Source organism: Dendrobates tinctorius, unplaced genomic scaffold (assembly GCF_039654945.1).
Source record: "Dendrobates tinctorius isolate UK_male_01 unplaced genomic scaffold, ASM3965494v1 ptg000104l, whole genome shotgun sequence".
Taxonomy (NCBI): Eukaryota; Metazoa; Chordata; class Amphibia; order Anura; family Dendrobatidae; genus Dendrobates; species Dendrobates tinctorius.
This window is the reverse complement of record NW_027361772.1, coordinates 10,732,998-11,867,694: the sequence shown is the minus strand read 5'-3', so window position 1 is coordinate 11,867,694 and position 1,134,697 is coordinate 10,732,998. Positions and strand designations below refer to the sequence as shown.

The 1,134,697-nt window shown below is 45.0% G+C and overlaps 6 protein-coding genes and 1 long non-coding RNA gene across 21 annotated transcripts; 2 read left to right on the top strand and 5 right to left on the bottom strand.

The window, feature by feature from the left end:
* Positions 1–21,903: 21,903 nt before the first annotated feature.
* On the bottom strand, positions 21,904–36,260 carry LOC141100339 (volume-regulated anion channel subunit LRRC8D-like). 3 transcript variants are annotated; one of them, XM_073588749.1, is made up of 2 exons: positions 35,953–36,260; positions 21,904–24,269 (listed from the first exon to the last, which is right to left on the bottom strand). In XM_073588749.1, exon 2 carries the CDS (start codon positions 24,265–24,267, stop codon positions 21,931–21,933), a length of 2,337 nt encoding a protein of 778 aa, XP_073444850.1. In that variant the 5' UTR covers positions 24,268–24,269; positions 35,953–36,260; the 3' UTR covers positions 21,904–21,930. The 3 variants fall into 3 exon arrangements, with proteins under 3 accessions (XP_073444850.1, XP_073444849.1, XP_073444851.1); XM_073588748.1 differs by having other exon boundaries at positions 35,987–36,260; XM_073588750.1 differs by lacking the exon at positions 35,953–36,260 and adding an exon at positions 35,837–35,946.
* Positions 36,261–48,411: 12,151 nt separating this feature from the next.
* Positions 48,412–93,270, bottom strand: LOC141100338 (volume-regulated anion channel subunit LRRC8E-like). 3 transcript variants are annotated; one of them, XM_073588745.1, is made up of 3 exons: positions 93,066–93,270; positions 55,167–55,321; positions 48,412–52,755 (listed from the first exon to the last, which is right to left on the bottom strand). In XM_073588745.1, the coding sequence occupies exons 2-3, from the start codon at positions 55,302–55,304 to the stop codon at positions 50,482–50,484; spliced, it is 2,412 nt and encodes an 803-aa protein (XP_073444846.1). In that variant the 5' UTR covers positions 55,305–55,321; positions 93,066–93,270; the 3' UTR covers positions 48,412–50,481. The 3 variants fall into 3 exon arrangements, with proteins under 3 accessions (XP_073444846.1, XP_073444847.1, XP_073444848.1); XM_073588746.1 differs by having other exon boundaries at positions 92,929–93,066; XM_073588747.1 differs by lacking the exon at positions 93,066–93,270 and adding an exon at positions 80,047–80,193.
* Positions 93,271–319,180: 225,910 nt separating this feature from the next.
* Positions 319,181–417,466, top strand: LOC141100335 (uncharacterized). 5 transcript variants are annotated; one of them, XM_073588735.1, is made up of 6 exons: positions 319,181–319,320; positions 355,523–355,690; positions 396,168–396,231; positions 398,228–398,274; positions 400,788–405,410; positions 414,305–417,466. In XM_073588735.1, exons 2-6 carry the CDS (start codon positions 355,534–355,536, stop codon positions 414,622–414,624), a joined length of 5,211 nt encoding a protein of 1,736 aa, XP_073444836.1. In that variant the 5' UTR covers positions 319,181–319,320; positions 355,523–355,533; the 3' UTR covers positions 414,625–417,466. The 5 variants fall into 5 exon arrangements, with proteins under 5 accessions (XP_073444836.1, XP_073444838.1, XP_073444835.1 ...); XM_073588737.1 differs by lacking the exon at positions 319,181–319,320 and adding an exon at positions 354,356–354,447; XM_073588734.1 differs by lacking the exon at positions 319,181–319,320 and adding an exon at positions 354,645–354,774.
* Positions 417,467–434,249: 16,783 nt separating this feature from the next.
* Positions 434,250–478,477, bottom strand: LOC141100336 (cAMP-dependent protein kinase catalytic subunit alpha). 6 transcript variants are annotated; one of them, XM_073588742.1, is made up of 11 exons: positions 478,326–478,477; positions 471,297–471,404; positions 448,308–448,369; positions 446,896–447,024; positions 446,118–446,216; positions 444,451–444,533; positions 444,226–444,352; positions 443,583–443,678; positions 440,234–440,356; positions 436,916–437,080; positions 434,250–436,676 (listed from the first exon to the last, which is right to left on the bottom strand). In XM_073588742.1, exons 2-11 carry the CDS (start codon positions 471,340–471,342, stop codon positions 436,551–436,553), a joined length of 1,056 nt encoding a protein of 351 aa, XP_073444843.1. In that variant the 5' UTR covers positions 471,343–471,404; positions 478,326–478,477; the 3' UTR covers positions 434,250–436,550. The 6 variants fall into 6 exon arrangements, with proteins under 6 accessions (XP_073444843.1, XP_073444844.1, XP_073444842.1 ...); XM_073588743.1 differs by having other exon boundaries at positions 478,199–478,331; XM_073588741.1 differs by lacking the exon at positions 478,326–478,477 and adding an exon at positions 478,180–478,319.
* On the top strand, positions 455,664–458,706 carry LOC141100337 (uncharacterized). The gene is made up of 2 exons (XR_012234676.1): positions 455,664–457,072; positions 458,450–458,706. It is a non-coding gene; the product is annotated as an uncharacterized lncRNA (long non-coding RNA).
* A 43,344-nt stretch (positions 478,478–521,821) lies between the features above and the next one.
* Positions 521,822–544,025, bottom strand: LOC141100334 (histone chaperone asf1b). 2 transcript variants are annotated; one of them, XM_073588733.1, is made up of 5 exons: positions 544,004–544,025; positions 541,883–542,023; positions 528,758–528,873; positions 526,647–526,823; positions 521,822–523,036 (listed from the first exon to the last, which is right to left on the bottom strand). In XM_073588733.1, exons 2-5 carry the CDS (start codon positions 541,989–541,991, stop codon positions 522,836–522,838), a joined length of 603 nt encoding a protein of 200 aa, XP_073444834.1. In that variant the 5' UTR covers positions 541,992–542,023; positions 544,004–544,025; the 3' UTR covers positions 521,822–522,835. The 2 variants fall into 2 exon arrangements, with proteins under 2 accessions (XP_073444834.1, XP_073444833.1); XM_073588732.1 differs by having other exon boundaries at positions 543,867–544,005.
* Positions 544,026–596,703: 52,678 nt separating this feature from the next.
* Positions 596,704–1,108,031, bottom strand: ADGRL1 (adhesion G protein-coupled receptor L1). Its single transcript, XM_073588731.1, has 22 exons — positions 1,106,226–1,108,031; positions 866,799–866,932; positions 741,696–741,909; positions 695,466–695,575; positions 664,279–665,097; positions 649,733–650,032; positions 648,159–648,262; positions 647,808–647,993; positions 645,054–645,092; positions 644,698–644,881; positions 638,515–638,637; positions 636,952–637,157; positions 635,990–636,160; positions 635,426–635,632; positions 635,054–635,274; positions 634,469–634,535; positions 626,302–626,393; positions 626,004–626,172; positions 622,685–622,892; positions 622,449–622,574; positions 602,670–602,687; positions 596,704–600,382 (listed from the first exon to the last, which is right to left on the bottom strand). Exons 2-22 carry the CDS (start codon positions 866,866–866,868, stop codon positions 599,688–599,690), a joined length of 4,329 nt encoding a protein of 1,442 aa, XP_073444832.1. The 5' UTR covers positions 866,869–866,932; positions 1,106,226–1,108,031; the 3' UTR covers positions 596,704–599,687.
* Between the last annotated feature and the right edge of the window lie 26,666 nt (positions 1,108,032–1,134,697).

The following is a 1,134,697-nucleotide window of genomic DNA, read 5'->3' as shown; positions in this document are numbered from 1 at the left end:
CTGTTTCCTATACCGTGGGCTAGGCAGCACTGTCCCACCACCGCTGTCCCCTGTGGACCCTGCATCCACCACATTAACCTAGTGCGCAGTGATGGACACGTAACGGCCCTGGCCATGCCGACTGGACCATGCATCAGTTGTGAGGTACACCTTTCCGCTCACTGACTGCTTGAGTGCATGGACAATGCGGTCTTTCACATGATGGTGGAGGGCTGGGATGGCTTTGCGAGAGAAGAAGTGGCGACTGGGTAGGTCATAGCGTGGTACTCTGCATAGGCCATGAGTTCGCGGAAAGCTGTGCTTTCCACCAACCGAAAGGGCATCATCTCAAACGAGATTAGTTTGGCAATGTGGGCGTTCAAACCCAGTGTACGCGGATGAGAGACTTTCTTGACCTACTCATAGTGTCTGGGAGGGTGAGCTGGACTTGAGAGCTGCATATGGTGGAAGTAGCGGTGGACAGGGCGGACTGAGAGAGGGTTGATGATGGTGATGGAGTTGGTGTTCTTTCTGATGGCCTAGAATCAGTCTTTCGTTGATATAACAGTGGGATTCCCTGACTGCTGTGGTCTTGCAACGACACCTCAACATTTGCTGCTGTGCTAACCGGTGGGCTTACAGTGGGGGAAACAATGTAGCGTTGCTGACTACCTTCGTTGTGATCAGTTGCACATGTGGCACTTGAGGTTTGGTGTTGTGTCCACGCTTGCAAGTGCATGCTGGTTAAATGTCTAAGCATGCAACTGGTATTCAAATTTTTCGGATTTTTCCCTCGGCTAAAGGTCTTTGCGCACTTCTTACAGATAACCTTGGCCTGATCATGAGGATTTTGTTCAAAAAAGTGCCACACTGCACTCTGGGTCAACAACTGGGTCATCCATCACCTCCTCTTCTATGTCATGTGCACCTTCCTCTGTGTCACCGTGTATGGTGGTATAGTGTGCGGGAAGGGGCACCTGAGTCTCATCAGGGTCAGAATCTGGCTCTGTACACTGCGAGGACAATGTAGTGCTCTGAGTGAATGTACCAGCAGAATCATCCATCAGCGGCTGTGCATCAGTGCACTCCGTGTCAGATTCATCTTGGCCTGGGTAATTCACCATTTCACTTGATAATCCAGGCATGGTATGTGAAAACAGCTCCATGGAGTAATCAGTAGTATGGCCTGCGTCATCCTTCAATCTTGGTTGGGGTGAAGGACACAAGGAAAGGTGTGGTTCATGAACATGAGCCTCCAATGACGACTCAGTGCTTTTACTTTTTACAACTGAAGAAGAGGAGGCGATAGAGCTGGAGGCTGAGTCAGCAATGTAAGACAAAACTTTTTCCTGATGCTCTGGCTTTAAAAGCGGTTTGCCAACTCCTAGAAAACTAAGCGTTCAAGGCCTTATGTAGCCAGACGATGACGCAGGGTCAGCACCTCCTGCATTCGGTCCTATTTTGCTCTTGCCACTACCATCAGATCCACCACCAACACCATCATTACCAGCTGCCAACCCCCGCCCAATTCCACGGCCTCTTCCACCAGCCTTCCTCATTTTTGGTAGAAATGTAGACAAAATCCAACAAACTATATAGTAATGTAAAACAAGGTACAAGGTGTCTATAGGACAGGGGAGATTTTGAATTTCTGCAGACACTTGTGGACACTGGACACTTTTGGATTGTGTGAGGCCCACTGATATCTGAGCGCTATGTGACAGGCTCGATGGCACAGCTGTGACCAAAGTGACTAGAGGATAAGGGAGATTTTGAATCTCTGCACACACTTTTGGACACTGGATGGACACTTTTGGATTGTGTGAGGCCCACTGATATCTGAGCGCTTTGTGACAGGCTCGATGGCACAGCTGTGACCAAAGTGACTAGAGGATAAGGGAGATTTTGAATCTCTGCACACACTTTTGGACACTGGACACTTTTGGATTGTGTGAGGCCCACTGATATCTGAGCGCTATGTGACAGGCTCGATGGCACAGCTGTGACCAAAGTGACTAGAGGATAAGGGAGATTTTGAATCTCTACACACACTTTTGGACACTGGACACTTTTGGATTGTGTGAGGCCCACTGATATCTGAGCGCTATGTCACAGGCTCGATGGCACAGCTGTGACCAAAGTGACTAGAGGATAAGGGAGATTTTGAATCTCTGCACACACTTTTAGACACTGGACACTGAAAGAGTGCTTACAGATCAAGGTCCAGCTTTCGAGGCAGAAGTGTTCCAAGAATTCTGTAACCTGTATGGTTGTAAGAAGATCCGGACAACGCCGTATCACCCACAGACCAATGGCATGTGCAAGAAGATGAACCAGGTAGTGATTGGCCTCCTGAAGACTTTGCCCTTGGAGGAGAGGAATCTGTGGCTAGAGAAGTTGTCCAATCTGGTGGACCTCTACAACCATATCACAGTGAACTCAACCAACTGTACCCCAGCCTGTTTAATGAGAGCCAGACCTGGTAAACTGCCTATTGACTTGGACATGGGAGTCCTGACCCCTGAAGTAGCGTCACCAGATGCTGACTGGGACACGGAGAGGCAGCAACAGTACAGGAGAGTTCAAGAATGTGTGGAGAAGTGTCTGGCCCAGGCAAGGCAAAAGCAGGAGAAGCTTTACAATCAAAATGCACCTGCCGTCCCTTTGTTGCCGGGGGAGCAAGTCTTGAAAAGAAAGAGAAGATTGCACAAGTTGGATGATCAGTGGGAAGCTGAACCTCATACCATTCTGCCCTCGAACTTTGATAATACTAAGGTAAGCCTTGTGAGTAAAGATGGAGGAGAGACCTCAGCAGCGGTATCAAGAGATCATTTGAAGTTGTGTCCTGACCAGTTGAAGGAAAGGAAAGAAGAACCAGATAACATCCAGCCCATAGTTGAAGAAGAGAAGGTCAGCACAGTGCTTGGAGAATTCCCTGCGAATTGGACTAGAGTGAACGATGCTATAGTGGTGCCAGTGTTACTGTTTCCACAATCGGTAGCACAGGAAGATGTGACTCAAGAGATTCAGGAAAATCGGGTAGCAGATACCACACCAGCAGTGGAGCCAGAGAACCCTCGCCCTGCCAGTGGTGAACCTGTTGTACCCTTGGTGAGTCTAAGAGGTCACAGTCAGTCCAGTATCCCTGTGTTACAAAGAACCCCCAGTAGTGTATCCAGTACATTACCCACTACAACGGTAGTACGCAGGTCTACCCGCACCACACAAGGCATACTACCAGTTAGATACCGTATATAAAGTAATGTAATTGTTGAAATTTTGTAAATATGTAACTGTTTTTCAAGCTTTTGTGCCTACAGGTAACCTGTAAGAGTTTCCTATGGAGTTTTGTTTTATGGACACTGAACCACAGGACTTGTGTGTGGTCAAAAACTTTTACCATTTGCCCAGGAATGGACCATGGACATTGATGCTGGACTTATCATCATAGGACCATTTTTGAGCTCTTGGTTTTTGTACATTTTTCCCTTTTTTCAAATCTTGTACAAATTATTATTGTTCAATTGTTTATATGTTATTCATGTTTTCTTTTGTTCAGCCCAGGAGTGCTGACTTGCACTAGGGGGGAATGTGGCGCCCCCAGGAGTATGGTCGCCAAAGTAGCTTTGCCTTCCTCCAGGGGAGGGTAATGCCAGGCTTGGAGGCAATGATGGGTCTCTCTCGCAGTCAATCCATACATGCAACACAGTTCCACTCCAGGCCAGCAGAGGGAACTCTGAACCAGGATTAAGGGGAGGGGTGCCCTCTGAGGGCCAAGAGGAAGGAATGGTCAGATAGTCTGCGGAGGGTGAAGTGTGCAGACGTGTGGAAAGAAGCTGGAGGTTGTGCTAGGAAGGAGAGCTCCCTCAGCTTTGAGCGTACGAACTGGAGCCTGGTCTCCACGGCTGTACGGATACTAAAGGTCCTACAGCCGATGCCAGAGGAGTAGGAGGCTGTAAATGCCCTACTCCCATCTAAGACTTGAGGCACAACAGCAGCTTGGATAGAGAGCCAGGACTAGAGAGGAGTCCCCGAGAGAGGCTACAGCTGTCTGCCTTGCAAGTGAGGTTCTTGGGAACATCTCACAGGAGTAACTATGTACTGGAGTGCTTCACACCACAAGGCGCTAGGAAGGAGACTGCACAGCCCGTCTGTGAGAGAGAATCCCTGAGTTGCTTCCAGGCTAGCCTGCTCAATTACCATCTGTAATCAGGACCCTGGACTGCAGTTATCAAGTAAAGGTACAGAAATTGCACCCCGCTGTGTCTTGTCTGCTTCCTACCCTTACGGTACTGCTACATCACCGTGCCAACCATCTCTACACTGCCCTGGGACACTAGCCCTGCCTGTGGAGGGCTATACCATCACTGCTGCACCATACCATCTGTCCCAGCGGAGCTGTCTGCAGCGTCGGCTTAACATCTCCCTTGCCGAACACCACAGGTGGCGTCACAAACTTTTCCATTCCATTAACTACATCCCCCATTACTTGGACGCCCAGGGCCACGGACCGGGTCACTGCTGCTGTGACACATCCCTCTGACACCGGCCCGGTACCGAGTACCCCACAGCCCTGGGAGGGCGACCCACATGCTCCTCATGTGCGCGGGAAAGTCTTCCCAGACGGAGTGTGGCGACGGCCGTCGATACACGGCGGCGTTCGCTTGAAACTCCCGCTCCCATTATCTCCCGGGTGTCCCTTCTTAAACCTGGCAACCTGGCCTCCACTGGTGCCGTCCGTGTGTCTCGGTTTTCCGTTTCACCTACCAGGACATCAGGCTCATCCTTGGACGAGTCTGGGCCCCGTGCCACTGTCGGGCACAGGCTGGTGGATCAGAGGGTTCAGGGAGGGGGGGCCCTAAAAGGGGGGGTAATGTTAGGAGTCAGATTTCTGCCCTGACTATGCAGGAATCTAGACCCTCACATTCTGCAGTCTCCTGCTCTTTGTCCACTGCAGAAGAGATTGCAGAGGAGATTGCTTTGCAGCAACTCTCTCCGGAGGCTAAGTCCTTCATTCCGTTCTCTGAGCATGCTCCTGGGACGACCTCCCATTGGAGTTCAGGAGTCAGGTGCTCAGATCCTGCTCCTGATTCCATTGGCTCTGCTCAGGGTTCTGGAGACTTCCGGAAGGTCCCGTTCGCTATAAAAAGTGCGCATGGCTGTACCGCCATGTGCTAGTATAGTCTTAAGGCCCCGTCACACATAGCAATCTCGCAAGCGAGATCGCTGCTGAGTCACAAGTTTTGTGACACAACAGCGATCTCACCAGCGAGATCGCTGTGTGTGACAGCGATCAGCGACCGGCCCCCCTGCCGGTATCGCTGATCGCTGCAAGAAACCTCTGGACATTTTTTTCGTCGCTGATCTCCCGCTGGCCAGCACGCATCGCTGCGTGTGACAGGCGGGAGACCAGCGATCAGCTGTAAAATAATTAAAAAAATAAAAAATATTGTTATTCTCACCTTCCGGCGTTCCGCGCAGTCTTCCCGCCTCTCTCCACGCTCCCGGTCCCAGTAATCCTTTGCAAGAATGACCACGAGACTTCGCGATCCCGCGAGAACGGACGTCATCGCGGTCATTCTCGCAAAGGATTACTGGGACCGGAGCGTGGAGAGAGACGGGAATGCTGCGCGGGACTTCGGAAGGTGAGAATAACAATATTTTTTATTTTAATTCTATTTTTTACATGGATCCATGGCATCAGCGCTAACGAACACAGCGATGCCGCACGCTCGGCATCGCTGGTGCTGATCGCTGGTGAAGCTGTCTGTTTGACAGCTCACCAGCGATCACATAGCGATTCACCAGCTATCCTGACACGTTGATATCGTTGTCGGGATCGCTGGTAAGTTGCTATGTGTGACTCCAGCCTTACTTGCTGCTGTGTGTTTGTTGATGGATGCATGATCTGGTGAATGAGTCATTGGAAACCCCTAACCTCTGATAATACGCATATGTGAGGGAGTGTTTTAGCCAGTAATTGCGCCAGCGCGCCTTGCTCCTCAGCAACACTTGCTAGCGCCTGTCACCGTGCCTGTGTTTTTAGCGGTGCCTCTCTGCGGCATCTTCCTCGCCATGCTGCAGTTGCAGCCTATTAGTGCGTCCGCGGTTGCGACGCTTCGCACACAAGTACTACGGTAGATCCTTCGGAGATAGTGCCTGTATATTTAACTACTCCGGTGACCAACTATCATGTGTGTGCCGCTCAGGCTCAGCGTTACGTTATTCATTATTGGTTATAGCAGCTCTGTGCCTACAACAGAGACTGCTTGTTGCACCTGGGTGATATTGAACCCTGTGCACATTACCGCCATAGTGCTCTGCTACCCTCTAGCAGCGGTTCTTCACCTACCGCACGGTGGACCCCGAGTGGCGAAGGCACTTTATTTATATTTTTTATTTAGTGCCTTCCGCCACTCCTAACACCCCCTAGCTGTCACAGGGGTCACTGCATCACAATGCATACTGCAGTCATCGCTGACATATAGTATCAGATGCATACAGCGCCCACCTCACATATGTACACAGCACACACATCGCTTGCATATTAGATACACGCTGTATACACATCACTCACATATTAGAAGCATGCAGTGCATGCACACAGTTTACATATTAGATACCTATTGTACAGCGCACATCCACCACTTACCATACATATTAGACACATACAGTGCCCACCCACCATTTACATATTAGACCCATACAGCACACTCTACTGAATAATAATATTTTTTATTTCTATAGTGCCAACATATTCAGCAGCACTTTACAATTAAGTGGGGACATGTACAAACAATAAAGACATTACAAAATAAACACATAGTTCAACAATTACTGGAGGAGTAAGAGTCCTGCTTGCAATCTTACAATCTATAATGAAATAGGTGGGGGACACAATAGGCAAAAAGTGCTTGTTATGTATGGATTAGCTATGATTATAATAAATAGGGCATTTCAAAAAAGCTGCATGATCCTGACATCAGCCAGTATATGTCCAAGAACAGTACCAAGTGGTGCTGAGTGCATGGAGGATGTGGAGACCGATGATTAGGAGAGACCAGATTCTGAGGAAAATTGAAAAAGGGAGAACAGTTAAGAGTTAGATTAAAGAAGTGAGGTGATAGGCCCGTCTAAAGAGTTTTGTTTTTAAATCATGATTAAAAATGTGGGAGCTTGGTATTAACCGCATGGGCCAGGGAAGTAAATTCCAGAAAACTGGCGCAGCACAAGAGAAGTCTTGGAGACAGAGGTTGGCGGTTCGGATTATGGAGACTGTTAGCCTTAGATCAGTTGCAGAATGGAGAGCATGGCTAGTGTGACATGTAAAGACGAGGGAGGAGATGAAGGGTGGTGCAGAACTGTGGAGAGCTTTGTGGATGAAAGATATAAGTTTGGATTGTATTCTGTAGTGAATGGGCAACCAGTGCAATGACTGGCATAAGGTGGAGGCATTGGTGAAGCGGCTGTACTGTACAGAACTATGACCTTGACTGCCACATTCAGGATTTTAAAATATTTATGGTTTTGTTTTCGGTACTGTGCAACCAGTGGAAATAAGACAGTTTGGTTACAGGGAGACTGATCAGTAAACAGGTGCAGTAGTTAAGATGACAATGAATAAGAGTGACAGTAAGAGTTTTTGCCATTTTAAAGGTGAGAAAATGTTGGATTCTGGAGATGTTTTTAAGATGCAGGTAACATAAGCGAGTAATTGGATATACGCAATTAAAGGAAAGTCCTGTGTCAAATATGACCACGAAACAGCGAGCTTGCTGTTTTCGAGTTATGTTTGAACCACCCAGGGCAATTGCAATATCAGGTTAGTAGAGGGAGGTAACAGGATAAGTTTAGTTTTGGAGAGATTCAGTTTCAGATAGAGAGAGGATATGATGTTAGAGACAGCAGACAATCACTGGTATTTTGTAATAATAGAGGTAATGTCAGGAGATGATGAGTGTAATTGGGTGTTATCAGCATGGAGATGGTACTAGAAACTAAACGTGGTAAAATGGTTTGTCCAATAGAGCAGTATATAAAAATTAAAGATGTGTCTGACAGGATATCAGGACTCTTCAGACCTACAGATGACTACCCATTCCTGCTTATTCATGTGGGGTCAAATGACACCACGAGAAACGACCTGGAAACCATCTGCAGAGACTTTGAAAACTTAGGTAAGAAAGTGAAAGAACTGGGAGCGCAGGTGGTCTTCTCTTCCATCCTCCCAGTGGATGGCCATGGAACATGGAGGTGGAATAAGATTCTGCAGGTGAACAACTGGCTACGTCGATGGTGCCGTCAGCAAGGATTTGGATTTCTGGATCACGGAGTGAATTACCTATACGATGGACTACTTGCTAGAGATGGGGTGCACCTTACGAAGACTGGAAAACAACTATTTGGAAGTCGCCTTGCTGCACTCATCAGGAGAGCTTTAAACTAGAACAATGTAGGAAGGGAAGCGAAAGGCCAGAAAAAGCCATACACCTGACAAATACTATTGAGAACTCTGCTATTAGAAGTGGAAAGGAAGAGCAAAGACAAAATAATCTAAATAATATAAATAGTGGAGAAAGAGAAACCAATCACAAACTAAAATGTTTCTATACTAATGCATAAAGCATGGGCAGCAAACAAGGAGAATTGGAACTACTAACACAGGAAAAGAAATATGATGTCATTGGAATCACTGAAACTTGGTGGGACAATACACATGATTGGAATACAAGGATAGAAGGATACAACTTATTTGCTAGAAACAGACTTGATAAACGAGGAGGAGGTGTTGCATTGTATGTTAGAAACGCGTATATCTGCATAGAGATTGAAGCTTCAGAGACTGGGACTTCTGTGGAAACTGTTTGGGTAAGAATAAAAGGACAGAACAATGGAAAGGACACCATTGTAGGCATTTACTACAGGCCGCCTGTGCAAGCTGAAGATATGGATGAACTCTTTATGCATCAAATGGCCAAGTTATCCATAAAATATGACATAGTTGTCATGGGAGATTTCAATTATCCAGACATTTGTTGGGAATCTCTCTCAGGTAAAACTAACAGGTCAAGGAAATTCTTATCCTCTCTTGCTGACAACTTTATCTTCCGAAAGGTAGGGGAGAAAAAAAGGGGATCTGCTACCTTGGATCTAATCCTTATAAACAGGGACTAAATGGCTGAGGAGGTAACAGTGGCTGGGACCCTAGGAGGTAGCGACCATGCTATTTTAAAATTTTGGATAATTAGAGGAGGAAGACCTGTGAAGACTCAGAAGTCAAGGTTAGATTTCAGAAAGGCAGATTTTAAGGTACTCAGAAAGAGAATTGGAGGATGCCCTGTCCTTCAAACCGGACATCCAAGCTCTTTCTACCTCCTGTCGCCTCCAGCTCAAAAATATTTCCAGAATCCGTCCTTTCCTCAACCCTCAATCTACTAAAATGCTTGTGCATGCCCTCATCCTCCCCTACCTCGACTACTGCAGCATCCTTTTCTGTGGTCTCCCTGCTAACACCCTCGCACCTCTCCAGTACATCCTTAACTCTGCTGCCCGACTAATTCATCTCTCTCCTCACTACTCCTCCGCTTCTCCCCTCTGCAAAGCTCTTCACTGGCTCCCATTGCCTCAGCGTATCCAGTTCAAATTACTAATACTGACCTACAAGGCCATCTATAACCTGTCTCCCCCATATGTCTCTGAACTAATCTCCCGATATCTTCCCTCACGTAATCTCTGGTTCTTCCAAGACCTCCTTCTCTCCTCCACACTTATTCGCTCCTCATCCAACCGCCTCCAAGACTTCTCCTGAATTGCCCCTATCCTCTGGAATTCTTTGCCTCAACAAGTCCGACTATCAACCATATTTGGATCCTTCAGACGGAACCTGAAAACCCACCTCTTCAAGAAAGCCTACAGCCTGCAATGACCCCGCTACCTCCTTCTCTCTCACCACTACCGGAGATATCACCTCAACCAACACCGGAACTGCTGCAACCCACCAACCTACTCTCCTTCACCACCATCCTGTAGCATGTAAGCCCGAAAGGGCAGGGTCCTTTCCCCTCTGTATCAGTCTGTCATTGTTAGTTTGTTTACTGTAAGTGATATCTGTAATTTGTATGTTACCCCTTCTCATGTACAGCACCATGGAATCAATGGCGCTATATAAATAAATAATAATAATTATGCAATGGCTGGATATCCTTAAGGACAAAAATGTCCAGGAAGGATGGGAAATCTTGAAAAATTAGATTCTCAAAGAGCATTCGTTAACAATTCAGAAAAGAGGGAAGAATATGAAGCATTTAAGGAAACCAGGATGGATGAACACAGAACTTAAGCACATGCTAAAAAGGAAGAAAAAATGTTTATCAAATGGAAAGAGGGAGGCATATTTAAAGAAGAATATAATGCTGTCTGCAGAACCTGCAGGGCACAAATCAGATTACTAAAGCTGACAATGAATTAAGACTTGCAAGAGACATCAAAAGCAATAGAAAAGGATTTGGAGGATATGTCAAAAGTAAAAGAAAAGTCATAGATGCTATAGGGTTTTTACAGGATAAAAATGATGAAATGGTAAGACAGGATGTTGAGAAGACCGAACTTTTAAATTCCTATTTTGCATCTGTTTTCTCTCAGAAAGGAAATGTAACATCAACTGATCTTCACTGTCCTATTAAGGGAACAGAAGAATGCAGGATATTTATAAACAGAAAGATAGTGAGGAAACACTTAGCTAACCTAAATGAATTCAAGTCTCCAGGTCCAGATGAATTACACCCCAGAGTACTGAAGGAGATAGCAGAAGAAATTTTTGAACCACTCTCCATAATCTTTGAAAATTCTTGGAGAACAGGAGAAGTCCCAGAAGACTGGAGAAGAGCAAATGTAGTTCCTATCTTCAAAAAAGGGAAGAAGGTGGACCCAGGGAACTATAGGCCGGTGAGTCTGACTTCTACACCAGGAAAGATCTTTGAACAAATTATTAAACAACATATATGTAAGTACCAGGATAAGAATGAAGTGATTAAACAGAGTCAGCATGGGTTTGTAACTAATAAGTCATGTCAGACTAACTTAATTTCCTTCTATGACAGAATCACTGATTGGGTGGATCAGGGAAATGCTGTAGATATAGTATATCTTGACTTCAGCAAAGCATTTGACAAAGTATCTCACCCAATCCTTATTGAAAAAATTACTGAGTATGGAATGGACAAGGTAACTGTTAGGTGGATTCATAACTGGCTTAGTGATCGGACCCAAAGAGTGGTCGTAAATGGCTGCACATCCAGTTGGAAGACTGTCTCAAGTGGGGTAACACAGGGTTCTGTCCTGGGCCCTGTATTGTTCAACATCTTTATCAATGATTTAGATGAAGGAATTGAGGGTAAACTGATTACATTAACTGATGACACAAAGCTAGGAGGGATAGCTAATACTAGAGAAGAGAGAGAGAGGATTCAAAAAGATATAAATAAACTGGAGCAGTGGGCAGCAACTAACAGAATGGTTTTTAACAGGGAAAAATGCAAAGTACTATATCTGGGCAATAAAAATGAAAAAAGCATATACAGAATGGGAGGAATAGGGCTAAGTGATAGCACATGTGAAAAAGACTTGGGTATACTAATAGATCACAAACTGAACATGTGTTCAAATTACTTACATGTGTGACAGGCATCCTATGCTAGCCTTTTCTATGTGCATTTTTTCTACTAGGCAGCCAACCCCTCCATGGTTTGGTAGGTGTGGGGTGGTTGTTTTTATCAGTAGTTTGCACCTGACTGCCCCTTGCCTTTATTAGTGGAGGCCTGCTGCATCCTGCTATATGTGCATTTGTCATCAGACAGGGTTTTGGGAAGGCCATATCTTGTGGTATGAGTTTTTTTGAATTTTTTCTTTGTTAGCTGTTTTGATATTAGTGTTAGGGACCTGCAAATTATGAGGAGCCTTGACGTGGCTTGCAGGCTCTATCTATTTTGGCCAAAATATTAACCAATACCTCATTTAATGTACTCATTGTATGCATTAATTTTTGCACTTATCATATCATTCTTTGCAGGATGCAGCCGGGCCTCTTTTTGTTGGTTTGGTCTATTGGGGCGTCTGTCACTGTGTGTGTTTCATATTATAGTGCTGGAGCAGCCCGCCTGAGAATACTATGGGCATCACTAATAGGTTGCAAGCCAGACACTTTGCATCACACTTACATGTGTGACTGGCATCCTATGCAAGCCTTACCTATGTTCATTTTTTCTACTAGGCAGCCAACCCCACCATGGTTTGTTAGGTGTGGGGTGGTTGTTTTTATCAGTAGTTTGCACCTGAGCTGCCCCTTGCCTTTATTAGTGGAGGCCTGCTGCATCCTGCTATATGTGCATTTGTCATCAGACAGGGTTTTGGGAAGGCCATATCTTGTGGTAGGAGTTTTTTTTCTCAGTAGGGAGTGGAAAGTTTCGAAGAGTCATTTTGCATTGTCAGCTAGTGATGTGATGAGGGTGGTGAAGTAGGCTTGTTTGGCTAGATGGGAAGCAGAATTACAAGTTTTCAGCAGGAACTTATAGTGAATGAAGTCTTCTGTTGAAAGTGATTTTCTCCACTGACACTTGGCACATCTAAAACACCACTGGAGAAAACGTGTTTGCAGTGTGTGCTAGGGTTGCCATAGTCTGTGTTGTGCTGTTCTCCATGTAAGATGCTGCTTCATCCAGGGCACTTTCCATTGACTTATAATGTGACAATACTAAATCGGGACAGGAGCGGGAGCAGATCAATAGACTTTTTCATAAGCTGCTGGTTATTAATGTCATGTAGAATTCTGTATGTGTGGTAAGTGGGGGTGTCCTGAGTGGGGCGATACTCTGGACAAATAAAGAAAGAAGAATGTGGTAAGACGTGGGACAGGGGAGTTAGCAAAGTAATATACTGAGTAGGTTCAGGAGAAGAACAGATCATGTAGATTTTAGTCTTCATGCATAAAAGAGTTAGTAAATAGTGAAAGGCTGAGAGAGGAGGTTAGAGAAAGAAGATGAATAGCAAATGGGTAGAGATGATTATAAACAAGTGTGTTAAAGTTCCCCATGATGAGAGTGGGAATGTTACAGGCTAGAGAGTGTGGAAGCCAGGTGGTAAAGTGATCCAGGAACTGGTTAGTTTTTACTTGGAGGGTAATACACAACCACCACTCTCAGCGAGTAGGGTTTCAAGAGTCTAACAGTATGGACCTATAGGAAGCAAACATAACAGAGGGTACCAGGAGAATAACCTGGAAAGCACATTGTGTTAAAGGAGCAGACCAACACCTCCACATTGACTGCTCTCAGGTCTGGCCGTATGTGAAAATTGTAGCCCATCAAATGAGAAAGCAGCTGCGACCGTGATGTCGTACCGGTGAATCAAGGTTTCAGTCAGAGCCAGAAGGTTAAAGGAATTAGAACGGAAGAAGTAATTGATGTAGGGAGTTTGTTACACACTGACCAAGAGTTTCAGAGGGCACGATTAAAAAAGACAGGAGAAGGCATCCAATGAATGTTAATAAGATTTGCAGGGTTTCTGTGTGCAGCAGGAAGAGAGTTATATTTACTAGTCAAAGGAGGGCCAGGGTTAGAGGAGATGTCGCCAGTGACTGAGAAGGAGCAAAAAAGAGAAACAGGAGGTGGTTCAGTGATTTGCTTGAGCTTTTTGTGTGTTGTATGGTGGTAGTGGATGGTTTAGAGTGTTTGAGAATTATGAGAAGGGCCTGATAGCTGTAAATGGGAGACATTAGGAGAGAGGGACTGATGGAGAGAGAGAGTGCATAGAATATGTAAAAGGGTGGTAGATGTGAAAAAAGGAGCAGCTTCGACATAGATGAAAAGATATAGAAAATAAATAATGTATGACTGAACAAAAAGCATGTTTGAATGTCTTACATAGCTTACCTGTCTCCTGCCTTGTCAATCTGCCATGTTTAACTGCTTGCATTTTGACGATGTTGCAGAATCATATTGCACACATGCCCCCAAGCACACATGCGCTCCGCAAGCAAGATATAAATATATAGGAAGTATGTAGGCCAACTTGACCTCGTTAAACCATTAATCAACAAACTACAGATCAGAGCAGGCTATACCATGCAAGATAAACACCCATGCTGGGCAGAAAAGACCATAAAACATCACTCTATGGAATCACAGACTTCAGCAAAGCAATTGATAAAGAATCTCATACCATCCTTATTGAAAAAATGACCAAGTATCAAGGCTACGGTTAGGTGGAGTCATAACTGATTCAGTGATTGTACTCAAAGAGAGGTAATAAATGGCTACACATCCAATTGGAAGAGTGTTTCAAGTGGGGTACCACAAGGCTCTGTCCTAGCCCCAGTGCTGTTCAACATTTTTATAAATGATATAAAAAGGAAACTGAAGGTAAACTAATCAAATTTGCAGATGTTGTAAAGCTAGGAGGGATAGCTAACACTTGAGAAGACAGAGAAAGGATTCAGAAGGATCTAGATGAGCTTGAACAATGGGCAGCAACTAATATGATGTATTTAACAGGGAGAAATGCAAAATTCTACATCTGTGGAAAAAGAAAATATCTACAGAATGGGAGGAATAGAACTAAGCAACAGCATGTGTGAAAAAGACTTTGGTATATTAATAGATCAGAGACTGCACATGAGTTAACCGTGTGATCCAGCAGCAAAAAAGCAAAACACAGTTCTATGATGTATTAAGAGAAGCATAGAGCCTAGATCATGTGAAGTAATTATCCCCCTCTATTCCTCCTTGGTCAGGCCTCGTCTGGAATACTGTGTCCAGTTCTGTGCACCACATTTAAAAGAAGACGTAAAAAATTGGAGCAAATTCAGAGAAGAGCTACCAGGATGGTGAGCAGACTTTAAAGTATGTCCTACGAGGAAAGGTTAAAGGATCTGGAAATGTTTATCTTGCAAAAAAGAAGACTGAGAGAAGACTTAATAGCTGTCTACGGATATCTTAAGGGATGTTACAGTGTAGAAGAATCATCATTATTTTCATTTGCACATGGAAAGACGAAGAAATGGAATGAAACTGAAAGGGAGAAGATACAGATTAGATATTAGAAAAACTTTTTGACAGTGATGGTGATCAATGAGTGGAACAGGCTGCCATGAGAGGTGGTGAGTTCTCCTTCAATGGAAGTCTTCAAACAGAGGCTGGACAGAAATCTGAACGAGATGGTTAAGTGAATCCTGCATTGAGTCGGGGGTTGGACACGATGACCCTGGAGGTCCCATCCCAATCTAACATTCTAGGATTCTATGATTTTATGATCAAGTGAATGCGAAAAATTTGAAAATTTTCAAACAGACACAAGGACAATTAGTATAATCATTTACATATTGGACACATACAGGGCATGCAAACCGTTTACAAATGAGTCACCTGCAGAGCACAAACACCGCTTACATATTACACAGCGCATACGTAGTACTTCCATATCAGTTACCTGCAGCACACATTTCATACTTCGCATGTTAGTTGACTCATCACTAAATCACACTGTAATACCTGCATAGATCTTCACTTCTGGAGCAGCAACAGAAATTTCCCCAATAGAAATGTATTGAATGCGGTAAATCCACACGGTTCAGTGAACACATGCGGATTTACCTGTGTTCAATAGAACGCAGCACTTTGGATCCAGTGGCAAAAATATGCTGCATCCAAAGCGCTGCTACTTCCTGATCGTGGGAACATAGCCTTAGCAGGAGCTGAGCTGCTGTACCCAGGAAAGCTGCTGCATAGTGTATGGTGCTGTGGTGTGGATCTACCTGAGCTTTTATAGTGGCTCCCTCATGATTGCCTGTGCTATAGAGTGTGGTAATGGTAATGCATTATGGGGAAGCCCGTCAGGCAGCTCCCAGGGTCATGTTATCCTTCTTGTCTATTTTATGAGGTGTTAAAAAAAAAAACAATAACACACTAAAAAATACACAGAAAAAAAGTGCACTTAGGGTGTGCACACAAATTATTTAAATATAGAGTCGAACATATTTTAACAGAAAGTAATTTTGTCTTTAATAAAGTAAAACTATAAAAAGGTACAAAACCTATACTTGCCATTGAAAACATAGTATATGTGTAGTATATGTGTAGAAAAAGTCTAAAAAATAAGTTAAGTAACTTTTCAATCCTTATCTTGAACTGAACCTGAGTAACAACTTCTACTATAGTCCATAGTGGCATTTAGAGTTATATTTTTTTAGCGGTAATCTCACATCATTTCTTAGCACCTTCTAACTGACAACTGTGTTAAAGGAGTTTTCCAGTTTTGAAAAAACCCTGTCCAACGGCAGTTTTAAAAAAAAAATAAACTTATCTCTATTCACCCTCCCCAGGTCCAGACCTGAATCTCTGCCGCTGCTCCTGATTTCTTTTATTGTCTGCAATGCTGACGTCACGTTGACCGCCCTGTAACCAGTAAGTGATCTCCATGCGGCATGTGCCACCATCAAGCGCTAAGCTTAGCTATTGGCTGCAGTACTATCAACGTGACGTCACCGCTGCAGACAATAACAGGCTCCCCTCTATATAAGATAAGTAGCACAATACATTTGCAAACTTATTTCCATTCTACTCTCCTTTATAGGGTATACAGTAGTGTGTAAAAAATTACGCAGGTGTATGTTTCATGATATATGTTTCAGCTGCTGCACTTTTTCCTTGAAAACGTCAACAATGGCCATTTCTTGATGTCCTTGGTGCTGACAAACATAACCAAACACTTATCCTTCACGTAATACCATCACGGAGGTGTCTGATTGGCCTCAAATTTATTCAGCAGCTGGACAACAGCAAACATACGGCCAATGTCATTAAGAACTATCTTCAGAGTATAGAAGAACAAGAAATCCTGGAAGTGATGATTTGGACCCCAGAGCCCTGATCTCAACATCGTAGCAACAGAAAAATGATCCCTAAAACTTCACTTTAAATCAATGTTTAAAATCTGGACAATCCCAGTGCATAAGGACTAGGGTAATATTTAAACAGACACCAGACAAAAAATAGTAATAGATACTCCAGGTCACTAAACTCGCCCTAGTGGGCCCTGGCAATCCCTGCCTAGCCGCGGAGGTTGGCACCCTAGTTGTAGACGATAGTGGCGCCCCCGCTCAACGTCGGTGACCCTAATACACCCTACAAGACCCTAGTCCACGACGAGTATACACAAAAAAACACAAACACACAGTAACCACCCGAAAAAAAAACAAAAACCCTGGTGGAGAGACTGTATAACGTCTCAGAAGATGTTTAACTTATCTCGTACTAGAATCATGGGTAAATAAACCCATCCCAGATATTATCTCGTAGTAAAAAATACTGATATATAGCAGCTTATATTGACTTATCTCGTAATAAAAGGCTTATGCTGCAAAATGACAGACCTGATATAGCCCCCCCCCCAAAAAAAAAGGGAAAAAGAAAAAACGTATACAGTAAGAGGTGCAGCCACAGGGATGCACAATCCAAGCACCTCAGGTTACATAACAGCCAAAATTATCCACCAGATAAAGATTAGTGGCATAAAAATAATATACACAACGCTTAAATAATGGACATAATAGTCCTACATATAAACAGTGATGGCAGCAAAAAGCAATCCCTGATTGCCAGGTTGCCCTAATACAGAAACATTTTGCCAACCATCAAACAATAGGTCTGTCAGCGCTATGAAAATACTTATCAGCCATCAGAAGATATGAGGCCCAGCCCGACGCGTTTCCCCCTCCTAGGGGGCGCCGCACACTGCACTGATCTTTCGGCCAGAGGGGATGGAATCCCCTTTCCTTCTTTGCCCCTGATGAACCCTCAATATCTAGGAGGGGGAAACGCGTCGGGCTGGGCCTCATATCTTCTGATGGCTGATAAGTATTTTCATAGCGCTGACAGACCTATTGTTTGATGGTTGGCAAAATGTTTCTGTATTAGGGCAACCTGGCAATCAGGGATTGTTTTTTGCTGCCATCACTGTTTATATGTAGGACTATTATGTCCATTATTTAAGCGTTGTGTATATTATTTTTATGCCACTAATCTTTATCTGGTGGATAATTTTGGCTGTTATGTAACCTGAGGTGCTTGGATTGTGCATCCCTGTGGCTGCACCTCTTACTGTATACGTTTTTTCTTTTTCCCTTTTTTTGGGGGGGGCTATATCAGGTCTGTCATTTTGCAGCATAAGCCTTTTATTACGAGATAAGTCAATATAAGCTGCTATATATCAGTATTTTTTACTACGAGATAATATCTGGGATGGGTTTATTTACCCATGATTTTAGTACGAGATAAGTTAAACATCTTCTGAGACGTTATACAGTCTCTCCACCAGGGTTTTTTTTTTTTTTCGGGTGGTTACTGTGTGTTTGTGTTTTTTTTGTGTATCCTCGTCGTGGACTAGGGTCTTGTAGGGTGTATTAGGGTCACCGACGTTGAGCGGGGGCGCCACTATCATCTACAACTAGGGTGCCAACCTCCGCGGCTAGGCAGGGATTGCCAGGGCCCACTAGGGCGAGTTTAGTGACCTGGAGTATCTATTACTATTTTTTGTCTGGTGTCTGTTTAAATATTACCCTAGTCCTTATGCACTGGGATTGTCCAGATTTTAAACATTGATTTAAAGTGAAGTTTTAGGGATCATTTTTCTGTTGCTACCTTGGTTTCTTTTCTTGTCTTTGATCCCAAAATATTTTTTGGAGGTTTTTTTTTTGCCCTGATCTCAACATCATCAAGTCTGTCTGGGATTACAAGACGAGCCAGAAGGATTTGTGTAATCCTGCAGCAGCAGACGATCTGTGGTTAGTTCTCCAAGATGTTTGACACAACCTCCCTGCTGAGTTTCTTCAAAACCATTTAGAAGTGACAAGTGTACCTAGAAGAATTGATGCTTTCATGTAATTTTAAAGTCAAAAGGTGAAGATACCAAATATTGATTTACATTAGATTTCTCCTTTACTCATTCTCGTTACATTTTCTCATTTGATAAAATAAACTATTAACATCAGTAAAAGACTAAAGAGAGCCATTCGAGCAGACAAAGAACTTTATTACCAAAAGATATGTGTTAGGCGTCAGGTTCCTGCAGCTGCACAGCAGGAATCCGGAGCCATATATCCAGCGGTTTCCCATTCCTTTCCGACCGCTCAGGGACCTGCACAGCAATCTCAGCGATCCAGGCGCCCTGCTCAGACCAGCTCTCGGGGTCTGGCTGTTGCTGCCACCTCTGGACCAGCAATGGTAGCGCAACCTGCTTTGCAGGAAACCACACCAGAGGCTAAGTCCTCTCGCCGCACTACTGGGCATGCCCATGAGACCATCTCCCAGTGGAGTTCGGGGGTCACGTGCTCAGGTCCTTCTCCTGATCTGATTGGCCCATCTCAGAGGTCTGGAAGGTCCCAGTAGCGCATGGCTATAAAAGGCCCGCATGGCCGCTCGGCCATGCGCTAGTATAGACTATACTTGCTATGTGTGAATGGTGACGGATGTATGATTCTGGTGACTGACTCATTTGAAACCCCTTCCTCTGATATTACGCATGTGGTTAGGGAATAAGAGTTATAGTCAGCGCCAGTCAGTGGCAAGTCATACGCCACAGTGCATACCGCACCGCTACTCTAGCGTCCGATAGTGTTATGCCTCACGGCACTGTCGTACAGCGGCAGTAGTTACCGCCGTGCTGCAGTTAGCAGCACTTAGGCCTCTTTCACACTTCAGTTTTTTCCAATCAGTCACAATCCGCCAGGTTTTGAAAAAAACGGATCCTCAATTTTTTTTTGAGGATCCGTTTTTTTTCCCCATTGACTTGCATTAATGGCGGATTGTGACGGATTGCTGTCCGTTGCATCCGTTTTTTTTGAGGATCCGCCAAAAGTTGCTGTCCGTCACCATCCTCAAAGATTTCAAAACGGAGCTTGTAACGTTTTTTTCTCTGGCGGATCCTCCAGACACTGATTTAACCCGAAATTCTTTCTGGGTGCCGGACAAAATAATCTCTCTCTCTCTCTCTCTCTCTCTCTCTCTCTCCCCGGCCAGCGGTTCCTTTAAATTTCCTCATTTTCAGGATCCGTCTGAAAACGGATCCTGTGCCATCCGTTCACATCAGTTGAGAACGGATCCGCTTGTCTGACTTTTTGGCGGATTTGAACTGATGCAAAAAACTGAAGTGTGAAAGAGGCCTTACCGGCATCCGTGGTAGTGACACCGCACGCACGGTAGGTCAAGACGGACACCGACCTCTGCCTTGGGCCGTGTCCTGTGACCATATACCGTGTGTGCAAGCCAGCTGAGACCTGTGAAGCTAACAGGCTCGGCGTTTATGCTTTATTTATACTAAAGCGCCTCTGTGAGTCTAACAGAGTCTGCTCTGCGCTCCTCGGGTGACGTTTAACCCGAGCGCAGTATACCGCCTATAGTGAGTCTGCCATTACTCAGCAGCGGTTGTTACACCTACTGTACGGTGGATCCCGGGCAGTGAACTCACTTCCTATTATTTATATTTAGTGCGTTCCGCCGTCCCTAACAATATGTACAGAGATAGTAAGCAAATATCTGAAGGGCAAGACCAAGAAGGCATACTGAAAGGTCAATGGGATAGGACAAAAGTTTCAACCAAGAGTGGGAATATTGAAAGATACCAACAGGAACGAGCAAACTGAGTCAGAAAAGATCAAGGAAAGATGGAAATAATATACAAAGCACCTCTACAAGAACAACTTATCAATACAAGAATGTTATCAATACCATGGATGGCAAGAAGAACAATCAAATCAGTTTTGGAACAAATCAAGCCAGACATAACACTCGAAGAAAGGATTACCAAGCTGCAACTTGTCTACTTTGGACACATCATACGAAGAGAGAGCAATCACTGGAGAAGGACGTAATGGAGGACCAGCAACTCAATGACTTGATACAATCAAGATAACAGTGGAGAAGACCCTAGTGGACCAATCTAGTTTTTTACAAGATTGAACTTCCTACAGAGCATTCATCCATCAAGTCGCCATGGCTCGAGATTGAGCTAGTAAAACACATAATTTTTAAAGCATTCTAACTTTGCAGCATTTTTTCTACAGCTGCCTAAAACTTTTGCACACTACTGTATTTATCTAGACTAGTCAAAGCTGACTAAAAGACTACGTCTTTGAGGTATATAAATTGCAAATGATGCACAACAATAATAATAATATTCTATATATTATTTATATAGCACCAACACATTCAGCAGCGCCTGACAATTTAGTCATTGTGTTAGGATTTTAATATCATATGACTGCAATGTCAATTAGGTTTGGTGCTTTTGCTGTTACCATGAAATAAAATAAACAAGCAGGTTGGCTGCTGTTGACTGATTACAGTATTATAATCTTATTATTCTGTGTAATTTTCCTCATAAAAATGGTTCCTAAGAAAACCACACCCATATGACGGCATGACCACCTCCACTTCACTGCAGTCAGGGATTGAATTTAGCAGCAAGGTCATGCATGATCACTGCTATTCTATTCAGAATCTATGGGGCGGCAACAATGATGCCCATACACATTAAATAAAAGTCGACTGCAATGGCTAATGTCGACCATAGCGAAAACCACCTGCTAATTTGGTGAAATGAACAAGTGATCGCTTGTTTTGACCAATGGGAATCAATGAACATCCATGATTGTTCAAACCACCAGTATGGCATTTTGGATCTTTTCAGCCAATGATAAGCACTGACTGCTTCATCAGTTGAAAATTTTTTAATACCGGCCTGGTAGTCTGAGATGTTTTTGTGCCGTCGACAAAAGATCATTTGTCAGGCCATTTTTATCTGTTGTGTATGGAGGCCTTAATTCACAAAGTTTGAAGGAACAGTCAATTTCTATTTTCCACTTACGCAAATATAAAATAAAGTTTGTACATTTTTATTATTAATTTACATGAACTTTTTCCTCAGTTCTGGAGCTAATCTTCCTAAAACGTGTTCCTCTACGTCAATCCCCCCTTTCTTCAGCTGTAAGCAATTTGAAATCTCTTCTGGCAATTCAGTCAAGTTGTTGCCCATAAGGTCCAAGCTGGTCAGAAGAGGTAGCTGTCCAATCTCAGGTGGTAGAGTTGTAAGTTTGTTAGAACTAACATGGAGGGACCGGAGTCTAGTGCAGCGGAACAACTCACGGGGTAACAAAGAGATTTGGTTACAGTTGATTGTCAAGGATTCCAGACGTGTTAAGTGACCAACTTCATGAGGGATAAGTTTGATATGATTATAGCTTACATCTAAGTGTCTTAACCGAACAAGATTAAAAAGAGATACTGGTAAATTCTCGAGTTTGTTATTGGAAATTGAGAGTTCTTCTAAATTACGTAGAAGCTCAATAGATGGCGGGAGATGAGTAATAGCATTGTGGGATAGTCTTAAGATGGTGAGGTTTCGTAGACGGTGAAGTGTTCCTAGTTCTTCAACGTACTGAATACGGTTGGATGTTAAGTCGATGCATTGCAAACTTGTCAACCCAAAAACTGCACCAGGGATTTTAGCGATCTTGCAGTGACAAAGTTTAAGCAACAATAATTGGTTCATCCTTTTCAGTTGACCAAGTGACCCAAGTTCAGTGTCTCCATTCTGTAGGCTCAACTCTGACAGATGCCCAGCCACATCGAGCACTGCGGAAGGAAAATGAGACAAGTTCGTTGTCAAAGAAAGACTCTTAAGTCTAGACAGTCCACGTAAAGACTGTAGACGGATGGACCGATTGTTGGAGCAATTGAGGTTGCCAGAAAGATGTAGTTGACTTAAATTCTTCAAGGAGTACATCCAGGATGGAAGTTCTTCCATGTCTGTGAATCTAACATGAAGCACTTTTAATCTCTCCTTGATGAAAGAAAAAGCATCAGGGTCCATCTTGACTGAGCAGTGACTGATGTGTAGCTCCAACAGAGACTTAAGTTGAGACACCGCTCCTACAAACTTCGCAGATGAGATCAATTCAAGCTTGAGAATCTCAATCTCTCTCAATTCATAGACATCTCTTGGTATTACAGGTATCATGGACAGTTGCAGCTCAAAGCGCCCATTTGAGTCCTTGTAAATCATCTGTCTCAGTTTCTCCGTAGGCCACTCTGAATTAAGTGCCATCTCCCTGAGCCTTCCTTCACTTACAGCAGAGAGAAACACAGAGAATCTCCTTGAGTATAACGTGTCGTAGAGGTCTACCATGTGCAACATGAAGGCAAAATCATTTTTAACATCGGGGATATCACTAAAACCAGCACCTTCACTATTTTTTTCAAAGGAGTACACCTTCAGGGAATTACTCAATAACCAAAATAATGCATAGGCAGCTAGGAAAGCGTAGACACACACAAGTATAATATAGGTCACAAGAAGCTTTTCTAGTATGAAGGCCAAGTTGTGTGTGCAAGTGAACACAGAATATCCCATTAGATTTTGTATTCCTGGTTTACAAGGATGGTGGAAGCTAAATGAACCTACCAAACTGAGTGAGTACCCAAGGATTATTGCTACTTTAACCACTTTGAAAACAGTTTGACCAACATAAACTCTATATACAACATCTGAGTCCTCAACATGAGCTCGGAAATGTCTGATCTTCTCAAACAAAGCCTTTGCTTGCTCTCCCTCCTTTTTGTCCAAGATTCCAGACACTGAGACTGGCACAAATGACAATGGCATTTCATGTATTAATGGTGTCCTGGGGGAGTAGTCAATGGAACGTGAGCTGCTGGACTTTTGTCGGCTATGTTCTGGAGGTGGCTGGTCACTCGTTTCCTCAAGTGCTTTAGTAGTCCATGGAGATTCAAAGCATTTAGCCAAGATAGACAAGAAATGTTCAACCTTCGAAGATGTTTTTGGATACTTAAACCAAAAATTACTGCTCACCAGTAGCATTATAGTGTTAATAAGAGCCAGGTAAGGAAAATATTTGGACTGCCAAGGCACGACTTTGTGGTAACAGACAACACTCACGTACATATACTGCTGGTAGTCCAAATTGGTCAAGTGGCCGATACCTTTCGGAAAACTCGGAGTAGGTTTGGTGGCCTCATTAAAGTCATTTGACATGTTCTCGTCAAGCTTCGACTTTGGCATACAGACAACTTTATCCATTATAATAAGAAGTGTTGCAGAGAAGAAACATGTCATAAGCATTATTATAAGGAGATAATCCATGAGAACGTCCCACCAAGGTTTCACGGCCTTGAAATGGGCCTGGGTGTCTCCAAGCGATGCAGCCTCGCTTACTGTGATCATACCTAAGAGTGGGGAGAAAAAGCAGGAAAATATTAAAAACATTTAAAAAAAAATCACTTTTTGAGGTAGATTTTGAAAGTTAACAGTGGTTTTCAATTTTATTTTATTAGAATGCCTAATGTAATGTCTACGTTGTGGGTGCAATGTCTGTCTATGTAATTTAGAACCTGTGAGTGCAATATTTCTTGTCAAGCCTTGCTAGCCACTGACTAGATGAGGAACATGGACACTGTTCCCTTTCGAACCCTAATGCTGTTGGACAACTTAAAAGGTTTTTCCTTACTTAGCATTTTTGTGAAAAATGGAACGTTTTTTCATGACGATTTTAACAGAATTTCTGCTTTGCCAAAAAAGCTGAGGCAATGTTTTACTGTGAAGCCTTTATTGAACTATAAATGCTACCTATAATTTGTGAGATTTATAACAAAAATGTCTAAAACGAAAAACTTTTTTTTTTGCCCATAGCAATCAATCACGGTGTAGCTTTAAAGGGATTGTCTAGAGAAAACAAGTTATCACCTATCTACAGGATAGGTAATAACTTGCTGATCAGTAGGAGTTCCACTGTTGGGACCCGCAACAATAGGCAGAAGGGTGATTTTTTTCCATGACGGAGAACTTTAATACTTGTTACAAAATGGAGCAGCAGGTCAAAAGTCGATTCATTGTCTAGTGGGCTGCCGGAAAATGTGGAGCTCAGTGCTCACCTGCCCCATAAGGAATGAATGGCACAGCGGTTGAGCACGCATACTGCCACTTCATTCTAATTGGGATGAAGTGCCCTATCCCAGCCAGACCCCTGACAATTCACAAGTTATAACCTATTTTGTGGATAGGTAATATTTTATTTTTCACTAGCAAACCCCTTTATTTTACCGGAGCTGTGTAAAAAAAGAAAATTCTAAAAATCTGGGCTCTGATTGTTCAAGGGCAACAAAAACAGTTTTCCTTTAAAACAGTTTTGATAAATGGCGATCCTTGTGTTTTTTGTGTTTGTTTTATAGATCAGTGGCTTTAAAGAGAAAAAAGCAGAATGCTGTCGATATAACATTAACTATTAGAAGTGGAAAGGAAGAACAAAGACGAAAGAATCTAAATAATAAAAATATTGGAGAAAGAGAAACCAATCACAAACTAAAATGTTTCTATACTAATGCACAAAGCATGGGCAACAAACAAGGAGAATTGGAACTACTAACACAGGAAAAGAAATATGTCATTGGAATCACTGAAACTTGGTGGGACGCTACACATGATTGGAATACAAGACTAGAAGGATACAAATTATTTGCAAGAAACAGACTTGATAAAAGAGGAGGAGGTGTCGCATTGTATGTTAGAAACGCGTATATCTGCACAGAGATTGAAGCTTCAGAGACTGGGAGTTCTGTGGAAACTGTTTGGGTAAGAATACAAGGACAGAATAATGGAAAGGACACCATTGTAGGCATTTACTACAGGCCGCCTGTGCAAGCTGAAGATATGGATGAACACTTTATGCATCAAATGGCCAAGTTCTCCAAAAAATATGACATAGTTGTCATGGGAGATTTCAACTATCCAGACATTTGTTGGGAATCTCTCTCAGGCAAAACTAACAGGTCAAGGAAATTCTTATCCTCTCTTGCTGACAACTTTATCTTCCAAAAGGTAAGGGAGAAAACAATGGGAACTGCTACCTTGGATCTAATCCTTATAAACAGGGAGGAAATGGTTGAGGAGGTAAAAGTGGCTGGGACCCTAGGAGGTAGCGACCATGCTATTTTAGAATTTTGGATAACTAGAGGAGGAAGACCTGTGAAGACTCAGACGTCAAGGTTAGATTTCAAAAAGGCAGATTTTAAGGGATTCAGAAAGAGAATTGGAGGGATCCAATGGCTGGATATCCTTAAGAACAAAAATGTCCTGGAAGGATGGGAAATCTTGAAAAATGAAATTCTCAAAGCACAATTGTTAACACTTCCGAAAAGAGGGAAGAATAGGAAGCATATAAGCAAACCAGGATAGATAAACACAGAACTTAAGCACATGCTAAAAAGGAAGAAAGAAATGTTTATAAAATGGAAAGAGGGAGGCATATCTAAAGAAGAATATAATGCTGTCTGCAGAACCTGCAGGGCACAAATCAGATTATTAAAGCTGACAATGAATTGAGGCTTGCAAGAGACATCAAAAGCAATAATAAAGGATTTTGGGGATATGTCAAAAGTAAAAGAAAAGTCAAAGATGCTATAGGATTTTTACAGGATGAAAATGATGAAATGGTAAGACAGGATGTTGAGAAGACCGAACTTTTAAATTCCTATTTTGCATCTGTTTTTTCTCAGAAAGGAAATGTAACATCAACTGTTCTACACTGTGCTATTAAGGGAACAGAAGAATTCAGGATATCTATAAACAGAAAAATTGTGAGGAAACACTTAGCTAACCTAAATGAATTCAAGTCTCCAGGTCCAAATGAATACTGAATACCCCAGAGTACTGAAGGAGATAGCAGAAGAAATTTTTGAACCCCTCTCCATAATCTTTGAAAATTCTTGGAGAACAGGAGAAGTCCCAGAAGACTGGAGAAGAGCAAATGTAGTTCCTATCTTCAAAAAGGGGAAGAAGATGGACCCAGGCATCTATAGGCTGGTGAGTCTGACTTCTATACCAGGAAAGATCTTTGAACAAATTATTAAACAACATGTATGCAAGTACCTGGATAAGAATGAAGTGATTAAACAGAGTCAGCATGGGTTTGTAACTAATAAGTCATGTCAGACTAACTTAATTTCCTTCTATGACAGAATCACTGATTGGGTGGATCAGGGAAATGCTGTAGATATAGTATATCTTGACTTCAGCAAAGCATTTGACAAAGTATCTCACACAATCCTTATTGAAAAAATGACTAGGTACGGAATGGACAAGGCAACTGTTAGGTGGATTCATAACTGGCTTAGTGATCGGACCCAAAGAGTGGTCGTAAATGGCTGCACATCCAGTTGGAAGAATGTCTCAAGTGGGGTACCACAGGGCTCTGTCCTGGGCCCTGTATTGTTCAACATCTTTATCAATGATTTAGATGAAGGAATTGAGGGTAAACTGATTAAATTTGCTGATGACACAAAGCTAGGAGGGATAGCTAATACTAGAGAAGAGAGAGAGAGGATTCAAAAAGATATAAATAAACTGGAGCAGTGGGCAGCAACTAACAGAATAGTTTTTAACAGGGAAAAATACAAAGTACTACATCTGGGCAATAAAAAAAAAGCATATACAAAATGGGAGGAATAGGGCTAAGCAACAGCACATGTGAAAAAGACTTGGGTATACTAATAGATCACAGACTGAATGTGAGTCAACAGTGTGATGCAGCAGCAAAAAAGGCAAATGCGATTCTAGGATGTATTAACAGAAACATACAGTCTAGATCACGTGAAGTCATTATTGCCCTCTACTCCTCTTTGGTCAGACCTCATCTGGAATACTGTGTCCACTTTTGGGCGCCACATTTTAAAAAAGACATCAACAAACTGGAGCAAGTTCAGAAAAGAGCGACCAGAATGGTGACCGGTCTGCAAACCCTGTCTTATGGGGAAAGGTTGCATGATTTGGGAATGTTTAGCTTGCAAAAGAGAAGACTGAGAGTAGACTTAATAGCTGTCTACAAATATCTCAAGGGCTGTCACATTGTAGAAGGATAATCTTTGTTATGAACGGGTAGCCGAGGAGAAAATAAAAAACAACACAAACTAAGTCTCAGAAAACCAAAGAGGTTGGTAACTATGCAGACTGCAGATCCCTAATTCTAACCACACAACTAGTAGCAGTCGTGGAGCGTTTCTACGTTGGTCCTAGACACCTCGTCACAACCAGAGAGCTGCATAAGTTTAAAGCAGGAAAAGAGGAAAACTAACTGCCCCAGAGCAGACCCCAAAGGAAAGACAGCCCCCCACATGTATTGACGGTGAAACAAGATGAAAACACACACAAAGGCAGGAAAATAGGCTGAGCGAACGATGGGGCCCGACTAACTAGAAAGGGCAGGAAAGGAAAGACACTGTTTACAGTCTGCCAAAAAACCCTACAAAATGTCCAACACAACTGATAGCAAAATTAACCCTGAAGTCACTAGACTTCTCCCACTAAATCAGCACTCTGAAGTATTCTGAGACAGTGCAAAAAGAGGCCAATCTAACAAGGGACAAAAAAAAGGCAATTTGGCAAATAAGAGAGGAAATTCAGCACAGCCCAGCCGGGCTGGCTGACCACACAAAAAACTGAAAAGACCAACAAGAGCAAGTGTGAACATTAGCAAAAAAACAAACTTATCTTGAAAGACTGGAATAGAGCTGAGTCCTAGAGCTGAGAAGCAGACTGAATCACCAGCAACAGGATAGGGCGTCGGCTGTCTTATATCCAGTCTGATACTCCAGAGATCCAATCATTATCTTCCTCACCAGGTGGCAGATCACTACCACTTAAACCAACCTCACTACCTCCCGTCACCACCAGAGGGAGAGCGGAAGGGGAACTCTCAACTGGTGGAGCACAAAATGAGCTCATAACACATCTTATTCTCATTTGCACAAGGAAAGACTAGAAGCAATGGGATGAAACTGAATGGGAGGAGACACAGATTAGATATTAGAAAAAACTTTTTGACAAAGTGATCAATGAGTGGAACAGGCTGCCACGAGAAGTGGTGAGTTCTCCTTCAATGGAAGTCTTCAAACAGAGGCTGGACAGATATCTGTCTGTGATGATTTAGTGAATCCTGCTTTGAGCAAGGGGTTGGACCAGATGGCCCAGGAGGTCCCGTCCAACTCTACGATTCTATGATTCTATGATTCTAACCCTTCATTTTAATTGTCCCATTCTATGTGCGAAAGATCACCGAGCGATCTGATGGACGTTAGTGATCGCCCCCTCCGCCTCTAATTGATGTGGACGACATATCCTCCTTATAAAAGACATTTTTTTAAGTACGTGAGGAAAAGCCGGGTTTATATAAATCTGTTGTATGGAGGGGAGTACAGAGGGCTAAAAGGTGAACGATGAATTACCTAAGGAAAACCTTTAAAGTAGTTGTTTGCTACGCTATCACTTATCCTATCTTTCCCAACTTATTATGGGAAGTATCTCTGAGATTTCAGCTCTGAAGCCTGCCGAATTGTGAATGCAGCTCTTGGCTATAAAAAGTGCTAGAATTTTTAATTAATTAATATAAGAAACATATTTACAAAAACTCAAAATAATAGGTAAGTAATATATTGTTCTTGTTAATTAATCACTTTCGCCTATTGCAGTCAGTTTGCGACATTTTAATATGGACTATTTTTCGTTGGCTTAGGTCATCAGTATTAGACTTCTGGAGGTCTGACTTTCAACCTCCCCCCACGACCAGGTGCGTGAACGAGCGTGTTGGGCATTCATCAGGGGATCGGCTGTTAGGAACGGAGGAACGCACTAAATAAAAATAATAATAAACGCAGTTCGGGGTCCACCGTGCAGTAGGTGTTACAACCGCTGCTGGGTGATGGCAGGCGCAATATGGCGGTATAATGCGCACCGGTTCAACTTCACCCGTAGTGCGCAGTGCGGGCTCCGTTCACATACAGAGATGCCGCAACACTAAAACACAAAGAACACTGAACCTGTTAGTGTCACAGGGTTCAGTAAAATGCACATACGGTATCTGGTCACAGGAGCAGGCCCTAAGACCGAGGATCTGCATCCTTCTAGACCTACCGTGTGTGCGGCGTCGCTACTGCGAGTGCCAAGAGGGGCTGCAACTGCAGCGCGGCGTAGGACACTGTCGCTCGACGACAAGGCTGGAAGGCAAGCGCAATGTTGGACGCTAGCGTAGAGGTGCGGAGAGTACAGTGGCTTAAGGCTTGCCACTGACTGGCGCTGACTACTAAACTAAATCCCTAACCACATGCGGAATATCAGCGGGAAGGGGTTTCAAATGAGTCAGTCACCAGAATCATACATCCGTCACCATTCACACATAGCAAGTATAATCTATACTAGCGCATGGCGGAACGGCCATGCGCGCTTTTTATAGCTGTGCGGGACCTTCCAGATCTCCGAGAAGGACCAATGAAATCTGGAACAGGACCTGGGCACATGACTCCCGATCTCCAATGGGAGATCGTCTCGTGAGCATGCCCAGTAGGAGCACAGAGGGACAGTCTCTGGAGCGGTCTGCTGCAAAGTAATCTCCTCTGCAGTAGAAAGACAGCAGGAGACCACAGAATGTGAGGCTCTAGATTCCTGCAGAGCAGACGCAGAAACCTGACGCCTAACATTACCCCCCCTCCTAGGGCCCCCTCCTCTCTGAGCCTTCCAATCCACCACCCTGTGCCCATCAGAGATACAGGCCTCAGACTCGTCCGAAGGCAAGTCTGATGTTCCGGTAGGTGACACGAAAACCGGGACACGTGGAAGGTATCAGAGGCAGCAAGATCGCCAGGTTTAAGAAGGGACACTTGGGAGACAACGGGCGTGGCAAAACCGCCCGGAGCATAAGTTGAAATGGAACGCCGCGGTGTGTCAGCGGACGTCTCCACTCTCTGTTTAAGGAGGCTTACCTGAGCCCCCGAGGCGCATGCCTGAATATATTTCTTAATGTCCCGAGCCCTGTGCGGCCACCAATACGACCCCGCCAGGAGTTTTGTGGTCTGCATGTAGCCACAGTGACCACCCGTCCTGGACGAGTATGCCCACGCGAGGACCTTCGGCCGATGGTGGGGAGGGACAAAGGTCTTGCCCGGCGGCACAGAGTTTGGCCATTGCGGGACACTGTTGTCCTGAGAAACAGCATGTTGACAATGGTAACCGCAAATGGAGTTTTGCGCCGGACGCGCCTCGAGAACGGCACGAGACACCTCCATGGACTCTGGGAGTGGAGTCTCTGGCTCGGGTGGTTCCAGAGGCTCAAAAAAGTTGGGAGCCGAGGTAACCTTCCGTTTGGATTGAGCACGCTCCAGACCGCGCTCCGGAAAAAGGGAGATCAGTGTGGGTAGAAATGGCAATCAGCTCTTCCAAACTTGCAGGAACCTCTCTGGTAGAGAGCATCCTTAAAATGCTCCGCCAAACCTCTCCAAAACACAGGGATGAGGGCTTTATCAGACCACTCCAGCTCGGAAGCCAGTGTCTGAAAACGAAGCGCATACTGACTAACCGAGAGGGATCCCTGAGTCAAAGCAAGTAGCTGTAGAGAGGTGTCGTGCGTGACCCATGGTCCCAGGAAGACCTGCTTAATAGCTGTTAGAAACTGAGCAGCGGTCCGAACCTCTGGGTCGCCACGCTCCCATAGTGGCGTAGCCCACTCCAACGCCTTGCCCGACAGAAGGAAAACAATAAACCCCACCTTGGCCCGCTCTGTAGGAAATCGCGCAGCCAGTAACTTCAGCTGGATAGAGCACTGGCAGACGAAACCCCTACAGGAGGTGCCATCGCCAGAAAATTTATCGGGCAACGGGAGGCGGGTAACTGTCGGCACATGGGAGGACGTGGACATACGAGAAACCGCCTCTGCGATCGCCTGTACAGCAGCCTCCGAAGACTTCGCCGCTGTGATGACATTCTCAAGAGTAGCCAACCGGCCCTCTAGCTGGCGAATGCACTGAAGGAGATGCTGCTGATCTGCCATCACTAGCCAGACCCTAGCGCTAGTATAATGTTAGGAACGGCGGAACGCACTTAATAAAAATAATAATAAAGTGCGTTCGCCGCTCGGGGTCCACCGTGCAGTAGGTGTTACAACCGATGCTGTGTGATGGCAGGCGTAATAAGGCGGTATAATGCGCACGGGTTAAACTTCACCCGTAGTGCGCAGAGCGGGCTCTGTTCACACACAGAGACGCCGCAACACAAAAAACACTGAACCTGTTAGTGTCACAGGGTTCAGTAAAATGCACACACGGTATCTGGTCACAGGAGCAGGCCCTAAGACCGAGGATCTGCGTCCTTCTAGACCTACCGTGTGTGCGGCGTCGCTACTGCGAGTGCCAAGAGGGGCTGCAACTGCAGCGCGGCGTAGGACACTGCCGCTCGACGACAAGGCTGGAAGGCAAGCGCAATGTCGGACACTAGCGTAGAGGTGCGGAGAGTACAGTGGCTTAAGGCTTGCCACTGACTGGCGCTGACTGCTAAACTAAATCCCTAACCACATGCGTAATATCAGAGGGAAGGGGTTTCAAATGAGTCAGTCACCAGAATCATACATCCATCACCATTCACACATAGCAAGTATAATCTATACTAGCGCATGGCGGAACGGCCATGCGCGCTTTTTATAGCTGTGCGGGACCTTCCAGATCTCCGAGATGGACCAATAAAATCTGGAACAGGACCTGGGCACATGACTCCCGATCTCCAATGGGAGATTATCTCGTGAGCATGCCCAGTAGGAGCACAGAGGGACTTAGTCTCTGGAGCGGTCTGCTGCAAAGTAATCTCCTCTGCAGTAGAAAGACAGCAGGAGACCGCAGAATGTGAGGCTCTGGATTCCTGCAGAGCAGATGCAGAAACCTGACGCCTAACACCAGCAACCTGTTTACATGGCACGATAATCAACAAGCGTTTTTAACAACTCTCGCTCGTGATAATCTTGATGTGTAAATGTAGCATTAGGAAGGGTTCACATGAGCGCATTTCATGGTCAATATACAGACTATAATGTTCAGTCTGATTGCAGGTTTCCCGGGTCCAAACCGGCATCCTTATATATACCGATCGAGATCCGCAGTCCGTATATTGACTGTGAAATATGCTCATTTGAACCCAGCCTTATTCTGTAGCATTTTATATGTTACTTCTTCACATTCTGCCTAATTAATATACTGCTTTCAGATAAAACATCTGCCAGCCAATAGCACTCCATATATAGGAGAATGACAATTTTCTAAAATGGTTTTGTCATTTTAAAGCATCAAATAATTGCACTATGGTCCAGCATCCAAAGCTAAAGTATGCAGACCCCTTTACATTTTTCACTCTTTGTTTCATTGCAGCCATTTGGTAAATTCAAAAAAGTTCAAAATTCTTTTGTAACCTTGGCCAGATGTGTGCCTTGCCACAATTCTGTCTCTGAGCTCCTTGGCCAGTTCCTTTGACCTCATGATTCTCATTTGGTCTGACATGCACTGTGAGCTGTGATGTCTTATATAGACAGGTGTGTGCCTTTACAAATCAAGTCCTATCAGTTTTATGTGTTGCACTAGAAATTTGTTTCTATGCATAACTGTGACCCAGTTTTTAGTCTATATATGATACAAATATATATGAAAGCGGGCGGTAAGGTCCTGGATAGCAGGTATGTGTTACTGAAATCTTTTTTTATGTTAACTGGATGTTGAGTCCCGTATTCAGGAGAAACCAAAAGAGTCTGTGTGGGAAAGGTCGCTCCCATTCTCCAGTCCGGGTCTTACTGGCATAATAAAATGCCCCTGGTCTAGCTCAGGTAGTAGTACTAGTGTGCTGGGGCTGGAGAAAGTCAGAGCTAGTGAATCTGTCTGTACGGCAGTCTGAGAGGTCCTTGCAATACCAAGTTGGTGAGACCATTTGATTTTGTTTGCCTTACCCAGAGAGAGGACTGTTTATTATTTGCGATGAAGAAGGGCTGTTTCATGATTCTGTTTTAATAGAAATACCCTATGCGTGACCATGTGGCTACCAAGAGCTGAAACTCCTACAATATACAGCGAGATTTTAATGTTGTGCGCACCATACCTACTGGTAATGAAATAGTTTGGATATTGTATATATATATATATATATATATATATATATATATATATATAGGAAAAAAGTATTTAGTCAGCAACCAATTGTTCTCCCACTTAAAAAGATGAGAGAGGCCTGTTATTGACATCATAGGTAGACCACAACTATGAGAGTCAAAATAACAAAATAAAGCCAGAAAATCACCTTGTCTGATTTGGCAAGATTTATTTTGCAAATTATGGTGGAAAATAAGTATTTGGTCACCTAAAAACATTCAAGATTTCTGGCTCTCACAGACCTGTAACTTCTTCTTTAAGAGGCTCCTCTGTCCTCCACTCATTACCTGTAGTATTGGTACCTATTTGAACTTGTTATCAGTATAAAAGACACCACACACACCACACCAACGTGCGTAGCGGTAGCGAAACGTGCGTTGGAGTGGTGTGTGGGAGGGGGGGGGCAGTGGAGCGCCAGACTGGTTGGTATTTGATTTTTCATTTAGTTATACTCTTGCACTATTGCACTTTATCCTATCATTTATGGTTGACTAGACTAGTACAATTCTCTTATGTCATGTGCACTTTACTCATTTTTATATGGGAATTAATTATCATCATCTGATCAGGTTATTTACTTATATATTTTCCCTTTAATTTATTTAATAATTACTATATTATTTGTCACATGGTGTTTTATTGTATTATTGCACTTGTGCACCTTTTACTTTTATGTGCATTAGTATACATTAATATATATTTCACTTATGATATTAATTTTATATTAGTTATTGAATCTTTGCTGATTTGTCTGCCTTTCCATGCCCCTTACATCACATGTATATGACATTTGGTTTTATATATTTTTTAATAAATAAAAATGTTTTAGTCATAAACATATTTTCTTGTTTACATCATGTTTTGGTATATTTTTGTGTAACCATGTTTTAATCATTAATAAAGCTAGATTTTTTTTAATATAGTAAGACTTGGAATATATTTTTTTGGGTTACTATTTGCTTTGGTATTCTTACTTTATTATTATTTATGGTATTTCTTTTCTATGTAGGTGTTTTACCATCAGTAACACACTACGCCGCCAGTGACTCAGATCCTGCAGTGCCAGACGTGTCCCCCTGCTTAAGCCAGAACATGTCTGGGCCCATCTGAAGTGTGCTAGAGAGCATTCAGATTATCCATAAGAGTACTGGGAGAATGTCATATGGTCTGATGAAACCAAAGTAGAACTATTTGGTAGAAACAAAACTCATCGTGTTTGGAGGAGACAGAAGGCTGTGTTGCATCCAAAGACCACCATACCTACTGTGAAGCATGGGGGTGGCAACATCATATTTTGGGGCTGTTTCTCTGCAAAGGGACCAGGACGACTGATCCGTGTACATGATTTTTTTTCTCATTTTGTCTCTCATAGTTGTGGTCTACCTATGATGTCAATTACAGACCTCTCTCATCTTTTTAAGCGGGAGACCTTGCACAATTGACGGCTGACTAAATACTTTTTTTCCCCCACTGTATATATACACTGGTCATTATTTTGATTATGTGCTGCCATTGCCTCCATAGTCATATGTTTGACACATATCAAATTAAATAAATATGACCTAATCAGTAACAAAAACCACAAATGTAACATTTGTTGGAAAGTCTTTGCACCCACATTGTAATGAAAAAGAAAAGGATACCAGAATTAGGGCACGTTTGCAATAATGAAATCTGCTGCATTCTTTTCCTGGTTTTTGTTATAGATCATATTATCTAGTAATGGAACAATCAGCATCACTAGACTTCTTGTAGCTTATTTTTCGTCTCATTTTTATAAAGCTGTCCTTTACCTGTGAAGTGGTATCTGGCTTTTTGTGCCTATTTGACCCATGGACGTTCCCATGTATGAACTATTGGCCTTCAGGGTTCTCCTGCTGAATTCTCGCAGCTCAGCAAGTGTTCTTACCTTGTTGGAGTCTTGCAGAACTCACAGTCCTTACCTCTACGGACAGCGAGCATTTTTAAACCCAGGAAGCTGCAGCAAATTCTTTCTCAATCCTGGACAAGCCTCGGCGTGTGCCTTGTACGATCTCTCCTCTTATCTTGAATGTTTAAAATTGAGTTTTCACAACTTCTTTCCCAAGGCTAAAAGTTTTGTCAGAAACTTTGTCTCTCCGTCCAGTTTGCACGCGCTTCTCCCTGCGAGTTACCTCTGGGAGTCGGCCGCCTCTCCCACACTAATCTTTGGTTGGTTTAAGCATGAGTCAATCACGCATAACTTGGCTTTCAAATACTGTGTACACATCTGACTAGTTATTAAAGGATTTACAGGTATGAGTTTTACACTGTGTACCGATTGGTTTATTGAGACCTTACGAGTATCTTGTTCTCTACAAATGGCGGCAAGCTTTAGAAGTTTGATGGTAATTTTGCCCTTTAAAGAAATTTAAAATAAAAAGAGTGTACACTCATTGGGGCTTACTCAGACTAACATACACTATGTGGTCCTCTCCACGTTGCACCTACAGGAGCTTTTCTGAATTTCTATTCTAAATCCTTACACATTAATAAAGATTTGGTTCTCCCTTTGCAGTTATAACAGCTTCTACTCTTCTGGGAAAGGTTTCTAAAGATTTTTTTTTTACATGTCTGGGGATTTTTTTTTACCATCCAGAAGACCATTTGCCCATTTGATGCTGGATCCAGGTATTCTAGTTTATCTTAAAGGTTAGGGATAGGGTTGAGGTCCGTGCTCTGTAGGGCCATGTTCTTCCTCACCAAACTCCCCCAACCTTATCTTTATGGACCTTATTCACTATGCACAGTCATGGGGAACTGAAAAGGGTCTTCCCCAAACGGTTTCCACACATTTGTCTAGATTTTTTTGGTATTCTGAAAGATTAAGATTTCTCTTCACTGGAACTAAGGAGCCTAAGCTGATCCCTAAAAAAACAACCCATAGCCCCTTTATCCCTCTTCCACTATCTTTACAGCCGACACAATGCAGTCAGGCAGGTAATGTTTTCCTGGCATTCACTACCCCGAACTCATCCATCAAAAGCCAGATACAGAAGTGTGATCTATCACTGCACAGAACACATTTCCAAGTGGTGGCGGCTTTACACCTCTCCATATTATGAAGCTCCCGAAAAAGGAACAATTTTTGTGCTAATGTTAATACCCAAGGAGGTTTGGACTCTGCAGTTATGGAGTCAGCAGACCATTGATGACTTTTCTGTCCTCTGCTCCTCAGTACTTTGTGAATCCTCTCTGTGATGTTACTTGGTCTCAACTTCATGGCCGAGTTGCTGCAGTTCCTTCCACTTTTCAATATTATCACTCACAGGTGGATAATAAGGAGGGAATAAATGTCATGTTCTGACTTGTTACCCTGGTGGCCCCTACAGGACCGTGCTGGTATCAGTGAGCTCTTTCGCATCAGCCATTCTGTCATAGGTTAGTAATGGTGAATGGCGTTGGGGGCCGAAGGTTACTCATCAGGGGCAATGGGACTGAATTAAAATCCTGAAGTCATTAACTAGGACATGAAACCCAATACTTCCGTATACGTATATTGATCCCAATACTTATGTCCTTTATAATATGTATATTGATATGTCAGCATATCAAAGCTACTCACTGTGGTTTATTGGGTTTTCTTATTCCTTGCTTTGTAGCATTGCACACTTCTGTTTGCACTGGTCAACCTACAAATGACCTTCACTTATAAATGTAATAAAAAAACACCATAATTATTTTGCCAAATAAAACAAAGTGCAAATATCCTCTTTAATTCATGGAGATCTGATGCAGAGACGCCAAAGATCACTGAAATGTAGCGGCAGAATTGCTAAGCCACCTGCTGTTCCCTCTGGGACTGAAGATGGCTGCTAGAATTTCTATTGAGTGAGTCCATTGTCAACCTTGAAAGAAAGTAGCGCTAAGATGGGCGCTTTGGCCCCTTCATTTTAGTGATCGATGCGGGATCTTGGCACCCAGACCTCCACAATGGAAAACTTGTAATCATTCCTGCAAAAAACAAGTCTTAAAAATCACTTTCTCACCATCTTAAATGGATAAAGTTACACATTTCTTGTAAAAACAAGCAATTCTTCAGCTTACCTCTTATTACAAATCTTCTCCATTCTCCATTTTTAATTTGATTGTATTTTGCTCAGGGCTTAGTTTACTGTCCAGCTCTGCATTTTATCAGACATTGCCAGCTCCACAGCACTTGCAAGCTCTTTGTTATACAACGTGTAAGCGCTGCTTCATTGCCCCTGTACTCTTCCGAAAAGGCAAAGCCAAAACTGCCTCTGCTTGCAGCATGGGAGAGAGCACAGTTTGGGCCCCAGCAGCTCAGCCATGCCGTTGACCTGAACTGTCAATCATCAGGAGTGCGCTACCCCCCCGAAAAGCAGGAATCTGAGACGTTGTGTTCTTCCGAAGAACAATCATGAGAACAACACTTTAGTTTGCCAAGATTAACTGGATGCAATTAAACTGTGATTTCTTTTACCAGCAATTTTATTTTTCTGCTCAGTCACATGAAGGCCTTAAAGTCCTTAAATCTATTAGTTTCTTGCTTATGTAAGTTTTGGGAGATTCCCACCCCTCTCTTGTGAGACATGCACGTAAAAAGCCGTCTTGCACAGCGTGTCCACATCAGGCAGCACCTTTCTGAATCCTGCTCATATAGGTACTGTTCACATGATCAGGTTTTAAATACATTAGATAGGACTGCTCCGTGTTGGGTATACCGTGACGTTGGTGGAGTGGCTTAGTATACATTTTTTGCAAAAATCATATCAACTAAATACCCCGTTTTTGTTATCTTTTTACTAGCACTTGCTGTTTACTGTTATATATATTTTTTACAACAGAGTATTTTTGCACATTTGTCATACGGTGTTTTTTCTGTGTTCCTTAAAGAGGTTGCCTACTACTTTAACACTGATGACATATCCTAAGGATAAGTCATCAACGTCTGATCGGTCGGGGTCCGACACCTGGCACCACCGCCGATCAGCTGTTAGTGGCAGTCGCCAGAAGTACTCATTTGCCGTGCTGCTTCATCTACACTTCCGCCTCCAATTGATTTGAATAGGAAGAGTATGTGCAATACCATCCCCGGCAACTACAAGTATACGGAGAAGCTCGGCATGTGAGTACTTCCGGCTGCAGACATCGATAACAGCTGATCAGCAGGGGTGTTGCGTGTTTTCGACCCCGGCCAATCAGACATTGATGACATCCTAAAGATCAGTCATCAATGTAAAAGTAGTGGGCAACCACTCTAACTTTTTCTCTGAATATATAGATATATATATATATATATATATATATATATATATACACACACACATAAAGATGAAGATTAAATAGAGGAAGAAACAGATCACGCTTACGTTTTTTGGGCCTAAACAAGTTGCTTTGGAAATTAAAGCTGAGAATTTTCGCTTCTCGGAATAAGTTGTGCCCCATATACCACACTTTATAAAGCCCTTGTAGGTATGAAATATGCAAAAGTGATCAAGCCTGGTGGATGCAGATACTGAAAGAAGTCTCTTTGATTATATGTTCTGTAGTATAACAGGCTGGATCTGAAAAAAGGCCTTAAGGCTATGTGCACACGTCCGGAATTCCCGCGGGAATTTCGCAATTCCATGCCACGGGAAATCCGCAAGAAATCCGCATTTGTAATTCCCGCAGAAAAACTAGCGTTTTCCAAGTGATCTGAAGCATCATTTGGAAAACTGATTGACAGGTTGGTCACATTTGTCAAACATAGTGTTTGACAAGAGTGACCAACTTTTTACTATTGAGGCTGCCTATGCAGGATCAGTAGTAAGAAGATAGAATGTTAAAAAAAAAAAATGAAAAAAAAATAAAAATCGTGATATTCTCACCTTCCGGCATCCCACGCAGTGTTCCCGATCCTCGTGATGCTCCCGGCAAGTCCCGTTCCCAGCGATGCCATGCGACAATGACCCCCGATGATGTAGCGGTCTCGCGATACCGTAGCAGAATCGCGAGACCGCAACATCAAAGGTCATTGTCGCAAGGCATCGCTGGGAACGGGACTTGGCGGGAGCATCACGAGGATCGGGAACACTGCGTGGGATGCCGGAAGGTGAGAAGATCACGATTTTTTATTTTAGTTCTAATTTTTACAGGGATATGGTACCCAGAGCCTGGAGGAGAATCTCCTCTCCTCCAGACCCTGGGTACCATCCGCACATTTTCCACTTACTTTGCGCATGGTGGGCATAGCCACATGCGGAAAGTAAGTGGATCAATGCATTCCTATGTATGCGGAATTCCTGCGATTCTGCAAAAAGAATGAGCATGCTGCGTATTTTTCCGTGATGCGATTCCGCCGTGGAAAAATACGCAGCATTAGCACAGCATGTGCGGAATGCCATATGATTGCATAGTATGCTTTTGTTTGCGTTTTCGTGGCAAAAAAAAATGCAGCGAAAACGCAAAAAAACGCTACATGTGCACACAGCCTAAAAGGGAACATGACATTAAGATTAACTCCTAGAAGGTATTACAGTGCTTTCGCTTTGTGTTTGTGGGTCCTGTTGGGGGCAGAAGGGCCATCCACCTGCATAACGGGGTTCGGACGTAGGCGCCAACGGGATCATAGACTATAATGATGCAGATAGAGCGAACGTGCGCTCTGTCGTGTATCATTTTTGGGAGCGTACACCTACAGGAGGCGGACACTCAGACGTAGAAGGCTGCATCTGGGTGTCCGCCTCCTGTAGGCATAGACTCCTGAAAATGGTGCACATCACAGCGCACATTTGGAGGGGAGTTTCAATTTTTAACACCATACTGATCCCATTAAGGCATATCCACCAGCAAACAATCCTGGGCATTGATCATCTTTATTACAGAAGGTCGTCTGCTGAGATCTGATGAAAGCAGGAACAAGCTTGTGTATTTGAGATGTGTTTTACCTTGGAAGCAACAGGAGTTGGGTATTGTGAGGTTTAGGGACTGTGCCAAGTCAAATGTAACCTGTAATCTGCGGGCGTGTAAGTTCCATTAGTCAGTGTGTACTTAGCCGTCATATTGTTTGTACAAGAAAGGGGGACAAAGACAGCAGAAGGATGAGTCGTACTTGAAGATATGACTGACAATGCTGATAAAGGGGAGCAGGAGTGGTAAAAGTGAAGCAACCATTGGGACAGGTGACTTCATGTTCATCTACAATGACACCTTTACATTAAAGGGACTATGTCAGCATAAAAGGACTGTTCAAACCAAGTACAGACCCTTGGTGCACCCTAACATTTAAGTTCACCTTCCCACCTACTTGTTTTCCCTCCGTCTGCACCCCCACTTCTTTCACAGCTCTGGCTTCTTCATAGATCCAGAGAGATGGCGAATATGCAGGTGGGAAGTTGTACTTACATTTTTGGTCACGCCACAATGCATCAACGGCCTATGCTTGGTCTTATCAGACCCTTTAAGTGTGCAGACGGCTGTATAACATGGAAAACAATGCTCGGGACTGGTCGTCGGCTCTCCCGACTGAAGCATGAAACTGCATAGAAATATTTTTTACAATAGAGTATTTTTGCACGTTTGTCATACTGTGTTTTTTTTCTTTGTGTTTCAGTCCTTGGGTGGTGTGAACACTGTCCAACCGACCTGTTCACTTTTGTGCATGTCACATGTGTTTTTAATCTATTAGTTTCTTGCTTATGCAAGGTTTGGGAGATTTCTGCCCCTCTCTTATGTGACATGCACATAAAGAGCCGTCTTACACAGCGTGCCCATATCAGGATGCGCCTTTCTGAATCCTGCTCATATAGGTACTGTTCACATGATCAGGTTTTAAATACATTAGATAGGAATGCTCCAAGATGGGTATACCGTGACGTTGGTGGAGCAGCTTAGTATACATTTTTTGCAAAAAACGTATAAACTAAATACCCTGTTTTTGTTATCACTTTTTTACTAGCACTTACTGTCTACTGTTATATATTTTTTAAAATAGAGTATTTTTGCACGTTTGTCATACTGTGCTTTTTGTTTGTGTTTCAGTCCTTGGGTGGTGTGAACACTGTCCAACCGACCTGTTCACTTTTGTGCATGTCACATGTGTTTTTAATAGAAATACAGGCTGTCACGCTGGGGTCAGAGCAGCCGACGGCCAGTCCGAGCATTGTGATGTGATCGTCGTCCGTGTTATACGGCCGTTTGACTACACCCTAAGACTCCAAATAACAGCCAGATTTATCTGCACCAAGAATAGGATTCAGTCCTTCTAGGAGAAAACAAAGAGGTCATCAATTAATTATTCCTGATCAACTCTCTTAATGAATCTTCAAGAGCACACCGCTCTCCTGCCTCCGGCATTCCTGCTTTACCAGCAGCGGAAGACTGACAGCTCAGTCTGTAGGCAGGGTTGTGCCTCTGATCTGAACTGTACTTTATCTAAGACATTTAGCATCTTTGCAGCATGGAAGAAGCACAGGGTGATGTAATAATGTCAGATCCAGCAATCTGACTAGCTTCATAGTGGCAAGAATAGGCTGTAAAGAATAGTGCCTGGTCGCCCCTTGCCTAGAGAGAAGAAGCTGATAATTAAAAATCCCTCTACACCAGTGTTTCCCAAACTCCAGTCCTCACGGGTCATGTTTTCAGGATTTCCTTATTATTGCACAGATGGTGGAAGTATCATCAAGGCATCAGGAATTCTCTCACCTGTGCAACTCTATGGAAATCCTGAAAACATGACCCGTGAGGACTGGAGTTTGGGAAACACTGCTCTACGCTGACAGGTGTGTTAGAACAGGCAAAAGTGGAGCTGCAGGGGGTGCAAAGGGAACATTATTTTAGGGACATAAGATTCTGCATTTTACAGCTTTTATTATGGCAATTCTCTGTTATCACCACTAGATGTCCCTCCACCATCACACAGGCGGGTCACCAGTCCACAGCCACCTCTCCCAGTGACACAGTATGCGTGACAGAGTCATGACTCAGGAGTCCATGCTGTAATCACAGACGCCACTTTTCCCAATTACAGAGGCGTACCTGTGTCCTCCCTAGTATCCCTGCCACATGCGCACAAGGTCCCGGGAGCAGCGGCCTGCAATGATCTGCAGCGGCCTGCAATGATCTGCAGCGGCCTGCAATGATCTGCAGCGGCCTGCAATGATCTGCAGCACCCAGTAATTTATATAAATCGCAGACCCGTTCCGAATATTGTAATATTTTGTGTCTGCAGCTCTATATGATAATTCTTGCACCGATATCCTAGTTTATAGAACATGGTGATGGATGAGGGAGCTGGAGGACTGCATTTACAGGGCTGGTTGTCAGTCATCACATCCAGCTGCGCAGTTATACAGGTTGACCAACAGCAGTTGCACCAGACCTCTTTGCCTAAGGAGGCCTGAAGGAATCTGCGGCACATGTATTAACCCCTTAAGGACCGGAGCTTTTTTCGGTTTTGCATCTTCGTTTTTTGCTCCCCCTTCTTCCCAGAGCCATAAACTTTTTTATTTTTCCATCAATATGGCCGTGTGAGAGCTTATTTTTTTTTTTTGCGGGACGGGTTGTACTTTTTAACGACACCATTGGTTTTACCATGTCGTGTACTCTAAAACGGGAAAAAAATTCCAAGTGCCGTGAAATTGCAAAAAAAAAAAAAAAAAAAAAGTGCAATCCCACACCTTTTTTGTTTGGCTTTTTTGCTAGGTTCATTCCATTTATGTGCAGATACGATCTTTGGTCATCCGTTATTGTATTTTAATGCAAAGTCGCGGTGACCAAAAAAAAAACGTAATTCTGACGTTTCGATTTTTTTCCCGCTACGCCATTTAGCGATTGGGTTAATCCTTTTTTATTGATAGATCAGGTGATTCCGAACGTGGCGATACCAAATATGAGTATGTGTGATTTTTTTTTGTTTGTTTTATTTTGAATGGGGCAAAAGGGGGGTGATTTAAACTTTTATATTTTTTTCATTTTTTTTTTAAACTTTTTTTTTTTTTTTTTAATTTTGCCATGCTTCAATAGACTCCATAGGAGTCTAGAAGCATCCACAACTCGATTGGCTCTGCTACATAGATGCGATGAGCAGATCGCCTATATGTAGCAGAATTACATAGTAACATAGCGGTTGGAGCTCATAGCAATGCCTCATCAACATCCATAGAAGTCTCTAGGAGACCTTAGGTTGTTACTGCAACACATCGCTGACTGCCAATCATGTGACTGGGGTCGGCGATGCGCGTATTTCCGGCCCGGCCGTCGGAAGCTGGTTAAATCCCGCTGACAGCGTTTGACAGCGGGATTTAGCTAAATAGGTGCGGGTGGATCGCGATTCCACCTGTGCCTATTGCAGGCGCATGTCAGCTGTTGAAAATGGGGGTGCTGCCATTGAACATACTTTTGCGACCAGTGGCAGTAAGGGGTTAAAAATGGCCCATGGTACTTGGGGCCCACTTACATAATTTGCTTTGAGGGCCAAGGAAAGCACACCGACCAACTTCTGATATATCTCCGATATGCAGTCAACAGTCCCACAAGGAGCCACAAGGCCTTTTAAAGTGGTATAAACATAGCCTTAACGGGAAACCATAATAAAAATTAAATCTAAAATCAATATTACACATGAAAATAATCATCTTTGTAATATATCTTATCAGAGACATCTGCTTTTGTCTCCTCCTGGACTGATTATTCATTCTCACATTTCTCAATTGATCGGTAAAATCTATATTCATTTTTCCAATTGAATTTACAAAACCATTTTTTTAGGGATCACAGCACATTTGAAATGACTTTGAGGGGCCTTTATAACAGAAAATACCCTAAAGTGACACCATTTTAAGAACTGTCCCCCTCAAGGTGCTCAAAACCACATTCAAGAAGTATATTAACACATTAGGTGCATCACAGGGATTAAAACAATTTGGAAAGAAAAAAAAAGAATATTTAAAATTTTTCACTTAATGTTACTTGAGCCTAAAAAATTTTCACTTTCACAAGTGTAACAGAAGAAAATAAACTGTACAGTTTGCTGTGCAATTTCTCCTGAGCATGCCGATACCCCATATGAGGAGGAAAACTACTGTTTCGGCGCACAGCAGGGCTTGAAAGGGAAAGAGTGCCTTTTGACTCTCAGAGTACAAAATTGGCTGGACTAGACAGTGGACACCATGTCACGTTTACAGAGCCCCTAATGTGCCTAAACAGTGGAAACCCCCCACAAGTGACCCCATTGTAGAAACTATACCCTTCAAGAAAATTATCTAGGAGTGTGGTGAGCACCTTAAGCCCACAGATGCTCACAACATTTTATAAAGTTGAGATGTGAAAATGAAAAAAAAAAAACGTTTTCATTGTCACAAAGGTAACAGAGGAAATTGCACAAGAAATTATGTAATCCATCCCCCCCTCCCCAAGTACAGGGATACCCCATATGTGCTCAGAAACCTTTATTTGGGCACACGTCGGGGCTTGGAAGGGAAGGAGCGCTGTTTGATTTTTGGAGTGCAAAATTGTTTTAAATAGATTGTGGGTGCCAAGGTTCCAAAATAGCAGAAACCCCCACAAGTGACCCAATTTTGGAAACTACACCTCTTAGTGAAATCATCTAGGATTGAAGTGATCATATTGACACCACGGGTCACAAAATTTGATACCATTGAGTGGTGAAGAAAAAAATTACATTTTTACCACTATAAAGTTGTTTTAGCCCCAAATTTTACATTTTCATAAGGTGAAAACAGGAAAAAATGAATGCATAATTTGTAACAATTTCTCGAGAATGTGGCAATACCCCATACGTGGCTGTACAGTACTGTTTGGCCACACGATGAAACTCTGGAGGAACAAAGCGCCATTTGACTCTTGAAGAACAAATCATAGAATAGTTTGTGGAATCCATATACAAAGCCCCCAAGTGCCATAAGAGCAAAATCCCCCTCCGGTGTGTCCGGTGTAGTGATGATTTGACTCCATGCGTGTTTTCCAGAAACAAGTAGCAGTGGATGTTACCAAGTAAAAATGCAAACTGCCATTGTAAAGACCAATACAGTATGTTGTGCCCAGCTCACGCTTCTGGAGACATGGACCCCTTTAATTAGATGGAATCTCATTGCTACAGAAATGCCAAACATGTGGGTGCTAACTACAGATTAAGCACACTGGGGATCAGGAGGAAGGGGGGGCATTGGGATTTGGAAGTACATATTTCATAGGATTTCTTTTGATGGGAGCCACGTCACTTTTTCAGAGCCTTTGTATGTCCAGTAAAGTGGATGTTAACAGATGACAAATCTGAGTGGGGACATGCTTTTTGTGGGTTGAGTAGAAGCTTTTATTAGTGGCATTTTGGGTGCAGTACATTTTTAATCAGTTTGCATTTATCCAGCACTCTACGCTGAGCACTTACATTGGGATTTCCATCTAAATCTACAAAATATGTGATTCGGACGATTCGAGGGATCCATTCACTATAATGAGGCAGCAGTTACTCTGGACTCCGTCTGGCCTCTGTTGGGCAGAATCCAGAGTTTCAGAAGTGCACAAAACTGTGGCTTACAAAACTTATGAACACATAAAAATACAGACACTGCTGGATCCCATGCCAGACATCTAGTGTCTCCATCTGCCTCATTATAGGGAATCTCCCATCGGGGTTCCATCTGAATCACGCATTTCAGAGATTTTCACGGAAATGTCGATTTAAGAGCTCAGCGCAGAGCGCAGGATAAGTGTGTGCTGGGCCATGCTGCGATTTTTGAGAGGCAGAATGGGAAAAAAAAAAAAGAAACAGATGAAGAATTGGATTTATTTTTTATGCCGTTTATCATGTGGTATAAGTGATTATACGACTTTATTCTTCGGGTCAGTGTGATTACAGTGATACCACATTTATATTGGTGTATGTTTGGATGTTGTCGCACACAGACTTTTTTTTTTTTTTAAATAAAATAAGTTTTTTTGCATCGCCATATTTTGAGAGCTATAATTTTTCTAGATTTCTGCTGACAGTCATGTGAGGGCTTGTTGACAGTTTTTTGGCACATGACCTTTTCTGATCGCTTTATATACAGAGTTTCAGGAGACAAAATTAACAAAAAACAGCAATTCAGATTTTGTTTTTTTGATGCCATGCACCATATGTTAAAATTGAGAAAGCGATTGCCATCGATCTTGGCATCTGGAGGGTTAATCAGCCACGGGTGGTGCGGGCACAGGTCTTGGTTGTTACCGCAGGAACTCGGCTGTCAGCTGCGCAGAGCTCCTGGCAGTGATCGTGTAGGGGAGGACTGATGTTTCAGCCCTTCCAGATTGACCGATCAGAGAGCAAAACATTTTCTGCCCACTATATTATTAAAAGGAGGCATTGCATGAGATTTTCTCTGGTTGTCGTTAAATGCCTGTGTCAAGCACCACTGCATCAGCCCTTGTGCTGCTCAGTAAGATAAAAAGCTTGCAAGAAGTACATGCATGTCATCTGCCCCCTGCCCAAAATTCCAAATTTCCAGCATAGGCTGCCATTAAAGATTATTGATGTAGACCAGGGCAGCATCTCATAAGTGTAGGGAGCCGCTAGCAAGGGGAACTCAATCTGAGTTGACACATGTAATTCTAAATTTCACCTATAGTGGCCACTGCAGGAAAAGTGAAGCAGCCAATGATGGAAACTGCAAACGGGTTTTGTGATGAGCATGAGCCATAGATATTAACTATTGGGACATGGCCTGATATGTGGACGTTACTGAATAATGGATGCTGCAGGAATACAGAATAAAAGAGCAATACTGCTCAATACATGGTTAAATGGGACTTTAATATTGATGGCCCAACCTTAGGATAGGTCGTCAATGTCTAATCGGTGGGAGCCGACGATCAGCTGTTCCTTGTGTCAGCCAGAACTGCTTAGCACAGCGCCGTTGACTGTATAGTGGCCGCGGTCAGGTACTGCACCATCCACCACCTATTCAAATCAATAGGGGACGAATGTGAAGTACCAGGCCAAAGCCAGGACTCCGCCGATGGAGTTGTGCTATGCAGCTCTGTAACTAAGCATTTTCGGCCACTGCTGACACTGGAAACAGCTGATTGGTGGGGGTACATGTGGAACCCCTGCCTATCACACATTGATGGTCTATCCTAATGATAGGCCATGAATGTTTAAGTCCTGGACAACCCCTTTAAAATACCAGTTCACTGCAGGATGCATACAGGCCCCAGCAGAATATGATGGCGGTGGCACATGTGCAAAATACTGATGAACATCCAAACTCCCACCATCCAAGAGGTGTGTGCTTACATACTGGAGGTGCTGGACCACACGCTTGATCTAACAGGCATGGGCCAGTACATGATTTCTCTACAATCCAGCAGTGTGAAAAGGACATGAGAGAACGAGAAGAAATGACAATGATTTCTTGAAATGTTTATTAAAAAAATAACTTCTGGGCCATATGCTGGTCAATGTAAAACATGGTATTCTAAAGTCATATGTCCTTTGAGTAACAGTCGTTTTATTTTTTTCTACATAAATCAATAGTACACATGAAAATGAGAAATTGTGTAATATATCTCATCAGAGAAATCTGCTTCTTTCTCCTGCTGGACTGATCATTTGCTCTCAATTCACAGGTAAAATCTGTACTCAGTGAAGACAGATTATTACATCTCTGAGATAAGAGATGTCAGTTGGTGCTCAAAATTCTACATAGAATTTTATGAGCTGACTAGAGGAAAAGGGAGGAGGCTAGAGGCAGAGCTCCTCCTCCTCTACTACTAGCATTCTAAAAACCAACTGTCATCTTTTATGTAGAAGGGAAGAAGGTGTTCTGCCTCTAGCTCCTCCCTTTTCCTCCTGTCGACTGATAGGATTCTATGTAGAACTTTATGAGCACCAACTGTCATCTAAGTAATGGAGAAAATGGTCTTCATTGAATGTGAGAATTTTGAGAATGACTGATCAGTTCAGGAGAAAGAAGATATGATTTCCTTGATAAGATATATTACAAAGTTTCTTTATTCACTTTTTTAAACAAATTTAAAAGGGTTTTCAGGTAGAAAAAAACAAGTTATGACTAGTGATGAGCAAACGTGCTCAGATAAGGTGTTACTTCCGCATGCTCGGGTGCTGAGTGTTCTTGGGGTGCTCGACTAATATGTTTCGAGACCCTGCGGCTGCATGTCTAGTTGCTGTTCGACAGCCGCAACATATGCCGCGTTGCCTAAGAAATGACAATCCCGGCATGTTTTGCAGCTGTCGAACAGCACCGAGACATGCAGCCGCAGGGACTCGAAACATATTATTCGAGCACGCCAAAGACACTCAGATAACTCCTTATTCGAGCACGTTAGCTCATCACTAGTTAACACCTATCTTAATTGCTAGATTGGCAGAGGTCCGACCTCTCTTGGACCTCCACCAATCACGAGAACAGGATACCTGTGTTGCTCCACACATATCTGGTGCAAATGACAAATAGCGCAGCACTCGGCTACAGACTTTGAAAGCGGAGGCAGCAAACACTCAGGACCTTTGTTCGGGCCATAGTGATGACCCAACCTTAAGATGTCCGATATACAATTTATTGTGGGGTCTTACACAGGAAACCTCTTAAGATCAGCACCTCCTCACTGTATAAGCAGGCAAAAGTGGCTCCTCCATTAGGGTAGCTGGCTTGGTACTACAGCTTTATCACAGCAGTCAAGTATCCTAAGGATAGGCCATCAATTATCATGGAAAACCTCTTTAGAGATGGTTAGTCTTGAAGAGGACCTGTCCCTTGTCATCAATATGTATTTTTTTTTTTTTTCACAAGTATAAATGTTACTGTTCTCCTCAATCTGACGGGTTTTTTTTGCTTTTAGATCTGCTTCTCCAGTCAAGAGATCTGGTCCCCTCTTCCCTGTATATAAATCTAGTTTTTATCAACTGGAACTGGCCTTCAGGAAAAGTTGAGGATCATGCCCACTTGGATAACAAGACTAGAATTACATACGAGGAAGAAACGACCATATCTTAGGAATGGACATGCGTAGGAGTAAAAGAAAAGCAACATCATTCAGGAGATCAGTGGAAAATAAAGAAGCAAAACCACATGCATGTCTATAGCTTTAACAAAAAAAAAAAAAACCTATACATCACATACTGGCAACTCTCCCTTATTTTGGTACATATGGCTTATTCCTGAGCTAAGACTACTACTTGGTCTTGAAGTTACGCTAAAGAATGTCAACTTTTAATAAGGCCATTATTGAAGTAAGAATAGACAATGCATGCTGAGTAACGGAAGGAAGAAGGATGCCAGGAGGCAGTTAGAGGACCCCTATGGAAAATAATTTGACCTTCTCAACACATGGTTATTTACTTGTCCATAATCTTTTTTTACTTACTCCATGATTTTTTTTTAATTTTAGAGATTATCAAAAAGAAAGCTGACTGTAAAACATAATTTTAAAGTTCCGCTTGTCGCATTCGACCCTACTATGATTCCTCACTCAGCGCCTCTCTCACATCAAGCGGCAGGGTCTCCAAAAGAGACTGCTCCACAAGGAAACCAGGCTTTTTAAGACTGGTACATGACCCAAGTTCTGGAGGAAGAATGTCCAGCCTGTTCCCTTTTATATCCAGTCTTACTAAGGAGGTCAAGGTTCCAATCTTGGGTGACAGACTTGTAAGTTTATTCTGTCCCAACTTCAAAGTCTTAAGTCTTTGGCAGAAAAATAGCTCATTTGGGAGATTCTCTAGAAAGTTCCCCGTTAAAGCAAAGTACTGTAGCATCTGCAAAACTCCTATTTCTGGTGGCAGCTCTCGGATCTCATTGTTAGAAAGGTCAAGGTGACGGAGTTTGGTACACAGGAAAAGTGCAGGAGGCAGTATAAGGATCTTGTTGCGATTTAGACACAGCTCTTCAAGACCCTTAAGCTTGCGGATGTGCTCAGGAATATAGGCAATTTGGTTGTGCCACAATCGTAGAACACTTAGTTTCCGGCAGTGCTGCAAACTTATGATTTCCTCTATGGTGTGCAAGCTGTTCTCCTTCAAGTCCAACATCTGGAGATTGTTGAGACTGAAAACTGCATGAGGAATTCGCTCTAGATCACATCGAATCAGCTCCAAATCTTTCAACAACGAAAGCCTCTTTAGGGCATTAAGAGTAAGTAGCTTGGTGCCGTCGTTTTGTATACTGAGTTTCTGCAAATGGCTAGCCACTTCTGCGACCGTCTGAGGCACTTTGGAAAGATTGCTTTTCAGTATAAGCACCTTGAGACTTTTTAATTCTCTCAAGCTTTCGAGAGTAGCATTTTTGGAGACATCCTGGGACAGGTAGCCAAACAGGTGAAGCTCCTCCAAAGCTCGAAGACTAAAAACCCAAAGTGGAATCTCTTTAACTTCATCAAACTTAATTTGAAGAACCCTAAGATTATCCCGGAAGTAAGTCAGAGAAGCATGCTGTACTTTAGCTGCACAGTTAATCAAGGACAACTCTTCTAACCTCACCAATTTGGACACCAGAGGAGGGATGACCACATCATTGAGCAGTTCCAGTTTAAGTGACTCCATCTCTGTCACCTCAAACACTGTGTCTGGCAACCCCGGCAGCTTAAAGAGATGAAGTTCCAGTCGGCCTTCTGGAGTATGCTGAAGTTTCTGTCTGAGTTTATCTGCTGGCCATTCATGGTTGAGATTAAGTTGCCTCAAACGACTTTCACTAACTTCTGACAAGAAGACAGCAAATCGTTTAGAGTAGAGGGAATCATATTGATCCACTAAATGAAGTACAAATGCAAAATCGTTTTTCACGTCAGGGATATCCCCAATCCCAGTTTCTTCCCGTACTGTTCTGAATGAGTACTCCTTCAAGGGACGACGAAAGAGCCAGTAAAGTGTATAAAAACAGGTTAAACCATAGGCACTCAAGAAGCACAAGTAGCTGATGGCCAGCTTGGAGAAGAGGTGGGCTTTAGTGTGGTTGCAGCAAAAACTGTTGTATCCAGTCATGTCCTCCGTATGTACACTACATGGGACAATAAAGTGGATTTGACCCACCAAAGCAGAATTGTATATGGTTATTAGAACAAATTTGCAGACTTTTAATATTGTTTGCCGCATGTACATGGAATAGAGAATATCACCTTCCTCCACATGGTGACGAAATTTCTTGACCTTTTCAAATAAAGCCTTGGCTTGTTCACCTTCTTTTTTGTCCAGGACACTAGCTGAAGGAGTGTCAGCCACAAGTTTCTCAGGAACCGGAAGATCGGCAGTTGCTGGGCTTGTTTCATCAAAAGCAGTCTTTGAAAGGTCTCGGTCAGCAGTTTTTTCCTGAGTTGTCTCCCCCGAAACCTCAGAGAGAGCTCGAGTTGTCCATGGCGAATCAAAACACTTGCCCAAGATGGAGATGAAGTGTTCAATTTTGGAGCTTGTGCCAGGAAACTTGAACCAGAAATTTCCACAAATGATGAAAATGAGAGTGTGAATGACTACAAGGTATGGGAAGTACTTCGCATACCAGTGTAATGCCGTTTCATAGCACATTTGGTTAATGAAGTTGTACTGCTGAATATCTAAGTCATTACGTAGACCTTTCATCATACGTGGGGCATCCGAAGAAGCAGCTGGAGAAGGAGTAATGGCCTGCTCTTCCTCGCTAGCATTTACTACTTGAGAGTCTTTGGAGTACTCTTTGCAGGTGATTTGAGAAACATAGTCAGCAGAGGTATGGTTAGGCAGACAGATGATCTTATCCTGAGTTATCTGTGGAGGAAGAAAAACATGAAATTAGAAGGATTTTCCAATAAATCAAATTAAGGAAAAGAGAGAAAACAATTCTGAAGCATGGTCAGGAATTATTGGGAAAACTTCAAGGGTTAATGCATCGGAGATGAACAAACTCTTTAAAGGTTCACTCATGAAGGAAGATCAATGTGAGAAAATTCTTAATGGAGCATAAAGTGGGAACACTTCCATTTTTATAAGGCCCATTAGTGGCGTCTGACTGGAGATGCATTCACCCCTCCAGGACTGGTTGTGTTGTAACCAATTACTACAGTCATGAATGATTCATAATATCTCCATGCTAATTACAAGATCAGATTTTTTTTTGTTTATTAACTTTTCATACAGAATATTTTCAGCGGCTCGGCTACCTCTGATAAAAAGCACTCTGAATGTTCCCAGACATTACCGCTGCTCTTGCGGTGAGGTCGTTGGATCAGATACTGTTTTGGAGATGGGCTGGCGGCAAAGCCCGACATTACCTTTTTCACTTTCGAGTCCATATTTATAAAGTGAACCTGTTAGTAAGGATATACTTGGGGAACCAGAGACACTGCTAGGTAGGGCAGGGAAACCATTTCCAAACATACTTATTCCAGTCTTCATCCAGCACTTCATGCGTTTTTATTATTCAAATTAGGCATGCAAGCGCACTGGTAGGCAAATCAGGATGAGGGCACTTGCCGTCCTCGGCCCCGCTTCACATCTCTCCACCAGCGCAGCCTCCGCCTGTCTATTCATGGTGAAGAGCAACAGAACCAATGTCTTCACTGTGAATTAAGAAGCAGAGAGAAGCAGGGCTGGCGAAGATTAGGAAAAAAAAGTTTTATATGCTTGTTCTGCATTTGTGTTGGAAAAGGGGGATAAGGGGAAAGCTGCCACAAGCGATGGAGAAATGATAGATCAACGTTTGTTACTGCCATCTCTTGTACAGCAACTTTTTTTCATATTATCATTCTCCATCTCCCATCACAACCTGCTATTGTTATCTCTTGTACAGCCACTATTAACTCCAGAGGAAGGCAACAGGAACTTTTCCTCGTGTTATCAAACCCTACTTCCCAAACAACCTGCTATAGTTGTCCCTTTTACAACCACTATTAGCTACCTTTAACCCCAGGAAAAGGCAATAGGAACGTTTCCTTGTGTTATCACGCCCTACTTCCCAACACAACCTGCAACTGTTCTATTGTTATGCCTTTTACGGCCACTATTAGCTACCTTTAACCCCAGGAAAAGGCAACAGGAACTTTTCCTTGTGTTATCACGCCCTACTTCCCAACACAACCTGCTACTGTTCTATTGTTATGCCTTTTACGGCCACTATTAGCTACCTTTAACCCCAGGAAAAGGCAACAGGAACTTTTCCTCATGTCATCACCCCTTCTTACCAATCTCAGATGATATGTGCTCGCTCACATTTAGGAAGTGGTGTGGTGGGTGAAGGTGAAAAAATGTCTTTTCTACAAAAGGGGTAAGAAGATGGGTAACTAAAGATCTAGTCGCCCTGTGCATTTATCAGGTGTGCGTTTATGGACATCAGGAAAATTTTCAGTCTCTTCAGTTCTTGTGAATATGTGAAGATAAATCCTGTACATGAAGGCAGACATAAAAGGCTGGGAATACACATGGTGTTGCAATGTCACATTACAAAAATGGTATCTAATGAGCGTTAATAGGGTTGTGTTGCAACCCGCGACCTAGAAAAAGATGCACACTTATTTTGAAGTTTTATGTACCTCTGGTTTCAAGCTCTACTCGGGTAAGAACTTTAGCCACAAACATGGATTTTTATCTTTTTTTTTACAAAACAAGTATTGATGCAAAATTAACACGTTACTGCAAAAATGAAAGGATATTGAGGGGGTATAAGATATTTTAATTTTATAACTTAGGCTTGATTTGCATTGAAAATGTAAAAACTGTCAAATATTCTGACATAAAAGGGTTTAGAATGATCGCAGAGACTAGAAAAAGAAAAATAATGGATATTTTTAACAAAAAGACACTCTTGTACGTGGGTTGTTGCAGAGCAGCCCCACTTATGTCACCAGCCAACCTAGCTGTTTTTCTGTTGCGACCATGTGCAATTTGTGAAGAAACCCAGCAGAAAGTTGGTTCAGTTTCCCAGCAGCGCCACTACCGGAGAAATTAAGAATTACAAAGTGCCCATTAAAATCAATTGGTTGTCTGTGCTTTTTGGTAATCACTCAACAATGGCCATGAAATGAGACTCCTGAACTGAGGACCCCCTGTATTAACTCATTCCCCAATAAGGCCTATGAAAGTAGGTTCTTGAAACAACCAGACAACCCGTTAGGGGCTCATTCAGTTTTTTAAACTTGCAAGAAAAACTATCCTAGTTTCATCAATGTCCAGCGATCACCCACCTGTAAGGTGCAACCGAAGACCCCGATCATGAGCATGGCTACGGTGATGTACTCGGCCAGGACATCCCACCAGGGTTTGAGCACTTTGAAGGCCGGCTGCTGCTCCGAGAACTGCTTGAACTCTGCCAAGGGAATCATGGTGACAGCGACTCAGACTGCAGAGAAAGAGGAAAAGAGCGTATGATTTCCCGTGCTGTCTGCAGTAACCCCCCGCCTGTCCATACAAGTGACCCACAGTCTTATGGGTGGCCCTGTGCAGCATGCAAGCTTTCCGCAGCGTCCCCAGTATTACAGCCCTGTGTACAGCCTACATGCTATCTGTGTGATGGCACCCTACCGTTATCAGGCACCCACAGAGCCCTCCACCCAGTGTGTGTAGGGGTTATGTGCCTCCAACACAGGAAAGGTTAGTGGTAGGTTTATCTGCAATGAGGCGGCTACGGCGAGAACAGACCTTGGATTATACAGAAATCTGTACCTATGTCATTATCTAATAGGCACCGTACATGAGAAATAGAAGGGAAACCATCATGTACGTGTGTGCGTGTATATATAATATATGAATATACCGAAGCCGTATACAGGCTATAAAAATACACAAACCACAACCATGCACAGTATATATACACACGCATGCTAAAAGTGCATATATCATGCCACAGCCATATACTGTATACTAAGAGTATACTGTAACCATATAGATATATAGACACTGGCCATATAGCCTGCAATCACATATAGGTAATAGCTAGTGATGAGTGAATAGTGAAATATTTGGGAAAATCGGCACAAATACTTTCTAATATCCGTGTATTTGTACCGAATAACGGACCCAATGCAACTCTATGGGAAAGCTGATTATTTTTCTGCTAGACCCAACAAACAGTTCTGGAAGCCAGAGAAAAAAGCTGAAATGGATGGGATAGTGCTAAAACTAAATGGAAACACCATAGAGAAGATGCCTGCATGCCTTTCTGACTCACGCCGAGATAGATGAAAAGCCGGCAAATCATCTGCAGCACACAGGAACTGACCGAATAGACAGATTACACACAGTAAATAAACATAGAATAGGGACATATATAGATGTCAATGACGGGATATATATATATATATATATATATATATATATATAAAAAAAATAGAAGCTGAGCTGTGATTGGTTGCTATGAGCAAGTTTTCCCACTTGACAACACCTCAGCAGACACTGACATGGTGGGAGAAATCTAGCATCCCTGGGAACATAAGCTCCCAGCCATTGTCTGCCCCCCAGAAAGGAGCACAGAGCACATGACAGAAATGAATCCCCCCTCCCGTGCCTATATACCCATCACACAACCTCCATACCAAACCATCAAAGTGTGAAAAACCGGATCAGTTGCAGCAGCCAGTGTATGAAATTTAAAGGAACAGAACTCTGGAAAAGGGGAGAGAGAGACCCCAGGGCCTCGTAAAGGGATCATTGGTATGGAAGTTAGGGAAATCCACACTGCGCTTTGGTACTGATCCCCCCAGGCCTCTCTTAAAGGGATCTCCGGTATGGAAGTCAGGGCAATTGCCTTCAAATGCTCTGGTACTGACCCCAGGATCTCTTAAATGGATCTCCTGTATGGAAGATAGGGCAAATTTGTATTGTCAGGTGACATCAAGCTCCGAGGTTAGTAATGGAGAGGCATCGATAAGACGCCCTCATAATTAACCCCATAGTTATATTGTATAAAAACACACACACACAGATTCAGTGGAAGTAGGCATTAGGTGAATATATTATTTTTCAATAAAAATGGAAAACTGTGTTTTGTTTTATTTCTAACTAGTTGAAGAGCCCGCCGCTGCCCGGGCATAGTAACTAAGTACGGTTAGCTATAACGAATTATAATGAATATAATATATATGTGTGTGTGTGTGTGTGTTTGTGTGTATAGAGCCCCACCCACTCCGCATAATCACATTCACTATAATATCCCACATCATCTCACCAGCCAGAGCTACCGGACTACTACCCCTAATATCCCACATCATCCCGTCAGCCAGAGCCACCGGACTACTACCCCTAATATCCCACATCATCCCGTCAAAGCCACCGGACTGCTACCCCTAATATCCCGCATCATCCTGTCAGCCAGAGCCACCGGACTACTACCACTAATATCCCACATTATCCCGTCGCAGCCGCCGGACTACTACCCATAATATCCCACATAATCCTGTCTGCCAGAACCACCGGACTACTATCCCTAATATCCCACATCATCCCGTCAGTCTGGGGTCAGAACCAGAGCGCTGAGTGGAACGGTCCTAACTTCCATACCGGGATCCCTTTAAGAGAGGCCTGGGGTCAGTACCAAAGCGCAGAGTGGATTTGCCCTCACTTGTATACCGGGGATCCCTTTAAGTGGGGCCTTGGGTCAGAACCAGAGGGCTGAGTGGATTTGCCTTTACTTGCATACCAATGTTCCCTTTAATAGAACTCTGGGGTGAGAATCAGAGTGCTGAAGGATTTGCACTATCTTCCATACAGGAGATCCCTTTAAGAGAGCCTGGGGTCAGTACCAGAGCATTAGAAGGCAATTGCCCTGACTTCCATACCGGGGATCCCTTTAAGAAAGGCTTGGGGTCAGTACCAAAGCGCAGTGTGGATTTCCCTAACTTTCATGCCAATGATCCCTTTAAGAGGCCCTGGGGTCTCTCTCTCCCCTTTTCCAGAGTTCTGTTCCTTTAAATTTCATACACTGGCTGCTGCAACGGATCCGTTTTTTCACACTTTGACAGTTTGGTATGGAGGATGTGTGATGGGTATATGGGCACGGGAGGGGGGATTCATTTCTGTCATGTGCTCTCCGCTCCTTTCAGGGGGGCAGACAATGGCTGGGAGCTTATGTTCCCAGGGATGCTAGATTTCTCCCACCATGTCAATGTCTGCTGAGGTGTTGTCAAAACCTGCTCATAGCAACCAATCACAGCTCAGCTTCTTTTAACCAGCTCTGGTGAAATGAGAGATGCTTAGTGATTAGTTGCAAGGAAAACTGTTGCTCATAGCAACCAATCACAGCTCAGCTTCTTTTGAATAGCTCTGGTGAAATGAAAGATGCTTCGTGATTGGTTGGTGAGACACACATACATACATTCAGTTTAATATATATATATATATATATATATATATATATATACATATATACATACACACATATACACACTGTGTGCAGAATTATTAGGCAAATGAGTATTTTGATCACATCATCCTTTTTATACATGTTGTCCTACTGCAAGCTGTATAGGCTTGAAAGACAACTGCCAATAATGTAAATCAGGTGATTTGCATCTCTGTAATGAGGAGGGATATAGTCTAATGACATCAAAACCCTATATAAGGTGTGCTTAATTATTAGGCAACTTCCTTTCCTTTGGCAAAATGGGTCTGAAGAAAGATTTGACGGACTCTGAAAAGTCAAAAATTGTGCGGTGTCTTGCAGAGGGATGCAGCAGTCTTGAAATTGCCAAACCTTTGAAGCGTGATCACCGAACAATCAAGCATTTCATGGCAAATAGCCAACAGGGTCGCAAGAAGCGTGTTGATAAAAGAAAGGCGCAAAATAAATGCCCATGAATTGAGGAAAATCAAGCGTAAAGCTGCCGAGATGCCATTTGCCACCAGTTTTGCCATATTTCAGAGCTGCAACGTTACTGGATTATCAAAAAGCACAAGGTGTGCCATACTCAGGGACATGGCCAAGGTAAGAAAGGCTGTAAAATGACCACCTTTGAACAAGAAATAAGATAAAACGTCGAGACTGGGTCAAGAAATATCTTAAGACTGTTTTTTCTAAGGTTTTATGGACTGATGAAATGAGAATGACTCTTGATGGGCCAGATGGATGGGCCCAAGGCTGGATCAGTAAAGGGCAGAGAGCTCCACTCCGACTCAGACGCAAGCAAGGTGGAGGTGGGGTACTGGTATGGGCTGGTATCATGAAAGATGAACTTGTGGGACCTTTTCGGATTGAGGATGGAGTGACGCTCAACTCCCAGACCTACTGCCAGTTTCTGGAAGACACTTTCTTCAAGCAGTGGTACAGGAAGAAGTCGGTATCGTTCAAGAAAAACATGATTTTCATGCAGGACAATGCTCCATCACATGCATCCAAATACTCCACAGCGTGGCTGCCCAGTAAAGGTCTAAAAGAAGGAAAAATGACATGGCCCCCTTGTTTACCTGATCTGAACCCCATTGAGAACCTGTGGTCCCTCATAAAATGTGAGATCTACAAGGAGGGAAAACAGTACACCTCTCCGAACAGTGTCTAGGAGGCTGTGGTGGCTGCTGCACGCAATGTTCATCATAAACAGATCAAGCAACTGACAGAATCTACAGTATGTGTGGAAGGCTTTTGAGTGTCATCGTAAAGAAAGGTGGCTATATTGGTCACTGCTTTTTTTTTTGTTTTTGAATGTCAGAAATGTTTATTTCTAAATTTTGTGTTGTTATATTGGTTTACCTGGTGAAAACAAACAAGTGAGATGGGTATATATTTGGGTTTTATTAAGTTGCCTAATAATTCTGCACAGTAATAGTTACCTGAAAAACAGATATCCTCCTAAGATAGCCAAATCTAAAAAAAAAAACCACTCCATCTTCCAAAAATATTAAGCTTTGATATTTATGAGTCTTTTGGGTTGATTGAGAACATAGTTGTTGTTCAATAATAAAAAGAATCGTCTCAAATACAACTTGCCTAATAATTCTGCACGCAGTGTAAAAGGCTTTATTCTGGCTGTGTCTTTATTTACCATATAACTATATGATTAGTAATGGATAGGTGTCTTATAGGCACCTCTCCCTTAGTAATCCATGGGCTGGATGTCACCTGACAATACATAGGTGACATCAACACCACAAATATGAACCCCACTTGCCACTGCTACAGGGAAAGTGGGAAGAGCGAGGCTAAGTGCCAGAATTGGAGCATCTAATAGATGTGCCTTTTCTGGGCAGCTGAGGGCTGCTATTGTTAGGCTGTAGGGGTCAATTTTCATGGCCCTTACCAGCCTGAGATTATCAGCCCCCAGCTGTCTGCTTTAGCAAGGCTGGATGTGAAACATGGATTTTTGTGATAAACTCACAGTAAAATCCTATCCTCCGAGACGCTCATTGGGGGACACAGGTACTTTGGGTGTATGCTACTGCCACCTGAAGGCTGACAATAAGTGAAAAAAAGGTTAGCTCCGCCTCCGCCATATACACCCTCGCCCTTATTGCAGGTGGAATCAGTTTGGTGCAAAAGCAGTAGGAGATCAAACAAAAATCAGACATCAACCTTAATGCAGGTAACAACAAGTCTAGAAAAACCACCACCCTACTATTCAAAAAAAAGCAGATTAATTAATCAAAACAGAAGCCAGTTTGGCTATCAGGGTGGGTGCTGTGTCCCCCAATGAGCGTCTCGGAAAAAAGGATTTTGCGGTGAGTTTAATCACAAAAATTTATGTTTCTCCTTCGCCTCATTGGGGGACACAGGTACTGTGGGATATCCTAAAGCAGTCCCTGGGTGGGAAGTTGACTCACCGATCCAAGCTACATGCACCTCCTGTCTAAAGGTGCGCCACCGCTGCTTGGAGAATCCTTCTACCCAGACTCGCATCTGCCGAAGCCCGAGTATGGATATTGTAGTGCTTTGCGAATGTGTGCAAGCTGGACCAGGTTGCAGCCTTGCAAACCTGTTCCGCCGATGCCTGGTGCTGAAGAGCCCAAGAGGCGCCCACTGCCCAAGTAGAGTGCGCTCTGATCCCTGCTGGAACTGGTGTGCCTCTGATGCGGTAAAACTCCTGAACAGTCAAACGAATCCATCTGGCTATGGTCGATTTTGAGACGGCGAATCGCTTCCTGCGGCCCTCGGGAAGCGCGAACAGCGTGTCCGTCTGACGAAAGAGTGCCGTCCGCGACACGTACCTCCTGAGAGCTCTCACCAGGTCCAACGTATGAAGAGCCTTTTCCACACAGTGTACCGGTGCTGGACAAAAAGAGGGCAAGACCAGATCCTCATTAATGTGAAACGAGGAATCTACCTTCGGCAGAAAAGGAGGGGCTAGTCTGAGAACCATCTTATCTTTGTGGAAGACTAGAAAGGGAGCTTGGCAGGATAGCGCTGCCAGCTCTAAGACCCGCCTGATTGACGTTATCGCCACAAGAAATACTACCTTCCAAGAAAGGTAGGCTAAAGAGACCTCCTGTAACGGTTCAAATGGAGCCTCCTGTAGAACACTTAGGACCAGGTTAAGATCCCAAGCATCCGGGGGCACCCTATAAGGAGGTACCAAGTGGGAGACTCCCTGAATGAAAGTCTTTACCTGCAGATTGGTAGCAATTCTGCGCTGGAACAGAACGGATAAGGCTGATATTTGTCTCCTGAGGGAACTTGGGGCCAAGCCTGAGTCTAGGCCAGACTGGAGAAAAGCCAAGATGTTGGGAAAAGAAAATCTTAGTGGAGAACAACCATGGTTCCGACACCATGTGAAGAAAACCTTCCAGGTGTGGTGATAAATACGTGCTAAGACCGGCTTCCGGCCGCTAAACACTGTAGCAAACACATTGCGGCCGAATCCAGGATTCAATGGCCAAGCCGTCAAACACAGGGCCCCTGAGTTCGGGTGGTAGATCGGGCCCTGGGACAGTAGGTCTGGGGGCTCTGGCAGGCGCCAAGGAACGTCGGCGAGTAGCAGTACTAGGTCTGCGTACCATGCCCGACGAGGCCAATCTTGGGCCAGCAGAATCACTGGCACCCCTTCTGCCCTGATCTTCTTGGTGACCCTCGGAAGTAGTGGAAGCGGGGGGGGGGGGGATAGGTATGGGAGGCGAAACTGGTTCCATGGCAGAACCAACGCATGCATGACAGTTGCCTGCAGGTCCCGGGATCAAGCGACAAACGCTGGTACCTTGGCGTTCATTCTGGAAGCCATCAGGTCCACATCCGGCGTCCCCCATCGTTGACAAATCTGCTGGAAAATCTCGGGGTGTAGTGACCATTCCCCGGATGAGAGACCCTGCCAGCTGAGGAAGTCTGCCGCCCAGTTCTCTACGCCCGGGATGTGGACTGCCGATATCGCCGAGTGGTTTCTCTTGGCCCAATGAAGCACATGCCCCACCTCGCGCATGGCTGCCCTGCTGCGGGTGCCCCCCTGATGACTTATGTAAGCCACAGCCGTGGCGTTGTCTGACTGAATCCGAATAGTCCGGCCTGCTAGAAGGTAATGTAACTGTCGCAGAGCTAGACAGATTGCCCGTATTTCCAACAAGTTGACTGGGAGGCATGCCTCCTGCGGCGACCACCGTCCCTGGGTCGTGTGGTGGTGAAAAACTGCTCCCCAGCCGAGGAGGCTGGCATCGGTTGTCACCACCAACCAATGGTCTGGGGGAAAGGGCTTGCCCTAGAGAAGTGAGGCTCTGGTTTCCACCACCCGAGTGCCTGTGTGACCCGCGTGGACAACCGGCAGCGGCGATCGAGAGAGAATGGGTTTTTGTCCCAGGCTGATAAGAGGGTGTGCTGCAGGGGGCGAAGATGGAGCTGGGCAAACAGAATTGCCTCATTGCTGCCATCATCTTTCCTAGGATCCTCATGCAGAAGCGGATGGTATGAGGGATCGGTTGGCGCAGTTTCCGGGCTCCCTGCCGGAGAGCTAAGGTCTTGTCCTGAGGGAGAATTACCAACCCTCGGGAAGTGTCGAAGATCATTCCTAAGAAGGAAATCCTCTGAGCTGGAACAGGGGATGACTTTTTCAGATTGACCAATCATCCTGAGCGGGAAAGAGTATCTAGCGTGATGCTGACACTCTCCTCGCATGCCCGAAATGAGGGGCCCTTGACCAAGAGGTTGTCTAAATAAGGAAAGACAACTATGCCCCGGGAGTGCAGGGTGGCCATGACGACTGCCATGACTTTTGTGAATACCCTGGGAGTGGTGCCCAACCCGAAGGGCAGTGCTGCGAACAAAAAATATAGGCCGTTGATGGCGAAGCCCAGAAACCTTTGGTGCGTGGGAAAAATGGGGATGTGTAGCGTCTTGGATGTCGATAGGGGCCAAGTATTCTCCCCGCCCCATGGCAGATATGACTGAACGGAGGGACTCCATCTGGAAATGTCTGATCCTGATAAACTTGTTCAGGAGCTTTAGGTCCAGAATGAGCCTGACGGTCCCATCTTTTTTGGGCACCATGAACAGGTTGGAGTAGAACCCCTGATATTTTTCGTTCTCCGGTACGGGGACAATGACTCCGTTGTGCTCGAGTAATTTTATGGCCTTGAGTAAAGCCCTTGTTCGGGCGATTACTTTGGGAGGACAGGAAAGAAAAAACGGTCTTGGGGGGGGTATTTGATGAATTCTATCTTGTACCCCGAAGACACCAGCTCTGTTACCCATGTGTCGTGTGAGGCGGAGAGCCAGGTGTGGCGAAACCAAAGCAGGCGGCTGCATACCTTGCCGAAGTCGCCTTGAAATTGCCTCGAGTCATTTGGCTGCAGATCTCTGGGACCTAGGTCCTCTTGATCTGGGCTGGTGGGTACGCATTCTCCCCAATGAGTTGGTTCTATATGAGACCTGCCGATCCCTGTCCTGGCTGGGATGACCTGAAGTGGCAGGATTGGTCCCTGCTGCCCACCCGGGGTTGCGAAAGGACCGAAACGGTGTCTGAGGTTGGTGGCGAAACAGCTCTTTATACCTTTGCTGAAGCAGGAAACTGCTCTTTCCACCTGTGGAAGCAGGAAACTGCTCTTTCCACCTGTGGAATCAGAGATGAGCTGATCGAACTTCTCCCCGAACAGACGACCGCTCTGATAAGGCAAGGAAGTCAGGGATTTCTTGGAAGTTGTGTCTGCCCGCCATGTCCTCAACCATAAATCTCTCATAATGAAGATCGCATTTGCAGCAGCGAGCGACGCGAAGTTGGCCGCATCCAAAGATGCATTATTAGGTGGTCCCCGGCCACAGTGATTTGATTTGCAATCTCTGATACCTCTGCTGGTAGGTCCATACCCTGCAGGGCTCTGTTCAATGATTCTGACCAAGCCATCATGGCCTTTACTACCCAGGTTGCCGCAACTGAGGGGGAGAGTGCAGAACCTGATGCCTCAAATACTGAGCAAGCTAGGCTCTCTATGAGACGGTCAGTGGGATCCTTGATAGAGAACCCACTAGGTATGGATAACAGGGTCCTAGAGGCCAAGGATGGATCTACCGTTGGCGACTCTGCCCATTTCTTCCGGAGATCAGGGGCGAACGGATACCTCGCCTTGAGCGCCTTTTGCCCTGAGAAACACTTGTCGGGCCGCTCCCTGTTGTTGTTCTATGCCCTCAAACTCTGGGTGAGAGCTAAACACTCTATGCGGCCGTTTTGCTCGCTTAAATGAGACCTTGTGACCTGAGGCCAAGGTGGAATCATCTTCGTTCCCAAGGGTCTGATTGATGGCCTCAATGAGACTGTCAATTGTTTCCCGGTATTCTGGAGTACCCGAATCAAGCGGCTCATCCGAGTCATAATCTGTGCTCCCGTTAACGACCCTCCGTGAAGGTGAGCGAGAGGCCAAGCTTATGGATGCCGAAGCACCAGATGGACCGGGAGACGCTGTGTGGGTTCGTCTCCCCGGCATCTGCCTATAGTGAGAGCGGCCCCTGCAGGCCGGAGGCTCCTGTGAGGTGGAGGACCTCTCTAACACAGGCGAGCCGCTATCCCTGCCCCTATCTGGGGCCTGAAGGGACTTGATTGCTCTCATAAGCGATGCCATGGACTGCGACAGAGACAGAGCCCATTCCGGGGGGCTCGGTACACTGGCCTCGGTCGCAAGGGAGGGCTCCTGGACATGTTCGGAATCGCAGGCTTCGCAAATCTGCTTGGTTTGCGACGTGGAAAGGCGGACTGGCAGGAGGTGCACGCAACATATAAGAACGTGTGTGCCTTAGCTTTTCTGGACATGATGGCTGCTTAAGTGATATGCCAAAGGCCAAAAGCTGCTTAGCCTCTGGAAAACACAGAGGGTGGCCTTCCTCCAGGGGTAGCACTTACCCCAGTCCTGTGTCCCGCGTCCTGGATCCTGTCAGACGTCCAGCCAGCCGACCAGCTGTTCTTTTTTTTAAAATACAGCGTGCTTCGGCGTGTGGGCGGGCCTCCGGCCGAAGAGGCGGTCCTGGGACGTCATGGGGGGGCTGAAAAAAAGCTTAAGGATGGTGAAGGCACCCTAACTCCATCTTCCCTATAGGGGATGAGGAGAGGGACCGTCCGCCACCTTCCATCACCGCTGTCTGGCATTGGTGATGCAGTGGGGACCGCACGGACTGTTCGCAGGCCTCTGTACAGCCTAGGGTTTCACTACCGTAGGGTGGTCAGGGCTCAGTCCGGCATCATGTCCCATGTAGCTGGAAAGGATACGTGGTGCGACACTCGCACGTGCTCGCCCGTTGTTGGTTTGGGGAAATCGGACCCTTTCAATAGGATCCGTTGCCCCTGTCTTATCTTCATGGAAAAAATGACAGAGTTTGGAAAAAAAAGACCAGACGTGTGCCTCCAATGGACACTAAGCAAAAAACTGATTCCGCCCGCAATCGGGGCGAGGGTGTATACGGCGGAGGAGGAGCTAACCTCTTTTTTTCCACTTAGTGTCAGCCTCCAGGTGGCAGTAGCATACACCCACAGTACCTGTCCTCCCCAATGAGGCGAAGGAAAAAATGTGGGGAACCGCAAGTCGTTTTCTTTAATTATTTAAATAAATAAAAAATATAGCGTAGGGACTCCTCTATTCTTGATAACTAGCCTTGCTGAAGCTGACAGCTGAGGGTTGCAGCCCCCAGCTGTGAGTTTTGCCTCACTGATTGTCAAAAATACAGGGGAACCCAAGCTGGGTTTTTATTTTTTTTTTGTTTACTGCGCAGGAGCGGCTAATGAAACCTCCGTTCAGCCACTCCTGCTGTCACTGTTATTAGCGGCAGTAGTCCCAACAGCTGACACCAGTGACCAAAGGTAAACTTTATACCTCCGATCACAGCTGAGCGCTCACGCTGTCTTTTTGACAGCGTGGGAACCGCGGCTGTCTGACCGGTACAGATGATTTCACCACTGATCAGGAGCGGTGACATGACAGTGCAACAAACACCCGGTGTTCGGGCAGCCAATCACAAAAGATGGAGCCAGAATTACTGTCATTGGTGAGCAAATAAAGCGCCATACATGGTGGGCGGGTCAACCAAACATACCGAGGCAAATACCAAATTACTCACCGAGTAACAAATAGCCCGAAAAGAGGACTATTCGTGCGAGTAACAAATAGTGCAGAATATATTCATCAGGTCAGATGCGGAATACATACGTGTACAGATACAACCACATGCGGTGCATACAGGCTGTAACATACACACTAACGAAATAGCACTTGTACAGACTATAAGCTGACACATACCATAACAACTGTGTAACTTAAAGCTTATAGGCCCCAATGCAAAGACTCCATCAGGGACCTGAACAGTCACCGATCTTTATTAGAAATGGTCATCTCATATGCCCAAAAGGCTCCTAAGCACCAGAGCGGTGTGCAACTGCAGCCCCTGCAACCAAAAATCTAAATATATATATTACACACACGTGTGTGGATATATGACAAACCCCATTACAGTAAATGGGATCCAGAGGTTACAAGAATGAGGAATGGGCCAATGCCGCATCCAGGGCTACGTTCCCACTGACTACAAGGTGGAGATCGGCACATTTCAATGGAGCACAGAGAATAGACAGATGGTTTGCATCTTCTTCGTCCCCGAAATCTTGTCTTGTAAGGTAAGCTCTATAAACAATCTGCATGGTCTGTGCTCCAGTCCCGTGTGCTACCTATATAACGCTTACCCTGAACAATTTGTTCATTTTTTTTGCATAAAGGGTCGGGTGTAGTGATAGGTGAGCACTAAAACGATCCAAACAACGAGCCCAATGTAAGTCTATGGGAAACTCGAGCATTTTTCCAGGAATATGACATGGGAACAGCATGAGGAAGACCCCTGGAAGCATTTCTGACTCCCAGGTCACTGCTGTGAACAATGTTGTCAGAGTCTTACGCCACTTTTACAGGCGCATAATAAAACATACAAAAACTAAGCCATAATGGATTTTCCTGGGAAATATGCTAAGGAACATCCTTTCTAGGGTAATGACTTGTATATAAGGTAAAATAAATACCGTAACCAAAAATGCTCCTCCACACCTTGGGCTATGTTCACACGTAGCGTTTTTGATGCGTTTTTGAAATTTAGCATTGCTTTCAACCAAGACAAATGCATTCACTGGGAAATGTGGTTTTAACATTTAACAACCTTATCTGGCCATGTGGTGTGTGACATCATCAGACACATCCAGTTTCATTTATGAAGGAGGGACTCTGAAAGTTACAAAGCCTACTTTTATAGGCCCATCAGGCAGCCTTTACTACTCTTAAAGGGCCAGCAGTCGGCCCTTACTATTAATAATACTATTCTTAAGGCCCCGTCACACTAAGCGACTCACCAGCGATCCCGACACCGATATCAAGGTGTCAGGATCGCTGGTAAGTCGCTATGTGATCGCTGGTGAGCTGTCACACAGACAGCTTCACCAGCGATCAGCACAGCGATGCCGAGCGCCCGGTATCGCTGGCTATCGCTGTAGAAAATAGTATCAAAATAAAAAATATAGTTATTCTCACCTTCCGATGTCCCGCGCAGCCATCCCGCCTCTCTCCACGCTCCGGTCCCAGTGATTCTTTGCACGAATGACCGCGAGATGTCACGGTCTCGCGGGATAACAAAACCTCGCGGTCATTCGTGCAAAGGATCACTGGGACCGGAGCGTGGAGAGAGGCAGGATGGCTGAACGGGACATCGGAAGGTGAGAATAACTATATTTTTTATTTTTTTAATTATTTTTTTACACCTGATCGCTGGTCTCCCGCTGTCACACACAGCGATGCGTGCTGGCCAGCGGGAGACCAGCGACCAAAGAAATGTCCAGAGATTTCTTCCAGCGATCAGCGATACCGGCAGGGGGGCCGCTCACTGATCGCTGTCACACACAGTGATCTCGCTGGTGAGATCGCTGTTACGTCACAAAAGTTGTGACTCAGCAGCGATCTCGCTACCGAGATTGCTTAGTGAGACGGGGCCTATAGAGAGCCATCAGCCGGCTATGCTTTGTTGTTCCCATTATTAAACAGTGGGTCGCCTATACTGTTATTGCGTATGCAGCGAGTGGCAGGGCTGCCCAAATTTTGGACACCCCCCAATACATACAGGAGGGCCTCCTGAAAACAAATGTTCCCATTATTAGGAAGCGAGTCTCCAATACTGTTTGCCTACGCAGTGAATGCAAGGGCTGCCACACATTTGGAGGCACTCCAATGCCCTTTTGACGAGACGTGGAGGAGGGCCTTATAAAAAAAAACAAAAAAAAACGTTCCCATTAGAAAGGAGCAGGTTTCCTATACTTGTAATGCTCATGCATTAAGTGTATGGGCTAACAAACATTTACCTCAGGGGGGTATACATAAACATACTGCCATCAGGTTGCGGAAAGCTTCTGTCTCCACGAGCATTAAAGGCAACATTTTGAGTGCAGTCACGAAATGTGTGAATTTAGTAGTGTGGCCTGTAGGGCGTTGGCTGCGTATTTGCGCTTGCGATCCAAGGACTGGGGTATGGACAACTGAACGTGGGTCAAGGATGTGGATGTGCTTGCTGATGGTGCTAGATGAGTGTGTGCAACGACAGGTGCAGGGCAGGAGGCATCTTCGCATGCACCATGGACAGGGGATTGTCTTGCATGCACAACAGTAAGAAGCAGTGGTGTCACCCGCAGACACTGTTCCTGGACCCTGGGGTTCGGCCCACAAAGTCGGGTGCTTTGCTGCCATGTGCCTGATCATGCTGGTGGTGGTCAGGCTGCTAGTTTTGCTACCCCTGCTGATGCAGAAGATCTAACAGCTGGACTGGCAACTTCCATCATGTTGGTGTTACGGGGAATGGTTGCCCGCCTTCTGTCTATGGCCACCACACTGCTTCTTCCTGCCTGTTGAGGTGCTACGCCTCTCTCCCCCTGTGTGCTGCTGTCCTCGCTCTGCATGTCCGCCTGCCAGGTTGGGTCAGTTACTATATCATCCACCACCTCTTGTCTTCCACTTCCGCACCCTGGTCCTCCTGACTTTCTGGCAATTGTGTCTCATCATCGTCCAGCTCTTGTGAGACTTTCTCAAAGTTGCCTTCGTGTGACCGTGGCTGCTCAAATATTTGGGCATTGCTATATGCGATCTCCTCTTGCCCCACTTCAAGTGGACCAGGCGAGAGGCCCGAATCTGTAAATGGAAAAGTGAACAGCTCTTTGGTGTGTCCAAGTGTGGGATCAGTTGTCTCTGGGCACTCTGCATTGTTGGAGGAAGGAGGATCAGGGCGAGAAATATGCGGTCCAGACTCACGGCTATTGAGATTTGACCGTGTGGAAGACAGGATGGTGGTGGCAAAGTGACTGGAAGCATTATCCGCTATCCAACCGACAACCTTTTGACACTGCTCTGGGTTCATTAGTGGTGTGCTGCTGCGGTCCCCTAGTAATTGGGACAGGAAAGTCAGGCAAGAAGATGTGGGTGTTTGTTGTGGTACAATTTCAGCTTGCCCACGGCCTCGGCATGCACCATAACGTCCAGCTCCCCTTCCTTTGCCACGTGCCTTGCCCATTTTAAATGAAGGACAATATTTTCCACGTTCACTACAAATGACTGAATTTGTGATCTGCGTGACGAACAAACCACAGTTTTAAACAGCTGGCCTGTTGGTGACTATTTTGAACAGCAAACTGGTGTCAATAACTTCACTAACACACTGCAACAAAATTTAAATGGAGGACAGAAATGGCAGAATTTTGAGCGCACGTTTATGTGATCAGTGTGAAGGACAAACCACAGTTTTAAAAAGTTGGATTTTTAGCTCTGTAATATGGAAAGGATGTGGCTGTATTCTGCAGTGCCAATACGCAAATTGAGCAGAAAAACAGTGTTCTCTGGATTGCTTTTTAAGCAAATAATCAGGATTAAGATCCAAGAAAAAAAAATATATTCCTGGCCCCTGATACCTGGGGCTATGTCTAGAAATATCTGTCAAAGCAGCAGTAGACAGAACTGGAAGGGACCCTCTTGCTAGATGCAATGCAGTCGGCCACATACACTGCCTGCCTAGTACGGATATCTATGCAGCTGGTTCAGTCCTCAGAAGGACTGTTAGTTGAGATGGATGTGTATCTAATATATTGTGGTATACCTACACTAACTAACACACAAGCAAATCTCTCCCTAGCTCAGCAGCAACTCTCCCTACACTGCCTGATTCCGGAGTACACTGTGACAAACATGGCGGTGCCAGGTCTGATATAGACCTGATGACGCTGTGAAGTCAGCCCATCACTGTAATTCCACAACCAACATGGCTACGGCATTAAAGTGTGTGGCAGAAGATCCCTGCATGTTCATTTGCTGTCTAAAGAGCACCAAACATGCAGAGCGGGGACCTGAGCTCCCGCCGAGCAACCCCAGAAATACTCGGTGAGCTCCGAGCATCTCGAGCTGTGAGATGCTCGGTCAAGTACCGAGTAGTGGCGATCTTGCTCGCTCATCACTAGTCAGGTGTAAAGGAAACCTTTTATGAAAAGCACAAATTCACACTGGCACCCTACTAAGCATCCATAAGAAAAAAAACAAAACACAAAAAAAACAAGCAACACCGATCTGTGGCACAACGATCCAAACACAATATGACCATGGAAGTTCTTGCTCCGACAAGCTCAACCACAAGACGTATGATACGTCAGCTATGACGCCATTTTGGGATTTTACATCATACAAAAAGTCCAGATTTATTTACACCAAGACAGTGTGAAAAAATTACAGTACCCTATGAGGGAGGTTATAAAGAGGCACCCATAAAATAAAGCAAGGCTAGTTTCACACTAGCATAATCGGGTGCAGCGCAGGGCCGCCGCTTAGCTCCGCCCCCGGCCGCGCCCCCTCCGGTCAGCTCCTCCTAGGATCGCATAACGCTGCATGCGATCAGCGTACCGTATATTTAGCGTTGGGTACGCTGACCGTGCGCTGGTATGATTTTGCTGGCGCTGTGCCCTTTTGGCAAGACAGCGCGTTTTTGTGCGCAGCGCCAAAAGGGCGCACCGACAGCAAAATCATACCAGCGCACGGTCAGCGCACCCAACGCTAAATATACGGTACGCTGATCGCATGCAACATCATGTGATCCTAGGAGGAGCTGACCGGAGGGGGCGGAGCTAAGGGGCGGTCCTGCGCTGCGCCTGAGAACGCTAGTGTGAAACTAGCCTAAGTGATGAGCGAACGTACTGGGATAAGTTGTTATCTGAGCATACTCGTGTGCTAACCGAGCGTCTTCAGTGTGCTCGAATAATATGTTCAAGTCCCAGCGGCTGCATGTCCCGCGGCTGTTAGGAAATCCCTGCATGTGTTGCGGCTGTTAAGCAGCCACGAGACATGCAACCGCAGGGACTCAAAAATATTATTCAAGCACAACGACGACACTCTTAGCACACGAGCATGCCTTACCCGACAACGTTCACTCATCACTAGTAGGGATATTACTACCCAGTTTCGGGACATACAAACCTGAAAGTGCATCATATTGTGCTATGGGGCCCAGCAATGAAGTGTTCATCTGCAACCACCTCTAGGATTAGTTCACTACACACAGTAATGCATATACAGTATCTCTGTGTATAAGGTTCCACTAGAGACAAATGCAGACAAAAGTATTCTTTATTTTTAAAAGGGAGTCTGTCAGGACAAAATGACTATTGAAACCAAGCACAGGCACTTGGTGCACCCCTGGTGTAGCCAACGACTTCAGTTCACCTTCCCACATGCTGGTTTTCGATGTATCTGGGAGATCTTCTGACTCCTGTAAAGCCAGAGCTGTCAATCAAGGGAGAGAGACAAGAGATGGATGTAAAACAAGTAGGTAACAAAGTGCACTAAATTATTTGGCCACGCCAAGGGTGCAACACGTGCAGTCATTCTGTGCGGCACAAATGGTCAAGGCAAAGCGTCATCTCAATCTATGGTGGAAAAGTTCAATGGAACAGAATTAGGTGGATCAAATACAGGCATATAATATTTATTTTATCTAACTGTGCCATTTAAGCCAGCCTCAGATAATCCAGAAATTTTAACAGCTAGCCACCTATCAGATCCTCTACGAAAGGAACAAAAGAAGTGAATTTCACTACTCCTCATAGAAAGCCATGTCACATCACCCAACCGCAATGGGCATTGTGTGCAGTCTCTTCCAGTAACTAAAAACAACGCGGAACAATAAAACTATGTGCAAAAAAATAAATGTCATGTTTGATTTTATGCCGAATATTTCTAGAAAAGAAGGAAATGATAAAACTGGTTAATGGACCCCAGTTGGCTTGTAAGCTTCCTTACAGTGTGAATCAGGATAACAAACAGAAGTGTATGTCTCTCAAAACAGGACGCGAAACGTAAAGGAAAACTGCCACCTCCAGGAAGAGTCTTAACGGTTCCACAGAGACATATCAATCCCCATCCACGCTCGTAACCCAGGTCTCTACAGTCTTCTGATCTTGGAGGCATTGATAAGGAACCTGCCTTGGTTACTACTTAGGTGCCCATAACCTTTACAACAAAGTCATCAAAGTTGGGTCTGAGCAAAAAAGTTTTGAGCACCTTCAACAGTTTATATCAGGAACTCTTATTCCGGTAATGTTCTGGTGGAAAATAATCCTCCCTCGTCATCAAGGACAATGGAGGATTAACATTCTTCTGATGCATTTCTTCACTAAAACCTGGAGCAGCAGCCAAGGATTAAATGCTTCTATGGCGAGGCGAATACGAGATCTGAGCTCCGACAGGATGCGCATCTGCGCCTCTAGAGCGTAGGTCCTCCTGCCTCTTCTCATCCTCCAGGGCTCCCGAATCTTCAGACCCTGAATAGGTCATTTCTTTTTCAGTAAATTTACACATTTATATCTTCAAAGTGAAAAATGAAAGGTTACATTTTCATTCTTAGTTTTTCTAGTTAATTAGCAGAAATCGTGCCTTGTTGCAGTATGCATGTAGTTGTAGGGGCGATGTGCTACCGACAACGATGATATTGTGTGCGTAAAACGATTCAATCAGTCCAGGAATGGACATTTTGCTTTTTCGTCAGCTGATCAGCACGAGGTGATGATCAGGAAGGAATACCCTTACAAACGCTAGCTCACTAATTATCGTTCCTTGCAAGTGAACTTGCACTTAGTAGGGCCATGGGAGCGGCGTGACACTTTTGGTCTCTAATTGGCGCTAGTATTTCTTGATGTGTGTAGCGCGGGCAGCGATTACGCTTTTTGTCGCCTCTGGTTTCCCGCAGATCACCGAGGTGGAACAGACTTATTGTTCACATTACTTTGAGTTTTAGTCTCGGCTGAGCGCCTCGGGGTTAACTCCTTTCTTTATAACACAGTTCACCAATTCTGGTTTAATGACCATTTTGTAGTCAAAAGATTTTTTTTTTTTTTTTTTTTTGTAGTGTCGGCCGGATAGCAGAAGCCCTCGATGGTAGAAAACTACAAAAAGGGAGTGAAGTCACGCACCGTGCACGTAGGCACACGAAACATCCTGCCCGGCTATAGACCTGTCCCTCAACACTCAACCTTGGCCTGATCAAGGGAGAAAACTAAATGGTCACTGCTGTCAGACAACTTGTCGGACATGCTGAAATCCAATATCCCTTATTTCCTCCCCAAACACAAGGCATAATATTGAGTTTGAAAACACATTAAAAGTTTTCCTTTAAAAAAATCCCACTGTGCCAGCAGAAAAAAAAAAGATTCCTGAAAAAGGATATTTCGACCATTTTCGAAATGATAGGCCTATTTAACGGTGGTATTACAAAATTATGTTGAACTAAGGTTACATCTTATGTACGTGCTGACATATAACAATTTATTGTAAAGAACGATCGGAAAATGTGGATAAACGACATTGCCTTAGGGGCCAATCCTGTGAAAAATACGTGACCATTAACACCACTGACGCCATTGGAATATGTGATAGGATGAAGAAACGCAACAGTGGGAAACGTTTTGGGCAGCCTTCTGGGCTATTCTGCTTTAATGGAATATAAAGAAAAAAAACAACGTATTTTTAACTTTTTTTTTCCCCTGGTCAAGCTGCTGGAGTCTTTTCTTGCAGATTATACTATAATTTTTTCGAACTGCTTTATGTATATGTAGGGGGTGACAGAAGACATCATGAGGGTTAATGTGAAGTGTGATATGTTATGTGTTTGATAAAGAGTGTTGCATTTTATCCTTATGGCCAATTTGTGTTTCGGTTCTCCTGGAGGCTATGCCTCAAGGCCGTCCCTGGTAATGGGGGGAGGCCTGTCCACTAAGGGACCCATTATCAGCATGGGGATACAGTTTGCACTACACATGAAAAAATGCAGTTAATAGAATGGATCAGCTCATTAGTTAGGGGGGTTAGATTAATTTATAGGGGAAGCACTTCCTAGTTGGGGGTCAGTTGGAAAGAGTGGAGGAGAGCGAACGAGGAGTCTGGGAGAGTCAGATGTGTCATGTTGTTCGGAGGAAGTGCTAGATAATGACGGTACCAACAGGTTCCCAAAAAGTGGATGCATCAAAGGTGAAAGGGATCATTAAGTACAAGTCTCCTAACAGTATGAAGATGCATCCGAAGCTTTGTGTGGACACTGGGACAGTCTTGGTCTTAGGGTCCAGAAGAGGTGCCATTGAGTGCCACATCTCGGCATTCTCTGCGAGGAAGATGTCAGCCGGGTCACAGCGAAAGGGAAGGATAGTAGGCTTCAGTGAAACTACTATGCCCAATCGGAAGCTCCTGGGACCAACAGAAGATGTTGAGGCGGAGGTAGGTCGGGCAGAACGAAGTCAAGGACTGATAGTACACAGCGCAAAAGGGAACATCACCAAAAAGAGACTCCGTCTCAATATGTATGCCGCAACTGCTTGTATTCGTATTGTACAGTAAAGCTGAACCTGTTGAACTGGACCTATGGTCTCCGGTCAAATTTGTAGCTGATCCGGTCCCATGGAGTGTGAGGTAACAAGGACTCCCGAACTATGAGCAAGTAAAGAACGAACTACACAGCGCAATACACACCAGTCAGACTCCGGTTTAGGAGAGGTTTCAGGGAAAAGAAAACTCATTTCTGGCCAACAGCAAACCAGCCCTGTACCACCGTTCACAAAAAGCAATTGCCCTATAGTCGGGCAATAAACCAGAACTTAGGTGCCCGTTGCCTGGACCACGTTACTACAAATTCAAATTTCTTTTGTCTTTTAAGAATTTCCCACAACTAAATATTCTCAACCAGTAGCAAATATTCACATAAACCACAGATTGCATGTGAGATTCATTATCAAAGCATGTAGGGCATCTTCATTCATCGTCAGATGACATCACTCCTATAGCTACATATTCAAGACTCATTTTTGACCAAACCTTGGGACTCAAATCAACGATTCATTGGGGTCACCCATCAGTCACCTTGCCTTGGTGGTCACCCATCTGTTAAGCATTTGTCAAAATTACATTTACGCGAATCTTCATTTTGGCCAAGTATACATGCTATTTCAATAGAGAATGGGGTAATAATTGGGTGCCAGACACCTCTAATCATAGTCAAAAAAAAGCAAATAAAACAGCAGATTTTTCCTATTTCCCTATAAGGCCTTAAGGGTACTTAGAATCATAGAATCGTAGAGTTGGAAGGGACCTCCTGGGCCATCTGGTCCAACCCCCTGCTCAAAGCAGGATTCGCTAAATCATCCCAGTCAGATGTCTGTCCAGCCTCTGTTTGAAGACTTCCATTGAAGGAGAACTCACCACTTCTCGTGGCAGCCTGTTCCACTCATTGATCACTCTAACTGTCAAAAAGTTTTTTCTAATATCTAATCTGTGTCTCCTCCCATTCAGTTTCATCCCATTGCTTCTAGTCTTTCCTTGTGCAAATGAGAATAAAGTTGATCCTTCTACAATGTGACAGCCCTTTAGATATTTGTAGACAGCTATTAAGTCTCCTCTCAGTCTTCTCTTTTGCAAACTAAACATTCCCAAATCCTGCAACTTCACACATAGCGAGATCGTTAGCGAGATCGCTGAAATGTCACAGGTTTTGAGACGCAACAGCGACCACGCCAGCGATCTCGCTACATGTGACACATAGCGGCTACCGCCCCCCCCCCGCTGCGATATCGCTGATCGTGCTCGAATGTCCTGGGCTATTTTTTGATCGTTGGTGTCCCGCTGGCCAGCGCGCATCGCTGTGTCTGACGCCCTAACAACGACGAGCGACCTCGTTGGCGACTCAGAACTCAGGTGATTTTGCTTTGTCTTTTCAACGCCTCCTCAGCTCCGATTGGTGGTCTCAAATAAGGATCTATGTAGCGTTTCCTTTTATAGGTTAGCTATCAATTATATGCAATCATAACATTTAACATGAACAGTTATAATAATCGCGTGTCCCCGTGTCAGTGACTCTGGCTCCACAAATAAATAGTGCACTAGCGACTCAGACAGGGACGCTGAAGCAAACTGCGTAGTGCTAGCGCGGCAGTGACCACCAATCGGAGCAGAGGGGCGTGGAAAAGGCAACGCTGAAGCACGCCTATCGAGGTCTGAGTTGTCAGAATAGCTGCTGTGTGACAAGGTCCCAACGACCGCCGAGGTCGTTATACAGATCGCCATATCGTTGCTGCGCCATTGAGTAGATCTGCCTGTGTGACAGCTTTCTAGCGACCATGTAGCGACGTACCAGCGATCCTTACCAGGTCGTATCGTTGTCGGGATCACTGGTGCGTCGTTGAGTAGATCTGCCTGTTTGACAGTTTGCTAGCGACCATGTAGCGACGCACCAGCGATCCCTACCAGGTCGTATCGTTGTCGGGAACGCTGGAGCGTCGCTATGTGTAACAGGGCCCTTAGACAGTTTATGTGATGGTTCCATCTGGATCTGTGATGTCTTCAACAAATCTCATAAGCCTACGGCTACTTCTAGGAATTCTACTGATTTATGCATGAATGTCAATGCTTAGACAAGAGCACTACAATGTACATGTGATGGTTACGTGTGACTGGACACACCGCCTCCAGCAGGGCAAATTTCTCTGACACACGTGACCCTGGATACACCGCCTCCAGCAGGGCGAATTTACATAATATAACGTGCAGCCGGATACACCACCTCCAGCAGGCGAATTTCAGAATTACACGTGTATCTGGATACACCGCCTCCAGCAGGGCGAATTTAAATAATAAAGGGAAACACCAGGGAAACCGATACAATGAAGGGCCCTGCGACAGGGAACGGGGACGTGGAGACCTCCTGCATTCCCATGAGTCAGTGGCTCTACACTCCTGACAGTCCCTATGCAGGTCCCACACCTGGCGCCGAGCAGGATACCTAAAAACCCTAGCTCGCCCTGCACCTAGCCCTTTCTAGTGAAATGGACGGTGCAGAAAGTAATCCCATCATCTGTCGCTCTTGCTCCCAGCAACAGAGTCCAGCACCAGAATGCAGCTTTCCTCCTGAATAGCTGCTGCTTCACCAAGCGTTGTCAGAGCTGCAAGGAACTCCTCTATGTGGCTCCATCCACACCAGGACTCTGACTGAGCTGCAAGGAACTCTCTCTAGCTCCTTCCTTCACCAAGGATGGTTGAAATGACCAATACCACCAACAGTGAGTGAGACCACCTGACACTCCTTTATAGACAAGAGCCAGAGTAATCACACCTGCTAGTGATTTCCGAGTAATAACGCTAGCCACCACCGGGGGCAAACTAGAACTAAAGACACCACTGTGTAATGACCCTAATGGTCACCGGGGGCAAAACTAACTTTAAGCAAACAGCTTAAGGGGAAAAAAAAGGTTACAAGTGCTTTTATCTGTCACAATCCAGCATGGATCATGACAGTTCACTAATTGGTATACCATCAGGACCCATTTCCGCCGTCTTCCTAATCATAATGAATGATGCTGTGTGATCTCTGTGTTACAAGCACCGCAAGCATCTGATCTTACAAACTAAATATCAGAATTAGCAGAAACAAATTACAAAAATGACCAAACTGGAGGACACTAAGGACCTGGACAATGTCAGCATTACCTCTCTGCTGTTCCCAGCCATTTTATGTTTTAAGACTTCCTCATTCAATTACCTAATGAGGCTGATGGGAAGAGAATGTGACGGGGCCTGCTCTGATGACCGCTCAGGGCTTCCTATTAACTAGTCCATAGCCAGAGGTCAATCACATCATGAAGAATACAAAAGCAAAGAAATCACCTGTAAAGTAACAGTCACACATCCCAGTGAAGTGTCAGTGTACTGTCCGAATATATATAGATTACTGCCGATTCGCCAAACTTCTTAAGTTCCCAGACCATTAATATAACGTATTCAATATCAGCATAAACGACGATAAATAAGAAGGGGTGCGTTATATAGGAGATACTACCCCTTTACGTGAAACACACTTTTTCTCTCTACCTGATCCCCACCCTTCAACACGCGTTTCACGCAGAGTTGCACGAGACTCATGGACTCCTGCACAGTCAAGATACCTAACTCCAATAACAGCCATACAAAGGGCAAAAACAAAGAGCATCTCGCGCAGGAGGACCCAGGCGCACGACAAGCATCTCGCGCAGGAGGACCCAGGCGCACGACAAGCATCTCGCGCAGGAGGACCCAGGCGCACGACAAGCATCTCGCGCAGGAGGACCCAGGCGCACGACAAGCCTCTCGCGCAGGAGGACCCAGGCGCACGACAAGCATCTCGCGCAGGAGGACCCAGGCGCACGACAAGCATCTCGCGCAGGAGGACCCAGGCGCACGACAAGCATCTTGCGCAGGAGGACCCAGGCGCACGACAAGCATCTCGCGCAGGAGGACCCAGGCGCACGACAAGCATCTCGCGCAAGAGGACCCAGGCACACGACAAGCATCTCGCGCAGGAGGACCCAGTCCATCAACACTTTATATAGACAGACCGATTATCTCAATTAGCAGAGTGAAATGCTTCATGCTATAGGGGAATTATCTACTCATTGCGATGGTTCCTCCTCAGATCACTACTGATTGTTTGGGATCCCAGAAGATGGAGATTCAATGCTCATCTGATATTTTATTTATTTAATTTTAACAAGTCCACCTCTAAAGCTCCTGTAGGTGCTTTCGCAGGCTCCCGCTGAGATGCATGACTATATAAATGAAGAGCCGCCATGCAGGATACCGTTTTGCCAGTTACATGCATTGATTTGAAGACCAGATTTCTCTGGAAATTCCACTCATGAAATCTCTGCCAAGCACAATTATACTTAACCATCAAAACCATTCCACATAGCGATGATGCATTCGGGGATATGATTCCACTTCCTACCCAGCTGTTCTTCTGACTGAATGTGTCATTTGTACAGGATTGTGCTTCTCACGACATCCACATACAGTTTATAGGGATGTCCTGCCAGGCACGGACCACGAAGAGCTTTCCAAGGATGGAGAGCAATAACCCAAGCTTATGGACAAGTGATGGCTTGCGTAATTAGTAGATCATCTCATAAAGGAAAGGGTGGATCTTGGCATTAGACGGAAGTCTTCATCATAGCATTTATATATGATAGATCAGGTAAGATATTAAACTTATACGTTGCAAGGTGAAGCTTTTCCATGTCGACCAACCATCAGACATGACGATGATACAACTCTTATATCCTCTATACATAGAACCCTACAACCCCCAACAAGACCTACCCAGAACATTAAACTCACCACATCATACAATTTTGCTGAGCGATAAGTTACTTCTGGTCAGCAATGCATTTCCTGGTCATTATAAAACAGCAGGCGGGTATTCAGGACACATGTTGGGAGTCTGGTCTTGTCCTAGGACCTAGCAGGACTTGTTCTAGTCTTCTATAGCGTTCCTATACCATTCTCCTCCTGCTCTGCACGTAGGTTGGGCTCTTTTGCTGGAAGGCTTGCGTGTAACCTGAGAGCTTTAATAAGTCTGGCATTTAAAGGGACAATGCCTGCTTTCAGCGTATTAATGTCTGGAACACAACAGCGCTCAGTCAACGATAAATTCAAGCACATCTGGCGCCATTTTACGAGGCGTTTTATGGAGAAAATCTCCCCACAATCCACGCTCTTTATGCGCGTAGTGTTATCCTGCCTACCATAAGCCTGTAAAAGGCACAGATTTCACCAAAGTAGTGAAAAAAATACTGGATATGCTGGCCGCTAATTTTTCCCCATTTAGGCAACTTATCGGAAAATTACTTGTCTAAGTGAAGTGTTTATTTAAATATTTTTATTTTTTTTTTTTTATAATGTTTTGGGTTCATATGCACTATATTAAAAAAAACAAAAAACAGAAATCTATTGTGAATGGAGGATCCTGTGTTATCTACGGTATATAAAGCTGTAATCCTGTCTGTAAGGATAATGGGACTGCTGAAAAGTCTTCTGTACAGAACAGCATAAATATAATTTTGCCTAGTGGCCAGTGTGAAAATTGCAAGTATTTATGATGACACATTCTCTTTAAAACCCCAGTCACTAGATGACCGTATATCTATAAATCCCTTCAAGTAGTTGATCCAGCTGGAAAACGGTAGAACGGAAAGCTATATATCGTTTTTCCCATTCCCTATTATTTTAGTTGGGTCACATCATGCATGATTTTATATATTTTTTTTAAATTTTCAAAGCTTTTTCAAGAATTAAAATGATCCTAAAAAAGCCAGGAGGGGACTATGCGTTTCAGAGGACTAGTCCAAAAGGCTGGTTTACCGCAGTTTCTCTGCCCCGCTTCCCCCTACTTGTGTGTATAGGCAGAGACCCGTCCCTAAAGAGAAGCGGAGTGGAGAGAAGCCGCTGGGGAACATGACGTTCAGATGAGTAGTCCAAGAGGCAGGTCGCCGGTGGCTTCTCTCTGCTCACCGTGGTTCGTGCAGCACAAATCAGCGGACAGGCTCCCTTCAACATGTAGTTGACATTTCTGGTGTGGGAAAAATATATTTAATGTTATAAACAATAGATATACCATAATTGACAATATTTTTGAATTTGCCAGGAATAATTGGATTTTTTGGGAAATAATCACTTGGTCTTCTGCCAAAACTGGCAGAATTTGTGTAAACCCCCAAAGTGGGCAGTCGTGTTCCAGTTGGGGGCATTGCCATACAGGAAAAAGGGTCTAAAATGTCATTATTAGCCAATAGCAACATAAGCTAGCACGCACCATGGACATGTGCGGCCACCTCTCAATGGCTGAGGATAAGAGTCAGGGTCAAGGGATCCTTATTGGGGAGATTTGCGAGGGTCCCAAAAGTTCTGTTTGGCAACTATGAAGGCTTCAGGTAACGTAAAGTCAAAATCAATTCCGGTAAATACTACCCCAGAAAAGCAGTTTGCTCCATGATATCCCATCTTTAAGGTTCTAAAAATTGAAGATAGACAGGAACCTCCCCCCTGTTGAAAAAATTGTCCTCAATCCAGTTGAAGAGTGGAATAACCAGGCTCGGTCCATCTCCACGGAATTGAGGCACGAGGTTCCACATTATTGGCAGCACTGGGAGTCTCAGAAGTCAACCCAAACTAATCTCACCTGTAAAACTCCCCCCTATACATATATAGCATAAAACTCCTGTATAGCATCACTGATGTCTCATCACCACATCTCTGTGCCTCACCCTTCCTTACAACATGGAAAAGTAATTAAATATAATTATGTCCTCTATGGGGACAAGTGGCATGCAAATATATTTACATGAAGACGCAACCCAAGCCTGAATGCTATTAACTCTCACATCATCCCTGATTATATTAATAATAATGATAATAATAATCTTATACTCCTATGACCGTACGGTCGGCAGCTATCTTGGCAGTCTCTTCCATACACAGGAGCATTCATTCAGCCAAGCTTTCCTATGTCCTATATGACAGAGCCGATGCCAGACATCTCTGGTGGCTTATGTCCAGGAGAACAAAAATATGGACAGTCAGAAATCAGACATGCTAGATCTTTAACTTCCTGAGCATCAATTGTCCAGGCTACCATACTCATTAAACTGTTAGCTGAAACCATCGATATTGGATGGCTTGGTCTACATTAGCATACCTCCCAACTTTTGAAGAAGGGAAAGAGGAACAAAGGCTGTGGCGTGGCAAATTTTAGGCCACGCCCCCACCACACCCATTTTACAACTAGTCACACCCATGTCCACGCCCAACCACACCCATTTAGCACTGCTGATCACACTGACTGGTACTGGGGGCATAGTGGCTGGTACTGTGGGCACACTGACTGGTACTAAGGAAAAGAAAGAAAGAAAACAGAAAAAAGAAAATAGAGAGAGAAAGAAAGGAGAGCGAGAGAAAGAAAGAAGAGAGAGAAAAGAACAGAGAAAGAAAGAAAAAGAACAGAGAGAGAAAGAAAGGGGAAAAGAAGAACAGAAAAATAAAGAGGGGAAATAAAGAAAGAACAGAGAAAAAGAAAGAAAGAAAGAAAAAGCACAGAAAAAAAAGAACAGAGAAAGAAAGAATAGAGAAAGAAATAGAAAAAAGAAAGAACAGAGAGAAAAAGAAAGAAAGAAAGAAAGAAAGAAAGAAAAAGAGGGGAAAGAAAGAAAGAATAGAGAGAAAGAAATAGAAAGAAAGGAAGAACAGAGAAAAAGAAAGAAAGAAAAAGAAAGAAAGAAAGAAAGAAAAAGAAAGAGGGGAGAGAAAGAACAGAGAGAAAAAGAAAGAAAGGGGAAGGAAAGAAAGAGGGGAAAGAAAAAAAGAAAGAACAGAGAGAGAAAGAAAGGGGAAAGAAAGAAAGAACAGAGGGAGAGCAAAAGAAAGAGGAGAAAGAAAGAATAGAGAAACGAACAGAGAGAAAAAGAAAGAAAGAGGGGAAGAAAGAACAAGAACAGAGAGAGAAAAAGAAAGAAAGAAAGGAAAAAAAATGAAAGAAAACAAAGAAAAAAAAAAGAACAGAGATAGAGAGAAAGAGGGGAAAGAAAGAACAGAGGGAAACAGAGAAAGAACAGAGAGAGAGAGAGAAAGAACAGAAAGAAAGAAATAAAGAAAGAGGGGAAAGAAAAAAAAAGAAAGACTAGAGAGAAAGAACAGAGAGAAAGAGAAAGAAAGATTCTATAAAGATACTATAGCAGCCCGGCTCCCATTGTAATGCCCACCTGAGCCTCCCGATGCAGGACATATCATGATCCGCTCATATGGCCGGCATCCCTGATTCCAAGGTGATCCCGCTGTTCGCGCTGTCGGAGAAGGACACGGTGATGGATCTGAAGCATTCCTGGTTCCGTCACAATCTCCTCATGAAATTACCTCATTTCCGGTCAGCTTCCAGTACATCACTTCTGGTGGAACTTTGTATGCCTTGTACACACGCGGCTACGCTACATACACACGCGGCTATGCTACATACACACGCGGCTACGCTCTGCACACCTCGTACACACGTGGCTCCGCTCTGTACACCTCGTACACACGTGGCTCTGCTCCGTACACATACGGCTCTGCTACATCCACACTGTAAACCCTCCTGACCCATCACAGAAACTTTACCTCATCCAGCACCATGACAACCAGCACAGCAGAGTCCTGTAGAGTGCAGACACACACGAAGGCCCCTGATCATGTGACCCCTGACTCCTCCCCTCTCACAGGTCCTGTGCACACAGAACACACAGCCCAGCCACATCACTGCAGGCTGTGGTGGGTCTGGGAGGGCGAGGATGGGGTCGGTGGATTGGGGGGGGGCGTGGCGGCTCAGTGCAATGCGGGAAAAATAGCGTCCCAGGCAGGACGTCGGAGGGAGGTGTCAAAAATGGGACTGTCCCGCGGGAATCGGGACGGTTGGGAGCTATGCATTAGTCTAATGTGAATGGGGGCTTTACACATTTACTTTTAGGCCGCATTCAGTATTTGGTTAGTACTCAGAATTTGTAGCCAAAACCTAGAGTGGGTGATAAACACAAACGTGGTGACGTGTTTTTATTATACTCCCCCTCCCCCACCCCCGATTGTTCCACTCCTGGTTTTGACTTACAAATACTGAGGTAAAATACTGACCAAATCCTGACCGTGTGAATGTGGCCTTAGACCTCAGATCAGACATCTCTGTGGCAGCAACCTCCTTCAATACTTGGTCAAAAGCGGGCAATCAGGTAAGGGAAGCCCCTCACCTCGGTCAGTCTACTCAACCCTAGAAGCGATGAGAAGAACAAGGACAGGTCTTGTTTTCCCAAGGCTTTTGTAGCAGTATTTGTTTCTGAGGCTTTAGTATGCATTGTTGATTGACGTGGTTTAGAGGCGTGTTTACTTTATGACTGTTTTTTCCTGTCCTTTAATGGATAATTAAACAATGACGGTCAGTTACATCACCATTAGCCACCGCGTGTAATGACAGGCAGCTCCTGCATCCAATCATGTGTGCAACTTCGGTATATGCCTGGCCCCACCGTCTTAACGGCCGCGTGACCCTGACTTTAAGTCAGTTTCAGACGAGTACAATCCTTTTTTTTTGTGTACCTGTATTACAACTGCAAATCCTGGCTCATCCAGATGTTTCCCCAAACCCATGAAAATGCAATGAATCTTATTGGAAACCGTTAAAATGACGGTGGACTCACTTTTAGGCCACGTTGCCAAGTAGTGTTAACTCATAGGGGTTGATTCATCAATGCTTTTACGCTAGAAAAGTGGCAGGAAAGTTTTGAAAATTTGCAAAAAAAAAAGTAGTTAAAAAATTTGGTGTCATTCTTATAGTTTTCACACCATTTTGAATCAGCTCTGTCGAAATGGTCAAAAGCTGGGGAGGACCATAAAAATTTAGCACCAAAATCCAAAAAAATAAAATAATTACTCAGGAAAGCAATGGGATAAGGCCAAAAACTAGTCACTTGGTACCCAGTCATAGGTCCTTTAGACCCCACTGATGCCATTTCTGAGAGGTTACCACCTTCCGATAGCCTCTTTAGCGTCAATGGGGATCACATGCCGATAGCCTACAGCACTGATCTAATCATGTGCATGAATGGGTGCGCCCGTGGAGACTACCGGCTATAAACTGTAGTAATGAGGTTCATTTAATCCTATCGGGCAAATAACACATATCTACAGTACCTGTGGGGAGATCACTAGTCAAATATTGACCGGCGCACATTCCTTCTTGGAATTCCGTTTCCCACAGTGAACTAAAGAACCTGATTATGGACAGGACCGAAGTGTCCACTGGATCTCCGAGAAAGTCATTGATAAACTATGTGAAAACTTCCCCTCCCCCAACTAGAGATTATTGACCACAGACTGAGGTATTGTTCTCTTATCAGCTCTATCAGAGACATCCAAAAAGCGACAATGGATAAATGTTTAGTTGTCCATTAGAAAGGCCTTCAGAGATGCACATGGTAATCACCATTATGTTTCGCGCTGTATGCAGGCATTGCTCTCTTCTATCAGCCACATCACATTCAAAAACACAACATAGGATGTCCATTCATAGTAACTATTCCTAGAGTTGAGCTGGGTATTCTCAGGAGTCAGATGGCCCCTAACCCCCTCCATACATCAGCCCTGAGCATGCATGCATTTTCAACAAGGGGCAGAGGAGAAAGATGTCTGTCAGCGGTTTATGTCCCTTGAAAACAAAAGGATTGGCACTGAAATTCCAACAATTTTATTTTACTCTCTCTCGAGGCATGCAACTCAGACCTGCGGAAATCAAGACATGAGAACCGATTCCTCATTTGCAGGGGGGTTTTTTATGTCTGTTTTCTTTTCATCAGCTGATTGATCCCAAAAGTTTGTGTTCACCAGTTTCAGTCCTCCATTCCGAGTAAAGATTTATTTTTTCTCTTGCCACAGCCCTTCTCCAGCAGCTCTGGTACATGTGCTTACAATACAGCTCCTCTGTCAGTTGAGACATACATCTCAGGAGCGGTGTTTCTTCATATTGCAGCTCATTTGAATTAGGTGAGGGGGGCCATTTTATTACATTCTTATAAAACCAGCCATTGCAGCTGTAAAACAGGTCTTGGTACTAATTTGGAGTAGACAAAGTGGTGTTATAACTCCAATGCAGGACTGTTATGATTGGGTCACCGAGGAGGAAAACAAGACCAAGCTAAGCCACAGAAAACCAGAGAGGTTGGTAACTAAGCAGACTGCAGACCCCTGATCCTGTCCACACAACTAGCAGTAGCCGTGGAGCGTACCTACGATGATTCTAGACGCCTCGACACAGCCGGAGGACTAAATAAGCCTAAAGCAAGAAAAGGGGAAATCTAAACTGCCCCAGAGCAGACCCCAAAGGAATAGATAGCCCCCAAACATATAGTGTCGGTGAGACAAGATGAAAACACAAACACAGGTAGGAAAATAGGCTGAGCAAACGACGGGGCCCACACTAACTAGAAAGGACAGGAAAGGAAAGATACTGTCTGCAATCACGCCAAAAAACCCTGCAAAAATGTCCAACACTTCTGATAGCAAAAAAAACCCTGAAGTCACTAGACTTCACCCACTATAACAGCACTCTGGTATATTCTGAAAGCAGAGCAAAAAGAGGCCAATCTAATAAGGGACAAAAAGCAAACTGGCACAAACAGTAACATAAGCATGGAGATTCAGCACAGCCCCAGCCGGGGCTGGCTGACCACACAAAACTGTATAGACAAAACCAAATCAAATGTGAACAATAGCAAAGAACACTTAGCTTGAGAATGCAGGGACTGAACTGGAAACTAAGACCTCAGGAGGCAGGAAAAATCACCAGCAGGGATAGAGGGAGTCAGCTGTCTTAAATCCAGTCAGAGACTCCAGATGTCCAATCGTTGTCCTCATTATCAGGTGGCAGGTCTCTGTTAATTAGATCAGCTTCATTACCTCCTGCAACCACCAGAGGGAGCCCGGAAAGAGAACTCGCAACTCCTCTGTCAATACAACCAGCTCCACCACCCTCACCAGCAACCAGAGGTAGACCAGAAAGTGAATTCACAACACAGGACTAAGGGTGCATACACCTATGTACTGTACATACATTCACATCATGACCAACTTCCTTGGTAAAATTTTGCACACTTCCCTAAACTCAGAATTACCCTCTTTTGTCATGAAGGATCACATTGCTCGTGTTTAATTACTACTGTGAGCACGGAGTATGTTAGATGTGCAAACAGTCATTTGGTGAAACTGCACTCCCTGTGGTCACAAGGGGATACTGCAGGATCCTGGAACAAAATACAGGTTACCAACTAATATCACACAGTTTCTATCCATATAGTCACAAAATTGACTTTCTGGTAGACAACCGGGGGTGTCACATACTTATCACAATACCTGGTTTGGAGTTCTCTGCCAACGCAATCACTACCAAATTGCTAAATAGGTAAATAATTTCCGCTTGCTGTCATTGAATAGAGACATTCTTTCCTGCATCCAGACAAAACTTTTCACAGCTGAGGTTTTGCTACAATTGTCTCCAACCCAAGATCTAGCACAAAACTCTATCCTGTCCTGATCTTTTGCTACCATGTGTGGCTCACAGACCATCGCAGAATACATGCAGCTGTCACAAACCCTCCGCTGCGAGAAACAACTTCTGGGCATAGCTTTTAGTTTTGTATTATATTAGAAAGCTGCAGAACTTTTCATCCCTTATTAAGGGAGTGCGCGAGACAGGACAAATCAAAGGCACGGCCTGTCCCAACACGTTGCGTCAGGCCCCTCTGTCGGCGGCGTAGTGAAGCGTGCAGGATGCGCTATAGGGGCTCGTCACTTGTTTGACTACCCATTAACCCTTCCCTTGCTAAAAAAGGACCTTTTCTGGTTCTTGAGTCCAAACGCTGCAGTTCTTCGTCAGAGGTTTAAAGACACGAGTGTGAACCAGGAGTTCACAGCTGCTGTAGTCACGTCTTTGACCCCCATTTTAGGGGGATCATAGCACCTCTTCAACGATCAACCGAAGTCTAGACCCCCATGACCATTTGCACTCAAGAAGCAAGTGTTCTGAGCAACCTATTGCCCAATTTGTGTTGTGTCACAACTCAAATTGAAGAACACCAATATTTAAGGCCCTGTGCCGTTTCATGCTTAAAAGGGTTGTCCAACACATCACTTCTGCGTCAGGAGGACAACTATGGCTGCTCACCTCCTGACGGAGAAGTGATCGGTGCCGAATAGTCCAATTAATTAAAAGAAGTGGTGCTCGTACCTGCCAGTGATGAGCAAACGTGCTCGGATTAGGTGTTATCTCAGCATGCTCGGGGGCTAACAGAGTAACATAGGCGTGCCCGAATAATATGTTCGAGTCCCCACAGCTGCATGAGAGCCACAATCCATGCAGGGATTACCTAAAAATAGGGTATTCCTACATGTCTTGTGGCTGTCAAACAGGGGAGGGGACTCGAACATATGTCGGCTGTAGACTCTGGCGACTATGGACACATATGGACCTGACTGGTCCCAGGACAGAGGCAGCGCTGTAAGATTTGTTACTTTCTTCATATGGCTGCAGGAAGTCGGCAGATTGCTTAGTCTCTGAGGTAAGATATTGACACAGGCGACATGTAAGAACTCATTAGAAAACATACAGCGTCTCCCGGTAAACAGCGCCCCAGACATGTACCAGGAGCCGGGGAATCAGCTCTATAGAAACGGATGGCTCGGCTACTAGAGGACATAACACACTGGTCCCGGCAGCGGGCACAGACTCCTATACGCGGCTGTTGCAGCATGCTGGGAGTTGTAGTGTCGCAACAGCAGGAGGGCCTCAGGTTAGGGCGCTTTCACATTGTGCTTAGTACAGGCTCAGCGGCCCCCTCAAGACTTATGTCCCGAACCCCCCTATAAAATGGGATTGGGACGCATGCGCCAACGGAGCCGTAGACTAGAACGGTGCTGGCATTTATCATTTTCAGGCGCGCACGCCTACTAGAGGCAGATAAGTCTGGGTGTCAGTCTCCGTACCCGGCCAGAGCACAATTTCGCTCTGCCGGCACCATTATATCCTATGGCTCCGTTGGCGCAAACCCTGTTTTATAGGGGGTTGGGGCATAAGCCCCGATGGGACCAAAGAGCGTGTACTAAACGCAATGCGCTACACTTTTTGCGTTACCTTTTTTTTTTTAACTATTTCTTTATTTAAATTATTTTTCCTGAAAATTTTGGTTCTCCAGAAGTTTCAGTTTAGACAGATTCATAAAATGCGACTTTTACAGAGAGTCATGCCATTCCCCCCCCCAATCTCATTTCAGTGTCCCCCCTGGAATAAGGTTTCTGGAGGCGGTTTCAAATTTGGTGCATTTTTAAAGGATTTGCAACTTTTGGTGCTAAAAAGCGGCAAAAAAAAGCTAATATATATATATATATGATAAAAAAAAGGCATTTGATTTTTTCACCATTTTTTGTAGAATTTCGCACAAAAAAAACATCAGTGAATACCACAAGACAAATAAAAATGAATTCAATATATGGCAAATGATGAATCGGGCCCTATATGTCCTTGATTACCTGGACCTGCGACCTTTTGGGCTTTTGGTTAAAGGTGTGTCCACTACTCCGACAACCCCTTCTTAATTAGTAGGTCCCCTCCTTATAGAATGCGGACACCCCCTATAAAGAGAGGATAACTTACCGAATGCCGAGACCCCCACTGATCCCAAGAACAGGTCTCTCTAGTCCCAGCGGATGGTCCTGCAACGTTCGGGAAGTTCTCTATCTTATAGATAGGTGGTGACTTCTAATCTTAGTACATGCTCTAAGTTTTTTTTTAATACTCTCAAAAACTGTAGTTAACTACATTATAAATTTACTGGGAAAATTTTGAAAGCAATTAAGTTAAACATTTTGAACTTGTAAAATGCTCCAGAGCTGCAATCACAATTCTGCTTGTTGATTTTTGGAAACAAAGTCAAAGTTGTCGTCAGATACCCACATGAGCAGATTAAGTCAGACATACAGTGTTCTTCCGCTGAGTGCTATGTTGGGGTTTTTGCTGGAATCCCCAATGGAGTCGGTGTGGACGCTCTCTGTTCTCCGTCCTGGCAGAACTCGTCTTCACATATGCACAAAAAAAAAACACTTTGTCTGCCGAGGATCTGTGCGTATCTAAAGACGAATGCTACCAGGATAGGGACCAGACGACATCCACAGTGACACCGCCATCCTCAATCAGGGTAACGGCTCCGTTGGGGGTTCCTGTTTTTTGGGGATACCAACAGATACCCCAACATGGTGTGCACTCTACTATTGTGAACAGAGTCTTAGCAGTCAGCCTATTATGCAGGGAAACACCATTTTTACTCTTGGTGCCCGGGTGTAATGACAAAACCCAGAGAAAGCTCTGAGCAAGAGGGAAAGGATTCGTGATTTCAGCTGTGAAGCCCAGAAAACTGTGAATGGATCTCTGGACAGTAAGACCCGTGTCACAGGTAGAATAACTCATGGTCCAAGTACGGACCGGCCGCGGCTCCCCAAACTCTCGTGTGTGGGTTCAGTTCAGGAGACCCCCATTTCCCGTCCGGATATTGCGATTCGGGCTCGGACCCGGACGGGTGAAACTTGCCTAAGGATTTGGCCAGAAGAGGGGCGGCTTCTCTGGCTACAATCTGCCTATTAATTCCCAATTGTAAATTACATGGGTCATCCAGGCATTAAAAAAAACCTGATGGCCTATTCATTAATATTAGATTAGTCGGGGGTCTGAGGCTAATCGCCCCCAAATGACCAGCTGACTGCGCTGTAGTAGTCGGGGGGAGCGCTGCTGACCCTTTACCGCAGCACGACAGACTTTCTCCAATTGATAGACGTAGCGGACCATGAAGCCAAATATGAGGCGGCCATATACCAGCAGCATGTACAAGGGGGAAACAGGACAGGACTACTACCCTCATCTGACCCAGAATCCGGGCACGGAGCGTCTGCCCAATGCAAATGCTTCATATGATGCTGCCCTCATCGTCAGTATCAGGCCATACCCCAGTATCAGTACTAAAGTCCATACCCCAGTATCAGTACTAAAGTCCATACCCCAGTATCAGTACTAAAGTCCATACCCCAGTATCAGTACTAAAGTCCATACCCCAGTATCAGTACTAAAGTCCATACCCCAGTATCAGTACTAAAGTCCATACCCCAGTATCAGTACCACCAGTCCATACCCCAGTATCAGTACCACCAGTCCATACCCCAGTATCAGTACCAGGCCTTACCCCAGTATCAGTACTAAAGTCCATACCCCAGTATCAGTACTGAAGTCCATACCCCAGTATCAGTACTAAAGTCCATACCCCAGTATCAGTACCACCAGTCCATACCCCAGTATCAGTACCAGGCCTTACCCCAGTATCAGTACAAGGCCATACCCCAGTATCAGTACTAGGCCATACCCCAGTATCAGTACTAGGCCATACCCCAGTATCAGTACTAGCCCATACCCCAGTATCAGTACTAAAGTCCATACCCCAGTATCAGTACTAAAGTCCATAACCCAGTATCAGTACTAGTCCATACCCCAGTATCAGTACCACCAGTCCATACCCCAGTATCAGTACCAGGCCTTACCCCAGTATCAGTACCAGGCCTTACCCCAGTATCAGTACCAGTCCTTACCCCAGTATCAGTACCAGTCCTTACCCCAGTATCAGTACCAGTCCTTACCCCAGTATCAGTACCAGTCCTTACCCCAGTATCAGTACCAGTCCTTACCCCAGTATCAGTACTATAGTCCATACCCCAGTATCAGTACTAGTCCATACCCCAGTATCAGTACCACCAGTCCATAACCCAGTATCAGTACCAGTCCTTACCCCAGTATCAGTACCAGGCCTTACCCCAGTATCAGTACCAGTCCTTACCCCAGTATCAGTACCAGTCCTTACCCCAGTATCAGTACCAGTCCTTACCCCAGTATCAGTACTATAGTCCATACCCCAGTATCAGTACTAGTCCATACCCCAGTATCAGTACCACCAGTCCATAACCCAGTATCAGTACCAGTCCTTACCCCAGTATCAGTACCAGGCCTTACCCCAGTATCAGTACCAGTCCTTACCCCAGTATCAGTACCAGTCCTTACCCCAGTATCAGTACTATAGTCCATACCCCAGTATCAGTACTAGTCCATACCCCAGTATCAGTACCACCAGTCCATACCCCAGTATCAGTACCACCAGTCCATACCCCAGTATCAGTACCAGTCCTTACCCCAGTATCAGTACCAGTCCTTACCCCAGTATCAGTACCAGTCCTTACCCCAGTATCAGTACTATAGTCCATACCCCAGTATCAGTACTAGTCCATACCCCAGTATCAGTACCACCAGTCCATACCCCAGTATCAGTACCAGTCCTTACCCCAGTATCAGTACCAGGCCTTACCCCAGTATCAGTACCAGTCCTTACCCCAGTATCAGTACTATAGTCCATACCCCAGTATCAGTACCCCACGCCATTACTACTACACCTACTGGACTACAGATACTTTCCTACAGTTTAGTCCCATCTGCCATTGCTGATCCCTCTGGAAAGTCCTTCCCTGCCCCAACACTGCTGGAATAGCAGAGTGATGGACTCATAACTGCACATTACTGCCGCATCACTGACACACACCGCTGGGAGTTGTAGTACTCTGAATACTCACATCAGCAGATGAGATCATGGAGGTCGGCGGTGATCGCGCACAGGGGGCTGACACGTTGCACACACTCATCTCTCTGATAATGGTAGAACGAAGTATAGAAATAACAGCGATCCCCCCATTCACAGATCAGGACTTACCAGGACCGATCCCAGCTCAGGACACACAGACAGGACAGCGCCTCATCTCCTGCCGGACCGGACCATGCTACAGCTACAGGAGGGGGCAGCGACCGGCTCCGGGATCTCCTGGCTGAGCGCATAGTGAGGGGGAGGAGCAGCGCCGCACCTCCAGGCGATCACTACAGCAGCTGTGAGGGCGGCGGCACGTGGTGTCAGTGCTGTGCTGCCTGCACTAACCTGCTATAGGGGGGTCACCAGAGCCAGCTACAGGTGTGCTCCGTGCTGTGCTGCCTGCACTAACCTGCTATAGGGGGGGTCACCAGAGCCAGCTACAGGTGTGCTCCGTGCTGTGCTGCCTGCACTAACCTGCTATAGGGGGGTCACCAGAGCCAGCTACAGGTGTGCTCAGTGCTGTGCTGCCTGCACTAACCTGCTATAGGGGGATCACCAGAGCCAGCTACAGGTGTGCTCCGTGCTGTGCTGCCTGCACTAACCTGCTATAGGGGGATCACCAGAGCCAGCTACAGGTGTGCTCAGTGCTGTGCTGCCTGCACTAACCTGCTATAGGGGGGGTCACCAGAGCCAGCTACAGGTGTGCTCCGTGCTGTGCTGCCTGCACTAACCTGCTATAGGGGGGTCACCAGAGCCAGCTACAGGTGTGCTCCGTGCTGTGCTGCCTGCACTAACCTGCTATAGGGGATCATCAGAGCCAGCTACAGGTGTGCTCCGTGCTGTGCTGCCTGCACTAACCTGCTATAGGGGGATCACCAGAGCCAGCTACAGGTGTGCTCAGTGCTGTGCTGCCTGCACTAACCTGCTATAGGGGGTCATCAGAGCCAGCTACGGGTGTGCTCCGTGCTGTGCTGCCTGCACTAACCTGCTATAGGGGGGTCACCAGAGCCAGCTACAGGTGTGCTCCGTGCTGTGCTGCCTGCACTAACCTGCTATAGGGGGGTCACCAGAGCCAGCTACAGGTGTGCTCAGTGCTGTGCTGCCTGCACTAACCTGCTATAGGGGGATCACCAGAGCCAGCTACAGGTGTGCTCAGTGCTGTGCTGCCTGCACTAACCTGCTATAGGGGGTCATCAGAGCCAGCTACGGGTGTGCTCCGTGCTGTGCTGCCTGCACTAACCTGCTATAGGGGGATCACCAGAGCCAGCTACAGGTGTGCTCCGTGCTGTGCTGCCTGCACTAACCTGCTATAGGGGGATCACCAGAGCCAGCTACGGGTGTGCTCCGTGCTGTGCTGCCTGCACTAACCTGCTATAGGGGATCATCAGAGCCAGCTACGGGTGTGCTCCGTGCTGTGCTGCCTGCACTAACCTGCTATAGGGGGTCACCAGAGCCAGCTACGGGTGTGCTCCGTGCTGTGCTGCCTGCACTAACCTCCTATAGGGGGTCACCAGAGCCAGCTACGGGTGTGCTCCGTGCTGTGCTGCCTGCACTAACCTGCTATAGGGGGTCACCAGAGCCAGCTACAGGTGTGCTCCGTGCTGTGCTGCCTGCACTAACCTGCTATAGGGGGATCACCAGAGCCAGCTACAGGTGTGCTCAGTGCTGTGCTGCCTGCACTAACCTGCTATAGGGGGTCATCAGAGCCAGCTACGGGTGTGCTCCGTGCTGTGCTGCCTGCACTAACCTGCTATAGGGGGGTCACCAGAGCCAGCTACAGGTGTGCTCCGTGCTGTGCTGCCTGCACTAACCTGCTATAGGGGGGTCACCAGAGCCAGCTACAGGTGTGCTCAGTGCTGTGCTGCCTGCACTAACCTGCTATAGGGGGATCACCAGAGCCAGCTACAGGTGTGCTCAGTGCTGTGCTGCCTGCACTAACCTGCTATAGGGGGTCATCAGAGCCAGCTACGGGTGTGCTCCGTGCTGTGCTGCCTGCACTAACCTGCTATAGGGGGATCACCAGAGCCAGCTACAGGTGTGCTCCGTGCTGTGCTGCCTGCACTAACCTGCTATAGGGGGATCACCAGAGCCAGCTACGGGTGTGCTCCGTGCTGTGCTGCCTGCACTAACCTGCTATAGGGGATCATCAGAGCCAGCTACGGGTGTGCTCCGTGCTGTGCTGCCTGCACTAACCTGCTATAGGGGGTCACCAGAGCCAGCTACGGGTGTGCTCCGTGCTGTGCTGCCTGCACTAACCTCCTATAGGGGGTCACCAGAGCCAGCTACGGGTGTGCTCCGTGCTGTGCTGCCTGCACTAACCTGCTATAGGGGGTCACCAGAGCCAGCTACAGGTGTGCTCCGTGCTGTGCTGCCTGCACTAACCTCCTATAGGGGGTCACCAGAGCCAGCTACGGGTGTGCTCCGTGCTGTGCTGCCTGCACTAACCTGCTATAGGGGGATCACCAGAGCCAGCAACGGGTGTGCTCCGTGCTGTGCTGCCTGCACTAACCTGCTATAGGGGATCATCAGAGCCAGCTACGGGTGTGCTCCGTGCTGTGCTGCCTGCACTAACCTGCTATAGGGGGATCACCAGAGCCAGCTACAGGTGTGCTCCGTGCTGTGCTGCCTGCACTAACCTCCTATAGGGGATCATCAGAGCCAGCTAGGGGTGTGCTCAGTGCTGTACTGCCTGCACTAACCTGCTATAGGGGGATCACCAGAGCCAGCTACAGGTGTGCTCCGTGCTGTGCTGCCTGCACTAACCTGCTATAGGGGGATCACCAGAGCCAGCTACAGGTGTGCTCCGTGCTGTGCTGCCTGCACTAACCTGCTATAGGGGGTCATCAGAGCCAGCTACGGGTGTGCTCAGTGCTGTGCTGCCTGCACTAACCTGCTATAGGGGGATCACCAGAGCCAGCTACAGGTGTGCTCCGTGCTGTGCTGCCTGCACTAACCTGCTATAGGGGGATCACCAGAGCCAGCTACGGGTGTGCTCCGTGCTGTGCTGCCTGCACTAACCTGCTATAGGGGATCATCAGAGCCAGCTACGGGTGTGCTCCGTGCTGTGCTGCCTGCACTAACCTGCTATAGGGGGTCACCAGAGCCAGCTACGGGTGTGCTCCGTGCTGTGCTGCCTGCACTAACCTCCTATAGGGGGTCACCAGAGCCAGCTACGGGTGTGCTCCGTGCTGTGCTGCCTGCACTAACCTGCTATAGGGGGTCACCAGAGCCAGCTACAGGTGTGCTCCGTGCTGTGCTGCCTGCACTAACCTCCTATAGGGGGTCACCAGAGCCAGCTACGGGTGTGCTCCGTGCTGTGCTGCCTGCACTAACCTGCTATAGGGGGATCACCAGAGCCAGCAACGGGTGTGCTCCGTGCTGTGCTGCCTGCACTAACCTGCTATAGGGGATCATCAGAGCCAGCTACGGGTGTGCTCCGTGCTGTGCTGCCTGCACTAACCTGCTATAGGGGGATCACCAGAGCCAGCTACAGGTGTGCTCCGTGCTGTGCTGCCTGCACTAACCTCCTATAGGGGATCATCAGAGCCAGCTAGGGGTGTGCTCAGTGCTGTACTGCCTGCACTAACCTGCTATAGGGGGATCACCAGAGCCAGCTACAGGTGTGCTCCGTGCTGTGCTGCCTGCACTAACCTGCTATAGGGGGATCACCAGAGCCAGCTACAGGTGTGCTCCGTGCTGTGCTGCCTGCACTAACCTGCTATAGGGGGTCATCAGAGCCAGCTACGGGTGTGCTCAGTGCTGTGCTGCCTGCACTAACCTCCTATAGGGGATCATCAGAGCCAGCTACGGGTGTGCTCCGTGCTGTGCTGCCTGCACTAACCTCCTATAGGGGGATCACCAGAGCCAGCTACAGGTGTGCTCCGTGCTGTGCTGCCTGCACTAACCTGCTATAGGGGGATCACCAGAGCCAGCTACAGGTGTGCTCCGTGCTGTGCTGCCTGCACTAACCTGCTATAGGGGGTCATCAGAGCCAGCTACGGGTGTGCTCAGTGCTGTGCTGCCTGCACTAACCTCCTATAGGGGATCATCAGAGCCAGCTACGGGTGTGCTCCGTGCTGTGCTGCCTGCACTAACCTCCTATAGGGGGATCACCAGAGCCAGCTACAGGTGTGCTCCGTGCTGTGCTGCCTGCACTAACCTGCTATAGGGGGATCACCAGAGCCAGCTACAGGTGTGCTCCGTGCTGTGCTGTCTGCACTAACCTGCTATAGGGGGTCATCAGAGCCAGCTACGGGTGTGCTCAGTGCTGTGCTGCCTGCACTAACCTCCTATAGGGGATCATCAGAGCCAGCTACGGGTGTGCTCCGTGCTGTGCTGCCTGCACTAACCTCCTATAGGGGGATCACCAGAGCCAGCTACAGGTGTGCTCCGTGCTGTGCTGCCTGCACTAACCTGCTATAGGGGGATCACCAGAGCCAGCTACAGGTGTGCTCCGTGCTGTGCTGCCTGCACTAACCTGCTATAGGGGGTCATCAGAGCCAGCTACGGGTGTGCTCAGTGCTGTGCTGCCTGCACTAACCTCCTATAGGGGGATCACCAGAGCCAGCTACAGGTGTGCTCCGTGCTGTGCTGCCTGCACTAACCTGCTATAGGGGGTCACCAGAGCCAGCTACAGGTGTGCTCAGTGCTGTGCTGCCTGCACTAACCTCCAATAGGGGATCATCAGAGCCAGCTACAGGTGTGCTCAGTGCTGTGCTGCCTGCACTAACCTGCTATAGGGGGATCACCAGAGCCAGCTACGGGTGTGCTCCGTGCTGTGCTGCCTGCACTAACCTCCTATAGGGGGATCACCAGAGCCAGCTACAGGTGTGCTCTGTGCTGCCTGCACTAACCTCCAATAGGGGATCATCAGATCCAGCTACAGGTGTGCTCCGTGCTGTGCTGCCTGCACTAACCTGCTATAGGGGATCATCAGAGCCAGCTACGGGTGTGCTCCGTGCTGTGCTGCCTGCACTAACCTGCTATAGGGGGATCACCAGAGCCAGCTACAGGTGTGCTCCGTGCTGTGCTGCCTGCACTAACCTGCTATAGGGGGTCATCAGAGCCAGCTACGGGTGTGCTCCGTGCTGTGCTGCCTGCACTAACCTGCTATAGGGGGATCACCAGAGCCAGCTACGGGTGTGCTCCGTGCTGTGCTGCCTGCACTAACCTGCTATAGGGGATCATCAGAGCCAGCTACGGGTGTGCTCCGTGCTGTGCTGCCTGCACTAACCTGCTATAGGGGGTCACCAGAGCCAGCTACGGGTGTGCTCCGTGCTGTGCTGCCTGCACTAACCTCCTATAGGGGGTCACCAGAGCCAGCTACGGGTGTGCTCCGTGCTGTGCTGCCTGCACTAACCTGCTATAGGGGGTCACCAGAGCCAGCTACAGGTGTGCTCCGTGCTGTGCTGCCTGCACTAACCTCCTATAGGGGGTCACCAGAGCCAGCTACGGGTGTGCTCCGTGCTGTGCTGCCTGCACTAACCTGCTATAGGGGGATCACCAGAGCCAGCAACGGGTGTGCTCCGTGCTGTGCTGCCTGCACTAACCTGCTATAGGGGATCATCAGAGCCAGCTACGGGTGTGCTCCGTGCTGTGCTGCCTGCACTAACCTGCTATAGGGGGATCACCAGAGCCAGCTACAGGTGTGCTCCGTGCTGTGCTGTCTGCACTAACCTCCTATAGGGGATCATCAGAGCCAGCTACGGGTGTGCTCAGTGCTGTACTGCCTGCACTAACCTGCTATAGGGGGTTCACCAGAGCCAGCTACAGGTGTGCTCCGTGCTGTGCTGCCTGCACTAACCTCCTATAGGGGGATCATCAGAGCCAGCTACAGGTGTGCTCCGTGCTGTGCTGCCTGCACTAACCTGCTATAGGGGATCATCAGAGCCAGCTACGGGTGTGCTCCGTGCTGTGCTGCCTGCACTAACCTGCTATAGGGGGATCACCAGAGCCAGCTACAGGTGTGCTCCGTGCTGTGCTGCCTGCACTAACCTGCTATAGGGGGTCATCAGAGCCAGCTACGGGTGTGCTCAGTGCTGTGCTGCCTGCACTAACCTCCTATAGGGGATCATCAGAGCCAGCTACGGGTGTGCTCCGTGCTGTGCTGCCTGCACTAACCTCCTATAGGGGGATCACCAGAGCCAGCTACAGGTGTGCTCCGTGCTGTGCTGCCTGCACTAACCTGCTATAGGGGGATCACCAGAGCCAGCTACAGGTGTGCTCCGTGCTGTGCTGCCTGCACTAACCTGCTATAGGGGGTCATCAGAGCCAGCTACGGGTGTGCTCAGTGCTGTGCTGCCTGCACTAACCTCCTATAGGGGATCATCAGAGCCAGCTACGGGTGTGCTCCGTGCTGTGCTGCCTGCACTAACCTCCTATAGGGGGATCACCAGAGCCAGCTACAGGTGTGCTCCGTGCTGTGCTGCCTGCACTAACCTGCTATAGGGGGATCACCAGAGCCAGCTACAGGTGTGCTCCGTGCTGTGCTGCCTGCACTAACCTGCTATAGGGGGTCATCAGAGCCAGCTACGGGTGTGCTCAGTGCTGTGCTGCCTGCACTAACCTCCTATAGGGGATCATCAGAGCCAGCTACGGGTGTGCTCCGTGCTGTGCTGCCTGCACTAACCTCCTATAGGGGGATCACCAGAGCCAGCTACAGGTGTGCTCCGTGCTGTGCTGCCTGCACTAACCTGCTATAGGGGGATCACCAGAGCCAGCTACAGGTGTGCTCCTTGCTGTGCTGCCTGCACTAACCTGCTATAGGGGGTCATCAGAGCCAGCTACGGGTGTGCTCAGTGCTGTGCTGCCTGCACTAACCTCCTATAGGGGGATCACCAGAGCCAGCTACAGGTGTGCTCCGTGCTGTGCTGCCTGCACTAACCTGCTATAGGGGGTCACCAGAGCCAGCTACAGGTGTGCTCAGTGCTGTGCTGCCTGCACTAACCTCCAATAGGGGATCATCAGAGCCAGCTACAGGTGTGCTCAGTGCTGTGCTGCCTGCACTAACCTGCTATAGGGGGATCACCAGAGCCAGCTACGGGTGTGCTCCGTGCTGTGCTGCCTGCACTAACCTCCTATAGGGGGATCACCAGAGCCAGCTACAGGTGTGCTCCGTGCTGTGCTGCCTGCACTAACCTCCAATAGGGGATCATCAGAGCCAGCTACAGGTGTGCTCCGTGCTGTGCTGCCTGCACTAACCTGCTATAGGGGATCATCAGAGCCAGCTACGGGTGTGCTCCGTGCTGTGCTGCCTGCACTAACCTGCTATAGGGGGATCACCAGAGCCAGCTACAGGTGTGCTCCGTGCTGTGCTGCCTGCACTAACCTGCTATAGGGGGTCATCAGAGCCAGCTACGGGTGTGCTCCGTTCTGTGCTGCCTGCACTAACCTGCTTTAGGGGGATCACCAGAGCCAGCTACGGGTGTGCTCCGTGCTGTTCTGCCTGCACTAACCTGCTATAGGGGATCATCAGAGCCAGCTACGGGTGTGCTCCGTGCTGTGCTGCCTGCACTAACCTGCTATAGGGGGTCACCAGAGCCAGCTACGGGTGTGCTCCGTGCTGTGCTGCCTGCACTAACCTCCTATAGGGGATCATCAGAGCCAGCTACGGGTGTGCTCAGTGCTGTACTGCCTGCACTAACCTGCTATAGGGGGATCACCAGAGCCAGCTACAGGTGTGCTCCGTGCTGTACTGCCTGCACTAACCTCCTATAGGGGGATCATCAGAGCCAGCTACAGGTGTGCTCCGTGCTGTGCTGCCTGCACTAACCTGCTATAGGGGATCATCAGAGCCAGCTACGGGTGTGCTCAGTGCTGTGCTGCCTGCACTAACCTGCTATAGGGGGATCACCAGAGCCAGCTACAGGTGTGCTCCGTGCTGTGCTGCCTGCACTAACCTGCTATAGGGGGTCATCAGAGCCAGCTACGGGTGTGCTCAGTGCTGTGCTGCCTGCACTAACCTCCTATAGGGGATCATCAGAGCCAGCTACGGGTGTGCTCCGTGCTGTGCTGCCTGCACTAACCTCCTATAGGGGGATCACCAGAGCCAGCTACAGGTGTGCTCCGTGCTGTGCTGCCTGCACTAACCTGCTATAGGGGGATCACCAGAGCCAGCTACAGGTGTGCTCCGTGCTGTGCTGCCTGCACTAACCTGCTATAGGGGGTCATCAGAGCCAGCTACGGGTGTGCTCAGTGCTGTGCTGCCTGCACTAACCTCCTATAGGGGATCATCAGAGCCAGCTACGGGTGTGCTCCGTGCTGTGCTGCCTGCACTAACCTCCTATAGGGGGATCACCAGAGCCAGCTACAGGTGTGCTCCGTGCTGTGCTGCCTGCACTAACCTGCTATAGGGGGATCACCAGAGCCAGCTACAGGTGTGCTCCGTGCTGTGCTGCCTGCACTAACCTGCTATAGGGGGTCATCAGAGCCAGCTACGGGTGTGCTCAGTGCTGTGCTGCCTGCACTAACCTCCTATAGGGGATCATCAGAGCCAGCTACGGGTGTGCTCCGTGCTGTGCTGCCTGCACTAACCTCCTATAGGGGGATCACCAGAGCCAGCTACAGGTGTGCTCCGTGCTGTGCTGCCTGCACTAACCTGCTATAGGGGGATCACCAGAGCCAGCTACAGGTGTGCTCCTTGCTGTGCTGCCTGCACTAACCTGCTATAGGGGGTCATCAGAGCCAGCTACGGGTGTGCTCAGTGCTGTGCTGCCTGCACTAACCTCCTATAGGGGGATCACCAGAGCCAGCTACAGGTGTGCTCCGTGCTGTGCTGCCTGCACTAACCTGCTATAGGGGGTCACCAGAGCCAGCTACAGGTGTGCTCAGTGCTGTGCTGCCTGCACTAACCTCCAATAGGGGATCATCAGAGCCAGCTACAGGTGTGCTCAGTGCTGTGCTGCCTGCACTAACCTGCTATAGGGGGATCACCAGAGCCAGCTACGGGTGTGCTCCGTGCTGTGCTGCCTGCACTAACCTCCTATAGGGGGATCACCAGAGCCAGCTACAGGTGTGCTCCGTGCTGTGCTGCCTGCACTAACCTCCAATAGGGGATCATCAGAGCCAGCTACAGGTGTGCTCCGTGCTGTGCTGCCTGCACTAACCTGCTATAGGGGATCATCAGAGCCAGCTACGGGTGTGCTCCGTGCTGTGCTGCCTGCACTAACCTGCTATAGGGGGATCACCAGAGCCAGCTACAGGTGTGCTCCGTGCTGTGCTGCCTGCACTAACCTGCTATAGGGGGTCATCAGAGCCAGCTACGGGTGTGCTCCGTGCTGTGCTGCCTGCACTAACCTGCTATAGGGGGATCACCAGAGCCAGCTACGGGTGTGCTCCGTGCTGTTCTGCCTGCACTAACCTGCTATAGGGGATCATCAGAGCCAGCTACGGGTGTGCTCCGTGCTGTGCTGCCTGCACTAACCTGCTATAGGGGGTCACCAGAGCCAGCTACGGGTGTGCTCCGTGCTGTGCTGCCTGCACTAACCTCCTATAGGGGGTCACCAGAGCCAGCTACGGGTGTGCTCCGTGCTGTGCTGCCTGCACTAACCTGCTATAGGGGGTCACCAGAGCCAGCTACAGGTGTGCTCCGTGCTGTGCTGCCTGCACTAACCTCCTATAGGGGGTCACCAGAGCCAGCTACGGGTGTGCTCCGTGCTGTGCTGCCTGCACTAACCTGCTATAGGGGGATCACCAGAGCCAGCAACGGGTGTGCTCCGTGCTGTGCTGCCTGCACTAACCTGCTATAGGGGATCATCAGAGCCAGCTACGGGTGTGCTCCGTGCTGTGCTGCCTGCACTAACCTGCTATAGGGGGATCACCAGAGCCAGCTACAGGTGTGCTCCGTGCTGTGCTGTCTGCACTAACCTCCTATAGGGGATCATCAGAGCCAGCTACGGGTGTGCTCAGTGCTGTACTGCCTGCACTAACCTGCTATAGGGGGATCACCAGAGCCAGCTACAGGTGTGCTCCGTGCTGTGCTGCCTGCACTAACCTCCTATAGGGGGATCATCAGAGCCAGCTACAGGTGTGCTCCGTGCTGTGCTGCCTGCACTAACCTGCTATAGGGGATCATCAGAGCCAGCTACGGGTGTGCTCCGTGCTGTGCTGCCTGCACTAACCTGCTATAGGGGGATCACCAGAGCCAGCTACAGGTGTGCTCCGTGCTGTGCTGCCTGCACTAACCTGCTATAGGGGGTCATCAGAGCCAGCTACGGGTGTGCTCCGTGCTGTGCTGCCTGCACTAACCTGCTATAGGGGGTCATCAGAGCCAGCTACGGGTGTGCTCAGTGCTGTGCTGCCTGCACTAACCTCCTATAGGGGGATCACCAGATCCAGCTACAGGTGTGCTCCGTGCTGTGCTGCCTGCACTAACCTGCTATAGGGGGTCACCAGAGCCAGCTACAGGTGTGCTCAGTGCTGTGCTGCCTGCACTAACCTCCAATAGGGGATCATCAGAGCCAGCTACAGGTGTGCTCAGTGCTGTGCTGCCTGCACTAACCTCCTATAGGGGGATCACCAGAGCCAGCTACAGGTGTGCTCCGTGCTGTGCTGCCTGCACTAACCTCCAATAGGGGATCATCAGAGCCAGCTACAGGTGTGCTCCGTGCTGTGCTGCCTGCACTAACCTGCTATAGGGGATCATCAGAGCCAGCTACGGGTGTGCTCCGTGCTGTGCTGCCTGCACTAACCTGCTATAGGGGGATCACCAGAGCCAGCTACAGGTGTGCTCCGTGCTGTGCTGCCTGCACTAACCTGCTATAGGGGGTCATCAGAGCCAGCTACGGGTGTGCTCCGTGCTGTGCTGCCTGCACTAACCTGCTATAGGGGGATCACCAGAGCCAGCTACGGGTGTGCTCCGTGCTGTGCTGCCTGCACTAACCTGCTATAGGGGATCATCAGAGCCAGCTACGGGTGTGCTCCGTGCTGTGCTGCCTGCACTAACCTGCTATAGGGGGTCACCAGAGCCAGCTACGGGTGTGCTCCGTGCTGTGCTGCCTGCACTAACCTCCTATAGGGGGTCACCAGAGCCAGCTACGGGTGTGCTCCGTGCTGTGCTGCCTGCACTAACCTGCTATAGGGGGTCACCAGAGCCAGCTACAGGTGTGCTCCGTGCTGTGCTGCCTGCACTAACCTCCTATAGGGGGTCACCAGAGCCAGCTACGGGTGTGCTCCGTGCTGTGCTGCCTGCACTAACCTGCTATAGGGGGATCACCAGAGCCAGCAACGGGTGTGCTCCGTGCTGTGCTGCCTGCACTAACCTGCTATAGGGGATCATCAGAGCCAGCTACGGGTGTGCTCCGTGCTGTGCTGCCTGCACTAACCTGCTATAGGGGGATCACCAGAGCCAGCTACAGGTGTGCTCCGTGCTGTGCTGTCTTCACTAACCTCCTATAGGGGATCATCAGAGCCAGCTACGGGTGTGCTCAGTGCTGTACTGCCTGCACTAACCTGCTATAGGGGGATCACCAGAGCCAGCTACAGGTGTGCTCCGTGCTGTGCTGCCTGCACTAACCTCCTATAGGGGGATCATCAGAGCCAGCTACAGGTGTGCTCCGTGCTGTGCTGCCTGCACTAACCTGCTATAGGGGATCATCAGAGCCAGCTACGGGTGTGCTCCGTGCTGTGCTGCCTGCACTAACCTGCTATAGGGGGATCACCAGAGCCAGCTACAGGTGTGCTCCGTGCTGTGCTGCCTGCACTAACCTGCTATAGGGGGTCATCAGAGCCAGCTACGAGTGTGCTCCGTGCAGTGCTGCCTGCACTAACCTGCTATAGGGGGATCACCAGAGCCAGCTACAGGTGTGCTCCGTGCTGTGCTGCCTGCACTAACCTGCTATAGGGGATCATCAGAGCCAGCTACGGGTGTGCTCCGTGCTGTGCTGCCTGCACTAACCTGCTATAGGGGGTCACCAGAGCCAGCTACAGGTGTGCTCAGTGCTGTGCTGCCTGCACTAACCTGCTATAGGGGGTCAACAGAGCCAGCTACGGGTGTGCTCCGTGCTGTGCTGCCTGCACTAACCTCCTATAGGGGGTCACCAGAGCCAGCTACGGGTGTGCTCCGTGCTGTGCTGCCTGCACTAACCTGCTATAGGGGGTCACCAGAGCCAGCTACAGGTGTGCTCCGTGCTGTGCTGCCTGCACTAACCTCCTATAGGGGGTCACCAGAGCCAGCTACGGGTGTGCTCCGTGCTGTGCTGCCTGCACTAACATGCTATAGGGGGATCACCAGAGCCAGCAACGGGTGTGCTCCGTGCTGTGCTGCCTGCACTAACCTGCTATAGGGGATCATCAGAGCCAGCTACGGGTGTGCTCCGTGCTGTGCTGCCTGCACTAACCTGCTAAAGGGGGATCACCAGAGCCAGCTAAAGGTGTGCTCCGTGCTGTGCTGTCTGCACTAACCTCCTATAGGGGATCATCAGAGCCAGCTACGGGTGTGCTCAGTGCTGTACTGCCTGCACTAACCTGCTATAGGGGGATCACCAGAGCCAGCTACAGGTGTGCTCAGTGCTGTGCTGCCTGCACTAACCTATAGGGGGATCACCAGAGCCAGCTACAGGTGTGCTCCGTGCTGTGCTGCCTGCACTAACCTCCTATGGGGATCATCAGAGCCAGCTACGGGTGTGCTCCGTGCTGTGCTGCCTGCACTAACCTGCTATAGGGGGATCACTAGAGCCAGCTACAGGTGTGCTCAGTGCTGTGCTGCCTGCACTAACCTGCTATAGGGGATCATCAGAGCCAGCTACAGGTGTGCTCCGTGCTGTGCTGCCTGCACTAACCTGCTATAGGGGGATCACCAGAGCCAGCTACAGGTGTGCTCAGTGCTGTGCTGCCTGCACTAACCTGCTATAGGGGATCATCAGAGCCAGCTACAGGTGTGCTCAGTGCTGTGCTGCCTGCACTAACCTGCTATAGGGGATCATCAGAGCCAGCTACGGGTGTGCTCCGTGCTGTGCTGCCTGCACTAACCTGCTATAGGGGGATCACCAGAGCCAGCTACAGGTGTGCTCAGTGCTGTGCTGCCTGCACTAACCTGCTATAGGGGATCATCAGAGCCAGCTACAGGTGTGCTCCGTGCTGTGCTGCCTGCACTAACCTGCTATAGGGGATCATCAGACCCAGCTACGGGTGTGCTCCGTGCTGTGCTGCCTGCAATAACCTGCTATAGGGGGATCACCAGAGCCAGCTACAGGTGTGCTCCGTGCTGTGCTGCCTGCACTAACCTCCTATAGGGGGATCACCAGAGCCAGCTACAGGTGTGCTCCGTGCTGTGCTGCCTGCACTAACCTGCTATAGGGGATCATCAGAGCCAGCTACGGGTGTGCTCCGTGCTGTGCTGCCTGCACTAACCTGCTATAGGGGGATCACCAGAGCCAGCTACAGGTGTGCTCCGTGCTGTGCTGCCTGCACTAACCTGCTATAGGGGGTCATCAGAGCCAGCTACGGGTGTGCTCCGTGCTGTGCTGCCTGCACTAACCTGCTATAGGGGGATCACCAGAGCCAGCTACAGGTGTGCTCCGTGCTGTGCTGCCTGCACTAACCTGCTATAGGGGATCATCAGAGCCAGCTACGGGTGTGCTCCGTGCTGCCTGCACTAACCTGCTATAGGGGGTCACCAGAGCCAGCTACCGGTGTGCTCAGTGCTGTGCTGCCTGCACTAACCTGCTATAGGGGGGTCACCAGAGCCAGCTACGGGTGTGCTCCGTGCTGTGCTGCCTGCACTAACCTCCTATAGGGGGTCACCAGAGCCAGCTACGGGTGTGCTCCGTGCTGTGCTGCCTGCACTAACCTACTATAGGGGGATCACCAGAGCCAGCAACGGGTGTGCTCCGTGCTGTGCTGCCTGCACTAACCTGCTATAGGGGATCATCAGAGCCAGCTACGGGTGTGCTCCGTGCTGTGCTGCCTGCACTAACCTGCTATAGGGGATCATCAGAGCCAGCTACGGGTGTGCTCCGTGCTGTGCTGCCTGCACTAACCTGCTATAGGGGGATCACCAGAGCCAGCTACAGGTGTGCTCCGTGCTGTGCTGTCTGCACTAACCTCCTATAGGGGATCATCAGAGCCAGCTACGGGTGTGCTCAGTGCTGTGCTGCCTGCACTAACCTGCTATAGGGGGATCACCAGAGCCAGCTACAGGTGTGCTCCGTGCTGTGCTGCCTGCACTAACCTCCTATAGGGGGATCACCAGAGCCAGCTACAGGTGTGCTCCGTGCTGTGCTGCCTGCACTAACCTCCTATAGGGGGATCACCAGAGCCAGCTACAGGTGTGCTCAGTGCTGTGCTGCCTGCACTAACCTGCTATAGGGGATCATCAGAGCCAGCTACGGGTGTGCTCCGTGCTGTGCTGCCTGCACTAACCTGCTATAGGGGGATCACCAGAGCCAGCTACAGGTGTGCTCAGTGCTGTGCTGCCTGCACTAACCTGCTATAGGGGATCATCAGAGCCAGCTACAGGTGTGCTCAGTGCTGTGCTGCCTGCACTAACCTCCTATAGGGGGATCACCAGAGCCAGCTACAGGTGTGCTCCGTGCTGTGCTGCCTGCACTAACCTCCTATAGGGGGATCACCAGAGCCAGCTACAGGTGTGCTCAGTGCTGTGCTGCCTGCACTAACCTGCTATAGGGGATCATCAGAGCCAGCTACGGGTGTGCTCCGTGCTGTGCTGCCTGCACTAACCTGCTATAGGGGGTCACCAGAGCCAGCTACAGGTGTGCTCAGTGCTGTGCTGCCTGCACTAACCTGCTATAGGGGGGTCACCAGAGCCAGCTACGGGTGTGCTCCGTGCTGTGCTGCCTGCACTAACCTCCTATAGGGGGTCACCAGAGCCAGCTACGGGTGTGCTCCGTGCTGTGCTGCCTGCACTAACCTGCTATAGGGGGATCACCAGAGCCAGCAACGGGTGTGCTCCGTGCTGTGCTGTCTGCACTAACCTCCTATAGGGGATCATCAGAGCCAGCTACGGGTGTGCTCAGTGCTGTGCTGCCTGCACTAACCTGCTATAGGGGGATCACCAGAGCCAGCTACAGGTGTGCTCAGTGCTGTGCTGCCTGCACTAACCTCCTATAGGGGGATCACCAGAGCCAGCTACAGGTGTGCTCAGTGCTGTGCTGCCTGCACTAACCTGCTATAGGGGGTCACCAGAGCCAGCTACAGGTGTGCACAGTGCTGTGCTGCCTGCACTAACCTCCTATAGCGGGATCACCAGAGCCAGCTACAGGTGTGCTCAGTGCTGTGCTGCCTGCACTAACCTGCTATAGGGGATCATCAGAGCCAGCTACGGGTGTGCTCCGTGCTGTGCTGCCTGCACTAACCTGCTATAGGGGGATCACCAGAGCCAGCTACAGGTGTGCTCAGTGCTGTGCTGCCTGCACTAACCTGCTATAGGGGATCATCAGAGCCAGTTACGGGTGTGCTCCGTGCTGTGCTGCCTGCACTTACCTGCTATAGGGGGATCACCAGAGCCAGCTACAGGTGTGCTCCGTGCTGTGCTGCCTGCACTAACCTCCTATAGGGGGATCACCAGAGCCAGCTACAGGTGTGCTCCGTGCTGTGCTGCCTGCACTAACCTGCTATAGGGGATCATCAGAGCCAGATACGGGTGTGCTCCGTGCTGTGCTGCCTGCACTAACCTGCTATAGGGGGTCATCAGAGCCAGCTACGGGTGTGCTCCGTGCTGTGCTGCCTGCACTAACCTGCTATAGGGGGATCACCAGAGCCAGCTACAGGTGTGCTCCGTGCTGTGCTGCCTGCACTAACCTGCTATAGGGGATCATCAGAGCCAGCTACGGGTGTGCTCCGTGCTGTGCTGCCTGCACTAACCTGCTATAGGGGGTCACCCGAGCCAGCTACAGGTGTGCTCAGTGCTGTGCTGCCTGCACTAACCTGCTATAGGGGATCATCAGAGCCAGCTACGGGTGTGCTCCGTGCTGTGCTGCCTGCACTAACCTGCTATAGGGGGTCATCAGAGCCAGCTACGGGTGTGCTCCGTGCTGTGCTGCCTGCACTAACCTGCTATAGGGGGTCATCAGAGCCAGCTACAGGTGTGCTCCGTGCTGTGCTGCCTGCACTAACCTGCTATAGGGGGATCACCAGAGCCAGCTACAGGTGTGCTCCGTGCTGTGCTGCCTGCACTAACCTGCTATAGGGGATCATCAGAGCCAGCTACGGGTGTGCTCCGTGCTGTGCTGCCTGCACTAACCTGCTATAGGGGGTCACCAGAGCCAGCTACAGGTGTGCTCAGTGCTGTACTGCCTGCACTAACCTGCTATAGGGGGGTCACCAGAGCCAGCTACGGGTGTGCTCCGTGCTGTGCTGCCTGCACTAACCTCCTATAGGGGGTCACCAGAGCCAGCTACGGGTGTGCTCCGTGCTGTGCTGCCTGCACTAACCTGCTATAGGGGGATCACCAGAGCCAGCTACAGGTGTGCTCCGTGCTGTGCTGCCTGCACTAACCTGCTATAGGGGATCATCAGAGCCAGCTACGGGTGTGCTCCGTGCTGTGCTGCCTGCACTAACCTGCTATAGGGGGTCACCAGAGCCAGCTACAGGTGTGCTCAGTGCTGTGCTGCCTGCACTAACCTGCTATAGGGGGGTCACCAGAGCCAGCTACGGGTGTGCTCCGTGCTGTGCTGCCTGCACTAACCTCCTATAGGGGGTCACCAGAGCCAGCTAAAGGTGTGCTCCGTGCTGTACTGCCTGCACTAACCTGCTATAGGGGGATCACCAGAGCCAGCTACAGGTGTGCTCCGTGCTGTGCTGCCTGCACTAACCTGCTATAGGGGATCATCAGAGCCAGTTACGGGTGTGCTCCGTGCTGTGCTGCCTGCACTAACCTGCTATAGGGGGATCACCAGAGCCAGCTACAGGTGTGCTCAGTGCTGTGCTGCCTGCACTAACCTGCTATAGGGGATCATCAGAGCCAGTTACGGGTGTGCTCCGTGCTGTGCTGCCTGCACTAACCTGCTATAGGGGGATCACCAGAGCCAGCTACGGGTGTGCTCCGTGCTGTGCTGTCTGCACTAACCTCCTATAGGGGATCATCAGAGCCAGCTACGGGTGTGCCCAGTGCTATGCTGCCTGCACTAACCTGCTATAGGGGGATCACCAGAGCCAGCTACAGGTGTGCTCTGTGCTGCCTGCACTAACCTCCTATAGGGGGATCACCAGAGACAGCTACAGGTGTGCTCAGTGCTGTGCTGCCTGCACTAACCTGCTATAGGGGGTCACCAGAGCCAGCTACAGGTGTGCTCAGTGCTGTGCTGCCTGCACTAACCTCCTATAGGGGGATCACCAGAGCCAGCTACAGGTGTGCTCCGTGCTGTGCTGCCTGCACTAACCTCCTATGGGGATCATCAGAGCCAGCTACGGGTGTGCTCCGTGCTGTGCTGCCTGCACTAACCTGCTATAGGGGGATCACTAGAGCCAGCTACAGGTGTGCTCAGTGCTGTGCTGCCTGCACTAACCTGCTATAGGGGATCATCAGAGCCAGCTACGGGTGTGCTCCGTGCTGTGCTGCCTGCACTAACCTGCTATAGGGGGATCACCAGAGCCAGCTACAGGTGTGCTCAGTGCTGTGCTGCCTGCACTAACCTGCTATAGGGGATCATCAGAGCCAGCTACAGGTGTGCTCCGTGCTGTGCTGCCTGCACTAACCTGCTATAGGGGATCATCAGAGCCAGCTACGGGTGTGCTCCGTGCTGTGCTGCCTGCACTAACCTCCTATAGGGGGATCACCAGAGCCAGCTACAGGTGTGCTCCGTGCTGTGCTGCCTGCACTAACCTGCTATATGGGATCATCAGAGCCAGTTACGGGTGTGCTCCGTGCTGTGCTGCCTGCACTAACCTGCTATAGGGGGATCACCAGAGCCAGCTACGGGTGTGCTCCGTGCTGTGCTGTCTGCACTAACCTCCTATAGGGGATCATCAGAGCCAGCTACGGGTGTGCCCAGTGCTGTGCTGCCTGCACTAACCTGCTATAGGGGGATCACCAGAGCCAGCTACAGGTGTGCTCTGTGCTGCCTGCACTAACCTCCTATAGGGGGATCACCAGAGACAGCTACAGGTGTGCTCAGTGCTGTGCTGCCTGCACTAACCTGCTATAGGGGGTCACCAGAGCCAGCTACAGGTGTGCTCAGTGCTGTGCTGCCTGCACTAACCTCCTATAGGGGGATCACCAGAGCCAGCTACAGGTGTGCTCCGTGCTGTGCTGCCTGCACTAACCTCCTATGGGGATCATCAGAGCCAGCTACGGGTGTGCTCCGTGCTGTGCTGCCTGCACTAACCTGCTATAGGGGGATCACTAGAGCCAGCTACAGGTGTGCTCAGTGCTGTGCTGCCTGCACTAACCTGCTATAGGGGATCATCAGAGCCAGCTACGGGTGTGCTCCGTGCTGTGCTGCCTGCACTAACCTGCTATAGGGGGATCACCAGAGCCAGCTACAGGTGTGCTCAGTGCTGTGCTGCCTGCACTAACCTGCTATAGGGGATCATCAGAGCCAGCTACAGGTGTGCTCCGTGCTGTGCTGCCTGCACTAACCTGCTATAGGGGATCATCAGAGCCAGCTACGGGTGTGCTCCGTGCTGTGCTGCCTGCACTAACCTCCTATAGGGGGATCACCAGAGCCAGCTACAGGTGTGCTCCGTGCTGTACTGCCTGCACTAACCTCCTATAGGGGGATCACCAGAGCCAGCTACAGGTGTGCTCCGTGCTGTGCTGCCTGCACTAACCTGCTATAGGGGATCATCAGAGCCAGCTACGGGTGTGCTCCGTGCTGTGCTGCCTGCATTAACCTGCTATATCGGGTCACCAGAGCCAGCTACAGGTGTGCTCAGTGCTGTGCTGCCTGCACTAACCTGCTATAGGGGGGTCACCAGAGCCAGCTACGGGTGTGCTCCGTGCTGTGCTGCCTGCACTAACCTCCTATAGGGGGTCACCAGAGCCAGCTACGGGTGTGCTCCGTGCTGTGCTGCCTGCACTAACCTGCTATAGGGGGATCACCAGAGCCAGCAACGGGTGTGCTCCGTGCTGTGCTGCCTGCACTAACCTGCTATAGGGGATCATCAGAGCCAGCTACGGGTGTGCTCCGTGCTGTGCTGCCTGCACTAACCTGCTATAGGGGGTCACCCGAGCCAGCTACAGGTGTGCTCAGTGCTGTGCTGCCTGCACTAACCTGCTATAGGGGATCATCAGAGCCAGCTACGGGTGTGCTCCGTGCTGTGCTGCCTGCACTAACCTGCTATAGGGGGTCATCAGAGCCAGCTACGGGTGTGCTCCGTGCTGTGCTGCCTGCACTAACCTCCTATAGGGGATCATCAGAGCCAGCTACGGGTGTGCTCAGTGCTGTGCTGCCTGCACTAACCTGCTATAGGGGGATCACCAGAGCCAGCTACAGGTGTGCTCAGTGCTGTGCTGCCTGCACTAACCTCCTATAGGGGGATCACCAGAGCCAGCTACAGGTGTGCTCAGTGCTGTGCTGCCTGCACTAACCTGCTATAGGGGGTCACCAGAGCCAGCTAGAGGTGTGCTCAGTGCTGTGCTGCCTGCACTAACCTCCTATAGGGGGATCACCAGAGCCAGCTACAGGTATGCTCCGTGCTGTGCTGCCTGCACTAACCTCCTATGGGGATCAATAGAGCCAGCTACGGGTGTGCTCCGTGCTGTGCTGCCTGCACTAACCTGCTATAGGGGGATCACTAGAGCCAGCTACAGGTGTGCTCAGTGCTGTGCTGCCTGCACTAACCTGCTATAGGGGGTCACCAGAGCCAGCTACAGGTGTGCTCCGTGCTGTGCTGCCTGCACTAACCTCCTATAGGGGGATCACCAGAGCCAGCTACAGGTGTGCTCCGTGCTGTGCTGCCTGCACTAACCTCCTATAGGGGGATCACCAGAGCCAGCTACAGGTGTGCTCCGTGCTGTGCTGCCTGCACTAACCTCCTATAGGGGGATCACCAGAGCCAGCTACAGGTGTGCTCCGTGCTGTGCTGCCTGCACTAACCTGCTATAGGGGATCATCAGAGCCAGCTACGGGTGTGCTCCGTGCTGTGCTGCCTGCACTATCCTGCTATAGGGGGATCACCAGAGTCAGCTACAGGTGTGCTCCGTGCAGTGCTGCCTGCACTAACCTGCTATAGCGGGGTCATCAGAGCCAGCTACGGGTGTGCTCCGTGCTGTGCTGCCTGCACTAACCTGCTATAGGGGGATCACCAGAGCCAGCTACAGGTGTGCTCCGTGCTGTGCTGCCTGCACTAACCTCCTATAGGGGGGATCACCAGAGCCAGCTACAGGTGTGCTCCGTGCTGTGCTGCCTGCACTAACCTGCTATAGGGGATCATCAGAGCCAGCTACGGGTGTGCTCCGTGCTGTGCTGCCTGCACTAACCTGCTATAGGGGGATCACCAGAGCCAGCTACAGGTGTGCTCCGTGCTGTGCTGCCTGCACTAACCTCCTATAGGGGGATCACCAGAGCCAGCTACAGGTGTGCTCCGTGCTGTGCTGCCTGCACTAACCTGCTATAGGGGATCATCAGAGCTAGCTACGGGTGTGCTCCGTGCTGTGCTGCCTGCACTAACCTGCTATAGGGGGATCACCAGAGCCAGCTACAGGTGTGCTCCGTGCTGTGCTGCCTGCACTAACCTGCTATAGGGGATCATCAGAGCCAGCTACGGGTGTGCTCCGTGCTGTGCTGCCTGCACTAACCTGCTATAGGGGGTCACCAGAGCCAGCTACAGGTGTGCTCAGTGCTGTGCTGCCTGCACTAACCTGCTATAGGGGGGTCACCAGAGCCAGCTACGGGTGTGCTCCGTGCTGTGCTGCCTGCACTAACCTCCTATAGGGGGTCACCAGAGCCAGCTACGGGTGTGCTCCGTGATGTGCTGCCTGCACTAACCTGCTATAGGGGGATCACCAGAGCCAGCAACGGGTGTGCTCCGTGCTGTGCTGCCTGCACTAACCTGTATAGGGGATCATCAGAGCCAGCTACGGGTGTGCTCCGTGCTGTGCTGCCTGCACTAACCTGCTATAGGGGGATCACCAGAGCCAGCTACAGGTGTGCTCCGTGCTGTGCTGTCTGCACTATCCTGCTATAGGGGATAACCAGAGCCAGCTACAGGTGTGCTCAGTGCTGTGCTGCCTGCACTAACCTGCTATAGGGGGATCACCAGAGCCAGCTACAGGTGTGCTCCGTGCTGTGCTGCCTGCACTAACCTGCTATAGGGGGTCACCAGAGCCAGCTACAGGTGTGCTCAGTGCTGTGCTGCCTGCACTAACCTCCTATAGGGGGATCACCAGAGCCAGCTACAGGTGTGCTCCGTGCTGTGCTGCCTGCACTAACCTCCTATGGGGATCATCAGAGCCAGCTACGGGTGTGCTCCGTGCTGTGCTGCCTGCACTAACCTGCTATAGGGGGATCACTAGAGCCAGCTACAGGTGTGCTCAGTGCTGTGCTGCCTGCACTAACCTGCTATAGGGGGATCACCAGAGCCAGCTACAGGTGTGCTCCGTGCTGTGCTGCCTGCACTAACCTGCTATAGGGGATCATCAGAGCCAGCTACGGGTGTGCTCCGTGCTGTGCTGCCTGCACTAACCTGCTATAGGGGGATCACCAGAGCCAGCTACAGGTGTGCTCCGTGCTGTGCTGCCTGCACTAACCTGCTATAGGGGGTCATCAGAGCCAGCTACGGGTGTGCTCCGTGCTGTGCTGCCTGCACTAACCTGCTATAGGGGGATCACCAGAGCCAGCTACAGGTGTGCTCCGTGCTGTGCTGTCTGCACTAACCTGCTATAGGGGATCATCAGAGCCAGCTACGGGTGTGCTCCGTGCTGTGCTGCCTGCACTAACCTGCTATAGGGGGTCACCAGAGCCAGCTACAGGTGTGCTCAGTGCTGTGCTGCCTGCACTAACATGCTATAGGGGGGTCACCAGAGCCAGCTACAGGTGTGCTCCGTGCTGTGCTGCCTGCACTAACCTCCTATAGGGGGTCACCAGAGCCAGCTACGGGTGTGCTCCGTGCTGTGCTGCCTGCACTAACCTGCTATAGGGGGATCACCAGAGCCAGCAACGGGTGTGCTCTGTGCTGTGCTGCCTGCACTAACCTGCTATAGGGGGATCACCAGAGCCAGCAACGGGTGTGCTCCGTGCTGTGCTGCCTGCACTAACCTGCTATAGGGGATCATCAGAGCCAGCTATGGGTGTGCTCAGTACTGTGCTGCCTGCACTAACCTGCTATAGGGGGATCACCAGAGCCAGCTACAGGTGTGCTCAGTGCTGTGCTGCCTGCACTAACCTCCTATAGGGGGATCATCAGAGCCAGCTACAGGTGTGCTCAGTGCTGTGCTGCCTGCACTAACCTGCTATAGGGTGATCACCAGAGCCAGCTACAGGTGTACTCAGTGCTGTGCTGCCAGCACTAACCTCCTATAGGGGATCATCAGAGCCAGCTACGGGTGTGCTCCGTGCTGTGCTGCCTGCACTAACCTGCTATAGGGGGATCACCAGAGCCAGCTACAGGTGTGCTCAGTGCTGTGCTGCCTGCACTAATCTGCTATAGGGGGATCACCAGAGCCAGCTACAGTTGTGCTCAGTGCTGTGCTTCCTGCACCAACCTGCTATAGGGGATCACCAGAGCCAGCTACAGGTGTGCTCAGTGCTGTGCTGCCTGCACTAACCACCTATAGGGGGATCATCAGAGCCAGCTACAGGTGTGCTCAGTGCTGTGCTGCCTGCACTAACCTTCTATAGGGGGATCACCAGAGCCAGCTACAGGTGTGCTCAGTGCTGTGCTGCCTGCACGAACCTGCTATAGGGGGATCACCAGAGCCAGCTACGGGTGTGCTCAGTGCTGTGCTGCCTGCACTAACCTGCTATAGGGGGATCACCAAAGCAAGCTACAGGTGTGCTCCGTGCTGTGCTGCCTGCACTAACCTGCTATAGGGGGATCACCAGAGCCAGCTACGGGTGTGCTCCGTGCTGTGCTGCCTGCACTAACCTCCTATAGGGGGATCACCAGAGCCAGCTACAGGTGTGCTCCGTGCTGCCTGCACTAACCTGCTATAGGGGATCATCAGAGCCAGCTACGGGTGTGCTCAGTGCTGTGCTGCCTGCACTAACCTGCTATAGGGGGATCACCAGAGCCAGCTACGGGTGTGCTCCGTGCTGTGCTGCCTGCACTAACCTCCTATAGGGGGATCACCAGAGCCAGCTACAGGTGTGCTCCGTGCTGTGCTGCCTGCACTAACCTCCTATAGGGGGAACACCAGAGCCAGCTATAGGTGTGCTCAGTGCTGTGCTGCCTGCACTAACCTGCTATAGGGGATCATCAGAGCCAGCTACAGGTGTGCTCCGTGCTGTGCTGCCTGCACTAACCTGCTATAGGGGGATCACCAGAGCCAGCTACAGGTGTGCTCCGTGCTGTGCTGCCTGCACTAACCTGCTATAGGGGATCATCAGAGCCAGCTACGGGTGTGCTCCGTGCTGTGCTGCCTGCACTAACCTGCTATAGGGGGATCACCAGAGCCAGCTACAGGTGTGCTCCGTGCTGTGCTGCCTGCACTAACCTCCTATAGGGGGATCACCAGAGCCAGCTACAGGTGTGCTCCGTGCTGTGCTGCCTGCACTAACCTCCTATGGGGATCATCAGAGCCAGCTACGGGTGTGCTCCGTCCTGTGCTGCCTGCACTAACCTGCTATAGGGGGATCACTAGAGCCAGCTACAGGTGTGCTCAGTGCTGTGCTGCCTGCACTAACCTGCTATAGGGGGTCACCAGAGCCAGCTACAGGTGTGCTCTGTGCTGTGCTGCCTGCACTAACCTCCTATAGGGGGATCACCAGAGCCAGCTACAGGTGTGCTCCGTGCTGTGCTGCCTGCACTAACCTCCTATAGGGGGATCACCAGAGCCAGCTACAGGTGTGCTCCGTGCTGTGCTGCCTGCACTAACCTCCTATAGGGGGATCACCAGAGCCAGCTACAGGTGTGCTCCTTGCTGTGCTGCCTGCACTAACCTGCTATAGGGGATCATCAGAGCCAGCTACGGGTGTGTTCTGTGCTGTGCTGCCTGCACTAACCTGCTATAGGGGGGATCACCAGAGCCAGCTAGAGGTGTGCTCCGTTCTGTGCTGCCTGCACTAACCTGCTATAGGGGGATCACTAGAGCCAGCTACAGGTGTGCTCAGTGCTGTGCTGCCTGCACTAACCTGCTATAGGGGGTCACCAGAGCCAGTTACAGGTGTGCTCCGTGCTGTGCTGCCTGCACTAACCTCCTATAGGGGGATCACCAGAGCCAGCTACAGGTGTGCTCCGTGCTGTGCTGCCTGCACTAACCTGCTATAGGGGATCATCAGAGCCAGCTACGGGTGTGCTCCGTGCTGTGCTGCCTGCACTAACCTGCTATAGGGGGATCACCAGAGCCAGCTACAGGTGTGCTCCGTGCTGTGCTGCCTGCACTAACCTGCTATAGGGGGTCATCAGAGCCAGCTACGGGTGTGCTCCGTGCTGTGCTGCCTGCACTAACCTGCTATAGGGGGATCACCAGAGCCAGCTACAGGTGTGCTCCGTGCTGTGCTGCCTGCACTAACCTGCTATAGGGGATCATCAGAGCCAGCTACGGGTGTGCTCCGTGCTGTGCTGCCTGCACTAACCTGCTATAGGGGGTCACCAGAGCCAGCTACAGGTGTGCTCAGTGCTGTGCTGCCTGCACTAACCTGCTATAGGGGGGTCACCAGAGCCAGCTACGGGTGTGCTCCGTGCTGTGCTGCCTGCACTAACCTCCTATAGGGGGTCACCAGAGCCAGCTACGGGTGTGCTCCGTGCTGTGCTGCCTGCACTAACCTGCTATAGGGGGATCACCAGAGCCAGCAACGGGTGTGCTCCGTGCTGTGCTGCCTGCACTAACCTGCTATATGGGATCATCAGAGCCAGCTACGGGTGTGCTCCGTGCTGTGCTGCCTGCACTAACCTGCTATAGGGGGATCACCAGAGCCAGCTACGGGTGTGCTCCGTGCTGTGCTGTCTGCACTAACCTCCTATAGGGGATCATCAGAGCCAGCTACGGGTGTGCTCAGTGCTGTGCTGCCTGCACTAACCTGCTATAGGGGGATCACCAGAGCCAGCTACAGGTGTGCTCAGTGCTGTGCTGCCTGCACTAACCTCCTATAGGGGGATCACCAGAGCCAGCTACAGGTGTGCTCAGTGCTGTGCTGCCTGCACTAACCTGCTATAGGGGGATCACCAGAGCCAGCTTCAGGTGTGCTCAGTGCTGTGCTGCCTGCACTAACCTCCTATAGGGGGATCATCAGAGCCAGCAACAGGTGTGCTCAGTGCTGTGCTGCCTGCACTAACCTGCTATAGGGGGATCACCAGAGCCAGCTACAGGTGTGCTCAGTGCTGTGCTGCCTGCACTAACCTGCTATAGGGGGTCACCAGAGCCAGCTACAGGTGTGCTCAGTGCTGTGCTGCCTGCACTAACCTGCTATAGGGGGATGACCAGAGCCAGCTACGGGTGTGCTCAGTGCTGTGCTGCCTGCACTAACCTCCTATAGGGGGATCACCAGAGCCAGCTACAGGTGTGCTCCGTGCTGTGCTGCCTGCACTAACCTGCTATAGGGCGTCACCAGAGCCAGCTATAGGTGTGCTCAGTGCTGTGCTGCCTGCACTAACCTGCTATAGGGGGATCACCAGAGCCAGCTACGGGTGTGCTCCGTGCTGTGCTGCCTGCACTAACCTGCTATAGGGGATCATCAGAGCCAGCTACGGGTGTGCTCCGTGCTGTGCTGCCTGCACTAACCTGCTATAGGGGATCACCAGAGCCAGCTACGGGTGTGCTCCGTGCTGTGCTGCCTGCACTAACCTCCTATAGGGGATCATCAGAGCCAGCTATGGGTGTGCTCCGTGCTGTGCTGCCTGCACTAACCTGCTATAGGGGGATCACCAGAGCCAGCTACGGGTGTGCTCCGTGCTGTGCTGCCTGCACTAACCTCCTATAGGGGATCATCAGAGCCAGCTACGGGTGTGCTCAGTACTGTGCTGCCTGCACTAACCTGCTATAGGGGGATCACCAGAGCCAGCAACGGGTGTGCTCCGTGCTGTGCTGCCTGCACTAACCTGCTATAGGGGATCATCAGAGCCAGCTACGGGTGTGCTCCGTGCTGTGCTGCCTGCACTAACCTGCTATAGGGGGATCACCAGAGCCAGCTACAGGTGTGCTCCGTGCTGTGCTGTCTGCACTAACCTCCTATAGGGGATCATCAGAGCCAGCTACGGGTGTGCTCAGTGCTGTGCTGCCTGCACTAACCTGCTATAGGGGGATCACCAGAGCCAGCTACAGGTGTGCTCAGTGCTGTGCTGCCTGCACTATCCTCCTATAGGGGGATCACCAGAGCCAGCTACAGGTGTGCTCAGTGCTGTGCTGCCTGCACTAACCTGCTATAGGGGGATCACCAGAGCCAGCTTCAGGTGTGCTCAGTGCTGTGCTGCCTGCACTAACCTCCTATAGGGGGATCATCAGAGCCAGCTACAGGTGTGCTCAGTGCTGTGCTGCCTGCACTAACCTGCTATAGGGGGATCACCAGAGCCAGCTACAGGTGTGCTCAGTGCTGTGCTGCCTGCACTAACCTGCTATAGGGGGTCACCAGAGCCAGCTACAGGTGTGCTCAGTGCTGTGCTGCCTGCACTAACCTGCTATAGGGGGATCACCAGAGCCAGCTACGGGTGTGCTCAGTGATGTGCTGCCTGCACTAACCTGCTGTAGGGGGGGTCACCAGAGCCAGCTACAGGTGTGCTCCGTGCTGTGCTGCCTGCACTAACCTCCTATAGGGTGTCACCAGAGCCAGCTACGGGTGTGCTCCGTGCTGTGCTGCCTGCACTAACCTGCTATAGGGGGATCACCAGAGCCAGCTACGGGTGTGCTCCGTGCTGTGCTGCCTGCACTATCCTGCTATAGGGGATCATCAGAGCCAGCTACGGGTGTGCTCCGTGCTGTGCTGCCTGCACTAACCTGCTATAGGGGAAAACCAGAGCCAGCTACGGGTGTGCTCCGTGCTGTGCTGCCTGCACTAACCTGCTATAGGGGATCATCAGAGCCAGCTACGGGTGTGCTCAGTGCTGTGCTGCCTGCACTAACCTGCTATAGGGGGATCACCAGAGCCAGCTACAGGTGTGCTCAGTGCTGTGCTGCCTGCACTAAACTGCTATAGGGGGATCACCAGAGCCAGCTACGGGTGTGCTCGGTGCTGTGCTGCCTGCACTAACCTGCTATAGGGTGTCACCAGAGCCAGCTACGGGTGTACTCAGTGCTGTGCTGCCTGCACTAACCTGCTATAGGGTGTCACCAGAGCCAGCTACAGGTGTACTCAGTGCTGTGCTGCCTGCACTAACCTGCTATAGGGTGTCACCAGAGCCAGCTACAGGTGTGCTCAGTGCTGTGCTGCCTGCACTAACCTGCTATAGGGTGTCACCAGAGCCAGCTACAGGTGTACTCAGTGCTGTGCTGCCTGCACTAACCTGCTATAGGGTGTCACCAGAGCCAGCTACAGGTGTACTCAGTGCTGTGCTGCCTGCACTAACCTGCTATAGGGGATCACCAGAGCCAGCTACGGGTGTGCTGGGTGCTGTGCTGCCTGCACTAACCTGCTATAGGGTGTCACCAGAGCCAGCTACAGGTGTACTCAGTGCTGTGCTGCCTGCACTAACCTGCTATAGGGTGTCACCAGAGCCAGCTACAGGTGTGCTCAGTGCTGTGCTGCCTGTACTAACCTCCTATAGGGGATCATCAGAGCCAGCTACGGGTGTGCTCCGTGCTGTGCTGCCTGCACTAACCTGCTATAGGGGGATCACCAGAGCCAGCAACAGGTGTGCTCAGTGCTGTGCTGCCTGCACTAACCTCCTATAGGGGATCATCAGAGCCAGCTACGGGTGTGCTCAGTGCTGTGCTGCCTGCACTAACCTGCTATAGGGGGATCACCAGAGCCAGCAACAGGTGTGCTCAGTGCTGTGCTGCCTGCACTAACCTCCTATAGGGGGTTAGCAGAGCCAGCTACACGTGTGCTCAGTGCTGTGCTGCCTGCACTAACCTGCTATAGGGGGATCATCAGAGCCAGCTACAGGTGTGCTCAGTTCTGTGCTGCCTGCACTAACCTGCTATAGGGGGATCACCAGAGCCAGCTACAGGTGTGCTCAGTGCTGTGCTACCTGCACTAACCTGCTATAGGGGGTCACCAGAGCCAGCTACAGGTGTGCTCCGTGCTGTGCTGCCTGCACTAACCTGCTATAGGGGGATCACCAGCGCCAGCTACAGGTGTGCTCCGTGCTGTGCTGCCTGCACTAACCTCCTATAGGGGATCATCAGAGCAAGCTACGGGTGTGCTCCATGCTGTGCTGCCTGCACTAACCTGCTATAGGGGGATCACCAGAGCCAGCTATGGGTGTGCTCAGTGCTGTGCTGCCTGCACTAACCTGCTATAGGGGGATCACCAGAGCCAGCTACATGTGTGCTCAGTGCAGTGCTGCCTGCACTAACCTGCTATAGGGGGATCACCAGAGCCAGCTACAGGTGTGCTCAGTGCTGTGCTGCCTGCACTAACCTGCTATAGGGGGATCACCAGAGCCAGCTACAGGTGTGCTCAGTGCTGTGCTGCCTGCACTAACCTGCTATAGGGGGATCACCAGAGCCAGCTACAGGTGTGCTCAGTGCTGTGCTGCCTGCACTAACCTGCTATAGGGGGATCACCAGAGCCAGCTACAGGTGTGCTCAGTGCTGTGCTGCCTGCACTAACCTGCTATAGGGGGATCACCAGAGCCAGCTACGGGTGTGCTCAGTGCTGTGCTGCCTGCACTAACCTGCTATAGGGGGATAACCAGAGCCAGCTACAGGTGTGCTCCGTGCTGTGCTGCCTGCACTAACCTCCTATAGGGGATCATCAGAGCCAGCTACGGGTGTGCTCCGTGCTGTGCTGCCTGCACTAACCTGCTATAGGGGGATCACTAGAGCCAGCTACAGGTGTGCTCAGTGCTGTGTTGCCTGCACTAACCTGCTATAGGAGGATCACCAGAGCCAGCTACAGGTGTGCTCAGTGCTGTGCTGCCTGCACTAACCTCCTATAGGGGGTTAGCAGAGCCAGCTACAGGTGTGCTCAGTGCTGTGCTGCCTGCACTAACCTGCTATAGGGGGATCACCAGAGCCAGCTACGGGTGTGCTCAGTGCTGTGCTGCCTGCACTAACCTGCTATAGGGGGATCACCAGAGCCAGCTACAGGTGTGCTCGGTGCTGTGCTGCCTGCACTAACCTGCTATAGGGTGTCACCAGAGTCAGCTACAGGTGTGCTCAGTGCTGTGCTGCCTGCACTAACCTGCTATTGGGGGATCATCAGAGCCAGCTACGGGTGTGCTCAGTGCTGTGCTGCCTGCACTAACCTGCTATAGGGGGATCACCAGAGCCAGCTACAGGTGTGCTCAGTGCTGTGCTGCCTGCACTAACCTGCTATAGGGGGATCACCAGAGCCAGCTACAGGTGTGCTCGGTGCTGTGCTGCCTGCACTAACCTGCTATAGGGTGTCACCAGAGCCAGCTACAGGTGTACTCAGTGCTGTGCTGCCTGCACTAACCTGCTATAGGGTGTCACCAGAGCCAGCTACAGGTGTACTCAGTGCTGTGCTGCCTGCACTAACCTTCTATAGGGTGTCACCAGAGCCAGCTACAGGTGTGCTCAGTTCTGTGCTGCCTGCACTAACCTCCTATAGGGGATCATCAGAGCCAGCTACGGGTGTGCTCGGTGCTGTGCTGCCTGCACTAACCTGCTATAGGGAATCACCAGAGCCAGCTACGGGTGTTCTCAGTGCTGTGCTGCCTGCACTAACCTGCTATAGGGGGATCACCAGAGCCAGCAACAGGTAAGCTCAGTGCTGTGCTGCCTGCACTAACCTCCTATAGGGGGTTAGCAGAGCCAGCTACACGTGTGCTCAGTGCTGTGCTGCCTGCACTAACCTGCTATAGGGGGATCATCAGAGCCAGCTACAGGTGTGCTCAGTGCTGTGCTGCCTGCACTAACCTGCTATAGGGGGATCACCAGAGCCAGCTACAGGTGTGCTCAGTGCTGTGCTGCCTGCACTAACCTGCTATAGGGGGATCACCAGAGCCAGCTACAGGTGTGCTCCGTGCTGTGCTGCCTGCACTAACCTGCTATAGGGGATCATCAGAGCAAGCTACGGGTGTGCTCCGTGCTGTGCTGCCTGCACTAACCTGCTATAGGGGGATCACCAGAGCCAGCTACGGGTGTGCTCAGTGCTGTGCTGCCTGCACTAACCTGCTATAGGGGGATCACCAGTGCCAGCTACAGGTGTGCTCAGTGCTGTGCTGCCTGCACTAACCTGCTATAGGGGGATCACCAGAGCCAGCTACAGGTGTGCTCAGTGCTGTGCTGCCTGCACTAACCTGCTATAGGGGGATCACCAGAGCCAGCTACAGGTGTGCTCAGTGCTGTGCTGCCTGCACTAACCTCCTATAGGGGGATCATCAGAGCCAGCTACAGGTGTGCTCAGTGCTGTGCTGCCTGCACTAACCTGCTATAGGGGGATCACCAGAGCTAGCTACAGGTGTGCTCAGTGCTGTGCTGCCTGCACTAACCTGCTATAGGGGGATCACCAGAGCCAGCTACGGGTGTGCTCAGTGCTGTGCTGCCTGCACTAACCTGCTATAGGGGGATCACCAGAGCCAGCTACAGGTGTGCTCCGTGCTGTGCTGCCTGCACTAACCTCCTATAGGGGATCATCAGAGCCAGCTACAGGTGTGCTCCGTGCTGCCTGCACTAACCTCCTATAGGGGATCATCAGAGCCAGCTACGGGTGTGCTCCGTGCTGTGCTGCCTGCACTAACCTGCTATAGGGGGATCACCAGAGCCAGCTACAGGTGTGCTCCGTGCTGTGCTGCCTGCACTAACCTCCTATAGGGGATCATCAGAGCCAGCTACGGGTGTGCTCCGTGCTGTGCTGCCTGCACTAACCTGCTATAGGGGGATCACCAGAGCCAGCTACGGGTGTGCTCAGTGCTGTGCTGCCTGCACTAACCTGCTATAGGGGGATCACCAGAGCCAGCTACAGGTGTGCTCAGTGCTGTGCTGCCTGCACTAACCTGCTATAGGGGGATCACCAGAGCCAGCTACAGGTGTGCTCAGTGCTGTGCTGCATGCACTAACCTGCTATAGGGGGATCACCAGAGCCAGCTACAGGTGTGCTCAGTGCTGTGCTGCCTGCACTAACCTCCTATAGGGGGTTAGCAGAGCCAGCTACAGGTGTGCTCAGTGCTGTGCTGCCTGCACTAACCTGCTATAGGGGGATCACCAGAGCCAGCTACGGGTGTGCTCAGTGCTGTGCTGCCTGCACTAACCTGCTATAGGGGGATTACCAGAGCCAGCTATGGGTGTGCTCAGTGCTGTGCTGCCTGCATTACCCTGCTATAGAGTGATCACCAGAGCCAGCTACCGGTGTGCTCAGTGCTGTGCTGCCTGCACTAACCTGCTATAGGGGGATCACCAGAGCCAGCTACAGGTGTGCTCCGTGCTGTGCTGCCTGCACTAACCTACTATAGGGGGATCACCAGAGCCAGCTACAGGTGTGCTCAGTGCTGTGCTGCCTGCACTAACCTGCTATAGGGGGATCACCAGAGCCAGCTTCAGGTGTGCTCCGTGCTGTGCTGCCTGCACTAACCTCCTATAGGGGATCATCAGAGCCAGCTACAGGTGTGCTCAGTGCTGTGCTGCCTGCACTAACCTCCTATAGGGGATCATCAGAGCCAGCTACAGGTGTGCTCAGTGCTGTGCTGCCTGCACTAACCTGCTATACGGGGATCACCAGAGCCAGCTACGGGTGTGCTCACTGCTGTGCTGCCTGCACTAACCTGCTATAGGGGGATCACCAGAGCCAGCTACGGGTGTGCTCAGTGCTGTGCTGCCGGCACTAACCTGCTATAGGGGGATCACCAGAGCCAGCTACGGGTGTGCTCAGTGCTGTGCTGCCTGCACTAACCTGCTATAGGGGGATCACCAGAGCTAGCTACAGGTGTGCTCCGTGCTGTGCTGCCTGCACTAACCTGCTATAGGGGGATCACCAGAGCCAGCTACGGGTGTGCTCCGTGCTGTGCTGCCTGCACTAACCTGCTATAGGGGGATCACCAGAGCCAGCTACAGGTGTGCTCCGTGCTGTGCTGCCTGCACTAACCTGCTATAGGGGGATCACCAGAGCCAGCTACAGGTGTGCTCCGTGCTGTGCTGCCTGCACTAACCTGCTATAGGGGGATCACCAGAGCCAGCTACGGGTGTGCTCCGTGCTGTGCTGCCTGCACTAACCTCCTATAGGGGATCATCAGAGCCAGCTACAGGTGTGCTCCGTGCTGTGCTGCCTGCACTAACCTGCTATAGGGGGATCACCAGAGCCAGCTACGGGTGTGCTCCGTGCTGTGCTGCCTGCACTAACCTCCTATAGGGGATCATCAGAGCCAGCTACGGGTGTGCTCCGTGCTGTGCTGCCTGCACGAACCTGCTATAGGGGGATCACCAGAGCCAGCTACGGGTGTGCTCAGTGCTGTGCTGCCTGCACTAACCTGCTATAGGGGGATCACCAGAGCCAGCTACAGATGTGCTCAGTGCTGTGCTGCCTGCACTAACCTGCTATAGAAGGATCACCAGAGCCAGCTACAGGTGTGCTCAGTTCTGTGCTGCCTGCACTAACCTGCTATAGGGGGATCAGGGGTGGATTAAGGGTAGCCAGGGCCCGGGGCAGTTCAGACTCTGTGGGCCCCCCTCGTCACGTGACGGGGGTCACGAATCGTAGAGCCACACTCTACATAGAGAATAATGGGGCCTCCAGCACTGACCTCCACCTGCAGAGCCACACTCTACATAGAGAATAATGGGGCCTCCAGCACCGACCTCCACCCGCAGAGCCGCACTCTACATAGAGAATAATGGGGCCTCCAGCACCGACCTCCACCCGCAGAGCCGCACTCTACATAGAGAATAATGGGGCCTCCAGCACCGACCTCCACCCGCAGAGCCGCACTCCACATCGAGAATAATGGAGCCTCCAGCACCGACCTCCACCCGCAGAGCCCCACTCCACATAGAGAATAATGGAGCCTCCAGCACCGACCTCCACCCGCAGAGCCCCACTCCACATAGAGAATAATGGGGCCTCCAGCACCGACCTCCACCCGCAGAGCCACACTCCACATAGAGAATAATGGAGCCTCCAGCACCGACCTCCACCCGCAGAGCCGCACTCCACATAGAGAATAATGGGGCCTCCAGCACCGACCTCCACCCGCAGAGCCGCACTCCACATAGAGAATAATGGAGCCTCCAGCACTGACCTCCACCCGCAGAGCCGCACTCCACATAGAGAATAATGGGGCCTCCAGCACCGACCTCCACCCGCAGAGCCGCACTCCACATAGAGAATAATGGGGCCTCCAGCACCGACCTCCACCCGCAGAGCCGCACTCCACATAGAGAATAATGGAGCCTCCAGCACCGACCTCCACCCGCAGAGCCGCACTCCACATACATGGCTGCTCTCAGTGCTGTGCGCACAGGACCTGTGATGAGGTCACAGGAGGGGAGGAGACAGGGGTCACATGATCGGGGGCCCTGACACCTTACCTCCTGTGATCTCATCACAAGCCTTTGCACGCTACCAGCAGCACCAGCGTTCACGCTACTTGTAGATGCTGCTGGTAGCAGAGCACATAATGCCGCCCCCACGGTCACTCACTTTTAGGTGGGGAGAAGATGGAGTGCCATTGCAGCAGCCAGCAGGAATGTGGTGGGGGCCCCCTTAGAAGCTCTTGTGGTGGGGGCCCCGGGGCTGAAGCCCCGCCTGCCCTGCCTATAATCCGGCCCTGCGCGGTGGCGGATTATAATGGGGCAATTTACTGGCCTGGGCTGTGAGCCCCTTAACCCCACTGGGCCCGGGGCAACTGCCCAAATTGACCTCATTATAATCCGCCACTGAGGGGGATCATCAGAGCCAGCTACAGGTGTGCTCCGTGCTGTGCTGCCTGCACTAACCTGCTATAGGGTGTCACCAGAGCCAGCTACAGGTGTGCTCAGTGCTGTGCTGCCTGCACTAACCTCCTATAGGGGATCATCAGAGCCAGCTACGGGTGTGCTCAGTGCTGTGCTGCCTGCACTAACCTATAGGGGATCATCAGAGCCAGCTACAGGTGTGCTCAGTGCTGTGCTGCCGGCAGTGACCTCCTATAGGGGGATCACCAGAGCCAGCTACAGGTGTGCTCAGTGCTGTGCTGCCTGCACTAACCTGCTATAGGGGATCACCAGAGCCAGCTACAGGTGTGCACAGTGCTGTGCTGCCTGCACTAACCTGCTATAGGGGGATCACCAGAGCCAGCTACTGGTGTGCTCGGTGCTGTGCTGCCTGCACTAACCAGCTATAGGGGGATCATCAGAGCCAGCTACAGGTGTGCACAGTGCTGTGCTGCCTGCACTATCCTGCTATAGGGGGATCACCAGAGCCAGCTACAGGTGTGCTCAGTGCTGTGCTGCCTGCACTAACCTGCTATAGGGGGATCACCAGAGCCAGCTACAGGTGTGCTCAGTGCTGTGCTGTCTGCACTAACCTGCTATAGCGGGATCATCAGAGCCAGCTACAGGTGTACTCAGTGCTGTTACGGCTCCATAGACTTCCATTGCCAATTTTGATCTGACCCTCGGATCAAAATCTGACAAGTTTCTGTTATTTTCCGGAAAATATGGACATGTGAATGGCCCTATAAACTATCACAGATGCGAGTGCTATACATGAAAAGATAGCGGTGGGCCCATGACCCCAAGTATGTGATTTGTATATATGCAGCCACATGCCGACTAGACATGCATGGCCACACTCAATAAAATCGTATTGAGCAAGGCCGGACATATCGAATTGGAATGTGGCCATAAGTACGCAGATCATATACTTGCGGTCACATGACCACCCGCTTCCTTCACTGGAGAATCCTCACAGCAGACATTGTGCGTGATGTTAGTATTCGCAAGTACTGTATGCAGTCACATGGATTGACTGCAGACTTGTAGGCTAAGGCCGGACAACCCCTTTAAAGTCTGAGGTAATGCATTGGTGCCACTCACACCTGACACATTCAGAAATTTAGCATAACCCATGACTTAAGACACATTAATAGTTTTAATATTATGGCTGATCAGTTTAATTATGTGTTTGTGTAACTGGAACATATGTGGAAACTGCCTTACAGAAAACATGGCATTGTCTACAGCATCCAATCAGAATCCACGTCTCATTTTTCCATGACAATTTAGAAAATAAACCCTGCACTCTGATTGGTTGCTAACACAATAAGGTCCCAGTTTCTCTGAGGCAGTTTCCACACATTGATATAAATGGCCTATTCCACTTCTTAAGCACAGACTGTAAGGAGGGCCATGTTGTTTTACACATTCTTTCCATAATACTGTGGTTTTCCGGCAGTATAAAAATAAATGAGCACCAGTTCTGCCAGTTTATAGCTCATTACCAGTGACATACTTCTGCTGGGCGGGTCAAGGGTGCCTTATCCCTAATCGTGATCCATTTAAATGCAAAAGTACAGTCTCTGTAGCCCAAAATAAGAGGTTGCAAGCCGAATGGCCTCCCTCGGTATATGACAGTGTGTGGATACATGCCTTGTGCACATACCTGATTTCTGTCTAGGCAGTACAGGGGGACATCTTTAAAAATCTTGGCATCGCCAGCGGTCTGGATGTGAGAAAAACAATGATGAATGAAATATGGCTGCCTAATTATACCTTCTTTGTTCCATTACACAACAGTGTACAGAGAATTTAATAGCACTGGACAATGTCCCACGAGGTCTCGTATTACCTTTCTCTGTGTTTTCAGACTGTGGGAAGAAATCGGAGCGTTCATCATGGAATTCCTTCTCCCGCTAAATAAAAAAATACCTACCTGCTGTACTGGGAATAAATGCTTGGTGACAACCCATAATGGCTAGGCAAAAGTGATGAGCGAACGTCTTTGGATAAGGTGTTATCTCAGCATGCTCGGGTGCTAACCGAGTGACTTCGGCATGCTCGAATAATATGTTCAAGTCCCCACGGCTGTTCGACAGCTGCAACACATGCATTGGTTCCCTGTTTGATAGATAATCCCTGCAACCGCGGGGACGCAAACATATTTTTCGAGAACGCCAAAGTCACTCGGTTAGCACCCGAGCACGCTGGGATAACACATTATCCGTGCAAGTTCTCTCATCACTACTATGCATGCAATTTTCCCAATTGCGGGTGGGGCAGTGGCGTAGCGTGATATGTGAGCATTATTTTTGCACTCCCTAACAGGTGAACCGCACACTAAGGCTGTGTGCACACGCTGCGGATTAGGTGCGGATTTTGTAAAATCCGCAGGTCAAAATACCTGCGGTTTTACCTGCGGATTGCTCTACGGTTTTGCCCTGCGGTTTTTCATCTCCTCATGTCAATTCTTTCTGCGGATTGAAAACCGCAGATAATCCGCGTGGAAAATTCCGCACCATCTGCATTGCGGTTTTTGATTCCCATAGGGAATCATGGTACTGTACACCGCAGCAAAAACTGCTGCGGGTCTGCAGCGGCCAAAACCGCTGCGGAACCGCAGCAAAATCCGCAGCGTGTGCACACAGCCGAATCCCTTCCACCAGTCCAGTATTGAACCCCTTATCCCCCAAGCACATTATATTGTACTTTAAGAAAATGCTGTTGTAATTATAGTTTTCCGTTTGGACCTTAAACTGGTATTCCCATCTCCAAGATTCTATCCCAATATGTAGTAGGTGAAATAATAATATTAGCAAATACTTCCAATTAGTATTATAGTTCTTCTGATTAGCTATATCACTAAGGGGTCACCATTCTTTTTTGGGATGGGGGTACAGTAGGGTCATCATTCTGCGCATGTGGAGGAATTCTCTGTGAGGGGTATCTTATTGTGTTTGGGAGCACTTTTGTTTGCATCATACTTTATCTGTTTTATTCAAGGTATTTTATCCTTTATTACATAGTTAAATTAGGCGATATGATTTTTCTGTACTTAAATAAAATATTATTTCACTATAATTCCAAAAGTTAATCATTTTATTTGATAAGGAAAACTTCCTCAATTGCAAACATTTTTTTAACAAATATCAGGGTATGTGCACACACTGCAGATTCACCTGCGGGTTTTTTTCCCGCGGAACCGCAGGTAAAACCGCAGGTAAAGTGACCTGCGGTTTTGCTGCGGTTTGACACCTGGACAATGGAATAGGTGGCAAACCACAGCAGAATCCGCAGAAACAATTGACATGCTGCGGAAAAAAACTGCAGCTTTTCCGCAGGTAGAAAACCGCAGCGTGAGCACTGCGGTTTTGAAAACCCATAGGCTAACATGGTAAAGTACCATGTCTGCGGAACTGCTGCAGTTCTGCAGGGCCAAAACTGCAGCAAAACCGCAGCGTGTGCACATACAATCAGGGTTGGCCCGTGACTTTGTCCAAGATTTTAACTTTGTCTCTGTGAATTTGAGTTTGATATCCCTGCCTTAAATGATTATTCTCATTATGATAAAGAGTTACAATTGCAAAGAGGTTTTAAAAACAAACAACTTTGCAGTTTTACTTTTGATTTAAAATCCTCTCCATTCTCAAGAAGAGACCTTCACTACAATCGGTGGCTAGTATCTTAAGCCCCCGTCACACATAGCGATCGCTAGCGAGATCGCTGCTGAGTCACAAGTTTTGTGACGCAACAGCGATCTCACCAGCGATCATGTAGCGACTCACCAGCGATCCTGACAAGGCTGTAGACTGTATAGCGCTCTAATGTAGGTTGTTTTTCTAATCTAAAACCTCGGCATTCAGGTTAAATTGCGTTAGATTACTTTTACACTTACCGCTTTTTTTGCGGCCCGTTTCTGCAGGCTGTATCGCCGCATTTTTTACGGTCTGCCGCAATAACGGACTGTAAAAAAAGATTGCGGATCGCTGTTTTTCATTTTTCCAATACTATGGAAATAGTATTGGGGAAAAAAAAACGGCGTTCGGCAAAAGCGGAAGTCACGGTGCACCGCAAAAACAAACTTCCGTTTGTTTTTATGGCCCCATTGATTTACAATGGGGGCCGTGTCCATACGTCGTGAAAAAGGTCGAACAAGCTTAATCTTTTATCAAAGCCATACGGCACGCGGCGCACCGTGGTGTTTTTGCGGCCGATTTTGCGGCCCCATAGAAATCTATTGGGGTCGCAAAATTGGCCCACAAAAACACGGTAAGTGTAAAAGCAGCCTTATTGGCACTTTGTGATGAATAAGTGGGTTTTGGATTGCAGTTTGGTCACTTGGTCTCTAAAAGGTTCGCCATCACTGCTCTATTGTATACCAATTGTATAGGTCGGCAGTGCTTGGCGGATGACCACACATATATACATGTGAGCAGCCAAGAGCACAGTCCGCCCAGCTGGCTTACATGTAGATACAGTGAAAGCAAAAAATATTTGATCCCTTGCTGATTTTGTAAGTTTGCCCACTGACAAAGAATAGAACCGTCTATAATTTTAAGGGTAGGTTAAATTTAACATTGACAGAATATCAAAAATAAAATCCAGAAAATCACATTGTATAAATTAAGTGCATTTTGCAGTGAGAAATAAGTATTTGATCCCTCTGGCAAACAAGACTTAATACTTGGTGGCAAAAAACTCTTGTTGGCAAGCACAGCAGTTAGACTTTTTTGTAGTTGATGCTGAGGTTTGCGCACGTGTCAGGAAGAATTTTGGTCCACTCCTCTTTGCAGATTATCTCTAAAATCATGAAGATTTTGAGGCTGTCGCATGGCAACTCGGAGCTTCAACTCCCTCCATAAGTTTTCTATGGGATTAAGGTCTGGAGACTGGCTAGGCCACTCCATGACCTTAATGTGCTTCTTTTTGTGCCACTCCTTTGTTGCCTTGGCTGTATGTTTTAGGTCATTGCCTTGCTGGAAGACCCAGCCATGACCCATTATTAATGTCCTGGCATTGGGAAGGAGGTTGTCACTCAGGATTTTACAGTACATGGCTCCATCCATTCTCCCATTGATGTGATGAAGTAGTCCTGTGCTCTTAGCAGAGAAACACCCTCAAAAGAATGTTTCCACCTCCATGCTTGACAGTGGGGATGGTGTTCTTTGGGTCATAGGCAGCATTTCTCTTCCTCCAAACATGGCGAGTTGAGTTAATGCCAAAGACCTCAATTTTTGTCTCATCTGACCACAGCACCTTCTCTCAATCACTCACAGAATCATCCATATGTTCATTGGCAAACTTCAGACGGGCCTGCACATGTGCCTTCTTGAGCAGGGGAACCTTGTGGCACTGCAGGACTTTAGACCTTTACAGCGTAATGTGTTACCGATGGTTTTCTTGGTGACTGTGGTCCCGGCTGCATTGAAATCATTAACAAGTTCCCCCCGTGTAGTTTTAGGCTGATCTCTCATCTTCCTCATGATCAAGGATACCCCATGAGGTGAGATTTTGCATGGTGCCTCAGATTGATGTCAATTGACAGTCATTTTGTATTCCATTTTCTTACTATTGCGCCAAAAGTTGTCTCCTTCTCACCCTGCGTCTTATGGTTTTGTAGCCCATTCCAGCTTTGTGCAGGTCTATGATCTTGTCCCTGACATCCTTATAAAGCTCTTTGGTCTTGCCCATGTTGTAGAGGATAGAGTCTGACTGATTTATTGAGTCTGTGGACAGGAGTCTTTTATATAGGTGACTATGTAAGACAGGTGTCTTTAATGCAGGCAACCAGCTGATTAAGAGCGTCTAACTGGTCTGTAGGAGCCAGAACTCTTAACGGTTGCTGGGGATCAAATACTTATTTCTCACTGCAAAATGCAAATAAATTTAAATAATTTATACAATGTGATTTTCTGGATTTAATTTTTGATATTCTATCTCCCAATGTTAAAAATTAACCTACCCTTAAAATTATAGACTGCTCATGTCTTTGTCAGTGGGCAAATTTACAAAGTCAGCAAGGGATCAAATACTTATTTCCTTCACTGTATCACCAGGGTAACGGTGTAAACTTCCCTGTGTGTGCTATTGCATGCATTATAGCAGGCTAACAACAGACACCTGAAAAAAATTTCAAAGCGTATCAGCTCTTGATGATATAAATACACTCCCTGGCCAGTACCCAACCATCCCTGGACAAAGCATTTCCAAGCGAAACGCGCGTCGGGTGTGGTGGGTCCCCAGGTTCTCTCCTCAGGTAACTATACCTTTTCATGTTCTTGGTCTACTATACAGGCATTTCCATTATGCTATTATATTGGGCATTCATGTATATACTTTATGTTGCCATTACTAAATTGGTTCACATTACTGTGCCATTTGTACTAGAGACCTACAGATAATTTATGCTGTTCTGTGCAACTTTGCTGTTTACATATGTGTACTATGGTGTGTGATGCTGTGGCACGTCTTTATTATTACTGTCTTTTGATATATTGAGGACTTTTCATCTTTATTACGAAATAGCAATTACAAGTTACAACATAAATTATGCATAATGAAAAATTATTATATGTGTTACGGATTGTACTTGCCTGTTGTGGAATGTTATCCTGTGATGACTACTAATATTCCAGGGCGTTACTATTTTAACCCCATTCTGCCATGAGACGTACTATCCTGTCCATGTGCCCTGGGACTTAATTCCCAGGAACGGAATAGTACGTCATAGCGATCAGCGGCGCCCACGTGATGAGCGCCGCTGATCGCGGCCGGGTGTCAGCTGATTATCACAGCTGACACCCGGAACAATGTGTCAGGGGCGGTCACGGACCACCCCCGACACGTTAACCCCTTGTACACCGCGATCAAACACGATTGCGGTGTACCGGGGGTTAAAGGGAAGCATCGGCAGGGAGGGGGCTCCCTCCGTGCTTCCCTGAGCCCCCCACGGCAGCACAATGTGCAGCGCTGCTGCGGGGGGCTCCTTCCCTGCAGGCCCCCGAATCCAAGATGGCGATGGGGGCCTTCGGGGGGCCTGCAGGGAGCCGGCTTCCTCCGTGCCTGCAAAGCGCAGGCATGAGCAAGTCTGCAGCAGTGCCTGTGACAGATCGCTGATCTGTCACAGTGATCTGTCACAGGACAGTGATGTCCCACCTGGGACAATGCAACAAAGTTAAAAAAAAAAAAGTGTTAAAATAATTTGTAAAAAATTGGCAAATAAATTAGAAAAAAAAATATTCCCCAATAAATTCATTTTTTGGAAATAAAAAAAAACAAAAAACAATAAAAGTACACATTTGGTATCGCCGCGTCCGTAACGACCTGCCCTATAAAACTGTCCCATTAGTTAACCCCTTTAGCGAACCCCTTAAAAAATAACAAACGAAGCAAAAAATGATTTATCATACCGCCGAACAAAAAGTGCAATAACGCGCGATGAAAAAAGACGCATATAAATATCCATGGTACCGCTGAAAACGTCATCTTGTCCCACAAAAAACGAACCACCATACAGCATCATCAGCGAAAAAATAAAAAAGTTATAGCTCGCAGAATAAAGCGATGCAAAAATAAATATTTTTTATATAAAATAGTTTTCATTGCATAAAAGCGCCAAAACCTATAAAAAAACGACCTAAATGAGGTATCGCTGTAACCGTACAGACCCGAAGAATAAAGCCGCTTTATCAATTTTATCGCATGCGGAACGGTTTTATCGCACCCCCCCAAAAGAAATTCATGAAACGCAGGTTTTTGCTCATTCTGCGTCCCAAAAATCGGAATAAAAAGCGATCAAAAGATGTCACGTGCCCGAAAATGGTACCAATGAAAACGTCAACTCGTCCCGCAAAAAATAAGACCTCACATGACTCAGTGGGTCAAAATACGGAAAAATTATAGCTCTCAATATGTGGTGATGCAAAAACTATTTTTACAATAAAAAGCGTCTTTTAGCGTATGACAGCTGCCAAACATAAAAACCGCCATAAATAGTAAATCAAACCCCCCGTCATCACCCCCTTAGTTAGGGAAAAATAATAAGCTGAGACTAGGGTTAGGGGTGTGTTGGGGTTCGGGTTGGAGTTAGAATTGGGGGTTTCCACTGATTGGGCACATCAGGTGCTCTCCAAATGCAACATGGCGTCTGATCTCAATTCCAGCCAATTCTGCGTTGAAAAAGTCAAATGGTGCTCCTTCCCTTCCAAGCTCTGCCATGCGCCCAAACAGTGTTTTACCCCCACATATGGGGTATCAGCCTACTCAGGACAAATTGCAAAACAACTTTTGGGGTCCAATTTCTCCTGTTACCCTTAGGAAAATAAAAAATTGGGGGCAAAAATATCATTTTTGTGGAACAAAATGATCTTTTTATTTTCACGCCCGGGCGTTATAAACTTCTGTGAAGCACTTGGGGGTTCAAAGTGCTCACCACATATCTAGATAAGTTCCGTGGGGGGTCTAGTTTCCAAAATGGGGTCACTTGTGGGGAGTTTCAATAGTTTAGGTACATCAGGGGCTCTCCAAACGCTCATGACACCCGCAGACCATTCCATCAAAGTCTGCATTCCAAAACGTCACTACTTCCCTTCCGAGCCCCGACGTGTGACCATACAGTAGTTTTCTCCCACATATGGGGTGTCAGCGTACTCAGGACAAATTGGACAACAACTTTTGGGGTCCAATTTCTCCTGTTACCCTTGGGAAAATAAAAAAATTGGTGACTAAAAGATCATGTTTGTGGAAAAAATACGATTTTTTTATTTTCACGCCCGGGCGTTATAAACATCTGTGAAGCACTGGGGGGTTCAAAGTGCTCACCACACATCTAGATAATTCCTTTGGGGGTCTAGTTTCCAAAATGGTGTCATTTGTGGGGGGTTTCCACAGTTTTGGTACATCAGGGGCTCTCCAAATGCGACATGGTGTCCGATCTCAATTCCAGCCAAAAACATCAAATGGCGCTGCTTCACTTCCGAGCTCTGCCATGCGCCCAAATAGTGGTTTACCCCCACATGTGGGTATCAGCGTACTCAGGACAAATTGCACAATAACTTTTAGGGTCCTGTTACCCTTGGAAAAATAAAAATTGGGGTGAAAAGATCATTTTTGTGGAAAAAATATGATTTTTTAATTGTACCGCTGTACGTTATAAACTTCTGTGAAGCCCTTGTGGGTTCAAAGTTCTCACCACATATCTAGATAAGTTCCTTGGGGGGTCTAGTTTCCAAAATGGGGTCACTTGTGGGGGGGTTTCCACTGTTTACGTACATCAGGGGCTCTCCAAACGTGACATGGCGTCCGATCAGAATTCCAGCCAATTTTGCATTGAAAAAGTCAAACGGCGCTCCTTCCCTTCTGAGCTCAGCCATGCGCTGAAACAGTGGTTCCCCCCACATGTCAGGTATCAGCATACTCAGGACAAATTGCACAATAAACTTTGAGGTCCAATTTCTCATGTTACCCTTGGTAAAATAAAAAAAATTGAACCTGAAGTATTTTTTTGGTGAAAAAAGTAAAATGTTCATTTTTTTTTAAATATTCAAAAAAATTCCTGTGACGCACCTAAAGGGTTAATAAACTTTTTGAATGTGGGTTTTGAGCACCATAAGGGGTGCAGTTTTTAGAATGGTGTCACTTTTGGGTATTTTCTATCATATAGACCCCTCAAAGTGGCTTCAAATGTGATGTGGTCCGTAAAAATAAAATGGTGTTGCAAAAATGAGAAATCGCTTGTCAATTTTTAACCCTTATAACTTCCTAACAAAAAACCATTTTGGTTCCAAAATTGTGCTGATGATAAGTAACTTTTCCCAAATGTTTACTTTACAAGTTTTTTGTGTGCCGTATCTCTGTGATTTAAGGGCATAAAAATTCAAAGTTGGAAAATTGCAAAATTTTCACCAAATTTCTGTTTTTTTCACAAATAAACGCAAGTTATTTGAATGAAATTTTACCACTAACATAAAGTACAATATGTCATGAGAAAACATTGTCAGAATCACCAGGATCCATGGAAGCGTTCCAGAGTTATTACCTCATAAAGGGACAGTGGTCAGAATTGTAAAAAATGGCCCGGTCATTAACGTGCAAACCACCATTGGGGCTTAAGGAGTTAATTGATATGTGGCTGTATATAAAGCTTTTTCTTTGGTGTTATATTAACTATACCATACTATTTTGCTTTGAGTTACTTGATAATATCATTATAATTACACCTACTACATATTGAGATAGGATCTTGGAGATAGGTATACACCTTTAAGTTATTTTTTGCTTATTGCAGAAATCTGACAAGATTAAAAAAAAAAAGTTACACATTATGTTTTTGCTTTACTTTTTATTACATTTGAGTTGTTTTTAAGTGAATATTTTATTACCCTAGCTCAAACCCTAGCACTAATCCTAATACACTAGTCCTAACCATAGTCCAAACCCTACACCTAGCCTTTTTCTTAACCCAAAGCCTAATCCTAGTCATAGTGTTGGAGCAAAAATGTAATAGCTTAAAGTTTTTTTTTTATAATGTTAGTGTTTCTGTATAGGGGATAGATACTTTTTTTTAATATGGGACAGTTCACCTAGTAGGTTTCTGGCTCTCTTTTTATGAGCTCACAAGTGAAAAGAGAGACAGGAATCTGTGGTAGAACACTGTGCAGCTGTTGTCATCTCAGTTGCGGCCTCTGCAGATCCCAGCTGTCAAGATAAGTTTGTCAAGGACTGCTGTGCTCTGCATAGGCAGTGACCAAAAAGGCTCACTTTACCATACAGAGAGCTTTGTCATCTAGGTTTCTGCCTATGCATAGCACAGCAGTTGATGACGAACTCCTTTTGACCACGGCAGTCTCTATAGGAACCTCTGAGGATGAAACATCAAAGAGGTGGGCACCACTAATAAAAAGGGATCATCTTCTCAACACATGATACGAATAAACATGAAAATCAAAAGCAAGAAGAAAGTATGGAAACGGCGAGGATCATGTATAAAAATATAATATTTGCTGGATCAAATGCATTAGACAGGAAAAAAATAAATAAAAGCAATTTAAAAAGCCAGTGCCTTTACCCTGCTCCGAGAAGAAGTGGCAGCGAAGGCAAGGCAAACGTCTGCCCCCATAGAATATGGCGCCCGCGACTAATGCCCCTTTGGATTCTCCTAAGCTACGCCATTGGAGAATGGGTCAAGATGCTGTTAGACACCAACTTATTTGATCATTTGCCAATAATATCGGTTGAAATTAATGGACTGGTCAGGAAATCAAAGGGATCCATTGAAAAATGTAATGCAATCTTCGCTGTTTCTTTGGCATTTTATTTGTGGAAGGTCAGGATAGGGCAACGCATAAAGGTCTATTTTCTTAGGTGGCTTTCTTAGGTGGCTTTACCACCTAGAGGTATGAGAAACTGTGACATAAGTGGTGGTCTCCTGACCACGAAAAGATTGTTCTATTCATTCATAAGATTATTATGTGGATGGTGCCCCCATTTTACTAGCAGTACCTATGTAGTCTATATGTATAGTATACAGTTAGGTCCATATATATTTGGACAGAGACAACATTTTTCTAATTTTGGTTCTAGACATTACCACAATGAATTTTAAACAAAACAATTCAGATGCAGTTGAAGTTCAGACTTTCAGCTTTCATTTGAGGGTATCCACATTAAAATTGGATGAAGGGTTTAGGAGTTTCAGCTCCTTAACATGTGCCGCCCTGTTTTTAAAGGCACCAAAAGTAATTGGACAATTGACGCCAAGGCTATTTCATGGACAGGTGTGGGCAATCCCTTCGCTATGTCATTCTCAATTAAGCAGATAAAAGGCCTGGAGTTGATTTGAGGTGTGGTGCTTGCATTTGGAAGGTTTTGCTGTGAAGGAAACATGCGGTCAAAGGAGCTCTCCATGCAGGTGAAACAAGACATCCTTAAGCTGCAAAAACAGAAAAAACCCATCCGAGAAATTGCTACAACATTAGGAGTGGCAAAATCTACAGTTTGGTACATCCTGAGAGAGAAAGAAATCACTGGTGAACTCATCAATGCAAAAGACCTGGGCGCCCACGGAAGACAACAGTGGTGGATGATCGCAGAATAGTCTCCATGGTGAAGAGAAACCCCTTCACAACAGCCAACCAAGTGAGCAACACTCTTTAGGAGGTAGGCGTATCAATATCCAAATCTACCATAAAGAGAAGACTGCATGAAAGTAAATACAGATGGTTCACTGCACGGTGCAAGCCTCTCATAAGCATCAAGGATCAAAAGGCTAGACTGGACTTTGCTAAAATAAACATCTAAAAAAGCCAGCACAGTTCTGGAAGAACATTCTTTGGACAGATGAAACCAAGATCAACCTCTACCAGAATGATGGAAAGAGAAAAGTATGGCGAAGGCGTGGTACAGCTCACGATCCAAAGCATACCACATCATCTGTAAAACACGGCGGAGGCAGTGTGATGGCTTGGGCATGCATGGCTGCCAGTGGCACTTGGTCACTAGTGTTTATTGATGATGTGACACAAGACAGAAGCAGCCAAATGAATTCTGAGGTGTGCAGAGCCATACTGTGTGCTCAGATCCAGCCAAATGCAGCCAAACTGATTGGTCGACGTTTCATACTACAGATGGACAATGGCCCAAAACATAAAGCCAAAGCAACCCAGGAGTTTATTAAAGCAAAGAAGTGGAATATTCTTGAATGGCCAAGTCAGTCACCTGATCTCAACCCAATTGAGCATGCATTTCACTTGTTAAAGACTAAACTTCAGACAGAAAGGCCCACAAACAGCAACTGAAAACCACCGCAGTGAAGGCCTGGCAGAACATCAAAAAGGAGGAAACACAGTGTCTGGTGATGTCCATGAGTTCAAGACTTCAGGCAGTCATTGCCAACAAAGGGTTTTCAACCAAGTACTAGAAATGAACATTTTATTTACAATTATTTAATCTGTCCAATTACTTTTGGTCCCTTTAAAAACAGGGTGGCACATGATAAGGAGCTGAAACTCCTAAACCCTTCATCCAATTTTAATGTGGATACCCTCAAATGAAAGCTGAAAGTCTGAACTTCAACTGCATCTGAATTGTTTTGTTTAAAATTCATTGTGGTAATGTCTAGAACCAAAATTAGAAAAATGTTGTCTCTGTCCAAATATATAAGGACCTAACTGTATATTTCCTATACAAAACGTAGAGGCTGTCGAGATCGAGACATAAAAAATTCCGTACATGGGTGTGAAGTGGAGGTTTATGTGTGGGAAGGTGTGGGAGGAGGCCGGGCACAATGGATAATGGCACAGGTGGCTGCCTGTTCTTGAGGTCAGGATGCGGCATTCTAAGCTGGCCACAAAAAGTTCCTTTCCTTGTTCTCGAGCCTCCTTGTGCCCAGACTGGATTGCAGTTTCCGAGATCACCTGCATTTTACCTTTTGGTATATGCAGACAGTGCAGTTATACTTTATATTCTACCATTTTTTTAAAAATCATGGAAAAAATGCTATATGAGCACACCATGTGAATATAATCTTTATTTTTTTATATAGCGCTAACATATTCCGCAGTGTGCACACATTTTCATCACTGTCCCCGATGGGGCTCACAATTTAAATTCCCTATCAGTATGTCTTTGGAGTGTGGGAGGAAACCAGAGTGCCCAGAGGAAACCCACGCAAACACGGGGAGAACATACAAACTCCATGGTGGGATTCGAACCCAGGACTCCAGCTGAGCCACCGTGCTGCCCTGAAATATATGTTTTTGGAGTACGGGAGGAAGCGGAGAACCCGAAGGAAACTCGCGCAAACACAGGGACAACATACAAACTACTTGCAGAGGATGTCCTTGGTTGGATTTGAAGATTAGGCCTCCTGATGAAGAGAGAAAGGGGTCACCAGGAGAAAAACATGGTAGCTACTCATAGATACTCTACATTGTGGCTTTTAGGGCCCCCATAATGTTTATATGCCCTTGCCTTTATAAGACAACCCCTTTAAAGAGAACCTGTCACTTCTTATATGCAGTCCTATCCATGGACTGTGTGGAATAGAGCTAAGCAGATATCATTTTGAAGAAAATGATTTAATATAACATTCTTTTAAATCCATGCTCTTTCTATGATTGGGAGTCCAGCAGGTGGTCCCATCTAGTAATCAACAGCTATTTTATTATGCAGTCATAAATGGAAGGATGTCAGTCACTGAATATGACCGCCCATGACTCAGTCCTTGAATAAGGGAGGCCTCCGGTGTGCGCATTATTTTCAGGTGGGTATGAAGACAACCACTAGCTGCCTGCCCCGGAATACCTACACAAGCCACCGGCCTGTCAGCTGAAATCAGCCTCCCGTTGCAGGCGGCACAATGGTATCACTGCAGTGCAGTGCCTATGGAGAGGGTAGAGGATGCTGCTCATCATGGGAGCGGAGATATTTCAATATTGGGTTCAAGATGGAGGTCATTATTCCAGTGTGGGGGCAAAAAATGAGGACATTATTAGTTTATGTGGGCAACCGATTGTCTTAATTATTGTATTAGGCCAATTGGGGTACATTATAACTATTGAGGACCAATTAGGCTTCATTATTACTATATGGGGCCAATTGAGGGACAAAATTATTGTTTAGTGTCAATTGGCAGACAACACTACAGTATGGTGACAAAATGGGAGTCTCTGTTGCTCCACAATGGATAATATAAACTCAAACAACCCTGCATAAATTACTGACACCTCACAAGGCAGCCAATAAATATCATATGGACCAAAAATTTGTCCATTAGTGCAACTATGTTATCAGCTCAGTGGCTGCCCCACTTGATATATACGGGGGGATAAGACTGCCCAAACTGCACAACCCTATTTAACCCACTGTTCCCTTACTCCCCATCTCACTCAACATAGTGGTAAAATTACCTTCAGGGTATAGGGGTGCAGAGTGCTGTCTCCTCTTGAACCTGCGCGTCCGCCCCGACGCGAGTTTCGGACTCCTTTCTCAAGGGGCCTGTCATCCTGTCAGTGTGTCCATGTTTAAATATCCCCCAGCCGCAGCGTGCATTAACACGCGACCGGAGGTGCGCTGTCTGCCCGGAAGTGACGCGCTCTGCTGTCGGGGCAACGGCGACACCGGTGGGCATCGGCGTCACACCATGGGCGGGGCTGGGGCGGGCCCAGTCCACAGCCTCAGACGCCGAAAGCCAGCAGGCGCCGCAGCGACCAAACTGCATGCGTGTGCAAGACAGGCGTAACAATACACACCAAGACATACTACATTCAACCAACACAAATATAATCATACAAAACAGTAAGAGATATCGCCACGTAAAACGGACACCTTAACCCACGGTACTACTACTACTACTGGGGTGAAGAAGACATACCAATTCATAGACCCTGCAAACTCTAAACACCAGGAAAACAATTATTACACTAATATATCCATCTTCAAATATTATACACAATAGCGGGTCCCATTCAAAGGACAATCACATATAGTTAGATATTACATTCCACAAACTCATAGAAATATTCTATATACCTTGTGCATTTTACATACATGTTCACAAATTACCATAGTGCATAACATAATAAGCACTTAGTATCATGATTAAGATTATCCCAGTTTATAAATTAAACACAACTTTTCTTCCAGACAGTCCACGTGGCCGCCAAAAACACCTCCGTCATAGGATCTCTCGATACACCAAGGACATTGTGGCAAAGAACTAAATGAAAATTAAAAAATAAATAATTAAAAATGAGTACATGAGCAACAAACATCACTCCAACAATAATGGGCTAATTAGGGGAAATTCACAAAAACGGGGCATAGCTAATATTCTCATTGAGTCCAGATGGATGTACCGTGCCAAGGGTCCAAATCCATCTGGACTCTAACTGGGCCAATCTCTTAGATACACAACCCCTGCGTATGTCTACCTCCAGCATATCAATGCCCCTAACCCTAAGAAGGCTCCCATCGCAGCTATGGTACGTCCTGAAATGGCGAAGAAGCGTTTTTAAGGATAATACATCTTCGGTGGTCGCTGCTGCTCCAATACTAAGCACGTGTTCCCTAACACATACCTTAAATTGCCTTGTTGTCATGCCTACATAGATCTTGTGACACAGACATACCGCATAGTAAATGACATTTTTACTAACGCAAGTAATGCGTTTTTTGATTTAACCGTGGGTTAAGGTGTCCCTTTTAGGTGACGATATCTCTTACTGTTTTGTATGATTATGTTTGTGTTGGTTGAATGTAGTATGTCTTGGTGTGCATTGTTGCGCCTCTGTCTTGTACGCGCATGCTGTCTGGTCGCTGCGGCGCCTGCTGGCTTTCGGCGTCTGAGGCTGTGGACTGGGCCCGCCCCAGCCCCGCCCATGGTGTGACACCGACGCCCGCCGGCATCGCCATTGCCCCGACAGCAGAGCGCGTCACTTCCGGGAAGACACCGCACCTCCGGTCGCACGTTAATGCGCGCTGCAGCCGGGGGATATTTAAACATGGACACACTGACAGGATGACAGGCCGCCCCTTGAGAAAGGTGCCCGAAACGCGCGTCGGGGCGGACGCGCAGGTCCAGGAGGAGACAGCACTCTGCACCCCTATACCCTGAAGGTAATTTTACCGCTATATTGAGTGAGATGGGGAGTAAGGGCACAGTGGGTTAAATTGGGTTGTGCAGTTTGGGCAGTCTTATCCCCCGTATATATCAAGTGGGGCAGCCACTGAGCTGATAACATAGTTGCACTAATGGACAAATTTTTGGTCCATATCTTTTATTTTTTTATATAGCGCTAAAAGCTGCCCATATGATATTTATTGGCTGCCTTGTGAGGTGTCAGTAATTTATGCAGGGTTGTTTGAGTTTATATTATCGGGAGATGTGCAATAAGATTATTCATGTAATAAATTGACTACATATAAGACCACACATGTGGTGTGGTTCCTTTAACATTATAGGTGATGATTTTTTGTAGCACTACCCATTTTATAAGCTGGTGATGTATTAAATTAACTGTATATAAGACAATATCGATCAGTTTTTTCTGTTATTATTTGTGTGAACATCTCCATCGGCACCCCATTGATTTATTGATTATTTTGTATACAGCTGTCTCTCCTGGCCTTTGTGCATCTTATGAGTATTGTGAGTGACAAGTGTTCTTGTACAATCCCCACCTTGTTTAATATTTGGCAATATGAATTTTAATAATGATCTAATAAAAAAAATATTTTTTTATGAGACTACTGCCTTTTGATCATCATTTTTCTATGATTCTGTGTGGTAATTGATGATAGGCTATATTAATCCAGCCATATACATGGTTATTTAACCATGTGTGGTTATCAGACTCTGCTGAATGGAGGACATTAGTGATTGCTCCTATTGTGGCCCATATAGTATTTTGAATTTAAGGAGTGTAGCAATGCCAGATAAGCTAAGGGTAAATACTAGCTCTGCAGGCTTTGATTAGTGCACTTGGCTAGCCCTGCATGTAAAAAGGCGTTCATATAAGTCAGTCTGCTCAGAGAGGCTGAGCAGACTGGATGTGTCTTGAAGTTGTAGTGAGAAACAAGCCAAAATCTCTTTGAGAAGAGTCTGTACAGGCAGTGTGCACCAAACTGCAAGTATGAGTGGTTGCTAGGAACCATAGCAGTTTTGCTTGATCGAACTGGGGTTAGCTCAGCGATGTGTGAAGTATTCAGGGTCTATACTGTTTAGTTACCGCCTGGATAAGGCTACGGATTTATGTATATCATTTTGTTGTTTTGGTGCTGCACAATCTGTGGAAAGCAATAAAAACTGCACGTGTTTGTGTGATGAGGCCAGGGTGGTAGTTGTGGTGAGGTGCTGTTGCATTCCCACACCCTGGCACCCCACAAAGGAAACATAAAGTTGAACACTCACTTTAGATTCTAGGGTTCCTTCCACTTCAGCCATCCCGGCTCCAGATTCCCAATTCTCACAAATGACTCCAGAATCTATGTCCATGCTTAAAAGGAATCTGTCACCCTTTTTTTCCCCTTTCACCTGCCGGCATAGGCATCGGGGGCTTATCTACAGCATTCTTTAATGCTGTAGATAAGCCTCCGATGTAACCTGAAAGAGAAGAAAAACACGTTATATTATACTCACGGAGGTGGGCGGTCCGGTCCGGTAGGTGTTGCGGTCCGGTCCGGCGCCTCCCTTCTTCATGCGATGACGTCCTCTTCTCCCGTCCAGAAATGGCTCCGGCGCATTGCTCTGCCCTGTTGAGGGCAGAGCAGAATTCTGCAGTGCGCAGGCGCCAGACCGTACCGGACCGCCCACCTCGGTGAGTATAATATAACGTGTTTTTCTTCTCTTTCAGGTTACATGGGAGGCTTATCTACAGCATTACAGAATGCTGTAGATAAGCCCCCGATGTCTATGCAGGCAGGTGAAAGGGGAAAAAAGGGTGAGAGATTCCCTTTAACAGTTCAACTTTAGTTAGCAACAGGGTTTTAATTTACAGATGTAGCATAGTTCTCCAGTAATTACATTCCTGGAGCTTTCCCTGTCTTCACTGGCAATCTCTGCCTCACTGGACAACCTCTGTCCCACCTGACAATCTCTGCCTAGCCCTGGCAATCTCTGCCTTATCCTGGCAATCTCTGCCTCTTCCTGGCAACCTCTGCCTGGCCCTGGCAATCTCTGCCTCGCTGGACAATCCCCGTCTCGTCCTGGCAATCTCTGCCTTGTTTTACTGCTGCAGCACTTCTCATTGCCCTGGGCATGGCCGCCCGGGCTCTCCCTACCAACCAGGAAGTCTCAGTCATCACTATATCCCACTGCTCTGCACTACCCCATCTGTAACTCCTCCCAGCCTGGAAAATCCCTTTTGCTAACTATGCTGATCCTAACACTCTCATTCCCTATCTCTATGGTGCCCCACTTACCTATACCCACTATTTTCCTATGCTACTGCTTCATTCTATCCTATTCTAGCTCTTATCCTATACACAACACATGTCAAGTACATACACATTAGGCTGGGTTCATATTGCTTTGGGGGGTTGCATTTAACGCATCCGTTACACAGCGGCACTAACGCTATGTAATGGGTGCATTAACGCCCCCATAGACAGCTCTAATGTAGCGCATCGCTAACGCATGTCATAAGCAGCATGCGTTAGCGATGTGCCGTCATTCTGTGATGGACCCTCGGAAGCAGTCTGCATCGTTCGGGGGGTCCGTCACTGCTACTGCAGAAGGAGCATCTGCGCTAGCGCGATCGCGTTAGGGAGTAGCGTTAACGCAGTCCGTCAACGCTATGCATTGAACGGACTGCATTAACGCAATGTGAACCTAGCCTTACAGCAACATTACATGAATACATTAAGAATCATAAACACTATGAAACTGCACACATTTAATGTGAATACTGTTCAAAGAGGAGGAGGTATATAACTGCCTCTGTCACCTGCTTACATTTGCATCAAAACTGCATTGCCCATGTGAACACTACCTAATGCCTACCTGAGAGCATAAAATCCCTTTACGACCAACAATGGACATAGCTCATTATGCGCAGGTGTCAGTTCGCGCATCATGATATGCTATGTCCGTCATGATATAAAACTGTCACTGCCTGTAAACACGCAGTGTCAATTCAGTGCCGGCAGCTGAGCAGCACGGGAAGAGGTGCGGGCACCCAACGCATCAGTCGGCACACTCAGAGGGCTGTGATCGGTCAGTCAATCTGACTGACTGATCACAGCATGATCGTGCAGGAGGTGCTGAATGCGAGGTCCAAATGCGACATGGCGTCGGCTATCGATTCTAGCCAATATTGTATTCCAAAAATCAAATGGCGCTCCTTTCCTTCCATCCTTCTGTGTACTCAGGAGAAATTGCACAACAAATTTTGGGGTCCATTTTTTCATGCTACCCTTGTAAAAATAAAAAGTTTGAGACTAAAATAACATTTTTGTGGGAAAAATGTGTTTTTTAATTTTCACGGCTCAACATTATGAAATTCTGTGAAGCCCCTGAGGGTTAAAGGTTCTCACCACACATATACATAAACTCCTTGAGGAGTCTAGTTTCCAAAATGAGGACATTTGCGGGGGTTTCCACTGTTTAGGGACATCAGGGGCTCTCCAAACACGGAGACTGCTATCAATTCCAGCTAATTTCACATTGCAAAACTGTGCTCCTTCCCCTCTGAGCCCTGCCGTGCGCCCAAACAGTAGTTTTCCACCATAAGTGGGGTATTTGCGTCCTCATGAGGAATTGCACAACAAATTTTATGGTATGATACCCTTGTAAAAATGAAAAAAATTGGGGTTAAAGTAACATTTTTGTGGGAAAAAGTTAAATGTTTATCTTTTCCCTCCACATTCCATCATCGTATTTTTTGGACTATAAGGCTAGCTTCACACTAGCGTTTTTTTGCGCTGCGTTTGGAGCGCACATCAAACGCATACAAAAATCGCTTACAAACGCTTGTAAACGCAGCGTTTTTTTGGGACATAATCGTGCGCGGTAAGCCAAAAAACGCAGCGATTATATGCGTTTGTAAACGTTTTGCATGCGTTTGCGTGATTAGTGCGCATAATGTCACAATCACAGGATCTTACAAATCATTGACCGATTATGACTCATACTCCACCAATTGGACAGCAGTGGGCATGTGTTATTGGAATTCCTTATCTAGACCCAGTTTACAGCAATTCTTCCCAGTTGCTAGCAGTTTTTGATGTAGACAAGGAACTGCGCTGGAAAAGCTTTCACTTCAACTTGGATCTGGACATTAGGATGGCTCAGGCTTACGCAGTTGCTTGCCATGAACAAAGAGAGAGAGAGGCAGCGAAGACGGCAGCAGTGGCATTTGTGGATTCATCCTATTGTTGAACTCCGGGAGATCCGTGGAGCATACCACACCCTCTACAGCAAGCTACAGGCAAACCCGGAGAAATTTACGGATTACACACGGATGTCCCAACAAAGCTTCATGTATTTACTTGGTCGTGTACAAGATGTCATCCGTAGACAGGACACACAGCTCTGTCGTGCGATTCCTCCAGAGGAACGGCTCCTGGTCACATTACGGTACGTAACCACTGACTGCATGATAGTATTGGTTCATTGATGTAGTAGTATATTATGGCAGAATTCTTGATCTGCCATGTACTAAAAGTATGCTGCATTGGTTTGAGGCATTTTTTTAAAGAAAAGGATGCATATTTATTTATTGGTGTGCCCTTTTTTTTTTGTTTTTTTTTTAATGTGTTAAAAATCCCTATACACAAATATAAATTCTTGTTGTTTCTTTGTGTCCCAGATTCCTGGCTACTGGAGAGACCCTCTCTTCTCTGCACTTCCAGTTCCATCTTGGTATATCCACCTTGTCTGGTATAGTTGCAGACACCTGCCGGGCTTTGTGGGACGTTCTCTGTCCAGAATTTATGCCCCTGCCCACTGTGGAAAAGTGGCTTAAAAATGCAGAAAGATTCTGGACAGTCTGCAATTTCCCTAATTGTTTGGGTGCGGTGGATGGGAAACACATCCGGATTATAAAACCCAAGAGAACCGGATCAGAGTACTACAACTATAAAAAGTACTTTTCTACAGTACTAATGGCCATTTCTGATGCAGACTGTAAGTTTGTTGCAGTGGACATTGGTGCATTTGGGCATGGAAATGACTCCCAGGCTTTTAAGAACTCGGACATGGGACGGAGGTTGTATGGCAACCAGTTCAATTTCCCCATGCCACGGCCTCTTCCCAACACCGAAGGTCCGCCACAGCCCTTTGTAATGGTTGGGGATGAGGCATTCCAGATGTGCCAACACCTGCTGAAACCATACTCCAGCCGGGACTTGGACCACACTAAAAGAATTTTTAATTACAGGTTGACCAGGGCCAGAAGAACTGTAGAGTGTGCCTTTGGTATACTAGTATCCAGATGGCGAATTCTCTCCACAGCCATTAATCTTAAACTAGAAACTGTGGATGAGGTTTTGAAGGCCTGTGTTGTTCTACACAATTTTGTGATGGATAGAGAGCACCCTAGTTTTGAACTAGATGATTCCTCTCCTAACCCCTTGCCAGAATTTAATCAGCACCCTCTACGGTCATCTGTTGAAGTAGGGCAAATGAGGAACCAATTTGTGACCTACTTCACCTCTGATGTTGGACGGGTGGCCTGGCAAGAGCAAATGGTGTAACCTAATTTTTATGTGTTGTGTATGTTAATAAAACACCTGTGTTTATACCTGTATGGTTTTTTCTTCAAAGTATGATACAACGCCAGGTTCATGACCATATGACGTGTATTTTCAACATCATCTCCTCATGTTTTCAGGATTCCCTTTGTATTGCACAGGTGATGCAATTATCACGTGAGCAAAACTAAGGAAATCCTGAAAACATGATCTGTTGGTGGGCTTTGAGGACTGGAGTTGGGGAACCCTGATTTACAAGGTCTTTCTATAATAACCTTGGATTGTATTCCAAGCAGTAAAATGATGTTACAAGACACCATAGTAGATTAACTGATAAGGATACTCATCAAGGTAACAATAGATAGTCCTTGCAATCAACACCATCATCAATTACGTTTTCTATGTGTTTTCAACTATGCAATCTTATATCTGGTAACCAGCTCTTTCAATCTCTGCTCTGATTCAACTCCTGTGTTTCTCCATTCAATGTCAGCAAGCAGTTAATCCTGAATGTTATCTATGTGTTTTCAACTATGCAAGCTTATATCTGGTATATAGTTATTTCAACCTATTCTGCTTGTCCCCTTATGTTGTGAGGTCAAGAAACTTTTCAAAGTGCTTTATGATCCATGTAGTGCTGGACATCTGTTTATCTGACCACAACATTTTATTGTGTCCTGCTGTCTCAATGTAGTTTGATTGATTAACGAGAAGAGAGAGAGCAAAAAAAAAAATCTTAGCCTTAACCTCCTATATATTCAGACATAGCTGGGGGGAGCATTTATGCAGGGGGCATTTATGCACATGTAATCGAAATACATGTATCAAAGTACTGGCAGTTATAACATGGCAGTTAGACAGGGCAGGAGACAGGTAAGACATTTATATACATCTGTACATTTGGAGAACAACAAATATATACAGTACCATATGCATTTGTGTAATTTATAGCCTGGCGGCTGCATTCACACACATCCACTGACCTGGCATTAACTCTCTACACTCCATCCATATTGGCCCCTCACTCCTTTCCTCTCCTATGTATAGCACTCACGCTCTTTTTTTTACATTGCTACACAGCACAGATAAAGTCTGTCCCACCATTCAACATAAGAGACGCTCTCACAAATCACTTAACCATCTGCTCACTCTTTCTATCCACCTTCTCCTAGTCGCAGGAGACATTGCTCCCAACCCAGGTCCCCCATGTTATAGAAAGTCAAACCCCCCAACTGCTACACTCAGAAACCCCTCTAATCTTATTAATATTCCCTGCATGCCATCTGTCTCTCTTAATTGTGCACTTTGGAAATCTCGCTCAGTGTGTAACAAACTCTCCATTCATGACTTTTTCCTTTCTAATTCTCTTAACCTCCTGGCTCTTACTGAAACCTGGATCCAGCAGTCAGACACTACCGCTGCTGCTGCTCTTTCATACAGGCGACTACATTTCTCTCATACCCCAAGATCAGACAATAGAGCAGGTGGAGGCGTTGGTCTGCTCCTATCACTAAAATGTACCTTTCAGGTTATCCCTCAACTACCCTCACTAGTCTTCCCTTCTTTTGAGGTCCATGCCATCAGACTCTACACCCCCTTCTCAATGCGAGTGGCGGTGGTGTATCGTCCTCCCGGCCCCTCCCATCAGTTCCTGGATCATTTTGCCACTTGGCTTTCACATTTTTTTCTCCTGTGACATCCCTACCCTCATCATGGGAGATTTCAAGATCCCCATTGCTCTTCCCCTCTCACCATCTGCTACTCACCTTTTATCTCTAACCTCCTCATTTGGCCTTTCGCAGCTTTCTAATTCTCCAACGCAGGGGTGTAACTAGAACTGATTGGGCCCCATAGCAAACTTTTAAACTGGGCCCCCTTAAAGACACCCCCCCTCAAAACCACACCCCCTTCAAGACACACACCCTTACCGATAATGCATACTAGAGTCACATTAAGTAACAGAATTAGAAATAATGTAACACAATTATTCCTAATCCTGTAACTCAGTCAATACAATCAAATTAGTTAAGCATTGATAATTTTATATTTTAAGCTGCTGACCCAACACCACATGGTATACAGCACCCAGAGCGACATGGTATATAGCTCCCAGCACCACCTGGTATATAGCGCCCAGCACCACATGGTATATAGCACCCAGCACCACATGGTATATAGCACCCAGCACCACATGGTATATAGCGCCCAGCACCACATGGTATATAACGCCCAGCACCACATGGTATATAGCGCCCAGCACCACATGGTGTATATAGCGCCCAGCACCACATGGTGTATATAGCGCCCAGCACCACATGGTATATAACACCCAGCACCACATGGTATATAGCGCCCAGCACCACATGGTATATAACACCCAGCACCACATGGTATATAGCGCCCAGCACCACATGGTGTACTTTTTCCTTTCTAATTCTCTTAACCTCCTGGTTCTTACTGAAACCTGGATCCAGCAGTCAGACACTACCGCTGCTGCTGCTCTTTCATACAGGGGACTATATTTCTCTCATACCCCAAGATCAGACAATAGAGCAGGTGGAGGCGTTGGTCTGCTCCTATCACCAAAATGTACCTTTCAGGTTATCCCTCAACTACCCTCACTAGTCTTCCCTTCTTTTGAGGTCCATGCCATCAGACTCTACACCCCCTTCTCAATGCGAGTGGCGGTGGTGTATCGTCCTCCCGGCCCCTCCCATCAGTTCCTGGATCAATTTGCCACTTGGCTTCCACATTTTTTTCTCCTGTGACATCCCTACCCGCATCATGGGAGATTTCAACATCCCCATTGCTCTTCCCCTCTCACCATCTGCTACTCACCTTTTATCTCTAACCTCCTCATTTGACCTTTCGCAGCTTACTAATTCTCCAACGCAGGGGCGTAACTAGAACTGATTGGGCCCCATAGCAAACTTTTAAACGGGGCCCCCTTAAAGACACACCCCCTCAAAACCACACCCATTCAAGACACACCCCCTTACCGATAATGCAAGTTAATTCTCTTAACCTCCTGGCTCTTACTGAAACCTGGATCCAGCAGTCAGACACTACCGCTGCTGCTGCTCTTTCATACAGGGGACTACATTTCTCTCATACCCCATGATCAGACAATAGAGCAGGTGGAGGCGTTGGTCTGCTCCTATCACCAAAATGTACCTTTCAGGTTATCCCTCAACAGCCCGCCAGGCCAGACAGAGCCTCCCTCCGTTATACTCAGTCACCTCTCTCTCTGTCTCTTGCAGCCCCCAGCCGGTGCTTGTTCCATCTTCTCATCTCAAGCAGTGTTCTTCCTCCTTTCAGCGTCCACGTGGTGCCGCTCATTACATATGCGCATATGTAATGAGCCGCTCATTACTTATGCGCATAGGTAATGAGCGGACGCTAAAAGCAGGAAGAACACCGGAGAACTGAAGATGGAATAAGCACTGGCCGGGGGCTGCAAGTGCAAGAGACATGCATTGCTAGGGGATGAGTTGTAGTTAATTGCACTACCCGGGTAGCGCCGATTGGAGCTGGGGACCCGGGCCCCTATATGGGCCGGGCCCCAAAGCAACCGCTTCGGCTGCTACCCCGGTAGTTACGCCACTGCTCCAACGCATGAAGACGGAAACTCCCTCGACTTGGTCTTCTCTCGGCTTTGTGCAGTGGATGATTTTGCAAACTCCCCTCTCCCGCTCTCTGACCACAATCTTCTTTCATTCTCTATCAAGAACTGCCAGGCTGCTCAGGTCACCCCCACTGTCCATACTTATAGAAACATACAGGCCATTAACACCTAGAAACTTATGAAGAACTTGCAGTCTTCATTGGCCCCTATCTCCTCCCTCTCATGTCCTGATTCTGCACTGAAGCATTACAATGAAACACTTCAAAGTGCCCTGGATGAATTTGCACCCCCTATAAATAGAACACCACAACACAGACGGCGACAACCCTGGCACACCCTGCAAACACGTTTCCTGCAGTGGTGCTCCAGGTGCGCCGAACGTCTGTGGAGAAAATCCAATCTACACGAAGATTTCATCCATTTTAAGTTTATGCTTAGAACATACAACACTGCCCTTCACCTCTCCAAACAAACCTATTTCAACACCCTCATCACCTCACTGTCCAATAACCCGAAACGTCTCTTTGACACTTTTCATTCTCTACTCAACCCAAGAGTACAGGCCCCAACCACGGAGCTCCGAGCTGACGATTTGGCCAATTACTTCAAAGAAAAAATTGAACAGATTTGACAGGAAATTATCTCCCAATCACCTCATACCATGCACTGTCCTCCCTCCCCCACTCCATCTAGCTCACTCTCTGATTTTGAACCAGTCACAGAAGAAGTAGGCAGGCTCCTTGCATCTTCTCGCCCAACCACTTGCACCAGTGACCCATTTCCGTCACATCTCCTCCAGTCCCTTTCCCCTGCTGTCACCCCTCACCTAACTAAAATATTTAACCTCTCTCTCTCTTCTGGTATCTTTCCCTCTTCATTTAAGCATGCCATCATCCAGCCACTACTTAAAAAACCATCCCTCGACCAAAACTGTGCCGCTAACTATAGACCTGTCTCTAATCTTCCCTTCATCTCTAAACTCCTGGAACGCCTGGTCCACTCCCGTCTTATCCGCTATCTCTTTGATACCTCTCTTCTCGACCCTCTCCAATCCGGTTTCTGCTCTCTACACTCTACTGAAACTGCCCTCACTAAAGTCTCTAATGATCTACTAACAGCTAAATCTAATGGTCATTACTCCATGCTAATTCTCTTTCTTGGATCTCTCTGCAGCATTCGACACTGTGGATCATCAGCTCCTCCTCACTATGCTCCATTCCATTGGCCTCAAGGACACCGTTCTCTCATGGTTCTCCTCCTTTCTCTCTGACCGCTCCTTTACTGTATCTTTTGCCGGTACCTCCTCCTCTCACCTTCCCCTTACTGTTGGGGTTCCTCAAGGATCGATTCTAGGCCCCCTCCTCTTCTCCTTGTACACTGCCCCTATTGGTCAAACAATCAGTAGATTTGGTTTCCAGTACCATCTCTATTCTGATGACACCCAATTATACGCTTCTTCTCCTGACATCACGCCAGCCTTTCTAGAAAACACCGGCGATTGTCTAAACGCTGTATCTAACAGCATGTCCTCACTATATCTGAAACTGAACCTGTCAAAGACTGAACTTCTTGTGTTTCCTCCCGCTACTAATGTACTTATGCCTGACACTGTCAAATCTCTGTGTGGTTCCACTATTACTCCTCAGCAACATGCCCGCTGTCTTGGGGTCATACTTGATTCCGAGCTTTCCTTTGCCCCCCAAATTCGATCACTGGCTCGCTCTTGTCAACTGCACCTCAAAAACATTTCTAGAATTTGATCTTTTCTTACTTTTGACTCTGCAAAAACTCTTACTGTTTCTCTTATTCATTCTTGTCTCGACTATTGTAACTCTCTTCTAATCGGTCTCCCTCTTACCAAACTCTCCCCTCTCCAATCCGTCTTGAATGCTGCAGCCAGGATCATATTCCTCACCAATTGTTACACCGATGCCTCTTCCTTGTGCCAGTCATTACACTGGCTACCCATCCACTCCAGAATTCAGTATAAACTTATTACCCTCACCCACAAAGCCCTCCATGGCTCAGCACCACCCTACATCTCCTCCCTTGTTTCAGTATACCACCCTACCCACACCCTCCGTTCTGCTGATGACCTGAGGTTAGCATACTCAATAGTCAGAACCTCCCACTCCCGTCTCCAAGACTTTACACATGCTGCGCCAATTCTTTGGAATGCACTTCCCAGGTCAATACGATTAGTCCCCAATCCCCACAATTTTAAGCGTGCCCTGAAAACACATTTATTCAGACTGGCCTATCGCCTCAACACATTAACCTAATCTATCCCTGTGTGGCACAGCCAAAAGTTTTACCATAACCAGGTTCCCCGTATCATGTTCCCACATGCTTTATGCATCCATTAGCCCTCTGTGTTTGTACTGTTACACACTTAACATTATGGCTGGTCCATATAATCAGGGCAACTGTTACCACCCACCTTTCGTGTCGACCTCTTTCCTCATAGACTGTAAGCTTGCGAGCAGGACCCTCATTCCTCTTGGTATCTGTTATGATCTATGTGATTGTTGTTATGCTGTAATGTCTATTGTCTGTACAAATCCCCTCTGAAATGTAAAGTGCTGCGGAATATGTCGGCGCTATAGAAATAGAATTCATTATATTATTATTACGTTACCTGAGCAAAGACACTGAGGCCATGTAAAAAATGAACGTATATTGAGGTTTTTCTTGTTTGCAGATACATATCTCCAAAATTGACACATGGTGTGACACATGGTGTGACACCGACGCTCACGGAGGTGGGCGGTCCGGTCCGGTGGGTGTTGCGGTCCGGTCCGGCGCCTCCCTTCTTCATGCGATGACGTCCTCTTCTCCCGTCCTGAAATGGCTCCGGCGCATTGCTCTGCCCTGTTGAGGGCAGAGCAGAATTCTGCAGTGCGCAGGCGCCAGACCGGACCGGACCGCCCACCTCGGTGAGTATAATATAACGTGTTTTTCTTCTCTTTCAGGTTACATCGGAGGCTTATCTACAGCATTGCAGAATGCTGTAGATAAGCCCCCGATGTCTATGCCGGCAGGTAAAAGAGGAAAAAAAGGGTGAGAGATTCCCTTTAACAGTTCAACTTTAGTTAGCAACAGGGTTTTAATTTACAGATGTAGCACAGTTCTCCAGTAATTACATTCCTGGAGCTTTCCCTGTCTTCACTGGCAATCTCTGCCTCACTGGACAACCTCTGTCCCACCTGACAATCTCTGCCTAGCCCTGGCAATCTCTGCCTTATCCTGGCAATCTCTGCCTCTTCCTGGCAACCTCTGTCTGGCCCTGGCAATCTCTGCCTCGCTGGACAATCCCCGTCTCGTCCTGGCAATCTCTGCCTTGTTTTACTGCTGCAGCACTTCTCATTGCCCTGGGCATGGCCGCCCGGGCTCTCCCTACCAAACAGGAAGTCTCAGTCATCACTATATCCCACTGCACTACCCCCATCTGTAACTCCTCCCAGCCTGGAAAATCCCTTATGCTAACTATGCTGATCCTAACACTCTCATTCCCTATCTCTATGGTGCCCCACTTACCTATACCCACTATTTTCCTATGCTACTGCTTCCTTCTATCCTATTCTAGCTCTTATCCTATACACAACACATGTCAAGTACATACACATTAGGCTGGGTTCATATTGCTTTGGGGGGCTGCATTTAACGCATCCGTTACACAGCGGCACTAACGCTATGTAATGGGTGCATTAACGCCCCCATAGACAGCTCTAATGTAGCGCATCGCTAACGCATGTCATAAGCAGCATGCGTTAGCGATGTGCCGTCATTCTGTGATGGACCCTCGGAAGCAGTCTGCATCGTTCGGGGGGTCCGTCACTGCTACTGCAGAAGGAGCATCTGTGCTAGCGTGATCGTGTTAGGGAGTAGCGTTAATGCAGTCTGTCAACGCTATGCATTGAACGGACTGCATTAACGCAATGTGAACCTAGCCTTACAGCAACATTACATGAATACATTAACAATCATAAACACTATGAAACTGCACACATTTAATGTGAATACTGTTCAAAGAGGAGGAGGTATATAACTGCCTCTGTCACCTGCTTACATTTGCATCAAAACTGCATTGCCCATGTGAACACTACCTAATGCCTACCTGAGAGCATAAAATCCTACAATTGGTGCATGTAATGCCGGTGTGAAGTCCCAGAGAGCACAGGCAACTGCAGTGGATAAAAGCAGCTACAGCATTGCTGACAAAGTCTGAAAGGATGGAAGAGCTTGTTAACCCCTTTACGACCAACAATGGACATAGCTCATTATGCGCAGGTGTCAGTTCGCGCATCATGATATGCTATGTCCGTCATGATATAAAACTGTCACTGCCTGTAAACACGCAGTGACAATTCAGTGCCGGCAGCTGAGCAGCACGGGAAGAGGTGCGGGCACCCGTCGCATCAGTCGCGACACTCAGAGGGCTGTGATCGGTCAGTCAATCTGACTGGCTGATCACAGCATGATCGTGCAGGAGGTGCTGAATGCGAGGTCCAAATGCGACATGGCGTCGGCTATCGATTCTAGCCAATATTGTATTCCAAAAATCAAATGGAGCTCCTTTCCTTCCATCCTTCTGCGTACTCAGGAGAAATTGCAGAACAAATTTTGGGGTCCATTTTTTCATGCTACCCGTGTAAAAATAAAAAGTTTGAGACTAAAATAACATTTTTGTGGGAAAAATGTGTTTTTTAATTTTCACGGCTCAACATTATGAAATTCTGTAAAGCCCCTGAGGGTTCAAGGTTCTCACCACACATATACATAAATTCCTTGAGGAGTCTAGTTTCCAAAATGAGGACATTTGCGGGGGTTTCCACTGTTTAGGGACATCAGGGGCTCTCCAAATACGGACACTGCTATCAATTCCAGCTAATTTCACATTGCAAAACTGTGCTCCTTCCCCTCTGAGCCCTGCCGTGCGCCCAAACACTAGTTTTCCACCATATGTGGGGTATTGGCGTTCTCATGAGGAATTGCACAACAAATTTTATGGTATGATACCCTTGAAAAAATGAAAAAATTGGGGTTAAAGTAACATTTTTGTGGGAAAAAGTTAAATGTTTATCTCTTCCCTCCACATTCCATCACCGTATTTTTCGGACTATAAGGCTAGTTTTACACTAGCGTTTTTTTGCGCTGCGTTTGGAGCGCACATCAAACGCATACAAAAAACGCTTACAAACGCTTGTAATCACAGCGGTTTTTTTTTACATAATCGTGCGTGGTAAGCCAAAAAAACACAGCAATTATATGCGTTTGTAAACGTTTTGCATGCGTTTGGTGATTAGTGCGCATAATGTCACAATCACAGGATTTTACAAATCATTGACCAATTATGACTCATACTCCACCAATTGGACAGCAGTGGGCGTGTGTTATTGGAATTCCTTATCTAGACCCAGTTTACAGCTCTTCTTCCCAGTTGCTAGCAGTTTTTGATGAAGACATGGATCTGCGCAGGAAAAGCTTTCACTTCAACTTGGATCTGGACATTAGGATGGCTCAGGCTTACGCAGTTGCTTGCCATGAACAAAGAGAGAGAGACAGCGAAGAAGGCAGCGGCGGAATTTGTGGATTCATCCTATTGTTGAACTGCGGGAGATCCGTGGAGCGTACCACACCCTCTACAGCGAGCTACAGGCAAACCCGGAGAAATTTACGGATTACACACGGATGTCCCAACAAAGCTTCATGTATTTACTTGGTCGTGTACAAGATGTCATCCGGAGACAGGACACACAGCTCCGTCGTGCGATTCCTCCTGAGGAACGGCTCCTGGTCACATTACGGTACGTAACCACTACTGCATGATAGTATTGGTTCTTTGATGTAGTAGTATATTATGGCAGAATTCTTGATCTGTCATGTACTAAAAGTAAGCTGCATTGGTTTGAGGCATTTTTTTAAAGAAAAGGGTGCATATTTATTTATTGGTGTGCCCTTTTTTTTTCATTTTTTTTTTAATGTGTTAAAAATCCCTATACACAAATACAAATTCTTGTTGTTTCTTTGTGTCCTAGATTCCTGGCTACTGGAGAGACCCTCTCTTCTCTGCACTTCCAGTTCCGTCTTGGAATATCCACCTTGTCTGGAATAGTTGCAGACACCTGCCGGGCTTTGTGGGACGTTCTCTGTCCAGAATTTATGCCTCTGTCCACCGTGGAAAGGTGGCTTGAAAATGCAGAAAGATTCTGGACAGACTGCAATTTCCCTAACTGTTTGGGTGCGGTGGATGGGAAACACATCCGGATTATAAAACCCAAAAGAACTGGATCAGAGTACTACAACTATAAAAAGTACTTCTCTACAGTACTAATGGCCATTTCTGATGCAGACTGTAAGTTTGGACATTGGTGCATTTGGGCGTGGAAATGACTCCCAGGCTTTTAAGAACTCGGACATGGGACGGAGGTTGTATGGCAACCAGTTCAATTTCCCCATGCCACGGCCTCTTCCCAACACCGAAGGTCCGCCACAGCCCTTTGTAATGGTTGGGGATGAGGCATTCCAGAAGTGCCAACACCTGCTGAAACCATACTCCAGCCGGGACTTGGACCACACTAAAAGAATTTTTAATTACAGGTTGACCAGGGCCAGAAGAACTGTAGAGTGTGCCTTTGGTATACTAGTATCCAGATGGCGAATTCTCTCCACAGCCATTAATCTTAAACTAGAAACTGTGGATGAGGAGGTGAAGGCCTGTGCTGTTCTACACAATTTTGTGATGGATAGAGAGCACCCTAGTTTTGAACTAGATGATTCCTCTCCTAACCCCTTGCCAGAATTTAATCAGCCCCCTCTACGGTCATCTGTTGAAGTAGGGCAAATGAGGGACCAATTTGCGACCTACTTCACCTCTGATGTTGGATGGGTGGCCTGGCAAGAGCAAATGGTATAATCTAATTTTTATGTGTTGTGTATGTTAATAAAACACCTGTGTTTATACCTGTATGGTTTTTTCTTCAAAGTATGATACAACGCCAGGTTCATGACCATATGACGTGTATTTTCAACATCATCTCCTCACTTTGTAAACACACATTAAATAGAGTATGAGGTTGTTTAGAACTTGGTTTCCCAACTCCAGTCCTCAAGGTACACCAACAGATCATGTTTTCAGGATTCCCTTTGTATTGCACAGGTGATGCAATTATCACGTGAGCAAAACTAAGGAAATCCTGAAAACATGATCTGTTGGTGGGCCTTGAGGACTGGAGTTGGGGAGCCCTGATTTACAAGGTCTATCTATAATAACCTTGGATTGTATTCCAAACAGTAAAATGATGTTACAAAACACCATAGTAGATTAACTGATAAGGATACTCATCAAGGTAACAATAGATAGTCCTTGCAATCAACACCATCATCTATTACGTTTTCTATGTGTTTTCAACTATGCAATCTTATATCTGGTAACCAGCTCTTTCAATCTCTGCTCTGAATCAACTCCTGTGTTTCTCCATTCAATGTCAGCAAGCAGTTAATCCTGAATGCAATCTATGTGTTTTCAACTATGCAAGCTTATATCTGGTATATAGCTATTTCAACCTACTCTGCTTGTTCCCTTATGTTGTGAGGTCAAGAAACTTTTCAAAGTGCTTTATGATCCATGTAGTGCTGGACATGTGTTTATTTGACCACAACATTTTATTGGGTCCTGGTGTCTCAATTTAGTTTGATTGATTAACAAGAAGAGAGAGAGCAAAAAAAAAAAAATCTTAGCCTTAACCTCTTATATATTCAGACATAGCTAGGGGGAGCATTTATGCACACTTTATCGAAGTACAGTTTATGAAAGTACTGGCAGTTATAACATGGCAGTTAGACAGGGCAGGAGACAGGTAAGACATTTATATATATCTACTCCCTGTACATTTGGATTACAACAAATATATACCATATGCATTTGTGTAATTTATATCCTTAGCGCTGCATTCACACACATCCACCGCCCTGGCATTAACTCTCCATCCATATCGGCCCCTCGCTCCTCTCCTATGTATTGCACTCACGCTCTTTTAACATTGTTAAATTGCACAGATCCAGTCAGTCCTACCATTCAACATAAGAGACGCTCTCACAAATCACTTAACCATCTGCTCACTCTTTCTATCCTCCTTCTCCTAGTCGCAGGATACATTGCTCCCAACCCAGGTCCCCTATGTTATAGAAAGTCAAACCCCCCCAACTGCTAAACTCAGAAACCCCTCTAATCTTATTAATATTCCCTGCATGCTATCTGTCTCTCTTAATTGTGCAGTTTGGAATTCTCGCTCAGTGTGTAACAAACTCTCCATTCATGACATTTCCTTTCTAATTCTCTTAACCTCCTGGCTCTTACTGAAACCTGGATGCAGCAGTCAGACACTACCACTGCTGCTCTTTCGCTGCTGCTCTTTCATACGGGGGACTACATTTCTCTCATAACCCAAGATCAGACAATAGAGCAGGTGGAGGTGTTGGTCTGCTCCTATCACCAAAATGTACCTTTCAGGTTAACCCTCAACTACCCTCACTAGTCTTCCCTTCTTTTGAGATCCATGCCATCAGACTCTACACCCCCTTCTCAATGCGAGTGGCGGTGGTGTATCGTCCTCCCGGCCCCTCCGATCAGTTCCTGGATCATTTTGCCACTTGGCTTCCACATTTTCTCTCCTGTGACATCACTACCTTCATCATGGGAGATTTCAACATCCCCATTGCTCTTCCCCTCTCACTATCTGCTACTCACCTTTTATCTCTAACCTCCTCGTTTGGCCTTTTGCAGCTTACTAATTCTCCAACGCATGAAGACGGAAACTCCCTCGACTTGATCTTCTCTCGGCTTTGTGCAGTGGATGATTTTGCAAACTCCCCTCCCCCACTCTCTGACCACAATCTTCTTTCATTCTCTATCAAGAACTGCCAGGCTGCTCAGGTCACCCCCACTGTCCATACTTATAGAAACATACAGGCCATTAACACCCAGAAACTTATGAAGAACTTGCAGTCTTCATTGGCCCCTATCTCCTCCCTCTCATGTCCTTATTCTGCATTGAAGCATTACAATGAAACACTTCAAAGTGCCCTGGATGAATTTGCACCTGCTATAAATAGAACACCACAACACAGACGGCGACAACCCTGGCACACCCTGCAAACACGTTTCCTGCAGCGGTGCTCCAGGTGCGCCGAACGTCTGTGGAGAAAATCCAATCTATACGAAGATTTCATCCATTTTAAGTTTATGCTTAGAACATACAACACTGCCTTTCACCTCTCCAAACAAGCCTATTTCAACACCCTCATCACCTCACTGTCCAATAACCTGAAACGTCTTTTTGACACTTTTCATTCTCTACTCAACCCAAGAGTACAGGCCCCAACCACGGAGCTCCAAGCTGACGATTTGGCCAATTACTTCAAAGAAAAAATTGACCAGATTCGACATGAAACTATCTCCCAATCACCTCATACCATGCACTGTCCTCCCTCCCCCACTGCATCTAGCTCACTCTCTGATTTTGAACCAGTCACAGAAGAAGATGTAAGCAGGCTCCTTGCATCTTCTCACCCAACCACTTGCACCAGTGACCCATTTCCGTCACATCTCCTCCAGTCCCTTTCCCCTGCTGTCACCCCTCACCTAACTAAAATATTTAACCTCTCTCTCTCTTCTGGTATCTTTCCCTCCTCATTTAAGCATGCCATCATACATCCACTATTTAAAAAACCATCCCTCGACCAAAACTGTGCCGCTAACTATTGACCTGTCTCTAATCTTCCCTTTATCTCTAAACTCCTGGAACGCCTGGTCCACTCCCGTCTTATCCGCTATCTCTTTGATAACTCTCTTCTCGACCCTCTCCAATCCGGTTTCCGCTCTCTACAATCTACTGAAACTGCCCTCACTAAAGTCTCTAATGATCTACTAACAGCTAAATCTAATGGTCATTACTCCATGCTAATTCTCTTGGATCTCTCTGCAGCATTCGACACTGTGGATCATCAGCTCCTCCTCGCTATGCTCCGTTACATTGGCCTCAAGGACACCGTTCTCTCATGGTTCTCCTCCTATCTCTCTGACTGCTCCTTTACTGTATCTTTTGCCGGTTCCTCCTCCTCTCACCTTCCCCTTACTGTTGGGGTTCCTCAAGGATCGGTTCTAGGCCCCCTCCTCTTCTCCTTGTACACTGCCCCTATTGGTAAAACAATCAGTAGATTTGGTTTCCAGTACCATCTCTATTCTGATGACACCCAATTATACGCTTGTTCTCCTGACATCACACCAGCCTTTCTAGAAAACACCGGCGATTGTCTAAACGCTGTGTCTAACATCTTGTCCTCACTATATCTGAAACTGAACCTGTCAAAGACAGAACTCCTTGTGTTTCCTCCCTCTACTAATGTACCTATACCCGACATTGCCATTTCTGTGTGTGGCTCCACTTTTACTCCCCAGCAACAGGCCCGCTGTCTTGGGGTCATACTTGATTCCGAGCTTTCCTTTGCCCCCCACATTCGATCACTGGCTCGCTCTTGTCATCTGCACCTCAAAAACGTTTCTAGAATTCGACCTTTTCTTACTTTTGACTCTGCAAAAACTCTTACTGTTTCTCTTATTCATTCATTCGTTTCTCTTATTGTAACTCTCTTCTAATCGGTCTCCCTCTTACCAAACTCTCCCCTCTCCAATACGTCTTGAATGCTGCAGCCAGGATCATATTCCTCACCAATCGTTACACCGATGCCTCTACCTTGTGCCAGTCATTACACTGGCTACCCATCCACTCCAGAGTTCAGTATAAACTTATTAACCTCACCCACAAAGCCCTCCATGGCTCAGCACCACCCTACATCTCCTCCCTTGTTTCAGTATACCACCCTACCCGCACCTCCATTCTGCTGATGACCTGAGGTTAGCATCCTCAATAGTCAGAACCTCCCACTCCCGTCTCCAAGACTTTACACGTGCTGCGCCAATTCTTTGGAATGCACTTCCCAGGTCAATACGATTAGTCCCCAATCCCCACAATTTGAAGCGTGTCCTGAAAACACATTTATTCAGACTGGCCTATTGCCTCAACACATTAACCTAATCTATCCCTGTGTGGCACAGCCAAAAGTTTTACGATAACTAGATTCCCCGCATCATGTTCCCACATGCTTTATGCATCCATTAGCCCTCTGCATCCGTACTGTTACACTCTTAACATTTTGGCTGGTCCATACAATCAGGGCAACTGTTACCAGTGCCACCCACCTTTCATGTCTACCTCTTTCCTCATAGACTGTAAGCTTGCGAGCAGGGCCTTGGTATTTGTTATAATATATGTGATTATTGTTATGCTGTAATGTGTATTGTCTGTACAAGTCCCCTCTGAAATGTAAAGTGCTGCGGAATATGTCGGCGCTATAGAAATAAAATGTATTATTATATTATTATTACGTTACCTGAGCAAAGACACTGAGGCCATGTAAAAAATGAACGTATATTGAGGTTTTTCTTGTTTGCAGATACATATCTCCAAAATTGACACACGAAACATGTGTCATTTCTGGAGCTATGTGTACACAAAAAAGAAAAGTCTATGGCGCAGTGTGTGTACAGCGCAGTGTGTGTAGGCGGCGAAAGACACATTAACCAAACATTATTTGAACACAAAATATTCAATGTTTATTTATTTTTTTTTTAATAAAATTATTTTCACTTTGAAGGACGTTTGGGAGAAGTGTTGGATACTTTGGGGGTGTGGAGAGAGGATGAACGGCTGGAAACTGAGGAAGGGGCTCTAGGTGAAGGTGCTACTAAATTACTGGGGGAAGGGAGGTCAGGCATGATAAAGGAGGAAGGTTGTGAAACATTGGAAGGAGAGGGAGGATTGAGTAACAAAGTCTTTTGTTTTTTCTTCTTTGGGGCAGGAGTCACCTGCCTGGACCGACCGACTACCACCGTGTGACCGCCTTCCATGGCTTGACCGCCTAGAGCTGCTGGTCCGTGGACGATGTGAATAAAAAACAGAATGAGGGTCTCCCCTAGGGTGCTCGATGGTGGTGCTGGCGGTGCTCCTTGTAGGTGAAATGGTGGTGACGGTGCTCATGGAAGGTGAATTATGCCCGGTGCTTCTGGTGGGAGAAGTGTGGGCGCTGCTCCGATCTGGTGAAATGGTGGCGGTGCTACTCTGATGTTGAATTTTGGAGGTGCCATGAGGAGGCGAAGTGTTGGCGGTGATCCTCTGCAGAGTAGTGGTGGCGGTGCTCCTATGAGGAGATGTGGTGGTGGTCCTCTGAAGAGTGGTGGTTGGGGTGTTCCTTGTATGGTGCGGAGTTGTAGTGGTGCTCTCATGCATTGGAGAAGTGGCAGTGCTCCGATCCGGAGATGTTCTGTCTGTGCGAACAGGTGAAGAGATGGTGGCCCTACAAGATTTGGCGCTGGAGGTGCGCCAAGATGTGGTAACAGTGGCAGTACTGGTGCTCCAGACAGGAGCAGCGCATGACATGGTGGTGGCGGTGGGGGTGGAGTGTCCAGCAGCACTCGACATTGGTGTGGTGTAGTGGTGCCCAGCTTGGCTAGGAATGCAGGTGGCTGTGCAGTGATATGCAGCAGAAGTCGGTACTGTGGTGAAGCGAGTCAGTGGTGGCACATGTGGGAATGACAACACTGACTGCTGCCCGTACTGATTCTGCTGCATAGCCTGCAAGTAAGCAGTGTTGCAGGCGTCTTAGACAGTCAGCTGTTGCTCAGGACTAAGGTGATCCGCCATGCCCCGTTCAATTTTACTTAAGAAATGGTGCGCTGGTCTATTGAGGTCGGCCTCCAGCCAGTCAAGGCGCTGTGCGGAAGAGTGGAAGAGGTGTTCCATGTAGTTAAAGCCACGTTCCATTAGAGAAAATCCACTTTCCACTCTGGCTGACAGTGCCTTGAGACTGGCATGAAAGACCTCGCTCAAGTACATGAACTCGGGCAAGACAGGCCTGTCCAAGGCCCTCTGCCGCTGGCAGGTAGTGCCCGCATAACCAGTGGCAGAGACCTGGGTCAGGGGAACACCTAATTGACCAGCTTCCTGGCCTCCAGGTGTCTGCGTTGCTGACCTGCAACTTGCTTCCTGGCTGTCGGATGGCTGGGATGGGTCCGAGGTCGATCGATGAAGAACCGCTCCCGGGACAGGTTGCAGGGTGCTGCTCCAGGTGCTGTGAAAAAAAAAAAGGTAAACATTAGTATCCAGCATTAACAAGACGGATCAGCTGTGGAATATAAATTAGGGTTAATAAGCCAAAAAAAATTAGAAAAAAAAACAAAAAACTTACGCTCTGGTGGCAAGTACTGGTTGTAAGAATTCCAAGGCGCGATGATACCGATACTTGGTTCTTGTCCTTGCAGAAGAGCCACTGCGAACCTGTCCCTCAGCACGAACATCAGTGTTGAAATGGTCCTTCATCGAGCGCCAACGTGTGTGGACTTTGTTCACTGTTGAAACAATGGAAAAGAAAAACAAAATTAGGTTGGACAACACAATGATGGTATCTGTAATACCACACACACCTGAGTTGTCATCAATGCTGAATCACTAATATTTCAAATAAAAATGCATTCACTATTGAACCTGAGGACACATGTGTGTTTACTGCAAGCAGATCTCTTGCAGTAAACACACATGTATCATCAGGATCAAGAGTGAACCATAAAAAAGACACAGCATTCAATACACAATGCGTACACTATTGAACCTGAGGACACATGTGTGTTTACTGCAAGCAGACCTCTTGCAGTAAACCCACATGTATCATCAGGATCTAGAGTGAACCATAAAAAAGAGACAGCATTCAATACACAGTGCGTACACTATTGAACCTGAGGTCACATGTGTGTTTACTGCAAGCAGATCTCTTGCAGTAAACCCACATGTACCATCAGGATCAAGAGTGAACCATAAAAAAGAGACAGCGTTCAATACACAATGCGTACACTATTGAACCTGAGGACACGTTTGTTTACTGCAAGCAGATCTCTTGCAGTAAACCCACATGTATCATCAGGATCAAGAGTGAACCATAAAAAAGAGACAGCATTCAATACACAATGAGTACACTATTGAACCTGAGGACACATGTGTGTTTACTGCAAGCAGATCTCTTGCAGTAAATCCACATGTATCATCAGGATCAAGAGTGAACCATAAAAAAGAGATAGCATTCAATACACAATGCGTACACTATTGAACCTGAGGTCACATGTGTGTTTACTGCAAGCAGATCTCTTGCAGTAAACACACATGTATCATCAGGATCAAGAGTGAACCATAAAAAAGACACAACATTCAATACACAATGCGTACACTATTGAACCTGAGGTCACATGTGTGTTTACTGCAAGCAGATCTCTTGCAGTAAACCCACATTTATCATCAGGATCAAGAGTGAACCAAAAAGAGACAACATTCAATACACAATGCGTACACTATTGAACCTGAGGACACGTGTGTTTACTGCAAGCAGATCTCTTGCAGTAAACACACATGTATCATCAGGATTAAGAGTCAATGCAGCATCACACAACAGAGAAATACTTACTGAACGCCTTTTTGACAGTTGCAGGGGCGCTGTCCCAGCCCTCCATCAATGCTGCAGCCACTTCATTCCATAGCTGCCGGGTCACCACAATGTCCTTGTACTGTTGGCCACGGCTGTCCCACAACGGGACACGCTCCTGGAGAAGGCTGATGAGTTGCTCATTGTCTAGATAGACGTCCTCATCCCGTTGTGGAACCTAGAAAAGAAATACATTTAGAATCTTTGCATTTATGGAGAGTGGTGATGGAGAAGAAAAAAAAGGGGAGAAAAGCTGGACAGAAAAAACAGAATCCAAACTTTTTTAAAAAAAAATAAAAAATTAGGAAAAAACTTTCCTACCGTGCGTCTCCTTCCCGCCGTGCTTTGTGTACGCTGCTCCGGCTGCTCACCCTCACTTGGCTGGTCCGATGCTGAGGTCTGTACAGCAAACTACTGACCTCACCATCTGCGTCTGCCAATTCTTACGCTGCTGGTGAGTATTCGGATCCAGAAGACATTCTAGCAAAAGAAAAAACTAAAACATTAGTACACATTATATATTTGAAAGCACAGGCTCACAGAAAACTTATACTCACATTAAGCTGCTGTGATCCCAAATATGATCTCTGGCTGGGTGGGTGTCTTTTCTTCTTGCAGTATGTCTGGAGAGTGATGAGGTGGCACTACAAAGCCCTTCTTTTATCTCCCATGCTCCCAAATAATGTTTCTTGTTGAGGGCCTGGATTTAGACAGTGTCTAGACATTGTTTACTCTGAAATCGCACGCGGTCGCTAAGCACCGACATGCGCACTATACAGCGCATGTCAGTGCGCAAATAGACTGTAATACTATTTTTTTGCGCATTGCGTGCGCTGACGCGTGCATGCGCATTTTTAACGACGTTGGGAGGACCAAAAAATGCAACATGTAGTGGGTCGCCCTCCCAGGGCTGTGGGGAACTCGGTACCGGGCCGGTGTCAGGGGGATGTGTCACAGCAGCGGTGACCCGGTCCGTGGCCCTGGGCGCCCAAGCAATGGGGAGATGTAGTTAATGGTAGGATTGTTTGTTACGCCACCCGTGGTGTTTGGCAAGTAAGATGTTGAGCCAACGCTGCATGCAGATCCGCTGGGACTGATGGTGTGGTGCAGCAAAGATGGTGTAGCTCCCCACAGGTGGAGCTGTAGTCCCAGGGCAGTGTAGGTGCAATGAATGAGGAGAGGCGCAGAATGGTATAGATGCTGGTACCCAGGTGTAGTGGTGGGAATAACTGGAGGACACCCGAGTATGCGGTTCCAAAGCTTTACTCACTGTTTGCAGTTCACACAACTGCCTGCCTCCGTACCGTGTTCTCCAGGTCAGGGCTCCAGCCAACCTCCAGGCAGGATAGGATTCTCCCTTCCACACTCCGCCAATATGTACCTTACTGAACGACTCCTCCAATGCGCCTTTAGGTGCGAAGCACTCCAGTACTTAGTTACCCTGGAATGCCTCTCTCTAGGTGTTCCTAGTCTTTACTTGTATGACAGACAGCTGTAGCCTGCTTCGGGGACTCCTCACTGCGTCCCGGCTCTCTATTCAGTTTCTGTTGTGTCCCAAGTCTATGATGGGAGCAAGGCGTTAGCGGCTCACTACTCCTCCGGTGTCTGTTGCCGGACATAAAGATCCAATCAACATCGGGGACCGGGCCCCGGCCATTGCGCTCTCTGGACTGGAAGGGTTCTCTATCTTTCTTCAACCAGCTTCCCACCGTCCTTCTATTCTCCTTCGTTCCGATCTGTTCTATCTCTCTTATGGAATCTGTAGTCTCCAGTCTACGTCTCTTTCTCCTACTCTTCCTTCCCTGAGGAGCTCGTTCCACTAAGACCAGTCCTCAGCCTCTCCTGACTGACTGCCTTCCTCCGCCTTGAGCTCCTCTCAGGCTGACCTGCTGTCAGCCTGATCTCTCTCTCTCTCAGACCCTCGTCTGACTGACCTCCTTCTCTGGGACTCACCCCAGACTGACCAGAAATCCTACACCTTCCCTCTCTTTTATATCTAACTCCACCTGCCTCCCCAGCACCTCTCGTGCTACGAAGCCAGGGACCACAAAAGGCACCCTATGACCTTTCCAGCATAAAGCATGGATGGGTCCCTGCTGAACTATCCTGTGTGTGGGGTGCAGGTGTTGGAATGCGGAAAGGAGTTCCCAGCCTACCTGGATGGCGGGGCACTACACCTTAGAAGGTGCAGTACCTCTATGGCGACTGAAGCGTCAGGGGCGCCACAGTAGCGTCTGGCTCATCTGATCGCAGACATGGAAAATGCGCACTGCACTGAAATGCTGAGGCCTGCGTGCAATCGCTAGACACTGCGCACGCCATTTTAAATATAGGGGACAAATGCGCATGCGACAGATAGCGCACAATGCGCTGCGCGATAAAGCGCAAATGTGAAACCAGCCTAAGACGCACTCCCCCCCCCCAAATTTGGGGGGAAATGGGGGTGAGTCTTATAGTCAGAATGTACTTACAGTTAGCATGGTGGCAGTAGGAATCGGGCGATTTTTCCAGTGGTCCGTCGCTGCAGGGCTATGATCCCGCTCCCATCCCAGCATGGTGCTGCAGTCTTGGCGGTGCTCGGTGCTGCGGGGGGGGGCTCCAGCGACATTATGTGAAAGCCCGAAGCCCCCTTAGTTCTTTTGCCTCATTGCTGTGGCCTCCAGGAAAATGGCAACCGGAGGCGGCGCATGTGTGGATTGAGATCTCGGCTCCAAGATCTTGTCTCCCGAGATCCTGGGACAAGATCTCATTGCCGAGATCTCAATCTGCGCCTGGGGAATCAATCTGGCCTCCGGGAAAATGGTCGCCGGAGACAGCGCATGTGCAGATTGAGATCTCGACTCTGAAATCTTGAGATGAGATCGGATTGCCGAGATCTCAATCTCCGCATGCAGCGCCTCCGGCTGCCATTTTCCCGGAGGCCACAGCATCAAGGCAATAGAACTACGGAGGCTTCTGGCTTTCACATTATGTTGCCGGAGCCCCCTGCAGCACCGAGCACCGCCGAAACTGCCACACCAGCCGCAGCAGACTGGGATGGGAGCGAGATCATCGCCCTGCAACATCGGACCACCGGAAGAACCGCCCGACTCCTGCTGTCACCAGCGCTGCCGATTCCCCCGGGTAAGATGAATTCAGGACTGTAAGATGGACCCCCATTTGACGCATTAATTTTTTTCCCCAGTTTCCTTCTGAAAATGTGTGGTGCATCTCATAGTCCGAAAAATACGGTAATTCATGTGAAGCACCTGAAGTGTTAATAATCTTCTTGAATGTGGTTTTGAGCACCTTGAGGGGTCCAGTTTTTACAATGGTGTCACATTGGGGTATTTTGTGTCATATAGGTCCCTCAAAGTCACTTCAAATGTGATGTGGTCGATAAAAAAATGGTTTTGTTAGTTTTATGGAAAAATGAGAAATTGCTGGTCAACTTTTAACCCTTCTAACTTCATAACAAAAAAATGATGTTTCAAAAATTGTACTTATGTAAAGTAGACATGTGGTAAATGTTATTTATTAACTATTTTGTGTGATATTACGCTCTCGTTTAAGGACATAAAAATGAAAACTTTAAAAACTGCGACATTTTCACAGAATTTCTGATATTTTACTGAAATAAATGCAAGTTATATTGAACTAATTTTACCACTATCATAACGTGTAATATGTCACAAACAAACAACCTCAGAAACACTGGGATCAGTTGGTTCGTTCCAGAGTTATGACCTCATAAAGTAACAATGCTCAGAATTGTGAAAATTGGCCCGGTCACGAAGGCGAAAGACGGCTCTGGTGTGAAAGGATGAGGCTGTCCTCATGATAAGTCTGTGCTTCCATACGCTGCATTTAAGTCTTTAACCCCTTCATGACCCAGCCTATTTTGACCTTAATGACCTGGCCATTTTTTGCAATTCTGGCCAGTGTCCCTTTATGAGGTAATAACTCTGGAACGCTTCAACGCATCCTAGCGATTCTGAGATTGTTTTTTCGTGACATATTGGGCTTCATGTTAGTGGTAAATTTAGGTCGATAATTTTTGCGTTTATTTGTGAAAAAATCAGAAATTTGGCGAAAATTTTGAAAATTTCGCAATTTTCAAATTTTGAATTTTTATTCTGTTAAACTAGAGAGTTATGTGACACAAAATAGTTACTAAATAACATTTCCCACATGTCTACTTGACATCAGCACAATTTTGGAAGCAAAATATTTTTTTGTTAGGAAGTTATAAGGGTTAAAAGTTGACCAGCGATTTCTCATTTTTACAACAAAATTTACAAAACCATTTTTTTTAGGGACCACCTCACATTTGAAGTCACTTTGAGGGGTCTATATGGCAGAAAATACACAAAAGTGACACCATTCTAAAAACTGCACCCCTCAAGCTACTCAAAACCACATTCAAGAAGATTATTAACCCTTCAGGTGTTTCACAACAGCTAAGGCAATGTGGAAGGAAAAAATAGACATTTTAATTTTTCCAACACAAATTTCCTTTCAGCATCAATTTTTTCATTTTCACATGGGCAACAGGATAAAATGGATCCTAAAATTTGTTGGGCAATTTCCCCTGAGTACACCGATACCTCATATGTGGTCATAAACCACTGTTTGGGCGTACGGCAGGGCTCAGAAGGGAAGGAGCACCATTTGACTTTTTGAATGGAAAATATGCTGGAATATTTAGCGCTTGCCATGTCGCGTTTGGAGAGTCGCTGTGTGCCTAAACACTGGAGCTCCCCCACAAGTGACCCCATTTTGGAAACTAGACCCCCCCAAGGAACTTATCTAGATGCATAGTGATCACTTTGAACCCCCAGGTGCTTCTCAAATTGATCTGTAAAAAAAAAAAAGTACTTTTTTTTCACAAAAATTATCTTTTAGCCTCAGTTTTTTCATTTTCACATGGGCAACAGGATAAAATGGATCCTAAAATTTGTTGGGCAATTTCTCCTGAGCACACCAATACCTCATATGTGGTCATAAACCACTGTTTGGGTGCACGGCAGGGCCCGGAAGGGAAGGAGCGCCATTTGACTTTTTGAATGGAAAATTAGCTCCAATCATTATCGGACACCATGTCGCGTTTGGAGAGCCCCTGTGTGCCTAAACATTGGAGCTCCCCCACAAGTGACACCATTTTGGTAACTAGACCCCTTAAGGAACTTATCTAGATGTGTAGTGAGCACTTTGAACCCCCAAGTGCCTCACAAAAGTTTATAACATAGAGCAGTGAAAATAAAAAATCATTTTTTTTTCCTCAAAAATGATTTTTTAGCACGCTATTTTTTATTTTCACAAAGGTAACAGATGAAATTGGACCACAAAAGTTGTTGTCCATATTGTCCGGAGTACGCTGGTACCCCATATGTGGGGGCACTGTTTGGGTGCACGGCAGGGCGCAGAAGGGAATGAGCGCCATTTGACTTTTTGAAATGAAAATTAGCTCCAATCGTTAGCGGACACCATGTCGTGTTTGGAGATCCCCTGTGTGCCTAAACTTTGGAGCTCCCCCACAAATGACCCCATTTTGGAAACTAGACCCCCTAAGGAACTTATCTAGATGCATAGTGAGCACTTTGAACCCCCAGGTGATTCACAGAAGTTTATAATGCAGAGCAGTGAAAATAAAAAATCTTTTTTTTTTCCTAAAAAAAAATTCTTTAGTCTGCAATTTTTTATTTTCACAAGGGTACCAGGATAAATTGGACCCCAAAAGTTGTTTTCCAGTTTGTCCTGAGTACGCTGGTACCCCATATGTGGGGGGGACCACTGTTTTGGCACACGTTGGGGCTCGGAAGGGAAGTAGTGACGTTTTGGTATGCTGACTTTGATGGAATGGTCTGCGGGCATCATGTTACATTTGCAGAGCCCTTGATGTTCCTAAACTGTGGAAACCCCCCACAAGTGACCCCATTTTGGAAACTAGACCCCATAAGGAACTTGCCTAGATGTGTGGTGAGCACCTTGAACCCCGAAGTGCTTCACAGAAGATTGTAACGCAGAGCCATGAAAATAAAAAATCTTTTTTTTCCTCAAAAAATGAATTTTTAGCTTGCAATTTTTTATTTTCACAAGGGTAACAGGAGAAATTGGACCCCAAAAGTTGTTGTCCAGTTTGTCCTGAGTACGCTGGTACCCCATATGTGGGGGGAAACCACTGTTTGGGCACACGTTGGGTCTCAGCAGGGAAGTAGTGACATTTTGAAATGCTGACTTTGATGGTATGGTCTGCGGGCGTCATGTTACATTTGCTGAGCCCCTGTGTGCCTAAACAGTAGAAACCTCCCACAAGTGACCCCATTTTGGAAACTAGACCCCCCAGGGAACTTATCTAGATGTATGGTGAGCACCTTGAACCCCCAAGTGCTTCACAGAAGTTTATAACGCAGAGCCGTGAAAATAAAAAATCATTTTTTTCCCTCAAAAAAAATGATTTTTAGCCCGCAATTTTTTTTTCACAAGGGTAACAGGATAAATTGGACCCCAAAAGTTGTTGTCCAGTTTGTCCTGAGTACGCTGATACCCCATATGTGTGGGGGAACCATTGTTTGAGCACACGTCAGGTCTCGGAATGGAAGTAGTGACGTTTTGAAATGCAGACTTTGATGGAATAGTCTGCAGTCGTCATTACGTTTGCAGAGCCCCTGATGTGCCTAAACAGTGGAAACCCCCCACAAGTGACCCCATTTTGGAAACTAGACCTTCCAAGGAACTTATGTAGATGTATGGTGAGCACTTTCAACCCCCAAGTGCTTCACAGAAGTTTGTAATGCAGAGACATGAAAATGAAAAAAACATTTTTTTTCCACAAAAATAATTTTTTAGCCCCCAATTTTTTATTTTCCCAAGGGTAACAGGAGAAATTAGACCCCAAAAGTTGTTGTGCAATTTTTCCTGAGTACGCTGATACCCAATATGTGGGGGTAAAATACTGTTTGGGCACACGTCGGGGCTTGGAAGGGAGTGAGCACCGTTTGACTTTTTGAACGCAAAATTGGCTGGAATCAAAGGTTGCACCATGTCGCGTTTGGAGACCCCCTGATGTGCCTAAACAGTGGAAACCCCACAATTCTAACTTCAACCCTAACCCCAACACACCCCTAACCACAACCCTAACCCCAACACATCCCTAACCCTAATCCCAACCCTAACCCTAACCCCAACACACCCCTAACCCCAACACTAACCATAACACTAACCACAAGCCTAACCCTAATTCTAACCCTAACCCTCTTTTCAACCCTAACCCTCTTTTCAACCCTAACCCTCTTTTCAACCCTAACCCTCTTTCCAACCCTAACCCTCTTTCCAACCCTAACCCTAATTCCAACCCTAACCCTAATTCCAACCCTAACCCTCTTTCAAACCCTAACCCTCTTTTCAACCCTAACCCTCTTTCCAACCCTAACCCTAACCCTCTTTCCAACCCTAACCCTCTTTCCAACCCTAACCCTAACCCTCTTTCCAACCCTAACCCTCTTTCCAACCCTAACCCTAACCCTCTTTCCAACCCTAACCCTAACCCTAACCCTCTTTCCTACCCTAACCCTGATGGAAAAATAAAAATAAAAATATTTTCTTTATTTTATTAGTTCTGCCTACCTATGGGGGTGATAATCGGGGAGTTCATTTACTTTTTATTTCATTTGATCACTCTGAGAGTGATCAAAATGAAATAATGGAATCTGCAGCCGGCAGATTCGGGCGGGCGCACTGCGCATGCGCCCGCCATTTTCCAAGATGGCGGCGCCCATGAACCGGACCCGCCGGACACCGGGAGCGACGGGGGGACTTGGAAGGTGCCGGGGGCGGTGAGAGTGGGTGAGGGGGGGGATCGGAAGCTGGCGGGGAGCGAAGGGAATGGGAGGGGGGGCAGATGATGACAGCGGCGGCAGATCGCCGCTGTCATTCAGTGGCGGGTGGGCGATCGCCGGTGGGGGGGGTCAAATCGGTGTCTCCAGCCATGTCCGATGCTACTGCAGCATCGGCCGTGGCTGGATTGTAATATTTCATCAGTTTTCATTGATGAAATATTACTATCGCTCTGATTGGCTGTTTCACTTTTAACAGCCAATCAGAGCGATCGTAGCCACGTGGGGGCGAAGCCACGCCCCCTGTGGTGAATTACAAAGCCCCCTGTATCTGCGGGTCAGGTGACCTTTCATTGACCCCGGTCACCCGACCCGCAGGGGGGCTTTGAATTCATGACACAGGGTATGCGTCATAGGTCGGATTGGCACCGACTTTCATGACGCATACGCTGTGTCACAGGTCGGGAAGGGGTTAATAAAGACCCGGAACAGGTCGAAACGTCTCTTTAATTTAGTCACCAATCTGTCTCATTTGGGTCATGCTTCTGTGATATGCACTAAACAATACAAATATCTTGGAAATATCGATTTTGAGAGTGCAATGATTATTCCTTCACAAACGAATTGGGACCACAACCCCCCCCTCCAGCACCTCCCCGTTACTGAGTGCACACCAATTTTTCTACTCTTTAGGCTGTGTGCTCACGCTGCGGATTCTGCTGCGGTGTACAGTACAATTATAACCTACGGAAATCAAAAACCGCTGTGCAGACGGTGCGGATTTGCAGCGGTTTCTAAACCGCAGAAAGAATTCACATGTCACTTCTTTGTGCGGATTCCGTGTGCTGTCTATGGGGGGCACAGAGGGAGATATATGGTGAAGGAGCAGGGTGACAGCAGCACAGAGTATTTCAGGAGAGCAGTGTACTGGTCTATGGGGGGCACAGAGGGAGATATATGGTGGAGGAGCAGGGTAACAGCAGCACAGAGTATTTCAGGAGAGCAGTCTGCTGATCTATGGGGCACAGAGGGAGATATATGGTGGAGGAGCAGGGTAACAGCAGCACAGAGTATTTCAGGAGAGCAGTGTACTGGTCTATGGGGGGCACAGAGGGAGATATATGGTGGAGGAGCAGGGTGACAGCAGCACAGATTATTTCAGGAGAGCAGTGTACTGGTCTATGGGGGGCACAGAGGGAGATATATGGTGGAGAAGCAGGTTGACAGCAGCACAGAGTATTTCAGGAGAGCAGTGTGCTGGTCTATGGGGGGCACAGAGGGAGATATATGGTGAAGGAGCAGGGTGACAGCAGCACAGAGTATTTCAGGAGAGCAGTGTACTGGTCTATAGGGGGTACAGAGGGAGATATATGGTGGAGGAGCAGGGAGACAGCAGCACAGAGTATTTCAGGAGAGCAGTGTACTGGTCTATGGGGGGGCACAGAGGGAGATATATGGTGGGGGAGCAGGGAGACAGCAGCACAGAGTATTTCAGGAGAGCAGTGTACTGGTCTATGGGGGGCACAGAGGGAGATATATGGTGAAGGAGCAGGGTGACAGCAGCACAGAGTTTTTCAGGAGAGCAGTGAACTGGTCTATGGGGGGCACAGAGGGAGATATATGGTGGAGGAGCAGGGTGACAGCAGCACAGAGTATTTCAGGAGAGCAGTGTGCTGGTCTATGGGGGGCACAGAGGGAGATATATGGGGGAGGAGCAGGGTGACAGCAGCACAGAGTATTTCAGGAGATCAGTGTACTGGTCTATGGGGGGCACAGAGGGAGATATATGGTGGGGGAGCAGGGTGACAGCAGCACAGAGTATTTCAGGAGAGCAGTGTACTGGTCTATGGGGGGAACAGAGGGAGATATATGGTGGAGGAGCAGGGTGACAGCAGCACAAAGTATTTCAGGAGAGCAGTGTACTGGTCTATGGGGGGCACAGAGGGAGATATATGGGGGAGGAGCAGGGTGACAGCAACACAGAGTATTTCAGGAGAGCAGTATCACACGGGATAGGATTAGATACACGGCTCAGCAGTCAATATCACACAGGATAGGATTAGATACATGGCTCAGCAGTCAGTATCACACTGAGAGGATTAGATACACGGCTCAGCAGACAGTATTGTGGCGCCACAGAGGTACTGCAACTCCTCCTGAGGTCTGGTACCCCACTATCCAGGTAAGGAGGAGACACCTGACCACACTTCAACACTCATATCCCACACACACCAGTAGTGTAGCAGAGCAACCTTGGTGGCTCCCTGCTTGGAACACGAAGAGTGCTGGGAGGTGGGTGGAGCTTAGACTGCACAAGAGTGCTGGAGAGTATTAGGAAAAGGGTCAGTCTGTGAGAGAAGATCCCCAGAGAGGGATGGAGTGAAGGAAGTGCTGCAGCAGACTCCTGTGACCTGAAGCTGCTGGCACAGGAAAGAGCCATAGAAAGCCTGATTCTTCAGAAGGAAGATAGTTTAGTACTGAACGTAAGGAGAAGAAGAGAACTAAGGACTAGGGTCAGAGCAGAGCCCTTCCTCAAGTTTGAAGCACATGGCCGGGGTCCGGTCCCCGAGGTTGTATGGATACTGATGTTCCTGCAGCAGAAACCGGAGGAATAGAAGTCGTCACCACTTTATTCCCATCTAAGACTAGTTGGGGGCACAACAGCAACGTGGGTGAGCCGAGACATGATAGCAAGGAGTCCCCGAAGCAGGCTACAGCTGTCTGCCATACAAGTAGAGTTCTATGTAACATCAAGAAGGAGGAACTTGAGTTTAATACGCAACTACAAGTACTTCAGATTAGGCGCTGGTGTGGAGATGTTCAGAGAAGACACATGTTGGAGGAGTGCTGGAAAGCCGCACTTTACCTTGCCTGGGAGTTGGCTGAGCCCCTGACCTGGAGGACACGGCACCGAAGCGGACATTTGTGTGCACCAGACTGTGAGTAAAGCCTTGGAACTACATGCCCTTGTGTCCTCCACTTATTCTTGGGCCTACACCCGGCTCTGCTACATCTACTTCTTTACACCATCTCCCCACTTGCCAACCTCATCTACATTGCCCTGGGACTACAGCTCCACCTGTGGGGAGCTTCAACATCATTGCTGCACCACACCATCTGTCCCAGAGAAGCAACTGAAACTGACCAGAAACCACAGGTAGCGTCACGAATCATCTCAACAACTTTATCCCCATCACTCTACCCTTTTTACATTGACCGCCTGAGGCCACGGACCGGGTCACTGCCACTGTGACATCTTCCATTGAAATCAACGGGCCCGGCACTGAGTACCCCACGGCCTCTGGGGGCGAGTCAGTATTGTGCCGCCCCCAGGAGTATGGTTGCCACAGTGGCTTTGCCTTCCTCCAGGGGAGGGTAATGCCAGGCTTGGAGGCAATGATGGGTCTCTCTCGCAGTCAATCTATGCATGCAACACAGTTCCACTCCAGGCCAGCAGGGGGAACTCTGAACCGGGATTAAGGGGAGGAGTGCTCTCTGAGGGCCAAGAGGAAGGAGTGAGTAGTTAGTCTGCGGAGGGTGAAGTGTGCAGACTTGTGGAAGGAGCGCTGAGATAGAGCTGAGAGGAAGAGCTCATCTCTGGAGAGAGCGCATGAACTGGAGCCTTTTCTCCACGGTTGTACGGATACTAACGGTCCTGCAACAGACACCAGAGGAGTAGGAGGCTGTAAATGCCCTACTCCCATCTAAGACTTGAGGGCACAACAGCAGCTTGGATAGTGAGCCGGGACTCAGGAGAGAGGAGTCCCGGAGATAGGCTACAGCTGTCTGCCGTGCAAGTGAGGTTCTTGAGAACATCTGACAGGAGGAACTTCAGTGTAACTCGGTACTGTAGATCCCGCAAATACGCGCTAGTAAGGAGACTGCACAGCCCATCTGCTGAGAGAGAATCCCTGAGTTGCTTCCAGGCTAGCCTGCTCTGTTACCATCTGTAATCAGGACCCTGGACTGCAGTTACCAAGTAAAGGTACAGAAATTGCACCCCGCTGTCTTGTCTGCTTCCTACCTTTCCGGCACCGCTACATCCCCATGCCAACCACCTCTACACTGCCCTGGGACAATAGCTTCACCTGTGGGGAGCTTTTACACCTTTGCTGCACCATACCATCAGTCCCAGCGGATCTGCATGCAGCGTCGGCTCAACACCTCCCTTGCCGAGCACCACAGGTGGCATCACGAACTATTCATCTAACTACATTCCACCATTCACATCTTCCTGTTACTTGGGCGCCCAGGGCTAAGGTCCGGGTCACCGCTGCTGTGACATATCCCACTGATACCGGCCCGGTACCGAGTACCCCACAGCCTGGGGAGGGCAACCCAATTTGGCATCACGAACAGGATACGGAGCCCGGTACCCCCGGGTCCTGTGTGCCATAGACTGTGTTTGTGTAAAAGACTGTGTGTGAAATTGCCGCCATTGCCGCGCTGTTTGGCGCGCGCAGGAAGAAGAAGGGGCAGGCCTTCATGGGCGGGGCCTGCCACAGGGCGCGAAGAAGTGAAGTGCCGCGTGGGAAGAGAGGACAGCGCGCGAGAAGAGGAGCTGAGGCCTACAGCCCGGAGCGTCGGGCCTGCGAAGCGGCCGCCAGTGAGCTCACACAACCCTTGGCCCTGGCTAACGTTAACTAGGGGAAGGAAGAGAATATCCGCGCCACAAGGCAATGCAGCGGCAGACGCCGCCACCAACCCCGCAGCGCCACAAGGAGGAGCGCCTGCCGCAAAGGTCCCCATAATGCCGCTGTCTATGCCCTACATACCGGGAGCGGCCTGGCTACTGCAGTACTCGGGTGAGTCACATACCCTGAGTGAATTTAAAGAGAGACTGTGCAATTTGTTTAAAGTCTACCCTCTGTCTGAGAGCCAGAAAGTGAATATCCTGATTGGACAGCTAACGGGTGCAGTGCAGAGAGAAGTGAAAGCCTGGCAGGACACTGATAAAGAGACTGTTGCAAAGATCCTGGCCAAGCTGAGAAGCACCTTTGACACCCGCCTGCAGCTGAAATCAACATGAGGTTCTTTGGCTGTAAACAGAAGGCGCAGGACAGTATAAGGGACTATGCTCTCAACCTGCAGGAGGCGCCGCGAGCAGTTAAGCAAGTTGATCCTGACAGTGTGAAGGAAAAAGATAAACTGTTAAAGGAGCAGTTCTTTGAAGGACTCCTATCCAGTACCCACAGAGGACAGTTTCGTATCATAACCCTGCAAAACCCTGATCTGGACTTTGCTGATTTTAAGGACAGGGCTATTCGGGTACTGCAAGAATCAACTGACAGCCGTCCAGCGCCCCCTAGGCGCCCAGCGATCACCTACCACCAGGAAGCAACATCTTTCCCTTCCATCCCTATAAAGGCTGATGCACAGACTCTGGATAAAGATCCAACTGAGGAGCTGCGTCTTCAAGTCCAGGAGTTGACCAGAGGGATGGCTGCACGTATGAAAACCATGCAGTCCCTGCAAGTGTCCTCCAAAGAAAAGATCCAGCTTGTTTCCAGTCCAGAGGATGTCCCGTGGCTCCGGAGGAGGAGAGCCCCATCACTTCGAGAGAGGAACAACGATCGCTATGACCAGGACGGACGTCCCATCTGTCGTCACTGCTACAAGGCCGGTCATCTTGCAAGATTTTGGCCTTTAAACGAGCAACCCTTGGGGCAGAGGGCCAACCCCCAGGAGTAGGACCACAAGGCCCAAGGAACTGGCGAGCCAAGTATGTGGGAGGGAGACCGATCCTTCCTGTGGTGATTGACGGCATCCCCATGAACGCTTTGCTGGACACTGGCTCCCAGGTGACCTTTATGCCGTACATTCTGTACAAGAGGTATTGGGCTGATTCAGAACTTACCCGTGGCCCAACTGATGAACTAACAGTAGTTGCCAGTAATGGTCAGTCTTTGCCGCAGATAGGATGTAAAGAAATCACTGTTAAAGTGGGGCGGGTAGAGCTAAAGTCTCAAGGTCTGATAGTTGTTGATATTGATCGACGTGAATGTAATCCCATGATGACTCTTGGTTAGTGTTGAGCGATACAGTTCGATACCCAAAAATATCATATCGGATGGTATCGCCCGATACGAAAAAAATATCGGGTATCGCCGATTCCGATACCGGAAGTCCCATTCAAGTCAATGGGACTTCCGGTATCGGAATTTAAAAAAGCCCTTTATTTCCTTGTTGGCTACTTCTACATAATTGAAAACAAATAAGAACCATGTAGAATGTATTGTGGGAGGTGGAGGAGACATTAAAGGCATAGTGGTTTATTCAAATCACATGACATAGCATTAATTCCAATTTTTTTTTTCAAGACGTTCGGAGTTAAAAAGATATTGACTATGTTAACTTTTTTATATTTAGTCAGATATGTATGTTTCACAACTTCCATGCTCTTCACCTTCTTTTGTACTTCTCCCACACTTTCTCCTTCATGATCCGCAGCAGTAGCATTTTTTTCATCAACTTTTTCTTCACCTTATTCATCTTCTTCTTCACCTTCTTCCCATTAATTTTTTTTTTTCCATTCTTCATATTCTTCTTATTCAGCTATTATTAATTTTCATATGCTATTTCTTCATCTTCTTCCTATTCTTCTTTTTCTTCATTTTCTTATGGTGACAGGCATTCCTGTAGTACTTATCTATAAAAGTTATAAGATTACACCTTACGTTCTGCCTGTCACAAAAGATTTACAACAGGATTTGTCCGCGTTCAGTTTGGCCTGCAGCAGCAGGCATTTTCCAGGGGCAACACGAGGAGGAATGGACTCACCCCCATTTACTGCTTAGTCTTCTTCTGCTTATAATTTTGATTTCTTCTATGCTGATTTTTAGTCTTATGCTTAATGTTCTTCTGCTTTCTGTTCTTCTGCTTTTGCTTCTTCTGCTTCTTGTTCTTCCGTCTTTTGTTCTGTATCTTGGTGGTTGTCTTCATGTTCTTTGTCCTCTTGGTCTTATTATTTAGGGTCATATTTCTGGTCTTCTTTGGTGTGGTCTTCAGGGTCGTCGTCATCAGGGTCGTCGTCATGGAGATCAATAAGGATTACCAAAGACAATTTCAAAAAGCTTGATCTTGGAAATGTAGCAGAAGGTATAGGAAGGCTGAGAAACTGGCGAGAACCAGCTGACAGTACTGGAACCCGTAGTGGCAGCAGAAGGAACAATAGCCAATGGCACTACTGAGGAACAGCTGATGGTGCTGGACCCCGGTTACTATGCAGGAGTTACCTGTGCTAGAAACCACTACCAAGGACCAGCTGACGTTGCTGGACCTCGGATACCGAGATGGAGGCACCTAGGCCAAAGGCTCTGGTGAGAACCAGCAGACAGTGCTGGAACCCGGATGGGTAGCAGGAGGAACAAGAGCCAATGGCACTACCGAGGACCAACTGACGTTGCTGGACCACGGTTACTAGGCAGGAGGTACCTGTGCTAGAAAGCACTACCAAGGACCAGCTGACGGTGCTGGACCTTCGGATACCGAGATGGAGGCACCTAGGCCAAAGGCTCTGGCGAGAACCAGCTGACAGTGCTGGAACCCGGGTGGGTAGCAGAAGGTACCCATCCAAAGCAAAGTAGCCAGGCCGCAAGCTGGCCGCAGTTACCGAAACTCACAGTCCTACATGGGGTCCATGTCCCATTGGCACTACGGATCCAGCCTTCAGTGCCAGTTCCCGCAGCCCACATAGGAGTCACCTAAACTGCAGGCACCGTAGAGTCGGCTAACCCGGCCGCAAGACGACAGGACAACGGATTGGTGGCATAGTGACCTTGACACTACCCGGAAACAGCTGGCGTGCTGGAACAAGGCTGGGCAACAGGGAGTACCCTGTTGTGAGTTCATTTTCCCCTTCGTCACTGGGGTCTGGTGAACTCCCTATTCTGGTAAAGGAAGGTAATGAGCCTGATTATCAGGCACCTGAGTCTAATGAGGATGACTGGCTGAGTGGAGTCACAGACTGGACATAAGGCTGCCGACACCCTTCTGCCCTGCGGGTGATTTCTCTGTGGACTTCTAGGACACCAGTCTGATTCCTGCTCCTCTAAAGCTAAGTTTTCTGTTTTGCCTGTTAGCTTTTTTGTTTTGTTTTTTGTTTTCCTTGCTTTTCAGTATTCTGCCATTCCCTGCTGGGGTGAGCTGAATCTCCTTTTGCCTGTAGCTCTGTCTTCAGTATATTCCTGAGTACTGACATAGCTTTTTTGAAGCCTAGCGTCTTCAGGGCCTTTTTCACTGTCAGTCTGTTGGCTCTTATTTTCATAGGGTTTTTCACGGATTGCAGACAGCAGCCTTCCTGTCCTTTTCTATCTAGTTAGCTTGGGCCCCTATTTGCTCAGTCTATCTTTCTGTCTGTGTTAGTATTTTCATCTTGCTTCACCGTCATTATATGTTGGGGGCTGCCTATTGCTTTGGGGTCTGCTCTGGGGCAGTTTAGATTTCCCCTTTCTTTCTCTAGGCCTATTTAATTCTCCGGCTGTGATCGAGGGGTCTAGGGCATCGTAGGAACCCCCCACGGCTACTGCTAGTTGTGTTGATAGGTTCAGGGGTCTGCAATCTGATAGCTTCCAACTTCTCTGGTTTTCTGGACTTAGCTAGCATTTCTGTTTTTGCCTCCTACGGTGACTCAATCATAACAGTACCCGTGCCAAAGACACTGCCGAGAACCAGCTGACGGTGCTGGAACCCAGATGGGTAGCAAAAGCTACAAGAGCCAATGGCACTACCGAGGAACAGCTGACGTTGCTGGACCACGGTTACTAGGCAGGAGGTACCTGTGCTAGAAAGCACTACCAAGGACCAGCTGACGGTGCTGGACCTTGGGATACCGAGATGGAGGCACCTAGGCCAAAGGCTCTGGCGAGAACCAGCTGACAGTGCTGGAACCCGGGTGGGTAGCAGAAGGTACCCATCCAAAGCAAAGTAGCCAGGCCGCAAGCCGGCCGCAGTTACCGAAACCCACAGTCCTACAGGGGGTCCATGTCCCATTGGCACTACGGATCCAGCCTTCAGTGCCAGTTCCCGCAGCCCACATAGGAGTCACCTAAACTGCAGGCACCGTAGAGTCGGCTAACCCAGCCGCAAGATGACAGGACAACGGATTGGTGGCATAGTGACCTTGACATTACCCGGAAACAGCTGGCGTGCTGGAACCAGGCCGGGCAAAAGGGAGTACCCGTGCCAAAGACACTGCCGAGCACCAACTGGCGTTGTTGGAACCCAGGGACAATCATGGTGAAGGCCGAGGCCTACTTGGTGGTAGTTTCAGATTGTTTGTAGGCTACAACAGACTGTCAACGTGCTCCAATGCTTGCAGTGGGAAGGTGGACAGCGCAGGAGACAGTGCCGGACACACATTGGGGGATCTGCTCACGTAACAGAACACCAGGAACACAGGAACAAGTGTGGAATGCGTGGACGGCAGCTGTGAGCAGGAACTGGCGGTGTTGGAGGTCAGGGGAAATACTAGAGACAGAGTGGAGACAGAGGCCAAATCAGAGAATGTTTAAATCTGAAGTAGTTACAATTTGGAGGCAGCAGCAGTTTGCCCTCCACACAGCAGGGGATCAGCTGACATTACCGAACCCCACTTTCACATGAACGAGTGTTTTTTTCTGTGTGGACAGCACTTCCGAGCACCAACTGTAGTTGTTGGAGCCCAGGGACAATCAGGGTGCAGGCCGATGCCTACTAGGAGCCAGGTGTAAATCGGAGGTATTTTGACTTTGGAGGCAGCAGGAGAGTTTGCCGTACACACAGCAGGGGATCAGCAGACGTTACCGAACCCCACTTTGACATGAACAAGTGTGTTTTTCTGTGTGGACAGCACTTCCGAGCACCAACTGGCGTTGTTGGAGCCCAGGGACAATCATGGTGCAGGCCAAGACCTACTTGGTGGCAGTTTTAGATTGTTTGTAGGCTACAACAGACTGTCAACGTGCTCCAATTAGGCATCTGTCTCCACTCTGTTTCCAGGATTTCACGTGACCACCAACACCGCCAGTTTATGCGTACAGTAGCCGTCTGCCCAATCCACACGTGTTCCTGTGTTACTGGGGTTCTGTAATGTCAGCAGATCCCCTGATGTGTGTCTGCCACTGTCTCCTGCTCTGTCCACATTCCCAGCGCTTGCAGTGGGAAGGAGGACAGCGCAGAAGACAGTGCCTGACACACATTGGGGGATCTGCTCACGTAACAGAACACCAGGAACACAGGAACAAGTGTGGAATGCGTGGACGGCAACTGTGAGCAGGAACTGGCGGTGTTGGAGGTCAGGGGAAATACTAGAGACAGAGTGGAGACAGAGGCCAAATCAGAGAATGTTTAAATCTGAAGTAGATACAATTTGGAGGCAGCAGCAGTTTGCCCTCCACACAGCAGGGGATCAGCTGACGTTACCGAACCCCACTTTCACATGAACGAGTGTTTTTTTCTGTGTGGACAGCACTTCCGAGCACCAACTGGCGTTGCTGGAGCCCAGGGACAATCAGGGTGCAGGCCGAGGCCTACTAGGAGCCAGGTGTAAATCGGAGGTATTTTGACTTTGGAGGGAGCAGGAAACTTTGCCCTCCACACAGCAGGGGATCAGCTGACGTTACCAAACCCCACTTACACTTGAACAAGTGTGTTTTTCTGTGTGGACAGCACTTCCGAGCACCAACTGGCGTTGTTGGAGCCCAGGGACAATCAGGGAGCAGGCCGAGGCCTACTAGGAGCCAGGTGTAAATCTGAGATATTTTGACTTTGGAGGGAGCAGGACACTTTGCCCTCCACACAGCAGGGGATCAGCTGACGTTACCGAACCCCACTTACACATGAACAAGTGTGTTTTTCTGTGTGGACAGCACTTCCGAGCACCAACTGGCGTTGTTGGAGCCCAGGGACATTCATGGTGCAGGCCGAGGCCTACTTGGTGGCAGTTTTAGATTGTTTGTAGGCTACAACAGACTGTCAACATGCTCCAATTAGGCATCTGTCTCCACTCTGTTTCTAGGATTTCACGTGACCAACAACACCGCCAGTTTATGCGTACAGCAGCTGTCTGCACAATCCACACGTGTTCCTGTGTTACTGGGGTTCTGTAATGTCAGCAGATCCCCTGATGTGTGTCTGCCACTGTCTCCTGCTCTGTCCCCATTCCCACCGCTTGCAGTGGGAAGGTGGACAGCGCAGGAGGCAGTGCCGGTCACACATTGGGGGATCTGCTCACGTAACAGAACACCAGGAACACAGGAACAAGTGTGGAATGCGCGGACGGCAACTGTGAGCAGGAACTTGCGGTGCTGGAGGTCAGGGGAAATACTAGAGACAGAGTGGAGACAGAGGCCAAATCAGAGAATGTTTAAATCTGAAGTAGTTACAATTTGGAGGCAGCAGCACTTTACCCTCCACACAGCAGGGGATCAGCTGACGTTACCGACCCCCACTTTCACATGAACGAGTGTTTTTTTTCTGTGCGGACAGCACTTCCGAGCACCAACTGGCGTTGTCGGAGCCCAGGGACAATCAGGTAGTAGGCCGAGGCCTACTTGGAGCCAGGTGTAAATCTGAGGTTGTTTGACTGTGGAGGGAGCAGGACACTTTGCCATACACACAGCAGGGGATCAGCTGACGTTACCGAACCCCACTTACACATGAGCAAGTGTTTTGTCTGTGCGGACAGCACTTCTGAGCGCCAACTGGCGGTGTCGGATCCCAGGGAAAATCAAGTAGTAGGCCGAGGCCTACTTGGTGGCAGTTTTCGATTGTTTCTAGACTACTACTAACTGTCAACGTACTCCAATTAGGCCTCTGTCTTCACTCTGTTTCGAGTATTTCCTCTGGCTTCCAACCACGCCAGTTGCTGCTCTGAAATGCCGTCTGCACAACCCACACTTGTTCCTGTGTTACTGGGGTTCTGTAACAGCAGCTTCTCCCTAGAGGTGAGTCAGGCAATGTCTCCTGCTCTGTCCACTTTTCGGGGGGAATGGAGAACATATTGGCCTGCACAAGTGTTTCTTGGTACTCCCGCATTTTTCGCTCCCGGTTCAACTGTGGTATGAGGCTTTGTAAGTTGTCCCAGTAGCGAGGATCTAGGAGGGTGTACACCCAATAATCAGCCGTGTGGAGAATGTTGGCGATGCGGCGGTCATTTAACAAGCACTGCAGCATGAAATCAACCATGTGCTGCAGACTGCCAACTGGACCGGAAATGCTGTCCCCAGCTTGAGGCAGCATCTCAGCCTGCTCAGCATCACCCCACCCTCGCTGTACACACTGACTACTAGAGCCTTGTGTACCTCCCTCCTCTGGAGAGATGTGTTCCTCCTCCTCCATTGACTCCTCGTCATCCTCCTCACTAAGTGTCCCCTGCCTGGGCCTTTGTGTGGAGGCACGTTGCGCAGACTTGCCAGAAGCAGATGGCATTTCTGACTCCTCATCCTCGACCTCTTCAAAAACCTCCTCACTTAGTGCTTGTAAGGTTTTTTGAAGCAGACAGATGAGGGGGACAGTCATGCTGACTAGTGCATCATCTGCACTGGCCATCCGTGTGGAGTCATCGAAGGCACGCAAAACTTGGCAGATGTCCCTCATAGTGGCCCACTCAGTGGTGGTGAAGTGTGTCCGGCGCACAGTGCGACTTGTTTGCGCCTGATGCAGCTGGTACTCCATTACTGCTACCTGCTGCTCACACAACCGCTCCAACATATGTAACGTTGAATTCCACCTCGTGGGGAGGTCACATATGATGCGATGTTCTGGCAGGCGGAATCGGCATTGCAGAGATGCAATGCGCGATCTTGCCATGCTGGAACGCCGCAAGTGAGCACACTCTAGGTGAACCTTGTGCAGCAGTGCATCAAGATCCGGATAGTCCCTCAGAAAGCTCTGCACGACCAAATTGAGCACGTGTGCCAGACATGGTATGTGAGTGAGGTTGCCTAGGCCCAGAGCTGCCACTAGATTTCGGCCATTGTCACTCACTACCAAACCTGGCTGGAGATTCGCTGGCACAAACCACACATCGCTCTCCTGCTTGATGGCATTCCAGAGCTCCTGTGCTGTGTGGCTCCGATTCCCCAAAGAAATTAATTTAAGGACGGCCTGTTGACGTTTGGCCACACCTGTGCTCATATCTGGCCTAACAGGCTCATGCAGTGCTGATTCCGAGGAACTAGAGTAGGAGGAGGACTCAATATGTACAGACTGCATTCCTGCAATCCTTGGAGTTGGCAGAATACGTACAGAGCCACTCTCCAGATCTGTACCCGGCTCCACAACATTGACCCAATGGGCAGTGAGGGAAAGGTATCGTCCCTGTCCATGGCTACTGGTCCACGCATCGGTGGTCAGGTGGACCTTGCTACTGACGGCGTTTAGTAGTGCATTTTTAATTTTTACCTCCACATGCTTTTGCACGGCAGGGACGGCTTGCCTGCTGAAATAAAAGCGGCTGGGCACATTGTATTGTGGAACTGCCAATGACATCAATTTCTGGAAGGTGTCAGTCTCCACCAGCCTGAATGACAGCATCTCAAGGGCCAGTAGTTTGGCAATGCCGGCATTCAGAGCCAGTGCTCGGGGATGGTTTGCTGAGTATGGCCGCTTTTTCTCCCATGCCTGTGCTACCGATTGCTGGTGAGTGGCCTGGGAGTGTGCTGATGATTGAGAACGTGGTTCAGTGGGTGGAATTTCACTGGGTCTCTGGACAACAGTGGCAGTGGTTCTTCCATGGCGTTCCAGTGAGGAAGCCGAACCAGCTGTGCGTGAGCTGGAGGAAGAGGCCCCAACACGAGCTGAAGAGGTGGTAGGTGCTGCTGAAGGTTGGCCTACATCTTCAGTGTGTCTGTGTAACTCCACCTCGTGCTTGGTACGCACATGTTTCCACATATTTGTGGTATTGAGGTTGCTCACATTTTTCCCTCGTTTCACTTTCTGATGACACAGCTTGCATTTGACAAAGCAAATGTCATCTGCAACTGTGTCAAAAAAAGACCACGCACTGCAAGTCCTGGGAGCGCCCGTTTTCTGTTTTGGAAGAGGATTGCTCCTCACGGGTGCCAAAGTGGAGGCTACAGGCAACCAAGTCTGCCCCCGCCCTCTCCCTCCTCTTTTGGCCGTTCGGGGAATCTCTTCCTCAGAGCTGCTCCCACCACCTTCCTGTGGCTGACGCCATGATGGGTCAAGGACCTCATCATCTCCACTCCCCTCTCAAGCACCGGCTGGTCCTGGGTTGTCTCGCCAGCACCGTACGCACCAGAAATTGGCAACTGAGTCTCATCATCATCAGATGAGCACTGAGGTGTGCTGACAATAGGCACTGGCCCACCCGCCTCTTCAGATTCAGAGGGACAAAGCAGTTGCGCATCACTGCATACTCCCTCTTCTTCACGCTCTAGAATGCTGCTTGGCTGGCCACCTCTTTCCAAGCCAACAGATTCTGAGAACAGAAGTAAAGATTGAGATGACTCCTGTCCAGGGCTCTCAGACTGCCTGGGCAATTTGGCAGGTGGTGAAGAGAGATGCGGAAGTCATTGAAGTGGATGCGTTAGCTGCCATCCATCCGACAACGGCTTCAATTTGTTCGTCACGCAGCAGTGGGGTATGGCGAGGTCCTACAAAGCTGCGCATGAAGGACTGTTGCCTGGTAAAAGTGGGGGATGCCGGGTCACTGGTGGCCGCAGCAGACACCGAATCCCCACGTCCTCTTCCTGCTGAATCCCCCCGTCCTCTCCCTGCTGAAACTCCACGGCCACGACCACGTGCCTTACTCCCTGCCTTCTTGATCTTGGTATACTGATAAAGATAGGCAGAAAAGTAAAAAAGGGGTGGCTTAGTGTTCTTATTCCTGAACACCTGCTAACCAGTATAAGAAACACTAGTTTGGCTAAGAGTGTGTGTGCTACACTTTAATATGATCTAATGTTGCCTACACAACTGTAAAGTGGAGTGTTTGGTGAACTTTATTTCCTTTTTTTTTTTTTTTGGGGAAAAAGAAAAGGATGTGACCAAAGTTTGAAAGCTATAGTATCACAAACTTTTTGGAGCGATTACAATGCAGGAAGCTAACCTACAATGCAATTGATGAGGCTCCAAAAAAATAGGGTGATACTAGTCTGGCTGACCCTGAAGGGCACAAGCCAGCAAAAAGGCTCCTCTATCTAATCCTATATAGTGTTTGCAACCAACCAATGACAATGGATGCGGATGGAAGCACACTAATATAGGAGCAAAAATCTGGCTAAATTTGCTGCAAAAAAATGGACTATGTATGAGGCAGTGACGCACGCTGAGCGGACTACAACCAGCGGTGGCTGTAGAACACACTGCAACGTGAGCTGCACTCACACACAGAGAGACCTATCAGACAGCCAAAAACAGTGCAGAGAAATGGGCTATAGCACTGAAAGGCTGCTGAAAGGCTCCGCTGTCCACTCCTTTAGTGTTTGCAACCAACGTATATGGATACATATGGAAGCACACTATAGAGGAGAAAAAAAAAGCAGCAATAAAAGAAAAATGTGCATGAGGCAGAGACACATGCTGGGCGGCCTACAAGCAGACGTGCCTGCAGGACACACTACACAGCGTGGGTCTGCACTCACACAGCCCTTGCAGACAGCTATTAAAACAGCGCTGCTGGACTACAAAAATGCTACAGTGGTGGATTATGTAGCCTGGGTAGAGCAATAGATATGTTTGATGATCGCTATTTCTAACTGTCCCTCACAGTCTTCAACAGCAGCCTGTCCCTAACTGAATTCACAGCAGAGTGAACCCGAAATGGCGGCTGCTGCGGTTTTTATAGTACATCATGACATCATTTCAGCAGCCAATCACAGCCATGCCAGTAGTTAACATGCCTACATGCCTAACAGGATGTGCCCACACTTCTGAGGATCCCCATTGGCTGAATCAAATCGAGCGGGCTCCTAGCATTACGGGAACTTCCGATTCCGGTATTCGATATGAAAAAAGTATCGGAACTAAGTATCGGAATTCCGATACAGCTAATATCGGCCAATACCCGATACTTGCGGTATCAGAATGCTCAACACTACTCTTGGTACAAATGTAATTGAAAACTGTCTCTCCGAGGTTATTGTCTTGTTGCAACAGGTGGCTGAGACTGCTGGTTTCAGTGAACAACGAGTCCTGCAGAAGGAGATCAGAGCCCTGATGCAAAGACAACAGGTAGAACTCTCTGACGGAGAAATTGGCAGTGTCAGAGTGAGTGATCCCTTCCCCATTGCAATACCCCACAGATGTGAAATGTTGGTTTGGTGTCGGGCAGCTATAGGTCTTAGAGGGAGAGATTACCAGGCATTGGTAGAACCAGTATACTCCGATAGCAGGCCCACTGTCCTGACAGCCAGAGGGGTGGTTGATGTACGAAAGGGGAGAGTACCTGTACGCCTTTTGAATTGTGGGGAGGAGGAGGCCACGATACCTCTGTACGCCACAGTTGCTAAGCTGCTCACTGTCAATAACAACTCTTTGCAGGCAGCAGAGCCCTTGGTCTCATCCGATCAGATAGAGGACAATGGCTCTGTAAAGCAGATGAAGGAGTGGTGCCAGCAACTGCAGGTGGGAACTGACTCTACACCTTCATACCAGAGAAATGGGGTTTATAGAGTGACCCAGGAGTATGAGCGGGTATTCAGCAAACACCCACTAGATTTTGGGCAGGCAAAAGGGGTTCAACATCATATCCCCACTGGAGACCATCCACCCATAAAGGAGAGGTACAGACCTATACCCCCAACACAATACCAATGTGCTAAGAGTATGTTGAGGGAGATGAAGGAAGCTAGGGTTATCAGAGACAGTTGTAGCCCCTGGGCAGCTCCCATAGTTTTTGTAAAGAAAAAGGATGGTACCATGAGAATGTGTGTTGATTACAGGAAAATTAACAGCATTACACATAAAGACGCCTACCCACTACCTAGAATTGAGCAATCATTAGCTGCACTTAAAACTGCTAACTACTTTTCCACCTTGGATCTCTCTAGTGGGTATTGGCAGGTTCCCGTGGCAGAGGCAGACAAGGAGAAAACAGCATTTACCACTTCAATGGGTCTCTGTGAGTTCAATTATATGCCATTTGGGCTCTGCACCACTCCAGGAACATTTCAACGGCTGATGGAGTGCTGCCTGGGACACATGAACTTTGAGACGGTCCTGTTGTACCTGGATGATGTCATTGTTTTCTCTAAAACCTATGAAGATCATCTGGAACACCTGGCTGAAGTGTTTGAAGCTTTGTCCAATTTTGGCCTGAAGGTGAAGCCCTCCAAGTGCCACCTCCTGAAGCCCAAGGTGCAGTACCTCGGTCATGTGGTCAGTGCAGAAGGTGTGGCACCAGATCCTGATAAGGTCACAGTCATCCGGGACTGGCCGAAGCCCAGCAACCTTCATGAAGTACGTCAATTCCTTGGACTGATAGGCTACTACTGAAGATTTATCAAAGGCTTTACTGAACTAGCCACCCCTATGCAAAATCTTCTGGTGGGGCAGTCCAAGAAGACCAAACAGAAAAGTTCCACCTTTGAATGAGTTGGAAAGGTCCTTCACCAGATTGAAGATGGCTCTCACAGGAGATGAAGTTCTGGCCTACCCAGATTATGACAAACCCTTTGTGCTGTACACTGATGCCAGCAACGTGGGACTAGGAGCAGTACTGTCGCAGGTACAGAATGGGAAAGAAAGAGTGATCTCCTGCGCCAGCAGGAAGCTGCGCCCCACTGAAAGGAACCCTGACAACTACAGTTCTTTCAAGCTGGAGTTCCTTGCCATAGTCTGGGCTGTCACCGAAAGGTTCAAACATTACCTAGCCTCCGCCAAGTTCACTATCTTCACGGACAACAACCCGTTGACGCATTTGGACACTGCAAAACTAGGTGCACTGGAACAGCGATGGATGGCTCGGCTATCTAACTATGAGTTTACCATCAAGTACCGGGCAGGGCACAAGAATGCCAATGCTGATGCGCTGTCCAGAATGCCTAACCTACCAGATGCAGGAGAAGACCCTGAGGCTCTTGAGGAAATAGAGTTACCTCCCTTCCACCGGCCACTTGCGGCCCAGCATGCTCAAGAAGTGAGAAACAGACGGTCTGGCTTGAAGGAGGTCACCCTGAATCCATTGCCCCATCATGACTGGGCAGAAACGCAAGATAGTGACCCTGCAGTCCGCCTGGTGAAGGAGCTGCTGGCACAAGCTGACTCACGCCCAGAGTCGGATGCTCCTGAAGAAACCCAGCAGTTGTGGAAGGAAAGAGGCCGGCTGTTCATTTATGAAGGAAAGCTGTGTTGGAGGAGTATCAATGCCCGCACACATGAGCTGATTTGGCAGGTGATAGTCCCAAAGAGAGAGGCATCAATGGTCCTGGAAGCATACCACAATGGAGCTGGACACTTCGGATGGAAGAAGTTGGAAGCATTGCTCCGGGAGAGGTTTTACTGGGCTGGTATGAGGAAAGCCATTGAGAGGTGGTGCCGGGAGTGTGGACAATGTAACCTGAGCAGAAAGGATCGAAACAGCCAGAGAGCTCCTCTACAGCCAATCATCACCAAACAGCCCCTTGAGTTGGTAGCCCTGGACCATGTGAAGCTGGTTCCAAGCCGGTCAGGCTACATATATGCTCTTACCATTGTGGACCACTACTCAAGATTCCTGGTAGTTGTGCCTGTCAAAGATCAGACAGCCAGGACGGCAGCCAGAGCATTCCAACAGCACTTCTGTAGACCACATGGATATCCTGAAAGAGTGCTTACAGATCATCGTCCAGCTTTCGAGGCAGAAGTGTTCCAAGAATTCTGTAACTTGTATGGTTGTAAGAAGATCCGGACAACACCATACCACCCAGAGACCAATGGCATGTGTGAGAAGATGAACCAGGTAGTGATTGACCTACTGAAGACTTTGCCCTTGGATGAGAGGAATCCGTGGCCAGAAAAGTTGCCAGATCTGGTGGACCTCTACAACCATATTCCAGTAAATTCCACCAACTGTACCCCAACCTACTTAATGAGAGCAAGACCTGGTAAATTGCCTATTGATTTGGACATGGGAGTCCTTACGCCTGAAGAAACGTCACCAGATGCTGACTGGGATACAGAAAGACAACAACAGTACAGAAGAGTTCAAGAATGCGTGGAAAAGAGTCTAGCCCAGGCAAGACAAAAGCAGGAAAAGCTTTACAATCAAAATGCACCTGCCGTTCCTTTGTCGCCGGGAGAACAAGTCTTAAAAAGGAAGAGAAGATTGCACAAATTATATGATCAATGGGAAGCTGAACCTTATACCATCCTGCCCTCAAACTTTGAGAATACCAAGGTATGCCTTATTAGCAAAGATGGAGGAGAAACCTCAGCAGCCATATCAAGAGATCACCTGAAACTATATCCTGACCTGCTGAAGGAAAGAGTGGAAGAACCAGATAACATCCAACCCATAGAGGAAGAAGAGAAGGTCAGCACAATACTTGGGGAATTCCCTGCGAATTGGACTAAAGTAAAATGCTATAGTGGTGCCGGTGTTGACATTTCCCCAATTGGTAGCACAGGAGGACGAGACTCAAGGAAATCCTGAGGATCAGGAAAATCAGGCAGCAGATGCCACACCAGCAGTTGAGCCAGAGAACCCACGCCCTGCCAGTGGTGAACTTGTTATGCCCCTGGTGAGTCTAAGAGTTCTTAGACAGTCTAGGATCCCTGTGCCATGCAGAACCCCCAGTAGTGTATCCGGTACATTACCCACTACACCAGTCTTACGCAGGTCTACCCGCATTACACAAGGGATTCCACCCGTCAGATATCGTATATAGATAAATGTAACTCTCTTCTAATCGGTCTCCCTCTTACCAAACTCTCCCCTCTCCAATCTGTCTTGAATGCTGCAGCCAGGATCATATTCCTCACCAATCGTTACACCGATGCCTCTACCTTGTGCCAGTCATTACACTGGCTACCCATCCACTCCAGAATTCAGTATAAACTTATTACCCTCACCCACAAAGCCCTCCATGGCTCAGCACCACCCTACATCTCCTCCCTTGTTTCAGTATACCACCCTACCCGCGCCCTCCGTTCTGCTGATGACCTGAGGTTAGTATCCTCAATAGTCAGAACCTCCCACTCCCGTCTCCAAGACTTTACACGTGCCGCGCCAATTCTTTGGAATGCACTTCCCAGGTCAATACGATTAGTCCCCAATCCCCACAATTTTAAGCGTGTCCTGAAAACGCATTTATTCAGACTGGCCTATCGCCTCAACACATTAACCTAACCTATCCCTGTGTGGCAGAGCCAAAAGTTTTACCATAACCAGGTTCCCAGCATCATGTTCCCACATGCTTTATGCATCCATTAGCCCTCTGTGTCTGTACTGTTACACACTTAACATTATGGCTGGTCCATACAATCAGAGCAACTGTTACCACCCACCTTTCGTGTCTACCTCTTTCCTCATAGACTGTAAGCTTGCGAGCAGGGCCCTCACTCCTCTTGTTATTTGTTATAATCTACTGTATGTGATTATTGTTATGCTGTAATGTCTATTGTCTGTACAAATCCCCTCTGAAATGTAAAGTGCTGCGGAATATGTCGGCGCTATAAAAATAAAATTTATTATTATTATTATTATTATTAAATGTTGAAATTGTATGTGTATATATGAACAGTCATGGCCAAAAGTTTTGAGAATGACACAAATATTATATTTTCACATGATCTGCTGCCCTCTTGTTTTTATGTGTGTTTGTCAGATGTTTTTATCACATACAGAAATATAATTGCAATCATATTATGAGTAACAAAAGGTTATATTGACAGTTAGAATGAGTTAATACAGCAAGTCAATATTTGCAGTGTTGACTAGAGTTGAGCGATACCGTCCGATACTTCAAAGTATCGTATCGGATGGTATCGGCCGATCTTTAAAAAAAGTATCGGTATCGCCGATTCCGATACCGGAAGTCCCATTCAAGTCTATGGGACTTCCGGTATCGGAATAAGAAAAACCCTTTCCTGCCCTTGTACAGCCTCTCTGGGGTCTGTACGGGCCTTTCGGGGGGCTGTGCCGGCCTGCCAGGGGGTCTGTGCAGGCTCCGGTGGTCTGTGCCGGCCTGCCGGGGGGCTGTGCCGGCCTGCCGGTGGTCTGTGCAGGCTCCGGTGGGCTGTGCCGGCCTGCCGGGGGGCTGTGCCGGCCTGCCGGGGGGCTGTGCAGGCTCCGGGGGGCTGTGCCGGCCTGCCGGGGGGCTGTGCCGGCCTGCCGGTGGTCTGTGCAGGCTCCGGGGGGCTGTGCCGGCCTGACGGTGGTCTGTGCAGGCTTCGGGGGTCTGTGCAGGCATCGTCCGATGGGACTACAAGTCCCATCGGGCGATGCCTGCTACCATGACAGTGATTGACACATTAGCCAATGATGGGACAGTAATAGTCCTATCATCCGGCTAATGTGTTGAATGTAAAAAAAAAAAAAAAAAAATTACATGCTACATACATACAACATGCATACTACATACATGCTACATTCATACTACATACTACATACATGCTACATACATGCTACATTCATACTACATAAATACTACATGCAACATACATACTACATATATACTACATACATACTACATATATACTACATGCATGCTACATACATACTGCATGCTACATACATACTACATGCTACATACATACTACATGCTACATACATACCACATATATACTACATACATACTACATACATACTACATGCATGCTGCATGCTACATACATAACACATATATACTACATGCATGCTACATACATAGTACATGCTACATGCATACTACATGCTACATACTACATATATACTACATGCATGCTACATACATACTACATGCTACATACTACATATATACTACATGCATGCTACATACATACTACATGCTACATACATACTACATATATACTACATGCATGCTACATACATACTACATGCTACATACATACTACATATATACTACATGCATGCTACATACATACTACATGCTACATACATACTACGTATATACTACATGCATGCTACATACATACTACATGCTACATACATACCACATACATACTACATACATGCTACATGCTACATATATACTACATATATACTACATACATGCTACATACATACTACATATATACTACATACATACTACATACATACTACATGCTACATACATACTACATATATACTACATGCATGCTACATACATACTACATGCTACATACATACTACATGCTACATACATACCACATACATGCTACATGCTACATATATACTACATATATACTACATGCATGCTACATACATACTACATGCTACATACATACTACATATATACTACATACATACTACATACATACTACATGCATGCTACATACATACTACATACATACTACATGCTACATACATACCACATACATACTACATACATACTACATGCTACATACATTCATACATATATACTACATGCATGCTACATACATACTACATATATACTACATGCATGCTACATACATACTGCATGCTACATGCATGCTACATACATACTACATACATACTACATGCTACATACATACCACATATATACTACATACATACAATACATTCATACAATACATACATAGACATACAGTACATATAACATAGAGTAACATACTTACCAATACTTGTCACATTGTTCCCCGAAGCCATTGTCTTTTCCGGAATAAATATTAACATAACAAACCACAAAAATACTCACCCACGATCCGAAGCAGTCCACGAGTGTGTCCCACGACGATCTTGGGTAGAGAACTGCAGCATCAGCTGATGCTGCCATTCTCTACGGGCTGCAGGAATCCAATGACGGAAGGTAGGTATCCTTCCGCACTGTATTCCTCTGCCACTTAAAAAAAAAAAAGTCCCTAGTCTCACTTTATGCCATTGCTGTGTGGGAAATTCCCACACAGCAATGGCATAAAGTGAGACTAGGGACTTTTTTTTTTTAAGTGGCGGAGGAATACAGTGAGGAAGGATACCTACCTTCCGTCATTGGATTCCTGCAGCCCGTAGAGAACGGCAGCATCATCTGATGCTGCAGTTCTCTACCCAAGATCGTCGTGGGACACACTCGTGGACTGCTTCGGATCGTGGGTGAGTATTTTTGTGGTTTGTTATGTTAATATTTATTCCGGAAAAGACAATGGCTTCGGGGAACAATGTGACAAGTATTGGTAAGTATGTTACTCTATGTTATATGTACTGTATGTCTATGTATGTATTGTATGAATGTATTGTATGTATGTAGTATATATGTGGTATGTATGTAGCATGTAGTATGTATGTAGTATGTATGTAGCATGCATGTAGCATGCAGTATGTATGTAGCATGCATGTAGTATATATGTAGTATGTATGTAGCATGCATGTAGTATATATGTAGTATGTATGTAGCATGTATGTAGTATGTATGTGGTATGTATGTAGCATGTAGTATGTATGTAGCATGCATGTAGTATATATGTAGTATGTATGTAGCATGTAGTATGTATGTAGTATGTTTGTAGTATGTATGTGGTATGTATGTAGCATGTAGTATGTATGTAGCATGCATGTAGTATGTATGTAGTATGCATGTAGTATGTATGTAGCATGTATGTGGTATGTATGTGGTATGTATGTAGCATGTAGTATGTATGTAGCATGCATGTAGTATATATGTAGTATGTATGTAGCATGTAGTATGTATGTAGTATGTATGTAGTATGTATGTGGTATGTATGTAGCATGTAGTATGTATGTAGCATGCATGTAGTATGTATGTAGTATGTATGTAGTATATATGTAGTATGTATGTAGCATGTATGTGGTATGTATGTAGCATGTAGTATGTATGTAGCATGTAGTATGTATGTAGCATGCATGTAGTATATATGTAGTATGTAGTATGTATGTAGTATGTATGTGGTATGTATGTAGCATGTAGTATGTATGTAGCATGCATGTAGTATGTATGTAGCATGCATGTATGTATGTAGCATGCATGTAGCATGCATGTAGTATGTATGTAGTATGTATGTAGCATGCAGCATGTATGTAGCATGTATGTAGCATGTATGTAGTATGTATGTAGTATATATGTAGTATGTATGTAGCATGTAGTATGTATGTAGCATGTAGTATGTATGTAGTATTTTTTTTTTAACATTTAACACATTAGCCGGATGATGGGACTACTACTGTCCCATCATTGGCTAATGTGTCAATCACTGTCATGGTAGCAGGCATCGCCAGATGGGACTTGTAGTCCCATCGGACGATGCTTGCACAGACCCCCGGACATCAGCACAGCCCCCCGGCAGGCCGGCACAGCCCCCCGGCAGGCCGGTACAGACCCCCACAGGGTGCACAGACCACCGGCAGGCCGGCACAGCCCCCCGGCAGGCCGGTACAGACCCCCACAGGGTACACAGACCACCGGCAGGCCGGCACAGCCCCCCGGCAGGCCGGTACAGACCCCCACAGGGTGCACAGACCACCGGCAGGCCGGCACAGCCCCCCGGCAGGCCGGTACAGACCCCGGGCAGTCCACACAGCCCCCCGGCAGGCCGGCACAGCCCCCCGACAGGCCGGCAGAGACCCCCGGAAGGCCCGAAATGACGGCGCATCATGATGCGCACACACCGCGCATCATGATGACGTCAGGCTGTCAATCAACTGAACTTCCGATTCCGATGCCGAATTCCGATATTGAAAAAATATCGGAAGTCGGTATCGGAATTCCGATACAGCAAGTATCGGCCGATACCCGATACTTGCGGTATCGGAATGCTCAACACTAGTGTTGACCCTTCTTCTTCAGGACCTCAGCAATTCTCCCTGGCATGCTCTCAATCAACTTCTGGATCAAATCCTGACTGATAGCAGTCCATTTTTGCAAAATCAATGCTTTTATTTTGTCTGAATTTGAAGGTTTTTGTTTGTCCACCCGTCTCTTGATGATTGACCACAAGTTCTCAATGGGATTAAGATCTGGAGAGTTTCCAGGCCATGGTCCCAAAATCTCTATGTTTTGTTCCCTGAGCCATTTAGTTATCACCTTTGCTTTATGGCAAGGTGCTCCATCATGTTGAAAAAGGCATTGTTGATCGCCAAACTGCTCTTGGACGGTTGGGAGAAGTTGCTCATGGAGGACATTCTGGTACCATTCTTTATTCATGGCTGTGTTTTTAGGCAAGACTGAGAAGCAACCCCACACATGAATGGTTTCAGGATGCTTGACAGTTGGCATGAGACAAGACTGGTGGTAGCGCTCACCTGGTCTTCTCCGAATAAGCCGTTTTCCAGATGTCCCAAACAATCGAAAAGGGGATTCATCAGAGAAAATGACTTTACCCCAGTCCTCAGCAGTCCACTCTCTGTACCTCTTGCAGAATATCAGTCTGTCCATGATTTTTCATTTTTTCTGGAGAGAAGTGGCTTCTTTGCTGCCCTCCTTGAGACCAGGCCTTGCTCCAAGAGTCTCCGCCTCACAGTGCTTGCAGATGCACTCACACCTGCCTGCTGCCATTCCTGAGCAAGCTCTGCACTGCTGGTAGCCCGATCCCGCAGCTGAAACACTTTTAAGAGACGGTCCTGGCGCTTGCTGGTCTTTCTTGGGCGCCCTGGAGCCTTTTTGGCAACAAGGGAACCTCTCTCCTTGAAGTTCTTGATGATGCGATAGATTGTTGACTGAGGTGCAATCTTTCTAGCTGCGATACTCTTCCCTGTTAGGCCATTTTTGTGCAATGCAATGATGACTGCACGTGTTTCTTTAGAGAAAACCATGGTTAACAGAAGAGAAACAATGATGCCAAGCACCAGCCTCCTTTTAAAGTGTCCAGTGGTGTCATTCTTACTTAATCATGACAGATTGATCTCCAGCCCTGTCCTCATCAACACCCACACCTGTGTTAATGGAGCAATCACTGAAACGATGTTAGCTGGTCCTTTTAAGGCAGGGCTGCAATGATGTTGAAATGTGTTTTGGGGGATAAAGTTAATTTTCTAGGCAAATATTGACTTTGCAAGTAATTGCTGTTAAGCTGATCTCTCTTTATAACATTCTGGAGTATATGCAAATTGCCATTAGAAAAAATGAAGCAGTAGACTTTGTAAAAATTAATATTTGTGTCATTTTCAAAACTTTTGGCCATGACTGTAACTGTTTTTCAAGTTTTGTGCCTACACGTAACCTGTAAGTGTTTCCTTTGGATTTGCCAGTTTTATTTTATAGACATTGTACCACAGGACTTGTGTGGTCAAAGACTTTCCTGCATATAGTTCACCATTTGCCCAGGAATGGACCATGGACATTGATGCTTGGACTTATCATCATAGGACCATTTTTGAAGCTCTTGTTTTTTGTAACTTTTTAATTTTTAACTCTTGTACAATTATTATTGTTTAACTGTTTATATGTTTCATGTTTTTCATCAGCCCAGGAGTGCTGACTTGCACTAGGGGGAAATGTGGCGCCCCCCAGGAGTATGGTCACCACAGTGGCTTTGCCTTCCTCCAGGGGAGGGTAATGCCAGGCTTGGAGGCAATGATGGGTCTCTCTCGCAGTCAATCTATGCATGCAACACAGTTCCACTCCAGGCCAGCAGGGGGAACTCTGAACCAGGATTAAGGGGAGGAGTGCTCTCTGAGGACCAAGAGGAAGGAGTGAGTAGTTAGTCTGCAGAGGGTGAAGTGTGCAGACGTGTGGAAGGAGCACTGAGATAGAGCTGAGAGGAAGAGCTCATCTCTGGAGAGAGCGCATGAACTGGAGCCTGGTCTCCATGGTTGTACGGATACTAACGGTCCTGCAACAGACACCAGAGGAGTAGGAGGCTGTAAATGCCCTACTCCCATCTATGACTTGAGGGCACAACAGCAGCTTGGATAGTGAGACGGGACTCAGGAGAGAGGAGTCCCGGAGATAGGCTACAGCTGTCTGCCGTGCAAGTGAGGTTCTTGAGAACATCTGACAGGAGGAACTTCAGCGTAACTCGGTACTGGAGATCCTGCAAATACGCGCTAGTAAGGAGACTGCACAGCCCATCTGCTGAGAGCGAATCCCTGAATTGCTTCCAGGCTAGCCTGCTCCAATACCATCTGTAATCAGGACCCTGGACTGCAGTTACCAAGTAAAGGTACAGAAATTGCACCCCGCTGTGTCTTGTCTGCTTCCTACCTTTCTGGCACCGCTACATCCCCATGCCAACCACCTCTACACTGCCCTGGGACAATAGCTTCACCTGTGGGGAGCTTTTACATCTTTGCTGCACCATACCATCAGTCCCAGCGGATCTGCATGCAGCGTTGGCTCAACACCTCCCTTGCCGAGCACCACAGGTGGCGTCATGAACTATTCATCTAACTACATTCCACCATTCACATCTTCCTATTACTTGGGCGCCCAGGGCCACGGTCCGGGTCACCGCTGCTGTGACACATCCCACTGATACCGGCCCGGTACCAAGTACCCCACAGCCCTGGGAGTGCGACCCAGTATCACACAGGATAGGATTAGATACACAGCTCAGCACACAGTATCACTCAGGAGAGGATTAGATACACGGCTCAGCAGTCAGTATCACACAGGAGAGGATTAGATGTCCAGCAGATGGCCAAGTTTTTTGAAACAACACGGACAGCTCCTCCTATGTTTTGCAAGAGCAGGGGCTGCAGCTGGTCGGGTGTTTTGGAAAGAGCAGCTCGGTCTCCAGGAGCTCGTCCTGTATCCTCTCCTGCAGCTGGTATGTGCAGAATGAACATCCAAGCCCTGTTATGCTGGAACAGTACAGCATCCAGGACTTGCAATAGAGTGTAAATGGAGCTAAAAGGAAAGCACTGGGCTCTAATAAGATGGCGCCTGGCCACACCTACAGCTGTGAATTGAGCTGCCCACAGAGGCGTGCCCAGTTCACTCCTGATGCAGCTGCAATGAAAGAGATAGGATCAGGAGCCGACTTATAGGGCCTGTCACACTAAGAGATATCGCTAGCAATATCGCTATAACTAGTGACGTTATAGCGATATTGCTAGCGATATCTCTGTGTGTGATACTTACCTACGACCGGCTCCCCCGCTGGTTATCGCTGATCGCGCGAGACCGTTCAGGACTGTTTCTCGTCGTCAGCTTCCTGTGGCGCTTCCTGCTGTGACGACGAGCGACGCGTGGAGCCGGGCGGGAGGACGCAGGATCGCCTAGTGTGACAGGTAAGTAGCGATCCCCGTCCCCAGCGATGTCGCTAGTGAGATCTGCCTGTGTGGCAGCTCACTAGCGACCACTTAGCGATGTACCAGCGATCCTGACCGCATCAAATCGCTGGTCGGGATCGCTGGTACATCGCTAAGTGTGACAGTACCTTATGTCTTATGCCCAGGGACTGCCGTAAATGAGCATGGAAAGTGTCTTTCAGCAGCCAGAAAGGTAAGATGGCAGCCCCCAGTGGCTGCATTAATACAGTAAAAAAAAACAAAACCATACACACCACTGAGTCAAGCTTAGGGGACAATATCTTTTTATACTATTTTCTTTTTTACATTAAATTATGAAAAAACACGGCACCTTCCCTTTAAATAAGGACCACACTGAGAATTTAATTAACTCGCATCCTTCTCTGATGATAATAGTTTTCCACGTTCTTGAGGATATTTAAGGTGACCAGACACATTAGATTGACTGTTGAACAACAGATGAATGCGAGCTATTGTCTGGTGAATAACAGATATACAGATTGTCAGAAGATTAGTTTATAATAGCTGACTTCTTTTCAGAAGATAACAGATTGTCACTAGTTGGCCTTAACGATTCTTTGTTTTCAATTTACACCCGATAAATGATCATTTTGGTTGAAATTGTACATGGAAACCAATAATGGATTAATGAGGACTATCAGGCTTGGACTGGCCCACCAGGGAGTAGGTGGATTTCCTGGTGGGATCTACCGCCTAGCTGGCGTTAACATCTGATGGAAGGTCCTTGAAGACATTGTCCTTTGATAAACCCTTTTGAGGCATACACTGCCTCGCAAAAGTATTCGGCCCCCTGGAACTTTTCAACCTATTCCCACATATCATGCTTCAAACATAAAGATACCAAATGTAAATTTTTTGGTGAAGAATCAACAACAAGTGGGACACAATTGTGAAGTTCAACAAAATGTATTGGTTATTTTAAATTTTTGTGGAAGATAAAAAAAAGTGGGGCGTGCAACATTATCCGGCCCCTTTAACTTAATACGTTGTTGCGCCACCTTTTGCTGCGATTACAGCTGGAAGTCGCTTGGGGTATGTCTCTATCAGTTTTGACCATCGAGAGACTGAAATTCTTGCCCATTCTTCCTTGGCAAACAGCTCGAGTTCAGTGAGGTTTGATGGAGATCGTTTGTGAACAGCAGTTTTCAGCTCTTTCCACAGATTCTCGATTGGATTCAGGTCTGGACTTTGACTTGGCCATTTTAACACATGGATACATTTATTTGTGAACCATTCCATTGTAGATTTTGCTTTTTGTTTGGGATCATTGTCTTATTGGAAGACAAATCTCCGTCCCAGTCTCAGGTCTTTTGCAGACTCCAACAGGTTTTCTTCAAGAATGGTCTTGTATTTGGCTCCATCCATCTTCCCATCAATTTTAACCATCTTCCCTGTCCCTGAAGAAAAGCAGGCCCAAACCATGATGCTGCCACCACCATGTTTGACAGTGGGGATGGTGTGTTCAGGGTGATGAGCTGTGTTGCCTTTACGCCAAACATATCGTTTTGCATTGTTGCCAAAAAGTTTGATTTTGGTTTCATCTGACCAGAGCACCTTCTTCCACATGTTTGGTGTGTCTCCCAGGTGGCTTGTTGCAAACTTTAAACAACGCTTTTTATGGATATCTTTGAGAAATGGCTTTCTTCTTGCCACTCTTCCATAAAGGCCAGATTTGTGCAGTGTACGACTGATTGTGGTCCTATGGACAGACTGTCCCACCTCAGCTGTAGATCTCTGCAGTTCATCCAGACTGATCATGGGCCTCTTGGCTGCATCTCTGATCAGTCTTCTCCTTGTTTGAGATGAAAGTTTAGAGGCACGGACGGGTCTTGGTAGATTTGCAGTGGTATGATACTTCTTCCATTTCAATATGATCGCTTGCACAGTGCTCCTTGGGATGTTTACAGTTTTGATAATCATTTTGTATCCAAATCCGGCTTTAAACTTCTTCACAACAGTATCACGGACCTGCCTGTTGTGTTCCTTGGTCTTCATGATGCTCTCTGTCCTTCAAACAGAACCGTGAGACTATCACAGAGCAGGAGCATTTATACGGAGACTTGACTACATACAGGTGGATTATATTTATCATCATTAGTCATTTAGGACAACATTGGATCATTCAGAGATCCACAATGAACTTCTGGAGTGAGTTTGCTGCACTGAAAGTAAAGGGGCCGAATAATATTGCACGCCCCACTTTTCAGTTTTTGAATCTCCACAAAAATTTAAAATAACGAATAAATTTCATTCAACTTCACAATTGTGTTCCACTTGTTGTTGATTCTTCACCAAAAATTTACATTTGGTATCTTTATGTTTGAAGCATGATGTGTGGGAAAAGGTTGAAAAGTTCCAGGAGGCCGAATACTTTCGCAAGGCACTGTACCTGTGGTACTGTGTGGTGTAACAGGTGCCTGTGCATATTTATCAGGACAGGCACAATAAACTGGCATACATAGATAAGGATAGAAAAAAACATTTTATAGGGAACCTGTCAGGACAGTTTGATTAACTCAGTGGTGTCTGAATTAGATGTAAGACTTGGTCATTTTGGTTTGGGTGTACGCCACTAATGCATCTTGTAGCTTTCTGTCTCCATTAGTTATGTTTTATAGTTGTGATTTTATAGTTTATGCCTTTGTGTGTCCATTAGTTATGTTTTACAGTTGTGATTTTATAGTTTATGCCTTTGTGTGTCCATTAGTTAGGTTTTATAATGATGCATGAGTTCTGCTCTTTAATATCTGCATTTATGTACAAGTCTCCATAAGATATAACCCAGTATTACGTATGGATATGTAACTTCTGCAGTTTTAAGTCATTTGTGAATGATGGCATGAGAATACATTATGGGTATCATATATGACTTTAGTATGCCTGTAGTATGATAGCTGTAGAATAGATCTTTAAAGGGGTTGTCCACTAGGACAGCCCCTTCTTAAACTAAATGTTCTGCCCTGTTAAAATACACAAACCTATGCTCACCTCCCGTGCCGGCTCCGTTCCAATGGTGTCGGCACTCGCGGTCCCGGCCGACGCTGTGATGCGGTGTTGTGACATGTAATGCCCCACGCCTAATCATCGCTGGCATCACTGTCCTTGCCTCCTGTCGAAACAAACATGAAGTGGAAGTCCGAGATCAGCTGCAGCCTGGACCTCCGCTTCATGTTCAGTTCATACGAAGGAGGGGAGAGTGACGCCAACGCTGATTTGGTGCCAGGGAACACGTCATTCTACCTCAACACAGCCTCAGTACCGCGAGTGCCGACACCACTAGAATGGTGCCGGCATGGGAGGTGAGTATAGGTTTGTTTATTTTATTGGGGCAGAACATTTAGTTTAAGAAGGGATTGTCCTAGTAGTGGACAACCCCTTTAAATGAAAAGATATCTCTACTGGTGTATTTACATGGGAGATTTCTTCCCATAATGAGTGCTGATTTACTATATACAAGACAATCAGCGGGCAAACATTTAATGGCTTGTTTACACAGGCCTATACAAACTTAAAGAAGCACTCCCACCAAACTTTTTATTGCCTAAACCTGTGTAAAATGTGAGCCGGTATTCACTTTTACAATATAAGGCTTTGTTCACACGTTGCGTTTTTGCTATGTGTTTTTTTTTTTCTGCAGGCAAAACCTGTTCGAAGTTGCTACAACAAAAAGCAGACTCTGCTGTGTTTTTTTGCTGCGTATTTGCGGTGTTTTTGTAGTCTCTTTTGGACGCTGATAAAGTTTAGTGGCCCCCCCAAAAAAAATCATGATGCAACTTCCTTACGGTTTTTCCAGCAAAACATGACATCTGCGTTTTTTGCTGCATTTTTGCGATTAGCCATTGATTCCTATGGGTGAAAAAAAACACTGCAAAAACCCTGAAAGAAGTGACACGCTGCAGTTTTCCAAATCGGTCAGGAAAATAAAACCAATGTGTGCATGAGATTTCTGAAATATCATAGACTTTTCCTGGTGCTGTAAAACAAGGCCTAAAATTTTAATTACAAAACGCAGCAAAAACGCAACGTGTGAACATAGCCTAAATGGCTCACGTCAATAAGCCTTAATAATACAGATGGTCTATGACACTGACACTGCTAGCGCTTGCCTCCAGAGCCACATTTCCTATGTCTTTTGCCGTTTGGTCTCTTTGAACCAGTGACAATCAATTTTGCTTTCATTCTTCACTTCTGCCAGTTCCCATGTGTCTTCTACCAACATCCCTGATCTAATGGGGTTTACTGTGCACACTAATGTGCAGAACAATTTTTCCAGCCAATGTAGGTAAATGGGATCAGTGCCTCTAAACAGCTTCTAATCCAGTCACATGGCTGTCATGTACATTATGTATGAAAGATGCGATGAAACATCATATACTGAACATAGCCATAATACAGCGCCATACAAGTTCTGAGATAATCAGGGACCCTATTGTAAGTGTTATATGTAAGCTTTATACACACAGGGGATAAAGGACCCCTGTTCTAGTGATTGATGGAGGTTCCAGTAGCTGTACTCTAATACATATATCATCTATCCTGGACATAGTTGATAAATGTTCTTTATCTTTACTATGTGCTGTATGGAGACCCCTTTGTGTCAGTGTGATAATACAGAACAATGGTGTCTCCATATGTCACCATGCAAGCTTCATCTACATGAGCCATAAAGATGCGCATACACTTTAGATTGCTGTCAACTAGTGATGAGTGAAAGTACTCAGATAAGGTGTTATCTCAGCATGCTCGTGTGCTAACCGAGTGCCTTTGGCGTGCTCGAAAAATATGTTCAAGTCCCCGTGACTGCATGGCTCGCAGCTGTTTGACAGCACATGCAAGGATTGCTGTTGGCAGCGGTTTATTCAGGATACTCTCCAAGCGTGTGACAACTTTATTCAGGAACAATATATGATAAGCTTAATAGATCAGGAATAAATCATTTGTGTGTTTCTATTTGTGCATCATCTACAGCACGCTGCTTCTCTCATACACAAACACAGGAAAAGCAGGAAATACCGTCACATGCTCTCCCTGTGTGAGCCTCTGGGAGTTTTTTTGTTCTAACTTTATGAACAGCATACAAACCTAGCAACTAAACACTCATAGATAGGAATGGAGTTGTTGCACCAAACATATTCCAACACCCCACTCAACAACTAATTATCCTGTTAGTCCCATTGCGGTTCTGAAGTCCACAAACTTGGCTCTTGATAATGGCTTTGTTATACCATCAGCGATCAACTTGTCAGACTCGCAATAAACAAACTCGAATACACCACTAATTCACGTAAGTGGTGATGTTTTACATCAATGTGCTTAGTCCTTGCACTAATCTTCTCACTCCTGGCAAGTTTAATGCATCCTTGGTTGTCCTCATAAATGACTGTTGATTGAGCTAATGGCTTGCTGAAATCTTCCAAAAGTTGTTTCAACCAAATTACTTCTTGACTTGCATAAGCAGCAGCGATATATTCTGCTTCTGTAGAAGATAATGCGACTGACACTTGTTTTCTGCTGAACCAAGAAATTGAATTTTCTCCTAATGTGAACAAGTAATAATAATAATCTTTATTTTTATATAGTGCTAACATATTCCGCAGCGCTTTACAGTTTGCACACATTATCATCACTGTCCCCGATGGAGCTCACAGTCTAAATTCCTATCAGTATGTCTTTGGAATGTGGGAGGAAACCGGAGTACCCGGAGGAAACCCATGCAAACTCCTTGCAGATGTTGTCCTTGGTGAGATTCGAACCCAGGACTCCAGCGCTGCAATGCTATACACTGAGCCACCGTGCTGCCCACCACTTGTTGATTTCCGATCACTTGAATCTCCAGCCCAATCTGCATCCACTTAACCTCTGAGAGTGAGATATCCTGATGTAGATATCTTAAGATTTAGCCTTTGAGTTTCTTACGATACTGAAGAATTCTTTTAATTGCATTCGTGTCTATTTTTGGTGGCTTGCTTACATGTCAGCAGAGAATTCCGACTGTGGCTGTGATATCCGGATGAGTTGTGGTTGCTATGTCCAGAAGCACCCCCACTGCTTGTCTGTAACTCTCATTGCTGGGTAGCAGATCTTCTCCTTCCAACTTTAAGTAGGATGGATCCATTGGTGTTGATGCATCTTTGGCTTCTGACATTCCAAACTAGTTTAGGATTGCGGACATTTTAGAACTTTGGTTGAGAAGAAAACTCCCATCTTCCTCTCTCTGGATTTGGATTCCCAAATATGTCACATTTTCAAGGTCCTAAAGGGCCGTTTACATTTAGCGATGCACCAGCGATCCGACCAGCGATCCGACCCGGTCAGGATCGCTGGTGCATCGCTAAATGATCGCTAGTGAGCTGTCACACAGGCAGACCTCACAGCTGTTATGGTCGGCGGAACACACCTAATAAAAATAATACAAGGTGCGTTCGCCGGCCGGGGTCCACGTGCGGTAGATGACAAGACCGCTGCTGGACAATGGCAGATACTCCACTGAGTGAAGTAGTGCGCTCGGGTTAACGTCACCCAAGCAGCTAAGGCCGGCTCTGTTCACGCACAGAAAACCTTTAAACAAATAAATACAGAAACGCTGGCCTTGTTAAACGCACAAGGTAACCAGCGGGGGCATCGCAACCGCGAACGCCAGTGGACGGCTAAGCGCAGCGCGGCAGAACTGCTAAGCGCAGGCGCGGTGGTAACTCACGCCGCTAGACGACGGTGCCGACAGGTGGACACCGACGGGCGCTAGTGCTAGGTGCGGTAGCACAGTGGCAAATAGCTAGCCACTACCTGGAGCTGACTATACACACTCGGTCACCACTCGTAATATCAGAGGGTAGGGGTTTCATAATAAGTCATCCACCAGAACATGCATCCATCACCATTCACACATAGCATAGTAGGTCTACCCTAGCGCATGGCCGAGCCGCCATGTGGGCTTTTTATAGCCATGCGCTTCCGGGACCTTCCAGTAACCTGGGAAGAACCAATCAGATCCGACGCAGGAACTGGACATGTGACCCCTGCTCTCCACTGAGAGGACAAGTTGCGGGCATGCCCAGTAGCACGGCACGAGGACTTAGCCTCTGGAGCGGTTCTCTGCAGAGCAGGTTGCGCTACCATTGCTGCACCAGAGGTGGCAGCAACATCCAGGCTCACAGAACGAGTCTGGGCAGAACGCCTGGCTCGCCGTGATTGCTGAGCAGGCGTCCGAGCGGTCGGAGCGGAATGGGGGACCACCGGATGTCTGGCTCTGGATTCCCGCTGTGCAGCGTCAGGAATCCGACGCCTAACAACAGCGATGCAGCGAACGATACTCACCTTTCACACACAGCGATCCTGACATCCTCCCGCCCGCCTCCACTCGTCGTCACAGCAGGAAGCTGACGACGAGAAATGGAGCCAGACATTCTCGCGCGATCAGCGATGGACAGCGGGGGAGCCGGTCGGAGGTAAGTATCACACATAACGATATCGCTATAACGTCACAAAATCGGTGACGTTATAGCGATATCGCTATGTGTAAAACCCCCTTTAGTCTCAAAGTGCTGGTTGAGAATTTCACCTAGCTTTGCAATTTCCATTTCATCTTGATGACACATGATTACATCGTCTACATATAGGAGAACATACAACCACTCCTTTGCTACACTTTTTGTATTCAAACATGGATTAGGTTGAGATATTTTAAATCCTTCATCCATCAAAACTTTGTTCATTTTCGAGTCCCAAGCTCTTGCCGACTGCTTAAGTCCATAGAGAGATTTTTGCATTTCACAAACAAGGTGCTCTTCACCTTTTTTAATAAATCCCTTGGGTTGGCTTATGTACAAATCTTCTTCAATGTCACCATGTAGGAAGGCTGTTTTGATGTCAAAATGTCTCACTGTCATCTGATGAACTGCAGCTACGGACATTAAAGTTCTGAATGTGGTTTGCTTCGCAACTGGAGAAAATGTAGTAATCTTCACCATACTTTTGCTAGTACCCTTGTGCGACCAATCTTGCCTTAAACTGGTGAACTTTACCTTCTGAGTCATGCTTGTTTTTGAAGACACACTTACATCCGATAACTCTTTTTCCTTGTGGTAGCTCAGTAAACTCCCATGTCTGGAGTTGGTGAAGGGACTCCATCTCCTCATTAGTGGCATTTATCCACTTCTGCTTCTTGTGGACAGGTAGTTTTTGCATCTCTTGCCATGACTGTGGCTCTGGTTCAGGAAGTGTTCTGACCATATAAGGGTGGTTTCACATTAGCGTTTCAGGGCGCAGCAACGGCCTGCGCACGGCTGCCGCTAAGTCCCGCCCCCTGCTGCGCCTCCTCTGGTAGCTCTGCCTACGGGCGCATGACGCTGCATGCGTCCTGCGTCCCCTATCTTTATCACTGGGGATGCAGGCCATGCGCAGTATGCGTCCTTTTGACGGTGCGCCGACTAGCGCCAAACGCAACCTGTTGCAATTTGGTTGCGCTCGGCAGGGTGCGGGGCTTAGCGGCGGCCGTGCGCAGGCAGTCGCTGCGCCCTGAAACGCTAATGTGAAACCACCCTAAGAAAGGCGTCTAGCTGGGATACCTTTGTTTGGCCTTCTGATCTCCTGACTGGAGGTTGACTTGGTTCTTCTGTGTCTTCCTTGGTGGCTTCTGAGCTTATCTACACTTCAGTGTTTTCCTTTTCGGTGTCTGGGTTTGGTGAGTGAGATTATTGTTCTTGCTTCTTAGGTTGAATAACTTGTGTAACTTCATAGAATTTGAGCGATACAGAGTTTTCATCAATCACTACATCTCTGCTGATTGTTACTGTGTTGGTCTCTGGGTGCAGGATTCTGTATCCCTTTTGAGTTTCGCTATAGCCCACCAGGACTCCTTGCTTTGCATGTGATTCCCACTTGGAACGTTTTTCTTTGGGAACATACATAAACGTTTTGGTTCCAAATATCCTGAGGTGCTTCAGGTTAGGCTTCTCGCAGTTCCATAGCTCATATGGAGTTTTATTTGTGGCTTTACCTGGCACTCTGTTTTGAAGATAGACAGAAATGGAGTTGTTGCAGCAAACATATTCCAACAATTGCCTAACAAACAGGGAATCCCTGCATCTGTTGCGGCTGTCAAACTGTGGCGAGACATGCAGCTGCGGGGACTCAAACATATTTTTTGAGCGTGCTGAAGACACTCGGTTAGTACACGAGCATGCTGAGATAACTCTTTATCCAAACACATTCACTCATCGCTACTGTCAACTCAGTCACTCTTTTTGCCAACTTCTAAACCTACCAACTCTCTATATACTGTACCATAGATAACAACGAGGATGTGGAAACCACAGAAATGCGACCATAGATCCATATTGATAAGATTGCAAATTCTCTTTATTAAATTATGAACAAGACAAGACAAAAATGGGGAACATATGCGAAGAACAATCAAAAAGTGCAATAGTGTAAATGCTGACACGAGCAAAACCTGCCCCAGTCTACCTGAGCTAGCATATTAACGGATTAATGTATATATTTAACTACTCCATACAAAGAGCAACATGTATTGGATCTAAATAGATCAAACACCAATTATGTCATATATAGAAAGGGGAAACAATGCCCATTATCTGTCGTAAATAATATACACATATATTGTCCCAAGGAGGTAAAAATGAGGAAGAGGTGCAAGTACTTAAAACGCTACCAAAACATTTTAGATTGCATCATAATTGTGATAGTAGTGGCCTCAAATTTAAAGGTATAGATATGGTAGATATGGGTATTCGAGGGGGGAATATTTCTCAACGGCTAGCTCAAAAAGAAACGCGTTGGATCTGGACGCTTAATACAGTGCATCCTAAAGGGCTAAATGAAAGTCTATCCTATGTTTCTTTCCTGTGATGACAGTTCCTCGGTTTGGGACTGTGCGGGATCATACAATGGTGCAGGAGTTGTTGGTTTTAATATTGTTTTTAACATACGTTTTTTTAATTTGTTATTAGGGTCGGTTTATAGGTGTTGGTTCGGGGATATTTATAAGTACTATTCTCGGTGAAGAAGAAAAGAATTTTGGCAACCTAGCAACATTTATGGATCAGTATGGAGAAGAATCCCAGATATTCTTACCCTGGATATCATGGTATACAGCTTTATTCATGGCAGAAGTGGCGTGAACCTTGATACATCTATCAAGGCATCTAAATGGACATTAACCAAAATGGACTATTCCAATCGCCGGTATTGCTGTTTCTATATATGTGGCAGATTGTATCCATTGATATTTTGCCGTGTGGTACACCTATATGGGATATCGTGTGTGAACTAGGGAATATTGCCCCCCCCCCTCTCTCTTTTTGAGCCTTGAATTTGTAAGTATGATGGCTATATATATGAGGTTATTTGGCTTCAATATTGTGATTTTCGCGCATTTGAGGGGGTATATGGGATATACTATGAAATATGGATATTTCTATTTTAGATGAGTAATAATCAGTATATAGATAGGGATGGCAGTGGGGTACTTTAGAAATAATTGTGTATATTTTTGTATACTTTTTCATGCCTCCCCTTTCCCTACTGCTTACTGTCTCTCATTAAGGGTGCCCAATGTAACCGAGGATTGTATTCTAGTATGGTGTTTGACCCTATATACAGCCATTTTATATTGTAATGTTGGTTTCCGTGTTTTGTTTTTGCGTCCTTGCATCTATGTATTGCTGTGGTCTGATTCTATCTATCAGCCCTCTTGCAATATGGCCGCCGGAGCTTCAATTATACCGCGTATGCGCGCCCTCTGGTCCCCCTGTGTGACTTGCCCTGCCGACGTCGGGTGCCGGATCACGTGGGCCCACGTGTTTACGGCCGCGTCGTCGGTAGGAGGTGCGCCCGCAGTGGGAGGGATGGATGGCGCGTCCTGCGACATTTCCGGCAGGCGCATTTAAATAGATGCATATGGTGGTGGATACTTATGCCCCCTGAGGAAGGAGCTTATCGCTCCGAAACACGCGTCGGGGAGACGAGCGTACCGCCTGGTCATCCTGAGGCTTCATTGAGGTAATGTGTCTGGGGTTTTTTAACCTCTTGAGGGCGGGTTATGTGCCCGTTGGTGCAGTATAGACATTACCTGCTGTACCATCTTCTCCCTCTTTTTTTTTTTTCACACATGTGAGCCGTGTTCTACATGGCCCGAGGGCAGCAGTATTAACTTTTTGTTAACCCTCTTTTTTACCTCCTTGGGACAATATATGTGTATATTATTTACGACAGATAATGGGCATTGTTTCCCCTTTCTATATATGACATAATTGGTGTTCGATCTATTTAGATCCAATACATGTTGCTCTTTGTATGGAGTAGTTAAATATATACATTAATCCGTTAATATGCTAGCTCAGGTAGACTGGGGCAGGTTTTGCTCGTGTCAGCATTTACACTATTGCACTTTTTGATTGTTCTTCGCATATGTTCCCCATTTTTGTCTTGTCTTGTCCATAATTTAATAAAGAGAATTTGCAATCTTATCAATATGGATCTATGGTCGCATTTCTGTGGTTTCCACATCCTCGTTGTATATACCAGCGATTGATCCTAGTTTGTCCACATAGAGCGACACCTATATGGAGAGATATATAATCCATTCAGGATGCAGCTCTGTATCATTGCTGTTATAATTTGTACCATAGATAAGAATGAACATAATAATGCGGGGAACATAACACACAAAGAACCGCACGTAGGGTAAATAGCAATGCTACATATATTATGGTCTTATAATTCCCTGGCAAACAGTAAAGCCACAGGAATGCACAAATTTAATTTAATGATAAGAACACAGTGGTGTATAAAAGCGCCAAATGAAATGAGGCACATGGAAATGCAAAAGACAAGCCAGATTAAGGATACTGGGTAATGTAACATGCATGAGCACTAGTGGCAATAGGAGTATAAACCCAGCATATACCCAGGCATTGATGTGAAGTTGCTGCTAAAGCATATTTACCTTAAAGTGCGGGCAGGAGACCCCTGACGCGCGTTTCACGTTAGCTTTCTCTCCCCTTTGAGAAAGCTAACGCGAAACGCGCATCAGGGGTCTCCTGCCCGCACTTTAAGGTAAATATGCTTTAGCAGCAACTTCACATCAATGCCTGGGTATATGCTGGGTTTATACTCCTATTGCCACTAGTGCTCATGCATGTTACATTACCCAGTATCCTTAATCTGGCTTGTCTTTTGCATTTCCATGTGCCTCATTTCATTTGGCGCTTTTATACACCACTGTGTTCTTATCATTAAATTAAATTTGTGCATTCCTGTGGCTTTACTGTTTGCCAGGGAATTATAAGACCATAATATATGTAGCATTGCTATTTACCCTACGTGCGGTTCTTTGTGTGTTATGTTCCCCGCATTATTATGTTCATTCTTATCTATGGATTTTTTCTGTGTCAATTTATTATGTCTTAAATAAAGTTTGTAATTTTAGGCATTGCTTCTTTCTTTTTTGGATGGTGTTTTCATGAAGCATTCTGTCTATTAGGCTTCTGTTGTTTTGGATAATCTCTATATACTGTACTTGAAGGGAACCTGTCACCTCTTAAAACGCTATATAATTGTAGATATGGAGTATTCCACTTCTGCCTGGCCACCTTACTGAAAGTGCAACTACTGGAAGAAAATGAACTATTTTTTTTACATAGAGCCGCCGGCTTTCAGTCAGGTTGGACTGAGCTGCTACAGTTACTACTCACCGCCCCATTCAATATGCTGTGAGTTGTGTGCTGTAAGGAAGCCCAATTACATTGATTGACAGCTCAGTATCCACAGATCCGTTGTATAGCCAGCTGTCAATCTCAGTACTGGTAATGCTTACAGTTGCCACTCACAATATAGTGAACAGTGACTATAGTCGCTCTGTGCACACACCCATGACTGAAAGCCGGCGGCTTAATTTTCTCCCAGTTATCGCACTTTCAGTAATGTGGCCCGGGAAGGTTTGCAACACTATTTACATGCAAATTAGACCTATAGTTGTGGCCAAAAGTATTGACACCCCTGCAATTTTGTTAGATAATACTCAGTTTCTTCCTGAAAATGATTGCAAACACAAATTCTTTGGTATTATTATCTTCATTTAATTTGTCTTAAATGAAAAAACACAAAAGAGAATGAAGCGAAAAGCAAAACATTGATCATTTCACACAAAACTCCAAAAATGGGCCAGACAAAAGTATTGGCACCCTCAGCCTAATACTTGGTTGCACAACCTTTAGCCAAAATAACTGCGACCAACCGCTTCCGGTAACCAAAGAGTTTCTTACAATGCTCTGCTGACCATTCTTCTTTGGCAAACTGCTCCAGGTCCCTGATATTTGAAGGGTGCCTTCTCCAAACTGCCATTTTTAGATCTCTCCACAGGTGTTCTATGGGATTCAGGTCTGGACTCATTGCTGGCCACCTTAGAAGTCTCGAGTGCTTTCTCTTAAACCATTTTTTAGTGCTTTTTGAAGTGTGTTTTGGGTCATTGTCCTGCTGGAAGACCCATGACCTCTGAGGGAGACACAGCTTTCTCACACTGGGCCCTACATTATGCTGCAAAATTTGTTGGTAGTCTTCAGACTTCATAATGCCATGCACATGGTCAAGCAGTCCAGTGCCAGGGGCAGCAAAGCAACGCCAAAACATCAGGGAACCTCCGCCATGTTTGACTGTAGGGACCGTGTTTTTTTCTTTGAATGCCTCTTTATTTCTCCTGTAAACTCTATGTTGACGCCTTTGCACAAAAAGCTCTACTTTTGTCTCATCTGACCAGAGAACATTCTTCCAAAACGTTTTAGGCTTTTTCAGGTAAGTTTTGGTAAACTCCAGTCTGGCTTTTTTATGTCTCGGGGTAAGAAGTGGGGTCTTCCTGGGTCTCCTACCATACAGTCCCTTTTCATTCAGATGCCGACGGATAGTATGGGTTGACACTGTTGTACCCTCGGACTGCAGGGCAGCTTGAACTTGTTTGGATGTTAGTCGAGGTTCTTTATCCAACATCTGCACAATCTTGCGTTGATATCTCTTGTCAATTTTTCTTTTCCGTCCACATCTGGGGAGGTTAGCCACAGTGCCATGGGCTTTAAACTTCTTGATGACACTGCGCACGGTAGACACAGGAACATTCAGGTCTTTGGAGATGGACTTGTAGCCTTGAGATTGCTCATGCTTCCTCACAATTTGGTTTCTCAAGTCCTCAGACAGTTCTTTGGTCTTCTTTCTTTTCTCCATGCTCAATGTGGTACACACAAGGACACAGGACAGAGGTTGAGTGAACTTTAATCCATATCAACTGGCTGCAAGTGTGATTTAGTTATTGCCAACACCTGTTAGGTGCCACAGGTAAGTTACAGGTGCTGTTAATTACACAAATTAGAGAAGCATCACATGATTTTTCGAACAGTGCCAATACTTTTGTCCACCCTCTTTTTTATGTTTGGTGTGGAATTATATCCAATTTGGCTTTAGGACAATTCTTTTTGTGTTTTTTCATTTAAGACAAATTAAATGAAGATAATAATACCAAAGAATTTGTGTTTGCAATCATTTTCAGGAAGAAACTGAGTATTATCTGACAAAATTGCAGGGGTGTCAATACTTTTGGCCACAACTGTATATCTGCAGGTAAATACAGTTTTCCAAGGTGACAAGTTCCCTTTAAAGGCCCCCTTACATTTAGCGATGCACCAGTGATCCCGACCACGATATGACCCGGTCAGGATCGCTGGTGCATTGCTAAATGGTCGCTAGTGAGCTGCCAAACAGGCAGATCTCAGCAGCGACGCAGCAGCGGTCGTTACTTACCTGTCAGACGCGGCGATGATGACGTCCTCCGCCTGCGTCCACGCGTCGCTCGTCGGCGCCAGCAGGAAGCCGCCGACGAGAAATGTCCCAGGACTTTCTCGCGCGATCAGCGATAGCGAGCGGGGGAGCCGGTCGGAGGTCAGTATCACACATAGCGATATCGCTGCTGCGTCACAAAATCGGTGACGCTTTAGTGATATTGCTAGCGATATCGTCATGTGTAAAGCCCCCTTAAGAGTCTTCATAATAGATGTATATGTATGAGAGCCAGATGGACGTAAGAGTACATTAAACGATGGGTGTCTTCACCATTCTTCTGTTCCTTGATAGACACCAACCACAGCTGTGATCTCCTTCCATAGATCTTCTCAAGGGCCTGTCACACTAAGTGATATCGCTAGCAATATCGCTATAACGTTACTGGTTTTTGTGACGCAGCAGCGATATTGCTAGCGATATCGCTATGTCTGATACTTACCTCCGACCGCTCCCCCGCTGGTTATCGCTGATCGTGCGAGAACGTCCTGGACTGTTTCTCGTCGTCAGCTTCCTGCTGTGACGACGAGCGACGCGTGGACGCGGGCGGGAGGACATCAGGATCGCCTGGTGTGACAGGTAAGTAGCGATCCCCATCTCCAGCGATGTCGCTGGTGAGATCTGCCTGTGTGGCAGCTCACTAGCGACCACTTAGCGATGTACCAGCGATCCTGACCGCGTCATATCGCTGGTCTACATCACTAAGTGTGACAGTACCTTCACTCTCAACAGTCCATCAGTGACAGACGTTTCCAGCTTCATCCCATCTGCTGCCGTCTCTCAGATTACATCTTCCTCCTGTACCTATCCCTCCTTATTGATGTGCTGCTCAGTCTTCTCATTGATTTACAGTTCAGTACAAATATAGTACAATTAGTAGTTCTTATTTATTTATGGATTCTTTTTTTCCTGAGAGTGAGGTAGCAATTTCCTACAAACCCAAGAAACTTTTTTGTTTGATGGCCTTTAATTCGCCAACCAGGAGACCTGATAGGATTCCTGGGATTTGTCATTACTTTCGGTGTATCCTGCAATACCAAGCACAACCGATAAACGAGAGGTGCTGTATCTGTATAAATAGCAGAGGTTTTTTTCCAATCTCTGACAACCCCTTGTGTTTATAGATATTATCTTTGGCCAGGTATTATGTTTGCATTTTGCATCATAGTTGTATTTTTCATGAGTCTGTGAGGTCTTTTTTTTCCCCTCACCCACCCTGACTTCTATTAGATCATCAGAGTTCACTAGAAGTGTCCATCTAGGCTTTTATAGAGGTCAGCCTGCTATATATACAACGTATGGTATGTGAGGCATGCCGTACTGTATGTCTATGTGGATGGAGGCTGACAATGCAGGATAGTTCTATAAGCTCATGGATGGATAGACACCGAGGAATGTTGTTCACATATAGATCATAATTTAGGGCTTGTTGCCATGTTTAGCGCAATGAACACTAGACGAGAGTCAGGGACATCCCCTGGTGTAAATTGTTGTCACCCAAGGGGCTAATAACAGAAGTAGATGGTTGTAAACAAAACCAAGTGACCCAAAGTGAACCTCAGATTAATATTATATTCTACAAGACTTGAACATTTTACAAGAATTGATTCTATGATTCCAACATGGAATCACAATTACAACACCTGGGTTGGAAGCAAGAAAAATGGCAAGGATCTGAGTAGAGTTGGCGTCAATTGAATGCAGGACCTGGTCCACCGGCAACACCAGTAGTCTGTTGCTGTTTGACGGGAGCCCTGAGAACCACCTCCTATTTGATGGCATTAGCGGCTCTTATTACTGTAAAGGTTCACATAGAGGAATTTTACTATGGTTCAGGGGCCACAAAAGGGGACATAAGCATTAGTACTATATGGGGGGGCCACAGCTAGTGACATTTCTACTACAGGGAACTCCACACCTGTAATGTAAAGGCATATGTAAAAGTTTGGGCACCCCTATTAATGTTAACCTTTTTTCCTTTATAACAATTTTGGTTTTTGCAACAGGTATTTCAGTTTCATATATCTAATAACTGATGGACTAAGTTATATTTCTGAATTCAAATGAGGTTTATTGTACTAACAGAAAATGTGCAATCTGCATTTAAACAAAATTTGACCGGTGCAAAAGTATGGGCACCCTTATCATTTTCTTGATTTGAACACTCCTAACTACTTTTTACTGACTTTCTGAAGCACTAAATTGGTTTTGTAACCTCATTGAGCTTTGAACTTCATAGCCAGGTGTATCAAATCATGAGAAAAGGTATTTAAAGTGGCCACTTGCAAGTAGTTCTCCTATTTGATTCTCCTATGAAGAGTGGCATCATGGGCTCCTCAAAACAACTCTCAAATGATCTGAAAACAAAGATTATTCAACATAGCTTTTCAGGGGAAGGATACAAAAAGTTGTCTCAGAGATTTAACCTGTCAGTTTCCACTGTGAGGAACATAGTAAGGAAATGGAAGAACACAGGTACAGTTCTTGTTAAGCCCAGAAGTGGCAGGCCAAGAAAAATATCAGAAAGGCAGAGAAGAAGAATGGTGAGAACAGTCAAGGACAATCCACAGACCACCTCCAAAGACCTGCAGCATCATCTTGCTGCAGATGGGTCACTGTGCATCAGTCAACAATACAGCGCACTTTGCACAAGGAGAAGCTGTATGGGAGAGTGATGCGAAAGAAGCCGTTTCTGCAAGCACGCCACAAACAGAGTCGCCTGAGGTATGCAAAAGCACATTTGGACAAGCCAGTTACATTTTGGAAGAAGGTCCTGTGAACTGATGAAACAAAGATTGAGTTGTTTGGTCATACAAAAAGGCGTTATGCATGCGCTGTATTGTTGACCGATGCACAGTGACACCATCTGCAGCAAGATGATGCTGCAGGTCTTTGGAGGTGGTCTGTGGATTGTCCTTGACTGTTCTCACCATTCTTCTTCTCTGCCTTTCTGATATTTTTCTTGGCCTGCCACTTCTGGGCTTAACAAGAACTGTACCTGTGTTCTTCCATTTCCTTACTATGTTCCTCACAGTGGAAACTGACAGGTTAAATCTCTGAGACAACTTTTTGTATCCTTCCCCTGAAAAGTTATGTTGTTTTCAGATCATTTGAGAGTTGTTTTGAGGAGCCCATGATGCCACTCTTCATAGGAGAATCAAATAGGAGAACTACTTGCAAGTGGCCACTTTAAATACCTTTTCTCATGATTTGATACACCTGGCTATGAAGTTCAAAGCTCAATGAGGTTACAAAACCAATTTAGTGCTTCAGGAAGTCAGTAAAAAGTAGTTAGGAGTGTTCAAATCAAGAAAATGATAAGGGTGCCCATACTTTTGAACCGGTCAAATTTTGTTTAAATGCAGATTGCACATTTTCTGTTAGTACAATAAACCTCATTTGAATCCAGAAATATAACTGAGTCCATCAGTTATTAGACATATGAAACTGAAATACCTGTTGCAAAAACCAAAATTGTTATAAAGAAAAAAGGTTAACATTAATAGGGGTGCCCAAACTTTTACATATGACTGTATTTTAACTTGAAAACATTTATTGTGGTGGGGAGACGGAAGAGAAGGGCAAAAGGAGATACTGTTACTGTGTAGGATACCATGATGGCACAATGGAGTTTTTGTAAAGGTAAGGCTGGTTTCACACTTGCGTTTTTTTTCGCGGTATTTTAGCGCTAAATAGCGCATGCGTTTTTTTCCTATACTTTGCATGGGATGCGCTTATGTGCGCATACACATGCGTTTGTATGCGTTTTACCGCGCATGCGTTTTTTTGCGGTATGCGCTCGGGCGCACAAAATGCAACCTGTTGCATTTTTTGGTGCGTCCGACTTGCCTCAAAAAAACGCATGCGCGCGCAATGCGTTTTTTTACAGCAAGACACCCATTATAGTCTATGGGTGCGCATAGGCATGCTTATGTATGCGTTTTTTTGCACATGCTTTTTTTTTGTTAACCATGGAATTTAGGGGTTTGGGTTAGAGTTAGGGTTAGTTAAGGGGGTTTAGGGTTAGGGTTAGGGTCAGGGTCAGGGTTAGTTATGGTTTAGGGTTTGGGTTAGGGTTAAGTATGGTTTGGTTAAGGGTTAGGGTCAGGGTCAGGGTTAGGGTCTAGGGTTAAGTATGGTTTGGTTAAGGGTTAGGGTCAGGGTCAGGGTTAGGTATGGTTTGGTTAAGGGTCAGGGTTAGGGTTAAGTATGGTTTGGTTAAGGGTTAGGGTCAGAGTTAGGGTCAGGGTTAGGGTTAGTTAGGGTTTGGGTTAGGGTTAAGTATGGTTTGGTTAAGGGTTAGGGTCAGGGTTAGGTATGGTTTGGTTAAGGGTTAGGGTCAGGGTCAGGGTTAGGTTTAGGGTCAGGGTTAGTTAGGGATTAGGGTTTGGGTTAGGGTTAAGGTCAGGGTCAGGGTCAGGGTTAGTAAAGTCATGGTTTGGGTTAGTGTGAGGGGCCACCTAATGTTGGAAAAACGCAAACGCGGTAAAAACGCACTAAAAACGCATACAAACGCTGCGTTTTTTTATGCATGCTCATAAAAATGCTTGAAAAAAACGCAGCAGTTGTATGCTTTTGTATGCGTTTTTTCAATGCGCTTTTTTGCGGGAAAACGCGCTGCAAAAAAAAGCAAGTGTGAAACTAGCCTAAGGAAAATTGAGGGAAGGGTGCTATGAAAGTGATCAACCATAGATGTCAGTGTGTTATCTTCTACACAGACAATTCATGGCTGAAAGAAGTCAGTGGTCTGCACTGGATGAAGAAGAAAAGAGAAAACTAATGACAAACTAGAGATGTCACTGGTGAGTACTTGGATTTACCTGTACAATATACACTAATACGGTCTACTGAATTCCTGCATATAACTGCAATTTAACAGAAGGTCACTGTATCAAGCTAATATTGGTCTTTGTAAATTGATTTTTATTAGTTATAGTTTTAAGATTGAAAGAAGATACAGTCATGGCCGAAAGTGTTGGCACCCTTGAAATTCATACAGAAAATAAAGTATTTCTCCCAGAAAATTATCGCAATGACACCTGTTTTGTTGTACACATGATTATTTCCTTTATGTTTTTGAAACAACACAAAAAATACAGAGATAAAAAGGCAAATTGGACATAATTTCACACAAAACTCCAAAAATGGGCCAGGCAAAATTGTTGGCACTTTTCCAAAAATGTGTGTAAACAACATTCTTTCAAGCATGTGATGCTTATTCAAACTCACCTGTCGCAAGTAAAGGGCCTGTCACACTAAGCGATATCGCTAGCAATATCGCTGTAACGTCACTGGTTTTTGTGACGTAGCAGCGATATTGCTAGCGATATCGCTATGTCTGATACTTATCTCCAACCGGCTCCCCGCTGGTTATTGCTGATAGCGCGAGAACGTCCTGGGCCGTTTCTCGTCGTCAGTTTCCTGCTGGGCTTCCTGTGGCGCTGACGAGCGACGTGTGGACGCGGGCGGGAGGATGTCAGGATTGCTGCGTCTGACAGGTAAGTAGCGACCCTCGACCCCTGCTATGTCGCTGGTGAGATCTGCCTGTGTGGCAGCTCACTAGCGACCACTTAGCGATGCACCAGCGAACCTGACCGCGTCATATTGCTGGTCGGGATCACTGGTGCATCGCTAAGTGTGACAGTACCTTAATAGGTGTGGGCAATATGAAAAAACACACCTGAAACCAGATAAAAAGGGGAGAAGTTGACTCAGTCTTTGCCTTGGGTATCACGGAGAGCAGAAAGAGGAGAAGAGAACTGTCTGAGGACTTGAGATCCAAAATTGTTGAAAAATATCAACAATCTCAAGGTTATAAGTCCATCTCCAGAGATCTTGATATTCCTTTGTCCACGGTTCACAACATAATAAAGAAGTTTACAACACATGGCACTGCAGCTAATCTCCCTGGGATGTGGATGACAGAGAAAAATTGATGAAAGATTGTAACGCAGGATAGTCCAGATGGTGGACAAGCAGCCCCAATCAATTCCAAAGAAATTCAAGCTGCCTGCAGCCTTGCGCCGACAGGGCCGTAGACTGTAATGGTGAGTTGGTGATGCAGAGTGAACGTGTACTCTGCTGTGCATCATTTTCGGGAATGTACACCTACAAGAGGCGAACACTCAGACTGTATTATTAAGTATTACTTACAAAATGATCTTATTGATGCATTTTCTGGGAGAATTTTTATATTTTATCTATATTATTTTGTATAGAGGGTAAACACATGTCTTTATATACTGTAGCAATGCCACTGGGGCTTATGTATCTGAGCAATGTACTAAAGTGGGGTGACACAGGTTCAAAATTTGCCCTGGGCCCATAGAACACTAGTTATACCACTGCTTTGAGTCCATGTCTCAATGGGTCAGAGCGGTTTTGTTCACATAAGAGAAATCTCCGCAATATTTTAAAACAGCTTTAAAAAAAAGTGTCCTAGTTAAAAAAAAGAGCAAACAAAAGCATTAACAAAAAAAAAAAAAAAAATTCTAAAAGGCATGACCCTATTACAAAAATAACTCATTAGAAAGCACAGTAAGCAGATGTATCGTATATAACAGGGTGATCTGATTTCAGTGCCCTTTAATGGCTCAGCAATAGTGATGAGCGAGAGCTCTCTGAGAAGGCGTTATCTGAGCATGCTCGTATCCTGAGTATTTTCGGCGTGATCGAAAAATATGCTCAAGTCACCACGACTGCATGTCTCGTGGCTGTATGACAGCCACAACACATGCAGGGATTGCCTAACAATCAGGCAATCGTCGCACGTGTTGTGGCTGTCAAACAGTCGCGAGAAGAGCGCAAGCATTTTTTTTGAGCACGCCGAAAATACCTAAGTAGGATATGAGCATGCTGAGACAACGCCTTCTCCGAGCACGCGCGCTCATCACTACCCAACACCTATTCCTGTAACTAATGGATGGGAGTGATGTTGTAACTAATGTGTACAACTACATTATATTCAGACATATTGTCTGACCAAAAGCAAGACCATGGGTGATAAGAGAGATCTCCGGTTTGTGCATGAATAATTCACACAGCTAATTGTTTAAAAGACGGTCTATTGATTTTGTGTCCCATAAAAATGTGAGCGCAGTGTATTCCTGAGCCCGTCAATGTCTTCTTCCACTTATTTTATGTTTCCCATGTTACTGGGACTTTGTCAAGAGACCAAGAAGAGCGCTGGTGTCTTCTACACAAGTATAGCATATGTAAGGCAGGGGTAGCACCGTACGCAGTGAAGAGGCAGTGACCCACAAAATTCAAACACAAAAGTCTCTTTAATGTGTTTTCTTCACACAGAAAATGTTCCAATCCAGACAAGTGCATGTAACTTCAGTGCATATAACTAGCATCCATTTCACCATTTGCAGAATATATATTATACGGCATCCTTCACTTTACAGACACTAAACACGCTAGTCTTCCTCTGACTAGTTCCCGTGGGTGTCTATGCACCGTATCCAAGACTCTATTCACACAGCATTACGTGCTTCAGGCACTACACACGCTAGTCTTCCTCTGACTAGTTCCCGTGGGTGTCTATGCACCGTATCCAAGACACTATTCACACAGCATTACGTGCTTCAGGCACTACACACGCTAGTCTTCCTCTGACTAGTTCCCGTGGGTGTCTATGCACCGTATCCAAGACTCTATTCACACAGCATTACATGTTGCAGGCACTACACACGCCAGTCTTCCTCTGACTAGTTCCTGTGGGTGTCTATGCACCGTATCCAAGACTCTATTCGCACAGCATTACATGTTGCAGGCATTGCACACGCTAGTCTTCCTCTGACTAGTTCCCGTGGGTGTCTATGCGCCATATCCAAGACTCTATTCACACAGCATTACGTGCTTCAGGCACTACACACGCTAGTCTTCCTCTGACTAGTTCCCGTGGGTGTCTATGCACCGTATCCAAGACTCTATTCACACAGCATTACATGTTGCAGGCATTACACACGCTAGTCTTCCTCTGACTAGTTCCCGTGGGTGTCTATGCACCGTATCCAAGACTCTATTCACACAGCATTACATGTTGCAGGCATTACACACGCCAGTCCTCCTCTGACTAGTTCCCGTGGGTGTCTATGCGCCGTATCCAAGTCTCTATTCACACAGCATTACGTGCTTCAGGCACTACACACGCTAGTCTTCCTCTGACTAGTTCCCGTGGGTGTCTATGCGCCGTATCCAAGACTCTATTCACACAGCATTACGTGCTTCAGGCACTACACATGCCAGTCTTCCTCTGACTAGTTCTTGTGAGTGCCCTGCACCGCTGTATCTCAATCTCTGTTCACACAGCATTTTGTGTTGCAGACACTACACACGCCAGTCCTCCTCTGACTAGTTCCCGTGGGTGTCTATGCGCCGTATCCAAGTCTCTATTCACACAGCATTACGTGCTTCAGGCACTACACACGCTAGTCTTCCTCTGACTAGTTCCCGTGGGTGTCTATGCACCGTATCCAAGACTTTATTCACACAGCATTACATGTTGCAGGCATTGCACACGCTAGTCTTCCTCTGACTAGTTCCCGTGGGTGTCTATGCGCCATATCCAAGACTCTATTCACACAGCATTACGTGCTTCAGGCACTACACACGCTAGTCTTCCTCTGACTAGTTCCCGTGGGTGTCTATGCACCGTATCCAAGACTCTATTCACACAGCATTACATGTTGCAGGCATTACACACGCTAGTCTTCCTCTGACTAGTTCCCGTGGGTGTCTATGCACCGTATCCAAGACTCTATTCACACAGCATTACATGTTGCAGGCATTACACACGCCAGTCCTCCTCTGACTAGTTCCCGTGGGTGTCTATGCGCCGTATCCAAGTCTCTATTCACACAGCATTACGTGCTTCAGGCACTACACACGCTAGTCTTCCTCTGACTAGTTCCCGTGGGTGTCTATGCGCCGTATCCAAGACTCTATTCACACAGCATTACGTGCTTCAGGCACTACACATGCCAGTCTTCCTCTGACTAGTTCTTGTGAGTGCCCTGCACCGCTGTATCTCAATCTCTGTTCACACAGCATTTTGTGTTGCAGACACTACACACGCCAGTCCTCCTCTGACTAGTTCCCGTGGGTGTCTATGCGCCGTATCCAAGTCTCTATTCACACAGCATTACGTGCTTCAGGCACTACACACGCTAGTCTTCCTCTGACTAGTTCCCGTGGGTGTCTATGCACCGTATCCAAGACTCTATTCACACAGCATTACATGTTGCAGGCATTACACACGCTAGTCTTCCTCTGACTAGTTCCCGTGGGTGTCTATGCACCGTATCCAAGACTCTATTCACACAGCATTACATGTTGCAGGCATTACACACGCCAGTCCTCCTCTGACTAGTTCCCGTGGGTGTCTATGCGCCGTATCCAAGACTATTCACACAGCATTACATGTTGCAGGCATTACACACGCTAGTCTTCCTCTGACTAGTTCCCGTGGGTGTCTATGCGCCGTATCCAAGTCTCTATTCACACAGCATTACGTGCTTCAGGCACTACACACGCTAGTCTTCCTCTGACTAGCTCCCGTGGGTGTCTATGTGCCGTATCCAAGTCTCTATTCACACAGCATTACGTGCTTCAGGCACTACACACGCCAGTCCTCCTCTGACTAGTTCCCGTGGGTGTCTATGCGCCGTATCCAAGACTCTATTCACACAGCATTACGTGCTTCAGGCACTACACACGCCAGTCCTCCTCTGACTAGTTCTTGTGAGTGCCCTGCACCGCTGTATCTCAATCTCTGTTCACACAGCATTTTGTGTTGCAGACACTACACACGCCAGTCTTCCTCTGAATAGTTCCCGTGGGTGTCCTGCACCACAGTCTCTTTACTCACACAGCCGTACACCGTCCAGGATATCCTCCGGATCACAGCCGGGCACCATATCCACCTGTTTTGCAATCGTTACACCCGCCAGTCTTCTTTTGGGCACAGGGCATCCACTTCTGATTCACCTCCGGCCACAGGACTGTCCGCATCCGAGACTTGTTACCGTGGATGACTTGCATCGCTGTGTACGCTGCTGGCGTGCACTGCTTCACACACCCAGCCAGCGCTCTGCAGTCCTCTGCTCTGCACATCAGCACACACCAGACTGACCCTAATTATCCACCTGACATACCCATACCCCTTACTACAGGGATTTTAACTCCGAACCTGTGGCTTTCAGCCACATGGATAACCCGGACCGGAAATGAAACAGACTGCACCACTGGCATACTGGAATCAGTTTCAAAACACCTATTCCGGAGCCGCTTTACCCCTCATCTGTCTTGGACAATAGCCTGTCCAAGACTGCACTTGTTTTTTTATTATTAACCTGCATTCCAGTCATCAGTAAGCCAGTGACTGCCATGCACACCTGTGGACTTCATACCTCTCCATGCACAACCTGGGGAGAACACACAGCGACCCCTACCTGTGACATCGGTCACTGCTTCACCATTGCAATCCCAGCTACACCTGTGACCGCAATGCATTACCATAGCCTCAATACGCCTCAGAGCGTATCCTGGGGAGACTACACAGCGCCCCCTAGCTGTAACAGGGGTCACTGCCTCACACATTGTATTGTAAATTGTAACTGTAATATAGTCCATGAAATAAATGTCAGCATGTGAAATTGGAACCAAAAATTACCGATAGGTGTCAATGGAGACAAACAAAAATTATAAAACAAACTTTAAAAAAATGGATGAAACATACAGCTAGTAAGGATTAAAAAATGGTTGGTGCAGATGGCCGAATATTCTCTCATCCGAGGGAATCGGGCCTATTATCCAATTAATCAGAGTTTGATCAGAGGGTCAGCATTATGCCTGTGCGCGGAAATGGGGCATCACTCGGATGTAGTAATCCGAGTGCAGTCCATTGTTTTCCACGCACTGATTGACTTGCATGGCCGAATACAATCCGAATATCGGATCAAATTCTGGCATGCAGCAATTTTTTTTTTTCCCTGGACAGCCTCTGGGATAGGAAAACATCAGAGATGTATCCGGCCCCATAGATTAAAATTGGTTCCAGTGCGATCTGATTTTCATCCATTTTTGGTCTGTTTGTTAATTTTTACCATTAGCGTGGCATCTTTCTCACATGCAAAATGTATTTTTTTTCCCCCCAGGCTTCTCCTACCCCTTAAACAGTAAAAAATAGACAGCACTTAGGTGACACTGGGATGGCATCCATGTGAGGTCCATTTTGTTTTTTTACTGACCCATTGATTTGACTGGGTAATATTTGATCCATGATTTGCATAAAAAAGGACGTATCTCCATTTTTCTTTTGCTGGCACTTGGTTCGCTGAAAAACAAGAACAAAGCACAATATGTGCTTTATTCCCAAAAAATAGGGATATAACACGTATTTGAAAAATTGACATCTGAAAGAGACCTTAATTTCAGGAACCGAGCTCTTGCAGGTTCTCAGCAGCTCTATTGAAAGCTACCTGCTATATATCAGTCTCACTAAAGAAAGATGTGACTCTGAGTCGCATGTCTCCCAGGTAGAGCTTTTTTTTGTAAGAAAGCCATTTCTAAGACTGACCAATTAAAGTAAAATACTGAAATAAGTACAAAAAACCCTCAGGTTTTGGACTGAAGAGAAGATGACTTGGGGAAATCAAAATTAGGAGAAAAACATTAGGCACAGAACAAGGGTGTAGCTATAAGGGATGAAGAAAAGGTTGCGCGGCACTCCAGTTAGGAATGGGGTGCACAAATAGGATACCACTCCAAAATATTTTTTAAAAAAATTCAGCACTCCCAAATTTGTGATGCAAAAAATCATATATAGAATTTTATTGACAAGTTATCCACTGTAGACAAAACTGTTGACGTTTCGGCCAATTCTTAGGCCTTCATCAGAACTATTGTCTTCAGTGTTTGTAGCTAGAAAATGTAGCTACTCTCCAGCATTTCAGTGCCATTCCCCTTAGCGCACCAGTACGCAACGCCATTTGCTCTATATTGGTCTTGAGGTCTACAAACACTGAAGACAATAGTTCTGATGAAGGCCTAAGAATTGGCTGAAACGTCAACAGTTTTGTCAACAGTGGATAACTTGTCAATAAAATTCTATATATGATTTTTTGCATCACAAATTTGGGAGTGCCAAATTTTTCTTTAAATATAAGGGATGAAGAGGTAGCAGTCACACCCTGAACTGGCGACCAAGAGAGGCCAAAATGCCCATTTGCCCAGCGTAATATCATCTGTCAATCATGGTAAAGAAAATGTGGTGGTCTGAGGGTACCATGATGCTCGTGAATCGAGATATTTGTACATGGTAAAAGGACTCAAAACGCGCAAGACCAATTGGCAGATTCATCAATGTATTTGAGTAGGTTTTCTCATATAAAAACACTTTGAACAGTCACAAATGTTTTGCAGATCGCGAAATTGCTTACGAATTTACCAAATTTTGGCATATTAATGCTAGTCCCAGGAAACTCCGCCAAAGCGCCAAAAATGTTACTCCATTTCCTGATAGAAGTAGCATTTTTGACGCGGCACATGCCACTGAGAATATCCGCCAAATTCATTAAGTGGCGTGCACAGCTTAATGAATTTGTTGTATCTTATTCATCAGGCTTCTTCGTTAAGACTAGTGCCAGTCTTAGTGAATCAGCCCCATGGCTCTATTTCGTACAGACATGCCATACCGTCTGCCTAGAGCTTCATTAAAGCCAATTTCACTCTACAGGACAACAACGCATAAGACGTTGTCCACTACCCCTTTTCAATTTACCTACTATGCACTAAAAAAATAAAACAAGCATACTAAATTCCAAGATCAGTGCCGCTCTTCCACTTCGAAGTGACCTTGTGACATTGTTTACGTCACATTAATGCTGCAGCCTATCAGTGGCAGTTGATGGGATGCAGCCTTCACGGTACCATCCTACGGGATAGGTCTCTCACAGAAAACACAGGAGCGTCCCTAACTATATGTCGTGACATTGTTTATGTCACAAGAAATAATGTAACAAGATTGCCAGTAGGGTGGAAGGAGAAAGACCGGCACATTGTCCTTTTAAAAGAGTTGTGTGTTTGAGGAAGGGACTCGTGGTCCAAAAAAATAAGGTAGGAACCTCAGACCCACAAAAGGAAATGACACTGTAGGTCTTGCTGCAGTGTAAATTTATTTTGATCTGACATCAAGTCAACAACAGATGTGGTCCAATGTTTCGACCGGGAACGGTCTTTGTCAAGGACATTTGTTGTGTGTGCATAGTAGGCAAAATCTAGTAGAGCAATAGCGTAAATCGTAAAATCTTTTTCATGTCAACGAGGACCTGTTTGGAGGAGCCAGGAATCAGGAAATACGTTAAGCAGAGTGTGAGCCGTGGTGATTGTCAGTGGACACAGCACTTGGAGTGGCGCGAGACTCACTATTAAGTATGCTTTGCCATTTTAGTATGCACATTGGGGACACTGAAAAAGCGTTAACGAGTAGCAGGCAATCCCTTGAGTACTGCTCCAAATTATACAAAACATGTATAGGAAAGAAGCAATCAATTAGGATTCTATCTGCCTGGGTTTGTACAGTCACCAGATCTAAGCCCAATTCAGCTGTTAATAGATCAGCTTGATTTTTGAGACATTATTACTAATTTTCATGTAAATGGTTACATTTGTTGTTATCCCAAACTTTTGGTTTAGAAACCTCATCCATTTGTATAATCTAGATTAGATGAAGGAAGAAGAAACTATTTCTAATATATTATCAAGCGTGCAAGTGTTGTCTACAAATAGTTGATCCTTCTGAAGGTTGAGTGATGGGACAATTGAACAGAGTTGTGCCATTCCTGTGTTTGGGTTCCTCTGGGCACTCCTATTTCCTCCCAGAAGAAGCTGACAGCTTATCCAAGGGATTCCCAACCCAAATACATCACTACCCCAAAACCACTTATCAGAACGGTTTCTTTTAACCATTTAAATTAAGTTGGAACATCACAAATGATGCCAGCTCTTCTTCAGGTCTTCATGATATATTAAAAATTATAATACTGATAATCTTTATGTAATTTTAAGAAATTACCATTGATAATCAAGAACACTTTAGGAATTTTGAATTATGTGTTAATACAATTGGCAATTTTTAAGGAAAAGCTATTGTCAGAGTATTCGGCAATAACTTATGCTATGATGCTATAGTGCTTGTAAATAGAGCTGAGCGAATTTGTTCGGATTCGATTCCGAATATGATCGGCAATGTTTTTGCAATATTCATTGAACACTGCCGAATGTCATTAGAGTCAATGGAAGTAGAAATTACTGAATATGTTCGGAACAGATCATCTGACATACATTTAGCACTAATGGGGTACCAATATGGTACCAATATGGCACAAATATGGCAAATTCAGATTCGGTGACCGAATCCGAACAAATTCGCTCAACTCTACTTGTAAAAGAACACCGATGAACCAAAAAATAATTGTTTCAGCTCACCGCTCCTTGTTTTACACTCAATATACTTCCATTTGGATTCCAGTTCTCTTGTGCAAGAAGACAATCTCAGGATGACAACCAGATAGTCGTTTCACCTCTGCTCTCAACGCAAACCCTCTGTAAAATCTTTACTTCATTTCATGAAAACATTCATCAAAGTGCCAACAATTAAGAACAGGACAATCTTCTGTGTAAGCTGTACAAGCTTCCAGTGGAGTGCATAGTGTGTGCGTGCTCCTTTGTTTTTAAAGTAGCACACTTTGAAAAATGCCCCCAGCCAATATCTGGGAGGCATTTGAATAAAAGATACCCTCCCCATTAGTGAGGTGCCTGGGCAATCCTTGTGGTTTCCCTACGTAGTATGTGTGCGCAACTGTATGATTCCAGGTCCCTCTTCCCAGCTAGATAAAATTAGTTCCTTATCCTGTCCCTGTATTCCCATATACCACTCGGGCAGTACTTGGACTCTGTAGCCACACCAAAGGACCCTGAACCCAAAGCCGCTCTGGTGTTACCCAAACTCGGAAGCCGCATTTGTCTGAACAGGCTCCAAATCCAGCCTTGTCTGTAGCTCCAAATTCAGTCTGCATCAGCGTACCTGCCCCTTTGGGTCAGGAGCTGCAGTATTGGGTACTGCCCAAGAGTGGTACCCAGTGGCTACCTGCAACTGAAACCTAACTCCACCATCAGGAGTGTCATTGAAAACCAGGCAGCCGCTTAGCTTTACCCCTTCTAGTCATCGCCTGCCCTGTGCGCCATCTGTGAGGATGACAGTTTGCTCAGGCTATGGACCCTAGACCCCTCAAACATCAGAGCTGTACCAAGAGTTGATCAGTCAGCTGAATCAGTAAATAAAAATTTTGGCATATCTATGGACTGTAATGCTTGCTTGGATAACCTGACCACGGCTGCTTCCTTCGTCCCAGCTCACGTTGCAGCAACTCCAGCCAAGTCTTCCCTGCCTGCAACCATTTCCCCTGAAGTTAGTCTTTGTTTATCGGTACCTCCACAATTTAATGGAGACCCTAAGTAGTGCCGTGGTTTCCGGAACCAACGCACCTTGAACTATGAACTATTGGCCCATCAGTTTCCACAGGCCTTCCTGGTGGCCTTCCAAAAGGTCTTCGATCAGCCTGGTCTTGTATCCTCTACTGCATCTTCCCTTCTCAGACTGCGTCAAACAGATCTGTCAGTATGCTAGTATGCCGTCCGATAGAGCACTGTCTTTTAAACTAGGTTGGAATGACAAAGCATTGATAGCTGCCTTCTGGGAGGGATTAATTGGCTGGGCGTGACCACCCTGCCACTCTAGATTAATTGATCCCCCTGGCAATCTGGAACGACCTGAGGTTCCAGGAGCGGACAAGAAAGCTGACGCATGAAACAGTCGTGTTTAGCTCTGTCTTTCCAGAGACCACTTGTTGTCCAGCCTCCTGAGACAGCTGTCTATGCTGAACCCATGCAGGTCAATCATGTTAGGCTGGTAAAGCAGCAGCCAGAACGTTGTTGTGCCAAGGGAGTGTTCTAGGGCTGCGATATCATGGAACACTTCATTGGTTGCTGTCCTGAGAGACCTGAAAAACTCCACAACCCAGGGCCAGTAGGTGAAGCCTCCTTAGGTGAGAGTAAAACTTTCGATTCTTTGAATCCAGTCTGTGTCAGCGTACCTGCCCTTTTGAGTCAGGAGCAGCAGTACCGGGGACTGCCTAGAAGTCAAACCTGACTCCACCATAGAATCATAGAATCATAGAATCGTAGAGTTGGAAGGGACCTCCTGGGCCATCTGGTCCAACCCCCTGCTCAAAGCAGGATTCGCTAAATCATCCCAGTCAGATGTCTGTCCAGCCTCTGTTTGAAGACTTCCATTGAAGGAGAACTCACCACTTCTCGTGGCAGCCTGTTCCACTCATTGATCACTCTAACTGTCAAAAAGTTTTTTCTAATATCTAATCTGCGTCTCCTCCCATTCAGTTTCATCCCATTGCTTCTAGTCTTTCCTTGTGCAAATGAGAATAATGTTGATCCTTCTACAATGTGACAGCCCTTTAGATATTTGTAGACAGCTATTAAGTCTCCTCTCAGTCTTCTCTTTTGCAAACTAAACATTCCCAAATCCTGCAACCTTTCCTCATAAGACAGGGTTTGCAGACCAGTCACCATTCTGGTCGCTCTTTTCTGAACTTGCTCCAGTTTATTGATGTCTTTTTTAAAATGTGGTGCCCAAAACTGGACACAATATTCCAGATGAGGTCTGACCAAAGAGGAGTAGAGGGAAATAATGACCTCACGTGATCTAGACTGTATGCTTCTGTTAATACATCCTAGAATTGCATTTGCCTTTTTTGCTGCTGCATCACACTGTTGACTCATATTCAGTCGGTGATCTATTAGTATACCCAAGTCTTTTTCACATGTGCTGTCACTTAGCCCTATTCCTCCCATTTTGTATATGCTTTTTTTCATTTTTATTGCCCAGATGTAGTACTTTGCATTTCTCCCTGTTAAAAACCATTCTGTTAGTTGCTGCCCACTTCTCCAGTTTATTTAAATCTTTTTGAATCCTCTCTCTCTCTTCTCTAGTATTAGCTATCCCTCCTAGCTTTGTGTCATCAGCAAATTTAATCAGTTTACCCTCAATTCCTTCATCTAAATCGTTGATAAAGATGTTGAACAATACAGGGCCCAGGACAGAGCCCTGTGGTACCCCACTTGAGACATTCTTCCAACTGGATGTGCAGCCATTTACGACCACTCTTTGGGTCCGATCACTAAGCCAGTTATGAATCCACCTAACAGTTGCCTTGTCCATTCCACACTTAGTCATTTTTTCAATAAGGATTGTATGAGAGACTTTGTCAAATGCTTTGCTGAAGTCAAGATATACTATATCTACAGCATTTCCTTGATCCACCCAATCAGTGATACCGTCATAGAAGGAAATTAAGTTAGTCTGACATGACTTATTAGTTACAAACCCATGCTGACTCTGTTTAATCACTTCATTCTTATCCAGGTATTGACATACATGTTGTTTAATAATTTGTTCAAAGATCTTTCCTGGTATAGAAGTCAGACTCACCGGCCTATAGTTGCCTGGGTCCACCTTCTTCCCCTTTTTGAAGATAGGAACAACATTTGCTCTTCTCCAGTCTTCTGGCACTTCTCCTGTTCTCCAAGAATTTTCAAAGATTATGGAGAGAGGTTCAAAAATTTCTTCTGCTATCTCCTTCAGTACTCTGGGGTGTAAATCATCTGGACCTGGAGACTTGAATTCATTTAGGTTAGCTAAGTGTTTCCTCACTATCTTTCTGTTTATAGATATCCTGGATTCTTCTGTTCCCTTAATAGGACCTTGAATTAATACCATTAACACCATTAATAGCTCCAGTAAAAACCAAGTAACCGCTTCGTTACCCCCTCCTAGGCAAGCCCGGCCCTGTGACACAATGAGTCCAAGAACCACATGAGACACCTGTGAGCGTGACACCTTCACCTATGTAATAGTAAGGAAATTCTGAAAACAATCTGTTGGGGGGACCATGAGGACTGGAGTTTTCAGAAAAACTGGCATAGACTAAAGGTCCCTATACACATTACACTAAAATCGTCTGATCCCCTTGATATCGGCTGACAGTCTAATGTGTATGGAAGTAAGATGTTGTGCCTGCATCCCTGCCTGCAGTCCCTCTCTCCCTGCAAAGACACCAGCGTACTCACCGTCACCGCTCCCGTCCTGCTCCTTCTGAGTGTGCTGCTGCCCGGGGTGCATGCACTGCAAGCAGGTCCCCAGGCACTTTGCTTAGGGCATGTGCACGCACACTTCCTCTTTCTTAAAGGGGCCTCTAAAAGTGTCCCTAGCCAGTAGCTGGAGGACACTTACTATTTAAAACACCTCCTCCAACTTGGAGGTGCCTGTGTAATGTTGTGAGTTTGTTCCTAACACTCTAGTCAGTTCTCAGGTCCCAGTACTTGTATCTCAGCCTTCTTCACCTGCCAGTGCTCACCTCAATGGCAGCCAAGCCTGCTACACCCACCAGTGCTCATCTCTCCATCAGCCGGTCCTGTCTGCTCCTGCTGTTCGTGTCATCTTCACTGCCTGCTTGCTTCCTAGGGGTCAGCTGCCATCTACCCAAGGTCAGTCCTGGAGTAGCACCTGGACCACCTTACCCTGTCTCTTCTCAGATCTCGGTGTCATTAGCCGCTGTGTATCCGTGGTCAGATTGTGTGAGGCTTCTAGACACGCCCCTTCAGGTATTCCTTGGGCTTCGGCACAGTGATCCCATCACCCAGCTTGTTACATAATGAAGTCTCCCAACTACTCACCCACATAGAATGACAGGGGAGAAAAGGGTTCAGCATCTTTGCTGATCCTTTTGTTCTCTGGGGCATAAGCCACTGATAGATGAGTCTCACAGTGGCTTTCTCAGAGAATACAGGGGCTCTCAGCTGAGCATGAGAGACAGATAAGATACAGTTGTACAGGGGTGCGCTTTTTAGCCATACTAACATTTAGGTTCAAATGCACAGGCAAGAAGCTATTTTTTCAGGATGTCCTATTTTTAGTCTTTGAAAATTTGATGAGTGTGAAGTAAAGATCAATGATTTTAAGGAGGGTCCATGTTGAGTGCTGGGATCTGGTAAGGGTCAACAATCTAATAAGGGTCTCTGAGTTTACTTCACTACTTTACACTAATTATGAGTTGATTTGGTGTTTTAATCCTATTTGATGGATCTCTTCCATTCATTGCATCTCTATGTTTCCCTCCACCTAGTCTTCTTTTGACTACTTGGCATCTCTTTAAATCTTATTCATGATTCTTGGGCCATTATCTATGTATGATGTATTTAGGGTAGCACACGTTGTATAGACTGTATATTCCCTTAGTCTGTATTACTGGTAGGATTGTTTTTATGTGACAGTCTATGAGTAGGTATTATATATATATATATATATATATATATATATATTTTTTTTTTTATTTTGGTTTTTTTTTTTTACTTTAAATCATTATTCTGATGAAGGTCTTGTTTGACCGAAACGTTAATAAAAACGATTGATGCTTTGAATCACTTAAAAATATTTTATTCATTGTTTAAAAAAGAAGTGCCGTAATTCTATATTTTCTTTCTTCCTTCTCTTTTCTTCCAGGTGGAGTGCAGTAGCGCAACTACTCTCCAGATTTACGGAACGGTGCTTGTAAATACCTTTCTTGATGTCCATCTTGAAATTGGCAGTTTTACTATGTGAGCGAAAAGGCAGTGATCCATCTTTATATAAGACGTCATCTGGACGGTGCAGGATGGATGGGGAGTCCCATAGTCTTCACGATTATGACATTCCATAAGGTGTTAGCACTAGCTGTGCCCCTCTTGTTGTCCATCAAGAGGGAATAATTGTGCTGCTACAGCTAGAATACATACCCAAGAAAGTTCCCATTTATCTCCGAACCCTCCTAGGTACATGTTTTCAAGGCTTTCCACAGTTCTGCAACTCTTTATAAAAGACCCTCGGTCAATTTCCTGTGAATCAGACAATGAGACCAACTTATCAGATGATTCATCGGCTCATAAGTTCCGGGAGTTTTGTTGTCTTTGCCTTCTTTCCAGACGTACACGATCAGACCTTTTCCATGCACTGTGACTGCAACCAACTCCACCTGCTAATTTTCCTAATTAATGAGTATCTTCTCTGGGCTGACATATTTATACTGTTTGTTAGATACATGTATGTAATTACCTTTATACAATACCATTACAAGTAATTATTATTGTTTGCTAGTAATGGATATCACTACCATACAATAATGTGTTTACAATTAATCACAACAAACTCTCTCTGGCTTTAAGTGCTTTTCTTCTCCTTATCATGATCCTCTTGGTAAAAGACTTCCTCCTTCCCTCGTTATGAGTCCTGTAGTGTAAGCAATCACGACGTGCAAAATTATGCGGATATCCTGTCATATTTATGGAATGTGTAAGGTGTGGGTGAGCGCTGCACAACCAACCTGTTTAATTGGACTTTGAAGGAAGGGTTCAGTGTATAAATGATAAATCATATATGGTAAACTCATACAACTTCAAAAACTGTCAACAGCTATCTCCACTGACCCCACCGTACATTAGTTTAGACAGGCTTGTATGTGCTCTGAATGATGAGAGGGGTGTAGTAGCTGACAAACATCTGTGGTGATGGCATAAATACCCCTGACTATCAAAGGGCTGTACACGCCCAATTCTTCTATCCCTAAATCATCCTCTGTAGTGGTAAAGTCATAAGGCCCTCAAACACTTTACATTTTCCGGCATAGTCCATTCACAGTCTGGGGATCAGAATTCCAAGAAGGTAGCAGGCAAATGGATGATCAAAGACAAATCCAAGGTAGGTCAACAAAGATCAAAATACTAAAACTCAAAGTACAGAGGAAACATACACAGAAATGATCAGAGCTATAACTGGCAGAGATAAGAGGCAAATAGCCAACTAAATAGCCTGGGAATAATTCCGAACAGGAGACACCTTTAGAAAACCCAGCATGCCTCCTCCCTGATTGGGTAGCTGGACTGTCACTCAGCATACTGAGAGTATATGTTGCTGATGAGAGGAAATTCCAAGCTTGAACATTAAGTATATGGCGTTAGAGAAAAGTATGATGAATCCTTCTATTAATAAAAGTATGCAAAATGTGTCAGCACTTTTCAAATTTCTAGATTTTTTCCAATAAAGTAAAAAACCAAACCTCACATTTGTAGCAAACGGTCTGAAGATTGGAAGTGCCCTTATAAGCCATACAACTACTGAAAGTTTTGTAATTTATACTCAAGCATAAAAAAGTCCATAACGAGAAAACAACCAAAATGGAAATCTAGACTTGGAGCTATTTTTCATAATACTGAGTTCTGTTTTAGTGGTTGTTGTCTCACCCCAATAATGATCATCAGTCCTCGCTTCTGTTCAGTAATGACTATTAACCCCTATGAAGGACAAAAGCAAAACACGTGTATTGACAGATGTGGCAAAGAGATCCCATATGATTAATGTCACAAAGTATAGTATTACCGGGTAGCATGTGTGTGCATGCTACACTTCCAGTAATTCCATCTCTCTAGAGATCGAAAGCTTGAAGCTTATGTCTCCCACACAATCAAGGGTCATTATAAAGCTGTTAATCTTCAGTTAAATATCGATGCAATGCTGCCAGACTGTCATAGTGAAAGTATGACTACCGGCTTTCTGTCATTGGTGGCTTTCAGTTACCGCACACTACACTGAGAGCGGTGGCTTGAAGCATGCCCTAGGACTTTGATTAACAGCTCATCCTGCACTGATATGTTGCAGACCAAGCTGTTAATCAAAGTGCTGGGGTTTTACTTGCAGCCGCTGCTCACAGTATAGTGAGCGCGGATGTGAGCGGTGACTATATCCGCTCCATGCAGGTCCCGACTCCCTATGACTAAAATTAATATTTTCCGAAGTCACAGAGTCCCTTTAAAAGTATCAGCCTTCTCACATGTCTCAAACCGACATTTTGTAACCCCTAATTTCTAGGCCCAGGGGTGACTGCAACCCTTGAACCCACTACAGTTATCTGCCTGGTCACCTGCATGTTCTTTATGCCCTCTTCACTATAATTCCCAGAAGACAAACTTGGAGAGAGAGAAATCTGGAGAATTCAAAAATATGTGTGCAAGAAAAGGTCAACCTCAGAACAGAATGGGGGCAATGTGGAGCAAGACCAGAGCGTGTGCAGAAAGGTCGGCATGTCAATATCATACCAAAAACACACCTTTCAGCCACATAGACTCATCCATCTGGAGCCTAACTGGTGTAAAACATTAATGAAAAATAAAATAAGATAAAATTCAACTCTTTATTCCATCCAGATTATACATTTCTTAGAATCATAGAATCATAGAATCGTAGAGTTGGAAGGGACCTCCTGGGCCATCTGGTCCAACCCCCTGCTCAAAGCAGGATTCGCTAAATCATCCCAGTCAGATGTCTGTCCAGCCTCTGTTTGAAGACTTCCATTGAAGGAGAACTCACCACTTCTCGTGGCAGCTTGTTCCACTCATTGATCACTCTGTCAAAAAGTTTTTTCTAATATCTAATCTGTGTCTCCTCCCATTCAGTTTCATCCCATTGCTTCTAGTCTTTCCTTGTGCAAATGAGAATAATGTTGATCCTTCTACAATGTGACAGCCCTTTAGCTATTTGTAGACAGCTATTAAGTCTCCTCTCAGTCTTCTCTTTTGCAAACTAAACATTCCCAAATCCTGCAACCTTTCCTCATAAGACAGGGTTTGCAGACCGGTCACCATTCTGGTCGCTCTTTTCTGAACTTGCTCCAGTTTGTTGATGTCTTTTTTAAAATGTGGTGCCCAAAACTGGACACAGTATTCCAGATGAGGTCATCCATGGCATAGGATTAAAAACATGTTTATCTGACGCGTTTCTGGACGAAGCCCTTAGTCGCAGAATATGTGTGTAGAGCTAGACATGGCTAAAAAGGATCAACCACCACTTCCCAATACTCTTCTTTTCTTTCAGGTAGATCTTCTTCTCTTTACTTACAGGCCTCTTGAATTGTTTAGTAAGAGAACCAAGGACCACAATAATTTCTGCAGTTTAGAGAAGACTAAGGCGATTGGAAATGTTAGGCTGAAGTCATACTTGCGAGAAACTTGCACGAGTCTCGCACTGCTGCCGGCATTCGGATCGGAGCGTTCAGCAGTATGTATATGTCTATGCAGCTGAACGCTCCGGTCCTGAGTGCCGGGTATTTCCTTGCAAGACTCGTGCGAGTTTCTCGCAAGTCTGACCCGGGCCTTAAACTGAGAATTTAAGATACTGAATGAAAAAGTTAGGCAACTCAAATTTGGTTTTCATTTCAGCACTGGATGAAGAGGTTGAGGATTGTGTTAATATTTGAGCTAATGATCTCTGTTTTCCGCAGAAGCATTTCAGCTTGGTGCTCCATGTTCCTATAGGTTTTCATTTATCACAAACACCATATTTCTACCTAAATTCACTCTGACATCGCTTAAACGAATTGGTGACCCCAATAGCTTCGCACCATGAAGACACACTTCTCAGTACCAACCTGATGGAAAGTTGAGTGACTGAGTTAATGGTGACTGGGTTGTGCACCTAGAAGTCACAAACATAGGTTTAATGTCATGATGGCTGTTCCGCGCCTATTTCACGGGGGGTCATCCTGGCTTGTCCGGAATTCCATTTTCTGAGGAAGTTCCACAGACTAGTAAGTGACATATCACTGGAATCGGGGTCTCTGCCTTTACATCATGTTGCTCTCAGATTAAATAGCAAAAAATGGTTGACAGATTCCCTTTAAAGCACTTGCATCTCAATTCAGACTAATTCAAGATGGACAAGCAAAGCAAAAAAAGTTTCACCTTTTACTTTGTAATTTCATTAAGGCATTTACTACAGTTAGTAAAAGTTACAAAAAAAACAATGCCAAAGTCTGATTGACTTTCCATGTACGGTAATTGTTATAAGTCAAGTGTGTTTATGTTTTAAACATTTTTTGTTTAACATTTTCATTTTCTGCAAATGTGAGAAGGAATGGGGATAACGGGATTGGAATGGTTCAGTGAAGGATATTTCGGTGGGCCCAGGATCTGATACAATAATGGGCCGCGAAGGTTCAAGTAGAAGGTGACGCTATTTGGAGATGACTTTGGAGTCATTTACCACTATACTGTATATCACTGTAATGTATCAGCCTTGTGATTATTTTAACTCATGAAGACTGAAAACAGAGCAGCAAATCGAATCAGTAGACAAAGAATCATTAAATAAATATTAGTGTAACGAATGGAGGCAGAGATGGTGAAGTTCACATTCGTTTTTATTTTTATGTGGAACCTTGGGACCACGGTCCGGGGGGCTCCGAAGGGGGCGTGACTGGTGAGCCCCGGGTACCCGTAGTAAAGCCCCTCAGGCAGGGCCAGAATGGAATACCCGGAGGACACAGGTGCTACCTCCAGTTAGACCCCGAACACGTGGCAGCTGTCCCAGCGGGACCAACAGGGATAACAAAAGTTACAGCAGAGTCCGTAATGCGCTGGGTCCTGGATCCAGTTAGTTGGTAAGGAGTCGGTTCCAGTGACCTTCACACAGTCCTTGGACTCTGATGGCTGTAGGCGGAACGGGATGGCTTAGGCCCAGATGGTTGCTGATATAACCAGGTAACACAGGATACTGATATGCTGTGGAAACAGAGAGCATTAGACAATGCACAGAGACTGCACATGCAGCGCAGACAGATTAGCATGAGAACGGAAAGTAGCAATGATAGATACTCGCTGCTCCAGCGCTCTCCCTATGGAGGAGAGGCCAGAAATAGCAGCCAGTAGCCAGTGTGCTGCCATTGGTCGATTGCATTTTTTGAATAATGCACGCCGCCCCTTTAAGAAGGCAAGAGAGCGGGCGGGCGTGCCCTAATAGCCTTAGCTACAGATCTCACAGGACGCCAGGAGGAGGAGGCAGGAGGGAGGACAGAATGCTGAGCAGCAGCATGAGAGGCTCGAGGTGAGTGCCCAGAACGGAGAGCAGCGGCAGGCCTGGACGCAGTGCCAGGACGGGGGCCAGGTGTAACAGCGGCAGACCTGGGCGCAGCGCCAGGACGGGGACCGGGTGTAACAATTAGCAATCATAATTATATGTTATAATATTCCTATTTAAAGCATTGGCAAATCCACAAAGCAAAGGTCATTCTGAGGTTCTGCAAGATCCTCATTGTTGCAAAAATTTATAACTGGACCCGGTGTGGACAAAGGCATAACTTGAAGCCCTCATTACATTAGTATACAATGGCTTAACTAGAGTCCAATAGGCCCCGGTGCAAGGTTTGGACTGAGGCCCCCATCCTGGTATATATATATTGCATATGTCCTTCATTCTGGTATATATATGCAAATCCTGCATACTGCCGCGCATGGACCCTGTATTGTGGTGCACAGGCTCGACGGGTCTGTGCACTGTAATACACTTCAGCTGAATGTGCGTCCGCCCCTGCTCTTATAATTGCGAGAGGTTTCTGCCACAGCAACCTTCTTCCCATCCAGAAATGTATCTGATCTATAGTCTATCAGAAGAAACATGAGTGACCTGTTAATTTCTCATATCAGCCAGTAGGTGTCAGTGTATACTAACCTCTTCTCATACTTACAAAAAGTGCTAAGACTGACCCCAGGGACATGCACAATGAACTTTTCCTTTTTTTTCAAGCAACCCTACACATAAAGAGATCAGCAAAATTCACATTTTAAATGGAGTGTGCCATCACAAAATGACCTATTGTTTAAAACAAGTTTTTGTTTTCAATGCATTTTTTTTCTAACTTTTGACAATGCTTTTTTTTTCATCTCACAATCTGAATTAAAAATAAAAATTAGAAATCTTGCAATATCCACACAGGACACTGAGGCTATTGCAAACTCTTATATCTTGTTGTTTCAGGAACTCCACATGTACATTAGCATTAGTGATGAGTGAACGTGCTGGGATAAGGTGTTATCTCAGCATGCTCGGTTGCTAACTGACTGTCTTCGGCGTGCTCGAAAAATATGTTCAAGTCCCTGCAGCTGTATATCTCACTGATGTTCAACAGCTACAACACATGCAGGGATTGCCTAACAAACAGGGAATCCCTGCATGTGTTGTGGTGGTCGAACAGGGACTATTGCTAAACTCTCTGGATGTGGCCGTAAGAGAAAAATCGATGACAAATTGACCAAACAGATAATTTGAAGTTTAACTAAAGAGCCCAAAACATCTTCCGAAGAGATTAGAGGTGACATTCAAAGTCAAAGTACATTAGTTTCAGATTGCACCATCTATCGCTGTGAATGTCAAAGTGGACTTCATGGAAAACGACCAAGGAGGAAACCACTGTTAAAAGCAAATCATAAAAAAGCTAGACTGGAATTTGGCAAAAAAATATTGACAAGCCACAAAACTTCTGGGAGAAAGTCCTTTGAATAGGTGAGACGAAACTTGAGCTTTTTGGCAAGTCATATCAGCTCTATAATCAAAGACACAAAAATAAAGCTTACTAAGAAAAGAACATTATTCCCACTGTGAAACATGACGGTGGCTCGGTTATGCTATAAGGCTGATTTTCTGCATCTGGCACAGGGTGTCTCTGCAGGGTACAATGAAATCTCAAGACTATGAAGGAATTCTGAAGCATAAAGTGGTGCCCAGTGTCAGAAAGCTTCGTTTGGATCCTCCCTCAGAGTACTGACCGTAAGCACAGCTAAAAACAAGAATGGCTAAAAGCAAAGCTTTGTAATGTGGCCAGTTTGGTTGCAGGTATAACACCAGAGGGAGTCAGATGCAGGCCGGATACTGGAAGATGGGGCAAGAACCCCCAAGGACCGTCTGGCAGGGGCATAAGGTGTCGTCTTACCTCCTTTTTCCAGCTGTAAATGGCTGACTTGCGCACCTCCGGTATGTGGTAGGTCTCATAGGTATCGGCAGTCTGTGCGGCCTTAGCGGCTTACTTTGGCTACCGGTCCATCATAAACTGTTACATCTACACAGGGCACAGAAGAAGAAATTGGTCCTTCAATACCTCAAAGGTGGTAACTGATAGTCCCTGGACCCACTGCTCAAACTTGATTTTGAGCCTATCCGAACTCATTGCTAGAAGTGCCACTTCAGAACTCTCAAGTGCTTGGTTCCATCCATTTCTGGCTGTTTCTTGACGTATACTTGAGGTCACTGCCCTGCTGGAAGACCCTTGACCTTGGATGGAAACCCAGCTTTCTGACTTTGGAAACTACAATGCGACCCAAAATCCTTTGGTAATCTTCAGATTTCATGATGTCTTGCACACTGCCAAGGCACCCAGTGCCAGAGGCAGTTTTTTAGGCCTCATTCTCTTTTTGGTAAACAGTAGAATGATGTGCTTAACAAAAAAGCTTGGTCTCATCTGTCCACATGACTCTTTCTCAGAAGGATTTTGACTTACTCACATACATTTTGGCAAACTGTAGTCTAGCTTTTTTATGTCTCTGTATCAGTAGTGGGGTCCTCCTGGGTCTCCAGCCATAGGGTTTCATTTCATTCAAATGTCAATGGATAGTTCGTGCTGACACAGATGCACTTTGAGCCTGCAGGACAGCTTGAATTTATTTGGAATTTGATTGGGGCTGATTATCCACCATCTGGACTATCCTGCATCGCTGCATTGCAACTGTTAGAATCTGTTCAGTTTGTCACTATCCACCATTTTCTCGTAGTGTTCTGGCTGCTGGTCTTTTTCCCCTGGTGCTGGGTTTGCCTTTGGTCAGGTAATTGTATCACCCTTTATTAACCTGCACCTGTCTCCCATTCCTTGCTAGACAACAGTGTTAATCCACTTGAAGTCTGACTTGGAGTCTTGCTTGCCTTCTGTGTGTTTAATTACCGTATTTTTCGCTTTATAAGACGCTCCGGATTAAAAGACGCACCCCAAATTTTGAGGAGAAAAATAGGAAAAAACTTTTTTTTAATAAAATGGTGGTGCTTCTTATAATCCAGGCATCTTATTGCTTACCGCTCTGTCCCCTGGTACTGTCGCCCACTTTGTCCCCTGGTAATGTCGCCCATTCTGTCCCCGTGGTGCTGTCACCCACTCTATCCCCGGGGTGCTGCTGCCCACTTTGTCCCCGGGGTGCTGTCGCCCACTCTGTCCCCGGGGTGCTGTCGCCCACTCTGTCCCCGGGGTGCTGTCGCCCACTCTGTCCCCGGGGTGCTGTCACCCACTCTGTTCCCGGGGTGCTGTCGCCCACTCTGTACCGGGTGCTGCCGCCACCGCGCTGTGTCCCCCCGGTGCCTGCCACCGCCACCGGGCTCTGTCCCATGCTGCGTGGGGGGTTCTGCCGTTCCATCCATGCCTGTGCGGTGGATTGCTTCCTGGAAAATGGCCGCCGCGCAAGCGCAGATGGAGCCATCAGGGTGGATAGAAGATTGAGAGACAGGCAGAATGAGGAGAAGGCTTCAATTCTGCTGGGTCCTGTCTCTCAAGAGACCCCCGTGGACTATGGGGAACCGATGCAACTTGGCGCGATGTCTTCTCATTCCCAGGAAAGGGAGAGAAGGTTCTCTGAGGGGCTGTGCCTTTTTTTTTTTTGGTAAGACTGGCCATTTTATCAAGCAATGTGAAGGTCGCATAAATCAGGAAAAGAAAAAAAAAGGACTCAGAGTAACCCTCCCATTCGTATTGCATTTTTACGGTCCGCTGGAGTTTCTTTTTCTTGTACTGGACTGGTCATCAAATACTATAAGATCCTGGGGTCAGGGGTGTTATGGGAAATGTTGTGATGAACACATCGCTGCTGTGGTGAAAAATGAGCTACCTGAACCCATTCAGGAACTCTGGAAAGTATTTTCTGAAGTTGAGTCACAAGCTCTACCACCGCATAGAGATTACAATTGCGCTATTGAGTTCGTCCCAGGTGCTACTCTCCCTAAGAGTCGTTTATTTAATCTGACGGTCGCCGAGAGGGAGGCCTTAAAGGAATACCTGCAGACTAGTCTTGCTGCAGGTCATATAAAATCCTCCAAGTCCCCTGTGACTGTGGGATTCTTTTTTGTAAAAAAAAAAAAGATGGGGGTCTTAGGCCGTGTTTGGATTTCAGGGAGATTAATAAGATCACTGTGCGCAATCCTTAAGGTCCTTTTACATTTAGCGATGCACCAGCGATCCGACCCGGTCAGGATCGCTGGTGCATCGCTAAATGATCGCTAGTGAGCTGTCACACAGGCAGACCTCACAGCGATGCAGCAGCGACGCAGCGCACGATACTCACCTTTCACACACAGCGATCCTGACATCCTCCCGCCTGCCTCCACGCGTCGCTCGTCGTCACAGCAGGAAGCCCCAGCAGGAAGCTGACGACGAGAAATGGAGCCGGACATTCTCGCGCAATCAGCGATGGACAGCGGGGGAGCCAGTCGGAGGTAAGTATCACACATAGCGATATCACTATAACGTCACAAAATCGATGACGTTATAGCGATATCGCTATGTGTAAAACCCCCTTAACACCTTGCCGCTAATTCCGGATTTGTTTAACCAATTAGTTGGAGCCAAGTGGTTCTCTAAGATTGGGACATATAATTTGCTGCGAATTAAAGAAGGCGATGAATGGAAGGCAGCCTTTAATACCCCAGAAGGTCATTTTGAGTGTCTAGTAATGCCTTTCGGTCTTACAAATGCTCCGGTGTTCTTTCAAAATTTCATCAACGACATTCTGAGGCCGTTGATCGGTAGGAGTGTTATCGTTTATTTGGATGATTTTTTGATCTACTCGCCCGATCTGGAGTCGCATTGGCAGAGAGTCCACGAGATTCTGCATATTCTGAGAGAAAACTCACTGTTTGCTAAACTGGAGAAATGCAAGTTTACTGTACTGAAAATTAGCTTTTTGGGATACATTGCTTCCAGTGATTGGTTTGAGATGGACCCGGTGAAGGTTCAGGCGGTATTGGAGTGACCAAGACCTGAATGCTTGAAGTCGATTCAGAGATTTTTGGGGTTTGATAATTATTACAGAAAATTCATAAACAATTTTTCTGTTATCGCCAAACCCCTTACTGATCTGACTAAGAAGGGTGCCAATACTGTCCAATGGTCCCCTGAGGCTGTCAAGACCTTTGAGCACCTCAAGGAGAAGTTTAGCTCTGCTCCTGTGTTGATCCAGACAGACGAGACTAAGCCCTTTCTGGTAGAGGTGGATGCCTCATCAGTAGGAGTGGGGGCTGTTCTGTCACAGGAGGGAGAGGATGGGGTACATCCCTGTGCGTTCTTCTCTAAGGGTGTGTGAACACGTTGCGGTTTTTGCTGCGGATCCGCAGCAGTTTCCATGCGGTTTACAGTACCATGTAAACCTATGGAAAACCAAATCCGCTATGCACATTCTGCGGAAAATTCTGCGCTTATTTGCTGCGGTTTATTTTTCACAGCATGTCACTTTTTTTGCCGAATCGCAGCTGCAGTTTGCGTTTTGGGACATACAAAATCTCTCTCTCTCGCCCGCGCATCAAATCCGCTGGACACATCCTAGGAATCTGCAGGAAAAACTGCATGCGTTTTACTCTGCGGTTTCTGCTAACACATGCGGAAAATAATCCGCAACGTGTGCACAAACCCTAAGAAATTTTTGGAGGCTGACCTCAACTACGATGTTGGGAACCGAGAATTGCTGGCTATTAAGCTTGCGTTTGAGCTTTGGTGACATTTTTTGGAGGGTGCTAGACATCCTATACAAGTCTTTACTGATCATAAGAATGTGATCTATCTGGTTGCTGCTAAACGTTTGAATGCTCCTCAAGCTAGGTGGGCATTGTTTTTTGCCCGGTTCCATTTTTCTGTGACATATATCCCTGGGACAAAGAATGTTAAAGCTGATGCTTTGTCTAGATGTTTCTCCTCAGCGGTTAATACTGACAAGAAGGAATCTATTCTGCAGAAAGGGGTAGTGGTGGTGGCAGCTTTAGGTTCTGAGTTGGAAAATAGCATTCTTAAAGCCCAGGATGCAGCACCAATCAACACTCCGTATGGGAAATTTTTTGTGCCTAAAGCCCTGAGGAGAGCTTTATTGAATGTCATGAGTCTTGTCTGGTGGGTCATCCAGGGATTGCCGAAACTAGAAAGTCAATCGGTCGGAATTTCTGGTGGCTGGGGTGGCTAAGAGAAATCGTCAAGTGGGTGCATCAGTGTACCGTGTGCGCTAGGTCTAAAGCTTCTCATGCTCCAGTGGCAGGGTTGCTGTGCCCATTAGAGGTTCCTAGTTCCCCATGGACGCATCTTGCAATGGATTTTATCACCGATCTGCCGGTCTCTGAGGGTTTTTCTGTCATCTGCGTTGTGGTAGACCGGTTTAGTAAGATGTGTCATCTGGTCCCGTTCAATAAACTACCCTGTGCTAAGACACTTGCCAGGGCATTTGTGAAAGAGATTGTCAGACTCCATAGTGTCCCCACGGACATTGTCTTCTATAGGGGACCACAGTTTGTGGCTCGATTTTGGCGTGCCTTTTGTGACAGACTTAAGGTTCATTTGTCATTTTCGTCGGGTTATCATCCGGAGTCCAATGGACAGACCGAGAGGAAGAACCAGGACATTGAGCAGTTTTTGAGATGTTTTGTAGCAGACAATCAGAAGATATGGTCAGAATATCTAACATTAGCTGAGTTTGCTCTCAAAAATCATACGTCTTCCTCAGCTGGGTGTTCTCCTTTTTTTGTTGTACTGGGAAGCATCCATTTTTCTAGGATTGGGGCAGTGGTGCCTGAGGAGGAGAGTTTTTCTGGAAATTTGGAAAGGGTTTGGAACAGTGTGCGCCATAATCTGAATCAGGCTAATAGGAGGTCTAAGAAATATTTTGACAAGAAAAGAAGGGAGGCGAGGTTTGTTGTTGGGGACATGGTTTGGTTGTCCTCTAAGAATCTGTGTTTAAAAAGCCCTTCTAAAAAGTTGGGGCCTAAGTTTGTAGGACCCTTCAAAGTGGTTCAAATTGTCAACTCGGCAGCGGTCAGGTAGGACATTCCTTCGTCCTGGAAAATTAATTCAGTTTTTCATGTATCTTTGCTGAAGAAAGAACTGCTCAAGTCACCCCCACTGTCCATACTTATAGAAACATACAAGCTAGAGTTGAGCGAAACGGGTCGAACAATTTCAAAAGTCGACGACTTTTGGCAAAGTCGGGTTTCATGAAACGAAACCCGACCCTAGGATGAGGTCGGCCACGAGGTCGGCGACTTACGCGCCAAAGTCGCGTTTCAAAAGTTTGTTTAGCGCTCTTTTTCAGCCAATCAGGATCCACGGACACTGTGGGCAACGTGATGACATAGGCAGGGGTCACCACCATCTTTCAGAAGGGCATGCAAGTGATTGGCTTGCTTTGGTGGGCGTCACAGGGGGTATAAAAGGGCGTGCACGCCGACCGCCATCTTACTTCTGCCGATCTTAGCATAGGGAGAGGTTGCTGATTCTGTAGGGAGAGCGTTAGGCAGGGAAGAAGAAAAAAAAACTGCTTCTGCTGCTAGCGATTTTGCCTGTGCAACACACCAGTCACTGTGTATGCAGTGCAAGGGGAGGCTATATTGTGGTGGATCAGCGGTGTTGGTTGTTAGGCTGCCTTCTAAGGCTTCCTGACAGCTGCATTGCTGTTTCCCCACTGCTCTGCAAACTGCTTTTTTAAAAGCAATCCCAATTTTTTTTTTTTGTCCTGCTAAGGTACTGAGCGTGCATTTATTCACACCATACAGCGGTGTACGCTCCTCACACAGTACCGTGTAACGGCTGTTATCACAGCCACAGTGAAGCTATCTGTGTGTCACTGTGGAAGGATAAGTGGAGGACTTGTTCCGTTCTTACAGACCTACACTCTAGGGAGATTCCTATTCTGCCCAATTCTACAATTCACTTTTTTCACAGCTGTGCCATCGAGCCTGTGACATAGCGCTCTGATATTCAGTGGGCCTCGCACAATCCAAAAGTGTCCAGTGTCCACAAGTGTCTGCAGAAATTCAAAATCTCCCTTATCCTGTAGTCACTTTTTTCACACCTGTGCCATCGAGCCTGTGACATAGCGCTCTGATATTCAGTGGGCCTCACACAATCCAAAAGTGTCCAGTGTCCACAAGTGTCTGCAGAAATTCAAAATCTCCCTTATCCTATAGTCACTTTTTTCACACCTGTGCCATCGAGCCTGTGACATAGCGCTCTGATATTCAGTGGGCCTCACACAATCCAAAAGTGTCCAGTGTCCACAAGTGTCTGCAGAAATTCAAAATCTCCCTTATCCTGTAGTCACTTTTTTCACACCTGCTGCATCGAGCCTGTGACATAGCGCTGTGATATTCAGTGGGCCTCACACAATCCAAAAGTGTCCAGTGTCCACAAGTGTCTGCAGAAATTCAAAATCTCCCTTATCCTGTAGTCACTTTTTTCACACCTGTGCCATCGAGCCTGTGACATAGCGCTGTGATATTCAGTGGGCCTCACACAATCCAAGTGTCCAGTGTCCACAAGTGTCTGCAGAAATTCAAAATCTCCCTTATCCTGTAGTCACTTTTTTCACACCTGTGCCATCGAGCCTGTGACATAGCGCTCTGATATTCAGTGGGCCTCACACAATCCAAAAGTGTCCAGTGTCCACAAGTGTCTGCAGAAATTCAAAATCTCCCTTATCCTATAGTCACTTTTTTCACACCTGTGCCATCGAGCTTGTGACATAGCGCTCTGATATTCAGTGGGCCTCACACAATCCAAAAGTGTCCAGTGTCCACAAGTGTCTGCAGAAATTCAAAATCTCCCTTATCCTGTAGTCACTTTTTTCACACCTGCTGCATCGAGCCTGTGACATAGCGCTCTGATATTCAGTGGGCCTCACACAATCCAAGTGTCCAGTGTCCACAAGTGTCTGCAGAAAATCTAAATCTCCCCTGTCCTATAGACACCTTGTACCTTGTTTTACATTACTATATAGTTTGTTGGATTTTGTCTACATTTCTACCAAAAATGAGGAAGGCTGGTGGAAGAGGCCGTGGAATTGGGCGGGGGTTGGCAGCTGGTAATGATGGTGTTGGTGGTGGATCTGATGGTAGTGGCAAAAGCAAAATAGGACCAAATGCAGGAGGTGTTGAGCCTGTGTCATCGTCTGGCTCCATAAGGCTTCGAAGGCTTAGTTTTCTAGGAGTTGGCAAACTGCTTTTAACGCCAGAGCATCAGGAAAAAGTTTTGTCTTACATTGCTGACTCAGCCTCCAGCTCTATCGCCTCCTCTTCTGAAGTTGTAAAAAGTAAAAGCACTGAGTCGTCATTGGAGGCTCATGTTAATGAACCACACCTTTCCTTGTGTCCTTCACCCCAACCAAGATTGAAGGATGACGCAGGCCATACTACTGATTACTCCATGGAGCTGTTTTCACATACCATGCCTGGATTATAAAGTGAAATGGTGAATTACCCAGGCCAAGATGAATCTGACATGGAGTGCACTGATGCACAGCCGCTGATAGATGATTCTGCTGGTACATTCACTCAGAGCACTACATTGTCCTCGCAGTGTACAGAGCCAGATTCTGACCCTGATGAGACTCAGGTGCCCCTTCCCGCACACTATACCACCATATACGGTGACACAGAGGAAGGTGCACATGACATTGAAGAGGAGGTGATGGATGACCCAGTTGTTGACCCAGATTGGCATCCATTGGGGGAAGAGGGTGCTGCTTCCAATAGCTCAGATGAGGAGCATCCACAGCAGACATCGACATCTCAAAAGCTGTTATCTGGCAGGCCCGGAGCACTCCAAAGACAGGTTCCAAAAATCAAAAGAGTTGCTGGACAGCTTGTCCAGAGGGTCAAAACATCACAGCGTGCTAGGCCGCAAAATGTCTGCCAAAGTAGGAAGAGTGCAGTGTGGCACTTTTTTGAACAAAATCCTCATGATCAGGCCAAGGTTATCTGTAAGAAGTGCGCAAAGACCTTTAGCCGAGGGAAAAATCTGAAAAATTTGAATACCAGTTGCATGCTTAGACATTTAACCAGCATGCACTTGCAAGTGTGGACACAACACCAAACCTCAAGTGCCACATGTGCAACTGATCACAAAGAAGGTAGTCAGCAATGCTACATTGTTTCCCCCACTGTAAGCCCACACAGCAGCAAATGTTGAGGTGTCGTTGCAAGGCCACAGCAGTCAGGGAATCCCACTGTTATATCAACGAAATACTGAATCTTGGCCATCAGAAAGAACACCAACTCCATCACCATCATCAACCCTCTCTCAGTCCGCCCTGTCCACCGCTACTTCCACCATATGCAGCTCTCAAGTCCAGCTCACCCTCCCAGACACTATGAGTAGGTCAAGAAAGTACTCAGTCTCTCATCCGCGTACACTGGGTTTGAACGCCCACATTGCCAAACTAATCTCGATTGAGATGATGCCTTATCGGTTGGTGGAAAGCGCAGCTTTCCGCGAACTCATGGCCTATGCAGTACCACGCTATGACCTACCCAGTCACCACTTCTTCTCTCGCAAAGCCATCCCAGCCCTCCACCATCATGTGAAAGACCGCATTGTCCATGCACTCAAGCAGTCAGTGAGTGGAAAGGTGCACCTCACAACTGATGCATGGTCCAGTCGGCATGGCCAGGGCCGTTACGTGTCCATCACTGCGCACTGGGTTAATGTGGTGGATGCAGGGTCCACAGGGGACAGCGGTGGTGGGACAGTGCTGCCTAGCCCACGGTATAGGAAACAGTTGGCTGTAGGCGTTCCACCCTCCTCTCCTCCTCCTCCTCCTCCTCCAGAAGCGAAAGCTCGTCCACAGAGCGCAGTCGTACGAGCACTCCATCTGCAGCTGCCACTGTTGCACACGAGGTTTCCCCCTATCGAGCAGCTAGTGGAAAGCGTCAGCAGGCTGTGTTGAAGATGATGTGTTTGGGCAACAGACACACCACCGAGGTGCTGGCCGAGTACTTGAAGCGACAAACTGAGTCATGGCTGGGCAGTGTACATCTTGAGGCAGGCAAGGTAGTTAGTGATAACGGCCGTAATTTTGTGGCAGCTATAGCACTTTCAAAACTCAGCCACATACCTTGTTTGGCTCACACCTTGAACCTGGTGGTGCAGTGCTTCCTCAAAAATTATCCGGAGTTAACAGCCCTGCTCCATAAGGTGCGAAGACTGTGCGCGCACATCCGCCGGTCGCCTGTACACTCCGTTCGTATGCAGAAGCTGCAGCGATTGCTCCACCTTCCCAACCACCGCCTCATTATCGACATTGCAACAAGGTGGAACTCCACCCTGCACATGGTGGAGCGGCTGTGCGAGCAGAGGCAGGTCATAATGCATTTGTGGGAGGATACACGGCCAGGCACTTTGAGAGCAGACATGGAGTTGACAGGTGTGCAGTGGTCGAAGCTGAAAGACCTCTGTAAAGTCCTTCAGTGTTTTGAGGAATGCACACGGCTGGTAAGCGCAGACGACGCCATCCTAAGCATGAGCATCCCACTTATGCATCTGCTCATGCAAACTTTGACGCACCTTATGGAGCAGGCGTCTGCAGCCAATGTTGACGAGGAGGAAGAGGTGGAGGGAATCCTTGATGACATTCAGCCATTGTCTGCTCAGGGACCTCTCCTGGATGAGTTGGAGGAAGAAGAGGAGGAGGAGGATGATGATGGGGATGATTACTTAGGGGAGGAGGATGCATCTCGTGGGGCAAGTGAAAATTTTGGCGTGGCAAGGTCTGGTACAGGGTTTGTGCGTGACTGGAGGGATGTGGATTTGCCAGAAAGTGCTCCTCCAACCAGCACTCGCAGTGCATCATTGACACCGGGAACATTGGCCCACATGTCAGATTATGCCTTGCGAATCCTAAAAAGGGACCCCCGCATTGCCAAAATGATGAACGATGACGACTACTGGTTGGCCAGCATCCTGGATCCACGCTATAAAGGCAAATTACAAAACATCATGCCACAGGAGAACCTTGACCTAATATTGGCTAATAAACAAGCAACTCTGGTAAATCGGTTGCTTGAGGCATTCCCAGCACAAAGCAGTGGTGATGGTTCTCACACGAGCCGTACGGGCCGGGGGCAGCTTGGCAGAGGTGTTCATGGTGCACACAGCAGAAGTGGCGTTGGAGACAGGGGTTTCATGACAATGTTGTGGACTGATTTTTCAAGTACCGCTCACACAACTTGTAATACAGCATCGATGGAAAGTGACAGGAGACAGCAGTTGTCAACTATGGTTACAAACTAGTTTTCCTCCCATATCGATGTTCTCCCACACAGGTCATTCCCCTTTGACTATTGGGCCGCTAAACTGGACACCTGGCCTGAATTGGCACAATATGCCTTACAGGAGCTTGCTTGCCCAGCTGCAAGTGTGCTATCGGAAAGAGTCTTCAGTGCAGCTGGATCAAACCTGACAGAAAAAAGGACCCGTCTGTCAACCCAAAATGTGGATGATCTAACCTTCATTAAAATGAACCATGCATGGGTTTCCAAGGATTTTGTCCCACCTTCCCCTGATGACACATAGGGTGACAAAAAAATGGCTTGCTTTGGTCCACCTCTTCCTGGGACTTGACCTATTTCGCCTTTTGCATCAGCTGAATGTCCAACATCAACATATGCCACTTTCTAAAACTCCCTAACTGTGCAGCCTCCCCCCCCCCCATGGCCGGGGTCACCACCTAGCGCACGACACCGTGCGAGTGCCGTTGCCCTGGACAGGTGGGTAGGCCGACTCTTGGGCGCGGGCACTGGCACAGGGTCCCTCATAATGCAATCAAGTGTCTCTGACGGTGGTGGTGCACACCCGCCGTCAGACACACCACCGTACTATGAGGGGCCCAGTGCCAGTACTGACGCCCACGAGTGGGCCCCCCTTGCTTGGGCAGGGCCCCAGCATTTGCAATCTTTACCTCTCCCTGCTCCTCCGCTGTGTAGTCTGGGCCGTCAAATCCATACTGTGCCTGACACCGTCTGAGCCTGCCTCCTGATGTATAGACATATCTTTTGAATGTGTACGCTATCCATACATGTTATCCGGGGATACGGTACCCTTTCTCACCTATGTGCAATCACGTGCAAGCCATACTGGACCTAACACCGTCTGAGCCTGCCTCCTGATGTATAGACATATCTTTTGAAGGTGTACGCTATCCATACATGTTATCTGGGGATACGGTACCCTTTCTCACCTTTGTGCAATCACGTGCAAGCCATACTGGGCCTAACACCGTCTCAGCCTGCCTCCTGATGTATAGACATATCTTTTGAATGTGTACGCTATCCATACATGTTATCCGGGGATACGGTACCCTTTCTCACCTTTGTGCAATCACGTGCAAGCCATACTGGACCTAACACCGTCTGAGCCTGCCTCCAGATGTATAGACATATCTTTTGAATGTGTACGCTATCCATACATGTTATCCGGGGATACGGTACCCTTTCTCACCTTTGTGCAATCACGTGCAAGCCATACTGGGCCTAACACCATCTGAGCCTGCCTCCTGATGTATAGACATATCTTTTGAATGTGTACGCTATCCATACATGTTATCCGGGGATACGGTACCCTTTCTCACCTTTGTGCAATCACGTGTAATCCATACTGGGCGTGAGAACGGCTGGCGAGCTGTTAAGCAAGCTACAGCACCTGTGGTTTGCACACGTAAGTTTTTCATTTTTTCAGGAATTTCGGTTAGGCCTAATTCCGGAACTGCGGTTGACCTGCACTTACTTGGAAATCATCGTTCGCGAGTAATAATTGTAATCAGTGATCCCCATCACTAACGTTGTTCAGCGGGTTATCTGCACCTGTAAGCGACAATCGCTGGCCTTTTCAGTGTAGCGCACATGCTGCCACGGACATGTAAGGGCATGACACACCAGTTATTGGCCAATCTCATGTGCCAGAGCCTCACGTGTCCCTCTAGTAAGCCGGACTCGGACCGCGGGGCATGACGGAGTCTCGTTCGTTAACGGAATTAAGCTTGCAATGTGTGCATCTGTTCTGTAGCCGGCATGGTTGAGGTTGCCCGTGTTGAGTCAAATTACGCCGTAGGCTCCACTCCTGGTGGTGCCCTTCTGGACATTCCTTTAAGGTTCAGCTTTGCAACCATACTGCCCACGTAAAACAAACACTTTGCCTTCATGAACGCTGTTTGAAGGGTCATGACTCGTGGGAATAACGCCGCCCAATCAGTTAACCTGCTAGAGAGATCCTTCGTTGCTCCCAAGCATGACATCACACTCCCTAGGAGGAAGGTAATGCCACTGTGGCGACCGTACTCCTGGGGGCGACACAAGTGCACTGATGCCCAGCCACTGCTCGATGAATCTGCTGGTACATTGACCCAGACCACTACATTCCCCTCGCACGCTACACGGCCTGAATCTGACCCTGATGAAACTCAGGTTACCCTTCCCATATACAGTTCCATCTTACACGGTGACAAAGAGGAAGCTGCAGATGAAAGTGCAGGTTCGGCCCACCCGCCATCAGACACACCACCGTACTATCAGGGGCCCTGTGCCAGTGCCGTCGCCAACGAGTGGGCCCCCCCTGCTTGCTCAGGATCACAACACTTGCAAGGTTGAAATACTGTGCAGTGAGATGGAAGATGGGGACGACGAGGAGTCCAGACTAGTACAGGGATTCCCTAGCGAGGAGACTTATTTCATTGTTTTCAATGTTGGGACAGCAATTTTTGGGGAGCACTATACTCTGGAGAATGATAGATGGGGCCCACCATACACTGGAACATTCCAAAGGTGAACATCAGACACTGGAGCAGCATTTACAGGGCCCATTATACACTAGAGCATTAGAAATGGGGCCCATTATGTTTGGAGCATTATTTGGGCCCATAAGACAGTGGAGCTTCATCCATGGGGACCAACATATACTGTAGCATTATGTGGAGCGCATCATATACTGTTTCAAACATTATATGGGACCAATGATTCTGTATGGAGAAATAGATGGGCCTCGTCATGAGATGTAAAAAGTGAAGTATTTTTCATTGTACTATACCGCTATTTCTCTGCCGTATCGGAGCATGATGAGTTGTGGTATGTGTTAAAGGGGCGCTCTTTCGCCCAGGGCACATGAAAACCTGGAACCAACCCTACCCCCCCACAACTTTAGCCAAATAACCCCCATTTTTCAGTGCGTAACTTGTATTATGAAGTTAATTAAGGTTGACCAGCTTAAGTAAGAAGAATTGATGCTTTTGGCATTCAAATGAGCACTGTAGGTGTGTTTCCTGTCCTCCTCTCACTGCCGACTTTTATTCCCCATTGACTTACATTGGATTTCGTGTTTCGGGACGACCCCGACTTTTCCCTGTAATCGGCCGATCTTGCTCAACCCGACTTTTGGAAAAGTCGGGTTTCACGAAACGAAACTCGACCATAAAAAACCAAAAGTCGCTCAACTCTAATACAGGCCATTATCACACCAGAAACTTATGAAGAACTTGATGTCATCATTGGCCCCTATCTCCTCCCTCTCATGTCCTGATTCTGCATTGAAGCATTACAATGAAACACTTCAAAGTGCCCTGGATGAATTTGCACCCCCTATAAATAGAACACCACAACACAGATGGCGACAACCCTGGCACACCCTGCAAACACATTTCCTGCAGCGGTGCTCCAGGTGTGCCAAACGTCTGTGGAGAAAATCCAATCTACACGAAGATTTCATCCATTATAAGTTTATGCTTAGAACATACAACACTGCCCTTCACCTCTTCAAACAAACCTATTTCAACACCCTCATCACTTCACTGTCCAATAACCCGAAACGACTCTTTGACACTTTTCATTCTCTACTCAATCCAAGAGTACATGCCCCAACCACGGAACTCCGAGCTGACGATCTGGCCAATTACTTCAAAGAACAAATTGACCAGATTTGACAGGAAATTTATCTCCCAATCACCTCATACCATGCACTGTCCTCCCTCCCCCACTGCATCTAGCTCACTCTCTGAATTTGAACCAGTCACAGAAGAAGTAAGCAGGCTCCTTGCATCTTCTCGCCCAACCTCTTGCACCAGTGACCTATTTCCGTCACATCTCCTCCAGTCCCTTTCCCCTGCTGTCACCCCTCACCTAACTAAAATATTTAACCTCTCTCTCTCTTCTGGTATCTTTCCCTCCTCATTTAAGCATGCCATCATACATTCACTACTTAAAAAACCATCCCTCGACCAAAACTGTGCCGCTAACTATAGACCTGTCTCTAATCTTCCCTTCATCTCTAAACTCCTGGAACGCCTGGTCCACTCCCGCCTTATCCGCTATCTCTTTGATAACTCTATTCTCGACTCTCTCCAATCCGGTTTCCGCTCTTTACACTCTACTGAAACTGCCCTCACTAAAGTATCTAATGATCTACTAACAGCTAAATCAAATGGTCATTACTCCATGCTAATTCTCTTGGATCTCTCTGCAGCATTCGACACTGTGGATCATCAGCTCCTCCTCACTATGCTCCATTCCATTGGCCTCAAGGACACCGTTCTCTCCTGGTTCTCCTCCTATCTCTCTGACCGCTCCTTTACTGTATCTTTTGCCGGTTCCTCCTCCTCTCACCTTCCCCTTACTGTTGTGGTTCCTCAAGGATCGGTTCTAGGCCCCCTCCTCTTCTCCTTGTACACTGCCCCTATTAGTCAAACAATCAGTAGATTTGTTTTCCAGTACCATCTCAATGCTGATGACACCCAATTATACGCTTCTTCTCCTGACATCACGCCAGCCTTTCTAGAAAACACCAGCGATTGTCTAAACGCTGTGTCTAACATCATGTCCTCACTATATCTGAAACTGAACCTGTCAAAGACTGAACTCCTTGTGTTTCCTCCCTCTACTAATGTACCTATACCTGACATTGCCATTTCTGTGTGTGGTTCCACTATTACTCCCCAGCAACATGCCAGCTGTCTTGGGGTCATACTTGACTCCGAGCTTTCCTTTGCCCCCCACATTCGATCACTGGCTCACTCTTGTCATCTGCACCTCAAAAACATTTCTAGAATTCGACCTTTTCTTACTTTTGACTCTGCAAAAACTCTTACTGTTTCTCTTATTCATTCTCGTCTCGACTATTGTAGCTCTCTTCTAATCGGTCTCCCTCTTACCAAACTCTCCCCTCTCCAATCTGTCTTGAATGCTGCAGCCAGGATCATATTCCTCACCAATCGTTACACCGATGCCTCTACCTTGTGCCAGTCATTACACTGGCTACCCATCCACTCCAGAATTCAGTATAAACTTATTACCCTCACCCACAAAGCCCTCCATGGCTCAGCACCACCCTACATCTCCTCCCTTGTTTCAGTATACCACCCTACCCGAGGGCCCTCCGTTCTGCTGATGACCTGAGGTTAGCATCCTCAATAATCAGAACCTCCCACTCCCGTCTCCAAGACTTTACACGTGCTGCGCCAATTCTTTGGAATTCACTTCCCAGGTCAATACGATTAGTCCCCAATCCCCACAATTTTAAGCGTGCCCTGAAAACGCATTTATTCAGACTGGCCTATCGCCTCAACACATTAACCTAATCTATCCCTGTGTGGCACAGCCAAATGTTTTACCATAACCAGGTTCCCCGCATCATGTTCCCACATGCTTTATGCATCCATTAGCCCTCTGTGTCTGTACTGTTACACACTTAACATTATGGCTGGTCCATACAATCAGGGCAACTGTTACCACCCACCTTTCGTGTCTACCTCTTTCCTCATAGATTTTAAGCTTGCGAGCAGGGCCCTCATTCCTCTTGGTATTTGTTATAATCTATGTGATTATTGTTATGCTGTAATGTCTGTTGTCTGTACAAATCCCCTCTGAAATGTGAAGTGCTGTGGAATATGTCGGCGCTATAGAAATAAAATTTATTATTATTATTAAGAAAGTTGACACGCCTGATAGGGTGTCTATGCTGTCTGCTCCTCCAATTGATGAGGACTGTGAGTTGGAGATTTCACGCATTCTTGATTCCAGGTGGCACAGAGGAGGCTTACAGTATCTCGTGTCCTGGAAGGGTTTTGGTCCCAAGGACAATTCCTGGGTGAAAGCTGTGGACGTCTCAGCTTCAAGATTAATTAAGGCTTTTCACAGGAGATTTCCGAATAAGGCTCGACCTAGAGGATCTGGGGGATCCTCGTTAAAGGGGAGGTACTGATAGAATCTGTTCAGTTTGTGACTATCTGCCATTTTCTTGTAGTGTTCTGGCTGTTGGTCTTTTCCCCCGGGTGCTGGGTTTGCCTTTGGTCAGGTGATAGTATCACCCTTTATTAACCTGCACCTGCCTCCCATTCCTTGCTGGACAACAGTGTTAATTCGCTTGAAGTCTGGCTTGGAGCCTTGCTTTGCCTTCTGTGTTTTTATTTAGTGCAGTTCTGAAACCTCTGGTTCTGCTAGTATTAGTTTCTGTTGCAGTTTGTTTCTGCAGCCTTCTCTGCGTTTCTATTAGGAGATGACCCGTTTTTATACCCAGTCCTTAGATCTTTCAGGGACCCCCTTCCCCCTATCTATAGGTCTTCGCTGAGATTAACCTATGATCTTCGGTGGGTCTATTCATAGAATCATAGAATCGTAGAGTTGGAAGAGACCTCCTGGGCCATCTGGTCCAAGCCCCTGCTCAAAGCAGGATTCGCCAAATCATCCCAGACAGATGTCTGTCCAGCCTCTGTTTGAAGACTTCTGTTGAAGGAGAACTCACCACCCCTCGTGGCAGCCTGCTCCACTCATTGATCATTCTGTCAAAAAAGTTTTTTTCTAATATCTAATCTGTGTCTCCTCTAATTCAGTTTCATCCCATTGCTTCTAGTCTTTCCTTGTGCAAATGAGAATAAAGATGATCCTTCTACAATGTGACAGCCCTTGAGATATTTGTAGACAGCTATTAAGTCTCATTCACAAGGAATGGGTCGCCCACTCCATCATAGGGTATCAGCCTAGTCGCAGTGCAGAGTCAGTTTTCCCGCATCTTACCCTAGTCCTGCGCTGCAGTACCGCAACAGCAACCTTTCAATTTTCTATGCCATCCAAGTCCAGGGAGATTAGCTACAGTTCCATGGGTTGTAAACTTCTTGATTATGTTGCACACCTTGGACGGACAAAGGAACATCAAGATCTCTGGGGATGAACTTGTAACCTTGAGATTGTTGATATTTTTTTTAACAATTTTAGTTCTCAAGTCCTCAAAGAGTTCTCTTCTCCTCTTTCTATCTTCCATGCTTAGTGTAGCACATGCAGACACACAATGCAAAGACTGAGTCAACTTCTCCCATCTTATCTGGTTTCAGGTATGATTTCCATATAGCCCACACCTATTATTTGCCACAGGTGAGTTTGAATGAGTAACACATGCTTGAAACAAAGTTGTTTACCCACAATTTTGGAAAGGTGCCAATAAATTTGTATGGCCCATTTTTGGGGTTTTGTGTGAAATTATGTCCAATTTTCCCTCTATTTTCTCGGACAAGTATTTCATTTTCTGCAGTAAGTTCAAGGGTGCCAACACTTTTGGCCATGACTAATTATATATATTTACACCCTGGTATGGTCACTGCCAATTCCATAATAACAAAAAAGAGCTGCCACCACCAGTCGTTTATACAGGCCAACTGGACACCCAGAACAGGTATCGAATGGCTTCAGGGGTGTGGCTTACAGAGCAAGAGGCGCAGAGCTATTACATTTTATATATTTAATGCAGAATGGTCTGGTTATAAAAATATACAAGGAAGATACAAATAGGAGCAAAACAATACGATATATACAGTTACATAGAATAAAAAGGAATAACGAAAGAGAATTACTAAACCTGAGGTTGCGTTTATATATTAGGAAAATGGAACTATCTTTTTGTCATGTACCGTGTACGAAAGACTAAGTGCAACATGAAGGATAAGGGGAAGTGAACCTAACACTAGGGAAGGGGGGAGTGGATACCCCTAGGCAGATCTAATGTCACCCTGTCTGCCCTAAACATCTCTATATAGGTTCTGCACCTATTGCCGAGCGGGAACCTAATCCCCGCCTTACACTGGCGATAAGCCCTCCTAAGGGAAGAACAGGATGACACTTGTCAATCCCCACTACCACTAAATACAGCTGGGATAGACAAACAAGGGGAACACTTATCTTGAGAAGACTTAGACATGTAACACAGACCTCCTCCAGCAACACCAAAGAGGAAGATAGCCGACTGCTATATCGCCATGCCTCAACAGGAGGAAATGGAAATATCACCGGCAACTCCCAGCAGCAGGCTGGGAGTCAATAACACCCACGTCCAGGTGTGTCAATTGGAGCCAGAGAAAGGTTGCGACTGGGTTAAAGAGTCATAAGGGTTAAGAAGGTGTCTGCAAAGACAAACGCAGAGGCCTTCTGCAGCCAGATGCAGTGCAACTGTCTGCAGTCTCTGACACACCCGTGGCAGTCTTCCCGAATGAACAGATATGCAAATTTTACTTTTTATGAGATGAAGATTATGCCCTCATACTTCCCCTTAGTCAGCTCATGTGTGGCTGGTTGTGGGATGTGCTAAGTCTGTTAGAATTTTATGAGATGCCTACTGTCACGAATGGAAGCGGAGGCAGAGATGGTGAAGTTCACATTCGTTTTTATTTTTAAAGTGGAACCTCGGGACCACGGTCCGGGGGGCTCCGAAGGGGGCATGACTAGTGAGCCCCGGGCACCCGTAGTAAAGCCCCTCAGACAGGGCCAGAATGGAATACCAGGACGACACAGGTGCCACCTCCAGTTAGACCCCGAACACATGGCAGCTGTCCCAGTGGGACCAAAAGGGATAACAGTAGTTACAGCAGAGTCCGTAATGAGCCTGGTCTTGGATCTGGGTAGATGGTAAGGAGTCGGTTCCAGTGACCTTCACACAGTCCTCAGACACGGATAGCTGTTGGTGGAACGGGATGACTTTCGCCCAGATGGTTGCAGATATAACCAGGTAGCACAGGATACTGATATGCTGTGGAGGCAGAGAACATTAGAAAATGCACAGAGACTGCAGACGCAGTGCAGACAGGTTAGCATGAGAACCGGATGTAGCAATGATAGATACTCGTTGCTCCGGCGCTCTCCCTATGGAGGAGAGGCCAGAAATAGCAGCCAGTGCGCTGCCATTGGTTAATGGCAGTTTTTGAATAATGCACGCCGTCCCTTTAAGAAGGCAGGAGAGCGGGCGGGCGTGCCCTAATACCCTTAGCTACAGATGTCCTCACAGGACGCCAGGAGGCGGAGGCAGGAGGGAGGCCTGAATGCTGAGCAGCAGCATGAGATCCAGAGGAGGCCGGCTGCCGCATAAGGACAGCATGTGAGGCTCGAGGTGAGTGCCCATAACGGAGGGCAGCGGCAGACCTGGATGCAGCGCCAGGACGGGGACCAGGTGTAACAGTGGCAGACCTGGGCGCCGTGCCAGGACAGGGACTGGGTGTAACAGTATCCACCTCTTTACACTCCCTCTTCTTCAAGCCTGCGTAGAACCGTTTAAGGAGAAGAGGAGCCTGTTCTCCCTAGGCTCCCAAGATCTCTCCTCAGGACCAAAACTCCTCCAGTCCACCAGGTAGTAGGTCTTACCCCTTACTTTTTTTATGGCCAAGATATATTTTACCTTAAAAACATCATCGTCCGAGACAGGGTGAGGAGTGGTACCTTGATCCTTAAAGAAGGGGCTCAAAACTACCGGTTTGAGGAGAGAAACATGAAAGGAGTTAGGCACAGGTAAGGAAATAGGTAACTTCAGCTTGTATGAGACTGGATTGATCGGTCTCAAAATCTCAAATGGTCCGATGAACCGGGGACCCAATTTGAAGGATGGCATCTTTAAACAAATATACTTTGAAGAGAGCCATACCTTGTCTCCGAGACGAAAGATAGGTGCATCCAAACGTCTCTTGTCCGCATGCCTTTCATACGCTCGGAGGCTTTCTCCAGAGCTGTTTTGGTGTCCCTCCATACCTTAGAAAACTCTTCGGAGAAAGTATCGGCAGCCGGAACGCCAGATGATCTGGAGATGGGAAGAGGTATCCCGGGTTGCAGTCCGAAGACAATCTGAAAGGGAGGCTTTCCAGAAAATTCACTTACTTAGTTGTAAGAAAATTCGGCCCAAGACAGTAAGTCTACCCAGTCGTCATGATGCGCGTTGACAAAGTGACGCAGGAATCCAGCCAGGATTTGATTTGTCCTCTCCACTTGTCCATTGGACTGGGGATGGTATGCTGAGGAAAAATCCAGTTCAATTCTTACCAGTTTACAAACTGCTCTCCAGAATCTTGAGGTGAACTGGACTCCTCTGTCGGAAACGATGTGGAGAAGAAAACCATGGAGACGGAAGATGTGCCGGATGAACAGATGCGCCAACTCAGGAGCAGTTGGAAGACCGGGTAGCGGAACGAAGTGGGCCATTTTAGAGAAGTGGTCCACCACTACCCACACCACAGAACAGCCAGATGAGATTGGAAGATCTGTGATGAAGTCCATCGCGATGTGTTGCCAGGGAGCAGACGGAATTGGTAGGGGCTGAAGCCTACCTGCGGGTAGGTGCTTGGCCGTCTTGTTACGGGCACAAGGAGGACAGGCTGTGACGTACTCCTGAATGTGCTTAGCCATAGCTGGCCACCAATAGTACCGGGAGATGAGTTGCAGAGTCTTTCTCTGACCGGCGTGGCCAGCCAACTTGGATGAGTGACCCCACTGAAGGACACGAGTACGTTCAGAAGCTGACGCAAAAGTCTTCCCAGGGGGAAGCCGGGTAAGGTCAGAAGAAGCAACAGCGACTAGCCTTGAGGGTTCAATGATGTGCTGCGGTTCTTCTTCCTGATCAGGAGGTAGAAAGGCTCTGGAAAGTGCATCTGCTTTGACATTTTTGTCAGCTGGGCGAAAATGAAGAACAAAATCAAAGCGAGCAAAAAACAAAGCCCAGTGAGCTTGACGAGGATTCAGCCTTTGCGCAGTTTGGAGGTAAGCAAGGTTTTTGTGATCGGTGTATATGACTACCTGATGAAGAGCTCCTTCTAGAAGATGCTTCCACTCCTGCAGAGCCAACTTGATAGCCAACAATTCCCAATCTCCAAAGGAATAATTTCTCTCTGCGGAAGAAAAAACTTTGGAAAAAAAAACCACAGGAGTGCATTCGCCCGGTGGACGATTTCTGGGTTAGTACGGCTCCCGCACCTACTGAAGAGGCATCGACCTCAAGAAAAAATTGTTCATTAAAGTCAGGACGATGAATAACAGGTGCGACAGCAAAGGCCTTTTTCAGAGAAACTGTCATGCTCGCCATGTCTGTTATGTCCGCCATGTCTGTTTTGCCTCATGACCCCTGGAGCGGTGTGCACGCGCATCTCATGTCTGCTATCCTGCATGTTCCCTAGAGCAGTGTGCACACTCACCTCATGACTGTTGGCCTGCAAGATGCCTGCGTTTCTGCTCTGCCTTCTGTGATCATCTCTGCATGTCTGAAACCCCTGATCATGTGACCTGATCATGTGACCTTTCCTGGGTTCCAGCATTGTCTGGTTCTGCAATCATCTCTGCATGTCTGAAACCCCTGATCATGTGACCCTTCCTAGGTTCCAGCATTGTCTGGTTCTGCAATCATCTCTGCATGTCTGAAACCTCTGATCATGTGACCGCTCTCTGTGATACTGGAGGACCTGAACTGGAAGTTCTCCCCTGGTCCTGACCCGGAAGTGGAGGAGCTAATGCCCTATATCAGACCGCCCCTCCCTATGCTCAGGGCCTGAGTATTGTGTTGCTTCCCTGCATGGCTGCTTGGTCTGTTGGGTCGCTCCCTCTATTCTGTACCCCTGCACTAGGGTGACCGGATCTCATATGGGGGGAAAAAATGTCAGAATCTTGCTCGTCTGGACCCACAAAACGATTCCCCTTTCCAGATATTGAGCTCGATCAAACGACGTTAACCCGTGCCGCTCGTCGCTCAAAGTTTGAAAAAATCCAAATTGAGGTATTTTAAGATTTAGGTATTTTGCATAGTCTGTTAGACTATAAAGAATGTGACAACAACATTGCAGAAATAGTCCTGACCAAATTTTCGAACCATTTGTGGTATTTGAATGCAGAGTTGGTGGGATTATCGTTTTTTGATCCCACCATTACAGACAATGAAAAGTTGTTAATGGCTAATAAATTGCTCAGTAACACAGAAGAACCATCAGAGCACGCTAACCTACATGAGTTGATAATTTTACATAGTTATCTAATCTATTCTAGAGCTTTTGTTAAAGTAGTTTTTGAAACGTCAGAATATAATGCTCGGCATTTGCTTACAACTTGCAGGACATATTGCTTTTGTTCTTCATCTTTTGTCAGAAGGTCGTTAAAGTCGGTTACTTCCTACCTCTTTTAATTTTTCTTTCCTAACTTTTGGATTTACAACCCTAGCGTGGTCTGATGGTTCATCTGTGCTACTGAGCAATTTATTAGCCATTAACAACTTTTCATTGTCTGTAATGGTGGGATCAAAAAACGATAATCCCACCAACTCTGCATTCAAATACCACAAATGGTTCGAAAATTTGGTCAGGGCTATTTCTGCAATGTTGTTGTCACATTCTTTATAGTCTAACAGACTATGCAAAATACCTAAATCTTAAAATACCTCAATTTGGATTTTTTCAAACTTTGAGCGACGAGCGGCACGGGTTAACGTCGTTTGATCGAGCTCAAATTTTGGCTATCTCAATATCTGGAAAGGGGAATCATTTTGTGGGGTCCAGACGGACAAAATTCCGACATCGATTTTTTGCGGTCACCCTACCCTGCACTCTGCCCTGTCATGCATCTCTGCACACGCTCTGTGCTTGTACGCTGTCTCTTGTCCCGTGCCTTGTCTAGTGTTTGTCCTTCGTGCCATGTTTTGTCTCTGCTCTGCTTTGCCTTGTAGTCCTTCCTTACTCTGATTCCGTTCTGTGCTCCAGTCTAGCTCCCGTTCCTTGTTCCGTACCTTGCCTTGCTTTACCTGGCTCCTCCCTATGGTCTCTGTCTTTGCTTGCTCTGCCTCGCTCTCTCCTATGCTGCTCTGTAGTGCTCCCTGGCACACACACCATTCCTCCTCTCTTACTTTTGATGCTCTTTTCCATGTCTAGTCTCAAGGCTCTGCCTTGGCCCGGCTCTGGACTTCGGCCTACACTCCGCTGCTAGACTCTTTCCTATTGTGCTCTCTTGCACGTTTCAAGGCTAGTCCCAAGGCTCTTCCTTGGCCCGGCTCTGGGATTCAGCCTACGCTCCGCTGCTAGCTCTGTTCTTGCTCTGACCTGATTCCGTGTTTCTGCCTATGCTTCCGTTCCTGGTTCCGTACTCTGCCTAAGCTCTGTCTCTGTCTTCTCGTCTCGCCTTGCCTTGTTGCTTCATGTGCTCTTTACATGCACCTGGCCTTCCTAGCCTCTTGTTTGTGCCTCAGCCGTGCCCGCTCTAGCTGTGCACGCCTGCTTGTGCCTCAGCCGTGCTCGTCGGTCAGTGACAGCTGTGTCGCCTGCCATGCCTCAGCCGGGTTCGCTGGAGTCTTGCCCGTCTGTCAGAGCCGCAGCCCGATCAGCTAGCCAGTGCCCCAGCCGTGCTCTCTGTGCTCCCTTGCACCTCACGCTGTTTCTGCACTGCGCTCTACGTGCTCTCTAAAGCACGCGCAGGCCCTCGCCTGCTCCTTGGCATTCCTCCCCGTGCTTCTGTAAAAGTACGCGCAGGTCTTGCCATGTACCCTGGCATGCCCTCTTGCACGCACAGGTCCTAACCCTGTCCTTGAACCCTGACCCTGGCGTGCCTCTCTGCACGCACAGGACTCTGCCTCGCCTGACCCTGGCGTGCCTCTCTGCACGCGCAGGACTCTGCCTCGCCTGACCCTGGCGTGCCTCTCTGCACGCGCAGGACTCTGCCTCGCCTGACCCTGGCGTGCCTCTCTGCACGCGCAGGACTCTGCCTCGCCTGACCCTGGCGTGCCTCTCTGCACGCGCAGGACTCTGCCTCGCCTGACCCTGGCGTGCCTCTCTGCACATGCAGGACTCTGCCTCGCCTGACCCTGGCGTGCCTCGCTGCACATGCAGGACTCTGTCTCGCCTCTCTGCACGCGCAGGACTCTGCCTCGCCTGACCCTGGCGTGCCTCTCTGCACGCGCAGGACTCTGCCTTGCCTGACCCTGGCGTGCCTCTCTGTACGCGCAGGACTCTGCCTCGCCTGACCCTGGCGTGCCTCTCTGCACGCGCAGGACTCTGCCTCGCCTGACCCTGGCGTGCCTCTCTGCACGCGCAGGACTCTGCCTCGCCTGACCCTGGCGTGCCTCTCTGCACGCTCAGGACTCTGTCTCGCCTGACTCTGGCGTGCCTCTCTGCACGCGCAGGACTCTGCCTCGCCTGACCCTGGCGTGCCTCTCTGCATGCGCAGGACTCTGTCTCACCTGACCCTGGCGTGTCTCTCTGCACGCGCAGGCCTCCGTCCTTGAATCTTACCCTGGCGTGTTCCGTAACACGAATCGTGTCTCTAACTTGTCTTGTCTCCTTGCATGGAACCCTGGTTTGTCTGCCGGATGCCCGGAACCTGCCGATTGCTGCCAGAGATTGTAAGCCTGATGACTGCGGCCTGATGTCTGGAGCTGATGTCCGCAGCCTGATGCCCTGATCATGTCGATCATTGCCAGATGTCCAGAGTCCGATGCCAGCGTGCCTTTGCCTACCATCCTGCATGTACCATATCTTGGACCTTGGCGTGTCTCCTTGCACGCACTCTGCCTTGGACTCTGGCATGTCTCCTAGCACGCACCTTGTCTTGGACTCTAGCGTGTCCTAGCACGCATCCTTCCTAGGAACTCTGGTGTGAATCCTAACACATACCCTGCCCTGGACTCTGGTATGTTTTCTGCACGTGTTATATCTGGAACATTTGGCGTGTCCTTGCACGCACCTTGCCGTGTTTCACCGTTTGTGCTCTGCACCTGATTCCCTGTTTGTGCCTTGCACCTGAATAAAGTGTGTAACCACGTTTGCTGAAGAAACCCTGTGACTTCGCTTTATGTTTCGTATCCTGTCGTCCTGTTGCCAGACACTCAATAGTGTCTCCCTGAGCCGGCCGTCTGGTCCAGCTGCTCTGGTGGCTCACCCCCTTGGTCTTGCCCCTGACACTCCCTGTATAGGGGGTGGGTTCTCACTAAGTCAGCTCGCCCTAGGTGGGTGGGTGCCACGGCCCAGAGGGTCCACTCTAAAAAGGAAAATGACTCAGCGTAAGCTGACGCTCGTCACAGAAACCAAAGCCTCCTCCGCATCAGGGGGCCAATCCTTGGGACTTGTACCTTTCTGGGTCAGAGCCGAGATGGGTGCCACTTGGGTGGAGAAGTTAGGAATGAATTGTCTGTAGTAGTTGGCGAAGCCCAGAAATCGCTGTATGGCCTTCTGTCCAGACGGACGAGGCCACTTGAGTGTAGCCGATAATTTCTCTGGATCCACTTTTAATCCTGTGGAGGAAACAATGTAACCGTGGAAAGGCAATGAGGATTGTTCAAAAAGGCACTTTTCAAACTTGGCATACAGTCGGTTCTCCCTGAGCCTCTGTAAGACTAGGCGTACTTGCCTCCGGTGCGAGACCAAGTCTGTGGAAAAAATCAGAATGTCATCCAGGTAGACAACAACACAGGTGTAAAGCAGATCCCTGAAAATGTCATTGACGAACTCTTGGAAAACAGCGGGTGCATTGCTTAGACCAAACGGCATTACCAGGTACTCGTAGTGACCATCACGGGTGTTGAAGGCTGTTTTCCATTTGTCTCCATCCCTGATTCGGATCAAGTTGTAGGCACCTCTGAGATCCAGCTTGGTGAAGATCTTGGCCCCTTGGAGACGGTCAAACAGTTCTGAAATTAGAGGCAAAGGGTACCTGTTTTTTACCGTGATCTGGTTCAGTCCCCGGTAGTCGATACAGGGCCGCAAGGATCCGTCCTTTTTCTTCACGAAGAAGAAGCCTGCTCCTGCCGGTGATGATGATTTTTGAATAAACCCTCTGGCCAAATTCTCCTGGATGTAGTCCGACATAGCCTGAGTCTCTGCCTAGGAAAGAGGGTAAACTCTCCCATGGGGAGATGTTCCAGGAAGAAGATCTATCGACAGTCATATGACCTGTGGGGGGGGAGTTTTTCACCCTCCTTTTTCCCGAAAACATCCAAGAAGGACCAGTAGAAAGTTGTGGGAAGCAGGGTGTGTTGCAGTCCGCGCTGCCGAGATTCACAAATCACCTGGGATACAAGATGTCCTCAGGGAAGGTGCCAGGAAGGGCGCCGAAACGTGTAGGAGGAAATAAAGGAGTATACTGCTACAACATCTTGTATCCCAGGTGATTTGTGAATCTCGGCAGCACAGACTGCAACACACCCTGCTTCCCACAACTTTCTGAAGGTTTTTCCACGTGTGAGTGGTTGGTGGAGGTCCTGCAGCAGCTGATTCTGTGATATGCTCTCAAGCCAGTTGTGGGTTACACAACTGGAATAGGTGAGTGGAACTGTATTATACCGCTCATACTTCAAGTGTCACTAGTGATAGGGCACTATTGCTCCTCTTGTTCCCCCCACCATTTTTTGTATTGAAGAAGGACCAGTAAGCAGATGGTAATCCAGGCAGGGTAGCAGGTTTGACCGGGGGTGAAACTGGTTCAATTCGGGTTAAGCAACGGTCCGAGCAGGAATCTCCCCAACGTAGAATTTCACCTGTTCTCCAATTAAGAACTGGTTCATGTTCCTGAAACCAAGGCAAACCTAGAAGCAAGGGGTGAGACAAACCAGGGTACACATAAAAACGGATTCTTTCAGAATGCATAAGACCTACCCGGAGTTCCACTGGCACAGTCTGGAACTGGACAGGTTCAGTCAGTGGCTAGCCATCAACAGCAGTCATCCGCAGCGGATTGGGAAGAGCCTGAACTGGTAAGTGGTAACAATCCACAAGCGTCTGCTGGATAAAACAACCGGTGGCCACGGAATCCAACAGACAGAGTCCAGAAAATTTTATTGCTCCGCAGGTCACGGAGACTGAGATCTGCAATGAAGGAGAGGAATGTTCTCTAGCTAGGGTGGCCTTTCCTACCGAACCTAGGCACAGGAGTTTCCCGACTTCTTTGGACAGGAGCGGATCTGGTGTTCGGAACTACCACAATATAGACAGCTTCCGTCTTTGCGACGCGCCTCCTGGCTGCGGCTGGCCAGACTTACTCGATCTACCTCCATAGCTTCGGGAGAAGAAGATGAGGTAGCCATTTTGGAAGAACTAGAGTCCAGGTGGTAGGACCTCTTGTCTCGCTTAATCTCCATGGAACGCTCCTGAAAACGCAGGTAAATCCGGGTTGCCAAGGAAATCAGGTCATCCAAGATGGTAGGCCTGTCCCGTCCCGCCAGCTCATCCTTAATTTTTCCAGATAGGCCCTCCCAGAAGGTAGCCAGCAAAGCCTCATTGTTCCAGGACAGCTCAGACGAGAGGGTGCGGAACTGAACAGCATACTGAGCCACCGTGAGGGTTCCTTGGCGTAAATAAAGCAGGGCAGAAGCGGTCGATGTGACCCGGCCAGGTTCATCGAAGGTCCTGTGAAAAGTCTCTAGGAAAGATTGAAGATCAATAACCAGCGGGTCTCCTCTCTCCCATAACGGGTTTAGCCAGGCGAGAGCCTCTCCAGCTAGATGTGACATAATGAAGCCCACTTTGGCACGGTCAGAAGCAAACATGTGCCCCAAGATTTCGAAGCGTAGGGTACACTGATTGAGAAAGCCCCGACACTGAGTGGGGTCACCATGGAAGTGGGGAGGAGCAGCCAGGTGAGGACCTTTGCTTGCCATGACAGCAGATACCTGGGTGTTGATAGGTGATTCAGAAGCAGCCGGGTTCAGCAGAGAATCCATGCGGGTGGACAGGTTACGTAGGTAAGACGTGATCTTGTCCTGTTGATCTTTTAAGCGGGTCACCTCTTGGCACAGTTCCATAGTCGGAGGCCTCTGGGGTCCAGCGGATTCCATGGCCGGAGCAATCTGTAACGAATGTGGGTCGCCCCCCCCAGGGCTGTGGGGTACTCGGTACCGGGCCAGTCTCTCAGAGGGGGTTGTCACAGCAGCGGTGACCCGGTCCGTGACCCTGGGCGCCCATGTAAAAGGGGTTGAGTTGGGAATAAAGTTTATAAGTGATTTGTGATGCCACCTGTGGTGTTCGGCAAGGGAGGTGTTAAGCCGACGCTGCAGACAGATCCTCTGGGACAGATGGTGTAGTGCAGCAATGATGTTGTAGCCCTCCACAGGTAGGGCTGTTGTCCCAGGGCAGTGTAGAAAAAGGGTTAGTAAGAGGGTGCAGGGTTTGGCACAGAGATGTAGCAGTGCTGAGGATGTTGCAGGAAGGAGGCAAGGACACAACAGGGTGCAGTTTCTTTACCTTTACTTGGCAAACGCAGTCCAGGGTCCTGATTACAGATGGCACAGGAGCAGGCTAGCCTGGAAGCAACTCAGGGACCTCTCTATCAGATGGGTTGTGTAGTCTCCTTCCTAGCGCTGGCTTGAGGTACATGCAGTACAGTGTTACACTGAAGTTCTTCCTTTTTATCTTCTTTTAGAACTACCTCGTATGGCAGACAGCTGTAGCCCTCTATCTCTCTTGGCTCACCTGTCGCTGTTGTGCCTCCAAGTCTTAGTTGGGAATAGAGCTTTTACAGCTTCCTATTCCTCTGGTTTCTGTTGCAGGACCTTCAGTATCCATACAACCATGGAGACCAGGCTCTAGATCATGCGCTATCACTGGGAGGGAGCCACTGTACTAGCACTGATGTTACCACCGTACAGTGACAATACAATGGTAATATCTGTTCTACACCAGTGCTCCTCAGACCATATGTTTGTGTACTGTAGAGGTTCTCACAAGTGACCTTCTCGATTTTCTAAGTCATTAATTTTCCTTGTCATTCATTCGGCCCAGACTGGCTTGACCACTTCTATAACTCGTCCCTGCAAAATGTCACACAGAGACATCTTTAACCTAATACTTTTTCAGGACCTTTCTCACATCCCCCCCACTTTAGCACAAACCATATAGTACTATAACCAGTGCTGTAGATAATAATATTGCCCTCTGTGTGCCCTGCATAGTAATAGTACCCTCCTGATGTGCCCCACACAATCACAGTGACACCTCTGTGCCTGTACACAGTAATAATGTTCCCTTTGTACTTCCTTGTAGTAATAATGCTCCCCTATGCCTCCTTACAATTATACAGCATCCTATAAAATGTGCCCTCTATACCACTTTATAATAATTACCCTGTAGCACTTATAATACTAACACGCCCCTGTGCTTTCTTACAATAATATTAATAATAATAATGCCTCCTGTGCTTTCTCTATCATAATGATCCCCCAGTGCCTCCTTGTAAGGCCGGAGTCTGTTATGAATGGGTCACCAAGGAGGATGGCAGGAACAGGCTAAGCCACCTGGAAACCAGAGAGGTTGGTAACTGAGTGGATTGCAGATCCCAGATCCTATCAACACAACTAGCAGTAGCCGTGGAGCTTTCCTACGAAGCCCTAGATGCCTCAGCACAGCCGGAGAACTAACTAAGCCTAAAGCCAGAAAGGTGAAATCTAAACTGCCCCAGAGCAGATCCCCAAAGGAATAGACAGCCCCCAAACATATATTGCCGGTGAGACCAGATGAAGCACAAACATAGGCAGAAAAATAGACTGAGCAAATGGTGAGGCCCAAGCTGTCTAGATAGGACAGGACAGAAAAGATACTGTCTGCAATCACGCAAAAACCCTAAAAATCCAACACATCTGATATACAAAAAACTTGAGGCCACATGACCTCTCCCCCACTAGATCAGCACTCTGGTGTGAACTGGAAGCAAAGCAAAAGATACTAACATAACAGGGGACTGAACAAACTGACAAAAGCTGTAACATATGGAGTGGGGCCAAGCGCTGCCCCCAGCAGGGAGTATGCTGAACCCTAGCAGCAAAGCAGAGGGCAAACAAAGGCACAACCAGATTAGATGCAAAGAATTAGCAAAAGAATCACTTAACTGAACCATGCAGATCAGGCAGGAGACAAAAGAACTCCAAATGCATAAGGAGGAAATCACCAGCAACTACTAAGAGAAGCCTGCTCATTTATATGCTCCAGTCAGTAATCCCAGATTCCCAATCATCGTCGTCCGGTGGCAAACCTCCATCAACCTGGCCAGATCCACTACTGCCAGTAACCACCAGAGGGAGCTCTGGCTCAGAAGTCCGAGCAAGGGAATTCACAACAGTACCCCCCTTGAGGAGGGGTCACCGAACCCTCATCCACGCCACCAGGCCGATCAGGATGGGCCCGATGAAAGGCACAAATCAATCTCTTGGCATGGATGTCAGAAGCAGAGACCCAAGAATTATCCTCCTGGCCATAACCTTTCCACTTGACCAAGTACTGAAGTCTCCGTCTGAGAATCCAAAATCTTCTCTACTTCATATTCCAAATTACCTTTAACCAGTACAGGGTCAGGGGGCGCTGCCATGGGAACTACTGGCTCCACAAACCTTTTCAACAAAGATTTATGAAAAACCTTGGCTTGAATTTTGGAGATGCAAGCTTCATGGGAATATTTTTTGAGGACAACCAAACCATATCACCCACTTTAAACCGGGGACCAATGGTCCTATGCCAGTTGGAAAACCGTTGGGCCTTTTCCTGAGAGTGGGACAACTTATCCACTACTTGGTCCCAAATCTGCTGCATTCTCTCTACCGCAGAATCCACACTTGGGCAGACAGAAGCTTCCACCTGCCCCGAAGAAAATCGAGGATGAAACCCAAAATTACAAAAGAAAGGAGACATCAAAGTGGCAGAACTAGCCCTATTGTTTAGCGCGAATTCGGCTAAGGGCAAAAATGAAACCCAATCATCCTGATCAGCAGATATGAAACATCTCAAATAGGACTCCAAAGTCTGGTTTGTTCTCTCAGTCTGCCCATTGGTCTGAGGATGAAATGCAGAGGAGAAGGACAACTGAATTCCCAGTCTGGAACAAAAAGCTCTCCAAAATCTGGAAACAAACTGGCATCCTCTGTCCAACACAATGTTCTCAGGAATCCCGTGCAGACGAACCACTTGTTGTAAAAACAAGGACACCAACTCAGAAGAAGATGGCAACTTTGGGAGTGGTACAAGATGGACCATCTTATAAAATCTATCACAGATCACCCAAATCACAGTCATTCTCTTAGAGACAGGGAGATCAGAGATAAAATCCATTGAGATAAGGCCCGGAAAGATCCTGAGTGACGGTTTGTGTTTGTACATGCGCTGATCAACTCTCAGAAATATGTTATTCTATGTATCTACAACCCTCACCCGGCCAATATATCAATTATCCAGAAGGCATTGAGTTTCGCCCTTAATTACCCAGATGCTCACGTCATTTGTATGGGAGATTTTAATTTGGTTATGAATCATCATCTTGATAAATTGAGACTAGGCGATGGAGTACAGAGTGGGACACCCCCCCGGTTGCATCACAGCTGTCACAATTCATGGTGGGTAGCGGGTGGCTGGATCTATGGAGAATGCGCCATCCTGAGACAAGGGAGTATACTTGCCATTCCTCCACTAAACGCTCTTTGTCTCGCATAGATTACTTGTTTGGATCCAGCAGCCTGGCGACATGGGTAGATGATATTGAACATGGTAGTAGGGGGATATAAGATCATAGTCCAGTTGTTCTTAAACTTAAATACAGCCCATCGACCACTAGGATAATGTGGAAATTGAACCCTTTCTGGCTGAAGTTGATAAAATCGCCTGATAGAACAATAGATCAGTTGCGTTGCTTCGTCTTGTCCCACCCTGAACCCCGAAATGTTAATTTATTTTGGGACGCTCTCAAAGCTTATCTGAGGGGTTGTTTATCCTCTACGATCTCTTATATTAAGCGAGTGACATCGGAGGAGGATGGCGAGATGGAGCGACGTCTGAAAGATTCGGAGGCAGCCTATATATCTGATCAAACTAACAGTAATAGGGTCGAGTGGTTGACTGCTCAAAGGTTACATACTCAATATATTGACACTAAAACTAAGCGTAAACTATTTTTTACCAGGCAATCTTATTTTGAGATGGGGAATCAGTCTAGTAAATTTTTGGCTTATTTGGTGCGACAGCATAATATAACTAACACAATTCTACAGGTTCGCAACTCGGATGGTACTCTGGTTTCTTCCACTGAGGAAATACTGAAATGTTTTTCTGAGTATTATAGTTCATTGTATAATTCGAAGACTGATGCTGACGGCCCGGGGTGTCTAAATTATTTGTCAGACATAGAGTTTCCCACACTGAGTCCTTCCCAGCAGGCCTTTAAGGATGCTGAATTTACTCTGGAGGAGGTAGAGGATGCCATAAAGGATATGGCCTCTGGGAAGGCCCCTGGGCCGGATGGATTCCCTGTCGAACTGTATAGGAAATACCAGGAGATACTGGCGCCCCTTTTGTTGACGGTGTTTCGTGGGATTTGGGAGGGGGGATGCATGCAGGAAACCTTCTATGAGGCTAATATAATAGTTCTTAAAAAAGAGGGGAAAGACCCTTTAGATTGTGGATCTTATCGGCCCATATCATTGGTAAATATGGATTATAAGATTTTTACAAAAATTTTGGCCAAAAGGTTGAATTCAGTCATATTAGATCTCATACACTGTGATCAAACCGCTTTATGCCTGGTAAGAGTACCTCCATTAATATTAGATGAGTCCAGTCAGTGGTTCAATATAGCTCCCTGGTGCTGGACAATGAATGGGCATTGGATGCGGCCAAGGCCTTTGACTCTCTTGAGTGGCCTTTTTTCCGTGCATGTTTGCAGAGGTATGGATTCGGTGATAGATTCCAAAAATGGGTCAGTATTTTATACTTGAAGCCTAAGGCCCGGGTCATCGTAAATAACGCCATATCTGAGCCTTTTTCATTACATAGGGGAACTCATCAAGGATGTCCCCTTTCCCCGCCCCTTTTTGCTCTTGCTATTGAGGCACTGGCAGTTCATATAAGATCTTACCCTAATATTGCTGGTATAGAGATAGCTGGTCGGACCGACACCATAGGCCTATATGCTGACGATATGGTGATATTTATGGACAAAGCGGAGGAGACTCTAACAAGAGTAATCACTATTATAAATAAATTCGGTAAATAGTCTGGCCTATATATAAATTGGGAGAAATCTGCTTTGATGCCTCTTTCCCATGCTCCAACGCCACGGCTTAGGACTCTCTCCCTGCTACCCATTGTAACCAGTTTTAAATACCTGGGTATCCATATTTCTCAAGACAGTAAATTTGATTTGCAACTTAATATATATCCGCTACAGGAGATGGTTAAAGTCAAATTTGCTATCTGGGGTAAACTTCCACTGTCTGTAGCCGGACGTATTAATTTAATTAAAATGATACTACTCCCGAAGCTTAGCTACTTTCTCCAACATAGTGCTGTAGTGGTGGCTAGATCCTTTTTTGCTAATTTGAATTCCCAGATGACATCTTTTATATGGGGGAAAACCAGGCCCAAACTTAAACTAACCACTTTGCAGAGACCCAAAAGGGGAGGGGGGGGCAGCGTTACCCGATTTCTTTCTGTACTATTTGTCTGGGCAGGCCAAAGCCATTAACACATGGATGCCTGGCGGTCACCTCCTGACATTCTGAAAACCATCTACTTCATGCCGCACAAACTAGTTGCCCTTTGGGATTTTTGGAAATGAGAAAACAAATGTTTCGCGACTGTTTCCCCTGCTTCGTCTGGCACGATCAATATGGAAACAGATTAAAAGGGTGGTTAGATTTGAGGATGTTATAGCAGAGATGCCCCTATGGAATAATGGTTAACTTCCGGCGTTACTTGAACATCCATCTGCCAAGTTTTGGGCTCAGTATAGTGTCTCTACGATAGGTGATCTATATGACCATGGAACTTTGATCTCTTTTGAACAATTACAAGTTAATCGCAGTGTCCCGAGGTCTCACTTCTTTCACTATTTACAACTAAGGTCAGCTCTTCAATCGCACATGAGAAGTATAGGTATAAATAACGCTATTTCATCTCAACCCTTGATAGGGATCCTTAAATCACAGGGCCCCCAGGGTCTCATCTCTTCTTTATATACATATATGTTGTCAGTGGGGATGGAATCTGCAATAGACTCCGTTAGGAAGAAGTGGGAAAGGCTCATCCCAGGTACACGAGGAGAGGAATGGGAAGATATTCTAGAGTCGTCGATCAAGGTATCTCCGTCTGTTAATAACAGGATGATACAATTATATATTATTAGTCAATCATATTTGACTCCAACTCGACTCTTTAAGATGGGCCGACACCAATCATTGGAATGTTTGAGATGTCATTCAATAGATGCAGACATTATCCATATGATTTGGTGTTGTCCTATTGTTGTACAATATTGGAGGGAGGTGACATCACTACTAACATCTCTGGTACAAATTCCTCCCCAAGTTCCCCTTGAGCCGCTGGTCTGTCTATTTGGAGTGTGGGATGAGGAGATATGTGGTCAATATGTTGGGATTTTCTTAAGGGAGACATTGTTTATGGCACGAAAGGTAATGGCATTGCCGTGGATGGGGAGTTCATCTCCCTCTCTTGGGTCCTGGATCAGTCTGGTGAACTCGATTATTCCATACGAACGCACATTATATCAAAACAGAGGGTGCCCAGGTAAATTCAAAAAGATATGGGGGAGGTGGAATTCCTCTCACCTCACTTTGTAGAGTGAAGATGTCACATAATAAAGAGCTAATTGTGTGGAAGTAGTCCGGAATAGTTTTTTGATTTTATAGATGTAGGTATGGTTCAGAAGTTAGATAGATCTCATCACTGGAATAATAACACAAGGTCATTGTGATTTAATTGACATTATCTTTTGCTTTATTTGTATGCAACTGGTATTTACATTTTGCTTTATATGTTAATGTCGTGTGAAACATATGTATATTTTATATTATGCTTAAGACTATTTACCAGTATGTATACTGTACACTTGTTTATGGTTTAATAAACTAATTTAAAAAAAAAATCCATTGAGATATGGGTCCATGGCCTCCTGGGCACCGGCAGGGGCATCAACAAACCACTAGCATGAGAACAGGGCTTAGACTGAGAACAAGTCCCACAGGACTGTACAAAATTCCTGACATCACGAGATAAGGCAGGCCACCAAAAGGACCGACTCACCAGAGCTCTGGTACCAAAGATACCTGGATGACCAGCCAACGCAGAGCAATGAATTTCAGACATCACTCTTTTCCTTCACTGGTCAGGGTCATACAATTTTCCCATAGGGCATCGTTCAGGTTTATCCTCCTGAAATTCCTCCAGGGCACGTCTCAAATCAGGAGAGATGGCGGAAAGAACTACACCCTCATTTAGAAAGGTAGTAGGCTAGGTCACATCAAGAGAATTCGCAAAGAAACTCCTAGAAAGGGCGTCTGCCTTAACATTCTTAGTGCCCGGAAGAAAAGAGACCACAAAATTAAAACGCGTGAAAAACAAGACCCACCTAGCCTGTCTAGGATTTAAGTGCTTCGCTGATTCAAGATAAATCAAATTCTTGTGATCGGTGAGGACCACAACTTGATGTCTGGCTCCCTCCAGCCAATGTCTCCACTCTTCAAATGCCAACTTCATGGTCAACAATTCCCGATTCCCCACATCATAGTTACGTTCAGATGGAGAAAATTTTCGAGAAAAGAAGGCACAGGGATTCATCTTGGAGGTTACTCAATCTCTTTGAGACAAAACGGCTCCTGCACCAATCTCAGAAGCATCTATCTCCACCTGAAAAGGGAGTGAAACATCAGGTTGCCATAGAACCGGAGCAGAAGTGAATCTCTGCTTAAGCTCCTGAAATGCCGAGACTGCCTCTGGAGACCAATTGTCAGGATCCTGCCAGCTCCGGCGTGCAGTCTCCGCTGAGCAGGGACTCACTCGCACTGTAGGGGGGCCCAGGGTCAGGTACAGTCGGAAAGTACAGATACACAGGACCTGTGGATGCTGAAGTTTAGCAAGCAGTGAAGGACCTACGGTCATGTGACTGCAAGGGGGCGGGGCTTAGCATCCTGCTTTCAGAGATGGCAGGACACTATACAGAAATACTTAGAGTCAGGCAAAACGGAGGTCATACACAGAGATAGCAGTAAAGTACCAGGGATGAGACAGAACGGATAGTCGGGGCCAAGCAGGGGTTAAAACAAAACAGACATAGAAGGTACCAAGCAGAATCAAACAAGCAATATCCAGAGAACAGACCGAGTCGTACACAGAGTATCAAGCAACCAGAACATAGCACAAACACAGGGGTCACCACACAATGCCAAGGGCGAAAGTATAACTGACGGGGGATGGGAGCTTCCTGGGGCAATAAGAAGCTTTCCCAGAACCAATGAGAGGCCACCATAATAAGTCCCAGGTGTGCAGGTAAGAGTCTGCACTGAGATCAAACCATTAACCCCAGAAGTGCCGGTCCACCAGCACTGGTATCATGACACCAATTCACCACATCAGCACCCTTTTTGGTCAAATCCGTCAGAGGTTTAACAATACCAGAAAAATTACTTATAAATTTACAGTAGAAATTAGCAAAACCCAAAAACTTCTGAAGAGCTTTCAGAGAAGTGGGCTGAACCCAATCATAAATGGCCTGTACCTTGGCCGGGTCCATTTCAATAGCAGACGGGGACAAAATAAATCCCAAAAACAAAATCCTCTGTACACCAAAAAGACATTTCGATCCCTTAACATACAGAGTATTTTCCCTCAAAATCCGGACCACAGTCCGGACATGTTCCACATGAGAATCCCAGTCACTGGAAAAAATCAAAATGTCATCCAGATAAATGATCAAAAACTTATCCATAAGGTCCTGGAAAATATCGTTCATAAAAGATTGGAAGACGGAAGGGGCATTAGTGAGCCCAAAAGGCATCACCAGGTACTTCCGTTCATCCCCGTGCTTGATGTGAATAAGATTATACGCCCCCCTGAGGTCGAGCTTGGTAAACCAGCAGGCACTTTTAACTCTGGAAAATAAATCAGAAATCAGGGGTAATGGGTACTGATATTTAACAGTGATTTTGTTAAGGGAACAATAGTCAATACATGGCCTTAATGAGCCATCTTTTTTGGTCGCAAAAAAAAAAAAACAGCACCCAAAGGTGAAGAGGATGGGCTGATATAACCCTTCTCCAATGACTCCTTGATGTATGATCGCATAGCATCATGTTCGGGTACCGATAAGTTGAAAAGCCGACCCTTGAGGAATTTACACCCGGGCATTAACTCAATTGCACAGTCATAACTCCTATGAGGAGGCAAAGACGCAGACTTACTCTCACTAAATACATCAGAAAAATCAGCCAAATAGTCAGGAACATCATGAGACTAGGGAGAGGTGGAGAAAACAGGAATATCACTAAGCACACATTGACATCCCCAACTCACCACAGACACAGATTTCCAATCCAAAACAGGATTATGGGTTTGCAACAAAGGAAAACCCAGTTTCAATAATATCATGTAAATTGTGCAACACCAAAAACTTACAATTCTCTTGATGGTCCGGAGAGACCCGCATTATCACCTGGGTCCAAAACTGTTTTTTTTTCTCCGCCAAAAGGGTAGCATCAATCTCCCTCAAGGGAGTAGGGGTCCACAGGGGCACCATGGGGAAACCACAACATTTGGCACATTCAAGATCCATCAGATTCAAGGCTGCTCCTGAATCAACAAAGGCCTTAGCAGAAAATGTAGACAAGGAGCAGATCAAGGTAAATGCCACCAGGAACTTAGGCTGTACACTGCCCATAGCAAATGAGTGAGCAAAACATTTTTCTCGTTTAGGGCAGACAGAAATAACATGAGAGGCGTCCCCACAAAAGAAGCATCAATGCAATATACTAAAGGAACAGACAAGCGCAATAGGGTCTTGTCCGAGTTAATATTAAAAGATTAAAAGAACTTCACTCACCTATTTGTAGGAGAGATCAAGCACATAGGATTCGTAGTCAGCTGCTGCACGTCCAAAGGTCAAACCGAGTGACCGCTGATACATTAATTCTTATGGAAATAATTTATGGACTTCCATGCGCTGCTTGACAAAATACAGAATCCCACTTACGGTGAAAGATTAATCATTTATTACCAACGCGTTTCGAAGTAAGGACTACTTCTTCCTCAGGGGATGACAAACATGATGTTTGTCATCCCCTGAGGAAGAAGTAGTCCTTACTTCGAAACGCATTGGGAATAAATGATTAATCTGTATTTTGTCAAGCAGCGCATGGAAGTCCATAAATTATTTCCATAAGAATTGACACAAAAGAAGCATAACTTATTACGCCTTCTAAACTCTTGACGTTGCATCCTAGACAAAACCCTATCACATTGCATGGATTCAGAAGTTTGTTCAACAGGCCGCACCGCCTCTCACGTACTTTTACGTTCACGCAAACGTCGATCAATTTGAATGGCTAATGACATGGAGTCGTCAAGACCAGAGGTTACAGGAAATCCCACCATAACATCTTTTACGGTTTTTGCCAGACCTTTCCGAAAGAGAGCTGCTAAGGCATCATCAATCCATTCAGTAAGGACCGCCCACTTTCGGAACTTCTGACAATATAACTCCACAGCATCCTGACCCTGGTTCAATGCCAATAAGGTTTTCTCAGCTTGATCAATAGCATTAGGTTCATCATACAACAACCCCAGGGCCTGAAAAAACGTATCTACATTAGCCAGAATAGGATCTCCAGGTGTCAGAGAAAAAGCCCAATCCTGAGGGTCGCCGCACAGCAGGGAGATGACAATTTTAACCTGCTGCACCGAGCTCCCCGATGAATTAGGTTTCAAAGTAAGAAATAGTTTACAGTTATTTTTGAAATTCAAATATTTTGAGCGATCCCCCGAAAACACATCCGGAGTAGGGATCTTTGGTTCTACAGCAGATGATTGAGCGAGATAGACAGAAATTCCCCGCACTTCAGTGGTGAGCTGCTCAACACGATCGGACAATTGCTTAGTCTCCATTAAGGAAGAAATCCTCCTATGGCCCCAGAGAAAAAGAGGAAAAAATATATAAAAAACTGACACTTTTTTTTTAATTTTACAATTCTTTCCTTCTTTTGAGTACCCAAGAGTCTACAGTTGGGCTGGTGATACTGTTATGAATTGGTCACCAAGGAAGATGGCAGGAACAGGCTAAGCCACCAGGAAACCAGAGAGGTTGGTAACTGAGCGGATTGCAGACCCCTGATCCTATCAACACAACTAGCCCTAGACGCCACAGCACAGCCGGAGAACCAACTAAGCCTAAAGCAAGAAAGGTGAAATCTAAACTGCCCCGGAGCAGATCCCCAAATCCCCAAAGGAATAGACAGCCCCCAAACATATATTGCCGGTGAGACCAGATGAAGCACAAACATAGGCAGAAAAATAGACTGAGCAAATGGTGGGGCCAAAGCTGTCTAGATAGGACAGGACAGAAAAGATACTGTCTGTAATCATGCAAAAACCCTAAAAATCCAACACATCTGATATACAAAAAACCTGAGGCCACATGACCTCTCCCCCGCTAGACCAGCTCTCTGGTGTGAACTAGAAGCAAAGCAAAGATACTAATATAACAGGGGACTGAACAAACTGACAAAAGCTGTAACATATGAAGTGGGGCCAAGCGCTGCCCCCAGCAGGGAGTACTCTGAACCCTAGCAGCAAAGCAGAAAGCAAACAAAGTCACAACCAGATTAGATGCAAAGGATTAGCAAAAGAATCACTTAACTGAACCATGCAGATCAGGCAGGAGACAAAAGAACTCCAAATGCACAAGGAGGAAATCACCAGCAACCACTAAGAGAAGCCTGCTCACTTATATGCTCCAGTCAGTAATCTCAGATTCCCAATCATCGTCGTCAGGTGGCAAACCTCCATCAACCTGGCCAGCTCCACTAATCCCAGTAACCACCAGACGGAGCTCTGGCTCAGAAGTCCGAGCAAGGGAATTCACAACAGGAGTCACACTACCATAGAATACCACTGAGTGCTATGCGAGTAAACATCGCATAGCACTCGGCCCAGTGTTAATTTATGGGGCAGTGCACATCACCGTTGATTTTCTCAGGTTTATTTCATGTGCATGTAAAATTGGCACCGAGACTCGACGGAGACTCGCCAATTCAAGCCTATGGGTGCGAGAAAAAAAAATGGTACAGCACTCAGACCATGTGAGTGCTATCCGATTTTTACATACCAATGTCCTTTGAAAAGCCGGCAATTAATCTGCCGCATACAGTAAAATCACACTGACAGGTTAGAATAGAATAGATATTATACACAGAATACACAGATAAATACAGTAGATGTCAGTGACACACCCACACACACACACATATATATATATATATATATATGTATATACTGTATATTAGATAGATAGATAGATAGATAGAAGAAAAGCCAGCAACTCAGCAGCCATGTACTGTAAAATCACATCAGGAGCCAACAGCACAGAAGAGATGGATTACATACAGTAAACACATACAGAATAGGTAGATATACAGATTTCAGTGACAAATACAACTAGTACAGTGTGTGCAGCTTACTGTACATGTATTTAATTTAAAAAAAAAAGTTTATTTTTCTGATATAAATGGCGTGGGGTCCCACGTAGTTTTCTTAAACAGCTTAGGGAAAGCCGGCAGCTGGGCGCCAGTGTTTATAGCCTGGGGAGGGGGTAATACCCATGGAGCTTCCCAGGCTATTAATATCAGCTCACAACTGTATACTTAGCCTTTACTGGCTATTAAAATGGGGTACCCTAAAAAAAGATGACGTAGGATCCCCCTATAATTAATAACCAGCAAAGGCTATGCAGACAGCTGCAGGCTGATATTAACAGCCTAGGAAGGCACCATGGATACTGCCTCCATGCTAAAAACACCAGCTCTCAGCCACTCCAGAAAAGGTGCATCTCTAAGATGTGCAAATTCTGGCACTTAACCTCGCTCCTTCCACTTGACCTGTAGCGGTGGCACGTGGGGTGATAGTTGGGGGGTTGATGTCACCTTTGTATTGTCAGGTGACATCAAGCCCCAAGGTTAGTAAAGGAGAGGCATCAATGAGACTCCCCCATTACTAAACCCATAGTCATATCATATAAAAACAAAGACACAGAAAAAAAGTCATGTTTTTGAAAGAATGACACAGACTCCTTTAATAAATCTTAATTAAACCATAATTACGACCTCGCCCATTCCACCTATGTCATTGTCTACTGCAAAAGAGTTAAATAAAACAACAACAATATTCCTCACCTTTCCGCAGAGAAGATGATAATCCATTTGTCCCACAACAGGTCTAGCTCTGCTACATCTAGATGGCAGGCTGCATGGTTGCAGGATGCGACCATACAGCCTGTCATCCAGCAGAGAAACTGAGCAGCGTGTGCTCAGTGTCTCCCTGTGAACTCTTGTTACCTATCTGATGGCACTGCGAGCGTGAGAAAGTTCTCCTGCTTGCAGTCCCATCAGACAGGTCCTGGGAGTTCACGGCCAACAAACTCACTTCACCTTTCTGACGTCCACGCGAGCGCCGTGGGAAAAATTCACTAAATAATCAGCATCCGGATTTAGCCTTAAGGATTGTTCACATGATGAGTATTCACAGCATTTTTTCCATGCGTTGGAGTGCAAAAAATACCAAAAACAAAATAGCATTTCACAGTCCCAACATAATGAATGTAATTTACAAAATGTTATCCACATGCTGCATTTAATCCTTCAATGCGCTTTTCAAATCAGCAGCATAAATTACTTTAGCATTTTACATCCATTCATATGTATGGCTATAAAGAACTACTAAAACACACAGAAAAGCTTTAAAAAGAAGCATAATGTTTGCGGAAAAAAAGCTGCAAACATGCCTTCTATGAAGAGACCCTTAGGAGTCCTGAAGGTCGGACACCTACTGATCTTTTATATATTTGATTAACTAAATTAATTAAATAACCCGTCCCTAAAGAAAACTCAGTCAAGTTAGCACTGGTGACTTCTACAGCTATTATCCATTGGTGAGTAAGTATATGCCTGTGATATCCGGATTTGTGGAGTGGCGCTCTGCTGGTGATGGCAGTGCCCTGTGGTTTACGTGCAGCCTCCCTGCCTGCTGTCTGCTACAGGTATAACAACACTTAATTGTGACTGTCACTTTGTCCTCTGGGCATCATCCTGCTGCGGGGACTGGCAACATATTAGCTCTAATAGATAATACCAGTGAGACCTGCAAAACACAAGCAGATGGCACATGAACACAATATATACAATTACCATTAAATTCATGCCCAGTGGCACCTTCCTGCTGAGCCAGTGGATCTAATCCCATCAAGGACAATGCCATAAAGTGCCCAACAGTACTGCTATCCCCATAAAGAAATAGGGCCTGAAGTTAGGTTATAAATTCTCTTAATTTACATTTTAATTTGTTCTGTTAATTAGATATTGAATTTCCATAGCATGTGGGGAAAGGGGGAGACAAGAAAGCGAAAACATGTTTATATCATAACTTTCCACCCAGCTGAGCCAGTGATAAAATGCGCATTATATGTATAGTGCCGGTCATTTATAGTATTGAGAGGAAAGTGTCCATCTTGACTTTTTAAATTTTCCAGAGAGTTTTTCAAAAAATCACAGACAGAAAATATTTGTTACGGACACATTGTAAACCCATAGTAGAGCATTATAATTGTAAGTGATGTACTGTATGTCTACAGCCCATCACGGACACCTTAAAAAGTGCCCGATCTTCCCGGACTTCTATGGGTGCCTTACCTTTACTGGTATTCCCACTTTCCAGACGCACTGTATCCTGTATAATTTCAGTATTGAGTCCTATATTCTTCTGTAGCAATCTGTATATCTGAAGAAGGTCTAAACTGAGATGGAAACGTCATATATGATCACTGTGGATTGCAAATAAATCATCTATATATATTCTACATCAATTGAGTGCCAAGTTCTTCATAGACCTTATACTACGGACTGGGCTCCTAGTTGTGCACCTGCGTCAGGAGTGTCGTGCTCTACTACTACTATCTGTACAACTGTCCTGAAATTTCAGGTTGGTAATATTCAGCTCTGCTACATGACGGATGTAGCAGAGCTGAATATCAGATGTATTAAAACTGAATGCATCCGATGTAGCAGGAGAAGCACAACAAATCATATCAGAAAGCAGAGATGGCAGTAACAGCACAGCTGATAATACAGTATATTTACAAAGTAAGTTGATGGGATGTAACACAATCATACAGATATAACAGAGCCGCATATATCAGATCTGACTAGAAATTAGAACTAAATTAATCAGATGTAACTAAAAAAAAATGTAAGCGCTGAGTTGGTCACTAATGATGAGCGAGCAATATGTTAGAGTCCCCAAGGCTGCATGTTTCGCTGCTGTTCGACAGACTCAACACATTCAGGGATTGCATAACAAATAGGGAATTCCTGCATGTGTTTCGGCTATCGAACTGCGGCGAGACATGCAGCATCGGGGGCTCAAACATATTAGATCCCGCGGAAGACACTCGGTTAGCATACAAGCATAGATGTGCTTATAAGGGTGCTTATAGATGCGCCTTTTCTGGTGAGGCTGAGAGCTGATGTTTTTAGCCTGGGGGGTAATATCCATGGCCCCTTCCTATGCTATTAAGATCAGCCCATAGCTGTGTGCCTAGCCTTTGCTGGTTATTAATTATAGGGGGACCCAATGTCATTTTTTGGGGGGTCCCCTATTTTAATAACCAGTAAAGGCTAAGTTTGCAGCTGTGAGCTGATATTAATAGCCTGAATATCTCTATGGACCCCTTCCCCCAGGTTTTAATCATCAGACCCAGCCGTCGGCTTTCCCACTGCTGGTTTGAAAAAATTGCACAGGCTCCCACACCATTTTTTTCAGAAAAATAATCATTTATTATTTAAATACACATTCAGTAAGCTATACACGACCTGTACTATTTGTATATGTCACTGACATTTTTAAATCTATCTTATCTATGTGTGTATACTGTATGTATTTCATCTATTCTATCCTGTAGTCTCCTGCTGTGATTTTACTGTATGCGGCCGCTAAATTGCCAGCTTTTAATCTGTTAATCTATGTGTTTTGAAGGATACTGTATAATGTGTAAATGACAGAATTGCTTTATGTAAAAGCTCATGTTAAAATCGCCTTGCAATTGGATGCAAATTGAATGCTAGGTGTGACCAATCGGATTGTACTTGAGTAAAAATAGCATGACACTTGTCCTTCTTTTCTGGACCTAAATCGGAACTTTTTTTTCACGGTGATGGGTACGAGCCCTTATAAGTACATCTGTGATTGGCTGACAGGTGATGATCTGCAAGTGTCTTCTGTGCCCTGGAGTCGCAGATTTTAGCGGGAAGCTGCTGCAGAGGTCAAGTGTGGACCAGACTGATGGGATCTGAAGACTTTGTCTTGTGGAAATTTATGTTGGAAGTACTGGTCACCTAAGGAAAGTGACATACAGTTGTGGCCAAAAGTATTGACACCCCTGCAATTCTGTCAGATAATACTCAGTTTCTTCCTGAAAATGATTGCAAACACAAATTCTTTGGTATTATTATCTTCATTTAATTTGTCTTAAATGAAAAAACACAAAAAGAATTGTCCTAAAGCCAAATCGGATATAATTCCACACCAAACATAAAAAAGAGGGTGGACAAAAGTATTGGCACTGTTCAAAAAATCATGTGATGCTTCTCTAATTTGTGTAATTAACAGCACCTGTAACTTACCTGTGGCACCTAACAGGTGTTGGCAATAACTAAATCACACTTGCAGCTAGTTGACATGGATTACAGTTGACTCAACTTCTGTCCTGTGTCCTTGTGTGTACCACATTGAGCATGGAGAAAAGAAAGAAGACCAAAGAACTGTCTGAGGACTTGAGAAACCAAATTGTGAGGAAGCATGAGCAATCTCAAGGCTACAAGTCCATCTCCAAAGACCTGAATGTTCCTGTGTCTACCGTGCGCAGTGTCATCAAGAAGTTTAAAGCCCATAGCACTGTGGCTAACCTCCCTAGATGTGGACGGAAAAGAAAAATTGACAAGAGATTTCAACGCAAGATTGTGCAGATGTTGGATAAAGAACCTCGACTAATATCCAAACAAGTTCAAGCTGCCCTGCAGTCCGAGGGTACAACAGTGTCAACCCGTACTATCCGTCAGCGTCTGAATGAAAAGGGACTGTATGGTAGGAGACCCAGGAAGACCCCACTTCTTACCCCGAGACATAAAAAAGCCAGGCTGGAGTTTGCCAAAACTTACCTGAAACAGCCTAAAACGTTTTGGAAGAATGTTCTCTGGTCAGATGAGACAAAAGTAGAGCTTTTTGGGCAAAGGCATCAACATAGAGTTTACAGGAGAAAAAAGAGGCATTCAAAGAAAAGAACACGGTCCCTACAGTCAAGCATGGCGGAGGTTCCCTGATGTTTTGGGGTTGCTTTGCTGCCTCTGGCACTAGACTGCTTGACCGTGTGCATGACATTATGAAGTCAGAAGACTACCAACAAATTTTGCAGCATAATGTAGGGCCCAGTGTGAGAAAGATGGGTCTCCCTCAGAGGTCATGGGTCTTCCAGCAGGACAATGACCCAAAACACATTTCAAAAAGCACTAGAAAATGGTTTGAGAAAAGAAAAAGCACTGGAGACTTCTAAGGTGGCCTGCAATGAGTCCATACCTGAATCCCATAGAACACCTGTGGAGATATCTAAAAATGGCAGTTTGGAGAAGGCACTCTTCAAATATCAGGGACCTGGAGCAGTTTGCCAAAGAAGAATGGTCTAAAATTCCAGCAGAGCATTGTAAGAAACTCATTGATGGTTACCGGAAGCTGTTGGTCGCAGTTATTTTGGCTAAAGGTTGTGCAACCAAGTATTAGGCTGAGGGTGCCAATACTTTTGTCTGGCCCATTTTTGCTTTTTGCTTCATTCTCTTTTGTGTTTTTTCATTTAAGACAAATTAAATGAAGATAATAATACCAAAGAATTTGTGTTTGCAATCATTTTCAGGAAGAAACTGAGTATTATCTTATAGAATTGCAGGGGTGTCAATACTTTTGGCCACAACTGTGTTGTACTTCATGATATTGGTAAGTTTCTTTAATATGAATTGCATTTATTTGTGAAAAAAATGGAAAATTGGCAAAACATTAACAATTTTCCAACTTTGGATTTTCATGCCCTTAAATCAGAGTCTTACTTAATAAGTAACATTTCCCACATGTCTACTTTACATCAGCACCATTTTGGAACCAAAATTTATTTTTTGTTAGGAAGTTATAAAGGTTAAAAGTTGACCAGCAATTTCTCATTTTTACAACAAAATTTACAAAAAAAACTTTTTTAGGGACCACATCACAATTGAAGTCACTTTGATGGGCCTATATGATGGAAAGTACCCAAAAGTGACACCATTCTATAAACTCCACTCCTCAAGGTGCTCAAAACCACATTCAAGAAGTTTATTAACCCTTCAATTGCTTCACAGGAATTTTTGAAACATGGAAAAAAAAAATCCATGTGTGCCATCGTTGGGCGTAACATAATGGTACTGTAGATGAAGAAAACGAGAGGGAAATTAGAAAACAAAAAAACTTCTGGGGGCAATATGTAATCTTTATTTTAAGGTCACTCAGAAATAAGTGTTTTTTTTGCCCATGATTCAGCTGCTAGCAAAGCATGACTCTGTTCCGCAGCAGTTATTGGAAATGCCAAGGGGATCTGTTCTTTATCTAAGCCAAAGAATACAGGATGAGATAATTGCTTTATTGTCAAAGACGATAGAGCCAGAAATTGCTAATGAGATCAAGAGCGCTACATTTTTTTTCAATGATCATAGATACAACACAAGACATCTCTAAAACCGACCAACTTAGTCAGATTTTTTTGTTATGTACCATTGAAACTAATAAACAGAATATTATTAATGCATTAAAGGTAAATTAAGCTTTCCTGGAATTTCATGTCATAACTAGAGTTGAGCGACTTTGGTCGGATCGGGTTTCGTGAAACCCGACTGAAACAAAATTTGAGTCAGATGAAACTGGTCCGACTAGGGCAAAAGAAAGTCGGAGTTTCGTCCGAAACCCGACCCCAAAGCAAGTCAATGGGGAATAAAAGTCGGCATTGAGTGGATGAATGTCATCCGCTCAATGCTGACTTTTATTTCCCATTGACTTGCATTGGGGTCGGGTTTCGGACAAAACTCCGACTTTTCTTTGCCCTAGTCGGACCAGTTTCATCCGACTCAAATTTGTTTCATTCGAGTTTCACGAAACCCGATCCGACCAAAGTCGCTCAACTCTAGTCATAACAGATCAAACAGCTGCAAACTTAGAGAAAGAAAATTGTTCTAAGTATCGAAAATAAGGGTATTGTTATAAGCAGATGTCGTGGACAAGGGTATGATAGGGCAGCAAACACGAGCGGCATATATACAGGTTGTTGGAATAATGCATATTGATCTGTATGTATTGCAACAACTACTACTGAACTGTTTTATATATTGTGCATATTGTGAGATTGTTAACAAAGTTCAGTGACAAAAAAAAACACAGACAAGATGCCCCCTCCTTCTCTTCCCTTCTTGTTGTTGTAATGCTCCCATGCTGCAAGCCACAGCAGATACCAGACTGATCACATTTCATGCTGTAAGCTGTTCAACCTGGATATGAATAAATCTACATTCTGTGTTGCTGACTCTGGATGTTACGCTGATTAATCCGCTGCTAACAGGTTATGGGCCCAGAGTCCTAGAGTCCCAGATCCCCAGAGCACAGAGAAAAGAAAAGAAAGGAAGACAGCAAAGATGGCCACCAGCAGCAGCAACTTCATGAAGTTTACAGTACCAAGTCTCACTAACCAGAATTATTAATCCTGGAAATTCAAAGTGAAAATGCTGCTGATAAGAGAAGGTACGTGGAAATACACACAGGAGCCTAAACCTGACCCAGTATCACAGGAGTGGATAGAGATGGATCAGAAAGCACAAAGTACCATATCACTCAGTATAGATGATGATCAGATTGTGCATGTGTGTAAAAGTGAAACTGCAAGAGAAATGTGGGAGCAGCTGCAAAAGGTGCATGAGAGGATAAATTTAAGCAATAAACTTTATCTCATGAGAAAATTGTCCCAGTCTAAACTACAGAATGGCCAGGATATGCAGGACTACATAACAAGCATTCTAGAGATTGTAGAACGCCTGAGAGGCATTGGGGAAGATTTGAAGGACTTTCATGTAGCCGCATTACTGCTTAGTGGTCTTCCAGAAAACTATGACACGCTTGTAACCGCACTAGATGCGCGCCCAGATGATGCGCTTACATTGGAGTATGTCAGAGGGAAGCTCATAGATGAATATAAGCGGAAAGCGGAAGGTGTAAACAGCAGGACATGCGATGCAGAATCTGCTTTACAGACACAAAATCTAAATGATAACAGAAAGCACCTAAAAGAAACACGTGAATGTTTTGTTTGCAAGAAATCAGGACATTTGAAAGCTGTCTGCAGAGTCTGGAAAGCTAGAATGAATCAGCTGAAAAAGCAAAGCAGTCTTCAAAGGGTTAAAAGTGCTGTGTCTGCAGAAAATGATTCTGTGAATACTGAAACTGCATTTACTGTCAGTGTAAATGCATCAAAGCATGCATGGTGTATAGATTCTGGAGCAACTAGTCACATGACTAATAACAGGGACTTCTTTTCTAAGCTTAACCAAAGTAAGTCAGAGAAAGTGATTATGGCTAATGGTCAGTACATGACTTCACAAGGTATAGGAGATGGTTATATTGATTGTCAAATCTCACCAACACAAAGCAATAAGATCCCAGTAAAAAATGTGCTCTATGTGCCTAGTCTTGAGAGTAATTTACTATCTGTGAAGAAACTCACAAAACAAGGAAATGAAATTACATTTAAGCATGATAGCTGCATCATCTCAAAAGAGGGCCACACACTAGCAGAAGGAAAAATCACAAATGAACTTTACCAGCTTAAATGCAAAGAGTGTGTGTATACTGCTCAGGAAGAAAGGCACAATAACTGCATTCATGTATGGCATAGGCGCCTAGCACACAGAGACCCAGAAGCAATAAGGAAGTTAGTTCAAAAGCAACTAGCTGAGGACATTACAACTGATCTATGTAACCAGATAATGAAATGTACTAGCTGCATCAAAGGGAAAATGTCTAGAAAAGCTTTTCCTAAGAGAAGTACTACAAGAACAGAACAGACACTAGATTTAATACATACAGATGTCTGTGGTCCAATGAGCACTCAGATTCCTGGGAAGAAGAGATATTTTCTCACATTTATTGATGATCATTCAAGATATACAGTTGTCCATCTGCTTCACAGCAAGAAAGAAGTTCCAGAGAAACTTGAAGTATATCTAGCTGAGGTATATAATACATTTGGGAGAATGCCAAAGATTCTACGTGCAGATAATGGGACTGAATACTCAAGTAATGAGACACAGAGCATTTTAAAGAAAAATGGAATCCTATTTCAGACCACTGTACCTTACAATCCTGAGCAAAATGGTGTCGCGGAAAGAAGGAACCGAACACTCTGTGAAAGTGGAAGAAGTATGTTGTTTGATGCAAATCTGCCCACAGCATATTGGGGTGAAGTAATCATGACAGCTTGCTATCTTCAGAACAAACTACCAGGTAAAGCTACAGAGAATACTCTGTTTGAGCAATGGAACAGCAGAAAGCCAAAACTACATCATATAAGAATATTCGGAAGTAAAGCGCTTGTACATGTTCCCAAAGAAAGGCGAACTAAGTGGGAATCTCACGCTAAGGAAGGGATCCTGGTAGGCTACAGTGAAACCCAGAAAGGTAATAGGATTCTACACCCAGAAACAAACAAGGTCACAATAAGTAGAGAAGTAGTAATTGAAGAGAACTTTGTGCCCCCCAAGTTTTGTGACATCACGCCAGTAGTCCAGCTGAAGTCACAATTACAAGGAGGATGTAGAGGTCTGGCTGGATTCTTCAACCACTGAAGGAACAACAGAAAAATCAGGTGAATCTGAAATCAGGAGATCTTCAAGATCAAACAGAGGCGTACCAGCTAAACGTCTATCCTACATAGTCAAGACACTACCTGAATCAGAGCCGCAGTCATGGGATGAAATGCAAGAACTACCTGTCTATGAAAGAACAAAGTGGATCAATGCTGCTAATGAGGAAATCAAATCGCCTCATCAACTTCAAACTTGGAAACTCACCAAGCTGCCACAGGGCAAAAAGGCAACAAGTGCAAGTGGGTCTTCAAAACCAAATATGACTCTGAAGGTAAAGTCCACAGATTTAAAGCAAGGTTGGTGGCAAAAGGATATTCTCAAAAGTATGGCGAAGATTACGATGCTACGTTTGCTCCAGTCGCTAAACAGACCACGTTCAGAGCTTTGTTAGCTGTAGCTGCTGTACAAAAGATGAATGTCAGACATTTGGATATAAAAACTGCCTTTTTAAATGGTGACATTGAGGACTTATACATGACTCAACCTGAAGGTTATATAAAAGGGGGTGAAGAGAATCTTGTTTGCAAACTACAAAAATCCCTTTATGGTCTTAAGCAATCAGCAAGAGCATAGAATACCAAGATGAATAAGGTCTTTGTTATGATTGAGTCACCGAGGAGGAAAAAACAAAACACAAGCTCAGCCCAGAAAAACAAAGAGGTTGGAAACTAGTGGGTTGCAGACCCCTAATCCTATCACACAACTAGCAGTAGCCGTGGAGTGTTCCTACGGTGATCCTAGACACCTCGTCACAGCCGGAGATCTAAATAAGCCTAAAGAGAGAAAAGGGAAAAACTGACTGCCCCAGAGCAGACCCCAAAGCAATAGGCAGCCCTCAACATATGACGGTGAAGCAAGGTGAAAACACTAACACAGATAGAAAGATAGGTTGAGCAAACGATGGGGCCCAAGCTAACTAAAAAGGACAGGATAGAAAAGCTGCTGTCTGCAATCCAAGAAAACCCTGCTAAAAATATTACCAACACAACTGATAAGCAAAAAGGACCCTGAAGTCACTAGACTTCAAACCCTATATCAGCACTCAATATTCTGAAAGCAGAGCAAAAAAGAACACTGATCAAGGAAAAAGAATCCAGCACACCCCCATCCTGGGATGGCTGAACTCCAAAAAACAAGGTAAACAAAACCAAAACTAATAAGTTCAATAGCAGAGCAAAAACTTATCTTTGGGAAGCAGGAATCAGACTGGTCTCCAAGAATCCAGCAGAGAAATCACCAGCGACTCAGAAGGGCGTCGACTGCCTTATATCCAGTCAGAAGTTCCCGTTACCCAGTCACCATCCACCTGATCAGGTGTTTGGTAATCAGCCTCACTACCTTCCTTCACCAGAAGAGGGAGATCCTCGGACACAAAAGATGAATGAACAGATGAGCTCACAACAGGTCTTGTTGGAAGAAGGTTTTAAAAGAGGTCAAGCGGATCCATGCTTATACACAAAATATACAGATGGAAAGTGGATGTATATTCTCTTATATGTGGACGATGTGATTGTAGTTCATCAGGGAGATGCAGAAACTGGAAAAATGGCTGAAATTCTGAACCAGCATTTTGAAACGAAAGACCTTGGAAATGTGACATATTATCTAGGATTCCAAACCCAGAGAGAGGAAGATAGAAGTTTTCTTCTAAACCAAAGTGCAAAAATTAATTTGATTCTGAATCAGTTTGGAATGTCAGAAGCCAAAGGTATATCAACTCCAATGGAACCATCCTACCTGAAGCTGGAAGGAGAAGATGACCTGTAGCCAAACAGTGAGAAATATCGTCAGGCAGTGGGGGCACTTCTATACATATCAACTATGACTCGACCGGATATCACAACAACAGTTGGAATCCTTTGCAGATATGTGGAAAAACCACGCCAAAGAGACTGGAATGCTGTTAAGAGACTTCTTCGATATTTAAAATAAACGCAAGATGTAAATTTAAAGCTGTCTGCAACGGGAGATCTAGAACTCACCGGCTATGTAGATGCAGATTGGGCTGGTGATTCACATGATCGTAAATCCACAAGCGGATACTTATTTAAAGTTGGAGAAAGTTTAATCTCCTGGTCTAGTAGGAAACAAGTGTCTATTGCCTTGTCACCTACAGAAGCGGAGTATGTGTACGCAGCCTATGCAAGCCAGGAGGTCATTTGGCTAAGACAATTGATGGATGATCTTGGCACGCTATCAACTCAGCCGACGGTGATTTATGAGGACAACCAAGGATGCACTAAACTTGCATGCAGTGAAAAGATCAGTGCTAGAACCAAGCACATTGACGTCAGACATCATCATTTATGTGATTTGATAGATCGTGGCATAATTCAGTTAGTCTATTGTGAAATGGATAAGAAGGCAGCTGACATTATGACAAAGCCATTGCCACGAGCCAGGTTCCAAGAATTGAGGACCACACTGGGAATAAGAGGATAAGTAGTTGTTGAGTGGGGGTGTTGGAATAATGCATATTGATCTGTATGTATTGCAACAACTACTACTGTACTGTTTTATATATTGTGCATACTGTGAGATTGTTAAAGTTCAGTGACAAAAAAAACAAAACAGACAGGATGCCCCTCCTTCTCTTCCCTTTTTGTTGTTGTATTGCTCCCATGCTGCAAGCCACAGCAGATACCAGACTGATCACATTTCATGCTGTAAGCTGTTCAACCTGGATATAAATAAATCTATATTCTGTGTTGCTGACTCTGGATGTTATGCTGATTAATCCGCTGCTAACACAGGTGTTCAAGCAAGAATTGCAAAAAGGGAACCGTGCCCAGTATAAGCATTGTGCAGGTCACAACTAAAACCTTGCTGTAAACGATTCTTTAAGATTAATCACAGAACTAAGCAAATTTTACCATATCATTGAAAAATTGTACTAGTTTTTTTGCCAACAGTATTAACCCCTTCACACCGAAACCTGTTTTAACCTTCCTGACCAAGCCAAATTTTATCATTCTGACCAGTGTCCCTTTATGCAGTAATCATTCTGGATCCCACTGATTCTGAGACTGATTTCTCATGACACATTGTACTTCATGGCAGTGGTTAAGTTTGTTCGATATGACTTGCATTTATTTGTGAAAATATGGAAAATTTGTCAAAAATTGGGAATATTGTGCAATTTTCAATTTTTCATTTTTATGCTCTTAAACCAGTGCATTGTGTCACACAAAATAGTTAATAAATAACATTTCCCACAGGTCTACTTTGCATCAGCACAATTTTTTAAACATTTGTTTTTGCTGGGAAGTTATAAGAGTTAAAAGTTAATCAGCGGTTTATCATTTTTTCAACAAAATTTACAAAACCATTATTTTTAGGGACCACATCACATTTGAAGTGACTTTGAGGGGCCTATATGACAGAAAATACCCAAAACTAACAACAATCTAAAAACTGCACCCCTCAAGGTGTTGAAAACCACTTTCAAGAAGTTTTTTATCCCTTCAGGTGCTTCACAGGAACTGAAGCAATGTGGAAGGAAAAAATGAACTTTTAACTTTTTTTCATAAAAATCTTACTTTTGATCCATTTTTTTTTATTCTTACAAAGATAGAAGGAAAAAATGGACCATACAATTTGTTGTTGGGAAATTTCTCCCGAGTACGCCAGAAGGGAAGGCTCACCATTTGGCATTTTGAATGTAAAATTTGCTGGAATAATTAGCGGATGCCATGTCACGTTTGGAGATCTCCTTTTGTGCCTAAACAGTGGAAACTGCTCGCAAGTAACACCATTTTGGAAACTAGACTCCAATCCGTCAAGGAACTTATCTAGATGTGTGTTGAGCACTACGAACCCCAGATGCTTCACAGAACGTTTATAACGTTGAGCCACAAAAATAAGGCCACATTTTTCGCACAAAAACATTTTTATCCCCAGATATTTCATTTTTACAAAGGTAACAGGAGAAATTGCACCATACAATTTGTTGTTCAATTTATCCCGAGTACACCAATACCCAATATGTGGGGGAAAACTACTGTTTTGGCACATGGCAGAGCTCAGAAGGGAAGGAGCGCCATTTGACTTATTGAATGAAAAATTATTTGGAATCAGTAGTGTCATGTTTGGAGAGCCCTTATGTGCCTAAATAGTGGGAAACCCCCCCAAGTGACCCCATTTTGGAAACTAGATACTTCATAGAACTTATCTAGATGTGTGTTAAGTACCTTGAACCACCAGATGCTTCTCAGAAGTTTATTATGTTGAGCTTTAAAAATAAAAATTATATTTTTCCCACAAAAATGTTCTTTTAACCCAAATTTTTTTTTATTTTCACAAGGGTAACAGAAGAAAATTCACCATACACTTTGTGGCACAATTTCTACTGAGTATGCTGATACCCAATATGTGAAGGAAAAATACTGTTTGGGTGCAGGGCTTAGAAAGGATAGAGTGATGTTTTGGAACGCAGATTTTGATTTAATGTTCTGCGAGTGTCATCACGTTTAGAGAGCCCCAGATGTGCCTAAACAGTGGAGAAAAAAAACCTCCCCATATGTGGTCAAAATCTAGTTTTAAAACACAGCACAATGCTCAGAACTGAAGAAGCGCCTTATTGGAGCTCAGATTTTGCTGGAGTGGTTTGAGGGTGCCATGTCACATTGGCAGGGCCCCTGAGATGCCAAAACAGCACAACCCCTCCCCATAAGAGACCCAATTTTACAATCTACACCTCTCAAACAATTCATCTATGGGTGCAGTGATCATATTGACATTATAGGTGTGTCAGAGAATTTTATACCATTGGGAAGTGGAGAAAAATTAATTACATTTGTACCGCCAAAATTCAGTTGTAGCCCCAGATTTCACCTTTTCACACTGGGAAATTGGTATTAATGGCACCAAAATTTGTCCCACAATTTCTGCTGAATATGAAAATACCCTATATGCGGCTGTACAGTACTGCTTAGCCATACGACGAGACTCGGAAGGGACAGAATGCTATTTTCCTCCTGGAGCGCAGATTTTGCTAGAATAGTTTACATACTCCAGACACAGAGCCCCTAAGTGCTAGAAGAGAAGAATCCATCCTCAAGTAAGCCCATTTTGGAAATTATAAGTCCTTTGGGAATTTACAGATGTAGTGATGATTTGTACTCCATGAGTGTTTTCCAGAAACAAGCCGTAGTGGATGTTGCTGATTGAAAATTGCAAACTGCCATTGTAGGACCCAGTATGTTGCAGTCACCAGTACGTGTAGTGCCCAGTACATTGTTGTATCCAGTACGTTTTTTTGGAGACACGCACCAGTAAATTAGGCAGGCTGTCATTGCTACAGAAATGCCCAACATGTGGACACTAAATGTGATTTAGGCACACTAGGGCTCAGAAGGGAGGGGGACATTTGGATTTGGGTGCGCTGAATTTCTTTTGAGGGTGAGGAGCTACAGCACTTTTACAGAGCCTTTGTACTGCCAATAATGTGGAAGCCCCCTATATTTTCGTTAACAGATGATGAACCTGAGTGGGGACTTGCTTTTTTTGTGGATTGAGTTGCTTTTATTGGGAACATTTTAGATAACAATTGGGATCACCTTTATCTAGCGCTCTACGCTGAGCACTTACATTGGGGTTTACATCTAAATTTCCGAGTGATGATTCACATGAAACCCCGAGGGATCCATTCACTATAATGCAGCAACAGAGTTACGCTGGACTCCGTCTAGCCTCTGTTCAGCTTTATTCTTTTCAGAGGTAAACAAAACTGTGGCAGACCACGCTTTTATGCACACCTAAAAAGACAGACACCGCCAGATCATAGGCGGCCAACGGTGGTCATGGTGCCTCCTTTTGCCTCATTATAGGGAATCTTCAACTGCGAGTTCCGTCTGATTCACGTATTTCAGAGATTTACACAGAAACCCTGGTGTAAGCGCTCAGTGTAGAGTGCATGAAAAATGTGAGCCAACCCTTACTGCAGCGATTGGGTGGCAGAATGTACAAATGAACAGCACGTGAAAAATTGGTTTTATTTATTTTTATCGCCATTTCTCGGCACTTTGATGACTTTATTTTTCGGGTCGGTGTGATAACAGCGATACCAAATTTATATTGGGTTTTTTTATGTTTAGCTGCTGTCACACACTAAAAAACGCTTTTTATAGCACATCGCCATATTTCGATAGCTATCATTTTTCCGTATTTTCATCTGACAGTCATGTGAGGGCTTGTTTTTGACGAGATGATGTTTTTATTGGTACTATTTTCGGGCACATGACTTTTTTGATCGCTTTCTACTCTGATTTTTGGGAGGCAGAATGAACAACAACCAGTAATTCAGGAATTGTTTTTTTTTTTGGGGGGGGGATTATGCCGTTTCACATGTGGTAAAATTGATAAGGCAGCTTTATTCTTTGGGTCAGTATGATTACAGCGGTACCACATTTATATCTACTTCTCATGTTTTGGCGCTTTTAAACAATGAAAGCTATTTTATAGAAAAAACAATTATTTTTTGCGTTGCTTTATTCTGAGAGCTATAAATTTTTTATTTTTCGGCTGATGGAGCTGTATGGCAGCTTGTTTTTGTGAGACAAGATGATGCTTTTAGAGATATCGTTATTATGAGCGTTAGAATTTTTGATCACGTTTTATTCCACTTTTTGTTCGGCAGTATGGTGATAAAGCATAATTTTTTGCCTTTTTTAATTTATTTTTTAACTGTGTTCACTGAAGGGGTTAACAACTGGCACAGTTTTATAGGTCGAGTCAATCCAGATGTGGCGATACCAAGCATGTGTACTTATTTTTTACATAAATTAATGTATTTATTGGACTAATATTTTTCTTTTTTTTGTTCTTTATTTTGTGTTATTTTTTAAAATATATTTTTACAATTTTTATTACCTTTTTACATTGTCCCAGGATGGGACATCAACTTCTCGCTGACAGATTGCTGATCTAATGCTCTGCAATGCAAAAGCATTGCAGAGCATTAGATCAGCGTCTGACATGCAGGGAGGAGACGTGTCAGCTCATGCTCTCAGAATGAGCTGACAGGCCACCTTCCCTGTGTGACCCTGTGGCCATCTTTTGGCCCGGGGTCACCATGATAAAAATCAGCATAATCCGATCACATTGCATTGTGCGAATGGAAGCACAGAGGGAAATCCCTCCCTCTGCGATGTCACTGTTACTATTGACAGCGGCATCGCAACAGTTAAATGCCCACAATCGGAGCACCGATCATGGGCATTACTGCAGGGTGTCAGCTCTCATTTAGGACTGACACCCGCATTTGATTGTGGCGATGCCCAGCATGAGCACAAGTGATAATGGCGCTGTATATATACTTCTCTTTCTGGGAACACAGTTCCCAAGGAGCAATATATACAGTATAATACAGCACATGTCAGGAAGGGGTTAAATGATGGGCTTTGTTATCAGAGATATAAAGCTGATAACATTACTCTGAAGAGATTGTGTCTGACTAGATAGTCTCCTGGAATGATTCCATTTGATTCTGAATTACAACCCCCAATAGTGCCAGACAGCATCCACTGTGCCTCCATCTGCTTCATTATAGGGAATCTTCCACCGGGGGTTCAGTCTGAATAATATAATTCAAAGATTTACATGGAAACCATGGTGTGAGCGCTCAGCGTAGAGCGCAGGATAAATTTGAGCCAAGCCTTACTGCAATCTTTGGGAGGCAGAATGAACAAATCAACAACAGGTTAGAAATTGGTTTTATTTATTTTTTATGCTGTTTCTCCTGCGGTATAAGCAATTAGATGACTTTATTCTTTGGGTCAATGCGATTACAGCGATACTATCTTCAGTAGTATAGAAATTTTTGCTGCAAATACCTGCCTGCTGCACTCTGGTGCAAATCCTGCCTGCTGTACTCTGATGCAGACTGTGCCTGCTGCACACTGGTGAGAATTCTGCTGCATTCTAATACAAACTCTGCCTGCTGCTCCATCCAGTCTGTCTCTGTGTCCAGCTGCTGCACGTCCGTCGGTCTGCCCTGGAGTGGCACCTGGCGTTCATCGGGAGCCAAGTCTAACCTGGCCATCAGAGGCTCCAGTGAACAGTCAGCTGCTCGCTTCGTTACGCCCCTCCAGGCTCTCCACAGTCCGTGGCACAGTGGTTCCACAAACCACGTCCGTGACACAAATCACAATTGGAACCAGATAAAAAGGGAGAAGTTGACTATCTTTGTATTGTGTGTCTGTGTGTGCCACTCTTAGCATGGAGAACAGAAAGAGGAGAATAGAACTGTCTTAGGACTTAAGAACCAAATTGTTGAAAAATATCAACAATCTCAGGGTTACAAGTCCATCTCCAGAGATCTTCATGTTCCTTTGCCCACTGTGCACAACTTAATCAAGAAGTTTTCAATCCATGGCACTGTAGCTAATCTCCCTTGATGTGGATGGCAGAGAAAAATTAATGAATGGATTGCAAAGCAGATTATGGATAAGCAGCCTCAACCAAGTTCCAAAGAACTGTCCTGCAGGGTCAGCGTGCCTCAGTGTCAGTTCGAACTAGCCATTGATATTTGAATGAAATGAAACACTATGGCAGGAGACCCAAGAGGATCCCATTGCTGACACAGAGACATAAAAAGCTAGACTGCAGTTTGCCAAAATGTACGCGAGTAAGCCAAAATTCTTCAGTAAAAGTGTCTTGTGGACTGATGAGACCAAGATAGAGCTTTTTGGTAAAGTACATTATTCTACTGCTTACCGAAAATGGAATGAGGCCTACAAAAAAAAAATGCTAACTATGCAAATTGTCTCTTCAGAGAGGAAGAGGACTAGAACTCTAGTGCCACCTATTGGAGGTAGCAATCCAAAAAGTCAATGTTGACCCTTTAACGAGCCTAGTTACATGACTTAGGATAAAAGCCAAGCCAGAATCTCCATTTGCAGACACTGTGTTTCGGGGTACTGCCCCTCATCAGTGCAAAGTGGGAGATCTGGTTTGGCTGTGAGAGAGGCGTCTGACCGATATCCAAGAAGTATCATTTCTCCTTGCGGAGAATGACATGCTAAGCATGTCGAGGTGAGGAGACTTAAAGCCGCAATGCTCCTTTGGGAAATATGCTAATTATGCAAATTGTCTCTTCAGAGAGGAAGAGGACTAGAACTCTAGTGCCACCTATTGGAGGTAGCAATCCTAAAAGTCAATGTTGACCCTTTAACGAGCCTTGTTACATGACTTAGGATAAAAGCCAAGCCAGAATCTCCATTTGCAGACACCGTGTTTCGGGGTACTGCAAGAACACATTACCTCCAGTCAAATATGGTGAAGGTTCAAAGTTGTTTTGGGGTTGTTTTGCTGCCTCTGGCACTTGGTGCCTTGACTGTATGGAAGGCATCATGAAATCTGAAGATTACCAACAGATTTTGAGTCGCAATTTAGTGCCAGAAAGCTGGGTTTGCATCCTAGGCCATGGGTCTTTCAGCAGGACAATGATCCCAAACATACTTCAAGAAGCACTCAGAAATTGATAGAAACAAAGCGCTGGAAAGTTCTGAAGTGGTCAGCAATGAGTCTGGATCTAAATCCCATTGAACACTTGTGGAGAGAGCACATAATTGCTGTTGGGAGAAGGCACCCTTTAACCCCTTCACCCCCAAGGGTGGTTCGCACGTTCATGACCGGGCCAATTTTTACAATTCTGACCACTGTCCCTTTATGAGGTCATAACTCTGGAACGCTTCTATGGATCCCGGTAATTCTGACAATGTTTTCTCATGACATATTGTACTTCATGATAGTGGTAAAATTTCATTCAAATAACTTGCATTTATTTGTGAAAAAAAATGGAAATTTGGCGAAAATTTTGAAAATTTCGCAATTTTCCAACTTTGAATTTTTATGCCCCTAAATCACAGAGATACTGCACACAAAAAACTTGATAAGTAACATTTCCCACATGTTTACTTTACATCAGCACAATTTTGGAACCAAAATTTTTTTTGTTAGGAAGTTATAAGGGTTAAAAATTGACCAGCGATTTCTCATTTTTGCAACACCATTTTATTTTATTTTTATTTTCACTTTTGAAGCCACTTTGAGGGGTCTATATGATAGAAAATACCCAAAAGTGACACCATTCTAAAAACTGCACCCCTTAAGGTGCTCAAAATCACATTCAAGAAGTTTATTAACCCTTTAGGTGCGTCACAGGAATTTTTTGAATATTTAAAAAAAAAAATGAATATCTAACTTTTTTCACAAAAAAAAATACTTCAGGCTCAATTTTTTTTATTTTACCAAGGGTAACAGGACAAATTGGACTGCAAAAGTTATTGTGCAATTTGTCCTGAGTACGCTGATACCTGATATGTTGGGGGGAACCACTGTTTCAGCACATGGCAGAGCTCAGAAGGGAAGGAGCGCCGTTTGACTTTTTCAATGCAAAATTGGCTGGAATTCAAATCGGACGCCATGTCACGTTTGGAGAGCCCCTGATGTACCTAAACAGTGGAAACCCCCCATAAGTGACCCCATTTTGCAAACTAGACCCCCCAAGGAACTTATCTAGATATGTGGTGAGAACTTGGAACCCACAAGGGCTTCACAGAAGTTCATAGCGTACAGCGGTACAATTAAAAAATCATATTTTTTCCACAAAAATGATCTTTTCACCCCCAATTTTTATTTTCCCAAGGGTAACAGGACCCTAAAAGTTTTGTGCCATTTGTCCTGAGTACGCTGATACCCCATATGTGGGGGTAAACCACTATTTGGGTGCATGGCAGAGCTCGGAAGGGAAGCAGCGCCATTTGACGTTTTTGGCTGGAATTGAGATCTGACACCATGTCGCGTTTGGAAAGCCCCTGATGTACCAAAACAGTGGAAACCCCCCACAAATGACACCATTTTGGAAACTAGACCCCCAAGGAACTTATCTAGATGTGTGGTGAGCACTTTGACCCCTCCAGTGCTTCACAGAAGTTTATACCGCCCGGGCGTGAAAATAAAAAATTCGTATTTTTTCCACAAACATGATCTTTTAGTCACCAATTTTTTTTATTTTCCCAAGGGTACCAGGAGAAATTGGACCCCAAAAGTTGTTGTCCAATTTGTCCTGAGTACATTGATACCCCATATGTGGGAGAGAACTACTGTATAGGCACATGTCGGGGCTCGGAAGCGAAGTAGTGACATTTTGGAATGCAGACTTTGATGGAATGGTCTGCGGGTGTCATGTGCGTTTGGAGAGCCCCTGATCTACCTAAACTATTGAAACTCCCCACAAGGGACCCAATTTTGGACACTAGCCCCCCCACGTAACTTATCTAGATGTGTGGTGAGCACTTTGAACCCTCAAGTGCTTCACAGAAGTTTATAATGCCCGGGCATGAAAATAAAAAAATCATATTTTTTCCACAAACATGATCAATTAGTCCCCAATTTTTTATTTTCCCAAGGGTAACAGGAGAAATTGAACCCCAAAAGTTGTTGTCCAATTTGTCGTGAGTACGCTGACACCCCATTTGTGGGAGAAAACTACTGTATGGGCACACGTCGGGGGTTCGGAAGGGAAGTAGTGACGTTTTGCAATGCAAACTTTGATGTAATGGTCTGCGGGTGTCATGTTGCCTTTGGAGAGCCCCTAATGTACCTAAACAGTGGAAACCCCCCACAAATGACCACATTTTGGAAACTAGACCCCCTAAGGAACTTATCTAGATGTTTGGTTAGCACTTTGAACCCCCAAGGGCTTCACAGAAGTTTATAATGCCCGGGCATGAAAATAAAAAATTTTTATTTTTTCCACAAACATGATCAATTAGTCCCCAATTTTTTTATTTTCCCAAGGGTAACAGGAGAAATTGGACCCCAAAAGTTGTTGTCCAATTTGTCCTGAGTACGCTGACATCCCATTTGTGGGAGAAAACTACTGTATGGGCACACGTCGGGGCTCGGAAGGGAAGTAGTGACGTTTTGGAATGCAGACTTTGAAGGAATGGTCTGCGGGTGTCATGTGCCTTTGGAGAGCCCCTAATCTACCTAAACTATTGAAACTCCCCACAAGTGACCCCATTTTGGACACTAGACCCCCCACGGAACTTATCTAGATGTGTGGTGAGCACTTTGAACCCCCAAGTGCTTCACAGAAGTTTATAACGCCCGGGCGGGAAAATAAAAAAAATCATTTTTTTCCACAAAAATGATATTTTTGCCCCCAATTTTTTATTTTCCTAAGGGTAACAGGAGAAATTGGACCCCAAAAGTTGTTTTGCAATTTGTCCTGAGTAGGCTGATACCCTACATGTGGGGGTAAAACACTGTTTGGGCGCATGGCAGAGCTTGGAAGGGAAGGAGCACCATTTGACTTTTTCAACTCAGAATTGGCTGGAATTGAGATCAGACGCCATGTTGCATTTGGAGAGCACCTGATGTGCCCAAACAGTGGAAAACCCAATTCTAACTCCAACCCTAATGCCAACACACCCCTAACCCTAATCACAGCCCTAACCCTAGCCCTAACCGTAACCCTAACCCTAGCGGGAAAATGGAAATAAATACATTTTCTTTTAATTTTATTATTTTTCCCTTACTAAGGGGGTGATAACGGGGGGTTTGATTTACTATTTATGGCGGTATTTATTTTTGGCGGCTGTCGCACGATAAATGACGCTTTTTATTGTAAAAATAGTTTTTGCATCACCACATATTGAGAGCTATAATTTTTCCGTATTTTGACTCACTGAGTCATATGAGGTCTTATTTTTTGCGGGACGAGTTGACGTTTTTATTGGTACCATTTTCGGGCACGTGACATTTTTTGATCGCTTTTTATTCCGATTTTTGGGACGCAAAATGAACTAAAACCTGCGTTTACACCGTTCCGCGTGCGGTAAAATTGATAAAGCGGTTTTATTCTTTGGGTCAGTACGGTTACAGTGATACCTCATTTAGGTCATTTTTTTATGTTTTGTCGGTTTTATGCAATGAAAACTATTTTATATAAAAAATAATTATTTTTGTATTGCTTTATTCTGCAAGCTATAACTTTTTTATTTTTTCACTGACAATGCTGTGTGGCAGCTCATTTTTTGCGGGACTAGATGACGTTTTCAGCGGTACCATGGCTATTTATATGCGTCTTTTTGATCGCGCGTTATTGCACTTTTTGTTTGGCAGTATGATAATAAATCATTATTTTTTGCTTCGTTTTTTATTTTTATTTTTTAAGGGGTTCGCTAAAGGGGTTAACTAATGGGATAGTTTTATAGGGCAGGTCGTTACGGACGCGGCGATACCTAATATGTGTACTTTTATTGTTTTTGGTTTTTTTTATTTAAAAAAAATGGATTTATTGGGGGAATATTTTTTTTTTTTCTAATTTATTTGGCGATTTTTTTAAAATTATTTTAACTTTTTTTTTTTTTTAACTTTATTACAAAGTCCCAGGTGGGACATCACTGTCCTGTGACAGATCGCTGATCTGTCACATCACAGATCACTGTGACAGATCAGCAATCTGTCACAGGCAGTTCTGCAGACTTCCTCATGCCTGCGCTTTGCAGGCACTGAGGAAGTCATCTCCCTACAGGCCCCCGTCACCATCTTGGATTCGGGGGCCTGTAGGGAAAGAGACCCCCGCAGCAGCGCTGCACATTGTGCTGCCGTGGGGGGCTCAGGGAAGCACGGAGGGAGCCCCCTCCCTGCCGATGCTTCCCTTTAACCCCCGGTACACCGCAATCATGTTTGATCGCGGTGTGCAAGGGGTTAACGTGTCGGGGGCGGTCCGTGACCGCCCCTGACACATAGTGCCGGGTGTCAGCTGTGATAATCAGCTGACACCCGGCCGCGATCAGCGGCGCTCACCACGTGGGCGCCGCTTATCGCGGTAGACGTACTATCCCGTCCATGAGCATAGGGGCCCGGGTCCCATGGACGGGATAGTACGTCTGATGTCAGGAAGGGGTTAAATATGAGAGACCAGGAGCAGTTTGAAAGAGAAGTTTGTTGATTGTTACAGAAAGCAATTGATTGCAGTTATTTAATCATTTTATACATTCATTCCATTATTTTATATATTATTTTTATCTTTTTATTGCACATTTTTATGCAAGATGCAGCCAGGCCTTTTAGTGTCGGTTGGGTGAATTGGGGCGTCTGTCTTGTCTAATAGTATCAGCGTCATCAATAGGCTTAAGCCAGATACTGTGCTTCACACGTACAGTATCTAAGTGACTGGCGTCTTATGCAAGCTTCATCTACAGTGGGAACAGAAAGTATTCAGACCCCTTTAAATTTTTCACTCCGTTTCATTTTTTTCTCTTTAATGTACACTCTGCACCCTATCTTGACTGAAAAAAACAGAAATGTCGAAATTTTTGCAAATTTATTAAAAAGAAAAATTGAAATATCGCATGGTCATAAGTACTCAGACCCTTTGCTCAGAAACTCATATTTAAGTCACATGCTGTCCATTTCCTTGTGATCCTTCTTGAGATGGTTCTACTCCTTCATTGGAGTCCAGCTGTGTTTAATTAAACTGATAAGACTTGATTTGTACCTGTCTATATACGACCTCACAGATCACAGTGTATTTCAGACCAAATGAGAACCATGAGGTCAAAGAAACTGGCCAAGGAGCATAGAAACATAATTGTGGCAAGGCACAGATCTGGCCAGGGCAGCAAAAGAATTTCTGCAGTACTCAAGGTTCCTAAGAGCACAGTGGCCTCCATAATCCTTAAATGGAAGACGTTTGGGACCACCAGAAGTCTTCCTAGACCTGGCCGTCCAGCCAAACTGAGCAATCATAGGAGAAGAGCCTTGGTGAGAGAGTTAAAGAAGAACCCCCAGATCACTGTAGCTGAGCTCCACAGATGTAGTAGGGAGGTAGTTGACTTTGTGGAACTTTCTACTGTCACTGCAGCTCTGCACCAGTCGGGCCTTTATGGAAGAGTGGCCCGATGGAAGCCTCTCCTCAGTGCAAGACATATGAAAGCCTGCATAGAGTTTGCTTAAAAAAAACCCATGAAGGACTCCCAGACTATGAGAAATAAGATTCTCTGGTCTGATGAGACGAAGATAGAACTTTTTGGTGATAATTCTAAGTGGTATGTGTGGAGAAAACCAGGCACTGCTCATCACCTGTCCAATACAATCCCAACATTGAAACATGGTGGTGACAGTGTGGGGAGGAGGACTCCCATGCAGTTACCGGGCAGGTACCCAGGGGACCGCCATCAGGGTTCCTGAGGGAACGATACTGGGAGAACAGTAAAGGGAGAGACTTGACTGAAGTTGTCAGGAAAACAGGGAGTGGGGAAAGGGTAAAAGGAGCAGGGGGCGTGCTGAAGTGGCAGTTGACAGAGCAGGACAACAGACAGTAAGCCATGTGAGACAGAGAGGACCGAGGGAGCGGATGATGTGTTGTGGAGAGACCGACAGGGCCCTGTGTAAGGAAAGCTACGGACTTACCAACTAGTGACACGTGAGAGCCTTGCACCGGCGGACGCTCCCCTCATACGGTCACATACAGCCACCCCCGCTGTTTCCCATCCTGCTGTGACAGGTCCACAACCTGCACTGACCGCTGTGACTAGAGACTATTCCTTTACAGCGGTCAGGACACTGCCCCCCTGCCTTCTCCCACAGCTGCGGCCCTGTCATCACTGGCCCCAGGGGGGGCCACCTCGCTACAGGCAGCAGTAGAGGCCCCCGTCCGGTTTGCTCAGGGACTCTGGGCAGAGACTGGTGAATGGTTACATTTAGAGGCTGCGTCATCACCGCGCCCACCGGCATTGTTCCTTCATGGCCTGTTGCGCCCTATCGGCACCGTTTCTTCAGGGCCTGTTGCGCCCCATCGTCATCGTTTCTTCAGGGCCTGTTGCGCCCCACCGTCACCGTTTCTTCAGGGCCTGTTGCGCCCCATCGTCACCGTTTCTTCAGGGCTTGTTGCGCCCCATCGTCACCGTTTCTTCAGGGCTTGTTGCGCCCCACCGGCATTGTTTCTTCAGGGCCTGTTGCGCCCCACCGTCATTGTTTATTCAGGGCCTGTTGCACCCCACCGTCATTGTTTCTTCAGGGCCTGTTGCGCCCCACCGGCATCGTTTCTTCAGGGCCTGTTGCGCCCAGTTTCATCCTGGAGTATCGAGGCGTCAAGGCAGCCGCATCAACGACCTCTACGCGGCCACGCCTGTGAACCTGACAGACCCCTGGAAGAATAAGTTATTATAGTAGATAAGGACCCCCAGTTTGGTCATACGTGACCTATAGCACCCTGGGCAAACCAGGTTAGTCGCATCCATAATAAGAAAGTGTTGTTAGGTTTGTTGAGTCCCTGCGTGGACTGGTTATTGTTAACCCCTTTTGTTTGCTCAATATAGCCCCAGCGGCTACAGTTTATAAAAGTTGTTTCCACAAACCACACTCAGTCTCGTGCCTCGTCACTGCATCCTGCGAACTTGCTGAACCCTACAACAGCATCATGCTATGGGGTGTTTTTCAGATATCATTTTGTATCCCTTTCCTGCTTTATGCCGTTCAACTACTTTTTCCCGTAGATCCAATGACAATTATTTTGCTTTCCCCATGACTCACAATCCAGAAACATCTGTGGCTGGATGAAAGCTGCAAGTCTGACTGGATCCCAGAAACTTACTCAGCTTTGATGCACACACTGATTACAAGCAAACAGGTCACAGGTGAGGATGTTACCTTTAGTAGCCCATTAAACCCATTTGTGTCATCTTCTGTGCATGTAATTAAGCCAAAATCACCAGGTTATGTAAACTTTTGATCAGGGTCACAGGATGTTTTGGGTTGTCATTATGATTTAAAAAGAGAAAACACAGTACTTTGACAATAAATGGCTTCACCCAACCACTAACCATAAGTGGAGAAAAAGTTTTGGTGTGATCATTGATATTCTCTGAAAAAAAGGCCAAGAAAACAAAAATTCTGCTGGGGTATGTAAACTTTTGAGCACAACTGTTTATTCACAGTTGTGTTAAATAGTGTTTGCCCCTTCCAGTTGTCCTATTGTTTTGCATGTTTGTCACACTTAAATGTTTCTGATCACCAAAGAAATTTAAATATTAGACAAAGAAAACACAAGTAAACACAAAATGGAGTTTTTATAAGAAGGTCTTTATTATTAAGGGAAAAAGAAATCCAAACCTACAGGGTCCTATGTGAAAAAGTGACTGCCCCTAAATCTAATAAGTGGTTGGGTCATCCTTACCAGCAACAACTGCAATCAAGTGTTTGTGATAACTAGCAATGAATCTTATACAATGCTTCTGGAAGAATTATGGCCCAATCATCTTTGCAGAATTATTGTAATTCAGCCATATTGGAGGGTTTCTGAGCATGAACCGCCTTTTTAAGGTCATGCCACAGCATCTCAACCCGATTAACGTTTGGAGTGGCCTAGTCAAAGTCCTAAGTCTTAATTTTGTTTTGCTTAAGCCATTCAGAGGTGGACTTTGTGTATTTTGGATTATTGTCCTGCTGCATAAACCAAATGTGCTTCAGCTTGAGGTCACAAACAGATAGTATGACATTCTCCTTCAGAATTTTTTGGTAGACAGCAGAATTTATGGTTCCATTTACAACAGCAAGTCTTCCAGGTTCTGAAGCAGCAAACAGCCCCAGACCACTACCACCACCATATTATACTATTGGTATGATGTTCCTTTTCTGAAATACTGTGTTACATCTATGCCAGATGTAATGGGACATACAGCTTCCAAAAAGTTCAACTTTTGGGAGAATACTCTGTGTACTGACAAGCCAAAGTCTTGGGGATAATCTAGATGTTTTCTGGCAAAACGGACAAGCCTTTATGTTCTTATTGCTCAGCAGTGGTTTTAGTCTTGGAAATCTACCATGTAGGCCATTTTTGCCCAGTCTCTTTCTTATGGTGGTGTCATGAGCACTGACCTTAACTGAGGCCTGCAGTTCTTTGGATGTTGTTGTGGGGTCTGTTGTGGCCTCTTGGATGAGTTGTTGCTGCGCTCTTGGGGTAATTTTGGTCGTTTGGCCACTCCTGAGAAGGTTCAACACTGTTTCATGTTTTTGCCATTTGTGGATGATGGCTATCACTGTGGTTCACTGGAGTTCCAAAGCTTGAAAAATGGCTTTGTAACCTTTTCCAGACTGATAGATCTCAATTACTTTTTTCTAATTTCTTCCAGAATTTATTTGCATCATGACATGATGTCTAGCTTTTGAGGAACTTTTGGCCTACTTCACTTTGTCAGGCAGGTCCTATTCAAGTGACTTCTTGATTGAGAACAGATGTGGCAGTAATCAGCTTCCAAAAGATGTGATAAACCACACATAATTTACAGTTGCTTTTCACAAAATTAGAATATAAACAAAAGGTTAATTTATTACAGTTCTTCAATACAAAAAGTGAAACTCATATTACATAGTCATTACAAACAGAGAGATATTTCAAATGTTTATTTCTGTTAATGTTGATGATTATGGCTTACAGCCAATGAAAACCCAAAAGTCAATATCTCAGCAAATAAGAATACTTTATAACACCAGCTTAAAAAATTATTATAAAATCCAAAATGTTGGCCTACTGAAATCTAAGTTTAGCAAATGCACTCAATACTTGGTTGGGGCTCCTTTTGCATCAATTACTACATTAATGCGGCGTGGCATGGAGGCGATCAGCCAGTGGCACTGCAGAGGTGTTATGGAAGCCCAGGTTGCTTTGATAGCAGCCTTAAACTGGTCTGCATTGTGGGTTCTGGTGTCGCTCATCTTTCTCTTGACAATACCCCATACATTCTCTATGGGGTTAAGGTCAGGCGAGTTTTCTGGCCAATCAAGCACAGTGATACTGTTGTTTGTGAACCAGGTATTGGTACTTTTGGCAGTGTGGTCAGGTGCCAAGTCCTGCTGGAGAAGACATTTCCATCTCCAAAAAAATTGTTGGCAGAGGGAAGCATAAAGTGCTCTAAAATAGATGATTGCGCTGATTTTGGTCTTGATAAAACACAGTGGACCTACAACAGCAGATGACATAGCTCCCCAAACCATTACTGATTGTGGAAACTTCACACTAGACCTCAAGTAACTTGGATTGTGACCTCTCCACTCTTCCTCCAGATTCTGGGACCTTGATATCCAAATGAAATGCAATATTTACTTTAATCTGAAAATAACACCTTGGACCACTGAGCAACAGTCCAGTTCTTTTTCTCCTAGGTCCACGTCAGACGCTTCTGGAGTTGTCTATTGGTCATGAGTGGCTTGACACAAGGAATGTGACACTTGTAGCCCATGTCCTGGATACGTCTGTGTGTGGTGGCTCTTGAAACAATGACTCCAGCAGCAGTCCACTCCTTCTGAATCTTCCCAAAATTTTTGAATGGCCTTTTCTTAACAATCCTTTCAAGGCTGTGGTTATCCCAGTTGCTTGTGCACCTTTTTCTACCACACTTTTTCCTTCAACTCAACTGTCCATTAATATGCTTGGATACAGCACTCTGTAAACAGCCAGCTTCTTTAGCAATGACCTTTTGTGGCATACCCTCCTTGTGGAGTGTGTCAATGACTGCCTTTTGGACATCTGTCAAGTCAGCAGTCTTCCCCATGATTGTGGAGCCTACTGAAACAGACTAAGGGACCTTTTTAAAACTTAGGAAGCCTTTGCAGGTGGTTTTTGTTAATTATTCTAATTTACTGACATAATGACTTTTGGGTTTTCATTGGCTGAAAGCCATAATCATCAACATTAACAGAAATAAACACGTGTCATTACAAACAGAGTGAACTATATAATACATACTGTAAGTTTCACTTTTTGTTTTGAAGAATTGAAATAAACTTTTTCACAATATTCTAATTTTGTGAGAAGCACCTGCATGTTTTAAGGGGGGGGGGGGGGCAATAACTTTTTCACTCAGCTCTCTGTAGGTGTGGAATTGTTTTTTTCCTTAATAATAAAGACCATCATTTAAAAACTACATTTTGTGTTTACTTGTGTTATCTTTGTCTAATATTTAAATTTGTTGATTAGAATCATTTAAATGTGACAAACATGCAAAAGAATTGGAAATCAGGAAGGGGGTAAATACTTTTTCACACAAACTGTATATATTTATACACACAGTATGTGATAAAAGTTAGTACTCCCCTCACATTTTTGTAAATATTTCATTATAACTTTTCATGGGACAACACTGAGGATATGACACTTTGATATAATGTAAAGAAGTAGGTGTCCAGCTTGTATATCAGTGTAACATTGAGGGGCCCTCGAAATAACTCCAGACACACCATTAATGACTAAATCTCTGGCAACAGAAGTGAGTACACCATTAAGTGAAAATGGCAAAATTGTGCCCAATTAGCCATTATCTCTTGCTAAATTTGGTACTATTGCTCTCTTATACTGGTCACTGGACATTCAACATGGCACATTATGGCAAAGAACTCTCTTAGAATCTGAAAAACAGAATTGTTGCTCTGTCTATAAAAAGCTTGACTAGGTTATAAGAAGATCGCCAACAACCTGAAACTGAGCTGCAGCACTGGGGTCAAAACCATACAGTGGTTTAACAAGACAGGTTCCACTCAGAACAGGCCTCACCATGGTCGACCAAAGAAGTTGAGTGCATGTGCTCAGCATCATTCCAGAGGTTGTCTTTTCAAAATAGACATATGAGTGCTGCCAGCATTGCTGCAGAGGATAAAGGGGTGGTGGGTCCGCCTGTAGGTGCTGAGACTGTACGCCTCACTCTGAACAAATTGGTCTGCATGGCTGTCATCCCAGAAGGAAGCCTCTTCTAAAAATTACGCACAAGAAAGCTGGCAAACACTTTTCTGAAGATAGGCAGACTAAGCACATGGATTACTGGAACCATGTCTTGTAGTCTGATCACACCAAGATAAACTTATTTAGTTCAGATGGTGTTAAGCGTGTGTGCCGGCAGCCAGGTGAGGAGCACAAAGTCCTGTGTGTCGTGTCTACAGTCAAGCATGGTGGTGGGAGTGTCATGGTTTGGGGCTGCATTAGTGCTGCCGGCTATGAGAAGTGTGAGGTAGTGAGGGGAATCATTTATAAGGGTCATTATGTGTCCCCCAGGATGTGCATAGAGACATACTGAACACGTTGGAGTACAATGTAATAGCGGCTAAGCCTGTGGTTACAATGCAGCCTCATTGCCGCATGAATATGAAAGCCGCTGGCTAACAGGAGCTACAGTTCATTGAGGGAACCATGACTGCCAACATGTACTGTGACATACTGAATCATAGCATGATCCCTTCCCTTCAGAAACTAAACTGGGCCACAAGGCAGTATTCCAACATGATAATGACCCAAAACACACCTCCAAGCCGACTACTGCCTTGCGAAAGAAATTGAGGGTAAAGGTGCTGGACTGGCCAAGCATATCTCCAGACCAGTAGCGTAGTGCATTATATACTATACTATATACTATATAGAGGCCTATGTGAAGTGCAGCATATTAAATGGAGGACTATGGGGAGTGCATTATACTATATGGAGGACTATGTGAGTGAATTATACTATATGGAGGCTATATAGGGGGCAGTATGGCATTTAATGTGGGGTATTTGTACATTGGGGGATCATACAGTGTTGGAGCCATGAAACAGTTTGGGGGCTACTAAGGAGTCAGTACACCGTGTGGGGGCAATATACTGTGTATTGGAGAGCATCATACCGTGTAGAGTGGGCATACTCAGGACATTATTAAATGTTAAGTGGGCACTTATTGTTATAGGGGAACTCAGGTTATTGTGACTGCCAAAGGGGTATATTGAGGGCATTATTACTTTTTAGGGGTAAAATGTGGGCACTGTTTTCTAGGGCACTTGCGCAGAGCATTAATATATTATTATATATTCTAGAGTTTTGTTTTTCCATCTATATGGCACACAGTTCCACATAGTAGATGCAGTAATAGAGACACATATATGGCAGCAGCGGCTCAGCATTGGGGTATCAGTAGGATGAGGAGGCTGGGCATAGATGTGGTCGTTCTGAAAATGTGACAAGTCACGTGTGTCTTTGTTATAATATCTGCAGACAAGTCCAGGCTGGAGAAATTGTCATGTCCGCATGGACAGGAAAAGTGAATGACTATCAGAAAGAACGTCATCTGTAAGTTGCTATCTAGAACTGTTCTGTAATCACTGATATGTTCTGCAGCACTGGTATTTACCACTATATGGTCACTGTATGGCGGGAATATCAGTGTTGGTCTTTCTATAGAGATCATCTTCAGTAGCAGCCCGGTCATCTGCTGAGGGTCTCCTACATCCACCTTTAGGGTGCGCCACCATAGTTGTAATCAGGGTTACCCATTTAAGGGCCCCAAGTGTGCCCCATGTGAACCAAAACCCCAGCTATGTCTCTGTTCCAGACCTAAACCCTAAAGAGCATCTGTGGGGCATCCTCAAATGGAAGGTGGAGAAGCGCAAGGTCTCTAATATCCACCAGCTCTGTGATGTCATCATGGAGGAGTGGAAGAGGATTCCACTGGTAACCTGTGAAGCTCTAGTGGCCTCCATACCCAAGAGAGTTATGGCAGTGCTTCAAAATAATGTTCGCCACACAAAATAGTCACACACTGGGCACAATGACCATTTTTCACTTAGGGATGTACTCACTTTTGTTGACAGCGGTTCAGACATTAATCGCTGTGTGATGAGTTATTTAGAGGGCACACCAAATTTACAGTTATACAAGCTGTACCCTGACTACTTTACATTGTATCAGTGTCAGATCTTCAGTGTTGTCCCATGAAAAGATATAATAAAATATTTTTAAAAATGTGAGGGGTGTACTCACTTTTGTGATATACTGTATATGTAGATATATAAATTATATAATTAGTATAAATTAGGAAGACCTTTCCAAAACCTTTTGTTTTTCAGATCACCCCCTTATCCAGACTATATTTTCGGTTCTATCAGGGCTGGACTGGCCATCTGGCAATTCTGACAAACGCCAGAAGGGCCGGTCTGTTCATGGGCCACACTGTCTGCTATATTGTCAACAGAATCTGTGTTCTCAAGACACCCATAGTGTTAAGAGCTCTGACGAGGCACAAAAGTCGCTAACTCCAGTCACTTACACCAGAAGACCACGGGTATCATTAGAAATATCCTGCTTTCCTCCATCCAGGGTAATATTAGTAATATATCCCATCTGGTGCTTGGGGACAGTGACATCATGGACCTGTGAGATTTCAAATACCAGGACTGAATTTCAGTCCCAGTCCGTACCTGGGTTCTACCATATAATGTGCATATCGGCAATCCATACCGGCAAGACCACTTTTTTGGCCGGTCACATCAAAGAGATTTCACTGTATATATGTGTACATGCACACTTGCATTTCTCCCTGGAGGCTTATAAATTTCTCTTCCTTCCTCCTGCTCATAGAACAAGCTGTATTTCCATGGAGATGGATCCTTCAGCAAGGTGGGGGTTGCACAGTACTTTGCAGGGGTTAATGATCACATCACGGCTTGATATCATGTGCAGAGGACAGCACTGCCACCTGCTGACCAAATACTGGAATTAGCATGTCCTGTCACCTTGAGCAGGGAGGGACGGGGTCTATAGATTATAGGTTACTCCTGCGTGTGTCATTTTTGTCGCTGTATGATATAAATGCCAACATGATGTGACACGGTCGTCTAGATGATCCTGTTGTGTGACCCAGTTCTGAATACGAGCCAGAGGTGGAGCTGGGAGTGAGGTGAAGACGTACACACTGTGCTCGCTGTACCTGAGCGGCGTTTACCTGGAAGGTATTGCAATATATGAGGGGGAGCTGATGATAGGGTTGAAGCGGACACATAGATGCTGTGTTTATGACTGCGGTGGGGGAGGTGGATGACAATGTCTGGATGTGGTGGTGGTGGTGGCCCTGTTGATGCGAGTGGGTCGTGGTTCTCCTGATGTTTCATTATATGTCCAGGTTGTATTGATTATGTAGGATTTTATATTCTGTTATCATCTCTGACCAATCTTTATATGAGCAGCCAACCTTACAGTCTGTATCCTCATACTGGTTTATTATAAGACTACATCAATCAGTGTACGATACCTTTCTATAGACACATCTACGAAGACGGACATAGAGAGGTCATCAGAAGCAAACTGACCTGTGGCCTAATTTACAATGGTGTCCGGATATCCAAAGCGCTAAACTGTAGCTCTAATTATGCTGTATACGAATATGAACACTTACATTGACACACCTTATATATCGGGCCTGATTAGCACCACCTCATTTTTCTTCACTCGTAATTGGGGTACAATATTTTGCAGCACGATGGTAGAAAAGGAGCGTGTTTCTCTATTTCTACTTTTTTACCCCTCATTTCGTAATGATTCAAAGGTTTCTTTTCTAGCAGCAATGTCTACTAAACTGTTTGACAATGGTTTCATAAAAATCTGCAGATCTAGCAGTGCTCTGAATACTGAGCTCTGTATGACCCCGCCCACATCACTGATTGGCAGCTTCCTGTGTACATTGTGCAGTGGGGTACACACAGCTCATGAATATGAAGGGCTACATGACAGCAAGTTAACTACTCCTCTAGTGATAATCTCCCAATGAAACTGAAAATGACTGTTTCTGCCCTTACATCATGCCGCTATAAGAGTGGGTGTCCGTATACCCTTTAAATAGAAGGTTCTTCATGCTAGAAACGGCACCACTTTCCTTGAGCTCTGTTTGGTTTTGTACATTTTCCAGTTATGGAAATTGGTCTGACCTGCAATACCAGATACTGCCTATAGAAAGGAGTGGCAGTATATATATGTCTAAAACAAAATCACTTTTATTCTAGTCTTAAATAATCCTTTTCATATTTAGTAGAATATTTAAGTTAAAGCTGTCCATTTTCATCGTACACATGCAGTCATTCATTATAGACATGTGATCAGTTTTACATTAGCACCGGAATGCCAAATGTTCCCCCCAGCTGTCTTTATGAAAAAGCAAGCAATAGTGACAGTCTAATGACCTACATTTTTATTTATTTATTTTTTTTTTACATTTAAGTCCAATTGTTAAAAAAAAAAAAAACTTTCTGAGAATATTTGAGTAAGGCTATGTGCCCACGTTGCGTGTTAAAACGCACACTGAAAACCGGACTCCTTCCCAGAAATCGTGCGGAAAAAAACGCGATTTTACCGCAATTCTGTTTGCGATTTTGCAGCGATTTTCTCAAGCACTTTCCAAGCGATTTGAAGCATCGCTTGGAAAGTGATTGACAGGTTGGTCACACTCGTCAAACATAGTGTTTGACAAGTGTGAGCAGCTTTTTACTATTGAGGCCGCCTATGCGGCATCAGTAGTAAAAGATAAAATGTTAAAAATGATAAAAAAATAAAAAATCGGGTTAAATTCACCTTCCGGCGTCCCGCGCTGCCATCCCGGGCCACAGCGTTCCCAGCGATGCCTTGCGAGACCTGTGATTACGTTGGTCTCGCGTTGCTTTAGCGATCTCACAAGACCGCTAGAGTAATGCGAGACTACGTCATCACAGGACCTTGCCGCAAGGCATCGCTGGGAACGCTTAGGCCGGGAATGCAGCGCGGGACGTCGGAAGGCAAATATACCCCGATTTTTTCTTTTTTTACAGGGGTATGGTACCCAGGGCCTGGAGGACAGTCTCCTCTCCTCCACACCGTGGGTATCATCCGCAAATGAGACGCTTAACTTCCCGCATGGTGGGAATAGCCACATGTGGGAAGTAAGTGATTCTCATGCATTCCTATGGGTGCGGAATCGCGGCAATTCTTTGCGATTCCGCACAAAAGAATGATCATGCTGCGATTTTTTCCGCGATGCGTTTCCGCCGCGGAAAAAAGCGCAGCATTAGCACAGCATGGGGTGCGTTCTGTACATGATTTTTAAACGTTTTCGCACCGAAAATCGCGGCAAAAACGCTTAAAAATCGAATTGTGGGCACACAGCCTAACAGAGGCATAGTAACACTCAGAAAAGAGCAACAATGTACGTATGGGGACATTCAATACAAAGAAAAAGCATAATACATTATGGTTTACCTCAGATGTTCAGAGCCATAATATGGCTTCAGAAACTTACACAGAGACCAATTGTGTCTCCATCTTCAAACACAGTCAGACTCCGTATGAATCGTGGCATGTTACATTGCATGCCATATTCCCAGAAATATACCTATACCACAATGGTGTAGAGGAGGCAGATGATAGTAATACAGCACAATAATACAGTATTAAAGCATAGCCAGAAGTCTGAGAACATATAGGTAACAACCCCCGGGGGAAGGTAGCTATTTGGAGCGGCAGTGGTTGGATTTGAGCCTGGTGTTTGGAGGCACTAGTATTGGTTATAAATGTTATGTGGCAAATGGGGTTGTGTTACATACTCTGGTTTAGGCTTCATGTCATATGTCTAATAACCTATTCTGTAATTGTTGTACAAAAATCTTTACCTCCAAGACCACTCAAGAGCATCTATTAAATAGTGATTTTTTATGTCAAAATGACCCATAAAGAAAACCTTTCAGCAGGGGCGGAACTACAAAGGTCGCAGAGGTCGCAGCTGCGATGTGGCCCCGGAGTGCTTAGGGGCCCGCCCAGTCCAACAAAGAAGCAGCCGGCTTCATATGGGACCTGTGCTTCGATCACGTCCTGCGCCCCCTCCTCCAGCAAGGACTCGGTTATTCCTCCCCCTGAGCACTGCACTCCACCCCCCAGTGTCTCAGGTGATGGAGGATGAGACCTGCTGCCATCACTCTCAGTGACCAGTCACATCGAGCTCCGTGACTACAGAGTGCAGGGAGAAGGCGCGCTTTCAGGAGCGCGCGATGGCTGTTCTGTGCACAGGACCTGTGATGAGGTCACAGGAGGGGAGGAGTCAGGGGTCACATGATCAGGGGCCTCTGTGCCTGCAGGACTCTGCTGTGCTGCTGGTTGTCATGGTGCTGGAGGAGGGTAAGTTTATGTGTGGGGTCAGGAGTTTACAGGGTGTACGGAGTGAATCCACGTGTGTACGAGGTGTATGGAGCGGAGCCACGTGTGTACGAGGTGTATGGAGCGGAGCCACGTGTGTACGAGGTGTACGGAGCAGAGCCGCGTGTGTACGAGGTGTACAGAGCAGAGCCGCGTGTGTACGAGGTGTACGGAGCAGAGCCATGTGTGTACGAAGTGTATGGAGCGGAGACGTTTGTGTGCGAGGTGTACGGAGCGGAGATGCGCGTGTACGAGGTGTACGGATCGGACATGCGGGTGTGCGAGGTCTACGGAGCGGAGATGCGCGTGTACGAGGTCTACGGAGCGGAGATGCGCATGTACGAGGTGTACGGAGCGGAGATGCGCATGTACAAGGTGTACGGAGCGGAGATGCGCGTGTACGAGGTGTACGGAGCGGAGATGCGCATGTACGAGGTGTGTGGAGCAGCGCGTGTATGAGGTGTGCGGAGCGGAGATGTGTGTGTGTATTTTGGCATGGGGGGGCCCCATTTGAAAGTTCACACCGGGGCCCATAACTTTGTAGTTACGCCAATGCCTGTCAGCAAGTAAAAAGTGAATAGGTTTTGCTATTTTATTCCTGAATATTTTGCTTTTTCTTGAAATCTGACATACGGTTCCGGAGGTATGGGCCTTTTTATTGTTAATTTCTATGGTCTGTTGCGGTAAATATTTATACTTTGCTTTTATTATTTAGACAATTATGTCTACCTGTATATCTCTGCTAATTTTGTATATTAGTATTAACTTTATAAGTGTTATTCATAAAAGCAATAACACAGAGTTGCATCTTATATAGCAGTGTCTGGGTGTTAAACATTCCTTTGTTTTTGAAAGTATAGTAATCTGGGTAGAACCAGTTTGAAAGGAATTTGACAGAATCCATAATTACGATTTTGTTATTTCCAACTTAAATATCTTCTGCCTTAAGTAATGTAATGTAAGAAGCCATTCCCACTTCTCCTTATCTTTGTGGTTGTAATGAAAACTTGTGACAGGGCTTCTGAGATCAGAAAAAAAGTACACACTGGTTGTGTGCCCATGTCTCCGATCGATCGAGACCCTGATTTGATCAAAACTGGCAAACGTGTGAAACCTTTCGAGTTTGTTCTAAAACTTTCCATACAGGTTTCCACATCATCTATCTAAGGTGTTGTGGCTCTCAAGATTCTCTGGGGTGTGTCTTTAGGCGGCTCCGCATAATTACTCAGTGAACCATGGCCTCATGTATAGACCATAAAAATTACTACTAAACAAAAAGGTCCTTATCTCTGGAACCATATAGTGTATTAAAGAAAAAAAACAAAAAACGGAATACACAGAGGAGCAGTGGGAATAAAGTAAAAGCAAAAACTGTCCAGTTCCCGACCTTTGACGCCACATGGGAGTCATGAAAAGTCGTGCCAATCCGACTCATGACGCCTATGTGGCATCATTAATTAATAGCCCCCCCTACGGGTCGGGTGACCCGGGTCACTGAAAGGTCTCCCGACCCGCACACAGAGGACCCTTTCTAATTCACCCCAGGGGGGTGGCTTAGCCCCCACGTGGCTCCGATCGCTCTGATTGGCTGTTTCACTTTTAACTGATTTGGTGAAATATTTGTCATGGTATGCCTAGGTTACTTTAGGCAAAACCCCCGGGACCCCTGCGATGTCCCTCAGACTAGGGGAACCCTGTCTGTCCCTCTACCCAGGGTTTACACTGAAGGTGTGCCTGCCTGAGCCTCCACCCTGTCCCTGTCTCCTGTCCAGCCCTAAGCTGAACCCACCACCCTCGACCCAGTGAGGGGACCAGACACCAGACCCCACAAATACGTATGGACGGGGTAAAAGAAACACCACACAGTTAATACACAAGGGAATACAATAATGTGCAAGGGCAACCAAATATATATATAACAGATTGGAGAAAGAACCACTGAGGGATATACTGCACCAAATATCAGACGCTCCAACACCACCACTGCTGACCGGTATTGCTAGCACTAGGCTAAAGCTATAGTCGGCGACGCCCATAGTCAGGACGAACTATTTAAAGACCAAGGGCGTGGCCCAGCCCTCAGCCAGCATGACAACCTGGTTAACCCTATCCCGACTGGAACAGAATACCCAACAGGGTATTACCGCTGTCTGCCGGACACCCTGGTGTGAACAGTGTCCGACATGACAGTACCCCGCCTTCTATGAGGGACCTCCGGAACCTCACCATGTCGAGGACCTGGCTTGTCCGGATGGCGACGATGGAACATAGTAACCAGTCGATCAGCATGAATGTCAGAGGCCGGCACCCATGTCCTCTCCTCAGGACCATAGCCACGCCAGTGGACCAGGTACTGTAGAGTGCGATGCACAACCCTAGAGTCCACCACTTTGGACACCTCAAATTCCAACGCGCCATCCACCAAGACGGGAGGTGGTGGCCCGGGGGAACCATCCACCAAACCCATGACCTTCTTTAGCAATGCTTTGTGAAATACATTATGAATCTTATACACAGCCGGCAACTCCAAACGAAATGCCACGGGGTTGATCACTGCGGAGATTCTAAATGGGCCAATGAACCTGGGACCCAACTTAAGTGACGGTATCTTGAGCTTAATGTTCCTAGTAGATAACCACACCCAATCACCCACACACAGGTCCGGACCTGGCACACGTCTGCAGTCAGCCACCCGTTTGTACCTGGAACCCACCTTCAACAAGCGCTGCTTGACTCTCCTCCAAACAGACGACAATTGAGCTCCCAACTGGTCCTCCTCAGGGACGCCAACTGAGCACCCCTGACGCAAGGTGCAAAATTGAGGGATGTTGACCATACACACAAAAAAAAGGAGATTCCCCAGACGATTCCTGGCAATGGTTGTTTATTGCGAATTCTGCCAGAGGAAGAAACGCTGACCACTCTTCCTGATTGTCGGAAATAAAGCAGCGCAAGTATTGCTCCAGGTTTTGGTTCATCCGCTCAGTCTGTCCATTCGACTGAGGGTGGAAAGCCGATGAATGAGATAATTTGATTCCAAGGTGAGAACAAAAAGCTCTCCAAAACTTTGCCACAAACTGCGTACCTCGATCAGACACAATGTCAGACGGGACACCATGAAGTCTGACCACCTCGCGAATAAATATCTGAGCAAGAGTCTTAGCATTGGGCAAAGACGGTAAAGCAACGAAATGTGACATTTTGGAGAACCTATCAACAATTACCAAAATGACCGAGTTCCCTGCCGAGGCGGGCAAGTCAGTAATAAAATCCATGGAAATCTCAGTCCATGGCTTACTGGGCACCCCGAGAGGCTGCAAGCTACCAGCGGGACGGGAACGAGGAGTCTTGGCCCGTGCGCACGTGGTACAGGCAGCCACATATGAGGCCACATCCTACCGGATTTTAGGCCACCAAAAACGACGCGATACCAGTTCCAGAGTGCTCTTAACCCCTGGATGACCTGCCAGTACCGTGTCGTGATGTTCGCCCAACACTCTAGAGCGTAGATGTAGCGGCACAAAAGATTTATTAGCAGGCAACCCCGCCGGTACCACCTCCTGAGCCTCCGCAATCTCTGCCTCAATCTCTGTCGTGATGGCAGATACCACCACACCCTTTTGGAGAATAGGCACCGGCTCTTCACATAACTCTCCACCAGGAAAACACCTGGATAAAGCGTCTGCCTTAACATTCTTCGACCCAGGTCGATAGGCAACAATGAAGTTGAACCGGGTGAAGAATAATGCCCAGCGAGCCTGTCTGGAGGACAGGCGCTTAGCAGATTCTAAATAAAGCAAATTCTTATGGTCGGTTATCACAGTAATCTGATGAACAGCCCCCTCCAAGAAGTGTCGCCACTCCTCAAATGCCAATTTGATGGCCAATAGTTCCCTGTTGCCAATATCATAATTACGCTCCGCAGGCGACAGCTTCTTGGAGAAGAAGGCACACGGATGCAACTTGGCCCAAGAAGGGCCCCGAGACAGTACAGCCCCCACTCCAACCTCCGACGCATCCACCTCCACGACAAACGGTAAGGAGACATCGGGCTGCACCAGAATGGGCGCTGAGGCAAAACTATTCTTGAGGAATTCAAACGCCTGTACCGCAGGCTCAGACCAGTCAGAAAAGTCGGTACCCTTCTTAGTCATGTCAGTCAGTGGTTTGGCAATCATAGAGAAGTTCTTAATAAATTTCCTATAGTAATTGGAGAAGCCAAGAAATCGCTGAAGCGCCTTAAGATTATCAGGTCGATCCCAATGTAGTACCGCCTGCACCTTTGCGTTGTCCATCTTAAAACCTGAGGCGGAGATTATATAACCCAAGAACGGTAGCTCCTGTACGAAAAACACACATTTTTCAAGCTTGACATAGAGCCTGTTCTCTCTGAGCAACTGTAGAACCTGTCTAACATGCTCTATATGTGTATCATGGTCGCGAGAGAAAATGAGGATGTCGTCAAGATAAATTATAACGAACCTCCCCAACAACTGAGAGAAGACATCATTAATGAAGTGTTGAAAGACCGCCGGTGCCATAGTCAACCCAAACGGCATTACCAAACTCTCAAAGTGACCCTCAGGGGTATTGAACGCTGTCTTCCACTCATCCCCCTGACGGACTCTTATAAGATTGTACTCCCCCCTGAGGTCCAGTTTGGAGAACCACCTGGCACCAACCACTTGGTTGAATAAATCGGGTATAAGTGGCATAGGGTAAGGATCACGGACCGTAATCTGGTTGAGTTCTCTGAAATCCAGACACGGGCGTAAACCGCCATCCTTCTTTTTAACAAAGAAGAAGCCAGCAGCCAGAGGAGAAGAGGAAGGTCTAATATGACCCTTGCTCAGGCTATCCGCAATGTATTCCTTGAGAGCTAGCCTCTCGGGACCTGAGATATTAAACATTCTAGCTTTAGGTAACTTGGCCCCTGGTTTCAACCTAATAGCACAGTCATAGGGGCGATGCGGTGGTAGTTCCGAACAACCCTTCTCAGAAAATACATCCGCATAATCCAGCAACGGCTCCGGGATACTGGGGGTCAAAGCGGAAATACATGTAGCCAGGCACCTCTCCTGACACTCCCTGCTCCACTGAATTATGTCCTGGGTCTTCCAATCAATAACAGGATTATGCATTGACAACCATGGAAAGCCCAGAACCATCTGAGCCGGTAAGTTACTAAGCACCTTACAAGTTACCCGCTCTGAGTGTAATACTCTGATGTGGAGTTGTATATCCAACACACACTCTGTGATCTCCCCTTGAGACAACGGGGAAGCATTGATGGTAACCACCCGGATGGGGTTCGGCAATTTCTCCACCGGAAATCCCGCTGTATGCGCGAACCTCTCATCAATGAGATTGGCAGCTGAGCCACTATCAATAAATACTGTAATAGAGAGCATTTGCCCCCCAAGTACCACCCTAGCAGGGAGCATACACTGGGAAACCATGACGGAGGATACACAAAGGCTCAGACTAGACTCCTCCAAACCCTCTGAGCCTATCAGTTTTTCGCCGGCGCGCCCTTCTTAGGTACCAGGGGGCAAGCGTTAATAAAATGTCCTCCTTTGCCACAAAAAAAACAAACCCCCTGCCTTCTGTGCCAAGGACGTTTAGGCTTGTTACTCGGTGACTGTGCTATACCAGCGATCTGCATGGGTTCCACGGATTCACCCGCGGCAACCTCACCGACCACTCCCCCACCTCCCGGAGGCAACGAAACCAGCGCCCCCTGACGGAGACGTCGGTCTATGCGTACTACAAGTGCCATCGCAGCCTCCAGAGAGGCGGGAGTCTCGTACATTAGGAGAGTCTGTTTAACCCTTCCAGAAACCCCATGCAAAAATTGACTTCTAAGCACAGGGTCATTCCACTGCGTGTCCACCGCCCAGCGCCGGAATTCCGTGCAGTAATCCTCAGCTGGTCGATCACCCTGTAGCAGTGAGCGTATCTTAGACTCTGCTAAGTTTAATCTATCCGGATCGTCATAGATCAAACCCAGAGCAGAGAAAAAAAAATCTACAGATTCAAATGCCGGTGAGTCAGAAGGGAGTGAAAAGGCCCAGGCCTGTGGGTCACCACTCAGCAAAGAAATCACCAAGCCCACGCGTTGAGCCTCATTACCTGAGGAATGTGGACGCATACGGAAATACAATTTGCATGATTCACGAAAAACCGTGAACTTACCACGATCACCAGCAAATCGTTCAGGAAGGGGAAACTTGGGCTCAGCTACCCTGGCTGCAGCCTCAGCAGGTACTGCAGGAGCTGACAGGCCTTGTTGCTGGACCGCCCCCCTGAGTTCAGTGACCTGTATGGATAGAGCCTCCAGCTGCTTGGTTAGGGAAAGTATAGGATCCATAGTAAGTAACCCCTATATTCCCTATCTATACCTTTTTTTTTTTTTTTTCTCTCACTTTATTATTTGGGCCGACTATAATGTCATGGTATGCCTAGGTTACTTTAGGCAAAAACCCCGGGACCCCTGCGATGTCCCTCAGACTAGGGGAACCCTGTCTGTCCCTCTACCCAGGGTTTACACTGAAGGTGTGCCTGCCTGAGCCTCCACCCTGTCCCTGTCTCCTGTCCAGCCCTAAGCTGAACCCACCACCCTCGACCCAGTGAGGGGACCAGACACCAGACCCCACAAATACGTATGGACGGGGTAAAAGAAACACCACACAGTTAATACACAAGGGAATACAATAATGTGCAAGGGCAACCAAATATATATATATAACAGATTGGAGAAAGAACCACTGAGGGATATACTGCACCAAATATCAGACGCTCCAACACCACCACTGCTGACCGGTATTGCTAGCACTAGGCTAAAGCTATAGTCGGCGACGCCCATAGTCAGGACGAACTATTTAAAGACCAAGGGCGTGGCCCAGCCCTCAGCCAGCATGACAACCTGGTTAACCCTATCCCGACTGGAACAGAATACCCAACAGGGTATTACCGCTGTCTGCCGGACACCCTGGTGTGAACAGTGTCCGACATGACAATATTACAATCCAGCCATGGCCGATGCTGCAATAGCATCTGCCATGACTGGAGACGGAGGATCTGACCCCCCCCACCGACAGACGGCGCCGATCAGCCGCCGCCGTCATAATCTGCTCCCCCTCCCCTTCTGATCACCCCCCTCACCCTCCACGGTGCCTCCGACATCCCTCTGGCCGTCTCGGTGTCCCGGATCATGGGTGCCGCCATCTTGGAAAATGTCAGGCTCATGCGCAGTGCGCCCGCTGGAATCTGCCGGCTGCAGATTCATTCACTTATTTTGAAAACAGTGATAAACTCTCACAGTGATCAAAATAAAAAAAGTAAATAAATCCCCGGTTTATCACCCCCATAGGCAGGGACAAATAATAAAATAAGGAAAATATTTTTATTTTTCCATTAGGGTTAGGGTTGTAATTAGGGTTGGGATTAGGGTTAGGGTTGGAATTAGGGTTAAGATTAGGGTTAGGGGTGGGTTGGGGTTGGGATTAGGGTTAGGCTTGTGGTTAGGGCTAGAGTTGGGATTAGGGTTAGGGGTGTGTTGGGGTTAGGGTTGTGGTTAGGGTTATGATTAGGGTTGGGTTTAGGGTTAAGGAGTGTGTTGGGGTTAGGGTTGGAGTTAGAATTGAGGGGTTTCCACTGTTTAGGCACATCACAGGGTCTCTAAACGCGACATGGCACCATTTATTGCAGCCAATTTTGCGTTCAAAAAGTTAAACAGTGCTCCCTCCATTCCGAGCCCCGACGTGTGCCCAAACAGTGGTTTACCCCCACACATGGGGTATCAGCGTACTCAGAAAAAATTGCACAACAACTTGGGATGTCTAATTTCTCCTGTTACCCTTGGGAAAATAAAAAATTGGGGGCTAAAAAAAATGATTTTTGTGGAAAAAAAATGATTTTTTATTTTGACGTCTCTGCATTGTAAACTTCTGTGAAGCACTTGGGGGTTCAAAGTGCTCACCAAACATCTAGATAAGTTCCTTGGGCAGTCTAGTTTCCAAAATGGGGTCACTTGTGGGGGGTTTCCACTGTTTAGGCACATCAGGGGCTCTGCAAATGTAACATGATGCCCGCAGACCATTCCATCAAGTTGGCATTTCAAAACGTCACTACTTCCCTTCCAAGCCCTGACGTGTGTCCAAACAGTTGTCCCCCCACATATGGTGTACCAGCGTACTCAGGACAAACTGGACAACAACTTTTGGGGTCCAATTTAACCTGTTACCCTTGTGAAAATAAAAAAAAATTGTGGGCTCAAATCATTTTTTGAGGGAAAAAAATGATTTTTTATTTTCACGGCTCTGCGTTATAAACTTCTGTGAAGAACTTAGGGGTTCAGAGTGCTCACTACATATCTAGATAAGCTCCTTGGGCAGTCTAGTTTCCAAAATGGGGTCACTTGTGGGGGGGTTTCCACTGTTTAGGCACATCAGGGGCTTTGCAAACGCATATGACACCCACAGACCATTCCATCAAAGTTGGCACTTCAAAACGTCACTACTTCCCTTCCGAGCCCCCGAACAGTGGTCCCCCCACATATGGGGTACCAGCATACTCAGGACAAACTGTACAACAACTTTTGGGGTCCAATTTCTCCTGTTACCCTTGTGAAAATAAAAAATTGCGGGCTAAAAAAAAATCATTTTTTGAGGAAAAATGATTTTTTATTTTCACGGATCTGAGTTATAAACGTCTGTGAAGCACTTGAGGGTTCAAAATGCTCACCACACATCTAGATAAGTTCCTTAGGGGGTCTAGTTTCCAAAATGGGGTCATCTGTGGGGGAGCTCCAAAGTTTAGGCACACAGGGGCTCTCCAAACACGACATGGTGTCCGCTAACGATTGGAGGTAATTTTCCATTCAAAAAGTCAAATGACTCTCTTTCCCTTCTGAGCCCTGCAGTGCGCCCAAACAGTGTTCCCCCCCCACATATGGGGTACCAGCGTACTCAGGAAAAACTGGAGAACATCTTTTGGGGTCCAATTTATCCTGTTAGCCTTGGGAAAATAAAAATTTGTGGGCTACAAAATCATCTTTGAGGAAAAAAAAAGGATTTTTTATTTTCATGGCTCTGCGTTTATAGACTTCTGTAAAGCACTTGGGGGTTCAAAGTGCTCACTACACATCTAGATAAGCTCCTTGGGGGTTCTAGTTTCCAAAATGGGGTCACTTGTGGGGGATTTCTACTGCTTAGGCACATCAGGGGCTCTGCAAATGCAACATGACGCCCGCAGAACATTCCATCAAAGTCTGCATTCCAAAATGGCGCTCCTTCCCTTCTGAGCTCTCCCATGCGCCCAAACAGTGGTTCCCCCCACATATGGGGTATCGGTGTACTCAGGACAAATTGCTCAACAACTTTTGTGGTCCAATTTCTCCTGTTAGTCTTGTGTAAATAAAAAATAGCGGGCTAAAAAATAATTTTTGAGGAAAAAAAGATTATTTTTTATTTTCACTGCTCTGCGTTATAAACCTCTGTGAAGCACTTGGGGGTTCAAAGTGCTCACTACACATCTAGATAAGTTCCTTCGGGGATCTATTTACCAAAATGGGGTCACTTGTGGGGGAGCTCCAATGTTTAGGCACACAGGGGCTCTCCAAAGACGACATGGTGTCCGCTAACGATTGGAGCTAATTTTCCATTCAAAAAGTCAAATGGCGCTCCTTCCCTTCCGGGCCCTGCCATGCGCCCAAACAGTGGTTTATGACCACATATGAGTATCGGTGGAGGTATCGGTGTACTCAGGAGAAATTGCCCAACAAATTTTAGGAACCATTTTATTCTGTTACCCATGTGAAAATAAAAAAATTGATGCTAAAAGAAAATTTTTGTTGGAAAAATGAAAATGTCCATTTTTTCCTTCCACGTTGCTTTAGTTCCTGTGAAGCACATGAAGGGTTAATAATCTTCCTGAATGTAGTTTTGAATAGCTTGAGGGGTGCAGTTTTTAGAATGGTGTCACTTTTGGGTATTTTATGCCATTATAGACCCCTCAAAGTGACTTCAAATGTGAGGTGGTCCCTAAAAAAATAGTTTTGTAAATTTTGTTGTAAAAATGAGAAATCGCTGGTCAACTTTTAACCCTTATAACTTCCTAACAATAACAAATTTTGTTTCCAATTGTGCTGATGTAAGGTAGACATGTGGGAAATGTTATTTATTAACTATTTTGTGTCACATAACATTAACAGAATAAAAATTCAAAATTGTGAACTTTTAAAAATTTTCACCAAATTTCTGGGTTTTTTTCACAAATAAACGCAAAAATTATCAACCTAAATTTACCACTAACATGAAGCCCAATATGTCACGAAAAAACATTCTCAGAATCGCTAGGATGCGTTGAAGCATTCCTGAGTTATTACCTCATAAAGGGACACTGGTCAGAATTGCAAAAAATGGCCAGGTCATTAAGGTCAAAATAGGCTGGGTCATGAAGGGGTTAAGAGACTATGACATAAGTCACTCTTAGGACAGTTCGGATACACACCCTATAGGTTATTTTTGTATTTCAAGCTTTTAAGTATCTGTGATCAGTATATTCAGGGTTGGGCCTTACTGTTCTCCAAGGTGACAACTATAATAGTTTTCCCTCCCGTGTTTTATACAATCTACCATAACAACTGGTACTTGAGAGGTTCAGCGAATGCCTGAGTAATGGAGGCATCTTCACTTAATATTGCACTGATCATCAAACTAACTCCACTAATGAAGAGGATTTAGGGTGTGGGATGCAGCACGTAGGTTTAGTTTACATATTTTAGGTTTTTTACGTGATAACCTGGCACAAAAATATGTTTTGAAAAAAAATATATATTATTGTAGAGCTGAGACCCAAAGTGCAATTGAAAACACACAATACCTCGGGATATATTGCATTTATAAAAAAAAAAAATACATTGCAGGCTCTAAAGGTGCATACATGAGGACTGTTATGTGGGCGTTTTTACATTAGTTTAGTAATGCCTTGTACATTAAAGGTTCACACATGATGTCAGTGATTTTCTCGTAAGAGAAAATGGGTCCAAGCATCAGCACTGATTTTCATCAGAGTTTAATCAGTTTTTCTCTGATGGGAAAAAAAACTGTTTCCACCTTTTCCTATCTATCAGTCTGTGTACCGAAACACAGATTAATATCAGACGTCTCCAACGATTTTGCAAGGACCATTCAGTGCACAAAAATTCATGGACGTGTGAAAAACATGCATAGCACTAGTACATTAAAAACTAGCATCTACGCGAGCCCTAATGCAAGCAAACTATGAGTAACAAAGTTGTTACTATAGAGGTAAGGTCAATTTTAGACCATAAAAATAGAAGGTCATGCCATGTAAACCTTTGATATAAGCTTTCTTCACTAGAACCCATGGGTTTGTCTTATTGTGGCTGCAGTATTTACTTAAAGCAAATTATATATATATATATATACACACTCACTGGCCACTTTATTAGGTACACCTGTCCAACTGTGTGTTAAGACTTAATTTCTAATCAGCCAATCACATGGCGGCAACTCAGTGCATTTAGGCATGTAGACATGGTCAAGACAATCTCCTGCAGTTCAAACCGAGCATCAGTATGGGGAAGAAAGGTGATTTGAGTGTCTTTGAACGTGGCATGATTGTTGGTGCCAGAAGGGCTGGTCTGAGTATTTCAGAAACTGCTGATCTACTGGGATTTTCACGCACAGCCATCTCTAGGGTTTACAGAGAATGGTCCGAAAAAGAAAAAAAATCCAGTGAGCGGCAGTTCTGTGGCCGGAAATGCCTTGTTGATGCCAGAGGTCAGAGGAGAATGGGCATACTGGTTCGAGCTGATAGAAAGGCAACAGTGACTCAAATTGCCACCCGTTACAACCAAGGTAGGCAGGAGAGCATCTCTGAATGCACAGTGCGTCGAACTTTGAGGCAGATGGGCTACAGCAGCAGAAGACCACACTGGGTACCACTCCTCTCAGCTAAGAACAGGCATCTGATGGCTACTTTCAGCAGGATAATGCGCCATGTCATAAAGCTCGATTCATCTCAGATTGGTTTCTTGAACATGACAATGAGTTCACTGTACTCAAATGGCCTCCTCAGTCACCAGATCTCAATCCAATAGAGCATCTTTGGGATGTGGTGGAACGGGAGATTCGCATCAGGGATGTGCAGCCGACAAATCTGCGCCAACTGTGTGATGCCATCATGTCAATATGGTCCAAAATCTCTGAGGAATGCTTCCAGCACCTTGTTGAATCTCTGCCACGAAGAATTGAGGCAGTTCTGAAGGCAAAAGGGGGTCCAACCCGTTACTAGCATGGTGTACCTAATAAAGTGGCCAGTGAGTGTATATATACACACACACATATATATAGTAGTGCAGCGTGGTTGGGGCAGGGTGACAGATAGGCAGGGACCACAGGAAAGTTCACAACAAATATGTTTAATGTCCAAACTCACACATTGCACAGCACACGGTATCCTCTGGATCGCAGTCAGGGCATCACAACAGTCCGTACAAGAGATCGGTTGCCGAAGGTGACTGCACCACCATATCACGCTACGGGGTGCTAGGCATTTGCTGCTCTTGGCTCTGTGTTACTTCACACAGTCTGGATGATGCAGAGCCACTTGCTCTGCTACTTGCAAACACTGACACACCCAAACTCTTTACTGCGAGGTTTTTAATTGGAATCTGTGGCCATGGGCTACTTGTATTACCTGTCTTGGAGGAAGCAGACCGCCCCACTACCGTCCTGTAGTCTGCTTCAAAAATAAAAGCCCTTAATAAGTTTTCCTGAACATTGCATTGGCCAAATAGCTTGACCATGTCCACACTTACTTTTATTTTGCCCTGTGACTCACAGGCGTCCTGCTGTGAATACAAGGCAATCCAGTGGGTCTAATAGGACTCCATCCACAAATATATAAATTTCATCTCATCTCCTGGTGTACTGGCCTGTCTCCTTGTAGCACCTCCAGCCTCTTGACACTGTGCTGACAGACACAGCAAACCTTCTTGCCACAGCTCGCATTGATGTGCCATCCTGGATGAGCTGCACTACCTGAGCCACTTGTGTGGGTTGTAGCGTCTGTCTCATGCTACAAGTGTGAAAGCACAACCAACATTCAAAAGTGACCAAAACATCAGCCAGAAAGCATTGGTACTGAAATGTGGTCTGTGGTCCCCACCTGAAGAACCACTCATTTATTGAGTTTGTCTTAATTGCCAATAATTTCCAGCTGTTGCCTATTCCATTTGCACAACAGCATGTGAAATTAATTGTCAATCAGTGTTGCTTCCTAAGTGGACAGTTTGATTTCACAGAAGTTTGATTTACTTGGAGTTATATTCTGTTGCTTAAGTGTTTCCTTTATTTTTTTGAGCAGTGTATATATATATATATATATATATATATATATATATATATATATATATATATATATATATATACACACACACACACAATATATATATATATATATATATACACACACATACATACATACACACATATACATATATATATATATATACACACAGTATATATATATATATATATATATATATATACACACACACACACACATGTATATGTATATATGTAAATATATATATATTATATATATATATATATATATATTGTAGGGATTCGCTCTGGTAGGTAATGGCAGGGCTGCAGTAACGAGGCAACACACAGGCTTAAAGTCTAATTTCAGTGGTTTAATTTCACTTTCACAAACAGCAGGTTAACAGAAAATAAGGGAAAAGCATAAATGTACTCCAGCTTGGAGAGCCACTGGTCCCAGACTCACCCCTCGCATGGGACGGGCTTAACTAAGTGGCTGCCAGGTCCTGCAGCATCTGCCAGGTGCCATTCCCAGGGTTGTTGAGAGTCTTGCTGCTATAGTCATGCAGCACGGGGATCCTGTATACAAGTTCAGGCTAAGTCCAGCCAAGTGCCTGTAACTTCCAGACACACACTCACCATGTGCCAAATACCAACCTCCATTACATAGCCCCTAGCCCCTCCCACAAGTGAGGTAGACATCACATGGGGTGATCACGTGACCATGACATCATCACAGGTCCTGTCTTTAGGGAAAAACCTGTCCAAACATTAATCTGCTTGGAGAAATGTATCTCCCATCCAGTAAAACACCCTTTACTGTACCACAATACTTACATACAGCAGCATACTGTAAGCACTAAGGTGCATGTAAACAATGATTATATGTAATATGAATCGCATTACTATGTGTGTATATAAAATATATATAAATATATATACACACATATACACATATATACACACATATATACATACACACTACCGTTCAAAAGTTTGGGGTCACCCAGACAATTTTGTGGTTTCCATGAAAACTCATACTTTTATTAATCAAATGAGTTGCCAAATTATTTTAAAATCTAGTCCAGACATTGACGAGGTTCGAAAAAAAGATTTTTATTTGAAATAATAATTTTCTCCTTCAAACTTTGCTTTCGTCAAACAATGCTCCCTTTGCAGCAATTACAGCATTGCAGACCTTTGGCATTCTAGCAGTTAATTTACTGAGGTAATCTGGAGAAATTTCACCCCATGCTTCCAGAAGCCCTTCCCACAAGTTGGTTTGGCTTGATGGGCACTTTTTGCGTACCATACGGTCAAGCTGCTCCCACAACAGCTTAATGGGGTGGAGATCTGGTGACTGCGCTGGCCACTCCATTACAGATAGAATACCAGCTGCCTGCTCCTTCCCTAAATAGTTCTTGCATAATTTGGAGGTGTGCTTTGGGTCATTGTCCTGTTGTAGGATGAAATCGGCTCCAATCAAGCACTGTCCACAGGGTATGGCATGGCGTTGCAAAATGGAGTGATAGCCTTCCTTATTCAAATTCCCTTTTACCTTATACAAATCTCCCACTTTACCAGCACCGAAGCAACCCCAGACCATCACATTGCCTCCACCATGCTTGACAGATGGCGTCAGGCACTCTTCCAGCATCTTTTCAGTTGTTCTACGTCTCACAAATGCTCTTCTGTGTGAGCTAAATACCTCAAACTTGGATTCGTCTGTCCATTCATCAGCCTTTTCACTGTAGACCAATTGACACTGGCGTTTTGCATCTACTATTTAATGAAGCTGCCAGTTGAGGACCTGTGAGGCGTTGATTTCTCAAACTACAGACTCTAATGTACTTGTCTTGTTGCTCAGTTGTGCAGCAGGGCCTCTCACTTCTCTGGTAAGAGCCTGTTTGTGCTTTCTTCTGAAGGGAGTAGTACACACCGTTGTAGGAAATCTTCAGTTATTGGCAATTTCTCGCATGGAATAGCCTTCATTTCTAAGAACAAGAATAGACTGTCGAGTTTTATATGAAAGTTCTTTTTTTCTGACCATTTTGAGAGTTTAATGGAACCAACAAATGTAATGCTCCAGATTCTCAATAAGCTCAAAGGAAGGTCAGGTTTATAGCTTCTCTAATCAGCCAGACTGTTTTCTCCTGTGCTAACATACTTGCACAAAGGTTTTAAAGGGTATTCTAACCATCCATTAGCCTTCTTACACAGTTAGCAAACACAAAGTACCATAAGAACACTGGAGTGATGGTTGTTGGAAATGGGCCTCTATACACCTATGAAGATATTGCATTACAAACCAGACATTTGCAGCTAGAAAAGTCATTTACCACATTAACAATGTATAGTGTATTTCTGAATCATTTGTTAGCTTCATCTTTCAAAAGGAAATTACTAAGTTACCCTAAACTTTTGAACGGTAGTTTATATACAGTATAGATAGATAGATAGATAGGATAACTCTCTCTCCTTGGCCTCAGATTCAGCACAATAGCACAAAGGCAGAAACTCCGCCCATATCAGAGACTGAACAATACTGGAGGGACATATGGGAGAAGGAAAAAATACACAACACCAGTGCAATGTTGCTGCAAGATCTGAGAATGAAACAAAGCAACCACCTAGAGCAAGAACCAGTCACCATTACAGAAACAGACATTCAACAGCAGGTCAAGAACATGAAGGGCTGGACAGCACCTGGCCCAGATATGATCCAAACCTACTGGCTAAAGAAATTAACAGCAGTAAATGAACGCATGGCAAAGCAGATGAACCAACTGCTAGAAGGCCACCACCCAGCTTGGCTAACACAAGGCAGAACAGTGCTGATCTTGAAGGATCCTCATAAAGAAACAGTTCCATCCAACTACCGCCCAATAACCTGTCTAACAACAACATGGAAACTCCTGTCAGGCATCATAGCCACCAAGCAACAGAACCATATGAACCAGTACATGAATCCAGCTCAGAAAGGCATTGGGAATGCCACCAGAGGCTCAAAGCACCAGCTCCTAGTGTGGCGCCCCTGAGGCTCAGTAGCCACACAGGTAAGGTGGAAGCACCTGAAAACACTCCAACACCTGCACCCCACACCACAAAGTAGTGTAGCACAGCACCTTCGGCGGCTCCCTGCTTGGAGTAGCAAAGCACCCCTTGGTGGCTCCCTGCTTGGAACACGGAGCGTGCTGGGAGGTGGGTGGAGTTTAGTTCGCACCAAAAGAGCGGGAAGAGTTGAGTCAGTCAGTCAGTCTTTCATTCAGTGAGTGAGTGAAGATGTAGAAGGACAGAGTGTGAGACAGAGAAGATCCCCTGGAGAGGGATGGAAGAAGGAAGTGCTGCAGCAGGCCACAGTGATCTGGGTCTGCTGGCACAGGAAGGAGAGAGAGAGAAAGGAAGCTTGATTCTCCATTGGAAAGAAGGATTAGCACGGAACGTGAGGAGAATAAGAGAACAAGGACCAGGGTTAGAGGAGAACCCTTTTCAAGTTCTAAGGCTAGTTTCACATTAGCAGTTACGGCCGCAGTGTCAGGCTGCGCACGGCCACCGCTAAGCCCCGCCCCCTGCCACGCCTCCGTCGGTAGCTCCGCCTACGGGCACATGACACTGCATGCATCCTGCGTCCCCTATCTTTAGCACTGGGGACGCAGGCCGAGCGCAGGTATGCGTTTGGCGGCGCATGCGTCCTTTTGACGCTGCGCCGACCGCACCAAATTGCTACAGGTTGCGTTTGGTGCTGGTCGGCGCAGTGTCAAAAGGACACATGCGCCGCCAAACGCATACCTGCGCTCGGCCTGCATCCCCAGTGCTAGAGATAGGGGACGCAGGACGCATGCAGCATCATGCGCCCGTAGGCAGAGCTACTGGTGGAGGCGTGGCAGGGGCGGAGCTTAGTGGTGGCCGTGCGCAGCCCGACGCTGCGGCCATAAACGCTAATGTGAAACTAGCCTAAGCGCAAGGCCGGGGCCTGGTCCCCGTGGTTGTACAGATACTAATGGTCTTGCAGCAGACACCGGAGGAATAGAAGTAGTGACCACTTTATTCCCACACAAGACTTGGGGGCACAACAGCAACATATTAGTGAGCCGGGACTTAATAGCAAGGAGTCCCCGAAACAGGCTACAGCTGTCTGCTGTACAAGTAGAGTTCATAGGAACATCTGACAGGAGGAACTCCAGTGTAACTCAGTACTAGGAGTACTTCACTCAAAGGTGCTATAAGAGGAGACGTTCAGAAAAGGCACATATGTTGGCGGAGTGTTGAAAGGGAGTATTCCATCTGGCCTGGAAGTTGACTGAGTCCCTAACCCGGAGGACATGGCGTGGAAGCGGGCACCTGTTTGCACAACAGACTGTGAGTAAAGCTTTGGAACTACATGCCCTGGTGTCCTCCACTTATTCCTGCGCTAACCTGCCCAGCACTGCTACATCCCTCGCGCCTGACACTACATCATCTAAGTGTCACTTCACCTACACTGCCCTGGGACTGCAGCCCTGCCTGTGGAGGGCTATAACATCATTGCTGCACCACACCATCTGTCCCAGAGGATCTGTCTGCAGCGTCGGCTTACATCTCTATTGCCGAATACCACAGGTGGCGTCACGAATCACTTATAAACTTTCACTACCATCAGCACACTGAAACAACCCCTTTTACAATGGGCACCCAGGGCCACGGGCCGGATCCCAGCTGCCGTGACATCTCCCATTGAAGCTCATCGGCCCGGTACCGAGTACCCCACAGCCCTGGATGTGAGGGCAACCCACTAGTAGATAGAGCAGTCGCTCAAGACTCAAGATCTAGACAGACCAATCGCAGCACAGCCTGGATTGACTACAGGAAAGCCTATGACTCAATGCCACACACATGGATCTGTTAATGCTTGGCTCTCTACAATGTCAACAGGAAATTAAGAACCTTCCTCAGAAACTCAATGGGGCTATGAAGAAAACATTGAAAGTCAACTCAAGACAACTAGCACAGGTGACCATCAAATGCGGCATATACCAAGGTGATGCACTCTCCCCATTGTTGTTCTGCATAGGCTTGAATCCCCCCAGTCAGATAATTACAGAGTCTGGCTATGGATACAAGTTCAAGAGTGGAAGCACCATCAGCCACCTCCTCTACATGGATTACATCAAGCTGTATGCGAAAAACGAACGAGACATCGATTCACTGACCACCTGACAAGGATCTACAGTGAAGACATCAGGATGTCCTTCGGACTAGGGAAGTGCAGCTGGTTGGTAATAAAGAAAGGCAAGGTAGTCAAGGCCGATGGAGTGGAATTATCAGCAGGGCGCGTTGCAGATGTACAGAGATGCTACAAGTATCTCGGCATCCCACAGGGATACAGTAACCTTGATGAGGAGGCAAGGAAAGCAGCAACATCCAAATACCATCAAAGGATAGGACAGGTTCTGAAGAGCCAGCTCAATGGGAAGAATAAAATCTGTGCCATTAATACATATGCCCTGCCAGTTATCAGATACCCTGCTGTCAGTGTCCTGGCCAAAAGAAGAAATGGAAGCTCCAGATGTGAAGACACAAAAGCTCCTCACAATGCATGAAGGTCTCCACCCTAAGTCTAGCACCCAAAGATTGTATACCAACAGAAAGGATGGTGGTCGAGGCTTGATAAGCATCCAATCCACCATCACGGATGGAACAAGGAGTATTCAGGAATACATCAGAAGAATGGCGTCAAAAGAAGAGATGCTGAGAGAAAGCTTAAGGCAACAGCAGATCTGTAATTATACCAAAAATAATTCCACATGGCCAAGTGGAAACACCTCTAGACCAGCAATAATAACCAAAAAACAGAAAACAAAGCTAGGGATTGAAGGTATCATACGTGACGATTGGTCATAATAGTGAGTGAATATTATGACACAATTCCTTGTGATTCATGAGTGACTCGTCACTTTAAGATATAGAAAATAGTCATAACATCCCAGAATAAAGGAAGAGAGGATAACAAAATGTCAAAAAGTATTACAAAGTTTATTAATCAAAAAATACAAAAGTAACAAAATATGCATGGGTATACAGACACAATGGGGCTATGGGTGAAAAAGGAGACAGGTGTGGGAATAATAGTATCCAATAGGTCATAATGCACTAAAAATAAAGAATCAGTGTCTCAGCAGTTATCAAGTAGTTAATAGCATAGGAGAAGAATGATGAAAATTGACAGCATAAAGTCTTTCATAGTATATATGCTAAATCCCAGCTACATGTAGTCAAAATCTAATATGAGGCACATAAGATACTCAAAAGTGCAAAGATCTAATAGAAAAAATATCTGGCACACCAGACAACAGATCTGTAAGGAAGAACAGGAACATGAAGCACCATGACAGGGCTTTGATGTGGTGGTCTCTTAATTTTTGCCAGAGCTGTACAGTATACATGTATGTGTGTGTGGCTATCTATCTATATCTACATATCTCTATCTATATATCTCTATATTTAGATAGATATAGATAGATGTAGATATACAGCCACACACACTTACATGTATACAGCTCTGGCAAAAATTAAGAGACCACTACATCAAAACCCAGTCATGGGCAGCCCATTCTCCAGACCTGAAGCCCACTGAACACCTCTGGAATGTAATCAGGAGAATGATGGATAGTCACAAGCCATCAAACAAGGAAGAACTGCTTAAACAAGGAAGAACATGCTTTCCACCAGTCTTTTACACTGCGCCAGAAGCAGTGTAAAAGACTGGTGGAAAGCATGCCAAGACGCATGAAAGCTGTTTCTAAAAATCATGGTTATTCCACAAAATATTGATTTCTGAACTCTTCCTGAGTTAAAACATTAGTATTGTTGTGCCTAAATTATTTAGAACTAGTTATTAGTTTTGTTTTCATTATTTGAGGTTTGAAAGCATTTTTTTTAATTAATTTTGACCATTTTCTTTGTCAGAAAAAAATTAAAAATTTATTGTTTGGAAATTCGGAGACATGTCAGTAGTTTATATACTAAAGGAACAATTTACATTTACTTGAAAAGTGGGCTCTTAATTTTTGTCAGAGCTGTGTATATATATATATATATATATATATATATATATACATACACACACACACACACATACACACTGTACACACACAACCCCTGGCAAAAATTATGGAATCACCAGCCTTGGAGGATGTTCATTTAGTTGTATAATTTTGTAGAAAGAAAGCAGATCACAGACGTGGCACAAATCTAAAGTCAATTCAAATGGCAACTTTCTGGCTTTTAGAAACACTAAAAGAAATCAAGAACAAAAAAATGTGGTAGTCAGTAATGGTTACTTTTTTAAACCAAGCATAGGGAAAAAATTATGGAATCGTGAAAAACAAACCAACAAAAAAACACTCCAACACATCACTAGTATTTTGTTGCACCTCCTCTGGCTTTTATTACAGTTGCAGTCTCTGAGGCATGGACTTAATGAGTGTCACACAATACTCTTCATCAATCTGGCTCCAACTTTGCCTGATTGCTGCTGCCAGATCAGCTTTGCAGGTTGGAGCCTTGTCATGAACCATTTTCTTCAACTTCCACCAAAGATTTTCTATTGGATTGAGATCCGGACTATTTGCAGGCCATGACATTGACCTTATGTGTCTTTTTTCATGGAATGTTTGCACAGTTTTTGCTCTATGGCAGGATGCATTATCATCTTGAAAATGATTTCATCATCCCAAAACATCCTTTCAATTGATGGGATAAGAAAAGTGTCCAAAATATCAACATAAACTTGTGCATTTATTGAAGATGTAATGACAACTATCTCCCCAGTGCCTTTACCTGACATGCAGCCCTATATCATCAGTGACTGTGGAAATTTGCATGTTCTCTTCAGGCAGTCATCTTTATAAATCTCATTGGAACGGCACCAAACAAAAGTTCCAGCATCATCACCTTGCCCAATGCAGATTAGCGATTCATCACTGAATATGACTTTCATCCAGTCATCCACAGTCCATGATTGCCTTTCCTTAGCCCATTGTAACCTTGTTTTTTTTCTGTTTGGGTGTTAATGATGGCTTTTGTTCAGCTTTTATGTATGTAAATCCCATTTCCTTTAGGCGGTTTCTTACAGTTCGGTCACAGACGTTGACTCCAGTTTCCTCTCATTTGTTCTTCATTTGTTTTGTTGTGCATTTCCTGTTTTGGAGACATATTGCTTTAAGTTTCCGGTCTTGACGCTTTGATGTCTTCCTTGGTCTACCAGTATGTTTGCCTTTAAAAACCTTCCCTTGTTTGTATTTGGTCTAGATTTTAGACACAGCTGACTGCGAACAACCAACATCTTTTGCAACATTGTGTGATGATTTACCCTCTTTTAAGAGATTATAATCCTCTCCTTTGTTTCAATTGACATCTCTCGTGTTGGAGCTAAGATTCATGTCAGTCCACTTGGTGCAACAGCTCTCCAAGGTGTGCTCACTCCTTTTTAGATGCAGACTAATGAGCAGATCTAATTTCATGCAGGTGTTAGTTTTGGGAATTAAAATTTACAGTGTGATTCCATAATTTTTTCCTCAGAATTGAGTGATTCCATAATTTTTCCCCTATGCTTGGTTTAAAAAATTAACCATTACCGACTACCAAAGTTTTTGTTCCTGATTTTTGTCCTGAATGAACATCCTCCAAGGACAGTGATTCCATAATTTTTGCCAGGGGTGGTATATATACACTCACTGGCCACTTTATTAGGTACACCATGCTAGTAACGGGTTGGACCCCCTTTTGCCTTCAGAACTGCCTCAATTCTTCGTGGCAGAGATTCAACAAGGTGCTGGAAGCATTCCTCAGAGATTTTGGACCATATTGACATGATGGCATCACACAGTTGGCGCAGATTTGTCGGCTGCACATCCCTGATGCGAATCTCCCGTTCCACCACATCCCAAAGATGCTCTATTGGATTGAGATCTGGTGACTGAGGAGGCCATTTGAGTACAGTGAACTCATTGTCATGTTCAAGAAACCAATCTGAGATGATTCGAGCTTTATGACATGGCGCATTATCCTGCTGAAAGTAGCCATCAGATGTTGGGTACATTGTGGTCATAAAGGGATGGACATGGTCAGCAACAATACTCAGGTAGGCTGTGGCGTTGCAACGATGCTCAATTGGTACCAAGGGGCCCAAAGAGTGCCAAGAAAAAATTCCCCACACCATGACACCACCACCACCAGCCTGAACCGTTGATACAAGGCTGGATGGATCCATGCTTTCATGTTGTTTACGCCAAATTCTGACCCTACCATCCGAATGTCGCAGCAGAAATCGAGACTCATCAGACCAGGCAACGTTTTTCCAATCTTCTACTGTCCAATTTCGATGAGCTTGTGCAAATTGTAGCCTCAGTTTCCTGTTCTTAGCTGAGAGGAGTGGTACCCAGTGTGGTCTTCTGCTGCTGTAGCCCATCTGCCTCAAAGTTCGACGCACTGTGCATTCAGAGATGCTCTTCTGCCTACCTTGGTTGTAACGGGTGGCAATTTGAGTCACTGTTGCCTTTCTATCAGCTCGAACCAGTATGCCCATTCTCCTCTGACCTCTGGCATCAACAAGACATTTCCGGCCACAGAACTGAAGCTCACTGGATTTTTTTTCTTTTTCGGACCATTCTCTGTAAACCCTAGAGATGGTTGTGCGTGAAAATCCCAGTAGATCAGCAGTTTCTGAAATACTCAGACCAGCCCTTCTGGCACCAACAATCATGCCACGTTCAAAGGCACTCAAATCACCTTTCTTCCCCATACTGATGCTCGGTTTGAACTGCAGGAGATTGTCTTGACCATGTCTACATGCCTAAATGCACTGAGTTGCCGCCATGTGATTGGCTGATTAGAAATTAAGTCTTAACACACAGTTGGACAGATGTACCTAATAAAGTGGCCAGTGAGTGTATATAAAAATGTATTCAGTGGGGAAAAAGTATTTATTCAGCCACCAATTATGCAAGTTCTCCCACTTAAAAAGATAAGAGAGGCCTGTAATTGACATCATAGGTAGACCACAACTATGAGCGTCAAAATGAGAAAACAAATCTAGAAAATCACCTTGTCTGATTTGGCAAGATTTATTTTTCAAATTATGGTGGAAAATAAGTATTTGGTCATTAAAAGTTCATCTCAATATTTTGTTACATATCCTTTGTTAGCAATGACAGAGGTCAAACATTTTCTGTAAGTCTTCACAAGGTTGGTACACACTGTTGGTGGTATGTTGAGCCATACATCATGCAGATCTCCTCTAGAGCAGTGATGTTTTGGGCCTGTTGCTGGGCAACACAAACTTTCAACTCCCGCCAAAGGTTTTCTATGGGGTTGAGATCTGGAGACTGGCTATTCCAGTACCTTCACTCCTTCATTGCCCTGGCGGTGTGCTTGGGATTATTATCATGCTAAATGACTGATCCACATTTCATCTTCAATGCCCTTGCTGATGGAAGGTTTGCACCCAAAATCTCACGATACATGGCCCGATTCATTCCTTCATGTACATGGATCAGTCTTCCTGATCCCTTTGCAGAGACACAGCCCCAAAGCATGATGTTTCCACATCCATGCTTCACAGTAGGTATGGTGTTCTTTGGATGCAACTCAGCATTCTGTCTCCTGCGAACACAAGTTTTGTTTCTACCAAATATTTCTACTTTGATTTTCATCAGACCATATGAAATTCTACCAATAAAGTTTTGGATAATCCAAATGCTCTCTAGCAAACTTTAGATGGTCCCAGACATGTACTGATTTAACAGGGGGACACGTCGGGCACAGCAGGATCTGAGTAACTGGCGGCGTAGTGTGTTACTGATGGTAGCCTTTGTTATGGTGGTCCCAGCTCTATGCAGGTCATTCACTATGTCCCCCCATGTGGTTCTGGGATTTTTGCTCACCATTCTTGTGATCATTTTGACCCCACAGTGTGAAATCTTGCGTGAAACCCCAGATCGAGGGAGATTATCACTGGTCTTGCATGTCTTCCATTTATTTAGTATTGCTCCCACAGTTGATTTCATCACATCAAACTGCTTGCCTATTGCAGATTCAGTCTTCCCAGCCTGGTTCAGGGCTACAATTTTGTTTCTGGTGTCCTTCGACAGCTCTTTGGTCTTCACCATAGTGGAGTTTGGAGTGTGACTGTTTGAGGTTGTGGACAGGTGTCTTTCATACTGATAACATGTTCAAACAGGTGCCATTACTACAGAGAATGTGTGTGTGTGTGTGTGTGTGTGTGTGTGTATGTATATATATATATATATATATATATATATATATATATATATATCTATCTATCTCAATGTGGGTGTGTATGTATGCATGTATGTCCGGGATTGGCATCCGCACCGTCGCAGCTACAGCCACAAAATTTTGCACAGTCACACGTCTGGACCCCAAGAGCGTCATAATTATTCGGCGAAATTTTTAACCCCGCGCGTTCCAATTCACCAAGCAATTTTGCCCCTAGGTACATAATGGGGAAAAAGTGTATGTATGTGTGTATGTCCGGGATTGGCATCTGCACCGTTGTAACTACAGCCACAAAATTTTGCACAGTCACACGTCTGGACCCCGAGAGCGCTATAGGCTATGATGTGAGGCAAAATTTTAACCCCACGCGTTCCAATTCACCAAACAATTTTGCCCCTATCTACATGAGGAAAAAGTGAAAGGAAAAGTGTTGGAGGCAAATTGACAGCTGCCAGATGTGAACAAGGGGGACTTAAAGAATGCGAGCGATGGCACCAAAGAGTATATACCGTACAGTTGCTAAGGTGGGGCCCTGACATGGGATACTCACCACACACGGGGATATGAACACGCACAAAATGCGCCACACACTACCACGTGCTTCAACAGATATACAACCCTCAGCACACATTTCACCACACATACACCAACCTCGCCACATAAACGTTGAAACACAAAAGTTGCCACTCAAAACTCACCACGCTGTCCCAGAGCTGTTTAAAAGATGAAAAATGAGCTGTGATTGGTTGCTATAAGCAACAGTTTTCTTTGTAGACAGTTGTGGTAACTGAGGCCTATTATTCTTATCATTTCTATGGTGTTATCGTCCTTCTGTAAAGCTGGAAATAACACAATTTTATTACCGTACAAACACAGACCACCCTCTGACACAGACTGCAGGGGGAGCCCAGTATCACACAGGATAGGATTAGATACACGGCTCAGCAGTCAGTATCACACAGGATAGGACTATATACACGGCTCAGCAGACAGTATCACACAGGATAGGATTAGATACACAGCTCAGCACACAGTATCACACAGAATAGTATTAGATACACGGCTCAGCAGTCAGTATCACACAGGATAGGATTAGATACATGGCTGAGCAGTCAGTAACACACGATAGGATTAGATACACCGCTCAGCAGACATTATCACACAGGATAGGGTTAGATACACAGCTCAGAAACAGGATGTGCCAAAGGAGAGGACATTTTCATTCCAAGAATTCCACTCATTCCATCTGATTTGTTTTTTGATTTTAAACGTCTCCAGTTTCCAGTTCAACTGTTATTTGCAATGTCCATTAACAATGCTCAGGGACAGTCCTTGAAAGTAGTAGGGATCGATTTAAGTAGTAGGGATCGATTTCCAATCTCCATGCTTTTCTCATGGTCAACTTTACGTGATCTGTTCAAGAGTTAGAACTGCCAAAAATCTGTTCATCTTTGCACCGAAAGGAAAAACCAAACATGTTGTTTATCAAAAGGCTCTTGAATGAGTTGAAAATAAAATACTATCATTACTTGGGTAATCGCTTAGTTAATTTGTGTTGCAAATCTGTAGTGTTGAATATATGATGTGAAATGTTTTTATGTGCAATATAATCATAATTTGTTATAACTAACCACAGTTGGTTGTTATGTCCAGGCAATGCCCGGCTCTTCAACTAATATATATTATATATACAGCCACAAAATTTGGCACAGTCACACGTCTGGACTCCGAGAGTGTCCTAGGCTATGTTGTGAGGTGAAATTTTAGCCCCGTGCGTTCCAATTTACCAAACAATTTTGCCCCTATCTACATAATGGGAAAAAGTGTGTGTGTGCGCATCAAGCCCCGCCCTTCATTATGATGTCACAATTGTTGCCATGGCGATGCTAATTCATCATAGGTTGCAATGGTGACAGTTAGGTCATAACTGTTGCCATGGTGATGATGATGACATAATGGGTATATGGGCACGGGACTATGGGATGGAGGATATGTATGACGGGTATATGGGCACAGGACTATGGGATGAAGGATATGTATGACGGGTATATGGGCACGGGACTATGGGATGGAGGATATGTATGATGGGTATATGGGCATGGGACTATGGGATGGAGGATATGTATGATGGGTATATGGGCATGGGACTATGAGATGAAGGATGTGTGATGGGTATATGGGCACTCTATTACAAACCAGACAGGCCCAAATGCATCTGCACTAATCCAGGGTGCAGCGGACCCAAGTAAAATGGCAGCTGCACAGGTGCATAAATACCTGGTTTGTAACCAATTTTTTGGAGGATTTTTTCCTCTTTCTGAGGTGTTCATGTTAGAGTAGGGACTGACAGGTGTAAGGAACTTTGACGCAGTTTGTCAGCTTCCGTATTAAGGCCTTAATATCAACTAATACCTTACATATATTGATATGTTTGTTGTGCACTTTTTATATTTTTTCCAGGGTGCAGTTGGACCCAAATGGTTCTGCAAACTTGTGGCCTCTGTTCACACGGGATGCATTCTAGTTGGCACTGGGCAGCCCCCCTATATGGTGTTACTAAGAGGTTGTGAGCCAGAAGCCCTGCATTCCCTGTGTGAACACTGCCACATGCGGATTATTTTTTCTGCACTGGTGTACCACACGGCCAATCCCTCTTTGTAGGCTGGCTGTTTCATTCGGTATTTATGCACCTGTGCAGCTGCCATTTTACTTGGGTCCGCTGCACCCTGGATTAGTGCAGATGCATTTGGGCCTTTCTGGTTTGTAACCAATTTTTTGGAGGATTTTTTCCTCTTTCTGAGGTGTTCATATATGGGCACTCGACTATGGGATGGCGAATATGTATAATGGGTATATGGGCATGGGACTATGGGATGGAGGATGTGTGATGGGTATATGGGCATGGGACTATGGGATGGAGGATGTGTGATGGGTATATGGGCACGGGACTATGGGATGGAGAATATGTATGATGGGTATATGGGCACGAGCCTATGGGATCGTGGATATGGCTCAGTGGTTAGCGCTGCAGCCTTGCAGCGCTGGGGTCCTGGGTTCGAATCCCACCAAGGACAACATCTGCAAGGAGTTTGTATGTTCTCCCCGTGTTTGCGTGGGTTTCCTCCCACACTCCAAAGACATACTGATAGGGAATTTAGATTGTTAGCCCCATCGGGGACAGTGATGAAAAATGTGTGCAAATCTGTAAAGCGCTGCGGAATATGTTAGCACTATATAAAAATAAAAGATTATTATTATTATTATATGTATGATGGGTATATGGGCATGGGACTATGGGATGGAGGATATGTGATGGGTATATGGGCACGGGCCTATGGGATCATGGATATGTATGATGGGTATATGGGCATGGGACTATGGGATGGAGGATAATTATAATTTGCTATAACTAACCAGTTACTTACTATGCCCGTGCAGCGCTGGGCTCTTCAGCTAGTAGATATATATACACACATACACGCGCGTGACCAAGATAGCTCTCCAGAGCTGCCCACTGTTTATAACTTAGTGCGTTATTTAGTGCTCCTTGAACCAGTAAGTAGTGTCTGCAAGGTAAAATAATCACATTGGGAAATGTGGGTTACACCTTTTTTTTTTTTACTTAAAAGCCCCAATAACTTGTTCATTACAATACTTACACACACCATTGCCTAAACCCATAATTTCTTAAACTCCCCTTTATTTAGAGCTACCATTGCCTACCATTACCTACTGTATATCCACGATTGCCTAAGCCCATAAATACTTAAGATAAATTATTATCTATGACTACCATTTTCTAGATTCACTAATACCTAGACCAGCCATTTTCTTTACCCACCATGATTCATGTCCACCTTTTGGCTCACAATCGCCATGATTCACTATTAATGTCACTAGTACCCATAAGCAATGATAGTCAGTACCATGGCTGAGATCTTGCCCTCAAACTACCTTCCATTGAGTGGAATGTTCTTGAATATGATATAGATACTACGGACTCATGTAAAGTACAAGTTTTAGCCTTTTTGAGGTTCACCACAATAGGCGTCTTCAGAAGTTTCGGAACCTACAATACACTTTATCAGTGGTTGATGAAGTATCTTAATCTGGATCCCAAAAGGATAAAAGCTCAAACAAACGCTCCTTCAGCCGACAGCTACTGCTCCTGATGCCTATAAACATACATTATGCCCAGTACAACTGAGTGTACATTTGAAGTGAGCAGCTGTCAAACACCTTTGCTGGGATTTATCTTGTGCAAGAAGGAAAAGGAAGGCTTGGCCATTGAAATTCAACATGCGCAATTCTTTTCGACAAGATCTGTTGGGACAAGGTCAGGTGGTCTCCAGACACATTAGATGGCCGTCATGTCCCATTAAGGTCTAAGATTGATTTTTTTAACATAATAAGACAATATTGATGTTTAGAAATTTTAGATATATCTGAACGTCCAACAAAATTGTTTGTTTGTGATCAAACTAACAATAGTCGGGTCCATAGGACTCCCAAATAATGCATAAAACAGGTCAAAGACTTGACTGAACGGAGAGGTAGTCATAAATAAGTTATGAAAAGAGTTAGACAAGCTTTCTTGGCACAATAGGAGAGAGCTGCTCAATGGAGTCAAAATTATAGAAAATTACATGCTCCCTGAACAAATGCTAACATGTCAGCAAGGTCACCTCAAACAATATGTCATTTCCTGTTATTTATTAACTTATTATATCTCTCTGATGCCATATTAGCTCACAGCAGGATAACAATAAGCTTTTTGTCTATGATACCACAGACTTTTTTTCTTCCTTTGTGTAAGGGATGCTACAAATACATGTGTGTGGACAGGCAGCTGCCATGCAAAGTACCCGTCTCAGAGGTCGTCGTCTTGGTCTAGTTATGCAAAGCATCTGACAATATGGCCATTGAGAGCACAGTGAGGTAATTCTAGAGGTGATGTGTCTGCTATCTGTGCACTCAGAATTAAAGAGACACTACAGCCATCCAACTATAAAACTACTGCAAAGTTGTAAAACAAGCTGCTCATGTGAAACGCTTGTCTGTACTTTTTATGACACAGGCCCTTTGGGTCCACTCTCCGCCAATTCATTTTTCTATATAATGTATTGAAAATTTAAAAAAAAAAAAAATTCACAGTGAGGTGAATGGGAAAACCCCCCTGCAATTTTCCCATTGTTTTAGGGGTTTTGCTTTTTACAACATTCATTGTGCAGTAAAAATGATTTGGCAACATGATTTTCTAGCCAACTACGATTACGGCGATACCAAACTTGTATACATTTTTATTATTATTTTAGTAGTGAAAAAAATTCAGAAATTTGCCTAAAAAATATATATTTGTCTCTATTTACTGAGACCCATAAATTTTTATTTTTCCCACCGATTGAGCTGCGTGTGAAAGCTTACTTTTTGCGTGCCAAGCTGACATTTTTATTGATACCATTTGGGCTACATTTGACATGTTGAGCACTTTTTATTGCCTTTTTGGGGGATATAACTGCGGTGACTGAAAAACTGCAAATCTGAGGTTTTATTCCCCCCCATTTTCAGCATGCGACGCATAATTTAAACAATATTATATTTTGTAAGACCAGACTTTTATAGAGGAGGTGAGATTATATTTTTTTATTTCTTTTCTTTAAAACTGGGAAAAGTGGGGGTGATTTAAACTTATGTTTTCTAATATTCTTTAAAACTTATTTTATTTGATTCGCTTAGAATACATACTGCATAACAAAAGCACTGCACTAGTATATAGAATAAATCACTATCTCCTTTGAAGCTCAGCCTATAGCTTAGTTTCCAAGGATTACCAAGATGGCAGGGACCGAGATCTTCATAAGGCCTATGGCTGCCATGGCATCCCGTCGGTGCCCCACAATCATGTCTCTAGAGTGCACACACTGGCGGTCACAATATTTAAATGCCACCGATTGTCAGTGGCATTTAATTAAACAAACAGTAGCAATCGCACCTAGTGCTTATTGCTGTTAAGGCTCATTCACACGTCAGTATTTGGTCAGTATTTTGCATCAGTGTTTGTATGCCAAAGCCAGGAATGGAACTTACCGAGAAAAAAAATATAATTGAAAGACTGATGTCTGTTCTTTGTTTTGGAGACACTCCTGGTTTTGGCATACAAATACTGATGAAATACTGATCAAAAATACTAATGTGTGAAAGAGGCCTTAGAGGCAGAGACCGGCAGCTACATTACAGCAGACATCTGCCGTATAGAGTGGACTCAGCTCCTGTCCCCCTCCATACACGAGCACCCTGACTGTTACGTACAGTTACATCAACGTGTGAAAGCATTAAGGTTGCAAGGAAAGGATTGTCCTAGCAATCGTTCACAACCATTGCCCAGTATAAAATACAAATATAGCATAAGGTCAGTGAAAGGTGCCCAGTACCGCTTGAGATTATCCTTGTTTTTTCTTTTTCATGAGTTGGCACATGGTCATAGAGTAGGATGGGTGAGTAAGCTAGAATAGAGTCTTGGACGCTTTAATTTCTGTTGCAGAAGTGTAACTTAGAAGTATATATGCTTGAACCTCAACTGAGTCATGAATATATTATATATATTCTTAGTTTCTTACTCATTCTAATCTATAACTGTGTCCAGACTCATGGCAATCTTTGGTATGTTGGGGGTTGGATAACAACTACCCTTTATAATGAAAGGTGGAGGCAATGCATGTAAATCCTGGGTCATCTATGTGACTCACAGCCATTGGCTGCACAGATTGTAAACTTAGCACCTTGTAGCAATGATATATAGGGAGACATGTTTGTCAAAGCAGAGATTATCACAATGTGTTGGCTGCACTCATGGAAAGGATGAGATCCAGAGTATGAAAAAGGTTTTTTTCATTCACCAACGCGTTTCGGTGCCGAACTGGACCTTTCTCAAGGTAAAAAAAACAAGTGGAAGACATGTTCTCTTCTTTTCAATAGAGGAAGGGTTAAGCCTTTGTGCCAATTTCTATGACAGGAAATTAGACTTGTATGTGAAATTATAGAAAAAAAATCAGCATTGAAATCCTCTTATTGCAAACAGACAGATGATTGTTGCCAGGCAGCTTGGCACCGGGTGGGTGGTGGAGCAGCTTGCAGGGTGGGTAGCCTGGATATGGGGGCTATTTTGCACTTGTGCGGTATAAAACGTTTCAGTGTAGACTGTGTGTTGTGCAGTGTTGCCGCAGACAGTGCCCCCTCTATCTGGGCTCTGCACTGTGTCGGCGAGGCTGCTCCAGCTGCTGCTGTTCCTTTTGAGTAAGTGCATAGGGTATTGTCCTGTCGTAGAGGAAGCTTTATTGATCTGCTCAGCCGTCTCTTTTGACGGATAATAGAAAGCGTTAATCTCCCCTTGGGAGGGTATGAATATTCACATCACCCCCTTAACAAGAGAGAGTGGGGGGGGGGAAGCACAACCAGGAGCAGCTTACCAAAAGCTCCACTCGCCTCCCATTGGACTCTTTCATTATCCGTGGTACCCTGTTCTCATCTATCTCTGCCTCTTCCCCCTGTGACACTTGTGAGCAGGGACAGAGGGAGTGACTCACAGACACGCTCAGACACACACACCCGAACAGCAGAGAGGTACGTGCATTGGTACAGCATTGTCTTAAGACATATATTATATATACACATATACATACATATTTATTTTCTCCTTTTGTGTGATGTGCATGCATGATTGAAGATCTATCCAAATACTTTCACGTTATCATATCTCCTTATCAAATTTCTTTTCTCACATTGTGTTATTTTGCATTTAACCCTTGAAAGTATCTTTATACTGAATATATAAGCGAGAATGATGTCAGCGTATGAGGCAGCCTGGGAATCAGGGCTGCGTCCTAGGTCCCAGGGTTTTGTGTGTCTGCTATGGGGGGATGGTTGTACCCATTCAAATGCAAACTACTTGAATTGAAATGAGGGTCCTGCTCCAGTCCTGACACTTTTGAATATGGGATGGTGTGAGTGCATGCATCGGCCATCCCTTCCTTTGTACATACAGACCTGTCATACACTTGTATCTGTGCTGTGATGAGGATGTAGGAGTAGGGAGATCTCAGCACATTGGTGACTGAGTGGGAAGTGTTTAGGAGGCTCAGGCAGCATCTGGCTTTCTCAGCATAATTAATACCTCAAGGACTAGAGAATACTGGACCTGTTATTAAAAGGAAGATGAGATGCACAGTGTCTGGAAGTTAACCCTAAATCTCTAGGAATAGGGGAGACCTCTTTAAAAGGTCACAATTTATCCAAATAAATAGGAATCTTTCTAGAACCAGATAGATGTTCTTCAACCAGATGTTAATAACCGTATCTTCTCTCTCTGCAGACTAAATCACAATGGATATTTCCACCAGCGGGAAACCTAAGGGGGGAACCCCAAATAGGCCTCTAACTTCTAGACTCGCTTTGTCTAAAAGTACAAAAACCGGAAGCCCCACTCAATCTCTGAAAGCAGTCACAGAGAGCCCTCAACCAGCAACCTCCAGAAGCGTAGGTGAGTAGTTAATACGATCCACTACATCTTACTGAGATGCAATATAACCAATAAGTCTGTGATATTAGGACAACTGATACAATTAATATAAATTGTTATGTATGCTTATGAAAGGTTTCAAAATGTTCATGTACTATAATGTTGATGTCATGAATGATAGTTCACTGTAAGGTACGTTAAATGTTGAACATTAGGTAACCTAACATTAAGACTTATGTGCTGCTCACTTGTTTGGGGCTGAGCAGCAATACAAGATATGACCCATAGACATGTGTGGCGCAGTTTACAGAAAAAAGTATCAAAGTTTTTCTAATTCTGTACTACCTCTTAAAAGAGGAAACTTGTGAAAAATGTATCAAGAAGTGGATGATATTTAATTGTCTGGAACCAATACTTGAGAAGCCTACCCCAACCCTTGCAACAACATGAACAGCAAAGAAATGTTATTTTATCATGCAAATTAGCTATTCATTACAGTTTAATTGATTAACTCACACTATATTAAGATGTCCAAATATATTTGATGTTTGGAAACATTATCATATTGATTTATTTTGCAACTAACCATTGTGAATATTTTTATACGGAATACATAACGACAATGAAGCCAGTGTATGAGGCATCATGGGAACCTGACAGCTATTCCTCCAGACTCAGGGCTGTGGAGTCGTTAGGCCCCTTCAGTTTTTTTGCATCAGCTCAAATCCGCCAAAAAGTCAGACAAGCGGATCCATCCTCAACTGATGTGAACGGATGGCACAGGATCCGTTTTCAGACGGATCCTGAAAATGAGGAAATTTAAAGGAACCGCGGGGGAGGGAGAGAGGGGAGGGAGAGAAGGGGGGGGAGAGAAGGGGGGGGAGAGAAGGGGGGGGAGAGAAGGGGGGGGAGAGAAGGGGGGGGAGAGAAGGGGGGGGAGAGAAGGGGGGGGAGAGAAGGGGGGGGAGAGAAGGGGGGAGAGAGAAGGGGAGGGAGAGAGGGGAGAGAGAGAGGGGAGGGAGAGAGGGGAGGGAGAGAGGGGGGGGGAGAGAGGGGGGGGAGAGAGGGGGGGGGGGAGAGAGGGGGGGGGAGAGAGGGGAGGGAGAGAGGGGAGGGAGAGAGGGGAGGGAGAGAGGGGAGGGAGAGAGGGGAGGGAGAGAGGGGAGGGAGAGAGGGGAGGGAGAGAAGGGGGGGAGAGAAGGGGGGGAGAGAAGGGGGGGAGAGGGGGAGAGGGGGAGGGAGAGGGAGGGAGAGAGGGAGGGAGAGGGGGAGAGGGGGAGGGAGAGGGGGAGAGAGAGGGGGAGAGAGAGGGGGAGAGAGGGGGGGAGAGAGGGGGAGGGAGAGAGGGGGAGAGAGGGGGGGAGAGAGGGGGAGGGAGAGAGGGGGGGGAGAGGGGGGGAGAGAGGGGGGGGAGAGAGGGGGGGGAGAGAGGGAGAGGGGGAGGGAGAGGGAGGGAGAGAGGGAGGGAGAGGGGGAGAGGGGGAGGGGGAGAGAGAGGGGGAGAGAGAGGGGGAGAGAGGGGGGGAGAGAGGGGGAGGGAGAGAAGGAGGGAGAGGGAGAGAGAGAGGGAGGGAGAGAGAGAGGTGACGGACAGCAACTTTTGGCGGATCCTCAAAAAAACCGGATGCAACGGACAGCAATCCATCACAATCCGCCATTAATGCAAGTCAATGGGAAAAAAAACGGATCCTCAAAAAAAAATTGAGGATCCGTTTTTTTCAAAACCTGATGGATTGTGACTGATTGTAAAAAACTGAAGTGTGAAAGAGGCCTAAGCCAAACCTCCGTCTCAGATTCCTCAATTTCCATGACACCGACTCCACGACTAAGCCAAACCTCCGACTCCTCAATTTCCATGACACAGACTCCATCATTAACATGCACTCTTAGCTCCACCCAGCAATAATGTATTTTCAATGAGAGAGATATAAAGGCCTTCAAAAATATTGAACTGCTGTGGGCCAAACAAGGCTTCAGCTGATCTTTTGACTGACAGCAATCTCAACCATCTCTGCCATATAGGTGGAATGATTGCTCCTGTGTTCACTATTAGGCCAGGATCACACATGCGAGAAATACGGCCGAGTCTCGCATGTTAATACTCGGCACTGCTGCCGACACTCGGGAGTGAAGAGCTCAGCTGCATGTATTGCTATGTGGCCGCACGCTCCACTCCCGAGTGCCGGGTATTAACATGCAAGACTCGGCCGTGTTTCTCTCATGTGTGATCCCGGCCTTATTTGGAGGGTAGGAGTGATCTAAGCTGCGACACATGCAGCTGCGGAGCCAGACAGCTGATTAGCTGGGGCGATCCAGGAAGCCGGGTTCCCTCTGCAGCTTATTCGGTAAGCGCTATAGCTTGCCCAATAAGCAGCGACCCAAACAAATTCGTTCAACTCTACTCAAGATGATGCACTACTAAGAACAATGACTTTTAAGCAAGTTTGCAAACCATTTCACCTGTCAAACATCCTGCTTATTCATTGGGTGATTGGCAGCCAGTTTACGTACCCCCATTATTAGAAATTAGTGTTCCTAGGAACAATCATTCCCGATAATTGGCGAATGTAAATGCAACCTTAGACCTCTATCAGAAAGTACTTGATAATTTTCCTGTGTCACCCTATTTTCTGCAACCAATGTGTTCGCATATATATATATACACTCACTGGCCACTTTATTAGGTACACCTGTCCAACTGTGTGTTAAGACTTAATTTCTAATCAGCCAATCACATGGCGGCAACTCAGTGCATTTAGGCATGTAGACATGGTCAAGACAATCTCCTGCAGTTCAAACCGAGCATCAGTATGGGGAAGAAAGGTGATTTGAGTGCCTTTGAACGTGGCATGATTGTTGGTGCCAGAAGGGCTGGTCTGAGAATTTCAGAAACTGCTGATCTACTGGGATTTTCACGCACAACCAACTCTAGGGTTTACAGAGAATGGTCCGAAAAAGAAAAAAAATCCAGTGAGCGGCAGTTCTGTGGCCGGAAATGCCATGTTGATGCCAGAGGTCAGAGGAGAATGGGCAGACTGGTTCGAGCTGATAGAAAGGCAACAGTGACTCAAATTGCCACCCGTTACAACCAAGGTAGGCAGAAGAGCATCTCTGAACGCACAGTGCGTCGAACTTTGAGGCAGATGGGCTACAGCAGCAGAAGACCACACTGGGTACCACTCCTCTCAGCTAAGAACAGGAAACTGAGGCTACAATTTGCACAAGCTCATCGAAATTGGACAGTAGAAGATTGGAAAAACGTTGCCTGGTCTGATGAGTCTCGATTTCTGCTGCGACATTCGGATGGTAGGGTCAGAATTTGGCGTAAACAACATGAAAGCATGGATCCATCCTGCCTTGTATCAACGGTTCAGGCTGGTGGTGGTGGTGTCATGGTGTGGGGAATTTTTTCTGGGCACTCTTTGGGCCCCTTGGTACCAATTGAGCATCGTTGCAACGCCACAGCCTACCTGAGTATTGTTGCTGACCATGTCCATCCCTTTATGACCACAATGTACCCAACATCTGATGGCTACTTTCAGCAGGATAATGCGCCATGTCATAAAGCTCGAATCATCTCAGATTGGTTTCTTGAACATGACAATGAGTTTACTGTACTCAAATGGCCTCCTCAGTCACCAGATCTCAATCCAATAGAGCATCTTTGGGATGTGGTGGAACGGGAGATTCGCATCAGGGATGTGCAGCCGACAAATCTGCGCCAACTGTGTGATGCCATCATGTCAATATGGTCCAAAATCTCTGAGGAATGCTTCCAGCACCTTGTTGAATCTCTGCCACGAAGAATTGAGGCAGTTCTGAAGGCAAAAGGCGGTCCAACCCCTTACTAGCATGGTGTACCTAATAAAGTGGCCAGTGAGTGTATATATATATATATATATATATATATATATATATATATATATATATACGCGTCACAGCTCTATAGTAGGGCTCCAGGCAGCAGCACCAGAGCTCCCATTGAACTGCATATGGATTATATGTGGAAGGGGCTAAGTGCAACACATTTAATTAGAACATTAAAATATTATCACTCAAACTTGCCATATATTGTAGTTAGTTGTAGGTCAAACACTTGTTTGACAGACATCTATTCCTTCAGGCCCAACCTTAAACATGACCCTGCGGTCAATGTGTTCTCAATTGGAGAAAGGTGTAAGTTGCTGCTAAATTCTAGCTGTAGCTTAACTCCCTTAAAGGGGCTGTCCACTACTAGGACAACCCCTTCTTAATCTAAATGTTTGCCCCCGGTAGCTTACACTCATGTCATGTCGGCATTTCAGCGTTGTCACGCCTTTGTACAGTTCAGTAATTAACAGGAAGTGAGAGCTCCATTCTCAGTCTAGCTCTGCCTTCCACTGGTGATTGACAAAACGGCTGCAGCATGTCACTTACCTAATAATAGAGAGCAGATTTAGGATGGGTTCAGACAACCATACTAAAGCTCAGGCCAGACACATCTGCAAATTGCAGATGTGAGTGGCTCCGTGTGCTCATCTGCATAGAAGACAAACACAGGAGCTGCCTGTTGTTGACATCCAGAATAGTGGAAGCTACAATATTTTTTCATGTAGACCATTGGTCCATGTGAAAAATCATTGGTCTGCACAGGAATACTGGTTATCATTGTAGAAGTGTGCTGTCCATTGAGCACATGGACAGAACACTGACTGAAAATATGACCACCTGAACCTGGCCTTAGGCAGAGACAGAACAGGAATCTGAGGCTGGAAGCAATCCGTCCCACCCAAAGAAGCTCCAGCCTCATTTGAACATCACTTCTAGGATTCACTTGTATTCTTATAACTTGCACAGATGTAATCAGTTTTAGGTGGTAGAATGAAGCTGACAGATTCCATCCATTTAAGGTTAAGTTCAAATTTGGCACCTTTGCTGCGTTTTTTTTAAATGCTTTTTTATGGTAATTTTCAGCTGCTTATTAAACTACCAGCAAAGCCTATGAGATTTCAGAAATCTCACGCAGTTTTTTTAGCAGTATTTTGAGCTTTGCATGCTTTTGGACATAGAGCAGGTCACTTCTTTCAGGGTATGTGCACACAGTCAGTAAACGCTGTGGGTTGGATGCTGCGTACTTTCGCAGTGTCCAACCTGCAACGCCCAGATGTTATAGCATAGGGGAAAAGGGATTTCAAGAAATCCCATGTCCACTCTGTGTGCACAGATGCCCACGGGGATGAACATTTGGCATGTTTCTCCAGACCGCAGCATGTCTATTTATCTTGCGGAGACGAGAGTCTCTGTGTGAGGGATGGTAGTCGTGGCTGAGGACTTCAGCTCCATCACACCCTGGCCTCCCCTCACAGACTCGGAATGGATTGACAGATTGAAAGCTCTTTCTCAATTCTGTGGGTGGCTCCCCTCACATAAACATAGTGCCCATTTCTCTGCATACCTGTGGCTCCTTCACCAGAAACGTCAGATCATCTGTAAGTTTCTTGAGGCTCTCGGTCCGGTTTTGTACAAAATGAGCCACAGTCCAACACCACTTTCAAATAAGCAACTTTACTGAATCTTGTACACAGCATATTAGCATTCTGTTCAGCATCAGGTTTCACAACACACAATTCTTCTGTAACTTTTCTTCTCTATGCCACTGAGCTCACTTCCAGGATGAACCATTCCTTTCGATCCCTCAGCATCCTCTGTCCAGCTTTACCCCGTTTGGGGACTCCCTCAGCCGTTTCGCTCTGGTTCTGAGGGCATCAGCCCACACAAGCTGCCACATGATGAGCGACCTGCCCGTACTGCTGAGTCTTCTCTAGCAACTGCTCTAGCAACTGCAGTCCCACTAATACTGCACCGCTAGCACTGTTGCTCCTTCTGATGAGGTCCTGGCCAGAGATACTATACGGCTGGACCTTAAACTTATTCAACGTTGCGTGGCACGGTGTTGCCCAGGGCTAGTCAGCCCACCTGAGCTAATGGGTGCCCTGGCCCTGAACTGAAAATATCAGGAAGTCCTCTCTGCCTTATCCACCATGCCCCTCCTACAGTTAACTATTTACACTATTGCTAAAGCTTTATCCTGTATTCTGCTCACTATCTCAATCTAGTGGTCAAATACTATTACACTTTCCCTGTACAAAACATATATTACAACATTGTACGTGTAACTAACGACATTCCGGAGCAATAGAATATATGTATACATTTACACTATATTTATACGCCAAACCAGAACATGCTTAAGGGTTCAGGACGGCTACTGTGACCCCCTTACATCCGCAAGAAAAATCTCACCTATACAATGTATTTGACTTGGAGAATCTGGACTGTTCAGTGGACACATGCGGATTGATCTGTGTTCAGTAGCCGGCAGTGGACATGTGCTAAATCCAAAGCACTGCCAATTACTGGACATCTGCACACATACGCTCAGGGTTTTTCACCCATTGGCTTAGATAAGTGGTGAGAAAATAAGTGAAAAATGCACCAAAAATGCAGATATCATGTTTTGTGTTTTTTTTTTTTTTTACACTAAACGTTATCAGCATGCACAAGAGAGAAATCATGCATGCTAAAACTGCCGCAAAAAAATGCAAAAAAAGCCAGAACAGGCTTTTTTTTTCTGCAGCTTCTTTCCTGCCAAGAGATCAGATTTTGCTGCAAAAAAAAGCAGAATAAACGTCTAGTGTGAACTTAAACGTAAAGGAAAAATTGATGACTTGCTGAAATTCGACACGTGACTTTTCACTCTCCTGATTTTTGAAAAGTTCAGACGCCACCATGCCAATTAAAATGGTCAGCTGACCCTACGGAAATCAAAATGCTCGTTCATTGAGTGAACTGATGCTTTGCGCAGCGCAGTGGTGCATTGTCCAGTGTAAACAGGATTTGCACTGCCAATAGCTATGGTAGTCATTGCACCCTAAGAGATCTATTACAGATTACTAGGTCGATCTCGGCAAGCTGAGCCCAAGTCTACCTTTGGTAATCTGGAGGGCTGGGCTTGGTTGGTACGGTCACACCAGAGCCCTGTAATAGAACTTAGAGCAGCTGCTTCTTTTTCTCATTTAAACTTCACAAAGGCTCACAGCAGCAATTTGCAGGGTTTTTATTTAATACCCATTATCCCATACACTATACAATTAATCAGCTCCCTTTGTCTCCTTACTGTACTATTACAGCGCCCAAACACTGAACATCTTCTCAACCTATTATCACTTGATTAAACTGTGCCAGCCCCTGAATGATGGCCTATTAGAGCAAAATAGCTTCTCAATGTTGTAATAACCCCATTAGATATAATCAAATGTTATTATGCTTATATCTAGCAGTATAAAGTCTTGCATGCTAATATTCCTAAAGACGTGTAATTTTAATACAATAAAAATCCCATTGAAGGGAGGGCAAATTTTTATGATCAGTAATCACAGTGGCTGGGTGCACTGCGCTCTCCTAAAAATGATGCCACTCTTCAAAAGTCGTCTTGATGGGCAAAAGCTATCTACTGCCAATATCACACTTTTTTTCGGCCAGTGAAAATATTTTTTGAGAAAAAAAACACAAGGATGCCGCATACTAGGAGATGGCCCTTGAGATAACAGACCCGACCACCATGTCAGATGCATCAACTTAAACAATAAACGATTGGGAGACATCGGGATGTGCGAGTACAAGAGCAGTGGCTAAGTGGCTAAGCATCTCTTCAAGAAAGAAAATGCCCCTCGGGCGAGGACAGACCACCTTGAGAAGTCCGCACCTTTCTTTGTCATATCAGTGAGCGGTTTCATAATTGACAAGAAGTTCCAAATAAACTAACTGTAGTTTTTGGCAAACCCCAGAAAGCGTTGTATTAGGATTGCATGGGATGCTTTTTTTTTTTTAAGTTTTCGCAGCAAAATCGTGTGTTAAACGCTGCAAAAACGCAAAAAAAACGCTACGTGTGCACACAACCTAAGGCTTTCACACTTTCCAGAAGATCCCATTCCACAAATGCATGGACCGTGTCTGGGTCCATCGGGAAACACACAGAAGACACCAGGAAGCCCAAAAATTAAACCTCCTGTAAAGGGAATACAACATTTTTCAGTTTGACATACAGTTTATTATCCCTTAATATCTATAACCCCTGCCTGATGTGTACCTGACGTGTCTTGAGATCTGGCAAGTAGATCAAAATATCATCAAGATAAGAAGCATATCTAACCATCAGATGATGAAAAAGGTCATTGACAAAATGCTGAAAAACGGCGTGAGTATTAGTCAAGCCACTAGGCATGACAAGGTTTTCATAATGCCCTTCAGGAGTGTTAAAGGCCATTTTCCACTCATCTCCATCTCGGAATCTAATCAGATTGTAGGCCCCCCTGAGATCCAACTTGGAGAACAGTTTAGCAACAAAACCACAAAAAGAGGACTTGAAAATCCTCCAATAATCTAGAAAAAACACACCAAAAAACAGGCAAAGATGCTTACATGTCTAAAGGGGGTTTTACACATAGCGATATCGCTAGCAATATCGCTAAAACGTCACTGATTTTGTGACGTTATAGCGATATTGCTAGCGATATCGCCATGTGTGATACTTACCTCCGACCGGCTCTCCCGCTGTCCATCGCTGATTGCGCGAGATCGGGCGGCTCCATTTCTCGTCGTCAGCTTCCTGCTGGGGCTTCCTGCTGTGACGACGTCTTCATCGCTGTGTGTGAAAGGTGAGTATCATGCACTGCGTCGCTGCTGCATCGCTGTGAGATCTTTCTGTATGAAAGCTCACTAGCGATCATTTAGCGATGCACCAGCGATCCTGACCGGGTCGGATCGCTCGTCAGATCGCTGGTGCATCGCTAAATGTAAAAGGGCCTTAAGCCTCAAGACAAATGCACTATCAGGGTGCAGCAGACGCAAATAAAGATGGCGACTACACAGGTGCAGTAATACCGATGAGACAGCCAGCTTGCAATCAGGGATTGGCCATTTGGTACATCAGTGCAAGCAAATACAATCTGTATGCGGCACTGTTCACACACAAAGGATGCAGAGCATCCGGCTTACAGCGAATTAATAACGCCCTATGGCAGGCTGCCCAGTGCGAACTAAAATGCATCCTGTGTGAACAGAGGCCACAGTTTACAGAGCCATCTGGGCCCAAATGCACCCTGAAAAGATATAAAGTGCAAAAAACACATAGCAATATGTGTGAGGTATTAGTTAATATTCAGGCCAAAATACATAAGCTTGCAACCCATGTCAAGGGTCCCTACTTTTGCAAGTCCTACTCTAACAACAAAACCACAAATATCAACGCTGAAATCTCAACTCCAGAGATCTTGATGCCGAGATCTCCATCTGGGCAAGCGCTGCTTCCCGGCGACCATTTTCCCAGAGTCCACCGCACAGGAAACCATGAAACTGAGTGGGGCTCTGGCAGAGTCCCCCCTGCAGCACCAGAGACCCCAGCAGCACCTCCCGAGACCTGGGCAGGAGCGCCGGACACCTCCACAGCACCACCAGACACCCCCTCATCCCAGCCTGCAGCAACGGTAAGTTATATATGCATTATAAGATGCACCCCCATTTCCTCCCAAATTTTTTGGGAAAAAAAGTGCGTCTTACAATGCATATAATGCGATATACAGTCATATGTTAAAGTTTGGGCACCCCTATTAATGTTAACCTTTTTTCTTTATAACAATTTTGGTTTTTGCAACAGCTATTTCAGTTTCATATATCTAATAACTGATGGACTCAGTTATATTTCTGGATTCAAATGAGGTTTATTGTACTAACAGAAAATGTGCAATCTGCTTTTAAACAAAATTTGACCGGTGCAAAAGTAAGGGCACCTCACCATGAAAATGACATTAATATTTCGTAGATCCTCCTTTTGCAAAAATAACAGCCTCTAGTCGCTTCCTGTAGCTATTAATGAGTTCCTGGATCCTGGATGAAGGTATTTGTGACCATTCCTGTTTACAAAACAATTCCAGTTCAGTTAAGTTTGATGGTCGCCGAGCATGGACAGCCCGCTTCAAATCATCCCACAGATGTTCAATGATATTCAGGTCTGGGGACTGGGATGGCCATTCCAGAACATTGTAATTGTTCCTCTGCATGAATGCCTGAGTAGATTTGGAGCGGTGTTTTGGATCATTGTCTTGCTGAAATATCCATCCCCTGCGTAACTTCAAATTCGTCACTGATTCTTGCACATTATTGTCAAGAATCTGCTGATACTGAGTTGAATCCAAGCGACCCTCAACTTTAACAAGATTCCCTGTGCCGGCATTGGCCACACAGCCCCAAAGCATGATGGAACCTCCACCAAATTTTTCTGTGGGTAGCAAGTGTTTTTCTTGGAATGCTGTGTTTTTTAGCTTCCATGCATATCGCCTTTTTGTATGACCAAACAACTCAATCTTTGTTTCATCAGTCCACAGGACCTTCTTCCAAAATGTAACTGGCTTGTCCAAATGTGCTTTTGCATACCTCAGGCGACGGTTTGTGGCGTGCTTGCAGAAACTGCTTCTTTTGCATCACTCTCCCATACAGCTTCTCCTTGTGCAAAGTGCGCTGTATTGTTGACCGATGCACAGTGACACCATCTGCAGCAAGATGATGCTGCAGGTCTTTGGAGGTGGTCTGTGGATTGTCCTTGACTGTTCTCACCATTCTTCTTCTCTGCCTCTCTGATATTTTTCTTGGCCTGCCACTTCTGGGCTTAACAAGAACTGTACCTGTGTTGTTCATTTTCTTACTATGTTCCTCACAGTGGAAACTGACAGGTTAAATCTCCGAGACAACTTTTTGTATCCTTCCCCTGAAAAGCTATGTTGAATAATCTTTGTTTTCAGATCATTTGAGAGTTGTTTTGAGGAGCCCATGATGCCACTCTTCATAGGAGAATCAAATAGAACTACTTGCAAGTGGCCACCTTAAATACCTTTTCTCATGATTTGATACACCTGGCTATGAAGTTCAAAGCTCAATGAGGTTACAAAACCAATTTAGTGCTTCAGGAAGTCAGTAAAAAGTAATTTGGAGTGTTCAAATCAAGAAAATAAGGGTGCCCATACTTTTGCACCGGTCAAATTTTGATTAAATGCAGATTGCACATTTTCTGTTAGTACAATAAACCTCATTTAAATCCAGAAATATAACCGAGTCCATCAGTTATTAGATATATGAAACTGAAATAGCTGTTGCAAAAACCAAAATTGTTATAAAGAAAAAAGGTTAACATTAATAGGGGTGCCCAAACTTTAACATATGACTGTATATATGCTCCGGAGTTTCACAGAGCACCAGTGTGTCTTTTAACCTGTAAGACAAACCCTGACCAGAATGGCTTCTCAAGGCAGGGTCATTCCATCTGTTGTCAGTAGCCCATGTATGGAATTCTGAGCAAAACTCCTCAGCCAGCCTCCCTGGGTGTAGATTATGTAGCTTAGACTCAGCAAGGCAAACACGGTCAGTAACATAGTAAATGAGGCCTGGAGCCCCCAAGAAACAATCAACTGACCGCAGCGACTGAGTCGGATGAGTGTAAAAAGGCCCTGGATTGAGGGTTTCCCTGTAAGAGGGCGATAACAATCCCTACCAGTTGTTCCTCACTTCCGAATTATCATGGGCAAAGCTTAAAATAGAGCTTGCGAGAGTCACGAAAAACAAACTTATCACGTCCCCCGAAAACCTATCTGGAAGGGCCACTTTGGGTCCAGGTTCCTCATGGATGACTGCCAGACCCATTCTCTGCTGTTGTAGCAAAACCCTAAATTGCAAGTCTGTTAGCGCAAGAGACAGACTGCACATCTGGCTTGCCAAGGCCTCAATGGGATCCATGTTAAGATTCAGAAAAAAATTGTTTGCATTGGCCCATTTTCCTTTTTGTAATTTTTAAAATGTAAAAGAAAAAAATGACTATTTTTTGTCTAAAATACAAAGGAAATGTGTCATCTTTAACTTTAGCCCTTTTAGACATTATTTCATCTTCAACTTGCTTAACGGTTCACATTAAATACAATTTTGACCAGGAGCGCCCAAACATTTACATGCCACTGTACATGTTTAAAGGGCTGTCCACTATACAAAACCTATTTTCATACACCCTACTAGAGAATTATGGGTTTATAAAGGGGGGTTCCCTGTGGAGGATCCATTGGTTAAAAATAGAGTTGAGCGAAACGGGTCGAAAAAATTCAAAAGTCCCCGACTTTTGGCAAAGTCGTGTTTCATGAAACGAAACCCGACCCTAGGATGAGGTCGGCGACTTACGCGCCAAAGTCGCGTTTCAAAAGTTTGTTTTGCGCTCTTTTTCAGCCAATCAGGATCCACGGACACTGTGGGCAACGTGATGACATAGGCACGGGTCACCACCATCTTTCAGAAGGGCATGCAAGTGATTGGCTTGCTTTGGTGGGCGTCACAGGGGGTATAAAAGGGCGTGCACGCCGACCGCCATCTTACTTCTGCCGATCTTAGTATAGGGAGAGGTTGCTGCTGATTCTGTAGGGAGAGCGTTAGGCAGGGAAGAAGACAAAAAAACTGCTTCTGCTGCTAGCGATTTGGCCTGCACAACACACCAGTCACTGTGTGTGCAGTGCAAGGGGAGGCTATATAGTGGTGCATCAGTGGTGTTGGTTGTTGGGCTGCCTTCTAAGGCTTCCTGACATTCCTGCATTGCTGTTTACCCACTGCTCCGCAAACTGCTTTTTTAAAAGCAATCCCAATTTTTTTTTTTTGTCCTGCTGAGAAGAAAAAAAAACTGCTTCTGCTGCTAGCAATTTGGCCTGCACAACACACCAGTCACTGTGTGTGCAGTGCAAGGGGAGGCTATATAGTGGTGTATCAGTGGTGTTGGTTGTTGGGCTGCCTTCTAAGGCTTCCTGACATTCCTGCATTGCTGTTTACCCACTGCTCCGCAAACTGCTTTTTTAAAAGCAATTCAATCTCCCTTATCCTCTAGTCACTTTTGTCACAGCTGTGCCATCGAGCCTGTCACATAGCGCTCAGATATTCAGTGGGCCTCACACAATCCAAAAGTGTCCAGTGTCCAAAAGTGTGTGCAGAGATTCAAAATCTCCCTTATCCTCTAGTCACTTTGGTCACAGCTGTGCCATCGAGCCTGTCACATAGCGCTCAGATATCAGTGGGCCTCACACAATCCAAAAGTGTCCAGTGTCCAAAAGTGTGTGCAGAGATTCAAAATCTCCCTTATCCTCTAGTCACTTTGGTCACAGCTGTGCCATCGAGCCTGTCACATAGCGCTCAGATATCAGTGGGCCTCACACAATCCAAAAGTGTCCATCCAGTGTCCAAAAGTGTGTGCAGAGATTCAAAATCTCCCTTATCCTCTAGTCACTTTGGTCACAGCTGTGCCATCGAGCCTGTCACATAGCGCTCAGATATCAGAGGGCCTCACACAATCCAAAAGTGTCCATCCAGTGTCCAAAAGTGTGTGCAGAGATTCAAAATCTCCCTTATCCTCTAGTCACAGCTGTGCCATCGAGCCTGTCACATAGCGCTCAGATATCAGTGGGCCTCACACAATCCAAAAGTGTCCAGTGTCCAAAAGTGTGTGCAGAGATTCAAAATCTCCCTTATCCTCTAGTCACAGCTGTGCCATCGAGCCTGTCACATAGCGCTCAGATATCAGTGGGCCTCACACAATCCAAAAGTGTCCAGTGTCCACAAGTGTCTGCAGAAATTCAAAATCTCCCCTGTCCTATAGACACCTTGTACCTTGTTTTACATTACTATATAGTTTGTTGGATTTTGTCTACATTTCTACCAAAAATGAGGAAGGCTGGTGGAAGAGGCCGTGGAATTGGGCGGGGGTTGGCAGCTGGTAATGATGGTGTTGGTGGTGGATCTGATGGTAGTGGCAAGAGCAAAATATGACCAAATGCAGGAGGTGCTGACCCTGCGTCATCGTCTGGCTACATAAGGCCTCGAACGCTTAGTTTTCTAGGAGTTGGCAAACCGCTTTTAAAGCCAGAGCATCAGGAAAAAGTTTTGTCTTACATTGCTGACTCAGCCTCCAGCTCTATCGCCTCCTCTTCTTCAGTTGTAAAAAGTAAAAGCACTGAGTCGTCATTGGAGGCTCATGTTCATGAACCACACCTTTCCTTGTGTCCTTCACCCCAACCAAGATTGAAGGATGACGCAGGCCATACTACTGATTACTCCATGGAGCTGTTTTCACATACCATGCCTGGATTATCAAGTGAAATGGTGAATTACCCAGGCCAAGATGAATCTGACATGGAGTGCACTGATGCACAGCCGCTGATGGATGATTCTGCTGGTACATTCACTCAGAGCACTACATTGTCCTCGCAGTGTACAGAGCCAGATTCTGACCCTGATGAGACTCAGGTGCCCCTTCCCGCACACTATACCACCATACACGGTGACACAGAGGAAGGTGCACATGACATAGAAGAGGAGGTGATGGATGACCCAGTTGTTGACCCAGATTGGCATCCATTGGGGGAAGAGGGTGCTGCTTCCAATAGCTCAGATGAGGAGCATCCACAGCAGACATCGACATCGCAACAGCTGTTATCTGGCAGGCCCGGAGCACTCCAAAGACAGGTTCCAAACATCAAAAGAGTTGCTGGACAGCTTGTCCAGAGGGTCAAAAGATCACAGCGTGCTAGGCCGCAAAATGTCTGCCAAAGTAGGAAGAGTGCAGTGTGGCACTTTTTTGACCAAAATCCTCATGATCAGGCCAAGGTTATCTGTAAGAAGTGCGCAAAGACCTTTAGCCGAGGGAAAAATCTGAAAAATTTGAATACCAGTAGCATGCTTAGACATTTAACCAGCATGCACTTGCAAGCGTGGACACAACACCAAACCTCAAGTGCCACATGTGCAACTGATCACAACGAAGGTAGTCAGCAACACTACATTGTTTCCCCCACTGTAAGCCCACCGGTTAGCACAGCAGCAAATGTTGAGGTGTCGTTGCAAGACCACAGCAGTCAGGGAATCCCACTGTTATATCAACGAAAGACTGATTCTAGGCCATCAGAAAGAACACCAACTCCATCACCATCATCAACCCTCTCTCAGTCCGCCCTGTCCACCGCTACTTCCACCATATGCAGCTCTCAAGTCCAGCTCACCCTCCCAGACACTATGAGTAGGTCAAGAAAGTACTCAGTCTCTCATCCGCGTACACTGGGTTTGAACACCCACATTGCCAAACTAATCTCGTTTGAGATGATGCCCTTTCGGTTGGTGGAAAGCACAGCTTTCCGCGAACTCATGGCCTATGCAGTACCACGCTATGACCTACCCAGTCGCCACTTCTCTCGCAAAGCCATCCCAGCCCTCCACCATCATGTGAAAGACCGCATTGTCCATGCACTCAAGCAGTCAGTGAGCGGAAAGGTGCACCTCACAACTGATGCATGGTCCAGTCGGCATGGCCAGGGCCGTTACGTGTCCATCACTGCGCACTGGGTTAATGTGGTGGATGCAGGGTCCACAGGGGACAGCGGTGGTGGGACAGTGCTGCCTAGCCCACGGTATAGGAAACAGTTGGCTGTAGGCGTTCGACCCTCCTCCTCCTCCAGAAGCGAAAGCTCGTCCACAGAGCGCAGTCGTACGAGCACTCCATCTGCAGCTGCCACTGTTGCACACGATGTGTCCCCCTATCGAGCAGCTAGTGGAAAGCGTCAGCAGGCTGTGTTGCAGATGATGTGTTTGGGCGACAGACACACTGCCGAGGTGCTGGCCGAGTACTTGAAGCGACAAACTGAGTCATGGCTGGGCAGTGTACATCTTGAGGCAGGCAAGGTAGTTAGTGATAACGGCCGTAATTTTGTGGCAGCCATAGCCCTTTCAAAACTCAGCCACATACCTTGCTTGGCTCACACCTTGAACCTGGTGGTGCAGTGCTTCCTCAAAAATTATCCGGAGTTAACAGTCCTGCTCCAGAAGGTGCGAAGACTGTGCGCGCACATCCGCCGGTCGCCTGTACACTCCTTTCGTATGCAGAAGCTGCAGCGATTGCTCCACCTTCCCAACCACCGCCTCATTATCGACATTGCAACAAGGTGGAACTCCACCCTGCACATGGTGGAGCGGCTGTGCGAGCAGAGGCAGGCCATAATGCATTTGTGGGAGGATACACGGCCAGGCACTTTGAGAGCAGACATGGAGTTGACAGGTGTGCAGTGGTCGAAGCTGAAAGACCTCTGTAAAGTCCTTCAGTGTTTTGAGGAATGCACACGGCTGGTAAGCGCAGACGACGCCATCCTAAGCATGAGCATCCCACTTATGCGTCTGCTCATGCAAACTTTGACGCACCTTAAGGAGCAGGCATCTGCAGCCAATGTTGATGAGGAGGAGGAGGAGGGAATCCTTGATGACATTCAGCCATTGTCTGCTCAGGGACCTCTCCTGGACGAGGTGGAGGTAAAAGAGGAGGAGGATGATGATGGGGATGAGTACTTAGGGGAGGAGGATGCATCTCGTGGGGCAAGTGAAAATGTTGGTGTGGCAAGGTCTGGTACAGGGTTTGTGCGTGACTGGAGGGATGTGGATTTGCCAGAAAGTGCTCCTCCACCCAGCACTCGCAGTGCATCATTGACACCGGGAACATTGGCCCACATGTCAGATTATGCCTTGCGGATCCTAAAAAGGGACCCCCGCATTGCCAAAATGATGAACGATGACGACTACTGGTTGGCCAGCATCCTGGATCCACGCTATAAAGGCAAATTACAAAACATCATGCCACAGAACCTTGACCTAATATTGGCTAATAAACAAGCAACTCTGGTAAATCGGTTGCTTGAGGCATTCCCAGCACTCAGCAGCGGTGATGGTTCTCACAAGAGCCATACGGGCCGGGGGCAGCTTGGCAGAGGTGTTCGTGGTGCACACAGCAGAAGTGGCGTTGGAGACAGGGGTTTCATGACAATGTTGTGGACTGATTTTTCAAATACCGCTCACACAACTGGTAATACTGCATCGATGGAAAGTGACAGGAGACAGCAGTTGTCAACTATGGTTACAAACTACTTTTCCTCCCATATCGATGTTCTCCCACACAGGTCATTCCCCTTTGACTATTGGGCTGCTAAACTGGACACCTGGCCTGATTTGGCCCAATATGCCTTACAGGAGCTCGCTTGCCCAGCTGCAAGTGTGCTATCGGAAAAAGTCTTCAGTGCAGCTGGATCAATCCTGACAGAAAAAAGGACCCGTCTGTCAACCCAAAATGTGGATGATCTAACCTTCATTAAAATGAACCACGCATGGGTTTCCAAGGATTTTGTCCCACCTTCCCCTGATGACACATAGGGTGACAGAAAAATGGCTTGCTTTGGTCCACCTCTTCCTGGTACTTCACCTATTTCACCTTTTGCATCAGCTGAATGTCCAACATCAACATATGCCACTTTCTAAAACTCCCTAACTGTGCTGCCTCCCCCCCCCCATGGCCGGGGTCACCACCTAGCGCACGACACCGTGCGAGTGCCGTTGCCCTGGACAGGTGGGTAGGCCGACTCTTGGGCGCGGGCACTGGCACAGGGTCCCTCATAGTGAAATCAAGTGTCTGACGGTGGTGGTGCACACCCGCCGTCAGACACACCGCTGTACTATGAGGGGCCCAGTGCCAGTACCGACACCCACGAGTGGGCCCCCCCTTGCTTGGGCAGGGCCCCAGCATTTGCAATCTTTACCTCTCCCTGCCCCTCCACTGTGTAATCTGGGCCGTTAAATCCATACTGTGCCTGACACCGTCTGAGCCTGCCTCCTGAGACATATATTTTGAATGTGTACGCTATCCATACATGTTATCCGGGGATACGGTACCCTTTCTAACCTTTGTGCAATCACGTGCAATCCATACTGGGCCTAACACCGTCTGAGCCTGCCTCCTGAGACATATATTTTGAATGTGTACGCTATCCAGACATGTTATCTGGGGATACGGTACCCTTTCTAACCTTTGTGCAATCACGTGCAATCCATACTGGGCCTAACACCATCTGAGCCTGCCTCCTGACACATATTTTGAATGCGTACGCTATCCATACATGTTATCCGGGGATACGGTACCCTTTCTAACCTTTGTGCAATCACGTGCAATCCATACTGGGCCTAACACCGTCTGAGCCTGCCTCCTGATGTATAGACATATATTTTGAATGTGTACACTATCCATACATGTTATCTGGGGATACGGTACCCTTTCTCACCTTTGTGCAATCACGTGCAATCCATACTGGGCCTAACACCGTCTGAGAATGATAGATGGGGCCCACCATACACTGGAACATTCCAAAGGTGGACATCAGACACTGGAGCAGCATTTACAGGGCCCATTATACACTAGAGCATTAGAAATGGGGCCCATTATGTTTGGAGCATTATTTGGGCCCATAAGACAGTAGAGCTTCATCCATGGGGGCCAACATATACTGTAGCATTATGTGGAGCTCATCATATACTGTTTCAAACATTATATGGGACCAATGATTCTGTATGGAGAAATAGATGGGCCTCGTCATGAGATGTAAAAAGTGAGGTATTTTTCATTGTACTATACCGCTATTTCTCTGCCGTATCGGAGCATGATGAGTTGTGGTGTGTTAAAGGGGCGCTCTTTCGCCCAGGGCACATGAAAACCTGGAGCCAGCCCTCCCCCCCACAGTCTGTAGCCAAATAACCCCCATTTTTCAGTGCGTAACTTGTATTATGAAGTTAATTAAGGTTGACAAGCCTAAGTAAGAAGAATTGATGCTTTTGGCATTCAAATGGGCACTGTTGGTGTGTTTCCTGTCCTCCTCTCACTGCCGACTTTTATTCCCCATTGACTTACATTGGGTTTCGTGTTTCGGGACGACCCCGACTTTTCCCTATAATCGGACGATCTTGCTCGACCCGACTTTTGGAAAAGTCTGGTTTCACGAAACGAAACGCGACCCTAAAAAACCAAAAGTCGCTCAACTCTAGTTAAAAACAATAGTGGTTACAAAGAGGGTATCCCATTTTAGGGGATTTATCCTATTCTACATCACAAGACTGTATAAAAGTGAACCTTTCATGTCAAAAAGCACTACCTTCAGACAAGGGGTCAATTTGCAGGTTAGTGTTCTAAAGCTGTGCGGCAGCTGCACTGAAAGTCCGGCTACTAAGAGCAAATTAACTATTTTCTCCACTTTAGGAACGGTCTCCATTTTACTCCTCTACATCCATAAATTGAAGTCATCTAGCTTAGGCAACCTAGTACATGCTCTACCCCTTAGCCTGTATTTCAACTCAGCCATAATAGGGCCTATTTAACCAAAATCGTAGAACCCTATCTAAGGCACCTTTTCCATAGGTAGATAAACTGCTCGAACGAGCACAGACAATATTGCTTGTTTCAAATGTGGCTATCATCATGAATGCGCAACACATTTAAGTACAAAATAATTGCCAATCTGATAGTTCATTCCCATAGTTTGCATATTCTAGGTAGTATATCCTGTTTGAAGAATGTTTTGTACAGTTATTCAACTTACATAACTGCATAGAAAATGGGATAAGGTGCCAAATGAGCATTAGTATAGAATAAACTGCATTACATAGAGTACTGACAATCTGGTGTTAACCTATAAAGTAAGATAAGGTCCTAAATCAAAGTTCATAACATGACAAAATAAAAGTTGCCTGAAACAGCCAAATTATATTTTTATCAGCCGACAATGTAATGTGTGTGGGGAGCCTCCTAGCTGTCTTCTGACATCGTATTGTGGGGGACATAAGGAAGTTAATCACCAAATTCTTTTGTTAAAGGGATCCTGTCACCTGTTTTGGCCGCTATAAGATGCAGTTGCTGCCTTTCAGGGCTTATCTACAGCATTCTATAATGCTGTAGATAAGCCCCCGTTCCGACCTGAAAGAAAAATATACGGTCTGGTCTTGTGTGTCGCAGGTCTTGATCTGGCACCTCATATCTTCTTGCGATGCCACCCTCCTGCTTGTTTCGCTTCCAACATCGCATTTCTGCGCAGGCATACTTCCCTGCCCTGTTCATGGCAGAGCAAAGTACTGCAGTGCATAGGCACCGGGAAAGGTTCAGAGAGGCCCAATTCCTGAGCACCGCAGTACTTTGCCCTGCCCTCAACAGAGCAGAGAAGTACGCCTGAGCAGAAGTGCGATGCCAGGAGCGATGAAGCAAGCAGGAAGACGGCGTCGCCTAGATGGGAGGCACCAGACCGGGACCCGCAACACTCATTGGACCGGACCGCATCAGACCACCCCTGGGTGAGTATAATAAAACTTATTTTTCTTATCTTGCAGGTCAGACCGGGGGCTTATCTACAGCATTACAGAATGCTGTAGATAAGCCCTGAAAGGCAGCAGCTGCATCTTGTAGCGGCCAAAACAGGTCACAGGTTCGATTTAAGTGAATCTGGCAGTGACTGTCTTCTAAAGCACCTGATCAAGTCTGGGGTAGGCAGAAAGATATCTGATCAATAGTTTCGCCACCTTAAGACCCCATATACACATGTGGTCAAAATTGTTGGTACCCCTCGTTTAGTGATAGAAAAACACACAACGGTCACAGAAATTATTTGAATCTGACAAAAGTAATAAATAAAAAAAAATCTATGAAAATGAACAAATGAAAGTCAGACATTGCTTTTCAACCATGTTAACACAGAATTTAAAAAAAAATTAAAAACTCATAAAACTGAAAAAAAAGTGACAAAAGGGATATGTTAAATCAAGGTGTGTCAACTTATTAGCATCACAGGTGTCTACAATCTTGGAATCAGTGAGTGGCCTGTATAGAGGTCTACAAATACTCACTGTGATGCTTGGTGACATGGTGTGTATTACACTCAATATGGACCAGAGGAAGCGAAGGAAAGAGTTGTCTCAGGAGATTAGAAAGAAAATGATAGAGAAACATGTTAAGGTAAAAGTTATAAGACCATCTCCAAGCAGCTTGATGTTCCTGTGACTACAGTTGCACATATTATGCAGAAATTTAAGATCCATGGGACTGTAGCCAACCTCCCTGGACGTGGCAGCAGGAGGAAAATTGATGACAAATCAAAGAGATGGATAATACGAATGGTAACAAAAGAGCCCAGAAAAACTTCTAAACAGATTAAGGGTGTGTGCACATGTTGCGGATTCTGCTGCGGATCCGCAGCGGATTTGGCCCTGCGGATACGCAGCAGATTCTGCTGCATTGTACAGTACCATTAAAGTCAACCTAAAACCAAAAACGCTGTCCAAATGCTGCGGATTTTCTGCGGATTAAAATCCGCAGCATGTCAATTCTTTTTGCGGATCCGCGTTTTGAGACCTGCTCCTTTATAGGAATCCGCAGGTGTCAAAACGCAGGGGAAATCCACACAAAATCCGCACTAAATACGCAGGTGAAGCACAGGTCATTTGACCTGCAGATTTGCCTGCAAATTTAGCCAAATCCGCGTGGAAAAATCCGCAGGGTAATCCGCAACGTGTGCACAAACCCTAAAGGTGAACTTCAAGCTCAAGGAACATCAGTGTCAGATCACACGATCAATCATTGTATGAGCTAAAGTGGACTTCATGGGAGACAACAAGGGAGGACACGATGGTTGAAAAAAAATCATACAAAAGCCAGACTGGAATTTGCCAAACTACATGTTGACAAGCCACAAAGCTTCTAGGAGAATGTCCTATGGATAGATGAGACAAAATTGAACTTTTTGGCAAAGCACATCAGCTCTATGTTCACAGATGGAAAAATGAAGCATATCAAGAAAAGAACACTGTACCTACTGTGGAACATGGAGGAGGCTCTGTTATGTTCTGGGGATGCTTTTCTGCATCGGGCTCTGGGTGTCTAGAATCTTGTGCAGGGTACAATGAAATCTCAAGGCTATCAAAAAGCTTGGTCTCAGTAACAGGTCACAGGTCTTGCAACAGGATAATGACCCAAAACACACAGCTAAAAACACCCAAGAATGGCTAAGAGGAAAACTTTATACTATTCTGTAGTGGCCTTCTTTGAGCCCTGACCTAAATCCTATTGAGCATCTTTGGAAAGAGCTGAAACATGCCGTCTGGAAAAGGCAAACTTCAAACACGAGACAACTGGAGCTGTTTGCCCTTGAGGAGTGGGCCAAAATACCTGTCGAGAGGTGCAGAAATCTCATTAACAGTCACAAAAATCGTTTGATTGCAGTAATTGCCCCAAAAGGTTGTGCAACAAAATATTAAGTTAAGGGTACCATCATTTCTGGCCAGGCCTATTTCATTAGTTTTATTTTTATTTAAATTCTGTGGAAGCATGGTTGAAAAGCAATGTCTGATTTCCATTTGAAAAATTTCATTTTCATAAATCTGTAATTTATCATTACTTTTTGTCTTATTCAAGTTATTTCTGTGACCATTGTGGGTTTTTCTGTCATTAAACGAGGGGTACCAACAATTTTGACCACGTGTGTATTGTCCGACAGTCTAGTATGCATAACATCACAACATAATAGTGTGACACCGGGTCTTTGCATTTCAGCCCCCTATTGGGCTCTAATTAGGAGTGGGGAACCTATTTTACGCTGGGGCAATTTGGATATTTATAAAAAAAAAAAATTATCACTTACAAATTTATTGTTATATTTGGTCAATTAACTCATCCCTAATGTGATGGCTGGAGCTGCTTCTCTTTGGCGAGATGTATGGTGTTAGGCAGCATTGATGATGCTACAACTCAAGTTTTTTTCAGTTTTGCGCTGGTCTGGAGTCACTTTGTGATGAATTCTGAACTCACAGCAGTAAAGTTATAAACACAGGAGGCGCTCGTGTCATATGTACGTCACAGGAGGGGTTGGGGGAATATATACATCACAGAAGATGATGGGTGCATATATACATGACAGGAGAGGCTGGGAGCATATTCATCAAAGGAGACATTGGGGGCATGTACAGTATAAGATAGGAGGAGCAATGGGCATATACACATCCCAGGAGTTGCTGGGGGCATACACGAACCACAGGAGTTGCTGGGGGCACATCCACATCCCAGGAGAGGCTGGGGGCACATCCACATCCCAAGAGAGGCTGGGGGCACATCCACATCCCAGGAGATGCTGGGGGCATATCCACATCCCAGGAGAGGCTGGGGCATATACACATCCCAGGAAGGATTGGGAGAATATAGAGTTCACAGCACAGGCTGAAGGCAAATAGATGTCTCAGGACAGACTGGCCACATACCGACATCAAAGAATGGGCTGAGGGCATATAGTCATCACACGATGAGCTGGGGATCATATAGATATAGTATGGGCAGGAGGGCATATAGACATCACAGAGCCGGCTGGGGTCATATAGACATCACAGGGCAGGCTGGGGGCATATAGACATCAGAAGACGGGCTAGGACTGCTGCCGTCGTAGTTGGTGGGACAGGAGCGCAGAACGCACTGACTCCAAGGTATGTCAGCGTCCTAAGTGTATGCACTGCAGCATTCTGTACTGAATGCTGCGTGTGCGTGCTTGCAGTCTTAGGAGCAATTAAAGGGCCCAGGGCCAGCAAAACAAAGTCACTGGCACAAGCACTGCAATCCCCAAGAATCTTCCTGAGGGCTGCAGAGAAAAGCACCACGGGCCACGAGTGGCCCACGGGTCGGAGGTTTCCCACCCCTGCTCTAATGATGATGAATAGCCCAATAGAGGTTCAAAGAGCATAGATTAATAATGATGATTAGGAGCCCAATAGTCTTGTTTTATTTTTTCTAAATACCGGTAAATCTGAAATTTTACCCATCATTGTTGTGGATGCTGGATTTTCATCTCCTCACTTGTCTGTCTACATTGCCTAAGAGGCGGCCTGAAATTTTGTCCGTGCACTGCACCATGAACATCTAGGAATTTCCTAATTGGTGAGCTGACGTAAAACCTTTTTTTCTTTTGATTGCCAGAGCTGTCTTCTAGCAGCTATGAGCAAGATATGAACTCTCAGCTAACTCAAATGTTCATGTGCGTGTGGGGGTCAGGAGAGCTAGTGGTCAGCTGAATGATCTAATGTGTATGGGGGTCTAAAGACATTGGGTCACAGGAAGATGAAATGTTACTTCATGTTAATATACCACTTATTGCCATCTAAATCACATTGAACTGGCAATATTTTGTTAAAATTCCCTACTCCTGGTTACCATATAATCCTGCATTGTAATATTCCTCAAACCCTAAATATGCCTTAGGACATCATTCAAGTTCTCATAAATATGTGCCCCCAGCCACACTGTACCATAGCCAGCCAACTCATGAATAATGTATCATCTCTGTAACATCTTATTAGTACTTTAGGGCTTCTTATTAATGTAGCATGAGTGTCTCATTAGTTCTGTAGTATCCTATTACTTATTATTGATTTTAGCTGCATTATGTAATGGTGACTGTCATGCTAGGTCAATGGCCTGAACTAACAACAGCACACTGCATGGATTTGTCTTCAGTTATTTCCCAATTACTAACGAACTAATAAAACTGCCTATTTTGTAGCAGCATTTGCTCAACAAGACAATGCAAATCCAAGGAAACTTCATATGCTGCAAATTCTTACTGGGGGAATATCTGTTTCACTTTCTACATCTATAAACTAGATTTCTCACAGCAGGGGTGTTCACTTTAGCAGGGTCAGACTGGCCATCTGGCAAATACTAGAAGGTCCTGTCTCGTCGTGGGCTGCCTTGTCTGCTATGGTAACAGTATTGGTGTTCTCAAGACACCCATATTGTTAAGTGCTGTGATGGAGCACAAAGTTGCTGACTCCATCACTTACCCCAGCAGGCCAAAGGAATCATTAGAAATATTAGTCTTGAAGTAAATCTTGCTTTCCTCCATCCAGGGTAATATTAGTAATATATCCCATCTCATGCTTGGGGACGGGGACAGCATGGGCCTGTGTGATTTCAAATGCCAGGGCTGAATTTCAGCCCCAGTCCATACGGACTTCCTTAAGGAAGGTGAAGAGTTCTTGGACAGAGCAGAATTATCTCTTCATGTTACAGAAAGAGAAGAAATTCAAAGTGCACCTGAAGAAACAGAGGAATGGAGACATGTGACCCAGAGAAGCAGGAGGATCAGGAGGCAGTCAGCACCCATACTGCTCAGAAACCAGTACCAGGCTCTCACGCAGGAAAACGATGAAGAAATACATCAGGATAAGACTTTGCCAACAAACAGCAACCTTGTACGCCTTCAGAGTACTCCTGGATGGAGAAAGAAAAATGTTGTGAAGAAGAAACGGAGAGTGGTGGTCATGGGGGATTCCCTGCTGAGAGGAACAGAGGCCGCTATCTGCAGACCGGATATAACTTCAAGAGAAATGTGCTGTCTTCCAGGTGCAAAAATTAAAGATGTGTCTGACAGGATATCAGGACTCTTCAGACCTACAGATGACTACCCATTCCTGCTACTACATGTGGGGACAAATGACACCGCAAGAAATGACCTGGAAACCATCTGCAGAGACTTTGAAGACTTAGGCAAGAAAGTGAAAGAACTGGGAGCGCAGGTGGTCTTCTCTTCCATCCTCCCAGTGGATGGCCATGGAACAAGGAGGTGGAATAAGATTCTGCAGGTGAACAACTGGCTACGTCGATGGTGCCGTCAGCATCGATTTGGATTTCTGGATCACGGAGTGAACTACTTATACGATGGACTACTTGCTAGTGATGGGGTGCACCTTACGAAGACTGGAAAGCAGGTATTTGGAAGTCGCCTTGCTACACTTGTAAGGAGAGCTTTAAACTAGAACAACATGGGAAGGGAAGCAAAAGACCAGAAAAAGCCATACACCTGACAAATGCTACTGAGAACGCTGCTATTAGAAGTGGAAAGGAAGAACAAAGACGAAAGAATCTAATTAAAAAAAATATTGGAGAAAGAGAAACCAATCACAAACTAAAATGTTTCTATACTAATGCACAAAGCATGGGCAACAAACAAGGAGAATTGGAACTACTAACACAGGAAAAGAAATATGATGTCATTGGAATCACTGAAACTTGGTGGGACAATACACATGATTGGAATACAAGACTAGAAGGATACAACTTATTTGCAAGAAACAGACTTGATAAACGAGGAGGGGGTGTCGCATTGTATGTTAGAAATGCGTATATCTGCACAGAGATTGAAGCTTCAGAGACTGGGAGTTCTGTGGAAACTGTTTGGGTAAGAATACAAGGACAGAACAATGGAAAGGACACCATTGTAGGCATTTACTACAGGCCGCCTGTGCAAGCTGAAGATATGGATGAACTCTTTATGCATCAAATGGCCAAGTTCTCCAAAAAATATGACATAGTTGTCATGGGAGATTTCAACTATCCAGACATTTGTTGGGAATCTCTCTCAGGCAAAACTAACAGGTCAAGGAAATTCTTATCCTCTCTTGCTGACAACTTTATCTTCCAAAAGGTAAAGGAGAAAACAAGGGGAACTGCTACCTTGGATCTAATCCTTATAAACAGGGAGGAAATGGTTGAGGAGGTAAAAGTGGCTGGGACCCTAGGAGGTAGCGACCATGCTATTTTAGAATTTTGGATAACTAGAGGCGGAAGACCTGTGAAGACTCAGACGTCAAGGTTAGATTTCAGAAAGGCAGATTTTAAGGGATTCAGAAAGAGAATTGGAGGGATCAAATGGCTGGATATCCTTAAAGACAAAAATGTCCAGGAAGGATGGGAAATCTTGAAAAATGAAATTCTCAAAGCACAGTTGTTAACAATTCCGAAAAGAGGGAAGAATAGGAAGCATTTAAGGAAACCAGGATGGATGAACACAGAACTTAAGCACATGCTAAAAAGGAAGCAAAAAATGTTTATAAAATGGAAAGAAGGAGGCATATCTAAAGAAGAATATAATGCTGTCTGCAGAACCTGCAAGGCACAAATCAGATTATCTAAAGCTGAAAATGAATTGAGGCTTGCAAGAGATGTCAAAAGCAATAATAAAGGATTTTGGGGACATGTCAAAAGTAAAAGAAAAGTCAAAGATGCTATAGGATTTTTACAGGATGAAAATGATGAAATGGTAAGACAGAATGTTGAGAAGGCTGAACTTTTAAATTCCTATTTTGCATCTGTTTTCTCTCAGAAAGGAAATGTAACATCAACTGCTATTCACTGTCCTATTAAGGGAATAGAAGAATCCAGGATATCTATAAACAGAAAGATAGTGAGGAAACACTTAGCTAACCTAAATGTATTCAAGTCTCCAGGTCCAGATGAATTACACCCCAGAGTACTGAAGGAGATAGCAGAAGAAATTTTTGAACCCCTCTCCATAATCTTTGAAAATTCTTGGAGAACAGGAGAAGTGCCAGAAGACTGGAGAAGAGCAAATGTTGTTCCTATCTTCAAAAAGGGGAAGAAGGTGGACCCAGGCAACTATAGGCCGGTGAGTCTGACTTCTATACCAGGAAAGATCTTTGAACAAATTATTAAACAGCATGTATGTCAATACCTGGATAAGAATGAAGTGATTAAACAGAGTCAGCATGGGTTTGTAACTAATAAGTCATGTCAGACTAATTTAATTTCCTTCTATGATGGTATTACTGATTGGGTGGATCAAGGAAATGCTGTAGATATAGTATATCTTGACTTCAGCAAAGCATTTGACAAAGTCTCTCATACAATCCTTATTGAAAAAATGACTAAGTATGGAATGGACAAGGCAACTGTTAGGTGGATTCATAACTGGCTTAGTGATCGGACCCAAAGAGTGGTCGTAAATGGCTGCACATCCAGTTGGAAGAATGTCTCAAGTGGGGTACCACAGGGCTCTGTCCTGGGCCCTGTATTGTTCAACATCTTTATCAACGATTTAGATGAAGGAATTGAGGGTAAACTGATTAAATTTGCTGATGACACAAAGCTAGGAGGGATAGCTAATACTAGAGAAGAGAGAGAGAGGATTCAAAAAGATTTAAATAAACTGGAGAAGTGGGCAGCAACTAACAGAATGGTTTTTAACAGGGAGAAATGCAAAGTACTACATCTGGGCAATAAAAATGAAAAAAGCATATATAGAATGGGAGGAATAGGGCTAAGTGACAGCACATGTGAAAAAGACTTGGGTATACTAATAGATCGCAGACTGAATATGAGTCAACAGTGTGATGCAGCAGCAAAAAAGGCAAATGCAATTCTAGGATGTATTAACAGAAGCATACAGTCTAGATCACGTGAAGTAATTATTTCCCTCTACTCCTCTTTGGTCAGACCTCATCTGGAATATTGTGTCCACTTTTGGGCACCACATTTTAAAAAAGACATCAACAAACTGGAGCAAGTTCAGAAAAGAGCGACCAGAATGGTGACCGGTCTGCAAACCCTGTCTTATGAGGAAAGGTTGCAGGATTTGGGAATGTTTAGTTTGCAAAAGAGAAGACTGAGAGGAGACTTAATAGCTGTCTACAAATATCTAAAGGGCTGTCACATTGTAGAAGGATCAACTTTATTCTCATTTGCACAAGGAAAGACTAGAAGCAATGGGATGAAGCTGAATGGGAGGAGACACAGATTAGATATTAGAAAAAACTTTTTGACAGTTAGAGTGATCAATGAGTGGAACAGGCTGCCACGAGAAGTGGTGAGTTCTCCTTCAATGGAAGTCTTCAAACAGAGGCTGGACAGACATCTGACTGGGATGATTTAGCGAATCCTGCTTTGAGCAGGGGGTTGGACCAGATGGCCCAGGAGGTCCCTTCCAACTCTACGATTCTATGAGTCCATACCTGCACTTTAGGACCCCAGTACAAATCTCAGAATATGGGTGTTAGGCACCGGGATTCTCCCTCTGCACAGGATGGATCCCAAGCCTTGTCTCCTCCTGCAGTCTCCCATTCAGTCTTAACCGCAGTGAATGCTGCTCAGCAAAGATGTCTGTCTCAGCGTCTTGCTCAGACTCAGGCTGTGCACTTGGTTACTGCTGCCTCTCCAGGTTCATCTATAGTAACTGGCAATAGTCAGCAGCGAGCAGTGACTCCTGAGGTTAAGTCCAGGATTCACTCTACTGAGCATGCTCATTAGGTGGCTACTCCCCATTGGTGCTCGGTCGTCAGCTTCTCAGGTCCCACAGCGAGGCCGGATTGGCCAGCGAGAAAAAGGTCCTTTCTGACTGGCCTAGTCTTTAAAAGGATCTCTGATGCGCCCATCGGCGGGCTATGATCACATTCCTATTGCGTCGTGTGTGCTTGGGTCTTTGGCTCTGTTTTAATGGCCTGTGTCTGAGTGTGTGCTGTGAGTGGATGCATTAGTTGACCCTAGTGAGGCAGGTTATCCTCTACTCAGGGCACAGTCTGGCCACATGCCATGACACGTATCAGTTAGTACTCAGGGCACAGTCAAGCTGATGCAGGATTTTCTAAGTTCTGGGCACAGCCAGGCCACACACTGTGGCACGCACCTGTTAGCACGTGCAGTAACCAAGCGCACAGCTTGAGTCTGAGCAAAGACGCAGAGACCGACGTCTTTGCTGAGCAGCATTCACTTCAGTTGAGACTGAATGGGGGACTGCAGGAAAAGACAAGGCTTGGGATCCATCCTGTGCAGAGGGAGAATCCCGGCACCTAATATTACCCCCCCAGCGCCCCTCCCTGCAATAAGCTGAGGGGCACGAATGTGCTCAACCAGCTCCCATCCTCTGGCCCATGACCCTTCCAGTCCATGAAATAAAAATTTCTATAGAAACAGGGTCTGTTCCTTTTGATTGGCGGCAAGCAAATGTGGTACCAATATTCAAAAATGGGTGTAAAATGGAACCTGGAAACTATAGGCCGGTAAGCTTAACATCTGTTGTGGGTAGTTTTTGAAGGGTTTCTAAGAGATACCATTATGGAATATCTCAATGTTAATAAATGTTTAACTCCATATCAACATGGATTTATGAAGGATCGCTCCTGTCAAACTAACCTGATCAGCTTCTATGAGGATGTAAGCTCTCAAATGGACCAAGGAGAATCATTGGATGTCATTTATCTCGACTTCTCTAAAGCATTTGACACTGTCCAACATAAAAGATTGGTAAGTAAGATGAGAAAGCTTGGGTTAGGGGAAAATGTTTGTAGATGGGTAGGTATCTGGCTTAGTGATAGAAAACAAAGAGTGGTTATTAATGGGGCATACTCAGATGGGCAAGGGTTACTAGTGGGGTACCACAGGGTTCTGTATTGGGCCCCTACTATTTAATATATTTATTAATGATCTAGTGGATGGCTTACACAGCAAAATATCAGTATTTGCAGATGATACAAAACTATGTAAGGTAGTTAACACAAAGGAGGACAGTTTGCAACTACAGACAGATTTGCGTAAATTGGAGAATTGGGCTGAAAAATGGCAAATGAGGTTTAACACAAATAAGTGGAAGGTTATGCACATGGGAAGGAGAAACAGATGCTACAATTACTTACTAAATGGGAAACTGCTGGGGAAATCAGACATGGAAAAAGACTTGGGCATCTTAGTCAATAAGAAGCTAAATTGGAGTGCCCAGTGTCAGGCAGCTGCCACCAAAGCAAATAGGGTCATGGGATGCATTAGAAGAGGTCTGGGGACACAAGATGAAAACTTAATTCTCCCTCTGTACAAATCACTCATCAGACCACACTTGGAGTATTGTGTGCAATTTTGGATGCCGGTGCTCAAGAAAGACATTACTGAACTTGAAAGGGTTCAAAGGCGGGCTACTAAAATGATAAATGGAGTTGGTTCACTACAATACCCAGCAAGGTTATCAAAATTAGGTCTATTTACTCTAGAAAAGAGAAGACTTAGGGGAGACCTAATATATATGTACAAGTATATCAGAGGGCAATACAGAGATCTCTCCAATGAACTGTTTGTACCAAGGACTGTGAAAAGAACAAGGGGGCATTCTCTTCATTTGGAGGAAAGACAATTTCTGCACCAGCATAGAAGAGGGTTCTTCACGGTAAGAGCAGTGAGGCTCTGGAATTCTCTTCCTGAGGAAGTGGTGATGGCCAACTCACTGAATGAATTTAAGAAAGGAATAGATGCTTTTCTTGTGAGTAACAGTATAGAAGGTTACGAATAACATAATATTATAAGCAGATGATTGACCCAGCTTAGGGGAAGGAATTTTTTTCCCTATGGAGAAAATTGGCTTCTACTCTGTGGGTTTTTTGCCTTCCCCAGGATCAACAATGCAGAACAGCTGTACTAAAAATAGGCTGAACTAGATGCACATAAGGTCTTCCTTCAGCCTTCAAAACTATGTATGTATGTTAACCCCAGGAAGTGCTGTACCGCTTTTAGGGAATGGGGCTCTTGCCAGTTCATTACAGACTCCAATTTGGCAGGATCCATGGCCAAGCCCTTGGCTGAGATGATATAGCCAAGAAAAGGCAAAGACTCCATCTCAAACATACACTTCTCTCACTTAGCGTACAGGGAATTGGCACATAGGAGTTCAAAGACTTTGAGACATCCTTTCGATGGGTGTCAATATCTGGGGAGTATATAAGTATGTCATCCAGATAGACTACTGAGGTGGATAACAACTCCTGAAAGATGTCATTAACAAAGTCTTGGGAGACTGCAGGAGCATTACACAGGCAAAACGGCATCACCAGATACTCAGTCACCATCCTGTGTGTTAAACGCGGTCTTCCATTCATCTCCCTCACAAATTCAGATCAAGTTATTAGCGCCGCGCAAATCTAATTTAGTAAATACCCTTGCAACCCGTAGCCTATCAAAGAGCTCCGAGATGAGAGGTAGAGGGTATTTATTTTTGATGGTAATGGCATTCAGTCCCCTGTAATCTATACATGGACGTAGTTCTCCATTGTTCTTCTGAACAAAGAACTCAGCCCCAGCCGGAGACACTGACTTCCTGATAAACCCTCTCGCCAGATTCTCTTTAATATATTGTGACATAGCCTCAGTCTCCAGGAGAGATAGAGGATAAACACGTCCCCGGGGGGGGGGGTTCAGCACCTAGCAAGAGATCTATAGGACAGTCATAAGGGCGATGAGGTGGAAGGATCGCCACTGCTTTTTTGGAGAAGACGTCCACTTATTGCCAATAATGCTTAGGTAGTGAGGTTAGATCTTTGGGAACCTCGGACGACCCAACCTGAATGTGGGCCTTGAGACACTGTCCCTGGCATGCCCTACTCCACCCCAGTATACTCCGAGTAGGCCAATCAATATAGGATGAATGGTGACGCAACCAGGGTATACCCAGCAACACCTCATCAATACCCTCGGGGATGACTAACAAGGATATTAACTCCTGATGAAAAGGAGAAAACTCGAGGGAAAGAGGAATGGTTTGATGGGTGATCTGATAGGGTAGCGCTGAACCATTCGCCACTCGGATGGTAACTGGCTTAGAGAGCATCACTAGAGGTATTGCATGCCGTAAGATAGGGGACATAAAATTACCCTCTTCCCCGGAATCCACGCAAGCCTCTGTAGGGAGAGTGGTCGCCCCATAGGACAGTGTTACCTTAAAAGTAAGCTTGGGGGGCCATGTCTGATGGATCTGGAGCGACCGCTCTAATTGCCACTAGAGACTGCCATCTTCTGATGCCTGACAATGCTCTTGGCTACCAAACCAGCCTGCCCATTGTCAGGAAGGGATGGTGAGGTACGAACGGTATGGGCCATAGCCTCCATCCGCCGATCCTCCTGAGATTCACTCACTTCATTGGACCAAATGGGAGGCCCCAAAGGATTGGCGAATCTGGGTGCCAACTGAATCCTGTCTACAATGGGCTCGTTCCAACCTTCGTTCGGCAAATCGAAGGTCGATACGAGTGGATATGGAGGTCAATTCCTCCAGTGTAGTGGGGATCTCTCTCATGGCCAGAGCATCCTTAACATGATCAGCAAGGCCTCTGCAAAAAATTGGGATCAAGACCTTGTCTGACCACTCCAGTTCGGAGGCTATGGTCTAGAACCGAATGGCAAACTGGCTGGTTGGTAAAGAGCTATGCGTAAGGGCCAGGAGTTGGAGTCTGCATGTTCTTTATGTTCAGTGCACACTGTGTGACGCTTAACAGTGTGCTTAGCCTTAGGTGCTCTGTAGCATTATACCGCTCTGAGGAGCAACAGAGAACTGTACCTTTGCGTTCCATTCACACTGTGTGCAGTTAACCCAGTGTGCTCTTTGTGAACGTTTGCAGTGCCACCATTGTTCGCACTTGCTGCAGTTTTCCATCTCTGCACGGAGGAGCCAGAGTTGCGAATGCACTATTACCATTATATTTTATTTAGTGTATTCCGCAAACCCTAACATTGGGTCCCTTATGCTGATAAATGCAATCTGTTTTCATTAAAATTATAGTCCACCAACATTTTCATATGTCTCTTTCCTGTTAGGATCCTAACCATCATGGCACCTGTTCAGAATGAACTCTGAGTAGCTAGTGCAGTAATAGTGCAGAACAAAGCCATACCATTACATAGCATCTCACCATGATCAATTTTTAACCTTTTTTTTCTTGCCACGCAAATATATTTATACAACCCCTTTAAAGGAGAGAGAACTGATCTACAGCCAGTGATTCTTTAGAAATGTATGCAAATAACCAGTGACTGCAAATTCAGAAATCATGCTCTAAAGTTCAGAAATAAATATTATCCAGCCATTTCATTTGTTTCTAACAATAAAATATCGAACAAAAACCTCATCACCAAAAATGAGAAAGTACTCAGTACAGCCAAATTTTTTATACAGAAACCCACTGTGCTCAGATGTCCATTTTCTACTGTTCTCAATGCCCACCAACTGTTTTGGTTGGAGAGTGGACAGAATTAAGTCCTTTAACACTTCTAGATGAACTGCCTGTAATGACTCCATAAGAGCTATTTACTTATTTTTCATATGATGCAATAATTGTCAGGATTTCATATGAATAATTCCATTGTACATTATGACATGCAGAACAGTCCTTGTATACACTGGTGGATATACAATATTAATTTTGGGGTCAGCATAAAAGATGAGATCAATAACCAAGCAAACTATTACTGAGCAAACATGATCATTTGTAAATATAAGCATAAATTAAATTTATGGAATCAAATAACTAAAAATTTTCATGTGCATACATATTAACCCTTTTATGAAGATGCCCCTAAAATTTTCTGGTGTAAGCCATTACCTTCATAAGCCACATGCCTAGTGAAAGATTGTACACAAGTGGATTTCTTAAGTGCCACATGGTCTGTCAGCATATACACACATTTTTGAAAGGCCACAGAGGCTGCAACACCATTAAGCAAGAGGAATCACTAACCAAACACTATGAAGACCAACGAGATCTCCAAACAAGTCAGGGACAAAGTTGTTGAGAAGTGCAAGTCATGGTTGGGTTAAAAAAAATTCCATTAAATCATTATCAAATGGAAAGAACATGGTACCATAACAAGCCTGCCAGGAGAGGGCCGCCCACCCAAACTCTCAGACTGGGCAAGGAGGGCACTATTCAGAGAGATAGCACAGAGACCAAAGGCAACCCTGAAGGAGCTGCAAAGTTCCCAAGAAGAGACTGAAGTATCTGCCCATAAGATCAGAATAAGCCGTACACTCCATAGAGGTGGCCTTTATGGAAGAATGGGTAGGAAAAAAGCCTTTACTTACACACAAAAATTGTATGACTCGTTTTCAGTTTGCCAAAAAACGTGGCAGACTCCCCAGATGTATGAAGGAAGGTGCTGTGGTCAGATGAGACCAAAATTAAGCCAAGGTGTTGCGCCATGTAATGTGGGATGTTCTGAGATGCTGTGCCGGCTCCAAATTAAATTGTAACATCCAATTATGTGCACAGAAGAGCCAAGATGTTACATTGAGCATCAAAGCAGATCTCTTTATTGCATTCTGACATCATCTTATATAGGTTATTAATAGTCATGCATTGTAACAATATAATTGGTTCAGCTTATGTCACGACTCAGCTGTTGGGTTACCCGGGACCAGGTGGCGCCTTCCCTTTCCCTACTACTAGGGGGACCCTTGTTTGCCCTATTCCCCAGAATACTTCTGAAGGTGAAGATGCTGGGGCCACCCCCTTGCCTTAGCTCCCAAGTTAGCCCTCCGTTTGTTCTCTTACCCCACCAAGGGAAGAGGGGCACTACTGTACACAGCAGTACACCAAGTCGACAAGCAAGGCTACACAAACAAAGGGGTAATTGAAAATGCCAAGCATATAAATATTCACTCACATATAACAGAGGAATGCATCGGGGAGTGGAGAATGGGGAAAAAAACAAAGAAAGAGGAGGGAAGGAAATTACTACACTTACAAACCATGCAAAAGTCACAGATAACTCCTCCAAAACTCCTTCTCATATGAACACCTGTCCTAAGCCATGCAGCAAAAGCTAGCTCTGACGTGGGTTTGAATCATGCCCAGATTATAAAGGGGATGGGAGTAGCTAACTGAGCTCAGCTGAGAGCTCAGAGTTTCCAACATGGCCGGTTAACACATGTTCTGCCAGAAGAAATAAACACCATTAAAAAGGAGAAGTGCTTCTTCTCAGCTCAGGAGTAGGAGCAATCAGATGCTGCGGTCTTCTGGCTCCTCTCTGTTGCGGTAACCCAGTGACAGCTTATCTGCAAAAAATGTGCTGGCATTAGCATGCATACATCTCATTGGCTAAAAGTAATACTGTCCACACCCAGCTGAAGAGCTTAGGTTTGCATTTCACTTAGTTTTGTTTGTTTCCTATGTTTCTCCAAGACATTCCTAAAGGGTGTTTTACACATAGCGATATCGCTAGCGATATCGCTATAACGTCACCGATTTTGTGACGTTATAGCGATATCGCTATGTGTGATACTTACCACCGACCGGCTCCCCCGCTGTCCATCGCTGATTGCGCGAGAATGTCCGGCTCCTTTTCTCGTCGTCAGCTTCCTGCGGAGGCTTCTTGCTGTGATGACGAGCGACGCGTGGAGGCGGGCGGGAGGACGTCAGGATCGCTGTGTGTGAAAGGTGAGTATCGTGCGCTGCATCGCTGTGAGGTCTGCCTGTGTGACAGCTCACTAGCGATCATTTAGCGATGCACCAGCGATCCTGACCGGGTCGGATCGCTAGTGCATCACTAAATGTAAACGGCCCTTTAGACTCCTTATCACTAGAGTTGAGCGATACCGTCCGATACTTCAAAGTATCGTATCGGATGGTATCGGCCGATCTTTAAAAAAAGTATCGGTATCGCCGATTCCGATACCGGAAGTCCCATTCAAGTCTATGGGACTTCCGGTATCGGAATAAGAAAAACCCTTTCCTGCCCTTGTACAGCCTCTCTGGGGTCTGTACGGGCCTGCCGGGGGGCTGTGCCGGCCTGCCGGGGGGCTGTGCAGGCTCCGGGGGGCTGTGCCGGCCTGCCGGGGGGCTGTGCCGGCCTGCCGGGGGGCTGTGCCGGCCTGCCGGGGGGCTGTGCCGGCCTGCCGGGGGGCTGTGCCGGCCTGCCGGGGGGCTGTGCAGGCATCGTCCGATGGGACTACAAGTCCCATCGGGCGATGCCTGCTACCATGACAGTGATTGACACATTAGCCAATGATGGGACAGTAGTAGTCCCATCATCCGGCTAATGTGTTAAATGTTAAAAAAAAAAAAAAATACTACATACATACTACATGCATGCTACATACATACTACATATATACTACATACATGCTACATACATGCTACATACATACCACATACATGCTACATACTACATACATACTACATACATACTACATGCATGCTACATACATACTACATACATACTACATGCATACTACATACATGCTACATACATACTACATGCATGCTACATGCATGCTACATACATACCACATACATACTACATACATACTACATGCATGCTACATACATACTACATACATACTACATACATACTACATGCATGCTACATGCATGCTACATACATACTACATGCATGCTACATACATACTACATGCATGCTACATACATACTACATACATACTACATACATACTACATACATACTACATGCATGCTACATACATACTACATGCATGCTACATACATACTACATACATACCACATACATGCTACATACTACATACATACTACATACATGCTACATACATACTACATACATGCTACATACATACTACATGCATACTACATGCATACTACATGCATACCACATACATACTACATATATACTACATGCATGCTACATACATACTACATATATACTACATGCATGCTACATACATACTACATATATACTACATGCATGCTACATACATACTGCATGCATGCTACATACATACTACATACATACTACATGCTACATACATACCACATATATACTACATACATACAATACATTCATACAATACATACATAGACATACAGTACATATAACATAGAGTAACATACTTACCAATACTTGTCACATTGTTCCCCGAAGCCATTGTCTTTTCCGGAATAAATATTAACATAACAAACCACAAAAATACTCACCCACGATCCGAAGCAGTCCACGAGTGTGTCCCACGACGATCTTGGGTAGAGAACGGCAGCATCAGATGATGCTGCCGTTCTCTACGGGCTGCAGGAATCCAATGACGGAAGGTAGGTATCCTTCCGCACTGTATTCCTCCGCCACTTAAAAAAAAAAAGTCCCTAGTCTCACTTTATGCCATTGCTGTGTGGGAATTTCCCACGCAGCAATGGCATAAAGTGAGACTAGGGACTTTTTTTTTTTTTTTAAGTGGCGGAGGAATACAGTGCGGAAGGATACCTACCTTCCGTCATTGGATTCCTGCAGCCCGTAGAGAACGGCAGCAACAGCTGATGCTGCAGTTCTCTACCCAAGATCGTCGTGGGACACACTCGTGGACTGCTTCGGATCGTGGGTGAGTATTTTTGTGGTTTGTTATGTTAATATTTATTCCGGAAAAGACAATGGCTTCGGGGAACAATGTGACAAGTATTGGTAAGTATGTTACTCTATGTTATATGTACTGTATGTCTATGTATGTATTGTATGAATGTATTGTATGTATGTAGTATATATGTGGTATGTATGTAGCATGTAGTATGTATGTAGTATGTATGTAGCATGCAGTATGTATGTAGCATGCATGTAGTATATATGTAGTATGTATGTAGCATGCATGTAGTATATATGTAGTATGTATGTAGTATGTATGTGGTATGTATGTAGCATGTAGTATGTATGTAGCATGCATGTAGTATATATGTAGTATGTATGTAGCATGTAGTATGTATGTAGTATGTATGTGGTATATATGTAGCATGCATGTAGTATGTATGTAGTATGTATGTAGTATGTATGTAGCATGCATGTAGCATGCATGTAGCATGTATGTAGCATGTATGTAGCATGTATGTAGTATGTATGTAGTATGTATGTAGTATGTATGTAGCATGCATGTAGTATGTATGTAGCATGCATGTAGCATGCATGTAGTATGTATGTAGCATGCATGTAGTATGTATGTAGTATGTATGTAGTATGTATGTAGCATGTATGTAGCATGTATGTAGTATGTATGTGGTATGTATGTAGCATGTAGTATGTATGTAGCATGCATGTAGTATGTATGTAGCATGCATGTAGTATGTATGTAGTATGTATGTGGTATGTATGTAGCATGTAGTATGTATGTAGCATGCATGTAGTATGTATGTAGCATGCATGTAGTATGTATGTAGTATGTATGTAGTATGTAGCATGTATGTAGTATGTATGTGGTATGTATGTAGCATGTAGTATGTATGTAGCATGCATGTAGTATATATGTAGTATGTATGTGGTATGTATGTAGCATGTAGTATGTATGTAGCATGTATGTAGCATGTATGTAGCATGCATGTAGCATGTATGTAGCATGTATGTAGCATGTATGTAGCATGTATGTAGTATGTATGTAGCATGTAGTATGTATGTAGCATGCATGTAGTATGCATGTAGTATTTTTTTTTTTTTTTTTTTAACATTTAACACATTAGCCGGATGATGGGACTACTACTGTCCCATCATTGGCTAATGTGTCAATCACTGTCATGGTAGCAGGCATCGCCCGATGGGACTTGTAGTCCCATCGGACGATGCTTGCACAGACCCCCGGACATCAGCACAGCCCCCCGGCAGGCCGGCACAGCCCCCCGGCAGGCCGGTACAGACCCCCACAGGGTGCACAGCCCCCCGGCAGGCCGGCACAGCCCCCCGGCAGGCCGGTACAGACCCCCACAGGGTGCACAGACCACCGGCAGGCCGGCACAGCCCCCCGGCAGGCCGGTACAGACCCCGGGCAGTCCACACAGCCCCCCGGCAGGCCGGCACAGCCCCCCGGCAGGCCGGCAGAGACCCCCGGAAGGCCCGAAATGACGGCGCATCATGATGCGCACACACCGCGCATCATGATGACGTCAGTCTGTCAATCAACTTTGAACTTCCGATTCCGAATTCCGATATTGAAAAAATATCGGAAGTCGGTATCGGAATTCCGATACAGCAAGTATCGGCCGATACCCGATACTTGCGGTATCGGAATGCTCAACACTACTTATCACATATATGCACATAGACTCCAACTCCATTGCGGAAAGCAGGAGATGCATGTACTGTATAATATACAAAATGGAGTCAGGAAAAATATAAATCTTGCTCTCACAAAAGGTAAACGCTATGTATGACACCTAACCAACACAGCTCATCACTCTAAGAAAACCATTTCCACAGTGGGGATACTTTTTTGACTGCAGGGACAGGAAAATGGTCCAAGTTGAGGGGAAGATGGATGCTGAGAGATGCAGGAATATTCTTGCGCAAAACCTGTTTCAGTCTGTCAGTGATTTCAGAGTGGGATTGAGGTTCACCTTCCAACAAGACAATGACCCTAAAGCGACACTCAAGTGGTTTAAAGGGAAACATGTAAATGTTTTGGAGTGGCCTAGTCAAAGCCCAGAGTTTAATCCAATTGAGAATCTGTGGTCAGACTTGAAGATTGCTGTTCACCAGAGGAAACCATCTAACTTGAAGGAGCAAGAGCAGTTTTGCCCTGAGGAATGGGCAAAAATCCCAGTGGCAAGATGTGGAAAGCTCATAGACTTATCCGAGGCGACATGCAGCTGTAATTGCTGGAAGAGGCGGCTCTACAAAGTACTGATTTTAAGGGGGTGAATAGTTATGCACACTGAAGCTTTCAGTTATTTTGTAATACTTGTTGTTTGCTTCACAGTAAAAGGAAAACCAAATGTGCACAGTGGTAGGCATGCTTTTTACAAGAACTGATGCAAACCCTAAAAAAAAAACCCAGTGAAATTCCAGGTTGTGAGGTAGCAAAACACGAAAAATGCCAAGGGAGGTGAATGCTTTTGCTAGCCACTATGTAAAATACATATTTAATATATAGTGGTCTTAATAATCACCATTTTTATTCCTATAATAAGTTGCTTCATTTTATCAGTAACATTCTATAACTTGTGCTAAATTGTGTTTTTGACAGGGCTGATGTCTAAAGTGGGCACAGCAGTAAAGGAAGCAAATGCTTTAAAGAGCAACAGCATCAGGTAACATTGTATGTGAAATGTGATATGATACAAGGGGGCATTCATATAGATGAATGGATTCAAATCTGGAGTAACTTGCAGGAGTAAAGCCGTCCCCTCCCTCATACATTTTAGAGAACTGTTGTGTTCTCTTTAGAGAGCTACTGCCAAACATCTCCTCCAAACTCCTTGTCACATGAACACCTGTCCTCCTAAGCCATGCAGGAAAAGCTAGCTCTGACATGGGTTTGGTGGCTTATTTCTGGAGAACAAAAGGGTTGGTAGTCTGAAATCAGACATGCTAGATCCTTAACGCGTTTTACAATCATTAACATTAGACTGTTGGTAAAACCCATTGATCCGCTGACCTGTATAGGGGCATTCAGGAAAATATAAACTTAGGATGAAATTAATGAAATTGAGATCTGTCTCCTCTACCTACAGCTAGCATGCAATTTAAACTATGACTTCTCTAAAACAGCCAATAGGATTTCTAAAAAAAAAAAAAAAAAAAGGATTTACTCAGCTTTAAAGAGACTTTACATAAGTGCTATTAGTTTTGGAGTATAAAATCCCAATGGCAGGTCCTTTTAAGAACTGTTTGTAGCAGCTCTATTTTTTTTTACATAACAGAAGAGGGTCCCAACAGGAATTTCCAGATCTTGAACATGGTAATATTGTCTGTTTAACAGGGTGGCCGAAAAGGACAGTAGCAACAGAATCATTTGGAGCGGGATTGGTTTTAAAAAGAATTTTCCACTTCCGACAATGTTTTTTTTTTTTTTTAGCAGTGTCCCCTGAAAAAAAAAAAAGCAAGTGTAGGGTGCACTGCTGCTGATAGGTACCCCTAGTGATCAGCAGTAATCTCTGGGAGAAGCCATAGAAATTGTTCAGTTTTCCTTCAGTTCCAACGCAGTAGAGAAAAAGAATTTCACAATTTTCTTTTAAATCAATTGGCTCCATGTAAAGCACATATGTGCTTGGTCCAATAGGGTGAGACTTTTTTTTGCCATTTTATGCTCTTCTTAATATTTTAGGGTCTTCAATACTGGAATAAAAGATAATTGAGAATTTACAGTATTTAACTGTAGCTTTTTCAATCCAGACAATTTGTTTAAATGAACAGTAAACCTGTAAGTTAGGCTGGTTTTACACTTTTACATAGATTTCTATGGGGCCGCAAAATCGGTCCGCAAAAATTTCACAATGCACCGTGTGCCGTACGGCCGGTTTTGCGGCTATGATAAAATATCAAGCTTGCTCGATCTTTCATACGGCGTATGGATACTGACCCCATTGTAAATCAATGGGGCCGCAAAACAAACGGAAGTTTGTTTTTACGGCGCACCATGACTTCTGGTTTTGCGGAACGCCTTTTTTTCTCCAATACTATTACTACAGTATTGAACAAAAAAAACAGCGATCCGCAAACTTTTTTGCGGTCCGTTATTGCGGCAGACCACAAAAAATGTGGCAATACGGCCTGCAAAAATGGGCCACAATAATGGACCGCACAAAATGTGGTAAGTATAGAAGTAGCCTTAACGATAGGGTTTTGTCAATCTACCGAATCTTCTTTTCTTGCATGTCTTATAAGCAGTCCTGTAGGGAAATTTGGAGTCTTCATTTCTTACTGATCATTTCCAATTGTTTTTTGGTTAACAAATAGATTAAGGACAAGGCCTCCTTAAAGAGGGTATAATTTGGTGGCTGTAGTCCTACTGCAGACGTAATTTGTTACAAGCCCCTGGTCTAGCCAAATACAGTATGGAAACTCAAGATCTTCTAGGACACATACATTATATTTCTCTAAATATTATCAGAGCATGCACCAGGATAGGATAAATGAAGTGGATGACATTAAATGAAAATTTCAAGATCATTTTTTTTTTTTTAATTACTCATATGACATTACATCATGATACATATGACACTCATCATATGATAATTACAGTATAGCCACCTCGCTCGTAATTTAATTTATACAAAAAATTATATATAATTTTCTGCATTGCAGGACTGTAGCTGCTTCACCCATCAAATCAAAAACAGTTACACATAAAGGTAAGTTCACATTAACTGTAGCAAATGACTCCCGGGTTCAAGCTACTTCTCTAGTTACACAGGTTGCATTGCAAAGATGGCCACATATGGCTCATTGTTCTGTTAATATGATCAGGCAAAGATCTGGGGTTAATCAGCATTTCTGTAGATTTGACATACCGGAACCACAACTTAAGTTCCATTTAGTAGGGCCATGTTGTAATGAGCAAAGATCGATTGTATAAAAGGCAACTGACACTTGTTTTTTTTAGCCCATTCAAAAAGCTGCCAAAAAATTTCTAGAAATTAATGATCATTCTGTACCTATACAGCATATTGTTGGCAGCACATCCCCTGTTTACATAGGGAATTGTGCTTCTGACAAAGATGATTTTTATACCAGTATAAACCATTCAATAACCCAACGAATGAACATTTTGCTTGTTGATTAGGTGGCCGGTGTCATGTTTACACCAGCTGATAATTTCAAGTAAGCCTTCTTATAAATGCTTGTAGGTCAATGATCTGTTCATCTAAACAGCCTTTGAACTGCAACAGCTCTCCTCTCTGGCTCATAAAGGGGAGTCCCGACAGTTTTTCTCTGATACGACCACAAGTTTAACTTACTACTGGATAATCAGATACTAGGTGAATGCCAGTTTTTTACTGTATAAATATTATGCTAGGAAAAATCTAAGAGTTCTTATCCCCTTGATGACATGCGCCGTACACGTACTGCGCATGTCGTGTCTCCCCCCTTTGATGTTGACTCCAGCACTGAACCCACATATTTCCCGGCACATCAGCTGTTTTGAACACCTGACATGTGCCTCTAACAGCCGTGGGTGGAATTGCGATCCATCCGCGGCTGTTAAATGCCATTGATGATCTCTGACAGTGGCATTTAACTTGTGCTTCTGGAAATCCCGCCCATCGGTGACCCATTCACAACCATAGAGGTCTGCTGGAGACCTCTGGTTGTCATGCCAACCCATCAGTGAGATCACGGGTCACTGATGGGTTGGCATGACAACCAGGGGTCTCCAGAAGACCTCTATGGTTGTCATAGCTGGATTGCTATGAGCGCCACCCAGTGGTCAGTGCTCACAGCAAGTGAGCATTTCTGCTACACACAGGCGATCTGAATATCGCCTGTGTGTTGCAGAGGCAATTGGACAGCTGCAGCTTCTAGTATCCCATGGAGACTATTGAAGCATGCAAAGTGTAAAAAAAAAGTTTTTAAAAAAAAATTAAAAATATATAAAAGTTCAAATTACCCCGCTTTAGCCCCATTCAAAATAAAAAAAAAAAAATACGTTTTTTTGTTGCCGCAACATTGCATTAAAATGCAATAACGGGCAATCAAAAGATTATATACACACCAAAATAGTATAATTAAAAACGTCAGCTCTGCACGCAAAAAATAAACCCTCACTCGGCCCCAGATCCTGAAAAATGGCGACACTATGGGTTTTGGAAAAATACGCAATTTGTTTTTTTAAACACACTTTGGATTTTTTTTTCACCACTTAAATAAAAGAACCTAGACATGTTTGGGGTCTATGAACTCACAATGACCTGGAAAATCATAATGGCAGGTGAGTTTTAGCATTTGATGAATATGGTAAAAAAGAAAATCCAAAAAACTGTTGTGGAATTGCACTTTTTTTTGCAATTTCACCACACTTTAAATTTTTTTCATGTTTTTGAGTATACAATATGGTAAAAACAATGGTGCCGTTCAAAAGAACTAGTCCCGCATAAAACAAACCCTCACATTGCGATATTGACAGAAAAATAAAAAAGTTTTGGCTATGGGAAGATGGAGATAGAGATAAGCGACTTTGCCTTTTTTAGGGTCGAGTCAGGTTTCATGAAACCCGACTTTCTCAAAAGTCGAGTCAAGCGAAATCGGCCGACTATCGTGAAAAGTCGAAGGTCCGACTGAAACACGAAACCCAATGCAAGTCAATGGGAAAGCAAAGTCGGCAGGGAGTGGAGGACAGTAAACACGGACTACTTTTTTAAAGTGCGCGAAAACTCTCTCTCGACGCTGCACATGTCATCTCGTTGCCCACAGTGTAGTCCTTGCTCAGTGGCTGAAAAAAGCCACGTGCAAGCATTCTGGGAAATCCGACTTTGGCGCTCGGGTCGGCGACCGCATGACCGACCTCACGCGAGTGAAACCTGACTTTAGCGAAAGTCGGCGACTTTTGAATTTGACCGACCCGTTTCGCTCAACTCTAGATGGGGAGCAAAAAACAAACGCAAAAAGGCTTCATCATGAAGGTGTTAATGTTCTACGCTAATTAAAATTATATTCAAAATGCTGCGATAACATGTGGTAGCGGTGTGTCTTTTTTCAATTGCAATGAAACTGCAGTGTCAACATGTGATTTTTGAAAATCACAGCAAAATAATGCATTTTTGTTGCGATTGCGGAAAAACACACAATTATGACCACTATGTGTGAATCAAGCTTAAGTATCATTGTTTCATTGCAAGTCATGTAAAAATGTAATTTTTTTTTCCAGTTTCAGCATCTCCACTCAAAACACCAGCCAAGCAAACAACTCGCCCCCAGAGTGGAGAGAAAGGCGCTCAACAGATGGCATCTTTATTAGTCACAAAAAATGAAACTGCCAAGAAAACTGCTGAGGGAGCCCTGCTTATTAAGCCTAAAGGTGGACAAGAAGCAGGGAGCACTACACCCTCAAAACGAACTGGAACTGTGAAGAGGGAAGTAGGAAAACTTCCAGAATATGGATCAGTGTCAAAAGATAAATCATTGTGCCTTCAACCAGAAAGCAGTGCATCAGTGGCATCCAAGCCACTAGCCACTGCATCAAGCCCAAATAAAACTTTGAAAGCAAGCTCTGTGTCTCCTAAGTCAAAACAGATTGTGCCTCAACCAGAAAAGCCTGTTACTGCCATATCATTATCAACAAAAGCAACTAAAAGCCCACTGACATCTGCTAGACAAGGTGCCGTAACTTCGACAACAGCCAAACAAATTAAAACAGCTTCTCCATTGGCTAAAGCTCCAAGGCCTACATCGGTTTTAACCAAAGTTGCAAAAACACCTACATCACCTGTTAAGCCAGTGAATACATCTGCTCCAATCATGTCACGCAGTGCTACACCTGTGAAACCACCAGGGAACACTTTGTCTACAACTAACCAGGCTAAAGTAGGTAAGCGATCAATACCAAATAAAGCAACATCTGTGTCACCTAAAAAGGTGAACAATGTACCTACTGCAATCATATCAGGAAAATCATCAACTGTGGATAGTAAATCAGTAAAGTTAGACTGTACTGAGGCTACAACAGTAAAGGAAGTTAACAAATATCTCCCAGAAGTGGCTAAAGTAGAAATGAATACAACTGAAAAAATAGCTAAACTGGAGAAACCACAAGAATCTCTGATTATAGAAGATGAAGTAGCAGCCCTTCCTGTGAACACTGTCATAGAAAATATCACAGAAGCTGATGCAATGAATGGTGGAAAACTCGTAACAGAGTCCAAGCTACCTTTAGACAGAAATGAATCCATTTCACTGACTGATGAAAATTTAGTAGAAAGCCATTCACAAAACAATGAGACACAGCTGTCACCATCTTTGACTCCAGAAGTAAAGTCTCCTGCTAAGCAAGTTATACTTTTAGAGGAAGAAGTTAGTGATTTAATAAAAGAATCTTCAACTAAATTAGACAATCCTTTATATGACAGGCAGAAAAGTAAAAATCCTTTTGAGGAAACAATGAATGTTCCGAGTGGACATATACAGGAAACTTTGAGTGCTCCAGGGACACATTTTATTAGGGAGGAAATAACACATTTTAAGAAAGAAACAAGTGATTGGAGTGAACATTTACAGGAAGAACTTGGGTCTAATCCTGAACTAGCTATAAATTCAGACAATTCTGATGTTACTGGAAGAGTTCATATTTTGAATAAATCAGTAAGCGATGAACTTGCATCCTCCATCCAATCCTCAAAGACAGTTGAATTTTTAAGGGAAGAAAATAGATCTTTAGATAAAGGTCAGATGTCGCATATGGATGAGGTCACCTATTTAAATCAATTGGAAAGAGTGCCAATACAACCCTTGGATGAAGAAACATTTACAGTGGAGTGCGTTGAACTATTAGAAGATGCAATGACATCTTCTTTAGAGCAAGTAACTCCATTAGAAGAAGGTGTATTGTCAGAAGATGAGCTAGAACCCATGGAACAGAAATATACAATGTTGAAGGTAGAACAAAGAAATACACCAGAGATTTCAGATAAACTTGATACATCCCCTGGAGAGCCACATAATCCTTTAGATGTCATAACATCTTCAACTGATGAATTAACACCTTCAGAAGAAGAAGCAGTACTTTTAAAGCATGAGAAACAAATGGTACAGGAAATATCACCCGCTGAAAATCTAGATATGGGAAACGTCACAAGCAAAATAGATGTAGCCAAGACAGAGATAGCAACTTTGTCAGTGGAACCAGTCAAACACACAAATGAAAAAGTCAACACTTTAGGGGAACCTTTTGGAGAGACTACAATAAATGCAGAAGGCAAACATACAGAGAAACAAAACATTCAGTCTTCAGATCTTTTACAGTCTTCTACTGAAGAGATCAGAATTTCAGGAGAACTAATGTCTGAGGAACCACTAAATTCTTCATTTAATGATAACATTACTCATTGGGAAGATTTGACAACAGCAGAAGCATTGCAAACTTCAGTTGAAGAAGTCAAACTTTCAGAGAAAGAACCCTTATTGTCAACAGAATCAGTAGAGTATTCAGGCGAAACAGTAAAATTTCCACATGAAGACCAAATATTTTCAGTGGAGCCATTACAGGATTTACTTGAAGATATCGAATCTTCACAAGAAAAAGCAATGTCAACAGTAGAACCTCTCCAAACATCAGAAGATGAAGTCAAACTTTCAGAGGATGGTTTGTTAGCGGAAACACTACCATCTTCAGTTGAAGCAGAATTATTTTCTCCCCCTAAAAATCTGTCATCACTGTTATTACTAAATGCTTCATTAGAACCACTGAATCCTTTGGAGGAAAACTTGCTCTCTTCATTTGACAAACTAACTGAACCCAAAGAGAGTATAACTTCAATGGAAGGAATATCAAGATTAGAAAGGCCACAGTCCCCAGTACAATTGCAGGACCTAGGTCAACATCTTGTGTCATTAGAAAACACTAAAGTGTCACATGAACTCAGAGGCGATGAAAATGTTTCTTCAGAAAAAGGAGAAATCCCATTAATGCCACAAGGACATCTAACAGAGCAGTTTAATTCAATAACACAACCTACACAATATGATGCAGAAATGTTTGGTGCTTCCTTTGTAAAATCATCAGAGCATGTGGAGCAGAGTATCAAATCTGCAAACATAGATCCAATTGAGTCAGAGCTGTTTGAAGAACCTTCAATCATGATATATGATCCTGACCATGGAATTCCAGAGCATGATAATGCAGAAGAAAAACTAGATTCAGTAGAAACTGAGGCCGAGTACATATGTAATCCAATAGAACTAGGTCAGTCTGTCCAGAAATCTATACCGTTCCCAGAGGAAACATTAACATCTATAGAGGCGTTTAAAACTACTTCTGTTGAAGCAACTGCCTCAGAGAAGCCAATAAAATTTTCAATGGATCAGGTCAATTGTGTAGATAATGAAGAAAAGACTGCAAATCCATCAATACATGAATTAATGTGTGATAATGAAGATCTTACCACATCTCTAGAAAAATCACTGGACACCGCTATGTTTACACCATCAGAAGACATTGGTGTTTGTTCATCAGAGCCAGTAGATATTACTACTAATGTGCCAACCTTACCAAACTATCTAGAAGATTTGGAAAAATTAAAATCTAATATTCTATTGACATCAGAGGATAATGCATTTGTAGAGACTTCAGCTGAAGCACAACTTAAGCCATCAATTCATGTCCTAACACCATTGGATACATTAGAATCAGTAGAAACACCAATAACACATGAAAACCTGATAAAGTCAGTAGAACCCCAAGATGAAAATAATATGCTGGCTCCAATAACAGAAGAAGAAAATTATTTGTTACAAGTCAAGCAACCTGAAGAGCTAGAAACATTGACTTTAGAGAATCAAAATAAAACATCAACATTAGAGTTGGTTACGGATCTAGAAAAAACATCAGATTCCAATTTCTATGTGACTATGGATCCAACAGAAGTAGTAAAACAACGCTCACCAAAACAAGGCACAAAGGAGGATATAGAGGAAGATAAGAGACAACCCATAGCAGTTTGTGTTTTAAATGAACCAATTTCATTTACAGATGAAGAATATTTAGAACCCTCAGAAAATGCTAACATTGTAGAACATACTATACCCTTCAAGGGAACAATTCCTGCAACAGAATTAATAGAAGTAGGATTTTCAACAGAATCTAGAAGCATTTGCCATACATTTTCTCCAGCTACCATGATGTCGCCAACAGAAGAGAATGAAGAGGTTAGAGAAACAAACGATTTATCTACACAACTACTGCAGAAGGTAGACCCCAGTGATCATCCACAGGAAACAGAAAGGGAACCATGGGTGGTAGTTAAGATGGAGGAGTTATTAGACTTTAAGGAAGAGCCAGAAAGACCACTAAGACCGGCAAGTCTAAATCAAGATGCTGAGGTACAGGATGAACAGAAGGCAGAAGAGGAGCTGGTGGAAAGGGCTTCAGTATGCAGTACACTGAGTGATCCCCAACTAGCAGCAAAAAGTAGCAGTGAGACAAGTACTCCAGAAGAGCTGAGAACTTATGAAGATTCTAGTTCTGGTGTGGAGTCTCATTCAGATGACGCTCCTACATCTCTACAAACCACTCTCACACCAGACCCAGATTTAGGTATCCATATGGGACAAGAAGAAGGGACAGATACTCCAGCGGGTACACCAGCTTCAAACAAGGGGATACCTCTGCCACTTCAGATTGTAGACATTGAAGGGCAGACTCAAAGTACCTCTCCATCTGGTATCTCTGACTCTTCAGAGGTTAACCCAATTGTACGGAAAAAAGAAATGACAGCAACTACCGAATCAAAAGAACATGATTATGAACAGAGAGCTAAAGAAAAAGGAGCCCAAAGAGGTAATGATGACTGACTGTGTATTGCTTGGAAAAACATACTGTATTTAGAGCCAATATAAGCGCCACTAGTTAGTGTAGGAAATTATGGACCATACCGAGACACTGACACGTGTTACAATACAATGTAACACTAAACAGTGCAAATCATTAGTTACATATCACTTCATCTGTCACCTTTTCCTTCAACATATTTCTCAACATAATTCCACTCACAACCCTTCCCCCAATCCCAGTATGTTTTGCCTTCACCAATATTTTTTTTTTTTACAAATATTATAATAAACATTGATTTATTTTGTACAACTGATGACCTCTGTTTTTATTTAAGCATGTGTCATATGTGTGTCTTTTATTCACTGTAAAATGGTCATTCTGTGTGTCATTTGTGAGTAGTTTGTGTGTTGTGCAATAGTTGTGACTTGTGAATTACTAGATCATGTGATGTATATGTGTTTTTGATACATTTTCATACATTTATGTATAGCAACATTGGAGCTCATCGCCCATCACTTCAGAATGAATGTCTTACTTTATTTTCTTGAATGCAACAGAACCTCATTTACAAATGCGCACAATCTAAACTTTCTGTGCCACTGAATGCAACTGGTTGTCATCCATTTCAGGCTGAGTAAAAGGAATACACCCTGCCCTGTTTTAGTGACAGGAACGCAAAACTGCCACCACGATCTATAATTTTACTCAACCATTTTGAGTTCTGAGAACCACAAAAATTGAGGGTTTTGTAAGTTTAGCATTTCAAAAGGATATGTTTACATAGATATATGCCAAGGCAAGATGAATTTACAGATGCTCACTGTGGCTTTTGGGTTAAAATATGGTAGTAGTGAGCAAGAGTTCTGAAAATGAGAACACAGTTGAATTCAATAGATACTTTGATGAAGACTGAATAGCTCTTCTTGTAGACCTTTTAGCTCAAGAGGATTCTATCTATAGTGCCTAAACAATGACAATTGTTTGATAAGATACAAATTTCTCTATCGGTATACAATAGCAACACGTGTAATTGGCAGTCACAATTTTTGTCCGCTCAATATTGCAGCAGATGGGAAAGACTGCATGTGTTCGGCAAGGGAAAAGAAAAATAAACCCTCAAGAGACACTTTGGGCAGTGGTATACATCATCTGAAACAAAAATATTTGTTATATTGAAATCCAACTATGTGATCACTCTGTCAACAGGGAAAGTTGGATATACATGGTTGGCCAGTTCTGCCAAAATCAGCAAGTTAAGACAAGAAAAAAATTAATTTATAAGTCCATGGCAAGCTAAAAGGGAACCCTGTCAGCAGTTTTGGGCGATATAAGATACAGCCATCACCTTTCAGGGCTCATATACAGCATTCTATAATGCTGGGTATAAGCCCCCAACCCAACCTGGAAGAACTGAAAAATAAGTTTTACTAAACTCACCTGCAGGGTGGTCTAGTCCCATGGGTGTCGCTGGTCTTGGTCCGGCGCCTCCCATGTTCTTGCGATGCCATTCTCCTGCTTTCTTCTTGTGGATGACGTTGCCCTGCATCATCCACACAGGCTCCCCGGCATCGCGCTCCTGCGGGGCGTACTTCTCTTCCCTGTTGAGGGCAGAGCAAAGTACAAGTGTGCAGGTGTCGGGGCTCTTTGACCCTTTCTGGCACCTGTGCACTGCAGTAACTTGCTCTGCCCTCAACAGGGCAGATAAGTACGCCTGGCAGCAGCATGATGCCGGGAAGCCTGTGTGGATGACGCAGGGTAGCATCATCCACACGAAGCAATCAGGAGGGTGGCGATCATAAGGGAGGCTCCAGACCAGGACCAGCGACACCCCTCGGACCGGACCATGCCATAGGTGAGTTTAATAAAACTATTTTTCAGTTCTTACAGGTCAGGTTGAGGGCTTATATACAGCATTATAAAATGCTATATATAAGCCCTAAAAGGTGATGGCCGTATCTTATCGGCCAAAACATCTGACAGGTTCTCTTTAACTGTAAGATGAACAGATGAGAATAAAACAGGATAATACATTGAAGTGCAGAGGAAAGGTACCTTTACCAGTAATGTCCTACTCAATTGAGTAATTTCTGCTTACTCCCTGCTGAATTAAGAAGTTGACACTTTTTTGTGATATAGTCCATTTGACTTAATGTACAGAAAGATGGAAAAATCTTACTGTTGAATAAGTACAACTTGAACCAATGCCAAATGCTTACAGTGTGCATCTCTACATTTTGCTCTTTAGAAGAAATCTTGGAGCACTTCTACAATTTGAAATAAAGACATGACACCGCTGAAGCTACTGTGTTGCATTGTACATGAGGTACACTGTATGCTTTTCAACACTGCTTATTGAGATCTGAGCTATCATTTTATTGCATGCTGCTCCATGCTACTTTGAATCATTGTCCCAATTAGGATTTCTTTTCCCCATACCTTACCTTAAAAAGGAACCGGTCAATCGATTCATGCTGTCTAAACCATGAGCAGCATGAATGAGTGCCTGGCTGCACTATTGAAGCCAAGTATGTTTTTCCTCAGAAATGCTCTGGTGTTTCAGAGAAAACAGTTTGAAAATCTGGAAGGTGACTAGTCCAGGACCATGCTCACCCAGTTTCTCACCGCTCCAGCTGATTGACATGTCTCTACCTATGTGCATACATATGAGAGACCTATCAACTAAAGTGATTTGGGGATAAGTCAACCAGGGGTGGTGCCGGACTAGTCGTCTCTCTCTACAGTCCATGGCCGATTTGCCAACTCTGTTTTCTCCAAACTGTTGTAGCATTTCAGAGAAAAACATACCTGGCTGTAATTGTGCAGCCAGGCTCTGATTCATGCTGCCATTGGTTCAGGCAGCATGAATCAAGAGACAGGTTTCCTTTAAATTCCTTCAAACACTACCATCCAAGCCATAGATTCAATCTTATAATCAAGGTCATAATTTCATTCAGCACCTTGTAATCCTTTCTTCAACTTTCCTTCAGTCGAACAGTAAAGCATTTTTTGTTTATTTATGCATACTTTTGCTGCAATCTTAACCCATTTTATTACATACCTTGGTTAAAACGCTTGATTTACAGAGGTAGCATGCTACTTTTACCACTCTGTTACATTAATATCTAATACCATTCTTACTGTCTATTCCTATTAATCCTTGCACTACCACCCTAACTCATTGACCCCCACAATTCCATTGGTTTCCTTCCCTATCATGTTTGTAAACACCTTTGACGTTCACATTTCACAGGCACAATTCATAGGCTAAATAATGCTTTTTAGATGAGGTTTGGTCTGTAAGCAAATGTTTATGTGACACTTAACTATATGGTACTTGTAGGAATTGTTCATAAAAATGAGTCCACAATAGATTTAATGTGTTTAATTACTTTTACTCAGTATTGGAGTTTTATAGAAAGCAGTAGCTTCATTCATGTATGATTAATAGTGGTGTGTGCATGCTCATTTCATGGTAAATGTATAGCATATAATATCTAAACCAACCCCACAAAATAAGATTATCCAGTATCAGTCGGCTTCCCTTTGGGGGTCTCCTAAACCTTGAAAAGAAGTTGTGTTAAATCAAAGAATGTGCAGGATATATATATATGTATTCCCCTTATAACCAATTCAGAAAACAGTATTTTAAATTTCTTGAATTGTGACTTTAAATCCCAGCCTAATAGAGGGTATTGTGCTCAAAACCTCATATGAGCCAGGGTTTGAAACCATAATATGGAAAAGAAAATTTGCAACTATACAGCTGTAATACTTATAATAGCCTCTACAAGAACACACACTTGGTGAATGTCATGATAAAGCTGAACTCTACTATATACGGTTATAATGCTATAGATGGCCACATACCAAGTCACCATCTAGCCCATGTTTACACTTTGCCTAATGCAAGTCTATCCACATTTGCAATCTGGTGTAAACTACCCACTAGGATATAAAAGTTACTGTATTGTTCAGATTACATAAAGATAAGATATAACTGTCCACAAGCCATATATACAAGTGCTTCTCACTAAATTAGAATATCATCAAAAAGTTAATTTCAGTTCTTCAGTACAAAAAGTGAAACTCATTATATAGAGTCATTACACACAGTGATCTATTTCAAGTGTTTATTTCTGTTAATGCTGATTATGGCTTGCAGCCAATGAAAACCCAAGTCATTATCTCCGTAAATTAGAATACTTTATAACACCAGCTTAAAAAATGATTTTAAATCCAAAATGTTGGCCTACTGAAATGCATGTTCAGAAAATGCCCTCAATACTTAGTTGGGGCTTTTTTTGCATCAATGAAGCGTGGCATGGAGGTGATGAGCTTGTGGCACTGCTGAGGTGTTATGGAAGCCCAGGTTGCTTTGATAGCAGCCTTCACCTCGTCTGCATTGTTGGGTCTGGTGTCTCTCATCTTCCTCTTGACAATACTCCATAGATTCTCTATGGACTTAAAATCAGGCGAGTTTGCTGGCCAATCAAGCACAGTGATACTGTTGTTTTTAAACCAGGTATTGGTACTTTTGGCAGTGTGAACAGGTGCCAAGTCCTGCTGGAGTACAAAATGTCTGTAACGAATGGAAGCGGAGACAGAGAGGGTGAAGTTCATATTCGTTTTTATTTTTAAAGTGGAACCTCGGGACCACAGTCCGGGGGGCTCTGAAGGGGGACTGACTAGTGAGCCCCGGGTACCCGTAGTAAAGCCCCTCAAACAGGGCCAGAATGGAATACCCAGAGGACACAGATTCTACCTCCAGTTAGACCCCAAACACGTGGCAGCTGTCCCAGCGGGACCAAAAGGGATAAACAGTAGTTGCAGCAGAGTCCATAATGAGACGGGTACTGGATCCGGGTGGTTGGTAAGGAGTCGGTTCCAGTGACCTCCACACAGTCCTTGGACTCGGATGGCTGTTGGCAGAACGGGATGGCTTTCGCCCAGATGGTTGCATATATAACCAGGAAGCACAGGATACTGATACTCTGTGGAGACAGCATTAGACAATGCACAGAGACTGCAGACGCAGCGCAGACAGGTTAGCATAAGAACCGGATGTAGCAATGATTGATACTCGTTGCTCCGGCGCTCTCCCTATGGAGGAGAGGCCAGAAATAGCAGCCAGTGTGCTGCCATTGGATAATTGCATTTTTTGAAAAATGCACGCTGTCCCTTTAAGAAGGCAGAGCACACGGGCGGGCCCTAATAGCTCTAGTTGCAGATCTGCCGACAGGACACCAGGAGGTGGAGGCAGGGGAGCGACCTGAATGCTGAGCAGTAGCATGAGACACAGAGGAGGCAGGCTGCTGCCTAAGGACAGAGTGCAAGGCACAAGGTGCATGCCCAGAATGGGGAGCAGCGGCAGACCTGGATGCAGCGCCAGGACGGGGACCAGGTGTAACAGTAGCAGATCTGGGCGCCGCGCCAGGACATGGACCGGGTGTAACAATTTCCATCTCCATAAAGCTTGTCGACAACGGGAAGCATAATGTGCTCTAAAATTTCCTGGTAGATCGCTGCACTGACTTTGGTCTTGTTAAAACACAGTAGACCTACACCAGCAGATGATATGGCTCGCCAAACCTTCACTGATTGTGGAAACTTCACACTAGACCTCCAGCAGCTTGGATTGTGTGCCTCTCCACTCTTCCTTGGCCCAGGTCAGACACTTCTGAGGTTTACTGGTCATAAATGGCTTGACACAAGGAATGTAGCCCATGTCCTGGATGTCTGTGTGGTGGCTCTTGAAGCAATGACTCCAGCAGCAGTCCACTCCTTGTGAATCCCCCCTTATGGCCTTTTCTTAATCCTTTCAAGGCTGTGGTTATCCCGGTTGATCGTGCACCTTTTTCTACCACACTTTTTCCTTCCACTCACCTTTAATATGGTTGGATACAGCACTCTGTGGACAGCCAGCTTCTTTAGCAATGACCTTTTGTGGCTTACCCTCCTTGTGGAGTGTGTCAATGACTGCCTACTGGACATTTGTCAAGTCAGCAGTCTTCCCCCATGATTGTGGAGCCTACTGAAACAGACTAAGGGACCTTTTTAAATGCTTAGGAAGCCTTTGCAGGTGTTTTTTGTTAATTCTAATTTAATGAGATAATGACTTTGGGGTTTTGATTGGCTATAAGCCATAATCATCAACATTAACAGAAATAAACGCTTGAAATGGATCACACTAATGACTCTATATAACACGAGTTTTACTTTTTGTATTCAATAACTGAAATAAATTAACTTTTTGATGATAATTTAGTGAGAAGCACTTGTGTTTGATTGGGTCAGACCCTTTCTTCTCAGCTCAGAAAATCCCTTCACCAAAACTTGCTTTCCTCATCTCACGATACCATCTAGACTTTGCAGATAGTGTCTTTTTTGTCAATTTTACAATCAAAAGGTTCATACAGCAAGATCTCTTTAATAAGACAAAAAAGCTATATACAAAAAGAACTTGAAAGCCTAACCTAAAGCTGATTCTTTATACCTACATTGAGTGCAATACTGCCATACAAGTAAAGGATTGTGGATGTTGGCAATATTAAAAAAATATGTAATCAGAAAATGACCTATTGTTTAAAGTAAACATCTTAAATATTTTATTTTACATTTTTGGATGACTTTTTTCTTTTTAATTATATCTATATTTAAGAAAAAAAAAATCAGAAATGTTCGCACTGGTCACTAAGCCTAAACTAGAGACACATTTTCTTTTCTGTACAAAAGACTTTTCAGCAGTATCATTAAAGTCAGGATTACAATGAAAGATGGCACCTCCATATGCTGTTCATCTTTCTTAGCCAAAGATGATGTTGACATCAAAGTTAAGAGGAGGATCAGTGGCCGTGGATCTGGAGGAGACTGATAAGGCCAATTAGGGCCCTGAAGGATAGCCCATATACATGACATTAGTAGATATGGTGGACAGTAGATATGGATTGTGCCTTGTGCAGAGCTTGCTTTCTTTTTGCCTCAAAGATTTCTCGAGTCTTCAGCTGCACATGCTCCTAAGGCAGTCTGTAACATGTCTTCAGCCCCGCTCCGAATGCTCACTGTCCCTGAAAAAGTTCTCCTTACAGCAGTCGTTTTGACAAATCAGCTATCTGGCATTCTGACCACATGTCTCGCCCACCTGGCTTGGGCTTTCAGCAGATGAGTGTAAACACTGCAGAGCGCAGCTTGTCCAGGATTGCCATGTGGGGAACACTGTCTTGCCACTTGACGTGGAGAATTCTGTGTAGATAACTCAGGTGAGAGCGACTGGCATGCCGATGGTGGTAAAACTGAGTCTCCCCTCCAGATACAGCATTCACAATTACCCAGATCAGAGCATGCGTAGAAAGCTCTCTAAAAGTCAATGGCCACGATTCATCAAGACAAGCCAAGAGAGGGCGTGCTGGAGTCAGACACCACTAATACATTATGATGCATTCCTCTTATTGAAATATCCGCAACTGTCACATGGCATGCGCCTCTTTGCACCCTGCCAGAAATCTTACTCTCATCAGAGACCAGAGTGAGCTTTCTCATGTAAGGAACATCACAGCTCATCATGAATGAGACGAGCTGTGGCAACATGTCCCCCGTCCTGCCCAACTGGGCAAAAAGGTGTGAAAAAGCCAAATCTCCACATTGTCCAAAAAAATGTCCTTGTTTAAATGCTTACGAGTAAAAGCTTTGATGAAACGGATTAAATGAATGAAGGAATGAGTGTCAATTGGTACACATGTCCATATGGCTGCTACACAGAACAGGAAGAAGGAGCCTAAAATTGAGCTTAGTGATCAGTGTGAAAATCACAAGATTTAACTTTTTCTTAATATAGATAGTGATATATTTAAAAAAAGTTTAAAATACTAATACATAAAAAACTTAGTTTAAAAAAATAGTTCATTCTCTGCCTGAAATGAACAATCATTGCTCATTCAGAGCAATTTACATAGAGCAATCAACAGAACCGTAACTGAATGATCATGGTTGGGATCAACTGCATGCAGTTTCATTATTGTTAGCAGCACATACCTGGTTGCTAAAAAAAAAAAAATAAAAAAAAATGTGCTGATAATTTAATGTCCACATAAAATATCTAAATGAAATGCCAGTCAAGCATTTGCCCATTCGAACTGCAGACATAGTCACACATAGCAGTGGTCAGAAATGAACATTCGCCTGCTTTATCATTGATTTCAGATAGCACATTCTGGTTTTACACGAGTCAGACAAGTAATAAGAAAAAAATATTCAATGGTAATTATCCTAACAATCAATTGCTCATTTTGTCCAGTGGTGCATTCAGATTTCTCATTCCAAAATTAGATAGGCAGTTATCTATGGGTCTAAGGTAGTCCTAAAATATCTTCACCAGAGATTTTTGTCATTTTATTTCTTCAGTTTTACAGAGATTTATTTTCACTTGGGGCTGTTACATCAACATAACGTTTTTTTCTCTAGTCAAAGCCTGTGAAATAAACTAACCTGCTGTGCCTGGGAACAAACAGAAAGAGGGAATGTTGTTCAATGCCATTCACAGAACCATTAAAGAACATGATGTACAAAAGAAAAAGGGCAAGACTAAAAATGGCAGTGCGCCAAAAATAGAGTCACTCTTGGCTTTGACTGCCACTATCCAATCAGTGGTCTATGGGGACAGAATATAATAAGGCAGATTTATGATTCTGCATTGTACAAGACTTTTAGAATGTATAAACACTACTGACAAAGTCAAGTGATATTACTTGGCTTTACAGATCAAGGATAAAGGTATTCTATTAAAAGAAAAGTTGACATTGTGCCATTGCCCAAAACCATTTGGTGGCTCAACTTAAACATTAAAAACCTACCATATACACACATGAAGGTGGTAATATTTCAGTTTTCCCTGCCCCTTTTTCTAGGTGAACCTTTCCCATTTGCTACAACTTCAGATGGGTTATATACAATCTACGAAACCGAGCGTGGACCTCAACAGCGCAGCTCAAGAGGGGCAGAACTGGGGCTGGTGGAGCAGATCATCGGAAGAACACTGTTACTGGCGGCCTCAGAAGTGGGAATAAAGGGAGGTGATGGGGGTGCAGAATTGGGAAAGTGGGCAGAACTGTTGTCCCCAATGGATGAACAACGAGCTAGTATCACCTCTGTCACCAGTTTTTCTCCTGAAGGTGATGTTTCTCCACAAGGTGACTGGACAGTTGTTGAGGTAGAAACTTTCCATTAAGTAAAGATCAATCTATACAGGCAATTGGATTGAATGTGAAATGCAAGGTTTCTACTTGTGCAGTTATGCTAAATGTGTCGGACAGTGGCTCCACCAATATGACACACTGCAACAAGTGTGAGTCTTTAAGGTAACTGTGGTGGTTTGGCCCCACCCTACTGAACATTTTTCTGACACTATGGCTCCACCCTTTTTTCTAAGTGAGACTGTGCGCCTTACCAGGCAATACATTTCCGGAGTAAGACAGTGGCTTATCCCATGCAGAAGCATTTTCCTGTGTGACAGTGGATCTACACATACTAGGTAGATGGTTTGACCCATGCCCCAATGAGAGGAATGTATATGGCAGTGGCTCTACTTCTGAGCGGCAATGTATGAGAAATACAGAAGCAAACTGTATGCATTAGGCCACGTTCACCCATTCGGTATTTGATCAATATTGTACATAGAATGTTAGAGTTAGAACGGACCTCCAGGGTTATCGTGTCCAACCCCGTTTAATGCAAGATTCAATAAACCATCTCAGACACCTGTCCAGCCTCTGAAGACTTCCATTGAAGAACTCACACCCTCTTGTGGCAGCCTGTTCCACTCATCGATCACCCAGTCAAAAAGTTTTTTTCCAATATCTTATCTGTAACTTCTCCCTTTCATTCCATTGCTTCTTGTGTTTCCATGTGCAAATGAGAATAAGGATAATCCCGCTACACTGTGACATCCTTTCAGCTATTTACAGACAGCTATTAAGTGTCCTTTTAGCCTTCTTTTTCACAAGCTAAACATTCCTAGATCCTTTAACCGTTCCTCGCATCACATACTTTGCAAACAGTCCGCTCATCTTGCTAATTTTTCAATGTCTTTTTAAAATGTGGTGCCAAGAACTGGACACAGTATTCCAGATGAGGTCTGACCAAAGAGAAGTAGAGGGCAATAATGACTTCACGTGATCTAGACTGTATGCTTTACTTAATACATCCTAGAACTGCATTTGCCTTTTTTGCTGTTGCATCACAATGTTGACTCGTGCAGTCTGTGATCTTTTAGTATATTCAAGTCTTTCACACGTGTTGTTGCTTAGTTCTATTCCTCCCATGTAATTTTTGGTTTTCATGCCCAGATGTAGAATCTTACAATTCTCCCTGTTAAATACCATTCTATTAGTCACTGCCCATAGTTCAAGCTTATCTAGAGCCTTCCGCATCCTTTTTTGTCTTCTCTAGTGGTAGCTATCCCTCCTAGATTTGCATCAGTTGTAAGCCAAAACCAGGAATGGGTGAAAAATACAGAAGCAATGCACATGATTCTAATGTACTTTTCCACTCCTGTTTTTGGCTTACAAATGCGGATGTTAAATACTGACCAAATACTGAATGTGCGAGCGTGGCCGTAATGTGCAATATGAGTTTGACAATTTCTTAAGATCTCATGGATCATCGTTGTGAACAAGGACTATTTTTTTCATATTAAAGCTTGGGACCATCCATTTGAGTAATGTAAATTAGTGTAATGAATTTTATATTGGCAAGTACTGATATATTAGATAAAAGATTACACAGTAAAAAGAGGTGGTTTCTTTAGTAAACCAATATTTTTTTAGTACTGTCTTATTCATTAGAGAGAATCCATGTTTCAAAGATTTATTTTAGGAACTGCAGGTGACCATTTTCAGCCTGAATATGCCCAGATTACCAACAGCTATAACTCCAGACATCCCTACACACGAATAATCAATAGAAGAGTGCATGTGTCCTCAATAAGGTGGCATAAGCAGCAGTCAGATATTGCTAATGAACTGATCTCCCTTAGATATGCCATTTGTACTGGGACTGTGATGTGGGAGCGACACAACCAAGAACTGCAGAGGTCATGTTTTGCTGTGGCTTTCAAATTGCCTATTAAACAATTCTTTGACTTTGCAAAGGGAACAGCTGTTTCACCCGTAAAGTTATGTGGGAAATTTTTATAGGTGAAGAATTTTGTGGGTGAAAAAGTTATTCCCAAAATTAAACAATTGTTTAATTGGCAATGTGAAAATCTCAGTTGCATCTGAGCACTGGGCTTCATGGACGGCGTAACGAAAAAAAAGAATTAGACATCTTTAAATTTTACATGGCCGACCCCTATATCTGTTGCCAGTGAAGATTCAGGATTCCACCATAGACTTTAGACGATGTGCCTGTCCTAATATTTATCAAAACGTGTATGTCACCTATAAACCTATGTAGAATTTATTCACATCAAAGCTTACAATATAACCCTAATGTAGACAAGTTAGCCCTTCTGAATGTTAAATTACAAGGGGTAATTACAAAGCCAAGAAAGCCAAACACCTGAAGAACCTTAATTAATGGGGTAGTCGGTATGAGCAGCTTAGAGCTATGCAGTCTCCTTACATCCTAATATCGGGCAGGGCATGCTTTCCTCAAGTGACTGTTCTGGTGAGTAGAAGAGCCTTTGTATTAGAAGAACTATAAAGCTCAGCACAATTTCTGCTGCAATACATTCAGCTATCAGTGGTCTGTTCTGAGTCTACACCGCGATCACTATATTTACACAGCGATAACGTTACATTTGAATAAGTACAATGCTCAGGACAGTGGCGTTATAAATCTGTCAAAATCACTAACAGTAGCTTGTCAGGAGCTGAGAGATAGAGATGAGTAGATAACTGCTGTATAGAAATCAATGGGCTTAAGAGAGGTGGCTGGTATTTTAGGATTTAACCCCTCTACTAGAATGTAATTAATGCACACTCGGCTATGGTCTGGGCAGGTACTGGTGTCCGAGCTCCATGGAAACCAGCTGTACAATATGTAAAATAAAAGCACTTATTGCAGGAGAATGACAAGACTACAAACGTGCTTATTTTCATGCTAATTAAAACAATTTAATAACGGGAATACCTCTAACTGTAATCTTTCTAAACCATCTGCTCTTAGCAAAGTCCCTACATTAACCACAATCTTCTAGGGTAAAGACATCTGAAAACCGTTACATTAGAAGATCAACATAAGCCTCCGCACAGGTCAGAAGTTCAGTGTGCTTAAGGTGCATTTACACTGAAACATTATTGTGATATTAATCACAACAATCTTGCAGTGGAAAAAAGGCTGCCGGTCAACACACTCATTCATTGGGTGAAATGATTTCTAAGCAGGCTTAAAGATTTAACTTGTTTAGCACCATATCAACCTTTGCAAACAGGAAGAGAACAATAGAAGCCTATGCTCATTAAAAATTCAGCAGTCTGATTGACTTAAAAAAAAAAAAAAGAACTTTCATCAGTAAGGGCCCCGTCACACATAGCAATCTCGCTAGCGAGATCGCTGCTGAGTCACAAGTTTTGTGACACAACAGCAATCTCACCAGCGAGATCGCTGTGTGTGACAGCGATCAGCGACCGGCCCCCCTGCCGGTATCGCTGATCGCTCTTGGAAAGCCCTGGACATTTCTTTGATCGCTGGTCTCCCGCTGGCCAGCATGCATCGCTGCGTGTGACAGGCAGGAAACCAGCGAGCAGCTGGTAACTAAGGTACACATCGGGTATCTAAGGGACGTGTGTCACTTAGAAACCCGATGTGTACCTTCGTTACCAGCTCCCCGCATCAGCGCGCTGGTAACTAAAGTACACAACGACGCCGCTGATCGCTGGTGAAGCTGTCTGTTTGACAGCTCACCAGCAATCATGTAGCGACCCACCAGCGATACTGACACGTTCATATCGTTGTCAGGATCGCTGGTGAGTCGCTGTGTGACGGGGCCTTTAGTGTGCTGGTGGTCGGTTTGTGTACCTTAGGACACACTATGTAATATGCATATAAAACCTGCAGACATTTATCTGACCTAGTCTGAATCACCCAATCTTAAAGCCAGCTAATTCCATATGAAAGCCTAGATTTTTAAAAGGTGTTTGTGAACTTTAGATGTGTATTAATATTGAGAGTAACTGAAGCACCAGCATCAGTGGGAAAACAACAATGTTAATAATTCGGGAACAAGGCCAAAGTGATGAAAAACAAATACAATCAAGTAAATCACAGAGGTAACCTCCTCCGCAAGCATACCCAGGCGCCGGCTGCTGATCAGAAGCCCAGACAGACCCCTGCAGAGATGGCATCTTGTCTATTCTTCTCCAGCTGGGCATCACTCTTATTATCGCTTAGCCCCCTCTATCAGAAGCAGCAGTCTGATAACCGGCTAAAGCAAGCATCCATGCTTGAACCGTCGTCATACAATAATTCTATATGCAACAAAGGTCTTACATCAGCACAAGAACATAAGACTGTACAACATATCGATATAGAACAATAAATCAGCACAACACATCTACATAGAAGTACTATACAATGTTAACATGTTTTAAGAGTAAATTTTACTCCTGTATACAACTCTACTATACAGAAAAGTAATCCAACCTCACAATAAGTTTACACAAAGACAATACAAAATCTCTACATATCTTTATATAGTGAGAAAACAACCTCACTACAGGGACTACATAGGAGGGAAACAAAGCTTCATATCATGTCTACATTTCTGGTGGTCTAGTGGTTAGGATTCAGCATTCATTCATATTAACATATGAGGAGACAAAACTTCACATCACATATACAGCCCTGGTGGTCAAGTGGTCAGGATTCAGTCTTCTCTCACATCTAAACTGGAGTACAAAACAACCTTACTAAATAACTTACATTAGGACAATGCAACATCACTACATTTTTATACAAGACACTACAAACTCATTACAAAGTCTAGATAAGAGCGCAATAAAACCTCATAATGAATCCATTCAAAAGAAGATACACCTTCTCCCAACCTTTACATAATGGAACAATACAGCATCAATATCTGGCTCGGGGAAATAATAGAATTAGACTTACCGGTAATTCGGTTTCTAGAAACCTTCCACGACAGCATAGGAGGTTGTCTCCACGCCCTAATGGGGGACAGGAAGTACGAGAGGTTAAAAGGTCCCACCCGCCTCCCTCTCACCAGTGACTTATAACTGATTACCATAGCACCGGTTACCTTAAGATTCTCAGAGTTTTGTCCAAGAATGCAGGGAGGGAAATAGTGGTGTTGTGGAAGGTTTCTAGAAACCGAATTACCGGTAAGTCTATTTCTATTTCCTCTAGCAACCTTCCACGACAGCATAGGAGGCATAACAACCTATACTGCACTGGGGGGGGGGGGGACAACGGCCTGAAGAACTTTTCGGCCAAAGACTAGATCCCTGTTGGACACAAGGTCCAACCTGTAGTGTTTAGTGAAAATATGTAAGGAGGACCAGGTTGCTGCCTTACAAATCTGCTCCGAAGATGCGCCTGCCCTCTCAGCCCATGAAGTAGAGGTAGATCGTATTAAATGTGCTTTGATCCCCGTAGGGGGAGCGATGTTCTGCGCCAGGTATGCTTCGGAGATGGCTTTCTTAATCCAATTGGCAATGGTGTTTTTTGCTACCTTCTTTCCCTTGTTTAGACCAGAAGTATGGATAAATAGGTTGTGATCAATTCTATAGGGTTTGGTACACTCTTAGTAGAGAATTATGCGCCTCACGTCCAGCGTATAAAACACCTTTTCCTTAGGGTTTGCTGGGTTTTGACAAAAGGAGGGAAGAATGATTTCCTGCGATCTATGGAAATCAGACACAACCTTTGGTAGGAACGATGGATCAAGGGAAAGAACTATGGAATCGTCCCTAATGGTTAGGTAGGGATCCCTGATTGAGAGAGCTTGGAGCTCTCCTATTCGCCTTGCTGAGGTTATCGCTATAAGGAAGGCCACTTTACAGGAGAGCAGCTGAGAAGTACAGGATGGCAGGGGCTCAAAGGGTGATTGAGTGAGTCCCGTAAGTACCACATGCAAGTCCCAAGGTGGAATGGCGACTAGCCTTTTTGGATGTAGCCTAGTGACTGATGTGATAAATCTTTTTATCCACCTGTGGTTGGCCAAGTCACAGTCGAACATGGAACTTAATGCTGATATCTGAACTTTAAGCGTGCTGGGTTTTAGACCTAGCTTACCCCCCTCTGTAGGAAATCCAGGATATGGGAAATGTTAGGGTTTTCTGGGTCAGGCAAATCTGGCAGACACCATGAGGAAAACTTTTTCCATATTTTGTTATAAATAGCAATGGTGACCGGTTTCCGAGATTTCTGGAGGGTTTTTATTACTGCCTCTGATAGCCCCCTGGCCCTCATCTTCCAGGGGTAGGAGGAATGGCCCGTCTACCTGTAGCTCCATAATTAGAGTACCAGCTCCTCTTTGGCCATAGCGGGGCTACTAGGATGGTTTGGGTCCGATTCTCTCGGATTTTCCTCAGGGTTGCGGCAAGGATTGGAACTGGCGGGAATGCATACGCCAGACGAAATCTCCACCTGTGGGCGAAGGCATCTACCCCCAGGGATGTCTCTGGGGTTCAGGAAGAAGTAGTTTCTCACTCGGGCATTTTCTCTTGAGGCCAGTAGATCCACCTCTAGAAGACCCCACCTGTTGACCAGCCTCTGAAAGACTCTTTGGTTTAGGCTCCACTCTCCAGGCTGGATGCATTTTCTGCTCAAGAAATCTGCTTGAAGATTGGAGGTACCCTTTAGGTGGACTGCCGTTAGAGAACGGAGGTGTCTTTCGGCCCAGCAAAATATTCGACCAGAAAGGCCCTCTAGGCTGCTGGATCTCGTGCCGCCTTGGTGTCTGAGATGGGCCACTGTTGCTACATTTTCCGAATAGACTCTGATATGATGGCCCTGGACTAGGTGTCTTGCTGCCAGAAGAGCTTCCTCCACGGCCTTCAGCTCCCTGAAGTTTGAGGATTTTGCACTCATTTTCTGGCTCCACAACCCCTGGAATGGTTGTCGGGACACCACAGCTCCCCAGCCTTTTTTGCTGGCATCTGATGTTACCGTGACCAGAGGAATCTGGGACCAGTTGATTCCCTTGCACAGATTCTTGCGGTCCATCCACCATACTAGTGAAGCTTTCACCTTTCCTGGGGTCTGGACTCTTTTGTTCAGGCAGGTAAGATCCCCGTTCCAGCTCCCCAAGATGTGGGACTGGAGTATTCTGGAGTGGGCCTGTGCCCAAGGCACTGACTGGATGCAGGAGGTCATTGACCCTAGTATAGACATGGCTGACCTGAGGGTTGGGGACCTTTGTTCCCTGAAAGCTGAGATCCTTGATATTATGGACCTCTGATGTTCCTCTGGGAGGAAGGTCATTTGTTGTCTTGAATCTAGGAGGACTCCTAAGAATTTTATCTCCTGGGACGGCTGGATCTGTGACACTTTTATATTCGGGATCCACCCCAATGATTGAAGAATACTCAGGGCTTGAGTCACATGGCTTTCCAGGATCTGGTAGGAGGCTCCTATTATCAGCAGGTCGTCCAGGTAGGGCACAATGCATATGCCCTGCCCACTGATGTGGGACACAGCTTCTGCCATAATCTTGGAAAATACTCGAGGGGCAGAGGATATCCCAAAGGGAAGCACGTTGTACTGATAGTGCATGACTTCTGTAACCTGGCGGATCACAAACCTGATACCTCCTGTGAGAAGGATGTATGGGGATGTGAAAATAGGCATCCTTTAAGTCTATGGTTGCCATGAAGTGAGATGGCCCTATCAGAGGAATGGCGGTCTTCACCGACTCCATCTTGAATCTGTGATATACGATGTGTCGGTTGAGGCCCTTCAGATTTATTATTATTCTTGCCTCTCCTGTGGGTTTTCTCACTAGGAACAGTCTGGAATAATGCACTCTTCCCCGTTCCTCCACAGGGACTGGAGAGATGGCATTTGATTGGAGCAGGATGCCAGTTTTTAGTGCTGGGGACTCCCGAGGTGGTAGGGAGGTAACTCATACCCCACAGGGGGGAAGGATTCGAGTTCTAGCAGCAGGCCCTCCCTGATCATGCTGAGGACCCAGGGGCTGTTGGAAATCATCTGCCAAGAGTGAATAAACCTCGAAAGCCTTCCCCCCACCGGGGTCGAGTCATTGTTTTTCTTGTGGCTGTTGCTGCTGGGGGACCAGGATGTTCCTGCCTCTCCCCTTAGCATAACTTCATCTTCCCGTCTTTCCCTTGCCCCTCGGCTGGGATGGCCGATTCTGGGGGGCTCGAAAAAGCCGCTTTTTTGTGGTCCTCTGCTCAGGAAGCACCTTCTTATCTGTGGCCTTTACAAGAATTTCATCTAAGGCCGGGCCAAAGACATGTTCACCCTTGAAGGGTAAGGAGCAGAGTTTAACCTTGGAAGTCACATCCCCACTCCACGTTTTAAGCCAAAGGGCCCGTCTTGCAGAATTGGACTGGACCATGGCTCTGGCAGAGGTGCGGATCATCTCCATTGATGCATCGGCCAAGAAGCCTGTAGCTCTCTGTAGTATGGGAAGGGAGTTAAGGAGGTCACCTCTTGAGGTTCCCCGGGAAATATGACTCTCTAGTTCCTCTATCCATTGGAAGAGAGACCTAGAGACACATGTGGACGCTATTCCTGATTTTAGGGAGAAGGCAGAAGTTTCCCAGGCTTTTCTTAGGAGGCTTTCTGCCTTACGGTCCATCGGGTCTCTAAGCTGGGACACGTCATCAAATGGAAGGACCGTCTTTTTCACCACTCTCCCCACCTGGACATCAACCTTCGGGATGTCTCAATTAAACTCCTCTCCTTCCAGGGGGAATCTATGCCTGAGCTCCGACGGGGCTGAGTAGCGCTTCTCTAGGTACTCCCATTCCTGAGAGATCATGTGTACTATGCTCTTATGAACTGGGAAACCTGTTTGTCTGGGTCCCTCAAATCTTCTGAACATGCGGTCCTGTGCTGACTGAGTAACTGGTTCGTCCTCTAGGCCCATGGTGGCCCGCACAGCACTGACCAGCTCCTCCACATATTCCGCAAAAAGGAGGTATCTCCTAGTTTCGGCTGATTTGGAAGTTCCCGGTTGTTCCCAACTCGGAGTCTGAATTATATGACCTCTCTGATTCGGATTCCGAGTCCTCTATTTGTATTTTCCATTTTTTTGGGGATGGGGAGCCTACAATCGGAGGAGGTGGTGGGGGACAGGGCAGCCAGAGAGGTCTGGACCTGATGAGTAACCAGGCTGCGGATTTCGTCAAGCCTGACAGTTTTTTCACCCAATTGGAGGGAAGTTTTGAACTGCATATGGCACATTTGGCTGACTTGCTGGTGGTATTGGTGCTTTTGTGGGCAGACATTTCTCCCTATAAAAAAGGGGGAGAAGCATTTTGAGGACCTCTATCCCTGGACCGCACCACTAGGACCCACCCCAGGTAACTCACTGTGGCTGGGGCAGCGCTGGGCTCTGCAGACGCAGGGCAGGAAGAATCGTCCATGCTGACAGAGGATTTATTCTTACCTGTCGGCGTCTTCCAGCGGGTTAATAAGGGGTTAACCCCGCCCTCAGCGCAGTTTCTCATTTTTCCCCCTCCTCCTCCCTGGGTCCTGGAGCAGGCACAGCGGGTGCTGGTGAGCTCCACGCGCCGGCAGCTGAATGGGGGCCGCCCTGATAGGAAGTCGTCAGACATACCCCGGAAGTGACCGCGCGTGACGTCACTGCTGGGTCACCGCACAGCGCGCAGCAGGAGACCGGAGAGCTGCGGGAGGCCTCCGGTCGGGGATCACTGGCCCGCTTTACTCCCCCTGGGAGAGCGCAGGTGGGCCAGGAATGGTCCCGAATTCTAAGAAGGGAGCAGGCAGCGCCACCGACCACCACTGCCCGGCTTGGGATACCAGGTACGCTGCAGCAGCCGGCCACACAGCATGCCGAACCTCTCCATGCCCCATGGGGGACAGGAAAGACACTGGTGAGGGAGGCAGGTGGGACCTTTTAACCTCTCGTACTTCCTGTCCCCAATTAGGGCGTGGAGACAACCTCCTACGCTGTCGTGGAAGGTTGCTAGAGAAATTATAACCAAATTGCTATTTAACAACCCACTAATAAGCCTAACACCCAAACCCATTTCCTAAAAAATAGGATGGGTAACACTACGCATGATCAATGAACATACCAATCCCATAGGCATTAAACTATGAGCATATTCAAATAGTGTCAGACCAAGAAAATCTAATATATAAAGCTCAAGTGTATGTATGTATATATGTATGTACTGTATGTATGTATATATATCCGGGATTGGCATCCGCACCGTCGCAGCTATAGTCACAAAATTTGGCAGTCACACGTCTGGACCCCGAGAGCGTCCTAGGCTATGTTGTGAGGCGAAATTTTAACCCCGCGCGTTCCAATTCACCAATTTTTCCCCTATCTACATAATGGGGAAAGTGTTTGTATCAAGCCCCGCCCCTCATTATGATGTCATAATGGTTGCCATGGCGACGCTGATGTCATCATAGGTTGCAAGTCCCGCCACTCATTATGATGTCATAATGGTTGACTATGGGATGGAGGATGTGTGATGGGTATATGGGCACTGGACTATGGGATGGAGGATATGTATGACAGGTATATGGGCACGGGACTATGGGATGGCGGATAGGTATGATGGGTATATGGGCACAGGACTATGGGATGGAGGATATGTATGATGGGTATATGGGCATGAGACTGAGATGAAGGATGTGTGATGGGTATATGGGCACTCGACTATGGGATGGCGAATATGTATGATGGGTATATGGGCATGGGACTATGGGATGGAGAATATGTATGATGGGTATATGGGCATGGGACTATGGGATGAAGGATGTGTGATGGGTATATGGGCACTCGACTATGGGATGGAGGATAGGTATGTTGGGTATATGGGCACGGGACCATGGGATGGAGGATAATTATAATTTGTTATAACTATCCACAGTTAGTTACTATGCCTGGGCAGCGCTGGGCTCTTCAGCTAGTATAAAATAATTTTTATTGTTACAAAAAACACACAATTTATACAGACATGATTAAATTTGTTGGTGCCTCAAACCAGACAAAAAAAAAAAAGGAGTAGAATAAAATAGGACTGACAGCCGAAATACTCAGGAGGCAAGGCTTATCACTTCACATACCTGGTACATGGAGCTCTTCAAATATTACACAAAAATATGTTACATGTGCTGAAGGAGATTAACAACATGCGGTAAATTACTGCAACAATTAATAGTTAATAAAGTGCACATGCATAACAAGGTGCACAGATAATATCCACATCTCCACCTCAACAAGTCTAAATAGACTACCCAGAGTATGCCCTGTTTCACTAACCCTAAATTGGAGTGGACAGGACGCTCGGGTAAGGCTCAGTAGCCAGAACAAGGTGAAAAAAACAAATTCAAATACCCATACCTGAAACGGCAGTCCCCGTTCAGTAAGATGTCAAGTGACAAACTATTCCTCCAGGAGGGAATGAAGAAGGGCTAGCTGTTTGAATGTAAAGTTATGACTAGTGATGAGCGAGTATACTCAGTGCTCGGGTTTTTCCGAGCATGCTTGGGTGTCCTCCAAGTATTTTGGCGTGCTCGGAGATTTAGTTTCTGTCTTATCTGCATGATTTGCGGCTGCTGGACAGGCTGAATACACGTGTGGATTGCCTGTTAGGAAATTCACACATGTATTCAGGATGTCCAGCAGCCGCAAATCAAGCAACTGCGGCAACAAAAACTTAAATCTCCGAGCACGTCAAATTACTCGGGGGACACGCGAGCATGCTCAGGAAAACCCAAGCAACGAGTATACTCGCTCCTCACTAGTAATGACATCTCAACAAGGATTGAAAAAAACAAACAAAATTTTTTGGATCTGCAATAGGTTTGCTATTCTCAAAATGATTAAATCAATTACAAAAGAGTTTTTAATCAAGTAATCTAAAAATTATCCCTTTATTTAGGGAGCAGGAACAGATCATTTGTTTTCAAAGTGAGTAAGTAATGGTTTGTCGACAAGCTGTTAAAAAAATGATCCCTATATTGGGAGCGATATTGTGTGTCAAGAGAATACGATTCCCAGCTGCACACTACAACACACAGGATGAGTAGGAGACGTGTGCGAGTGTCTAGCGAAAGCAAGGATATGGCTGGCAGAGTAGGGCCAGTAATGGCAGTCTCAAAAGCAGGAATACTGTATAGCACTATAACTAGCAGCCAGGAGACTGTCATAGGTGGCTCTGGGTCTAAAAATATGATGGGGCAGGCAAGGAGGGGTCTGCTTGTGTAGGACTGCCAGCATTACAGTGTAGCGATACAATGATTTCCAGCCAGGAGATGTGTAGCTGGCGTGACAAAAGAATGCAAGGGATAAAATATGAAAGGGAAAGGCAGAGAGATATCTGGCAGGATATAAGGCCAGCAATGGTAGCTCCAGCAGCAGTAGTACAGTATAGAAGACATGGTGGGCAGGGATTAGATGCCCAACAGCGTGGCCCATCGGCACTGGCGGCAGCAGAAGACAGGAGGCATAGATGATATATTCATTGGCAACATCCTTAGATTAATAAAAAATGGCACTGACCCATGGGTGATTCACTTTGACAAAAAGTAGTCTTTCCATGCTTGATGATAACCTGGTCCACTTGTCCAAGAAAGCCACTGGTCACCTTGAATACTCTTTCAATGCGCTGGAGGAAAGGGTGCTCCGCTCACCATAAACACGTTCATGGTCCTATCTATAGAGTAATGATTCCAGTGAAGGTTTAATATATAAAGCTGAATACTTTATACAGTCGTGCTGGATTTCTCCTACTAGTTACTGATCTCATCATTGTTGGTGCCAGCAGCATTCCTTGCTCCAGCAGGACTCTATAACTGAGGTGAGCCAACTTATTCTCCTTTTATATTTTGTACATTACACCCATAGTAAACTGGAACAATTTTTTACCACTTACAGTTGTGGCCAAAAGTATTGACACCCCTGCAATTTTGTCAGATAATACTCAGTTTCTTCCTGAAAATGATTGCAAACACAAATTCTTTGGTATTATCTTCATTTGTCTTAAATGAAAAAAAAAAAACACAAAAGAGAATGAAGCAAAAAGCAAAACATTGATCATTTCACACAAAACTCCAAAAATGGGCCAGACAAAAGTATTGGTGCCCTCAGCCTAATGTGACATGAAGGTCACATGACTGGTATCACCACAGGTCCTGAAGCAGGATGAAGTGAATGCAGTAATGCTGGGGTAAGGTCCTGACGCTTGGAAGCTATTGGGACACAGTATAGATTATAAACCTATGAAAGTGAGGATGGATGGCCAGATCCCAGAACAAGAGAAGATCCAGAGAGTAGGTTAGTAGTACAGGCCTGAATGCTTCTGCCATTGCTGATGGAACTATAAATACCTCTTAGGCCTGTTTCACACTTCAGGTTTTTGACGTCAGTCAAAATCTGACACTTTAAAAAAAAAAAAAATGGATCCGCCTTTTTTTGGTGAATCCGTTTTTTCCCCATAGACTTGCATTAGCAGCGGATTTTGACTGATATTTGTCCGTCAGATCCGTTTTTTGACGGATCCGTGAAAATTTTAGCGTCTCCCGGGTGGAAGAGATGGACGATGCAACTTTTTTTGCAGCGACGGTCTGCTATTTTATAGTGCTCATGCCAGGCAGATTTCCCCTGCCGAGTATATTAACCCTAAATACCGTTCTGGAAGCGCCGAAAAAAATCTCACTCTCTCTCCAGCGGATCAGTACACAACACGGATCCAGTGACGACCGTTTGACCCACAACGGAAGCGGATCAGTTTTTAACAGCTCTGGCGGATTTGGCCTTCCGTCAACAAACGGAAATGTGAAACAGGCCTTAGGCAAGAGAATTGCAGAACAACAAAAGAAAAGATGCACTTAACACTAGGCAGTGCTTTGCTGAGCAGAAGAGGCAGAGATATGTGAATTGTAAACTCCATCGCGAAGGTAGAAGTCGGGTGGTGCTACGGCCGTGCTCTCTGCATTTTCTCCTCTCTGGTCGCCATCAGCGAAAAGTGAAACCGCAGGCAGCACAGACTTCTTATAGCAGACTAGAGGGGACAAGCAGAGGGCCACCTCTGTGCTTGGTGGCCCTAGTTAGCTGCCTAGTCTGCTTGCCCATAACACCAGCCCTGGTTATAATCACACACAGCTATGCAGTCAGTCATTACATGTCTATCACTGGTAATGCCCCATTTCATCTGGAGTCAGGTTCTTAGGATGATTGTGTCTGGCCCTAAGATTTTAACAGCTCATTCATACAAGAAGTAAAATGTGGTTTTCCCTGGAATAAGACCTCAGATTTCAAAGCCTGCATGCCCATATAAACGGCTTAGAAGGGTTAATTCTGCTGACAAATTCCCTTAGAGAGCCAACACTTAGACCAAAACTATTGACAGCTGTAAAGTTTTACTCACCGAATTGTCCTGCCTATCATGCAATGGCGTTCCGAAAATAAATCGATATAACGATCCCCAGTACCTTAACCTTATCACAGCAGCTGATACATATTACTTTACAGGTTAAAATCGTAATAGACTATCAAAAACAGGAGACAGAGATCCAATCTCAGTTATGTAACATTTTTATGATGCCGAGCTCCAAATTCCTAAGGTTAGACATAGATTTAAAGGGGCACTACAAGTAGCATTTATCACCCATCTACAGCATAGGGCTCAACCACTGAGATCACCACCAAGCCCATGAAAAGTTGTCCTGTCTCCCATGTGACGAGGCTGGCGGTCACACTTGCATTACCTTTACACTGAGTCTATGGGAGTGGTGGTCTCGCTTACGCACTAACAGTCCATCTACTCAAAGGATAGAAAACACCCATTTTCACGATAGGTAGGGGATCCTCCACTTCCCACCTCAGAACATAATGACATGCACACTGGGGACAATTTTATAGACATTATATTTTCAACATGTCTTTAGTACAATGGAAGAGAACAGAGAACCTGAAGAACACACAATGAGATGACGTAGATGCTGCCCACAGCCAGATTGCTAACCAAGACGTTTGGCTGTTGACAAAGCCATAGTGTTTAATGGTGTAGAGAACTGAAAATGATAATCAATTGCTCATACATGAATAATAATGGGACGTATCTATCCAGTCTGTCAGTCTTCACTGCCATGCTGTTATTCTATTCCTGTAGCAACAATTACAAGGTTACTGATCATCTGCGGTAACTTCAGTCTATGGAATAACTTTCTGATTTTAGTTTCTACACAGACCTTTATTTTAGCTAGAGATAGGACAATTCCCCTGACAATGCAGCAGCCAAGCTGATCTGAGATCTGACAAGGCGACAATTGATCAGGAAGACACCTGTCCTAATATTTTTCACTTTTGAGCCAAAAAGGACCCAAGCAAAACGCTTCAATTATAGTGGCGCTATCTAGTAAAAACACTAAGACTAGTGATGAGCGGCAAGTTTGGATAAGGCGTTATCTGAGCATGATGTTGTGCCGAGCGTCTTCGGCGTGCTCAAAAAATTGTTTCGCGTCCCCACGGCTGCATGTCTCAAGGCTTTTAGACAGCTGCAACACATGAAGGGATTACCTAATAAATAGTCAACCCATGCATGTGTTACAGGTGTCAAAATGCTGTGAGACATGCAGACGCAGTGACTCGAACCTATCTTTCGAGCACGCCGAAGACACACTTAGCACTTGAGCATGCTCGGACGTCTTATCCAAACACGTTTGCTCATCACATAGACCTGGATGCATCAAGCCTAAAGTCATGGCCAAAAGTTTTGAGAATGACACAAATATTATATTTTCACATTATCTGCTGCCCTCTGGTTTTTATGTCTGTTTGTCAGATGTTTTTATCACATACAGAAATATAATTGCAATCATATTATGAGTAACAAAAGGTTATATTGACAGTTAGAATGAGTTAATGCAGCAAGTCAATATTTGCAGTGTTGACCCTTCTTCTTCAGGACCTCAGCAATTCTCCCTGGCATGCTCTCAATCAACTTCTGGATCAAATCCTGACTGATAGCAGTCCATTCTTGCAAAATCTATGCTTTTATTTTGTCTGAATTTGAAGGTTTTTGTTTGTCCACCCATCTCTTGATGATTGACCACAAGTTCTCAATGGGATTAAGATCTGGGGAGTTTCCAGGCCATGGTCCCAAAATCTCTATGTTTTGTTCCCTGAGCCATTTAGTTATCACCTTTGCTTTATGGCAAGGTGCTCCATCATGTTGAAAAAGGCATTGTTGATCGCCAAACTGCTCTTGGACGGTTGGGAGAAGTTGCTCTTGGAGGACATTCTGGTACCATTCTTTATTTCTTTATTCATGGCTGTGTTTTTAGGCAAGACTGAGAGAGAGCCCATTCCCTTGGCTGAGAAGCCACCCCACACATGAATGGTTTCAGGATGCTTGACAGTTGGCATGAGACAAGACTGGTGGTAGCGCTCACCTAGTCTTCTCCGAATAAGCAGTTTTCCAGATGTCCCAAACAATCGAAAAGGGGATTCATCAGAGAAAATGACTTTACCCCAGTCCTCAGCAGTCCACTCCCTGTACCTCTTGCAGAATATCAGTCTGTCCATGATGTTTTTTCTGGAGAGAAGTGGCTTCTTTGCTGCCCTCCTTGAGACCAGGCCTTGCTCCAAGAGTCTCCGCCTCACAGTGCGTGCAGATGCACTCACACCTGCCTGCTGCCATTCCTGAGCAAGCTCTGCACTGCTGGTAGCCTGATCTCGCAGCTGAAACACTTTTAAGAGACGGTCCTGGCGCTTGTTGGTCTTTCTTGGGCGCCCTGGAGCCTTTTTGGCAAAAAGGGAACCTCTCTCCTTGAAGTTCTTGATGATGCGATAGATTGTTGACTGAGGAGCAATCTTTCTAGCTGCGATACTCTTCCCTGTTAGGCCATTTTTGTGCAGTGCAATGATGACTGCACGTGTTTCTTTAGAGATAACCATGGTTAACAGAAGAGAAACAATGATGCCAAGCACCAGCCTCCTTTTAAAGTGTCCAGTGGTGTCATTCTTACTTAATCATGACAGATTGATCTCCAGCCCTGTCCTCATCAACACCCACACCTGTGTTAATGGAGCAATCACTGAAACGATGTTAGCTGGTCCTTTTAAGGCAGGGCTGCAATGATGTTGAAATGTGTTTTGGGGGATAAAGTTAATTTTCTAGGCAAATATTGACTTTGCAAGTAATTGCTGTTAAGCTGATCACTCTTTATAACATTCTGGAGTATATGCAAATTGCCATTAGAAAAAATGAAGCAGTAGACTTTGTAAAAATTAATATTTGTGTCATTCTCAAAACTTTTGGCCATGACTGTAGTGTTTTGCATGCCACTCTTGATGAAGAGTGTGCTGGAGTAAGATGCGACAAATTCATTACAAAGGCGAACATCCCTTAATACAGAGTTTTTCAACTCCAGTCCTCAAAAGCCACCAACAGGTCAAGTTTTCAGGATATCCTTAGTATTGCACAGGTGAGAATTTCATCACCTGCTCAAACGTTAATTCCATCACCTGTACAATACTAAGGAAATCCTGAAAACATCACCTGTTGGTGGCTCTTGAGAACTGGAGTTGAGAAACATTGCATTAATGAATTTTGGACATCTTTCAGCTGATGTGCACCACCACATCAAAAGTCCAGTCAAGGACTGATGAAAATAAAAGGCCATCATTTCTGCCACTTTTGTGCAAGAAATTATGATGACTTTATACCCCTCCTGGAGAATACCTGCCATTTATCAAAAAGACAATAAGAGTTGGCTGAAAACCGCCAAAAGTCACACCACTTGTACAAAATTTGACATTTCAAATAGTCTTGCACCAGAATTCAAGCAAAAACTGATAAATTGGAACCCCTCAGGGTCTATAAACTGACACAAGTGGATTAGGCCAAGTTCACCTTGCGTTTTAGTGTATAGTCAGTGGCTCCTCCAGGCTTACATCTGAAGCCCTGGAAAAACGGGATTCGGACGTTTGTTCTGATGAACCATCAACTTTAAAAGGGGTACCTCCCATCGCCAAGATCCTATCCTAATATGTAGTAGGTGTAATAGTCATACTAACAAATACCTCAAAATTAGAAATAGTAGTATAGTTCTCCTGATCACCTTTTTCTCTTACCTCATGTGCAGGGCATTGCAGTATGTCCAACAGACCACACAGTGACTTCATCGCCATCTTTAAAGTCAATGGATCATCAGCACACACGTCCAAGTCCAGTTTTCCAGCGACTTTGGATGTGTGTCTTGCAAAGCCACTGACTGTAGGCTAAAACGTGATGTGAACATACCTTTAGACATCATTAAATATGCTGTGACACAAGCACAACCATTTATAAATCCCGAGTACATTCACCTTTATGCTATGTGCCCACGTAGCGTTTTAAACCGGACACTCAAAACCGGACTCCTTCCCAGAAAACGCGCGATTTTGCCACGATTTTCGCGTGCGAAATTCAAGCACTTTCCAAGCGATTCGAAGCATCGCTTGGAAAGTGATTGACAGGTTGGTCACACTCATCATAGTGTTTGACAAGTGTGACCAGCTTTTTACTATCGAGGCCGCCTATGCGGCCTCAATAGTAAAAGATAGAATGTTAAAAATGATAAAAAAAATTAAAAAAAAAAATCGGGGTATATTTACCTTCCGACGTCCCGCGCAGCCTCAGCGACGCTCCCGTTCCCAGCGATGCCTTGCAAGACCTGTGATGACATTGATCTCGCGTTGCTATAGTGATCTCACAAGACCGCTAGAGTAACGCGAGACTACGTCATTACAGGACCTTGCCGCAAGGCATTACTGGTAACGCTGAGGCGCGGGACGTCGGCAGGTAAATATACCCCGATTTTTTATTTTTTATTCTTTTTTTTACAGGGGTATGGTACCCAGGGCCTGGAAGACAGTCTCCTCTCCTCCACACCGTGGGTACCAACCGCACATGAGACGCTTAACTTCCCGCATGGTGGGCATAGCCACATGCAGGAAGTAAGCGATTCTCATGCATTCCTATGGGTGCGGAATCGCGGCAATTCTTTGCGATTCCGCAAAAAGAATGAGCATGCTGCGATTTTTTCCGCGATGCGATTCCACCGTGGAAAAAAGCGCAGCATTAGCACAGCATGTGCGGAATACCATAGGAATGCATGGGGTGCGTTCTGTACGAGTTTTTTTAAACGTTTTCGCGCCGAAAATCACGGCAAAAACGCTTAAAAATCGCATCGTGGGCACTGGGCACACAGTCTTAAAGTGTTCTCGCAACATTTCCATGCACCGCAGCATTTACCTACCGTATATCTGCAGGAACTTGCGCCCTTTGCACGCGCTGATCTACCCGCTTCATAAAAAGAATGCCAATATTACAGTAAAGTCTGCAGATTACATAAGAGTGAATCCATCCCCCCAGTACAGAAAATACCTGCACAATCCATGTGGTAATGCAACACTCTTCAATCAGGACTCCCCCTTGTGGCCATCTATAAAAAACAGTGACGCCTTGAAATGCAATTTTCCGTTAACCTGCACCACTGAGAATCTTGGAAATGAAAAGCAAATAACTCATTTATTCAATGCACTCACCCCCCCCAACACACATAACAAAAAAAAAGTTAATTTATGCATTTCTGTACGTTTCTTCTAAAATCTTGTCTAAAGTAAACTTTTAATCCCAGAATAAAATGCAAAAAAAAAAATATATAATAATAATATCAGATAATCTAGCACTTCATTTATTACAACACAAACTGCAGGGAAGGAAGAAAAAAAAAAAAAAAACACATGGAAATTAATTTTACCATTAAAAAACACACCCCCCCCCTTTTTTTTTTTTTTAAACAAAACTTTATTGGTAATTTTGTCTCAAATGTTTACAGTATAACACATGTAAGAAGTGAATGTGTGTGTGTATATATATATATATATTTATATATATATAGAATTTATTTAAGTGAAAACGCAATAGAAATTCACAGATCTGCCCCCAAATTATCCCACTTCCCTCACCATCAATAACTGTTCAAAAGCCAAACCCCCCCCATTCATTTGCCATATAATGTAACAGGTTGAAAAAAGAGCGGCCCATCATTTAGGTCTCAACTACCTTCATGCTGGATAATAATAATAATTAAAAAAAATAAATAAATAAAACGTTGTACCTCCGACCTGTGTGGCAACTAGCAGTACGCTGCCCCAGAACCTTAGTTCAGTCTAGTGGCCATGAAAAAGCTGGAGGTGATTCATGGAACACATCAAGATTTGCCATTTATCAATCTTAACGCTCACAACCAAGCAGATTTCCAGCACTAGGGTCCCAAAGTCGTCCAAATCTGAACCCTTTCCCTTTACGCCTATTTAAAGGAACTGCACAGGACAGGAAAACATGCCTGCTTTTGTCCTAGAAACCAAGCCACAACTATTCATGGAATAAGCCCAATATTACAGCACTACTTCGCTCAAGTATGAGACATTACTTGTCAACCATGGTGCTCATGGGAGAAGTCAGCCAAGTGTCCCACCTTCCTACAACGACAGCCAACATCTATTTGGAAGGTGACAACTTCCATGAAGGATCTATCGTCCTGTAATCAACTCCCCAGGCCGCAAGTCCACATTTTTTAGAGCTGTTCCACAGATGAACAAGATATAAAATAAATACATATATTGTAATCTCACTAAAAAAGGTGACCTACACATGTCAAACATGTAACTATGCCAACTACATTATTATGGGTAATATCCAAGACTGTACCACAAGTACGGGATGGGCTAATGGGACCTTCACAAAGTGTCCACTCAAGACGTAGTTCACTTAATTCTTGGCCTAACACTGATAGTAAAGAGTAATCGGCAATTGTGCTTAGGCCTTGCGCACACTTGAAGATGCATTGGTCTTAATGTTATACCAATAATGCACCACGGCCCATGGACTAGTGGAGCCTAACAAAAGCCAATGACATGAAATTCATCATGTAATAATTATCAAATATCTCAATCCCTGTGTAAATTGTAAGCAAGTCATCAAGATAGTCAAGAACCAGAGAGCTCATGCCTACAACAACACCTTATCGCCTAAAGCCCAAGGTCATGGAAGCAGGTTATTCCTGTGTCATGTAGATTGCTCACTAAACCGATGAAAAAAGGCCTTTTTGACGACTAAATCCCCAAACCATACTTACGACTATCCTCATTATAAAAGAAAAAAAAACAAACAAACCAAAAAAAAAAAAAACACTTCATAGTCACCAGTAAAGCTCATGAGAAGTTCCTATCCTCCACTCCTCCTTCCACAAAAAGTTAGTAGGCAGCCAAAAGAGATATGATTGGACCTACTAGAAGAAGGTTATGGCTTCAATGATGGGAGAAGGGGGTTAACCCAGAGGCAAAAATGTGGGTACGTGGACTAAACTGTGTGATGTGGGGGATGGAGGTGTTTGGGTAGGGGTAAAAACTGGCACTTCAGTTTAAAAGTCATTCTAGGACAAGGAAAGCAGGGCAACAGGACAGTGATTGGCAGGGAAGAGAATTCAGATTAAAACAGTTCAATATTTATAAACTATGTAAACTAAATGATTAAAAACCAGTAGCCAAGCTCTTCGGATGAAAATGGTTAAAAAAAACAAAACAAAAAACAAACAAAAAGTAACATAGGCCACATCCTGAAGAATATAGGCCCTGCCCCTAAGGTTCTGACTCCACCCTAGAGGAACCAGTCACATTTAAATAACTTTCTTGGCCCCTCTGATCTGTCAACGAGAGAAGCAGAAGTGTGAGGGAAGTGGGGATGACAGAGACTGAGGAAAATTCTCCAGGACCAATCGAAACCAGCACCACCAGATCCAGGATATAATAAGATGGCCGCCAAATCGATTCTGCACCACTAATAAAAGCTAGAGAGGTGGGAAGTGTGAAAGGGAGGGAGAAGTTTGTGTGCCGGTCAGCGGCGTTCTCTCCATCGGTCTCGCTTGATCTCAGGAGGTCTTGGATAATGGTTCCTCCTCTCAATGCGCTCTTCAGAACTCAGAGAATTCTTTGGCGCACTTATCTGTAATGGAGACTCTGATTTCCTCCTCTTCATAATCATCAAAATTACTGGTGTCACCTGGGCCCTTGCACTTGGGTATGAATGGAGCCTCCACCTACAACGCAAGAATTGGACTGGTGAAAAATGAGAAAGGACAATAATGTATTCTACATTCAAAGGATGGCAGAGATATGAATGAAAAGGAATCTCAAAACCAAGCTTTTTTTGACAAAGTTTTTTCCTGGAAATCTTATTTAGTAGAGGAACTTCTCCTGGTGGCTTTCTACCTGCTGGTTCCATGGTTGTCCCCATATTGAAATGCATCAATAAACCAATCATAGTGAAGGTTAGTACCTTCTTCTGATAGACAGCTATCCAATCGGTGGTGCTGAACCATTTATGACCTTTGATGTCTGTCACTCCATTCTTTAGGTTCCCAAATCTCTTGGTAAGGTCAACCTGCAAGAGGTTTCTGAGAAGATCCTTCAAATCAGAACTGAAGTGTGAAGGGAAACGAACCTACAAACATGAAATTATCAGAAGAAAAAAGTTACAATTCGATGTAACACATCTACAAAAGCTGTAAAATGTGATATTCGAAGCGATTTTATTTCAGCTCGTCATTTTCAATCTTTTTTTTTTTGGACTGCTTGACAATTTAGCACAAACTCTACGTTATCATAACATGCAATGGTTGATTATATCCAGTACGATGGCCCCTATATACACACACAAGAGGACACCATGGCATATTTTTAAACTGACAAATGAGAACATTCTTTCAATAAGTTTGTAGAAAAAAAAAAATATATTAAGCTGAATTTCCTAAAGTAATTTTATTGCTTTCCACACTGGCTTTGAAGAGTATCTTATTGAAGCGTATTTTTGCAGCCTTTTGAGGAGACAGATCCTAGTATGAAAAGATTCAATCAGGATCCGCTTCAAAAGATGTATTTTTAAACTTCATGAAAAAGAAAAGGCTCAAAAAACAAACATCTCATGAGCAGCAAAAGTGGATTTTCTCCAAAACACTTGCTAAATTCTTCCTACTCCGTCTTAGAGGAGGATTTTGTTGCTGTTAAAAAAAAACTCTCCAAAAACCTGAGAACTTAACGGTAAGACCTAAAAGGCCCACATGTACGTCTCCGTTAGGGAAGAGTCAGACCGCCGTATACAGGGCTGGTCACCATTATTGGCACCCCTTCATTTTTTCTCATAGACTGGGGCATTTCCACTTATTTCTGAATACATTGTACAAAGTTCTATCCTCGGGATCTTTTAAATAGTGGTCCAAAGAAATGCAACAATAAAACATTGTTTTTCAACTTACATGTTGCAATTTCAAAGAAGAATCAGAATAAACAGTATGTGCAGCAAAAAAGGCACCCCTAATTAATATTTAGCTGCACACCCTTTGGCATTGATGACAGCCTCCAAATGTTTCTTGTAGCCATCAATAAGCTTCTTGCACTTCTCAGCTGGTATTTTCTCCCACTCTTCCTTTGCAGTTTGGTTCAAGCTCTTGAATGTTTGCAGAGTCGTTTTTCCCAATGGCAGATTTCAGCTCACCCCAAAGATTTTCAATGGGATTGAGGTCAGGACTCATTGCTGGCCATTTTGAAAAACAGTCCCATTTTTTATTTTTTAACCATTCCTACGTACTGGATGTATGCTTTTGGTCATTATCTTGCTGGAGGACCCATTATCTGCAACTCAATCCAAATTTTCTTACACTGGGCAGGACATTGGGCTCTAAAATCTCTTGATAATTCTCCAATTTCATGACTCTTGTGATACGGTCAAGGCCTCCAGGACCAGGTGCAGCAAAGCAACCCCACAGCATTACGGAAACTCCACCATACTAGGGTGAAGTATTATGGAACCTTCAATAGGGTGTTCTTTTCCTTGTAAGCTTCATTGTGCTGTCTGGAAACAAACTGTTGCTTTGCATTGCCAAAAAGCTCTATTTTGGTTTCATCTGTCCACAGAACATTTATTCAGAAGGATTGTGGTTTGACAAGGTACTCTTTGGCAAAGATCAGTCGTTCCTTTTTATGTCTTTCTTCAGCCATGGTTTCTTCCTTGACCTTCGCCCATAAAGCTCTGCTTGGTTAAGCGTGCGGTGTATGGTTCTTGTTGAAACCATGACCCCAGACTGTTAGAGGTTGGCCTTCAGGTCTTTGGATGTTTGACGTGACGTTTTTTTTCCACCATTCGCACCAACCTTCGATGACATCTCTTGGCAATTTTCCTCTTAACCCCGTGTTCAGGGAGGTTCTTGACAGTTCCATGCTTGGCAATCTTCTTAATAACACTGCATACTGATGTAACTGGGATACCAAGGTCTTTGGAGATGGCCTTATACCCTCTAGAAGTTTTTCGTTTGCTAATAGTAGTAGTTCTGATGTCCTCAGATTCAAATCTCGGCAACGAGATCTCGTCCCCCGAGACGAGATCTGAACCTGCGCATGCGCCGTCCCCGGACCGGCGGCCATCTTTCCGGCGTCCATGCTCCCGGAGGCCACCGCAACATGGCGGTGGCCAGCAAGGGAAGTGCGGGGGACTCCGGGCTTGGAGGAAATGCCAGCGGAGCCGCTGCCCCTGCACTGGAGCACAGAGAGCCGCCACCCCTGCACCGGAGCACAGCCCACTGCCACCACCGCACTACAGAGCCCCGCGGCACCCGCACCAACCTCAGAGGTAGGAACATTGCGACCATAAGACGCACCCTCCACTTTCCCCAAAAATTTTTGGGGAAAAAAGTGCGTCTTATGGTCCGAAAAATACGGTATATGCCATCGCGCATAGATCAGAAGAGAGCAGACGGCCAGTTTGAGCATTGCGTTGGGATCCTCGCCCGAATTATGAGGCCGTCTGACTATTTACCTAGTAAGATTTCTGGTTATCCCAAGTGGAGCTATAAAGCTATATGCACATTGAGGGGTTTTTTTTGCAGAAATTTAAGAGTTGAAACTGAGCAAAAACAAAGTTTTTTGATAAGAATTAATTTTCTTGTGAAGTATCTGGCGTTTTTGCTCCAAAAACGCAGTAAAAAGGACTGTTTGTGCACATACCCTAACAGTAAAAGGAACTATGTACACAAGAGTCTCCAAGTCGAGCTTTTCTGTGTATGTAGGAGTTAAGAGAGATGGCTTTTTGGCTTAATGAAGGTTTGGCAGACAGCTATCTAATGTGTATGGGGGCCTTAAGGCAGCTCAGTCTCTCTCAGGAAATCCCAAAATAATTAAAGGTGCCAAAAAGAAAGGCTATGTGAACAGTTTTTGAAGCAACAAGTTTTCTGATGGAAACCACTTCAGGAACTGCCCTCACTGAGGGGAGCGTTCAGAGGATTTTTGACGTCTAAGTGGACAGCGTTTTGACTTAATGAGGTTCCACCAGAAGCCCTTCAAAGAAGTGACATGCACATTTTTCACTCCAACTAGGAATTTTCAAAACTTGAAGTGGGAAAAAAAAAGCTCAAAAGACTGAATATACGAACAGCAAAGTGGACACAATCAGATGGGACAACCAGCTAACTTAGCTTAGAAAGGTTGACTTTTAAAAATAAAATTAAAGAAAGAGAAGAAAGTACAATGGACTCCAGTTAGTTAATATATCCTAATCTAGCAGTACTCTAGTCAGTGAAACAACGAGATCAAAGAGGACACTAACCTTGCCAGATACGATCTTTTCATAGATCTGAATTGGCTGGTCAGCAAAGAACGGAGGATAGCCTGCAGCCATTTCATAAATGAGGACTCCAAGGGCCCACCAATCCACGGCTTTATTATACCCCTATGAAAAATGGAAGAGAAGAATTATTTCATGTTTTTGCTTACGTGCTTCACAACTTAACAGGAATTGACCATATTAGTGGTGCCTTGCACTTTTTATTCCTTGGATGGACGAAGGTGGACTTAAATCCCTAGGGCTATGTTCACATGGAGTTTCGGCCGACAGACAGTGGTTCCAGTTGGGGCTTATGTCTGAAATTTTAACACTGCGCATTCCAATTCACCAAACAATTTTGCCCCTATCTACATAATGGAGAAAAAGTGTGTGCGTATCAAGCCCCGCCCCTCATTATGATGTCATAATGGTTGTCATGGCGACGCTGATGTCATCATAGGTTGCAAGCCCTGCCGCTCATTATGATGTCATAATGGTTGACTATGGGATGGAGGATGTGTGATGGGTATATGGGCATGGGACTATGGGATGGAGGATATGTATGATGGGTATATGGGCACGGGACTATGGGATGGAGGATATGTATGATGGGTACATGGGCATGGGACTATGAGATGGAGGGATATGTATGATGGGTATATGGGCACTCGACTATGGGATGGAAGATATGTATGATGGGTATATGGGCACGGGACTATGGGATGGAGGATATGTATGAAGGGTATATGGGCATGGGACTATGGGATGGAGGATATATATGATGGGTATATGGGCACGGGACTATGGGATGGAGGATAATTATAATTTGTTATAACTAACCACAGTTAGTTACTATGCCCGGGCAGCGCCGGGCTCTTCTGCTAGTCTTTAATAATTCTGAAGGTGACATTGCTCTGCTGTACGCCATTTTAGATAGCATCTGGCTACTTGAAGCAGGCACCAAAACGTGGTTGACTGCACTTTGGCTCCACAGCTTCAAATAGAACACTGCCAACAATTATGTCCGACAAAGCATATATTGACTTTGCCTCATTACAGTCAATCGTCCCACCATCACAAATGTCTGAATCCTGCTTTTCCAGGGCTTCAGATGTAATCCCCGATGGAGCCACTGACAGCAGACCAAGACATTATGTGAACATAGACTAAGACAGCAGCCTCCACACTACATAGGGAACTAACTTATAGGTTCTGTGTTCCGACTCATCAATTTCAATGACACCGACTCAGACTCCACACCCCTGGCACTGCTAACCGAGGGTCTTCGGTGTGCTCGAAAAATATGTACAAGTCCCAGCAGCTGCGTGTCGCACGGCTGTTTGACAGCTGCAACACATGCAGGGATTGCCTAACAGCCGTGAGATATGCAGCCGCGAGGACTCGAACACGTCTCTTCAGCATCCTCGAAAAATATGTTCGAGTCCCAGTGGATGCATTAGGCAATCCCTGCATGTGTTGCGGCTGTCTAAGAACTTCAAGACATGCAGCCGCATGGACTCGAACATATTTTTCGAGCATGTGGAAGAGACTCTTAGCACATGAGCATACTCCGATAACACCTCATCAGAGAACGTTCACTCATCATTATTTCCTACCATTTGCCCAGGAGCTATAACATTTTTCATTTTTTACAATGATATTGGGGCTTCTTTTTGTCCCCCCAAGCTAGTAGTCTTGAATGACACTATTCACTTGACCATATAATGCACTGAAATATGGGAAACGAATTGCCAGTGGGTGGAAAAAAAAAAACAAAAAAAAAAACGCAGCAATACCGTCATTATTTTTGAGGTTTTGATATTACGGCATTCATTGTGCAGTAAACATTAAGTGGGAACATGATTTTTCATTTCAGCATGCTTATATAGCGTTAGAATATTTGTAAACTTTTCTTATTTAGTCTTTTTTTTTTTTTATTTTTTTTGGCGAGCTGACATTTATTGCCACCATTTTGGGGTATATAACACATTTGAATTGCACATCCTGGGGGTAATTAAAGTGACGAGCAAAAATATAAAAAAAAAAATTAAAGAAAAAAAATGCAAAGAGAGCCTATCAATTTTGGAGTTTCATTTTTTTTTATTGAACTTTACAGTATCGGCCGAAGAACTAAGACGCAATCTACCCGGCGCCGATCTCTACCAGCACAAAGCAGTCACAGACCGCTCCGGGCAGCGATTCTGCGGCTTCCACTGATGTCCCATCCAAACAGCAGCTCCTCTTCCGCTCTGTTGACGGAGAGAGGCTGCCGATGTCATATTGACCGACATCTGGCTCCCCGCAGCCTAACTGCGGGGCGCTGGCTGTTAATCAGAATGACGTTGGGAGTCCTGCGTCGTTGACAGAGAAGCACAGAAGATTAAGAGCTGCTCTGCTGACATGGAGCAGCTGAATCAGCAGTGGTGGCCGTTCTGAGTTGGCGCCGGGTAGCAATTACCTGCCTGCTAGTTTTTAGGTACATAGTAAAATAAAAAAATATAAGATAAAAATGTCCAGGACAATCCCTTTAATAAAAATGATCCTGCTCAAGAAATCAATTACAGTATATATGACAATGGTTAGTGGAGGTTTTCATTTCTTGTTCTTTTTATATGAAGAGTCACTAAAAAAAAATGTCAATCTAATGACTGGGATCCCCATCGATCACTAGAATGGGGGGGTTGAAAGCTCTTATTCCGCCTCGTCATGGTCAAAGACTGAGCAGGGTGGAGCAGTCAAGGACTGTGAGGAGGACAGGAACAATCGGGTGCTGTACTGTCTCCCCAGCCCCATATTCATTGAACAGAGCGGCAATGACGAGCAGGGACAACAGTAATTAGACATTGACCACTCATTCTGCGGACAGGAGATTGCGCACATTTAACCCCTTGAACACAAACTACAGTATTTTGTTGGATTATAAGACGCACTTTTCCCCCCCTAAATTTGGAAGGAAAATAGGGGTGCGTTTTATAATCTGAAGATAGCTTACCGGGGGGGGGGGGGGCGGCGCTTGGTTGCAGGATGTCGGCGGCAGGAGTTGGGGAATGCTGCATGCCCCGGGCTGGGAAAAGGGAGTGCGTGGCTGTTGGCCCTAGCCTTTCAAAAGATTCCCCTTCTCACTGGTCAAGATGGTGACCTGCCTCCTGGGACCCCCAGCCCCCCCTCCCATGAAAGTGGACTAGCATTCGCACCACCAAGTTTTTTTTTTCCTATTTTCCTTCCAAAAATTTGTAGTATGTCTTATAGTTAGCAAAATACGGTAAATCTTCCAAAGCACAGACTCCACTTGCGTGTACATTTCCATACAGAAGACTAGACAATGAAACAAACTTTGAGCTCTGTTGCTCACCTTGCTAAGAATGATTTCAGGGGCCAAGTACTCAGGTGTCCCACACAAAGTCCAAGTTCTTCCCTTTACTCGCTTGGCAAAGCCAAAATCCGTCACCTGCGTAAAAAAGTCCGGAGGCAATTGAAACACAAATTCTTAACTCGTAGTTCCTAACATAGCCTCCAGGTGGCACTATGTATCTTACATGGACAGGAAGTATATACACGGAAATGCAGACAGAAAATAGTATAACCAGGCATGATCGTTATCTCGGCTCATATAATAGAAAGTAAGAGAAACTAAAAGGGGTTGTCGGGGGTCACGTGACTCCAAGTATGCATGTTGCACACTTTCGGTCACATTCTGACTAGATGTGCGCAGCCTCGCTCGAAAAAGTGTATTGAGCGAGGCCGTGCACATCTAGTCGGAATGTGGCAGAAAGATTATAAGATGCATACTTGCGGTAACATGCCCGTCCGTTATCGCCGACACCAGAGAATCCTGACTGCATGCAGTGTGCGCTCTGTGAGGGTTCAGAAGTCTGCAGTCACTCTTATTAGAAAAAGACCTGACAACTCCTTTAAAACAAGCATTATGACATACCAATATTTTTTTTTAATCAAGCGATTCCCTTCGTTAAGATGTAAAGCACAGTATGGAGTACCTGGATGTAACCTTGTTGGTCTATAAGCAGATTCTCTGGTTTCAGGTCTCTGTATATAAGATCCAGGGAGTGCAGGTATTCAAAGGTTAATACAATTTGGGATGCATAAAAGCGGGCGTGAGGTTCACTGCAAGGAGGGAAAAAAATAAAAACAGTCAGTTAACACTCAGCAAACAAAATGAGAGAAATAAGTGCACCCCCCACCCACCAAGCTCCAGACACTACCTGAAACGTCCGATCCGACGCAGGTGAGAGAACATCTCACCCCCTGCTACATACTCCATCACCATGTACAGATTCGTGTTGTCCTGAGAAGAAAAACACAAAAATTTAAAATGACAGCAAAATATCATATCATACTCGCATAAGATGGCCTAAAAGAGGTTAGTGAGGTAGACTAACAGTACTGTACAGGAGAGAGGGACAGAGGCGCAGGCGGGCGGAGGGCGCGACAGAGGCGCAGGCGGGCGGAGGGCGCGACAGAGGCGCAGGCGGGCGGAGGGCGCGACAGAGGCGCAGGCGGGCGGAGGGCGCGACAGAGGCGCAGGCGGGCGGAGGGCGCGACAGAGGCGCAGGCGGGCGGAGGGCGCGACAGAGGCGCAGGCGGGCGGAGGGCGCGACAGAGGCGCGGAGGGCGCGACAGAGGCGCGGAGGGCGCGACAGAGGCGCGGAGGGCGCGACAGAGGCGCGGAGGGCGCGACAGAGGCGCGGAGGGCGCGACAGAGGCGCGGAGGGCGCGACAGAGGCGCGGAGGGCGCGACAGAGGCGCGGAGGGCGCGACAGAGGGGCGGAGGGCGCGACAGAGGGGCGGAGGGCGCGACAGAGGGGCGGAGGGCGCGACAGAGGGGCGGAGGGCGCGACAGAGGGGCGGAGGGCGCGACAGAGGGGCGGAGGGCGCGACAGAGGGGCGGAGGGCGCGACAGAGGGGCGGAGGGCGCGACAGAGGGGCGGAGGGCGCGACAGAGGGGCGGTGGGCGCGACAGAGGGGCGGAGGGCGCGACAGAGGGGCGGAGGGCGCGACAGAGGGGCGGAGGGCGCGACAGAGGGGCGGAGGGCGCGACAGAGGGGCGGAGGGCGCGACAGAGGGGCGGAGGGCGCGACAGAGGGGCGGAGGGCGCGACAGAGGGGCGGAGGGCGCGACAGAGGGGCGGAGGGCGCGACAGAGGGGCGGAGGGCGCGACAGAGGGGCGGAGGGCGCGACAGGCGGGCGGAGGGCGCGACAGGCGGGCGGAGGGCGCGACAGGCGGGCGGAGGGCGCGACAGGCGGGCGGAGGGCGCGACAGGCGGGCGGAGGGCGCGACAGGCGCGCAGGCGGGCGGAGGGCGCGACAGAGGCGCAGGCGGGCGGAGGGCGCGACAGAGGCGCAGGCGGGCGGAGGGCGCGACAGAGGCGCAGGCGGGCGGAGGGCGCGACAGAGGCGCAGGCGGGCGGAGGGCGCGACAGAGGCGCAGGCGGGCGGAGGGCGCGACAGAGGCGCAGGCGGGCGGAGGGCGCGACAGAGGCGCAGGCGGGCGGAGGGCGCGACAGAGGCGCAGGCGGGCGGAGGGCGCGACAGAGGCGCAGGCGGGCGGAGGGCGCGACAGAGGCGCAGGCGGGCGGAGGGCACGACAGAGGCGCAGGCGGGCGGAGGGCGCGACAGAGGCGCAGGCGGGCGGAGGGCGCGACAGAGGCGCAGGCGGGCGGAGGGCGCGACAGAGGCGCAGGCGGGCGGAGGGCGCGACAGAGGCGCAGGCGGGCGGAGGGCGCGACAGAGGCGCAGGCGGGCGGAGGGCGCGACAGAGGCGCAGGCGGGCGGAGGGCGCGACAGAGGCGCAGGCGGGCGGAGGGCGCGACAGAGGCGCAGGCGGGCGGAGGGCAGCATAAGTATAAGTTTACAAGTATATAACAATTACCTTGAATGAATACTCCAGACGCACAAGGAAAGGAAAGTTAACAGCCTGGAGGATGCGCTTCTCATTCAGCGTGTGCTCAATCTGCTTCAACTTCACGACCTGACAAAAAACAGAAGAACATTAATCCTCCTTGATGATGGGGGGCCAACACCGCTATAACACTTGGTAATAATGGGGAACCAATGAACGCCCAAATGTTCCTGGAAATAGAATATCATATCTAAAAAAGCAACAACAAAAACGCTCTCAAGTATTTTCAGGAGGAATCAATCTTAAAAAGACATTACGAGCCTCAACCAATGGAGAATCCCACTTACAATCTAGCCTTTAGGTGCAGACTGACTCGATCAAGTATAATGGGACTTTAACATCCTAGTTCCTCAAGAGACAACTACACAAACGTGCTACTTATCCCGACATGACCATACTCACACCTGGGATCTGGTCTTAAACGTATCCAGCTAGAAACAAATTAAGAAAAATAACAAAAAGTCTATTGTGGCCATGAGGTCTCCCCAAAATTCTGATTAAATTACTATCTGGTAATAACAATCCCTTAAACAAAAAAGAGGCGCCATCTACAGGGCAATTTTAATTTTGTCAATGCGTGACTAGAATAGACTCCCAGACACCAATTATATCATTATGTAACTTACTGGTTTCATGTTCTTTAGATGTGTGGACACTTTGCACATGACCTCCAAGATCTCAGTGTATACTGATGGGATGCTGCCATGTCCAGTTGGCACCATGAAGAGTATTCAGACACCACACTAACCTTCTGCTTATCCAAGATCTTCATGGCGTAGTGATGGCCGTTCTCCTTATGTCTGACGAGCATCACGCGACCAAACGAGCCTGTGCCCAGCGTCTTAATACGCTCAAACTGTTCCAGGTGAGCCGTGTTCTGTGGAGGGGGAGCAGCAGAGGTGAGGAGGCTGCAGGGCGCCATCACTAACCGTCATCACTGGTATATATCAATGTGTGGCAATTGCAACCAGACATACTGGTCAGGATGGAAATACATCGTTATCAACACTGTACCCAACCACAGTCACCCTCTTACCAACTTAGGAAAAGGGATAGACAACGTTGTGGTGCTGGCATAGCACTAACACTACATTACTAGCCCAGTTGTAGGCCTGTAACACTTTCCAAACACCATACCCTCCCTGCTCTACGCCAGCTACGCAACTCCCCAAGCGCTCTACACTAACTACCCAACACCCTGACCGCTCTATGCTAGCTACCCAACACACCAGCCGCTCTATGCTAGCTACCCAACACCCTGGCCGCTCTACGCTAGGTACCCAATATCCCGACCGCTCTACGCTAGCTACGCAGCACCCTGACCGCTCTATGCTAGCTACCCAGCACCCCGACAGCTCTACGCTAGCTACCCAGCACCCCGACCGCTCTACGCTAGCTACGCAACACCCTGAACGCACTACGCAACACCCTGACCACTCTACGCTAGCTATGCTGCATCCTGCAGTCTCAACACTAGCTATGCTGCGCCTTGCACGCTCTACAATAACCGCACTGTACCCGGTCCGCCCTCTACAGTTCAACACAGTACCCTGCTGGTTATACATTATCCACACTGTATTAATTTTTACCATGGTATTCATACTGTCCTTTACCTGTGCTACCATGTTGGCTATGACCTTACTTTACCAATGATAGCAATTTTTCCAAGTTGTACTCAGGCCCAGCTACTTCAGATCATACAGAAGAGAAAAAATGAGGATTTTCCAGCTTCCAAAAAAAATCCAATTTATTGTAGATAAAACATGAAAAAATAGACAGCAGTTCACATGGTGTGAGATAAGGCTACGCGTTTCGAACAGAACACTGTTCTTTCTCAAAGGCTTTAAGATCAGTGTTCTGTTCGAAACGCGTAGCCTTATCTCACACCATGTGAACTGCTGTCTATTTTTTCATGTTGTTTTATCTACAATAAATTGAAATTTTTTTGGAAGCTGGAAAATCCTCCTTTTTTCTCTTCATTATTATCCATGACGAATCCATGGCTTCCGTGCTTCCCCGCTCCACAGGCTATTAAGGTGAGCTGTTTTTTTTTCCCCTTCTTCAGATCACACACACTTTAGAATACCAGCGGTACCACGCTATCTGCTCCGTACCCTGTACACAGCACCATTCCTTACTGAACACTGAATGCTTCAGTACCTGAGCTGGGTTCTCCCATTTCTTCAGGAAGTCTTCTTTCGCTTTGGCCAGGAACTCTTTCACTGTAAATAGATGGGAGAGAGATCAGACGTCTGAGCGCAGTCACACACACAGTGCCCTGGCACCCACATGGTTAAAATCCTACCTGCCAGACTCATTATCCACAGATGTTCAGCCCTACAGGTAAGCAGGTGCCGTCATACACCCCGAGCACCACTACTCCCACAGACTCCTGGCTGCACATAACATGGCGGACACATGCGGGACTAGTAGCCTGCGGTCACCACAGATTCCTGCATTATTCCTCTGTTTATTCTCAGAGATGCTGGACACTGTTATAAGGACTTTGGCCTCAGCAAAGAAAAATATCAACCTGTATAACCCCAAGCAGAGGTCCCTCCACTCCCAGTTCGGCAGCTAGGACAGTGGCGCCCTCTGCAGGAGACTGTTCAAATCATCACCCTAGTTCACAAACTGATCACAGATATTCTATGATTGTTAAAGGGGTTTTCTGAAAATCACAAGTAATCCACTATTCATAAGATAGGGACATAACTTACTGATCCCGGGGGGTCCGACCACTGGGACCCCCTGAGAACAGGGTTCTTCATTGTCCTGTTTTGAATGGAGTAGAGGTGCGCATGCTCAGCCGACGCTCTATTCATTGTCTATGGCACTGCTCTACCTCATCTATGTACCCTGCCAGTTATATCACGCCCTATGAGAACCTCCTGTTCACTCCTCCATCCCCACCACACTATTCAAACTGTACCCCGGCCGCACCGCGTCCCTCGCACACTACCCCGGCCGCGCCGCATCCCTCGCACACTACCCCGGCCGCGCCGCGTCCCTCGCACACTACCCCGGCCGCCAACAATTTTAACAAAATATAGATGATAGACTTCATTTAAAGGGGGTTGTCCAGTAATAGAAAAAGGACTACCTCGATTTCCTTACCCCTTAGGAAACGTGCCCACAATCAAAAATAGCAGCATTTTAGACACAGCTCACCAGTGCTGCGTTCAAAACGCTGCGTTCTGCATTAGATGCACCCTGTATGGATTTATAGAAATCTTATGCCCATTGTGCTTCTATTTACCGCTGTGCATTGCGTGTTTATTAGCTGCGACATGTCAATTATTTGCAGAGGAGACGCAAGTGTCCGCTGCATAGTTTCACCCATAGTAATTCACTAGATGCGGTAAATTCATGTGGTTCAAAGAATACATTTTGGACGCAACGAAAATACGACGCGTCCAAAAATCTGCTATTTCCTGATCGTGGCCACATATCCTTAGAAATGGCACCACTTCAGTCTATAAGCTGTGTTGGATAGTGCAACTCTACCCTGTTCAACAGAAGGATCTAGATAAGCTTGAGCAATGGGCAGCAACTAATAGAATGGTGTTTAAACAGGCAGAAATGCAAGATTCTACATCTGGGCAAGAAAAGCGAAAATTACATCTATAGAATGGGAGGAATAGAACTAAGCAACAGCACGTGTGAAAAAGACTTGGGTATACTAATAGATCACAGACTGCACGAGTCAACAGTGTTATGCAGAAGCAAAAAAAGGCAAACCTAGTTCTGGGATGTATTAAGATAAGCATAGAGTCTAGATCACGTGAAGTAATTATCCCCTTCTACACCTCCTTGGTCAGATCTCATCTGGATTACAGTGTTCAGTTCTGGGCACCACATTTTAAAAGAAAAAAAAAAAAAGACAATGAAAAACTGGAGCAAGTTCACAGAAGAGCTACCAGGATGGTGAGCGGACTGCAAAGTATGTCCTACAAGGAACGGTTAAAGGATCTGGGAATGTTTAGCGTGCAATAAAGAAAGCTAAGAGGAGACCTAATAGCTGTCTACAAATATATGAAGGGCTGTCACAGTGTAGAGGGATCATCATTATTCTCATTGGCACATGGAAACACGCGAAGAAATGGAATGAAACTGAAAGGAAGATACAGATTAGATATTAGAAATACTTTTTGACAGTGAGGGTGATCAATGAGTGGGACAGGCTACGACAAGAGGTGGCGAGTTCTCCTTCCATTGAAGTCTTCAAACAGAAGTTGGACAGACATCTGTCTGAGATGGTTTAGTGAATCCTGCAGTGAGCAGGGGGTTGGGCACGATGACCCTGGAGATCCCTTCCAACTCTAATATTCTAGGATTCTATGAATGAGGACAAACTAATATCAGAAAAACCCATGGACAAAAGTAGTGGAGCCTTCAGGATTTTTTTTCTCCAAATCATTGGCAACCACATTAATGCAAGATACTGCTGACCAGATATTAGGACAAGTTCTACACACTGCCTCCCTTTAGGCATTTTATTTTTACAGTATACAGACCACTTTCTTATGCTGTATGATATCTGGTGCCATGTAATCATTGCTACACCTTATCAATTTTTAGAGGAATTTGCAGAATGACAGTTCCATGGCCATGTTATTGCCCTGCTATATTCACCCAGACATAATGCCAAACGGTGGTAAGATGACCAAAATCCACTACGGCAAGACAAAAATAAGTGAAAGCAGATTCTTTCAAAGTCGCCTAAAGCTAAGGCTTGACTGCTCAACCATTGTCCGAGACCATTACAACTGCCACTGGTAATGAAGTGCTGGATGAAAGGAGGGAAAATGGAAACAAACGGGTTAAACGGCACTGCTGTCGAGGGACCACATTCACCGTGGTTTGTCCTGATGAAGAAGTTGTAAACTTCATAAGTTGAAAATAAATCGCATACTTTTGGATTTCCGTCATCTCATAGTCCCTCGACAAGTTTAACCCTTGTGTTTTCGGTTTCCTTAATTTCTCCTCGTGGGTCTACAGCAGCCTAAGCCTTTTAAGTGGCTGTGTGCACACAATCCAAGCAGGTGAGCACGATTGTGCATGAAAAACCTAATTTTTACCCAGATAAGAAACTATTGCACTTTTTGTCATATCTAGTTTCCTTACTGGAGAAAATAAAAGCTCAACACACAAACCTTCAACATGGGGTTGCAAATAGCGAAAAGCTACATCCTGGCAGTGACAATGTAACATAACCGCCGGAAGACACTGTGCCATCACCACTGGAATGGCGATGGTCTCGGAAAGGAGTGTGTTTAAACTTCATTGGGGCCACTTTAGCATTTAAAAAGGCGCTGTCCGGTCTTCTGTAAACTTCTGAATCCTTATTGTACGCGCGCCGCACATAGTCAGGATTCACCGATACTGCCAGCGATAGTGGGCCGCAACGTGACCACAATTATGCGATTTACATACTTACGGCCACGTTCAGACTACTTTGCTCGGCCTTGTTCCATACAAATGAATTGAGTGAGTCCTAGCACATAGACAAAATTTTGCCATCAACACTGGAGAATCCAGATTGCGGTCGGTGTGCATACTAGATTCTGAAGTCAGCAGTTACATAGAGAAGCTGCAGACTTAACAGCAGACCGGACAACTCCATTAACTGTTGCAAATTACAGCTTTCAGCAGAATCAGCGGCATTCAGACATTGTGGGGGACTGAAGAAATTTAATTGGGCAGTACAGCAATCATTATGTGCATCATCACAACATGGATGATTGCAGGAAGAGAACATGGACACAAAACTACAGAAGTCATAGAATACAGGCTAGAGTGGAACTACATGCACAAAAAAAAAGTTTACACAACACAAACGATCGGTCGAACCATCGTTCGGCAAATAACCAACTAATACGTATGACTAGCTTAAGTCAAAAGGGGCCCACAAAGTAAAAGATCATTGCTTTGCACGAGCAAGTACAAGGATCCAAAAAGATAAAGGCATAGGCCCCAATTCTTTAAGCAGTTTATACCTGGATTATGGAGTAAAAAGGCTAGAAATGTTGCAAAATTTTTGAGCAACTGAAAACTGCACAAGATTTTTTTAGACTTTTGGCGTATTTAAGGTTGTCCCAGCCAGCTCCGCCAACTGTTTGAAAGTTGAAGGAGATTGAGAAGACACGGCATGGGTAAGCCCAGCTGAAATTCTTCTACAAACGTTTTCGGGCTCCGAATAGTTGTAAGATGTGCCACGTTCATTAAAGTTGCACACCTCTTAATGAATTTCTTACTCAAGTGCTCCCTTCATTAAGACTAGGCATTAGACTGGCATGCAAGCAATCAAGGCCATTGAGATACAGCAGGAAGCAAAGTTTTCAAGATCAAAATTAAAGGAACATTATCTACACTACTTGCATGTGGCAGGAAGTGAAAGCAGTCACCGGCTGCCACTAGATTCCTAAGGAGGCAGATGGTAAAAAAAACAAAAAAAAAAAAAAACAACCTTGAGCAACTGCGGAGACCTACAGCAAGATTAGGTGGCAGCAGACACTGAGGCTTCACTTTGGACATTAAGGCCTCCCATGATTAGTTTGCACCTTACTCAAACTTCTAAGAAAAATACCTCTACTGACCCAAAAGTTCAACAGAGTCAGCTCCAACATGCTCATACAGAAGTTTAGGAATTCTTTTCTGAGGAGCAAATGAAACAGTGAAACTTTTTTGTTCCTGTTGTTCATAAGGAGGTCTGAAGCAGAATGAAGAATATTCTGAGAACACCTTGCCTATGATTAAGCATGGAGATGGCTCGATGGTGTCTACAGTGAAGCATGGCAGTGGCTCAGTGATGACCTGTGGCTGTTCTGCTTCCTCTGACAAAAGCCTGCAACTTGTGGAGAGCAAGAGGGATTCAATCAAGTATCAAAAATTCTTAGGAGAAAACATCATAACTACTGTGAGGAATCTAAAACTCGGCATCACTGGACCTTTCAACAGGACAAGGTTCCACCAAGTTTTGGTTTCAGAAGAAGCCCTAGAAGATTCGGGAGTGGACCTCACAGTCACTTTATGCAATAGAAAATTTAGATAGGAAGAAAACAATTGTAGCAAACCCATGAATATTAGTGACCATTGCCCATGACGAATGGGCTACGATTCCTCAGGAATGCTATATGCAAGCAGTGTCTGGCTAGGTAGCACATTTGCAGCAGGTCATAATAGCAAGAGGGGATCTACTAAGTACTAAAGATGCTTGTCACAAAGTGGGTGAATAATTCTGAAACTGCAGTGGTCATTAAAGGGGCTCTCTCTCCCAAGTAAAGTACGTGTAAAAAAAAAACCAAACAACTTTGCAATTAACCTCTTATCTCTGCTCTCAAGAATTGAGGGATTTTAAATTCTCTAGTATACAGTTCATGGCCTAGCGGGCCAAATGGTCAGTGTATCCGAGGTGGCTAGTTGCACTTGCAAGCGCTTGGTTATAGATCAGTGGATTTGGCTAGCTTCAGTGTCCCTGCGCTATTCCTTTACTAGCAGAATGAATGGCACGCACAGTTCAGATGAGGGGCTCAACCATGCTGCCAGCCCGAACTGTCAAATCTCCAGGAGTGCACTGCCACTCATCAAGGCTGGGGAACAGTGCGTTCCTGAAGATTAATGATTAAACCCCATTAAAACTGTAATTTTGTGCTGAATTTGGAGAAGTCATATTTTATATTGGTTGCGTTGAGCCATTGACATTTTTCTTGGTTTATGGGTTTATTGCAGACAGCAGGAACTTTGACAATTTTGCTAATAAACCTTATTGCAATGGAGGGTGAATCATTTTGATTGCCAGTGTAGAGGGAAACCGACGTTTTCTTCTTCAAGAACATGGTGACTTAACTTTTTATGGTTTACAGTCGTCCAATTCAAAAACTTTGATGCATTTTCAAAAACTTTGATGCGCTCCTGGAAGGGTCTAATTGCCTCCACGTCTACGCCCAGCATGGGCTAAGGAGAAAAAAAGCCAGCTATCTCTACCTGAAGGCAATAAACTTGCAGAAATTCCTTGTCCAAGGTCCTACAAGGTGACACTAACAATGTGGCCGCCTAACCCCAACAACGATACACTCCATGGAGCGTGCTGACATGGGCATACAGCTCCGACAACCCTGGCCCTGTTCATACTGGCAGATGATGGCAGCACTGCATTACATAACCACTGACCCACCCCTACAGGCTATAGCCGCACCTGGTGGCGGCACAGACAAACCGGTTAAGGCAGCTGTGCCCGTCCAGGGTCACGTTGTGCAGGGTTTTTACTAGGTAAAGTAAAAGGCATTGACTATATCCAATGTGCAGCACTCTGTCCTGACTACACAGTGTGACATTGAGACATTGGTCACACATTGATAAAAACCCCAGTGGAACAATACAGGAAGCTGCAATGAAAGATTAAGCTACAGAGCATCGCAAAGAAAGCGTGTGACAACAGATTGCAGAGCATTGCACAAGCGGAAAGTTATTTTAACCAAACATTTAAGAGGGCGAGATAACAGCGGCATGCAGAGCATTGCGTACAGTAGCTGCAGGCATGCTAGGACAATATAGGGCGGCTGTGCAAAAAGTACAGCAGAGCATTGTATGATACCAGCGTACACCAAGCACTCCGCAGACTGTCAGAAGTGATTAAAACAATGTCATACTGCTAACATGGTCTCAAGCAGAACATTATAACCTTCCTGAAAGCGCGGAGCACTCCGGACAGAGCGTTGCACAATTTCAAACAATTTTATCTCGCAGAACATTGTGCCGTTGCCTTGCGGCATTTATGCAAATAACTCCAAAAGCCAAAAAAAGTGCACTGCGCAGTTGATCATGACTCCCTACCCCGCAGAGCATCGCGCACACTCACTCTCCCGATCCCAGCTCAGTACGTTGCTAGGCAGGCAGGGCGGCTGAGGACTGCTGGGGGGCGCAGGTTCCCTCCCCGGAGCTGGACTGCGGGGTCCACGGCTGAAGACCCGTGAAGCAAAGCTCTCCAACTTCTGCAGAGCCGACATCCTGGGACCACAACTCAAGTATGGACTAGTACAGGTGCCCTGACATTCAGGCGAGAGGGAGGAAAGGTAGACTGAGGGAACAGACAGGTTCTGAAGCAAAGTGTTAGTGGTAGAGAAAGGCGACGTGTGAGGAAATAAGGCGCTGGAGAAGGATGGCAGACAGTAAGGTGGCTCTATGGTGGGCACGCATGGTGGAAAGCAGCAAAGCAGGCAAAAAGACCAAGCTGAAGAAGAGAAGACCGCAAGTAACACAGAACATGTGAAGAATTAGGGAGAGGTAGGAAGGGAGTGCACATCAATGAAGAAGCTGCAGGGCAAAGAGTGATGTAGAAGGAACACACTAAGCATGCGAGACAGGAGGAGGCAAGACAGGACATGGAGAGACAGAGGCACCACCGCTGAGAGAGAGCCACCAGACTGCCAAGCACCAAACCCAGAGTGCTTGCCCTCTTATCAGCCAGCTGCAGGTCTCTCTTGTTGACAGGGGGTGGAGGGGCAGTCTTGATAAAAAACAAAAGGGGAGGAGAGTGGGCAGAGGAGAGAGACCTGGAGCAGGGAGAGGAGGGAGAGACAACTTCAAGGAGCAACGTGGTGAATGAACACAAGGAAGGTGAGAGGCTGAGGCCTGGACAGAGATGTGGAGGTTGTAGAGGTCAAAGATGAAGGGGGGAGACAAACAATGCAAATGCAAGGCAGGGATGGTCGTAATAAAGTGCAGAAGGACAACAGATTGGATAAAACAAGGAGATACAGGCATGAAGGTGAGGCAGCCCAGGCAGGGTGCAAGGGGAGGAGAGGCAGACGTGCAATATGACAGCATGAGGCAGAGCAAGAGGGCTAAGGTTGACCACATCGGGTATAAGGGGGTTAGACGGACCAAATGTGACATGATAGGGTGAAGCAGGGCAGGAGTGCTGAGGTGGACAATGCTGGTATGACCAGGTGAGGTGGACCACACGGTATATGAAAGTGTGAGGCCAAGCAAGAGGGCTGAGGTGAACAATGCGACATGAGGGGATGAGACGGACCACATAGTTTATGAGGGGGTGAGGCAAGGAAGGAAGGCTCAGGTGGACCACACAAGGTAGGAGGGAAAAGAGGCGGACCACGTGTTCCATGAGAGGGTGAAGCAGAGCATGAAAGCTGAGGTGGATCACTCACAGCATGAGACTGGCATGGACCACATTTGCAGAAAGAGGAGACCTTTCCACAAAATGCAGTGTAATATCTAGCAGGGGGAAAAAATAGTGCGATTAACTACAAAATGACAGCGACGACCCCAGTTCCTTGCCTTAGACAAGGGGGTCTAAAATAACATGGATATGCAGCCAAATCTGTCACATGCACACAAAGGGATGGGGGGGTCTCATTAAGTATAGTTCAATCCAATGAAGCCAGACATGTGTATATGGGGGGGGGGATGTAACAATAGAAAGACCACCAGCGCATGAATAGAAGAAATGTAGGAGCAAAGTGGAGAAAACTAGATGGCACCATGAATAAAGTAAAGCAGTAGTCAACCTGTGACTCACCAGCTATTGGGAAACTACTACCCCCAGCATGCCCTAACAAAATGCTCGTAGCTTTACAACAGCTGGAGAGTTACAGGTTGGAGATTGCAGACAAGGCTAATAAGACAGGCACGCAATTCAGTGACGGAGGGAGGAATCGGGAAAGCAAGTGCTCTTGAGCGGAGTATCTGGACTGAACAGGGTACGCCAGCTGTCTTCCTGCCAGGTGTCTGCTTTCTTATCTCCCTGCACTGCCTGGTACTACACACATGCATGTGAAGACCTTGATGTATCCACCTCATACCTACAAGGAGGGCGGGGGTATCGTATGCCCCTACGCTACAGTATCTTGGGTGTCAGGATGACCATCACTTGAGGTGAAGGCTCAGATTCTGCCATACAGAAGGTAAGTGGCATCTTACAATTTGGGAAAAATCCACATTTGCCCCTTTTCAGCTTAGATTACCGTATGTGATGGCGACAAGAGAGGGGGTCAAACGTTAAGACCCCTCTGACGACCTCGTCACGGTCACAACAGTCTGGTTTTTGCACCAAGCCTTAATCCTTTAATGACCCAGACATTTTTCGTCTTTTTGCGCTTTCGTTTTTTTTCCTTTACTTCTTCCAAGAACTATAACTTTTTTTTTTTTTTTACACTTTGATCTAGACTTATTTTTTCACGAGATGCGTTCTAGTTTTCAATGACACCATTCAAGTTACCATATAATGCACTAGAAAGTAAGAAGGAATAGTGAAAAATAATGCAATTCTGCCATAGTTTCTCAAGTTTTGTTTTTATGCATTGGATGGTAAAAAGGACCAAGTAACTTGAGTCTTCAGGACAGAACGAAGACGCCAATGTGAAAAATTTTTTGCCCTATATCTAGAACTTTTATTTTTCCATCAGTAAAGCTGTGGCAGAACTTGATTTTTGCGAGGTGCGCCGACTCACTCCCCCCATTACCATTTTCAGAAATATACACCAATTTTATCTTGTTACATTTTTTTGGTGAGACGCAAGGCAACTGAGAAACATGGATTTGACTTTTACGGACGTAGCGATGCCAGATACGTCTATTATTTATACGCCTTGCGCCAAGATGCCGTGTGTGGAGGGGGCTAAAAGGAGCCAAGTTCTGGCCACACCCATTAACCATTCAGACGCCGTTGTCAATAGCTGAGAGCAGCATTTAAAGGACGTTACAGCTCATACGTGTGCACTCTGTGGCACGTGCATGTGACAACCGCTGGACGCTTTTGGGTTACTACGACAGCTGGGGACCTGCTAAAAAAAAACCAAAAAAAAAAAAAAACTATATTTTGGTACTGCTTTGAAGTTCTGACATAAGCTGAGCTTCAAAGTAGACTGTGATTACACTATATTCTGCAATAATATGATTTTACAGTATAAAGTTATACGCGATCGGACCGTTGTAGGTTAGCGTCAATTAAGGTGAAAAAAATGTTTATTTTTTTACAGCTTTCTATATAATATACTCACACACAGTAATGTGATTCATATTACATATATTCATTGTTTGCATGCATCTTAGTGCTTACAGTGTGTGCTGCTGTATGCTTTAGTTAGAATATGTATTTTAATATTATACTGTTAAAATAAAAAAAAAAAAAAAGAAAACATCTGGCATTGCCGCGTCTAGAAATGTCAGATTTATCAAAATATAAGAATATTTAACCTGATTGAAAAAAAAAAAAAAAAAAAATCATAATTCCAGTATTGCAGTTTTTTAGTCAATTCACCCCCTCATCTTATTACACCTAGGCCTGTGAAGATGACAAGGGGGGAATCATCTACATCCAGAAGGAAGAAGGGTCATTCACAGAAGCAGATTCTTTACTGTAAGAGCAACAAGACTATAGATTCTTTACAGTAAGAGCAGTGAGACTATGGGAATCTCTGCCACATTATGTTGTAATGGTTGATTCACTACAAAAGGATAAGAAGGGCCTGGATGACTTTCTTGATAGATCTAATATTAATGGGCACTAGATTCTATTAAAGGACGTTGATCCAGGGAACTAGTCTGATTGCCATGTGTGGAGTGGGAAGAATTTTTTTTTCCTAATATGGGGCAATTAGCATCTGCCTTTGCATCAACTTGTTAGGTTGTAGATTGAACTCAATAGATGTCTGTATTTTTCCAACCTTAAAACTAGGATTATATGTTCAGCTATTCCGTCCTGGTGCCCGATGCAGCTCCCAATCCAGTTTTCCAGCTTTAGACATTTGCATTAAGGCCATTTTACTACTAATCCATTACTTTGCTTCTGGAGTATATAAGGCAAACAGCAAGCCAAGAGGAAATGCAAGCAAACTGGGTGACAAAACTCTAACTCCATTATAGATGTTGCCCTTGGTTGTATTAGCACCCGGAACCCCAGCGCGCCAATGCCTCAGGGCACTATTTAGCTTCTAGTAAACAGACGCATAACGCTGCATGCGTCCCCTATCTTTAGCACTGGGGACGCAGGCCGTGCACAGGTATGCGCTTGGCGGCGCATGCGTCCTTTTGACGCTGCACCGAGCGCACCAAACGCAACAGGTTGCAATTTGGTGCGCTCGGCGCAGCGTCAAAAGGACGCATGCGCCGCCAAGCGCATACCTGCGCACGGCCTGCGTCCCCAGTACTAAAGATAGGGGACGCAGGACGCATGAAGCGTCATGCGTCCGTAGGCGGAGCTACCAGCGGAGGCACGGCAGGGGGAGGGGCTTAGCAGCGGCCGTAAACGCTAATGTGAAACTAGCCTAAGACAGGCGTCATAGACTCATCGCCTGAGTGACAAGGTGCTGGAAAGTAGCAGCTCACAAAGGCCATTGTAGGACCATTTGGGAGCAGAAAGTGGTGAGATGTTCCAGCCAACCACAACCATGTGTACCTGCTGGTCCACTGATCAGCGGTGAGGGCACATCCATACGTGTGGGGTGTAAGGTCATCAGTAACAGCAGCAATTTTACAAATGTCACCCACATTTTGTGGAATTTTTCTACATGGAAATTGACCTACTGACTGTCACATTGGCTTTAAACATAGAAAAATGAAATCCACTGCTAAGTCTCGATATGTGAGGGATCCATTTTGGTCAATGTGCCAGATTTTGCAATCTCGGTCTCATCCATATTTCCTGTATGAAAAAAAACACAAGTAAAGCTTCTCCCATTCAGTAGATCAGTTTAGCGGGACTCTGGTCCATCATTCAGGTCAGCGTCCCCAGAGCGGCATTTCATTTGTCTAGGATGGCTAGTCAAAAGTCACGGCATAGGCGCCAGAAGGTAAGATGCGTGGGCCTCTAGTCTACGTGCCGGATTTCACCAACCACGCCGCGGGACTGGAGTCTTGCAAACTGATCCGCTCATCACTACGACTCGGTAAAAACCGGACGGGACCCTGATGACAGATTATATCCACCTTGGTAATGAGCCTAAGAGCTTGTTAGCAGAGTTTGCCTAGGGAGCTCACAGAGTATCGCGGATGCTCACGTCCACGCGGCCGCATGTTTTATGCCTGTTAAACAAGCACAAAACATGTGGGGACTTGAACATGTCACTCGAGCACCCGCGATACTTGCGCTCATTATTAATTCATGTGTTATTTTTATTTTCAAGGACCATTCATTTGGCAATATGGGATGAGGGGGACAGAAACTATGTCTCTATAGCTACTTTCTTGCCCATCAAATGGTATACAGACATAATATAAGTTCAGGGCATGCAAGCTATGGCAGGAGTAATGCATCCTAGGAAACTAGTGAAATGAATTTCTAGCACCTATGGTGCTGGCAGAATGCTGATTAAAAAGAACCGCCCACTCAAAAGAACTGTGGATGTCAAGTTATAGAGCATGATTGCTAGGGCAGTTTCTAGACAGATGTGTGCACCAAGAGCAGGTTTAACTACTTGTGGGGGATGCGAGCTCTTCTACTTTGTCTTTCTGAAAGAACAGGAACGCTCTAAAGTCTTCGGTTAAATAGAGGAGACTGCATATGTAGCAATTGTGTGACTTTCCCCCACAAAATGCAGAATACTCCGGGTATTGTGCATACTGAGGCAAATTCCTATACGCTTCTACTACATGAAAAAGGATGCACACAAAAAAAAAAAAAGCTATACAGGTACAGAAAAAAAAAGACTGCATCAGAAACGTAGAAAAATGCTTAAAATTCATGTTGTCATTTATGGACGCAACCATCATCAATAAAAGTCCAGATGAGAGTGGTGGTTCATTCATTGTGCACAGCTGTAATTGGCTTTCTACTGCCACCTACAGGAGGGGCAAACTTTTTGTTTCGGCCCCATCTCGCACTCCCAGGAAGCGGAGATATAGGGTACGGTCTGATCCTGCAGCGAGAATACTGTGGGAAACTGCAGTAATTCAGGGAAATGAGTCAATCACAGCTGTGTGAAATGGGGAAGTCGAAGATAAAATGCCTCTGTCGTATAGGAGGGTCTCACGGGCCTTTCATCCAGAATCCCAGAGTAACCAGTAACCAATGGGCACCTTCTACTTTTCTAGACTGAGTAGTAATAGACTTGGCCCGCAGCGCCACCTAGTGGTACTGCCACCGATGGAAATTTCCAACTCACCTAGTTAGCTGCAGACTGTCATCAGGGGATGCATGATTTATGGTCAGCGTGAACTGAAGTCACCACGCCCAGGAGCGGCGAGGACAGGCGCTGTGTACACACAAACAGCCGGGTGCCTTCCTCTATTCCAGGGCTTTATATCACTCCTAGTCTCATCCAGCTCACACCCTCCAGGTTACAACATCCCCCCTCTGCCACCCTCGCCAGGGATCACCGCAGTGCATGCCCTCTTCACCTGGCAATTCATGGGCAAATGGGGTTAACCAGTCATTTAAGTTTATAGGGGTTCTCCACTGCTAAATCTTAGGTGGGGGCTACACCTGTCGCATGGCCAAAGCTACATCGTACCACAATGCAGGTCTATGGGGGTCGCATTGCCACCCACAGAGGACTGTGACAAGCAAGTCCAAGAGTCCGGCCATGTCTGATTTGCTCGTTGCAGTCCCCTATTCCAACCCCATTCACTTGTACTGCGCTGCAACGTAGCAGCAAAACCTAGCAAACTGGGCTTAAAGCCAAAACTGCCCCGTAGCCACAGAACCACGTGCAGAAGACTGGAATTGTGATAGCGCCCCACTTGTGGATTCTTATTTCACCCCTGTAGTGGTATTACTAATGTCTGCTCACTGCCCCTAGTCATATACATACCGGCTGCAGTCTTCTGCTGCTCCCGATAATGCCGACGTGGTCCTGTTCAGCAAGTTTTGACCTTCCAGAGTATGCTGGGTGAGACTGGGGGGTCACTTCTCAATGTTAGTCCAAAAGAGGCTCTCAGACTTGCATTGAGAGGTTGTGACCTTTACTTCTGGTCAATAAGGACACAAGATGGCGGTGCAGGAACAACAGAAGACGGCGGATGGTACGTATAATACTAGGGCCAGGGGACTTACATTACTGAGATCTATCTGGTTGGAAAATATAGGAAAAAAAAAAAAAAAAAACTCTGCAGTGGTGCTTGAAACTTTAGATTCCTCAAGGTACGCCCATTTTACTCTGATGACAGATTTACACCCCCTTGTTCTTCTCTTAATCAGCTTCATCAGGTCGTCACCTGGAATGACTTCAAAAAGTCTTGAAGGAAAGGTGCTGAGTAGAGATGAGCGAATATCGTCAGCTTCCTCCTTATTCGGCAAGCTATAGCGCTTACGGAAGAAGCTGCATTGGGAACCCGGATACCTGGAGCGCTCCCGATGATCAGCTGTACGGAAGCGCAGCTGCATGTGTCGCGGCTGTGTGACAGTCACAACTAACAGGCTCTCCGGGATAAGAATGGGACCCTGCATACCCGGAGCGGGATGGGGTCTATCATACCAGGATAAGAATGGGACCATGAATACCAGGACCGGGATGGCGTCAATCAAACCAGGGATAGGGATGAGGCCATGCATACTTAGACGAGATGGGGGGCCCTGCATACCAGTATAGGGATGAGGGGGTCTATTCCTACCAGGCTAGGGATGACGGAGCCATGCATACCAGCGTAGGGATGATGGGTCATGTGTATCAGGATGGGGATGAGGGCACCATATTTACCAGGATAGAAGATATTAAGTACAGAAATGACCACATTTTTTGCTTCAGTTTGTTTTCCTAATTTCCACCTCTAAAATCTAGATGCGTCTTATGGTCCTGTATGTCTTATAGTCGGAAAAATACGGTAATTTTTACATAGTTAAACTGAACTAACTAAAACTATGTTCCAGGCTGCAACATTCCTTTCTTCATTTCCAGACCCCCCTTCACATGCACTTTTCAGTCTGATTCAAGTTTCCGATTCTTCATTCGTGGGAATGTCCCTTCCTGCAATAAAGGCTGAATTTGAGATGTCTGTAATAAAAGGTAGCTGCAGTCTTCATTAGCTCTTTATCAGCACAAAATCTATCATGCACTTATTTTATTGCCATGTGCGCTCCTCCTCCTCCCGGAGACAGTAGATACTTTCCCCCCTACTGCAATCTGTACCAACCACTCAAACTTCTGCCTTTTTTCTATACCACTGAGAGACGTGGTAGGAAGAGGCAGAGGAGCAGAGAGAGCTGTGATTATCTGTCTTGCAGGGTAGTTGGCTACATTAAAGTACATACTGACACTCTACAGCAGCAAACCAGAAAAAAAAAATATTGCTTTACAGAAGCCAAAAAAAAAAAAAAAATGTCAGGTGGTGTACAAAAGCAGCAAGCCGATTAGCCCACCACTGAGCCTTCAATTTGGCAACAGGGGGAGCCAATATCCCAGATCTGGTGTTCTCTACATTAATGGAATTATCTGTAAGTAGAATGTGTGGTGAATCCGCTGTCCCCTATATTCCTGGGATTACTGGGAAGTTTACATTCCAGGGAAAATCCTTGACATTCCGCACAACTTCCAGTGGCTGGAGACTCGTACAGCGAATTGCTGCGCCTATCAGCGGGGAGACCTTAACCACTTCACAACCAGGGCGTCGTATGACCAGGACAAACTTCACCATATATATCATGGCCTTGATTCATCAAAGCGATTACAGCAGAACTGTGCCATAATTAAAGATTTGAAAAATTGCAAATTTTTGGGCATAATCTTCACGCAAGATCCAGACCGCTCCAACAAAGTGGGCAGAGCTGGCTGCAACGAGGTGTGGCGACACCCGCTCCACAAACTCGTGACGAGCCTTACGCCACCAATCTTACTCCAGTCTTTCACGAGATCAAAATTTGTAGCCAGGTGCATGAAAACGCAAGCCACCTGTCAGACGCCCCGGAGTCAGGATTAATGAATCAGGAGCCCCCTGACTCTAGTTCACTAAAAAGTGCACCTGTCGCGTCAGATTGTTCTAAAGAATTATCTGTTGCTTGTGACATGAGGAATAACACTAATTCTACCCACTATAAGGTGTGTTTCCTGCATTCCTCCCTCCCTTCACCATCTGCTGGATCTCTGCCAGTTTCCCCTGAGCTCAACTCAACAGAGTGCAGAGACGAACGTCTATGATGTCTTCCATACACTGTACATGGAGCGGGTTAGGATCTCCTCTTCTCTATATCACCAATTCAGAAGCAGCAGCAGAAGGAATGTCATAAAGAGCATTGTAGCTGTGAATCCAGCACAGGTGCGAGATACAAAGCGCAGCAGCACTGTGTGTCTGATGCCATCTTACCCTATGCCCCCCTCCCCATAGACTTCTATGGGGTATATATAACTTTACCTTCGTCTTTAGAGTACGTGCACGAATTTGGTAATTGCATCAAAATTTTCTGCACCAAAAACCAGAGTGCTGGCAGGAGATAAAGCTGCATAAAAACACTCATCCCCACCCCCATGGTTGAAAAACACTACAAAACTGCTGAAACGAACGGCATGCTGCAGAATTGGCAACATTGCTTAGATGGTTCAAGTCCACCAGGAAAACATAAGCTGCGTGTGTATGAGATTTCAGAAAACTCACACTTGTGGGTATAGTAAAGTGCAGCGTCTATTACCCATGAAAAAAAAAAAAAAAAAAAAAATTGCAACGTGTGAACAAGCTCTTAAAGTCTGAACCGTTGGCTCTTAGGGTAGTTTCACATTAGCGTTTACGGCCGCAGCTAAGCCCCGCCTCCGCCGGTAGCTCCGCATACGGGCGCATGACGCTGCATGCCTCCTGCGTCCCCTATCTTTAGAACTGGGGACGCAGGCCGAGTGCAGGTATGCGTTTGGCAGCTCATGCTTCTTTTTGACGCTGCGCCGACCGCACCAAATTGCTACAGGTTGCGTTTGGCGCTGGTCGGCACACCGTCAAAAGGACGCATGCGCCGCCAAACGCATACCTGTGCTCGGCCTGTCCCCCCAGTGCTAAAGATAGGGGACGCAGGACGCATGCAGCGTCATGCGCCTGTAGAGGCGGGGCAGGGCTTATCGGCGGCCGTGCGCAGCCCGACGCTGCGGCCGTAAACGCTAATGTGAAACTACCCTTATGCACATGGCTGCCGCAAATGAGGTGTGCAAGTGTCGTGCCCAGACACACGCACCTCCACTAGTGAAAATGGCAGCCCCCAGTGGAAAACATAAAAGTCAATAAATCAAAAACTATTAAAGTAGTTAATTTTGTATTAAAATAATTGATTGTTTAATCAATAATAAATAAAATTAAAATCACGGCACTTTCCCTTTGAAGTTACATTTACAACCTTAAACAAAAAGGTTTGTAATGCTATAAAAAACACCAAAAGTAGCAATGGTGACGTTACCAATCCCATGCAGTTACTTCCTTGGTCAGCGGCTCTATATATCAATTTACTCGGCTTCCCTTGCTCTATAACATGGGGCTTGCAGATTAGACGGCATGGAGACAGGTTCCTTTAAGAGGGGAGATGACAAGCACAAATACTACCAAACACTGAACATAATTAGGAAAGTTTGGATAAACATGGGTGCTATTACATGTATATATTAAATGGACCAGTGTACAAGAACTACCTGCACCCTAATGTAAGATTACAGAAGATGATTGGAGCAGGTATCCCTCCGCCATTAGAGCACACAGGCCAATCATCCTCCTAACCATGATATACAGTGTGCTTGGGGGGGGGGGGGGGGGGGGGGGGAGTATTTGATACACTTCCAATTTTGCAAGTTTTCACACCTACAAAGAATGGATAGGTCTGTAAGAAGGACATAGGAGAAGGTCATGTGGTCAGATGAGACCAAAATAGAACTTTTTAGTATCAACTCCACTCGCCGTGTTTGGAGGAAGGATGAGTACAACCCCAAGAACACCATCCCAGTCGTGCAGCATGGTGGGGAAGGAAAAAAAAAAAAATCATACTTTGGGGGTGCTTTGCTGCAAAGGGGACATGATGACTGCACGATATTGAAGGGAGGATGGATGAGGGTCATGTATCGCAAGATTTTGCCAACAACCTCCTTCCTTCAGCAAGAGCATTGAAGATGGGTCGTGGCTGGGACTTCCAGGATCACAATGACCCACAACACACAGCCAAACTAACTAAAGAATTACTCCGTAAGAAGCATTTGAAGGTCCTGGAGTGGCCTAGCCAGTCTCCAGAAAATCTTTGGAGGGAGCTTCAACTCAATGTTGCCCAGCGACAGCCCCGAAAACCTGAAAGATCTGGAGAAGATCTGTATGGAGGAGGGGGCCAAAATCCCTGCTGCAGTGTGTGCAAACTTGGTCAAGAACCACAGGAAACGTCTGACCTCTGTAATTGCAAACAAAGGTTTCAGCACCAAATATTAAGTTCTGATTTTCTATTGTATCAAATACTTATTTCATGCAACAAAACACAAATTAATTATGTAAAAATCCTACAATGTGATTTTTTGGATTTTTTTTTTTTTTTTTTTAAGATTCTGTCTCTTACAGATGAAGTGTACCTAAGATAAAAATTAAAGAGCTCTCCATTCTTTGAAGGTGGGAAAACTTGCAAAATTGGCAGTGTATCAAATACTTATTTTCCTCACTGTATAAGAGGTTAAGGGCCAGAAAACACACATCCATTAAATAAAGTGCGACAACCCAGATGTTCTGGGAGACCAAAATGGTGTCAGAAGGAACGTGGATATAGATGTAGACCCCACCCTATGGAGGAACGGCCACCTTAAACTTGTAAATGTCAATTATTTTTCCTAAAAAAGGTAAGTCTGTCTTTGCCTGCTGTGTGCGTGATCCTTCTCCCAGCATGCCTGCACTAGTCATAGAGCTCAGACCTAGACACTGCGCAGCCGCAATCAAGCCAGTACCGTAACGATCAAACTCCACTCGGTCCAGAGCAGGGGTCGGGGGACCGAGCTGTGACGTAGCCAGTTTCCAGCGCCGAAAAATGCCCGTGGTGGAGGATAGCATCGGCGACGGAGCATCCACTGCCAGTGGGTGCAACGCTCTGTAGAGTCCTGGACAGGAGGTGGGAGGAAGAAGAGGGGGCAGGAAGAGACGCAACAGCCCACGTCTGACCCTGTTATAAGGGGATGGGCCAGCTATTTATATCTGCTAAAGGGGATTAACCCGGGATAAAAGCTCATTACAAGCGACCTGCAGCGTGGCGCCATTAACCCATTATTTACACCGGACCTGGCAGTTGTGCCCCGTTGTCCTAAACCTCCATCAGAGCTGTGGACTTTTAACCGATGACATGTAAACCCAGTCTGCCATTCTCACAAGGTTTTAATTACTCTTCTGATGCAACGAGCAGTGACATCGCCATGGACTCCATTGAATCCCCTCATTAATTCTCACACCAATAACCTGCGTCGTCCCCAAATCTCATATAAAAGGACTGTGACTGCAGTCGCGAGGGCAACGTAGGCAACGAGTTCCGAAGGGCTGACAACTAAACTGTACTTGTGCCTCAGCTACAAGGTGCCTGGACCCAGAAGATACCATCCTCCCTATTATTCAGCTTGTACAATACATCAGGGAGGCAACAGTAGAGGTGCAATGGTCTGCAGTAGGGAAGCTTCCGACATGGTACTACCCAATGAATGGCCTGAACAGGAAGAAAAACGGCCTCATTGCAAAGAGCAACCAGAGTAACACTATTTCTTAAAGAGTAATCTAAATTTTAATCTTCTCCTTTTTCCTTCTGGACTAATCTCTGTAGTCAGAGGTAACACTTGTATTCAATGAAGACAGATTTCCCCATTACTTTGATAGATGACAGTTGGCGCTCATAAAGTTCTAAGGAGAAGGAGGAGGAGCTAGATACAGATTCTACAGTAACCTCCCTGAAGTGACAGTTACAGTCGGTGCTCATAAGGTTCTAAGGAGGAGGGGGAGGAGCAAGATACAGATTCTACAGTAACCTCCCTGAAGTGACAGTTACAGTCGGTGCTCATAAGGTTCTAAGGAGGAGGGGGAGGAGCGAGATAGAGATTCTACAGTAACCTCCCTGAAGTGACAGTTACAGTCGGTGCTCATAAGATTCTAAGGAGGAGGGGGAGGAGCGAGATACAGATTCTACAGTAACCTCCCTGAAGTGACAGTTACAGTCGGTGCTCATAAGATTCTAAGGAGGAGGGGGGAGGAGCTAGATACAGATTCTACAGTAACCTCCCTGAAGTGACAGTTACAGTCGGTGCTCATAAGATTCTAAGGAGGAGGGGGGAGGAGCTAGATACAGATTCTACAGTAACCTCCCTGAAGTGACAGTTACAGTCGGTGCTCATAAGATTCTAAGGAGGAGTGGGGAGGAGCTAGATACAGATTCTACTGTAATCTCTCTGAAGTGACAGTTACAGTCGGTGCTCATAAGGTTCTGAGGAGGAGCTAGATACAGATTCTACAGTAACCTCCCTAAAGTGACAGTAACAGTCGGTGCTCATAAGGTTCTGAGGAGGAGCTAGATACAGATTCTACAGTAACCTCCCTGAAGTGTCAGTTACAGTCGGTGCTCATAAGATTCTAAGGAGGGGGGAGGAGCTAGATACAGATTCTACAGTAACCTCCCTGAAGTGACAGTTACAGTCGGTGCTCATAAGATTCTAAGGAGGAGGGTAAGGAGCGAGATACAGATTCTACTGTAACCTCCCTGAAGTGACAGTTACAGTCGGTGCTCATAAGGTTCTAAGGAGGAGGGGGAGGAGCGAGATACAGATTCTACTGTAACCTCCCTGAAGTGACAGTTACAGTAGGTGCTCATAAGGTTCTAAGGAGGAGGAGCGAGATACAGATTCTACTGTAACCTCCCTGAAGTGACAGTTACAGTCGGTGCTCATAAGGTCCTGAGGGGGAGGAGCCAGATACATATTCTACTGTAACCACCCTGAAGTGACAGTTACAGTCGGCGCGCTCATAAGGTTCTAAGGAGGAGGGGGAGGAGCTAGATACAGATTCTACTATAACCTCCCTGAAGTAAGTGACAGTTGGCGCTAGAGACAAATATTCTACTGCAACTTCCCCTGCAGTGATAGCTATAGTGTAAATTGCCCTGGAAACATGTAATCAACTTGGTTTACCATAAGCAATAAACAGTTTAACTTGTCAGACAGTTGATAAATGAGGTCTATGGCACAGCACGGCAAGAGTCGGCAATTGAAACAAAATTAGTGGGGAATGTCCGTTAATAATCATGTCAGAACTAAAGGTAGAAAAAAAATCCAGTGATATGGAAATCCAGTAATCCAGTGTCTGCCAATCACAAACATGCCAGATTAGAGTTTTAATGTATGAGATTAAAGGATGAAGAATGGGCACATATATACATGTAGGCAGAAAGAAAAACTGAATATCCAGCAGAATCATTTAGTTCATATGCAAGTCTTGAATTGTACCAATTAAAGGATCTGAATCCTGATCGACAGTGAATTACCCCAAAAAATTCGGTACCCCAATACACAGTGAGCACCTTGTCTTCTATAGTGAGGTTATAAGATTGCAAGATCTAATGACTCAAAGATCCATATGTGCCGATTGGTTAGTAGGGTCACATGACTGACAACTTTACTAGTTATAGCTCTTCCTTTATTTATACAGTGTGGCCAAAAACAGGCATATACACTATATGGACCAGAGCATTGGGACACCTTGCACATTATAAGCATAGCTTACAGGACGAGACGAGCTCGCAATCTCGGTTATCCCAAAGGCGTTGGATGGGGTTGATGTCCGGTTAGGTTCTTCCTCACCAAACTCCCCCAACCATGTCTGTATGGACCTTGTGCAATGGGAACAGTCATGGTGAAGGTCCTTCACCAAACTGTTCTCACAAAGGTGAAAACTACAATTGTCTTGTGCTTAAGCATTAAGTTTCCCTTCATTGGGATTAAGAGCCAAGGACGACCCCTGAAAATAGCCCCATAGCATATTCATCCTCCAACAAACTGTATAGTTGGCACAATGCAGACAGGCAGGTAACGTTCTCCTGGCGATCGCCAAATCCAGACTTGTCCATCAGAAGCCAGATAGAGAAGCGTGATCCGTCAGTGCACAGAGCATGTTTCCTCCAGAATTCAGTGGTGGCAGCTTTACTCCACTCCATCCGATGCTTGGAACTGTGCTTTGTGATGTAAGGCTGGATGCAGCTGCTCGGCCATGGAAATCCATGAAATGAAGCTCCCGGAGGGGGCATAGTCTTTGTGCTGATGTTAATACCAGAGGAGGTCTGGACTCTGCAGTTATGGAGTCAGCAGAGCATCAGTGACCCCGCTCTGTAATGTTACATGGTCTTCACTTTGTGGCTGAGTCACTGCGGTTCCTTCCACTTCTCAATAATATCACTTACAGGTGATGGAAGAAGAAACGTCATCAACAGATTTCTTCCCCCGGAGGCTCCTAATACAGGACCGGGCTGGTATCAGGGAGACTGGATTTTATACACCGGGGGCGAAGGAGGCGGATGATAAACCTGAATTTAATGATTAATGCGTGTGTCCCAATATTTTGTCCATATAGTGCACTATTATTTTGTGATATGACATCACCTTATGATCGACGAGGATCTGACCTGTGGGACCTTCATCGATCCTAAGAGAAAAGGGGAAGACAAAGCCGGGTCTTGTTTTATTTCTTCCTTGCAAAGCGAAGCTTCTGGCTATGCCATATACAGAGCGATGCAGATAGTATAATCTTATGAATCTTATGATCGATGGTGGTCCCAGAAGTCGGACTCCTACCAGTCAGAAATGGGTAATATCTGTTAGTGCTATGCCTCGAAAGATGGGAATTCCCATTTTGATGTGTAGGTCTATATCAGTGATGCGCTGAAATCCAACCCAGTTTTTCTACTAAGCTACTTGTGTACCAGGAGTGTTCCCAAGAAAGGGTTCTTCAGAGATGTCATCCAAACCCAAAATATGCCCTTCATAAATAAAGCCTATAGAAAGCAGACCCATCCTAGGTGCTGGAGAATATTAATCAATTCTCACATCAATGTAGGGCTTGGGTCTACTGCTGGGTACGAAACAGAGCTCAATCTTTGGTTTCTCCTAAAATACCTTTTACCAACACAACCACACTCAGCACAGTCATAAGGTCTAAATGAAAACACCTACTGCCCCATCTCCACAAAGTGTAGTAGACAGTTATGATAATAGATAACCGGTCTTCCAAGACTATACTCACCACTTTCAATCTCACCACCTTTCTTGGCCGTTGCGGCGTTGCCCATGGTGGGGGGCGGGCAGGACCTCTAGGATCAGGACAGGCGCCCCCCACCTATATTTCTAGGACCTAAAAGGACAAAGCACAAGGTTGTTTAGTCACATCACAAACATTTCCCAAAGTCATCCCAATTACAATATCTGATGGACCAATCACACCAAAAAAGGGTTAGTCCCAACATTAAAAAGTTGTCACTTATCCAAACTAGGAGTTGAGCAAAATGATTTGCAGTTCCCTGATACAGCGGCCTCATACCTGCGAATACCTACGACATCTCTTCTGATTAGTAGGCCCAGCGTGATGTGGTGTGTTTCACACTTCAACGATGATGTTGAACCTGGCCTTCAAATCAGAAGAGGCAGCAGATGAGAACACATGTAGGAGGGGATTCTCGGGTCTCCGGTCCAGGGCCAATGGACTGCTGTAGTTGGTGCTGAAATAAGGATTTGTGATTCTCTTTGCTCATGGATTTGGTGAGGGTCCTATTGCCGGCTCAATTCATTCGATTCAGAGCCACCGATAGGGACCTTCTAAGTCATTTAAAGTCACGAGGTTCCCGCTGCGTTATTACCGCAGCATATACCTCTTCATGGGATCGGCTAGTATAGGGTCGGAGGTGGCATAGCACAGATTCTACATTTGGTGGTCTTTCCTTCCCCACTGACCCTGCACTACACAACACAGACTCAGCTCTGCATGCAGAGTTCCTTTTACTAAATTGACAGAAACGTGAGATCTGAATTATAGTAAACTCAATATGTTATCTAAACAGGACAAAGGTGCACAGTGAGCAGCCGGCCAGTCCACAGCCCAGTGTAACTGCCTCCAAGTGTCAGTCCAAGCCGGGCTGTGGAGTCGGAGCCCATTTTGGTGGAGTCGGAGTCAAGGAAATTGAGGAGTAGGATGTTTGGCTTACCGACTCCACAGCCCTGAGTCCAAGTCCATGTAACCATCACCAGCCAATCCACAATCTGGTGTGAATGCTGGCACAATCATACCTCACAATGAGGGGCGCTGCCACATTAGTTTTAAATTCACTTTCGCAACTTCTACTAAAGTTCTCATGAGACAATAATTTAATCAGGAGTATACACCATGCTGCTGTCTATTTTACTTTCCTAGTAGCCAACAAGAACTTTCATAGTCATGAATAGTATCTTTGCAATCACAGCTCGGTAGCCATGATGTCACTATACAAGGGGATCACCAATAACCCTACTGATGAGCACTAACAAGATCATACAATAATATTGGTCCGATCAAAACCAATATATGCTCATCATTAACCAGACAACCCCGGGAAGGTTGTTTTTATTCTTTTAATGGTCCAGTTAAATTTAAAAAGTTGGCACCACCAGACAAACATCCTGCCCGGCACCGTGACTTATGACACTAGTGTACTCCTGAGTGAGACTCCACTGCTCATCTCCAGCTCAGCTCACACCATACAAATATCCCTGAGAAAGACCTCCATGCAGGTCCAAATGTCAGACCATATTTGTTTGCTTGCCAGATCTTAACTACAGAACTTGGGCAATATTGAAGATTTCTGCGCTGAGGTTTCCAGTTTCTACAATTCGACTACATTCCCTTCCTTGAGTACGTGACTGCTAAGGCAGAGCTGCTGCCTTCATCTCTGACAGGCCTCAAGTAGTCGGCAGGAGGGTTTAGGCAAAAGAAAACCAAAAATAAATGAAAAAATTTACTTTTTCTCCATTAGTGTGCTGGATCAGATTTTTGGTCTGTGTGTTCCAAGGTGGCATCTATTTATCTTATATGCAAAAAAACAAAAACAAAATGCAAAGAGAATTATCAAAGATGAAAGACTAATCAGTTTTAGGTGTGACCAGTAGAGATGGGCGGACACCTGGATGTTCGGGTTCGGCCTAACAATTACAAAAAGCTCGGGTTCAGATACCAGAACAGTACCCGGACCTCATTATCCAGTGTTTGCCATGCGCACAATCGCTTCTGATCGGCGGTAAAATCATTTTCGCTGGTCCAACAGCCGTGGTTACCACGCTGTCAAGTGACAGAGTGAGCCCGCAGCTGTGATCGAAGGTATAAAGTTTACCTCCGGTCACGGGTGTCGGCTGATGGGACTATTGCTCCCATCAGCCAACGCCTACTGCCACTAACAACAGTGAGAGCACGAGCTGATGGGAGTATTCATCGGTCGGCGCCAGCACTCTAAATAACTTCACCGTGTGAGAATTTCACTGTGGTGGATTTAAACTGCGGTGAACTCGCCTCTGCATCGCGAGACTTTTTCTCACGGTGCTAAGGTCACTGCAGTTCTGCCCCGCTGGGAACGCAGCCTCAGTGACTGACATTAACCTCGATGACGTCACTGACGGTCACTGATGCTGCGCTCGCAGCAGCTCATTCACCAGTGGTTCTCAACCTGGAAGGTCACATCTTGGCACCGTCCAGCTTGAAAAATATTAATCCCGAGACTTGGATTATGGCGTGGGACAGAACGACAGACAGGGGAGGGAAATTGTTTTTTATTTTTGTTTTATTACAGGAGACGAAGGATTCAATTCACCAGCCTGAGAATATCAGCCCCCAGCTATCAGCTTTAGCAAGGCTGGTTGTCAAAAATGAAGGGGTGGGGTGATCTCAGTCCGTTTTTTTAAATTATTCAAATAATAAAAAAAAAAAAAATATAAAAAACAAAACAGGGTGGAGACCCCTCTATTCTTGATAACTAGCCTTGCTAACGCTGACAGCTGAGGGTCGCAGCCCCCAGCTGTGAGTTTTGACTGATTGGTTATCAAAAATACAGGGGAACTCATGCCAGGTTTTTAAACTATTTAGAGCGCAAGCGCCGGCAGATTAATCCTCTCATCAGCCGCTCCTGCTCTCACTGTTATTAGCGCAGCAGGCGTTGGCTGATGGGAGCTGTAGTCCCATCAGCTGACACCAGGGTCTGGAGGTAAACTTTATACCTCCAATCACAGCTGAGTGCTCACGCTGTCTTTTGACAGGGTAGGAACCTCGGCTCTCTGACCGGAGATAATGATTTTACCGCCGATCAGAAACAGTGTTTGCAGCGCTGTCATGCACATGACAGCACGACAAACACTCGGTGTTTGGGGCGGCTGAACCCGAACAGTAACACGGACTTCTCGGTGAAGTGTTGTTTGGTGTCCGTGCTCGGACAGTAGGTGTTCAGTACGGACGCCGAACTTCATTGTTTGGGTTCGCCCATCTCTAGTGACCGCCCTTTGCCTTTAAAACAGCATCTAAACATCTTGGGGAACTAACCACAGATCTACTGTGGATGTCATCTGTGTAAATCCTTCTGTCTCTTCAGACAGCCTGTATAATGCTGAGATCGACTCCTTGTTGTTCTTTAGGTCAAGTGGGTAAAAAAAAAAAAAAAAAAAAAAAAAAAATAAATACAGAAATAGTGATGTGTTTCTATTATACTTTTCTTCTGATGTTTCCACTCCTGGTTTTGGCTTACGAATTCTGATGTAAAATACTGACCAAAAGCTGAATGTGTGAACGTGGCCTATCACTGAAGATAGTTGTTAATTGGCTGTATGTTTGGAGTCGTTGCCTTGCTCCAGAATAAATTTGGAGTTAGACGCCTCATGATGGTATTACATGATGATTAAGTTATCTTCATGTATTTCTCAGCATTTCGAACACATAGAAATGGGCAACATTGAAATGCAAAGACACAGTGGTTGGCCAGGGAAACTCAATGCAGCAGAGGACATACACATCATGCTAACTTCTCTTCGAAATTGGAAGATGTCCAGCAGTGCCATCAACTCAAAACCAGCGGCAACCAGTGGGAACCAACTACACCCATCTCCTGTTTTGAGAACTCTAGCCAGAAGTGGCCTTCATGTAAGAATTGCAACCAAAACTCATGCCTCAGACATGGAAACAAGGTCAATTGAATCTACTATGTATGAAAATAAGGGAACTGGGTGTGCTGAAAAATGGCAGCCTTAGCTCTGGACTGATGAGTAAAACTGTGAAATACTTGTCTGTAACAGAAGGCAGTTTGTTCCCTAGAGGGCTGGAGAGCGGAACAGTAATGAGTGTCTGCAGGAACAGAGAAGCATGGTGGAGGGTGTTCCAATTCTGAGAATAGGCAAATGCTTATCCATCATGTTCTTAAGAACAAAGAGTCATGGAAGTGATGATCCGGCCCCCGCAGAGCCCTGATCTCAACATCATCCAGTCTGTCTGGGATCACATGAAGACAGAAGGATTTGCACAAGCGACATCCACAGAAGATCAGTGGTTAGTTCTAGATGTTTGCCACAACCTCCCTGCCGAGTTCCTTCAAAAATTGTGTGCAAGTACAAGTACGTAGTTTATTAAGTACTGAGTTTACTTTGATTTCTCATTCATTCACTTTGCATTTGGCTAACTGATAGCTCATTTTTATTTATTTACACCCCTCTTCATGAGATCATTCTCACTTTGTAGATTTCTTTTTCCACACCTGCCTAAAACTTTTGTACAGCACTAATCTGCCTAAAACTTTTGTACAGCACTAATATACACAAACTCCAGCACTTGGAGGACACGTGATTTTTTTGTTGTTGGTTTTACACAGACCCATTGATTTGAATGAGCAAGTTTGACCAGTGACTTGGAACAAACACGGACTGTTTTTTTTTCACCATCCCTTGGTCGGCCAAAATAAGAAAAAATCTGAGAGGCCCAAGACTTGAGACATTAAGTTGGAAAATGATCATTTTTTTTTTTTTAGAGTCAAACTCAAACTGCCAAAGGCATCAACTGGAAGGTGGTATATAGAGGCCAGCAGCCTTTAGAAAACAAAGAAAAAAAATAAAAAACAAAGTGGGCTCCTACTGCCTCAATGACCCCTGAAGATGACCTTTGACCATCTTTTGCTGTATGGATCACATAGTCCACGGTCACATCTCTATCAGTCTCAGCCATATCGGAGACGGCCACATTCTGAATAAAGATGGGTCCAGTAATCAGATGATTGCAATTAAACTGGTTTCAAAATCATTAGCAGCTATCACAAGAAGCCACGATCGCCTAAGGTCAGGTATCTCCACATCTGAAGCTCTGGTTATGGTTCCTATAGTGGTAGGGCAATATCCTAAGAGGACTGACGCAATGTATTAAGCAGAGTTCAGAACAGAATGGGCTGGTTTTAAAAAGGACGTGGAAAAACTGAAGCAAGTTCAGAGAAGAGCTACCAGGATGGTGAGCGGACTGAAAAGTATGTCCTACGAGGAACGGATAAAGGATCTGGGAATGTTTGGCTTGCAAAAAAGACTGAGAGGAGACTTAATAGCTGTCTACAAATATCTGAAGGGCTGTCACATTGTAGAAGGATCATCTTTATTGTCATTGGCACAGGGAAAGACTAGAAGCAATGGGATGAAACTGAATGGGAGGAGACACAGATTAGATATTAGAAAAAACTTTTTGACAGAGTGATCAATGAGTGGAACAGGCTGCCACGAGAAGTGGTGAGTTCTCCTTCCATGGAAGTCTTCAAACATCTGTCTGAGATGGTAGTGAGTCCTCTGCATTGAGAAGGGGGTTGGACATGATGACCCTGGAGGTCGCTTCCAACTGTAACATTCTAGGATTTTGTGACACAGATCTTGGGTCACGCTCCACCCCATTAGGCCATATAGTACCAATCGGCTTTATGTCAGTGGCTTAAAAGTCTCCCCAGACCATTATCAGGTTATGAGAACAAAGCGCTGGCAGATGAGCAGCACCGGTCCAGGGTGGAGCCTGTCATGTGCACACCCTGCACCGGTCCATGCTGGAGGTAATCAGGAGCTGCCCCTGTACCGGGCCCCCGAGATCTACAAGTGTGAGCAGATACAGGAAAGGATTTCAAGTAACTTTATTTATAGCATACATGTGAGAATTAACACTGCAATGAGGGTCTGCTGTGATTCGGCTGCTCGGGAACATTCTGGGAATTGGACTCCAGGATTATCGGTGTTTGCAAAACAGTAAAACAACAAACAATCCGAACACTCATCTTCTACACGGCGTTCCCTTCCGCCGCCGTTGTCAGGCGCCACGCCCGCCTTTCCTTCTTTTTAACCTTGTCGACATGCCGTTGTGTTGTCCATAGGGATGAGACATCATAAAACACAGTGACTAGGCCATGGGTGGCGCGTGACAGCGCGGTCTCATCCCTGGTATCAGGTCTAGGGAGGACACATTGTTAAGACCTAGACTTATAGGGGCAGGTCAATAATCAATCAATAAGCAATAATAATTGATATCAATGACCTGTCCTTATGATAGGACATTAACATCAGAACGGTGGTGGTCAAATATTTGGAAAGAGTGCGGGGCGAGCGGGGCAAACGCTGGAGGGGCGCGGGGCAAACGCTGGAGGGGCGCGGGGCAAACGCTGGAGGGGCGCGGGGCAAACGCTGGAGGGGCGCGGGGCAAACGCTGGAGGGGCGCGGGACAAGCCACAGGGAGTGGTGGAGACGTGCAGGCCTGGCACTACCTGCAGGGGGCGCTCAGCAGTTACCGGGGCGCTGGGGCCGGTGCTCTCCCGCCATCACACAGCAGGGCTAGGAATCCTCGGTCACGGCCATGACACGGACACTGCCCCGTCAGTGCGGAGCGGCCACGGACGCCCCATCGTGTGTTCTCCCTGCGGACGGGACAGGCCGGATGATCCCGCGATCCCCTCCCGTCCGGAGCTGAGGCCTGTGCCAAGCCCGCAGTCCCCCAGGCCTCCCCCGGTGACAGGCCGCCCGCAGTCCATCGTCCTCAGGCCCCGTTACAGCCGATCCCCCTCCCGCCTGTCTCCCCGCCAGGACGCAGCAGCAGGCCCTTCCTCGCCCATCTTTACCGTATATAACCGTCCGCACCTCGGGGCCGCCTCCTCGGGTGCTGGCACGTCCGGAGCCCGCACACAGACTCCCCGTCACCTCTAGGACCCGCAGGCCGCGGAGCCTCTTTCCTCCTCCTATGCGATACCTCTAGGACCCCGCTCACCTGCTGGCCACGCCTACAATTGGCGTCATTCAACATACGTCAGCCAATAGTCGCCGGAGTCCCGCCTAGGTGTCAGAGGAAGCAGCCAATCCGCGAACATTTCTTTCCCTTCACCGTAGACACCTCTTTCCGGCCGACTGTCCCGCCTCCTCCTCCTTTGTCACCCAGGAGACGGTGATCCTGACGTCACGCCGCGTAGAAACCAATGAGAGGGCGTGGGAATCAGAAGGCTCGGCCTCCGTCAAATCGTCATTGGCTGAGTCCAACACTGAGTGACAGCGCGGGGGAAGGCGTGGCCTCGGGATGTGTCATTGATCGGGCTGAGCTCTGCGGTTGGACGTCAGCGGCTCTATTTATAGCTGCGGCGCTCTCTCCCCGCCTTTTAAAGGCGTCGTTCTGTTTAACCCTGTCACTACCGTACTGGCGATGAGAAGTGCTGCCTGCTGAGCAGTGTGACCTGGAATGGCAGGAGTTAAAAGAACGTTCTAACGAAGGTTCCAACAGGAGTACGCGAGCGGTTTAACCCTTGTGCTTCCATAGTGATTGGTTTGTGCCTGTAGCTGCATTCTAGGCCAGGGCTCTACAGTATAGGTGACTGTCAAAATCAACCGAACGAAGGGCAATAGCGTGTCATCCTATACAATAGTTTGGACCTACTCCTAAACAACTATTATCCTACGAGAGACATGGAGTACAGAATCCAAAATGTAGAAAAAGGAATAACAATTTTATTACAACAATACATGAGTAGTAACAAGAAATCACATAATAAAAGAAAAGGATAAGAGGAAATGGCGCACGGTGTCACGGAAACATTTCACAATTCCACAAAACGCTAAAATGCCAGGTACGGGCTACAAGACGAGGCACAAATAGCCATGAGTCCTAATAGCTATACGGTATGCAGTGACAAGTGGACTCAAGACAACTGATAACTGCCATCCGGTCAGAAAGTGCAGCAATAAGGTGCCCGCTAATCAGAATAACAATCCATGATCAATGAGGTAAAGAATCATACAGCAAGGCACAGCCTACATAAATGCAAATTAGACCTGGGCAGCAGGGTGGATAAAAAATCTTGATTTTTTTAAAAAAATCAAAAAAATCAGATTTTTTTGATTTAAATCATTTTTCTTTTCATAGACTTTAACCATCCCAGTAAAATGTCTGTTAAAAAAATAGGTTGTAAATTAATTGCCAGACTTACCACTAGTACTAGGCTCCTGGTGCATAAGAAGCTGTGGGGGTTCATTGACATTAGTTGTATCACTATCAACATCTTCATTTCCCTTCTGGTTGCAGTTTTCATAATGTGATTTCAAACGGCAAACAAGTCCTTGGATATCCTTTTGACAGTATTTGCACTTTGCTCTTGCACCTTTCTTTCCAAGATCTGCTGCTGGCATCTCAACAAAATGAACCCAAATAGGGTCTCTCTTACGACCTGCTGCCATGGCTCACACAGATCACTTATGAAGTTTGATTGTTACTACAGCCTGAGCCAAGCACTGCTGATGTTACTACAGCCTGAGCCAAGTACTGCTGACTATCCAACAAGTTTGGGCATGTCAACTGAATGCAGGGAAAAAGAAACTAAACCAAAACTGAAACCAAGCTAGAAGTGTGGAATTAAAGGGGCAGTATGAACAAAATGTGGAGGCTATTAATAGTTTATACAATTAAGACATGCTGCTTTTAAACACCTACCTATTGCCATATAGTAAAACAAAAAAGATTTTTACTTACTTTGGGGTCCCCCCCTCACCCTGGCGTTAGATCGTTGCCCCTAGTTTCGTCCGTGTAACTATGGGCGCACATGCACACTGCTCTCACTTCTCATTTTAATCGTGATTTATATTAAAAAAAAACCTTTTGATTTAAATCAGTGATTTAAATCATGATTAAAATCATGATTTAAATCGATCCGATTTAAATAGAAAAAAATCTTTTGATTTAAATCGTGATTTAAATCATGATTTAAATCGGCGTGATTTAAATTAATCCACCCTGCTGGGCAGACGTGTGAACAGAAGGACATGTCACCCATTGTAACCCATATGTGGAATTGCAAAAATGAGCAGCCCCAACGCGCGTTTCGCGTGGGCTTCTTCGGGGGGGGGGGTGACTCAATGTGTGCAGTGCCCTCTTAATATAAGCGCCTTTTAATTGGATTAATTATTTCCAGATGTCTTAAAGCCCTCATTCAGTGACTATGCTGAGATCGGGTGGGGAACTGGCGCATGCACGCACACTGGAGCCCAGCAAGAATCATTACAAAGAGTGTCCAATGTAGATAAGTATGCTGCGATGAAGTGATGGCAGATCATGAAGTGATCAGTGAAGTCCATGTAGAGCAATAATTCATTTAACATGTTGTTGTACTAAAGTGATGGAAATCCATATGAGAATAATAAAGTCCATATAAAGCATAGTCCCGTGATCATACTAAATAGAATAGCCAAAGAATATAATGCAGCATTCTGATTAGATCATCAATAAATGCTCCGCAAGAAAGGCGAAGAAAGAAACTGTAAAAAAGAACAATAAAAACAACACACAATTAAAATAAGGACCAGGAAATGTGGAGCTCACAAATCACACAAGGGAAGAGGGACAGACTAAAGATCAACTTATAAGAATGAAGAAAATCTCAACTGCTCGTTCAGTCCTGCTGGAGTCTTCGTTCCCGGCACAGTAATCCAACGACATCCCAACTGTGCCAGCTTTCTCTTCAAATTTCCCCCTCGAATATCCCCCCCCCCCGGATCCTATCGATCTCCCTAACCTTAAACTCAGCAGGGGTACAATGATGATGTAACTCAAAGTGGTGCGGAAATGGCGCCTCACGTGGGGCTTTAATATCTCTAACCTGGTCACGAACTCGTATACGTAATTCTTGTGACATGAGACCGATATATACAAGGTCACAAGTGCACATCGCAGAGTACACAACATAGTAGTACACGAGATGGAGTGTATGATCTTTGTATTCCCTCCCACGGTCAGATGAGAAAAAGTGGATCGCATCACATTGTTGCACGCCAGGCAATCACCACATAGGAAAAAACACCATTTTTGTTTGCCCGCACCAAAAAAAACCCTTGGTTTGCTGACATAATGGCTATGCACACAGAAATCACAAAGATTTTTTACTTCTTCTGGAAGTCATAAGGGGGGTCTGAGGTGGGGATTAAGCAAGAATAGGTTCTGTTATCAGGCCAATGCCGATTAAGGATTCTGCGCATGGTCTTCCACTGATGGTTATAAGTGGAGATAAAACGTGTCACAGAATCTTCTCACGGATTTTATGGCCCGTCAGAAGGTCAGTCCGTCTACTCTTTCTAGCTCAATGAAAACCTTGTTTAATAGACCTCTTACTATACCTCCTATCCACAAATCTCTCCCTGAGGTCCTGGGTGTCATGATCTCAGTGCGGGTTTGACTCGCACAAGTGGGGTTAATGTTTGGAACCAGTGCTGATGACTGGCATTTCTGGGGTTAAAGGTTGTGATCCTGATGCAGGCTTACCTGCACACCTGGGGCTATGATTGTGGCCTCTCCCTGGTTCTGGGGAGGCTTCTTATAGCTTCAGGACGCTCCCATCCCTGTCAGTTATACTCTTGCCCTTGGCACTGTGTGGTGACCCCTGAGTGTGTTAGTGCATGCCCTGGTTACAACACCATAACCCAGTTATTAACTGGAAAACGGGGGAGATTGTACAATGGGGGTTTAATGATTTTGAGTTATGTGATAAATCCGCACTGCTGGTTGAACCTGTTAAATCTGTGTCTGTATCATCTGTCAAGCTGGAAGGTATTCCGGAATGCCTGAAGGACTTCAAAGATGTATTCTCCGAAAGCGAGGCCGAGACGTTACCGCCACATAGACCCTTTGACTGTGCAATTGAGCTGGTCCCGGGGGCTAAATTACCCAAAGCCCGTCTGTTTAATTTGTCCGGTCCTGAGCGCTTGGCTATGAAGGAGTACATTACTGAAAGTCTGCGCAAAGGAAACATACGTCCTTCAGTCTCACCTGTGGCGGCAGGTTTCTTTTTTGTAAAGAAAAAAGATGGCGGGTTACGTCCCTGTCTCGACTTCCGGGAGCTTAATCAAATTACTGTACGGAATACGTACCCCCTTCTGTTGATTCCCGATTTATGTAACCAACTATCAGGGGCAAAGTGGTTTTCTAAACTGGACCTTCGGGGGGCATATAATTTGATAAGGGTCCGTGAGGGGGATGAATGGAAAACCGCATTCCTCACGACCGAGGGACTATTTGAAAATTTAGTCATGCCGTTTGGTCTTACCAACGCCCCTGCCATATTTCAGAATTTCATCAACGTGGTATTCTCGGATCTCATTGGTCGTTTTGTCGTTATCTACTTAGATGATATTTTGATATATTCCCCCGACAAGTATTCTCATTGGGAACATGTACGAACTGTGCTCCAAAGGCTGAGAGAAAATCATTTGTATGCCAAATTGGAAAAATGTGTATTCTGTGTACAAGAGTTGTCCTTTTTGGGGTTAATTGTAACCGGTGAGGGTTTTCGCATGGACCCCAAGAAGGTGCAGGCCATTGCGGATTGGGTGCAACCCCGAGATCTTAAGGGTCTTCAGCGCTTCTTGGGGTTCACCAATTATTACCGCAAATTTATCCGGGGGTTTTCGCAAGTGGTCAAACCTCTCACGGATCTAACATGCAAAGGTGCGGATGTGAGAAATTGGTCCTCGCTCGCAAAAAAGGCCTTTGCGACACTGAAAAAATGTTTTATGTCTGCTCCTGTGTTAGTGCAGCCAGATCCGTCCAAACCATTCGTCGTGGAAGTGGACGCCTCTGAGGTGGGGGTGGGGGCGGTGTTGTCCCAAGGGCCTGCCACTCTAACCAACCTCAGGCCATGTGCTTTCTTTTCCAAGAAGTTCTCTGCTGCGGAAAGAAATTACGACGTAGGCAATAGAGAGCTTCTTGCGGTCAAACTGGCGTTTGAAGAATGGAGGCACTTTTTGGAGGGGGCCAGTCACCCGGTTACGGTGATCACGGATCACAAAAATTTGTCGTACATTGAATCTGCTAAAAGACTAACGCCCAGACAAGCCCGTTGGTCACTTTTTTTTTCCCGTTTTCAGTTTCCGATTACATTTCGTCCAGGGTCTAAGAATGTCAAGGCTGACGCCTTATCACGCAGTTTTCAGCCGGTGTCGCCCCCTGAGCCACCGTCCTCCATTCTTCACCCTGGGGTTGTGATAGCAGAGGTCTCATCTGAATTGGAACGGGAGATTCAGGGGGCCCAGTCGCAGGCCTCGGCGGCCAAGCCAGAGGAGAAGTTGTTTGTCCCAGAGCAACTTCGCCTGAAACTCTTGCAGGAGTTCCATGAATCCAAGCTGAGTGCTCACCCTGGTATTTCAGCCACACGTCTGGCGGTGGCTAGGATCTTTTGGTTGCCTACCCTTGGTTCGGACATAAAAAAATTCATTGCTGGTTGTGGGGTCTGCGCTCGTTCTAAAAGCTCTCATAGCCGGCCGGCAGGGGAGCTGATACCCTTGGCAGTGCCCGAGAGGCCATGGACTCACTTGTCCATGGATTTTGTTACCAATCTCCCTCCATCTAAGGGTAATACAGTGGTATGGGTAGTGGTGGACAGGTTTTCTAAGCAGGCTCATTTCGTACCCCTGTCCGCACTACCGTCAGCTGAGGCTTTGTCCAGGTTGTTTGTGCAGCATGTGATCCGGTTGCATGGGGTACCCCTGAATGTGGTGTCTGATCGTGGTGTGCAGTTTGTGGCTAAGTTTTGGCGTGCTTTCTGCAAAAAATTAGGTATGTCTCTGTCCTTTTCGTCTGCATACCATCCTGAGAGCAATGGGCAGACGGAGCGCACTAACCAGTCCCTGGAACAGATCCTCAGGTGCCTAACCTCTGCTAGACAGAGTGACTGGTGTGATGCACTGCCATTGGCTGAATTTGCCTTCAATAGTCGGGTGAGTCAATCCACTGGTAGGTCCCCTTTCTTGATTAACTATGGGTTCAGTCCTCATTTTGGTGAGTTTTCTCGTCTGGATTCGGGGTGCCCCGGGGCTGAGGACTCTGTTCAGCGGTTAAAAGATACATGGGCAGAAGTCCAGCGGCGTATATCCAGGTCTCAAGGCAGGTATAAGTTTTTCGCGGACAAGAAACGAACACCTGGTCCCACGTTTCAGGTTGGAGAGAAAGTTTGGCTCTCCACGCGAAACATTAAGTTAAAGATTTCGTCAGCCAAGTTAGGTCCCAAATTCATTGGCCCGTACAAGATTGTGGAAAAAATCAATCCAGTGGCGTATAGGCTGTGCCTTCCACCCTCTTTCAAGATCCCTAACGTCTTCCACAAATCTCTACTGAAACCTTTTGAAGCAGTCCGGGGAGACTCAGAGTCTGCTGCTTCTCCTGTTTTGGTCGAGGGGCAGGTGGAGTACGAGGTTGGTCATATCGTAGATTCCAGGTTGGTACGGCGGTCGGTACAGTACCTGGTTCATTGGAAGGGGTATGGACCTGAGGACAGGTCCTGGGTACCGGCCCGGTTGATGCATGCTGATCGCCTGGTACGGGCTTTCCATGCTAAGTACCCGGGCAAGCCTGGGGGTCCAGAGGCCCCCCGTTGAGAGGGGGGTACTGTCATGATCTCAGTGCAGGTTTGACTCGCACACGTGGGGTTAATGTTTGGAACCAGTGCTGATGACTGGCATTTCTGGGGTTAAAGGTTGTGATCCTGATGCAGGCTTACCTGCACACCTGGGGCTATGATTGTGGCCTCTCCCTGGTTCTGGGGAGGCTTCTTATAGCTTCAGGACGCTCCCATCCCTGTCAGTTATACTCTTGCCCTTGGCATTGTGTGGTGACCCCTGAGTGTGTTAGTGCTGTGTTCTGGTTACTTGATTCTCTGTGTATGACTCGGTCTGTTCTCTGGATATCGCTTTGGATTCTGCCTGGTACCTCCTATGTCTGTTTGGTTTTGATCTCTGCTTGGCCCTGATTATCCACTCTGTCTCATCCCTGGTACTGTACTGTGATCCTGTGTATGACCTTTGGCTTTGTCTGACCTCCCGTCTGTTTGTCCCTCCTGTACTCCGTTTGCCCGTACTGTTGTGACCTCCGTTTTGCCTGACTCTGAGTTGTACTGTCATATCTGAAAGCAGGACGCTAAGCCACGCCCCCTTGCAGTCACATGACCATAGGTCCCGTGCAAGCTTGTTCATTGTCAGTGTCCGCAGGTCCCGTGCCTCCTTACTTTCCAGTGCTGACTGGACCCTGACACTATTAGCTTGTAGCACGCATTGTCACCTCTGCTGCCCTGCTCCCCAGGTAACTCTTAGCACTGCTTCTGTACTCAGGACACGCGCACTGGCTCTATGAGCAAGTGTAGTGCGGTGTCTCTGACACTGGGCCTTCACCTCGAACATCTTATCAGAAGAGCAGATCTTCCTAGCACGGAGAAACTGCCCCACTGGTACAGCCTGAATAGTAGGGGCAGGGTGTGCAGAGGGGGCGTGCAACAAAGCGTTTACAGATGCTTCCTTCCGGTAAAGTTCAGTATGTATGTACCCATCATTCTGGACAGTCTAGAAATGAGATCTCTTTTTAATGGAATGTATATGTGAGCCTGATGTTGGACTCATTGCGGTTCAGTGCAGACAGAAAAGTATGTAGGTCCTGAACAGAACCCTGCCAAATAAATAAAATATCATCAATGTAGCGGTACCAGCCAATGATTTGGGGAGCGGAATGTGCGCCCCTCTGGAAGATATCCCTCTCCCAGTGTCCCATAAAGAGATCAGCATACGAGGGCGCACATGCCACTCCCATGGCGGTACCGCGACGCTGTAAGAAAAAAACGATCCTTAAACATAAAAAAATTGTGAGTCAGCACAAATCGCAATATCTCCAACACAAGGTCACAGACCTCAGTCTGAATGCTACTAGATCGTAAATAATATTTTCTGGCTTCAAGGCCAATCTCATGATCAATGGACGTGTATAATGACTCTACAAGTACATATCGTGCTCAAGATGCAGGCCATCCAGACACTTCAAGACGTCCGTTGTGTCCCTGACATAAGAGGGCAGCGTCTCCACCTGCAATCTGAGATAGTAGTCAACATATTTACAGATGGGATCGCAAAGCACCCCCATGCAAGAGACAATCAGATGTCCCGGTGGATTGAGGGCATCCTTATGGACCTTGGGGAGAAAGTAGAAGGTAGGAACCACAGGGAACTCGACATTCAAGCCTTGAAACATTTTTTTGCTAATAATCCCATCATTAAAAGCTTTCTCCAAAATACATCTAAGTTCTCCTGAAAATACAGCCATCGGATTCTGAGGTAAAGGTGTGTAAGTATCTTGGTTCCGAAGCGGTCTAAAGGCTTCCTTTTCATATTTCTCCACCGCCCAAATGACAACATTCCACCCCTTGTCCGCTGGCTTAATCACCACATCATTAAAAGATCTAATTTCATCCAATGCCTTCCTCAACTGAGGAGTCGAATTGTCCTTCTTTTTATTGCTAATAGTCCGAAGGTCTTCTATGACTAACTTTGTGAATATTTCCACCTGAGGGCACAGGGACAAGGGAGGGAAAGCAGTACAGCGAGAAGAGATAGGTGGAGGAGAGATATCTGTAGAAGCTGTCTCTGACTCTTTGGACAGTTCCACAAGGATCTGGATAGCCTCTCGTTCAACTGGGTTCCATAAAGGATCCTCAGCAGTAGATTTGTAGTGGAGTTTCTTTAAAATCAGCTTAATGCAAAACAAATGAAGATCTTTCAAGGCTGTAAAATAATCAATATTATTAGTGGCTGAGAATGACAAGCCTAAACTTAAAACTTCACTGTTAGGGTTCTAAGTAGAAACCCGAGAGTGGACCCTCTGGGTCGTGGCTCCAGAGCCCCCGAGGGCGAGCGGCCCAGGTGATGACCACCCCCTATACAGGGAGTGTTAGGGGCAGGCCCAAAGGGGATGGGACCACGACAGCCGGAACCAAAGGGACGACCCGGGGAGTATACAGAAGAGCAGATCAGAGAATGAGAGGGTATATGAGGAATTGAGTAGACCCGGGACGGGAGGAGACAGGCTGCGGAAACCGGGCAGGATCAGGACGGAGCCGGGACCAAAAGCTGGAATGGAAGGACACAAGGAGATTAGGAGACACTGACCTAGGGGTTCGGACAGAACACCAGATAGGGGAAGGAAGCGAATTATGCCGGAGACAGACAGTTACTGAGACAGAAGGACCAGGCGGGGAACCGGCACCGGGGAATACAGGATGGCGAAACAGAGGACCCGGGGAGAGAAGTAGGAGGACAGAACGAAGAGGAAGGCAACTGCAGGGAGAACTGGAGAGAGATCCCAGACGGAAAACCGGGCAGAGAGCAGAGCGCAGCAGGGGGTGCGCAGGGACCTGAGAGTCGGGGGTGACGCTGTGCAGGAACGCTAAGCACCACAGATCATGACAAACAGGCATCTTACCTGTCAAGACGCCACGCAGAAATACCCGGTGGGCGCCGCCATGATGGGGCGGAGCCACCGGGTCACGTGCTCCCAGGATGCCCAGCGGTCGGTGACAGGCGAGCGCGCATGCGCGGGCCTCTGACGCGCCGTGAGCCTGCAAAGCCAGATAGGGGACGGAGCGAGACTGAAGAGGGAGGGCGCCGGGAGGAGGAGGACCCCAGGTGAGCGTCGGAGAGTGTAACAGTACCCCCTCTCTTACTCCCCTCCTTCTTCAGGCGGGACAAAAACTTTCTCATGATATGAGGAGCATTGATGTTCTCCCGGGGCTCCCAAGACCTCTCCTCGGGGCCGAACCCTTTCCAATCAATAAGAAAAAAGGTTCTACCCCTGACAGTCTTCTTTGCCAAGATGTCCTTGACATCAAAGAAGTCTTCAGCGGTGCTAGGTTGAGGAGCATGGGACGAAGCTGGATGAAAGTGATTAAACACTGCAGGTTTGAGGAGCGAGACGTGGAAGGAGTTGGGAATCCGCAGAGAGGTAGGTAGTTTTAGTTTATAGGCCACATCATTGATGCGACTCAGAACCTCAAAGGGACCAATGTAACGCGGGCCCAATTTATAAGAGGGGACCTTAAGTTGGATGAAGCGCGAGGATAGCCAGACCCTATCGCCCGGACGATAAGGAGGGGCGTCCAGGCGTTTCTTGTCGGCGTACCTCTTCATCCGATCACTAGCTCTCTCAAGGGCCCCTTTCGTCTCCGCCCGAGGTGGGGAAAACGGGAAGAGGAATGCCCGGGTGTTGCCCAAAAACTACAAAAAAGGGAGATTTGGAGGAGGATTCGCTGGGGCGATTGTTGTGGGCGAATTCTGCCCAGGGAAGCAGCGAGACCCAGTTGCTCTGGTGTGCATTAGAAAAATGCCGAAGATAAGAGGTTAACACTTGATTGATTCGCTCCACTTGGCCGTTGGATTGCGGGTGGTAGGCAGAGGAGAAATCCAGGGCTACCCCCATTGAGCCACAGAGGGCTCTCCAGAAACGAGAGGTGAATTGAACACCACGGTCAGACACGATGTGCTGGGGAAAACCATGAAGTCGGAAAATATGATGCACGAAGATCTTCGCCAACTCGGGCGCAGAAGGCAGACCAGGCATAGGGATAAAATGAGCCATTTTGGAAAAACGATCCACCACCACCAAAATGACAGTGCAGCTGGAAGATGGAGGTAGATCCGTGACAAAATCCATGGCGATGTGGCTTCAGGGGACTGACGGTACCGGCAAGGGATGTAAGAGACCAGAGGGTAACCGTCTTGGAACTTTGTTTCGGGCGCAGGAGGAGCAAGAAGCGGTGAAATTCAAGACATCCTGGCGGAGTGAGGGCCACCAATAATGGCGGGAGATGAGGGATAGAGTCCTCTTGGCTCCGGCATGCCCGGCGACCTTAGAGGAGTGTCCCCAACGCAGAACCCTTACTCTGTCATGGTCCAATACCACAGTCTTGCCCGGTGGTGGATTGACCAAACTTAGAGGAGCTAGGGTGACGATCTTTGCTGGATCGATGATGTGGGCGGGGCTCTCCTCTTCATCGGTAGGGAGAAATGACCTTGATAGAGCATCTGCTTTGGTGTTCTTATTACCCGGCCGAAAGTGGAGCTCGAAATCAAAGCGTCCAAAGAATATGGACCATCTGGCTTGCCGAGGGTTGAGCCTTTGAGCAGACTGTACGTAGGCCAAATTCTTATGGTCGGTAAATATCGTGAAGGGATGGATGGCTCCTTCGAGAAGGTAACGCCATTCTTCTAAGGCCAGTTTAATTGCAAGTAGTTCCTTGTCCCCAATGGAATAATTGCGTTCGGGAGGAGAAAAGGCTTTAGAGAGAAAACCACATGTGACAGTTCGACCAGTGGAAGTTCTTTGCAAGAGAACTGCTCCTGCTCCCACGGATGATGCATCGACCTCGAGAATAAAGGGTCTATCGGCATCTGGACGGTGGAGAACAGGCGCTGTAGAGAATTCTTTCTTCAGAGTTTGAAAGGCGTCTTCTGCCTCTGGAGGCCAGAGGCGGGGATTGGCCTCTTTGCGTACGAGAGCAGAGATAGGCTTGGCTATGGTGGAGAAATGAGGAATAAATTGCCTATAATAATTAGCAAAGCCGAGAAAGCGTTGAATGGCTTTGAGACCAAGGGGACGAGGCCAGTCCAGGACAGCGGACACTTTCTCGGGATCCATCCTCAGACCAGACCTTGAGACGATGTACCCTAGAAACGGCAGGGACGGTTGCTCGAAGACGCATTTCTCCAACTTGGCAAACAGGTGGTTCTCCCTTAGACGTTGTAATACTTGCCGTACGTCTCGCCGATGGGTAGAGAGATCTGGAGAGAAGACAAGGATGTCGTCAAGATACACCACGACACAGGAATAGAGGAGATCTCGAAATATATCGTTAACAAGCTCCTGGAATACTGCTGGTGCGTTACAGAGGCCGAAAGGCATAACCAGGTATTCATAGTGACCGTCACGGGTGTTGAACGCGGTCTTCCACTCATCCCCAGCGCGAATTCGGACCAAGTTATAGGCTCCTCGAAGATCAAGTTTGGTAAATATTTGTGCTCCTCTAAGGCGATCAAAGAGTTCGGGGATGAGGGGTAACGGGTACTTGTTCTTTATCGTGATGCTGTTCAGACCTCTGTAGTCGATGCACGGACGGAGCGAACCGTCCTTCTTCTTGACAAAAAAGAAGCCGGCGCCCGCAGGGGAGGAAGACTTCCGTATGAATCCCTTGGCCAAGTTCTCTTGAACGTACTCCGACATGGCTTGCGTCTCTGCCGGCGAGAGCGGATAAATCCTTCCCCTCGGAGGGATGGCTCCAGGGATGAGATCGATGGGGCAATCATAGGGTCGGTGCGGCGGAAGATTCTCAGCCTCCTTCTTTTCAAAAACGTCCGAAAAAGAGCTGTAAGCGATGGGCAACCCGGAGGGCATGGAAGGGGGACGGGAACCACCCACGGGACGCACCGGCAGCAGACACCTCGCCCTACAGGACTCCCCCCAGCGCAGGATATTGCCCTTATGCCAATCCAAGATAGGCCCGTGGGCTCGTAACCAGGGAAGACCAAGAAGGATAGGATGAGAGATGCCCGCTAGGACATAAAAGGCAATCCTCTCTTTGTGAAAGGCCCCTACCTGGAGTTCTACCTCGTGGGTGACTAGGGTAATGGCCTCTTGAAGAGGTTTACCGTCCACGGAAGCGAGGATCCGTGGAGTCTCTAAGGTCTTGAAGGGGACCAAAAATTTAAGGACCTCCTTGAGCCTAATAAAATTTCCTGCTGCGCCGGAATCCACATAGGCTGCCAGGGAACAACGTTTACCACCAACGTGCAACAAGACAGACAGAGTGAGGGGTAGAGAGGTATCACATACACCTAGGGAGGCCTCTCTTACCTGACCTAGGCGGAGGAGATTTCTGGACGTTCCGGGCAGGTACGGACCAGATAGGAGTCACTGCCACAGTAGAAGCAGAGACCGTGGGTGCGTCTTTCCTCCCGGCATTGTCCAGATAGCTGAAGCCAGTCTACCTGCATGGGTTCCGGCATAGAAGCTGAAGCAGATATTCCGGACCGAGGGCAGGGCGGACCACGGATGCTGGGGAAGCACGAGGAAGCCTCCTCTCACGAGCACGTTCCTGGAATCGTAGATCGATACGGGTGGCCAGTGAAATCAGATCTTCTAAGGCGGTGGGAGTATCACGCCCAGCCAGCTCATCCTTAATTCGACCCGCGAGACCTCGCCAGAAGGCCCCTACCAATGCCTCGTTGTTCCATCCCAAATCAGAGGATAGGGTCCGAAATCGGATGGCATATTGACCCACGGTTTGGGACCCTTGGTGGAGGTTGAATAAGGATTCCGTGGTAGAGGCCAGACGGCCCGGCTCGTCGAACACTGGACGAAACGTCTCGAAAAAGGTACTTAGCTGGGAGACCACAGGATCATCCCGCTCCCAGAGAGGGTTAACCCAAGCCAAAGCGTCTCCCTCAAGATGGGAGACAATAAAAGCCACCTTGGCCCGCTCAGTGGGATATTGCTGAGGCAGGAGTTCGAAGTGGAAGCGGCACTGGTTCAGGAAACCCCGACACAGCTTGGGGTCCCCGTTGTAACGAGGCGGCTTAGCTAGACGGGGCGGTGGGTGAGGGGCCAAAGCTGGAACGGGAGCTGCGGCGACCGACTGCAGGGAGAGTAGGCGGTCGTCTATAGAGGCCATAAAACTAAGGATATGGGTCTGGGTATCTCTTTGCTGTGCCAGCTCTTGCTGCAGGCCAGCCAATTGGGAAGCGTTCCCAGGATCGGAGGACTGGAGTGCGGAAAGACGAGAATCCATGGATTTCATGAAAGCCATGATACGGGTTTGATTCTCCCGTAAAAACAGCAACTCCTTTTGAGCTGCAGCGGCTCCAGCGGGGTCCATGGCCTGTTTGTTCTGTTAGGGTTCTAGGTAGAAACCTGAGAGTGGACCCTCTGGGTCGTGGCTCCAGAGCCCCAGAGGGCGAGCGGCCCAGGTGATGACCACCCCCTATACAGGGAGTGTTAGGGGCAGGCCCAAAGGGGATGGGACCACGACAGCCGGAACCAAAGGGACGACCCGGGGAGTATACAGAAGAGCAGATCAGAGAATGAGAGGGTATATGAGGAATTGAGTGGACCCAGGACGGGAGGAGACAGGCTGCGGAAACCGGGCAGGATCAGGACGGAGCCGGGACCAAAAGCTGGAATGGAAGGACACAAGGAGATTAGGAGACACTGACCTAGGGGTTCGGACAGAACACCAGATAGGGGAATTAAGCGAATTATGCCGGAGACAGACAGTTACTGAGACAGAAGGACCAGGCGGGGAACCGGCACCGGGGAATACAGGATGGCGAAACAGAGGACCCGGGGAGAGAAGTAGGAGGACAGAACGAAGAGGAAGGCAACTGCAGGGAGAACTGGAGAGAGATCCCAGACGGAAAACCGGGCAGAGAGCAGAGCGCAGCAGGGGGTGCGCAGGGACCTGAGAGTCGGGGGTGACGCTGCGCAGGAACGCTAAGCGCCACGGATCATGACAAACAGGAGTCTTACCTGTCAAGAGGCCACGCAGAAATACCCGGTGGGCGCCTCCATGATGGGGCGGAGCCACCGGGTCACGTGCTCCCAGGATGCCCAGCGGTCAGTGACAGGCGAGCGCGCATGCCTCTGACGCGCCGTGAGCCTGCAAAGCCAGACAGGGGACGGCGCGAGACTGAAGAGGGAGGGCGCCGGGAGGAGGAGGACCCCAGGTGAGCGTCGGAGAGTGTAACATTCACGTTGTGCTGGGGAAATTGTGTGTGATTATAAATTGGTTACCTCTAGAGTCTTATTACGAGATTTTTTTCTCCCTAGTGGGGGATGATATCATTGTACATTTATTACTATTGCGGGTCCATCTTTGCCAGTGCTCTCTATTATTGTCCTTCGTCTCTGCAACAATTTTAGGTTTATCAAGGTTGGAAGATTTTTCATCAACGGAAGATACAGAGGAAGAAGAAACCGATCTTCCTCTGGAGGAAGGAGAAGTAGTTCCATGTTTCTTTCAACATCGATACATCCTATTATTTTGTAGGTCTAAACAGTCCCTTTGGTATTTTTTACTCTTAGTGGATATGATATCTCAGTCTCCCATTTCTTAATCTCCAGTTCGAGGCTTTTATTAAATTCTTGAGTAAGTTCTGGAAAAGTCTTATTAATATCCCCTTGAATAAGACACAGCTCACTATCCAATTCAGTTTAAGTAGCCTCATTCGACTGGATCAATAAACTCATAAATCCTTTGGAGCACTGATTAGCTATTCCCTCCCACTGAGTTTTAAAATTCTCGTCTTCAATTTGATAGGAGGGGAAAACCTGGACACGCAACTCCCTTGGTATTAATATTCACTACACATATTTCTCCAAAAAAGCTCTCTTCCACCAAAGGTGGATACGCCTATGCATCAAATCTCTGTATCTATTCGTGAGCTCCACGTTATCCTTGGATCTAGAGTCCAAATTGACACCTGAGCCATTGCCAAACACCTTTTCAAGTTGTGTCAGCCACGCCGTTTTGCATGCTTTAAAGTCCATATCTTCTGAAATACTAACTGTGAAAACGCAGATTACGGGAATGCATGGCGTCACCTATGTACCAGTGACTAACACCTGTGTTTTTTTCCAAATCCTTAACATGTTTCAGCAGATATGGATTCACACTATTTAGTAGCCCACTGAAGTCAATAGGTCAATTCTTAAAAAAAAAAAGGGGGGGCTCTCCAATACTGGATCACGCCTTATTAATGGGCACAGGGAGGTTAAAGCGATAAAAAAGAAAGTCGATACTTCTCTCTGGGTCTAATGCCACTCCTCAGTACTCAGTCCTCAGTCCTGAGTACTGCCAGGATACTGGAGGCAGCATGGGGTGGGGGCAGCAAGTGAGCACTGCAATCTATCAGAGGCTGCGCTCATGTGAAGCCCCCATTGAATACTGAATCCAGTAGACTTGTGGGGGATGCAGCACTGATTATGTATGAATTGCACTGGGACTGGGGGGTGACCACTCGAATTGATGCAAGGTGAGCTGCTGCACTCGGCCAATCTCCTTCCTGACGACATCCGCGCCTCTTCTTTTGAATTGCCAGCCATTGTTGTGGCGAGACGCACATGCGAAGTCACGCCAGGCCGGATAATCAAAAGAAGAGGCGCGGATGCCTTCAAGTAAGAGGCCAGAGATTTCTGATGCGGCCAATGGACCAGGTCATGCAAATCGATTTTCATATACTCTAGTAAGTATCAATTTATTTTATTTTTTTTTCACATCCCTGGTGCTAATAATGGCTTTTCCAGTGGTGAACAACCCCTTTGAAAAAAGGAAATGCAACGATTGTGTATTGCAAAAATAAAAAAAGGGCAAAAGAGCTCACCAATCCTTTCACAAAAAAAAATTAAAAAATCTGGAAGAAAAAGGAACACAACATAGAGCAAAAACCGGTACAAAGTGTAATAAAAAATATTTGTATTTGATATTTTTATTCACAAGTGTGAATGAGCCCCTAGAAATAATATATCGTACGTGATAAACTGACGTGTGAATGAGCCCAAAGTCTCTTTGCTGAGATATTGTTATGGAAACTGAACAGAAACTCCCAAGTTATTGAGGGAAATTTTGAGAATCTTTCCAAAAATGCAGCACAAAGACTCAGTGTTCTTTGGTCCAGTTGGGGCTTATGTCCGAACCCCCTGCAACATAGGATTTGGTCATATGACATACACTAGAATAGCACAGTGAACTTGTGCTCTGTCGTACATCATTTTTGGGCAAATAGGCCTACTGGAGAGGAAGCACCGAGACGCAGTCCACTACATCTGAGTGTGCGCCTCCACTAGGTGTAAACACAAGAAAATGATGCACACGTTCACTCTGGAGGCACCATAATAGACTATGGCCCCGTCTTCGCAGATGCCCAAATCCCGTTTTGGGAGGGATTCGAACTTAACCACCGACGGGGCCAATGAACAGGTGCCAAAACGCAATGTGAAAGCTCCCTAAAGCCATATTCTTATCATGTGTGACTGTTTAGCGTCTGCTAAAATACAGTGTTTTTCATCACTGCCATGAAACAATTTTCATATGTTTGTGTTGGATGTTATTTGTTTTTTCTCATATGTGAAAAGAAAAATGGATGGAGGTTTCCCACTCTATTAGCAATTGGTCTGTGATAATCACACAACACACAAATGTCACGTGTGAACCATCCGTATTTTTAGTAATCTCATTAATGGACCATACTAGAATGCGTCTCCATGATCTTTTATGCAAAAAAAGGAGATGTGAATAGCAGCATAGAATAGAATGTGTCTGGGAGCACCACTTCCATGGTTATAATATGCCAAGTACCCAAGGCCTACATCTGATATTGTTAGGACCAGATAATGATCATATGCATATCTTACATCCCTACCTGGACCCACTCAGCAACTCTGTTCTTCCTCTGTCACTACCGTTTTCACTCTATAGGCGGCACTAGTGATAGAGGAGACATCATGGTCAATATCACTGGAGGTTGCAAGAGCAGTCCAACCTGGAATACTGGTCGGGCTGGGACCTCTGATGACACCCAACCAAATGGAACAGGTGTGTGTGTTGTGCGTCAGCTTTGCAGGAGTAATCAGCTCCATGCTATGGCCAATGGGGCAGTACCACACTGTATACTGAAGTGAGCGGACAATTAATATGCTTGGATTACTCCTTGAATGCTGAGGCCACACTTCCAATGGTCTCACATTGTTCTAGACCCAGCTAGTGAGACTGACTACATCAGACCCTTTGAGGCTGTCATGGAAACTCCTCTTTAGGGAGAGCTTTAGGGAACTTGTGTTAACCAATTCAGGGCAGCGATTGATCAGAGGCAAAGCATACACAGGGTGCATGTGTGTGTCTGTGTGCAAAGCTTGTTGGATCCATCCTCAAATGGATCAGCTATTCCTCTGGCTACAGTATTGCCATCTGATTCTGTCCCAGCTAGTTTGAATACCCTTGCGTCAGGCTCACTCCTGCAGCCAGCAGCTTCTCCATGGACACAACCCAGTGGACCCCGTTGTAAGTCTGGATCCCTTTATAGTGGTTAAGTGGTGAAGACCAGGTTTCCACTGAGATCTGCTAGACAAAGTGGCCAGCATCAAATCTAACTTTTTTGAGCTGACAGCCTCAGATAGACTTTAGAGTATGATGGTGTTCCAACTCTTCCTCAGCAGGAATTTTCAGGGGTAAGATAAGTCGGGCACATTGAATTCCAACATGCACAACTTTTTTGTGTTTAATAGAGATAAGTCACCGCTAGAGAAATCTGTCAGCTGGTAATTCCCCGTATTGAGAACAATGAATGCTCAGCATTGGAATCGAGAATGTATGTGGATGGGGCTTTAGAAGGAATACCTATCTTAATCTTATGGCCAGCTCAACTGCTTATTATTAGAAACTAGAGCCCGACATATCACAAGGAGAATTTAGGGATGGAAACAGATCAATCACAGAACTTTGTAAGGATTAAAAGGAAATCTAATTTTTTTCTAGCATTCCACTAGCACAGAAGATGATCATCCGGCTATTAATTAAATCCTAATGATGTCCCTCAAAAGTCACAATCTTAGTATGTCCATGAAACAAATCACAAGAAAAGATGAATGGCACTCACCGGGTGAAATCACAAGCCTTTATTAGAACATCTTCGACGGGAGAACGGCAGCTAGGGAACGGGAGTGACGACCATCGTTTCGCGCAAAAAGCGCTTCCACAGGTCACAGGGCAAGAGGGAAATGACGGAAGGAGAAATACCTGCAACCAGGTGAACTCCTCCCACCAAACCCCCCCACCACACGCGTCCAACTAACAACGAAGAATACAATAATATACAAATAACAATATTAAAAACAAGGTAATACATAGAAATACCTAATCACAAATTACTTTGAGAAAAATACCTAATTTAGAGAAAAATGGACATGTCAATTCTTTCATTGAAGCAGGTGGATTCAAGAGCACGAGTGCGCATGATCCACCTTGCTTCCCTCTTCAGGAGATTTTTATGCAAATAGCCCCCCCGGGATGGCAACACAACCCTCTCTATATCAGCAAAGGACAAAATCCTGGGGTTCACCCCATGTACTTCCCTGATATGATTAATTAATTTCGGAACACCCTTAGCTGTAGTGATGGAATTGTAGTGCTCCCTGAACCTGACATAGAGGGGACGTATTGTCTTCCCAATATAAAAGAACCTACAGGGACAAAAATGACATAGACTATATGAGTAGATTTGCAAGAAATAAAATCAGAAACGCGATGCGTTACCGCACCGATGTGCAAACAGTGGTCTGTAATACGATGCATACAAAAAGGACAATGTCCACATCTATAATTACCCTTAAGGAGCTAAGCCAATTATTCTGTTCCTTATCGGTACGATATTGGACAAGAATATCTTTTCTTGTGACTTGTTTCATGGACATGTTATTTCATATGAATTATTTGATGGCTGCGGCTCCTGCACAGTAAGAAGTCTGGAGGTGTGAGCTTTGTTAGCGGTGCCGATCAGCTGTTTCTCTTTTGGTAATTCACAAGTCTTGCACTGTGGATCAGGCACGCACTTTTTAGCCACTTTCCCGGTTGTGCAGTTAGTTACTGAGCGCAGTTTGTTCCGACATTATCCACATGGAGTCGGCGGCATTACCCGTATCAAGCGGGACGGGAAAACGTGGATGCATATTTCGGGGAGTGCGACCAACAGGACAAAGTTTTTTCTTTGAGAACAAAAACCTTGGAATTTAAACTTGTAAATTTATTGGAAAGAGAAACAAAACTTTTTTGGACTAATAATTCACTTAGTTCATATGTGGATTGTGGACGTGTTCCCCGTGGTTTAAGGATATATAAGGAGATTTCACATTTCAGAGACAATCCATTATTTAAGACTGAATGAGACAATGGTTTTTTTTAAAATGCTCCCAGGAGCTTTTACAGTTGGTGTTGAAGTTTAACATCCAATGTTATGAGGAAATTAATAAAGATATAATTAAAACAAAGGATGAATTGAATCATGTTTTTTCATATGAATGGGCACCAGCGGGTATCGGGTTTATTTGCTGGCTGCGGCTCCTGCACAGTAACAAGTCTGGAGGTGAGAGCTTTGCTAGCGGTTCCGATCAGCTGTTTCTCTTTGGTAATTCTTAGTATATATAAGTTGTGAGTTAAACAATCTCAAAATTTCCCACTAACTGGATAACGACCTATGATGTACATTCTCGCCATGAGTCGCTAAGTAAAGTATGAAGCAGGCATAGGAGAACTGTGATTTCACTATATATTACAGTGCTATAAGCAATCAGGTTCAAATCTCCTTGATGTACTAAAAATAAAGTAAAAATATAAAAAATGTTTAAAAAAATCTAAAAAAAATAAAATGTTTAAATCGCCCCTTTTTATACCTTCAAAAATAAATAAATTAAAAATACATGTTTGGTGTCATTGTGTCAAAACAAGTCTGATCTATCAAAATGTATTATCTATGCACCAAAAAGAACACCAGAATTGCCATTATTTGGTCACTGCACTTCCCCCCACAATGCAATTAAAAGTAATCAAAATGTAATATAAACCCTAAAATTATATCAATAAAAATGTCATCTTAGGGAACATGCAACAAGTGCCATAAATGCAAAAATAAAATAGTTACTGGTCTGAGAAAATGGTTCTGCTGAGAGGCATGGTCCCTCCCTCACACTTCCTGCAAAGGCACAATCCTTACCACATTTCCTGCAGAAAGGAACAATCTCTCACTTCCTGCAGAGACACAGTCCCTCCCTCACTTCCTGCAGAGAGAGACAGTCCCTCCCTCACTTCCTGCAGAGACACAGTCCCTCCCTCCCTTCCTGTAGAGACACAGTCCCTCCCTCACCTCCTGTAGAGACACAGTCCCTCCCTCATTTCTTGTAGACACAGTCCCTCCCTCACTTCCTGTAGAGACACAGTCCCTCCCTCACTTCCTGCAGAGACACAGTCCCTCCCTCACTTCCTGCAGAGGTACAGTTCCTCCCTCACTTCCTGCAGAGACAGTCCCTCCCTCACTTCCTGCAGAGACACAGTCCCTCCCTCACTTCCTGCAGAGAGACAGTCCCTCCCTCACTTCCTGCAGAGACACAGTCCCTCCCTCACTTCCTGCAGAGAGAGACAGTCCCTCCCTCACTTCCTGCAGAGACACAGTCCCTCCCTCACTTCCTGCAGAAAGAGACAGTCCCTCCCTCACTTCCTGCAGAGACACAGTCCCTCCCTCACTTCCTGTAGAGACAGTTCCTCCCTCACTTCCTGTAGAGACAGTCCCTCCTTCACTTCCTGTAGAGACACAGTCCCTCCCTCATTTCTTGTAGAGACACAGTCCCTCCCTCACTTCCTGCAGAGAGGTACAGTTCCTCCCTCACTTCCTGCAGAGAGAGACAGTCCCTCCCTCACTTCCTGTAGAGACACAGTCCCTCCCTCATTTCTTGTAGAGACACAGTCCCTCCCTCACTTCTTGTAGAGACACAGTCCCTCCCTCACTTCCTGCAGAGAGACAGTCCCTCCCTCACTTCCTGCAGAGACACAGTCCCTCCCTTACTTCCTGCAGAGGTACAGTTCCTCCCTCACTTCTTGTAGAGACACAGTCCCTCCCTCACTTCTTGTAGAGACACAGTCCCTCCCTCACTTCTTGTAGAGACACAGTCCCTCCCTCACTTCTTGTAGAGACACAGTCCCTCCCTCACTTCCTGCAGAGACACAGTCCCTCCCTCACTTCCTGCAGAGACACAGTCCCTCCCTTACTTCCTGCAGAGAGGTACAGTTCCTCCCTCACTTCTTGTAGAGACACAGTTCCTCCCTCACTTCTTGTAGAGACACAGTCCCTCCCTCACTTCCTGCAGAGACACAGTCCCTCCCTTACTTCCTGCAGAGAGGTACAGTTCCTCCCTCACTTCCTGCAGAGAGACAGTCCCTCCCTCACTTCTTGTAGAGACACAGTCCCTCCCTCACTTCCTGCAGAGACAGTCCCTCCCTCACTTCCTGCAGAGACACAGTCCCTCCCTCACTTCCTGCAGAGAGACAGTCCCTCCCTCACTTCCTGTAGAGACACAGTCCCTCCCTCACTTCTTGTAGAGACACAGTCCCTCCCTCACTTCCTGCAGAGACACAGTCCCTCCCTTACTTCCTGCAGAGAGAGACAGTCCCTCCCTCACTTCTTGTAGAGACACAGTCCCTCCCTCACTTCTTGTAGAGACACAGTTCCTCCCTCACTTCCTGCAGAGACACAGTCCCTCCCTTACTTCCTGCAGAGAGAGACAGTCCCTCCCTCACTTCTTGTAGACACAGTCCCTCCCTCACTTCCTGCAGAGACAGTCCCTCCCTCACTTCCTGCAGAGACACAGTCCCTCCCTCACTTCCTGCAGAGAGACAGTCCCTCCCTCACTTCCTGTAGAGACACAGTCCCTCCCTCACTTCTTGTAGAGACACAGTCCCTCCCTCACTTCCTGCAGAGACACAGTCCCTCCCTCACTTCCTGCAGAGAGGTACAGTTCCTCCCTCACTTCCTGCAGAGAGAGACAGTCCCTCCATCACTTCTTGTAGAGACACAGTCCCTCCCTCACTTCCTGCAGAGACAGTCCCTCCCTCACTTCCTGCAGAGACACAGTCCCTCCCTCACTTCTTGTAGAGACACAGTCCCTCCCTCACTTCTTGTAGAGACACAGTCCCTCCCTCACTTCTTGTAGAGACACAGTCCCTCCCTCACTTCCTGCAGAGACACAGTCCCTCCCTCACTTCCTGCAGAGACACAGTCCCGCCCTCACTTCCTGCAGAGACACAGTCCCTCCCTCACTTCCTGCAGAGTGAGAGTCCCTCCCTCACTTCCTGCAGAGACAGTCCCTCCCTCACTTCCTACAGAGACAGTCCCTCCCTCACTTCCTGCAGAGACACAGTCCCTCCCTCACTTCCTGCAGACACAGTCCCTCCCTCACTTCCTGCAGAGACACAGTCCCTCCCTCACTTCCTGCAGAGACACAGTTCCTTCCTCATTTCCTGTAGAAAGACATAGACCTGCCCCAACTTTCCATAATCCATCTTGGCATCTCTTGTTCTAATGTCGGACAATGGACAGTTATTTAGAAGGGAAACAACTTTAAAGAGATTTTTCGAACATAAGACAACATAATTAAAAAAAAGTGATTTACAGATTGTCGATTTATCACATTATCTATCAAGCGAAATCATGTCTGACAGCTCAGGGATTATTAATTGGGGGGGACATAAACCTTGTCCTGACATATCCACCCAAATTCATTTCTACAGTGTTTTACCCTATTTCGCTTGTTATAAGAGATGCTGCCTTCCAAATTCTTTCACAGCTGCCTCATAAAGATGTCGGCTCCGGAGTTTTGAGCTGCATGCTGTGCTGCGACCTGTCACAACTTGGTCTTTGTACAAGCTGGTGAGCATTTGTGGACTAGCAGTACGTGCCATGTTGCTGAACGAGAGACACAGTCAAGCTGCTGAGTATTTCGGAGCTCAGGGGGTGCAATAACCCAAGAAAAGCAGGCTAATGTATGCACAGGGGACACAGCTTGAGGCAGGCTGGTGTGTGAACAGGAGGGAAGACATTAATGTGTTGTACAAGGAGGGGACCATCTGCTGCGACAGATCTCACTAGACAGCGCCGTCACCGACCCAGACAGCCAATGTTATGGACACTGTATCCTAACCTGGAAAATCAAAAAAGCATATACTCCAAGTCTATGGCCACATTAAAGGGATATGCCAATAGAATATGGATGTCATAGAGCAGAACCCTCACTCTGGATCCGCCTTTTGAAATTAGCGTGGAGGACCAACATTTACACGGGCTTTCTGAGGGTTTGTAAAAATTTTGCCAAAAACAGAGAATGGGTTATAAAAAAGGAATTTGATCATCTCTCTAGTCCCCTCTACTCTGATGGTCCCCACTGAGCTCTGCTTACTTCCTGCCATGATATGTGCCGTCCATCAACACGTGACTTTACAGTCAATCCCTTGTGTTGGCAGTCGCACATCATATGTTCCGGGACCACCGCTGAGGCCAGTGATTGGCTGCAGCAGTCATGTAAATGATGTATGAAGTGCCTTCACTGAAGGGTTTACACAACAACTAGAGTGTGTTCAACAATAATCTAATATGTATAGCCAACTCTACAAGGAATCTTATTTTCTTGCGTGAAAAATGTCCTCCCACCCATTTAAGCCCTAGTGATATATTTGGCTAGTATATGTCCTACATTTTTAATTCTTAATGATCGCAAATACGCCTTTGTATGGTGGTCAGTAAAGGGCTTTATTACTCAGTGAGAAATACTTAAACACCACCCATGACAAGCTAAAATGTAGCGGGAATCGGCTTTATATGATCGGCCACGATTGATGTGAGCACTGGATGACACTGTCAATGGCGACTCCCTCTTTAACCCCATTGACAATTCCAGATTACAGCATCCCAATGGTTGCAATGGCAACCAGCAGCAAAGTAATGGTTTTGGGGTCTGCCAGATACCGTGACTCGTTAGGCACTGGCATAAGCAGGGTCTAACAGGTTAAGCGTTAGTAACTCTGACAGGTCTAATGGAATACATAAGTATTCGACCATTGATCAGACCACTGGAGGACATAGAGAGAAGACGGCCCCTGTACAAGCACAGTATATGGGCCCTTTGCAGTCCAATAGCTCATCATTAAGCATTATTACATCTGTTTTGGAGGTGGAAATGGGTCCTCTTTTATTTATTGGACCCCTATTCGGCTGCACAGGTTGCACCAATGACATGTCCGTCCCTTGATCAGATTATTGAAAGAAGTCCATAATAGTACTACAGTGGCTTTCAAAAAAAAATATTCACCCACTTGGCATTTTTCGTGTTTTGCTACCTTACAACCTGGAATTTCCCTGTTTTTTGAGAGTTTGCATCAGTTAATCCAAAGATTGTGCCTACAACTGTGATCATTTAGCTTTCTTTTAATTGTGAAGCAAACAACAAATAGGACGAAATAACTGAAAACTTCAGTGAGCATAATTATTCACTCCCCTAAAGTCAGTACTTTGTAGAGCCTCAATTTGCAGAAATTACAGCTGCAAGTTGTTTTGGATAAGTCTCTAAGAGCTTTCCACATCTTACCACTGGGATTTTTTCCCATTCCTGAAGGCATAAATGCTCCAGCTTCTTCAAGTTAGATGGTTTCCTCTGGTGAACAGCAATCTTCAATTCTGACCACAATTCTGGGCTTTGATTACATTTACATGCTTTCCTTTAAAGTACTCGAGTGTTGCTTTAGCAGTATGTTTTGGGTCATGGTCTTGTTCGAAGGTAAACTTCCGTCCCAGTCTCAAATGACTGGCAGACTGAAACAGGCTTTGCTCTGGAATATCCCTGTATTTATGACCATCCATCTTCCCCTTGGCTTGGACCATTTTCCTTATCCTTTTTGCTAAAAAAAAATCCCCACAGCATGATGCTGCCACCACCACGTTTTACAGTGGGGATGGTGTTCTTGGGGTGATGAGCTGTATTGGCTTGGTGGCTAAAATGCTCAATTTTAGTCTCATCTGACACCACAGCACCTTCCTCCATTGTAATTGCGTGCAACAGAAATTATTAGTGGCTTCATAGCAAAAGGGAAAAATACATATGCACATGCCAATTTTTAGTTATTTGATCCCATAAGTTTCATTTAAGCCTATATTTTTCTCACTTCACCAACTTAGACTATTTAGTGCTGATGCATCACATACACAAATTGGATTACAAAAATATTTAAACACAGGTTGTAATGAAACAAAATGGGTAGAAAGCCAAGGGGATGAATAGTTTTGCAAGTAACTGTAAGTAAGGGTATGTGTACACAAATATTTGCAGCAGATTTTTATGCAGCAAAAACACTGCAGAAAATATGTGTATTTTTGACATGTTTTTACATGGGTTTTGTGCATTGTTTTATTTTCTTTTTTACTTGTGCTTTTCTCTTCCGGTATTATAGGACAGGTTACCATGTATAATGTTTTATGGGTTATTATCTTTGTGACAGTACAGATCATGTATTATAGGTGATAATGGGATATTTATTTTCTCTTGGTTTTTTTTTACATGGCTTCTGTGCTCTAAACAAATTTTGCATAAATGAATAATACACATGGACATTAAGAAAAATGTAATATGTATTATCAGGGAAATATACTTCTTTCTCCACTTATGAGCCACTTTTTCCATCTCCTGAACTCATCATCCACTCTGAAAAAAAAGTTCAAATGCATCTGAGCTGCCAGCTCACTTAGCTATCAGGTTACAGATCTTATTAACACTAAATATCTAGCTATTTTTTCTTTTTTTTTTTTTGGGGGGGGGGATTTAGTTTTTTCTTCCCCTTCTTCCAAGAGTCATAACTTTTTTATTTTTCCTTCAACATAGTCATATGAGGACTTGTTTTTTGAGGAACAAGTTGTAGATTTGAATGATGCCATACATTTAACTTTATGATGTACTGACTATGGTAAAAAAAAAATTCCAAGTGACGGGATGTGGTGGAATAAAAAGCTATTCCGCCATTATTTTCAGAGTCTTGGTATTATCACGTTCATTATGTGGTTAAACCGGCAGTGGGTACAGAAAGTATTCAGACCCCTTTAAATTTTTTACTCTTTGTTTCATTGCAGCCATTTGGTAAATTCAAAAAAGTTCATTTTTTTCTCATTAATGTACACTCTGCACCCCATCTTGACTGAAAAAAAACAGAAATGCAGAAATTTTTGCAAATTTAAGAAAGAAAAACTGAAATATCACATGGTCATAAGTATTCAGACCCTTTGCTCAGTATTGAGTAGAAGCACCCTTTTGAGCTAGTACAGCCATGAGTATTCTTGGGAATGATGCAACAAGTTTTTCACACCTGGATTTGGGGATCCTCTGCCATTCTTCCTTGCAGATCCTCTCCAGTTCCGTCAGGTTGGATGGTGAACGTTGGTGGACAGTCATTTTCAGGTCTCTCCAGAGATGCTCAATTGGGTTTAGGTCAGGGCTCTGGCTGGGCCAGTCAAAAATGGTCACAGAGTTGTTCTGAAGCCACTCCTTTGTTATTTTAGCTGTGTGCTTAGGGTCATTGTCTTGTTGGAAGCTGAACCTTCGGCCGAGTCTAAGGTCCAGAGCACTCTGGAAGAGGTTTTCATTCAGGATATCTCTGTACTTGGCCGCTTTCATGTTTCCTTCTATTTCAACCCATCATCCTGTCCCTGCAGCTGAAAAACACCCCCATAGCATGATGCTGCCATCACCATGTTTTACTGTTGGGATTGTATTGGGCAGGTGATAAGCAGTGCCTGGCTTTCTCCACACATACCGCTTAGAATTATCACCAAAAAGTTCTATCTTCATCTCATCAGACCAGAGAAACTTATTTCTCATACTCTGGGAGTCCTTCAATGTCTGGCACTGAGGAGAGGCTTCCGTTGGGCAACTCTGCCATAAAGGCCCGACTGGTGGAGGGCTGCAGTGATAGTTGACTTTGTGGAACTTTCTCCCATTTACCTACTGCATCTCTGGAGCTCAGCAACAGTGATCTTGGGGTTCTTCTTTACCTCTCTCACCAATTGCTCAGTTTGGTTGGACGGCCAGGTCTAGGAAGACTTCTGGTAGTCCTAAACTTCTTCCATTTAAGGACTATGTAAAGGGGTCTGAATACTTTCCATACCAACTGTATAAACAGTAGTCTAAGTGTATCCCATGTGATGTACACACGTGGTCAAAATTGTGGTTACTGTCACGATTCCTCTGTTCAGAGCGTCTGGAACTCTGTGATGGACAGCTCTGGCATCCTATTCTGTGCTGGGGCATGCTGAGCTGTCGGTGCTTTGATTGACAGATGGTTGACCTATCTGACTGGAAGGTGCAGAAACTTCTACAGGTGCTCCATATTCTTGGTAATTGCCCTGTTATTTATGTGAGCTGTCTGGCCCAGATCATTGCCAGTCAAAAGCTTGTTTTAAGCTGGTGCGCTCTGGGGTGTTCGCCTGTACCCTGTGCTGTAAGTTCTGATCTTCTGCTGCTGACCTTTGGACCGTGATCAGACTACCCATTTGTCATTACCCCTTTGCATTTGATATTCTGCTGCTGACCTTTGGATCATGTTCAGACTACCCGTTTGTCATTGCCCCTTTGCATCTGATATTCTGCTGCTGACCTTTGGACCGTGTTTAGACTAGCCGTTTGTTATTGCCCCTTTGCTTATACGCTGTTTCTCTGGCATTCTGACCCAGGCATGTGACCTGACTTGCGACTTCATATTTTCACTTGGTTTACTACGTGATCTTTTGGTATTGACCCAGGAACGTCTGACTGTGCTTATTCACGGCCTAGCCGTGGGTTGTGACTAGCGTCACAGATACCCCTCGTTGACAGGAAAACCCACAATTGTCACAGAAATAACTTGAATCTGACAAAAGTAATAATAAATAAAAAATCTATGAAAATGAACACATGAAAGTCAGACATTGCTTTTCAACCATGCTTCCACAGAATTTTTAAAAAATAAAACTCATGAAATAGTCCTGGACAGAAATGATGGTACCCTTAACTTAATATTTTGTTGCACAACCTTTAGAGGCAATCACTGCATTGAAACGATTCCTGTAACTGTCGATGAGACCTGCACCTCTCGACAGGTATTTTGTCCAACTCCTCAAGAGAAAACTGCTCCAGTTGTCTCGTGTTTGAAGGTTGCCTTTTCCATACGGCATGTTTCAGCTCTTTCCAAAGATGCTCAATAGGATTTAGGTCAGGGCTCATAGAAGGCCACTTCTGAATAGACCAATGTTTTCCTCTTAGCCATTCTTGGGTGATTTTAGCTGTGTGTTTTGGGTCATTATCCTGTTGCAAGACCCATGACCTGCAACTGAGACCAAGCTTTCTGACACTGGGCAGCAAAGCAGTGCCAGAACATAACAGAGGCTCCTCCATGTTTCACAGTAGGGACAGTGTTCTTTTCTTGATATGCTTCATTTTTCAGTCAGTGAACATAGAGCTGATGTGCCTTGCCAAAAAGTTCAATTTTTGTCTCATCTGTCCATTGGACATTCTCCCAGAAGCTTTATGGCTTGTCAACATGTAGTTTAGCATATTCCAATCTGGCATTTTTATGAATTTTTCTCAACAATGGTGTCCTCCTTGGTCGTCTCCCATGAAGTCCGCTTTGGCTCATACGACGGATGGTGCGATCGGACAGTGATGTTCCTTGAGCTTGAAGTTCACCTTTAATCTGTTTAGAAGTTTTTCTGGGCTCTTTTGTTACCATTCGTATTATCCGCCTCTTTGATTTGTCATCAATTTTCCTCCAGCGGCCACGTCCAGGGAGGTTGGCTACAGTCATAGAATCATAGAATGGTAGAGTTGGAAGGGACCTCCTGGGCCATCTGGTCCAACCCCCTGCTCAAAGCAGGATTCGCTAAATCATCCCAGTCAGATGTCTGTCCAGCCTCTGTTTGAAGACTTCCATTGAAGGAGAACTCACCACTTCTCGTGGCAGCTTGTTCCACTCATTGATCACTCTAACTGTCAAAAAGTTTTTTCTAATATCTAATCTGTGTCTCCTCCCATTCAGTTTCATCCCATTGCTTCTAGTCTTTCCTGTGCAAATGAGAATAAAGTTGATCCTTCTACAATGTGACAGCCCTTTAGATATTTGTAGACAGCTATTAAGTCTCCTCTCAGTCTTCTCTTTTGCAAACTAAACATTCCCAAATCCTGCAACCTTTCCTCATAAGACAGGGTTTGCAGACCGGTCACCATTCTGGTCGCTCTTTTCTGAACTTGCTCCAGTTTGTTGATGTCTTTTTTAAAATGTGGTGCCCAAAACTGGACACAATATTCCAGATGAGGTCTGACCAAAGAGGAGTAGAGGGAAATAATGACTTCACGTGATCTAGACTGTATGCTTCTGTTAATACATCCTAGAATTGCATTAGCTTTTTTTACTGCTGCATCACACTGTTGACTCATATTCAGTCTGTGATCTATTAGTATACCCAAGTCTTTTTCACATGTGCTGTCACTTAGCCCTATTCCTCCCATTCTATATATGCTTTTTTCATACATGGATCTTAAATTTCTGAATAATATGTGCAACTGTAATCACAGGAACATCAAGCTGCTTGGAGATGGTCTTATAACTTTTACCTTTAACATGTTTCTCTATAATTTTCTTTCTAATCTCCCGAGACAACTCTTTCCTTCGCTTCCTCTGGTCCATGTTGAGTGTGATACACTCCATGTCACCAAAGAGCACAGTGAGTATCTCAGCCCTCTATACAAGCCACTCACTGATTCCAAGATTGTAGACACCTGTGATGCTAATTAGTGGACACACCTTGATTTAACATGTTTCTTTTGTCACATTATTTTCAGGTTACCATCATGTCTGTCCAGGCCTATTTCATGAGTTTTATTTTTTTAAAAATTGTGTGGAAGCATGGTTGAAGAGCAATGTCTGAATTTCATTTGTTCATTTTCATAGATTTTTTTTTTATTATTACTTTTGTCAGATTCAAGTTATTTCTGTCACCATTGTGGGTTTTTCTGTCATTAAACAAGGGGTACCAACAATTTTGACCACGCATGTATACAATGGACATCTTACTGCTTGAGTTCTACAAATGTAATGTGAGCAGTGATGAATTTCCCACTTTGAGGGGACGTGCAGTCAGTGCCGTATTTACAACTAGGCACAAGAGGGCATGTGCCTAGGGAGGCAGGGAGGAGAGGGGCAGCACATTATAGGTAATAAATTATTTTCTTTAAACACATAAACACTGCCGCCAGATAACTGTTTTACTATCTGGGGAAGAAGGGGTCAGGATCTTAGCAGAGTCTGTCTGAAGAAAGCCTGAGCTCAGGTCAGCACGATGCTGCTGACATGGAATGTCGGCACCCAGTCTGGCTGTGAGCAGTGGAGCAAGCAGCCTGTAAATAAGCCAGGAGCTGATAAGTAGTGACATACACAATGTACACAGGTAAATGTATGGGTGCATTATGTATATGTTAGGTGTGGTGGGACTTTAGTGGAGGAGTGGGGGTTGCTGCTCCTGAAAGATGGACATTCATTGAGAGGAGCAGACCCGTATATAGGTTATCACCTCTCTGTGAAACAGAATCAAAGACATGAAGTAAGGAGCACAATTGAACAATGATGTATTTCCCTTCTATTAAAGTTATTCCACAATGCATATAAATACTGTATATATATGTAGACATAAACATATTGGCGGATACAGACAGAAAAAGGCCCCTGTGCATTTGGAGGTGGAAGTGGACAACCTTTTCATCAGTGTGGGACCCTACTCCAAAAGCCCTTGCATGCGTAATGATGACTTTTGGGCTATTTTATTTCCCATGGGAGTCCTGGGAGAGGTTTTTTTTTGTAGAGTCACCAGCTTAGGGATTCCTCTGTAATTCTTGAGATGGTGGTGATTCTCCGATCTTGGTTCCTTTTGATTTCTTCTCCCTTCTTTAAGGCTGTGTGCCCACGTTGCGTTTTTGTAAGCGTTTCCGCAGCGTTTGAGCCAGATCAGACGCTGCAGAAACGCTTAAAAGCTTCCCATTAAATTTAATGCCTTTTTGGCTTTTTGTGCCAATGCATGCGTTTTTAAACGCTTAGAAAACGCTTAGCGGCTAAAAACGCAGCATGCTCATCAATTTCCGCATTGCTCCGTGTTTTTAGCCTTTTCCAATGTTCCCAGAAACCGCACGGAAAAAAATGCGCGTTTTTTGTGCAAAAATCACGCAAAAAAAGTGCGGAAATAAAACGCACGGTTTCTGGGAAGGAGTCCGGTTTTCTGAGCGTTTATAAACGCTAACGTGGGCACATAGCCTTAATAATTCCCACCGCCTTTGAAATTGGATTTGGGCCCAAGTTAACCGCAGGAATACAAGATGTTAAGGTTCCTATTATTGACATTGCTTTCCTCAGACTGGTCACAGGGTTATAGGTTATTTTGGAGGCTAACTTGTCCACTTTTCAATTTTTTTTCCTTTGGAAGAAAGGATGATTGTTTTACGTACGTATAGAGGCTAGTAATTTTCTCAGAAAAGTTTGCCTCTGTTCTGGGGTTGTTTTTGATCTTTTTTTCTTTATTTATTAACCACTGTAATGAGACTAATTTTAATGTTTTTGACTTGATTTCTCACCCTTCTGCAACCTGACCTTGATTTCACTACTATTAGAAAATCGTCCAGGTATGGGATGAATATAATGTTTTTCTCCCTATGAGGCACTGAGAGACCAAAGGGGAAGGCCTAGAATTGCAGATGGGTTAGACGTCCCTGAATGTTGACCGCCACTCCTATTTCGTAATTCTGAAATATGGGAACATGATAATAGGCATCCCGTAGCCCTATGGTTGCTATAAAGCATCCCGGGAACATACGTTTTACTGCCGAGTCAATTGTTTCCATTTTGAAATGTTGTCTTATTAAAAGCTGGATTTAAATTCTTTAGGTCTATAATCATCCTGAAGGACAGGATTGTAAAAACCTTTTTCTATGTCTCCCTCTGGGAACAGGGTGATTACTCCCTTCCCTATTAGCGATAATACTTCCATTTTAGGGCCTGTTTATCTGTATCTCCCGTGGGGAAGCAAGGCTGACCCCGCAATCGTCCGAAGAGGATGTTGACGACTTATCTGAGTAAAATCCCCTAGTTTTAGGCATAATCTTTTATTGTATTCAGATAATTTACTTTTGCATAGTGAGTATTCCTTTTGTTTTGGGCTGTGCCTTCCTAGACCTGTCCTATAATACATACAAGTAAAAATACAAGCATTAAGATAATCTGTGCAGAGGAACCCCTGGACTGATTCCACCTGACACAGGAACTACCAAGGCCAGCGTTGCTGCTTCTTCCGTAGGTTCTCCTGGCTGGTTGCTGTCAGCCATTTTGGACTAAACCTCCAGTTAAGATGATTTTGCCTTGAGGAGTTAAATTTATATACCTCCAAAAGAAATTGTGTCACCTGAACCCCAGAAGTGAACTCTCCACTTCCTTTCCTGGCCTTTCATAGAGGGCTACAGGGAGCACCGGACCATGCTATGCCATGCTTCCCCCTTGAAACTAGGGTTATTCCTTCCCCACAGAGACACTGCACCATTCCAGGCCATACTCCCTCCCTTCCGGAGATCCCACACCAGTTTTCTACCTGGATATACACTGTGCCATACCTGGCAGCCTTCTTCTTACGATAAGTGATGTCCGCTGCCCTGCTCCCGCTTCTCACAGATCTTCTGATGGCACCAACCACCTCAGGTAAGACTTATTTTTACCCACCACATCGACAGACGCTGGGGGATTATAGGTCTCCCTCAAGGATAGGAAACCACTTATGTGTATTGAGAGGCTCAGCCTTTTAAAGCTTTAGGTTTCCTGTCCATGAGGGCAGTTCCTCTCCATGGTGCTGTCTTGGTGAAGGGAAAACATTTTTTCTGTCTAGCCACCAGACAAGGGATGTCTGGGTTTTTCCCCCTGATACATGGATTTTCTTTTCTTGTCTACTTGACCCAGATCCATGTGCCAGATTGAAAGAATCTCCCAATGAAAAGGCCTGGTCTGACTCTTGGCCTACAAAACTTCTGGCATGCATGCTGTCAGAGAACCTAAGATAAAAATCTACTGTAATTTCTTAAACAAATCATTGGACAGACTTTAAGGTTGAGAATCTGCTTTATGATTTTTTTTTTTTAGAATGTTCTCTTCTGGGAGGAAACACTTAAATGCCAAGTTTATACAGATTTCCCTAAAAAATTGGCTTCTGTTTTGATTTTTTCCTTGTTAATTTCACCCTTGCTTTGAAAGGATGGGCAGAACTTTAATATGATGGCACTATACAAGCAAAGCATAATAGTGAAGCCCATTCGTGTTCTCACACAGTATACCATCATTTTCATGGCCTCCGTAGTGCACACCAGACATGCCTCCTTATACTGTATATCTATTTTATGATGCCCTACACAGCCCCCAAGATGCAGTATGAACACACATACCCACAAACCTCTTCTTCTCTCACTTTTGCTCTTTTTATCCTTCATCATCACTTACAGCTACATGACCTTCAGCCTTTCAAGAGATTGAATGATGGAGGGTAAGCATTTCAGCTCCCTGTTCCACCCTTCAATTCACCTGTAAGTCACTGCTAACAGCTGACTGGACAGGCTAGTCCAATCAGCTATGTCATGCCACTGCTGCCTTGCACCGTGTTCAGGCACGGGGAGGCTGAAGCAGGAGGTGGTCTGGCAAAGACTGGGCGTGGTATGAGTTGTGACATTACACCTAGTCTATGAACAGAAAAATAGTTGTCGGGATATGACCAGATCCTCAAAAATCAGACGCGCGGCTGGTCACATGCCAAAGCGTAGTATCTATGCAGCAGTGCAGAATGCTGACAGGGAGTATATTACAAAACAGAGCATTCTGCAGCCTAGGTACACACAAAAAATAATCTAAAAAAGCACAGACAACCCCCTTAAAGTTCTGTTTTTATCTGACAATCAGACATTTCACTGCGACTGTCTACCTCACTAAGTGAATGTGACAATTTTTTCTTCAATTGTTTTTATTAGTCAATTTCCAAATCCATACATTCCACACCAATACAATGTCTTTTTGAAGGTTTTTTTTTCAATGTAATAAATGATTGATAGATACATACCATTTTTGGGAAGGTGACCGAATTTTGTCTTAAAAAAAAATTATCCATTTCACTGTGAATCTGTTTTTTGCACATCTTTTTTCACTAGCCCAGTTTGACAACCTTACGTGCCACACATACTGTAGACTCCTGCCATGTTCTGCTTTCTGGAAGCAGCGGATGTTATGGAATAAACGGCACATCACTCATCTCAGTCACATCAGGATGTTTCTGCTGACAGTGACACTGTCAGTTTGAGACAGTTTTCAGCATGTCTGCCTAATCACAACTTACTAAGATGAATCATATTTGGAATTTTTTTTAAAAAAAAGAAAAAAGTGTCAGCACATTGTTATTAAATGGCTGGTTGACTGAACTTTCCGCTCACCTCAACATTAAAGGAACACGTATATGGTTCTTCCAAACTGCACTTTGGTTCTATGGTTCTTTCAAACTGCATTTGCAGCTGGAAAGGAAGTGTTTGTATTTTGGTAGCCTAGGTGTTCTCTGGGAAAAGAAATAAAAAATGGCATGTGTAGTACGAAGTTGCACTGCTGTGACCTGGAAGAAGCATGACAATGCATGGGAAAGATTCTCTCCAGGTCACAGCAGATGATCTTAAAGCCCAACCTGACAGGTTCCTGTCCTACCACCATTCCAGACAGGTTTCTGTCAGTGTAACAAGATGATGGCCATGATAACCCCTTAACCTTGGTGTTCTGTGTCCGACACTTAATTCATAATCTTTAATTGTCTATATGATATTACTAGTGAATATCCAGAATATTCAGTTTCTTCCATAGATTTAATATTTTCATTGTTTCTGGCTCCATCTAGTGGCCAGAGTCAGAACAGCAGTGTTATTGTGTGTTTACTTCCTGAATCATTTTTCCCCCGTTCACAATGTATTCTGGGAAGGTTGCAAGGCACCCTGGTAAGTTTTGCAAAGGATTATGGTTTAGTCCAGCCCCCATTTTCCCTCCAGTTCTCCATTTTCTCTCAGCCTGCATCCCGGAAGCATCTAATTTCTCTTCTCCCCTTGTGACAGCATCGCTGGTAAGCAAACATGCTTCCTGTGTCTAATTCCTGTCTCAGATCAGCCTGCTCAGTTAGTTTCCCCTCCTCAGTTTGTAGTGCAATGTTGATTAACGTATAATGTATGATATGTATCCCTGATATACCCTGTATTGACTCAGTGTGTATGTTTTTGTTTGTAGTTTCACCGCATCAATATACCACCACGTTCAATAAAATACAGATTCAACCTACAGTCTCCTTATTAGACCCCGGTATAGTGGTTTAGCTGCCTGTATAAGCTACATGAAGTCTGCTTCAATTAGTGAGGACAGAACAGTGAAACAGCGGCTCTCCAGCTAGTGGGAATACAGAGAGGAGAGCCTTCCATCTTGCAGGACCGCAGTGAAACAGCAGATCTCCAGCTAGTGGGAATACAGAGAGAAGAGCCTTCCATCTTGCAGGACTGCAGTGAAACAGCGGCTCTCCAGCTAGTGGGAACTCAGAGATAGAGTCTTCCATCCTGCAGAGGCCAGTTACACAGCGCCATCCAGTTAGTGCAATTCAGGGAAAAGACAGCCCTTCATCCAGCTTGCAGGAACTAGTGAAATTGCACCCACCCACCTAGTGAGATTCAAGTCACCGGCTACACAGAGACTAATACAGCTACAGCAATCTCTGCACAGCCAAGCATTCCAACAAGACACCATATCCTTCAAATCACACAGGACAAAATCTGCTACATCTGTCTCCTCAAAGCCTGTATCCATTAGCAGTGCGACTGCCATTGCCAGGGCAAATGCTGAAGCCGCCAAAATACGAGCAAGTTACTCTGAAGAAGAGATGCAACTTAAGTTAGAGAAAGCATGCATAGATAATGAGAAGGCGCATGTGGATGCTGCCTTAGAGAGCCTAGCAGTGAAAAGAGAGGCTGCTGCAGCACTAGCCTAGGCAGAATCACTAGAAGCCGCGCACAACCCTGAGCTGCATAGCCATAGCAGTGCGTCAAGTCTGAAGTTGCCAATGCAAGATTCACCACAACGCACATCTCAGTATGTAAATGAACTTCCTGATCCAAACTATAACCAAGAACACTATACATCCAGCGAAGCGAGTGAGAGTCATCATGAGGCTCAGCTCCAGGAAAACGTGGAACAAAACAATTTTGCTAATGACTACCTTGCCCCTTGCCAGGTAACCCACGTGAATCACCTTGCTGACACACCGCAGGTCAGATCGAAGCAATGACACCGGTTGGCGCCACCCTGAGGATACTAACAGGTATGAACGCACCTCACATCACTATCAGGGTGACCCATCACCAGTATACTCTGCTGACAACCGGTTCACAACAGAACCTGCTAAGATCTTCACACGACGTGATCTGGTTGCCAAGGGACTCATGAAATTCACTGACCACGCTGAAGGTTACAGAGCTTGGAAAGCGTCCTTCCAAAATGTCACTAGAGACTTGGGGCTACAACACAGGGAAGAGATAGACCTCTTAGTTAAATACCTAGGAGAAGAGTCAGTCAAACACAAAGTAAGGATCAGAGATATTAACATAAAAATCACCCTCAAATCGGCCTCAAAGAGATCTGGAAGAGGCTGGATGAGTGTTACGGCTCAGCAGAGGTAATAGAGAGAGCCTTGTTCAAAAGAATCAATGACTTTCCTAAAATATCTAACAACTGTCTCCCAAAACTTAGAGAGCTAGGTAACCTGCTACAAGAGGTCCTAGTTGCCAAATGTGAAGGTGACCTACAAGGACTTGCATTCCTTGACACAGCCAAAGGTGTTATCCCTATAGTCCAAAAGTTGCCCTACAATCTACAAGAGAGGTGGCTCACACGTGGTTCCACGTACAAATACAAACACCGTGTTCCATTCTCTCCCTTCTCCGTTTTTGTAGAATTTATACACGAACAAGCGACAATCAGAAATGATCCCAGCTTTGATTTTGCAAGGTCATATGCCACACCGTCACCAGCTGCAAATCCATGCAGAACATCCGTGGCAGTGCACAAGACTTATGTTTCTTTTCCAAGTTCCAATTACAAGTCTGCTAGCCGCTCTCAGAGACAAAGGTACAGGACCCTGACAAGCAGTGCCTGCTCCATCAGAAGCCTCATCCTGTAATGAAATGCAAAGCCTTCAGGGGGAAATCTATGCCAGATCGCAGAAGCTTCCTGAAAGAGAACGGTATTTGCTAAAAGTGCTGCTCACCCACCACTCATCTCGCCAAGGATTGTAAGCTTAGTGAAAATGCACAGAATGTGGCACCACAGATCATAACACTGACCTACACCCTGGCCCAGCTCCATGGAGTGCACAAAACACGCCAGCTGACAGTGAGCATGGCGGGAAGGAAAGGAACACTGATGCAGCTACGCCAGAGATCACGTCACAATGTACTGAAGTCGGTAAAGGGACAATAGACAGTAGGTCCTGTTTAAAAATATGCCTCGTCAGAGTGTACCCAAAGGGCCATAGAGACAAAGCTGTAAGACTGTATGCCATCTTGGATGATCAAAGTAATCAATCCCTTGCTAGATCAACATTCTTTGACCTATTCAACAAAGGACCAAGCACTCCCTACTCATTAAAGACATGTGCAGGTACTGTGACAACAGCTGGTAGGAAAGCCACTGACTACCAAATTGAGTCCTTAGACGGACAATTCTGCCTACCACTACCTACAATCATCAAGTGTAACCAGATCTCAGACAATAGATCTGAAATACCTACGCCAGATGTGGCAATCCATCACACTCACTTAAAATGCATAGCACACCTTATACCCGAACTCGACCATCAGGCCCAGATAATACTGCTGTTGGGAAGAGATATCCTACAGGTTCATAAAGTGAGAAGTCATATCAATGGACTCCACAATGCTCCCTATGCCCAAAGTCTAGACCTAGGATGGGTCATAATAGGAAACGTATGCTTGGGACATATGCACACCCCATCTTCTGTGACAAGCATGTTAAATACATTGGAGAAAGGACGCCCATCTCGGTTTCAACCTTGCAACAACGAGTTCCATGTCAAGCAACTACCACACAGCATCCAACTACCCAATCATTTAATAAACTTTACTCATGACAACAGTATGGTGTCAGGAAGCTATGAAGATCAGTTGGGGTGCACAGTATTTCAGAGAACTAAACAAGACAACCAAGTAGCAATGTCGGTAGAGGACAAGTTGTTCTTAGAGGTAATGGACAAGGGACTCGTAAAAGATGAGACCAACAGCTGGGTTGCACCTCTACCCTTCAGAACCCACAGACCACGTCTACCAAACAACAGAGATCAGGCATTAAAACGTTTCTCCTCCCTTAAACATAATCTGCAAAGGAAACCAGAGATGAAAGATCACTTTTTCTCATTCATGTCAAAGATTTTGAGAACTGCCATGCAGAACTAGCTCCCACTCTCAAAGACTCTGAGGAGTGCTGGTTCCTACCCATGTTTGGTGTATACCACCCCAAGAAACTGGGCCAGTGCTAAGTTTGATGAGGTCTCCCTGAATGATGTTCTACTGACAGGACCAGACCTCAATAACAAACTGCTGGGAGTACTTATTGCTTTCATCGCTGACATCTAGGAAATGTTCCATTGTTTCCTTGTGAGAGAGAGAGAGAGAGAGAGAGACAGGAACTTCCTAAGATTCTTCCGGTGCAGAGACAATGATCCTACTAAAGAGGTCACAGAGTACCGCATGAGAGTACACATCTTTGGCAATAGTCCTTCTCCCGCAGTTGCCATTTTTGGACTCAAAAGGTCAGCTCAAGAAGGAGAAACAGAATACGGATCAGACGTAAGACAATTCATAGAAAAAGACTTATGCTGATAACTGTCTGAAAGCTATGCCTTTAAATGAGACTGCCATCAGTCTTCTCAGGAGAGCCGAAGAGATGCTTGCTTGCGCCAACCTCAGGCTTCACAAAATAGTCTCAAACAGCCAAGAACTCATGAAAGCATTCCCTTCACAAGACTTGTGTAACGGTCTCAGGGTCAGACCCCACACCAATGCAACGCAGCCTCGGGCTTCTCTGGAATCTACAGTCAGACACCTTTACCTTTCAAGTTAGCCAGGAAGAAAAGCCTTTCACACCCAGAGGTGTCCTGTCTACCATCAACAGCCTGTATGATCCCTTGGGTTTTGCAGCTCCTGTTACTATACAAGGCAAAGCCATACTAAGAGACTTAACTAAGGAAACATCTGACTGGGATGCACCTCTGCCACCTGATAAGAGAATCCAGTGGGAAGTATGGAAGAACTCTTTAGCAGCCCTCTCCAACCTGAATATTCCAAGACCATACACCCCTGTGCCGTCTACAGAAATACAAAGCCAAAGACTATGTATTTGCAGATGCTTCTGTCAAAGCAGTTGCTGCTGTTGACCATCTCAAAACTGAGGACTCCAAATGTCAGAGCCACATTGGGTTCGTTATGGGGAAGGCCAAACTTGCTCCAAAGGCAGAGCACACTATACCCAGGTTAGAGCTTTGTGCTGCAGTCTTAACAGTTGAATTAGCAGAGTTCATCGCATCCAAGATGGATATCAACCTGACAAGCCAAGTTCTACTCAGACAGCAAAGTAGTCCTGGGATACATCCACAATGAAACTAGACGATTCTACCTTTATGTCAACAGAGTGCTACGAATTAGGAGATCAGTTCATCCAAAACAGTGACATTACATTCCCAGGGACCAAAATCCTGCAGATCACGCAACTAGAGCAGTTGACGCAAGTCAACTAGGGAGCACAACATGCCTCTCAGGACCAAAACTATTGTACACTGAGGAACGTTTTCCAGACACCTTTGAACTAGTGAGAGAGGACTCCGGTGCTGAAATCCACCCTTAGGTGTCTACACTTCATACATTGACTCCAACTACTCTCCTCACCCAGAAAACAAGACTATCCAGTGCCCTTCCAGGATTCGACGCCAAGGACCTCTACAAGCACCAATGGAGACAGGTACAAAGTCTTGCCAATACATTCTGGGACAGGTGGCGTAAACAATATTTGTCTACCCCGCAGCCACGGACGAAGTGGCAATCTACCAGGCCTAATCTGAGGATTGGTGAACTCGTCCTTGTGAAAGACTGTCAAGCCCATCGGAACCAGTGGCCACTTGGGCTAGTGACTGCAACATTCCCGAGTAAAGTTGGCAACGTCCGCAAAGTCGAACTGAGGATGGCCAAAGGGAATGAACTTAAGACATTCTCCAGACCAGTAACCTAGCTGGTCCTATTGTCGTCTTCGGAGAATAAGAATAGTGACATCCGTTTGATGCCAGACGGGGAGTGTTCTGTCTCCGACACTAAATTCATAATCTTTAATTGTCTGTGTCTGTCTGATATTACTAGTGAATATCCAGAATATTCAGTTTCTTCCATAGATTTAATGTTTTCATTGTCTCTGGCTCCATCTAGTGGCCAGAGTCAGAACAGCAGTGTTATTGTGTGTTTACTTCCTGAATCTCCCCCCCCATTCACAATGTATTCTGGGAAGGTTGCAAGGCACCCTGTTAAGTTTTGCAAAGGATTATGGTTTAGTCCAGCCCCCATTTTCCCTCCAGTTCTCCATTTTCTCTCAGCCTGCATCCTGGAAGCATCTTATTTCTTCTCTCCCCTCGTGACAGCATCGCTGGTAAGCAAACATGCTTCCTGTGTCTAATTCCTGTCTCAGATCAGCCTGCTCAGTTTCCCCTCCTCAGCCAGTAGTGCAGATGTTGATTCTTAATGTATTATGTATGATATGTATCCCTGATGTACCCTGTATTGACTCAGTGTATATATAGGCTTTTGTTTGTAGTTTCACCACATCAATATACCACCACGTTCAATAAAATACAGATTCAACCTAGTGTCTCCTTATTAGACCCCGGTATAGCGGTTTAGCTGCCTGTATAAGCTACATGAAGTCTGCTTCAATTAGTGAGGACAGAACAGTTGGGTTTTTCCGTTTTAATTTTTTGCTCCCCTTCTTCCCTGAGCCATATCTTTATTTTTTTGTTAATATGTCTGTGTGAGATCTTGTTTTTATGTAGGACGAGATGTACTTTTGAACGACACCATTGATTTTACCATATAGTGTATTGGAAAACTTTTTTTCTCACCACACCATTTTCACCAAATCCAAAAACTGACCTGCCATTATGATTTTCCAGATTAGTATGAGTTTGCAGATACCAAACATGTGTAATTTTTTTTTTTTTTTTATTTGTGGTGAAAAAAAAAAAAAATTCAAAACTTGTAAAAGAAAAAAAAAGCCACTTTCAGAGATCTGTAGCGTCTCCATTTTTTGGGATCTGGGGCTGGTTGAGGGCTTATTGTTTGTTGAGTGCCAAGCTAATGTCTCCATTGACACCTTTTTGGGGCAGATATGTTTTGATTATTGCAAAGTTAAGGCAACCAAAAAAAAAGAAAAAAAGAAAAAGATTTCTGGTGTTTCGATTTTTTTTTTTACCGATTGGAATAATTTATATAGATCATGCATTTCTGAACACAGCAATACTACAAGTGTGCATTTTTCTTTTTGTTTTATTTTGAATGGAGCAAAGGGGGTGAGCGATTTGAACCTTTACTTTTGGTATTTTTTTTTTTAATTTCTACTTTTTATTTGTTCCAATAGTCCACTTATGAGACGAAGCTGAGATCATCCGATCTCCTGCGCTATAGCCCTGCTATGTGTAGCAGAAATCTATGAACTTCGGCCACGGGGAATGCACTCACGTGACAGGGGTGCTGATGGGCCTGTTTGTGCCGGAAGCATGTCACAATCATGTTAAATGCCACTGTCAGAGATTGTTATCAGCTGCAGGTGGAGCACATGAAAGCTGCAAGTTTTACCACAACAAATGCTGGACTTGTGATGAGATGCGGTCTCGTATATATTTGGTATTCTCGCTAACATGTACAAGATTGTATGGGCACTTATTTGCACACACTACAAATAAGAAATCGCAGATGAAATATCCTTTAATCGTAACTCCCTGTCCTGTCTGGAAGATCTCACTGCCCTTCAAAACATCATTGTATTGTGGGCAAGCGGCAGTGTTTTACGATAGTTATACAGGTTTCTTATCACCCATTTATGTATCGAGCAGACGAGTACAAGAGTATTCGGAAACATTGACCCCCATCTTAGAAAAAAAAAAAAAATATATCCAATATAATAAGTACATAAAAACAAACTGTGGAAGATGTCGAAAACTCAATTTGGGTCAAGTCAAGAAAAGACGCTGCACAATGAGCAAATCATTCACCCCTGTAGAGATGTTTTGGGGGTTTTCCCTCTTTTTCAAGCATGCACTTGATCACATTACTGTAACGCGAGGCGAAAGCCCACTCATAACTTTCTATACTGTGTACACAATCCCTCAGTGACCATTTTCTGGACAGCCGGCTCCTTGCTCCTACAGTGGATGACTCTGCAATGATGTTTTAAAACGTCCTTCCAGAGACATACGCAGACAGTTCCAACCTTTAAAGCCATTGGGCGGTCAGTCTTTATTTAAGAACTGCTTTGGGATGAGGACTGAAAACTAATATCACTGAGGAGCCATAAGTATCGGCACGCAAATCTAAAGTTTTTTTGTAGATCGGCAAAATGAACCTCCCCCCGAAAAAAATCAAAAACACCAATGTTCACATTTAAATAAAAGACATTAAGATCTTCGGACACTTTGCTCAAGTGCTTTTATTTAAGTAAAGCCTAATCACAAATATATAAAAAAAAACAAAAGTATTATACATATTGGGAGAAAACAAAAAAAAAAAAAAACCATCGGTTTCTAAATACGACAATCAAAACGTATCATATAATGCATGTAGAAGGCAGGCATAGCAAAAATCTTGCCTGTAAAGAGACGTATAAAGAACCCAAGTCTCCGAAAAGCCTTCCTTCTAAATGGACAGTCTTCACAGTGCGAGATACGTGGCACTGACCACAATAGACTTTCCATCATGGCGCAGGTGTAAGTGCTGATATTGTTCTGTGAAATAGTGCACCAAGAGGACGCCGGATCTAGGGTTAACATCTGAGACCAAACATGAATATACCTCTTGGTAGAATTTTATAACTTTGCAGGAAGTCTTTTGGCTAAATCCACAAAGCAGAATAATGCAACTATTATCGGGCAGAGACGATCTCTCTTTAACGTGTTCCAGAAGAGACAAAGGAGTCTCAGTGAGGCCGTGGAAAGAGAAATGCTGCCCGCCATAAAGTATGTGGCAGTATCTTAGGTGAGTGAGGAAAACGTAACGGCAGCAACAAAAGGACGACCGTATTCAGGACAGCGTCACACAAAAGATGAAATATCACTTCTACCAAGGCGGTCAGCTCATGGTGAACAATGGATGAATGGTGTGGTAGGATCATTTGAGATGCTAAAGCCAAGGAACAGACTCCAATGTTAAAAAAGCAGGTCATGTTATTCTCCAAAATAGAAAAAAAAAAAAAAAGCAGTGCGAGACTAAAATTAATGACATACAGAGGATGTTACCACCACAATGGGATAAGGCAGGGTGTGTGTTCTCTATTGGCAGTATGGTTCATTTGCTTCTGGAGTCTGAGGACATCATGCACAATAAAAGTGGCCTTAGCTAGATGGACCGGGAGCCCGAGGTGAGATGTTGGTGCTGTACTTTATTCAGGTTTTGGACAATATGCAGGTTCCTGAGCACTGGTGACTTCAAATGCAGTCCATAGAGTTCTCTGGGATTGGGTTTAGTGCACCGGACAGGCCCTTGGTCGGGACACAAGTTGGGGGATGCATAGAGTGACAAGCAGGGTCCACATTCTCAATGTCTTCCATCTTTGATTCGCTTGCACTTTCCCAATTGATGTGAAAGCGGGTCACACGTGGATTTGATGCTAGGATATTCCTCTGCAGCTGAAAGACATTTATAATCATTACAAAAGCCACATCTGGGGGAGAAGTAAATCAAGGGGATGCACATTCTGTCTGCTCAAAATCAAAAAGGGAACACTAAAATCTCACATCCTAGAAATATCACTGAATGAAATATTCCAGCTGCAAATCTTTATTAACTACATAGTTATGTGTTGAAGAACAATGAAACAAAAAATAATCAATGTAAATTAATATCCCATGGAGGTCTGGATTTGGAATGATACTCAAAATCAAAGTGGAAAATCAAAATATAGGCTGATCCAACTTCAGTGAAATTCCATCAAGACAAAAAAAATGCCTGGGCATGCTCCTGATGAGGCGGTTCTTGTGAGGAATTTCCTCCCAGACCTGGATTAAAGCATCAGTCAACTCCTGGACAGTCTGGTGCAACATGGCGTCCGTGATGGAATGAGACATGATGTCCCAGATGTGCTCAACTGGATTCAGGTCTGTGAAATGGGCAGGCCAGTCCAGAGCATCAATGCCTTCATCATGCAGGAACTGCTGACACACTACAGCCACGAGGCCTAGCATTGCAATGTATCAGACAGAACCCAGGGTCTACTGCACTTGTATATAGTCTCACACTGGGTCTGAGGATCTCATCCCGGTACCTAATAGCAGGCAGGGCACGTCTGGCAAGCATATTGAGGACTGTGCAGCCCTCCAAAGAAACGCCTCCTCATTACTGACCCACTGCCAAATCGGTCATGCTGGAGGACATTAAAGGCAGAACATTTTCCATGGCGTCTCTAGACTGTCAGATGTGCTCATTGTGAACTTGCTCTCATCCGTGAAGCGCACAGGGGGCCCAACGTCAAATCTGCCAATCTTGGTGTTCTCTGGGAAATGCCAATCGCCCCGCATGGTGTTGAGCTGTAAGACTGCAAGACGTCGGGCTCTCATACCACCCTCATGGAGTCTGTTTCTGACAGTTTGCGCAGACACATGGATGTTAGTGGCCTACTGGAGGTCATTTTGTAGGGCTCTGGCACTGCTCCTCCTTGCACAAAGGGGATGGTAGCACCTACTGGTGGATTGATGCCCTCCTACAGCCCCCTCCACATCTTTCTACCTGTTGTCTGTTCCATTTGCACAATAGTAGGAAAAGTTGATTCACAATTGGGGATGCTTCATAACTGGGCAGGTTGATTTCACAGAACGGTGATTGATTTGGAGTTACGTACACACTATATTTTTTATATAAAAAGTGGATTTAATGGTCAGCACTTTTTTTGGCGACCAGAAAGAGGAGTACACATCTATTATAATAAAAATCGCCTGCTTTGGCTTTCGCCTTGGATATGTTTCTAGGATATAGCAACCTTACACCTCCTCCTACAGTATCAAGAAACAATTGCATCAAACAGCCACACATCCTCCTAACAAGCAGAGTCTCAGCAAGACACTATGTTTTGAAAAGTGTGACCAACCTGTCAGTTTTCCAAGCAATGCAATAGATAGCTTGGAAAACGCTAGTAATCTGCTAGCCAATTACGCTTGCAAAACGCCAGTTTTTCGCGGAAAATATGCATGTGGGAGTTGCGGAATTGCCGCGGAAATCTCCGCGGCAATTCCGCAAGTGTGCACATAGCCTCAAAGTAATCCACTGTATGGCCTCTAGTTACATGTTTCTATTTATGTGGTATCAAATCAGTCTGATACTATACTGTTTGATTAACACCAGTATATATGATTTATCATGCGCTGCATTTTTCAGCCGTCTATTTGGGACCAAACTGGTCTGATGTGACCATATCTATATTTATACTATGTGACACACATCTGACTGGTTGATACCACTGACCATTGACTTTTCTATATTATTTATAGTGGGTACGGAAAGTATTCGGACTCCTTTACATTTTTCACTCTTTTGAATTTACCAAATGGCTGCAATGAAACAAAGTTCATTTTTTTCCTCATTAACGTACACTCTGCACCCCATCTTGACAGAAAAAAACAAATGTAGAAATTTTTGCAAATTTATTAAAAAGAAAAACAAATATCACATGGTCATAAGTTTTCAGACTTTCAGACCCTTTGCTCAGACACTCATATATAAGTCACATGTTGCCCATTTCCTTGTGATCCTCCTTGAGATGGTTCTACTCCTTCATTGGAGTCCAGCTGTATTTAATTAAACTGATAGGACTTAATTTGTAAAGGCACACACCTGTCTATATAAGAGCTCACAGTGCATGTCAGACCAAATGAGAATCATGAGGTCAAAGGAATTGGCCAAGGAGCTCAGAGACAGAATTGTGGCAAGAAATAAGATTCTCTGGGCTGATGAGATTAAGATAGACTTTTTTGGTGATAATTCTAAGCGGTATGTGTGGAGAAAACCAGGCACTGCTCATTACCTGCCCAATACAATCCCAACAGTGAAACATGGTGGTGGCAGCATCATGCTATGGGGGTGTTTTTCAGCTGCAGGGACAGGACGACTGGTTGCCATTGAAGGAAACATGAATGCGGCCAAGTACAGAGATATCCTGGATGAAAACCTCTTCCAGAGTGCTCTAGACCTCAGACTTGGCTGAAGGTTCACCTTCCAACAAGACAATGACCCTAAGCACACAGCTAAAATAACAAAGGAGTGGCTTCAGAACAACTCTGTGACCATTTTTGACTGGCCCAGCCAGAGCCCTGACCTAAACCCAATTGAGCATCTCTGGAGAGACCTGAAAATGACTGTCCACCAACGTTCACCATCCAACCTGACGGAACTGGAGAGGATCTGCAAGGAAGAATGGCAGAGGATCCCCAAATCCAGGTGTGAAAAACTTGTTGCATCATTCCCAAGACGACTCATGGCTGTACTAGCTCAAAAGGTGCTTCTACTCTAATACTGATCAAAGAGTCTGAATACTTATGACCATGTGATATTTCAGTTTTTCTTTTTTAATAAAATTTCAACATTTCTGCTTTTTTCAGTCAAGATGGGGTGCAGAGTGTACATTAATGAGAAAAAAAAAAATGAACGTTTTTTAATTTACTAAATGGCTGCAATGAAACAAAGTGAAAAATTTAAAGGGGTCTGAATACTTTCTGTACCCACTGTAAGCTACTGCGATGCCCTGTACATGAGGTAAACGACATAGCAAATCAGGAGAACTACACTACATTTCTAATTTAAGATATTTGCCAATATTACGCCTATTACATACTGAGGTATAATCTTGGAGACAGGAATACCCTCTAACTGCTTTTAGTTTTTGGAAACGTGAAGTTAAAAGATGCACCAAAGACTGAACATGTGCACAGCAAGTTGTTTTTACACTGCAGCACATATGTTCATTATTTTTATTATTTATTTAGTGCTTTTTCAGTCAGGTTAGGGAATAAGCTGCATGAAAAAGACATCATGTGCTTATATTTTAAAGAGTTAAAGTGTAGGTGAGCTGTGCGCTTAGGCCGGGATCACACACGGCAGTGTGATCCCAGCCTTATAGTAAGACTGGCTACATATGACAACATTTTGGAATTATTTGAGATCGGTAAGGAAGAGACCAGGAGACAGATATAGCAGGATCACCATATGGACATGTAGAAGTAGAAATCATTCTTTATCCTGGAGCAGTACCTGGCAGAAGTTTGGCTTAAGAGGCGGATTCTCCCTCAGTTCTGGGTCAGAATATTCATTGTTGACGTAATAGCCGACTCTGATGAACTCTTGTCCTCTGTAAGTGCAGGTGATTAGGACGACAGTAACTCCCACAGCGTCGGACTCTGGGATGAGACTCGAGTTTGGAGCGTCAGCCTGCAATATTACAAGATCTAATGTTACCACTCTCCAAATTATAGAGGACCCTGACACCCACCATTTCATCTAATACAGGCCCACACCCTCACGAAAGGTACAATTGTTATAGGCGACACACCAGTCTACCAAGTCTAGAACTGCCTCCATCTTCATTCTCTAACTTTTCATTCACAGAAGTTCGGTAATTTATAAAAATCAGCATTCTGCCAGCACTATAGATTCTGGAATTCCTGTTTACCTTATTTCCTAGCAAGCACTAGAATTGCTAATGTACACAGCCTTTGCTGCCATGAACAGAAAACACACTTCTAGCATGCCTGTATGCGAGTTTGACCAGAGGAGGGAGACAATGACCCATCCACACTCCCTGTAATTTATCTATGCTGATTGAGATGGATTATACTGGAATTTGGAGTAGTGAAAAATGTAGAGAACATTTCTTTCTGAAAATGTAGTTTCAGGTAAATACACTGAAATTTTGTTAGTCACTGCATTGGCCATCATGAGCATGTTAAAAAGACAAACCATTTAAAATGTACCTCCAAAACTATGCAGAATTTTTTGTAAAAAGGAGTGTGCATAATATTTTTTTAAACCTGTACAGCAGATTGTGCTTCTGATTATCTTTGCACCGTCTGGTACATTTCGTCTCCTGGGACCTGTTTTCAGCGCCAAAGACTCACATTACAGTTTACAGAGCTGGCTATAGGAGTGGATGTGGTCTTAGACAATGGACCCATAGAGGTCAGCTGTTATTTTAGCACAGGGATAAAATATGCGGCCCGTGTGGCACCGAAGCTACCGACAGACCCTTGAGACAACAGCCTTAAAGAGGAGGACATTTGTGCCCCTACATGACATCACATCAGAACATTGCATCAGAGCAGGGGACACTTTACCATGCTGCTGGTAGGTGAATATGGAGGGGATTCTTTTAAACCACTTAGACATCTGTTGTACATGTACGACAGCAGGAGGCGTTATTGAGCAGATTGCAATACATGAACGGTGTGATGTTGGCGCTCGCTCACAAGCAAAGAACCATGAGCCCTAGAGAACAGTATGAAAATTGCAATATACAGCTCTGGCAAAAATTTAGAGACCACTTCCAAATGTTCAGTTTGTCTGATTTTTCTCTTTATAGGTATACTTTTGAGTAAAATGTAAATTGTTCTTTTTAAGTCTACAAACTTCTGACAACATCTCCAAATTTCCAAGCAATACATTTTGTTTTTTCTGAATGTGAGAAATGGTCAAAATTGGGAAAAAAAAAAAAAATGCAGTGCTTTCAGACTTCAAATAATGCAAAGAAAACAAGTACATAATCAATTAGAAACAACAATACTAATGTTTTAACTCAGGAAGAGTTCAATATTTTGTGGAATAACATGATTTTTTTTAAAAAACAGCTTTCATGCATCTTGGCATGCTTTCCACCAGTCTTTCACACTGTTTCTGGAGCAAAAATGTAAGCAGTTCTTTGTTTGATGGCTTGTGACTATCCATCATCCTCTTGATTACATTCAGGTTTGGAGAATGGGCTGGCCATAACAGGGTTTTGATCTCGCTGTGGACAGATACTAGGTCTCAAAACAAATCGTTGAGCGCCTAATTCTGGGTCTCAGAATTAAACTGAGTGACTTCCGATCCCAGTGAGTCAGGAAGTCAATACTGTAGTCACGTGGGCCAGGAGAGAGGACAGGGGCGTTGCTGAAAACTGCAACTGGCAGGTCATCCTTTACTGATGACTGACATTTACAATAAATAAAACAAAAGCTGGAGTATGATTTAACACAAAAACCTGAGGTCTTTTTCTGATTTTTTTTTTTTTTTTTTTTTTTTTTTTATTTATTTTTTAGGGCTCTGCCTGTTTGTGCAATCAGATTAAAATTACCACCATGTTTTCTTTTACTGACAAGACGTGGGCTTACCTGAAAAACAAACATGTGACGCCCGGCAGGGACTGGACCCACCAACACCGAATCCAGGACCTGGTCATATTCTTCACTTTCAGCAGAACCCACATATATGATTTTCCACTCCAGATCTGTGGAAAAAAAGACCGCTCATTACAGACGGTGAAAATAGATACCCTTGATGTCTACACAAGATATATGTTCCCACAGTCAGTAAACGCTGCGGGTTTGACGCCGCGTACATCTGCAGCATCAAATCCACGGCGTCCAGATGTTACAGCATAGGTGATGGGATTTCAAGAAATCCCATACCCACTATGTGTTCAGAGACGCCGCGGGATCCCTGCATAAAAGGACATACAGCGCGTCTTTCCAGACCGCAGCATGTCTATGTTGCGGAGCCGCTCAGTCTCCGCAGCATAAGTTTCCCATAGGATTTAATTAGATGAGGTAAAACCGCATTATCTTTATAGTCACATGCGTATTAAGTGTGGGAAATCAGCTTACTACGCATGTGAACTAATTTAAACAAAGGTGGGCCTTGGGCCACAGCCAGACGTTCGCATCCACTGCAGTTCTCGTGATGAGCTGAGGGGACCCGCGAGAACTGCCGTGAACGTGACCTTCGGGGATGGGGTTATCTCCGGTCAATAGCCAAGTTCTTACGGTCAGCTTATCGTGAGAACTGCAGTGCAGGTGACCGCCGGGGACAGAGTTCTCCGGTGGTCATCTACAAGCTACGCTGTGTCTAGGTTTCATGCTAGATGGTGGCATAATGCCACCGTTCAGCCAAAGGCATCCAGATGTAGAAGAGCTGGACTCCTCATGGGACAGTATGTATATCTTCTCAGTGGACAGGTATGGTATATTGTTACTTTTTTATTTTATTTCTCTTCCAGAACAAGGGCTTCGGTGGAATAGGCGATGCAGTAAGTATGGTTTAATTAAGATTTAATGAGTCTGTGTCTTTATTTACCATGTAACTATAGGATTAGTAATGGATAGGTATCTTATAGATGCTTCTCCATTACTAAGCCGTGGGCTTTATGTCACCTGACAATACAGAGGTGACATCAATCCCACAAATATTACCCCACTTGCCACCGCTACAAAGCAAGTGGGAAGAGCTGGGTTAAGTGCCAAAATTGGTGCATATTTGGATGCGCCAATTGTAGGGCAGCTGCGAGCAGCAGATCCGCACTGTGATTTACAGTACAATGTAAATCAATGGAAATAAAAAAAAAAGCTGTGCAGATGGTGCAGAAAAATCAGTGCGGAATTGCTGAGGATTTAAAAGAAGTGCATGTCACTTCTTTTGTGCGGATCTGCAGCGTTTCTGGACCCCTCCATGAAAGAAATCCACAGTGGCAAAAACTGCTGAAAATCCGCATCAATTCCGCGGCTGCGGATTCTGCCAGGAGATGCAGTTTTTGTGCAGAAAATTCTGCTCCACTTTTCCTACATGTGCACATAGCCTAAGACTAGTAAAGTTCAAGGATAGTGGATCCTTACCAGCCTGAAATACCAGTCGCAGTAGTCTGCTTTACACTGGCTGGTTAATTATTATTTACAGTGCCTACAAGTAGTATTCAACCCCCTGCACATTTAGCAGGTTTGATAAGATGCAAATAAGTTAGAGCCTTCAAACTTCACACAAGAGCAGGATTTATTAACAGATGCATAAATCTTACAAACCAAAAAGTTATGTTGCTCAGTTAAATTTTAATAAATTTTAAACATAAAAGTGTGGGTCAATTATTATTCAACCCCTAGGTTTAATATTTTGTGGAATAACCCTTGTTTGCAATTACAGCTAATAATCGTCTTTTATAAGACCTGATCAGGCCGGCACAGGTCTCTGGAGTTATCTTGGCCCACTCCTCCATGCAGATCTTCTCCAAGTTATCTAGGTTCTTTGGGTGTCTCATGTGGACTTTAATCTTGAGCTCCTTCCACAAGTTTTCAATTGGATTAAGGTCAGGAGACTGACTAGGCCACTCCAACACCTTGATTTTTTGCCTCTTGAACCAGGCCTTGGTTTTCTTGGCTGTGTGCTTTGGGTCGTTGTCTTGTTGAAAGATGAAATGACGACCCATCTTAAGATCCTTGATGGAGGAGCGGAGGTTCTTGGCAAAATCTCCAGGTAGGCCGTGCTATCCATCTTCCCATGGATGCGGACCAGATGGCCAGGCCCCTTGGCTGAGAAACAGCCCCACAGCATGATGCTGCCACCACCATGCTTGACTGTAGGGATGGTATTCTTGGGGGCGTATGCAGTGCCATCCAGTCTCCAAACGTCACGTGTGTGGTTGGCACCAAAGATCTCAATCTTGGTCTCATCAGACCAGAGAACCTTGAACCAGTCTGTCTCAGAGTCCTCCAAGTGATCATGAGCAAACTGTAGACGAGCCTTGACATGACGCTTTGAAAGTAAAGGTACCTTACGGGCTCGTCTGGAACGGAGACCATTGCGGTGGAGTACGTTACTTATGGTATTGACTGAAACCAATGTCCCCACTGCCATGAGATCTTCCCGGAGCTCCTTCCTTGTTGTCCTTGGGTTAGCCTTGACTCTTTGGACAAGCCTGGCCTCGGCACGGGAGGAAACTTTCAAAGGCTGTCCAGGCCGTGGAAGGCTAACAGTAGTTCCATAAGCCTTCCACTTCCGGATGATGCTCCCAACAGTGGAGACAGGTAGGCCCAACTCCTTGGAAAGGGTTTTGTACCCCTTGCCAGCCTTGTGACCCTCCACGATCTTGTCTCTGATGGCCTTGGAATGCTCCTTTGTCTTTCCCATGTTGACCATGTATGAGTGCTGTTCACAAGTTTGGGGAGGGTCTTAAATAGTCAGAAAAGGCTGGAAAAAGAGATAATTAATCCAAACATATGAAGCTCATTGTTCTTTGTGCCGGAAATACTTCTTAATACTTTAGGGGAACCAAACAGAATTCTGGTGGTTTGAGGGGTTGAATAATAAATGACCCTCTGAATAAACTTTTCACAATTTAAAAAAAAATTAAACAAAGAAATAACATTCTTTTTTGCTGCAGTGCATTTCACACTTCCAGGCTGATCTACAGTCCAAATGTCACAATGCCAAGTTAATTCCAAATGTGTAAACCTGCTAAATCTGCAGGGGGTTGAATACTATTTGTAGGCACTGTATTAAAAAGGAGGGCACCTCTCTGTGCTTTCCTCCACTTCCTGTGTCATGTACCTCCGGCTGTGTCACAAGATTGACCATTATGTAAATTAATATACATGCATAGTAAGCTGCGTTCTTGCACTTAATACGCATGTACCAACAGGTCTGACAAACCCACATGGTAAATAACCATGTAATGGTAGGACTATAACAGCCTATCATCAGTTACCACATAGAACCACACAAAAAAGATGATCATAAGGCAATCAAGTTATACATAAGAAATACAATTTTTATTAGTACAAAATTAAAATCATATCGCCAATTACTGGTACAAATGGAAAAGTGCAAAATGTTCACCACTCATAACACTCAAAGACGCTCAGGTCCAGGAAAACAGACACCACAGATGGAGTATGCGGACAAAAAGCCGGATTACTTACCGGTAATGCTCTTTTAATGAGTCCACGACAGCACCCACTGGAGGTATCGGATCCGCCCCATTGGAACTGGAAACCCTACAGAAAGATAAAAGGGGGCGGTCCGCCTTTCCTCCTCAGTTTTGTATTTCAGAGTACCAGGAAGACCGCCAAGAGTTAGGCAATATTCTTGCATTTCTAGATTTTATTTCTTCATACTAGGAAATACACTTTAATATGTGGTGCATTTATCGCTATTGTTATCTTTATAGGGAGGGAAGTGAGCGGGTGCTGTCGTGGACTCATTAAAAGAGCATTACCGGTAAGTAATCCAGCTTTTTACCCTTCGCCACGACAGCACCCACGGGAGAGATTCCAGAGACCATTACCCGGGTGGGACCACCGTGCCAAGGACAGTCCTGCCAAAGCTTAGGTCAGAAGTTGATGAAAGGTCAAGTCTATAGTGATTATAGAAAGTAGAAGGGGATGACCAAATTGCCGCCTTACATATGGCTTCGATTGGAACGTCTCCCCTCTCGGCCCAGGAGGATGTCATTGCTCTGGTAGTATGCGCTCTAATGTTCTCCGGAGGATCTTCACTTCTCGCGGAGTAGGCTAAACAAATGGCATCCCTGATCCACCGGGATAAGGTGCTCTTCATGACTCCATACCTTTTTTACAGCCCTGAAAAGATATGAACAGAGCCCTGCACTGCCTCCAGCTCCTGCACCTCTCAATGTATTTTAGGACAGTTCTTCTAACATCCAAGGTGTGGAATTTTTGCTCCTCAGGAGTGGAGGGATCTCTAAAGAAGGTCAGGAGGAGTATCTCTTGAGATCTATGGAATTTTGTTGACACCTTAGGAAGGTATGAGGGATCTGGCTTTAATATTAACCTATCCTGGTATATCTGAAAAAAGGGTGGGTCTATGGATAGAGCTTGGATGTCGCTCACTCTCCTAGCAGACGTTAGTGCTGCTAAGAGGGCCGTCTCGAGTGATATTTTAGAGATATTGTGTCTATTGGTTCGAAGGGAGCTTCTGTTAAGGCGTCCAAGAACAAATTTAGGTCCCACGGAGGGATTGAAGGTATGTGAACAGGAGTCGTTCGTATGCTGAAATAAATCGTAATACCCACTTATTCCCTGCTATATTGTGGCCATACAGTGCCCCTAGTGCGGACACTTGGACTTTCAGCGTGTTTACTGCCAGACCTAAATCTCTCCCTTTTGTAGAAATTTCAGAATAGGAACTATCGGGATTTCTGTGGTATGAGGGGTTGTATGGAACTGCAGAAATTTTTTCCATATTTTTGTATAAATCTGAGTAGTGGACTGATTCCTGCTTTGTAGGAGCGTAGTAATTAGTGTTTCGGAAAACCCTCTTGATCTCAGTAGCTGCCTTTCAAATTCCACGCCGTCAAGTGTAAGCTGTCCACTTGGGGGTGGAAAAAAGGGGCCCTGGGAGACTAGGTCGGGAATCGAAGGGAGAACCCAAGGATCTGACACCGACATGGTTTGTAGCCAATTAGAACCACGGCCTCTTGAGCCAGAATGGTGCTATCAAAATTATTCTCGCCTTGTCCTCTCTGATCTTCCGAATGACCTGTGGCAGAAGGATTATCTGAGGAAAGGCATATGCCAGGTTGAATTTCCATGAAGCCTGGAGGGTGTCCAGTATGTCTGGATGATCTGACAGGGAGGCAAATGTTTCTGTTCTTTTTCGTGGCAAAGAGGTCCACCTGAGGTTGTCCCCATAGAGCTGCTATGTCCTTGAAAATTTGGTGATTGAGGCGCCACTCCCCTTGCCAAAGTGTGTGTCGGCTTAAGAAGTCTGCCTCTTGGTTGTTCCTTCCCTTGATATGGAGGGCAGAGAGGGAAAACTAAATTTTCGGCTAAGTTTAAGATTTTTGCCGCAGAAGACATCAGAGTCTCTGATCGAGTACCTCCCTGTCTGTTTAAATAGGCCACTGTAGTGATGGTGTCTGATAGGATCCTGACGTTGCTTCTGCTGGAGCTGTGGAAGAAAATGATGTAGAGAATAATATACTGCCGTTCCTTTAAATTAGATGAGTAGCCCAGTTCATCCCTATTACACCTTCCTTGACAGAAGCTATTCTCCCTATGGGGTCCCCAGCCGTGGGGGCTAGCTTCGGTGGTTAAGATATGGGATGGTGATATTACCCATGGGACTCCCGTGGACAGATGATTACTATCTAGCCACCATTCTAGAGAAGCCAAGACTTCCTGGGATAGGGTTATCTTGTTCTTGAGGTGACCGTCGTGTCGCCTGCCCTCCTGGAGGATTTGATATTGCAGTGTGCGAACGTGATATTGGGCCCACTGAACTGCCGGGGCGCAAGAAGTGAGCGACCCCAATAGGGACATTGCCTCTCTCATAGTCTATCCATTGCTGCCTCAACTTTATCTTTTATGAGCGCAATTTTTTACCTGAGGGAGCAGACATCTCTGGGTTGTAGAGTCTAACTGGAACCCTAAGAACATCTGAAGGGAGAGTGGAACAAGTCTGGACTTCTGGAAGTTGATGATCCAGCCTAGATCCTGCAAAGATGAGACCGTATCAGCCACCCGTTTAGTACACTGGGTGATCGAGTTCCCGATAACTAAGACGTCATCAAGGTACGTCACGATTAGGGTGTCTTTCTGAAGATAGGCCATCACCTCTAACATCACTTTAGTGAAGATTCTCGGTGCTGTAGAGAGACCGAAGGGCATGGCCGTATACTGAAATTGATGGATCTTGCCTTCGAATACCAATGCGACCCTTAGGTACCTTTGGTATCTATTATGGATAGGAAGATGATAAAAGATGCTTACTAAGTCAATTCCCGCCATTACACAGTTTGGAAAAAGAAGTTTAATGGTGGATCTGATTGATTCCATTTTAAACTTATTTTTAATAAACGTATTAAGCTTCCTCAAGTTTATAATTGTCCTAAACGTGCCATCTGGTTTGGAAACTAAAAATAAAGGAGAGTAGAAACTTCTACCTTCTTGTTCCGCTGGGACTTTCACTAAAACCCCCTTGGATAGTAAGCTCCGAATTTCTATGTCGAGGGCTTTTTGTTGTAGAATTGAGTTAAGGCGGGTTATGATAAACCAATCGTGAGGAATTTGAAGAAATTCTAATTTTATTCCTTCTTTAATTATATTTAGAATCCATGAACTTGAAGTTATTTGTTCCCACTTTGAAAAAAAAAAATATTCAGTCTACCCCCTACTGGGGGGACTGTTTGTTCAGTATTTATTTTCCTTTCGGAATGTTGAACCTCTAAACTTGCTACCCTTTTGCTTCTCATCCTTTGTGGGCCATCTAGTTGATCCATCCGCTTGTCTCCTTTTCCCAAACGGTCGCCTTTTAAAGGTTCTCCTGTAGAAAGGGATAACAATCAGGGAAAGCCTTCTTCCTTTCTTTCGCTTTGGCGAGTATGTCATCTAGAGCGTTCCCAAAGAGAAACTAGCCCTCGCATGGGGTTGCGCAAATCTTGGATTTTGATTGGGCGTCCCCCTTCTAGCTCTTCATCCATAGCGCCCACCTGGCGTTGCTTACAAGACCAGCCGATCTCGCTGCCAGCCGCAGGGTGTCTGCCGATGCATCGGCCATGAAGGCTGCCGCCCCTCTAATTAATGGAATAGCGGCCCGTAGCTTTTCCCTAGACATCTTCTGCTCGATCTGTTGATCCAATTGGTCCAACCAGACGACCATTGACCTGGCAGTGCATGTGCTGGCTACTGCTGACTTAAAATCCCTGTAGTAGATTTCCAAGACCTTTTTAATGATGACTCCGCTTTACGGTCTAGTGGGTCGGACAGTAAGCCTGCGTCCTCTACCGGAATAGTAGACTGCTTTGAGGTAGAGGCTACCACGGCATCGACTTTTGGAATTTTGGTCCATTTCAATAGCTCGTCATTGCTAAATGGATATTTCCTCTTTGAGTCCGATGGGAGAAAACTTCTTTGATAGTGTTTTTCCCATTCTCTCTTTATTAGGGCCTTAATCGCCGGTATTACTGGAAATGCCCTCCTTTTCCTTTCCGCCAAACCTGCAAACATTATATCTTGCGTGGTTTGGACGCCCTTTGTCTCCTCACACCCCATAGTGTTCCTTACGGATTTGACTAAGTTATCCACACTATCCAGGGGAAAACATGATCGTCCCTCAATTTCGGATGACGATGATGATGACGTGAGTGAGGAATCAGAGATTATCCCCTGTTCCTCCTCCGAATCTGAGCTGAGAGTCACTTATTTTTTACTCCTTGTTTCTGAGGGCGTACTGGCACGGGTGATAGCCTGTAGTTCCTCTCTAATTATGGTCCGTATGTTCTTTGATGACACTGCGGTCCCCTGTCTAGTCTCTCTGGTGCATTGCTTACAGAGCTTTTGGGGGTAGGAGTCAGGGAGAGGCTGAGCGCATTCTGTGTGTTTAGATTTCTCTTTTTTCTTCGCCTGGAAGAGGGGGAGACATGGCGAAAGACAAGGGGGGGGGGGGGGGGTCAGCTTAATAGGCAGAGTATATATATTGCACACTCACCCAGTGAAGCTTATAGTACCGGATCAGATGGCTGAGGCCTCGTCCTGGATCTTGATTCTCCCGCCTCACTCCTGCGAGCGGTGTCCGTGGATCCTTTAGCGCGGTCCCTGGAGGAGTTGCCCCCCAGCAGAGTCCCCTGCCGGAGCGTGCACTTCACCCGGAGATGACATGGCTCACCGCCGCTTACCTTGCGGTGCTTCTTTAAATAGTTTTCCCTCTTTTTTTTTTTTCCTCTAGCCGGAAGTCGCTCCTCCCCTCCAGGTTCCTCGCGCCTGCGCACTTGCGCTGCCTCAGCCATCGTGCCCCGGAAGTTCACCCATTACTTCCGGGGCTTGGAGCATCTGTGCCGGCCGGCTCCCGCGCCGCCACTCTGTATGCGGCCCGCGCCTCTCACTGCTGCTGCCGCCACCGCTGCTTGGATCTTCTCCCTCTCTTTTTTTTTGCCTCACTGGCGCACTTACCACAGCGGCGGCCTTGAGAGTGTGGCGCTTGCCCGACGTGCTCCCAGGTGAGACCGGGCGGCCATTCCCGGACCCGCCCATCACCCTATCCATCAGACGAGGAGGGAGCCATCTAACGGAACCTCCCCCGACGCTGCCTCTGGACCGCAGCCCCTGCCGTTCTCATGGATACTGCACAGGCGGCATGCACTGGCCCAGGTATGTCTTCCTGCAGGATAATCCTGGAGTTCCCTGGGAACAGGAAACCAAAACTGAGGAGGAAAGGCGGACCACCCCCTTTTATCTTTCTGTAGGGTTTCCTGTTCCAATGGGGTGGATCCGATACCTCCAGTGGGTGCTGTCGCGGCGGAGGGTAAAACGGGTGTTATAATAGGGTTTGTAACACAATATTACTCTTGTTAGATAGAAATAGTAGATGTTATATAAACCTATAACATTATATGCCTAGCGCCACCTAATGCGTCCCATGTGTGGCCATGTAGGAAACAGCCCCACATGAGACGCATTAGGTGGCGCTAGGCATATAATGTTGTTATAGGTTTATATTAACATCCACTATTTCTATCTAACAAGAGTAATATTGTGTTACAAACCCTATGATAACCAGGGCTGTGGAGTCTTGATGAAATCCCATCCACTATCCTGTAACAGCTGGATGCTGCGGGTTTGACGCTGCAGATGTACGCAACATCCAACCTACAGCATTTACTGACCATGGTAACATACCCCAATATATCTGCAAACAGAAAATATCTTTTTTTTCCTTTTCAGAAGCCAACTTTCAATTAACTTTATTTCAAGTGACAAAAAACGCATGCAATGAAAAAAACGCATGTAAAAAACGCATCAAAAAGGTAGGTAACCTGCCAGTGACCTGAGATGCAGATTTGGTGCAGATTTCATCTGCGTCAAATCCTGAGTGTGCATATACCCTTAAGCCCCCGTCACACACCGCAATCTCGCTAGCGAGATCACTGCTGAGTCACAAGTTTTGTAACAACAGCAATCTCACCAGCGAGATCGCTGTGTGTAACACTTATCAGCCACCGGCCCCCCTGCCGGGTATCGCTAATCGTTGTTGAAAGCCCTGGACAATTTTTTGATTGTTGGTCTCCCGCTGGCCAGCACACATCGCTGCGTGTGACAGGCAGGAGAGCAACATCAGCGAGCAAGAGCTGGTAACCAAGGTAAACATCGGGTTTTTAAGTGCCGCGCGGCACTTAGAAACCCGATGTTTACCTTGGTTACCAGCTTCCTGCACCAGCGCGCTGGTAACTAAGGTACACAGCGACGCGCCTGCTCGTCGTCGCTGGTGAATCTGCCTGTTTGGCAGCTCACCAGCGATCATGTAGCGACTCACCAGCGATCCTGACAAGTTCATATCGTTGTCGAGATCGCTAGTGATTCGCTATGTGTGACGGGGCCCTTAGGGTATATTCCTACAATCAGGAATGGCTCAGTATTTGCTCAGGATTTGACAGGTGAAATCTGCATCTAAGGTCACCTGCGTTTTTTTGTCAAAGTGGGTGATTTGTACTTTTTTTTTTTTTTTTTTTACTATTTACTTGCTTCAATAGTCTCCATGGAAGACTTGAAGCTGCAGTTGTCCAACTGCCTCTCTATGTAGCAGAAACGCTCACTTGCCATGAGCGCCGATCCAGGCGGCGCTTATAGCGATTCAGCAATGACAGCCACAGAGGTCTTCTCCTGACCCCGGGTTGTCATGCCAACCCATCGGCGACCCGCGGTCATGTGACACAGGCACCAACGGGAGGAGGTAATGATGCGCTTCCTGCGCGTGCATATTAAATACCGCTGTCAGAGTTTGACAGCGGCATTTAACATGTTAACAGCTGCGGGTGAATCATGATTTCACCCGTGGATGTTCCGGGCACGTCAGCTGTACAGATCAGCTGTAATGTGCCGGTAAAGGAGCGGACTCATCGCCGGAGCCCGCACCAAATGGGGAGACGTCCAATGACGGACTCCGTCCGTCATTGGACGTTAAGGGGTTGAAGTATCAAAAGGTGTTTTACAACTATTTTAATCGATTGCTACACCTTAATGTTCAGATACCATGACAATATGCTGCACAATAAAGTCACTAGTTGTACTGCTGTTTTGAAATCAAGTCAGTGTTTTCCTATGTGCACACAATGAGTACCTGCAGATTTTTCTGCATTTATAACCAGGGTATTAGCAGAAAGAACGATGTGTGAAATAGGCGCTTTCTTTGAGTTTGTTACTTGCTCATTAATTTGAATGAGGCAAAAATGATGAAATTGACGAGGCTGCAGATTGAACATAAAAAAAAAAAAAAACACTGATGGTTGAAAACTGCAAGAGAAGAAAATGTTTATAAAATGGAAAGAGGGAGGCATATCTAAAGAAGAATATAATGCTGTCTGCAGAACCTGCAGGGCACAAATCAGATTATCTAAAGCTGAAAATGAATTGAGGCTTGCAAGAGATGTCAAAAGCAATATTAAAGGATTTTGGGGATATGTCAAAAGTAAAAGAAAAGTCAAAGATGCTATAGGATTTTTACAGGATGAAAATGATGAAATGGTAAGACAGGATGTTGAGAAGGCTGAACTTTTAAATTGCTATTTTGCATCTGTTTTCTCTCAGAAAGGAAATGTAGCATCAACTGTTATTCACTGTCCTATTAAGGGAATAGAAGAATCCAGGATATCTATAAACAGAAAGATAGTGAGGAAACACTTAGCTAACCTAAATGAATTCAAGTCTCCAGGTCCAGATGAATTACACCCCAGAGTACTGAAGGAGATAGCAGAAGAAATTTTTGAACCCCTCTCCATAATCTTTGAAAATTCTTGGAGAACAGGAGAAGTGCCAGAAGACTGGAGAAGAGCAAATGTTGTTCCTATCTTCAAAAAGGGGAAGAAGGTGGACCCAGGCAACTATAGGCCGGTGAGTCTGACTTCTATACCAGGAAAGATCTTTGAACAAATTATTAAACAACATGTATGTCAATACCTGGATAAGAATGAAGTGATTAAACAGAGTCAGCATGGGTTTGTAACTAATAAGTCATGTCAGACTAACTTAATTTCCTTCTATGATGGTATCACTGATTGGGTGGATCAAGGAAATGCTGTAGATATAGTATATCTTAACTTCAGCAAAGCATTTGACAAAGTCTCTCATACAATCCTTATTGAAAAAATGACTAAGTATGGAATGGACAAGGCAACTGTTAGGTGGATTCATAACTGGCTTAGTGATCGGACCCAAAGAGTGGTCGTAAATGGCTGCACATCCAGTTGGAAGAATGTGTCAAGTGGGGTACCACAGGGCTCTGTCCTGGGCCCTGTATTGTTCAACATCTTTATCAACGATTTAGATGAAGGAATTGAGGGTAAACTGATTAAATTTGCTGATGACACAAAGCTAGGAGGGATAGCTAATACTAGAGAAGAGAGAGAGAGGATTCAAAAAGATTTAAATAAACTGGAGAAGTGGGCAGCAACTAACAGAATGGTTTTTAACAGGGAGAAATGCAAAGTACTACATCTGGGCAATAAAAATGAAAAAAGCAGATATAGAATGGGAGGAATAGGGCTAAGTGACAGCACATGTGAAAAAGACTTGGGTATACTAATAGATCACAGACTGAATATGAGTCAACAGTGTGATGCAGCAGCAAAAAAGGCAAATGCAATTCTAGGATGTATTAACAGAAGCATACAGTCTAGATCACGTGAAGTCATTATTTCCCTCTACTCCTCTTTGGTCAGACCTCATCTGGAATATTGTGTCCAGTTTTGGGCACCACATTTTAAAAAAGACATCAACAAACTGGAGCAAGTTCAGAAAAGAGCGACCAGAATGGTGACCGGTCTGCAAACCCTGTCTTATGAGGAAAGGTTGCAGGATTTGGGAATGTTTAGTTTGCAAAAGAGAAGACTGAGAGGAGACTTAATAGCTGTCTACAAATATCTAAAGGGCTGTCACATTGTAGAAGGATCAACTTTATTCTCATTTGCACAAGGAAAGACTAGAAGCAATGGGATGAAACTGAATGGGAGGAGACACAGATTAGATATTAGAAAAAACTTTTTGACAGTTAGAGTGATCAATGAGTGGAACAGGCTGCCACGAGAAGTGGTGAGTTCTCCTTCAATGGAAGTCTTCAAACAGAGGCTGGACAGACATCTGACTGGGATGATTTAGCGAATCCTGCTTTGAGCAGGGGGTTGGACCAGATGGCCCAGGAGGTCCCTTCCAACTCTATGATTCTATTCTATTCTAAAAGCAGCATGTGCATGAGATTTCAGGAAGCTCATTCACTCTGCTGGTACTGAAAGAACAAAAAAGTTTTTCCACAGCAGAAATGTACAGCAAAGAAAAAACCACGGCAGGAATGCAGTGTGTGAATAGGGTCTTACAGCTCGTTCAGCTACATATGGCAAGTCCTAGCTTTCTACGAGAAAATCTCTCTCTTATATGTCAATAGGATCCATTTGTTATAGAACAGATCTTGTGTCATATGTAGACGCCACATAAATTGCTGACAGCGACAGATGGAAACCCACTCACCGTCCGGTAAGTCTTCTATGCACTCAAAAGTGATTTCAAACTGGAAAGGATTGCGGAAGGGGCACGGGTTATCCAGCACCACCATGTTCAATATTTGGACCTTTGCCATGATGTAGATTCTTCACGTGCTGGTTATAAACTCTGAAAGAAAAAGAACAAACAATCACAAAAAGAAAAAAAAAGCCCGTACAACATCTCTTCATAGTTCATGCCTTTCTGAAAGCTGGGAGGAGGGTGAACTAAAGTCCCAATGAATCGGTCACAACCAGCATGTTGTCAGGGTACAGACAGTGCGCAGTATGGACCGTGCAGCATGTGAAAAGGTTTGTGCCAAGTTTGGATGTTCAGAGCCCCATTTCTGGCGAAGGTTGCAGTGGGGCTGGACCCTCAGTGACTTGAGAAAATTATATATCTCTCCATCTCGGATTAATATCGCAGCGTGAGATGAAGAATTGCATAATTTGATTTTTGGATTACTGCTATGGGAAATTGTATCCCGAATCTTCTGGCAAAACAGAGACCTTCATTCACAGCAGTAAATACAGACTGCTACAATTCATCTGTCTAGAAGGGGAAAGAAAAAAAAAAAAAAAAAAAGTGTCTCTGAAGCTGCATTTCCTTATGGTTAAAAAGGGGTTAATATGGAACCTCAAATCAGCACCAGTGCCGATCACAGAACACGAGCATACGGTGGTTGTTCTGCCTTGTATTACCAGGTGGCAGTCATCCAGCACTCTCACTCCCATTCTGATAACCTGTGATAACGCTGCAGGTACAGGCGTGACCGGGAAGCAACCCATCAGGGCGGGCACTACGGATGATAAGCGCCATATCTAAATGAGAGATGTCGCATGACTAGAGATCCTGCAGAGGTTACCACCATCGCATTGTGTTTATCTAATACCATGTGATGCACCCATGTCTTTGTGCGAGTCCCAGGGATGAGAATGGCATCCATCAGCCCCAATGTTTGCGATAAGAGTATTCTTTCCACCTTTAGATGCTATCACCTATGAAAGGGTTGTTCACCCCTCAGATGACCCCCTCTGAATCTGTTTCCCTTCAGTAAAAAAAAAAAAAAAAAAACAACCCAACCCTATACTCACCTCTGGCACCATTCCAGTGGTGTCAGCACTGGTTCTCCCAGGGATTGCATGACATGTCACACAATCACTGCAGACCATCAACGCGGGCTCCACTCCTCCTCTACGGACAAGTCGAGACATCCGAAGAAGTCTGCTCTCACTTCCTCCAGATGTCAATTACGCCCATAGGGGACCAGAGTGACACCAGAGTGATATAAAAGTGAGAGCCAGTGCCGCAACAGCACCCGGTGTTATTTTACTGGGGGGGGGGGGAGGAGGAGAGAAAGACACAGTCTCAAGAGGTAGTGGACAACCCCTTTAATATCATAGTTGAGGACTAGGTGCGATCTGAGCGCTGAGACAAATGGGATGGTTGGAGGGAGCAGTCGTCCCATAGACAATGACCGGAGGGACGCTGCGCATGGCCGAACCCAGCAGACCCCCCACACACACACATTCAGGGGCTCAGAGCCCCCCCAACAATAAAGCAATCACCTACTATGGATAAATAGGGAATGGTAATATCACTAAAGCTAAGATTGGGGTGACAAAGCCATGTGACCAAAACCGTGCCCGCTGGAGACGGGTCCGGGCGACTGAAGCGTTGTGGCCACACACTAGCCGCATAATGTGGAGCAGTGCGACCCCTGACCTGTGACCGGCAGGCCCACTCCAGGCAGTCAGGACTAGGCAGGTTGCCCATAGCAACAAGGACCCGGCTGCCATTTTTTTCATGGCAACCTGATGGTCGGTTGCTATGGGCAACAGAAGAGGTCAGATCTCTATTGGCCCAAACAGCACCCGGGATATAAAGGGTCCGGGACCCCCGGAGCGGAGACAAGAGCAGCTCCCGCCAATGACACCAGAGAACAAAAGAGAGGCGGCGGCGCTGACATTACCTGGTTATGACTCCTCTAGCCCGTTTCCCCCGGTGACTGCCCGTGTGACTCGGCGCCTCAGCTCCGCCGCGCTGTCTTTCCCGCTCTCCGTTTGTCTCCCGCGCACAACAAACGCCGTCCTCCTGCGCCAGCCTTACCTCACACGCGCCGGCCCCACCCACTGCCTCCAGTCACTACGTCATCGGCCCCGCCCACTGCTTCCAGTCACTACGTCATCGGCCCAGCCCAGCAGCCTCAAAAAGTCCCGCTTAGTCCTCGAGGTGATCACGTGATCTACCACTTTATACCACGCCCCCTCAGTAAACCTGAGGCCACTCAAAGGGCCGCCAGTGACGTAAGTCATGACGTCGGCTGCACAACATCCGGTCAGTTTCAATTTTACACTTTAGACACTTATATAAACATTGAGGCAGAGAGAGATTTCTCTGTTGAGTGTCGGGTTTGTTTGTTTTTTCTTGACAACTGTTAACATCAGCTGGAGGGATTTGCCCTTTTTAAAAATGTCCGCCTACGTCGTTTCACGGCGCAGTTATGGCGGCTGACGTCAATTCCCGCGCCTTAAGACGTTAAGGTAGCTGTGTGGGCGGGGCCACAGAGAACGTGCCTTGTGATTGGCTCAGAGCAATGTCTGGCGGCAGACATGTTTTTGGTGGGAGTGAGTTCTTGGCGGGTTTATGCATGAACTGTGGGGGCAGTCTCTCATGCTACACCCCTGCACTCAAAATAACGGTATCTTCTCAGATAACAGTCACTGTTACAGCCCCTACTCTCTCCCATTTCTAACATGCTGCTCTCAGTGATTGGCTGCAGCGGTCACACAGTGTAGACTTGTAAACTAAGACCTTGTGACCATTTTTGAGATTTCTTTTTCTCCTCCAGGTGCCATTACTGTACCTTTAATGTTTTTCCATCCACGTGGCAGCAGGACGCCGTTCGTGTTACCGTATAATGTACTGAAAAAAAAATGAAATGGGATGAAAAGAAAAACCCGCGATTCCGCCATTGTTTTTAGCCGTCGTTTTTACGACTTTCGGTGTACGGTAAAAATGACTTTTACAGCTCAGTGCTGGGGTTGAGACTATCGATTTGTAGGACCCTCAGAGCCGCCTCTTACCCGCTGCCATCTGCGGCGCCTCTATCGATTAGCCGGCCTGGTGCAACATCACCTCAACGGAGACGCGCTCTGTGTCCCTGTCGGAGCATATGTCAAACTTCCCCCCAGCAAAATGGGGTTCGGACGCCTGCGCCGATGGGACCAATAGACTGCAATGGTGACGGCAGAGAGAACGAGCGCAGTCTACTACGTCTGGTTGTCCGCCTCCTGTAGGCAAACACTCCCTAAAAAGTGCGCGCGTTCACTCCGCCGTCACCATTGCAGTCTATTGGCCCCGTTGCGTGTGTGCGCGGACCCCAATTTGCGTGATTGATATTTTTTCTCTATTAAACCCATAAAAAATGTAATAAAACTGTAATACTGAGGCCGTCTGCACCAGACAACGCAATAAAAATCTCTAATTGTATGTTTGCTGCGTTTTTTATGAGTTTTCACGCTTATTTGGTGCAATTTTGGGGCACATATGAAGAAGAGGGGTTTTTTTACACTTTTTTCATAGTACAGAAAAGGTTTGATTCTGCGCTTAATGTAATAGCGTTTTTTAATGCGCTTTTTTTTTCTCAGAAGAAGCCTACAGAGAAAAAACATGTAGATTAACGGTGAGTGCACACAGTGTGGATTGAGCTGCGGATTTGCAGATAAAACCGCGGGTAAAGTGACCTGTGGATTTGCCAGCGGTTTTCCCCTGCGGTTTGACATGTGGACAATGGAGCAGGTGTCAAACCACTGCGGAATCCACAGAAAGAATTGACATGCTGCAGATTTAAAACCGCAGTAAATCCGCACTGAAAAATCCGCAGCATGTGCACAGCGGTTTTGAAATCCCATTGATTTGCACTGTACTGTACATTGCCTGCGGATCCGCAGCAAAATCCGCACTGTGCGCACATACCCTTAGTGCTGCGTTTTTTTTTTCCTGCTTTTTTTGCACAAAAATACTGCTGTTTAACTGTCCAAGCAAAGTATATGTGATTTCATGAAAACTGTGCTCTCTGTGCGCCCAAGTGAAGTGGGGCCAGGGCCGGTTTGCCGTGGGCCAAAGCTGAGTTCTGGTTGCCCTGAAACCCCTCTTCTAAACAGGAGTCAGTAATGTGTGTGGTGCAGTGAAGTTGGCTCTTTACTCACTCTTCCTTCAGGAGTACCTTCTGCCTCCCCAGCCATGGGATCGGGTCCGACTGTAACTTGAGATAAGACAGGAGACCTTGGGTTCAACCTTACTGTGCAATTCGGTTACACTCGGCTGCGGCATACAGAAGACATAGTCCCAGTTTAGCAATGTTTCCTGGCCTGTTAGTCTTCGTCTCCTTCCTTCCTGACTTGTCCCTAGCCCAACTATCGTAGCTGGCCCTAGAGACTCTCCTCTTGGCCTTTCAGTCTTCGTCTCCTTCCTGCCTGACTTGTCCCTAGCCCAACTGTCCTAGCCGGCCCTAGAGACTCTCCTCTTGGCCTTTCAGTCTTCATCTCCTTTCTGCCCGACTTGTCCCTAGCCCAACTATCGTAGCTGGCCCTAGAGACTCTCCTCTTGGCCTTTCAGTCTTCGTCTCCTTTCTGCCCGACTTGTCCCTAGCCCAACTGTCCTAGCCGGCCCTAGGGACTCTCCTAGAGTAACAGCTTCCCTGAGGAACTCCTTTCCTTTCTCTGTGACCCGGCTGATATCTTCAATAATGAAGCCTAAGTGCACTACTGATGAGGGTTGGTCTCTTTATAAGCGGCTGAGATCTTCCTCACAGAGGGGGACAGGGGAATGGCTCTCAATACCCTCTCTGAACCTCAAGCCCGATGTCCAGACGAACCTCAGAATGTGCCCTCATGCTGTGAGGAAACTTGACCTGACAGCACACGTTCAGCTCTGCTGCATCTGCCTCTTCTTGCTCCTGTTAACACTGTCTTTTCCAGCTTACTTTTCACTCCACTCTCTTTGGACTTGCACTTGACTGAGTCTTTGACTCTGAATGACTATGTGAAGCGTCATTGAGGCTATGTGCACACGAATGCAGAAAATTTCTGCATGAAAACCTGACTCCTTCCCAGAAAACGCGCGTTTTTTTCTGCGAGTTTTCTGGATCGGTCCCAGCCTCATAGAAAATAGCTAGAAATGCGGAATTTTCCGCAAAATTAATGAGCATGCTGCGTTTTTTTCCACAATGCGTTTTTTTTGCGGAAAAAAACGCATCAATATGCACGAAAAGTGCGGAATTCATTAAAATGAATGGGATGCTTCATTTAAGCGTTTTTTTAAGCGGTTTATTTGGTAAAACCGCGGAAAAAAAATCGAAAAAAGCGCATACGTGTGAACACAGCCTTACTCTGTCAATGTAAGTCTGTGAATCTCAGTATGGGCTTTTCTAGCCTCCATACTGTGACCTGAATGGATTGAGGGACAGCTCAGTTGCCCTACTGAATCAAGGTAGTTCTGAGCTGACAGTAGTTTGAGTGACAGTCCAGTTGCCAATCACGGTAGGAGGGTGCTGAGTTTCTTCCAGGTCTCTCACATTCTGGGTGATTGCCTGGCTCTTTAGCTGGCTGTCCGTCTCTTTTTATTGCTAGTCGTAGGTTTAGCTCAGTAGTGTGTGTGCCTTGTTTTCCAGTGCTCTCTTTTTGATCTTTTGCTGTCCTCTCTTGCACCTTGCCTTTGAGCATCCATTTGCCTATCCCCTTTGTCTTGATCCGCTACCTTCCTGGAATTCTGACCTCAGACTGTGACCTGACTACACCTTTGTCTTACCCCTCTGTTTATGACAAGCTCTCTTGGTATCTGACCTGTTGACTACCCTGTCTCACGGCTTTAGTGACTCAGTTAAACATTTGCATTGGGAGAATTCAAGTAACCAATGTTTGATTTGCAGGTCATGTTGTGCCGCAACGGACCAGATAGCCACTTAAAACAGAAGAAGGCAGCAAACAGTGACTCTCAAGGCTAATACTCATTTGCGAGAAAAACGGACAAGTACAATCCAATAAAAATCGGATTGCACTTTGACTAATGTTATTTAATAATTCCTTGCTCACCTGCATTTTTTTTTCTCAGTGCAGATATGTCTCAGAAAAAAGTCACAGGGTGCTGTGAGTGGCCGTGTATATCGGATGAGACTCGCCAATGCAAGTCAATGGTTGCGAGAAAAAATAACTTAGGGTCCCCCAAAATTTTATTAGCCAGCTGAGGGAAAGCTGACAACTGGGGACAGATGTTTATAACCTGGGAAAGGGGTAATAAGCATGGAGCTTCTCAGGCCGATGAACTCCGTTCACCTTACTGACATCATCGCTAGCGTGAGAACTTTCTCACGCACTAGAGGTGACGTCAGTAAGGTCAACAAAGTTCATCAGCTAAGAACTCCGCTCAGCTTATTCACATCACTGCCAGACACTGATGCTGTGCTATGATGAACACCTCAGTGTCTCTGGTAGCTGCCAGGCTGAACGCTCGCATCATGCCAGCATTTAGCATGGCATCTAGATGCAGCAGAGCTTCACTCGTTGCAGGACAACTGGATTATCATCTCAGGAGACAGGTATGGTTTATGCAGGCAGATAGGTGAGGTTTATGGTGGTTTATTATTTTTTTCATTTACAAGGGACATGGGCTTCAGCGAATTAGGCGTAAAGGTGAGTATAACTTAGTTTTTTTTATTTCAAATATAGGTGTCAGTGTCTTTATTTCCATTAACCCCTTAACCACCAAGGGTTGTTTGCACGTTAATGACCGGGCCAATTTTTACAATTCTGACCACTGTCATGGAACACTTCCATGGATCCTGGTGATTCTGACATTGTTTTCTCGTGACATATTGTACTTCATGTTAGTGGTAAAATTTCTTAGATATAACTTGCGTTTATTTGTGAAAAAAACAGAAATTTGGCGAAAATTTTGAAAATTTTGCAATTTTCCAATTTCGAATTTTCATGCCCTTAAATCACAGAGACATGGCACACAAAAAACATAATAAATAAAATTTCCCACATGTTTACTTTACATCAGCACAATTTTGGAACCAAAAGTTTTTTTGTAAGGAAGTTATAAGAGTTAAAAGTTGACCAGCGATTTCTTATTTTTACAACACCATTTTTTTTAGGGACCACATCAAATTTGAAGTCACTTTGTGGGGTCTATATAATAGAAAATACCCAAAAGTGCCACCATTCTAAAAACTGCACCCCTCAAAGTGCTCAAAACCACATTCAAGAAGTTTATTAACCCTTCAGGTGCTTCACAGGAATTTTTTGAATGTTTGAAAAAAATGAATATTTAACTTATTTTCACAAAAAAATTACTTCAGGTCCAATTTTTTTATTTTACCAAGGGTGACAGCAGAAATTGGTCCCCAAAAGTTATTGTGAAATTTGTCCTGAGTACAATGATCCCTGATATGTGGGGGGAATCACTGTTTTGGCGCATGGCAGAGCTCGGAAGAGAAGGAGCGCTGTTTGTCTTTTTCAACGCAAAATTGGCTGGAATTCAGATCAGACGCCATTTCGCATTTGGAGAGCCCCTGATGTGCATAAACAGTGGAAACCCCCCACAAGTGACCCCATTTTGGAAACCAGACCCCCCAAGGAAATTATCTAGATGTGTGGTGAGCACTTTAAACCCCCAGGTGCTTCACAGAAGTTTATAACGTCCGGGCATGAAAATAAAAAAATCATATTTTTTCCACAAACATGATCTTTTAGTCCCCAATTTTTTATTTTCCCAAGGGTAACAGGAGAAATTGGACCCCAAAAGTTGTTGTCCAATTTTTCCTGAGTACGCTTATAATCTATATGTGGGAGTAAACTACTGTATGGGCACACGTCGGGGCTTGGAAGGGAAGTACTGACGTTTTGGAATGCAGACTTTGATGGAATGGTCTGCAGGTGTCATGTCGCGTTTGGAGATCCCCTGATGTGCCTAAATAGTGGAACCCCCCACAAGTGACCCCATTTATGGAACTTATCTAGATGTGTGGTGAACACTTGGAACCCCCAAATGCTTTACAGAAGCTTATAATGTAGAGCCATAAAAATAAAAAAAATCTAATTTTTTTTCCACAAAAATGATCTTTTAGTCCCCAATTTTTTATTTTCCCAAGGGTAACAGGAGAAATTGAACCCCAAAAGTTGTTGTGCAATTTGTCCTGAGTAGGTTGATACCCCATATGTGGGGGTAAACCACTGTTTGAGCGCATGGCAGAGCTTGGAAGGGAAGGAGCACCGTTTGACTTTTTCAACACAGAATTGGCTGAAATTGAGATAAGATGCCATGTCACGTTTGGAGAGCCCCTGATGTGCCTAAACAGTGGAAACCCCCCAATTCTAACGCCAACCCTAACCCCAACACACGGTGTTGCGGTGCTCGCAGCAGGCACTGAGAAGCCACCTCCCTGTAGGACCCGGAAGGACCCCGTGGCAATCTTGGATCTGGGGTCCTGCAGGAAGGAGGCCCTGGGAACAATGCGAGCACATCGCGTTGTTCTGAGGGTCTCAGGGAAGCACGCAGGGAGCCCCCTCCCTGCGCAATGCTTCCCTATGCCCCTGGAACACTGTGATCCTGGCACATAGTGTTGGGTGTCAGCTGTGATAATCAGCTGACACCCGGCCGCGATCATCTGCGCTCCCCCTGTTTGCGCAGCTGATCACTATGACGTACTATCCCGTCCATGGGCATTAAGGCCCAGGGCACATGGACGGGATAGTACGTCAAATGTTGGGAAGGGGTTAAAGGACTTTACTCTGACTGTTTTTATTTACAATATGACTATGGGGTTAGTAATGGGGGTGTCTTATAGATGCCTCTCCATTACTAACCCCTGGGCTTGATGTCAGCTGGAAATACAAAGCTGACATCAGCCCCCCACATGCCACCGCACCAGTGCAATTGGGAAGAGTGGAACTTAGGCTCCAGAATACGCCATTTCTGGGGCGCCTGAGAGCTGATGTTTTTAGTTTGGGAGGGGGCCAATATCCTAGGCTATTAATATCAGCCCATAGCTGTCTGCATAGCCTTTGCTGGTTACTAATTATAGGGGTGCCCCCACATCATTTTTTGCAGGGTCCCCCATTTTAACAACCATGAAACGCTAAGTATACAGCTGTGAGCTGATATTAATAGCCTGGGAAGCTCCATGTTTATTACCTCCTTACCAGGCTATAAACATCAGCCCCCAGCTGTCCACTTTCCCTCAGCTGGTTAACAAAATTTTGGGGGATCCCACATAATTCTTTTCTGTAATTTATTAATTACATATAAAGTAAACTACACACGCACTGTACTGATTATATATGTCACATATTTCCACCTAGCTATGTATTGAAGAATATTTACTTTGAAAACTATCTTTAAAAGAGAATTACTCTATGTAAAAGCTAATGCTAAAATCGCATTTCATACGGATCACTTACGCATGTCATCCGGATGTCAGACGGATGCTAGGTGAGAAATCGCATTGTACTAGTGTGAAAATTGCATGACACTGGCCCGACTTTTCAGGAACAACATCAGACCAATTTTATTCATGCTGATGGGTATGAGCTCTTAGGCCGGGGTCACACTTGTGAGTGCAATGCGAGAAACTCGCGCACCAATACCAGGCACTGTCGTCGGTGGTAAGGACTGAAGTGTGTAGCTGCATAGAAATAAATGCAGTCGCACACTCCGGTCCCGAGTGCCGGGTATTGATGTGAGTTTCTCGCATTGCACTCACAAGTGTGACCCCGGCCTTACACACATGATCCCTAACAAAGGGAAAAATAAAGAAAGCAATGAAGTGTGGCTTTAATGATGATGAGATAATAATATTAAGTTCTACTGTACAATATGAAGTAAAAGGAGAATTTATTGTTTCATTTGTGACTTTTATGGTGTCAAAAAATTCATAAATTAAAGGGGTGCCATCATTCCACAACGATTATCATTTTTTTTCCTCCTTTCAGTAAATTTAATCAGAAGAGAGAAAAAAAATGGAGTTTAGTGTGACAAGTATGGGCAATGAAGGTCTGGCAGATTTCTTAATTTTAAAGCAAAAAAATTGAGCTGAAAGTGGCAAAAAATGTCAATTTCTGACTTCCAGAAAGCCCAGTTAATGAAAAGGCATCAACTTGACCCATCATACACTGTTACTCTGAACGTACGAGTTGTATCTGTGGTTTTTACAGCTAGCGCTCGTATTTATTATAATCTGAGGGGCTGTTCTCACGTCAGCGATTTTTTTTTTTCCTCAGACCTAGTGATCTGTGCAAAATTATGGAGACGTGTCCGATATTGATCCGAGAGTCGTATCAAACTCGGCAATGAAAGTAAAAAAAAAAAAAAAAACAGACAGCACTTGGATGTTGGCCGTCTGTTTTTCAGTGATTAATAAGTAGGAGAAGGTGGAGAAAACTTTTTTTTTTTTTTAAAGTAAATTCTGACCAAACTCTGATAAAAATTATTGCCGAAACGCGGTCTGTTTTTTTTTCGTAAGCAAAAAAAAAAAACCCTGACATCTGAATAAAGCCCTAGACAAGTGTATAAAGCACCTATCTTAGTACTGTATATTAACGAGTCTGTGTTGTACCCAGCTCGGCCACTAGATGTCAGCACATGCAAGGCGTCACTGGTGGGGCTATGTGAGATCCACCTACTAATATCCGCCACCAACACACAAGGACTTTTACAATTCCGTTACTTTTTTTGTTTAGTTGGGGAAAGCTTTAAGGCTGTGTGCACACGTTGCAGATTTGCGTGCAGAATTTTCTGCACAGAATCTGCATCTCTTGGCAGAATCCGCAGGTCAAAATCCACGATTTTTTTGCAGAATTTGTGCATTTTTTGTGCGGATTTAGTACGGATTGGCATGCGTTTTTGACCATGCGGATTTCTATAATGGGGTGGGTGTAAGAACGCATGCGGATCCGCAAAAAGAATTGACATGCTGCTTAAAATAAACCGCTGCGGATTCCGAGTGGAATTTTCCGCAGCATGTGCACAGCAATTTTTTTTCACCATTGATTTACAGTTGTGGCCAAAAGTATTGACACCCCTGCAATTCTGTCAGATAATACTCAGTTTCTTCCTGAAAATGATTGCAAACACAAATTCTTTGGTATTATTATCTTCATTTAATTTGTCTTAAATGAAAAAACACAAAAGAGAATGAAACAAAAAGCAAACCATTGATCATTTCACACAAAACTCCAAAAATGGGCCAGACAAAAGTATTGGCACCCTCAGAATAATACTTGGTTGCACAACCTTTAGCCAAAATAACTGCGACCAACCGCTTCCGGTAACCATCAATGAGTTTCTTACAATGCTCTGCTGGAATTTTAGACCATTCTTCTTTGGCAAACTGCTCCAGGTCCCTGATATTTGAAGGGTGCCTTCTCCAAACTGCCATTTTTAGATCTCTCCACAGGTGTTCTATGGGATTCAGGTCTGGACTCATTGCTGGCCACCTTAGAGGTCTCCAGTGCTTTCTCTCAAACCATTTTCTAGTGCTTTTTGAAGTGTGTTTTGGGTCATTGTCCTGCTGGAAGACCCATGACCTCTGAGGGAGACCCACTTTCTCACACTGGGCCTTACATTATGCTGCAAAATTTGTTGGTAGTCTTCAGACTTCATATGCCATGCACACGGTCAAGCAGTCCAGTGCCAGAGGCAGCAAAGCAGCCCCAAAACATCAGGGAACCTCCGCCATGTTTGACTGTAGGGACCGTGTTTTTTGTTTGAATGCCTCTATTTTCTCCTGTAAACTCTATGTTGATGCCTTTGCCCAAAAAGCTCTACTTTTGTCTCATCTGACCAGAGAACATTCTTCCAAAACGTTTTAGGCTTTTTCAGGTAAGTTTTGGCAAACTCCAGCCTGGCTTTTTTATGTCTCGGGGTAAGAAGTAGGGTCTTCCTGGGTCTCCTACCATACAGTCCCTTTTCATTCAGACGCCGACAGATACTACGGGTTGACACTGTTGTACCCTCGGACTGCAGGGCAGCTTGAACTTGTTTGGATGTTAGTCGAGGTTCTTTATCCAACATCCGCACAATCTTGCGTTGATATCTCTTGTCAATTTTTCTTTTCCGTCCACATCTAAGGAGGTTAGCCACAGTGCCATGGGCTTTAAACTTCTTCATGACACTGCGCACGGTAGACACAGGAACATTCAGGTCTTTGGAGATGGACTTGTAGCCTTGAGATTGCTCATGCTTCCTCACAATTTGGTTTCTCAAGTCCTCAGACAGTTCTTTGGTCTTCTTTCTTTTCTCCATGCTCAATGTGGTACACACAAGGACACAGGACAGAGGTTGAGTCAACTTTAATCCATGTCAACTGGCTGCAAGTGTGATTTAGTTGTTGCCAACACCTGTTAGGTGCCACAGGTAAGTTACAGGTGCTGTTAATTACACAAATTAGAGGAGCATCACATGATTTTTCGGACAGTGCCAATACTTTTGTCCACCCTCTTTTTTATGTTTGGTGTGGAATTATATCCAATTTGGCTTTAGGACAATTCTTTTTGTGTTTTTTCATTTAAGACAAATTAAATGAAGATAATAATAACAAAGAATTTGTGTTTGCAATCATTTTCAGGAAGAAACTGAGTATTATCTGACAGAATTGCAGGGGTGTCAATACTTTTGGCCACAACTGTACATTGTTATTTAAATCACTTGCGGATCCGCAGCAAATCTGCAACGTGTGCGTGTAGCCTTATAGTTTGCACTGCAGTAAGTTTCCTCATGACTAAAATCACCCAGTCCTAATTTATTTATTCTTAAGACCCAAATTATCCAAAAACAGTGAGAAATTGCACTCTGCAATATATTCAACGAGACTTGTAAATTCCTGGGATTTAGAACATTCTTTCTTCTTCATTTTATCACTTCCTGAAAAAAAAATACAATTGGTTTGAAAAGTTTAAAAAAAAGTATTAAAAGTTTAGCGCATCTATTTAATATATACGAGTTGCACAGCACAGGAATCTAGCTGATTTGGACACTTAGAGGGGTTGTCCTATTTCTGTTGTTTGTAGCCCTTAGGGCTCACATTTGCGAGTCTCTCACATGAAAACCTGGCACTGCCGCCGGCACTCGGACTGGAGCGTGTGGATACATGTATTTCTATGCAGCCGCACGCTCCGGTCCCAGTGCCGGCGGCAGTGCCAGGTTTTCATGTGAGAGACTCGCAAGTATGAGCCCTCACGTTTAAAGTCTGAGACATCATATAAAATAAACTGAGCTTTTTCTAATTTTCCCCAGGTCAATCACTGCCTTTCCGCCTCTGTCCGGCTGCAGTGGTCATGTCACTCCTACTGAGCTCGTAACTGCTCCATCCAATCACTGGGCTCAGCTCCTTGTGCCGTCTACTTTGGCAGAGCCACTCAGTCCAGTGATCGGCTGCAGTGGTCATATCACTCCTACTGAGCTCGTAACTGCTCCATCCAATCACTGGGCTCAGTTCCTTGTGCCGTCTACTTTGGCAGAGCCACTCAGTCCAGTGATCGGCTGCAGTGGTCATGTCACTCCTACTAAGCTCGTAACTGCTCCATCCAATCACTGGGCTCAGCTCCTTGTGCCATCTACTTTGGCAGAGCCACTCAGCCAAGTGATCGACTGCAGTGGTCATGTCACTCCTACTGAGCTCGTAACTGCTCCATCCAATCACTGGGCTCAGTTCCTTGTGCCGTCTACTTTGGCAGAGCCACTCAGCCCAGTGATCGGCTGCAGTGGTTAGAAGTGACATCACCGCTGCAGCCAATCAACAAAGATTATACCAGCGGCAGACAGACATTGATGGACTTCGGGAGTGTGAGTAAAAGCTAAGTATATTATTTTGTCAGTCTGTGTGCCTTGGGCTACAAAAAAAATAAAAATAAAAAAGACCACCCAGCTAAAATTGATGAAAATTAATTATGTCAAACAAAACAAGTTAACAATAAATGATCATTTTGGCCAACTGATCTCAGAGCGTGATCATTGGAGATGAAGTCAACCTTGTGCTTGATTTTTTCAGATGAAAGATCTTTTATTAAAAAAAAAAATAGGATCGTTCATCATTAAACAATTTTTGGTTAAAAAAATATTCCCAGAAAGATCACCCGGTGTCACTGAAGTTGTACGGCGAGGTTGAAAAGCTAGAACAGGCAATACGGGCTACAATATGACTGTCTCATGTCGGCAGTATGATCGTTGAACTATTATATATTGTGTATGGTGACCTTTACACTTAAAGGTATATTTCCACCTCCAACATACTATACTGATATGTAGTAGGTGTAATATTAATAATATTAGCAAATACCTCCAATTAGAAATGTAGTATAGTTCTTCTAATTCGCTATGTCGCTTACACCATGTGTAGGGCATTGTAGTAACTTACCGTATTTTTCGGACCATAAGACGCACTTTTTTCCCCCAAAATTTTAGGGGAAAGTGGGGGGTGCGTCTTATGGTCGCAATATACTCACCTCCGGGGCTCTGCGGAGCGGTGGTGGCAGCGGTGGTGATGCGGTGGTGGTGGTGGCGCGGGTTCAGATCTCGTCCCAAAATCTCGGGGGGACGACATCTCGTCCCCCGAGATTTCGGGACGAGACCTGAACCCGCGCATGCGCCGTCCCCGGAGCTCGGAGGAAATGCCGGCGGAGCCGCCGCTCCTGCACCGGAGCACAGCCCGCCGCCACCACCGCCCCGCAGAGGCCCACCTGCCCCAGCACAACTGCCCCAGCCTCAGGACAGCTGCCCCAGCAAAGCTGCCCCAGCCTCAGGACAGCTGCCCCAGCCTCAGGACAGCTGCCCCAGCCTCAGGACAGCTGCCCCAGCACAGCTGCCCCAGCCTCAGGACAGCTGCCCCAGCCCCACACAGCTGCCACAGCCTCAGGACAGCTGCCCCAGCACAGCTGCCCCTGCCCCAGCACAGTTGCCCCAGCACAGCTGCCCCTGCCCCAGCACAGCTGCCCCTGCCCCAGCACAGCTGCCCCAGCCTCAGGACAGCTGCCCCAGCACAGCTGCCCCTGCCCCAGCGCAGCTGCCCCAGCACAACCAACCTGCCCCAGCACAGAGCCGCCACCGCACGAGCCTGGACCACTGAATGACCCCTGTGACTACTCCCCCACCTGTGCCGGATCCCTTCCCAGGTAAGCTGAATTCGGACTGTAAGACGGACCCCCATTTGACACATTATTATTTTTTTCCCTATTTTCCTTCTGAAAATTGGGGTGCATCTTATAGTCTGAAAAATACGGTAGTTGTCCTCGCAGGGAGCCAATACACATAAACAAGGATTGGGAGAACACGACTAATCCGGCAAAGATCGGTCACTATAGGGCCGCGGAATGGCCGACTACGGGTCCTTAGTCACTACATATCACTTATCCATCCTGACGTCCCTCGGCGTTCCGTTCCATGGTGTGTCGTCATCGCAGCCACTGGGCCCAGCTATTGAAGACCTGGCGTAGTCTTCGGGCGTTCCGACGCCCGGGCGAAGCAGGGGCACAACAGGCCTGCGGAGAGTTCTTTGGCGGGATGTCCCCAGCGGAGGCAGCGGGATACCGCCTGGGAGTGGGAGAGCGGAGGTTGCAACTCCCTGACAGGGACTGGCAGCCGCGGTGATAAGTGGCGGTTGATAGGCCACAGGTGCAGTCTGCGGCCGTACTGGAGGATCCGCGGCGGGCACAGGCCCAGTCCCTACCACGGACTGGAGAGGGGCGGTGGCAGCTGCGAGCGGCAAAGGAGGAGTCACTGCCGTGGTTGGGAGTGAAGCGGCAGTGGCTGCGGGCAGCAGCGAGGAGGCCGCAGCCGCGTGCTGGAGTGAGGTGGCGTCGGCCACGGACGGCTGCGAGTAGGCCGCAGCCGAGAGCTGGAGTGAGGCAGCAGTCTTGTTTTGTCGGTAAGCTCGGCGCCGTCTCCCTGCGGTCCACCGAGAGTCTCCCTCCTGTCGTTGTCCTCCTCCCTGGTAGCTGCTCGTGGCTGTCGCTCCCTGGCCCTCACCAAGTCTCCTCCTCCTTCTCTCCCGTTCTGCTGACTCACTCAGTCGGACCCTCTCCGCCCCTTTTATCTGGACTCCTCCCCCAACTGCCCTGTCAGTCTCAGCGGTCCATCCCCTAGCTCTGCTCCCTGGAAACAGATACCCCAGGAACCTAGAAGACGGTCCCCTCGCTTCCGGCCCAGGTACTCGGCGGAGGCCTCTCCTCCTGCACATTTGTATAGAAACATTTTAGTTTGTAATTGGTTTCTCTTTCTCCATTATTTTTATTATTTAGATTTTTTTGTCTTTGTTCTTCCTTTCCACTTCTAATAACAGAGTTCTCAATAGTATATGTCAGGTGTTTGGCTTTTTCTGGTCTTTTGCTTCCCTTCCCACATTGTTCTAGTTTAAAGCTCTCCTTACAAGTGTAGCAAGGCGACTTCCAATAACATGTTTTCCAGTCTTTGTAAGGTGCACCCCATCTCTAGCAAGCAGTTCATCGTATAGGTAATTCACTCCGTGATCCAGAAATTCAAATCCTTGCTGACGGCACCATCGACGTAGCCAGTTGTTCACCTGCAGAATCTTATTCCACCTCCTTGTTCCATGGCCATCTACTGGGAGGATGGAAGAGAAGACCACCTGCGCTCCCAGTTCTTTCACTTTCTTACCTAAGTTTTGAAAGTCTCTGCAGATGGTTTCCAGGTCGTTTCTTGCGGTGTCATTTGTCCCCACATGTAGTAGCAGGAATGGGTAGTCATCTGTAGGTCTGAAGAGTCCTGATATCCTGTCAGACACATCTTTAATTTTTGCACCTGGAAGACAGCACATTTCTCTTGAGGTTATACCCGGTCTGCAGATAGCGGCCTCTGTTCCTCTCACCAGGGAATCCCCCATGACCACCACTCTCTGTTTCTTCTTCACAACATTTTTCTTTCTCCATCCAGGAGGACTCTGAGGGCGTACAAGGTTGTTCTTTGTGGGTAAAGTCTTATCCTGATGTATTTCTTCATCGTTCTCCTGCGTAAAAGCCTGGTACTGGTTCCTGAGCAGTATGGGTGCTGACTGCCTCCTGATCCTCCTGCTTCTCTGGGTCACATGTTTCCATTCCTCTGTTTCTTCAGGTGCCCTTCGAATTTCTTCTCTTCTGTAACATGAAGAGTTAATTCTGCTCTGTCTAAGAACTCTTCACCTTCCTTAATGATTTTCAATGTAGCTAACCTCTCTTCTAGATTTTGTAACTTTTCGTCCAACAGGGACACAAGCTTGCATTTCTGACATGTGAAATTTGGCTTTTCCACTGGTAAGTCTGTGAACATGTAGCAAGAAATGCAGCTCACCAAATGGCTCCTGTCCTCTTCCGTGTCGTTCTAAGGGAGTAAGGAACCAGAAGTGTTGCAACCAGGTAAGCTGAATTCGGACTGTAAGATGGACCCCCATTTGCACATTATTATTTTTTTCCCTATTTTCCTTCTGAAAATTGGGGTGCGTCTTATAGTCCGAAAAATACGGTAAGTAACACCAACAGCTGACTAACTGTCACTATTTGAGTGGTCATAACCATGGATACCTAAGCTACTGCAATGACCTGTACATGGGGTAATTGACATAGCAAATTAGAAAAACTATACTACATTTCTAATTGAAGGAATTTGCTAATATTATTATTACTAGATGGAGGCCCGATGCTATCGCATCAGGAGGGCGGTAATGTCACGATGGGGGCAGGCTTTGCAGCGTTGAGAATCTCTCCTCCCTTTTGTGCTCACCCAATGATCCACTCTTATGGTACCACGCAACAGCCTGCGTACGGCGTATTCAGTGTGTGTGTGGTGAGTATGGCATAAAAAGACTGTGTGTATGTGGTGCGTATGGCATATACAGTGTGTGTGTGGTGCGTATGGCGTATAAATTGTGTGTGTGTGTGTGGTGCGTACAGTGTATAGAGTGTGTGTTTGTGGTTCGTATGGTGTATGCAGTGTGTGTGTGTGTGTGTGGTGCGTCCGGCGTATAAAGTGTGTATGTGGTTCGTACGGCGTATACAGTGTGTGTGGTTCGTACGGAGTATACAGTGTGTGTGTGTGTGTGTGGTGCGTACGGAGTATAAAGTGTGTGTGTGTGTTTCGTGTACGGCGTATACAGTGTGTTTGTTGCATACAGCATATACAGTTTGTTTGGTGCGTACGGCATATACAGGGTGTGTGATGCATATGGCGTTTACAGTGTGTGTGTATGTGGTGGTGCGTACGGCGTATACAGTGTGTGTGGCTCGTACGGCGTATACAGTGTGTGTGTGGTGCGTTCGGAGTATAAAGTGTGTGCGTGAGTGTGGCGCGTACGGCGTATACAGTGTGTTTGTTGCATACAGCATATACAGTTTGTTTGGTGCATATGGCGTATACAGGGTGTGTGATTCATATGGCGTTTACAGTGTGTGTGTGTCTGGCGCATACAGCGTATACAGAGTGTGTGTATGTGGTGGTGCGTACGGCGTATACAGTGTGTGTGGTGCGTACGACGTATACAGAGTGTGTGTGTGTGGTGGTGCGTACGGCGTATACAGTGTGTGTGGTGCATACGGCGTATACAGAGTGTGTGTGTGGTGGTGCGTACAGCATGTACAGTGTGTGGTGCGTACGGCGTATATAGTGTGTGTGTACGGCGTTTACAGTGTGTGTGTGGTGCGTACGGCGTATACAGTGTGTGTGTGGTGCGTACGGCGTATACAGTGTGTGTGTGTGTGAACGGCGTATACAGTGTGTGTGTGTGGTGCGTACGGCGTATACAATGTGTGTGTGTGTTGTGAGTACGACGTATACAGTGTGTGTGTGCATACGGCTTATACAGTGTGTGTGTGTGGTGTGTACGGCGTATATGGAGCGCCTGACCAGGGGTATCGGGGTACTCGGCACCGGACCCGTTGATCTCTTTGAGAGCTGTCACGGAAGCTGTGACCCGGTCCGTGGCCCTGGGGCTCCATAGCAAAAGGGGGTGAAAGAACAATGAAATAGAATTGATGAATAGTTCGTGACGCCACCTGTGGTGCTCGGCAAGGGAGATGTTAAGCCGACGCTGCATGCAGATCCTCTGGGACTGGTGGTGTGTTGCAGCCAAGATGGTGAAGCTCCCCACAGGTGGAGCTGTAGTCCCAGGGCAGTGTAGATGTAGGGGTAGCTGAGAGGCGCAGGCAGTGTAGAAGTAGGTACTCAGATGCAGCGGTACCAGGTGTGTTGGCGCAGGAATGAATGGAGGACACCAGAGCTTGTAGTTCCAAAGCTTTACTCACAGTCTGTAGTACACACAGGTGCCTGCCTCCATGCTGTGTCCTCCGGGTCAGGGACTCAGTCGACCTCCAGGCAAGATAGGACGCTCCCTTCCGACACTCCGCCAACATGTGCCTTTCTGAACGTCTCCTCTATAGCGCCTTTAAGTGTGAAGATCTCCTAGTACAAAGTTACACTGGAGTTCCTCCTGACAGATGTTCCCAAGAACTATACTTGTACGGCAGACAGCTGTAGCCTGCTTCGGGGACTCCTTTCTCCTGAGTCCCGGCTCACTATCAATGTTGCTGTTGTGCCCCCAAGTCTGAGATGGGAGTAGTGCATTTACAGCCCACTACTCCACCGGTGTCTGCTGCAGAACCATTAGTGTCCATACAACCTCGGGGACCGGGCCCCGGCCTTGCACTTAGAACTTCTAGGCAGCGTTCTTCCTCTAACCCACGTCCTCTGTTCCCTTTTACTCCTACGTTCCGTACTAGTCTTTCCTTCTTATGGAAGATCAGGTTTCTGTTCAATGTCTTTCTCTTTCTTTCCTTTCCCGTGCCAGCAGACCCAGGTCACTGAGATCTGCTACAGCACCTCCTTCCTCCATCCCTCTCCCAGGGATCCTCTCTCCTCACTCAATGACCTCGAACTGACTGACTGAAATTCTAAACCTTCCCACTCTTTTATGTATTCTAAACTCCACCCGCCTCCCAGCACGTTTCGTGTTCCAAGCAAGGAGCCACCAAAGGTGCTCTGCTACACTCTAAGCAGGGAGCCGCAATGTAGCTTTGCTGAACTACCGTGTTGTGTGGGATGCGAGTGTTGGAGCGTGGTTAGGAGCCTCCAACTCACCTGGATGATGGGTTACCACACCTCAGGAGGAGGTGCAGTACCTCTGTGGCAACTGAACCCTCAGGGGCGCCACATACACAGCGTGTGTGTGTGTGTGGTGAGTACGACGTATACAGTGTGTGTGTGCATACGGCTTATACAGTGTGTGTGTGTGTGGTGTGTACGGCGTATACAGTGTGTGTGTGTGTGTGTGGTGCATACGGTGTATACAGTGTGTGTGTGCGGTGCGTACGGCATATACAGTGTGTGTGGTGCGTACGGTGTATATGTAATAACGTGCAGGTACTGAGTATGTCACCAAGCCCACGGAACAGAGACAGACCAAAAGTTAAGGGGGTTTATTTACAGGTGTCAGAATGTCCTCTCAGGGAGAAAAACAGTGGGGGTTAAACTGGCAAAGTAATAGTGATTTAACGGTTCATATAAACTAGACAAAGTTATCAAAACAGTCAAGCAGTCAATACGGCGTATACAGTGTGTGTGTACGGAGTACACAGTGTGTGTGTGTGGTGCGTATGGCATATACTGTGTGTGTGCGTATGGCGTATACAGTGTGTGTGTGGTGCGTACGGCGTATACAGTGTGTGTGGTGCGTACGGCGTATACAGTGTGTGTGTGGTGTGTATGACGTATACAGTGTGTGTGTGGTGTGTATGGCGTATACAGTGTGTGTGTGGTGTGTACGACATAAACAGTGTGTGCGTGTCATGCATACGGCATATACAGTGTGTGTGTGTGTGTGGTGCGTACAGCGTATACAGTGTGTGTTTGTGGTGCGTACGGGGTATACAGTGTGTGTGTATGTATGTGTGGTGCCTACAGTGTATACAGTGTGTGGTGTGTACATACGGCGTATACATTGTGTGTGTGGTGCGTATGGTGTATACAGTGAGTGTGTGTGGTGCGTAGGGCGTATACAGTGTGTGTGTGTTGTATGTGTGTGGTGCATACGGCGTATAAAGTGTGTGTGCGTCTGGTGCGTACGGCATATACAGTGTGTGTGTGGTGCGTACGGCGTATATAGTGTGTGTGGTGCGTACGGCTTATACAGTGTGTGTGTGGTGCATACGACTTATACAGTGTGTGTGGTGCGTACGGCGTATATAGTGTGTGTGGTGCGTACGGCGTATATAGTGTGTGTGTGGTGCGTACGGCGTATACAGTGTGAGTGTGGTGCGTACGGCGTATATAGTGTGTGTGTGGTGCGTACGGCGTATACAGTGTGCGTGTGGTGCGTACGGCGTATATAGTGTGTGTGTGGTGCGTACGGCTTATACAGTATGTGCGTGTGTAGTGCGTACGGCATATACAGTGTGTGTGTGTGGTGCGTACAGCTTATACAGTGTGTGTGGTGCGACGGTGTTCAGCAGTTTCCATATTGAGACACCTATTACTTGGGTTTTCCAATATGGCGGTCGGTGAACTTCCGCTGCTTAGAATTCTGCTATCTGGACACATCTGGACAGAACAGGATGTGAAGACATTACAGGGTAATTATTTATTAGACTACACCTAGTACATATTGGGATAGGATGTCGGAGATGGGAATACCCCTTTATGGTCCCCATGTACATTAGATAAAAGTTGTCAAAACATGATGATTTTGATAGAAACTAAAATAGTTTAGATGGAATCCATAATAATGGGTGGAAACTCGGAAACATAAATATAAAGCTATAAAGAATTGAGTTCAAAAGCACTCAGGTAAAAATTATGTATTTTATCTTATGAACAACAAGAATTAAAAATAAGAAATTAGGAAGTCTAAAAAGAAAACCACAATGGGCAAAAATACGACATGGCAGAGATGGTGAACACAGACAATGTAATAAAGTATCACCTACAGTGTAGTGCCAATATTTTACAGGGTTGGGTCCTAAATGCATAGCAATGTAATTGCAAAATATGATGTAAATACATGAATATGAAAGTAAATAGGACCATGTGGATCAACGTACACTATAAGAAGCACAGTGCATGACTCTAAGGCTGTGTGCACACACTGCGGATTAGGTGCGGATTCATCTGCGCGGACTTTGTAAAATCCGCAGGTGAAACCGCAGGTCAAAATACCTGCGGTTTTACCTGTGGATTCCTCTGCGGTTTTGCCCTGCGGTTTTTCATCTCCTCAATGGAGGAGATGGCAAACCGCAGCAGAATCCGCAGAAAGAATTGACATGTCAATTCTTTCTGCGGATTGAAAACCGCAGATAATCCGCGCGGAAAATTCCGCACCGTCTGCATTGCGGTTTTTGATTCCCATAGGGAATCATGGTACTGTACACCGCAGCAAAAACTGCTGTGGGTCCGCAGCGGCCAAAACCGCTGCGGAACCGCAGCAAAATCCGCAGCGTGTGCACACAGCCTAATGTTTATCCACTGTCAATCAGAAGAACATAAGGTGCCGTATATCATTAGTATGAACATGATTCTAAATAGTAATCATGATTATGTACAGTGCAAAGAAGAAACGAACCGATAGCAGAAAGTGGCTCTATACCTGCAATGGCGTCAACCCCAACGCACGTTTTGGCACCGTCTTCTTCTGCATTTGGTTTTGTTTTTGAACATAGTTTTGAAGGCTGAAGGAAGACCTTATGTCCATCTAGTTCAGCCTATTTTTAGTGCAGCTGTTCTGCATTGTTGATCCTGGGGAAGGCAAAAAACCCACAGAGTAGAAGCCAATTTTCTCCATAGGGAAAAAAATTCCTTCCCTTAAGCTGGGTCAACCATCTACCTATAATATTCTGTTATTCGTAACCTTCTATACTGTTACTCACAAGAAAAGCATCCATTCCTTTCTTAAATTCATTCAGTGAGTTGGCCATCACCACTTCCTCAGGAAGAGAATTCCAGAGCCTCACTGCTCTTACTGTGAAGAACCCTCTTCTATGCTGGTGCAGAAATTGTCTTTCCTCCAAACGAAGAGAATGCCCCCTTGTTCTTGTCACAGCCCTTGGTACAAACAGTTCATTGGAGAGATCTCTGTATTGCCCTCTGATATACTTGTACATATATATTAGGTCTCCCCTAAGTCTTCTCTTTTCTAGAGTAAATAGACCTAATTTTGATAACCTTTCTGGGTATTGTAGAGAACCAACTCCATTTATCATTTTAGTAGCCCGCCTTTGTACCCTTTCAAGTTCAGTAATGTCTTTCTTGAGCACCGGCATCCAAAATTGCACACAATACTCCAAGTGTGGTCTGATGAGTGATTTGTACAGAGGGAGAATTATGTTTTCATCTCGTGTCCCCAGACCTCTTCTAATGCATCCCATGACCCTATTTGCTTTGGTGGCAGCTGCCTGACACTGGGCACTCCAATTTAGCTTCTTATTGACTAAGATGCCTAAGTCTTTTTCCATGTCTGATTTCCCCAGCAGTTTCCCATTTAGTAAGTAATTGTAGCATCTGTTTCTCCTTCCCATGTGCATAACCTTACACTTATCTGTGTTAAACCTCATTTGCCATTTTTCAGCCCAATTCTCCAATTTACGCAAATCTGTCTGTAGGTGCAAACTGTCCTCCTTTGTGTTAACTACCTTACATAGTTTTGTATCATCTGCAAATACTGATATTTTACTGTGTAAGCCATCCACTAGATCATTAATAAATATATTAAATAGTAGGGGGCCCAATACAGACCCCTGTGGTACCCCACTAGTAACCCTGGCCCAATCTGAGTATGCCCCATTAATAACCACTCTTTGTTTTCTATCACTAAGCCAGCTACCTACCCATCTACACACATTTTCCCCTAGCCCAAGCTTTCTCATCTTACTTACCAATCTTTTATGTAGGACAGTGTCAAATGCTTTAGAGTAGTCGAGATAAATGACATCCAATGATTCTCCTTGGTCCATTTGAGAGCTTACATCCTCATAGAAGCTGATCAGGTTAGTTTGACAGGAGCGATCCTTCATAAATCCATGTTGATATGGAGTTAAACATTTATTAACATTGAGATATTCCATAATGGTATCCCTTAGAAACCCTTCAAAAATTTTACCCACAACAGATATTAAGCTTATCGGCCTATAGTTTCCAGGTTCCCTTTTACACCCCTTTTTGAATATTGGTACCACATTTGCTTGCCGCCAATCAAAAGGAACAGACCCTGTTTCTATAGAGTCTTTAAATATAAGGAATAGAGGCCTGTCTATCACATTACTTAACTCCCTTAATACCCGAGGGTGAATGCCATCAGGGCCTGGTGATTTGTCAATTTTAATCTTTCTAAGGCGGTTCTGCACTTCTTCCTGGGTTAGGCAGGTAATACTTAATGGGGAGTTTACATTATCACTCTGCATTTCCCCTGGCAAATCCTTTTCCCGTGTGAACACTTTTGAGAAGAAAGTATTTGAAACATTTGCTTTTCCCACATCGCTCTCTATGATTTGACCCTCATTGTTCTTTAAAGGGCCGACACCATCAATTTTAATAATTTTACTGTTTATATAATTAAAGTATAGTTTGGGGTTTGTTTTACTTTCCTTAGCAATGAGTCTCTCAGTTTCCAAATTTGCTAAATGTATATGTTTTTTACACATTATATTTTTTTCTCTATAACTTATTAATGCTTCTTCATTGCCTTCTTGTTTTAGCTTCCTAAATGCCTTGTTTTTGTTATTTATTGTCCTTTTTACATCCTTATTTAGCCACATTGGTGTTCTCCTGTTCCTAGCCATTTTATTTCTGTACGGTATGGCTAGCTCGCAGTGGGTGTGTAAAACGGATTTAAATATTTCCCATTTAGTTTCTGTGCTCCTATTTTTGAGGACATTGTCCCAATCAATTCGGCGAAGGTCCTCTCTAAGCTGATCAAACTTTACTTTCCTGAAATTCAGCGTTTTCGTAACCCCCTTCCAGGGCACCTTACTGAAGGACAAGTGGAATTGTATTATATTGTGGTCACTGTTCCCTAGGTGCCCATCGACTCGTACTTCTGTTATTCTATCTGGCCTGTTGCTTAAAATTGAGTCCAGAAGGGCTGTCCCTCTAGTTGGGCCCTGCACAAGTTGTGACAGATAATAATCCTTGGTCACTGACAGAAATTGGTTTCCTTTCTGAGATACTGTTGGAATAATGCATTTTGATCTGTATGTATTGCAACAACTACTACTGTACTGTTTTATATATTGTGCATATTGTGAGATTGTTAACAAAGTTCAGTGAAAAAAAAAAACAGACAGGATGCCCCCTCCTTCTCTTCCCTTCTTGTTGTTGTAATGCTCCCATGCTGCAAGCCACAGCAGATACCAGACTGATCACATTTCATGCTGTAAGCTGTTCAACCTGGATATGAATAAATCTACATTCTGTGTTGCTGACTCTGGATGTTATGCTGATTAATCCGCTGCTAACAGGTTATGGGCCCAGAGTCCTAGAGTCCCAGATCCCCAGAGCACAGAGAAAAGAAAAGAAAGGAAGACAGCAAAGATGGCCACCAGTAGCAGCAACTCCATGAAGTTTACAGTACCAAGTCTCACTAACCAGAATTATCAATCCTGGAAATTCAAAGTGAAAATGCTGCTGATAAAGAAGGTACGTGGAAATACACACAGGAGCCTAAACCTGACCCAGTATCACAGGAGTGGATAGAGATGGATCAGAAAGCACAAAGTACCATATCACTCAGTATAGATGATGATCAGATTGTGCATGTGTGTAAAAGTGAAACTGCAAGAGAAATGTGGGAGCAGATGCAAAAGGTGCATGAGAGGATAAATTTAAGCAATAAACTTTATCTCATGAGAAAATTGTACCAGTCTAAACTACAGACTGGCCAGGATATGCAGGACTACATAACAAGCATTCTGGAGATTGTAGAACGCCTGAGAGGCATTGGGGAAGATTTGAAGGACTTTCATGTAGTCGCATTACTGCTTAGTGGTCTTCCAGAAAGCTATGACACGCTTGTAACTGCACTAGATGCGCGCCCAGATGATGAGCTTACATTGGAGTATGTCAGAGGGAAGCTCATAGATGAATATAAGCGGAAAGCGGAAGGTGTAAACAGCAGGACATGCGATGCAGAATCTGCTTTACAGACACAACATCTAAATGATAACAGAAAACACCTAAAAGAAACACGTGAATGTTTTGTTTGCAAGAAATCAGGACATTTGAAAGCCGACTGCAGAGTCTGGAAAGCTAGAATGAATCAGCTGAAAAAGCAAAGCAGTCTTCAAAGGGTTAAAAGTGCTGTGTCTGCAGAAAATGATTCTGTGAATACTGAAACTGCATTTACTGTCAGTGTAAATACATCAAAGCATACATGGTGTATAGACTCTGGAGCAACTAGTCACATGACTAATAAAAGGGACTTCTTTTCTAAGCTTAACCAAAGTAAGTCAGAGAAAGTGATTATGGCTAATGGTCAGTACATGACTTCACAAGGTATAGGAGATGGTTATATTGATTGTCAAATCTCACCAACACAAAGCAAGAAGATCCCAGTAAAAGATGTGCTCTATGTGCCTAGTCTTGAGAGTAATTTACTATCTGTGAAGAAACTCACAAAACAAGGAAATGAAGTTACATTTAAGCATGATAGCTGCATCATCTCAAAAGAGGGCCACACACTAGCAGAAGGAAAAATCACAAATGAACTTTACCAGCTTAAATGCAAAGAGTGTGTGTATACTGCTCAGGAAGAAAGGCACAATAACTGCATTCATGTATGGCATAGGCGCCTAGCACACAGAGACCCAGAAGCAATAAGGAAGTTAGTTCAAAAGCAACTAGCTGAGGACATTACAATTGATCTATGTAACCAGATAATGAAATGTACTAGCTGCATCAAAGGGAAAATGTCTAGAAAAGCTTTTCCTAAGAGAAGTACTGCAAGAACAGAACAGACACTAGATTTAATACATACAGATGTCTGTGGTCCAATGAGCACTCAGACTCCTGGGAAGAAGAGATATTTTCTCACATTTATTGATGATCATTCAAGATATACAGTTGTCCATCTGCTTCACAGCAAGAAAGAAGTTCCAGAGAAACTTGAAGTATATCTAGCTGAGGTATATAATACATTTGGGAGAATGCCAAAGAGTCTACGTGCAGATAATGGGACTGAATACACAAGTAATGAGACACAGAGCATTTTAAATAAAAATGGAATCCTATTTCAGACCACTGTACCGTACAATCCTGAGCAAAATGGTGTTGCGTAAAGAAGGAACCGAACACTCTGTGAAAGTGGAAGAAGTATGTTGTTTGATGCAAATCTGCCCACAGCATATTGGGGTGAAGCAATCATGACAGCTTGCTGTCTTCAGAACAGACTACCAGTTAAAGCTACAGAGAAAACTCCGTTTGAGCAATGGAACAGCAGAAAGCCAAAACTACATCATATAAGAATATTCGGATGTAAAGCGCTTGTACATGTTCCCAAAGAAAGGCGAACTAAGTGGGAATCTCACGCTAAGGAAGGGATCCTGGTAGGCTACAGTGAAACCCAGAAAGGTTATAGGATTCTACATCCAGAAACAAACAAGGTCACAATAAGTAGAGATGTAGTGATTGATGAGAACTTTGTGTCCCCCAAGTTTTGTGACATCACGCCAGTAGTCCAGCTGAAGTCACAATTACAAGACAATAACAAGGAGGATGTAGAGGTCTGGCTGGATTCTTCAACCACTGAAGGAACAACAGAAAAATCAGGTGAATCTGAAATCAGGAGATCTTCAAGATCAAACAGAGGAGTACCAGCTAAACGTCTATCCTACATAGTCAAGACACTACCTGAATCAGAGCCGCAGTCATGGGATGAAATGCAAGAACTACCTGTCCATGAAAGAATAAAGTGGATCAATGCTGCTAATGAGGAAATCAAATCGCTTCATCAACTTCAAACTTGGAAACCCACCAAGCTGCCACAGGGCAAAAAGGCAATCAAGTGCAAGTGGGTCTTCAAAACCAAATATGACTCTGAAGGTAAAGTCCACAGATTTAAAGCAAGGTTGGTGGCAAAAGGATATTCTCAAAAGTATGGCGAAGATTACGATGCTACGTTTGCTCCAGTCACTAAACAGACCACGTTCAGAGCTTTGTTAGCTGTAGCTGCTGTACAAAAGATGAATGTCAGACATTTGGATATAAAAACTGCCTTTTAAATGGTGACATTGAGGAGGACTTATACATGACTCAACCTGAAGGTTATGTAAAAGGGGGTGAAGAGAATCTTGTTTGCAAACTACAAAAATCCCTTTATGGTCTTAAGCAATCAGCAAGAGCATGGAATACCAAGATGAAAAAGGTCTTGTTGGAAGAAGGTTTTAAAAGAGGTCAAGCGGATCCATGCTTATACAGAAAATATACAGATGGAAAGTGGATGTATATTCTCTTATATGTGGATGATGTGATTGTAGTTCATCAGGAAGACGCAGAAATTGGTAAAATGGCTGAAATTCTGAACCAGCATTTTGAAACGAAAGACCTTGGAAATGTGACATATTATCTAGGAATCCAAATCCAGAGAGAGGAAGATGGAAGTTTTCTTCTAAACCAAAGTGCAAAAATTAATTCAATTCTGAATCAGTTTGGAATGTCAGAAGCCAAAGGTATATCAAGCCCAATGGAACCATCCTACCTGAAGCTGGAAGGAGAAGATGACCTGTTGCCAAACAATGAGAAATATCGTCAGGCAGTGGGGGCACTTCTATACATATCAACTATGACTCGACCGGATATCACAACAACAGTTGGAATCCTTTGCAGATATGTGGAAAAACCACGCCAAAGAGACTGGAATGCTGTTAAGAGACTTCTTCGATATTTAAAATAAACGCAAGATGTAAATTTAAAGCTGTCTGCAACGGGAGATCTAGAACTCACCGGCTATGTAGATGCAGATTGGGCTGGTGATTCGCATGATCGTAAATCCGCAAGCGGATACTTGTTTAAAGTTGGAGAAAGTTTAATCTCCTGGTCTAGTAGGAAACAAGTGTCTGTTGCCTTGTCATCTACAGAAGCGGAGTATGTGTACGCAGCCTATGCAAGCCAGGAGGTCATTTGGCTAAGACAATTGATGGATGATCTTGGCACACCGTCAACTCAGCCAACGGTGATTTATGAGGACAACCAAGGATGCATTAGTCTTGCATGCAGTGAAAAGATCAGTGCTAGAACCAAGCACATTGACGTCAGACATCATCATTTACGTGATTTGATAGATCGTGGCATAATTCAGTTCGTCTATTGTGAAACTGATAAGATGGCAGCTGACATTATGACAAAGCCATTGCCACGAGCCAGGTTCCAAGAATTGAGGACCACACTGGGACTAAGAGGATAAGTAGTTGTTGAGTGGGGGTGTTGGAATAATGCATATTGATCTGTATGTATTGCAACAACTACTACTGTACTGTTTTATATATTGTGCATACTGTGAGATTGTTAAAGTTCAGTGACAAAAAAAACAAAACAGACAGGATGCCCCTCCTTCTCTTCCCTTTCTTGTTGTTGTAATGCTCCCATGCTGCAAGCCACAGCAGTTACCAGACTGATCACATTTCATGCTGTAAGCTGTTCAACCTGGATATGAATAAATCTACATTCTGTGTTGCTGACTCTGGATGTTACGCTGATTAATCCGCTGCTAACAGATACGCAGGTTTCAGTTTCCCAGTCTATATCGGGGTAGTTGAAGTCCCCCATAATAATCGCCTCATTGTGATTTGCTGCTTTGTCTATTTGTTTCAATAATACATTTTCAGTGGTTTCTGTTATATTTGGTGGCTTATAACAAACCCCTATGAGGATTTTATTACTTTTCCCCCTTGTATCTCCACCCAAAGAGACTCCATCTCTTCATTTCCCTCTTGTATATCTTCTCTTAGTGTGGGCTTTAAAGTGGACTTTATATATAGACAGACTCCACCCCCTTTCCTTTTTTTACGATCCCTCCTAAACAAATCATCATTTTAAACTTCTCGATTATGTTTTTTTAATTGTGTTGTTTATCCAATAAAATACATATTTTTTATTTGTGCGCTTTTGAACTCAATTCTTTATAGGTTTATATAAGTTACAAGATGTGGGCCCAGGCAGTAACATCACGATGGGGGCAGCTTTGTGGCACTAGGGGAGGCGGCCTACCCACCTCCGTGCAGTCACATCCGGAAGGAAAGACGGTGACTTGCGGCCTGTGCTGGAGATGGTGTACGGCGCCACCAGAGGGTGGCCGCACCCAATCTCCAGCACAGGCCTCAAGCCACGTTTTTTCCTGCCGGCTGTGACTGCACGGAGGTGGGAGGGCAGGCAGCGGCGGGATCTGGCGCGTGTAGTCAGGCGGTGGGTCCTGGTGGGAGTCTGGCGGCGGCATCCCTCTCATTACACCCTCTCATTATATGTCTCTTGTTATACCCCCTCTTTACACCCCTTTCACTGCCTCGTGATCGCAGCGGTGGTCGGGATCGCAGCAGCGTTTGGGATCGCAGCGGCAGCCTGGATCTGAGCGGGAGCTGAGATCCCAGCGGCTTTAGGGATCGCAGCGGCGGCCGCGATCGAGATTGCAGCGGCGTTCGGGATTGCAGCTGCGTCCTGGATCCGAGAGGCATTCACTTGGGTGTTCCAAAATGGCGGTCGGTGTACTTCCGGTGCGGCACGGTGGATTGTGGGATTCGGGGACATCCAGACGGAAGTGGATGACAGATAATTTAAGGCAATTATACGAGTATATAGATAAGTGGTAGATGGTGGAGTTCAAACACTACTGGTGCATTTACACTGCTCGATTTTCGTGAACGAACATTCCCAGGATTGCTTGTTTCTGCCCCATTAGGACACCACTTATATAGGTGCAGGGGTTGCAATCGTACCCGGGCCCAGGAGCCTAAGGGGCCCAAAAAGACCCAAAAAATATGAAAAAAACATTACTATTAAAGACTTGCAATAATTAAGGGCCCCATAGGTGCTTTTGCATTCATGCCTATGAGCTTCACATAACGCCACTGTATCTATGGGTTTTCTGAAATCCTCTCGGTCTCGTTAGGAGCTCAGGCTGCCTTTAAATATTGAAATGCTGTGTACGAGCCTTGCCAGCTGTCGATGTACAGAGAGACGAGTGATTGCAAACTATGAGCAACTAAACCGCCAGTGAAAAAAAAAGGGAAACTACTCGGCACATACCACGGGGATGAGCAGCTGGCAGAGACCTGCATAGAGGAGACCTACATGCTCCACCACCAGGGGTCACTGTGATCAAGATGATCATTTCGAATTGCACACCCTCTCCATACTGGGGGGAAATACCACTTTGAGGGTCACTATTTCTTCCCACTTCAATGCTGTATAGAAGAGCAATTTCTGATACTTTAGCTTTTATCTGGCTGAATGATGTAACGGTGGCATCAGCGTCATGCAATAATAGGGATCAAGTCATACAGACCATTACATGTACAGACGGCGGACCTTATGGAGGAATATATACAGTGAGTGATATGTAGATAGTGGGCAGATTTATCACACTTGGGCAGATTTATCCATTTTACCACAAGCAACACTCCTGTAATGTAAAAGAGTAAAGAATTTGAGTGATGGCTGTAACATTTTTTAAAGGGGTCCACTACCTGCACTCTTTATTTTTTTTAATGTGACAGGCACTGAAATACTCTGAGACTAAGACCCCCACTGATCGCTCAAAACACCTGTGCTCAGGAAACATGAGTGATCATCTCGTGCCTGAGCTCACACACTTGGGCCTGGTTCATCATTTGTGGGGGTTCAAGTCACTTTTCAGCCCTGATTAATCAACATTATTTCTGGAGTGAATTGCAAAGAAAGCTGTAAAATTTTGGCACAACTTTGAGTTGCACAAAAAATTTTGCAAATTTTTGCATTTTCAGTCCCGTTTCTTCCAGCTCTGCCAAACTGGGCACCGTTGGGGCGGAACGAGGAGATGGTGGAGGGATGACACCACAGCTCATTTGATTCATGATGACCTGTGGCATTCCTTACGCCAGAAATCTTACTTTTTTTCCTCTCACTTATTTTTGGGCAAAAGAGTGACCACTTCTCAAAATGTCGCAAAAGATGTGACTTTTTGTGGTGTAACTACAGAAAATCACCCCAGTGGGGGGAATAAAGTAGAGTGGAACCAAATTTACCGTTTTTTTTTTTAAATCAAAATGCCACGATTAGCGAATCATAAGAAAACATCTGGGATCACTGGATTCCACCCATGAAGGAGAAAAAAAAAAGTGAGCACATATGAAACAGACTTAAAAAAAAGCAAAAAGAGAGTAATGAATTGGGTGCAAACAAAAAAAAGCTCAAAACTACACAAAACACAGACCCAAAGGCAATGATGAATCGGGGCCATAGACTTTCTGAAGAGCCCCTACACTGCTCTGAGTGCGCGATCTTGAGGAGCAGAGCGATCCTGCTTCCTGATCAGCTCATATCTAAAAAGTGGTTTCAGGACCTGGACACCCCCGCAATCTGCAGGGTGTTTCAGGCCCTGTCACCTAATAGTGAAAATAAATAAAAAAAATTACAAATCCTTTAAGAGGAACCGGTCACCATGAAAATACCATCCAATCTGCAGCCATCATGTTATAGAGCAAGAGGAGCTGAGCAGATTGATATATAGTTTTGTGAGAAATCATCCAGTATAACCTGGGGTTCCATAATTCAATCCTCTGCTCTCTCTGGGGGGTTTGTCCAGTGGGCAGTCCTATCAGTGACTGACAGCTATTCATGTAGCTTTCAGTCACTTATAGCCACTGGATCGAAAATCCCAGAAAGAGTAGAGGATTCAATGATGAAAGCACGGATTATACTGGATGGTGGAGGCAATTTTTTTTTCAGACTTTTAAAACCATTCTGTTAGTTGCTGCCCACTGCTCCAGTTTATTTATATCCTTTTGAATCCTCTCTCTCTCTTCTATAGTATTAGCTATCCCTCCGAGTTTTGTGTCGTCAGCAAATTTAATCAGTTTACCCTCAATTCCTTCATCTAAATCGTTGATAAAGATGTTGAACAATACAGGGCCCAGGACAGAGCCCTGTGGTCCCCACTTGAGACATTCGTCCAACTGGATGTGCAGCCATTTACGACCACTCTTTGGGTCTGATCACTAAGCCAGATATGAATCCACCTAACAGTTGCCTTGTCCATTCCATACTTAGTTATTTTTTCAATAAGGATGGTGTGAGATACTTTGTCAAATGCTTTGCTGATTTCAAGATATACTATATCTACAGCATTTCCCTGATCCACCCATTCAGTGATTCTGTCATAGAAGGAAATTAAGTTAGTCTGACATGACTTATTAGTTACAAACCCATGCTGACTCCGGTTAATCACTTCATTCTTACCAGGTACTTACATACATGTTGTTTAATAAGTTGTTCAAAGATCTTTCCTGGTATAGAAGTCAGACTCACCGGCCTATAATTCCCTGGGTCCACCTTCTTCCCCTTTTTGAAGCTAGGAACAACATTTGCTCTTCTCCAGTCTTCTGGGACTTCTCCTGTTCTCCAAGAATTTTCAAAGATTATGGAGAGTGGTTCAAAAATTTTTCTGCTATACCCTTCTGGGGTGCAATTCATCTGGACCTGTAGACTTGAATTCATTTATGTTAGCTAAGTGTTTCCTCACTATCTTTCTGTTTATAGATATCCTGGATTCTTCTATTCCCTTAATAGGACAGTGAAGATCAGTTGATGTTACATTTCCTTTCTGAGAGAAAACAGATGCAAAATTTAAAAGTTTGGCCTTCTCAACATCCTTTCTTACCATTTCATAATTTTCATCCTGTAAAAATCCTATAGGATCTTTGGCTTTTCTTTTACTTTTGACATATCCCCAAAATCCTTTTTTATTGCTTTTGACGTCTCTTGCAAGTCTCAATTCATTGTCAGCTTTAGATAATCTGATTCATGCCCTTCAGGTTCTGCAGACAGCATTATATTCTTTAGATATGCCTCCCTCTTTCCATTTGATAAACATTTCTTTCTTTTTTAGCATGTGTTTAAGTTCTGTGTTCATCCATCCTGGTTTCCTTAAATGCTTCCTATTCATCCCTCTTTTTGGAATTGTTAACGATTGTGCTTTGAGAATCTAATTTTTCAAGATTTCCCATCCTTCCTGGACATTTTTGTCCTTAAGGATATCCAGCCATTGGATCCCTACAATTCTCTTTCTGAATCCCTTAAAATCTGCCTTTCTGAAATCTAACCTTGATGTCTGAGTCTTCACAGGTCTTCTTCCTCTAGTTAATCAAAATTGTAAAATAGCATGGTTGCTACCTCCTAGGGTCCCAGCCACTTTTACCTCCTCAACCATTTCCTCCCTGCTTATAAGGATTAGATCCAAGGTAGCAGTTTGTTTTCTCCCTTACCTTTTGGAAGATAAAGTTGTCAGCAAGAGAGGATAAGAATTTCCTTGACCTGTTAGTTTTGCCTGAGAGAGATTCCCAACAAATGTCAGGAAAGTTGAAATCTCCCATGACAACTATGGCATTTTTTTTTGAGAACTTGTCCATTTGATGTATAAAGAGTTCATCCATATCTTCAGCTTGCACAGGCGGTCTGTAGTAAATGCCTACAATGGTGTCCTTTCCATTGATCTCGCCTTGAATTCTTACCCAGTTTCCACAGAAGTCCCAGTCTCTGAAGCTTCTATCTCTGTGCAGATATACGCTTTTTTGACATACAATGCAACACCTCCTCGTCGTTTTTCAAGTCTGTTTCTTGCAAATAAGTTGTATCCTTCTAGCCTTGAATTCCAATCATGTGTATTGTCCCACCAAGTTTCAGTCATTCCAATTACATCATATTTCTTTTCCTGCATTAGTAGTTCCAATTCTCCTTGTTTGTTGCCCATGTTTTATGCATTTGTGGTAATAGCAGGTTCGCAGGATGCAGTGACGAGACGCGAGACAGATATAACTTTAAACGTTAACTTTTATAGATAAATGCCATTATGGCTTTTTTTAAGCAACCAACAGAATAACAGTACCGTATTTTTCGGACCATAAGACGCACTTTTTTTCCCCCAAAATTTTTTGGGAAAAGTGGGGGGTGCGTCTTATGGTTGCGGGGCTCTGTGGTGCGGTGGTGGCAGTGGGCTGTGCTCCGGTGCAGGGGTAGCGGCTCTCTGTGCTCTGTGGGGGCCTTCGCCGGCATTTCCTAGAAGCCCGGAGGCCCCCGCACATCCGTTGCTGGCTGCTGCCATGTTGCGGTGGCCTCCGGGAACATGGATGCCGGGAAGATGGCCGCTGGTCCGGGGATGGCGCATGCACAGGTTCAGATCTCGTCCCGAGATCTAGGAGGACGGAGGACGAGATCTCGTTGCCGAGATTTGAATCTCCTCTCCCGAGATTTCGGGACGAGATCTGAACCTGCGCATGTGCCGTCCCCGGACCGGCGGCCATCTTCCCGGCGTCCATGTTCCCGGAGGCCACCGCAACATAGCAGCAGCCAGCAACGGATGTGCGGGGGCCTCCGGGCTTCGAGGAAACGCCGGCGGAGCCGCCGCCCCTACACCGGAGCACAGCCCGCCGCCACCCTCACCCCACAGAGCCCAGCTGCCCCAGCCCAGCACAGCCCACCTACCCCAGCACAGCCCACCTGCCCCAGCCCAGCACAGCTGCCCCAGCACAGCCCACCTGCCCCAGCACAGCCCAGCTGCCCCAGCACGGCCCAGCCCAGCTGCCCCAGCACAGCCCAGCTGCCCCAGCACAGTCCACCTGCCCCAGCACTGCCCTGCTGCCCCAGCACAGCCCAGCTGCCCCAGCACAACCAACCTGCCCCAGCACAGCCCACCTGCCCCAGCACAGAGCCGCCGCTATCGCACCAGCCTGGAGCACTGAATGACCCCTGTGACCACTCCTCCACCTGTGCCGGATCCCTTCCCAGGTAAGCTGAATTCGGACTGTAAGACGGACCCCCATTTGACACATTATTATTTTTTTCCCTATTTTCCTTCTGAAAATTGGGGTGCGTCTTATGGTCCGGTGCATCTTATAGTCCGAAAAATACGGTAGTTGTCCTCGCAGGGAGCCAATACACATAAACAAGGATTGGGAGAACACGACTAATCCGGCAAAGATCGGTCACTATAGGGCCGCGGAATGGCCGACTACGGGTCCTTAGTCACTACATATCACTTATCCTTCCTGACGTCCCTCGGCGTTCCGTTCCATGGTGTGTTGGAGTCGCAGCCACTGGGCCCAGCTACTGAAGATCTGGTGTAGTCTTCGGGAGTTCCGACGCCCGGGCGAAGCAGGGGCACAACAGACCTGCGGAGAGTTCTTTGGTGGGATGTCCCCAGCGGAGGCAGCGGGATACCGCCTGGGAGTGGGAGAGCAGAGATTGCAACTCCCTGACAGGGACTGGCAGCCGTGGTGATAAGTGGCGGTTGATAGGCCACAGGTGCAGTCTGCGGCCGTACAGGAGGATCCGCGGTGGGTTCAGGCCCAGTCCCTACCACGGACTGGAGAGGGGCGGTGGCAGCTGCGAGCGGCAAAGGAGGAGTCACCGCCGTGGTTGGGAGTGAAGCGGCAGTGGCTGCAGGCAGCAGCGAGGAGGCCGCAGCCGCGTGCTGGAGTGAGGTGGCGTCGGGCACGGATGGCTGCGAGTAGGCCGCAGCTGAGAGCTGGTGTGAGGCAGCAGTCTTCTTTTGTCGGTAAGCTCGGCGCCATCTCCCTGCGGTCCACCGAGAGTCTCCCTCCTGTCGTTGTCCTTCTCCCTGGTAGCTGCTCGTGGCTGTCGCTCCCTGACCCTCACCAAGTCTCCTCCTCCTCTCCCGTTCTGCTGACTCACTCAGTTGGGCCCTCTCCGCCCCTTTTATCTGGACTCCTCCCCCAACTGCTCTGTCAGTCTCAGCGGTCCATCCCCTAGCTCTGCTCCCTGGAAACAGATACCCCAGGAACCTAGAAGACGATCCCCTCGCTTCCGGCCCGGGTACTCGGCGGAGGCCTCTCCTCCTGCACATTTGTATAGAAACATTTTAGTTTGTAATTGGTTTCTCTTTCTCCATTATTTTTATCATTTAGATTTTTTTGTCTTTGTTCTTCCTTTCCACTTCTAATAACAGAGTTCTCAATAGTATATGTCAGGTGTATGGCTTTTTCTGGCCTTTTGCTTCCCTTCCCACATTGTTCTAGTTTAAAGCTCTCTGTCACGTCACCGTCAGACTCGGGGCCTGCTGTTCCGCCCTCAGCCACTAGGAGGCGACGGACTGTCACGCCGCCCTCGGGCTCGGGGCCTGCTGTCCAGGCCTCGGCTACCAGGAGGTGCCGGACTGACATGTCATCGTCGAATTCAGGGCCTGCTGTTCCGCCCTCAGCCACTGTGAGGCGCCGTGGCTCGCGCCCGAGTAATGGCGGCAACAGTGAAAGGGCTTCTGCGCAGGCGTCTAGTGGACACAGACTCCGCTCCTCTGTCAGTCATGAAGGGGTTGGTGCATCGTCATCAGGTCTGGTCCTGGGGGCGGTCCTGATGACATCATCAGCCCGGGAGCCTGTGAGGGATGACCTGATCCCTCAAATACCTTTGGACTGGGCTTGCAAGCCGCCGGATATATTCTTGGTTCCCCTGCGTGTTACTGTGTGAATTGCTGTTGACTGACTCTGACTTTTGCCTGGACTTCTGACTCTGCTTCTGCCTAACGATTCTGTACCTCTGTGACTCTCCTGGTTTATGACTCTGACTTCGGCCTGGATTCTGACTCTGCTTCTGCCTAACGATTCTGTACCTCTGCGACTCTCCTGGTTTATGACTCTGACTTCGGCCTGGATTCTGACTCTGCTTCTGCCTAACGATTCTGTACCTCTGCGACTCTCCTGGTTTATGACTCTGGCTTCGGCCTGGAATCTGACTCTGCTACTGTCTACTGTTTTTGTACCGTTGCTGCCTGACTGGTTTAGTCTCGGATATCATTGCCTCTGTGTCCTGTATTGGAACACCTTTCTGGCGACCGTCCTGCTCTGGTCATTGCTCCTATTCAGACAGTGCCTCCTGGGCTCTGCTATAAATCCAGATCCCTGTATGAAGGGTATCAGTGTTTCTCGGGGTGCTGTCTGGCTGCAGTCCAGACCGCAGGCAGACGTCACATTATATCCGGCCCAAAAAAATAAAACTGCTCTTGTGTCTATACTTAACACATATAAAAGCAGTTTTCCTTACCTTTTTTTTTTCTTCCTCCTGACTGAGCTGATTCCTGGCCCAAACACCTGTGACATTGCACAGCCTGGAAGGTCACTCTCAGGCTCAAGCATGCTGCAGCCTGGAAGCTTCAAAGAAAATACTGGCTGTTGGAAATCCACATTCCTGGAGCATCGCCCCCTGGACAGCGCTGGGGGTCAGGTATTGCCCGCAAAAGCGGCCAAACTGTTGTTACCAGTTTCCCTTTCTTTTGCTAAGAAACGTCTGTGTGTGAAGGCTTATGTGGATTGTGGTGCTGCCGGTAACCTTATGGATTTTTTATTTGCTAAGAGTCTGGGTGTACCTCTGCTAAAGCTTAAAGTGCCTATTCAGACTATTACAATTAATGGTACATCTATAGATCAGGGAGGCGTGGAATTCATTACTGACAAAATTTCTATGTCAGTGGGGACATTGCATAACGAACAAATGTCATTTTTTGTTATACACAATTTATCAGATCCAGTTGTGTTAGGCATGCCATGGTTGCACCAGCATAATCCAGTTATTGACTGGCGCATAGGTGATATCGTGCGCTGGAGTCCACGGTGTCAGAATCACTGTATGTCACTGTCAGTGAACCAAGTTAAAATTAAAAACCCCTCCATTCCATATGCATTCGGAGATTATGAAGATGTCTTCTCCATAGTGGAGTCTGAGAAACTACCTCCTCATAGAGAGTACGACTGTCCTATAGACTTGGTCCCTGGTGCCCGTCTCCCTAAGGGGAGAATATTCAACCTCTCGGGTCCGGAGCGTGTAGCCATGAATGACTACATAGCAGACAGCCTACGTAAAGGCTTTATTAGACCTTCCACCTCACCTGTAGGAGCTGGGTTTTTCTTTGTAGAAAAAAAAGATGGTGGACTCAGACCATGCATCGATTATCGTGAGCTGAATGCAATTACTGTAAAAAATCAGTACTCGCTCCCACTCATTCCTGATCTGTTTAATCAGCTACTGGGAGCCCGCTGGTTTACTAAACTTGACCTCCGGGGGGCATATAATCTGGTCCGCATAAGAAGCGGTGACGAATGGAAAACGGCCTTTAATACACCTCTTGGTCACTTTGAGTACCTTGTAATGCCGTTCGGACTCAGTAACGCACCTGCCGTATTTCAACACTTTGTCAATGACATTTTCAGGGACATTTGTGGGGTGTATGTCGTCGTGTATCTGGATGACATTTTGATTTATTCGGCTGACCCTGTGACACATGCTCAACACGTCCGTTCGGTATTGCAGAGACTGCGAAAAAACTCCTTGTATGCGAAATTAGAAAAATGTGTTTTTTTTGCTGAAGAGGTACAGTTCTTAGGATACATGGTCTCAGGCAAGGGGTTTCGCATGGACCCTGCCAAGATTCAACCCATTAAGGATTGGGTGCAACCCAAATCGCCGAAAGCGCTGCAGCGGTTTTTGGGATTTGCGAATTATTACCGCAAGTTTATCAGGGGTTTCTCTGAGATTGCCAAGCCACTCACGGACCTTACCCGAAAAGGGGCGGACGTGACTAATTGGAATCCTGAGGCAACCCGAGCTTTTTCTACACTAAAGGAGTGCTTCGTGGCCAACCCGGTGTTGATTCAACCAAACTTGGACCACCCCTTTATTGTTGAAGTAGATGCCTCCGAAGTCGGAGTGGGAGCAGTGCTCTCGCAAGGCACTGCATCCCTCACTCAGCTTCGCCCATGTGCATTTTTCTCCCGCAAATTCTCTGCCACGGAGGGAAACTATGACGTCGGTAATCGGGAATTACTGGCGATCAAATGGGCCTTCGAGGAATGGCGCCACTTCCTCGAAGGTGCCAAACACAAGGTCACTGTTATTACAGACCACAAAAACCTAACCTACCTAGAGTCAGCTAAAAGACTAAATCCTAGGCAGGCTAGGTGGGCCTTGTTTTTCTCCAGGTTTGATTTTATAATCACCTTCCGCCCCGGGACTAAAAATGTGAGGGCAGATGCCCTCTCTCGCAGTTTCTGCCCCACACAGACCGAGGACTGTGAACCAGTCCCAATATTGGCTAATGGAATCGTCGTGTCGGCAGTGTCTTTGGACCTTCTGGAGGAGATCCGTAGGTCTTCAGAGCAAGTTCCTGACACTACGCCCCCCAAAAAATTGTTCGTTCCGGCTAACCTTCGTCTGCAGGTTCTAAAAGAATCGCACGACTCTGTCCTGGCAGGCCATCCGGGTCTCAATAATACCACCAGGTTGGTAACTAGGAACTTTTGGTGGCCGACGGTGGTCAAGGACTGTAAGGACTATGTTTCAGCGTGTGAAGTCTGTGCCCGCGCCAAGTCCCTCCATAGTCGCCCTGCCGGCTGGCTTCAGTCCTTGCCCACCCCTGAGAGTCCATGGACCCACATCTCCATGGATTTCATTACAGACCTGCCGCCATCAGATGGGAAAACTTGTATCTGGGTGGTGGTAGACAGGTTCAGCAAGCAGGGCCATTTTATTCCCCTGTCTGGGTTGCCTAACTCTGAGACTTTAAGTAAGTTGTTTATCCTGCACATTGTACGTCTGCACGGCGTTCCGGCAAATATTGTGTCCGACAGGGGTACCCAGTTTGTCTCGAAGTTCTGGAGGGCATTCTGTAGACGCATTGGTGTGGAGTTGTCCTTTTCTTCGGCATACCATCCCGAAACTAATGGTCAAACTGAGCGTACTAACCAAGCTCTGGAACAATACCTCCGCTGTTATGTGTCAGGACATCAGACCGATTGGGTGGAACATCTGCCATTGGCTGAGTTCGCCCTCAATAATCAATATCAAGACTCCATTAAAACTACCCCTTTCTTTTGTAACCTTGGACTACATCCGCGCTTTGGGTCGTTTTCGGCCAGGATGTCGGAGCTCCCTGGGGTGGAGCAAAATATACATCGGCTAAAAACGATTTGGTCTGAGGTTAATTCAAATTTGAAAGGGGCTCAGGTTAGACAGGCTTCGGCTGCAAATAGACGACGATCTAAGGGGCTGCACCTGGGAGTTGGCGACAAGGTTTGGCTCTCTACAAAAAATATCAAGCTTAAGGTACCGTCCGCCAAACTAGGACCCAGGTTCATCGGCCCATACGAAATTATCGAGGTGGTTAACCCAGTAGCCTTCCGCTTAAAACTTCCACAGTCATTCAAATTGCCTAACGTATTCCACAGGTCTCTCCTCAAACCTTATCGTTCTCCCATTCACCCTGTTCAGTCCCCTCCTCCTCCTGTTTCGGTCGGGGGAGCTCTGGAGTATGAAGTCCAGGGTATCCTTGACTCCCGCCTTGTGAGGGGCTCAGTACAGTATCTGGTACACTGGAAGGGCTACGGCCCAGAAGAAAGGTCCTGGGTTCCTGCGGGGAACGTCCATGCCAAGGCATTAATTAGGAGATTTCATCTTCTTCACCCTGACAAACCGGGTTTTGAGGGTCCGGAGGCCCCTCCTGGAGAGGGGGGTACTGTCACGTCACCGTCAGACTCGGGGCCTGCTGTTCCGCCCTCAGCCACTAGGAGGCGACGGACTGTCACGCCGCCCTCGGGCTCGGGGCCTGCTGTCCAGGCCTCGGCTACCAGGAGGCGCCGGACTGACATGTCATCGTCGAATTCAGGGCCTGCTGTTCCGCCCTCAGCCACTGTGAGGCGCCGTGGCTCGCGCCTGAGTAATGGCGGCAACAGTGAAAGGGCTTCTGCACAGGCGTCTAGTGGACACAGACTCCGCTCCTCTGTCAGTCATGAAGGGGTTGGTGCATCGTCATCAGGTCTGGTCCTGGGGGCGGTCCTGATGACATCATCAGCCCGGGAGCCTGTGAGGGATGACCTGATCCCTCAAATACCTTTGGACTGGGCTTGCAAGCCGCCGGATATATTCTTGGTTCCCCTGCGTGTTACTGTGTGAATTGCTGTTGACTGACTCTGACTTTTGCCTGGACTTCTGACTCTGCTTCTGCCTAACGATTCTGTACCTCTGCGACTCTCCTGGTTTATGACTCTGACTTCGGCCTGGATTCTGACTCTGCTTCTGCCTAACGATTCTGTACCTCTGCGACTCTCCTTGTTTATGACTCTGACTTCGGCCTGGATTCTGACTCTGCTTCTGCCTAACGATTCTGTACCTCTGCGACTCTCCTGGTTTATGACTCTGGCTTCGGCCTGGAATCTGACTCTGCTACTGTCTACTGTTTTTGTACCGTTGCTGCCTGACTGGTTTAGTCTCGGATATCATTGCCTCTGTGTCCTGTAATGGAACACCTTTCTGGCGACCGTCCTGCTCTGGTCATTGCTCCTATTCAGACAGTGCCTCCTGGGCTCTGCTATAAATCCAGATCCCTGTATAGGGGTAAAGGGTATCAGTGTTTCTCGGGGTGCTGTCTGGCTGCAGTCCAGACCGCAGGCAGACGTCACACTCTCCTTATAAGTGTAGCAAGGCAACTTCCAATAACATGTTTTCCAGTCTTTGTAAGGTGCACCCCATCTCTAGCAAGCAGTCCATTGTATAGGTAATTCACTCCGTGATCCAGAAATCCAAATCCTTGCTGACGGCACCATCGACGTAGCCAGTTGTTCACCTGCAGTATCTTATTCCACCACCTTGTTCCATGGCCATCTACTAGGAGGATGGAAGAGAAGACCACCTGCGCTCCCAGTTCTTTCACTTTCTTACCTAAGTTTTCAAAGTCACTGCAGATGGTTTCCAGGTCCTTTCTTGCTGTCATTTGTCCCCACATGTATTAGCAGGAATGGATGGTCGTCTGTAGGTCTGAAGAGTGCTGATATCCTGTCAGACACATCTTTAATTTTTGCACCTGGAAGACAGCACATTTCTCTTGAGGTTATACCCGGTCTGCAGATAGCGGCCTCTGTTCCTCTCACCAGGGAATCCCCCATGACCACCACTCTCCGTTTCATCTTCACAACATTTTTCTTTCTCCATCCTGGAGAACTCTGAGGGCGTACAAGGTTGTTCTTTGTGGGTAAAGTCTTATCTTGATGTATTTCTTCATCGTTCTCCTGCGTAAGAGCCTGGTACTGGTTCCTGAGCAGTATGGGTGCTGACTGCTTCCCGATCCTCCTGCTTCTCTGGGTCACATGCTTCCATTTCTCGGTTTCTTCAGGTGCCCTTCGAATTTCTTCTCTTTCTGTAACATGAAGAGATAATTCTGCTCTGTCTAAGAACTCTTCACCTTCCTTAATAATTTTCAATGTAGCTAACCGCTCTTCTAGATTTTGCAACTTTTCGTCCAACAGGGACACAAGCTTGCTTTTCTGACATGTGAAATTTGGCTTTTCCACTGGTAAGTCTGTGAACATGTAGCAAGAAATGCAGCTCACCAAATGGCTCCTGTCCTCTTCCGTGTCGTTCTAAGGGAGTAAGGAACCAGAAGTGTTGTCCCACATGTTGCAACCTGATGAACTTGAACTGATTAAAAAACATTTGCTTGTTGCAATGAGCTTGGTATCCCCAGTGTGCGGCGGCTCCTGAAGATGGAGGTCTGGAGACAGCGAGGCGGCAGCCTACATGTGAGTGTGATGCACCCCACACCTGACCACACACTGGGACACTGTTTTCCTGTAAAATGACTGTGTAACCGGACAGCAGCTCGGTCATAACTACTGCTCTTGGTAAAATTACGGGCTGACTCACTCCTGATACCCCATGATTAGCTGATTTAAGGTGTCGAAGCACAGCATAAATGGCCAAACTCTGTCATCTCAAAAAATGTGACATCTTTTTGACAACATCTCGTGCTCAGAGCTACAAATGTTTCCGATTGTAATTGTTCCTTAGAAACTTGTTAATTCTCCCTAATGATTGCATTTTCTGCCATACTGTTTTCTACACAGTGAGATGAATGTGCTGGAGATATCGCTCAACAGTAATCAACTCGGCACATGGGTGACAAGCCACTCATGAAGATTTGTTGCTGCCAGGGTTGAGTCTGAGACTTACAGTGCCAAGGGTGGGTGGGATAATCAAGGGGCTTATAGTAAAAGGGATGTTCTGTTTCAGTAAATGTTAGTCCCTGGCTGCAGGTTATTGTAAAGAAACAAACAGGGTTGTACTCACCTTCCCCAGGTCCACCAGTAAGTCTTTGCCACTGCTCCAAGTGTCTGGCATTGACTGTGATGCAGATGCAACGTCAATAATGCGTTAGTCAATCAGTGAGCTCAACAGCACTGGAGGCGGCGTTCTGTCGTCACAGGCTGAGCCCACTGATTGGCTGCCATACTGTCAACTGTAACGTCAGTGCCACAGCCAATGCCAGGCATTGGGAGCAGAGACTCAGCGCTGGACCCTACCGGGGAGGGGGAGGGACTTTAAGGCCATTTTACACAAGCCAATGATCAACCAAGCAAAGGAAAATAGGAACGACCATCCCCAAGCAGCGGGGGCATCAGAGATGCAAAATACTGATGAATTCACCACTCACAAACCTATCGATTCATGGAGTTGGTGGTTTCCTAAATACCTAGTATTGAAAAGGCACACAGATGAGGCTTGCATAGGGTGCCAGTCACACAGGTGCATGTGATGCACAGTGTCTGGCTTGTTAGATCAGGCGGGCTGCCCAGCACTATATAAGTACACCCCACAAGGACAGACACCGCAATTCACGCAACCAACACTCAAGGGCCTGACTTCATCCTGCATAAAAATGTGCAATAAAAAGATGAAAATGATGGATAAAATACATGAGATTTTGGTCAATATTTTGTCCATAAAAACACCCCAGTGATCAGCTTGTTTTGCCTCTTGTGAGGGCCTAGAAATGATCATTCGGCAGCACATTTTTCCCTGGTGTATTACAATAATGATAAGAGAGGAAGTAATCCTTTCAATATCATTGCTAGGAGAAAATGATTGAGACAACTGACTTCTGGTATAATCGATCAGCGCTCTTTTCGGTTACCTAAGCCCTGATTCAACAAACAGTTTTTACAAGAATTCTGGCATAAAATATTTAAAATTTTACAACTTTTGATGTTTTTACACCGGTGCATCCAGTTTTTTGAAAAGTTGGTGAGAGTGTGGCCTGCAAACTAAACTAAGCCAAAAAGGTGGCCTAAATTACAATAGAAATCTACTCCAGTCTTGAGAATCGATTTGGGGCTTTAACATTTTATGGAAAATTACCCTTATTACCTTTCAGTCAAAGCCCTTCAGGCCTTTACTGAAAAAATATTGTCTTGGCAGATAACGCTATTAACCGGCAGCTATAGGGATAATCTGCAGGTTAACAGCAGTAGTAGGATGCCCAGCCGTTGTACTGAAAGTGTGGCTCTAGGGAGAAAATTAACTTTATTCCTCTCAGGAGCCGCCGGCTTTCAGTTATGCAGTTGTGCTAACAACACTGCAGTCACCACTTACTGACTGACAACCCACTCTGCAATGACGCACTGCGCCGCAAGCTGTCAGTCAAAGTGCTGGGGGGTCTGCTTACAGATGCCGCTCACAGTGCTGCGAGTGGTGACTGTAGCCTCAGTGACACACCTGCGTGACTGAAAGCTGGAAGCTCACGGGAGGATTAAAGTTAATTTTTTCCCTAGAGCCACACTTTCTGCACAGCAGCCAGGCACCTTCACAACGCTACTAACCTTCAGATAAACCCCTTTATCTGCAGGATAATAGCGTTATTCAACGTGACAGGTTCCCTTTAAGTTATTGGATTTCTAAATTTGCAGACGCCGCAGGGACAGGATGACCGGACAGATATCCGAAAATGTTCTGTTAGTGGTTCCTGTTCCCCCCTATTTCTTGGTATTACCCCCTCCCTATATCTGACATTGTAATATGGAGCCTTTATCTCTTTTACATTTTCCTAAATGAGGAAGTGAGCATCTCTAAGTATTACATTAACATTGACATTTTTTTTCTTACTTAATTTCTTACTGAATTTAACAAATTAATCACTTCTCGAATCAATTACATTCTGATAATACTCAACATCCTTTCTCTTTTCCTCATTTAATTACATTATCCATCACTCATTTCACTGTTGAATTTATTCTAACTATACTGAACGTGCAAGTGAAATTTTTTTTTCTTTTAGTTGTCACTATTGTTTTTTTTATCTTTTTTTTTCCTGGATTAAATTTATGGACAATTTAAAGAAAAATGCATAGAAAAACAAACCTCTTTTTTTATTTTCGGCTTTGTCCTAATTTAAAGAGAACATGACATGTCAAGAAACACTATTTACATACTGATATAGGTTTAATCTGTCGGAAATGGCATTAAAATATTGTTTAGCTTCCTTAATGGAGCAGCTGCTGCAGGGAGAAAATGAAGTTATATCCTCCCTGCAGCCTCTCGCTTCCAGTCACCAGGACAGTGTGTGCAGAACCGTGACTGTACCAGCCTCTTCCACTGTCCTTATGACTGAAATAGAGCAGCTGCTGGGAAGATATAGCTTCATTTTCTCCCTGTAGCCGCTGCTCCAGTTATGCAGCTTAACATTAACACTAATTTCCTGCAGATTGACACTATATCTGCAAGTAAATAGTGTTTCTGAATGAAAAATACCTTTAATACAGTCAAAATGGGGTTCCTTAGAACTTAGACATTAGATTGATGTAGGCTGATATTGCTGGGTTCGTCTGATTGTCTAGTGTGTATGGGGGAGCTGGCCTGCTGATGGTTGGGGGAGACCTGATTGGACATGTCTGATATCAGACTGCCAATTGCATTGGTTTCGCCGAGATAAGCTGCGGGCCAACATGACAGTCGGTGGATCTTTCATAGAAAACACAGGAGCGCTCAACCAAATGAGCGGTCCTGTGGAAGGGAAAGTTGGCCGAGATGGATATCGGAAGCATTGTTCGCCAACTGCCATCTAATATGCATGGTTGGCTTTACACCCACCAGAAGAAATGATTCCGAGGGTCCTTCCTACATCTATACAGAGCATGTAGACGTCCACATTTATTTGCATTGTTCACAAAGAACAGATCATCTATAAGAGCTAATACTGCAGGTTATTTGGGAATTATCCCATAAAACACTATTTTTGAGCCACAATGCCAGAATACTCTAGTTACAGGGTTTATTTTATTATAGGGTTTACAGCTAATATTTATGCATATATTTGGGAGGTATTGTGTATATTTTTTTACATATCTTTAGGGGCACAGTTTTTTTTTACATTCAGGGGGCATGGTGTATATTTTTACATATATTTTTTATTACATATATTTTTTTTCTCACTATGGAAACAACAAAAACCCTCACTGTTGCATTGATCCACTCTCGCCTGGATTACTGCAACGCTCTATTAATTGGCCTCCCCGTCACTCGACTATCCCCTCTCCAGTCCATACTCAATGCAGCAGCCAGGATCGTCCATCTGGGTAATCGGTACTCGGACGCGTCCGCTCTTCGCCAGTCCTTACATTGGCTGCCCATTCATTATAGGATCCAATTCAAAGTACTTGTTCTCACCCACAAAGCTCTCCACAGTGCGGCACCCCCTTACATCTCTTCTCTCATTTCTGTCTATCGGCCTAGCCGATCGCTGCGCTCTGCAAACGACTTTCGACTAACCTCTGCACTAATCCGTACCTCCCACTCCCGACTCCAAGACTTCTCCCGTGCTGCTCCTATCCTCTGGAATGCTCTACCCCAAGAAATCAGGACTATCCACAATTTGCATAGTTTTAGGCGCTCCCTCAAAACACACCTGTTCAGAGCGGCCTATCACATTCACTATTCAAAGTCATTCTCTGTGTAAGTGTGCGTGCGTAGCCCATTCACTATCTCCATCCATCCTTCACTCCTGCAAGATGGCTGGACCTTCATTGTAAATACACCATTGTAAATACACACCTGTACTCTGTATCTCCCTCACCTCATTGTAGATTGTACGCTCTCACGAGCAGGGTCGTCTTATTTCGTCTTATTTTGCTTTAATTATTGTATTGTTAGCGTTGTTACTTATGACTTGTGTTTTGAAACTGTTAAACTGTAAAGCGCTGCGGAATATGTTGGCGCTATATAAATAAAGATTATTATTATTATTATTATATATTCAGGGGAGCAGTTTTTTCTATATTCATGGGGCACAGTGTATACAGATTTAAGGAGCACTGTGTATTTTTTTCACTTTATTCAAGGTGCACAGATTTATTTTTTTAATATTTAGAGGGCACAGTATGTTTTTTTGGTCAGGAGTAGCGATGCACCAAGGTACATTTTGGTTTCGCCAGGGCTGCCCGAAGGCCAAAAAGAGTTGGAAATAATGTCATAAGAGAAAGATTAATGTGGCAAGTGATTGGCACCAAAGTCACCACCCAATCGAAGTTGTCTTCAGTTTTGGCACATTACAATGTCAGAGCCGGGACCCATGGAGGATCTGCTTGTATGTGGGGTGGGGGGGGCACTCTGATCTTTCTTCTTGCTGTACGAGCGAGTGCACCGCCATAGTACAGACGTGGTCTACTAGTTATGCTTCTCTAATAATTTTTTTTTCCTTTGACTAATTGGTTAATATTTTTGCATATCGAATCACTTTGTGCTGAAGATGTTTAACACATCAAAGGCAGTGTCAAATATAGATAACTTGTGAAAATGTGCCTTGTTGAGGCATATGAATGTCTTAGATAGGGATTCCCAGATCAGGACTCCCACCCCTCCATATGTCACATCTATAAGTAAGTAGGAGCGGCCCCCAGATGCAGCCTGTCTGTATATTACATAGGAAGTGAGTAATAAGAACAATGTGCATAAAGCTACTGCTCAATAAGTCATTTCTTGTGCCCTATAAATGCTCAGTCATGCCGTTTCGGTCAGAACAATAGACCATTCTCAAACAAATTGGATTGCCGTGGAAGTGTGAATTTGGAGAGGTAAGGCGTTCCGCGTGTGACACCAGCACAAACAATATGCCATCATGATGGATGTTTTCTGTCACCGAGAGCCTGTAAGGACTGAAAATGAGTTTGTTAATGACTGTCTGCCAAGCTACTAGAGTTGTTTTTTTTTCACTTTGCAGGTGTCTGACAGTTTTGTTAAAGTGTTGAATCTGCCTGGAATTTCACACGGTAATACCACTTTATGAGACAGGACTTTCAATTGTGTTTGTTGTTACTGTGGCTCGCTTCCATTCTAAGGATGGGGTGAATTTATCATTTCACTTCACTAGTTTTCTTGCATTAAAAAATAACAAATTATATATGTGTAACGTAGCACGTGGCTTGCAAACTTGGGAACGTCCCGCTAGGTCTGCTGCCCCATATCCCATCTCCGGTAAATCACTTACTCTGACTATCACTTTGCCTCAGTCTCTACTCTGGACCTCGCTATCCTTTGACTCGATCTCCTCTGACTTCAGGGACACCCAATTCATGTGGCTCTGTTCGCTGATCAGACCCTAGGTCTGCTTCTACTGTGTGCTGGGCCCTATCTGCCTGCCAAACAGGAAACTCCCTCTAACCCTTCAATTTAGCCCTTCCCACTCTGGGCTAGTTCCAACCGATAACCCTAACTGTCCCTAGTAAATAACTGTGGCTGGGCAGAACATGTCTCTATTACTAATAAGTTAATAACATATCTCACAAAACTCATTACACATTCAAATGCATTATAACAAAACACTTGCCTTTAAGGGTGAACATGGGCAACACTTCCATCTTCTTACATATGTGCAATAATTCATAATGTTTTTTCCCTCTTTTCCGGTGTTCAAATTACTTTTCTTAAAAAATGGGGGGGTTTATCATAATGATCTGGCCACCCGCCATCCACAAACTTACTATAATTTACTCTAGAAACTAAGCCACACATTTAATTTTCTGATGCACAAATTGTCCGATCTGCACTTAATTTATTAAGAAGCATGCTCCTGTTAATAATTTAAGGATATCTTACTTCAATGGACTTTTTATTAAGGCTGATACAATGCTGGTTTTGATCCATTTTTCCCATAGTGCTTAGTTACTGGAAATGATTTAAAACATGGTCAAACATCTGAACTTCCGACAAAAGATAATCTATGTATCAGTGAGATGCTCTGTTCTGAGAACATCTTTAAAAAGAACCTGTCTGCATTCATCCTGTCCCCTATGCAGAAAAGCACCCACAAAGTATGATATTTCCCCCACCGTGCTTTATGGTTGGAGGTGTTTTTGGGGGTAGTGGAAGGAGCTGTATAGATACCTTTCCCCTAGTAAAAATGCTACCCTTTTTGTAGAGATCTTATTTGCCATTCCTGTGAAATCTAGCATAGATACCACATGTAAATCAGGTTAGAAGTGCACTTGGGGTATGTCAATGTATTGGGAAGAAGAAATCTGATGGAGCATTTTCTCACTTCCAGTGCATCTCCAGAATGATTTGCCTATTACTTCTATGCTCGATTTCACAAGACTCATACTGTCATCTCAGTATCTTTTCTTTTTTCCGTGGGGGATGTGGGACAAGCATCTATATAGCCCATGCCAGTACTTCCGTATGTGAAAATATGCTGACAGGTTCTCTTTAAATCGGTATAGCAAGTCTATGCGTTGCTAAACTGTCCATTAGCATTGGAATATAGGGTGCAGCAGCTAGAGATACCCTTTCATAAATACTAACAGAAAATTGGACCCTTTGGCATCAGTTGGCAGTCATTTTTCTGTGATACCAAATTACTGCACATGTTGCCTTTGGAAAATGCTCCATAATAGGGTAGGATCAAGACAGGGAGGAAAACAGGGAAGAGAATGTACAACATAAGCCCAAGTTGAAATCCACAGTAGATGCTGAATTGCTTGTTTTCCAATTGTAAGCCATTTTTAGAGTTCTTATGTAATGAAGCGTGCACAGCAAAATTAACAGTAAAAATGTCCAATACATTGCAAAAAAGTATTATTCTTGATGCTTATTAAAGGCGTTTTCCACGCAAATGCATTTATAAGTTATCCTGTGAAAAGATGAGGGGACAAAAGTCCTCTCTGGGAAAGAAGCAGTAGGGAGCATTTTGTAGACCATGCTCCGTTCACACAGGAGACTTAAGACCCTGCTCTTGAGATTGCTTTGGCTGAACCACTAGCAATCATACATTTATTACCTGTAGTAATCAATGTATTTAGTGTAAAATTTGCTTTAAGCCTGTTAAAATACAATTGGTGTAGTAACATAACATAGTTAGAAGGTCAAAAAAAGACATTTGTCCATCCAGTTCAGCCTATGTTCCATCAGAATAAATCCCCAGATCTACGTCCTTCTAAAGAACCTAATAACTGTAAGATACAACATTGTTACGCTCCAAGAAGACATCCAGGCCTCTCTTGAACCCCTCGACTGAGTTCATCATCACCACCTCCTCAGGCAAGGAATTCCAGATTATCACTGCCCTAACAATAAAGAATCCTCTTCTATGTAGGAGGCAACGCTTATGCGTTTCACAGTTTAAGGGTTAAGAGTTTTTAAGTGTTTTTTTTAAGGGTTTTTAAGCCCCCCACACATATTAGATAGCTGTTGTGTGAACCAACAACGATCCTTCTCTTCCTCGATTTCCTCTTTTGGGGAATATTCAGGAGCAGGGTTGCCATATTTCAGAAATTCTGAGTTTAGAGGCCCCCATACATATTAGACTGTCGGTCGTTATAGGCGGGTTTGGACAACTTTAGTTGAGTGTCCGTGGGGGACATTAGGGGCCCCATACACAGTACATAGCTGTCGGCCGCACGATAGTTCAGTTGACCGTTTGGCCCCAACTCCTCAGCACAAGAGCACGTGCTTTGACAAATGCTCATGTGTTTTCTATGAGAGAGGCAGTGCTAGACTCCACTGCTGGTTGATTATCTCACTAAGAAGAAAAAAATCAGCAGTCCGAAATCGGACATGTCAGATTCTTAGCTTCCCTGACATCAGTATCAAGAAGCCTCCATACACCTTAGACTGTCGGACAAGTCTGAAAATAATGCCTGGTTTGACCGATATTAGTCTAATGTTCATGGGGGACTTTAGTCAATACTAAAGATTAAAGTCTTGTATTCAGTTAAAAACAATCACCGACTAAAGGAAGAACATCAAAGTAATCACGTTCTTCATACAGACAAGGTCAAAATATATTTATGACCACTTAGCATCTAAACCTAATGATCTTCTCAATATAAATACCTAAGATCATTATTAAAGTAAAGGCCAACAGTAAACCTGATGTTGAGTCAGATGGCATTGAAAACTTTAACAGTGATAACTATTTTGGATCTTCCAACTCAACAGTAGGTTTCCCCAGGTATCTAAGTTTAAGAACTCTCTCATGTATTAACTGGACAAAAAATGATGGAATTAAAACCCACATCTCTCAACCATCCCGAATCCAGCGTCATTCCTGAAATTGGGAAGCTGTCCCGTGAAATTGGTGGTGTGCCACAGTTTCAACTGAATCGGCATTCCCTTAGCATGAAGATACAAGTGGAATATAATGGTGAAGAAGGGAGTTGTCATCCCACTGCTTCACTATAGAGCATGTGCATGCCCTGTGTACTGCCTGGGAATTGGCACCGAAGGCACAATGACATCACTAGAAGGGGCATGCAATGCCACGCTTCACCGCATAGAGCGACACAGGTTAGATCAGCTTATCATCAGAATGGGTCTAAGATGAGTAATGTTTCAGTCCATTTCAGGTGGCATTATTCTGTCTTAGGGGCACTGTGGAGGCATCATAATATTTGATGAGGACTGTGGGGGCATCATACTGTGTGTGGGAGGAGGGCACTGTGGTGCATCATACTGTGTTTGTGGTCTTCTTTGGGGCCTCATACTGTATGGGGCAATGAAAAGGGTATCGTAGTGGGTGGGAACACTGAAGCGGCTTTTCAAGGGGCAATATTTCTGTGTGGCCACACAAAAAGGGAGTTGGTAAGGTAAATTATATGGCGTAGAATACAAAAAATTGGCTGCAGTGCACCACAGTATGTGCCCCTCTTTCCTGTCTTTCAAAGTTGGAAGGTATGCCTTAAAGGTCTCGTCCTCTGCTCAATTCTGCAACGAGAAGTGATGTCACATCTACAGATACATTCCGGGTTCACAGGTTTAAGAAGGTGTGCCATGAGAATTACCAGCGTGGTGTGGCATTTGTTCTAGAAGACTGCCATCTACTGTCCAAGCGGGACCCTGCAGAACCGATTGGAAGGGGAAGAGTGTCACAGAGGAAAAGTTTGGATAGAGTCAGTTCAGGTGACCTTGATGATGGAGTTCCCCGATATAAAAGGCCAGCGTGCCACACTGGCTGGTATTTGGCGTCAAGTAAAGGGACTAACAGGTTGTGTGTCAAGGGAAACACAGAGGCCGAGGTGACAGGCCGTGACGGAAGGCCAGTGGTTGTGGCATGCCTGCAAGCAGAACCCAGGCAGCGCCAAACAAGTTCCAGAATCCAGACGATGCCGGTCAAGACCCAATCCACGTCTGGCAAGTTCCAGAGTTCAGACTACTCCGGTCATGGCCCGAACACCAGACCTGTGCCATCAAGACCTTGAGTCCAGACTACGCCAGTCAAGAGCTAAGTCCCAGCCCCTATCTCACTGGGCACGAGAGACATCCGCCGTTGGTCAAGCACTGTAAACCCGTGAGGAGACTCTGCTCGGGTGTGGACACCTGCGGTGGTATACAGCAGGCGTTGGTGAGCATGGCCATTGCTTCCACCACTAACGTACTGTGCAAAGGTTGATGTGGGTTAGTGCAGCAGATAGGATGGGGGCCGGCTGATGTGAAGGCAGCCCTGCGAGCTTTGCTAGACTTTTTCAGGAGGACTTGTGGCCTAGCGGGAAGAACCGAAGACCCCTGCTATGGCCTGTGTAAGAAGAAGAGATTGTACAGTGACTTTTATGGTATCATTATCTTCCCTGTCAGTACCTATAAAAACATATAACAAGACATTGTGATAATAGAGTGAACCTCAGGATTCATTGTATATCTGGTTTTGTATATTTCATGCTGTAATTTCCCTGCTTTGCATTATTCACCGTTGCTTTATTTAACAGGGAATAAATAGTTTCATTGGTTTCTTCCGCTTTGTGTCTGTGTGTTGCATCCGGTCACCTGCTTACACATGTGCAATTGGCAAGCACGGTGTACCAGGCTAATGAATAGAAGAGGTGGATAATACCTGCCGATTGTTCACCCTTCCTGGCGCAGGTATTGGAATACGCAACAATATGTTCCTGGATCACTTCTCAATGCAGAAGTGAGCGCAGCAGAACTATCCCCTTGAATCCATATAGACACCCATAATCGTGGCCTTATTCCGTGACATGGCGTCTGTTGCATGAATAGATATGGTTCTGTGCTATTTTTAAAATGATTTTGCTCTGAAAGTTTCAATATAACCAAGGACAGAACTGCAGACGTCCTAGACAATACAAGACAATATATTACAGCAATAACATCTATTGTTTTTGGATTTCGCTAAATTACTTGCTACCTTAGCACACTGCTTACGGTACCATGGGGATCCCTTGGAACAAAAAGCCGATGGATCCTGTCATTTCTAATTACTCTCCCGGACATAAATCTGGCATTCTTTACATTAAAAGAGCCGTGTACACAATAAAAGACGACCATTCAGAAATCAAAATGTTTTTATTGGTGTGTTTCTTTCACTCCACAAGTTGCGATATTTAATTTTTTTTTTACTTTTTTTTCAGCATTATTTTTTTATGCCATTTTTTTTTTTGTTCCATTTTTCTATGTACGATATCATGTTCAGTCTTTCGTACGATGATTTTTTTTTTTTCTTGTTTTTGTTCGCTTGTAGAATGGCGTTCGACCCATTTCTGGTTTTGGCATATGAAAAAGAAAATGAAGGAAGGAGAGAAAGAGAGAGAGGAGAGGAGTGAGGGACGGGAAGGGGGCAGAGAAGTATTTGACCCTTTGCTCGTCAGACTCAGGGGTTGGGTGGGATTGGCAGCAAAATACATTAGGACGAAGCAGAAAATTGACATACATGTGCACAGAACATAAATGTGGGCCATTGATTTGCATCAATGGACTCAAGACCAACTCTCGAAACGTAGAATTCCCAAACAAAATCTATCACTCAGAAGGCACCTTCCATCATGTGGTCCACCCGTCCGTCTAAAATTTAGAGACCATCACCACTAATGGAGTGCATAATCTAGCAGTCCTCTGAACTTCCTCTAATGGGAAGGTCTTTTCTATAGGAATCTATAATGGTATTTTATACCCGTTTCCTTTTGGGCCTCTCATAAATAGCATTTCTATAGTAATATCGTCTGAAATATAAGAATGACAAAAATAATCTTTGTAAGTGCTGTGTTCTGCTTGGGGAAACATGCACATTCTTTATCATTTGAGGAACTTCCTTTTTTCTGTCGACTCCGTAGGTTTGAAGAGCGACTCCCCATGTGTTGAGCTTGGATAAATGGTGGTTGATTAGACAAGCGAGGACATAAACTACCATTTATCCTGGTATGCCAACATGTAGAATTGTGTCTCTCTGCTCTTATCACAGATTTCTCTTGTGCCATGAATAGTGAGAGCTTCTGTCATTCCTTTTATGGAGAAAAGACCACCATCCAAGATTGACCCCAGCGTCTACACCATGGGACCTGCATCTCCGTACCTACAACCCTATATTGATATATTAGTATTTCATATATCTATGTAAATATATAAAGATCTATAAATTTAGAGATATATAGATCTCTAAAGGGGAAACATAAAGCAGATATATGATTGTATGTAGGTTTTGGCATTAGCTTTGTGCAGGAGCCACAGAAATGTCGCCAGCGCCTTGTTTAACCTTCAGTGATGAGCTTAAGACCAACCTAGCAGTCCACTTCAGGTGGAGGCACTGTAGGGGCTGGTAAAATGATTGTTTTGATGTGCCCCCTCAAAAGCCATGCCTTATTGCACTGTTCCCTATACGTCATGGCCTACATATAGCAGCAGGTGGCTGTAAGATGTATAACTTTATAATTACTTTTATAGTGTTACTAGCTGTTTTGTTCTTTTTGTTTCGTGCCATCCGCGGACCTTGTATATACTTTGCTAATCAAAAATGACGGTAACCACCTTTTTTGATCATCGTCAGTAGAACAAATATAGCTAATTCTCAGGCAAATATGTGGCCAAAATTAGAAAAGCCTGTACAATGCTAGATTTCTACATGCAACATAAAAATAAATTAATAAAAAGATGTTGAAAAGAAAAAAAAACAATAACGATAAAAGTAGCTGGAGACACAAAGTGGTATCTTTGGGACTGACTAAGAAGTTTCTCCAAGACTCTGTGGCCGAAAGGACAGATAGTACGGCAATGTGCCCAAACCAGATACAAAGAAACATTGCAGAAGGAAAACACACATAAATTAAAGTAAAAAAGCCCCCTACTGACCATTTCCGCACCTCAGATACAAGATTAGGAAGAAGGGTGTAGGCATCTCCCCTCGTCTCTCCCTTCCCCCCTTTTTAGAAGTTCGATATTTACAGCAATCGGAAAGGACACTCGCTTCCCCCATTGTAAAAGTTCCAATGTTCCTCTGTAATAGAGGCAGGGGGTGTTTTGTGCTTAAATAAAGAATATGCAGGGCAGTTGTAAAGTTCACTTTCTCCAACATTCAATTTTAGTTGTTTCCAAATTCCATGTTATGTTTTGTTTTTATTTTTGATAAGTTCTTTGTTCTTTCCACGTGAACCACAAACTCTGTTCTGGACGGATTTGAGTTAAAAAAAAAAAATCTCTTACCCTGTCTTTGGGGCAGACATAGGGGTTTGGGTGAGAAGAAAGGATGAGAAGTGAGAGCCAAAGTTTTTTGAAAAGCCCAAGGAAGAAGTTCATTATTGAACGAAAAGTGGCTTTTGCTATTTTTTCTTTCTTCTTCGAATTTCCATGTTCTGCCCATTTTTTTTTTTTAACAGGAATGCAAATTATAAGCTGTGACCTTTCAGAAATAAAAAATGTAAATTTTGCAATCTTAGGCAATTTCTGTCCTCTACTTTCTCATTACTCAGCATGCCCCATAGGCTGTTTGGCACCACTTATCGAGCCCTAGTGATTAATTCCTTACCAGGTAGTCTCATTGTTTGCATCACTTGAAGACATCTGGCATTTCTAACACAAATGGGCTGCCTACAATTATTACAGGCTAAACACAACACCTATCTGTCTCTTCTCATTATTTCTTTAAATTGGCTTTTTTAACAATACTGCAAACTCCAGCGTCTAAACTGTTTTTGCATCCATAGCTTTCATGGGGTTTCTTTGGGCAAACAATTGCATTTTCAAAAGGATATTTTTTGGCACCCAAACCCCTACCTGTTAGTGGCCTTCCATTTTAGAATTTCTAACAGACACTGGCAATCAAAAGGAAATCCAAGTAGACTGAGTCCACATCAAAACCCATTGTCCATTAGCCCAGGCAGTGTCTTGTCCTCACCCCTGTCCCACCAAAAATTACCCCTGTTCAAATACCCCTTCCTTCCATCTGACCCTGCTTTCTTCTGAAATGGAAAGGGAAGGCAGTATTTTTTTCTTTTTTTTATAGGGGAGTAACGAGTTTGGTGCCAGGGGTGGTTGAGTAAGTTCAGAGGCTGGTGATAAGCTGCATCTGCCCGTCACCCTCGGGCACTGATCCTTCGAGACCCAGAAACCCCTGTGGCATCTGGTAGAAGGCCTGCAACTGCCCTCTGGGCACTGAACCCAGCCGGCCAGGGAAGTACATGGCATCTACCCCCGTAGGTGGGGGCACCCCTTGGTGGCACGGCAGCATTTCCCCAGATGATGGCAGGCCCGGTTCAGGGCTACTATCTGGGTATGGAGAGTCTCTGAGGTTGGTCATGCTAGTGTATAGTGAATCGCGATTTGGTGAGTCGCGAGGGGCAGCTTCAGCTTCGGACTCCTCCAGGTCACTCTGGTAGAGGATTGACTGAGCTCTTTGTAAGAGAAGGGGCTCCTCCAAAGCTTTATACATGCGCTCCATCTCTAATGTTGGAACCTCTCCACCTTCTGCTAATGCCCCTGATGTCACTTCTTCATCTCCCGTGTCTGTTGTCCCTGCGTGAGATTTGCCTCGGAGGTTGCTGTGTACCAGTTCAGAGATGATCATCTTTTCAAAGGCTGCTGCATCCGTAATATTACGACGTCCACCGCCTTCTCCCATTTTGGAAGGATCAGGAGGGAAATCTCCAGCTCTTAAAGAGTAACTGTTATTAAAGTTGCCATTAAGAGGAAGGGGCGGGAGTGCGTCCTTACCACATGGATCTCTGCTCAAGGTGTGTTCTGTAGAGTAAGAAGAAAAGGTAAAGGGTAATAAAATAGCGATGATCGGTGAGATCTATACCAAATGGATTTCTATTACTGTTTCTACCTCTCTTATTTCCTAGAACTTTAGGCTCATTGATGTCCTTAAAGAGGACCTATCTCCTGCCTTAAATATGTCCTTTTTTTAACTTGGTGTAATTGCCGTTGGTGGTTTTTTTTTTGTTCCTGCACTTCTCCGTTCCTGAGATATGATCCTCCTCTTCCTTTGTGCACTTTGTATATAAATCTAGTTTTGTTAGCCAAGGGGGTTTGTTCTTGAAATCTCCTCTGTGGGCATCTTCGTGAGGTTCTTGTCACCTTGGCTAACAAAACTAAATTTATATACATGGCGCAAAAAGGAGAAAGGGGACGCTATGAAGTGAGAGGCACAGAAACATCCCTCCTACATCGCCAGGTTGAGGAGAACAGTGTTATTTGGACCAGATAAAAAGAAAAGTTACATATTTATAGCTAGTGACAAGTCCTCTTTAAAGGACTATTCTAAAGTTTGAAAGTTATTCCATATCTGTAGAATAGGTGATACCTTTCAAAATTGCTGGGGGTCTGACTACCATGGCCCCAATGATCCTGAGAACTGAGGCTCTAAAAATTCCCAGCTGTATGTAGCGGAAGTCAATCATACGCATTGCCTTTCCATTCATTTTATTGAGAGTCCTAAAGATCAGGTGAGAGCAGGGCTCAGCAATCTCCAGAGCTCACATTAAAGGGGTATCAGGGACTTTACAAATAAACAAAAATGTAACTAAGCACCAACAGGTGGGAAATGGCAGCTTTCCTGCACGTTGTGCATGGCGCAGTTCTCCCCTGGCACAGAACGGTCACATACCTCTCCTGCCATGGATTCAGATGCCTATGCTGAAATCATGTCTACAGAGCTGGGCTTCTTTCTGCTCCGCTCTGTCGATGGGGCGGGACTTCTGGCGTCATTTTGATTGACAACCGGTCCCTGCTGCCTAACTGGGGGAGCCGTTTGTCAGTCAGAATAACGTTGGATGTCCCGCCCAGTCGTGTCAGCAGAGGCTGAATCCCCGGCAAGAGTAGTAAGTGACCGCTCTATGCTGCGGAATTACAGCACTATGCACAACAGGCAGGAAAGCTGCAATTTCCTACCTGTTAGTAAAGTCCCGAAGAAAAAAAAGCGCTGATGGGAGCTACCCCATAGATGAATACTGGTCCGAGTGCTATGCGATGTTTTATGGCATAGCACTTGTCCATATTGATCCTAAGTGTGACCCCGGCCTAATAGAACTCAATGTGAAGCCTCGAGAGATGCCCGAAAAACACCCACGCGTCTTATTGAGTTTTTTTTGCTTCACAAACAGCTAGCAGACTCATCAGTGATCAATGGAGTAAACAACAAAATGTTCGGAAGACACCAGTTAGAATGGTGAAAAAAATGATGGCGGTAAAAAAATGTCTAAAAAGCTCCCAAGAAGCAACCAAACCCCCCCCAAAAAAGACTAGAAAAGTACTGGCGTTTCCTGAAGCCTATTTCTCTTGAAAATCTCAGGTTCGCTGCACTGAAAAAGACATGTGTGCACTTACTGTATTCTAAAGGAGTCTTACAACCTAAGCACTAAATAGGTGATAACTGTTGGATCTGTGTGGGTCCCATCACTGTGTCCTTTCCTGGCCACAAGACTGTGCCCAGGAGGAGTTGAATGATGGGGTTGGTTGCGCCTGTGTAATTGTAGACCTCAGCCACCTTCAGGCATCTTCCATGACTGACACAAGAGAGGGACACAAGTAATATTGAGTAGGTGGTAACTCGTCCAGACTGGAATATCTACCAAATTCAACTCCTTAATGGGATTGTCTAGGCTTGGGGCTCTATGAGACTGCAAACTTTTGAATCCTCATATGGCGCACACTGCACGCTATCAAGATTCTCTGTTGCCGTCAAGATTCTCTGGTGCCAGGAGCTGGCAATCATGTTAATGCAAGTATGCAATTTTTATACTTCTAGCCACATTCCTACTAGATGTGCCCGACTTGTATTGAGCAGGGCCATGCACATCTAGTTGGCACATGATTGTATGTATGCCAACCGCATAATTACTGTCACGTGCCCTCTCCCAGCACTGGAGAACCTTTACAGTGCACATTGTGCATGCTGTGAGAATTCACAAGTCGCCTGGACAATACCTTTAATAACACAGTGTGCAGTTAAATAATAAAACAGTATGCAGTAAGCTCCACTATGATCACAATTTAGATATTTAGATAAGAACAACGCAATACTTACTGGGATCTCTGAAACTTCCTGTTGTTGCAGGAGGAAAAACAAGAGAAGATAAGGAAAATATTAGATGGATACTGAACAAGGGGCTTGCTGGTAACACACATCTAATTTATACGTTCGTCTGCCTGAACCCTAATTTCTCTCTTTTAAAAACTGTGCCAATTGGTATGATGTAATCTTTCTGTACTGTGTTCTGACCAACCAGGTGCCATCTCCTTGCTGCTCCCTCTCCCCTCTCACAGCATTAGTCTTATGAACAAGCTGAGGCAAAGACGTCGCAACATCATCTCTCCTCCTCACACCTTCCGTTAAAGTTGACCTGGCATATTAGATGGCTATTGACCAAACGATGATCCATACGATTGTTTGGCCGGCATCCGTCTTAGTCTGCTCTCCCATACCTTACAAAGGAGCATTCATTCAACCAAATACTCCTGTATTCTTTATGATAGAGCAGATGCCAGATATTTCTGGTGGCTACTTATCTCCTGGAGAACAAAGCAATTCTCTGAAAATGGATATGTCTCTTTGACCTCTCCCTCATCACTCAGTTGTCCAGTGACCCCATGTACATGTGAGTGTCCTCCGAACCTTTGCTATCGGTAGGTTTGGCCAACATAGGTCAAATGTTTATGGGGGCTTTAATGGTTTAGAAACTCTGGTTCAAAAATCGGAGAAAGTGCATGGTCCAAGGGCTGACCCCCTTATAGTTTTGTTGGAGACAGTGACTGGTATCTTTAAAGAGGATGGCCTAGAAACATTTTGTCATGGTTTGGACATGGTTAATGTCCTGTTTTCTCAGGGTTAATTTTGCTGGCCTCCCTTTTGATCTGGGACGTCCTGACTATCCGCTCTGTCTAACCCTTTGGTACTGTCGTGCTATCTCGTGCTTTGACCCCTGACTTGATCTGGTTTACGTCCCTGTCTATGCCCCCTGGTAACTTGTCCCATAGTTACCTTTCTAATAGTTTTCCTCAGCTCCTACCTCTGTGGAGCTTAGGCCACGCCCCCAGCAGTCACGTGCTTCAGGTCCTGTTAGTCTGAAACACGCATCTTCACCGCTGCTGCCCCGCTCCACAGGTATCTTTGAGCACAGTTTTTGTACTCAGGACACGCGCACTGGCTCAGTTCCTGACACATTTAGTACCTATCCGCAAAATACATGTGATCTATGGGAGTTCCATCAATGTAGATTCAACGCCTGGACTTGGACATGTGGTCAACTCCAGCCAATCAGAGAACGCAGCAGTGACCAATGTGTGTCACTTATAGACAGTGATTGGCTACTGCAGCTCCAAATTCATCTAGATTAGCTGGATATGTATCCAGGAGGTACAGAGACCGGTGTGGAACCCAGGGATGAGTTGGATCAGGAGCTATGGGAAAACATTATTCATATTATAATATTTTACAGCATTCTGAGACTTTTCCTTTAAATATTTCCAGTGATCAGAAAACCCCTTTAATGTAATTAGTGCTTTCATGACAGATCTTTGAGGATGAATGGTTGCGTGACATTTACTGAGCGACAGGATTATTAACCCACAATGCACATCAACAACTGAAAGAGTTATTATAATAATAATATATATTATTACAATATATTAATAAGATTCTGACTACGGTCTCATGCTGCACGGACCCGCTCTGATTAGAATATTAGCTTAATTATGCAAAAGGAAATGTGTTTTCACTCTCTGTCTTTGCCAGCTGTTTTAAGAGCACAGCTTTAAGGAGGGTTTCACATGAATGCAATCAGCCTCCCTGTATAAATACACTAGGGGTAAAGTAAAGATATGGGAAAAAAAAAAAAAATCATCATCATTCATTAGTTCCTGGATACAGATCCGATATCAAGACCGGATGAGTCTACTGTGCACAAAATGTCACCATGGACCCTATCGCATTATTCAGAACGACGCTTTCCCACCTAAAAGCTCTGCCAAATATATATTATGCCTTTATTAAAGTTATTGCACTCCATTCTCTTCTTCGGTACAAAACTCTGTCACAACTATTGTTATAATTTTTTACTTTAGTAAAATTCTTTTTTCTGACTTGATAAATAATATGATTCTGATTGCATGTAGCTGTAGGGGGCGCACGGGCCAAGGATCACACAAGCATTCCCAAACTCCGGTTTCCTTCTATGTATGTTTTATGTTATATCTTCCAGACACTCTACTAGGCAGCCAAGTGTTACATCTGTCAGAGACCACAGGTTCAAAATGGCTGCCTCGGACAAACTTGGCACAAGCCATTCAGTCTGGAAAATTCCAGACGAACCCCGACATTCACCTTTAACCCCTGTACATTGGTTTGCTTCAATGGAATGGCTCCTGTCCAAGAAGCAAACTGGAGGTAAGAGGGGTCGTTACGGCAGGTACAAAATCGGAGCAAACTAGAGGCAAGAGGGGTCGTTATGTCATGTACAAAATCAGGAGACAAGCATGTAGTCAAAATACAAACCAAAGTCAGACAAGAGGATACAGAAAATAGCACACAGGAGCAAAGATCTAAGAGAGCACTTACGTTTCTAACAGTGTATCCACAAGCAATTTTTCTTGTGTGTATGTAAGGAGTTGGCCGGTCCCCTCAGTTGCGCCCCCTTCTTCTGCTGTGTGACCCCCCCGTGCACTTCTTATGTACATAAGTTATGTACCTGCACTGTTTTATGTGTGTCCTATGCCTTGCAATGTACTGTATTATATTGTGGATGTTCCCCTTTAAATGTATTAGAGTTAGGGCAAGAAATGGTTAATGTGAGGGGCTGGGTCAGCAGCAGAGAGAGGAAGCTGCTGTTTCCCTCCAGTTCTGCCTGGATCCTTGACAGGTGCAGACATGTCAGACAGACGGGGCACTGCCAGACCCCCAGATGGGAGAGGTCTATTGCCCCTGACTAAAGAAGGCCACGAACTAAAAAGGACTTCCATGCAGGCACTCTGGACTATAGAGGGGCCTCCACTGAAGGGGTCTCAGACACCCAGATACCCGCGGATTGGATGACTGGAATTCTCGGCTGCTGCAGCTGCAGTGGGTGCCACTGCAGTTCATGTCAGGGAAAGAACAGGAAATCCAGTGTTTGGGATTGTCGTTGATGTCCATTCTTCACTACCTGTTTGAAATAAAAGTTATATTTTCCCTGTTGGAACACAGTTACATCTCTGGACTTTAAATCACCTGGACTGCTGTGACAAAAGGAGGGAAGGTAACTTCGTTTGAGGGAAAAACCTAATCCATCTCATATCACATGTACAAGGGGCCGGGGTGTATACAAACTGTGTTTAGTGGGTGAGCTTGGTCCAGCTACCACCCCGGTGCCCCTTGTATTACAGGGAAAGGCTAGGAAAGCACAGGTCTAGCTGAAACTAACTAACTGGCAGCTAGAGACAGCCTGCTAGTGTTTATATAGAAGGGAGCCTCATCCATGACTCCCAGCAGAGAGCTGATTACATACCAGCTCAGTACAGCAAAACACATGTGGAAAGGAAAAGGACAACTCATCTCAGCAATCTACACGCTAAACTCCCACACGCTACTGACGTCCAGCAGTAACTGTAGTATTAATGCAGCAATGCCTAACGACCAGGGTAGGGGTTGCAAAAGTATATTCAGACACGGATTTGACACCATTTACTTCATACTGACACTAATCTTGAGAACCCTTGCTGACATCAAGGAAGGAGAAGCTCCGGTTTATAAAAATAAACTTTCTTTCATCGCAGAACTTGATTAACAGTGCAATCAGATGACAGCATGCAATAACATTGTTCTCAGTGGCGGCTCAATACTTGAGGAACACATTACAGATCCATGACACTGCATACTTGGTCCCCGGATTCTTCCTATAACTTTTTTGCTCATGATGGCCCACTATTCCTTCACTGTAACTTTCAGGACTTATTCTACATTTTGCCTCAGTCAGTCCCACTTTCCTTTGTTGTCTCAGGGTTCCATTTCTGCCCACAGCTGCACCTGTCTGGAATTGTGGCTCCATACACAGCTACAACTGAGCTTTCCTCTCTCCTTTACTAAAATTTTGGGGCACCAGAGTTGTTCTTCCTTTATATTCAAGGGAATGCCGATTGCGGGGACAGAGGAGACGCGGAACTCCGGTCAAAAGATGCCCATCGGACTACTTGGTGCCGATTAGCATATGAAGCGGGAGAGTTATAAAAGGAATTTTCCTAGGTATGTGGAGGAGCTGGGCCCTTATGAGGAGGTTCAGGAATGCCATTGAAGACAGCACAAGGATGGTGGACAGTGGCGTAATTTGAAGCTCTTGATCCCCGATTCTAAACCTCCAACAGGGCCCCAAATATTACAGGATTTTAATAGTAATAATCTGGATACAGTCTATATAGAGAAAGATTAGTGACAGGTTCCCTTTATATCTATTTACCACTGTTCATCCAAGATACTTTCTTGATATCACTGCTAATCTTGTTCCTTCACCCACCATGGCCTAACACACTACAACTTCCCTCCCGAAAACTTATTGGATTCAGGTTTATATTAATTAAGCCCCTCTACATATCAAGACCATCTACCAAATCCTTAACTCCCTCCTAGCCAATGTGTCTGCAAGTGCTGATACACAATAATGGCAGCATTTTTAGAGCTATTACCGTACAAATGAAATGACTCTTTAAAATTCTCAATATCACATTCATAAATGCAAAGAATACAATATTCAGAATAGTAACACGAGCCGTCGGGAGGTGATGGCTTCCTCCTCAATCCTTTATGCAGCCACCATTGGATTACACAGTGAGTATTGGACACATTGGAAACTGGAAAAGGCTTGGGCTACACGTTGACTTTGGACACGACTGCTTTTCGAGGTACCCTTTGGGTCATAATACAAGTCCCGTTCGACTGATTATGTTGCAATGTAGCTGCGGCGTATTGTGATCTTTGGCCGCGGGGATCTGTGTTGTAGCTGAAATTACCATGTAACCTGAGCCTAAAGCCGTATTCGGTGAGCGCCGTCTACTGGTGGCTCTAGGTACCTGACATTAGCTTTGTGCGGGGATCGCAGCAGTCGTATACCCTCTTTGAATGGTAGTGACGCCTCTGGCTGTCACCATTCCTCCCATGATATAGATTAGGCGGGTATGAAGCATTGCTCCATGTTGCGTTGCTGTTCCGCTAAGTGTAATGATAAGCACCGACATCTATGATTTATTTAACATGCAGTGGCGCAAAGATACATGTGATGTGACATGTACATACTGGATGAGAACATCAGCTGATGTACAGGATGACAAATACGCTCTGTCGTGACTGACACAGACACAAACACCTTAATGGAAACTGCAGGCTGGAACAGATATCATACCAGTGACGTCCTTTGAAATTTATGGAGCAGATATTTATTTTTCATGATCGGGTTGGATTCTGAGCAATGGACGCTTTTTTAACTTAGTTCCTGCATTTTGTCATCTAGCGCCAGAGGTTCTTGCATTCAGATCATCTAGCGATTGGTGCAAATGGGTGGAAATCCAGTTGCCCAGGATTTGAAAAACATGGCAGCCAACATCCATCTTCAAGCTCTGTTCTTCCAGTACATTATTTGGATCCTCGAATGTTTGACACAACCCTGTCCCAGCAGTAACAAAGAGACATCTATCATCCTGAACTGGACCCTCGAAAAGGGATGATCGCACATTTTAGGTGCAGGTGTAAATTAGGTTATTAAAGGAAATCTGTTAAAAATGTCATTGTGGCTGACTTTTCGTTAAAAATGTCCTACCACGGGTGAGAAAACGGGGATGTTTTCAAAGGTCCCCAACAGGGGCGGGCTGGGCCGGGTGGCAGGGAGACATATGCCCCCCGGGCAGCTCCCCCAGGCGCACACGTGGGCCGGCAGCTTTCTCTGAGCTGTGAATACAGTTGTGGCCAAAAGTATTGACACCCCTGCAATTCTGTCAGATAATACTAGGTTTCTTCCTGAAAATGATTGCAAACACAAATTCTTTGGTATTATTATCTTCATTTAAATTGTCTTAAATGAAAAAACACAAAAGAGAATGAAGCAAAAAGCAAAACATTGATCATTTCACACAAAACTCCAAAAATGGGCCAGACAAAAGTATTGGCACCCTCAGAATAATACTTGGTTGCACAACCTTTAGCCAAAATAACTGCGACCAACCGCTTCCGGTAACCAATCAATGAGTTTCTTACAATGCTCTGCTGGAATTTTAGACCATTCTTCTTTGGCAAACTGCTCCAGGTCCCTGATATTTGAAGGGTGCCTTCTCCAAACTTCCATTTTTAGATCTCTCCACAGGTGTTCTATGGGATTCAGGTCTGGACTCATTGCTGGCCACCTTAGAAGTCTCCAGTGCTTTCTCTTAAACCATTTTCTAGTGCTTTTTGAAGTGTGTTTTGGGTCATTGTCCTGCTGGAAGACCCATGACCTCTGAGGGAGACCCAGCTTTCTCACACTGGGCCCTACATTATGCTGCAAAATTTGTTGGTAGTCTTCAGACTTCATAATGCCATGCACACGGTCAAGCAGTCCAGTGCCAAAGGCAGCAAAGCAACCCCAAAACATCAGGGAACCTCCGCCATGTTTGACTGTAGGGACCGTGTTCTTTTCTTTGAATGCCTCTTTTTTTCTCCTGTAAACTCTATGTTGATGCCTTTGCCCAAAAAGCTCTACTTTTGTCTCATCTGACCAGAGAACATTCTTCCAAAAAGGTTTTAGGCTTTTTCAGGTAAGTTTTGGCAAACTCCAGCCTAGCTTTTTTATGTCTCGGGGTAAGAAGTGGGGTCTTCCTGGGTCTCCTGCCATACAGTCCCTTTTCATTCAGACGCCAACGGATAGTACGGGTTGATACTGTTGTACCCTTGGACTGCAGGGCAGCTTAAACTTGTTTGGATGTTAGTCGAGGTTCTTTAGCCAACATCCGCAAAATCTTGCGTTGAAATCTCTTGTCAACGCAAGATTTTTCTTTTCCGTCCACATCTAGGGAGGTTAGCCACAGTGCCATGGGCTTTAAACTTCTTGATGACACTGCACACGGTAGACACAGGAACATTCAGGTCTTTGGAGATGGACTTGTAGCCTTGAGATTGCTCATGCTTCCTCACAATTTGGTTTCTCAAGTCCTCAGACAGTTCTTTGGTCTTCTTTCTTTTCTCCATGCTCAATGTGGTACACACAAGGACACAGGACAGAGGTTGAGTCAACTTTAATCCATGTCAACTGGCTGCAAGTGTGATTTAGTTATTGCCAACACCTGTTAGGTGCCACAGGTAAGTTACAGGTGCTGTTAATTACACAAATTAGAGAAACATCACATGATTTTTCGAACAGTGCCAATACTTTTGTCCACCCTCTTTTTTATGTTTGGTGTGGAATTATATCCAATTTGGCTTTAGGACAATTCTTTTTGTGTTTTTTCATTTAAGACAAATTAAATGAAGATAAAAATACCAAAGAATTTGTGTTTGCAATCATTTTCAGGAAGAAACTGAGTATAATCTGACAGAACTGCAGGGGTGTCAATACTTTTGGCCACAACTGTAGCTGTCTTACCTTGACAGCTGCCCAGCTCTGACTCTCTCCCTGGACTTCTGGTCATGTGACATGGCTGTAGCTAGAATGTAGGGGCTCCTTGCAGGTCCTAACTACAGCCCATACATTCTAGCTGTCTCAGTAGTGAATGTGCTATACTGTATGGGCTGCAGTCAGTTCCTCTTAGCAGCCCATACAGTCCAGCTGATTCACTGCTGAAAATGATACAATGTATGGGCTCCTTCCAGGTATAGCTTCTCCCATGACAAGAGGAGCTGCAGCTGTGCCTGCTGAGGATCACTGGTGAGGTAAGTATGAAAAACGTTTTTTTGTTTCTTTATCAAATTAATTAAATGGGTGAGGGGGCTGCAAATGATGAAAGGGGGGGCTGCCAATGGTGGAGGGGGGCTGCAAATGATGGATGGCGTGCTGCAAATGATGAAAGGGGGGCTGCCAATGATGGAGGGGGTGCTGGAAATGATGGAGCGGGCCTGCAAATGATGGAGGGGGTGCTGGAAATAATGGAGGGGGCTGCAAATGATGGAGCAGGCCTGCAAATGATGGAGCGGGTGCTGGAAATGATGGAGCAGGCCTGCAACTGATGGAGGGGGTGCTGCAAATGATGGAGGGGGTGCTGGAAATGATGGAGGGGGTGCTGGAAATGATGGAGGGGGGCTGCAAATGATGGAGGAGGGGCTGGAAATGATGGAGCAGGTGCTGGAAATGATGGAGGGGGTGCTGGAAATGATGGAGGGGGTGCTGGAAATGATAAAGTGGGGCTGCAAATGATGGAGAGGGCTGCCAATGATGGAGGAGGGGCTGGAAATGATGGAGGAGGGCTGCAAATGATGGAGGGGGCTGCAAATGATGGAGGAGGGCTGCAAATGATGGAGGGGGCTGCAAATGATGGAGGGGGTGCTGGAAATGATGGAGGAGGCTGCAAATGATGGAGGGGGTGCTGGAAATGATGGAGGGGAGCTGGAAATGAAAGTGGGGCTGCAAATGATAGAGGGGGCTGCCAATGATGGAGGGGGGCTGCAGTGCAAATGATGGAGGGGGTGCTGCCAATGATGGAGAGGGGTGCTGCCAATGATGGATGGGGGTGCTGCAAATGATGGATGGGGGTGCTGCAAATGATGATGGGGGGGTGCTGCAGTGCAAATGATGGAGGGGGTGCTGCCAATGATGACAGCGGGGCTGCCAATGATGAAGGGGGGCTACAAATGATGGAGGGGGGCTGCAGTGCAAATGATGGAGGGGGGTGCTGCCAATGATGGAGGGGGGTGCTGCCAATGATGGAGGGGGTGCTGCAGTGCAAATGATGGAGGGGATGCTGCCAATGATGACAGCGGGGCTGCCAATGATGAAGGGGGGCTACAAATGATGGAGGGGGTGCTTAAAATGATGAAAGGGGGGAAGCAAATGATGGAGGGGGTGCTGCAATTTGCAAATTATGGAATGGGGCCTACAAATGTTGGAAGGGGCTGCAAATGATGGAGGGGGGCTGCATATGATGGAGGGGGTGCTGGAAATGATGGAAGGGGCTGCAAATGATGGAGGGGGTGCTGGAAATGATGGAAGGGGCTGCAAATGATGGAGGGGGTGCTGGAAATGATGGAAGGGGCTGCAAATGATGGAGGGGGTGCTGGAAATGATGGAAGGGGATGCAAATGTGGATGGGGTGCTGGAAATGATGGAAGGGGCTGCAAATGATGGAGGAGGCGCTGGAAATGATGGAGGGGTGCTGGAAATGATGGATGGCTTGCTGGAAATGATGGAGGGGGGCTGCATATGATGGAGGGGGTGCTGGAAATGATGGAAGGGGCTGCAAATGATGGAGGAGGCGCTGGAAATGATGGAGGGGTGCTGGAAATGATGGATGGCGTGCTGGAAATGATGGAGGGGGGCTGCAAATGATGGAGGGGGTGCTGGAAATGATGGAGCAGGTGCTGGAAATGATGGAGGGGGTGCTGGAAATGATAAAGTGGGGCTGCAAATGATGGAGGGGGCTGCCAATGATGGAGGAGGGGCTGGAAATGATGGAGGAGGGCTGCAAATGATGGAGGGGGGCTGCAAATGATGGAGGGGGTGCTGGAAATGATGGAGGGGGTGCTGGAAATGATAAAGTGGGGCTGCAAATGATGGAGGGGGCTGCCAATGATGGAGGAGGGGCTGGAAATGATGGAGGAGGGCTGCAAATGATGGAGGGGGTGCTGGAAATGATGGAGGAGGCTGCAAATGATGGAGGGGGTGCTGGAAATGATGGAGGGGAGCTGGAAATGAAAGTGGGGCTGCAAATGATAGAGGGGGCTGCCAATGATGGAGGGGGGCTGCAGTGCAAATGATGGAGGGAGGTGCTGCCAATGATGGAGAGGGGTGCTGCCAATGATGGAGGGGGGTGCTGCCAATGATGGAGGGGGGTGCTGCAAGTGATGGAGGGGGGTGCTGCCAATGATGGAGGGGGGTGCTGCCAATGATGGAGGGGGTGCTGCCAATGATGACAGCGGGGCTGCCAATGATGAAGGGGGGCTACAAATGATGGAGGGGGTGCTGAAAATGATGAAAGGGGGGATGCAAATGATGGAGGGGGGTGCTGCAATTTGCAAATTATGGAATGGGGCCTACAAATGTTGGAAGGGGCTGCAAATGATGGAGGGGGGCTGCATATGATGGAGGGGGTGCTGGAAATGATGGAAGGGGCTGCAAATGATGGGGGGGTGCTGGAAATGATGGAAGGGGCTGCAAATGATGGAGGGGGTGCTGGAAATGATGCAGGGGTGCTGGAAATGATGGATGGCGTGCTGGAAATGATGGAGGGGTGCTGGAAATGATAAATTGGGGCTGCAAATGATGGAGGGGGCTGCAAATGATGGAGGAGGGGCTGGAAATGATGGAGGAGGGCTGCAAATGATGGAGGGGGCTGCAAATGATGGAGGGGGTGCTGGAAATGATGGAGGAGGCTGCAAATGATGGAGGGGGTGCTGGAAATGATGGAGGGGAGCTGGAAATGAAAGTGGGGCTGCAAATGATAGAGGGGGCTGCCAATGATGGAGGGGGGCTGCAGTGCAAATGATGGAGGGGGTGCTGCCAATGATGGAGAGGGGTGCTGCCAATGATGGAGGGGGGTGCTGCAACTGATGGAGGGTGGGTGCTGCAAATGATGGGGGGTGCTGCAGTGCAAATGATGGAGGGGGTGCTGCCAATGATGACAGCGGGGCTGCCAATGATGAAGGGGGGCTACAAATGATGGAGGGGGCTGCAGTGCAAATGATGGAGGGGGGTGCTGCCAATGATGGAGGGGGGTGCTGCCAATGATGGAGGGGGTGCTGCAGTGCAAATGATAGAGGGGGTGCTGCCAATGATGACAGCGGGGCTGCCAATGATGAAGGGGGGCTACAAATGATGGAGGGGGTGCTGAAAATGATGAAAGAGGGGATGCAAATGATGGAGGGGGTGCTGCAATTTGCAAATTATGGAATGGGGCCTACAAATGTTGGAAGGGGCTGCAAATGATGGAGGGGGGCTGCATATGATGATGTGAGGGAGGAGAAAGGGGACTGCACATGAACGAAAGGGGACTGCACATGAAATGGGAGAATGGGGGACTGCAAATGATGAAGTGAGGGGGTAAGGGGGACTGCAAATGAAGAGAGGGGGGAAGGGGGACATCGAATGATGAAGTGAGGGGGACTGCAAATGATGAAATGAGGGACGGGGACAGCAATTGAATTGAAGGTGGGGGATGGGGAGAACAAATGAGGACCTGGGGGGAGCAAATAATGAATTTTCAGGGTGATGGGAGTAAATGATGTATTGAATGTGGGGTAGAGCAGTTGATAATGAATAGAGGGTGGGAGAGAAAGACATGACAATGAATTGAGGCGGAAGGGGCATATAAATATAATGAATTGGGGGAGCGGGAGGCACATAATGGGGGACATTGAGGATGCAGTGACTGGTAATGAATTGGAGGAAGAGTACAGGAGCTAATTAATGTATATATTAGGTGGGGAAATTGCTATTTATTGTTGGTGGGGGCGCAGTGGTGAATTATAATTTATATTTGGAATGGTGGATTATTATATATTAATGGTGGGTGCACGTCTGTATTTAGATGTGTAGTGTAGAAGAAAGGGGAAAAATGGGGAATGTGCTCTGGAAGCCGTGCTCAAGGTAACTTTGTGTTATTTTATGCAGAGATGAGTCCTGGCTGAAAGAAATGATGGCGTTCTGCCCTGCATAAAAAAGAAAAGCAAAGATGAGGGACATCAGCTGGAGACGTCACTGGTGAGTCAGTGTGCTACCTGTACACTGACACTATACACTATAACCTGTTCACTGTGCACTATATACAGAGCTTCTGTGTATAATGTCACAGGTAATCACTGTATTACCTGGACACTGACACTATATACAGAGCTCCTGTGTATAATGTCACTGGTGATCCCTGTATTACCTGTACACTATACACTATATACAGAGCTCCTGTGTATAATGTCACTGGTGATCACTGTATTATCTGTACACTGACACTATATACAGAGCTCCTGTGTATAATGTCACTGGTGATCCCTGTATTACCTGTACACTATATACAGAGCTCCTGTGTATAATGACACTGGTGATCACTGTATTATCTGTACACTGACACTATATACAGAGCTCCTGTGTATAATGTCACTGGTGATCCCTGTATTACCTGTACACTATACACTATATACAGAGCTCCTGTGTATAATGTCACTGCTGATCACTGTATTATCTGTACACTGACACTATATACAGAGCTCATGTGTATAATGTCACTGGTGATCCCTGTATTTACCTGTACACTGACACTATGTACAGAGCTCCTGTGTATAATGTCACTGATGAGCTCTGTATTACCTGTACACTATATACAAAGCTCCTGTGTTTAATGGCATTAGTATTGTGTATTTTTTTTATTAATGATCTGTATTGTAGTATTCGGTCACTATATGGTGGTAATATGTGATCTGGTTATGGTGTGGCAGTATTTCTCCCTGTATGTGGTATTATTTGGCACTATGTGATGGTAATATGTGGTCTGGTCATGGTATGGAGGTATTTGTTCCTCATATATGGTATTATTCGGTTGCTATGTGGTGGTAATATATGGTCTGGTCATGGTGTGACAGTTTTTGTCCCTTGTATGTGGTATTAATGTTCATTCTAAAAAATATAAACGACTCATTCCCTTAAAGAAAAATAAATAAAAATAAACCTAAAAAGAGTATTGGATATTTTAGGAAATGTTTAATAAGTAAGAGTAGAATATGGCCAGGCCAAAAGAGTCTACCTTGTTGTGGTGGTGGCTTAAAAATTCTTTTGGCCAAAACAAAAGCTGCTGGTTATGTATGTGGTAATAAGGGTATTTAGTTAACATAATTTTGATCAAAATAATGTAGAAGCCATCCCGCCACGTCACGGCAACCCTTGTGGGACAGTCCTAACTCTTGTATTTAAAACCTTTCCACTTGTCAAGTGACGTAAAAGTGAACAAGGACAGAGGGACTGAACCACCAGTAATAGTATAGGCCAGACAGGATGGATTTTCCAACTCAGAAACAGGGCGGTCACACCCTTATATGCACAGAATGCACAATGAAACAAATGAGAAACTGGGTCTGAGCAGAAAAAGTAAATTAATGTGCATGCAAAATACAAGAGTTAGGACTTTCTCTGTGTAAAGGTCATGTGTTCATATGCAATTACATTTTGCATGCACATTAATTTACTTTTTCTGCTCAGACCCAGTTTCTCATTTGTTTCTTCATTGTGCATTCTGTGCATATAAGGGTGTGACCGCCCTCTCTTGTGTGACATGCACATAAGGAGCTGTCTTGCATCACGTGCCCATACCAGAAAGCGCCTGTCTTAATCCTGCTCATTTAGACACAGTTCATATGTTCAGGTATTAAATACATTAGATAGGGACTGCTTCAATACGGGTTACCTTGACGTTGGTGAGGCAGCTTGGTATACATTTTTTTGCAAAAAAACGTATCGACTAAATACCCTGTGTTTTGTTATTACCTTTTATCAGCACTTGCTGACTACTGTTATATGTCTTATTGCAAGGTATTTTTGCACATTTGTCATTCTGTGCGTTTTGTTTGTGGTTATGTATGTGGTAATAAGGGTATTTAGTTAACATAATTTTGATCAAAATAATGTAGAAGCCATCCCGCCACGTCACGGCAACCCTTGTGGGACAGTCCTAACTCTTGTATTTAAAACCTTTCCACTTGTCAAGTGACGTAAAAGTGAACAAGGACAGAGGGACTGAACCACCAGTAATAGTATAGGCCAGACAGGATGGATTTTCCAACTCAGAAACAGGGCGGTCACACCCTTATATACACAGAATGCACAATGAAACAAATGAGAAACTGGGTCTGAGCAGAAAAAGTAAATTAATGTGCATGCAAAATACAAGAGTTAGGACTTTCTCTGTGTAAAGGTCATGTGTTCATATGCAATTACATTTTGCATGCACATTAATTTACTTTTTCTGCTCAGACCCAGTTTCTCATTTGTTTCTTCATGTGCATTCTGTGCATATAAGGGTGTGACCGCCCTGTTTCTGAGTTGGAAAATCCATCCTGTCTGGCCTATACTATTACTGGTGGTTCAGTCCCTCTGTCCTTGTTCACTTTTACGTCACTTGACAAGTGGAAAGGTTTTAAATACAAGAGTTAGGACTGTCCCACAAGGGTTGCCGTGACGTGGCGGGATGGCTTCTACATTATTTTGATCAAAATTATGTTAACTAAATACCCTTATTATTACTATTATTACTACCTTTATGCAATTTTTGCAATATGTTTTTTTACTTTTTTATTCCAGGATATTTGTTTTGTGTTTTGTTTTTGGTTTTCTCTGTGTAAAGGTCATGTGTTCATATGCAATTACATTTTGCATGCACATTAATTTACTTTTTCTGCTCAGACCCAGTTTCTCATTGGTTATGTATGTGATCTGGTGTTTGCTGGGAACTGTTAATAGATTGGTGAGGACGTGGTGTAGAAGATGAGTTTTTCCAAGAGCGGGCGGTGGGACTGTGGCAGGCTCGAGGTGTGGAGGCAGAACTGGGGTGGAGCCTGGGTGGAGTCTCAAGGGGTCCCGAAAATGTTGCCAGTATGGGGCCTTGAAATTCCTAGTGGCAGCCCTGACTGTAATCATGTATGTGTTCTGCAGGACTGGTATCTACCAATATACGGTTCCTGTAAGGTGGGACTAGTGCTCTTTTTAGTAGCTTTTGTTTTTTTTATTTATTTAGTAACAGCGTAATGTGTTTCGGTCATTATGTAGTAGAAGGTGTATGGTGGTGTCATTGGTCTGATTAGAGTGTTTTGTTATGTAGAGGTAATGGTAATATTATATTATGTATTCGCAGTGTGGTGGTGATGGTAGTGGGCATTGTGCAGACGTATTGTTTTGGCCTTTTATAGTAGTAATGTTGATCATATTGGTCTTTGCATTGTGTGTTTTTGGGTAGCAACTGTGGTATACTGTAATTATATATACATGCTATTTTAAATGGCTAAAGGTTGGTCTTATGGGGAGACATGCTTTTTGGGGCTTGGGCCCTTGAGCTTTAAGGACCATGGCAATGGCCCTGCCATATTGTGTGTTTAAATGTCCGTGTTTCTGGAGTTGTATGTTTGTAAGTAAGCTCAGTTATGGTAACATATCTAAGCAGTAACCTTGGTTCTGATACTGTATTGATGTAGTAATCTCGATTCTGGTACAATATGTATACCATAAGCTTGGTTCTGTTTCTGTATCTTGTAGTAGACATAGTAAGCTCTGTTCTGCTTCCTTATCTCTGAAGTAAGCTCGGTTCTGCTCCCATATCTCTGGAGTCAGCTCCGTTCTGCTCCCATATCTCTGGAGTAAAGGTACTGTCAGGATCGCTGGTACATCGCTAAGTGGTCGCTAGTGAGCTGCCACACAGGCAGATCTCACCAGCGACATCGCTGGGGTCGGGGGTCGCTACTTACCTGTCACACTAGGCGATCCTGACGTCCTCCCACCCGGCTCCACGCTCGTCGCTCGTCTCTCCACAGGAAGCTCCAGCAGGAAGCTGACGACGAGAAACAGTCCTGGATGTTCTCGCGCGATCAGCGATAATCAGCGGGGGGAGCGGGTCGTAGGTAAGTATCAGACACAGCGATATCGCTAGCAATATCGCTATAACGTCACAACTTATAGCGATATTGCTAGCGATATCGCTTAGTGTGACAGCACCTTAAGCTCCGTTCTGCTCCCATATCTCTGGAGTAAGCTTGCTTCTGCTCCCATATCTCTGTAGTAAGCTCGATTCTGCTCCCTTATCTCTGTTGTAAACTCGGTTCTGCTCCCTTATCTCTGTAGTAAGCTCGGTTCTACTCCTTTATTTCTGTAGTAAGCTCGGTTCTGCTTCCATACCTCTGTAGTCAGCTTCCTTCTGATACAGTATCTATGTAGGCGGCAAGCTTGGTTCTGCTCCCATATCTCTGTAGTAAGCTCTATTTTGCTCCCTTATCTCTGTTGTAAATTTGGTTCTGCTCCCTTATCTCTGTAGTAAGCTCGGTTCTACTCCTTTATTTCTGTAGTAAGCTTGGTTCTGCTTCCATAGCTCTGTAGTAAGCTCTGTTCTGTTCCCATATCTCTGTAATAAGCTCGGTTCTGCTTCCATATCTCTGTAGTCAGCTAGCTTCTGTTACAATATCTATGTAGGCAGCAAGCTTGGTTCGGCTCCCATATCTCTGTAGTAAGCTCTGTTCTGCTCCCATATCTCTGTAGTAAGCTCCACTCTTTTCCCATTTCTCTGTAGTAAGCTTGGTTCTGCTCCCATATCTCTGTAGTAAGCTCCAGTCAGTTTCCTTGTCTACGTAGCAATCTTGGTTCCGGTCTCGTGTCTATGTAGTCAGCTTGCTTCTGTTACAGTATCACTGTAGGTGTGGCATCCCTGAGGCTCAGTCGCCACAGAGGTACTGCACCTTCTCCTAAGGTGTAGTGCCCCACCATCCAGGTAAGATGGGAACTCCTTTCCACGCTCCAACACTCGCTCCCCACACCACAGGGTAGTTCTGCACAACCACATTGCGGGTCAGTGCTTAGAGAGTAGCAGAGCACCTCTGGTGGTTCCCTGCATGGAACACTGGATGTGCTGGGAGGTGGGTGGAGTTTAGATACATAAAAGAGTGGGAAAGTATAGGATGAGTGTTCAGTCAGTCGGGTTGAGTCTGACAGAAGGTCAGTGAGGAAGGAAGCCACTCGGGAGGAGTGGGGATCCCTGGAAGAAGGGATGGAGGAAGGAGTGCTGCAGCTGCCTCAGTGATCTGAGCCAGCTGGCATGGGAAAGGAACAGAAGGAGAAAGATGTAGAACTGCAACCTAAGCTTCCATAAGAGAGAAAGACAAGTACGGAACGAAGGAGTAGGAGAACAGAGAGGACGTGGGTTAATAGAGGAACCCTGCCTATAGGTTCTCAGCACAAGGCCGGGGTCCGGTCCCCAAGGTTGTATGGACACTTATGGTTCTGCAGCAGACACCGGTGGAGTAGTTGGCTGTAAATGCACTACTCCCAACTAAGACTTGGGGCACAACAGCAATTGAATAGAGAGCCAGGATTCCAGAGAAAGGAGTCCCCGAGAGAGGCTACAGCTGTCTGCCATACGAGTAGAGTTAACTGGGTAGTTAGCGTGCACTCTAGTCAAATATAGACGAGGTGCAGGTGCAACGGACCAGTAGGTCCTAATTACAAGTTAATTAAATTCACCGCACACTCAAACAGACTTTATGCAAATAGGTGTTCATTTTATTACATGTGGGAGCCAAACAGGAATATAGCACACAGTGGAAGCGATATAAATAAAAGATGTTTCGGCTCAGACCGAGCCTTTATCATATTATCGCTTATTCCAATATTGGAGGTTTGTATAGGGTGCAGAAGGAGAGGAGAATCTCTCAAGAAGAAATACCAAGATAAATGGCTGATGTGTGCTGAGAGAAGGAAGACGCCACCACTGACACCCTATACAAACCTCCAATATTGGAATAAGCGATAATATGATAAAGGCTCGGGCTGAGCCGAAACGTCTTTTATTTATATCGCTTCCACTGTGTGCTATATTCCTGTTTGGCTCCCACATGTAATAAAATGAACACCTATTTGCATACGAGTAGAGTTGTCAGGAACATCTGACAGGAGGAACTCCAGAGTACCACAGTACTGGAGAGCTTCACACTTTAAGGTGCAATAGAGGAGTCGCTCAGGAAAGGTACATGTTGGCGGAGTGTTGGAGAGGAGCTTTCCATCTGGCCTGGAGGTTGGCTGAGTCTCTGACCCGGAGCACACGGCCTGGAGGCAGGCACCCTTGTGTACTGCAGACTGTGAGTAAAGCCTTGGAACTGCAAGCCTTGGTGTCCTCCATTCATTCCTGCGCCAACCCGCTCAGCACCACTACATCTGGGTACCATCCTTTACACTGTCTGCGCCTTTCCACAACCATTACAACTGCACTGCCCTGGGACATCAGCCCTGCCTGTGGAGGGCTATACCATCACTGCTGCATCCCACCATCTGTCCCAGAGGATTTGTCTGCAGCGTCGGCTTAACACCTCCCTTGCTGAGTACCACAGGTGGCGTCACGAACTATTCCATTCCATTAAATACATTACATTCCGCCATTGACTTAGGCGCCCAGGGCCATGGTCCGGGTCACCGCTGCTGTGACACGTTCCCCTGATATATATGCAGCTAGCTCCGTTCTGTTCCCATATCTATGTACCAGCCTGTTATTAAAGCCTGTTATCTCTGCTGCTTTAATGAAGCGGCCAGAGATAAGCAGGGCAAAAGCACCGCAACTGGAGGGCCACTGGCTTGTGATTGCCCCCCAGACTGAAAAGTGCCAGCCAGCCCCTGGTCCCCAAGGATTTGGCCTAAAGGCCTCCGTACATATGCGACTAATGTCAACAGGTTCATCCTACATTCTAACATGAATGGAACAACTGAGTGTCGAGGGAGAAGGCAGTTACACATACGAACGTCCGCTCCTGTGTATATTAGAGATGGCCTAGATGGCTGTTGGATGAACGATCAGCTGAAGCAAGGTTCGGCCGATAGACATCCAATGTGTTTGGTGGGCATAAAAGGGTTGTCTGGCCTCAGGTTACAAGTCTGCAGTCACTCTATGTGACTGTATACTTGTGAATTTACACATCACTCGCTCTGCATGCTGTGAGGATTCTAACCTCTGGGAGCATGACCGCAAGAATATGATTTACATACAAGTGGTCACATACCAACTAGACGTGCGCATGTGTATTGAGTGAGGCCGGACACGTCTAGTTGGAATGCGTCTGGAAGTATGAAAATTGCATACTGGCGGTCGCACTACCTTCCGCACCCAGCACTGGAGAATTCTTGTGAATCCAATGTGAGGATTCATACTGTATTTCTGCAGTCACACAGAGTGACTGCAAACTTATTGCCTAAAGCTGGACAACCCCTTTTAAAGAGAACCTTCAGTACCCTTGACCACAGCAGACCCTTTCACTGTACAGGCATTGTATGACGGTATTATTTAGAGTGAATAGCAAATATGTGCGGGAAATATTATTACATGAGCACTAAATAGAATTATTTTACTAGTATTTAGATACTGTATGGAAGTATTATTTATACACTGTTTGCGGGTTTTATGATTTGGTCACTGATATGTAGGCTTTATTTGTTTTTGAATCAATAGTTGGGTAAAAAGTATATATGTATCTGTATATAAACATTATATATACATATATTTTTTATATAACAAGAACAGCTGTCAAGATAATTGAGGACCCTACTTTTCTTTTTGCTTAGGACTCAATTTTCTATAAAACTGTCCCTATCCCAAGTTGTAAATTTGATATGCAAGTCTTCACTGCCTGTATCGACCACCTGGAATGGTCTTTGCAATGTCGTGATGTCTGACATTACGTGTCACTTTACAATTGATTAACTTTGCAAAACTAATCATTTCTTAAAAATGGAGTAACAAAGGAGTTGGTGTGCATTATGGCAAGGCCTGGAAGGAGGATTCTTACTTGTCTGATGACAGAGAGTAGGGCTAAAATCTCTACCCAAAAGTTTTCTTTAGGGTAATTGTTGTGAAGTTTTGTTTTAGTTTATAAAAATTCCTGCTAAAAATCATAAATGGCTGAAAAAAAAAACTTGCTCTTGCTTCAAACAATCAATCTCACCAGTGGCATTGTATCCTGGGGAAGATGGACTGAAGCCCACAGACTCGGTGATCAGCGTGTTGTATGGGCTGCTGCCAACACGACTCTGCAACACAGGATTTGTCAGCAAGTGGTTTCCCATTGTGCCTGGGGGGAGACGATAAACAATTGTCAGTCTTCTGGATCCAGGACCAGGAAGACATAAGGAAATGTCTTGTAATACCGTACATAAGACATCGGCAACCACTGACACACACCTCTGTTGAGAGTCGGGGTGCTGTTGAGGTCTCCAGCGATGAAGGACGATTCTGTCTGTTTCCTCACTGTATCGTTCCACATCCTGCGGATTCGGCTCTGGGTGTAATATCGACTATTAACAGTTGACTTCAAGGTGCCATGTTCAGCTCCTGGGCCCCTCACGCAACAGTATGAGTGTCTCAGACATTTACTGTACTCTTTATGTACCTGTATAGGCAGTGGATTCACAATATTAACATTGAGGTAGCCTACGGGACCGAACTAAACTAGGCACAATTCTGGGGCATCCTGACTCCTCGATATCTAAGCATCCCTCAGCACCATTGTGGTTTGGTGTGACGTCCTAGAGAAACTATGCAATGATGCAGTGCAGTGTTCCCAACTTGTGGCTCTTGCTGCTGAAAAACGAACTTTTCCAGCAATCCCTGACACCCACAGCCCTTGGGAGCTCTATTTTTGCTACCCCCACATGTTAAAGACTACTATTTTAGAGATTGATACATATGGACCAGAAAAGAAATCTTGTAAATAGCAGCTAAACATTTTTTATATAAGGGTCCAAAATCCAAGGCACCAAACATTCTCCACTAATCAATTGGTTTATTAACCCCTATATGACGGAGCCCTTTTTCGTTTTTTTGTTTCTGTTTTTTGCTCCCCTTCTTCCCAGAGCCATAACTTTTTTATTTTTCCATCAATATGGCCGTGTGAGGGCTTGTTTTTTTGTGGGACGAGTTGTACTTTTGAACAACACCATTGGTTTTACCATATCGTGTACTCAAAAACGGGAAAAAAATCCAAGTACGGTGAAATTGCAAAAAAAGTGCAATTCCACAACTGTTTTTTGGAATTTTATTTTACCAAGTTCACCAAATGCTAAAACTGACCTGCCACTATGATTCTCCAGGTCATTACGAGTTCATAGACACCAAACATGTCTAGGTTCTTTTTTATTTAAGTGGTGAAAATAAAATCCAAAATTTGTTTTAAAAAAAATTGCATCATTTTCTGAGACCCGTAGCGTCTCCATTTTTCGTGATCTCGGGTTGGGTGAGGGCTTATTTTTTGTGCACCGAGCTGATGTTTTTAATGATACCATTTTGGTGCAGATACGATCTTTTGATCACCCATTATCACATTGTAATGCAATGATGTGGCCACCAAAACAAACCTAATTCTGGAGTTTTGACTTTTTTCTCATTACACCGTTTAGCAATCGGGTTAATTCTTTTATTACATTGATAGATTGTGTGATTCTGAACGTGGTGATACCAAATATGTGTATGTTTGATTTTTCTTATTTTTAATTTTGAATGGGGCGAAAGGGGGGTGATTTGAACTTTTATATATTTTTTTTTAAGTTTTTTATATTTTTAAAAACATTTTTTTTTACTTTTGGTATGCTTAAGTTGCCAGAAGTTGCCATAACCCAATCTCCTCTACTACATACAGGCGATGATCAGATCGCCTGTGCGTAGCAGAATTACTGACTTGCTATGAGCCCCGACCACCGGGCGACGATCATAGCAATCCGACAGTGAAAACCATAGAGGTCTGCTGGAGACCTCTGGTTGTCATGCCCACCCATCAGTGATCCGCGATCACGTGACGTGGTCACCAATGGGCGAGATTTCCGGCACGCGTTAAATGCCACTGTCAGAGTTTGACAGCGGCATATAACGGGGTTAACAGTCGCGGTTGGTTCGCAATTCCGCCTGCGGCTGTTGCGGGCACATATCAGCTGTTCAAAACATGTGCCGGAAAAGATGCACTGGAGCCCACATCAAAGGGGGAGACACGACAAGCGCAGTACTAGTACGGTGCATGTCATGAAGGGGTTAAGTTACAGCATACAAGGAGCAAATAACATGCAACATTTCAGCCACATAGGGTCTTTGTCAAGCCAAAAGTGAAAGGAATGTACACTTATTGACTTGACGAAGGCCCTATATGGCCGAAACGTTGCATGTTATTTGGTCTGTGTATGCTGTAACTTAATAAATCGATTAATCGGAGGAGATTGTCTGGTGCCTTGGATTTTGGAGCATTGGATGATTTGACCATGGGGTGGAGAGTTGTACCAAGCTTGCAAGACTGTAAAGTAGTTCTTGGGAGAGTACAAATTGTAAACTTTTTATATAGTTATGTTCCATCCAAGTTATAATTTTTTGTAATATACTTTATTACCTAATTTTGCTTTCTTCTGTCCCAGAATAATATGCTGCAGTGCTGTCTTAATGACCAGGATATGTCCTTTTAGAAGCTGCTTTCAATTGCTGCTCTGCAATATCTTCACACTATATTCAAACAGTCTGTGTATGGAAATTCCCCTATCCGAGTTCCAGGGTATGGGGAGAAGAGAGGCTCAAATAGGGGCATTCCAATACACATACTGGCTCAATATAGTATATGGATCTTTGCTGAGCAGCAGTTGACAGGCGCTTCTCAAGCAGCATAAATTGGCCATTGAAGCAGCACTGCAGCGTAATGTTCAGGGAAAAATGAAGCAAAATTAGGTAATGAAGAGTATTACAAAAATGTATAACTTTGGAATGTTGCTAGGATAATTAAAGGGTATCTGTCACCAGGTTTTTGCCACCTAACCTAAGAACATCATAATGTAGGGACAGAGATTCCAGCGATGTAGGAGATTCTCACTAGAGGATTAGTAAACCTGCTGTCAGGTAGTCCAACCACACCCCCACCACTGATTGTTAGCTTTCTGCCTATGCACAGTATACAATGAAAACTGTCAATCAGTGATGTTGGTGGAATTATACAGACTTCAGCATTGAGAGCACAGCTAATTCTGTAACAGTTAAAATAGATTTTAATCAAAACTACAGCAAGCAGTAAAGTAAGTGATACATCGCTGGTATCAGGGGCTCAACTTCTACATCATGCTGCTCTCAAATGAGGTAGTAAAAACCTGGTGATAAGTAAAAAAAAAGTTTCTGTTTAAAGGAAGACAGCTACAGTAGTTTTTCCAAACTAGTAGTGCTCAATGTTTTTAAGATGGAACCTTTTTTCAGTACAGTGATGTATGTACCGTGTATCTAGGCTGTCTCCAGTGGTGCAGCTCTCATACTGACCTTACATTGTGTGTTTGCCATTATGTGTTATGTAAAAGAGTACTACTTTGCATTTGCTCTATGTACCAAAAATAAGCGTTTTGGCAGTTAGTGAGTTCCAAGTGTTGCAGGTTTTCTAGGTATCTGTAGAGTATAATTGCAGTTGAGTGTCCTTCAGCTAAGGCCATGTTATTTGTGAGATTCCCCGCAAGCTTCATGTTACAAATGTGATGCACTGAACGCTAACCTTCTTCTGGAGAGCGCAATGGAAAATAAAGATGAACAAGCCTTGTAGAGCATTAAAGGTCGTAAAGAGATAAGCCAGAACCAGAGACTCCTTATTAATGAACAGAAGTCCGAATGCCCAAGTGAGACCAAGAAGGAAGAGCAACGTGACAGCTCCCAAAGCCCAGGACCTAAGAAAGGAGAAAAACAAAACACATATGTTCTTTAAAACAAAGCTAAAAAGAAAGGGAGAAGCCAAAAGCATTGAGAGTAGGGAGGAACACAGAAGAGAAGATGTAGGATTTGGCAAGAGCTCTCACTTGATGTTCTCCAAGCGGCTGGAATCTGGCTTTAGGACAGAAGAGGAGCGCAGCATCTTGTGAAGAGTGACCAAGAGGATTAGGAGGTTCACCTGGAGTGAAAAAATATAGACTTTAGCATGGGAGGATGCGTGGTAACGTAGGATAGGAGGCCCCTGTTTGCCTCATTCAATGACCATTGGGACAATTCCTCAGGATAGGAGGCCCCTGTTTGCCCCATTCAATGACCATTGGGACAATTCCTCAGTCCGTTGTCCAGTGACAGGGGCACCACCAAACAGAAGAGGGCCCCTGTGCAACAACAATATATGGGCCCTTTGCAGTCTATTAGCTCATCACAAACCCACTTAGATCTGGAGGTGGATGTGGCTCACTTACCTCTTGGGCCCCTCCACGAGTGCCCAGGTGGCACCAATAATAATAAATAATCTTTATTTTTATATAGCGCTAACATATTCCGCAGTGCTTTACAGTTTGCACACATTTTCATCACTGTCCCCGATGGGGCTCACAATCTAAATTCCCTATCAGTATGTCTTTGGAGTGTGGGAGGAAACCGGAGTACCCGGAGGAAACCCACGCAACATGGGGAGAACATACAAACTCCTTGCAGATGTTGTCCTTGCTGGGATTCGAACCAGCTAACCACTGAGCCACCGTGCTGCTAATGGTATGTCCACCTGTCCTTGTGGACAGTGTAGTCCTACCAATTACATAATCGATTATGGAACAGGGGATGGCACAAACCTGACCTTGCCCCACCACCCTCCATGAGGTCCCATAGTAGAGGGGTTCTCCTCCCCCATTATGCATAACCTATGCCCCTCATATAAGGTTACTTTCAGCGAAGCAATTTTTTTTTATGTTTGGTTGTTGAATTCTGTATCTGTGGCACCCCTGAGGATTCAGTTGCCACAGAGGTACTGCACCTCCACCTGACGTGTGGTACCCCACCATCCAGGTAGGTTGGAGGCTCCTGACCACGCTCCAACACTTGCATCCCACACAACACAGTAGTTCAGCAAAGCCACATTGCGGCTCCCTGCTTGGAGTATAGCAGAGCACCTTTGGTAGCTCCCTGCTTGGAACACGAAACGTGCTGGGAGGCGGGTGGAGTTAGAATACATAAAAGAGCGGGAAGGTTTAGGATTTCAGATCAGTCATTCAGAGAGAGAGAGGAGTGAGGAGTGAAGATCCCTGGGAGAGGGATGGAGGAAGGAGGTGCTGCAGCAGACCTCAGTGACCTGGGTCTGCTGGCACAGGAAAGGAAAGAAGGAGAAAGACATTGAACAGAATCCTGATCTTCCATAAGAAGGAAAGACTAGTACGGAACGAAGGAGTAAAAGGGAACAGAGGACGTGGGTTAGGAGAGAACCCTTCCTAGAAGTTCTAAGCGCAAGGCCGGGGCCCGGTCCCCGAGGTTGTATGGATACTAATGGTCCTGCAGCAGACACCGGTGGAGTAGTGAGCTGTAAATGCACTACTCCCATCAAAGACTTGGGGGCACAACAGCAACTTGGATAGTGAGCCGGGACTCAGGAGTAAGGAGTCCCCGAAGCAGGCTACAGCTGTCTGCCGTACAAGTATGGTACTTGGGAACATCTGTCAGGAGAAACTCCAGTGTAACTCAGTACTAGGAGTACTTCACACCAAAGGCGCTATAAGAGGAGATGTTCAGAAAGGCACATGTTGGCGGAGTGTTGGAAGGGAGCATTCCATCTGACCTGGAGGTTGACTGAGTCCCTGACCCGGAGGACACAGCACGGAGGCAGGCACCTGTGTGTACTACAGACTGTGAATAATGCTTTGGAACTACATGCCCTGGTGTCCTCTAATTATTCCTGCGCTAACACACCCTGCACCACTACAGCGGGGTACCAGCTTCTACACCGCCTGTGCCTCTCCTCTATCCCTACATCTACACTGCCCTGGGACTACAGCTTCACCTGTGGGGAGCTTCACCATCTTGGCTGCAACACACCACCAGCCCCAGAGGACCTGCATGCAGCGTCGGCTTAACATCTCACTTGCCGAACACCACAGGTGGCGTCACGAACTATTCATTTAATCAACTACATTCCACCATTCAAACTTCCCCTATTAATTGGGCGCCCAGGGCCACGGACCGGGTCACCGCTGCTGTGACACATCCCGCTGACACCGGCCTGGTACCGAGTACCCCACAGCCCTGGGAGGGCGACCATTATCTTCTCATAATTATGTAGAGCTGAAAAAAAAATATGTAAAACATAAAATAAATGAATGTGGCATTATAGACTAGAACGCTTCCCACAAACTCTCTACAACCTGAACCTGGACCTGCATACGGAATGATATCCATATTTTGCCACAAGTGTAAAATGCCCTTGTCAGAGCAAGTCTTAGTGTAGTAGAAAACATACGGAGACTGCGCCTTATAACGCCGCAGGGCCGATCTGCCATCAAAGTTCTGCTCCAGCGGAGTCAGTCTGCCATCACTTAAAAAATACAACCCTTAAGCTGTATTGAAAACTGTATATTAATTAAAATACCTAATTGGTCCTAGGAGGGAACTATTGTCATATTTTTCCCCTTTAATTTCTACATTTTTATTGCAAGCATCATTTGGTTAAAACCTGATGGTTGAAATTAACTTCTCAAAAGCAAGAAAGTCAGTAACAGATGTGCCGTACTTGTATCCTTCGGAGCTACACATGAGACTCGAGCTTCCCTATACAGTACAGATGTAGTAGCGCTGAGAATGTACTTTAGGGCTCGCTCACACCGCAGATTTTTTATATGATAGCACTAAGACCAATGTTAGTCAATGGGGCAATGCTGATGACTGATTTTTTCAATGACAGAATCTGAAATTGGATGCCACTCCGCCCATTCATGTCACTCAATGCTTAACGCATACTTGTGGTCACATGGCCGCCATTCCCAGTGCTCACACCGGAGAATCCTCACAGTGTGCGCAATGTGAGGATTCACAAGTCGAATCCCGACAGTGTGCAGTTTGAGAGATGTGAGAATTCACAAGTCAAATTCCCATAGTGTGCGCGATGCGAGGATTCACAAGTCGAATCCCCACAGTGTGCAGTGTGCGCGATGCAAGGATTCACAAGTCCAATCTTCACAGTGTGCATTGTGCCCGATGTGAAGATTCACAGGTCGAATCCCCACAGTGTGCAGTGTGTGCAATGTGAGGATTCACAAGTCGAATCTTCACAGTGTGCATTGTGCCCGATGTGAAGATTCACAGGTCGAATCCCCACAGTGTGCAGTGTGTGCGATGCGAGGATTCACAAGTCGAACCCCACAGTGTGCATTGTGCGCGATGCGAGGATTCACAAGTCGAATCCCCACAGTGTGCAGTGTGTGCGATGCAAGGATTCACAAGTCGAATCTTCACAGTGTGCACGATGCGAGGATTCACAAGTCCAATCTTCACATTGTGCAGTGTGCCCGATGCGAAGATTCACAGGTCGAATCCCCACAGTGTGCACAATGTGAGGATTCACAAGTGAAATTTTCACAGTGTGCAGTGTGCGTGATGCGAGGATTCACAAGTCGAATCTTCACAGTGTGCAGCGTGCACGATGCGAGGATTCACAAGTCGAATCTTCACAGTGTGCAGCGTGCACGATGCGAGGATTCACAAGTCGAATCTTCACAGTGTGCATTGTGCCCGATGCGAAGATTCACAAGTCAAATCCCCACAGTGTGCAGTGTGCGCAATGTGAGGATTCACAAGTCAAATCTTCACAGTGTGCATTGTGCCCGATGTGAAGATTCACAAGTCAAATCCCCAGTGTGCGCGATGTGTGGATTCACAAGTCGAAACCTCACAGTGTGTAGTGTGTGCGATGTGAGGCTTCACAAGTCTGCAGTCACATAGAATGACTACAGACTAGTCATTTTAGAACGGACAACCCCTTTAAGCAATAGTCCATGTCCAAAGTGACTTCTAGGTTTTTGCTTATTGGGGAATGTTTTTGATAAAGCGAAATGAATGATATTTGAGATGTCCAGTGGTTCCTTAGTTACTATATCTCAAATATTCTGAATTTGCAATCTGCAAGACTTATACTCTCCGGGTTTAATAAATCTTATTTAATAAATCTTAATCATCGTATAATGAAAAGTGCTGCAACTTTTTAATACATAGTTGTTTAATTTTGTCACCGTTTTCGAGATCTCTGTTGTCTGTGGCCGAAAAACCTGCACACTCCTAATATTTTTCACAGCTGGTTGTTTGCTGCAATTGTATTATATCCTTTATGAGCTAAGGTATCGGATACATTTTGCCAAAGTAAACTAAAATAGTTTTATAACTTTCAATTATGCAATGATTAAATTATATTTACATAAATCCAGAAAGATCCCACGATGAATATTAGATGAGTTTTTGATGTTGCAGATTCTCTGTACCTATTAAATAAATTTGTTTCATTGCGTTTTTTTCTTCTTTTTTTTTTAGCACGTTTTTGATGCTGCGTTTTTTCTCTTTTTTTGATATGTCATGTTTTTATTCCAATGTAAGTCTATGGAAAAAAATCTGCACATAAAATTGTACTTACAAAAGAAATTTACATTTTGAGGATCTGAAACTCGCAATGCAAGTCAGTTTACACGGCGTAAAAAAAATAAATCCCATCCACTTTACTGGAACAAAAATACGCAGCGTCAAAAACTCATCGTGGGAACTTAACCTAAAACTCCAGAATGGCACAGAAAGGAGACATAACCGCAAATCACGGACCCAATACAATGAATGCTCCTTTTCACACCTCCTTTATTTTCTGCGACTGATTGTTTGCAACAAAAATGGAGACGTGTCCTACTTCGATCCGCGCTATGTATTAAAACTCGCCAATGCAAGTCAATGGCTTCGTGAAAAAACTAGCATACCAATGTCATCTCTGATCTGTCCGTACTTTACTGTTTAATTGGTAGGAGAAGACATTTTTTTTTCTTCATATGACAAAAAGGATGTGCAACAAGATTGACAAAAGTGACACACGAATCAAAAATGAATCCAGCACTCTGAAAAAATAATGGTCCATCTTTCACTTATGAAAAAAAAAAAAAAGCTGTGTGTGCAACCGGCAATAGAAGGAGAAAGGGTCTTTACGGAAAAGAGGAGAGAAGATAGAGAACAGCAAAACAGACTACATAAACCTTGCAATTGTCCAGGCATGTGTATATCCTTATCTAAGCTGGTGTTTGCCATGTAGGGCGCAGTCCGTTTAATAAAAAATATATAATTTTTGCAAAAATGTCACATTTTTCAGTGTTTTTTTTTACAGCAACAAAAAGAAGCTGTAGCTGGTTCCTGTCTTGTAAAATGTTCCCCAAGGGCTTCAGAAAAGCAAAAAAATAATATATAGCTGAAAGAATCTAGCACTTGAGATCGATTAAAAATCCAGTTCATCTTAATTATTATTTTTATTAATTAATATAATTAAATAATGAATACATCCAAAAATAGCACATGATCGGAAAGATATAAAAACAAATACCAATGCTTTTCAAGTGGATAGACCTCCCTTATTCATTTTACGTGTCAGAAACAAATTATACCATGTTTAAAGGTAGTCTAACCACCTGAAATGCTTCTGGGCCTTCTACTGTGAGTAAGGGTAACATAGTAACCTAGTAACATGGTTAGCAAGGCCGAAAAAAGACATTAGTCCATCCAATTCAGCCTATATTCCGTCAGAAGAAATCCCCAGATCTACGTCCTTCTAAAGAACCTAATAACTGTAAGATACAATATTGTTACGCTCCAGGAAGACATCCAGGCCTCTCTTGAACCCCTCGACTGAGTTCACCATCACCACCTCCTCAGGCAGGGAATTCCGGATTCTCCGTGCCCTAACAGTAAAGAATCCTCTTCTATGTTGGTGGAAAAACCTTCTCTCCTCCAGACGCAGAGTATGCCCCTTTGTGACCGTCACCTTCCTTGGTATAAACAGATCCTCGGAGAGATATTTGTCTTGTCCCCCTTATATACTTATACATGGTTATTAGATCGCCCCTCAGTCGTCTTTTTTCTAGACTAAATAACCCTAGTTTTGCTAATCTCTCTGGGTATTGTAGTTTCCCCATCCCCTTTATTAGGTTATAGCCTAGCCACCTGTAACATGTTTGGGGTATGTACCAGAAGTAAGGGTAGTCTTACCACCTGAAACGCGTTTGGACCTTGTAACATGAGTAACGATAGTCTACCTGAAAAGCGTTTGGACCTTCAACCATGAGTAAGGTTAGTCTAAACACCTGAAATTCGTTTGGGCCGTGGACCATGAGTAAGGGTAGTCTAACCACCTGAAATGCTTTTGGACCCAGTGCCATGAGTAAGGGTAGTCTAACTAACTAAAACGCGTTTGGCCCGTGTACCACAAGCAAGGGTAGTTTAACCAGCTGAAATGTGTTTGGGTTGTGTACCATGACTCTGGGTAGTCTATCCACCTGAAACACGTTTGGGCCTTGTACCATATGTAAGGGTACTATAACCACCTGAAATGCTTTTGGGCCGTGTACCATGAGTAAGAGTAGTCTAATCACCTTAAATGCATTTGGGCCATGTACTATGAGTAAGGCTAGCCTTACCACCTGAAACGTTTTTAGGCTGTGTACCATGAGTAAGGGCAGTCTATCCACCTGAAATGCGTTTTGGCCGTGTACCATGAGTCAGGGTAGTCTAACTACCTGAAATGCTTTTGGGCCGTGTATCATGAGTAAGGTTAGTCTAACCACCTGAATGCGTTTGAGCCGGGTACCATGACAAAAGGTTGTCTTATCACCAGAAATGCACTTGAGCAGTGTACCACGAGTAAGGGTACACTCCCGTTGTAGATTGTGAGCACTCGCGGGCAGGGTCCTCTCTCATTCTCTAACAGTCGTGACTTGTATTGTTTAAGATTACTGTACTTGTATGTATTATGTATACCCCTCCTCACATGTAAAGCGCCATGGAATAAATGGCGCTATAATAATAAATAATAATAATAAATAAGGGTAGTCTAACCACGTATAACGCATTTGGGCCGTGTACCATGAGTAAGGGTAGTCTAACCATCTGAAATGTGTTTGGGTCATGTACTATGAGTAAGGGTAATCTAACCACCTGAAACGCGTTTAGGTTGTGTACCCTGAGTAAGGGTAGTCTATCCATCTGAAATGTGTTTGGGTCGTGTACTATGAGTAAGGGTAGTCTAACCACCTGAAACGCGTTTTTAGGTTGTTTTTTTTTCCTGTTTTAATACATTTTATATAATGGGCTATTTTTGCATGTATTAATAAAGAAGCAAGTGCTGGATTCTACCTACTCTATGTGATCATTTCTGGGAAGTCGGTCCTGCTACACTTTTCATGCACCAAAGACACTGGTGAAATATATATTATTACTTGTGCATAGAAAAGGTGATCTGATCATTTTCACTGCCTATTTTATTAAAAATAATATGGGTCATAAAAAAATCTTGTAAACAATTACCGTAATCAAAATCATAAAAAATACACTGCAAAGAGTGTGAAGGAGGCTTTAAAACTTTTTTAGAGTTGCAGATACTTGGTCAAAGATCATAAATAAGCAGGATGTGAATCTTGTTCCTTCTATCCTATATATACACTGATTTGATTATTGCTCATGGATAGGAATTAATTAGTGATGCAACATAACCCACGGACTACACGATACATGTGCCTAATTGTGTAAGGTTAGGGCTACAGAAACATGTGTCGTGCACCAAAAACATTAGGATGACCTGTCCGCAACGCCCTATCATCGGACTGTTCTAGAGCTTCAATTTGGCTGTAAAAAAAAAAAATTAAAATTAAATAGCAGACATGTCACGTGTGAGTTACAGTTACATATGACTTACATTGAAGTCTATTGGGCAAAGTCACAAACAACTTTTGCAAACCACAAATTCTAAAGGTTTAGATTTTTTACAGTTGCGGGTCATAATGCAACCACATTGACAATCCTTAGATGTAATAGAATATCTCTGTGTAGTCCTAATCCTATGCAAAATGGACTATTTGAGCAGTGATGCTTAGCATAAGAGTAGAAGAGTGAGGAAAAAGGAGACATATAAAAGGAGAGCAGAAAACATAATGCCGGATAAAGTTAAGCAGTGACAGTGAGCTAAAGAGAAAGGACACCAGTATCATTACTCACCACAATAACAAGGGAAACCGGGCCAATAAAACTCCAGATGAAATAATTATCAACTCGCAGCCAGCAACTGTGACAATAAGAGAAGCGGCAAAACAGACAGTGAGGAACATTGATAGAAACGCAGAGAAACAGCCACATCCAGATAAGTAATTAATGAGAGATGAAGACACTTGCAGTCACAGAGCAGTTACAAAGAATGAGGGAGAATGGTTAAGGGCAAAATTACATTGTTTAAGACAATACAAGACCGTCTCTGAGAGCAGTTACATGGGAAAAGAATATGGAGAACATCAGAGAGATGACTAAATATGAAGAATGTGAGGACTGTGATGGACAAGGACCACTGGAAGGATTAAGAGAGTAGCAAGATATGTAATAACAAGGATGGAGATGGTGTAAGTTGGATGATAATTCTTAGGATAGAATACAAGATCGTAGAAGATGCAACATGGTCACCACCAAGTCAATGGACACGATTTGGAGAAATGATAATGATAGTAGATGGTAGAGATGGTGTAAGTTGGATGAGATAAGAGTACATATTGGGATAAAATACGAGATTGTAGATGACAGAGGAAGACTTACGCCTTATCCGTGCCGTAGCTCCTGTAGTCCACAGCCGCAGAGATCCCCACCACAAGAGCAGGAAACACGTAGCCACACAGATAGTAGTACTTCCTTCGGGAATGTTCTGTTTCAAACACTTCCACCAACATAAGATAAAGCTGAACACCCTCCAGACACAGCCAAGAGAAAGCCGACAGACTGAAGAAGTGCAGGAGACCAGCCAAAATGGGACATACCACCTTAACAAAATAGAACATGGTTACCACCAAATTATTGAACACAATTTGGAGGAATGGTAAATGACAGTAGACATTTAGAGATGCAATGGGAAATTAGGTTGGGAAGGTAATTTTTGGAGTTTTGAGCTGAGAGAAAACAAGTTAGTTGTACCTGGTACTGGGTTTTGTTGATACCAGTGAGGAAAAGAAGTTCAGCCAGGAACAGACTGACACACAGATTCTTATGGATGGTGTTTCTGTCAGTCTGAAGTCCCCTCAAGAAGCAGAAGGTGGATATGCAGATTCCGAGACACACCAGAGAGATCACTATTCCCACCCAGGAGATAACGGTGAGAAGCAGCTCATTTATACCCTGGTACTGAGAAAACAAAAATGTTGCTTTACAAAATCTTCCAGAAAAATAAAACTGGACAACCATGATGAACATTTAGCAGGGTCCAGTTTGTTATAACAACCCTTGCAATATTGTGTATTTTCTACAACTCAGCTCTGATTGTCATAATGTGTGATTTATTATTTTACGTTACATAGGACGATATACGTCATTAAGGACCTCAGCACCAACTGTTCAGAAAAACCTTACAGAAAACCCTGATTATGAAAGAAACTCACTAGGAACCAAATTAAAAAGAGAAGTTAAAGTCATATTTTATTAAAGTAATGAAATCTTAATCTTCCGAAACGAAATAAATCATGACAGCAACAGAGCGCTCACCATGTCTCTATGGGCCATCAGCACAGCAAAATTAGTTAGGTGGTTGCACGCACAGGTCGTGTGGGTCTTGTTAGTATGCAGCAACCGACAACCCTGTGTTGACCAAAAACCCAACATCGAGCGCTCAGAGTAATTCCAGAAGGTGCAGTTGGCATTGAAGTGGTTCTTAGACTGAAAAACAGGAATAAATAAGTTAAAGTAACCTAACATATATAAGGTATGCTAAGCATTCATGTTTTAGTACAAAGATGGGAATAAACAACTAGCACACTATTGTAGAAGTATTTGGCCATGCCGGAATCCAAGATGCTGTGTCCCTCCATCTTTCCTTCGACATCTTTCATCAAGGGAGTTGGGAGACCTCCACACATATTAATGTTCAGCTAATGTATATAGCCACTTTGCCCCAATACAATCTAACAGCATATTGCAAAAACTTTAACCTACAAAGTCTACTATGCAATCTTTTTGCTCTCCAAGCCCAAATATAAACTCGTACAAAATTCCATTAGGCTACTTCCATTACGAACACATGTACTCTCCACACATTATCTGATTGGATCTGTCAACCAATATCCAATGTTTATTTCCAGATTTAATAGTAATGACCCTCTAGTCTAAAGGGCAATCCCACACATTACCATTTTCCATACCAATTTCCAGATTTCTTGAAAATAATCTATTTGGCCCATAAATGGAACCTTCTTGACTGCCAAATTGTCCTTTTGTAAATGTCTTCCTAAAAGCTCAACTTCACCATTGTCATGGACATTTTACATTCTGTTGGCTAGCTAAGTCTCCACCACTGTCTCCTCAGCAGTTTTCCCCAACATGTGTCAGAGGTTTATCCCTTCATTTTCCCAAACTTTTACAGCTGCTAAGCAACAGCTTCTTACATTCTGCTTTTTTTCTGTCTACTATATGCAGTGTACTCTTATCTCCCGTTAAATTTTTGCATTCACCTGTAAATGTGGTAGTGTAAAAATAACAGGGTCCATCAGGAAAACCCTGCTGGACTCCTTATTTATTGAAGCTGCGATGATCTGTGAATTCACCACCAAAGAGTGTCCTGAGGAGCTGCCTTCTCCACCATAGCGTACAGTGGAATTCTCCGTGGACAAGAAGAGGCCCAAATTATTGTACAGGATGAAGACCACTTTCACAACTCCTGAGAAGGAAAATCATGAAAATATAAGGAGTCAGGAGCTGCAGTGATCACAAAATCGAAGAGTGAATTGTGACATAAAGGTAATGGTAAGATATTGGCATCATACTGGTAAACCCTGAAGAAGACCTGTTTTCCACGATATTAATTATTGACAAACAATTATAAACTCACCATCAACACTGATCAGCTGATCACATTAGTACTAATTTTGTGTCTACAGGCCCCCCATACACATTAGACTAATGTTCCAAACACATTTGTATCAACAGATTTTGGCAAAACTCTAATGAGTATGGAAGTCCCAAATAATTGATACATTTTCTTCTGAATATACCAAGGTTGAGTGCTAGGTTTATAACTACCAAAAAATTGATCGTCAGGAGAGCTGTCGGGTTCAGAATCTCTGATTTGAACTGCCGATTGCATTGTTCTCTCGGAGATAAGCCATAACCAAACAAGTTTACTTTTTCATAGAGAATACTAAATGGACACTCCTGTGTATGGGAGAGTTGGTTGAGATTACTGTCGGGCCAAACAATCATCTGATGCTTCGTTGACCGACGGCCATCTAATATGTAGGGCCAGCTTTAGACATAGGAAATTATTCCACAAACGGATCAGCAATATAGGTGTCATTCGAGCCTCAATGGTTTTTTGATGGAGCTTGAAAGGCGTGATCAATCCTCCTAAGCCATCTATATGGACATATAGGTCACAGAAAGATGAATGAAATGATAACTTGATATGCACGATCTGATGTCTTATTCCAGAGAAATACACATTTTACTTATACTGTATGTAAGTGAGCCATTAAGATCAATGGGCCGGACATAGATCTACTTGAGAACCTGTCTTACATGGGTAATGTCCCGTTTTATATAAAATAAGCCTTGGAGTCTCAGGGAGATCTATGTCCAGCCCATAGATCTTAATGTCTCATTTACATATTAAATTAAACATGGATCTTTCACTTAACTACCAGCTCATATAGATGGCGTAGAAGGGTTGACCCTAAAGACGGATTCCCATTAAAAAGACCTTGGATGACTGAAATATTTAAGTTTTACGAGTCCTGTCATTAGAGATAGATCCAATGCAGTTGGTGAATGAGACCATCTATTCACTTCTTTGACTATGTAACAAAGTAGGAATATAATTCTTACTAGGCAATGATTATGTTTTCAGAAATTTAGTTTTTATTTTAATCCATATTGCCTTGTGCAGCGGAGCTTTTGAACCATGTGTATTGGCGAGATGTAGAATATAATTTACTGTATGTAATAAAGATAGGACATCACCATCTCAGCAACGACTCATCTACAAAGAGAAACACAACCTAAATAATGACACATCTCACCATTGCGACTGTTCTGCTTGATGGATCTGGCAGACAGCTGGATAGAGCTGACACTGTGGTTGTCTTGAGGGAAGATCAGCTCGGAGACGGGGTCATCGGTGTTTATGACAGAAACTTCCAGCACTGCGAGAAGACATGGACGGTTAGGGAGAATTCAGACATTGCTGAGACTGTCCCTTAATGGATCTTGCAGAAATTCATGAACTTGCTCTTGAAACAACTCCATTCACATCAACAGAACTGTTTCTCAGTTGCAGAAATATCAGCATCAAATCTGACTCTTGTGGAATTACCATTGCAGAGAGCATGGAGGACACAAAGAGCAAACATCACTTATTTAATAAGCAACTCCGGAAACATATAGGGTTGATAAACGCTTCGATCAGCACCAGCGACACATGGGTAACAAGCGACGCACGTCGCTTAGTTACCCACTGTGTACCTTAGTTACCAGCGCGCTGGTGCAGGGAGCTGGTAACTAAGGTACACATCAGGTTTCTAAGCGCTGCGCGCTGCTTGGAAATGTGACGTTTACCTTAGTTACCAGCACTGTTTGCTGGTCTCCCGAATGTCACACGCAGTGATGCGTGCTGACCAGCGGGAGACCAGCGATCAAAAAAATGTCCTGGCCATTCCAGGACGATCAGCGATAACCGGCAGGGGGGCCGGTTGCTGGTCAGTGTCACACACAGCGATCTCGCTGGTGAGATCGCTGTTTCATCACAAAACTTGTGACTCAGCGGCGATCTCGCTAGTCGCTATGTGTGACGGGGGCTTTAGTGTTATCCGTTAAGTCCACAGGCCCCGCAGTGGCGAGGTGCCTAACAAACTTGTGTGACTGTCCCTGTCACTACCAAGTGGAGTGTAGGGGAATACTTTACATTAACACTGGTTTTCCCATGTCTTGGCTCCCCATGAGTGGATCGTCTCTGCAGCAGGATACGCCCTGATGCTGGAATGCTATATCTAGTACCAATGGTGAGACCAAACCATTTTTTATTGAGCACCGGTTCACATGAGCACTTTTTTGTAATGTTTTTGTGTGTTATGTCCTTTTAATGGTTCATTAAAGGTTATGTTTTAATCTACTTTATGTGGTATGATACTCTCTAGGCTGTGTGCAACATTTAACCCCTGTGGGTTTTTTCGAATAGTGTCAAAAAGCTCACACTATAGCTGAGTGCATAAGGCACTATTTGCAAGCACAAATACATGACAAACCCATTGACGGTCAATAGGATTAATCAGGATCCCTTACAATTTGTAGGGAAATGGTTAAAAAATAAATGTGTCATGTGTCCTATAAATCCAGAACCATTATGCCAGATTAATCAGAACCCAAAGGCCCTTGAACACATAGATGAAAGTCAACAGAACCAACCAAATTTAGCAGGACCAGAAGACCACCAGATGTTTATGATAGACCTCCCGACTCTTCTGAACATTTGATCTCTTGGGAAAGAAGGAACAGCCAGTTGGAATTTCAATGGCTGAACCGGGAGGTAAGCTGCTACCAGAGATGCCAAAGCTTTATACTCTCCCTGTCGAAAACACAACGCTCGATTTAGTTCCATATGTATGTGGGAGTTGGGAAGAGTCGGCTGTCTTGCTAAGGAACCTTCGACTGACAGTTATCGCATATATATGGGTTATCTCATGTTGTCTTCAGGAGTGCACCACTCCCCAGCTTCCTGCCTGCCGGTGAAGTGGTGCGCTCCTGCAGATTAATACTTCCTGCTTGCCGCACGGTTGAGCCACTGGCACATATTGTACATTCACACATGCTACTAGCAGAGGGAGCATCAGCGGAGCCCTGGGGCCCTGCTTCAGAACCGTGCTTGATAGTGTGCGCTGTTAGCAGAGGAAACTGGCTACTTATCATAGATTCCAGAGGTGGTCGGTAATCTTAGTAATGATCTGTAAACTATTGAATTAAAGATCGTAGTAGAAAGGATTGTTAATAAGAAATAAATAGCAAAGTTACTTGTTTCTACAAGCACTTTGCAATTTTACCCATTTAATAAGAAGAGACAACCCTTTTAAGGGCTCGAGCAGACGACCGTATTTTCTCTGCACGCAATCCGACAAAACATCAGAACGCACTCAGACCAATGTTAGTCTATGGGGCCAAGCACATGTCTGATTTTTTCATGGACAGAGACTGTCTAAGGAAAAAAATTGCTGTTTGCTCAGGTTGGACCCGATATTCGTATCACACTCTGTCACTCAAGTCAATGAGTGTGTGGTAACCATATGACTGCACTCGGATGAAACCGTAGTGCAGTCTAATTTCAGTGACAGAATTGAGAAGATGGAGACATTTTTTTCTCCATGTTCTCTTCATCCAAGAGAATCGGCTCACACTGTGATCACACTCTCATCAGACTCAGATCAGAGTTTGTTCAGAGTGTCATTTGCATATGTGGCGCCCCCAGGAGTATGGACGCCACAGTGGCATTGCCTTCCTCCAGGGAGGGTGATGTCAGGCTTGGAAGCAAGGAAGGGTCTCTCTATCAGTTAACCATAACATGCAACACAGTTCCCACTCCGGGCCAGCAGAGGGAGCTCTGAAACAGAATTGGGGGAGGAGTGCTCTCTGAGGGCCAGGAAGGGAAATTAGTGAGTTAGTGTGAGGAGGCTGAAGTGTGTAGACGTGGAGAGAGAAGCTGGGGGACTGAGCAGAGTTGAGAGCTCGTTCCCAGCTGGAGCGCATGATCTGGAGCCTGGTCTCCACGGTTGTATGGATACTGAAGGTCATGCAACAGAAACCAGAGGAATAGGAAGCTGTAAAAGCTCTATTCCCATCAAAGACTCAGAGGCACAACAGCGACGAGTGAGCCAAAGGAGAAAGAAGGCTACAGCTGTCTGCCATACGAGGTAGATCCAAAAGGGAAGAAGAAGGAGGAACATCAGTGTAACACAGTACTGAATGTACCTCAAGTAAGCGCTAGAGAGGAGACTACACAACCTATCAGCATAGAGAGATTCCTGAGTTGCTTCCAGGCTAATCAGCTCCTGTGCCATCTGTAATCTGGACCCTGGACTGCACTGACAAAGTAAAGGTAAAGAAACTACATTCCGCTGTGTCCTTGCCTTCTTTCTGCAACTTCTCCAGCACTGCTACATCTCTGTGCCAGACACTGCACCCTCTTCCCCAACACCGATCTACACTGCCCTGGGACTACAGCCCTTCCTGTGGAGGGCTACACCATCATTGCTGCACCACAGCATCTGTCCCAGAGGATCTGTCTGCAGCGTCGGCTTAACATCTTCATTGCCGAATACCACAGGTGGCGTCACGAATCACTCATAAACTTTATTCCACCACTCTACCCCTTTTACATTGGTGCCCAGGGCCACGGACCGGTTCACCGCTGCTGTGACATTCCCCTCCGAGAGACCGGCCCGGTACCGAGTACCCCACAGCCCTGGGAGGGCGACCCACATAATCAGCCTGATTATCTAGGATGAGAGACTCTACGGCCGTCTGCACCTGCTTTGGTAATGTGTTTACTACAGAAAGGCTGAAATAAAATAAAGGGGTTGTTTCATCAGTAGAATTTGTGGCATATATCCTTCATAGAGGTGGTTCCTCTGCCTGAGACTCTTGAATTAGCTCCTGTTATGGAGGATTTGACCTTTCCTTGTATCATCACAACAAACAATTATCTGAATTCACCATTATGTAAAGCTTCATTTCCCCTAGACCAGGCCCAGCAGTCGAGAAGACTGACCGCAGATTTCCTTAGGAAAATCAGATGTTTGGTAGAGGTACTGAAAGCCACATCTAGGGTGACTAGCTGATGTATCTGGTGACATATTCCCATTAATAGACCTCCACAGCAAAAGATTTTGAAGTTTTGGAGAACTAGTAAACTTTTAGAGATCAAATATGTGGATCTGTTTGTTACTGGTCAAGAAACAGTGTAGTTCAGTGGACCCCAACCTGTGGTTCTCCTGCTGCTTAGAGACTACAACTTGCCCAAGTACAAGAAAGTCCTGGATTCCTTTCTTCAAAGTTTTTTTTAAGGTTGAAATAAGACACAAGTCCATTCAGTTCAACTTACATCCTAACAGGTTCGCCAGTAGGAAAGCAAAAAGCAAAAACATTGAAAAATATACGAGGGGCGATCCAAAAGTAATGATAATCGGTTATTTCTATTGCACACAGAAATTAAAATAAAAAGTTTTCTTGTCTGTTAGGTACCCACTAGTCCAGGAAAAAAAAAATCACTTAAATAGGCCACGATTCCTGGGAGCTACATTCATTTGAATATGAACTGCCAAGGAGTGAACATCAAAATAGAAAAAAACGAGCTCAGAGCTGTCATCAAATACCTCTGCTTGAAAAAAATGTCTACCAAAGACATACACAGCGACTTGTTGGAAACATTGGAGGACTCTTCTCCTCCATATTCCACAGTTGCATACTGGGCCAAGGAATTTAAGCTGGGAAGAACATCGACGGAAGATGAACATCCACGTCCCTCAATGAAGAAAACGTGAAAAAAGTTGAAGAAGTTGTGTTGGCAGATCGAAGAGTGACTATCAGGCATGTAGCTGAGGTCACAGGGATCTCATATGGCAGTATTCAAAGAATCCTTGCAAAAGAATTGCATATGAGAAAGGTCTCCGCGTGTTGGGTGCCAAAAATGTTAATCGACGAGCAAAAAAAGAAACGAGTTGACATTTCAATGGCAAATCACGAAACGTTCCAAGCAGACAAGGAGAATTTTTTGTCACGTTTTTGACCATGGATGAGACCTGGATCCACCACTTTGATCCCGAAACTAAACAACAATCGATGACATGGAAACGAGCCGACGAACCGATGCCGAAGAAATTCAAAGTGTCAAGCTCAGCAGGGAAGGTTATGGCGTCCGTTTTTTGGGACGCTGAAGGAATTATTATGGTGGACTATTTGGAGAAGGGAGCCACTATTACTGGCTCCTACTATGCAGAACAAATAAGAAGATTGCGGGAGGCTATCAAGGAGAAAAGGCGTGGCAAACTGCGGGCTGGAGTGCTGTTTCACCAAGATAACGCATCGGCTCACAAACCTGCAGTTGCCATGGCTACCATTCAAGAAGCGGGCTTTGAACTGGTGGAACACCCCCCCTATTCGCCAGATCTAGCCCCCAGTGACTTCTTTCTCTTTCCTCCGCTCAAGGAACACCTTTGGGGCAAGAAATTTGACGACGATAGCGACGTGATAACCGCTGTTGGGGAGTTTTTTGAGGGTCAAGATCAAGAATTTTTTTCAAAGGGAATTCTAAGTTTAGAAAAGAGATGGACTAAATGTTTAGACTTGTTAGGAGACTATGTAGAAAAATAAAAAAATTTGGTGACTATATTCATTGTGCTTATTATTGATTATCATTACTTTTGGATCGCCCCTCGTACACCCCCATTCATCAAAGTGATTACGCCAGAATTCTGGTGGAAATCACTTTGAAAAGTCACATTTTTTTGCTCAAAGTTGAGCCAAAAATTAACAAATTTTTTAAATTTCTATGCAAGTTTGCCCAGCTCTGCCAAAGTGGGCAGAACTGGGGTAGGACAGGTAAAGGGCAAGCTGTTGCATTCCTTACACCAGAAATCTTACTCCAGTCCTTGATTTGTGCCAAGGCACGCTCCACTCGTTGGATGTTCCTGGTTCATTAAGAGGTGTGCGCCTGTCAATGAATCAGTAGTGTCTGACTTCAACTTGATCCCTCATTAAGCCCCGGCGTGAACATTGCCAATCTTAATTAATTGGGGCCATATTATTAAAAGTTCTAGGTACTAGATTCGGTGATGGGACATTGATCACAGGAATTTGTCTGAGGAGGAGAAGCTGGAAAGAATTTTTCCCCTAATATGGGGCAATTAGCATCTGTCCCATGGAGTTTTTGTCTTCCACATGATCAACATGTTGCGTTCTAGGTTGAACTTGATGGACTTGTGCCTGATTTCGACCATAAAATTGTGACGTTTCCAACTTTGCTTTCATGTCACCTGAGCACAGTTTTGGGTGGTCTGGACCACAACCCTCTATCTACCATATGATGCGAGTGGGAATCAGTTAATTAATAATTTTAATCCCTTGTTGTAAAATATTCTTATTTCTGCCAGAAGTTTAGTTTGTAATATTCATATTTTTTGGTTAAAATTCCTAGAATTATGGCTGTACTTGTGCCTCACCAACATTAGGCTTAGCAGTCTGGAAGCGTGCAGGTTCCTTGACATTATCAGCTACCAGGAAAGCCCCTTCCTCCAGTATGTCCAGTAACATGGTAGCCGCATGTTCTTGCTCCGTGACGTTCATGTCTCTCCATGAGGGTAGCGCTTCTGGGCGTAAAAGGTTATCCACTGTCTCCACCACCGCCTGCACAAATAAAATACACGCAGAATAAAAATGTCCTCACCAGTAACTATTACCTGCTGGGATACAGTAATGCGGGCTGGATATGACTGTACGTGGCACAGAGAGCATCCGCAGAATAGTAATGCTAGAACCTGCACAACATCAGATATAACACTACTATATCCTCTGTTACCTTGATATAATCCTTGCAGGTTCTCTCCCTTTTGTGCATCTGTAAAATAATAAAAAGGGTTAAAAAAAAGTGGCATGCATAATGCACCTACAGGTCAGCAGCAGAATTATTTATGTATACGGGGAAAATCAGAGAACAACAATGTTCACACATGCAACACGACGCCCAATGCAAAGCTTGCAAATTCCCCTCCTCGTTCTGTGCGCCAAAGGATGTACAGAATGGTCCAGCTGCCTCAATGACACGTCAGCTTTTTTTTTTTGGATTGATTGTGATCAGTGTTTTTTTTTTTTTTCTATCATATTTTTATCCATTTTTGAGCCATGTCTCTGTTTTTACCATCTGCATGCCATTGCGTTGGCTAAAAAAAATTGGCAAGCGTTTCTTCTCCATTATTGACAGCACACAGATGATTATTGATCCACAAATAGGATGAAAATAAGGCGTTTCGGTTTTCTTTTTGTGTCGCGGATAACTGGTCTCCAAAAAAAAACCGATGTGTGAACAGCCACACAAGGTGTTTGTTCTATCCATGGAAAACACTGGTAGAACATGTGCGTGAAACAAGGAGGTGTGAATGGGGCCAAAGTTTGGGTCTTCACTGAGTGTTTTATTCTCCTATTACAATTTTTAATTCATTTTTTGTATACTTGTTTAAAGGGAACCTGATAGCTGATACGTGCTGCCCGATCCACGGACTGCGTGGACAAGTCGCACAGGTTGTATGATCTCAGCCACATATATTTGACTCTGAAACGTGGCAGTGTTGCAGATAAAACCATACTTTAAAAGTCACTGGAGGCCGAGCCACATGGGAGTCTGGTCCCCGGCGGCTTCTCTTCGCCTGCTGCCCTGGATTGACCGGTTTGTGCCTATGTGCGAGTATTAAAAATGCATTGTCGAAATACGCAAAGTAAAAACGCGTTTCCTTATATTCTTAGAAGTCGAGTTTTCCTTTCATAAACTACTGCTACCACCTTTTTTTCCATAATGATACATGTCTCTACAACCTCCCCACAGTAGTTCGGCATACCTTTAAAAAATAACAAGCCCTCCGCCTTTTAATTGACATCTTTTACGGGTGGTATGGATTGGAAACGTCATCTAGGTCAATCAAAAGTGGAGGGGCACTAATTGTGGGCAGAGGGGTAGTGCCAACGCGGTTCGCAGACACCAATTGCGCTTGGAACAGATTTACTTGCATTATAAAACTATTTTTCTAAGGTATGACGCACTACTGCGGCAATATAAATGGGTTCTAGAGACGACCATTAAGGTCCATATATGATGTGGTGGCAGCAATTTGTAAAGGAAATACCTGTTTTCAGGTTCTCTTTAACAAGAGTGTCTTCCAGTGACACCCAGCCTTAAGCCTTGTTCTCACATCAGTGTGGGTCGTCTCGGTGTTGTCCATTGTTTTGATATACAGCGCACAGACACATTATATAACACTGAGCTTTGCATCTGTTTTTTGGGGGGAGAAGGGACAGATAGTTGGCAAAAAATAAAACGGAGACATGTCCTACTGTTGTCCTTAAATATGTCCTCAAAGGCGTTTTACGGTCAAAAGTCTGCAGTCAGTCAATGTGACTACAAACTTGTGAATCCTCACATTATGTGCACAGCACACTGTAAGGATTCTTCCGCGCCGGGATCAGCGGGTGCGTGATAGCAAATAGGTGATTTACATACAGTATGTGCAGTCACATGCTGACTAGACGTGCAGGGACTCGCTCAACACAAATGTATAGAGCAAGGCCGGCTATGTCTAGTCGGAATGTGACCTTCTGTTCCCGGAACTGGAGAATCCTCACAGAGTGCAGTGTAAGGCTAGTTTCACATTTGCGCTTTTGAGCACAGCGACGGCCTGCGCACGGCCGCCGCTAAGCCCCGCCCCCTGCCGCGCCTCCGCCGGTAGCTCCGCCTACAGGCGCATGACGCTGCATGCGTCCCCTATCTTTATCACTGGGGGCGCAGGCCGTGCGCAGTATGCGTTTGGCGGCGCATGCGTCCTTTTCACGGTGCGCCGACCAGCGCCAAACGCAACCTGCTGCAGTTTGGTTGCGCTCGGCGCACCGTGAGAAAGACGCATGCGCCGCCAAACGCATACTGCGCACGGCCTGCGCCCCCAGTGATAAAGATAGGGGACGCAGGACGCATGCAGCGTCATGCTCCGGTAGGCGGAGCTACCGGCGGAGGCGCGGCAAGGGGCGGGGCTTAGCGGCGGCCGTGCGCAGGCCGTCGCTGCGCTCAAAAGCGCAAATGTGAAACTAGCCTAAGGATTCACAAGTCTGCATTCACATAGAGTCACTGCGGAGTTGTAGTTTAAGACTGGCCAACCCCTTTAAAAATTAATCACTTGCTAGGAGTTGCATGAGAAATCTTCTTTCAATTTGTTTTTTTATGTATGAAAAAAACTGATCATGCGAAACGGAGACACGGAGCACGAACGGATGACAGATGGACTGTGACACGGATAAAAAGGTCTTTTTTTGCTGATGCAAAATGGACAGAGATCTGTGAATAATTCTGGTGTTTTCTCAGACGGAGCAGCCATCATTTCAGAGCCTCATCCTGTTTGCTGATCAGACGGCTGCACCAGAGGTGTCAGTGTTTTAATGGACATTGACTCATAAGTATGTGCATTGTGTAGCCTGATTTTGCGTGGGGAATGAGCATTAGATGAATTAGCAGCCACTAGGCCATCGAGTAGATGAGTAAGATAAATTAATAGTTGGAGGCACCTCTACTCACCCTATTGTAATTCTTCCCAGCACTCTCTCGTTCAATTGGTCTTAGGGCTTGTAACTGAGCGTCAAGAATATCAACCAGCTGTTCTAGAAGACGTACGGACGACGTAACGTCACCTGCATAGATCTGTCCACGGGTGTGACGGGCTAATTCACCTGCAATGTTAGCGGCGTTCTCGCCACTCTTAATCTGAGAGGAGATTACAGAATAGAAGCCAAGCGTTAATTGTGGAGACAGAAATATAATCTTAGAACCATTGAAAGGTTGAATAACACAAACATAAAAAAAGAGACAAGTAGTAAAATCATGGCAGAAAAAGAAAGCATGCTCTGTATGAGTGTGGCATCTACTCACCTTCTGTGCCACTTGATTGACCCAGGGAGAAGTGCAATTACTTAGATCTGGGCCTCGAGGGTTCCAGATGGCCAGCGTGGGCAAACAGAGGAAAGAGGCAATGCCTGAGGAAAAGATAGAGGTGAGAATTTACAGAGAAAGAAGGTTCTCTCTTCTAATTCTAGATCAGTGCAACAATTACTGGCTACAGAAAAATTAGGATTATATTATAAGAAGGAATCTGTCAGCAGTTTTTTTGCTATGTAATCTGAGAGCACCAAGATGTAGGAGCTGATGCCCTCATTCCTGCGATTGTCACTTACTAGATTGTGTGTTGATGTTTCAATAAAATCAGTGTTTTATCAGCAGGAGATTATCACTGCTGGACTAGTTGTCTCATGCCTTGTAGTCCTCCTGCTCTGTGTAACCACGCCCCCATCACTGCTTAGCAGCTTTTTGTCAATGTACAGCGTACACAGAAAGCAGCCAATTAGTGGTGTGGGCGGGTTATACAGAGCTCAGCATTCCAATATCTGCCAGATCTTCAGCAGAGAAAACTGTGATTCGATCACAACTGCATCAAGCAGTCCAGTAAGTGATACATCACTGGAATCAGGGACTCAGTCCCTACATCGTGCTGGTGACAGATTCCCGTTAACTGTCATATTTGATGGAGGATTTTTTTTGTACATGATCTGCTGTAATTGTGTAGTTTTATGATATGAAGATGTATAGACTATGGTAAAATTTAAGGTAGCCATACATTATATATAGCTGAAGGTCCTCCCAACCACCACATGTCCAACAAGCACATGTTCTCAATTGAGAGAGAGGAATAATTTGCTGCTAGATACCCTGACAGTGGCTTTGTAACGTGCTGCTGCAGTGTAGTATAGCGCAACCTCCACCAAGGGGTGATGGTAAGGGAAGAAAGGTTGCACAACACACACACACACACATACAAACACACACACAGCAAGTGCGTAATCAGGGACGAGCGAGAAGTCAGAACCTACCAGGAACGTGGTATCAGAAACGTAAGACGTAAGCCGTTGTCAGGGTACAAGCAAGAGGGTCAAAAGCCAGTCGGAAAGTGTGGTATCAGAAATGGAAAAACCAGAAGCAGAGTCCAGAGATCAAGCCAAGTCATACACAGGTCATCAGGGGCAGAAGGAGCACTACAAGAATACAGGTCAGAGGCACTAGCTTGGAAGCTGGCAGTATAGCTGACACTGACCCACAGGCTGCAAAGGACTGAAATAGCCCATCCGGCTTCAGAACGAGGCAGAGGGCATTAACCCCCACATAACCAGTCCAAAGAGAAGACAGCAGAAAACAAACTCTGGATTGGATCATGACAGGCTTGTCTCGCTTGAGAACAAAAGGAATCAGCATGTTGAAATACAACATGCTGACCATTCTCTCCATCAACATCAGCTTTCGAGAGAGAGTCAGGATATCCCCATTCTCACTAGGTGGTCAATTATACTGATGAGTTCATATAATGTGTATGGACAACATGGCTAACTGTAAATGTAGTCAACTCTCCATAGTTCTTCAAAATAACTATTAAAATGCCTTAGATGTCTACTTACCACGTGTACCCTTTGGACACGGTCTTTCTACTCTCATGCCTTGCTGGGTGGCTGGCCATTGTACTTTCCTCTCCTCGCGGGCCGGACAAAAAATTTCTGGATGTGAATTCTGGTTAGAAGGGGGAGGACGCCGTGTACCAGGAGTAGGAGGATCATGGCCTATTTGATTTATAGCACCCACTGGATGTGTTGTGAGGGGTTGCCGGCGGACAGTGGTGGTGGCAGAAGGTAAAGTAGTGACTGTCACTGGAGGCGGAGGTAGAGTAACTGTGACCACTGCTGGGGTGGGAGTAACGGGACCTAGAATATGAGAAGCAAAACAAGAAAGACGTATTAAAAGAGTGATAGATGTATAAGAAATAGTGAAAGAACATAAAGTTGGTGATATTTCCTCTACTCTGTCCCTTGTGGATATTTATTTTAATAATTTCACCTGTGCTGTATGGCGTGATCTCCATTGGGTTTACAATCGAAATTCCAAATTAACTTCTCAATATGTTTTTGTAGTGTGGAGGAACCTTTATGGACAGCCACGCAAATGGAAACCATCAAAATCAGGAACCCATCACTGCAGGGCAACAGTGCTAACCACTGAGCCGCTGTGCTCACTCATCTCTTACTCTACAGGTCGTAGTTGGAGAGGGAATAAGCAGAAAAAGGCCCTTTTACACTGGCTTAATGTTGATAAATGCTCGTTCCCAATATTGAGCCCATGTAAACATGGCAGCCTGATTGAGTAATCGTTGGCAGCCTGGCAATGAGCAAATGTTGTCCATTCATTAGCTGATTGGATCTGTTATGCGGCCTAAAAAATAACCATTGTCAGCAACGTATCTTCCTCGTAAACAGGGAATGTGCTGCAGACAATATCCAATCTGCAGAGGGGCTTAAAGGGTTAAGCAGCATTTATACTGAAAAATAATTTCGAATGAAGAAATGCTCGGTTCACAATAATCTTTCAGTAGAAACAGGTTGCCGATTACCTAATATACGAGCAAAGAGCTCGTTCGTCTGGTGAAATGATTGTTTGCACAGCACAAAAAAAATCAACGTTTTCTGCGGTGCATTGTCATGTATAAACAGGACTTGGACTGCTGACAAGCTTGGAAACCTATGCGCACTGAGCGATCTATTACAGATCACTCACTGCGCATCTCTTACTTCTGTCTCCATGTCTAAACACGCTACAGCTTCTGATCGGTAAAGGTTTAGTGCCGTCAGACCCTTGTTCCCCAAGATGATGTTATCCCCCATCGAAAGCATAGGGAATAATGTACTCATTACAGGGGTCTATTAGGACCCTAAACAATCGCAAGATCAGGGCTCTGGAACCCCAGAACCCCAGCTTTGCTTTGGAACCCCAGAATATCTTCACGCTCTACTCCATTCATTGTCTATGAGGCGGTCAAAAATAGTGGAGTGCTGTGCATGGCTTTTCCCTGCAGTCCCATAGACTATGAATGGAGTGGAGACTGAGTATGTCCACCTCTGCTCCATTCAAGACAGAGGTCTGTTCACAGGTTACATAGCTCCGATCCCTGGATCTCAGGGGTCTCAGATCTGTGACCACCACTAGTGATGAGTGAGTATACTCATTGCTCGGGTTTTTCCGAGCATGCTCTTGTGACCTCCGAGTATTTTGACGTGCTCGGAGATGTAGTTTTCGTCATCTCAGCTGCATGATTTGTGACTTGAAGACAGGCTGAATACATGTGGGGATTCCCTAACAAGCAGGCATTCCTCACATGTATTCAGCCTGTCCAGCAGCCGCAAATCATGCAGCTGAGAGGACGAAAACTAAATCTACGAGCACGCCAAAATACTCGGAGGACACCAGAGCATGCTCCAGAAAACTTGAGCACGAGTATACTTGCTCATCACTAACCACCACCAAACGCTCAAAACACTGCTCTAAAGTGCTCCCTTCTACAAGCAGCAGCGGACTTTCCACCGAGCCCGAACACCGATCTCGTCCATGCTGAAGAAATCAAGTTTGTCACTTGCTTATGATCACCCACCACCCTCCTGCTCCTTTGACCCCCCAATAAAGAAAATGGCTATAAAGCCAGTTCTTTACAGATTCCTACCGTAGTTGCTCTAGGCACCAGCCTCTTAAAATACAGAACCGGGAGCCTTGGCACCGTATGATGTGTCTCAGTTGGTATTAAATGTCCTCTATACGGGAAGCAAATAACTTCAGGCAACATCTCCCTATAGCCAGTGGCTCTTCTACTACGACTGCACCCGTTCTATTACCATAGCATAATAAAGCTGAGGATTAACTATTATATTGGATTTTAGGAATGCACTAGAAATAAATATGAACTCATGAATATTGTGGGGAAGGCAGGCAACGGAGAGTTTCTAAAGAGAAACACATCTGAAAGTTTACACCAACGATTAGCTCCACGTCTGTTACTTAAAACATTGGTAATCCATTAGTATAGGAGTTTTTTTCATTTTTTCTCATTAATTCTGATTAAACACCTCTGAAAATACATGTTCAGCGATATTCATAACAATGGGAATAATTAACCACGTGGAAACATTGCCATCCTTGTAGATATATTTCCTATTTTACAGCCGTTGTCTAAAAAATTAGAGATTTGACTAGATGGGGTGGTTGTATGTAGACACTGGAGCCTGATGGAGCCCAGTAGGTCCTTCTGCCCCATATGTTGAGACCAGTACTACAAAGAAGGGGGACACTATTACACATTGTGTATTGGGGTCTAGAGGCTTCAAGCTCGGTCACTGGTAAATAGAAAATATTAGAGCGTTGGGGATTTACAACGACTTTTTTCTGATTCACTTGCCATTCATGGTTGGTCTGTGGAGGTTTGTCGTCTTGGACAACATCGTCATAAGACAAAATGATCTCTGCTCTGATCTAGGGCCTAGACTTTTATAGTCTTAATCAAGTTGTCAAATGTTAATTGGTTATCTCACAAGGAAAAGCGGCACAGGGGAGAGACTTAGGCCGGGATCACACACGTGAGAAACTCCGAGTAGTCTCGCATCTTAATACCCGGCACTGCCGCCGGCACTCGGGAGCGGAGTGTGCGGCTGCATAGAAATACATGCAGCTGAACGCTCCGCTCTCAAGTGCCGGGTATTAAGATGCGAGACTCATCCGAGTTTCTCGCATGTGTGATGCCGGTCTTAGTTTGTGTAAATACAGCACTTGTTTTCCACTGTGAATACAATTCACCGCCATGAATAAGAACCGTACACAAATGTCGATCCGAAATGCGTAGGTTTTTTGCTACTATCCCAGGATATCCTGTTTTTTAAAGTTTTTACAAATTTAAATTGGATTTTTCAATAAAAGTCTTTGTTTTCATTCACACTGAAAACAAGTGCTGCATTTTCCCAAACTTTCTAAGTCCCCTAAATTTCTTCCCAACCACTTGGAAACTACTTTCAAGTAACTTTTTAGGACAAGCAGTCCTGTATATGTACAGTACATGCAGAATAATACTATTTCTGGCCAAATTATGACTTTTATTCTGCATTTTCACCAGTTTTTTTCTCTGCAGGCTCTATTTTTTTAATTTATGGTTGACTCTGAGCTGTTGGTAGGAGGCTGGCTGCTACGATCTCTCTCATACGCAGCACAACAAAGAGAAATGGATTCCTGACTTCATTCCTTAGTTAGCACAAAGAAAGAAGCAGCACCATGGATGAAATTATACATTAGTACTGAGCAGTAAAAGACGTAAACGACTTTTTAGAAAGCTCAGCATGGTCTTACTGTGTCTTCCTCTACCTGTTTATTACTTACCTACTCCTCACTCCTCCTCCCTCCATCTCCTTGATAAAATACAGGTGCTTCTCACTAAATTAGAATATCATCAAAAGTTAATTGATTCCTGTTCTTCAATACTAAAAGTGAAACTCATATTTTATATAGAGTCATTACACACAGAGTGATCAATTTCAAGTGTTTATTTCTGTTAATGTTGATGATTATGGCTTACAGCCAATGAAAACCCAAAAGTCTCAGTAAATTAGAATACTTTACACCAGATTGAAAAATGATTTTAAAATCCGAAATGTTGGCCTACTGAAATGTATGTTCAAAAAATGCACTCAATACTTGGTCGGGGCTCCTTCTGCATCAATTACTGCATCAATGCGGCGTGGCATGGAGGCGATCAGCCTGTGGCACTGCTGAGGGGTTATGGATGCCCAGGTTGCTTTGATAACAGCCTTCAGTTCGTCTGCATTGTTGGGTCTGGTGTCTCTCATCTTCCTCTTGACAATACCCCATAGATTCTCTATGGAGTTAAGGTCAGGTGAGTTTTCTGGCCAATCAAGCACAGTGATACTGTTGTTTGTAAACCAGGTATTGGTACTTTTGGCAGTGTGGACAGGTGACAAGTCCTGCTGGAGAATGACATTTCTATCTCCAAAAAGCTTGTCGGCAGAGGGAAGCATGACATGCTCTAAAATTTCCAGGTAGACTGCTGTGCTGACTTTTGTCTTGACAAAACACAGTGGACCTACACCAGCAGAGGACATGGCTCCCCAAACCATCACTGACTGTGGAAACTTCACACTAGACATTTACTTTTTGATGATATTCTAATTTTGTGAGAAGCACCTGTATAATAGGAAGTATAACCTGCCACCTTACTGCATTTGCAGTCCATCTTGTGTAGAAAAAGAAAATCGATTTGTTTTTCTTTTTCAGAGGGGATGGTAAATTCAAGAGTCAGGTGGGGTGAAGAAATGACTCATAAGTGGAGAAAAGAGTATGTTTTTCTGATGAGATATATTACAAAGTTTCTTATATTTGTACGTGCCATGGATTTATGCAGAGCGTGTTGAAAGTACAGCTCCCTTTTAAATATTTTTTAATATGGGTTAAGAAATCAGAAGGTCTGACTGGAATGACGTTTATCTCTAGTGTCATTCCTCAACTTTCCCATAAAGAATCTCTAGGAATTAAGTAGTTATGGTGGAACTGAAAGTTCATGTAAAATTTATAATGCCTGTCGATAGGGTTGTGAAAACCCAATCACATGCATGTAATGCAGATTTCAGCCAAATTTAGATACAGAAGCCACATTAAAATTCATGAGATGCGACATACAGTTGGAGGTTTAAAGTTTGAGACTTCTGTCAATTAAGCTGGAGCATTTTATGGTAAAAAAAGAAAATCTCTCTGGAGGACCAAGAATATTTGATCAATAGGTTTTGGAGTCAATGGACGAAGGTAACCTTTCCAATGTATCAACTTAAAGGACAGGCCCTGGCATGCCTCAATGCCTTGTTGGAGAGAGGAGATACAATAATCTCAGGTCTGCAAACCTTCTTGGAGGCGGTCCACAAGGTATTTGACAAACTGGGCCGAGTTACTTCTGCTGCCTCTTCCCTCCTCCGACTACATCAGGCCAGTCTGTCTGTAGGTCAATATGCAGTCCATTTCAGCACCCTAACTTCTGAACTCTGCTGGAACGAGGCACTGGTAGCCTCCTTCTGGGAGGGATTGTCAAGAATGAGCTAGTAGGCCAAGATATTCCTACTATGAAAAATGAAGATGAATTTACTCATGGAGATCAACATCCAACACTGCGGAGACACCATCACATGTTTCTCAATGCAGTGATTCTAGAGCAATGCCCCCATCCCTTATGGGAAATATTTAGAAACATGCAAAACACAAGCCACGGAGACACCATCACATGTTTCTCAACACAAGCAATGACTAGCCAGTTCTTTCCCTGGAAGGAACAACCACGGGAAGGGCAGTCTCCAATGAAGGAAACCACCTATGCCAAAACATGGTATCCATCCACAGACAGCTGTTTCGGGGTATTGCCCCTCATCAGTGTGGAGTAGGAAACTGGCCAGTAGGAGCAATGCCTAGTAGAAGACTGTGAAAAATGAGGATGAATGAACCCATGGAGATCAACATCCAACACTGCGGAGACACCATCACATGTTTCATCACAAGATATTCCTACTAAACTGGGCAATCTACTTTCCCTGGCCATCCTAAATGACTTCTAGTTCTAGGAGCGCTCCCAAGGAACAGTTTGTGAAAAAAAATCTGCTTTGTCTGGCTCCATCGTTCCAAAGGCTGCTCACTCCTCAGCTTACTGAACTCGCAGCCTCTCTAGAACCTATGCAAATCAACAATGTGGGGTTGGCTGAGCAATGGCAGGAGATCCATTGAGTCAAGGGCTTGTGCTTCTATCGTGGACAAACTGGTCATCTCATTTGCTCCTGTACCAAGAAACCAGAAAACTCTCTAGCCTAGGGTCGTTGGAAGAGGTTACCCTGGACGAGAGCAATTCCTGTCCACCATTGATTCTACTGTATCTGTGTCTTGTAGAGGTTCCCGGTTCGGCATATTTGGATTCCCGTGCGGCCAAGAACTTCATACGTACAGCAAGCAGTGGTAGATCGCTACCAGATCCCCGTTTGACCACTCCAATATCCATTGCTGGTGTCATCTGTTGATGGGTAGCCCCTATCTGAAGCCATTTGGCTGGTCACCGAGCAAATAGAGTTCCAGATACGAATTCTGCACACTTAGAAGATCGCATTCTACGTTCTTCCTAGCCTTTCTCTTCTGGGCCTTCCATGGTTCCACATTCTTGATCTCGTCCTGGACTGGAGATCTAGAGAGGTGCTTCTTTGAGGTCAGTCTTGCTATGAGAAGTGCCTTGTACCTGTTTGACTAGTCTGGTCACCGGTGGCACCATTTTATGTGTCATGATTACCATCTGCCTACTGGTCATATGCAGATGTCTTTGACAAAAAAGAAGCAGCGACGTTACCTCCACATAGGCTGTGCGACTAATGTATAGACCTGCTTCAGGGATCCTCACCTCCAAGAGACCGTATTTATCCTCTGTCAAAAGCAGAGACTCTAGCCATGTCCGAGTATATCAAGGAGAATTTGGTTAGGGATTTCATTCAGAAATCCTCTTCTCCAGCTGAAGTCGGGTTCTTCTTTGTAAATCAAAAGGACAGGACCTTGCATCGATTTATAGGGGTTTAAATCAGATCACTTTTAAGAATAAGTATCTGTTGCCTTTGATTCTGGAGCTGTTTGACCGCCTCAGAGGTGCTAGTGTCTTTACAAAATTCGATCTGGTGGAGCATACAATCTTATCCGTTGAAGAGATGAATAGAAGATAGCATTCGACACCCAGGACGGTCATTATACAGAGTAAAGGGGGCTTCAAACATAGCGATATCGCTAGCAATATCGCTAAAGCGTCACCGATTTTGTGACGCAGCAGCAATATTGCTAGCGATATCGCTACATGTGACACTTACCTCCGACTGGCTCCCCCGCTGGTTATCACTGATCGCGCGAGAACGTCCTGGGCCGTTTCTCATCAGCGGCTTCCTGCCGGGCTTCCTGCTGGCGCCGATGAGTGACGTGTGGACGCGGGCGGAGGACGTCATCATCACCGCGTCTGACAGGTAAGTAACGACCGCTGCTGCGTCGCTGCTGAGATCTGCCTGTTTGTCAGCTCACTAGCGACCATTTAGCGATGCATCAGCGATCCTGACCGGGTCATATCGTGGTCAGGATCGCTGGTGCATCACTAAATGTAATGGGGCCCTTATGCTGGTCGGGCTCAGCAATGCCCCAGCTGTCTTCCAAGAATTTGTGAATGATATGTTTTGAGACCTCCTCTACACTTGTGTTGTGGTTTACCTGGACAATATCTTGATCTTCTCTGCAGGCCTGCTCTCTTGGAATGTCCGTCAAGTCCTGCAGCGACTCAGAGAGAATCGCCTATATGCTAAATTTGAGAAATGTATCTTTGAACAAACTTCTCTCTCTTCCCTAGGTTATATCATCTCGGACACAGGCCTGGAGATGGATCTGGAAAAGGTGTCTTCCATCCTTGAGTGGCCGCATCCTGATGGCGTTAAAGCTATTCAATGATTTCTGGGATTCGCCAAATGCTACCAGCAATTTATTCTGAATTTCTCAATTTCTCATCCCGGACCGCTCTCTGCCATGATCCGTAAAAGTGCCAATTTGAAGATATGGATTCCAGAAGCTGAGAACACTTTTGTATCCCTAAAGCGGTCCTTTTCCTCCGCTCCAGTATTACATGGAACAGACATGAACAAACAGTTCTTTCTGGAGGTAGACACCTCATCTTCTGGGCCTGGAGCAGTTCTTACCCAGAAGTCTCCTTCTGGCCTTATGGTGACCTGTGTTTTTTCTCCAAGGTCTTCTGTGCCCCAGAGCGCAACTGCTCAATTGGGGACAGAGTTGTTAGCAATTAAGATGACTCTTAAGAAGTGGCAGTATCTTCTTGAGGGAGCTGTTCATCCTCAGAAAAAGACTTTGCAGCTCATATGTCGTCACTACTGGTGGCCTACCATGCGTAAGGAAATCATGAAGTTTGTTTCTGCCTGCCCTTCCTGTGCCCGTAACAATGCTCCTAGGCAACTCCCATCTGGGCGACACCTACCACCCCCTGTGCCCTCAGCTCGCTGGCAGCTTATAGGTGTGGACTTTGCTACAGATCTTCCTGTGTTCTCGAGCTGTTCTTTCATCTGGGTAATGGTGGATCGCTTCTCGAAGATAGCACATTTCACCCCAATACCAAGCCTTCTGTCCGCTTCACATCTTGTGGAGAAATTCATTCAGCATATCTTCCATCTTCATGGTTTACCACGCCACACTGTGTCCGACCGATGTGTCTAGTTCACATCCATATTCTGGCGGGCATTGTGTAAACTTCTGAACGTTGTCCTGGATTTCTTGTCTTCATACCACCCTCAATCCAACAGACAGGTAGAGGTAGTCAAACAGATCCTGGCCAACTTCGCGAGGCACCTCACTAATGCACATCATGATGATTGGGTCAAACTCTTACCATGGCAGAGATCTCCTGTAACAACCACATTAGTGAATATTCTGCAAGTTCACTATTCTTTATTGTTTTTGGGAAACAGCCAGGAAATCCCCTTCTGGTGTTGAATACCTCTGATGTACCAGCAGCCGATGATCTTACTAAGGACTTCTCGAAGATATGGAAGGACACTATAGGCACTCTGCAAAGATCATCTGTGCGTATGGTATGAAGAAGCATTTGGACCAAGAAATGCTTGGATCCACCTCGCTATCATTTTTGGAGATAAGGTGTGGTTGTCCTGTAAGTACATCCTTCTTAAAATCCCATCCTACAAGTTAGGTCCTTGCTTCATCGGTCCCTTTGAAGTCATCAAGCAAATTAATGCTGTATCTTATAAGTTGAAGCTGCCAGCCTCCTTACGGATACCCAATTCCTTCCATGTGTCCCTTCTTGAAGAATCCCGGTGTCACTCCTGCTCCCATCAGTTCTGAGGATGTCTTTGAATTAAAGAATATCCTAACCTTAAAGAAGGTGAGAGGAAAAACTTTTTTCTTGGTCGATTGGAAGGGATTTGAACCTGAAGAGAGGTTGTGAGAACCCAAAGAAAATATTAATGCTCCACTTTTTCAGAAATTCCTAGCTGACTTGAAGAAGAGGGGGCATATAGCAGGGCCGGTGCCCCTGCACATGTCCTCTTCCTTCCGCATGCAGCTTTCCTGGGAGTGTGAGCTCCCAGCCTCTTAAAGGACCAGCACACACTTTGCTAAAAATGTCTCCAGCCAATAGCTTGGAGACATCTGGCCTCCCTGTCTACTCTTGTTTGAGTCCGTCCTGCTTAACCCATACCTGAATCCGCCCTGCTTGCGTCTAAACTTGTGCCACTAACTTCCTCTGCTCAGTTTAAACCTACATCTGGGATCCCGTACCAGTGGCCGTCCCATGTTGCTATACCAGTCCTGCTTGTGTCTGACCCAACACCGGTCTTTGAGCAGTACCATCCCGCTAACCAGTTCCTGACCCTTCCTGCTTCTCTGTCTCTCTTGGGGGTCAGCTAACACGGCTCCGTGGGTCCATCTTGGAATAGCACCTAGTGTTCACCTGGAACCGAGTTTAACCCCACCATCAGAGGCTCAAGTGAAAAGTCAGGTGTTTGTTTAGTTACGCCCTTCCAGGCTCTCCCCGGACCGTGGCATAGTGGTTCCACAATCACGTATGTAACAAGCAGATCAGTCAAAATTCAAGTTTGCCTGTTTGCATGGATTTTCCCAAGATATTTGATATGCAGACAAGTTACTCTCTGTGAATTTAATGTCCATTATTTTGCTCTGGGATCTCTGCAGACCACAAAGCATGATAAACGTAGTATGTAAGAAATAATAAATATTCCTTATACTCAACTTACCGTTCATTTCTCCGACCCCTGTTCTCCACAAGGTCAACATCACTTGTCCAGCCCTCTTTGTATCTTCTGATTCCCGCCACAAGTGCTGAATTCCCGTGCCGCTCACACTGAGCTGGAACTTCAACGCCATGCACCACGATCTTGTGCACATGTGCAGAAGTATCCCAGGCCTTCACGGAGCTAGATGTCCCAACTGTGAGAGGCCCGGGGATTTCAGCTCTTACAATTAGGATCAGAAGATACAATTAGGATCGAACAGGTGACTGTGAGGAGTGGAGGAGCCAGATAGGTGAGCGGTAAGGTGAGTATAAGGATTTTTTAAAATATTTTTTTAATGATGGCCCAAGATAAGTCAGAAAAGTGGTGGTCAGCGCTTAGCATTTTTCTTAATCGGTGCAGAAATTAATTTTACAATTTGGGGGAGAAAATTGGAGTAGAATTCAATTCCACTAGGATTTATTTGCTCATTGCTCAGATTTTTTTTTTTTTTCTTTCTCCAGGACAGCATGGCTCTGTTGTCTCCTGACTTCCTGCTTGCCAGGGAATGGTGTGCTTCTGAAGATTGACAGTGCAAACCAGTGCCATGGGCCAAACTGTACATTCTCCCATGCTGCTTTCATATACAGCTTTATTGCTGCTGCATCAGATCCAGCGATCCAGCCAGATTCAAAGCAGCTAAAGCAAAAAGCTTCCATTCCCTACCTTGGAAACCACTTATAATACACTGCAGAGGTGAATGGTAGCCCAAACAACGATCAGTACACAGTAGAATTAAAATCCCCATGGATTTTTAATAAATGGTAAATTGCAAAATTGCTCATTTTTACAAGCACTTTACAATTTTACCTACTTTACATTTAAAGGAAATGGGAGTATAATACAATTACAACATTTTACTGACAAACTTGAACCTAGTCCACTGTTGTGGGATCATGCAATCCAGGCACCCAACCATTCTTTTTATATGAAATTATAATTAAAAATTGGTAAAACTGTCACGGATAATCTAGTTAATATGTTTGGCAATTGTGTAGACAACATATTCATCTCTACTAAAAAAAAAAAACTCCAATTAATAAAAAAATATATTTGGCATGTAGAGAGATTTCTTCTCATTATTGGGACACTGTACACGATAATCTTGCTAATAATGCCCACTGTGGGCAATACAAATGCTAAGACTGGACATTTCTTTTTAATAATACCTATTGGGAGTGGGATATACATTAGTCTAAGGCCGAGTTCCCAATGGCCATTTTTTACACGTGTCTCGGTATTAAAACAGCAAAGATGCGTAGCCAAAACAAAAAGTCTAGATAAATGGAGCTATGCTATAATTTTTTTTTACAGTGGCAGCATGGAGTGTTTAAGTGAAGAATAACGGCATTGATTATTGTTCTACTGTCTTTTTTATGCTTAAACGCATTATACCAGATCGAGTTTATCCTCGTCGTAAGCAAAGAACCAAAGTTGTACAGTCGTCCATTACTTAAAAACAGGGCATTGAGAGAGGAAACCTTTAAACGCCAAGAATGTCCCCGGAATCAGGGAAGGTTGACAGCTGTAAGATAATATTTGTTTAACAATGCCACGGGAGCGCGTGTCTTTCAGATTGGGCTATACTAGAACAATAGGTCAGGTTTATTTCTTTACGGCTGAAGGACTCAAGGGCAGTACAGGGGCGCAGAGGATTCAGGATGCAGGCAGAAGTTTACCAAATCAATCAGACAGTTCCCCGAGCATAACATGAATCTGTTATCTGTAACTAACATCCTTTCCATGTACACAATGAAAACACAAGTGGAGCATATACATAAGAAAAAAAGACTCAGTAACACTTTGCTATGTGATATTTATTACGACGAGATAGAAATCCTCGAAATGTTGAACTATTTTGAAGCAGTCCTCATTAGGCTGGGATTACATGACAGGTGTAGCCTTGGCAGTCGTAACCTTCTGGCAATAACTTCCTACTGGAATGGCGGGTTAACTTGCCATTGTTTTAGGTCATAAAGAGTGATCATGGGAGATAATATTCTCCTGCAGATGGAGGACACAATGACTAATAATATTTAAGATAAATCTGATACAGAAAATAGAATAAAATGTTAACTATTGCCAAGTTGCATCTCTGAAGAACCTTTAGAAGAATTTTTTATAGGACATCTACACCTAACAATAACACAAAATAATGTTTTACGGGAAGGTTCTCCTTGAATATATTAGCCACAATTTGGGCTCTGACTACCAGGATAAGTGCACAGTGTCCTTATGAGATTTTGTAAACTCTCATCCACCCTGCTTCTTCTGGCAGTAGATATTTCCTCCAGAAAATTTGGTGCATGTAAGACATGGCCTACACATACTCCAATAATAGGTGGGATATACCTCTATAGAGTTACCTTCTCGGATTAACAGCATGAAAATAAACACTATTACTAACTTTTAGTCTTGGATAGTAGTCAGCCTTAAACTAATCCTTGTAATATGGCATCATAATGTTTTTCTAAGGCTACTTCCACAGGTGCTCCCACAAGTCACCCCTAGAGCATGGCATGAATTCTGACCATGATGTCATGAACAGAACGCAAAGAAATAAAAAGGAAATTAAAAAGCAACGTAAAGCGTGATTATTCTTAAAATCTCAACAGTTTTATGGTTAAAGTGGTTCCACATTGGGCTCTAAGAGATATTATCAGATACCTGGAAGGTATCGTACAGAAGTCCTATTAATTTGAATGGGACACATGCACAATACCTGTCATGTACCCACCACTTCCCTAGTAAATTGTCCCGTATGGTATGAAGAGGTATCTCTCAGCACCCAATACGAAAATGAGAGATGCCACCGAACCCCCTTAAAGTTATTAAATAATTATTTTAGACAGTTCTTTGCTGTCAGAGCTGACAGAGGGAATAAGGTCTTCAACTGTGAATTTTTTTCCAGACTAACAAAATAATAGTCCTTCAACTTTTGGGAGCCCTTTTTTAGACAAAAAGTTAAGTAAGAGAAAGTCTATGGTGAACACTCTATTTGATTTCTGTAGAAAAAGTGTAAAACAGCTATCCCACTGGGGGTACTATTTCTTGTGAAACTGCCAAACTGGTATATGGAGAGTCATAGACTCGACACTGCTCTCTATGAAAAAGTTAGCTCTCTTGCAAGAGGAAATCAGCCGGCTCTCTAGTGCTCAAATTTCTTTCTCTCGGGAAGAGACCTAATTTGCATACCTTTTACATTTAAAATAATTTTCTAGCCAAAAAATCTTATTCAAGCTTGTCAATTTCACAAGAAAAAACAGTATCACCCTAGATCTCCATCAAAGGCCTTTCACCTGGCCAACCAGTATTGATAACTGCACTGATGAAGGGCATAAATCTCCAAACAGCTGTGTGTAGATGGAAGTTCTTTCCTTTTGAAGAAAACTCTGGTTTGGCCAGATATCATTTGGCAAGGCAAGGGTTTCTTTCTCATAAAGCAGAGCAATTTCACATGGCTCCATTTGGTGATACTTTACCAAAACAACTCTCTTAATCATTGTAGAGTTAAGAAAATATGGTATGGAGGAAAAGTGAGGTTGTCAGCTTAGCTGGTATTATGTTCAAAGCATTTCAGGTTTTCAGTCAAATTCAGTTTTAAATGTGCACATTATCTACTGTTTATCGAAATACTGTTTCTTTGCAAAAGACCCCAACGTGCCAGATGAAGCTATATACAGCGCAGCAGCTGTCAAGTATCATGCTAAGATAGAAAATGACTTTTCCCGTCATAGATGACCCTTTTTGCCTTTGTAGCTTCCTTTCTACTAGGAATATCCGTGAACTTTATCAATCGTTTTTTCGTCTCTGTACTTTTTCTCTTGTCTACTTTTTTCATATACCTTTTTCCAACTGTGATGAAACAAAAGACTTTTAGAAATTCTGAATTACTAAGACCTTTCTATTCCAATTTCTTTTTTGCTAGCTGCTATCATATTTTCCTATGAAAAGGCCCTGTGATTGGCACAATACACTGGAAGAAATGGTTTTAAATTTCTAGTTAAGTCTTCTCATCAGGCTATACAGTTGTGTCTTGGTTCAGATTTAGGTTATAACTAAATGGGCTCTTATGTAAAGTTTTAGGACCCTTCAAGAGCTTTCACTCTGCTTTTTTAGTACCGTAGGTATTGTCTGATAACGGTGTATATTTGCAATGGCATATTTTACACTGATAACACTGGATATCATATGAATCTTTCATATTCTTCAACCAACATGCAAAGTTCTCCACTTAATAAACATTTTTTTTTTACAAAACTAACCTTCTGCTGGGTCCGGAGGTCCAAACCTCAATGCATAACGTACAAGAAAGTAGTTATTCCAGACATACAGTTGTCCGTCTCTTGGGTTATAGTCTACAGATGACACATATTGATATGGATTTGGAAAATCGAGTCCATTGGCTCCATTCATTCCTAATGGCTCTTCTCTGTTCCGATGGGTGTTGAAGGCATACTCTAGCCTGTTACCTGCAGACTCGTTATCATCATCTGCATAGACTGATTTCAACACGTAAAGGACCCCACAAGCCATGAAAGCATTGGATGCTGAACGCTTATCATATGTAGTCTCCCATGTGCCTTCAAAACGGAGAGTGTATGGATTAAGCTGGGTGACCACCAGCCTCCCACTATTTCCTTCTGTAGCATAGATCACCCACAAACCATTCTCATCCACAGCCAAGTCTATGTCAGTTTTACCACCCCATCTGTATGGTGACGTATCGTGATAATTAGCTGTGGAAATAATGGCCTCTCCACTCTTGATCCGTGTCCTAAGATCGTATTTTACAATGTTACGTGTACGTTCTTTGTTATAAAAGGCAGCCCCATCATATACTACAAAACCAGTTCCATCCACACGACTTGGTAGTCGATATGTAGTGGTGTGACGGCCAGCAGCATAGTCCTCCCATGATGCATACTCTGTTAATGTATCGGTACGATAGGGGATCCATGGCATAACATAGAGACGCTCTCCAGCCTGAAGGGGATCTCGACACCACGCTCCTGACTGGTGTTCGGATTCATGGGTCGAAGTGGGTTCTAGAATTTCTTGTAACATTCCCGGGCAGACGAAAACTGTGAGGAAGGAAAGATGTGGGAAAGGATAGAGGGAGGAAGAAAGGAAACATGGAAGGAAATGATACGGTAAAACCATAAGTGGATGAATGATAGAGAAGCAGAAATTAAAAATGTTCAACAATTCGATAAGTGGTACATAAAAGAAAAAAGGAAGAAATCAATTGAGTAGGATGACCCGTGTTAAAATGTTAATAAAATCATCATGATGAAATTGTAAATTGGGAGAGGATTAAAGATGGCGGATGAGCAATGAATGATAAATAAAATGAATGTGGAAAAATAGAGGGAAGAGACAGGGGCAGGAGGGGAGAGAGAAAAAAAATTGTTGTGAGCTGCGCATTCTCTCTACACCCCCTGTATTAACCCTGTGATCATAGGAGGATGAGTCTGGGGGGAGTGAGAAGGGTATGAAAAGGAAAGAAGATTAAGAGAGAGAATCAGAAAAGAAGACCCTCTCCTAATCTCAAAATACTCCCACGCTTAGCATATGTCTATCATAACCTATCTGGTTTCCCAAGATACCCGAAATTTCCCACATTTTGCCCACCTCTCAAATGTCTTCTAGAAAAACTTTCTTTTCAACTTGTCCATCACTAAAGGATACAATGGATAAAACTAAAAAAAAAATCTCTCTCTCTATATATATTTTCTTGAACTGTGATCCCTTTTAAGTTTCCTTCCCGTTATCGTAAGCTTTCTCCTCACTGTTCTACCCAACCAGTCTCCTATATCATCCTGAGATCATCTAATGAGCTAATTCTTGGTTAGGAATTTCTATTTTCTTCTCAGAGCTGAGAAAACTTTTTTTTCCTGTCCCCAGGAAGTGTCTCTTTCCCCCATATCATAAGCAACTCTCTCTCTCCCCCTCCTCTTCCTCATTACTTATATCTTCTCCATCCCCGCAGTAACAGAAAATGACATATTTATTGCCATGGCAGCGCTGCTAGGGGAGGGAGAAATAAAAAAAATAATAATAATAAATAAAAAGTTTGGAGGTCACATATCATTCTTACAGCCAATCATGGACCATTGGTGATTGACCTCCCCCCACTGAGGATCTCTGTTGCTGCTCAGGCTGGGATCCTGAAAGCTAATTAGGTTAGAGGGGAGCTGATTAAACAGCCATGAGGTGTGAGACGCAAGAAAGAGACCTGCTGAGTTGCATCGTGGGTACATGAAATTGGCATCCACTATCCTGTTGAACTAAAATATTGATTAAGTGAAATAGATTCCTGCAGCAAACAAATATCCCAAATGAAGGAAAGTCCTGTTGTGCCAATGTGCCCCTTTATATAAGGGAACCCTTTAAAAGAACACCCCTTCTTATAGGTTAATCTCATGTCCCTGAAATTTAGTTTCCCATTATTAGAATAGTTAATTTACAACCCAGATAAACAGGACACCCAATGGAGAACATATCACATATACACAGCAGAGGTAGCTTTAGGAACCTAAATGGGCTCCTTATGAGTGACTCTACTGTGAGTAGGTGATGGGTAGGTTTTAATTTGGAAAAGCCAACTACATCTGGGTTCAGTATTCTTCAGGATGGAATGGAGTGGGGTCAACGCAACGGTCATCCAGTATGTCCAGATGTACATAGTTTAGCTAAATTTGCTGGTCAGTGGTCTTATAAAAGATCCTGCGCCTAATATTAAGAGGTCATAGGTTTTACGCACATGATAGGGTTGTCTAAACTGACTTTATTCCCTGGCTCCAATTTCTCCACATGGCCTGACATCTGGTGTGCTCTGTTTTTCTCCTATATATATTCGATCAGTTCTAATAACGTGAAAATCTTTTCTCTAGGGTTTCAGATTTTCCACCAACAATCATAGTTGACTGAATAGGAAAATAGCCATACTATTGAATATTTTCAGCTTTCATCAGGGCTTCGGATACTTATCAATCTGTAGTGTTATTATTGATGTGAAGCATACCAAGAACCCCCAACTGGAACATGATGGACACCATTATAAGGCAATGGGATTCATCAGGATATGTTGGGATCCTTTCAGAATTTCATAGATGTCTTGGCTCCGTTACGAACTGAAGCCATTACGATAGAGTTCCAAAGTCATACAAAGCGCTATAACTGTGATATTATAGGACATTAATAGTCTCTGACAGATGATCTTATTCCCCTGTATCACATGTTTAGCTCAAACCGATCTGCCTTCCTTACGCTACACCTGTATTTTCATGGGCAATATTTCTAAGTCATCAGGATGTTGCACGTTCTAGTTAGAGGAAATGGCCACAATGGATATTTGGTATGCTATGTGACACTGCATGCTTGGTAGCAATCAATGAACAGGGTTCCTCTGCTATACTGATGGGTCAGGGAACATGTTAAAGTTTGACAGGCAGCTATTTTTCCTCGTTGGGATACAGCACACAACGTTGCATGATGTCATGTCCTTTAGGAATGGGAATCAAAGAACGGACACAGCTCAGTGCTTCTATGACTTGGTAGATATGTTGGGGTGGCATCAAGATGCAATTGTGTATTGACCTTTCCTGTGCATTAATATGAAAGTTTCATATTGTAACCTTGTAACATGAGTTGAATGACACCCTGGATTTACACAGCTCTAAGATCTATTTGACATTTTAGCACTCCTTCCCTTTCTTTTTTTTTTGTCTACGAGTCCCCTTCTTTTGGTGTGCCAGGGTGTTAAGATACCCTGCAGCCATTCAGGTCATGACAGGAGTTGGAAGGGATTTATAAAGTTGACAGGTATATGGCACTTTGATGCCACATGGGTCATACGAATGATGACAGCAGCTGTGTTGATTTTGTGGGGTGCAGTGACCTGTTCATTCATGAGATTAGGTTATTGACGACACTGCTTCATGTTATGGATGAAGTGTCAGGATTTAAGAGGGTGAATAAAAGGAAACTGATGGCTACAGATTGGCAATGGCAAGATTTGGATTTGTGGATCTTTATAGTTCTAATACAATCAATCACCTATCCAACCAATAGCCCCGGCCAGAATATTCCAGCTACAGAGAAGCAGGAGCAGACAGGTTATCCCATATATAAAATGAAGTACTTGTTCTCCTGTCCTCCATTTTACTTATTTCTCATTCTTTTCCGTAAAGTCCTGAGGTCAGCTATTTTGAGCTAATATGTCTTTACAAATGGAACTGACCAGCGGCCGTACCCAATAAACACATTACCGGCACATTGTAAAATCTTTTGCAAGTCTCAAGTGGCTACCTCTTACTTGCAGTCAGACCATACATGGCACATTAAAGAGTCTGGGATGATGGGAGGTCATATTCTCCATTAAAACTGACATCACTCTTTTTTTTTTCACCCATGTTATTATAGAGCACAATTTATACAGTCATTCCTGGAGAGCGTAGATTACTCTTCACTATGTGGTACTTTTATGTTGTTAAATAATTTACCTACAGGTTTTTTCCCATATATCAGTGGTTCTAAAACACTAATGCAACCTTTGTTATTCCCTGGCCACCATGCTGAAGCTAACTTTCTTTTCTGTGAGGAACAGTATGGAATAACCTGTTTTCAACCTCTGGTTTTGATTCTACTTGCATAAAAACTCATTTGCTATAACTTTGTTCTTCTTTGCCTAATAAACAATGGCGCTTTTAAGACAATTTGGTGGGAATTTAAGTCATATTGTAGATCATACAAGATTTATCGCTGACGGATCCCATCAAAACTTTCCCGATCTGCCAATAAAATATATTGTCTGTGGTTGGCCATACACCTAAGACTTTACGCATAATTTCCAAACGATGGTTGGCCGAAATGGTCAAAATCTGCCATTACGGGTAACTTATTTTTTGTATATGGACTACTTTAGGAGTAATGCACATAAATATATTAAGGCTCCCTTCAGCCTTTTACTTTCTTCTTCTAAGTAGAGATGAGCGAATTTGTTCGGGTTTTGTCCCCGAATCTGATTTTGCCATATTCGTGCCATATTAGAACACTATTCGTGCTGAATGTATGTTTGATGATCGGTTCTGAACATATTCAGTAATTTCTACTCCCATTAACTCTAATGACCTTCGGCTGTGTTCAACGAATATTGCAAAAACAATATTCTATTCCGATCGTATTCGGAACCGAATGTAATAAGTTTTAATACTAGAGACAGGCTAGGCCCTTCCTCGACTGGGTACACCTTGTCGTGGTGGGATGGCTTTTATGCTTTTTTTAAATCAAAATATTGATAACTAAGTACCTAACTTATTTATATGTACTATTACTGTTTACTTATCTACGTACTATAGAGTATATGCTCAATTTGTCTTTTTCTTGGGCTTTGCCTGTGAAATGGCCACAGTGTAAACGTGCTCTTACGCATTACACATATACCAACTTATGCCCAGCTAATTTCTATGGTTTTGGAAGCTTCTTGTATTTTGTATTACAGACAGAGGTGTGGACCCCCTTTCTGAGCTAGGCAATTATCTATATTTCTACCCATGGACAGGTGGCTGAACAATCAGGACCCTTGACCTGCTCTGCCCTTATTCACATTGAGGTCAGCCGACTCAAGGCGAGTTTTTAATACTAGAGACAGGCTAGGACCCTCCCAATTGGGGACATCTTGTCACGGTGGGATGGCTTTTATGTTTTTTTTGTATCAAAATCGTGTTAACTAAGTACCCTAATTTATTTACTTGTTCTATTACTGATTGCTTGTTTACTTACTACAGGATATATTCTCAATTTGTTTTTTTCTTGGGTTTTCTCTGTGAAATGGCTCTCACTCATTGCACATATAGCATCTTATGCTCCAGCTCATTTCTTTGACTTTTATTTTATGTGAATGGGCTACTTTAGGAGTAATGTACATATACTGTATATATATTCTGGAAACCAAAAAAGAAAAATGGAGCCAAGAGCAATTAAAAAATATATATTTGAGTTTATTTTTATACAAAATAGAATGAAGTACAATTAAGAGGAAAATAATTATAAAATAAGGGATAAGGGAATCAGCAACACCGAGTTACCACACACAGATATAGGTAATGGTGCAGATTACAATGTCTGAACAAAGGCATATATAAGGTTACAAAAAACGGCTTACTCTCTGTATCCCTAAAGTACACAGGTACACAGTATTATCTCAGAGTTCACACAAAGTGCGTTAGTGCAAGAAGCGAAACGCGCGTAGGGGATCTTTGTAGTCCACATTACAGACAGGTTGGTGCCCTTTTATACACCTATTATTCATTTTTGGCATATGCTCATTCTGGCTCTATCTCCTTTATTATTCACTGTCTCCCACCTGGGCTGTTGATTTCTTTGACTATGGCTACCAGTGGTTCCTACTTAGGATTATTTCCAACATATATAAATATATTTGTTCTCTACTGGTAGATATACTCAATCTCTTTAAACAGTAATTGTGATTGATATAGGACCATATTTTACCTTATATACTTGGTTTAGTCTTAGTTTTGAATTTTCCCTTATTTGCACTAATGCACTTTATGTGAACTCTGAGATACTACTGTGTACCTGTGTACTTTAGGGATACAGAGAGTAAGCCGTTTTTTGTAACCTTATATATGCCTTTGTTCAGACTTTGTAATCTGCACCATTACCTATATCTGTGTGTGGTAACTGGGTGTCGCTGATTCCCTTATCCCTTATTTTATAATTATTTTCCTCTTAATTGTACTTCATTCTATTTTGTATAACAATAAAATCAAATATATATTTTTTAATTGCTCTTGGCTCCGTTTTTCTTTTTTGGTTTACATATTATTTTAATGAATGAGCTCCAATATTGATAGCCCTCTTTTGGTATTTATATATATTCTGGGCAGCATGGTGGCTCACTGGTTAGTACTGTAACCTTGCAGCGCTGGTGACCTGAGTTCAAATGCCACCAAGGACAACATCTGTAAGGAGATTGTATGTTCTCCCTGTGTTTGTATGAGTTTCCTCTCGGTTCTCCGGTTTCCTCCCACATTCCAAAGACATAATGATAGGGAATTTAGATTGTGAGCCAGTGGGGACCTCAATGATAATATATGTAAAGTGCTGTGGAATATGATAGCGCTATATAAGTAAAGCATAATAAATAAATAAGGCTCCATTCAGCCTTCTACTTTCTACATCTGTAGGGCCTCGTTGTATAGCCGTAGGACATACAAATTATTCCTATAGAGGAACGAGTGAGTGGTGGTGGTAGGATTCTGTAAGATTGAATATGAATCCAACAAGGAACATCTCCTCCAGGTGCGAAGCTCTGAATGGACCCCATAAGGTCATGACATAGTACACAGCCACACAGACTCCATGTGTTTCTGTACCAGGGGTGGACATATCATTGGCGCAACCAAGAGGTAAAGGGGCCCATTTCCACTTTCAAAACTGGTGAAATTGTGCATTATGATGAGCTATTGGACTGAATAGGGCCCATATATTCATCTTGCCATTTTCTGTCTGTGTCCACCAGGCATTTGTACAATTCTTTATGACCATGTCCTATAATAGCTATGCTATATTTCATCAAGAGCTATCCACTGTGGACTATGAATACCAGCAATAATAACATTTTAGGATTTTATTCAGAAACATACACTAGATGTGAATGTTTGTAATATTGTCTTTTGAGCTATTCTATATCTAGCTATGATTATCAGAATGCTGGATGTAGCATCTCGGGGGAGTGGAAGATGCTTTCTTAAGAACCAGATTTTCATATAACTCTGTATTATTACAACTCTCTATTCATGACTATGAGATGGACTTCACATAGGCATATATATAACTACTTCTAGAAGGCCTCCTTTGGGGCAGTGTTGGGCTAATAATGTAGTTTAATATCATTTTTATTGCAGCAACAAAGATACCATCAGTGAACCCGTGTTATAAGAACATACCCCTAAAGAGCTCACAGCCCTAGCATGCCCCTTCCTATAAATAAGAGTCCCGTTATAAGAACACCCCATCAATATGTATGTTTTATAGCAAAAGCACAGTGACTTAGCTGCTTTTTTGGGCAATCATGTTTTCAAAGTGATAAATCCATTTGCTTTGAACGCAAATGGGACGGAATGAATGGAAAAGTGCTACCAAATATGCGTAAATGTCATGCTGGTTTATTTATATTCAATTGGAATAATACACTAATACATGATTTATAGAGGGTGATTTTGAGATCTAGGTCAATTCCGGTCAACTGTTAGAAATACTAACAGAAAATACGTGGCCAATTTTTGGTATTCTCATTTGACCGCACCAATAGAAGTGACATCATGTTTGTTCCCTATGATCTTCTTGATCATTTCAAGATTTAAGGGCCTTTTACACGGTATGATTATCGTCTCAATAAACGTTCGTGCCAACCACTGCCCACTGTAAAAGGGTCTATGATCAAATGACAAAACGCATGTTTTATATGGGACTTAAAGGGGTTGTCCACTACTCTATATCAACGGCCTGTCCTAAGGATAGGTCATCAATGTCAAATGGGGGGTGCAACTCCTGGGAGCCTTTGCTGATCAGCTGTTCTCACTGTTGGCCGCAGATGGATGTGCTCAATTGCGGAGCGAAACCAGCTGCATCAATTGTATAGTGGCCGCGGGCATGTACTGCACATCGGCGGATATTCAAATGAATACGCATGGATTTGCAGTACCCGGCCGAGGCGGCTGTACAGATGACGGAGCTGTGTAATTCTGCCCCGCAACTGAAACTAATAAGCCCCTGCTGGCTCCAAGAACAGCTGATCGGAGGGAATGTTAGGTGTCGCACCCCACCGATCTGCTATAGATGAACTCACCAGAGAATAGGCCACTAATTCCTGGACAAACCCCTTCAAATTATTTTTGTTTGGCAACACTTCCCCTCATGTAAACAGGGCATGTGCTGCCAACAATGATAAAAAGTGTATGACGGGAGGAGGAACGATCAATTTCACGAATGATCATTTGTACGTGCCTTCCTACCAATCAGTGTTGGTGTTTCATTTACATGGGAAAGCAAAATGAGTGTCAATTAACTTCCAATATTGTCAATCTACGCTCATTACAGGAAATTTATTGGCCTGGGTAAAAAAAACTAACATTATCACACTTTGTTAACCCTTTGTTCTTTACCCAACTTGAAAGAATTCATAAAAATTGTGGTCTACAGTTGGCATAGTCTTCCTAGAAGACCACCATGAAATATTATATAATCTCACTACATTTTGACACCTTGAGAACACTTGAGTTGGACAAAATCAAAATCTAAGCTGGTCCTAACAAGCCTAAAATAGGATTGTTGCCTATTCCTAGTTTTGAGCACACCATTAACAAAATCAAGGATATTTGTCGACTGTCCTTCAAATGACAACCTCAAGAAACCATGACAATGAGCTCAGTTGACTATCTCTAGACCGACCACACTGGGACACGGAGGAGTCTTGCTTCCTGTTTTTTTTTGACCAGACAATAATGAAATCCAATTTTTTTGGCGTACAAACATATTTTCGTAGCCAATTTGTATTTTTTTAAGGGGTGTCCTTGTAACTGGAGTTCCTTTTATAGTAATGGGAATGACCCGGCTGCAAAATATTCCGATAGGGGTGTTCTTGTAACAGGTTTTAGTTCAGTTAGACAGCTTACACAGCAACACAGAAAGAAAGGGAGTTAATCTCAGACACCTGTAGGGAGAAGAGTGAAGTCAGAGAGATAGTGCGTGTTGTACAGTGGTGTGGTATCCGCCTGCTCACAAAGGAAGTCGTTAGAAGTGACAAAAGCCTATAATGTAAAGACAACTTTGTCACCAATTGATGAGATGTTGGGTGGAGACTGGTGGAGATTGTCCCTGTCCCACAGAGGGACGCAAACAGAGGGGATTTAGGAAGCACCTATATGGGGAGGTAGATGTTTAGTAGATGGAGCAAAATGGGACATATAGGAAGAAAGATACTGAACAATGAAGTTAACTAAAATAATTTTAACATGGAACACAGTCTACACAGAGAAGGTAAGTGATCTGGTAAGGCTGGATTTGTAGGGAGAAATAACTTTGACAGAAAATCATTTTAGGAAGGAGTTATATGACATTAACAATGAATTATAAGGAAAGGTTATGTGGAAGAACAGGAAGAGTTATAAGGAAGGGTTATTGGGGTAAAAATAAATATAGAAAATATTTGTAAGAGTTATTGGAAAAGGCTACATGATTTAATAGGTTGAGTTAGAGGGAGGTATTATATAGAGTAATAGGAGAATCATAAAAGATATAGGAGAAGTTATATGGAGTAAACGGAGGAGATATTGGGAGAAGTTGTGTGGGGTAGTAGGAGGAGATATTGGGAGAGGTTTTATAGGGTAATAGGAGATATTGGGAAGGGTTATATGGGGTAACAGGAGGAGTTATTGGGCGAGGTTATATGGGATAATAGGAGGAGATATTGGGAGAGGTTATATGGGGTAATAGGAGGAGATATAGCGAGAGGTTATATGGGATAATAGAAGGAGATATTGGGAGAGGTTATATGGGATAATATAAGGAAATATTGGAAGAGATTGTATGAGGTAATAGGAGGACATATTGGGAGATGTTATATGGGATAATAGGAGGATATATTGGGAGAGGTTGTATGGGGTAATAGGAGGAGATATTGGGCAAGGTTATATGGGGTAATAGGAGGAGATATTGGGTGAGTTTATATGGGGTAATAAGAGGAGATATTGGAGAGGTTATATGGCATAATGGGAGGAGATATATGGAGAAGGTATATGGAGTAATACTAGATACAAGGAGAGGTTATATGGAGTAACCAGAGAGGATGTTGAGAGAGGTCATACGTATATGGAGGGTATATATTAGGAGGAGATATATGGGTTAGGTATATAATAGGGAGAGATGTTGGGGAGATTATATAAAGTGATAGGAAGGGAGATAATTTGAAGTTGTATGAAGTAATAATAGTTGATATGAGGACAGGTTATATGGGGTAATGGAAGATATATGGGAACTTATATGAAGTAATGGGAGGAGATATAGTTTGTGGTTATATGGAGAAATAGGAAGATATAGAAGGGATAGGTATATAGAATAATAGGAGGAGATATAGGTAGATCTATAGAGTAAAAGGAGAATACAGTGGAGAAAATAGGCATTCGACACACTGCCGATTCTGCAAGTTTTCCAACCTACAAAGAATGGAGAGGTCTTTAACTTTTATCATATGTACACTTCCACTCTAAGAGACAGAATCTAAAAAAATAAAAATAGAAAATCAAATTCTATGATATTTAAATAATTAAATTGCATTTTATTGCATGAAATAAGTATTTGATCACATACCAACCAGCAAGAATACTGGCTCTCACAGACCTGTTAGTTTTAATATAAGAATCCCTCCTACTCTGCACTTATTGCCTGTGCTAATAGCACATGTTTGAACTTATTACCTGTATAAAATAAACCTGTCCACACACTAAATCACACTCCAACTACACTTCAACTTCACCATGCCCAATACCAAAGAGCTGTCTAAGGACACCAGGGACAAAATTGTAGACTTGCACAAGGCTGGGATGGGCTACATGACAACAGGCAAGCAGCTTGGTGAGAAGGCAACAAATGTTGGGGCAATTAGAAAATGGAAAAAACACGAGATGACTGTCAATCTCGGTCTGGGGCTCCATGCAAGATCTCAGCTGGTGGGCTTAAGGATGATCCTGAGAAAGGTCAGCAATCAGCCAAAAACTACACAGGAGGACCTGTTCAATGACCTGAAGAGAGCTGGGACAACAGTCTCAAACATTACCGTTAGTAACACACAACGCCGTCATGGATTAAAATCCTTCAGGGCACGCAAGGTCCCCCTTCTCACACCAGAACATGTCCAGGACCATTTTAAGTTCGCCAAATGACCATCTGGATGATCCAGAGGAGGCATGGGAGAAGGTCTTGTCAGATGAGACCAAAATAGAACTTTTTTGTATCAACTCCACTTGCCGTGTTTGGAGGAAGAAGGATGACTACAACCCCAAGAAAACTGTCCCAACGGTGAAGCATGGAGGTGCAAACATCATAATTTGAGGGTGTTTTCCTGCAAAGGGGACTGAACGACTGCACCGTATTGAAGAGAACATGGATGGGGTCATGTATTGCAAGATTTTGGCCAATATCCTCCTTCACTCAGGAAAAGCATTGAAGATGCGTTGTGGCTGGGTCTTCCAGCATGGCAATGACCCAAAATACACAGCCAGGTCAACTAAGGAGTATCTCTGTAAGAAGCATTTCATGGTCCTAAAGTGGCTTAGCCAGTCCCCAGACCTGAACCCAATAGAAAATCTTTGGAGGGAGCTAAAACTCAGTGTTGTCCACAGACAGCCCCGAAACCTGAAAGATCTGGAGAAGCTCTGTATTGAGGAGGGGGTCAAAATCCCTGCTACAGTGTGTGCAAACTTGGTGAAGAACTACAAGAAATGTTTGACTTTGGTAATTGCAAACAAAGGTTTCTGTACCAAATATTAAGTTCTGTTTTTCTAATGTATCAAATATTTATTTCATGCAATTAAAAGCAAATTAATTCTGTAAAAATCCTACACTGTGATTTTCTGGATTTATTTTAGATTCTATGTCTCACAGTTGAAATATACGTAAGATAAAAATTACAGACCACTCCATTCTTTGTAAGTGGGAAAACTTGCAAAATTGGCAGTGTATCAAATACTTATTTTCTCCATTGTATGTAAAGAAGGTTTAGATGGAGTAATAGGAGGCGATATAATCAGAGGTTGTGTGGAGTAATTATAGAAGATATAGGGAGAGGTTACAGTATATGGACTAACAGGAGATATAGGAGAGTTTATAGGAGTAATAGAGAGATATATAGAGTAATAAAAAAATGGAGTAATATTAATAGTATGGAATAATAAAGACTGATACAAATATGTAGAGAGCTTCTTTTGAACTAAAATGTGAAGAAATAAAGGGAATGTTACATATTGTATACATATTAATAGCAAGAGATACATGAAGATGTGTGGAGCTACTTCAGAGGATACATTTTTTTGGAAGAGATATAAAAAGAAAGAGGTAATATAAGTAATAGTAGATATAAGGAAACAATATATGAAGAAATAGATGAAAAAAAAGGAAGAGGATGTATGGAATAGTAAGAGATATAAGAAGAGGCTATATGAGTAATAGAAGTAAATATAGGGAGAGAATATGTGGAGTAATAGGATGAGATAAAGGGAGAAGATAGAATAATAGAGGAAATATAGGGAAAGGATATATGGAGTTATTGGGAAGGTTGTATGGAGCTGTAGGAAGAGATAAAGGGAGAGACCTAGATTAATATAAGATGAAGGGAAATGATACATGAAGAAATAGGAGAAGACAGAGAGAAATTATATGTAATAATAGGAGAAAGTAAGGAGAAGTTATATAGAGTAATAGGAGGAAAAATTGGAATAGAATATATAGAGTGAATAGAATAAGATATATATGGAGTAATTGGAGGAGATATAGTAGCGGTTATAAGCAAGAAGAGATATATGGAAAGGTCATATGGAGAAACAGGTAGAGATACTGTATAGGGAGAGGTTATTAGGAGTAATAGGAGAAGCTGTAGGAAGGGTGGAGGATATATGGATTAATATAAAGAAATATAGGAAGAGAATACATAGAGTAATAGGATGCGCTATGGAAGAAGGAGAAGATATAGGAGGAAATATAGGGATAGATATGGCGTAAAAGGGGGAGCTAAAGGAGAGGATATATGAAGCAAAAGAAGAAGATATAGGGGAGAATATATGGGGCAATAGGAGAAGATATAGGGGAGAATATATGGGGCAATAGGAGAAGATATAGGGGAGAATATATGGGGCAATAGGAGAAGATATAGGGGAGAATATATGGGGCAATAGGAGAAGATATAGGGGAGAATATATGGGGCAATAGAAGATATAGGGGAGAATATATGGGGTAAAAGTAGGAGATATAGGGGAGGTTATATGGAGTAATAGAAGGAGATATAGGGGAGACTATATGGAGTAATAGTAGGAGATATAGAGAGGATATATGGAGTAGTAGAAGGAGATGTTGGGGAGGTTATATGGAGTAATAGGAAGATATATAGGGGAGGTTATATATAGTAATATGAGGAGATATAGGGAGGTTATATGGAGTAATAGTAGGAGATATAGGGAGAATATATGGAGTAATAGTAGGAGATATAGGGAGAATATATGGAGTAAAAGGAGGAGATATAGGGAGGATATATGGAGAAATAGGAGGAGATATAGGGAGGATATATGGAGAAATAGGAGGAGATATAGGGAGGATATATGGGGTAATAGGAGGAGATATAGGAGAAAATATTTGGTGTAACAATAGGAGATGTAGGGGAGGTTATATGGGGTAATAGAAGGAGATATAGGGGAGAATATATGGAGTAATAGTAGGAAATGTAGAGGAGGATACATGAGGTAATAGGAGGAGATGTAGGGGAGGATATATGGAGTAATAGTAGGAGATGTAGGGTAGGTTATATGGGGTAATAAGAGGAGATACAGCTCTGGCAAAAATTAAGAGACCACTGCAACATTTTCAGTTTGTCTGATTTTTCTCTTTAAGGGTATATTTTTGAGTAAAATGTAAATTGCTCTTTTATTCTATAAACTACTGACAACATCTTCGAATGTCTAAGCACTAAATTTTGTATTTATTTTCAGAAAATGAGAAATGGTCAAAATAACAAAAAAATGCAGTGCTTGCAGACCTCAAATAATGCTAAGAAAACAAGTTCATAATCATTTAGAAACAACATTACTGTTTTAACTCAGGAAAAGTTCAGAAATCAATATTTTGTGAAATAACCATGATTTTTAATCACAGCTTTCATGCTTCTTGGCATGCTTTCCACCAGTCTTTCACACTGCTTTTGGGTGTTACTCCTGGTACAAAAATGTAAGCAGTTCTTCTTTGTTTGAAGGCTTGTGACTATCCATCTTCCTCTTGATTACATTCCAGAGGTTTCCAATGGGGTTCAGGTCTGGAGATTGGGCTGGCCATGACAGGGATTTGATGTGGTGGTCATAGAATCATAGAATCGTAGAGTTGGAAGGGACCTCCTGGGCCATCTGGTCCAACCCCCTGCTCAAAGCCGTATTCGCTAAATCATCCCAGTTAGATGTCTGTCCAGCCTCTGTTTGAAGACTTCCATTGAAGGAGAACTCACCACTTCTCGTGGCAGCCTGTTCCACTCATTGATCACTCTAACTGTCAAAAAGTTTTTTCTAATATCTAATCTGTGTCTCCTCCCATTCAGCTTCATCCCATTGCTTCTAGTCTTTCCTTGTGCAAATGAGAATAAAGTTGATCCTTCTACAATGTGATAGCCCTTTAGATATTTGTAGACAGCTATTAAGTCTCCTCTCAGTCTTCTCTTTTGTAACTAAACATTCCCAAATCCTGCAACCTTTCCTCATAAGACAGGGTTTGCAGACCGGTCACCATTCTGGTCGCTCTTTTCTGAACTTGCTCCAGTTTGTTGATATCTTTTTTAAAATGTGGTGCCCAAAATTGGACACAATATTCCAGATGAGGTCTGACCAAAGAGGAGTAGAGGGAAATAATTACTTCACGTGATCTAGACTGTATGCTTCTGTTAATACATCCTAGAATTGCATTTGCCTTTTTTGCTGCTGCATCACACTGTTGACTCATATTCAGTCTGTGATCTATTAGTATACCCAAGTCTTTTTCACATGTGCTGTCACTTAGCCCTATTCCTCCCATTCTATATAAGCTTTTTTTCATTTTTATTGCCCAGATGTAGTACTATTTCTCCCTGTTAAAAACCATTCTGTTAGTTGCTGCCCACTTCTCCAGTTTATTTAAATCTTTTTGAATCCTCTCTCTCTCTTCTCTAGTATTAGCTATCCCTCCTAGCTTTGTGTCATCAGCAAATTTAATCATTTTACCCTCAATTCCTTCATCTAAATCGTTGATAAAGATGTTGAACAATACAGGGCCCAGGACAGAGCCCTGTGGTACCCCACTTGAGACATTCTTCCAACTGGATGTGCAGCCATTTACGACCACTCTTTGGGTCCGATCACTAAGCCAGTTATGAATCCACCTAACAGTTGCCTTGTCCATTCCATACTTAGTCATTTTTTCAATAAGGATTGTATGAGAGACTTTGTCAAATGCTTTGCTGAAGTCAAGATATACTATATCTACAGCATTTCCTTGATCCACCCAATCAGTAATACCGTCATAGAAGGAAATTAAATTAGTCTGACATGACTTATTAGTTACAAACCCATGCTGACTCTGTTTAATCACTTCATTCTTATCCAGGTATTGACATACATGTTGTTTAATAATTTGTTCAAAGATCTTTCCTGGTATAGAAGTCAGACTCACCGGCCTATAGTTGCCTGGGTCCACCTTCTTCCCCTTTTTGAAGATAGGAACAACATTTGCTCTTCTCCAGTCTTCTGGCACTTCTCCTGTTCTCCAAGAATTTTCAAAGATTATGGAGAGGGGTTCAAAAATATCTTCTGCTATCTCCTTCAGTACTCTGGGGTGTAATTCATCTGGACCTGGAGACTTGAATTCATTTAGGTTAGCTAAGTGTTTCCTCACTATCTTTCTGTTTATAGATATCCTGGATTCTTCTATTCCCTTAATAGGACAGTGAATAACAGTTGATGTTACATTTCCTTTCTGAGAGAAAACAGATGCAAAATAGGAATTTAAAAGTTCAGCCTTCTCAACATCCTGTCTTACCATTTCATCATTTTCATCCTGTAAAAATCCTATAGCATCTTTGACTTTTCTTTTACTTTTGACATATCCCCAAAATCCTTTATTATTGCTTTTGACATCTCTTGCAAGCCTCAATTCATTTTCAGCTTTAGGTAATCTGATTTGTGCCCTGCAGGTTCTGCAGACAGCATTATATTCTTCTTTAGATATGCCTCCTTCTTTCCATTTTATAAACATTGTTTTCTTCCTTTTTAGCATGTGCTTAAGTTCTGTGTTCATCCATCCTGGTCCTTCATCCACACATTGATTGGCCTAGCTGTGTGGCATGGCTCATTGTCCTGCTGGAAAAAAACAATCCTCAGAGTTGGGGAACATTGCCTGAGCAGAAGGAATCAACTGTTTTTCCAGGATAACCTTGTATGCGACTTGATCCATACGTCCTTCGCAAAGATTAACCGTCCCAATTCCAGCCTTGCTGAAGCATCCCCAGATCATCACCATTCCTCCCCAAATTTCACAGTGGGTGCAAGACACTGTGGCTTGTACGCCTCTCCAGGTCTCCGTCTAACCATTAGACGACCAGGTGTTGGACAAAGCTGAAAATTAGACTCATCAGAGAAGATTACCTTACTCCAGTCCTCTATGGTCCAATCCTTATGGTCTTTGGCAAACTTCAGCCTGGTTCTCCTTTGCTTCTCATTGATGAAAGGCTTTTTTCTACCTTTACATGACTTGAGCCCTGCCTCTAGAGCCTGTTACGAACTGTTCTTGCCGTGCACTTCAACCCAGCTGCCATTTGCCATTCCTTTTGTAGGTCACTTGATGTCATCCTGTGGTTGCTGAGTGACAGTTGAATAAGATGACGGTCATCCTGGTTAGTGGAGAGTCGTTTTAGCCCTCTGCTGGTCTGTAGCTTTGTTGTCCCCAATCTCTGCTGCTTGACCTTGTTGTAATGGACTGCCATCTTAGAAATTTTAAGGATGGATGCAACATGATGCGTCCTATACTAGTAAAGCCAGAATTGAGCCCTTCTTTTCCTCACTCAAGACATTTCTTTTCTTTTCAACTCATTTGGCATAGTTAAAAGTTATTTTTTCATTTCTATTACTTTTGGGATATTACTAGCACTTGTTTTGCCATCCAGGTTGTCCTATTGCAAGAGGATTGTGAACACCACAGGGTTTTTTTTTATACTTTCCTTTGTTAAATTAGATTTGGTTCAGGTGATCACCTAATCAGAAGCACATTAAGTAAAGTGAGGTGTACTCTGGTTGGAATTCAACCGACACTGGAATGGAATGGCTCACAGACATGTTGAGAAGCTGTTTTTTATAAAACTGTGCAGTGGTCTCTTAATTTTTGCCAGAGCTGTATGGGGGGAGGTTACAGGAGGTGATGTAGGGGAAGATATATCGAGTAATAGGAGGCGATATGGGGGAGATTATATAGAGTAATAGGAGGAGATATACTGGAGAATATATGGAGTAATAGTAGGAGATGTAGGGTACATGAGATAATAGGAGTAGATGTAGGGGAGGATATATAGAGGAATAGGAGGTGATATGAGGGAGATTATATAGAGTAAAAGGAGAAGATATAGGGGAGAATATACAGAGTAGTATTAGGATATGTAGGGGGTTTCTGAGGTAATAGGAGGATACATAAGTGAGGATATAGTAATAAGAGCAGATATGGGGAGGCTATATTGAGTAAAAGGAGGAGATATAGGGGATGATATATAGAGTAATAGGAAGCGATATGGGGGAGATTACCGTATATGGATTAATAGTAGGAGATGTAGATGAGCATATATAGAGCAATAGGTGGAGATAAAGGGAAGGTTATGTAGAGTAATACAAGGAGATTTAGGGGAGAATATATGGAGTAATGGGAGTATATAAAGGGGAGAATATGTGGAGTGATAGTAGGAGATATTGGGGAGAATATATGGAGTAATAGTAGGAGATATAGGAAGAGGATATGTGTAATAATATGATGATAGGAGAGGATATATATATATATATATACGGTAATAGGAAGATATAAAAAGATATAAAGGGAGAGGATACATGGATTACTAGGAGGAGATATAGGAAATGATATATGGAGTATTAGAAGACATAGGGATTGGGTAAATGGAGTAATATAGGAGAGGATATGTGGAATAATAGGATGATTTATAGGAGAAAATATATATAATAAGATATATAGGGAGTGGATACATGGAGTATTAGGAGGAGATATAGGAAGGATATATGGAGAAATAGGAGGAGATATAGAGAGGTAATATGGAGTAAAAGGGGGAGATATGGGGAGGAAGGATATATGGAGTAATACGAGGAGATACGGGGAGGTAATATGGAGTAATATGAGATATAGGGAGGTCATATGGAATAATAGGAGGAGATATAGGAAGCGGATATGTGGAATAATTCGATGACAAACAAGTGAGGATATATATATATATATAGATATGATAGGAAGATATATAGGTAGAGGATAAATGGAGTAATAGGAGAAAATATAGGACAGGATATATTGAGTAGTATGAGGAGATATAGGGAAAGGTTATACGGAGCACTAGGAGGAGATATAGGAGAGGATATATGGATTAACAGAAAGAAGTGGCATATTCAATAATAGAAATCAGACTGGAAACAGATGAGGCGTTTTTCTACTTATACATTTCATCAGAAGGGGTTAAATAGAACATGTATATGGATTAACAGGGCAACGTAAAGGTTAAACTGACCAAACGATGAGGTAAAGAATTAATGTTAGGCGCTATATGGAAAGGATATGTAGAGAAATAGCAGAAATCTCGGCTCCTAATTCCACCCACAGAGAAAGCTCCCGCCGTCGGTTTTTACTGTATCAATAGACAGGTCTGTGCACAGGCGGAAGGAGAGACCAGATTAATGGCGTTAGTAATCAGAGTGCGGCACAGAGCAGAGAGATGAGAGGTTAATCATCACCACGGGGGTGCTGTATGTTATCAGAGAACACCACAATCCATCCCCCCTTATTCTGATCTCTGACCATTTTCCCCAATCCTCAGGGAGCAGCCAGACCCTCTGAAAATGTACTAGGTCCAGTGACTATGTACATGGCATATGTCGTCTGCACCGTATACTACAGAGACGTGTCCACGTGCATACATAGGCGTATACGTATGCGGACACTGTGCGCACCCCGGACATACACACATGTACATTTTACGTAAGGTGTTGCTGCAGATCTGTCTTTAAAACCTTCACTGGCGGAAGTATAAATGCTGTAAGGGAGAATGAGTTCCCTTCCTTTACAGAAAAAAAAAGGGGGTGAGGAGGGCAGAACAGAAATTAAAGGAAAATAAATGGTATTTAATTAAATTAAGAGGGAAGTGACATAGAGAGAGGGAGAGAGAAGCGGAGGGAAGAGGGTGAAGAAGTAGGGAAAAGCTGAGGGGAATAATTGAGGTAGGCCAGGTTTCTGGTGGTTGCTATGGAAACATGACGGGGAAAAGAGGAAGGGAGTGAGGAATGAAGGGAGGCTGGAGGTTGCGGAGTATTTCACCACTAAACCCTTATCTGCCACGATCCTGCTAACTAAAAGCAAAATCGTTCCCTACAAAGCTGGTCGCCACTTCCCTAGCGCTTTCCCTACCAGAAATCTTCACAAACGATGTGCCAATGACCTTCCCCTCTGACAGGACATCTTAAGATGGCTGCTGCTTTCACCTTTTGAAAACTTGAGAACCTTCATCATTGCTTAAAATATTTCTTACAGCCTTAATGACTTCCCGGCACGAAGTTCTGAATTCGCATTTTCTTTTTTTTTTCTTTTTTTCTGTAGGTGAAATGCATCTCTCCAACCTAATCTCATTTAGTTCTTAGACTTGTGTGACTACCCTATAGAGTTCCTAAAAATACTATTCTGATCTCCCTTTAATCCTAAAATATAACCCTAACCCTTTACAAATGCTAAATCCTCTCTCTCCACGTTGTGGGGAATTTCAGGATTTTATACTGGTGCAAATAAACTCCAGCTCTTGTAATCCTTAAAAAGCGAAAGGGATTAGAGGGTAACGGGGTCAGCAAAGGGGGAACAGAGGAGGAGGGGTGGAGAGAAAAGGAAAAATTAGGATTCCAACATTAATTATGGGCGGAATTAACGAGTCACCGTGAGGGTAACAGGAAGGGACCAATGAAAATTACCTTTTTGCTCCACTTCTATTCACGCATCAGAAAAGAAAGAGAGAGAAAAATATCAAATGAAAAAGAGGATAGGAAAAAGGAGAGAAAGATATTCATGAGTGTCATTACCAAACCTTTCCCATCACTTAAGGTACCATAAATCTAAGCCGCCCTCCACCCCAGATACCCCAACCACACAAGACAAGCCCAGAACTATATGCCCAATGTGTGATGCAGGGGAGGGCAGGGGGTGGTCTTGGGTTCCCAGTAGAGGGTCCTGTAAAAAGAGAGAGATGACTAGAAATGCTTAGGGTTGTGAAACAGTAGGGTTGGAAAGGAATGAATGGATGGGAATGTATGGATTGAGAAATCAATAGGTATGGCAGAAAAAGGCATCAAAATAGGAAAGGGACAGGTATGTGATGAAGAACAGTGGGTCCTGCAAAGAAATAAATTGGGCAATGAGGCTTAAGGAAAACAAATCGAATGAGAAGTGCTTAAAGACAAGACCAATGGAGGTTCACGGGGTGATTTGACCACCAAAGATCTTCACCAAAATAAGAGGGCCATGGAATGTTGAAGGACAACAGGTGGAAAGTGAAGAATAATGTGAACTCTTATCAACTGTGAACTAAAAATAAAAAAATATGAAGTGCTTTATGGAAAGCCAAGACGTTACTGGATGAGGGAATTGCAAAGGTAGTGAGGCTTCTTCAGGTTGTTGGTAATGTGTCACAAAGAAAGGAAATTAAAGAATTGAAGTGGAGTGAATAAATTTGAGGAAGAAAGGACTGGACAACGGGTATGAAATGTGGTGATATGAAAACAGGTCCATGGTTCCTCGGGCTCTGTAAACGAAGAAGAGGAGCATTGGTTGATGGAGTAGAGGAGGCCATAGCATGAGTATGAAGAACCAGGTGAAGGGATTTATGATTGGGGCAGATTCAAGGGAGACACACTCAAGGAATCTGCAATGTAAAAGTTAATATTTACAGACAAGCAAAGTTAGAAACAGGCAGGGAATGTAAAACAGGCCAAGACTTAGCAAAAGGTGCTAAGGTTTTGCAGTCCTTATCTAACACCCATGGAAATAAGAATTATGGAGTGCTAAACCTTGCCACCATCTGATAACTCCAGGGCTCAGGAATATATTGAGAGATGAAGACAAGCAGAGAGAGAAAGAGAGAGGCAGAGCAAAAAAATCTGACTCCGAAAGAAAACGGAGAAATGTCATTCAGGTTGAGAGATGAGATAATACATTGTTTTTTGGGTAGAAAAAAAAAAAGAGACAAACCGAGAAAGATAGAGACAGCCGATCTGAGGCAAAACAAGTCAGGAGCGACAGAATGAAAATTGCTAAGAGTGAGGGACAGACAGAGGGAGAAAGAGACAGAGCGTGACAGCCTTGGCAGAACATCCTGGGGATAGAAGCTTTATATTAATGAACCAAGCCTGGAAAGGAAAGAAAATAGTTAAATGTTGTAAATACACAATGCACCTTGCTTTCCCACAGGGCTCCACATGAAGTGGAGCAAATAGCTCTGTCACTAAAAGAAAAGCCTGCGGAGCACTGCAGAGATCTGTCAGTCTGCATACTGGAGGATGTGCAGAGCACTATGGGTGCAGAACAATATTACGTCTGTGTCCGCTCAGCAATGTAACTACAGGTCATGGGTCTACAAGTCACTGAGTAGCAATTAAAATGCATGCAAATATTCACCTTGTGTATCGGTGTGTGCAGTGAATAGCAATGATTGTCTGTAGCGGGAGATGATACATTCTTAGATGTGCCCTGACAAGTATCAGGAGCTCAGTGCACTGGATTCACTGGTAATCCATACTGCATATAAGAATATCCCTAGTCAGTAGGTGACACTGTATGTTCTCCAGATATCCAAGATTAGACCAACGGCATATATGCATGTAAAGCTTTTCCTGAAATGTGTTCTGCACAGGTCAGTACATACAGTGGGTGCGGAAAGCATTAAGACCCCTTTACATTTTTCACTCTTTGTTTCATTGCAGCCACTTGGTAAATTCAAAAAAGTTCATTTTTTTCTTATTAATGTACACTCTGCACCCCATCTTGACTGAAAAAACCTAGACATGTAGAAATTTTTGCAAATTTATTAAAAAAGAAAAACCAAAATATCACATGGTCATAAATATTCAGACCCTTTGCTCAGACACTCATATTTAAGTCACATGCTGTTCATTTCCTTGTGATCCTCCTTGAGATGGTTCTACTCCTTCATTGGAGTCCAGCTGTGTTTAACAAAAATGATAGGACTTGATTTGTAAAGGCACACACCTGTCTATATAAGACCTCACAGCTCACAGTGCATGTCAGACCAAATGAGAATCATGAGGTCAAAGGAACTGGCCAAGGTGCTCAGAGACTGAATTGTGGCAAGGCACAGATCTGGCCAAGGTTACAAAGGAATTTCTGCAGTACTGAAGGTTCCTAAGAGCAAAGTGGCCATCATAATCCTTAAATAGAAGAAGTTTTGGACCACCAGAAGTCTTCCTAGACCTGGCCGTCTATCACTGCAGTCCTCCACCAGTCGGGCCTTTATGGCAGAGTGGCCCGACGGAAGCCACTCCTCAGTGCCAGACATATGAAAGCCCACATAGAGTTTGCTAAAAAACACATGAAGGGCTCCCAGACTATGAGAAACAAGATTCTCTGGTCTGATGAGATGAAGATAGAACTTTTTGTTGATAATTCTAAGTGGTATGTGTGGAGAAAACCAGGCACTGCTCATCACCTGCCCAATACAATCCCAACAGTGAAACATGGTGGTGGCAGCATCATGCTATGGGGGTGTTTTTCAGCTGCAGGGACAGGACAACTGGTTGCAATTGAAGGAAACATGAATGCAGCCAAGTACAGAGATATACTGGATGAAAACCTCTTCCAGAGTGCTCTAGACCTCAGACTTGGCCCAAGGTTCACCTTCCAACAAGACAATGACCCTAAGCACACTGCTAAAATAACAAAGAAATGGCTTCAGAACAACTCTGTGACCATTCCTGATTGGCCCAGCCAGAGCCCTGACCTAAACCCAATTGAGCATCACTGGAAAGACCTGAAAATGGCTGTCCACTAATGTTCACCATCCAATCTGACGGAACTGGATAGGATCTACAAGGAAGAATGGCAGAGGATCCACAAATCCTGGTGTGGAAAACTTGTTGCATCATTCCCAAGAAGACTCATGGCTGTACTAGTTCAAAATGGTGCTTCTACTCAATACTGAGCAAAGGGTCTGAATACTTATGACCATGTGATATTTCAGTTTTTCTTTTTTAATAAATTTGCAAAAATTTCTACATTTCTGTTTTTTTTCAGTCAAGATGGGGTGCAGAGTGTACATTAATGAGGAAAAAATGAACTTTTTTGAATTTACCAAATGGCTGCAATGAATCAAAGAGTGAAAAATTTAAAGGGGTCTGAATACTTTCCGTACTTACTGTAATCACCAACACATACCAAACAGTGCCGATCAGTTGCCAAACGATTATAAAACTGGGCTTAGGTGACAGATAGGCCGAAGGGAATACTCTGGATGGATGCATGACACAGAGAGTAACAATAGGAGAAAAAAAATCAATGAAAATGGATTGCTAAGTTGATAAATTATGAATGTGTTCTTTAAAGAAGCTAATGATTTAGTAGCTGTGGATTCTATGTATAATTAATTTGCAATGTAAAATGGGTAAGCCAAGAGTTAGGCACCACCCAGATGTGAGCGAAATTCAATTATCACTCTAAGGGCTCATGCAGACCATCGTATTTGGTCCGAGTGTGATCTGACAAAACTGGACCGGTGTTATTCTGTAGGGCCATGCACATGTTCGATTTTTTTTCCTCGGACAGATTTGGTTACAGGGAAAAAATTGCACCATGCCCGAGTTTGATCCGACATTCGGATCGCTCTCGGCTATGCAAGGCAATGAATCCGTGAAAAAATCGGACTTCGGTCGAATGACATCTGACTACAGTCCGATTTCCATGGACTAACAGAATGGAGGAGATGGAGAAATTTTTTTGTCCATCTTCTCATCCAAGAGAATTGGATCACACTATACTGAAGCTCGGATAAAACTCTGATCAGAGTTTGATCCAACTGTGATTTGCATAATCGACCCAATTCTTTTGGATGAGAGAATATATGCTCCTGTGACCCTACACTATTCCTTAGAGTGCCATATATGATCACTCGTTTGCCAATCAGCTAATTTTCCCGACTAAACCTTACAAAGGCATGATCGGCTGGGTTTTGTAAAAAGTCACATATATACAGTATCAAGCTCAACCGAGGGATTGGAGAGGACAAAGGGAAGGGGTACCAGGTACAACCATAATGCATGAACCAATCTGACCTAGAAGAGCTAATTTTTCTCTCCTGATTCCAAGTGTGGATCTACTGGATCAACATTCAGAAGAATTTTGCACATCTACGTACATATTTCTGTTGTTTTCTTTTAGAAAAGCATCTAAGCTTTTTTTGAAAATGTGGACGGTTCCCGCTGTTACCAGCTCCTGAGGTCAGTTATTCCACAGATTAATAGTTCTCAAGGTAAAGAAGCCTTGTCTCGCCTGCAGATTGAACCTTTCTTTATCTAGGTGGGGAGACTTCCCTCTTGTCTTTTGAGGAGGTTTCACATGAAACAGATTTTGACCATATTTTTTGTACTAGCCATTTATATACTTGTAAAAGTTATTCATGCTCCTCTTAGACGTCGCTTCTCAAGCCTAAATAGATGTAAATCTATAAATCTTTTTTCATGCCTAACAGTCCATGTATTCCTGATGAAGAGACAGGAGTAAGCCGCGTAGAGAAGTGGCTTATCTATAGAGAGAGCTTTCCATTGCGCTTGGATCCAGTTTGTCAGGATACCATTGTGCTTGGATCCAGTTTATCAGGATACCATTGCGATTGGATTCAGTTTGTCAGGAAACCATTACTCTTGGATCCATTTTGTCAGGATACCATTGCTCTTTGATCCAGTTTATCAGGATACCATTGCGCTTGGATCCAGTTTTTCAGGAAACCAATGCTCTTGGATCCAGTTTGTCAAGATACCATTGCGCTTGGTTCCAGATAATCAGGATACCATTGCTCTTGCATCCATTTTGTCAGAATATCATTGCTCTTGGAACCATTTTGTCAGAATACCATTGCACTTGGATCCAGTTTATCAGGATACCATTGCACTTGAATCCAGTTTTTTAGGATACTATTGCTCTTGGATTAATTTTGTCAGGATACCATTGATTTTCGATCCAGTTCATCAGGGTACCAGTGCTCTTGGATCCAGTTTGTCAGGATACCATTGCTCTTGGATCCAGTTTGTCAGGATAACATCGCTATTGGATCCATTTTGTCAGGATACCATTGCTCTTGGATCCCGTTTGTCAGGATACCATTGCTATTGGATCCAGTTTGTCAGGATAACATTGCTCTTGGATCCAGTTTATCAGGATACCATTGCTCTTAGATCCAGTTTATCAGGATACCATTGCACTTGAATCCAGTTTTTTAGGATACTATTGCTCTTGGATTAATTTTGTCAGGATACCATTGATTTTCGATCCAGTTCATCAGGGTACCAGTGCTCTTGGATCCAGTTTGTCAGGATACCATTGCTCTTGGATCCAGTTTGTCAGGATATCATCGCTATTGGATCCATTTTGTCAGGATACCATTGCTCTTGGATCCCGTTTGTCAGGATACCATTGCTATTGGATCCAGTTTGTCAGGATAACATTGCTCTTGGATCCAGTTTATCAGGATACCATTGCTCTTAGATCCAGCTTGTCAGGATACCTTATCTCTTGGATCCAGTATGTCTGGATACCAGTGCTCTTGGATCCAGTTTGTCAGGATACCATTGCTATTGGATCCAGTTTGTCAGGATAACATTGCTCTTAGATCCAGTTTGTCAGGGTACCATTGCTCTTGGATCCAGTTTGTCAGGACACCATTGCTCTTGGATCCAGTTTGTTGGGACACCATTGCTCTTGGATCCAGTTTGTCAGGATACCATTGCTCTTGGATCCAGTTTATCAGTGTGATTAGATTCAGTTTGTCAGTGTACAAGTGTTCTTTGATCCAGTTTGTCAATGTACTATTGTCCTTATATCCAGAATTGTCATTGAGCCATTGTTCCTGGATCTGGGCCTTCAATGAGCCATTGTAATTCTATCTCCGCTATCAGTATGGTATTGTTTTTGCAACTAGATTCTAAGTCTACTGGTGCTCTTGGACCTCAGAGGTCAGTGCACCATTGATTTTGAATCTCATTTATAAGTATACCATTTTGGGAGGATTTAGGCTGTAGATGTTCCATTTTTTGGGGATTTCGGTGTTAATTTTTCCATTGTTTTTTAATATGATTTGACAGCATAGCATTTTTCTTATTATCTCAGCTAACCTTGTGTCATTGACCTTGCATCTAAGTTGTTAATATGCCAGTGTTCTTTAATCTAGATTCTCTATGCAACATCATTTATATATTTGCCATTTTCCTTGGATCTCAGCTGTTAGTGTTTCATTGTTTTTGGATCTCAGCTGTTAGTGTACCATTGTTCTTGGATTTCCACTGTCAATGCACTATTGTTCTTGGATCTCAGCTATCAGTGTACCATTGTTGTTGCATCTAGGTTGTCAATGTATCATTGTTCTTAGATATCAGCTGTTATTGCACCATTTTCTTGGATCTGGGCCTTTTATTTTTCTATTGTTCTTGAAGCTCAGCTGTCAGTGCGCCATTGTTTTTGTATGCAGGTTGTTAATGTGATAGTGTCTGGGCACATGTAACATCAGCTGTCCTTGTGCCATTGCTCTTGCTTCTTTGTTGTCTGTGCACCATTGTTCTTGGATCTCAGAAATCAGTGCATTATTGTTCTTGGGTTTCAACTATATTGTTTACATTTTTTTCATTAAGGCTTTTAACATGCTATTGTCCTTGTATCTAAGTTGTCTGTATGTCAGACCTCTGCTTCATCTGTCATTGTTTTGCATCTAGGAAGTCAAAGTAACATCAGCTATCCATCTACCATTATTATTGGATGTCAGATATGTGTAATTGTTCTTGGATCTCAGAAATCCACGGGTTATTTTCTTAGGATCAAAGGTATGTATGTGCAATTGTCCTTGGATTTCAGTTGTCTATGTACAACTGTTCTTGGATCTTAGGTATCCAGGTGACATTGTCTTTGGATTTCAGCTATCTATGTGCTATTGTCTTGGATCTTGGTTATCTGTGTGCCAATGTCCTAGTAGGATCTCGGGGATCTTTCTGCCATTGTTTTTGGATCTCAGACATCTACAGTTGTGTGAAAAAGTGGGCAAAGATGAGCGGTCCAAAATTCCTTCATAACATTGTAAAAGACTCATTGCCAGTTATCGCAAACACTTGATTGCAGTTGTTGCTGCTAAGGGTAGCCCAACCAGTTATTAGGTTTAGGGGGCAATCTTTTTTTCACACAGGACCCTGTAGGTTTGGATTTCTTTTTCTCTTAATAATAAAGACCTTCATTTAAAAACTACATTTTGTGATTACTTGTCTTATCTTTGTCTAATATTTAATTTTGCTTGGTGATCTGAGACATTTAAGTGTGACAAACATGCAAAAGAATAGGAAATCATGAAGGGGGCAAACACTTTTTCACACAACTGCATGTACCTGTTTTCTTGCATCTCAGACATCTATGTGCCATTGTTCTTGGATCTCAGGTATCTATAAGCCATGTCTTTGGATGTCGGGTGTCTATATGCTATTGTCTTTAGGTCTAGGTTGTCAGTGGACCATTGTTGTTGAATCTCAGTGGTTATTTCACTAGTGTTCTTTGGCGTCAACTGTATATTTAGCCTTTTTGGATTTAGTTTGTCAATGTGTTATTGTAGTTTCATATAGGTTGTTACTGTGCAATCAGAGACTGCTAATAGTCCGCGTCTCTCTCACTTTTCTCGAATGAAACTGACATCTGGAGGAAATGACAGAGTGGCAGCTCCTTCCTGAGGTGAGTACAGGCAGTTTTTATTTTACACAGTGAAATATATTAGTCAAGAAGGGGTTGTCTGAGTAGTGTACAACCCCTTTAAGTTGTTGGTGTGCTTTTGATCTTGAATCTAAGCTGTCCATGTGCCATTGTCTTTGGATCTCAGGTATCTACCTGCCACTGCAGATTTTCTTTCTCGTTTTGTAGGTTTGCTTTAATCATTGTTTGAAGTTTCCTTGTATTTATATCTTTGTGCATCGGGACAGGGCTGTGGGCAGGACTTTTGGGTAGGGTCTTCAGCTTTGTTCAGTCACCTCCACTGTGTCTGGGTGTCTCTTCTTCATTATTTAAAATTTCACATGCGACGCTTGCGCAGATTGATCTAATGGTGTGCTTCAATAAAATGGTGCTCATGGCAATGAGAAATCTAGGCATGCGCATTTTCCTGAAGACTTCCAAGAGCTCAATCTGCGCAGTGCCGGCGCAAAATTTTAAATAAAGAAGAAGAGACACCCAGACACAGTGGAGGTGACGGAACAAAGCTGAAGACCCTACCCGCAGGCCTCCTGTTGCATTAAATTATGATTACAAGGAAATGTCAAACAAGGATTAAAGAAAATCTACAAAACGGATTTCTTCACCTGAGGTATCATTTTAACCAGTATGATAGTACCAGTATGGTCCTGTCTGTATTTTATTTAGTAAAATGCTGCCGACAGGTTCCCTTTAAAGACCATCATATATATTAGATTGCTGTTCGTTAGCCGATAGATTGTTCTCCTAACTGTCCCATAAACACAAATGCTGAGCCGAGTACCACAATGTTCTCTATGATGAAGCTTCTGCCTGAGGAGTATGACAATGGCCTATCTCCTCGCCATACAAGAGGATCGGCCTTTGAAAATTCATCTGTCTATTTCATCTGTCAGGGGAGAGTCGGGAGGCTCAATTACACATTAGACTGTTGGCCAATCCCAACTATATTGGCAGGCTTGGCCGACTTTAATCTAAAGCATATGGGGGCTTTTAGTTGTCGTTGTGCCCTCGTTCTTGAATCCTGACTAGTACCATGTACCATTGTTTCTGCAACCCGGTTTTCATTTTGCAATTGATTTATGTCTTAGTTGTCAATGTGGCATTGTCCCTGGATCTAGGTTGTTAATGTACTGTCGTTCTTGGATCTAAGCTGTCATTGCATTATTGCTTCATATCTCCACTGTCAGTTCACTATTGTTCTTTAGTCTCAGCTATCAATGTAGCACTTTCCTTTTATCTAGACTGTCGATGTGCCATTTTTCTTGGCCTCTCGGTCCGAGCGGTAAGCATGCCTTCATTATTGGAGGTCAGCTTGCATGCAATTGGTCAGGAATCACAATTTCATTCGGTAGGAAACATTTACTGTCTCTGACTAATGTAGCATGCATCTAGTAGGCTGATAGACAAGGAATGAGACCCCGAAATAAGGAAATGGAACCAAACTAGAGAATCTACCCACAGCTTACCACGTAACGCGAGATAGTAATAATCCCAGTACTGTCTAAGGTTAAAAGCGCTGTGTGCACATACCCCAACCGTGACAAGTTGAGTAAATGCTCATATTAAAATATTTAAAAGCAAAAGTCTTAAAGTCATATCAGTAATATATAGGAAATAGTGTAGCCATGGGAAAAGAAACACATTAGTGTCATGGATGGGGAGAATTATAGTGATATACAGAACATTACTCTGAAATAGAATAGGAGACACGTCAAAGAATGGTGCAATGGGGTAAAAAATAAATTTCCAATAATGAAGAAAAGCAAAAAAAAAGTCTACTGATGGGTAATGGCATTACTGTAAATGAGACTGGTAAAGAAATGGAAATGTTTCTTTTTATAATGGAGGATATAGGAATATAGTGACTTATTTGCATTCAGTAGCGGACATGGCAGTCCCTTGGCTAACCATGGTGGAGTACAGGCGTTTGCCTGAGTACTGGGATATGTGGGCAGTATCTGTCACCAAGCGCAGTGTTCTTCCTCGTGGATCCCACACTGTCTGTTAGATGCTGCTCTCTGCATAGCAATGTGCTGCCAGCCATTTGCACTGGGACTTGTGTCGTGCACACCGAGATACTCTCCTCCATGATAATGCAGACGTATTGTGTAATATTGTGTAGCGTCTCCATGATGTGAACGAAAAACATTAATACAACGTTGGCAATAACGAATTCTAACACTGGTATGAGAGCTGGTGTCAGGAGGTGAGATCAGGCCATTACAGATGTATCAGGTTAAGGAGCCTAGGGTGTAGGGATCAAAACGGTACATAGGGTAAATGTGGAAGAATGTCTGCACTGATCGAATATGTCACCTCCTATGGTGTATGGTTGTCAGAAATATGGTGCAATGCGCACTCAGATGGACATGTGTATCCACATAGTGTCATGGCGTATACTCACTGTATGGCACGCAGTCATACTGGACTTCCAGGTACTTGTAGGTCCCTGGACAGGGGTCAGGAAAGGCTTCGGAATCGGCAATAACAACACACTGTGTGCGATTGTTACACCTGTGGAGAAAATACACAAGATATAAGAAATGTTGGAAGTATATCTTTGGGTGTATGTATATATGCATGCAGGCTCGGACTGGCCCACAGGTGAGTAGATGAATCCCCTGGTGGGCCCCTATGTAGAGGTAAGACAGTTACCCCTCAATATTAGCATTAGTTGGCCCAACACATTTAATTTTCTATGTACAGACAAAAACTTCTCATTCATCTAACAAACTAACCAAGATTTGAATAAAGTCATATTTGCATGTTGAACAGTGGGCCCCCAGAGTCAAGGTTACTGGTGAGCCCTTGTCCGATACTGTTTGCATGTATGTGTATGTGCATTTGTGCGCATCTGAAACTGTATGTGTATATTACTATATCTCTAACTATATGTGTGTTAGGCGTCGGGTTTCTGCGTCTGCTCTGCAGGAATCCAGAGCCTCACATTCTGCGGTCTCCTGCTGTCTTTCTACTGCAGAGGAGGTTGCTTTGCAGCAGACCGCTCCAGAGACTAAGTCCCTCTGTGCTCCTACTGGGCATGCTCACGAGACGATCTCCCATTGGAGGTCGGGAGTCATGTACTCAGGTCCTGTTCCAGATCTCATTGGTCCATCTCGGAGATCTGGAAAGTCCCGCACGGCTATAAAAAGTGCGCATGGCCGTTCCGCCATGCGCTAGTAAAGACTATACTGCTATGTGTGAATGGTGACGGATGTATGATTCTGGTGACTGACTCATTTGAAAGCCCCTTCCTCTGATAATACGCATGTGGATAGGGAATTAGTTCAGCAGTTAGCGCCAGTCAGTGGCAAGCCTTAAGCCACTGTGCTCACCGCACCGCTACGCTAGCGTCCGACATCGCGCCTGCTTTCTGCTTTGTCGTCGAGCGGCAGTGTCCTACGCCGCGCTGCAGTTGCAGCCCTCCTTGGCGTCCGCAGAAGCGACGCCGCACACACGGTAGGTCTAGAGGGACGCAGCTCCTCTGTCTTAGGTCCTGCTCCTGTGACCAGATACCGTGTGTGCATCTACCTGAAGCTTGTGTCACTAACAGGTTCAGCATTTTGTATGTTTTTTGTTGCGGCACCTCTGTGTGTGAACAGAGGCCGATCTGCGCACTCCGGGTGAAGTTTAACCCGTGTGCATCATACCGCCATATTGCTTGTCTGCCACCACTTAGCAGCAGTTATACCACCTACTGCACGGTGGACCCCGAGCGGCGAACGCACTTTATTATTATTTTATTTAGTGCTTTCCGCTGTTCCTAACATTGTGTGTCAGCAGTTTTGCCCCTGAATACATGCCAAATATATAGTGCAAAGACAAAGTCTACACAACCGTTACATTTCCAGCTTTTTGTCAGGCTAAAAAACATACCAAGAAGAATCATTTCAGATTGTTTTGCACCTTTAACGTCACTCATAATCTGTATGAATCTACATGGATTCTGACTAACTCCATATAAAGTTTTGCTGTTCTAGCATTTTGCTGAAATTTTCTTAGATACATTTTACGGAAAAAGCCATGGTAAACAGCTTACAACACAGCAAAGGAATCTCGTTATTGAAAGTTATCAGTCAGAAGGGTACAAAATGTTTTTTCCAAGACATTAAATATATATTATAGAACACTGTGAAGATGGTCATCAAGAAGTGGCTTAAATTCGACACAACACTGACATTACCTAGAACTGGATGACCCTCAAAAATTGATGAAAAGACAAGAATAAAATTAGTCCAGGAAGCTGCCAACAATACAGCAACAATAAAGGAGCTGCAGGACATTCTGACCAGTACTGGTTGTGTACTGCATGTGATAGCAATCACTCATATTTTTCATATGTCGTCTTGTGGGGTGGGGTGGCAAGACAGAAGCCTTTTCTTACAAATAAAAACATCAGATCATAGCATCATAGAATATTATAGTTGGAAGGGACCTGGAGGTTCATCGTGTCCAACCCCTTCCTCATAGCAGGGCAGGATTCACTAAACCATCTCATACAGATGTCTGTCTAGCCTCTGTTTGAAGACTTCCATTGATGGAGAACTCACCATCTCTCATGGCAGTCTATTCCACTCATTGATCACCCTCACTGTCAAAAAGTTTTTTTCTTATATGTAATCTGTATTTTCTCCCTTTAATGTTTAATCCACTGCTTCTTGTGTTTCCATGTGCATCCCGGCTATGTTTTGCCAAAACCTACATCAAGTCTGCCAAAATCATGTGGGAAAACGTGTTATGGTCTGATGAGACAAAGGTTGAACTTTTTGTCCATAATTCAAAAATGTGTGTTTGGTGCAAAGCTAATACTACTAATCACCAAGACAACACCATACCCAACAGTGCAGCAGGGTGGAGGCAGCATTATGCTTTGGGGCTGTTTTTTGGCAGCTGGAACAGGGTCTTTAGTCAAAGTGGAGGGAATTATAAACAGTCCCAAATATCAGTCAATTTTGCAATAACACCTTCAGGCCTCTGCTAAAAAGCTGAAGGTGAAGAGGAATTTTACCTTTCATCACAAAAATGACCCTAAGCATAGCTTCAAAGTAACAAAAAATGTCTTCTCCAAATGAACAAAGTTTTGGAATGGCCCATCCAGATCCCAGACCTGAATCCAACAGGAGATCTGTGGGTGACCTGAAGATGGAGCTGTGCACAGAAGATGTCCTCACAATCTGAGAGGGCATATGGAAGGAAGAATGGGCAATCTGACAGGGCACTCTTACTTCAAGGAAGAGTAGGTAAAGATCACCAATTCTAGATATGTCATGCTGATAGGCTCGTACCCAAAAAGACTGAATTATAATTCAAAGTAAACGTCAACAAGTATTAGTTTAAGGGTGTGCATATTTGTGCAACCACATATTTTAGTTTTTTTACTTTTCCACCTGAAAGAATTTCAGTTTGTTTCACAATGGATTTGTACAGATTATTGGAGACATTAAAGGTGGAAAAAGTTATGAAATTATTCTTCTTGATATGAATTTTTTTACATGACAAAAAAATTGACATTTTGTATCAACTATATATTTGTATGTATATGTATGTGAATGCATATTTATATGTCCTTGTAAGTATCTGTTTCGTAAGTGTATATATATGTAAAGCAAATCCATCACCAGATTTCACAATATAAACTATATACAATATCAAATAGGTCTCTTAGACCTGAAGAAACTGCCACACTTACTGAGAAAATCCATGTCAGAATGGCTGTATAATATTGATATTAAGAAGAGCATTTTATGAATCCAGCCATAGAGTACAGAAGCTCATAAGTCCAAAAATATTCAGTCTCTGCCCACTCAGCCTGACTGACAGCTGCAGCTTGTACTGAGCAGTGTGAGATCTCCGCAGTGAGGAGGGACACTGAGGAACTGTCAGTAAGGCTAGGTGGGCAGAGATTGAGCGTAAACTAAAAAAAACGATTATACAGTCATTCTTATAAGGATCTTCATGTTAAGTACAAAAACCTCAAATTCTCAGACATCATTTTGGTAATATATGTAGTTTGACGTAGCCAAGAAACGAGATGTGAACGTACCCTGAGTATATGCATATGTTCCCGATACATTTGAGTATGTGGGAGTGAATATAGGTGTGTAGCGCCAATGCATTCATTAACATTGCAGGAAACACAGCCAATGATAATACCCACTCGCCCCTTTCTTCCTTACTCTATAATATTCACACCTTTTCCCATGGTTACAAACGGCTAGTTGTAATTCAGTCCCTGATTAGCAAGAAAACTCATTATTACCAAGAACTCCAAATCTCCTTGGATGGCGTACTATTAAACATTCATAATTAATGTTAAGGAAAATACACCGAGGATCTAAAAATGTGTATTTAGTATTTCATTATCGCATTTTTCGCTAAAGTTGCATCCGCCAGGGATCCCCGAGAAAGATTGTTGGCACAGATGGATATAAGGACCATTCATAGCTACTAGTGATGAGCAAGTGTGCTCGTTACTCGAGTTTTCTGAGCATGCTTGGGTGTTCCCTGAGTAGTTTGGGCGTGCTCGCAGATTATGTTTGTGTCTCCGCGGCTGCATGGTTTGTAGCTGCTAGACAGCCCAAATATATGTGGGGATTCCCTAACAAACAGGCAATCCCTGCATGTGTTCAGGTTGTCTAAAGTACGTACAAATATACAAACAGACAAGCATGCATATTCGACCCAGAAATTCATGCAAACCAAGACAGACATCCATATAATTTCATCTGTCATTAAGCAGGACTTGACAGCTGATCCATGATTCCCAGTCCATGTATCAGGCACTGGCTGTACGATCTCAGCCAGGTATGTTTGACTCTGAAAAGCTGCAATGTTTCGGAGAAAGGCATAGCTTAATAGCCATCAGGGAACCAGCTGTCTGATATAGCCTGTAACTTGCCTCCCCAGGTTACAGAGGGGAGATTGCCTCTGTGACTATCCCAGTCAGTGCTCACCTGTTGCATATACAACATACTGATATAAATTTATGCACAGACACATATACTTAATGACTCATGAATATACAGTATACAAAAGCACACACACATACCGATTAGAAATGAGCAAATCGATGCCCATTCGAGTCAAATGTAAGAAAATTTGCTGCCAATTAGAACAATTTACGTTTTGATTTGCATGAATTGTAAAAAAAAAAAAAAAATGCCATTTGACACAAAACAGAAGATTTCACGAGCCAGAGAAGGCTCACATGAGCTCTGGCGCCAGGTCACAACGCCACCTGGATCAGCTCCTGTGACTTCTGTTTCTTTTACCAGGTGCTACCATATTTATTCTGTGGGAAGCGCTGATGATGAGATGCCATAACTAAAAGCTCTGTCCAGCCAGAGGTGCTAGTGTAGCTGGGACCTTTAGTACTGTTCAGTTTGGCAGTATTAGTGGTGTGCTGTCTTGCAGGAATAATCAGGTCATTACTGTCGCCAATGGGACAGCAGCACACTCTATTTAAACTCCCAGCATACTGCTGGGAGATGACAGTTATAGTTTATACTTTCTTTGGTTCACTCCTGTCATTCAGCTATAGTTCAACCTGTTTGATTCCCATTTCTTACTATGCTTCTGCCTGTTGATTCTGACTATCCTCTGTGAGCTTGCTCCGTGGCCAGCAGCCTCTCTGTGGATCCAACCCAGGAGCCCCTAGTTAAGTCTGAATCCCTTGTGCAAGGATTAAAGGGTGAAGACCAAGACACCGGCCAGGCATCTCTTTGACGGAGTGGCTAGCACAAAGTCTGTTTGTGGAAGCCCTATTTAAAGCTGCCAGCCTTCCACTGACACCCAGCCACACAGGCTTCTTCATAATGCCTTGCAGTATGAAATCACATCAGGAGGCGCTATCATATCAGAACTTTACATCCTCACATAAACTAGTCAAAGCAAACATTTGTCCTCTAAATAGAAAACCTTGCCCTATTTGCCCTGCCTTTCCAAAAACCTAAAGTACCCCCCAAAAAAAGAGTAAAAGGCCACATGTAGCTATAATATAATGGACAGAGCAGATGGTCTAATGGTTCTTTTCTGCCAGCCTGTTCTGTTTCTGTATATTATAGTGATTTCTCTCTCTTCCGTCTGCTAAGTCTTGTATAATAGGCTTTCTACTGAATACAGCTCATGCAGTGCCAAACCTTGGATTACTTTCCGCAGGATTTTATTTTTTTAATCTATGCATTACTTCCATTTTTTACTCTGCCTCAATTACTGCATATTTTTTTTTTATCCAATCCATTGAGAGTTTTAATATAATGTAGCCAGAAAAAAAAAAAACTAATAATAACCCTATTATGAGTTTATTAATATAAAGTATTTATCATATGTTTAATATCTCATAAATTATTATCAGGGATATGTTTCTGGGGACGTTTCATTTAAGAGGTCACTTCTTTTTGGTAACATGGGGCCCCACATTTAGGAGTGTGAAGCATGAATTTCATTGGAGAAATTGAGAAAATGTTCTTTTAACGAGGTATACATTAATCCATGCAAACAGGGGAGACGACTGTGCTTTGATCTGGGTTTTGTAAAACTAACCACACCACAGGCGGCACACATGGCGGTATGGGGACAAACACCATTGAAAAGGACAATTTCATAGCAGGTTGGAGCATGAATGTAAGAAGTGGTGGAGCATAAAAAGTAGATACCATACCCAGAAACCACTCCATCATATCTAAGAGTTTGTTTCCTTAAAAATATATTAAAATGTCCGTAAACTTTTAGAATTTTTTTGATATGTTGGAGCACCTTGAACAACCCTAGACTGTCAGGGGTCCTGGTCCTGAGCTCCTCACCAATCATTCAAAACCACTGAAGTACTTAAAAGGGAATCTATCAGAAGGATCAACCCTCCAAAGCCATCTATATAGACATGTAGGTCATAGGAAATTGAATCAAATGATATCTTGATATCTGCGACCTGATTTATTATTCCCAAGAAATTCATGTTTTTCTTAATATGTACATGAATTGTTAAGATCTATGGGCTGGACATAGATCTCCCTGAGAATCTGCCTCCAGAGCTTATTTTAAATTAAAGGGGTGTTACAGGTGTGAGACACGTAGGTCAGGAGAGCAGACTGTCAGTAACGCTGGTAACGCGTTAGCGCATTTAAATTAAGCTCTGGAGGCAGATTCTCGGGGAGATCTATGACCGGCCCATAGATCTTAACAGCACATTTACATAATAAGAAAAACATGAATTACTCTGGAATAAGACATCGGATAGCATAATATCAAGGTATCATTTTTTAAATGTTGTATGACCTACATGTCCATATAGATGTCTTAGGAGGATTGATCTCATTGCCAAATTCTCTTTACAGTGGCCATTCATCTTAATATGTCATCTTATGTAAGGGCAGTATATTGCAGCCGTTCTTTTTAGCTGCTAAAAGAGCACATAAAATGTTTTCGCTATTTGACAAGGAAAAGCGATATCCTTATGTATAGCACAGACTCAAATTATGTGTCGGGTGTATTCATTCATCGAATTTACTAGTCAAATAGCTAAACATTGTTTAAGCCATTTTGACTTCCAGAGCTAAGGAACTGTAGCTGTAAGATTCTGCCCTTATATAGAACACTAGCTGAAGAGCCCGGCGCTGCCCGGGCATAGTAACTAACTGTGGTTATAGCAAATTATAATTATCCTCCATCCCATAGTCCCGTGCCCATATACCCATCATACATATCCACCATCCCATAGTCGAGTGCCCATATACCCATCACACATCCTCCATCCCATAGTCCCGTGCCCATATACCCGTCATACATATTCTCCATCCCATAGTCGAGTGCCCATATACCCATCACACATCCTCCATCCCATAGTCCCATGCCCATATACCCATCATACACATCCTCCATCCCATAGTCCCATGCCCATATACCCATCATACATATTTGCCATCCCATAGTCGAGTGCCCATATACCCATCACACATCCTTCATCTCATAGTCCCATGCCCATATACCCATCATACATATTCCCGATCCCATAGCCCCATGCCCATATACCCATCATACATATCCTCCATCCCATAGTCCCATGCCCATATACCCATCATACATATCCACCATCCCATAGTCCCATGCCCATATACCCGTCATACATATCCTCCATCCCATAGTCCCATGCCCATATACCCATCATACATATTCCCCATCCCATAGCCCCATGCCCATATACCCGTCATACATATCCTCCATCCCATAGTCCCATGCCCATATACCCATCATACATATCCTCCATCCCATAGTCCCGTGCCCATATACCCATCACACATCCTCCATCCCATAGTCCAGTGCCCATATACCCGTCATACACATCCTCCATCCCATAGTCCCGTGCCCATAACCCATTATGACATCATCATCACCATGGCAACCGTTATGACATAACTGTCACCATTGCAAACTATTAAGACATCATCGTCACCATGGCAATCATTGTGACAGCATCTTCGCCATTGCAACCTATTATGACATTAGCGTCGCCATAGCAACCATTATGACATCATAATGAGGGGCAAGGCTTGCAAACTATGATGACATCAGCGTTGCCATGGCAACCATTATGACATCACATACACACTTTTTCCCCATTATGTAGATAGGGGCAAAATTGTTTGGTGAATTGGAACGTGCGGGGTTAAAATTTCGCCTCACAACATAGCCTATGACGCTCTCGGGGTCCAGACGTGTGACTGTGCAAAATTTTGTGGCTGTAGCTGCAACGGTGCCAATGCCAATCCCGGAGATACGCACACACCCACATTGAGCTTTATATATTAGATAGCAAAATAAAAGATGTTGTGGGTTTTCCCATCATCATGAATCTCGAAAAATTGCAAAAATTTAGCAATTTTACCTCTTGTTGAAAAGCCTCTCTGTTCACAAGAGCGGAGGGATTTTTAATAGGTCACTGCCTAGTTACCGTTACCTCTGCTGTCTATCAGAGGTGGCTGATTTCATAGGCAAAGAGTGCAGTGCTTACAAGCTGTTTCCTATACAGCTTGCAATTGCTGCTCTGAAGTTGGCCAGATCACTGGATCCAGCCATGTTCAGTGTCTCTGCGCTTACTCCATTGCTGTGGAGGCCCAACCATGCTACTCATCCGAATTGCGGTCTTGAAAATAACCCATTAAAAATCTCTTAAGGTTTCCCACATTTGCCAATGGCTTTTGATAGAAGGGTTAATTTTTTAAAACAAGTTGATCACAAGGTGTCTTGTGATAGTCATCCACTGTAATCTATTTGAGAACTATTATATTATGCCTATATTAATCAATGGGCTGTCAGCGTAGGGCGCAAACATGCCAGGCGTCCACTATTCCTAGTTGATGTTTGTCTCAATTTCCTAAAGCGTGCAATCAGTTTTATGACATCAGTCTTAGGCATCATTGAAACGGCCCTAGTGAATTCACATTTTAGCACGTTCACTCCTGCTTTGCCGCCATCTACATTGCAAAACAGTCTTTACTAAGTGCCCTATGTTATTTTTATATACAGTACTATTACTACTCCCGTACAGCAGGGTATATGCTCATTTTGTTTCTATCTTAGACTTTGCTTGTTAAATAGCCACAATGTGAACATGCACTTATGCGTTGCATGTATATCAACTTATGCTCCGGATCATTTTTTTTTGTTTTTGTCATGATCCAGACGGGGCTTTGAGTCTTGTTTTTCCATGTTCCCGGTCTGGTCATTTCAGGGGTTAACCTTTCTCAACATCGGTCTGGGTTCAGGTTTGCTATTTATCGCCGCTGCTTCCTGCAGGCTATGTCGGTTATAGTTCTGCCTACGGCGTGAGTAGCTGACTCTGTTACACCCTGATTTGTCCTGCTGTTATTCCTGACTCGATCCGTGACTGTGTTATTCCCTGCTCCCTGTCTCGACTCTGTGTGTCCCCTTTGTGTCTGGACTTCTTGGTACTTGAACTCGGCTTGGACCCTGACCTGCTTTTGTCTCTTGTCTTTAGCATATCTGCTCCTGACCGTTACTGACCCCCTGGCTTGTCTCTGACCCCGAGTTTGCTTATTCCTTTTGTACTGCGCTACAGTCTGGGATTTGACCCGGTTTGTTTGACTATTCTGCTGCCACCTGCTGGTAGCTTCGCTGCTGCACTGCATGTCTGCTCTTGCTGTGTGCAATCCTCCCTCCACTCTATTGCTATCTAGTGGAGCTTACATCTACCTGCATAGCAGCAGTGTGGTAGTTTTGCTGTAGTTTTTTGTACTTTGTACAAACAGGAATGTTGCCTCCTTTTTGAGCTTGGCATTTTATCTATATAGCTTCCCATGGATTAGTGGCTGAACAGTCGGGCCCTGGTCCTGCTCTGCCCCTACTGACATTGAGGTCGGCTGACAAAAGGTGAGATTTTACTTTTTAGAGGATAGGACTGTCCCAATTGGGGTAAAGCTTGTCGCAGTGGGATAGCTTTTATATTTTTTTTTAAATGTTATTTATATGTACTATTGCAATCTACTTACAGCAGGTATATGATCTTTTTGTTTCTATCTTAGGTTTTGTCCTGTTAAATTTCCACAGTGTGAACACGCTCTTATAAGTTGCATGTATAGCAACGTATGCTCCGGCTCATTTCTTTTGTTTTGTCGTATTATGACCTATTCTCATTGCTGACGATAAACTTGATGGTGGAGCTGGGACTTCCAGGAGTAAAATGGATGATAAAATGTGCTCACATTATGGCTGCCTGAAAAAGACGTCTTACGTGGAGCGTATATATATATATATATACACTTAAAAAATACATTGTGTGCACATAGCCTAACACTATATTCGCACTTGTGTCAGGGTCTTTTATTAGCTTCAATCCAAAATCTTTTGCTAAAACCTCATCAAAAGCACCTGGTAAATTCTACCCTTTAATTTCTACGGGAAAATGACTTTAATGTTCATATGAGAAGAATTTTTAACACTTTTTTTCTTGAAGAGGATTTGAAAAACACCTGATGATATAAAATGTGCATGTCACTTCTTTGACGATGCATTCAGATTGAATCCACTTCAAACTAGGCTTTGTCAAAGAAAAAAAGGCTTCAAAAAATGATTTGAGAAAAAGAAACTCTTCCAAAAGTCTTCAAAACCACTCCATGAAAAGAAAAACTCCTTGAAAAAAAATTCCCAAAAGGTTATACTCTCTACAACAGTTTCTTCTTGAAAAATTAATCATTTTTAAACACTTAAAAAATTCTATGTGAATTTGGCCTTGGGGTGTTTTCACACTTTTTGGAGTTTTTGAAGCGGAAAATCTTCACCTCTCCAAAAATACCTCATGGTTTTGGAACTCCTTGTGGTTTTTGGAGTATTTCTCCTCCAAAAACTCCTGAAAAAAATACCTTAGTGTATGTGCAAGCAAGGTCTTATAGTTTACCACATAGTTAGTATACCATGTACTTACATAGTTTTTGACCCAGAAGATGCTTCAAGAAAACACTGGTGGAGTTTTTCCTGAAGTGTCTTCTTACTCATCTTTTTTTTTTATTTTTGCATATAAAATAGTGGCAGGTTCCAAGGAGAAACCGCCTGGAGAATGGTAAAGCCACTTCTTTTAGCAGCTTCACGGCTTTTCGAAGGTTGAAGTGGTTAAAAGAAGCTGAAAAAGACTCATTTTGACATTGCTGCTCATTTGCTAACTATTTTTACATTTTTTTTAGCACTCTCAGGGCGCAAGTAAGGCTAGTTTTACACTAGCGTTTATGAGCGCAACGACGGCCTGCGCACGGCCGCCGCTAAGCCCCGCCCCCTGCCGCGCCTCCGCCGGTAGCTCCGCCTACCGGCACATGACGCTGCATGCGCCCTGCGTCCCCTATCTTTATCACTGGGGGTGCAGGCCGTGCGCAGTATGCGTTTGGCGGCGCATGCGCCTTTTTGACGGTGCGCCGGCGCAACCAAACTGCAGCAGGTTGCGTTTGGCGCAGGTCGGCGCACCGTCAAAAGGACGCATGCGCCGCCAAACGCATACTGCGCACGGCCTGCGCCCCCAGTGATAAAGATAGGGGACGCAGGGTGCACGCAGCGTCATGCGCCGGTAGGCGGAGCTACCGGCGGAGGCACGGCAGGGGGCGGGGCTTAGCGGCGGCCGTGCGCAGGCCGTCGCTGCGCTCATAAACGCTAGTGTGAAACTAGCCTTAGGCGACCGTATAAATCAGACCGAGATTGGACTGCAATGCACGGACTGGCCAGTGCGTCTCCCTATCCGAGCGTGATAGCTTCATACAATTCTATGAAGCTCTCTTGCTCCGGTCAAGAGGCCCGCTGGCCAGTCTGCACATCTGACTGCTCCCTTAAAACAGGTTCCAGGTGGAATCTGCCTGAAGAATATACCGTGTGAACATACCCTTATGGTCCGTTTACAAGGACTGATCACCGGCACAATGCGACATCTGGTCAGTAAACCTTTTCCGATCGTTGATCAATCATTTAATAGACTGTTCACCCTGGCAAACAAAAGTAAATGATGGCCACTGAGCGATGTATGATATTATTATTATTATTTATTTATATATCACCATTGATTCCATGGTGCTGTACATGAGAAGGGGTTACATACAAATTACAGATATCACTTACAGTAAACAAACTAACAATCACAGACTGATATAGAAGGAAGAGACGACCCTGCCCTTTCGGGCGTACATGCTACAGGATGGTGGGGAAGGAGACAGTAGGTTGGGGGGTTGCAGCAGCTCCAGTGATGGTGACACAGTAGCTCCAGTAGTGGTGAGGCGGCAGCGGGGTTCATTGCAGGCTGTAGGCTTTCCTGAAGAGATCTGGTTTTCAGGTTCCGTCTGAAGGATCCGAGTGTGGTTGATAGCCGGACGAGTTGGGGCAGGGAATTCCATAGGATGGGGGCTATTCGGGAGAAGTCTTGGAGGCGGTTGGGTGAGGAGCGAACAAGTGTGGAGGAGAGAAGGAGGTCTTGGGAGGACCGGAGATTACGTGAGGGAAGGTATCGGGAGATTAGTTCAGAGATATATGGAGGAGAAAGGTTGTAGATGGCCTTGTAGGTCAGTATTAGTAATTTCAATTGGATACGCTGAAGGAATGGGAGCCAGTTAAGAGAATTGCAGAGGGGAGGAGCGGAGGAGTAGCGAGGAGACAGATGAATTAGTCGGGCGGCAGAGTTGAGGATGGACTGGAGAGGTGCAAGGGTGTTAGCAGGGAGGCCACAGAAAAGGATGTTGCAATAGTCAAGGCGGGAGATGATGAGGGCATGCACAAGCATTTTAGTAGATTGAGGAAGGGACGGATTCTGGAAATATTTTTGAGCTGGAGGCGACAGGAGGTGGAGAGAGCTTGGATATGCGGTTTGAAGGACAGGGCAGAGTCAAGGGTTACTCCGAGGCAGCGGACCTCTGGTACGGGGGAAAGCGTGATGTTGTCAATTGTTATAGAAAGGTCGGGTAAGGAAGATCTGTGAGATGGGGGAAAGATGATCAGTTCAGATTTGTCCACATTGAGTTTGAGGAAGCGAGAGGAGAAGAAGGAGGATATGGCTGATAGACACTCTGGGATTCTGGAGAGCAGAGAGGTGATGTCTGGGCCAGAGAGATAGATCTGAGTATCATCGGCATAAAAGTGGTACTGGAATCCATGGGACTTTATGAGTTGCCCCAGGCCAAGTGTGTAGATTGAGAAGAATAGGGGTCCTAGAACAGAGCCTTGGGGGACTCCAACAGAGAGTGGGTGGGATGAGGAGGTAGTGTGGAAGTAGGAGACGCTGAATGTGCAGTTGGAAAGGTATGAGGAGATCCAGTATAGGGCGAGGTCTTTGATGCCAAAGGAGGAGAGGATCTGTAGTAGGAGGCAGTGGTCAACTGTGTCGAAAGCAGAGGACAGGTCTAGAAGGAGGAGTATAGAGTACTGTCCGTTAGCTTTGGCTGTATGTAGGTCGTTGGTAATTTTGGTCAGGGCTGTCTCAGTGGAATGATGGGGCGGAAGCCAGATTGTAGATTGTCAAAGAGCAAGTTAGATGAGAGGTGGGAGGAAAGTTCATCGTGGACATGCTGCTCCTGGAGTTTAGAAGCGAATGGGAGCAGCGATATTGGGCAATAGCTGGACGTGGCTGTTGGATCGAGGGTTGGCTTTTTGAGGATAGGCGTGGTTGTGACATGTTTGCAAGAAGAAGAGAAGGTTCCAGAAGTTAGTGATAGGTTGAAGAGGTGGGTTAGGGATGGGATAAGAGTTGCGGTGATGTTGGGGAGGAGGTGGGATGGGATAGGGTCAAGTGCACAAGTGGTGAGGTGTGATTTGAAGAGAAGATGAGCAAGTTCCCCTTCAGTGATGTTAGATAAGGAGGTTATGGGGTTTGGGCATTGGTCTGGTATACAAAGGGGTTGTGGTGGCTGGGCAATAAAGACATGCCGTGTTTGGTCTATCTTGTTTTTGAAGTGTGCGGCAAAGTCCTCAGCAGAGATTAGGGAAGTTGGAGGGGGCTGTGGTGGGCGGAGGAGGGAGTTAAAAGTATTGAACAACTGTTTGGGGTTGTGGGATAAGGAAGATACAAGAAGGCCTGTTTAGCAGAGGTGAGAGCTGATTTGAATGCAAGTGATAGAGCTCTCGGAGCATATGTAGGCAGCCATGGTTCACGCCCCCAGGCAGAAGCATTTGAGGTGCGAAACGCGCGTTGGGGTTTGGAGGATAAGTGTGTCACTTGGCACTACATGTTTGCGGGGAACGCCATCTCAGGTATTATGTCTTGAATCGGGATTCTCATCTTTAAAACTGTTTAGTAGGCACATGGAGGCCGGATGAGTTTATATTATTAACTGTGACTCATATCATCTCTTGACAGTCCGTCTTTTTGGGCTGTTTGGATGCTATCATTGCACCTTAAATATTTGCACAGGCACTTTATTGCTCTCTACTGATTAAAATTCCTAATTATATGGGAATATTTTCACATATGTGTAGGTGTTTTAGCCTTGCAGGCATACCATATGCAGCAACATAATGATATGTGTTTATGTAATTGGATATCCTGTTTCCTGAGCATTGTGGTCCGTCACCCCCCTTTTTTGTATGAGTCCTTCATTTTTTTGTCTGGTTTGAGGCACCAACAATTATTCTGTTTTTTATCTTGTGTAATTTTCAATAAAAAGCTTTATATTAGTTCTGTGTTAGACACTTCTTGATCATATCAATAGCTCAGTGGCTATAAGATCAGTATGTTTATTAGCCATGGTTCTCAGCAGTATGAGTCCTGTTTACACAAGACGATACCCCACCGAGAACGATGACCTTCTTCATTGCATCCAATCTTGGAATCGTCCTTTCTAACAGCTTTTCAACACAACATTGTATCCCATTTCACATTGCATTTTGAGCGTACAGAGTTACGGCACACTACTTATGGCATATTCCTTAACTCATTTTGGTAAAACTTCTTCATGTAATGTGCCGGCCATTTATTTAGAACCATATTTTGGCCAACATAATTATAACAAGTAGTTCTACTGCCTTGAAAATGTGCAATGATGAAAAAGTATATGGTTTCCGAGTAGTGGGGCCTTAAGGGATGCGGCTTAGACTAATTTACTCAAGAATAATTCAATAAAAATACTAAATGCTATTGACTTAACACATTGTAATGCTAAATTAGCTTTTATCTAGCATTTTCCGTAAGACCCCCTCCATAAGTAATGTTACCCTTAGCCCAACCCTTTGACCTCCAAATAGTTTATTACATTTGGACTTCAAGCTTCCACACAACAACTGATGGATCACTGTTTCTGCCAGTAAGATGTGCCACCTCATTATACACCCCTGTCATACACAATTGTGCCAAGCGGTGTCCCTTCGGCTGCTTAATGAGAAGCTATTTTCAATATGTACCGTCATTTATCATGTACAGATGGAGCCATGCTTATCGCTTCTTGAGAAGGTTATTATAACCCTCTATGTTATTTCATCTGCTCCCTGTAACATTCAGCAATTTCTCCTGAGGAGTTAATTGGATTTGATGTTTCGAGATAACTTGAAGTTCTTCATACCCAAAATGAGTTTCAACCACTTACTCAGGCCACACAAGCTGCGATAATTAGGGTGACATTGGGCCATTGGTACAATGTAGCTTTATGTGGGATGTGAAAAAAGGACCCTTGTAGGACTTTCTAAAAAATGGTGTACTTACCTACATCTACATATGTCAATTTGGGAAGGTTAAGTAAAGTACTAAGGCTAGCAATACACATTAGATAGCTTTCAGCAGAAAACCTCCCGATACCCTCATACATATGCATAGGAACTCTAGGGATGGTCTACAAGGGGATCATCTCCAGCACCATAGGAAAGTAGTTAAAACTTAACTTTCAATCATACTTTAATTATATAAGATAATACAAAATTTGGCAAAATGTGCACATGTTAAAAAAACCCATAATGCTTACGCGTTTCGGATAGAAAATCCCTTAATTTTATCATACATGCAAGGGCTTTTTGTTCTTCTGAAGTAAGTAAGCATTATGGCTTTCTTAATAAATGTACATTCTCTCAATTTTTTTTTTAGTTAGACCTAAGACTTTAATCATACTTTCCTTTGGGGCTGGAGAACATCCCCCTTTGGATCATTGAGAGGTATTTGACCTAGAAGCCAGAGCAGTGCATAGCAAAAGGAGGAAACATATTGCTGCTATATGGTTATGTGAACTATGTTCTACCGCAATTTGTTTTATCTATGATTTAAAAAACTTTTTTTGAATTTTTGAAAGCTGGAACATTTCCTCCTTTTGCTATATTGAGCGTGAGACTACACGTGTTCCGTGCTTCCTCACACCACATGTCGCAGCAGGTGAGCTGGTTTCTTTTCCTCCTTTTTTGATAGAGCAGTGCATACTCTGTGCCCCACACTTGGACCACTGAATGTCTACCCTGGAAGTTTCCTGGGATACTTATCTCTAACTCAGGAGTGGTGGTGAGCGGAATTGACACTTTTTCTCTTTTTGGTATATCACTAGGGATGTTTGAGATCCAACAACCTGATCATTAACTCCGACATCTGCCATCGGGAAAAAAGCCTGGATGCTCTCTTGATTGGCTGGTCCTAAAAAAAATTCAATGGCTTCTGCCAATAAACCTATTTATAAAGACTGGCGCGTTTTCTACTTCGAGTCTTGAAGAAACCTACACTGGAATAAGATGCTCCAAATTCATTAGGAGACATGAACCTCTTTAATTTTTGATTTACCATACACCACCTCCAGAATTGTTACTCCAGTCAGGAGCTGCCATACTTTCCCAGTCACAATTTATGACACATTTGTGTTGTAAATTATGATGAATTTTGTCAGGTGTACTGGCCCATGCCTCATCCCGCCGCAACAAACACCAAATAACAGCTGTTTGGCGCGGGTGCCGGATGTCGAACCCTGGCCGACTCGACATTGATGTCCTATCTTAACGACAGGTCATCAATGTAAAAGTAGTGGACAAACTCTTCAATATGATCCAGTAATTGGATAACTCTATGTGCTACCAGCCATTAAAGAGGAGCCCTCAGCTCTCCTAAATACTAAATAGTCAGGAGCTCTTTTCCCTAGAACTTTGCATTGTGATGTTCTTGAAGATTATTTTTCCACTTATCCATAAGATGTGGACCTACGCACTCCGACACTGTCAGCAGTGATTGAACAGTGTGTGTAAGTACACATTCAGAATTATGTGACTCACTACTTAGCCAGTGATAGATGGACCATCAATGGGGCATGTGTTTTTTAGGAAACTGGCAGTGGCCTAAACCATGAAAGTAATGCGTCAAAATTGTGCCCAAATTTTGAACAAATTATCGGCACAAAAGAAGCCAACTAATAGTTGGGGTAAACTTTATCAATATAATGTTGCATCAGGTTTATGAACCACCATGGGCTACTTTGATGCATTTTTAAACTGTCTAGGCCAAGTTTACACAGTCTAAAGTTAGGCTTGAATAATAAATCAATCGTATTGTGTTATTGTATTAAAACTTTGAATTAGCAGGACATTTGGAGGTCTGTATTAGAAAAAAATTACAAATAAAAACCTCAGAATTGTGAACCAATTAGGATTAAAAAAAAAATGAGAATATTCACCTGAAGAAAAAAAGGAAGCAATTGTATGGGGGTTAGGGTAGTTACCACATATTTTTGACGCTTGCAGTAGGTTTAATGTAAGCTGCCGAACATGGAATTTTGTTTCATCTGGAATTACTATGCCTCCTAGCATGCTGTGGAATTGTTTCAAATGGTTAAAAATGACTTTCTGGGCTTTCAGGAAGATAGTTTCTTCAAATTACATTGTAATTTAAAGTTACTTTTGATACTGCAGTACCGTTAGTTGCCACTGCCGCTTGCAGATATTTTCCATAGACAACAATGCAACAGTGCCACCGGCTGTGACCTAATTCAGAAGAAACATTGATTTTTCGGATACAGTAATCGAGCATCTGCCAGAAATGACAAACCTCTCATTTTAAACAACAAAAACTTGTTTTCAGAAAATAGGTGCCATTAACCCCTGTAACCCTGGTAAAAAAAAATGCTGTGCTGTGGTATGAACCATAGAGATATCAACTATTTGTATTTGGTAATGTTGTCAGTCACCATTGCTCCATTTTGACATTTAGCTATGCAGACTTGCTATATTTTCAACAACCAACCGAACTGGAAAAGGGTAGGGGTCATGGAGCACATGTAGATTGGCCCAGGATGAAGCCGAGAGGCGAAACGTAAGGTCGAGCGAGAGCTGATGTGCCGTGTGGTTACTTGTGATTTTATATGTCTCCTAACAAAATTGGATTTTGTGAGTGTAATTAAAACCCTTGCTTTGAACAACTTGTCCTGCTGGGCCGCCCTATGCTCTGTTGCTTTTTAAGGTTATTGCTGTCCGAGAAATCATTGAACTAAATAACGAAAAACAGAACAGCAACAGGATCGGGACAAATCTATAGATTGACACTGTAAGTGTGGAAAGAAGATTTAGGAGGATTTTCTGACCTGCTCAAAAGACCGTGGATGTGGTAAAGTGCATTTAATTGGATTCTGAGACCGAAAAGTGCTTGGCCAACTATAAATCTGCCTTTACTTAAAATATCGCAATGCAAGTAAAATCTTTTTGTAAAAGGTTTCATAATATTTCAAAATACGGGCAGGAACAGGAGTCTGCGTAGACCCCATACAAATACTCTGATTCCTCTGTAGCCACCCTGCAATCTTAGCTAAAATTATGTCCATTTTTTGGGGGTTACAGTAATTATTTTTTTAATTCTGAAATTTTATGATGATTTATTTCATGATTGATCAGTTCTGCCTTCCTTGTTTTATAATATAATATTTGCTGCATGCGCTTTTCCCATTGTTGCTTCTGGTTGATGAACTTCATCATGCGCTATTCTACGGAAACATACGGTATATGTCATTATTTTCCATAGATGCTGCAGTGTTGAGTGATAAAGTAAAGGACCTGGATGTGACATCAGGACCACCAGAAGCACAAAAAAAAGTCAATTTCTAGAACAAAAAAAAAAGCAAAGTGCGCGTGCACCGGTCATATGTGATACCAGCCAGGCTACTGCAGGGGAAATGTAGTATTAGATGGCAGCCATTCGGACAAATGGCTGCCCATGACAGCTCAAATCCACCAGCATAGTCTATTATGGCGTATGGCCTGGGGTTGTAGAAGGGCTTAAAATGAGTCCAAATAACTCATGCCTTCCGAACCCCACTTTTATATTCTGTGCCTAGGGTTGAGATAAACTTTGCAAGCTGTTGCTGACCCTGTTGTGGTAGAGATACCACCTGACTATCCAACTACGATGCAAATGTAGTTGCATCGTGGCTGCGGCCTGCCCGCTGCCGCCATGGCCCGACTACAGCCCGGGGCTGTGGCCTGCCCGCTGCCGCCCATGGCCGCCGCCGCTGCACTCTAACTCGTGGCTGCGGCCTGCTTGCTGCCGCCCGCGGCCGCCACTGCCCGACTCCAGCCCGCGGCTGCGGCCTGCTGCCACGGCAGCTCCACTCTAGCCCCCGGCTGCAGCCTGCTGCCTCCCGCAGCTGCCACCGCCCGACTCCAGCCCGTGGCTGTGGCTTATTCGCCGCCACCTGCCGCCGCCGCTGCCCGTCCCCAGCTTATGGCTGCGGCCTACACCCTTTGGTCCCCGGGCAACACCGACCCGCTTCCGCCGGCAGGCGCATTGCAGAGGACCTCTTCAGGGGCCTGCTGTGCCCCCGCTCCGTCTGGGCGTAGGACGCCCAAAGTCTCTGCCAGTTCCTCGTCGGCTGAGCCCAGCGGCTGAAACGCCGAAGCAGCACCGACCACCACTCTGCCGGACATCAGAGAGGATAAGTGACAAGTTGTAGCTAATACCCAGGACCCTCAGTCGGCCATACCGCGGCCCTATAGTGACTGGTCTTTGCCAGGTTAGTCATGTTCGTGTTACCAGTGTATTCTTGTTTTGATCCCTGCAAGGATAACTTTTGTTAGCTTGTTGGTTACTCAAGATAGCCCCTATAGGCATACATATATATAAAAGTTACATCTTAAGTTCATCCCGTCTCCCGTCTCGTCACTGCATCCTGCGTACCTGCGATTACTACACTTGTATTGAGCGATACCGCGACCATCTAGTCGGCATGTGACCGAATGTATGCAAATCACATTTTTGTAGTCCCATGCCCTCTGCTCCTGGCGACGGTACCCAAGAATCCTCACTGTGAGGATTCACAAGTCTGCAGTCACATAGAATGACTGCAGACTTGTACCTAAAGGGTGGACAATGACTTGAATGAAAATGTTATATGATAAATAATGGTATATCATTATGCTGTTGCTAGGTAGTATTATGCCTTTTCTGGTAGGCACATACTTTACTGTCTACCTTTCATAGTGGTGGGTGCGGCAGGAAAAGCGGAACAAACTGCGCAATATTGAGGGAAGCCGCAAGTGTGATATGGGAAATATGTGAATTAATGCCTATGCAGAGTGCCACTTTTAACGGAAGAGGTTTACATTTTCGATCAATAGGATCAAGGGTTGTGCTGCGCTACTTAAGAGTAATGCACTAATTTTCTGGTGACATAGGATGGGGCGTTATGAATTAGAAGTCATGTGGCGTTCCCTACACCAGGAATATTACTCCAGTCTTTGACTGGCGTAAAATTTGGGGAAAGGCTTGAGGAAGTGCACGCCAATAGTCAGACACTCCTCTTAATGAATCAATAGCGTCTGACTCCAGCGCCCTCCCTCATCAAGACCGATGTGAATGCTGCGTTCTTGATGAACTGGGAACTTTGTATTTCTTTTCTCCACCAATTTTCAATGAAAATCACGTAAGAAGTGAAAAAATGTGAATCTCCTTGGGTGATTTGAGGGTCCTCCATATATTTACAGACGTAGCAGAGCTGACGTTGTTTCTCACCTGTTTGTTCTGATAGTCCAGGTAACAGCAGTCCTATGACCACAAATAAGGAGAGACATAGATACAATGATTGCCACTAACGATCTGAAGGCTCGGAGGGCCATTGATGATAATCGTCCTGTCTATAACACTAAAAAGTTTTGTACTGATCGTTGGAAACCTGTTCTATAGTTCTCAACACTTATCGTTCCTATTTTAACATTTTTTTTTTCTGGATTGTTAGCGATAAAAGCTATAATCATAGCGTTTCTTCACTATCCACAGTCGGAATCAATATTTCTCATACTGTGAACAATTCTAAATGGGAAAAATAGTTTATATTGTGGCAAATATTTTTTATTGGTCTATTTATTTTATTATCCATGTCTGGCCCCAAAATTTTAGAATTGTTAGTCAGATGAAGGAAGGGAGCAGCAGGGATCCTTACTAGGGATGAATGGTCTCGTGGAGGTATGAGTTCTGGTACCTGAACAAAACTTTGGAGTAAAGTGTCGAACTTCAACCAGAACACAAACCCCATTGAAACCATTGGAGACCCGAAATTTTGAAAAAAAATCTCTCCTCCTTTTTCTCTCTCTCCCTGTAACTCTGAACTTTGCAACGGACTTCCAGGAGAAGTCCATATTCGGCAACTATTACCGGACATTAACTGTCCGGTACGACAATTTTAGAATTGTTGCTCAGATGAAGGAATGGAGCAGCAGGGATCCTTACTACTAGGGATGAGCGGACCCGTGGAAGTTAGGGTTCTGGTACCCAAACCGTACTTTGGAGTAAAGTACCCGAAACTTGAACCAGAACCTGAACCACTTTGAAACCAATGGAAACCCGAACTCTGGAAAAAAATAATCTCTCTCTCTCTCTTTCTCTCCCTCTCCCTGGAACTCCAAATTTTGTAATGGACTTACGAGAGAAGTCCGTGTTTGGCGCTTAGCACCGAACATTGACTGACCGTATGAACCCCGAACTTTTAAGTTTGGGTGCACTCATCTCTAGTTCTTACGTTTATAGCTAGCTACCAGTGGAAATAAACCTATTAAGATAAATGGACCCCAGCTTTGGTTCACACCTCTATGAACCAGAGAGTGTGGGGTAACTGCGAAGTGTGACTCCTGCCCTGGTAGACCTGGCACCACATAATACCAGATTTCTCTAATAGTTGTGTGGTTGCCTGCAGCTTACTCTGGCAATTACAGCAGAACGGATATCAGCTGATCGCCAGCAGATCCTCATTAAGAGAAGAGGTTGTCCAGATGGGACTTATCATGATATCATGGCACAATGCCTAAATGACAAACCCGGTCAAAATGAGCGCTCCATGACATAAGATGGCAATGGACTGTTTCTGTTAGGCGTCGGGTTCCTGCAGCTGCACAGCAGCAATCCACAGCCATGGAGCTGGCAGTCTCCCATTCCCCTCCAACCTCTCAGGGACCTGCACAGCAATCTCAGCGATCCAGACCCCCTGCTCAGACCAGTTCTCTGGGTCTGGTTGTTGCTGCCACCTCTGGACCAGCAATAGTAGCGCAGCCTGCTCGGCAGCAAGCTACTCCAGAGGCTAAGTCCTCTCATCGCGCTACTAGGCATGCTCACGAGACGATCTATCATTGGAGATCGGGAGTCACGTGCTCAGGTCCTTCTCCAGATCTGATTGGTCCATCTCAGGGATCTGGAAGGTCCCGGAAGCGCACGGCTATAAAAGGCCCGTATGGCCCCTCGGCCATGCGCTAGTATAGACTCTAATTGCTAACTGTGTGAATGATAATGAATGCATGTGCCTGTGAATGACTCATTAAGATCCCCTCCCTCTGATATTACGTGTGTGGATAGGGACTTAGTCATAGAGTCAGCGCCAGTCAGTGGCGCGCTACACGCCACAGTTCACATCTTACAGCACTAGCATCCGACACTGTACCCCCTCTTGGGCATTGTCGTGTGGCGGCTGAGTCGGTTGCCATGCTGCAGTCTGCAGCACTTGTTGGCATCCGCGGTAGCGACGCCGCACGCACGGTAGGTCTAGACGGACACTGACCCTGAGTCTTGGGCATAGTCATGTGACCGTATACCGTGTGTGCACACCGCTGAGACCTTTGAGGTCAACAGGCTCGGCATTTATGTTTATAATTTAGGCGTCTCTGTGAGGATAACAGAGCTCGCCAGCGCACATCAGGTGACGTAAAACCCGCGTGTGCTATACCGCCATATAGCGCGTCTGCCATTATATAGCAGCAGCTTAACACCTCTGCACGGTGGACCCCGGGCGGCAAACACACTTTCTGTTATATTTAGTGCGTTCCGCCGTCCCTAACATTATACTTCGGCCAGGGTCTGTCTAGTAATGGCGGACCTGCAGCAGCTATAGCGGTACATTCGGCGGCTGGAGAGCAGGTTAGCGGCTATTGAGAGCTCCACCTCAGCTGCGAATGCTACAGTGGCCGCTGCTCAGGCAGTCACAGAGGCTGCCTCACGCGTGTCCACACCCTCGCCTATTGCGACAATAACCCGCCTCCCGTTGCCCAATAAGTTTTCCGGTGACATCACTGCCTGCAGGGGTTTCGTGAGTCAGTGCTCTATCCAGCTTGAGTTACTGGCTACATGATTTCCTACAGAGTGGGCTAAGGTGGGGTTTATTGTTTCTCTCCTATCAGGCAGGGCGTTAGAGTGGGCTACGCCATTGTGGGAGCGTGATGACCCCATGTTTCAGGGCGCTGCTCAGTTCCTCAAGGCCCTGAAGCAGGTCTTTTTGGGACCACGGATCACGCATGACACCTCTCTCCAATTATTGGCTCTAACACAGGGGTCTCTCTCGGTCAGCCATTATGTTGTCTGATTCCGGACATTGGCATCCGAACTGGAGTGGCCTGATAAATCACTCGTCCTTGTGTTTTGGAGAGGGTTAGCAGAGCATGTCAAAGATGCTCTAGCAACCAGAGAGGTCCCCACAAGTCTGGAGGAATTGATTGCCATCTCCACCCGCATAGATCTCAGGTTTACGGAGCGCGAGCTGGAACGTACGCAATCCAGACAAAGGGTTAATTTGGCTCCCACCTTCTCCGAGCCGCTAAGATTTCCCGCTCAGGAGCATACACCTTCTGAACCTATGGAGGTGTCTCGCGCCGGCCCCAAGCCACGTCCGGTGCGAAGCACCGCACGTTGTTAGCAGTGCCGGCCGTTTGGTCACTCGGCTAGCACGTGTCCTCTGCGGTCGAAAAAATGATCACATCCAGTGGTCGTAGGTGGTGGTCTAACTAATATGAAACCCTTTCCTCCCAGACCAGTATTCCGAGGGACCTTAGATAGCGGGGCTTCCATCTGGAAGGTAGAGGTCACGGTGGATTCTGGGGCAGAAGGGAACTTTATGTCCTCGACCTTCGCCCTAAAGCACGCTATTCCCCTGGTGTTACTGCCCCAACCCCTGACCATCAGGGTGGTTAATGGTGCACCTTTACCATCTCAGGTGACCCACCAGACAGCACAACTCGGTCTCTCAATCTCACCGTCACACCGTGAGATTTTGTCCTTGTTCATTTTGCCTGATGGCATCGACCAGGTGCTTCTCGGAGTTCCCTGGCTCCGTTGCCATTCCCCTCATATTGATTGGGCTTCGGGGAATATACTGGGTTGGAGCAAGGACTGTGAGGGAAGGTGCCTGAGGGGCAGTGTTCAGGTAGCTTCCACTGAAGTACCCGCGGATCTGTCCGCGCTTCCCAAATTGTACCATCAGTACGCGGACATCTTCTCTAAAAAATCTGCGGAGACGCTTCTGCTGCATCGTCCTTACGATTGTCCGATAGATCTATTGCCAGGCACGGAACCTCCTAGAGGCTGCGTGTATCCGCTATCACTCCCCGAGATGGAGGCTATGTCTCAATATATCCGGGAGAACCTGGCAAGAGGTTTTATCAGAAAGTCGGTGTCACCAGCTGGTGCAGGGTTCTTCTTCGTGCAGAAGAAGAGCGGAGAGTTACGTCCCTGCATTGATTATGCAGGGACGCCATAATGGTTAAAAATAAGTACCCTCTTCCGTTGATCTCTGAGTTATTTGACAGGTTGCGAGGGGCCGGGTCTTTACAAAATTAGATCTATGGGGGGCGTACAACCTGATCCGCATTCGCGAAGGAGATGAGTGGAAGACAGCATTTAACACCAGGGACGGCCATTATGAATATCTGGTCATGCCCTTCGGCCTCTGTAATGCGCCTGCTGTCTTCCAGGATTTTGTTAACGACGTCTTCCGTGATATGCTCTCTACCTCGGTGGTGGTCTATCTGGATGACATCCTCATCTTTTCGCCAGATTTGACCTCCCACCGGAGAGACGTCTGCAGGGTCTTTGACCGTCTGCGGGCGAAATCTCTTTTCGCCAAGCTGGAGAAGTGCCAGTTTGAGCAGGAGTCCTTGCTGTTCCTGGGCTACATCATCTCGGTCCAGGGGTTGGCTATGGATCCGGCCAAACTGCAAGCGGTAATGGACTGGCAGGAACCACATTCACTCAAAGCGGTGCAGTGCTTTTTGGGGTTCGTCAACTATTATCACTAGTTCATCCCCCACTTCTCCACACTGGTAGCTCCTTTGGTTGCTCTCACAAAGAAAGGAGCTAATCCTAATGCTTGGTCTGAACAAGTCTCCAAGGCCTTCTCGTCTCTAAAGTCCCATTTTGCTCGCGCTCCCATCTTACACCGTCCCGATGTGGATAAACCTTTCATCCTAGAGGTAGATGCTTCTTCCATCGGTGCAGGAGCAGTCCTTTTCCAGAATGATGCTCAAGGTGGGAAGCATCCCTGCTTCTTCTTCTCTAAGACCTTCTCACCAGCGGAGAAGAACTACTCTATCGGGGACAGGGAGCTGCTGGCAATGAAGTTGGCCTTTTCCGAGTGGAGACATCTCCTGGAGGGAGCCTGGTTTCCCTTCCAGGTGTATACGGACCATAAAAATCTGGTCTATCTACAAACGGCCCAGCGCTTGAACTCTTGTCAAGCTAGGTGGTCGCTCTTCTTCTTCCGCTTCACCTTGCACTCTTTCTCTGAAGAGAAGAACGTCCGTGCGGATGCTCTCTCGCGCTCGGTGGTTTCAGCGGAGGAAGAGGAAGCTGAGCCTCGGCTAATTCTCCCTACTGAGAGTTTTAGGACCATGGCTCCAGTTGCTCTCGAGTCTGTGCCGCCGGGCAAGACCTTTGTCCCTCCTCAGCTACGGCTGGAGGTTCTCGCGTGGGCACACGCGTCCAGGGTGGGTGGTCACTTCGGCAATAAGCGGACCACAGAACTCCTGGCAAGGTCTTATTGGTGGCCGCACATGGCTTGAGACACGAAGGAATACATACAGGCATGCGTCTCGTGTGCACGGAACAGGTCCTCTAGACAGAGGCGGGCTGGGTTATTGTATCCTCTGCCGGTGGCAGACAGACCTTGGGAGATGGTTGGCATGGATTTTGTGGTTGGCTTGCCCAAGTCTGGTGGCAGTGCGGTCATCTGGGTAGTCACCGACCATTTTTCTAAAATGGTGCATCTGGTGCCACTCACGCGGTTACCTTCCGCTCGTGGTCTTGCCACACTGTTCATAAAACATGTATTCCGTTTTCATGGCATGCTGGGCAAAATTGTCAGTGACCGAGGTCCCCAATTCTCGTCCCGGTTTTGGAGGGAGCTCTGCAGCCTACTCAGCATTGAGCTAAACCTGTCCTCCGCTTATCACCCTGAGACGAATGGGTTGGTTGAGAGAGCCAACCAAACCTTGATCACGTACGTGCGGCATTTTGTCTCTGCCAGGCAGGATGCCTGGGCATCCTTGCTACCATGGGCTGAATTTGCCCTGAACAATACAGTGGCTGATTCCACTGGTCAGACGCCGTTCCTTCTTAATTACGGCCAGCATTCACGCGTCCCTGTCCCGATGCCAGTGTCCTCCACTGATTCCAGGGTGGCAGACTGGGCAGTGGAGGCTCGTGACATTTGGGATCGCACCCAGGATGCTATTTGAGCTTCTAAAGAAAGAATGAGGGCGTCCGCCGACACACATCGGCGTCCCGCTCCAACCTTATCCCCTGGCGACTTGGTGTGGCTCTCTGCTCGAAATATCAAGCTGTGGGCCGAGCCTACCAAGTTCGCGCCGCGATACATAGGACCTTTTAAGGTTCTCGAGCGAATCAGCGCGGTGGTCTACTACCTGGCTCTTCCACCACATTTGGCCATCTCTGACGTCTTCCACGTGTCCCTTCTCAAACCTGTTCACATGGCCCGGTTCTCCGAGTCATCTGCCGGCTCATCAGACTTGTCTTCGGATGAGTTTGAGGTTAATGCCATTGTGGGACGCAGGATTTTGCGTGGCAAAAAATTTTATTTGGTGGACTGGAAGGGTCATGGTCCAGAGGCCCAGACCTGGGAGCCAGTGGAGAACATCCACGCTCTGCTCCTGATCGCGGCCTTTGAGCGTAGCGAGGCTTGGGCCCTAGGAGGGGAGGTAATGTTAGGCATTGGGTTCCTGCAGCTGCACAGCAGGAATCCAGAGCCATGCAGCTGGCGGTCTCCCATGCCCCTCCAACCTCTCAGGGACCTGCACAGCAATCTCAGCAATCCAGACCCCCTGCTCAGACCAGTTCTCTGGGTCTGGTTGTTGCTGCCACCTCTGGACCACCAATAGTAGCACAGCCTGCTCGGCAGCAAGCCACTCCAGAGGCTAAGTCCTCTCATCGTGCTACTGGGCATGCTCACGAGACGCTGCACGCACGATAGGTCTAGACGGACATTGATCCTGAGTCTTGGGCCTAGTCCTGTGACCGTATACCGTGTGTGCACACCGCTGAGACCTGTGAGGTCAACAGACTCGGCATTTATGCATTTAGGCATCTCTGTGAGGTTAACAGAGCTCGCCAGTGCACATCGGGTGACGTATAACCCGCGTGTGCTATACCGCCATAGAGTGCGTCTGCCATTATATAGCAGCAGTTTAATACCTCTGCACGGTGGACCCCGGGTGGCAAACGCACTTTCTGTTGTTTAATATTTACTGCGTTCCGCAGTCCCTAACAGTTTCCCTGTTATCCCAAAACAAATAGGTCATTTTATCCAATGATTTTTCATTGTGTACTTAGATAGTGTGACCAACCGAACAGGATGGATTTTACGGCATCCAATCCCTTTTTTGGGGTGGTCAACATACAAATACATTTATTCCCCGTAATATAACAATTCTGGAACATCTTTCCTTACAGCTGTACGTTCCTCATGAATAAATTGATAAATGGGTGTTTACTAGTTGGGGGGGACGTGTCCCTACACAATGTGACAGTGTCCAATCAGTGCTGCCATCGTCATTATGTAGACCAGACCGTTTGGCAATTTCTTTAGTAGGATCAGAAGAACGCAAAAACTCTAAGAAATAAAATGATCCAGGTTTTTATTTCATGAGGATATGAGGATTTACTACAACAGACGCATCAGGAGAGGCGACATGTTCCCCTGAACCGTGCTACGTCCCATCCCACCGCATCTAGAGACAACTGCCAGGCGAGGCGCCTGCCCTGTGTGTCGGAGAGATGTCTGGAGCACCCGGGCCTATTATGTTTATGCTGTTTACTATCCGGCGGAGACCTTTCCTTATCCTCGCTGGATGTACACACATTGTATGGGCCTGAATAAAGGTCAGGACATTACATCTACAGCATCGTTCACGCCTGTGATGGGAGTAGCTGCAGATCAGCGCGGCTTTACATAGACCTTGCCGGGCAGCGAGCAGCTCTCCAGCCGTTACTGAACCTGGATGATGAGGGTTGTAGTTCCAACTATGATCAGATACAGCAGCATCTATACCTGTGCGCTAGAGGCTGCGCTGGTGTATCAGAATGTGTGCTCCTGTGTGTACACAGGATGGTTGCGTGTCAGGGGGGCCTCGGCGGTTGCATCAGCCGAGATCAGGTGTCATTAAATAGCGGTGTGTCAGGAGAATAACGCAGATCTGGAGGGCAACATACTACTAACCCCTTCACTGCCTGCTGCAGTAACAGATCTGCAGAGTCATACACCACCGGCTTTTGCAGACTATTGCACGACAGACAGTTTTTCCTCCGTTCAGAGATCTGCAGAGCGTTGCACCATTCGCCCGTTTATATAACATTTGTTCTAGAGCCGAGTTCGCACCATGCATTCCAGATGCGTTTTTTTTTATTTTCGACGCTATTTTCCGGAAACGTGGAGCATTTTTTGTTATGTATTCAGATACTGGTGTTAAAAAGAAAAATGCATCTAGGTCGCAATATGTGAACAACTTCAGCGATTTTTCATTTTGACGTTTTCGGTGTGTAGTCAGTGATTTTCGCGTATGAGAAATATAAATTGAAATAAAAAAAATGAAACTAAAACAGAGCTAAAAATGAAAAAAATATATATATAAATAGTGCGCAGTAATAAATAATAAAAAATAATAATTAAAATAAAATAAAAACAAAGCTTCTCCCATCCACGAGAGTGATAGCCACGGACAGCCCACATATTGTAGACCGATGCCATCTACGTGCGGTACGTGATTTTCACCATCCCATAGACATGCATAGGTCAATTTCCATGAAAATCATATGCAAATTGCCTCTTCAGAGAAAAAGAGTACTTGAACTCTATAGCGCCACCTGTTGGTAGTAGCGATCCTACAAGTCACAATCAACCCTTTAACAAGTCTTGTAATATGCCACATCTGAATCTCAATTTGCAGACACGGTGTTTCGAGCTATTGGCTCTCATCAGTGCAAAGTATGAGAACTGATTTGGCTAGATGAGAGGCTCTGGACTGAGGTCTAAGGGGGAAGGTTTCTCCTTATGGAGAGTGACATGCCAGCTCTGGATGTGTACGTGAAATACAGAGATCTGAATGAGGCCTAATGGAACATAACGAGCGCCGATCGTGTAGCTACAAGTTCACACACGCCAACGAATACTGATGGGAACAGACTGTTAATATGATCGCTCTCTCCCCATATAGTACATGTTATCGGCAGCACATCCTCTGTTTGCTTGGAGCGATGTGCTGCCGATAACAATGATCTAAGCCTTTTGGTCATTCATCGGGTTGCTGCTGTCAAATTTAAATGGTCCGATAGTCGAGAAACGATGTTCTCACAAACGCTCGTTCACTGACTGTCGGGCCATCTATATGCACCTTTAAGGGCCAATGCTCGCCTGGCCATTTGCCGACTGTAAGGCCTCATTCAGACATCAGTGTTTTCTCACGTTTCTCAGAGTTTGATCAGAGTGTAGTCAGTTTTTCTCACACATGGAAAAAAGTTTATCCTTCTTCTTTCTGACAGTCTGTGATAATCAGACGGGTCCGATTTTTTTCACGGACCCAGACTTGCATTGCCGATTTTGATCCAACCCTTGAATCATAATCTGACATATTTCTGCGATTTTCCTTGAACTTCTTAGTCCACAAAAAATCGCGGTCATGTGAATGGCCCAATAGACTATCACAAGTACAAATGTTTTCCACAAAAGCCACGGATAGAACTCATACGCAAAAAAACGTAAATCTGAAGGTGCATTTAGATAGGCTGATAATCAGTGACCGCCATTTCCAGCCCATGCAAACTTGCTGATGATCATCCGATGAAAAAGCAAAACATTTGTGTATGGGAGGATTAGATCATTTATGTGCCGGCATAAAAAAAATCGTTATCTGCAGCACATTGCCTCTTGTATACAGGGGATGTGCTGCTGGTCACTTGTACTGTATGGGGAGAGAACAATCAAATTACCAATCTATCTTGTATATGTTCCATCGGTCCTCATTAACAAGCCTAGATCGATCAGAGTACCGGTAAATGTGTCATTGCCCAGCAGTCAAATCACAAATCTCAAAGTACAGGTGCTTCTCACTAAATTAGAATATCTTCAAAAAGTTAATTTATTTCAGTTCTTCAATGCAAAAAGTGAAATTCATATATTATATAGCGTCATTACACACAGAGAGATCTATTTTGGCCAGGGTCAGACTTGCGAGAAACTCGCACGAGTCTCGCATGTCAATACCCGGCACTGCCGCCGGCACTCGGACTGGAGCATGTGGCTGCATGTATTTCTATGCAGCCGCACGCTCCAGTCTCGAGTGCCAGCGGTAGTGCCGGGTATTGACATGCATGACTTGTGCGAGTTTCTCGCAAGTCTGACCCCGGCCTTCAAGTATTTATTTTTGTTAATGTTGATGATTATGGCTTACAGCCAATAAAAACCCAAAAGTCATTATCTCAGGAAATTAGAATACTTTATAACACCAGCTTGAAAAAATTATTTTAAAATACGAAATGTTGGTCTACTGAAATGTATGTTCAGTAAATGCACTCAATACTTGGTCCAGGCTCCTTTGGCATCAATTACTGCATCAAAGCAGCGTGGCATGGAGGCGATCAGCCTGTGGCACTGCTGAGGGGTTATGGAAGCCCAGGTTGCTTTGATAGCAGCCTTCAGCTCGTCTGCATTGTTGGGTCTGGTGTCTCTCATCCTCCACTTGACAATACTCCATAGATTCTCTATGGGGTTAAGGTCAGGCGAGTTTGCTGCCAATCAAGCACAGTGATACTGTTGTTTGTAAACCAGGTATTGATACTTTTGGCAGTGTGGACAGGTGCCAAGTCCTGCTGGAGAATGAAATTTCCATCTCCAAAAATCTTGTCGGCAGAGGGAAGCATGAAGTGCTCTAAAATTTCCTGGTAGACGGCTGCGCTGTCATTCGTCTTGATAAAACACAGTGGACCTACACCAGCAGATGACATGGATCCCCAAACCATCACTGATTGTGGAGACTTCACACTAGACCTCAAGCAGCTTCGAATGTGTGCCCCTCCACTCTTCCTCCAGACTCTGTGATCTTGATTTCCAAGGTCTAGTGTGAAGTATGTACATTTGTAAATGCCGGTGATTACTTGAGATACTGTATTTTGGCCCATGTGTTCATGCTGGGGATCACTCTGCCAACAGATAACTGGTCGATGTGAATATGTTGGGGATCACTCGACAAACAAGCAAAAAAGTTTGTTCAACGATTGGATCGTTTATCCTTAAAAATCATCATTATCACAAGAGCTCTATTTAGCACCACCATCACAATCCATGTAGAAATGAATACGGCTTATCCCTTTAAATTATTCTTAGAGCCGCAGAGCATTGTACTACTAAGGCCGGGGTCACACTTGCGAGAAACCCGCCCGAGTCTCACACTTCAATACCCGGCACTGCCACCGGCATTCGGACCGGAGTGTTCAGCTGCATAGAAATACATGCATCCGCATGCTCCGATCCTGAGTGCCGGCGGCAGTGCCGGGTATTGAAGTGTGAGACTCGGGCGGGTTTCTCGCAAGTGTGACCTTGGCCTAAGCCTCATTTCAGTCAGGGAATCTGCAGAGCGTTGTACCACCAACACTATAAACCAGCCCTCTGTAATCATGGAGAGACCTATAGAACATTGACATATTCATCTGACCTTTTTGAAGATTTGTACTTTGAGAGAACTGATGACCTTCCTTACCAAGGCTGCCGAACATTGCACCAAAAAGACTTACACCCCCCCCCACATATTCAACAGTAAAAAAAAAATCTAATTAACTCTTATATGTCTAACTTGCCCTTAAATTATTAGAATGAAACTATCCCCCCTTAATGGCAATTAAACTGGATCAAAATGTAATGAAGAATTACAGAGCACTGCCAAGAGAACAATGAGCCGTGCAGACTATTGCACCCTCTTCTTTGTGATTTAGTGGATGTTACCCTATTTCTTGATCAGATCTCTGCAGATCATTGCTCTTGGTACCTTTGTGATCCCTCCAGAGCCTTTCACGTCTGTAATGGAAAATCATAGTCACAACCCGAAGTACAAGATTACAAAACATAACAGCCGCCCCGCGCCGCGTCTCTAAGCTGCAGATCATCTCAATTTGTTTTCTCCGCTGCAAAACATCTGTATAACATCACATCAACAAGCTATTTTTGCCAGTGTCCCATACAGCATAATAATCCCTAACCACCCGCACTTCCCCGAGACTCGCACAAACCATTATCCTGCATTGGAGAGACACAGGATTCAATACGACTTAACCCCACATGTACTGAACAGGGATAACATTTCATTGTCTCGATGAGTCCACCTGTAGAACTTTCCTATAGTTCATGTTCTATTATGGACAATCTGTCTGCAGATGATTGTACCCCATTAGCTTTACCATAAAGAGAGTAGTATCACTTTGCCTCCATCAATTTCAATATCCGAGCCCTACAAATCACATACATACCCATCATGCACATATAACTAGCTATGGCAATCTTGCCTACATACCCTACTATCAATATGTATCTTCAGAAAATCACCTTTTGTTTATTGTTAAATTATTTTTTGTGTTAAATGTATACTTTAAAAAATATATATGCTGTTAATATATTGCAGTCATCATATTACCGTTATATAGCACTGTGTTCTTATAATTGCTCCTTTTGCCTTTCTACCCACATAATTCTTCTCTTTTCCGTTAGGTCAATTTTCCCTGTATGAGTCATGAGTCACTGCAAAAGTCTGTGGCAGGAGAGAGGAAGAGCAGCTGGGTCAGGAGATGAAGAGAGGTATGATACATGCAGGGACAAGAGATTTCTTGTTTATACATAGAGCAGAGAAAAGATCAGAATTAACTGGATAGAAAGGCAGAACGAGCAATTTGTAAGTACAGAGCGTTATATAATATGACTGCAATATATAAAGAAGATATAAACTTTGATAGGAGTGATTCTTTAAGCTTCCAGCTTACTGCTGGAAGCTGCCAGATGTAGCTTTGTGCTTCCCCGGTTTAGGTGTATGGATTCTGCTCCCGTGTTGCATTTGAGCTTTCTGGTTTTGACTTAGGCTTTTTTATTGACGCTTCTCCTTCCTGAACATTTTTTTTACCTCTGCTGCCCTCTTAGTTTTGACATTGCTACCTAACTGGCCTTCGCCACTGAACAGCAGCTGACTCTGTGTCCCTAGCCTAGGTCCCCCTCGCGGTGCCATCAGGTAGATAGGTGATAGGAGTTCACAGAGAGACTCTGAGCACACGGTGCTCAGTGTCTTTGCAGGTTTGCAGGATGACAGACTGTATGGTCGCATCATGCAACCATGCAGCCTGCCATCTAGGTGTAGCAGAACTGGAACCGTTGTGGGACAAATGGATTAGTAACATCTCTGCGGAAAGGTTAGGAATATTGTTTTTTTAACTCATTTGCAGATGACAAGGGCTTTGGTGGAATGGGCGAGGTCGTAGGTATGGTTTATTCTTTCAATCAACCCCTTACTGCCATTGGACACAATAGTTTGTCCAATGGCAGTCCCCCCGCTTTGATGAGGGCTCCGGTGGTGTGCCCGCATTAAAGCCGGGACATGTCAGCTGTTTTCAACAGCTGACATGTGCCCGCAATAGGCGCAGGTTAAATCCCGCTGTCAAACGCTGACAGAGGGCTTTAACTAGAGCTTCCGGCCGCGCGGCCGGAAATACGCGCATCGCTGACCCTGTCATGTGATCGGAGGTCAGGGATGTATTGCCATAACAATATGAGGTCTCCTAGAGACCTCTATGGTTGTTAATGAGGCATTTCTATGAGCGCCACCCGGTGGTCGGCGCTCATAGCAATGCTGTAATTCTGCTACATATAGGCGATCTGCTCATCGCCTATATGTAGCAGAGCCAATCATGTAATGTATGTTTCTAGCCTCCCATGGAGGCTATTGAAGCATGCCAAAATGAAAAAAAAAGTTTTAAAAATTATGAAAAAAAAAAAAAAAAGTTTAAATCACCCCCCTTTCGCTCCATTCAAAATAAAACAATAAAAAAAAGCACAGATACACATATTAGGTATCGCCGCATTCAGAATCGCCCGATCTATCATTAAAAAAAAGAATTAACCCCATCGCTAAAAGGCGTAGCAGGAAAAAAATCGAAACGCCGGAATTACAATTTTTTGGTCGCCGCGACATTGCATTAAAATGCAATAAGGGGCGATCAAAAGATCGTATCTGCACATAAATGGTATCGTTAAAAACGTCAGCTTGGCGCACAAAAAATAAGCCCTCACCCAACCCCAGATCACGAAAAGTGGAGACGCTATGGGTAGCGGAAAATGGCACAATTTTTTTTTTTTTTTTGCAACTTTGGAATTTTTTTCACCAATTAGATAAAAAGGAACCTAGACAAGTTTGGTGTCTATGAACTCGTAATGACCTGGAGAATCATAATGGCAGCATTTAGTGAACCTAGTAAAAAAGCCAAACAAAAAGCAAATGTGGGATTGCACTTTTTTTTAACAAATTCACCGCACTTGGAATTTTTTTTCCCGCTTTCTAGTACATGACATGGTAAAAGCAATGATGTTATTCAAAAGTACAACTCGTCTCGCCAAAAATAAGCCCTCACATGGCCATATTGCCGGAAAAATTAAAAAGTTATGGCTCTGGAAAGAAGGGGAGCGAAAAATGAAAATGTAAATGTAAAAATACCTCTCTGTGGCTTAAGGGGTTAAAAGGACTTTTCCCGGGTGTCTGTGTTTTCTTATAATGTAACTATGGGGTTAGTAAGAGGGGTGTCTTATTGACTTACTAACCTCGGGGCTTGATGTCACCTGACAATACAAAGGTGACATCAACCTCCCAACTATCACCCCACTTGCCACCGCTACAGGGCAAGTGGGAAGAGTGAGGCTAAGGCTGGAGTCACACTAACCTGCGTAAAATACGGTCAGTATTTTACATGCGTAATACGGATGACAGACCCCTAAACAGTGCTCCGTATGTCATCCGTAATCAAGGTGTGGTCGCGTATTTTGCGCATGTCAGCATCCGTATGCAATCCGTATGGCATCCGTATGGTGAGATTTTCTCGCAGGCTTGCAAAATGGACATATAATGGAGCCCTATGACAGTTTTAATAAAGAAATGAAAGAATAGATATAGACACATAGAATGCATATATATATATATATATATATATATATATACAGTATATGTATTCTATGTGTCTATATCTATTCTTTCATTTCTTTATTAAACCTGTCAGTGTGAGTTTACTGTATCGTGCACTGAATTGCCGGCTTTGCTAAAAGACACCGGGTGCGTATTTCTCGCAGGTCACATGTGTGCTCCGTGTGTAATCCGTATTTTTTGCGCACCCATAGACTTGCATTGGCGTACTACGGGCGTAGTACGCTGACAATCGCAGCATGCAGCGAGTGGCACGGAGCGTAGGATACTGAGGAGAAATATACGCCTGGTGCGAGTGACCCCATAGAGAATCATTGGTCCGTGTCTAATGCGTGCTTTTTGCGCCTCTCACGCACCCGTATTCCTCGCCAGTGTGACTCCGGCCTAAGTGCCAGAATTGGCACATCTTAGAGATGTGCCTTTTCTGGGGCAGCTAAGAGTTGATGTTTTTAGCCTGGTGCGGGGCAGTATCCATGGCTCCTTCCTAGGCTATTAATATCAGTCCACAGCTGTCTGAATAGTCTTTGCTGGTTATTAACTATAGTGGGACCCTATGTCATTTTTTTGGGGTCCCCCATTTTAATAACCAGTAAAGGTTAAGTATGCACATCCACTGTACTAATTGTATTTGTCACTGGCATCTATATATCTATTCTATATGTATTTACTTTATGTAAGCATCTCTTCTATCCTTTTGGCTCCTGCAGTGATTTTACAGAACACGGCAGATGAATTGCTGACTTTTTTTCTATCTAGCTATGTATGTAATATAAATACATATATAAAGTATGTGTGTGCACTGACATCTATATACCTATGTATTCTATGTATATCTACATATTCTGTCTATTCTATTCTAACCTGTCAGTGTGATTTTACTATATATAGTAAAATAATCTATCTATTATATATATATATATAGTTGTGCTCAAAAGTTTACATACCCTTGCATACTTTTTGTTTTCTTGGCCTTTTTTCAGAGAATATGAATGATAACACAAAAACTTATTCTCCACTCATGGTTAGTGGTTGGGTGAAGCCATTTATTATCAAACTACTGTGTTTGCTCTTTTTAAATAATAATGACAACCCAAAACATCTAAATGACCCTGATCAAAAGTTTACATACCCCATTTCTTAATGCTGTGTATTGCCCCCTCTAACATCAATGACAGATTGAGGTTTTTTGTGGTAGTTGTGGATGAGGTTCTTTATTTTCTCAGATGGTAAAAAGCTGCCACTCTTCTTGGAAAAAGCCTCCAGTATCTGTAAATTCCTGGGCTGAACTGAACTATGCACTTGAGATCTCATCAGAGTGGCTCAATGATATTAAGTTCAGGGGACTGAGATCATCACTCCAGAACCTTCACTTTGTGCTGCTGTAGCCAATGACAGGTCGACTTGACCTTGTGTTTTCGATCGCTCAGTCTGGAGCCACAAACACAGGAGGCCTACTACCTCCCAAGTCACAGACCACTCTGTAGTGTCCAGCCTGGACACATGGAAATCTGTCCACCCTGACGGACTCCCCAACACTCACTTCCATGCGCCAAACACACCTCCATGAGGTAGGCTGTAACCACCCAGGTGAGGTATGTGGCATGTTCTGCCTACCTCCACGTATGATACTGTGTGGATTCCAGCATATGGCTAAACCCTTCATCCTCTTCCCAGTAAAAAGACTGTATGGATTCTTAAGGCTGACGAAAATAACGGATGCGTTAACGCACCTATTGACATCTATTATGCTAACGCATCCTAACGGATGTCCAAATCAGCATGCGTCACTTTGTGACGCACCCTCGAACGCGATCTACCGCGTTTCCGGGTGCGTTAAGTCTAACGTGCATTGAACGGATGCGTTCGCTGTGCATAGACCTGTATTGCTAATGCATGGTAATGCATGGTAATGCAATGCTACCATGCGTTAGCGCTATCGGTAAAGAATGCCAAAAAGGATATCAGAGTTAGCGCATCCGATTAACTCATCCGTTGAATGGATGCCACTAACACGATGTGAACCTAGCCTAAGTCTATATTTATTGAGATGATGAAGTGAACTTGGTAAGAGTGAACAACAATGGTGGATGATAACTGGTAAAAACTACAAGGAAATAAACAGTGTATCAGTACTGGCAGATACAGAGCCTTGCGGAAGTATTCGGCCCCCTGGAACTTTTCAACCTTTTCCCACATATCATGTTTCAAACATAAAGATACCAAATGTAAATTTTTGGTGAAGAATCAACAACTAGTGGAACACAATTGTGAAGTTGAACAAAATCTATTGGTTATTTTAAATTTTTGTGAAAAGTCAAAAACTGAAAAGTGGGGTGTGCAATATTATTCGGGTCCTTTACTTTCAGTGCAGCAAACGCACTCCAGAAATTCATTGTGGATCTCTGAATGATCCAATGTTGTCCTAAAATGACTAATGATGATAAATATAATCCACCTGTGTGTAATCAAGTCTCCGTATAAATGCACCTGCTCTGTGTTAGTCTCAGGGTTCTGTTTGATGCACAGAGAGCATCATGAAGACGAAGGAACACGACAGGCAGGTCCGTGAAACTGTTGTGGAGAAGTTTAAAGCTGGATTTGGATACAAAATGATTTCCAAAACTTTAAACATCCCAAGGAGCACTGTGCAAGCGATCATATTGAAATGGAAGGAGTGTCATACCACTGCAAATCTACCAAGACCCCGCCGTCCCTCTAAACTTTCATGTCAAACAAGGAGAAGACTGATCAGAGATGCAGCCAAGAGGCCCATGATCACTCTGGATGAACTGCAGAGATCTACAGCTGAGGTGGGACAGTCTGTCCATAGGACAACTATCAATCGTACACTGCACAAATCTGGCCTTTATGGAAGAGTGGCAAGAAGAAAGCCGTTTTTTAAAGATATCCATAAAAAGTGTTGTTTAAAGTTTGCAACAAGCCACCTGGGAGACACACCAAAAATATGGAAGAAGGTGCTCTGGTCAGATGAAACCAAAATCGAACTTTTTGGCAACAATGCCAAACGATATGTTTGGCGTAAAGGTAACATAGCTCATCACCCTGAACACACCATCCCCACTGTCAAACATGGTGGTGGTAGCATCATGGTTTGGGCCTGCTTTTCTTCAGCACGGACAGGGAAGATAGTTAAAATTGATGGGAAGATGGATGGAGCCAAATACAGGACCATTCTTGAAGAAAACCTGTTGGAGTCTGCAAAAGACCTGAGACTGGGACAGAGATTTGTCTTCCAACAAGACAATGATCCCAAACATAAAGAGAAATTTACAATATAATGGTTCACAAGTAAACGTATCCAGGTGTTAGAATGGCCAAGTCGAGACCAGAATCCAATCGAGAATCTGTGGAAAGAGCTGAAAACTGCTGTTCACAAACGATCACCATCCAACCTCACTGAGCTCGAGCTGTTTGTCAAGTAAGAATGGGCAAGAATTTCAGTCTCTCGATGTACAAAACTGATAGAGACATACCCCAAGCGACTTGCAGCTGTAATCGCAGCAAAAGGTGGCGCAACAAAGTATTAAGTTAAAGGGGCTGAATAATATTGCACGCCCCACTTTTCAGTTTTTGAATTTTAACAAAAATTTAAAATAACCAATAAATTTCATTCAGCTTTACAATTGTGTCCCACTTGTTGTTGATTCTTCACCAAAAATGTACATTTGGCATCTTTATGTTTGAAGCATGATATGTGGGAAAAGGTTAAAAAGTTCCAGGGGGCCGAATACTTTCGCAAGGCACTGTAACAGAGATAACAGCATGATACAGAATGCAATTACATCAGTAACTAACATCATACCTCCCAACTGTCCCGATTCTCGCGGGACAGTTTAGTTTTTAACCCCCCCACCAGCGTCCCGCCCAAGACTCTATTTTTCCCGCACTGTACTGAGCCGCCACGCCCCCCATGCACCGACCACATCCTCTCCCTCCCAGAGACACCCACCACAGCCTGCAATGACATCGCTAGGCTGTTCTGTGGCTGTGCACACAGGACCTGTGATGAGGTCACAGGAGGGGAGGAGTCAGGGGGTCACATGATCAGGGGCCTCCGTGTATGCAGGACTCTGCTGTGCTGGTTGTAATGGTACTGGATGAGGTGAAGTTTCTGTGTGGGGTCAGGAGGGGTTTACAGTCTGGATGTAGCAGAGCTGTGTGCATACGAGGTGTACGGAGTGGAGCCACGCATGTACAAGGTGTATGGAGACATGTTTGTATGAGGTGTACGGAGAAGAGCCGTGTGTGCACGAGGTGTGCGGAGTGGAGCCGCGTGTGTACGAGATGTACGGAGCGGAGCCGTGTGTGTACGGAGTGTACGGAGCAGAGCCATGTGTGTTCGGGGTGTACGGAGCGGAGCCGTGTGTGTACGAGGTGTATGGAGTGGAACCGTGTGTGTACGGAGCAGAGCCTTGTGTGTACAGAGGGGAGCCGTGTGTGTACGAGGTGTACGGAGCGGAGCCGTGTGTGTACAAAGTGTACGGACAGGAGTCCTGTGTACTTGGTGTACGGAGCGGAGCCGCATGTGTATGGGGTATGCGGAGCAGAGCCATGTGTGTATGGCGTGTGCAGATTGGAGCCATGTGTGTATGGAGAGCGGAGCCGTGTGTGTACGGGATGTATGAAGCGGAGCCAAGTGTGTACGAGGCATACAAAGCGGAACCATGTGAGTATGAGGTGTGCGGAACCGTGCTTGTACAAGGTTTATGGTGGGGAGCATTCATACCTCCAAACTGTCTGGAATCCAGTGGGACAGTCCCGATTTAGAGAATCTGCCCCGCTGTCCCGGTCGGGAGCTTGCTTCTCCCGTAGACACAGGAGTACACAGCGGAGCCATGAGGAGCACTTTAAAACTCGCACATGACGGTCCACAGGAAGTGATGTGCTGGAAGCTGACTGGAAATGAGGTAATTTCATGAGGAGATTGTGACGAAACCATGGAGGCACTTCAGGGAATATTTCAGATCCTCCTCTGACAGCGCGGCAGCGGAATCGTCTTGGAATCTGGGATGCCGGCCATGTGAGTGGATCATGGTATGTCCTGCACCGGGAGGCTCAGGTGGGCATTATAATGGGAGCCGGGCTGCTATAGTATCTTTATAGAATCTTTCTTTATTTCTTTCTTTCTCTCTCTGTTTCTTTCTCTGTTCTTTCTTTCTCTCTCTGTTTCTTTCTTTCTCTGTTCTTTCTTTCTCTCTCTGTTTCTTTTTCTCTCTGTTCTATATTTCCCTCTCTTTCTTTCTCTCTCTGTTCTTTATTTCTCTCTCTGTTCTTTCTTTATCTCTCTGTTCTTTCCTTGCCCTCTTTCTTTCTTTCGTTCTTTCTTTTTCTTTCCCCTCTTTCTTGCTTTCTTTCTTTCTATTTATTTCACCTCTATCTTTCTTTCTTTCTCTTTCTTTCTTTCTTTCTCTCTGTTCTTTCTTTCTTTCTCTCTCTGTTCTTTCTCTCTCTCTCTGTTCTTTCATTCCCCTCTTCCTTTCTCTCTCTCTATTTCTCTGTTCTGTCTTTCTTTCCCCTCTTTCTTTCTCTGTTCTTTCTTTCCCCTCTGTTCTTTTTTTCTGTCCCCTCTTTCTTTCTCTCTCTGTTCTTTCTTTCCCCTCTTTCTTTCTATCTCTCTCTGTTCTTTCTTTCGCTCTCTGTTCTTTCTTTCTTTTTTCTTTTTCCTTTCACTCTTTCTCTCTCTCTCTGTTCTTCCTTTCTCTTTCTCTCTCTGTACTTTCTCTCTGTTCTTTCTTTCTCTGTTATTTCTTTCTATCTGTTCTCTCTCTGTTCTTTCTTTCTTCCCCCTCTTTCTTTCCCCTCTTTCTTTCTTTCTTTCGCTCTCCCTCTGTTCTTTTTTCTGTCCCCACTTTCTTTCTCTCTGTTCTTTCTTTCTCTCTCCTTTCTTTTTTCTTTCCCCTCTTTCTTTCAGTTTTTTCTTTCCTTTTTCTTTCGCTCTCTGTTCTTTCTTTCTTTTCCCTCTTTCTCTCTCTGCTCGTCCTTTCTCTTTCTCTCTGTACTTTCTCTCTCTGTTCTTTCTATCTGTTCTCTCTGTCTGCTATTTCTTTCCCCTCTTTCTTTCTTTCCCCTCTTTTTCTCTCTCTCTGTTCTTTCTTTCTCTCTCTGTTCTTTTTTTCTGTCCCCTCTTTCTTTCTCTCTCTGTTCATTCTCTTTTTTCTTTTTCTGTTCTATCTTTCTTTCCCCTCTTTCTCTCTCTGTTCTATCTTTCCCCTTTCTTTCTCTCTCTGTTCTTTCTTTCTTTCCCCTCTTTCTCGCTCTCTGTTCTTTCTTTCTTTCTATCTGTTCTCTCTCTGTTCTTTCTTTCCCCTCTTTCTTCCTTTCTCTGTTCTTTTTTCTTTCTTTCTCTTTTTTCTGTCCCCTTTTTCTTTCTCTCTCTGTTCTTTCTTTCCTTCCCCTCTTTCTTTCTCTCTGTTCTTAATTGCTCTTTCTCTCTCTGTTCTTTCTTTCTCTGTTCTTTATTTCTCTCTGTTGTCTCTCTCTCTGTTCTTTCTTTCCCCTTTCTTTCTCTCTGTTCTTTCTTTCTCTCCTTTCCCTTCTTTCTTTCTTTCTCTCTGTTCTTTCTTTCCCCTTTCGTTCTCTCTCTGTTCTTTCTTTCTCTCTCTGTTCTTTGTTTCCCCTCTTTTTTCTTTCGCTCTCCCTCTGTTCTTTTTTTCTGTCCCCTCTTTTTCTCTCTCTGTTCTTTCTTTCCCCTCTTTCTTTCTTTCACTCTCCCTCTTTTTTTCTGTCCCCTCTTTTTCTCTCTCTGTTCTTTCTTTCCCCTCTTTCTTTCGCTCTCCCTCTGTTCTTTTTTCTGTCCCCTCTTTCTTTCTCTCTCTGTTCTTCCATTCCTTCCCCTCTTTCTTTCTCTCTGTTCTTAATTGCTCTTTCTCTCTCTGTTCTTTCTTTCTCTGTTCTTTATTTCTCTCTGTTGTCTCTGTTCTTTCTTTCCCCTTTCTTTCTCTCTGTTCTTTCTTTCTCTCCTTTCCCTTCTTTCTTTCTTTCTTTCTTTCTCTCTGTTCTTGCTTTCCCCTTTCGTTCTCTCTCTGTTCTTTCTTTCCCCTCTTTCTTTCTTTCGCTCTCCCTCTGTTCTTTTTTCTGTCCCCTCTTTTTCTCTCTCTGTTCTTTCTTACCCCTCTTTCTTTCTCTCTCTCTGTTCTTTATTTTTTCTATCTCCTCTTTCTTTACCTTTTCTTTCTCTCTCTGTTCTTTCTTTCCCCTCTTTCTTTCTCTTGCTGTTCTTCCTTTCTCTTTCTCTCTCTGTACTTTCTTTCTCTCTGTTTTTTTCTGTCTGTTCTTTCTTCCCCTCTTTTTTTCTCTCTGTTTTTCTCTGTTTTTTCTTTTTCTGTCCCTTCTTTCTTTCTTTTTCTCTGTTCTTTCCTTCCCCTCTTTCTTTCTCTCTGTTCTTTCTTTCTTTCCCCTTTCTTTCTCTCTCTATCTATCTACTTTCTTTCTTTTTTTCTCTCCCCTCTTTCTTTCTCTCTCTGTTCTTTCTTTCTATCTGTTCTCTCTCTCTCTGTGTTCTTTCTTTCTCTCTCTGTTCTTTCTTTCTTTCATTTGTTCTTTCTCTTTTCTTTTTTCTGTCCCCTCTTTCTTTCTCTGTTCTTTCTTTCCCCTCTTTCTTTCTCTCTCTTTTCTTCCTTGCTCTTTCTCTCTGTTCTTTCTTTCTCTCTCTGTTCTTTCTTTCTCTCTCTGTTCTTTCTTTCTCTCTCTCCTTTCTTTCTCTCTGTTTTCTTTTTTTCTCTTTCTGTTTTCTTTCTTTCTTTTCCTCAGTACCAGTCAGTGTGCCCACAGTACCAGCCACTGTGTCCATAATGCCAGCCACTGTGCTCTCAGTACCAGTCAGTGTGATCAGCAGTGCTAAATGGGTGTGGTTGGGCATGGACATGGGTAGCCAGACCCTCCCATCTCTTATAGCTACCCGCAATCCAGACACAGGTGCACTTAGCAACATCCAGGTCCAGGTTGCATCGCAGGGAGCAGCCATCTCTGTGACACATACCTCCCATTGACTACATGGCCACCAGCTTCCTTACAATATATATATATATGTGTATGTGTGTGTGTGTGTGTTTGTGTGTTTTGACAAATTTTTCCTTTGAAAACGATGTGTAAATGGCTTACAGAATTGCTCTATGAAAAAATACATGTTAAAATCGCATTGCATTCGGATGTAAATCGGATGTTAGGTGTGAAAAATCGGATTTTATTCACATGACACTCGGCAGGGAGACACAGATGGATTTTTCTTACATTTAGTGTGACTCCGGCCAAAATCTGTAGATTTCTCATTGCAGCCTCCAGAAATCTGGCTGACAACTTCTATTGGAGATGTTATATCAGCCATATTGGTTGTCACCCATGTTTACCAGACACATATAAATCTACTGCAACTCGATAGAAGTTGACAATTTCCGAGCCTCCATTTACATTTACCGAGGATAATGGTCTTATACAGCAGCCCCAATGCTGTGAAGGTCTTCAGGCTTCTTACCATAAAGGAGCAACAGTCAGCAGCGAGACAACATTATGGGGCCGCAGATTGGATCGCGTTACATGCATATTGTAGGAGTTCCAAGCAATTTCCAAGGAACTGCACACACAAGCTATTTGCAGGGAATTATCACTCTATGTAAATTATACATCAGCCATGGTATTGTTCACACACAAGAGGGCCCTTCAAGGTGACAAATGATGTCAGACTGCTATTGTAACATGGAAGCAAGCTTGTTAGAAAGGCCATTTCTGTAGATAACATACAATTTTCTTATATCCAATGACTTCTGACTCTAGAAGCATTTGCTAAAGAAGCATATCTCTATATATAAATCTGAATGTGTGTGTGTGTATCACCAACCAATCACGAAGCAGCAGAGTGGGACACCAACCAATCACGAAGCAGCAGAGTGGGACGCGGTTGGAGATCAGGGCTGAGGACGGATACAGCAGAACAGTGCATGTAGAGTGGGGCTGTGAGGAAGACAGTCTACAGGACAGGGGCCGAATAGTGCCGGCACCCTCCCAGCCCTGTCCCGACTCAGTCGGCGCTCCCCGACGCCAACTGTGCTATCCCCCCTCTCCCCAGCAGCTTCCCGGCCTAAATTTAGTCCCCGGCTTCTACAGCGCTAGGCCACCCAATCACACGCGCTGCAGCTCCGCTCTAGCTCCGTCCACTCCAGCAAGCTCTGCCCATTCCGGCCGCCCGCGCTAGGCCACGCCCCCACAGGTCGCCCAATCACAGGTGCTGCAGCTCCGCTCTAGCTCCGCCCACTCCGGCCACTCCGGCTGAACGAACAATCTGTGCACCTCTCTCTCCTAGTCCCGGCGTCACCGTGTGTGGTGCATGTAGAGCGTGGCTGTGGAGGAAGGCAGAGAGTAGTGATGGGCAGTCCGGCTCTTTTTGGTGATCCAGCTCTCACGGCTCCGCTCACCAAAAAGAGCCGGCTCTTTTTGGATCCTAAATGAATCCCTATTGCATACATGTTCAGGAGCCCAAAACGCTGCCCACCTACCGCATAAACCCTGCCCACTTTTTAGGAACCAATTAAATTGCTGAGTGGGCGGAGTTTTGTTCGGATGGGCGGAGTTACATCTGCCAAACGCCGGGATTTTACGCCCAATGAGAGCAATTCAAGAATTTTAGTGGCTCTCACTGGGGTGCCGGCTCCCATCGTTCACACCAGGGAGCTGGCTCTTTGTGTTGGATCGTTCGCGAATGACACATCACTAGAAGACAGCGGGGCTGTAGAGGGAGAGAGCGGGAGAGCAGGGCTGTGAAGGAAGAGAACAGGGCTGTGGAGGGAGAGAGCGGGGCTGTGGACGAAGAGACCGGGGCTGTGGAAGAAGAGAGCGGGGCTGTGGAAGGACACCGGGGCATGGATGTAGAGCGCGGCTGCGGAGGGATAGGATGGGACGGTGGGTGGAGAGCGGGGATCTTAAGGAAGACAGCGTGACCCACAGTTTGGTACTATGCCCGGGCAATGCCGGGCTCTTCAGCTAGTACATAATAAAGAGGAAACTGGAGAAGACATCAGAACCTCATGTGTGAACTAGACCAAAGGCTACATCTACCTAAGGCGCTGTGCCCGTTACGAATGCATTGTCACCACCAGGATATAAAAGGGTTGCATCTACCAGCACATAGGAGTGAACAAGAGCTGTATCATCCCACCGAAGAAGCCATCTGGTCCCACCATCTCCCTACGTATAGGCACGTATAGAGAACATTAAGAACGCCCACCTCTGTGACATGATCTTGAAGGCATCTGGCAGGTAACACTGCACGTTCTCCATCTGGAAGGGGTCAGCGTCGCAGATCTTATCATCCGTACGTCCATAGTTTGCGTTTTCCACCATGATGACATCACTGCCCGGGCACCGTAGCTCAATGGGATATCCTTCACACGCCAACTCGCGACGCATCAGTCCAAATGGAAGAGCCGCTCGACTCAAGCCTGGTGGAAAAAATCAAAACGTGTTAGTGACTTGATGCAAACGAATTAAAGCAGTGATGGGGTGGATAATTAAAGTTTTCACTCTTGTAGAGTGGGAGGAATGTGGTGTGTATAGGGTTTAGTGAGTTTTGTAAAGTTGTTATGCCCATGGCAGTATAAATTTCTTTACCGGGAGAGGTCTACTTTCAACTCTCATTTTTAGAATATACATGAAGCAGCTCAAGTGAAAAATAAAAAAACAGAATGTGATTTTAAATTCTTTAAAGTTCAACTATGAATGATGCAGATTTCTCCTTACTAACATGAAGAGGTTGTCATTATCTGCCATACAACAAACACTGTGGAGCTGCTGATCGTCTCTGTTTCTGCTACTTCACATTGCACTTGCCCGTCCTTCACAATCTGTTTGTTCAATCCATTGACCTAGTTGATTCAGTGCAGAGGCTGCTGTGATCACAGGACCTTACTCTTAAGCAAGTTTCTTCTATCGGCAAAAAGACAGCTAATTCCCTATTTAAATAACATCGTTAAAGTGAACCTGTCAGGACTACTACCGAATCTATTGGTATGGCCGTATTTGTAAGTTACACATGTTTGTAGTAGTCTGATTTGGCAGCACGGAAAAAAAATAAGTTTTGAAGCTTCATGTAAATTATCCCAGAAGTGCCATGGGGGGAGAAAAAGTTTGGGAGGCATCAACATGCTCTCAATGCATTTCCAGACTAATTTTCTTGTAGCTCGAGAGATTTTTTTTTTTTTCAACACTGGCACAGTGGAGTACTAATACAATCCTGTTCACCGTGGCAGGGAGGAAGTAAAGGCTTGCATTTATTCAAGTCTCATAGAATCATAGAATCGTAGAGTTGGATGGGACCTCCTGGGCCATCTGGACCAACCCCCTGCTCAAAGCAGGATTCGCTAAATCATCCCAGTCAGATGTCTGTCCAGCCTCTGTTTGAAGACTTCCATTGAAGGAGAACTCACCACTTCTCGTGGCAGCTTGTTCCACTCATTGATCACTCTAACTGTCAAAAAGTTTTTTCTAATATCTAATCTGTGTCTCCTCCCATTCAGTTTCATCCCATTGCTTCTAGTCTTTCCTTGTGCAAATGAGAATAAAGTTGATCCTTCTACAATGTGACAGCCCTTTAGATATTTGTAGACAGCTATTAAGTCTCCTCTCAGTCTTCTCTTTTGCAAACTAAACAATCCCAAATCCTGCAACCTTTCCTCTCCTTTTAGTTTGTTTTATATTTAAATGAATAAAGTATACAATTTACAAAAAGTTGAGTTACCAACCAAGATATAGCAGACACTTGTTTATTTCTAGATTGAAAGCTTGAAGTATACCATGGATAACTGGTTGCTGAGTAGAGCATTGGAGATGCGCTATTAAAGTAGTAGTTGCTATGTCTGATTACTGTTCAATACTCGGCTCCAGCTCTGCTTCGAGTGTGTCAGTGCTCTGTGCTCCAATCCCCTCGTATGCCAGAATCGGATCACAGGTGAGGAAAAGGAGAGATTAATTTCTCCATCTTCTCCGTTGCCTGTCTCAGCGTATATCGCACTGCACTCGGATGACAATTGCACCTTCTTTAGATCCACCAGTTCTCTAAATGCTGAGCCCACACCACATATTGTCTGCTTTCTGTGTACACTGTGCATAGCCAGAAAGCTGCCAATCAGTGGTGGAGGCGGGGTTGGACTACCTAACAGCAGGCCAAGTAGTCCTCTAGTCATAATTTCCTACTGATAACACAAAGATTTTTTATAAAACTACCCTAAGTAGCCCAGTGAGTGACACATCTCTAGAAATAGAGGCTTTGCCCCTACATTATGCTGCTCTCAGATTAGGTAGCAAAAACTTGGTGACAAATTCCCTTTAATGTAAAACCATAGCAAACAGAAACAATTAGTAACCTTTAAGAAGCACCAGATATGTAAAAGACAATGTAATGCTGGATGGAAGAATTTTCTGTTAGACATCCCAAATTAGCATTCTGATAGGTCAGAAAAATAAGGAAGAGCCCAGAATGTATACAGCACATGTTGGTGCACTTCTGAACTATTAGGGTTGGCTGCTTGGAATTTTACAGTCATTTTCATGTATTACTGCTCTTTAAGAAGCACTCATTTCTAGTGGTAAATCCCTACAGTAGGATGGAGATATTAGTGTGCGGGGCCATTAATAATGCAGGGTTTAGTCATTCCCAATGCCGCAGGTAGTATCTAGCCAGCATGAAACCTGCCATAAGGAGTGCTCACGTCACTATCTATCCATCAGCTTTCGATCCGTCTTATATCTATCAAGTATCTATCCTATATCCATCCATCTGATGCCCATCTAGTCAATATCTTTATATATATATATATATATATATATATATATATATAAAATGCTCGAAAAAATAAAGGGAACACTATTCCATTTGCAACAGGCTATCCTCAAGATGAAAGCAGCACACCAAAAGAAATCCAGTCAAACTGCTATTTAGTAGCCCATCTGGCTAGTTGCCCATACAGCGACGTTTCGGTCCTGGGAGTTGTGGACCTTTCTCAAGCAACTCCCAGGACCAAAACGTCGCTGTATGGGCAACTAGCCAGATGGGCTAATAAATAACACTTTGACTGGATTTCTTTTGGTGTGCTGCTTTCATCTTGAGGACTATTTTTGAGGTTTGGTATATGCCTGGAAGGCTTGCACCCGCATTGTCTGTTCAATTTTTGTGCTGCTTTTTCCCTTTTGTCACACACACATATATATATATATACACACTGTATATACAGTACAGACCAAAAGTTTGGACACACCTTTTCATTCAAAGAGTTTTCTTTATTTTCATGACTATGAAAATTGTAGATTCACTCTGAAGGCATCAAAACTATGAATTAACACATGTGGAATTATATAATTAACAAAAAAGTGTGAAACAACTGAAAATATGTCTTATATTCTAGGTTCTTCAAAGTAGCCACCTTTTGCTTTGATTACTGCTTTGCACACTCTTGGCATTCTCTTGATGAGCTTCAAGAGGTAGTCACCGGAAATGGTCTTCCAACAGTCTTGAAGGAGTTCCCAGAGATGCTTAGCACTTGTTGGTCCTTTTGCCTTCACTCTGCGGTCCAGCTCACCCCAAACCATCTCGATTGGGTTCAGGTCTGGTGACTGTGGAGGTCAGGTCTTCTGGCGTAGCCCCCCATCACTCTCCTTCTTGGTCAAATAGCCCTTACACAGCCTGGAGGTGTGTTTGGGGTCATTGTCCTGTTGAAAAATAAATGATGGTCCAACAAAACGCAAACCGGATGGAATAGCATGCCGCTGCAAGATGCTGTGGTAGCCATGCTGGTTCAGTATGCCTTCAATTTTGAATAAATCCCCAACAGTGTCATCAGCAAAGCACCCCCACACCATCACACCTCTTCCTCCATGCTTCACGGTGGGAACCAGGCATATAGAGTCCATCCGTTCACCTTTTCTGCGTCTCACAAAGACACGGTCGTTGGAACCAAAGATCTCAAATTTGGACTCGTCAGACCAAAGCACAGATTTCCACTGGTCTAATGTCCATTCCTTGTGTTCTTTAGCCCAAACAAGTCTCTTCTGCTTGTTGCCTGTCCTTAGCAGTGGTTTCCTAGCAGCTATTTTACCATGAAGGCCTGCTGCACAAAGTCTCCTCTTAACAGTTGTTGTAGAGATGTGTCTGCTGCTAGAATTCTGTGTGGCATTGACCTGGTCTCTAATCTGAGCTGCTGTTAGCCTGCAATTTCTGAGGCTGGTGACTCGGATGAACTTATCCTCCACAGCAGAGGTGACTCTTGGTCTTCCTTTCCTGGGCCGGTTCTCATGTGAGCCAGTTTCTTTGTAGCACTTGATGGTTTTTGCCACTGCACTTGGGTACACTTTCAAAGTTTACCCAATTTTTCGGACTGACTGACCTTCATTTCTTAAAGTAATGATGGCCACTTGTTTTTCTTTACTTAGCTGCTTTTTTCTTGCCATAATACAAATTCTAACACTCTATTCAGTAGGACTATCAGCTGTGTATCCACCAGATTTCTGCACAACACAACTGATGGTACCAACCCCATTTATAAGGCAAGAAATACCACTTATTAAACCTGACAGGGCACACCTGTGAAGTGAAAACTATTTCCGGTGACTACCTCTTGAAGCTCATCAAGAGAATGCCAAGAGCGTGCAAAGCAGTAATCAAAGCAAAAGGTGGCTACTTTGAAGAACCTAGAATATAAGACACATTTTCAGTTGTTACACACTTTTTTGTTAATTATATAATTCCACATGTGTTAATTCATAGTTTTGATGCCTTCAGAGTGAATCTACAATTTTCATAGTCATGAAAATAAAGAAAACTCTTTGAATGAGAAGGTGTGTGAAAACTTTTGGTCTGTACTATATATATATATATATATATATATATATATATATATATATATATATATGTTAGGTAGATAGCTTATATATACCATACATAGGTGCATTGCATGTATATATATATATATATATATATATATATATATACAGTATATATACAGTGGGTATGTAAAGTATTCAAACCTCCTTAAATTTTCAACTCTTTGTTTCATTGCAGCCATTTGGTAAATTCAAAAAAATTCTTTTTTTTCTCATTAATGTACACTCTGCACCCCATCTTGACTGAAAAACCCCCCCAGAAATGTAGAAATTTGTGCAAATTTATTGGAAAAGAAACACTGAAATATCACATGGTCATAAGTATTTAGATCCTTTTCTCAGACACTCATATTTAAGTCGCATGCTGTCCATTTCTTTGTGATCCTCCTTGAGATGGTTCTACTCCTTCATTGGAGTCCAGCTGCGTTTAATTAAACTGATAGGACTTGATTAGTAAAGGCACACACCTGTCTATATAAGACCTCACAGCTCACAGTGCCTGTCAGACCAAATGAGAATTATGAGGTCAAAGGAACTGGCCAAGGAGCTCAGAGACAGAATTGTGGCAAGGCACAGATCTGGCCAAGGTTACAAAGGAATTTCTGCAGCACTCAAAGTTCCTAAGAACATAGTGGCCTCCATAATCCTTAAATGGAAGACGTTTGGGACCACCAGAAGTCTTCCTAGACCTGACCGTCCAGCCAAACTGAGCAATCGTGGGAGAAGAGTCTTGGTGAGAGAGGTAAAGAAGAACCCCAAGATCACAGTGGCTGAGCTCCACAGATGCAGTAGGGAGATGGGAGACAGTTCCACAAAGTCAACTATTATTGCAGCCCTCCACCAGTTGAGCCTTTATGGCAGAGTGACCCGACGGAAGCCTCTCCTCCGTGCCAGACATATGAAAGCCTGCATAGAGTTTGCTAAACACATGAAGGACTCAAAGACAATGAGAAATAAGATTCTCTGGTCAGATGAGAGGAAGATAGAACTTTTTGGTGATAATTCTAAGCGATATGTATGGAGAAAACCAAGCACTGCTCATCACCTGTCCAATACAATCCCAACAGTAAAACATGGTGGTGGCAGCATCATGCTATGGGGGTGTTTATCAGCAGCAGGGACAGGACAACTGGTTGCAATTGAAAGAAACATGAATGTGGCCAAGTACAGAGATATACTGGATGAAAACCTCTTCCAGAGTGCTCTGGACCTCAGACTTGGCCGAAGGTTCACCTTCCAACAAGACAATGACCCTAAGCACACAGCTAAAATAACAAAGGAGTGGCTTCAGAACAACTCTGTGACTATTCTTGACTGGCCCAGCCAGAGCCCTGACCTAAACCCATTTGAGCAGCTCTGGAGAGACCTGAAAATGGCTGTCCATCAACGCTCACATCTAACTTGATGGAACTGGAGAGGATCTGCAAGGAATAATGGCAGAGGATCCCCAAATGCAGGTGTGAAAAACTTATTGCATCATTCACAAGACGACTCATGGCTGTACTAGCTCAAAAGGGTACCTCTACTCAATACTGAGCTAAGGGTCTGAATACTTTTGATCATGTGATATTTCAGTTTTTCTTTTTTAATAAATTTGCAAAAATTTCTACATTTCTGTTTTTTTTTTCAGTCAAGATGGGGAGCAAAGTGTACATTAATGAGGAAAAAAATGAACTTTTTTCAATTTACCAAATGGCTGTAATGAACCCACTGTATATACAAGCTTTCTAATATAACCTAATCTAATCTAGTATCTATGTATCAAATTAGATATGATCAAATCTATTCACAGGTCCCTGATCCAGTGACCATGTCAGTAATCCGTGACCACCCCGCCGGATGAAAGTCCTTCTACCTGCCAGAATCTCCGGGGCCTCTTCTGATTAGTAGACCCGGCGTTCAGTCATGCGCGCATGACACAGCAATGATGATGTTGCGCTGGGTCTACTAATAAGAGGTTTCGGTGATTCTGGCAGGTAGGAGGCAGCTCACAATCAATTCCTACTGTCTATTTACCTTATTACTATAAGATCTATCTTACATCTAATATTCATCAAGCCAATGTCCATCCATCCATCACATCTCTGCTACCTATCTATCACAATTCTACACATTTATCCATATTCTATCTATCTACCTATCTATTATCTATCAATCGATCTATTATCTATCTATCTATCTATCTATCTATCTAACCAACCAGAAAAACATCTAACATATCTATTTCTATATATCTGTGTGTCTATTTATCCAAGTAGAGATGATCATAATATTAGATGTTCCATCTATAGTATATGATGTGAAAACAGAGCGCAAATAAGTCAATACACATAAAAACATCCACAAATCATTCGACAGCTATCAGCCATTGTTGTGTTGGTATGGAACGGTTGCTGTACAACCTGTAGACATGCTGAATACTGACATATACAGAGATCTGATTAATATTGTTCTAGTTATTGTCTGCAGTGATTGATGTCCTTTAAAGTGGAAGATCCATGGTTTCATCAGTGCTCTAGGTTTATCCAATTCCAAGCCCATCTCTGATGATTTGTATGACATGTTTAGACTGGATATTCATGATTAGTTTTCTAGATGCTCGAGGAGAGCACTATATAACTGAAATAAAATCTGCATTGGAGGTGGCCGAGTAAAATACTTCTGCTAATAAGAGATCATTGACATTCATCTGGAGAGCTGGTGGATGATGTTACATAGTGAGAAGAACCACCATGAAGACTATAAATGGGGTTCTCTAGGACGGAAATATAAACAGGTTACCTGTTTGACTACCCCCACTCCAAAGAGCGGCTCCTGCCTTTAATGACTTAGTTAACCATGTGCTAAATATTATCATCTTTATCTTACAGACTGATCATCAGCTGTCAGATATGTACTGATCAAGAATATGTCATTATTTAGAGAAGGAACTGTCGGGCTAGGACAATCCTTTAAAATACAAAGTCACTGACATAAACTCCATTCGTCCCCTGGTTAAATACACATTTTCCAGAGGTACTGGGAAAAAAAAGAGGAGAAAATCAGCTAACCTTCCAGTGAGGACAATCCAGTGTGAAAACCACTTGAATTCACATAGGAACCCTGGTAGACCTTGTTTGATCAAGGAGTGGTTCCGGGAGTGTAGTGACTCACCAGGCTGGTATCCAGATCAGGAATGGAAGAGAAAGTCAATGAGAACTGAGCTCCAGCACCAATGAAAAAATGTGGACTTTTACTGGGCAATTAAAAACATGGAGAGGAAAAGCAAAAATATAAAAAAAAGATTAAGAATCCATAAGCTCATGCATTTTGACTTAGAAACCCTTATTATTCTCTTCCATTTCTGACTGGGAAAAAGCAGATTTCCCGTACTCCTGGAAGATTTAGCAAATTTCCAGAAAGCCTCCCGAAACTTCTTGTAAAGCAGTGTACACGTCTGTGTTTGGCGCCAGGATGCTTCAATATCCTGGAGCACATTCTTGAGCATGACATGAAAGGGTGAGGCCTGTAAGATGGATCTGGTTATTAACCCTTTTCCGACATGTGGCGTAATAGTACACCCATGTCAGACCTCCCCTGTTTGGTGCAGGCTCCGGCGCTGAGCCCGCACCATTCCAGGCACATGACAGCTACAGAAAACCGTTTTTAGTATTTAAAAAAAGAAAACACTTGCCAAAGTCATTTCTTTATAAGCTTAGAAAAATTCCATATATTAAATATCATCGCACCTATTATTGGATAATTATTCACCATATTCACCCACAGTGTATCACAGTCCAAAACTAGCTGGAATTCTAAGATGGAAAACATTCATATCTTCACCACGCTGAGACGCTGCATGGTGGATTGAGTGTCTGCACATCTTGGGGAAAGTCTCCTGAAATGTTGCACAGGTGTGATATGGATGTTTACCCTCTTACAAGTCCAGCTAAACCATATTTTGGACTGTGACATACTGTGGGTGAATATAGTGACAGTTTATTAAGCTATTGTATCTAGGTATGTGCAATGAATATTTAATATATGGAATATATTAAACTTTTCTAATGCACTTATAAAATAAAAATAGAGTCTAAAGAGCAGCACGGTGGCTCAGTGGTTAGCACTGTTTCTTTGCAGCACTGGGGTCCTGGGTTTAATTCCCACCAAGGACAACATCTTCAAGGATTTTTTATGATCTCCCTATGTTTGCGTGGGTTTCCTCCCACACTCCAAAGACATACTGATAGGGAATTTAGAATGTGAGCCATAATGGGGACAGTGATAATAATATCTGTAAAGAGATATGGAATATGATGGCAAAAAGCTTAATAAATACATAATAAATATAGAGGACGGAGAGCTATTGAGTTGAGGCAAAGTGGGTTGCATATTTTGAATTGACCATTTTTCACCACTACACTTGTGGTTCACAAAGATGTTTTTCCAGGTATTCATATTCAGGAAATCATCATGGGCCTTTGGTACCAGCCATCTTTACAAACCACTGTGGCTTGATATGCAAAGTCATAGCAACTGTTAGAAGAATTTAATAGATCTAGTCAAGGTTTGGTAGCTTGAGGGGCACCAACGGACCATTTAGGACCATTTGGAATACATCTGGTCTACAGAGACCTTTCATTACACTGTGTTTAGACTTAATTAGGTAATTTGTATTTTTGATGATTAATTCTATTATTGAACAACTACAGAACTGTCAGTCAGACCTGAATATTTAAGAAAGTAAATTGAGGTTTTGTCTTAGGAGAATATCTCAGTGTACAAAAATGATATACAACTTAATGAAAAACGTAAATTTTCCATCTCAATTTTTTGTTTTCATCCGTTAAAGTGAGAATGATAACCACACAACTCATAATATGCAAAATGCATTACTGACATTTAAAAAAAAATCAATGACCAATATACTGTATATCCACCCTTTTTTTCAATAACAGTCATAGGCTCCATCTATGAGTCTGTCAGTTTCTTAATATGTTGATGGTCAACTTTTTGGGCAGCACTAACCTCAGCCTTCACACTCTAATCAGAGAGGTGTCTATTTTTCTTCACCGTTAGTCTCCCACTTAAGAAGGGCCCACGAGTTCTCAATAGGGTTTAGATCAGGTGAGGAAGGGACTGTGCCATTATTATTTCATCTATAAGGCTTTACTGGCAGTCGAGAAATGGAGATTTTGATGCTGCGATGGAGCATTGTCCTGCATAATAATCATGGTTTTCTTGAAATATGCAGACTTTTCCTTGTACCACTGCTTGAAGAAAGTGTTTTTTAAAAGCTAACAGAAGATTTGGGAGTTGATTTTGAGTTCATCTTAAACCCCAAAAGGTCCAACTAACTCATGTCTAATAATACAGCCCATAGCAGTACCCATCCCTAACCTGCTGGCTATTGAGTCATAGTGGAGGACTGTGCCTGCTACTGATCCAGCCCACCCATGAGGTCCATAATGAGTCACTCTCATCTCATCAGTCCATAAAGCCGTTGAAAAATCTGTCTTCAGATACTTCTTGGCCCAGTCTTGACGCTTCGACTTCAGTGTCTTGCTCAGTGGTGGCTGGGTGTCAGCCTTCTCACCTCGGCCATAGCTCTGAGCACTGAACACCTTCTACTTCAGTGTCTTGCTCAGTGGTGGTCGGTGTCAGCCTTCTCACCTCGGCCATAGCTCTGAGCACTGAACACCTTGTACTTCTGTGTCTTGCTCAGTGGTGGCTGGGTGTCAGCCTTCTCACCTCAGCCATAGCTCTGAGCACTGAACTCCTTCTACTTCAGTGTCTTGCTCAGTGGTGGTCGGTGTCAGCCTTCTCACCTCGGCCATAGCTCTGAGCACTGAACACCTTGTACTTCTGTGTCTTGCTCAGCGGTGGTCGGGTGTCAGCCTTCTCACCTCGGCCATGTCTCTGAGCACTGACCACCTTGTACTTCTGTGTCTTGCTCAGTGGTGGCTGGGTGTCAGCCTTCTCACCTCGGCCATAGCTCTGAGCACTGAACTCCTTCTACTTCAGTGTCTTGCTCAGTGGTGGTCGGTGTCAGCCTTCTCACCTCGGCCATGTCTCTGAGCACTGAACACCTTGTACTTCTGTGTCTTGCTCAGTGGTGGCTGGGTGTCAGCCTTCTCACCTCGGCCATAGCTCTGAGCACTGAACTCCTTCTACTTCTGTGTCTTGCTCAGTGGTGGCTGGGTGTCAGCCTTCTCATCTCGGCCATGTCTCTGAGCACTGAACATCTTGTACTTCTGTGTCTTGCTCAGCGGTGGTTGGGTGTCAGCCTTCTCACCTCGGCCATAGCTCTGAGCACTGAACTCCTTCTACTTCTGTGTCTTGCTCAGTGGTGGTCGGGTGTCAGCCTTCTCACCTCGGCCATAGCTCTGAGCACTGAACACCTTGTACTTCTAGGCCTCCAGGGAGGTTGCAGCTCTGGAATATGACAGCACTGGAGGATAATGGCTCCTGGTGGCTTCACCTTTGATTATTCTCACATTTTGGACAGGTAATGTGCTTTTTTTTCTCAACAAAAGTTTTGCAAGAACATTTTTTTCTGCAACAAAACGTTTGATGGTGCTGTGATCGCCGTTATATCTTAGCTACTTCAAGAGTACTCTGTAAGGCTGGTTTCACACTAGCGTTTTATCGCGCAGCGCATCGCTCGCTATCGGTCGCACGCGCAATGGTTCCCTATCTTTAAAATGGCGTGCGCAGTGTATAGCGATTGCACACGCTCATCAGCGTTTGTGTGCGCTGTGCATTTTCCAGGTGTGTGCCCAGACGCGCCGTACGCTACATGTTGCATTTTTTGTTCTGCCCAACCTCTTACAAAAATCTCGCGCGCACTTGCGCGCACGGTATGCGCAAAAAAATAGCATTACAGTCTATGGGGGTCGCTGACGTGTGCTTGGATGTGCACACATCAGCGCTTTGTGCGCGCACGTGACTTCATTAAACAATGTCTAGACATTTGTTTAAACCTCCCCTAAACAAGCAACATTGTTTGGGAGCAGTCTACATAAAAGTAGGTGTCTGCAGGGCCACACCACTTAGGCCTGTTTCACACATCAGTTTTTTTGTGTCAGTTAAAATCCGCCAAAATGGGGGAAGCGGATCCGTTGGTGACTGATGTGAACGGATGCCACCGGACCGTTTTTTTGACGGATCGGCCGAATGAAGAATTTTAAAGGAACCGCTGCCCGGGAAGGGGAGAGAGAGACAGAGAGAGACAGAGAGAGAGAGATGCATTCATTCATTCACTTCATTCCTCCGGGCATGCGCACTATAAAAATGCGGATCCTTCAGCACAAAAAACATTGCATGGTCCGTCCAGGCATCTTGGAGGACGGAAAAAAATTGACGGATCCGCAAAAAAACGGATCCAACGGATGGCCATCTGTCAAGATCCGCCGGTAATGCAAATCAATGGGGAAAAAAACGGATCCGCCAAAAAAAATGGCGGATCGGTTTTTTTGCAAAACCGGCGGATTATGACTGATGGTCAAAAACGGAAGTGTGAAACAGGCCTTACTCTACAGACAGCCTTGAAGAGAAGACCAGCTACTGACAGCCTTGTAGAGAAGCCCAGACAAGAGCCTTGGATTCAAGCTTCAGCATCCAAAAAGTGAGTATTCTTCAACATATAATGTGTGCTTGTCCTGTAAAATTTTTTATGTACTAATGTTTTTTTTTGTTTAAATTGCAACATGTCTTCTGGATCGGAATATTCTCCATCCTGGCAAGAACTGGCCCAAGCAGATCGTGAGGTGGGGATCTTGCTGCCTTTGGTAAGTATAGCTGCCTCTAGAAATGTGTAATAATTTGTTTTCTCTACAGACATCGGACACAGCAAGTGAGGCCGAAGAGCGGGAGCAGCGTAGCCAAGTCCCGGCGAGTAGGCGCTATGTAAGTATATAGTCTTTCAATGTGCTTTTTTCTGTAATTTTTTTTTCTGTCCTGATGTTCATCTTCTATCATGCTTCTTTTCTGTTTTTTTTTTTCTTTCTTTTCCATTCTCCAAAATTTCAAAGATAATATTTTTTTTTTTCTAGGTTCCACAACGGGATGACGAAGACATCTATATAGATAATGAGTGCCTGATCAACCTCGTACAGGAGCGTATTCCGTTGTAGGACAGCCGTGACCAGCAGTATAAGGATAATGTGGTGACCCGGCAGCTCTGGAATGAGGTGGCCGCAGCAATGATGGATGGCTGGGACAGCGCCTCTCCAACTTCCAAAAAGGCGTTCAGTAAGTATAAACCTGCTCTGTGATGCCGCAATGACTCTGGTCCTGATGGTACTGGTGTTTGTTGCAAGATATATTCTTGCATCAAACACACCAGTGCTCTCTGGATCAACAGTGACTGCTTTGTGTATTGGACTGCTGTATTGATTCTGTTTTCACTCTTGCTCTTGAAGGTACTGGTGTGTTTGTTGCAAGATATATTCTTGCATCAAACACACCAGTGCTCTCTGGATCAACAGTGACTGCTTAGTGCATTGGACTGTTGTATGGATTCTATTTTCACTCTTGCTCTTGAAGGTACTGGTGTGTTTGTTGCAAGATATATTCTTGCATCAAACACACCAGTGCTCTCTGGATCAACAGTGACTGCTTAGTGCATTGGACTGTTGTATGGATTCTATTTTCACTCTTGCTCTTGAAGGTACTGGTGTGTTTGTTACAAGATATATTCTTGCATCAAACACACCAGTGCTCTCTGGATCAACAGTGACTGCTTTGTGTATTGGACTGCTGTATTGATTCTGGTATCATTCTTGCTCCTGAAGGTACTGGTGTGTTTGTTGCAAGATATATTCTTGCATCAAACACACCAGTGTCCTCTGGATCAACAGTGGCTGCTTTGTGTATTGGACTGCTGTATTGATTCTGGTGTCATTCTTGCTCCTGAAGGTACTGGTGTGTTTGTTGCAAGATATATTCTCCTGTCCTGCTCCTGTCTGGAGCACAACCACCGCCACCGGAGCAACATCGTGGAGCACCGCCACCACAGAACCTGCTTGGGCCACCGCCACCTCTTCTCCATCTAGGAGCACCGCCACCACTCAGCATTCAAGGAGCACCACCACCACTTCTCATCATAGGAGCACCGCCACCACTCCTCATCATAGGAGAACCGCCACCACTTCTCCTCCTAGGAGCACCACCACCACTCCTCATCATAGGAGCACCGACACCACTCCTCATCATAGGAGCACCACCACCACTTCTCCTCCTAGGAGTACCACCACCACTCCTCATCATAGGAGCACCGCCACCACTCCTCATCATAGGAGCACCATCACTTCGCCTCCTAGGAGCACCGCCACCACTCAGCATTCAAGGAGCACCGCCACCACTTCTCATCATAGGAGCACCACCACCACTCCTCATTATAGGAGCACCGCCACCACTCCTCATCATAGGAGCACCGCCACCACTTCTCCTCCTAGGAGCACCGCCACCACTCCTCATCATTGGAGCACCGCCACCACTTCGTCTCCTAGGAGCACCGCCACCACTTCTCCTACTAGGAACACCGCCAATGCCACTTCTAGGAGTACCGCCACCACCTCCACTGAGCATCAAAGGGGTGACCGACATTCCCTGTTTTACTCATCAAGGCCACGGTCCAGCAGCTCCAGGCGGTCGAGCAATGTAAGGCGGTCACACAGTGGAAGTCGGTCCCGGCAGGAGACTCCTGCACCAAAGAAGTCAAAGAAACCAAAGACTTTGTTTGTCAGTCCCCCCTCTCCTCCTAATGTGTCTCACCCTGCCTCCAGTTCCATCCCTGATCTCCCATCCCCCACTTCTTTCGTCGCCCCTTCCCCTAGATCCCCTTCTTCAATTTCCAGCCGTTCCTCCTCTCTCCACACCCCCAAAGTATCCCAATCTTCCCCCAAACGTTCTTCACAATAAAATTAATATTTTATTTTATTTTTTTTTAAAATAAATTTGCAAATCTGCTTTCACAAAACACAGTTTGGATTAATGTGTCTCTCACCGCCTCCACACACTGCGCCGTACACACACAGCGCAATACACTTTGCCTTTTTGACAGCACATAGCTCCATTACTGACACATGTTTCTTGTGTCAGTATTTTAGCTATGTGGTGTCAAAACCACAAATATATGACTTGTATTTTCACCACCAGTCTCTTCAGTCACATAATATTGCTGAGACTGAATAGAGCAAGGTTCACCAACTCCAGTCCTCCAACAGATCATGTTTTCAGGCTTTCCTTTGTATTGCACACGTGATAATTGCTTCAACTGTGCAATACAAAGGAAATAAAGAAACCTTGTTCTGTTGGTGGGCCTTGAGGACTGGAGTTAGTGAACCCTGCTCTATTAAGTCTGTGCAATATTAGTAGACGGAAGAGACTGGTGGTAAAAATACAAGTCATATATTTGCGTTTTTGACAACACATAGCTCCAATACTGACATGTTTCTTGTGTCAGTAATGGAGCTATGTGGTGTCAAATACACAAATGTATGACTTGTATTTTCACCACCAGTCTCTTCAGTCACCTAATATTGCTGAGATTGAATAGAACAGGGTTCACCAACTCTAGTCCTCCAACAAATCATGTTTTCAGGCTTTCCTTTGTATTGCTCAGGTGATAATTGCTTCACCTGTACATTACAAAGGAAAGCTTGAAAACATGATCTGTTGGTGGGCCTTGAGGACTGGCGTTGGGGAACCCTGGTGTAGGATGGTGTTGAGTGCAAGGCATATCTAATGTTACCTTGCCCGGTATCATAAAATGTTAATTGACCATGTGGGTTTTTTACCATCATCATTTCAATATAAGTGAGACAAGGCAAGGGATTCTAGATATACCTTGTAATTAACCACATCCTCTATTCAGTGTGTGGTAACTAAACTGATGACATGATGGTGAAAATACATGGCATATGTACAATACCCTGGCCTTGTATCATAACTATTTGTCATACCTGGGCAGGTGAATACACATGAGTTTTACCCTGCAGCGTCGTTTCAGTCTGCATATATTTCAAGCAGACTGTAGCGATGCTGCAGTTTCACTCATATGTGTATTCTCCTGTCCATGTGTGATAAATTTCTGAAGTCAGGATGCAGTTACTTTGTGCGTCCTCACTTCAGCATGACACCAGGCCCTGGGTATTGTAGAAGTTGTATAACCTTTATTATGTCTCCAGTCTGCATTCAAACTCAATCCACAGTGGTGATCCTACCAATAATACTTATAGTCACATGGTTAGGTGTCATAAAGACTCCCCAAATCACTATTTATAAAATCAGGCCATGTGACACAAATATTAGTTGTATTATCTCCACTGTCGCTGCTAATTGAACACACACTGTAGAGATGATAAAGGTCATACAACTTGTGTGTGTGTGTGTATAGTCACCTGGTCAGGAGTACTAGCAAAATTATGATGCACAAAACACAGCATCATGAATTGACTGGTACACCTGGCCATTTAATTATTGTATTGGAGTGTGAAAATACAGAGTGCACTCGGTACAGGTATCAAAAAAGGTGTTTTATTAACACACACTAGAAAACATTTTTACACCATTTGATCTCGCCATTCCACCCATCCTACATCTGCGATAAAGTAGGCCGCAAATTAGTCCCTCATTTGGGCCACTTCAATGGATGACCTGAGAGAGTGCTGAGAAAATTCAGGCAATGGGTTAGGAGATGCATCATCGAGTTCAAACTTCGGGTGCTCTCTAGCCATCACAAAATTATGTAGAACCACAAAGGCCTTCACCACCTCATCCACTGTTTCCAGTTTCAGATTAATGGCTGTGCTGAGAATGCGCCATCTTACACTCAACAGTTCTTCTGGTCCTGGTCAGCCTGTAATTAGAAATTCTTTTGGTGTGGTCCAAATCCCGGCTGGAGTAGGGCTTGAGCAAGTTTTGGCACATCTGGAATGCCTCATCCCCAACCATTACAAATGGCTGCGACGGACCTTCGGTGTTGGGAAGAGGCCGTGGCATGGGAAAATTGAAATGGTTGCCATACAACCTCCGGCCCATGTCAGAGTTCTTAAAAGCCTGGGAGTCATTACCACGGCCAAATGCCCCAATGTCCACTGCTACAAACATACAGTCTGCATCGGAAATGGCCATGAGTACTGTAGAAAAGTACTTTTTGTAGTTATAGTACTCTGATCCAGTTCTTTGTGGTTTGATAATCCGGATGTGTTTCCCATCCACCGCTCCCAAACAGCTGGGGAAATTTCAGACTGTCAAGAATTTTTCAACTATTTCCATCCACTTTTCGGTGGTGGGAAGGGGCATAAATTCAGGACATAGAACGTTCCACAAAGCCCGGCAGGTGTCCGCAACAATTCCAGACAAGGTGGATATTCCTATCTGGTTCTGGAAGTGGAGTGAAGAGAGGGTCTCTCCAGTAGCCAGGAATCTGTGAAGCCGAGAAAGAACAAAAATTAATATTTATGTAAATGGATTTTTAAAACAATAAAAAATAAAAAAAACATACATGGCATAAAAATACATCCGCAGCCTTTTGTTTACTACATGTCACAAAGAAAAATACCACAACCTTTTGTTTACTACATGACAAAACAATATTTCTGCCAGATTTTAGCATAGTACATGTCACAACAAAGAAAATTATGCAGGCATTGGTTTTGCAATACTACGTACCGTAATGTGACCAGGAGCCGTTCCTCAGGAGTAATCGCACGATGGAGCTGTGTGTCCTGTCTCCGGATGACTTCTTGGACTCGACCAAGCAAATCCTTGAAGCTTTGTTGGGACATCTGGGTATAATCCGTAAATTTCTCCGGGCTTGCCTGGAGCTCGCTGTAGAGGGTGTGGTACGCTCCACGGCTCTCCCAGAGTTCAACAATCGGATGTATCCACAAACGCTGCCGCTGCCATCTTTGCTGTCTCTCTCTCCCTTTGTTGCTGGCAAGCAACTGCATAAGCCTGAGCCATCCTGATGTCCAGATCCAAGTTGAAGTGAAAACTCTTCCAGCGCAGATCCAAGTTGACAAGAGAAAATGCAAGTCAATGTGAAGAATTCAGCTGGAAACAGGGTCTATATAAAGAATTCCCATGACACACGCCCACTGATGTCCCATTGGTGGAGTCTGTTGCAGGAATTTTGCAAAGATTTTCCTCCTGTGAAATGTGACACCTAGACAACCCATTTGCATAAAAAACGCAAAAACGCTGCATTGTTTTGTCGTATTGCGCACGATAATGCGACGAAAAATCGCTGCGTTCACAAGTGTTTGCAAGCGTTTTTTGCATGCGTTTCATGTGCGCTCGAAGTGCTGCGCAAAACGGCGCAAGTGTGAAACTAGCCTAAGACTTATCACAATTTTTTACATTTCAGAGTCAAGCAAATCCCCTTTTAGGTCAATTTTTCCCCCTGAGGAAAACAGGCTGCCTAATAATTCTGCACACCCTGATAAGGGCCGTTGTATCCTCAGGCCACACCCTCCTCATTACACAAATTCACGTCACCTGATCTGCTCCATCCAATAAGCAATCACATTTATACAGCGCGGAGCTGGAAAATATGCATAAAAATGATAAGGTCAAAATACATCCTAGAGACGTAGACATTGCGGTTTCCGCCTGTAGTTTGCATAGATTGGAGAATACTTGCGAGATGACTTATGTCCTATTTGATGCCACTATTGGGTCTGACGTAGCCAAGTGCCCTTACCTTCTATTCCAATTGTAGACATCTGCTTTGTTCTGGGACTGGCCAGGTCAGGTTCTATGTCACAATAATTACTGTTGTACTTATGACCAAATGGGTTTTAGTGATATTACTTCTTACAGCTATTTACTACTTGGAAGTTAAAATTTCATTTACACTGTGTAATTTTCCATAGTTTTGATGCTTTGTATGTTTTTTTTTTTATGCGGAGATGCACCTATTTTGCCTGTAAGTGTATAGACAGCGGCACACTCTATTATATTTTTTCATGGTCCATTTGAGATGACACTTTGAGCAGCATGTGTACGTTTGGAAAAGTGAAAAGCCTCCCCTAAAGTACAACCAGTTATCACATTCCATCAGACATTTAATTACAAGCGTTTTTGTTTGTCTCCTTGTATGACCCACTCTTTGTTATATTCCCATTAGAGGGGAAATCATTCTTTGCTTCAAATGTGTTCACGTAATTGTCCCATATACTGTATAATCAGTATCACTGATGTTCTGACAGAGTTAAAAGGGTTGTCCCTTTTCCTGGCACCCCGTGTGAATAGCTGAAATCTGTGTAGCAAGTTTTTAAATTCCCTGCAGCACCTCCAGAGGGGAAATAAAGCATCACACGGTTCTCATTTTACCTAGTGTGCCAGGTCCTCCAGGAGAGGTGCCCTCCACCCTGGCACACAGAAGAGACTCCTGAACTTGAGGCTCATTTATAAGGGCTTTCTTAAACAGGTAACCCCCTTTAAAGGGCTATCCCCATCCCAGTAAGTGATGGAATATCACTAAGAAGTCATCATGTAATGTTTAGCAGCATTGGAGCCATAGTTCAGGGGAGAACCCGGAATACCCCTGTGCAGAGGAAAAAATGTGAAGAGGGCAGAGCCCTAAAGTATGATCATTGGTGGTCTGAGAGGTTGTCCTCTGCACTGGGTCAATCCTTGTTACCCGCTGAAATGTGGCTGCAGTGCTACCTCCTACGGTGACACCTCCTACTCTCTAAAAGAGAAGTTGGCTTATCTTTTGCCCAGACCAACCAATTAGGAGTCAGATTTAATTTTTTAAACATCTCTCGTAAAAATTAAAGTTGTACTGTGATTGGTTGCTGTCACTTGTCTCGTTTTTGTCAGTGCATCACCCACCTTATCTCCCTGCCGAACAATGAATTGGATGTTGAAGTTCCAAAGGTGAGATCTTTCCTCCCCCGACATCACCTGTCGATGTGAGTTGGGAGGGCAATGTACAGTTTATTTTGATGCCTGATACCGCCAATATCTGTGGGTACAGCCGACTTTAGTCTAATGTGTATGGGGTCTTTACAGTAGTCTTCATTCCTCAGTTCAGGCCAAAGCCACCAGAGGGATCCACGACTACCAGCTAGGCGTTGTGCCATGTGTATTGAAATGAGGCAGTGGCATTGCCCATTGACCTGGTGATCCTGTGGGATAGAGGGTCCCCGTCGAGTGTCCGGGTCGAAACCAAGGGGACCGTCACCTGGGTTACGGGGGAAAATGTTTCCGGGGGGCAGAGTTCGGGGACGGACCGTTGTGACAGACAGATGGGCTGGGGGAGGGACCAGTATAAAGGAGGCGGGGAATTCCCGGGGCGATGAGTCAGCAGAACGAGACAGAAGGAGCAGGAGATCGTGGGAGCGACTGAGAGCCAGAGCACCAGAGCCATTAAGGAGGCCAGAGACAGGAGAGACACTTCTCCTGGACATCAGTGGGACGGCACCGAGACGACTGTCTGAGAACCGCTGCCCCGCATCAACCAGCGGTCGCCGCCTTCTTCCAGCCCGCGGCTGCGGCCTGCCCGCGGTCATTCGCGGCCGTTGCCACCTCGCTCCTGCCCGCGGCTGCGGCCTGCCCGTGGCCACCAGCGGCTGTTGCCACCTCACTCCTGCCCGCGGCTGCGACCTGCCCGCGGACACCAGCGGCCGCCGCCGCCTCACTCCAACCCGCGGCTGCGGCCTGTCTCCCGCTGTCCGCAGCTGCTCTGTCCTCACCCGTGGTCACAGCAAGCCCAGTGCCGTCGGCGGCCACCACTGTCCCGTTCTGGTCCACAGCAGGGGCTGAGCCTCTGCTTGCCGCGGATTCCCCGTCGCAGCCGTTAGCTGCGCAGGTGGCCTATCCTTCGCCACCCCACATCGCTGCCGCTTGCCCCAGCCCAGGGGCTGCGGCCCATCCGTCCAAGGACTCTGCCAGGGCCTGTGAGGTTCCAGTGTCATCAGAGCGCCGGAGCGCGCGAAGACTCCGTCAACGCCTCAGCAACTGGGCCCAGCGACTACTACGCCGAAAGACCACCATCCCGAATGGTGAGGGATGTCAGGACGGCTAAGTTGACTACATAATTAATGACCCGTAGTCGGCCATACCGCGGCCCTATAGTGACCGGCTAGTGCCAGACGTAGTCATGTTCTACCCGTTTGTGTTTGCTTGTTTAGAGCCCCTGCGAGGGCAATCCGTGTCACCCCTTTTTGTTGATCAGGCCGTGACTGAGGAAAGTTCCCTCTAGTCCTATAAACGTTATTATAGAAAGCACCAAATTGTCTCGCGACTAGAGTTGAGCGACTTTAGTCGGATCGGGTTTCATGAAACAAAATTTGTTTCAGATGAAACTGGTCCGACTAGGACAAAAAAGGTTGGAGTTTTGTCCGAAACCCGACCCCAATGCAAGTCAATAGGGAATAAAAGTCGACGTTGAGTGGATGAATGTCATCCGCTCCAGGGGAAACTCGCCCCACTGGCCAAGAAGAGCAGAGGACCCTGAGCCGTGGAGACACCGCCTGGAGCTGGAGCCCATCAAACAGGGTGCAGGAAGTCACAAAGACCTTGTCGCGCGGTGCCCAGTGGTATGGGCAGAGATCGAAGGCCGTGCCGTACGATGCCTAGTGGATACGGGATCGCAGGTTACGACCATGCCAGAGACTTATTTTCGGCAGCATTTTCCCGAAGCAGTGAGACCTCAGTGGGGGACAGTGATAAAGTTGGTGGCCGCCAACCAGCTACCAGTTCCTGTTGTCGGAGTAGCCTGGATGCAGATTTCGATAAGCGGCAAATCACTCGGCCGCCGGGGAGTGGTCCTGACCCAGGGAGACACAAACAGTAAACATCCGGTTATTCTGGGTATGAACACACTACGAGAGTTCGGCAACCTCCTCCTCAACGAACCCACACAAGAGACTCTGAGCCACTGGGGTTCTTGGTGTGGGAGGCGTGAGTGCTCCAGGAGTGCCAGGAGGGTGAGACGCTGGGCAAGGTCATCATGCCGGCAGCCCCCCACTCGTGCTTCTTCCAGGGCAGATGGTGGTAGCTCTGACGATCCGCACCCCGATGCCACTGGAGGGCATGGAGGTGCAGGTGGAACCATGTTACTCAGAGCGCCTGCACCCTGGCATACTGGTAGCCCACTCCCTGGCCATGGTGCGGGAGGGGACCGTCCTGGTGCGTTGTGTCAACCTGGAAGACCAAGATATCACCCTGAAGCCCCGGGCCGAAATGGCCAAACTAGTGAGGCCTTTGAAGGAGATGCTGCCGGACCCCGCGGTCCAGTTGAAGGTGCAGCCCGAAGATCCTTGGGCAGTAACGGTACGAACCCAACAGACTGCCGTATCCTCGACCCAGGAGAAAGGTCGAGTCATCCTGGAGAGAATGCGGGCTGAACTTTCCGGCCTAGTGCCAGCCCAGCTTCTCCACGTAGAGACACTTCTTGGCCAATTTTACAGTGACTTCGCCAGCCACGAGGACGACTTCGGATGTACAACGGCCATCACGCATGGGATCCCCACGGCAGGAGAGGCCCCCATCCGGGAGCGATATCGGCAAATACCAACGCAGCTATACCAGGAAGTGAAAACCCTTAATGCTCCGGAAAGGGGTCATATGAGAAAGCTAGAGCCCTTGGGCGGCCCCTATTGTCCTGGTTCGGAAAAAAGATGGCACTCTGCGTTTTTGCGTGGATTATCGGAAGTTGAACGCCTGCACCATCAAGGATTCGTATCCATTGCCCCGCATAGAAGAGTCTCTGTCCGCCCTGGGGAACACGACGTACTTTTCAACCCTAGACCTGGCCAGTGGGCACTGGCAGGTGCCGATGGCGGAGGAAGACAGAGCTAAGACGGCATTCATCCTTCCCATGGGACTTTTCGAGTTCAATCGAATGCCGTTTCGGCTGCCAATGCCCCAGGAACTTTTCAGCGGTTGATGGAGCGGTGTCTAGGAGACCTCAACTTTGAAGCCACGTTGATATACCTGGACGATATTATCATCTATTCCGCCACATTCGAGGACCACCTGAGGCGGTTGGGGCAGGTGCTCAGCCGGCTGCAGAAGTACGGGTTAAAGGTAAAGCCCCAGAAATGCCACCTGTTCCGCACCCAGATCGAATACCTGGGGCATACCGTCTCGGCAGATGGCGTCCGACCATCCCTGGAAAAGGTCGCTGCCATCCAGGGGTGGCCTACCCCCGAGACGGTGAAGGACGTGCTGGCCTTCTTGGGGTTGGCTACTACCGTCGGTTCGTGAAGAATTTTGCATGCCGAGCTCGAGCCCCGCAGGACCTGCTGAAGGGGGCTCCCACCGGGACGAATGGACGGAAGATCCAGTGGCAGCAATCGCAAGAGGATGCGTTTCAAGATCTCAAAGCTGCTCTCTCGGATGCCCTGGTATTGGCATATGCGGATTTCTCGCAACCGTTCATCCTGTATACCGACGGGAGCCTCCAGGGATTAGGAGCTGTGTTGTCACAGGGGCAGGACGGCCAGGAGAAAGTGATCGCCTACGGTAGCTGGTCGCTGCACGACTCAGAACGCAACCCGGACAATTACAGCTCCTTTAAGCTCGAGCTCCTCGCGGTAGTGTGGGCAATGACGGAGTGATTCGCAGAGTACCTGGTGGGCTCCGAAGTAGTAGTGCGGACCGATAACAACCCGTTAGCCCATTTGGAGAATGCCAAACTGGGGGCCCTTGAGCAGCGGTGGGTGGCTCAGATGGCCAAATTCAATTATAAGATCATCTACAAACGGGGAGCTGAAAACGCGTATGCCGACGCGCTCTCCAGAATCCGACACACCACACCAGGAAGAAGTCGAGACAACGAATTAGAAGCAGATGAGACACCGTTCGCCCTCACCACCGCAGCGCTTTCAGTCAACACGCAAGAAGTGCCTCATCCGGGACTCCTAGGAGGGATGCTGGAACAGCCCCGCGACAAATAGATTCAGCAGCAACAGGAAGATACAGAAGTTGTACTCCTACGCCGATGGGTGGCCACCGGTAAATTGCCCACAGGCTCTCAGAGACAGACTTTGACCCAAGATATGTTGCTGATGTTGCGCCAGTGGGAAAAACTAGTCATCAAAAAGGGACTTTTATATCGAAAAGCCATGTCACAAACCACGTCAGCTACGATATGGCAGGCGATCGTGCCTGGAGCCCATCTCAACCAACTGGCCCGGGAATCCCATGAGAAGGGGGCTCATTTTGGTGCTCAAAAGACTTTACAATGGTTGCAGCAGATAGCATACCACCCACGCTTGCACGCTGCTGTAGAAGAAGTTTGTCGAACCTGCCGCCCATGCGAGCTCGCTAAACCCCCCGCGCAACGAGCCCCGGTGTAAACTATTGTAATATCAGCCCCTCTGGAGCTTCTTATGGTGGACTATCTGACCATGGATCCTGCCTATCAGGGGTATGAACATTGTCTCGTTATGGTAGACCATTTCACCAAGTTTGCCGTGGTCACCCCCACTCGAGATCAGACAGCGGAGTCGGTCGCCTATGCGATTTGTAAAAACTTTATCCAAGTGTACAGCTGCCCACAACGAATACATTCGGACCAAGGAGCATGCTTCCTAGGAAGAGTCATGGAAGAACTACATCATCTCTACGGTATCGATAAGTCTCCCACTACACCATACCACCTTCAGGGAAACGGAGCCTGAGAATGATTCAATCAGACACTAATCCAAATGCTGCGTACCCTGGAGAGCGACCGAAAGGCCCGCTGGCCTGAATACGTCCCTGAGCTGGTGTGGGTATATAATAACCGGGTGCACCGGGTGACTGGTTACACCCCCTACTCATTGCTGTTTGGACGGGAAGGCAAATGAATCACGGAAGTGGAGTTAAACCCGGAGGAACCTCTACCCTGGCCAGAGTATCCTCGTGGGTCCAAAACCACCAGCACCGGCTGCACACCCTCCACCGAATCGTCCATACAAACCTCCAGGATCTAGAACACCCAGGGGGAGCGCTGCCCCCACCAATTGACTTCCAGGCTGGGGATCGAGTACTCGTACTAGATCAACGCCCCCAAAACAAGTTAGAACCACGGTGGGAGGAGAACCCATACCGAGTGTTGCGCCGGGTAAGCCCCGACGGGCCTGTGCATGAAATACAATCGGAAAGAGATGGTGCACCTCTCACTCGTACTGTGCACCGAAATATGTTGCGCCCCTGTGCGTCCACTGATCCCATGCGACCCGAGCCGATCACTCAGGTCCCCGACCCCCCCGTCAATGGTCTGGGACCTGGATGACGAAGAGGACTTCCCAGCCATATCCGCGGGCTCTCCAAGTAATGACATTGCAGCGGACCCAGTTAGCCTGCCAGAATCGACCAACCCACCACCATCCACCACCCCAGAAAGCTCCACCCCGGTCGAACTTAGATGCTCCAAGCGGTCAACAGCTGGCAAACCCCATGAACGTTATGAACAGGACCAGTTCGTATGGCGACAAGAACTGTCGCCTCCAAAGACTAACCTGAGTCTACTAAAGCCCTTGCCCGAGGACTGGCGAGCATACAGGGTGGGGGAGTGTGGGAGAGAGGGTCCCCGTCAAGTGTCCGGGTCGGAACCAAGGGGACTGTCACCTGGGTTCCAGGGGAAACTGTTTCCGGGGGGCAGAGTTCGGGGACGGACCGTTGTGACAGACAGATGGGCTGGGGGAGGGACCAGTATAAAGGAGGCGGGGAATTCCCGGGACGATGAGTCAGCAGAACGAGACAGAAGGAGCAGGAGATCGTGGGAGCGACTGAGAGCCAGAGTGGCTCACCAGAGCCAGGAAGGAGGCCAGAGACAGGAGAGACACTTCCCCTGGACATCAGTGGGATGGCGCAGAGACGACCGTCCGAGAACTGCTGCCCCGCGTCGACCAGCGGCCACCGCCGCCTTCTTCCAGCCCGCGGCTGCGGCCTGCCCACGGTCATTCGCGGCCATTGCCGCCTCGCTCCTGCCCGTGGCTGCGGCCTGCCCGCGGACACCAGTGGCTGCTGCCGCCTCACTCCAACCCGCAGCTGCGGCCTGTCTCCCGCTGCCCGCAACCGCTCTGCCCTCACCCGTGGTCGCGGCAAGCCCAGTGCCGTCGGCGGCCACCACTGGCCCGCTCCGGTCCGCAGCAGGGACCGAGCCTCTGCTTGCCGCGGATTCCCCGTCGCAGCTGTTAGCTGCGCAGGTGGCCTATCCTTTGAGAAAAAAAAAAAGAAGCAGAGAAAAAGCGCACTCACAGCCAGATGTGGATATGCAAAAAGTACTTTTATTAATCAAACAAATGCCAGGAAGGCTGAGTACATGATAAAAACAATTAAAAAACACCAAAATGGAGAGGGTGGGCAGGTGGAATAAGAGCATGCATATATAAATAAAGCATACAAGACATGATGTAACAAGTAATATTAAATCTCGACAATGCTCTTTTGTCCCAGCAAGTGTGAAAGTTGATATATTGGATTGCTTTAATTTATTTATTTGTCTCTTATCTCCAAAAGAACATCCAAACTATAGCCAATATATAATATATGATTTCACAATAAAGTGAACAATTATGCCAAGTGGGCCTGAATCTTAATACACAAGAGGCAATGTAGTGTGGAGGGATACTGACAACATTCTTCAAACTAGCATTTATAGGAAGGAAACATCTTCTAATATGCTCCTACATGCTTCCTGAGCTCATCCCCAACCATTGATTAATTTGATTCCGGTTGGACAGTTTCTGCGTCTTCGCAGGATCTGTTCTGATGATCATGACTTTGTACTTCAAGCCCAGGATCTTTCTGATAGGTTTTTGGAAAGAGGGTATAGTAGGCGGGCCATTAAGAGAGCTTATAATCGTGCAAGACGGTCTACCCGTCAGTCTTTATTGTATAAGAAGGAGGTGAAATCGAGTAATAAAATAAGATTTATCACCAATTATCATTCCCAATTTGCACGTATGAAAGGCTGCCTGCAAAGGGCCTGGCCTATATTGCAAACTGACCCTATCCTAAACCAGCTTATTCCATCAATGCGATGAAACTGAATGGGAGGAGACACAGATTAGATATTAGAAAAAACTTTTTGACAGTTAGAGTGATCAATGAGTGGAACAAGCTGCCACGAGAAGTGGTGAGTTCTCCTTCAATGGAAGTCTTCAAACAGAGGCTGGACAGACATCTGACTGGGATGATTTAGCGAATCCTGCTTTGAGCAGGGTGTTGGACCAGATGGCCCAGGAGGTCCCTTCCAACTCTACCATTCTATGATTCTATGATTCTATCAGTACCGAGTGTCACCATTAGATGCTCTCGTAATCTTAAGGACTATTTAGTCCATTGTCATTATCAGCCTGAACCAAAAACTTGCTTTTTGAATGCAAGTCGTCCTAGGTGTGGTTGTGCTCCTTGTGGCCAATGTGTCGCCTGCCCCAATATTGACCGGACAAACACATTTTTTAATTCATCAGGAATGAGAAGTTTTGACATCAGAAGTCATATTTCGTGTACTTCACGCTATGTAGTATATTTTGCATTATGTCCATGCAATCTAATATACATTGGCATGACGACACGTCAATTGAAGACACGTGTTCAGGAACATGTATTAGGGATGCATGCATACAGTCATGGCCAAAAGTATTCACACCCCTGCAATTCTGTCAGATAATATTCAGTTTCTTCCTGAAAATGATTGCAAACACAAATTCTTTGGTATTATTATCTTCATTTAATTTGTCTTAAATGAAAAAACACAAAAGAGAATGAAGCAAAAAGCAAAACATTGATCATTTCACACAAAACTCCAAAAATGGGCCGGACAAAAGTATTGGCACACTCAGCCTAATGCTTGGTTGCACAACCTTTAGACAAAATAACTGCGACCAACCGCTTCCGGTAACCATCAATGCGTTTCTTACAATGCTCTGCTGGAATTTTAGACCATTCTTCTTTGGCAAACTACTCCAGGTCCCTGATATTTGAAGGGTGCCTTCTCCAAACTGCCATTTTTAGATCTCTCCACAGGTGTTCTATGGGATTCAGGTCTGGACTCATTGCTGGCCACCTTAGAAGTCTCCAGTGCTTTCTCTCAAACCATTTTCTAGTGCTTTTTGAAGTGTGTTTTGGGTTATTATCCTGCTGGAAGACCCATGACCTCTGAGGTAGACCCAGCTTTCTCACACTGGGCCCTAAATTATGCTGCAAAATGTGTTGGTAGTCTTCTGACTTCATAATGCCATGCACACGGTCAAGCAGTCCAGTGCCAGAGGCAGCAAAGCAACCCCAAAACATCAGGGAACCTCCGCCATGTTTGACTGTAGGGACCGTGTACTCTTCTTTGAATGCCTCTTTTTTCTCCTGTAAACTCTATGTTGATGCTTTTGCCCTAAAAGCTCTACTTTTGTCTCATCTGACCAGAGAACATTCTTCCAAAATGTTTTAGGCTTTTTCAGGTAAGTTTTGGCAAACTCCAGCCTGGCTTTTTTATGTCTCGGGGTAAGAAGTGGAGTCTTCCTGTGTCTCCTACCATACAGTCCCTTTTCATTCAGACGCCGACAGATAGTACGGGTTGACACCGTTGTACCCTCGGACTGCAGGGCAGCTTGAACTTGTTTGGATGTTAGTGGAGGTTCTTTATCCAACATCCGCACAATCTTGCGTTGAAATCTCTTGTCAATTTTTCTTTTCCGTCCACATCTAGGGAGGTTAGCCACAGTGCCATGTGCTTTAAACTTCTTGATGTCACTGCACACGGTAGACACAGGAACATTCAGGTCTTTGGAGATGGACTTGTAGCCTTGAGATTGCTCATGCTTCCTCACAATTTGGTTTCTCAAGTCCTCAGACAGTTCTTTGGTCTTCTTTCTTTTCTCCATGCTCAATGTGGTACACACAAGGACACAGGACAGAGGTTGAGTCAACTTTAATCCATGTCAACTGGCTGCAAGTGTGATTTAGTTATTGCCAACACCTGTTAGGTGCCACAGGTAAGTTACAGGTGCTGTTAATTACACAAATTAGAGAAGCATCACATGATTTTTCGAACAGTGCCAATACTTTTGTCCACCCTCTTTGTTATGTTTGGTGTGGAATTATATCCAATTTGGCTTTAGGACAATTCTTTTTGTGTTTTTTCATTTAAGACAAATTAAATGAAGATAATAATACCAAAGAATTTGTGTTTGCAATCATTTTCAGGAAGAAACTGAGTATTATCTGACAGAATTGCAGGGGTGTCAATACTTTTGGCCATGACTGTATATACATGCTCTTATTCCACCTGCCCACCCTCTCCATTTTGGTGTTTTTTAATTGTTTTTATCATGTAGTCGGCCTTCCTGGCATTTGTTTGATTAATAAAAGTCCTTTTTGCATATCCACATCTGGCTGTGAGTGCGCTTTTTCTGTGCTTCTTTTTCTTTTTTCTTTTCTCCTTGGTATCTTTGGCACTGTGCTGCACCCAGCTAAGTCATTCATGTGTTAAATATTATGGTGCCCACCTAACACACATATTACAGGTGGCCTATCCTTCGCCACCCCACATCGCTGCTGCTTGCCCCAGCCCGGGGGCTGCAGCCCATCCGTCCAAGGACTCCGCCGGGGCCTGTGAGGTTCCAGTGTCATCAGAGCGCCGGAGCGCGCGAAGACTCCGTCAACGCCTCAGCAACTGAGCCCAGCGACTACTACGCCGAAAGACCACCATCCCGAACGGCGAGGGACGTCTGGACAGCTAAGTTGCCTATATAATTAAGGACCCGTAGTCGGCCATACCGCGGCCCTATAGTGACCAGCTAGTGCTGGACGTAGTCGTGTTCTACCCGTTTGTGTTTGCTTGTTTAGAGCCCCTGCGAGGGCAATCCGTGTTACCCCTTTTTGTTGATCAGGCCGTGACTGAGGATTGTTAATTGCTGGTTCTGGTGGCTCTAAGAGTCAAACTGCATCTGTCACCTAGATAGGAGTCTTAATAATTCTGCAAAAAAAAAAATGGGGGACATGGTACCCATCTACAAGATGTCACTATATAGCTAGGATATGTCATCACATTCTTATCAGTGGGGGCTTAAGTGTCAGGACCCCCACAATCCATAGAATAAAGGAGTTGCAGTGCTGGTTTACCACTGCATTGAGTTCACAATTTCCCCCCCCCCCGGACAGCTCCGCTTCCATCACCTACCGTGCCGAAAATTGCAACGCATCCCCTCCACAATGTTCAGTTGAATAGATGTTTGTTCTTCAGAGAAAAACTGTAAAGGTGCCATAGTGATATACGGCCCTGCAGCACTTTTCGTTCTCAAGATCAGTGGGGGGTCCTGGCCACCAGACCCCTACCAGAGTGTTATGCTATAGCTTTTAATTACACCGAAATTTCTTTTATGTGTCTATACTCCAACATATCTACAGATTGTCCCCAAATGTTCATCACTTTGTCCAGGGAAAGATCCGGTGCAGCCATTTTGCCCTGGGGCAGGATTGGAGATTGTGTGTGGGAAATATATTGGAAACGAGCTGAAGATCATGTTACCCCCGCGCACAATTTATATTCAGAGCCCAATAGGAATCAGGGTTATGTGATATTGTAGCAATCCATATTGATGTTCCATGAATTTTGCATGTGCCGAGCCTCAGCGTGAAACACTTTCCAGTGATATTAATAAATAATCAGTGATATATTATGTTATTCATTTACCGGCTGCCAATGAAATCCATGCACTCAGTGAGCACACACTAATGTATGTCCTTTGTATCCGCAGCTATAGTTTTTTTTTTTTTATTAAAAATACATGCCAATGCTTTGTTTTAGAGACGGCATCGTGATCTTTGTATTCCACCGTCATCTTATTTTACAATTACATGGAATTATTTATTATTTTTTTACTATTTATTACCACATTTTAGCAGAGGTTGGTTCATCGGTTTAGAGGCATGTGTGGGGAAGAAACTTAGCCTCCAGCACCCAGCGATCTCAGTGCACGGCCGCACAGGTGGGGTGCCATATATACAGAAAAGCAAATCGAGTTCAATGGTGCTGCAGTTTTTTTTAGGTTGCACAGGACTAAGGCTACTTTCACATTAGCGTTTTTTAGCGCTGCGCTTCGTGCGCAATAGAAAAACACGTGCAAAAACGCACCATGCGTTTTGCATGCGTTTGCTTTTTTTTAGGCGCATGCGTTTTAACCAGTTTCTAGCCATGTTAACTCTTAAAACGCATGCGATTTTAAACACAGGCGTGTGCATGTCCATGCGCACGCCTGCGTTCCCATAGACTGTAATGTGATTTTTTTGACGCATTCGGTGCGCAAGCGTTTTTTTGACACAGGTTGGATGGACCAAAAATGCAACAGGTTGTGTCTGGCACGCCTAGGCGCACACTACAAAAACTCGCATGCACACGAAAACACATACAAACGCTAGACCATGCGCCCCCATGTTAAACATAGTGGCGCATGGCGCATGCGCATGGACGCGCACGATGCACTGCGCTAAAAAACGCTAATGTGAAACCAGCCTAAGGCATTGATGTCCTATCCTTAGGATAATGATAAGTGAAGGAGAAGCGTGCTAGATTCAGAGCAGTGCCGCTGCCAAAAGTGAATCCAGGTGGTGAGGATAGAAAAAAACTTGTTTATTCTTGCAACGCATTTTGGAATAGAATTTACTCCTTCTTCTACTATGAAACTCATTGCAAGAATAAAGAAGTTATAGTATTTTTATCCTCACTGCCTGAATAAAAAAAATTCTATTCCGAAACGCATTGCAAGAATAAACATTTTTTTAATCCTCACCGCCTGGACTCGCTTTGGGCAGCCATCCACCGTCCCTCTCCTTCCCATTTCTCCACATGTCCTTCACCCATCATGTGTTAGGTAAGCGGCCAGAGCAGCAGGCTTACACTTGAGTTAAGTTTTTCCATGGAGTTTTGCCGAACACAAACTGTCCAGTTGAGCAACCAATCTTCCATTTTATCCTCACCTCTAGGTAGTGATATTACACAGGGATCTCCTCTTTTCTTCTCTCTTCACTATCCTTAGGATAGGCATCAATATCAGACCACTGGAGGTCCAAAACACAAGACACAGCCAATCAGATGTCTTCCAGTGCCGAAAGTACCATACATAGTATAAGGAGCCCGAACACCACAGCTCTGTGCACTGTGTAGTGGCTGTTATCAGGTATTGTAGCTCAACTCCTACTAATGGTGATGAAAGCTGTGTTGCTGTACCCGAGAACGGCCTCTACACTGATTTGATATTGAAGACCTATCCTAAGTAAAGTCATAAACAACCAATCTATGCCCCCATGGAAGCAGTATGACTGGCACATATTAAATGGAGCCCCAATATGATCATGTGCAAGAAAACAAAAAAAAATATTCTTTAGATAATAGACGTAAAAAAAAAATACTAGTGCCCCTAAGTGTTCCAACCAAAGAGCCTCATAAACATTTAAAGATGAAGGAAACCGCAGCACTTGTTCCAGGGAAATTCAGCTAAGAAAAATTTTATTCACCAAAAAAGACAACGTTTCTGCCTACAAGTTGGGTTTTTTTCAAACCGCTTGACAAAGACTCAAAACCTGGGTTGAAACGTTGCAGTATATTTTGGTGAATAGAGGTTTTCAGAAATGATTCGTCCTTCAATGAGTGCCGTGGTTTCTTTCTTCTTTAGCTGTATTCCTTAGACAACCCCTTTCCAAGCAGTTAAGGAAAAACAGAATAAAAGAAGGTAAATGAGATAAGAAATATATGGAGGTCGTTTTTGCAGAAATGGCACCACTCTTGCCAATAAGTTCTGTTTGGTCTTGCACGATTCAACAGAACGGGACTGAGCTGCTGTTAAGGTTCAGCAGGTGAGGTGGATCTTCTAAGCCTTAGGTCCTGGTGGGCACACAGGCCCCGGGCGTTGATGCAGGAAGGCATGTGGGCAGTTGAGGACAGTAAAGTATGAAGAAGAATATGAGGATCAACAGGAGGGATGAAGTGGAACCCAGCAGAGATGAATGAAAGCACAAACACAAACAGCACAAATGGTGAAAATGGCGTCAGTGGGTGTTCTCATCCCCTGGCCCGGCTGCCTTTAGCAAGACTGCATAGACCAGTACTCATACCACTGAACACCCGCTCAATCTCCCGATGGGCAATACACTACACAGACAACACAGGGTTAGGGTAAAACAGTGTGGCAATACTTTAATGAATCACAACACCCAATAGCAAACAGAACAATCCCAGCAATTACTCCAACATTGAGACCCTGTAATGTGCACTCCCTTCCCTTCCGCTGACTCACCAGGATAATGGTAGATGTCATGTCCAAGCTCCCAGGGTCACCACTCCACTTGTGATACGCACTCAGAGAGGAGGTAACGACAAGTGCAGGGAGATAACCAATAGCAGTCCTGTGTTCTTTCAGCCATGTCTGAAGTACCCTGAGCTGAGATCCTGAAGAGTGACACCAACCAGAAGAAAAGAAGTCTCTTTTATACCCGAGGCAGGTGATCTATTTTTAGATTTACCCACTGTCCTTGAGTCCACTCTCACAGCCTTTCCCTATCTACCTTTGATGTCAACAAACTGGTTATAGAATACAATACACAATTAGCATATCAGCACACAATAAACAAAGATAAACATACACTATGTACAAGTTACTATTACAGACTTACACAGTATGTTAAATGGAATGCAAGTCTGTCTTCTTGACCCACCAGACATAAACACTTAAATCCACAAGCCAATATACAGATAAAAAGTCAATTCTTCTTGGTTTGCAAAAACATGGTTGTCTGGGAAATTAAGACACAATCTGGTTTCTTCATAGTGGAGCACACCAAACATAGGGCTAGGAGTCTTAAACCCAAGACAGAGGTATGTGTGTGTCAATTGGCCTTAAATAGGCCTAGGGAAATTATTCCATAGAGCCATGCCAGGCGACCTGCAAAACCTAACGTCGACCACAACATAGGGAAGTGTACCTAGGATAAGAGAGCGGAGACTGGGATACCTGAGACAGATGTGTAACAGCTGCAATAGCAGATACAGCCCATGTGTAGAGCTGCACAGGGCGGTAGCACTGGTCTTCTTTTGTGATTCCACGGCATGCTACATGAAAGAGTGGTTGCTAGCTGGGCGTTAGTGCTCTGAGGGCCTTACCCCCGTGGAGTCCACCAGTGGCTGAAGGTGTTGGCTAGCCAGGACCATAGGCTTTAAAGTACAATAAAGGACACACCCGCTCTAAAACAGTCTTTACTGAACAATAATTTGGTAAGGGTTATGTACAAGGGGTAGCAGGTACAAAGTCTTATAGATGTTTCCTTCACGGAGAAAAGCATTTTCACATACATCTCTTGCTTCCACTGTAGTCTACTCCAGGGCCGGTGAAACCACTATTTGGAATTACTTAGTCACAGTCTAGTTCATTGCCTGAGCAGCAGGCTTCTCTACCCATTCCGCGGTTCTGCATCCTGTTTCTTCCACTACTGGATTTACCACTCGGGACCACACAATAGTCCTGCAAACACAGTCCTGTTTAGGTCTGTTTACCTTTGGCGTTTAGAAAGGTCAGGGATTCTCATGGCATATCGTCCTATCCAAGGACCTCTTACCCTAACATCACTTTCTAACTAGAGTCACTAACTTATTCTACCTATGTACTAAGCCCTAAAGTAAATCTTATCCTATACTTTACACTACCCACATTATATATGTTACACTTTTGCATTACCTCTACAATATTCATACACTTTACGTCATCATATCACAATACACAATATATGCAAAGGACGCATGACACTATTCACATGACAATACACATCAAAACACGATTGGTGTCTTCAGGCGTAGGAACGTGACAGTCCATACAGTCTAGAGCATGTGAAGTCATTATTGCCCTCTACTCCTCTTTGGTCAGACCTCATCTGGAATATTGTGTCCAGTTTTGGGCACCACATTTTAAAAAAGACATCAACAAACTGGAGCAAGTTCAGAAAAGAGCGACCAGAATGGTGACCGGTCTGCAAACCCTGTCTTATGAGGAAAGGTTGCATGATTTGGGAATGTTTAGTTTGCAAAAGAGAAGACTGAGAGGAGACTTAATAGCTGTCTACAAATATCTCAAGGGCTGTCATATTGTAGAAGGATCATCTTTATTCTCATTTGCACAAGGAAAGACTAGAAGCAATGGGATGAAACTGAATGGGAGGAGACAGATTAGATATTAGAACATTTTTTTTGACAGTTAGAGTGATCAATGAGTGGAACAGGCTACCACAAGAAGTGGTGAGTTCTCCTTCAATGGAAGTCTTCAAACAGAGGCTGGACAGACATCTGACTGGGATGATTTAGCGAATCCTGCTTTGAGCAGGGGGTTGGACCAGATGGCCCAGGAGGTCCCTTCCAACTCTACCATTCTATGTTCCTGTTCAAAGTACTATTGGCAGTTATAACATGGCAGTTAGACAGGGCAGGAAACAGGTAAGACATTTATATACATCTACTCCCTGTACATTTGGAGTGCAACAAATATATACCATATGCATTTGTGTAATTTTAATCCTGGCCGCTGCATTCACACACATCCACTGCCCTGGCATTAACTCTCTACACTCCATCCATATCGGCCCCTCACTCCTTTCCTCTCCTATGTATAGCACTCACGCTCTTTTCACATTGTTAAATTGCACAGATCCAGTCAGTCCCACCATTCAACATCAGAGATGCTCTCACAAATCACTTAACCATCTGCTCACTCTTTCTATCCTCCTTCTCCTAGTCGCAGGAGACATTGCTCCCAACCCTGGTCCCCCATGTTATAGAAAGTCAAACCCCCCGACTGCTACACTTAGAAACCCCTCTAATCTGATTAATATTCCCTGCCTGCCATGTCTCTCTTAATTGTGCACTTTGGAATTCTCGCTCAGTGTGTAACAAACTCTCCTTCATCCATGACTTCTTCCTTTCTAATTCTCTTAACCTCCTGGCACTTACTGAAACCTGGATCCAGCAGTCAGACACTACCGCTGTTGCTGCTCTTTCATACGGGGGACTACACTTCTCTCATACCCCAAGATCAGACAATAGAGCAGGTGGAGGCGTTGGTCTGCTCCTATCATCAAAATGTACCTTTCAGGTTATCCCTCAAGTACCCTCACTTGTCTTCCCTTCTTTTGAGGTCCATGCCGTCAGACTCTACACCCCCCTCTCCATGCGAGTGGCGGTGGTGTATCGTCCTCCCGGCCCCTCCCATCAGTTCCTGGATCATTTTGCCACTTGGCTTCCACATTTTCTCTCCTGTGACATCCCTACCCTCATCATGGGAGATTTCAACATCCCCATTGCTCTTCCCCTCTCACCATCTGCTACTCACCTTTTATCTCTAACCTCCTCATTTGGCCTTTCGCAGCTTACTAATTCTCCAACGCATGAAGATGGAAACTCCCTCGACTTGGTCTTCTCTCGGCTTTGTGCAGTGGATGATTTTGCAAACTCCCCTCTCCTGCTCTCTGACCACAATCTTCTTTCATTTTCTATAAAGAACTGCCAGGCTGCTCAGGTCACCCCCACTGTCCAGACTTATAGAAACATACAGGCCATTAACACCCAGAAACTTATGAAGAACTTGCAATCTTCATTGGCCCCTATCTCCTCCCTCTCATGTCCTGATTCTGCATTGAAGCATTACAATGAAACACTTCAAAGTGCCCTGGATGAATTTGCACCCCCTATAAATAGAACACCACAACGCAGACGGCGACAACCCTGGCACACGGTGCAAACACGTTTCCTGCAGTGGTGCTCCAGGTGCGCCGAACGTCTGTGGAGAAAATCCAATCTACACGAAGATTTCATCCATTTTAAGTTTATGCTTAGAACATACAACACTGCCCTTCACCTCTCCAAACAAACCTATTTCAACACCCTCATCACCTCACTGTCCAATAACCCAAAACGTCTCTTTGACACTTTTCATTCTCTACTCAATCCAAGAGTACAGGCCCCAACCACAGAGCTCAGAGCTGACGATCTGGCCAATTACTTCAAAGAAAAAATCGACCAGATTCGACAGGAAATTATCTCCCAATCACCTCATACCATGCACTGTCCTCCCTCCCCCACTGCATCTAGCTCACTCTCTGATTTTGAACCAGTCACAGAAGAAGAAGTAAGCAGGCTCCTTGCATCTTCTCGCCCAACTACTTGCACCAGTGACCCATTTCCGTCACATCTCCTCCAGTCCCTTTCCCCTGCTGTCACCCCTCACCTAACTAAAATATTTAACCTCTCTCTCTCTTCTGGTATTTTTCCCTCCTCATTTAAGCATGCCATCTTACATCCACTACTTAAAAAACCATCCCTCGACCAAAACTGTGCCGCTAACTATAGACCTGTCTCTAATCTTCCCTTCATCTCTAAACTCCTGGAACGCCTGGTCCACTCCCGTCTTATCCGCTATCTCTCAGAAAACTCTGTTCTCGACCCTCTCCAATCCGGTTTCCGCTCTTTACACTCCACTGAAACTGCCCTCACTAAAGTCTCTAATGATCTGCTAACAGCTAAATCAAATGGTCATTACTCCATGCTAATTCTCTTGGATCTCTCGGCAGCATTCGACACTGTGGATCATCAGCTCCTCCTCACTATGCTCCGTTCCATTGGCCTCAAGGACACTGTTCTCTCCTGGTTCTCCTCCTATCTCTCTGACCGCTCCTTTACTGTATCTTTTGCCGGTTCCTCCTCCTCTCACCTTCCCCTTACTGTTGGGGTCCCCCAAGGATCGGTTCTAGGCCCCCTCCTCTTCTCCTTGTACACTGCCCCTATTGGTCAAACAATCAGTAGATTTGGGTTCCAGTACCATCTCTATGCTGATGACACCCAATTATACGCTTCTTCTCCTGACATCACGCCAGCCTTTCTAGAAAACACCGGCGATTGTCTAAACGCTGTGTCTAATATCATGTCCTCACTATATCTGAAACTGAAACTGTCAAAGACTGAACTCCTGGTGTTTCCTCCCTCTACTAATGTACCTATACCCGACATTGCTATTTCTGTGGGTGGCTCCACTATTACTCCCCAGCAACAGGCCCGCTGTCTTGGGGTCATACTTGATTCCGAGCTTTCCTTTGCCCCCCACATTCGCTCACTGGCTCGCTCTTGTCATCTGCACCTCAAAAACATTTCTAGAATTCGACCTTTTCTTACTTTTGACTCTGCAAAAACTCTTACTGTTTCTCTTATTCATTCTCGCCTCGACTATTGTAACTCTCTTCTAATCGGTCTCCCTCTTACCAAACTCTCCCCTCTCCAATCTGTCTTGCATGCTGCAGCCAGGATCATATTCCTCACCAATCGTTACACCGATGCCTCTACCTTGTGCCAGTCATTACACTGGCTACCCATCCACTCCAGAATTCAGTATAAACTTATTACCCTCACCCACAAAGCCCTCCATGGCTCAGCACCACCCTACATCTTCTCCCTTGTTTCAGTATACCACCCTACCCGCGCCCTCCGTTCTGCTGATGACCTGAGGTTAGTATCCTCAATAGTCAGAACCTCCCACTCCCGTCTCCAAGACTTTACACGTGCCGCGCCAATTCTTTGGAATGCACTTCCCAGGTCAATACGATTAGTCCCCAATCCCCACAATTTTAAGCGTGCCCTGAAAACACATTTATTCAGACTGGCCTATCGCCTCAACACATTAACCTAATCTATCCCTGTGTGGCACAGCCAAAAGTCTTACCATAACCAGATTTCCCGCATCATGTTCCCACATGCTTTATGCATCCATTAGCCCTCTGTGTCTGTACTGTCACACACTTAACATTATGGCTGGTCCATACAATCAGGGCAACTGTTACCACCCACCTTTCGTGTCTACCTCTTATAGACTGTAAGCTTGCGAGCAGGGCCCTCATTCCTCTTGGTATTTGTTATAATCTACTGTATGTGATTATTGCTATGCTGTAATGTCTGTCTGTACAAATCCCCTCTGAAATGTAAAGTGCTGCGGAATATGTCGGCGCTATAAAAATAACATTTATTATTATTATTATTATTATTATTATTATTATTATTCTATGATTCATACCCCTGACACATTGACAAGGGAGGCTCTGTTTCTGGGGAAAAAATCAAGCTCCTTTTTGAATTTCACCAAGACATTTAATAGAGGTCCTCCAACAGTAGGTCCAAATAGTTTCTTGAAATGATCAGCTTATGGTCTCCGCCATTGATAACACCAGATTGTTTATGCCATTGCAGGTAGACTTTCTCATGAATCTTCTCATGAGTTCATGGCACCTGTCAAATTGAAAGCATTGTCTAAAAGAGTCACTTCATGTCTTATACTCGTATTACATATAGAGATTATTCAAAATTCTGCAAATTTTTACCAAACCTAAAAATTAATCACGCAAGTAAATAATGAAGTAAAACAGTAAAATTAAAAATATAACTTGCCCCAGAAGTTTTAATCAGTCTACTGAGTCTTCAACTGTTGGAAAGGAGAAATCTTACATGGTGCACATGCTAATTTCCTCCTGATCCTCTCCCATCTGACTGATAGGGAGTGGGGATTACCCAAGTAGGTGGTGCTAGAATTCTTGCACCTTCTAGACAGAAGGGTGGGATCAGACTCCTGCAGCCAGTTGTCCTATATCCAGCCAAAAGAATTGTAGGAAGGCAGTGGAGATATGTGCAATCTCCTTCACACAAAGAGAATAAAAACAAAAAGGAAGTACGGTAGATATTGCTAAGGGTTTTGTTATTTTTATGTATTTTTTACATTAGCATTTTTTTAAGACTACGTTCACACATTGAGTATTTGGTCAGTATTTTACATCAGTTTCTGTAAGCCAAAACCAGGAGTGGAACAATCAGAGGAAAAGTATAATAGAAACACATCACCACTTCTGTGTTTATCACCCACTCCTGGTTTTGGCTTACAGATACTGATGGAAATTACTGACCAAATACTGAACGTGTGAACATGGCCTAAAAGGGAGACTGTTGATGGACAATGGATGAATGTTACTGTGGATTTCAATAATGGCTGTCCAAAATAATATGTAGTTCTCATGGATTTATCTGTAGGCTTTGGGTTTATTTTCCAAAATTATAAAATGTTCTTTCCCATTGGGTGGCCCTTGCTCCAGGTCTTGGACTATCTGAACACTGTTAAAAAGGCAATTTGTTTTTTTTGCTTTTACATTTCAGGTTGAATGAATTTCTGATAAATGGAATAAGGTATTAAGTAATCAGGTACAATAAGAAGTTCCCTATGGAGATCCTTCAGGGATTGATCTCTGGACTGAAGTACTTGATCATCGACTATTACTAAATGTGTGCAATTAACTTCCTTCGATATTTTCCTGCTCCTGTAAATCATACAGAGGATGGCCAGAGAGAATATATATCACACTTTTTTTTTCTTTGAGTTTCTGGGGTAACATTAGCTAATAATAGAACTAAAGGTTTATGTCCAGAATAAATGATCGGCCACTTACGCCAATGACCATTATTTCTCAAACTAGAAGTCCACTAGAAGTAGCACTTTGTAAGTCAATACATATATCTATTAGGGATCTGAAAGAAATATATTATATCTCTCCTGTGAAGAATTATAGGTTTTTTTTCATTATCAAACTCCTACCATATCATGTGCTGTAGAGGGGTTCCAGCCTTTATTATGGCCAATCTCTCCGCTGACCCGGCACTCCTCTCATGTTCACAAAAGTAATTTGAAAGTAGGAAGGGTAATTGGTGCAATCATATCTGTAGGAGGTCCTAAAACCCTACTTTGAAACTCTAACTCCTTCATTAGATGGGGTGAAATTAGAGTTTTCCTATTGGTGTGAAATACATTGACCTGTAGAGGAACGCAAGCTCCAAAGTTGTAGACTCTTAACTAGAAATCTTGAATCTAGATTTCTTCGATTAACCCACCCGAGCATTGTAGAATCATATTTTCTTGGTTGCAAATTGAACTCCAATATAAGCAAGGGCTCCTTGATGTCTTTCAGACACACCTCACAGTTTCTTTATGGGCAGCAGACTTGTGACCGTCAAGAAACTTTTTCCATTAAAAGTTAACAATACCCATTTGCAGGCTAATCCTCAATCCTGCAGGCTATCCCAAACCCAATCCTTAAACTCCCCCTAAAGTGAGGATCAGACCAACTTCTTTCTGAACTATCACTTATTTCAAGTCCAAGCTGATTAAACCTAAACTTTCGCTCCGTAACCCTTAGTTTCCACCATTTTCAGTCCTAAAATAAAACCACAAAAATTTCAGCATCCGAGGCATCAGACATTCTAGTCCAATAAAAGACTTTATTAAATAATCACTCTCATCAAAGTTGTTATCCTCTTAATATATTGCAGTCAGCATATTATACAGCACTGTGTACTTACAATTGCTCATTTTGCCTTTCTACCCAGTTAGTGTTTCTCTTTTCTCCTCTGTTCTATGTTACATAGTAACATAGTAACATAGTAATTAAGGATGAAGGAAGACTTTAAGTCCATCTAGTTCAACCCATATCCTATCCTAACTTGCCCTAACATGTTGATCCAGAGGAAGGCAAAAAAAACCCATGTGACAAACAGTAAGCTTCACATTGGGGAAAAAAATTCCTTCCCGACTCCACGTACGGCAATCAGACTAGCTCCCTGGATCAACGCAATATTAAGGAAACTAGTGTATATACCCTGTAATATTGTACTTTTCAAGAAAGGCATCCAGTGCCTTCTTAAATTTTAGTAGGGAATCACTCATTACAACATCATATGGCAGAGAGTTCCATAGTCTCACTGCTCTTACAGTAAAGAATCTGCATCTGTGAGTATGCTTAAACCTTCTTTCCTCCAGATGTAGAGGATGCCCCCTTGTCCCCGTCACAGGTCTAAGAGTAAAAAGATCATTAGAAAGATTTTGGTATTGTCCCCACATATATTTATACATTGTAATAAGATCACCCCTAAGCCTTCGATTCTCCAAACTAAATAACCCCAAGTGTAATAACCTGTCTTGGTATTGCAGACCCCCTAGTTCCCTAATAACCTTGGTCGCTCTTCTCTGCACCCGCTCCAGTTCAGCTATGTCTTTCTTATACACCGGAGACCAGAACTGTACACAGTATTCTAAGTGTGGTCGCACTAGTGACTTATATAAAGGTAAAATAATGTTCTCCTCATGAGCATCTATGCCTCTTTTAATGCATCCCATTATTTTATTTGCCTTTGCAGCAGCTGCCTGACACTGGCCGCTAAATGTGAGTTTATCGTCCACCCATACACCCAGGTCTTTTTCAGTGACTGTTTTGCCCAGTGTTTTACAATTAAGCACATAATTATACATCTTGTTCGTTCTACCCAAGTGCATGACCTTACATTTATCCCCATTAAAGCTCATTTGCCATTTATCAGCCCAAGCTTCTAGTTTACATAAATCCTCCTGTAATATAAAATTGTCCTCCTCTGTACTGATTACCCTGCAGAGTTTAGTGTCATCTGCAAATATTGAAATTCTACTCTCTATGCCCCCTACAAGGTCATTAATAAATATGTTAAAAAGAAGCGGGCCCAAAACTGACCCCTGTGGTACCCCACTGCTAACCGTGATCCAGTCCGAGTGTGCTCCATTAATAACCACCCTTTATTTCCGATCCCTGTGCCAGCTCTTAACCCACCTACACATATTTTCTCCTATCCCCATTGTTCTCATTTTATGTATCAACCTTTTGTGTGGCACCGTATCAAAAGCTTTTGAAAAGTCCATGTACACCACGTCCACTGCATTCCTTTGGTCCAGTCCGGAGCTTACCTCTTCATAAAAGCTTATCAGATTAGTCTGACAGGAACGGTCCCTTGTAAACCCATGTTGACATTGGGTCATAAGGTTATTCTTCTCCAGATACTCCAGTATAGTATCTCTTTGAAAACCCTCCAGTATTTTACCCACAGTTGAGGTTAAACTTACTGGCCTATAATTTCCAAGTTCAGTTTTTGTCCCCTTTTTGAATATTGGCACCACATTTGCAATACGCCAGTCCTGTGGTACGCCAGTCCTGTGGTACAGACCCTGTTATTATGGAATCTTTAAAGATTAAAAATAATGGTCTATGACTGTGCTTAATTCCTGCAGTACTCGGGGGTGTATCCCATCCGGGCCCAGGGATTTGTCAATTTTAGTGATTTTTAGACGCCGCCGTACTTCCTGCTGGGTTAAGCAGGTGACATTTAACGGAGAATTTTTATCCCTGATCATGTTATCCGTCATGGGATTTTCTTGTGTAAATACTGATGAAAAAAAGTCATTTAGCATATTGGCTTTTTCCTCATCCTCATCCACCATTTCACCCAGACTATTTTTAAGGGGGGCCAACACTATCATTTTTTAGTTTCTTACTATTTATGTAGTGTGGGGATGTGGCTCGCTTAGGTGCAGCGGGAGACAAATGTGAGACAGGTTCTTCCACAGTGCTTGCAGTTTATTCACGGCATAAACGCACAAGGCAACGTAACAGCAAACAAATAGCCTTTTAGCTCAGGCAAAATAACACAATGTCCGTAGTTGTAGACTCAGAGCAGGAGTCTCAGCACACATGGGAGGTTTAGTCCTCCCCACACACAACTCCTTGGTTCAGGAGCAGGCCACATTATAAGGCTGTAGCCACACCCACGTTCCCAGCAGCTGACTGGTCACCTGACTGTGACCTCACCACAGGTCCTTCAAACAAAAACAATAACAATATCTGTTATGCTTTACTTCTGCCTTACATTATAGAGACAAGCCATTTATGAGACACATATCTCCCATCGATTACACGACCCTTAGCCCTGCCACATACCTCCCCCCTCTGCCTAAAGCCGTGGGGCTTGGCACTTTCACCTACCAGGCAAGGGATTCTGGAGAGGGCATCGGCATTCCCATGTAGCTTCCCGGCCCTATGCTCTACATGGAAGCTGAAGTCTTGTAGGGCTAAGAACCAGCGGGTGACCCTAGCATTCTTGCCCTTGGTTTCCCTCATCCACCTGAGTGGGGCATGGTCGGATATTAACCTAAACTTCCGTCCCACCAGGTAGTACCGTAATGTGTCCACTGCCCATTTTATGGCCAAACACTCCTTCTCTACAACTGAGTAATTTCTCTCACAAGAAGTCAACTTCCTACTCAAGTAGAGAACAGGATGCTCCTCCCCACGTATCTCTTGGGAAAGGACAGCTCCTACCCCGACATCTGAGGCATCTGTCTGGAGGACAAATTCACGTTTAAAGTCTGGGGCCACCAAAACGGGTTGCTTACAAAGCGCTCCCTTCATTTCTTGGAAGGCTGACTCTGCTTCTTCGGACCAGCTGACCATCACTGACTTTGTCCCTTTAAGCAGATCAGTTAGAGGTGCAGCCATTGTGGCGAAGTTTGGGATAAACCTCCTGTAATATCCCACAATCCCCAGGAAGGCTTTAACTTGCTTCTTTGACAGAGGTCTCGGCCATGTTTGAATTGCCTCCACTTTATTGATTTGGGGTTTGATCTCGCCACGGCCCACTACATATCCGAGGTACTTGGCTTCTTCTCTCCCCAAGGCACACTTCTTCGGGTTTATTGTAAACCCTGCCTCTCTTAGAGCGTCAAACACTGCTTGGACCTTTTCCAGGTGAGTCTCCCAGTCCGGGGTAAAGATGACGATATCATCCAGGTATGCAGCAGCGTATAGCTTATGAGGTGCAAGGATTCTATCCATCGCCCTCTGGAAGGTTGCTGGAGCTCCCTGTAGGCCAAACGGCATCCGGACATACTGGAAGCACCCGTCTGGTGTGGAGAATGCCGTCTTCTCCTTGGCTTCCTGTGCCATGGGGATCTGCCAATATCCCTTGGTCAGATCCAAAGTGGTTATGTACCTGGCAGGTCCAAGTCTCTCGATGAGCTCATCAACGCGTGGCATGGGATAAGCGTCGAACTTGGAGACCTCATTCAGCTTCCGGTAATCGTTGCAGAACCTCCATTCACCATCAGGTTTTGGGACCAGGACAATCGGGCTCGACCAGCCGCTCTTGGATTCCTCAATGACCCCGAGCTTCAACATACGCTGCACCTCCTTGGAGATTACCTCTCGCCGGGCCTCAGGAATACGATATGGTTTCACGTTCACCCGCACATGTGGCTCGGTCAGAATTTCGTGCTCCACCACCTTCGTGCACCCCGGCAACTCTGAGAACAGGTCCCGGTTTTTCTGGAGTAACTCCCGGCACTGCTGCTTCTGGGCCTTCGATAGAGTCTCCGCTATGGTAACGGCTCCAACCTCCCCTTCTAGGTTGCCCAGCAAGCACGGAGTTACCGCTGGCTCTCTATCTTGCCACGGCTTGATAAGGTTAACATGGTAAACCTGGTATGGCTTCCGTCTTCCGGGTTGGTGGATCTTGTAGTTTACGTCTCCCAGTTTCTCCACCACCTCATATGGCCCTTGCCACTTGGCCAAGAACTTACTTTCCACCGTCGGGATTAGCACGAGAACTCGGTCTCCCGGATTGAACTGCCTCACTCTGGCTGACCGGTTGTAGACCCTGGCCTGAGCCTCTTGTGCCTGGCGGAGATGTTCTTTAACAATGGGCATCACCTTTGCAACCCTCTGCTGCATCAGTGCCACATGCTCAATGACGCTTCTGTGGGGCGTGACTTCGGCTTCCCAGGTTTCCTTGGCTATATCTAGGAGACCTCGCGGATGCCGGCCATACAGAAGCTCGAAGGGGGAGAACCCCGTGGAGGCCTGGGGAACTTCACGGATAGAAAACAGTAAATACGGTAAGAGACAATCCCAGTCTCTACCATCTTCCTCTATGACTTTTCTCAGCATGCTCTTCAGGGTCTTGTTAAACCTCTCAACAAGGCCATCTGACTGTGGATGGTACACTGAAGTCCTCAGCTGGGAAATTTGCAAGACTCTGCACAATTCTCTCATCACCTTGCTCATAAAAGGTGTCCCCTGGTCGGTCAGGATCTCCTTCGGCAAACCCGTCCGGGAAAACACATGGACCAGCTCACGGGCTATACTCTTCGCAGAGGAGTTTCTCAGGGGAATGGCCTCAGGATAGCGTGTGGCATAGTCCAGGATGACTAATATATACTGATGGCCCCGAGCTGATTTAACTAAGGGACCGACCAAGTCCATGGCAATTCTCTCAAATGGCACCTCAATAATGGGCAGTGGCACAAGAGGGTTCCGAAAATGAGATGTGGGGGCAGTTAACTGACATGTCGGGCAGGACCTGCAATAGTTTACTATTTCCCGGTGACACCCAGGCCAATAGAACCTCTGTACAATCCGTTCCTGGGTTTTTTCCACCCCCAGGTGTCCCCCCAAGATGTGTGAATGGGCCATGTCCAACACTTTTCGTCTATAGGGGCCTGGTACTATTAACTGCTCTGCCACCTCCTCCCTTATTTTCGTGACCCGGTACAACAATTCCCCACTCAACATAAAATGGGGAAACCTTGTGTCTGCTCCCGGCTCTTGTGCAACCCCATTAATGACGGTGACATTGTTAAAGGCTTCCCTTAGTGTGGGGTCCCTATGTTGGGCAGTCCCAAAATTCTCCCCGGCCACCCCTAACTCCGGGATGTCAGGTACAGGGGACCCTTCCTCTTCATCCCCAACAAGGACACATAAAGGGAACTCGTCTGCCTCTGGTGGTGGCGATACCTCAGTGGGGTGGATTGGTTCCCTGCTCTTGCTAGCACACTCAGAACCCATCCCCCACAGATCCCAAAACAGACAGAAATCCCGGCCAATAATTATGGGATGCAACAAGTCTCGAACAACGCCAACTTCATGCGACTCGGTGCCATGCGCCGTTTCAATCTTCACCCTAGCCATAGGGTAGTCCTTTGCATCGCCATGTATGCACCGAACACCAATCTTTTTACCCGGGAGTATGTTTAGATGAAAACTGGCCCTCACAAGTGTCACCAAGCTCCCGGAGTCCAGAAGCGCCATTACTGCTCGACCGTTCACCTTCACGGGACACGCTTGTGGCCCCTTGTTAGGTAGCGAGTTCACACTGCAAGCTGGATATGCGTAGTATGAACTACGGCGTCCCATGCTGCAGTCCATCTGCTCGGTGGTCTGGGGACAACGGGCCGCTATATGTCCTGGCCCATGACACTTCCAGCAAATAACACCCGAGGGGACCTTGGGCACCGCCTCCCCCGCCCCTTTTGACCTTGGACGCACCACCCCTTTTTGTGACTCCGCCCCCTGCTGGGACCCCCAATATGGAATGGGCTGCTTCCCCAAGGAACCTTCCATCCCCTGGTATCTCTCGACCAGCCCAACCAGTTCATCAGCATTTTGGGGATCACCCTGGGCAACCCAAGTCTGTAGAGGTCTCGGCAGAGAATGCACAAACCGATCCATCACAACTCGCTCTACCATCTGTGCAGGGGAAGCCGACTCTGGCTGCAGCCATTTCTGGACCAGGTGCAACAGGTCAAACATTTGGGAGCGCGGGGGTTTGTCCCGGTGATAGGCCCAACGATGCACTCTCTGTGCCCTGGTAGTCATTGTTACCCCCAAGCGGGCGAGAATTTCCGCTTTTAATTTGGGATACTCTCTGGCATCTTGTACCGTCAGGTCAAAGTACGCCTTCTGGGGCTCCCCCGTTAGGTAAGGGGCCAGTACCTCCGCCCACCGCTCTGGCTGAAGTTTTTCCCTCTCAGCCACCCTCTCAAACACCGTCAGGAAGGCCTCCACATCATCCTCAGGGGTCATTTTTTGTAATGCGCGTCTTACCGCCTTCTCGACGTCGGTGGCATCAGCCCGACCTGGGGTTGGGGCGCTCGTCCTGCCCTCCTGGATGGCGGTTGCCAGAAGCTGCATCTGCTGCCGTTGTTCCTGCTGGCTTTGCTGGAACTGCTGCCGCTGCTCCTGCTGGCTTTGCTGGATCTGCTGTAACAGCAGCTTGTTGGTTTCCTGCTGCAGTGCCTGGGACTGGACCAGGTGTTTCATGAGGTCCTCCATTATTCCAGGCAGTGCTTGTTGCCCCGCTGCAAACTTCACCCAGGACATGCAGCAACTGTCTCAAGTCTCTGCTGGGACCGCTGCCCGCACGTGTACCACCAATTGTGGGGATGTGGCTCGCTTAGGTGCAGCGGGAGACAAATGTGAGACAGGTTCTTCCACAGTGCTTGCAGTTTATTCACGGCATAAACGCACAAGGCAACGTAACAGCAAACAAATAGCCTTTTAGCTCAGGCAAAATAACACAATGTCCGTAGTTGTAGACTCAGAGCAGGAGTCTCAGCACACATGGGAGGTTTAGTCCTCCCCACACACAACTCCTTGGTTCAGGAGCAGGCCACATTATAAGGCTGTAGCCACACCCACGTTCCCAGCAGCTGACTGGTCACCTGACTGTGACCTCACCACAGGTCCTTCAAACAAAAACAATAACAATATCTGGTATGCTTTACTTCTGCCTTACATTATGGAGATAAGCCATTTATGAGACACATATCTCCCATCGATTACACGACCCTTAGCCCTGCCACAGTAGTTAAAGAATATTTTGGGATTATTTTTACTTTCTCTGGCAATGAGTCTCTCTGTCTCAATCTTTGCTGTCTTGATTTGCTTTTTACAGAATTTATTTAATCTTCTGTATTTAGTTAATGCCTCATCACTACCTACTTGCTTTAATTCTCTAAATGCTTTATTTTTATCTCTTATTGCACCCCTTACAGCTCTATTTAGCCATAGTGGTTTCCTCCTATTTCAAGTATGTTTATTTTCTGTTGAAACAGAATTTCTTTTTTCGCTGCATTTATCATTATCCAGATCCAGATGCTCCCTCCTTCCCCTGCCAGGGACTTTTGCAGTGACTCATGCAGGAAAAATTGACCTCCTGTTTCTACATAGAGCTTAGAAGGATTCAGCTAGTCAGTTTTTAATTGTGCGATGTTGTAGAACTAATGCAAAAGAGAAAAATTAACTGGGTAGGAAGGCAAAATGTTCAATTGTACATGCACAGTGCTATATAATATGATGACTGCAATATATGAAGAGGATAAAAAGTTTGTTGACAGTGCCTCTTTAATTACAGCATACACAGAATAAAATTGCATGCAACGTTTCAGCCATGTAGGGCCTTTATCAAGCCATAAATGATAAGAAATATGCCCACCTCATCATTTATGGCTTAATAAAGGCCCTATGTGGCCAAAACGTATGTAATTTTATTCGGTGTATGCTGTAATTAATAAAGTGTTTTATTGGAGAACATCTGGTGCTTTGGATTCTGAAATCTTTACAATTTCACTGTGGAGAGTTGCACCAAGATTGCGTGGACTATGGGGTGGTGCAAACTAAAATAAAACTTTGTTGAACACGATTATTTCTTGAGGAAATTAAAATCTGATATAAAATCCAATAATCCAGGAGTGATTGAAGGATACTTTCTTCCCCTATTGCAATGTTTTCCTAACTCCAGTCCTCACAGTCCCCGATATGTCATGTTTTCAGGGTTTCCTTACTATTGCACAAGTAATAGAATTATTATTAAGACATAAGAAATTGCCGCAGGTTCTCTCTGTGCAATATTAAGGAAACCATGAAAACATGATGTGTTGGGGGGGCGAGAGGATGGGGTTTGGGAAATACTGTTCTATTTGAAGCTGAGATATGGGGAGTTATTTTCTGTAGTGACGTAAAGAAAAAGGGTGGTCACTGATCGCTGATAGATCTTTTTGACCCGTAGAGCAAAATTGTTTGTTTCAGGTCGTAAGACAGTTTTTTCCAAAACATTTTTCTACAACTAAAATTGCTCTCCCGCAGTATCTATCCAGGAACTCCCCAGATGAGGGAGACAGAAGCAATAGTCACACTTTTACCATATGCCCACATGGAACTACACTGCTAATTTTTGGCAGAAGCTAAATCCGCATTTTTTTGGCACTTTTGTTTTTGGATTTAAGAATTTGCAAATAGTGAAATTTGCTGTGAAATTCCGCAGCATAAATTGACATGCAGTACATTTCATATCTACAGCTCAATTGTTGATACATTTTTTTCAGCAGCACATGAAAAAATAAAATAAACTTTTCTCCTGGCAAATTACACTGCGGATTTTATTGTGAATTTACAGGTTTCGTCGTGAAATTGCAAATGGTGAAATCTGCTGTAAATCTGTATAACATAAATTGACATGCTGTAAAATTAAAATCCATCGGACAATTTCAGCTGCAGATTGAATCAGATTATGAAACATGTAATCCAAATTGTTGGTACTATAATGTTGGGCAGATTTTCTGCACTTAATTCCAAAGCAGAAAATCTGCAGTGGATTTGTTACATTGGAGTACACCCTACCTAAAGAGAAGGAGAACCTCTTTTATGTTCCGCACAGATGCTTGGTCAGGAGGCAAATAAAGTTATTAATAACTCCTATACCATTTCTGCACCCTATCAAGCTTCTTTTAGTTAAAAATGGGAGTAGGGGTGTAAAAGGAATGAAAACATTTAACACAGGTATCTCCATGAAAATGACTGGAAATCACAGTCATAGGCAAACATAAATTTAGTTTAGGGTAAAGTCAGAAGCAGTGGAGTTCTGCCATGAATTTGTCCACTGTGAATGTGCCCAAAAAATCTGCCTGTGGTAAATGTTCAATCTGCAACAGTTCTGTCCCACACATTTTTTATAATATTGCAAAAGAAACCATCTGTAAATCCACCCCAAGGGTATGTGCACACACATTTTTCAGTCTGCCCTGAAACCCACCTGAAAAAGCGCTAATGAAACGCTCGAAAAAATAGACATCCTCATTTCTATGTAAAACCAACTTGAGTTCCAATGTTCAGGATTTTGTGCGCCTTTTAACCATTTCAGGTTTTAAAAGACGCCAAAAAGTGACCCGACCATTGCTCAGGGACTGTCCGCTTTGAAGATGCCCCATACTGTACAACACATGTCTATGGAAAGGTTCAAAAGATGCCCGAGCGTCTTCCCAGTATCTTTACTTCAGAAACCGCTGATAGTTGATTCATTTTTGAATGGGAACAAAAAAAAATTACAGTAAACCGCCAGTAAAAGAAAGACAACTCAAAAATGATGGAGGTCAAAAATAGCAAAGCAAGCACTCAGGAAACAACCTGAAAGATGCAAAAAAAGACACATCAGGACAGAAAATGTCCATATATCCTGAAGCATCTCCCTCTTGGAAAACTTGTGCACGTACAGCTCATCATCGGGAGTGCTCCAGGGATCTGGGTTCCCGATGCAGCTATTCGGTAAGCGCTATAGCTATTCAGATAAGCTCTTATCCGAAGCTATTCGCTCATCCCTAGTGTCAACGTCATGGGCGTCACTCTCAGTACTAGGCCCGTCCCCGTTGTAGTCTCTATAAACACCTCTGATCGTCACACTGGTCCTAGCGGGGGTCACCTGTATTTTCTGCTAGGATGCAAGTCATAGATATGAGAGTTACTGGGTATACAGTGTGCTTGTCGCATTGGTCTTCTCCGTTCCCTGAAGAACAGCCCCAACCCACACCCTGTACCGTTCATCTATGCTGGAAGTAACAGCCTACAGAAATAGTCCTCTGCTATAGATGGATCAACACCCGAGACTGGTTCAGATCTGCTTACAGACTTCTACTGGTGCTGCTTATGGATCTTCTACTGGCACTGCTTAGGGATCTTATACTTGTGCTGCTTACTGACTTCTACTAGCACTGCTTACGGATCTTCTACTGGCGCTGCTTACAGACTTCTACTGGCACTGCTTACGGATTTTCTACTGGCACTGCCTACGGATCATCTATTGGCGCGGATTACGGATCTTCTACTTACGCTGCTTACGGACTTCTACTGGCACTGCTTATGGATCTTCTACTGGCGCTGCTTATCGATCTTCTACTTGCGCTGCTTACTGACTTCTACTTGCGCTGCTTACTGAATTCTACTCGCACTGCTTAGGGATCTTCTACTTGTGCTGCTTAGGCTACTTTCACACATCCGGTGTGTGGGGTCCGGCGGCGTGCGGCGAAAAGCCGGGCCGCCGAATCCGGCCTGCAGCCGTGACACCGGATATGTATGCGGCGAGACATACGGCTCGGACATGATTTAAAGGAGCCGCAGGAGGAGGTGGACAGAGGCAGCCGCTGAGAGACAGCAGCTGAAAGGGAGGTGAGGGGAGGGGAGGAGAGGAGACAGAGGAGAGGAGAGGAGAGGGGAGGGGAGGGGAGAGGAGAGGGGGTGGAGAGAGAGACATGGGGGTTAACACTTAGTGTCCAGGCGAGAGAATCTCTCTCTCTTGCCGGGCACTTGTGGGGTTAACCCCACAGAGTGATCTCTCTCTCTCACCCAGACACTGTGAGTGTTAACCCCACAAGTGCCCGGCGAGAGAGATCTCTCACAAGTGTCCGGGTGACAGAGAGAGATCTCTCTCTCTCGCCGGGCACTTGTGGGGTTAACATTCACAGAGTCCGGGCATGCGCTGTGGAAAAAGCCGGTCCGGCGCTGACAAAAAACGTTGCAGAGAACGTTTTTTGCAGATGCCGGACGGCTAATTTTTGCCGGACACGACACATAACCATCCGGCACGATGCGGCGACCATGAAAGCTTATGGGACAAAACCGGATCCGATGCTGGATCCGGTTATGAAAAATTTTGCCGCATTGTGCCGTATTACAAAAACCGGATGTGTGAAAGTAGCCTTACAGACTTCTACTGGCACTGCTTACGGATCTTCTACTGGCGCTGCTTACAGACTTCTACTGGCACTGCTTACGGATTTTCTACTGGCACTGCTTACGGATCTTCTAATGGCGCTGGTCACAGACTTCTACTGGCTCTGCTTACGGATCATCTACTGTCGCTGTTTACAGATCTTTTACTGGCGTTGCTTATGTATCTTCTGTTGGCGCTGATTACGGATCTTCTACTTACGCTGCTTATGGACTATCTGCTGGTGGTGCTTACGGATCTTCTACTTGCACTGCTTACGGACTTCTACTGACACTGCTTATGGATCTTCTCCTGAAGCTGGCCACAAACTTCTGCTGGCTCTGCTTACGGATCATCTACTGGTGCTGCTTGCGGATCTTCTACTGGTGCTGCTTACGGATCTTCTACTGGCGCTGATTACTGTCTTTTACTGGCACTGCTTATGGATCTTCCACTGGAGCTAGTCACAGACTTCTGCTGGCTCTGCTTATGGATCATCTACCGGAACTGCTTACGGATCTTCTACTGGTGCTTCTTACGGATCTTCTACTGGTGCTTCTCATGGATCTTCTACTGGTGCTGCTTATGGACCTTCCACTGGCGCTGCTTATGGACCTTCTACTGGCACTGTGTACGGACTTCTACTGGCTCTGCTTGCGGATCTGGGTATACAGTGTGCTTGTCGCATTGGCCTTCTCCATTCCCTGAAGCATGGCCCCAGCCCACACCCTTTCCGTACATTTACGCTGGAAGTAACGGCCTACCGGAATGGTCCTCTGCTACAGCCAGATCGTCATGAGCCTGGTTCAAATCTGCTTCTGAACTTCTACTGGTACAGCTTACATATCTTCTACTGGCGCTGATTATGGATTTTCTATTTGTGCTGCTTACGAATTTCTTCTGGCACTAATTACGGATCTTCTGCTGGCTCTGGTTACGGATCTTCTACTGGCACTGCTTATGGATCTTCTACTGGCACTGCTTATGGATCTTCTACTGGCACTGCTTACGGACTTCTACTGGCACTGTTTATGGACTTCTAACGGCACTGCTTATGAATCTTCTACTGTCACTGCGTACAGATCTTCTACTGTCACTGCTTATGGACATTCTACTAAAAAAGTTATAATTTCAATGTCATGTAGCTTGTACATGGGTCCATGATGCAGATGAGTGGCTGGAGCTGCAAGTAGATGCAGCAGATGTGTGCATGCAGCTGCAAGAGGACACAGTCATGACTGAACGTGGTCCCAAGTGTGACTTCAGTAAAGGAGGATGTTAAGATTGGCTGCAGAAGTCCCAACCATTAAGTCTGGGTATTAAGTCGGGGTCAGTAGTCCCATCCATTAAATGCATTCAGCTGCAGGCAGACGCAGCAGATGTGCGCATACAACTGCAAGTAGATGCAATGGATGTGTGAAGTTGCAGTTGTTGTGTGCATGGAGATGCAAGCAGACGTAGTCGTGACTGAATGTGGTCCAATTTTGTCTTAAGGAAAGAAGGATGTTGGGTTTTGCTGCAGTAGTCCCAGCCATTAAGTCTATGCAGCAGTATGGGTAGTAAGTCTGGGTCAGTAGTCCCAGCCATTATGTGTATGCAGCTTCAAGAAGACGCAGTCGTGACTGAACGTAATCCCATTGTAATATGAGGAAAGGAGAATGTTGGATTTTTCTGCAGATGTCTCAGCCAATAAGTTCTCTTAGAACTTTTATATCCATGGGATATCACCCCCAGTACCGTCTCATCTGTGCGATATCTGAGATTTGGCATCCAGCCCTTATTAATAATCAAATACAATAAATTGAATGAAGAGTGTGAGGTTTGATAGAAACCACTTGTGGTCAGTTTAGTCCTACTCACTATTCTGAAACCTCGTTATCTGTTATTATCTCGGCAGATAACGGAATTACACAGCCTACGCCGACATAAGCACTTTACTATCCATATTATTGGACTAATATACATGTACTAATATTATCACATTACTATTACAATCCACACTCTAAAAGCATACTTATGCCTGGCAAATGAAAGCTTGCATTTATTAATGCTGTCCACACTAATTATCTCGGCTAATCAATACAGAGTCTTAATTTTTAATCATTCCCCCATAGTAGATGGTATTTCCCGCTCTATGACTTTGAGAACTTCAATTACACTTCTGGGTTACATAAATAAGAAGAATATTAGCTTACACGTAATTTAGATAAATATTTCCAACACAATGAGCACTAATTACATCCTGGTAATACAATGACATGAAGAGATTAATGCTTGATTGATTTGTTGAGGGATGATATCGAGAGAGGGGAGTAGTCGGAGACATATATTTTGACTTTGATGGACCCGAATTACAAGTTGTGGATTTTACACACTCGGTAAGTCTTGCATAATGTGTTTGCTTCATGGGTAAAGCTTCTGCAGATGAGGAGTTTGCTTATGGAAGTACCTGTAATTCTTGTAATCGCTTTGGGTTTCCATACAGAAGATGGTCAAAAACACCCTTATCGGCAGGACCGGCTGACTATCTGAGGTGTAGGATGGCCTCCTAACTCACTTCGGACAGATGATGTTGGGGAAGAGAAGGATGCGGTGGTAGGAATTTAAACATCTCAGACAAGACTCTTCCCAAGGAGCTTGGCAGACACTTTCTCCTGTCTTCCCCTCTCCCCAAGCGCTCATGTGTAGGGGAAGTCAGGAGAAATAGCCTTCAGTTGAACACAATCTTGTGTATGGCCAGCTTTTTTCCAGTGCCTGTAAGCAGAAGACCACCCCATGTTGTTTGTTTCACCCATCGTTTTTTCTTTTATTGGAATGCCTTGCTGTCATATTTTGGCGTACAAGCTGCAAATGACTCATTGGGTTGACCCCAAAGGACATTATTTAACCCCATCACCCAACCTGACCCATCGGGATAGCTTCTTTCCATAAGCTAATATGGCTGTCATAGATGAGGGTCCTTGGCTTAAGACCACCCATTTATTAGCGAGAACCCCTAACAAAGAGCAGCTCTTGCTCTCCAGTGTTCCCAGCTGTCCACATATTGCTAATATTGCAACACTACAATTATCCCGCTGGTCACAGCTTCTAAATCTGCACCGAAAGTGATCAGCTAATCATTGCAATGAGTTCAACCCCCTAAAAATGTAGCTTTGAAGATGGTTTAATTCTTGTATCATATAATCTGGTTCTCCTTTTCAACAGCGCACCATGTGGCTTGGCATGGTATTACTTAGTAAAACGTAACATTAGTTATAATTGAGAACAATATTTTAAAGGAACCTTGTAAAACTGCTAGGAAACCAGGGAAGGCGTTTTCAATGCAAACATTCCTTGATGTATGGTTTTAGTAACAGCATGACAAACAAGGTGAAGTTTTCATCTCTCATCCACCACTATTTGCGAATAGATTTTTCCTATTGCTGAATTGCCTTTGACTACCTGCAATATACTGTACATTCCACAACCCCGTCCCTGTACTGTAGCGTCCAATTTTCGGGGTGGTGGTGCTGTTTTGGACAGTAAGAGTCACGCTGCCACTTTAAGAGACAGCACCTCCTTGTTTGGTGTGATCGAATGTTCTGCTTCCCCTGCAAAAGACTATGAACGGCCCAAGACTGAAGAGGGGAGGAGTTGAGCCTGTGAGAAGGAGTGAGAAGAAAGCTGCTGCTGAGAACGGATGTAGTTGTGAAAAAGGTCTCACAGCCTGGGACGGACTTGTGAAATTGAACAGACCTTTCAGGTGTAGCAAAGGTGGCTGTCCTGTGCTATTTTGAGAAGCCACAAAGAGACCGAGAAGGGGATTTACAGTTTCCTGGAGCACCTCCAGGACCCTGAAGCAAGGAGAAGACCATGTTTCACTGATCTGCCAGACCACCGTACAGGACTGATGGGGGCCCCCGGGACTGGACCTGAGTCACCAACAGTACTGTGAGTTTGTTCCCGTTTGAGCATATGTCAGGGCCTAGTGTAGGCTTCAACAGACAGAACATGGCAACCGTGTGGCCTGTTTAGTAGAGGCCAGGGAGGTTAATCGTAGAGTAGTATCATTCTTTGTTCATTGTTTGGATTTGCCTGTGTGAAATATATTGATCCTGTAATAGTTGGAGCTCTGTGCTATTTGACGGCCCAGCTAAAGAATACAAACTCTTGTAAATTATCTTTTGCCATTGCATACCCCTGTTTGAACTTTCCTTATCCACTTCATTCCTTGCCTTCCAATAAATTTACCCTTTGTTGTTTGCACCTCATCTTGTGTACCGTAGTCTCCCTGCATCGCAGTGGTTCCCCAGCCATCTCTTCACAATCATGTCACTCAAGAGCAGAGGGGTGTGGTTTCCTAGCGCCTAAGCTCTCTCTAGTGCCCCTAGTGGAGACAACAAGTTTTTTTTTCATTTTACTTTGTCTGTTCTTGGAAATTGTAAATTCCTATAAAGAATTAATCAGTGAAAACTTTTTGGTCTTAGAGATTTGATAGTCATGAACTACAAAACACTTGCCACATTCCACATTTGTAAATATACAGGTATATTCATTGGCACAAGAAAAATAAAGGATTTCTGAGTGTATGTTTGCTATAAAGAATTCAGTTTGTGGTTGAGGCTAAGTGATTTCTATCAAGGCCAATATTTATATTATGAATCTCGAAATTTGTAGAAAACACAAGGACAGATATTTAGCGGAAGCTGAGCTTTAAGGCACTTGGCCACACAACACTTCTTGTAGGTTTTCCAGGACCCAAGACTATGTAACTTTGCCTGCAGTATTCTCAGCCGACATTGCAGAGCGGTTTGTAAATCAATGGATTGAACCTTAAGTGAGTTTTCAAGAGACCAGAATGGAAAAAACACACGGCTTTTCAGAGGCATAGTTTTACAGTGAGACGTGATGGTACAACAGAACATTTTGTGACATCTAAGCTTGAAAATGTCCATCTAAAGTTTTAATAGATTAAAAGAATTTTATAAGTGTGCAAAGAGATATAAGCAAAATGTTAAAAATGTCGACTGACATCTACTAAAATACCAGTTTTACATTCAGTCTTGAAAAGGCTATGGATACAAACATTACACAGGTCAACGAAAAAAAAAATTTTTTCTGGTGTCCAAAATATTTTAATGAATTTGGGGTATTTTTGGGGTGCTGATTCTGAATATGTCATCAGTTTTGCCAGATTGGCTCAAGTTTTTGAGATTTTTGGTATCTTATTTATAGCACTTGTTGGTAAATGCGACGCATCATCTCATTAATTTCTTTGGATTAGTACTTGAACTGAGCAGTTCTCAATATAGTTTTGTGTTAATTAGTGTTCTAAAAGTTTGTTCATAGCTTGATTTTTGCACTAACTTTATGTTGTTGTCTGTTTTCCAGTGAAAAGCATGAACTCATCATGAAGAAGTTGTCTTAACGATCCAGACTCATTCTGTTACATTTGTGGTGAATATACACTGCCAAAACATAGAAGAAACATAACACACTTCGTAAAAAAAGTGTATTTTGCCTATTTTGGGGTTATGCTTGGGGACCAAGACAAGTTTTGGGCACCACACATAGTGTGCAAAGCATGTATCGAATTATTACGAAAATGGAGCAAAGGACAAAGAAAAAGCTTCAAATTTGGTGTTCCAATGGTGTGGAGAGAGCCAAAAAATCATCATGATGACTGTTATTTCTGTGCAGTGCAAGTGCAAGGATTCAATAAGCATAAGAAACGAAAATGGGAGTAACATGGAATCTGCAAGAAGGCCTGTCCCTCATTGTGAAGATGTGCCTGTACCTGTGTTTACCATAAATAACAGTCATCATGATGATTTTTTGGCTCTCTCCACACCATTGGAACACCAAATTTGAAGCTTTTTCTTTGTCCTTTGCTCCATTTTCGTAATAATTCGATACATGCTTTGCACACTATGTGTGGTGCCCAAAACTTGTCTTGGTCCCCAAGCATAACCCCAAAATAGGCAAAATACACTTTTTTTACGAAGTCTGTTATGTTTCTTCTATGTTTTGGCAGTGTGTATTCACCACAAATGTAACAGAATGAGTCTGGATCGTTAAGACAACTTCTTCTTGATGAGTTCATGCTTTTCACTGGAAAACAGACAACAACATAAAGTTAGTGCAAAAATCAAGCTATGAACAAACTTTTAGAACACTAATTAACACAAAACTATATTGAGAACTGCTCAGTTCAAGTACTAATCCAAAGAAATTAATGAGATGATGCGTCGCATTTACCAACAAGTGCTATAAATAAGATACCAAAAATCTCAAAAACTTGAGCCAATCTGGCAAAACTGATGACATATTCAGAATCAGCACCCCAAAAATACCCTAAATTCGATGAAATATCTTTGGCACCAAAAATGCTGTTGACCAGTGTTATAGACTGTATTACCACTGAGCAGGTGTTCAGTTTTTGAAGTCCAAATGCCAGTGCAGTATTTTTTCAGCCCCTTTAATGCCTTGCAAATCAATGGGGGTTCAAGTTCTGAGACCCCCACTGATTTGTACATAGACAAGTGAGAAGTGTGTCGCTCAGGATGAAGACACACAGCTCCAGGCAGGCTGAGCGTGTGCGCAGAGTGGAGTACGGATGCAGTAGAGTGACTTTCGATTGAGTCGGTACTCCCCATTGTGCACTGGCCGGAGCTCCGCATGCTGGGGCTTTCCAATTTTGCATCTTGAGACAGAGGTCTTTTGAGTGATCAATGGGATGGAAGTGGGGTGTCTCAGAAAAGATCTGCAAGGAATTAATAGCCTACCGTATTTTTTGGACTAGAAGACGCACTTTTTTCCCCAAAAAATTTGGGAGGAAAATGGGGGGTGCGGCTGTACTAGCTCAAAAGGGTGCTTCTACTCAATACTGAGCAAAGGGTCTGAACACTTATGACCATGTGATATTTCAGTGTTTCTTTTTTAATAAATTTGCAAAAATTTCTACATTTCTGTTTTTTTAAGTCAAGATGGTGTGCAGAGTGTACATTAATGAGAAAAAAATGAACTTATTTGAATTTTCCAAATGGCTGCAATGAAACAAAGAGTGAATAATTTAAAGTGGTCTGAATACTTTCCGTACCCACTGTAGTTTCTCATGGGCAGGAGTCTGAACAGCCTATCCTGCTCTGCCCTTGTTTACATTGAGGTCGGTTGACACAAGGTAAGGTTTTAATACTAGAGACAGGATAGGACCATCCCGATTGGGTTCACCTTGTCATGGTAGGATGGCTTTTATTTTTTTTTAAATCAAAATAGTGTTAACTAAGTACCCTTCTTTGGTTACTTGTTTTAGTACAATTTACTTATTATTATACGGAAAATGCCCATTTTGTTTTTTCCTTGGATTTTGTCTGTGAAATGGTCACAGTGTGAATGTGCCCTTACAATTGCACATATACCACCTTATGCTCCGGATCATGACCGCATATGGCGACTCCAGTTTTCCTTTTCCGTTATCCAATACCTACCCGATTCCTTCCTATGTCCCCACCCCTGAAATAACACACACTACAATTTAAATTCTTTTGGATAATTTTTGGCCACAGCGGCCAATTTTATTAACAAACAATAACATTAACCATAAGCATCAATATATTAACCATAATGCAAATATGAGGGGAGGGTTCTTGGAGCTAAAAGATCTGGCTATAAAACCTTTTGGCCCAAAAACCAATGTAAAAAACTCGACCACCATGTTACCCTCAGCCGTCCATCCCAGCTCGAAGGCACCGTAACTCCCATTCCGGGAGACTAACCACCAGAGCTCCCGAGGTAAAACCCCGTCCAGAGCCCATAACCAAAAAGCCAGATCCCCCATACCATTTTAAAACTGTTGGGAATATTACGTCCAAATCCTTCCCCGACCAATCATCGTCAACTCCAAGAACCCCACCCCCCAGCCACTGTGACGACAGCAACCACCAACGATCCATATAGATCCCACAGACTCTATTATTTTTTTTTATTTTTTATTTTACAGTTATCCCCTAACACCACCTACCCCGTATTACTGCATAACAGGGAGGGTGGGTGGATCTTCACTCCTCTGCTTGCAGCTGCCGAATGTGGCTTTTCCCGCACTTTCTCCCCACTGCCCAGGCTGCCCAACCCCGAACTCCTCCCCTGGCCCCCATCCCAGTCATTCATATCATTCCGGCCAAAACAAGTTTAAAAAACTTGCCCACCCACTGCAGTCATGGGGGGCTTTCTCCAGGCTGTGCCCTCCCCAGCCCCCTCCTTGACCTCATATGGCGACTCCAGTTTTCCTTTTCCCTTATCCAATACCTACCCGATTCCTTCCTATGTCCCCACCCCTGAAATAACACACTACAATTTAAATTCTTTTGGATAATTTTTGGCCACAGCGGCCAATTTTATTAGCAAACAATAACATTAACCATAAGCATCAATATATTAACCATAATGCAAATATGAGGGGAGGGCTCTTGGAGCTAAAAGATCTGGCTATAAAACCTTTTGTCCCAAAAACCAATGTAAAAAACTCGACCACCATGTTACCCCCAGCCGTCTATCCAAGCTAGAGGGCACCGTAACTCCCGTTCAGGGAGACTAACCACCAGAGCTCCCGAGGTAAAACCCCGTCCAGAGCCCATAACCAAAAAGTCAGATCCCCCATACCATTTTAAAACTGTCGGGAATATTACTTCCAAATCCTTCCCCGACCAATCATCGTCAACTCCAAGAACCCCACCCCCCACCAACCACGAACAGCCCTGACCACCTCAGGCTCATGAGTGCCCCAAAACCACCAAGCCCCTCTCAATCCCCTCCTGTATTTCCAATGCCCACAAATCAATTCCAATAGAATTTAAATGAACCCCATCGTCCAACCAGAAATTACCGACGCCTCCCTCCAACTCAAAATGCCTCACACTAATGCCCCCATTCCTGGACACAAATCCCGACACTGCCCGATTCTATTTTACCCTAGCCCTGTTAATCCCTTTTAAAGACCTCACTTGCCTCCAATTCTTTCTAGGTACCACGTCCGACCAGACAGTCAACACGTTTGGGAAAGACGTCCACAATCTCAAAAAATCAGAACATATGTCTCTAATCAATTCCCTGACTGGCCTGACCCCTAAATCGTTACCCCCAGCATGTATAACAAGAACGTCGGGGGGGTCTGTCCAGGCGAGCGGACTTGGCTAATTCCGGGAGCACCCTGCTCCATACCATACCTCGGAAGCCCAACCAACGGATCAGAACTTTCTCCCTCCTAAAGCCCAATTGCCTACCATCTGGCCTTGCGTCAGCTCGTAGCGCTCCCCAATACACGTAAGAGTGTCCAAATATCCAGGCCAGAAAGGGGGCGCCACCTGAAAAAACAGAACAGAATATGGAAAAAACAAATCCCCAAACATACAGCAACTACAATTAACGTCGAACGTACAATAAATAACGATCCAACTTCCACCTGCCAATTCTTCTGATCACCTCCGCCCCCAGACCGAGACTGTCAGCCTCAGTCGCAACCCCGATCCTAAAGGAATGGGACCCGTACATGTCCGGGGGGAGGCCCAGCTCTGACAATCCCTTCTTCAAGACCGCAATGAACTGGAAGCGAGACAAATAGGTGCCGTCCGCATGGCACAATAGAGGACCCATTATACTTGCCCACTCATTCCAATACGACTCCAAACAACTCCGTGGGCACATTACTGCCCCTTCGACTCGCCCCAAAACTACCCGTCTGCCCCTATCCAGTTGATCAGTCTTTGAATGCCGAATCCAAAAAGCAATGACCCCCCGCCCAAAATTCCACGTCCTCTGCCAACACCCCTCCAGCTGAGACCCTGCTGCCTGAAACCACCTCGCCAATGCGCATTGCTCTGAAAAAAGCCAAAGAAAAAGCGAACATAAACAGCGCCAACTCAAAACCTGAAGTACAAATACCCTCCAGAACTCTACCTAAGCCTTTCAACATACTGAACGAAATAGGCCTTCGTTTGTCATCAGCTTTCTTACCCCTGCGAAACCCCCTCAACGCCTGTCTTACCAAAAATTGTTTTGTCACGTCCGTCATCCCCTGTAATCTGAAACCGAAAGCCAAACCCGCTACAAACTTGTTTACCTTAGCAGCGGACCAGCCGCTGTCGGCCGCCTTCCCAATTAAAAACAATGCCGACAACATCCTATCCTCCTCGCTTTCGACCCCGCCCCATTTTGACACCCAACTCTGCCATACTCGTCACGAGGATTCATAGGCCGACCAGGTCTGATGCGATAACGATTCCCGAATCAGTCTTCCTGCTCTTCCGTAATCACTTGCCACAGATAAGAAGGGCATTCCACGCCCGAGGCATCCGCTCCTGGAGCCAACTCTTGAAAACGCCCCCACTGAAAACGAGACAAAGAATCTGCTATTGAATTTGTAACACCGGGCACATGCACTGCCGAAATCCCTGCATTCAACTCCAGACACCGTAGAACCAAAACCCTAACCAATCTGATCACCGGGGGAGATGAGGCCGACAAACTGTTAATCACTGCCACTACACTCGCGTTGTCGCAATGAAAACGCACCCTGCGATTCGCGAACATAGGACCCCACACAGAAACAGCTACCACAATGGGAAACAATTCCAATAATGCCAAGTTTTTTGTCAGGCCCAACACCTTCCGTGACTGCGGCCACTTCCCCACGCTCCACTTCCCCTTACAGTAGGCGCCGTAACCAGAGCTGCCCGCTGCGTCCGTATAGATCTCAAAGTCAAAATTGCTCAATGTCTCCTCCTGCATCAACGACCGACCGTTGTAATTCCGCAAAAAAATTCTTTCAAACCGCCAAATCCTCCCTATGCTCCTTAGTCAAACGAACATAATGGTGTGGAGCCTTCACTCCCGCCGTCGCACCAGCCAGGCGACGGAAAAAATGCGACCCATTGGCATGATCCTACAGGCAAAGTTCAATCTCCCCAATAAGGATTGCAACTCCTTTAGGGTCACTTTCCGCAACTTCGCAATCCTATCAACTTCTTGTTTCTACAACGACAACTTGTCTTCTGGTAAACGAAACTCCATCCTTTCTGAATCGACTATGCCCAAAAAACTTATAACGGTCTTAGGGCCTTCAGTCTTCTCAGATGCCAGTGGCACCCCAAAACGCTCCGCCACCCAAACCATGGCTGCCAACGCGTTCCTACACAACGGTGAATCCGGGGGCCCGATAAAAGAAAGTCATCCAGATAATGAATGATAGATTGTACGCCTGCAACATCCCTTACCACCCATTCTAGAAAAAGTGCTAAACATCTCAAAAAGTGAACAACAAATTGCGCAACCCATCGGCAAACACCTATCGAGGTAAAAATCCCCGTTCCAAAAACAAGCCAACAGCGGGATACTCTCTGCATGAACCGGCAATAAACGAAAAGCGGATTCAATGTCTGTCTTTGCTAACAGAGCCCCTGAACCATAACGTCGCACCCAATGCACCGCCATATCATAGGAGGTATACTCTACCGAACACAACTCTTTATCAATACCGTCATTGACTGACAAACCCTTTGGGTATGATAAATGCTGAATCAAACGAAACTTGTTCGGCTCCTTCTTTGGCACTACCCCCAAAGGGGAAACAATCAAACCCGCTACTGGTGCCGTGGGGAACGGACCAGTCATCCTGTTCCCTCTGGTCTTGACGATTCTATGTCATTAGCCATTCAGGTTGATCGGCGTTTACGTGAACGCAGGACTGTACGTGAGGTGTTGCCACCTGTTGAACAAATGTCTGAACCTATGCAATGTGATAGAGTTTTGTCCAGGGAGCAACGTCAGGAGTTCAGAAGGCGTAATAAGCTGTGTTTTTTTTGTGGAGATGCCTCGCATATTATTTCTGTCTGTCCTAAATGAGAGAAACGTTTTGCACACACGATTTCTGTGGGTGGTGTTCAACCTAAGTTTCTTCTGGCAATTACTCTGATCTGCTCCCTGTCCACATTTTCCGCCAAGGCTTTTGTGGATTCGGGAGCAGCCCTGAACCTAATGGACTTGGATTTTGCTAAACGTTGTGGATTTCCTATGACACCTCTGCGGACGCCTATCCCTTTGAGGGGGATTGATGCTACTCCTTTGGCGAAAAATAAACCTCAGTTTTGGACCCAGGTGGTAATGCGGGTCGCCCCAGACCATCAAGAAAATTGCAGATTTTTGGTGTTGCATAATTTGTATGATACCATTGTTCTGGGGTTTTCCTGGTTGCAAATTCATAATCCAGTTTTGGATTGGAAATCTGTGTATGTGGTGAGTTGGGGTTGTCAGTGTGCCCTTAGTGAGGCTCCGGTTTTTTCCACCTCTCCTCAGTCGCATGATGTTCCTGACTATTTGGCAGATTTTTATGATGTATTTAGTGAGAATGAGTCTGCGTCTTTGCCTCCTCATAGGAGTTATGACTGTGCAATTGAACTGAGCCCGGGGTGTAAATTTCCCAAGGGTCGGCTCTTCAATTTATCTGTACCCGAGCACGAGGCTATGCGATCCTATATTAAGGAGGCATTGGAGAAGGGTCATATTAGACCATCCTCTTCACCCTTAGGTGCTGGGTTTTTTTTTGTGGCCAAAAAGGATGGTTCATTAAGGCCTTGTATTGATTATCATGCCCTCAACAAAATTACTATTAAATATCAGTATCCGTTACCCCTGATTTCGGATCTATTCTCCAGAGTTAAAGGTGCTTGCTGGTTTACCAAGCTTGACCTCAGGGGGGCGTATAATCTTATCTGCATTAAGCATGGGGATGAATGGAAGACGGCGTTTAATACTCCGGAGGGACATTTTGAGTACCTGGTGATGCCTTTTGGGCTCACTAATGCCCCTTCTGTCTTCCAGTGCTTCATGAACGATATTTTCCGAGACTTTGTGGATAAGTTTTTGATTATCTATCTGGATGATATTTTGATCTTCTCCAAGGATTGGGATTCTCATGTGGAACATGTTCGGACTGTGTTCCGGATCTTGAGGGAGAATTCCCTGTATGTCAAAGGATCGAAATGCCTTTTTGGGGTACAGAGGATTTCTTTTTTGGGATTTATTTTGTCTCCGTCAACTATTGAAATGGACCCGGCCAAGGTACAGGCCATTTATGATTGGGTTCAGCCCACTTCTTTGAAGGCCCTCCAGAAGTTTTTGGGTTTTGCTAATTTTTATCGGAAATTTATAGCAAAATTTTCTAGTATTGCCAAGCCATTGACTGATCTGACTAAGAAGGGTGCTGATGTGTTGAATTGGTCTCCGGAGGCTGTTTCTTCCTTTCAGGAGCTGAAGCGAAGATTCACTTCTGCCCCGGTTTTGCGGCAACCTGATGTCTCTCTCCCGTTCCAGGTAGAGGTGATCGCTTCTGAGATTGGTGCAGGAGCTGTTTTGTCCCAAAAGGATCCTGTAACATCTAAAATGAATCCCTGTGCTTTCTTTTCCCGAAAGTTCTCTCCATCTGAACCTAACTATGATGTGGGGAATCGGGAACTATTAGCCATGAAATGGGCATTTGAGGAGTGGAGACATTGGTTGGAGGGAGCTAAACATCAAGTCGTGGTCCTCACTGACCACAAGAATTTGATTTACCTGGAGTCGGCCCAACGCTTGAACCCTAGACAGGCTAGGTGGGCCTTGTTTTTTACACGTTTTGATTTTGTGGTCTCTTTTCTTTCTGGCACTAAGAATGTCAAGGCTGACGCTCTCTCTAGGAGCTTCTTTGCTGATTCTCCTGTGGTGACCAAGCCTGCTACCATCTTAGGCGAAGGGGTAGTTCTTTCTGCCATCTTGCCTGATTTGAGACGTGCTCTGGAAGAGTTCCAGGAGGACAAACCTGAGCGTTGTCCCAGTGGAAAGTTGTATGTTCCTGACCAGTGGAAGAAGAGAGTGATGTCTGAAGTTCATTGCTCTGCATTGGCTGGTCATCCAGGTATTTTTGGTACTAGAGATCTGGTGAGTCGGTCTTTTTGGTGGCCCGCCTTGTCTCGTGATGTCAGGAATTTTGTGCAGTCCTGTGGGACTTGCTCCCGGTCTAAACCTTGTTCTCGCTCTAGTGGGTTGTTGATGCCTTTGCCGGTTCCCAGGAGGCCATGGACCCATATTTCAATGGATTTCATCTCTGATATGCCTGTCTCTCAGAGAATGACTGTTATTTGGGTGATTTGTGATAGGTTCTCTAAGATGGTTCATCTTGTATCACTCCCTAAGTTGCCATCTTCCTCTGAGTTGCTGCCCCTGTTTTTGCAACAGGTGGTTCGCTTGCACGGGATTCCTGAGAACATTGTATCTGACAGAGGAGTTCAGTTTGTGTCTAGATTTTGGAGGACTTTCTGTTCCAAGCTGGGAATTCAGTTGTCCTTCTCCTCTGCTTTTCACCCTCAGACCAATGGGCAGACGGAGAGAACAAACCAGACCTTGGAGTCGTATTTGAGATGTTTTATTTCCGCTGATCAGGATGATTGGGTTTCATTTTTGCCCTTGGACGAATTTGCTTTAAATAATAGAGCTAGTTCTGCCACTTTGATGTCACCTTTTTTTTGTAACTTTGGGTTTCATCCTCGATTTTCTTCAGGGCAGGTGGAGCCTTCTGCCCAGGTGTTGACACTGTGGTGGAGAGAATGCACCAGATCTGGGACCAAGAGGTGGATAAGTTATCTCTCTCCCAGGAAAAGGCCCAGCAGTTTTCCAACTGACATAGGACCATTGGTCCCCAGTTTAAGGTTGGTGATATGGTTTGGTTATCATCAAAAAATATCGCTATGAAGGTGGCTTCTCCTAAGTTTAAGCCTAGATTTATTGGACCTTACAAGATTTTGGAGATTATTAATCTGGTCTCTTTTCGTTTGGCTCTTCCTGTTACATTTAAAATCCATAATGTGTTTCATAATTCCTTGTTGAAGAGGTTTGTTGAACCAGTAGTTCCTGGGGTGGTTGAAGGTAACATGGAATATGAGGTAGAGAAGATACTGGATTCCCGTCTGGCTAGACGGAGACTCCAGTATTTGGTTAAGTGGAAGGGTTACGGTCAGGAGGATAATTCCTGGGTCTCTGCCTCTGATATTCATGCCAAAAGATTGGTGCGTGCCTTTCATCGGGCTCACCCTGATCGGTCTCTGCCTCTGATATTCATGCCAAAAGATTGGTGCGTGCCTTTCATCGGGCTCACCCTGATCGCCCTGGTGGCGTGGATGAGGGTTCGGTGACCCCTCTTCAAAGGGGAGGTACTGTTGTGCGTTCATTTTCCCCTTCACCATTGAGGTCTGATGAACTCCCTCTTCGGGTGAAGGAAGGTAGTAAGGCTGATTACCAAGCACCTGGGCAGGATGATGATGACTGGGTGACGGGAATTACTGACTGGATATAAGGCAGCCCACACCCTTCCTGAGTACTGATATAGTCTTTTTGAAGCCTAGCGTCTTCAGGGCTTTTTTCCCTATCAGCTGTTGGCTCTTTTGATAGGGTTTTGGTGGATTTCAGACAGCAGCTTTTCTGTCCTGTCCTTTGTATTTAGCTTGGGCCCCATCGTTTGCTCAGCCTATTTTTCTGTCTGTGTGAGTGTTTTTTCATCTTGCTTCACCATCATTATATGTTGGGGGCTGCCTATTGCTTTGGGGTCTGCTCTGGGGCAGTTTAGATTTCCCTTTCTGTCTTTAGGCTATGTAGTTCTCCGCCTGTGATCGAGGGGTCTAGGGCACCGTAGGAACCCCCCACGGCTACTGCTAGATGTTGTTGATAGGTTCAGGGGTCTGCAATCCGATAGCTGCCAACTTCTCTGGTTTTCTGGACTTAGCTAGTATTTCTGTTTTTGCCTCCTACGGTGACTCATTCATAACAGAGGACAGCTGGGTCTGGAGCCATCCTCCCCTCCTGGACCGTGCCACGTCCTGGAGTGGGACATCAGCTCATCAACGGTCTCCATCTTCTTCGTGGTCTGTAAGGCGAGTCTTCACTCCTCTGCTTGCAGCTGCCGAATGCGACTTTTCCCACACTTTCTCCCCACTGCCCAGGCTGCCCTCACCCTGAACTCCTCCCCTGGCCCCCTTCTCAGTCATTCATATCATTCAGGCCAAAACAAGTTTAAAAAACTTGCCCGCCCACTGCAGTCATGGGGGCTTTCTCCAGGCTGTGCCCTCCCCAGCCCCCTCCTTTTCTTTGGTTTTTCTGTAGTTTCTTGTACTTTGTACAAACAGGGTCGTGCCCACTTTTTCAGCCAGGTATTTAATCTATATAACTTCTTATGGGCAGGTGTCTGAACGGTTAGGGCCCTTATTTTGCTCTGCCGCTATCTACAATGAGGTCGGCTGACACAAGGTAAGGTTTTAATACTATACCTATGATAGGACCATCCGGATTGGGAACACCTTGTCGTGGTGAGATGTCTTTTACGCTTTTTTTTAATCAAAATTGTTTTAATTAAGTACCCTATGTTATTTTCATGCACTATTACTATTTACTTACTATAGGAAATATGCTCATTTTGTTTTTTCTTGGGTTTTATTTTCCATCTATTTTTGCCTCGCTTTTCCTTCATTGACAACTTTGGTTTTAAAGGAAGAGGGCCCTGTACAAGAACAGTATATGGGCCCTTTGTAGTCCAATAGCTCATGATAATGCACAATTCACCACCTGATTTGGAGCTGAATGTGGCCCCCTTACCTTATGGTCTCCTGGTTGCACCATTGGTATGTCCGCCCCTGGTTTCTTAGTCACTGATGGATATCTCAAGTATTTGACAAATCATTAATTTGTAAAGTGTCATCTTCTAATGTTGTCTCCTGAACTTTTATTAAAATATTCATAAATTGGCCAAACTTTCACCCTTACTTTTTGAGGTTTCCGAGACAGATACAACCATAGAAAATGTCTCTGGTTGTTTTTTTTAATTGGCTGCCAGTTAGGGATGGAGAGGGAATATATGGTAGCACGTTCATCCTTCGTAGATGGAGATCCAACTGGTCTTCCTAAAATGGAACCGTACCAACACAGTGTTATGTGTTTAGTTTGCTAATATTTCATCATTTTTCAATGTCTGACCAGTATATTCAGTCCATGCTTGTCTCACTATTACTCCTTGTCACAGAGAAGAGCTTTTATGGATTTTACCGCTATGATCTAGTGACATCTGAACGTACTAGCTTCTGCCCTCGCGTGTCTGACTCGCTGAAGATGCAATTATGGAATTGCTTATTATCAATACTGGGACATCAGGTATAGAAGCTTTATTGATTTGCTTTAATCATTTAAAACAAGTCTGTGCCCCAGTGGACCGGAGAATTTTATTTTCCTTAGAAGACCAGATTGTGTCTCGCCCATGCATGGAAATCTCCTCTCCCTTCAACTTCTATGTTAAAATTGTGTTTGGTCCAAGGAGTAAAGTTTCACCTTAAAGGGAACATGTCATTAGATTCATGCTATTCAAACCATGGGGAACATGAATCTGAGCATTGCTGTGCAATTGCTGGGATGTTTCAGAGAGAACATGGCAAAAGCCAGCTGGAGACAATAGGGAGGGACCTGACTAGTCCAGTGGGGACCACTTCTCTGTTTGATTGACAGGGCTCTCCCTAGGCACAGGCTCTTTATGTACACCTATGGGAGAGTCCTGTCAATCAAGTGGAGCAAGGCATGGGCCTTACCGGACTAGTCAATTCTATCCCTTTTGTCCAGACGGGTTCTTCAAACTATATCAGCCAGGCTCTGAATCATGCTGTCCGAGGTTCAGGAAGCATGAATGGACAGGTTCCTTTTAAGGAGACCATCAAGCTATCATTGGGAGAATTAAGGCCCCCATACACATTAGACAAACGTTGACTGAACTTGCCGATATCAGCAGACCCAGACGACAGTCCAGTGTCCATGGAGGCAACTCGATTCTTTCCCAACAGATGATATCTAGGGAAATAAGGTTCAGGCATGTCTGATTTTGGACAGATAAGCTGCCGCCAGAGGAATCTAACTGTGGCGCTCTCGTACTAAACACAGGAGCACTTGGCAGAGTGAGATCTCCTGTGTATAGAGGAGACAGGAGAGACAGCTGCCGGATAAACCGTTGCTCAACCAACAGCTTTCTGTTGTGTATGGGGCCCCTTATGGGCCATGCAGTGCTCCCTGGGAAATAAAATAGGCAAGAGGAAGAGAACGGGGTCTCTAGCACACCTATATGGAGCAGCAATCTTGTAAGTCAAGAATGATTTTGGATGTGGCGGAATGGTGCCCACAGAAGATGCCACTTTTTTGACTATTGCAGATCACAAATAATCACTGCAGATTAGAAAACGAGGTACAAGTATTACTGATGCTGAACTACCCACTTCTGGGAAAAGTAGATTATTGAAACTTAAAGTTATGTAATAGTAGGCGGAAAATACTGAAAAATATTATTATAGCATTTGGATTCATTGAAAACCAAGGGAGTCACTGCTTGCTTTCCCGACTTGTAACTTTGCAGAAATCTGCTTGCAATTTATTCATAATTAGTAAAACATTAAAAAACACACAACACCGCAGTACGCCACCTGCATAATAACAGTCACAGCACAACGAATGTACAATCGCTCCCCTCATTTATCGGTATGGGTGTTTTTCATTTTCAGCTCTCCGCTGTCACAACGCTCCCTGGCGCCCTTCAGTGTCAGAACGTTTTGTGCATGCAGTACCCGACACTGATTTTGCCTTCTGCTCTGGGATCGGAATTTATTTTAGTGTCTTGTCTGTCGTCATTTATGAGTCTAGAAATGGGGTCTGGGTAAATTTAGAGGCAAAAATTATATAAAAATCACAGTGATAAAAGGGCACGTAAGCCGTTATATATAGTACATATGCACTAGAACTTGTTTTTCTGTACTTTAGCAATATGTCCTGTAATAAAGTGGCCTTAAAGGGAACCTTTCACCAGGTTTTTGTTATGTAATCTGAGAGCACCATAATGTAGGGGCAGACACCCTGATTCCAGCGGTGTCGCTTAACGTGGTGTGTTTTGCTGTTTCAAAACAATCAATGTTTTATTAGCAGGAAATTATCACTGCAGGACAACTGTCCTTGTGCCTCCTAGTCCAGCCACACCCCAGCAATGATTATCAGCTTTCTGTGGCCATACAATATTCACATAAAGCTATGGTGTGGTTGAGGTTATACACAGATTAAAAACTGAGCTCTGCTAGATCTGCAGCAGAAAAAGCTGTGACTCTATCAAAGCTGCTGCATCCAGTAACCTAAGTGATACGTCGCTGGAATCAGGGTCTCTGCACCTACATCATGCTGCGGTCAGATTATATTACAAAAACCTGCTGACAGATTCCCCCCACCCTTTTTTTTTACAAACAAAATTAAAGCACAAAGCACAAAATAACTAAAGTAAAACCAAAGAAATGAGCTGGAACACATGTTGATATAAGTGCAATGTGTAGGTGCACATTCACACTGTGGCCACTAACAAACATAAACCAGGATAAAAACATAAATAAGCAAATACCGTACAGTAAGTAAATACCTAAGAACTCTATGCTATTTCCATGTAGTATTACTATTTACTTACTGCAGGGTATTTGCTCATTTTGTTTTTACCCTAGGTTCTGTTTGATAAAGGGAATCTGTCACCTATTTTTTCGCATATAAGATGCGGCCAGCACCATCCCGGGCTTATCTACAGCATTCTGTATTGCTATAAATGAAAATTGTGGAATTCATAATGTACATGGGAACAAAAGAACTCAAATAGTCACATGGCAGATAGATATAGCCAGTTCACATGTACATAAAGGACAAATGATCTAGACAACTGCAATCGCAAGAAATCAAAACAAAACAAATGAGGGCCAGCAGTCAAAGTGTCACATAAATTCAATACTTTATTAATGTTCTATATATAATTGGACATAGGTACATGAAAAGGGGGGGGGGGGAGGACACAACCAATGGCAAAACAAGGGGCCTAGTATGTTACCCACATCAACCAGGATATCAACCCACGCCCCCTGAGGAAGGAGCAGTACGCTCCGAAACGCGCGTCGGGGTCAGGCCTGCACACTGCAGTACTCTGCTCTTTCCTCAACAGGGCAGAGCAGTGCACCTGGGCTGAAGCCACGACAGGAAGCAAGGAGGAGAACGTCATCGCTAATCTTCTACGAACGTCATCGCTAATCCCATCTTCGGGAGGCGCCAGACCCAGACCACGACACCCATTGGACCGCATTGCCCCCCGGGTGAGTATAATATAACGTGTTTTTCTTATCTTTCAGGTTACATTGGGGGCTTATCTACAACATTACAGAATGCTGTAGATAAGCCCCTGATGGAGGTGGCCGCATCTTATATGCGAAAAAATAAGTGACAGATTTCCTTTAATGGCCACCGAGTGAATGCCCACCTACATATTGCACTTATACCAACATATGTTCCAGCTCATTTCTTTGGTTTTGCTTCAGTTTTTTGTACTTTGTACATACATGACTGTGGCTCCCCCCTTTTTGGTCTGTGCATTTAGTTTATATAGCTTTCTGTTATGAATGGGAAACCGAGGAGGAAAAAAAGACAACAAGCTAAGTCTCGGAAAACCAGAGAAGTTGGTAACTATGCAGATTGCAGATCCCTGATCTTAACCGCACAACTAGCAGCAGTCATGGAGCGGTCCTACGTTGGTCCTAGACGCCTCATCACAACCGGAGAACTACATAAGCCTAAAGCAGGAAAAGAGGAAAATTAACTGCCCCAGAGCAGACCCCAAAGGAAAGACAGCCCCCCACAAGTACTGACGGTGAAGCAAGATGAAAATACAAACAAAGGCAGGAAAATAGCCTGAGCAAACAATGAGGCCCGGCTAACTAAAAAGGACAGAAAAGGAAAGACACTGTCTGCAATCTGCCAAAAAAAACCTACAAAAATATTGTCCAACACTTCTGATAGCAAAATTAACCCTGAAGTCACTAGACTTCAAAACCTATATCAGCACTCTGAAATATTCTGAGACAGAGCAAAAAAAGAGGCCAATCTAAAATGGGACCAAAAAGCAGACTGGCAAATACTGATTAATAGGAGTGGAATTTCAGCATAACCCCAGCAGGGGCAGGCTGATTACACAAAAAACTGAATTGACCAACAAGCGCAAATGTGAACATTAGCAAAAAACAAACTTAACTTGAGAAGACTGGAAGAGAGCTGAAGTCCAGGACCTGAGAAGCAGACTAAATCAACAGCACCCGGATAGGGCGTCGGCTGTCTTATATCCAGTCTGATACTCCAGAGATCCAATCGTTATCTTCTTCATCAGGTGGCAGATCACTACCACTTAAACCAACCGCACTACCTCCTGTCACCACCAGAGGGAGAACGGAAGGGGAACTCTCAACTGGTGGAGCAGAAAATGAGTTCATGACAGTACCCCCCGCTTGAGGAGGGGCCACCGAACCCTCATCCATGCCACCAGGCCGATCAAATGGAGAGGTGAAATACTAGAGTTAGGGACCATCATGATTGGGTACACCTTGTCGTGGTGGCAGTGAGACGGCTTTTACCCTTTTTTGATCAAAACAGTGTCAACCAAGTACCCTGTGTTATTTACATGTACTTCTAGTTATTTACTTACTACAGGGTGTTTTCTCATTTTTTTATTTTTATTATAATGGCCACAGTGTGCACACACTAACAAATTACACTTATACCAACATGTGCTCCAGCTCGTTTCTTTGGTTTTGCTTTAGTTTTTTGTACTTTGTACATACAAAATTGTGGCTCTTCCTTTTTGGAGCTGCTCTTTTAGTTTACATAGCTTTCCGTGAGCAGGTGTTGAAACAGTCAGGACTGGGTCCTGCTCTGACCCTTTCTATTGAGACCTGTTGGTACATAGAGAGGTTTTACTTTACAGTAGAGATAGGACCATTCCGACTGGGTTCACCTTGTCGCAGTGGGATGGCGTTTACACTTTTCTGTCAACTAAGTCCCCAGTGTTATTTACATGTACTACTAGTTATTTACTTACCACAGGGTATTTTTTCATTTTTTTATCCTAAATTATGTTTGTTAATGCCCACCGTGTGAACAGCTCATTTCTTTGGTGTCACCTCTGTATATTATAGGCGCCGATGAGGCAGAATCCATAGCGCCGTAGTGAGATATTACATCTACATTGTGCTGCGCTGTTTACAGCCGTGACGGTGGGGTGTAGCTGCTGCGCCCGCGATATCCCATTGTACGGCAGACCTCGGTATCATGGCTACATCAAGAACTCATCATTCCTAAATAAATTCCTATTTTCCATTATTTACAGCTACGTAACACATTTTACCTAAAGATACAATTCCCTATCTCCGGCGTACTCCTACTCGCTTATACTAAGGCCGATTCCTTCCATTCTGCCACACACAAAACTTGCCGCCTCTAGTCGCCTCATTATGCGCTGGGCTCTGAGAATATCCATAACTGCGAGTACAGTACAACGAGCACAGTAACAAGATTAAAATGCCACGCTACCCGCTACAATCACTCCTGAGTCACAACACAGATTGCTTTTTATCAAGATATGTGATCCCACAGTGCCGTCATTGGCTATGACTTCTGGGACTTGTAGTCTTCCCGCTTTAATGAGAGAAGTGTTGAAGGCAAAAAAAGCCCCTAATCCTATGAGTGCTGCGTGACATCAAACTGAATGGTATTATCAGCGAGGACAGGATATAGTGCGGCGAGGGAAAAGCCTGCATCTATTCATCTCGCAGACGCTATTGGCTATCCATGCAAATGATGCTTAGGTCATTGATGTGCAACTTCAGACATGCTACCGAGCTCCATAAATAATGCATGGCGGTTCATACAGGGATCTCCGGCACATGAGCGGGAGATATATCAATGTAATGTGGATGGATCACCTGCAAAGTCACTTCGGAGACACATATTCCCCAATCAAATATAACCGTGTTAAAATACAAGTAAATCCAGCGATGGACGCTAATGTGGATCATAGCCTAGGTGTATGTGCACTAATGCCGGAGGTAAGGATGGCACCTACACTGGGCTGCTAATCCTCCACCGCACACATCTACACTGAGCTGCTAATCCTCCACCGCACACATCTACACTGAGCTGCTAATCCTACACCGCACACATCTACACTGGGCTGCTAATCCTCCACCGCACACATCTACACTGTGCTGCTAATCCTCCACCGCACACATCTACACTGTGCTGCTAATCCTCCACCGCACACATCTACACTGGGCTGCTAATCCTCCACCGCACACATCTACACTGTGCTGCTAATCCTCCACCGCACACATCTACACTGTGCTGCTAATACTCCACCGCACACATCTACACTGTGCTGCTAATCCTCCACCGCACACATCTACACTGTGCTGCTAATACTCCACCGCACACATCTACACTGTGCTGCTAATCCTCCACCGCACACATCTACACTGTGCTGCTAATCCTCCACCGCACACATCTACACTGTGCTGCTAATACTCCACCGCACACATCTACACTGTGCTGCTAATCCTCCACCGCACACATCTACACTGTGCTGCTAATACTCCACCGCACACATCTACACTGTGCTGCTAATCCTCCACCGCACACATCTACACTGGGCTGCTAATCCTCCACCGCACACATCTACACTGAGCTGCTAATCTTCCACCGCACACATCTACCCTGAGCTGCTAATCCTACACCGCACACATCTACACTGTGCTGCTAATCCTCCACCGAACACATCTACACTGTGCTGCTAATCCTCCACCGCACACATCTACACTGTGCTGCTAATCCTCCACCGCACACATCTACACTGTGCTGCTAATACTCCACCACACACATCTACACTGAGCTGCTAATCCTACACCGCACACATCTACACTGTGCTGCTAATACTCCACCGCACACATCTACACTGGGCTGCTAATCCTCCACCGCACACATCTACACTGAGCTGCTAATCCTCCACCGCACACATCTACACTGTGCTGCTAATCCTCCACCGCACACATCTACACTGTGCTGCTAATCCTCCACCGCACACATCTACACTGAGCTGGTAATTCTCCACCGCACACATCTACTCTGAGCTGCTAATCCTCCACCGCACACATCTACACTGAGCTGCTAATCCTCCACCGCACACATCTACACTGTGCTGCTAATCCTTCACCGCACACATCTACACTGTGTTGCTAATCCTCCACCGCACACATCTACACTGTGCTGCTAATCTTCCACCGCACACATCTACACTGTGCTGCTAATCCTCCACCGCACACATCTACACTGTGCTGCTAATCCTCCACCGCACACATCTACACTGTGCTGCTAATACTCCACCGCACACATCTACACTGAGCTGCTAATCCTCCACCGCACACATCTACACTGAGCTGCTAATCCTCCACCGCACACATCTACACTGAGCTGCTAATACTCCACCGCACACATCTACACTGTGCTGCTAATCCTCCACCGCACACTTCTACACTGGGCTGCTAATCCTCCACCGCACACTTCTACACTGGGCTGCTAATCCTCCACCGCACACATCAACACTGTGCTGCTAATCCTCCACCGCACACATCTACACTGTGTTGCTAATCCTCCACCGCACACATCTACACTGAGCTGCTAATCCTCCACCGCACACATCTACACTGAGCTGCTAATCCTCCACCGCACACATCTACACTGTGCTGCTAATACTCCACCGCACACATCTACACTGTGCTGCTAATCCTCCACTGCACACATCTACACTGTGTTGCTAATCCTCCACCGCACACATCTACACTGTGCTGCTAATCCTCCACCGCACACATCTACACTGTGTTGCTAATCCTCCACCACACACATCTACACTGTGCTGCTCTGCTAATCCTGCACCGCACACATCTACACTGTGCTGCTAATGCCTGTTTCACACTTCAGTTTTTTGTGTCAGTTAAAATCCGCCAAAATGGCGGAAAGCGGATCCGTTGCAAAACTGATGTGAATGGAGGGCATCTGACCCTTTTTTGTAACAGATCCGATGAATGAAGAATTTTAAAGGAAAAGTAGCCCGGGGCCCGAGGGGGGGGGGGGGGTTTGGGGGGGTGGGAGAGAGAGAATTTTTTCCGTCCGCCAGAAAAGATTTCAGGGTTAATTTTCCGGCTGACTTCCTTCCTCCGGGCATGCGCACTCTAAAATGCGGATCCTGCAGCAAAAAAAAAGTTGCATGGTCCGTCCGGGCATGTCGGCGGACGCAAAAAATTTGGCGGATCCGCAAATAAGCCGGATCCAATGGATGGCCATCCGGCAAGATCCGCCGGTAATGCAACTCAATGCATTTTTTTTGAAAAACGGCGGATTTTGACTGATGGTCAAAAACTACTGGACATGATTCTAAATACAACATATAGAGAACACAACAACTCCAAACACATCCTGCAATCATTATAAAAAAATTAGAATATGCTCTATTTATAGTAATCTACAACCCCCAACATTGTCTGAACACTAGACATGATTGTAATACAACTTCTTCACTGAGTTGGGGAACGAGCTTGCCAACTGTGAGTAATGAGACAAAGTGTGTGATAGGATAAGAAGTTGTTTTGGCAGAATTTTAGGCTGCGTTCACATCTATCACAGGCTGCGTTCACATCTATCACAGGCTGCGTTCACATCTATCACAGGCTGCGTTCACATCTATCACAGGCTGCGTTCACATCTATTACAAGCTGCGTTCACATGTATTTTAGGCTGTATTCACATCTATTACAGGCTGTGTTCACATCTATTACAGGCTGTGTTCACATCTATTACAGGCTGTGTTCACATCTATTACAGGCTGTGTTCACATGCATTTTAGGCTGTGTTCACATCTATTACAAGCTGCATTCACATGTCTTTTAGGCTGTATTCATATGTATTTTAGGCTGTGTTCATGTGGCGCCCCTGAGGCTCAGTCGCCACAGAGGTACTGCACCTTCTCCTAAGGTGTAGTGCCCCACCATCCAGGTAAGGTGGGAACTCCTTTCCACACTCCAACACTCGCACCCCACACAACAGGGTAGTTCTGCACAACCACATTGCGGCTCAGTGCTTAGAGAGTAGCAGAGCACCTCTGCTGGTTCCCTGCATGGAACACTGGATGTGCTGGGAGGTGGGTGGAGTTTAGATACATAAAAGAGTGGGAAAGTGTAGGATGTGAGGTTCAGTCTGACAGAGGGTCAGTGAGGAAGGAAGCCACTCGGGAGGAGTGGGGATCCCTGGAAGAAGGGATGGAGGAAAGAGTGCTGCAGCTGCCTCAGTGATCTGAGCCAGCTGGCACGGGAAAGGAACAGAAGGAGAAAGACGTAGAACTGCAACCTAAGCTTCCATAAGAGAGAGAAGGAACAGTACGGAAGGAAGGAGTAGGAGAACAGAAAGGAGACGTGGGTTGGAAGAGGAACCCTGCCCATAGGTTCTCAACGCAAGGCCGGGGCCCGGTCCCCGAGGTTGTATGGACACTTATGATTCTGCAGCAGACACCGGTGGCGTAGGAGGCTGTAAATGCACTACTCCCATCTAAGACTTGGGGCACAACAGCAATTAGAGAGCCAGGACTCTGGAGAAAGGAGTCTCCGATAGAGGCTACAGCTGTCTGCCATACGAGTAGAGTTGTTAGGAACATCTGACAGGAGGAACTTCAGAGTACCACGGTACTGGAGATCTTCACACTTAAAGGCGCTATAGAGGAGTCATTCAGGAAAGGTACATATTGGCGGAGTGTTCGAGAGGAGCTTTCCATCTGGCCTGGAGGTTGGCTGAGTATCTGACCCGGAGGACACGGCCCGGAGGCAGGCATCCTTGTGTACCGCAGACTGTGAATAAAGCCTTGGAACTACAAGCCTCGGTGTCCTCCATTCATTCTTGTGCCAACCCGCTCAGCACCACTACATCAGGGTACCATCCTTTACACTGCCTGCGCCTTCCCACAACCATTACAACTACACTGCCCTGGGACATCAGCCCTGCCTGTGGAGGGCTATACCATCACTGCTGCATCACACCATCTGTCCCAGAGGATCTGTCTGCAGCGTCAGCTTAACACCTCCCTTGCCGAGCACCACAGGTGGCGTCACGAACTATTCCATTCCATTAACTACATATACCGCCATTGACTTGGGCGCCCAGGGCCACAGTCCGGGTCGCTGCTGCTGTGAGATGTTCCCCTGACACCGGCCCGGTACCGAGTACCCCGCAGCCCTGGGAGGGCGACCCAATTTGGAGTCACGAACAGGATGAAGAGACCCGATGCCATCGGGTTCTGTGTGCCTGAGATTTGTTGGACTTTATACTTTTGAAAATGTGCAGAAGACCTGATTTGATGGACTGTAAAATGGACATTAGAAATGGCCGCTGGCGCGGAGAAGAAGGGCGTGAAGAGATAGGAGGTCCTAGGAAAAGACCGCGAAGAGTCTTGGGCCTCCCCTGCCTGAATTACTATGTGACAGCGACATGGCCCACCCCCCCGAGGGGTTCGTATACTGGCTTGGTATGGAGGCGCTGGAAGAAGACGCCACCCCCGGAAGGAGGGGCAGAAGAAGCCAGTGGCGGGAAAGGGGCCGAGGCAGGAAGAGGAACGCCAGAACGCCATTTTGGAGAGTGAGGGAAGGAGGCCTGGAGAGTGCACGGAGGATGAGGTGGATCTCCCCGGCGCCATGGCTGAAGGCTCCGACACCGTCTCTGACCTGAGCCGCCAGCAGCTAGAAGATGATATCGCCCAGCTGACGTGCCATCTGCGACTGAGGCCTTATGGAGGCTGAGCAGGCCACATGCCCCGGAGGGGCCTACACCACCGGCACCTATGGACCCGGTACCCTCACCAATGGTAGCTGCCACAAAGGTCACCAACTGGAAACCATGGGAAGAAGAGTACCTGAAGATTGCCAATGAGTACCTTGCATCTGGTAGCGGTACCCAAGCTTCCAGAACCCCAGAAGGGGACGACACTTAGTAAATTCACGGTAACTCTCGTGACCCAAGATGGTTTGTTTGCACCATTTGTGCCTTTTTGTTTTTGCGCATCATGGTTTAATTTTTGTTTTTCTTAAAGTTGCCCTGTTTTGATTGGCAGCGTTTCTACATTTGGAACTGAGGAGATCATGAACGCTGTATGATCCAAAACTTTTATTGTAAATAGTTGCACCTCTTTAGGTGCCTTCTCTGGGCTTTACATAAGGACACTTTGCGAAGATGATGTCAAGATTTTATATAAGGACACTTTGCGATGATGATGTCTACCTCAAAGGACACTGCAAGAAATCCCGGCTGGGAGCGGTGTCCAGCACTTACAAGAATAACTGCTGAATGTTTTACTGTGAAGTATTTGATAATGTGTTTTATAAGAGTATTAGTAATTGAGAAATGGCTTTTACAGAGAATTAGAAATGTTTTGATAGAGAATTAAGAATAAAGAATTGAACATGACAGGTGACGGACCAGGTATTTGCGGTCAGCGTCTTGTGTCTAGAAGAGAGAAAAATGATAAAGAAACGTGTACTAGAGGATGAAAAATTACACTTTTTGACTTGAAATTTAGATAGTTAAATAAGAATTGTTTCTAACATTCAAGAGTAAGTACCTCCTATACTAGGAAGTTTAGTATAAGAATTGTTTATGCAGCATTATAAAGTTTTGTATGTTCCTGTACTGTCAACTTTGTTGTCTTGCAGCCCGCGGACGTGCTGTGTTTAATGGGGGGTATGTGGCGCCCCTGAGGCTCAGTCGCCACAGAGGTACTACACCTTCTCCTAAGTCCTAAGGTGTAGTGCCCCACCATCCAGGTAAGGTGGGAACTCCTTTCCACGCTCCAACACTCGCACCCCACACAACAGGGTAGTTCTGCACAACCACATTGCGGCTCAGTGCTTAGAGAGTAGCAGAGCACCTCTGGTGGTTCCCTGCATGGAACACTGGATGTGCTGAGAGGTGGGTGGAGTTTAGATACATAAAAGAGTGGGAAAGTGTAGGATGTGAGGTTCAGTCTGACAGAGGGTCAGTGAGGAAGGAAGCCACTCGGGAGGAGTGGGGATCCCTGGAAGAAGGGATGGAGGAAGGAGTGCTGCAGCTGCCTCAGTGATCTGAGCCAGCTGGCACGGGAAAGGAACAGAAGGAGAAAGACGTAGAACTGCAACCTAAGCTTCCATAAGAGAAAGAAAGATCAGCACGGAACGAAGGAGTAGGAGAACAGAGAGGAGACGTGGGTTGGAAGAGGAACCATGCTTATAGGTTCTCAGCGCAAGGCCGGGGCCCGGTCCCCGAGGTTGTATGGACACTTATGGTTCTGCAGCAGACACCGGTGGAGTAGGAGGCTGTAAATGCACTACTCCCATCTAAGACTTGGGGCACAACAGCAATTGAATAGAGAGCCAGGACTCTGGAGAAAGGAGTGTCCGATAGAGGTTACAGCTGTCTGCCATACGAGTAGAGTTGTTAGGAACATCTGACAGGAGGAACTTCAGAGTACCACGGTACTGGAGATCTTCACACTTAAAGGCGCTATAGAGGAGTTGTTCAGGAAAGGTACATATTGGCGGAGTGTTGGAGAGGAGCTTTCCACCTGGCCTGGAAGTTGGCTGAGTCTCTGACCCGGAGGACACGGCCCGGAGGCAGGCATCCTTGTGTACCGCAGACTGTGAGTAAAGCCTTGGAACTACAAGCCTCGGTGTCCTCCATTCATTCTTGCGCCAACCCGCTCAGCACCACTACATCTGGGTACCATCCTTTACACTGCATGTGCCTTCCCACAACCATTACAACTACACTGCCCTGGGACATCAGCCCTGCCTGTGGAGGGCTATACCATCACTGCTGCATCACACCATCTGTCCCAGAGGATCTGTCTGCAGCGTCGGCTTAACACCTCCCTTGCCGAGCACCACAGGTGGCATCACGAACTATTCCATTCCATTAACTACATATACCGCCATTGACTTGGGCGCCCAGGGCAACGATCTGGGTCGCCGCTGCTGTGACACGTTCCCCTGACACCGGCCTGGTACCGAGTACCCCGCAGCCCTGGGAGGGCGACCCAATTTGGAGTCACGAACAGGATGAAGAGACCCGATGCCATCGGGTTCTGTGTGCCTGAGATTTGTTGGACTTTATACTTTTGAAAATGTGCAGAAGACCTGATTTGATGGACTGTAAAATGGACATTAGAAATGGCCGCTGGCGCGGAGAAGAAGGGCGTGAAGAGATAGGAGGTCCTAGGAAAAGACCGCGAAGAGTCTTGGGCCTCCCCTGCCTGAATTACTATGTGACAGCGACCCATTCAAATGTATTTTAGACTGTGTTCACATGTATTTTAGACTGTGTTCACATCTATTACAGGCTGTGTTCACATGTATTTTAGGCTGTATTCACATCTTTTACAAGCTGTGTTCACATGCATTTTAGGCTGTGTTCACATCTATTGCAAGCTGCATTCACATGTATTTTAGTCTGTATTCATATGTATTTTAGGCTGTGTTCACATCTATTACAGGCTGTGTTCGCATCTATTACAGGCTGTGTTCACATCTATTACAGGCTGTGTTCACATCTATTACAGGCTGTATTCACAACTATTACAGGCTCTGTTCACATCTATTACAGGCTGTGTTCACATGCATTTTAGGCTATGTTCACATCTATTGCAAGCTGCATTCACATCTACTACAGGCTGTGTTCACATCTACTACAGGCTGTGTTCACATCTATTACAGGCTGTGTTCACATCTATTACAGGCTGTGTTCACATCTATTACAGGCTGTGTTCACAACTATTACAGGCTGTATTCACAACTATTACAGGCTGTGTTCACATCTATTACAGGCTGTGTTCACATCTATTACAGGCTGTGTTCACATCTATTACAGGCTGTGTTCACATGCATTTTAGGCTGTGTTCACATCTATTGCAAGCTGCATTCACATGTATTTTAGGCTGTGTTCACATCTACTACAGGCTGTGTTCACATCTATTACAGGCTGTGTTCACATCTATTACAGGCTGTGTTCACATCTATTACAGGCTGTATTCACAACTATTACAGGCTGTATTCACAACTATTACAGGCTGTGTTCACATCTATTACAGGCTGTGTTCATATGCATTTTAGGCTGTGTTCACATCTATTGCAAGCTGCATTCACATGTATTTTAGGCTGTGTTCACATCTACTACAGGCTGTGTTCACATCTATTACAGGCTGTGTTCACATATATTACAGGCTGTATTCACAACTATTACAGGCTGTGTTCACAACTATTACAGGCTGTGTTCACATGCATTTTAGGCTGTGTTCACATCTATTACAGGCGTATTCACAACTATTACAGACTGTATTCACAACTATTACAGGCTGTATTTACAACTATTACAGACTGTGTTCACAACTATTACAGGCTGTGTATGCATTTTAGGCTGTGTTCACATCTATTACGGGCTGTGTTCACATCTATTACAGGCTGTATTCACAACTATTACAGGCTGTATTCACAACTATTACAGGCTGTGTTCACAACTATTACAGGCTGTGTATGCATTTTAGGCTGTGTTCACATGTATTTTAGGCTGTATTCACATGTATTTTAGGCTGTGTTCACATCTTTTACAAGCTGTATTCACATGTATTTTAGGCTGTGTTCGCATTGGCACTGAAACCTCTGTTACAGTCTCAGCCTACAATGCTCGATAAAATAACGCTGTATGTTGTCCTATTACATGTAATAAAATGCTGTACGCCATGAAATCCAGTGGACTCTATTATAGTCAATGCGGCTCATCAGACGCTGCTGGATTTTGTCATGTGATGCATCCACCACTGATGATAATTCTGTTGCTCTGCTCCTATGATGAAGCAAAAGAATTAAATTAATAAACATAGGGGTGAGGAGAGATTAAAGAGTCCCATACCATCACTGCAGTAGGGGACTGGAACTCGGTATACAGCTCTGACAAAAATTAAGAGACCACTGCACAGTTTAAAAAAAATCAGCTTCTCTATATGTCTGACAGTCATTCCATTCCAGTGTTAGTTGAATTCCAACCAGAGGACACCTCACTCTACTTAATGTGCTTCTGATTAGGTGATCACCTGAACCAAATATTATTTAACGAAGGAAAGTATAAAAAACACTGCTGTGGTGTTCACAATCATCTTGCGATAGGACAAGCTGGATGGCAAAACAAGTGCTAGTAATATCTCAATAGTAATAGGAATTAAAAAATAACTTTTAACCATGCCAAAGGAGTTGAAAAGAAAAAAGTCTTGAGTAAGGAAAAAAAGGGCTCAATTCTGGCTTTACGAGCAGAAGGATACAGTGACCATCATGTTGCCTCCATCCTTAAAATTTCTAAGATGGGAGTCCATTACAACAAGGTCAAGCAACAGACATTGGGGACAACGAAGCAACAGATCGGCAGAGGGCGAAAACGACTCTCCACTGACTGGGACTGACTTATTCGAATGTCACTCAGTAACCACAGGATGACATCAAGTGACCTACAAAAGAAATAGCAAATGGCAGCTGGAGTGAAGTGCGTGGCAAGAACAGTTCGTAACAGGCTCCTAGAGGCAGGACTTAAGTCATGTAAAGCTATAAAAAAGCCTTTCTTCAATGAGGAGCAAAGGAGAGCCAGGCTACAGTTTGCCAAAGACCATAAGGATTGGACCATAGAGGACTGGAGTAAGGTAATCTTCTCTGATTAGTCTAATTTTCAGCTTTGCCCAACACCTGGTAGTCTAATGGTTAGACGGAGACCTGGAGAGGCGTACAAGCCACAGTGTCTTGCACCCACTGTGAAATTTGGTGGAGGATCGGTGATGATCTGGGGATGCTTCAGCAAGGTTGGAATTGGGCAGGTTATCTTTGCGAAGGACGTACGAATCAAGCCGCATACAGTGTTATCCTGGAAATAAAGTTGATTCCATCTGCTCAGGCAATGTTCCCCAACTCTGAGGACTGGTTTTTCCAGCAGGACAATGCACCATGCCACACAGCTAGGCCACTCAATGTGTGGATGAAGGACCACCACATCAAATCCCTGTCATGGCCAGCCCAATCTCCAGACCTGAACCCCATTGAAAACCTCTGGAATGTAATCAAGAGGAAGATGGATAGTCTCAAGCCATCAAACAAAGAAGAACTGCTTACATTTTTGTACCAGGCATGGAATAAGGTCACCCAAAAGCAGTGTGAAAGATTGGTGAAAAGCATGCCAAGACGCATGAAAGCTGTGATTAAAAATCATGGTTATTCCACAAAATATTGATTTGTGAACTCTTCCTGAGTTAAAACATTAGTATTGTTGTTTCTAAATGATTATGAACTTGTTTTCTTAGCATTATTTGAGGTTATCAAACACTGCATTTTTTTGTTCTTTTGACCATTTCTCATTTTCTGAAAATAAAAACAAAATTTATTGCTTGGAAATTCAGAGACATGTTGTCAGTAGTTTATAGAATAAAAGAGCAATTTACATTTTACTCAAAAATATACCTATAAAGAGAAGAATCAGACAAACTAAAAATTTTGCAGTGGTCTCTTAATTTTTGCCAGAGCTGTATGTAGAGTTATTCTTTGCTATCTCTTTTACATGTTATCTTGGTGTACTTCTCATGTATTGGGATTTTACACAATAGCCAGGATGATAGACTGCATAGGCTAATGTACAAGTGAGCATCGCAACATGGCAAGAGCTCTGTGGATTGTCTTCTGGTGTTCTCCTCATAAAGGACTTTTCTAACCAAGACAGTTCATTTTATAAAAAAAGTTATTTGTTCTGGGCAGTATGTCCCTATCTATCTATTCTGTTCGCTTTGCCATCAGCTCCTCTAGAGAGTCTCCTGTTCTACTCAGTGGCGTGAACGTCACCCATCCATGAACTGTACTAACATCTATCATCTCAATAAAGGTCATTCTGACCAGTTGATGCCTAGGGCAAGCCAGTCAACAAATATCTGAATGGGTTGGGTCACCAATGGGGCAAATGGTACCTTTTTTATACTCATGGGTTCACCTTGTCCCTTTGTCTTCTGACCCGGCTTCTGTACCTTGACTACTCAGATGGTAAACCCTAATGATACCTTTCTGGACTTGACCATGACCTGTTATATTTCTCCTAAACCTCTTGTCTCAGGACTTGAACCTCACTATTTCCCTGACTTCTCCTTTAGATCTAAAAATTTCTCATTGTTCTTATCTCTCTGGTTCTGACCTGACTAGCTGACACATTTCCCTTAACTTGCTCGCATGACCAACAGCTACTTCGCGGACGCAACCTGGTGGCCTTTGCAGCAATGGCCACATCCCTCTACAGGAGTGAAGGACAAATACCAGTGAGACTTTAGGACCTGATAAGAGGACTGATTTGTACCAAGTCTGTCCATGGAATCCTATTTTGAGTTGCCAGATTTTCTATACCATGTTCTGAAAAAAGCGCTATACATGCCTGCCTAGCACTCCTTTGACACTACAATAATACCCACCAAGTACACCCTGGAATGCTCTATGTCACATACATCTTCCTCTCTACACAACTCAACCTGTTTTGGCACATGAGCTATCTTATCATGGACGTACCCACCAAGGGGCAGGGGGGACAGTTTCCCCCCTAGAAGCAGGGGCGCAAACCTATCATGATGAGGCCACCGCCACCTGTCTGAGTAGGTAACGGTTGCCTCAGGGAGCCCTATGGGTGGTACTGTATATATGGGAGCCATGGTTTGCCCCTCCCCCCAGTTTTGAACCTGGGTACGCCCATGTATCTTATACATATTTTTTAACGTTTTCATGTATGTGACGTGTACAGTGTTGGAGGATGTCATCCAGAGAAGATCATGTACTGAATAGCTCAGTGGTCATATAATCGGTCGCAAAACCACCACAAATGGACCATATCAGGAAAAAGTACATTAGAAAGGTTCTTTTTAGACTAGAGGGAATGAGTTACATTATAAGGTTGCATTGCTCGAAGGAAAGTCTTTGGCCAATTGTAGATAAATAGTTTTTTTTTCCCACTTGAAAAAGAAGCTGGTTTGGCTTTGAAATGCGTTGTGGAAATAAAAAAACATTTTACTTACCATTGGCCAACGACTTTCTTTCCAACAGCACAGCCATTTAATGTGAATTGTGCCATCTAGTCTAAGAAATCTCCTGGAGGATCTCATCCCCCAGCCACGGAGCAGCATCATCTGACATTATACATCTATCTAAGAGATGTGTCTTTCACAGCTCCTCCAAATGAGTAGAAAGATCTATTCTTTTAGCTCCCATATATAAGGTATCACCTTATGTGTGTGCACTTTGTCCCTTTTACAGTTTTTCCGTGACATGAGAGAGTTGTCACTTTCAATAATGTGGTTGAAGTATAAGAAAGATAGAGAAGGACTTCACTCTGGGGACTTTCCTCTATAATGATGTTCTTATTGCTTTATAGGACATATGCACCGAGGTTATTCTCAAAACCTATAACAAAAAAAGGAACGCCACAAGAACTTCAGTGGTCTTAGTATACCTAGACATCTGCTGCTGAGAAAGTCCAAGAAGGCTGGAGAGGAAGACTCCCGATATGATATCACCGAGGTGGTCTACTTCATTTCCTACATCGATAGCCTGCAGAGGTTTGATGCCAGGTGACACAGCACTGTGATTGCGCTAATGGTGCAATCTGGACAGCAAAATATCTGAGAGTTGTCAGAGAGAGAAACTATCTGCAGAGAGAAAAATGTGGGCAAAGTTGGAGACTCCAACACGCTTGAGTGCCATTATGAAAGGAGCAGGCTCCGTGCAGCGAAGACTGGAGACAGTATTGTGCTGAAGGCTGATGCTAATTATATTACAGGATAGCATAGAGATCCATAAGTGTGGGGAGGTAAGGAGACTCCCCATCTCAAGTGTTTGCTGCCATCTTGGCATGTGGGGCATTCACCCTTGACTTGAGTATTGACCTCTGAAGATAGCTTATTTCGTGCCATCATGCACCTGCTCATCATATGCTCCTGTCCAATGGACCCATATCACCCATTAAGCAGTTTTCTGGGTTCCCATTGAATGATTGGAAGGAAAATTAGGAGCAGATTAATACCTACACTCATCTACTTCACCACACGTGCACATTGTGTTTAGTTGTGTCGATGACGATGGTTGTCACACGTGATAATTTGGATCATTCTATTCCCCCTGTTTATTCCATGAAAAATGATGTAGCCTTATGTAATGCTGAATAAGAAGTTATCAATTTATGATAGTCATTAAATTGTGCACATTTTGGATTTTAATCTGGAGGCAAATAACATAATTTGGCCTGGAAACAAAGGCTGTGTTGAACAGGGGACGAAATCTCCAAGAATGTGCACTGTGGCATAGAAGGTAGGGGCAGTCATATTGGGAGATCTTTCTGCTTCAGCTTTAACAAAAGCTTAAATCCCGGCATGGGGTAACACTCGAACAACCTACTCACATCTGTTTCAACCCTCTAAATTAAAATTTCTCATTTCTGCTCGGAGCTAAAACCTCAGCACAGTTTGACCAATCTCAGACCTCGTGTTTTAGGTCTGAGTGCTGCTTACTGGCTCTGCAGCCACACAGGCAACATAACAGGTACACAGGCAAATAATCGAGGGTCACAAAGGTGACACCGCCACTTCTACTGTATAACACACAGGAAAGCAAGGCAGCATGTAAGCCCGGAGTACAAGGATGACATTGTAGAGAAGAAATAATTGTGTTTGGTGGTGTGATCTGCTCGCTTGGGCGGCACCATGGCAGCTATTTTAAGACACGGCGTCGTATACCATGTATGAAATAACTTAAAGTTAAAAAAAATTCTCGGAGCTTGTACGATGGGAAATGCAATTCTGAACCTTCATTCTATGCCAATTACAAGAATTTATGTAGGAGGAAAGAAAAAGATGGAGACCATATTCCTTGGGCAAAGAAGCTGTTACTGAAAGTTAAAGAAAAAGTCTCACCAGAGAGATGGAGCAATTTAGGGCATTCATCACACTGTAAAATATTGATCTGTGGGGCCTAAGGATAAAGTCATAAGGATGTGCCATGGTCAAGGGCATACATACCATAGAGGCAGACCACAGCTTTAATATGGACGACCAGAATGGGTGCAGAACTCCTGTCCTGACACAACAAGCAAGAGGGGAGAAGTTGCCAAAAGTTTTTGCGTAGGGTGTTGTGCGTGAACCACAGGCCTCGCCCATCTACACACTTCCCAGGGCCCATTCTCGACCCCCTTGTGCATCTGTATTACTCCTGATGACAGAGCATATCAGCTTCACACTTAGGAAACATTCTGAGACTGCAATTTTTTGGGAGATATAAAGCAGCTTCTGTGGAAGTGGTCTTCCATTTTTCTGAGAACTTACCAAACATTACAGAAGAGTTTGGCAATCATATGTTCAATATTGTATGTACTCTGTTACACTGGACTATTAATGCAAAATCCCACTCGTAACTTACTGTCATTAGAGGTGTTGTTCACTAATAGGAGACTGATGATCTTTCCTGGATAGATCTTTTCTGGGGAGGTCTTCTCTTTTTCTGAGAACCACAAAACATTCCATGAAAGTTGGCAATTATGTGTTTTATGTACAGTGCAGCATGTACTCTTATACTGGACTATGGGGGCCAAATCTTATCCATAACATTATAGGGGTTGTCCACTAATGAGGGACTGATGACCTTTCCTAGGAAAAATCTTCCATATCCGGTCACTGAGGGTTCGATGACCACCGATCAGCTGTTATCAGCTCTGGATGTAAACAGTTTACGGAAGGGATTGCCATTGCTCCGTACATTGATTAAAGGCCATTTCCGAGAAGTGCAGCTCAGCTCCAAGTCAGTTGAGCATTAGCTCTGCTCGCTGTATCAGCAGAAATGTTCTAATAATTTAAGATGTCTACTGTGAGTTTTATACACCGGCAGCTTTCAGGGCAGCAGATACCGGCTGTAGTATCTCTGCTGTTCATTAGTTCTGAAGTTTCAGTGGCTGCTTTGCTGCACTACTGGAATGGTGGGTAATGTAGGTGATTTTGATAATAACAAGATATTAGGAAATTGCTCGGCCTCACGCACACAGGAAAGTGTACATGGAGCCTGTGCAGCAACACATTATGGTTGAACATTATGTTCGGCACCATATTGTCTCCTAGAAGCAAGACTTCATAATTTAGCATCTGCTAAAAGTAAAATGCGGCAAGGTTTTCCTCGCAAATCTTTTATGAAATCAAAGGCTTATGAACTTTACAGGTGTGTGATAAGTTCAGGCTGTGGACTATGAAAGCCAAGACCTGAACTTCAGTCCATTAAATCTTCATTTTTTCTACATATCACAAAAAATGCCGACGCATTTCAGAGTTAAAGATGCACTTTTTTCTCTGACACTTCAGAAAAATTGCTATAGTATGGTCCGATAGTAATGCACCTAAATATTAGTGATGCTAATTTACTTACTGATTAATTCCTTTGTACAGTATCTGCTTGGTTGTACCTGTGTTACAGTGGCTTGAAAAAGTATTCCTAACCGGTCAACTGTTCCACATTTTTATCACGTTATACCCAGAATCTTATATGTATTTTAATGGGATTTTATGTGATACGCCAACACAAAGCAGCAAATATTTATGAAGTATAAAGAAAATTACAATTGGCTTTCTAAATATTTTAAAACTATAAATCTGAAAATTGTGACGTGTATTTTTATTCATTCCCCCCTGAGTTAACACTTTGTAGGACCACCTTTTGCTGCAATCACTGCTGCAAGTCTTTTGGGGTCTGTCTCTTCCAGCTTTGTTCATCTAGAGGTGACATTTTTGCCCATTCTTTGCACACTCGCTCTCGGTCAGTGAGATTGGATGGAGGCGTCTGTGATCAGCAATTTACAAGTCTTGTCACAGATTCTCAATGGGATTTAGGTCTGGACTATGACTGGGCCATTCACACACATGATTATTCTTTGATCTACACTGTTTGATTGCAGTTCTGGCAGTATGTTTAGGGTTGTTGTCCCACTGGAAAGTGAACGTATGCCCCAGTCTCTAGTCTTTTGCAGCCTCTAATATATTTTCCTCTTAGATTACCTTGAAATTATATTTATCCACCCTTTCATCAACTCTGACCAGCTTCACTGTTCCTTCTGGAGAAAAGCAAACCCAGAGTAGGATGCTTCCACCACCATGTTTGATGATGGGAATGGTATTTTGAGGGTGCTGTGCGGTGTCAGTTTTCCGGCACACATTGCATTTTACATTTAGCCCAAAAAGTTCCACTTTGGTCTGATCTGACCACAGTACTTTCTTCCACATAATAATAATAATAATAATCTTTATTTTTTTTTATATAGCGCTAACATATTCTGCAGCGCTTTACAGTTTGCACACATTTTCATCATTGTCCCCGATGGGGCTCACAATCTAAATTCCCTATCAGTATGTCTTTGGAATGTGGGAGGAAACCCACGCAAACACAGGGAGAACATACAAACTCCTTGCAGATGTTGTCCTTGGTGGGATTCGAACCCAGGACTCCAGCACTGCAATGCTATCCACTGAGCCACCGTGTTGCCCCACATGCTAGCTGTGTCCCCTAAAAGGCTTTTTGCAAACTGCAAATGGGACTTCTTTTGGCCCGTTTTCAAAACTGGCTTTCTTCTTGACATTCTTTAAATGCTAGATGTGTGGAGCATACAACTAATAGTAGTTCTGTGGACAGATTTGGCCACCTGAGCTGTGGATCAATACAGCTCCTCTAGAGCAACCATGGGCATATTGACTGCTTTTCTTGTTAGTGGTCTCCTTGCTTGGGATGTCAAGTTATGTGGATGGCCATGTCTTGATGAGTTTAGCAGTTGCGCCATACTCCTTCCATTTTTGGATTGCGGATTGAACAGTGCTCCGGGAGATGTGTAAAGCTTGCGCTATTTTTTAAAACCTAATCATGCTTTACTCTACTCAAAAACTTTATCCCTCACCTGTCTGGTGTGTTCCTTGGTTATCATGATGTTGTTTGATCCCTAATGTTCTCAAACAAGCCTCTTGAGGCCTTCACAGAACAGCTGTAGTTATACTGAGAATAAATTACACATGCAGCTCTGGCAAAAATTAAGAGACCACTTTCAAATGTTCAGTTTGTCTGATTTATCTCTTTATAGGTATATTTTTGAGTAAAATGTAAATTGTTCTTTTAGTCTATAAACTTCTGACAACATGTCTCCGAATTTCCAAGCAATAAATTTTGTATTTTTTTTCTGACAAAGAAAACTCGTCAAAATAAAAACAAAACAAAAAAAACCCAGTGCTTTCAGACCTCAAATAATGCAAAGAAAACAAGTTCAGAATCATTTAGAAACAACAATGCTGATGTTTTAACTCAGGAAGAGTTCATATTTTGTGGAATAACCATGATTTTTAATCACAGCTTTCATGCGTCTTGGCATGCTTTCCACCAGTCTTTCACACTGCTTCTGGCGCATAAATTTAAGCAGTTCTTTTTTGTTTGATGGCTTGTGACTATTCATCATCCTTTTGATTACATTCCAGTGGTTTTCAATGGGGTTCAGGTCTGGAGAAAGGGCTGCCCATGACAGGGTTGTGATGTGGTGGTCGCTTGATTTTTGCCAGAGCTGTAGATGGACTCAATTTACTAGTTATGTGACTTCTAGAGGCAAATGGTCTCTTAAGATTTTAGTTAGGTGTATCTGAATACAGGGGGCTGAATACACCTGCACGTCACAATTTTCACATTTATATTTTTAAAATATTTTGAAAAGGATGAATAATTTCCTTTACACTTCACAAATACTTGGTACTTTGTGTTAGCAAATCACATAACATCCCAGTTAAATAAATTTATCGTAAGTTTGTGGGTATAATATGACAACATGTGAAAAAGTTCATGTGATATGAATACTTTTTCAAGGCACTGTATGTAACCCACACTATGATTCTTCGAATCATACAGTGTATTCTCTGAGGACCATCAGTCAGTTTCTGTATACTTTCCTATGGGAGTCACATTGAGGGTTTCATAGAAACTGAGTTTTAGTTCAAACATAAGACCCTGTATGATTTGGAGAGTCAGGATGTGAGTGGCACAGTGGATGATTAAAAGGTTGAGGACATGTCATGAATAAAGTGCTCAGTAAGTAAATTCCACAGTACAAAAATATTTTTTCCATGGTATTGAGTAAAAATTATCACCTATCCTATCCACCTGACCACAAATCACTAGGTTCATTCCCAGTTCTTCTTGCACACAGAAGTTGAAGGACACTATGATTATTATCACTCCCATACACAATGAATGAAGTGTCATGAGAAATCGGCCACGTAACTCACCTCTGCATGGCCACAGTCTTCCCCCAGAGAGGTAAAGGGAAAATATGTCTCTTATTTTGGGGATAGTTGGTTTCCAGTGATAAAACCCACACTGATCTCACAATCATCACCTAGATAGTAGATAAGTGATCATTTTATAGACTAGAATAAGTCTATAATTAAGTGGACAACACCTTATCATTTGGCTCAGGGAGGTGATAAAAAAATATACCACTCAGATTGACACAGCCCCTGTGAGTTCCTCCAAGTAGAACAGTCATGGACAGAATCTTAACGCTGCAGCCAATCACCAGCTTTTCATTGACTGCAGTGCTCATGTGACACCCCCTTCAGATGTTGATGCCACTGACTGGCAGAGGAAGGAGCACTAAGTATGAGGGAGTAAGGCTAGTTTCACACTAGCTTATTTTCCACGCAGCACTCGGCGCACTAAGCCCCGCCCCCTGCCGGCTCTCTGCCCGCCCCATCCTGTCATCGCCGCCTACTATCGCACACGGCTGCATGCGATCTGCGCACCCTATCTTTAGTATAGGGTGCGCAGACCGTGCACTGGCCGTGCGCTAGCAGGATTTTAGCGTGCGCTGCACACTTTTGAAGGTGCGCCGAGTGCGCCAAAATGCAACATGGTGCATTCGGCGCACCTTCAAAAGTGCGCAGCGCACGCTAAAATCCTACTAGCACACGGTCTGCGCACCCTATGCTAAAGATAGGGTGCACAGATCGCATGCAGCCGTGTGCGATAGTAGGCGGCGATGACCGGATGCCCCATGACCGGATGCCCCCGGGCAGGAAGCTGGCAGGGGGCGGGGCTTAGCGACGCTGAGCGCTGTGTGGAAAATAAGCTAGTGTGAAACTAGCCTTATACTGGTCATGGAGTTAGGTATCATTTTATCACCTCTCTGGGCCCATCCAAGGAGAAGAAACAGTCTTGGACGAAATCTGAAAGTTGCAGTCAATCAGCGGCTTCCGATTGACTGCAGGATTCATGTGACACACCACTAGATTCTGATACTATTGGACCAATCTTGGAAGCAGCAATGTGTAAGAAGAAGTGGTGCGATCTGGGAGGTAAGTATCATTTATTTTCACATTATGTCACGAGTGGGTCACATCCTCCTGAGAGACCTGAGGTTAGAAAATCACTATGCATTGTGAATCACAGATCTTTCATTTAGCCTGTGTGTTTGTGTTTCATATTAAATGGATTTTGTTTCCTTTGGTGCTGAAGACGTTAACGAACCTAAATATGCTGGTTAGAAACTTGCAGCTCCATCCTGGTCAACCTGGTCATTTCTTCTCTCTATAAATTTTAGACAGATCTTCTCTTCCTCACCAGTGAAAGCTCTACTTCCTAGCTCCTTGGAGTCGCTGTGCTGATTTGGAGATCGTTCTTGGTGCTGGAGATTGTTGCATGCTGTGTTTGGGTAATACAAAATCTTTAGGACAGAAAACATATATCACGCAGTCCTATAAAACCGGACCACTAAAGGCAATAGCCATGGAATTACTCTCTCCAGAATGTATACATGCAAGAATGGAGTAAAACAATCAGCCAAGAGAATACAAGAAAAGTGTTTTAATTGACTCAATACATAAAAGGCACATAACCATAACAATTAAAAAACATCAATGACAGAGCTACAGTATTTAGGACAAAAAAATCGGGTGCTCTGTCATTGATATGATTTTTTAATTGTTATGTTTATGCGCCTTTTGTGTATTGAGACACTTTTCTTTTATTCTCTTGGTTGATTATTTTACTAAATTCTTGCATGTATACATGCTGTGTTTGGGTGTATGCTTTCCTCATTGTCCTATTCCCATTTGGTTTGTACATTCTGTAAGGCAGTGACCCCTGTTACAGCTAGGGGCACTGTATGTGCTCCTCAGGATATGCATGTGGGAGTTTCCTTGATTCTGATGGTGAAACAGTGACCGGCGTGATTGTAAATGGCTGGTATGTGCCGCAGAGGTCCTCTGCGCTGTAAGCCCAAAAATGATGCTGTTGCGCTAGGACTTGTAGCTCCATGAGTTTATTTACCTATAAGGGGGGCTTATAGGGCAAGTCGGAGAGCTGGGTGGGATCGGCTAGCCACACATACACCGCCCACAAATGGGGGTGGTTTCAGATATATAATGTGACTGAGGTCTGGTCACATGGCAGAGTGTGTGAACCTAAGTGGTCAGAGTGCAAGGTCCTGGAAGGCCTGTGTGTTGTAAGTTGCTAACTTCCTGAAGAGCACATGGTGAGGCTCTGGACCTGGAGGCAGCTATGTTGGGAGATCCTGGGAGTAGGATCGGATCCCTGAATAGCACTCGATGAGGCCTGTGTGTTGGACGGTCCCAGGGGGGGACGGACATCCTGAATAGCACCCGGTGAGGCCATGTGTGAGCAGAGTCTGTGTTGGGGGAGCTACCGACCTTTTGCGGGTCTGGACTGTCAGGAGTGCCCTGGTCACAAGTACGGTGTGATCCCAGCAAGACTGATTCCCCAGGAGAGAGAACTGACAAGGAGTCGGCGTCTGGAGCGGGGGCTCCTGTAAGGTACCTCCACAGACTGTTGGTGCTTGTATTGTTCCATGAACGTTAAGGAACTGTTTGGCATTCGGTCGCCCCCAGTAACTGGACAGGGAGGTCCAGCGGGTTTAGGGATTGCAAGTTAAAGCCATATGTTGAAATAATATGGACGATGGTAGGCCTGTGACGTGCAACAGGGCCTACCGTTTGGTTTATGCTGTGTAAAATAAACTGATATAGGCTGTTTTATGTGAAAAACCGTGCCTGTCTATGTTAATCCCGTGCCAAGAGAGTGTCCCCCATCACACTCAGTAGGCGCAGCACTACAATTCCTACACTTCCCTATATACCTCTTTACCTTTGGTGAGTAGTTTTGTTATCCCTGTTTGTCTTACGTGTTTATACACTAGCATTTCTGTCCCAGACCTCCAGGGGGAGGGGAAGAGGACATCTTAGGGTATGGCAGGATAACAGTAAGGCTGGTGGCCCAAACCTCCTCACCTTTAGAGGTACCTTTGGGGGCAGGAATAGTTAGGGTCCCATCCCTATGGACAGTGCAGGGACACTTTCCCTATTTATGTACAGTCACAGCATGACACGTTATTTTCACCTCCCTGGTCCCATGATTTTCAGATAAAGAGTTACAGCCCTGTTACAGGTATCCTAGGCTTTGCTCCCTTCTTCTGGGTCCTCTGCCCAATATTGTGCTCCACATTGGGTTTTGAAGGTTGCCTGGCATGGATAAATAATATCGTCTCCCTAGACCTATTTAAGGCCCTTTGACACACACACACACACACACACACACACACACACACACACACACACACATACCTGTGCCTCGGGATTGAGTTTCTAGACCCCTATTTTGGTGTGCTCCACCTTCTGTGTAAGGGGGTGAGATAGAATTACCTCCTTGCTTCCCTTCTAATTTTTTTATCTGTTAATGTTTACATATGCTAATATTGATAATGTCTATGATAAATGCTTGCGGTACTGCTACATAGGAAATACGGGCAGCACGGTGGCTCAGTGGTTAGCGCTGCAGTAGCGTGGGGTCTTGGGTTCGAATCCCACCAAGGACAGCATCTGCAAGGAGTTTGTATGTTCTCCCCGTGTTTGCGTGGGTTTCCTCCGGGTACTCCGGTTTACTCCCACACTCCAAAGACATACTGATAGGGAATTTAGATTGTGAGCCCCATCGGGGACAGTGATGAAAATGTGTGCAAACTGTAAAGCGCTGCGGAATATGTTAGCGCTATATAAAAATAAAGATTATTATTATTATTATTTTTATTAATATGTATTACCACTCAATTTTATGGTACTGGCACATTCATACATGTGTTACCATTCTCTGTAGTACTGTATTATATTATGTTGTGTTCCTTCTAAGTGATATTATAACGTGTTGTAATGCTCTTCATTGTATATAATGTGTACTAATGTTCATGTACAGTTTAGGGAAAGTAAAGTGCATCCTTTTGGGGGACATCAGAGGAGGGTATTTTAGTATTATAGTTCTTGCACATAGGGTAGGTGTAGTTCTCTTGTGGGCCACTAGATGGGGGCATACTAGTGTGCACTGTAGGTATAGTTTATAGGATGTTTATAGAGGGCTAAGTGTAGGAGGGTGGTAAGACAGGAGTTTCTAAGAAGTTAGTGCAGACGGGGCCAGGGTGCCCGAAGTGTCCACATGGGCTATAGGCCCAAGCAGCTTGGCAGCCACGTAACATTAAATTGCTGCAGCCCACGTTATCCATGGCCACTGTGTGTCATAGCAGTGAGCCAGTACAGGAAAGGAAAGATGTGGCGACCTATCGCCCGGGCGGATGCCTTTAGGGCAGGAGTCGGTTGGAGTTAGGAGTTGAAGGAAGTTGGAGCTTCGACGAGATCGGTACAGATGGGCTGGATGGCTTACCAAAGGCAACCAAACCTGGTGACTTATGATTTTGAATTTGGGGTGAAACAGGCAGAAGGAATTATCATCATGGAAAGGTTAGGCCACGAAGGAACTGGGGAGCAGTCTAGGATGGTCCGGCCTGGGCGTGAACTGCACAGAAGGGACAGCAAATCAGGGAAAGATGAGGAAACAAGTAAATATCATGATGTGCCAACTGTGGATGTAACGTGTCAAGTATTAAAGGGAATCTGTCACCCCATTTTAGCCCTACAAGCTACGGCACCGCTATCAGGGGCTTATCTACAACATTCTGTAATGCTGTAGATAAGCCCCCGATGAAACCTGAAAGATAAGAAAAACACGTTAAATTGTACTCACCGGGGGGCGGGGTCAGGTGCTGTGGGTGTCGCGGTCCGGTCCAGCGCCTCCCATCTTCATACGATGATGTTCTCCTCCTTGCCTCTCCCTCGGCTCCTGTGCAGTCATACGTTATCTGCCCTGTTGAGGGCAGCGCAAAGTACTGCAGTGCGCAGGCGCCGGGAAAGGTCAGAGAGGTCCCGCGCCTGCGCACTGCAGCACTTTACACTGCCCTCAACAGGGCAGATAAAGTACGCCTGCACAGGAGCCGAGGGAGAAGTAAGGAGGAGGACATCATCGTGTGAAGATGGGAGGCGCCAGACCGGACGGCGACACCCATCAGACAGGACCGAACGTCAGGGTAAGTATAATATAACTCGTTTTTCTTATCTTTCAGGTTTCATCGGGGCTTATCTACAGCATTACAGAATGCTGATAGGCCAAAAATGGGGTGACAGATTCCCTTTAAGTAAAGAGAATGTTCAAGTTATCCTGGACTGTGTCTCCATTACTGGGGGTTCGCCTGAAGAAGGGACCGACGTCGCCTGGGAAGTGCCCAGGGAAGTCTGGATGTGGAGATGCAGGTATGCTGAAGAGAAGAATACAGTTTTCTGTAGGGGAAGGACTGGACATAGATGTTTCAGTACCTCAGGTCACGACTACAGTCCTGTCCTCCCCTTACAGTTGCATAATGTGCTTTACTTGCCTTCATCCCTGCTAGGTTCCACTCTTTCCAACCCTATTCTCCTGAGATTCCTGAATGTGCCAATTCCTTGCTGCCCAACTGCCTTCCAGCTTGCTCCATCAACGCCTCGGGTCCATGTGCCAACCCGAACCTGGGTCTTCGGAAGGACTATTTATTGATTTATATTACTCATTTATATAGCGCCATTAATTCCACATCGCTTTACATACATTATCTAGGACCCAATTTAGGACTAATCCAAGATATTTCATTGTTTGTTTTTTAATATTTCTAATAATAGATGTAGATTGATAATAATATACAATATTTTATAGTATCGAAGTAAATGGAGGTTCCGGATCTGGCACTCAGGTTTTTAGTGCCGATACTCTCAGCTCTCCTCTGGTGGGAAAGCCTCTTTAATTCATGCTTTGAGAATGTACTACTCTGACAGCCTGCATTCCAATATTGCTGGAAATGCGTCGCCCTCTGTGTTATTTCATCAGAAGATTGATATTAAAGAGGTAAGTAAAATAATTCTCATTAGGAAATGTTTAGCATTTGCATAGCTTAAAGCATAGTTAGTTATACATAATAGAAGCGACTCCGACCCGCAATTTCCATTGTGTACGCGTTCATTGTGGATGGGAACAAAGCAGAGTTGCCAGGGAGTGCATTAGTAGACGTCCCGCTCTGCTTATACCCTCTGTAAATGACCCTGTCAGGGCCGACATCCAAATACAGCTCGGCAGAATGTCCTAGCGCTTATGAATAAAATATAATAACATGTGACACAGGTCAAAAACTGAACACAAATGGCATACCAAATGTGCCAACCACTATCCCAGATGCCGGGCAATTTTACCAGGGTGCAGATATTCGGATTTCATTTGCTCTGCTCATAGGAAGATCATTGATATAATTACCAATTAAAAAAGATCAGCTCTTCTGACATGTCTGTCCGCTTAACCAGTTCAAGTCCAGGCCATTTACCTCTCCTGTTCCTGACCAGGCACATTTTCGGGGGTTTTGGAAATGCATTTTTTTTTTTAAATTCTCATTCGGATATTCAATTCATTTTTTAATCTATCTTCTGTCATAATTTTATGTCACTGTCTATTTTATTTATTTTATTTTTTTATTGGTGTGAGGCTAGAAAAAGCGATTTGGATTGACAATGGCATTATTTATTTATTCATTTATTCATTTTATTTACCTGTAATATTTAATTTATTTTTAATTTATTTTATACTTTGTACCATAAATAAAAGACCTTTGAGGGTGGGGGGCGGGGTATTTAAATATTAAAATATTTTCATTTTCATGTTATTTCCCTTGTAACTGGGGCTTGTATATTAGCCCCAGTTACATTGGAAAAGCAGCAGAGCTGTTAAGGTCTCTGCTGTTTCTCCTGGAAATATATGAGCAAAATTGACCATTGCGTGTTATTGTTGCCCTTGCTAACACATTGCAAGCACTATATATGCACACGGCATCTTTTTCAGATGGATTTTGCCCGGAAACTGTCCGAAAAAGCGTTCAATAAACGTTTAAAAGTATCAACATATGCACATCAATGTAAAAACCACTTGCTGTGCACGTTCCATCTTTTATAACTTCTATTAACTGTTGCAGGCTTTGAAAGCCATGAATCCGCCATTCTTCACGAGACTTCCGCTTCCAAAAAATGTGTTCCGAGTCTACGCGGCTGCATGTCTCGCGGCTGTTGGACATCCGCAACACATGCAGGGATTGGCTGTTTGTTAGGTAACCTCTACATGTGTCTAATAGCCGTGAGACATGCAGCCTCGGGGACTTGTACATATTATTCGAGTACGCCAAAGACAGTCGGTTAGCACCCGAGCCGGGTCAGAGAACACCTTATTTGTGCATGTTCGCTCATCACTACTAGTTATAGCCTTATTCATATATTTCTACGAGAAATAATGGAGGAACAGCACAATGTAGGGATCTAAGCAAAGCTCTTCCAGAGTTGTTACCTACTTACTATAGTAGTAATGTAAGCACTTCTTTAAGTCTCTGAATATCTTCTAAGACATGGCCAAACTTCCTGAAATATCTCTCAGCCAAAGAAATCAACTTTTTGTTTGTTATTTCCATCGGAAGTATGAAGCCAGAGTTGGCAGAGTTCTCCCAATTTATGTATCTGCCAGTAAATGTTGAGTGTTCCTGACTTCCAGGTTAGAGAGATCCCTGAATTAATTAGATGTTAATTACATTTCTGCAGAACGATTAAAAACAGAGAAAAGAAGAAGCAAGATGGAGGCTAATTAAAGGGGGAGACCGAGGGAAAAGTAGTAAACGTGAGATTTTTTTCCTGTGTCCCCAGTAATTTTTTCAGCCTTTTTATTTCGGACCAATTTAATTGATTTTTTCCTTGATTTTAAGAAAGTGGCGGAGAGAGAGAAAATAGTTAAAAATCCCCTCCAGCTCCGGTGGCCACCACCTGTCCTGCAGTGATGGCATCAACTACATCATTTATGTGACTGCTGCAGCCAATCACTGGCCTCGGTGGTCATGTGTTATAGTTGTTGGGATCACCTGAGGCCAGTGATTGGCTGTAGAGTACACATGATTTCATCTGAACGCGGACCACTGGATTAGTAGAGGGTTTAACAGTAGTTTTAAATTAAGAACATTTATCACAATTTCTTAAAACATTGGGCAACATCCTTTGACAAAAAATATCAAAACAGTTAAAGTCATATCACTGAAAACATCACTTGACGTATAACCCAGGACTGCCACAGTGACCCTTCACAGACCTACAGGAACCACCCCGACTACCCATGTCTTTCCATTGACTTGGAGTACAGAAGAGAAGTTGTGACATGTCATGAGTAGCCATGAAGGTCCAACCTATTGTGGTTACTCAAGTTTCAGGTGACTACTAGAAAATACATTGGAGGACTAAAAATGTCTCCAGGAAATAGAATTGTGAGTGGGATGAAAAGGACATCATTTCAGAGGGGTTGCTCCATCTAGACCATATGTGGCATATATAAAAAAAATGCCAAAAATGTCCACCACATGCTGATCCCACAACTTTTTTCAAGCACAGGTCCCCAGAGCACACTGCCGTTCTTCATTAAAAGATTTTGAATCTTCCTATGAATTGACAAGATAGTAGCCACGTGATTGTGCTCTGCAATTTTCATACACCCCCATAGAAATGAAGAGAACTGACTCCCACTCTTGACACACTGATAGCAACACCGCAGAAGAAATGCTAGCACAGGCGTCCAGGATCTGTTGTTTCAGATGCTGCACATCTCGTATCTTCACAGCATAGACAATTGCCTTCAGATGATAAAAGTCTAAGGGGGTCAGATCGGGAGACCTTGGTGGCCATTCAATTGGCCCACAACAACCAATCCACTTTCCAGGAAACTGTTCATGTAGGAATGCTCGGACCTGACACCCATAATTCATGGTATGGTGTGGTATATGGGGTACAAAGATAGTGGGGCCATTCTTCATCAATGGATGCCTCAATGCCACTGGATATCTGAAATTGCTACATGATGATGTGTTGCCCTCTTTATGTACTGAAGATGGCACGTTCCCTGAGTTTTTCCAGCAAGATGGTGCACCACCACAATATGGGTGTCAGGTCCAAGCATTCCTACAAGGAATCTGACCCCCTTAGCATTTCTTCTGCGGTGTTGCTATCAGTGTGTCAAGAGTGGGAGAAGAGGGTTGCATTAACAATCCAACACAATGGGCAGCACTTTGAACACATTTTATAAGTGGTCATAAACTTGTAAATAACTCATGAAAGAATAAAGTTACGTTAAAACCAAGCACACCATTGTTTTCTTGTGAAATTCTCAATAAGTTTGATGTGTCATATGACCCTCTTCCCATTGGAAAAACAAAGTTGGATCCAAAATGGCCGACTTCAAAATGGCCACCATGATCACCACCCATCTTGAAAAGTTTCCCCCCTCCCAAATACTAATGTGCCACAAACAGGAAGTTGATATCACCAACCATTCACATTTTATTTAGGTGTATCCATATAAATGGCCCACCCTGCATAACATTTACAATGTTCAGTGAGATGACCACCCAAAATTGTATTGAGAAGTGGTCTTTTTGGGGTGATGGTCTTAACGATGTTGGCCAAATAATGGTGGACCTAAAAAATTTTGTCTGGAAAGAGTGAATGGCCTTGTCAAAGAGGTGGTCATTTTGGAGATGTTTCAAGATATATTCTATATGTTGACTTACTGATGAATTTATCCTTATATTTATTATTACTTTCACCAAACAATCCTGAAGATCTGTACAGAGATCTTTCCCAGGACTGAAACCACAACATCCATTGTGGGACATCCGTTTTGTCTATAGGAAAGATGTTTTCAATGTCATAGATCGCGGATTCCATAACTAGGGCTATGTTCCCACTACGAGTTTTTGGTGAGTTTTTGATGTCACAGATTTTCTGCACCCATTAAGTAAAATAAGTTATGTGCATTTTTTTTTAAAATAGGTAATGTAAAATTTACCAAAAATTCATTGTGGGGATGTAGCCTTAAAGGGAACCTGTTATGAATGAGTCACCGTAGGAGGCAAAAACAGAAATACTAGCTAAGTCCAGAAAACCAGAGAAGTTGGCAGCTATCATATTGCAGACCCCTGAACCTATCAACAACAACTAGCAGTAGCCGTGGGGGGTTCCTACGGTGCCCTAGACCCCTCGATCACAGCCGGAGAACTAAATAGCCTAAAGACAGAAAGGGAAATCTAAACTGCCCCAGAGCAGACCCCAAAGCAATAGGCAGCCCCCAACATATAATGACGGTGAAGCAAGATGAAAAAACACTCAGATAGAAAGATAGGCTGAGCAAATGATGGTGCCCAAGCTAACTAAATACGACCGGATAGAAAAGCTGCTGTCTGCAATCCGCCAAAACCCTATCAAAACAAGAGCCAACAGACTGATAGGGAAAGAAGCTGTCATGATCACGTGTTTCAGGACGCAGATGATACCGCAAGGCGGACCCATAACACACGTGACCCTGGATACACCGCCTCCAGTGGGGCGCATTTAAATAATAAAACGTGCAGGTGGATACGCCGCCTCCACCTGGCGAATTTAGGTATTACACGTTATACAATAATTCTGGAAACCCCTCCTCCAGTACGGCGAATTTAAATAATAAGGGGGACCTGGGAAACAATTACAGTGGTGGGCCCTGCAATAGGGAAAAGGGAATTGGAGACCTCCTGAGCTCCCCTTTTCCAGTGTCCCTGCACTCCTTACGTTCCCTAAACAGGCTCCGCACCTGTCGCTGCACGCGTACCTTAACGCCCTTGCTCACCCTGAACCTAAACCCTCACTAGGGAATAGGTTGGTGCGGAAACTAATCCCACCACTGCACTAATAACACACATGAGGGAAAGACACAATACAGGGGAAACACCACTTAGCTTTGCTCTGTTGCGTACGCTCCTAGCAACAGAGCCCACCACCTGCGTGCATCTTCTCCTCCACCTGGATCCATCACCATAACAGGATCCTTCACCTTAGTGCAGCCTCGGAGCAGAGTCCACCACCAGTTGCAGCTGCTTAGTACCAGAGTCCCAAGGATGAGTTCAGCTTCTGACACGAAGTCAAGCATGCTTGAGTCCAGCTCAGCAGCCAAGTCCCACATGGTGAGTGCCACTCTCCATAGTCGCCACTCCACCAGTCCATGCAGACACTTCCCGCTGACACCATCACTGCGACCCCATCACGCCATGCCAGCCCTTCATCCAGACACCATAGCTGAAACACGTCCCCCCTGGCTAAGCTGCGCAGGACTCCTCACCAGCTCCATCCTTCCTCCAGGCTCTCCCCTCAGAGTGAAAACAATCTCACAATATCACAGGCAGTGACCGCACACCCCCAGCACACCTCCATAGGGTGTCACACCCGACACACAATCAAGTGCACAAAAACCCAAAGTGCAACACCACCAACCACCACCGGGGACAGTCAAGACACCCTGGAACCCCCCAAAGTAAAAAAAAGTTCACCCAGTGCAATTCAAAACTGTCAGATCATGACAGAAGCCCTGAAGACGCTAGGCTTCAAAAAGACTATATCAGTACTCAGGTATTTTCTGAAGACAGAGCAAAAAGGAATTCAGCTCATCCCAGCAGGGAATGGCAGAAATCCAGAAAAACAAGGCAAAACAAAACCAAAACACAAATGCAAAAAGCAGAGCAGAAAACTTAGCTTTTGAGGAGCAGGAATCAGACTGGTCTCCTAGAATCCCTCTGAGAAATCACCAGCAAGGCAGAAGGGCGTCGGCTTCCTTATATCCAGTCAGCAATTCCAGTCACCCAGTCATCATCATCCTGCTCAGGTGCTTGGTAATCAGCCTCACTACCTTCCTTCACCAGAAGAGGGAGTTCATCAGACCTCAATGGTAAAGGGGAAAATGAACTCACAACAGGAACCTGTCAGACAGTGTCAGGTCAGTGCTGTTATACTGATTAAAATGATACATTGGTTTATGAAATCCGTCTTGTGGTTGTTTAATCTGTCTTTGTAGTTTTCAGTTAACGAGATTCTCGTGCTTCAGGGCGGCATAATAGCGGGACTGTGGGTGGGTTTTATGTGGTGCTCTGCTTAGCTATTCATCTGTATTGCTTATTGTCACAGTTCCACCCCTCAGGGTGTCTGGGATGCAGTTACTGACCATCCAATACGGTACAGGGGTGTGCTGAAGCTGTCAGTACTGTGATTGACAACATGGCCATCCAGTCTGATTCAGGGGCGTGCTGAGCTGTCCGTATGTTTATTGACAACTCAGCTAGCCAATCTGTGACTGCGGGGCGTCGGCTGTCTCATGTGTTCATTATTACAATTAATGGCCCTGCTTCTTAACTGAGCTGAGTTTCCCAGAACACTGCCAGACGTACATTCATCTTGTGAGGTTTTGCTTTGTGCTCTCCTATGCCTTGAGTTCTATATGCTTGATCTGTTGCTTGACTTTGTTCTGACCATCCGCCTGTTTAACCCCATTAGCTTTGATCCGTTATCCTCACGGTATTCTGACCTCGGAACATTACCTGACTACGCGTTGTCTCTTCCTTCTGTTTATGATGTACCCTCCTGGCTTCTGACCTTGGTCTCCTTGACCACTCTGACTCACGGCTTGGCCGTGAGAAGTGACTAGCGTCACATTTATGACTGGTCACTGATCCCTCACTGACCCAGCCCCTATTTTACATACTGCATAGAACATTATGTGGAAAAAAAAATAATATCATTCATCACGCAGACGGCGGCGCCTCCACTGTAGCATGATACAATGGATAATTTGCATATATTCATTTATGATTTAGTCATATAGTATAGTGTGGAGAAAAAAAATTATCTTCATCAAAATGGTGCCTACGCAGTTGCATCTATCGCGTTCCGAAAAATGCTACTGCGCAGATGCAGCTAGTGGCATTTTGTAGAGGAAAAAAATTGGCATCAAGATGGCGCAGTACCATCTATCGGTGATAAATGCTACTGCGCAGGTGCCGCCGGCGCCATTTTGATGGATCCAAATTCTTTTTTCTCCAGCAAAATGGCACCAGTGGTGGCGCTTGTATAGTAGCATCTATCAGAATGTGATAAATGCTACTGTACGGGAGTCACCGCTCTCGCCACTTTAATGATCATTTTTTTTTCTCCACACAATACTATATGACTAAATCATGAATAAATATATGCATATCAGCCATTATATCATGCTACAGCGCCGCCACCTGCGTGATGAATGTTTTTTTTTTGCACATAATATTTTATGCAGCATGTAAAATAAGGGGATGGTCACTGAGGGATCAATGACCTGTCATAAGCCATAAAGATAAATATGTAAGCAGAGCACCAGATAAAGCCCAGCCCACAGGCCACCCCGGAACACCAGAATCTCATTAACTGAAAATTCAAATACAGATTAAACAAGAACCACCAGATGGATTTCATCACCCAAGGTATCATTGGCGCCAACCTAACACTGTCTGTAGGTTACTGTGCACAATCCTGTTGACAGGTTCCCTTTAAACCCCAAAGAAATCCTCTGACCATGCATCCATTTAAAACTTTTTGTAACCCCATTCACATGCTCTGGGCATATATTTGCACTGTTTAAAATAAAACACACAAAAAAAAATCACATTATTTTTACCAATTCTGCACAGAAAAGCTATGAATTTGCCTCATCAAGGCTTTACGTTAAGGCACTTTTTAACCTCTGAGAGATGCCATACACTGACACCTGTTAACTAGAGATGAGTGACTTTTCCTTTTTTCGGGTCGAGTCGGGTTTCATGAAATCCGACTTTCTAAAAAGTCGGGTCGAACGAAATCGGCCAACTATAGAGAAAAGTCGGGGTCCGACTGAAACACGAAACCCAAAGCAAGTTAAATGGGAAGCAAATGTCGGCAGGGAGTGGAGGACAGTAAACACACCTACAGAGCCCATTTCAGTGCCAACGACATCAATTCTTATTACTTACGCTTGGCAACCTTAATTTACTTTATAATAATAGTTACACATTGAAAACTGGGGGTTATTTGGCTAAAGTTGTGGGGGGGTAGGGCTGGCGCCAGGTTTTCGTGTGCCCTGGGCCAAAGAGTGTCAGTGCGCCCTTTTAACACATACTACAATTCATAATGCTCCGATACGGCACAGAAATATAGTTATAGTGCAATGAAAAATACTTCACTGCTTACATGACATGACTGATATCTGTTTTAAATTCTACGATAGCTCAAAAACCGGACAGTATATTACTCCATACAGTATTATGTTCACCACCTAGTGCGCCATACAGAATAATGAGCCCCATATATTTCTCCATACAGAATAATTGGTCCAATATAGAGTTGAGCGACTTTGGTCGGATCGGGTTTCGTGAAACCCGACTGAAACAAAATTTGAGTTGGATGAAACTGGTCTGACTAGGGCAAAAAAAGTCGGAGTTTCGTCCGAAACCCGATGCCAATGTAAGTCAATGGGGAATAAAAGTCGGCATTGAGTGGATGAATGTCATGCACTCAATGCCGACTTTTATTCCCCATTGACTTGCATTGGGGTCGGGTTTCGGACGAAACTCCAACTTTTTTTGCCCTAGTCAGACCAGTTTCATCCGACTCAAATTTTGATTCAGTCGGGTTTCACGAAACCCGATCTGACCAAAGTCGCTCAACTCTAGTCCCATATAATGTTCCATACAGTATATGATGAGCTCCACTTAATGCTACAGTGTATGTTGGTCCCCATGGATGATGCTCCACTGTCTTATGGGCCCAAATAATGCTCCATATATAATGGGCCCCATTTCTAATGCTCCAGTGTATAATGGGCCCCATAAATGCTACTCCAGTGTCTGATGTCCCCCATTTGGAATGCTCCACTATATGATGGGCCAAATGGATGATGCTCCAGTGTATGATGGGCCCCATATATCATTCTCCAGTGTATATTGCTCCCCAAAAAATGCTCCCAACATTTAAAAAAAATTAAATACCTCTCCTCGCTGGGCACTGCTCTACTCTGGACTCCTCAGCATTGCCATTTTAAAGCTCTCTGCACTTGTACTGTTTCGGTAGAGGGCATACAGACGTGATGTCATTGCGCTCTGTAACCTGAATGTCACTGTCGGGAAAGGCGTAAGACACCACGGCGGTGGAGCAGGGAGAGGTAAGTATTGCAAGTGCTGTGGCCCTGAGCAAGCATGGGGGGCCCACTCATGGGCGACGGCACTGGCACAAGGCCCCTCATAGTATGACGGTATGTCTGATGGCGAGTGGGCCGTCCCACCGGCAGAGACACTTTTGCATACTATGAGGGGCCCTGTGCCACTGCCATCGCCCATGAGTAGGACTCCCCCACCTGCTCAGGGAACTTTCATCTGCACCTTCCTCTATGTCACCGTGTAAGGTGGTATAGTATGTGGGAAGGGGCACCTGAGTTTCATCAGTGTCACATTCTGGCTCTGTAGAGTGCGAGGGGAATGTAGTGCTGTGGGTCAATGTACCAGCAGAACCATCTAGAAGTGACTGTGCATCAGTGCACTCCATCTCCAATTCATGTTGGACTGGGGAATTCAGAATTTCACTTAATAACAGAGGCATGGCATGTGAAAAGAGCTCCATGGAGTAATCTGAAGTGTGGGCTGCCGCATCCTTCACTTTTAGTGGGGGTGAAGGAGACAAGGAAAGAGGTGGTTCCTGACCAGAAGCCTGCACTGACGACTCAGTGCTTGCATTTTTTTAAACTTCAGAAGAGGAGGCGATAGAGCTGGAGGCTTTTTCAGCAATGTAAGGCAAAACCAGTTCCTGATGCTCCAGCTTTAAAAGCAGTTTACCTACTCCCAGAAAAGGGAACCTTAAAGGCCTTCTTGTGCCAGCTGATCACGCAGACTCAACACCTCCTGCCTTAGCTGCTATTGGGCTTTTGGCACCACCACCACCATCAGTACCAGCTGCCCCCCCCACACCCACGTCCGTGGCCTCTTCCACCATACGTAATAATTTTTGTGAAAATAGACTAAAAATACCAGCAGATATATGGTACTGTTTCAGAAGCGGACAACTCTATACAGTCTAGGGATAATTGTAAATCTCCGCATAAATTTCATGAGTCAGACACAGATGGTCTCAGGCTCAGTATGGATTACACAATAATATAAAAATTTGCAAAAGGGTACAGTATCACTAGATACAAGGCATATATAGTATAGTTTAAGCATACTGAATCTCCGTATACATTTCAGGAAGCAAACAGAGACGCTCTCAGGCCCAGTATGGATCTGACAACATTATAGAAAGTTGAGAAAGGGTACTATGGCACCCCTGAGGACACGGTCGCCACAGATGTACTGCACCTCATCCAAAGGTGTGGTATCCCACCCTCAGGTAAGGAGGGATCACCACTCAGGACTCCTAACCCTGCACTCAACACACACACATGTTAGTCAGTGCTTTCTGGGTGTACCCGGAGGGAGGATGGCCTCATCCCAGACTGACTAGGAAAGGGTGTTGGGGGTTAGTGTGAAGGTAGGTACAGTGGGAGGAGCTTAGGTAGTGGAGTGATTGTGGGCATCCAATCAGAGAGAGAAAGCTGACAGTTGATGGGTGGAGCTAGTCTGAGGTAAATGGATCTTTCTAGAGAGTTGTCAGTCGGTGACAGGACAGAGTAAGAGCAGGATTGCTGTGAGAGGGCTGAGGGTCAGAGAAGAGAGAAAAATCTTGTCCAAGCTCCTAGACTGGAAGGAAGGGGTCATTGGGGCACGGGAAGTGCAATAAGCCACCTGTGAAGCCCGTTTCTGGAGAAGGAAGGACCAGGCCTCGTTGGGGAAGGTGGCTCCTGAAGGTAGTGGAGAAATACAAGGCTCAGCTAGAAAGAAGGAGGCTGAGGTAACTTTAAGTGCCTCAGTCGCAGCTGCATTCAATACTCAAAAAGGCAGCAGTTGGAATAAAGGACCCCTGAGCCTGACCCACGTCGCCCGGTGTGATCTGTGGCTGCCAGCTTGGGACACTGTTTGCGAAGGCCCACAGGAGGAAGGAAGGGAGATATCAGCACAGAGGCACGGCCTAGAAAGGATACACAAGGAGGAGTCTTGAACAGGTGTTCCTGATCTACCATTGAGCTTGCCGGACCCCTCCCTCGGATGACACAGTACCAATCGGGTCATCTTGTGCACAAAACTTTTGAGGAAAAACTCAGAAACTGCACCCAACTGCGTCCTTGGTGGGTTTTACAATTCGCCTGCTACACATGTTACACTCACCATCACCATCAACGGCTCACAAACACCATCTCAACTGCCCTGGAATACAGCTCTGCCCATGGAGAGCTTCATCATCGTGTCTGCTTTAACACCGGCACAGAGGATCTGCATTGCAACGTCGGCTACCCTAGCCGAGTACCACGGGTGGCGTCACGATCCCCCTTTTCCAAATTAATTATCATACCATCTTCCCCCTCATCTGAACTGTCATCTTCTTTATTGGACACCCAGGGCCATGGACCGGGTCCCAATCACCACCGTGACATACTTCCTCCTTAAAAGAGCCTGAAAGGCCCGGTACTGAGTAATCCCCGACCCTGCGTGGTGTTTCATTTTAACACCAGATAACAGGGATATATTGTATAGTTTCAACATTATAAATCTACGTATATATTTGAGGAGGCAGACACAGACACTCATGACCAGTATGGATTCGACAACAAACTAAAAAGTAGAAAAAGAATACAGTATCACCAGATCCAAGGTATATATAGTATAGTTTCAACATTCAAAATCTCCGTATTTATTTCAGGAGGCAGACACAGACGCTCTGAGGCCCAGTATGGATTACACAACAATATAAAAAGCAGTAAAAGGGGAATGGATCCCAAGCGTACTGCTGTATACAGTGTTGGGGTCATTTGGCGATCTACATATATATTTCAAGAGTAACACACAGCCTCTCACAGGCTCAGTATGGATCACACCATAATATAAAAAGAAGATCACCAAGAAATAATCACACAGGTGTCAATGATGCACTTTGAGTGGTGGGTGGAGGATGAATTTTGGGCACAAAGGGTACTGGATCAACAGATACAAGGTATATATAGTTTACTTAAAATACAAAAAAAAATCCGTATGTGTTTCAGGAGGCAGACACATATGCTCACATGCTCAGTATGGATTTGACAATAATGTAAGTTGAATAAGGGTACAGTATGACCAGATACAAGGTATATATAGTATAGTTTAAACATTCTAAATCTCCGTAGACATTTCATGAGGCAGACACAGATGCTCTCAGTCCCAGTATGCATTAGCCAAGAATATAAAAAGGTTACTGTATCACCAGATACAAGGTACATATAGTATTGTTTAAACATTATAACTCTCCTTATTTTTTTCAGGAGGCAAACACAGGCGCTCTCAGGGTAAGTATGGATTACACAATATAAAAAGCAGTAAAAGGGTAATGGATCAGAAGCGTACAGCTGCATACAGTGTTGGGGTAATTGTAAATCTCAGTAGATACAGTTGTGGCCAAAAGTATTGACACCCCTGCAATTTTGTCAGATAATACTCAGTTTCTTCCTGAAAATTATTGCAAACACAAATTCTTTGTTATTATTATCTTCATTTAATTTGTCTTAAATGAAAAAACACAAAAAGAATTGTCCTAAAGCCAAATTGGATATAATTCCACACCAAACATAAAAAATAGGGTGGACAAAAGTATTGGCACTGTTCGAAAAATCATGTGATGCTTCTCTAATTTGTGTAATTAACAGCACCTGTAACTTACCTGTGGCACCTAACAGGTGTTGGCAATAACTAAATCACACTTACAGCAAGATGACATGGATTAAAGTTGACTCAACCTCTGACCTGTGTCCTTGTGTATACCACATTGAGCATGGAGAAAAGAAAGAAGACCAAAGAACTGTCTGAGGACTTGAGAAACCAAATTGTGAGGAAGCATGAGCAATCTCAAGGCTACAAGTCCATCTCCAAAGACCTGAATGTTCCTGTGTCTACCGTGTGCAGTGACATCAAGAAGTTTAAAGCACATGGCACTGTGGCTAACCTCCCTAGATGTGGACGGAAAAGAAAAATTGACAAGAGATTTCACCGCAAGATTGTGCGGATGTTGGATAAAGAACCTCAAGTAACATCCAAACAAGTTCAAGCTGCCCTGCAGTCCGAGGGTACAACAGTGTCAACCCATACTATCCGTCGGCGTCTGAATGAAAAGGGACTGTATGGTAGGAGACCCAGGAAGACCTCACTTCTTACCCCGAGACATAAAAAAGCCAGGCTGGAGTTTGCCAAAACTTACCTGTAAAAAGTCTAAAACATAGTAACATAGTAACATAGTTATTAAGGTTGAAGGGAGACATTAAGTCCATCTAGTTCAACCCATATCCTATCCTAACTTGCCCTAACATGTTGATCTAGAGGAAGGCAAAAAAAACCCATGTGGCAAACAGTAAGCTTCACATTGGGGAAAAAAATTCCTTCCCGACTCCACATACGGCAATCATACTAGCTCCCTGGATCAACGCAATATTAAGGAAACTAGTGTATATACCCTGTAATATTATACTTTTCAAGAAAGGCATCCAGTCCCTTCTTAAATTTTAGTAGGGAATCACTCATTACAACATCATATGGCAGAGAGTTCCATAGTCTCACTGCTCTTACAGTAAAGAATCCGCGTCTGTGAGTATGTTTAAACCTTCTTTCCTCCAGACGTAGAGGATGCCCCCTTGTCCCCGTCACAGGTCTAAGAGTAAAAAGATCATTAGAAAGGTCTTGGTATTGTCCCCGCATATATTTATACATTGTAATAAGATCACCCCTAAGCCTTCGATTCTCCAAACTAAATAACCCCAAGTGTAATAACCTGTCTTGGTATTGCAGACCCCCTAGTTCCCTAATAACCTTGGTCGCTCTTCTCTGCACCCGCTCCAGTTCAGCTATGTCTTTCTTATACACCGGAGACCAGAACTGTACACAGTATTCTAAGTGTGGTCGCACTAGTGAAAATGTTTTGGAAGAATGTTCTCAGGTCAGATGAGACAAAAGTAGAAGTAGAGCTTTTTGGGTAAAGGCATCAACATAGAGTTTACAGGAGAATAAAAGAGGCATTCAAAGAAGAAAACACGGTCCCTACAGTCAAACATGGTGGAGGTTCCCTGATGTTTTGGGGTGGCTTTGCTGCCTCTGGCACTGGACTGCTTGACCGTGTGCATGGCATTATGAAGTCTGAAGACTACCAACAAATTTTGCAGCATAATGTAGGGCCCAGTGTGAGAAAGCTGGGTCTCCCTCAGAGGTCATGGGTCTTCCAGCAGGACAATGACCCAAAACACACTTCAAAAAGCACTAGAAAATGGTTTGAGAGAAAGCACTGGAGACTTCTAAGGTGGCCAGCAATGAGTCCAGACCTGAATCCCATAGAACACCTGTGGAGAGATCTAAAAATGGCAGTTTGGAGAAGGCACCCTTCTAATATCAGGGACCTGGAGCAGTTTGCCAAAGAAGAATGGTCTAAAATTCCAGCAGAGCATTGTAAGAAACTCATTGATGGTTACCGGAAGAGGTTGGTCGCAGTTATTTTGGCTAAAGCTTGTGCAACTAAGTATTAGGCTGAGGGTGCCAATACTTTTGTCTGGCCCATTTTTGGAGTTTTGTGTAAAATGATCAATGTTTTGCTTTTTCCTTCATTCTCTTTTGTGTTTATCCATTTAAGACAAATTAAATGAAGATAATAATACCAAAGAATTTGTGATTGCAATCATTTTCAGGAAGAAACTGAGTATTATCTGACAAAATTGCGGGGGTGTCAATACTTTTGGCCACAACTGTATTTCCAGAGTCAGAAACAGACTTTCACTGGCCCAGTATGGATTAGACCACTATATAAAAAGCAGTAAATGGGTAAGGTATCACAAGGGTACAGCTGTATATAGTGTTGGGTTAACCCCTTCGCACCCGAGCCTGTTTTTGCCTTCGTGACCGGGCCAATTTTTTCAATTCTGACCAGTGTCACTTTATGAGGTCATAACTCTAGAACGCTTCAACGGATCCTACTGATTCTGACATTGTTTTCTCATGACATATTGTACTTCATGATGGTGGTAAAAATTTTTAGATATGATCTGCACTTATTTGTTAAAAAAATCAAAATTTGGCAAAAATTTAGAAAATTTTGCAATTTTCAAACTTTTAATTTTTATGCCCTTAAATCAGAGAGTGATATCGCACAAAATAGTTAATAAATAACATTTCCCACATGTCTACTTTACATCTGCACAATTTTGGAAACATAATTTTTTTTTTTTTAGGAAGTTATAAGGGTTAAAAGTTGACCAGCGATTTCTCATTTTTACAACAAAATTTGCAACACCATTTTTTTTAGGGACCACCTCACATTTGAAGTGAGTTTGGGGGGTCAATATGACAGAAAATACCCAAAATTGACACCATTCTAAAAACTACACCTCTCAATGTACTCAAAACCACATTCAAGAAGTTTATTAACCCTTTAGGTGCTTCACATGAATGAATGGAATATGGAAGGAAAAAATAAACATTTAACTTTTTTTCACAAACATTTTACTTCAAAACCATTTTTTTTTATTTTCTCAAGTGTAAAAAGAGAAAATGAACCACTAAATTTTTTGTGCAATTTCTCCCGAATACGCCAATACCCCGTATGTGGGGCTAAACCACTGTTTGAGCACACGGCAGAGCTCAGAACGGAAGGAGTGCCGTTTGACTTTTTCAATGCAGAATTGGCAGGAATTGAGATCGGATGCCATGTCGCATTTGGAGAGCCCCTGATGTACCTAAACAGTGGAAACCCCCCACAAGTGACCCCATTTTGGAAATTAGACCCCCCAAGGGACTTATCTAGATGTGTGGTGAGCACTTTGAACCCCCAAGTGTTTCACTAAAGTTTATAATGTAGAGCCGTGAAAATAAAAAAAAAATCATTTTTTTTCCACAAAAATGATCTTTTAGCCCCCAATTTTTATTTTCACAAGGGTAACAGGAGAAATTGGACCCTAAGAGTTGTTGTCCAATTTGTCCTGAGTAGGCTGGTATGCCATATGTTGGAGAAAACTACTGTTTGGGCACACGGTGGGGCTCGGAAGGGAAGTAGTGACGTTCTGAAATGCAGACTTTGATGGAATGGTCTGCGGGTGTCATGTCGCGTTTGCAGAGCCCCTGATGTACCTAAACAGTGGCAACCCCCCACAAGTGACCCCATTTTGGAAACTAGACCCCCCAAGGAACTTATATAGATGTGTGGTGAGCACTTTGAACCCCCAAGTGTTTCAGTAAAGTTTATAATGTAGAGGCGTGAAAATAAAAAAATCATTTTTTTTCCACAAAAATGATCTTTTAGCCCCCAATTTTTATTTTCACAAGGGTAACAGGAGAAATTGGACCCTAAGAGTTGTTGTCCAATTTGTCCTGAGTACGCTGGTACGCCATATGTTGGAGAAAACTACTGTTTGGGCACACGGTGGGGCTCGGAAGGGAAGTAGTGACGTTCTGAAATGCAGACTTTGATGGAATGGTCTGTGGGTGTCATGTCGCGTTTGCAGAGCCCCTGATGTACCTAAACAGTGGAAACCCCCCACAAGTGACCCCATTTTGGAAACTAGACCCCCCAAGGAACTTATATAGATGTGTGGTGAGCACTTTGAACCCCCAAGTGTTTCAGTAAAGTTTATAATGTAGAGGCGTGAAAATAAAAAAATCATTTTTTTTCCACAAAAATGATCTTTTAGCCCCCAATTTTTATTTTCACAAGGGTAACGGGAGAAATTGGACCCTAAGAGTTGTTGTCCAATTTGTCCTGAGTCCTGAGTACGCTGGTACCCCATATGTGGGAGAAAACTACTGTTTGGGCACACGGTGGGGCTCGGAAGGGAAGTAGTGACGTTCTGAAATGCAGACTTTGATGGAATGGTCTGCGGGCGTCATATTGCATTTACAGAGCCCCTGATGTACCTAAACAGTGGAAACCCCCAATTCTAATTCCAACCCTAACCCCAACACACCCCTAACCCTAATCTCAGCCCTAACCATAACTCTAACCACAAACCTAACACCAACACACCCATAACCTTAATCCCAGCCCTAGCCCTAGCCCTAACCCTAACCCTAGCCCTAGCCCTAACCCTAACCCTAGCCCTAGCCCTAGCCCTAGCCCTTGCCCTAGCCCTAGCATTTTTTCTTTTTTACTTTTTTTTTTATTTTTGTCACAAGATCGCTGCCCTGCGATCTGACTCATAGTAACGCCACTTCACCTCTGATCATCTGTCAGTGTGAGATCAGAGGAGAAGCAGCGTTACTATGTGACAAGATCGCTGCCTGGCACATAATAACGCGACTTCTCCTCTGATCTCACAATGACAGATGATCAGAGGTGAAGCAGCGTTACTGTGTGACAAGATCGCTGCCTGGCACAGCTGTGCCAGGCAGCAATCAGCTGTGCCAGGCAGCGATCTAGTCACACAATAACGCTGCTTCACCTCTGATCAGCTGTCAGTGTTAGATCAGAGGGAGAAGCCGCGTTACAATGAGGGAGATTGCCGGGAAACAAGCAGCTTTCCCAGTGATCGCTCCCATTGGCTGCTGTGACGCTGACGTCATCGGGACCTGAACCAATCAGGTCTCGATGACGTCTGGGGTCCCAGCATGCATTGCGCACCGGGATCCCCGCGTTGTAAGGTATGTGGGGGTCCCGGGGGGCACAAAACCGCCGACAGTAGATAAACGTCGGCGCTGCACAAAGCCCAGCAAGCGCCAACGTTTATCTACTGTGGGCGGTCTTGAAGAGGTTAATCTTAAATCTACAAATATATTTCTGGAGTTACAGACAGATGCTCACAGGCTCAGTATGGATTACACAAGAATATAAAAACTTGCAAAAGTGTAATGTTTTACAATTGGTCAGCTGCATCCAGTATCGGTGTCATTTTAAATCTCCTTATATTTTACCAGAGTAAGACACAAACTCTCACAGGCTCAGTATGGATTACACCCGAATATAAAAATGAGAAGAAGGAAATGTATTCGAAAAGTACACCAGTGTACAGTGTTGGAGTACTTTGAAATCTTCGTTTATATTTCAGTGTCAGTCTGCCAGTCCAGACTGTCCGCTAGAGGAAGGTAGATGGATAAAAGTACAGACGTAAAGTCGAATGATTTAAGATGTTTTTGAATTTGTAATCATGTGAAAACCTCCCTGGAGAATTTGCAGAGGCGATGCTGACCCTCAATAACTTTAACTGTGGATAAAGCTAAAATGCAAATTAGTGAAGAAAGGGTTGCTGTATCGCAGTTGCGTCGATCCCATCACCGTAACTCGTCACCATCAAATTGTGATCACAGGGAGAGCTGTAGACATGGTCCTCACTGCCTATCATGATCTGTCTGGTCACTTTGGAGTGCAAGACACACAAGCCACAGGCTGTAGAGGATTCTATTGGATTGCCATGAGAGGACACATTGAAAAATGGTGGCAGGAATGTCACACGTCTGTGACTATGAAAAATGTGAAAGGTGATCATAAAGCACCATTGCATCCGATTGGGAGTTGACGTCCATTACAAATAGTAGCCATTGGTAATCTGAAGGTAGAGGCCAGCAGGACAGGACTGTATTGTTCAACATCTTTATCAACGATTTAGATGAAGGAATTGAGGGTAAACTGATTAAATTTGCTGATGACACAAAGCTAGGAGGGATAGCTAATACTAGAGAAGAGAGACAGAGGATTCAAAAAGATATAAATAAACTGGAGAAGTGGGCAGCAACTAACAGAATGTTTTTTAACAGGGAAAAATGCAAAGTACTACATCTGGGCAATAAAAATGAAAAAAGCATATATAGAATGGGAGGAATAGGGCTAAGCAACAGCACATGTGAAAAAGACTTGGGTATACTAATAGATCACAGACTGAATATGAGTCAACAGTGTGATGCAGCAGCAAAAAAGGCAAATGCAATTCTAGGATGTATTAACAGAAGCATACAGTCTAGATCATGTGAAGTCATTATTTCCCTCTACTCCTCTTTGGTCAGACCTCATCTGGAATATTGTGTCCTGTTTTGGGCACCACATTTTAAAAAAGACATCAACAAACTGGAGCAAGTTCAGAAAAGAGCGACCAGAATGGTGACCAGTCTGCAAACCCTGTCTTATGAGGAAAGGTTGCAGGATTTGGGAATGTTTAGTTTGCAAAAGAGAAGACTGAGAGGAGACTTAATAGCTGTCTACAAATATCTAAAGGGCTGTCACATTGTAGAAGGATCAACTTTATTCTCATTTGCACAAGGAAAGACTAGAAGCAATGGGATGAAACTGAATGGGAGGAGACACAGATTAGATATTAGAAAAAACTTTTTGACAGTTAGAGTGATCAATGAGTGGAACAAGCTGCCACGAGAAGTGGTGAGTTCTCCTTCAATGGAGGTCTTCAAACAGAGGCTGGACAGACATCTGACTGGGATGCTTTAGCGAATCCTGCTTTGAGCAGGGGGTTGGACCAGATGGCCCAGTAGGTCCCTTCCAACTCTGCGATTCTATGATTCTATGACATAGCTACATCTTAACAATCATCGATCAGTACATCAAATTTGTAGTGGCCGTCCCTGTGATGGATTTAACTGGGCAGACTACACAGTGGTGGGCAGGGAGAGGTAAGTATTGCAAGTGCTGTGTCCCTGAGCAAGCAGGGGGGACCCACCCGTGGGCGCCGGTACTGGCACAGGGCCCCTCATAGTATGCCAGTGTGTCTGACGGCGAGTGGGCCCCCCCACCATCAGAGACACTTTACTGTACTATGAGAGGCCCTGTGCCAGTGCCGTCGCCCAAGGGTTGGGCCACACACCTGTTCAGGGCAACAGCACTTGCCCGGATGCGACAGGTGTTGACCCCGGGCCTGGGGTGGGGGCATCCCATTTCGAGTGGTTTAAAAAATGGCATATGTTGATGTGTAGGCTGGACTTTCAGCTGCTGCAAATGGAGGAATTGGAAAGTCAGAGGAAGAGGAGGACAAAAGCAAGCCTTTTTTCTGGCAACTTATATGTTATCAGGGGAGGGTGGGACAAAATATTTTGAAGCCCATGCATGGTTCATTTTAATGAAGGTTAGATCATCAACATTTTGGGTCGACAGAAGGGTCCTTTTTTCTGTCAGGATTGATCCAGCAGCACTGAAGACTCTTTCAGATAGCACACTACCAGCAGGGCAAGCGAGCTCCTGTAAGGCATTTTGTGCCAATTCAGGCAATGTGTCCAGTTTTGAGGCCCAATAATCAAAGGGGAATGACCTGTGAGGGAGAACCTCGATATGGGAGGAGAAGAAGTTTTTAACCATAGTTGACAACTGCTGTCTCCTGTCACTTGAATCGATTCTGTATTAGCTGTCGTATGCACGGGACTTGAGAAATCAGACCACAACATGGTCAGGAAACCCCTGTCTCCAATGCCATTTCGGCTGTGTGCACCACAAACACCTCTTCCTTTTTGCCCACTACGGCTCGTAAGAAAACCAGCTCCGCTGCTGTGTGCTGGGAATGCCTCAAACAACCTGTTTACCAGAGTTGCTTGTTTGTTAGCCAATATTAGCTCTAGGTTCTCCTGTGGCATGATGTTGTGTAATTTGCCTTTATAGCGTGGATCGAGGATGCTGGCCAACCAGTAGTCGTCATCCCTCATCATTTTGGCAATGCGGGGGTCCCTTTTTAGGATCCACAAGGCATAGTCACACATGTGGGCCAATGTTCCAGGTGTCAATGCTGCACTGCCAGTGGTGGGTGGAGGAGCACTTTCTGGCAAATCCACATCCCTCCAGTCATGCACAAACCCTGTACCTGACCTTGACACACCCACATATTCTCTTGCCCCCTGAGTAGCATCCTCCTCCCCAAAATAATCATCCCCCTCATCCTCCTCCTCTTGCTCTTCTTCTTCCACCTCGTCCAGGACAGTTCCCTGACTAGATAATGGCTGATTGTCACCAAGGCTTCCCTCTTCCTCCTCTGCTACAGACGCCTGATCCTTAATGTGCGTCAAACTTTGCATAAACAGACACATAAGTGGGATGCTCATGCTTATGATGGCGTCATCTGCGCTTACCAGCCGTGTGCATTCCTCAAAACACTGAAGGACTTTACAGAGGTATTTCAGCTTTGACCACTGCACACCCGACAACTCCATGTCTTCCCTCAAACTGCCTGCCCGTATATCCTCCCACAAATGCATTACACCCTGCCTCTGTTCGCACAGCCTCTCAACCATGTGCATGGTAGAGTTCCATCTTGTAGCAATGTCTATGATTAGGTGGTGCTTGGGGAGGTTGAGTGATCGCTGCAGCTTCTGCATACGACTGGAGTGGACGGTTGAGCGACGGATGTGCGAGCACAGTCTTCGCACCTTATGGAGCAGGGCTGTTAAGTCCGGATAATTATTTATGAAGCACTGCACCACCAGGTTCAAGGTGTGAGCCAGGCAAGTTATGTGTGTGAGTTTTGAAAGGGCTATGGCTGCCACAAAATTCCGCCCATTATCACTGACTACCTTGCCTGGCTCAAAATGTAGACTGCCCAGCCATGACTCAGTTTGTCGATGCAAGTAGTCGGCCAGTACCTCTGCGGTGTGTCTACTGTCGCCCAAAGACATCATTTTTAAAACAGCCTACTGCTGCTTAACACTAGCTGTTCGATAGTGGGACACCTCGTGTGCAACACTGACAGATGTGGATGGAGTGCTCGTGCGACTGCACTCTGTCGACGAGCTTTCGCTTCTGGAGGAGGAGGAGGGTCGAACTCCTACACCCAACTGTTTCCTATACCATGGGCTAGGCAGCACTGTTCCACCACCGCTGTCCCCTGTGGAGCCTGCATCCACCACATTAACCCAGTGCGCAGTGATGGACATGTAATGGCCCTGGCCATGCCTACTGGTCCATACATCTGTTGTGAGGTGCACCTTTCCACTCACTGATTGTTTTAGTGCACGGACAATGCAGTCTTTCACATGCCGGTGGAGGGCAGGGATGGCTTTTCGAGAAAAGAAGTGCCGACTGGATAGGTCATAGCATGGGACAGCGTAGGCCATGAGCTCTCGGAAAGCTTTGCTTTCTACCAAACGGAAGGGCATCATCTCTAATGAGATCAGTTTGACAATGTAGGCGTTCAAAGCCAGTGTACGTGGATGAGAGGATGAGTACTTTCTTGTCCTACTCCGAGTGTCTGGTAGGGTGAGCTAGACTTGAGAGCTTCATATGGGGGAACTAGCATTGGACATGATGGACTGAGAAGGGGTTGGTGATGGTGAGGGTGTTGATGGCCTAGATTCAGTGTTTCCTCGCGAAAATATTGTGTTTGCGTGACTGGTTTGGCCTAGCAACAACACCTCAACATTTCTTGATGGTGGTGTGCTTAGCAGTGGCCTTACAGTGGGGGAAGCGATGGAGCGTTGCCGGCTAACTTGAGTCGGAGCAGGTGCACATGTGCTACCTAAGCTTTTGTAGTCCGTCCACGCTTGCAGGTGCATGTTGGTTAAATGTCTAAGCATGCAACTGGTATTCAAATTTCTTAGATTTTTCCCTCTGCTAAAGGTCCTTCGGCACTTCTTATAGATAACCTTTGCGTTATCAGTAGGATTTTGTTCAAAAAAGTGCCACACTGCACTCTTCCTACTATGGTACAAATTTTCAGGGCTTGCACACTGTGCTAATTTGACCATCTGGCCAAGCTGTCCTGCAACTCTTTTAGTTTTCTTGCCAAGTTTTTTGACAGCGACGGGCCTGCCGGATGACCACTGCTGCGATGACGATGCCTGCTGCGGATCCTTCTCCTGTTCTGACCTATTGTCACCAGCACCCTCTTCCCCCAATGGATGCCAATCCGGGTCAACAACTGGGTCATCCATGACCTCGTCTTCAATGTCATCTGCACCTTCCTCTGTACCTTCCTCTGTGTCACCGTGTAAGGTGGTATAGTATGCGGGAAGGGGCACCTGAGTTTCATCAGGGTCTGATTCGGGCTCAGTAGACTGTGAGGCCAATGTAGTGCTGTGGGTGAATGTACCAGCAGATTCGTCTAGCAGTGGCTGTGCATCAGTGCACTCCATGTCAGATTCATCTTGGACTAGGGAATTCAGGATTTGACTTGATAACCCAGAAATGGTATGTGAAAAGAGCCCCATGGAGTAATCTGAAGTGTGTGCTGCAGCATCCATCACTTTTGGTGTGGGTGAAGGACACAACGAAAGGTGTTGTTCCTGACCAGAGGCCTGCACTGACGACTCTGTGCTTGCAGTTTTTGTAACTTAAGAAGAGGAGGCAATAGAGCTGGTGGCTGTTTCGGCAATGTAAGCCAAAACCTGTTCCTGATGCTCCGGCTTTAAAAGCGGTTTACCTACTCCCAGAAAAGGGAACCTTAAAGGCCTTCTTGTGCCAGACGATGATGCAGGCTCAACACCTCCTGCCTTAGCTGCCATTGTGCTTTTGCCATAACCAGCAGATGCACCACCACCACCATCAGTACCAGCTGCGCCCCCCACCCACATCCGCGGCCTCTTCCACCAGACTTCCTCATGTTTGGGAAAATGTACCAAAAATACCAGCAGAGAAATGGTACTGTATGAGTAGCGTACAGCTGTGTAAGGTGTATGTAAGAAGTGAAATCTCCGTATATATGTATTTCACCGTAATCCAACAAGCAGATATACGGTACTGTATCAGAGGTGTACAGCTGTATACGTTGTTGGTGAAACTGTCAATCTCCATAAATGTATTTACGGAATGTCACACACACTGACTCTGTGTAGATGTGACTGTAATAAGAACACCAGATATCCGATACTGTTTGAGAATCGGACAGCTCAATAAGATGTATAGAGAAATGGAAATGTCCATATATGTATTTATGGAGTGTCACACACACACGCTGACTCTGTGTAGATGTGACCATAATAAGAACACCAGATATCCGATACTGTTTGACAATCAGAATGCTCAATACGGTGTATAAAGAAATGGAAATGGCCGTATATGTGTTTGTCCGTGATACCAGCCGGTACACGGTAGTGTGTGAGTAGCGTACATCTCTATACGGTGTGTGAAAAAATTTACGCTCAGTATCTACTGTGCAGAAAAAAAAGGAATAAAAGGCTTTTTGCTTTTAAAAAAGCAGTCTGCACAACAGTGTGCAAACAGCAATGCAGCTATCAGGGAGCCTTATAAGGCAGCCTAATAACCAACAGAGCTGCTGCACACAAATATATCCTCCCCTGCCACTGCACACTATACAGTTGTGTTGTACAGTGACATTCGCTATCAGCAGAAGCTATTTTTTTGTTTTTTGGCCTGACAAAACACTCTCCCTATTGAGAACGATCAGCAGCAACCTCTCCCTATGCTAAGATCGGCAGAAGTAAGATGGCGGTCGGCGGTCACGGCCTTTTATAGGCACTCTGACGCCACCCAAAGCCAGCCAATCACATGCATGCCTTTCTCTAACATGGTGGGGGCCGCTGCCAACGTAATCGCGTTGCCCACAGTGTGCGTCCTTCATGATTGGCTAAAAATAGGCGCTGGAAGGATTGTGGGAAAAAATATATAAAAATAAAAAAAAATAGAGTTGGCCGCACATGCACAGCTCCCTCCATTATCTTCTCTAGAAGTTCAGAAAATATCTGCACATGCTCACTTGGATTTTTTTTTTATAATTCATGTAGAAGTGAATGGATCCTAAATGTGATGTGAAACCATCCATAGAAGACCCATATACAATAGATAGATGGTTCGGCCAATCAGTCATCCGGCAGCTATTTATCCCGTCTCCTCATGGAGGAGCACTTGTGCTGTCAACTGCTCCTATGTTCTCTCCTGTGCTGCTGATTGCTCGTGTGTTCTTTCCTAGAGAGACACTGTCAGACTTCTCTGGTGCCTCTCCAGTCCACAACTAGACATATTGGATCCTCCTTATCTCACCCCAACATCATCTGTTGGGAGACAATCGTGACTCCCCAATACATCTTAGACTGTAGGCCAAGCCTGCCGACATCAGTGAGTAAAGCCGACATTAGTCTAATATGTATGGGGGCCTTAAAGGACCTTATGGCCAACGCTGAAATCAAATGACAGTGTTTCATGGTCTGTATACAATGTCCGGACCGATTAAAGGTCTCCTGACCAGAACTAATAGCCACATGGGTATATATGAGGCTGAAAATTCAGATGGTGAGACCTAGAATGGGTTCAGGCATTGTCATCCATGGCAAAACAATGGGATATCCGTGGCAGAAATCTTAGCGTTGGCCTCGACTTCCCGACACAATTTCCCAAGTTGGCTCAGAGAGCCAGTTATTTATTCTGATTACCACCTCAGGAGTCTGGGAGGAATTTTTGGAGAACAACATGTCACATTATAAGCCATAGTAGGTACTCACCTTGCGTAGAAGACGTCAACAATATGGCGGCTGAACAGAGACCCCACAAAACCAGCCAGGCCCCCGCCATACCGCTTGACACGACCCTGTCACTGAGCGCTCCTCTGTAACATCACCTCGCCAACCGGAGAGCTCTGGAAGGAGAACAGAGAGATGGGAACATGTTAATATTGTACAAACATCGTCCATTATTTCATGTATGCCAAAAAGAAAAGTGTGTGGTGTGTGGACATCATGTATGGATTTTTTTTCTGAAAATGACATTTGCATTTGAGGTATATGGTCAACATAAGAATTGGTCCCCAATGTCCGAAGTAACTTAAGAGCTGCAAGGGTTAACAAAAACTGACTCCACTGTCACCCACCACATCCATCTATATCTATCATCTATCTATCTATCTATCTATCTATCTATCTACCAGTTATCTATCTATCTATTAGGCTTCTTAGACATTTACCGTGTTTTTGCTTGCCATTTTTGCGGCCCCAATAAATTTCTATGGGGCCGTAAAATCGGCCTGCAAAAATTCCACAGTGCGCCGTGTGCCGTATGGCCATGAGGGCTGTATTTGCGGCCGTGAAAAAAGATCGAGCCTGCTCGATCTTATTCACGGCTTACAGACATGGCCCCCATTGAAAATCAATGGGACTGCAAAAACAGCGGAAGTTTATTTTTGCGGTGCATCGTCACTTCTGGTTTTGCAGAACGCCATTTTTTTTCCCAATACTTCTTCCATAGTATAGGAAACCTGAAAAATGGCGATCTGCAAGTTTTTTGCGGTACATTACTGCGGCAGACCGTAAAAATTGCGGCGATACGGGCCACAAAAAAGGCCCGGAATAACAGGCCGCAAAAAATTGGTAAGTGTTAAAGAAGCTTTATCTTTCTATGCTCTATCTATCTATCCATCCATCTATCTATCATCTATCTATCCATCTATCTATTATCTATCTGTTTTCTATTGATTCCATTTTTTACCGCTATATCTATCTAGAAGTATTTTGCTCTCCTTGCGTCACCCGACGTTCCACCTTCACAGTCTCATCATCTTTTCTAAATTCCCCCTCTTTCTGTGTTCCTTCCATGCTCTGCATTTCCCGCGCACCTCTCTTCCTTTCCCTCTTTCCCTCCCCTGTCTTTATTAATCCTGGCACGCTCTCTGTCTTGCACACCTTTCTCCATCACTCTCTCCTCATTTGTCTGTAAATCTCAGCAATTATGGATTTCAACAATGCTACACATAACGTTCTCCTCCATCATAAACACTGCACTCTACCTTCACAACATCCATCATACATATATTTACTGTCCATACACAGCACTCTACCTTCACAACATCCATCATACATATATTTACTGTACATGCACAGCACTGAACCTTCACGTCATTCATCATACATATATTTACTGTCTATACACAGCACTCTACCTTCACAACATCCATCATACATATATTTACTGTACATACACAGCACTCTACCTTCACAACATCCATCATACATATATTTACTGTACATACACAGCACTCTACCTTCACAACATCCATCATACATATATTTACTGTACATGCACAGCACTGAACCTTCACGTCATTCATCATACATATATTTACTGTCTATACACAGCACTCTACCTTCACAACATCCATCATACATATATTTACTGTACATACACAGCACTCTACCTTCACAACATCCATCATACATATATTTACTGTACATACACAGCACTCTACCTTCACAACATCCATCATACATATATTTACTGTACATGCACAGCACTGAACCTTCACGTCATTCATCATACATATATTTACTGTCTATACACAGCACTCTACCTTCACAACATCCATCATACATATATTTACTGTACATACACAGCACTCTACCTTCACAACATCCATCATACATATATTTACTGTACATGCACAGCACTGAACCTTCACGTCATTCATCATACATATATTTACTGTCCATACACAGCACTCTACCTTCACAACATCCATCATACATATATTTACTGTACATACACAGCACTGAACCTTCACGTCATTCATCATACATATATTTACTGTCCATACACAGCACTCTACCTTCACAACATCCATCATACATATATTTACTGTACATACACAGCACTCTACCTTCACAACATCCATCATACATATATTTACTGTCTATACACCGTTCTCTACCTTCACAACATCCATCATACATATATTTACTGTACATACACAGCACTCTACCTTCACAACATCCATCATACATATATTTACTGTACATGCACAGCACTGAACCTTCACGTCATTCATCATACATATATTTACTGTCCATACACAGCACTCTACCTTCACAACATCCATCATACATATATTTACTGTACATACACAGCACTGAACCTTCACGTCATTCATCATACATATATTTACTGTCCATACACAGCACTCTACCTTCACAACATCCATCATACATATATTTACTGTACATACACAGCACTCTACCTTCACATCATTCATCATACATATATTTACTGTCCACACACCGTTCTCTACCTTCACATCATTCATCATACATATATTTACTGTACATACACAGCACTACCTTCGCACCATCCATCATACATATATTTACTGTACATGCACAGCACTGAACCTTCACGTCATTCATCATTCATATATTTACTGTACATACACCATTGTCTACCTTCACATCATTCATCATACATATATTTACCGCACATACACCGCACTCTACCTTCACAACATCCATCATACATATATTTACTGTACATACACCGTTCTCTACCTTCACATCATTCATCATACATATATTTACTGTACATACACCGCACTCTACCTTCACGTCATTCACCATACATATATTTACTGTGCATACACAGCACTCTACCTTCGCACCATCCATATATTTACTGTACATGCACAGCACTGAACCTTCACGTCATTCATCATACATATATTTACTGTACATACACAGCACTCTACCTTCACGTCATTCATCATACATATATTTACTGTGCATACACAGCACTCTACCTTCGCACCATCCATCATACATATATTTACTGTACATGCACAGCACTGAACCTTCACGTCATTCATCATACATATATTTACTGTACATACACAGCACTCTACCTTCACGTCATTCATCATACATATATTTACTGTGCATACACAGCACTCTACCTTCGCACCATCCATCATACATATATTTACTGTACATGCACAGCACTGAACCTTCACGTCATTCATCATACATATATTTACTGTACATACACCGTTCTCTACCTTCACATCATTCATCATACATATATTTACTGTACATACACAACACTCTACCTTCACATCATTCATCATACATATATTTACTGTACATACACAACACTCTACCTTCACATCAGTCATCATACATATATTTACTGTACATACACAACACTCTACCTTCACATCATTCATCATACATATATTTACTGTACATACACAACACTCTACCTTCACGTCATTCACCATACATATATTTACTGTGCATACACAGCACTCTACCTTCGCACCATCCATCATACATATATTTACTGTACATGCACAGCACTGAACCTTCACGTCATTCATCATACATATATTTACTGTACATACACCGCACTCTACCTTCACGTCATTCATCATACATATATTTACTGTGCATACACAGCACTCTACCTTCGCACCATCCATCATACATATATTTACTGTACATGCACAGCACTGAACCTTCACGTCATTCATCATACATATATTTACTGTACATACACCGTTCTCTACCTTCACATCACACATCATACATATATTTACTGTACATACACAACACTCTACCTTCACATCATTCATCATACATATATTTACTGTACATACACCGCACTCTACCGTCATGCCATTCATCATACGTATATTTACTGTACATACCATACATCATATATAACCACTCTACATACACCACACTCTACCATCATATCACACATCATACATATAACCACTCTACATACACAGCACTCTACCTTTATATCATACATCATACATATAACCACTCTACATACACAGCACTCTACCTTCATATCATACATATAACCACTCTACATACACCAAACTCTACCATCATATCATACATCATATATAACCACTCTACATACACCACACTCTACCATCATATCACACATCATACATATAACCACTCTACATACACCACACTCTACCATCATATCACACATCATACATATAACCCCTCTACATACACCGCACTCTACCTTCATATCATACATATAACCACTCTACATACTGTGGTGTAGTAACCACTGTGTCCGCTAGGGGGCGCTGTATGGATGTCCCAGGAGAGTGGATGAATGGCGAAATATGGAATGACCATTATGTATCTCAAGGTGGGTGGCCTTGAGATGGAGATTTATGTGTGTGTTAATCAGCAGTGATACTGCTGAGGTGCTGGTTCAATGTGCCAGGAACTAGTTACCTCCAAACCCACCCAGGGGGTGTGTTTATTAACGCTATTGTAAAGTGTATATGTGAGAGGTTGAAGGACCTGTGATGAGGTCTTAGTCATGTGACCCGGTGGGCGTGGCTATGGACCATATAATGTGGCCAGGGTAGGTCACATGGGGTGAATGCTGGGACCTGGTTGGTCCAGTGTGGAAGGTCCCATCTGAGTGAGATGGGGCTGCCTTCTGACAGCCAGTGAACGCTGTCTTAATGGCTGCACGTGCTTGAGAGTTCCCGGGAGGAGGGAAAGGACGTCTGCTGCATGATGGTGAAGGAACCATGAGTGACCCTGATGTGGGTGAGATAACACTGAGGCTGAAGAGCCTGTGTAATGGACATTTGCTTAACCTGTGTGATACAAGGATAACGAGAGTGAAGCTATAATGGACGCTATGTGGTTATATGAAGTTTATGTTGCTGCTGTGGGTTTATGATGGAGGAATAAATTGCATGGACTATGTTATGGTTTATGAAATCCCGGTGCTGGATGTGTTTTATTCGCTGCCTAGTGAGGATCCCCTAACTGAATGACAGCGCTGCCTCACAATTGGTGGAGAAAGCTATGGGCAATGTTGTAGCCTTGTTGCTAGGAGCAACGGAAGAGGACTGCAAAGCTTCGGTTGCTAAGGGCAACAGTTTCCAAAGCCACATGTTGCAGTGCTGGCAACGCTGAGCCAGGAGGGATGACGGTTGGGAAAGCCACTGCCCGGCTGTGGTGCTGGAACCGTGGGGTGGCCTAGTGAGTAAGGCACTGTCCGGATCGGTGAGCCCAGTGCGGCCGTTTCCCCAGGAGAAAGAGACTTATAGGATACCTCTGCGGTAGAGGCGTCCGAGAACCTGTGCGGCCAGCAGGTGATGGTTATGAAAACTGTGTTGTACTGACCGGGGTCAGTGAGAAAGAGACTGGTGGTTGATAGGGTGCCTCTGTGGAGAAGAGGTATCCGAGGACCTGTGTGGCCGACACAGGTAACGGACAGGTGTTCGTGCTGTACTGACCTGGGTCAGTGATAAAGACTGTGTTCCTGGAGGGTTCAGTGAGCAAGGTACTGGAGGGTCAGTATTGGGAGATTCTAGGAGAAGAATCGTCTCCCTGGAGCATGTGGTATGACGTTGGACCTGGTGAGGCGTGAGTGTTGGGCAATCTCAGGATGAGACGGATGTCCTGAATAGCACCCACTGAGCCCCTGGACCTGGTGAGGCCGGTGTGTTGGTAAACCCTGGGAGGAGGGTCGGCTCCCTGAATAGCACCCGGTGCGCCCTGTGTGTTGGACGGTCTCAGGCGGAGACGGTACTTCCTGAATAGCACACAGACAGGACACGTGAGTTTTTTTGTGTAGTGTTTTTTTTTTCTTCTTTTCTCAACTCAGCCTGCGGTGGCTCAGTGGGAGTCAAGAAGGTGACAAGCGGCTTCCTGTAACTCGGCGGGGTTATGAAGGGGACAAGCGGCTTCCGGTAACTCGGCGGGGTTACGAAGAGGACACCAGCCTCTGTGTGGGAACAGCAGTCGGTGGTGTCGGTGTTCGGTGACAGCAGGAGCTGTGGTGGTGCCAGCAAGGACTTGTGTGGTATCATTAAAAGAGAAAAACTGTGTTGTGTGAACTGTGGTCTGAGAAGACCGGTATAGTGGACATGGGGAAATCCCGAAAGGGGCGGTGGCCCAAATCGGGGTGGTAGACCAAAAAGAGGTGGAGTCCCAGAAGGGGGCAGTGACCCAAATTGGGCTGGTAGCCCAAAAAGAAGTGGAGTCCCAGAAGGGGGCGGTGACCCAAATTGGGGTGGTAACCCAAAAAGGGGTGGCGTCCCAGGAGGGGGCGGCAACCCAAATTGGGATGGTTCAGGAAATGGCAGCACTGGTTGCCTCAGTGGGTATGTCTGGGGAACCGCAGTGTATCTGTATGAGTTTTGAGGAGTGTGGAATATTATTTCCGGATAATGACGGGCCACAGGTGTGTACTGTAATGCTGCACCGAGAAGGAGTCTCGGGGCGGATGGGCTCAAGGTGTCAGGTGATTCTGACAGGGTCTCCTCTCACTTTCTGTCTGACCGAGAGAATGGTCAAGGTTCGCTGTAAACACGGGGGCACGGTGAACTATGCGGTAGACAGAGTGATGTTTGAGGGGCCCATAGGTGGTGCATGCCAAGGGAGCGGGATACCACGGGACTTAGTCTATGCCTTGGAGAGGGGCCGGGACTCTGTCGCATTTGATGAGATATGGTAGTAGGTTGGAGACGTTTCTACTGTTGGACTAACAGATATTGAGACGGTGACTGCTCCTGACGTGGACAGGTCAGAGGTGGAACTGACCGGAAGAAGTACATCAGCCCAACTTACGGACCTGATGTCTCGTGATATGACGGATGGTGGGCTGGGAGATAAAACGACTGGGGGGAAAACACGGTTAGTGGGTAACTGGAAGGGTTACTCGACAGACCGGGGTGACTCAGACTCTGGGGGTGACTGTGGCTCTGAGAAAGAAAGAGAGCACAGAATGGAAGGGCTAGAGAAGGAAGTCTCTGAGCTCAGAGGTCACCTGTCAACGTGGCAAAACGTGAACAAGACGCTTAGGGAAGAAGTGGAAGAACATGTCAAATGGGAAAGAGTCCTGAGACAACGGGCCGAGCACAGGGTTGAGGAGCTCTAGAAAGAGGTCTTAGAGCTCAAAGAAACTGTAAGTGGTCTTCTGCGGGAGAACTTGGACAGTGATGAACAGAGGCCGGGTCCGACTGGTGGTGGAACGGAGCTGCCAGTGCCCATCTTGGCAGACGGTCAGGAAGAGATGAGATCTCGTGAAATTGAGGAACGGAGAACTGAAGAAGACAGTCATTGGTAGGAGCAACTGTAGTGAGGAAAGAGTCGGTGGTAAAGCCAGAGCCTCCTGGTCTGGAAGAGAGCAAGGCCACGACCTTCGAGTTTGTGATTGATGTACCAGAAGACATGCAAGAAGCCTGTGTTGAGGAATGTGTGCATGAGGCTTTCAAAGAGGCGATCAAAGCGTGTAAGGTGCACTGGGCGCCTGAGACTCGGCAGCTGGTGATAATATCAGTCAGGGAAGACACAGCAAAGCGGGTGGCTGTCCTGAAAAACATGCATCTGCAATGTCTTCACACCAAACAGCTGGTTAGGCAGAGTAATGTGAAGGCTGCTCGATGCCTAGAGTTAGCAAGGGAGGCTATGAATCGAATGGGTTTGCGGAAAGATGTGGTTCCGGTACCCAAAGCTCTGATTGGGAGAATCATTGGAAGATCCGGGAAGGTAATGCAAGACCTTGTGAATATCTCCGGTGTGGTGAGGGTGAGGATAACTCCTGATGATGAAGACCAGGTATCCAGTGAAGTGGGTAGGATTCCCATCATGGTGGTTGGCTCCGCGGAGAGACTTTCGACTGCTCATGGAGTATCGAGTGGGGTACCTGCAAGAAATTGAGCAGTTGAGGCTGGACCGCCAGCGAATTAATAAAGAAGTACGGAATACCAGGTGGCGGCCGCCTTCAACCCAAGATGTGGGGGGCCGAAGAATGTCAGCAAGGGGCAATTCAATGGGCCGTACGAGGCTGAGAGACATTAGTTCCTGTGAGTCCCTGAATGGGTCAGACTCAGGCCAGACAGTAGGGCCTATTAAGACTGATGACCGTACCAACCGGGGGAGCTGGTCAGGGAACGGAACAAACAGAGAGAGGAAGGTGGTGACTAGACAGTGTCTGATGACGCAGACAGACGGTAACTGGAGGGCCAAAGATCAGGGCCGGTATTCTGACCGCTGGGGGCGGGGTAGGCCTAATGTAGAGATAAGGCTATATGATAAATGGAGACGGTTCTCTCGACCTGTGGGGCAAGCTGTAATGAGTGCCCGGTCTCGAGAGCCTGATGTAATGTTGTGTGTTCACCCCCACAAGTTTGAACAGAGGGGGGAGGTATGTGGTGTAGTAACCACTGTCCACTAGGGGGCACAGTATGGATGTCCCAGGAGAGTGGATGAATGGTGAAATACGGAATGACCGTTATGTATCTCAAGATGGGTGGCCTTGAGATGGAGATTTGTGTGTTAATCAGCAGTGATACTGCTGAGGTGCTGGTTCAATTTGTCAGGAACTAGTTACCTCCAAACCCACCCAGGGGGTGTGTTTATTAATGCTATTGTAAAGTGTATATGTGAGTGGTTGAAGGACCTGTGATGAGGTCTTAGTCATGTGACCTGGTGGGCGTGGCTATGGACCATATAATGTGGCCAGGGTAGGTCACATGGGGTGAATGCTGGGATAAAACTGAAAAGGAAGGAGCGCAATAGGGTCTTATCTGGGTGGAAGATAGAATAAATTCAAATGGAATCTACTCACCTTTCCACGAACGAACAAACGCATGTAAATCAATGTCAGCCTGCTGCACGCCCGAGGTTCACAAACGTGACCGCCAATATAATTCCTTTTGGATAAAAATTTGGGCTTACTGTGCGCTGCTGAGACCAGGATAAAGTCACCACATGAGAATCTTTTTAACTCTTTATTCCCAACGCGTTTCAAAGTGAAAAGCCACTTCTTCTTTAGGGGAATGACATATAGTCATCCCCTGAAGAAGAAGTGGCTTTTCACTTTGAAACGCGTTGGGAATAAAGAGTTAAAAAGATTCTCATGTGGTGACTTTATCCTGGTCTCAGCAGCGCACAGTAAGCCCAAATTTTTATCCAAAAGGAATTATATGGGGTGAATGCTGGGACCTGGTTGGTCCAGTGTGGAAGGTCCCATCTGAGTGAGATGGGGCTGCCTTCTGACAGCCAGTGAACGCTGTCTTAATGGCTGCATGTGCTTGAGAGTTCCCGGGAGGAGGGAAAGGACGTCTGCCGCATGATGGTGAAGGAACCATGAGTGACCCTGACGTGGGTGAGATAACACTGAGGCTGAGGAGCCTGTGTAATGGACATTTGCTTAACCTGTGTGATACAAGGATAACGAGAGTGAAGCTATAAAGGACGCTATGTGGTTATATGAAGTTTATGTTGCTCCTGTGGGTTTATAATGGAGGAATAAATTGCATGGACTATGTTATGATTTATGAAATCCCGGTGCTGGATGTGTTTTATTCGCTGCCTAGTGAGGATCCCCTAACTGAATGACAGCGCTACCTCACAATACACAGCACTCTACCTTCATATCATACAGTTGTGGCCAAAAGTATTGACACCCCTGCAATTCTGTCAGATAATACTCAGTTTCTTCCTGAAAATGATTGCAAACACAAATTCTTTGGTATTATTATCTTCATTTAATTTGTCTTAAATGAAAAAACACAAAAAGAATTGTCCTAAAGCCAAATTGGATATAATTCCACACCAAACATAAAAAAGAGGGTGGACAAAAGTATTGGCACTGTTCGAAAAATCACGTGATGCTTCTCTAATTTGTGTAATTAACAGCACCTGTAACTTACCTGTGGCACCTAACAGGTGTTGGCAATAACTAAATCACACTTGCAGCCAGTTGACATGGATTAATGTTGACTCAACCTCTGTCCTGTGTCCTTGTGTGTACCACATTGAGCATGGAGAAAAGAAAGAAGACCAAAGAACTGTCTGGAGGACTTGAGAAACCAAATTGTGAGGAAGCATGAGCAATCTCAAGGCTACAAGTCCATCTCCAAAGACCTGAATGTTCCTGTGTCTACCGTGCTCAGTGTCATCAAGAAGTTTAAAGCCCATGGCACTGTGGCTAACCTCCCTAGATGTGGACGGAAAAGAAAAATTGACAAGAGATTTCAACGCAAGATTGTGCGGATGTTGGATAAAGAACCTCGACTAACATCCAAACAAGTTCAAGCTGCCCTGCAGTCCAAGGGTACAACAGTGTCAACCCGTACTGTCCGTCGGCGTCTGAATGAAAAGGGACTGTATGGTAGGAGACCCAGGAAGACCCCACTTCTTACCCCGAGACATAAAAAAAGCCAGGCTGGAGTTTGCCAAAACTTACCTGACAAAGCCTAAAACGTTTTGGAAGAATGTTCTCTGGTCAGATGAGACAAAAGTAGAGCTTTTTGGGCAATGGCATCAACATAGAGTTTACAGGAGAAAAAAAGAGGAATTCAAAGAAAAGAACACGGTCCCTACAGTCAAACATGGTGGAGGTTCCCTGATGTTTTGGGGTTGCTTTGTTGCCTCTGGCACTGGACTGCTCGACCGTGTGCATGGCATTATGAAGTCTGTAGACTACCAATAAATTTTGCAGCATAATGTAGGGCTCAGTGTGAGAAAGCTGGGTCTCCTTCAGAGGTCATGGGTCTTCCAGCAGGACAATGACCCAAAACACACTTCAAAAAGCACTAGAAAATGGTTTGAGAGAAAGCACTGGAGACTTCTAAGGTGGCCAGCAATGAGTCCAGACCTGAATCCCATAGAACACCTGTGGAGAGATCTAAAAATGGCAGTTTGGAGAAGGCACCCTTCAAATATCAGGGACCTGGAGCAGTTTGCCAAAGAAGAATGTTTTAAAATTCCAGCAGAGCATTGTAAGAAACTCATTGATGGTTACCGGAAGCGGTTGGTCGCAGTTATTTTGGCTAAAGGTTGTGCAACCAAGTATTAGGCTGAGGGTGCCAATACTTTTGTCTGGCCCATTTTTGGAGTTTTGTGTGAAATGATCAATATTTTGCTTTTTGCTTCATTCTCTTTTGTGTTTTTTCATTTAAGACAAATTAAATGAAGATAATAATACCAAAGAATTTGTGTTTGCAATCATTTTCAGGAAGAAACTGAGTATTATCTGATAGAATTGCAGGGGTGTCAATACTTTTGGCCACAACTGTACATCATACATATAACCACTCTACATACACCGCACTCTACCTTCATATCATTCATCATACATATAACCACTCTACATACACCACACTCTACCTTCATATCATACATACATTATAACCACTCTACATACACCGCACTCTACCTTCATATCATACATACTGTGATGTACCATGTCTGCAAGATATGTTTTCTGTTGCAATGTGCTAACAAATCCTCCATCCTAGGACATTGTAAACTCTCAGTAGTAGGAATTCCTTCCCCCCAGGTTTTATCAACCCTGCCACTTCCTCTGGAAGAGCAGGAATGTTAATTAGCTAGACCATCTTCCTCACACCATTTGGCTTCTCTCAGCTGAAAGAGAAAAAAAGTGCGGGAACTAAACTCTTTGTTTGAAACCAGGAGTTTGAATAAAACAATAAGGGATTGTCCCGCGAAAACCATACCCAGCAGAAATATAAAAATCATATTTCTGCGATCCGAGCAGACCCAGCTTCGCTGTGGTGCCTGTTGCAAAACTCTCGGATGTCCAGAACCTGAGATATGATTTGCGCCCAAATGGACGGTCATATCGCATAGATGTTTGATGTTTTCTTGATGGGCTCATTACGCTGGGAAACATGATACCACTGATGAGTCCATACCAGCTTCTCCCATAAAGTTATAGCTAATCTAAGTTTTGTAGCCAAAACATAACTTGGATAAGAGAGGTGGGATCAACCCAGAATGCACCTCTCTGTGATGTCACATAGGAAAGTCTATAAGGCATTCCCTGGCAGAACCAGCTCAGAACAGCTCAAGTCGTCGTGCTAGAAAGATCCAGATGAGCGGAGAAGTGCAGCTCCACCTCCACCCACCTTAGCCGCATGGTCTGCCTAAGGAACAATATGGAACTGTGAGTGTAATCTCTTTGTTTTCTCCACTTTTATTTTATACCTGTACTGTACATATTTTATGTCTCAATTTTATAGCAACTTTTATCTGTAATCACTGTCCTCTTTCGGAAAATAAATGAAATAATTATTTAGATCTGTCTCTATGCTCTAAGACTCGAACTATACGCCTTTGATAGATAATCGCTACTAATTCAAAGGGTTTGCCACGGACCCTCTTAATTTAACACTGTGAATTAAGTAACCGTGACTGGTGGCAGCGCGTTGTGTACGGCTATTACGGCTTGCTGGCAGTACAGAAGGGTCTTATATTGCTGAATAAGGGTCTGCAGCCACAGCATTGATAATTCCCTTACTGCAGAAGCCTAATTGCCGGTTCACAACAGGCAGCCCGTCCGGCGACCAATTATCCTAGGTGCAGTTCCCTGACTGACCTGAGGGTAAGGGGGGCGCCGGAGAGCTGTGAGTTCCAAAGTGGAACTGAGAAAGTGGGATATACATAAATCCCCGCAGTACTTGGAAGATTGATAGCAGTGGTGGGGCATCCAAATTAAACTCCCCCTGCGGCAAATTGTAGAGCGAGATTAGCTTGCTGGATATTTTTGGTCACATGGTGCCAGTGTTGGGATAACTAAGATAAGCCCCACTGCGCCTGTGATAGCCGTGTGCCGGCATTGTGTCACGCCCCTCCGTCCGCTGATACACCCGTGTCAGTGGTGGGACTGTGACATAGTGGTGACACAGGGTCCGCTGTCCGTCGCGTTTTGGTGGCAGCGGGACCCCCGTTAGTCGTCGCCCGTAAGTGGACGAACGGCCGTGGGCTGTTCGTCACATATATTATAACCACTCTACATACACAGCACTCTACCTTCATATCATTCATCATACATATAACCACTCTACGGTAAAAAAAGAAAATTTTTTCAGCTCACCCCAAAGAAGACAGCTATAAGTCCGATCGGTGCACGGAATGTGGAAACAGGATCCCTCTGCAGCAAAGCGTAATATGGAAAAAAATTCCAGCATCCAGATCAGTAATTAGATTAAAAATTTTTTTATTCCTTTATTCCAAAATTTAAAAAAATCATAAGATTCTCCATCATGATAAGAGACGCATCAGGACGTGTAGTTGGACGCGTTTCGGACAAAAAAACAGTCCTTATTCTAAGACAACACATAATACATCTGAACACATGCTTATAAAGGGAAACAAAGGAAGTCAAGGAACAATCAAGACTAAACATAGCCAGCTGATTAATGGGAGGTAGTAAGTCACAATCACACTTACAAAACACTCAAAATCTCACTCCTAATATTCATACCCGTTGGAACTCTGCTTTGTAACAATAACATCCATTTTGCCTCTCGGCGTAATAATAAATCATTTAAATTTCCACCTACCCTTTTTGTCTGCACCTTCTCTATGGCATTAACCCTAAAGTTGCTGAGATCTCCTTTATGTATATGCAAAAAATGTCGAGAAGCAGCAGACAAACTGCGTGTGGTAGTGTGACCTACGTCATAAACGTGCTCGGAAATATGACGTCTCAAGGTGCGTGAAGTATTTCCCACATACTGAATATTACAATCCACGCATGTTATGACATAGATCACACCAGTAGAACCACAGTTCAAAAAAGATTTTATTTTAAATTCCTTTCCATTAACAGAAGATACTATTTTTTCTGTGTTCCACATAAACCTACATAGCCCACAGTTTTTCTGAGCACATTTAAAAGATCCACAAGTGGGTAACCAATTAGTTATACTTGCTGAACTGTCTGAAAAAAATTTATTAGCATGTCTATTGACACTAGTATGATCACTTGGAGATACCTTATTAGCAATAGTTTTATTCCTCCTTGAAACAAATCTAATCCCATCCTTCAGTATATTCTTTAATGTATCATCAACATACAAAATAGGGAGGAATTTTTTAATAATATGAACAATAGAGTTGAGCGATACCGTCCGATACTTCAAAGTATCGTATCGGATGGTATCGGCCGATCTTTAAAAAAAGTATCGGTATCGCCGATTCCGATACCGGAAGTCCCATTCAAGTCTATGGGACTTCCGGTATCGGAATAAGAAAAACCCTTTCCTGCCCTTGTACAGCCTCTCTGGGGTCTGTACGGGCCTTTCGGGGGGCTGTGCCGGCCTGCCAGGGGGTCTGTGCAGGCTCCGGTGGTCTGTGCCGGCCTGCCGGTGGTCTGTGCAGGCTCCGGGGGGCTGTGCCGGCCTGCCGGGGGGCTGTGCCGGCCTGCCGGGGGGCTGTGCAGGCTCCGGGGGGCTGTGCCGGCCTGCCGGGGGGCTGTGCCGGCCTGCCGGTGGTCTGTGCAGGCTCCGGGGGTCTGTGCAGGCTCCGGGGGTCTGTGCAGGCATCGTCCGATGGGACTACAAGTCCCATCGGGCGATGCCTGCTACCATGACAGTGATTGACACATTAGCCAATGATGGGACAGTAGTAGTCCCATCATCCGGCTAATGTGTTAAATGTAAAAAAAAAAAAAAAAAAAAAAAAAATTACATGCTACATACATACAACATGCATACTACATACATGCTACATTCATACTACATGCAACATACATACTACATATATACTACATGCATGCTACATACATACTGCATGCTACATACATACTACATATATACTACATACATACTACATGCATGCTACATGCATCATACATAACACATATATACTACATGCATGCTACATACATACTACATGCTACATACTACATATATACTACATGCATGCTACATACTACATGCTACATACATACTACATATATACTACATGCATGCTACATACATACTGCATGCTACATGCATGCTACATACATACTACATACATACTACATGCTACATACATACTACATATATACTACATACATACTACATACATACTACATGCATGCTACATACATACTACATGCATGCTACATACATACCACATACATGCTACATACATACCACATACATAACACATATATACTACATGCATGCTACATACATACTACATGCTACATACATACCATATACATACTACATGCATGCTACATACATACTACATGCATGCTACATATATACTACATGCATGCTACATACATACTACATGCTACATACATACTACATATATACTACATGCATGCTACATACATACTACATGCTACATACATACTACATATATACTACATGCATGCTACATACATACTACATATATACTACATGCATGCTACATACATACTACATATATACTACATGCATGCTACATACATACCACATATATACTACATACATACAATACATTCATACAATACATACATAGACATACAGTACATATAACATAGAGTAACATACTTACCAATACTTGTCACATTGTTCCCCGAAGCCATTGTCTTTCCGGAATAAATATTAACATAACAAACCACAAAAATACTCACCCACGATCCGAAGCAGTCCACGAGTGTGTCCCACGACGATCTTGGGTAGAGAACTGCAGCATCAGCTGTTGCTGCCGTTCTCTACTGGCTGCAGGAATCCAATGACGGAAGGTAGGTATCCTTCCGCACTGTATTCCTCCGCCACTTAAAAAAAAAAAAGTCCCTAGTCTCACTTTATGCCATTGCTGTGTGGGAATTTCCCACGCAGCAATGGCATAAAGTGAGACTAGGGACTTTTTTTTTTTTAAGTGGCGGAGGAATACAGTGCGGAAGGATACCTACCTTCCGTCATTGGATTCCTGCAGCCCGTAGAGAACGGCAGCATCATCTGATGCTGCCGTTCTCTACCCAAGATCGTCGTGGGACACACTCGTGGACTGCTTCGGATCGTGGGTGAGTATTTTTGTGGTTTGTTATGTTAATATTTATTCCGGAAAGACAATGGCTTCGGGGAACAATGTGACAAGTATTGGTAAGTATGTTACTCTATGTTATATGTACTGTATGTCTATGTATGTATTGTATGAATGTATTGTATGTATGTAGTATATATGTGGTATGTATGTAGCATGCATGTAGTATATATGTAGTATGTATGTAGCATGCATGTAGTATATATGTAGTATGTATGTAGCATGCATGTAGTATATATGTAGTATGTATGTAGCATGTAGTATGTATGTAGCATGCATGTAGTATATATGTAGTATGTATGTAGCATGTATGTAGTATATATGTAGTATGTATGTAGCATGCATGTAGTATGTATGTAGCATGTAGCATGCATGTAGCATGCATGTAGCATGTATGTAGTATGTATGTAGTATATATGTAGTATGTATGTAGCATGTAGTATATATGTAGTATGTATGTAGTATATATGTAGTATGTATGTAGCATGTAGTATGTATGTAGCATGCATGTAGTATATATGTAGTATGTATGTAGCATGTAGTATGTATGTAGCATGCATGTAGTATGTATGTAGTATTTTTTTTTTTTTTTTTTTTTAACATTTAACACATTAGCCGGATGATGGGACTACTACTGTCCCATCATTGGCTAATGTGTCAATCACTGTCATGGTAGCAGGCATCGCCCGATGGGACTTGTAGTCCCATCGGACGATGCTTGCACAGACCCCCGGACATCGGCACAGCCCCCCGGCAGGCCGGCACAGCCCCCCGGCAGGCCGGTACAGACCCCCACAGGGTGCACAGACCACCGGCAGGCCGGCACAGCCCCCCGGCAGGCCGGCAGAGACCCCGGGCAGTCCACACAGCCCCCCGGCAGTCCACACAGCCCCCCGGCAGGCCGGCAGAGACCCCCGGAAGGCCCGAAATGACGGCGCATCATGATGCGCACACACCGCGCATCATGATGACGTCATTTCGGCTGTTAATCAACTTTGAACTTCCGATTCCCATGCCGAATTCCGATATTGAAAAAATATCGGAAGTCGGTATCGGAATTCCGATACAGCAAGTATCGGCCGATACCCGATACTTGCGGTATCGGAATGCTCAACACTAATGAACAATCAACATATTCATCATTGATATTGGAAGTTTTTTCACGTTCCACATCTTCTGCAAAAAAATGTCTCCTAAGAGTCAATCTTCTCATAAAGTCTTCTCACGCACCTTGAGACGTCGTATTTCCGAGCACGTTTATGACGTAGGTCACACTACCACACGCAGTTTGTCTGCTGCTTCTCGACATTTTTTGCATATACATAAAGGAGATCTCAGCAACTTTAGGGTTAATGCCATAGAGAAGGTGCAGACAAAAAGGGTAGGTGGAAATTTAAATGATTTATTATTACGCCGAGAGGCAAAATGGATGTTAGGCCGGTTTCACATTAGCGCATTTTCAGCGCGCGCACGGCCGGGGGTAGCTCCGCCCCCGAGCCGGCTCTCTGCCCGGCGTGCCCGCCCCTTGCTTGTAGCGCCGCCTACTAGCGGACAGCGGCGCCTGCGATCGGCGCACCCTATCTTTAGCATAGGGTGCGCAGATCGTGCGCAGGCCGTGCGCTAGTTGCGCTTTGACCTGTGCTGCGCACTTTTGACGGTGCGCCGTGCACGCCAAAATCAAACTTTTCGGATTTTGGCGCGCACGGCGCACCGTCAAAAGTGCGCAGCACAGGTCAAAGCGCAACTAGCGCACGGCCTGCGCACGATCTGCGCACCCTATGCTAAAGATAGGGTGCGCCGATCGCAGGCGCCGCTGTCCGCTAGTAGGCGGCGCTACAAGCAAGGGGCGGGCACGCCGGGCAGAGAGCCGGCTCGGGGGCGGAGCTACCCCCGGCCGTGCGCGCGCTGAAAATGCGCTAATGTGAAACCGGCCTTATTGTTACAAAGCAGAGTTCCAACGGGTATGAATATTAGGAGTGAGATTTTGAGTGTTTTGTAAGTGTGATTGTGACTTACTACCTCCCATTAATCAGCTGGCTATGTTTAGTCTTGATTGTTCCTTGACTTCCTTTGTTTCCCTTTCTAAGCATGTGTTCAGTTGTATTATGTGTTGTCTTAGAATAAGGACTGGTTTTTTGTCCGAAACACGTCCAACTACACGTCCTGATGCGTCTCTTATCATGATGGAGAATCTTATGATTTTTTTAAATTTTGGAATAAAGGAATAAAATTTTTTTCATATAACCACTCTACATACACCGCACTCTACCTTCATATCATACATATAACCACCACTCTACATACACAGCACTCTACCTTCATATCATTCATCATACATATAACCACTCTACATACACAGCACTCTACCGTCATATCATTCATCATACATATAACCACTCTACATACACCGCACTCTACCTTCATATCATACATATAACAACTCTACATACACAGCAGTCTACCTTCATATCATACATATAACCACTCTGCATGCACAGCACTCTACCTTCATATCATTCATTATACATATAACCACTCTACATACACAGCACTCTACCTTCATATCATTCATCATACATATAACCCCTCTACATACACCGCACTCTACCTCATATCATTCATCATACATATAACCACTCTACATACACCGCACTCTACCTTCATATCATACATATAACAACTCTACATACACAGCAGTCTACCTTCATATCATACATATAACCACTCTACATACACGGCACTCTACCTTCATATCATACATATAACAGCCCTACATACACAGCACTCTACCTTCATATCATACATATAACAACTCTACATACACCGCATTTTACCTTCATATCATACATATAACAACTCTACATACACAGCACTCTACCTTCATATCATACATATAACCACTCTACATACACCGCACTCTACCTTCATATCATAAATATAACCATTCTACTGTTAAGAATGAGTCACCGAGGAGGAGAAAACAAAAAGCAAGCTAAGCCCAGAAAACCGGAGAGGTTGGTAACTAGTGGATTGCAGACCCCTGATCCTATCCACAACAACTAGCATTAGCTGTGGAGCGTGCCTACGGTGGTCCTAGACGACTCGTCACGGCTGGAGAACTAAATAAGCCTAAAGAAAGAGAAAATCTAAACTGCCCCAGAGCAGACCCCAAAGCAATAGACAGCCCCCAACATGTATTGTCGGTGAAACAAGATGAAAACACAGACACAGGTAGATAGATAGGTTGAGCAAACAATGGGGCCCTCGCTAACTAGAAAGGACAGGAAAGAAAAGCTGCTGTCTGCAATCACGCAAAAAACCCTGCCAAAAAGAATGTCCAACACGTCTGATAGAAAAAGGCCCTGACTTCAAATCACTATATCAGCACTCAGGTATATTCTGAAGACAGAGCAAAGAGATCAACTGATCAGAGACAAAATGGGGATTCAGCCCAATCCCAGCCAGGGCTGGCTGAACACAAAAACTAAGTAAACCAGACAAAAACTCATATGAACAATAGCAGAGAAAACTTAGCTTTAGGAAGGCAGGAACCAAACTGGAAACCAGGAGCCACAGTCAGGAAAAATCAACAGCAAGAAACTAGGGAGTCGGCTGGCTTAAATCCAATCAGAAACTCCTGATGTCCAATCGCAGTCCTCTTCCTCAGGTGGCCGGTCTCTGCCATTTAGATCAGCTTCATTACCTCCCTTCACCAACAGAGGGAGTCCAGATAGAGAACTCACTACTCCTCTGTCAGCACAGCCAGCTCCATAACCCTCACCAGAAGCCAGAGGCAAACCCGAAAATGAGCTCACAACACTCTACATACACAGCACTTTACCTTCATGTCATACATATAACCACTCTACATACACAGCACTCTACTTTTATATCATACATATAACCACTCTACATACACCGCACTCTACCTTCATATCATACATATAACCACTCTACATACACAGCACTCTACCTTCATATCATACATCATACATATAACCACTCTACATACACCGCACTCTACCTTCATATCATACATCATACATATAACCACTCTACATACACAGCACTCTACCTTCATATCATACATCATACATATAACCACTCTACATACACAGCACTCTACCTTCATATCATACATCATACATATAACCACTCTACATACACCGCACTCTACCTTCATATCATACATCATACATATAACCACTCTACATACACCGCACTCTACCTTCAAATCATACATATAACCACTCTACATACACAGCACTCTGCCTTCATATCATATGTCATACATATAACCACTCTACATACACCGCACTCTACCTTCATATCATACATATAACCATCACTCTACATACACAGCACTCTACTTTCATATCATACATCATACATATAACCACTCTACATACACCGCACTCTACCTTCATATCATACATGATACATATAACCACTCTACATACACCGCACTCTACCTTCATATCATACATACACCACTCTCTACCTTCATATCATGCATCATGCATTTAACCACTCTACATACACCACACTCTACCTTCATATCATACATCATACATATAACCACTCTACATACACCGCACTCTACCTTCATATCATACATCATGCATATAACCACTCTACATACACCGCACTCTACCTTCATATCATACATCATGCATATAACCACTCTACATACACCGCACTCTACCTTCATATCATGCATCATGCATTTAACCACTCTACATACACCACACTCTACCTTCATATCATACATCATACATATAACCACTCTACATACACCGCACTCTACCTTCATATCATACATATAACCACTCTACATACACAGCACTCTACCTTCATATCATACATATAACCACCACTCTACATACACAGCACTCTCCCTCCATATCATACGTCATACATATAACCACTCTACATACACCGCACTCTCCCTCCATATCATACGTCATACATATAACCACTCTACAAACACCGCACTCTACCTTCATATCAAATGTGGCGCCCCTGAGGATTCAGTTGCCACAGAGGTACTGCACCTCCTCCTGAGGTGTGGTAGCCCACCATCCAGGTGAGTTGGAGGCTCCTAACCACGCTCCAACACTCGCATCCCACACAACATGGTAGTTCAGCAAAGCCACATTGCGGCTCCCTGCTTGGAGTGTAGCAGAGCACCTTTGGTGGCTCCCTGCTTGAAACACTAAACGTGCTGGGAGGCCGGTGGAGTTGAGAATACATAAAAGAGTGGGAAGGTTTAGGTTTTCAGTCAGTCAGTCAGAGAGAGAGAGTCACTCAGAGAGGAGTGAGGATCCCTGGAAGAGGGATGGAGGAAGGAGTGCTGCAGCTGCCTCAGGGATCTGAGCCAGCTGGCACAGGAAAGGAAAGAAGGAGAAAGACATTGGACTGAAACCTGATCTTCTATGAGAGAGAGAGATTAGTACGGAATGAAGGAGTAAAAGGGAACAGAGAAGACGTGGGTTAGAGGAGAACCCTTCCTAGAAGTTCTAAGCGCAAGGCCGGGGCCCGGTCCCTGAGGTTGTATGGATACTGAAAGTCCTGCAGCAGACACCGGTGGAGTATTGGGCTGTAAATGCACTACTCCCATCTAAGACTTGGGGGCACAACAGCAAAGTGAATAGTGAGCCGGGACTCAGGAGTAAGGAGTCCCCGAAGCAGGCTACAGCTGTCTGCCGTACAAGTAGAGTTCTTGGGAACATCTGTCAGGAGGCACTCCAGTGTAACTCAGTACTAGGAGTACTTCACACTTAAAGGCGCTATAAGAGGAGACGTTCGGAAAGGCACATGTTGGCGGAGTGTTGGAAGGGAGCATTCCATCTGATCTGGAGGTTGACTGAGTCCCTGACCCGAGGAACCGGCACGGAGGCAGGCATCTGTGTGTGCTACAGACTGTGAGTAAAGCTTTGGAACTGCACGCCCTGGTGTCCTCCAATTATTCCTGCACCAACACACCCTGTACCACTACATCTGGGTACCAGCTTCTACACCGCCTGTACCTCTCCTCGGCCCCTACATCTACACTGCCCTGGAGCTACAGCTCCACCTGTGGGGAGCTTCCCCACCTTGGCTGGAAGACACCACCAGCCTCAGAGGATCTGCATGCAGCGTCGGCCCAACATCCCACTTGCCGAACACCACAGGTGGCGTCACAAACTATTCCATTAACTACAAACCACCATTCAACACCCCTGATTACTTGGGCACCCAGGGCCACGGACCGTGTCACCGCTGCTGTGACACATCCCCCTGACACCGGCCCGGTACCGAGTACCCCACGGCCCTGGGAGGGCGACCCACATACGTCATACATATAACCACTCTACATACACCGCACTCTACCTTCATATCATACATGAGACATATAACCACCCTACAATACACCGCACTCTACCTTCATATCATACATCTATATATATAAACGCCTTATCGTGTCTGTCTGTAACTGAAATCGCGGGCCGCTGATCAGTTGTGGCCGCCAGGCCCCCGCCAGGCCACAACCAATCAGCGGCAGGCGCAGGCATTAATCTGTAAAAAAGAGAATTTAAAATAAAATAAAGTTATTCTCACTTTCCGACGGCCTCCTGTCCTTTCTCCACGCGCCCGGCCTCGCGTTCCCAGTAATGCTTTGCGGCTTAGACCGCTGATGAAGTCACTCTTGCGAGAGTGAGAAAGAAGACCGACGTCATCAGCGGTCTAAGCCGCAAAGCATTACTGGGAACGCGAGGCCGGGTGCGTGGAAAGAAGGCAGGAGGCCGTCGCAAGGTGAGAATAACTTTTTTATTTTTTAATATTATTTTTGAACAGGGCCGCCGCAGTGATTGGTTTTGGCTATAGGGCCGCGTTGCTGGTCATCGTGGACAGAGGGCCGCGACGCTGATTGGTCGCGGCTACACGGAAAGGGGATTGAGGGGACCATGCATACCAGGAAAGGGGGGTGAGGGGACCATGCATACCAGGATTGGGGGTGAGGAGACCATGCATACCAGGATTGGGGGGTGAGGGGACCATGCATACCAGGATTGGGGGGTGAGGGGACCATGCATACCAGGATTGGGGGGTGAGGGGACCATGCATACCAGGATTGGGGGGTGAGGGGACCATGCATACCAGGATTGGGGGGTGAGGGGACCATGCATACCAGGATTGGGGGGTGAGGGGACCATGCATACGAGGATGGGGGGTGAGGGGACCATGCATACCAGGATTGGGGGGTGAGGGGACCATGCATACGAGGATGGGGGGTGAGGGGACCATGCATACCAGGATTGGGGGGTGAGGGGACCATGCATACGAGGATGGGGGGTGAGGGGACCATGCATACCAGGATGGGGGGGTTGAGGGGACCTTGCATACCAGGATTGGGGGGTGAGGGGACCATGCATACCAGGATTGGGGGGTGAGGGGACCATGCATACCAGGATTGGGGGGTGAGGGGACCATGCATACCAGAATTGGGGGGTGAGGGGACCATGCATACCAGGATTGGGGGGTGAGGGGACCATGCATACCAGGATTGGGGGGTGAGGGGACAATGCATACCAGGATTGGGGGTTGAGGGGACCATGCATACCAGGATTGGGGGTTGAGGGGACCATGCATACCAGGATAGGGGGGTGAGGGGACCATGCATACCAGGATTGAGGGGTGAGAGGACCATGCATACCAGGACTGGGGGGTGAGGGGACCATGCATACCAGGACAGGGGGGTGAGGGGACCATGCATACCAGGACAGGGGGGTAAGAGGACCATGCATATCAGGATAGGGGGGTGAGGGGACCATGCATATCAGGATAGGGGGGTGAGGGGACCATGCATACCAGGATTGGGGGGTGAGAAGACAATGCATACCAGGATTGGGGGGTGAGGGGACCATGCATACCCCGAAAGGGGGGGGTAAGAGGACCATGCATACCAGGAAAGAGAGGTGAGAGGACCATACATATCAGGATTGGGGGGTGCATTATTGCATTATTTTTAAATCTTCAAAAATAAACTGCATATATATTCTAGAATACCCGATGCGTTAGAATCGGGCCACCATCTAGTCATACATATAACCACTCCACATACACCGCACTCTACCTTCATATCATGCATCATACATTATTTTCTTGATCATCACCCATTCAGCAGCATCTTGTCTCTTGCCATTGTACAGTGCATTTCACCCTGTCCTGATGTATGTCTTTCTTTTCGCATGCAGCCCTCTCTGCTGTTTCCCCAGTGCTCCCAGTCCACCCACGCATGCAGATCTATCGCTGCAGAGACTGACCCCACTACTCCTTTCTCACACTATTCCCACTCATCTCACCTTCAGCTATTATGGCCTGAATGCCGGCATCACACACCATAAAATGATATCATTAACTCTGCATCCTGATACTGATGGAGCGCTAATATACTGCTCCTAATGATGCACCCAGCGAAGGCGCGCTACCCTCATGTAGGAAGATTACACGAATCCCATCCCCACAACACGACCCCTCGTACTGACATAGCAGAGCTGACTGCGGCTCCACTGATAACGACACAGAGATCTCAATGGACAAACAGTGCTCCCACAAAGGGTTACTTGACAAACTCAGCTCTGCTACATCTGTAGACTCTTATATACAGCAGTGGTGTACGCAGCAGACAGCACAATACATAGTCTGTATACTGTGGGTGCTGTGACTGATTGCTCCAGCCTGCAGTGTCTGACCCCAGTGCCCTGCACACCCCTGTATGCACAACTATAAGGAGCTTGTATGGAAAGCCTTCATTATAGTGTTCTCCTCTCCCCTCCATGCAGCCTGCTTCCCTCCCTCACCAAGCAGGGCTCTAGCCGGCTTCCCTCTCCTCCCTCCATCCTCCTCTCCTCCCTCCATCCTCCTCTCCCCTCCCAGCTGCTCCCTCCCTTCTCTTCCAGTAAATGTTTCAGTACCACAGACAGCTCATACTGAGCAGCAGCTGTGACACAGGGGAGGGTCTGTGCCTAATGTGAGGGGGGCTGTGGCAGATGGGGGCTGTGGCAGATGGGGGCTGTGCCTAATGTGAGGGGGTCTGTGCCGGAGGGGGGGCTGTGCCTAATGTGAGGGGGACTGTGCTGGAAGGGGTCTGTGCCTAATGTGGGGGGGTCTGTGCCGGAGGGGGGCTGTGCCTAATGTGGGGGGGGTCTGTGCCGGAGGGGGGGCTGTGCCTAATATGAGGGGGGCTGTGCCAGAGGGGGTCTGTGCCTAATGTGAGGGGGACTGTGCCGGAGGGGGGCTGTGCCTAATGTGGGGGGGTCTGTACCGGAGGGGGGACTGTGCTTAATATGAGGGGGTCTGTGCCAGAAGGGGGCTGTGCCAGAGGGGGTCTGTGCCTAATGTGAAGGGGACTGTGCCGGAGGGGGGCTGTGCCTAATGTGAGGGGGTCTGTGCCAGAGGGGGGCTTTGCCGGAGGGGGGTCTGTGCCTAATGTGAGGGGGGACTGTGGCAGAGGGGGGCTGTGCCTAATGTCAGGGGGCCTATTTCGGAGGGGGTCTGTGCCTAATGTGAGGGGGTCTGTGCCGGAAGAGGGTCTGTGCTTAATGTGAGGGGATCCAGCCCGGAGGGGGTCTGTGTCTAATGCGAGGGGTCTGGTCTGAAGGGGGTCTGTGTCTAATGTGAGGGGTTCGGCCGGAGGGGGGGTCTGTGCTTAATGTGAGGGGTTTGGCCGGAGGGGGGGGTCTGTGCTTAATGTGAGGGGGTCGGTCCAGAGGGGAGTTTGTGCCTAATGCGATGGGGTATGGACAGAGGGGGTCTTTGATGGGAGGGGATCCAGCCCGGAGGGGGGTCTGTGTCTAATGTGAGGGGGTCCGTCTGGAGGGGGGGTCTATGCCTAATGTGAGGTGGTCTGTCCTGAAGGGGTGTCTGTATCTAATGTGAGGGGGTCCAGCCAGAGGGTTTTTTTTTGATGCTCTGATGTGAGGGAATCTAGTCTGGAGGAGGGTCTGTGTCTAATGTGAGAGGGTCCGGTCCAGAGGAGGGTCTGTGTCTAATGCGAGGCGGTCCAGCCCGGAGGGGGGGGGGGTCTGCATCTATCTACCTATCTAGAAATTCAAAAAATGGAGGCAGCACACCAGTTAAGTGAAAAAATAGAAATGCTTCTGTTTAATAGCCCATCACGGCTATTTTCAAGACTTTTTTTAAGCAGAAGCATTTCTATTTTTTCACTTGAATGGTGTGCTGCCTCCATTTTTCGAATTTGTACATAAGGTCTGGTATATGCCTGGGGGGCTTTGCACCCTAAATTGTTTTTCTGTGCTACTCTTATTTTTGTGATTTTTATCTATCTATCCTTCCTTTCCCTTGGTTTCTTGCTCTGTTTCCCTCCATTTCCTTGTCACTTTTTCATATTTCTCTGTCTCTCTACCTGGAATCTTCTCTCTGTGAATCTGTCTCTCTGGAGCCTTTCTCTAAACCTTTCTCTCTTTGTGTTTCGCAGCTTTCCTCTTAGGTCATTATCTGCCAATATCTGTGCTTTTCCTTAGTTTGTACTTTTCTCTCCGCCTTTTTACCTGTTTCTCCTCCTGCCTCCCCCTCGCTGGATCGCTCTCTATGACCTATACTCATTGGGTCCCCTCTCGTACTTGCCTTTCCATGTCTTTCTAGTTGGCTGTTCTGCTCTATTATTCTCTGAACTTCTCTGGACTTTTCTTTCTTTTCACTCCTCTCTCTGGATTTGTCTCTGTCCACCTATTTTTCCGTCTCACTGAGTTTCTCTTTCTTTTTGCCTTCCCATGATTAGGTCACTCTGACTCCTGCTCATAGGGTCCCTCTCTTTGACTCACTCCTACTCCATATATCTTGATTCAGCCTCTCTATTGCCCCCTGAGTCTCTATCCGCTTCCATTTACTTGTACTGTAGTATTTGCAATTCATGTTACCTTCTCCCTGCCTCTCTGCTCTCGCTCTCTGACTCCTGCCTTTCCTTCCTTCTCTCCCCTGTTCTCTCTGCCTCCCTGCTGCTCTCTTCCTGATTTCATCTCACCCTGCTGGTCTCTTTGCTTCCCTCTCACTATCTCCCTCCTCTCTCTGCTATTCCTCAGTTCTCTTTCTCCCTTTCTGCTTCTTAACCTCTATTCTTGCCTCCATCTTTGTGCCACTCTCTTCTCTTTTCATCTCCTTGCCTCTCTCTTTCTGTCTGTTTGCCTCCCTGTTTCTCTTCCTCCCTTCTATCTGTGTCTATAGCGCTCTCTCTGCCTTCATCTCTATATGTCTGTCTCACCTTCTACCTCCCAATGTAGAGTCTCTTCCTGACTTTTTCTGTGTCCCTCTTCTCCCTGTATCTCTCTCTGCCTTCCTCAGTCTCTCTCTCCGTGTCTATTTCTGCATTTCTCAGTCTCTGTTTTTCTCTGCTTCCCTCTTTTCAGTGTCTACCTCTCTACCTTCCTCAGTCTAGATGTCTCGCTGCCTCCCTCTTTGTCTCTGTCTCCCTCCTCTCAAAGTCCATCTCTGCCTTTTGTCTCTCTGTCTTCCTCATTCTAGGTCTCTTTCTGCCTAACTCATTTCTCTCCGTCTATTGCTTTGCCTTCCTGTGTCTCTACCCTCCTCTCCCTGGGTCTCTCTCTCTCTTGCCCTCCTCTCTCTGCCTTCCTTAGTCTTCCTCTATCTGCCTCCCTCCCTCTTTGTGCCTCATGATCTCTCTCCCTTCCTCAGTCTGTCTCTTTCTGCCTCACTCATCTTCCTCTGTCTCTCTCTCTCTCTGCCTCCCTCCATGTCTCTGTCTCCCAATGCCTATCTCTGTCTTCCTCAGTCTGTCTCTCTGATGCTCTCCTCTCCCTGTGTCACTATCTGCCTTTCTCAGACTCCCTGGCTCCCTCCTCTCCATCTATCTGCCTCCCGCCCTGTGTCTCTGGCACTCTCCTCTCTCTGTGTCTGTCTATCTTCCTTTCTCAGACTCAGTCTCTCTGCCTCCCTCCTCTCACTGAGACTCTATCATCCTTCTCAGATTCAGTCTCTCTGCCTCCCTCCTCTCCGTCTATCTCTGCCTTCCTCCCTGTATCTCTGCCGCTCTCCTCTCTCTGTGTCTGTCTATCTGCCTTTCTCAGACTTGGTCTCTCTGCCTCCCTCCTCTCCATCTGTCTATCTCTTTGCCTCCCTCCTCTCCATGTGTCTGTCTCTCTGGCTTCCGCCCTGCCTCTCTGGCGTTCTCCTCTCCCTGTGTCTCCGTATCTGCCTTTCTCAGACTCTGTCTCCCTGCCTCCCTCTCTCCGTTTGTCTGTCTGTCTGCCGTCCCTCCTCTCCATCTGTCTGTCTCTCTGCCTTCTGCCCTGCCTCTCTAGCGCTCTCCTCTCCCTGTGACTCCATATCTTCCTTCCTCGGATTCTGCCTCCTTCCCTGCCTTTCTCTCTCCGTTTGTCTGTCTCTCTGCCTCCCTCCCTGGCTTTCTGCCTCCCTCCTCTCCCTGTGTCTCTCTATCTGCCTTTCTCGGACTCTGTTTCACTCCCTCCCTCCTCTCTGTTTGTCTGTCTTTCTGCTTCCCTCCTCTCCGTTTGTCTATCTCTTTGCCTCCCTCCCTGCCTTTCTGCCTCCCTCCTCTCCATCTGTCTCTCTCCCTCCTTCCTCTTCATCTATCTATCTCTCTGCCTCCCACCCTGCCTCTCTGCCGCTCTCCTCTCTCTGTGTCTCCGTATCTGCCTTTCTCGGACTCTGTCTCTCTGCCTCCCTCCCTGTCTTTCTGCCTCCCTCTCTCCGTTTGTCTCTCTGCCTCCCTCCCTGCCGTTCTGCCTCCCTCTCTCCGTTTGTCTCTCTGCCTCCTTCCCTGCCTTTCTGCCTCCCTCTCTCCGTTTGTCTGCCTCCTTCCCTGCCTCTTTGCCTCCCTCCTCTCCATTTGTTTGTCTCTCTGCCTCGCTCCCTACCTTTCTGCCTCCCTCCTCTCCGTCTGTCTGTCTCTCTGCCTCCCTCCCCGCCTTTCTGCCTCCCTCTCTCCCTTTGTCTGTCTCTCTGCCTCCCTCCCTGCCTTTCTGCCTCCCTCTCTCCATTTATCTCTATGCCTCCTTCCCTGCCTTTCTGCCTCCCTCTCTCCGTTTGTCTGCCTCCCTTCCTGCCTCTTTGCCTCCCTCCTCTCTGTTTGTTTGTCTCTCTGCCTCGCTCCCTACCTTTCTGCCTCCCTCCTCTCCGTCTGTCTGTCTCTCTGCCTCCCTCCCCGCCTTTCTGCCTTCCTCTCTCCGTTTGTCTGTCTTTCTGCCTCCCTCCTCTCCATTTGTCTGTCTCTCTGCCTCCCTCCTCTCCGTTTGTCTGTCTCTCTGCCTCCCTCCTCTCCGTTTGTCTGTCTCTCTGCCTCCCTCCTCTCCTTTTATCTGTCTCTCTGCCTCCCTCCTCTCCATTTGTCTGTCCCTCTGGCTCGCTCGCTACCTTTCTGCCTCCCTCCTCTCCGTCTGTCTGTCTCTCTGCCTCCCTCCCCGCCTTTCTGCCTTCCTCTCTCCGTTTGTCTGTCTTTCTGCCTCCCTCCTCTCCATTTGTCTGTCTTTCTGCCTCCCTCCTCTCCGTTTGTCTGTCTCTCTGCCTCCCTCCTCTCCTTTTATCTGTCTCTCTGCCTCCCTCCTCTCCGTTTGTCTGTCCCTCTGCCTCGCTCGCTACCTTTCTGCCTCTCTCCTCACTGTATGTCTCTCTGCCTCCCTCCCCGCCTTTCTGCCTTCCTCTCTCCGTTTGTCTGTCTTTCTGCCTCCCTCCTCTCCGTTTGTCTGTCTTTCTGCCTCCCTCCTCTGTTTGCCTCTCTGCCTCCCTCCTCTCCGCTTGTCTGTCTCTCTGCCACCCTCCTCTCCATTTGTCTGTCCCTCTGCCTCGCTCCTCTCTGTCTGTCTCTCTGCCTCCTTCCCTGCCTCTTTGCCTCCCTCCTCTCCGTTTGTTTGTCTCTCTGCCTCGCTCCCTACCTTTCTGCCTCCCTCCTCTCCGTCTGTCTGTCTCTCTGCCTCCCTCCCCGCCTTTCTGCCTTCCTCTCTCCGTTTGTCTGTCTTTCTGCCTCCCTCCTCTCCATTTGTCTGTCTCTCTGCCTCCCTCCTCTCCGTTTGTCTGTCTCTCTGCCTCCCTCCTCTCCTTTTATCTGTCTCTCTGCCTCCCTCCTCTCCGTTTGTCTGTCCCTCTGCCTCGCTCGCTACCTTTCTGCCTCTCTCCTCACTGTATGTCTCTCTGCCTCCCTCCCCGCCTTTCTGCCATCCTCTCTCCGTTTGTCTGTCTTTCTGCCTCCCTCCTCTCCGTTTGTCTGTCTTTCTGCCTCCCTCCTCTCTGTTTGCCTCTCTGCCTCCCTCCTCTCCGCTTGTCTCTCTCTGCCACCCTCCTCTCCATTTGTCTGTCCCTCTGCCTCGCTCCTGTCTGTCTCTCTGCCTCCTTCCCTGCCTCTTTGCCTCCCTCCTCTCCGTTTGTCTGTCTCTCTGCCTCGCTCCCTATCTTTCTGCCTCCCTCCTCTCCGTCTGTCTGTCTCTCTGCCTCCCTCCCGCCTTTCTGCCTTCCTCTCTCCGTTTGTCTGTCTTTCTGCCTCCCTCCTCTCCGTTTGTCTGTCTCTCTGCCTCCCTCCTCTCCGTTTGTCTGTCTCTCTGCCTCCCTCCTCTCCTTTTATCTGTCTCTCTGCCTCCCTCCTCTCCGTTTGTCTGTCCCTCTGCCTCGCTCGCTACCTTTCTGCCTCTCTCCTCACTGTATGTCTCTCTGCCTCCCTCCCCGCCTTTCTGCCTTCCTCTCTCCGTTTGTCTGTCTTTCTGCCTCCCTCCTCTCTGTTTGCCTCTCTGCCTCCCTCCTCTCCGCTTGTCTCTCTCTGCCACCCTCCTCTCCATTTGTCTGTCCCTCTGCCTCGCTCCTGTCTGTCTCTCTGCCTCCTTCCCTGCCTCTTTGCCTCCCTCCTCTCCGTTTGTCTGTCTCTCTGCCTCGCTCCCTATCTTTCTGCCTCCCTCCTCTCCGTCTGTCTGTCTCTCTGCCTCCCTCCCGCCTTTCTGCCTTCCTCTCTCCGTTTGTCTGTCTTTCTGCCTCCCTCCTCTCCATTTGTCTTTCTCTCTGCCTCCCTCCTCTCCGTTTATCTGTATTTCTGCCTCCCTGCCCGCCTTTCTGCCTTCCTCTCTCCATTTGTCTGTCTCTCTGCCTCCCTCCTCTCCGTTTGTCTGTCTCTATGCCTCACTCACTACCTTTCTGCCTCCTTCCTCTCTGTCTGTCTCTCTGCCTCCCTCCTCTCCGTTTGTCTTTCTGCCTCCCTCTCTCCATTTGTCTGTCTCTCTGCCTCCCTCCTCTCCGTTTGTCTGTCTCTCTGCCTCCCTCCTCTCCGTTTGTCTCTTTGCCTCCCTCCCCGCCTTTCTGCCTTCCTCTCTCCGTTTGTCTGTCTCTCTGCCTCCCTCCTCTCTTTTGTCTGTCTTTCTGCCTCCCTCCTCTCCGTTTGTCTGTCTCTCTGCCTCCCTCCTCTCTTTTGTCTGTCTTTCTGCCTCCCTCCTCTCCGTTTGTCTGTCTCTCTGCCTCCCTCCTCTCTTTTGTCTGTCTCTCTGCCTCCCTCCTCTCCGTTTGTCTGTCTCTCTGCCTCCCTCCTCTCCGTTTGTCTGTCCCTCTGCCTCGCTTCTCTCTGTCTGTCTCTTTGCCTCCTTCCCTGCCTCTTTGCCTCCCTCCTCTCCGTCTGTCTGTCTCTCTGCCTCCCTCCCCGCCTTTCTGCCTTCCTCTCTCCGTTTGTCTGTCTTTCTGCCTCCCTCCTCTCCGTTTGTCTCTCTGCCTCCCTCTCTCCGTTTGTCTCTCTGCCTCCCTCCTCTGTCTGTCTCTCTGCCTCCCTCCTCTCTGTCTGTCTCTCTGCCTCCCTCCTCTCCGTTTGGCTGCCTCTCTGCCTCCCTCTCTCCATTTGTCTCTCTGCCTCCTTCCCTGCCTTTCTGCCTCCCTCTCTGTTTGTCTGCCTCCCTTCCTGACTCTTTGCCTCCCTCCTCTCCGTTTGTTTGTCTCTCTGCCTCGCTCCCTACCTTTCTGCCTCCCTCCTCTCCGTCTGTCTGTCTCTCTGCCTCCCTCCCCACCTTTCTGCCTTCCTCTCTCCGTTTGTCTGTCTTTCTGCCTCCCTCCTCTCCATTTGTCTGTCTTTCTGCCTCCCTCCTCTCCATTTGTCTGTCTCTCTGCCTCCCTCCTCTCCGTTTGTCTGTCTCTCTGCCTCCCTCCTCTCCTTTTATCTGTCTCTCTGCCTCCCTCCTCTCCTTTTATCTATCTCTCTGCCTCCCTCCTCTCCTTTTGTCTGTCCCTCTGCCTCGCTCGCTACCTTTCTGCCTCTCTCCTCACTGTATGTCTCTCTGCCTCCCTCCCCGCCTTTCTGCCTTCCTCTCTCCGTTTTTCTGTCTTTCTGCCTCCCTCCTCTCCGTTTGTCTGTCTTTCTGCCTCCCTCCTCTCTGTTTGCCTCTCTGCCTCCCTCCTCTCCGCTTGTCTGTCTCTCTGCCACCCTCCTCTCCATTTGTCTGTCCCTCTGCTTCGCTCCTCTCTGTCTGTCTCTCTGCCTCCTTCCCTGCCTCTTTGCCTCCCTCCTCTCCGTTTGTCTGTCTCTCTGCCTCGCTCCCTATCTTTCTGCCTCCCTCCTCTCCGTCTGTCTCTCTGCCTCCCTCCCGCCTTTCTGCCTTCCTCTCTCTGTTTGTCTGTCTTTCTGCCTCCCTCCTCTCCATTTGTCTCTCTGCCTCCTTCCCTGCCTTTCTGCCTCCCTCTCTGTTTGTCTGCCTCCCTTCCTGCCTCTTTGCCTCCCTCCTCTCCGTTTGTTTGTCTCTCTGCCTCGCTCCCTACCTTTCTGCCTCCCTCCTCTCCGTCTGTCTGTCTCTCTGCCTCCCTCCCCACCTTTCTGCCTTCCTCTCTCCGTTTGTCTGTCTTTCTGCCTCCCTCCTCTCCATTTGTCTGTCTTTCTGCCTCCCTCCTCTCCATTTGTCTGTCTCTCTGCCTCCCTCCTCTCCGTTTGTCTGTCTCTCTGCCTCCCTCCTCTCCTTTTATCTGTCTCTCTGCCTCCCTCCTCTCCTTTTATCTATCTCTCTGCCTCCCTCCTCTCCTTTTGTCTGTCCCTCTGCCTCGCTCGCTACCTTTCTGCCTCTCTCCTCACTGTATGTCTCTCTGCCTCCCTCCCCGCCTTTCTGCCTTCCTCTCTCCGTTTTTCTGTCTTTCTGCCTCCCTCCTCTCCGTTTGTCTGTCTTTCTGCCTCCCTCCTCTCTGTTTGCCTCTCTGCCTCCCTCCTCTCCGCTTGTCTGTCTCTCTGCCACCCTCCTCTCCATTTGTCTGTCCCTCTGCTTCGCTCCTCTCTGTCTGTCTCTCTGCCTCCTTCCCTGCCTCTTTGCCTCCCTCCTCTCCGTTTGTCTGTCTCTCTGCCTCGCTCCCTATCTTTCTGCCTCCCTCCTCTCCGTCTGTCTCTCTGCCTCCCTCCCGCCTTTCTGCCTTCCTCTCTCTGTTTGTCTGTCTTTCTGCCTCCCTCCTCTCCATTTGTCTTTCTCTCTGCCTCCCTCCTCTCCGTTTATCTGTATTTCTGCCTCCCTGCCCGCCTTTCTGCCTTCCTCTCTCCATTTGTCTGTCTCTCTGCCTCCCTCCTCTCCGTTTGTCTGTCTCTCTGCCTCACTCACTACCTTTCTGCCTCCTTCCTCTCTGTCTGTCTCTCTGCCTCCCTCTCTCCATTTGTCTGTCTCTCTGCCTCCCTCCTCTCCGTTTGTCTGTCTCTCTGCCTCCCTCCTCTCCGTTTATCTCTTTGCCTCCCTCCCCGCCTTTCTGCCTTCCTCTCTCCGTTTGTCTGTCTGTCTCTCTGCCTCCCTCCTCTCTCTTGTCTGTCTTTCTGCCTCCCTCCTCTCTGTTTGTCTCTCTGCCTCCCTCCTCTCCGTTTGTCTGTCTCTCTGCCTCCCTCCTCTCCATTTGTCTGTCCCTCTGCCTCGCTTCTGTCTGTCTCTTTGCCTCCTTCCCTGCCTCTTTGCCTCCCTCCTCTCCGTCTGTCTGTCTCTCTGCCTCCCTCCCCGCCTTTCTGCCTTCCTCTCTCCGTTTGTCTCTCTGCCTCCCTCCTCTCCGTTTGTCTCTCTGCCTCCCTCTCTCCGTTTGTCTCTCTGCCTCCCTCCTCTGTCTGTCTCTCTGCCTCCCTCCTCTCTGTCTCTCTGCCTCCCTCCTCTCCGTTTGGCTGCCTCTCTGCCTCCCTCCTCTCCCTGTGCCTCTCCTTTGTCCACGTTGTGTCTTCTTCCCTCTTTTCCTTCGTTCTCTCTATCCCCTTGTGCCTCTTGAGAGCTCACAATCACTGCAGATAAATTTAGCTCAGGAAACAATCTAATAAACATCCGCCCTCCCACACAGGAGCAGCACAGGTAGAAGACATTGCTGTCCCCAAATCCTGCACAGGATGTGTGTGTGAACCTGTGCGTGACACGGGGCGATGCACAGAGCTACAAGAATCTATCACTCAGAAAATGCAAGAAATTAATATTTAATCCGATCCTGCCGTCATAATGTGCATATATCTCCTGTGTAATCTCCTCCATCTGACACCTGTAAATGTGAGCGCACCTTAGTAGACCCGTCCTTCCTCCTATTATTATTAGCCGCTGACGGATCTATGTCAGTCTAATCGCAGCGGAGTGAATAACGATTAACACGGTTTGTAATTACTGCCAGCTCTGATCCGCTGCCCCCCAGCATCAATATACCGCTCGCTGCGGACAGGAGGAAGCGGTGTCGCTGCACGGGGGGCCCGGCGAGTACACAGGCTCATCATCATAAATACACTGTGCACATTATTACTATATATACAGTACTGTGCATACATTTTAAGCAGTTGTATAAAAATTCTGCCCAGGGAGAACATTTTCAAAAATAGAAGTGTAAATAGTTAAAACAAAAACAGTGAATGAACAATATAGAAATATTAATCACATCAGTATTTGCTGTGACCGCCCTTCGCCTTCAAAACAGCATTAAATCTTCTAGGTACATGAAATAGAAGAAGCTTAAAATTGCATGAGAAACAGCTAACTCTGCTACAAAGGTGAGGTTGTGGAAGACGGTTTCATGTCAGTTTCAAGTCGACTAAAAGATGAACCAATTTTACCAAACTGGTGATAGTGATCATCATTTTCACATACAGGTCGAAATACAGCCATAATGTTAAACATAAACAGCTTAAAATTGCTGAGGAATAGCTAACAAAGGTGAGATGTAGAAGACAGTTTCATCATGGCACAGGTCATAGACCATGGAAAGACTGAGCACATCAACAAGGTAGTTATACTTCAGAAGCAAGGTGTATCCCAGGCAAAGATTTCAAAGCTGACTGGGGTGTAACAAGATGTGCTGTTCAGGCTCTTTTGAAGAAGCACCAAGAAGTAGGAAATTTTGAGGACCACAAACTGTAGGAGTCATCCAAGGAAAACAGTGTAGCAGATGAAACATACATCATACTTACTTTACCTTTGAAATTGGAAGATGTCCAGTAGTGCCATGAGCTCAGAACTGGCAGCAAACAGTAGAACCAGCTACACCAATCTACGGTTCAGGAGAAATCTGACCAAAAGTGGTCTTGATGGAAGAATTTCAACCAAAAAGCCATACCTTCGACACGCCATAACGAAGGCGTCTGATTGGCTCCAAACTTATTCTTCAGTAGCACAATGACCCCAAACATACGGTCAATGTTATTCAGAACTATCTTCAGTGTAAGGAAGAACAAGGACTCCTGGAAGAGATAATATTGCCCCACAGAGCCCTGATCTCAACATCATCGAGTTTCTGCAGAATTATGGTCATTAGCCTTCAGTTTACTAATATTCTTAGGAAAACAAGAAAGTTGTCCAAAAAGTTAGAAGATAATTACTTTACCCAAACAAAGAAAAGGATTCAAAATGATGCAAAGGCATAGAATATTCCTAGAGATAGAGGAAGCATAATTCTCATGGTCAAAGTTAACCCTTTCCCGACTGGGTGTTGTTTTGCCTTTGTGCTTTTGTTCTTTTCTCCCTGACTTGTTTTTTTTTTTTATGGGATGAGATGTATTTTTTAATGACATTTACTTCCCCATACATTGTGCTTAAAAAAGGGATTTTTTTTTTGTATGGCGTTCATTGTGTGCTAAAATTGAACTAGTGCCATGATTCTTTAGGTCAGTTCGACTATGGCAGTATTAAACTTGCATAGTTTTTTTATTCTTGTGGTGAAAAATACTCCTAGAAATTTGTAAAAATTTGTCAGGGATTGTTTTTTTTTTGTCTGGAGAGCTGAAGTTTTCATTCATGTAATTTTTGAGTGCATAGAATGTTTATTGTATTTTTGGTGAAAGATTTGGCAACCAAAAAACTTTGCAATTCTGTTTTTTTTTTTTTTTTTTTTTGCTTTATGACCTTTACCGTCTGGGCTAAATAATTTTTTATTGGACTAGTATGTACTGTACTGATACTTGATATTCATCCCTATGGGCTTAAATGACAGGTCACTGAACCTTCAGTGACCTGCCTCCCATTTTAAATACTGAACTTGCGCAGATCATATTGTGGTCTTTAAAAAAAGAAATGTGAATACAGCAAAATGGCACCATTTTGTTGTGGAAAAAAATGTGGCTGTAGCAAAATGGTGCCGTCAGCCGCGTTTGCACGGTAGCATCTATTGGCGATAGATGCTAATGTGCAAGTGCCGCTGGCGTTTTGCTGCAGCCAAAAAAATGTTTCCTCCAACAAATTGGCGCCACGGCTTTGCATGCACAATAGGATCTTTCAGCAAGCGCATGTGCCGGCGCCATTTTGCTGTAGTTAAATTGTTTTTTAAAGACCACAATGTGAACTGTGCAAGAGCAGTATTTAAAATAGGAGGCAGGTCACTTAAAGTCCATAAGGATGAATATGAGAACAGAGCACCAAAAAAGACTCGCCCAGAGGCCGCCCTGGAGCACGAGCATATAATTAACTAAAAATTGCAAATACAGATTAAACAAGAACCACAAAACGGATTTCATCACACAGGTATCATTTTAATCAGTATAATAGTGCTAACCTGACAATGCCTGTAGTTTACTTAGCAAAATCCTACTTTACTTTAAAGATGGAAGAGTAATGACACGGCCTCCTCCTCACCCGACCTAAACCCTGTTGAGAACTTGTGAGACTTTCTTAAACAGGAGATTTAAGGTGAAGGAAAACAGTCATCTCTCTGATCAGTCTCTGGAAAGCTGTGGTTGGTGCTGCCCAAAAAGTTAATCGTGAACAGATTAAAAAACTGACAGACTCCATGCATGGAGCTTATGACTAGTTTTGAAAAGAATGGCAGCTATATTAATATGTTGATCACTGATATTTTTGGGGAAATATCGATATTTCAACATAAATATTCTCCTAAGAAAGACAAAACCTCACTTTTACTTTCTTAAATATTCAGGCTCATTATCCTTTTGGATTTACCGACAACTCTAGGTGTTCAATAATAAAATGGATCATCAAAAATACAAATTGCCTAATAATTCTGCACGCAGTGTGTCCACACACACAGCGCTCTTCATTATAAGCTGTGTACACTATCGCCATGTAGTGATATGGGTTGTTTATCCCATCTACGTGGAGGATAACTGTTTCGTGATAATCGCACCTATTCTCTCTCCTCTCTCGTTCTCGTCTTCATCTGTTCATTTGGCTTTGGTTATAATCTGGATGTGGCTAACACCTTAATCTACTTAAAGCATTGCTCAGCAGGATCAGCCATACATATATGATTGCCTGTGACAATCTCCTTATGGGCAGCCCACTACAACCTCACAAAATGTTCATTATGACCGCACTGAAGTTTTCAGATCCAAACCAGCCTCCTACCATTGATTGTGCTATTTCCGTTTTTGTCTTAAAATACATGAACACCTCTGGGGACATTTTTGTACTTATATCCATATATGTTGGGCTAGGATTCCTTCCCAGAAAACGCACGTTGCTTTCCGAGCGTTTTCCGCGCGTTTTTTATGCGTTTTTTTTCCGCGCGTCCCCAGTCTCATAGAAAATAGCTAAAAACACAGACTTTTCCGCAAAATTAATGAGCATGCTGCGTCTTTGTTACCACGATGCGTTTTTGTCGCGGAAAAAAACGCATCAATATGCAAAAAATGTGCAGAATGCATTAAAATGAATGGGATGCTTCTTTTAAGCGATCTTTAAGCGTTTTTTGCCGGTAAAAATGCTTTAAAAAAATGCGAAAAAAAACTCCTACGTGGGCACACAGCCTCAAAGTGCTCTCTTGTTAGTATGTTTAATCCCTTCGCACCACGGGTAATTTTCGTTTTTGCACTTTAATTTTTACTCCTCTTCTTCAGACAAATGTGCTTCATACTACTCCCGAACTGATTTTTCACTCTCAAAATTCTCATTTCACAGGTAAAATCTCTCTTCACAGAATAAAGTTTTCAACGTATTTTACCCATAAATTGAGAGTGAAATATCAGTCCAGGGGGAGTATGAAGCACATTTATTTGATAAGAAATATTACAGAGTTGCTTTTTTTATGTGTATTATTGATTTATGAAATAAAAATTAATGTGACGATTAATCTTCAAGTGTCCACTTGCGAGTGAGAGAATGAATGTGAGACGAATATACAAAAAGTCTAGTGTACAAGAAACAATGAGCCAATGTGACCAGTAGAGAAAAATGGGGGAGTCACTTATACGAAGCAACAAGAAAATAAAAAAAGCCTAAAACATTGTAAGCAAAGCAAAAGCTGTAACTCATTTGTTCACCAAACATACCCGACGCACGTTTCGCCAACGGCTTCTTTTATTTTTTTTGTCACCCTATACAAAACGACCAACCAACGTGTAATTTTCCAGGTGATGCAGGACTTGTATAGTTCTTATTTATTTGCAGACTTTTGTACAAAAAAAAAGTTTGTCTTGTGTTTGTTAAGTTTTTTATTTTTTCATTATCTGGTTTATCTGCAGGAAGTAATTTGCAAAAAATAAAAAAAAACTGCCTGAAGTGCCAGAATCAAAACATCGGATGTACCCCAAAAATGAGCAGTCATTTTGGGTACGTCTGATGTTCTGATTCTGGCCGTTCAGGCAGGTTTTTTTTGCTTTTCGCACATTACTTCCTGCAGATGAAATACAGGTTAAATAATTTTATATTTTGAAAGGTGGACCTTTTGAAGATGTGGTGATACCAAATATGTTACTTTATGCTCCTACACCTTCTGTTTCAAGATGCACAACAGATGCGCAATAGGGTTTAGGTCTGAAGTCATGCTTGGCCAGTCCAGCACTTCAGTTTCTTTAGAAAGGCAGTGGAGGTGTGTTTGGGGTCACTATCATGATGGAATAGTGCTCTGCAACCCAGTTTCCAAAGGGAGGGGGATCACGTTCTGCTTCAGTATGTCACAGTACATGTGGTCATTCATGGCTGTAGCGCCACACAGCTGGCAGCACTCATGCAGCCCCAAACCATGAGACTCCCACCCAGGGGTGGATTAAGGGTAGCCAGGGCCCGGGGCAGTTCAGACTCTGTGGGCCCCCCTCGTCACGTGACGGGGGTCACGAATCGTAGAGCCACACTCTACATAGAGAATAATGGGGCCTCCAGCACCGACCTCCACCCGCAGAGCCACACTCTACATAGAGAATAATGGGGCCTCCAGCACCGACCTCCACCCGCAGAGCCGCACTCCACATAGAGAATAATGGAGCCTCCAGCACCGACCTCCACCTGCAGAGCCGCACTCCACATAGAGAATAATGGAGCCTCCAGCACCGACCTCCATCTGCAGAGCCGCACTCCTCATAGAGAATAATGGAGCCTCCAGCACCGACCTCCACCTGCAGAGCCGCACTCCACATAGAGAATAATGGAGCCTCCAGCACCGACCTCCACCTGCAGAGCCACACTCCATATAGAGAATAATGGAGCCTCCAGCACCGACCTCCACCCGCAGAGCCGCACTCCACATAGAGAATAATGGAGCCTCCAGCACCGACCTCCACCCGCAGAGCCGCACTCCACATAGAGAATAATGGAGCCTCCTGCACCGACCTCCACCCGCAGAGCCGCACTCCACATAGAGAATAATGGAGCCTCCAGCACCGACCTCCACCCGCAGAGCCGCACTCCACATAGAGAATAATGGGGCCTCCAGCACTGACCTCCACCCGCAGAGCCGCACTCCACATAGAGAATAATGGAGCCTCCTGCACCGACCTCCACCCGCAGAGCCGCACTCCACATAGAGAATAATGGAGCCTCCAGCACCGACCTCCACCCGCTGAGCAGCACTCCACATAGAGAATAATGGAGCCTCCAGCACCGACCTCCACCCGCAGAGCCGCACTCCACATAGAGAATAATGGAGCCTCCAGCACCGACCTCCACCTGCAGAGCCCCACTCCACATAGAGAATAATGGAGCCTCCAGCACCGACCTCCACCTGCAGAGCCGCACTCCACATAGAGAATAATGGAGCCTCCAGCACCGACCTCCACCCGCAGAGCCACACTCCACATAGAGAATAATGGAGCCTCCAGCACTGACCACCACCCGCAGAGCCGCACTCCACATAGAGAATAATGGAGCCTCCAGCACCTACCTCCACCCGCAGAGCCGCACCCCACATAGAGAATAATGGAGCCTCCGGCACCGACCTCCACCCGCAGAGCCGCACTCCACATAGAAAATAATGGAGCCTCCGGCACCTACCTCCACCCGCAGAGCCGCACCCCACATAGAGAATAATGGAGCCTCCAGCACCGACCTCCACCCGCAGAGCCGCACCCCACATAGAGAATAATGGAGCCTCCAGCACCGACCTCCACCCGCAGAGCCGCACTCCACATAGAGAATAATGGGGCCTCCAGCACCGACCTCCACCCGCAGAGCCGCACTCCACATAGAAAATAATGGAGCCTCCAGCACCTACCTCCACCCGCAGAGCCGCACCCCACATAGAGAATAATGGAGCCTCCAGCACCGACCTCCACCCGCAGAGCCGCACTCCACATAGAGAATAATGGAGCCTCCAGCACCTACCTCCACCCGCAGAGCCGCACTCCACATAGAGAATAATGGAGCCTCCAGCACCGACCTCCACCCGCAGAGCCGCACTCCACATAGAGAATAATGGAGCCTCCAGCACCGACCTCCACCCGCAGAGCCACACTCCACATAGAGAATAATGGGGCCTCCAGCACCGACCTCCACCCGCAGAGCCGCACTCCACATAGAGAATAATGGAGCCTCCGGCACCGACCTCCACCCGCAGAGCCGCACTCCACATAGATAATAATGGAGCCTCCGGCACCGACCTCCACCCGCAGAGCCGCACTCCACATAGAGAATAATGGAGCCTCCAGCACCGACCTCCACCCGCAGAGCCGCACTCCACATAGAGAATAATGGAGCCTCCAGCACCGACCTCCACCCGCAGAGCCGCACTCCACATAGAGAATAATGGGGCCTCCAGCACTGACCTCCACCCGCAGAGCCACTCTCCACATAGAGAATAATGGGGCCTCCAGCACCGACCTCCACCCGCAGAGCCCCACTCCACATAGAGAATAATGGAGCCTCCAGCACCGACCTCCACCCGCACTCCACATAGAGAATAATGGAGCCTCCAGCACTGACCTCCACCCGCAGAGCCGCACTCCACATAGAGAATAATGGAGCCTCCAGCACTGACCTCCACCCGCAGAGCCACACTCCACATAGAGAATAATGGGGCCTCCAGCACCGACCTCCACCCGCAGAGCCGCACTCCACATAGAGAATAATGGAGCCTCCAGCACCGACCTCCACCCGCAGAGCCGCACTCCACATAGAGAATAATGGAGCCTCCAGCACTGACCTCCACCCGCAGAGCCACACTCCACATAGAGAATAATGGGGCCTCCAGCACTGACCTCCACCCGCAGAGCCGCACTCCACATAGAGAATAATGGAGCCTCCAGCACCGACCTCCACCCGCAGAGCCACACTCCACATACATGGCTGCTCTCAGTGCTGTGCGCACAGGACCTGTGATGAGGTCACATGATCGGGGGCCCTGACACCTTCCCTCCTGTGATCTCATCACAAGCCTTTGCACGCTACCAGCAGCACCAGCGTTCAGGCTACTTGTAGATGCTGCTGGTAGCAGAGCACATAATGCCGCCCCCACGGTCACTCACTTTTAGGTGGGGAGAAGATGGAGTGCCATTGCAGCAGCCAGCAGGAATGTGGTGGGGGCCCCCTTAGAAGCTCTTGTGGTGGGGGCCCCGGGGCTGAAGCCCCGCCTGCCCTGCCTTTAATCCAGCCCTGCGCGGTGGCGGATTATAATGGGGCAATTTACTGGCCTGGGCTGTGGGCCCCTTAACCCCACTGGGCCCGGGGCAACTGCCCAAATTGACCTCATTATAATCCGCCACTGCTCCCACCACCACCATGCTTGACTGTAGGCAAGACACATTTGTCTTTGTACTTCTCACCTGGTTGCCACCACATACGCTTGAGGCCAGGTGCACACAATCCGAAAGTGGCAGCATTTTGGAGGCAGCACTTGTACGCTGTGTCCAAAGCGCTGCCGTCTATTGAATACAGGTGAATCCGCATGTGTTCACTGAACCGTGCGGATTCACCATGTCCAATACATTGTATGGGCGAAATTTCTCTCTGTTTGTACAAAAAAAATAAATAAATAAAAAGAAGGAATATATGGGAAACTTGTGAACATGTATTCTCTTTAAATTTCTTTCTTTAATGACAAATTCTTTAAAATATACACCTGTTACACCTGTCCCAGTGAACAAAGGAATCTAAAAATTCCATACTATAGAGTAGACCATACAAAAAAGCCCTGCAAAGCCCTGTGACACACCTTTCTTAACACCTTCCTTGTTGTGAAGGCTGGCACCCTAAAAGAAAACGATTGTTTGGCGCCCCCACTCAACCTGGACTATCACTCACTCCCCTAGCTCACCCTATAAGGAAAGGTGAGAAAACAATGTATAATAGGAACGGGATGAAGGAAGCAGAATGAAGAGTTTAGCAGGCAATTTGCAAGACAATTATATACAACAATGCATCCTAATTAGCATGCATGTGAAAAACAATTGATGCCTTATATAATTTTAAACCACAGAACCACATGTCGGTTAATGATTATTAATGCTTCTTTTCAAAATTTAAAGCTACACATCAACATGCATAAATCACATTAAAAAAAAGTGATCTTATTTAATTCATTATACACTAAGCATGACCAACCAGTGGTACAATAAATATACCATGAACAGTGGCCCTGAACACTGGGATTTGGATGTTTTGCCCCCAGCAGTTCGCCCCCAGAATTTGGCCCCCAGGATGTTTCGCCCTCGCACATTTCACCCCCACAAATTTCGCTCCCAGCAGTTCGCCCATTTCGCCCCCAGAATTTTGCTTGGATGTTTCGCCAGTTTGTCCTTGTGGTTCATGAATTTCCATCCGTCATCAATCCACATGTCACAAATGTACTGTACAGAGTGCTGCACTTTTGTGACATGTTAACTCAACTGTTTTGCCCCCAGCAGTTCGCCCCCGGCAGTTCGCCCCCAGATGTTTGTACCCTTGTGGTTCATGAATTCCCGTCCGTCATCAATCTTTCACCCCCAGCAGTTCAACCCCGGATGTTTGTGTGGTAATAGCAGGTACACAGGATGCAGTGACGAGACGCGAGACAGAAATGACTTTAAACGTTAACTTTTATAGATAAATGCCGTTAGGGCTATTGTTATGCAACCAACGGAATAACAGTAGTTGTCCTCGTAGGGAGCCAATACAAATTAACAAGGATTGGGAGAACACGACTAATCCGGCAAAGACCGGTCACTATAGGGCTGCGGAATGGCCGACTACGGGTCCTTAGTCACTATGTATCACTTATCCTACCTGACGTCCCTCGGCGTTCTGTTCCACGGTGTGTCTGCGTCGCAGCCACTGGGCCCAGCCGCTGAAGATCTGGCGTAGTCTTCGGGCGTTCCAACGCCCAGGAGGAGTAGGGGCACAACAGGCCTGCGGAGAGTTCTTTGGCGGCATGTCCCCCAGCGGAGGCAGCAGGATACCGCCTGGGAGTGGGAGAGTGGAGGTCGCAACTCCCTGACAGGGACTGGCAGCGGCGGTGATAAGTGGCGGTTGATAGGCCACAGGCGCAGTCTGCGGCCGCACTGGAGAATCCGCAGCAGGCACAGGCCCAGTCTCTACCGCGGACTGGAGCGGGGTGGTGGCAGCTGCGGGAGGCAAAGGATGAGTCACCTCCGTGGTCAGGAGTGAACCGGCGGTGGCTGCGGGCAGCAGCGAGGAGGCCGCAGCCGCGAGCTGGAGTGAGGCAGCAGTCTTCTTTTGTCAGCAAGCTCGGCGCCATCTCCCTATGGTCCACCGAGAGTCTCCCTCCTATCGCTGTCCTCCTCTCTGGTAGCTGCTTGTGGCTCTCGCTTCCTGGCCCTCACCAAGTTTCCACCTCCTTCCCTCTCGTTCTGTTCACTCACACAGTCTGGCCCTCTCCGCCCTCTTCTCTTGACTCCTCCCCCAACTGCCCTGTCAGTCTCAGCGGTCCATCCCCTAGCTCTGCTCCCTGGAAACAGATACCCCAGGAACCTAGAAGACGGTCCCCTCGGTTCCGGCCCGGGTACTCGGCGGAGGCCTCTCATCCTACACTCCCCCATCCTGTATGCTCGCCAGTCCTCGGGCGAGGGTCTCGGTAGGCTCGGGTTGGTCTTTTGAGACAAAAGTTCCTGTTGCTATACGAACTGATCCGCTTCGTAGCGTTCGGGGGGTTTGCCGGCTGTTGACTGCTCGGAGCGTCTTGGTTCGATTGTGGTGGAACTTTTTGGTGTGCTGGTGGTGGACTGGCCGATTCTGGTGGGCTGGCGTGACTTGCTGAGATATTGTTCCTTGGATGGCCCGCTTGTACCGCTGGGCTATCTTCTTCGTCATCTAGGTCCCAGACCGTGGGTATTGGTTCGGGGGCCTGAGGAGTGGGTTCGGGTCACACGGGATCATTGGATGTACAGGGTCGTAACATATTACGGTGCACAGTACGAGTGGGGTGCCCCATCCCTTTCTGGTCGTATCTCGCACACAGGCCCATCGGGGCTTACTCGGCACAATACTTGGTAAGGACTCTCTTCCCACCGTGGTTCTAGCTTGTTCTGGGGGCGCTGGTCTAGTATGAGTACTCGATCCCCAGTCTGAAAGTCGGTGGGTGGAGGCAGAGTCCCCCCTGGGTGCTCTAGGTCCTGGAGTTTTGTCTGGACGATGCGGTGAAGGGTCTGTAGCCGGTGTCGGTGGTTTTCAGACCCATGATGACACTCCAGACCAGGGTTGGGGTTCCTCCGGGTTTAGTTCTACCTCCTTGATCCTTTGCCTTCTCGCCTGAATAGCAGTGATTAGGGGGTATAGCCAGTAAATCGGTGCGCCCGGTTGTTATAGACCCACACTAGTTCAGGGACATACTCAGGCCAGCGGGCCTTCCGGTAACTCTCCAGGGTACGCAACATTTGAATTAGTGTCCGATTAAAGCGTTCGCAGGCCCCGTTTCCCTGTGGGTGGTATGGTGTGTGGTCCGAGATTTATTGATACCATAGCGACGATATAGCTCCTCCATGACCTTCCCAAGGAAGCATGCTCCCTGATCTGAATGTATCAGTTGAGGGCAGCCGTACACTTGGATAAAGTTATTGCAGATTGCATAGGCGGCTGACTCCACAGTTTGATCTCTGGTGGGGGTTACCACGGCAAATTTGGTGAAGTGATCCACAATGACGAGACAATGTTCATACCCCTGGTATGCAGGGCCAATGGTCACAAACTTAACCAAAAATATAGGAGTACGAAAAACCTATAACATCAATCAATGATATGGACAAGAAAACATCATAAAACCAAAAAAAAGCCACATATCCAAAGAGTCAATGACACAATTACAATATTGAAATCAATATAACTAATTTTATTAAGGACACCATAGGACACATTAAAATCACAACACAAAAAGACATATAATAAAAAAGCAAAAAGAGGGGGAAGTGAACCAGCACATATATTCCATATAATAACAATCCATTCGATAAATTATATTGTATTTAAAAATATTGACCAAAAAATGCATCAAGATTAAAGTGCAGTGCATATATGAAGTGATTTTTAGTCAATAAAGTGCATAATAGTGAATAATAAATCCCATAATAAATTAAATATAAAGGAAAAGTTTCAGATACTAACCAGGATTAGAGTTGAGCGACTTTGGTCGGATCGGGTTTCATGAAACAAAATTTGTTTCAGATGAAACTGGTCCGACTAGGGCAAAAAAAAGTCAAAGTTTCGTCCGAAACCTGACCCCAATGCAAGTCAATGGGGTATAAAAGTCGGCATTGAGTGGATGAATGTCAGGGTGCCATCCTGTGTTATACAATGTGATAGCTATAAGGCATTATGTACGTATAAGCTCCGAGAGGTCGCGCCTGTGGTCATATGAGACTTCACTGGCTCTTCCAATCTTCTGCTTTGTGTAAAATAAGGTTGGGTGATTTTTTTTTGACAATTGGTGTAAGCTGAATCAAAAACTATTTTAATCCTCCAGGTCCTGCGAAGTTCCTAAAATTTGACAAAAAATGTGGTTTTCATTGATTCGTCATCTGTACTGTAAGGGCATCTGCGGGAATCAGACCTGCCACATGTGAAGTACCGGTAGATCTAACAAACAGGGACGAGGAAAAGCGAGAGATATACACATGTAGTAATCGTAGGTACGTGGGATTCAGTGACGAGACAGGAGCCGGAGTTATCTGAGAATGTAAATTTTATATATTTATATATGTATATCTATAACCAACAAGTTAACAACAGTTATCCTCGCAGGGATCAGAACAATAATACCCGATAATGATTACCCGGTCGGAACCGGTAACTATGAGGCCGCGGTATGGCCGACTATGGGTCAAGGAACTACGATTGATTGACTACAACATGTCACTTATCCTCCTCTGATGTCCGGCAGAGTGGTGGTCGATGTCTGTTCAGCGTCTCAGCCGCTGGGCCCAGCCGACGAGGAGTTGACGCCAGCTTCTGGCGTTCCTACGCCCAGGTGGAGCGAGGGCACAACAGGCCCCTGAAGAGTTCCTCTGCGGTGCACCTCCCAGCGGAGGCGGGGTGGCTATAGCCGGGGCGCGGGGCGTGGAGGCCGCAGCTGTAGGCTGGAGCCAGGCAGCGGCGGCCGCGGGTGGAAGCGGATAGGCCGCTACCGCGGGCTGGAGTTGGGCAGTGGCGGCTGCGGGTGGCAGCGGACAGACTGCAACCACGGGCTGTAGTTGAGAAGTGGCGGACGCGGGCGGCAGCGGACAGGCCGCAGCCGCAGCCTGGTGTTGGGTAGTGGCGGTCGTGGGTGGCGACGGGCATGCCGCAACCGTGGGCTGGAGCGACAGGAGCGAGAGCGCAGTCATTCGGTCGGCGTCCCTCTGCTGGGCTGCTCGGTGCTATCACCTCCCTGACTGTGGTGAGTCTCTCTACAGTCTCTCTGCTCGTTGCTCCCGCCTTCTGGCTCTCTCGCGCCACCTGCTCCTTACAAAATCTGACTGCAATGCACTCCTGAGAAAGTCTGTTGCTTCCTGGAACCAAGAGACAAAGCTGCCACCCGACCACAGGAAGAGCAGAGATCAGAATGACAGAGGAGTGACTAAAGAGACTAAAAGGGGTGAAAATGACACTGGAGAGTGGTGTCTTATTGCACTGATAAGGTGAATTTAATGATGTGCTTTAATCCAGAGAAATATTATTTTCAGTTTTTGGGATAACCCCTTTAAACCTATTCATGCTATGCACCTTGTAAGGCCTAAAAATTGTTCACCTGGTTCTAATATTGCTAATAAAGAAAGCAATTTTTTCCCTCAGTAAAAGCATTTTGGAATTGGTAGAGGTATGAGTGTCCAGGTGGAGAGAGGACGCACAACCCAACAATGAAGTGTCTACCACAATGCAAAACAAGGATACTGAGTACATTCGAACCTTCACCATCAGTGGATTGTGAAGACTAAATATGTCAGACTAGCTTCTTTTTTAGCGAGATCAGAAATGGGAGATCTCATGGTGGATAAATATGGTATAAATTGGCAGTAATAATTCACAAACCATGTGATTCCTTGGATGGTTTTTATACTACAGTATAAATTATATCCAATTTGGCTTTAGGACAATTCTTTTTGTGTTTTTTTCATTTAAGACAAATTAAATGAAGATATTAATACCAAAGAATTTGTGTTTGCAATCATTTTCAGGAAGAAACTGAGTATTATCTGACAGAATTGCAGGGGTGTCAATACTTTTGGCCACAACTGTATGAACCAGAAGACTGCTTGTGAGTCAACAGTAAGGTACATCAAGCAAAAAAAAATGCTGAACTCAAAATAGACAGATTTAAGTCCCCCACATACACATTAGATTAACGTCGGCCACATTGCTGATACTGACAAGTTTGGCTGATGGTATGATGTGTATGGGTCGCCCTCGCTTCACCCAGGGCAGCGGGGTACTCGGTACTGGGCCGGGGTCAAGGCGGGAATGTGTCACAGCAGCGGTGACCCGGTCCGTGGCCCTGGGCGCCCAATATCAATGGCGCTGATGTTAATGGTGTTAAAGTTTATATGAATAGTTTGTGACGCCACCCGTGGTATTGGGCAAGTGAGGTGTTAGCTAATGCTGCGTGCAGATCCGCTGGGACTGATGGTGTGGTGCAGCAGAGATGGTATAGCTCCCCACAGGTGGAGCTGTAGTCCCAGGGCAGTGTAGGTGCAATGGATGAGTAAAGGCACAGAATGGTATGGAGGCTGGTACCCAGGTGTAGTGGTGCGGGAATAACTGGAGGACACCAGAGTATGCGGTTCCAAAGCTTTACTCACTGTTTGCAGTTCACATAACAGCCTGCCTCCGTACTGTGTCCTCCAGGTCAGGGCTCCAGCCAACCTCCAGGCAGGATAGGATTCTCCCTTCCACACTCCGCCAACATGTACTTTACTGAACGACTCCTCAAATGCGCCTTTAGGTGCGAAGCACTCCAGTACTTAGTTACCCTGGAATGCCTCTCTCTAGGTGTTCCTAGTCTCTACTTGTATGACAGACAGCTGTAGCCTGCTCGGGGACTCCACACTACGTCCCGACTCTCTATTCAGTTGCTGTTGTGTCCCAAGTCTATGATGGGAGCAAGGCGTTAGCGGCTCACTACTCCTCCGGTGTCTGTTGCCGGACATGAAGATTCAATCAACCTCGGGGACCGGGCCCCGGCCTTTGCGCTCTCTGGACTGGAATGGTTCTCTCTCTTTCTCAACCTGCTTCTCACCGTCCTTCTCTTCTCCTTCGTTCCGATCTGTTCTATCTCTCTTATGGAAGGTTAGGTTATCAATCTTATCAGTCTCTCTCTCTCTGGTCTTTCTCATGCCAGCAGCCCAGATCACTGGGACCTGCTGCAGCACGTCCCTCAGACACCCATCTCTCTCCTCTCTCCTCTAACCAACTAACCACTAATTTTCACTCTTCCCTCTCTTTTATATCTAACTCCACCCGTCTCCCCAGCACCTCTTGTGTTACGAAGCCAGGGACCACAAAAGGCACCCTATGACCTTTCCAGTATAAAGCATGGATGGGTCCCTGCTGAACTATCCTGTGTGTGGGGTGCAGGTGTTGGAATGCGGAAAGGATTTCCCAGCCTACCTGGATGGTGGGGCACTACACCTTAGGAGAAGGTGCAGTACCTCTGTGGCGACTGAAGCCTCAGGGGCGCCACATGTATAGTGCGCTGGCCAACTGATTGTTGAAGATGACCTCCGTGCTTGTCGCTATGGAGCTCCCTTGAAACCCTGCTGGGCTTCACAGGAGACATGATTTTCATTATAGGCAGCAAGACTGTGGCTTCGCTGTATATAGCACAAGTGATTAGACAATCGCAGGTTAAAGTCCTTCAAGGGGACTAACAAATACAAAGTAAAAAATAAGTTGCAAAAAATATGAAACAAAAATTGTAATGGTGAGCAGAATCATATTGTGAGGCCATTGGAATTTTTTCCCTGTTTTCCAGTACATTATATGATTTAAGTACAACGCCCGCTAAAAAAAAAACAAGCTCTCATATGTCCATGAAAATTTAAAAAGTTCTGACTCTGGGAAGAAGGTAAGAAAAAAAGCATTGCAAAAATGAAAATTGGCCAAGTTAGGAAGGGGTGAATGATATGTGCTCCTACTCCCACCAACCTAGTCCAAGCCATTGTTTTGTCAGAATTTGAGCAAATTTGAGGTTACTTTCCAAGAGGAGGTGCAAGGGGATTCTACCCGACAACAGTCACTTTGCAAGAAGCTCTAACTGTGTGATGCCTTGGTTTACAATACTTCAAATTTAGGTATCTTAGCCACAGAGTTTGACACTAAATGTCTTCATAATAGATGAGTGTCAAACAGGTTTGGTTGTACATGTGCAAAGGAGAATTACAACATGTGGAGCTTTGCGTATTGCTCTGCCTTAGTCACTAGTGCTTCGATGAGTGGAGGAGAGGTGTTCTATCTGGCTGAAACTACCTGATGAAAGAAGAAATCAGAGACTACCTAGGAGAAGCTATGATGAGTCATCCACATGGCACTCTGGATGCATTCAAACAATAATTTTCAATTTCGATCTATTGCCAAAAAATTTTTTGGTCCTACACATCTTGCCTTTATGGCCGTCTATCAGTGGTTGACTCCTTAATGTTTCCTTTGATTGACGTAGACACAAGAAGGCATGTTATTTTCCTCTATTACAGTCACACCCACCACTTAAATGGAAATCTGCTTTAATAACGCTGTCCTAATCCCGTTTTACCTTTGCAGCCTAAAGGTAACCTGATATACTCTTCACGCAATAAGTGGTGGTGGGTTTCGTATCAAGTTACTGATCCTTCCTTTGGGGGATTAGAAATTCCGTTTACAATTTTTTTTTTGGAACTGCATAATATGCTTGGACAGATTCATGGGGTTCACCAAGATTGTAGACAGTAAAAATGCATCTAATGTCCATGATTGGCAGCCAATTAACATTTGATCACATGCTCAAATCGAAAAGTGTTCTGTTCAGTATCTTGCCGATTTACCTCCCAAGTAGCCTGATGTCTTCGGGTAAGGATTATTACTTTTGTTACCTTACAAAGGAGTAAACAAAAAGGGAGATCTCCTATCACTCCAACTGGAATACTTATTTTTTTTAACTTATCTGATGATTCCAGAAATGTCATATATTACTCTTTGGGGTAAATATTCCTAAAGACATAAATGCTGCCTTCTTAGGCATGTTGGCCATATGCAAAGTTACACCCATTCAATATAGATATAGGTGAATTGATTATCTCCTCCATGGACCAAAATCTCCATTGGGCTACATAGTCGTGTTTTTTTCAACTCATCAATAAGCATAGAGTTCGGGATGGTCTTACTATTGGTACAACCGTACAACCACCCAAGAGGTAAGGGGGTAAATCCGCCTCCAGAGCAGGTGGAATTGTGCATTGTGATGATCTATTGGACTACAAAGGACCCATATACTGTTCCTACACATGGGCCCTCTTTTGTCTTTGTCTATTACTGCATAGGAGTATACAGGAGTCCAGATGCTGAATTATAAACACCCACCATAACATAAGTTGCCTTTCATCAGAACAATTGTCTATCTAGACGGACTATGCTTTTTGTCTGTGGTTAATTGTATTTAACTCATATTTTCATGTAATCAGAGACTTCACATTTCAATTATATCTTATTTTCTATGTACCAAGTGGATTAAATGCTTGCTTACTAAAGATGTCCCGACTTAGATGATCTAGAATTACAACATTTGGTAATTGAAGCTGTTTTATCTTAAAAACAAAAAAAATGAAAAACAAAAAAAACCACCTCTGTTTAAAAATAATGAAATAAAAAATAGGAACATTTAGAATTCTAGAATTAATCATTCTCTTTTATTTGTCAAAAAACTCTTTACATATTTTTGTAGAATTTTAACTATTTTTTTCAATATATATATAAACTAATTTCACCTAGCTGCCTAGCTGTGGAGCCGTGAAGTATTACAAAGGAAGTATTTTGAAAAAAATAATAAATTTTTCAAAAAATTTAATAGCGTTGAGAAGAGACAACCTTTTATTAGTGTCAGTGCAAATAAAATGCAAGCATCTGCAGCATATACTGTAAGTCAGGAGCTTCAGGGAAATGGCAGCTGGAGGTTGCACTTGCATATATTGAGTTCTCGGCCAGGCCCGGGATCCCAGGCTGCACAGGCAACGCCTCCGACGGCCCACGGCTTCAGGAACATGGCAATCCACTCCGCTCTACCTCACCACCGACATCGGGCCAGCAGCATTGCATCTTTTCTGCCACCGCCAGCTTCCCGAAGAAGGGACTCTTCCTCCTGAGATCCTGCTCCACCACCGTTGCATCCCCAGGGTAAGCTACAATCGGACTATAATGCACACCCCCTACTTTCCCCAAAAATTTTAGGGAAAAAAGTGTGTCTTATAGTCCAAAAAATATGGTACATTTTCTTTACATGAAATAAGACGTACCTTGCCACACATGTTGTTAGAAGGGGCCTTAGGTCTGCTGCACATGGCAGAGATGCATCCTGGCCGCACAAAAAGCTGTAGACAAGCTGTGTGCTGCCATACACAGCTCTGTCGGCTACAATGCTTCTAACCAATGGAAAATGCTCAATATTTTTATTTTATGAAATCTGCATACAGAGATACAGTAAAAGCTTAGTGCACCTCTCTCGGAGACCAATTATAGTTTTGTACACGGTAGAGCTGTGATATGTCTGTCTGCATTACACTAAATGGGTTGTCACAAGATCAAAAACGTATCTACTATCTACAAGAAAGTTGCTAAGTTTCTAATTGTATGTGATCCGATACCTGAGACCCCTAGCGATCACAAGAAAACTTCAGTTTCCTGTGTGATTAGAGCGCAGTTCACACATGAGCACTAACACATTTTTTATAACATAACCCTGCTTTACTAGTTCTGCAAATTTATCCTTGACCTGTCTGATGTGTTCCTCTTGACTTCACAAATACTTGCTGGTTTGTGTTAGTATATCACATAAAATCCCAATAAAATGCATATAAATTTGTGAGTGTAACTTGAAAAAATGTTGAAAAGTTCTAATTCCAGATGAGAGGGGTCTAGTTCTAGGCTCGATCAGCATAGGCTTGACTTGATAATGCAATTAACATTCAAATAGCAAAATAAGGTTAATTTGTAATAGTAGAGCGCAAAGTTTTGGACGTGCTCCTGTGTTTGGTTGCCTTGAAGTTTTTGGAATTTGTCACGTACTCTGAAATACAGATAGTCAGCCAAGTGTTATTTCGGTAAGCAGGCCAAAGAATGACTTTGTTTGTGGTGATCATCAGATGGACGTTATTTCACCTAAGTGCTGTGCTATCAGCCCATTTCAGAAGGTTTATGTTCTCTATAATTTAGAGCTCAGTGTGGAATTTAAACATGCTGTTTGGGCAGATGATGCAGTGGCGAATGTTGCTCTGTATTCATCTTCAATTTACAAGTACTGCTAGATACCATTTTAGAGTGTCCTAAATCGCTCCAGATAGGTATGTAGTCCAAATTGCAGGACAACATGTATAAACAGAAAAAAAAAACCTCAACGAAAATTCATCTAGATTCTTTTATCCCTACAAGTTGATGATACTAGTATTCATTTTCAATTTTTTTTTCTTCCTTTAGTAGTGGTGATTATAGTAAAGAGAAGGCAAAAAAAAGGTTGTCTACTTTCCGAAGGACAAATTTCCTAAATTGATATCCTATCTTAAGAAGGCATTGATTTAGCAACATTTGGTTTGCTAATATTGTGGAAAATCTTTGAGACGACCAAGTAGAATTGAAAAATGGTCTTCAAAGAAAAAAACAATGTATACAATTAGACCTCAGTGTTTTTCAGATACGCAAAGAAAACAGGTCTGAGTGTCATCAATGTTTTCGATCCAAGTTTCATCAGTGGTTGATGTGTCCATCAGGGTTTCGCCAGTAATTTTCAAGTATGGATATGTAAAATGATGTTAATCACGGACAGTACATGGGTTGTACACTATAGTCATCTGTGTTCTGTCTGTGATTTTCACAGACCCAAAGATTTGTATTGGTGCTTTTCATCCATGATGCTGGAAAAACGTGTGGTGCCCCCAGGAGTATGGTTGCCACAGTGGGCTTGCTTCCCTCCAGGGGGGAGTGATGTCATGACTGGGAACAGTGAAAGGATCTCTCTGTCTGGTAGTTCCAGCACACTATACAGTTCCTACTCCGGGCCAGCAGAGGGAGCTCTGAACCTAACAGCAGAGGAGCTGCTCTCTGTGGTCAGGAATAGGAAGTTAGGGAGTTGGAGTGTAGACAGGGAAGAGTATGGACGTGTGGAGACGAGCTAGGGACTAGAGCGAGAGCAGAGCATGTCCCCAAGCTAAAGCGCAGTGACCGGATGCCGGGGTCCGAGGTTGTGTGGATACTGAAGATCCCACAGCAGAAACTAGAGAAATAGAGGCTGTAAATGCTCTGTTCCCAACTGAGACTCAACGACACAGTAGCAATGTGTGTGCCAGAGATGCCATTAAGGGCAGTTCATGAAGGTGGCTACAGCTACCTGTCATGCGAGTGGAGTTCTAAGTAAAAGACAGAAAGAGGAACTTGTGTGGAGTGCAGAACCGCAAGTACTTTAGAATAGCGCTAGAAAGGAGACCTCACAACCCATCTGCATAGAGAAATTCCCAAATTGCTTCCAGGCTGACCAACTCCTGTACCACCTGTAATCTGAATCCTGGACTGTACCTACAAAGCCCAGTAAAAGGTAAAAGAAGCTGCACTCTGTTGTGTCCTTTGAATTCTTCCTGCATCACCTTCTCAGCACTGCTACATCTCATGCTACCTACTACTTCCCCATCTATTCCTCAACAACTTTCATCTGCCCTGGGACTCAGCTCTGCCTGTGGAGAGCTATTTCACCTCTGCTGCATCCCACCATCTGTCCCAGAGGATCTGCATTGCAGCACTGGTCCCTTCTGACCAGATACCACAAGTGGCATCACAAACTATTATTACCAAAAACTCTTCTTTATCATCCACTGCAAATAATCCCCTTTCATTGGACGCCCAGGGCCACGGACTGGGTCACCGCCGTTGTGGCACTGTCCCTTTAAGAAAGTGGCCCGGTACCGAGTACCCCACTTGCCCTGGCAGGCACTCCAAATGTGAATGTCTCCATGATTTTTCCGGGATGCATGGCCTGCAAAAAAACCTCCCCCAAAAAACACTGACATGTGAATAGCATTAATGGGTAGGCTTATAGGGCCAGATTCATCATTGTTGTAGCTCTACTTTTCTGGAGTAATTTGCTCATGTTTACTGGCTTTTGTATTTGTGCCTTATTCTCTATACTTTTTGTGCCGGTTTATTATTGCCATGTATTTAACAGCCTCCGGCTTGGTCTCGAGCTGTGGCGATTTCATGGATGAACGCTCTATATGAAGATCGATCTTGTGCAAGCCTAGATAGGTCCACCAGCATCTTCTCAGCTGTTATCTTGATAGTATCAAGCGATCGTGTATTTTAGAAGTTGCAGTTTAAAGTCTTTAATGATTTTTCCTCGACAACTTTAGTTTTCCAGATGTTTTAGACAAATTCGTGAAATGCTATTTATACCCAAAGTTGCATTTTTTTTGGTGCATGTCGCTTCAGTCCCTACCTTGAGGAAGGTTTCTGGAGACGCTCTCAACCTTTCGCATTTTTACAACTTTTCAAAGGATTTGAGACTTTTTGTAATGAAAAGTCGCAAAAATAAAGAGCATTTTTGATTTTTCGGCAAATTCTTGAACCACATTCACCATTTCGAAGAACTTAGTGCAGGAAAAGTCTGCGAATACCACAAGACAAAAAAAAAGTGATTTCAATAAATGGCAATTGATGAATCGGTTCCATAGACTATGGGTATGAGTACTAAGTGGGAATTAAAAGAGAGTTCTTTTCAAAGAAGTAGACGTTTGGAATTATTCTACTTTATGAGGTGGAACCAATAGTTTTTTTTTTCTAAGCCACTGATAAGCCGTAATCCTGTTGCTGATGATAATTGATACATTGAACAAGGAAATGGAAACTGACCCATAGGGATTTTTGCCTTTCTCCAGATTAACACAGTAAGGTTAACGGTTATGGTGGTAGCCCTTTTTCTCCCATATTATCAACGATGTAACCCATCTCCCTCATAATTAGGATTGGTGTAGAGTTTACTTCAACACTACTCCAACCAGCTCTCCACTTTTCCCGTATGGAGAACCGGTCAGAGCAGTGTTGAAGTGACCTTGCGGGCCACATAGAATGACATGGCGGGCCAGTTTGGCCCACGGGCCTTGAGTTTGACACCTCTGGGTAGACTATGAGGCTCTAGTGGATACATGGAAGGATGGACTGGAGCTTGGCTATTCGTAGTCTCTCCTAAGCCTCTGTTGCTATGCTTGCACAGAGCCGCATGAAATGTTCCATGTGAAATTCATTATTCCTATCAGTTATGATGACACATGTGATAAACGCCCCAGCTTGTGTTATATAATATTATATTTACTCCGTCAACACCTCAATAATCACACTGCAAATATAACTGTAAGCTTTTATAATCACTTTGTGCCGTAGTATTAATTGCTCTATAAACAACACATGTTCCTGAGATCGCTATGAGTACAGACAAGGGAGCTTACATGGTGGGGAGGTCCGTAGGTTATCTGTACTTTTTTATTTTTGGTATTTGACTTTTGCACCTGAGATAAGATGGTGATTTTAGAACACAAAACCAAGCTCCATAGGCTTAGCTAGGGTCTCACGGTTGGTTGCACTGTCCTTCGTACAATTACATGTTCCAGGGTCATGTTCCTAAAGAAATCGAACATTTCAATTAAGTTGACTTCTGATTGAAAGACCTTAGAAGGGTAAGCTGCCTCACTCTCTAAGGACAGGCATAATCGAAGAAGTCAGTGTCCAGCTGGAGGCCATATTCACTCTTGTGTGGACTTTGGTGCGTAACATGGTATGGGTTATCAGTGGCGTAACGTGTTCCTAGCGCCAAGAGAAAAATAAGTATTTTGTGCCCCCCCTAACCTGTGGACCGTTAATACTCCCATAGTCCCTTCAACCACTCCAGTATTGATCCTCTTATCCCCCAATCACATGTAGTATATTTTAAGAAAATCCTAATGCACTGAAATTATAGTTTGCCTTTTGACCCTTTAGTTCTTTTACACTTATGGTTGAAATCCAACATAAAATGTAAGAACAAAAATTCTACATTAAAATTTTTATATTACATTTAATACACTTACATTTTATTATACGTTAGAATTTTATTTTACTTTTTTTAATACATCTTTTAGTAGCTGTATCCCAACTCTAACCGTAACTCTATAGCCTAACCCTAACCCTATACCCCAACCCTAACTCTAGTCTAGCCCTATCGCAGGTCAGAAAAGAATATAAAAATGTAAAATTTATTATAAAGTTTCTGGGGTTTTTTTTGTGATTTTTTTTACCCGTGACACATTTATAAATTTGAAGTACATAGGGTCTTATCCGAATCAGAATTAAAAATGCAGATTTTGTTCTCCTGAGCCACAGAATTGTGCGTTTTAAAGTGTTATTCAGCTGCTGTGGATCCATGATCACTTTCAATAGAAACCAGAAAGGATTTTGTGGACTTGTTCGTGCCTCTGATCATTGAAGACGTCAAATTTAGAAGATTATTTAAATATATGTTTTTTTTCGACGCGTTTCGAAGTACAATACACTTCTTCCTCAAGGTCCATTGGGTCAGTGGAGGACGGCAAAGTTTCAATAGAATTTACACCTAGGGCAACTGCAACAGTGATCTCCTCACACTATTGCACCGTATGGGGCACTTTTTTTACAGTAGCTACTGGATCATATGGGTGATATTGAAAATTACCCTTCCAAAGTAGAATACAATGTATATATACAGCATTTGATGTAACATGAGTATTGAAAATATGTAATGTTGGCTGCAAATTATTATGGGGTCGATTCATTAAGGCTGATGTAGGGTGCGCTCGTGCTTCGCCAGTCTTGGTGGAGTACAAGGTGCCAAATTCATTAAGGGGCACACACCCATTTAATAACTTTGGAACATAGTAGCATTTCTGGCTTCCAAATGAATTAGGCGGGCAGGTGTGGCCATGCCTCATCCCGATTCCTCCACAACTAGACTCATTTTTGCGGAGCTCATTCAAACTGGCGTGAAAACGCCTAAAGCTTTTACACCACCTTTCTGGTGTAAAAGCTTTAATGAATCTGCCCATATCTCAATAAACTGGGAGAGTAATATCTAGACTTTGTCCGCATCACATTTCAGTTATACCATCGTATGCATGACCGGGCACTGTTTTGGCATCTGTTGGATGAATGAAGACCCTTGGAAACATTTGAAATATTATCCAGGAACGTTTTCAGTGTATGTGAAAAATGTATGGGTGATGCAATCAGAATGTAAATGAGATGACATTCCCAACCGGATGGAGACAAACACAATGAAGGGGGTCACAGAGGTGGAAAATACTCAATCATGCAGTATTCGAAAGGGAGGGCTGCTTAGTATTCACACAGACAGGGCTGGTATAATTTGACAGACGCATGGTTTCATGTAGGACGCTGTGCTGCCTTGCACGTTATTGGTCACTTGATCTCATTTTTTGTAACTAGAACTCCTTCAAAGGCAAAACTCATGACCTACTGACTTTTTGTGAGTAAGAATCTTGTAAAGTATTGTCTGGCTCATGACTATCGCATAGCACATTGAGCAGTCAGTATGTATTACTATGGTTCCCTGACTTAGATCTCTGCTATACAAAAGTTCCATAAAAGGTTTGAACCCAGTTTGGAAGTTATCCCCTATTGGACTCCCATCGATTGGGAAGTTATGAAGGATAGGGAACACTTCCAAGCTTCATACAGCTGCTTTAGAGAAATATGGATGGTGCCCCTCCTGTATGTGAGGTCTGGTACTGCAGCCCAGTTCAAATGAAATGAATGGGGATGACCTGCAATACCAGGCTTAAGTTGAGGACAGGTCTTGCACTGTTTTGGAGGAAAATAGATATGTTTTTCTATTCATGGTTAACCGTTTTTGTAACAAAGGAAAAAAAAAAAATTGTGTAAGTTAGTGCAAGCAAATATAAAAAAGTTGTAAAATATCTTTTGGGATATGCTTCTTTCTCCACTCATGAGCCATATCTTTCCCTTTGTCCCTGCCTCCTGATCTGATCATTTACCCTGTATAATGTCCTCCATGCTCCAGGAAGGAACATTCACCCTCTGTAGACGGGACGTTTTGGAGATGCATATGTATGTAAGAGTATGTCAGGGACAAGCATGCTCTTCGTCCCTTCCAAATGAAAATGGTGCATTATTTTGCTTTCATGTGGATGATGCTGTAGAATGTTTATATGTTTTGATAACGATTTTATTATGACGACTCATGTGTGTCTTGTTAATAATGTCACAAGTGTATTTCTATAACGGTATGTTCTGACATTGTATTTTTTATAGGGAAAGTATGAGGATAGGAAATTAGGCCATAGGTATAAGAATACAAACTAGTGATGAATATAGCTAGGAGTGGGAATGCAATGGATGGCACGGTAGAACCAGGGAGTAGTTAGATACAGCAGGGTAATAGTTAACATAGATAGGAACAGCCCCAGTTAGAGAGGGCCACGGGTAATATCAGGGGAAGTATTTCCTGGTTTTAGCTACTGTTGAAGATAGTGTTGATTGAACGAGATATGAATTATTGGAGCAGTGGTATAGGGCCAAAGGGATGAATGTTTTGTGGATACTAAGTAAATGGAGGGGAAACAAAGCATGATAATGGCTGCGAGAAATTTTGGTAATTCATCCTGTAAACGTCTGAGGCCAACGGCCTGAAAAAGGTATGGAGGAGCCTGCCTTGCTTTCGACTCTAAAGGGGAAAACCGACGGGGATTCAGAGACAGGAATTGGGTCAGGATTCTGTGAATCTGCAGTGCTGGACGTGTAGGGGAGGTGACCTGACGGACGGACTTGTCTGTAGGAAGAAGGGACGGTTGGTGCACGGATGGATTGCGACGCTGCAGCTGCTGCGGTCTCTGACGCCTGGAATGGTGGTGGTGCCAGGAGGTCGAGTCTCGTCAGGAGACCTGCCCCTGGGAGCCACCAACAATACCCCAGACACCGGTCGGAAAAGAGGAGCGACTTTGGGCCCTGCTGGAGCAGCCGCCGAAGAAATCTTCAGGGAGCCTCCCCGTGGAATCACCGGGCCTGGAGGCTGGCCCTGCCGGACGGCGGGGTGAAGATCCACAGCTGTTGGAGGAGCTGCGGGAAAGCCTGCTGGGAGCCACGGTGCCGGGGAAGGTGAGCGTTCCCCCGGCCTCACCGGCGGCACCGCAGACAGATCCCGTCCCCACGCTCCGTGCACCAGACAGGCCTCGGGGCCCCGACACCGGCCTTCGGCCTCACCCCCTGACCTCCCGCTCTTCAGTGACCCCAGCTCCGGATGATTCCACGGCCCTTACCGGGCCGACCGACGTCCCCAACAACAACCCCGAGCCACCCCGCCCGGCGGCACCTCGTCCCGTCTTGCCGGCGCGGAACCAGCCTGCGGCCGCCCCCGCCGTGCGCCAGCCCATCCATCGGGGCCTGCCGCCATGTCGGCCCCGCTTCAGGTCACTGCTGCAACCGGGCCGCCGTGGCTGACTCACCGGTCTCTGCGGTCACCACTGTTCCATCTGCTGCCTTGGCTGCAGTCGACTCGCCGATGCCCGCGGTCGCCTTGGTTCCGGTTGCGGCCTCCCCTGCGGCTGCGTCCACTTCACTCCCGGAGCCAGCTGCGGCCTACTTGTCAGGCTCTGCGGCCTACTCACCGGGACCCGTGGCTGCCTCTGCCCGTCGCCCGGCCCCAGCTGCTGCTGGGCCACCAGAATTGGTGGCCGCCTCTGCCCCGCTCTCGACCCCGACCGCGGCCCGCCCACCGGACTCTGGCCTACACCGGACCCTCCGCTTGGGTTGCGGAGATCATTGAAAAGAAGAAGGCCAGAGAGCGGGAGATTTGGGGGCTGCTCCACGAGAAAGGAGAGGCTGGCATGGCTGCCCCACGGTCCACCGGGCGGCTCGTATATACCAACCAGGAGAAGGGTTACGGGTTCATTCGGGACCTCGCAACCGGCCAAAAGGTATACCTTAATGTGACTTCTTCCGTCACGGCCGGGCTCTACGGGGGGGACTTGGTTTCCTATTATAAGGAATACTGTCCCTGCGGCTACTATGAGGTAGCAGTGGTCGCCTATCCCGAAGGCTAAGAGCCCCCGTAAAAGGACCCACAGAGACACTTCAAGCACCCAGGGAACTTCACGGCTGTGGAGTTCCCTGCTGAATTGGCGGAACATCGGCCGTCAGGAGATGGCCCGGACTACCGGGATTTCGATGCACCGTTTTGCAGCCTAAAGGACAGTTTCACGTCCAAGATAAGGAAATTGTTTTTTTTTCTGTTTTTCTCCTGATACAGCGGGGATGCCTAGGGGAAGGTGTTTATGTTAAAGGAAGGGGAAATATTCATGTTCTGTTTTTGAAATGTTGTGCTTAAAGAAATGTTGTGTTGAAAGAAAAAAAAACAACAAGAAAAAGGGGTTACTCCTGTTAAGTAACTCATATTGTTATTAAAACAAAGGAAACTGTATATACAGTATACAAAAAGTTGGTTTCATGTGTAATATGTATAAGAATGTGCAACAGATCCCGGGTACAGGGTACGATAAAAACGCTGACCATGACTTTCTAACTTGATGGACAAAGAGACGGAAGATATTGAACCAGACAGTGGTCCTTCAGTCAGGTCCCCGACACCACGTACACCCAAAAGGATAGGCGGATGCTGACGATGACCTGGTTGGCGTAAGACCTCGGTCATGTCGTTCCGGACAGTTGAGGGTGACAGAAGGGGAGAGTAGTGGGAGGTACACGCCGTAGAGTAGTCCGGGTGGACCTAGCCCAACCCGAAAGAGGTTGTCATGTGGCGTGCGCGCCGGCGAGTAGCGGTAGGCTGCTCGGAGCATGGTGCTCCCGGTTTGTTTCGGCCCCCCACGTATGGCGGGTTTGGCCCAACCACCGGTCCAACAACAGACAGTGGAATAGCTTCAGGACGACGAAGGTAGGGAATATGATTGTCGAGGACGACAATAGACAAAGGAAGGGAGAGTGTAGGGGAGGTGACCGGACGGACTTGTCTGTAGGAAGAAGGGACGGTTGGTGCACTGTAGATGGACATTTATAATAGTAGAAGGGAAACAGCTGGGGAAAATGGAAAAGGATTGCAGTACCCAGATTTGACCACAAGATGGCAGGGGGAGCATGAGAACAAGATTTTACAGCAGCTTAGGGCTACGAAAATGCTTAGTCATGGGGGGCGGGGAGACAGGAACCCAGGAGGGGAATTTCCTGAGGAGGGGGATAAATAGGACAGGACAGGGTTCCAGACGGTTCCAGTCCTGGGAAGAGCTCAGGAGAAGAGACAGTCAGGAGAATGGACAGCAGTGGAGAGCTTGACCAAGGGACTGAGAAGAAGAGACAGTCAAGGGGGTGGCCCCGACACGAAGAACCGCAGAACAGACAAGGCCCCGGGGGTACCAAACTGACGACGACCTCAGACTGGTGAAGCGCTGGTGGTAGATAGGCCTAGGGCAGCCCCAGCGTAAGAGCCGCGAAGAACGTCACTACGACAGAAGAAAGGTGCAGGTACCCGGGCCTGAATACGGAGACCTGTGAAGGTGCTGCGATGTATGGCTACGGTCGTCAGGAGGACGGCCAATAAACTCGGACCTGTTGTAACTGAAACTTGCCTCCGTCTCCTGTCTGTGTCGTCTGGTCGCGGTAAGCAGTGGACCACCCCCTAATCTGGCCCTTGCTACAGACGGAATATCCCAGGGGAAAGGAATGCCAGCAAAAGAAGGGATAGAGCAGGCTGAAGGAACTGTTACCAAACATACTGTGCTGCATCCCTGTCTTAGACAGAACTGCTGAGTAAAGTTCAACTGTTGATTGTAATTTTTACATATTCCCGTGCCCTCAACCTACATTTGGGATACCAATGGGGGCATTATTATTTATATATGTGTGTGTGTACACTGCTCAAAATTAAAGGGAACATTAAACAGAATATAGCTCCAAGTAAATCAAACTTCTGTGAAATCAAACTGTCCACTTAGGAAGCAACACTGATTGACAATCAATTTCACATGCTGTTGTGCAAATGGAATAGACAACAGATAGAAATTATTGGCAATTTTCAAGACACCCTCAATAAAGGAGTGGTTCTGCAGGTGGGGACCAGAGACCACATCTCAGTACCAATGCTTTCTGGCTGATGTTTTGGTCACTTTTGAATGTTGGTTGTGCTTTTACACTCGTGGTAGCATGAGACGGACTCTACAACCCACACAAGTGGCTCAGGTAGTGCAGCTCATCCAGGATGGCACATTAATGTGAGCTGTGGCCAGAAGGTTTGCTGTGTCTGTCAGCGTAGTGTCCAGAGGCTGGAGGCGCTACCAGGAGACAGGCCAGTACACCAGGAGACGTGGAGGGGGCCGTAGGAGGGCAACAACCCAGCAGCAGGATCGCTACCTCAGCCTTTTGTGCAAAGAGGAACAGGAGGAGCACTGCCAGAGCACTGCAAAATGACCTCCAGCAGGCCACAAATGTGCATGTGTCTGCACAAATGGTTAGAAGCTGCTATGTTTTTGATACCTTCTGGCATTTTGCTTCAACAAAACTTTATTGATGCAGACATGTGCAGATTACATGCGTTTTTAGTGCGTTTTTTACCTGAGGATTTCCTGAATCTATTACTAAAAACTCAGAGTACCCACAAGAGAAATTGACGCTGGAACTGTAAGACTTTGCGTGTTTTGTGCAGCGAATATATGCAGCGTAAAAAACCTCACCAAAAACTCATCGTGTGAACCTAACCTTACAAAGCCATCACCCAAAAGGAACTGCTCCAATTGGGACTGGGTCGGTTCACGGCAGCTTAGCCCCTTAAATGCCGTTGTCAAGCATTACAGCAGTATTTAAAAGGCCCCTACTATGGAGGCTATCACTCTGAAGCCCATCAGACCCCCGCCTGACCTGATAGCAGGTTGTGCATGGGTTGCTATGCCAGTCATGGACCTTCTCAAGGCCTCTTTGCCTGCCATGGTATTACTCTTATGAAGTCCTGCTTGTGGCTGGGCATCATCAGAGACCAGTAATTATACAAGAGACTGTAATACGGCAGTATTGCAGTGTATTGTACAGGGAGTAATAAAAATATGTACAAAAAAAATGTAAAAAAAAATCTAAAAAAAAAGAATAGTGGTAATTTGCGATTAATACTGTTTTAATGATATGTCATTTTTTTTAAAGTTCAGCTGCAGTGAGAAAATGAAGTTATATTCTCCCTGCAGCCGCGCGCTTCCAGTGATTTCTACAGCTCATGACTTTTAAAAGACATTTACAAACAGATTACTAATATGGCTGCAGGTAAATGTCATTTTGTGTTTCTTCTTTATTTTACAACCTATATAAATTTGGTTTTAGCATGTCTCGATTGATCTGTAGGTCAAAGATACCAGATAATTTTACCAGCAAAGTAAACGACATTTAAAAAAACCCAAAAAGAAATAAACAAAAAAAAAACCCCAAGGGCTAAATTTCAGTTTTTCTTCAACCTCACCCATGAGGATTTTTCCCCCAATTTTTCAACGCCAAAATGAATAGTGTCTTTGAAAACTACTACCCGTCGCTCATAAGGCTATGTCAAGGGAAAAATAAAATCATTATGACTGTTAAACTAAGGGGAGAAAAGCAGACGGAATAATGGTCTTGTTTTCAAGGTGGTCAAAGATTAGCACACTTTGAACAATCCCATTTTGCTGCCACCGAATGATGGGTTTCATAGTGGCTGCTCTAAAGCCACATGTAGACGATCGTAATAATTGGATGAGTGCTATCTGTCATTTTGACGGATAGCATTTGTCCCCATGTAATTCTACGGGGCCGTGCACATGTCCGACATAGCCTGTCTGGGAAACAAAAAAAGCAGCATGCCAAACTTTGATCCAATATTTCAATTGCACTTGTCTAAGCAAGTCAATGAGTCAGTGAAAAACTTCTGAGTGCACGTGGATGACATATGAGTGCAGTCTGATTTTCCACGAACTGACAGAATGGAAAAAATGTAGAATTTTTTTTATGCATCTTCTCATCCAAGACAATCGGATCACACTATGATCACAATCTGATCAGAGACCTGATTCTCTCGGATGAGAGAATTTATGCTCGTCTTACCCTAGCCTCACTGTATCCTGTAAACAGAAGTGTAAAGTAAGAACAGCCCCCTTTTCAGTGATGCCTCAGGCAGAAGCCTACACTGCCTTACCCTTATTTTATTCCTGAGAGTAACAAACTCATATGCGTCATAATTGATCACTTTGTGATAAATGGTGGAGGCGCTATGATTCTGATTCCTATTCTATACTACCTAGACTGTCGGAAATCACGCTCCGTGCACCAGACAGGCCTCGGGGCCCCGACACCGGCCTTCGGCCTCACCCCCTGACCTCCCGCTCTTCAGTGACCCCAGCTCCGGATGATTCCACGGCCCTTACCGGGCCGACCGACGTCCCCAACAACAACCCCGAGCCACCCCGCCCGGCGGCACCTCGTCCCGTGTTGCCGGCACGGAACCAGCCTGCGGCCGCCCCCGCCGTGCGCCAGCCCATCCATCGGGGCCTGCCGCCATGTCGGCCCCGCTTCAGGTCACTGCTGCAACCGGGCCGCCGTGGCTGACTCACCGGTCTCTGCGGTCACCACTGTTCCATCTGCTGCCTTGGCTGCAGTCGACTCGCCGATGCCCGCGGTCGCCTTGGTTCCGGTTGCGGCCTCCCCTGCGGCTGCGTCCACTTCACTCCCGGAGCCAGCTGCGGCCTACTTGTCAGGCTCTGCGGCCTACTCACCGGGACCCGTGGCTGCCTCTGCCCGTCGCCCGGCCCCAGCTGCTGCTGGGCCACCAGAATTGGTGGCCGCCTCTGCCCCGCTCTCGACCCCGACCGCGGCCCGCCCACCGGACTCTGGCCTACACCGGACCCTCCGCTTGGGTTGCGGAGATCATTGAAAAGAAGAAGGCCAGAGAGCGGGAGATTTGGGGGCTGCTCCACGAGAAAGGAGAGGCTGGCATGGCTGCCCCACGGTCCACCGGGCGGCTCGTATATACCAACCAGGAGAAGGGTTACGGGTTCATTCGGGACCTCGCAACCGGCCAAAAGGTATACCTTAATGTGACTTCTTCCGTCACGGCCGGGCTCTACGGGGGGGACTTGGTTTCCTATTATAAGGAATACTGTCCCTGCGGCTACTATGAGGTAGCAGTGGTCGCCTATCCCGAAGGCTAAGAGCCCCCGTAAAAGGACCCACAGAGACACTTCAAGCACCCAGGGAACTTCACGGCTGTGGAGTTCCCTGCTGAATTGGCGGAACATCGGCCGTCAGGAGATGGCCCGGACTACCGGGATTTCGATGCACCGTTTTGCAGCCTAAAGGACAGTTTCACGTCCAAGATAAGGAAATTGTTTTTGTTTCTGTTTTTCTCCTGATACAGCGGGGATGCCTAGGGGAAGGTGTTTATGTTAAAGGAAGGGGAAATATTCATGTTCTGTTTTTGAAATGTTGTGCTTAAAGAAATGTTGTGTTGAAAGAAAAAAAAACAACAAGAAAAAGGGGTTACTCCTGTTAAGTAACTCATATTGTTATTAAAACAAAGGAAACTGTATATACAGTATACAAAAAGTTGGTTTCATGTGTAATATGTATAAGAATGTGCAACAGATCCCGGGTACAGGGTACGATAAAAACGCTGACCATGACTTTCTAACTTGATGGACAAAGAGACGGAAGATATTGAACCAGACAGTGGTCCTTCAGTCAGGTCCCCGACACCACGTACACCCAAAAGGATAGGCGGATGCTGACGATGACCTGGTTGGCGTAAGACCTCGGTCATGTCGTTCCGGACAGTTGAGGGTGACAGAAGGGGAGAGTAGTGGGAGGTACACGCCGTAGAGTAGTCCGGGTGGACCTAGCCCAACCCGAAAGAGGTTGTCATGTGGCGTGCGCGCCGGCGAGTAGCGGTAGGCTGCTCGGAGCATGGTGCTCCCGGTTTGTTTCGGCCCCCCACGTATGGCGGGTTTGGCCCAACCACCGGTCCAACAACAGACAGTGGAATAGCTTCAGGACGACGAAGGTAGGGAATATGATTGTCGAGGACGACAATAGACAAAGGAAGGGAGAGTGTAGGGGAGGTGACCGGACGGACTTGTCTGTAGGAAGAAGGGACGGTTGGTGCACTGTAGATGGACATTTATAATAGTAGAAGGGAAACAGCTGGGGAAAATGGAAAAGGATTGCAGTACCCAGATTTGACCACAAGATGGCAGGGGGAGCATGAGAACAAGATTTTACAGCAGCTTAGGGCTACGAAAATGCTTAGTCATGGGGGCGGGGAGACAGGAACCCAGGAGGGGAATTTCCTGAGGAGGGGGATAAATAGGACAGGACAGGGTTCCAGACGGTTCCAGTCCTGGGAAGAGCTCAGGAGAAGAGACAGTCAGGAGAATGGACAGCAGTGGAGAGCTTGACCAAGGGACTGAGAAGAAGAGACAGTCAAGGGGGTGGCCCCGACACGAAGAACCGCAGAACAGACAAGGCCCCGGGGGTACCAAACTGACGACGACCTCAGACTGGTGAAGCGCTGGTGGTAGATAGGCCTAGGGCAGCCCCAGCGTAAGAGCCGCGAAGAACGTCACTACGACAGAAGAAAGGTGCAGGTACCCGGGCCTGAATACGGAGACCTGTGAAGGTGCTGCGATGTATGGCTACGGTCGTCAGGAGGACGGCCAATAAACTCGGACCTGTTGTAACTGAAACTTGCCTCCGTCTCCTGTCTGTGTCGTCTGGTCGCGGTAAGCAGTGGACCACCCCCTAATCTGGCCCTTGCTACAGACGGAATATCCCAGGGGAAAGGAATGCCAGCAAAAGAAGGGATAGAGCAGGCTGAAGGAACTGTTACCAAACATACTGTGCTGCATCCCTGTCTTAGACAGAACTGCTGAGTAAAGTTCAACTGTTGATTGTAATTTTTACATATTCCCGTGCCCTCAACCTACATTTGGGATACCAATGGGGGCATTATTATTTATATATGTGTGTGTGTACACTGCTCAAAATTAAAGGGAACATTAAACAGAATATAGCTCCAAGTAAATCAAACTTCTGTGAAATCAAACTGTCCACTTAGGAAGCAACACTGATTGACAATCAATTTCACATGCTGTTGTGCAAATGGAATAGACAACAGATAGAAATTATTGGCAATTTTCAAGACACCCTCAATAAAGGAGTGGTTCTGCAGGTGGGGACCAGAGACCACATCTCAGTACCAATGCTTTCTGGCTGATGTTTTGGTCACTTTTGAATGTTGGTTGTGCTTTTACACTCGTGGTAGCATGAGACGGACTCTACAACCCACACAAGTGGCTCAGGTAGTGCAGCTCATCCAGGATGGCACATTAATGTGAGCTGTGGCCAGAAGGTTTGCTGTGTCTGTCAGCGTAGTGTCCAGAGGCTGGAGGCGCTACCAGGAGACAGGCCAGTACACCAGGAGACGTGGAGGGGGCCGTAGGAGGGCAACAACCCAGCAGCAGGATCGCTACCTCAGCCTTTTGTGCAAAGAGGAACAGGAGGAGCACTGCCAGAGCACTGCAAAATGACCTCCAGCAGGCCACAAATGTGCATGTGTCTGCACAAACGGTTAGAAGCTGCTATGTTTTTGATACCTTCTGGCATTTTGCTTCAACAAAACTTTATTGATGCAGACATGTGCAGATTACATGCGTTTTTAGTGCGTTTTTTACCTGAGGATTTCCTGAATCTATTACTAAAAACTCAGAGTACCCACAAGAGAAATTGACGCTGGAACTGTAAGACTTTGCGTGTTTTGTGCAGCGAATATATGCAGCGTAAAAAACCTCACCAAAAACTCATCGTGTGAACCTAACCTTACAAAGCCATCACCCAAAAGGAACTGCTCCAATTGGGACTGGGTCGGTTCACGGCAGCTTAGCCCCTTAAATGCCGTTGTCAAGCATTACAGCAGTATTTAAAAGGCCCCTACTATGGAGGCTATCACTCTGAAGCCCATCAGACCCCCACCTGACCTGATAGCAGGTTGTGCATGGGTTGCTATGCCAGTCATGGACCTTCTCAAGGCCTCTTTGCCTGCCATGGTATTACTCTTATGAAGTCCTGCTTGTGGCTGGGCATCATCAGAGACCAGTAATTATACAAGAGACTGTAATACGGCAGTATTGCAGTGTATTGTACAGGGAGTAATAAAAATATGTACAAAAAAATGTAAAAAAAAATCTAAAAAAAAAGAATAGTGGTAATTTGCGATTAATACTGTTTTAATGATATGTCATTTTTTTAAAGTTCAGCTGCAGTGAGAAAATGAAGTTATATTCTCCCTGCAGCCGCGCGCTTCCAGTGATTTCTACAGCTCATGACTTTTAAAAGACATTTACAAACAGATTACTAATATGGCTGCAGGTAAATGTCATTTTGTGTTTCTTCTTTATTTTACAACCTATATAAATTTGGTTTTAGCATGTCTCGATTGATCTGTAGGTCAAAGATACCAGATAATTTTACCAGCAAAGTAAACGACATTTAAAAAAACCCAAAAAGAAATAAACAAAAAAAAAACCCCAAGGGCTAAATTTCAGTTTTTCTTCAACCTCACCCACGAGGATTTTTCCCCCAATTTTTCAACGCCAAAATGAATAGTGTCTTTGAAAACTACTACCCGTCGCTCATAAGGCTATGTCAAGGGAAAAATAAAATCATTATGACTGTTAAACTAAGGGGAGAAAAGCAGACGGAATAATGGTCTTGTTTTCAAGGTGGTCAAAGATTAGCACACTTTGAACAATCCCATTTTGCTGCCACCGAATGATGGGTTTCATAGTGGCTGCTCTAAAGCCACATGTAGACGATCGTAATAATTGGATGAGTGCTATCTGTCATTTTGACGGATAGCATTTGTCCCCATGTAATTCTACGGGGCCGTGCACATGTCCGACATAGCCTGTCCGGGAAACAAAAAAAGCAGCATGCCAAACTTTGATCCAATATTTCAATTGCACTTGTCTAAGCAAGTCAATGAGTCAGTGAAAAACTTCTGAGTGCACGTGGATGACATATGAGTGCAGTCTGATTTTCCACGAACTGACAGAATGGAAAAAATGTAGAATTTTTTTTATGCATCTTCTCATCCAAGACAATCGGATCACACTATGATCACAATCTGATCAGAGACCTGATTCTCTCGGATGAGAGAATTTATGCTCGTCTTACCCTAGCCTCACTGTATCCTGTAAACAGAAGTGTAAAGTAAGAACAGCCCCCTTTTCAGTGATGCCTCAGGCAGAAGCCTACACTGCCTTACCCTTATTTTACTCCTGAGAGTAACAAACTCATATGCGTCATAATTGATCACTTTGTGATAAATGGTGGAGGCGCTATGATTCTGATTCCTATTCTATACTACCTAGACTGTCGGAAACCCTAAAACGGTATCTAATGTGAATTTAATGAATCAATACACTATAGGGAATATTCTTATACCCGGCGTAGATTTCAGAAACGATCTGTAATAATTAGGATAGCGCTATTTAAAGGCTGAAGAATCAATTATTTCCAAGTTTTGTGATTTGCATCTTGGAGGATCGATGAAATATTTGCCCATCTCGAGCAGCTTCATTCCCTATTAAGGTGCATTCATCATAATAAAATAGCGGCAGTCTGTATAGTTATGGAGCCCAGGCGAGGGATTGTGAGGATGTATATATGTATGTGTATGGATGTAACCACCATCATTATAAAGCTCGGCGTGTTCATTATAAGAGTATATAATATGCTCAGCATCTTTGTGTTCATTATGAAAGTATACAGATACTCAGCATAATTGTAGAGCGTGTAGGGCTCATTATCGGCATACAGACACTCGGCATCATTACATCTCGTAATTCCGGAGTGACACAAATGATGGCATACATTAAGATATTCAGCGGCGCGGTTCTGGCGAGTACACACAGCCATACGCCCTTCCACTGTACAAAGTACAGTAATGATGAAACCTGCTTATGAGAATATTTGCATGTTCCAAACCAGGTAATTAGACCGGCCTTGTCACCAAAAAAATCTCAGGAAAAATAGCTGCTTTTTTTTCGCGGCAAGAGAGCAGATATGGGTGGGGATATGGTAATGAGGCAATCGCGGCTCGAATTCATTTACGGGACCGATTCTATATCAAATGAGGCATGGGATCAATGAAAGTTTGTCATATACATTTAAAAGCAAATTATGACCTTGTTAGAGGCTGCGTTCCGTAAATGGAAAACTGGGGGGGGGGAAAGAAGAAGAGCGAATGCCAAAGCTTCTCATATATGTCAAAGTCGAGAGAAAGAGGCAATTACATAGGAAAATGTATTCAAAGTGAAGCGAGAAAAAGTATGGAAGAAGGGAAAAGGTGTGACAGAGAATGAAGGAAGCATGGTGGTACAGACAAACTTAGAGGGGCATTTCCATTTTAAACCCTTCAGTTTCCATTTTTGCATTTTTCGTTTTTTTCCTCCCCTTCTTCCCAAAGACATAACTTTGTTTTTTGATTTTTCTAAATAAAATGCGAATGGTTGGTGATATCAACTTCCTGTTTGTGGCACATTAGTATATGGGAGGGGGGAAAACTTTTCTAGATGGGTGGTGACCATGGCGGCCATTTTGAAGTCGGCCATTTTGGATCCATCTTTATTTTTTCCAATGGGAAGAGAGTCATGTGACATCAAACTTATTGAGAATTTCACAAGAGAAACAACGGTGTGCTTGGTTTTAACGTAACTTTATACTTTCATGAGTTATTTACAAGTTTTTTACAGCCATTGACATGTCGCAGAGGTTAACACGTGAGGAGCGGATAGAAATTGTGTTGATGTCTGGTGAACGCAGTACCCGGGTCATTGCATCAGATGTCAATGCAAGACGCCCTATGCAAGAAAACTCACCATTCCCATGATATTTAGGTGTATCTATATAAATGGCCCACCCAAAAAAGTTTGCCTCATCACTGAACATAATGTTCTTTGTAAACTGAGGGTCCTGTTCCAATTTTTTGTTTTTCCCATTCTGCAAATTCAGCGCGCCGATCTGGGTCACCAACCATTCCCATTTTATTTAGGTGTATCCATAAAAATGGCCCACCCTGTAGATGTATGGAGGCTTGTTTTTTGCAGGACGAGTTGTAGTTTTGAATGACACCATTCATTTTACTATATAATGGTCTGAAAAATGGGAAAAATCCCAAGAGTGGTGAGATTATGAAAAAAAAAACCCACAAGGCTAAGATTGTTTTTTGGGATTGTTTTTGCGAGTAAAATTGTGTAGTAAAAATGACCCCGCAATGATCATGCTCATTAGCATTATTATGGTGATAACAAACATATCAGTTTTTTTTCTTCGTTTAGTAGTGAAAAAAAAATCTGAAGTTTGAAAAAAATATATTTGGGGGTTGTCGCCATTTTCCGAGACCCGTAACATTTTTATTTTTTTTCCTCTGGAGCTGTGTGATGGCTTATTTTTTCCGAGGCAAGGCAACATTTTTATTTATACTATTTTGGGATAGATGTGACGTTTTGATCGCTTGGTACAGCATTTTTATGGTATTACAGCAACCAAAAAAAAATGCAATTTGAGCTTGGTGAATTCTTTTTTTTTGTTTGCGGTGTTACCAATTGGGTTCATTATTTTCATATTTTGAAAGATTAGACTTTTCTGACCATGGCAATAGCACATATGTGATTTTTTATTTTTAATGGGGGAAAAGTGGGATGATTTGAACTTTTATGTTTTTTTTTATTTTTTTCCATATTTTTTATTTGCTTTTCACTGTTATTAATAGTCCCCTTAGGGGACTTGAATATGTGATCATATGATCACTTTCACTGAATACAGCAATACCACAGTGTGATGACGCAGCATTTAATCATAATTATGCCAGACATATTTTTTCATAGGTGGGTCAAGAGACATAGGACAACAGTGTTCACACAGGAAAAGGATTTGCCAGGGGAAATGCAGAGTGATAATGTTAACTCCCCATTAAGTATTACCTGCCTAACCCAGGAAGAAGTGCAGAACCGCCTTAGTAAGATTAAAATTGACAAATCACCAGGCCCTGATGGCATTCACCCTCGGGTATTAAGGGAGTTAAGTAATGTGATAGACAGGCCTCTATTCCTTATATTTAAAGACTCTATAGAAACAGGGTCTGTTCCTTTTGATTGGTGGCAAGCAAATGTGGTACCAATATTCAAAAAGGGGTGTAAAAGGGAACCTGGAAACTATAGGCCGGTAAGCTTAACATCTGTTGTGGGTAAAATTTTTGAAGGGTTTCTAAGGGATACCATTATGGAATATCTCAATGTTAATAAATGTTTAACTCCATATCAACATGGATTTATGAAGGATCGCTCCTGTCAAGCTAACCTGATCAGCTTCTATGAGGATGTAAGCTCTCAAATGGACCAAGGAGAATCATTGGATGTAATTTATCTCGACTTCTCTAAAGCATTTGACACTGTCCCACATAAAAGATTGGTAAGTAAGATGAGAAAGCTTGGGCTAGGGGAAAATGTGTGTAGATGGGTAGGTAGCTGACTTAGTGATAGAAAGCAGAGTGGTTATTAATGGGGCATCCTCAGATTGGGCCAGGGTTACTAGTGGGGTACCACAGGGTTCTGTATTGGGCCCCCTACTATTTAACATATTTATTAATGATCTAGTGGATGGCTTACACAGTAAAATATCAGTATTTGCAGATGATAAAAAACTATGTAAGGTAGTTAACACAAAGGAGGACAGTTTGCAACTACAGACAGATTTGAGTAAATTGGAGAATTGGGCAGAAAAATGGCAAATGAGGTTTAACACAGATAAGTGTAAGGTTATGCACATGGGAAGGAGAAACAGATGCTATAATTACTTACTAAATGGGAAACTGCTGGGGAAATCAGACATGGAAAAAGACTTAGGCATCTTAGTCAATAAGAAGCTAAATTGGAGTGCCCAGTGTCAGGCAGCTGCCACCAAAGCAAATAGGGTCATGGGATGCATTAGAAGAGGTCTGGGGGCACGAGATGAAAACATAATTCTCCCTCTGTACAAATCACTCTTCAGACCACACGGAGTAGTGTGTGCAATTTTGGACGCCGGTGCTCAAGAAAGACATTACTGAACTTGAAAGGGTTCAAAGGCGGGCTACTAAAATGATAAATGGAGTTGGTTCACTACAATACCCAGAAAGGTTATCAAAATTAGGTCTATTTACTCTAGAAAAGAGAAGACTTAGGGGAGACTTAATATATATGTACAAGTATATCAGAGGGCAATACAGAGATCTCTCCAATGAACTGTTTGTACCAAGGACTGTGACAAGAACAAGGGGGCATTCTCTTCGTTTGGAGGAAAGACAATTTCTGTACCTTCTGGTTCTTCACGGTAAGAGCAGTGAGGCTCTGGAATTCTCTTCCTGAGGAAGTGGTGATGGCCAACTCACTGAATGAATTTAAGAAAGGAATGGATGCTTTTCTTGTGAGTAACAGTATAGAAGGTTACGAATAACAGAATATTATAGGTAGATGGTTGACCCAGCTTAGGGGAAGGAGTTTTTTTCCCTATGGAGAAAATTGGCTTCTACTCTGTGGGTTTTTTGCCTTCCCCAGGATCAACAATGCAGAACAGCTGCACTAAAAATAGGCTGAACTAGATGGACATAAGGTCTTTCTTCAGCCTTCAAAACTTTGTTACTATGTTCAAAACTATGTTACTATGGCACCATGTCGTGTTTGGAGAGCCACTGATGTACCTAAACAGTGGAAACCACCCACAAGTGACCACATTTTGAAAACCACGCCCCTAAAGGATTTTATCCAGGGGTATAGTGAGCATTTTGAACACACAGGTACAACACAGAATTTGATAACATTAGGTCGCCATATTGAATATATCGTCGTCATTAGTGTTGAAGGCAAGTGCTCGCTACTCCAGTTTGCATCGGGTGTTCGGGTATGCACCAAATTTCACGGGTGCTCAAGTGACATGCTGCATGTATATTTAAAAAAAAAACATGTGGGGATCTGAGATATTCCGTGCATACCTGAGCACCAGATGCAAACCTGAGTAGTGAGCACATGCACTCAACACTACCTGTCATATTGTCTTTTTTTTACTTTTCAAAACCCCCCAATTCTAACTCCAACCCTAACACCCAACCCTAGCCCTAAATCTAACACCAACCTGAAGCGAAACACAAACCTAACCTCAACCTTAACCCTAACACAACCCTAACTCCAACCCAAACCACACCCAACCCCATCCCCAACCATAACCCTAACTGCAAAGAATGGAAAAAAATAAAAATAAATTATTTTATAATTTTTTTCTAACTAAGGGGGTGACAAATGGGGATTTGATAGGGTCTATTACAGTGATCAAAAGGAACCAATCGGAAAAATTCTCTTTTGTTGCCGGGTACTGGCCGGCAGATCTTGGTTGGTGCACTCTGCATGTGCCCGCTATTTTTTTCCAGGAAGATGACACAGAGGGCCAGGGGATGGAGCAGGAGGGTCCAGGGATGGCGTAGGTATCGGGGTGGATTGTGGAACCCCATTTCTAGCTTCTCTGATATGCTATATCATAATCAGAGGAGAGAGAAATTAATTTTGAATCATACTTTTCTTGTTTCGCTGTTATTTGGTGAAAAATTGTAATCACGTGACAAGGGACTATAAAAACCGGCCTGATCATATTCTCCAGGGTCTTAGCTACCCCCCGTAGCCGAGACCCCGAGATTTTCCGAAGCTGGGCGAGCGCTATACTTTTATCCATCAGTGCCGTTAAAAAGCAGCGCTGAGAAATAATGCCCCATATCTATTTACACAAAGTCATATATGTTGACGCCTCTGACATTACTAAGGCGATTAACCGCAAGACAAATTTTTAGGAAGCTGGTGAATTTGAATTTTAAAAGATTTGCTCAATTTCTAATATGAGCAGATATAAAATAGGAGTAAGAAAACTATGGATGTGTATTACTAACACTGCATTGACTCTTTATTAGAACTCTTCCAAATGTAGGGCAAGATACAAGGGCGTGAATGAGGTCTTTTATCTCCTGTGCAAGGAAATTCATGAAATGTTTTGAAGCGGAAAATTCTGTGTTTTATGTCTGATGCCTGACAAAGACACATTCTGGGGTTGAAACGCGTGATACTATATATCAATAAAGAATTTATCATCATTTTAGCTACTTGGAAGATATCTCTTCTTCCTCTGAGAAACGAAAAAGTGCCTATAGATGTTGTCATTCTTCCCATCGACAGTCTGATTGTTTACTCAACCAGCTAGGAGCTGCTCGCTGGGTTTCCTTAGTGGGCAATATGGAGGCTCGATATCACCTTGTTTTACATCCATAATGTAAGAGGGTGACGAGGATGGTCAGGTGCTTCTCCCTTGACTCGAAAAACTATTATAACCTGTTAGTATGAAAAACTGTTTTATATTGCATAGAGACTTATAGGCACCAAGGTGCACGTTTAATGTATTGCTATAATATGTGGATGACTCAATGTGTTCTGATAAATGTATTCGATATAGAGAAAGGATAAGATTAGTACATAGGACATAGGGTACGATTTAGCTATAAGATAGGATTGGATATAGTGGAGTGGTGGGCACAGTAACTTCAGGAAGTAGATAGGTTTGGAGACATGGGGGTCAGTGGGTGCTCTCGTCCGCTGGCCAGGCTGTCTTTAGTAAGATTGCATGGAACAGGGCTCATACCACTGAACACCTGCTCTCTCTCCACATGGGTAGATCACGACTCAGACAACACAGGATGAGGGTAAAAGAGTGTGGCAATAATTTATTGAACCACCAACACACAACAGCGTACAGAAAAGTCACAGTAAATATCCAAGATTGTGAATTACAGTCTCACCCTTCCGCTGACTCGCCGGGATTAGAGCTGCTTCCAATGCCGAATACCCCCACTAATGGCTCCCCACTTATGGTTGGCCCCCATACCGAGTAGGTAATGACAAGCTGAGGAAGCTAACCGAGAGTAATGAGGTATGTGGCCAGGTGATCCGATTGTCCCTACCTGGATTCTTTAAGAAGTCTCTGGGGTTTCAGTGATGATCAATGAAGCAGTCCTGTATTCTTCCAGCCGGGGCCATAGTCCCCTAAGCTGATATGTAGAGTCACACGGACCAAAAGAAAAAAAGTCTCTTTATATAGTACACATCTGACTTTCAACCAGCATTCAGAGGTCAGAGAGAGATGAGAATGTGGCCAACCTGTATTGCTTGATTATGTAATCTATTTGCATAGTTTTTCCTCCTCTGTTTGGGAATGCCAACAAACTGTCTAGCTTGGACAATGTATGTAATCAACATATCAGCAAACATCAATGTTCAGTGGCCATACATTACTGTTTTGGCCAGAAAATAAACTGTAGGAGATATTAGAGATAAATAATTATCCTACTGGAAAAGTAAATACTTCAGACAACAGTTTATGATTCTGGGCCTCCACAATTTACGTTTAGCATAATTAAGAAGAAATGCTGTGTTGTCACAATAGGCTTAGGATAGAAACAATTAATGTGTTCAGGAACAGCCCCAGTGAGGGAGGGACAGGGCTGGTTAACAGGATAAACCCTTCCTGGTCAGTGAGTCAGAGTAAGAAATTAAATGGAGAGAGAGCAGTATTTGGAGGTCTGAAGGCATAAGGAGCATGGGCTGTGCAGCAGCTAGAGAATGTCAGCCATAAACTCTGAGCTCACATTCCTGGAATGTTTGGGCCTACGGTCCAACTGAGGCACTTAGAAGTGTGCCTCAATATTTTCCTAGGAGAGGAACTCGGATGGGGAATCGCGTAAGAGAGTTGGGACGGGACTCATAGAAGTTGTAGTGCTGGATGGAGTATCCCAGGGGTCAGAGGTGCCAGAGAGGAAAAGGATAGCTCAGGAGGAATGAAAAGCGGACATCAGAACCTGCTGTGAAATGTTTGTGCCCAATACTGCGTGTTTCAATATGATCAAAATTAACAGTTAAATAAACTTCTTTATTATAAAAAGAATTTGATGTCCCCTAATGTGTGTGTTCCCGAAGTTGAAGAACCGGAGACAGCAGAGGCCTGCAAGCAAAACGTGAGTGTTACGCACCACACGCATAGCACAGGCGAATCGGAACACCTTTTATTTGTAGGGTGCCAGGGTATGAGAACACTGCAGTCCCTTACCCATGACTACCACCATGTGCACCTTACAATTGTACTTTATGTTGTGTATATTCAGCTATCAATGTGTTGTCTTCATTGCTACACTTAGATGGTGTACCCAGTCTTCTTTTTTTTTCCTAATGGAGCATAGTTTTTGTTCAATCTTCTCTCAATCATCGTGTTGTGCAATACAGGGACAACCACCAGAGGGCGAGGAAGGGAGGTAACAGGAGCTCACCTCAAGCGAATACTTGTAGAGCTGAGCAAACACTGCTAGGGGACAGTAGAGAGGTCGTACAAGTCAAGTCAGCAATAGCCAGGAACACAGTTTCAGAGGGGAAGGCAAAAGCAAGGTCTGAAGCAAGCCAGAGGTCAAAAAGCCAGTCGGGAGCGCAGTAACAATAGGTCGAGATGAAAGTACAGCCAGAAACACGCCAAAGGTCAGAGCCAGACAGAACAATCCAAAACAGGAACGGAAGACGGATGGACAGGTCAGAAGTCAAGTCGGGTCATGCACTGCGGGGAACAGTCACACAGAAAACACTAAGTCAGAAGTAGGGAATGGGACAAATACGGGCAGACAGGTAGCAAAGGACACACTCGGTACGCTACGTCAGCTGCTCTCGCCGAAGACATGAACTATCACTGACATCAGTTGCCAGCCACAGCGCTGGGAAATAGCCACCCACACACCAGAGAGAGGTAGAGAAGGTTAACCCCCGCCTGACTAGCTCGGGAAGCAGAAAGCAAGCCCCGACCTGGATCATGACACATGGGAGTTAGCACCAAGTATTACTCCATATGAGTCTGAATGACATCTATGATGGTGTGTTTCTAGTAGTCGGACCTGCAACAATCATGTGGGTCCGAGCCTGTAGACCACAATGGTGCCTTTTCATTCCTATAAATAGGACATTCTCCTAGATTTTCTTGTCCTCGCTTGCTCTGCTGTAGACCGTGTTAATTAAGCTAAAGATTGTATATTCTTCTCATTTTTTTACGGGTTTGATTCTTCTATTCAAAAAGTTTCTGGTAGATTTGTTGCTTAACAGTTAAAATTAACCATAATGGCAGGACCCATGCCAATGAATAGATTTTCTGTAAGTTCTCAGCATGCTTGTGCTAGATGAATAATGGATAATAAATTATGTCACAGAAAAGCATAGCTGTACTGTATCTTTCCCACTTCAGAAAAGATCATTTTCGACTCTGTTAAAGATCTGAGTAAGACAAGGATTTAATGTAGGACACTTCAACAACACAGATTTCATATTTTTCTCTTTTCATATACAGACAATACTCTGCCGCTATACTTGATGTATTTCATATATCTTGACCATAAATACTTAAAGGGCATCTGTCAGTAGAATCAACCCTCCTAAACCGTCTATATAGGCATAAAGGTCACAGAAAGTTGAATAAAATGATACCTTGATATCTGTAATCCGATGAATAGTTCCTGAGAAATCCACGCTTTTATTTATATGCAAATGAGCTGAAAGGATCTCTGTTCCAGAGTAGGATCTTCCCTAGAGATCTTTTCAGCTCATTTACATATTAAGAAAAATGTGGATTTCTCATGAAGCTTTCATAGGATTGGAGACATCAAGGTATCATTTAATTCAGCTTCCTATGACCTACATGCCTATATAGATGGCTTAAGAGGGTTGATTTTACTGACAATTGACCTTTTGAAGGGTGTGTTCATATTACATCTTTTTCCAGCAGTCAAAAGCATCTGTTTTTTAAGCAAAGGACACTTAAAGAATCGTTCCTGCTCTCTGGAGTTTTGTAATCATGAAACATCTTTTTATTGTTTCTCGAGCACTTTTTGAACTTTTTTTTCCCACCTGCGTTATTTTTCAGTATTTCTTTTTGGCATTTTTTTTTCTCTATTTTCTCCACTTTTTAAAATCCATTAAAACAGTGAAGAAAGTGCTAGCAGTTTTTCTAGTAAAAAATGTTGACAAAACGCTCAACATGACTTTATTGTAAAGTATTGAACACCTTCCTAGCTGAAAATGCTAGAAGAAAGGACATGTTACTTCAATTAATTGCTTGGAGTTTTTTGAAAGCCTGAAGCATTTAAAAGAAGTCGGAACATAAGAACAGCAGGTCGTTTTTTCCATACAAATTAACAGGACTAGTCTTTTGAGCATTTTGTTAGTGTTTTTTCACCACCTTTATTTTTAGCTCACCTGCTTAAAAACCAGTGGTAAAAAACCACAGTGTGATTATACCCCTAAAAAGATTCATGCTACCCTATCTACAGGTGGCAAAAAATATCACGAAGGCACACACAGGAAAAACAGTCCTCCAGATGGCCCCTCTCTAGATTCTCTTTGCCCAACTTGGTCCAATTATAACAGGTCTCTTTACAAGCAAATAGCGAAAGGCCGGACTATTAAGCCGAGCTGGAAGAGAAGATGGAGAGAACTTGTCTATAACTCGCGCTGCCCCCGGTGGATGCGGGACATAAATCTGCTGACAGGTTCCCTTTAATAGAACAGAGATGGCAGAACCTGACACCAGGCTTTAATAAATGCATAAAATAATATGAAACATAAAAAAAAAATCCAAGTTACTAATCTACTTTCTAATCAATTATTTGATTTGGATTTGATTATTTGCATGATATTCATGACAAGTTTGCATAAAAAGCAATCTATACTAGACATTATTCTGAAAAAATATAAACCCACTCCCCCCCAGCTTGGAACACCTGTCTAAAAGTGTTGGTGACTTCATAAACTTAGTAATCAACAGGCAAATTATTGGCAGGAGTTAGAAACAACTCTAAGAAACCTTAAAATGAAAAGTTAGGCTGAGCTACATATATACATTCAAGTCATTTTATGTATTCTATATAATGGACCATTTTTATTTTCTATTAGTGTGAATCATTCTCTCCTTCATCCATTAAACTTTTGTTAGTTCCTGTTGTCTGGCAACATTTGACATTGGTAGTTCTATCTGCTGTACCATATACTGCCTGTCTGCTACACAGACTTGGTTAGCTAAGTCTCTTCTACTCAGGTTACAGGAAGCATGAGAATAATTGCAGTTCTATCTGCTGTACAATATACTGCCTCTGTCTGCTACACGGACTTGGTTAGGTCTCTTCTACTCAGGTTACAGGAAGCATGAGAATAATTGCAGTTCTATCTGCTGTACAATATACTGCCTCTGTCTGCTACATGTACTACACAGACTTGGTTAGGCCCTTCCTACTCAGGTTACAGGAAGCATGAGAATAATTGCAATTGTATCTGCTGTACAATATACTGCCTCTGTCTGCTACACAGACTTGGTTAGGCCCTTCCTACTCAGGTTATAGGAAGCATGAGAATGATTGCAGTTCTATATGCTGTACAATATACTGCCTCTGTCTGCTACACAGACTTGGTTAGGCCCTTCCTACTCAGGTTACAGGAAGCATGAGAATAATTGCAGTTCTATCTGCTGCACAAAATACAAAGAACATAATATTTTATATATGTTTTAGTTTAAAATGCAAAAGTAAATTAGATTAAAGAAGATAATAAACATAACGAAGGAAGTGCTGGGATTTGTTTTTATTTTAGCTATTTAGGTTTAGTGATCCTTTTACATTTATGTCAAGATATCTTTTAGCAGTCATTAAAAATGAGTGTTATTCATCTTTTCTTAGTACTGATTTGCAAGGATTTTAGTCTTGATCGACCTCTTTTTGACCAAATTCCCAAAGTTGAGGAAGAAAAAAAAAGAGATATTGAGTAACATAATGCCGATGCAGGAGGTCCAACCTGGGCTTCTTCCATCGCACATCCCTAGAGACAGGACAATCCGAGTCTTGCAATCTTTTTCACCTGAGGTTAACTATGACTTCAAGACCACCGATTTAAAGTATAAAAACAGTGACTATCTCAACCTTTTTGCTACTGGGCAGAAGGAACCTGTGCTGGACTCCTCTCTCTAGGCACACTGCATTTTTTGTAAACTAGGATGTATAAAATTGACCCATTGTTCATGAAAAAGACAAAAAAAGGTGGAAATAAACACCAGACCTTCTATCCTTAGCTGTAAAACATAACGGGGGCCCATTTTGACACCTGTTATAAGGCCTCTTCCTTTCTCCATACAACACTGGTTGCTGACTTGTTATCCCTCATCAGTGCAGGGTATAGAAACCATGCCTTTATCTGTACATATCCTAAGAGTATTCGGAGAGATCCTGGAGGGAGGCGATATGTAATGAATACAAATGTGGAAAAGAAGATTTACGCATGATAACGCTATTAAATCACAAGGCTTGGAAATACCAAGGAAACATCGTCTGTATATAGCATCAAAAATACCAGGAGATGAGTGATATTTTGAACACATGAAATTTTAATGTCCTGTTTCTCTAGCTGAGCGGCATCAAAAGGGAGGTGGGGTGGACATTTCCGAAAGTGGTGGAAGTGGGGGCTGTAAAACCGCAGTGCTGTATAGAAACAGGAAATCAAAAGATGATTGCAATAAGAACTGATGGCTGTTGTGTGCCCGACCATCCCTGATATCGGTTTGTACAACTAATATCAAGTAGAAAGTGTACTTACAAGAGCCAAAGAACTTTCCATAAATGAATCTCTCCTTCCGTTTTCTATGTAGCTGTAATTTGGTTTTCTGACCTAGTATTGCCTCTACCATACCACTGTATCCCCCTGTATCACTCTAGCATTGCTTCTACCATACCACTGTATCCCCCTGTATCACTCTAGCATTGCTTCTACCATACCACTGTATCCCCCTGTATCACTCTAGCATTGCTTCTACCATACCACTGTATCCCCCTGTTTCACTCTAGCATTACCTCTACCGTACCGCTGTATCCCCCTGTATCACTCTAGCATTGCCTCTACCGTACCGCTGTATCCCCTTGTATCACTCTAGCATTACCTCTACTGTACCACTGTATCCCCCTGTGTCACTCTAGCATTGCCTCTACCGTACCGCTGTATCCCCCTGTATCACTCTAGCATTACCTCTACTGTACCACTGTATCCCCCTGTATCACTCTAGCATTACCTCTACCGTACCGCTATATCCCCCTGTATCACTCTAGAATTACCTCTACTGTACCACTGTATCCCCCTGTATCACTCTAGCATTACCTCTACCGTACCACTGTATCCCCCTGTATCACTCTAGCATTACCTCTACTGTACCACTGTATCCCCCTGTATCACTCTAGTATTGATTCTACCATATCACTGTATCCCCCTGTATCACTCTAGCATTACCTCTACTGTACCACTGTATCCCCCTGTATCACTCTAGTATTGATTCTACCATATCACTGTATCCCCCTGTATCACTCTAGCATTACCTCTACTGTACCACTGTATCCCCCTGTATCACTCTAGTATTGATTCTACCATATCACTGTATCCCCCTGTATCACTCTAGCATTGCCTCTACTGTACCACTGTATCCCCCTGTATCACTCTAGCATTGATTCTACCATACCACTGTATCCCTCTGTATCACTCTAGCATTACCTCTACTGTACCACTGTATCCCTCTGTATCACTCTAGCATTACCTCTACTGTACCACTGTATCCCCCTGTATCACTCTAGCATTGCCTCTACTATACCACTGTATCCCCCTGTATCACTCTAGCATTGCCTCTACTGTACCACTGTATCCCCCTGTATCACTCTAGCATTAATTCTACCATACCACTGTATCCCTCTGTATCACTCTAACATTACCTCTACCGTACCGCTGTATCCCCCTGTATCACTCTAGCATTGCTTCTACCATACCACTGTATCCCCCTGTTTCACTCTAGCATTACCTCTACCGTACCGCTGTATCCCCCTGTATCACTCTAGCATTACCTCTACCGTACCGCTGTATCCCCTTGTATCACTCTAGCATTACCTCTACTGTACCACTGTATCCCCCTGTATCACTCTAGCATTACCTCTACCGTACCGCTATATCCCCCTGTATCACTCTAGCATTACCTCTACTGTACCACTGTATCCCCCTGTATCACTCTAGCATTACCTCTACCGTACCGCTATATCCCCCTGTATCACTCTAGCATTACCTCTACTGTACCACTGTATCCCCCTGTATCACTCTAGCATTACCTCTACTGTACCACTGTATCCCCCTGTATCACTCTAACATTGCCTCTACTGTACCACTGTATCCCCCTGTATCACTCTAGCATTACCTCTACCGTACCACTATATCCCCCTGTATCACTCTAGCATTACCTCTACTGTACCACTGTATCCCCCTGTATCACTCTAGCATTACCTCTACTGTACCACTGTATCCCCCTGTATCACTCTAGTATTGATTCTACCATATCACTGTATCCCCCTGTATCACTCTAGCATTACCTCTACTGTACCACTGTATCCCCCTGTATCACTCTAGTATTGATTCTACCATATCACTGTATCCCCCTGTATCACTCTAGCATTGCCTCTACTGTACCACTGTATCCCCCTGTATCACTCTAGCATTGATTCTACCATACCACTGTATCCCTCTGTATCACTCTAGCATTACCTCTACTGTACCACTGTATCCCCCTGTATCACTCTAGCATTACCTCTACTGTACCACTGTATCCCCCTGTATCACTCTAGCATTGCCTCTACTGTACCACTGTATCCCCCTGTATCACTCTAGCATTAATTCTACCATACCACTGTATCCCTCTGTATCACTCTAACATTACCTCTACCGTACCGCTGTATCCCCCTGTATCACTCTAGCATTGCCTCTACTGTACCGCTGTATCCCCCTGTATCACTCTAGCATTGCCTCTACCATACCACTGTATCCCCCTGTATCACTCTAGCATTGCCTCTACTGTACCACTGTATCCCCCTGTATCACTCTAGCATTGCTTCTACCATACCACTGTATCCCCCTGTATCACTCTAGCATTGCTTCTACCATACCACTGTATCCCCCTGTTTCACTCTAGCATTACCTCTACCGTACCGCTGTATCCCCTTGTATCACTCTAGCATTGCCTCTACTGTACCACTGTATCCCCCTGTATCACTATGGTATTACCTCTACCGTACCACTGCATCCCCCCTGTATCACTCTTGCATTGCCTCTGTAAGCAGAAGGACTGGGCTGGGGGTACCTTTCTTGTGCTGGGTCCGGAACTGTCGGGGCTGTCTCATCTGTTGTCCGGGGGAAAGCTTAAGGGACCGGACCAACCTTTGCACCTAGTAGCAGGGGGCGGGGCTTATCCAGAGAAACCTGAGAGCATGTGAAGGCAATCAGATTTGGCAGGGAGAGACAGCGTGCAGCAGGGAGAAGTGAGTGCTTTGTTCCTCTAGCAGCGCAGGCCCACGCAGAAGAATAACCGCGGCCACTTGCAAATACTGTAGACAGAAACATGGATTGTTCCAGTTGGATCTGTCAACTCAGGGTGCCAAACACTCGGCTCCCGCTTGTCCCACGCATGTCCCGATTACAAGAGCCTGGGTACGTGACTGTAAACTGTGCCTTGATTCCCCGGTCCAGATTTGCCGAGCCACACTGAGCTCAGACTGTGTTGCGGCCCTTACATTTCCCGCGACCACAACCCCCGGACTAAAGACCCAGCGTAGGGTATCAGAGACTAACTGTTGCCGTCAAGACTCAAGACTTCATCGGATCTTCGCTTATATCAGGACCTCACCGGATCAAGCCTCCACTGACCGCTGTCGGCGCCATCACTCTGCATCGTTGTATCCGCCATCTGGAAGTCGTCTGACCGGATAAGTTATACCTTGAGAACTTGTTTCAGCCTTCTCAAAGTGTTTAACAACATCCTTATTTTCCTGTTACCTCCATTACCATAATATCCCTGCAAAACTGCTTAACTCCCTGCATGAAGTATATCCCTGTTAAAGTAAATACGTTAACCCTTGATCTGTCTCTTGTCTGTCACTGCATCCCGCAACGTGCTCACACTTCTACTTTACAACTGTAGCTGCCTGTATCACTCTAGCATTGCCTCTACTGTACCACTGTATCTCCCTGTGTGACTATAGCATTGCCTCTACTGGAACACTGTATCCCCGTTGTGTCTCAGAGGAGCCTCTCCTATACTTCTGTATCCTCCTTTCTATGTCCCTAGAGGAGCCTCTACTATAATTCTGTATTCCCCACTTTATGACTCTAGAGGAGCCTGTACTCTAATCTGCAGGGACCATGTCAGTCCCCCTTCATACGTCTGTTTTTTGTGTCCGTATACGGTCCGTTTTTTAAGGACTGCAAATCCGGACACAAGCACACCCAGTGTATTCAATGGTGGTGCGCACATGTCAGGTTTTTCACACAGACCAAGTCAAGTATCCGTGTGAAAAACCGGCAGACATTACCTTTTTTTTGCACAGCACAGTGTGCTGCACACGTGAACACTGATGACACACGGATAACATCTGTGTGACATGTACCGATTCCTGTGAAAAAAGTGTTACAGTCCACGCTGATCCCAGGCGCTCGGTGCTGAAGGCAGCTCTCATCGCTGTCATAGAGGTTACCGCAAATCACTGCCAGCTGTTGCTATGCTTAGTTATCTGTGAGTAGGCCGATGAACTGGGGTAGCCTTCATAATGTCACTGCTAGCACTATCAGAATTTTCTCATGGTGCTAGCGGTGATGTCATTGAGGTCAGTTCATCTGGCTGCTAACAGTGAAACTGAGCGTGGGAATACCTGGCAGTGACCGGAAGTTAACTCTATAACGCTACCTCTCATCACTGAAGCGGCGCCCCAAGCTTAGCTCAGTGTTTCATGAATGTCAGTGTGAACGGTCGTATCATACCACCATTCATTAAGACATCCAGATGTATCAGAGATGGATTACGGCGTGGGACAAATGGCGTCGGACAGGTGAGGAACATTTTTTTTTTATTATTTTCATATTTTATAATGATAAATGGGGAAAAAGAAAGCCGTAGAGTATTTATTTCAAATAAAGGACTTTATTTTTGCTGTGTGTTTATTTCAAAACTTTCTAAGGTTTTAGTAATGGGGGTATTTTATAGACACCCTGGGCTACTAACCCCTGGGCTTGATGTCAGCTGACTATAGAAAGCTGACATCAACCCCAGCCCTATTACCCCACTTTGTCGCATCTTATGGATGTGCCATTTCTGGGGTGGCTGAGGGCTGATGTTGGTATCTTGGGAAGGGGCAAGATCCCAGGCCCCATTCCAGGCTACTAATATCAATCCCCAGTTGTCTGTTTAGCGGGTTTGAATTTTTAGGGAGACCCTATGTCATTTTTTTTGAGGTTCCCCGTAAACTAACCAATAAAGGCGAAGCAAACAGCTGTGAGCAGTTAATAGTCTGGGAATCTTTTGGGATATTTTCCTCTTTCCCAGATTCTTAATATCATCCCCCTGCCATGGGATTTCCCTAGCTGGTTATGAAAATTATGCATGAGCACACAACATTTTTTTAATTTAATTCTTAATTTTACAAAGCGGGTACTGAATAAAACTCCTATCATTGTCGCTTGGTCACACTGATCTCAGTGAGACCAGGCGACAATGATGAGAGCTGTCTTCAGCACACAGCGCCTGAGAACAGCCTACTGTACTGCTTTTCCCAGGCGCCGGTACATGTCACGCGGGCACACAAATGGCATATGGATGTGACATACAGACACATGGACATCAATCGGACACATGGATGCCACATGGATGTTACATACATACAAATGGATGGCACATTTATACAGTCCACGGATCTCACCAGTACTGGCTTTTCCAGTAGAGTAATCACCAGGATGTGTGAAGGAGGCCTAACAGAGCAAGAGGAGTAGAGCAAATTGATTTGTAGTTTTTTGAGAAAAGACTCAGTACAATCAGTGTTTTTATCATGTAAATCTCTGCTCTTTCTGGGATTTTTGGTCCAGGGGGTGGTCCTATCAGTGACTGACAGGTGTTTTTTTTATAAGTGTGCATGCGAAGGTAGCTGTCAGTCACTGACTGGACCGCCCACTGGGAAAAGAGGTAAGCAATCACTTGTCAGAGCAAGTTTAGTTAACTCGTTCTGCAGCCAGCAATAGACAGTGAAACACAGAAAGTATAGAAGGCAACTGTTGCAAAATATTTTTTAATAAAACCAAATTGCAAAAATGATCTTTATCCAAAAATACATTCATTTAAATTGAAAAAAAGTCCTTAAAGTTGTCCAAATCGTTTATCGTACAGTATGGGTTCATGAATCAATGGACTTGTGGACTTGTAACTAAAGTCTCTCCCTAGTTGGGTACACATTTGGCTCTTTGGTTGTGAAAAACTACAATTCATATCATACTGAAAATAGTAATCTCACAACAACAGAAGAGCCAGAGGTTAGAGATCACTGAGCTAAGAGGATTGGAGTCTTTCTGCTGCCTACAGCAAAAAGTGAACTCGTGCCCACCCCGCTACAAACTGGACTTAAAAAAGTAGGACAAGAACATACGGTGCACCCAGTATGTGTTAACCCTTGTTTTCTTTGGACGCATCTTCTAAACTTCTTCTGACATTAATTTTGGGAAAATGTTGAGAATTAGTAATACCCATAGTGTCACCCACTAGGTGAATACATAAAAGGATTAGTGGGTCCTTCTGATGTTGATATTGACACTAACACACGAGCATAGTTGGACTTAAAATTGTTGTTCAGTTAAGAAAAAAAAGGTATCGCCTATTCCCAAGAAAGGTGATAATAATTTGTTTATTGGAGGGGGTTCCACCACTCGGACCCACATCGATCGGCAGATCTGGGAACTTTTATCTCTGATGGGGAACATTTATCCCCATTACAAAATGGCGCAGCAGATCAGATGCCTGACTGCCATTCCATTCACTCTTCATGAGCGCAGAGATCAACAGCTCAGCAAGGAATGAATGGAGGCCCACTGATGCTCCATTTTATTGGGAATAAAAATTTCCCATTCTACCAATTATTGCCGGTTCCAGTGATCGAAACTTCACTGATCAACAAGAAATTACTTATCAAGTGTATGGATGATAAATAGTTTTAACACCTTTAAAACTTGTTTGCACCATTTACTTTTCATGATGTATTAGTTGAACCCCCTTGCCCTTGCTTGCTAATATTGGATGGCTTGTGAAGAGCGAATTCCATCTATTAAATTAAGCTATAACGTCAACCTCAGCTGGACCTTCCTCCCTCCATGGACCCCATACAATCCCATGGCAAAATTCTGCTCCCTTATCCAGGAAGATCTCTCCAGATCTTATGGATGGTACATCTTATCTCTGCATATGTGACATATATATGTGTCTAGCCGAGAAAACGTTTAGGCAGTTTGGTCCACTTAACAAGAAAACTAATGGTATTCCTTCATCCGCAAATCCATGTTTACATGGGGATTTTTTTGTACACATTTTATGGAAGTATCTGCCAATTAGAGCAAAAGTATTACTAAAAATACAAATTTCTAGAATATATAATTGTTGCCTTCTCATTAAAAATAATAGACTTACAAGACTCACAAGGAAGTTGTGATGGTAAGTTCACTAATTGGATGCCTTTCTTGCTAGAAATGTTGTCTAGCTATCTTAGTAAATAACATTATGAGGGTGATGGATCCCTGGAATTAACTTGCTTGCATTAATGAATCTCAAGCAGTCTCAATTGGACTTTGGTGTTGCCTTATTCTGGATAAACACAGTCTTAAATGAGTAGAAGGTAAACTCTTCGGATGGCAATGTTTTTGACCGTCTGCACTGTGTGTCACTATGTTACTTATATTGCAGCTATACATCTTAAGGCTGGCAATGGTCAATGCCCTCGGGGATGCCTCATGGGCTCTCCGACCCTCTCGAACAATGGCGTAGTCAATAAGAAACCTTCTAGAAGCAATAAAGCCAGTAGGAATATTGGTAGTTTACGTCTTCCTCAACCTGACGCAAGAAGACACATGTCTCACCCATCACAGCTCTGTGAGAGTACAATAAAATACAGCTGTCGCCTACGCAGTGAAGGCAAAGCGTTGGGTATAGAGCACACTAATTGTCGCAGATCAGGAGCTTATGAAACAACTTAGTGTCATGTTTCAGAGAACACAGTATACGCCACCTCTAACCCGACTATTTTTATTTAGAGGGATATCTCCTATAAAAGCTAAGCCCTCATAGCTCGATGGATAATTTCACGTCTCCCCTTCCCTGTGATGTAGTCAAGCTTTTGCCTGCTTCCACTTGACTAACATCCTACGATTTCACAGCATGACCTCTTGTTCTGTTGTAGAGTTTTCCTTTATCTCGAAACGCTTCCTACATTCTCTTCGCTGAATGCCCCTAATAAGGTTTATGATTGACACACGTTGTGTACACGAGAATGTAGGCGGCCACAATGCTCCTATGGTATAGTCTCAGGTGTTAGTCCTATGTGGGGTAGGAACGCTGCCAAATATAGTAAAAACACAAGACTGCGGGTGAAGAGTCTAGATCGTGGCCTCAGACCATTGAGGTCAAGTATGTCTTCTACTAAAGAGAGTTTGTTGTGTTGGTAGCCTTGGTTGTAAGCGGGATCTTAAACTTTCCATTTATAGTACTTCCAAGAGCCAGGCGACTACTCTAACAGATCTGATCACAGCTATCTCCTATGTATAGACTCCTACAAAACTGCAATTAATAGATTCCAGCATTACAAAATCAATATTTTTATGGGATGGTCTCAGAAGTCTAGATGGAAATGTAGCGTTGATCTAACTGCATAAACTCTCCGTCCCATCATGGCTTGTTTCAATGCATTGCTTCTATTTCTGCTCTGTTTACTGCTTAGCGAAAGGCATTACATCCACCTATGGAGGAAGTATTGATCACCGATACAAAAGCAGCAAGGAACAATTTCAAATGTTAAGAACCGCTAGAAACTAAAGTGAATAAATACGGATATTACTTCCGGGAAGTGTTGGATCAGACAACTATAGGTTGAACTAACTGTAGACAACTCATTTTGCAGACAGAGACATTATAAAATTTGATAATTAGAGTGATTAAGTATAAAAAGGACAGATCATCAACAATCTTGAATACGCATGAGACACAACATTTATAGCAACAATTATATGGAATGAAGGACTTATTAAGTGTTAGGATGGAAAGCTCGACCATGGGACTGCTACTCAACACAAAGAAGACAAAGATATTGACTACTGCCAGGGACTACTGGGACACATTTGAGGTAGACGGTAATGAACTGGAAGTTGTAAAGGACTTCAACCTACTCGGATCAATGATAAATCAAGATGCGGTGACGACACACTGGAAGTCAATAGGAGAATAGCTATGGGCAAACCAACAATGAAGTCACTGGACAAGGTCTTCAAGTCAAGGAACATTTCACTGACGATGAAGATACGACTCGCACATAGATTGGTCTTAACATACGGATGCAAAACCTGTACAATAAAAAAACAAGACTGAAGACGCATTTGAGGCACAAGAGAAGGATGTTATCAATATCATGTATAGCAAGAAGAACAAACAGATTAATTTTGAAACAAATCAAGCCAGACATCCTGACGAAACTGCAGAGGCAGTGGAACGCGCGTCAAGGTGCAGTCACAGACCATATATCCCTTCCATCATGGCCATAGCTAATTGATTGTAAGATCTAGTGACATGATTTCACTTTGACTGTAGGTGCTAGCTTATTGTGATCATTGAATCACTGTCACCATAGATATCTGTGCACATACAGCTGTCACTGTGAGCCAATATATCCACCTTTGAACACCTATATCAGCAATAACATTAGACACTTATTGTTGATTTAGACTATATATATATTTTATTATGACTGTATGCTGATATTCAGGTTCATGGTATTATCTGAGCATTTATTTTTTCAGGATATTATGGTCTGATTTTCTTGTATTTCTTTCATGTTTGTATGTTCCATGTGTGACAGGGAATATAGTATAGTACCCCTGTCGTTTCATTCAATGTATTTTTGTATTAAAACTTTTATCAGTATAGCTAATAAAATTACTACATTTTATCATTATTGAACATGTTGCTCATTTTATATCGCTATGGGTATATGATATGTAGGTCTGAAGGGATCATATATATTTTATATGACGATTACTATTGCTTATATACCACTTGAAGCAAGGATCACCAAGCTATAACTTGCCTACTTTAGACACATCATATGAATGGAGAGGAACATCATGTTTGGAAGAAAAGAAGGAAAAAGTGAAAAGGAAGACCAGCAATCTGAGGGCTTGATACTATCAGCATAATGTCAGAGAAGACCCTGATGGACCTATCTAGGCTTGCACATGATCGATCTTCCTACAGAGTGTTCATAAATCAAGTCGCCATGTCTTGAGATCGAGCCAAAAAGTATTAAATAGATTATTTGAATGCATATAAAAACATATAACATATCACAATAAGACCCCCCATACACATACAATCCACCAATATCAACAGATGATGTAGGGAAGATAGAGTTGGGCTGCCCAGATTGAAACACACGACCCTTTTTATCTGCTGGAAGAAAAGACTCTGCCCAAGACATCTGGCAGGGGCTTTCTCTGTCCTTTCCTTATGAAAACACATGAACCCTCAACAGGGCTGATCATTTATATGTGGAGAAATTGGGAACCATAGCTAATGAATTATGGTTGTCATTTGTGTATGGCACGCTTGGATTTGTCAGTTTAGTAGTAAAAATGTTGCTATTCAGCAAAATTCACTTTGATGTGCCAATGTGTTATCTGTGGTTAAAGTTAAAGGGGTTAATGAAGATCAGCAAATATTTGTGTCTAAGCATAATAAACAGCATTAAATAACAAAAAATTAATACATTCTGATAAATCCCCCACTGTTTTCTATCTACTTCCCTGCAGTGATCACATACTTTTGAGCAGGTTGCGGGATGCAGTGACAGACAAGAGACAGATCAAGGGTTAACGTATTTACTTTAACAGGGATATACTCCACGCAGGGAGTTAGGCAGTTATGCAGGGATATTACAGTAATGGAGGTAAAACAGGGAAATAAGGAGGGTGAAAAACACCGGTGATAAGGCGGAAACAGGTTCTTAAGTTATAACATATCCGGTCAGACGACTTTCAGGTGGCTGATACAACGATGCGGAGCGGTGGCGCCAACAGCGGTCAGCCAGGCTTGATCCGGTCAAGTCATGATGTAAGTGAGGGTACGGTGAAGTCTTGACGGCAACATTTAGTCTCTGATACCCTACGCTGGGTCCTTAGTCAGGGGGTTGTGGTCGCGGGCAACGTACGGGCCACAACACAGTCTGAGCCCAATGTGGCTGGGCAGATAGGGATCGGGGAGTCAGGGCACAGTTCACAGTTGCGTACCCGGTCTCTCTTAAGTGGTACAAGAGCAGCACAAGCAGGCCTTGAGTGTTTGGCTCCCTGATTTGCGAGAGCCAACGGGTACACTACACGTCTCTGTCCACAGTCTCTGCGGGTGGTCGTGGGGATTCTCCGGTGCGGGCCTGCACTGCTACTGAGCTCGAGGGATGGAGCACTCACTTCTCCCAGCCGCGCACTGTCGGTTCCCGCCAAGTCTGATTGCTTTCGCGTGCGCTCAGCTCTCCCTGCTGCTAAGTGCAAAGGTTGGCTCGGTTTCCTAAGCTTTTCCCCCGGACAACAGAGGAGACATCCACGACAGTTCTGGACCCGGTGCAAGAAAGGTACCCCCAGCCCGGTCCTTCTGCTTACATACTGTCTACTCATGTGACCACTGCAGCTAATCAGTGGCCTTAGCAGTCTAGAGCCGTCCATTGTTTAGGACAGTTATTGGCTTCAGTGGTCACATGGGGAGATGACATAGGACTGGTTGGGATGGTTATAATGTAAAACATGGCTTTTTAGATATGTCATGTCAATTACTATCTAAAATCTCTACTACATCTATACATCTGATTAGGAAGCAAAATAATATTTATTCTTCTGTTTAATTACAGTGCTTATCAACCCCTTATTAGTGGCCCCAGAGTGCTGCATACATTTAAAAAGTCTATAGTTACCTCCTCTGAGCCTTGTGATTAGTTAAAAATGAGTCTCTTTTTTGCTCTGTCCATAAAAAAATATTAAGGTGTCCATAATGTTTTTGAAGCTGAAAACATTTTACAGATTATTTTTTACTGTAATTATCATTATTTTACATTTCAGAGTGAATGCAGCTGATGTCTTCATATCTGAACGATGGACTGTAGCCATGGATCACTTATTCAGTGGGTATGGAAAGTATTCAGACCCTTTTAAATTTTTCAGTCTTTGTTTCAGTGCAGCCATTTGGTAAATTCAAAAAAGTTAATTTTTTTCTCATTAATGAACACTCTGCACCCCATCTTGACTGAAAAAAACAGACATGTAGAAATTTTTGAAAATTTATTAAAAACGGAAAACTGAAATATCACATGGTAATAAGTATTCAGACCCTTTGCTAAGACACTCATATTTAAGTCACATGCTGTCCATTTCCTTGTGATCCTGCTTGAGATGGTTCTACTCCTTCATCGGAGTCCAGCTTTGTTTAATTAAACTGATAGGACTTGATTTGTAAAGGAACACACCTGTCTATATAAGACCTCACAGCTCACAGTGCATGTCAGACCAAATGAGAATCATGAGGTCAAATGAACTGGCCAAGGAGCTCAGAGACAGAATTGTGGCAAGGCACAGATCTGGCCAAGGTTACAAAAGAATTTCTGCAGTATTCAAAGTTCCTAAGAGCACAGTGGCCTCCATAATCCTTAAATGGAAGAAGTTTTGGACCACCAGAAGTCTTCCTAGACCTGGCCATCCAGCCAAACTGAGCAATCGTGGGAGAAGAGCCTTGGTGACAAAGGTAAAAAAGAACCCCAAGATCACTGTGGCTGAGCTCCACAGATGCAGTAGGGAGATGTAATAATGTTCCACAAAGTCAACTATCACTGCAGCCCTCCACCAGTTGGGCCTTTATGGCAGAGTGGCCCAACGGAGGCCTCTCCTCAGTGCCAGACATATGAAAGCCCACATAGAGTTTGCTAAAAAACACATGACGGACTCCCAGACTATGTGTTATGAACACCGCACTGCACTTGCTCACTGAGCCAGTGCACGTGTCCTGAGTAAAACAAACTGTGCTTAAAGATACCCGTGGAGCAGGGCAGCAGCGGTGAAGATGCGTGCTTCAGACAAACAGAACCTGAAGCATGTGACTGCTGGGGGCGTGGCCTAAGCTCCGAAGAGCTAGGAGCGGAAGGAAAACTCCTAGAAGGGTAACTACGGGACAAAGCTACCAAGGGGCATAGACAGGGACATAAACCAGATCAGGCCGGGGTCAAAGCATGAGGTAGCACAACAATACCAAGGGATTAGACAGAACAGATAGTCAGGATGTAGCAAGAGATCAGTAAACCAGAACAGGCAATAGACGGTACAATAGGGACAAACTGTAACGGAGTAACAATAGCCAAAACAGGAGGTCAGAACTGGAGAAGACAACAGCACCAAAACGTGAGACAGAGAACAGAGTGAACCGACGGACCACGTCATAAAAGGGAGGCAAACAAGCAATGCAATATACACGCACACCAGGGTTTCAGACACACAGTCAGAGCAACAGTATAGCTGACAGGGAATCCTAGTCTGGAGTATAAATACCCCTCCCAGATCCAAAGGGAGGCCAGCAAAAGTTAACCCTGAGAGAGCAGGACATTAACCATGTCCTAAACTATGACACTATGAGAAATAAGACTCTCTGGTCTGATGAGAGGAAGTTAGACCTTTTTGGTGATAATTCTAAGTGGTATGTGTGGAGAAAACCAAGCACTGCTCATCACCTGCCCAATATAATCCCAACAGCGAAACATGGTGGTGGCAGCATCATGCTATGGGGGTGTTTTTCAGCTGCAGAGACAGGATGACTGGTTGCAATCGAAGGAAACAAGAATGGGGCAAAGTACAGAGATATCCTGGATGAAAGCCTCTTACAGAGTCCTCTTGGCCAAAGGTTCACCTTCCAACAAGACAATGACTCTAAGCACACAGCTAAAATAACAAGGAAATGGCTTCAGAGCAACTCTGTGACCATTCTTGACTGGCCCAGCCAGAGCTCTGACCTAAACCCAATTGAGACCTGAAAATGGCTGTCCACCAACGTTTACCATCCAACCTGATGGAACTGGAGAGGATCTGCAAGGAAGAATGGCAGAGGATCCCCAAATCCTGATGTGAACAAACTTGTTGCATCATTCCCAAGAAGACTCATGGCTGTACCAGCTCGAAAGGGTGCTTCTACTCAATACTGAGTAAAGGGTCTGAATTCTTATGACCATGTGATATTTTAGCTTTTCTTTTTTAATACATTTCGAAAAATGTTTACATTTCTGGTTGTTTTCAGTCAAGATGGGGTGCAGTGTACATTAATGAGAAAAAAAATAACTTTTTTTGAATTTACCAAATGGCTGCAATGCAACAAAGAGTAAAAAATTTAAAGGGGTCTGAATACTTTCCGAACCCACTGTAGTCAGAGTGATTTATTGTGGTTTTTCGATGTATCCATAAAAAATATTGTCTGTCTGTGTTTTTTTGATAAACTGAAAACATAAAAAGTCAAGTAGGCAACCCTGGAGGAGCGGCGTCAGTCCCGGAGAGCCAGGAGATTGCCACGTTTCATCCCCTGGGCACCCAATTACTTATAAGGTCTCCTATGTCATCCGTACAGTTTACATATTGGAAGGAACCTAGACTATTGTTCCCAGGATATATTTCATGTTGTCATTACCAGTGCAGAGAGAGAGAAGGGCAATGTGGTTATTACAAATGTACGGGCTAGATAATATTGTTACACAGAGCGGTGGGTTCATTACCATGGAATTGAGATGCTTATCACCATTGTAGAGCAATATTTGTGCATTATCTAGGTAGAGAAAGCTTCTGCTTTGCTTCATTCCTCCGTATATCATGAGTCTGTCAGTGTGCACATATCCAGGCTTCTTTATACAATGGCTCATACAGCATCGGTACATTACAAAGACACTACGGATAATCTACTCGATATGTACAAGATCTTCATGCAAATAGGCGACAGAGAACATCATGTACTGTCCACACAATATACACAGAGACACACTGCCGGGATTATTCCTACTACGTTCTCTATACACAGAACAATGGAAAGGTCTATGGAATCCTCAGGAATCAGGATGTTTCCAACCAGGCAATTGTGTATTGCTCCTATGGCAGACAGCGTTTGGGGGCCACACTGGTGCATGAAGGCCTAAACCAGCTTTCCGATGATTCTCAGCATGACGTACTGTAGGTAGGGTATGTAGCTATCTCCATCAGACCCATAGAAGAAAATGTAGCCATGCACCATTCACACAGGAGACTTTGGGAGTCCTCTTGGGATCACTGGGGATAATAAATTTATCACTTGTCCTGCAGGTAGGCGATAAATGTATTTAGCGCAAAAACTCTTTAACAGCTATTATAAAGGCTGTTCACTACTAATAAGCAGAAATGGGGATTGGTCTTTATCTTTACTAATAGAGGGTTATCTGGGCTGATCTCTACTAATAGAGGGTGATCATGGCTGATCACTACTAATACAAGGTGATCAGGACAGATATTTACTAACAGAGAGGCAATTTGCATACTAATAGAGAGTAATTAGGGCCGACCTCTATTAATAGAAGGCGATCTGAGCTGATCACTACTAATAGAGGGTGATCAGGAGTGATCTTTACTAACAGAGGGTGATCAGGACTGATCTTTACTGATAGAAGGTGATCATGATTTATTTCCATTACTAGAAGGTGATGGGGTTGATCTCTATAATTAGAGGGTGACCATGACTGATATCTACTAATAGAGGGTGATCAGGACTGATCTCTTCGAATAGAGGGTGATCAGGAATGATCTGTACGAATAGAGGGTGATCAGGAATGATCTCTATAATTAGTGGGTGATCATGACTGATCTCTACTAATAGAGGGTAATCTGGGCTGATCTCTACTAATAGAGGGTGATCGGGGATGCTCTCTACTAATAGAGGGTGATCAGGACTGAGCTCTACTAATAGAGGGTGATCAGGACTGATCTCTACTAATAGAGGGTGATCGGGGATCCTCTCTACTAATAGAGGGTGATCAGGACTGATCTCTACTAAAAGAGGGTGATCAGGGTTGATCTCTACTAATAGAGGGTGATCAGGACTGATCTCTATGAATAGAGGGTGATCAGGAATGATCTCTATAATTAGTGGGTGATCAGGATTGATCTCTACTAATAGAGGGTGATCAGGGCTGATCTCTACTAATAGAGGATGATCAGGACTGATCTTTACTAATAGAGGATGATCAGGATTGATCTCTACTAATAAAGCGTGATCAGGACTGATCTTTACTAATAGAGGATGATCAGGATTGATCTCTACTAATAAAGCGTGATCAGGGCTGATCTTTACTAATAGAGAGTGATCGGGGCTGCTCTCTACTAATAGAGGGTGATCAGGACTGATCTTTACTAATAGAGGGTGATCAGGGCTGATCTCTACTAATAGAGGATGATCAGGATTGATCTCTACTAATAAAGCGTGATCAGGGCTGATCTCTACTAATAGAGGGTGATCGGGGCTGCTCTCTACTAATAGAGGGTGATCAGGACTGACCTCGACTAATAGAGGGTGATCAGGACTGATCTCTACTAATAGAGGGTGATCGGGGCTGCTCTCTACTAATAGAGGGTGATCAGGGCTGATCTCTACTAATAGAGGGTGATCAGGGCTGACCTTTACTAATAGAGGGTCATCAGGACTGACCTCTACTAATAGAGGGTGATCAGGGCTGATCTCTACTAATAGAGGGTGATCAGGGCTGATCTCTACTAATAGAGGGTGATCAGGACTGATCTCTACTAATAGAGGGTGATCAGGGCTGATCTCTACTAATAGAGGGTGATCAGGGCTGATCTCTACTAATAGAGGGTGATCAGGGCTGATCTCTACTAATAGAGGGTGATCAGGACTGATCTCTACTAATAGAGGGTGATCAGGGCTGATCTCTACTAATAGAGGGTGATCAGGGCTGATCTCTACTAATAGAGGGTGATCAGGGCTGATCTCTACTAATAGAGGGTGATCAGGGCTGATCTCTACTAATAGAGGGTGATCAGGGCTGATCTCTACTAATAGAGGGTGATCAGGGCTGATCTCTACTAATAGAGGGTGATCAGGGCTGATCTCTACTAATAGAGGGTGATCAGGACTGATCTCTACTAATAGAGGGTGATCAGGGCTGATCTCTACTAATAGAGGGTGATCAGGGCTGATCTCTACTAATAGAGGGTGATCAGGGCTGATCTCTACTAATAGAGGGTGATCAGGGCTGATCTCTACTAATAGAGGGTGATCAGGACTGATCTCTACTAATAGAGGGTGATCAGGGCTGATCTCTACTAATAGAGGGTGATCAGGGCTGATCTCTACTAATAGAGGGTGATCAGGGCTGATCTCTACTAATAGAGGGTGCTCATGATTGATTTCCATTACTGGTGGGTGATGAGGCTGATTTCTATAATTAGAGGGTGAGGGGCTGTTCTCTGTTATTAAATAGCAATGTGGCTGATTTCTGGCACAAGGTGGTGATGGAATTATCCTCTATGATACACGGCCATAGGTCTGATGTCTCCCATTAGAAGCTGGCTTTCTGGTCTCCACTAGTCCAGGATGACAGGGGCTAATTTCCACTAATGCAGGGTAATGGCAGCTGATCTCCATTTCCATGGAGTGATGAGCGATGACCTGAATAAAACGTATAGTCTGCATTAGCAGATGAGGACACAGACGTGTCTTCTATCTAAACTGACCCATACTAGTAATAAGCAGCGAGTTTAAAGGAGATAACAATTGGCTGATGACCGCTTGTTTCTCAATAGGAGAGATTTAATGAGGCCGCCTCCACATTCACAGTAATGATCCTAACATGAAGAGTAAGGATCTTTGAAGTTCGGTGGCAGAGATAACCCTCCCGCTTCTCGTGACTCTTATTATTTTATGTTGGCAATTTCTGGTGCCCTTTTTATATGAAGAGACAAGTGACATCAGTACCTTACTATCAAAAGGTAACGCTACCAAAAATCTGTAATTTTCTAATATTCATTGTGTTAGTCATGTATCTCGCTTTTCACAGATGGCTAATAATGATGTTGCTTACAAAGACCAATATATAATGCTACTTGACGAAAAGTATGATCTCCTGGTATACTGAGGCTTTTAGATGGAGATTCATAATGGGAACCTCTGTCTTTCGCATGACATCTGGGCATTCTGAGCCAGATTTCCATGGACTTGGCAAGTGTAGTGGGCCCTACCAAACAGAAGAGCTAAGTATACTGTCTGACCCTACAGGCTCGAATGGGTCCTAAAGGTCCCATATATGCAAAGATAAATTAGGCTTATTATATACCGGTAACCCCTGTGACTGCTAGAGGGCGCTGTCTGGGTCATGCACACAGGCATCTCCATTATTGTGATGGAGAAAGGATGAACGGCAGGATGGTAAATGACTGATATGTATCCCAGGGTGGGTGGCCCTGGGATGGAAGCTGAAATATGTGGTAATCAGCAGAGGTAATGGTGAGTGTTTGTTACTATGTATCAGGGAAGGCTTTCAGGTGGCTTGGTGAGATGGGCGGGACCAGTCACCTACAAACCCAACCAGGGGCATGTGTCTGAATGCCCAAAGTATATGTGTGTGTGTATGGTTGGGTGTCTGAGAAGGACCTGCAATGAGGTCATAGCCATGTGATCACCTGTGGGTGTGGCTACAGAGCATACAATGTGCCTGAGGTAGGTGACATGAGGAGAGAGTGTGTACCTGAATGGTTCAGGGTGGAAGGTTCTGGAAGGTCTAGGTGTTGGAAAGTGTGCTGTCTTCCTGAATAGCACCTGCTGCGACCTTGGACCTGGTGAGGCCGGTGTGCTGGGAGTCCCTGGGAGTAGGGACGGATCCCTGAATAGCACCCAGTGAAACGTGAGTGTTGGATGGCCTCAGGAGGGGACGGACGTCCTGAATAGCACCCGCTAAGGCCCTGGACCTGGTGAGGCCAGTGTGTTGGGAGACCCAAGGAGTAGGGTCGGATCCCTGAACAGCACCCGGACCGACCATGTGTGTGAGCAGAGTCTTTGACGGCCTGCGTTTGGGGAAGCCACTGCCCGGCTGTGGTTCTGGAACCGTGGGGTGGCCTAGTGAATAAGGCACTGTCCGGATCGGTGAGCCCAGTGCGGCCGCTTCCCCGGGAGAAAGAGAGGACTGACAAAGAGTCGGCATCTGGAGCTGGAGCTCCTGCGAGGTAACCCCGGACATGGGGATATAACTGTTGGTGCCTGTGAAATTCTATGGACATTAATGAAGTGTATGGTGTGCGGTCACCCACGGTAACTGGACAAAGAGGTCAAGCGTGTTTAGTGACAGCATATTCAAGCCGGTGTACTATGTAATGTTATGGACTATGTGTAAGCCTGTGAAGTATAACATGGCTGACGGTGCGGTTTATGATGGCACAATAAACTGCATTGGACTGTTTTAAGTGAAAGTGTTCTGGTGTGCATCAATATCGCAGCCAAGTGAGTGTTCCCCAACATAGTCAGTGAGCGCTACCTTACAATGTATACAGGATATCTGTCTTAAAAGAAATAATTCACCAAGGTTTTGTCACCTCGTTTGAGAGCAGAATAATGTAGAGATGTTCATTCCAGTGATATGTCACTAGATTACCTGCTTGTTGTAATTTTGATAAAAAGTTTTATCAGCAGGAGATTATCACTAGAAGACTAGTAAACCTGATGCTATGTAGGCCTCCATATTAGAGTTGAGCGAAACGGGTCGAAAAATTTCAAAAGTCGCCGACTTTTGGCAAAGTCGGGTTTCATGAAACGAAACCCGACCCTAGGATGAGGTCGGCCACGAGGTCGGCGACTTACGCGCCAAAGTCGCGTTTCAAAAGTTTGTTTTGCGCTCTTTTTCAGCCAATCAGGATCCACGGACACTGTGGGCAACGTAATGACATAGGCAGGGGTCACCACCATCTTTCAGAAGGGCATGCAAGTGATTGGCTTGCTTTGGTGGGCGTCACAGGGGGTATAAAAGGGCGTGCACGCCGACCGCCATCTTACTTCTGCCGATCTCAGTATAGGGAGAGGTTGCTGCTGATTCTGTAGGGAGAGCGTTAGGCAGGGAAGAAGACAAAAAAACTGCTTCTGCTGCTAGCGATTTGGCCTGCACAACACACCAGTCACTGTGTGTGCAGTGCAAGGGGAGGCTATATAGTGGTGTATCAGTGGTGTTGGTTGTTGGGCTGCCTTCTAAGGCTTCCTGACATTCCTGCATTGCTGTTTACCCACTGCTCCGCAAACTGCTTTTTTAAAAGCAATCCCAATTTTTTTTTTGTCCTGCTGAGAAGAAAAAAAAACTGCTTCTGCTGCTAGCGTTTTGGCCTGTACAACACACCAGTCACTGTGTGTTCAGTGCAAGGGGAGGCTATATAGTGGTGTATCAGTGGTGTTGGTTGTTGGGCTGCCTTCTAAGGCTTCCTGAGATTCCTGCATTGCTGTTTACCCACTGCTCCGCAAACTGCTTTTTTAAAAGCAATCCCAATTTTTTTTTTTTGTCCTGCTGAGAAGAAAAAAAACTGCTTCTGCTGCTAGAGATTTGGCCTGCACAACACACCAGTCACTGTGTGTGCAGTGCAAGGGGAGGCTATATTGTGGTGTATCAGTGGTGTTGGTTGTTGGGCTGCCTTTTAAGGCTTCCTGACAGGCTGGCATTGCTGTTTACCCACTGCTCTGCAAACTGCTTTTTTAAAAGCAATCCAATCTCCCTTATCCTCTAGTCACTTTTGTCACAGCTGTGCCATCGAGCCTGTGACATAGCGCTCAGATATCAGTGGGCCTCACACAATCCAAAAGTGTCCAGTGTCCACAAGTGTCTGCAGAAATTCAAAATCTCCCTTATCCTCTCGTCACTTTTGTCACAGCTGTGCCATCGAGCCTGTGACATAGCGCTCAGATATCAGTGGCCCTCACACAATCCAAAAGTGTCCAGTGTCTGCAGAAATTCAAAATCTCCCTTATCCTCTAGTCACTTTGGTCACAGCTGTGCCATCGAGCCTGTCACATAGCGCTCAGATATTCATTGGGCCTCACACAATCCAAAAGTGTCCAGTGTCCACAAGTGTGTGCAGAAATTCAAAATCTCCCTTATCCTCTAGTCACTTTGGTCACAGCTGTGCCATCGAGCCTGTCACATAGCGCTCAGATATTCATTGGGCCTCACACAATCCAAAAGTGTCCAGTGTCCATAAGTGTGTGCAGAAATTCAAAATCTCCCTTATCCTCTAGTCACTTTGGTCATAGCTGTGCCATCGAGCCTGTCACATAGCGCTCAGATATTCATTGGGCCTCACACAATCCAAAAGTGTCCAGTGTCCACAAGTGTGTGCAGAAATTCAAAATCTCCCTTATCCTCTAGTCACTTTGGTCACAGCTGTGCCATCGAGACTGTCACATAGCGCTCAGATATTCATTGGGCCTCACACAATCCAAAAGTGTCCAGTGTCCACAAGTGTGTGCAGAAATTCAAAATCTCCCTTATCCTCTAGTCACTTTGGTCACAGCTGTGCCATCGAGCCTGTCACATAGCGCTCAGATATTCATTGGGCCTCACACAACCCAAAAGTGTCCAGTGTCCACAAGTGTGTGCAGAAATTCAAAATCTCCCTTATCCTCTAGTCACTTTGGTCACAGCTGTGCCATCGAGCCTGTCACATAGTGCTCAGATATTCATTGGGCCTCACACAATCCAAAAGTGTCCAGTGTCCACAAGTGTGTGCAGAAATTCAAAATCTCCCTTATCCTCTAGTCACTTTGGTCACAGCTGTGCCATCGAGCCTGTCACATAGCGCTCAGATATTCATTGGGTCTCACACAATCCAAAAGTGTCCAGTGTCCACAAGTGTGTGCAGAAATTCAAAATCTCCCTTATCCTCTAGTCACTTTGGTCACAGCTGTGCCATCGAGCCTGTCACATAGCGCTCAGATATTCATTGGGCCTCACACAATCCAAAAGTGTCCAGTGTCCACAAGTGTGTGCAGAAATTCAAAATCTCCCTTATCCTCTAGTCACTTTGGTCACAGCTGTGCCATCGAGCCTGTCACATAGCGCTCAGATATTCATTGGGCCTCACACAATCCAAAAGTGTCCAGTGTCCACAAGTGTGTGCAGAAATTCAAAATCTCCCTTATCCTCTAGTCACTTTGGTCACAGCTGTGCCATCGAGCCTGTCACATAGCGCTCAGATATTCATTGGGTCTCACACAATCGAAAAGTGTCGAGTGTCCACAAGTGTGTGCAGAAATTCAAAATCTCCCTTATCCTCTCGTCACTTTTGTCACAGCTGTGCCATCGAGCCTGTGACATAGCGCTCAGATATCAGTGGCCCTCACACAATCCAAAAGTTTCCAGTGTCCACAAGTGTCTGCAGAAATTCAAAATCTCCCCTGTCCTATAGACACCTTGTACCTTGTTTTACATTACTATATAGTTTGTTGGATTTTGTCTACATTTCTACCAAAAATGAGGAAGGCTGGTGGAAGAGGCCGTGGAATTGGGTGGGGGTTGGCAGCTGGTAATGATGGTGTTGGTGGTGGATCTGATGGTAGTGGCAAGAGCAAAATAGGACCGAATGCAGGAGGTGTTGAGCCTGCGTCATCGTCTGGCTACATAAGGCCTCGAACGCTTAGTTTTCTAGGAGTTGGCAAACCGCTTTTAAAGCCAGAGCATCAGGAAAAAGTTTTGTCTTACATTGCTGACTCAGCCTCCAGCTCTATCGCCTCCTCTTCTTCAGTTGTAAAAAGTAAAAGCACTGAGTCGTCATTGGAGGCTCATGTTCATGAACCACACCTTTCCTTGTGTCCTTCACCCCAACCAAGATTGAAGGATGACGCAGGCCATACTACTGATTACTCCATGGAGCTGTTTTCATATACCATGCCTGGATTATCAAGTCAAATGGTGAATTACCCAGGCCAAGATGAATCTGACATGGAGTGCACTGATGCACAGCCGCTGATGGATGATTCTGCTGGTACATTCACTCAGAGCACTACATTGTCCTCGCAGTGTACAGAGACAGATTCTGACCCTGATGAGACTCAGGTGCCCCTTCCCGCACACTATACCACCATACACGGTGACACAGAGGAAGGTGCACATGACATAGAAGAGGAGGTGATGGATGACCCAGTTGTTGACCCAGATTGGCATCCATTGGGGGAAGAGGGTGCTGCTTCCAATAGCTCAGATGAGGAGCATCCACAGCAGACATCGACATCGCAACAGCTGTTATCTGGCAGGCCCGGAGCACTCCAAAGACAGGTTCCAAACATCAAAAGAGTTGCTGGACAGCTTGTCCAGAGGGTCAAAAGATCACAGCGTGCTAAGCCGCAAAATGTCTGCCAAAGTAGGAAGAGTGCAGTGTGGCACTTTTTTTACCAAAATCCTCATGATCAGGCCAAGGTTATCTGTAAGAAGTGCGCAAAGACCTTTAGCCGAGGGAAAAATCTGAAAAATTTGAATACCAGTTGCATGCTTAGACATTTAACCAGCATGCACTTGCAAGCGTGGACACAACACCAAACCTCAAGTGCCACATGTGCAACTGATCACAACGAAGGTAGTCAGCAACGCTACATTGTTTCCCCCACTGTAAGCCCACCGGTTAGCACAGCAGCAAATGTTGAGGTGTCGTTGCAAGGCCACAGCAGTCAGGGAATCCCACTGTTATATCAACGAAAGACTGATTCTAGGCCATCAGAAAGAACACCAACTCCATCACCATCATCAACCCTCTCTCAGTCCGCCCTGTCCACCGCTACTTCCACCATATGCAGCTCTCAAGTCCAGCTCACCCTCCCAGACACTATGAGTAGGTCAAGAAAGTACTCAGTCTCTCATCCGCGTACACTGGGTTTGAACGCGCACATTGCCAAACTAATCTCGTTTGAGATGATGCCCTTTCGGTTGGTGGAAAGCAAAGCTTTTCGCAAACTCATGGCCTATGCAGTACCACGCTATGACCTACCCAGTCGCCACTTCTTCTCTCGCAAAGCCATCCCAGCCCTCCACCATCATGTGAAAGACCGCATTGTCCATGCACTCAAGCAGTCAGTGAGCGGAAAGGTGCACCTCACAACTGATGCATGGTCCAGTCGGCATGGCCAGGGCCGTTACGTGTCCATCACTGCGCACTGGGTTAATGTGGTGGATGCAGGGTCCACAGGGGACAGCGGTGGTGGGACAGTGCTGCCTAGCCCACGGTATAGGAAACATTTGGCTGTAGGCGTTCGACCCTCCTCCTCCACCAGAAGCGAAAGCTCTTCCACAGAGCGCAGTCGTACGAGCACTCCATCTGCAGCTGCCACTGTTGCACACGATGTGTCCCCCTATCGAGCAGCTAGTGGAAAGCGTCAGCAGGCTGTGTTGCAGATGATGTGTTTGGGCAACAGACACACCGCCGAGGTGCTGGCCGAGTACTTGAAGCGACAAACTGAGTCATGGCTGGGCAGTGTACATCTTGAGGCAGGCAAGGTAGTTAGTGATAACGGCCGTAATTTTGTGGCAGCCATAGCCCTTTCAAAACTCAGCCATATACCTTGCTTGGCTCACACCTTGAACCTGGTGGTGCAGTGCTTCCTCAAAAATTATCCGGAGTTAACAGCCCTGCTCCAGAAGGTGCGAAGACTGTGCGCGCACATCCGCCGGTTGCCTGTACACTCCGTTCGTATGCAGAAGCTGCAGCGATTGCTCCACCTTCCCAACCACCGCCTCATTATCGACATTGCAACAAGGTGGAACTCCACCCTGCACATGGTGGAGCGGCTGTGCGATCAGAGGCAGGCCATAATGCATTTGTGGGAGGATACACGGCCAGGCACTTTGAGAGCAGACATGGAGTTGACAGGTGTGCAGTGGTCGAAGCTGAAAGACCTCTGTAAAGTCCTTCAGTGTTTTGAGGAATGCACACGGCTGGTAAGCGCAGACGACGCCATCCTAAGCATGAGCATCCCACTTATGCGTCTGCTCATGCAAACTTTGACGCACCTTAAGGAGCAGGCGTCTGCAGCCAATGTTGATGAGGAGGAAGAGGAGGAGGGAATCCTTGATGACATTCAGCCATTGTCTGCTCAGGGACCTCTCCTGGAAGAGGTGGAGGAAGAAGAGGAGGAGGAGGAGGATGATGGGGATGATTACTTAGGGGAGGCGGATGCATCTCGTGGGGCAAGTGAAAATGTTGGCGTGGCAAGGTCTGGTACAGGGTTTGTGCGTGACTGGAGGGATGTGGATTTGCCAGAAAGTGCTCCTCCAACCAGCACTCGCAGTGCATCATTGACACCGGAAACATTGGCCCACATGTCAGATTATGCCTTGCAGATCCTAAAAAGGGACCCACGCATTGCCAAAATGATGAACAATGACGACTACTGGTTGGCCAGCATCCTGGATCCACGCTATAAAGGCAAATTACAAAACATCATGCCACAGGAGAACCTTGACCTAATATTGGCTAATAAACAAGCAACTCTGGTAAATCGGTTGCTTGAGGCATTGCCAGCACACAGCAGCGGTGATGGTTCTCACACGAGCCGTACGGGCCGGGGGCAGCTTGGCAGAGGTGTTCGTGGTGCACACAGCAGAAGTGGCGTTGGAGACAGGGGTTTCATAACAATGTTGTGGACTGATTTTTCAAGTACCGCTAACACAACTGGTAATACTGCATCGATGGAAAGTGACAGGAGACAGCAGTTGTCAACTATGGTTACAAACTACTTTTCCTCCCATATCGATGTTCTCCCACACAGGTCATTCCCCTTTGACTATTGGGCCGCTAAACTGGACACCTGGCCTGAATTGGCACAATATGCCTTACAGGAGCTCGCTTGCCCAGCTGCAAGTGTGCTATCGGAAAGAGTCTTCAGTGCAGCTGGATCAATCCTGACAGAAAAAAGGACCCGTCTGTCAACCCAAAATGTGGATGATCTAACCTTCATTTAAATGAACCACGCATGGGTTTCCAAGGATTTTGTCCCACCTTCCCCTGATGACACATAGGGTGACAGAAAAATGGCTTGCTTTGGTCCACCTCTTCCTGGGACTTGACCTATTTCACCTTTTGCATCAGCTGAATGTCCAACATCAACATATGCCACTTTCTAAAACTCCCTAACTGTGCTGCCTCCCCCCCATGGCCGGGGTCACCACCTAGCGCACGACACCGTGCGAGTGCCGTTGCCCTTGACTGGTGGGTAGGCCGACTCTTGGGCGCGGGCACTGGTACAGGGTCCTTCATAGTGCAATCAAGTGTCTCTGACGGTGGTGGTGCACACCCGCCGTCAGACACACCGCCATACTATGAGGGGCCCAGTGCCAGTACCGACGCCCACGAGTGGGCCCCCCTTGCTTGGGCAGGGCCCCAGCATTTGCAATCTTTACCTCTCCCTGCTCCTCCGCTGTGTAGTCTGGGCCGTCAAATCCATACTGTGCCTGACACTGTCTGAGCCTGCCTCCTGATGTATAGACATATATTTTGAATGTGTACGCTATCCATACATGTTATCTGGGGATACGGTACCCTTTCTAACCTTTGTGCAATCACGTGCAATCCATACTGGGCCTAACACCGTCTGAGCCTGCCTCCTGATGTATAGACATATATTTTGAATGTCTACGCTATCCATACATGTTATCCGGGGATACGGTACCCTTTCTAACCTTTGTGCAATCACGTGCAATCCATAGTGGGCCTAACACCGTCTGAGCCTGCCTCCTGATGTATAGACATATATTTTGAATGTGTACGCTATCCATACATGTTATCCGGGGAAACGGTACCCTTTCTAACCTTTGTGCAATCACGTGCAATCCATACTGGGCCTAACACCGTCTGAGCCTGCCTCCTGATGTATAGACATATATTTTGAATGTGTATGCTATCCATACATGTTATCTGGGGATACGGTACACTTTCTAACCTTTGTGCAATCACGTGCAATCCATACTGGGCCTAACACCGTCTGAGCCTGCCTCCTGATGTATAGACATATATTTTGAATGTGTACGCTATCCATACATGTTATCCGGGGATACGGTACCCTTTCTAACCTTTGTGCAATCACGTGCAATCCATACTGGGCCTAACACCGTCTGAGCCTGCCTCCTGATGTATAGACATATATTTTGAATGTGTACGCTATCCATACATGTTATCTGGGGATACGGTACCCTTTCTAACCTTTGTGCAATCACGTGCAATCCATACTGGGCCTAACACCGTCTGAGCCTGCCTCCTGATGTATAGACATATATTTTGAATGTGTACGCTATCCATACATGTTATCTGGGGATACGGTACCCTTTCTCACCTTTGTGCAATCACGTGTAATCCATACTGGGTGTGAGAACGGCTGGCGAGCTGTTAAGCAAGCTACAGCACCTGTGGTTTGCACACGTAAGTTTTTCATTTTTTCAGGAATGACGGTTAGGCCTAATTCCGGAACTGCGGTTGTCCTGCACTTACTGGGAAATCATTGTTCGCGGGTAATAATTGTAATCAGTGATCCCCATCACTAACGTTGTTCAGCGGGTTATCTGCACCTGTAAGCGACAAACGCTGGCCTTTTCAGTGTAGCGCACATGCAGCCACGGACATGTAAGGGCATGACACACCAGTTATTGGCCAATCTCATGTGCCAGAGCCTCACGTGTCCCTCTAGTAAGCCGGACTCGGACCGCGGGGCATGACGGAGTCTCGTTCGTTAACGGAATTAAGCTTGCAATGTGTGCATCTGTTCTGTAGCTGGCATGGTTGAGGTTTCCCAGGTGGAGTCGAATTTAACCGTAGGCTCCACTCCTGGTGGTGCCCTTCTGGACATTCCTTTAAGGTTCAGCTTTGCAACCATACTGCCCACGTAAAACAAACACTTTGCCTTCATGAACGCTGTTTGGAGGGTCATGACTCGTGGGAATAACGCCGCCCAATCAGTTAACCTGCTAGAGAGATCGTTCGTTGCTCCCAAGCATGACATCACACTCCCTAGGAAGAAGGTAATGCCACTGTGGCGACCGTACTCCTGGGGGCGACACAAGTGCACTGATGCCCAGCCACTGCTCGATGAATCTGCTGGTACATTGACCCAGACCACTACATTCCCCTCGCATGCTACACGACCTGAATCTGACCCTGATGAAACTCAGGTTACCCTTCCCATATACAGTTCCATCTTACACGGTGACAAAGAGGAAGCTGCAGATGAAAGTGCAGGTTCGGCCCACCCGCCATCAGACACACCACCGTACTATCAGGGGCCCTGTTCCAGTGCCGTCGCCAACGAGTGGGCCCCCCCTGCTTGCTCAGGATCACAGCACTTGCAAAGTTGAAATACTGTGCAGTGAGATGGAAGATGGGGACGACGAGGAATCCAGACAAGTACAGGGATTCCCTAGCGAGGAGACTTATTTGATTGTTTTCAATGTTGGGACAGCAATTTTTGGGGAGCACTATACTCTGGAGAATGATAGATGGGGCCCACCATACACTGGAACATTCCAAAGGTGGACATCAGACACTGGAGCAGCATTTACAGGGCCCATTATACACTAGAGCATTAGAAATGGGGCCCATTATGTTTGGAGCATTATTTGGGCCCATAAGACAGTGGAGCTTCATCCATGGGGACCAACATATACTGTAGCATTATGTGGAGCTCATCATATACTGTTTCAAACATTATATGGGACCAATGATTCTGTATGGAGAAATAGATGGGCCTCGTCATGAGATGTAAAAAGTGAGGTATTTTTCATTGTACTATACCGCTATTTCTCTGCCGTATCGGAGCATGATGAGTTGTGGTATGTGTTAAAGGGGCGCTCTTTCGCCCAGGGCACATGAAAACCTGCAGCCAGCCCTCCCCCCCCACAACTTTAGCCAAATAACCCCCATTTTTCAGTGCGTAACTTGTATTATGAAGTTAATTAAGGTTGACAAGCTTAAGTAAGAAGGATTGATGCTTTTGGCATTCAAATGGGCACTGTAGGTGTGTTTCCTGTCCTCCTCTCACTGCTGACTTTTATTCCCCATTGACTTACATTGGGTTTCGTGTTTCGGGACGACCCCGACTTTTCCCTATAATCGGACGATCTTGCTCGACCCGACTTTTGGAAAAGTCGGGTTTCACGAAACGAAACGCGACCCTAAAAAACCAAAAGTCGCTCAACTCTACTCCATATTCATTAGAGATAAGCGGATCACTTCGGGCAGCCGCGGCGCAGGACAATGCTCTTTGGAATTTTCTGAGCGTCTGGTTTCACTAGTGTGGCATTTGATTAGCCGGCCTGGTATGATGTCATCTGTGCAGTATATAATGTAAAGGTTACATCTCGCCAGCTCGGCTAATCATCAGTTGAGTCTGGGAACCCAGAGAGCAAGGAAGTTTGCACAGATCCTTTCCATGGTCAGAGAGCACTGACCAGGATCTTAGGGTAACATGAAGCGATCTTCTCATTTCTAATATCATGAGCTCTGTATAACCACGCCCCCACCACTGATTGGCAGCTTTCTGCCTATGCACAGTGTACACAGAAAGCATCCAATCAGTGGTGTGGGTGTGTTATACTGAACTCAGCAAAAACCTGGTGACAGATTTCCGCTAATAGGGCATTAAAAGACCTGTTGGTCACCATCCATTTCAGGGTCATCTTTATCCCACATCTGTGGGAACTTTATCATAGGCTAAATTCCGTTAGTAACATTAATTAATATTTGAGGTGCTGTCACCTGATGGATAACCTTTTTTAAAATCCAGCTGATTACCCAAGGTCTTGCTCTTCGTACCCCTGGCAATCAGTTGATTTTGATTGGGCGATTGGGCATTGATTCTAGAAGCGAGAGCTGCACTAGTCCTCCAGCGGCTACCCATTCTGGGTCATGGAGGAGATCCCAAATGGGGGAATCTCCCTCTATGACATCCATCTGTCCGAATAGAGCACACTGACAGGGATTGTCTTTATGACCCAACACTTTAACATTTACAGATATATTAGAAACTGATAGTCGGTGCTACTTAAAACAGTTTCACAAGTGATTTAAACAATGTTTAACATTTATTTCCAAGGAAATCGGTCCATGACTCATACAATTTTTTTTAAGACAGCTGAATGTCTTACAAGATAGCAACTACTGTATTACAGCACCGATCAGGAGAGTCACCCTGACCCTAAGCTTTCTCTCTGAATCATGAATTATGCAGCAATATAGGAGAAAGAGACATACGATTGTCTAACTAGATGTGCTATTCAGAAATCTGGAAGAGATGGTCAAAAAGCCTTATGGGAATTGCCATTGCGCTTAGATTAAGCACCAGATTTTTCGAGAAAGTGATGTATTTTTTGTCAGTCTTGGTTAACATATGGTAGCTATGACTGCCCCATAAACATGTATCAGAGATGGAGATAAGTGTCTGCCAGGAACATCCAATGTCGCTCATCTCTAGAAAGAGTAATATCATAGGGCACATCAGGGGAGATACACCATTGGTGAAACCTGCGCAGTCACACATGAGGTAAGGGGTCCCACTTTCACCTCCCAATCAGGTGGAATTGTGCATTATGATGAGCTATTGGCCTGGAAAGGGCCCATATATTGTTCTTGCACAGGGGCCTTCTTCTATCTGCGTACGAGGCAGGCAGAATCCCAAATTTCAAGATACTACTTTCCAATAGTGGGAAACGAAAGATTAGTACTAGACTATCCGAATAAACTAGATATCGGGCGATCCACTAGATCACCAACAAAACAATCCTAATTTTATAAATGTCCAAATAGAATTTTCATCTATCATTTTTAATTTTCCTTTTAAAGATTAACTTTTTCATTTTTATGCTTTAACATTCGCACAACGTTATTCAGAAGTACTTGACCTCTACTTGATAATATCATTGGGCAAATTGTATACCAAATGTTGAGATCCTAGCTTCTTCTAATAGAAAGGGGAGCGTTACCCTACCCAAACAGACGAGACATCACTGGATCCAATAGATCACCAAGAAAACTACTATAGTTTTAAAAATGGCCAAATAACATTTTCATCTATCATTTTCAATTTTTTTAAGAGATTAACTTTTTAATTTTTAGGCTTTAACATTCACACATCCTTACTTAAAAATACGTGTCCTCTACTTGACTATTTAAGGCTCTTTCTGGTTGACAATCTGTTCATCTTCTCACTTGAGCTTTCCTTTTTTATGTCAGAGATCATGCCACTTTTATAATTTTTGGAATATGAATATCCAGACAAGGAAAGAGCTGAGAAAATAAAAAGTCACAGTGAAACCATGACCAGGGGGGTGGTCGTGGTTGAGAGTGGCAGCACTGGCACCCCCTGGCCCTCCGCTCTATTAACACATGGTAGTTCACTCACTTGCAAGTCAAAGTCCATTTCACACTGCCGGGAGTCCTTTTCCTTTAACATCACACAATGATAGTCAGAGTCCAGGTTCATCTTCAACAAAACAATTTAAACTGGACGAGCTGGGTAAGTCACAGAAACAGCACAATATTCTTTGCAGAATATCACCATTCCGTTCCCTGTTCTGTCCCTCACTCCTCCAGAAATATCCACCGGATCCGCCGGTCCCTCAGCTTCCTTACTGGTCAGACTAACCCTTTTCAGGAGTTCCCCGCCTGCTTCCCTCTCCAGAGGTGAAGTCGAGAAATGGCTCTTCCATTCCTTACCAGGCCCTAGGTCTCAGACGTTTAGGGTTGTTCCCACGAAGTTAGCTGCTACCATTCTGATGCTGCCAAGATATTCCTCCACCACGTGTGACTGTCATCTCTAGGCCCTGGACTGCTGGTCTCCTCACTTAAATGTTCCCCCCTGGACACGACTGTCCTGCCCTTGCTTCCGGCTCACACACTCCTTCTCTACACTCTGACTAATTCCAGGAAGCTCCCCCCAACTACTCTCTCTTACCCCCTCCTAACTAACCTAATTCTATTGGTCTATCTAACCCATATTCTATGCTATTCTATTGTGCAACCCTACTGGGCTAAGTCCTACACTATTCCTGTATCTATACAGTACATGAACATCAGTACATTTGCAATACACAATATATATATATATATACATTACATGACATATGAGATACACTGTTTCTATCAGGAACATATATACACTCCATATGACAATCTACCAGGGACGTACGCAAGGAGTCCAGGGCATTAAACTGGCCCCCGTACCCCTTACAACAACATGAGTCTAGCGTATAGCGCCACATCGGCACCATCTTTCTCCTGTCTTTGAGTGCCGCCCTGCTTCCATAAATGTGCTCTGTCAATGTCTATCCCCTCACTGGCTTCTGCCTCCCACTAACAACATTTTACTCTCCCAACTGCACTGAGCCTGTGGATTTTCCTATCACAATCTGTCCATGCAATTAGCTGTTCCCTGAAAACACACCTCTTCAGGGAAGCGCATCATATCACTCAATACCAACCTCAACCTCTGCTTCCAGTCAAAATCTAAACATTGCAGTAAGTATCCTCCTAAGCATCCCACTCTTCTCCCGGCTGAACGACTCTGTGTAAGTGCTGCTGCCTTAGAGACTGTCCCGTTAAAAAAACATTTAGCACCTCTCCATTTGATAATAGCATGGTCACTGTGTACCCCACATTGTGTCCCCTACTAATTATGAGAATGAGGTCCACTGTTGGCATGGAGTGATGGTTACAGGTGCACTATGCTTCATTTATTATCTGTATAGTAACATAGTAACATAGTTATTAAGGTTGAAGGGAGACTTTAAGTCCATCTAGTTCAATCCATATCCTATCCTAACCTGCCCTAACATGTTGATTCAGAGGAAGGCAAAAAAAACCCATGTGGCAAACAGTAAGCTTCACATTGGGGAAAAAAATTCCTTCCCGACTCCACATAGGGCAATCAGACTAGCTCCCTGGATCAACGCAATATCAAGGAAACTAGTGTATATACCCTGTAATATTATACTTTCCAAGAAAGGCATCCAGTCCCTTCTTAAATTTTAGTAGGGAATCACTCATTACAACATCATATGGCAGAGAGTTCCATAGTCTCACTGCTCTTACAGTAAAGAATCCGCGTCTGTGATTATGCTTAAACCTTCTTTCCTCCAGACGTAGAGGGTGCCCCCTTGTCCCCGTCACAGGTCTAAGGGTAAAAAGATCATTAGAAAGGTCTTTGTATTGTCCCCACATATATTTATACATTGTAATAAGATCACCCCTAAGCCTTCGATTTTCCAAACTAAATAACCCCAAGTGTAATAACTTGTCTTGGTATTGCAGACCCCCCAGTTCCCTAATAACCTTGGTCGCTCTTCTCTGCACCCGCTCCAGTTCAGCTATGTCTTTCTTATACACCGGAGACCAGAACTGTACACAGTATTCTAAGTGTGGTCGCACTAGTGACTTATATAGAGGTAAAATTATGTTCTCCTCATGAGCATCTATGCCTCTTTTAATGCATCCCATTATTTTATTTGCCTTTGCAGCAGCTGCCTGACACTGGCCACTAAATGTGAGTTTGTCATCCGCCCATACACCCAGGTCTTTTTCAGTGACAGTTTTGTCCAGTGTTTTACAATTAAGCACATAATTATACATCTTGTTCGTTCTACCCAAATGCATGACCTTACATTTATCCCCATTAAAGCTCATTTACCATTTATCAGCCCAAGCTTCTAGTTTACATAAATCCTCCTGTGATATAAAATTGTCCTCCTCTGTATTGATTACCCTGCAGAGTTTCGTGTCATCTGCAAATATTGAAATTCTACTCTCTATGCCCCCTAAAAGGTCATTAATAAATATGTTAAAAAGAAGCGGGCCCAAAACTGACCCCTGTGGTACCCCACTGCTAACCGTGACCCAGTCCGAGTGTGCTCCATTAATAACCACCCTTTGTTTCCTATCCCTGAGCCAGCTCTTAACCCACCTACACATATTATCCCCTATCCCCATTGTTCTCATTTTATGTATCAACCTTTTGTGTGGCACCGTATCAAAAGCTTTTGAAAAGTCCATGTACACCACGTCCACTGCATTCCCTTGGTCCAGTCCGGAACTTACCTCTTCATAAAAGCTTATCAGATTAGTCTGACAGGAACGGTCCCTTGCAAACCCATGTTGATATTGGGTCATGAGGTTATTCTTCTCCAGATACTCCAGTATAGTATCTCTTAGAAAACCCTCCAGGATTTTACCCACAGCTGAGGTTAAACTCACTGGCCTATAATTTCCAAGTTCAGTTTTTGTCCCCTTTTTGAATATTGGCACCACATTTGCTAGACGCCAGTCCTGTGGTACAGACCCTGTTATTATGGAATCTTTAAAGATTAAAAATAATGGTCTATCTATGACTGTGCTTAATTCCTACAGTACTCGGGGGTGTACCCCATCCGGGCCCTGGGGATTTTAGTGATTTTTAGACGCCGCCGTACTTCCTGCTGGGTTAAGCAGGTGACATTTAATGGAGAATTTTTATCCGTGATCATGTTATCAATCATGGGATTTTCTTGTGTAAATACTGTTGAAAAAAAGTCATTTAGCATATTGGCTTTTTCCTCATCCTCATCCACCATTTCACCAAGACTATTTTTAAGGGGGTCAACACTGTCATTTTTTAGCTTCTTACTATTTATGTAGTTAAAGAATATTTTGGGATTATTTTTACTTTCTCTGGCAATGAGTCGCTCTGTCTCAATTTTTGCGGTCTTGATTTGCTTTTTACAGAATTTATTTAATTTTCTGTATTTATTTAATGCCTCATCACTACCTACTTGCTTTAATTCTCTAAATGCTTTATTCTTGTCCCTTATTTCGCCCCTTACAGCTCTATTTAGCCATAGTGGTTTCCTCCTATTTCTCGCATGTTTATTCCCATACGGTATATATTGTGCACAGGTCCTATTCAGGACGCTAATAAACATCTCCCATTTGCTTTGTGTATTTTTATGTCTCAGGATATCGTCCCAGTTAATTGCACCAAGATCATCTCTCATCCGTTGGAAATTTGCTTTCCTGAAGTTTAGTGTCCTTGTAACCCCTCTACTACACATCTTATTAAAGGATACATGAGAACTTATTAATTTGTGATCACTATTACCCAAGTGACCCCCAACCCTTACATTTGATATGCGGTCTGGCCTGTTGGTTAATATTAGGTCTAGCAGTGCCCCCCCTCTTGTTGGGTCCTGAACCAGTTGTGAAAGGTAATTGTCTCTCATAGTTGTCAAAAACCTATTACCTTTGCTGAAACTGCAGGTTTCGGTTCCCCAATGTATTTCAGGGTAGTTGAAGTCCCCCATAAGGCTGAGTTCACACGTGGCTTTTTTTAGCGTTTCCGCGGCGGTTTTAACAGCGCAATTTTGCCACGAAAACGTGAAAAATAAGCATCCCATGCATTCCTATGGGATTCCGCAATGCTGTGCTAATGCTGCGGTTTTTACCGCAGCGGAATTGCTTTGCAGTAAAAAACGCAGCATGCTCATTAATTTTGCGGAATCGCGGCGATCCCACACCTATAGGAATGCATTGTTCTGCTTACTTTCCGCATGTGGCTGTGCCCACCATGCGAAAAGTAAGCAGAACAATTGCGGATAGTACCCACGGTACGGAGGAGAGGAGACTGTCCTCCGAGCTTTTGGGTTACCATATCCCTGTAAAAAATAGAATTTAAAATAAAAAATATTGTTATTCTCACCTTCTGATGTCCCGCGCAGCCTTCCCGCCTCTCTCCACGCTCCCGTTCCCAGTAATCCTTTGCGAAAATGCTCGCGATGATGTCTATTCTCGCGGGATCGCGAAGTCTCGCGGTCATTCGCGCGACGTCATCGCGAATAACCGCGAGACGTCGCGATCCCGCGAGAACAGACGTCATCGCGGCATTTTCGCAAAGGATTACTGGGGAACGGGAGCGTGGAGAGAGGCGGGAAGGCTGCGCGGGACGTCGGAAGGTAAGAATAACACCATTTTTTATTTTTTTATTATTATTTTTTACATTCTATCTTTTACTATTGATGCCGCATAGGCAGCCTCAGTAGTAAAAAGTTGGTCACGCTTGTCAAACACTATGTTTGACGAGTGTGACCAACCTGTCAATCAGTTCTCCAAGCGATACTACAGATCTCTTGGAAAGCGCTAGCAATTCTGCAAGCTAATTACGCTTGCAAAATGCTAGTTTTTCCGCGGGAAAATCGTGGGAATTTAAAATGCGATTTTCCTGCAGAATGGAATTCCGTAACTCTCGCGGTAATTTCTGCGAGAGTTCCGCTACGTGTGAACCCAGCCTAATAATGACTTCTCCTTGAGTCGCAGCTTCATCTATTTGCTTTATGAGGATATTCTCTGTGGCTTCCATTATTTTTGGAGACTTATAACAAACCCCTATCAGTAACTTATTATTTTTCCCCCCTCCCCTTATCTCTACCCACAGGGACGCTACGTTTTCATTAGATTCATATATATTATCACGAAGGATGGACTTTAAGGATGATTTTACATATAAACACACGCCTCCCCCTCGCTTATTTGTTCGGTCATTTCTGAACAGACTGTAGCCCTGTAAATTAACCGCCCAGTCATGGCTCTCGTCCAGCCATGTCTCAGATATCCCATATGGCATCAATATATTTAGCATCACTTTCTATACATCGTCATCACTAACAATCTCTATTGTGTATGTCATTTGAAAGTGTTGGCAGTGGATTATTCAGGATACACTCCAAGTGTTTGACAACAGAGCTTCTTTATTCAGGAACAAACAGGAACAATTTATGATAAGCTTAATAGATCAGGAATAAATCATTTCTGTGTCTCTATCTGTGCAGCATCTGCAGCAGGCTGCTTCTCTCATACACAGACACAGGAAAAACAGGAAATACAGTCACATGCTCTCCCTGTGTGAGCCTCTGGGAGTTTTTTTGTTCTAACTTTATGAACAGTATACAAATTTAGCAACTGAACACTCATAGACAGGAATGGAGTTGTTGCACCAAACATATTCAAACAGAAAGAATGGCAGAAACTAGAGTATGTGAAGGAAAATCACAAATCCCAGCAAACGTGAGAACATACAAATGATGCACTTATTAAGTCAAGCTGTAATCAACCTTATGAATAAATATTAAATGTTGTTAGTTGGCCAACCTTATTAATCTACTTTGCACTTTTATGATGGCCATTGGACCTCAGATGGTCCAATTACCTTACGTTACCTTAACAATATGTGACTGATTGAGCAGATGTGGCACTTTTGATCATCTGAAATACTCATGACTTTTGGATATGAAACAGACCCTTGCTCCTGATTAAAATGGTTAGTGGTTATAGAATAAGTAGTAGAATATAGGTGATCGAATGACTTCAAATTGCCTAAGGCCAGCCATAAACATTAGGTGGCCAAATGTTCATTCAGCGGACAGCCATCCTGGCCGTCTTTCCCATACATCAGAGCACTTGTTCATTCAAGCGCTCCTGTATTCTCTAGGAAAAAGCTGTCAACTGTCACATTGGCCAGTGGCTTATCTCGGGTTTCTCAGGGAGCACAAAGTTATTGGCAATCCGAAATCGAACATGCCTGATCTACATCACTCCTGACCATCATTTGGCTGACACCCCCATACACATTAGACTGTTGATTGAACCCCTCAATATCTGCGGGTTCGGCCAACATAAGTCTTATTTGTACTGCCTGATTAATGCTTAGGTTCTAAGCACCTTGTGAGAGATCTGGTACTTCTGATTATCTGAAATACTCATGAATTTTAGAGATGTCTTAGTTATAGGATGTACCGTTACTCCCAATAAATGAGATAGTCTTTTGAAGACAAATATGCCAAATTATATAGTGTTCCTCAACCTGGATATTAGTTTTAAGTTGACTAGTAGTCCAGAGATTATTGAATGATGACACAAGACCAGAACATCTCATGAGTAACTAAAAACTCTTGACTATTGGAAATGTTCATCGTTACTTTTGGATTGGGGATGGACTCTTGCTCTCAATTTAGAGAACCCTAACCCTGTCTATACATCTTATTAAGAAATATGGATGTCCCAACGGAGGTCTCTGCTCATGACTTCTCATCAACTAGAGTCAGTCTGGCAGAACCAATCCATTCATACATTACTTGGATAGCTATTCCCTTGACTGCAGGGAATATGCACACTATGGATATTCCCTGCATAGAATATGCATAGAGAGCACAGAATCCACACTATCTATAAAAAGAGAGATGGAGAGGGAACATTTAGCTAATTTAAATTAATTTAAATCTCCTGGTTCAAATAAATTACATCTTAGGGTACTGAAAGAGTTAGCAGAGGAAATTGCAGAGCCACTAGCCAGAATCTTTGATAAATCCTGGAGAATAGTAGAAGTCCTAGAAGATGGTAGAAGGGCAAATGTTGTCCCTATCTTAAAAAAAGAAAAGAAGGAAAAGAGGATGGAGCCAGGAAATTATAGGCCCGCAAACCTTACTTCTATATCAGAAAAGATCTTTGAACAAATAATTAAACAGCATGTATGTAAGTACTTGGATAAGAATACAGTAATTAACCAGAACCAGCATGGGTTTGTAGCAAACAAGTAATGCCAGAATAATCTAATTTCCTTCTATGATAGAATCACTGACTGTGTGGATCAGGGAAATGCAGTAAATGTAGTATATCTCGACTTCAGCAAAGCATTTAATAAAGTATCTCATACTATCTTTATTGAAAAATGACCACGTATGGGATTGGCAAGGCTACGGTTGGGTGGATTCATAACTGGCTCAATGATCATACTGCAAAGTGGACTTCAAAGTGTGTCCTACGAGCAACAGTTAAAGAATGTTTAGCTTGCAACAAAGAAGCCTAAGAGGAGACTTAATAGCTGTCTACAAATATCTGAAGGGATGTCACAGTGCAGAGGAGTCATCCTTATTCTCATTTGCACGTGGAAACGTGAGATTCAATGGAATGAAACTGAAAGGGAGAAGATACAGATTAGATATTAGAAAAAACTTTTTGACAGTGAAGGTGATCAACGAGGGGAACAGGCTGCCACAAGAGGTGGTGAGTTCTCCTTCAATGGGCATCTTCAAACAGAGGCTGGACAGACATCTGTCTGAGATGGTTTAGTCCTGCATTGAGCAGGGGGTTGGACACGATTACCCTGGAGGTCCCTTCCAACTCTAACATTCTAGGATTCTACGATTCTATGTTTGGCTAGAGGCTATTTTTCTTAGTGATAATCAATGATTTCCAATGGATAGAGAACAGTTAATCGGTGGGCCAGATTTCATTTAGTATAGGGTTGTTTTCATATTTTTTATGTTATGTTAAATGGCCACAGTTTAATTAAAGCTGCAAACTACAATAATCACAACAGGAGTCAGGTGAAATAGCAGGCAAATGTCCATTGGAATTCTTGAATTTTGCAAGATCACCAAAAGCCAAGAGAGTAAAAATGAAGGCTATGCATCTGGGAGTTGGGGTCTCTACCTCCTGAGAAAGCTCTTTGAATGTGTAGTGATGAATGGGAACGGCTTCATTCTTCGAGCTTCAGTTTTGGCTCGTTGAACAAGCTTTTGCAATGATGTCACATGTGAGCCTTTCTGGGTTATGTTCTCAGTCATATCTTGCTTGCTTCAATAGCTCCTTATCTCCTGCATTTAACATAATCACATCCATGCAAAGTATCTTTGTTCTGTTTTATGTTATTACTGGTGCCTTGAAGTCTGTAGATTTTTTTTCCACAAACGTCCAGGAATACAGTTAAAGGGCCATAAAACTCTGAAAACTTAAAATCTTTTTTTAAGTAAGGGTTGACATAAGGTCTAATAATTGTGAGACAATTATATGTTTAAAGATAACAAGCACTGTACTAAAGTGCAATACGTTTTTAGGAACTTGGGATTCATGGGGGTCTGAAATTATACAAAACAATACCTGAGAATTGGACTTCTTGACATGATAAAGGATGACACAACTTCTGTCTTGAGTACAAAGATGAACATAAAGTCCCTTCTTCTTAGTTTAAACTTTTGTCTCAACTAGATGACAAATCTGGAAGTCCAGTTTTAAACCATTGTTCCGTGCCGCAACTTGTTTGAGTTCTCTTTTTTCTCAGGGTCATCTATAACACAACTATCCACTTTAAGATAGCACCTAAGCAGTTCCACCTCATTATAGAAAGCAACCTAGATGATACCATGTACCTGTTTCCAACTACAAATACAGTCATGGCCAAAAGTATTGACACCCCTGCAATTCTGTCAGATAATACTCAGTTTCTTCCTGAAAATGATTGCAAACACAAATTCTTTGGTATTATTATCTTCATTTAATTTGTCTTAAATGAAAAAACACAAAAGAGAATGAAGCAAAAAGCAAAACATTGATCATTTCACACAAAACTCCCATAATGGGCCCGACAAAAGTATTGGCACCCTCAGTCTAATACTTGATTGCACAACCTTTAGCCAAAATAACTGCGACCAACCGCTTCCGGTAACCATCAATGAGTTTCTTACAATGCTCTGCTGGAATTTTAGACCATTCTTCTTTGGCAAACTGCTCCAGGTCCCTGATATTTGAAGGGTGCCTTTTCCAAACTGCAATTTTTAGATCTCTCCACAGGTGTTCTATGGGATTCAGGTCTGGACTCATTGCTGGCCACCTTAGAAGTCTCCAGTGCTTTCTCTCAAACCATTTTCTAGTGCTTTTTGAAGTGTATTTTGGATCATTGTCCTGCTGGAAGACCCATGACCTCTGAGGGATACCCAGCTTTCTCACAGTGGGCCCTACATTAAGCTGCAAAATTTGTTGGTAGTCTTCAGACTTCATTATGCCATGCACACGGTCAAGCAGTCCAGTGTCAGAGGCAGCAAAGCAACCCCAAAACATCAGGGAACCTCCGCCATGTTTGACTTTAGGGACCATGTTCTTTTCTTTGAATGCCTCTTTTTTTCTCCTGTAAACTCTATGTTGATGCCTTTGCCCAAAAAGCTCTACTTTTGTCTCATCTGACCAGAGAACATTCTTCCAAAATGTTTTAGGCTTTTTCAGGTAAGTTTTGGCAAACTCCAGCCTGGCTTTTTTATGTCTCGGGGTAAGAAGTGGGATCTTCCTGGGTCTCCTACCATACAGTCCCTTTTCATTCAGACACCGACGGATAGTACGGGTTGACACTGTTGTACCCTCGGACTGCAGGGCAGCTTGAACTTGTTTGGATGTTAGTCGAGGTTCTTTATCCAACATCTGCACAATCTTGAGTTGAAATCTCTTGTCAATTTTTCTTTTCCGTCCACATCTAGGGAGGTTAGCCACAGTGCCATGGGCTTTAAATTCTTGATGACACTGCACACGGTAGACACAGGAACATTCTGGTCTTTGGAGATGGACTTGTAGCCTGGAGATTGCTCATGCTCCCTCACAATTTGGTTTCTCAAGTCCTCAGACAGTTCTTTGGTCTTCTTTCTTTTCTCCATGCTCAATGTGGTACACACAAGGACACAGGACAGAGGTTGAGTCAACTTTAATCCATGTCAACTGGCTGCAAGTGTGATTTAGTTATTGCCAACACCTGTTAGGTGCCACAGGTAAGTTACAGGTGCTGTTAATTACACAAATTAGAGAAGCATCACATGATTTTTCGAACAGTGCCAATACTTTTGTCCACCCTCTTTTTTATGTTTGGTGTGGAATTATATCCAATTTGGCTTTAGGACAATTCTTTTTGTGTTTTTTCATTTAAGACAAATTAAATGAAGATAATAATACCAAAGAATTTGTGTTTGCAATCATTTTCAGGAAGAAACTGAGTATTATCTGACAGAATGGCAGGGGTGTCAATACTTTTGGCCATGACTGTACCTTTGTATCCAATTCCAAAACATTGATAAAATTCCAGAACAAGGTGTAAAACTGTAATTTCTTTATTCAATCATGGTTAAAAAAAACTTAATACAGTAAACTTAAAGTCCACCTAATAATTCTGGTAAGTGGTTCATTGACAGAAACCATCTTGAATGGCTTACCCAAGAGATCGTGCTTCAGGGCATTCACTGACTTCTTTATGTCAAGATATTCTTCCTGTATTACTGAAAAAGATTTTTCTGATGGAAAAGTTTGTTATGACTTTGAAGATTGCATGATCTCCTCTGCCAATAATATATGACATAATCGCACCTAAAAGTACATCTGAGGCTGGTTTCACACTTGCGTTTTTTTGCGCTGTTTTTTTTCCTATACTTTACATGGGTGCGCATACACATGCATGCGGTTTTTTGTAGTGTGCGGTCGGGCGCACAAAATGCATCCTGTTGCATTTTTTGTGCGTCCGACTTGCCCCCCAAAAACACATGCGCACGCAATGCATTTTTTTTCACCCAAACACCCATTATAGTCTATGGGTGCGCATACATGCACATGGTAATACGCACGTATGCGCAAAAAACGCACCCAACCCCGCAAAAAAACGCACACAAACGCATGATGCTTTTTTGGTGCATTTGCACTGCGCACGGTGCGCAGCGCAAAAAAAGCAAGTGTTAAAGTAGCCTGAGACATTAATCTCCACCAAACATTTTTTACTGAAGATTTGGACAAGGCAGCACAAGGCAAATAGCTTATGCAAGATTTATACATTCTGAAAAGGTAACTAAGCTGTCAGAAGCCATTAAGGCAATCACTTCCTGGCCATTTACGGCCACCACACACACAACTAGAGACCTGTAGCAAATAACAGGTTTAGTAGGTGGTGAGCACACAATAACTATCGTTGCTCCATTTCACAAACCTACCGCCTACTGCCTAAAGCCCCCGTTACACATAACGATGTCCCAGCGATCCTACCAACGATCTGACATGATGGGATCGCTGGAACATCGTTAGGCTGATCGCAGGTGAGCTGTCACATAGACAGCCCCAGCGATCAGGACCAGTGACGCTGGACGCTGGTTTCTAATGTATACGTCGGGTATCCATGAGCCGCGGAACCTGGATACCCGCCGTTTACCTTGGAAACCGGCGTCCAGTGTCACTGATCGCTGGTCTCTCGCTGCCACATGCAGCGATGCGCGCTGGCCAGCGGGAGACCAGCGATCGTAAAACGTCCCTGGCCGATGCTGCACGATCAGCGATAACCGGCAGGGGGGCCGGTCGCTGATCCCCATCACACACAGCGATCTCGCTGGCGAGATCGCTGATGTGTCACAAAATCATCGATCTCGCTAGTGAGATCACTGTGTGTGACGGGGCCTTAACACCTACAGCAGAGATGATACATTGGTCCACTAGTTGGTGAACTATTTGTTTTCGGTCTGAGCAACCCAGTAGAGTATGTCTCAAGTAAGACCATTTATATAGCCAATATAATTGCGACCAAGATGTCAGAGGGGCTCAAAGTCTCTGTGAACTAGTAACAGTAGATAAAACATCTGAAAACAAGATGGCCTATATTTTTAAATCATGAGTCATGAACACTGTGGGATTCCACCATTTTTGTGAATCCCAGGTACACCATTATTTTTAATTTAAGCATGACGTAGCTTTAAACTTATTTTGAAGTTAGATTAAAGTATATCTTTTCTACCACCCTATTTAAATAACGTCCAAGAACCTCTCCGAACTTACAAGTATTGAGTTTTTCTCTATGAACTTGTCAGTAGGTCTTTCAAACACGGTGAGTTAGACCTCTATATCATCATCACGAGATCAGGAGCCCTTTCCTCTATTCCCTATGGGCGAGTAGGTGAACAGCCTCTCTCAACACAGCAACTTGTTCCATGAGAAAACCATTGGTTTCCTACTGACAATGACAACCAGAACATGGATAGTTTGTAGAGTTGGTGAGAATTAATATGTACAACTTGGTCAATCAGTCACAAATCTGTTGGACAGGACATTGGACAGGAGCCATAAAAACCACCACTCACCTGATGGTATCCTCGGTTCTTCTTTTGATTAGCCAACCATCATTATGGAGTGAGTCACAAATGAAGTCACCTCAGGAGGGCTAATTAAAAGAGGAGCCACGAATTCCATTCGGTAAAAGGAAGTTCTCATGGCTTCCATCCAGAAACCACAGATTATAGGTGTGGCCAATGGACAGGGTTGTGTGAATTTATTTATTTTATTCTCTTATATAGCGCCATTTTTCATGGCACTTTACAAACATCATCACTGATGTCTGTACTGGAGTACTGGAGAAACAAACACGGTAAGAACATGCAAACTCCTTCCAGATGTTTTCCTTGGTGGGATTTGAACCCAAGATATGTGATGTGTGGATAGATGTGTGAGTAGATTTGTATCAACTTTAGTAGTTTTCAGATTCCAAAACAGGCAGAAGCAAAGTTTTCTTCCACTTTCCCTGGCAACATTGCCCGCATCTTCCACCAATTGTTGGGATCTGGGGATTCAGATACAAAGATGCAAGAGAGCAAGTTCAGATGCTAAACAGTCCCAGAGGCAGTCATGGCTTAACTTTTGACAGTGTACTTGCAAACAAAGGATAACAAAATATCTCTCTTGACTGCAAGAGATCAACATAAAGTCCTTACTTCAGAATTCAAACCACAACAAATTCAGGCGCCCAGTCTTATTCCAGTTTCTCGTATGGCAACATGACACAAGTACTCTATACTATCAAGCGAGTTTGGATTAGCACACAGATCTCCACTCTCAGTGTGGACAGACCCCTCACGCGAGCAGCTCTACCTCATTACATGGAGCACTCAAGGTGGGATGTACTTCATTTAGACTCCTTTGGTTCCTGACATTGTATATATAGAGATACATTTCATTACTTTACAGTCCAGGGCATGTTGCTCCAGTGTGGCTACATAATGTTCTGCTCTATATACACAGACCCGTGCTGTATACTAGCCGCAGGTGTCAAGAGGTGAATCCCTCTGTCTACCACGCATCAATCTAAAATCAAAGAAGAGAAGGTGTAGGCTCATTTCAATATCAACTAATGATATCCGTGTTTATGAATATGCAATTCCTTATTACAATATTAATTAATGATATGCCCAATTAGAAAGGAAGACATGAATATGTGATTGTTCATTAGTGTTCATTTCCATAAGTGATGAGAATCGGGAGGATACACTGAATAACACTGTGGAATTCACCTTTAACACTATGTTACTAGGCTTCCTCGACTTGTTACACTACAATGATGCTTGTCAGAGGTTAGGATGATAGTGATGCCCCTAAATGCACCCATCCGCCTTTAAGACATTAGTGACGGGTCCAGTTTGTATGCATATAAAGGTATCACTTATCGGAGGTCTGGGACTGACTCTGGAACAACTTTAATCCATTTTAACCCTCCGTCAGGCGCAATAGATCTGACAGGCACACAGTAATTAGTTTCACTTCTCTCTCCTTGCCCACTTATCAGAAAACCCCACCCCTCCTAGTTATCTCCTGACTAGTGTTGAGCATTCCGATACCGCAAGTATCGGGTATCGGCCGATACTTGCTGTATCGGAATTCCGATACCGACTTCCGATATTTTTTCAATATCGGAATTCGGCATCGGAATCGGAAGTTCAAAGTTGATTGACAGAATGACGTCATCATGATGCGCGGTGTGTGCGCATCATGATGCGCCGTCATTTCGGGCCTTCCGGGGGTCTCTGCCGGCCTGCCGGGGGGCTGTGCCGGCCTGCCGGGGGGCTGTGTGGACTGCCCGGGGTCTGTACCGGCCTGCCGGGTGGCTGTGCCGGCCTGCCGGTGGTCTGTGCACCCTGTGGGGGTCTGTACCGGCCTGCCGGGGGGCTGTGCCGGCCTGCCGGTGGGCTGTGCACCCTGTGGGGGTCTGTACCGGCCTGCTGGGGGGCTGTGCCGGCCTGCCGGGGGGCTGTGCTGATGTCCGGGGGTCTGTGCAAGCATCGTCCGATGGGACTACAAGTCCCATCGGGCGATGCCTGCTACCATGACAGTGATTGACACATTAGCCAATGATGGGACAGTAGTAGTCCCATCATCCGGCTAATGTGTTAAATGTTAAAAAAAAAAAAAAAATACTACATACATACTACATGCATGCTACATACATACTACATGCTACATACATACTACATATATACTACATACATACTACATACATGCTACATACATACTACATGCATGCTACATACATACTACATGCTACATACATACTACATGCATGCTACATACATACTACATGCTACATACATACTACATGCATGCTACATACATACTACATGCTACATACATACTACATATATACTACATACATACTACATACATGCTACATACATACTGCATGCTACATACATACTACATACATACTACATACATACTACATGCATGCTACATACATACTACATGCATGCTACATGCATGCTACATACATACTACATGCTACATACATACCACATACATACTACATACATACTACATACTACATATATACTACATGCATGCTACATACATACTACATGCTACATACATACCACATACATACTACATACATACTACATACATACTACATGCTACATACATACTACATATATACTACATGCATGCTACATACATACTACATGCTACATACATACCACATACATACTACATACATGCTACATATATACTACATGCATGCTACATACATACTACATATATACTACATGCATGCTACATACATACTACATGCTACATGCATGCTACATACATACTACATACATACTACATGCTACATACATACCACATATATACTACATACATACAATACATTCATACAATACATACATAGACATACAGTACATATAACATAGAGTAACATACTTACCAATACTTGTCACATTGTTCCCCGAAGCCATTGTCTTTTCCGGAATAAATATTAACATAACAAACCACAAAAATACTCACCCACGATCCGAAGCAGTCCACGAGTGTGTCCCACGACGATCTTGGGTAGAGAACGGCAGCATCAGATGATGCTGCCGTTCTCTACGGGCTGCAGGAATCCAATGACGGAAGGTAGGTATCCTTCCGCACTGTATTCCTCCGCCACTTAAAAAAAAAAAAGTCCCTAGTCTCACTTTATGCCATTGCTGCGTGGGAATTTCCCACACAGCAATGGCATAAAGTGAGACTAGGGACTTTTTTTTTTTTTAAGTGGCGGAGGAATACAGTGCGGAAGGATACCTACCTTCCGTCATTGGATTCCTGCAGCCCGTAGAGAACGGCAGCAACAGCTGATGCTGCCGTTCTCTACCCAAGATCGTCGTGGGACACACTCGTGGACTGCTTCGGATCGTGGGTGAGTATTTTTGTGGTTTGTTATGTTAATATTTATTCCGGAAAAGACAATGGCTTCGGGGAACAATGTGACAAGTATTGGTAAGTATGTTACTCTATGTTATATGTACTGTATGTCTATGTATGTATTGTATGAATGTATTGTATGTATGTAGTATATATGTGGTATGTATGTAGCATGTAGTATGTATGTAGTATGTATGTAGCATGCATGTAGCATGCAGTATGTATGTAGCATGCATGTAGTATATATGTAGTATGTATGTGGTATGTATGTAGCATATAGTATGTATGTAGCATGCATGTAGTATGTATGTAGCATGCATGTAGTATATATGTAGTATGTATGTAGCATGTAGTATGTAGCATGCATGTAGTATATATGTAGTATGTATGTAGCATGTAGTATGTATGTAGCATGCATGTAGTATATATGTAGTATGTATGTAGCATGTAGTATGTATGTAGCATGCATGTAGTATGTATATGGTATGTATGTAGCATGTAGTATGTATGTAGCATGCATGTAGTATATATGTGTTATGTATGTGGTATGTATGTAGCATGCATGTAGCATGCATGTAGTATGTATGTAGTATGTATGTAGTATATATGTAGTATGTATGTAGCATGTAGTATGTATGTAGTATGTATGTAGCATGCATGTAGCATGCAGTATGTATGTAGCATGCATGTAGTATATATGTAGTATGTATGTAGCATGTAGTATGTAGCATGCATGTAGTATATATGTAGTATGTAGCATGTAGTATGTATGTAGCATGCATGTAGTATATATGTGTTATGTATGTAGCATGTAGCATGCATGTAGCATGCATGTAGTATGTATGTAGTATATATGTGGTATGTATGTAGCATGTAGTATGTATGTAGCATGCATGTAGTATATATGTAGTATGTATGTTGCATGTAGTATTTATGTAGTATGAATGTAGCATGTATGTAGTATGTAGTATGAATGTAGCATGTATGTAGTATGCATGTTGTATGTATGTAGCATGTAATTTTTTTTTTTTTTTTACATTTAACACATTAGCCGGATGATGGGACTACTACTGTCCCATCATTGGCTAATGTGTCAATCACTGTCATGGTAGCAGGCATCGCCCGATGGGACTTGTAGTCCCATCGGACGATGCCTGCACAGACCCCCGGAGCCTGCACAGACCACCGGCAGGCCGGCACAGCCCCCCGGCAGGCCGGCACAGCCCCCCGGAGCCTGCACAGCCCCCCGGCAGGCCGGCACAGCCCCCCGGCAGGCCGGCACAGCCCCCCGGAGCCTGCACAGACCACCGGCAGGCCGGCACAGACCACCGGAGCCTGCACAGACCCCCTGGCAGGCCGGCACAGCCCCCCGAAAGGCCTGTACAGACCCCAGAGAGGCTGTACAAGGGCAGGAAAGGGTTTTTCTTATTCCGATACCGGAAGTCCCATAGACTTGAATGGGACTTCCGGTATCGGAATCGGCGATACCGATACTTTTTTTAAAGATCGGCCGATACCATCCGATACGATACTTTGAAGTATCGGACGGTATCGCTCAACTCTACTCCTGACTCTACAGGCTCTGTGAAACCTGATATCACAGTGACTCAGCAGACCTTCTAGTGAGCAGATATCAACACTTTGGCTTCTCAGGCACATTGCGCCTGATTTCAACACAAATTGAAAGGTTAGTATTTTCTTTTTTTATTCATCACGATTGTGTATTTAGCTTGTTTTATGAAGGTTTAATGCTAAGTTAGTGTACATAAGTACTGTTTTCTTAGACAAAAGGAGGGTGGCTTCTAAGGCACATTGCGCCCTAACACATACTCTTTCTCTCTTGCTTCAGATTTTCTGCTGCAATGGCCAGAAAACAGTATGATTCATCTAAACCCCTTCATTTAGAAGAAATGAAGATTTTTTTGTTAGAAGATGATGAGGAAGAACCAGCAGTAACTGAGGATTTAAAGGAATCTAGTGACATTTCATCTGAAGATGAGGTAGCAGAATGTAACACTGATTCTGGAACAGAGCAGGATGGTGATGACACTGATACAGAGGAAACAGACACAGATCTAGCTTATTATTTGGGCAAAGATAAAAATACAAAGGACGTCCCAAGGACGTTCCAGAACAAACACCGACTCTACCACCTTCTAAAAGACGCAGTTGTACTACCTGCTCATTTGTATCTGGTTTCAGAAGGCTTTCTAAATATGACTGCAAAATATGTAAAGAATCAATCTGCCTTTCCCATGCAACTTTCGTCTGCCAGCCTTGCTTTTCTAAGTGTACCTGTGCTGCTTCTGCTGCAATTGAAACCACTGAAGATGAGTAGAAAATAATTAAGTAACATCTAAGTGCAATATCCTTTAAGTTTTTTTACATAATTTTATATTTAAGCAATAGTTAAGTAAAGATAACTGGAGCCTATTTGGCGGTACTACCGAAAAGTGGTACTTTTAGTTTTAATAAGTTTATGGTTAATAAATGTTTTTTTTTGCATCTGATTTGGTGTAATCTCTTTTCATTCCTATGAAGGTCACTGACTACTTCTATAGTCCTGAAATTGAAATATGTAGCTACTATAGGTGGTTTTCTGACCTGTGCTTGTCAGGCACATTGCGCATGAACTGAGGAGAATCTATATTGCGCCTGACGGAGGGTTAAGATGACTGCACAAAGTCTGTCTTAATTGCAGTCATTAGTAGGTCAACATGAGAACCATTCTTGGTAATGTAGTTTTTACCATAAACTACGGCACTGGAGGAGACATAAAGAACTTTGCTTGAAAATAATGTCACAGGGGCATAAAGGTAGAAAAAGTGAGTCGACAATTAAGTTATTGCATGTCTTGTAGACTAGGTGTCGTGTGGGACAAGTATTTTCAGGCTGAAAAGATCCATCGTCAATATATTCCATTGATGATGTTTCCGTTGTAAAGACATACCCAAGATGACATTATACTGTAGTTATATATCTGAGAATACTCCAAGTTATGGACAGGCTCTTTCTCCATTATTGTAGTAAGGGGCTTTCCTTTGTCAATGTTAAATCCTCCATTGGATCTAAAATTTGTAAACATTTCTTCTGCTGTTGGCATTTCTGGTCATAAATGACAGGTCTTATTACAACGGTAACTCATCCGTGCATTTCCTCTGATTGACAAAAGCTCAGGATTCACTATGTCCACACAATACCAGTGTGGACTCTGTGTCACTAACGATAGATATCTGCTCACCACCCAAGACTTAGATGGCCTTCACCAAGAGGGATGAGCTCGATTGCTCTCCACTCATGAACCACAACTCATGGATTCACCATTGTGGTGACTGTCAAGGTAAGAAAATGGAAAAAAAAAGCCAGGCTAGGATTGAGAATAGCACCGATAACGGGTTAAGGCACCACTAACGTAGTTACGACAGGTCAAGAAAGCATCATAAGGGTGGACGATTCACGCTTGTAACTGGAATAAAATTCTATTGACGGAGTGGAATCAAAGATATTTATTGCCACAATGCATGTCAAGGCTGTACCAGCATCTTTATCAAGTTTCAACGCCGTACTGGTTTCTTATTGAGTTTCAACACCCTACTGACATCTTCTTTATCAAGTTTCAACACCGGACTGGCATCTTTATCAAGTTAAAGAACCAAGTGGTTGTCTTGGCTTTTTCACTTGATAAAGATGCCAACATTGTGGAAATAAAAACCTTCAACTCCACTGTGTCAAGCCTAATATTTACACGAATTGTCCACGTTGGTCAATTTTTTCTGGAAGTGTTCTTCTCCCAGCAGCTGGTCTTCTTGGCTCGTTCAATAATTGTGTCTCACTCAACCATTCCAGGTAAGCATCAACAATCGTTTTCATTGTCCTCCTCCATTTGGGTTTTACTCAATGTTCTGGTGCTCTATTCACTCTACAGCTTCATTTTCAAGCCAGAAACATGGGCATTGCTTTGAGATTGTGGATGTGTCGTGCCAGAAAAGAGCACAAATAAGCCATCCTACCATGACCCATCCAATTTAATTATGTTCTGTGTTCACATCCATATTGGAGGCTCCATCAGGAGCCTCTGTCTCAAATTCCATCTTAAACGACGAAAAGCGTGGGAAAGAAGGACATATTCTAAAACAGCAGATGAGTGGCAAAGTGAAGAAAAAGAAAAGAAAAGGTCTTATTGCTTCTTAAAGGGAATCACCAGGTTTTTGCTATGTAATTTGAGAGCAGAATAATATAGGAGTTGAGAACCTGATTCCAGCGATGTGTCACTTACTAGGCTGTGTAGTACTTACTTACTAGGCTGTGTTTGCTGTTTCAATAAAATCAGTGTTTTATTAGCAGGAGATTATTACTACAGGACTAGGTGTCTCGTGCCTCCTAGTCAACTGCTCTGTATAACCACATCCCCACCACTGATTGTCAGATTTCTGTCAATTTATAGTGTACACAGAAAGCTGCCAATCAGTGGTGAGTGCGGGGTTATACACAGCTCAGCATTCTGAGCTCTGCTAGATCCGCAGCAGAGAAAACTGTGATTCTATTACAACTGCTGCATCCAGTAAACTAAGCGATACAGCACTGGAATCGGGGATTCTATCCCTACATCATTGAGCTCTGCTAGATCCGCAGCAGAGAAAACTGTGATTCTATTACAACTGCTGCATCCAGTAAACTAAGCGATACAGTACTGGAATCGGGGATTCTATCCCTACATCATTGAGCTCTGCTAGATCCGCAGCAGAGAAAACTGTGATTCTATTACAACTGCTGCATCCAGTAAACTAAGCGATACAGCACTGGAATCGGGGATTCTATCCCTACATCATGCTGCTGTCAGATTACATAGCGTAAACCTGCTGACGGATGCCTTTTAGACTTTCACGGTCTAAAATTCTTGACTTGTAGGGGCCTCTTAAGTCTCCACTGAAAGATATCGGAAGAAATAAGTAATGCTTGTGTTGATCCTTTTCTCTGGAGATACCCACCGTGTGTTACGAGCGGCAGCGGTTTACTCTCCTCTCCCCATTGAGAATCATGCGCACTCAGCCAAACCAAGTTTGCACTTATATCAGGTATTGGGAGAAACCACATTCGGCTGAATAGGTGTTTGGACAAAAGCTGTTGAGGATGTATAGGCAACATTAGAACACACTGCCCACGTGACATCCCATACAAACCACCTATGGCAATATAGAAAGTCATAGAAATATCCCATTCTTACAGGGTTATTAATCATTTATTAAAGGGTTTTTCCTCCTCTGGGGACATTATTTTTGCTCAAATGTATGTATTTAGGGCTAAAAATCATTTTTGCAAACAGGTTTAATTAAAGATTTTGCACCATTTGACTCTTACAGGCTCTTTGTTTCCTGACACATTGAACTTTGATGTGGTCTGTGGTCATTAATCAGTGGGGAGGAGCTCAGAAAAAGAAAGAAATAAAAGAGTTACAAGCTCTACGGGTAGACCGTTTGAACGAGCTCACTGACGAATTCTCAGTCAACTCATTCTGCAGCCTGCAACAGATAATGAAACACAATGGAGATAGAAGGCAAACAGGGCAATATTTTTTTAATGAAGCCTAATTACAAAAATGATTTTTAGCTTCAAGTAGATGCACATAATTAATAAAAAATGTCCTTAGAAAGGTGGACAACTCCTTTAATGTACACTAAAAAAAACTTGCATTGCATGGACAGATGAGAATCGTGGTATTGTGGTATTGAACTATTGATTCAGACCCAATATACTCAACAAGAGAATTGGAGACTAGCGCCCACCACTGACATTGAGATTTATAGAGGACATATAGAAATAAGTGGTAATAGTGATAAGTGGTTTCTAACATACGTACAAAATACCCGGAAAAAACAAGAATCCCGAACAAAGAAGTACTTAGTGCACCACAAACTCCATAATCCACCATCGCTCCTTCTCACTACCTCCTCCAGCAATCAATGGACCCTCTAATATGGTCATTACAATCAGCTGGCCGGTCAATCCGAAAGATTTCTCCAGATCTGATGAAGTGGTCATTAGTGTTCTCGAGGCTTTTAATGTCAAAGTAGTTACGCATGCACGGAGAATGCAACCATCTTGTGGGCTGAACCAATACTCATGAGAACGCAATCTATCAATTGACTGGGACCTAATAACATCATTTACGCAAGTGAAGTCACCAGCTGCAAGCGAGATGATAGACTGCTTGACTCCAAACGTTGGAGATATCTGTTCTCGACGGCTCATATATTGGTTTAGGTCGTAAAATGGCTGCTTGACTTGTATCATTGAGATTTGATGAAATGGATCCCTTTCCCTATGCTGTAGTGAATCACAAACATGGCCGTACAAGAGGCATCAATGGTACATTGGAGGTCACGTGTTGATGGTCAGTGTGGAGTCTGGTACCAAGTCAGGTTCACCGTTCACGCCACGTCCAGAGAACAAACTGGACCACATAATTCAACCAAAAGACTACAGCTTCTCATGGCCGTGGCTTGGATTGAGACGCTTAGCCGAAACCAGGACTTTGGTGTCCTAGTGGGTCAGATAACTTGACTTTGGCAGAACTAGGTAATGGTATTGTGACATGGATGTGTGGTCAAAGAAGTCAGACGTAAGGCAGAACCAAGCTGCAATACAGTGGGTTTCCAATTCCTGGTAAGTATTGAGCCCACTAATTACTAGTGCTCCATTAAGCTACACAATGACTAATGATGAGTGAACGTGCTCGGATAGCGCCCTTTCCAAGCACGATCGGGTGTTATCTGAGTATCTTGGGCGTGCTTACTTATCATGTTCGAGTCCCTGCGGCTGCATGATTTGCCGCTGTTAGACAGCCTGAACACATGCGGGGTGTTTGTTAGGGAATCCTCACATGTGTTCAGGTTGTCTAACAGCCGTAAATTATGCAGCTATGGGGACTCAAATATAATATACGAGCACGCCCAAGATACTCTGATAACACCTGAGCATGCTCGGATAAGACGTTATCCAAGCACGTTCGCTCATCACTAATAATGACTCCAAAGTGGCCCTTTTAGAAACTATTAATGCCTCCAGGAAAACTAATGATTCCACCTTTGTGCCACCGACCACATAAAAATAACGTTTATGCTCACCTAAACCGCGAAACCGAGTCTTCTTGACCCCTTCACACAGATCGGACCAGCACAGGCAATGTTCTCACACCCAGGAGAACCACCCCATAGGCCCCCCTCCCGCTATGCCATTGGTGGATAATCCATAAAGTGAAAGCTGGTTTTGGAATCATTTTTCGTTTTTTTTTACAAAGATACAAACACTTAAAGTTATAGGCCCGAAGCCTAATTTGTCAGTAATGCTGATTAGGACCCCCTACTTGACTGTTCAGCCAAATCATGCGTTACTGAGAAATTTCAATGATAGCACATCTACTCATACATACGGCACCATCTATACAGTAGTGTACTGAGACACAATGACTATGTAGGCTTCTTTGAGCTTCTAGGGGAGAACATCTCCAAATGTACAACATCTGATGAAATGTGCCACAAGCCCTACAGAACCACATGGAGGTACAGTAGGGAACTCATGGACCATTGTGGTCGGCCTATTAAAACTTGTTACAAAGCATACCCATAATATGGGTGTGTCCACCATGAGCACGTGGGGTGTATTCACACTTGACCTCATATAGTGGCACTCACTTGTCCCTGTCCAAGAACAATAAATGGGCCCTTTGCAGTTCAATAGCTCATCATAATTCACAATTCCATCTGCTTTGGAAGTAGTAGTGGCCAACTTATCTCTTGGACCCCCGTGTGTCTGCTAAGGTTGCAGCAATGATACGTCCGCCCCTTAGCTATGGCCACCCCATTCACTCAAAATCCATCTAGCGACGTATTACTAATCTTGAACGGCTTTGCCAAGATGAATAAGGAAAGATGTTGCTGACAAAACATGAAAAATTGAGAAATCTCCAAAGTTTCCTGGGCCATAATTGCTGTGTAGAAGGTGCATCTACGAAACACTAACTTGGAACAAGTGAATAGTTATGTATTAAAGGGAACCTGCCACATTGAATATGGCGACTGATCTGCCGGCAGAATGTTATTGAGTAGATTTTATAGATTTGTTTGTTGGTAAAGATTCAGTATTAATTGTATTTAATTAATCAAATTATCTTCTCATTTTGGGGTGAACAGGCAAGTGGGAGGTCCTAATCAGTGATTGACAGCTTAGTCTCTGTACTCATCTAAAGAGGTGGGCCCCCAACATATGTTCAGGAGCTTCCCAGCATTCTCCCCAGCCTTTCAGTGTCCTGCTTGCTGGTGGAAGGTGCGCTCTTGCTTGCTTGACTGTTCGTACTAGCGGCATCACCGCACCTAAACTGTCCGCTCCTGATGCTTCCATATGAGCCTTCTTTGCCTCTGCAGTATCAAACCAGCATAGTAGCCATGTAGCCATCAAGGATTGGAAATTAAAGGGCATCTGTCAGTAGAATCAACCCTAATGAGCCATCTATATGGGCATGCAGGTCATATGAAATAGCATAAAATTATATCTTGATATTTGCGATCTAATGTCTTTCTCCAGAGAAGTCAACATTTTTCCTTAATATGTAAATGAGCTGTTAAGATCTAAGGTCCGGATATAAATCTCCCTTATTTTACATGAAAGGGGGCGTTAGCAGTGTGAGACATGTAATGATTGACAGTCTGCTCTACTGATCTACATGTCTCATACTGGTAACGCCCCTTTCATTTATAATAAGCTCTGGAGGCAGATTCTCAGGGGGATCTATGTCCGGCCCTTAGATCTTAACAGCTGATTTACATATTAAGAAAAACATGGATTTCTCTTAAACAAGATACTGGATTACAGATATCTAAGTATCATTTTATTTAGCTGTAGGAGTGGTGGAGCTGAAGGTCTGCTTCCTGACACTCTAAGGAGTTAAATGTATTTTATATTCATGCATGTTGTCAAGGGAAACACCCACTGGGTGGGGCTGTCTGGCCTAGTCATGGATATCTGTAATGGCCAGCCAATGTTTAGGGAGAAGGATCTAAGAGTTAGTGGTAAGTTCAGGAAGTGACAGTTCAGTGGAGGACAGTAGTGTGAAGTGACAGCAGCATCCTCACGCAATACGCTGCTAGAGACAGCGTGAGCCTAATACTTGGGGCAGTGGATTACCAAAAATACCCTTCGGTGTGTTCCATCTTCCGGCCTGTGGAACCTCGAGATGGACTTCGGGGCTCTTGGGTGCACTCAGCCGGCGAAGCTACAGGGACAGGTGGACTTAAACTCTAGGAGGCGGGAGGTGTTGCAATCCGGGTGCACTGCTAGTGGTGGAGAAGAATTCCTAGTGCTAGGGAAGATAGCAAGAGAAACAGTCTGCCCATACCAAAAACTAGGGCTGAAGCTGTGTCTGGTACCTGTGGGAAAGATGACAACCCTTATTCTATATGCCTGTTTGTAAAGATTGCCAGCTGTCAAGTAAAAATCTGATTGTTGTTATGAATCCTGTGTCTCCTGAATTGATTGCTGTTGAGGTTCGAGAAGAGGACAACATGGAGTCAATGGAGGCTTGAGGACCAATTGTAAGTGTGATGCACGCCACACACAGCAGCACACCGGGATGGGGACACATGTTGTCTGTAGAGTGCCAGAGTGAGTGGGAGCAGCAGCTTGCCCACGACTACCTCACTTGGGCACCTTACCCAGCATCCTATGACCTACAGTACATGCCCATACAGACGGCTTAGGAAGGTTAACCCCACTGGGAGATTCACTTTAAAAGTACGCTGCAGCAATCCGGTCATCTGCAGAGCAGCCCTTACAATCGCTATTGGAAAAGCTTGTAAGCGCCGCGCATGTTCGGCCACCGCTGCTAGACACAGAAAATGACTGTTCTCGAGGCCATTGAGGAATTTTAACAGCAAGAAAATTGCAATGTAGCTTATTTTTACACTCTAAGAAGATGGGAATAACCTTTTAATGTCTGCACAGAGTGTTCTCTAGAGATTTGAAACCTGGAAATTATAATTTATGCACCAGGGACTATTACAGTCATCTGATAAATGGTAAACACTAGCAGAATTGTGAATGCAGCTCCGGAGTATAATGCATCCTATCATTCTTACTAACTACATATTAAGTAAAGCAATATACTATATATTCAATTTTTATGTCCATTATATTCATCATTGTTTAGTCACCTGTATGTTGTATATACAAGTACTGGACGCGCCGCTCTGCCTGTGTGGTGTACGAATATCCTTCATAACAATGTACTTATTTTTTCGGTTAATATCTTCTTTTTCCTGCTGACGCAGGATTAGAAATGTTTTCTTAAGCCAGAAGCCGAGCCCTCGGACACAGCCGCTGCTGCCTCAGGTGTGTGGTACTGCTCAGGGAGGCGCAGGAGCCGCAGGTGAAGCACTTCATTTATGGAGCCATTTATTCAGGTCAAATGTATGGATAATGGAATATCATAAAACACAGCTGTCTGGGAGATTGATATCTAATGGCAGAGGAGAGATGCATAAATACGTGTGTAATGCACGTGCAATTGTTCGCCTGAGGACAGGCTGGCTGCATGTCTACCAGTTCAACCGGCTCGCGGGCATATTCCCGGAATATGTGCAGGGTTCAGGACAGTGTGCCCTCTCAGCTGCGCCCTGTGGAAATACTGCACGGCACACAGTGAGCGCACAGAGCTGTACGCAACGAGACTGGGCCTATAAATATAATTTCTTAAAGGGAACCTGTCATGTTCCAAATGTTCCCTGATCTGCAGCAAGATGTTATAGAGCCGGAGGAGCTGATCGCATTGATATGCATTATGGTGGGAAAAGTTTCAGGAAAACTTGTATTTTATTCATTGAAATCTCTCATTGCTGTAGGCACATGAGTCCAGTGGGTGGTCCTACTAATGATTGACACTGGATGGACCACCCACCGGACACATGAAGGCAAACACCCGGGATTTCAATGAATAAAATACAAGTTAAACGGAATCTTTTCCAACAAATTTATATATCCTCCAGCTCAGCTTCTCCTTCTCTGTAACACGTGGGTCACAGATCGGACTTCATGTACAACGTGACAGGTTCCCATTAACCCCTTCTTTACAACTGCATGCATGCAATGTTTGGTACAGTATTTTTTTTTTTTCGGAGTATTTTCTTTTAACAGATTGGTAAAAATTCTTCCACCAAGTGTGGATCTGTAAGCAGAATATGAAAGATTTTCAGTCATTAAAGGGGTTGTTTGGGGCTGGGAATATTAGTGACCTATTTGTGTGGCAGACCATTAATATTAGATTGATGAAGGTCCGTAAACTGCCACCAATTAGCTCATGCCTCTTGCTGTGGCCCCCGCTGGAAGTAACACGGGTACGGAGCTTGATCACAAGCGAATGGGATCTGAGCTGTATGTAGTACCTGAGAATGGCCACATGGAGTGTATGGAGCTGAGGTGTTTCCATTGGCCGCGGCACCACCATAGAATCATAGAATCGTAGAGTTGGAAGGGACCTCCTGGGCCATCTGGTCCAACCCCTGCTCAAGGCAGGATTCGCTAAATCATCCCAGTCAGATATCTGTCCAGCCTCTGTTTGAAGACTTCCATTGAAGGAGAACTCACCACTTCTCGTGGCAGCCTGTTCCACTCATTGATCACTCTAACTGTCAAAAAGTTTTTTCTAATATCTAATCTGTGTCTCCTCCCATTCAGTTTCATCCCATTGCTTCTAGTCTTTCCTTGTGCAAATGAGAATAAAGTTGATCCTTCTACAATGTGACAGCCCTTTAGATATTTGATATATATCAGCTGTTTGGTGGGGATGGCGGATACCCACCTATCTGATATTGATGAACTAACCCAAGAGTAGGTCATCAATATCACAGTCCCTTTAATCTCCACTATAGAGCAATATGTCACATAAAATAAAAGTGTGGCGCCCCTGAGGCTCGGTCAGACAGGAGTGAGGGTCCCTGGAAGAAGGGATGGAGGAAGGAGTGCTGCAGCTGCCTCAGTGATCTGAGCCAGCTGGCACGGGAAGGGAAAAGGAGGAGAAAGACGTAGAACTGAAACCTAAGCTTCCATAAGAAAGAGAAAGACAAGTACGGAACGAAGGAGTAAGGAGAACACAGAGGACGTGGGTTAGAAGAGGAACCCTGCCTATAGCTTCTCAGCGCAAGGCCGGGGCCCGGTCCCCGAGGTTGTATGGACACTTATGGTTCTGCAGCAGACACTGGTGGAGTAGTTGGCTGTAAATGCACTACTAAGACTTGGGGCACAACAGCAATACGGATAGAGAGCCGGCACTCAGGAGAAGGGAGTCCCCGAAGCAGGCTACAGCTGTATGCTGTACAAGTAGAGTTCTTGGGAACATCTGTCAGGAGGAACTCCAGAGTACCACGGTACTGGAGATCTTCACACTTAAAGGCACTATAGAGGAGATGTTCAGGAAAGGTACATAAGTTGGCGGAGTGTTGGAGGGGAGCTTTCCATCTTGCCTGGAGGTTGACTGAGTCCCTGACCCGGAGGACACGGCACAGAAGCGGGCATTACTGACTGTGAGTAAAGCCTTGGAACTACAGGCCCTGGTGTCCTCCATTACTTCCTGCGTCCGTCTGCCTGACACAGCTACACCACCTAAGTGTCCCCACATCTACACTGCCCTGGGACAACAGCCCTGCCTGTGGAGGGCTATACCATCATTGCTTCACCACACCATCTGTCCCTGAGGATCTGTCTGCAGTGTTGGCTTAACACCTCCCTTGCTGAACACCACAGGTGGCGTCACGAACTATTCCATTCCATTAACTACATTCCCCCATTACTTGGGCGCCCAGGGCCATGGACCGGGTCACCGCTGCTGAGCCTGTGACACATTCCCCTGACTCCGGCCCGGTACCAAGTACCCCACAGCCCTGGGAGGGCGACCCAAAAGCATCCCCTTACATTGTGCAAAGTGTTAGTTTTCAACTTTTCAGACTTTCTCCTAGGGGGCACCAGCCGTGTCTCTTGGGGGTATTTGCACTGTGCCATGCTTTTTATAGACATTGCACTCTATGTTCATAGCTTTGGGGGATTTTGATGTAATTAGTTTCAATACCAGACTAGAAATGCTGTACATTGCTGCACATAGGGGACATAAGGGAGAAAAAGCCTTCTTTAAAGAGGTTGCCCCCCAAAAGTATATATTTGCTTGTGTCCTCACAGATTTACTTCTGGATTGTTTTGGACACACGAGAGAGCATCCTGTGGTAGCAAGAGAACAGTGCTAACAGGCATGATAAGGTAAAGAACCTACCGCACTTCTCAGTAGTTCCACCTTAAAGGGAATCTGTCACCCGTTTTTTGTGATATGATGTAAATATATCATTCAATTTAGTGTCACATAAGCATTATAGCAGTACTTTTGATACCCCCTGACTCCCCACCTTTGATGCATAAATACCGTTTTTAGCTCTCCTGTGTTGTATGTAAATCTCCGTGGTCCGGTCCAATGAGCGGGGCTTATTCTCCTTCTCTCCCCCTTCCTCGGCTTGCTGTATGTATTGTGATCTGTGAATATCACAGATCCCGTAGAGCTGCCGCACGTGCGCATTGAAATGTGGGGATTCCCTAACAAACAGGCAACTCCCACATGTCTTCAGGCTGTCCAGCAGCCGCAAATCATGCAGCTGCGTTGACGCAAACTAAATCTCCGAGCATGCCAAAATACTCGGATGACACCAGGGCATGCTCGGGAAAACCCGAGCAACGAGTATACTCGCTCATCAATAATTAGGACATTAGGAGAGCTCATCAATATCTCATCTGTGAAGTTCTGACACCTGGAAGGAACACCCAGCACCAGCAGAGACCAAGGATGTGTGGAGTGTAACCACCGCTCTGTCAAGCTTAGTGGGAAGATGTAGAATTTCATGATGGCCAGTCAAACAAATGGCGAACAACCTTTTACTAAGCAAATGCCCTCTTTGTTAGCGGCTCCCTTCTCTGGCTAGTAGAAGGATGTCCCAAATGAAGGACGGCTTATGAAAGTGATTTGAGTGGGCGGCACGGTGGCTCAGTGGTTAGCACTGCAGCCTTGTAACGCTGGGGTCCTGGGTTCAAATCCCACCAAGGACAACATCTGCAAGGAGTTTGTATGTTCTCCCCGTGTTTGCATGGGTTTCCTCCGGGTTCTCCAGTTTCCTCCCACATTCCAAAGACATACTGATAGGGAATTTAGATTGTGAGGCCCACTGGGGACAGCGACGTTAATGCGAGCGCTGCGGAATTTGTTAGCGCTATAAAGATTATTATTATTTACTTCTTTGAGTGGGTTGATTGGGTGGCAGCTCGATCAGGATAACATGGTGATAAAAAAATATTCCCAGTCCTAAAAATCTAAATCTATACACATAGCAGATGGAAGGAAAGGGGGATCAGTTTGGATTTCACCAAAATAATTGGGATCCATTGATTTTTTTTTTTTGGGACACCTAAGAAAACATCAACTTGTTAGATTGAAAAAATAAATAAAGGAAAATATTATTTAAAACCAACGAGTCCTCATCGGGGCAGCTTGCAAAGGTCTTGTAAATTTGCTTCCTCTCGAGAAGACCGTGTTCTCTGGACTGTACAATCCGCGTCACTTGTTTCTCCAGATTTCTCTTTAAGTAAACATGGCAGCTCTACCTAAGAAGGAACATTTAATTCCTTGACTTATTTCTAAAGGGATCAATGATAATTTTTCTTCACGGCAATTAAATTTAGTCAACTGAGTGTTTTTGGTTCTCCAAGACGCGTCTAATCAAGTAGGTTTTTTGCCATCAGCCCCGAAGGTGTGCGGCATGTTGACAGTGATGGCACGGCGTGTTTCAAAAGAGACACATGTGAGCAGAGAGGTGCAGGCTAGGTGATCGGGTTAATTAACTCTTTGTGAAGAAAATGTGTAATTGACATTAATTATCGCTGCATAGATAGAGATTTGGCGTCTAGCTATATTGGACTGCATATTCATTACAAACATGTAGAAAAACTCAATGTTATGCTTCCTACAGACACACTTTTTTTTTTTTGCAAATACACGTGATTTTTTTATGCAATTTTTGCTGGTTTTTTTTTTGTGTTTAATGTGTTTTACTACCTGTTTATTTTTGGCTTTTACATTATAATTAGATAATTTGATTCCAAGATTTTCCTTAAAATCTCATGATTTGTAATGTCGAAAACGTAACACAAAAAAAAAAAAAAACCCGCAGTGCATATATAGCACATTTATTTTTTACAATGCAAACAAAATGAAGAAAACTAAATTGGGAAAAAAAAGCAGGAAAAAAAGGCAAAAAACCCTACACCCTACGAGATTTCTACAGCATGACAAGAAAATAAACAAACTGCAAATCACAAAAACTACAGTAAATAAAGAAAAAAAAATGTGTATGTCTTGCATTTGACAATTCCAGATTGACTCTGGGCAGAGGACACGACATTTAGAGAGAAAAAAAAAATTAAGGACAAGAAAAACAACAATAACCAAAAGTGTAGGAAAAAAAAACAGAAAAAATAAAACATTATTTGAAATATAGCATATTACAACTTGCGGTTTTACCTATGGGAATTTTGTGTTATGATAGGGGGTCACCTTCTCTTTTAAGGATTCCTATGGTGAGTATAACTGAAGATTAATAAATTGGGAAAAAAAGCATGAAATTGGCCAAAAAAGGGCCAAAACAACAACATATCTAAAGAAAGAAAACAAAATCACAATCACAAAAACTACAAGTAAATAAAATGAAATATAGTAAATGTTTTGCATTTGGGATTTACAGATTGACTCTGAGCAAACATCAAGACGCAGCATTTAAAGGGAACCTGTCACCCCCCCAGGGCATTTTTAGCTAAAAGAGCCACCTTCATCAGCACTAAAGCCCCCGTCACACACAGCGATCTTGCCTGTTTGACAGCTCACCAGCGATCATGTAGCGACACACCAGCGATCCTGACAAGTTCATATCGTTGTCGGGATCGCTTGGTGAGTCACACTATGTGTGACGGGGCCCTAAGGCTGCACTCTGTGAAGGTGGCTCTTATGTTTCTGACCCCTAGTAATGTCTAAATATTGACTTTTATAAATAGACCCCCATACCTGTATTGCGTCCTAGAGGTATGTTGTGTCCCCCTGTATCAGGTGCCTCCCAGCCATCCATCATGCCCGTCTTGCGTTTAGGCGCCGCTTCCCATCTGTCCATCATGCCCCTGTGTGCCGCCGCCTCCTCCTGTGTTGTATGCCCGCACCTGCGCTGTGACAACAGTTCTCGGGTCATGCCGGGTCATGATGCAAGACAGGGGCATGATGGACGGCTGGGAGGCGTCTGATACAGGGGGACACAACATACCACTGGGACTCAATACAGGTATGGGGACCTATTTATAAAAGTCAATATTTTGGCGTTACTAGGGATCAGAAACAAAAGAGACACCTTCACAGAGTGCAGCCTTAGTGCTGCTGAAGGTGGCTCTTTTATTTAAAACGGGGGTGACAGGTTGCCTTTAAGGTTATAGAAAATGAAAAAGAAATTTGGCAGGGAAAACTGAAAAAAAAAGCAGCATATTAGAATCTGTGTTTTTTTTCCTATTGGAATCTTGTGTCATTATTGGGAGTCCTCTTCTCTTTTAGGGATTCCTATGACGAGTGTAATTGAAAATTAATAAATCTAAATGGGAAAAAAAAGTCTAAAACTGGGCCTAAAAAAACACCGACATAAAGCATGAAAACCCCACAATAACAAAAACTACAAGTAAAAGAAATACAGTATATGTCTTGCATTTGGCATTTACAGGTTGACTCTGAGCAAACATCAGGACGCAGAATTTAAGGTTGAAAAAAAAATAAGATAAAAAAACAACAAAAAAATAAGATAAAAAAAAGACAAAAAAAACTGCAGGAAAAACAACAGAAAAAAAAAATAGTATAAACACAGCATATTACAGCCTGTGGTTTTATCAATGGGAATCTTGTGTCATTATAGGGAGTCCCCTTCTCTTTTAGGGGTTCGTATGGTGAGGATAATTGAACATTCAGCAGGACAGGCAGTCGCTGTCACCGCAGAGATGCACAGGGAGCAGCTGCCGGTCTAACGTAGCTGTAATAAGCTCTCAACTTGCTGCTACTTGGTCGAGCACCTATTTAGGTAGCTCAGTCTGCAGTGGAAATGACTGTCTGCCTCGGAAACAGCAATATGCTCAACACACGTTGTTCCTCTAGGGAGAAGGAGTCTGTGGTGTGTTTTTTTTTCACTTCCCATACAAAGCATGATTTCCAGTATGCGGAGCAGAAAAGAATATAGCAAATGATTCATAAAATGTTCAATGGAAAACAGTGACTGTTATTTGCGTCCTTATGTCACCTTTTTCCTCCATTAAGCTAATGAGGACCTGGCTAACAGGGTCTGTCCAAATTTTTATTTTAATTTATTCCTGCTGCTTTCCTGAGTTTTCTGTGTTTTTTTTTCTTTATTGTCTTTGAAAGGAGGCGTGGCTCACAGGATCCTCTGGGGCGTGTCACAATGTGAACCACACCCCCTTGTAAAGACTGCAAAAATTAGCACTAAATTAAAAACACCCTGTATATCTGGCAGATAAAAAAACAGAATACTCAGTGGATCAGAAGGCATAAAATAGCAGCAAAATCTGGCCATTTATAACCTAGTGACAGGTCATCTACAATGGGGGAAATCTCCACCTAAGTTCCACAAAACCACAAGATGAAGACAAATAAAAATGTTTTGCATGAAATGCCAGTCCTAAAATATTTCCACCTATGTCTTTTGTATCCCAGAAATGAGACTATTCTCTGCCATTTAGGTACTTTGTGGACTTACAGACTTTACAGACTGTGCCTTGGATCAGCTAGGACATAGTAGTAGAATTAGAGTCTTTAAAACCCAATAAATTAAAGATTTATTTGACAAATAGTAAATGAACAAATAAATCAGCAGTTGGCGCGTTTCAGGTCTATGCAGCCCCTTACTCACACGGGTGAACATATTATTGGCCTTTTTCAAGATATAAAGACCAATCAGAATACAAAATATTTATCACATCACAAATGAAAAATAAAATCCAAAGTAAAATCTCGTGATCAAACAAGAACGACTAGTCAGAAGCTAAAATTACACACATTAAAATTACAAATACTGGTATCAAAAAGTTTAAAGGGAATCTGTCAGCAGGATTTCAACCCCTCCCCAAACTATTTATATTCACATGACGATCTTTCAAAGATAAGTCCATCAATACCTTTACGTGACCAGTCTGTCCCTCCATTACTCATAAATCGCATTTGAATTTATACGTAAATACATATGGTAGTTCTGAAGCCTCTGCCACTCCATTGCCACCTCCTGTTTGACTGACAGCCACTATGCCACGTAATTTAAGACAAAAGAGCCATCAGTCAAGCAGGACGAGGTGCTGCTGAGCTAGGAGTAGAACTGGAGTGACAGAGGCTAGAGATCTACAATATCAATTTACATACTGTATCAATACAAACACTGATTTCTCAGTATTGGAGGAATGGACTCCCCATATAAAGATATTGCTGGACTTGTCTTTGAAATAGCTACATGCACATATAGTTTGGGTGATGATATCCTGCAGAAAATATTCCCTTTAATTTGAAATCATCAAATCAGATCAAGCCTCCATTGTTGCATATACCTGAAGGTTTTTTTTAAAGGATCTTCTTTTAACCATATACAGTATTTTTACGCAACAATGATAACTCTAAATGATGACCCTATAAGGTTCCGTTAGTGGAAAGATTTTCACTTTCAAACTGTATATATATATATATATATATATATAATATATTTCATGCTATTCACATTTTTGGGATGGAATGCTAGTGCCGGTGTCGACCTGTACGTTACACATGGCCCCGCGGCATCATTGACAATCCTTTTGGTGGTGGTCATTTTTAAAGACTCTCTTTCATACAGGACTACCCAAGTTTTGTAGTACTCAGATGTCTGGCTTACCCTTGTTTAATGGGCGCTTCTCATTTAAGTACCGATATATGAATTCTTAGTTGGAGAATCAGTTACTTTGTATACAGTACTCTCATTAGCAATTATACTATAAATGGGAGTGAATAAAATAATTCCCATGGCAGTTTATTAAATGGTTTCCTATGTCCATATGATTACAGGACTAGCCCAGATCATGACAGTGGACTACAGAACACTACAAACTGGACTATAGCATCTGTAACCATCCACTCTCGAAGGGGCTGAAATGTTCTATTTAGGTACAAGCAAATGTCTGTCTTCTAACAAAAACCATTTTAAAAGACTACTGAAGGGACGGACAAAGAAAATGATGACAAAAACAATGTACCATGACCCAAGGTAAAACTGTAGACTTGATCTTGTCTGGGACATGTAAAGTGTAATCAGTCCAGCCAACCTTCAGTTCCTAAAGACTTTGGAAGGTTATCCTGCCTCTTCTGTAGGTGTCGGTGAGCCTTGTATAGAAACCACGTAGACCAAGGAGGAATGATTCATATCAATGTTTATTTCCAGTCATTTCTCAATGTGAACGAGCCCTGCAATCAAACATGAAAATCCTCCTATGACATTGATTAGTCCAACCATTATTCAGTTCCTAAATTCATTAGAAGGTTATCTGGCCTCTTCAGTTGGGGAGCCTTGGATAGAAACCATTTTGACCAAGGAACCATAATTTGTACTAACTTTCATTCCCGATCGATTCCAATGTCAACAAGACCTGAGATCAAACATGAAGATGCTTTGCTAAATATTGTCTATTGCAGCCATTCTTCACTTCCTTGCAAAGCTATCTGGCCTCTTCTACTGGGGAACATTGCATAGGAACCACATTGATCAAGGTGGAATGATTCTTATGAAATTTCCTGCCGCAATACAAACAAGCCCTGAGATTGTGACGTCCGTCTGCGAGTCTGGGCTGCAGTAAGACAGCACCCCGAGCAACACCGATACCCTTTACCCTATACAGGGATCTGGACTTAAAAGCAGAGCCAGGAGGTAGCTGTCTGAATAAGAGCAGTGGACCAGAGCAGGACGGTCGCCAGAAAGGGGTTAAAAAACGGGACCAAAAGTGTAGTCAGGAATCCAAGTCTAAACCAGGCGGGCAGCAGAGGTACAAAAACGGCAGACAGTAGCAGAGTCAAATCCAGGCCAAGGTCAGAGTCATAAACTGGGAGGGAGGCAGAGGTACAAAATCGTTAGGCAGTCACAGCGTCAAAAACCAGGCCAAGGTCAGTGTCATAAACCAGGAGGGCGGCAGAGGTACAAAATCGTCAGGCAGGAGCAGAGTCAGAAATCCAGGCAAAGGTCAGAATCAAAGATAGTAAATAACAAACTAGCACACTAGGGAAACCAAGGCTATATCTGGCGGCCTGCAATACCAGCCCCAAGTTATTTGAGGGATCAGATCATCCCTCACAAGTTCCCGGTCTGATGACGTCATTAGGACCGCCCCCAGGACCAGGCCAGATGGTGATGCACCAACCCCTTCATGACCAACAGAGGAGCGCAGCCTGTGGCCGCCAGATGCCTGCGGAGGAGCCTCCTCCCTGTTAGCAGTACCCACGGGCGGACCACGGCACCTCCCAGTGGCCAAGGCAGGAACAGCCATCCCCGAGTTTTACCGTGACATAACAGTCCGGCGCCTCCCAGAGGCCGAGACCGGAATAGCAGAGCTCGGGTCTTACGGCGACGTGCCAGTCTGGTGCCTCCTAGTGGCCCGAAGCAGGAACAGCAGTCCCTGTATCCGATGGCGATGTGACAGTACCCCCCTTCTAAGAGGGGCTTCCGGACCCTCAAAACCAGGTTAGGGTGAAGGAGGTGAAATTTTCTAATCGAACCTTTGGCGTGGATGTCACTAGCGGGAACCCAGGACCTCTCCTCCAGGCCATAGCCCTTCCAGTGCACCAGGTACTGCATGGAACCTCTCACTAAGCGGGAGTCAAGAACACCCTGGACTTCATATTCCAAGGTGCCCCTGACCAAAACTGGAAGAGGAGGGGACTGGACAGGATGGATTGGGGAGCGGTACAACTTGAGGAGAGATTTGTGGAAAACATTGGGCAATTTAAAAGACTGAGGGAGTTTTAAATGAAAAGCTACCGGGTTAATCACTTCCATTATTTAATATGGACCAATGAATCTGGGACCCAGTTTGGCAGACGGCACTTTAAGCTTGATATTCTTGGTGGAAAGCCAGACCTTGTCTCCAACTCCCAGGTGTGGTCCCTTGGATCGCCATCTATTTGCAGCCAAAGCTTGTCTAACCTGGGACCCCTTCAAGTTTGTGTTTACTTCCGACCAAATAGTCTTTAATCGATGTAAAGATTTTTCTACCCCCGGGAGCTCCGACAACCTGGCCGAAAATGAACCAAAGCGTGGGTGCAGTCCGTGATTGCAGTAGAAAGAGGTAGTTTTCATGGACTCCTGGTATTGGTTGTTCAGGGCGAACTCAGCTAACGGCAGATGTTCCACCCAATCGGATTGATGCTCCAATGCGTAACAGTGGAGATACTGCTCCAGAGCCTGGTTGGTGCGTTCAGTTTGACCATTGGTCTCAGGGTGATAGGCAGAGGAGAAGGACAATTCAACGCCTATGCGTTAGCAGAACGCCCTCCAGAACTTGGAAACGATCTGGGTACCCCTGTCGGACACAATATTCACCAGTGCGCCGTGCAATCGTATAACATGAACAATGAAGAGCTTACTCAAAGTTTCAGAATTAGGTAAACCAGACAGGGGAACAAGATGACATTGCTTACTGAACCTATCCACCACCACCCAGATACACGTCTTTCCTTCTGAGGGCGGCAGGTCAGTAATGAAGTCCATGGAGATGTGGGTCCATGGACTCTCAGGGGTGGGAAAGGACTGGAGCCAGCCGGCAGGGTGATTATGGGGGGACTTGGCGCGGGCACAGATTTCACAAGCTAACACATAATCTTTACAATCCTTAACCACTGTCGGCCACCAAAAATTCCTAGTCACCAGTCTGGTGGTATTATTGACACCAGGATGGCCTGCCCGAACAGAGTCGTGCAACTCCTTCAGAACTTGCAGGCGAAACGTGGCCGGAACGAACAATTTTTTTGGGGGCGTCATGTCAGGGGCTTGTTCTGGGGACCTACGGATCGCCTCCAGAAGGTCCAAAGACACAGCCGAAACAACAATCCCATTGGCCAATATTGGAACTGGTTCAGAGTCCTTGGCTTGTGAGGGGCAAAAACTGCGAGAGAAGGCATCAGCCCTTATGTTTTTAGTACCTGGACGAAAGGTGATTACAAAGTCAAATCTCGAGAAAAACAAGGCCCACCTTGCCTGTCTAGAATTCAGTCTTTTGGCTGACTCCAGGTAGGTCAAGTTCTTGTGATCACTGTAATTTTATGTTTAGCACCTTCGAGGAAGTGACGCCATTCTTCGAAGGCCCATTTTATGGCCAACAATTCCAGATTCCCTATATCATAATTCCTCTCCGTAGGAGAGAACTTTCGGGAAAAGAAAGCACATGGACGAAGTTGCGTAAGGGATGCCGTGCCTTGTGGAAGCACTGCCCCTACTCCAACCTCAGAGGCATCCACTTCTACCACAAATGGCCGGTCCAGGTCAGGCTGGATTAGTACCGGGTTAGCCACAAAACACTCCTTTAAAGTAGAAAATACCTGAATTGCCTCAAGTTTCCAATTAGCCTCGTCTGCCCCCTTCCGGGTCAAATCCGTGAGTGGTTTGGCAATCTCTGAGAAACCCTTGATAAATTTGCGGTAGTAATTGGCAAACCCTAAGAATCGCTGCAGCGCTTTTAGCGATTTGGGTTGTACCCATGCTTTAATGGGTTGGATCTTGGCAGGAACCATGCGGAAACCTTTGCCTGAGACCATGTACCCCAGAAACTGTACCTCCTCCACAAAAAAACACATTTCTCTAGTTTAGCAAATAAAGAATGTTCTCACAGTCTTTGGAGCACAGAACAGATGTGTTGAGCGTGTGTCACAGGATCAGTAGAGTAAATCAGGATGTCATCCAAATACATGACTACATACACCCCACAAATGTCTCTGAAAATATCATTCACAAAATTTTGAAACACGGCAGGTGCGTTACTGAGTCCGAACGGCATTACGAGGTACTCAAAGTGGCCAAGGGGGGTGTTAAACGCGGTTTTCCACTCATCTCCCTCTCTTATGCGGACTAGATTTTATGCCCCCGGAGGTCAAGTTTAGTAAACCAACGGGCTCCCATAAGCTGATTAAAAAGATCAGGGATGAGTGGAAGCGGATACTGGTTCTTTACAGTGATTGCGTTCAATTCCCGGTAATCAATGCAAGGTCTGAGACCTCCATCTTTCTTTTCCACAAAGAAGAACCCGGCCCCAACTGGTGAAGTGGACGGTCTAATAAAGCCTTTTAACACAGAGATTTCTTACAAAGTGAGAGAGAGACGGGTAACAAAACTTTAGCCGCGTTTGCGGGCAATACCTGAGCCCCCGGGCAGGTTTGACCAGAGATGCCCAGGGGCCGATGTCCCAGGACTGTGGATCTCTGACGTACGGCGTTTTCCCTGAGGTCTCCAGACTGCAGCATGCTGGTGTTCAGGGACATTGCTTTTATATATGTTGGATATATATAAAAATGTTTTTTGGGCCAGATATAATGTGACGTCCGTCTGCGAGTCTGGGCTGCAGTAAGACAGCATCTCGAGCAACCCCGATACCCTTTACCCCCATACAGGGATCTGGATTTACAGCAGAGCCCAGGAGGTAGCTGTCTGAATAAGAGCTGCGGACCAGAGCCGGACGGTCGCCAGAAAGGGTTAAAAAACGGGACCAAAAGCGTAGTCAGGAATCCAAGTCTAAACCAGGCGGGCAGCAGAGGTACAAAATCGTTAGGCAGTCGCAGCGTCAAAAACCAGGCCAAGGTCAGAGTCGTAAACCAGGAGGGCGGCAGAGGTACAAAATCGTCAGGCAGGAGCAGAGTCAGAAATCCAGGCAAAGGTCAGAATCAAAGATCGCAAATAACAAACTAGCATACTGGGGAAACCAAGACTATATCTGGCAGCCTGCAAGACCAGCCCCAAGGTATTTGAGGGATCAGATCATCCCTCACAGGTTCATGGGCGGACCACGGCGCCTCCCAGTGGCCGAGGCAGGAGCAGCCGTCCCCGAGTTTGACCGTGACATGACAGTCCGGCACCTCCCAGAGGCCGAGACCGGAAAAGCAGAGCTCGGGTCTGACGGCGACGTGCCAGTCTGGTGTCTCCAAGTGGCCGAAGCAGGAGCAGTAGTCCCTGTATCCGATGGCGACGTGACAGAGTTGTAACATGAAAATTCTACTATGGCAGCCATTCTTCAGTTCCTAAAGTCCTTGTAAGGTTATCTGGCCACTTCTGCAGGAAAGCCATGGATAGAGAGACCACATTGACCAAGGGACAATGATTTGTACAAATGTTAATTTCCAATCATTTCCCAATGTAAGCAGGCTCTGCGATCAGACGAGAAAACGCTCATTTGACATTGATCGAATATAATAGGCCAGCATAAAAATTGTCATTTGTCATCATCGCATCCCCGCTAATGTAGATATTTTTGCATCAACGATGCCATGAATAATCCATCGTGCGAAGGATTCCTGATGATTGCAACATGCTAAATGTTATTGAGTGCTGATCTACTTGATATATCTTCAATTGGTTATTGTTGTGGGCAATTTGTCTGCCAGAGTAAATGGACTAAGTATCTAAGTAGGTCTATGGGTGTTATCCAGTCTTGATCGTTGTTCTACTTGTTAATTGGATAATTCTGAAACCTCTGATAGAACTTTATGTTATTACTGATTCAACAAGAGTCAACAAGCTGAAAGTATAAATCTCTATCTGTTGTCTTCATTTTGCCCTCAGGTGTTTACTTCTTCCGATAAATCTCACCTGTTGTCAGTCTCCTACACCCCACCATGGCACCTGCTGTTCACTTGTAATCTGGGCAACGGGCTTGTCTTCCGAGATCGGAAAGAGCTGTTTACAACTGTGAAATGCTTTAATTATCAGTGTATAATGACGAGGAGGAATGTAAGTGGAGTGGAATGTAAACTGCTGTAGTCTACAACATTTGAGGTTGGTTTTGCAGGGAAACTTTACTGCTCGACATCTGCCTCTAAAGAAAACTGATGACTCTACAGTCGCAGATCATGATCCTGGGCTCGTGATTGTACATTGCATCAATTGAGAAGAAAAATTTGGATTGAGCATAAAAGTAGTGAGATATCAATACCAGAGGGTTTGTACAACTATCCATACAATGATAACTGAGTATTTAATACTCGCAACCCAAAGTGCATATTTAGTTCCATACCGTGATCCTTTTGACTCAATTTTCTTCCTTTGTTCCTCATAACAAAGTGCTTGGATGTTGCCTTTATCGGGACACTTCTATTGAGCACTAAAAGTTATAAAGCAACGTAAATTTCCAACTTTGGAATCACGTGAAATACAGTGGGGCAAAAAAGTATTTAGTCAGTCAGCAATAGTGCAAGTTCCACCACTTAAAAAGATGAGAGGCATCTGTAATTTACATCATAGGTAGACCTCAACTATGGGAGACAAACTGAGAAAAAAAAATCCAGAAAATCACATTGTCTGTTTTTTTTTTCATTTTATTTGCATATTATGGTGGAAAATAAGTATTTGGTCAGAAACAAGCAATCAAGATTTCTGGCTCTCACAGACCTGTAACTTCTTCTTTAAGAGTCTCCTCTTTCCTCCACTCATTACCTGTAGTAATGGCACCTGTTTAAACTTGTTATCAGTATAAAAAGACACCTGTGCACACCCTCAAACAGTCTGACTCCAAACTCCACTATGGTGAAGACCAAAGAGCTGTCAAAGGACACCAGAAACAAAATTGTAGCCCTGCACCAGGCTGGGAAGACTGAATCTGCAATAGCCAACCAGCTTGGAGTGAAGAAATCAACTGTGGGAGCAATAATTAGAAAATGGAAGACATACAAGACCACTGATAATCTCCCTCGATCTGGTGCTCCACGCAAAATCCCACCCCGTGGGGTCAGAATGATCACAAGAACGGTGAGCAAAAATCCCAGAACCACGCGGGGGGACCTAGTGAATGAACTGCAGAGAGCTGGGACCAATGTAACAAGGCCTACCATAAGTAGCACACTACGCCACCATGGACTCAGATCCTGCAGTGCCAGACGTGTCCCACTGCTTAAGCCTGTACATGTCCGGGCCCGTCTGAAGTTTGCTAGAGAGCATTTGGATGATCCAGAGGAGTTTTGGGAGAATGTCCTATGGTCTGATGAAACCAAACTGGAACTGTTTGGTAGAAACACAACTTGTCGTGTTTGGAGGAAAAAGAATACCGAGTTGCATCCATCAAACACCATACCTACTGTAAAGCATGGTGGTGGAAACATCATGCTTTGGGGCTGTTTCTCTGCAAAGGGGCCAGGACGACTGATCCGGGTACATGAAAGAATGAATGGGGCCATGTATCGTGAGATTTTGAGTGCAAACCTCCTTCCATCAGCAAGGGCATTGATGATGAAACGTGGCTGGGTCTTTCAACATGACAATGATCCAAAGCACACCGCCAGGGCAACGAAGGAGTGGCTTCGTAAGAAGCATTTCAAGGTCCTGGAGTGGCTTACCCAGTCTCCAGATCTCAACCCTATAGAAAACCTTTGTAGGGAGTTGAAAGTCCGTGTTGCCAAGCGAAAAGCCAAAAACATCACTGCTCTAGAGGAGATCTGCATGGAGGAATGGGCCAACATACCAACAACAGTGTGTGGCAACCTTGTGAAGACTTACGGAAAACGTTTGACCTCTGTCATTGCCAACAAAGGATATATCACAAAGTTTTGAGATGAAATTTTGGTTCTGACCAAATACTTATTTTCCACCATAATATGCAAATAAAATGAAAAAAAAACAGACAATGTGATTTTCTGGGTTTTTTTTTCTCACTTTGTCTCCCATAGTTGAGGTCTACCTATAATGTAAATTACAGACGCCTCTCATCTTTTTAAGTGGTGGAACTTGCACTATTGCTGACTGACTAAATACTTTTTTGCCCCACTGTATTTCTTTAGGAAAATCTATGGCATAAGAAAGTTACCAACTTTAGCTTTTCTAAGGTAAAACTTGGTTCATGCCCTTGAGCATTTTTGATTTTCATGGAGACATGGAGTTTGTTTCAAAGACAAAAGGATCTCAAAACTCATGATATATAATATATAATATGAAAATAATGCAAAAACAGATTGTGGATGTCTTTCCAAGTCATCCCAAATCCAACCATTTGCATACTTCACTTTTCCATTCCAATAATTCTGGAGATCAAAGATGGAGATGCCTTAGCGCTAGGACAGTTCTAAGGGAGAAACCAGAAGGGGGCAAATCTCCTCCAATTGAAGTTTTTGGAAGGTTGATCCTGTGTGCAGTAAGCGAGAATCATTGAAGTTAGAGCAGCAGAGAGAGCTGGAAACAGATTACAGAAAAGAAGAACAAATGGCCGACAGAGATGACACCCCTGTCCAAATGCTTTATTAAAGAGTGCATTGGCTATAAATGATTCATCACATGTTCTTTAAGGCAGCTGATGTCATAGCGTGTCACTTACCTTATATAATTAATTTTGTGTTTTTTTATGATGAGCAAAAAGCATAGTTAAGTTGGTGCGTTTTTTAAACAGAGACTGTTAGATTCAGGCTCGGACTGGCCAATAGGGGACAGGGGAATCCCCTGGTGCGCCCCTGTGCAGATCTGGGCCCCCAACCTTACTGTATGGGTAGTACTTGTCACAATTCACTTGATAAGCAGCATGTCATCATTCATTAACCAAACTACCCAGTTAATTACTATATAGCAATATAGGTAAATTTGTGAACCAGGGTAGTGTAATATTTGCATGCAGGTGAAAAGTGGGCCCCCAAAGTCAATGTTATCGGTGGGCCATTGGCACCCCAGTCTGACACTGGTTAGATTCCATTTCTAACAACTCTAGTCTTTCCCACTTCATCATCTCACCTCCGGAACATATTCTGTGCCTCTTTTCTAGCCGGGGATTTCCTTCCACACACATTTCACCACTTTCCTACTGTTCAAACTCTCAAATATACCAGAAGGATACTCGATTTGAGATTGCAAATTCTTTGTCAGTGCCTTATAACCTGTGACATAGTTACGTGTTTAGTAAGGTTGGAAAAATGAAACGAGTCTGTCAAATCCCACCAATTAACCGTACAGCTATATTTATAGCAAGGCCCCATACCGTCCTAATGCTACTGCGTTTTAGATAATCCGACATATAACAGCCATAAGACCTGGACGCCCCATGGCTCGACCACTTAGCCTAACTTAGATCACTATAGGGTTCTAAGGGAGTCTAAGTTTAGGTCACTTGAACTTTGGTTGGTTAAGACCTTGTGACTGTAATTTGTACATTGTCCGCCTCAATTAGTTCTTCTTTTGATTCATTGTTGAAATGTCACTTATTTTATGTTCATGGGAAAGTGTTCAATGCCATAAAAGATGATAGAACCAAAAAATTACTGATATTAGTAACTACTAAAATACATCAGGTTAAAGAGATTGTCTCTAGAAGACTTCTCCAAGCCCTGAAAATCAGATGTTATCTGCCGAGATACCAACATCTAACATCTTTTCATTATTTAAATGTCTAAGCATGTAATATATGAAGAAGTAAGGTCTCCCAAAGTAAGGTCAGCACTTTGTGAGTTATAGCTTATAGAGTGGAGTACCCAGCAGGTCCCAATCAGGAGACAATTTCTTTGAGCTCTTAAAAAGTAACTACAAAATAGTTAATTTATTGATCAACCTTTGCAAAGTGATTAAAAGGGTTTTCCAAGCTTAAGGTTCAAGTTTTCACACTCTATATGACTGCAGACTTGTGATTCCTCACTCTGTCAGGATTCTCCAGTGCTGGAAGTGAGCTGGCACATGACCGCAATTTACATGTGTGGCCTCGCTCAATACAAGTGAATTGAGCGAGGTTGGACACGTCTAGTCGGAATGTAGCCGGAAGTATGCAAATCACATATTTGCGGATACATGACTGCCCGCTCCCAGTGTCGGCACCAGAGAATCAATGTGCATGTTGTGAGGATTCACACTTCTACGGTCACATATATTGACTGCATACTTGACCCTTGAACCAGAACAACACCTTTTAATTTTTGTAATATGTGTCTGCATCCCAGCTCCTATCAATAACCACCTCTCTAGGCCTCTCACAGCTTTCAACCTCTGAGACACACAAGGACGGTAACACCCTTGATCTGGTCTTCGGCCGGCTCTGTTCAATCTCCCACCTAAATAACTCACTGCTTCCACTCTCTGACCACAAAATTCTCTCCTTCACGCTCACAAATCCTCGCCCACCCCAGCTTACTCCTACCTACCACACAGTCAGAAATCTACAAGCCATTAAACCTCAGTCACTTTCAGACTCCCTACACTCATCACTGTCCCCAATCTCCTCTTTTTCCTGTCCTAATCTGGCTGTTCATCACTACAATGACACTCTTAGAAGCACCCTTGACCAAGTAGCTCCCCTCACCCTCAGAACCTCCAAGTACAGAGTAAAACAGCCCTGGATCACATCGCAAACTCAACTTCTCCAGCGATGCTCTAGGAGTGCTGAACGCCTATGGAGAAAAACCCACACACCAGAAGACTTCATCCACTTCAAATTTATTTTAAGAACCTATAACGCTGCCCTTCACCTCGCCAAACAGAACTACTTCACCACCCTGATCTCCTCACTAGCCAACAACCCCAAGAAACTTTTTGACACTTTTCACTCCCTCCTCAGGCCAAAAGTTCAAGCCACTATCACAGACATTTGTGCTGATGACCTGGCCTCCCACTTTACAGAAAAAATAGATAATATCCGTCAGGAAATCTGCTCCCAACCACCAAGTGCTGTGACTCCCATCCCTTCCTGCATCTCCCCTGGCTCACTTTCCACATTTGATCCTGTCACAGAAGGAGAAGTCTCCAGACTCCTCTCTTCTTCTCGTCCGACTACATGCACTACCGACCCCATTCCCTCACATCTCCTCCAGTCTCTCTCTCCAGTCGTCACAACCCACCTAACTACAATCTTTAATCTCTCCCACTCCTCGGGCATTTTCCCAACCTTATTCAAACATGCCATCATTACTCCATTACTAAAGAAACCCTCTCTCGACCCATCCTGCACAAACAATTACAGACCAGTCTCCAATCTCCCCTTCATCTCTAAACTTTTGGAGCGCCTAGTTTACTCCCGCCTTACCCGTTACCTCTCCACTCACTCCCTTCTAGACATTTGCAGTCCGGCTTCCGCCCCCTACATTTGACTGAAACTGCACTCATCAAAGTGACCAATGACCTTCTGACAGCAAAACATAACGGTGACCACTCTCTGCTCATTCTTCTTGTCCTATCTGCAGCTTTCGATACTGTTGACCACCATCTCCTACTCTAGGCTCCAGTCACTAGGCATTAAGGACACTGCTCTCTCCTGGTTCTCTTCCTATCTCTCTGACCACTCCTTCTGTGTTTTGTTCTCTGGCTCCACTTCATCTCCTCTTCCTCTTGCTGTCGGGGTACCTCAGGGCTCAGTCCTTGGCCCCCTTCTCTTCTCTCTCTACACAGCCCCAATTGGACAGACCATCAGCAGATTTGGCTTTCGGTACCATCTTTATGCTGATGACACACAACTATATACGTCTTCCTCCGACCTTACCCCCTCTGTACTACAGAACGCCAGTGACTGTCTGTCCGCAGTCTCCAATATCATGTCCACTCTCTATCTGAAACTCAACCTCTCCAAAACTGAACTTCTTCTGCTCCTGCCATCTACTAACCTCCCTAAATCTGACATTTCCCTCTCCGTGGGTGGTACCACAATAACAACCTGGCAGCAGGCGCGCTGTCTGGGTGTTATGTTTGACACCAATCTCTCCTTCACATCCCATATACAATGTCTTGCCCGCTCTTGCCGCTTACACCTAAAGAACATCTCTAGAATCCGCCCTTTTCTCACCATGGAAACAACAAAAACCCTCACTGTAGCATTGATCCACTCCCGCCTGGATTACTGCAACGCTCTATTAATTGGCCTTCCCATCACTCGTCTATCCCCTCTCCAGTCCATACTTAATGCAGCAGCCAGGGTCGTCCATCTGGCTAATCGGTACTCGGACGTGTCCGCTCTTCGTCAGTCATTACACTGGCTGCCCATTCATTATAGAATCCAATTCAAAGTACTTGTTCTCACCCACAAAGCTCTCCACGGTGCAGCACCCCCCTACATCTCCTCCCTCATTTCTGTCTATCAGCATAGCCGATTGCTGCGCTCTGCAAACGACTTTCGACTAACCTCTGCACTAATCCGTACCTCCCACTCCCGACTTCAAGACTTTTCCCGTGCTGCTCCTATCCTCTGGAATGCTCTACCCCAAGAAATTAGGACTAACCACAATTTGCATAGTTTTAGGCGCTCCCTCAAAACACACTTGTTCAGAGCGGCTTATCACGTTCACTAATCAAAGTCATTCTATGTGTAAGTGTGCGTGTGTAGCCCATTCACTATCTCCATTCATCCTTCACTCCCTCAGGATGGCTGGACCTTCATTGTAAATACAGCATTGTAAATACACACCTGTACTTTGTATCTCCCTCACCTCATTGTAGATTGTAAGCTCTCACGAGCAGGGTCGTCTTTTTTCGTCTTATTTTGCTTTAATTATTGTATTGTTAACCTTGTTACTTATGACTTGTGCTTTGAAACTGTTAAACTGTAAAGCGCTGCGGAATATGTTGGCGCTATATAAATAAAGATTATTATTATTATTATCATAATTAGAGTTGAGCAAATTTTTCAAAATTCGGTTCCAATTAGGATCAGTGGCGAATATTGTATTTGCAATATTCACCGAACACAGCCGAACGTCACTGGAGTCAATGGCAGTAAATGACCGAATATGTTCGAAATCGATCTTCAAACATAAGTTTGGCACGAACAGGGTACCGATATAGAATGAATATGGCAAATTCAGATTCGGCGACCGATTCCGAACATATTCTCTCAGCTCTAGTCATAATCTTATTTTGTCTCCTCTCCCAAACTTCATGCTGCAGTGCTATTTTAACTGCCTAGTTCAAGTTCTCCGAAAATTTGCTTTCAACTGCTGCTCAGCAAGAATCTGTACTCTGAACAGAGTACAAGACATTCCCTATCTGAGCCGCCCTGCTTTCTACCCAAAAGTCGAAAGCAAAGCACACATTCTTGCTGAACGACAATTGAAAGCAGAATCTTAAGGAGCTTGAACTAGGCTGAGAAAACAGAACTTTCAGAATGTTCTCTAGGAGAGAAGGGGCCAAAATAAGATAATGAAATATATTACTAAAATAATAATTTTGAAAATGATGATCAATAATGATGATCGAATAAATACTATAAAAACAATGTCACTCTTTAATGGCCCAGACTATTTTGGATTCGGGAATCAAGTCTTTTTTACAATGACTCATATAACATTTTTATTTTTCCAATATAGCCGAATAAGAGCTTCCTTCTTAAAGGATGGGCTGTATTTTTTATTCAAAACATTTTGTGGTACATATAACTTTTTTCATATCGTTTATTATTTTTTGCGGTGGAGGGAAGAATAGAAAAAAACAGCAATTATACCATTGTTTTCATCATTTACTGCAGACAACGTGTTACCGTTATTTGATCAGCCCCTGTGTTCACTTGACCAGAATAATATGGAGGCCTTCACAAACTAGCCCAGGCAAATTACATACATATATGTAATTTTGTGCTAAGAATTTAAAGGAAGCTGAAGAGGTTTAAAGGGCTTGTATGAATGACCACTTTTTTTCCCCAAACATTTCGACTTTAGTCTATGGGCTACGTCATTCAAGTAAATATCACCAAGCTGCAATATAAAACACGGCGGCATTGTATTTAGAAGATCACAGCCATGTTTTTCAATCTGATAATACCTTTTCCAGGTTTTAAAGGGGTATTTCAGTCTGAGCAAGTTATCACCTATCCAGCGAATTGGAGAAAGCTGCTAGATCAGTATGGGTTCCACTGCTCACCAGAAGTAGAGACTTGTGTCCATGTATGCGTTCTACTGCTCACAAGAAGTAGGGACTTGTGTCCCAGTATGGGCTCTACTGCTCACAAGAAGGACTTGTGTCCCAGTAAGGATTCCACTGCTCACCAGAAGCAGGAACTTGTGTACCAGTATGGGTTCCACTGCTCACCAGAAGTAGGGACTTGTGTCCCAATATGGGTTCCACTGCTCAGCAGAAGTAGGAACTTGTGTCCCAGTATGGTTTCCACTGCTCACCAGAAGTAGGGACTTGTGTCCCTTGATCACCCATGGTTCCCCCTGACTGTAGGACCACAGGCAGGAGAAGGTACTGTAGGTCAACCATGCAGCATTCAAAGTCTATGGTTCTGAACATATGAAGACAGTCAAGTTGCTTCTCTGCTGTCTTTGCCAAAGCCTCAGAAATCAACTTTTCTTGACCATGATCTTGCGGCCAGGGAAGGTGCCATCCAGGTCTGTCAAGTACTAACAGTACTGACCGATTTAACAGTTGTCTACTATGCAGTAAATAAGTAATAACTTGTTTAGACTAGAATACCACTTTAATTTTTGAAAACGGGTATTGAAAATAAGTGGCCTCAAATAATGGGGAAAACCATAATTGTGTACATTATTATAATACCAATAAATCCAAGGTTTCACAGTTCTTTTTTATTTTTCTAAGGATTCTTTGTCCATTGGAACTTTCAGAATAATTACTCCATCATGGAATGCCTAAAGAAGCCAATTAATGAAACAAGATATATTTGATTGTGGAAGGAATTTGGAGTGACCATAGGAAACCAATGGAACGAAGGGGAAGTAATAACCTACTAACTAGTACATTCCCACCATAAAAAACATGATTTGTGGTGCCTCACAACGCAAGAAGCTTCACTGGTGAATGAAAACTGCTGACACCTGGTGTCCCACGTAGTAATTAGGAAGCAACATGCTCCATCATTAGTTACAGCGCAAAGGCTGCTCGTTCACAAGAAACCGTTAACTTAGCACTTTACCGTGTTAGTAGTCAGAAAGAGGTCATTGTGCTGGGACTGTTATACTGGCATGAGGCGGCATAAGCTGGCATGGGGCTGTTAAGCTGGGCATAATGATCGCTGTGCTCAATATTTCTTTTCTTTTCGCTGTACATAGTAAGTATTTACTTTTTCTTCTCACTGTGATGTTAATTCTGCCCAGCCATGAGAATTTCATGGAATCCCACTGGGATAATTCTGAAGTGATCAGTGAGAGCAGTGTAGAGTAATCTAGTTTATACAGAAGCAGAGGACATTTGGGATATATACCTAGACACTTAATGAAGTCAAATTTTCATCTCAAAGGGAATTTGTCTCGAGGAAGCTCACCGATAAAACGGGCAGAAATCTTTGAGGGAGTCAGATGTGGAATAATTGACCTTAGAATTGCAAAACTTTACAAATAAAAGTTTCCTAAAAATATAAAATAGGCAAAATGGAGAGAACGTTAGGCTGAAGGTCATCTGTGCAATGAGAATAAAATTTCTAATACCGTGGCGTAGTTAAAAAGGTGTGTAGAAGAACCTGTCATGCCTAAATTCTTGTGCCACCGGGGGTCCAAAGAACATTACTTTTAAGAACGGTTGTTGGAGCCTGTGCTAAATTTTGTACCTTTTGGCTTAGGTCGGTCTCACAGTTTAAGTATGGACCGTGATGTTCTGAGTGGCCAGAGGTCTTCTGATCTGTGTTCAGTAGCCTCATATATGCCTTAGGGCTCATTCAGACAAGCATATAATTGGTCCATGTGCAAAACGTAGTATATGGACAACACACTGATCAATGCATGTCAATGTGGTTGTTAACATGAACGTTTTTACTTACGGACTAATGGTCTGAGTGGAAAAAATTGCAGCATGCACCATTTTGATCCATATTCCGGATCGAACTAGCCTATTATTAGTCAATGGGTGCGCAAAAAACGGAACACATGCGAGTGTCATTACTTTTTCATGGATATATTAGAATTAATAAATAGAAGACTGTATTTGTCCTATTGTTATTTATTAAATTGTTCATGTAAAAAAAATGGATGCAAAAAAAACCAGACACACGGATGGCATGCGGATGAAAAATTATCCATTTTTTTCTGGATGAAACATAGACAATTTTGCATAGCTAGCATAAGAATAACACTTTAAGATGGCCATAAACCTTAGATTCAGGCTACAAGGTGACTTTAGGCTACTTTCACACATCAGTTTTTTGCCGTCAAGCAGGATCCGGCTATTTTTAGAAAAAACGGATCCGGCGTAAATTTTGGACAACTGTAGAAACGGATCCGTTTTTCTGCCGGATCCGTCTAGCAGGTTATATCTATTTCCTGGGGGCTGGCCAATTGGATCTGAGCATGCGCAGACTTACAAAAAACGGATCCGGTGGCTGGATCCGTCTTTTTCTGGATCCGGCACATTCCGGCGCCCATAGACTTTCATTGTGGCAAAAAGCCGGAAGCGTCGGATCCGGCGCTTCCGGCTTTTTAGGCGGAGACAAAAAACATTACAGTAGCCGTTTTTTCCAGACGCCGGAATGAGACAAATAGCCGGATCCGGCAAAAAACGGACGAACCGCAATGCCATCCGGCGCTAATACAAGTCAATGGGGAAAAACCGGATCCGGCATTGCATTTCGCCGGATCCGGTTTTACAAAAACAAGCCGGATCTCGCCTGACGGCGCAAAACGGATGTGTGAAAGAGGCCTTAGCTGCAACACTTGACCAAAATTTGCTAGGTACATCGCAGCTCAGTCCAAGTCAATGTTGTGTTGCTACCACGACAAGAGGTCCAACTGACCATAGTCACCATGTGGCCTCAATCTTAGATTGACCAAATGCTTGTTTGGTTATTTCAGCCATTACATCCAGGCACATATGCACTTGATGAAATCAAGAAATAAGGAGGAATCATCTCCCAACAGGCAGTAAAGTCCAACATGCCCAAACGTTCTCTCCTCCAAAATCTGTCATCAGGGGAGTACTACCAAAATCGGTATACTTGGTCATCATTCATCTAACGCGTATGGCATTGGCCGCCATTAGGCTTCTTTCGCCAGGCCATTTTACATCTCTGTGCAAATACTTTGTCTATGTAGAAGTCTATAGGTTCTTGCTATCTGTATATCTCTGATTTCAGGGTTTTTTTGCTGCTATATTCTATATAAAGCATACAGAAAAGTAATTGTGTCATATTCCATTATGGAGCTATTCTACCCTAGAAGAATTGCTTCTAATGAAAAATATGGTGCAGCACTATGCAGTGGTACATGGAGTGACTACGGTTCAATAGTAGAGATCTGCGGGAGCTACGAGTGCATGATGGCCGAATCTGGTACTTAGACCTTTGGGTCCCATGTCGGGGGTCATCCTTGATACACAACCTCTGTAAAATAAGCACAGGCTCTAAATAGATTCCTTACAATGCAGTTTACTACCTGCCAACACATGTTATTATTCTTCTAGGCTTAGTTCTACTTTAAAATTGTTATTGAGTTTGCCGATTTTTTTTTTACATCAATTCACCTCTGAGTCCACTTTTGTACAAGTGCACCTGTCTTTGGTCAATAGTCACAGTTGGACAATTACCCGAGTCTCTCTCACAAATAGACCAATCATGGTTCCAAAATTGAACATGCCCACGGCTTTGTAAATACGCCTTCTAAGCGCTTACTACGGTCTTCCAGCCGTCTGCCGCAGCTCGTCTGCTTTAACATTTGCTGTTTACGCAGAGCTTTACGTTACATAATATTTTTCTTTGATATCGTACCAGGGTTTTGGCTGCTCATCATAAAACCATACAGATTGCAGATAAAGGTTAGACTAGATATCGCTGTTTTCCTATAGCAAAAAAAAAAAATAGATAAAAAATAGCGCGTTTTCACAAGTGATGAGCCGGTCGGGAAAAAAAAAATATCATGGCTCCTCGTAGAAAATTCAACACGTTGGCATCGGTGCTGGTGTGTTTTCACAAAGGCGAACTTGGATAAATACAAACAACACAAAAGCAAAATCCGGAGCCAGAATCAAGTGATGTATCTGCCAGTTTGTGATCTGATCTATCCGGTGCATTGCATATGAAGTCTATTTCCTATGTCGTGCATGTAGACCATTTTCCAGGTAGAATCACACTCATTTTCTTCCCCTGGTTGTTCTTTTATCCATAGACTTTATTTGTGCACACATTGTTATTGCTCCAATGAGTTTAAAATAACAAAAAATTTTGCAACTTTGCAAAATAGGTGTGAAAAAAATTCTCATTTTTTTTTGCATACAACCAGGGGCGGACGTCGTGTATCATTGGTGCAACGTGTGCGGTCACCCAGGAGCCCAAGAGGTAAAAGGGTCTAGTTTCACCTTCAAATCAACAGGCATGTCCTGTCCCAGGTATAAACAGGGGCCTATATATTGCTCTTGCAAAGGGGCCCTCTTCTGTCTGTGTCTGGCCCTGCATAGAACACCTATGCAGTCCTATGTTTTTGGATGATTACAGGCTACAAACAAACCCTAAGAGTGCTTTCACACTGCGTTAAGGCCCTCGTTCAGTGGCTATGTCGGGGCTTATGTTGGAACCCATTGCAAAATGGGATTTGGGTATTTGTACCGACGGCCCGTAGACTAAAAAGGTGCCAACAGAGTAAACATGCACTGTGCCATGCATAATTTTTGGGCATATTTTTTGGACACCCAGAACAGTCTTCTACATCTGAGTATCCACCTCCAGTAGGCGTATTTGCCTGAAAATGACGCACAACAGAGTGCATGTTTGCTCTGTCGGCACCATTATAGTCTATGGCCTGTTGACACATACGACCGAATCCCAGGGGGTTTGGACATAAGCCCGAATGGAGCCACTGAACGGGGGCCTGAACACAGTGTGAAAGCATCCTAATTGCCTGATTTTGCAGTCATGTGCTACTTGACTTTTTCCCATTCATAAGAAGAAGATGCACAGACAAAAATTGAGTTCCTGTAAAGTTGCTAGTTATTTCGGATTTCCCCAAACTCCTAGGCCAAAAGGGAGAGGGGATTATGCAAACCCTACCCAAACGTGGGAGTTTTGGGGAGGACTAAGGGTGCTAGTCTAGAGGGATGGCTGGGGGCATTCCTGAGAGGGGCATTGTTGGGAATAGTGGTAAACTGTCCCTGGGAATGTTAGCAACAGGAGTGAACATACCATTTGTGCACAGGGGCCAAAGAGGTAAGGGGGCCACTACTACCTCTAAAGCAGCAAGCATATTCTGTCATAGACAGAGCTAGCTGACTGCAAACGGCCTATTCTGTCCCCGGGTCCTGTGGCTGCAAATATGGCTCTGTGAGATGCTGGATCTCTTCACCCTACTTACAATTGGCGACGGTCGCAGATAGCTTAACTCAGAAGCAGGCACACATGTTATGAAGAATCCAGAAGAGACTTTGATTTCTTTAAGAATTCTTGTTGAATGCATACAAAACAGCAGCAGGTAAAAAAGACTTTCTTCAGACAGGCTGAAAACACATGTGCTTCTAATGAAGCCAAGATGAATGGAGACTGAGACACAGGGGGAAGAAGAAGGAAGTGACATCACACCCAGAAGAGGGAGATAGAGAGACAGAAGGGACAAACTTGATGGAAAGGGAGGATTTCAGCTATGCAAAACACAGGAACACATAGCAACAATAAACAATATGAGAGACTGCAATACAGAATGTAATATGCACAAGACAGTCTGTAAAATGTCTCATTCATGGGACATAACAGGGCCCATATACTATTCTTAAACGGGGCCCTTTCTGTCTGTGTCTGCCCGTGGTTGGCAACTACAGCCTTAAAGGGATTGTCCGATGAAACAAAGTTGTCACCTATCATCTATCATGAGATAGAGACTTCTACATCCCAAAGAATAAAAGTGCCACATTCTGGCAAGTGACTAACATTCTGTCAATCACTGGGCATTCTAGAGGTCAGACCCCCACTGATCTAGAAAATATTACAAAGGGGTTGCTGGTGGAGAAATGATAACTTCTTTTCACAAGACAATTCCTTTGATAAGGTCAAAAAGGGGTTGTCTAGTGAGAAGAAGTTAGGAAAAGAACAAGCAACACGGCCAAAGACCTGTTACAACTACAGCTCTTAGGTCTGCACCACTTTAATACTAGTGGTGACAGCAATCGAGGAGTGTAGCACATGACTGTAGGATCATAAAATATACAAAAATTGATTTTAGTTTCTAGTTATTGAGACGCATAGGCCTGTAAGGGTTTTCTGACACAATATAGTACAACATTTTTCTTCGAAATTATTTGCAAAGGTTTTATTTATTTATTTTTTTCTGATCAAAAAAGTACGTTTTGAAGCTTATGAAAGGAATACAAAACTATGTGAAGAAGGAGAATCATCTGGCAGGCCACCAAGCATCCATGACCACCAATCATCCATATTGTAGATGCTTACAGAACTCTAGCAAAGACCAACGATAATGTCATCAATGAATTATTTATCCAGGCAGGAGGACATACCAGGTCACGTAACGGGATCAAAATACCGTCCTTCAAGTTGCTTATTCATCCAAAGGTCCTCCACATTGCTAAATTTATCTGCCCAACATTTGGTCATAGGTTAGTACATACAGCATATCCTTAGTCACTAGCAAGAATACTCTACAAGTTCCCCGGGACATTTCCACTGTGAAATCTTCTTCTGATGTAGCATGGGAGTAACTCAACCATGGTTGCAGCATCTGAAATTGCCTTCTCGTTGTTAAAAGTCAGGAAATCCGAGAACGTAGGAATTTTTGTTTTGAGGAAAGTTTCTAAAACATATATCCAAAACCAAAAGTAGTCCATAGGGATAAGGCAAAGTCAACAATTATCAAAGAGTGAAGTAGTGGATGTGCAAAAAGAATTTACCCTCCTTTTGTTTTTTTCTGATAGAGATAATTTTTGAGGAATGTCTTCCTCTTCATTATAGCCATGATGTCCACCATCCATTACAGGAATTTGGAAATTACCCTCGTGTTATAGAATGCCCCTGATTGCTCAGTATTGGCATTAACTCTTACAGAAGATTCCAGAGATTTTAACCATTTGAATATCACAACCAGCAAACTGAGACCAATTGACAAAGTACAACTATAAATGATGTTGTCTCATGCGAGGAGAAGATTAAATTAATGCTGAGCTGCTCAATATCAGATATAGGACTTGTATCAGACCTCAACCACACTCCTGCAGAATTACCTTTCTGTACTTCATGTATACTATGTTATTATACGAGCGTTGTGCTTATTAATACATTGGCTGAAAAACAGGAGCAAGCAAAATATATTGTTTCGTCTTAGCACTACAAAGAGTATTAGGCCCAAGAGGGTCCTAAAACAGTTCCTAGGCACAAAGCGGTTATGCAAAATCTAATATACATTTTTGGGGTCAGGTTGCACGAGTCCAGAAGTAGAATTTAAGCTGGTTACAAAATTTGATCAATGTCATTTCAACCCTGTCTTTCTAGAGTACCAATAATTAAAGCCTACTGTATGTGCAGCACAAAATGTAAGGGTGCCCAATGGTTTATTTCTATACCTCCATGCATCTTCTCACTCCCACTGAACCACCAGAGCCCCCCAAATGTTTCCACTGGATCACTCAACAGAAGCTGTACCAATATCACAAGTTATAAAAGGTTGAGCGACTCATTGACCACTAGAGGTTAGATGCTCAATGTTTCACTGACTACAAGACATGTGTCTACTGACTGTATCCCTGTATGACACTGACTATATCACTGACCACATGGGCAGAAACAGAGAAAAGAGGGCCCTTGTGCAAGAACAGTAGATGGGCTCTTTACAATCCAATAGCTCATCATAATGCATCATTCCACCTAATCTAGAGGTGGAAATGGGCCCCCTTATTTATGGGGACCCTGAAGAGATTGCACCAATAATATGTCCTCCCCTCACAGACCACCATAGACTAATTTACTGTTCCATTACATTTAACCCCTTCACTACCAAGGGTGGTTTGCACGTTAATGACCGGGCCAATTTTTACAATTCTGACCACTGTCCCTGAAACGCTTCCATGGATCCCGGTGATTCTGACACTGTTTTCTCGTGACATATTGTACTTCATGTTAGTGGTAAAATTTCATTCAAATAACTTGCGTTTATTTGTGAAAAAAACGGAAATTTGGCAAAAATTTTTACAATTTCACAATATTCCAAAATTGAATTTTTATGCCCTTAAATCACAGAGATATGGCACACAAAAACTTGATAAGTAACATTTCCCACATGTTTACTTTACATCAGCACAATTTTGGAACCAAAATTTTTTTTCGTTAGGAAGTTATAAGGGTTAAAAATCGACCAGCGATTTCTCATTTTTGCAACACTATTTTATTTTTACGGACCACATCACATTTGAAGCCACTTTGCGGGGTGTATATGATAGAAAATACCCAAAAGTGACACCATTCTAAAAACTGCACCCCTTAAGGTGCTCAAAACCACATACAAGAAGTTTATTAACCCTTTAGGTGCGTCACAGGAATTTTTTGAATATTTAAAAAGAAATTAACTTTTAACTTTTTTTCACAAAAAAAATACTTCAGGTTCAATTTTTTTTATTTTACCAAGGGTAACAGGAGAAATTGGACTGCAAAAGTTATTGTGCAATTTGTCTTGAGTACGCTGATACCCGATATGTGGGGGGGGAATCACTGTTTCGGCGCATGGCAGAGCTCAGAAGGGAAGGAGCGCCGTTTGACTTTTTCAATGCAAAAGTGGCTGGAATTCAGATCAGACGCCATGTCGCGTTTGGAGAGCCCCTGATGTGCCTAAACAGTGGAAACCCCCCACAAGTGACCCCATTTTGGAAACTAGACCCCCCAAGGAACTTATCTAGATATGTGGTGAGAACTTTGAACCCACAAGGGCTTCACAGAAGTTTATAACGTACAGCGGTACAATTAAAAAATCATATTTTTTCCACAAAAATGAACTTTTCACCCCCAATTTTCATTTTACCAAGGGTAACAGGACCCTAAAAGTTATTGTGCAATTTGTCCTGAGTACGCTGATACCCCACATGTTGGGGTAAACCACTATTTTGGAAAGCCCCTGATGTACCAAAACAGTGGAAACCCCCCAGAAATGACACCATTTTGAAAACTAGACCCCCCAAGGAACTTATCTAGATGTGTGGTGAGAACTTTGAACCCCCCAGTGCTTCACAGAAGTTTATAATGCCTGGGCGTGAAAATAAAAAAATCGTATTTTTTCCACAAACATGATCTTTTAGTCACCAACTTTTTTATTTTCCCAAAGGTACCAGGAGAAATTGGACCCCAAAAGTTGTTGTCCAATTTGTCCTGAGTATGCTGACACTCCATATGTGGGAGAAAACTACTGTATGGGCACATGTCGGGGCTCGGAAGGGAAGTAGTGACGTTTTGGAATGCAGACTTTGATGGAATGGTCTGCGGGTGTCATGTTGCTTTTGGAGAGCCCCTGATGTACCTAAACAGTGGAAACTCCCCACAAGTGACCCCATTTTGGAAACTAGACCCCCTAAGGAACTTATCTAGATGTGTGGTGAGCACTTTGAACCCCCAAGGGCTTCACAGAAGTTTATAATGCCCGGGCATGAAAATAAAAAAATCGTATTTTTTCCACAAACATGATCAATTAGTCCCCAATTTTTTTATTTTCCAAAGGGTACCAGGAGAAACTGGACCCCAAAAGTTGTTGTCCAATTTGTCCTGAGTACGCTGATACCCCATATGTGGGAGAAAACTACTGTATGGGCACACGTCAGGGCTCGGAAGGGAAGTAGTGACGTTTTGGAATGCAGACTTTGACGGAATGGTCTGCTGGTGTCGTGTGCGTTTGGAGAGCCCCTGATGTACCTAAACTATTGAAACTCCCCACAAGTGACCCCATTTTGGAAACTAGACCCCCCATGGAACTTATCTAGATGTGTGGTGAGCACTTTGAACCCCCAAGTGCTTCACAGAAGTTTATAATGCCCGGGCATGAAAATAAAAAAATCATTTTTTTCCACAAAAATGATATTTTTGCCTCCAATTTTTTATTTTCCTAAGGGTAACAGGAGAAATTGGACCCCAAAAGTTGTTTTGCAATTTGTCCTGAGTAGGCTGATACCCCATATGTGGGGGTAAAACACTGTTTGGGCGCATGGCAGAGTTTGGAAGGAGCACCATTTAACTTTTTCAACGCAGAATTGGCCGGAATTGAGATCAGACGCCATGTTGCATTTGGAGAGCCCCTGATGTGCCCAAACAGTGGAAACCCCTAATTCTAACTCCAACCCTAACCCCAACACACCCCTAATCCTAGCCCTAATCCTAGCCCTAATCCTAACCCTAGCCCTAGCTCTAACCCTAACCCTGGCCCTAACCCTAGCCCTAATGGGAAAATGGAAATAAATACATTTTCTTTTAATTTTATTATTTTTCCCTAACTAAGGGGGTGATAACTGGGGGTTTGATTTACTATTTATGGCGGTTTTTATATTTGGCAGCTGTCACACGCTAAAAGACACTTTTTATTGTAAAAATAGTTTTTGCATCACCACATATTGAGAGCTATAATTTTTCCATAATTTGACCCACCGAGTCATGTGAGGTCTTATTTTTTGCGGGACGAGTTGACGTTTTTATTGGTACCATTTTCGGGCACGTGACATTTTTTGATCGCTTTTTATTTTGTTTTTTGGGACACAGAATTTACAAAAACCAGCGTTTCATGAATTTCTTTTGGGTGGTGCGTTTACGCCGTTCCGCGTGCGGTAAAATTTATAAGGCGGTTTTATTCTTCGGGTCAGTACGGTTACAGCGATACCTCATTTAGGTCATTTTTTTAAGTTTTGGCGCTTTTATGCTATGAAAACAATTTTATATAAAAAAAAAATATTTTTGCATCACTTTATTCTGCGAGCTATAACTTTTTTATTTTTTCGTTGATGATGCCATATGGTGGCTCATTTTTTGCGGGACAAGATGACGTTTTCAGCGGTACCATGGATATTTATATGCGTCTTTTTGATCGCGCGTTATTGCACTTTTTGTTCAGCGGTATGATAATAAATCATTATTTTTTGCTTCGTTTTTTATTTTTATTTTTTAAGGGGTTCGCTTAAGGGGTTAACTATTGGGACAGTTTTATAGGGCGGGTCATTACGGACGCGGCGATACCAAATATGTGTACTTTTATTGTTTTTTTTTATTTCCAAAAAATGAATTTATTGGGGAATATTTTTTTTTTTAATTTATTTAGCGATTTTTTTAAAATTATTTTTACACTTTTTTTTTTTTTTTTTACTTTATTACAATGTCCCAGGGGGGACATAACTGTCCTGTGACAGATCGCTGATCTGTCACATCACAGATCACTGTGACAGATCAGCGATCTGTCACAGGCAGTCCAGAAGGCTTCCTCATGCCTGCGCTTTGCAGGCACTGAGGAAGCCAGCTTCCTGCAGGCCCCCGGAGGTCCCCGCCACCATATTGGATCCGGGGACCTGCAGGAAAGGAGCCCCGCGCAGCAGCGCTGCACATTGCGCTGCCGTGGGGGTCTCAGGGAAGCACGGAGGGAGCCCCTTCCCTGCCGATGCTTCCCTTTAACCCCCGGTACACCGCGATCGTGTTTGATCGCGGTGTGCAAGGGGTTAACGTGTCGGGGGGGGGCAGTCCGTGACCGCCCCTGACACATTGTGTCGGGTGTCAGCTGTGATAATCAGCTGACACCCGGCTGCAATCAGCGGCGCTCGCCACGTGGGCGCCGCTGATTGCTGTGACGTAATATTCCGTCCATGGTAATTAGGTCCAGGGTCACATGGATGGAATATTACATCCGTTGTAGGTAAGGGGTTAAATGGTTGATCCAAATAGACATCACCAGTGCACATGCTCTTAGTCAATGGTTACCACCCACGTGGCCTTAGTACAAGTGCCTATATTATGCTACTCTTGATACAACACTGATACTGATACTATTAAAGCGAACCTGTCACTTGTTTTGGCCGATATAAGATGCGGCCGCTGCCTTTCAGGGCTTAACTATAGCATTCCATAATGCTTTTGATAAGCCCCAGATCCGACCTGCAAGATAAGAAAAATATGTTTTATTATATTCACCCGGGGGGCCATCCGATGGGTGTCACAGGTCCGGGTCCAGCGCCTCCCATCTTCTTGCGCTGCCACCCTCCTGTTTGCTTCATGCCTCCCTGGCATTGCACTCCAGCGCAGGTGTACTTCTCTGCCCTCAACAAAATTACTGTAGTGCGCAGGCGCTGAGCCTCTCTGACCTTTCCCGGCACCTGCGCACTGTAGTACTTTGCTCTGCTCTCAGCAGGGCAGAGAAGTACGCCTGCGCAGGAGCGCGATGCCGGGAAGGCATGAAGCAAGCAGGAGGGCGGTGATCATAAGAAGATGGGAGGCGCCGGACCCGGACCTGTGACACCCATTGGACCAGACCACACCGGACCGACCCCCCGGGTGAGCATATTTTTTATTTCTCTGAGGCTATGAGCACAAAAGTCCTGCGGTTTATCTGCGGTTTTGCCTGCGGTTTTGCCCCGCGATTTTACACCTCATAATGGATGAGGTGTAAAACTGCAGCATTTCTGCACCAAACAATTGACATGCTGCGGATTGTAAACCGCAGCAAAACCGCGCAGAAAAATCCACAGCATGTGCACAGCGTTTTTTTTTTCCATTGGAAATAAAGGTAAAACCGCTGCGGAAACGCAGCAGATTTCACTGACGTGTGCACATACCCTTATCTTGCAGGTCAGTTCGGGGGCTTATCTACTGTAGAATGCTGTAGAGAAGCCTTGAAAGGCAGTGGTCGTATCTTATAGCGGCCAAAACAGCCGACAGGTTCGCTTTAACTAAACGTTCAGAGGTGGATTCAAATATTTCATTGCCCACGGCATAGCTTTCAGAATTTACTTCCAGAGCAGTTTGTATCAGGAAGTAGCCCAGGATGGGGGACATTATTACATAAGAGGCGAATACGCATGTTTTTATAGATTCTAGAGTGCTACAAAGGCCCATACTGTACGTAATTTCTACTCCAGAAAAAAGACACAGAAACAATGATGAAATGCCTTTATCTTGAAAAAAAAAACACACTCTTGTTTTTGCTGGTTGTTCTGAAAGTGCTGGTAATAAATATCAGTCCAGTCCTTCATTCGGTCAGAAAAATGGCATCTTTTGTTAACAGTGGCTTAATATACTCAGTATGAGCCGAAAGAACAGAATGGGCTTGAACGAGAAATCATTTGGTACTAGGAAGAAACATATCATAAGGTTTGTATCTTACTGGGATAATGTCCTCCATCCTAGGACCCTTTCAGTAATAATGTCCATCTCCAGGCCCCTTTCTGTAATAATGTCCCCCTCCATCCTGGGCCCCGTCCTATTATAATGTCCCCCATCTTGGGCCACTTCCTGGTATAAAGTCCTCATTCCTGGGTACCTTACTGGTATAATGTCCTCCTTCCTGGGAACCTTCGAGTAATAATGTCCATCTCCTGGCCCCTTTCAGTAATAATGTCCCCCTCCATTCTGGGCCCTATCCTATAATAATGTCCCCCATCCTGGGCCACTTCATGGTATAAAGTCCTCCATCCTGGGTACTTTACTGGTATAATGTCCTCCATCCTGGGTACCTTACTGGTATTATGTCCTCCATCCTGGGAACTTTCGAGTAATAATGTCCATCTCCTGGCCCCTTTCTGTAATAATATCCCCCTCCATTCTGGGCCCTATCCTATAATAATGTCCCCCATCCTGGGCCACTTCCTGGTATAAAGTCCTCCATCCTGGGTACCTTACTGGTATAATGTCCTCCATCCTGGGAACCTTCAAGTAATAATGTCCATCTCCTGGCCCCTATCTGTAATAATGTCCCCTTCTCTCCTGGGTGATGTCCTATAATAATGTCCCCCATTCTGAGCCTTTTCCTAGTATAATGTCTCCCATCCTGGGCCCCTTCCAGCAATAATGTCTCTAGCACATTTTAAAAATGAACTAACGACTATTCTAACCTTCCCGATGCCAGACTTCCCCTTCTACAGCCATCGCAGAAGTTCATAAAGTCACTGTCATGTGCTGTCTATGACGTGCAAGCTAACACCAGCTGCCAGCCTCTGATTGGCTAGCGGCACGTATTGCGGTACATGGAACTGGTGCATCTTTATGCCACAATACATATCAACTGAATGTGTATTCTCGGATGCACAGCCAAGTAAAATAGGCGCTGGCGTCGGTAGGCCCCCCTCCAGCACGGCCCGGTTACAGTTGTACTCCCTGCAACCGTGATAGTTAAAGCCCTGTTGATACCATTCCGGCAGTGAAATAAAAAAAATGCTGTACTTTAATTTACTTTACATTATGAGAGTGATTGGGTTATCCAGATGTTTTAGCCTTATTAATCATTTGCAACTTTTTAAAATGTGGCAAAATTTTGACTTGATTGCACTCCAGTTGCCTAATGGCACATGAAGGCTCTAGTTCATCAAACAGCTTTTGCCAGAATTCTGTAAAAAAGCTGGTTGAAATGTTAAACAATAGTTGCAAAAATTGAGGTTTTTACAGCTCCACCAAATTTTTGAAAAGTGAACTGAGTTTAGCCCAAGAACGGAGTGTTTTAATTCAGCTTAAATTATCACAGAAATTTTGGTGGCAACCGGCAGTTGAAAAATGGGCCAATTTCATTAATAGGTAGTGCAGTTTATGGCTAATATGCCACAGTTTAATAACAGCCGCAAAGAGGTAAAAGTTAAAAAAAAGTATATCATAAATTTTGCCAAAAAATACTTCAAATTGCGTAAGAATTTGGCACAAAATATGGGAAAAAATATGAGACAAAAAGCAATAGTTATGTAAAATAAAAATGCAAATTAAATGATGAATCGTGGCTTAGATTGTTTTGGTCTTGATTCATCAAGACTGGCATTTTTGTCTTTCCAAAACTTTTGCCTACACTTAGTATTAATGGGGTTGGCCAGAGTTTAACTAAATAATAGATGAAGAATTACTCACCCATTTAATCCCCAATTTTCACTGGACCAGGGCAAGTGGTAAAAGCGAGGCTATGAGCTAGAGTTGGAGTATCTTATGGATGTGCCATTTGTGGGCAGCTGAAGGCTGATGTTCTTAGTCTGGGAGGGGGCCAATATTCATAGGCCCCTCCCAGGACTCCATGTCATTTTTAGCAAAGTCTCCCCAATGGCTGTGAACTCTGGTAACCTTTACCTGAGTTCACAACCACCAGGTCTCATGGTAGCTTGAGTGTCGGACTAATGAATGCCGGAGTGCTGAGTGCCAGACATGCGTTCTTTCATCAGTCTGGCACTGGCAGTGAGCAGCATGAGAAGCAGCTGCTATGAACTCAGGTGACCTTACACTAAGGTTATATCTAGAGTTGAGCGAAACGGGTCGAAAAAATTCAAAAGTCGCCGACTTTTGGCAAAGTCGGGTTTCATGAAACGAAACCCGACCCTAGGATGAGGTCGGCCACGAGGTCGGCGACTTACGCGCCAAAGTCGCGTTTCAAAAGTTTGTTTTGCGCTCTTTTTCAGCCAATCAGGATCCACGGACACTGTGGACAACGTGATGACATAGGCATGGGTCACCACCATCTTTCAGAAGGGCATGCAAGTGATTGGCTTGCTTTGGTGGGCGTCACAGGGGGTATAAAAGGGCGTGCACGCCGACCGCCATCTTACTTCTGCCGATCTTAGTATAGGGAGAGGTTGCTGCTGATTCTGTAGGGAGAGCGTTAGGCAGGGAAGAAGACAAAAAAACTGCTTCTGCTGCTAGCGATTTGGTCTGCACAACACACCAGTAACTGTGTGTGCAGTGCAAGGGGAGGCTATATAGTGGTGCATCAGTGGTGTTGGTTGTTGGGCTGCCTTCTAAGGCTTCCTGACAGGCTGGCATTGCTGTTTACCCACTACTCCGCAAACTGCTTTTTTAAAAGCAATCCAATCTCCCTTATCCTCTAGTCACTTTTGTCACAGCTGTGCCATCGAGCCTGTCACATAGCGCTCAGATATTCATTGGGCCTCACACAATCCAAAAGTGTCCAGTGTCCAAAAGTGTGTGCAGAGATTCAAAATCTCCTTTATCCTCTAGTCACTTTTGTCACAGCTGTGCCATCGAGCCTGTCACATAGCGCTCAGATATCAGTGGGCCTCACACAATCCAAAAGTGTCCACTGTCCACAAGTGTGTGCAGAAATTCAAAATCTCCCTTATCCTCTAGTCACTTTTGTCACAGCAGTGCCATCGAGCCTGTCACATAGCGCTCAGATATCAGTGGGCCTCACACAATCCAAAAGTGTCCAGTGTCCAAAAGTGTGTGCAGATATTCAAAATCTCCCTTATCCTCTAGTCACTTTTGTCACAGCTGTGCCATCGAGCCTGTCACATAGCGCTCAGATATCAGTGGGCCTCACACAATCCAAAAGTGTCCACTGTCCACAAGTGTGTGCAGAAATTCAAAATCTCCCTTATCCTCTAGTCACTTTTGTCACAGCAGTGCCATCGAGCCTGTCACATAGCGCTCAGATATCAGTGGGCCTCACACAATCCAAAAGTGTCCAGTGTCCAAAAGTGTGTGCAGATATTCAAAATCTCCCTTATCCTCTAGTCACTTTTGTCACAGCAGTGCCATCGAGCCTGTCACATAGCGCTCAGATATCAGTGGGCCTCACACAATCCAAAAGTGTCCAGTGTCCAAAAGTGTGTGCAGATATTCAAAATCTCCCTTATCCTCTAGTCACTTTTGTCACAGCAGTGCCATCGAGCCTGTCACATAGCGCTCAGATATCAGTGGGCCTCACACAATCCAAAAGTGTCCACTGTCCACAAGTGTGTGCAGAAATTCAAAATCTCCCTTATCCTCTAGTCACTTTTGTCACAGCTGTGCCATCGAGCCTGTCACATAGCGCTCAGATATCAGTGGGCCTCACACAATCCAAAAGTGTCCACTGTCCACAAGTGTGTGCAGAAATTCAAAATCTCCCTTATCCTCTAGTCACTTTTGTCACAGCAGTGCCATCGAGCCTGTCACATAGCGCTCAGATATCAGTGGGCCTCACACAATCCAAAAGTGTCCAGTGTCCAAAAGTGTGTGCAGATATTCAAAATCTCCTTTATCCTCTAGTCACTTTTGTCACAGCAGTGCCATCGAGCCTGTCACATAGCGCTCAGATATCAGTGGGCCTCACACAATCCAATAGTGTCCAGTGTCCAAAAGTGTGTGCAGAAATTCAAAATCTCCCTTATCCTCTAGCCACTTTTGTCACAGCAGTGCCATCGAGCCTGTCACATAGCGCTCAGATATCAGTGGGCCTCACACAATCCAAAAGTGTCCAGTGTCCAAAAGTGTGTGCAGAAATTCAAAATCTCCCCTGTCCTATAGACACCTTGTACCTTGTTTTACATTACTATATAGTTTGTTGGATTTTGTCTACATTTCTACCAAAAATGAGGAAGGCTGGTGGAAGAGGCCGTGGAATTGGGCGGGGGTTGGCAGCTGGTAATGATGGTGTTGGTGGTGGATCTGATGGTAGTGGCAAGAGCAAAATAGGACCGAATGCAGGAGGTGCTGACCCTGCGTCATCGTCTGGCTACATAAGGCCTCGAACGCTTAGTTTTCTAGGAGTTGGCAAACCGCTTTTAAAGCCAGAGCATCAGGAAAAAGTTTTGTCGTACATTGCTGACTCAGCCTCCAGCTCTATCGCCTCCTCTTCTTCAGTTGTAAAAAGTAAAAGCACTGAGTCGTCATTGGAGGCTCATGTTCATGAACCACACCTTTCCATGTGTCCTTCACCCCAACCAAGATTGAAGGATGACGCAGGCCATACTACTGATTACTCCATGGAGCTGTTTTCACATACCATGCCTGGATTATCAAGTGAAATGGTGAATTACCCAGGCCAAGATGAATCTGACATGGAGTGCACTGATGCACAGCCGCTGATGGATGATTCTGCTGGTACATTCACTCAGAGCACTACATTGTCCTCGCAGTGTACAGAGCCAGATTCTGACCCTGATGAGACTCAGGTGCCCCTTCCCGCACACTATACCACCATACACGGTGACACAGAGGAAGGTGCACATGACATAGAAGAGGAGGTGATGGATGACCCAGTTGTTGACCCAGATTGGCATCCATTGGGGGAAGAGGGTGCTGCTTCCAATAGCTCAGATGAGGCGCATCCACAGCAGACATCGACATCGCAACAGCTGTTATCTGGCAGGCCCGGAGCACTCCAAAGACAGGTTCCAAACATCAAAAGAGTTGCTGGACAGCTTGTCCAGAGGGTCAAAAGATCACAGCGTGCTAGGCCGCAAAATGTCTGCCAAAGTAGGAAGAGTGCAGTGTGGCACTTTTTTGACCAAAATCCTCATGATCAGGCCAAGGTTATCTGTAAGAAGTGCGCAAAGACCTTTAGCCGAGGGAAAAATCTGAAAAATTTGAATACCAGTTGCATGCTTAGACATTTAACCAGCATGCACTTGCAAGCGTGGACACAACACCAAACCTCAAGTGCCACATGTGCAACTGATCACAACGAAGGTAGTCAGCAACGCTACATTGTTTCCCCCACTGTAAGCCCACCGGTTAGCACAGCAGCAAATGTTGAGGTGTCGTTGCAAGACCACAGCAGTCAGGGAATCCCACTGTTATATCAACGAAAGACTGATTCTAGGCCATCAGAAAGAACACCAACTCCATCACCATCATCAACCCTCTCTCAGTCCACCCTGTCCACCGCTACTTCCACCATATGCAGCTCTCAAGTCCAGCTCACCCTCCCAGACACTATGAGTAGGTCAAGAAAGTACTCAGTCTCTCATCCGCGTACACTGGGTTTGAACGCCCACATTGCCAAACTAATCTCGTTTGAGATGATGCCCTTTCGGTTGGTGGAAAGCACAGCTTTCCGCGAACTCATGGCCTATGCAGTACCACGCTATGACCTACCCAGTCGCCACTTCTTCTCTCGCAAAGCCATCCCAGCCCTCCACCATCATGTGAAAGACCGCATTGTCCATGCACTCAAGCAGTCAGTGAGCGGAAAGGTGCACCTCACAACTGATGCATGGTCCAGTCGGCATGGCCAGGGCCGTTACGTGTCCATCACTGCACACTGGGTTAATGTGGTGGATGCAGGGTCCACAGGGGACAGCGGTGGTGGGACAGTGCTGCCTAGCCCACGGTATAGGAAACAGTTGGCTGTAGGCGTTCGACCCTACTCCTCCTCCTCCAGAAGCGAAAGCTCGTCCACAGAGCGCAGTCGTACGAGCACTCCATCTGCAGCTGCCACTGTTGCACACGATGTGTCCCCCTATCGAGCAGCTAGTGGAAAGCGTCAGCAGGCTGTGTTGCAGATGATGTGTTTGGGCGACAGACACACCGCCGAGGTGCTGGCCGAGTACTTGAAGCGACAAACTGAGTCATGGCTGGGCAGTGTACATCTTGAGGCAGGCAAGGTAGTTAGTGATAACGGCCGTAATTTTGTGGCAGCCATAGCCCTTTCAAAACTCAGCCACATACCTTGCTTGGCTCACACCTTGAACCTGGTGGTGCAGTGCTTCCTCAAAAATTATCCGGAGTTAACAGCCCTGCTCCAGAAGGTGCGAAGACTGTGCGCGCACATCCGCCGGTCGCCTGTACACTCCTTTCGTATGCAGAAGCTGCAGCGATTGCTCCACCTTCCCAACCACCGCCTCATTATCGACATTGCAACAAGGTGGAACTCCACCCTGCACATGGTGGAGCGGCTGTGCGAGCAGAGGCAGGCCATAATGCATTTGTGGGAGGATACACGGCCAGGCACTTTGAGAGCAGACATGGAGTTGACAGGTGTGCAGTGGTCGAAGCTGAAAGACCTTTGTAAAGTCCTTCAGTGTTTTGAGGAATGCACACGGCTGGTAAGCGCAGACGACGCCATCCTAAGCATGAGCATCCCACTTATGCGTCTGCTCATGCAAACTTTGACGCACCTTAAGGAGCAGGCGTCTGCAGCCAATGTTGATGAGGAGGAAGAGGAGGAGGGAATCCTTGATGACATTCAGCCATTGTCTGCTCAGGGACCTCTCCTGGACGAGGTGGAGGAAGAAGAGGAGGAGGAGGATGATGATGGGGATGATTACTTAGGGGAGAAGGATGCATCTCGTGGGGCAAGTGAAAATGTTGGCGTGGCAAGGTCTGGTACAGGGTTTGTGCGTGACTGGAGGGATGTGGATTTGCCAGAAAGTGCTCCTCCACCCAGCACTCGCAGTGTATCATTGACACCGGGAACATTGGCCCACATGTCAGATTATGCCTTGCGGATCCTAAAAAGGGACCCCCGCATTGCCAAAATGATGAACGATGACGACTACTGGTTGGCCAGCATCCTGGATCCACGCTATAAAGGCAAATTACAAAACATCATGCCACAGGAGAACCTTGACCTAATATTGGCTAATAAACAAGCAACTCTGGTAAATCGGTTGCTTGAGGCATTCCCAGCACACAGCAGCGGTGATGGTTCTCACACGAGCCGTACGGGCCGGGGGCAGCTTGGCAGAGGTGTTCGTGGTGCACACAGCAGAAGTGGCGTTGGAGACAGGGGTTTCATGACAATGTTGTGGACTGATTTTTCAAATACCGCTCACACAACTGGTAATACTGCATCGATGGAAAGTGACAGGAGACAGCAGTTGTCAACTATGGTTACAAACTACTTTTCCTCCCATATCGATGTTCTCCCACACAGGTCATTCCCCTTTGACTATTGGGCCGCTAAACTGGACACCTGGCCTGAATTGGCCCAATATGCCTTACAGGAGCTCGCTTGCCCAGCTGCAAGTGTGCTATCGGAAAGAGTCTTCAGTGCAGCTGGATCAATCCTGACAGAAAAAAGGACCCGTCTGTCAACCCAAAATGTGGATGATCTAACCTTCATTAAAATGAACCACGCATGGGTTTCCAAGGATTTTGTCCCACCTTCCCCTGATGACACATAGGGTGACAGAAAAATGGCTTGCTTTGGTCCACCTCTTCCTGGTACTTCACCTATTTCGCCTTTTGCATCAGCTGAATGTCCAACATCAACATATGCCACTTTCTAAAGCTCCCTAACTGTGCTGCTTACCCCCCCATGGCCGGGGTCACCACCTACCGCACGACACCGTGCGAGTGCCGTTGCCCTGGACAGGTGGGTAGGCCGACTCTTGGGCGCGGGCACTGGCACAGGGTCCCTCATAGTGCAATCAAGTGTCTCTGACGGTGGTGGTGCACACCCGCCGTCAGACACACCGCTGTACTATGAGGGGCCCAATGCCAGTACCGACGCCCACGAGTGGGCCCCCCTTGCTTGGGCAGGGCCCCAGCATTTGCAATCTTTACCTCTCCCTGCTCTTCCACTGTGTAATCTGGGCCGTCAAATCCATACTGTGCCTGACACCGTCTGAGCCTGCCTCCTGAGACATATATTTTGAATGTGTACGCTATCCATACATGTTATCCAGGGATACGGTACCCTTTCTAACCTTTGTGCAATCACGTGCAATCCATACTGGGCCTAACACCGTCTGAGCCTGCCTCATGCTGTATAGACATATATTTTGAATGTGTACGCTATCCATACATGTTATCCAGGGATACGGTACCCTTTCTAACCTTTGTGCAATCACGTGCAATCCATACTGGGCCTAACACCGTCTGAGCCTGCCTCCTGAGACATATATTTTGAATGTGTACGCTATCCATACATGTTATCCAGGGATACGGTACCCTTTCTAACCTTTGTGCAATCACGTGCAATCCATACTGGGCCTAACACCGTCTGAGCCTGCCTCATGCTGTATAGACATATATTTTGAATGTGTACGCTATCCATACATGTTATCCAGGGATACGGTACCCTTTCTAACCTTTGTGCAATCACGTGCAATCCATACTGGGCCTAACACCGTCTGAGCCTGCCTCCTGAGACATATATTTTGAATGTGTACGCTATCCATACATGTTATCCAGGGATACGGTACCCTTTCTAACCTTTGTGCAATCACGTGCAATCCATACTGGGCCTAACACCGTCTGAGCCTGCCTCATGCTGTATAGACATATATTTTGAATGTGTACGCTATCCATACATGTTATCCAGGGATACGGTACCCTTTCTAACCTTTGTGCAATCACGTGCAATCCATACTGGGCCTAACACCGTCTGAGCCTGCCTCATGCTGTATAGACATATATTTTGAATGTGTACGCTATCCATACATGTTATCCAGGGATACAGTACCCTTTCTAACCTTTGTGCAATCACGTGCAATCCATACTGGGCCTAACACCGTCTGAGCCTGCCTCATGCTGTATAGACATATATTTTGAACGTGTACGCTATCCATACATGTTATCCAGGGATACGGTACCCTTTCTAACCTTTGTGCAATCACGTGCAATCCATACTGGGCCTAACACCGTCTGAGCCTGCCTCCTGAGACATATATTTTGAATGTGTACGCTATCCATACATGTTATCCAGGGATACGGTACCCTTTCTAACCTTTGTGCAATCACGTGCAATCCATACTGGGCCTAACACCGTCTGAGCCTGCCTCCTGAGACATATATTTTGAATGTGTACGCTATCCATACATGTTATCCGGGGATACGGTACCCTTTCTAACCTTTGTGCAATCACGTGTAATCCATACTGGGCGTGAGAACGGCTGGCGATCTGTTAAGCAAGCTACAGCACCTGTCCAGACAAGTACAGGGATTCCCTAGCGAGGAGACTTATTTGATTGTTTTCAATGTTGGGACAGCAATTTTTGGGGAGCACTATACTCTGGAGAATGATAGATGGGGCCCACCATACACTGGAACATTCCAAAGGTGGACATCAGACACTGGAGCAGCATTTACAGGGCCCATTATACACTAGAGCATTAGAAATGGGGCCCATTATGTTTGGAGCATTATTTGGGCCCATAAGACAGTGGAGCTTCATCCATGGGGACCAACATATACTGTAGCATTATGTGGAGCTCATCATATACTGTTTCAAACATTATATGGGACCAATGATTCTGTATGGAGAAATAGATGGGCCTCGTCATGAGATGTAAAAAGTGAGGTATTTTTCATTGGACAATACCGCTATTTCTCTGCCGTATCGGAGCATGATGAGTTGTGGTATGTGTTAAAGGGGCGCTCTTTCGCTGAGGGCACATGAAAACCTGGAGCCAGCCCTCCCCCCCCACAGTTTGTAGCCAAATAACCCCCATTTTTCAGTGCGTAACTTGTATTATGAAGTTAATTAAGGTTGACAAGCTTAAGAAAGAAGAATTGATGCTTTTGGCATTCAAATGGGCACTGTAGGTGTGTTTCCTGTCCTCCTCTCACTGCCGACTTTTATTCCCCATTGACTTACATTGGGTTTCGTGTTTCGGGATGACCCCGACTTTTCCCTATAATCGGACGATCTTGCTCGACCCGACTTTTGGAAAAGTCGGGTTTCACGAAACGAAACGCGACCCTAAAAAACCAAAAGTCGCTCAACTCTAGTTATATCAGTTCACAGTGCCCCTGCCTTTGTAAGAAAAAGGTGCTGTGAACTCAGATAACCATACTGATATAACCTGAGTTCCCAACAGCCAAGTCTTGCAGAGCGCAGCTCCAGCGTACTTAAATAACTAATTAAAAAAAAAACAGTGTGGAGTCCCTCCTCATTTTTGATAATCAGCCAAGCTAAAGCAGACAGCTTTGAGCTGCATCCCTCAGCTGTCAGCTTTATCTTGGCTGGTTATCAAAAATACCAGGGTCACCACTTGTTTTTTTGAATTATTTAAATAAATAATTTAAAAAAAAACAGTGTGGGGTCTCCCCATTTTAACCAGCTGGATGTTTGGACCCACATTCATTTGAATGGGGTTTGGGTATCGTTCTGGTACCCGAACCAAACTTTTTTCAATGTTCGGCAGAACCCGTTGGACCTGAACATCCATGGTCCTCCCATCACTATTGACAATGTATCATTATGGTCATCATTATGGCTGTGCAACATACAGAGTGGGTGATATTTCCTCAGGAAGCAACTGATATAAAAAAATGTTCGGAGTGGAACACTGCAACTCTATTCTACAACTAGTAGCTGTGACAATTCTCTTTAATCCCCAATACAAAATGGGAAGCAGGACGGATTATTCAGTTTTTATGGAACTTCCGTAAAGAGCTGAACTCAGTGCTCGTCAGCCCCATACAGAAATAATGGAGCCGCGGGATAGTACGTGCAACGCCCCTCCATTTTAAGTACTCGTGCAGACGACCATATTTTTGGTCCGAGTGCAATCTGACAAAATATTGGATCACACTTGGACCAATATTATTGTATGGGGCCTTGCACGTGTCCAATTTTTTCTTCGGACTGAGTCTGTCTAAGGAAAAAAAATCACAGTAAGTCCGAGTCTGATCCGATATTCAGATCGCACTTGAGTCATTGAGTCCGTGGAAAAAAACGGGCTGCACTCCGATGACAATGGAGTGCGGAGCGATTTTCACAAACTGCCAGAATGGAGAAGATAGAGAATTTTTTTTCCATCTTTTACACATCCGAGAAAATCGGATGACACTGTAATCAAATTCTGATCAAACTCTGTGATGATAGTGTCATTGTCATAATCGGCCTCTCTCGGATGAAAGAAAATACGGTGGTGTGACCCCAGGGATAAAAGACCCAGTTCTGCCAATCGGTGCAGGTCCTAGCAGTTGGACACCCACCGATTATGTCACTTATCCTCGTCCTGACAACCATTTTAACACATAAATAGAACGCCCTCTTTTTAAAGGGAACCTGTCAGCAGTTTTGGCCGATATAAGATACGGCCGCCGCCTTTCAGGGCTTATCTACAGCATTCTACAGTAGAATGCTGTAGATAAGCCCCCGATCCAACATGAAAGATAAGAAAAATAAGTTTTATTATACTCACCTGGGGGGGCGGTCCGGTGCGGTCGGGTCCGATGGGTGTTACAGGTCCAGGTCCGGTGCATTCCATCTTCTTGCAAAGACGCCCTCCTGCTTTCTTCATCGCTCCCAGCATCATGCTCCTGCGCAGGAGTACTTCTCTGCCCTGTTGAGGGCAAAGTACTGCAGTGCGCAGGCGCCGGGAAAGGTCAGAGAGGCCCAACGCCTGCGCACTGCAGTACTCTGCTCTTCCCTCAACAGGGCTGATAAAGTATGCCTGCGCAGAAGTGCGATGCCGGGAGTGAGGAAACAGCAGGAGGGCGGCATCGCAAGAAGATGGGAGGTGCCAGACCCGGATCTGCGACACCCATCGGACCGGACCGCACCGGACCGCCCCCCCAGGTGAGTATAATAAAAGTTATTTTTCTTATCTTGCAGGTCGGACCTGGGGCTTATCTACAGCATTATAAAATGCTGTAGATAAGCCCTGATAGGCAGTGGTCGCATCTTATATCGGCCAAAACAGCTGACAGGTTCGCTTTAAGCCCAAGTTCAAATTAAAGTCCCTGGTGGTCAGCAGTGGTACTACATTAATTGAAGCCATAGCGGTCAGATGACGACTTGGCAGGTGACTGTGAATTGGCAGCTGTCTTTGATAAGTAAATTAGTGATGTGTCAAGTTACAAATCAATATCACTGGCGGATTGAGGAACATTTGTAGATAGTGTACAATGTATAATCAATAGAGTCCTAATAACATATAAAACAGTCTCATCACATCGTCGCTCGCTTGTATAATCAATTACATTAAGAAGAGCCGCATTAAAATCAGCTAATGTTTAACTTTTACGTTTTACCGGATATGTCAGATATAAAAAGTACCATATAAAAATAAAAAATATTTGCCTTTATACCTGCCATTACTCATGCAATGTATTTTTAAGCTGAACATTGCTGCCATAGTCCCAATATTTCTAGATAATGGGGTTAATTGGGATATAATAGAATATTTCCAGCTGAAATTAGCATAAGTGGCCATTTTTCCCAACAAAATTGCTCAGAAATCTCGTAATTCCGGTGGCTGAAGCAGCAGGATGATATTGACTAAGTGCTGGATTCAGAAAGCCGACTGTTGTAATATGGAGTCGTTGAGCGACCGTTGATCGGTAGAATACTGGCTTAAAATATATGTTAGTTGGCGGCTAAAGGCGGACAAATTGAGAAGTCCACTCAAAAGTTTCTCTGAGGAATAAAGGAAAAAAATAAAAAATTGTTGCACATGAAAAAAAACACACAAACACTCTTTCTTTTCAAGTTTGGGTAAAAGTCATACAAACAACTAAGTTAGCAAACTAGAGACATTTAAAGATGGTGTCCAGTTAAGACAAGTTATCACCTATCCACTAAGACTCACACGATTCGTGGAGGAAATTTTATCCCCAACGGGGCATTTTTATTCCCGTTACAGAACAGCGCAGCAGGTCGGACGCTTGACCGCAGCTCCCTTCATGGTCTAAGGGGCTGCCTGAAAAAGCCGAAGGCAGCCCCATAAGGAATCAATGGAGCAGCGGGCAAGCATGAACTTTGCAGTTTTATTCTAATGATACAAGTTTTCTGGTCTACCGAACAATGCAGGATCCCCCAAAATCAGCGAGTTATCAGTCACTAGAGATGACCGACTTTGCCTTTTTTAGGGTCGAGTAGGGTTTCACGAAACCCGACTTTCTCAAAAGTCGAGTCGAACGAAATCGGCCGACTATAGGGAAAAGTCAAAGGTCCGACTGAAACACGAAACCCAAGGCAAGTCAATGGGGATGCAAAGTCGGCAGGGAGTGGAGGACAGTAAACACACCTACATGCCGGACCACTTTTTTTTTAAAGTGCGCAAAATATCTCTCTCTCTCTCCGGTCGCTGCACATGTCATCTCATTGCCCACAGTGTACGTCCTTGCTCAGTGGCTGAAAAAATTCACGTGCAAGCATTCTGGGAAATCCGACTTTGGTGCTAGTTTTGCCGACCGCATGGCCGACTTCACGCTGTGGTCGGGTTTCGGTTGGCGACTTATGAATATGGCCGACCTGTTTCGCTCAACTCTATCAGTCACCTATACTTTGGATAGGTATAAATTTGTTTTAATTGGACAGTTCCTTTAAGTCCCACCCTCACGACTACCTTGAGATTGCCAAAATCAATGGGATCACTCACTTTTAGGTGGGGTTTACATATCAACGCAATTGAATTGATGCCTTCGAAATGAGGTGCTGGAGAAGGATGTTATCAATACCAAGGAAGGCAAGAAGAACAAACCAATTAATTTTGGAACAAGACAAGCCAGACGTGTTACTCAGTGAAAGGATCACCAAGCTATGACTTGCCTACTTGGACGCATCACATGATGAGAGCAATTGCCGGAGAAGGACATCATGGTCGGAAGAGTAGAAGGAACAAGGCGAAGAGGAAGATCAACAACCCGATGACATGATACTATCAAGATCACTGCGGGGAAGACCCTGGTGATTCTATCTAGGCTTGCACAAGATCGGTCTTCCTACGTTTGTCCATCAAGTCACCATGGTTCGAGACTAAACAGAAGGCCATTAAATAAATAATTAAATAAACCCATTCACTTTTTAAGACAAGCCCAAATTTTCAATTTTTATGAAGATTCAGGACAGTTGGTAACCACACCTCCGATTCATCAAGACTGGCGTTTCATATGACAGCTTTTATAAAGGGCACACTCGTAAGATGTTCCAAATTCACTAAGAGGCGTGTGTCGGCTAATGAATTTGTCACATCTTTCACCTGACATGCTTAAGAAATGCACATCAGTCAGGGACTGGAGTACACTTCTGTGATGAATTTGTCAGCAGCGCTCAGCCTCATCCCATCCTGTCCGTTCTGTCCACTTTTCAAAGACTTGAAGGAACTGGTCAGGACTGGCGTAAAAAAAAACAAACAAAATTTTAAAAAGAGGCTAAATTTACCACTAGTTAGTTACTCAAAAATTTTGTGACAATTCAAACAGTTTTATGCCAGAATTCTGGTGAAAAATATTTGATGAATTGAGCCCTATGACCAGTTTTCAGGCTTTATATCACATATTAGTAGGAGGAGATCACTGCAAAGAGCCATTAATAGATAATGACAGGATCACCATCCAAAATATATGGGTAGAATACCTTAATACATGCCTCAACATTGAAACTACAACAACAATAAGAAAAAGCCATGGACTCATGAAAATCACAAAATCTATAGGCATGTTACTGATCTGCAAATAATGAAAAAATGGAAACCAAATTTTCAAAACATCTTGATTTATTTAGTATTGAGTAGGAGCGCCACATGCCGAAATCTCTGCACTTACACGCCTTGGCTGCTATCATTGAGGTCATTATTGGTTGTCTAAGGAATGTTTTGCCTCGCAGAATGCAATTGGGTAGCAAATCATCAAGGTCCCCTGCTGGCAGCTCCTTTTGTAATTGCCAATCAATGCTGTCCCAGATGTGCTCGATGAGAGACAAGTCTGGAGACACTGCAGGCCATGGTAGCACGTTAATAGGCTGTTCACAGTAGCACAAGCAACATGCGGCCTGGTGTTTTCATGTTGGAAAATGACTCCTGGGACACTTTGGAGAAATGTCATCTCCACTGGTTCCATGACCAAATCAATGGAACACCGAGCTGTTATTGTATGTGGAATGAAAAATAGAGGGGTCCGGCTACAGTACATTATGCCACTCCACATTCCAATCCTAGGAATAGGACTGGTGTGACGTTCCTTCTTGAAGGTCTAGTCATGGTGTTGTCCATGTGGTCTCCATATGGACACCGGAGACTAGACTGGAGCAATGGTGGCTAGAATGGACCAATAAAGGTTTGAATGGAAGTCTTTCCTCTTCAGCGATGAGTCCTGCTTTTGTCTTGGATACAGTGATAGCTGGGGATTGGTCTGGAGACCACTTGGCCAATGCCATAATTCCACAACTTTTTATTTTTGGTGTTGCAATTTCGATGTTGAGGAATGTATATACATTGTACCTAGACGTTTATCACTACGTTAGGTGTTGCTGAATGTAAAGTCATTTGAGTCTACAGCACATACACATAACTCAGTGTGCAGGAGCTAACCTATAAATAATAACATCACACAAAACAATGAGCTCTGTCTCGAAAATCCAGGTCATGTATTTACCACAAAGGATAATATCCCGCAGCACGTCACAAGAGACTGAAAGTACACGTCTGTAAACAAAGGGAAAAAGTTCTCGGAATGGAAACCTTTCGTGTACATCTAACAAGTTCCATGCAGCAGGGCATAATTATTATCATTTATTTATAATGTGCTAGCATAATTTATTGAGCTTAACCACATAGAAAATAATATACTGTACCCGAAACAGATACTCCTACGCTCCTAAAACAGTGGATAGAAGGCGGATTTCCATAAAAGGCGACGGCATACCATCGCTGCATATAGCACACATGTCCGCCCACATCAGATGCATAAAAGTTCACACCATAGACCATTATTGGGCACCCAACAGCACTAAATGTAGGTTTACTGGTCTACAGGAATTCCAAGTGTTCATCTACAGATGTAGCGGGACTGACGTGGTGCAATTCATGGCGATGTTACCGTGCGTTTTGTGTTATACAGAATGGTTGCATGATCTAAATGTGTGCCCCACAAAAAAATCCCTCTGTATTGTCCATATGTCCCAATATGGCATAAGGACATGGGTGGTCCATATGGGACCAAACCCTTCAATGACTATAACCCTCTAGCATTGAAGGAGAAAAAAAATACATTCCTTTTACTTTACAAGGCTCCATCCGTGGTAAAGGAAATGTATCTTCAGAAAATTTAAAGGGAATCTGTCAGTAGGATCAACCCTCTTAAGCCGTCTGTATGGACATGTAGATCATAGAAGAATTAATAAAATGATACATTGATATCTGCGATCTGATATCTTATTCCAGAGATATTCATGTTTTTTTCTCAATATGTAAATGAGCTGTTAAGATCTTTGGGTTGGACATAGATCTTCCCGAGAATCTGCTTCCAGAGCTTACTGTAAATGAAAGGAGGCAGTTACACTTGTAATCCCTCCTTTCAGGAAGATCTGTGTCTGGCCCATAGATTTTAACATCTTATTTACAAATTGAAAAAAACATGGATTACACTGGAACAGATATTATTCCAGATAGATACATTTTAGATATATTCACAGATATCAAGGTATCATTCTATTAAAATTTCTTTGGCCTACATGCCCAAATAGATGATTTTGGCGGGGGGGGGTTGATCCTACTGAAAGATTCCCTTTAAATCAGGGTTTTGTGTTAAATGCACTTTGTAAACATTTTTATTTTTTCATATAAAAGTCTGTACTAAAAAAAGGCGTAATTTTGCAATTTTTCAAAAGTTGTATTGGCCAACTGGGCCTATTTTAAACTCATGCATCCTGCTATTTAAAGAAGACTTTTCAGAAGTCTCATTATCATCATAGACAAGATTTAAAAATTACAGGTAATCAATGTATATATATTCTGTAGATAACACAAGGTTCATTCACAATTGTTGATGTCACATCTGACCCTGCTCCTCCTTCCTTTAAAATGAGTTTTTCAAGCGTTCATTAGATGCTTCAATACAAAAGACGGGGTCCGAGTCAGTCGATCACAGCTAATGTACATGGATTTCCTGAAAGAATGGGAAGTAGGAGCTAGCAGGAGTGTGAAATTTGAAATTATTTTTAAAATACAGGGGAGTTTGTAGTATCACTGGCAGAGGATCACTGACATAAGGTTCAGAATAGTCCCTTTCCCTTGATGACTGCGTTATGCCGCGCAGCTCCAGTGCCGAGAACCTGCAGATACATTCACATCCGTATGTTTCACCCGAGCCGATCCTTTAATTACACCGCTCTACCGTTATAACCTACTTTAGGCTCAGTGGCCCTTTAATTTGTTCCTTTTAGTCATCAGCGGTCAAGTGTGTCCCACGATGGCATCTGTTCCTCTCGCTGTCCTCTTTGTTCCTGACCATTTTGCCGTAGATTCTGCTCCACTGACCAGAGATGACATGCCAGACTTGCTTAATGACTTGTGCTCGACAATGGACGTAATCATGTCGCTAATGCTTTTAATGAGAGGTTGAATTCTAGGACTTCTACAAGAACTCGTGAGGATGAGCAGGAGGATCCCTGGTCCACTGGATGACTCTGCAATGTCATTTTTTTTCTATTCTACTGCCTTTGGTTTAGGATATATTAGGGATATTACGTACGGATTCCCCAAAAACCTAAAGCACTGGAATGTATTATAAATCTATACAAGCACCATGTTGTACTAATCTGTAATATCGGAACCTATGGAAGTCTATCTACTGTACCTCTGAATGCATATGGAGTGTTTTTTTTTTTGTTCCATATTCTTTTGTTATGGGAAAGCAGTGCTTGTAGGAAAGAATATTTTCATAACATGGGACCATATGTAAGAATCTGGGGGGCCTATGACTCTGAAATATGTAATCGCAGGTTCTCAGTGTGCCACTGAGCAGGTTCTGTGTACATAGCCATGCCGTGGGCTTACGACCTACTGTGTCTTCCCAGCCTCCAGGGTCGTTAGCAGAGATAACTTTGATATCAATATGTCAGAATATGTGTAGCAATGCTTGTAGGGAAGATTCTTTCTATAATACGAGGCAATATGTGTGTATATGGGGGGCTTATGGCTCTGAAATGGGTAGTCACAGGGTCTCAGTGTGCCACTGTAAAGGCCCCGTGTACTTAGCCATGCCGTGGGCTTACGACCTACTGTGTCTTCCCAGCCTCCAGGGTCGTTACCAGAGATAACATTGATATCAATATGTCAGGACTCAGGATATGTGAAGCAATGCTTGTAGGGCAGATTCTTTCCATAATAGGAAGCAATATGTGTGTGGGGCTTATGGCTCTGAAATGTGTAGTCGGAGGGTCTCAGTGTACCAGTTTACAGGCTCCATGTACTTAGCCATGCCATGAGCTTACCACCTTCTGTAAGTCTTTCCAGGCTTCTGGGTCGTTACCAGAGATAACCATACCAAAGTTATGTCAGGATATGAGAATCAATGCTTATAAGAAATAATATTTCCATAATAGGGGTCTATATGTAAGAACACGGGAAGCCTATGGCTCTGAAATGTGTAATCGCAGGTTCTCAGTGTGCCAGTGTACAGGCTCCATGTATTTAGCCATGGCCTGAGCCTCCAGGGTCGCTACCAGAGATAGCTTTTGTGTGGTTATGTCAGGATATGAGAAGCAATGCTTATAAAGAGGAATATTTCATAATAGGGGTCATATATGAGTATACAGGAAGCGTATGGCTCTGAAATGTGTAATCGCAGGTTCTCAGTGTGCCAGTGTACAGGCTCCATGTATTTAGCCATGGCCTGAGCCTCCAGGGTCGCTACCAGAGATAGCTTTTGTGTGGTTATGTCAGGATATGAGAAGCAATGCTTATAAAGAGGAATATTTTGTAATAGGGGTCATATATGAGTATACAGGAAGCGTATGGCTCTGAAATGTGTAGTCGGAGGGTCTCAGTGTGCCAGTGAACAGGCTCCATGTACTTAGCCATGGTGTGAGCTTATGACCTACTGTCTTTCCAGCCTTCAGGGTCGTTACCAGAGATAACTTTGGTATGGTTATGTCAGGATATAGGAGCGTAACTCAAACATTCAAAGTCTGGTTTTACCAATGATATAAAATGAGTTTCGACTTGAAGGGTTAATCTGACATCCCTGCCGTTAACCCAAACATCTAGAAGCATGGTCGTCTCTGATGTTATGGTCAAAGTGCAGGCTGAATAATAAAGATCACTGTAACGCCATCTGCCTTTCTGCACGGTGAACATTGAATATAATTATATCTCTATAATGCATTGTGATTGCTATAAGTGTGTGCTAGAAGTGTGAAGATTAATTTAAGAATTAAAACCAGAAGGATGTATACAGACTGTGCCCTGCTACCTGCCACCATCGCACTCTAACAAGCATCTCTATTCTTCCGACAGGTATGTCCATCCACCCAGCTCTCCTGCTCTCCTGCTGTCTGTCTATGAAGGACACACAGTGCGTCACCCAGCTTTGCACATAGACTTGCCTCTGCACCTAGCATTCACATGGTATGTCCATCCACCCAGCTCTCCTGCTCTCCTGCTGTCTGTCTATGAAGGACACACAGTGCGTCACCCAGCTTTGCACATAGACTTGCCTCTGCACCTAGCATTCACATGGTATGTCCATCCACCCAGCTCTCCTGCTCTCCTGCTGTCTGTCTATGAAGGACACACAGTGCGTCACCCAGCTTTGCACATAGACTTGCCTCTGCACCTAGCATTCACATGGTATGCCTTTCAGCTAACCCCAGCTAACCCCAGTGTTATTTATGACCTTGTTTACTCTGGCTTGATCATATACATCTGGTCCACTCTTAATTGTCTGGCCAAGATGAGCAGAGACCACTCCTCTCTGCTTCACACCTGACTGCACTTAGTTGTACATATATTGCAGAGTACAAGTCTGCATAGACTTCAGTCTGCATTGTGATTGCTATAAGTGTGTGCTAGAAGTGTGAAGATTAATTTAAGAATTAAAACCAGAAGGATGTATACAGACTGTGCCCTGCTACCTGCCACCATCGCACTCTAACAAGCATCTCTATTCTTCCGACAGGTATGTCCATCCACCCAGCTCTCCTGCTCTCCTGCTGTCTGTCTATGAAGGACACACAGTGCGTCACCCAGCTTTGCACATAGACTTGCCTCTGCACCTAGCATTCACATGGTATGTCCATCCACCCAGCTCTCCTGCTCTCCTGCTGTCTGTCTATGAAGGACACACAGTGCGTCACCCAGCTTTGCACATAGACTTGCCTCTGCACCTAGCATTCACATGGTATGTCCATCCACCCAGCTCTCCTGCTCTCCTGCTGTCTGTCTATGAAGGACACACAGTGCGTCACCCAGCTTTGCACATAGACTTGCCTCTGCACCTAGCATTCACATGGTATGCCTTTCAGCTAACCCCAGCTAACCCCAGTGTTATTTATGACCTTGTTTACTCTGGCTTGATCATATACATCTGGTCCACTCTTAATTGTCTGGCCAAGATGAGCAGAGACCACTCCTCTCTGCTTCACACCTGACTGCACTTAGTTGTACATATATTGCAGAGTACAAGTCTGCATAGACTTCAGTCTGCATTGTGATTGCTATAAGTGTGTGCTAGAAGTGTGAAGATTAATTTAAGAATTAAAACCAGAATTGGAACTGAAGGTAACTGGACACAGTCACTGTAAACAATGTTTGTTTGTTTTCACTTTCACCCCAATAATCCTTCACTTTCTGCTAATTCCCCTAATCCCTACTCCTAGTAAGGAACTGTTCATCTGGTCTTCAATCCTCCCCATCCACCTCACCTCCGCCTCAAAACTGTTCCTTAACATACAATCCTCTGTCTCCAAACACAGACAGCCCCCTCATGCCCTCTCCTGCTCCCACCTGGTAACACTTTCTCTGCTCCTTCTCACTGCTGGTGATATCTCTCCAAATCCTGGTCCTCCTCACCACATTCCCACAGTCATTTCTACCTCCCATCCACGCTCTATCACAACCTTCCGTAACCTCTCCAACCTTATACCCATTCACCCAGCCCCCGCTTCCCCAGTCCCACTAACAGGAGCTCTGTGGAACGCTCGCTCTGTCTGCAACAAGCTTTCCTACATCCATGATCTTTTTGTCACTACCAAACTCTCCTTCCTCGCCATCACCGAAACCTGGCTCACCCCTTCTGACACAGCCTCTCCTGCTGCACTTTCGTATAGCGGCTTCCACCTTTCTCACACCCCCCGCCCCAGCAGCAAACATGGTGGAGGAGTTGGTTTTCTCCTGTCAGATACCTGCTCCTTCACCCCAATCCCACTGCCACCCTCTGTTACCCTCCCTTCCTTTGAGGTGCACTCTGTGCGCATCTACTCCCCCTCCAACCTCCAACTGGCTGTCATCTACCGCCCCCCAGGGCCAGCCACCACCTTCTTTGACCACTTCACCACCTGGTTACTTCATTTCCTTTCCGCGGACATCCCTACTATCATCATGGGCGACTTCAACATCCCCATTGACACTTCCCTCTCAGCTGCCACTAAACTTCTATCTCTCACTTCCTCCTTCGGCCTCACTCAATGGTCTTCTACAGCCACCCACAAAGATGGCCACACACTGGACCTCATCTTCACCCGCCTCTGCTCCCTATCTAACCTCTCTAACTCACCTCTTCCTCTCTCTGACCACAACCTGCTCACATTCTCTTCCCTCTTCACTCCATGTCTACAATCCCCACCCCACAAACTTTCACACCCTCGCAGGAATCTTAAACACCTTGACCTACACTCATTCTCCGAATCCCTCCTCCCTCTTACAGATATAAGTTCCTTACACAATGCGGATGACGCTGCCGCTCTATATAACACCACAATAGCTGTAGCTTTGGAATCCGCTGCCCCACTTACACATACCAAAACTCGCAAAATCAACAGACAGCCCTGGCACACCAGCCTGACCAAAGAGCTGAGGCGAGCTTCCAGGGCTGCTGAGCGCAGATGGAAAAGATCCCACTCCAACGAGCATTTCATCGCATTCAAACAGTCCCTCACTACTTTCAAGACCACACTCGCCACAGCTAAACAAACCTACTTCTCATCTCTCATATCCTCCCTGTCTCACAACCCTAAACAGTTATTCAACACCTTCAATTCTCTCCTCCGCCCCCCAGCACCTCCTCCCTCCCCACTCATCTCAGCTGAAGACTTTGCCTCATTTTTCAAGCAGAAAATTGATAACATCAGGGACAGTTTTGGTCAACAACCCCCAGAGCCCTTCCTCCCGACTTCCCAGCCCTCCACCTTCAAAACCAACTTCTCCACCATTACAGAAGATCGACTCTCCACTCTACTCTCAAGATCACATCTCACCACCTGTGCACTCGACCCGATCCCATCCCACTTCATCCCAAACCTCACCACAGTCTTCATCCCAACCCTAACCCATCTCTTCAACCTATCACTAACAACTGGTGTTTTCCCCTCAAGCTTTAAACATGCCTCCATCACACCTATCCTCAAAAAGCCCTCTCTTGACCCATCCTCTGTATCTAGCTATCGCCCTATATCACTTCTCCCATACGCCTCCAAGCTACTGGAACAACACGTCTACCTTGAACTGTCCTCCCATCTCTCTTCTTGCTCCCTCTTCGACCGCTTACAATCTGGCTTCCGGTCACACCACTCCACTGAAACTGCCCTTACTAAGGTCACCAATGACCTCTTAACTGCCAAGAGCAAGCGACACTACTCTGTCCTCCTCCTCCTGGACCTGTCGGCTGCCTTTGACACAGTGGACCATTCCCTATTATTACAGACCCTCTCATCCCTCGGCATCACTGACTTGGCCCTCTCCTGGATCTCATCATACCTAACAGACCGGACATTCAGCGTCTCCCACTCACACACCACCTCCTCACCTCGCCCCCTATCTGTCGGAGTCCCACAAGGTTCAGTCCTAGGGCCCCTGCTGTTCTCTATTTACACCTTTGGCCTGGGACAGCTCATAGAATCTCATGGCTTTCAGTATCATCTTTATGCTGATGACACACAGATCTACATCTCTGGACCAGATATCACCTCCCTACTAACCAGAATCCCTCAATGTCTGTCCACTATTTCATCCTTCTTCTCCACTAGATATCTGAAACTCAACATGGACAAAACAGAATTCATCATCTTTCCCCCATCTCACGTGACCCCCCCTACGAACCTATCAATTACAGTAAATGACTGCCCACTCTCCCCAGTCCCACATGCTCGCTGCCTCGGAGTAATCCTTGATGCTGATCTCTCCTTCAAACCACATATCCAAACCCTTTCCACTTCCTGCCGACTTCAACTCAAAAATATTTCACGCATCCGTTCATTCCTTACCCAAGAATCTGCAAAAACCCTAGTCCATGCCCTCATCATCTCTCGCCTTGACTACTGCAACCTCATGCTCTGCGGCCTCCCCTCAAACAATCTCGCACCCCTCCAATCTATTCTAAACTCTGCTGCCCGACTAATCCACCTGTCCCCCCGCTATTCCCCAGCTTCTCCCCTCTGTCAATCCCTTCACTGGCTCCCAATTGCCCAGAGACTCCATTACAAAACCCTAACCATGACATACAAAGCCATCCACAACTTGTCTCCTCCATACATCTGTGACCTCGTCTCCCGGTACTTTCCTGCACGCAACCTCCGATCCTCACAAGATCTCCTTCTCTACTCCCCTTTTATCTCCTCTTCCCACAATCGCATACAAGATTTCTCTCGCGCATCACCCCTACTCTGGAACTCTCTACCACAACATATCAGACTCTCACCTACCATCGAAACCTTCAAAAAGAGCCTGAAGACCCACCTCTTCCGACAAGCCTATAACCTGCAGTAACCACCGATCCACCAAACCGCTGCACGACCAGCTCTACCCCCGCCTACTGTATTATCACCCATCCCTTGAAGATTGTGAGCCCTCGCGGGCAGGGTCCTCTCTCCTCCTGTACCAGTTATGACTTGTACTGTTTAAGATTATTGTACTTGTTTTTATGTATACCCCCCTCACATGTAAAGCGCCATGGAATAAATGGCGCTATAACAATAAATAATAATAATAATAATAATAATAATAATGTGGTATCACTATACAATGTATATGTGACCCTAAATGCTCTATGGCTGCTGCAATATCTGGTCTTTAGAAACAGTTGTTGGAAGGCAGAGACCAAGGTAACCATAGCAACTGTGTGAGCTCTGCCTGGTTTCCATGGATACCGATTATGGTTCAGGACACCCGGAAACCATCTTTGGGGTAGTGTGTTACACGGAGCACTGTCCTACCTCATACTCCCATGTGAATGAAAGGGCTATAGAGAAAAGACCTGGGGCCATATTGAAATATTACCTGTAGCCAGCCGCCTGCTCCGCTATATCTATAGCCGTCTATCGTTAATGTCCTTTAGAAGACACATCTCATTCATGTTACCTACTGACAAAGCAGTGTTATAAAGGCTTGTACGCTGCCACCCTGCGCATATTTATGTATGGATACCATCAGCAAGCATGAGTCAATATGGCATTACGATAGACAATGTAGTGTAATAGTTTGCAATAAGATCTCTAATCTACACTTACAATCTTCACTATATATATATATAATATATATATATCATCTATCTATCTGCACTATATAGACAATAGTATTGGGTCACACAGACAAATCATTGAGTTCAGTATTTTCATTCAGCCCCATTGCCCCCTGATGTATAACATCTGGCCCCTCAACCCCGGTATATAACATTCGGCTCTTCGCCCCTGGTGTATAACATCAAGCCCCTCGGCCCCTAGTGTATAACATCTGATCCCTCAGCCTCAATGTATAACAACCGGCCCCTCACTCCTGGTGTAAAACGTCTGGTCCTTCACCCCCATTATGTAACATCCGGCTCCTCACCCCTTGTGTATAACATCCGGCCACTCACCCCTGGTGTATAACATCCGGCCCCTCACCCCCCAGTATGTAACATCTGACTCCTCACCCCCCAGTATGTAACATCCGGCTCCTCACCCCCGGTGTACAACATCCAGCCCCTCACCCCTGGTGTATAATATCCAGCCCCTCACCCCCGGTGTATAACATCCAGTCCCTAGCCTCCAATGTATAACATCAGGCTACTCAGCTCCCAGTGATATAACATCCGCATCCTCGCCCTCTCAGTGTATAACATCCATCTCGTTGGCCCCTGGTGTATAACATCTCGCCCTTCACCCCTGGTGTATAACATCCTGCCCCTTGTCCCCAGGGTATAACATATTGTCCTCGGTCCCTGCTGTATAACATCTGGCACCTCTGCCTCTTTGTATAAAATCAGGCCCTTCACCCCTGGTGTACAGCATCAGGACCCTCACCAGCGGTATTTACCATCCACCTCCTTGCCCCACGATGTATAACATCCGGCTACTCGACCCCCAGTGACATAACATCTGGCCTCTCGCCATACCATCTTCCTTTACTAACATGTGTGAAAGAATGGCTTGTTCAGAAGGTAAAATTATGCCCATTGTGGTGGCCAATAGCTGCTCAATTATGCTTCCATTGCCACAGTGGGTGAGTGGACTTTCAGCTGGCGACATTGTGTCGTCTCACTCTAAGGCTTTGTGCACACGTTCGGAATTGCCGCGGAAATTTCCACGGCAATTCCGCAACTCCCTGCCACGGGAAATACGCATGCAGAATTGGCATGCATATTCCCGCTAAACACTAGCGTTTTGCAAGTGTAATTAGATTGCAGAATGCTAGCGTTTTCCAAGCGATCTGAAGCTTTGCTTGGAAAACTGATTGACAGGTTGGTCACACTTGTCAAACATAGTGTTTGACAAGTGTGACCAACTTTTTACTATTGATGCTGCTTATGCCTATGCTGCATCAATAGTAAAAAGATATAATGTTAAAAATAATAAAAAAAATTGTGATATTCTCACCTTCTGGCGGCCCCCGCAGCCTTCTCGATCCTCGCGATGCTCCCAGCAACTCCCGTTCCCAGCAATGCCTTGCGACAATGACCCCAGATGACGTAGCATCACGCGAGACCACTACATCATCACAGGTCATTGTCGCAAGGCATCACTGGGAACGGGAGTTGCCGGGAGCATCGCGAGGATTGGGAAGGCTGCGGGGGCCGTCGGAAGGTGAGAATATCATGATTTTTTATTTTAATTCTTCTTTTAACAGGGATATGGTACCCAGGGCCTGGAGGACAGTCTCCTCTCCTCCAGACCCTAGGTACCATCCGCATATGATCCGCTTACATTGCGCATGGTGGGCATAGCCACTAAAGGTCTCACTACACGCTCCTATAATAGGAGCCACCAGAGTAAAAGTCAGATCTTGAAACTTCTTCCCTCCTAAATATTCCTCCATCACTTGTGTTGTGAGTGACAATATTGAGAACTGGAAGGAACTTCAACAGCTCATACACAAAGTGGAAACCCTGTAGCTTTACAGAGTGGGGTCACCGAGTATAGAGGAGCAGAGGACAGAAAAGTCACCAATGCTCTGCTGATTCCATAACTACAGAGTCTAGACCTCCTCTGGTATTAACATCAGCACAAATAGTGTGCACAGAGGCTCAAGACATCCTACAACCATGTCTTTATGGATCTGTTTGTGCCCCAGTACACCAAACAAGGTCCATAAAGTCATGGTTGAGGGAGTTTGGTGTAAAAGAACATGACCCGTCGCCCAAAGTCTGGACCTCAACCCCATCCAACTCCTTTGGGATGAACTAGAATAGGGATTGTGAGCTCGGTTCTTCTCATAATTGTCCAAAATTCCCACAGACATACTCCAAAATCTAGTAGAAAGACTTCCAGAAGAGTGGTACAGCTCAATATTCATGTAGACGTTGGTGAATGGGCTCACATTTTTTGGCCAAATTGTGTGCTAAGCATCTCATGTGTTTTTCCTAAATTTCAAAAGCCATTATGCTATTCACACTTCATATATTTCATATTGACATGTCTTAAAGCAATAAAGTGCAACCATTTTTCTTATTTATACATATATATACGTATACATATGTTCTGCCCTCTGGATATAGGGCAGTCTGTTGTGTTATGTGCTCTGAATAAGGCAATATGTTTGTATTATGTGCTGGGTTAGTTATAGCACCATCTAGTGGTGGCTGAATTTATAGCTGTGTCTTAAATAGCATTTACAGCCTGTGCCTTTAACAGAAGCAATGCACAGTGGGATTGAAGCAATGCATTTGGGAACGAAGCAGTGTATTCTGGGATGAGGGAGATGCCATTTTCCTCTCGTGTATCTCATAGGATGCACGTGTTATTTTGTCCTCCTGTTAACCTTTTTTTTCCTGTAACTTCTCTACTTGAGTCGCTATCTGGGTAAAGCATATCTGGTAAGAATCAGTGTTTTATTGCAATGCAGTGATTTACAGAGGTGTTATTTACTGTTTAGCAGCTAGGAGATGTCATTAACTGTTTAGCTGCCAGTTCACAGTGAATGTAATCAGAGATTCATGTATTCCTATGTAATGTTTGCATCACTGTACACTTTCTATAATTGTGTTAGCTGTGTGATCATCTGCCCAATACTTACCCATGTCGTTTGTATTCCTTATAGTTTTACCGCGCATGTTCTATACTGTTCACCAATAAACAAGTTAGACTACAGAGAACAGTCTGCTTTTTTGGAACACAGAACAGTGATTTGTGCTGTATGCTGAATTGCACACCACCGTGTCAACGTGTATGAAGACAGAACAGCATATATATATATATATATATATATATATATATATATATATTTAAATATTTATATCTTATTATGATAAAACTGTCAAATCTTTTTACTTTTTGCTATATATTTTTTTAATTAACAGTGGGATCTAGGCATCATAAAGAGCGCAAATTTTCTTTTACACACATTCCAAGAAAAACTAACAACTGCAGTTTGGCACAATCAGTCCCTTATTTGAGATTGTTCCTTGTGAAGTGGAAGCCTCTAATCAACAGCATAAAGAGGTATTTAATGTAGCAAGTTATTGTCCACAGTGAACAGGTCCTTGAAATTTAAAGGGACCTTTGTTTAAGCAAAGTTTATTAAATGGAGAAAATCATTTGATTGTGCCCACTCCCCAACAGCAATTCAGATCCTGGGAAGCCGATACGGGGGAGGCCGGTGTTAATATCTATATACAGGTATTTTCAGCTCCTATGTGAGTTGATAGACAATTGAATTTTACTTCTTTATTTTGAGTGACTGTATAATATATATATATATATATATATATATATATATATATATATATATATACATTGTGGTTTCAAATATTCTTGCAATAAAAACAAAACACACTTCCAATAATTATAAACAATGATGATGATGTGACAATTATATTTTTGCTCGAAGTAAAGCACTGGCCTGTGATGCTGTCACGACTCTGTTGTCTGGTGTCCCAGGACCAGGGGCTCCTTCCCTGTCAATAACGTTAGATGGCGCCCTAGTACGCCCTGATCTCTGGATTACTTCTGACGGTGTAGACACCGGGGCCACGTACCTTGACTTAGCTCCTGAATCCGCCCTCAGTCTGTACCCTTCCCCCAGCCAGGGAATGGGGGAGTAGTAGTGTATTGTAATACACCAGCCAGGCTAACAAGTTAATGCGAACAGGGGTAACAAAAAATACCAAACATACAAATATAATCAGTTAATCACACATGTAACAGAGGAATGCACCGGGGAGATGGAGGTTAAACCAAAGTAGGAGAAGAAAGGGAATTATCACACACTCAAAACCTAGCAACAGTCACTTATAAATCCACCAAACAGCTTCTCCACTAATAACCAACAAGCTATCTCTGACAATGAATGCTAGCCAGGACCCAGGTTACATGGGAGATCGGTGCAGATTAACCCCTGCAGTTCCAAAATAAATTTACACAGTTTATTATGAAAGTGAAGTGATTCTAATCAGTGCAGGAGTAGGTGAAATGAGATGCTGTGGTCTTCTGGCTCCTCTCTAGCATGGTAAACCCACGACAGATGCATTATGTGTCTCAAAGGGGTTTTCCCTTTAAATTAAAATGTTCCCCTGGCTACAGTTTGCTCTATAAATACATCTAAAAAACAAACCATTCTTTACTTACAGTACCTTCCCTGGGTCTATTCGTGAGCTATTCAGTATCAAGTATGAATGCCACAAGCAGAAATCCCTGACCTTATAGCCTTGGCTGCTATTATTGAGGTTATTAATGATTGTTTGAGGAGTGTTCTGCTGAATGCATTTGGGCAAAAAATCATCAAGATCTACTGCTGGCAGCTCCCTTTGTAATTGTCGACCAATGACGTCCCAGATGTGCTCAATGGGAGACAAGTCCAGAGACACCGCAGTCTGCTCACAGCAGGACAAGCAACAATAGACCTGGCGATGCTATATTGAAAAATGGCTTCTTGGACTCTTTAGAGAAATGGCTGTACCACTGGTTCTAGAATTCATCCATTCCAAAGTGCAAGATCCGAAGGCATCAAACAGTGTTTACACAAGTAATCAGAAGGCGACTGCACAATTTTGGGGTACGAGCCAGATGTCAAGCAAAAGGTGTTCCAAAGACCTCATATCACAGCTCTCAAAGGCTATCATGGTCCAGAGCAAGATGGCAATGGAGGCTGGAATTGAGGTCTATTCTCTTCAGAGATGAGGCCCACTTTTGTCTTAGTTGCAAAAATGGTTTGTAGACCACGTAGACAACACCATGAAGAGGTGTAAACGTGCAACCATATCCAGCAGCATCTCTGGAATAGTCTCCTATCGAGCAACATCATGACGAGGTCTTCATGAGGGAATTTGACTCCAAGCTTACTCCTGACATTATGGAGTGGCATCACATAATGTACAGAAACCAGACCCTTCTAGACTCACAGCTTGTTGTTACATTGATTTGCTTGTAGAGCCAGTGGTACAATAATTTCTCCAAAGTGTCCAAGGAGCTGTTTTTCAACATGACGCCAGGCTGCACGTTACTCATGCCACTGTGAGCAGCCTGCAAGGTCTAAGGGTGTGTGCACACACTGCGGATTCTGCTGCGGATCCGCAACGGATTTGGTCCTGCGGATTCGCAGCAGTTTCTGCTGCGGTGTACAGTACCATTATATTCAATGGAAAATGAAATCCGCAGTGCATACGGTGCTGAATTTTCAGCGTGGATTTGCTGCGGTTTCAAATCCGCAGCGTGTCAATTCTTTGTGCGTATTCCGCTGCAGTTTGGCACCTGCTCCATGACAGGTGTCAAACAGCAGGGGAAACCCGCAGGCTAAACCGCAGAAAATCTGCAGATAACCTACAGGTCAAGACCTGCGGATTTACACAAATCCGCGCTGAAAATTCCGCAGCACAATCCGCAGTGTGTGCAAACACCCTAAACGTGCTACCATAACCTGCAACATCTTCTGACTTGTCGTGCACCGTGCACATCTGGGACGTCAATGGTCGGCAACTGCATAGGGAGCTGTTAGCAGTGGTTCATGATGATTTGTGGCCCAAGTGCATTCAGCACGGCAGAACTTTCCTCAGACAACCATCAATGACCTTATTGATAGCAGCCAAGTCATGTAAGTGTGTTGATTTCTCTATGTGGTGCTCACACGCGATAGTGAATAAATCAAGATGAAAATGTTGTTTTTTTACCATTAACATGGTCATCAATCCGGTGATTTTGATACGTCCGCAACTTTTCAGCTTGGTGTTGCAATTTCAAGGTTGAAGAGAGCAAATAGTTGAAAGACTGAAGGTCCATGATTATTTGGCTGACAACTATTTCTCCTCTCTCCCCCATACATAGCTCAGCTAAGCTCCCTATGAAAGAGCCGCTGCCAGACTCCACGGACAGCAGCTTTTCTCCTGGGCGAACAAAAGGATTGACTGTTTAAATTCAACATGCTGCATCATACATGTGTTTTTAGTGCGTTTACACAGTGGAAATGCACTAAAACTGCTTGTGCATTTTTTACCTGAGGATTTTACGCATGTAATGCAATTCTATGGGGATAATCTGCACTTAAAGAGAAACAGACATGTTGTTCATTGGAAACCTGCACCAAAGATCAGTTTATGCTTAGTAAAAAAGAAGTACAGTGGGAATGAGGTTCTATCAATCTCATCCACTTTAATGTAACTGGAAAATGCTGCATTTTGGGGGGTTTTTTGCTCTGTGTCAAAATCTCACCATAAACTCATCGAGGGAACTTGACCTAAAACAGTTGTAGGCAAGTTGCTTGAAATTTTTTTCAATTGCTGTTGTCCTACAAGTCACCGTGCAGCCCCAGCTTAATATACCTCTATGGCTGTGTAGGGGGTGGCCCAGGGAAGGTAATTTAGGTTATGATGCTGATAGGCGGGGAAGGTGTGCTGTGCTTAGGTGGTGCTGATCCAACAGGCTAGGGGGGGTGACCCACCTCTTGACGCAGACAGGAAAGCGTATTCAACAGGTCTGTATTTTATTCACCAACTACTTTAACAACCTCCACAGACCATGACAGGACTTTTGGGAATTGTTTCTCACACAGACCCGGGTACCTTTACTTGTTCTGTGTGTCACCGTCGTGGTGTCCTCTGTGGTTCTCTTCGCTGTGGCTGCCCTAGGCACCTTCACCACAGCGCTTCACCACCCAGAGTACACCGTTTTCCTCACCCTCAGGGTGTCACTGTCTGCTGCCACCGTCTATTGGGTCACCTTCCGTGACTGTCTTCACTGTCAGGCTCTCTCTGATGGCGCTCTGCTGCCTCTCTCCTAACAGCAGACCCTCCTTTCTTGCGCACTCCCCTGGCTGACTGAAGCTTCTAGAAGCTTACCTCAGTCTTTATCCTCACAGCCTAGGTAGCCCTGCCCACTGTCCCTGACAGTCACCTCTGACCAATGAGAGTGACCTTGACCTGTGGCAGTTATGTAACACCCTCTTCTGTGCTCCCCACTGCCCTCTAATGGTCACTCTCAGTACGGCACCCTTTTCTCTTCTTCTCAGTGCTTCTGTCAGGTCAACCTCCCCACATTCTCCATTCCTTTAACCATTGTCGTCCTCAACAATCTCGTCCTGGGGTGAAAGTGGTGTCAGAGACCTGGCACTGTCATGGTCAGCGTCTGGGTCACACAGACCCTCGGTCACACAGACCCCTTTGTCACACAGACTCCTGGTCACACAGACCCTTGGTCACACAGACCCCTATGTCACACAGACTCCTGGTCTCACAGACCCTCGGTCACACAGACCCCTTTGTCACACAGACTCCTGGTCACACAGACCCTTGGTCACACAGACCCCTTCATCACACAGACCCCTTACACATGTACCCGGTCTGTCTGTCCCCTTCTTGTCCCATCGTCCTTTCAACCTGGAAAAAGTTGTGGTCATCATACTCTCTGTACCCGGGACCTGCTGAATACACATTTTCTTGTTTAAAATAAATAACACTTTAACATTTCTAGAAGCTTACCTCAGTCTTTATCCTCACAGCCTAGGTAGCCCCGTGCCTCTGTCAGGTCAACCTCCCCACAGCTGTTTGTTTGTTTTTTCCTTTATTATGCTTATTATTTTTTATGCTTTAAAGGAGTTTTCCAGCTTTTAAATTCCTTTTTTTTTTGTTAGAAAGGTCCCCCAAAATTCAGTCAATTACAGATTGTCCCAATGATTGGATCCTACATCATTTCTAAAGGGGGTTTTACACATAGCGATATCGCTAACAATATCGCTAAAGCATCACCGATTTGGTGACGCAGCAGCGATATCACTATGTGTGATACTTACCTCTGACCGGCTCCCCCGCTGTCCATCGCTGATCGCACGAGATTGCGCAGCTCCATATCTCATCGGGCACTTCCTGCTGGGCTTCCTGCTGGTGCCGACGAGCGACGCGTGGACGCGGGCGGGAGGACGTCAGGATCGCCGCGTCTGACAGGTAAGTAACGACCGCTGTATCGCTGCCTGTTTGGCAGCTCACTAGCGACCATTTAGTGATGCACCAGCGATCCTGACCGGGTCGTATCGTGGTTGGGATCGCTGGTGCATCGCTAAATGTAAAGGGGCCTTAACTTGTGGGCACGCTTGGCTGTGTTTACTTTACACGCAGCGCCCCCTCAGTTATAAAAAAGTAACTACACTGCCTCCATTGACACAGACACGTCAGCTCCTCCAGAGGGATTTGCTCGAGATGCAGAAGCTCAAATTTAGAAATTAGTTCTGAAGTTTGGGTCTATGGAAAAAGGCTGAAATATTTTTTAATTGCCGCTAATACTATATTTAAACCCAGGCGCTAATTGCTGCTATGTGCGCATACTATATGGGTAGAGATGTGTTTATTACACACGACTGGCATCGATATCGGGTGGCAGCATGTGCGAGATGTACTATGTACATTCAGGGATGATTAGGGCAACAGATTGCGGCACTATGAAACTAGAACGTGTGCCAAATTCTGTCATGGCTTGCGTACTGGCACACAAAGAAAGAAGCGCTCCCATAAAATGACTGTACCCCTTTCATGAATCACAGTGGGCATGTTAGTAGACTGTAGCGTCCCTTACATATAGGAAAAAAAATCGTAAAAATTCTGGCACTTGCAGGGCACACGGACGTAGCTGGAGATAGCTTTACGCTGGTTCCCCTGTAACAACTATGTTGTTATGTGTGTTAATTAACGGGGGAGTGTGAGCTCTGGCAGGGAAATTACTGGGTAACAGCACAGCACTAATTAGTCTGATTCGCTAATAGGCGTGTGGCACCGGCCCTTTAAAAACAGGGGAGGGAGGAGGGTCGGGTCTCAGGCCGGCAGCTGAGTTATCTCTGCACGTGTGTGACTCTACATCTCACGGAAAACCCGTCCTGTGCACATACACCGAGTAATACATATATTTTATATATATGGGCGCTCGCCATCAAGCAAAAACCGCACATGGGCACAGCCAACATACAGGTATTTCTTAAAACAACCGTTTGTGGCTAGAAACATTTTTTTTTTATAAACAGCACCACCATTGTCCAGTGGCTGTGCCTGGTATTGCAGTCGCGTCGACCAATTAGGGGATGAGTTGCAAAGAATAATCCAAAATTAGATTTTTTTGTTTAATTCTTACAGCCTTTTTTTTTTAAAGTGTGTTTACAGGATTAGAAAAACATGTTTTCCCCCAGAAACAGCGCCATAACTGTAAATAGGTTGTGTCTGGTATTGCAGCTCAGCTCCACTGAAATGAATTGGGAAGAGGCGCAATATTACAACTTATGGACTGGTGTGGTGATGTTTTTGTAGCACTTGAGGGTTCAAGGTGCTCATGACACATGTAGATAAGTTCCCTAAGGGATCTAGGTTCCAAAATATGGTCAATTGTGTGGGGATTTCTACTATTCAGGCACATCAGGGGCTCTCCAAATGTGACATGGCGTCCACTCTTGATTCTAGCTGTTTTTGCATTCAAAAAGTCAAACGATGCTCCTTCCCTTCCAAGCCCTGCCGTGCACCCAAATAGTAGTATTCTCCCATATATGGGGTATTAGCGTACTCAGTAGAAAATATGCAACAAATTTGGGGTTAATTTTCTCCTTTTACTCTTGTGAAAATAAAAACCTAGGGCTAAAAGTACATTTTTGTGGGTAAAATGTGATTTTTTTTATTTTCACAGCTCTAAGTTATAAACTTCTGTGCAGCACCTGGGGGTTTAATGTGCTCAATACACATCTAGATAAGTTCCCTAAGGGGTCTAGTTTCTAAAATGGGGTCACTTGTTTGGGGTTTCCACTGTTTAGGCACATCAGGGGCTCTCCAAACGCGACATGGCGTCTGCTCTCGATTATGTTCAAAAAGTCAAAAGGTGCTACTTTAATTCCGAGATCTCCAGTGCTCCCAAGCAGTAGTTTTCCCCCACATATGGGGTGTTGGCATTCTCTGAAGGAATTGCACAACAAATGTTAGGGTCCATTTCCTCCTGTTACTCTTCTGAAAATAACAAGTTTGCTAACAAAAGTAAAACTTTTGTGAAAAAAAGTTAAATGTTCATTTTTTCCTTCCACATTGCTTCAGTTCCTGTGAAGCATCGGAAGCGTTAATAAACTTCTTGAATGTGGTTTTGAGCACCTTGAGGGGTGCAGTTTTTGGTACGGTGTCACTTTTGGGTATGTTCTGTCATATAGGCCCCCAAAGTCACTTCAAATGTGTTGTAGTTCCTAAAATATGGTTTTGTAAATTTTGATGGAAAAATGAAAAATCGTTGATCAACTTTTAACCCTTATAACATCCTAACAAAAAAAAAAATATATGTTTAAAAAATGATGCAGATGTCAAGTAGACATGTGGGAAATGTTATTTATTAACTTTTTTTGTGTGACATAACTTTCTAATTTAGGGCATAAGAATTAAAAGTTTGAAAATTGCGACATTTTCAAAATTGTCAACAAATTTCCGATATTTTCACAAATAAACGCAAGTCGTATTGAACAAATTTTACCCCTATTATGAAGTACAATATGTCACGAAAAAACAATCTCCGAATAAGTGGGATCCGTTGACGCGTTCCAGGGTCAGATTTATAAAATTTGTCCCGGTTCTTAAGGTCAAAATTGGCTCAGTCACTAAGGTGCTAAGACTATGTTCACACGTTGCATTTTTGCTGCGTTTTTTTAATGGAAATTTTAAGCTGCGTCTTATAGTATCAGCAAAGGCTATGAGATTCCAGAAACCTCATGCATACACATTCTTTTTTTTTTTACCTGACTAATTTGGAAACTGCAGCATGTCGCTTATTTCAGCGTTTTTGCAGCTTTTTTTTCACCCATAGAAAGCAACAAGTGAGTGCAAAAACGACGCAAAAAAAAAAAATGCAGGTATCAGGTTTTTCTGCGTTTTGGGCGCCAAAACCTTAAGGAAGTCGCATCTTGATTTTTGGGAGGCCACTAAATTTTATCAGCACGTCCAAGAGACAAAAAATCGCAGCAAATACACCGCAAAAAAAAGCAGCAGCTTCTTTTGAGCAGGTTTTGCCTCCAGAAAAAAAACGCAGAAAAAACGCAATGTGTGAACATTGCCTAAAAATGACCTGGAAATATAATTCTGCCGGTCAGTACATTTGTGGCAATAATAAACTTGTAAAGCTTTTTTTAACTTAAATTTTTATTTTTTACCTAAATACATGTATTTTCAGACAAAAATCATTTTTGCTATTAGTTTTCATTACAAATTTTGCACCCTTTTGCTTTTAGGCCACGTTCACACGTTCCGTATTTAGTAAGTTTTTTTTTCTCTCAGTATTTGTCAGCCAGAAAAAACCAGGAGAGGAACAATCAGAGGAAAATTATAATAGAAACATGTCATCAATTCTGTATTTTTCGCCGACTCCTGGTTTTGGCTCATCATATAGCCAACGTGTGCCTGTGACCTAACAAGCTCATTCAACCTTAGTCCGCGTGCATACGTTGAGTTTTTGGTGATATTTTTACTAGAGATGACTGAACAAGAGAGATAGCGAGAAATCCAAATCAGGTCCCCCCATTGATTTCTGTGGGGTTTGGGTTCAAGTTTGGGTACAGTTCTGGTACCTGCACCGAACTTTGGTCTCTGATTGTTCCACCCCTGGTTTTGGTTTAGGCTGGTTTCACACTTGCATTTTTTTGCGATGTATTTTAGCGCTAAAAAACGCATGCGCTTTTTTCCCCTATATTTTGCATTGAATGCGTTTATGTGCGCATACACATGCGTTTGTATGCGTTTTTACGTGCATGCGTTTTTTTGTGGTGTGCACTCGGGCACACAAAATGCATCCTGTTGCATTTTTTGGACGTCCGACTTGCCTCAAAAAAACGCATGCGCGCAATGCGGTTTTTTACAGCAAGACACCCATTGTAAGTCTATGGGTGCGCATATGTGCGCATTTGCATGCTCATGTATGCTTTTTTTGCGCATGCGTTTTATTGTTGAGTATTGGTTAGACAATGGAAATTAGGGGTTTGGGTTAGAGTTAGGGTTAGTTAAGGGGGGTTAGGGTTAGGGTTCGGGTTAGGGTTAGTATGGTTTGGTTAAGGGTTAGGGATTAGGGTTAGTTAGGGTTTAGGGTTAGGGTTTGGGTTAGGGTTAGTAGGGTTTGGTTAAGGGTTAGGGTTAGAGTTAGTATGGTTTGGTTAAGGGTTAGGGTTAGGGTTAGTATGGTTTGGTTAAGGGTTAGGGTTAGTAAAGTCATGGTTTGGGTTAGTGTTAATCCTAACCCTATCTTGATTTTTTTGGTGAGGCCAACTAATGTTGGAGAAAAACGCAAACGCGGTAAAAACGCACTAAAAACGCATACAAACCCATAAAAACGCTGCATTTTTTTCATGCATGCGCATAAAAATGCTTGAAAAAAAATGCAGCATTTGTATGCGTTTTTTCCATGCGGTTTTTTGCGGGAAAAATGCGCTGCAAAAAAAGCAAGTGTGAAAGTAGCCTTACAAATACTGAAATAAAAAACTCACTAAATACTCGACATGTGAATGTGACCTAATGTTAGACTTATCAGAACGAGCTCACTGACTGAATCTCAGTTAGGAGATTGACCCCTTTATCTTGTTAGTGCAGTTTTCCTCACAGACTGACCAGAACTTCAGTCCTCCATACAATGGCTGCTGGTGGGAGGACATGGAACCAGATGGGTCCATCAACCTCCTCCATGGGTAAGCGGTGTTTCTATTGGAGGAGGCTGATAGACTGGTCTGGTCAAATGCACTTCAAAATAGGAAATTTGTTAAAACACAAAAACCCAAAAGACTTTTTTGGTTGATGGAGTGGTGTTTGGGTTTGTTGACGGTTTTATTGATACCATTTTCGGGTACCTATAATGTTTTGATTACCTCTTGCGGCATTCACTTTTTTTTTCTCTTCACTGCCTTTACCAATTGAGTCAATTAAATTTATATTTTGAGGTATTGGGCTTTTACGGAGGAACCAAGGTTTTTTTTTTTTTGTTTTTTTTTAACGCTCTTTCTTTGTTTTTAAGGAGAAAAAGATGGGTAATTCAAATTTTAATATTTATTTTTTTTAACCATTCTTTATTTTTTAGTCCCCTTAGGGGACTTGAACCTGTGATTGTTCGATCGCTTATACTATAGAGCCTTGCATTATGTAGAGGAATCATGGTTCGCCTTTGAAACTCACCGCTCCCGGCATTTAGCGAACAGGCAGAGGGAAGAAAGCCCTTCTGCCCTTGGATCGGCGCCCCCGCGACGTCATCGCGAATACCCGATCGCTGCCATGGTGACCCGATGTCATCAAGATGACATCTGGATCACCAGGCTACAGCAACAATGCGCAAAGCATGGTCTCAGGGGCTTGCGTCAGTTATAAGCCATTGCAATGCTCGTGCAGTGCAATGGATTATAACAACGATCAGGTTGCTGAAAGTGAAAGTCCCATAGTGAGACAAAGTAAAAATTCTAAAAATATTGAAAAAAAATCAGAAAATAATAACAATAAATATATATATATATTGTATTGACAAATTTCTATTTTTATGTAAAAAAAAAAGTACACGTCTGAGATGACCCGCCCCATAAAACTGTCCCACTAGTTAACCCCTTCAGTCGACATCGTTAAAAAAGGGGGAATACCATGCTTCATATCAGCCAACAAAAAGTGGAATAAAAAGCGATCAAAAAGGCGAATATGAATACAAATTATATCTCTGAAAATGTCATCTTGTCCCTCAAAAAACACGCTGCCATACAGCTCCATCAGCGGAAAAATAAAAAAAATTATAGCTCTCAAAATATCGTGATGCTAAAACTAGTTTTTTGCAATAAAAAGCATCTTTTAGTGTGTGACAGCAGCCAAACATAAAAACCTGATATAAATCTGGTAGCATTGTAATCGCACCGACCCAAAGAATAAAGTTGTTTAATCACGTATACTGCACGAGGAACTGTGTAAAAAATAAATAAAACCAATTCTTCACCTGCTGTTGATTTGTTCATTCTGCCTCCCAAAGATAACATTTATCTTAAGCTCTACACTGAGCGCTTACACTGGGTTTCCATGTAATTCTCTGAAATACGCGGACAATTCCCTATAATGAGGCAGATGGAGGCACTGTAGACTCTGTCTGGCTTGTGAGCCGGTGGTGTCCATGGGTTCGCCACAGTTTTGTGCACCTCTGAATAGAAAGACACTGCTGAACAGAGGCCAGACAGAATCCAAAGTAATTCTGTTGCCTCTTTATAGTGAATGAATCCCTCTGGGATCTCATATGAATCACGTCACTCGGCGATTTAGATGTAAACCCCAAAGTAAATGTTCAGCATAGAGCGCCGTATAAATGTGATCCTAAACGTTATGTTCTCAAAAAAACTTCAACTCAATCCCCACTCACGTCCATCATCTGTCAATGGAAATATAGGGGGCTTCCACGTTACTGGTAGAACAAAGGCTCTAGAAAAGCACTATGGCTCCTCGCACACCAAAAGAAATCAAGCAAATTCTGCACTCCGAAATCGAAATGCCTCCTCCCTTCTACGCCCCACAGTATGCTTAAACCACATTTAGCGCCCACGTTTGGCATTTCTGTAGTGACTAGAGCCCGCCTAATTTACAAGTGTGTGTTTCCAGAAGCATGAGCTGGGCATAACATACTAGTAACTACAGCGTACTGGTCACTATAATGGGAGTTTTAAATTTACTCAGTAACATCCACTGCTGCTTGTTTCTGGAAAACAATATTGGAGTCAAAATCTTCACTACATCTGTAGACAAATTCCCAAAGGGGTACAATTTTCAAAATGGGGTCACTTGAGGGGGGATTCTGCCCTTCTAGCACTTAGGGGCTCTGTATCTGGTGTCCACAAACTATCCTAGGAAAACCTGCGCTCCAGGAGACAAATAGCGCTCTGTCGCTCACGAGTCTCTCCGTGTGGCTAAGCAGTACTGTACAGCCACATATGGGGTATTTCTACATTCAGCAGAAATTGTGGAACAAATTTTGGTGTAATTTTTACCAATTTCTCCTTTTGAACATGTAAAACTTGGGGCTAAAACAATTTTTTTATGTGGCAAAAATGTAATTATTTTATCTTCACAGCACAATGGTATAAAATTCTGTGACACACCTGTGATGTCAATATGATCATTGCACCCCTAAATTAATTCATCAAGAGGTGTATTTTGTAAAATGGGGTCACTTATGAGGCGTTCTGCTGTTCTGGCACCTCTGTGGCTCTACCAGTAGGTCATGGCATCCGCAAACCATAACAGTAAAATCTGCACTGTAATATAGCTCTCCTTCCCTTCTGAGCATGGCACTTTGCCTGAACAGTATTTCCCATTTATATGTAGACTATTGGCACACTCAGGTGAAATTTTTACAACAAACTAAGGTCCATATTTCCCATTAAGCCTTACAAAAATTAAAACTTGTGGCTATAACAACATTTTAGTGGTAAAATTGTAATTATTCTTCACCACCCAATAGTAAAAATCTGTGAGGCACAGGTGGTGTTAATATGATCACTGCATCCCTAGATGAAATCATAGAGAGTTGTAGCTTGTAAAACGGGGTCATGTATGGGGGCTTCTGCTGTTCTGGCACCTCAGGGGCTCTGCCAATGTGACATGGCACTCTCAAACCATTCCAGCAAAATCTCAACTCTAATATGACACTTCTTCCGTTCTGAAATTTGCACTGTGCCTCAAAAGTAGTTTTCAACCCCATATGGGGTATTGTTGTACTCAGGAGAAATTGAAAAATAAATTTTGGGGTCCATTTTCTCCTGCAATCCTTGTGAAAAATAAAAGAATTTGGGCTAAAAAAAGTTTTTTGGGACCTTTTTTTGCATTTTTACAGAGCAACCTTGTAAAATTCTGTGGAGCACATGGGGATCCAAGGTGCTCACGACATGTGTAGATAAATTCCTTGAGGGGTTTAGTTTCTAAAATTGGGTCACTTGTGGGGGGTTTTCAATTGTTTAGGCACAGCAGGGGCTCTTCAAACACAACACCTCCAGACTATTCCATCAAAGTCTGCATCCCAAAACACCACTCCTTTTCTGAGCTGTGCCGTGCGCTCACACAGTAGTTTTCCTCCACATATGGGGTATCAGCATTCTCAGGAGAAATTGCACAACAAATTGTATGGTGCATTTTCTCCTGTTACCCTTATGAAAATGCAAAATTTTTGTGGGAAAAATATCATTTCTGTAATTTGCACAGCTCAATGTTGTAAACTTCTGTGAAGCACTTGGGGTTGAAGATGCTCACCAGACATCTAAATAAGTTCACTGAGGGGTCACTTCTGGGGGGTTTCCACTGTTTAGGCACATCAGGGACTAGCCAAACACGACATGGCGTCTGCTAATGATCCCAGCAAATTCTGCATTCCTGTGTGACTATACAGTAGTTTTCCTTCACATATTGGGTATCAGCGGACTCAGAAAAAAATTGCACAACAAATTGTATGGTGCAATTTCTCCTGTTACCCTTATGAAAATTTTAAATTTGGTGCTAAAAAACATTTTTGTGGAAAAAATGTGATTTTTTTTTTATTTTTACGGCTCAATGTTATAAACTTCTGTGACGCACCTATTGGTTCAAGGTGCTCACCATACATCTAGATAAGTTCCCTGAGGGGTCTAGTTTCCAAAATCGTGTCAACTGTAGGGAATTTCCACTGTTTAGGCACATCATGGGCTCTCCAAACGGAACATGGCGTCCCCGACTGATTTCAGCCAATTTTGCATTCAAAAAGTCAAATGGCGCTCCTTCCTTTGCGAGCCCTGCCATGCGCCAAACAGTGGGTTGTCCCCCACATGTGGGGTATTGGCATGCTCATGAGAAATTGCACAACAAAATAGGGGATACATTTTTTCCTGTTACCCTTGTAAAAATAAAAAAAAAATGAGTCTAAAGTAATTTTTTTGTGACGAAAAGTTAAATGTACATTGTTTCCTTCCACATTCTAAAAGTTCCTGTGAAGCACATGAAGGGTTAATACATTTCTTGAATGTGGTTTTGAGCACCTTGAGGGGTGCAGTTTTCAGAATGGTGTCACTTTTAGGTACTTTCTGTCATATAGGCCCCTCAAAGTCGCTTCAAATGTAATGTGGTCTTGAAAAAAATGGTTTTGCTAATTTTGTTCAAAAAATGAGGGTTAACTTTTAACCTTTATAACTTCCTAATAAAAAAAAAATTATGTTTCAAAAATGCTGCTGAAGTAAAGTAGACATGTGGGAAAAGTTATTTATTAACTATTTTGTATTACATAACTCTCTGATTTAAGAGCATCCAAATTAAAAGTTTGAAAATTGCAAAATTTTCAAAATTTTCACCAAATTTCAATTTTTTTACACAAACAGACGCAAATCATATCGAAATTTTACCACTATCATGAAGTACAATGTGTCACGAAAAAACATTCTCAGAATCAGTGGGATTTGTTGGAGCGTTCCAGAGTTATTACCACATAAATTGACACTGTTCAGAGCTGTAAAATTGGCCTGGTCATGAAGGTGCAATCTGCCTTGGGGGGTAAATGGGTTAAGTCTTTACTGGCAGCCAAGCAGTGGAGACTTTGATGCTGCAATGTAGCATTGTCCTGCATAATTATCATGGATTTCTTGAAAGATGCAGACTTTTTTCTGTACTACTGCTGGAAGAAAATGTCTTCTAAAAACTTAGTAGGTTTGGGAGTCCATTTTGAGTCCAACTTCAACCCGAAAAGGTCCAACCAGCTCATCTCTAATAATACAGCACATGGCAGCACCCATCTCCACCTCGCTGGCGTCTGAGTAGGAGTGGAGGTCTGTGCCTGCTACTGATCCAGTCATGGCCCATCCATCTGGTCCATCAATCGTCATTCTCATACATAAAACCTTTGAAAAGCCTGTCTTCAGATATCAGGTGTCAGCCTCCTCATCTCGGCCATGTCTCTGAGCACTGAACACCTTGTACTTCTGTGTCTTGCTCAGTGGTGGTCGGGTGTCAGCCTCCTCACCTCGGTCATGTCTCTGAGCACTGACCACCTTGTACTTCTGTGTCTTGCTCAGTGGTGGTCGGATGTCAGCCTCCTCACCTCGGCCATGTCTCTGAGCACTGAACACCTTGTACTTCTGTGTCTTGCTCAGCGGTGGTTGGGTGTCAGCCTCCTCACCTCGGCCATGTCTCTGAGCACTGACCACCTTGTACTTCTGTGTCTTGCTCAGTGGTGGTCGGATGTCAGCCTCCTCACCTCGGCCATGTCTCTGAGCACTGAACACCTTGTACTTCTGTGTCTTGCTCAGTGGTGGTTGGGTGTCAGACTCCTCACCTCGGCCATGTCTCTGAGCACTGACCACCTTGTACTTCTGTGTCTTGCTCAGTGGTGGTCGGGTGTCAGCCTCCTCACCTCGGCCATGTCTCTGAGCACTGAACACCTTGTACTTCTGTGTCTTGCTCAGCGGTGGTTGGGTGTCAGCCTCCTCACCTCGGCCATGTCTCTGAGCACTAAACAACTTGTACTTCTGTGTCTTGCTCAGCGGTGGTCGGATGTCAGCCTCCTCACCTCGGCCATGTCTCTGAGCACTGAACACCTTGTACTTCTGTGTCTTGCTCAGCGGTGGTCGGGTGTCAGCCTCCTCACCTCGGCCATGTCTCTGAGCACTAAACACCTTGTACTTCTGTGTCTTGCTCAGCGGTGGTCGGGTGTCAGCCTCCTCACCTCGTCCATGTCTCTGAGCACTGAACACCTTGTACTTCTGTGTCTTGCTCAGCGGTGGTTGGGTGTCAGCCTCCTCACCTCGGCCGTGTCTCTGAGCACTGAACACCGTGTACTTCTGTATCTTGCTCAGTGGTGGTCGGGTGTCAGCCTCCTCATCTCGGCCATGTCTCTGAGCACTGAACATCTTGTACTTCTGTGTCTTGCTCAGTGGTGGTCGGGTGTCAGCCTCCTCACCTTGGCCATGTCTCTGAGCACTGAACACCTTGTACTTCTGTGTCTTGCTCAGTGGTGGTCGGGTGTCAGCCTCCTCACCTTGGCCATGTCTCTGAGCACTGAACACCTTGTACTTCTGTGTCTTGCTCAGTGGTGGTCGGGTGTCAGCCTCCTCACCTCGGCCATGTCTCTGAGCACTGAACATCTTGCATTTCTTGGTCTCCAGGGAGGCTGCACTGCTGGAACTTGACACCACAGGAGGATAATGGCTTCATGTTTTTTCTTCTCAAATCTTGTGCAGTTAATCTGCGTGTTTTTACCTCAACACACGTGTTTTGCTCCTTGCTGAATATTTGCTATAAAACTTTTTCAGAGTCAGCTAAATCTCTTTTTTGGCGATTTTTTCCTGAGGAAAACAGGCTGCCTAATAATTCTGCACACCCTGATAAAGGCCGTTATATCCTCAGACCTCACCCTTCTCATTACACAAATACATGTCACCTGATCTGCTCCATCCAATAATCAATCACATTTATACAGCTCAGAGGTGGAAAATCTGGATAAAAATTGATGATTTGGTCAAAATCCTTACTTGTCTAATAATTCTGCACATAATTTATCTGTATCTATCTTTGTGACATAATATCCTACAGTGCTACTGTATATAGGGGGCTATATGGAGGCTCATACTGTATATAGGAGGCTATGTGGAGGCTCATACTGTATATAGGAGGCTATGTGGAGGCTCATACTGTATATAGGGGGCTATGTGGAGGCTCATACTGTATATAGGAGGCTATGTGGAGGCTCATACTGTATATAGGAGGCTATGTGGAGGCTCATACTGTATATAGGAGGCTATGTGGAGGCTCATACTGTATATAGGAGGCTATGTGGAGGCTCATACTGTATATAGGAGGCTATGTGGAGGCTCATACTGTATATAGGGGGCTATGTGGGGGTTCATACTGTATATAGGAGGCTATGTGTAGGCTCATACTGTATATAGGGGGCTATGTGGGGGCTCATACTGTATATAGGGGCTATGTGGGGGCTCATACTGTATATAGGGGGCTATGTGGGGGCTCATATTGTATATAGGGGGCTATGTGGGGGCTCATACTGTATATAGGGGGCTATGTGGGGGCTCATATTGTATATAGGGGGCTATGTGGGGACTCATACTGTATATAGGGGGCTATGTGGGGGCTCATACTGTATATAGGGGGCTATGTGGGGGCTCATACTGTATATAGGGGGCTATGTGGGGGCTCATACTGTATATAGGGGCTATATGGAGGCTCATACTGCATATAGGGGCTATGTGGAGGCTCATACTGTATATAGTGGATATCTTAGGGCTCATATTGTATATAAAAAGGTTATGTCGGGGCTCATACTGTATATAGGAGGCTATGTGGAGGCTCCTATTGTATATAGGGGGCTGTGTGTAAGCTCATATGGTATATAGGGGAATGCCAGCATACTTAATTCTGCTCAATATTACGTGATAATATTAATAAAAAATAATAATTGTAATTAATATGTATTAATAGGAACAGAAACAGGAAAATACCAGAAGCATGGGACCTGCACATGACGGAAAGCAGAAGTGCCCAACAGAGCCCATTGACTTTAAAGGGATCCTTTGGTTTTACGTCTTGGTGTATGGCATTGTATCAGACAAAATAGAGTATTTTGGGTGGAATTTAAGACTGAGCCTCCAACGTAGATGTGAGCAGAGCGTAAAGGAAACAGCATATTAGGAATATAACAGAAAATAACACTCCTAAATTTAACCCAAATCAGTCACAAAAATACGAGCTTATTAAAATAATAATAGAGGTCTCATTGAGACTATCACATGAAGAACTAAGCCAAAACCGACACAAAGAACGAGCATCGCAGAGCACAATGGTGCACACACATCCAGCGCTGTGCCACATACACAATAATACACACAGCGAGAGAAGAATGGGGCAGATTATGAGGCGTCATTACCCTGATTGCCAAATTAACCATTCATTGTGCTCTGGTTATAGCCACACAAGGATCATGCACACAATATTACACAATCCTGATTACCCAGATGTTGCCTCCATTACTGGCACTGGAGAACAAGTACATCAAACACTGCTACAATTTATACCAGCGCTCAAACCCTTATATATACAGCTGAATAAAAATGTCACCTAATTAATCTACTTGTATCTAGAATGGCATGTAATAATTTGGGCCCCCTGGTCAAAATTACTGTTATTGTGAACAATTATGCAAGTTGAAGATGAAATGATCTCTAAAAGTCCAAAAGTTAAAGATGACACATTCCTTTGTATTTTAGGCAAACAAAAAAAATACTTGTATTGTAATTTTTTTACATTTTAAAAATTATAAAAAGTGAAATTGGCCGATGCAAAAGTTTGGGCACTCGTGGAGATTTGTGTGCTCAGATAACTTTGATCAAAGTTTCAGACCTTAAATAAGCCTGTTAGAGTTATGGCTTGTTCACTATCATCATTAGGAAGACCAGCTGATGCAAATTTCTCAGCTTTATGAAAACACAGCCACCTCTAACTTTGTGCCAAAAACAACAGCCATAGGTTCTTCTAAGCAGTTGACAAGCACTCTGAAAATTAAAATGATGAAGGCCCACAAAGCAGGCGAAAGCTAAGAGATGATAGCAAAGTGTTTTCTAGGTGTCCTTTCCTCAGTTCGAAAAGTAATTAAGAAAAGGCAGTTAACCGGAAAAGTGGAGGTCAATATAAGGTCTTTAAGACCAAGCAAAATTTCAGTGAGAGCTGCTCGTAGGAATCCTTGTTTGACTGCAAAATGCCTTCAGAAAGATTTAGCAGACTCTGGAGTTGTGCTACATTGTTCTATTGTTTTGAGACACTTGCACAAATATGGCTTTCATTGAAAAGTCATCAGAAGAAAACCTCTACTGCATCCTCACCATAAAATTCAGACTACTAAACTAAAAACTGTTCCAGAATCAGTGGAGCAGCAACAATAGGAAAAAGTACTCAATTTCAATAAGCAAAATCAGATGAAAGGTACTTTTTAAAAGGGTTTCCTATGAATAAAGTTAATTTTAATCAACTGTTTAATCAATAGATCTTGGAATAATAAGTTCCACAATTGGATGTGGTTAAAAAAAATGTTCCTGTGCGGAGATAATCTTATAAATGTGCCTGTGCTCTGTACTTTGTAATGGCTGTGTCTCACTGTGCTGGAACATCCTTTGATCATACCACATCTCCTGGGAAGGGGAGAAAACAAAGGAGAGGATACAGACAGGACAGCAGGGGATCGCAGCTTATTCTTTCTTTGAGGTAAAACATTGCTAAAACAGGCAGGGAAAAGTTTTGCCTCACAAAAAGAAGCAGCTGTGATTCCCTGCTGTAATGTCTGTATACTCTCTTTTGCTTCCTCCCCTGCCCAGGAGCTGTGGTATGATCAGCCCATGTTCCTGTACAGTCAGACACAGCCATTACACAGTACACAGCATGGGCACATGCATAAGATTATCTCAGCACAGGAACATTTTTTTTAAACACAGCTGTGGAAATTATTATTATTCCAAGATGTGTTGATTAAAATGACCTTTGTTCATGGGAAAACCCCATTAGGCCAGGGTTAGATGAGAGTGTGAAAAATAATTCAATTTTCATCCAGAAAACTTGCATGACTGTCATCCAAATAGTCATTCATGTGGCATCCATGTAGTTTACATCCATTTGCCATGCATTAAAAGCGCATGAACATGATCAAGTACAGTTTCCTAGGTTAATAATGGCAAAACATTTGTAAAAATCAGATGCAATATGTATGTTCAATTGACGATTCCAAGGTTTGGAAGAGAATAGCGTATGCTGAAAAAACGGACATCTGTACGGCCCTGTTGATTTACATCGGTCTGATTTTTACTCAGACATTACAGGTCCGTATAATACCCTCATCTGAACGAGCCCTAAAACAAAGTTTATATACAAACAACAACCAATAGCACCAAGCATCTAAATAAAATCAGAAAACACAGGATACCTATACCAAGAGACTCAGTCTCGTGGTGGTCTAATGGAGGGCCTGACTGTAAAAGTCTCATTTAGGGGAAAAAAGGAAGAAAAGAAAAATAAAGAAAGCAAGCCAGAAATGAGGAGAGATGGAGGATAGACAAGGAATAAAGGAAAAGGAAGAAAAAGGATCGTCGTCGTCTCAATAGTAGTAAGAATCTCAAGTTTTAGAGCTTGTCTCTAATGGAAACCCAACAACTCTCCAAAGTGAGTCCATGGTTGATAGATGTTAACCCTTTAAAGGGAAACTGACAAGTGATACATGCTGCCGAAACCATGGGCAGAATGCATCAGCCACTGGCTGTACGATCTCATAGAATCATAGAATCATAGAGTTGGAAGGGACCTCCTGGGCCATCTGGTCCAACCCCCTGCTCAAAGCAGGATTCGATAAACCATCCCAGTCAGATAACTGTCCAGCCTCTGTTTGAAGACTTCCATTGAAGGAGAACTCACCACTTCTCGTGGCAGCTTGTTCCACTCATATATCACTCTAACTGTCAAAAAGTTTTTTCTAATATCTAATCTGTGTCTCCTCCCATTCAGTTTCATCCCATTGCTTCTAGTCTTTCCTTGTGCAAATGAGAATAAAGTTGATCCTTCTACAATGTGACAGCCCTTTAGATATTTGTAGACAGCTATTAAGTCTCCTCTCAGTCTTCTCTTTTGCAAACTAAACATTCCCAAATCCTGCAACCTTTCCTCATAAGACAGGGTTTGCAGACCGGTCACCATTCTGGTTGCTCTTTTCTGAACTTGCTCCAGTTTGTTGATGTCTTTTTTAAAATGTGGTGCCCAAAACTGGACACAATATTCCAGATGAGGTCTGACCAAAGAGGAGTAGAGGGAAATAATGACTTCACGTGATCTAGACTGTATGCTTCTGTTAATACATCCTAGAATTGCATTTGCCTTTTTTGCTGTTGCATCACACTGTTGACTCATATTCAGTCTGTGATCTATTAGTATACCCAAGTCTTTTTCACATGTGCTGTTGCTTAGGCCTATTCCTCCCATTCTGTATATGCTCTTTTCATTTTTATTGCCCAGATGTAGTACTTTGCATTTTTCCCTGTTAAAAACCATTCTGTTAGTTGCTGCCCACTTCTCCAGTTTATTTATATCTTTTTGAATCCTCTCTCTCTCTTCTCTAGTATTAGCTATCCCTCCTAGCTTTGTGTCATCAGCAAATTTAATCAGTTTACCCTCAATTCCTTCATCTAAATCGTTGATAAAGATGTTGAACAATACAGGGCCCAGGACAGAGCCCTGTGGTACCCCACTTGAGACATTCTTCCAACTGGATGTGCAGCCATTTACGACCACTCTTTGGGTCCGATCACTAAACCAGTTATGAATCCACCTAACAGTTGCCTTGTCCATTCCATACTTAGTCATTTTTTCAATAAGGATTGTATGAGATACTTTGTCAAATGCTTTGCTGAAGTCAAGATATACTATATCTACAGCATTTCCTTGATCCACCCAATCAGTGATTCCATCATAGAAGGAAATTAAGTTAGTCTGACATGACTTATTAGTTACAAACCTGTCACGGGGGGCTTAGTTCAACTAAGGCTGTAACTCCCGGGGCCCCTGTGATGTCCCTCTAACTAGGGGAAACCCTGTCTGACCCTCAACCCAGGGTTTTTGCTGATGGTGCAAATGCCTGAGCCGCCACCCTTTCCTTATCTCCTGCTCAGCCCTGCACTTAACCCTCCACCCTCCACCCAGTGAGGAGTCACAACACCAAAGCCCCCACACAAATATGACAGACAGGGGGAACTTAAACTGCACTGCGCCGCACACACAGAGGAATAAACAGTAATGTGAACAGGGCACAACTAAACACAAATATGGGAAGGAGAAAGGATAACAATGGATCATACGCCACCAGACACGAATCTCTCTCTCTGCAACACCTCCACTCCAGACCGGAACCACTTGGTATGAAACACAAGCTATAATCGGCGACGCCCATAGGCCAGCATGACTATTTAAAGACCGTGGGCGTGACTAACCATCCAACCTGGTCTCCAGCAGGATTAACCCCCGAGAGCCTGAAGATCAAGCCGACGCCACTGAGGCTATAGTGGCTGGAGGTGGAACTACCTCTGCCTGCCGGACGCAGTGGTGTGAACAGCGTCCGACATGACAAAACCCATGCTGACTCTGTTTAATCACTTCATTCTTATCCAGGTACTGACATACATGTTGTTTAATAATTTGTTCAAAGATCTTTCCTGGTATAGAAGTCAGACTCACCGGCCTATAGTTGCCTGGGTCCACCTTCTTCCCCTTTTTGAAGATAGGAACAACATTTGCACATTTGAACATACATCTCAGCCATGTATGTCTTTAACATGCAGCGGCGGGGTGCCCATGTATGGAAAAGACTTAGGAGCTGAACTCTAAACTTGCGGCTGATGCTGACTATACTACAAAGAAGTCATATGTGTCTAACAGCAGCTAGATCTGATCCCTGGTCATTGCTCTTGACCAGTTAGTTATTGACAGCATCATCTATTTGGTTAGTCATTGACAGCAGCATCAGTTTGGTTTGATCAGTCATTGACAGCGGCATCGGTTCAGTTTGGTTAGTCATTGACCGAGGCATCAGTTTGGTTCGGTTAATGATTGACAGCGGCATTGGTTCGGTTAGTCATTGACAGTGGCATCAGTTCGGTTTGGTTAGTCATTGACAGCGGCATCGGTTCAGTTAATCATTGACAGTGGCATTGGTTCGGTTCAGTTAGTCATTGACAGCGGCATTGGTTCAGTTCAGTTAGTCATTGACAGTGGCATGGGTTTTGTTCGGTCAGTCATTAACAGCGACATCGGTTCGGTTAGTCATTGACAGCGGCATCGGTTCGGTTGGTCATTGACAGCGGCATCGGTTCAGTTAGTCATCGACAGCGGCATTGGTTTGGTTTGATCAGTCATTGACAGCGTCATTAGTTCAATTAGTCATTGACAGCGGCATCGGTTTGGTTAGTCATTGACAGCGGCATCAGTTCGGTTAGTCATTGACAGGGGCATCGGTTCGATTAGTCATTGACAGCGGCATCGGTTCAGTTAGTCATTGACAGTGGCATCGGTTCGATGAGTCATTGACAGCGACATCGGTTTGGTTAGTCATTGACAGCGGCATCAGTTTGGTTTGGTTAGTCATTGACAACGGCATCGGTTCTGTTCGGTTAGTCATTGACAGTGACATCGGTTTGGTTAGTCATTGACAGTGGCATCAGTTTGGTTTGGTTAGTCATTGACAGCGGCATCAGTTCTGTTCGGTTAGTCATTAACAGCGGCATCGGTTTGGTTAGTCATTGACAGCGGCATTGGTTTGGTTCAGTTAGTCATTGACAGCGGCATTGGTTTGTTTAGTCACTGACTGCAGCATCGGTTCGGTTAATCATAGATAGCGACATTTAAATAGATTGAATGCCAATGCTCAAAGACCGGCTCGCATTGGCCTCTCTGAGACACAAACACGGGGAACCAGTGGGATATCATGATAACCAGGGATTGTATTGCATAAGCAATCAGACGATCACCGGATCAAATCTCCTAGGGGACTAAAAGCAAAGTAAAAAAAAAATAACATTATTAAAAATATAACCAGAATGATTAAAATATAAAAATTTGAATGACCTCCATTTTCTCCCATTAAAAATAAATTAAAAACACTAAAAAAATAAATATATTAGCATAATGACATATGTAAATGTCTATGCCACATACCGTAAATATAAGACAAAAAAAATCAAAAAGCTAGAATTACTGTTTTCTGGTCAGCACATCTCTGTAAGAAAATGCAATAAAAAGCAATCAAAATGTCATATGGATCTCAAATTGGTATCAATAAAATCATCAGCTTGACACGCTGAACAGAAATCCTCATACATCCGCTTCATCTACTGAAAAATAATATTACATGCCTTGGAAAAATGGTGACACCATCCAAGTTTTCTTTTTTTTAGAAATTTTTGATTTTTTTCACCATTTAAATGACAAAAAAATCTATGCACGTTTGATATCGCCATAATCATACTGACCTGGTGAATTACGTTGTTAGGTCATTTTTACCACATAATGAATGCCGTAAAAAAAAAATCTAAAAAATCAATTGCATTTTTTTCAACATTTTATCCCACATGGTATTTTTTCCCCATTTTTTCAGCACAATGCATGGAAAAATGGATGGTGTCATTCACATGTTACAAGATATGGTCAACAGAGTTACATGATAGCTACCTCCAGTAGGTGGTACTAGGCGGTACTAGAAAGAGCGTTTTGTAGGAGAGGTCATTTCCATTTTTCATTATGCCCTAGTGGTAGAGTTACATGATATCATCAGTCCATATGTCTCTAAGTATAAACCTCGACGCAGTCCAGTCGTGTTGAGCGGCTACCTGGCTGATCCTGCCAGTAGCATATGCTACTGTTTTGTGAAGAGAAGACCCAAAACTTTCCAAACTCTGGGAGCACAGAGATAAACACATCAATACTAGTAGTGACCAATAATTACTTTGTGTTGTTAGTGAGAAACATTATTTAAGACAACCGGACAAAATATCACCTGATGACATAACGTTATAATCTAGGAGGAACCAAAGAAAAACGTGAGTAACACTAGTGTTCAGGAAGTGACAACACCTTCCAATAAGTGATAATGTCTTCCGATGACTGCTACTGTTCTCATGAATTAATGATATCTACTAAGGAGTGATACTAAATTGTCGCGAGGTGTAACAATGCCTTCCAGAAAATGATACTAAACAGTACCTCAAAATAAGTTCACTAAATTTACTTTGGATAGTGCAGACTGATAAACCCTGGATCTTCTGATTGTTAGTGATCAAAAAGGATATTTTCTTAAATTCTAAAATTATTGAAATAATCTCTATACTTTTAGACTACTTGATCCCATTTGATACTTTTCCTCTACAGGAAAAGGAGGCAGGTCATTGCCTCTCTACAGGAAGTGGTGGTGGCTCTTTTCCTCTACAGGAAGTGGAGGCACGTATTTGCCTCTCTACAATAAGTGAAGGTGGATCTTTTCCTCTACAGGAAGTGGCGGAAAGTCCTTGCCTCTCTACAGGAAGTGGACATGGATCTTTTCCTCTACAGGAAGTGGAGACAGGTCTTTGCCTCTCTACAGAAAGTGGAGGTGGGTCTTTTCCTCTACAGGAAGTGAAGACAGATTTTTGCCTCTCTACAGGAAGTGGACGTGGATCTTTTCCTCTACAGGAAGTGGAGGCCGGTCTTTGCCTCTCTACACAAAGTGGAGGTGGGTATTTTCCACTACAGGAAGTGGAGGCAGGTCTTTGCCTCTCTATAGGAAGTGGACGTAGATCTTTTCCCCTACAGGTAGTGGAGACAGGTCTTTGCCTCTCTACAGAAAGTGGAGGTGGGTCTTTTCCTCTACAGGAAGTGGAGACAGATTTTTGCCTCTCTACAGGAAGTGGACGTGGATATTTTCCTCTACAGGAAGTGGAGGCCGGTCTTTGCCTCTCTACAGGAAGTGGAGGTGTGTCTTTTCCTCCACATGAAGTGGAGGCAGGTCTTTGCCTCTCTACAGGAAGTGGAGGTGGCTCTTTTCTTCTATAGGAAGTGAAGGCAGGTCTTTGCCTCTCTGCAGGAAGTGGATGCAGATATTTGCTTCACTACTGGAAGTGGAGACGGGTTTTTATCTCAGTGCAGGAAGTGGAGGCGATCTTTGTTTCTCCATAGGAAGTGGTGGTGGCTCTTTGCCTTTCTTTAGGAAGTTCAGGCTGATCTTTGTCTCTCAACGAGATTTGAAGCCAGGCTTAGCCTTATTACAAGAAGTTGAGATGGATCATTTATATCTCAACAGGCACTAATGTCAGATCTTTGTCTCACTAAAAAAAGGTCTTTGCTGCCGGCCTGTCAAACTGAATACATGCTGAACATAGAGGGAAGGCTTTCAGTTCAGGAGAAGTAAACCATTAGACAATGGCAGGAGCAATGCTTGTTGGAAAGTGAAGAAAACAAAGTTCCAGAACTTTTAGTACCGGCAATATGCTTAGAAAGAGGACCCACAAACTGAAAAAGAGCAGGTGTTACAGAGCATAAAATTAAGGCAATTTTATCAATACAGTAGATGGGTATGTGTTCAAAAAGCAGTTTTAACATCTTGAGGCGGGGTGGAGGGTAAGGAAGGCAAAATCACGCTTTTCTTTAGGTGTAAAAGAACAGGTGCACATAAACTTGTCTTATACTTTCAATGTATGAAACTATAATTTATTGTACAATACAGACCATCTTGGCTGCTGTTGGGAAACACTGTTATAATGGTTGAAAGTGCTCTTATGGGAAACATCAAGAGCCTAGCCCTTATGTCCTTCTAACGACTATCACAAATCCTCAGCAGATAATGAAGTCCTATACATTTCATATCTTCTAAATGCAGATCATCGATCGTGTACCATCTCACTAGTTCAATACAAGAGTCTACATTTCAGCCATACCTTGTTATACAGTAGTCTCCAACTAGCAACTTAGGTGGGAGACCAAATGAGCCATAGGAAATACTGTTATAATGATTGACACTAAATTTGTGGATAACCTCAGCATCCTGTCCTTATTTCCACTATCCAACGTGTGACACCATCTACTCAAGAGTACACTGATCTGACGAGAGAAGCAATCTTCCAATGAAAGCGCCATTTATCCAATATGTGACACTACATTATCTTCTCATGACTAACATCATCCTCCATTGAGAAACTCCCAAGCTCGTATGAGTGACAATCTCTCAGAATGATTGAAACGCTCATGGAGTCTGTAACATTATCTTCTTAAGTGTAACAGTTTCCGTTATTCAGTCACTATCTCTTCGACAAAAGTGTCACCAACCATCTTCCAAATAATTGTACAATAATAAGTGGTAAGAGCTTCCAACTATCTGACCGTATGCAAGAGATAGACGCATTTTCCAAGGGACATGGCTACTACGCATGTGCTATGGTAAACGTTGGGCTCCATTTGTCTCTATCAAGTCAGCATGAAGTTGCTCCTTCCAGGAACAAAACCTTACAAGAGTATATGGGTTCTTCTAAGCATTGTCAGTACATTGGAACCATGTGGAGATTCAATTTATGACCATAACACATAGTCGTAAAGACAACTGGGCAACAGAATTCCATTGTGATCGCATCCTGATAGGATTGTTCCTGGATTGACTTTTCACTCTCAATTTACAATGTAAAATCTGTCTTCACTGAATACAGATTTTGCCATTCCTGAGATGGGAAATGACAGTTGGTCCTTCAAAAATTTTATGGACAGGGGAGAAGATAGAGGCCGAAATATTCTGCTGCAAGTTCTCCTGTAAGGATAGTTCCAGACAGTTCTCCATAGAACTTTATGATTACCAACTGCCATCTCTGACCTCAGTAATGGGAAAATCTGTAGTCCATAAAGATAAAATTTACCCATGAAATGAAAATTTTGAGAATAAAATATCAGTTCAGAAAGAAGATGGGAGCAGAGTTTCTCTAACGAGATATATTACAACATTTCTTATTTTCATCTTTACTATTGATTTATGAAAAAAATTAAACTGATGGAGGCTCGTTATATAACATTGTGAAAAACATCCATCTATTATATCTGTAGGATATAAGTTGTAATACGTACAGATCACTAGGTCATATACAATGAGCGGTACATAGAGGGCAGGGCCAATTTGGGATGGTAGTTATGTCAGGGGCGCAAGGGGCAATAAGATAGGTGTTGATGTCATTCAGTTATTCATAGGAAGTCGGAGACTTACTTCCTGTCTACACGTTGTTGCGTGTACCGGTAGTCACACAGGAGATCCCATGAATTTATTGATGCAACTGAGCTGCTGGGAAATGACAGTGAGAATATTGCTGTTCAGTTACTATAATGTATAAAATACAAAATTACTAAAAAAATAAAAATTTCAGGAGTTTTGTTCATTATTATTTTTTTGAGGGGGGGGGGTTGTTCAATATATCACCAGCAGATTACTACTACTCAAAAGCGTGCTACTCTATGAAGTCATACCTTTAAAGGGAATCTGTTAGTAAGATCAACCCTCCTAAGCCGTCTATATGGGCACATAGGTCATAGGAAGCTGAATAAAATGATACCTTGATATCTGTGATCCGATGCTTTATTCCAGAGTAATTCACGTCTTTTCTTAATATGTAAAAGAGCTGCTAAGATCTACGGGCTGGATATAGATCTCCCCAAGAATCTGCCTCCAGAGCTTATTCTACATGAAAGGAGGTGTTACCAGTGTGAGACATGTAATGACTGACAGTGTATGTCTACTGAAAGCAGACACCCATATGCAGTCTACTACGTCTGATTGGTCAACTATCCTGGAGGAGATCATTCACCGGACACGAGTCAGCAGTAGCAGCTAATATTTTCTGATGTTCATAGGAGTTGTGCCTGCAGATAACCTGCTCAGGTGAGCACCTTCCTTTTACTTTACTTGTAAAAAAGAGTATCACCCGATGGTTAGTTCCACTACAGTGTTTCTTCATGTCTCACACTGGTAACCCCTCCTTTCATTTAAAATAAGCTCTGGAGGCAGATTTTTAGGAAAATCTGTGTCTGGCCAATAGATCTTAACTAGTGATGAACGAACATGCTCGGATAAGGTTCTATCTGAGCATGCTCAAAAAATATGCTCATGTCTCGTTGCTGTTCGAGAGCTGGACCACATGTGGGAATTGGCTGTTTGATAGGCAATCACTGCTTGTGTTGCAGCTGTCAAACAGCCTCGAGACATGCAGCCGCGGGGACGCAAACATATTTTTCGAGCACGCTGAAGATTGTCAGTTAGCACCCGAGCATGCTCAGATAACACCTCATTCCAGCACGTTCGCTCATCACTAATCTAAACAGCTCATTTACATATTAAGAAAAACTTGGATTTCTCTGGAATAAGTATTCAGATCACAGACAACGCGGAATCATTGTATTCAACTTTCTATGCCCTACATACCCATATAGACGGCTCTGCAGGGTTGATCCTACTGACAGATTCCCTTTAAGCTCTTGAAGTCCATTTCAGGTTCTGTACCAAATCACACGACTGACTACTGTACCTAATCATCACTGGCCACTTTGAGCCTAAATGATGAAATTACACGATATGGGAACCTTATTACTTCCTATAGGTAAATCATGTATCCATTCTGTAAAGGTGAATATATATGTTCCAATAAATAAGATATAAAATTCAGTTGATTCTTTTTAAGCAAGAATCAATAAGTTTGTGTTGACATTGATAGCGTACTTCTTGGTATATTTGAGAACTAGCGAAGCCTCCTTGCTTTTTCACATAGGGCCCCGACTACCAATCAAGGTCCATAAATGTGAATATTGAGAATCAGTGTATTTGATAGAATATCGGTCCGCACACTGTAAGGTCCAAATGTAACATACACTGTGGGGTAGCACTAATGAATGGAAAAAATTGAAACCGCTCCTGTGTCCTGGCACCTAAAGGAGTCCATTTGCCAGTGTATAGAACAGCACAGCTATACATGGCACATTATGATGGAGGGACCATGGTACGGTTACATCAGGATTTGGATGTAGCACTGTTCTTCAGTTATTTGAGCATTGTTATCGGAGATGAATCTACTTTAAAGGGTATCTGCCCACAGGTTTTTGCCACCTAGTCTGAGAGCAGCATAATTTAGGGCTAGAGACCCTGATTCCAGTGATGTTTCACTTACTGGGCTGCATGCTGTAATTTTATCAGGAGATTATCACTATAGGATTGGTAAACCTGCTGCCATGTAGCTCTCCATATTCATGAGCTCTGTATTATCACGCCCCCCATCACTGATTGGCAGCTTTCTGCCTATGCACAGTGTACACAGAAAGCTGCCAATCAGTGGTGTGGGCTATGGGGGGTTATGCAGAGCTTCTGGAAATTGCAGATAAAAATGTGGTTTTATCAAAACTACAGAAAGCAGTCTAGTAAGTGATATATTGCTGGAATCAAGGTCTCTGCTCCTACAACATGATGCTCTCAGATGGGGTAGCAAAAACCTGGTGACAAAGTCCCTTTAAGATAAAGGCAGTGACACAATAGATGGATTTACGTAGGGTTGTACATGGACTTTTACAAAGACAGTTATGAAGACATCTCTTTTGGTCCCCAAGGTTAGTTGGCTGTCACCCGTGCTCTTAGCGTTGGTGCCTTACCTAAAAAATGAGTGATGACTAGCTGCCTTCTCTTATACAATACGGCTGCTCCAGAATGACCTTAGGTCCATCAGTTACATCATGATGACTAGTCATGACGTCACCCCCTATGACACATCACAATGGCCATATTGTCACAGAAGTTAACAGACCTTGATGGAGGCAGTGACTTATCTACACATGTTAAAACACTCTGAAATTAATCAGATTGTACAGTAGTAATGATAACAGCAGCAGTGGAAGAGCGTACTGACTTTGTAGGAGGTAGTGACTACTGCAGTCCTGGAATTATATTAGAAAAGGGCTGTAGGGGACAGAACTAGTAATATGAAGTTTTGATCAATCTTATTATAGGAATGGTCACAGTAGAAGCAGAAAAGTGTGCAGACTTTGTAGGTGGCAGTGACTTGGGCAATTATGGGGCTATATGAGTGGGGAAAAGGCTACACGTGTCAGAAAATGTAATGTGAAGTGGGCAGGATAGAACATACTAATCAATTATATAATGGGAGCAATCACAGCAGCAGTAGAGTGTGCTGACCTTTTCGGAGGCAGTGACCTGTCCACTCAGGTGGTTACGATAGAGATGAAACCACAGAACCAGACTTGGAGAATCAAATTATGGAAAAATGACATGCTCCCTCACCATTTTTCAGCCACATATAAGACAGGTAACACATAATTAATTTATCCAGTAAAGGATTAAAATAATTGATTCGACCTGACAGTGTGAAGAGAAAACTGACCCTCTCTTTTAATAAATGGTTCTGCCTGACAAAGAGTAATGGTCTCCTCGCATTAGAAATTCACAATATTTTTGAGTATGTGATGAAACCGCTCAGTTACTGATTACAGATTCCATGCAATGATTCAACCATACACCATGACTTTTGCTTGCAGTGAGTGATTCCGCAATACCGTATCTGATCGATTCTGTATTCCAGTGACTGATTTCCTCTAACGCTGGTTCTACATCCCATTGAATGGTCCTTCAGTCTCGGACAAATCTTCCTTCCAATGAGGGCACCTAGGGAATTACTTGACGATCCAGTGATTTCCTCTAGCCTGAAGTCTATGTTCCAGTGAGAAGGTTCCACCACTTCATTACCAACATTCTATTCTACATTTCCATAAATCGACCCATGTTCCAGAATTTAGCCTTCGAATATTGGCTCTACAATCCTATACATTGTCCAGCCTTTCAATCGACAAGTCTACATTCGAGTGATAGGTACCACCTCCATATTACAGTGGCTAAAGAAGCCAACATTCCGATGAGTAATTCGATTCTCCTCGAGAAGACTATACCTTCTGACTGCGCTTTCCACTGAATGAATTGACTCTTTATCGGTCTTTCTGATAAATGATTTTAGCTTTCAACGAGTGGCCTGACATTCCAGGGAGTTATTCTACCTTCCCATAAATGAGTCTACATTCCATTTCACAATTGTACCCTGCCTTAAAAGGATTTTCCTTTGATAAATGGGTAGGAGGATGTAAATACTAGATGTGTCCTCTAGACATTTCACGCAGTGAGTAACTTCAGGGGAAAGAGTCTGTTGCCCTCTTCCATTTTGTCAATGATGATATGACTTCTTATACCATTCCTAATGATGCTATACATTATCTTTAGCCATTATGTTTCTTCTAAGAGTATTTGCGTGGCAAAAATCACAAGGGTTGGGGAAATTCTTAAAAACTCAGACGGGTCAGCCCATTTGTCATTATGTTGATTGGCTAAGAGAGCCCACAGATTGAATGGAAGTCGTCACATATGCTTATTAGCACACGTGGGATGATATTGGCAAGGGCGAACATACCACAGAAGCAGATAAGGCTATGAGGCCATGAAAAGAGGGGGTTCAAATCAGGTTGTCCATCATTGATATCAATAAGTAGGCTTTGGAACCCAATAGCATATAAGCCCCTTATATTTAACAAAGCCTTTTGAAGACAATTAATTAACTGAATGTTAAGATTGGCTCGGTGACCTCCACCAGCTTCAGAAGACTAATTTGTTTCTTCTGTGGTGACCTCAATGTCCACCCCTGGTTATTGGCACTTCAAAAGACAATTCAGCAGGTACATTGGTCCCAGACCACTGAAGAGTTTATATATGGTACATTTAGCCATTATAACACACATCAATATCCTGGTCTCCCGTGTAAGTGTGAAGGACATTTTTGGACTATACTAAAACCGTAGTCTGTAGAAGGTATTCCTCACAATCCAAGCAGTGGTCTGGCCAAAACGAGATACAGAACTTTTAATATCACTCAAGCTTTAGCCTAAAGACCCCTCTGCTGAATAAGAGGACTATAAGAAGCATGAGTGTTTAGTAGACCCTGCTACAGATTTTGTGTTAGAGTCCACCTTTGGCCAAATCTTTAAATTTCACCCAAAATGATTTAGTACCATAGACTGATCTAACGTTCTATTGGTTCTTCTACTTCATTGAAGGATTTCACATTCCAAAGAGTAATTCTACATTCTGGCTTCTCTACATTTTACAATAGTGAGATGTACCTTCTTTTATGGCTATGTCATTCTAACATCTACTGGGTCCTATTATCTTTTAATGAGTGACACTACATTTTTTTCCCTGGGTTACTTTTCCAGTGAGTAATTGACTAAGGTTACTACCAGTGAGTGACACTGTTTTTAATGAGTGATGTTACCTGACCATGAATGATATGTACAATTGCAATACCACAATTGGTACAGTCTTCGAGAAGCTATTCCTTACAGGTTTCTTGACAAATTACAGATGTTTGTGAAAAATAAGTCACATTTTTTTTGGACGAGACAATTTCTTCTTCCAATTATGACATTTTTCGGTTGTCCATAGACAGCTTTTCTTATAATAAGACTCCTTTACAAAGTGTTGTCTTCTGAAATGAGGGATCTACCACAAGTACCAAAATCCAATCTAATGTCATCACCATCCAAGAAGAGGATTCTTTGGTCGTACAATTACATTCTCTGCAAAGTATATAAATCATTTTTTATGACCATATACTAAGAGCCAGGGCCTTCTACACCAATACTGGTCATTACTTGGTCTTCTATCTACCAGGGTTGTAGTGCCCTAGAACTGGAAACTTCACAACCAGGCAGAGAAAAGAAGCAGGACGTATGTCTAGAATCTTGATCCTAATTTTCAGTAGTTACAAACCAAGACCAAGGACCAACTGAAGATGGAAGCTTTCCTGGCTACTTTCCAGGTGGAGAAAATCGTCTAAGTCGTCAAAATGAAATAAAACCCAAACAAACAGATAAGACGCTCACTGCTGTCCAAAAAAAAGAGAGAGGAACTGAGAGTGTGCAGATCATAATAATATACCGTGGTCTAGCAAATAATGAGATTGCTTTCAAATGGATGTATATTCAATAAATGAGATTGGCCATGCTTCGCATTGTGCCGGGCCAAAGCAAATAAGAGTATTATGCCATGAAGCAGGCTGCTTCCACCAGTATGAGACATCTTTTCATGAAAGACCACCTTTTCATACATTTCTAATTGACCACTCAGTAGAGAGTGAATCCCTGCATGGAAATAATATAGGTTGCCTTGCAGTGAGACAGATTGACATCCAGAAGAAATAAGAGGCCAGATGGGCTGTATGGGCTGCCTACAGAACAATATTGCTCGAGACGCGGAGACGGATACGAGACGGCTAAATAGATGCATACATGGATAGATAGATATGAGATGTATAACTAGATAGACAAATAAATAGATAAGAAATGGACAGAGAGATCGATAGATAATAGACAGATAATAGATAGATGATAGATAATAGACAGATAGATATGGGATAGATATGAGATATATAATAGATTGATAGATAATAGATATAAGATACATAGAAAATGTAATAGAATAGATGAACAGATAGATCAATATATAGATACATATGAGTTAGATAGATAAATAGATATGAGACAGATAAATAAACAGATAGCTATAAGACCAATAGATTAATAGATATGAGATGCACTGATACATAGATAGATAATAGACAGAAGATAGATAGATGATAGATAGATAGATGATAGATAGATAGATAGATAGATAGATAGATAGATAGATAGATAGGAGATAGAGATTATACCTAATCCTGGCTTCCTTCTTCTATCCGTATATGTTTGCTTTTATAAACATGTTAATATATAGCATGCAGATCAATATACCGAATAAACATGCATTTATTTTGCAGACATACAATAGTCAATAGATGGATATTAAAAATCCCTCTGACCCCTGCAGGAACTGACCCCATACTGCTGCAGATGCAGTGTAGATGCATATGTGTGTTTATGTGCCCGTACGCACACGTATGTATATGAACACACAGGATGGTATACGCTGCATGCCTCTGCAGATATAGAATGTTCCTCACCTTATAATGTTGTCTTTTTTTTTTCCCCCCCAGATGTTTATGTTTTTGGAGGACTGGGGTTAAGCCTGGTCACCGATTTTCCCCAAGAAGACCACCTGCCATGGACATGATCCCACAGGGGTGGAGCCTAATTGTTAGGCCCCTCCTCTTGCGCCTTATTGCCACTGTCCAAGGATGGAAAAAGAATACTGGCCTTCTGTCAACAGGACGGTTGTCCACGTATATGGAGGACTGTGAATAAGCCAGCCTCTTGTAGAAAGGGAATATGGCCACCTGTCCAGTATGGCTGCTCCCGGTTCTGGTGGTGGATGGATCTGTGTGGCACTATATCAGTAGTGTGGAAAGCAGAGTGGCTTTATATACACAAAATCTGGCAATAATCTGGCCAATTCCAGATGGTCCGGTACATTTCTCACCAGAAGAGCAGTCCGTCTTGTGCCCCTCTTAGCTTCTCGGACATGTCTTTGCTGCCGTGGTAAACACTCGGTTTGGATTTGCCATGTTTGCATTTGCTGGGCCTTGCCATGGGTCAGTGGGATTCCTCGTCCTTACGCTTTCCGTACCGGTAGCCACTGCTGGCTTTTTAGGATTGATGATTCTTCTCCGAGGTGCGATTCATTGTGAATTCCTGCTAGCCGCAGGATGGAAGACCGTCTTCCTTCACGCTTGCCCGAATTGTATCCCTATGGCCTGGCCATTTTCAAAGACTTTCCCATGGACTAGCCATTGCAGGATTTCTGGTATTTGGAAGTGGGTGGTGGTGGGGTTCATCGAATGCGTGTAGGAACTACGGCCACATGGGATTTGTGCATCCCCCACCTGTCGGGAGATATTAGCCCTCTCGTCTAGTTGCCTCCAGTGGGCTAGTTCTCTCTTAACCTGTGTAGTAACCAGTCCCTGTCAATTGACCAACAGCCTCCTATCCCCGGGTGGCCCGGTCGCTCTCCAGGGTGCTGGGTAATTGTCTTTTTTCCTAATTCTGCACCTGCTAGGTAGTCACTCAGTGGCCACTTGTATCCGATTGTCTGAGAACAGCAATCTTGACATCCATCATATTAAACATGATTTCCAGTGAACGGGGAGAATGAGGCGGAAAAGCAGCCGAACCCCTTGTAGGTCTTCACTTCTCCTAATACTGTGAGCAGCCCTCTATCATCTCATTATTGGTCCTGTCCTCTCTTCATGGCTATCTCGGTGGCTGTCTGAGGTCTCTTCTGGTCTTCTCCATCTTGTAGGGATGCTATGTACCCGTCTCGGTGATGTCCCTGGGTCGGATATCCTTGTCTGTCTCTCACTAGCTTGCCTGTCTCTTCTCCTCCTTCTCTCACATTCCTTCTCTAGTAGATTGGTGAGTGCTGACTGGAGGACTCTCGTTTCCTTTCTATCTGTCTCTTTTCGTCTCTGGCATGGAGATGTTCTCAGACACTGCTCTTCTTGTAATTTTGTATCCCACGTAAAGAAATAACAAAGAAAATAAATGAGAGATTGTGGGGCTGTTTCGGTCTCCAGCTCCCTGCCCCTCCTCTGTCTCTCCCTCCCTTGCTCTCTCTCTCCCTCTCTCCTCTCTCCCTCCCTTCTTCCCTCCCCCTCACTCCTTTTAACCCTTAATCAGATGTAGATCTCTTTACCCTAGCACTCTCTCTTTCATCTCAGCTGTCTCTTCTCCTGTCTGCTATTCTGTGCCCTCAGAGCAGACGCTCGCCTCAGTGTCTTATTGATGCTTCACCTCCACCATTGTGCTCTCCCGTCTCTGCTATCATTCCTTCTGTGTCCCTCCATCTCCCTATCTCCTCCCTCTCCTCTCCTACACCGGCTCCCTCCTCTCTCTCTCCATCCTTCGCCTGCTTCATCCACCTCTCCTCCTCTTTCTGTACAAACATTTCTGTCTCACTCCATCTTTGGTCCCCTCCCCTGTCAGCATCCTTCCCTGTACATGTTACACATAGATTTCTGTGGACATTTCTCCCCACATCTGTCCCCGTCCTGTTCCCTGCTCTCACTATGGCTCCATAGTCCATGATTCAGTCCTGATTATCATTAGTGGTTTACTGGAGCTTACACAGCGGCTCCACCGGTATCTGTACTCAGGAAGGCATGGGGGGGACAGGAGTACCCAGAGATGGAGGGATGTGCACGTAGGCCTCATGTATTCCTGTCACCTCACGTGTTATATGGTGTCTACTATCTATCTATCTATCTATCTATCTATCTATCTATCTATCTATCTATCTATCCCATATCTCTCTATTATCTATCATCTATCTATATCCCATATCTATCTCTCTATTACCCATCATCTATCTATCTATCTAATTATCTATCTCCTATCTATTATCTATCATCTATTTATATATCTTCACTAGCTGAAGAGCCCGGCGCTGCCCAGGCATAGTAACTAACTGTGGATAGTTATAGCAAATTATAATTATCCTCCACCCCATAGTCCCGTGCCCATATACCCAACATACCTATCCTCCATCCCATAGTCCCGTGCCCATATACCCATCACACATCCTCCATCCCATAGTCCAGTGCTCATATACCCGTCATACATATCCTCCATCCCATAGTCCTGTGCCCATATACCCAGCACACATCCTCCATCCCATAGTCCAGTGCTCATATACCCGTTATACATATCCGCCATCCCATAGTCCTGTTCCCATATACCCATCACACATCCTCCATCCCATAGTCCAGTGCTCATATACCCGTCATACATATCCGCCATCCCATAGTCCTGTGCCCATATACCCATCACACATCCTCCATCCCATAGTCCAGTGCTGATATACCCGTCATACATATCCGCCATCCCATAGTCCCGTGCCCATATACCCATCATACATATCCTCCATCCCATAGTCCCGTGCCCATATACCCATCACACATCCTCCATCCCATAGTCCCGTGCCCATATACCCATCATACATATCCGCCATCCCATAGTCCCGTGCCCATATACCCATCATACATATCCTCCATCCCATAGTCCAGTGCCCATATACCCATCACACATCCTCCATCCCATAGTCCCGTGCCCATATACCCATCATACATATCCTCCATCCCATAGTCCCGTGCCCATATACCCATCACACATCCTCCATCCCATAGTCCAGTGCCCATATACCCATCATACATATCCGCCATCCCATAGTCCCGTGCCCATATACCCATCATACATATCCGCCATCCCATAGGCCCGTGCCCATATACCCATCACACATCCTCCATCCCATAGTCCCGTGCCCATATACCCATCATACATATCCTCCATCCCATAGTCCCGTGCCCATATACCCATCACACATCCTCCATCCCATAGTCCAGTGCCCATATACCCATCATACATATCCTCCAACCCATAGTCCAGTGCCCATATACCCATCACACATCCTCCATCCCATAGTCCAGTGCCCATATACCCATCACACATCCTCCATCCCATAGTCAGCCATTTTGACATCATAATGAGCGGCGGGGTTTGCAACCTATGATGACATCAGCGTCGCCATGGCAACCATTATGACATCATAATGAGGGGCGGGGCTTGATACACACACTTTTTCCTCATTTTGTAGATAGGGGCAAAATTGTTTGGTGAATTGGAACGCGCAGGGTTAAAATTTCGCCACACAACATAGCCTAGGACACTCTCGGGGTCCAGACGTGTGACTGTGCCAAATTTTGTGGCTGTAGCTGCGACGGTGCGGATGCCAATCCCGGACATACACACACACACCCACACACTTGAGCTTTATATATTAGATGTCTATCTGTCTAACATCTAGCTACATATCTCAAACCTATCTGTTTTTATCAAATCTATCCATCGCTCTTTCTTTCCTTCCTTTTATCTATCTATCTAACATCTGGCTACGTATCTCAAATCTATCCGTTTTATTAAATTCATCAGTCTATACATTTATCTATTTTTTGTTTCTTTTTGTTATATCTATTATCTATAGTGTCCATCTATCTAGCTATCTAAATATCCCATATAGATCTATCTCATATCTATCTATCTATCTATCTATCTATCTATCTAATATATATCTATCTATTTCTATAACGTCTGGCTACATATCCTGAATTTATCTGTTTTTATAAAATCTATCCATCCTTTCTTTCTTTCTTTCTTTCTTTCTTTCTTTCTTTCTTTCTTTCTTTCTTTCTTTCTTTCTTTCTTTCTTTCTTTCTTTCGTATTAATCTGTTTATTATTTAAAATACATTTCAAATATCTATTTTTCTTAAATCAATCTATCTTTTAATCAGTCATCTTTCTACAGACAACGGGTGAACTAAGTATTGAACATGTCACTCATTTTCTAAGTAAATATATTTCTAAATGTGCTATTGAAATGAAAGTCTCGCCAGATAACAAAAGGTAACATTGGTAATAATCCATCCAATTCACACAGGCAAGAAGTCAAACCACTTTTGTCTATTCATCCTGCCTTCAATTGTAAGAAGGTTTTCAATGCCGTATGATCCAGACCCTGATGTTTCCATCTCCAAACAAAAAATCTGAGTGGGCCCCTAACCAGGTAATCCTAGCTACAGCTACGGTGGTGCACCCTAATTGTGAGTATAGGGGAACATCAGCAGATGACCGCACTGTGATTGAAAATAAGTCTATATACAAAAGCGAACACTGCTGTTACTATATGGAGAGCATATAGTGGTAGACACAAGTCCTGCAGACCATGTAAGAGATCACAGCACAGTTATAGAAGGTGAGTTACAGCTGAAGTTCTTCGATGGAGTCGTTCACTTTTCCCATATTTTCCATCTGGCCCAGACCAACATGACGACTTCTCCAGCCAGGACTCCTCTGTAGAGATTACAACAAAGACACATCTGACTACTCACATTTCCTGCATGTCCATATCTATGCCCACCCTGAGCAACTCCTCATCCTGCTGATACCCCAATACTGAGCTGCTGCTGCCGTATGTGTCCCTATTACTGCACCTGCTGTTTGGTATAATAACGGCTCCAACCGCCCCACATAGTAATGCCACCACTGTGCCCCTTACATAGAAATAATGCCACACTTGTGCTCTCTAGATAGTAAAATTTCCCCCCTAAAAATATTGCCCTGTATTATTGCATTCCACATTTTGTCCCTAAAAATTAATAATACCCCATATGCAACTTTGATGGTCACAATACTCTAAGTGCCCCTATAACAATAATGCATAAGTGCACGCTCAACATTTAATAATGTCATCAGAGTCCCCTCATGTACAGTAACAATGGCCCCAGCATCGCTGATGTCAGCAGGCGGTCATGTGACGACTATTTTGGCTTCTCTCAATTCTCTTCTATTGGGAGAAACCAAACCTTTCTAGTTGACACATTCACATAGGAAACATGTAGCTGCACAACCGCCTGATAACGCCAGTGATATTGGGGACTAACAACAGAAGGCGCTCCGTCATGATTTGGCAGTCTGCAATTACTTAAAGTGAATGCAGACATTTATTCTAAGCCCTTAATAACCCTATAATAATAAATTGCTTATTATTAAATAAAGCACCACTCCAGCTGGGTTTTATTTTTTCACAGCTAGAGTCGTGCTTTAAGCGCAAGTCCCCTGCCCCGGTCATATACTCATCCTCCAGCGTATTCACCGCTTTTTGGCACCACTCCAATCCCGCAGCTCAAACTTGTGAGCGCAGCTTCTGACTGGCCAGAAGTTAGAAGCTACATCACAAGCGCTCAGTGTAAGTCTATGAAAGACAGAAAGAGGCGAGAACGAGGCCAGAAAGAGGCTCTCATAGACATATTGATTAGAGACCTCTGTGCTGCTCCATGAAACACTGGGGCAGAGGACAGGTCACAAGCTGCAGGAGATGATGCCGAGCGGCAGCAAAAACAGATGGAAATGCCAGAAGGTGAGTATCAGACAGTCGGTAGAGGTCTTGGATTTTAAGGCGCCACTCCAATGGTGAAAGGAAAAAAATGCTGGAATGGTGCTTTAAAGGGAATCTGTAGTGAGTTCATTTTTCCCTTCACCATTGAGGTCTGACGAACTCCCTCCTCTGGTGAAGGAAGGTAGTGAGGCTGATTATTAAACACCTGGGCAGCTAGATGATGACTGGGTGGCTGGAATTGAGGACTGGATATTAGACTGCCGACGCCCTTCTTTTCTGGACTTAGCTGGTATTTTGTTTTTTCCTCCTTCGGTGACTCATCATAACAGAATCACCAGCCATACTGCAGATCCTAGGGTACTCAATAGCAGGAGAGAATTGTAAAAAAAAAAAAAAAAAAAAAAAAAAAAAAGGGAAAAAAAAAAAAAGTGTCAGAATTTTTTTTTTTGTGTGCATATTTTTTTCTCTATATCTCTGAGGCCGTAGGGGGAAATTTTCTCTCAATGGAGATGAAGCAATTGTCTGATCATGTGGAGCAGCTCGCTGCTGAAGTGCGGGGAATTTCTGCCTATCATGCTCATTCACATGCGGCTGAACCAAAGATTCCCACTCCTGATGTGTTTTTTGGGGACCGGTCTAAATTCTTGAATTTCAAGAATAATTGTAAACTATTTTTGCCTTGAAGCCTAACTCGTCGGGGAACTCCACGTAGCAGGTTAAAATTGTCATCTCTTTGCTGCGCGGCGATCCGCAGGATTGGGCGTTTTCTTTGAAACCTGATGATCCTATTCTGAATAATGTGAACGCATTTTTTCAAGCCTTGGGGTTGTTGTATGATGAACCTAATGCTATTGATCAGGCTGAAAAGACCCTGTTGGCATTAAGCCAGGGTCGGGATTCGGCAGAGTTGTACTGTCAAAAATTCCGAAAGTGGGCGGTCCTTACTACCTGGAATGATGGTGCCTTGGCAGCCCTCTTTCGGAAGGGTTTGTCAGAAACTGTAAAAGATACTAATGTGGATTGATTTCGTGTTCCCTCTGGTCTTGACGATTCTATGTCATTAGCCATTCAGGTGGATCGGCGTTTTTATGTGAACGCAAAACTACACGAGAGATGTTGCCACCTGTTGAACAAATGTCTGAACCTATGCAATGTGATAGAGTTTTGTCTAGGGCGCAACGTCAGGCGTTCAGAAGGTGTAATAAGCTGTGTTTTTTTTGTGGAGATGCCTCGCATATTATTTCTGTCTTCCCTAAACGAGAGAAACATTGTGCACACGTTTTCTGTGGGTGGTGTTCAACCTAAGTTTCTTCTGGCAATTACTCTGATCTGCTCCCTGTCCACATTTTCCGCCAAGGCTTTTGTGGATTCGGGAGCAGCCCTGAACCTAATGGACTTGGATTTTGCTAGACCTTGTGGATTTCCTATGACACCCCTGCGGACGCCTATCACTCTGAGGGGTATTGATGCTACTCCTTTGGCGAAGAATAAACCTCAGTTTTGGACCCAGGTGGTAATGCGGGTCGCCCCAGACCATCAAGAAAATTGCAGATTTTTGGTGTTGCATAATTTGCATGATACCATTATTCTTGGGTTTCCCTGGTTGCAAATCCATAATCCAGTTCTGGATTAGAAATCTTTGTCTATGGTGAGTTGGGGTTGTCGGTGTGCCCTTAGTGATGCTCCTGTTTTCTCCACCTCTCCCCAGTCGCATGATGTTCCTGACTATTTGGCTGACTTTTATGATGTATTTAGTGAGAATGAGTCTGCGTCCTTGCCTCCTCATAGGAGTTGTGACTGTGCAATTGAGCTGAACCCGGGGTTTAAATTCCCCAAGGGTCGGCTTTTCAATTTATCTGTACCCGAGCACGAGGCTATGCGATCCTATATTAAGGAGGCATTGGAGAAGGGTCATATTAGACCATCCTCTTCACCCTTAGGTGCTGTTTTTTTTTTCGTGGCTAAAAAGGATGGTTCATTAAGGCCTTGTATTGACTATCGTGCCCTCAACAAAATTACTGTTAAATATCAGTATCCGTTACCCCTGATTTCTGATCTATTCTCCAGAGTTAAAGGTGCTTGCTGGTTTACCAAGCTTGACCTCAGGGGGGCGTGTAAACTTATTCGCATTAAGTATGGGGATGAATGGAAGACGGCGTTTAATACTCCGGAGGGACATTTTGAGTACCTGGTGATGCCTTTTGGGCTCACTAATGCCCCTTCTGTCTTCCAGTGCTTCATGAACGATATATTCCGAGACTTTGTGGATAAATTTTTGATTATCTATCTGGATGATATTTTGATCTTCTCCAAGAATTGGGACTCTCATGTGGAACATGTTCGGACTGTGTTCTGGATTTTGAGGGAGAATTCCCTGTATGTCAAGGGATCGAAATGCCTTTTTGGGGTACAGAGGATTTCATTTTTGAGATTTATTTTGTCTCCGTCAACTATTGAAATGGACCCGGCCAAGGTACAGGCCATTTATGATTGGGTTCAGCCCACTTCTTTGAAGGCCCTCCAGAAGTTTTTGGGTTTTGCTAATTTTTATCGGAAATTTATAGCTAATTTTTCTGGTATTGCCAAGCCATTGACGGATTTGACTAGGAAGGGTGCTGATGTGCTGAATTGGTCTCCGGAGGCTGTTTCTTCCTTTCAGGAGCTGAAGCGAAGATTCACTTCTGCTCCGGTTTTGCGGCAACCTGATGTCTCACTCCTGTTTCAGGTGGAGGTGGACGCTTCTGAGATTGGTGCAGGAGCGGTGTTGTCCCAAAAAGATCCTGTGACATCTAAAATTAATCCTTGTGCTTTCTTTTCCCGAAAGTTCTCCCCATCCGAACGTAACTATGATGTGGGGAATCGGGAACTGTTGGCCATGAAATGGGCATTTGAGGAGTGGAGACATTGGTTGGAGGGAGCCAAACACCAAGTCGTGGTCCTTACTGACCACAAGAATTTGATTTACCTGGAGTCGGCCAAGCGCTTGAATCCTAGACAGGCTAGGTGGGCCTTGTTTTTCACACGTTTTGATTTTGTGGTCTCTTTTCTTCCGGGCACTAAGAATGTCAAGGCAGACGCCCTCTCTAGGAGTTTCCTTGCTGATTCTCCTGTTGTGACTAAGCCTGCTACCATCTTAGGCGAGGGGGTAGTTCTTTCTGCCATCTCGCCCGATTTGAGACGTGCTCTGGAAGAGTTTCAGGAGGACAAACCTGAGCGTTGTCCCAGTGGAAAGTTGTATGTTCCTGACCAGTGGAGGAAGAGAGTGATGTCTGAAGTTCATTGCTCTGCATTGGCTGGTCATCCAGGTATTTTTGGTACTAGAGATCTGGTGAGTCGGTCTTTTTGGTGGCCTGCCTTGTCTCATGATGTCAGGAATTTTGTGCAGTCCTGTGGGACTTGCTCCCGGTCTAAACCTTGTTCTCGCTCTAGTGGCTTGTTGATGCCTTTGCCGGTGCCCAGGAGGCCATGGACCCATATTTCAATGGATTTTATCTCTGATATGCCTGTCTCTCAGAGAATGACTGTTAATTGGATGATTTGTGATAGATTCTCTAAGATGGTCCATCTTGTACCACTCCCTAAGTTGCCATCTTCCTCTGAGTTGGTGCGCTTGTTTTTGCAACAGGTGGTTCGCTTGCACGGGATTCCTGAGAACATTGTATCTGACAGAGGAGTTCAGTTTGTGTCTAGATTTTGGAGGACTTTCTGTTCCAAGCTGGGAATTCATTTGTCCTTCTCCTGTGCGTTTCACCCTCAGACCAATGGGCAGACGGAGAGAACAAACCAGACCTTGGAGTCGTATTTGAGATGTTTTATTTCCGCTGATCAGGATGATTGGGTTTCATTTTTGCCCTTGGCCGAATTTGCTTTAAATAATAGAGCTAGTTCTGCCACTTTGATGTCACCTCTTTTTTGTAACTTTGGTTTTCACCCTCGATTTTCTTCAGGGCAGGTGGAGCCTTCTGCCTGCCCAGGTGTTGACACTGTGGTGGAGAGAATGCACCAGATCTGGGACCAAGTAGTGGATAAATTGTCTCTCTCCCAGGAAAAGTCCCAGCGGTTTTCCAACCGGCGTAGGACCGTTGGTCCCCAGTTTAAGGTGGGCGATATGGTATGGTTGTCATCAAAAAATATCGCTATGAAGGTGGCTTCTCCTAAGTTTAAGCCTAGATTTATTGGACCTTACAAGATTTTGGAGATTATTAATCCGGTCTCTTTTCGGTCGGCTCTTCCTGTCACTAGAGTTGAGCGAAACGGGTCGAAAAAATTCAAAAGTCGCCGACTTTTGGCAAAGTCGGGTTTCATGAAACGAAACCCGACCCTAGGATGAGGTCGGCCACGAGGTCGGCGACTTACGCGCCAAAGTCGCGTTTCAAAAGTTTGTTTTGCGCTCTTTTTCAGCCAATCAGGATCCACGGACACTGTGGGCAACGTGATGACATAGGCACGGGTCACCACCATCTTTCAGAAGGGCATGCAAGTGATTGGCTTGCTTTGGTGGGTGTCACAGGGGGTATAAAAGGGCATGCACGCCGACCGCCATCTTACTTCTGCCGATCTCAGTATAGGGAGAGGTTGCTGCTGATTCTGTAGGGAGAGCGTTAGGCAGGGAAGAAGACCAAAAAACTGCTTCTGCTGCTAGCGATTTGGCCTGCACAACACACCAGTCACTGTGTGTGCAGTGCAAGGGGAGGCTATATAGTGGTGTATCAGTGGTGTTGGTTGTTGGGCTGCCTTCTAAGGCTTCCTGACAGGCTGGCATTGCTGTTTACCCACTGCTCCGCAAACTGCTTTTTTAAAAGCAATCCAATCTCCCTTATCCTCTAGTCACTTTGGTCACAGCTGTGCCATCGAGCCTGTCACATAGCGCTCAGATATTCATTGGGCCTCAAACTGCTTTTTTAAAAGCAATCCCAATTTTTTTTTTTGTCCTGCTGAGAAGAAAAAAAACTGCTTCTGCTGCTGATAGCAATTTGGCCTGCACAACACACCAGTCACTGTGTGCAGTGCAAGGGGAGGCTATATAGTGGTGTATCAGTGGTGTTGGCTGTTGGGCTGCCTTTTAAGGCTTCCTGACAGGCTGGCATTGCTGTCTACCCACTGCTCCGCAAACTGCTTTTTTAAAAGCAATCCAATCTCCCTTATCCTCTAGTCACTTAGGTCACAGCTGTGCCATCGAGCTTGTCACATAGCGCTCAGATATTCATTGGGCCTCACACAATCCAAAAGTGTCCAGTGTCCAAAAGTGTGTACAGAGATTCAAACTCTCACTTATCCTCTAGTCACTTAGGTCACAGCTGTGCCATCGAGCTTGTCACATAGCGCTCAGATATTCATTGGGCCTCACACAATCCAAAAGTGTCCAGTATCCAAAAGTGTGTGCAGAGATTCAAACTCTCACTTATCCTCTAGTCACTTAGGTCACAGCTGTGCCATCAAGCTTGTCACATAGCGCTCAGATATTCATTGGGCCTCACACAATCCAAAAGTGTCCAGTGTCCAAAAGTGTGTGCAGAGATTCAAACTCTCACTTATCCTCTAGTCACTTTGGTCACAGCTGTGCCATCGAGCTTGTCACATAGCGCTCAGATATTCATTGGGCCTCACACAATCCAAAAGTGTCCAGTGTCCAAAAGTGTGTGCAGAGATTCAAAATCTCACTTATTCTCTAGTCACTTAGGTCACAGCTGTGCCATCGAGCCTGTCACATAGCGCTCAGATATTCATTGGGCCTCACACAATCCGAAAGTGTCCAGTGTCCAAAAGTGTGTGCAGAGATTCAAAATCTCACTTATTCTCTAGTCACTTAGGTCACAGCTGTGCCATCGAGCTTGTCACATAGCGCTCAGATATTCATTGGGCCTCACACAATCCAAAAGTGTCCAGTGTCCAAAAGTGTGTGCAGAGATTCAAACTCTCACTTATCCTCTAGTCACTTAGGTCACAGCTGTGCCATCGAGCTTGTCACATAGCGCTCAGATATTCATTGGGCCTCACACAATCCAAAAGTGTCCAGCGTCCAAAAGTGTGTGCAGAGATTCAAAATCTCACTTATTCTCTAGTCACTTAGGTCACAGCTGTGCCATCAAGCCTGTCACATAGCGCTCAGATATTCAGTGGGCCTCACACAATCCAAAAGTGTCCAGTGTCCAAAAGTGTGTGCAGAGATTCAAACTCTCACTTATCCTCTAGTCACTTAGGTCACAGCTGTGCCATCGAGCTTTTCATATAGCGCTCAGATATTCATTGGGCCTCACACAATCCAAAAGTGTCCAGTGTCCAAAAGTGTGTGCAGAGATTCAAAATCTCACTTATTCTCTAGTCACTTAGGTCACAGCTGTGCCATCGAGCTTGTCACATAGCGCTCAGAAATTCATTGGGCCTCACACAATCCAAAAGTGTCCAGTGTCCAAAAGTGTGTGCAGAGATTCAAACTCTCACTTATCCTCTAGTCACTTAGGTCACAGCTGTGCCATCGAGCTTGTCACATAGCGCTCAGATATTCATTGGGCCTCACACAATCCAAAAGTGTCCAGTGTCCAAAAGTGTGTGCAGAGATTCAAAATCTCACTTATTCTCTAGTCACTTAGGTCACAGCTGTGCCATCGAGCCTGTCACATAGCGCTCAGATATTCATTGGGCCTCACACAATCCGAAAGTGTCCAGTGTCCAAAAGTGTGTGCAGAGATTCAAAATCTCACTTATTCTCTAGTCACTTAGGTCACAGCTGTGCCATCGAGCTTGTCACATAGCGCTCAGATATTCATTGGGCCTCACACAATCCAAAAGTGTCCAGTGTCCAAAAGTGTGTGCAGAGATTCAAACTCTCACTTATCCTCTAGTCACTTAGGTCACAGCTGTGCCATCGAGCTTGTCACATAGCGCTCAGATATTCATTGGGCCTCACACAATCCAAAAGTGTCCAGCGTCCAAAAGTGTGTGCAGAGATTCAAAATCTCACTTATTCTCTAGTCACTTAGGTCACAGCTGTGCCATCGAGCCTGTCACATAGCGCTCAGATATTCATTGGGCCTCACACAATCCAAAAGTGTCCAGTGTCCAAAAGTGTGTGCAGAGATTCAAACTCTCACTTATCCTCTAGTCACTTAGGTCACAGCTGTGCCATCGAGCTTGTCATATAGCGCTCAGAAATTCATTGGGCCTCACACAATCCAAAAGTGTCCAGTGTCCAAAAGTGTGTGCAGAGATTCAAAATCTCACTTATTCTCTAGTCACTTAGGTCACAGCTGTGCCATCGAGCTTGTCACATAGCGCTCAGAAATTCATTGGGCCTCACACAATCCAAAAGTGTCCAGTGTCCAAAAGTGTGTGCAGAGATTCAAACTCTCACTTATCCTCTAGTCACTTAGGTCACAGCTGTGCCATCGAACTTGTCACATAGCGCTCAGATATTCATTGGGCCTCACACAATCCAAAAGTGTCCAGTGTCCAAAAGTGTGTGCAGAGATTCAAACTCTCACTTATCCTCTAGTCACTTAGGTCACAGCTGTGCAATCGAGCTTGTCACATAGCGCTCAGATATTCATTGGGCCTCACACAATCCAAAAGTGTCCAGTGTCCAAAAGTGTGTGCAGAGATTCAAACTCTCACTTATCCTCCAGTCACTTAGGTCACAGCTGTGCCATCGAGCTTGTCACATAGCACTCAGATATTCATTGGGCCTCACACAATCCAAAAGTGTCCAGTGTCCAAAAGTGTGTGCAGAGATTCAAAATCTCACTTATTCTCTAGTCACTTAGGTCACAGCTGTGCCATCGAGCTTGTCACATAGCGCTCAGATATTCATTGGGCCTCACACAATCCAAAAGTGTCCAGTGTCCAAAAGTGTGTGCAGAGATTCAAAATCTCACTTATCCTCTAGTCACTTAGGTCACAGCTGTGCCATCGAACTTGTCACATAGCGCTCAGATATTCATTGGGCCTCACACAATCCAAAAGTGTCCAGTGTCCAAAAGTGTGTGCAGAGATTCAAAATCTCACTTATTCTCTAGTCACTTAGGTCACAGCTGTGCCATCGAGCCTGTCACATAGCGCTCAGATATTCATTGGGCCTCACACAATCCAAAAGTGTCCAGTGTCCAAAAGTGTGTGCAGAGATTCAAAATCTCACTTATTCTCTAGTCACTTAGGTCACAGCTGTGCCATCGAGCTTGTCACATAGCGCTCAGATATTCATTGGGCCTCACACAATCCAAAAGTGTCCAGTGTCCAAAAGTGTGTGCAGAGATTCAAACTCTCACTTATCCTCTAGTCACTTAGGTCACAGCTGTGCCATCGAGCTTGTCACATAGCGCTCAGATATTCATTGGGCCTCACACAATCCAAAAGTGTCCAGTGTCCAAAAGTGTGTGCAGAGATTCAAACTCTCACTTATCCTCTAGTCACTTAGGTCACAGCTGTGCCATCGAGCTTGTCACATAGCGCTCAGATATTCATTGGGCCTCACACAATCCAAAAGTGTCCAGTGTCCAAAAGTGTGTGCAGAGATTCAAAATCTCACTTATTCTCTAGTCACTTAGGTCACAGCTGTGCCATCGAGCCTGTCACATAGCGCTCAGATATTCATTGGGCCTCACACAATCCAAAAGTGTCCAGTGTCCAAAAGTGTGTGCAGAGATTCAAACTCTCACTTATCCTCTAGTCACTTAGGTCACAGCTGTGCCATCGAGCTTGTCATATAGCGCTCAGATATTCATTGGGCCTCACACAATCCAAAAGTGTCCAGTGTCCAAAAGTGTGTGCAGAGATTCAAAATCTCACTTATTCTCTAGTCACTTAGGTCACAGCTGTGCCATCGAGCTTGTCACATAGCGCTCAGAAATTCATTGGGCCTCACACAATCCAAAAGTGTCCAGTGTCCAAAAGTGTGTGCAGAGATTCAAACTCTCACTTATCCTCTAGTCACTTAGGTCACAGCTGTGCCATCGAACTTGTCACATAGCGCTCAGATATTCATTGGGCCTCACACAATTCAAAAGTGTCCAGTGTCCAAAAGTGTGTGCAGAGATTCAAACTCTCACTTATCCTCTAGTCACTTAGGTCACAGCTGTGCCATCGAGCTTGTCACATAGCGCTCAGATATTCATTGGGCCTCACACAATCCAAAAGTGTCCAGTGTCCAAAAGTGTGTGCAGAGATTCAAACTCTCACTTATCCTCCAGTCACTTAGGTCACAGCTGTGCCATCGAGCTTGTCACATAGCGCTCAGATATTCATTGGTCCTCACACAATCCAAAAGTGTCCAGTGTCCAAAAGTGTGTGCAGAGATTCAAAATCTCACTTATTCTCTAGTCACTTAGGTCACAGCTGTGCTATCGAGCTTGTCACATAGCGCTCAGATATTCATTGGGCCTCACACAATCCAAAAGTGTCCAGTGTCCAAAAGTGTGTGCAGAGATTCAAAATCTCACTTATCCTCTAGTCACTTAGGTCACAGCTGTGCCATCGAGCTTGTCAAATAGCGCTCAGATATTCATTGGGCCTCACACAATCCAAAAGTGTCCAGTGTCCAAAAGTGTGTGCAGAGATTCAAACTCTCACTTATCCTCTAGTCACTTAGGTCACAGCTGTGCCCTCGTGCTTGTCACATAGCGCTCAGATATTCATTGGGCCTCACACAATCCAAAAGTGTCCAGTGTCCAAAAGTGTGTGCAGAGATTCAAAATCTCACTTATTCTCTAGTCACTTAGGTCACAGCTGTGCCATCGAGCCTGTCACATAGCGCTCAGATATTCATTGGGCCTCACACAATCCAAAAGTGTCCAGTGTCCAAAAGTGTGTGCAGAGATTCAAAATCTCACTTATCCTCTAGTCACTTAGGTCACAGCTGTGCCATCGAGCTTGTCACATAGCGCTCAGATATTCATTGGGCCTCACACAATCCAAAAGTGTCCAGTGTCCAAAAGTGTGTGCAGAGATTCAAACTCTCACTTATCCTCTAGTCACTTAGGTCACAGCTGTGCCATTGAGCTTGTCACATAGCGCTCAGATATTCATTGGGCCTCACACAATCCAAAAGTGTCCAGTGTCCAAAAGTGTGTGCAGAGATTCAAAATCTCACTTATCCTCTAGTCACTTAGGTCACAGCTGTGCCATCGAGCTTGTCACATAGCGCTCAGATATTCATTGGGCCTCACACAATCCAAAAGTGTCCAGTGTCCAAAAGTGTGTGCAGAGATTCAAAATCTCACTTATTCTCTAGTCACTTAGGTCACAGCTGTGCCATCAGGCCTGTCACATAGCGCTCAGATATCAGTGGGCCTCACACAATCCAAAAGTGTCCAGTGTCCAAAAGTGTGTGCAGAAATTCAAAATCTCCCCTGTCCTATAGACACCTTGTTTTACATACTATATAGTTTGTTGGATTTTGTCTACATTTCTACCAAAAATGAGGAAGGCTGGTGGAAGAGGCTGTGGAATTGGGCGGGGGTTGGCAGCTGGTAATGATGGTGTTGGTAGTGGATCTGATGGTAGTGGCAAGAGCAAAATAGGACCGAATGCAGGAGGTGTTGAGCCTGCGTCATCGTCTGGCTACATAAGGCCTCGAACGCTTAGTTTTCTAGGAGTTGGCAAACCGCTTTTAAAGCCAGAGCATCAGGAAAAAGTTTTGTCTTACATTGCTGACTCAGCCTCCAGCTCTATCGCCTCCTCTTCTTCAGTTGTAAAAAGTAAAAGCACTGAGTCGTCATTGGAGGCTCATGTTCATGAACCACACCTTTCCTTGTGTCCTTCACCCCAACCAAGATTGAAGGATGACGCAGGCCATACTACTGATTACTCCATGGAGCTGTTTTCACATACCATGCCTGGATTATCAAGTGAAATGGTGAATTACCCGGGCCAAGATGAATCTGACATGGAGTGCACTGATGCACAGCCGCTGATGGATGATTCTGCTGGTACATTCACTCAGAGCACTACATTGTCCTCGCAGTGTACAGAGCCAGATTCTGACCCTGATGAGACTCAGGTGCCCCTTCCCGCACACTATACCACCATACACGGTGACACAGAGGAAGGTGCACATGACATAGAAGAGGAGGTGATGGATGACCCAGTTGTTGACCCAGATTGGCATCCATTGGGGGAAGAGGGTGCTGCTTCCAATAGCTCAGATGAGGAGCATCCACAGCAGACATCGACATCGCAACAGCTGTTATCTGGCAGGCCCGGAGCACTCCAAAGACAGGTTCCAAACATCAAAAGAGTTGCTGGACAGCTTGTCCAGAGGGTCAAAAGATCACAGCGTGCTAGGCCGCAAAATGTCTGCCAAAGTAGGAAGAGTGCAGTGTGTCTTTTGAACAAAATCCTCATGATCAGGCCAAGGTTATCTGTAAGAAGTGCGCAAAGACCTTTAGCCGAGGGAAAAATCTGAAAAATTTGAATACCAGTTGCATGCTTAGACATTTAACCAGCATGCACTTGCAAGCGTGGACACAACACCAAACCTCAAGTGCCACATGTGCAACTGATCACAACGAAGGTAGTCAGCAACGCTACATTGTTTCCCCCACTGTAAGCCCACCGGTTAGCACAGCAGCAAATGTTGAGGTGTCGTTGCAAGGCCACAGCAGTCAGGGAATCCCACTGTTATATCAACGAAAGACTGATTCTAGGCCATCAGAAAGAACACCAACTCCATCACCATCATCAACCCTCTCTCAGTCCGCCCTGTCCACCGCTACTTCCACCATATGCAGCTCTCAAGTCCAGCTCACCCTCCCAGACACTATGAGTAGGTCAAGAAAGTACTCAGTCTCTCATCCGCGTACACTGGGTTTGAACGCCCACATTGCCAAACTAATCTCGTTTGAGATGATGCCCTTTCGGTTGGTGGAAAGCACAGCTTTCCGCGAACTCATGGCCTATGCAGTACCACGCTATGACCTACCCAGTCCTCCACCATCATGTGAAAGACCGCATTGTCCATGCACTCAAGCAGTCAGTGAGCGGAAAGGTGCACCTCACAACTGATGCATGGTCCAGTCGGCATGGCCAGGGCCGTTACGTGTCCATCACTGCGCACTGGGTTAATGTGGTGGATGCAGGGTCCACAGGGGACAGCGGTGGTGGGACAGTGCTGCCTAGCCCACGGTATAGGAAACAGTTGGCTGTAGGCGTTCAACCCTCCTCCTCCTCCACCTCCTCCAGAAGCGAAAGCTCGTCCACAGAGCGCAGTCGTACGAGCACTCCATCTGCAGCTGCCACTGTTGCACACGATGTGTCCCCCTATCGAGCAGCTAGTGGAAAGCGTCAGCAGGCTGTGTTGCAGATGATGTGTTTGGGCGACAGACACACCGCCGAGGTGCTGGCCGAGTACTTGAAGCGACAAACTGAGACATGGCTGGGCAGTGTACATCTTGAGGCAGGCAAGGTAGTTAGTGATAACGGCCGTAATTTTGTGGCAGCCATAGCCCTTTCAAAACTCAGCCACATACCTTGCTTGGCTCACACCTTGAACCTGGTGGTGCAGTGCTTCCTCAAAAATTATCCGGAGTTAACAGCCCTGCTCCAGAAGGTGCGAAGACTGTGCGCGCACATCCGCCGGTCGCCTGTACACTCCGTTCGTATGCAGAAGCTGCAGCGATTGCTCCACCTTCCCAACCACCGCCTCATTATCGACATTGCAACAAGGTGGAACTCCACCCTGCACATGGTGGAGCGGCTGTGCGAGCAGAGGCAGGCCATAATGCATTTGTGGGAGGATACACGGCCAGGCACTTTGAGAGCAGACATGGAGTTGACAGGTGTGCAGTGGTCAAAGCTGAAAGACCTTTGTAAAGTCCTTCAGTGTTTTGAGGAATGCACACGGCTGGTAAGCGCAGACGACGCCATCCTAAGCATGAGCATCCCACTTATGCGTCTGCTCATGCAAACTTTGACGCACCTTAAGGAGCAGGCGTCTGCAGCCAATGTTGATGAGGAGGAAGAGGAGGAGGGAATCCTTGATGACATTCAGCCATTGTCTGCTCATGGACCTCTCCTGGACGAGGTGGAGGAAGAAGAGGAGGAGGAGGAGGATGATGGGGATGATTACTTAGGGGAGGAGGATGCATCTCGTGGGGCAAGTGAAAATGTTGGCGTGGCAAGGTCTGGTACAGGGTTTGTGCGTGACTGGAGGGATGTGGATTTGCCAGAAAGTGCTCCTCCACCCAGCACTCGCAGTGCATCATTGACACCGGGAACATTGGCCCACATGTCAGATTATGCCTTGCAGATCCTAAAAAGGGACCCCCGCATTGCCAAAATGATGAACGATGACGACTACTGGTTGGCCAACATCCTGGATCCACGCTATAAAGGCAAATTACAAAACATCATGCCACAGGAGAACCTTGACCTAATATTGGCTAATAAACAAGCAACTCTGGTAAATCGGTTGCTTGAGGCATTCCCAGCACACAGCAGCGGTGATGGTTCTCACACGAGCCGTACGGGCCGGGGGCAGCTTGGCAGAGGTGTTCGTGGTGCACACAGCAGAAGTGGCGTTGGAGACAGGGGTTTCATGACAATGTTGTGGACTGATTTTTCAAATACCGCTCACACAACTGGTAATACTGCATCGATGGAAAGTGACAGGAGACAGCAGTTGTCAACTATGGTAACAAACTACTTTTCCTCCCATATCGATGTTCTCCCACACAGGTCATTCCCCTTTGACTATTGGGCCGCTAAACTGGACACCTGGCCTGAATTGGCACAATATGCCTTACAGGAGCTCGCTTGCCCAGCTGCAAGTGTGCTATCGGAAAGAGTCTTCAGTGCAGCTGGATCAATCCTGACAGAAAAAAAGACCCGTCTGTCAACCCAAAATGTGGATGATCTAACCTTCATTAAAATGAACCACGCATGGGTTTCCAAGGATTTTGTCCCACCTTCCCCTGATGACACATAGGGTGACAGAAAAAGGGCTTGCTTTGGTCCACCTCTTTCTGGTACTTCACCTATTTCGTCTTTTGCATCAGCTGAATGTCCAACATCAACATATGCCACTTTCTAAAACTCCCTAACTGTGCTGCCTCCCCCCCCATGGCCGGGGTCACCACCTACCGCACGACACCGTGCAAGTGCCGTTGCCCTGGACAGGTGGGTAGGCCGACTCTTGGGCGCGGGCACTGGCACAGGGTCCCTCATAGTGCAATCAAGTGTCTCTGACGGTGGTGGTGCACACCCGCCATCAGACACACCGCTGTACTATGAGGGGCCCAGTGCCAGTACCGACGCCCACGAGTGGGCCCCCCTTGCTTGGGCAGGGCCCCAGCATTTGCAATCTTTACCTCTCCCTGCTCCTCCGCTGTGTAATCTGGGCCGTGAAATCCATACTGTGCCTGACACCGTCTGAGCCTGCCTCCTGAGACATATATTTTGAATGTGTACGCTATCCATACATGTTATCCAGGGATACGGTACCCTTTCTAACCTTTGTGCAATCACGTGCAATCCATACTGGGCCTAACACCGTCTGAGCCTGCCTCATGCTGTATAGACATATATTTTGAATGTGTACGCTATCCATACATGTTATCCAGGGATACGGTACCCTTTCTAACCTTTGTGCAATCACGTGCAATCCATACTGGGCCTAACACCGTCTGAGCCTTCCTCCTGAGACATATATTTTGAATGTGTACGCTATCCATGCATGTTATCCAGGGATACGGTACCCTTTCTAACCTTTGTGCAATCACGTGCAATCCATACTGGGCCTAACACCGTCTGAGCCTGCCTCCTGAGACATATATTTTGAATGTGTACGCTATCCATACTTGTTATCCAGGGATACGGTACCCTTTCTAACCTTTGTGCAATCACGTGCGATCCATACTGGGCCTAACACCGTCTGAGCCTGCCTCCTGAGATATATATTTTGAATGTGTACGCTATCCATACATGTTATCCAGGGATACGCTACCCTTTCTAACCTTTGTGCAATCACGTGAAATCCATACTGGGCCTAACACCGTCTGAGCCTGCCTCATGCTGTATAGACATATATTTTGAATGTGTACGCTATCCATACATGTTATCCAGGGATACGGTACCCTTTCTAACCTTTGTGCAATCACGTGCAATCCATACTGGGCCTAACACCGTCTGAGCCTGCCTCCTGAGACATATATTTTGAATGTGTACGCTATCCATACTTGTTATCCAGGGATACGGTACCCTTTCTAACCTTTGTGCAATCACATGCGATCCATACTGGGCCTAACACCGTCTGAGCCTGCCTCCTGAGACATATATTTAGAATGTGTACGCTATCCATACATGTTATCCAGGGATACGGTACCCTTTCTAACCTTTGTGCAATCACGTGCAATCCATACTGGGCCTAACACCGTCTGAGCCTGCCTCATGCTGTATAGACATATATTTTGAATGTGTACGCTATCCATACATGTTATCCAGGGATACGGTACCCTTTCTAACCTTTGTGCAATCACGTGCAATCCATACTGGGCCTAACACCGTCTGAGCCTGCCTCATGCTGTATAGACATATATTTTGAATGTGTACGCTATCCATACATGTTATCCAGGGATACGGTACCCTTTCTAACCTTTGTGCAATCACGTGCAATCCATACTGGGCCTAACACCGTCTGAGCCTGCCTCCTGAGACATATATTTTGAATGTGTACGCTATCCATACTTGTTATCCAGGGATACGGTACCCTTTCTAACCTTTGTGCAATCACGTGCGATCCATACTGGGCCTAACACCGTCTGAGCCTGCCTCCTGAGACATATATTTTGAATGTGTACGCTATCCATACATGTTATCCAGGGATACGGTACCCTTTCTAACCTTTGTGCAATCACGTGCAATCCATACTGGGCCTAACACCGTCTGAGCCTGCCTCCTGAGACATATATTTTGAATGTGTACGCTATCCATACTTGTTATCCAGGGATACGGTACCCTCTCTAACCTTTGTGCAATCACGTGCGATCCATACTGGGCCTAACACCGTCTGAGCCTGCCTCCTGAGACATATATTTTGAATGTGTACGCTATCCATACATGTTATCCAGGGATACGGTACCCTTTCTAACCTTTGTGCAATCACGTGCAATCCATACTGGGCCTAACACCGTCTGAGCCTGCCTCATGCTGTATAGACATATATTTTGAATGTGTACGCTATCCATACATGTTATCCAGGGATACGGTACCCTTTCTAACCTTTGTGCAATCACGTGCAATCCATACTGGGCCTAACACCGTCTGAGCCTGCCTCCTGAGACATATATTTTGAATGTGTACGCTATCCATACATGTTATCCAGGGATACGGTACCCTTTCTAACCTTTGTGCAATCACGTGCAATCCATACTGGGCCTAACACCGTCTGAGCCTGCCTCATGCTGTATAGACATATATTTTGAATGTGTACGCTATCCATACATGTTATCCAGGGATACAGTACCCTTTCTAACCTTTGTGCAATCACGTGCAATCCATACTGGGCCTAACACCGTCTGAGCCTGCCTCATGCTGTATAGACATATATTTTGAATGTGTACGCTATCCATACATGTTATCCGGGGATACGGTACCCTTTCTAACCTTTGTGCAATCACGTGCAATCCATACTGGGCCTAACACCGTCTGAGCCTGCCTCATGCTGTATAGACATATATTTTGAATGTGTACGCTATCCATACATGTTATCCGGGGATACGGTACCCTTTCTAACCTTTGTGCAATCACGTGCAATCCATACTGGGCCTAACACCGTCTGAGCCTGCCTCCTGAGACATATATTTTGAATGTGTACGCTATCCATACATGTTATCTGGGGATACGGTACCCTTTCTCACCTTTGTGCAATCACGTGTAATCCATACTGGGCGTGAGAACGGCTGGCGAGCTGTTAAGCACTCTATAGCACCTGTCCAGACAAGTACAGGGATTCCCTAGCGAGGAGACTTATTTGATTGTTTTCAATGTTGGGACAGCAATTTTTGGGGAGCACTATACTCTGGAGAATGATAGATGGGGCCCACCATACACTGGAACATTCCAAAGGTGGACATCAGACACTGGAGCAGCATTTACATGGCCCATTATACACTAGAGCATTAGAAATCCGGCCCATTATGTTTGGAGCATTATTTGGGCCCATAAGACAGTAGAGCTTCATCCATGGGGACCAACATATACTGTAGCATTATGTGGAGCTCATCATATACTGTTTCAAACATTATATGGGACCAATGATTCTGTATGGAGAAATAGATGGGCCTCGTCATGAGATGTAAAAAGTGAGGTATTTTTCATTGTACTATACCGCTATTTCTCTGCCGTATCGGAGCATGATGAGTTGTGGTATGTGTTAAAGGGGTGCTCTTTCGCCCAGGGTACATGAAAACCTGGAGCCAGCCCTCCCCCCCCACAATTTGTAGCCAAATAACCCCCATTTTTCAGTGCGTAACTTGTATTATGAAGTTAATTAAGGTTGACAAGCTTAAGAAAGAAGAATTGATGCTTTTGACATTCAAATGGGCACTGTAGGTGTGTTTCCTGTCCTCCTCTCACTGCCGACTTTTATTCCCCATTGACTTATATTGGGTTTCGTGTTTCGGGACGACCCCGACTTTTCCCTATAATCGGACGATCTTGCTCGACCCGACTTTTGGAAAAGTCGGGTTTCACGAAACGAAACGCGACCCTAAAAAACCAAAAGTCGCTCAACTCTACCTGTCACATTTAAAATTCATAATGTGTTTCATAAGTCCTTGTTGAAGAGGTTTGTTGAACCAGTAGTTCCTGTGGTGGCACCTCCTGACCCTATATTGGTTGAAGGTAACATGGAATATGAGGTAGAGAAGATACTGGATTCCCGTCTGGCTAGATGGAGACTCCAGTATTTGGTTAAGTGGAAGGGTTATGGTCATGAGGATAATTCCTGGGTCTCTTCCTCTGATATTCATGCCGAAAGATTGGTGCATGCCTTTCATCGGGCTCACCCGGATCGCCCTGGTGGCTTGGATGAGGGTTCGGTGACCCCTCCTCAAGGGGGAGGTACTGTTGTGAGTTCATTTTTCCCTTCACCATTGAGGTCTGATGAACTCCCTCCTCTGGTGAAGGAAGGTAGTGAGGCTGATTATTAAACACCTGGGCAGCTAGATGATGACTGGGTGGCTGGAATTGAGGACTGGATATAAGGCTGCCGACGCCCTTCTTCCTGGCTGGTGATTTTCCTGCTGGATTCTTGGAGACCAGTCTGATTCCTGCTTCTCAAAGCTAAGTTTTTCTGCTCTGCTTTGTACTCTTCAGTTTTGTTTTTGTTTTGCCTTGTTTTTTGGGAGTTCTGCCATCCCCGGCCGGGGGTGAGCTGAATTCCATTTTTGTCTCTGATCTGTTGATCTTTTGCTCTGTCTTCAGAATATACCTTAGTGCTGATATAGTCTTTTGAAGCCTAGTGACTTCAGGGCCTGTTTTTCCTATCAGTCGGTTGGCTCATTTTGATAGGGTTTGTGCGGATGGCAGACAGCAGCTTTCCTATCCTGTCCTATGTAGTTAGCTTGGGCCCCATCATTTGCTCAACCTATCTTTCTATCTGTGTTAGTGTTTTCATCTTGCTTCACCGTCATTATATGTTGGGGGCTGCCTATTGCTTTGGGGTCTGCTCTGGGGCAGTTTCGTTTTTTCCCTTTCTGTCTTTAGGCTATCTAGTTCTCCGGCTGTGATCGAGGGGTCTAGGGCACCGTAGGAACCCCCCACGGCTACTGCTAGTTGTTGTGGATAGGTCCAGGGGTCTGCAATCCAATAGCTGCCAACCTCTCTGGTTTTTCTGGACTTAGCTGGTATTTTGTTTTTTCCTCCTTCGGTGACTCATCATAACAGGAATCTGTCACCCTCTGGGATGTGTATGACCTATTAATATGGGCATACAGATGATAAAAATGTTACACTGGACCTACGTGTATGCCTCATATTAATGGTCTTGTGGAGAAATGTTATATTCTTTCTTTATGTTAATGATTTCTTCCAGGCTCCGGGGCGTGTGTATGGAGGACAACCGGGCCATGGTTACCTGTCCAGGTCGGAGCTGTCTCCTCTGTTGTTCGTGGAAAGGAGTAAGAGACTAGACAGACCTTTGCACTAGGAAACAGGGGGTGTGGATAAGAGGCTAGAGCCACAGCGCACGCGGAAGCAGTCAGTCAGTAGAAATGATGGTACCTAGGCAATTATTTTTACAGAAATCACTCCATTTGATTATTTCTCTGAACAGGCCAGTAAATAACCAGATTATGCACCGTTCGCCAGGGAAGGCCTAGGGGAGTAGAGATGAGCGAACCTTTCAAAGTTTGATTCGGTTTGGATTTGCCGAACAGACCGCAGTTCGCAGAATAGCTCAACGAATGTACCCGAACCCCATTAGATTCAAAGGGAGGAAATACCAAAAGCATAAGGCAGAGGCATATCCGGGGGCGGCAGCCGGAGCAGTTGCCCCAGGCGCAGCCAGCAGGGGGGCGCAGTCGGGCCGCCTAATGCAGCGGTCTGCACTGTCTCCCCCCGGTGGCTACGTTCTGCCGCTCCCCGTCCTTTGAGTCAGCTGTTCTCTCTGACGGCTGACGTCTACACAGACGCCAGTACAATTGAAGCTCTGACCGCCGGGTCAGAGCGACGTCAGCAGCATGATCAGGTCATGTGATCACGCTGCTGACGTCACTCCCCGGCACCCAAAACAAATGCTGGTGGTAAGTATGCTCCACTGTGGAGCTGAAGAACCACCGAAGATGGGAGATGAGGGGGAGTTAATGAGTGGAGATGGGGGTTAATGAGTGGAGATGTGGTTTAATGAGTGGAGATGGGGGTTAATGTGTGGGGGGTTAATGTGTTTAGATGGGGGTTAATGTGGGGATGGGGGTTAATGGGGGGATTGGGGTTAATGAGTGGGGGGTTATTGAGTGGAGATGGGGTTAATGAGTGGAGATGGGGGTTAATGTGGGGATGGGGGTTAATGAGTGGGGGGTTATTGAGTGGAGATGGGGGTTAATATGTGGGGGTTAATGAGTGGAGATGGGGGTTAATATGTGGGGGTTAATGAGTGGAGATGGGGGTTAATGAGTGGGGGTTAATGAGTGGAGATGGAGGTTAATTTGGGGGGTTAATGAGTGGAGATGGGGGTTAATGTGTGTGGGGGGTTAATGAGTGGAGATGGGGGTTAATGAGTGGGGGGGTTAATGAGTGGAGATGGGGGTTAATATGTGGGGGCTAATGAATGGAGATGGGGGTTAATGTGGGGTTGGGGGTTAATGAGGGGGGTTAATGAGTGGAGATGGGGGTGTTAATATGTGGGGGTTAATGTGGGGATGGGGGTTAATGAGTGGGGGGGTTTAATGAGTGGAGATGGGGGTTAATGTGTGGGGGGTTAATGTGTGGAGATAGGGGTTAATGAGTGGGGGGGTTAATGAGTGGAGATGGGGTTAATGTGGGGATGAGTGTTAATGAGTGGGGGGTTAATGAGTGGAGATGGGGTTAATATGTGGGGGTTAATGAGTGGAGATGGGGGTTAATGAGTGGGGGGGTTAATGAGTGGAGATGGGGGTTAATGTGTGGGGGGTGTAGGGATTCAACTCGCTCAGGAGCAATGGGAGACAATCAGGAGGCACGTTCCTTTAAAAGTTCATAGGGTTTATTGCTCCATAACCCATAAACCAGCACATAACATAAGGAATAGCCTTTAGCTCAGGCGAAAACAAGCATAAATGTCCATTGTTTCAGGCTCAGTCCTGGAGCCTCAGCAAACACAGGAGGCTTATCCCTCCTCACATACAGCGAATATACATAGCCCTCACCGGGTCAGCAGCCTCAGCATGTGGTCTTGAGGAAGGTAGCACACCTTCCTCCACTTTGGCCTACCGGGACATTCCACATGGCCCAATCAGATCCATGCGCTCTCTCGTGACCAGACCTCAGGTACCTTATATGGTCCATAACCACACCCACAGGTGATCACATGGCTATGACCTCACTAAAGGTCCTATTACACACACAGCCACACACAGGCTTCCCTGACACATTGAAACAGAAACGTCAGCAGTACCTCTGCTGATCAATGCACATATTCAAGCTTCCATCACAAGGCCACCTATGGTCTTGGGATACATAACGGTCATTCAGCATCCTATACCCATTAATACAATGGATATGCCTGTAGGCCCGTCCTGGGACACCCACACAGCGCCCCCTAGTGGACATAGTGGTCACTACACCACATACCTCGCCCCTGTTCAAACTTGTGGGGTTGAACACATGACATCACCCAGGGATCTCGAGACCGGGCACCCATGTCACCTTGCCCTACAAGTCGAGAGGACCATCTCCGTCTGTTTCGGTATTCATACTGCATCATATTTACGTTAGGCCTCCCCCGCCCCCAGCGGTCAGTATCTCGGCCTTGGGTTTTGGCCTTCCTAACAACATCCGTCAGCATGACCAGACACTCTTTAGTCTCCACCTGTCTGCAGTGCACTCCGTCACCCGACCTTTCTCTCACTGGCTGGCTCTCCCGGTTCGTACGGTCACGAGTCCCACGTCCAGTTGGGCTAACTGGCTGGTCTGAGTCTGACCCTCTGTTGCTACGTCCACCACCGGGTCTCGTGCCCATGCTACTAAGATTAGAACTGCCACTTGCGGACTCTCGACGTTCTTGCCTTCGACTACCTGTCCTTTTATTTTTTGGAGGATCCCTTCGGGTCCTTACACCTTGGGTTGGAGGTGCATGTCACCTGACGTTCTGTATCTGCTTATTCAACTGCAGTCGGTCCTGTCTTAGCTGCTCTATCTCCTTCAGGTACACTACCCGATATTCCAGGAGCATGAAAAGCTTCCCAATGCTTTCTCTTCACACTGGATCGATTTACCATCTCCTGCATCACCTTTCCAAGTCTGCCAACGACTTTCCCCACCAGATTTCTGAGTACCGGAATTATGTCTTCCACAAAGCCCAGCCGACTTTGAGCTTCCCTTGCAAGCTCCAGACGTCGAGCGGCTTTCCTATTACGCAACACGAGCATCTGTTTCATGCGGAGACATTGTAGGTGCATCTCCTTCAGGACAGCCACCCTTCTGTCTTTGTCTTCCGTTTCTGCCAGTATCACCAATTGGTCTGTCTCTGGTGCCCAGCTCACACTATAGGCCTTTACTGCCTTTTTAAAGGTCTCATGCACACTCTCACTGGCACATGCTTCTCGCACGTCTTTGGGTACCTCCATCACGCACTTGAAGGTCGTGGACTTGCTGTCATCCTGGACAGATGGCTCTGGGTTCCCCACGGACACTTCCTTTAATACAGTTGTACAGTTCCACTCCAAATCTTCAGGAGATTTTACCTCTTTGAGACCCCTTGCCAAGATGGGCTTTGGCAGTTCTGCCTTGCTATCAGTCGGGCACGGCTGCTGTAAGTCTTCGCCCAACAACTTCTTCTCCCGCAGAAGACCTCCTACCGTTTCTTTGAGCACTCTCACATCTTCTCTGAGGGTCTCATTCCCACCTTGCCACGTTGTCAGGTGACCTCTGAGCTCCAAGACCTCTCTCTTCAGCTCATCCACTCT

What these genes read in the sequence shown, in the direction of transcription:
- LOC141100338 (XM_073588745.1), bottom strand. Translation starts at nt 55,304, where the DNA reads ATGATTCCCTTGGCAGAGTTCAAGCAGTTCTCGGAGCAGCAGCCGGCC. An exon ending in TCTTCGGTTGCACCTTACAG is followed by an intron (nt 52,756 to 55,166) that starts GTGGGTGATCGC and finishes CTTCCTCCACAG; the next exon opens with ATAACTCAGGATAAGATCAT.
- LOC141100335 (XM_073588735.1), top strand. Translation starts at nt 355,534, where the DNA reads ATGGATATTTCCACCAGCGGGAAACCTAAGGGGGGAACCCCAAATAGG. An exon ending in AAAAACAGTTACACATAAAG is followed by an intron (nt 398,275 to 400,787) that starts GTAAGTTCACAT and finishes TTTTTTTTCCAG; the next exon opens with TTTCAGCATCTCCACTCAAA. An exon ending in AGAAAAAGGAGCCCAAAGAG is followed by an intron (nt 405,411 to 414,304) that starts GTAATGATGACT and finishes CCCTTTTTCTAG; the next exon opens with GTGAACCTTTCCCATTTGCT.
- LOC141100336 (XM_073588739.1), bottom strand. Translation starts at nt 455,155, where the DNA reads ATGTCGGCTCTGCAGAAGTTGGAGAGCTTTGCTTCACGGGTCTTCAGC. An exon ending in AGATCTTGGATAAGCAGAAG is followed by an intron (nt 446,217 to 446,895) that starts GTTAGTGTGGTG and finishes GTTTTTTGTCAG; the next exon opens with GTCGTGAAGTTGAAGCAGAT. An exon ending in CGTCGGATCGGACGTTTCAG is followed by an intron (nt 444,353 to 444,450) that starts GTAGTGTCTGGA and finishes CCCTCCTTGCAG; the next exon opens with TGAACCTCACGCCCGCTTTT.
- LOC141100334 (XM_073588733.1), bottom strand. Translation starts at nt 541,991, where the DNA reads ATGGCAAAGGTCCAAATATTGAACATGGTGGTGCTGGATAACCCGTGC. An exon ending in CATAGAAGACTTACCGGACG is followed by an intron (nt 528,874 to 541,882) that starts GTGAGTGGGTTT and finishes TTTTTTCCACAG; the next exon opens with ATCTGGAGTGGAAAATCATA. An exon ending in GTCACATGTTTGTTTTTCAG is followed by an intron (nt 526,824 to 528,757) that starts GTAAGCCCACGT and finishes GTAATATTGCAG; the next exon opens with GCTGACGCTCCAAACTCGAG.
- ADGRL1 (XM_073588731.1), bottom strand. Translation starts at nt 866,868, where the DNA reads ATGGCGGGGGCCTGGCTGGTTTTGTGGGGTCTCTGTTCAGCCGCCATA. An exon ending in CCTGCAAGGATTATATCAAG is followed by an intron (nt 644,882 to 645,053) that starts GTAACAGAGGAT and finishes TTATTTGTGCAG; the next exon opens with GCGGTGGTGGAGACAGTGGA. An exon ending in TTACACTACCACATTTACAG is followed by an intron (nt 636,161 to 636,951) that starts GTGAATGCAAAA and finishes CCTGTTTTTCAG; the next exon opens with TCTAAGAACCACTTCAATGC.